General features: G+C 44.4%; 6 protein-coding genes, 1 long non-coding RNA gene and 1 pseudogene across 14 annotated transcripts; 6 read left to right on the top strand and 2 right to left on the bottom strand.

The window, feature by feature from the left end:
* Positions 1 to 214,950: 214,950 nt before the first annotated feature.
* Positions 214,951 to 551,100, top strand: LOC132405711 (glutamate receptor 1-like). Its single transcript, XM_059990746.1, has 16 exons — positions 214,951 to 215,593; positions 215,889 to 216,032; positions 257,415 to 257,654; positions 264,269 to 264,453; positions 270,361 to 270,414; positions 271,113 to 271,274; positions 272,091 to 272,258; positions 273,454 to 273,558; positions 283,322 to 283,432; positions 284,851 to 285,057; positions 292,682 to 293,052; positions 509,443 to 509,641; positions 512,669 to 512,916; positions 527,366 to 527,480; positions 532,879 to 533,013; positions 550,120 to 551,100. The coding sequence occupies exons 1-16, from the start codon at positions 215,512 to 215,514 to the stop codon at positions 550,282 to 550,284; spliced, it is 2,691 nt and encodes an 896-aa protein (XP_059846729.1). The 5' UTR covers positions 214,951 to 215,511; the 3' UTR covers positions 550,285 to 551,100.
* On the bottom strand, positions 536,243 to 857,764 carry LOC132405715 (uncharacterized). Its single transcript, XM_059990755.1, has 2 exons — positions 854,946 to 857,764; positions 536,243 to 536,342 (listed from the first exon to the last, which is right to left on the bottom strand). Exon 1 carries the CDS (start codon positions 856,823 to 856,825, stop codon positions 855,806 to 855,808), a length of 1,020 nt encoding a protein of 339 aa, XP_059846738.1. The 5' UTR covers positions 856,826 to 857,764; the 3' UTR covers positions 536,243 to 536,342; positions 854,946 to 855,805.
* On the top strand, positions 603,206 to 609,521 carry LOC132405717 (uncharacterized). The gene is made up of 3 exons (XR_009515950.1): positions 603,206 to 603,335; positions 607,642 to 607,791; positions 609,266 to 609,521. It is a non-coding gene; the product is annotated as an uncharacterized LOC132405717 (long non-coding RNA).
* On the top strand, positions 619,451 to 731,513 carry faxdc2 (fatty acid hydroxylase domain containing 2). Of its 6 annotated transcripts, none has more exons than XM_059990753.1 (9): positions 619,451 to 619,475; positions 676,312 to 676,359; positions 678,690 to 678,793; positions 680,867 to 680,970; positions 685,693 to 685,814; positions 702,363 to 702,568; positions 706,568 to 706,673; positions 711,507 to 711,673; positions 730,999 to 731,513. In XM_059990753.1, the coding sequence occupies exons 1-9, from the start codon at positions 619,467 to 619,469 to the stop codon at positions 731,150 to 731,152; spliced, it is 1,020 nt and encodes a 339-aa protein (XP_059846736.1). In that variant the 5' UTR covers positions 619,451 to 619,466; the 3' UTR covers positions 731,153 to 731,513. The 6 variants fall into 6 exon arrangements, with proteins under 6 accessions (XP_059846736.1, XP_059846737.1, XP_059846734.1 ...); XM_059990754.1 differs by having other exon boundaries at positions 619,452 to 619,475; positions 678,702 to 678,793; XM_059990751.1 differs by lacking the exon at positions 619,451 to 619,475 and adding an exon at positions 622,396 to 622,500.
* larp1 (La ribonucleoprotein 1, translational regulator) lies at positions 745,284 to 981,399 on the bottom strand. 3 transcript variants are annotated; one of them, XM_059990743.1, is made up of 20 exons: positions 981,007 to 981,399; positions 906,026 to 906,087; positions 893,919 to 893,978; positions 883,235 to 883,261; positions 882,757 to 882,928; positions 870,794 to 870,931; positions 869,996 to 870,154; positions 862,540 to 862,705; positions 832,541 to 832,685; positions 825,358 to 825,508; positions 825,027 to 825,196; positions 810,727 to 811,083; positions 810,081 to 810,204; positions 793,156 to 793,367; positions 770,829 to 770,935; positions 769,420 to 769,577; positions 767,202 to 767,346; positions 750,924 to 751,033; positions 749,859 to 749,986; positions 745,284 to 747,751 (listed from the first exon to the last, which is right to left on the bottom strand). In XM_059990743.1, exons 1-20 carry the CDS (start codon positions 981,350 to 981,352, stop codon positions 747,530 to 747,532), a joined length of 3,159 nt encoding a protein of 1,052 aa, XP_059846726.1. In that variant the 5' UTR covers positions 981,353 to 981,399; the 3' UTR covers positions 745,284 to 747,529. The 3 variants fall into 3 exon arrangements, with proteins under 3 accessions (XP_059846726.1, XP_059846728.1, XP_059846727.1); XM_059990745.1 differs by having other exon boundaries at positions 870,008 to 870,154; XM_059990744.1 differs by having other exon boundaries at positions 882,757 to 882,925.
* LOC132405712 (general transcription factor II-I repeat domain-containing protein 2-like) lies at positions 874,032 to 876,313 on the top strand (annotated as a pseudogene).
* On the top strand, positions 884,796 to 887,155 carry LOC132405713 (general transcription factor II-I repeat domain-containing protein 2A-like). The gene is made up of 2 exons (XM_059990748.1): positions 884,796 to 886,680; positions 886,766 to 887,155. The coding sequence occupies exon 1, from the start codon at positions 884,979 to 884,981 to the stop codon at positions 886,674 to 886,676; it is 1,698 nt and encodes a 565-aa protein (XP_059846731.1). The 5' UTR covers positions 884,796 to 884,978; the 3' UTR covers positions 886,677 to 886,680; positions 886,766 to 887,155.
* An 85,728-nt stretch (positions 981,400 to 1,067,127) lies between the features above and the next one.
* On the top strand, positions 1,067,128 to 1,137,781 carry LOC132405211 (15-hydroxyprostaglandin dehydrogenase [NAD(+)]-like). Its single transcript, XM_059989902.1, has 7 exons — positions 1,067,128 to 1,067,384; positions 1,083,004 to 1,083,127; positions 1,099,321 to 1,099,427; positions 1,103,539 to 1,103,635; positions 1,132,245 to 1,132,321; positions 1,136,239 to 1,136,378; positions 1,137,590 to 1,137,781. Exons 1-7 carry the CDS (start codon positions 1,067,292 to 1,067,294, stop codon positions 1,137,729 to 1,137,731), a joined length of 780 nt encoding a protein of 259 aa, XP_059845885.1. The 5' UTR covers positions 1,067,128 to 1,067,291; the 3' UTR covers positions 1,137,732 to 1,137,781.
* Positions 1,137,782 to 1,153,433: the final 15,652 nt, after the last annotated feature.

Below are 1,153,433 nucleotides of genomic sequence, written 5' to 3'. Positions count from 1 at the left end.
TGATAGGCTGCATCACTGTCTGGTATGGGGAGGGGGCCACTGCACAGGACTGAAAGAAACTGCAGAGGGTTGTAAAATTAGTCAGCTCCATCTTGGGTACGAGCCTACAAAGTACCCAGGACATCTTCAGGGAGCGGAGTCTCAGAAAGGCAGCGTCCATTATTAAGGACCCCCAGCACCCAGGGCATGCCCTTTTCTCACTGTTACCATCAGGTAGGAGGTACAGAAGCCTGAAGGCACACACTCAGCAATTCAGGAACGGCTTCATCTCCTCTGCCATCTGATTCCTAAATGGACATTGAACCCTTGGACACTACCTCACTTTTTTAATATACGGTATTTCTGCTTTTTGCACTTGTTTTAATCTGTGTAATATACATATACTGTAACTGATTTACTTATTTATTATTATTATTATTGCTATTTCATTTATTTTTTTTCCTTTTCTGTATTATGTATTGCATTGAACTGCTGCTGCTAAGTTAACAAATTTCACATCACATACTGGTTAGTTCACCAGTAGAGCAAGTAAATAGACAGTGTGTGAGGGAGGAAAGGCAGGTGATGGAGAAGGGATGCGCTCAGCCCGAAGATGTAGGGGAGAAGAAAGAAAAGGATAATAAATTTGAATGCATTGTTAGGGATGAAAAGAGAGGAGGAGGTGGAGAGTATCTTAAATGTATCTATTTTAATGCTAGGAGCATTGTAAGAAAGGTGGATGAGCTTAAAGCGTGGATTGATACCTGGAATTATGATGTTGTAGCTATTAGTGAAACATGGTTGCAGGAAGGGTGTGATTGGCAACTAAATATTCCTGGATTTAGTTGCTTCAGGTGTGATAGAGTAGGAGGGGCCAGAGGAGGAGGTGTTGCATTGTTTGTCCGAGAAAATCTTATGGCGGTGCTTTGGAAGGATAGATTAGAGAGCTCCTCTAGGGAGGCTATTTGGGTGGAATTGAGGAATGGGAAGGGTGTAGCAACACTGATAGGAGTGTATTATAGGCCACCTAATGGGGAGCGTGAGTTGGAAGAGCAAATGTGTAAGGAGATAGCAGATATTTGTAGGAAACACAAGGTGGTGATTGTGGGAGATTTTAATTTTCCACACTTAGACTAGGAAGCTCATTCTGTAAAAGGGCTGGATGGTTTAGAGTTTGTGAAATGTGTGCAGGATAGTTTTTTGCAACAATACATAAAAGTACCGACTAGAGATGGGGCAGTGTTGGATCTCCTGTTAGGAAATGCGATAGGTCAGCTGACAGATGTATGTGTTGGGGAGCACTTCAGGTCCAGTGATCACAATAGCATTAGCTTCAATATAATTATGGAGAAGGACAGGACAGGACCTAGAGTTGAGATTTTTGATTGGAGAAAGGCTGACTTTGAGGAGATGCGAAGGGATTTAGAGAGAGTGGATTGGGTCCAGTTGTTTTATGGGAAGGATGTAATAGAGAAATGGAGGTCATTTAAGGGTGAAATTATGAGGGTACAGAATCTTTATGTTCCTGTTAGGTTGAAAGGAAAGGTTAAAGGTTTGAAAGCACCATGGTTTTCAAGGGATATTAGAAATTTGGTTCAGAAAAAGAGGGATGTCTCCAATAGATATAGGCAGCATGGAGTAAAGGAATTGCTCGAGGAATATAAAGAATGTAAAAGGAATCTTAAGAAAGAGATTAGAAAAGCTAAAAGAAGATACGAGGTTGGTTTGGCAAATAAGGTGAAAGTAAATCCAAAAGGATTCTACAGTTATATTAAAAGCAAAAGGATAGTGAGGGATAAAATTGGCCCCTTAGAGAATCAGAGTGGTCAGCTATGTGTGGAGCTGAGGGAGATGGGAGAGATTTTGAATGATTTCTTCTTTTCGGTATTCACTAAGGAGAAGGATATTGAATTGTGTAAGGTGTGGGAAACAAGTAAGGAAGTTATGGAACCTATGACAATTAAAGAGGTGGAAGTACTGGGGCTTTAAAGAAATTTAAAAGTGGATAAATCTCCGGGTCCTGACAGGATATTCCCCAGGACCTTGAGGGAAGTTTGTGTAGAAATAGCAGGAGCTCTGACGGAGATCTTTAAGATGTCATTAGAAACGGGGATTGTGCCGGAGGATTGGCGTATTGCTCATGTGGTTCCATTGTTTAAAACGGGTTCTAGAAGTAAGCCTAGCAATTATAGACCTGTCAGTTTGACATCAGTGGTGGGTAAATTAATGGAAAGTATTCTTAGAGATAGTATTAATAATTATCTGGATAGACAGGATCTGATTAGGAGTAGCCAGCATGGATTTGTGCGTGGAAGGTCATGTTTGACAAACCTTATTGAATTTTTTGAAGAAGTTACGAGGAATGTTGACAAGGGTAAGGCAGTGGATGTAGTCTATATGGACTTCAGCAAAGCCTTTGACAAAGTTCCACATGGAAGGTTAGTTCAGAAGGTTCAGTCATTAGGTATTAATGCTGGAGTAATAAAATGGATTCAACAGTGGCTCGATGGGAGATGCCAGAGAGTAGTGGTGGATAATTGTTTATCGGGACAGAGGCCAGTAACTAGCGGGGTGCCTCAGGGATCTGTTTTGGGCCCAATGTTGTTTGTAATATACATAAATGATCTGGATGATGGGGTGGTAAATTGGATTAGTAAGTATGCCGATGATACTAAGGTAGGAGGTGTTGTGGATAATGAGGTGGGTTTTCAAAGCTTGCAGGGAGATTTATGCCGGTTAGAAGAATGGGCTGAACGTTGGCAGATGGAGTTTAATGCTGAGAAGTGTGAGGTTCTACATTTTGGCAGGAATAATCCAAATAGAACATCCAGGGTAAATGGTAGGGCATTGAGGAATGCAGAGGATCAGAGAGATCTAGGAATAACAGTGCATAGTTCCCTGAAGGTGGAGTCTCATGTAGATAGGGTGGTGACGAGGGCTTTTGGAACGCTGGCCTTTATAAATCAAAGCATTGAGTACAGAAGTTGGGATGTAATGTTAAAATTGTACAAGGCATTGGTAAGGCCAAATTTGGAACATTGTGTGCAGTTCTGGTCACCGAATTATAGGAAAGATATCAATAAATTAGAGAGTGTGCAGAGATGATTTACTAGGATGTTACCTGGGTTTCAGCACTTAAGTTACAGAGAAAGGTTGAACAAGTTAGGTCTCTATTCATTGGAGCGTAGAAGGTTGAGAGGGGATTTGATCAAGGTATTTAAAATTTTGAGAGGGATAGATAGAGTTGATGTGAATAGGCTGTTTCCATTGAGAGTAGGGGAGTTTCAAATGAGAGGACATGATTTGAGAGTTAGGGGGCAGAAGTTTAATGGAAACATGAAGGGGTATTTCTTTACTCAGAGAGTGATAGCTGTGTGGAATGAGCTTCCTGTAGAAGTGGTAGAGGCCAGTTCAGTTGTGTCATTTAAGGTAAAATTGGATAGGTATATGGTCAGGAAAGGAGTGGAAGATTATGGGCTGAGTACGGGTAGGTGGGACTAGGTGAGATTAAGAGTTCGGCACAGACTAGGAGGGCCAAGATGGCCTGTTTCCATGCTGTGATTGTTATATGGTTATTATATAATAAACCTGATTCTGTCTGAGATATCTCTTCTACCTGCATCTCCAGAGAGACCTGTTTGGGGGAGATATCTCCTCTACCTGCATCTCCAGAGAGACCTGTTTGGGGGAGATATCTCCTCTACCTGTATCTCTGGAGAGACCTTTTCATGAGAAATGTCTCCTTGACCTGCATCTCTAGAGGCCACTTCGTGGGAAAAATCTCCTCCACCTGCATCTCCAAAGAGACCTGTTCAACCATAAGACCAGAAGTCATAGGAGCAGAATTAGGCCATCTGGCCCATTGAGTTGCTCTGCCATTCAATCATGGCTGATCCTTTTTTTCTATCTTCTCCTCAACCCCAGTCCCCGGCCTTCTCCCCATAACCTTTGATGCCATGTCCAGTCAAGAACTGATCAATCTCTGCCTTAAATACACCCAATGACCCGGCCTCCACAGCTGCACGTGGCAACAAATTCCACAAATTCTCCACCCTTTGGCTAAAGAAATTTTTCTACATCTCTGTTTTGAAAGGGCGCGCCCCTCTATCCTGAAGCTGTGCCTTCTTGTCCTAGACTCTCCCACCATGGGAAACATCCTTTCCACATCTAACATGTTTAGGCCTTTCAATATTTAAAAGATTTCAATGAGATCCTCCCCCCCCATCCTTCTGAATTCCAGCGAGTACAAATCCAGAGCCATCAGACATTTTTCATACGATAACCCTTTCATTCCAGGAAGCATCCTTGTGAACCTCCTCTAGACCCTCTCCAATGCCACCAGATCTTTTCTAAGATGAGTGGCCCAAAACTGTACATAATACTGAAGGTGACGTCTCACCAGTGTCTTACAAATTCTCAGCACTACACCCCTACTCTTGCATTCTGGACCTTTTGAAATGAATGCTAACATGGTATTTGCCTTCCTCACCACTGACTCAACCTGCAAGTTGACCTTCAGTTTGTCCTGTACAAGGACTCCCGCAAGTCCCTCTGCATCTTAGATTCCTGGATTTGTTCCCCGTTTAGAAAATAGTCTGCACACTTATTTCTACTACCAAAGTGCATGACCATGCATTTTCCAACATTGTATTTCATTTGCCACTTTCTTGCCCATTCTCTTAATCTGTCTCAGTCCTTCTGCATTTTACCTGTTTCCTCAACATTACCTGCCCCTCCACCAATCTTCATTTCATCTGCAAACTTGGCAACAAAGTAATCTATTCCATCGTCTAAATCGAAGCAGTCCCACCACCGACTCCTGCAGAACACCACTAGTCACTGGTAGCAAACCAGAAAAGTATTGTTTTATTCCCACTCGCTGCCTCCTACCAATCAGCCAGTGCTCTAACCATGATAGTAACTTTCCTGTAATACCATGGGCTCTTAACTTGCTATGCAGCCTCATGTGTAGAACCTTGTCAAAGGCCTTCTGAAAGTCCAAATACACAACATCCACTGCATCCCCTTTGTCTATCCTACTTGTAATCTCCTCAAAGAATTCCAACAAGTTTGTCAGGTAGGATTTTCCCTGAAGGAAACCTTGCTGACTTTTTCTTATCTTGTCCTGTGTCACCAAGTACTCCATCACCTCATCATTAATAATTGACTCAAACATCTTCCCAACCATAGAGATCAGGCTAACTAATCTATAACTTCCTCTCCACTGCCTTCCTTCTTTCTTAAAGGGTGGAGTAACATTTGCAAATTTCCATTCCCCTAGCACCATGCCAGAGTCCAATGATTTTTGAAAGATAATTTCTAATGCTACCTCTTTCAGAGCCTTAGGGTGCAGTTTCTCTGGTCTGGGTGGCTTCTGTATACTTAGGTCTTTCAGCTTTTTGAGCACCTTGTAACAGTAATTGCACCCATTTCTCTTCCTTTACACACACTGCAACGTCAGGCATACTGTTAGTGTCTTCCACAGTGAAGATGGATGCAAAATACTCATTTAATTCATCAGCCATTTCCTTGACCTCTGTTATTATTCCTCCTGCCTCATTTTCTAGCGGTCCTATATCCACTCTCATTTCTCTTTTATTTTTAACAGACTTGAAAAAGCTTTTACTATCCACTTTGATATTATTTGCTAACTTGCTTTCATATTTCATTCTTTTCCCTTCTAATTATTTTTAGTTGCTTTCTGTAGGTTTTTAAAAACTTCCCAATCATCTGTCTTACCACTAATTTTTGCTTTGTTTTATGCCCTCTCATTTGCTTTTACTTCCCTTGTCAGCCATGGTTGTACTATTTTACCATTTGAATATTTCTTCATTATTGGAATTCACATGTCCTGCACATTCATTTTTCCCAGAAACACATGCCATCGCTACTCTGATGACATCCCTGCCAGCAGCTCCTTCCAATTTACTTTGGTCAACTCCTCTCTCATTCCACTGTAATTTACCTTACTCCACTGAAGTACTGCTACATTAGACTTTACTTTCTCTCCATCAAATTTCCAGCTGAACTCAATCATATTGTGATCACTGGTTCCTAAGGATTCTTTTACCTTAAGCTCCCTAATCGCCTCTGGTTCACTACATAACATCCAATCCAGAATTGATAACCTCCTAGTATGCTTATTGACAAATTTCTCTAAAAAGTCATCTCTTAGGCATTCAACAAACTCACTCTCTCGAGATCCATTACCAACGTGATTTTCCCAATCAACCTGCATGTTAAAATCTCCCGTGACTACCTTAATATTGCCCATTTATGTCTGTATATAACTGCTATTAATGTCCTTTTACTCTTATAGTTTCTTAACTCAACCCACAATGATTCAACATCTTCCAATCCTATGTCACATCTTTCTAATGATTTGATGCCATTCTTCACCAGCAGAGCCATGCCATCCCTCTGCCTACCTTCCTCTCCCTCCAAAACATGTAACCTTGGACATTCAGCTCCCAACTACAACCATCCTTCAGCCATGATTCAGACGGCCACAACATCATACCTGGCAATGTGTAATAGTGCAACAAGATCATCCTCCTTATTTCTTATACTACATGCATTTAGATACAACACCTTGAGTACTGTTATTGCTGTTCTTTCTGATTCTGCATCCGTAGTGATTTGATACTGAGCCTGTTGGTCCCATCACCTGTCTGCCCTTCCTGACAGTCTGACTGCACACTAACCTTACTTTTTTACCATCCAGCCTACCCTGAGTCCCTTCACTCTGGTTCCCACTCCCCTGCTAAGTTAGCTTAAATCCTCCCCAACAGCTCTAACAAAGCTGCTGACAGAAATATTGGCCCTTGTTCTCCCACACAAGCCGAAGATCATCCAGCTGCTGCTCCAGATCCCTGAAACGGTCTTCAAGGAGCTGTGGATTTATGCACTTTATGCAGATGTAGTTTCCTGGTCGACTCTGGGTCTCCCAGTTCTCCAACGTCCGGCAAGAGCACAGCACAGTGATTTAAATGGTACAGTAAGAGAGGGGAAAAAAACCCAAAAAAGGAACCATTAACAGACACTTTACACAGAGCCGATGCCTCTTCCTAGCTGAAGCCAAAGCCTGTTGCTTCTTCTCTCACCACTGGCCTACTCCTGACAATGGTCACTCTGCTTATCCCTTCTGTACTTTTATTTAGTTCATAGTGCTCTGTTGACACAGCTGATAGGCCACATACAATGGTCAAATGGCCTCAAAGCTCCCTTTTTAAATAACCGCCACCAACTTGCAAGGAATACCTCTTGATAGAGTTCTGTTTGCACCGGATTGGCCACATACATTTGTTGAAAACCTGAGTTAGACCTCACTTGGTGTACAGTGCTCAGTTCTGGTCACCTCACTACAGGGAGGATGTGGAAACCACAGAAAGGGTAAAAAGCAGATTTACAAGGATGTTGCCTGGATTGGAGAGCATGCCTTATGAGAATAGGCTGAGTGAACTCAACCTTTTCTCCTTGGAGTGATGGAGGATGAGACGTGACCTGACAGAGGTGTATAAGATGATGAGGGGCATTGATTGTGTGGATAGTCAGAGGCTTTTTCCCAGGGCTAAAATGGCTAATATGAGGGGTCATAGTTTTGAGGTGCTTGGAAATAGGTACTGAGGGGATGTCAGGGGTAAGTTTTTCACACAGGGAGTGGTAGGTGTGTGGAATGCACTGCCAGTGGCAATAGTAGAAGTGGATACAATAGGGTCTTTTAAGAGCCTCTTAGATAGGTACATGGAGCTTAGAAAAATAGAGGGCTATGTGCTAGGGAAATTCTAGGCAGCTTGTAGAGTAGCTAACATGGTCAGCACAACTTTGTGGGCCAAAGGGCCTGTAATGTGCTGTAGATTTCTATGTTCTATCCTCTATGTTCTATGTACTTGCATCAACAGAGAGACCCGTTCGTGGGAGATGTCTCCTTTGCTGCATCTCCAGACAGACCTTCTTGTTGGAGATGTCTCCTCTACCTTCATTTCTGGATAGACCTGTTTGTTGGTGATGTCTCCTCTACCTTCATCTCCAGAGAAGACTGTTTATGGAAGACACCTTCTCTAACTGCATCTCTGTAGAGATATGTTTGTGGGAGTTATCTCCTCTACTTCCATCTCCAGAGAGGCCTGCTTGTGAGATGACTACTCTATCTGCATCTCCAGAGAAACCTGTTTGTGGGAGATGTCTCCTCTACTTGCAGCTCCAGAGAGACCATATGATATAGGAGCAGAATTAGTCCATTTGGCCATTGGGTCTCCTCCACCATTTCATCATGGCTGATCCATTTTTCCTCTCAGCCACAACGTCCTCCTTCTCCCCATATCCCCTCATGTCCTAACCAATCTAGAATCTACCAACCTCTTACTTAAATATATATATATAAAGATTTGGCCTCCACAACTGCCAGTTGTGATGAATTCCACAGATTCACCAATCCCTGGTTAAGGAAATTCCTCCTCAACTCCATTCTAAAAAGACAACCCTCTGTTCTGAGGCTGTGTCCTCTGGTTTTCAACTCTCCTACCATTGGAAACATCCTTTCCACATCCACTCTATCAAAGCCTTTCACCATTTGATAGGTTTCAATGAGTTAGCCCTCATTCTTCTGAATTCTAGTGAATACAAGCCTAAAGCTATCAAATGCTCTTTAAACCTGGAATCATTTTGGTGAACCTCATTTGAACCCTCACCAGTTTCAGCACATCCTTTACAAGATAACAGGCCCAAATCTGCTCACAGCACTCCTCAAGTGAGGCTTCGCCAGAGCTTTATAAAGTCTCAACATTACATCCTTGCTTTTATATTCTAGTCCTCTTGAAATGAACGCTAAGATTTCACCAAAGACTCAGCCTGCAAATTAACGTCTAGGGAATCCTGCATGAAGATTTCTAAGTCCCTTTGCATTTCAGTTTTTTGTATTTTCTCTCCATTTAGAAAATAGTCAACTCTTTCATTTCTTCTACCAATGTGCATGACCGTACACTTCCTGACACTGTATTCCATCTGTCACTTCTTTGCCCATTCTCCTAATCTGTCTGTCCTTCAGTAACCTTGCTACTTCCTCAGAACTACCTGCCCCTCCACTTATCTTTGCATAGTCTGCAAACTTTGCACAAAGCCATCAATTCCATCGTCCAAATTATTTACGTACAACGTAAGAATAATACAGATCCCTGTAGAACACCACTAGTCACTGGCAGCCAACTAGAAAAGTTTTCCATTTTCCCCCTTCCTTTGCCTCCTGCTACACTGCCACTATTTTATCCATGCTAGAATCTTTCCTGTAATACCTTGGACTCGTAGCTCGTTAACCAGCCTCATGTGTGGCACCTTATCAAAGGCCTTCTGAAAATCAAAGTACACAACATCAATTGATCCTCCTTTGTCTATCCTACTTGCTATTTCTTTAAAGAATTCCAACAGATTTGTCAGGCAAGATTTTCCCCAGGCGAAATCCTGCTGACTATGGCCAGTTTTGTCATGTGCACTAAAGAACTGCCAAACCACATCCTTAATAATCAACTCCAACATCTTCTATCTACTGAGGTCAGACTAACTGACCTCTAAGTTCCTTTCATCTGCCTCTCTCCCTTCTTGAAGAGTGGAGTGACAGTTACAATTTTCGAGTCTTCCAGAACCATTCAAGAATCTAGTAATTCTTAAAAGATCATAATTAATGCCTCCACAATCTCTTCAGCCACCTCTTTCAGAACCCTGGGGTGTACACCACTTGGTCCTGGTGACTTGTCTACCTTCAGACCTTTCAGTTTCCCAAGAACCTTCTCTCTAGTAACTTCACATATTTCATGAACCCTGACACCTGGAACTTCAATCATACTGCTCGAGTCTTCTACTGTGAAGACTGATGCAAAATACTTAATCAGTTCATCACCATTTCTTTGACCCCCATTACTTCCTCTCCAGAATCGTTTTCTAGTTGTCCAGTATCTACTCTCATCTCTCTTTTACACTTTATCTATCTGAAGAAACTTTTGGTATCCTCTTAAATATTATTGGCTAGCACACTTTCATATTCCATCTTTACCTTCTTTTTAGTTGCCTTCTGTTGGCATTTGAAAGTTTCCCAACCCTCTAATTTCCCACTAATCTTTGCTCTATTGTATGCCCTCTTTGGTTTTTATGTTAGCTTTGACTTCTCTCGTTAGCCACAGTTGTATCATCTTGCCTTTAGAATACTTCTTCCTCTTTGAGATGTATATATCCTGTGCCTTCTGAATTGCTTCCAGAAATTCCAGCCATTGCTGCTCTGCCATCATCCCTCAGTGTTCTTTTCCAATCAATTCTGACCAACTTCTCTCTGACTTTAGCTTCTCTTTCTCAAATTTCAGGGTGAATTTGATCATATTATGACCACTTTCCCCAAGGGTTCTTTTACCTTAAGTTCTCTAATCAATTCTGGCTCACTGCCCAACAACCAATCCAGAATAGTTGATCATCTAGTGGGCTCAACCATGAGCTGCTCTAAAAAGTAATTTCATAGGCATTCTAGAAATTCCCCTTCTTAGAATTCAGCACCAATCTGATTTTCCAATCTTCCTGCATATTGAAATTCCCCATGACTATTGTAACATTACCTTTTACTTTTTTAGCATGCATTTTCTATCTCTTGTAACTTGTAGACCATATCCTTACTATTGTTTGGGGTCGGGGGGGGGGGGGGGGGTTCTGTATACAACTCCCAGCAGGGTCTTTTTACCCTTGCAGTTCCTTAGCTCTTTCCCCAATGATTCAACACCTTCTGTCTATATGTCACCTCTTTCTAATGATTTGATTTAATTTTTGACCAACAGAGCAACACTGCTCCCTTTGCTTTCCTGCCTGTCCTTACAATACAATGTGTATCTTTGGACATTAAGCACCCAGCTATAATCTTCTTTCAACCATGATTCAGTGATGCCTACAACATCATACATGCCAATCTGTAACAGTGCTGCATTCATCTACCTTGTTCCATATATTGTGCACATTCAAATATTATATCTTCAGGCCTGTATTCACCCCTTTTGATTTTGTCCACCTTTTATGCTACAACTCATCCTTTTGACTGCAATTTTGTCCTATCATCAGCCTCTCCTTGTTAGGAGTCTCACTACACATCACCTCTGTTTGTAAATCAACTACCTCATCTTCAGCACTATCACACCACTTCCCAACCCCCTGCCATATTAGTTTAAACCCACTCAAACAACTCTAGCCGACCTGCCGTCAAAGAATTTGTATCTCCTCGGGGTCAGGTGTAACCTGTCCCCTTTGTACGTTCATACCTCCCCAGAAGAGATCCTGATAATCCATAAATCTGAACCTTTGTCCTGAGCACCTGTTCCTCAGCCAAATCATTCCTTTCTTACCCTCGCTTCCTTGGAGGTCCTGCTTCTCAGCTTTCTACCTAGCCCCCTAAAATCTCCCTTCAGGACCACCTCACCTTCTCTCTATGTTATTGTCTCTATGCCAATATGCACCAAGACTTCTGACTGCTCGCCCTTGTCCTTTAGGATGCCATGGAGCTGATCCTAGACAGCCCTGATCCTGGCACCAGGAAAGCAACATAATTTCCAGACGTCTCTGCCACTTCGACAGAACCTCATTTCTGTTCCTCTGACGAAGGAATCTCCTATCAATACTGCAGTCCTATTCACCTTTCTGCTCTTCTAGCTACAGCACCAGATGCAGAGTTGTTCAGGAGGACCCTTTGGAAAGGGATATGGACATTGGGATCTTCTTCCAGATGATCTATGATCTAAAAATCGAGCCCCTGATTTTGTGTTGAATGAAGGGTGAACATTGGCCTTGAGAAGAGGGCCCACACTTTGCTTTGTTCTTTATTCGTAAGATAACATGTACCGTAATTTATGTTTTCCCATAAATGTTTTTATCTACTGCTCTGTGCCTATGATGCTGCTGTAATTAAGTTTTCCGTTTCCCCTGTATGTTCATGTAAAATAAGCTCAACTTTGAATCTGAGTGCACACAGAAAATGCTGGAGTTGTGTTGCTCTTGATTTCCAGCACCTGCAGAATCTCTTGTGTTTTGGCTTTTAGTTGGAGAACTTTCAATCACTGTCGTGACAGGGAAGGACAAAGTCCAAGGGCTCAGAGAATGTTCACTGACTACTGTGGGTTCTGCAAGAGTTAAATCAGTGTCCAAGGGCTCAGTATCCAGGGTTCAGTATCCAAAGCCACCCACTAAGCACTAAGGGCTCAGTAAGGGTTAAATCATCTCTCACAATGTCCAATGTCTCAGTATCCAGAGCTGATCACTGTGGGTTCAGTAGGAGTTAAACCAGTCCCCACAGTGTCCAAGACCATTGGTATTGGGAAATGAACCTGGTCAGGTGTAAGATCTCTCAGTGGGAGAACATTTCGGAGATAGCATTGGAGAGAGATATGAACAGACAAGTTAGAAAAGCGTTTAATTGGAGTAAAAGGAATTATGAGGCTATCGGGCAGGAAATTGGCTTAAATTGGAAACAGATGTTCTCAAGGAAAAGTACGGAAGAAATATGGCAAATGTTCAGGGGATATTTCTGTGGAGTTCCGTATAGGTACGTTCCAGTGAGACAGGGAAGTTATGGTAGGGTGCAGGAACCGTGGTGTACAAAGAGTGTAATAAATCTAGTCAAGAAGAAAAGCTTACAAAAGGTTCAGAGAGCTAGGTAATGTTAGAGATTAAGGAGGTTATAAGGCTAACAGGAAGGAGCTTAAGAAGTAAATTAGGAGAGCCAGAAGGACCATGAGAAGGCCTTGTCGGGCAGGATTAAGGAAAACCCCAAGGCATTCCACAAGTATGTGAAGAGCAAGAAGATAAGGCATGAAAGAATAGAACCTATCAAATGTGACAGTGGGAAAGTATGTATGGAACTGGAGGAAATAGCAGAAGTACTTAATGAATACTTCAGAATTCACTATGGAAAAGGATCTTGGTGATTGTAGTGATGACTTTCAGCAGACTGAAAAGCTTGAGCATGTAGATATTAAGAAAGAGGATGTGCTGGAGCTTTTGGAAAGCATCAAATTGGATATCCAATTTGGGACCAGATGACCCACAGAAGGTAAAGAGTGGTTGTAAACAGATCATATACTGTGTGGAGGTCGGTGACCAGTGGGGTGCCTCAGGGATCTGTTCTGGGACCCTTACTCTTTGTGATTTTTATAAATGACCTGGATGAGGAAGTGGAGGGATGGGTTAGTAAATTTGCTGATGACACAAAGGTTGGGGGTGTTGTGGATAGTGTGGAGGGCTGTCAGAGGTTACAGCGGGACATTGATAGGATACAAAACTGGGCTGAGAAGTGGCAGATGGACTTCAACCCAGATAAGTGTGAGGTGGTTCATTTTGGTAGGTCAAATATGATGGCAGAGTATAATATTAATGGTAAGACTCTTGGCAGTGTGGAGGATCAGAGGGACCTTGGGGTCAGAGTCCATAGGACACTCAAAGCAGCTGCATAGGTTGACTCTGTGGTTAAGAAGGCGTATGGTGTATTGGCCTTCATCAATTGTGGAATTGAGTTTAGGAGCTGAGAGGTAATGTTGCAGCTATATAGGATCCTGGTCAGACCCCACTTGGAGTACTGTGCTCAGTTCTGGTCGCCTCACTACAGGAAGGATGTGGAAACCATAGAAAGAGTGCAGAGGAGATTTACAAGGATGTTGCCTGGATTGGGGAGCATGCCTTATGAGAATAGGTTGAGTGAACTTGGCCTTTTCTCCTTGGATTGACGGAGGGTGAGAGGTGACCTGATAGAGGTGCATAAGATTATGAGCTGCATTGTTTGTGTGGATAGTCAGAGGCTTTTCCCCAGGACTGAAATGGCTACAGAGGTACAGAAGAGATGTCAGGGGTAAGTTTTTTTACTCAGAGTGGTGAGTGTGTGGAATGGGCCGCTGGCAACGGTGGTGGAGGCGGATACGATAGGGTCTTTTAAGAGACTTTTAGATAGGTACATGGAGCTTAGTAAAATAGAGGGCTATAGGTAAGCCTAGTAATTTCTAATGTAGGGATGTGTTTGGCACAACTTTGTAGGCCAAAGGGCCTGTATTGTGCTGTAGGTTTTCTTTGTTTCTATATTAATAATCAAGCTGCCAACTAATGTCTATTTCCTTACATTTCCTCATATTCATCTGCCTACCTAAACATTTCTTAAAGTCTCTAATGTATCGGCCTCCACCACCACCCCAAGCAGCACATTCCAGGCACCATCACTCTCTGCATAAAAAATTTGCCTCTCACATCTCCTTTGAAATTACCCCTTTCACCTTAAAGGCACACCCTCTGGTATTTGATATTTCAACCCTGGAAAAAAGATGCTGTCTGTCTAGTCTATCGATGGCTCTCATAACCTTATAAACCACTATCAGATCTCCTCTCAGCCTCTGCCATTCCAGAGAAAACAACCCAAGTTTCTCCAACCTCTCATTATAGCTCATGCCCTCTAACCCAGGCAACATCCTTCATATAATGAGATGACCAGAACTGTATGCAGTTCTCCAGATATGGCCTGACTAGAGTTTTATAGAGCTGCAAAAGAAATATTTTCACAGTAAAGTGGCTGTGGGTCACACAGGCACATGCTGAACAATATGCTAACACACACAAAAATGTGATTTTAATAGCTGTTCACAGGACGTCCAGTTGAAGAAACCCTTGGCGATCACTCTGTACCATCTGGTGAAGCCTCTTCATGAACACGTCCTCTGGAGAGCTCACAGCGAGGTGCTGTCAACTCCAATCTCACTCAGCCGGTCTGCTCCTGTTTGACAGCTAGCAGCTGGCTATTAGCTGGCAATAAAATCATTTAGCAGGAAGTTCAGAACATCACAGTCGATCTAGTCATGTGCATCGCCCTCAGTAATGAGCACAAACCATATTTCCCAGTGGGATGTGACATCAGGAGAGGCTGCGATGAAGAGGAGGCAGATATGATGCCCATTCTCCTTGAGAAGGGGGTGGGAATCTGCACCAACAAGCAGACAGCCATCCAATCATCGATGGGCTTGTTGGGTGGTTGGGTAGTTGGAGGTCTGGTTGGGATTTGGGTGTGGATGGGATGGATAGGAGGGTGCTGGTTGGGTGAGAAGTAACACTAGGAGAGGATGTGATGAGATAGAATCAGCAATGATGTTGAGAAGGAAATGGGAGTCTCCACCAGCAAGCAGATTTTTCCATGGGCTGATTGTTTGGGCAGTAACTCTCCCTTTCACTGGAATCCTCTCCAACTCCACTGGCTGCGAGTTTCCTGATGTCTTCTTCAGGTAGTTCCCTTGAGGTTCTCCTTTCCCCCATCTCACACGGAAAAAGACCTTGACCCACCTCAGTGTCCATCACAAAACCTCTTCCTCAGCGTTTTCTAGAACCTTCTCCTGACTGGATGACACAACATTCCTAAGCATCCTTTATCTTTAACAGTAATGTAAGCACTACTAGCAGAACACACTGTTTCTAAAGAAAACCACTATTTGACAAACCTTACAACATTAGCAGTAAAATCTTTACCAGGGTATTATACATTCCCCCCCACCAAAAATAGTCATGTTGTCATGACTTTGAAATTTATCATTAATAACATGGTTTCCAAAGGAATTTTGTGATGTCATGACCTCCAATCCATTCGTAAATGGTAGTGACATATCTCAATAAGGGGATAGGTACAACACTCTGTTTTCCCAGTGCGACATAGGCCAGCCTATCCGGGGATTTCCTGAGTCTTGGAGACCTCTTTATCGCATCATCTACTTCTTCAGTCTCAGACATTCCTTGGGATCTTTCCTGTCTACTTGGAGAAGCCTCTCCCTGTCCATTACTCGTGCCTTCTGGCATCTCAGGTCCGCTTGTCACTTGATTGAGCTCAGCTTCATCCCCAGTTGCTTTGGAACTGAGTTTCCCTTCATTGTCCAGCTGCAAGCCTGCCTGTCCACTGCTAATCAACCTTCCCCCACCCCCACATCTGATCAGAGTCGGGAGGTTCGGAAACCTCTTCATCAATTATTGGGGAGCTTGCATAAGGTAACATATACCACACACCCAGTTCCTCATCCTCTGAGTCCATACAATATTCAGTGGTTAGGTCCCCTTTGTGTCTTTCATTTAATTGTCTTTCTGTTCTCCCACATCACCACGGAGTCTTCCTACTAGGTATGAGGTCCATGTCAGGCTCTGGGTCAACATGTACCCCTTGTCCTAGAGGTAGAAGGTGATTCTGATGAACAATCTTGACAGGTCCATTCCTGTCTTCTGGCTTCACCCAAAAACCTGGCACATATAACCATATAACCATATAACAATCACAGCACAGAAACAGGCCATCTTGGCCCTCCTAGTCCGTGCCGAACCCTTAATCTCACCTAGTCCCACCTACCCGCACTCAGCCCATAACCCTCCACTCCTTTCCTGTCCATATACCTATCCAATTTTACCTTAAATGACACAACTGAACTGGCCTCTACTACTTCTACAGGAAGCTCATTCCACACAGCTATCACTCTTTGAGTAAAGAAATACCCCCTCGTGTTTCCCTTAAACTTCTGCCCCCTAACTCTCAAATCATGTCCTCTAGTTTGAATCTCCCCTACTCTCAATGGAAACAGCCTGTTCACGTCAACTCTATCTATCCCTCTCAAAATTTTAAATACCTCGATCAAATCCCCCCTCAACCTTCTACGCTCCAATGAATAGAGACCTAACTTGTTCAACCTTTCTCTGTAACTTAATTGCTGAAACCCAGGTAACATCCTAGTAAATCGTCTCTGCACTCTCTCTAATTTATTGATATCTTTCCTATAATTCGGTGACCAGAACTGCACACAATATTCCAAATTTGGCCTTACCAATGCCTTGTACAACTTTAGCATTACATCCCAACTTCTGTACTCAATGCTTTGATTTATAAAGGCCAGCGTTCCAAAAGCCCTCTTCACCACCCTATCTACATGAGACTCCACTTTCAGGGAACTATACACAGTTATTCCTAGATCTCTCTGTTCCTCTGCATTCCTCAATGCCCTACCATTTACTCTGTATGTTCTATTTGGATTATTCCTGCCAAAATGTAGAACCTCACACTTCTCAGCATTAAACTCCATCTGCCAACGTTCAGCCCATTCTTCTAACCGGCATAAATCTCCCTGCAAGCTTTGAAAATCCACCTCATTATCCACAACACCTCCTACCTTAGTATCATCGGCATACTTACTAATCCAATTTACCACCCTATCATCCAGATCATTTATGTATATTACAAACAACATTGGGCCCAAAACAGATCCCTGAGGCACCCCGCTAGTCACCGGCCTCCATCCCGATAAACAATTATCCACCACTACTCTCTGGCATCTCCCATCTAGCCACTGTTGAATCCATTTTATTACTCCAGCATTAATACCTAACGACTGAACCTTCTTAACTAACCTACCATGTGGAACTTTGTCAAAGGCTTTGCTGAAGTCCATATAGACTACATCCACTGCCTTACCCTCGTCAACATTCCTCGTAACTTCTTTAAAAAATTCAATAAGGTTTGTCAAACATGACCTTCCACGCACAAATCCATGCTGGCTACTAATCAGATCCCGTCTATCCAGATAATTATAAATACTATCTCTAAGAATACTTTCCATTAATTTACCCACCACTGATGTCAAACTGACAGGTCTATAATTGCTAGGCTTCCTTCTAGAACCCTTTTTAAACAATGGAACCACATGAGCAATACGCCAATCCTCCGGCACAATCCCCGTTTCTAATGACATATTAAAGATCTCCGTCAGAGCTCCTGCTATTTCTACACAAACTTCCCTCAAGGTCCTGGGGAATATCCTGTCAGGACCCGGAGATTTATCCACTTTTAAATTTCTTAAAAGCGCCAGTACCTCCACCTCTTTAATTGTCATAGGTTCCATAACTTCCTTATTTGTTTCCCACACCTTAGACAATTCAATATCCTTCTCCTTAGTGAATACCGAAGAGAAGAAATCATTCAAAATCTCTCCCATCTCCTTCGGTTCCACACATAGCTGACCACTCTGATTCTCTAAGGGGCCAATTTTATCCCTCACTATCCTCTTGCTTTTAATATAACTGTAGAAACCTTTCGGATTTACTTTCACCTTATTTGCCAAACATTCACCTTATTTGCCAAACATTTGGCATCTGACTCTCCACTACGTAAGGCGTTGCCACCCAGTGGTCAGCCAACATCTGCTTCCATGATAGCCCCAGATTCTTTATGAGTGCTCTGTCTTCAGGTATCAGTTGGGAGAACCTAATCTTTTTATCATATCTCCTCTTATTTCCTTGATTCTGTTTGGTAGCAGAGACTTCTGCTGGTTCATAAATCTTTTGCAATTTCCTCCTCACGTCAGGCACATACTTAAGATAGGTCTTCTGTGGCAAGTCTTCCCCATGAGTCCCAAAATAGAGGTCTTTAGGCAAGCTTGCTTCGTGCCCAAACATCAAGTAATACGGCGAGTATCCATTCTGTGCACAGTTGTAGCAGAAGCAATTGTTCTTCTTGCTGATCTCCAGCGTTCTGAGCATCTCATGTATGAGCCTACTCTTGAAAACCCTTCTCTGATCACTATGTATTCATTTGGGAAGGCCAAAGTGAATTAAATACTTTTCCCGTAACACTTTGGCTGTGGTGGACGTGGTAGATGCCCGCTGATGGTTTGTAGGCAAGGCTTGACCATATCTGATCCAGTGATCAGTAATAATCAACACATTCGCTGTGTTGCTGGAATCAGGTTCTTTGGAGAGGAAATCCACACACACCAGATCAGTGGCTCTGTGCTGTGCAAAGGGGATAATGGAGTGATGTCAGTGTCTTCCTCTGAATTCATTGAATACATGACTTACAGTACTCTTTGACGTCAGGCTTCATTTGGGGCCAGTAGATCTGATCTCTGACCAAACCATAAGCCTTGTCAACCTCCAAAAACCTCCAACCTCCATTTCATGAATCATCATGAAATGACTTCAATACAATCCTCTGATGCTTCTCTGGCAAAACCAACTGCGAATGCCGAGGCCTGTCTGGAGGTGACGTGACCCAGTACCAAACCTGGTTCTTCAACTCCAGTTTGTTCCATTCTGTCATCATTAGAGGTATGGCAGGGTGTTTCTTCTTTTCATCTTGGGTTCTATCCCCTTCTGCAACAGCTGACCAGACGGTACCTATACAAGAGTCATCTCGATGAGCTGCCATCACTTCCCCATGACTCAAGGCAGGCAACTGCTTCGTTTTCAGGGTGGTCAGGTTGCAGTAGACTTGTTGAATGGTGCAACCACAAGCTCCCAAATGACCCACAGCTCTAACCTGCCGTTGCCTTGCCACTAATTTCTCCGTGGCAGAAAACTGGCACATTGCTTTAACTCGAGGTGCAGGAACACTCTCACACTCCCTGTCTGTTTCCAGCCCTTCACATGCTCGTCTGGATAATGCATCAGGACAATGCATCCCGGTCGGGACAATGCATCCCGGTCAGGGTCAGGACAATGCATCCCAGTCAGGACAATGCATCCCAGTCAGGACAATGCATCCCGGTCAGGACAATGCATCCCGGTCAGGGTCAGGACAATGCATCCCAGTCAGGACAATGCATCCCGGTCGGAACAATGCATCCCGAATGCATCCCGGTCAGGACAATGCATCCCGAATGCATCCCAGTCAGGACAATGCATCCCGAATGCATCCCGGTCAGGACAATGCATCCCGAATGCATCCCGGTCAGGACAATGCATCCCGGTCAGGGTCAGGACAATGCATCCCAGTCAGGACAATGCATCCCAGTCAGGACAATGCATCCCGGTCAGGACAATGCATCCCGGTCAGGGTCAGGACAATGCATCCCAGTCAGGACAATGCATCCCGGTCGGAACAATGCATCCCGAATGCATCCCGGTCAGGACAATGCATCCCGAATGCATCCCAGTCAGGACAATGCATCCCGAATGCATCCCGGTCAGGACAATGCATCCCGAATGCATCCCGGTCAGGACAATGCATCCCAGTCAGGACAATGCATCCCGGTCAGGACAATGCATCCCGAATGCATCCCGGTCGGGACAATGCATCCCGGTCAGGACAATGCATCCCGGTCAGGGTCAGGACAATGCATCCCAGTCAGGACAATGCATCCCGGTCAGGACAATGCATCCCGGTCAGGGTCAGGACAATGCATCCCGAATGCATCCCGGTCAGGACAATGCATCCCGAATGCATCCCGGTCAGGCCAATGCATCCCGGTCGGGACAATGCATCCCGGTCAGGACAATGCATCCCGAATGCATCCCGGTCAGGCCAATGCATCCCGGTCAGGACAATGCATCCCGAATGCATCCCGGTCAGGACAATGCATCCCGGTTGGGACAATGCATCCCGGTCAGGACAATGCATCCCGGTCAGGACAATGCATCCCGGTCAGGGTCAGGACAATGCATCCCGAATGCATCCCGGTCAGGACAATGCATCCCGAATGCATCCCGGTCAGGCCAATGCATCCCGGTCAGGACAATGCATCCCGAATGCATCCCGGTCAGGCCAATGCATCCCGGTCAGGACAATGCATCCCGAATGCATCCCGGTCAGGACAATGCATCCCGGTTGGGACAATGCATCCCGGTCAGGACAATGCATCCCGGTCAGGACAATGCATCCCGAATGCATCCCGGTCAGAACAATGCATCCCGGTCAGGACAATGCATCCCGAATGCATCCCGGTCAGGCCAATGCATCCCGGTCGGGACAATGCATCCCGGTCAGGACAATGCATCCCGAATGCATCCCGGTCAGGCCAATGCATCCCGAATGCATCCCGGTCAGGACAATGCATCCCGAATGCATCCCGGTCAGGACAATGCATCCCGAATGCATCCCGAATGCATCCCGGTCAGGACAATGCATCCCGGTCAGGACAATACATCCCGGTCAGGACGATGCATCCCGGTCAGGACAATGCATCCCGGTCGGGACAATGCATCCCGGTCTGGACAATGCACCCCGGTCAGGACAATGCATCCCGGTCCGGACAATGCATCCCGGTCAGGACAATGCATCCCAGTCAGGACAATGCATCCCGGTCAGGACAATGCATCCCGGTCCGGACAATGCATCCCGGTTAGGACAATGCATCCCGGTCAGGGTCAGGACAATGCATCCTGCTCAGGACAATGCATCCCGAATGCATCCCGGTCAGGACAATGCATCCCAGTCAGGGTCAGGACAATGCATCCCAGTCGGGACAATGCATCCCGGTCAGGACAATGCATCCCGGTCAGGACAATGCATCCCGAATGCATCCCGGTCAGGACAATGCATCCCAGTCGGGACAATGCATCCCGGTCAGGACAATGCATCCCGGTCAGGACAATGCATCCCGAATGCATCCCGGTCAGGACAGTGCATCCCGGTCAGGACAATGCATCCCGGTCAGGACAATGCATCCCGGTCGGGACAATGCATCCCGAATGCATCCCGGTCAGGACAATGCATCCCAGTCAGGACAATGCATCCCGAATGCATCCCGGTCAGGACAATGCATCCCGGTCAGGGTCAGGACAATGCATCCCGAATGCATCCCGGTCAGGACAATGCATCCCAGTCAGGACAATGCATCCCGGTCGGGACAATGCATCCCGGTCGGGACAATGCATCCCGGTCAGGACAATGCATCCCGGTCAGGACAATGCATCCCGGTCGGGACAATGCATCCCGGTCAGGACAATGCATCCCGAATGCATCCCGGTCAGGACAATGCATCCCAGTCAGGACAATGCATCCCGGTCGGGACAATGCATCCCGGTCGGGACAATGCATCCCGGTCGGGACAATGCATCCTGGTCGGGACAATGCATCCCGGTCAGGACAATGCATCCCGGTCGGGACAATGCATCCCGGTCAGAATAATGCATCCCAGCTGGTACTTCAGGCTGAAATCATAGGCAGACAATGCCGCCAACCAATGATGGTCTATGGCTTCCAATTTCACCAGGGTTAGGACGTAAGTCAATGCGTTGTTGTCTGTTCTCATCTCGAACTTGGCACCATATAGTCACTTAGCTTATCCACCACAGACCATTTCAATGACAAAAACTCCAATACGTGTATAGGGTAGTTTCACTCAGAGGGAGACAGATTCTGACTGATGAAAACAACAAGTCTCAATCCTATATATACCGTGAACCTGATACAGAATGCCCCCTAAACCCACTCGGCTGGCATCTGTATGCAATACATAAGACAATTGGAGGACTGCGAAAACCAACACAGGTACTTTCATCAGCATCTCCTTCAGCAACTGGAAGGCGTCTTCATATTTTGCTCCAAATCTTGCTCCAAAAGGCTCCAAGGGACTAAGATAAATTGTACCATCCTCTCCTTTTGTCTTCCTCCTTTTCTTCCCCAAGGGAGGGTAACTGCACAGAAGCTGATTCAAAGGGTGACTCATTGTGGAGTAATCTTTCATGAACCTCTGATAGTAGCCACAGAATCCATGGAATGAGCGTAGGGTGCTCACATTCTTGGGCATGTGGTCACCTTCCTTATCATTGGCAGATCGGTAGCTACTCCATTCCATGAGACTATGTGCCCAATGTAATTGACAGACGTCTTGCAGAACTGGCACTTGTCCAGTGACAGCTTTAACCCTTCAGCTTTCAGACAGCCTAACATTCAGTAGGCTTACCATGTGCTCTTCTAGGGTAGACCTGAACACTATGAGATCATCCAGGTACACCAGCACCTCAAGCAGGTTCATATCCCCAACAGTCTTCTCCATAACACATTGGAAAGTAGCTGCTGTTCCTGATGTGCCCTGAGGCACTCTTTCAAACTGAAAGAATCCAAGTGGACATAATGAATGCTGTCTTCTCTTTGTCAGCTTCACTCATGGGTATCTGATAATACCCACTCCTTAGCTCCATCACATTGAACCATCTCACTCCATTCAGACAGGCCAGTGCATCCTTGATCCACAGAACATTATACTGGTCAGAGATTATGTCAGTTTAGTGTCTGATGATCAACATCCATTCATATCTTCCCACAATTATAGGTGATGAATAGGGACTCAGTGATAATCCCAGCTTCCTTCAGTTCCAGCAAGTGCTGCTGAGTGTCCTCCACCTCTGCAGGTGTCATTCGCTGAGACCTTTCTCTGAAAGGGTTGTCCTCTGCCACTCTGATGGTGTAGCAAGTACTCTTGGAACAACCCACATCAAATTCATCAGTAGAAAAGACATTTTCGAACTTCAACGTCTTCTCCATTGGTCATCTTTTCCAACCATCAGGCACAGGGGAGTCACCAAAGTCAAATGACTTGCCTGTCAACTTTCCTGATCAAGGAGATTGTCTCTCTCCTGCTTTTCTCACTAGACGTTACAATCACTGGAAAAAAAGATGTGCCATTGGCATTCCCCACCTGAAGGTGACCTCCGTCTCCCAGTTGTTCCTGACAATAACGTCATCCTGTTTACATGTACAACTAATGGCTTCTGCATTTTGGGCCTCACCAATATCCAGGCAGATAAGTGTGACTCCTCTTCATGGTCTTTGTGGACTTCCAGGGCATCCACCAAGAGGGCCTTGGCACCTGGGAAATTTGGTTTCCTGTCACTCTAACTACTTCTCCAGGCCATAACATGACTGGTTTGGACTGGGTTTACCACACTGTTCCTTGTTTATCCTCATCATCCAGCCTAGGCTGAGCTTGCACCTCCTCAAAAACAGCTCTGAACACCGAGTGAATGGACAAGATTTTCAGAAAGCTCTCTCCAATTCTCTCCTTGCAGGCTCCCAGTAGATTCCTCACAATAGGAGTATTTGTTCCCACAAGGATTGAAGTTTCGTCCTTCTTGACTGGGTCCAGACCAATCAACACTAACGTAGCAAGGACCTCAGCTGCTCCTTCATCTGCCTCCACAAACTCCAGCTGCAATGACAAGTAACCATCATACAGGTAGTCATCACTACCAAGGCTCCAGATCTTTAGCGCACTGAATGGCATCAATATTAAATGTGTCAAATACCGGTTGTAGTAGGATCTATACAATAGAGTAACAAGAATTTGTGTCAAGTACGGCTTTAGCATAAATACCCTCAATCCATAGGGTTCCTAAGGTTGTCAAACTGAGGAGTGGTAGTGGGGACAAGCTCCCACTATCTAAAAGTGCTCCTCACGGCCTGTGCCTCAAATAGCCTCTGACAACCAAGTCCAACTCCTGGCCTTCTCGTGTGGCTTTGCCTCTAAGCATGGTGGAACTGTTTCTACTGACAGGAGAAGGGGAGAAGGTGGGTCCTGGTGCCTTAAAACCAGTGCTTCGGGTAGATGGAGCTCGTCAGCCTGGGAAGGCAGACAAGAGAGAGAGGGAAAATTCTGATTTCAAAGCTCTGCTGCCTTGTGGCCATACCCACTCATGGGAAAGGCTTTGGGAGTAAACCCTGAGGACAAATCCAGAGCTGGAGTCCCTGAAGCAGTCTGACGTTACCTTCAACCTTGTTCCGGCAACTCCTGTGATGTCACTGGTGCCAAGCTGTATTGACCCTTGCCCTTCCCTTGGACAACATTGGTGTCGTGGAGAGGGGAGACTTGCAGCACGTCTCCACACAACCTTGCCCAGGCCTGCGCCCTGGAAACCTTTCAGGCGCAGATTCATGGTCTGGTGAGACTAACAGATGCCACAAACACCACGGGGATACACTGGAGCTTGGCCCTTCAGGAATAGGGTTTTGCACTTTAGAGATTTCCTTGATACATTGATTGCAAAGTATTCCCCCAAGATGCCAGGCTGTTCCCTCAGGGGATCTCTCTGCGGTTTTCTGACTTCCTTTTCTGTTAAGTAAACATTGCTTAATTTTCCGAAGGTTTTCCTGTCATTCCCATCCCGCTTGAAATATACATCCTCTCCGCAGCTGTAACAAACAATACCAATCAGTCCCTTTTTCAAAGGACCCTACTCAGTAGCAGCCCTCTCCTTAGTACGCCCCATCAGTGGGTCTATCAGCTTTCTCAGGCTTGGTGGCAACACCTACTGATAACAACCAAGATACCTCAGCTCTAAAATCTTCCGCAACTTCTGAAAAAGCCCTGCCTGTGTGATATCAGGGGTCGCTTCAGCAACAGGAGGTACTACCGAGAACTGTGCCCTGCTGATGGAGGCCTCCCACTCCTCTTTAATGTTTTCCTCCTCTCTTACTTCTCTGATCAGCTCGACAGACGAGGGAGGGGTTTGAGAAAGCTTATCCCCGTTCTCCTAAAACATGCTCTTAAACCCTGTCATCAGCTCCACTGGGCTTCCTAGCATGCCAAAAACGCTTTCTAATGCTTACAGGTAGCCCCCGGAAGTAGCAAAGGGGTTCTCTGCCTTCAAGAACTTTGCCACATCTGCAGCCTGACCTTTTAGACCAGGCTTTCTCAATTTATTTTGCCCTTGAAATAATTTTCAGGTCTCAGAGAACCCCTACATAAAAAAATTATTAAATCTACAGCTCCTGGTACATTAGAGTGATCAGTAAATTGTAGATTATAATAATCTAAAAATAATTTGTCAATGCTCTTCTGAGTAGAGAATACATTTTTAGTCAACCTTTCTTGAAACAGCTAGTTAAGCTTAGCTTACCTATCTTGAAATTAATCTTTTTCTTTTCCTTTCATAAATTTTAAAAACTCATGAGGCAAACATAATAAATTTCTGTTAAATAACTTGCTAAAGCTAAAATGGGATTTAATTTTTCTAAAGATAGGCTCAGTAGATTTAATTTAAATAAAGGTTGCAAATTGATTTTAATTCATGCTATTTACAACATGGAAATTTATTAACAATGTTAAAAAGTACAGTTACTAAAAATCATAAGCCAAAGCAAAATGAATAAAAATATAGTTTAAGACACAATTTTATATGACTTTGAAAAACATTTTCTTACCAAAAGGTGACATGATCTGGCTCAAATATAGGCCTTGCATCTGAAACCTATGCGCGTTTTTTGCTCCACCAATACTCAATTCTGGGTTGAACTTGATAAGCACACATGGATTTCACCTTCAACTGAAATGAGACTATCTCTATCCTTGCTCTTGATGTTTGCTAAACAAGAAAAAGCTTGCTCACACATGTAAGAAGTTGAAAACTGCATCAAAATGCTCATTGTTTTCCTATGAACGGCAGGATACTTTTCTTTCTCAAAAATCCAGGATGTCCAGGGATAGGTCAGTAAATCTCACCTTGAGCGTATGTTCAGACAGCATCTCAGAAAGTTCTTCCTCTTCTCCCAAGGTCACGTTCTCAGGCTGAGCAGAAGATTCAGAGAAAGGGTCCTTCACCCAGTCATACACTTGTGTTGAAAGGGAGGAAAAATACTGTTCAATTTTGTTCTGTAGCTCTTCCAGGTGGTTTTCAATAAGACTTGAGATTTTCTGATCCTTCCTCACCCTCAAACCCAAGCAGCAATGGAAACATTTCAAGATTTCCTTTTGCAGCATGACTTTTCCAAAAATTTGGTTTCCTTTTAAACCCAGGAGTTTTGTCACTTGATGTCAAAACATTTTCTCCATGGCCTTACAGAGACTTGTTCAACTGCTTCATATGATGAAAAATGTCCACTAAGTAGGCTAATATCTGCAGCCATTCTTCATCTTCAAAGCACTCAGCAAAATCTGGCCAACTATTTTCATTAAATACTCCTGTAATTGCATCCAGACAGAGCCTTTATTGTCGCTGGGGACTTTAATCATTGTAATCTACATACTGTGCTTCCAAGATTTTACCAAAATGTATTATGCACCTCAAGAGGAAATAAAAACTTAGATCATGTCTATACAAATGTGGCTGATGCTTACAAAGCCATTACCCTCCCCCACCTGGGACAGTCCGACCATCTTTCATTGTCTACTTCCTAATGTTACTGGGTTGCCAAACCAGCAGAAATGGAAGACACGTTGTGGAGTCTGTAATTACTAGTAACTAATAAAGTTTATTAGCAAACTAAGCAATACAGTATCAAAAATGCAAATCTACATATAAAACAGGTTAGCAAATATATACAGAAGTGTGGTAAAAGGAATCAAAAACCAAGCTCTTCTAAAGTCTAGGGGTAAATGAATAATCTTAGGAGATGATGAAAGTTCAGTTCAGTTTAACTTAGGTTGAAGTAGTTGCTGGTGAGACACAGAGAGGGAGAGAGAGAGAGACAGACAGACAGACAGACAGAGAGAGACAGACAGAGAGAGAGAGACAGACAGAGAGAGGGAGAGAGAGAGAGACAGAGAGAGGGAGAGAGAGTGAGTGAGTGAGAGAGAGAGAGACAGACAGACAGACAGAGAGAGAGAGACAGACAGAGAGAGAGAGAGAGAGAGACAGAGGGAGAGAGAGAGAGACAGAGAGAGGGAGAGAGAGAGAGAGAGACAGACAGACAGACAGAGAGAGAGAGAGAGAGAGAGAGACAGACAGAGAGAGGGAGAGAGAGTGAGTGAGAGAGAGAGACAGAGAGAGTGAGTGAGACGTGAGCAGCTGGAGCAGGCAAACCTTCTGTTGTCTTCTTGTTCCGTTGTATTGGTCATTCGGTTTTGACTCCTCTGTTCTCAGCTGGACCATTCTTCCATGGTGGACTCGTCACTCTGGCGTGAGTGGACACACACCCAAGCCCCCACAGGTCCTGCCATCACACTGTGAGCTGTGTGACCGATCCCCTGATTCGGTTTTTCAAGCTCCCACTTACCCGTGGGTGCACAACACTCTTGCAGTGTCTCGTGGCGTGTCTGTGCGTGTCTCAGCGGACCCGTCTTTTATCTCCCCTGACAGGGTACCAGCCATCAATCACCTGTCAATGTCCATCACCTGGCTCCGCCTGGTTGTCTCAGCAGGCACCTGGTTCCACTTTGCTGTGTCAGCAGGGATTCACACAAGCAGGCAAAGTTCTTGGAGCAAAAGTAAACAATCAGTGAAGATGCCAAAATACTGAGTTATGTGTCTCTCTCTGTCTCCCATCTGTGTTGCATGACTCTCCCTCCCCCTCTGTTCTTCATCTCTCTCTCGTTAGCAGCTCCAGTTCGGGGGTGGGGGGTCAGTGTCCAAAAGCCAGCCTCGTTCTCCCAACATTTTAAAATGATTGTCCACAGAAGATATGAACCCTAGGGGTACATAACACCAAGTACAGCCTGGTCATTAAACGTGTGAAATCCACAATGAAGACCATTCAGATCTGGCTGGAGGCTGCTGACCCTGTTCCTCAGCACCAATTCCAGACTGGAGTGAGTTTGCTGCCCATGCCACCCCAGACTCTCAGATTAACATCAACTTATACACCTACTCTGTCCTTGAGCACATCAGCAAGTGTGTAGATAGAGTGACATCACAAAAACAAATAAAAGTTTTCCCCAACCAGAAACCATGCATTAACACAGGTTCGCCTCCTGCTCAAGCCCAGAGATTCAGCCTTCAGGTCTGGAGACCGGGAGGCTTACAGCTCAGCCAGGGCCAACCTGAGGAGGGGAATCTCTCAGGCTAAACACGTACAAACAGAGAATCGAGGAGCATTTCAACTCCTCAGACCCCCGGCGCATGTGGCATGGCATACAGGTCATTACAGACTTGAAACCACCTAGCACTGTGCCCCCTTCCAGCTCTGCTTCCCTCCCTGATGAGCTCAATTACTTCTACGCTCGCTCTGACCGAGAGAACAAGGTCACCCACAAAGCGGATCCCCACCCGGTGAACTGCCTCTCTCGTTTCCAGCTCTGATGTTTGCGCCACCCTGAGCAGGGTGAACGTACGGAAGGCAGCTGGTCCGTGTGCTCAGAGTCTGTGTGGGGCAGTTGGCCGGGGTATTCACCCTCAGCAGGGTGAACGTACGGAAGGCAGCTGGTCCGTGTGCTCAGAGTCTGTGTGGGGCATTTGGCCGGGGTTTTCACCCTGAGCAGGGTGAACGTACGGAAGGCAGCTGGTCCGGATGGAACACTGGGCCATGTGCTCAGAGTCTGTGTGGGGCAGTTGGCCGGGGTTTTCACCCTGAGCAGGGTGAACGTACGGAAGGCAGCTGGTGCGGGTGGAATACCTCGCCGTGTGCTCAGAGTCTGTATGGGGCAGTTGGCCGGGGTCTTTACCCTGAGCAGGGTGAACGTACGGAAGGCAGCTGGTCCGGATGGAACACCGGGCCGTGTGCTCAGAGTCCGTGTGGGGCAGTTGGCCGGGATTTTCACCCTGAGCAGGGTGAACGTACGGAAGGCAGCTGGTGCGGGTGGAATACCGGGCCGTGTGCTCAGAGTCTGTATGGGGCATTTCCCGGGGTTTTCACCCTGAGCAGGGTGAACGTACGGAAGGCAGCTGGTCCGGATGGAATACCGGGCCGTGTGCTCAGAGTCTGTGTGGGGCATTTGGCCGGGGTTTTCACCCTGAGCAGGGTGAACGTACGGAAGGCAGCTGGTCTGGATGGAACACATGGCCGTGTGCTCAGAGTCTGTGTGGGGCAGTTGGCAGGGGGATTCACCCTGAGCAGGGTGAACGTACGGAAGGCAGCTGGTCCGGATGGAACACCTGGTCCGTGTGCTCAGAGTCTGTGTGGGGCAGTTGGCCGGGGTCTTCACCCTGAGCAGGGTGAACGTACGGAAGGCAGCTGGTCCGGATGGAATTCCGGGCCGTGTGCTCAGAGTCTGTGTGGGGCAGTTGGCCGGGGTCTTCACCCTGAGCAGGGTGAACGTACGGAAGGCAGCTGGTCCGGATGGAATACCGGGCCGTGTGCTCAGCGTCTGTGTGGGGCACTTGGCCGGGGTTTTCACCCTGAGCAGGGTGAATGTACGGAAGGCAGCTGGTCCGTGTGCTCAGAGTCCGTGTGGGGCAGTTGGCCAGGATTTTCACCCTGAGCAGGGTGAACGTACGGAAGGCAGCTGGTGCGGGTGGAATACCGGGCCGTGTGCTCAGAGTCTGTATGGGGCATTTCCCGGGGTTTTCACCCTGAGCAGGGTGAACGTACGGAAGGCAGCTGGTCCGGATGGAATACCGGGCCGTGTGCTCAGAGTCTGTGTGGGGCAGATGGCCGGGGTTTTCACCCTGAGCAGGGTGAACGTACGGAAGGCAGCTGGTCCGGATGGAATACCGGGCCGTGTGCTCAGAGTCTGTGTGGGGCAGTTGGCAGGGGGATTCATCCTGAGCAGGGTGAACGTACGGAAGGCAGCTGGTCCGTGTGCTCAGAGTCTGTGTGGGGCAGTTGGCCGGGGTTTTCACCCTGAGCAGGGTGAACGTACGGAAGGCAGCTGGTCCAGATGGAATACCGGGCCGTGTGCTCAGAGTCTGTGTGGGGCATTTGGCCGGGGTTTTCACCCTGAGCAGGGTGAACGTACGGAAGGCAGCTGGTCCGGATGGAACACATGGCCGTGTGCTCAGAGTCTGTGTGGGGCAGTTGGCCGGGGTTTTCACCCTGAGCAGGGTGAACGTACGGAAGGCAGCTGGTCCGGATGGAATACCGGGCCGTGTGCTCAGCGTCTGTGTGGGGCAGTTGGCCGGGATTTTCACCCTGAGCAGGGTGAACGTACGGAAGGCAGCTGGTGCGGGTGGAATACCGGGCCGTGTGCTCAGAGTCTGTATGGGGCATTTCCCGGGGTTTTCACCCTGAGCAGGGTGAACGTACGGAAGGCAGCTGGTCCGGATGGAATACCGGGCCGTGTGCTCAGAGTCTGTGTGGGGCATTTGGCCGGGGTTTTCACCCTGAGCAGGGTGAACGTACGGAAGGCAGCTGGTCTGGATGGAACACATGGCCGTGTGCTCAGAGTCTGTGTGGGGCAGTTGGCAGGGGGATTCACCCTGAGCAGGGTGAACGTACGGAAGGCAGCTGGTCCGGATGGAACACCTGGTCCGTGTGCTCAGAGTCTGTGTGGGGCAGTTGGCCGGGGTCTTCACCCTGAGCAGGGTGAACGTACGGAAGGCAGCTGGTCCGGATGGAATTCCGGGCCGTGTGCTCAGAGTCTGTGTGGGGCAGTTGGCCGGGGTCTTCACCCTGAGCAGGGTGAACGTACGGAAGGCAGCTGGTCCGGATGGAATACCGGGCCGTGTGCTCAGCGTCTGTGTGGGGCACTTGGCCGGGGTTTTCACCCTGAGCAGGGTGAATGTACGGAAGGCAGCTGGTCCGTGTGCTCAGAGTCCGTGTGGGGCAGTTGGCCAGGATTTTCACCCTGAGCAGGGTGAACGTACGGAAGGCAGCTGGTGCGGGTGGAATACCGGGCCGTGTGCTCAGAGTCTGTATGGGGCATTTCCCGGGGTTTTCACCCTGAGCAGGGTGAACGTACGGAAGGCAGCTGGTCCGGATGGAATACCGGGCCGTGTGCTCAGAGTCTGTGTGGGGCAGATGGCCGGGGTTTTCACCCTGAGCAGGGTGAACGTACGGAAGGCAGCTGGTCCGGATGGAATACCGGGCCGTGTGCTCAGAGTCTGTGTGGGGCATTTGGCCGGGGTTTTCACCCTGAGCAGGGTGAACGTACGGAAGGCAGCTGGTCCGGATGGAACACATGGCCGTGTGCTCAGAGTCTGTGTGGGGCAGTTGGCCGGGGTTTTCACCCTGAGCAGGGTGAACGTACGGAAGGCAGCTGGTCCGGATGGAATACCGGGCCGTGTGCTCAGCGTCTGTGTGGGGCACTTGGCCGGGGTTTTCACCCTGAGCAGGGTGAATGTACGGAAGGCAGCTGGTCCGTGTGCTCAGAGTCTGTGAGGGGCAGTTGGCCGGGGTTTTCACCCTGAGCAGGGTGAACGTACGGAAGGCAGCTGGTGCGGATGGAATACCTCGCCGTGTGCTCAGTCTGTGTGGGGCAGTTGGCCGGGGTTTTCTCCCTGAGCAGGGTGAACGTACGGAAGGCAGCTGGTCCGGATGGAATACCTGGCCGTGTGCTCAGAGCCTGTGTGGGGCAGTTGGCCGGGGTTTTCACCCTGAGCAGGATGAACGTATGGAAGGCAGCTGGTCCGGATGGAACACTGGGCCGTGTGCTCAGCGTCTGTGTGGGGCCGGGGTCTTCATGGACATTTTCAATCTGTATAGTCAACATGTCTTTGTGAAGGGAAGTTCATGCCTCACGAGCCTGATTGAGATTTTTGAAGAGGTAACAAAAGAAATTGATGAGGGTAGGACAGTGGATGAGGTCCAAATGGACCTTAGCACAGCATTTGACAAGTTCCCTCATGAGAGACTCATCCAGAAAGTCATGACGCATGGGATCAGTGGAACCTTGGCTGTTTGAATAAAAAATTAGCTTAAAGGAAAAAAGCAGAGGGTAGTTGTGGAAAGGAAGTATCCTGCCTGGAGGTCGGTGACTAGTGGAGTGCAGCAGGGATCTGTCCTGGGAACCCTTCTATTTGTGATTTTTATAATCACTAGGAGTCAGGAGACAGGTAGTTGGGTGATTGTCAGGAGAGGGAAGGGGAATAGACAGAATGTGCAGAGCACCCCTGTGGCCATTCCCATCAACAATAAGTATACCGTTTTGTATACTGTTGGTGGGGACAACCTACCAGGGACAAGTTGCAGTGGTTGCATCTCTGGCACCAAGACTGGACCCTCAGCTCAGAAGGGAAAAGAAGAGAGCAATAGTGATAGGGGATTCGATAGTTAGGGGGACGGATAAGAGGTTCTGTGGAAGAGATCGAGAATCCCGGATGGTTTGTTGTCTCCCTGGTGCCAGGGTCCGTGATATCTCGGATCGAGTTCCCAGTATTCTCAAGAGGGAGGGGGAGCAGCCGGATGTCGTGGTCCATGTAGAGACCAATGATGTGGGTAGGAAGAGTGAGGAGGTATTGAAAGGTGAGTTTAGGGAGTTAGGTGCCAAGTTAAAGGACAGGACCTCCAGGATAGCTACCAGTGCCACGTGCAGGTTGGTTTAGAAATAGTAAGATAGTGCAGATCAACATGTGGCTGAAGACATGGTGCAGGAGGGAGGAATTCACATTTATCGATAATTGGGCAGTTTTCTAGGGAAGTTGGGACCTGTTGTGGCAGTACGGTTTACATCTGAACTGGAGGGGGACAAATATTCTTGCAGGTAGGTTTGCTAGAGAGGCTGCAGTGGATTTAAACTAAATATGACAGGGGAGGGGAACCAGAGTGTAGGATGTATGGGAGAAGGAAGAAAAAGAAGACTGTAAAGTTCTTTGTACTGTTAGAGATAAACAGAGAGGAGGAGGTGGAGAATTTCTTAAATGCATCTATTTTAATGCTAGGAGCATTGTAAGAAAGGTGGATGAGCTTAGAGCATGGATAGATACCTGGAAATATGATGTTGTAGCTATTAGTGAAACAAGGTTGTGGGGGGGGGCGGTGTGATTGGCAACTAAATATTCCTGGATTTCGTTGCTTCAGGTGTGATAGAATTGGAGGGACAAGAGGAGGAGGTGTTGCATTGCTTGTCAGAGAAAATATTACAGCGGTGCTCTGGCAGGATAGATTAGAGGGCTCATCTAGAGAAATATTTTGGGTGGAATTGAGGAATGGGAAAGGTGTAATAACACTTATAGGGGTGTATTATAGACCACCTAATGGAGAGCGAGAGTTGGAGGAGCAAATTTGCAAGGAGATAGCAGATATTTGTAGTAAGCACAGGGTTGTGATTGTGGGAGATTTTAATTTTCCACACATAGACTGGGAAGCTCATACTGTAAAAAAGGATGGATGGTTTGGAGTTAGTAAAATGTGTGCAGGATAGTTTTTTGCAGCAATACATAGAGGTACTAACTAGAGAAGGGGCAGTGTTGGATCTTCTGTTAGGGAATGAAATAGGTGAGGTGACGGAGGTAAGTGTTGGGGAGCACTTCGGGTACAGTGATCACAATGCCATGAGTTTCAGTAGAATTATGGAGAAGGATAGGACTGGACCTGAGATAGGGTTGAGATCTTTGATTGGAGAAAGGCTAACTTTGAGCAGATGCAAAAGGATTTAGAAGGAGTGGATTGGGACAATTTGTTTTATGGGAAGGATGTAATAGAGAAATGGCGGTCATTTAAAGGTGAAATTTTGAGGGTACAGAATCTTTATGTTCCTGTTAGGTTGAAAGGAAAGGTTAAAAGTTTGAGAGAGCCATGGTTTTCAAGGGATATTGGAAACTTGGTTAGGAAAAAGAGAGATATCTACAATAAATATAGGCAGCATGGAGTAAATGAGGTGCTTGAGGAATATAAAGAATGTAAAAAGAATCTTGAGAAAGAAATTAGAAAAGCTGAAAGAAGATACAAGGTTGCTTTGGCAAGTAAGGTGAAAATAAATCCAAAGGATTTCTACAGTTATATTAAAAGCAAAAGGATAGTGAGGGATAAAATTGGTCCCTTATAGCATCAGAGTAGACAGCTATGTGTGGAGTTGAAAGAGATGGGGGAGATTTTGAACAATTTCTTTTCTTTGGTATTCATTAAGGAGTAGGATATTGAATTGTGTAAGGTAACAGAAACGAGTAGGGTAGTTATGGAAACTATGACAATTAATGAAGAGGAAATACTGGTGCTTTTAAGGAATATAAAAGTGGTTAAATCTCTGGGTCCTGACAGGATATTCCCTAGGACCTTGAGGGAGGTTCGTTTATAAATAGCAGGGGCTCTGACAGGAATATTTCAAATGTCATTAGAAATGGGGATGGTGCCGGAGGATTGGCAGATTGCTCATGTGGTTCTATTGGTTAAAAAGGGTTCTAAGAGTAAACCTAGCAATTATAGGCCTGTCAGTGGTGGGTAAATTAATGGAAAGTATTCTTAGAGAAGGTATATATAATTATCTGGATAGACAGGATCTGATTAGGAACAGTCAACATGGATTTGTGTGTGGAAGGTCATGTTTGACAAATTTTATTGAATCTTTTGAAGCGGTTATGAGGAAAGTTGACGAGGGTAAAGCAGTGGATGTTGTCCATATGGACTTCAATAAGGCCTTTGACAAGGTTCCACATGGAAGGTTAGTTAGGAAGGTTCAATCATTAGGTATTAATATTGAAGTACTAAAATGGATTCAACAGTAGTTGGATGGGAGATGCCAGAGAGAAGTGGTAGGTAACTGTTTGTCAGGTTGGAGGCCGGTGACTAGTAGTGTGCATCAGGGATCTGTACTGGGTCCAATGTTGTTTGTCATATACGTTAATGATCTGGATGAAGGGGTGGTAAATTGGATTAGTAAGTACGCAGATGATACTAAGATAGGTGGCGTTGTGGATAATGAAGTAGGTTTTCAAAGCTTGCAGAGAGATTTAGGCCAGTTCGAAGAGTGGGCTGAACGATGGCAGATGGAGTTTAATGCTGATAAGTGTGAGGTGCTACATTTTGGTAGGAATAATCCAAATAGGACATACATGGTAAATGGTAGGGTATTGAAGAATGCAGTAGAACAGAGTGATCTAGGAATAATGTGCATAGTTCCCTGAAGGTGGAATCTCATGTGGATAGGGTGGTGAAGAAAGCTTTTGGTATGTTGGCCTTTATAAATCAGAGCATTGAGTATAGGAGTTGGGATGTAATGTTAAAATTGTACAAGGCATTGGTAAGGCATGAATTTGGAGTATTGTGTACAGTTCTGGTCACCGAATTATAGGAAAGATGTCAACAAAATAGAGTACAGAGAAGATTTACTAGAATGTTACTTGGGTTTCAGCACCTAAGTTACAGGGAAAGATTGAACAAGTTAAATCTTTATTCCTTGGAGCGTAGAAGGTTTTGGGGGGACTTGATAGAGGTATTTACAATTATGAGGGGAATAGATAGAGTTGACGTGGATAGACTTTTTCCATTGAGAGTAGGGGAGATTCAAACAAGAGATCATGGGTTGAGAGTTAGGGGGCAAAAGTTTGAGGGTAACATGAGGGGGAATTTCTCTTCTCAGCGAGTGGTAGCCGTGTGGAATGAGCTTCCAGTAGAAGTGGTAGAGTCAGGTTCAGTATTGTCATTTAAAGTAAAATTGGATAGGTATATGGACAGGATAGGAATGGAGGGCTATGGGCTGAGTGTGGGTCAGTGGGACTAGGTGAGAGTAAGCATTCGGCATGGACTAGAAGGGCTGAGGTGGCCTGTTTCCGTGCTGTAATTGTTATATAGTTATATGGTTATATAAATGACCTGGCTGTAGAGGCGGAAGGATGGGTGTGTAAGTTTGCAGATGACACAAAGATTGGAGGAGTTGTGGATGGAGCTGTAGGTTGTCAAAGGTTACAAGAGGATATAGACAGGCTGAAGAGTTGGGCGGAAAAATGGCAGTTGGAGTTCAATACGGACAAGTGTGAGGTGATGCATTTTGGAAGGACAAACCAGAAGACTGAGTACAGGATTAATGGTCAGTTACTTAAGATTGTGGATGAACAAAGGGACCTTTGGGTTCAAATCCATTCATCCCTCAAGGTTGCTCCGCAGGTTGATAGGGTAGTTAAGAAGGCCTATGGGATGCTAGGCTTCATTAACAGGGGGATTGAGTTCAAGAGTAGAGAGGTCATGTTGCAACTCTGCAAATCTCTGGTGAGACCGCACTTAGAGTATTGTGTTCAATTCTGGTCACCTCATTATAGGAAGGATGTGGAAGCTATGGAGAGGGTGCAGAGGGGATTTACCAAGATGTTGCCTGGTTTGGAGAACAAGTCATATGAAGCAAGGTTAGCAGAGCTGGATCTTTTCTCTTTGGAGCATAGAAGAATGAGAGGGGACGAAAGAGGACTACAAGATTATGACAGGCAAAGATAGGGTGGATAGTCAGTACCTGTTTCCCAGGGCACCAATGGCAAACACCAGAAGGCATATGTACAAAATTAAGGGAGGGAAATTTAGGGGAGATATCAGGGGTAAGTTTTTTTTACATAGAGGGTTGTGAGTGCCTGGAATGACTTGTCAAGGATGGTGGTGGAGGCTAAAACATTAGGGGTATTTAAGAGCCTCTTGGACAAGCACATGGATGAAAGAAAAATGGAGGGTTTTTTTTTAAGGATTATGTGGGGCGGCACAATATGGAGGGCTGAAGGGCCTGTACAGTGCTGTAGTGTTCTATGGTCCCTGGCTCAGGCAGTTGTCCCCACAAGCTTCAAGATCACCGCCATCGTGCCAGTGCCGAAGCATTCCACTGCCGCGGGACTGAATGACTTCTGCCCAGTTGCACTCACCCCCCATCATTGCAAAGTGCTTTGGGAGACTGGTTTTATCATATCTGAAATCCTATCTGCCCACTACCCTGTATCCCATCAATTTGCCTATCGTACCAACAGAGGATGCCATCTCCAAGGCACTTTTCTCTGCCCTGACCCACCTGGACAGCCCCAACTCTTATGTCAGAATGCTGTTCATTCATGTTAGTTCAACATTCAATACTGTGATCCCCTCCAAGCTGATTGCCAAACTTTGCCAGCTTGGTATCAGCTCATTCCTCTGCAATTGGGCCTTGGATTTTCTGACTAACAGACCCCAATCTGTTAGGTTAGACCACCTCTCCTTCTCCACTCTCACCCTGAACACCGACGTGCCTCAAGGCTGTGTGCTGAGCCCTCTTCTGTACTCCCTTTTCTGTGTTCCTGTACATGGTTCTAACTCCATTTATCAAGTTCACAGACAACACCACAGTGGTTGGCCTGATCAGAGGGGATGACGAGACGGCCTACAGGGATGAGGTCCTGCACCAGGCCACGTGGTGTGCCGACAACAACCCGGCCCTTAACACCCAGAAGACCAAGGAGATCATTGTGGACTTCAGGCATGCTAGGAGCCACACTCACATCCCCATCTACATCAACGGAGCTGTAGTGGAGCGTGTATCAAGCTTCAAATTCCTTGGTGTCCACATTTCCGAGGATCTCACCTGGCCCCTGGACTCCTCCATCCTGATCAAAAAGGCACAACAGCGCCTTTATTTCCTGCGGAGCATCAAGAAAGCTCACCCCTGTCCCAGGATACCGACGGACTTTTACCGCTGTACCACTGAGAGCATACTCACCAACTGCATCTCAGTGTGGTATCGGACCGCAAAGCACTCCAGCGTGTGCTGAAAACTGCCCAGCGGATTATTGGCACCTAATTGCCCACCATTGAGAACATCTACCATAAACACCGCCTGGGAAGGGCGAAAAGCATATCAAGGATGCATCTCACCCTAACCATGGACTTTACTCTCCTCCCATCCGGTAGGTGATACAGGAGCCTTCGCTCCCGCACCAACAGGCTCAGGAAGAGCTTCTTCCCTGAGGCTGTGACCCTGCTGAACCTCACCTCACAGCGCTAAGCAGTATTGTACCTATGTTGTACTGTCTCAGTACATTTATATTTGTGTGCTTGTAGCACTTACTTTTTATTCGCAGTTATTTTGGAAATAACACTATTCTTTGAATTTCTGGTTAGATGCTAACTGCATTTCATTTGGCTTGGTATCTGTGCACAGCACAATGACAATAAAGTTGAATCTAATCTAATGTAATTCACTGTTCTGCTCAAACACCCTGTTGAGAACTCTTCCTTTGCTAAACCACCAGATTTCTGTATGTAGCAGGAGATGGGTGTGCTTTTTGTCCAGATTTTCAGTTTTTTAAACATCCTTGAGTGAACTGGTCTTTGTTTAATAAAGTTAACCATCATCCAGAACTTCGTCCATTTCATTTCTAAGAGTTTGTGACATCAGCACTTCTCTGTGAAGAAAGCAGTGTGTTGTGACCATGTCAGGATTTTACAGGATGAATGAAACCTCTCCTGGAGCAGCCACTAATGGGGCACCGCCAGTAGAGATGCCAACACAGCTCCTCTCAGAGAGATATTTTGTTTCCAGATATGAAGACAAAGCATTAAATATATCTTGGCCTTTACTTGTTTTGGGCAGCTCTTTGCAACAGATAGGGTTTTCTTGAATTCACCAATGCATTTATCTCACAAATCTTACAAATGCATTTATTGGTGAAATATGTTGATTCATTAACCTTAATAGAGAAGAGGTTGTTTTTCATACAAAACCTCTTCAGTATCATGTGACATGTCATCAATATGTTGACTTCTCACACTGTTTGAGAGAGGCCGCCTTCTCGCCCAAACAAAAAACCATGCAGGATCCCATCCTCAGCTACTATATGCGACGACTGTGCTCTTCTCACGCACACAGAGGATGCGCTACAGGCTGCAGTCGTTCAGTTCACTAAGGCTGCAAGGGCTTTCGGGTTAATGGTCAGTCTGAAGAAAGCAATGATCCTCCATCAGAAGCCCCCTGGTGGTGTTTACAACCCACCTTTGATCACCATTGACGACCACCCTCTCTGCACGGTAGAGCAGTTCACCTACCTGGGCAGTGTCATCTCCAACGATGCTATGGTATTAAGGGACGTTGACAATTGACTCGCTAGAGCTAGCAGTGCCTTTGGGTGTCTCCAGAAACCCATCTGGAAGAACCACCAGCTGCATCTATCCACAAAAATCCAGGCAAACAGGGCTGTCGTTGTCACAATACTGCTATACGGTTCTGAAGCCTGGGTCTTGTACTGCAAGTAAATCCAGTTGCTTGAGCAACTGCCTCCGTCCATCATGGGTATCAAGATCGCGTCTCCAACAAAGAGGTCCTGGAGAAGGCTCAGCTTCTGAGCATTGAAGCCACTTTGCTGCGCAGGCAGCTCCACTGCATGTGTTGCATGGATAATTCCGGGTTACCGAAAGCAGTACTCTACAGAGAATTCTCTCAGGGCAAGAGAAATTAAGTGCCTGCATGCCAGCTGTCCCTTGCCTCCACTGCTCCAGAGTCTGTAGCTCCAGAATTGGCATCTACAGTCACCATTGAATTGTGCAGTCGCACCTGAGGACTCTTCTATCCTCCTGATCTTCACAAGTGAAGAATCAGGCATCATCGTCATTGAGCGTGAAACCTTTTCAATTTCTTACACTGCACCTTGTCCTAGCATTTTACCCACTATAATTTTACACGTTGGCATCATTAGGTTCTCACCAAATGTGTGGCTCTTCCTTTTCTGGGTAATAAGTTCTGCCACTAAATAACTGCTTCCTAGGGTCTTTTTACTGACAGTATCTATATTAACAAAAACTTTACTCTGTTTGTTTTGAGATTCCAATAGCTGTTTAAAATAATCAGCAGTTTTATGAGTCACATGTCTGTGACTTGTAGTTAAGTGTCTTCAATTTTGCTGGAGACATTGCTACATTTGTAAGTTATTTGCCATGGACTAGGCACAATGGAACAGGACAACTCGGATCACCAGTCCATGGAAAACCCATTGATAAAGCTTTTATTATAAAGATGGACATTTTGCATGTCTGTTGTTACACTAGTGGAGTGAAATGATTCAGAAGATTGTAAATCAAAAACCGTCACATTGGATCATCAGATGTCTGAAAGACTCAGGAGTTAATAACATACAAAAATGGGCGAGTCCATTCAATGCCCAGAAAATGCATTTCACACTCTCATTAGCCTACTGTCCTCCCCTCTGTGCAATCCAGTGCTCAGGCCTCCCCTAATTCACGTCAAAAACTGAGAATTGGCTCACACAGTCCTACTGTGCACTGCCACACTGGGTTGAGAGATTGCTAATGGGTCTGCTTCGTCACTGCCCACCACTGCGAGTGCTGGAATCATGTGTCACATGTTCATAAACAATGTTTTTTTTTAAATCATGAGCTCTCGTGGAACCCCTAGGACTTCCTGTGGAACCCAGGTTGAGAAACCCTGTTTTAGACTCTCTACCAGTCACTGTCTTTTCACATTATCAGAGCACTGTCACTCATCCAGCATATGAGAGGTCTGCTCTGCCTCCTATTCCTCCTCCTCCTCAGGGTGGGCTTCACTCCCGAGAACATTCTCGGCCTACGATAACTTTGACTCTCCGCCAGTGCACTTTGCCATGTATCCGCCAGAGACGTAAGGGCCGATACCGACCCAGAACTTTCACCCTTCACTGGAGGACTCATTAGACCTTCCGCATCAGACCACTCCTTCCCCTCGCTCAGCAGAAACAAGAGTAGCTTGTCTTTAAAGTCTCTGGCCTCAGTTACGGGAAACACGGCTTCCAATTCAGCACCTTCGCCTGCACTCTACTCTTCTTGGAAACTATGGACAGCCCATGGCCCATCCTCTCCAGGTACTCCAATGGTACCTGGCAGACCAACCCCCATTACGCCAGCACTAGTCTGAACTAAAATGAAATCTTTGCCCGGCCTTTGGACAAACTTTATCTTTTCGTAATGCTTGAATGGTACTTGAAACCCTAATCAGCAACTCATCTGGGCTTCAGATATCCACCCGATTTAGAACACAAGCATTAGCAACAGGTAATCTCTTTGAATCGCACCAAAGCTTAATCCAGGCGGCATCCATAACCACTTATCTTAATCACTTTCCTGGACAATAACTTAACATGGGCTTAAACACAAAACCACTTATCAATTCTCAGAGCAATCACACAGCATCCAACGAATTCAACCCGGAACGATAGTCCCCACAATGAAACCCCTTTTTACTGGGCATCTCTAGAGATGTAGCTCATTAGCCCCTCGCTAACAGCCACTGGACTCAGCGGTGAGAAAACCACCTTTCTCAAACTCCGTACATCTAGGTTCGATTTGAATTGGGTCCCACTAAACCCGAGGTTGGAATGTCTCGCCCACCAAAACCTGGATTTGTCTGAATACCGTGCAAGCACCCAGTGGCAAGAACTAACAGACACACGTACACTCATGCAATTACAAAGAAAGCATATTTATCAATGTTAACCAAAATTATTAAAGAAAAAAAACAAAAAGGGCCCAGTATAATTAAACAGTCAAATGTACATAGGTGGAGCTCAAGTCTTCCAAAAGCTGCTGTGTCCGATGTACACAGGGCACCAACTCCTGCTCACCAGTTCCCGGTAGAAATCTCCCTCCTGGGCTCCGTTGGATCCTGCACTCCTGTCAAGGTGAATCCTATGGCCGATTCTCTCGAGTTTCTTCTCTCTCCACCTTCCACCTCAGTATTGATCACAAAACCTTCTCCCAGTTCCACCTTTCTGATTGGATGACACAACATTCCTAAGCATCCCTTATCTTTAATGGTAACCCAAGCACCACAGACAGGACACATTGTTTCTACAGAAAACCATTACATGAAATACCCTACAACATTAGTTGTAACATCTTTACTATGGTGTTACACTCACTAAACTGTGAACTGTGTTAGGTCAGCAGAAAAGGTCATTGGCTGCAGTCTACCATCACAGTGGGACTTGTGCGTGTCTAGGACAAAGAGGCAAGCAAGAAATCACTGTGGACTCAACCCACCCTGCAAACTACCTATAGGGCTATTTAAGCAAAAACACGCCTTCTTAAATGTTTATTCCCCAGGCAGTGAATGTGATTAACCATTTTAGCTAACCCTCCACCCCCCCTTTATCACTACACTGCACTGTAAACACTTTAAGCCACTGTTTTTTAATGTTATTTACATTGTAAGTACATGCTGGTATTTATGTATTTATACACATTGTATTTCATGTCCATACTTTAACTGCAAATTTATATTTCTATCGTTCTTTATTCCTTATAATTATTGAATGTTGTATTTTGTTGCCTGCCATGCCCTAACCAAAACACCACAGCAAATTCCTAATAAATGTAAATGTATATGGTGAATAAGGTTGATCTCTGATCTGTAAACTTGCTTTCTAGTCCAAACAGCACGCTGATTAATCTCCACAGTGTCATCTCAAAAGCCTCCATACCCTCACATCCTTCCTATAATGAGGCAACTAGGACTGAACACCATGATCCAAGTGTGGTCTGACCAGGATTTTATAAAGTTTGGAGTCACATAAAGGCAGAGTATAGGCAGCAGATTTAGCCAGTGAATTATCGATTTGAGGTTTTACCATAACTGTTCATTCCAGATCTATATATTAAAATAAATTTCACTGCAAGATTTAAGCTCATTACCTCAGATGTGGGTTCCCAGTCCAGTCACTAACTGTTTCTCAACACCCTTCTGCCTTGGCTGGCTCCTGCACCTTATTAGCTCAGCTGTCCAAATCTCCTGTGACTGTCAGAGCCTGGAACAGCATGAAGTGGTGGCTGTTCCAACAGGTCACTGACAGTGGACTGATTGATTCTTACCTGATAGATGTGACCAACCTCTCCACCCTCCTGGGCCAGTTACCAGCCTGTAGGTCTGGAACAAAGTACATAGAACAGTGCATCACAGTACATGCCTTATGGCCCACAATGTTGTGCTGACCGTTTAACTTGTTGCAAGATCAATTTAATGCAGTAGGTCAAGGTTGCCTGGGAGGCTGGAGTTAATATATGTCGTGACCAGCCAAATAGACCATTAGACCAGAATTAGGTAATTCAGCCCATCAAATCTGCTCCAATATTCCATCATAGCTGATCCTGAATCCCACTCAACCTGCCTTCTCTCCATATCTATTGATGCCTTAACTGATCAGGAAACGATCAACTCATGGACTTAGCCTCCACCACAGACTGTGGCAGAGCATTCCACGGATTCACTACTCTCTGGCTAAAAGAGTTCCTCCTTCACTCTGTTCTAAAAGGTCACCCCTCAGTTTTGGGGCAGTGCCCTATAGTTCTGGACAGCCCCACCATAGGAAACATCCTCTCCACATCCACTCTATCTGTGTCCTCTGGTCCTAGACTCCCCCACTGTAGGAAACATCCTCTCCACATCCACTCTATCTGTGTCCTCTGGTCCTAGACTCCACCATTATCGGAAACATCCTCTCCACATCCACTCTATCTGTGTCCTCTGGTCCTGGACTCCCCCACTATAGGAAACATCCTCTCCACATCCACTCTATCTGTGGTCCTAGACTCCCCCACCATAGGAAACATCCTCTCCACATCCACTCTATCTGTGCCCGCTGGTCCTAGACTCCCCCACTATAGGAAACATCCTCTCCACATCCACTCTATCTGTGTCCTCTAGTTCTGGACAGCCCCACCATAGGAAACATCCTCTCCACATCCACTCTATCTGTGTCCTCTGGTCCTAGACTCCCCCACTGTAGGAAACATCCTCTCCACATCCACTCTATCTGTGTCCTCTGGTCCTAGACTCCCCCACTATAGGAAACATCCTCTCCACATCCACTCTATCTGTGTCCTCTGGTCCTAGACTCCCCACCATAGGAAACATCCTCTCCACATCCACTCTATCTGTGTCCTCTGGTCCTAGACTGCCCCACTGTAGGAAACATCCTCTCCACATCCACTCTATCTGTGTCCTCTGGTCCTAGACTCCCCCACCATAGGAAACATCCTCTCCTCATCCACTCTATCTGTGTCCTCTGGTCCTAGACTCCCCACTATAGGAAACATCCTCTCCACATCCACTCTATCTAGTCCTTTAACATTTGGTAGGTTTCAATGAGGTCCCCATGCATTCTTCCAAATACTAGTGAGTACAGGTCCAAACACTCCTCATATGTTAACCCCTTAAATTCCTGGAAACATCCCTATGAACCTTCTCTGGATTCTAACCATATAACCATATAACAATTACAGCACTGAAACAGGCCATCTTGGCCCTTCTAGTCCATGCCGAATGCTTACACTCACCTAGTTCCACCGACCTGCACTCAGCCCATAACCCTCCATTCCTTTCCTGTCCATATATCTATCCAATTTTACTTTAAATGACAATATCAAACCTGCCTCTACCACTTCTACTGGAAGCTTGTTCCACATAGTTACCACTCTCTGAGTAAAGAAGTTCCCCCTCGTGTTACCCATAAACTTTTTCCCCCTAACTCTCAACTCATGTCCTCTTATTTGAATCTCCCCTAATCTCAATGGAAAAAGCCTATCCACGTCAACTCTATCTATCCCCTCATAATTGTAAATATCTCTATCAAGTCCCCCCTCAACCTTCTACACTCCAAAGAATAAATAACTAACTTGTTCAACCTTTCTCTGTAACTTAGGTGCTGAAACCCAGGTAACATTCTAGTAAATCTCCTCTGTCTACAATACACTTACACTACACGTAGAATCTGCAAAACAAACAGCATTATGACGGACCCCACGCAAACTCTTCTCCCTCCTGCCATCTGGGAAAAGGCTCCGAAGCATTCAGGCTCTCACGACCAGACTATGTAACAGTTTCTTCCCCCAAGCTATCAGACTCCTCAATACCTAGAGACTGGACTGACATCTTACTGCCCTATTGTCTTGTTTATTACTTAATGTAATGCCTGCACTGTTCTGTGCACTTTATGCAGTCCTGGGTAGGTCCGTAGTCTAGTGTAGTTTTTTTTCTGTGTTGTTTTTACATAGTTCAGTGTACTGTGTCATGTAATACCATGGCCCTGAAAAAACGTCTTGTTTTTACTATGTACTGTACCAGCAGTTATGGTCGAAATGACAATAAACAGTGACTTGACTTGACTTGACTTGAAATAAATGCCAACATTGCATTCTTTACCAGAGACTGAACCTGGAAATTAACCTTCTGGGAGTCTTCCACAATAACTGCAAAGTCCCTCTGCACCTCTGATGTTTGAACTTTCTCCCCATTTAGAAAATAGTCTGCACTATTGTTCCCTTTACCAAACTGCATTATCATACATTTTCCAACACTGTATCCCATCTGCCACTTTTTTGCCCATTTTTCCAGAGGGGATGTCCTGGGTGATGGAGTCATTAATGATGGATGCTGTTTTTTGAGGCACCACTTTTTGGAGATGTCCCTGATGCTGGGAGGCTGGTGTCCATGATGGAGAAACTGAGTTTGCAACTCCGTTCCCTCCGCACCAATCCCAACCTCACTATAAAACCTGCTGATAAGGGGGGAGCTGTTGTTGTCTGGTGTACTGACCTCTACCTGGCTGAGGCACAGTGACAACTCTCTGAACCTCCTCCTATTTACCCCTTGATCATGACCCCGCTAAGGAACACCAGGCCATTGTCTCCTATACCATCACCAACCTTATCAGCCCTGGGGATCTCCCATCCACTGCCACCAACCTCATAGTTCCCACACCCCGCACTTCCCGTTTCTACCTCCTACCCAAGATCCACAAACCTGCCTGTCCAGGTAGACCTACTGTCTCAGCTTGCTCCTGCCCCACCGAACTCATTTCTGCATATCTTGACACTGTCTTATCCCCCCTTGTTCAATCTCTTCCCACCTATGTTCGTGACACTTCTCATGCTTTGAATTTTTTCAATGATTTTAAGTTCCCTGGCCCCCTCCGTCTTATTTTCACTATGGACGTCCAGTCCCTATATACCTCCATCCCCCACCAAGATGGTCTCGAAGCTCTTTGCTTTTTTTTTTGGATTCCAGACCTAACCAATTTCCCTCTACCACCACTCTCCTCCGTCTAGCGGGATTAGTTCTTACTGTCAATAATTTCTCCTTTGGCTCCTCCCACTTCCTCCAAACCAAGGGTGTAGCCATGGGCACCCATATGGGTCCCAGTTGTGCCTGCCTTTTTGCTGGCTTTGTGGAACAGTCCATGTTCCAAGGCTATACGGGTATCCATGCCCCTCTTTTCCTTTGCTACATCGACGACTGCATTGGTGCTGCCTCTTGCACGCATGCTGAGCTCGTTGACTTCATTAACTTTGCCTCTAGCTTTCACCCTGCCCTCAAGTTTACTTGGTCCATTTCCGACACCTCCCTCCCCTTTCTTGATCTTTCTGTCTCCATCTCTGGAGACGGCCTATCTACTGATATCTACTATAAGCCTACAGACTCTCACAGCTACCTGGACTACTCCTCTTCCCACCCTGTCTCTTGCAAAAATGCTATCCCCTTCTCACAATTCCTCCATCTCTGCTGCATCTGCTCTCAGGATGAGGCTTTTCATTCCAGGACGAAGGAGATGTCTTCCTTTTTTAAGCAAAGGGGTTTCCCTTCGTCCACCATCAACTCTGCTCTCAAACGCATCTCTCCCATTTCCCGCACATCTGCCCTCAGGGATGAGGTCCTGAAGTGTGAGTTTCGGGAACTAGGCAGAAGGCTGAAGAACAGGACCTCAAGGGTGGCGTTCTCAGGATTGCTGCCAGTGCTACGTGATAGTGATGGTAAGAATTGGAGGAGATGGCAGTTGAATGCGTGGCTGAGGAGTTGGTGCAGGGGGCAGGGTTTTAGATTTTTGAATCATTGGGATCTCTTCTGGGGAAGGTGGGACCTGTACAGATTGGAAGGGTTGCACCTGAACTCGAGGGGGAGCAATATCCTTGCTGGTAGGTTTGCTAGCATGGTTCGGGAGGGTTTAAACTAATTTGTAAGGGGGATGGGACCCGGAGCAATAGAGCAGTGAAAGAAGTGCATGGAGTAAAGCCAGATCTAACATATAGAGAGGCTTTGAGGAAAGAGAAGCAGAATAAAGTGTGCAAAGGTAGTAAGGTAGAAGGGCTAAAGTGTGTGTACATCAATGCAAGAAGCATCAGGAACAAAGGTGATGAACTGAGATCTTGGATACATACATGGAATTATGCTGTAGTGGCCATTACGGAGACTTGGCTGGCACCAGGGCAGGAATGGATTCTCAATATTCCTGGATTCCAGTGCTTTAAAAGGGATAGAGAGGGGGGGGAAAAGGGGAGGAGGGGTGGCATTACTAGTCAGGGATACTATTACAGCTGCAGAAAGGGTGGGTAATGTAGCAGGATCCTCTTTTGAGTCAGTATGGGTGGAAGTCAGGAACAGGAAAGGAGCAGTTATTCTACTGAGGGTATTCTATAGCCCCCTGGTAGCAGCAGAGATACCAAGGAGCAGATTGGGAGGCAGATTTTGGAAAGGTGCCAAAATAACAGGGTTGTTATCATGGGTGACTTTAACTTCCCTAATATTGATTGGTACTTGATTAGTTCCAAGGGTTTAGATGGGGCAGAGTTTGTTAAGTGTGTCCAGGATGGATTCCTTTCACAGTATGTTGACAGGCCGACTAGGGGGAATGCCATACTAGATTTAGTATTAGGTAACGAACCGGGTCAGGTCACAGATCTGTCAGTGGGTGAGCATCTGGGGGACAGTTATTACTGCTCCCTGGCCTTTAGCATTATTATGGAAAAGGATAGAATCAAAGAGGACAGGAAAATTTTTAATTGGGGAAGGGCAAATTATGAGGCTATAAGGCTAGAACTTGCGGGTGTGAATTGGGATGATGTTTTTGCAGGGAAATGTACTATGGACATGTGGTCGATGTTTAAGGATCTCTTGCAGGATGTTAGGGATAAATTTGTCCCGGTGAGGAATATAAAGAATGGTAGGGTGAAGGAACCATGGGTGACAAGTGAAGTGGAACATCTAGTCAGGTGGAAGAAGGCAGCATACATGAGGTTTCAGAAGCAAGGATCAGATGGGTCTATTGAGGAACATAGGGTAGCAAGAAAGGAGTTTAAGAAGGGGCTGAGAAGAGCAAGAAGGGGGCATGAGAAGGCCTTGGCGAGTAGGGTAAAGGAAAACCCCAAGGCATTCTTCAATTATATGAAGAACAAAAGGATGACAGGAGTGAAGGTAGGACCAATTAGAGATAAAAGTGGGAAGATGTGCCTGGAGGCTGTGGAAGTGAGCGAGGTCCTCAATGAATACTTCTCTTTGGTATTCACCAATGAGAGGGAACTTGATGACGGTGAGGACAATGAGTGAGATTGATGTTCCGGAGCATGTTGATATCAAGGGAGAGGAGGAGTTGGACTGTTAAAATACATTAGGATGGATAAGTCCTCAGGACCTGATGGAATATTACCCAGGCTGCTCCATGAGGCGAGGAAAGAGATTGCTGAGGCTCTGGCTAGGATCTTTATATCCTCATTGTCCACGGGAAAGGTACCAGAGGATTGGAGGGAAGTGAATGTTGTCCCCTTGTTCAAAAAAGGTAGCAGGGATAGTCCGGGTAATTATAGACCAGTGAGCCTTACATCTGAATTTAGAAGATTGAGGGGGGATCTTATTGAAACGTATAAAATTCTAAAGGGATTGGACAGGCTAGATGCAGGAAGATTGTTTCCGATGTTGGGGAAGTCCAGAACAAGGGGTCACAGTTTAAGGATAAAGGGGAAGCCTTTTAGGACCAAGATGAGGAAAAACTTCTTCACACAGAGAGTGGTGAATCTGTGGAATTCTCTGCCACAAGAAACAGTTGAGGCCGGTTCATTGGCTATATTTAAGAGGAAGTTAGATATGGCCCTTGTGGCTAAAGGGATCAGGGGGTATGGAGAGAAAGCAGGTACAGGGTTCTGAGTTGGATGATCAGCCATGATCATACTGAATGGTGGTGCAGGCACGAAGGACCGAATGGCCTACTCCTGCACCTATTTTCTATGTTTTTCTATGTTTCTATGTCTGTGGTGGGAAAGCTGTTAGAAAAGATTCTTAGAGATAGGATCTATGGGCATTTAGAGAATTGTGGTCTGATCAGGGACAGTCAGCATAGGTTTGTGAAGGGCAGATCATGTCTAACAAGCCTGATAGAGTTCTTTGAGGAGGTGACCAGGCATATAGATGAGGGTAATGTAGTGGATGTGATCTACGTGGATTTTAGAAAGGCATTTGATAAGGTTCCACACGGTAGGCTTATTCAGTAAGTCAGAAGGCATGGGATCCAGGGACATTTAGCCAGGTGGATTCAGAATTGGCTTGCCTGCAGAAGGCAGAGGGTCATGGTGGAGGGAATACATTCAGATTGGAGGGTTGTGACTAGTGGTGTCCCACAAGGATCTGTTCTGGGACCTCTACTTTTTGTGATTTTTATTAACGTCCTGGATGTGGGGGTAGAAGGGTGGGTTGGCAAGTTTGCAGATGACACAAAGGTTGGTGGTGTTGTAGATAGTGTAGAGGATTGTTGAAGATTACAGAGAGACATTGATAGGATGCAGAAGTGGGCTGAGAAGTGGCAGATGGAGTTCAACCCGGAGAAGTGTGAGGTGGTACACTTTGGAAGGACAAACTCCAATGCAGAGTAGAAAGTAAATGGCAGGATACTTGGTAGTGTGGAGGAGCAGAGGGATCTGGGGGTACATGTCCACAGATCCCTGAAAGTTGCCTCACAGGTAGATAGGGTAGTTAAGAAAGCTTATGGGGACTTGGATTTTACACCAAATAAATTGGATGCTAGATTTAAGGACTGGAGAGCTAAAGGAATAACAGTTCTTTGCAACATAATGAAAGAAGGAACACTGTTCAGTTTTGAAATGCTTAAAGAGAAACACATTAGAAAAACAAGATTTTTATCGGTATTTACAGATGTGACAATATGTTAATAAGACGCTTAAAAATGTAACCAAGGCAAATACATGCTTGATAGAGATCTTTAGAAAAGCATATAATTCAGATAATGGTAGTAGAATCATTTCAAGCATGTATAAGGATTTGTCAAATCTTAAAACACATTTGACTTCATACATTAAAACAAAATGGGAGAAGGAAGGAGGGATAATTATATCTGAGGAAGAATGGACAACAATAGGGAGATATCAATGGAAGTGTACCAGTTCACAGAAATGCGAGGAGTTTGGATGGAAAAACTTGATAAGATATTTTATTACATCCTCTCAGAAATTCCATTATAATAGTAACCTCCCTGTTTGCTGGAGAAATTGTTGAAATCAAAATGTAAATTGTTATCACATTTTTTGGGACTGCCCTGTTATCAAAAGCTATTGGAGGGGGTTACACAATGCCCTACAATACATCTTTAAATGTGAAATACCCTTAGAGAGTAAGACCATATATTTTGGAGATATACCTCAAGAATGGTTGAAGAGAGATAAATATTTAATGAATATATTGTTGGTGGCTGGTAAAAAGACTCTTACTAGGAAATGGTTATCACAGGAGAGCCCAACTTTAAACGCATGGATGGAAATTACAATGGGCATTTACAAAATGGAGAAGATAACAGCATCTGTTAATCATAAGCTGGAACAATTTGATTCATACTGGGAAAAATGGTTTAATCACACAATGCCTCATAGGCCTGATATTATTCTCACAAATCAATGAATCTGTTAAAAAAATGATCACTCCCTACTTGTACATAGTTCTTTCCTTTTGCTTGCTTTTTCTTTCCACTCTTTTCTATAAGTGTATACCTCAGATAAATACTTTGTGGAGATTTGTGACATATATGATTATACAATATATATGTACAATGTCTGAAATACATCTTATGGAAATGTTTGTTTGATGATGAACTTCAATAAAAAAATAAATAACAAAAAGAAAGTAAGCTTATGGGATGTTAACTTTCATAAGTCAAGGGATAGAGTTTAAGAGACGCGATGTAATGATGCAGCTCTATAAAACTCTAGTTAGGCCACCACTTGGAGTATTGTGTCCAGTTCTGGTTGCCTCACTATAGGAAGCATGTGGAAGCATAGGAAAGGGTACAGAGGAGATTTACCAGGATGCTGCCTGGTTTAGAGAGAATGGATTATGATCAGAGATTAAGGGAGCTAGGGCTTTACTCTTTGGAGAGAAGGAGGATGTGATGAGTCATGACAGAGGTGTGCAATATATTAAGAGGAATAGACAGAGTGGACAGCCAGCGCCTCTTCCCCAGGGCACCACTGCTCAGTACAAGAGGACATGGCTTTAAGGTAAGGGGAGGGAAGTTCAAGGGGGATATTAGAGGAAGGTTTTTCACTCAGAGAGTGGTTGGTGCGTGGAATGCACTGCCTGAGTCAGTGGTGGAGGCAGATACACTAGTGAAATTTAAGAGACTACTAGACAGGTATATGGAGGAATTTAAGGTGGGGTGTTATATGGGAGGCAGGGTTTGAGGGTCAGCACAACATTCTGGGCCGAAGGGCCCATAATGTGCTGTACTATTCTATGTTCTATGAGGCCTCATTAATGTCTTATAAAGCCTCAGCATCACATCCTTGTTCTTGTATTCTAGACCTCTTGAAATGAATGCTAACATGGCATTAGCCTTCCTCACCACCAACTCTACCTGCAAGTTGACCTTCAGTTTGTTCTGCACAAGGACTCCCTTTGCATCTCAGATTTTTGGATTTTCTCCCCATTTAGAAAATAGTCTGCACATTTATTTCTCCTACCAATGTGCATGACCATGCAATTACCAATATTGTATTTCATTTGTCACTTTCTTGCCCATTCTTCTACTCTGTCTAAATCCTTCTGCAGCCTGTTTCCTCAACACTACCTGCTTCTCTCCCAATCTTCGTATCATCTGCAAACTTGGCAAAAAACCATCTATTCCATCATCTAAATCATTGATATGCAGCATAAAAAGCGGTCCCAACACCAGCCCCTGTGGAACACCACTAGTCACTGGCAGCAAACCAGAAAAGGATCCTTTTATTCCCACTCGCTGTCTCCTATCAATCAGCCAATGTTCTAACCATGTTAGTAACTTTCCTGTAATACCATGGGCTCTTAACTTGGCAAGCAGCCTCATGTGTGGCACCTTATCAAAGGCCTTCTGAAAGTCCAAATATACAATATCCACAGCATCCCCTTTATCTATCCTACTTGTAATCTCTTTAAAGAAGTCCAACAGTTTCATGTGGCAAGATTTTCCCATAAAGAAACTATGCTGACTTTGTCCTATCTTGTCCTGTGTCACCAAGTACTCCATCACTTCATCCTTAACAATTGACTCTAACATCTTCTCAACCATTGAGGTCAGGCTAAATGATCTAAAATTTCCTTTCTGTTGCTTTACCCTTTTCTTAATGAGTAGACTAACATTTGCAATTTTCCAGTCCTCTGGCACCATGCAAGTATCTTCCACAGTGAAGACTGATGCAAAATACTCATTTAGTTCATCAGCCATCTCCTTGTCCCCCATTATTATTTCTCCTGCCTCATTTTCCAGTGGTCCTATATCCAGTCTCATCTCTTTTATTTTTACATGAAAAAGCTTTTGCTATCCACTTTGATATTGTTTCTAGCTTTCTTTCATTCTTCATCTTTTCCCTTCTAACCATTCTTTCAGCTGCTCTCTGTAGGTTTTTAAAAGCTTCCTATTCCTCTGTTTTCCCACATTTTTTTGCTTTGCTGTATGCCCTCTCCTTTGCTTTTACATTAGTTTTGACTTCCCTTGTCAGCCATGGTTGTACTATTTTGCCATTTGAGTATTTCTTCATTTTTGGAATACACATGTCCTGTACCTTCCTTGTTTTCCCCAGAAACGCAAGCTGTTGCTGCTCTGCTGACATCTCTGCCAGCAGCTCCTTCCAGTTTACTTTTGCAAACTCCTCTCTCACACCACTGTAAGTTCCTTTACTCCACTGAAATACTGCTCCATCAGACTTTACTTTTTCCCTCTCAAATTTCAAGTTGAACTCAATCATATTGTGATGACTGTCACTAAAGGTTCTTTTACCTTAAGTTTCCTAATCACCTCCAGTTCATTACATAACACACAATCCCGTATAGCTGTTTCCCTAGTAGGCTCAATGACAAACTGCTCTAAAAACCATCATGTAACCATTCAACAAACTTCACTCTCTTGAGATCCATTACCAACTGTTTTTCCCAATTGACATGCAAGTTAAAATCCCCCATGACTTCATAACATTGCTCTTTTGACACGTCTTTTCTATTTTGCATTGTTATCTGTAGTCCACATCCCAGCTACTGTTGGGAGGCCTGTGTATATCTGCCATCAGGGTCCTTTCACCCTTGCGGTTTCTAAACTCAACCCACAAGCATTCAATATCTTCCGATCCAATATCACATCCTTCTACTGAACTGACGCCATTCTTTACCAGAAGAGCCATGCTATCCACTCTGCCCACCTTCCTATGCCTCTGATACCATGTGTAACCTTGGACATTCAGCTCCCAACTACAACTATCCTTCAGCCACGATTCAGTGATAGCCACAACATCATATCTAACAAACTGTAATAGTGCAACAAGATCATCCACCTTATTTAAAATACTTCATGCATTGAAATATAACATTTTGAGTGCTGTATTTGCTACCATTTTTGATTCTGCATCCCTAATGCACTGATACTGACCCAGCTGGCTGCAATGTTGTCCTATCATTTCCCTGCCCTTCCTGTCAGTCTGACTGCAGTTATCTTTGCTTTTTACCAACTGTCCCGTCCTGAGTCCATTCACTCCAGTTCCCATTCCCCTGGCAAATTGGTTCAAGCTCTCCCTAACAGCTCTAACAAGTCTGCCCGTGAGAATATTGGTCCCCCTTGGGTTCAGGTGCAACCCATCGTTTTGTACATGTCATACCTCCACCAGAAGAGATCCCAATGATCCAAGAACTTGAAGCCCTGCTCCATGCACCAGCTTCTTATCCATGCATTAATCTGCCAAATCATTCTGTTTCTACCCTCACTGGCATGTGGCACATCCAGAAATTACCTCCCTGGAGTCCTGCTTCTCAGCTTTCTCCTAGCTCTCCAAATTCTCTCTTCAGGACCCTTTTGCTTTTCCTTCCTATGGCATTGGTACCAATATGTACCAAAACATCTGGCAGCTGTCCTCCCCTTCCAAAATGCCTTGGACATGATCTATGACATCCTTGACTGTGGCAACTGGAAAGCAAAATTCCATCTGGGTGTCCTGTTCACATCCACAGAATCTCCTTTCTGTTCCCCTGACTTTTGAGTCCCCTATCACTACCTCTCCACCTTTCTCTATCTTTCCATTCTGCACCACAAACCTATGCTCAGTGCCAGTAACACTGTCTCCATGGCATTCCCCTGGGCGATCATCTCCCATAACAGCATCCAAAATGGTATACTTGTTATGGAGGGGAATGGCCACAGCGGGCGCTCTGTGCTAACTGCCTACTCACATTTCCATTTCTCCTGACAGTCACCCAGCCATCTGCCTCCTGCAACTTTGGGGTTGTTACTTCCCTGTAACTCTGATCAATTATCTCCTCACTCTGGGTTTTTCAGGACTCCAACGTCCAGCATGAAGAACACACAACAGCCAAAAGGGAATCTTAAGAGAAACTTATGCAGAGCCAACGCCTCTTTTGAAGGAAAGCTTCCTTTGAGCCAAAGCCTGGCACTCCTACTCTCACCACTGGCCTACTCCCAACAATGGCTGCCCCAACAATGGCCACCCCACTTGTCACTTCTGTACTTTTAAACAAGAGTTACTGACCTGTGAGAAACTGCGTATGGACCTTGATGTTAATCGTCCAACTATGGCCTTCTTTCAGCCATGACTCAGAGATGCCCACAACGTCCTGTTGTCTAATCTCTAAATGCACCATGAGTTGGTCCACCTTATTCCAAATGCTACATACATTTAAAAACAGCACCTTCAGTTCTGCATTCTTCGCCCTTTTGAATTTTGCCTCTGTGGTACAATTGAACTCTTTGTTCTGTCTGTATTTGTACCCAATCATTGGCTTGTCCTTCCTTACATTCATTTTTCATCCATCATCTACATGTAAACCTTCTGGCTCATCCTCAGCTCTATCATACTGGTTCCCAAATCCCTGTCATGTTAGTTTAAACCACTCTCAACAGCTCTAGTAAAACTGCCCACAGGAATATTGCCCCCCCCCAGATTCAAGTGCAACCCATCCCTTTTGTACTGGTCACACCTGCCCCAGAAGAGGTGAAAATTATCCAGGAAACTGAATCCTTGCCCCCTGCTCCAATTCTGGCCCGGTAGATATGCCCCTATTCTCTCTAGAGTGAAATAAGGAATAAAGTTATCTACTTAGCTTGCCTCCGTCTGATCTTGCCGAAGCTTGTTGAGCCAAAGCCTTACCATTCAGACTCAGAGCACTCCCGCCATGACTGCTCCACTAGATGGTACCCCTCTTTTATGGAGGCTGTGTTTTTAAAGCTCTTCACTGGACCTGCATGGGAATGGTTCTACTGCATCCGTGCAGTGCTCCAATCAAGACTGAAGAACTTCATGATGGTAGATGACTGTGCCACTGGGCAGTAGTCATTAAGGCATGGTATCTTCTTTTTCTTAGGCACTGGGATGATAATGGTCTTCTTAAAGCAGTTGGGAACCACAGACTGAAGCATGCAGAAGTTCTAAAGTCTGCAAATACTCCTTTCAGTTGATCTGCACAGGATCGAAAGATATGGGCCGGTATACCATACGGGCCCAATGCTATCTGTGGGTTCACTCTCCAGAAGATCTTATGACGGCAGCAGTGTCTGTGAGTTCAGGTACACTGGAGGCTGTTGGGGTGGGTGGGGACATTCCAATCCCTTTCTGCTGAAGATGTGTACAGAATGTGTTAATCTCATCAGGAAGGGAGGGGCTGTGTTGGCAATGGTGCCTGACATCATCATGTATGGTATTCTCGTACGTAAGCCCTGCCACCACTGATGGCTGGTTTGAGAGTCGATTTTGGACTGGTATTGTCTGGTGTCATCTCTGATAGCTTTACAGAGGTTTTATCATAGTTTATAAAATACAGGGACACCTGATTTGAATGTCACTGTCTTAGACTTCAGTAGGCAGTGGATCTCCTGGTCCATCCATGTTTTCTCATTTGGGAACACCTGAGTTGTCCTCTTCAGAAAGTGTGAAGAACATTTCAAAGTTCACTGAAATAATGACTCATTATTTACAACACAACTTAGAAAGGGCCTTGCCTAATAATCCACCATGTGATGAAAAGGTATCTAACAGGGAGGGATGTGCTGGAATCTAATCAAAACAGACAATTGATTGGCCTCACTCAGGTTATACTGTTCAATGACGATCAGCTGAATGCTTTTATTCAACCCTAACCAATCAAAAGGGTCTATTAACCAGGGAATTGGCAATGGTCTCTATCCAATGAGGATTGACTACTGCCCTCAGTCAAAATTGATTGGAGAAATTCGTTCAACAGACTTGACGATAGACTTCTTTGAATCAACATCCATCAACACTATTCATTTGATTATGCCCAATTGCTGGGCTCAATTAAGATAATTATTCACTGGGTTGTGTTTCTTCTCATTTTTGTTTATTTAGATACACAGCACAGAAATGGCCCTTCTGTCCCTATGAGCCACACAGCTCAGCAACCTCAGACTTAACTTGAGCCGAATCACAGGACGATATATAATGAGCAATTAACCTGCTAACCGGTACATTTTTACAATATAGGAGGAAAGCGGAGCATGTGATTGAGATGAACGTGCTCATAGGAAGGATGTACAAACATCTTACTGACAGCATTGGAATGGAACTCTGAACTCCAATGCCCCAAGCTGTAATTGTTGGACCATTGGTTGTTTGGTGGCGTTTGGGTGGCATGACAGTGAAGCGATTAGTATAACATTTTATAGTGGGTTCATTTCCCGCTGTTGTCTTTCCTTCGGGAGCTATGGTTTCCTCCCAGTATGAGTTAGGGTTTGTAAGTTGTGGGCATGCTATGTTAGACCATAAGACAAAGGAGCAGAATTAGGCTATTTGGCCCATCAAGTCTGCTCTGCCATTTGATCATGGCTGATTTATTAACCCTCTTAACCCCATCGTCTTGCCTTCTCCCTGTAACCTTTGCCACCCTTACTAATCAAGAACTTATCAACCTCCATGTTTAACACACACAGTTGGCCTCCACAGCTCTCTGTAGTAGACTCGCCACCCTCTGGCATCAGAAGCACGGCATCATCGGACTGTATCGGTCATTGACACAAATGACGCATTTCACTGTATGTTTTAATGTACATATGACAAATAAAGCTAATCTTCAGTTTTAATCCCTCCCTAGTGGATGGAATAACTTCTGAGCTGGACTGTGCTGGCTCTGTCTTGATAAACACTATTTTCCTCTCTATCTCTCTGCTTTCTTGCCATGGATCATCGACGTCTGCCTCAGGCAGTAGTGATGGTTGGACTCTGTCCAGCGTGGACATCTGTGTGGGTGTTATACTTGTTGGTTCTGCTAGTTGAGTGACAGATGGTCTCTTTACCACAAGATCTGTGATATGTGGACTTATCAAGCAGGGAAGGTCAGAGCGTGGTGCACTTTCCAGGTCCTGTTGAGGGACCTATGTAGTTTACCTCAGCACATGAACTTTGTGTGAGGCCATTACTGTCTTCAGTACCAACTCTTTGTTCCCAAGGGAACTTCTCCAGAATGCTACCCAAGATCAGATCTCCCATTGGACCAGACTCTCCATTCCAAAGTGATAGAACATTGTGATTGGTGCAACAGTATATGCAGCATTCTGATAGGTCCAGAAGTCAAGGATGATGAACCAAATAGGGGCAGGCTGAGAGAAGTGTACAAAACCATCTGGTATGGAGAGGCCACTGCACAGGATCGGAAAAAGCTGCAGGAAGTTGTAAGCTCCACCAGCTCCATCATGGGCACCAGCCTCCCCAGCATCCAGGACACCTTCAAAATGCAATGCCCTAAAGATGGTGTCATCCATCATTGAGGACCACCATCACCCGGGACGTGCCACCATCACCCGGGACATGTCACCATCACCCGGGACGAGCAACCATCACCCAAGACATGCCACCATCACCTGGGACGTGCCACCATCACCCGGGACATGCCACCATCACCTGGGACGAGCCACCATCACCTGGGACGTGCCACCATCACCCGGGACGTGCCACCATCACCTGGGACGTGCCACCATCACCCGGGATGTGCCACCATCACCCGGGATGTACCACCATCACCCGGGACGTGCCACCATCACCCGGGACATGCCACCATTACCTGGGACGTGCCACCATCACCCGGGATGAGCAACCATCACCCGGGATGTGCCACCATCACACGGGACGTGTCACCATTACCCGGGACGTGCCACCATCACCCGGGACGTGCCACCATCACCTGGGACGTGTCACCATCACCCGGGACGAGCAACCATCACCCAAGACATGCCACCATCACCTGGGACGTGCTACCATCACCCGGGACATGCCACCATCACCTGGGACATGCCACCATTACCTGGGACGTGCCACCATCACCCGGGACGTGCCACCATCACCCGGGACGAGCCACCATCACCCGGGACGAGCCACCATCACCCGGGATGTGCCACCATCACCTGGGACGTGCCACCATCACCTGAGACGTGCCACCATCACCTGAGACGTACCACCATCACCTGGGATGTGCCACCATCACCCGGGATGTGCCACCATCACCTGGGACGAGCCACCATCACCCGAGACGTGCCACCATCACCCGGGACGTGCCACCATCACCCGGGATGAGCAACCATCACCCGGGATGTGCCACCATCACCCGGGACGTGCTACCATCACCCGGGAGGAGCCACCATCACCCGGGACGTGCCACCATCACCCAGGACGAGCAACCATCACCTGGGACGAGCCACCATCACCCGGGACATGCCACCATCACCCGGGACGAGACACCATCACCCGGGACGTGCCACCATCACCTGAGATGTACCACCATCACCCGGGACGTGCCACCATCACCTGGGACGTGCCACCATTACCTGAGACGTACCACCATCACCCGGGATGTGCCACCATCACCTGGGATGAGCAACCTTCACCCGGGATGTGCCACCATCACCCGGGACGTGTCACCATCACCCGGGACGTGCCACCATCACCCGGGACGTGCCACCATCACCCGGGATGTGTCACCATCACCCGGGACGAGCAACCATCACCCAAGACATGCCACCATCACCTGGGACGTGCCACCATCACCCGGGACATGCCACCATCACCTGGGACGAGCCACCATCACCTGGGACGTGCCACCATCACCCGGGACGTGCCACCATTACCTGGGACGTGCCACCATCACCCGGGACGTGCCACCATCACCCGGGACGTACCACCATCACCCGGGACGTGCCACCATCACCCGGGACATGCCACCATTACCTGGGACGTTCCACCATCACCCGGGACGTGCCACCATCACCCGGGATGAGCAACCATCACCCGGGATGTGCTACCATCACCCGGGACGTGTCACCATCACCCGGGACGTGCCACCATCACCCGGGACGTGCAACCATCACCCGGGATGTGCAACCATCACCCGGGATGTGCTACCATCACCCGGGACGAGCCACCATCACCCGGGATGTGCCACCATCACCCGGGACGTGCCACCATCACCCGGGATGTGCAACCATCACCCGGGATGTGCAACCATCACCCGGGATGTGCTACCATCACCCGGGACGAGCCACCATCACCCGGGACGTGCCACCATCACCCGGGATGTGCCACCATCACCCGGGATGAGCAACCATCACCCGGGACGAGACACCATCACCCGGGACGTGCCACCATCACCCGGGACGTGCCACCATCACCCGGGACGTGCCACCATCACCCGGGACGTGCTACCATCACCCGGGACGTGTCACCATCACCCGGGACGTGCCACCATCACCCGGGATGTGCCACCATCACCCGGGACGTACCACCATCACCCGGGACGTGCCACCATCACCCGGGACATGCCACCATTACCTGGGACGTGCCACCATCACCCAAGACATGCCACCATCACCTGGGACGTGCCACCATCACCCGGGACGAGCCACCATCACCCGGGACGAGCCACCATCACCCGGGACGAGCCACCATCACCCGGGATGTGCCACCATCACCTGGGACGTGCCACCATCACCCGGGATGTGCCACCATCACCTGGGACATACCACCATCACCCGGGACGTGCCACCATCATCTGGGACGTGCCACCATCACCCGGGATGTGCTACCATCACCCGGGACGTGCTACCATCACCCGGGAGGAGCCACCATCACCCGGGACGTGCCACCATCACCCGGGACGTGCCACCATCACCCGGGACGAGCAACCATCACCTGGGACGAGCCACCATCACCCGGGACGTGTCACCATCACCCGGGACGTGCCACCATCACCCGGGACGTGCCACCATCACCCGGGATGTGCCACCATCACCTGGGACGAGCAACCATCACCCGGGATGTGCCACCATCACCCGGGATGAGCAACCATCACCCAGGATGTGCCACCATCACCCGGGAAATGCCACCATCACCCGGGACATGCCACCATTACCTGGGACGTGCCACCATCACCCGGGACATGCCACCATCACCCGGGATGAGCAACCATCACCTGGGACGTGCCACCATCACCCGGGACATGCCACCATCACCCGGGACATGCCACCATCACCCGGGACATGCCACCATCACCTGGGACGTGCCACCATCACCCGGGACGTGCCACCATCACCTGAGACGTACCACCATCACCCGGGACGTGCCACCATCACCTGGGACGTGCCACCATCACCTGAGACGTACAACCATCACCCGGGATGTGCCACCATCACCTGAGACGTACCACCATCACCCGGGACGTGCCACCATCACCTGAGACGTACAACCATCACCCGGGATGTGCCACCATCACCCGGGACGTGCCACCATCACCCGGGATGTGCCACCATCACCCGGGACGTGCCACCATCACCTGGGATGAGCCACCATCACCCGGGACGTGCCACCATCACCCGGGACGTGCCACCATCACCTGAGACGTACCACCATCACCCGGGACATGCCACCATCACCTGAGATGTACCACCATTACCTGAGACGTACCACCATCACCCGGGACGTGCCACCATCACCTGGGACGTGCCACCATTACCTGAGACGTACCACCATCACCCGGGATGTCCCACCATCACCTGGGATGAGCAACCATCACCCGGGATGTGCCACCATCACCCGGGACGTGTCACCATCACCCGGGACGTGCCACCATCACCCGGGACGTGCCACCATCACCCGGGACGAGCAACCATCACCCAAGACATGCCACCATCACCTGGGACGTGCCACCATCACCCGGGACATGCCACCATCACCTGGGACGAGCCACCATCACCTGGGACGTGCCACCATCACCCGGGACGTGCCACCATCACCTGGGACGTGCCACCATCACCCGGGACGTGCCACCATCACCCGGGATGAGCAACCATCACCTGGGATGTGCTACCATCACCCGGGACGAGCCACCATCACCCGGGACGTGCCACCATCACCCGGGACGTGCCACCATCACCTGAGACGTACCACCATCACCCGGGACGTGCCACCATCACCTGGGACGTGCCACCATCACCTGAGACGTACCACCATCACCCGGGATGTGCCACCATCACCAGGGATGTGCCACCATCACCCGGGACGTGTCACCATCACCCGGGACGTGCCACCATCACCCGGGACGTGCCACCATCACCCGGGATGTGCCACCATCACCTGGGACGAGCAACCATCACCCGGGATGTGCCACCGTCACCCGGGACGTGCCACCATCACCCGGGATGAGCAACCATCACCCGGGATGTGCCACCATCACCCGGGACATGCCACCATCACCCGGGATGAGCAACCATCACCTGGGACGTGCCACCATCACCCGGGACATGCCACCATCACCCGGGACATGCCACCATCACCCGGGATGAGCAACCATCACCTGGGACGTGCCACCATCACCCGGGACGTGCCACCATCACCCGGGATGAGCAACCATCACCCGGGATGTGCCACCATCACCCGGGACATGCCACCATCACCTGGGACGTGCCACCATCACCCGGGACATGCCACCATCACCCGGGACGAGCCACCATCACCCGGGACATGCCACCATCACCCGGGACGTGCTACCATCACCCGGGAGGAGCCACCATCACCCGGGACGTGCCACCATCACCCGGGACATGCCACCATCACCCGGGACGTGCCACCATCACCCAGGACGAGCAACCATCACCTGGGACGAGCCACCATCACCCGGGACATGCCACCATCACCCGGGACGAGACACCATCACCCGGGACGTGCCACCATCACCTGAGATGTACCACCATCACCCGGGACGTGCCACCATCACCCGGGACGTGCCACCATCACCTGGGACGTGCCACCATTACCTGAGACGTACCACCATCACCCGGGATGTGCCACCATCACCTGGGATGAGCAACCTTCACCCGGGATGTGCCACCATCACCCGGGACGTGTCACCATCACCCGGGACGTGCCACCATCACCCGGGACGTGCCACCATCACCCGGGATGTGTCACCATCACCCGGGACGAGCAACCATCACCCAAGACATGCCACCATCACCTGGGACGTGCCACCATCACCCGGGACATGCCACCATCACCTGGGACGAGCCACCATCACCTGGGACGTGCCACCATCACCCGGGACGTGCCACCATTACCTGGGACGTGCCACCATCACCCGGGACGTGCCACCATCACCCGGGACGTACCACCATCACCCGGGACGTGCCACCATCACCCGGGACATGCCACCATTACCTGGGACGTTCCACCATCACCCGGGACGTGCCACTATCACCCGGGATGAGCAACCATCACCCGGGACGTGCCACCATCACCCGGGACATGCCACCATTACCTGGGACGTTCCACCATCACCCGGGACGTGCCACCATCACCCGGGATGTGCTACCATCACCCGGGACGTGCCACCATCACCCGGGACGAGCCACCATCACCCGGGACGTGCCACCATCACCCGGGATGTGCCACCATCACCCGGGATGAGCAACCATCACCCGGGACGTGCCACCATCACCCGGGATGTGCCACCATCACCCGGGACGAGCCACCATCACCCGGGATGTGCTACCATCACCCGGGACGTGCTACCATCACCCGGGAGGAGCCACCATCACCCGGGACGTGCCACCATCACCCGGGATGTGCCACCATCACCCGGGACGAGCAACCATCACCTGGGACGAGCCACCATCACCCGGGACGTGCCACCATCACCCGGGACGTGCCACCATCACCTGAGACGTACCACCATCACCCGGGACGTGCCACCATCACCTGGGACGTGCCACCATCACCTGAGACGTACCACCATCACCCGGGATGTGCCACCATCACCTGGGACGTCCCACCATCACCCGGGACGTGCCACCATCACCCGGGATGAGCAACCATCACCCGGGATGTGCCACCATCACCCGGGACGTGTCACCATCACCCGGGACGTGCCACCATCACCCGGGACGTGCCACCATCACCCGGGATGTGCCACCATCACCCGGGATGAGCAACCATCACCCGGGATGTGCCACCATCACCCGGGACATGCCACCATCACCCGGGACATGCCACCATTACCTGGGACGTGCCACCATCACCCGGGACATGCCACCATCACCCGGGATGAGCAACCATCACCTGGGACGTGCCACCATCACCCGGGACATGCCACCATCACCCGGGACATGCCACCATCACCCGGGATGAGCAACCATCACCTGGGACGTGCCACCATCACCCGGGACGTGCCACCATCACCCGGGATGAGCAACCATCACCCGGGACGAGCCACCATCACCCGGGACATGCCACCATCACCCGGGACGTGCTACCATCACCCGGGAGGAGCCACCATCACCCGGGACGTGCCACCATCACCCGGGACGTGCCACCATCACCCAGGACGAGCAACCATCACCTGGGACGAGCCACCATCACCCGGGACGTGCCACCATCACCTGAGATGTACCACCATCACCCGGGACGTGCCACCATCACCTGGGACGTGCCACCATTACCTGAGACGTACCACCATCACCCGGGATGTCCCACCATCACCTGGGATGAGCAACCATCACCCGGGATGTTCCACCATCACCCGGGACGTGTCACCATCACCCGGGACGTGCCACCATCACCCGGGACGTGCCACCATCACCCGGGACGAGCAACCATCACCCAAGACATGCCACCATCACCTGGGACGTGCCACCATCACCCGGGACATGCCACCATCACCTGGGACGAGCCACCATCACCTGGGACGTGCCACCATCACCCGGGACGTGCCACCATCACCTGGGACGTGCCACCATCACCCGGGACGTGCCACCATCACCCGGGACGTACCACCATCACCCGGGACGTGCCACCATCACCCGGGACATGCCACCATTACCTGGGACGTGCCACCATCACTCGGGACGTGCCACCATCACCCGGGATGAGCAACCATCACCCGGGATGTGCCACCATCACCCGGGACGAGCCACCATCACCCGGGACGTGCCACCATCACCCGGTACGTGCCACCATCACCCGGGACGAGCCACCATCACCCGGGATGTGCTACCATCACCCGGGACGTGCTACCATCACCCGGGAGGAGCCACCATCACCCGGGACGAGCAACCATCACCTGGGACGAGCCACCATCACCCGGGACGTGCCACCATCACCCGGGACGTGCCACCATCACCTGAGACGTACCACCATCACCCGGGACGTGCCACCATCACCTGGGACGTGCCACCATCACCTGAGACGTACCACCATCACCCGGGATGTGCCACCATCACCTGGGACGTGCCACCATCACCCAGGACGTGCCACCATCACCCGGGACGTGCCACCATCACCCGGGATGTGCCACCATCACCTGGGACAAGCAACCATCACCCGGGATGTGGCACCGTCACCCGGGACGTGCCACCATCACCCGGGACGTGCCACCATCACCCGGGACAAGCCACCATCACCCGGGATGTGCCACCATCACCCGGGATGTGCCACCATCACCTGGGACGAGCCACCATCACCCGGGATGAGCAACCATCTCCCGGGACGAGCCACCATCACCTAGGACATACCACCATCACCCGGGACGTGCCACCATCACCCGGGATGTGCCACCATCACCTGGGACAAGCAACCATCACCCGGGATGTGCCACCATCACCCGGGACGTGTCACCATCACCCGGGACGTGCCACCATCACCCGGGACGTGCCACCATCACCCGGGATGTGCCACCATCACCTGGGACAAGCAACCATCACCCGGGATGTGGCACTGTCACCCGGGACGTGCCACCATCACCCGGGACGTGCCACCATCACCCGGGACAAGCCACCATCACCCGGGATGTGCCACCATCACCCGGGATGTGCCACCATCACCTGGGACGAGCCACCATCACCCGGGATGAGCAACCATCTCCCGGGACGAGCCACCATCACCTAGGACATACCACCATCACCTGGGACGTGCTACCATCACCCGGGATGTGCCACCATCACCCGGGATGTGCCACCATCACCCCGGACGTGCCACCATCACCTGGGACGTACCACCATCACCCGGGACGTGCCACCATCACCCGGGACGTACCACCATCACCCGGGATGAGCAACCATCACCTGGGATGTGCCACCATCTCCCGGGACATGCCACCATCACCTGGGATGTGCCACCATCACCCGGGACGTGCCACCATCACCCGGGATGTGCCACCATCACCCGGGACGTGCCACCATCACCTGGGACAAGCCACCATCACCCGGGACGTGCCACCATCACCCGGGACGAGCCACCATCACCCGGGATGTGCCATCATCTCCCGGGACGTGCCACCATCACCCAGGACGTGCCACCATCACCCGGGACGTGCCACCATCACCCGGGATGAGCCACCATCACCCGGGATGTGCCACCATCACCCGGGACGAGCAACCATCACCCGGGACGTGCCACCATCACCCTGGATGTGCCACCATCACCCGGGACGTGCCACCATCACCTGGGACGTGCCACCATCACCTGGGACGAGCAACCATCACCCGGGACGTGCCACCATCACCTGAGATGTACCACCATCACCCGGGACGTGCCACCATCACCTGGGACGTGCCACCATCACCTGAGACGTGCCACCATCACCCGGGACGTGCCACCATCACCTGAGACGTACCACCATCACCCGGGACGTGCCACCATCACCTGGGACGTGCCACCATCACCTGAGACGTACAACCATCACCCGGGATGTGCCACCATCACCTGAGACGTACCACCATCACCCGGGACGTGCCACCATCACCTGGGACGTGCCACCATCACCTGAGACGTACAACCATCACCCGGGATGTGCCACCATCACCCGGGACGTGCCACCATCACCCGGGATGTGCCACCATCACCCGGGACGTGCCACCATCACCTGGGATGAGCCACCATCACCCGGGACGTGCCACCATCACCCGGGACGTGCCACCATCACCTGAGACGTACCACCATCACCCGGGACATGCCACCATCACCCGGGACGTGCTACCATCACCCGGGAGGAGCCACCATCACCCGGGACGTGCCACCATCACCCAGGACGAGCCACCATCACCCGGGACATGCCACCATCACCCGGGACGTGCCACCATCACCCGGGACGTGCCACCATCACCTGAGATGTACCACCATCACCCGGGACGTGCCACCATCACCTGGGACGTGCCACCATTACCTGAGACGTACCACCATCACCCGGGATGTCCCACCATCACCTGGGATGAGCAACCATCACCCGGGATGTGCCACCATCACCCGGGACGTGTCACCATCACCCGGGACGTGCCACCATCACCCGGGACGTGCCACCATCACCCGGGACGAGCAACCATCACCCAAGACATGCCACCATCACCTGGGACGTGCCACCATCACCCGGGACATGCCACCATCACCTGGGACGAGCCACCATCACCTGGGACGTGCCACCATCACCCGGGACGTGCCACCATCACCTGGGACGTGCCACCATCACCCGGGACGTGCCACCATCACCCGGGACGTACCACCATCACCGGGGACGTGCCACCATCACCCGGGACATGCCACCATTACCTGGGACGTGCCACCATCACCCGGGACGTGCCACCATCACCCGGGATGAGCAACCATCACCCGGGATGTGCCACCATCACCCGGGACGAGCCACCATCACCCGGGATGTGCCACCATCACCCGGGATGAGCAACCATCACCCGGGATGTGCCACCATCACCCGGGACGTACCACCATCACCCGGGACGTGCCACCATCACCCGGTACGTGCCACCATCACCCGGGACGAGCCACCATCACCCGGGATGTGCTACCATCACCCGGGACGTGCTACCATCACCCGGGAGGAGCCACCATCACCCGGGACGTGCCACCATCACCCGGGACGAGCAACCATCACCTGGGACGAGCCACCATCACCCGGGACGTGCCACCATCACCCGGGACGTGCCACCATCACCTGAGACGTACCACCATCACCCGGGACGTGCCACCATCACCTGGGACGTGCCACCATCACCTGAGACGTACCACCATCACCCGGGATGTGCCACCATCACCTGGGACGTGCCACCATCACCCGGGACGTGCCACCATCACCCGGGACGTGCCACCATCACCCGGGATGTGCCACCATCACCTGGGACAAGCAACCATCACCCGGGATGTGGCACCGTCACCCGGGACGTGCCACCATCACCCGGGACGTGCCACCATCACCCGGGACAAGCCACCATCACCCGGGATGTGCCACCATCACCCGGGATGTGCCACCATCACCTGGGACGAGCCACCATCACCCGGGATGAGCAACCATCTCCCGGGACGAGCCACCATCACCTAGGACATACCACCATCACCCGGGACGTGCCACCATCACCCGGGATGTGCCACCATCACCTGGGACAAGCAACCATCACCCGGGATGTGCCACCATCACCCGGGACGTGTCACCATCACCCGGGACGTGCCACCATCACCCGGGACGTGCCACCATCACCCGGGATGTGCCACCATCACCTGGGACAAGCAACCATCACCCGGGATGTGGCACTGTCACCCGGGACGTGCCACCATCACCCGGGACGTGCCACCATCACCCGGGACAAGCCACCATCACCCGGGATGTGCCACCATCACCCGGGATGTGCCACCATCACCTGGGACGAGCCACCATCACCCGGGATGAGCAACCATCTCCCGGGACGAGCCACCATCACCTAGGACATACCACCATCACCTGGGACGTGCTACCATCACCCGGGATGTGCCACCATCACCCGGGATGTGCCACCATCACCCCGGACGTGCCACCATCACCTGGGACGTACCACCATCACCCGGGACGTGCCACCATCACCCGGGACGTACCACCATCACCCGGGATGAGCAACCATCACCTGGGATGTGCCACCATCTCCCGGGACATGCCACCATCACCTGGGATGTGCCACCATCACCCGGGACGTGCCACCATCACCCGGGATGTGCCACCATCACCCGGGACGTGCCACCATCACCTGGGACAAGCCACCATCACCCGGGACGTGCCACCATCACCCGGGACGAGCCACCATCACCCGGGATGTGCCATCATCTCCCGGGACGTGCCACCATCACCCAGGACGTGCCACCATCACCCAGGATGTGCCACCATCACCCGGGATGAGCCACCATCACCCGGGATGTGCCACCATCACCCGGGACGAGCAACCATCACCCGGGACGTGCCACCATCACCCTGGATGTGCCACCATCACCCGGGACGTGCCACCATCACCTGGGACGTGCCACCATCACCTGGGACGAGCAACCATCACCCGGGACGTGCCACCATCACCCGGGACGTGCCACCATCACCTGAGACGTACCACCATCACCCGGGACGTGCCACCATCACCTGGGACGTGCCACCATCACCTGAGACGTACAACCATCACCCGGGATGTGCCACCATCACCTGAGACGTACCACCATCACCCGGGACGTGCCACCATCACCTGGGACGTGCCACCATCACCTGAGACGTACAACCATCACCCGGGATGTGCCACCATCACCCGGGACGTGCCACCATCACCCGGGATGTGCCACCATCACCCGGGACGTGCCACCATCACCTGGGATGAGCCACCATCACCCGGGACGTGCCACCATCACCTGGGACGTGCCACCATCACCTGAGACGTCCCACCATCACCCGGGACGTGCCACCATCACCTGGGACGTGCCACCATCACCTGAGACGTACAACCATCACCCGGGATGTGCCACCATCACCTGGGACGTGCCACCATCACCCGGGACGTGCCACCATCACCCGGGATGAGCAACCATCACCCGGGATGTGCCACCATCACCCGGGACGTGCCACCATCACCTGGGACGTACCACCATCACCCGGGACGTGCCACCATCACCCGGGACGTACCACCATCACCCGGGATGAGCAACCATCACCTGGGATGTGCCACCATCTCCCGGGACGTGCCACCATCACCTGGGATGTGCCACCATCACCCGGGACGTGCCACCATCACCCGGGATGTGCCACCATCACCCGGGACGTGCCACCATCACCTGGGACGAGCCACCATCACCCGGGACATGCCACCATCACCCGGGACGAGCCACCATCACCTGGGACGAGCCACCATCACCCGGGACGTGTCACCATCACCCGGGACGTGCTACCATCTCCCGGGATGTGCCATCATCTCCCGGGACGTGCCACCATCACCCGGGACGAGCAACCATCACCCGGGATGTGTCACCATCACCCGGGACGAGCAACCATCACCCGGGACGTGTCACCATCACCCGGGACGTGCCACCATCACCCGGGACGTGCCACCATCACCCGGGTTGTGCCACCATCACCCGGGATGTGCCACCATCACCTGGGACGTGCCACCATCACCCGGGACGTACCACCATCACCCGGGACGTGCCACCATCACCCGGGACGTACCAACATCACCCGGGATGAGCAACCATCACCTGGGATGTGCCACCATCACCCGGGACGTGCCACCATCACCCGGGATGTGCCACCATCTCCCGGGACGTGCCACCATCACCCGGGATGAGCCACCATCACTGGGACAAGCCAACATCACCCGGGATGTGCCATCATCTCCCGGGACGTGCCACCATCACCCAGGACGTGCCACCATCACCCGGGACGTGCCACCATCACCCGGGATGAGCCACCATCACCCGGGATGTGCCACCATCACCCGGGACGAGCAACCATCACCCGGGACGTGCCACCATCACCCGGGACGTGCCACCATCACCCGGGACGTGCCACCATCACCTGGGACGTGCCACCATCACCCGGGACGAGCCACCATCACCCGGGATGTGCCACCATCACCCGGGACTTGCCACCATCACCCGGGATGTGCCACCATCACCTGGGACGAGCAACCATCACCCGGGACGTGCCACCATCACCCGGGACGTGCCACCATCACCTGGGACAAGCCACCATCACCCGAGACGTGCCACCATCACCCGGGATGAGCCACCATCACCCGGGATGTGCCACCATCACCTGGGACGTGCCACCATCACCTGGGACGTGCCACCATCACCCGGGTTGAGCCACCATCACCTGGGACGAGCCACCATCACCCGGGACGAGCCACCATCACCTGGGACGTGCCACCATCACCCGGGACGTGCCACCATCACCCGGGATGTGCCACCATCACCCGGGACGAGCCACCATCACCCGGGACGTGCCACCATCACCCGGGACGTGCCACCATCACCCGGGACGAGCCACCATCACCCGGGACGTGCCACCATCACCCGGGACGTGCCACCATCACCCGGGATGTGCCACCATCACCCGGGACGTGCCACCATCGCCTGGGACGTGCCACTAACTGGTTGCGCCACTGTCTGGTATGGAGAGGCCACTGCACAGGATCGGAAAAAGCTGCAGGAAGTTGTAAGCTCCACCAGCTCCATCATGGGCACCAGCCTCCCCAGCATCCAGGACACCTTCAAAATGCAATGCCTCAGAAAAGTGGCATCCATCATTAAGACCTCAACCACCCTGGGTGTGCCCTCTTCTCATTGCTACCATCAAGAAGGAGGTACAGGAGCCTGAAACCATACATCCAGCATTTCAGGAATAGCTTCTTCCTTTCCACCATCAGATTTCTGGATAGACAATGAATCCATGTACACTACCTTAATATTTTTCCTTCTCTTTTTGCATTATTTATTTATTCTGATTCTGATTCATTACCGCAAGGAAAGAGGTTATAGTATTTACCTCCATTGGCAGGGAGCTGCTCTTTCAGAAGGTGATACCAACCATGGGAACCTTTACCCGAGATCCCAGTGAACAACGAATTCATCAGGTCCTGTTACATCATAGACCAGAGAAGATAGGGTTAAATTGTAGAGACGAGGAGGGTTGGAGATAACAGAGATAGGTAAGAAGGTAAGAAGTCCAAATGAACAGAGAGAGGAAGGGATATGGTCCTGAGGGTGACACATCACCAGGCATAAGGTGGGATGATATCCCTCAGCGGGGGTCGAGCACTGTAAGTGACGAAAGCAAAGCTCACAAGAGGAATGGGCTGAAGAATTAGGATGGGTCTCTTCAGTGCACCAAATACATGTAGATATTTCGTATTCGGCATGGAGGTTGGTGGCCAGTGGTGTTCCGTAGGGATCTGTTCTGGGACTTCTCTTCTTTCGGATTTTTATACAAATACTTTAGTGTCACCAAACAATTGATACTTGAGTGTACAATCATCACAGTGATATTTGTTTCTGCGCTTCATGCTCCCTGAAGTACAAATCGAAGTAAATATAATAAAAATTTAAATTATAAATCATAGTTAGAAAATAGAGAAAGGGAAAGTAAGGTAGTGCAAGTCAGGTCCAGATATTTGGAAGGTACAGCCCAGATCCAGGTCAGGATCTGTTCAGCAGTCTTATCACAGTTGGAAAGAAGCTGTTCCCAAATCTGGCCATACGTATCTTCGTGCTCCTGAACCTTAGTGTGTTGGCTGGGTGGGACTTATCCTTGATTATCCTGGCAGCACTGCTCTGACAGCATGTGGTGTAAAGTGAGTCCAAGGATGGAAGATTGGTTTGTGTGATGTGCTGGGCTAGGTTCACGATCTTCTGCAGCTTCTTCTGTTCTTGGACAGAACAACTTCCATACCAGGTTGTGATGCACCCTAGAAGAATGCTTTCTACAGTGCACCTATAAAAATTAGTGAGGGTTTTAGGGGACGGGCCAAATTTCTTCAGCTTTCTCAGGAAGTAAAGGCGCTGGTGGGCCTTCTTGGCAGTGGACTGCTTGGTTAGACCAAGTCAGGTAATTTGTGATATTCATCCCAAGGAACTTAAAGCTTTTGACCTGTTCCACCTGTGCACCACTGATGTAGATGGGGTCATGTGGTCCACTACTCCTTCTGAAGTCAACAACCAATAAATGAGCTGGATGAAGAAGTAGAAGAAGGCGAAGCAGAAGTAGAAGTTTGCTGATGACACAAAGGTTGGGGATGTTGTGGATAGTTTGGAGGGTTGTCAGTGATTACAGTGTGACATCAATAGAATACAGAACTGGGCTGAGAAGTTGCAGATGGAGCTCAATCCAGATAAGTGTGAAGTGGTTCATTTTGGTAGGTCAAATTTGAAGACAGAACATAATATTAATGGTAAGACTCTTGGCAGAGTAGACAATCTGAGAGATCTTGAGGTCCATAGTACACTCAAAGCTGCTGCGCAGATTGACAGTGTTGTTAAGAAGGCATATGGTGCGTTGGCCTTCATCAACCATGGGATTGAGTTCAAGAGCTGTGAGGTAATGCTACAGCTATAGAAGACCTTAATTAGATGCCACTTGGAGTACTGTGTTCAGTTCTGGTCACCTCATTACAGGAATGCTGTGGATACTATAGAGAGAGTGCAGAGGAGATTTACAAGGATGTTGCTTGGATTGGGGAGCATGTCTTAGGAGAATAGATTGAGTGAACTTGGCCTTTTCTCCTTGGAGTGCCGGAGGATGAGAGGTGACCTGATAGAGGTGTATAAGATGATGAGAGGCATTGACCATGTGGATAGTCAGAGGCTTTTCCCAGGGCTGAAATGGCTAACATGAGGGGCCACAGTTTTAAGGTGCTTGGAAGTAGGTACAAGGGGGATGTCAGAGGTAAGTTTTTTACACAGAGTGGTGGGTGTGTGGAAAACACTGCCAGCAAAGTTGTGGAGGCAGATACGATAGGGTCTTTTAAGAGACTCTTAGATAGCCGCATGGAGCTTAGAAAAGTAAGAGGGCTATGTGCTAGGAAAATTCTAGGCACAACATTGTGGGCCAAAGGGCCTGTAATGTGCTGTGGATTTCTATGTTTTTATGTTTCTACTACTGTATTTGCCAACCCTTTTGATTCTGCATCCTTAATGCACTGATATTCACCTTGCTGGCTGCAATTTTGTCCTGTCACCTGCCTGCCCTTCCTGGCAGTCTGACTGCACACCATTTTTACTTTTTTACCATCCGTCCTATCCTGAGTCCCTTCAATCTAGTTCCCACTCCCCTGTCAAATTAGTTTAACTTCCCTGGTTGCCTACCCCTGCCATTTGAGAACTTCTTCCTCTGTGGGAGGTATCTACCCTCCATCGTGTGAATGATTGCCAGACACTTCAGCCATCTCTGCTCTGCAATCCACCTGGGAAGCTCCTCACTCCTCGCTCCTGTCTCTGGAATTCCCTTTGTTCCATTGTGATACTGATACTCGTGATTTATGTTTCTCCCTCTCAAATTGCAGTATGAATTCAACCATATTATCATCACTGCCTCCTGAGGGTTAAGCTCCCTAATAAGATCTGGGTTATTCCGCAGCACCCTATCTAAGATTGCCTTTCCTCGAGTAGACTCAAGCACAAGCTGCTCTATAAACCCATCTCATATGCACTCAACAAATTCCTTCTCTCGCGATCTGACACCAATTTGATTTTCCCAATCCACTCACATATTGAAATCCCCTAATATAATTGTGTCATTACCCTTATTACATGCCTTTTCCTGCTCCCTTTGCAATCTCAACCCCACATTTTGACTTCTACTTGAACATAAGAATGTAAGAAATAGGAGCAGGAGTCGGCCATCGAGCCTGCTCCGCCATTCAATAAGATCACGGCTGATCTGGCCATGGACTCATCTCCACCTACCTGCCTTTTCCCCATAACCCTTAATTCCCCTACTTTGCAATAATCTATCCAACCTCGTCTTAAATATATTTACTGAGGTAGCCTCCACTGCTTCACTGGGCAGAGAATTCCACTGATCAGCACTCTCTGGGAAAATCAATTTGGAGACCTATATACAATTCCCATAATGTTTTTTTTCACCCTTGCAGTTTCTTAACTCCACTCACAAAGATTCAACATTCTCTGATCCTATTTCACCTCTTTTTAAAGATGTAATTACAACTCTTACCAACAGAGCCACACCACTGTCTCTGCCTTCCTGCCTGTCCTTTCGATACAAAGTATATCCTTTGATGTTAAGCTCCCAACTTTGGCCTTCTTTCAGCCACAACTCACTGATGTCCACAATGTCATACACCGACCAATGTCTAATTGCACCATTAGTTCATCCACCTTATTCCAAATGCTAAGCACATTTAAAAATAGCACCTTCAGTCCTGTATTCTTTGCCCTTTTGTATTTTGCCTCTGTGGTACAATTGAACTCTGCTGTGTCTGCATTTGTACCCAGTCATTGGCTTGTCCTTCCTTACATTCATGTTACACCCATCATCTCCTTGTAAACCTGCTGGCTCATCCTCAGTTCTATCATACTGGTTCCCATCGCCCTGTCGTATTAGTTTAAATCATTCCCAACCGCTCTAGTAAACCTACACACAAAGATATTGGTCCCCTTCAGATTCAAGTGCACCTGTCCCTTTTGTACAGGTCTCAGCTGCCCTAGAAATGGTAAGAATTATCCAGAAATCTGAATCCCTGCTCCTGCTCCGATTCTTCAGCCACTCATTTATCTACCAACGCATTCTATTCCTATCCTCACTGTCGCGTGGCACAGGCAGCAATCCCGAGATTACTACCCTTGAGGCCCTGCTCCTCAACTTCCCACCTCCTGCTCTTCCTTTTGCAACCTCAGTTCGATGATCTTCCTCTGGCCCACAGGCCGGGGGTCAGATCCAGCTCTGTAAACCCTGGGGAGTTACAATGGCTTACAGGAGATAACCTATTCTCCCTCCCCCAGCAAACAATTTCAAGGTGAAACATACAGTGAAATGCCCAACTAAACTAAACTAGTCCCTTCTGCCTACACAATGTCTACATGCTTCCATTCTCTGTATATCTGCAAATGTGCTTATCTAGGCAGCGTGTTCCAGGCACTCACTACTCTTCGTGAAACACACTTGTCCAGCAGATCCCCTCTTACCTTAGACTCATGCTTTCTGGAATTAGAGATTTCAACCCTGGGCAAGTTATACTGTGTATGAGACTCCCAGCTTCCCCGATGGCTACATCAGCGCCAGGTGCATCGAGGTGCAGCTCCTTAGAAATGTGTTCGAGAACTGGAGCTGCAGCTCGATGACCTTCGGCTTGTTAGAGAAAGTGAAGCAGTGCTAGACAGGAGCTCAGGGAGGTAGTCACCCCGAGGCTACAGGAGACAGAAAGATGGGTGACTGTCAGGAGAGGAAAGGGAGAACGTCAGATAGTGGAGAGCACTTTTATGTATATTTTTATCTTCTCTTCTTAAGTGAATATGTTTTTTTTTCTTATTATCCATTGTCATCCATCAATTTTTTTCTTTGGTAATTGGTAGGGGGTTGACTTTTTATATATATAAAAAAATTCTTTTATGATGTATGACCTATCTTTAAATTTTTGAGGGTTAGGTTGAGATTATGCGGGCAGTGGGCTAAAAAGCCCTCTTGTGATTTTTGATCTCCTCACTTGAGATTCCGTTTCACGTGACCCTGCCACTTTGATCTGGCCCACGCCTTCATTAACCAGGTCCCACAATTACCTTTGTTGAATCTTGCCCCTCTCGACATAGGATATCCAGGTTGTGGGGGTTTATCAAGGGTTAATCGGGGAGTGCCTAGGGTTTGTGGGGGTGTGTGCCCCTTTTGGAAGTTGCCTAGGGTTTGTGGGGGTGTGTGCACCTTTTGGAATTTGCCTACGGTTAGTGGGGGTGTGTGCCCCTCTTGGAATTTGCCTATGGTTTGTGGAGGTGTGTGCCCCTTTTGGACTTTAGGATTAGGTTTGAGTGTAGGGCTGGTGGATGTACATGTTTGGCTGGCAGAGGTTAGGCTGCAGAGTTTGAAGTCTGAGCTGCTATGCTGGCTAGGCTTGTACAGGGAAGTCAGGTTAATCTGGGCCATGCCTTTCATTATCGTGGTCCGACACCACTTGGTTCAGCGAACCGGGTGTGCACTGGGGCACATCGGCAGTAGTGAACATTCGGATCCTCGGCTGTTTCGGGCCTTTAATCACTAGACAGCCTACAGATGCGGCCCAACAGTGTCCGACTCAGACACTGCCTGTATTTTTCCCAGGGACCAATAATGAGAGGCATGTAATTCTGAGGGTAATGATATTTATAAATATCAATACCTGGCACATGTATGCCTGGGATTGCATGGGTTAAATTGAAAGTGTTTACTGGGCATTCAGCAGAGCTGTACCTGAGTTTAGCACTGACCTGTCTGTCGTCCCCATCCGGGGTTTAATTTACTAGTTCTCTCTCGCCTTATGTGTATCTGGGCTTTCTTATTGGCCTTTCGTGGGCCGGGAAAATGAAGAGCGTGTCACTGATAGGTTAGGTTGAGATTATGCGGGCAGTGGGCTAAAAAGCCCTCTTGTGATTTTTGATCTCCTCACTTGAGATTCCGTTTCACGTGACCCTGCCACTTTGATCTGGCCCACGCCTTCATTAACCAGGTCCCACAATTACCTTTGTTGAATATTGCCCCTCTCAACATAGGATATCCGGTTTGTGGGGGTTTAGCAAGTGTTAATCGGGGACTGCCTAGGGTTTGTGGGGGGTGTGCCCCTTTTGGAAGTTGCCTAGGGTTTGTGGGGGTGTGTGCCCCTTTTGGAAGTTGCCTAGGGTTTGTGGGGGTGTGTGCACCTTTTGGAATTTGCCTATGGTTTGTGGGGGTGTGTGCCCCTCTTGGAATTTGCCTAGGGTTTGTGGGGGTGTGTGCCCCTTTTGGACTTTAGGATTAGGTTTGAGTGTAGGGCTGGTGGATGTACATGTTTGGCTGGCAGAGGTTAGGCTGCAGAGTTTGAAGTCTGAGCTGCTATGCTGGCTAGGCTTGTACAGGGAAGTCAGGTTAATCTGGGCCATGCCTTTCATTATCGTGGTCCGACACCACTTGGTTCAGCGCATTAGGGTTAGGTTGAGATTATGCGGGCAGTGGGCTGAAATGCCCTCTTGTGATTTTTGATCTCGCCACTTGAGATTCAGTTTCACGTGACCCTGCCACTTTGATCCGGCCCACGCTCTCATTAACCAGGTCCAACACTTGCCTTTGTTGAATCTTGTTCCCCTTGATATAGGATATCCAGTTTGTGGGGGTTAAGCAAGGTTTACTAGGGGTGTGTTTAGGGTTTGTGGGGCCAAAGCCAGGGTTAGTCGGGATGTGCCTAGGGTTTGTGGGGGTGTGTGCCCCTCTTGGACTTTAGGGTTAGGTTTGAGTATTGGGCTGGTGGATGTGTATATATATATATATATATCGGGTTTGTGGGGTTTAGAAAGGGTTAATCGGGGTGTGCTTAGGGTTTGTGGGGCTGAAGCCATGGTTGATCGGGAAGTGTTTAGGGTTTGTGGGGGTGTGTGCCCCTCTTGGACTTTAGCGTTAGATCGGGAAGTGTTTAGGGTTTGTGGGGGTGTGTGCCCCTTTTGGAAGTTGCCTAGGGTTTGTGGGGGTGTGTGCACCTTTTGGAATTTGCCTATGGTTTGTGGGGGTGTGTGCCCCTTTTGGATTTTAGGATTAGGTTTGAGTGTAGGGCTGGTGGATGTACATGTTTGGCTGGCAGAGGTTACGCTGCAGAGTTTGAAGTCTGAGCTGTTATGCTGGCTAGGCTTGTACAGGGAAGTCAGGTTAATCTGGGCCATGCCTTTCATTATCGTGGTCCGACACCACTTGGTTCAGCGCATTAGGGTTAGGGTTAGGGTTAAGGATATGGAGGGGTGGGGCATTGGATGGGGAGTTGGGGTAGGGAGGATGAGGAAGGGTGGGTATCAGATGGGAAGGTGAAGTGGAGGGTGAGGAGTGGGGAGGATGAGGGAGAGTGGTGGTATTGGATGAGGAGGTGGGGTGGGGAGTGAGGGTGGGAAGGATGGGGGAAGTGGGTGTGGGGATTTAGAGATTGTGTGGAGTGGTCGGAAGTGTTGGGGATGGAGAGTGCGGCAGGGGGATTTGGGGAGAATGGGGACAGGGAGGTGGAGTGAGACTGGGGGTGGGGATTTTGAGAGGGAGGGAAGGAAAATTGGTTTGGGGGAGGGTAACAAAGAATTGGAAAACAAGTATGGGCAAGGAAAATAATTAACTGAGGGATACCAGAGGGATCCAGGATGGACAGGGGGAGGGAGGTGAATCAAAAATACTGCACCAATCTCTCTCTCTCTCCATCTCCTCCTCTCTCCCACATCCCTTCATTCATCTCCCCTTCCATCCCTCCCTCTCGCCCCTTCCTCCCTGCCTTCTTCAACTTCGTGATTCAGGATCCATCTTGTGGATGGAGATTGAAGGGGACAGTTTATTGGGCCCAGGAGGAGTTGGCATCTCTTCTCCTTCTCACCCTGGATCAGTGTGGTTGCTTTGTGTACAATCTGACTGAGAAATTATCTTTCTACCAATTGGTCGGGAATCAGCTGGAACTAATGAGATATATACAGCTTCCCTGATAAGTCGCAAGTGTTTCCATGGAGACATCTTAGCTCTTGGTAATTCTTCCACATAAGCAGATGCCATTAACATTTCTTTTGGAATATTTCTCTCAAGCTGCTGTAAAGTTCCTTAGATGAACATCCACTTCCTTTGACAAAACACAATTTTCCGTTGCCAACACAAAGAGCTGCAGATACCAGAGGTGTGGAATTAGTCCAAAAAACAGTGGGACTGTTCCAAAGGTATTCCTTAGGTGAGGAAGGAATTCCCACAGCAAAAAGACAGAGATGGCAGGGAGGAGGGGAGAACCATGGGGAGAGCTGTGATTGACTGGAAGGCATAGAGGTGAAGTTTATCCATTATACATTGTTGGAGATCTCCTATCTCATTGCCCTGTAAAGGGGTATCTCAGCCAGCTTGGGGGGGGGGGCAGTAGGAGGGATGGTGTTCCTGTACTGGTGGGGTGGTCAGACACTGGCTGGGCAGATGAGCTCAGTGACCCAAATCTCAGCTGAGTCCTGAGATGAAAGTCCTGGTTTCATAATCATACAGGCCTTTCGGCCCAACCCACCCATGCTGACCAAAGTGTCCATCTAAGTTATTCTTGTTTGCCAGTGTTTGACCTATATCCCTTGTCTAAAACTTCCCATCCACGTACTGTCTAAATGTCTTTGAAGTGCTTTTATTGTACGTGCTTCTGACAGCTCATTTTATGTACCTACCACCCTCTGTGGGGAAAAAAGTTGTTCCTCAGATTTCAATTAAACCTTTCCCCTCTCATTTTAAACCCCTGCCCTCTGTGAAGAAAACTGAGTACATTCATCCTTGTGATTTTATATACCTTTATGACGTCACACCACAGTCTCCTCCATTCCAAGGAATAAAGTCCAGCCTTCTCAACCATCCTCCACAACTTAGTCCCTGGAGTGCTGGCAACTTCATGTTACAATCATTAAGGAACTGTCTAACCTCTCCGATTCCAGTCATGTTTCCTCTGCTATTCCTGGTCAGTCACTCACTCTGGCCATTCCCCTGTTCTTCACATAAATGTAAAATGCCTTTGGGTTTTCCTTGATACTATTCACCTAGGCCTTCTCATACCCTCTTCTGGCTCTCCTAAGTCCCTTCTTCAGCTCCTTCCTTGCTGCCTTGTAGCCCACTGACTGATCTTTGCTCATTTAGTGCTCTCTACTAAGCACTGGAGTAATTGAGTTCTGCTGGGATATGAAACCCTGTTTATGGGTTCCTTGGGATCTCGAGCTACAGTAGAAGAGTTTGTGGTCTCAATGATACTGTTAGACAGTATCTGTGATACATGCACCAATCATTGAAAGTCAGTGGTGGAAAAGGTGAACAGCTTTAAGTTCCTAAGCATCAACACCTCTGAAGATCTTTCCAGGGCCTAACATATTGATGCAGTTATAAAGACAGCAGCTATATTGCTTTAGGAGTTTGAGGAGACAGTATGTCTCCAAAGACACTTGCCAAATACAACAGATGTACCGTGAAGAGCATTCTAACTGCCTGTAACACCATCTGGTATGGGGGGGCCACCAAAGCTGTAGAAAGTTGTAATATCAGCCAGCTCCATCATGGGTACTAACCTCCCATTCTTCAAGAGGTGATGCCTCAAGAAGACAACTTCCATCCTTAAGGATCCCGGTCGCCCTTTTTGATACCATCAAGGAGGATGTGCAGGAACCTGATGGCACATATTCAATGATGCAAGAACAGCTTCGTTCACTACACCATCTTATTTCTGAATGGTCCATTGACTCATGAACATCACCTCATTAATTTGCACTATTTATTTGTATAATCTATAGATCTTCATGTCTTTTCACCCTACAGCTACATAAAACAGATTCAGAAACAGGTTCATTATCCTGATTCTAAAATGTGTTGTTTTCTGAAAGCATTGCAGTACAATATATAAAATATACTATAAATTACACGAGAAATATAAAAATAAGAGGTACAAGAAGAGAAGAAAATAGTGAAGTGGTGTCCATTGTCCATTCAGAAATCTGATGGTGGAGGGGAAGAAGCTGTTCCTAAAACATTGTGTGTGAGACTTCAGGCTCCTGTACCTCCTCCAGGATGGTAGCAATGAGAAGAGGGCAGGTCCTCAAATCAACAGATTTTAAGTCATACGTCACTGATAATAAATCTGATTTTATTCTGATTGAGGGACTCTCTTCACAGGGTTTGGGAATATGCAGAGCTCACAGTTGGTGTCCAGGGGGCTGATGCACAGATGGGAGGTTTGATCCCAGTGTACTGCTGAGGAATTTCAATCTGAGCCATTCAATTATTCTAGAATTTAATTGTCCACATCTTATGACTGAAGGAAGGGCAGGGAATGCTAACCCATAACCCAGTTTTGGAAAGCTCTCAGTCCTGCTGGCTCAGGATGGGAATTCTGCTGGACAGTGTCATTCCAGGACAGTGACAGGCCTCACTGTGGCCAAGGTCAAGGATGTCACCAATTGGCCTTGGGATCTTCTGCAGGGGATAATGAATAGCCAGTTATTATCTCCAGCTGGGGTAGGGTGTGGGTCCTACAGCAGGTTGTGAAGTGGGATGGAAAGGGATGAGGAAGCAGGTCCCAGAGACAATGATATCCCAATTGCCCTTGCAACCGGGAGTTAAAGTTCAAGTTCAAAGTTTGAAGTAAATTTATTATCAAAGTATGTTATCACATATAGCCAGGAGATTCATTTTCTTGCAGACTTCAAAGAAAATCAGAAAAATACATTCAAATTTATGAAAGACTATACATAAACAAAGACTGACAAACTGCAAATGAAAAATAATACTGAGAACATGAGTTGTAACGAGTCCCTTGAAAGTGATTCTGTACGTTGTAGAATCTGTTCAGAGTAGTAGTGAGTGAAGTTATCTACTCTGGTTCAAGAGACCGATGATTGAAGGGTAATAATTGTTCCTAAACCTGGTGGTATGAGCCCTGAGGCTCCTTCCTGATGGCAACAGTGAGAAGAGAGCATGGGTCCTTGATGATGGATGTTGCTTGTGGCAACACTCTTTCCAGATGTGCTCACTGGTGGGGAGGGCCTTACCTGTGATGGCCTGGGCTGTATCCAGCACTTCCTGTAGCAAATTAAGTGTAGCTGGAGAGGTGGTGCAGAACAGAGAGTTCTGGGGAAGGTGGGGACCTCCACAGGTCCAACACCCTGGAATTTAGAAGATTGAAGGGGGATCTTATTGAAACGTATAAAATTCTAAAGGGGTTGGACAGATTAGATGCAGGAAGATTGTTTCTGATGTTGGGGGAGTCCAGAACGAAGGGTCACAGTTTAAGGATAAAGGGGAAGCCTTTTAGGACTGAGATGAGGAAAACTTCTTCACACAGAGTGGTGAATCTGTGGAATTCTCTGCCACAGGAAACAGTTGAGGCCGGTTCATTGGCTATATTTAAGAGGAAGTTAGATATGGCCCTTGTGGCTAAAGGGATCAGGGGATAGGGAGAGAAAGCAGGTACAGGGTTCTGAGTTGGATGATCAGCCATCATCATACTGAATGATGGTGCAGGCTTGAAGGGCCGAATGGCCTTCTCCTGCACCTATTTTTAATGTTTCTATGTAACACAGTCCCAGCAGGCAGAATTACTGGAGGAGCTGATGAGAGCTTACACCAACTCAGCCATGGATAGGATAGAGAGCAATGGTACTGAGGGAGAGAGACAGAACTGTAATATGGCTCTGTAGTGCTTTCCAGAAGGAAGTCTTTGGAAACGATGGACTAAATGGCCTAACACTGCTGCTACGTCTCATGATTATATGGTTTTATGGTACACACCATTCTGCTACAAACCTGCCAGCTAAATCCAGAAGCCCAGGTGTATCATCTTCACACAGATTGGGTATGTGCGCTACAATCCAGGCAGTTACTGAGGTGCTTCGAAGAGCCTCCCATGGATGTTCTTGATGTGGTGTAATGCTCAGTGGAGGGACATGATCTAGGCTGTGTTCATGTGTCTTGGTGTGGGAAACAGAGACCAGCGTCAGCATGATCTCAAAACTCAGTGAGATCTCAGAACACACCAGGGTCAGAGACCAGACTCAGTTTGATCTCAGAACACACCAGGGTCAGAGACCAGACTCAGTGAGATCTCAGAACACACCAGGGTCAGAGACCAGACTCAGTGAGATCTCAGAACACACCAGGGTCAGAGACCAGACTCAGTGAGATCTCAGAACACACCAGGGTCAGAGACCAGACTCAGTGAGATCTCAGAACACACCAGGGTCAGAGACCAGACTCAGTTTGATCACAGAACACACCAGGGACAGAGACCAGACTCAGTTTGATCTCAGAACACATCAAGGTCAGAGACCAGACTCAGTGAGATCGCAGAACACACCAGGGTCAGAGACCAGACTCAGTTTGATCTCAGAACACCCCAGGGTCAGAGACCAGACTCAGTGAGAGCTCAGAACACACCAGGGTCAGAGACCAGACTCAGGTTGATCTCAGAACACACATGGGTCAGAGACCTGACTCAGTGAGATCTCAGAACACACCAGGGTCAGAGACCAGACTCAGTGAGAGCTCAGAACACACCAGGGTCAGAGACCAGACTCAGGTTGATCTCAGAACACACATGGGTCAGAGACCTGACTCAGTGAGATCTCAGAACACACCAGGGTCAGAGACCAGACTCAGTGAGATCTCAGAACACACCAGGGTCAGAGACCAGACTCAGTGAGATCTCAGAACACACCAGGGACAGAGACCAGACTCAGTGAGATCTCAGAACACACCAGGGTCAGAAACCAGACTCAGTGAGATCTCAGAACACACCAGGGTCAGAGACCAGACTCAGTGAGATCTCAGAACACACCAGGGTCAGAGACCAGACTCAGTGAGAGATCAGAACACACCAGGGTCAGAGACCAGACTCAGTGAGATCTCAGAACACACCAGGGTCAGAGACCAGACTCAGTGAGAGCTCAGAACACACCAGGGTCAGAGACCAGACTCAGTTTGATCTCAGAACACACCAGGGACAGAGACCAGACTCAGTGAGATCTCAGAACACACCAGGGTCAGAGACCAGACTCAGTGAGATCTCAGAACACACCAGGGACAGAGACCAGACTCAGTGAGATCTCAGAACACACCAGGGTCAGAGACCAGACTCAGTGAGATCTCAGAACACACCAGGGTCAGAGACCAGACTCAGTGAGATCTCAGAACACACCAGGGTCAGTGACCAGACTCAGTGAGATCTCAGAACACACCAGGGTCAGAGACCAGACTCAGTGAGAGCTCAGAACGCACCAGGGACAGAGACCAGACTCAGTGAGATCTCAGAACACACCAGGGTCAGAGACCAGACTCAGTGAGAGCTCAGAACACACCAGGGACAGAGACCAGACTCAGTTTGATCTCAGAACACACCAGGGTCAGAGACCAGACTCAGTTTGATCTCAGAACACACCAGGGTCAGAGACCAGACTCAGTGAGATCTCAGAACACACCAGGGTCAGAGACCAGATTCAGTGAGATCTCAGAACACACCAGGGTCAGAGACCAGACTCAGTGAGATCTCAGAACACACCAGGGTCAGAGACCAGACTCAGTGAGATCTCAGAACACACCAGGGTCAGAGACCAGACTCAGTGAGAGCTCAGAACACAGCAGGGTCAGAGACCAGACTCAGTGAGATCTCAGAACACACCAGGGTCAGAGACCAGACTCAGTGAGAGCTCAGAACACACCAGGGACAGAGACCAGACTCAGTTTGATCTCAGAACACACCAGGGTCAGAGACCAGACTCAGTTTGATCTCAGAACACACCAGGGTCAGAGACCAGACTCAGTGAGATCTCAGAACACAACAGGGTCAGAGACCAGACTCAGTGAGATCTCAGAACACACCAGGGACAGAGACCAGACTCAGTGAGATCTCAGAACACACCAGGGTCAGAGACCAGACTCAGTGAGATCTCAGAACACACCAGGGTCAGAGACCAGACTCAGTGAGATCTCAGAACACACCAGGGTCAGAGATCAGACTCAGTGAGATCTCAGAACACACCAGGGACAGAGACCAGACTCAGTGAGATCACAGAACACACCAGGGTCAGAGACCAGACTCAGTGAGATCTCAGAACACACCAGGGTCAGAGACAAGACTCAGTTTGATCTCAGAACACACCAGGGTCAGAGACCAGACTCAGTGAGATCTCAGAACACACCAGGGTCAGAGACCAGACTCAGTTTGATCTCAGAACACACCAGGGACAGAGACCAGACTCAGTGAGAGCTCAGAACACACCAGGGACAGAGACCAGACTCAGTGAGATCTCAGAACACACCAGGGTCAGAGACCAGACTCAGTGAGAGCTCAGAACACAGCAGGGTCAGAGACCAGACTCAGTGAGATCTCAGAACACACCAGGGTCAGAGACCAGACTCAGTGAGAGCTCAGAACACACCAGGGACAGAGACCAGACTCAGTTTGATCTCAGAACACACCAGGGTCAGAGACCAGACTCAGTGAGATCTCAGAACACACCAAGGTCAGAGACCAGACTCAGTGAGATCACAGAACACACCAGGGACAGAGACCAGACTCAGTTTGATCTCAGAACACACCAGGGTCAGTGACCAGACTCAGTGAGATCTCAGAACACACCAGGGTCAGAGACCAGACTCAGTGAGAGCTCAGAACGCACCAGGGACAGAGACCAGACTCAGTGAGATCTCAGAACACACCAGGGTCAGAGACCAGACTCAGTGAGAGCTCAGAACACACCAGGGACAGAGACCAGACTCAGTTTGATCTCAGAACACACCAGGGTCAGAGACCAGACTCAGTTTGATCTCAGAACACACCAGGGTCAGAGACCAGACTCAGTGAGATCTCAGAACACACCAGGGTCAGAGACCAGACTCAGTGAGATCTCAGAACACACCAGGGTCAGAGACCAGACTCAGTGAGATCTCAGAACACACCAGGGTCAGAGACAAGACTCAGTTTGATCTCAGAACACACCAGGGTCAGAGACCAGACTCAGTTTGATCTCAGAACACACCAGGGACAGAGACCAGACTCAGTGAGAGCTCAGAACACACCAGGGACAGAGACCAGACTCAGTGAGATCTCAGAACACACCAGGGTCAGAGACCAGACTCAGTGAGAGCTCAGAACACAGCAGGGTCAGAGACCAGACTCAGTGAGATCTCAGAACACACCAGGGTCAGAGACCAGACTCAGTGAGAGCTCAGAACACACCAGGGACAGAGACCAGACTCAGTTTGATCTCAGAACACACCAGGGTCAGAGACCAGACTCAGTTTGATCTCAGAACACACCAGGGTCAGAGACCAGACTCAGTGAGATCTCAGAACACACCAAGGTCAGAGACCAGACTCAGTGAGATCACAGAACACACCAGGGACAGAGACCAGACTCAGTTTGATCTCAGAACACACCAGGATCAGAGACCAGACTCAGTGAGAGCTCAGAACACACCAGGGACAGAGACCAGACTCAGTTTGATCTCAGAACACACCAGGGTCAGAGACCAGACTCAGTTTGATCTCAGAACACACCAGGGTCAGAGACCAGACTCAGTGAGATCTCAGAACACAACAGGGTCAGAGACCAGACTCAGTGAGATCTCAGAACACACCAGGGACAGAGACCAGACTCAGTGAGATCTCAGAACACACCAGGGTCAGAGACCAGACTCAGTGAGATCTCAGAACACACCAGGGTCAGAGACCAGACTCAGTGAGATCTCAGAACACACCAGGGTCAGAGATCAGACTCAGTGAGATCTCAGAACACACCAGGGACAGAGACCAGACTCAGTGAGATCACAGAACACACCAGGGTCAGAGACCAGACTCAGTGAGATCTCAGAACACACCAGGGTCAGAGACAAGACTCAGTTTGATCTCAGAACACACCAGGGTCAGAGACCAGACTCAGTGAGATCTCAGAACACACCAGGGTCAGAGACCAGACTCAGTTTGATCTCAGAACACACCAGGGACAGAGACCAGACTCAGTGAGAGCTCAGAACACACCAGGGACAGAGACCAGACTCAGTGAGATCTCAGAACACACCAGGGTCAGAGACCAGACTCAGTGAGATCTCAGAACACACCAGGGTCAGAGACCAGACTCAGTGAGAGCTCAGAACACACCAGGGACAGAGACCAGACTCAGTTTGATCTCAGAACACACCAGGGTCAGAGACCAGACTCAGTTTGATCTCAGAACACACCAGGGTCAGAGACCAGACTCAGTGAGAGCTCAGAACACACCAGGGTCAGAGACCAGACTCAGTGAGATCTCAGAACACACCAGGGACAGAGACCAGACTCAGTGAGATCTCAGAACACACCAGGGTCAGAGACCAGACTCAGTGAGATCTCAGAACACACCAGGGACAGGGACCAGACTCAGTGAGATCTCAGAACACACCAGGGTCAGAGACCAGACTCAGTGAGAGCTCAGAACACACCAGGAACAGAGACCAGACTCAGTGAGATCTCAGAACACACCAGGGACAGAGATCCGACTCATTTGATCGCAGAACACATCAGGATCAGATACCAGACTCAGTTTGATCTCAGAACACACCAGGGTCAGAGACCAGACTCAGTGAGATCTCAGAACACACCAGGGACAGAGACCAGACTCAGTGAGATCTCAGAACACACCAGGGTCAGAGACCAGACTCAGTGAGATCTCAGAACACACCAGGGTCAGAGACCAGACTCAGTGAGATCTCAGAACACATCAGGGTCAGAGACCAGACTCAGTGAGATCTCAGAACACACCAGGGTCAGAGACCAGACTCAGTGAGATCTCAGAACACACCAGGGTCAGAAACCAGACTCAGTGAGATCTCAGAACAAACCATGGTCAGAGACCAGACTCAGTGAGATCTCAGAACACACCAGGGTCAGAGACCAGACTCAGTGAGAGCTCAGAACACACCAGGGACAGAGACCAGACTCAGTGAGATCTCAGAACACACCAGGGTCAGAGACCAGACTCAGTGAGATCTCAGAACACACCAGGGTCAGAGACCAGACTCAGTGAGAGCTCAGAACACACCAGGGACAGAGACCAGGCTCCGTTTGATCTCAGAACACACCAGGGTCAGAGACCAGACTCAGTTTGATCTCAGAACACACCAGGGTCAGAGACCAGACTCAGTGAGAGCACAGAACACACCAGGGTCAGAGACCAGACTCAGTTTGATCTCAGAACGCACCAGGGACAGAGACCAGACTCAGTGAGATCTCAGAACACACCAGGGTCAGAGACCAGTCTCAGTTTGATCTCAGAACACACCAGGGACAGAGACCAGACTCAGTGAGTTCTGAGAACACACCAGGGTCAGAGACCAGACTCAGTGAGAGCTCAGAACACACCAGGATCAGAGACCAGACTCAGTGAGATCTCAGAACACACCAGGGTCAGGGACCAGACTCAGTGAGATCACAGAACACATCAGGGTCAGAGATACGACTCAGTTTGATCTCAGAACACACTAGGATCAGAGACCAGACTCAGTGAGAGCTCAGAACACACCAGGGTCAGAGACCAGACTCAGTGAGAGCTCAGAACACACCAGGGACAGAGACCAGACTCAGTGAGAGCTCAGAACACACCAGGGTCAGAGACCAGACTCAGTTTGATCTCAGAACACACCAGGGACAGAGACCAGACTCAGTGAGATCTCAGAACACAACAGGGTCAGAGACCAGACTCAGTGAGAGCTCAGAACACACCAGGGACAGAGACCAGACTCAGTGAGATCTCAGAACACACCAGGGTCAGAGACCAGACTCAGTTTGATCTCAGAACACACCCGGGACAGAGACCAGACTCAGTGAGATCTCAGAACACACCAGAGTCAGAGACCAGACTCAGTGAGATCTCAGAACACACCAGGGTCAGAGACCAGACTCAGTGAGATCTCAGAACAAACCAGGGTCAGAGACCAGACTCAGTGAGATCTCAGAACACACCAGGGTCAGAGACCAGACTCAGTGAGAGCTCAGAACACACCAGGGACAGAGACCAGACTCAGTTTGATCTCAGAACACACCAGGGTCAGAGACCAGACTCAGTGAGAGCTCAGAACACACCAGGGTCAGAGACCAGACTCAGTTTGATCTCAGAACACACCAGGGACAGAGACCAGACTCAGTGAGTTCTGAGAACACACCAGGGTCAGAGACCAGACTCAGTGAGAGCTCAGAACACACCAGGATCAGAGACCAGACTCAGTGAGATCTCAGAACACACCAGGGTCAGGGACCAGACTCAGTGAGATCACAGAACACATCAGGGTCAGAGATACGACTCAGTTTGATCTCAGAACACACTAGGATCAGAGACCAGACTCGGTGAGAGCTCAGAACACACCAGGGTCAGAGACCAGACTCAGTGAGAGCTCAGAACACACCAGGGACAGAGACCAGACTCAGTGAGAGCTCAGAACACACCAGGGTCAGAGACCAGACTCAGTTTGATCTCAGAACACACCAGGGACAGAGACCAGACTCAGTGAGATCTCAGAACACAAAAGGGTCAGAGACCAGACTCAGTGAGAGCTCAGAACACACCAGGGACAGAGACCAGACTCAGTGAGATCTCAGAACACACCAGGGTCAGAGACCAGACTCAGTTTGATCTCAGAACACACCAGGGTCAGAGACCAGACTCAGTGAGATCTCAGAACACACCAGGGTCAGAGACCAGACTCAGTGAGATCTCAGAACACACCAGGGTCAGAGACCAGACTCAGTGAGATCTCAGAACACACCAAGTTCAGAGACCAGACTCAGTGAGATCACAGAACACACCAGGGTCAGAGACCAGACTCAGTGAGATATCGGAACACACCAGGATCAGAGACCAGACTCAGTGAGATCTCAGAACACACCAGGGTCAGAGACCAGACTCAGTGAGATCTCAGAACACACCAGGGTCAGAGACCAGACTCAGTGAGATCTCAGAACACACCAGGGACAGAGACCAGACTCAGTGAGATCTCAGAACACACCAGGGTCAGAGATCAGACTCAGTGAGATCTCAGAACACACCAGGGTCAGAGACCAGACTCAGTGAGATCTCAGAACACACCAGGGTCAGAGACCAGACTCAGTGAGATCTCAGAACACACCAGTGTCAGAGACCAGACTCAGTGAGATCTCAGAACACACCAGGGTCAGAGACCAGACTCAGTGAGATCAAAGAACACACCAGGGTCAGAGACCAGACTCAGTGAGATCTCAGAACCCACCAGGGTCAGAGACCAGACTCAGTGAGATCTCAGAACACACCAGGGTCAGAGACCAGACTCAGTGAGATCTCAGAACACACCAGGGTCTGAGACCAGACTCAGTGAGAGCTCAGAACACATCAAGGTCAGAGACCAGACTCAGTGAGATCTCAGAACACACCAGGGTCAGAGACCAGACTCAGTTTGATCTCAGGACACACCAGGGTCAGAGACCAGACTCAGTGAGATCTCAGAACACACCAGGGTCAGAGACCAGACTCAGTTTGATCTCAGAACACACCAGGGACAGAGACCAGACTCAGTGAGATCTCAGAACACACCAGGGTCAGAGGCCAGACTCAGTTTGATCTCAGAACACATCAAGGTCAGAGACCAGACTCAGTGAGATCGCAGAACACACCAGGGTCAGAGACCAGACTCAGTTTGATCTCAGAACACACCAGGGTCAGAGACCAGACTCAGTGAGAAAAAAGAACACACCAGCGACAGAGACCAAACAGTGAGATCTCAGAACACACCAGGGTCAGAGACCAGACTCAGTGAGATCTCAGAACACACCAGGGTCAGAGACCAGACTCAGTTTGATCTCAGAACACCCCAGGGTCAGAGACCAGACTCAGTGAGAGCTCAGAACACACCAGGGTCAGAGACTAGACTCAGTTTGATCTCAGAACACACCAGGGACAGAGACCAGACTCAGTGAGATCTCAGAACACACCAGGGTCAGAGACCAGACTCAGGGAGATCTCAGAACACACCAGGGTCAGAGACCAGACTCAGTGAGATCTCAGAACACACCAGGGTCAGAGACCAGACTCAGTGAGATCTCAGAACAAACCAGGGTCAGAGACCAGACTCAGTGAGATCTCAGAACACACCAGGGTCAGAGACATGACTCAGTGAGATCTCAGAACACACCAGGGTCTGTGACCAGACTCAGATTGATCTCAGAACACACCAGGGTCAGAGACCAGACTCAGTGAGATCTCAGAACACACCAGGGTCAGAGACCAGACTCAGTGAGATCTCAGAACACATCAGGGTCAGAGACCAGACTCAGTGAGATCTCAGAACACACCAGGGTCAGAGACCAGACTCAGTGAGAGCTCAGAACACACCAGGGTCAGAGACCAGACTCAGTTTGATCTCAGAACACACCAGGGTCAGAGACCAGACTCAGTGAGAGCTCAGAACACACCAGGGACAGAGACCAGACTCAGTGAGATCTCAGAACACATCAAGGTCAGAGACCAGACTCAGTGAGATCTCAGAACACACCAGGGACAGAGACCAGACTCAGTGAGATCTCAGAACACACCAGGGTCAGAGACCAGACTCAGTGAGATCTCAGAACAAACCAGGGTCAGAGACCAGACTCAGTGAGATCTCAGAACACACCAGGGTCAGAAACCTGACTCAGTGAGAGCTCAGAACACACCAGGGACAGAGACCAGACTCAGTGAGATCTCAGAACACACCAGGGTCAGAGACCAGACTCAGTGAGATCTCAGAACAAACCAGGGTCAGATACCAGACTCAGTGAGATCTCAGAACACACCAGGGTCAGAGACCAGACTCAGTGAGAGCTCAGAACACACCAGGGACAGAGACCAGACTCAGTGAGATCTCAGAACACACCAGGGTCAGAGACCAGACTCAGTGAGATCTCAGAACACACCAGGGTCAGAGACCAGACTCAGTGAGAGCTCAGAACACACCAGGGACAGAGACCAGACTCCGTTTGATCTCAGAACACACCAGGGTCAGAGACCAGACTCAGTTTGATCTCAGAACACACCAGGGTCAGAGACCAGACTCAGTGAGAGCTCAGAACACACCAGGGTCAGAGACCAGACTCAGTTTGATCTCAGAACACACCAGGGACAGAGACCAGACTCAGTGAGATCTCAGAACACACCAGGGTCAGAGACCAGACTCAGTGAGAGCTCAGAACACACCAGGATCAGAGACCAGACTCAGTGAGATCTCAGAACACACCAAGTTCAGAGACCAGTCTCAGTGAGATCACAGAACACACCAGGGTCAGAGACCAGACTCAGTGAGATCTCAGAACACACCAGGGTCAGAGACCAGACTCAGTGAGATCTGAGAACACACCAGGGTCAGAGACCAGACTCAGTTTGATCTCAGAACACACAAGGGACAGAGACCAGACTCAGTGAGTTCTGAGAACACACCAGGGTCAGAGACCAGACTCAGTGAGAGCTCAGAACACACCAGGATCAGAGACCAGACTCAGTGAGATCTCAGAACACACCAGGGTCAGGGACCAGACTCAGTGAGATCTCAGAACAAACCAGGGTCAGAGACCAGACTCAGTGAGAGCTCAGAACACACCAGGGACAGAGACCAGACTCAGTGAGATCTCAGAACACACCAGGGTCAGAGACCAGACTCAGTTTGATCTCAGAACACACCAGGGACAGAGACCAGACTCAGTGAGTTCTGAGAACACACCAGGGTCAGAGACCAGACTCAGTGAGAGCTCAGAACACACCAGGATCAGAGACCAGACTCAGTGAGATCTCAGAACACACCAGGGTCAGGGACCAGACTCAGTGAGATCTCAGAACAAACCAGGGTCAGATACCAGACTCAGTGAGATCTCAGAACACACCAGGGTCAGAGACCAGACTCAGTGAGAGCTCAGAACACACCAGGGACAGAGACCAGACTCAGTGAGATCTCAGAACACACCAGGGTCAGAGACCAGACTCAGTGAGATCTCAGAACACACCAGGGTCAGAGACCAGACTCAGTGAGAGCTCAGAACACACCAGGGACAGAGACCAGACTCCGTTTCATCTCAGAACACACCAGGGTCAGAGACCAGACTCAGTTTGATCTCAGAACACACCAGGGTCAGAGACCAGACTCAGTGAGAGCTCAGAACACACCAGGGTCAGAGACCAGACTCAGTTTGATCTCAGAACACACCAGGGACAGAGACCAGACTCAGTGAGATCTCAGAACACACCAGGGTCAGAGACCAGACTCAGTGAGAGCTCAGAACACACCAGGATCAGAGACCAGACTCAGTGAGATCTCAGAACACACCATGTTCAGAGACCAGACTCAGTGAGATCACAGAACACACCAGGGTCAGAGACCAGACTCAGTGAGATCTCAGAACACACCAGGGTCAGAGACCAGACTCAGTGAGATCTGAGAACACACCAGGGTCAGAGACCAGACTCAGTGATAGCTCAGAACACACCAGGATCAGAGACCAGACTCAGTGAGATCTCAGAACACACCAGGGTCAGGGACCAGACTCAGTGAGATCACAGAACACATCAGGGTCAGAGATACGACTCAGTTTGATCTCAGAACACACCAGGATCAGAGACCAGACTCAGTGAGAGCTCAGAACATAACAGGGTCAGAGACCAGACTCAGTGAGAGTTCAGAACACACCAGGGACAGGGACCAGACTCAGTGAGATCTCAGAACACACCAGGGTCAGAGACCAGACTCAGTTTGATCTCAGAACACACCAGGGACAGAGACCAGACTCAGTGAGTTCTGAGAACACACCAGGATCAGACACCAGACTCAGTGAGAGCTCAGAACACACCAGGATCAGAGACCAGACTCAGTGAGATCTCAGAACACACCAGGGTCAGGGACCAGACTCAGTGAGATCACAGAACACATCAGGGTCAGAGATACGACTCAGTTTGATCTCAGAACACACTAGGATCAGAGACCAGACTCAGTGAGAGCTCAGAACACACCAGGGTCAGAGACCAGACTCAGTGAGAGCTCAGAACACACCAGGGACAGAGACCAGACTCAGTGAGAGCTCAGAACACACCAGGGTCAGAGACCAGACTCAGTTTGATCTCAGAACACACCAGGGACAGAGACCAGACTCAGTGAGATCTCAGAACACAACAGGGTCAGAGACCAGACTCAGTGAGAGCTCAGAACACACCAGGGACAGAGACCAGACTCAGTGAGATCTCAGAACACACCAGGGTCAGAGACCAAACTCAGTTTGATCTCAGAACACACCAGGGACAGAGATCCGACTCACTTGATCGCAGAACACATCAGGATCAGAGACCAGACTCAGTTTGATCTCAGAACACACCAGGGTCAGAGACCAGACTCAGTGAGATCTCAGAACACACCAGGGTCAGTGACCAGACTCAGTTTGATCTCAGAACACACCAGGGTCAGAGACCAGACTCAGTGAGATCTCAGAACACACCAGGGTCAGAGACCAGACTCAGTGAGATCTCAGAACACATCAGGGTCAGAGACCAGACTCAGTGAGATCTCAGAACACACCAGGGACAGTGACCAGACTCAGTGAGATCTCAGAACAAACCAGGGTCAGAGACCAGACTCAGTGAGATCTCAGAACACACCAGGGTCAGAGACCAGACTCAGTTTGATCTCAGAACACACCAGGGTCAGAGACCAGACTCAGTTTGATCTCAGAACACACCAGGGTCAGAGACCAGACTCAGTGAGAGCTCAGAACACACCAGGGTCAGAGACCAGACTCAGTTTGATCTCAGAACACACCAGGGACAGAGACCAGACTCAGTGAGTTCTGAGAACACACCAGGGTCAGAGACCAGACTCAGTGAGAGCTCAGAACACACCAGGATCAGAGACCAGACTCAGTGAGATCTCAGAACACACCAGGGTCAGGGACCAGACTCAGTGAGATCACAGAACACATCAGGGTCAGAGATACGACTCAGTTTGATCTCAGAACACACTAGGATCAGAGACCAGACTCGGTGAGAGCTCAGAACACACCAGGGTCAGAGACCAGACTCAGTGAGAGCTCAGAACACACCAGGGACAGAGACCAGACTCAGTGAGAGCTCAGAACACACCAGGGTCAGAGACCAGACTCAGTTTGATCTCAGAACACACCAGGGACAGAGACCAGACTCAGTGAGATCTCAGAACACAACAGGGTCAGAGACCAGACTCAGTGAGAGCTCAGAACACACCAGGGACAGAGACCAGACTCAGTGAGATCTCAGAACACACCAGGGTCAGAGACCAGACTCAGTTTGATCTCAGAACACACCAGGGTCAGAGACCAGACTCAGTGAGATCTCAGAACACACCAGGGTCAGAGACCAGACTCAGTGAGATCTCAGAACACACCAGGGTCAGAGACCAGACTCAGTGAGATCTCAGAACACACCAAGTTCAGAGACCAGACTCAGTGAGATCACAGAACACACCAGGGTCAGAGACCAGACTCAGTGAGATATCAGAACACAACAGGATCAGAGACCAGACTCAGTGAGATCTCAGAACACACCAGGGTCAGAGACCAGACTCAGTGAGATCTCAGAACACACCAGGGTCAGAGACCAGACTCAGTGAGATCACAGAACACACCAGGGTCAGAGACCAGACTCAGTTTGATCTCAGAACACACCAGGGACAGAGACCAGACTCAGTGAGATCTCAGAACACAACAGGGTCAGAGACCAGACTCAGTGAGAGCTCAGAACACACCAGGGACAGAGACCAGACTCAGTGAGATCTCAGAACACACCAGGGTCAGAGACCAAACTCAGTTTGATCTCAGAACACACCAGGGACAGAGATCCGACTCACTTGATCGCAGAACACATCAGGATCAGAGACCAGACTCAGTTTGATCTCAGAACACACCAGGGTCAGAGACCAGACTCAGTGAGATCTCAGAACACACCAGGGTCAGTGACCAGACTCAGTTTGATCTCAGAACACACCAGGGTCAGAGACCAGACTCAGTGAGATCTCAGAACACACCAGGGTCAGAGACCAGACTCAGTGAGATCTCAGAACACATCAGGGTCAGAGACCAGACTCAGTGAGATCTCAGAACACACCAGGGACAGTGACCAGACTCAGTGAGATCTCAGAACAAACCAGGGTCAGAGACCAGACTCAGTGAGATCTCAGAACACACCAGGGTCAGAGACCAGACTCAGTTTGATCTCAGAACACACCAGGGTCAGAGACCAGACTCAGTTTGATCTCAGAACACACCAGGGTCAGAGACCAGACTCAGTGAGAGCTCAGAACACACCAGGGTCAGAGACCAGACTCAGTTTGATCTCAGAACACACCAGGGACAGAGACCAGACTCAGTGAGTTCTGAGAACACACCAGGGTCAGAGACCAGACTCAGTGAGAGCTCAGAACACACCAGGATCAGAGACCAGACTCAGTGAGATCTCAGAACACACCAGGGTCAGGGACCAGACTCAGTGAGATCACAGAACACATCAGGGTCAGAGATACGACTCAGTTTGATCTCAGAACACACTAGGATCAGAGACCAGACTCGGTGAGAGCTCAGAACACACCAGGGTCAGAGACCAGACTCAGTGAGAGCTCAGAACACACCAGGGACAGAGACCAGACTCAGTGAGAGCTCAGAACACACCAGGGTCAGAGACCAGACTCAGTTTGATCTCAGAACACACCAGGGACAGAGACCAGACTCAGTGAGATCTCAGAACACAACAGGGTCAGAGACCAGACTCAGTGAGAGCTCAGAACACACCAGGGACAGAGACCAGACTCAGTGAGATCTCAGAACACACCAGGGTCAGAGACCAGACTCAGTTTGATCTCAGAACACACCAGGGTCAGAGACCAGACTCAGTGAGATCTCAGAACACACCAGGGTCAGAGACCAGACTCAGTGAGATCTCAGAACACACCAGGGTCAGAGACCAGACTCAGTGAGATCTCAGAACACACCAAGTTCAGAGACCAGACTCAGTGAGATCACAGAACACACCAGGGTCAGAGACCAGACTCAGTGAGATATCAGAACACAACAGGATCAGAGACCAGACTCAGTGAGATCTCAGAACACACCAGGGTCAGAGACCAGACTCAGTGAGATCTCAGAACACACCAGGGTCAGAGACCAGACTCAGTGAGATCACAGAACACACCAGGGTCAGAGACCAGACTCAGTGAGATCTCAGAACACACCAGGGTCAGAGACCAGACTCAGTGAGATCTCAGAAAACACCAGGGACAGAGACCAGACTCAGTGAGATCTCAGAACACACCAGGGACAGAGACCAGACTCAGTGAGATCTCAGAACACACCAGGGTCAGAGACCAGACTCAGTTTGATCTCAGAACACACCAGGAACAGACACCAGACTCAGTGAGATCTCAGAACACATCAGGGTCAGAGACCAGACTCAGTGAGATCTCAGAACACACCAGGGTCAGAGACCAGACTCAGTGAGATCTCAGAACACACCAGGGACAGAGACCAGACTCAGTGAGATCACAGAACCCACCAGGGTCAGAGACCAGACTCAGTGAGATCTCAGAACACACCAGGGTCAGAGACCAGACTCAGTGAGATCTCAGAACACACCATGGTCAGAGACCAGACTCAGTGAGAGCTCAGAACACATCAAGGTCAGAGACCAGACTCAGTGAGTTCTCAGAACACACCAGGGTCAGAGACCAGACTCAGTTTGATCTCAGAACACACCAGGGTCAGAGACCAGACTCAGTGAGATCTCAGAACACACCAGGGTCAGAGACCAGACTCAGTTTGATCTCAGAACACACCAGGGACAGAGACCAGACTCAGTGAGATCTCAGAACACACCAGGGTCAGAGGCCAGACTCAGTTTGATCTCAGAACACATCAAGGTCAGAGACCAGACTCAGTGAGATCGCAGAACACACCAGGGTCAGAGACCAGACTCAGTTTGATCTCAGAACACACCAGGGTCAGAGACCAGACTCAGTGAGAAAAAAGAACACACCAGCGACAGAGACCAAACAGTGAGATCTCAGAACACACCAGGGACAGAGACCAGACTCAGTGAGATCACAGAACACACCAGGGTCAGAGACCAGACTCAGTGAGATCTCAGAACACACCAGGGACAGAGACCAGACTCAGTGAGATCTCAGAACACACCAGGGTCAGAGACCAGACTCAGTGAGATCTCAGAACACACCAGGGTCAGAGACCAGACTCAGTGAGATCTCAGAACAAACCAGGGTCAGAGACCAGACTCAGTGAGATCTCAGAACACACCAGGGTCAGAGACCAGACTCAGTGAGAGCTCAGAACACACCAGGGACAGAGACCAGACTCAGTGAGATCTCAGAACACACCAGGGTCAGAGACCAGACTCAGTGAGATCTCAGAACACACCAGGGTCAGAGACCAGACTCAGTGAGAGCTCAGAACACACCAGGGACAGAGACCAGACTCAGTTTGATCACAGAACACACCAGGGTCAGAGACCAGACTCAGTGAGAGCTCAGAACACACCAGGGTCAGAGACAAGACTCAGTTTGATCTCAGAACACACCAGGGTCAGAGACCAGACTCAGTGAGAGCTCAGAACACACCAGGGTCAGAGACCAGACTCAGTGAGATCTCAGAACACACCAGGGACAGAGACCAGAATCAGTGAGATCTCAGAACACACCAGGGTCAGAGAACAGACTCAGTGAGATCTCAGAACACACCAGGGACAGAGACCAGACTCAGTGAGATCTCAGAACACACCAGGGTCAGAGACCAGACCTAGTGAGAGCTCAGAACACACCAGGAACTGAGACCAGACTCAGTGAGATCTCAGAACACACCAGGGACAGAGATCCGACTCATTTGATCGCAGAACACACCAGGGTCAGAGACGAGACTCAGTGAGATCTCAGAACACACCAGGGTCAGTGACCAGTCTCAGTTTAATCTCAGAACACACCAGGGTCAGAGACCAGACTCAGTGAGATCTCAGAACACACCAGGGTCAGAGACCAGACTCAGTGAGATCTCAGAACACATCAGGGTCAGAGACCAGACTCAGTGAGATCTCAGAACACACCAGGGTCAGAGACCAGACTCAGTGAGATCTCAGAACACACCAGGGACAGAGACCAGACTCAGTTTGAGCTCAGAACACACCAGGGTCAGAGACCAGACTCAGTTTGATCTCAGAACACACCAGGATCAGAGACCAGACTCAGTGAGAGCTCAGAACACACCAGGGACAGAGACCAGACTCAGTGAGATCTCAGAACACATCAAGGTCAGAGACCAGACTCAGTGAGATCTCAGAACACACCAGGGACAGAGACCAGACTCAGTGAGATCTCAGAACACACCAGGGTCAGAGACCAGACTCAGTGAGATCTCAGAACAAACCAGGGTCAGAGACCAGACTCAGTGAGATCTCAGAACACACCAGGGTCAGAGACCAGACTCAGTGACAGCTCAGAACACACCAGGGTCAGAGACCAGACTCAGTGAGATCTCAGAACACACCAGGGTCAGAGACCAGACTCAGTGGGATCTCAGAACAAACCAGGGTCAGAGACCAGACTCAGTGAGATCTCAGAACACACCAGGGTCAGAGACCAGACTCAGTGAGAGCTCAGAACACACCACGGACAGAGACCAGACACAGTGAGATCTCAGAACACACCAGGGTCAGCGACCAGACTCAGTGAGATCTCAGAACACACCAGGGTCAGAGACCAGACTCAGTGAGAGCTCAGAACACACCAGGGACAGAGACCAGACTCAGTTTGATCTCGGAACACACCAGGGTCAGAGACCAGACTCAGTGAGAGCTCAGAACACACCAGGGTCAGAGACCAGACTCAGTTTGATCTCAGAACACACCAGGGTCAGAGACCAGACTCAGTGAGAGCTCAGAACACACCAGGGTCAGAGACCAGACTCAGTGAGATCTCAGAACACACCAGGGACAGAGACCAGACTCAGTGAGATCTCAGAACACACCAGTGTCAGAGACCAGACTCAGTGAGATCTCAGAACACACCAGGGACAGAGACCAGACTCAGTGAGATCTCAGAACAAACCAGGGTCAGAGACCAGACCTAGTGAGAGCTCAGAACACAGCAGGAACTGAGACCAGACTCAGTGAGATCTCAGAACACACCAGGGACAGAGATCAGACTCAGTGAGATCTCAGAACACATCAAGGTCAGAGACCAGACTCAGTGAGATCTCAGAACACACCAGGGACAGAGACCAGACTCAGTGAGATCTCAGAACACACCAGGGTCAGAGACCAGACTCAGTGAGATCTCAGAACAAACCAGGGTCAGAGACCAGACTCAGTGAGATCTCAGAACACACCAGGGTCAGAGACCAGACTCAGTGACAGCTCAGAACACATCAGGGTCAGAGACCAGACTCAGTGAGATCTCAGAACACACCAGGGTCAGAGACCAGACCCAGCGAGAGCTCAGAACACACCAGGGACAGAGACCAGACTCAGTTTGATCTCAGAACACACCAGGGTCAGAGACCAGACTCAGTGAGAGCTCAGAACACACCAGGGACAGAGACCAGACTCAGTGAGATCTCAGAACACATCAAGGTCAGAGACCAGACTCAGTGAGATCTCGGAACACACCAGGGACAGAGACCAGACTCAGTGAGATCTCAGAACACACCAGGGTCAGAGACCAGACTCAGTGAGATCTCAGAACAAACCAGGGTCAGAGACCAGACTCAGTGAGATCTCAGAACACACCAGGGTCAGAGACCAGACTCAGTGAGATCTCAGAACAAACCAGGGTCAGAGACCAGACTCAGTGAGATCTCAGAACACACCAGGGTCAGAGACCAGACTCAGTGAGAGCTCAGAACACACCACGGACAGAGACCAGACACAGTGAGATCTCAGAACACACCAGGGTCAGAGACCAGACTCAGTGAGATCTCAGAACACACCAGGGTCAGAGACCAGACTCAGTGAGAGCTCAGAACACACCAGGGACAGAGACCAGACTCAGTTTGATCTCGGAACACACCAGGGTCAGAGACCAGACTCAGTGAGAGCTCAGAACACACCAGGGTCAGAGACCAGACGCAGTTTGATCTCAGAACACACCAGGGTCAGAGACCAGACTCAGTGAGAGCTCAGAACACACCAGGGTCAGAGACCAGACTCAGTGAGATCTCAGAACACACCAGGGACAGAGACCAGACTCAGTGAGATCTCAGAACACACCAGTGTCAGAGACCAGACTCAGTGAGATCTCAGAACACACCAGGGACAGAGACCAGACTCAGTGAGATCTCAGAACAAACCAGGGTCAGAGACCAGACCTAGTGAGAGCTCAGAACACAGCAGGAACTGAGACCAGACTCAGTGAGATCTCAGAACACACCAGGGACAGAGATCAGACTCAGTGAGATCTCAGAACACATCAAGGTCAGAGACCAGACTCAGTGAGATCTCAGAACACACCAGGGACAGAGACCAGACTCAGTGAGATCTCAGAACACACCAGGGTCAGAGACCAGACTCAGTGAGATCTCAGAACAAACCAGGGTCAGAGACCAGACTCAGTGAGATCTCAGAACACACCAGGGTCAGAGACCAGACTCAGTGACAGCTCAGAACACATCAGGGTCAGAGACCAGACTCAGTGAGATCTCAGAACACACCAGGGTCAGAAACCAGACCCAGCGAGAGCTCAGAACACACCAGGGACAGAGACCAGACTCAGTTTGATCTCAGAACACACCAGGGTCAGAGACCAGACTCAGTGAGAGCTCAGAACACACCAGGGACAGAGACCAGACTCAGTGAGATCTCAGAACACATCAAGGTCAGAGACCAGACTCAGTGAGATCTCGGAACACACCAGGGACAGAGACCAGACTCAGTGAGATCTCAGAACACACCAGGGTCAGAGACCAGACTCAGTGAGATCTCAGAACAAACCAGGGTCAGAGACCAGACTCAGTGAAATCTCAGAACACACCAGGGTCAGAGACCAGACTCAGTGACAGCTCAGAACACACCAGGGTCAGAGACCAGACTCAGTGAGATCTCAGAACACACCAGGGTCAGAGACCAGACTCAGTGAGATCTCAGAACAAACCAGGGTCAGAGACCAGACTCAGTGAGATCTCAGAACACACCAGGGTCAGAGACCAGACTCAGTGAGAGCTCAGAACACACCACGGACAGAGACCAGACTCAGTGAGATCTCAGAACACACCAGGGTCAGAGACCAGACTCAGTGAGATCTCAGAACACACCAGGGTCAGAGACCAGACTCAGTGAGAGCTCAGAACACACCAGGGACAGAGACCAGACTCAGTTTGATCTCGGAACACACCAGGGTCAGAGACCAGACTCAGTGAGAGCTCAGAACACACCAGGGTCAGAGACCAGACTCAGTTTGATCTCAGAACACACCAGGGTCAGAGACCAGACTCAGTGAGATCTCAGAACACACCAGGGTCAGAGACCAGACTCAGTGAGATCTCAGAACACACCAGGGACAGAGACCAGACTCAGTGAGATCTCAGAACACACCAGTGTCAGAGACCAGACTCAGTGAGATCTCAGAACACACCAGGGACAGAGACCAGACTCAGTGAGATCTCAGAACAAACCAGGGTCAGAGACCAGACCTAGTGAGAGCTCAGAACACAGCAGGAACTGAGACCAGACTCAGTGAGATCTCAGAACACACCAGGGACAGAGATCAGACTCAGTGAGATCTCAGAACACATCAAGGTCAGAGACCAGACTCAGTGAGATCTCAGAACACACCAGGGACAGAGACCAGACTCAGTGAGATCTCAGAACACACCAGGGTCAGAGACCAGACTCAGTGAGATCTCAGAACAAACCAGGGTCAGAGACCAGACTCAGTGAGATCTCAGAACACACCAGGGTCAGAGACCAGACTCAGTGACAGCTCAGAACACACCAGGGTCAGAGACCAGACTCAGTGAGATCTCAGAACACACCAGGGTCAGAGACCAGACTCAGTGAGATCTCAGAACAAACCAGGGTCAGAGACCAGACTCAGTGAGATCTCAGAACACACCAGGGTCAGAGACCAGACTCAGTGAGATCTCAGAACACACCAGGGACAGAGACCAGACTCAGTGAGATCTCAGAACACACCAGGGTCAGAGACCAGACTCAGTGAGATCTCAGAACACACCAAGGTCAGAGACCAGACTCAGTGAGATCTCAGAACACACCAGGGTCAGAGACCAGACTCAGTGAGAGCTCAGAACACACCAGGGTCAGAGACCAGACTCAGTGAGGTCTCAGAACACACCAGGGTCAGAGACCAGACTCAGTGAGATCTCAGAACACACCAGGGTCAGAGACCAGACTCAGTGAGATCTCAGAACACACCAGGGTCAGAGACCAGACTCAGTTTGATCTCAGAACACACCAGTGTCAGAGACCAGACTCAGTTTGATCTCAGAACACACCAAGGTCAGAGACCAGACTCAGTGAGATCTCAGAACACACCAGGGTCAGAGATCCGACTCAGTGAGATCTCAGAACACACCAGGGTCAGAGACCAGACTCAGTGAGATCTCAGAACACACCAGGGTCAGAGACCAGACTCAGTTTGATCTCAGAACACACCAGGGTCAGAGACCAGACTCAGTGAGATCTCAGAACACACCAGTGTCAGAGACCAGACTCCGTTTGATCTCAGAACACACCAGGGTCAGAGACCAGACTCAGTTTGATCTCAGAACACACCAGGTTCAGAGACCAGACTCAGTGAGAGCTCAGAACACACCAGGGTCAGAGACCAGACTCAGTTTGATCTCAGAACACACCAGGGACAGAGACCAGACTCAGTGAGATCTCAGAACTCACCAGGGTAAGAGACCATACTCAGTTTGATCTCAGAACACACCAGGGACAGAGACCAGACTCAGTGAGATCTGAGAACACACCAGGGTCAGAGACCAGACTCAGTGAGAGCTCAGAACACACCAGTGTCAGAGACCAGACTCAGTGAGATCTCAGAACACACCAGGGTCAGAGACCAGACTCAGTGAGATCACAGAACACACCAGGGTCAGAGACCAGACTCAGTGAGATCTCAGAACACACCAGGGTCAGAGACCAGACTCAGTGAGATCTCAGAACACACCAGGGACAGAGACCAGACTCAGTGAGATCTCAGAACACACCAGGGACAGAGACCAGACTCAGTGAGATCTCAGAACACACCAGGGTCAGAGACCAGACTCAGTGAGATCTCAGAACACACCAGGGTCAGAGACCAGACTCAGTGAGAGCTCAGAACACATCAGGGTCAGAGACCAGACTCAGTTTGATCTCAGAACACACCAGGGTCAGAGACCAGACTCAGTGAGATCACAGAACACACCAGGGTCCGAGACCAGACTCAGTGAGATCTCAGAACACACCAGGGTCAGAGACCAGACTCAGTGAGAGCTCAGAACACATCAGGGTCAGAGACCAGACTCCGTGAGATCTCAGAACACACCAGGGACAGGGACCAGACTCAGTGAGATCACAGAACACACCAGGGTCAGTGACCAGACTCAGTTTGATCTCAGAACACACCAGGGTCAGAGACCAGACTCAGTTTGATCTCAGAACACACCAGGGTCAGAGACCAGACTCAGTGAGATCTCAGAACACACCAGGGTCAGTGACCAGACTCAGTTTGATCTCAGAACACACCAGGGTCAGAGACCAGACTCAGTTTGATCTCAGAACACACCAGGGTCAGAGACCAGACTCAGTGAGATCTCAGAACACACCAGGGTCAGAGATCCGACTCAGTGAGATCTCAGAACACACCAGGGTCAGAGACCAGACTCAGTTTGATCTCAGAACACACCAGGGTCAGAGACCAACTCAGTGAGATCTCAGAACACACCAGTGTCAGAGACCAGACTCCGTTTGATCTCAGAACACACCAGGGTCAGAGACCAGACTCAGTTTGATCTCAGAACACACCAGGGTCAGAGACCAGACTCAGTGAGAGCTCAGAACACACCAGGGTCAGAGACCGGACTCAGTTTGATCTCAGAACACACCAGGGACAGAGACCAGACTCAGTGAGATCTCAGAACACACCAGAGTCAGAGACCATACTCAGTTTGATCTCAGAACACACCAGGGACAGAGACCAGACTCAGTGAGATCTGAGAACACACCAGGGTCAGAGACCAGACTCAGTGAGAGCTCAGAACACACCAGGATCAGAGACCAGACTCAGTGAGATCTCAGAACACACCAGGGTCAGGGACCAGACTCAGTGAGATCACAGAACACATCAGGGTCAGAGATACGACTCAGTTTGATCTCAGAACACACCAGGATCAGAGACCAGACTCAGTGAGAGCTCAGAACACACCAGGGTCAGAGACCAGACTCAGTGAGAGCTCAGAACACTCCAGGGACAGAGACCAGACTCAGTGAGAGCTCAGAACACACGAGGGTCAGAGACCAGACTCAGTTTGATCTCAGAACACACCAGGGACAGAGACCAGACTCAGTGAGATCTCAGAACACAACAGGGTCAGAGACCAGACTCAGTGAGAGCTCAGAACACACCAGGGACAGAGACCAGACTCAGTGAGATCTCAGAACACACCAGGGTCAGAGACCAGACTCAGTTTGATCTCAGAACACACCAGGGTCAGAGACCAGACTCAGTGAGATCTCAGAACACACCAGGGTCAGAGACCAGACTCAGTGAGATCTCAGAACACACCAGGGTCAGAGACCAGACTCAGTGAGATCTCAGAACACACCAGGGTCAGAGACCATACTCAGTGAGATCTCAGAACACACCAGGATCAGAGACCAGACTCAGTGAGATCTCAGAACACACCAGGGTCAGAGACCAGACTCAGTGAGATCTCAGAATACACCAGGGTCAGAGACCAGACTCAGTGAGATCTCAGAACACACCAGGGACAGAGACCAGACTCAGTGAGATCTCAGAACACACCAGGGTCAGAGATCAGACTCAGTGAGATCTCAGAACACACCAGGGTCAGAGACCAGACTCAGTGAGATCTCAGAACACACCAGTGTAAGAGACCAGACTCCGTTTGATCTCAGAACACACCAGGGTCAGAGACCAGACTCAGTTTGATCTCAGAACACACCAGGGTCAGAGACCAGACTCAGTGAGATCACAAAACACACCAGGGTCCGAGACCAGACTCAGTGAGATCTCAGAACACACCAGGGTCAGAGACCAGACTCAGTGAGAGCTCAGAACACATCAGGGTCAGAGACCAGACTCCGTGAGATCTCAGAACACACCAGGGACAGGGACCAGACTCAGTGAGATCACAGAACACACCAGGGTCAGTGACCAGACTCAGTTTGATCTCAGAACACACCAGGGTCAGAGACCAGACTCAGTTTGATCACAGAACACACCAGGGTCAGAGACCAGACTCAGTGAGATCTCAGAACACACCAGGGTCAGTGACCAGACTCAGTTTGATCTCAGAACACACCAGGGTCAGAGACCAGACTCAGTTTGATCTCAGAACACACCAGGGTCAGAGACCAGACTCAGTGAGATCTCAGAACACACCAGGGTCAGAGATCCGACTCAGTGAGATCTCAGAACACACCAGGGTCAGAGACCAGACTCAGTTTGATCTCAGAACACACCAGGGTCAGAGACCAACTCAGTGAGATCTCAGAACACACCAGTGTCAGAGACCAGACTCCGTTTGATCTCAGAACACACCAGGGTCAGAGACCAGACTCAGTTTGATCTCAGAACACACCAGGGTCAGAGACCAGACTCAGTGAGAGCTCAGAACACACCAGGGTCAGAGACCGGACTCAGTTTGATCTCAGAACACACCAGGGACAGAGACCAGACTCAGTGAGATCTCAGAACACACCAGAGTCAGAGACCATACTCAGTTTGATCTCAGAACACACCAGGGACAGAGACCAGACTCAGTGAGATCTGAGAACACACCAGGGTCAGAGACCAGACTCAGTGAGAGCTCAGAACACACCAGGATCAGAGACCAGACTCAGTGAGATCTCAGAACACACCAGGGTCAGGGACCAGACTCAGTGAGATCACAGAACACATCAGGGTCAGAGATACGACTCAGTTTGATCTCAGAACACACCAGGATCAGAGACCAGACTCAGTGAGAGCTCAGAACACACCAGGGTCAGAGACCAGACTCAGTGAGAGCTCAGAACACACCAGGGACAGAGACCAGACTCAGTGAGAGCTCAGAACACACCAGGGTCAGAGACCAGACTCAGTTTGATCTCAGAACACACCAGGGACAGAGACCAGACTCAGTGAGATCTCAGAACACAACAGGGTCAGAGACCAGACTCAGTGAGAGCTCAGAACACACCAGGGACAGAGACCAGACTCAGTGAGATCTCAGAACACACCAGGGTCAGAGACCAGACTCAGTTTGATCTCAGAACACACCAGGGTCAGAGACCAGACTCAGTGAGATCTCAGAACACACCAGGGTCAGAGACCAGACTCAGTGAGATCTCAGAACACACCAGGGTCAGAGACCAGACTCAGTGAGATCTCAGAACACACCAGGGTCAGAGACCAAACTCAGTGAGATCTCAGAACACACCAGGATCAGAGACCAGACTCAGTGAGATCTCAGAACACACCAGGGTCAGAGACCAGACTCAGTGAGATCTCAGAATACACCAGGGTCAGAGACCAGACTCAGTGAGATCTCAGAACACACCAGGGACAGAGACCAGACTCAGTGAGATCTCAGAACACACCAGGGTCAGAGATCAGACTCAGTGAGATCTCAGAACACACCAGGGTCAGAGACCAGACTCAGTGAGATCTCAGAACACAACAGGGTCAGAGACCAGACTCAGTGAGATCTCAGAACACACCAGTGTCAGAGACCAGACTCAGTGAGATCTCAGAACACACCAGGGTCAGAGACCAGACTCAGTGAGATCACAGAACACACCAGGGTCAGAGACCAGACTCAGTGAGATCTCAGAACACACCAGGGTCAGAGACCAGACTCAGTGAGATCTCAGAACACACCAGGGACAGAGACCAGACTCAGTGAGATCTCAGAACACACCAGGGACAGAGACCAGACTCAGTGAGATCTCAGAACACACCAGGGTCAGAGACCAGACTCAGTGAGATCTCAGAACACACCAGGGTCAGAGACCAGACTCAGCGAGAGCTCAGAACACATCAGGGTCAGAGACCAGACTCCGTGAGATCTCAGAACACACCAGGGTCAGAGACCAGACTCAGTGAGATCTCAGAACAAACCAGGGTCAGAGACCAGACTCAGTGAGATCTCAGAACACACCAGGGTCAGAGACCAGACTCAGTGAGAGCTCAGAACACACCAGGGACAGAGACCAGACTCAGTGAGATCTCAGAACACACCAGGGTCAGAGACCAGACTGAGTGAGATCTCAGAACACACCAGGGTCAGAGACCAGACTCAGTGAGATCTCAGAACACACTAGGGACAGAGACCAGACTCAGTGAGATCTCAGAACACACCAGGGTCAGAGACCAGACCTAGTGAGAGCTCAGAACACACCAGGAACTGAGACCAGACTCAGTTTGATCTCAGAACACACCAGGGACATAGATCCGACTCATTTGATCGCAGAACACACCAGGGTCAGAGACCAGACTCAGTGAGATCTCAGAACACATCAGGGTCAGAGACCAGACTCAGTGAGATCTCAGAACACACCAGGGTCAGAGACCAGACTCAGTGAGAGCTCAGAACACACCAGGGACAGAGACCAGACTCAGTTTGAGCTCAGAACACACCAGGGTCAGAGACCAGACTCAGTTTGATCAAAGAACACATCAGGGTCAGAGACCAGACTCAGTGAGAGCTCAGAACACACCAGGGACAGAGACCAGACTCAGTGAGATCTCAGAACACATCAAGGTCAGAGACCAGACTCAGTGAGATCTCAGAACACACCAGGGACAGAGACCAGACTCAGTGAGATCTCAGAACACACCAGGGTCAGAGACCAGACTCAGTGAGATCTCAGAACAAACCAGGGTCAGAGACCAGACTCAGTGAGATCTCAGAACACACCAGGGTCAGAGACCAGACTCAGTGACAGCTCAGAACACACCAGGGTCAGAGACCAGACTCAGTGAGATCTCAGAACACACCAGGGTCAGAGACCAGACTCAGTGAGATCTCAGAACAAACCAGGGTCAGAGACCAGACTCAGTGAGATCTCAGAACACACCAGGGTCAGAGACCAGACTCAGTGAGAGCTCAGAACACACCAGGGACAGAGACCAGACTCAGTGAGATCTCAGAACACACCAGGGTCAGAGACCAGACTCAGTGAGATCTCAGAACACACCAGGGTCAGAGACCAGACTCAGTGAGAGCTCAGAACACACCAGGGACAGAGACCAGACTCAGTTTGATCTCGGAACACACCAGGGTCAGAGACCAGACTCAGTGAGAGCTCAGAACACACCAGGGTCAGAGACCAGACTCAGTTTGATCTCAGAACACACCAGGGTCAGAGACCAGACTCAGTGAGAGCTCAGAACACACCAGGGTCAGAGACCAGACTCAGTGAGATCTCAGAACACACCAGGGACAGAGACCAGACTCAGTGAGATCTCAGAACACACCAGTGTCAGAGACCAGACTCAGTGAGATCTCTGAACACACCAGGGACTGAGACCAGACTCAGTGAGATCTCAGAACACACCAGGGTCAGAGACCAGACCTAGTGAGAGCTCAGAACACAGCAGGAACTGAGACCAGACTCAGTGAGATCTCAGAACACACAAGGGACAGAGATCAGACTCAGTGAGATCTCAGAACACATCAAGGTCAGAGACCAGACTCAGTGAGATCTCAGAACACACCAGGGACAGAGACCAGACTCAGTGAGATCTCAGAACACACCAGGGTCAGAGACCAGACTCAGTGAGATCTCAGAACAAACCAGGGACAGAGACCAGACTCAGTGAGATCTCAGAACACACCAGGGTCAGAGACCAGACTCAGTGACAGCTCAGAACACACCAGGGTCAGAGACCAGACTCAGTGAGATCTCAGAACACACCAGGGTCAGAGACCAGACTCAGTGAGATCTCAGAACAAACCAGGGTCAGAGACCAGACTCAGTGAGATCTCAGAACACACCAGGGTCAGAGACCAGACTCAGTGAGATCTCAGAACACACCAGGGACAGAGACCAGACTCAGTGAGATCTCAGAACACACCAGGGTCAGAGACCAGACTCAGTGAGATCTCAGAACACACCAGGGTCAGAGACCAGACTCAGTGAGAGCTCAGAACACACCAGGGTCAGAGACCAGACTCAGTTTGATCTCAGAACACACCAGGGTCAGAGACCAGACTCAGTGAGATCTCAGAACACACCAGGGTCAGAGACCAGACTCAGTGAGATCTCAGAACACACCAAGGTCAGAGACCAGACTCAGTGAGATCTCAGAACACACCAGGGTCAGAGACCAGACTCAGTGAGAGCTCAGAACACATCAGGGTCAGAGACCAGACTCCGTGAGATCTCAGAACACACCAGGGTCAGAGACCAGACTCAGTGAGATCTCAGAACACACCAGGGTCAGAGACCAGACTCAGTGAGATCTCAGAACACACCAGGGTCAGAGACCAGACTCAGTGAGATCTCAGAACACACCAGGGTCAGAGACCAGACTCAGTTTGATCTCAGAACACACCAGTGTCAGAGACCAGACTCAGTTTGATCTCAGAACACACCAAGGTCAGAGACCAGACTCAGTGAGATCTCAGAACACACCAGGGTCAGAGATCCGAATCAGTGAGATCTCAGAACACACCAGGGTCAGAGACCAGACTCAGTGAGATCTCAGAACACACCAGGGTCAGAGACCAGACTCAGTTTGATCTCAGAACACACCAGGGTCAGAGACCAGACTCAGTGAGATCTCAGAACACACCAGGGACAGAGACCAGACTCAGTGAGATCTCAGAACACACCAGTGTCAGAGACCAGACTCAGTGAGATCTCAGAACACACCAGGGTCAGAGACCAGACTCAGTGAGATCACAGAACACACCAGGGTCAGAGACCAGACTCAGTGAGATCTCAGAACACACCAGGGTCAGAGACCAGACTCAGTGAGATCTCAGAACACACCAGGGACAGTGACCAGACTCAGTGAGATCTCAGAACACACCAGGGTCAGAGACCAGACTCAGTTTGATCTCAGAACACACCAGGAACAGACACCAGACTCAGTGAGATCTCAGAACACATCAGGGTCAGAGACCAGACTCAGTGAGATCTCAGAACACACCAGGGTCAGAGACCAGACTCAGTGAGATCTCAGAACACACCAGGGACAGAGACCAGACTCAGTGAGTTCTCAGAACCCACCAGGGTCAGAGACCAGACTCAGTGAGATCTCAGAACACACCAGGGTCAGAGACCAGACTCAGTGAGAGCTCAGAACACACCAGGGTCAGAGACCAGACTCAGTGAGATCTCAGAACACACCAGGGTCAGAGACCAGACTCAGTGAGATCTCAGAACACACCAGGGTCAGAGACCAGACTCAGTTTGATCTCAGAACACACCAGGAACAGACACCAGACTCAGTGAGATCTCAGAACACATCAGGGTCAGAGACCAGACTCAGTGAGATCTCAGAACACACAAGGGTCAGAGACCAGACTCAGTGAGATCTCAGAACACACCAGGGACAGAGACCAGACTCAGTGAGATCTCAGAACCCACCAGGGTCAGAGACCAGACTCAGTGAGATCTCAGAACACACCAGGGTCAGAGACCAGACTCAGTGAGAGCTCAGAACACACCAGGGTCAGAGACCAGACTCAGTTTGATCTCAGAACACACCAGGGTCAGAGACCAGACTCAGTGAGATCTCAGAACACACCAGGGTCAGAGACCAGACTCAGTGAGATCTCAGAACACACCAGGGACAGAGACCAGACTCAGTGAGATCTCAGAACACAACAGGATCAGAGACCAGACTCAGTGAGATCGCAGAACACACCAGGGTCAGAGACCAGACTCAGTGAGATCTCAGAACACACCAAGGTCAGAGACCAGACTCAGTGAGATCTCAGAACACACCAGGGTCAGAGACCAGACTAAGTGAGATCACAGAACACACCAGGGTCAGAGACCAGACTCAGTGAGATCTCAGAACACACCAGGGTCAGAGACCAGACTCAGTGAGATCTCAGAACACACCAGGGTCAGAGACCAGACTCAGTGAGATCTCAGAACACACCAGGGACAGAGACCAGACTCAGTGAGATCTCAGAACACACCAGGGTCAGAGACCAGACTCAGTGAGATCTGAGAACACACCAGGGTCAGAGACTAGACTCAGTGAGATCTCAGAACACCCCAGGATCAGAGACCAGACTCAGTGAGATCTCAGAACACACCAGGGTCAGAGACCAGACTCAGTGAGATCTCAGAACACACCAGGGTCAGAGACCAGACTCAGTTTGATCTCAGAACACACCAGTGTCAGAGACCAGACTCAGTTTGATCTCAGAACACACCAAGGTCAGAGACCAGACTCAGTGAGATCTCAGAACACACCAGGGTCAGAGATCCGAATCAGTGAGATCTCAGAACACACCAGGGTCAGAGACCAGACTCAGTGAGATCTCAGAACACACCAGGGTCAGAGACCAGACTCAGTTTGATCTCAGAACACACCAGGGTCAGAGACCAGACTCAGTGAGATCTCAGAACACACCAGGGACAGAGACCAGACTCAGTGAGATCTCAGAACACACCAGTGTCAGAGACCAGACTCAGTGAGATCTCAGAACACACCAGGGTCAGAGACCAGACTCAGTGAGATCACAGAACACACCAGGGTCAGAGACCAGACTCAGTGAGATCTCAGAACACACCAGGGTCAGAGACCAGACTCAGTGAGATCTCAGAACACACCAGGGACAGTGACCAGACTCAGTGAGATCTCAGAACACACCAGGGTCAGAGACCAGACTCAGTTTGATCTCAGAACACACCAGGAACAGACACCAGACTCAGTGAGATCTCAGAACACATCAGGGTCAGAGACCAGACTCAGTGAGATCTCAGAACACACCAGGGTCAGAGACCAGACTCAGTGAGATCTCAGAACACACCAGGGACAGAGACCAGACTCAGTGAGTTCTCAGAACCCACCAGGGTCAGAGACCAGACTCAGTGAGATCTCAGAACACACCAGGGTCAGAGACCAGACTCAGTGAGAGCTCAGAACACACCAGGGTCAGAGACCAGACTCAGTGAGATCTCAGAACACACCAGGGTCAGAGACCAGACTCAGTGAGATCTCAGAACACACCAGGGTCAGAGACCAGACTCAGTTTGATCTCAGAACACACCAGGAACAGACACCAGACTCAGTGAGATCTCAGAACACATCAGGGTCAGAGACCAGACTCAGTGAGATCTCAGAACACACAAGGGTCAGAGACCAGACTCAGTGAGATCTCAGAACACACCAGGGACAGAGACCAGACTCAGTGAGATCTCAGAACCCACCAGGGTCAGAGACCAGACTCAGTGAGATCTCAGAACACACCAGGGTCAGAGACCAGACTCAGTGAGAGCTCAGAACACACCAGGGTCAGAGACCAGACTCAGTTTGATCTCAGAACACACCAGGGTCAGAGACCAGACTCAGTGAGATCTCAGAACACACCAGGGTCAGAGACCAGACTCAGTGAGATCTCAGAACACACCAGGGACAGAGACCAGACTCAGTGAGATCTCAGAACACAACAGGATCAGAGACCAGACTCAGTGAGATCGCAGAACACACCAGGGTCAGAGACCAGACTCAGTGAGATCTCAGAACACACCAAGGTCAGAGACCAGACTCAGTGAGATCTCAGAACACACCAGGGTCAGAGACCAGACTAAGTGAGATTACAGAACACACCAGGGTCAGAGACCAGACTCAGTGAGATCTCAGAACACACCAGGGTCAGAGACCAGACTCAGTGAGATCTCAGAACACACCAGTGTCAGAGACCAGACTCAGTTTGATCTCAGAACACACCAGGGACAGACTCCAGACTCAGTGAGAGCTCAGAACACACCAGGGACAGAGACCAGACTCAGTGAGATCTCAGAACACACCAGGGTCAGAGACCAGACTCAGTGAGATCTCAGAACACACCAGGGTCAGAGATCAGACTCAGTGAGATCTCAGAACACACCAGGGTCAGAGACCAGACTCAGTGAGATCTCAGAACACACCAGGGACAGAGACCAGACTCAGTGAGATCTCAGAACACACCAGGGTCAGAGACCAGACTCAGTGAGATCTGAGAACACACCAGGGTCAGAGACTAGACTCAGTGAGATCTCAGAACACCCCAGGGTCAGAGACCAGACTCAGTTTGATCTCAGAACACCCCAGGGTCAGAGACCAGACTCAGTGAGAGCTCAGAACACACCAGGGACAGAGACCAGACACAGTTTGATCTCAGAACACACCAGGGACAGAGACCAGACTCAGTTTGATCTCAGAACACTCCAGGGACAGAGACCAGACTCAGTTTGATCTCAGAACACACCAGGGTCAGAGACCAGACTCAGTGAGAGCTCAGAACACACCAGGGACAGAGACCAGACTCAGTGAGATCTCAGAACACACCAGGGACAGAGACCAGACTCAGTGAGATCTCAGAACACACCAGGGTCAGAGACCAGACTCAGTGAGAGCTCAGAACCCACCAAGATCAGAGACCAGACTCAGTGAGATCTCAGAACACACCAGGGTCAGAGACCAGACTCAGTGAGATCTCAAAACACACCAGGGTCAGAGACCAGACTCAGTTTGATCTCAGAACACACCAGTGACAGAGACCAGACTCAGTGAGATCTCAGAACACACCAGGGTCAGAGACCAGACTCAGTGAGATCTCAGAACACACCAGGGACAGAGACCAGACTCAGTGAGATCTCAGAACACACCAGGGTCAGAGACCAGACTCAGTGAGATCTCAGAACACACCAGGGTCCGAGACCAGACTCAGTTTGATCTCAGAACACACCAGTGTCAGAGACCAGACTCAGTGAGATCTCAGAACACACCAGGGACAGAGACCAGACTCAGTGAGATCTCAGAACACACCAGGGTCAGAGATCAGACTCAGTGAGATCAGAGAACACACCAGGGTCAGAGACCAGACTCAGTGAGATCTCAGAACACACCAGGGTCAGAGACCAGACTCAGTGAGAGCTCAGAACACACCAAGGTCAGAGACCAGACTCAGTGAGATCTCAGAACACACCAGGGTCAGAGACCAGACTCAGTGAGATCTCAGAACACACCAGGGTCAGAGACCAGACTCAGTGAGAGCTCAGAACACACCAATGTCAGAGACCAGACTCAGTTAGATCTCAGAACACACCAGGGTCAGAGACCAGACTCAGTGAGATCTCAGAACACACCAGGGTCAGAGACCAGACTCAGTTTGATCTCAGAACACACCAGCGACAGAGACCAGACTCAGTGAGAGCTCAGAACACACCAGGGACAGAGACCAGACTCAGTGAGATCTCAGAACACACCAGGGTCAGAGACCAGACTCAGTTTGATCTCAGAACACACCAGGATCAGAGACCAGACTCAGTGAGATCTGAGAACACACCAGGGACTGAGACCAGACTCAGTGAGATCACAGAACACACCAGGGTCAGAGACCAGACTCAGTTTGATCTCAGAACACACCAGGGTTAGAGACCAGACTCAGTTTGATCTCAGAACACACCAGGGACAGAGACCAGAGTCAGTGAGAGCTCAGAACACACCAGGGTCAGAGACCAGACTCAGTGAGATCTCAGAACACACCAGGGTCAGAGACCAGACTCAGTTTGATCTCAGAACACACCAGGGTCAGAGACCAGACTCAGTTTGATCTCAGAACACACCAGGGTCAGAGACCAGACTCAGTTTGATCTCAGAACACACCAGGGTCAGAGACCAGACTCAGTGAGATCTCAGAACACACCAGGGTCAGAGACCAGACTCAGTTTGATCTCAGAACACACCAGTGACAGAGACCAGACTCAGTGAGATCTCAGAACACACCAGGGTCAGAGACCAGACTCAGTGAGATCTCAGAACACACCAGGGTCAGAGACCAGACTCAGTTTGATCTCAGAACACACCAGGGTCAGAGACCAGACTCAGTGAGATCTCAGAACACACCAGCGACAGAGACCAGACTCAGTTTGATCTCAGAACACACCAGGGTCAGAGACCAGACTCAGTTTGATCTCAGAACACACCAGGGTCAGAGACCAGACTCAGTGAGATCTCAGAACACACCAGGGTCAGAGACCAGACTCAGTGAGATCTATAGAGAGATATAGATATAGATATACCTCCTGTAGAGAGATGGTGGACAACACCTTTGTGCCAGTCCCCCTCAGGAATCGATATATAGTTTTAGATACTGTTGGAGAGGTTGACCTGTCAGAGGAAGACCACAATGAATAAGACTCTTTCACTCTGCCCAGTGCTGTGGTAAAGGGATCAAGGAGAAATGCTGTAGTTATAGAGGATTCCATTGTGAGAGGAACAGACAATAGATTCTGCGAGCCGGACAAGGATACCTGAATGTTGTGTTGCCTCCCTGGTGCCAGGGTATGGGATATCTCGGATCGGGTCCAGAGTATTCTCAGGAGAGAGGGCGAGCAACCAGAAGTCTTGGTACATGTTGGTACCAATGACATAGACAGAAAAAGAGAGGAGGTCCTGAAGGAAGATTACTGGGAGCTAGGAGGAAAATTGAAATGCCGGACCTCCTGAGTAATAATCTCAGGATTTCCGCCTGAGCCACATGCTAATGAAGGTAAGAATAGCAGAATTAAGCAGATGAGTGTGTGGCTAAGTAACTGGTGCAGGGGGCAGGGCTTCAAATTCTTGGATTACTGGGATCTATTTTGGGGGAGGCATGACTTATACAGAAACGATGGATTACACCTGAACTCAAAGGGTACTAATATCCTGGCAGGATTGTTTAATATAGCTGATAGGGAGGGTTTAAACTAAGTTGGCAAGGGGAAGGAAACCAGGGTGTCAGGGTCAAGGAAGAGGAAAATAGTAATAAGTCAAAGATACTGTGCAGCAAAGGTGGCAAGAAGGACAGGCAGGTGAATAGACAGGATAATCTGCTGTGCGATAGAAATATAGCAAAATCAGTAACAGATACTGATCTAAATGTACTGTACTTAAATGCCCGCAGCATTAGATATAAAGTGATTGACCTTGATGTACAGCTACGGGTTAAAAGATATGACATTGTGGCCATCATCGAGTCATGGCTAAATGATGGATGTGTTTGGGAGCTGAATGTCCAAGGATACACAGTGTATAGGAAAGATAGGAAGGTAGGTAGAGGGGGTGGCGTGGCCCTGATGGTAAGCAATGATATCAAATCACTGGAAAGAAGGGACATAGGATCAGAAGAAGTAGAATCCCTATGGGTCGAGTTAAGAAATGGCAAAGGTAAAAAGACACTAATAGCAGTTATATACAGGCCTCCAAACAGCAGCCGGGATGTGGACTACAAGTTACAGATGGAAATAGAAAAAGCGTGTCAGAAGGAAAATGTCAAGATAATTATGGGGGATTTTAATATGAAAGTGGATTGGGAAAGTCAGGAAGGTACTGGATCTCAGGAAAGGGAGTTTGTAGAATGCCTACGGGATGGCTTTCTGGAGCAGCTTGTCCGTAAGCCCCCCAGGGGATCAGCTGTTTTGGATTGGGTGCTGTGTAATGAGCCTGAGGTGATTAGGGAGCTAGAGGTAATGGAACCCCTTGGAAGTAATGATCATAATACGATCGAGTTCAGTTTCAAATTTGAAAAGGAAAAGCTGGTATCAGGTGTATCAATTTTTCAGTGGAACAAAGGAAATTACAGTGGTATGAGAGAGGAACTGGCCCAAGTTGATTGGAAAAGTAAGCTAGATGGAGGGACAGTAGAGCAGAATTGGATGAAATTCCTACAAGAAATAAGGAGAGTGCAGGAAAAATATATTCCAAGAAAAAAGAAAGTCATAAAAGGAAAAATGGCACAAATGTGGCTAACGAGAGAAGTTAAGGCTAAAATAAAAGCAAAAGAGGCAGCGTACAAGGAAGCAAAAATTAGTGGGAAAACTGAGGACTGGACAAATTTTAAAAATTTACAGAAGGAAACTAAGAAAGTCATTAGGAAAGAAAAGATGAATTATGAAAGGAAATTGGCAATTAACATAAAAAAGGATACTAAGAGTTTTTTTTAAATATTTGAAGAGTAAAAGAGTGACACGGGTAGATATAGGACCTATTGAAATGATGCTGGAGAAGTTATAATGGGTAACAAAGAGATGGCAGAGGAACTAAACGAGTATTTTGCATCAGTCTTCACAGTGGAAGACATTAGCAACATACCTGATAGCCAGAGGTCTCAGGGAATAGAATTAGGTACAGTCAAGATTACTAAACAGAAAGTGCTTGAGAAGCTAAATGGACTAAAGATAGATAAGTCTCCCGGACTGGATGAAGTGCATCCACGGGTTCTGAAAGAGGTGGCTTTGGAGATTGTGGAGGCATTGGAGATAATCTTCCAGGAATCAGTAGACTCTGGCATGGTTCCAGAGGACTGGAAGGTGGCAAATGTAGTTCTGTTCTTTAACAAAGGGGGGAGGCAGCAAAAAGAAAATTACAGACCTATTAGTCTGACATCGGTAGTTGGAAAATTATTGGAGTCGATCCTCAAGGATGAGGTTATGAATTACCTTGAGGTGCATGACAAGATAGGCCCAAGCCAACATGGTTTCATGAAGGAAAGATCCTGCCTCATCAACCTATTGGAATTTTTTGAGGTAATCTCAAATAAGATTGACAAGGGAGAGGCTGTGGATGTTGTGTATTTGGATTTCCAAAAGGCCTTTGATAAGGTGCTGCATAAGAGGCTGCTTAATAAGATGAGGACCATGGAATTACGGGAAGGATATTGGAATGGGTGGAGCATTGGCTGACAGGCAGAAAGCAAAGGGTGGGAACAAAAGGGATCCTATTCTGGTTGGTTGCCGGTTACTAGTGGTGTTCCACAGGGGTCAGTGTTGGGGCTGCTTCTTTTTACACTGTATATCGATGATTTAGATTATGGATTAAATGGTTTTGTGGCTAAGTTTGTGGATGACACCAAGATAGGTGGAGGAGCAGTAAGTGTTGAGGAAACGGAAAGGCTGCAGAGAGACTTGGTCAGTTTAGGAGAGTGGGCAGATGAGATATAATGTTGAGAAAGGTATGGTTGTACATTTTGGAAGAAGAAACAATCGGGCAGATTATTATTTAGATGGGGAGAAAATTCAAAAACCGGAAGTGCAAAGGGACTTGGGGGTCCTAGTGCAGGATACCTTAAAGGTTAACCACCAGGTTGGATCGGCAGTAAGGAAAGTGAATGCCATGTTGGCATTCATTTCAAGAGGAATAGTGTATAAGAGTAAGGAGGTGTTGATGAGGCTCTATGGGGCACTGGTGAGACCCCATTTGGAATACTGTGTGCAGTTTTGGGCCCCCTATCTTAGAAAAGATGTGCTGATGTTGGAGAGAGTTCAGAGGAGATTCACTAGGATTATTCCTGGAATGCAGGGACTAACATATGAGGAGTGTTGGTCAGTTCTTGGACTGTATTCATTAGAGTATAGAAGAATGAGAGGGGATCTCATAGAAATATTTCAAATGTCAAAAGGGTTGGACAGAGTAGATGTGGAAAGGCTGTTTCCCTTGGTGGGTGAGTCCAGGACAAGAGGTCACAGTCTTAGAATTAGAGGGTACCCATTTAAAACAGAGATGAGGAGAAATTTTTTTAGCCAGAGGGTCATGGATTTATGGAATTCGTTACCACATACAGCAATGGAGGCCCAATCATTGAGGGTGTTTAAGGAGGAGATTGATAGGTATCTAATTAGTCAGGGTATCAAGGGATATGGGGAAAAAGCTGGAAATTGGAACTAGATGGGAGAATAGTTTAGCTCATGGTGGAGTGGTGGAGCAGACTTGATGGGCCGAATGGCCTACTTCTGCTCCTTTGTCTTGTGATCTTGTGATCTCTAAACACACCAGGGACAGAGACCAGACTCAGTGAGATAACCATATAACAATTACAGCACGGAAACAGGCCATCTTGGCCCTTCTAGTCCATGCCGAATGCTTACTCTCACCTAGTCCCACTGATCTGCACTCAGCCCATAACCCTCCATTCTTTTCCTGTCCATATACCTATCCAATTTTACTTTAAATGACAATACCGAACCTGCCACTACCACTTCTACTGGAAGCTCGTTCATTCAGTGTTTTACACTGCATCTGGCATCAATCTTGTTAACACTCTGGCAAAGTGGTTAGTGATGCTATTACACCTTGGGCTATCGGAGTTCAGAGTTCATCCCTTTGTTGTCCATAAGGAGCTTGTCTGTTCTCCCCATGGAATACGTGAATCTCCTCCAGGTGCTCCGGTTTCCTCCCACAGTTCATTGATGTACTGGTCAGAAGGTTAACTGCATGTTGTAAATTGCTCCGTGATTAGGCCAAGGTTAAATTGGTGGGTTGCTAGCAGCATGGTTCAGGGCTAGAAGGCCATATCTTGAAAGTTCATAAGCACATTTATTATCAAAGTACATATACCGTATCCAGCCTTAAAATTTGTCTCCTTACAGGCAGCCACATAACAAAGAAACCCAATATCAACAATTTAAAAAAGACTGGCAGATACCCAATGTGCAGAAAAAAATCGTGGAAACAATAAAAGTAAGCAAATCACATTCAGAGCTGAAGTTCATGAAACTGAATCCACAGCTGATCCAGCAGCCACAGCCTCATTTCAATGCACAAGACAAATAAGCCTTGTGGAGCAACAATTTGAACACTGACTTGTCCCTCTCCTCTGGCCACAACACCCTGATCTTTTCAATCTGGCCCAGTACCTAAATTGGCCAAAGCTCAAGTTGTTCCCCACTCTCGAACCTAGGCCCTGCCACATTGATACGCACTTGAACCCTGGCCCCCTTTCCTCACTTTGGCCCATACCTGATCATTCCAATCTGGCCCAGTGTTTAAATTGGTCAAACCTTGGGCTGTTCCTCGTTCTCGGACCTGGCCCAGCCACTTCAATATACTCTTGGGCCTAATCACTGACACGATTCGTTCTGTACCTGACTTTTCTAATCGGCCAGACAGTGGGTGGTTCCTTGTACTCAGCCCCGGGCTCTGCTGCGTTGACTCCGCTTCACTTTCGTTCTGCTGCTTCAAGATGCCTCCAAGTTCGCTCCAGCAATGGCCAACCAGCGGGCCTTCCTTGCTCTCGGGCCCAGTCCCAGGCCTCTCCTCCTTGATTTGGCCCACTTATGCCACACTGCAATCATCCTGCGCCTTCAAGACATCAGTTCACACTGCAGAAATGCCAGGATATACAAGCAGCTCATACACTCAACTCCAAAAGGAAAATTACAGGCTATTGATTCAAGAAAAACTGTGATTAATGAAATATGTAGATAATGGTTATATTTGCTGCCAGCAAGTCATCACTGTGTTTCAACTGGAAGATCTCGAAATAAAATTTTTAAATGCTTGACATCAGGCAGCAGGTGGTCACTGGGGCAGTTTCAGTCCAGTTGTGCAGCTTCACACAGGAAGGGCAGAGCAGAGCCATATCAGGCTGCAGGACACTGAGACTGGAGCTGAGGGAAGGCCACCTCAGAAATGGAGATAGTGAGGAAATGAGGAGAGTGTGTTCTAGTCTTTAATCAATGGCATGAAGGGTTCTTAGTAGCTGACTGTAGGAACACAGCTTGGAGCTTGCAGAGGCGTGTTTGTTCCGGGAGATGGTCTGACTATGACAGAATTGATACTCATCCTTCACTGCCCAAGAGCTGAGTGCCTGCAGGCCAAAGGCCAGTCTAGTATGAATCATCACCATCTGGTATGGAGAGGCCACTGCACAGGATCAGAAAAAGCTGCAGAAAGTTGTAAATTCTACCAGCATCATGGGCACCGGCATCCCGAGCCTCAAATACGTTTTCAGAAAGCGATGCTTCCAATAGGCGGCATCTATCCTCAAGGACCCCATCACCCGGGACATGCCCTCTTTTCAGTGATACCATTAGAAAGAAGATACACGAGCCTGAAGACTCACACTCAGTGTTTCAGGAACAGCTTCTTCCCCTCTGCCATCAGATTTCTGAATGGACAATGAACCCATGAACACCACCTCACAAATTTTTTCTCTCTCTTTTAGCACTTCATATTTAATTTAACGTTTTCTGTATACTACTCATTGTAATATATACTTTATCATTACTATTATGCATTCATTGCACTGCACTGCTGTCACAAAACACCAAATTTCAAACATCCAGTTTGCCAGTGATAATAAACATGATTTTGATTCATTGACTGTGCTGCTGTATCACCCACCAGAGAGGGGCAGAGAGATACACCTCTCCCGAAGGAACACACCAGACACCTTCCTTGGGCACTATGCCTCAGACTGGAACCCTGGCAGTTTTCTCTGCTGTGGAGGTGGAGGAGGCAACCAGTGGGTTCCTACGCTGTAGGGTGTGATTGGGATAAATCTGATTTGACATTTAAAATTGGACTGGGAATTTCAGCATACACCTGGAATGGAGGTGCCAGTACACAGGATGAGAAAAAGCTGCAGAAGGTTGTAAACTCAGCCAGCTCCATTGTGGATGCTAGTCTCCCCAGCTTTGAGGATATCTTCTAAAGGGCAGCATCCATCATTAAGGACCGTCATCACCCAGAACATGCCCTCTTCTCATTGTTAACATCAAGGAAGAAATACGGGAACCTGAAGACTGTTTTAGCAACAGCTTCTTCTCCTCTGCCACCAGATTTCTGAATGGACAATGAACACCACCTTACTGTTTTTGCACTACTTAATACATTTTTAAAGTATATGAGATGAAAAAGAATTTCTTTAGCCAGGCTGTGATGAATCTGTGGAATCCATTGGCATGGATGGTTGTGGAGACAAATCATTGAATATATGCAGTTCTTGATTAGTCAGGGCATCAAAGGGTGTGGAGAGATGATAGGAGAATGGGGTTTAATAGGTATATTTAATATCAGAGAAATGTATACAATATACATCCTGAAATTCCTTTTCTTTGCAAATATTCACAAAAACAGAGGAGTGCCACAAAGAATGAATGACAATTAAATGTTAGAAACCAAAGCCTCCTTCCCACGTGTAATCAGCAACAAGGCAACGAGCCCCCTCCCCTACCAGCAAAACGAAGCATCTGCACCCCCCACTAAGCACTCAAGCGTGCAGCAAAGCATCAGTAAAGGCACAGACTTGCAGTACCCCAAAGACTACTTGTTCACCCAGTATTCGACATACCACAGGCTCTCTCTCCCTAATAAGAGAAAAAGAGGTGTCCCAATTTCACAGCAAGAGGGGAGACATAACAAACAACTCGCTGATTTATGGTGGTAAAAGGGTTGAGAGGGATATTAAATCGGTCATTTTTAAGGAGCAGACTCGATGAGCCAAATGTCCCAATTCATCTCCTATGTCTTATGGTCTTATATTTCTTATGGTAATTTATAGTAGTAAGGGTGTGGCCTACAAGTTACAATGGGCGATAGAAAATGCATGCCAAAAGGGCAATGTTACAGTAGACATGGGGGACTTCAATCTGCAGGTAGATTAGAAAAGTCAGGTTGGTGCTGGATTACAGGAGGGGGAGTTTCTAGAGTGCCTATGAGGGCTTTTTAGAGCAGCTCACGGTTGAGCCCACTAGTGGATCAGCTATTCTGGATTTGAGTGTTGTGCAAAGAACCGGAATTGATTTGAGAGCTTACGGAAAAAGAACCTCAGAGAAAGCGATTATATTATGATCAAATTCACGCTGAAATTTCTTGGTGTTCACCTAGCAGAGAATCTCACCTGGTCCCTCAACACCAGCTCCATAGCAAAGAAAATCCAGCAGTGTCTCTACTTTCTGCTAAGGCTGAGGGATGTCAATCTCCCACCGCCCCCACCATCCTCATCGCATTCTACAGGGGTTATATCGAGAGCATCCTGAGCAGCTGCATCACTGCCTGGTTTGGAAATTGCACCATCTCAGATCACTAAACCCTGCAGCGGATGGTGAGGTCAGCTGAGAAGATCATCGGGGTCTCTCTTCCCGCCATTACAGACACTTACACCACACATTGCATCCACAAAGCAAATAGCATTATGAAGGACCCCACGCACCCCTCATACAATCTCTTCTCCCTCCTGGCAACTGGGAAAAGGCATCGAAGCATTCGGGCTCTCACAAATTGAATTGAATTTGAATTGAATTGAATGATCTTTATTGTCATTATACATAGGTACAATGAAACTCTGTTTGGCTTCCTCTCAGGCAATTAAATAAAGCAGTAGATAAAAACAAGACAGTAATAGAAAAACAGTATTAAATAGATACATAGCAGAAAATAAGTTGCAGCAGCACCAGAATATCACAGTAATGCACAAAGTGCCGTTAGTGCAAGTATTTGAGTCCTTGTGTGTGCTCACAGTTTGTCATTGTTCTGTGGGAGTGGTGTGATGGAGGCCACAGCTCTGGGGTAGAAGCTGTTCCTCAGTCTATTTGTTCTGGCTTTTAGTGTCCTGAGCCTTTTGCTGGATGGCAGCGGGTCAAACGGAGTGGCCGGGGTGTGTGGTGTCTCTGGTTCTGCTGATTGCTTTCCTCCTGAGTCTGCTGGAATAGATGGTGTCCAGTCCTGGGAGCTCCATCCTGACGATTCGCTGGGCCGCCTTCACCATGCGATGCAGGTCTTCTCGCTCAGCGGCTGTACAGTTGGCACACCACACTGTGGCGCTGTTGGTCAGGATGGTTTCAATTGTGCTTCTGTAGAAGTTAAGCAACAGCTTTTGTGGGAGTTCGGCCTGTTTCAGCTTTCTGAGGAAGAAGAGCCTTTGTTCTGCATGTCAGCGAGGTGTTGGTGGTCCATGTCAGCGAGGTGTTGGTGGTCCATGTCAGCGAGCTGTTGGTGGTCCACGTCAGCGAGGTGTTGGTGGTCCATGTCAGTGAGGTGTTGGTGGTCCATGTCAGCGAGCTGTTGGTGGTCCATGTCAGCGAGCTGTTGGTGGTCCACGTCAGCGAGGTGTTGGTGGTCCATGTCAGCGAGGTGTTGGTGGTCCATGTCAGCGAGCTGTTGGTGGTCCACGTCAGCGAGGTGTTGGTGGTCCATGTCAGCGAGATGTTGGTGGTCCATGTCAGTGAGGTGTTGATGGTCCATGTCAGCGAGGTGTTGATGATCCATGTCAGCGAGGTGTTGGTGGTCCATGTCAGCGAGGTGTCGGTGATCCATGTCAGCGAGGTGTCGGTGGTCCATGTCAGCGAGGTGTTGGTGGTCCATATCAGCGAGGTGTTGGTGATCCATGTCAGCGAGGTGTTGGTGGTCCATGTCAGCGAGGTGTTGGTGGTCCATGTCAGCGAGCTGTTGGTGGTCCATGTCAGCGAGGTGTTTGTGGTCCATGTCAGCGAGGTGTTGGTGGTCCATGTCAGCGAGCTGTTGGTGGTCCATGTCAGCGAGGTGTTGGTGGTCCATGTCAGCGAGGTGTTGGTGGTCCATGTCAGCGAGCTGTTGGTGGTCCATGTCAGCGAGGTGTTTGTGGTCCATGTCAGCGAGGTGTTGGTGGTCCATGTCAGCGAGGTGTTGGTGATCCATGTCAGCGAGGTGTTGGTGGTCCATGTCAGCGAGGTGTTGGTGGTCCATGTCAGCGAGCTGTTGGTGGTCCATGTCAGCGAGGTGTTTGTGGTCCATGTCAGCGAGGTGTTGGTGGTCCATGTCAGCGAGCTGTTGGTGGTCCATGTCAGCGAGGTGTTGGTGGTCCATGTCAGCGAGGTGTTGGTGGTCCATGTCAGCGAGCTGTTGGTGGTCCATGTCAGGGAGGTGTTTGTGGTCCATGTCAGCGAGGTGTTGGTGGTCCATGTCAGCGAGGTGTCGGTGATCCATGTCAGCGAGGTGTCGGTGGTCCATGTCAGCGAGGTGTTGGTGGTCCATGTCAGCGAGGTGTTGGTGGTCCATGTCAGCGAGGTGTCGGTGGTCCATGTCAGCGAGGTGTTGATGGTCCATGTCAGCGAGGTGTTGGTGGTCCATATCAGCGAGGTGTTGGTGATCCATGTCAGCGAGGTGTTGGTGGTCCATGTCAGCGAGGTGTTGGTGGTCCATGTCAGCGAGCTGTTGGTGGTCCATGTCAGCGAGGTGTTTGTGGTCCATGTCAGCGAGGTGTTGGTGGTCCATGTCAGCGAGCTGTTGGTGGTCCATGTCAGCGAGGTGTTGGTGGTCCATGTCAGCGAGGTGTTGGTGGTCCATGTCAGCGAGCTGTTGGTGGTCCATGTCAGCGAGGTGTTTGTGGTCCATGTCAGCGAGGTGTTGGTGGTCCATGTCAGCGAGGTGTTGGTGATCCATGTCAGCGAGGTGTTGGTGGTCCATGTCAGCGAGGTGTTGGTGGTCCATGTCAGCGAGCTGTTGGTGGTCCATGTCAGCGAGGTGTTTGTGGTCCATGTCAGCGAGGTGTTGGTGGTCCATGTCAGCGAGGTGTTGGTGGTCCATGTCAGCGAGGTGTTTGTGGTCCATGTCAGCGAGGTGTTGGTGGTCCATGTCAGCGAGGTGTTGGTGGTCCATGTCAGCGAGCTGTTGGTGGTCCATGTCAGCAAGGTGTTTGTGGTCCATGTCAGCGAGGTGTTGGTGGTCCATGTCAGGGAGGTGTTGGTGGTCCATGTCAGCGAGGTGTTGTGGTCCATGTCAGCGAGGTGTTTGTGGTCCATGTCAGCGAGGTGTTGGTGGTCCATGTCAGCTGCTTTGACAACATAACTCCAAGGAACTTTAGGTTTTCCACACTTTCCACTACCTCTCCATGTATATGGAGGGGGGTGGGGTGTACTCTGTCCTTTGATTTCCTGAAGTCAATGATCATCTCTTTTGTTTTACATGTATTAAGGATCAGGTCATTGTCCTTACACCACTCCATCAGATGATCCACCTCGAGCCTGAAGGCTGTTCCATCCTCGTCCGAGATCAGGCCAATCACTGTGGTATCGTCCACAAATTTAATTATGGAGTTGGAGGTGCAGATGGGGTGCAGTCATGTGTGAAGAGTGTGTAGAGCATAGGGCTCAGCACACAGCCGTGTGGGGTGCCTGTGTTTAAGATGAGGGTGGTGGAGGTGTGCTGACCAACTCTGACTTGCTGTGGTCGGTCTGTGAGAAAGTTCATGACCCATGAGCACAAGGAGGAACCAAGGCCAAGAGTGTTCAGTTTGCTGACCAGACTATGTAACAGTTTCTTCCCCCAAGCCATCAGACTCCTCAATACCCAGAGTCTAGACTGACACCACAAGTTTTTGTGTTGTCTTACGTAGTTCAGTGTAGTTTTGTATTGTTTCATGTAGCACCGTGGTCCTGAAAAACGTCGTCTCGTTTTTACTGTGTACTGTACCAGCAGTTATGGTCAAAATGACAATAAAAAGGACTTGGCTTGACTTGACTTGCTTTTGCTACTGAATTCCACAAATTCAGCATCCTCTGGTTAAAGAAATTTCTCCACATCTCTGTTTCAAATGGATACCCCTCTATCCTGAGGCTGTGCCCTCTTGCCCAAGATGCCCCCACCATTGGAAACATCCTTTCTATTTCTACTCTGTCTAGGCCTTTTAACATTCAAAAGGTTTCAATGAGATCCCCCCATCCTTCTAAATTCCAGTCAGTCAGACCCAGAACTATCAAATGTTCCTCATATAATAACCTTTTCATTCCCGGAGTCATCCTTGTGAATCTCCTCTGGACCCTCTCCAATGCCAGCACAGCTCTTCTAAGATGAGGAGCCCAAAGTTATTCACAATACTCAACATGAGGCCACACCAGTGCCTTATAAAGCTTATAAAGAGTCACATCCCTGCTCTTGTATTATGGATCTCTTGAATGCTAACATTGTATTTGCCTTCCGCGTCACTGACTCAACCTGCAAGTTAATCTTGAGGGTGTTCTGCACAAGGACTCCCAAGATTTCATCAGAATTTTGGATTTTCTCCCTATTTATAAAATAGTCTGCACTTTTATATCTTCTACCAAAGTGCATAACTCAACATTGTATTTACTTTGCCACATTCTTGTCCATCTGTCCAAATCCTTCTACAGCCTACCTTCTCCCTCAACACTACCTGCCCCTCCACTAACCTTTGCATCATCTGCAAACTTGACGACAAAGCCATCTTGGCAACAAACTGCCAAGATGGTGCCGTGTAGAGCACTCCAAATTGGCGTTGTAATTTTCTGCTTATATCTCTTCTTCTTTCAGCACTACTCTTACAAGAAGCTGAAAGTCACATTGGGTGTGATCGATTGACTCTTTAGAATGTTGGAAAGATGGCATTCAATAATATGCTGTCTTTCTACCACTGGGACTCCCTGTTTGCACAAACAACGAGAGTTTCGTTCACTATACTGGCATTACCAAGGAAGCATCATCAGAGGTGAGGAAGAAAAGCCGAGGGCTTGGTTAAGACAGTGTGCAAATTAGCTACCGCTCCCTAGCATACTCCTGGCCAACATGCAGTCCCTGGAGAACAAGTTGTGTGAGCTGAGAACCGGAATCTCCTACCAACAGGAAACAAGCACTCAAACATATGCTTTACCTAAACCTGGTTGTCAGAGGAAATACCAGACCAAGCTGTCGAACCCATCAGGTTCTCTGTGTTCTGAGTAGAAGAATAAAGGTGGGGGAGTACATTTCATAGTAAGCAATGCTTGGTGCGACCCAGGTAGCATGCACACCCTCACCCCGGATCTGAAGTACCTTCTGCTGCTATGTTGACTGTTATTACAGCTGTGTACATCCCACCACAGGCCAATACCAACCATGCTCTCAAAGAACTTCGCAAAACCATCAATCTCCATGAAACCACACACTCCGAGGCTGCTTTCATCATCGCTGGAAACCAAGTGTCACTGATCAGAGCTTACCCGAAGCTCTGCCAACACATCGAGGTGAGCACATGGGGAGGAAGCATCGTCAAACACTGCTACTCTTCCTTCTGCAGCGCCTACAAAGCAATTCTCTGTCCTCTGTTTGGAAAGTCTGACCATTCATCCATTTTGCTCCTACGTGCCTACAGGAAGAAATTGAAGAAGGAAATGGCCATAGGGAAAACTATCCACTGCTGGTCCAACCGATCAGACTCAACATTACAAGACTGCTTTGATAACATCACCTAGGAGGTATTTCAAGCTGAGAACATCTCTGAATACATGGAAGTGCCCACAAGCTTCATTTGGAAGTACATTGAAGACATTGTTCCCTCAAAGGTAGTAATCTCAGGATTACTGCCTGTGCCACATGAAAGTGAGTATAGGAATAGAGTGAGGTGGAGGATAAATGCATGGCTAGAGGATTGGAACAGGGGCAGGGATTAAGATTTCTGGATCATTGGGACCTCTTCTGTGGCAGGTGTGACCTGTACAAAAAGGACGGGTTGCACTTGAATCTGCGGTGGACCAATATCCTGGTGGGGAGGTTTGCTAAGGCTATTGGGGAGATTTTAAACTAGAATTGCTGGGGGCGCGGTTGGAACCAAACTGAAGTGATGAGGAAAGGGAGGTTGGCTCACAAATAGAGAAAGCTTGGAGACAGTGAGAAAAGGAGGATAGGCAGGTGATAGAGAAGGGACACTCTCAGACCAATGGTTTGAGATGTGTCTGTTTTAATGTAAGGAGTATTATGAATAAAGTGGATGAACTTAGAGCGTGGATCAGCACTTGGAGCTATGATGTTGTGGCCATTACTGAGACTTGGATGGTGCAGGGGCAGGAATGGCTACTTCAAATGCCAGGGTTTAGATGTTTCAGAAAGGACAGGGAGAGAGGCAAAAGAGGTGGGGGCGTGGCACTGTTGATCAGGGATGGTGTCACAGCTGCAGAAAAGGAGGACGTCATGGAGGGGTTGTCTACGGATTCTCTGTGGGTGGAAATTAGGAATAAGAAGGGGTCAATAACTCTACTGTGTGTTTTTTATAGGCCACCCAATAGTAACAGGGACATCAAGAAGCAGATAGGGAGACAGATTCTGGAAAGGCGTAATAATAACAGAGCTGTTGTGGGTGAGATCTTAATTTTCCAAATATTGATTGGCATCTCCCTAGAGTGAGGGGTTTAGTTGAGGTGGAGTTTGTTAGGTGTGTTCAGGAAGGTTTCTTGACACAATATGTAGATAAGCCTACAAGAGGAGAGGCTGTACTTGATTTGGTATTGGGAAATGAACCCGGTCAGGTGTCAGATCACTCAGTGGGAGAGCATTTTGGAGATAGTGATCACAATTTCATCTACTTTATCAGAGCATTGGAGAAGGATAGGAACGGATAAGTTAGGAAAGCATTTAATTGGAGTAAGGGGAAATATGAGGCTATCAGGCAGGAACTTGGAAGCATAAATTGGAAACCAATTTATGTTCTCAGGAAAATGTACGGAAGAAATGTGGCAAATGTTCAGGGGATATTTGCATGGAGTTCTGCATAGGTATGTTCCAATGAGACAGGGAAAGGATGGTAGGGTACAGGAACTGTGGTGCACAAAGGCTGTAATAAATCTAGTCAAGAAGAAAAGAAGAGCTTACGAAAGGTTCAAAAAACTAGGTAATGTTAGAGATCTAGAAGATTATATGGCTAGCAGAAAGGAGCTTAAGAAAGAAATTAGGAGAGCAAGAAGGGGCCATGAGAGGGCATACAACAAAGCAAAATCTAGTGGGAAGTTGGAGGATTGGGAAGCTTTTAAAAACCTACAGAGAGCAACTAGAAGAGTCATCTCTTTTGCTTTTACATTAGCTTTGACTTCCCTTGTCAGCCATGGTTGTACGATTTTGTCATTTGAGTATTTATTCACTTTTGGAATACATCTATCCTGCACCTTCCTCATTTTTCCCATGCTGTTGCTGCTCTGCTGTCATCCTTGCCAGCATCTCCTTCCAATTTACTCTGGCCAACTCCTCTCTCACACCACTGAAATACTGCTTCATCAGACTTTACTTTCTCCCTATCGAATTTCAACTTGAACTCAATCATATTGTGACGACTGCCTCCTAAGGGCTCTTTTACCTTAAGCTCCCTAATCACCTCATTCATAACAATACACCCAATCCAGAATAGCTGATCTCCAAGTCAGCTCAATGTCAAACTGCTCTAAAAGACCATCTTGTAAGCATTTAACAAGCCCATACCTGTTACCAACATGATTTTCCGGTAGGAAGCATGTGCTGAAACTGGAGAGGGTTCAAAGAAGGTTCACAAAAATGATTCCAGGATTGAATGGCTTGTCATATCAAGAGCGTTTGATGGCTCTGGGCCTGTATTCACTAGAATTCAGATGCATGAGGGATGAGCTTATTGAAACCTATTGAACAGTGAAAGGCCTTGATAGAGTGGATGTGGAGAGGATTTTTCCTGTGGTGGGAGAGTCGAAGATCAGAGGACACAGCCACAGAATAGAGGGGCATCTTTTAAAGATGAGGAGAGATTTATTTAACCAGAGAGTGGTGAATCTGTGGAATTCATTGTCACAGTCAGCAGTGGAGGCCAGTCCATTATATATATTTAAGGCAGGAGTTGATTGATTCTTGATCAGTCAGGGCACAGGGATAAGGCAGGAGACTGGGGCTGAGAAGAAATCTGGATCAGCTATGGTGAAATGCCAGAACAGACTCGATGGGCCAAATAGTCTAATTTTGCTCCCATGGTCTTGTGGTCTATGTTGTCAGGAAATGATTTGTGTGTAAATAGCTTCCTCACTATACAGGGAAGGAAATATTTACTGTGAGCAAGGCTGATGAGAGTTTGTTCTCAAACAGAGGAGGGAATTTTCTGACTGAATTCAGGCTTCTATGTAAAGTGAGTGACAGCACTTTAATTAATTATTGTCAAGTAAGGCAGGCTGTGTAATTAAGTTCAAGCAGCATGGACGCTCCTGTTGTCCAAGGCCATGCTCTGTGTACTCCTGATACTTATGGTAGATTGTTTTGAATTCTGGTAAAATTGCACATTAAAGTGACTGAGTTTCCAACATCACATGTCAGTACAGGCCATTCTGCTCCTCAGCTCTGTGATAGTCCTGAAACTCTTTCCCATATTCTTGGTACCCTTAGCCCATTCTGATGTTGATACACCCACACATGGAGATGTTTTGCATAGTAGGGGAATAGGTGGAGATGAGTCCATGGTCAGATCAGCCATGATCTTATTGAATGGCGGAGCAGGCTTGATGGGCCAGATGGCCTACTCCTGCTCCTATTTCACATGTTCACACAACATACAGATGGCCTGGACTCCTTCCACACTGCCTCCAGACCAAGAGAACACAGGCATCCAGGACAGATCCCTGGAATCACTAAGGCCAGTGAAGACAGCTCAAGAATATCTGTTTCTAATCTCCCATTACACAGCCTGGTGACCACATGATGTACCTTTATCAAATAAGACCACAGGTCATAGGAGCAGAATTAGACCATTTGGTCCTTTAAATCTGCTCCACTATTTTGCCAAATGTTAGACCATAACCCACCACCTGTGTTACATTCCTGTGTTCTAGGAATGAAAGGGTTACCGCATGAGGACCGTCTGGCAGCTCTTGGTCTGTATTCCCTGGAGTTCAGGAGAATGAGGGTGGATCTTTATTAGGAGCTATGTGGAGCCTCTTTCAAGGTACTTTTGGATAGGTACATGGAGCTGAGTAAAATAGAGGGCTATAGGTAAGCCTAGTAATTTCTAAGATAGGGACATGTTTGGCACAACTTTGTGGGCCGAAGAGCCTGTAGGTTTTCTATTCTTCTATGTTTTCTATGATAATGAGGGGCTATACTTTATGAGGAATTTGAAGAGATTTGGTATGTCAACAAATACACTAAAATACTTAGGTAGATGTACCGTGGAGAGCATTCTGACAGGCTGCATCCCTGTCTGGTATTGGGGGTGGGGGGGTGGGGGGGCTACTGCACAGGACCAAAAGAAGCTGCAAAGGGTTGTAAATCTAGTCAGCTCCATCTTGGGTACTAGCCTACAAAGTACCCAGGACTTTAGAGAGTGGTGTCTCAGAAAGGCAGCATCCATTATTAAGGACCCCCAGCACCCAGGGCATGTCCTTTTCTCACTGTTACCATCAGGTCGCAGATACAGAAGCCTGAAGGCACACACTCAGTGATTCAGGAACAGCTTCTTCCCCTCTGCCATCCAATTTCTAAATGGACATTGAACCCTTGGACACTACCTCACTTTTTGTTAGTATATAGTATTTCTGGGGGGTTTTTTTGCATTATTTAAAATCTATTCTATACTGTATAGAGTATACTGATCAAGATTTACTTATTTATCTTTTTCTTCTTCTATATTATGTATTGCATTGGACTGCAAATTTCACATCACAGACCGGTGATAATAAACCTGATTCTGATTCTGATCTCATAGAAACATTCTGGACGTTAAAAGACCTGAACAAATTAGATATGGCAAAGTTACTTCCCATGGTAGGGGAGTCTAGGACAAGAGGGCACAACTTCAGGATTGAAAGATGTCCATTTAGAACAGAGATGCTGAAAAATTAGAAATATAGAAACAAAGAAACATAGACAACCTACAGCACAATACAGGCCCTTCAGCCCACAGTGCTGTGCCAAACATGTACTTACTTAGAAATTACCTAGGGTTACCCATTGCCCTCTATTTTTCTGAGCTCCATGTACCTGTCCAGGAGTCTCTTAAAAGACCCTTTTGTATCTGCCTCCACCACCATCACCAACAGCCCATTCCATGCACTCACCACTCTCTACGTAACAAAACTTAACCCTGACATCTCCTCTGTACCTACTTCCAAGCACTTTAAAACTGTGCCCTCTCTTGCTAGCCATTTCAGCCCTGGGAGAAAGCTAGTTTAGTTAGAGCATGGTAAATCTGAGGAATTTGTTGCCACGGGCGGCTGTGAAGTCTAAGTCATTGGGTGTATTCAAAGCAGAGATAGATAGATTCTTGATTAGCCAGGGTATCAAAGGGTATGGGGTGAAGGCAGGGGAGTGGGGATGACGGGAAGAATTGGATCAGCTCATGATTGAATGGCAGAGTGGACTCGATGGGCTGAATGGCCTACTTCTGTATATCATGTGTATGTATGTACTCTTCAGACACCCACAGAAAGCAGGCCCTAAATTAAGTCTACTAACTAAGCAAGATAGTTGTGAAGCACGCGCGCGCACACACACACACATCAGGTTTAATATTACTGACATCTGTCATGAAATTTGTTGTTCTGTGGCAGCAACACATAATCATAAAAATTGTAAATTACAGTAAGAAATATATATATTTAAAAAGTCAAATTAAACATATGGTGCAAAAAAGAGTACAAAAAGTAGTGAGGTAGTATTCAGTGGTTCAATTGTCTATTCAGAAATTTGATGGCAGAGGGGAGGAAGGTGTTCCTGAATCGTTTAATGTGTGCCTCAGTTCCCTCCTTCATGGTACGAGCTCTTTAATGATGGATGCTGCCTTTTTGAGGAATTGTTCCTTGAAGACGTCCTGGATGCTGGGGAGACTAGTGCTCATGATGAAGCTGACTGAGTTTACAATCTTCTGCACCTTGTTTTTCATCTTGTTTTTACACACACACACACACTGTCTCTCTCTCATACTCACTCTCTCTCTCTCTCACACACTCCCTCACGCACTCTTTCTCTCACACGCTCTCTCTCACACGCACACACATTCACACAGATGATAGCAAAATGGAGGGCTGTGTGGGAGGGAAGGTTGATTTTGGAGTGGGTTAAATATTGAACCGAAGGGCCTGTCCTATGCTGTACTGTTCTCTGTTCACACACACACACACACTGTCTCTCTCTCACACACTCTCTCACGCACTCTTTCTCTCACACGCTCTCTCTCTCACACACACATATTGAACCGAAGGGCCTGTCCTATGCTATACTGTTCTCTGTTCACACACACACACACACAAACACACAGAAGAATGCAGACATGCAGAGAGAGCTGTTGTCACAGATAATCAGTGTGTTTGGGTTCCCTGGGCTGTGCACGCTCTCTGGATTATGCTTATGATCGCTGACAGCAGCTCCGTAAATTAAACCCACTCAAGGAGAGAGCGTCAGGCGGGCAGAGAGCTAACAGGTTAAATATTCAAATGAACATTATTGAAATTAACAAGCACATAAATATAGAAAGAGGCGCCTTTCTGCCGCACCGTTTCTAGGCACAGTCTGTACCATGGCACCTCTCAGCAGTTGGCAGTGATGGTACATGGCGGAAATGATAGAGGTTTAGAAGATAATGTGAGGCATAGATAGAGTAGACTGGCAGTATCTTTTCCCCAGGGTTGAAATGTCTAAAATCAGAATGTGCATTTAAAGTGAGAGAGGGTAATTTCAAAGGAGATATGAGGGGTAAGTTTTTTTAAACACAGAGAGTGGTGTGTGTTTGGGATGGTGGTAGAGGCAGATACATTGGAGACAATTAAAAGATGTTTAGGTTGGCACATGAATGTAAGGAAAATGGAAGGATATGGACATTGTGTAGGCAGAAGGGATTAGTTTAGTTGGTAATTTGATTACTAAATTAATTGGTTCAGCACAACATTGTGGGCTGAAGAGCCTGTTCCTGTGCTGTACTGTTCTGTGTTCCATGAAACACGAGAGGCAATCTGTGCAGCACCATCTAACCAACGATAATGAGATAAACGGCCAGATAATCTCTTCTTAATAACATATCTTGAGGAATAAACATTGGCTCAGGCCCTAGGAGACCAGGCCAGTTAATTCTGCTAACCGGCCGTATGCCCATGTTTTATTCCAGGTGGCAGAGGGTGACGGGGTGCTAAGGACAAAATCTATTTATTGTCCAGCAGTGCTTGAGGGAGATGCTGACCATCATGGAGAGAGAGGGTCAGTGGATTGCAGTGCCTGAGAGAGGTTGGAGGCCAGCAGGTTGTTAATCACTCAGTGGCTCCATGTGCACTGTTACTGACAGCAGTCAACAAAACTCGGGCATATTTTAATTACCTGAATTGAAAGTCCTAGCTGACTTGCTGCGATTCAAATTAATATCCCTGGATCAATGTTCTCAACACATAGTGGGAAACTGGGGAACTTTACAAACAGATCATAAGACATAGGAGCAGAACTAAGCCATTCTAGCCAGTGAGTTTGCTCCACTAATCATCATGGCTGATTTATTTCCCCCCTTAACCCCATTCTCCTTCCTTTTCCCCGTAACCTCTGATGCCCTGACTAATTAAGAACCCAACAGCCTCCGTTTAAGTATACCCAATGACTTGACCATCACAGCCATCTGCGGCAATGAATTCCATAGATTTGCTACCCCCGGCTAAAGAAATTCCTCCTCAGATCTGTTCTAAAGGTTAGCACAGGAGATCCTGCCGGTGCTGGAAATCCTGAGCACCACTTACAAAACACTGGAGGAACTCAGCAAGTCAGGCAGCATCTATGGAGGGGAATAAGGCTGAGACTTCATCAACACTGGAAAGGAAGTTGAAAGAAGCCAGATAAAGAAGGTGAGGGGAGGGAGGATGAGTACAAACTGGGAGGTGATAGGTGAGACCAGGTGAGGGGGAAGGTAGGTGGGTGGGGAGGGGGATGAAGTGAGACACTGGGAGGTGATAGGTGAGACCAGGTGAGAGGGATGAAGTGAGACACTGGGAGGTGATAGGTGAGACCAGGTGAGGGGGAAGGTGAGTGGGTGGGGAGGGGGATGAAGTGAGACACTGGGAGGTGAGAGGTGAGACCAGGGTGAGGGGTGAGACCAGGTGAGGGGGAAGGTGGATGAAGTGAGACACTGGGAGGTGATAGGTGAGACCAGGTGAGGGGGAAGGTGGATGGGTGGGTGAGGGGGATGAAGTGAGACACTGGAGGTGATAGGTGAGACCAGGTGAGGGGGAAGGTGGGTGGGTGGGGAGGGGGGATGAAGTGAGACACTGGGAGGTGATAGGTGAGACCAGGTGAGGGGGAAGGTGGGTGGGTGGGGGAGGTGGATAGAGTGAGACACTGGGAGGTGAGAGGTGAGACCAGGTGACGGGGATGGTGGGTGGGTGGGGAGGGTGATGAAGTGAGACACTGGGAGGTGATAGGTGAGACCAGGTGAGGGGGAAGGTGGATGGGTGGGTGAGGGGGATGAAGTGAGACACTGGGAGGTGATAGGTGAGACCAGGTGAGGGGGAAGGTGGGTGGGTGGGGAGGGGGGATGAAGTGAGACACTGGGAGGTGATAGGTGAGACCAGGTGAGGGGGAAGGTGGGTGGGTGGGGGAGGTGGATAGAGTGAGACACTGGGAGGTGAGAGGTGAGACCAGGTGACGGGGATGGTGGGTGGGTGGGGAGGGGATGAAGTGAGACACTGGGAGGTGATAGGTGAGACCAGGTGAGGGGGAAGGTTGGTGGGTGGGGAGGGGGATGAAGTGAGACACTGGGAGGTGATAGGTGAGACCAGGTGAGGGGGAAGGTGGGTGGGTGGGGAGGGGATGAAGTGAGACACTGGGAGGTGAGAGGTGAGACCAGGTGAGGGGAAAGGTGGGTGGTTGGGGAGGGGGATGAAGTGAGACACTGGGAGGTGATAGGTGAGACCAGGTGAGGGGTAGGTGTGTGGGTGGGGAGGGCATGAAGTGAGACACTGGGAGGTGATAGGTGAGACCAGGTGAGGGGAAGGTGTGTGGGTGGGGAGGGCATGAAGTGAGACACTGGAGGTGATAGGTGAGACCAGGTGAGGGGAAAGGTGGGTGGGTGGGAGGGGGATGAAGTAAGACACTGGGAGGTGAGAGGTGAGACCGGGTGAGGGGAAGGTGGTGGGTGGGGAGGGGGATGAAGTGAGACACTGGAGGTGATAGGTGAGACCAGGTGAGGGTAGTGTGTGGGTGGGAGGAGGATAGTGAGACACTGGGAGGTGATAGGTGAGACCGGGTGAGGGGGAGGGTGCGTGGGGAGGAGGATGAAGTGAGACACTGGGAGGTGATAGGTGAGACCAGGTGAGGGGGAAGGTGGGTGGGTGGGGAGGAGGATGAAGTGAGACACTGGGAGGTGATAGGTGAGACCAGGTGAGGGGGAAGGTGGGTGGGTGGGGAGGGGGATGAAGTGAGACACTGGGAGGTGATAGGTGAGACCAGGTGAGGGGGAAGGTGGGTGGGTGGGGAGGGGGATGAAGTGAGACACTGGAGGTGATAGGTGAGACCAGGTGAGGGGGAAGAGTGGGTGGGTGGGGAGGGGGATGAAGTGAGACACTGGGAGGTGATAGGGTGAGACCAGGTGAGGGGGAAGGTGTGGGTGGGGAGGAGGATGAAGGAGACTGGGAGGTGATAGTGAGACCTGGGAGGTGAGATAGGTGAGACCAGGTGAGGTGAGAAGGTGAGGACGGAGGAGAGGGGAAGGTGAGTGGTGGGGAGGTGGGTGATGGAGAGACACTGGAGGTGAGGTGAGAAGGTGAGTAGGTGAGTGGTGGGGAGGTGAGGATGAAGTGAGACACTGGGAGGTGATAGGTGAGACCGGTGAGGGGGAAGGTGGGTGCGTGGGAGGAGGATGAAGTGAGACACTGGATAGGTGAGACCAGGTGAGGGGGAAGGAGGTGGAGATGAGTGACACTGGAGGTGATAGGTGAGACCAGGTGAGGGGAAGTGGGTGGGTGAGGAGGGGATGAAGTGAGACACTGGGAGGTGATAGGTGACCAGGTGAGGGGGAAGGTGGGGGTGGGGAGGGGGATGAAGTGAGACACTGGGAGGTGATAGGTGAGACCAGGTGAGGGGAAGGTGGGTGGGTGGGGAGGGGGATGAAGTGAGACACTGGGAGGTGATAGGTGAGACCAGGTGAGGGGAAGGTGTGTGGGTGGGGAGGAGGATGAAGTGAGACACTGGGAGGTGATAGGTGAGACCAGGTGAGGGGGAAGGTGGGTGGGTGGGGTGGGGATGACGTGAGACACTGGGAGGTGATAGGTGAGACCAGGTGAGGGGAAGGTGGGTGGGTGGGGAGGGGGATGAAGTGAGACACTGGGAGGTGATAGGTGAGACCAGGTGAGGGGTAGGTGTGTGGGTGGGGAGGAGGATGAAGTGAGACACTGGGAGGTGATAGGTGAGACCAGGTGAGGGGGAAGGTGGGTGGGTGGGGGAGGGGGATGAAGTGAGACACTGGGAGGTGATAGGTGAGACCAGGTGAGGGGGAAGGTGGGTGGGTGGGAGGGGGATGAAGTGAGACACTGGGAGGTGATAGGTGAGACCAGGTGAGGGGGAAGGTGGGTGGGTGGGGAGGGGGATGAAGTGAGACACTGGGAGGTGATAGGTGAGACCAGGTGAGGGGGAAGGTGGGTGGGTGGGGGAGGGGGCTGAAGTGAGACACTGGGAGGTGATAGGTGAGACCAGGTGGGGGGAAGGTGGGTGTGTTGGGGAGGGGAGGAAGTGAGACACTGGGAGGTGATAGGTGAGACCAGGTGAGGGGGAGGGTGGATGAGGGAGGGGGATGAAGTGAGACACTGGGAGGTGATAGGTGAGACCAGGTGAGGGGGAAGGTAGGTGGGTGGGGAGGGGATGAAGTGAGACACTGGGAGGTGATAGGTGAGACCAGGTGAGGGGGAAGGTGGGTGGGGAAGGGGATGAAGTGAGACACTGGGAGGTGATAGGTGAGACCAGGTGAGGGGGAAGGGGGATGAATTGAGACACTGGGAGGTGATAGGTGAGACCAGGTGAGGGGGAAGGTGGGTGGGTGGGTGAGGTGGATGAAGTGAGACACTGGGAGGTGATAGGTGAGACCGGGTGAGGGGATGGTGGGTGGGTGGGGAGGGGGATGAAGTGAGACACTGGGAGGTGATAGGTGAGATCAGGTGAGGGGGAAGGTGGGTGGGTGGGGAGGTAGATGAAGTGAGACTCTGGGAGGTGATAGGGGAAGGTAGATGGGTTGAGGGAAGGGGATGAAGTGATAAGCTGAGAGACAATAGGTGAAAAAGATAAAGCTCTGAAGAGAAGGAATCTGATAGGACAGAAGAGTGGACCAAGAGGGAAAGGAAAGAAGGAGGGGATCCAGAGGGAGATTATGGTAGGACTTGAGGGCAGGAGAGGGGAAGAGAAGTGGTGAGGGGGCTAGAGTGAACAGGGAAAACAAAGAGGAGAGGGGTGGAAACAGAGGAGAGTGCTTGCCAGAAGATAGAGAAATCGATGTTGGTGTCATTAGGTTGGAGTCTACACAGATGAAATATCAGGTGTAGCTCCTCCAACCTGCGTATGGCCTTATCATGGCAGTAGAGGAGGCCATGGATAGGTTTGTCAGAATGGGAATGGGGCGTGGAATTAGAATGGTTGGCTACCAGGAGGTTCTGGTTGTTGTTATGGACAGAATCAGTCCTCCAATCTACATCAGGTCTCACCGACGTAGAAGTGGCTGCACCAGGAGCAGCAGACAATCCTGACAGTTTCTCAGGTGAAGAGTTGCATCGCCATATGGAGCTCTAAATAGTGGTGAGGGAGATGGTGTAGGGGCAGGGGTAGCACTTCTCCTCCTTACAGAGTTAATTGCCAGGAGGGAGATCAGCTGGAAAGGATGAATGGACAAGGGAGCCACAGAGAGAATGATCTCTCTGGAAAATGGAAACGAAAGCAGACGGAAAGATGTGGGATCCCACTGGAGATGCCGGAGGTTATGGAGAACATTGTGTTGGATGTGAAGGTTCATGGGGTAGTAGGTGAGTACAAAGTGAACAGTCTGGGGGATAAGGTGAAGACAGACGCATGGCACCCACTCGTTCCCCAATTAATTCTTATTCTCCCATGTCCACTGTCCACTTCTATCAGATATTTTCTTCTTCAGTCCTTTACATTTCCCACCTATCCCTGCCAGCTTCTCACTTCATCTCCTCTCTCCACCCACCCATCTACCTCCTGTCAAACAAGAGAAAATCTGCAGATGCTGGAAATTCGAGCAACACACACAAAATGCTGGAGGAACTTAGCAGATCAGGCAACATATATGGAAAAAAGTACAGTGGGCATTTCACCCTGCTGAGTTCCTCCAGCAGTTTGTGTGTGCCACCTACCCCCTGTCCTGATCCCACCAATCACCTGCCAGGGTGTCCTCCTCCCCATTCCCCTCCCCTCAGTTCTTATTCTGGTTTCTTCTCCCTTCCTTTCCAGTCCTAGTGAAGGGTCTCGGCCTGAAACATCAACTACTCATTCATATTCACAGATGCTGCCTGATCTTCTGAGCTCCTCCAGCATTTTCTAAACATAGAAACATAGAAAACCTACAACACAATACAGGTCCTTCAGCCCACAAAGTTGTGCTGAACATGTCCCTACCTTAGAAATTATGAGGCTTACCTATAGCCCTCTATTTTTCTGAGCTCCATGTAGCTATCCAAAAGTCCCTTAAAAGATCCTATCGTATCCGCCTCCACCACTGTTGCCGGCAGCCCGTTCCACACACTCACCACTCCCTGCATTAAAAAATTACCCCTGACATCTCCTCTGTGTCTAATCCCCAGCTCCTTAAACCTGTGTCCTCTTGTGGCAACTATTTCAGCCCCAGGATAAAGCCTCTGACTATCCACACGATCAATGCCTCTCGTCATCTTATACACAATGCTTCCATTTTCTGTGTGTTACTTTGGATTTCCAGCATCTGCAGAATTTTTGTCTCTGATAGTGTGGTGTTTCCTCACTGCCCCTCCCACGGTGTGACCCTCGCTCAGTACTGCTCATCCCATAGGAACTTCCCTCAGTACCTACCTCTCCCTCAGTGTTCTGCTCTCTTGTCCCTGTGATTGGTGGTCTGCCTTGGAATGGTCCCACAAACATCCCTCACCCTTCCGAGCCTTGGGAAATTTTTCCCCATCAACCCCATGGCTGTTTTCATTTATTCAGTAACAGGCGGCAGTGTGCCCAAAACTTACATGGAGCCTGAATGTTTCTGGCTGCAATTCCTTCCGCAGCATGTGGCTGACAACCTCACTGCTGAACAGCTCTATCTGCTGAAAATACAACAGAATGAGCTGAGCATTTGCCACAACCTCCTCCCCACCCCTCACACAACCACACAGTGGCCCACCAGTCTGAGACACTTGCTCCTTCACATTATTCTCCAACCCCGCTCCCCACCCACCAGCAGCACAGTGAGTAAAAGTTGCCGTAAACACGAGATTCTGCAGATGTTGGAAATCCAGAGTAATACACACAAAATGCTGGAGGAATTCAGCAGGTCAGGCAACATCTATGGAGAAGAAGCAAAGAGTCCACTTTTCGGATTGGGTCCTGATGAAAGGTCTCAGTCCAAAATGCTGATGCTTTATTCCTCTCCATAGATGCTGCCTGACCTGCTGAGTTCCTCCAGCATTTTGGGTAAATTGCCTGCCAACTCCTCTGCTCCAGATCAATGAAGGTTTCCACCAGCTGAACTCCCTCACTGGTGATGAGGAAGGTTGCTGCACTCTGAGGCAAGAACCTCACAGTGCAGAAAGGGTAAGAATGGTCCAATGAAATGACGAAAGAGGCAGAGAGCAGAAATGGAGCAATGGTAATGTCCTGATGAGATATCACCCTGTATTCATGGCCTCACAGAGGGTTAGCACAGATACAGGCCCCTCCACCCAGCAGTGAGAGTGGAAGTGCCAAGCTTTGACTCAAGAAGCTTCAACGAGAAGAGGCTGAGGCTGAAGAATCAGGTTAGAGGATTTGGTCTTGGTTGCCCATTGTGCAATGCAGGCAGGATGGCAGATGTGGCAGTGGAACGGATGTGGGAATTCTTGGAACCTGATAGTCTCCCTGATGATTATACCCTGGGGGAAGCCAACTCCAGTTCATGCATTAAGGAGCTGGAGCTGGAGTTGGATGAACTTAGGATCATCCAAGAGGCAGAGCAATTGACAGATATGACTTTTGAGCAAGTGGTTACACACAGAGTGCAGAATTCAGGGAGTAGATGGGTGAACACCAAGAGAGGTAAAGGGAGAAAGAAGACAGTACAGGGTCCCCCTGTGGCCATTCCCCTCAGCACTAGGTATACCCCTTTGGATACTGCTGAGGGGGATGATCTATTTGGGCAAGGCAGCAGCAGCCAGACCATTAGCACTGTAGTCGGCTCGGAGCCTCAGAAGGGAAGGGTGAAGCCAGTGGGAGCAATAGTCATAGGGGCCTCGATAGTTAAGGGAACAGATAGGAGGTTCTGCAGGATAACGTGTTGCCTCCTCGGTGCCAGGGTCCAGGATGTCTCTGAGTCATTACAGAATAATCTTGAAGGGGAGTATGAGCAGCTGGAGGTCATGGTACGTGTTGGTCTCAATGACATAGGCAGGAGAGGGGTAGAGGTCCTGTGCAGTAAGTTTAGGGAGTTAGGAAGGAGGTTGATGAGCAGGACCTCCAAGGTGGTAATCTCCGGATCACTCCCAGTGCCACGAGCCAGGGAAGGTCAGAACAGGAAGGTAGAGCAGATGAATCAGTGGCTGATGAGATGGTGCAGGGTGCAAGGTTTCAAGATCTTGGATCATTAGAACCTTTTCACTGGGAAACATTGGGAAAGGGTGACCTGTAAAAGTGGGATGGGTTGTACCTGAACTGGAGGGAAAGCAATATCCTGTGAGGGAAGTTTGCTGTTGCTGTTGGGGAGGGTTTAAACTAGATTTACAAAGGGATGGGAACCAAAATGAAGAGACAGAGGATGGGGTTGTTGGTGCACCAGTACTGACAGCTTGTAAGGAGTTTGTGAGGAAGGATAGGCAGATGTTAGAGCAAAGAACCCCTAAGCCAGATGGTTTGAGATGTGTCTATTTTAATGCATGGAGTATTATAAGCAAGGCAGATGAACTTAGACCATGGATCAATATGTGGAACTATGATGTTGAGGCCATTACACTACTGGGTGTTTTTATTGACCCCCCCCCCCCCAATAGTAACAGAGACATCGAGGAGCAGATAGGGAGGCAAATTCTGGAATGGTGCAATAATAAAAGTTGTTGTGATGGGTGATTTTAACTTTACTAATATTGACTGGTATCTCCTTAGAGCAAGGGGTTTAGATGGGGTGGAGTTTGTCAGGTCTCTTCAGGAAGGTTTCTAGATACTAGACACTAGAATACTACAGAACAGTATAGGCCCTTCAGCCCTTGATGTTGTACCGTCCCATATATTCCTTTAAAAAAAGTACTGAACCCACACTACCCCATAACCCTCTATTTTTCTTTCATCCATGTGCCTGTTCAAGAGGCTCTTAAATACCCCTAATGTTTTAGACTCCACCACCATCCCTGGCAAGCCATTCCAGGCACTCACAACCCTCTGTGTAAAAAACTTACCCCTGATGTCTCCCCTAAACTTCCCTCCCTTAATTTTGTACATATGCCCTTTGGTGTTTGCTATCGGTGCCCTGGGAAACAGGTACTGACTATCCACCCTATCTATGCCTCTCGTAATCTTGTAGACCTCTATCAAGTTCCCTCTCATTCTTTTATGCTCCAAAGAGAAAAATCCCAGCTCTGCTAACCTTACCCCATAAGACTTGTTCTCCAATCCAGGTAACATCCTGGTAAATCTCCTCTGCACCCTCTCCATACCTTCCACATCCTTCCTATAATGAGGTGATCAGAACTGAACACAATACTCTAAGTGTGGTCTCACCAGAGATTTGTAGAGTTTCTTAATACAATATGTAGATAAGGCAGCTAGAGGAGAGGATGTACTTGATCTGGTATTGGGAAATGAACCTGATCAGGTGTCAGATCTCTCAGAGAAGACAGGAAAGGCAGGATTTATGAGCATTTGGGGAGGCATAATCTGATTAGGGATAGTCAGCATGGCTTTGTCAAGGGCAGATTGTGCCTTACGAACATGATTGAATTCTTTGAGGATGTAACAAAGCACATTGATGAAGGTAGAACAGTGAATGTGGTGTATATGGATTTCAGTAAGACACTTGATAAGGTTCCCCATGCGAGTTTCATTCAGAAAGTAATGAGGCTTGGGATCCAAGGAGACCTTGCTTTGTGTATCCAGAATTGGCTTGCCCATGGAAGGCAAAGGGTGGTTGTGGATGGTTCGTATTCTGCATAGAGGTCGGTGACCAGTGGTGTTCAGCAGGAATCTGTTCTGGGACCCCTTCTCTTTGTGATTTTTATAGATGACCTGGATGAGGAAGTAGAAGGCTGGGTTAGTAAGTTTGCAGATGATACAAAAGTTGGGGGTGTTGTGGATAGTCTGGAGGTTGTCATGGGTTATAGTGGGACATTGATAGAAGGCAGAATTGGGCTTAGAAGCAGCAGATAGAGTTCAACCCAGATAAGTTTGAAATTGTTCATTTTGGTAGGTCAAATTTGAAGACAGAATATAATATTAATGATAAGGCTCTTGGCAGTGTGGAGGATCAGTGAAATCATGGTGTCTATGTCATTGGACACTGAAAGCTGCTGCACAGGTTCACAGTGTTGTTAAGAAGGTGTATGGTGTGTTGAACTTCATCAACCGTGGGATTGAGTTCAAGAGCCGAGTGATAATGTTATAGCTATATAAGACCCTGGTCAGACCCCACTTGGAGTACGGTCTTTAGTTCTGATCACCTCACTACAGGAAGGATGTGGAAGCCATAGATAGGGTGCAGAGGAGATTTACAAGGATGTTGCCTGGATCGGAGAGCATGCCTTATGAGAATAGGTTGAGTGAACGATCTTTTCTCCTTGGAGGGTGAGGGGTGACCTGATAGAGGTGTACAAGATGATGAGAGTCTTTCATCCTGTGGATAGCCAGAGCCTTTTTCCCAGGGCTATCACAAGGGGGTTAGTTTTCAGGTGCTTGGAAGTAGATACAAGGGGGATGTCAGAGTTAGGTTTTTTCAGACACAGAGTGGTGGGTGCATGGAATGCACTGCTGGCAGTGATAGAGGAAGTGGATACAATAGGGTTTTTTAAGAGACTCTTAGATAGGTACAGAGAACTTTGAAAATAGAGGGCTATGTGGTAGGAAAATCTTAGACAGTTTCTAGAGTAGGTTATATTATTGGCATAACATTAAACAGCCAACCAATTGGGAGTGGAGGAGCTGAAGACAGCTGGTCAGCTAGCACACTATAAAAAATGTTTTGTCTAATGAAGTGGCCATCGTCAGAGTGGACTGAGTCAGAGTGGGATGGCTTTGGCTCAACATGCTTCAGGGAGAACAGGCAGAGACGAGGGTAGGTTCCGGTAAGTTGTTTAATTTTTCACTCGATTTCTTTTTTAACTAGTAAGTTTAGAGAGAATGCCAGGCAGGGTGTTGGAATGCTCCTCTTGCAGGATGTGGGAAGTCAGGGAGACCTCTGGTGTCCCTGACAACGACACCTACAAGAAGTGCATCCAGCTGCAGCTCCTAACAAACTGCATTAGGGAACTGGAGCAGGAGCTAGATGACCTCCGGATCATGTAGGAGAATGAGGAGTTTATAGATAGTAGTTTCAGGGAAGTAGCTACGCCAAGGGAGCAGTAATGGGATCAGCAGTAACATCATGTCAGTGAGAAATTCATTACTTCAGGAGTCTCTCCTAATTGACTGTGTAAATCATTTGGACTTTTGCATCTACTACTTTAAAGAACTGTGTTCGCATTTCTCGTTTAAGGACTGTTCGAGCTGCCGTATAGCAGCTGACTTCCGGTTAAGTTAGTCATTTGTTTACTTTTGGTTTTTTATTGAACAGTGTTTAATAAAAGTTTTGTTTATTAAAAAAACCTGTCTCAATTCTATATTCATTGTTGCTGAATCGTAATAATTGGGGGCTCGTAGGATAAGTACCGTTTTTGTGTTTAAATGCTTGTTTAATTATCGATCGGTGTTTTGGAAAAGGGGAATACCCGATTCTTTTGTTTGATTGGCTTGTGAGTGGTATTCGGCAACAATGAATATTGACGACTTCCTGGCATCGCCAGACCCGGAGTTATTAGTGAAGGTGCAAAAGAGTGATGTATTTGAGATTGCTAGCAGGTTGGAATTTAAAGGTATTTCAAAGGTTACAACAAAGCCTGTAATTCAGAGGAATATCACGGAATACTATGTAGATTCGAGTGTTTTTGATGTAGCGATTTTAGACAGGTTCCCTGTGAGTAAAGCAGTGATCCAGTTACACCTGAAACAAGTAGTGTTAGAAAAGCTTAGAATAGAAGCTGAATTAAAACAAAAGCAATTGGAAGCTGACTTGGAACTATGTCGGTTAGAAGCTGAAAATAAACAGAGGGAATTTGAACTTGCGATGGCGGAATTAAAGTCTGAGAATCAGTCTTCTGGTTCTAGAAAAACATTTGTTGTTAGTCAGGAAATTAAATTGGTCCCTCCATTTAATGAAACAGAAGTAGAGAAATATTTTCAATATTTTGAAACTGTTGCTCTGATTTCAGAGTGGCCAAAAGAGAAATGGCCAGCGTTGTTACAGAGTGTAATTAAAGGCAAAGCACAACAAGTTTATACAGCTTGCAGCAAGCACTTAATAATGATATTGTGAAGCAGCACGTATTAAAGGCGTATGAGCTAGTTCCAGCAGTATATAGAGAAAGATTCAGAAATTTGAAGAAATCTGTGGAAAAATCTTATGTGGCATTCACCTATGATAAAGTTGTGTGTTTTGAGAGATGGGTTTCCTCTAAAAATGTAAATGGGGACTATAATAAATTGGAAGAGCTGATTTTAATGGAGGAATTTAAAAGGAGCATCCCTGCTGAAGTAAGGACATACTTAAATGAGGGAAACACTGCTACATTGCAGGACTCTGCTAAATTAGCTGATGAGTATGCTTTAATCCACAAGAATAAATTTCCTCAGGGCAGAACTTTTAAAAGGAAAAATAACACAGAGAATCAAGGTAAACCAGGGATTAAATCAGAAGTTAGTGAGAAAGGTAAGGAGGAAGGAAAACCTGTCAAAGAAAGACAGTTTGGTCCCATGTGTAATTATTGTAAGAAACCTGGCCATGTAATAGCTAACTGTTTCTGATTGAAAAAGAAAGAGAAGGAAGCAGTCCCAGGTGCTTATGTGCAACATACTGAAACTCCTGTAAATCCATAGGGTTCAATGAACACAAATGAAGCTTTGTTAGAGTCTAACCAAGTTAAGGGATATGATCATTTTATAACTGAAGGATTTGTATCCTTGAAAGAAGGATCTACTCTGGTGCCAATAAAAATCCTTAGGGATACTGGAGCTTCTCAATCACTGATGTTAGACAGTGTGTTAAAGTTTAATGAAGAGTCTGACACTGGTGAGGCAAGCTATATACAAGGTGTTGGGAGTGCCCTTATGCCTGTACATTTGCATAGAGTAAATTTAAGGTCAGGGTTAGTTACAGGACTTGTTAAAGTAGGATTACGACCTAGTTTGCTTGTGAAGGATATTTCTTTATTGTTAGGAGATGACTTGGCAAATGGACAAGTTTTTCCTGAAGTGTATTTGACAATAAAGTCAGGGGAACCACGGATGGATTCTAGCACAGATTCCTCCTGTGTTGTAAGTTGAGCTATAGCTAAAAAGTTTGATGTGCAGAATGAGGTTGTTACCTATGACTGTTCAACTCAGGATTCGAGTTTAGAGGATGTGTCAGAAACTTTCATACCTTCATTGTTTGAACAAGGTTCTTGGAGTAAGTCTGACCATGAAGATTTGTCTCTGTCTCGGAAGGAGATGATAGCAGAGCAGAGTAGAGACCCTGAGGTTATCAAATTAAAAGAACAAGCTCTTCTGGATAGTGAAATTGATAAGGTGCCAATAGGATATTATTTTGAGAAAAGAGTTTTGATGAGGAAGTGGAAACCATCTACAATTCCTGCAAGTGATGAATGGAAGGTTGTTCACCAGGTAGTTGTTCCTAAAGTTTATCGAAATGAGATTTTAACTTTAGCCCATAGTGTGCCCTTGGATGAACATCAAGGGGTGAGGAAAACAATGGACAAGATTTTAAAACATTTTTACTGGCCTGGTTTGAGAAAAGATGTGGTGACGTTTTGCAGAACATGTCATACTTGTCAAATTGTGGGTAAACCTAATCAAGTTACTCCAGTGGCTCCACTGCAACCTATTCCAGCTTTCAGTGAACCATTTTCTAAAATTATTGTAGATTGTGTAGGACCCTTACCAAAAACAAAAACTGACCATCAGTACTTGCTGACTATTATGTGCACTGCGTCTAGGTTTCCAGAGGCAGTACCACTTAGGAATATAACAACTAAAACTGTAACAAAGGCTCTTATAAAATTCTTTACTTATTTTGGATTGCCTAAGGAAATACAATCTGATCAAGGCAGTAATTTTATGTCTGGATTGTTTCAACAGGTAGTTTATAAATTGGGAACTAAGCAGATTACTTCATCTGCATACCATCCAGAATCGCAAGGCGCCTTGGAGAAGTTTCATTCTACCCTCAAGACTATGATTAGGACATATTGTGTGGAAAATGACTGGGATGAGGGTATATACTTACTTCTATTTGCAGTAAGGGAGTCGGTACAGGATTCATTAGGTTTCAGTCCATTTGAACTTGTATTTGGGCATAGAGTTAGAGGACCTTTGGCCTTATTAAAAGAACAAAGGATTAATAAAGAGGTACACACTAATTTGCTGGACAATGTTTTAAAATTTGAAGACAGATTACATAAAGCTTGTAGTTTAGCCTTGGAAAATTTTAAATTGGCTCAAGGGAAAATGGAAACCTGGTACGATAAAGAAGCTAGGATGAGGACATTTAAGCCTGGAAATAAGGTGCTAGTTCTTTTCCTAGTGCAAACAAATCCTTTACAAGCTAAATTTCATGGTCCTTATGAAATTAAGTCTAAAATTAATGATGTGGATTATGTGATAAAATCTCCAGATCATAGAAGGCCAACACAACTTTGCCATGTAAATATGATAAAACCATATTATGAGAAACAGTCTGCTACTATGACTGTTGTGGTCAATTATAATGAGTCTGATCTCACTAGGAACTTAATGGATGATTCATCTGAAACACATTCTAAACCCAACATTGTTTCTGCCAGATTACCAAACTCAACGATTCTGGAAAATACTGATGAGAAATTAGCTCATTTATAGCCAGAGCAGAAGCAGCAGATGAAGCAATTAATTTTTAAATAGAGATTTATTTCCAGACATTCCTAGAAGAACCATTGTAGCTTCACATGATGTATATGTTGAAGATGTTTATATTGATGATTTAGTTACAGGAAATGATACTTGGGAAGCACACATTACTGCGGTGGAGAAACTATTTGAAAGGCTTTCAAAAGCTAACTTAACTATTAAGTTAGCTAAAAGTGAATTCGGAAATGCCACTGTGTCTTACTTTGATTCTGTTGTAGGTCCGGGCTTGGTTAAGGAAAATGGTTAAGGAAATACATCAGACTCCAATTTAGCAGCACAAGTTTGATGTTACAGGAGTACAATATGTTGATAACTCATATTAAAGGCAAAGATAATGTGATTGCTCATTGTCTATCTTGATGTTGAATGTACAATGTAATTTTTTAATGGAGTGATATTTTAACATTTGTAACACTTCTATTGTATAGTAAGTTGTAAGATGCTGTATGATAATACTATGCATACTGTGTATGTTGTAAATTTTATACATCTGTATTTTTTTTGTAAATAGTTAATTGTTAAAATTTTGCCCTTAACAGGGCAAAATTTTTTTTGGAGGGAGGTGTTACGTACCCGTGGGTATCTTGTGACTATCACATAACCATGATGTAATTGAGGCTCTGCTGGGCATGATGTAATGGTCTTGTGATGGTGGAGTGATGTAATTTTCCCACCAGTGGGAGGTCATGTGATGGCCTGTTTCAACGTGTATAAAAAGAGAACGCATCGCTGTGACACAGGTCAGTTCATGGCTTAATTCATCAGTGACTCCGTTCTGCTGTGTATTTGATTTTATGATGCAGTTTCGTTTTAAAGTGGAGTTTTAATTTCTACTGTAAGAATCATTGAACTGGCAGTTCTGAAAGTTGCTGCCAGTTAAAGTCTAGTCAGAGAGTGAAGAATTATCGAAGTTCAGGAAGCTGAAGTATCAAGTAAAGTTGGTGTTGATGGTAATACAGGATCGACCATATGAAATCTTCATTCAGAAGGTAGTAATCTGCACCCACGATAGTCCCTGCTGTAAGAGCAGAAAGGATTGGGGCAGTGAGTTATTCACCAAAAGGAAAAGGTCAGTCCATTTAAGCCGTTTTATTTTCTTCATCGTAAATCCTTTGGGCAAGGCATATTTCGGCTGGGATCAGCAGTAACATCACATCGGTGAGGAATTCATTACTTCAGGAGTCTCTCCTAATTAACTGTGTAAATCATTTGGACTTTTGCATCTACTACTTTAAAGAACTGTGTTCGCATTTCTCATTTAAGGACTGTTCGAGCTGCCGTATAGCAGCTGAATTCCGGTTAAGTTAGTCCTTTGTTTACTTTTGGTTTTTTATTGAACAGTGTTTAATAAAAGTTTTGTTTATAAAAAACCTGTCTCAATTCTATATTCATTGTTGCTGAATCGTAACATATGACAGGTATGGGTAACAAGGAGTAAAAAAGGTGCCTGAGGAGTATAAAAATTGCAAGAAAATACTTGAGAAAGAAATCAGGAGGGCTAAAGGAAGACATGAGGTTGCTTTGGCAGTCAGGGTGAAGGATAATCCTAAGAGCTTCCACAGGTATATTAAGAGCAAAAGGATAGTAAGGGATAAAATTGGTCCTCTTGAAGATCAGAGTAGTCCACTATGTATGGAACCAAAAGAAATGGGGGCGATCTTAAATGGGTTTTTGCATCTGTATTTACTAAGGAAACTGACAAGAAGTCTATGGACATAAGACAAACAAGTAGTGAGATCATGGAACCTATACAGTTTGAAGAGGAGGAGGTGCTTGCTGTCTTGAAGCAAATCAGAGTAGATAAATCCCCAGGACCCGACAGAGTATTCCCTCAGACCTTGAAGGAGACTAGTGTTGAAATTGCAGGGTCCCTGGCAGATATATTTAAAATGTTGGTATCTACAGGTGAGGTGCCAGAGGATTGGAGGATAGCTCATGTTGTTCCGTTGTTTAAAAAAGGCTCCAAAAGTAATCCAGGAAATTATAGGCTGGTAAGTTTGACATCAGTAGTAGGTAAATTATTGGAAGGAGTACTAAGAGATAGGATCTACAAGTATTTGGATAGACAGAGACTTATTCGGGAGAGTCAACATGACTTTGCACGTGGTAGGTCATGTTTAACCAATCTGTTAGAGTTTTTCGAGGAGGTTACCAGGAAAGTGGATGAAGGGAAGGCAGTGGGTGTTGTCTATATGGACTTCAGTAAGGCCTTTGACAAGGTCCTGCATGGGAGGTTAGTTAGGGAGATTCAGTCGCTAGGTATACATGGAGAGGTAATAAATCGGATTAGACATTGGCTTAATGGGAAAAGCCAGAGAGTGGTAGTGGAGGATTGCTACTCTGAGTGGAGGCCTGTGACTAGTGGTGTGCCACAGGGATCATTGCTGGGTCTATTGTTATTTGTCATCTATATCAATGATCTGGATGATAATGTGGTAAATTGGATCAGAAAATTTGCTGCTGATACAAAGATTGGAGGTGTAGTGGACAGGGAGGCAGGTTTTCAATGCTTGAAGAGACATTTGGACCAGCTGGAAAAATGGCTGACAAATGGCAGATGGAGCTTAATGGAGAGAAGAGTGAGGTATTGCACTTTGGAAGGACAAACCAAGGTAGAACATACAAGGTAAATGGTAGGGCACTGAGGAGTGCAGTAGAACAGAGGGATCTGGGAGTATAGATACAAAATTCCCTAAAAGTGGCATCAAAGGTAGATAGGGTCGTAAAGAGAGCTTTTGGCACATTGGCCTTTATAAATCAAAGTATTGAGTATAAGAGCTGGAATGTTATGGTGAGGTTGTATAAGGCATTGGTGAAACTGAATTTGGAGTACTGTGTGCAGTTTTGGTCACCTAATTACAGGAAGGATATTAATAAAGTTGAAAGAGTGCAGATGCCGGGACTTGAGAAACTGAGTTACAGAGAAAGGTTGAATAGGTTAGGACTTTATTCACTGGAGCGTAGAAGAATGAGGGGAGATTTGATAGAGGTGTATAAAATTATGATGGGTATAGACAGAGTGAATGCAAGCAGGCTTTTTCCACTGAGGCTAGGGGAGAAAAAAACCAGAGGACATGGGTTAAGGGTGAAAAGGGAAAAGTTTAAAGGGAACATTAGGGGAAGCTTCTTCACACAGAGAGTTGTGGGGGTGTGGAATGAGCTGCCAGATGAAGTGGTAAATGCAGGCTCACTTTTAGCATTTAAGAAAAACTTGGACAGGTACATGGATGAGAGGGGTTTGGAGGGATATGGTCTAGGTGCAGGTCAGTGGGACTAGGCAGAAAAATGGTTCGGCACAGGCAAGAAGGGCCAAAAGGCCTGTTTCTGTGCTGTAATGTTCCATGGTTCTATGGTGACATGATGGACAAACAAGCTATGTGCAAAAGACAACAGACTGTGCAAATACAAAAAGAATAATACTATTATTATAATTAGAATAAATATGCAATAAATATTGGGAACATGAGATGAAAAGTCCTTGAAACTGCGTCCATAGATTGTGGGAACAGTTCAATGATGGGATGAGTAAATGAGGAAGTTGAGTGAAATTATCCTTTCTGGCTCAGCCTGGTGGTTGAGGCATAAATCAGCATTCCTCAATGCCCAAACATTTACTGCATATGCCGTACCTGTAAATCGTTTCCCAAAATGGGTCACCTGCTACTTGCTAGCATTAACTTCCATCCGCTGATGCTCTTTCCAACTTTCAGTCTCATCCACATCATGCTGAACAGTGAGAAGAGTTTAAAAGAGATGATTATTTCTTCAGCGGTTTGATCAGGGCATGACTGCGGAAGCGCGTGGACGTCAGCCAATGAGAACAGTAAGAAGAGTTTAAAAGGAGACAGCTTACAGACTGAGCACCAGAGTAGAGGAAGGCTTTGGTTCAACGGGACTTCGGTGATAACGGGTCGAGGTGAGATAGTTTGCCTGTGTGGAAAACAGACAGGAAGAACTTGTGTGAGGCTGGTGTTCTGTGCTCGGTGTCAGATGTGGGAAATCCGGGAGACTCCCAGCCTCCCAGACGGCTGCATCTGCACCAGGTGTGACGAGCTACAGCTCCTCAGGGACCGCGTTAGAAAACTGGAAATGCAGCTCGATGAGCTTCATCTGGTCATGAAAGTGAGGAGGTGATTGAGAGGAGCTATAGGCAGGTAGTCAAACCGGGGCCTGGGAAGACAGATAAATAGGTAACAGTCAGGAGATGGAAGGGCAAGAAGCAGATGCTAGAGAGTACCTCAGTGTCCTGAAAGAAGTCCCCCCTCGTGTTACCCCTAAACTTTTGTCCCTTAACTCTCAACTCATGTCCTCTTGTTTGAATCTCCCCTAATCTCAATGGAAAAAGCCTATCCACATCAATTCTGTCTATCCCCCTCATAATTTTAAATACCTCTATCAAGTCCCCCCCTCAACCTTCTACACTCCAAACAATAAAGACCTAACTTGTTCAACCTTTCTCTGTAACTTAGGTGCTGAAACCCAGGTAACATTCTAGTAAATCTCCTCTGTACTCTTTCTATCTTGTTGACATCTTTCCTATAATTCAGTGACCAGAACTGTACACAATATTCCAAATTGGGCCTCACCAATGCCTTGTACAATTTTAACATTACCTTCTAACTCCTATACTCAATGCTTTGATTTATAAAGGCCAACATACCAAAAGCTTTCTTCACCACCCTATCCACATGAGATTCCACCTTCAGTGAACTATGCACATTATTCCTAGATCACTCTGTTCTATTGTATTCCTCAATGCCCTACCATTTACCATGTCCTATTTTGATTAGTCCTACCAAAACGTAGCAACTCACACTTATCAGCATTAAACTCCATCTGCCATCTTTCAGCCCACTCTTCTAACTGGCCTAAATCTGTCTGCAAACTTTGAAAACCTACTTCATTATCCACAACACCACCTATCTTAGTATTACCTGCATACTTACTAATCCAATTTACCACCCCATCATCCAGATCATGACAAACAACGTTGCATCCAGTACAGATCCCTGAGGCACACCACTAGTCACCGGCCTCCAACCCGACAATTATCCACCACTACTCTCTGGTATCTCCCATCCAGCCACTGTTGAATCCATGTTACTACTTCAATATTAATACCTAACAATTGAACCTTCCTAACTAACCTGCCATGCAAAACCTTGTCAAAAGCCTTACTGAAGTCCATATAGACAACATCCACTGCTTTACCCTCATCAACTTTCCTCGTAACCTCTTCAAAAAATTCAATAAGATTTGTCAAACATGACTTTCCATGCACAAATCCATGTTGACTGTACCTAATCAGACCCTGTCTATCCGGATAATTATATATACCATCTCTAAGACTACTTTCCATTAATTTACCCACCACTGATGTCAAACTGACAGGCCTATAATTGCTAGGTTTATTCTTAGAACCCTTTTTAAACAATGGAACCACATGAGCAATACGCCAATCCTCCAGCACCTTTAAATGACCGCCATTTCTCTATTACATCCTTCCCATAAAACAAATTGTCCCAATCCACTCCTTCTAAATCCTTTCACATCTCCTCAAAGTTGGCCTTTCTCCAAACAAAAATCTCAACCCTGGGTCCAGTCCTATCCTTCTCCATAATTATATTGAAACTAATGGCATTGTGATCACTGGACCCGAAGTGCTCCCCAACACATACCTCCATCACCTGACCTATTTCGTTCCCTAAAAGTGGATCAAACACTGCCCCTTCTCTAGCTGGTACCTCTATGTATTGCTGCAAAAAGCTGTCCTGCACACATTTTACAAGCTCCAAACCATCCAGCCCTTTTACAGAATGGGCTTCCCAGTCTATGTGTGGAAAATTAAAATCTCCCACAATCACAACCTTGTGCTTACTACAAATATCTGCTATCTCCTTGCAAATTTGCTCCTCCAATTCTCACTCCCCATTAGGTGGTCTATGATACACCCCTATAAGTGTTACTACACCTTTCCCATTCCTCAATTCCACCCAAATAGCCTCCCTAGACGAGTCCTCTAATCTACCCTGCCAGAGCACTGCTGTAATATTTTCTCTGACAAGCAACACAACTGTGGTGGTTCAGTCCGAAGTCCGTGGTCTGGTCCACGGACTCCGGACTTCGGGTTTTCCGGCGGTCCCTTGCTGTGGTTGGACTTAACTAGAAACACCTGAAGCTCACATTGGAACTGGGAATATAAGTGGCCCTGGTATTGAGTGTGGTTGGGGTGTGTGTGTGTCTTGTCTCTCCTCTCATGGCACAGATGGTTGGTGGAAGGCTAGAATGGACTCTTGCCATCCTTGGGGCTGTGTTGGAGAACCATGGCTTCTGGGAGGGGAGCCTTGCTGGTAGCAGTTGGAGCTGCCATGGTGGGATGGATTCAACTGTTTCCCAGGCCAGCTGGGTGGCTGTCAGCCACTCTGAGCCAGGTAGGGATCCAGTTGCTTCTGTAGCCAGACAAGGCTGCTGGCCATGATACTACTCAGAGCAACCCTGAGGCAGAGATGGAACTGTCTGTCATTCTTTGGAGTTTGTCTCTTCCTGTCCTTGCCTCTGTGGGGTAAGTCAGACAGTTCTGCCATTGCCCTGTGGGGGTGGGGGTCTGTCTAGTCCTGTCCTTGCCTCTGTGGGGTAAGTCTGGCAGTTCTGCCATTGCCCTGTGGGGGGGGGGGGGGTCTGTCTAGTCTTGTCCTTGCCTCTGTGGGGTAAGTCAGGCAGTTCTGCCAATCCCCTGTGGGGGGGGGGGGTCTGTCTAGTCCTGTCCTTGCCTCTGTGGGGTAAGTCAGGCTGTTCTGTTGTTGCCCTGCAGATGGTCCTGCCCCACCCTGGTGTGGAATTATAGAGGAGTTGGTGGATAAGTCCTGGCTCTATGTCTGTGTACTGTCCTGTCTCATGTCAGTGTCCTGTTAAAGATGAGTCCTGGTTTGTTGGAGGACACGTCCCAGCTCCATGTTGATGTACAGTTCCTAGTCTGCCCCTAGCTCCAAGCTCCAAGCCTGCAGCCTCCAGTCTCAAGCCTTGACCCAAGCCTCAAAACCCCAAGTCCCTAGCCAAGCCTTGTCACATCCTTGCCTGGGTTTGGGGGTCCAAGCCAGAGGCAAGACCCAGGTTCTGGGTCCTCATCCAGTCTCTGGCTTGGAGTCCACCCAAAGCTCCTTGTTTCCAGTCCCTCGTCCTGGTCCTGCTTCCCCTGCCTAGACTGCATCCCGTCCCATCCTTGGGTTCTGTCTCGTCCTGTTTCCGGGACTCCAGTGTCTGTGTCCTGCAGTTGTGTCCTGATTCAACAGCCGACTTATGTCAGCAACACCTCCCCCTCTTGTCCCTCTGATTCTATCACACCTGAAGCAATGAAATCCAGGAATATTTAGTTGCCAATCACACCCTTCCTGCAACCATGTTTCACTAATAGCTACAACATCATATTTCCAAGTATCAATCCATGCTCTAAGCTCATCCACCTTTCTTACAATGCTCCTAGTATTAAAATAAATGCATTTAAGAAATTCTCCATCTCCTCCTCTCTGTTTATATCTAACAGTACAAAGAACTTTACTGTCTTTTTCTTCCTTCTCCCATATATCTGTTCCTACACTCCGGTTCTCCCCCCACCCCCCTCCATATCTAGTTTAAATCCACTGGACCCTCTCTAGCAAACCTACCTACAAGAATATTTGACCCCTCCAGTTCAGATGTAAACTGTCCTGCCAGAACAGGTCCCACCTTCCCTAGAAAACTGCCCATTTATCTATAAATCTGAATCCCTCCCTCCTGCACCATGTCTTCAGCCATGTGTTGATCTGCACTATCTTACTATTTCTAAACCAACCTGCACATGGCACTCGTAGCAATCCTGAGATTGCTATCCTGGAGGTCCTGTCCTTTAACTTGGCGCCTAACTCCCTAAACTCACCTTTCAGGATCTCCTCACTCTTCCTACCCACGTCATTGGTCTCTACATGGATCACGACATCCGGCTGCTCACCCTCCCTCTTGAGAATGCTGAGAACTCGATCCGAGATATCACGGACCCTGGCACCAGGGAGACAACAAACCATCCGGGATTCTCGATCTCTTCCACAGAACCTCTTATCTGTCCCCCTAACTATCGAATCCCCTATCACTACTGCTCTCCTCTTCTCCCTCCATCCCTTCTGAGCTGAGGGTCCAGTCTCGGTGCCAGAGACGCAACCACTGCAACTTGTCCCTGATATGTCGTCCCCACCAACAGTATCCAAAACGGTATACTTATTGTTGATGGGAACGGCCACAGGGGTGCTCTGCTCTTCCTGTCTATTCCCCTTCCCTCTCCTGACAGTCACCCAACTACCTGTCCCCTGACTCCTTGGGGTGACTATCTCCCTGAAACTCCTGTCTATTTCTGCCTCTGCCTCCCAAATGATCCGAAGTTCATCCAGCTCCAGTTCCCTAACACGGTTTGTCAGGAGCTGCAGCTGGATGCACCTTTTGCAGGTTTAGTCATCAGGGACAACAGTGCTCACCCTGATTTCCCACGTACTGCAAACGGAGCACTCAACCGCCCTAACTGCTGCCTCCATTACCTACTCGAAGGTAATTAGATTAATTAAAGGAGCTTACCTGCCCTTACCTCACCTGGAGTGAAGCTCGTACTCAGCCTCTGCTCGCTATTTAAACTCTCCTGCTGCCTCACGGGCCGACTCTCACGCGTTTGCGCAGTCGTGCCCCGTTCAAACCTCACTTCTGCCTGTTCTTGCTGAAGCCTGATTGAGGCAAAGCCGTCCCACTCTGCCTCAGTCCACTCCGACGATGGTCACTACGACGATGGCCGCTGTATATGGCGGTCTTTCTTTTTAAACCTTTGGCTCACTATGTCACGTGCCTGCACAGTCTAGCCTCTTTGCCGCGATCAGTTTTAAAAAACAGCTTCTCTCCAAGCTTCTTTTACCTCTTCCCTCTCCGCCTCTTGCTGCAATTTAAATACGTCAAGAATTAAGAACTCTTACACATTAAGTACGTTAAGTTAAATATGTTAAGTACGTTAAGAAGTTAAAAAGGTTTAGCTATGTTAAGAGTAAAAGCATTGCAAGGGCCAAAATTAGTCCTCTGGAAGATTAGAATGGTAATCCAAGTGTGGAGCCAAAAGAATTGGGGGAGATCTTAAATTAACTGTTTGCATTTGTATTTCCCCAGGAGAAGTGGCATCAACTTCATGGACTCGATATAGATTATAGAGATAGAGCTGCTCATTACTTTGAGGCAAATTAGGGTGGATAAATCCCCATGGTCTGACAAGGGGGTTCCTAAAACCCTGCAGGAGGCATGTGCAGAAATTGCAGGGGCCCTAGCAGAGATAGGGCCCCTGCAATCGTTCTTAGCGACAGGTGAGGTACTAGAGGATTGGAGGATAGCCAATATTGCTCCACTATTTAAGAAAGGCTCTAAAAATAAGTTATCGGCCAGTGAGCCTGACAGCAGTAGTGGGAAAGTTGTTGGAAGGTAATCTGAGGGACCGGATGTACAAGCACTTGGATAGACATGGACTGAATAAGTATAGTCAGCATGGCTTCATGCATGATAGGTCATGTCTAACTAATCTTATATTTTTTTAGGAAAATGGATGAAGGCTAGGCAGTGGACGTTTATACGGACTTTAGCAAGGCATTTGACAAGATCCCACATGGGGTGGTTGGTCAAGAAAGTTCAGTTGCTCAGCATTGAAGATGAGGTAGTAAATTTGGTTAGAGGTTGCTTGCGGCAGAAGCCCGAGGGTGCTGGTAGATGCTTGCCTGTGACTAATGGTGTGCCACAAGGATCAGTGCTGGTTCTGTTGTCCTTTGTTATCTACTTCAATGATCTGAATAATAATGGTTAACTAGATTAAGAAATTCATGGATAACACCAAAATAGAAGGTGCAGTGGACAGTGAGGAAGGCCATCATGGCTTGTAGTGGGATATGGACTAGCTGAGAAATGGCAGATGGAATTTAACGCAGGGTCAGTCTTACACACTGGATGGTAAGGGTCTGAGGAGTGAGGTAGAACAAAGGGAACTGGAAATTCAGGTCCATGATTTATTGGAAGTGGAAATCACAGGTAGACAGGTCATAGAGAAAGCTTTTGGCACGGCCTTCTTCATAAATCAAAATATTGAGCACAGGAGATGGGGTGTAATTTTGAAATTTTATTCAATATTGGAGAGGCCTTATTTGGAGAATGCATGCAGTTTTGGTCACCTAGCTATAGGAAAGATGTAAATAGGTTTGAAAGAGTATGGAGAAAATAATCAAAGATGTTGCCGAGTCGGGAAGACCTGCGCTATATGGAACGATTGAATAGGGCAGGACTTCATTCCTTGGAACATTGAAGATTGAGAGGAGCTTTGATAACGGTGTACAAAATTATAAGGGGTATGGATAGGGTAAATGCAAGCAGGCTTTAGCAACAGACCAATCGATTCACAGAGAGAGGGAGCTTCTCACAAGTCGTGGAGAAGAGTTTACAAAAGGAGTGTATTATGTAAAATTTTTGTAGTGGTTGAATGAAAAGTCACTAAATTACAGCTATTTAAATAAAGTAGGGATGATGCAGGATCAGGTGATGAACTGTAGCTGCATGATAGAAACAGAGAAAACCTACAGCACAATACAGGCCCTTTGGCCCACAAAGCTGTGCCAAACATGTCCTTACCTTAGAAATTACATAGGCTCACACATAGCCCTCTATTTTTCTAAGCTCCATGTACCTATCCAAAGTCTCTGAAAAGACCCTATCGTATCCGCCTCCACCACCGTTGCCACCATTCCACACACTCACCACTCTCTGCATAAAAATACTTACCCCTGACATCTCCTCTATACCTACTCCCCAGCACCTTAAACCTGTGTCCTCTTGTGGCAACCATTTCAGCCCTGGGGAAAAAGCCTCCGACTATCCACATGATCAGTGCCTCTCATCATTTAGAACACCTCTATCAGGTCACCTCTCGTCCTCCGTTGCTCCAAGGAGAAAAGGCCGAGTTCACTCAACCTGTTCTCATAAGGCATGCTTCCCAATCCAGGCAACATCCTTGAAAATCTCCTCTGCACTCTTTCTATGGCTTCCACATCCTTCCTGTAGTGAGGCGACCAGAACTGAGCACAGTACTCCAGGTGGGGTCTGGCCAGGGTCTTGTATAGCTGCAACATTGCCCCTCAGCTCCCAAATTCAGTTCCACGATTGATGAAGGCCAATACACCGTATGCCTTCTTAACCACAGAGTCAACCTGCATGGTTGCTTTGAACACCCTATGGTCTTGGACCCCAAGATCCCTCTGATCCTCCACACTGTCAAGAGTCTTACCATTAATACTATATTCTACCATTATATTTGACCTAGCAAAATGAACCACTTCACACTTACCTGGGTTAAACTCCATCTGCCAGTTTTTAGTGCAGTTTTGCATCCTATCAATGTCCCGCTGTAACCTTTGACAGCCCTTCACAGTATCCACAACCCCCAACCTTTGTGTCATCAGCAAATTTACTAACCCATCTCCCCACTTCTTCATCCAGGTCACTTATAAAAATCACAAAGAGTAGGAGTTCCAGAACAGATCCCTGAGGCACACCCCTGGTCACCGACCTCCATGCAGAACGTGACCCGTCTTTGCCTTCTGTGGGCAAGCCAGTTCCGGATCCACAAAGCAATGTCCCCTTGGATCCCATGCCCCCCTACTTTCTCAATAAGCCTTGCATGGGGTACCTTATTAAATGCGTTGCTGAAATCCATATACACTACATCTACTGCTCTACCTTCATCAATGTGTTTAGTCATATCCTCAAAAAATTCAATCAGGTTCCTTAGGCACGACCTGTCCTTGACAAAGCCATGCTGACTATTCCTAATCATATTATACCTCTCCAAATGTTCCTAAGTCCTGCCTCTCAGGATCTTCTCCAACAACTTACCAACCACTGAAGTAAGACTCACTGGTCTATAATTTCCTGGGCTGTGGGACCCCATTGTGGTTCCTGGTAACCACATCTGCAGCAAGTGCTGGCTGCTTGAGGAACTTAGGCTCAAAGTTGATGACCTGTGTTCTGCCTTCAAACACTGAGGCACATCGGGGAGGGGGAGAGTTCCCTGGATACTCTGTTTCAGGAGGTAGGCACACCCATTAGATTAGCTGCCTCAAGTTCGGACTGTGGCCAGGGACAAGAGGGTGTGACTGCGAGTGAGGCGGGTAGAGGTTACAAGAGACAGCGCTGGAGGAGCCTCAGCCCTTGAGCTTGTCCAACAGGTCTGAGATTCTTGCTCCCTGTGTGGATGAGAGTGGGGCTGTAGGAAGGACCAGCAACCTAACTGTGGCACCGTAGTTCAGGGAGCCATTCAAGAGGGGGGAGAGAGGGCAAATGCAATGGTAATTGGGGACAGTATAGTCAGGCAAATAGACAGAGCTCTCTGTTGCAGGGGAAGAGTGTCCCGAAGGCTGTGCTGCCTGCCTGGTGCCTGGGTTTGGAACATTTTATCTGACCTGCAAGAGGTACTTGCAGTGGGAGGGGAAAGATCCAGTTGTTGTAGTCCATGTGGTACCAATGACATAGGTAGAACAAGGAAAGAGGTTCTGCTGAGGGAAGTTGAGGAGACAGGGACTAAATCAAAAAGCAGAACAAACAAGGTGGCAATCTCTGGACTACCTGAGCCACGTGCAAGTGGGCAATAAAGAAAAAGCAAAAGATAAAAAAGAGAAGTAACAGTGGAGTGAAGAAAAGTTAAGTGCAAAAGAGAAAAAGATCACATGATTTTAAAAGCACAATGAGTTTAGGGGCATTTTATCTGAATGCACATCTGTGATGGCTTTCTTTACATTTTTCCCCTTACAGTCCTTCCTTTTAACTGGAATATTCTTTCGTTGAACATCGTGAAAGGTAAGGAAATAAAAGAAGGCATCAAACTAAAAGCTCATGTGTAAAAAGTCACCAAGATTAGTGGGAAACTAGAAGATTGGGAAAACTTTAAAAAAACAACAAAGTACCACTAAGTGAGCAATAAAAGAAGGGAAGCTAGGTTATGAAAACAAACTAACACAAAATATAAAAACAGATAATAAAAGTTTTTATAATTATATAAAGCAGAAAAGGATGGCTAAAGTGAATGCAAGTTCCTTGGAGGACAAGAAGGGGGAATTGATATTGGGGAATGAGGAAATGGCAGTGGCTTTGAATGACTATTTTGTGTTTATCTTCACAGTGGAGGACATGTCTTAAATGCCAAAGAGAGATGTTATGGGTGCAGTGGGAGGTGAGGCCCTCAATGCAATAGAGATCACTGAAGAGGTGGTGCTGAGCTAACCTGGGAGCCTGAATATAGACAAGTCCCCTGGTCCTGATTGAATGCATCCCAGGGTACTGAGAGAAATGGCAGAAGTTATAGTGGAGTCTTTAGTGATGATTTTCTCTGGACTCTGGGCAGATCCCGGTGAACTGGAAGATGGTGAATGTCACGCCACTGTTCAAAAAAGGATGCAGGCAAAGGGCGGGTAACTATAAACCAGCTAGTTTATAATCTGTATTTGGGAAATGCTTGAAGCTATCATTAAAGAAGAAATAGCGAGGCATCTGGAAAGAAATGGATCCATCAGGCAGGCACAGCATGGATTCCACAAATCCAGGTCCTGTTTGACTAACTTACCGGAGTCCTTTGACGATATAATGAGCACAGTGGATAGAGGGAAACATATGGACATTTTTTACTTGGATTTCCAAAAGGCATTCGCTAAGGTGCCAGATAAAAGGCATCCATAAGATAGATGCATAGAGTTGGGGTGATATATTGGCATGGATAGAAAGCAGAGTTGGGATACATGGGTGTTTCTCTGGTTGGCAATTAGTGGTGAGCTGTGTGCCACAGGGGTCGGTGCTGGGCCCACAAATGTTCATCATATACATTAACAATCTGGAAGAGGGAACCAAGTGTAGTGTATCTAAGTTTGCTGATGATACTAAATTAAATGGAAAAGCAGATTATGCAGAAGATGTAGAGAGTCTGCAAAGAGATATAAATAAGCTAAGTGAATGGATAAAGGTCTGGCAGATGGAGTACAATGTTGGTAAATGCAAGTTCATCCACTTTGGAAGGGAAAATGAAAGAGCAGATTATTATTTACATGGTAAAAAATTGCAGCATGCTGCTCCTGAGGAACTTCACAAAAAGTTGGTTTGCAAGTGCAGCATGCTATCAAGAAGGCAAATGGAATAATAACATAAGACAAAGGAGCAGAAGTCTGCCATTCAGCCCATTGAGTCTGCTCCGCCATTTTATCATGAGCTGATCCAATCTCCCCTTTAGTCCCATTCCCCTGCCTTCTCACCATAACCTTTGATGCCCTGGCTATGCAGATACCTATCAATCTCTGCCTTAAATACACCCAATGACTTGACCTCCACTGCTGTCCGTGGCAACAAATTCCACAGATTCACCACCATCTGGCTTAAAAAGTTTCTTCACATCTTTGCTCTGAATGGGTGCCCTTCAATCCTTAAGTCATGCCCTCTCATACTAGACTTCCCCACCATGGGAAACAATTTTGCCACATCCACTCTGTCCATGCCTTTCAACATTCGAAATGTTTCTGAGTTCCCCACCCCCATTCGTCTAAACTCCAAGGAGTACAGTCCAAGAGCAGTCAAACGTTCCTCATGTGTTAACCCTCTCATTCCCAGAATCATTCTAGTGAATCTTCTCTGAACCCTCTCCAATGTCAGCACATCCTTTCTTAAATAAGGAGCCCAAAACTGCACACAGTATTCCAAGTGAGGTCTTACCAGTGCCTTATAGAGCCTCAACATCACATCCCTGCTCCAGTACTCTATTCCTCTAGAAATGAATGCCAACATTGTATTCGCCTTCTTCACCACCAACTCAACCTGGAGATTAACCTTAAGGGTACCCAGCACGAGGACTCCCAAGTCCCGTTGCAACTCAGAACTTTGAATTCTCTCCCCATTTAAGTAATAGTCTGTCCATTTATTTCTTCTACCAAAGCGCATGACCATACACTTTCCGACATTGTATTTCATTTGCCACTTCTTTGCCCATTCCCCCAATCTATCCAAGTCTCTCTCCAGACTTTCTGTTTCCACAGCACTACCGGTCTCTCCACCTGTCTTTGTATCATCAACAAACTTAGCCACAAAGCCATCTATTCCATAATCCAAATCATTGATATACAACGTAAAAAGAAGCAGCCCCAACATGGACCCCTGTGGAACACCACTGGTAACCAGCAGCCAATCAGAATGTGATCCCTTTATTCCCACTCTCTGTTTTCTGCCAATCAACCAACGCTCTGTCCACGTACGTAACTTTCCTGTAATTCTATGGGCTCTTACCTTGTTTAGCAGCTTCATGTGTGGCACCTTGTCAAAGGCCTTCTGAAAATCCAAATACACAACATCCACTGCATCTCCCTTGTCTAGCCTACTTGTAATTTCCTCAAACAATTGCACTAGGTTTGTCAGGCAGGATTTTCCTTTAAGGAAACCATGCTGAGTTCTACCTATCTTGTCATATGCCTCCAGGTACTCCGTTAACCTCATCCTTGACAATCGACTCCAACAACTTTCCAACCACTGATGTCAAGCTAACAGGTCTATAATTTCCTTTTTGCTTCCTTGCCCCCTTCTTAAATAGCGGAGTGACATTTGCAATCTTCCAGTCCTCCGGAACCATGCCAGAACCTATTGACTTTTGAAAGATCATTGCTAATACTTCCGCAATCTCCACTGCTACTTCCTTCAGAACACGAGGGTGCATTCCATCTGGTCCAGCAGATTTATCTACCCTTAGACTATTCGGCTTCCTGAGTACGTTTTCTGTCGTAATTGTGACTGCGCACACTTCTCTTCCCTGACACCTTTGAGTGTCCGGTATACTGCTGATATCTTCCTCAGTGAAGACTGATACAAAATACTTGTTCATTTCCTCTGCCATGTCCTTATTTCCCATTACAATTTCTCCAGCATCATTTTCTATCAGTCCTATATCTACTCTCACCTGTCTTTTACTCTTTATTTACTTGAAAAAGCTTTTAGTATCCTCTTTGATATTATTTGCTAGCTTCCTTTCATAGTTCATCTTTTCCCTCTTAATGACCTTCTTAGTTTCCTTTTGTAAGATTTTTTAAAAACTTCCCAATCCTCTGTCTTCCCATTAATTTTTGCTTCTTTTTATGCCCTCTGCTTTGCTTTTACTTTGGCTTTGACTTCTCTTGTCAGCCACGGTTGCATCCTTTTTCCATTCGAAAATTTCTTCTTTTCTGGAATATATCTGTCTTGCACCTTCCTCACTCCTCGCATAAACTCCAGCCACTGCTGCTCTGGCGTCCTTCCTGCTAGTGTCCCTTTCCAGTCAACCTTGGCCAGTTCCCCTCTCATGTCACTGTAATTTCCTTTACTCCACTGAAATACCGACACATTGGATTTTGGGTTCTTTTCTCAAATTTCACAGTGAACTCAATCATGTTGTGATCACTGCCTCCTAAGGGTTCCTTCACCTCAATCTCTCTAATCACCTCTGGTTCATTGCACAATACCCAATCCAGTACAGCCGATCCCCTAGTGGGCTCAACAACAAGCTGTTCTAAAAAGCCATCTCGTAGACATTCTACAAATTCTTTCTCTTGAGATCCAGTGCTGACCTGATTTTCCCAATCCACTCGCACGTTAAAATCCCCCACAATTATCGTAACGCTGCCCTTGTGGCAAGCCTTTTGAATTTCCTGTGTACTTTGTAGTCCACATCACTGCAGCTGTTAGGAGGCCTGTAGATAACTGCCATCAGGGTCCTTTTACCCCAGCGATTTCTTAGCTCAACCCATAAAGATTCTGCACCTTCCGATCCTATGTCACCTCTTCCTAATGATTTAATATAATTTCTTACCAATAAAGCCACGCCACCCCCTCTACCTACCTGCCTATCCTTCCGATACACCGTGTCTCCTTGGACGTTCAGCTCCCAGAGACATGCATCCTTTAGCCACGTCTCAGTGACGGCCACAATATCATACCTGCCAATCTGTAACTGTACGACAAGATCATCCACCTTATTCCTTATGCAGTGTGTGCGTTTAAGTATAACACCTTAAGTCCAGTATTTGGTACTTCTTGCTTTGATTGCACTGCAACTCATCCCAATGGCTGCAAATTTGCCCCATCACCTGCCTGTCCTTCCTGACATCTTTACTGCTCACTATCTTAGATTTATTTCTGTTTTCCCCCTCCTCTGCTCTATCATTTTGGTTCCCATCCCCTCCAAATCAGTTTAAACTCTCCCTAACAGTCCTTTTTGAACAGGTAATACTTCCCCCAGAAGAGATCCCAATGATCCAAGAATCTGAAGCCCTGCCCCCTGCACCAGCTTCTTAGCCACACATTCATCTGCCTGATTCTACCATTCCTGCCCTCTCTAGCACGTGGCACAGGTAGCAATCCTTCATTGCTTGAGGGATTGAATTTAAGAGCAGGGAGGTCATTCTGCAACTGTACAGGGTACTGGTGAGGCGACACCTGGAGTACTGTGCGCAGTTCTGCTCTCCATACTTGAGGAAGGATATACTGGCTGTGGAGGCAGTGCAGAGGAGGTTCACTAGGCTGATTCCCGAGATCAGGGGGTTAGACTATGAGGAGAGATTGAGTCACCTGGGACTGTACTCTCTGGCATTCAGAATAATGAGAGGAGATCTTATAAAAACACATAAAATTATGAAAGGGATAGATAAGATAGAGACAGGAAAGTTGTTTCCACTGGTAGGTGAGACTAGAACTAAGGGACATAGCCTCAAAATTCAGGGGAGTAGATTTCGGACAGATGAGGGGGAACTGCTTTTCCCAAGAAGTGGTGAATCTGTGGAATTCTCTGTCCAATGAAGCAGTGGAGGCTACCTCAGTAAATATATTTAAGATAAGGTTGGATAGATTTTTGCATAGTAGGGGAATTAAGGGTTATGGGGAAAAGAGGTAGATGGCGATAAGTCCATGGCCAGATCAGCCATGATCTTATTGAATGGCAGAGCAGATTCGTTGGGCCAGATGGCCAACTCCTGATCCTATTTCTTGTATTCATGTCTTTCAAATGTAGGTTTGTGTGAGACTACAGCTAGAGATCACGGGTTAAGGCTGAAAGGTAAAATGTTTAAGGGGAACATGAGGGGAAACTTCTTCACTCAGGGGGTTGTGAGAGTGTGGAATGAGCCACCAGCACATGTAGTGTGTGTGAGCTCAATTTCAATGTTTAAGAGAAGTTTAGGTAGGTACATGGATGGTAAAGATATGTAGGGCTATAGTTGGTGCAGGTTGTGGGGATAGGCAGTTTAAATAATTTGGCATGGACTAGATGGGCTGAAGGGCCTGCTTTTGCACTATACTTTTCTATGACTCTAACTGCCTACTCACAGTATCATCAGGTTAAGAGCTAAAATAAGATTAGCTTTATTTGTCATATATACAGTACATCAAAATATACAGTGAAATGCATATTTTCATCAAATCAAAGCTGCAAGGATTGTGCTGGGCAGTCCACATGTCTCACTGTGCTTCTAGCTTGTCCAAGAATTACTAATCCTAACCCATAAGGCTTTGGAAATTTGGAGGGAACTGGAGCACCTGCAGGAGGCCTACACAGTCACGTGAAGAATGTTCTAGTAAAACCCCTGACAGAAAGCAATGGGAATTGCACCTTTACCCCTAGCACTGTTAAAGTGTTATGTTAATGCTAAACTACCACACCACTGGGTGATACTCAACAACTTTCCTCGGTGTCAACAAACTCCTGACGAGCAAAGGCATTTCAAAAACACAAGGGATTCTGCAGATGCTGGAAATCCAGAGCAGCACACACAAAATGCTGGAGGAACTCAGCAGGCCAGGCAGCGTCTATGGAGATGAATAAGCAGTTATTTCAGGCTGAGAGCCTTCTTCAGGACAGGAAAGGAAGTGGGAACATGCCTGAATAAAAAGGTGGAGGGTGGGGAAGGGGATAGGTAAAGCCAAGCTGTTGAGGGAGAGGGGAAGAGTAAGAGGAGGGGAGGTAATAAGTGGAAGAAGTAAAAGGTTGGAGTAGAAGAATCTGATAAGAGAGGAGAGTTGTCCATGGGGGGAATGGGAGGAGGAGGGGCACCAGGGGAAGGTGATAGGCAGGTGAGGGGAAGAGGTAAGAGGCTGGAGTGGTGAATAGAAGATGGAAGGGAGGGGAGAAATTTACTGGAAGCTGAAGTTTCAGTTAATTTCAGGTGGCATGAAGCCTAGTTCAGAATACATATAGCTGCTGGTGAGAAGAGGGCTCTCAACAACAGGAAGATGCCCAAGGGCTGATGGAACACCTGTGTAGTGCTGGCAATATCTGGTGTGACTGGTTGCTGCACTCTTTATGAGAAAAATCAAATTACATTGTACTATACTAGGTGCTAGCAGGCCATCGGAAGCTCTAGATATCGGAAAGCAGCAGTGAATAGAAAACACACACTTCTGAAGGTAAGTTTTATTTATATAAAGATACAAGAGATACAAAATATTTACATGAGTAACAACAATTCAAAGTTCAAACATTCTGTTATGTTCCAATCTCAAATATCAATAAAAAACAAATTCCTGTTTAGTTAGAATCAGGGATATTCATTTGAATAACCTTTGATACTCCAATTTCTCTAAATAATTAGATTTAGTGTTATTTCCTATTTAAAGGTTTACAGACCAACCTTTCCTTTTTATGTATCCCTATTAATTAGAAAACCAGTTGCATTCCTATTCTTAAGTATTATGATTCACTTCAGTTTCAGTCAGTATGTCTACAAATTCAAAAGTTATATATGTATACATATATCGTAATTTCACAAAATTCTCCAAATCACAACTTTTAAACAAAATAAATCTCATTCAGTAACTTATCAAAGACTTTGCAAAAATAATCAGTTCTTGCAGAAAATCAAATTCAGATCCTTCAAATGAAAATAAACTTATACATCCAACCGCATTAAAACTCATACATCATTACACATTTCGTTCCTGCCTCTGATTCTTTGATCTTGGGTAGATCGCCATCTTGTTTCTTGGTTCGTTGGATGAAATAGTGGGTCATCCACAGAAAGTCGACCTACACAAAAAAAATACCTGACCTGTATTACAACAGGATTACCGTTATGCACATTCTATTTTTTTATTTCAGAATAACTCACTATCTCATTGTCATTTCCAAACATTTCTCAGTTACAACACTACTGAATGTATTTCACACATAAATTATACACTCAGAACAATAAAAGTGTTTTAACTCACCAAATTCCTTCGTATGATTTAACAGAACAAATTCCCGGTTACACGGTAGAGATCTTGGACATTTATCTCTGCCGATATTGTTTCTGTAGCTGCTGCTTGTTATAGCTGTAGTTTCATTAAACCTTTAATTGATATCGTCTCTCCTCCAGGGCTTTCACCCTGAGGATTTCCAGTAAGTAGGGTAGAGATACTCACTACTAATTCCACTTTAACAGTTTATATCTTTAGTTTCTAATAGTTTGCTGCATTTCTCATGTTTTGCGTCAGCCACACTCATTCTCACTTAGCATTTTCCCCCAAGTTCTCTTTTTTAAAAATTTTGGTAAAACCTCATTTTCATCCCTCCACAGGTGGAGCTTTCTAACATTACTCCTTTGAGTTTAATTAACTCGGATTATGCTGAGCATAAAAAATGGTTAGTTAATTTCATTTTCAGGAAGTGTGGGGTGATGCTGTTTGTGAGGATGACAGAGCTCGGCAAATAAATCCACAATAAATGGTGGGATTTGTGAAGATGAAGAGGAATAGTGACCTCAGGAAGCTTTTGCACAGATCTGTGATGATCTTGGGATCAGTGGGTCAAATAGTGGATGGGTTACTTGCCTTTACAGAGGAATAGAGTACAGGAGCAGGGTGAGCTACTGAAACTGTGTCAAGCGTATAACAGGCGCAGGACATCTCTGCTCTGACATTTTTGAAAATCCTAGGAATGTTCAGGAATTTGGGAATCACTGGGATTTATAGAACAGTGAGTGTTACTTCAGTAGCAGTCAAATTATTGGAAGGAATTCCTAGAGACAAGATTTACAGCATTTGGAGAAGCACGGTCTGATTAGGGGCAACACACACAAAATGCTGGAGAAACTCAGCAGGCTGGACAGCACCTATGGAAAAAAATACAGTTGACGTTTCAAGCTGAAACTCTTCGGGAGGACTGGAGCAAAAGAGCTAAGGAATAGATTTGAAAGGTGGAGAGAGAAACACCAGGCAATAGGTGAAACAGAGGGGGTGGGATGAGGCAAAGAGCTAGGAAGTTGATTGGTGAAAGAGACTGAAGGCCATGGAAGAAAGAAAAAAGGGAGAAAGAGCATGAGAGGGAGATGACGGGTGGGCAAGGAGATAACATGAGAGAGGGACAAGGGGATGGGAAATGGTGAAGGTGGGGGAGAGGCATTACTGGAAGTTTGAGAAATCAATGTTCATGTCATCAGATTGGAGAATATAAGGTGTTGTTCCTCCAACCTAAGTGTGGCCTTATCCTGGCAGTGGAGGAGGCCATGGATGGACATATCAGAATGGGAATGGGAAGTGGAATTAAAATGGATGGCCACTGGGAGATCCTACTTGTTCTGACAGATGGAGCGTAGATGCTCGGCGAAACAGGCTCCCAATCTACGTTGGGTCTCACTGTTATACATGAGGCCACACCGAGAGCACTGAACACAGTAGATGACCCCAACAGACTCATAGGTGGTGTCTTCTCGCCCGGAAGGACTGTTTGGGGCCTGAATGGTCGTGAGGGAGGAGTTGTAGAGGCAGGTGTAGCACTTGTTCCGCTTACAAGGATAATCAGTGGGGAGGGACAAATGGACAAGGGAGTCATGTAGGGAGCGATCCCTGTGGAAAACAGAAAGTTTGGGGATAGGGAAAGATGCGTTTGATGGTGGGATCCAGTTGGAGGTGGTGTAAGTTGCGGAGAATTACATGCTGGAGGCGGAGGCTGGTGGGGTGGTAGGTGAGGACAAGAGGAACCCTGGCCCTGGTAGCGTGGCGGGAGGATGGGGTAAGAGCAGACATGTGTGAAATGGATGAGATGTGGTTGAGGGCACCATTGATGACGGACAAAACACATCTTGCCCTTCCCCCCACGTTCTGCTTGGATTTCCAGTATCTGGAGACTTTCTCTTGTTTGCGATCTGATTAGGGATAGTCAGCTTGGCCTGGTGAGGAGAAAGTCATGCCTCACAAGCCAGATTGAATTCACAGTTGAAAAGTCCAAAGTAAATTTATTAAAGTATGTACATGTCACCATATATTACCCTGAGATTCATTTTCTTACAGACATTCACAGTAAATACAAAGAAACACAATAGAATGAAAGAACATCTGCACATGACAAAGATGGACAAACAAGCTGCATGCAAATGACAGAAAAATTGCAAGTACAAAAAGAGAAAAATAATCATAAATAATTAAGGAATACATATCAAGAACATGAGATGACGAGTCCTTCAGAGTCAGTCAGTGTTGTGACAAAGCATGTTGATGAAGGTCACTCACTGGATGTGGTGTTTATGGATTTTAGGGAGCTTAGTAAGGTTCCCCCTGGTAGGCTCATTCAGGAAATCAGGATCCAGGGAAACTTAGCTGTATGGATTCAAATCTGATTGCCCATAGAAGGTAGAGGGTGTTTGTAGATGGAGTGTATTATGCCCAGAGGTCAGTGAGCAGTGGTGTTCTGAAGTGATCTGTTCTGGGACCTCTACTTTTTGTGATTTTTATGAATGACTTGGATGAGGAAGGAAAAGGGTGGGTTAGTAAGCCTGCAGATTACGCAAAGATTGGTGGAGTTTTGGATCAAGTAGAGGTTATTGTGGGTTACAGCAGGACACTGATAGAATACAGAGCTGGACTGAGCAGTGGCAGATGGAGTTCAATCCAGAGACGTGTAAAGTGATTAATAGAAGGAACCTTAGCAGTGCGGAGGAACAGAGGAATCTTGAGGTCTGCGATCATAGATTCCCCAAAGTTGTCACATAGATTGATGGGGTGGTTAAGAAGGTGTATGGTGTTGTGGCTTCATTAGTCAGGGGATTGAGTTCAAGAGCCGTGAGGTAATGTTACAGCTCTATAAAACCCTGGTTAGACCACACTTGGAGTATTGTACTCAGTTCCGGTCTCCTCATTATAGGAAGGATGTGGAAGTTTTGGAGAGGGTGCAGAGGAGATTCACCAGGATGCTGCCTGGATTAGAGAGGGTGCAGAGGAGATTTACCAGGATGCTGCCCGGATTAGAGAGGGTGAAGAGGAGATTTACCAGGATGCTGCCTGGATTAGAGAGGGTGCAGAGGAGATTCACCAGGATGCTGTCTGGATTAGAGAGGGTGAAGAGGAGATTTACCAGGATGCTGCCTGGATTAGAGAGGGTGCAGAGGAGATTCACCAGGATGCTGTCTGGATTAGAGAGGATGCAGAGGAGATTCACCAGGATGCTGCCTGGATTAGAGAGGGGGCAGAGGAGATTCACCAGGATGCTGCCTGGATTAGAGAGGGTGCAGAGGAGATTCACCAGGATGCTGCCTGGATTAGAGAGGGGGCAGAGGAGATTTACCAGGATGCTGCCTGGATTAGAGAGGGTGCAGAGGAGGTTCACCAGGACTTGACAGAGGTGTACAAGCTGATGAGAGGAATAGATAAGAGTGGATAGACAGACCTTTTCCCAGCGTGGAAATGATTAATATGAGGTGATTGAAGGAAAGTATAGAGGGGATGTCAGAGGTAGGAATTTTTACACTGAGAGTTGTGGATGTGTGGAATACCCTGCCAAGGTGGTGGTAGAGGCAGATACATTAGGAACACTTAAGAGGCTCTTAGATAGGCACATGGATGATAGAAAAATGAAAGGTTATATAGCAGGGAAGGGTTAAATGTCCAGATCAATTTTAAAGTAGATTAAAAATTGTGACATATTGTTCGATGTTCGATGTCAGCTAATAGGCTGAAGGGTCTGTCTGTGTGTGCAGTCATCTTGCGATCAAACCACTGAAGAAAAAATTGTTCCCTTTTAAACTCTTCCCACTGGTCTAACTCTCCGATGTCCTTGCCTGAGTACTATCCCTCGATCTTTGTCCTTTTCTGTGATCTGGGTCTATGCTCTATGTTAAGCTACAAACACAGTGACTTGTTAGGTGAAACTGGCAATCAGGGCAGTGACAGGACTCCTTCAGTGCTGGGACTCCTTCAGTCCGGTGGAGCATATGAAAAGTGGCACATCTTTACAGAGGGAGAAGTAAAAAGGCTGACTAGTCTTAGTGAGGGGTTTCAACCTGAAATACCAATTCTTTATTTCCCTTCATACCTGCTGCCTGGCCTGTTATGTTCCCCTGCTGAGTGTATGTTTCTCTGTCTCGTTTTTCTTCAGCTTCCTCAGAACAAGCCCAGAACACTATCTACAAGCTGCTTGTTCATCAGAATTAATGTACAGAGGTCCGGGATAGATTCAGAGGGTTCTATGCTGATTAATTAGAGCTGAGCTGCTGTGGGATGTTACAAGGATTGTGTTACAACCCCATCTGCCAGAGTTTTGTGCCCAGTGCGAGGTGTTCAGAGTGTTATAAGTGGCACACCCCTGCAGAACATCACAGCCAGTGTAAGGAGCCTGCCATGACCATGGCAGACTGGCAGACAGAGAGGAGCTGTGAGACGGGCTCTGAGGTGCAGGGGCTGCATCAGGATAGGAGAGAGAGGGCTGGCAGAGCGGTCCTCAGCTCTGTGAATCAAACATACAATGTGAAAAAACAGACAGATTGAAATTTGTTCTACGAAGATTGTTGGTATCTGGGAATCCCAGAGAGCTCACATGGAGAAAATAATCCCCATGTATGGTCCTGTCCAATGTTCATTCATACTGGCATATGCAAGCTCAGAAAAGCTTGCAAGGAGATGTCAGGGGTAAGTTTTTTACGCAGAGAGTAGTGAGCGTGTGGAATGGGCTGCCGGCGATGGTGGTGGTGGAGACGGGTCTCTTAAGACACTCCTGGACAGGTACATGGAGCTTAGTAAAGTAGAGGGCTATGGGTAAGCCTAGTAATTTCTAAGGTTGGGACATGTTCAGCACAACTTTGTGGGCTGAAGGGCCTGTATTATGCTGTAGGCTTTCTATGTTTCTATTAACTTTTTCCTCTCTTTTGGTGTTGTCAAACATTCAGCATTTATTGAAAACTCCCATAACAGGATAAAGGGTGTTGGGATGCCAATACTTGTCCTGTGGCAAGGAACTCAATCTCCTGGACAATGCTGTAGAGATAAATTGCCCTCTGGTCAGCTGCAACAGCAGCAGACAGTTCTGATGAAAGCTTACTGTTCCTCTCCCCACACGCACTGCCCAATCAGCGGGTAATTCCTGCAGCCCTGTTAGACCTTCAGCTGTTCTATGTTTAACAGCTCCGACCTCTCTATCTTTCTTTCCTGCTGTCAATCACAACTTTCAGTTTGCAAATTCTCACTGCCTAGACTCATGGTGATAGAAAACTATAGCACACAGGCAGACCTCTCAGTCTATCTACTGCCTAACAAACTGTTAGAATATTGAACATAGAACATAGGTTATCTATGTCTGCCCTGTGACTGTGTCTGTCAACATCATCTACGTCTGTCACCGTAATGTGACCAAACTTGTTCTGTGTCCATCACTGTGATCTGTGTCAATCACTGTGATCTGTGTCAAATCATAATCTGTGTCAGTCACACTGATCCGTGTCAAATCATAATCTGTGTCAGTCACACTGATCCACGTCAGTCACACTGATCCGCATCAGTCACACTGATCCGCATCAGTCACCCTGATCCGCGTCAGTCACACTGATCCGCGTCCGTCACTGTGATTGGCATCGCTGTCCATGACCAAAATCTGTGTCCTTCAATATGATCTGGATCCGTGACCAAAATCTCTGTCTGCCACTGTAATTATTTCATTTTCTAACTTCAAAACATTAAGCTAATTGAAAAGTAAACATGAGAGTCAGGAGATGTGAGTCTTAAATTTGTTTATTTTATGCAAGGACTGCACATAGCGTGATGTTGTATGCAATTCAAAGCATTTATATATATAAGCCATAATGAATTATTGAAGTGAACAAGAATTCTTAATCGTGCAATATGTTTACAAGGCTATTCAAATATTACTGAAATATTAAATACCACTCTCTCCCTGCTTAGCTATAAACTCTAACTCAATATAGAACTCATCTAACTATATACACCTGTACTGTATAATACTACAATACAGACATCCAAAGCATAATAAGTTTAAAATCTTCTCAATCAGGCCTAAAGATGGAGATATGGATGATATGGAGGAAATCTTACTCTTCGACCACAAGACAATTAGGCCATTCAGCCCATCGAGTCTGCTCTGCCATTCTTTCATGGCTGATCCAGGATCCCATCAACCCCATACAACTGCCCTCTCACCATATCCATTGATGCCCTAACCAATCAGAAAACTATCAAAATCCGCTTTAAATATACCCACGGTCCTGGCCTCCACTACAGTCTGTGGCAGAGCCTTCCACAGATTCACTGCTCTCTGTTTAAAAGGTAGCTCCTCAACTTTGTCACTGTGCCCTCTATTTCTGGATACCTCCACAATAGGAAACATCCTCTCCACTTCTACCCTACCTAGTCTTTTCTACATTCAGTAGGTTTCAATGAGATTTCCCTTCCCCCACCTCCCATTCTCCTGAATTCCAGTGAGTACAGGTCCAAAACTGCAAACACTCCTCAAATGTTAATCCCTTCATTCCTGGAATCTTCCTCATGAACCTCCTCTGAACTCTCTCCAATGACAACACATCTTTTCTGAGATATGCAGCCCAAAACTGTTATCCATACTCCAAGTATGGCTTGACCAGTGTCTTATAAAGGCTCAGCACTATTCTCCTTGCGTTTATATTCTATTCCCCTTCAAATAAATGCCAACATTGCATTTGCTATCTTTACCATAGACTCAACCGTAAATTAACCTTCTGGGAGCCTTGCATGTGGACTCCCAAGTCCCTCGGCACCTCTGATGTTTGAACTTTCTCTCCGTTTAGATAATAGTTCGCACTATTGTTCCTTTTACTAAAATATGTTATCAGACATTTCCCAACACTATTCCATCTGACACTTTTTTCCCATTCTTCTAATTGTTCTAAGTCCTGCTGCAATCACATTGTTTACTCAGCACTACCTATCCCTCCACCTTTCTTTGTATCATCCATAAATTTTGCCACAAAGCCATCAATTTCATTATCCAAATCATTGACAACCAGTGTAAAAATTAGCAGTCTCTGAGGAACACTAGTCCCTTCTGCTGCCTCCCACCCTTCTTACATAATGGAGTAACATTTGCAATTTTCCAGTCATCCGGTACAGTACCAGAATCTATCGATTTTTGGAAGATCATTGTTAATGGCTCCACAATCTCTCCAGCTACTTCCTTCAGAACCCAAAAGGAACCCTAATGACAGTTGTATACTGGTCTTCAAACTGCAGCCAGGATGTGGATTACAAATTACAGCAGGAGATAGAAAAGGTGTGTCAGAAGGGCAATGTCATGATAATCGTTGGGGATTTTAACATGAAAGTGGATTGGGAAAACCAGCCCAGTACTGGACTTCAAGAGAGAGAATTTGTAGAATGGCTAAGGGATGGCTTTTTAGAAAAGATCATTGTTGAGACTACTTAGTGGATCAGCCGTGTTGGATTGGGTGTGGTGCAATGATCCGGAGGTGATAAGAGAGTTTAAGGTTAAGGAACCCTTGGGGAACAGTGATCACAATATGATCAAGTTCACGTTGAAATTTCAGGTGGAAAAAATAAAATCTGATATGTTGGTATGTCAGTGGAATAAAGGAAATTACAATGGCATGAGAGGGGAACTGGCCAAAGTTGACCGGAAAGGGACACTAGCAGGAAGGACAGCAGAGCAGCAATGGCTGAACTATCTGCGAAAAATGTGGGAAGTTCAAGACAGATGTATTCCAAATAAGAAATTTTCAAAGGGAAGAAGGACACTACCATGGCTGACAAGTGAAGCCAGAGCCAAAGTAAAAGCAAAAGAGAGGGCATACAAGGAAGCCAGAGCTAGTGGGAAGATAGAGGCTTTTAAAAACTTGCAGAAGGAAACTAAGAAGTCATTAGGAAGGAAAAGATGAATTATGAAAGGAATCTGGTGACTAACATCAAAGAAGACTCTAAACGCTTTTTAAGTATATGAAGGGTAAAAGAGTTGAGGGTAGATAAAGGACCAATAGAAAATGACGCTGGAGATATTGTAGTGAGAGATGCAGAGATGGCAGAGGAATTGAATGAGTATTTTGCATCAGTCTTCACAGTGGAAGACATCTGCAGTATATCGGACATTCAAGAGTGTCAGGGAAGTGAAGTTTGTGCAGTGAAAATTACGACTGAGAAGGTGCTCGAGAAGCTTAATGGTCAGAGGGTGGATAAATCTCCTGGACCTGATGGAATGCACCCTCAGGTTCTGAAGGAGAGACTGCAGAGGTATAAACAATGATCTTTCAAGAATCAATAGATTCTGACATTATACCAGATGACTGGAAAATTGCAAATTTAAGAAGGGTGTGTAGCAGCGGAAAGGAAACTATAGACCTGACATCAGTGGTGGGGAAATTGCTGGAATCGATTGTTAGGGATGAGATTATGGAGTACCTAGAGACACATGACAAGATAGGCCAAAGCCAGCATGGCAGAGAACGGGCAAATGAAATACAATGTTGTAAAGTGCATGGCCATGCACTTTGGTGGAAGAAATAAAGGGGCAGACTATTATTTAGATGGGGAGAGAATTCAAAATGCTGAAATGCAATGGGACTTGGGAGTCCTTGTACAAGATACCCTAAAGGTTAACCTCCAGGTTGAGTCAGTGGTACAGAAGGTGAATGAAATGTTGGCATTCATTTCTGGAGGTGTCGAATAGAAGAACATGGATGTGATGTTGAGGCAATCATGAATCAGCCCATGATTGAATAGCAGAGCAGACTCGATGGGCCAAATTGTTTACTTCTGCTCCTATATCTTATGGTCTTTTGGACTTCAGAGTCCTTATGCAGGAGACCCTAAAGGTTAACCTCCAGGTAGAGTCAGTGGTGAAGAAGGCAAATGCAATGTTGGCATTTATTTCTAGAGGTATAGACTATAAGAGCAGGGATGTGATGTTGAGGCTCTATAAGGCATTCGTGAGACCACTGTTGGAGAACCGTGTGCATTTTTAGGATCCTTATTTTAAAAAGGATATACTGACGTTGGAGAGGGTTCAGAGAAGATTCACAAGAATGATTCTAGGAATGAAAGGGTTACCATATGAGGAACGTCTGGAGCTCTTGGACTGTATTCCCTGGAGTTCAGGAGAATGAAGGGGGGATCTCATAGAATCATTCCAAATGTTACAAGGCCTGAACAAATTAGATATGGCAAAGTTATTTCCCATGGTAGGGGAGTCTAGCACAAGAGGGCACAACTTCAGGATTGAAGGATGTCCATTTAGAACAGAGATGAGGAGAAATTACTTTAGTCAGAGGGTGGTAAATCTGTGGAATTTGCTGCCACGATTGGCTGTGGAGGCCAAGTCTTTGGGTGCATTCAAGGCAGAGATGGATAGGTTCTTGATTAGCCAGGACATCAAAGGGTCTGGAGAGAAGGCAGGGGAATGAGGATGACTGGAAGAATTGGATCAGCCCATGGAGGAGCAGACTCGATGGGTCGAATGACAGTGAGATCGAGAAAGAGGAGAGAGGTGTCGGAAATGGACCAGGTAAACTTGAGGGTAGGACGGAATTTGGAGGTAGTGGATGACGTTGATCAGCTCAGCACGGGTGCAGGAAGCAGCACCAACACAGTCGTCGATGTAGCGTAGAAGTGAAGTCAGCCAGCAGAAGCAGCATCTCCCAGTGGCCACCCATTTTAATTCCACTTCCCATTCCCATTCTGATATGTCAATCTATGGCCTCCTCTACTGTCACAATGAGGCCACACTCATGTTGGAGGAACAACACCTTGTATTCCATTTGGGTAGCCTCCAACCTGTCGGCATGAACGTTGATTTCTCAGAATTCTGATAATCGTCCCCCTTCTCCTTCAGCAATCCCCATCCCTTTTTCCTTCTCTCATCTTATGTCCTTGCCCACCCATCACCTCCCTCAGGTGCTCTTCCCTCTTTTCTTTCTTCCGTGGCCTTCTATCACCACCTATCAGATGCCCATTCTCCAGCCCTGCATCTCTTTCCCTAAAGAACTTCCCAGCTACTTGCTTCAGCCCTCCTCCTCCCGGTTTCACTCTCCCCTCCTCTACCTTTTAAATCTACTCCTCGGCTTTTGTTCTCCAGTCCTGCCAAAGGTAATCAGCCCAAAACATCAACTGTACTTTTTTCCCTAGATACTACCTGGCCTGCTGAGTTCCTCCAACACTTAGTGTGTGTTGCTTACAGTGCTGGACACTGTCCATGGTGGTGAAACCAGACCCCGATGATAGGCAGAGATCATGATGATGTAATCAGATTGTGGTGATGTACACAGATCATGGTGATGGAAACAGATAACCGTGATAAGCACAGATCAGGGTGAATAGATACAAATCATGGTGATAGACAGAGGTCACAGTGATGGAAGCAAATCATGGTACAATACAGATCAGAGGTTTCAAAGGTTAATTTAATGTCAGAGAAATGTATACGATATACATGCTTTTAAAGAGCAACAGAACATAACAAAAAAGGCAATACGCCAAGAAAAAATGAGGTACGAAAGTAAACTAGCCAAGAATATAAAGGAGGATAGTAAAAGCTTCTTTAGGTATGTGAAAAGCAGAAAAATAGTTAAGACCAAAATTGGGCCATTGAAGACAGAAATGGGTGAATTTATTATGGGGAACAAGGAAATGGCAGACGAGTTGAACAGGTACTTTGGATCTGTCTTCACTAGGGAGGACACAAACGATCTCCCAGATGTAATAGTGGCCAAAGGAACTAGGGTTAATGGATGAACTGAAGGAAATTTATATTAGGCAAGAAATGGTATTGGATAGACTGTTGAGTCTGAGGGCTGATAAGTCCACAGGACCTGATGGTCTGCATCCCAGGGTACTTAAAGAGGTGACTCTAGAAATCATGGACGCATTGGTAATCATTTTCCAATGTTCTATAGATTCAGGACCAGTTCCTGCTGATTGGAGGGTGGCTGATGTTATCCCACTTTTCAAGAAAGGAGGGAGAGAGAAAACAGGGAATTATAGACCAGTTAGCCTGACATCAGTGGTGGGAAAGATGCTGGAGTCAATTATAAAAGAGGAAATTATGACACATTTGGATAGCAGTAGAAGGATCAGTCCAAGTCAGCAGGGATTTACGAAGGGAAAATCATGCTTGACTAATCTTCTGGAGTTTTTTGAGGATGTAACTATGAAAATGGACAAGGGAGAGCCAGTGGATGTAGTGTACCTGGACTTCCAGAAAGCTTTGATAAAGTCCCACATAGGAGATTAGTGGGCAAAATTAGTGCACATGGTATTGGGGGCAGAGTACTGACATGGATTGAAAATTGGCTGGCTGGCAGGAAACAAAGAGTAGCGATTAACGGGTCCCTTTCGGAATGGCAGGCTGTGACCAGTGGGGTACCGCAAGGTTCGGTGCTGAGACTGCAGCTGTTTACGGATTAAAAGTAACATTAGCAAATTTGCTGATGACACAAAGCTGGGTGGCAGTGTGAAATATGAGGAGGATGTTATGAGAATGCAGGATGACTTGGACAGGTTGGATAAGTGGGCAAATGTATGGCAGATGCAGTTTAATGTGGATAAGTGTGAGGTTATCCACTTTGGTGGGAAGAACAGGAAGGCAGATTACTATCTAAATGGAATCAAGTTAGGAAAAGGGGAAGTACAATGAGATCTAGGTGTTCTTGTACATCAGTCAATGAAAGCAAGCATGCAGGTACAACAGGCAGTGAAGAAAGCTAATGGCATGCTGGCTTTTATAACAAGAGGAATTGAGTATAGGAGTAAAGAGTTCCTTCTGCAGCTGTACAGGGCCCTGGTGAGACCCCACCTGGAGTATTGTGTGCAGTTTTGGTCTCCAAATTTGAGGAAGGACATTCTTGCTATTGAGGGAGTGCAGCGTAGGTTTCACAAGGTTAATTCCCGGAATGGCAGGACTGTCATATGTTGAAAGATTGGAGCAACTGGGCTTGTATACACTGGAATTTAGAAGGATGAGAGGGGATCTGATTGAAACATATAAGATTATTAAGGGATTGGACACACTGGAGGCAGGAAGCATGTTCCCGCTGATGGGTGAGTCCAGAACTAGAGGCCACAGTTTAAGAATAAGGAGTAGGCCATTTAGAACAGAGATGCGGAAAACTTTTTCACCCAGAGAGTGGTGGATATGTGGAATGCTCTGCCCCAGAAGGCAGTGGAGGCCAAGTCTCTGGATGCATTCAAGAGAGAGTTAGATAGAGCTCTTATAGATAGCGAGGTCAAGGGATATGGGGAAAGGGCAAGAACGGGGTACTGATTGTGTATGATCAGCTATGATCACAGTGAATGGCAGTGCTGGCTAGAAGGGCCGAATGGCCTACTCCTGCACCAACTGTTTACTGTCTATTGTCTATTGAAATGCTTTTTCTTCGCAACTATCCATGAAAACAGAGGAGTGCCCCCAAAGAATGGTCAACAGTTAAATGATAGAAGCCCAAAGATTCCCCAGTCACCCCTATCAATCTGCAACTGTACAACAAGATCATCCACCTTCTTCCTTATGCTGCGTGCATTTAAGTATAACACCTTAAGTCCAGTATTTGGTACTTTTTGCATTGATTGCACTGCAACTCATCCCAATGGCTGCAAATTTGCTCCATCACCTGCCTGTCCTTCCTGACATCCTTACTGCTCACTACCTTAGATCTATTTCTGTTTTCCCTCTCCTCCGCTCCATCATTCCGGTTCCCATCCCCCTGCCCTCCCTAACAGCTCTATTAAACCTTCCCACCAGGATATTGGTCCCCCTAGGATTCAAGTGTAACCCATCCTTTTTGAACAGGTCACACCTGCCCCAAAAGAGGTCCCAATGATCCAGAAACTTGAATCCCTGCCCCCTGCTCCAATCCCTCAGCCACACATTTATCCTCCACCTCATTCCATTCCTACTCTCACTGTCGCGTGGCACAGGCAGTAATCCCGAGATTACTACCTTTGCGGTCCTTCTTCTTAACTGCCTTCCTAACTCCCTATACTCTCTTTTCAGGACCTCTTCCCCTTTCCTACCTATGTCATTGGTACCTACATGTACCACGACCTCTGGCTCCTCACCCTCCCACTTCAGGATATCTTGGACGCGATCAGAAACGTACTGAACCCTGGCACCAGGGAGGCAAATTACCATCCGGGACTCCCGATCACCTCCACAGAACCGCCTGTCTGAACCCCTGACTATCGAGTCCCCTATTACTATGGTCCTCTTTCTTCTATCCCTACCCTTATGAGCTACAGGGCCGTCCTCTGTGCCGGAGACCCGGCCACTGTCACTTCCACCAGGAAGGCTCAAACATGAGTACTTATTGTCAAGGGGTACAGCCACTGGGGTACTCTCTAGTACCTGCCTCTTCCCCTTCCTGACTGTGACCCACCTATCTGCCTCCCGTGGCCCCGGAGTGACCACCTGCCTGTAACTCCTCTCTATCACCTCCTCACTCTCCCTGACCAGGCGAAGGTCATCGAGCTGCAGCTCCAGTTCCCTAACTCGGTCCCTCAGGAGCTGCAGTTCGGCGCACCTGGCACAGATGTGGACGTCTGGGAGGCTCGGAGACTCCAGGACCTCCCACATCCGACACAAAGAACAACAAGCTGCCCTCACACTCATACTTCCCGAATAACTGACAATAACAAGAACTAAAAGATAAGCCTACTGTGCCCTCTTCCACCTAAGCCCCCTGAGCCCAAGCCCTACACTCTGCTCCCGGCGCACTCCGCTGCCCGCTTCTTAAGGCTGCCTTCTTTTTATATCTTCCCTCCTTCCCAGGCCTCCTCACGCGCCTGCGCAGTCCCGCCTCTCAGAACTCCGATCTGAGATGCAATTGGACAATTTGAAAATGGCCACCGCCGCACTTCCTCTCAAAGCCTCGCTGTCCTCTTCCAAAAGAGGACTATCCCTCTCAAAATTTTAAATACCTCAATCAAATCCCCCCTCAACCTTCTACGCTCCAATGAATAGAGACCTAACTTGTTCAACCTTTCTCTGTAACTTAAGTGCTGAAACCCAGGTAACATCCTAGTAAATCGTCTCTGCACTCTCTCTAATTTATTGATATCTTTCCTATAATTCGGTGACCAGAACTGCACACAATATTCCAAATTTGGCCTTACCAATGCCTTGTACAATTTTAACATTACATCCCAACTTCTGTACTCAATGCTCTGATTTATAAAGGCCAGCGTTCCAAAAGCCTTCTTCACCACCCTATCTACATGAGACTCCACCTTCAGGGAACTATGCACTGTTATTCCTAGATCTCTCTGTTCCACTGCATTCCTCAATGCCCTACCATTTACCCTGTATGTTCTATTTGGATTATTCCTGCCAAAATGTAGAACCTCACACTTCTCAGCATTAAACTCCATCTGCCAACGTTCAGCCCATTCTTCTAACCGGCATAAATCTCCCTGCAAGCTTTGAAAACCTACCTCATTATCCACAACACCTCCTACCTTAGTATCATCGTCATACTTACTAATCCAATTTACCACCCCATCATCCAGATCACTTATGTATATTACAAACAACATTGGGCCCAAAACAGATCCCTGAGGCACCCTGCTAGTCACCGGCCTCCATCCGATAAACAATTATCCACCACTGCTCTCTGGCATCTCCCATCTAGCCACTGTTGAATCCATTTTATTACTCCAGCATTAATACCTAATGACTGAACCTTCTGAACTAACCTTCCATGTGGAACTTTGTCAAAGGCTTTGCTGAAGTCCATATAGACTACATCCACTGCCTTACCCTTGTCAACATTCCTCATAACTTCTTCAAAAAATTCAATAAGGTTTGTCAAACATGACCTTCCACGCACAAATCCATGCTGGCTACTCCTAATCAGATCCTGTCTATCCAGATAATTATTAATACTATCTCTAAGAATACTTTCCATTAATTTACCCACCACTGATGTCAAACTGACAGGTCTATAATTGCTAGGCTTACTTCTAGAACCCGTTTTAAACAATGGAACCACATGAGCAATACGCCAATCCTCCGGCACAATCCCCGTTTCTAATGACATCTTAAAGATCTCCGTCAGAGCTCCTGCTATTTCTACACAAACTTCCCTCAAGGTCCTGGGGAATATCCTGTCAGGACCCGGAGATTTATCCACTTTTAAATTTCTTTAAAGCGCCAGTACTTCCACCTCTTTAATTGTCATAGGTTCGAGGCGCGAGGGGGTCGAGAGAGAGGACGCAATGCTGTAAGCTGGGCGAGGATCGGACCCCAAGCTGGGGTCCGAGGCCAGGAGGTACTCCGAGGAGAGGGGATGAAGCTAGATGTGCTTGGTTGACCACTCGGAGGGTCCTGAGCTGCGAGTCGAGGAGTTCGGAGGGGATCGAATGGTGGCCAGAAGACTTCAGTAATTGAGGTCCAACGGCTGTGCACGAAGTGGTTTGGACTTTGATAAGTTTGGCGCCTTTTCTTTATTTTTTCTCTTCATATATACTGTATCGTTATTAATCACTTAGTTATAGTAACCTTTATAAATTGTACTCATTTTATCGCTTATGGTGTACTGTCTGTTTTTGGGCGAGGCGGGGACATCACACAGCATCCACACCAGCTGATTACCCAGTTTGGCGGGGCCGAAGGCTGCTCCCCTTTGGCGAGAACGAGCTGAGCGAGCCTGAGGCGACCCAGGGGGTTACACTTGTCTCCTGATTGCGTCCACAGAATCGCCTTATCTGACCTCCTAATTATCGAATCCCCTATCACTACTGCCTTCCTCTTCCTTTCCATACCCTTCTGAGCTACAGGGCTGGACTCTGTGCCAGAGGCATGGCCACTGTTGTTTCCCCCAGGTAGGCTGTCCCCCTCAACAGTACTCAAACAAGAGTACTTATTGTTAAGGGTACAGCCACTGGGGTACTCTCTAGTACCTGACTCTTCCCCTTCCCCTCCTAACTGTGACCCACCTATCTGTCTCCCATGGCCCCAGTGTGACCACCTGCCTGTAACTCCTCTCTATCACCTCCTCACTCTCCCTGACCAGACGAAGGTCATCGAGCTGCAGCTCCAGTTCCCTAACTCGGTCCCTTAGGAGCTGCAGCTCGTCACACCTGGCGCAGATGTGGACGTCCGGGAGGCTCGGAGACTCCAGGACCTCCCACATCTGACACAGAGAACAACAAGCTGCCCTCACACTCATACTGACAGCGGGTCCCATTCCTGCAAAAATCAAGGCAGTGGTCACGGATCATGGTAATGGGCGCATATTACAATGAAAGAGGCAGATCTTAGTGCTGGACCCAGATCACAGTGATGGGACCAGAACACGATGATGGACCTAGATCACAGTGGTGGACACAGATAATGGTGACAGATCCAGATCATGGGGATGGACCAGATCACAGTGATAGACTGAGATCACAGTAATAAACACAGACCATGATGATTGACAGTGGTCACAGTGATTGACACAAATTATGGTGATGGACATGTGGTGACAGATGCAGATCACAGAGGTGGACCAGATCACCGTGACAGACATAAAGCATGATGATGGACACAGATTGCAGTGATGGACTTGGCTCATATTTTTTTTCCGACATCACAGTGATAGCCATAGATCATGATGGTGCCACACAGATCAGATTACAGTGGTGAACACTGTTCACAGGTAACAGTGATGGAACCAGATTATGGTGATGATGTCAGACCACGATGATAGACAGTGGTAACAGTGGTAACCAGATCATGGTGCTGGACCCAGATCACAGCGATGGATCAAGGTGGCTTACTCAGATTGTGGTTATAGACAGAGATAATGGTTTTGGAACCTAAACTTTACAACTGGTTCTGATGCACCATCAATAACTCTCGGAGATGGGAGGTGAACGATAGGCTTTTATTAGCAGCAAAAGTGACCACAACATCTTGGAGACTGAGGGAGGAGCAGTGCCTCCAATCGCCTTTATACAGGGGTCTGTGGGAGGAGCCACTGGAGCAGTCAGCAGAGGGGCAAGTCCAGACAGGTATACATAGTTTACCACAGGTTCACAGCCTAGTTCAAATTCTACCCTGCTGCAGTGAATTTTGTCAGTTCACAACATGGGACTCTGCACAAATTAGTCACAACTGACAGTGGTAAAATTACATCAGGCATTCTTTAGGGGAGGAAATTTATTCTCCACACTTGCCCTGTTATTCATGTGACTCCAGACCAGCAATGTGGTTAACTCGTGTGACCCAGCAACGGAATGAATGATAGATTTTGACTGTGCCGGATAGGAGCTGAGTTGTGGACCAGTGCTATTGGTGCCAGTGGGGCACCTCCAATACCCATGGTGTGAATGTGGTTAGTTCCTGCACTCTCTCTCCTGCTGACAGCAAACCCACGTCAGGAGGTATAAATCTATTCAAAGCCTGGACTCACTCCTCCTGCCACTGTTCAGATATTCATGTGACTCATGTTCAGTGACTATCTCTGGATCAATGTCTGGCATTGATGTCAATTGTTAATCAATTTTCACTGCTCTGTCAGATCTCAAATAGCTGACAACTGCTGGGGAATGCTGGAAAGTACTTCATGATTTAACCCATTCCTGAAGGAGGGGACAGGAGGCGAAGAGCATGGTTCTGTCCTGTGCTGTTGCCAGAGGCCTGGAGATTAGGGAACAACTGTTAATTGTTAAAACTCTGCTAACCTCATTAATGATGGCAGGAAATATTTGTTCCTTCATGTGATAGTTTGTGTGAGGTTGGGAGAGTTAGTCACCTCTCAGTCAGTCCAAGTTAGCGATGTGCCATAGGGATTTGCGTTGAATCCTCTGTTGATTGCCATCTGTATTAATAACTTGGATGAGGATATAGTTTTATTTAGAGATACAGTATGGTAACCAGCTCTTCCAACCCACAAGCCCATGCTGCCCAAATACACCCATGTGACCAATTAACCTTTGAACCTGGATATCTTTTGAATGTGGGAGGAAACCCACACAATCACTGTTTGAACATACAAACTCCTTACAGACAGCAGCAAGAATTGTACCCAGGTCGATGGTGCTGTAATAGTGTTATGCAAACCACTATACTACAGTATGCCCCTTGTCGGCAGATGAGATCAGAATTAGTATTATGGTGGAAGTGAGGAAGATCATCTAAGGTTAGAAGAAGATCAAGATTCACTGGAAAAGTGAGCATAGAGGTGGCAGATGGAGTTTAAAACTCAGATAGGTGCATTTGCAAAGTTAAACCAGGGTAGGACACACTGAATACCAGCACCCTGGGGAACGTTGTAGAACAGAGGACCTAGGAGTAAAGGAAGTTACCAACAGATATCTGGAGGAAACGATTGGGCTGAGCAGCATCAGTGGGAGGAAAGAAATTGTCCACTCTTCCTCAAGGCTGAGAGGGGAGATGGCTGATATAGACCTAGATAAAGTATATGTGGAGAGAATATTTCCTATCGTGGGGTGTCTAGGACTAGTGGACACAGCCTCAGAATAAAAGGATGTCCATTTAGACAAGAGATGAGGAGGAATCTACTTAGCCAGAGGATGTTGAATCCATGCAAATCATTGCCATAGATGGCTGTGATGGCCAGATCAATAGGTGTATTGAAAGTGAAGGTTGATAGGTTCTAGATTAGTCAGGGTGTCAAAGGTAATAGAGAGAAGGTCGGAGAATGGGGTTGAAAGGGAAAATAAATCAGCCATGATGGAATGGTAGAGAATGCTCAATGGGCAAAAGAGCCTCATTCTGTTCCTATGACTTAGGGTCTTTTGGAAGAGGACAGCGAGGCTTTGAGAGGAAGTGCGGCGGCGGCCATTTGCAAATTGTCCAATTGCGTCTCAGATCGGAGTTCTGAGAGGCGGGACTGCGCAGGCGCGTGAGGAGGCCTGGGAAGGAGGGAAGATATAAAAAGAACGCAGTCTTAAGAAGCGGGCAGCTTCGTTTGCGGGAGCAGAGTGTAGGGCTTGGGCTCAGGGGGCTTAGGTGGAAGAGGGCACAGTAGGCTTATCTTTTAGTTCTTGTTATTGTCAGTTATTCGGGAAGTATGAGTGTGAGGGCAGCTTGTTGTTCTCGGTGTTGGATGTGGGAGGTCCTGGAGTCTCCGAGCCTCTCGGACGTCCACATCTGTGCCAGGTGCGCCGAACTGCAGCTCCTGAGGGACCAAGATAGGGAACTGGAGCTGCAGCTCAATGACCTTCGCCTGGTCAGGGAGAGTGAGAAGGTGATAGAGAGGAGTTACAGGCAGGTGGTCACTCCAGGACCACGGGAGGCAGATAGGTGGGTCACGGTTAGGAAGGGGAAGAGGCAGGTACTAGAGAGTACCCCAGTGGCTGTACCCCTTGACAATAAGTACTCATGTTTGAGTACTGTTGGGGAGGACAGCCTACCTGGTGGAAGTGACAGTGGCCGGGCCTCCGGCACACAGGACGGCCCTGTAGCTCAGAAGGGTAGGGATAGAAGAAAGAGGACCATAGTAATAGGGGACTCGATAGTCAGGGGTTCAGATAGGCGTTTCTGTGGAGTTGATCGGGAGTCCCGGATGGTAATTTGCCTCCCTGGTGCCAGGGTTTGGGATATTTCTGATCGCGTCCAAGATATCCTGAAGTGGGAGGGTGAGGAGCCAGAGGTCGTGGTACAGATAGGTACCAATGACATAGGTAGGAAAGGGGAAGAGGTCCTGAAATGAGAGTATAGGGAGTTAGGAAGGCAGTTAAGAAGAAGGACCGCAAAGGTAGTAATCTCGGGATTACTGCCTGTGCCACGCGACAGTGAGAGTAGGAATGGAATTAGGTGGAGGATGAATGAGTGGCTGTGGGATTGGAGCAGGGGGCAGGGATTCAAGTTTCTGGATCATTGGGACCTCTTCTGGGGCAGGCGTGACCTGTTCAAGAAGGACGGGTTACACTTGAATCCTGGGGGGACCAATATCCTAGCGGGGAGGTTTGCTAGGGCTACAGGGCAGACTTTAAACTAGTAAAATGGGGGGGGCGGGAATCAATTTGAGGAAACTATGGGAGAGGAGGTTAGTTCACCAGTAGAGCAAGTAAATAGACAGTGTGTGAGGGAGGAAAGGCAGGTGATGGAGAAGGGATGCGCTCAGCCCGAAGATGTAGGGGAGAAGAAAGAAAAGGATAATAAATTTGAATGCATTGTTAGGGATGAAAAGAGAGGAGGAGGTGGAGAGTATCTTAAATGTATCTATTTTAATGCTAGGAGCATTGTAAGAAAGGTGGATGAGCTTAAAGCGTGGATTGATACCTGGAATTATCATGTTGTAGCTATTAGTGAAACATGGTTGCAGGAAGGGTGTGATTGGCAACTAAATATTCCTGGATTTCGTTGCTTCAGGGGTGATAAAGTAGGAGGGGCCAGAGGAGGAGGTGTTGCATTGCTTGTCCGAGAAAATCTTATGGCGGGGCTTTGGAAGGATAGATTAGAGAGCTCCTCTAGGGAGGTAATTTGGGTGGAATTGAGAAATGGGAAAGGTGTAGTAACACTGATAGGAGTGTATTATAGGCCACCTAATGGGGAGCGTGAGTTGAAAGAGCAAATGTGTAAGGAGATAGCAGATATTTGTAGTAAACACAAGGTGGTGATTGTGGGAGATTTTAATTTTCCACACGTAGACTGGGAAGCTCATTCTGTAAAAGGGCTGGATGGTTTAGAGTTTGTGAAACCTGTGCAGGATAATTTTTTGCAACAATACATAAAAGTACCGACTAGAGATGGGGCAGTGTTGGATCTCCTGTTAGGGAATGTGATAGGTCAATGACAGATGTATGTGTTGGGGAACACTTCGGGTCCAGTGATCACAATAGCATTAGCTTCAATATAATTATGGAGAAGGACAGGACAGGACCTAGAGTTGAGATTTTTGATTGGAGAAAGGCTAACTTTGAGGAGATGCGAAGGGATTTAGAGAGAGTGGATTGGGTCAAGTTGTTTTATGGGAAGGATGTAATAGAGAAATGGAGGTCATTTAAGGGTGAAATTATGAGGGTACAGAATCTTTATGTTCCTGTTAGTTTGAAAGGAAAGGTTAAAGGTTTGAAAGCACCATGGTTTTCAAGGGATATTAGAAATTTGGTTTGGAAAAAGAGGGATGTCTACAATAGATATAGGCAGCATGGAATAAAGGAATTGCTCAAGGAATATAAAGAATGTAAAAGGAATCTTAAGAAAGAGATTAGAAAAGCTAAAAGAAGATACGAGGTTGGTTTGGCAAATAAGGTGAAAGTAAATCCGAAAGGTTTCTACAGTTATATTAAAAGCAAGAGGATAGTGAGGGATAAAATTGGCCCCTTAGAGAATCAGAGTGGTCAGCTATGTGTGGAGCCGAAGGAGATGGGAGAGATTTTGAACAATTTCTTCTCTTCGGTATTCACTAAGGAGAAGGATATTGAATTGTGTAAGGTGTGGGAAACAAGTAAGGAAGTTATGGAACCTATGACAATTAAAGAGGTGGAAGTACTGGCGCTTTTAAGAAATTTAAAAGTGGATAAATGTCCAGGTCCTGACAGGATATTCCCCAGGACCTTGAGGGAAGTTTGTGTAGAAATAGCAGGAGCTCTGACGGAGATCTTTAAGATGTCATTAGAAACGGGGATTGTGCCGGAGGATTGGCGTATTGCTCATGTGGTTCCATTGTTTAAAAAGGGTTCTAGAAGTAAGCCTAGCAATTATAGACCTGTCAGTTTGACATCAGTGGTGGGTAAATTAATGGAAAGTATTCTTAGAGATAGTATTAATAATTATCTGGATGGACGGGATCTGATTAGGAGTAGCCAGCATGGACTTGTGCGTGGAAGGTCATGTTTGACAAACCTTATTGAATTTTTTGAAGAAGTTACGAGGAATGTTGACAAGGGTAAGGCAGTGGATGTAGTCTATATGGACTTCAGCAAAGCCTTTGACAAAGTTCCACATGGAAGGTTAGTTAAGAAGGTTCAGTCGTTAGGTATTAATGCTGAAGTAATAAAACGGATTCAATAGTAGCTAGATAGGAGATGCCAGAGAGTAGTGGTGGATAATTGTTTATCGGGATGGAGACCAGTGACTAGCGGGGTGCCTCAGGGATCTGTTTTGGGCCCAATGTTGTTTGTAATATACATAAATGATCTGGATGATGGGGTGGTAAATTGGATTAGTAAGTATGCCGATGATACTAAGGTAGGAGGTGTTGTGGATAATGAGGTGGATTTTCAAAACTTGCAGGGAGATTTATGCCGGTTAGAAGAATGGGCTGAACGTTGGCAGATGGAGTTTAATGCTGAGAAGTGTGAGGTTCTACATTTTGGCAGGAATAATCCAAATAGAACATACAGGGTAAATGGTAGGGCATTGAGGAATGCAGAGGAACAGAGTGATCTAGGAATAACAGTGCATAGTTCCCTGAAGGTGGAGTCTCATGTAGATAGGGTGGTGAAGAAGGCTTTTGGAACGCTGGCCTTTATAAATCAAAGCATTGAGTACAGAAGTTGGGATGTAATGTTAAAATTGTACAAGGCATTGGTAAGGCCAAATTTGGAATATTGTGTGCAGTTCTGGTCACCGAATTATAGGAAAGATATCAATAAATTAGAGAGAGTGCAGAGACGATTTACTAGGATGTTACCTGGGTTTCAGCACTTAAGTTACAGAGAAAGGTTGAACAAGTTAGGTCTCTATTCATTGGAGCGTAGAAGGTTGAGGGGGGATTTGATCGAGGTATTTAAAATTTTTAGAGGGATAGATAGAGTTGACGTGAATAGGCTGTTTCCATTGAGAGTAGGGGAGATTCAAACGAGAGGACATGATTTGAGAGTTAGGGGGCAGAAGTTTAAGGGAAACACGAGGGGGTATTTCTTTACTCAGAGAGTGATAGCTGTGTGGAATGAGCTTCCTGTAGAAGTAGTAGAGGCCAGTTCAGTTGTGTCATTTAAAGTAAAATTGGATAGGTATATGGACAGGAAAGGAGTGGAGGGTTATGGGCTGAGTGCGGGTAGGTGGGACTAGTTGAGATTAAGAGTTCGGCACGGACTAGGAGGGCTGAGATGGCCTGTTTCCGTGCTGTGATTGTTATATGGTTATATGGTCTTAATGGAGAGGGGAAGGGTCAGACGTGATTGGTGGACTGAGCAGGGTTGCAAGATGACAGGCAGGTCATGCTGGTCAGGAGGGGCGGGGTTAGAACTGGAAGACTTTGGCAGGTAAATGATGGATGGAGGCAAACAAAGAAAGAGGAATATGGTTGGAGAGGCAAATGGACTCTGAGGAAGGAGAGGGCAGAGTGAAGATAGGATAAGGTGAAAAATATTAACTGATTCTTTCCTCCCACAGATACTGCTAAACCCACTAAGCTCTTCTACAATGAACAGCTGACATTTTGGGTGAAGACCCTTAATCAGGACTGAGAGCTGATGGGTGATGGGTGAATCAGGGAAGGAGGGATGATAGGCAGATGGAAGAGAGGGGAGTGGGAATAGGGAGAGACACTAGGAGGTGACAAGTGGGGTGACAAAAGGCTGCAGATGGTGGGATCTGATAGGAGAGGAAGGTGGAACTCGGCTGGAGTGGAGTGAAGAAGTCATTTGGTACAATAGCCTTCTGGCTGAAGCATTGAGTAAAGTGTCAAAGGTTAAGGGGAGAAGGCAGGACAATAGGACTGAGAGGGATAATAAATTGGCTAGGATGGAATGTACAAGCAGGCTCAAATGGCCTCATTCTGCCCCTATGTCTTATGTATGTTTTATGGCGTACAAGGGTTGGAACACCATGTTACAGCTGTGGAGGATGTTAGTGACACCAACTTGATTATTTAGCATTTAGGGACATATTTGTTTATTTTTTTTCTCTCTCTGTTAGATTATGCATTGCATCAAACTGCTACTTCTGCTTCGTTAACAAATTTTACTTCACATGCCAGTGATAATAAACCTGATTCTAAGTGTTGTTCACAGCTCTGGCTGCTCACCCATAGGTTGGATGCCATTAAGCTCTAAAGGGTGCAGAAAGTGCATGGTAGTGTAGCAACTAGTGTCCCACTATTATAATTAATTTGTCAGAATTTGGAGTTTAATCCCAGAGTCCTCTGTAAGGCCTATGTAGTTCCTCTCCGTGGAGCACTTAGGTTTCCTCAGGGTGCTCTGGTTTCCTCCCGCATTCCAAAGTTGTACCAGTTTATAGGTGACTGTACATTGTCCCATGAGTAGGTTAGGGTTAAATTGGTTGGTTGCTGGGCAGTACGGCTCAAAGGGCTGGAATGGCCTGCTCCGTGCTGCATCTCTGATAAAAGGTTCATGGGGCTGGAGGGCTTGAGTTATCAGGAGTGTCTTGGTAAACAGGAGCTTTTATTCCTGGGGCGTAGGCTATGGGGTGATCTTATAGAGATTTATAAAATTATGGGTTGGGGCCATCACTTCCCCAGAGTAGGGGAGTTGAAAACTAGAGGACACAGGTTTAAGGAGAGATGGGACCAAAGGGTGCAGGGTATATGGAACGATCTGCCAGAGGAAATGGTAGTGTGTGTGTGGGGAGGGTGCAATTACAATGTTTAAAATACGCTTGGACTGCTAGGTAAACAGGAAAGGTTTAGAGATGAGACCAAATAGGGCCAAATTAGAATGGCACCATGTCCACCATGGATCAGTTAGGCCGACTGGTCTTTTTCCATGCTGTGTGCGCCCATGGATCTAATCTTGGGCAGGAATTGATCAAGAGATGAGGTCAGAGCTTAATAAATAGTTTCATCAGACCATAAATGCCAAATTAAATAATCAATGCAAAAGCTGAAAATGGGTGACTTCTGCTTTAAAACACTGAGATCTCCAGCAGCAACAAGCTGCGAAAGCAAGTACTCTGTTCACACTGACTTGTTGGAAAAGTTACCCATCCTGACAGTTACTAACCCCACACCCACATTCCGATCCACCTGCCACTTTCCCCACAGACAGCTCCCAAAACCTCCCATCCCACCCTGATCCTCAGAGGCTGACCCAGAGGAGGAGGCTCCTTGGTGGTCAGCATTCCAGCCACTGCCTCAGAACCTTTGGGCTGCAATATTTGATGGAGTCATTCACAGTCCCAAGGATGGGCAGTGTTACTGACAAGAGGTGTAGCTGTATCAGCAACACTTATGGACACATTATCACCCTGACCAATCGCTCAGGAAGGTGATACTTTCAAGTTGTTCCTGCTCAAGACCTCAGTTATGCTGGATGAGGTGGCAGAGCTAATGTCACCCGTGAACATCACACACTGCATACCAGCACTAGCTCACTCAACTTATTTTCATAAGACATGCTCTCTTGTCCAAGCAGCATTCTGGTAAATCTTCTCTGCATTTTCTCAAAAGCTTCTACATTCTTCCCATAATGAGATGACCAGATCTGAACACAATACTCAAGCATGGTCTAATCAGTGTTTTATAAAGCTACAACATTACTCCTCTTGAATTTAATCTCCTGACTAATGAAGCCCAACACACCATACACCTTCTTAACCATCCTGACAACTTACGTGGAAGCTTTGCGGAGCAATGGATGTGAACCCCAAGATCCCTTTGTTCCTCTACACTGTTAGGAATCCTACAATTACCATGTACTCTGCCTTCAAGTTTGACCTTCTAAAGTGAATCACTTCAAAATTTTCTGGGTTGATCTCCATCTGCCACTTCTCAGCCCAGTTCTGCATCCTATTAATGTCTTGTTGTAATGTATGACAACCTACTACATGATCTACAACACCACCAATTTTCAAGTCATCTGTAAATTTAATAACCCAAACTTCCACTTCCTCATCCAAGTCATTTATAAAAATCATTCTTGAGAATCTTCTGTGAACCTTCTCCAAAGTTAGTATATCCTTTCTAAAATAAGGAGCACAAAACTGCACATAATACTCCAAGTGTGGTCTCACAGGTGCCTAAAAGAGCCTCAACATTACATCCCAGCTCTTATATTCTATACCTCTAGAAATGAATGCCAACATTGCATTCGCCTTCTTCACAACCGACTCATCCTGGAGGTCATCCTTTAGGGTATCTTGCACAAGGACTCCCAAGTCCCTTTGCACCTTTGCATTTTGAATTCTCTCCCCATCTAAATAATAGTCTGCCCGTTTATTTCTTCCACCAAAGCACATGACCATTCACTTTCCAACATTGTATTTTATTTGCCACTTCTTTGCACATTCCCCTAAACTATCTAAGTCTCTCTGCAAGCTCTCTGTTTCCTCAACACTACCTGCTCCTCTACCTATCTTTGTATCATCAGCAAATTTATCCACAAATCCATTAATACTGTAGTCTGAATCATTGACTACATTGTAAAAAGCAGCAGTCCCAACACCAACCCCTGCAGAACTCCACTGGTAACCAGCAGCCAGCCAGAACAGGATTCCTTTATTCCCACTCTCTGTTTTCTGCCAACCAGCCAATGCTCCGCCCATGCTAGTAACTTCCCTGTAATTCCATGTGTTCTAGTCTTGCTCATTAGCCTCATGTGTGACATCTTGTCAAAAGCTTTCTGAAAATCCAAGTACACCACATCTACTGCATCTCCTTTGTCTACCCTGCTTGTAATTTCTTCAAAAAAACTGAAGTAGGTTTGTCAGGCAGGATTTTTCTTTCAGGAAACCATTCTAGCTTTGGCCTATCTTGTCATGTGCCTCCAGGTACTCTGTAATCTCATCCCTGACAATTGATTCCAACAACTTCCCAACCACTGATGTCAGGCTAACAGGTCTATAGTTTCCTTTCTGCTGCCTCCCACCCTTCTTAAATAGCGGAGTAACATTTGCAATTTTCCAGTCATCCAGTACAATGCCAGACTCTAACGATTCTTGAAAGATCATCATTAATGCCTCCGCAATCTTTCCAGCTACTTCCTTCCGAACCCGAGGGTGCATTCCATCAGATCCAGTGGATTTATCCACCCTCAGACCATTAAGCTCCCTGAGCACCTTCTCAGTCGTAATTTTCACTGCACATACTTCCCTTCCCTGACACTCTTGATTGACCGGTATACTGCAGACATCTTCCACTGTGAAGACTGATGCAAAATACGCATTCAGTTCCTCTGCTGTCTCTGCATCTTTCATTACAACATCTCCAGCATCATTTTTATTGGTCCTATATCTACTCTCGACTCTCTCTTATCCTTTGTATACTTAAAAAAGCTTTAAGTATCATCTTTAATGTTAGTTGCCAGCTTCCTTTCATAATTCATCTTTTCCTTCCGAATGACCTTCTTGTTTCCTTCTGCAAGTTTTTAAAAGCTCCCCAATTCTCCATCTAGCCCTGGCTTCCTTGTATGCCCTCTCTGGTGCTTTTACTTTGGCTCTGACTTCACTTGTCAGCCACGGTTGTGTCCTTCCCTTTGAAAATTTCTAATTTGGAATACATCTGTCTTGCACTTCCCTCATTTTTCGCAGAAACTCCAGCCATTGCTGCTCTGCTGTCCTTCCTGAAAATGTGTCTTTACAGTCAACTTCGGCCAGATCTCCTTTCGTGCCATTGTAATTTCCTTTGTTCCACTGACATACTGACACATCGGATTTTATTTTTTCCCACTCAAATTTCAAAGTGAACTCGATCATTTTGGGGTGTTTGCTCTATAACAGTTGAGGGGAGATCTGATGGAGGTTTATAAGATTCCCAGGGTTGAAAAGGACAAGCATTTAAAGTGAGAAGGTATGAGTTCAAATGGGATATGTGGGGTATGATTTTCTACATAGAGAGCATCTGGTCTTGGAATGCTTGTCTGGAGGTGGTAGAGGCTTTCAAGAGTCTTCTAGATAGGCACATGATGTGCAGGGAATGGAATGATATGGACATTGTGGAGACAGAAGGGGTTAGTTTAGTTGACTGATGTAATGAAGGGCCTGTGCCTGAACTGCTGTGGTGCTGCGTGAGTGCATTCTGACTTCAGACTGCAGCGTTGCTGCTGCAGTGATGCTCTGTAACTACAGGCTGAGACTTCACCACAGTCAGATTAATTCTCAGAGTTATCTTTTTCACGGCAGTCACTCAGAAAAGGTTCCCAGTCTCAGCCTCTCTGCACAAACGGTCCTGAATGTTAAACACAGATTCAAGCTGGTGACACAGTTGGTATGTGGGCAGTCTCCCCACACTCCCCAATCCCACCATCATACTCCCTGGCACCCCACCCACATCCTCATGTTCCCTGACCCTGCCCCCACACTCCCCAACCCCATCATATTCCCTGGCACCCCACCCCCATCCTCACGCTCCCTGATCCTGCCCCCAGGCTCCCCGACCCCACCTTCACAATACACCTCCCATCCATTAACCCTTCCTCAGTGCTAGAACTTGAGCCCTTCCCCAACATTCATCATTCACTTCTCTCCTCTCCTCCAGAGACGCATCCTCCCTCCATTCTTGATATGAAGAGACTGTTTCTGTGTTGTATTTTCTACATTCTGTTCCTATGCACCCTTTCTGTCAGGACCCCTGCACTCACCCATATCAGAACGAATCTCACTGTTCACTCCATCTAACACTCTTCTCTAAAGTCTGCTTAACTACCGTTCATGTCCTGGCTCTGCCTGTGATGAATTGGAATTAACGGCCCTCAACCAGAGGAGAAATGATGCAGGCTGCAAAGACACCATCAGGTGCAGGATTGCAGCTTTAATGAGGCATGATCTGCTCACTGCAGGAGAGCCCTTGTGCGTCTCTGAGTCTCTGCCTCCAGATGGTGTGAAGAGTCACTGGTATCTCCAGAGTTGGCGGGGCTCCCACATTTCAAACAGAACCTCCGCTGAACACAAATCCTATTAGGCAGGACGTCACCGGCGACACAGACCTCAAATGAAGCTGGAACAGGAAGGCTCTTCATTGAAGAACAAGAGTGGCTCAATACAGCAGAAAAGGGTCAGAAACCACTGGCACCAAGGTAATTTATAAATTCATAAAGAGCAGGAGGATGACTACATATAGGACGGAGATTGAAAATCTGACTGAGTGGTGCCACAACAACCTCTCACTCAATCTCACCAAGACTAAGAAACTGATTATTCATTCCTGGAGGGGGGAAACAGAGGTACATGAGCCAGTTCTCATTGGGGATCAGAGGTGGACAGGGTCAGCAATTTTAAGTTCCCCATTGTTATCATTTCAGACAATCTCTCCTGGGCCCAACATGTAAGAGCAATTATAAACAAAAGCAACGTAGTCCCTTTACCTTCTTAGAAGTTTATGAAGATTTGGCATGTCATCTAAAACTTTGACAAACTTCTATAGATGTGTGGTGGAGATAATATTGACTGTTTGCATCACAGCCTGGTATGGAAACACCACTGCTCTTGAATGGAAAAGCCTGCAAAATGTAGTGGGTACAGCTTAGACTGTCACAGGTGAGGCTGGGGTTTGCTAGGGGCCTCTGTGTGAAGGCAGGCTGTTCATTACAAGTGACTGCTGATGTTATAGGAAGGTGGAAGAGTATGAAATTCTGGGCTGGATGAACTTCAAACTCTTGGTCCTGCAAATATAGATTAGGTGGACTTCAGAACCTTGGTCATTCATGTATATCGTTCAAGAATATGAGGGGGAGCTTCTTCATTCAGAAGGTTGTGAGAGAGGGAGCAGGAGCAGGGGCAGGGCACAGTGAGGAGGCTTTTCATAGGCTACCAGCTCTCAGTTAAAAGAAGAGCCCCACGGGCATTTGGTGTCATTCTGGTGGCGGTAGCAGCGCAGAGAAGAGTAAATAAAAGTACAGAAGGGATGAGCGGAGTGGCCATTGTGGCAGTGGGAGTATCAGGTTTTGGCTTTAAGAAGACTTCAGCTTGGTGGAAATGTTGGCTCTGGGTAATTTATCCAAGTAATTTTCTGTTAAGTTTCCTTTTTTTCTTACTTGACAGGGATACATAGTATAGTTTAAATGGCCATCGTGTGCTCTTCATGCCGATGTTGAAGTCCTGGGAGACCCAGAGTCTCCCAAGAAACTACATCTGTGTGAAGTGCATCCAGCTGCAGCTCCTTGAAGATCGTGTCAGGGATCTGGAGCAGCAGCTGCATGACCTTTGACTTGTACAGGAGATCATCGATCAGAGTTTCAGGGAAACAGTCACCTCTAAGTTGCAGCAGGTGAGTAGCTGGGTGACTGTCAGAAGAAATGGAAATGTGAATAGGCAGTTAGCACCCCTGTGGCCATTCCCCTCAATAATAAATATACCTTTTTGGATACGGTTGTTAGGGATGGCCTCCCAGGGGAATGCCACAGAGACCAGGTTACTGGCACTGACATGGAACCAAGGTGCAGAAGTGTGACGAGATCTGAAGGATTATTAAATATGGACTGTCCCTTTAAAAAGAGAGAGAGTGCGAACAGTGTGTGCTATTTCAGGGAAAGAGAGAGCAACAAAAAGTCTGTGAGTTGCCTTGGAAACTGAAAGGTGGAGCTATATGATGGACAGCTGATGTTCTGCACTTGTGGAATATATACAAGGTCAACTGGCTTTGTAATCAGACACACCAGACACCAGAGACAAGGAAGACTGACACTGATTGAGCTTTGTGGGACCACGACAAAGGTGGGGTTTTTGCTCACAGTGTGGACAAAGGGGTGACCAGTGGGAAGCTATCGGTGTGGTTAACCCTGGCCTGGGTTGATAGCTTACCGTGGAAAACCGGCATTCTTGTTTGTGTGGTCACAGTTGGTGACTTTAATAAGTTTCGGGAGCAGGAGGACAACGTGGAAGATTTGACGGCATCGGCACTGGGAAGACGAAACATCTCTCTCTCTCTCTCTTCAACCTACCCAATTCAATATCCAGAACTGAACTGTCTTCATACTTATACCATCATTTATCACCTGAGCTGGGAGAAGCTTGGGAACTTTATTTACTCACTTATATATGCATATACTCTGCTAACCTGTTTGTCTTAGCTTGTTTTATATTACTTTATCACAAAGTTACTAATAAAATAGTGTTTATAACGGAAGACTCAGACTCCAGGTGTGTCCGTTTCTGTTGGTCCTTTTTAACCTGTTACGGGGTACGTAACAGAAGGAAACGAGGGAGAAGAGGGGAGCCGTAGTGATAGGGGACTCAATAGTCAGAGGAACAGATAAGAGATTCTGTGGGCTTGAACAGGACACCTGAACAGCATGTTGCCTCCCAGCTGCTAGGCTCCGATGTGTCTCAGATCACATCCACAACATTTTGGAGAGGAAGGGAGATAAGCCAGATGTCTTGGTACATATTGGTACCAATGAATAGAAAGGAAAAGCAAAGTGGTCCTGAAAAGAGAATTTAGTGAGCTAGGTAGAAAGCAGAGAAGCAGGACCTCCCGGCTGGTAATTTCTGGATTGTTACTTGTGCCACATGCCAGTGAGGGTAGAAACAGGATGATGTGGCTGATAAATGTGTGGCTGAGAGACTGGTGCAGGAGACAGGGCTTCAGGTTCTTGGATCATTGGGATCTCTTCTTGGAGACGTATGACTTGTACAAAAGGGACAGGTGCACCTGAACCCAAGGAGACCAATATTCTCATGGCATGTTTGTTAGAGCTGTTGGGGAGGGTTTAAACTAATTTGGCGGGGTGGTGGGAAATGGAATGAAGAGACTCAAGATAGGACGGATGGTTGAAAAAACAAAGAGAGCATGCAGTCAGACTGCCAGGAAGGGCAGGCAGGTGACAGGACAAAATTGCAGCCAGCAAGGTGAATATCAGTGCATTAAGGATGCAGAATCAAAAGGGTAGCTAATATAGCACTCAAGGTGCTTTTATCTCAAAGCATGGAGTATAAGAAATAAGGTGGATGATCTTGTTGCACTTTTACAGGTTGTCGGGTACGATGTTGTGGCCATCACTAAATCATGGCTGAAAGATGGTTGTAGTTGGAAGCTGAATGTCCAAGGTCACACATTGTATCAGAGGGATAGGAAAGTAGGCAGAGGGGGGGGGGCATGATGCTGCTGGTAAAGAATGGCATCAAATCAGTAGAAAGATGTGACGTAAGATCAGAAAATGTTGAATAATTGTGATTTGAGTTAAAAAAAACTGCAAGGATAAACGGACCTTAGTTATATATAGGCCTCCAAATGAGATTGGCGGAGGGGCGTTTAGTGTTGAGGAAGGCTGCAGAAGGACTTAGACAGAGTAGGAGAATGTGCAAGAGATGGCAAATTAAATACAATGTTGGAAAATGAATGGTCATACACTTTGGTAGAAGAAATAATTATGTGGACTATTTTATAATTGGAAAGATCCAAAGATCTGAGATGCAAAGGGACTTGGGATTCCTTGTGCAGAACATCCTAAAGGTTAACTTGTAAGTTGAGTTGGGGGTGAGAAGGCAAATGCCGTGTTAGCATTCATTTCAAGAGGTCTAGGATACAAGAGCAGGGATGTGATGCTGAGGCTTTATAAGACACTGGTGAGGCCTCACCTTGAGTATTGTGAACAATTTTGAGCTCTTTATTGAAGGAAAGATGTGTTGGCATTGGAGAGGGTCCAGAAGAGGTTCACAAGCTAATTCTGGGAATCAAAGGGTTATCATCTGAGGAACATTTGATAGCACTGGGTCTATACTCACTGGAATTCAGAAAGATGAGGGAGGACTCATTGAAACTTTTTGAATGTTGAAAGGCCTAGTCAAAGTAGATGAGTTAAGGATGTTTCCCATGGTGGAGGAGTTTAGGACAAGAGGACACAGCTCCAGCAAAGATGGGTGCCCATTTAAAACAGGGATGTAGAGAAATTTCTCAAGCCAGAGGTGGTGAATTTGTGGAATTTAGCAGCTGTGGAAGCCAGTTAATTGGATGTACTTATGGCAGAAATTGATAGGTTCTTGATTGGACATGGCATCAAAGGTGATGGGGAGAAAGCCGGGAGCTGGGGCTGAGGAGGGGAGAAAAGGATCAGCCATGATGAAATGGTGGAGCAGACTTGATGGGACAGAATGGACTAATTCTGCTTCTATGTCTTCTGGCCTTATGGTATTATGAGTGGTGCATGTGAGCGCAATTTTAAAATTTAAGAGAAGTTTGGATAGGTACCAGGATGGTAAGGGTATGGAAAACTATGGTCTGGGCGCAGGTCAACGGGAGTTGGAAAATTAAATAGTTCAGCACGGACTAGATGGAACAGGAGAGTAAAAACTGTGATTGATTCCAGAATGAAGAAAGATTAGAGAGCAGGAACTTTGACTGATGCAGTTATGGAGCAGGAGTGGAGAGTATGAACTGGGACTGATGCAGAAGTGAAATAGGATTAGAGAGTAAGATCTGGATCCGATGCAGGAATGGAGCAGGGTTGGAGAGTGCATACTGGGATTGATGCAGGAGAGGAGTTAGAGTGCAACTGGAATGGAGAAAACAAACTGGATCTAATAAGACCAAAAGGCATAGGAGCAGATATAGGCCATTCAGCCCATTGAGTCTGCTCCACCATTCCATCATGGCTGCTCTCGAATCCCTTTTACCAAAATACATTATCTGCAATTTTTTGTCCATTCTTCCTATTTGTCTAAGCTCTGCTGCAATTGCATTGCTTCCTCAGCACCACCTACCTACCCACCTATCTTTGTGTCATCTGCAAACTTTGCCACAAAGCCATCAATGCCATTATCCAAATCATTGACAAACAATGTGAAATGCTGCTGCCCCAGCACCGACCCCTGAGGAACACCACTAGTCACCGGCAGCCATCCAGAAAAGTTTCCTTATATTTCCACTCAGTTCCTCCTGCCTGTCAGCCATTCCACTATCCATGCCAGTATCTTTCCTGTAACGCCATCGGATTTTATCTTGTTAAGCATTTGTGGCACCTTTTCAAATGCCTTCTGAAAATCCAAGTAAATGACATCCACTACTTCTTCATTGTCCACCCTGCTTGTGGCTTCCTCAAAGAACTCTAACAGATTTGTCAGGCAAGATTTCCCTTAACAGAAATTGTGCTGACTTTGACTTATTTTGTCATTAGTCTCCAAGTACCCAGAAACCTCATCCTTAATGATGGACTCTAACACTTTCCCAAACACTGAGGTTCGGCTAAATGGCCTTCAATTTCCTTTCTTTTGCCTTTCTCCCTTCTTAGAGAGTGGAGTGACATTTGCAGTCTTCCAGTCCTCCGGGACCATGCCAGAGTCAAGTGAGTCTTGAAAAATCATGACCAATGCATCCATTATCTCTCCGGCAACCTCTCTCAGGATTCAGGGGTGTAGTCCATCTGGTCCAGATGACTTACTCAGCTTAAGACCTTTGAGCTTGCCTAGCACATTTCCTTTGTCATAGCAATATCACTCACTCCTGCTCCCTGACACTCACAGTCCTCTGACACACTGCTGCTGTCTTCCACAGTGGAGGCAGATGTAAAGTACATGTTAAGTTCATTTGCCTTTACTTTGTCTCCCATTACTGCCTCACCAGCTTCATTTTCCAGTGGTCCAATATCAACTCCCACCTCCCCTTTACTTTTTATATAACTGAGAAAACCTTTGGTATCCTTCTTTATTTTTTGGCTAGTTTGCCCTTATATTTTATCTGTTACCTTCTTATAGCTTTTTTAGTTATCTTATGTTGGATTTTAAAAGCTTCCCGATCATTCAACTTCCCACTCACTTTTGCTATCTTCTGTCCTTGGCTTTTATGAAGTCCTTAACTCCCCTTGTTAGCCACGGTTGCCTACCCCTGCCATTTGAGAATTTCCTCTGTAGGACATATCTATCCTGTGCCTTGTGAACTATCCCCAGAAACTTCAGCCATCTCTGCTCTGCCGTCATCCCCGCCAATATCCTTCTCCAATCAACCTGGACAAGCTCCCTGCTCATGCCTCTGTAATTCCCTTTGTTCAATTGTGATATTGATACATCTGACTCCCTCTCAAATTATAACATGAATTCAATCATATGATAATCACTGTGCCCTCAGGGTTCGTTTACATTAATCTCCCTCATACGATCTGGATTATTACACAACACCCAATCTAAGATAGCCTCTCCCGAGTAGACTCAAGTACAAGCTGCTCTCAAAAGCCATCTCGTAGGCACTCAACAAATTCCTGCTCTTGCAATCCAATGCCAAACTGATTTTCCCAATCCACTTGAACATTGGTCCCCCATGACAATTGCGTGATTACCCTTATTACATGCCTTTTCCTGCTCCCTTTGCAATATCAACCCCACATCTTGGCTATTATCCCACGATTTGGTGGCATATATACGATTCCCATCATGTTTTTTTTACCTTTGTAGTTTCTTCACTCCATCTTCAAAGATCCAACATTCTCTGATTCTATGTCGCCTCCTTCTAAAGAGATAGAAAGAGGGAGGAGGAGGGGAACCAGAATGCAGGAACAGATGTATGGGAGAAGGAAGAAAAAGAAGACAGTAAAGTTCTTTGTACTGTTAGAGATAAACAGAGAGGAGGAGGTGGAGAATTTCTTAAATGCATTTATTTTAATGCTAGGAGCATTGTAAGAAAGGTGGATGAGCTTAGAGCATGTATTGATACCTGGAAATATGATGTTGTAGCTATTAGTGAAACATGGTTGCAGGAGGGGTGTGATTGGCAACTAAATATTCCTGGATTTTGTTGCTTCAGGTGTGATAGAATTGGAGGGACAAGAGGGGGAGGTGTTGCATTGCTTGTCGGAGAAAATATTACAGTAGTGCTTTGGCATGATAGATTAGAGGGCTCGTCTAGGGAGACTATTTGGGTGGAACTGAGGAATGGGAAAGGTGTAGTAACACTTATAGGGGTGTATTATAGACCACCTAATGGGGAGTGAGAACTGGAGGAGCAAACTTGCAAGGAGATAGCAGATATTTGTAGTAAGCACAGGGTTGTGATTGTGGGAGATTTTAATTTTCCACCCATAAACTGGGAAGCCCATACTGTAAAAGGGATGGATGGTTTGGAGTTTGTAAAATGTGTGCAGGATAGTTTTTTGCAGCAATACATAGAGGTACCAACTAGAGAAGGGGCAGTGTTTGATTTTCTGTTAGGGAATGAGATAGGTCAGGTGACGGAGGTAAGTGTTGGGGAGCACTTCGGGTCCAGTGATCACAATACCATTAGTTTCAATATAATTATGGAGAGGGAGAGGACTGGAGCCAGGGTTGAGATTTTTGATTGGAGAAAGGCTAACTTTGAGGAGATGTGAAAGGATTTAGAAGGAGTGGATTGGGACAATTTGTTTTATGGGAAGGATGTAATAGAGAAATGGAGGTCATTTAAAGGTGAAATTTTGAGGGTACAGAATCTTTATGTTGCTGTTAGTTTGAAAGAAAAGGTTAAAAGTTTAAGAGAGCCATGGTCTTCAAGGGATATTGGAAACTTGGTTAGGAAAAAGAGAGATATCTACAATAAGTATAGGCAGCATGGAGTAAATGAGATACTTGAGGAATATAAAGAATGTAAGAAGAATCTTAAGAAATTAGAAAAGCTAAAAGAAGATACGAGGTTGCTTTGGCAAGTAAGGTGAAAATAAATCCAAATGGTTTCTACAGTTATATTAATAGCAAAGGGATAGCGAGGGATGAAATTGGTCCCTTAGAGAATCAGAGTGGACAGTTATGTGTGGAGCCAAAAGAGATGGGGGAGATTTTGAACAATTTCTTTTCTTTGGTATTCACTAAGGAGAAGGATATTGAATTGTGTAAGGTAAGGGAAACAAGTAGGGAAGTTATGGAAACTATGACGATTAAAGAAGAGGAAGTACTGGCACTTTTAAGGAATATAAAAGTGGATAAATCTCCAGATCCTGACAGGATACTCCCTAGGACCTTGAGGGAAGTTGGTGTAGAAATAGCAGGGGCTCTGACAGAAATGTTTCAAATGTCATTAGAAATGGGGATGGTGCTGGAGGATTGGCGTATTGCTCATGTGGTTCCATTGTTTAAAAAGGGTTCTAAGAGTAAACCTAGCAATTATAGGCCTGTCAGTTTGATGACAGTGGTGGGTAAATTAATGCAAAGTATTCTTAGAGATGGTATATATAACTATCTGGATAGACAGGGTCTGATTAGGAACAGTCAGCATGGATTTGTGCGTGGAAGGTCACATTTGACAAATCTTATTGAATTTTTTGAAGAGGTTATGAGGAAAGTTGACGAGGGTAAAACAGTGGATGTTTTCTATATGGACCAGTAAGGCCTTTGACAAGGTTCTGTGCGGAAGGTTAGTTAGGATGGTTCAATCATTAGGTATTAATATTGAAGTAGTAAAATGGATTCACCAGTGGCTGGATGGGAGATGCCAGAGAGTAGTGGTGGATAACTGTTTGTCAGGTTGGAGGCTGGTGACTAGTGGTGTGCTTCAGGGATCTGTACTGGGTCCAATGTTGTTTGTCATAAACATTAATGATCTGGATGATGGAATGGTAAATTAGATCAGTAAGTATGTAGATAATACTAAGATAGGTTGCGTTGTGGATAATAAAGTAGGTTTTCAAAGTTTGCAGAGAGATTTAGACCAGGTAGAAGAGTGGGCTGAACAATGGCAGATGGAGTTTAATGCTGATAAGTGTAAGGTGCTACATTTTGGTAGGAATAATCCAAATAGGACATACATGGTAAATGGTAGGGCATTGAAGAATGCAGTAGAACAGAGTGATCTAGGAATAATGGTGCATAGTTCCCTGAAGGTGGAATCTCATGTGGATAGGGTGGTGAAGAAAGCTTTTGGTATGCTGGTCTTTATAAATCAGAGCATTGAGTATAGGAGTTGGGATGTAATGTTAAAATTGTACAAGGCATTGGTAAGACTGAATTTGGAGTATTGTGTACAGTTCTGGTCACCAAATTATAGGAAAGTTATCAACAAAATAGAGAGAGTACAGAGATTTACTGGAATGTTACCTGGGTTTCAGCACCTAAGTTACAGGAAAAGGTTGAACAAGTTAGGTCTTTATTCTTTGGAGCGTAGAAGGTTGAGGGGGGACTTGATAGAGGTATTTAAAATTATGGAATGGAGCAGGAATGGTGCAGCATGGGAGTACAAACTGAACAGGTGCAAGAGTGGAGCTGAAATGGAGCGAGAATGGAGAGTACAAAGTGGGGCTGATGCAGGAGTGGAGTGGAATTGAAACAGGAAAGGTGAGTACAAAGTGGGTCTGATGCAGAAGAGGAACGGGAGTGGACTGAAACTGATGGCAGGAGTGGAACAGGATTGGAGAGTAAAATCTGGAACTGATTCAGGAGTAGAACGTTTAGTGCAGAAATGGAGGGTACAAACTGGGACTGATGGAAATATAGAAACATGGAAAACCTACAGCACAATACAGGCCCTTCATCCACAAAGCATGTTGTTACATTAGGAACAAAGCATGTTGTTACATTAGGAATTACCTAGGCTTACACATAGTCTATTCTTCTGAGCTCCATGTACCTATGCAGGAGTCTCCTAAAAGACCCTATGGTATCTGCCTCCACAATTGCCACCAACAGCCCATTCCACACACTCACCACTCTCTGCGTAAAAAACTTACACATGACATCTGCTCCGTACCTAAAACTGTGCCCTCACATGCAAGCCATTTCAGTCCTGGGAAAAAGCCTCTGACTATCCACATGATCAATGCCTCTCAACATCTAGCACACCTCTAACAGGTCACCTCACATCCTCCGCTGCTTCAAGGAGAAAAGGCCGAGTTTACTCAACCTGTTCTCATAAGGCAAGCTCCCCAATCCAGGCAACATCTTTGTAAATCTCCTCTGCACCCTTTCTATGGTTTTCACATCCTTCCTGTAGTGAGGCGACCAGAACTGAGCACAGTACTCCAAGTGGGGTCTGACCGGGGTCCTATATAGCCACAACATTACCTCTCAGATCTTAAACTCAATCTCATGACTGATGGAGGTCAATGCGCTGTATGCTTTCTTAACCCCAGAGTCAACCTGCGCAGCAGCTTTGAGTCTCCAATGGACTTGGACCCCAAAATCCCTCTGATCCTCCACACTGCCAAGAATCTTACCATTAATACTATATTCTGCCCTCACATTTGACATAACAAAATGAACCACCTCACACTTACCTGGGTTGAACTCCATCTGCCACTTCTCAGCCCAGTTTTACATCCTATCAGTGTCCCAATGTAACCTCTGACAGCCCTCCACACTATCCACAACATCCCCAACCTTTGTGTCATCAGCAAATTTACTAACGCATCCCTCCACTTCCTTATTCAGGTCATTTATAAAAATCACGAAGAGTAGGGGTCCCAGAACAGATGCCTGAGGCACACCACTGTTCAACATTGCATTCTCCTTCTTCACCACCAACTCAACCTGGAAGTTAACCTTAAGGGTATCCTGCACGAGGATTCCCAAGTCCTGTTGCATCTCAGAACTTTGAATTCTCTCCCCATCTAAATAATAGTCTGCCTGTTTATTTCTTCTACCAACGTGCATGACCGTACACTTTTTAACATTGTAATTCATTTGCCACTTCTTTGCCCATTCCCCCAATCTATCCAAGTCTCTCTGCAGACTCTCTGTTTCCTCAACACTACTGGCCCCTCCATCTATCTTTGTATCATCAGCAAACTTAGCCATAAAGCCACCTATTCCATAATCCAAATCATTGATATACAATGTAAAAAGAAGCGGCCCCAACACAGACCCCTGTTTTTTCTTAGTTCGGTTCCATACACACTTTCCCACTGTCACACTTGATAGGTCCTATTCTTTCATGTCTTATCCTCTTGCTCTTCATATACTTGTAGAATGCATTAGGGTTTCCTTAATTCTGCCCGCCAAAGCCCCTTCTGGCTCCCCTAATTTCACTCGTTAGCACCTTCCTACTAGCCTTATAATCTTCTACCTCTCTATCTTTACCTAGTCTTTTTGAACCTTTTGTAAGCTCTTTTTTTATTCTTGACTAGATTTACAACAGCCTTTGTACACCACGGTTCCTGTACCCTACCATCCTTTCCTTGTCTCATTGGAATGTACCTATGCAGAGCTCCACGCAAATATCCCCTGAACATTTGCCACAGTTCTTCCATACATTTTCCTCTCTGAGAACATCTGTTTCCAATTTATGTTTCCAAATTCCTGCCTGATAGCCTCATATTTCCCCTTACTCCAATTAAATGCTTTCTTAACTTGTCTGTTCCTATCCCTCTCCAATGCTATGGTAAAGGATATAGAATTGTGATCACTATCTCCAAAATGCTCTCTTACTGAGAGATCTGTCACCTGTCCAGGCTCATTTCCCAATACCAGATCAAGAATAGCCTCTCCTCTTGTAGGCTTATCTACATATTGTTTCAAGAAACCTTCCTGGACACACCTAATAAACTCCACCCCATCTAAACTCCTCTCTAGGGGGATGCTAATCAATATTTGGGAAATTAAAATATCCCACCACAACACCTCTGTTAATATTACTTCTTTCCAAAATCTTTCTCCCTATCTGTTCCTCGATCTCCCTGTTACTATTGGGTGGTCTATACCCAGTAGAGTTATTGACCCTTTCCTGTTCCTAACTTCCACCCATAGAGACTCTGTAGACAATCCCTCCATGGCGTCCACCTTTTCTACAGCTGTGACACTATCTCTGATCAACGGTGCTACACACCCACCTCTTTTGCCTCCCTCCCTGTCCTTTCTGAAACATCTAAAGCCTAGCACTCAAAGTAGCCATTCCTGCCCCTGAGCCATCCAAGTCTCTGTAATGGCCACCATATCATAGCTCCAAGTACTGATCCACGCTCTCTCATCCACTTTGTTCATAATACTCCTTGCGTTAAAACAGACACATCTCAAACCATTAGACTGAGTGCATCCCTTCTCTATCACCTGCCTATCCTCACTCCTTCCTTCTTGCACCATCTCCAAGCTTTCTCTATTTGTGAGCCAACTGCCTCTCCCTCTGTCTCTTCAGTTCAGTTCCCACCCCCCAACAATCCTAATTTAAATTCTCCACAATAGACTTAGCAAACCTCCCCGCCAGGATATTGGTCCCCAGAATTCAAGTGCAACCCGCCCTTTTTGCAAGGGTTGAGCAGGATTAGGGCTGGAATGAAGAGTATGAATTGGGACTGATGCAGGAATGCAGCTGGAACTGAGAGTTAGAACATAGAACATAGAACAGTACAGCACATTACAGGCCCTTCGGCCCATAATGTTGTGCCGACCCTCAATCCCTGCCTCCCATATAACCCCCCCACCTTAAATTCCTCCATATACCTGTCTAGTAGTCTCTTAAACTTCACTAGTGTATCTGCCTCCACCACTGACTCAGGCAGTGTATTCCATGCACCAACCACTCTCTGAGTGAAAAACCTTCCTCTAATATCCCCCTTGAACTTCCCTCCCCTTACCTTAAAGCCATGTCCTCTTGTACTGAGCAGTGGTGCCCTAGGGAAGAGGCGCTGGCTGTCCACTCTGTCTATTCCTCTTAATACCTTGTTCAAATGGGACTGATGCAGAAGAGGAGCAGGAGTCAGAGTACAATCTGTAACTGATGCAGGAGTGTCACAGGATGGACGAGGAATAGACAATAAAATCTGGGACTGATGTAGGATTGGAGCATGTGTGCAGCAGGAATGGCGAGTATGAACTGGGTCTGGTGCAGGAGTGGAGCAGTAATAGAGAGTAAAATCTGGAACTGATTCAGGAGTAGAATAGGATTAGTGCAGAAATGGAGAATATGAACTGGGACTGAAGCAAGTTGAGCAGAACGGGCTGGAATGGAGAGTGTGAACTGGGATAATGCAGGAATGGAGCTGGAATGGAGGAGGAACTGAAAGGACAAACTGAGACTGATGCAGGAATGGAACAGGGGATGGAGCAACAATGGAGAGTATAAACTGTGACTGATGCAGGAGTTTAGCAGGAATTTCAAGTACAAACTGCAACTGATGCAGGAGTGAAGCAGAGGCAAAGCAGGAATGGAGAGTATGAACTGGGACTGATGCAAGAGTATAGCCAGAATAGAGAGTAAAATCTGGAATTGGTTCAGGAGTAAAACAGGATTAGTGCAGAGATGGAGGGTACGAACTGGGACAGATGTAGGAGTGGAGCAGGAGTGGAGAATACAAACTTTGATTGAAGCAGGAGTGGAGCAGGATCTGGAGTAAGAACTGAGACTGTGCAAGAGTGGATCAGGGATGGAGAGTACAACGTGGGACTGATGCAGGAGTGGAGCAGGAATATAGAGTAAGAACTGGAACAGATTCAGTAGAACAGGATTGGTGCAGAGATGGAGAGTACAACGTGGGACTGATGCAGGAGTGGAGCAGGAATATAGAGTAAGAACTGGAACAGATTCAGTAGAACAGGATTGGTGCAGAGATGGAGAGTACAACGTGGGACTGATGCAGGAGTGGAGCAGGAATATAGAGTAAGAACTGGAACAGATTCAGTAGAACAGGATTGGTGCAGAGATGGAGAGTACAACGTGGGACTGATGCAGGAGTGGAGCAGGAATATAGAGTAAGAACTGGAACAGATTCAGTAGAACAGGATTGGTGCAGAGATGGAGAGTACAACGTGGGACTGATGCAGGAGTGGAGCAGGAATATAGAGTAAGAACTGGAACAGATTCAGTAGAACAGGATTGGTGCAGAGATGGAGAGTACAACGTGGGACTGATGCAGGAGTGGAGCAGGAATATAGAGTAAGAACTGGAACAGATTCAGTAGAACAGGATTGGTGCAGAGATGGAGAGTACAACGTGGGACTGATGCATTTCCCTTCTTTACCACAGACTCAACCTGTAAATTAACCTTCTGGGAGTCCTGCATGAGGACTCCTAAGTGCCTCTGCACCTCTGATGCTTGAACCTTCTCCCCATTTAGATAATAGTCTGCACTATTGTTCCTTTTACTAAAATGCATTATCATACATTTCCCAACACTGTATTCCATCTGACACTATTTTGCCCATTCTTCCGATTTGTCTAAGTCCTGCTGTAATCACATCATTTCCTCAGCACTACCTACCCCTCCACACACCTTCTTATCATCTGCAAACTTTGTCACAAAGCCATCATTCCATTATCCAAATCATTGACAAGCAATGTGAAAAGCAATGGTCCCAATAGGTTGGGGGGGGGGGACGACTTGATAGAGGTATTTAAAATTATGAGGGGGATAGATAGAGTTGATGTGGATAGGCTTTTTTCCATTGAGAGTAGGGGAGATTCAAACAAGAGGACATGTTGAGAGTTAGGGGGCAAAAGTTTAAGGATAACACGAGGGGGAATTTATTTACTCAGAGTGTGGTAGCTGTGTGGAATAAGCTTCCAGCAGAAGTGGTAGAGGCAGGTTTGGTATTGTAATTTAAAGTAAAATTGGATAGGTATATGGAAAAGAAAGGAGTGGAGGGTTATGGGCTATGTGTGGGCAAGTGGGACTAGGTGAGAGTAAGCGTTCTGCATGGACTAGAAGGGCTGAGATGGCCTGTTTCCATGCTGTAATGGTTATATGGTTAATATAGACCCCTGAGGAACACCACTCGTCACTGTCAGCCAACCAGGAAAGGCCCCCTTTATTCCCACTCACAGCCTCCTGCCTGTCCCGTCTGCTATCCATGCCAGTATCTTTCCTGTACCGCCATTTCCCGGAACTTTCTCCTCTTCCCTCTCTCGCTCCCTCCTTCTTTTTTTCCCTGCCTTGTATTTTTTTCTCCTCCTCTCCCTCTCTGCTCATATCACCCTCCCACTTCCAACCTTTTTGCTCCGTCTGTTGATAACATCTCTCTTTCTTTCCATTATTTTATCTCCGATCTTCTCTGCAGCCATCCTCTGATGACACTCACCCATCCCTCCTCTTTCCCTCACCTCATCCTTTCCTCCTCCAACACCACTCCTTTCACTTTTTCCTCCCTATCCTTGTCACACAGATGCATAACCCTCTCTCTAGCCCCGTTCCTGTACATAACCAGGAGGAGCGCCCGACCAGTTACTATGGTTACACTGGCTTCTATACAACAGGATCTGTGAACCACTCGGCCCCCGGTTCTCTCCCAGCAATCTGACCCCGCGCTCCAGGACGGGGAGATTCCAGTTGACCGGACAATCCCGCGGTCCGATCGCCAAGCAGCGACGGCGTAAACTGGCTCCACGCTGGGGCTGTGCCCGCGGCGAACGGCCGGCTCCGAGCTGGGACCGTGCCTGCGGCCAACGGGCGGCTCCGCGCTGAGGCCGTGCCGGCGGCGAATGTTCGGCTCTGCGCTGCGGCCGTGCCCCTGGTGAACGGCCACTGGCTCCACGCTGGTGTCCTGCCCGCGACGAATGGCCCGCTCTGTGCTCGTTCCGTGCCCGTGGCGATTGAAGGGTTTCGCCCTAGGAATTTGCCCGCGGCGAACGGCGATCTCCGCGATGTGACCGCTCCGACAGAACAGTCAAAGTATTCAATCCATCTGGCTCCACCTGGTGGAGCAAGCGACGGCTCCGCGCTGGGGACGTGCGAGAGGCGGCTCCGCGGTGGGGACGCCCGGCGATGCGTGTCAGGCGGCGCTCACAGAGCTGCTGCAGCCTCGGCGGGGACGGCGGCTCCGCTCCAGTCGCCCATGCAGAGGCAGAATGAGGCGGGCGCTAGCGGCCGTGTTGTGCTCGGGGCTCCTGGCCTGTGTCTTCGGAGCATTCCCCAGCAGTCTGCAGATCGGTAAGGAGTTACTCCCCCAGCGGCAACACTGAGGCTCCCTCCCTCTACTCGGAGCTCCCTCCCTCCGGGTCTCCCTCATCTCTCCGCCCGGAGCTCCCTCTCTCCATGTCTCTCTTCCTCCCTCTCCACCTTTGTCTACCCTCTTCTTTCCTGCCCTGCTTTCCTCCGTCCCTCTCTCCCTCCTTCCATCTCTCCGTGCCTCCCTCTTTTCCTCCTCTTCCCCCCCCCCCCCCACACATCACACTTTCTGCCTCTCTCCCCCGGTTCGCTGACCCTCTCTCATTCCCCCCTGCAGGCGCGCTCTTCCCCAAGCAGCACTCTCAGGAATATTCCGCTTTCCGATTTGGACTCTCCTTCTACAACACGGACACGCTGTACAAACTCATCACCCAGATAGAGAGTGTGGATATCGGCAACAGCTTCGCCGTTACCAACGCCTGTGAGTTCGGGTCGAGCCCGGGGCCACCAGGGTTATGGGTGAGGGATGGGGAGGGAGAGAATGAACGGGAACAAGAGGGAGTGGGAAATAGGGAGGAGGGGGAAGTGTGTGAGAAAGAGGGAAAGGGAGGATAAAGGCGGAAGGGAAAGCTTGCTGATGGGGAGAGAGAGAGGAGGCAAGGAGAAAGGTGAGGGAAAAGGGGGAGAGAAGATGGTTAGACATAAGAGAGGGTGAGGGGGAGGAAGTGGGAGGGGGTAGATAGGGGGCGGGAAAAGGAGGAGAAAGCAAGGATCAGCCCTGTAATAGGAGAGATTGGAGGCCAATGCCCGGAGTGGGTGGAGGGAGAGGGGGACGGGATGGGGACAGGGTCAGTGAAGGGGCAGGGTTGGCGATCTGAAACGCAGGTGCAGAGGGACCACCTTGTTATGATTTTGTGTTGGGAAGGGAGGGGGTCCCGATGGGGGTTGTGGAGAAGATAGGATCCTCTTCCCCCGCTCCCGAGACCGCAGGTCCCGGGAACCGTCATGCAGGATGTTTGCGGATTGCGGAGCCGGGTTGGTGGGGTGGGGGGGTGGTGCGGAATGCGGAGGGTTTGCTGAAAGGGGTCTAGTGCTGAGTCTCGGACCCGGAGTGGTCGTGGTCAGCCCCCGCATAACCCCTCCCCCTCTCTGCAACCTCTCCACCTCCGCGCAACCCCTCCTCACTCAGCTACACTGGGTTGCCCCTTCCTGATCATGACTAGGGTTATGGACACAGGAACCCTGCCCGGCAGACACACACACACACACACACAAACCCCACAGATATCAGGCAGAGTCACTAGTGAGGGGAGACCAACAGAGAACGTTAGGATGACATAATTCTGGAGGGAGTGTAGCTCACACACACACATAGCCACACAAGTACATAATACAGACTCTGTCACTCACACACACACACACACACACACAGATTCACTCTTATTTACACAGACTGTCATTACAAATAAACACAGAAACTCTCACAGACACACACACACATCAGAAAAGGAACACAGGAGCACACTGGGCTTTAAAATGAAGGACTGGTTGGTGAAGTCAGAGAACCAGAGCTGTGAGAGCTGTTTGCTTCAGGGCAGGGGTGACAGAGTATGAGGGGATGTGTCAAGGGTCTAGGGGGTGCTGTCCAAGTGGCCTGTGTGAGTATCCATGGTGTAATTTGCAGTCGGTCTAGGGGGTGCTGACCAAGTGGCCTGTGTGAGTATCCATGGTGTAATTTGCAGTCGGTCTAGGGGGTGCTCTCCAAGTGGCCTGTGTGAGTATCCATGGTGTAATTTGCAGTCGGTCTAGGGGGTGCTCTCCAAGTGGCCTGTGTGAGTATCCATGGTGTAATTTGCAGTCGGTCTAGGGGGGGCTCTCCAAGTGGCCTGTGTGAGTATCCATGGTGTAATTTGCAGTCGGTCTAGGGGGTGCTGACCAAGTGGCCTGTGTGAGTATCCATGGTGTAATTTGCAGTCGGTCTAGGGGGTGCTCTCCAAGTGGCCTGTGTGAGTATCCATGGTGTAATTTGCAGTCGGTCTAGGGGGTGCTCTCCAAGTGGCCTGTGTGAGTATCCATGGTGTAATTTGCAGTCGGTCTAGGGGGTGCTCTCCAAGTGGCCTGTGTGAGTATCCATGGTGTAATTTGCAGTGGGTCTAGGGGTTGCTGTCCAAGTGGCCTGTGTGAGTATCCATGGTGTAATTTGCAGTGGGTCTAGGGGGTGCTGACCAAGTGGTCTGTGTGAGTATCCATGGTGTAATTTGCAGTGGGTCTAGGGGGTGCTGACCAAGTGGCCTGTGTGAGTATCCATGGTGTAATTTGCAGTGGGTCTAGGGGGTGCTGACCAAGTGGCCTGTGTGAGTATCCATGGTGTAATTTGCAGTCGGTCTAGGGGGTGCTCTCCAAGTGGCCTGTGTGAGTATCCATGGTGTAATTTGCAGTGGGTCTAGGGGGTGCTGACCAAGTGGCCTGTGTGAGTATCCATGGTGTAATTTGCAGTGGGTCTAGGGGTTGCTGTCCAAGTGGCCTGTGTGAATATCCATGGTGTAATTTGCAGTGGGTCTAGGGGTTGCTGTCCAAGTGGCCTGTGTGAGTATCCATGGTGTAATTTGCAGTGGGTCTAGGGGTTGCTGTCCAAGTGGCCTGTGTGAGTATCCATGGTGTAATTTGCAGTGGGTCTAGGGGGTGCTGACCAAGTGGTCTGTGTGAGTATCCATGGTGTAATTTGCAGTGGGTCTAGGGGTTGCTGTCCAAGTGGCCTGTGTGAGTATCCATGGTGTAATTTGCAGTGGGTCTAGGGGGTGCTGACCAAGTGGCCTGTGTGAGTATCCATGGTGTATTTTGCAGTGGGTCTAGGGGGTGCTGTCCAAGTGGCCTGTGTGAGTATCCATGGTGTAATTTGCAGTGGGTCTAGGGGGTGCTCTCCAAGTGGCCTGTGTGAGTATCCATGGTGTAATTTGCAGTGGGTCTAGGGGGTGCTGTCCAAGTGGCCTGTGTGAGTATCCATGGTGTAATTTGCAGTGGGTCTAGGGGGTGCTCTCCAAGTGGCCTGTGTGAGTATCCATGGTGTAATTTGCAGTGGGTCTAGGGGGTGCTGTCCAAGTGGCCTGTGTGAGTATCCATGGTGTAATTTGCAGTGGGTCTAGGGGGTGCTGACCAAGTGGCCTGTGTGAGTATCCATGGTGTAATTTGCAGTCGGTCTAGGGGGTGCTGACCAAGTGGCCTGTGTGAGTATCCATGGTGTAATTTGCAGTGGGTCTAGGGGTTGCTGTCCAAGTGGCCTGTGTGAGTATCCATGGTGTAATTTACAGTCGGTCTAGGGGGTGCTCTCCAAGTGGCCTGTGTGAGTATCCATGGTGTAATTTGCAGTCGGTCTAGGGGGTGCTCTCCAAGTGGCCTGTGTGAGTATCCATGGTGTAATTTGCAGTCGGTCTAGGGGGTGCTCTCCAAGTGGCCTGTGTGAGTATCCATGGTGTAATTTGCAGTGGGTCTAGGGGGTTCTCTCCAAGTGGCCTGTGTGAGTATCCATGGTGTAATTTGCAGTGGGTCTAGGGGGTGCTCTCCAAGTGGCCTGTGTGAGTATCCATGGTGTAATTTGCAGTGGGTCTAGGGGGTGCTGACCAAGTGGTCTGTGTGAGTATCCATGGTGTAATTTGCAGTGGGTCTAGGGGGTGCTCTCCAAGTGGCCTGTGTGAGTATCCATGGTGTAATTTGCAGTCGGTCTAGGGGTTGCTGACCAAGTGGCCTGTGTGAGTATCCATGGTGTAATTTGCAGTCGGTCTAGGGGTTGCTGACCAAGTGGCCTGTGTGAGTATCCATGGTGTAATTTGCAGTCGGTCTAGGGGGTGCTGTCCAAGTGGCCTGTGTGAGTATCCATGGTGTAATTTGCAGTGGGTCTAGGGGGTGCTGACCAAGTGGCCTGTGTGAGTATCCATGGTGTAATTTGCAGTCGGTCTAGGGGTTGCTGACCAAGTGGTCTGTGTGAGTATCCATGGTGTAATTTGCAGTGGGTCTAGGGGTTGCTGACCAAGTGGCCTGTGTGAGTATCCATGGTGTAATTTGCAGTCGGTCTAGGGGGTGCTGACCAAGTGGCCTGTGTGAGTATCCATGGTGTAATTTGCAGTCGGTCTAGGGGGTGCTCTCCAAGTGGCCTGTGTGAGTATCCATGGTGTAATTTGCAGTCGGTCTAGGGGGTGCTCTCCAAGTGGCCTGTGTGAGTATCCATGGTGTAATTTGCAGTCGGTCTAGGGGGTGCTGTCCAAGTGGCCTGTGTGAGTATCCATGGTGTAATTTGCAGTCGGTCTAGGGGGTGCTGTCCAAGTGGCCTGTGTGAGTATCCATGGTGTAATTTGCAGTCGGTCTAGGGGTTGCTGACCAAGTGGCCTGTGTGAGTATCCATGGTGTAATTTGCAGTCGGTCTAGGGGTTGCTGACCAAGTGGCCTGTGTGAGTATCCATGGTGTAATTTGCAGTGGGTCTAGGGGGTGCTCTCCAAGTGGCCTGTGTGAGTATCCATGGTGTAATTTGCAGTGGGTCTAGGGGTTGCTCTCCAAGTGGTGTATTTTGTAGACGGTGCACACTGCAGCTGCTGTGGACCAGTGGTAGAGGTAGGCAGTGGTTGGGGGATGAGGAGTGCTAGCCAGGTGAGTAACAGCAATAAAGTGTGGAGCCAGGTGCTTCAAGCCATCTCATTCATACTTACCATTCCCATTTCCACAAGTTTGACCCCTATCCACCCTGTGTGGCGATTGTCTATCACTTACCCCAGCATGGCAGGGTGGACTCTTGACATCACACTTTACCTTGTCATAACCTTGCACCTTACTGTCTCAGTCTTACACTCTCTGTGCAACTGTAACACTTTATTCTGCAATCTGTTATTGTTTTTTCTTATATCACCTCAATGCACTGTTGTAATGAAATGATCTATATAGATGGTATGCAAATCAGAGTTTCATTGTACACGTGACAATAATAAAGCACAAATAAACTCTTCTCGGGCTTCCAGCCAGCTACAGGTATGAATTTTAATCGACATTTCGATGACCAACTCTACCATCTTCATCAGGGATGATGTCTACTCCAGTGGCACCGCACAATAGTTTTGTGCTGTCGACATCAATCTTATCTATGGTCATTGTTAATGCAGTGTTCTACTACTGCTGATTTCTCTGGGTAACCGAAACAGATACACCTCCTGCGCTCCTTGATGCAAGTTTCCACAGTGTGTCCCACCTGACCGATATACACCGCTCCGCATTCACAGGGAATCCTGTAAAAGCCAGCCAACCTGGGTCCCAGGTCATCTTTGACCCACAAGAGCTGTAATTTGAGCTCCTTTATGGGATTGTGGATGGTATTAATCTGGCATTTCTTCAGAATCCTGGTAATCCTTCCAGAAACTGTGGAAATATAGGGAGAATCGAGACAAATAAGGTGGGACAGTGGAAACCTGGATGTGGACTAACAAATCAGGAGGGATGGACGACAGAGGTATATATGCCACCAGACAAGACATACCAAGGCATCATCCCTGATGAAGATGGCAGAGTTTGTCATCAAAATGTTGGTTAAAATTGATAGGGGTACCCGGCTGGAAACCTGAGAAGAGTTTATTTGCTGTATACACTGGGAAAGCACTCGATCCTTTTTCAATAATGAAACATATACAATTTACACTTATCCGTTTGTTCCACACACCCACCATGAATAATCTGTCCCTCAGCAGTCACACAACATAGAGCAGGAACAGGCCCATTGGCCCACAATGTTGTACTGAACCAATTAAATTAATAATTAAGTGGCTAACTAAGCTAATCCCTCTGCCAGTATCATTCCACTTTCCTCATATTTATCTGCCTATCTAAATGTCTCTAAAATGTCCTTAATGCATCTGCCTCTGCTACCTCCCCAGGCACCCATCACTCTCTGTGTAAAAAAAAATTGCTCCTCTGATTGCCTACAAAATTATCTCCTTTCACCTTAAATGCCTCGCCTCTGGTATTAGATACTGTCTGTCTGCTCTATCTCTGCCTCTCACAATCTTATACACCTCTATCAGAACTCCCCTCAGCTTCCACTGCCCCAGAGAAAACAACACAAGTTTGCCCAACCTCTCATGATGGCATATGTCCCTGATCCAGGCAACATCCTGGTAAACCTTGGCTTTGCTCTCTCCAAAACCTCCACATACAATGGGGCAACAAGAACGCTATGCAGTTCTTCAGATGCGTCTAACTCGAGTTCTATAAATCTGTGACATAACTTCCTGAATGCTTTACATCTGTCCAATCTCACCTTAAACCTGTATCCTCTGGTCTGCGAGGAGGAGAAATGACTGTGCTTATCTACCTTATCTCTGCCCCTCATGATTTTATAACCCCACCTCCCCTGAAGATACTGCTCAGCCTCCTTCACTCCAGAGAAAACAAATCCCTGTGAATCTGTTCTGCACCCGCTCAAATCCTTCCCACAGAACAGCACCCAGAACTGTACACAACACTCATGGTGTGGTCTCATCAATGTCTTGTTTAACTGTTTCATGATGTCCCAACTCTTACAGCCAATACCCCAAATGGTGAAGGCCAGTATGCTGTACACGTTCTGCACCAGCTTATCCATCTGTGTTTCCACTCTCAGGGAGCCTAGTACCTGTATTCTGTTCCATAGCACTTGTCAGTAACAGAGTCAGAATTAGAATCAGGTTTAATATCATGGGCAGATTACCAATGACTCTGTTATTCGTTGTTTATGTGTTGCCCTGGATTAACTTCAAAAACTGCATCACTTCACGCTTGTCTGAGTTAAATTCCATCTGCCGTTCCTGGAACATAGAACACTACAGCATGTACAGGCCCTTTGACCCACGATGCTGTGCCAACCTTTTAATCTACTCTAAGATCAACCTAAACCTTCCCTCCTACGTAGCCCCCCATCTTTCTATCATCCATGTGCTTATAAGTACATTTAGAAGGAAATCAGGAGGGCTAAGAAAGCCATGACATTTCCCTAGCAGACAAGGTGAAGGAGAATCCCAAGAGCTTCTACAGATACATTAAGAGCAAAAGGATTGCAAGGGACAAAATTGGTTCTCTGGAAGATCAGTGGTCATCTAGAGATGGGGTGATCTGAAATGGATTTTTTGCATCTGTATTTAATCAGGGCACAGACTCAGTGTCTATAGGAGTGAGGTCATGTACTCTGTAAGGATTACAGAAGAGTAGATGCTTATTGTTGTAAGGGAAATTAGGGTGGATAAATCCCCAGGGCCAGACAAGGTGTTCTGTTGGACCCTGTGGGAGGCAGGTGTAGAAATTGTAGGGCCCTTAGCAGAGATATTTAAATATCCTTAGCCACTGGGGGAGTGGAGGATAGCTAATGTTCTCACAGTATTTAAGAAAGGCCCTAGGCATAAGCCGGAGAATGATAGGCTGGTGAGCCTGACATCAGTAGTGGGAAAGTTATTGGAAGCTAAACAGAGGCAATATGAGGTGAAGAGAGGCTGTTGCAGAAATAACGAGCAGTATAGGCAAAGGAGAAATCAGTTGATGTGTACTTGGATTTTCAGGAGGCCTTTGACAAGGTGCCACAAATGAGGCTTCTTACCAAGCTACAAGTCCATGGTATTACAGGAAAGATTCTAGCATGGATAAAGCAGTGGGAGACTTTTCTAGCTAGCTGACAGTGACTAGTGGTGTTTAACAGGGGTTTATGTTGGAACCAATTCTTTTTACATTATACATCAATGATGGCTTTGTTGCAATGTTTGCAGATTATATGAAGATCGGTGGAGGAGCAGGTAGTTTTGAGGAAGTAAAAAGGCTACAGAAGGACTTGGACACATTAAGAGAATGGTCAAAGAAATGGCAGATGGAATACAGTGTCAGGAAGTGAATGGGCATGCACTTTGGTAGAAGAAATGAAAGGGTTAACAATTTTCTAATTCAATAAAGGTTAATTTGCAGGTTGAGTCTGTGATGAGGAAGGCAAATGTAATGTTAATGTTCATTTCAAGAGGACTGGAATATAAAAGCAAGGATGTAATGTTGAGACTTTGTAAAGCACTGGTGAGGCCTCACTTGGAATATTGTGAGCAGGTTTGGGTCCTTTATCTTAGAAAGGATGTGCTAAAACTGAAGAGGATTCAAAGGAGGTTCACAAAATTGTTTCCAGTATTGAATGGCTTGACATGTGAAGAGCATTTGATGGATGTGGGCCTGTATTCACTAGAATTCAGAAGAATGAAGGATGACATTATTGAAACCTATCAAATGGTGAAAGGCCTTGATAGCGTGGATATGGACAGGATGTTTCCTATGTTGGGAGAATCTAACATCAGAGTACACAGCCTCAGAATCGAGGGGCTTCTTTTTAGAATGGAGATGACAAGGACTTTCTTTAGCCAGGGAGTGGTGAATCTGTGGAATTCTTTGCCACAGCCTGCTGTGGAGGCCAAGAATGTAAGAGATTAGGGCTGAGAGGAAAATTGGATCGGTATGGTGAAGCAGACTTGATGGGCCAAATCACCTAATACTACTCCTATATCTTATGGTATTTTAAGGTACCACATATAGTCATTTGGATAGACAGGGATATTATTAGAGACAGTCAACAAAGCTTTGTGCATGGTAGGTTATGTCTAACCAATCTCGTAGAGTTTTTCAAGGAAGTTACTCAGAAAGATGATGAAGGAAATGCAGTGAATGTTATCTGCATGGGCTTTAGTAAGGCCATTGACTAGGTCCCACATGGGAGGTTGGTTAAGAAGGTTCAGTCACTTAGCATTCAAGGTGAGCCAGTAAATTGGATTAGAAATTGGCTTCATGGAAAGAAGCCAGAGAGTGCGAGTAGATGACAAGAGGAAATCTGCAGATACTGGAAATTCAAGCAACACAGACAAAATGCTGGAGGAACTCAGCAGGCCAGTCAACATGTATGGAAAAGAGTACAATTGACATTTTGGGTCAAGCCCCTTCATCAGGACTGGAGATGATTGCCTCTCTGACTGAAGGCCAGTTACTAGTGGTGTGCTGCAGGGATTGATGCTGGGTCTATTGGTGTTTGTCATCTATATAACGACCTGGATGGTAACGTGGTAAACTGGATCAAAAGATTTGCGATTGACACCAAGTCTGTGAGAGTAGTGGACTTTGAGGAAGTCTATTAAAGCTTGCAGCAGAACAGTGGGTTGAAAAATGGCAGATGGAAGTTAATGTAGACAAATATGAGACATTGCACTTTTCCAGGACCAACCAGAGTAGGTCTTACACAGTGAACATGAGGAGTGTGGTAGAACAGAGGAATCTGGGAATAAAGATTCAGTTTATTGTCATTTAGAAACCACAAATGCAATGCAGTTAAAAAATGAGACAACATTCCTCCAGAATGATATCACAAAAGCACATGACAAAACAGACTACACCAGAAAATCCACATAACGTTCAGCAATCCCCAATCCAGAATCCGGAGAGGCTGCTGCGTAATAATATCGCGCTACCATCTTAGCGCATATCCCGGAAAGGAGCTCCAATTCCACAAGACAAAACAAGATCAAAAACTAAAACTACAAGACCTGCACAAAACCACATAGTTACAACATATAGTTACATGTAGTTACAACTGTGCAAACAATAGCATAATTGATTTAAAAAAAACAGACCATGGGCACAGTAAAAGGAATACGTGTACATAATTCCTTGAAAGTGGCAACGCAGGGAGACAGGGTCATAAAGAGATTGCGATTCATAAATCAAAACATTGAGTTCAAGAGCTGTGATGTTGTGTTGAAGTTATATAGGATGTAAGTAGGCCTAATTTGGAGCATTGTGTGCAGTTTTGGTCACCTACAATAGGAGAAATGTAAATAAGTTTGAAAGAATGCATAGAAAATTTATAAGGATGTTGTCAAGACTTGAGGCCCTGATCTATAGGGAAAGATTGAATAGGTTAGAATGTCATTCCTTCGAGAGTAGAAGATTCAGTGGAGATTTTGTAGAGGTATACAAAATTATGAGGGGTATAGATAGGGTAAATACAGGCAGGCCTTTTCTACTGAGGTTGGGTGAGACTAGAACTAAAGGTCTTGGGATAAGGGTGAAAGATGAAAAGTTTAAGAGTTACTTGAGGGAAAAATCTTCATTCAGAGGGATGTGAGAGTGTGGAACGAGCTGCCAGCACAAGTGTTGCATCTGAGCTTGATTTCAACATTATTTTGGATAGTTGTATGGATGACTTCTGGAGGACTATGGTCTGTGTGCAAGTCAGTTGGAATAGGCTGATTAATAGTTCAGCATGGACTAAGTGGGTTGAAGAGCTTGTTCCTGTGCTGTTCCTATGACTCTATCTAAGAGTTTCTTAAATGTCTCTCTTGTATCTGTCTCCACCACCACCCCTGGCAAAATATTCCACTTACCCACCATTCTCTATGTAAAAAATTAACACTGACATTTGCCCTATACTTTCCTCCAATCACGTTAAAATGATGCCCCTTTATGCTAGCTATCTCTGCCCTGCTTATCCACTCTATTTATGCCTCTTATTATTTTATACATCTCTATCAAGTCGCCGCTTATCTTCCTTCACGATCACCCATAGCAGCCATTTCCATGCTTCAACCACTCTCTGTGTTGAAAACCTATCTCTGAAATCCCTCCTATATTTGCCTCCAATCACCTTAAAATTATGCCCTCATATATAGGTATATGGACAGGAAAGGAGTGGAGGGTTATGGGCTAAGTGCGGGTAGGTGGGACTAGGTGAGATTAAGAGTTCGGCACGGACTAGGAGGGCCGAGATGGCCTGTTTCCATGCTGTGATTGTTATATGGTTATATGGTTATTTCCACCCCGGGAATAAGTCTCTGGCTGTCCACTTGATCTATGCCTTTTATCATCTTGTACACCTCTGTTAAGTCACCTCTCATCTTCCTTCACTCCAAAGAGAAAAGCCCTGACTTAATCAACCTATCCTCAAAAGACATGCTCTTTAATCCAGGCAGCATCCTGGTAAATCTTGTCTCCACATCCTTCCTGTAACGCGGCAACCAGAACTGAACACAAGTGTGGTCTAACTGGAGTTCTATAGAGCTGCAACATTATCTCGGGACTCTTGATTTCTATAAAGGCCAACACACCATGCACTTTCCTGACCAACCTATCACCTTGTGCGGCAATTCTGAGGTGTCTGTGAACATCAGGTTCAAGCTCCAGTCTATTCTTCTTCAATTATACACTTGTAAACTATCAGATGAGATAACATTCCTCTGGACAACACAGTACATATAACTTGCACTCAACACAGAAAGTAATATTACCACAAATAAATTGACATTTAGCATAAGGTGCATTTACGACACAAGTTAAAAAGTAAACAGTATAACACTACTGCTGCTTCTTACATGATGAGACCTGGGTGGTGGCAGAGAGTTGAGTATTCTCATGGCCTAGGGGAAGAAGCTTTTTCCAATCCTAATAGTTCTTGTCCTAGTGCTGTGGTACCCCCTGCTTGATGGTAGGGGGCAAAGGAGTTGTTGGATGTGTGGAAGGGATAACTGACAATGCTGAAGGCCTTAAGTACACCTAATGACCTAGCCTCCACAACCGTCTGTGGTAACACATTCCACAAATTCACCACCCTCTGGCAAAATACATTTCTCCATATCTCTGTTTTAAATGGGCACCCATCTATACTGAGGGTGTTCCCTCTAGTCCTAGACTCCCAGACTTAGAAGACATCCTTTCCACATCTACTCTGTCTTGGCCTTTCAATATTATAAAGGTTTCAATGAGATTCCCCCCACCACCAATACTTCTAAATTCCAGGGTGTACCGACCCAGAGCCATCAAATACTCCTCAAAGATAACCGTCATTTCTGGAATCATGAACCTTCTCTGAACCCTCACCAATGCCAACACATTTTTTCTTAGAAGAGGAGCTCAAAATGATTCACAATACTGGCATTTATAAAGCCTCAGCATCACATCCTTGCTTTTGTATTCTGTACCTCTTGAAATGAATGCTAACAATGCATTTGCCTTCCCCACTACTGAATCTACCTGCAAGTTAACCTTCAGGGTGTTCTGCATGAGGAATCCCAAGTCCCTTTGGATTTCAGATTTGGGGTTTTTTTATGTAGAAAATAATCTGCACCTTATATCCTACTACCAAAGTTCATGACCATGCAATTTACAACATTGTATTCATTGGTTTCTTTCTTGCCCATTATTCTAATCTGTCCTTCTGCATTTTCCATTATGTTAGTTTTTTCGTGTGGGAGGAGGGATTTGGGGATTGATGTGCCTGTTCCATTTTTGTTTGCTTTTTTTCACAAGAGGAGGGATTTGTGGTTTAATGATTGTGTTGACTTTTTGATCTTTCTTGGTTTCATGGCTACTCAGAGAAAAAGAATGTCAGAGTTGTACATTTTGATAATAAATTAACCTTTGAACTTTGAACTATTTATAGTATCTACAGGAGGAGTTGCGACAAGAAGGTCATCATCATTCCCACTCTCTGTTTTCTGCCAATCAGCCAATGCTCTACCCATGCTAGTAAACTTCCCTGTAGTTCCAAGCGCTCTTACCTTGCTAATCAGCCTCATATGCGGTACCTTGTCAAAGGCCTTCTGAAAATCCAAGTTGGTACTGGATGACAGGAGAAGTCGTTCCCAGGACACAGACCACTAAAGGTGAAACATCTTCCACTGTCTCAGATGAGATGTACCCCAGACTACTGTGGGAGGGGAGGAAGGAGACTGCTGAGCTTCTGGCAATGATCTTTGCATCATCAAAGGGGACAGGAGAGGTTCCGAAGGATTGGTGGTTTGCGAATGTTGTTCCTTTATTCAAGAAAGGGAGTAGAGATTATAGACCAGTGAGTATATAATTGTTGGTAAGTTGATAGAGAAGATCCTGAGAAGCAGGATTTATGAACATTTGGAGAGGCATAATATGATTAGGAATAGTCAGCACGGCTTTGTCAAAGGCAGGTCGTGCCTTACGAGCCTGATTGAATTTTTTGAGTATGTGACTAAGCATATTGATGAAGGTTGAGCCGTAGATGTAGTGTATATGGATTTTAGCAAGGCATTTGATAAGGTACCTCATGCAAGGTTTATTGAGAAAGTAAGAAGGCATGGGATCCAAGGGGACATTGTTTTGTGGATCCAGAACTGGCTTGCCCACAGAAGGCAAAGAGTGGTTGTAGACGGGTCATATTCTGCATGGAGGTCGGTCACCAGTGGAGTGCCTCAGGGATCTGTTCTGGGACCCCAACTCTTTGTGATTTTTATAAATGACCTGGATGAGGAAGTGGAGAGATGGTTTAGTAAATTTGCTGATGACACAAAGATTGGGGTGCTGTGGATAGTGTGGAGGGCTGTCAGAGGTTACAGCAGGATATTGATAGGATGCATAGAAAGGGAGCAGAGGAGATTTACAATGATGTTGCTTGGATTGGGGAGCATTCGTTACAAGCATAGCTTGAGTGAACTTGGTCTTTTTTCCCTGGGGTGACGGAGGACGAGAGGTAACCTGATAGAGGTGTATAAGATGATGAGAGGCATTGATCGTGTGGATAGTCAGAGACTTTTTCCCAGGGCTGAAATGGCTAGCATGAGAGGACACAGGTTTAAGGTGCTGGGGAGTAGGTACAGAGGAGATGTTAGAGGTAAGTTTTTTTACACAGAGAGTGGTGAGTGCATGGAATGGACTGCTGGCAACGGTGGTGGAGGCAGAAACAATAGGGCCTTTTAAGAGACTCCTGGACAGGTACATGGAGCTCAGAAAAATAGAGGGCTGTGGGTAACCCTAGGTAATTTCTAAGGTAGGGACATGTTTGGCACAGCTTTGTGGGCCAAAGGGCCTGTATTGTGCTGTAGATTTTCTGTTTCTATGTCTCCATCCCAAAGATTAAAGATAAAAGATTAAAAATTAGTCTTAATTTGTCTCATGCACAACAGAACGTACAGAGCAATGTGTGGATTGTGTCAATAACTGACATAGTCCACAGATGTTCTTGGGGCAGATACAAGTGCCGCCAGACAAAGTGATCAAAGTGAACACTGTTGCTAAGCACTAGACTAGTGATAAGGGTTGTGTTGCACAATTTGACAAGAAGCAAATTGTCGAGGGAAGTAGATGTTCTTCAACCGGTGGTGTGGGACTTCAGGCCTCAGTACCTCCTGACTGAAGGCAGCTCGAGAAGATGGCATGGCCCAGATGGTGGGGATCTTTGATGAATGTTACCTTTTTGAAGAGTGGCAGTGTGGAGATGTGTCTCTACCAAAGGAAGTGTAAGGCACTCCTACCCGCTGCTAGCCTGCCCATCACCGCTGGGCAAGAGGTACCATCCACTTAACCCTCCGATCAAGGTCACGTGAAGCTATGGGAGCAGATGGTGGATGGTCATATAAGCAGCTGGTGTATATCGCAAGTGTGGGTTATGTGACCATTGACGGCGGGCAGACAATCTCGAAAGTGTATTGATAATGGCTGGGGTCACCTGTAGTGGAAAGACACTACCCAGTGGAAGGAAATGGCAAACCACTTCTGTAGAAAAATTTGCCAAGGACAATCATGGTCATAAGACAATCATGGCACATGATGACCTTCTTGAAGCAGCTTCTCCTGTAGATACGAATAGTAGTTCAAAGTTCAAAGGTTAATGCATTATTGAAATGTACAACTCTGAAATTCTTCTCTGGGTAGCCATGAAACCAAGAAAGGACACAAAGCCAGCATAATCATCAGCCTACAAATCCCTCCTCCTGTGAAAAAAAGCAAACAAAAATGGGATAGGCACATCAATCCCCAAAACCCTCCTTCTGCACGAAAGAACTAACGAAATGGAAAATGCAAGTAAAAGAAAATATACAGGTGCTGGAAATCTGAACACAAAATGCCAGAGAAACTCTGGAAAAAAGTACAGTCGACATTTCGAGCTGAAATCCTTTGGCAGGACCGGGAGTCCTCATTCTCAATCTGCCCCCACACACTTCTAGCCTCCCACAACTCTCTCCACCTTCCACACACCTCCACACTTTGTCATCTTTCTCCACCGGACACACATTTAATCCACCCCACTCACCTTCACCCTTCATCAACTCTCTGCTCCCTCCACACTCTTAATCCAACCCACACACTCCACATGTGCACGCCTGCACACACCCACACCCTCACATATTCATGCACACATATACACACTCATGCTCTCTCACACACACACTCACTCACATATACCAGCATACTCAAACACTGATGCTCACACATACAATCACACACACAAACTTACATATATACCGTTTCACACAGGCACCCACCCACACACGCACACCCACACGCATACAACATACACACTCTCTCACACACACACACTCTCACTCACACTCGCTCACACCCACACACGCTCTCACACATACTTACACACATTCACACACATACACACAGACTAACATGTTCACACTCACACACACTCATATACAGACATAGTTACATACCCAGATGCTCACACTCTGTCACACGTGCATGCACACATTCTCACACACACTTTCACACACACGTGTACTGATGAAGGAGATGTATTTCTATGTTTAACGGAGTTACAGTGTGAACATTACGCTGTGATCTTTAGGAAACAGAATTACTTGATGATGTTAACATGGGAAATTTGAAAGTATTACTGAAGGAAGTTTTAATATCATTGAAAATGAATTTCTAATGCTGTTCTATTTCTTCACGTACCAGAGTGTAGGATTCAGTCCCTAATTTCTGGCTCACGATAATTAAAAGCAAGAAAGGTCAGGTTGTTTGATATTAAAAACCCATGAATATTCACACTTATTGTACAGTGTAATAGTTCTTCTGGGGAGGGGCGAGGATGGAATGCTGTTCATTTTCCCAACTAACCCGGCAACAGAGGAAGCTGCTGCTGCACACTGAGATCATTGATTGGGTTCTCTGGGTACCTGTGGTTTGTTCGCTTATTTTGGGCCATTATCCAGTCTCCATAAGCATGATAAATGGGATGTCATGATGAAGTTGTACAAGGCATTAGTGAGGCTGAACACGGAGTCTCGTACACTTTACCCGCCCTGTTCACACGTGACTGCACAGCCAAACATCCGAGTAATCACCTTGTCAATTTTGCCGATGACATGACAATGGTGGGGCTCATCACGAACAATAATGAGACTACTTACTGAGAGCAGATGGAAGAACTCAAAGCCTGATGCCAGACAAACAACCTCTTCCTCAACGTCTGCAAGACTAAGGAAATGGTTATCGACTTCAGGAGAACTTGCACCACTCACACATCTCACACATGGTTTCAGAACACATTCTATACAATCAGGAAAGCTCAGCTACACCTCTACTAAGGGGCTAAGAGAGATGGACTATGCATATCCAAACTTATGCCTTCTACAGATGTGTGGTAGACAGCATCCTAAAGTGCCCATCACGGCATGATATGGAAACTGCACAGTGGCATACAGGGAGGTTCTACAACAGGTAGTTGAAACTGCCCAGTGCATCGCTGGCACCAGCCTACCCACCATCAAAAGCACTGAAAGGTGTTTGGAAAATGCCAGAAATATGCCAGACCCACCCTGCTCATGGACTGTTTGTCCCACTGCCATCAGGGAGACGGCTATGTAGCATCCACATCAGGGCTACCAGACTCAAACGTAGTTACTTTTCCCAAGAAATAAGGCTGATCAACACCTCCACCCATGAACCCTTCCCCCCCACCACTACTTTATAATTTCCTATCAGTCACCTTATGTACAGACACTCACTTGATGCACAAACAATCAATCTATGTCTTGTATGTACCTTATGTATTTATATTTTTTATTTCTTTATTAGTGTGTGCTTTATCCTGTTGTGTTTTTTTGTGCTGCATTGGATCTGGAGTAACAATTATTTTGATCTCCTTTACATTTGTACACTGGAAATAAGGCCATAAGACAAAAGACGTAGGAGCAGAATTAAGCCATTCGGCCCATCGAGTCTGCTCTACCATTCCATCATGGCTGATCCATTTTCTCTCTCAGCCCCAGTCTCCTGCCTTCTTCCCATAACCCTTCATGCCTTGACTAATTGAGAGCCTATTAACATCTGCCTTAAATATACGCAATGATTTGGTTTCCACAGTCACGCAGAGCAGCAAATTCCACAGAATCATCGCTGTCTGGCTAAAGAAATTCCACCTCAGCTCTGTTCTAAATGAACATCCCACTATTCTGAAGCTATGTCCTCTGGTCTTTGACTCTCCCACCACAGGAAACATCCTTTCCACTTCCGCTCTATCAAGGCCTTTCACCATTTAATGGGTTTCAATGAGGCCACCCCTCATTCTTCTGAATTCTAGTGAATCCAGGCCCAGACCAATCAAATGCTACTCGTATGCCAAGCCATTCAATCCTGGAATCATTTTCGTGAATTTCGTTTGAATCTTCTCCAATGTTAGCACCTCCTTTCTGAGGTAAGGGGCCTCAAACTGCTAACAATACTCTAAGTGAGACATCACCAATGCTTTATAAAACCTTAACATTCTGTCTGCTTTTATATTCTAGTCCTCTTGAAATGAATGCTAACATTGCATTTGCCTTCCTTACCATTGACTCAACATGTAAATTAGCCTTTAGGGAATCCTTCACAAGGACTCCCAAGGCAATTTGAACCATAGATTTTTTAATTTTCTCTCTGTTTAGAAAATAGTCTATGCTTTTATTTTTTTAACTGAAGTGCATGACTGTACACTTCCCGACACTACATTCCATCTGCCATTTCTTTGCCCATTCTCCTCATCTGTCTATGTCTTTCTGTACCCTCTTTACTTCCTCAAAACTATCTGTCCCACCACCTACTGTGTCTTTGTAAACTTGGCCACAAAGCCATCAATTCTGTCATCCAAATCATTGAAATATAATGTAAAAAGAATCGATCCCAACACCGACCCCTGTGGAACACCACTACTCATCAGCAGCCAGCCAGAAAAGGCTCCCTTTATTCCCACTCTTTGCCTCCTGCCAATCAGCCACTGCTCTATCTATTCTAGTATGTCTCCTGTAATACCATAGGCTGTTAACTTGGTAAGCAGCCTCATGTGTGGCACCTTGCCAAAGGCCTTCTGAAAATCCAAATATACAACATCAACTGAATTACCTTTGTCAATCCTGCTTGTTATTCTTCAAAGAATTACAATCAACATGTCAGGCAAGATTTTCCCATAAGAAAACCATCCTGACAATTTTCTAAGGTAAACTGGGAGAATCAGAATGGTACTGGACCCCAAGAAAGGGAGTTTGTGGAGTGCCTCCGAGATGGATTCTTAGAACAGCTTGTACTGGAGCCTACCAGGGAGAAGGCAATTCTAGATTTAGTGTTGTGCAATGAACTGGATTTGATCAGGGACCTTGAGGTAAAGGAGCCATTAGGAAGTAGTGACCATAATATGATATGTTTTAACCTACAATTGAGAATGTTATGTACCCTGTAACTGGGTCACTTACCAGCAAAGATAGAGAGGTCCGTTGAAGTCTGATGGTACTATTTTTAACAGTATTTATTGATAAAAATACACAAAAAGAATATCAATGCAAACATACAGATAATATACGTCGTCACTACTAAGTCTAAAAGCGCGGGTATAATAATAATCACTAAGAAATAGCTCTGTCATTGTCTAGGGGATAATGTATTGTCCGATGGAAATATAAAAGTCACTCAAGTTCATGCAGGCTACAGCCTTTGGTTGGAGTCAAGAGAGAGAGTTTAAAACTTGCCCATTCCTGTTATGATGTCAATCCTTCAAGAGTCGCTGGGGCTGATTTCTCCTTTGTTTTTAGCTAAAGCCATTCTTCCGTGGTAAGGCCCACCAATTCTGAGGCAAATGGAAAAGGATGCACGTGGGCTTCCCACCGGCTGTCGCTATTACGCTATTACAGGATTTCTAGCGTTTCTTCTGGTGCGTCTGAAGGGGCTGTTCCCCAGACCCTCTTTTATCTGACTCACAGGGTCTCAGATGTCAATCAGGGTGAAGGGATGCCTCCCCTCGACCAGCCCACTTTTGGTCATTCCCTGAGGGCTTCAAATAAATAGTACAGTACTCAATACACAAATCCGTCTCCAAGAGACAATGGCCGTTTCCCGTCTTTGTATCGCTGAGGGGCCAGGACATTCCAGACATCTCTCTCTCATTTCCTGGGTCTCCTGACCTGAATTAATAGTGATCTTGCGATTCTCAAAAAGGAGGGGGCTACTTTGGGACCCTTCAGCCCCTTCAGAGTTGGGCACAGGCGTAACACCCCCTTTCTTCAACGCCATTTTTACCATTGGTAAAAACGAAGTAATACAGAGTCTTACAGGATTTTAGAATCTAACACAATACAAAAGTTTTTTTACACTACAGAGTAATACAGTTATACATTCAATTTAGCATCTAAACAGTTAACGATTACATTGTCACTTCCTTTAATATCTTAACATCTTGTACCTTACTAAAGTCTTGTAGCATCAGACTCCAATTTAATAACCACCTATTTTTTTCCCTTCAACCAACAAACAACAAGAGTTGTGACCTTAGCTTATGTGTATACTACAAAAGTTCATGCAAATACTAATCTTTATGTTACTTTCAAACTTAACCGTCAACCTTCCATGGGGTTGTCTTTATTATTCACATACTTTGTCGAAATCCCGTAAAACCGGCTTCTGCTATTTAAAAATGGCGTCCCATTAACCCTCGCCTCTTTTCCGGTTAATTTCCACATGGGGAGCTTGTGTACCCTGGCGAAATAGGCTTTCGCCCGCTCCTTTCATAGGAGTTATTTTATCAACAATGTGTTCCAAACTTAGACCATCTTCCGAATTTCCACACAATTCTTTAATTTTTCGCAAGGTGCTAGTTTTCTCGTCAGGACCCTTCAGGCTATTAGGTCTCAATGCCAGCGATCCCTCTTTGTTCAAACAGCATTTCGAATTCTGCGGTTTCACACCACACTCTGGAATAACAATAGCGTGTGGGGCCCCGTTACCTTCCAACTCAACCTGTAATTGATTCACAGGCCTTGTGGTACCAAGCCATTGTCTCTGTAGCCTGGTTGTTGCTTCTGATATCAGTCCAGCCTTTAAATTTTCTTCATTCAATTTGGGAACTACACATTTTCCTTTTCCTTCACTAATAATATTCACCTCACCACCTTTGATCTCCGCACTAACTTTTAACACACCTTCGAGCACAAACACCTGGGAACTCTCACTTCCCACTATTACCAAGGTTAACCCTTTCTTCACTGATCCAAGTCCATCTGACCCACAAGAACTGCATTCCTTTTCAACTGAATCAAATACCTCAGACTTTTTCTGAGCTCCATTACTAGGTTCAGTACCACGTGCACCAATTTCTTGGACACACTCAAATGGGACATTTTTCCTCTTCCAGGCTTTCAATACCCGTATCCTGTTCAAATTCTAAATTCCCCTGATCCTCCCAGTTACTCTCTGGGCAACTCCCTTCTGGAGTAAACTCAACCCCGCGGGCTGAAACAACTGCATCTGCCAACCCAGCAGACTTCTTCAACATAAGGGCACCCTTTTCATCTAGGACTGCCCTCATTCCATTATCGGGAACACCTTTAGAATTTTCAACTTCTTCAAACAGTTCTGCCAAACCAGACAGATCATCCATGTCCAACTCTGGACCTTTTAACAGCTCTATCTGTTTCTCATCTTTATTTCGTGCCTCTAGAACTTTTCTCCTCACTAAGGGCAGGTCTACCTCCTCTCCCTTACTCTCTTTCACTTTACTCCTCTTCGTCTTACCACCCTCTAAACCCTCGTGGTACAAGGTTGGTAAAAACGTCTCGGCCAAATCGAAACTGGCCGGATTTAAACTGCTCTCGTTCTCAGCTGCCTTTCTTGACATGCTGCGAGTGATTGCGCATGTGGGATAGATCTTGGAATCTAGGGGCGGGACCTCCACCGGCTGTCTCGTCAGCTTCATTGCTGACCAAACCTTACCACCGGCTAAATCATTACCCAGAAGGACGTCCGCGTCAGTTCTCGGGAATTCTGATCGCACCCCCATTTCAACTGGTCCAGATACCAGCTCACAATGATCCTATGCAAGGGCACTGTTTCTGTCCCTTTTCCTATTCCTTTCACAGCTACCATTCCCGTCTTGCGACCAAAATCCAGTACCTTACTGCTAATCAATGACAGTTCAGCGCCCGTGTCTCTCCAGATCTGCATGGGAACTGGTGGGTCTCCCTCCCTCACAGATACGGTTCCGTTTGACATACAAGTCTCAGACCCTTCTCGTACTCTGTCTACCCGGGGATCTCTTGTCGATTTACTGATTACCACGGTACATCCGATAGGGACTGCTGCTTTACTTTTCCTGTCTCCTTCCTCGGAGCAAAGCATCTAGATGCAATATGTCCCCACTTTCCACAATTAAAACAGGTCAAACCTGGAAATCTCTGGCAGTCTTGCCTTTCCCCCTCAATCTTACCACTAGCTCCCGGCGGGACCTCTGCCTCAGCCGGCGGGCTTTCTCGATCGTTCCCACGGTCTCTCTGGGAACCTTTATTCAAGGAAAACTTTGTCTTGTGGGTTAGAGCATATTCATCTGCGAACCTAGCAAATTCGGATATGGACTTATTCAGCTTTTCATTCAAATACATCCGGATATCCTCCAAAACACAACCTTTAAATCCTCAATCAGAATTAACTCCCTGAGATGCCAAAAATTCTCTTCCACTATTTCTGCTGTACACCAACGGTCCAAGAGCACACCCTTCTCATAGGCAAACTTGATATACGTCTGATTCTCCCCTTTCTTTAAATTTCTGAACTTTTGTCTATACGCTTCAGGTACCAATTCATAAGTCCGGAGAATGGCCGCTTTTACTTTGTCATAACTCTCTGCCTCTTCCTCCTCCATGGACAACGCCATATATGCTCATTGTGCCTTCCCTTTTCACACACTTTGTAACAGCGCCACCCACTGATCTCTGGGCCACTTCTGATTCACTGCCACCTTTTCAAAAAGCAAGAAATAACTATCAACATCCAACTCCTCAAACGGAGGTACTAACCTCAACTCCCGACTAACATTAAACCGCTCCTCTTGGTCTGACCCTTGAGCTCTTTGCTCTTGCCTTAACTTCTCCATCTCCAAGTCATGTCTCCTCTGTTTCTCTGCCTCCCTCTCCTTTTCGGCTCTTTCCTTTTCTTTCTCGGCCCTCTCTCTCCTTCTCAGCTGCTTCCAGCTGCTTTAATTTAATTGCATGTTCCAACCTTAATTTCTCCAACTCTAACCGAGCCGTCCCACTAGCTGGTACCTTTTCAGGGATGTTTTCCAATATCTCAGCTACGAACACATTCTTCTCAATATAATACTGAGTTATGGTCCTTCGCACCTCCCGCTTTTTTCATTGACAACCTCACCTCTGCGAAGTTTAGCCCTTTCGCCAGATTTATCAAGTCCGATTTGGTGGCCACCTCTAGAGTCGGGTTTTCTATAAATTCATCCACGTCCATCTTTGCTGGTTTCCCGTCTGGCTACCTGCGTAACCAGATCCAAATTTGGACTTACAAGCCCGATTCACTGGCCTCCCAATTTGGTGTCAAATCCCGGATGAGCCCCCAATTGTTACGTACCCCGTAACTGGTTCACTTACCAGCAAAGATAGAGAGGTCCATTGAAGTCTGATGGTACTATTTTTAACAGTATTTATTGATAAAAATACACAAAAAGAATATCAATACAAACATACAGATAATATACGTCGTCACTACTAAGTCTAAAAGCGCGGGTATAATAATAATCATTAAGAAATAACTCTGTCGTTGTCTAGGGGATAACGTATTGTCTGATGGAAATATAAAAGTCACTCAAGTTCATGCAGGCTGCAGCCTTTGGTTGGAGTCAAGAGAGAGAGTTTAAAACTTGCCCATTCCTGTTATGATGTCAATCCTTCAAGAGTCGCTGGGGCTGATTTCTCCTTTGTTTTTAGCTAAAGCCATTCTTCCGTGGTAAGGCCCACCAATTCTGAGGCAAATGGAAAAGGATGCACGTGGGCTTCCCACCGGCTGTCGCTATTACGCTATTATAGGATTTCTAGCGTTTCTTCTGGTGCGTCTGAAGGGGCTGTTCCCCAGACCCTCTTTTATCTGACTCACAGGGTCTCAGATGTCAATCAGGGTGGAGGGATGCCTCCCCTCGACCAGCCCACTTTTGGTCATTCCCTGAGGGCTTCAAATAAATAGTACAGTACTCAATACACAATTCCATCTCCAAGAGACAATGGCCGTTTCCCGTCTTTGTATCGCTGAGGGGCCAGGACATTCCAAACATCTCTCTCTCATTTCCTGGGTCTCCTGACCTGAATTAATAGCGATCTTGCGATTCTCAAAAAGGAGGGAGCTACTTTGGGACCCTTCGGCCCCTCAGAGTTGGGCACAGGCATAACAAGAAGGAGAACGGAAAATCAGATGTGTCAGTATTACAGTTGAACAAAGGGCACTTATGGAGCTATGAGGGAGGAGCTGGCCAAAGTTCAATGGAACAATACCCTAGCAGGGAAGACAGTGGAACAAAAATGGCAGGTATTTCTGGGAATAATGCAGAAGGTGCAGGATCAGTTCATTCTAAAGAGGAAGAAAGATCCTAAGGGGAGTAAGGGGCAGCCGTGGCTGATGAGGGAAGTAAAGGACAGTATAAAAATAAAAGAGAAGTATAACATAGCAAAGATGAGCGGGAAGCCGGAGGACTGGGAAGCTTTTAAAGAGCAACAGAAGATAACAAAAAAGGCAATATGCAGAGAAAAAATGAGGTATGAAGGTCAACTAGCCAAGAATATAAAGGAAGATAGTAAAAGCTTCTTTAGGTATGTGAAAAGCAGAAAAAATAGTTAAGACAAAATTTGGGCCATTGAAGACAGAAACGGGTGAATTTATTATGGGGAACAAGGAAATGGCAGACGAGTTGAACAGGTACTTTGGATCTGTCTTCACTAGGGAAGACACAAACAATCTCCCAGACATAATAGTGGCCAAAGGAACTAGGGTAAAGGATGAACTGAATGAAATTTATATTAGGCAAGAAACGGTGTTGGATAGACTGTTGGGTTTGAAGGCTGATAGGTCCCCGGGACCTGATGGTCTGCATCCCAGGGTACTTAAGGAGGTGGCTCCAGAAATCATGGATGCATTGGTAATCATTTTCCAATGTTCTATAGATTCAGGATCAATTCCTGCGGATTGGAGGGTGGCTAATATTGTCCTACTTTTCAAGAAAGGAAGGAGAGAGAAAACAGGGAATTATAGACTGGTTAGCCTGACGTCAGTAGTAGGAAAGATGCTGGAGTCAATTATAAAAGAGGAAATTGCAACACATTTGGATAGCAGTAGAAGGATCAGTCCAAGTCAGCATAGATTTACGAAGGGAAAATCATGCTTGACTAATCTTCTGGAGTTTTTTGAGGATGTAACTATGAAAATGGACAAGGGAGAGCCAGTGGATGTAGTGTACCTGGACTTCCAGAAAGCTTTGATAAGCTTTTTTGATAATCACATAGGAAATTAGTGGGCAAAATTAGGGCACATGGTATTGGGGGCAGAGTACTGACATGGATTGAAAATTGGCTGGCTGACAGGAAACAAAGAGTAACGATTAACGGGTCCCTTTTGGAATGGCAGGCTGTGACCAGTGGGGTACCGCAAGGTTCGGTGCTGAGACTGCAGCTGTTTACAATATACATCAATGATTTAGATGAAGGGATTAAAAGTAACATTAGCAAATTTGCTGATGACACAAAGCCGGGTGGCAGTCTGAAATGTCAGGAGGATGTTATGAGAATGCAGGGTGACTTGGACAGGTTGGGTGAGTGGGCAAATGTATGGCAGATGCAGTTTAATGTGAATAAGTGTGAGGTTATCCACTTTGGTGGGAAGAACAGGAAGGCAGATTACTATCTAAATGGAATCAAGTTAGGGAAAGGGGAAGCACAATGAGATCTAGGTGTTATTGTACATCAGTCAATGAAAGCAAGCATGCTGGTACAGCAGGCAGTGAAGAAATCTAATGGCATGCTGGCCTTTATAACAAGAGGAATTGAGTACAGGAGTAAAGAGGTTCTTCTGCAGCTGTACAGGGCCCTGGTGAGACCCCACCTGGGGTATTGTGTGCAGTTTCGGTCTCCAAATTTGAGGAAGGACATTCTTGCTATTGAGGGAGTGCAGCGTAGGTTCACAAGGTTAATTCCCAGAATGGCGGGTCTGTCATATGTTGAAAGATTGGACTGACTGGGCTTGTATACACTGGAATTTAGAAGGATGAGAGGGGATCTGATTGAAACATATAAGATTATTAAGGGATTGGACACACTGGAGGCAGGAAGCATGTTCCCGCTGATGGGTGAGTCCAGAACTAGAGGCCACAGTTTAAGAATAAGGGGTAGGCCATTTAGAATAGAGATGCAGAAAAACTTTTTCACCCAGAGTGATGGATATATGGAATGCTCTGCCCCAGAAGGCAGTGGATGCTTTCAAGAGAGAATCAGATAGAGCTCTTATAGATAGCGGGGTCAAGGGATATGGGGAGGGGGCAGGAAAGGGGTACTGATTGTATATGATCAGCCATGATCATAGTGAATGGCGGTGCTGGCTAGAAGGGCCGAATGGCCTACTCCTGCACCTACTGTTGACTGTCTATTATATCATGTGCTTCCAAGTACCCCAGAACTACATCCATAGCAATTGACTCCAACATCTTCCCAACTGCTGATGTGAGATAACAGGTCTATAATTTCCTTCCTTCGGCCTCTCTCCCTTCTTGAAGAGTGGAGTGACATTTGCAATTTTCCAGTCCTCCAAACCATGCCAGAAACAATTGATTTTTGAAAGTTCATTATAAAAGTGTTATAAACTAAATCCTTATGTACTTGATCTAGGATCATGATACACCAAATCCCTTTGAATATGATTTGGGATCTGGGATCCTGGGATCTGGAATCCCTCCATAAACAGACCAGGATCATGTACAGCAAATACATTTGTATAAAATCATGATATTGAATCCTGGTTCACTAAATCCCTCTTTACATAATCCGGGATCCTTGTACACCAAGTCCTTCTTTACATAATCTGGGATCCTCTGACACCAAATCCCTGCATATGTAATCCAGATCCAGGATCCTTATACATCAAATCAGTCTGTACACAATTCGAGATCTTTGAACACCAAATTGCCCTGTGTACAATCCAGGATCTCTGAATCCTAAATTCCCTGTGGCCCTACCATTCATTCTGAACTCAAAGAGATCAACTGACACTTACTTTGATTAAAGTTCAACTCCCGTTGCTCTGCCATTCTTGAATATAATATTTTACAACTAATCAATATCATTCTGCAGTTACCTTTATCTCCTCACTCAATATCACTTTTTGTGTCATTTTTAGTGGTATAACCATATCTCCATCATTCATTCATTTCAAAGTTGTTAATACTTCTAAAAGCTAGTAAGGGACTCAGCACCAGTGCTTGTAGGAGACCACCAGTCATTGGCTTATAGACAGCAATTGAAACTTTGTCCTTCACTTCCACCTCCTTTCACTGAGCTAGTTTTGCTTTGCCTACTTTCCTGGTTCTCTGGGCTCCAGCCTGTTGGATGAGTGTCTGCAGTGCATCCTTGTCACAGACCTCTCAGATCTCCATGTGGTCTAACCTTTTGGGCAGTCTCTAGGGGCAACTTGTCAAAGTTTACTGAAGTCCATGGGCTCCAATCTGTTGGACCAGCCTCCCCAGTCCGACCTTGTCAAAGCCCTTACTGCACACTACATCATGTACATCAGTTCTCTTTGTTGCTTCTTTGGACAGGACAGTACTCTGACAAGATCCATGCTGAACAAATGTGTTCCATTGCCAAGTGATCCCTTCTTTTCAAAGTACAGATTAAGTTGCTAATTAACCAAGTCTTCCCAAGTGCAGATTATACCAATCCCTGATACTTTTTTTCTCATAACTTTTTTACCACTGACTTTGGACTTTGTTTTTTTATATTTCTTATTGTAACTTATATAGTTATTTTATGTCTTATATTGTACTGCTACTGAAAGACAACACATTCCATAACATACAGTTTGTCAGTGATAATGATTCAGATTCTGTTTCCAAATCGAAGTCTGAGAAAATTTATAGGGTACTTTGTAGGGTACTCCTCTATCAGATTTCCTATCAGCTTTATCCCTCTATCAGATCCCTCCTCAGACTCCATACCTCCTCTATCAGATCTCCCCTCAGCTCCATCACTCCTCTATCAGATCCCTCCTCAGCCTCCATTACTCCTCAATCAAATCTCCCCTCAGTTCCATCACTCCTCTATCAGATCTCTTATCATAGAAAGGTAGAAAACCTACAGTACAATAGTATAGGCCCCTCAGTCCACAATGCGGAGCTGAACGTGTACTTACTTTAGAAATTACCTAAGGTTATCCATAGCTCTCTATTTTTCTAAGCTCCATGTACCTATCCAAGAGTCTCTTAAAAGACCCTATCGTATCCGCCTCCACCGTTGTCACCAGGAGCCCATCCACACACTCACCAGTCTCTGCGTAAAAAACCTACCCCTGACATCTCCTCTGTACCTACTTCCAAGCACCTTAAAACTGTGCACTCTCATGTTAGCCATTTCAGCCCTGGTGAAAAGCCCTGACTATCTTCACAATCAATGCCTCTCATCATCTTGTACACCTCTATCAGGTCGCTTTTCATCCTCCGTCACTCCAAAGAGAAAAGGCCGAGTTCACTCAACCTATTCTCATAAGGTGTGCTCCCCAATCCAGGTAACATCCTTGTAAATTTCCTCTGCACCCTTTCTATAGTTCCCACATCCCTCCTGTAGTGAGGTGACCAGAATTGAGCACAGTACTCCAAGTGGGCTCTGACCAGAGTCCTATATTGCTGTAGCATTATCTCTCGGCTCTTACAATCAATTCCATGGTTGATGATGTCCAATGCTCCATATGCTTTCTTAAACACAGAGTCAACCTGCACAGCTGATTTGAGTGTCCTATGGACTTGGACCCCAAGATCCCTCTGATCCTCCACACTGCCAAGAGTCTTACCATTAATACTATATTCTGCCATCATATTTAACCTACCAAAATGAATTACCTCACACTTACCTAGGTTGAACTTCATCTGCCACTTTTCAGCCCAGTTTTGCATCCTATTGATGTCCCGTTGTAACCTCTGACAGCCCTCCACACTATCCACAACACCCCCAACCTTTGTGTCATCAGCAAATTTACTAGCCCATCCCTCTGCTTCCTCATCCAGGTCCTTTATAAACATCACGAAGAGAAGGGGTCCCAGAACAGATCCCTGAGGCACACCACTGGTCACCGACCCCTATGCAGAATATGACCTGTCTACAGCCACTCTTTGCCTTCTGTGGGCAAACCAATTCTGGATCCACAAAGCAATGTCCCCTTGGGTCCCATGCCTCCTTACTTTCTCAATAAGCCTTGCATGAAATCCATGTACACTACAACTACTGCACTACCTCCATCAATGTGTTTAGTCACATCCTCAAAAAATTCAATCAGACTTGTAAGGCACAACCTACCTTTGACAAAGCCATGCTGACTATTTCTAATCATATTATGCCTCTTGAAATGTTCATAAATCCTGCCTCTCAGGATCTTCTCCATCATCTTATCAACCACTGAAGTGAAACTCACTGGTCTATAATTTCCTGGGCTTTCTCTACTCCCTTTCTTGAATAAGGGAACAACATCTGCAACCCTTCAATCCTCCAACCCCACTGATGATGAAAAAATCATTGCTAGAGGCTCTACAATCTCCTATCTTGCCTACCACAGTAGCCTGGGGTACATCTCATCTGTTCCCGGAGACTTATCCAACTTGATGCTTTCCAAAAGCTCCAGCACATCCTCTTTCTTAATGTCTATATGCTCAAGCTTTTCAATCTGCTGCAAGTCATCCCTACAATTGCCAAGGTAATTCTCCCTAGTGAATACTGAAGCAAAGTATTCATTAAGTATCTCGGCTACCTCCTCATTTTCCATACGCACTTTTCCACTGTCACATTTGATTGGCCCTATTCTCTCACCTATAGCCTCCATCCCTTCTCAATCAGATCTCCCCTCAACCTCCAGCCCTCCTCAGTGATCCATGAATATCAGGAAGCTGGAGCGAGTGCCATTGCTATTACAAAGGAAAACAAACTAGACAAACTCTAAGGTCTTAAGGTGGATCAGTCATCTGGACCAGGTGGACTACATCCCAGTGTCCTGAGAGAGGTTGCTGAAGAGATAATGGATGCATTGGTCATGATCTTTCAAGAATCACTTGATTCTGACATGGTCTCGGAGGACTGGAAGATGGCAAATGACACACCACTCTTTAAGAAGAGAGGAAGGCAAAAGGCCAGTTAGCCTAACCTCAGCGGTTCAGGAAGTGTTGGAGTCTGTTATTAAGAATGAGGTTTTGGGGTACTTGGAGACATGACAAGACTTGGTTGCAGGAGGGGCAGGACTGGCAGCTTAATGTTCAGAGGTTCTGTTGTTTCAAATGTGATAGAGGGGAAGGGATGAAAAGGGGAGGAGTGGCATTACTAGACAGAGAAAATATCACAGCTGTACGTAGACAGGATAGCCCAGAGGGCTTGTCTACAGAGGCCATATGGGTGGAGCTGAGGAACAGGAAAGGTGTGATGACACTAATAGGGTTGTAGACTGCCTAATAGTCCGAGAGAATTGGAGGAGCAAATCTGTGGAGAGATAGCAGACAGATGTAAGAAACAGAAAGTTATAGGGGATTTTAACTTTCCACATATTGACTGGGACTCCCAAACTGTGAAAGGGCAAGATGGCTTGGAGTTTGTCAAATGTGTTCAGGAAAGTTTTCTAAATATATACATTGAGATACCTATGAGAGAGGATGCAATACTTGATCTCCTATTAGGGAACCAAACAGGTCAGGTGACAGAAGTATGTGCAGGTGAACATTTTGGGTCCAGTGACCATAATGTCACTAGTTTCAAGTTAATTATGAATATGAATAGGTCTGGTCCTCGAGTTGAGGTTTTAACTTGGAGAAGGGCCAATTTTGTGGAACTGAGAAAGGATCTTGGAAGAGTGGATTGGGATGTTGTTTTCTGGCAAGGATGTGTTCAGTCAGTGGAAGACCTTCAAAGGTGAAATTTTTTGAGAGTGCAGAGTTTGCACGTTCCTGCCAGGACTAAAGGCGAAGTTAACAGGCATAGGAAACCTTGATTTTCAAGGGATGTTGGTGATCTGGTTAAGAAAAGAGAGAGGTGTATAGCAGGCATAGGCAACAAGGAACAAATGAAGTACTTGAAGAGTATAGAAAAAGTAAGAAAAAACTAAAGAAGCAAATCAGGAAGGCAAAAAGAAGACATGAGGTTGCTTTGGAAGATAATGTGAAAGTAAACCCGAAGGGTTTCTACAAGTATATTAAGAGTAAAAGGATAGTAAGGGACTTAATTGGTCCCCTAGAAGATCAGAGTGGTCGTTTATGTGTGGAGCCTCACGAGATGGGGAGGTCTTAAACAGTTTTTTTTTATCAGTATTTACTCAGGAAACTGGCAGAGTGTATATGGAAGGAAAGGAAACAAGCAGTAGTGTCATGGAACATATAGAGATTAAAGAGGAGGAGGTGCTTGCTGCCTTACAGCGAATAAAGGTAGATAAATCCCCAGGTCCTGACAGGATATTTCCTCGGACCTTGAGAGAGACTAGTGTAGAAATTGCAGGGGCCCTGGCAGAAATATTTAAAAAGTCCTCAGCCACGGGTGCGGTGCTGGAGGATTGGAGGGTAGCTCATGTTGTTCCGTTGTTTAAAAAAAGCTCCAAAAGTAAACCAGGTAATTACAGGCCAGTGAGCCTGACATCAGTAGTAGGTAAATTATTGGAAGAGTTCTGAGAGATTGGATATACAAGTATTTGGACAGCCAAGGGCTGATTAAGGATAGCCAGCATGGCTTTGTGCATGGTAGATTGTGTTTAATGAATCTTGTAGAGTTTTTCGAGGAGGTTACCAAGAAAGTAGATAAAGGAAAGGCTGTGGATGTTGTGTACATGGACTTCAATAAGGCCCTTGACAAGGTCCCACATGGGAGGTTAGTTCAGAAGGTTCAGACACTAGGTGTCCATGGAGAGGTTATAAACTGCATTCAAAATTGGCTGTGTGAGAGAAGACAGAGAGTGGTATGGATGATTGCTTCTCAGGCTGCAGACCTGTGACTAGTGGTGTGCTCAGAGATCTGTGCTGAGACCGTGGTTATTTGTTGTCTAAATCAACGATCTAGATGATAATGTGGTAAATTGGATCAGCAAGTTTGCTGATGACACTAAGATTGGAGACGTTGTGGACAGTGAGGAAGGCTTTCAAAGCTTGCAGAGGGATCTGAACCAACTGAAAAAATGGGCCAGAAAATAGCAGATGGAATTTCATGCAGACAAGTGTGAGGTGTTGAATTTTGGAAGGACAAATCAAGGTAGGACATACACAGTAAATGGTAGGGCACTGAGGAGAGGAACAAAAGGATCTGTGAGTTCAGATACATAATTCCCTGTAAGTGGTGTCACAGGTAGACAGGGTTGTAAAGACAGCTTTTGGCATCCTGGCATTCATAAATCAAAGTATTGAGTATAGGAGTTGGGATGTTATAGTGAGGTTGTATAAGACATTGGTGAGGCCAAATTTAGAGTATTGTGCACAGTTCTGGTCTCCTACCTATAGGAAGGATTTCAGTAAGATTGAAAGAGTGCAGAGAATATTTACTAGGATGTTGCCGGGTCTTCAGGAGTTGAGTTACAGGGAAAGATTGAACAGGTTAGGACTTTATTCCTTGGAGCATAGAAGAATGAAGGGGGATTTGATAGAGGTTTACAAAATTATGAGGGATATAGACAGAGTAAATGCGAGTAGGCTCTTTCCACTTAGATTAGGAGAAATAAATATGAGAGGACAATGGCTTTAGGGTGAAAGGGGTAAGGTTCAGGGGGAACATTAGGGGGAACTTCTTCACTCAGAGAGTGGTGGGAGTGTGGAACGAGCTGCCATCTGACGTGGTAAATGCGGGCTCACTCTTAAGTTTTAAAAATAAATTGGATATGTACATGGATGGGAGAGATCTGGAGGGTTATGGACTGAGTGCAGGTCAATGGGACTAGCAGAATAAAGTTTCAGCACAGACTAGAAGGGCAGAATGGCCTGTTTTCTGTGCTGTAGTGTTCTATGATTCTATAAGCCAAATTCAGCGTGGTTCCTGAGAAGGGAGATCATGCCTGACAAATCTGTCAGAGTTCTTTGAGGAAGTAACAAGCAGGATGGACAAAAGAGAATCGGTTGATGTCATTTACTTGGATTTTCAGAAGGCTTTTGACAAAGCGCCACACATGAGGCTACTTAACAATCTACAAGCTATGGTATTACAGGAATGATTCTAGCATGGATAAAGCATAGGCTGATTAGCAGGATACAAATTCCATAAGGGTCTGTCTTAGGGCTGATTCTTCTTACATTATTTGTTAATGATTTGGATGATGGAATTGAAGGCTTTGTTGCAAAGTTTGCAGATAATATGAAGATAGGTGGAGGGGTACATTCTTTTCAGAGGCTACAGAAGGACATAATCAGATTAGGAGAACAGGCAAAGACATGGCAGATGGAATACCGTCTCAGGAAGTGCCTGGCCGTGCGTTTTAGTTGATGAAATGAAAGGGTTGACTATTTTTTAAATGGAAAGAAAATATAAAAAGCTGAGGTGCAAAGGGACTTGGCAGTCCTTGTGCAGTATTCCCTAAAAGTTAATCTGCAGACTGAGTTTGTGGTGAAGGCAAATGCAGTGTTAACATTAATTTCAAGAAGATTAGAATATGAATGCAAGGATCTGATGGTGAGATTTTATACAGCACTGGTGAGGCCTCGATTGGAGTATTGTGAGCAGATTCGAGTCCCTTATTTTCAAAAGGATGTGCTGAAACTGGAGAGGGTTCAAAGGACGTTCACGAAAATAATTCCAGGATTGCCTTGTCATGTGAAGAGCATTTGATGATCTGTATTCACCTAAAATCAGAAGAATGAGGGGGGAGCTCATTGAAACCCATTGAATGGTGAAAGGCCTTGAAAGAGTGGATGTGGAGAGGATGTTTCCTATAGTGGGGGAGTCTAGGACCAGAGGACACAGATAGAGTGGATTTGGAGAGGAAGTTTCCTATAGTGGGGGAGTCTAGGACCAGAGGACACAGGTAGAGTGGATGTGGAGAGGATGTTTCCTATAGTGGGGGAGTCTAGGACCAGAGGACACATATAGAGTGGATGTGGAGAGGATGTTTCCTATAGTGGGGGAGTCTAGGACCAGAGGACACAGATAGAGTGGATGTGGAGAGGATGTTTCCTATAGTGGGGGAGTCTAGGACCAGAGGACACAGATAGAGTGGATGTGGAGAGGATGTTTCCTGTAGTGGGGAGTCTAGGACCAGAGGACACAGATAGAGTGGATGTGGAGAGAATGTTTCCTATAGTGGGGGAGTCTAGGACCAGAGGACACAGATAGAGTAGATGTGGAGAGAATGTTTCCTATAGTGGGGGAGTCTAGGACCAGAGGGTACAGACAGAGTGGATGTGGAGAGGATGTTTCCTATAGTGGGGGAGTCTAGGACCAGAGGACACAGATAGAGTAGATGTGGAGAGGATGTTTCCTATAGTGGGGGAGTCTAGGACCAGAAGACAGAGATAGAGTGGATGTGGAGAGAATGTTTCCTATAGTGGGGGTGTCTAGGACCAGAGGACACAGATAGAGTGGATGTGGAGGGAATGTTTCCTATAGTGGGGGAGTCTAGGACAAGAGGACACAGATAGAGTGGATGTGGAGAGAATGTTTCCTATAGTGGGGGAGTCTAGGACCAGAGGACACAGAGTGGATGTGGAGAGAATGTTTCCTATAGTGGGGGAGTCTAGGACCAGAGGACACAGATAGAGTGGATGTGGAGAGAATGTTTCCTATAGTAGGGGAGTCTAGGACCAGAGGACACAGATAGAGTGGATGTGGAGAGAATGTTTCCTATAGTGGGGGAGTCTAGGACCAGAGGACACAGATAGAGTGGATGTGGAGAGAATGTTTCCTATAGTGGGGGAGTCTAGGACCAGAGGACACAGATAGAGTGGATGTGGAGAGAATGTTTCCTATAGTGGGGGAGTCTAGGACCAGAGGACACAGATTGAGTGGATGTGGAGAGGATGTTTCCTATAGTGGGGGAGTCTAGGACCAGAGGACACAGATAGAGTGGATGTGGAGAGAATGTTTCCTATAGTGGGGGAGTCTAGGACCAGAGGACACAGATAGAGTGGATGTGGAAAGAATGTTTCCTGCACGTGTGAGTCCAAGACCAAAGGACTGAATGGAGGGGCATCCTTTTAAAACAGAAAAGAGGAGGAATTCCTTTAGCCAGAGAATGGTGAATTTATGGAATTCTTTGCCACAGGCAGTTGTGTAGAGCAGCACTTTATGTATATTTAAGGCAAAGTTTGATAGATTTTTTTTATTGGTTAGGGCATGAAGAGTTACGGGGAGAAGGCAGGAGAATGGGGCTCAAAGGAAAATTGGATCAGCCATGATGAAATGGTGGAGCAGACATAATGGTCAAAAAGGCCGAATTCTGTTCCTATATCTTATGGTCTTATGCATATTGCTTATTTGTCAGTCCTTGTTTACAATAGTTTTTCATAGATTCTATTGCATGTCTCCCTGAGGGGAGATCTGATTGAGGAGGGATGGAGGCTGAGGGGAAATATGATTGAGGAGGGATGGAGGCTGAGAGGAGATCTGATTGAGGGACGGAGGCTAAGGGGAGATCTGATTAAGGAGTGACGGAGGCTAAGGGAAGATCTGATTGAGGAGTGACTGAAGCTGAGGGGAGATTTGATTGAGGGATGGAGGCTCACGTCTGAGTGTTCCTGTGCTGATAGAGATCCAATCACCAATCCAAGTTCAGTGGGGTCTACAAGTGATGAAATCCAAGATCCAATTGCACAAAGGGGTATTGAGACCCAGGTCTTGGAGTTTACTGATTAGTTTTGAGGGGATGATGGTGTTAAATGCTGACTTGTAATCGATAAAGAGCATCCTGATGTATGCATCTTTGCTGGCCAGAGGTTCCAGGGTCGTGTGGAGATAATGAGATTCTGGCATAGATATGAAAGGCATAGATAGATAGTTACTTTTTCTCATGGTTGAAATGTCCAATACCAGAGGATGTGCATTTAAGGTGAGGGGGGTAATTTCAAAGGAGATGTGAGGGGTAAGTTTTTTACCAGAGATTGGTGGGTGCCTGGAATGCGCTGTCTGGGGTGGTAGAGGCGATACATCAGGAACTTTAAAAAGTGTTGAGATTGGCACATGGATGTGAGGGAAATGGAAGGATATGGATATGGTGTCGGCAGGAGAGATTAGTTAGCCATTTGATGACTAAATTAATTGGTTGAAAGGCCTATTCCTCTGCTGTACTGTTCTATGTTCTAATATCTGTGATTTTATGAGTCTGTTGGAGGCCGAAGAAGGCAGCCTGTCCTGGGGTTAGAGGACTGTGTGTGTGTGTGTGTGTGTGTGTGTGTGTGTATGTGTGGGTAGATGTGTGTGTGTGTATGTGTGGGTAGGTGTGTGTGTGTGTGTGTGTGTGTAGGTGTGTGTGTGTGTGTGTGTGTATGTGTAGGTAGGTGTGTGTAGGTGTGTGTGTGTGTATGGGTAGGTGTGTGTGTGTATGTGTGGGTAGGTGTGTGTGTATGGGTAGGTGTGTGTGTGTAGGTGTGTGTGGGTAGGTGTGTGAGTGTAGGTGTGTGTGTGTGTGGGTAGGTGTGTGTGTATGGGTAGGTGTGTGTGTGTGTAGGTGTGTGTGGGTAGGTGTGTGAGTGTAGGTGTGTGTGTGTGTGTGTGGGTAGATGTGTGTGTGTGTGTGTGTGTGTGTGTGTGTGTGTGTGTGGGTAGGTGTGTGTGTGTGGGTAGGTGTGTGTGTGTGTGTGTGTGGGTAGATGTGTGTGTGTGGGTAGGTGTGTGTGTGTGTAGGTGTGTGTGGGTAGGTGTGTGAGTGTAGGTGTGTGTGTGTGTGTGTGTGGGTAGATGTGTGTGTGTGTGTGTGTGTGTGTGTGTGGGTAGGTGTGTGTGTATGGGTAGGTGTGTGTGTGTGTAGGTGTGTGTGGGTAGGTGTGTGAGTGTAGGTGTGTGTGTGTGTGTGTGTGGGTAGATGTGTGTGTGTGTGTGTGTGTGTGTGTGTGGGTAGGTGTGTGTGTGTGGGTAGGTGTGTGTGTGTGTGTGTGTGGGTAGATGTGTGTGTGTGGGTAGGTGTGTGTGTGTGTGTGTGGGTAGGTGTGTGTGTGTGGGGGTAGATGTGTGTTTGTGTGTGTGTGTGTGTGGGTAGGTGTGTGTGTGGTAGGTGTGTGTGTGTGTGTGGGTAGGTGTGTGTGTGTGTGTGTGTGGGTAGGTGTGTGTGTAGGTGTGTGTGTGTGTGTGTGTGTGGGTGTGGGTAGGTGTGTGTGGGTAGGTGTGTGTGTGCGTGTGTGTGTGTGTGGGTAGGTGTGTGTGTGTGTGTGTGTGGGTAGGTGTGTGTGTAGGTGTGTGTGTGTGTGTGTGTGGGTGTGGGTAGGTGTGTGTGGGTAGGTGTGTGTGTGCGTGTGTGTGTGTGGGTAGGTGTGTGTGTGCGTGTGTGTGTGTGTGGGTAGGTGTGTGTGTGTGTGTGGGTAGGTGTGTGTGTGTGTGTGTGTGTGCATGTGTGTGTGTGTGTGTGTGTGTGTGTGTGTGTGTGTGTGTGTGGGTAGGTGTGTGTGTGTGTGGGTAGGTGTGTGTGTGTGTGTGTGTGTGTGGCGGTGGGGGGGGGTTAGGTGGGAGTAAAGGCGCCTGCTTCGTGGGCCTCCCACCAATACATTCTTGATGTGTTTGTTGTTAACACACAACATGCATTTCACTCTCGGTTTTGAAGTACATGTACATAAATCTGTGAATCTGGAAGTGTCACCACACATTCCAGCGCTAACGTAGCCTGCCCAACGTGCTCAGCAGAACAACACCAAACATAATAAAACAAAACAGAACAAACAAAACACAACAGAAAAACAAACTCCCATTGCTCCCTCCCAAACACTCACTTCAGCCTCTCGCAGACTCATGGGTTTGTATTCATTTAATACCTGATCTAAACCCTTTGGCTGCACAAACACATTGCCACTTTGATCTCCAGATGAAACTACTGTTTCCTCGGTTATCCCTGGCACTTGATGCTCTTGGATTCCCCTTAACCTGGTTCAATAGTGCCCAGCTCTGCCCTTCTACTATCAAAGTTAAAAGTAAAAAATTATCAGAGTGCATATATGTCACCACATACAACCCCAAGTTTCTTTTTCTGTAGGCATATTTAGCAAATGGATAGAACAGTAACTGTAAAAAGGATCCTTTCTGTGCTAAGACTTTCTGTGCTCCTGCAGGGCACTCCTGCCTTCAGCTCTCTATACTCGCACATACCTCCCTTTCTTTATCCAGCCTCAATGTACAATACCATAAGAAATAGGAGTAGAAATAAGCCATGTCTACTCCACCATTCTGTCATGACTGATTTACTATCCCTCTCAACCCCATTCTCCCTGTAACCTTTGATGCCCTGAGTAATCAAGGACCTATCAAACTCTGCTTTCAATATACCCAAAGACTTGGCCTCCACAATAGTTTCTGGCAATGAATTCCACAGTTTCACCACCTCCGGCTAAAGAAATTCCTCCTAAATCCTGTTCTTTATGGATGTCATTCTATTCTGAGGCTGGGCCCTGTGGTTGTAGAATCCCCCAATATAGGAAACATACTCTCCACATCCACATTATCTCAGCCTTTCAATATTCGATAGTTTTCAATTAGATCCCTGCCTCATCCTTCTAAACTCCAGTGAGTACAGGCCCAGAGCCATCAAACCTTTTTATTCCCTGAATTATTCTTCTGAACCTCCAGGGTTTCCTGGACTTGTCCATATTGGAAGACTAGCCCTGAGGTGCCATTATTTCAAACATAGAACATAGAACAGTACAGCACATGACAGGCCCTTGGGCCCACAATGTTGTGCCAAATGTCAAACCCTGCCTCCCATATAGCCCCCCCCACCTTAAATTTCTCCATATACCTGTCTAGTAGTCTCTTAAACTTCACTAGTGTATCTGCCTCCACCACTGACTCAGGCAGTGCAATCCACGCACCAACCACTCTCTGAGTAAAAAACCTTTCTCTTATATCCCCCTTGAACTTCCCACCCCTTACCTTAAAGCCATGTCCTCTTGTACTGAGCAGTGGTGACCTGGGGAAGAGGCGCCTGCTGTCCACTCGGTCTATTCCTCTTAATATCTTGTACACCTCTATCATGTCTCCTCTCATCCTCCTTTTCTCCAAAGAGTAAAGCCCTAGCTCCCTTAATCTCTGATCATAATCCATACTCTCAAAACCAGGCAGCATCCTGGTAAATCTCCTCTGTACCATTTCCAATGCTTCCACATCCTTCCTATAGTGAGGCGACCAGAACTGGACACAGTACTCCAAGTGTGGCCTAACCAGAGTTTTATAGAGCTGCATCATTACATCCCGTCTCTTAAACTCTATCCCTCGACTTATGAAAGCTAACACCCCATAAGCTTTCTTAACTACCCTATCTACCTGTGAGGCAACTTCCAGGGATCTGTGGACATGTACCCCCAGATCCCTCTGCTCCTCCACACTGCCAAGTATCCTGCCATTTACTTTGTACTCTGCCTTGGAGTTTGTCCTTCCAAAGTGTACCACCTCACACTTCTCCAGGTTGAACTCCATCTGCCATTTCTCAGCCTACTTCTGCATCCTATCAATGTCTCTCTGCAATCTTCGACAATCCTCTACACTATCCACAACAGCACCAGACATTTCAATGACTCCCATTTGCCACATGGAGAATATATTTTTCATCTGAACAGAGTTTGCTGATGATACTAAGCTGGGTGGCAGTGTGACGTGATGAGGATGTTAGGAGAATTCAGCGTGACTTGGATAGGCTGAGTGAGTGGGCAGATACTTGGCAGATGACGTTTAATGTGAATAAGTGTGAGGTTATCCACTTTGGGAGTAAGAACAGGAAGGCAGATTATTATCTGAATTGTGTAAAGTTAGATAAGGGAGAAATACAAAGAGATCTCGGAGTCCTTGTTCATCAGTCACTGAAGGTGAATGAGCAAGTGCAGCAGGCAGTGAAGAAGGCTAACGGAATGTTGGCCTGTATTACAAAGGGAATTGAGTACAAGAGCAAGGAAATCCTCTTGCATTTGAAGGAAATCCTCTTGCATTTGTACAGAGCCCCGGTGAGACCACACCTGGAGTATTGTGTACAGTTTTGGTCTCCAGGGTTAAGGAAGGACATCCTGGCTGTAGAGGAAGTGCAGCGTAGATTCACAAGGTTAATTCCTGGGATGTCCGGACTGTCTTATGCAGAGAGGTTAGAGAGACTGGGCTTGTACACGCTGGAATTAAGGAGATTGAGAGGGGATCTGATTGCAACATATAAGATTATTAAGGGATTGGACAAGATAGAGGCAGGAAATATGTTCCAGATGCTGGGAGAGTCCAGTACCAGAGGGCATGGTTTGAGAATAAGGGGTAGGTCATTTAGGACAGAATTAAGGAAAAACTTCTTCTCCCAGAGAGTTGTGGGGGTCTGGAATGCACTGCCTCAGAAGGCAGTGGAGGTCAATTCTCTGGATGCTTTCAAGAAGGAGCTAGATAGGTATCTTATGGATAGGGGAATCAAGGGATATGGGGACAAGGCAGGAACCGGTATTGATAGTAGATGATCAGCCATGATCTCAAAATGGCGGTGCAGGCTCAAAGGGCCAAATGGTTTACTTCTGCACCTATTGTCTATTGTCTATCATGTATTACATAGTACTGCTACCACAGAGTTAACAAATTTCATGACATATGTCAGTAATATTAAACCTGATTCTGATTCCACCACAGCCCCTGCTAGCCTGTTCCAGGTATCCACCACACTCTGTGTAAAAACAACTTGTTCCACGCATTTCTTTTAAATTTTCCTCTCTCACCTTTAACCTCTGCTCTCTGTACATCATGCTTCCCTGCTGGGAAAAATATTCTTATCTACATATCAATGCTTGTCATAATGTTATAGACCTCTGTCAAATCTGCCCTCGTACTCTTGGCACCCTAGGGAAAACAGTCCCAGCCTGTTCAATCGTTCCTCATCACTGAAATCATGGCTGAAAGCAGATTATAGCTGTGAGCCTAATGTCAAAGGATACACATTGTACTGAAAGGATAGGCAGGAAGGCAGAGAAGGTGGTGTTGCTCTGTTGGTAAAACTGAAATCAAATCATTAGAAAGAGGCAACATAGGGTAGCAAGGTATTGAATCATTGTGGATAGGGCTATGGAACTTCCAGGATAAAATGACCCTGATGAGAGTAAAAATGTGGTCTCCAAATTACAACGGGAGATAGAAAATGCATGCCAAAGGGACAATGTTACAATAGTCATGGGGGCTTTCAATGTGCTGGTAGATTGGGAAAATCAGGTCAGTGCTGCATCCCAAGAGGGGATCTTCTAGGGAGCATACAAGATGGCTTTTAAGAGCAGGTCATGGTTGAGCCCACTAGTGGATCAGCAATTCTGGATTGGGTGTTGGGCAATGAACCAGAAGTGTTTAGAGAGCTTAAGTTAAAAGAACCCTCAGGAGCAAGTGATTATAATATGATCAAACTCACCCTGAAGTTTGAGAAGGAGAAGCTAAAGTCAGGTGTATCAGTATTACAGTGGAGTAGAGGGAATTACAGAAGTTGGGTGAGACCAGAATTAGAGGTCTTGGGGTAAGGGTGAAAGGTGAAATATATACAGGGAATATGAGAGAGACTATCTTCACTCAGAGCATGGCGAGAGTGTGGAACAAGCTGCCAGTGGATGTGATGGATGTGGGTTTAATTTCAACATTTAAGAAATGTTTGGATAAGTCACACTCAGAAGCAGGTTTAATATCACTGGCATATGTCATGAAATTTGTTGTTTTGCAGTAGGAGTACATTGCAATAAAATATAAATTACAAGAAATACATACTGTGTATATGTGTATATATATGTTAAATTAGTAGTGCAAAAAGAGAGGAAAATATTGAGGAAGTGTTCATGGGTTCATCGTTCATACAGAAATCTGATGGCAGAGGGGAAGAAACTGTTCCTGAAACTCTGAGTGTGAGTCTTTAGGCTTCTGTACTTCCTCCCCTATGGTAGCAATGAGAAGGGAGCCTGTCCTGGTTGGTGGGGGTCCTTAATGACAAATGCTGCCTTTTTGAGGCATTGCCTTTTGAAAGTGTCCTCGATGCTGGGAGGCTAGAGCCCATGAGGAGCTAGCTGGTTTACAACCCTCTGCAGATTTCAGTACTTGGATTAGAGAGGTATGGAGGGTTATTGTCTGGATGTGTGTCAATGGGAATAGACAGAATAACAATCTGGCACAGAAGGATCTGTTTGTGTGCTGTTTTGCTCTTTGACTGTATGAATTGAGTTCAGGTAGAGGGTGAGGTGAGGAATAGGCTCTGCAATGTCCAGCAGTCAAATCCTTCTTCATTATATCCAAACTGGTCTGGGGCAGCAGGCCACTCTGTTCACCCTCTTACCCACATTCTTGCTCTGGGCCTGAGAGGGAGCCCTTGGCAAATGCTGATGTCTGATTACTGATGTTTCATTTATTTGATGCCCTCGGTCTTCTGTGCTTCCCCTCTGAGATCTGCTCTGTTCCTCTTTCTCAGTCTGCTCACTGTTTGCCCGTGGAGTCTACGCCATCTTCGGCTTCTACGACAGGAAGACGGTAAACACACTCAGCTCATTCTGTGGAGCTCTACACCTCTCGTTCATCACCCCCAGCTTTCCTGTCGACACCTCCAACCAATTTGTGATCCAGATGAGACCAGACATCCAGAATGCTTTGCTCAGTCTCATTGAACACTACAAGTGGCAGAAGTTCGTGTACATCTACGATGCAGACAGAGGTAGGATTACATACCTGCTTCTCCTCTGGGTAGTGCTACTGAAGACAAAATTGAGGAGCAGGAGTTGGCCATCTCTACCTCAAGATGTGGGGTTGATATTGCAAAGGGAGCTGGAAAAGGCATGTAACAAGGGTAATGTCACAATTGTAATAGGGGACTTCAATATGCAAGGGGATTAGGAAAATCAGGTTGGTGTCAGGTCACAAGAGAGGGAATTTGTTGAAAGCCTACGAGATGGCTTTTTAGAGCAGGTTGTGCTAAAATCCACTAAGGGATAAGCCATCTTAGATTAGGTGATGTGTAGGCAGTGATCATAATATGATTGAATTCTCACTGCAATTTGAGAGGGAGAAGCATAAGCCACATGTATCAGTATCACAATGGAATAAAGGGAATTACGGAGGCATGAGAGAGGAGATTGCCCAGGTGGATTGGAGGGGGATACTGGTGGGGATAACGACAGAGCAGGAATGGCTGAAGTTTCTGGGAATAGTTCACAAGGCGCAGAATAGATATGTCCCACAGAGGAAGTTGTTCTAAAATGGCACGGTGAGGTAACTGTGGCTGACAAGGGAAGTTAAAGACTGCATAAAAGCCAAGGAAAGGGCATATAAGGTAGCAAAAGTGAGTGGGAAGTTGGATGATTGAGAAGTTTTTAAATTCCAACAAAAGGCAACTAAAAAAGCTATAAGAAGGGAAAAGATTAAACAGGAGGGCAAAGCAGCTGATAATATAAAGCAGGATACTAAAAGTTTTTTCATAAGAACATAAGAACTTTTTTTCAGTTCTATAAAGAATAAAAGGAATATGAGTTGATTTGGACCACTGGAAAATTATGCTGGTGAGGTCGTAATGAGGGATAAAGAAATGACAGATGAGCTTAATAAGTATTTTGCTTTAATCTTTGCTGTGGAAGACACTAGCTGTATGGCAGTGGTCTGTGAGTGACAGGGAGTAGGAGTGAGTGCCATTGCTATTATGGAAGAAAAAATACTAGGCAAACTGAAAAGTCTTGAGGTGGATAAGTCTCCTGGATCAGATGGACTACATCCCAAAATCCTGAGGGAGGTTGCTGAAAAGATAACAGATGCATAGGCCATGATCTTTTAAGAATCACTTGATTCTGGCATGGTCCCGGAGGAATGGGAAATTGCAAATGCCATTCCACTCTTCAAGAAGGAAGGAAGACAAACAACAGGAAATTACAGGTCAGTTATTCCCTCAGTGGTTGGGAAAGTGTTGGAGTCTGTTATTAAGAATGCAGTTTCAGGGTACTTGCAGACTAATGATAAAATGTCAAAGTCAGCATGGTTTCTCTGCAGGGAAATTTTGCTTAACAAATCTGTTAGAATTCTTTGAGGAAGTAACAAGCAGGCCTCTCATGAGGTGCACACAAGATAAAATCCTGTGGTGTTACAGGAAAGATACTGGCGTGAACAGAGGAATGGCTGACAGTTAGGAGGCAGTAAGTGGGAATAAAGGGGGTCTTTTAGAAACATAGAAATATAGAAAACCTACAGCACAATACAGGCCTTTCGGCCCACTAAGTTGTGCTGAACAAGTCCTTACATTAGAAATTACTAGGCTTACCCATAGCCCTCTAGTTTTCTAAGCTCCATGTACCTATCCAAAAGTCTCTTAAAAGACCCTATCGCGTTGGCCCTAACCACCGTTGCCAGCAGCCCATTCCACGCACTCACCACTCTCTGAGTAAAAAACTTACCCCTGACATCTTCTCTGTACCTACTCCCCAGCATCTTAAACCTGTGTCCTCTTGTGGCAATCATTTCAGCCCTGGGAAAAAGCCTCCGACTATCCACGTGATCAAAACCTCTCATCATCTATCAGATCACCTCTTATCCTCTGTCGCTCCACGGAGAAAAGGCCGAGTTCACTCAACCTGTTTTCATAAGGCATGCTCCCCAATCCAGCCAACATCCTTGTAAATCTACTCTGCACCCTTTCTATGGCTTCCACATCCTTCCTGTAGTGAGGCGACCAGAACTGAAGACAGAACTCCAAGTGGGGTCTGAACAGGGTCCTATGTAGCTGCAACATTACCTCTCGGCTCTTAAATTCAGTTCCACGATTGATGAAGGCCAATACACCGTACGCCTTCTTAACCACAGAGTCAACTTGCGCAGCTGCTTTGAGCGTCCCATGGACTTGGACTCTTAAGATCCCGCTGATCCTCCACACTGCCAAGAGTCTTACCATTAAAACTATACTCTGCCATCATATTTGACCTACCAAAATGAACCACCTCACACTTATCTGGGTTGAACTCCATCTGCCAATTCTCAGCCCAGTTTTGCATATTATCAATGTCCTGCTGTAAACTCTGACAGCCCTCCACACTATCCACAACACTTCCAATCTTTGTGTCATCAGCAAACTTACTAACCCATCCCTCCACTTCCTCATGCAGGTCATTTATAAAAAATCACAAAGAGTAAGGGTCCCAGAACAGATCCCTGAGGCACACCACTGGTCACCGACCTCTATGACCTGTCTACAACCACTCTTTGCCTTCTGTAGGCAAGTCAGTTCTGGATCCACAAAACAATGTCCCCTTGGATCCCATACCTCCTTACTATCTCAATAAGCCTTGCATGGGGTACCTTATCAAATGTCTTTGCTGAAATCCATATACACTAGATCTACTGCTCTTCCTTCATCAATGTGTTTAGTCACATCCTCAAAAGATTCAATCAGACTCAACTTGACTTTGACAAAGCCATGCTGACTATTCCTAATCATATTATGCCTCTCCAAATGTTCATAAATCCTGTCTCTGAGTATCTTCTCCATCAACTTACTAACCACTGAAGTAAGACTCACTGGTCTATAATATCCTGGACTATCTCTATTCCTTTTCTTGAATAAGGGAACAACATCCACAAACCTCCAATCCTCCGGGACCTCCCCTTCCCCCATTGATGATGCAAAGATCATCACCAGAGGCTCAGCAATCTCCTGCCTCACCTCCCATTGTAGCCTGGGGTATATCTCGTATGGTCCCAGTGACTTATCCAACTTGATGCTTTCCAAAAGGTCCAGCACATCCTCTTTCTTAATATCTACTTGCTCAAGCTTTTCAGTCTGCTGCAAATCATCACTACAATCACCAAGGTCCTTTTCCATAATGAATGCTGAAGTAAAGTATTCATTAAGTACCTCTGCTATTTCCTCTGGTTCCATACACACTTTCCCATTGCCGCGCTTGATAAGTCCTATTCTTTCATGTCTTATCCTTTTGCTCTTCACATACTTGTAGAATGCTTTGGGGTTTTCCTTAATCCTGCCCACCAAGGCCTTCTCATGGCCCCTTCTGGCTCTCCTAGCTTCCTTTTAAGCTCCTTCCTGTTAGCTTTATAATCTAGATCTCTAACATTACCTAGCTCTCTGAACCTTTTGTAAGCTTTTCTGGTTGTCTGACTGTGACCAGCAGTGTTTGACAGGGATCAGTATTGGGACCACTACTTTTCACATTGTTTGTCAGTGATTTGGATAGTGGAATTGATGGCTTTGTGGCAAAGTTTGCAGATGATACAAAGATAGGTGGAGGGGTAGGTAGTGCTGAGGAAGCAATGTGATTTCAGCAGGACTTTGACAAATTGGAAGAACGGGCAAAAAAGTGCAGATGGAATACAGTGTTAAGAAATGTATGATAACGCATTTTAATAAAAGGAACAATAGTGTGGACTATTATCTAAATGGGGAGAAAGTTCAAACATCAGAGGTGGTATGGGTCTTAGGAGTCTTCGTGTTGGACTCGCAGAAGGTTAATTTCCAAGTTGAGTCTGTGGTAAAGAAGATGAATGCAATGTTGCCATTTATTTCAAGGAGAATAGAATATAAAAGCAAGGAAATAATGCCAACCCCTTTTTAGACACTACTCAGACCTCTCATGGAGTATTGTCAACAGTTTTGTGCCCCATATCTCAGATGGATGTATTGTCATTGGAGAGAGTCCAGACGAGGTTCACGAGAATGATTACAGAAATGAAGGGGTTAACGTATGAGGAGCATTTAGCAGCTTTGGGCCTGTACTCACTGGAATGTAGGAGAATGTGCAGGGATCTCATTGAAATCTAGTGAATGTTGAAAGGATGTTCCCTCTGGTGGGGCTATCCAGAACTTGAGGGTACAGCCTCAAAATTAGGGGTGACCTTTTAGAACAGAGGTAAGGAGGAATTTGTTTTTTAGCCAAAGAGTAGTGAATCCATGAAATACTGTACTCTGCTGCAGACAGTTGTGGATGCCAGGTGCATTGGTGTATTTAAAACAGAAGTTGATAGATTCCTGATTGGTCAGGGCTTCAAAGGATATAGTGAGAGAACAAATGTATGGGGTTGAATAGGATCCGGGGATCAGCATAATGTAATGGCAGAGCAGTCTTGATGGGCTGAATGGCCTAATTCTTCTTTGTCTTATGGCCTTATGGTATTAAGATGTAGGAGCAGAATTACGCCATTCGTCCCACTGAGTCTGCTCCACTATTCCATCATGCCTGATTTATTATCCCTCTCAACCCCATTCTTTTGTCTTCTCCCCATAACCTTTGACTGACTGACTTATCAAGAATTAATCAACCCCTGTTTTAAATATTCCCATTGACTTGGCTTTCACAGCAATCTGTGGCCAGGAATTTCACAGATTCATTACCCTCTACACAGAGTTTGGGATTGAACCAAAGTCTCTGAGGCTGGTAGGGATCAGCACTTCCCACTTCACCTTAGGGACAGCAACGTCTCTTCAAACATCCTCCTCCTACCAACAGCGTCTCATCTTATCCTCCCTCTGCCACATTATGGCCCATTCCCTCAGTTCCTTCATACCCTCCTGAAGCCTCTCCCAGTCTTTGGCTTCTTGTACTCCACTGGGAAGAGGAAGTCCCAGCAGCAGGGCTAGGGGAGTGGTGACTGGATGCTGCTGGTGCTGGGTCCAACAGCCTATTGCTACTGATGCTGAGCCGCTCACTCCTATGCAAGTCTGGGTAGAGGAGGAATGGGTATGATTACTCCTGGTGTCTGGTCCAGCAGCCCCTTCATATTGTAGGGGAGTGGGTTTGGCATTGATCGGTATTGACATTGGGCCAGTCCCCTAGTGCCAGGTCCGAGACCCTCAGTGTTGGTGCTCTGCCACTTGCCCATACACAGGTCTGCATGGTAGTGGAAAGGGATTTGGATCCCCTGGGCTCTGGGGTCTGAGACCCTCAGTGTTGGTGCTCTGCCACTTGCCCATACACAGGTCTGCATGGTAGTGGAAAGGGATTTGGATCCCCTGGGCTCTGGGGTCCGAGACCCTCAGTGTTGATGCTCTGCCACTTGCCCATACACAGGTCTGCATGGTAGTGGAAAGGGATTTGGATCCCCTGGGCTCTGGGGTCCGAGACCCTCAGTGTTGGTGCTCTGCCACTTGCCCATACACAGGTCTGCATGGTAGTGGAAAGGGATTTAAATCCCCTGGGCTCTGGGGTCCGAGACCCTCAGTGTTGATGCTCTGCCACTTGCCCCTACACAGGTCTGCATGGTAGTGGAAAGGGATTTGGATCCCCTGGGCTCTGGGGTACGAGACCCTCAGTGTTGATGCTCTGCCACTTGCCCATACACAGGTCTGCATGGTAGTGGAAAGGGATTTAAATCCCCTGGGCTCTGGGGTCCGAGACCCTCAGTGTTGGTGCTCTGCCACTTGCCCATACACAGGTCTGCATGGTAGTGGAAAGGGATTTGGATCCCCTGGGCTCTGGGGTCCGAGACCCTCAGTGTTGATGCTCTGCCACTTGCCCATACACAGGTCTGCATGGTAGTGGAAAGGGATTTGGATCCCCTGGGCTCTGGGGTCCGAGACCCTCAGTGTTGGTGCTCTGCCACTTGCCCATAGATCTGCATGGTAGTGGAAAGGGATTTAAATCCCCTGGGCTCTGGGGTCCGAGACCCTCAGTGTTGGTGCTCTGCCACTTGCCCATACACAGGTCTGCATGGTAGTGGAAAGGGATTTGGATCCCCTGGGCTCTGGGGTCCGAGACCCTCAGTGTTGGTGCTCTGCCACTTGCCCATACACAGGTCTGCATGGTAGTGGAAAGGGATTTGGATCCCCTGGGCTCTGGGGTCCGAGACCCTCAGTGTTGGTGCTCTGCCACTTGCCCCTACACAGGTCTGCATGGTAGTGGAAAGGGATTTAAATCCCCTGGGCTCTGGGGTACGAGACCCTCAGTGTTGGTGCTCTGCCACTTGCCCATACACAGGTCTGCATGGTAGTGGAAAGGGATTTAAATCCCCTGGGCTCTGGGGTCCGAGACCCTCAGTGTTGGTGCTCTGCCACTTGCCCATACACAGGTCTGCATGGTAGTGGAAAGGGATTTGGATCCCCTGGGCTCTGGGGTCCGAGACCCTCAGTGTTGGTGCTCTGCCACTTGCCCATACACAGGTCTGCATGGTAGTGGAAAGGGATTTAAATCCCCTGGGCTCTGGGGTCCGAGACCCTCAGTGTTGGTGCTCTGCCACTTGCCCATACACAGGTCTGCATGGTAGTGGAAAGGGATTTGGATCCCCTGGGCTCTGGGGTCCGAGACCCTCAGTGTTGATGCTCTGCCACTTGCTCCTACACAGGTCTGTCAGTGTTACAGAAAGTGCTGGACACGGCAGCAGAGAGAAACTGGCAGGTTACAGCCGTCAGCATGGAGACCACCACAGAGGAGGGTTTCCGGATGCTCTTCAGGGACCTGGACAAGGGCAAGGATCGACATGTGGTCATCGACTGCGAGGCCGAAAGGCTCAATGCCGTGATGAACAAGGTAACAGTAGCAGGGGCAGGTAGTGGGTGGGTGTGACCATACTGTCCCCACGTTGATCATGTACCAAGGTACAGTGTGGACAGACAGGATACGGCGTAGGCAAGCAGAAGGCATGTACGGGCAACCAATAGGCAGGGTGTGGGCAGACAGAGCGCATGGTGTGGGCAGGCACAGGGTACAGTGTGGGCTCTCAGTGGGCACACTGTCCGCAAACTGAGTACGTAGCACCAGGTAGACAATGGTTATTACTCTTGGTACATAAGAACTGAGAGCAAAGGTTGGTCATCTGGCCTCTTGTGCCTGCTCCACCATTCAATAAGAAGTAAGGACTAGGAGCAGGAGTCAGCCATTCAGCCCGTCGAGCCTGTTCCACTATTCAATAAGGACCGGGAGTCAGCTGTCTGGCCATCTGGCCATAAGACATAGGAGCTGAATTAGGCCAGTCAGTCATGGCTGATCACTTTTTCCCCTCCTCCCCGGCCTTCTCCCCATAACCTTTTATGTTGTGGCCAATCATGAACCTATCAAGCTCTGCCTTAAATACACCCAATAATCTGGCCTCCATAGCTGCCTCTGGTAACAAATTACACACATTCACCACCCTCTGGCTAAATAAATGTATCTGCATCTTTGTTTTAAATGGATGCCTCTCTGTCCTGAGGCTGTACCCTCTCTTGTCCTAGACTCCCTCACCATGGGAAACATTCTTTCCACATCTCAGTCTTTCAACATCCAAAAGGTTTCAGTGAGATCCCCCCTCATCCTTCTAAATTCCAGCAAGTACAAACCCAGAACTATCAAATGTTCCTCGTATGATAACCCTTTCATTCCCAGAATCATCCTTGTGAACATCCTCTGGACCTTCTCCAATGCCAGCACATTTTTTCTAAGATGAGGAGCCCAAAACTATTCACAATTCTCAAGGTGAAGCCTCACCAGTGACTTATTAAGCCTCAGCATCACATTCTTGTTCTTGTATTCTAGACCTCTTGAAATGAATGCTAATATTGCATTTACCTTCTCACCACCGACTCAACCTGCGAGTTAACCTTTAGGGTGTTCTGCACAAGGACTCCCAATTCTTTTTGCATCTCAGATTTTTGGATTTTCTCCCTGTTTAGAAAACAGTCTGCACACTTAATTCTTCTATCAAAGTGCATGACCATGAAATAACTTCTCATTTAGTTTATCTGACATCTCCTTGTACCTCGTTATTATTTCTCCGGCCTCATTTCCTAGCGGTCCTATAATCACTCTCATTTCTCTTTTATTTTTTTACATACTTGGAAAAGTTTTTACTATCCATCTTGATATTGTTTGCTAGTTTGCTTTTATATTCCATCTTTTCCCTCCTAATAATTCTTTTAGTTGCTTTCTGTAGATTTTTAAAAGCTTCCCAATCCCCTATCTTCCTGCTATTTTTTGCTTTGTTGTATGCCCCCTCTTTTGCTTTTGCATTAGCTTTGACTTCCCTTGTACTATTTTGCCATTTGAGTATTCCTTCATTTTTGGAATACATCTATCCTGCATCTTCCTCATTTTTCCCAGAAACGCACTTTGCTGCTGCTCTACTGTCATCCCTGCTAGCAACTCATTCCAATTTACTTTGACCAACTCCTCTCTCATACCACTGTAATTTCCTTTTACTCCACTGAAATACTGCTACATCAGACTTTACTTTCTCTCTATCAAATTTCAAGTTGAACTCAATTATATTGACATCACTGGTTGCTAAGGCAGTGTCCCTTCTGTACTTTTATTTACTCCTCACTGCGCTGTTTCCACCACTGACTGGGCTGTCCATTGTGCCTGCTCCACCATTCAATAAGAACATGACTGATCTGTTCATGGACTCAGCTCCACCTCTCAGCCTTTTCCCTGTTCTCCTTACTTCCCCTACAATGCAAGTGTTTTAAATCCATCCAGTGATCACTTTATTCATTACCTCCTGTATCTAATAAAGTGGCTACTGAGTCTGTTGTCTCCTGCAACTCTAGACCAGCCACTTTAAGATTTGATGTGTTGTGCATTCAGAGATGCTCTTCGGCACATCATGGTTGTAATGAGTAGTTATTTGAGTTACTGTTGCCTTCCTGTCAACTTCAACCAGTCTGGTCATTCTCCTCTGACCTCTCTCAAGCTACAAGGCATTCTCCCCACACTCACTGCTCACCTGATTTTTTTTTGCACCAAACTCGATAAACTCTCGAGACTGTTATATGTGAAAATCCCAGGAGGTCAGCACTTCTCAAAGCACCCCATCTGGCATCGATAGTCATTCCACAGTCAAAGTCACTTAGATCACATTGCTTTCCCATTCTGAACAACTGATCCTCTTGACCATGTCAGCATGCTTTTATACATTGAGTTGCTGCCACATGATTGGCTGATCATATATCTGAATTATTGAGCAGGTATACCTCATGAAGTGCCCACTGAGTGTACTTTTAATGAGATAGCCTCTACTGCTTCCCTAGGCAGAGAGTTCCACAGATTCATTACTCTCTGTGTAAAAAATTTCTCCTCAATTCCATCCCAAATCTATTCCCTTTAATTTTGATGCTAAGTCCCCTAGTTCTAGTACACACTGGACAGAGACTGGATGTAAATGGGTGCACACTGGCAGGTAAGTAGTATGCACCGGGTATATGAGTGGTACACACTAGGAATGTGAGAGGCACTCACTGGATATATGAGCAGTATACACTGTGTATGTGAGTGGTGTCCGCACTGGGTACACGAGTGGTACACACTGGGTACGAGGGTAGTAAACACTGTCAGTCAAGTGGTACACACTGACAGTTGAGTAGGACACACTGGGTATATAAACAACACACACTGGCAATTGACTGGCGCACACTGGGTATACTGGCAGACACTAGGTATACAAACACTGACAGTTGATCAGTACACCTCGGCAGTTCATTAGCACACACTGGGCATACAAGCAGCATACACTGGCAGTCAAGCAGTACACATTAGGTATATGAGCAGTACCAAATGAGCATACAAACACCAACAGTTGACTGGTGCACACTGGCAGTTGTGTGGCACACACTGGGTATGCGTGTAGCAGATTGGGCATTCAGCACACGAGGAGCAGGTGGTGGGTATCAACTCTGCTAACTAAGTTTAGACATTAGACACAGACATTAGCTGTGTGCTGATACTGGGAGGTGGGGTGAGGTCCTGGCCTGTGGGATGATCCCTATGTGTCCAGGCAGCCACTGCTCTTTCAGTTCAGTTGGAGCTGCAGAGCGGTGTGTGTGATCTCCCTGAGGCAATAGACAATAGACAATAGACAGTAGGTGCAGGAGTAGGCCATTTGGCCCTTCTAGCCAGCACTGCCATTCACTGTGATCATGGCTGATCATACACAATCTCCCCATATCCCTTGACCCCGCTATCTATGAGAGCTCTATCTAACTCTCTCTTGAATGCATCCAGAGACTTGGCCTCCACTGCCTTCTGGGGCAGAGCATTCCACATATCCACCACTCTCTGGGTGAAAAAGATTTTCCGCATCTCTGTTCTAAATGGCCTACCCCTTATTCCTAAACTGTGGCCTCTAGTTCTAGACTCACCCATCAGCGGGAACATGTTTCCTGCCTCCAGCGTGTCCAATCCCTTAATAATATTATATGTCTCAATCAGATCCTCTCTCATCCTTCTAAATTCCAGTGTATACAAGCCCAGTCGCTCCAATCTTTCAACATATGACAGTCCCGCCATTCCGGGAATTAACCTTGTGAACCTACACTGCACTCCCTCAATAGCAAAAATGTCCTTCCTCAAATTTGGAGACCAAAACTGCACACAATATTCCAGGTGGGGTCTCACCAGGGCCCTGTACAGCTGCAGAAGGACCTCTTTACTCCTATACTCAATTCCTCTTGTTATAAAAGCCAGCATGCCATTAGCTTTCTTCACTGCCTGCTGTACCTGCATGCTTGCTTTCATTGACTGATGTACAAGAACACCTAGATCTCGTTGTGCTTCCCCTTTTCCTAAAATGACTCCATTTAGATAGTAATCTGCCTTCCTGTTCTTGCCACCAAAGTGGATAACCGCACATTTATCCACATTAAACTGCATCTGCCATACATTTGCCCACTCACCCAGCCTGTCCAAGTCAACCTGCATTCTCATAACATCCTCCTGACATTTCACACTGCCACCCAGCTTTGTGTCATCAGCAAATTTGCTAATGTTACTTTTAATCCCTCCATCTAAATCATTAATGTATATTGTAAACAGCTGCGGTCCCAGCACCGAACCTTGCGGTACCCCACTGGTACCCCACTGCCTGCCATTCCGAAAGCGACCCGTTAATCACTAATCTTTTTTTCCTGTGAGCCAGCCAATTTTCAATCAATGTCAGTACTCTGCCCCCAATACCATGTGCCCTAATTTTGCCCATAAAGTCCTATGTGGGACTTCATCAAAAGCTTTCTGGAAGTTCAGGTACACTATATCGACTAGCTGTCCCTTGTCCATTTTCGTAGTTACATCATCAAAAAACTCCAGAAGATTAGTCAAGCATGATTTTCCCTTTATAAATCCATGCTGACTCGGACTGATCCTTCTACTGCTATCCAAATGTGTTGCAATTTCCTCTTTTATAATTGACTCCAGCATCTTTCCCACCACTGACGTCAGGCTAACCAGTCTATAATTCCCTGTTTTCTCTCTCCCTCCTTTCTTGAAAAGTGGGACATTAGCCACCCTCCAATCAGCAGGAACTGTTCCTGAATCTATAGAACATTGGAAAATGATTACCAATGCGTCCATGATTTCTAGAGCCACCTCTTTAAGTACCCTGGGGTGCAGACCATCAGGTCCCGGGAACTTATCAGCCTTCAGACTCAACAGTCTATCCAACACCGTTTCTTGCCTAATATAAATTTCATTCAGTTCATCCTTTACCCTAGTTCCTTTGGCCACTATTACATCTGGGACATTGTTTGTGTCTTCCCTAGAGAAGACAGATTCAAAGTACCTGTTCAACTCATCTGCCATTTCCTTGTTCCCTATAATAAATTCACCCGTTTCTGTCTTCAATGGCCCAATTTTGGTCTTAACTATTTTTTTGCTATTCACATACCTAAAGAAGCTTTTACTATCCTCCTTTATATTCTTGGCTAGTTTACTTTCATACCTCATTTTTTCTCTGCATATTGCCTTTTTTGTTATCACCTGTTGCTCTTTAAAAGCTTCCCAGTCCCCCGGTTTCCCGCTCATCTTTGCTATGTTATACTTCTTCTCTTTTATTTTTATACTGCCCTTTACTTCCCTCGTCAGCCACGGCCACCCCTTACTCCCCTTAGGATCTTTCTTCCTCTTTGGAATGAACCGATCCTGCACCTTCTGCATTATTCCCAGAAATACCTGCCATTTTTGTTCCACTGTCTTCCCTGCCAGGGTATTGTTCCATTGAACTTTGGCCAGCTCCTCCCTCATAGCTCCATAGTTCCCTTTGTTCAACTGTAATACTGACACATCCGATTTTCCCTTCTCCTTCTCAAATTGTAGGTTAAAACATATCATATTATGGTCACTACCTCCTAATGGTTCCTTTACCTCGAGGTCCCTGATCAAATCCGGTTCATTGCACAACACTAAATCTAGAATTGCCTTCTTCCTGGTAGACTCACTGCATAGATGCATAGATCACTGTGCGGGGTGGGGAGGCATTCCCCCCCACCCCCCACAGCGATCTACATTCTCAGCTCCTGCCCTGTCCTGGACTCAATCAGCTTAATTCAATGGACCAGATGACCACACCTTGTGTCAGCATCAGTTAGAAGTCAGCAGATGCATGGGGTTAGGAGTCTGGGAAAAGTGGGTTGATGTTGGTTGATAGCCCTGCTCCCAGGAACTTGTTCGTTTTCTCTCTGGCTCTCACAGATCATCAACATTGGGAAACACATTCGGGGATATCAGTACATCTTCGCCACTCTGGTAGGTGAGATTGTTCTCCTCACCCCAATTTCCCACTCAGTGAGACCTCTCCTCCTCTCCCACCCACTCCTCAAGGGACCCCTCCTCCTCTCCCACCCACTCCTCAAGGGACCTCTCCTCCTCTCCCACCCACTCCTCAAGGGACCCCTCCACCTCTCCCACCCACTCCTCAAGGGACCTCTCCTCCTCTCCCACCCACTCCTCAAGGGACCCCTCCACCTCTCCCACCCACTCCTCAAGGGATCTCTCCTCCTCTCCCACCCACCCCTCAAGGGACCTCTCCTCCTCTTCCACCCGCAAAAAGGGATCTCTCCTCCTCTCCCACCCACTCCTCATGGGATCTCTCCTCCTCTCCCACCCACTCCTCAAGGGACCCCTCCACCTCTCCCACGTGAGGTGTGTGAGCGAGGTACTGGATGTATCTGTGAATGACAGTGTGTGACCCTGTGAGTGTGTGAAAGAGACACTGGGTGTGTAAGTGTGAATGGCACTAGGTATATGTGTATGTGACACTGTGTGGGAGAGAGAGACTGGCTGACAATTGGATATGCTAAGTGACACTAGCTGTGTTGGTGATGATGGGTGTGAAGGTGACGCTGGCAGACACGTCAACACTGAGATGTGTGACACTGGGTGTGTGGGTGATTCTGGATGACTGGTTGAAACTGGGTGATGATGGGTGACACTGGGTATTGCAGGGGTTCCTGGACATGGACCTGGCAATGTTCCGGTACGCAGGGGCCAACGTCACTGGCTTCCACATGGTGTGGCCACACAGCGAGATGGTCGACAAGTTCCTGCAGCGTTGGAGGAGGCTTGACAACAAGGAGTATCAGGGTGTGGACCGGGAACGTCTCAAGGTGAGACACCCAAATCACCACCCAGCAGCAGACCATTCAGCCCCAGGCCTGCCCCCACTCCCCCACTTCCCGCACAGCAAGAGGGTGTGATCTCTTCCCACCTTCAATTCCCACCTTCCACATTTCCTGTTCCTCAATCTAACATTCCCAGTTCCCACTCCTACTCTCCCTGTTCCCATAAGACCAAAGTACATTTGGCCCATTCAGACCTTTCAATATTTGATAGGTTTCAATGAACAGTAGCTAGTACAGGTCCAGAGCCAGCAAACACTCCTCATATGTTAGCTCTTTCATCTCCAGAATCAGTTTCGTGAGCCTCCTCTGAACCCTCTCCAATTCCAGCGCATACCTTCTTAGATAAGGGCCCAAGACTACTCACAATACTCCAAGTACGGTCTGACCAATGCCATGTAAAGTCTCAGTATTCCCCCTCCTACTCTGTAAGTTCATAAACATAGGATCAGAATTAGGCCATTCAGTCTGCTCTACCATTCCATCAGGGCTGATTTATTATTCCACTCACCCCGTCACCTGCCTTCTCCCTGTAACCTTTGATGCGCTGATTAATCAAGAACTTACCAACCTCTGTTTTAAATGTACCCAATGACTAGGCCACTCTTCCCATTCACAGCAGTAGAAGAGGGTTGAGATGATGCCCCTCATTCCGACTCCTCTCTGAAAGACCTCAGATGGTCTTCACCCTCAGCACCATGGTTTTGTTCTCGTGTCCCTGCTTCCCAGAATTCCTGATGTCCATGCCATTTGCCAACTGTGTGGAGCAGCTCTCTCACATCTGCACCTTCCCCACCTTGACAGTACACATCAGCCATGACCTTGGACGGAGTCCTTGTCTTGTCCGAAGCCTTCAAGTATCTTCGTAAGACTCGGATTGACATCGCGCGCAGAGGAAACGCCGGAGATTGCCTGGCGAACCCGGCTGTTCCCTGGGGCCAAGGGATCGACATCCAGCGAGCTTTGCAGCAGGTAGGTCAGTGAAAGAATGTACACCGTCCCATTCCTTAGCCCCAAAACTAACTGCTCCAAAAACACAGTCTGGAGGTCCCCAGGTCCCGAGATCATGGGCAGTGGTGGGTGAGGGTGAGCCTTTGGACCTGTCCCAGGCTGAACGTCTGGGGCAGTCCTTTGACTTGAGCCCTAGGTGGAGTGGGCTTCCGTCTTGCTCTCGCTGATGAGTCCAGACCCTCAAGGAGAAGGATCACTCAACTCTCTAGCACAATCTGGTATCGGTCAAGTTGAGGAAGCTGGTCAACATCTTTGATCATGGATGTCAAAAGAACTCTCCACCTCAACTGAAAAATGGAACATAGCCCTCCATACCCCTTCCATCCATGTAGCTTCTGTTAAACTTTGAAATCAAGTTTGCATCCACCAGTTCCACTGGCAGCTCATTCCACACTCTCACCATCTTCTGAGTGAAGAAATTCCCCCTCAGGTTCCCCTTAAACATTTCACCTTTCACCCTTAACCCATGACTTCTTGTTCTAGTCTCACCCAACCACAGTGGAAAAAACCTGCTTGCATTTACTTTCAATACTCTTCATAACTTCGTATACTTCTATCAAATCTCCCCCTCATTCACCTACATTCCAGGAAACAAAGTCCTAACCTATTCAACCTTTCCCGATAATTCAGGATCTTAAGTCCCAGGAACCAGCACTGATCCCTGTGGCACACCACTAGTCACGGGCTTCCAGCGAAAGGGGCAACCATCTACTACAGAGTGAAGATGCATCTATTACATTGTCCCATCAAACACTCCCAGGGTTAAACACAGAGTGAAGCTCCCTCTACACTGTCCCAACACACACTTCCAGGGTTAAACACAGAGTGAAGCTCCCTCTACACTGTCCCATCACACACTCCCAGGTCAGACACAGAGAAAAGCTCCCTTTGTCAGTATACCGTCCCATCAAACATTTCCAGGGTCAGACACATAGTGAAGATCCCTCCACACCATCCCATCACACACTCCTGGTGACAAACACTGTGTGAAGCTTCCTCTGCACTGTCCCATCAAACACTTCCAGGGTCAGACGCATAGTGAAGCTCTCTCCACACTGTCCCATCACACACTCCCGGGGTCCTTGCCTTTGGGGGAGGCATCAGCTTTGACTTGTCCCTCTGAGCTGAGACCAGTCTGTGTTCTGTGTCCCTGCAGGTTCGTAGTGAGGGTCTGACTGGAAACATCCAGTTTGATGAATTTGGCCATCGAACGAACTACACCGTCAGTGTGCTAGAGCTGAAGACTGATGGGATGAGGAAGGTAAGCACTGTGAAGTTGATCGATCCGCCCTGCCAAAGTCAAGTACACATCCTCCAACTCCTTCCCACATCATGGACACCCCACACCAGTACCTCACCCTTCAAACTACACACTGAACCCTACCCCACACACCCAACACCTCCTACCCCACAGACCACCATACAGCTGGAACCCCACCCTTCTTATCCAACCCCCCCATAGTTCCCACACCGGTCCCTAAACTCTGCCACCTTCCTCATCATAGACACATCACACACTAAATCGCACCCCAGATATCCAACGCCCATGTACCTCCACTCCACACCCTGAACCGCACCTGAACACCTGGGTCCACGTTGTTCAACTTCATTGGGGAAATGGTGGGGTGGGAGGGAACAGTGATGGAGATAGAGTGGGTCGGTGGGGATGGGGAGATGTGCGGGGGATGGTATAGGGAGGACAAGGGTCAGTGGGTTGGGGAGACTGTGTGGGTGGAGAAGATAGTGAGGATGGGGATGTGGTGGGGGAGAGAAGCCAGTGAGGATAGAGAAACGGTGGGGTGGGGAGACATAGGAGCTGAATTAGGTCAGCCAGACCAGTAGCACTGTGGTCATCTCTGAGCGTCAGAAGGGTAGTGTGAAGCCAGGCAGAGCGATAGGGAGAAAGATAGGAGATTATGTGGCAGCAAAAGAGACGCCAGGATAGTGTGTTGCCTAGGGTGTATCTGAGCAGTTGCAGAATATTCTTGAAGGGGAGGGTGAGCAACCAGAGGCTGTGGTACATAACATAGGCAAGAGAAGAGCAGAGGTCCTGCGCAGTAAGTTTAAAGAGTTAGGAAGGAGACTGAAGAGCAGGACCTCCAAGGTGGATCACTCCCAGTGCCATGAGCTGGTGAAGGTCAGAACAGGAAGAGAGTGCAGATGAATGAGTGACTGATGAGATGGTGCAAGGGTCAGGATTTCAAATTCTTGGATCATTGGAACTTTTCTGGGGAAGGGGTGACCTGTACAAGTGGGACAGGTTGTACCTGAACTGGAGGGGAACTAATACCCTGAGAGTGAGGTTTTGCTAATGCTATTGAGGAAGGTTTAAACTATATTTCTGGAGGGATGTAGGTGGAACCGAAGTGAAGAGGCAGAGGATGGGGAGGCTGGAGGACGTCGAGACAGCTTGTAGGGAGTTTGTGAGGAAGGTTAGGCAGATGTTAGAGCAAAGATGCACTCAGCCTGATGGTTTGAGATGTGTCTATTTTAATGCAAGGTGTATCATAAACAACGCAGATGAACTTAGAGTGTGGATCAGTACTGTGACGCTGTGGCCATTACAGACACTTGGATGTCTCAAGAGCAGGAATGGCTGCTGAGTGTGCCAGGCTTTAGATGTTTCAAAAAGGACAGGGAGGGAGGCAAAATAGGTAAGGGTCTGGCATTGCCAATCAGAGATAGTGTTGCGGCTGCAGAAGAGAGGAAGTCATGGAGGGATTGTCTACTGAGTCATTATGGGTGGAAGTTAGAAACAGGAAGGGGACAATTACCCTACAGGGTGTTTTTTATAGATCACTCAATTGTAACAGAGACATCGATGAGCAGATAGGGAGGCAGATTCTGGAACGGTGCAATAATCATAGGGTTGTTGTGATGGGTGATTTTAACTTTCCTAATATTGACTGACATCTTCTAAGAGCACTGGGCTTAGATGGGGTGGAGTTTGTTAGGTGTGTTCAGGGAAGTTTCCTGATGCAGTATATAGATAACTGGAGGAGAGGCTGTACTTCATCTGGTATTGGGAAATGAATACCAGATCTCTTAGTGGGAGAGCATTTTGGAAGGAGTACTCTGTCTCCTTTATCTGCAGAGGGTCTGTCATATGTTGAAAGATTGGAGCGACTGGGCTTGTATACACTGGAATTTAGAAGGATGAGAGGGGATCTGATTGAAACATATAAGATTATTAAGGGATTAGACACACTGGAGGCAGGAAGCATGTTCCCGCTGATGGGTGAGTCCAGAACTAGAGGCCACAGTTTAAGAATAAGGGATAGGCCATTTAGAACAGATATGCAGAAAAACTTTTTCACCCAGAGAGTGGTGGATATGTGGAATGCTCTGCCCCAGAAGGCAGTGGAGGCCAAGTCTCAGGATGCATTCAAGAGAGTTAGATAGAGCTCTTATAGATAGCGCGATCAAGTGATATGGGGAGAGGGCAGGAACGGGGTACTGATTGTGTATGATCAGCCATGATCACAGTGAATGGCAGTGCTGGCTAGAAGGGCCGAATGGCCTACTCCTGCACCAACTGTCTAATGTCTATTGAGGGATGGGAGCAGAGGATTTGAGAAAACATTTAATTGGGGAGGGGGAAATATGATGCTATTAGGCAGGAACTTGGGAACACAAATTGGGAGCAGATGTTCTCAGGGAAATGCACAGCAGAAATGTGACAAATGTTCAAGGAACATTTGCATGGAATTCTGCATTGGTATGATTCATTGAGGAAGGAAAAAATGGGAGGGTTAAAGAACCACGGCACACAAAGGATTTAGAAAATCTAGTTAAGAAAAGAAATGCTTACAAAAGTTTCGAGACACTAGGTACTGTTAAGGCTCTAGAAAATTACAAGGTTGCTGCGAAAAAGCTCAAGAACGATATTAGGAGAGCTAGAAGAGGCCATGAAAAAGCCTGGTGAGCAAGGTTAAGGAATACCCCAAGGCATTCTACAGGTATGTGAAGAGCAAGAGGATGAGCCGTGTGAGTTCAGGAAACAATCAGTGTGACAGTGGAAATGTGTGCATGGAGTCAAAGGAGATAGCAGCGGTACTTAATGAATACTTTGCTTTAGTATATACCAGTAAAAACGACCTTGTCAATTGTGGGGATGACTTAATACTCACTGAAAGGCTTGAGTTTATAAGAAAACGGATGTGCTGGAGCTTTTGAAAGGTGTTAAGTTTGATAAGTCGACAGGACAGAACAAGATATACCCCAGACTACTGTGGGAAGTGAGGGAGGAGATTGCTGAGTCTCTGGGCAATGACCTTTGTGTCATCAATAGAAATGGGAGAAATATCAGAGGAATGGAGGGTTGCAAATGTTGTTCCCCTGTTCAAGAAAGGGTGTAGAGAAAACCCAGGAAATTATTGACCAGTGACTCTTATTTCAGTGGTTGACAAGTTAGAGAAGATCCTGAGGGGCAGGATTTATGAGCATTTGGAGAAACATAATCTGATTAAGGATAGTCAGCATGACTTTGGCAAGGGCAAGTCATGCCTTACGAACCTGATTGAATTCTTTGAGGATGTAACAAAACACACTGATGAAGGTAGAGCAGTGGATGTAGTGTATATGGATTTTGTTAAGGCATTTGATAAGGTTCCCCATGCGAGGCTCCTTCAGAAAGTAAGGAGGCATGGGATCCAAGGGGACATTGCTTTGTGGATCCAGAATTGGCTTGCTCACAGAAGGCAAAGAGTGGTTGTAGATGGTTCGTAATCTGCATGGAGGTCAGCGACCAGTGGTGTTCTGCAGGGATCTGTTCTGGGGCCCTTCTTCTTTGTGATTTTTATAAATGACCTGGATGAAGATTTAGAATGGGGGTTTAGAATGGTGCTGATGGTACAAAGGTTGGGGGTGTTGTGGATCGTCTGGAAGGTTGTCAGGGGTTACAGTGGGACATCGATAGGATGCAAAACTGGGCTGAGAAGTGGCAGATGGAGTTCAACCCAGATAAGTGTGAAGTGGCTCATTTCGGTAGGTTAAATTTGAAGACAGAATAAAATATTAATGGTAAAGCTCTTGACAGTGTGGAGGATCAGTGAGGTCATAGGGTCTATGTCCATTGAGCACTCAAAGCTGGTGTGCAGGTTGACAGTGTTGTTAAGAAGGTGTACGTTGTGATGGCCTTTATCAACCGTGGGATTGAGTTCAAGAGCCGTGAGGTAATGTTGCAGCTATATAGGACCGTGGTCAGACCCCACTTGGAGTACTGTGCTCAGTTCTGGTCGCCTCAGTATAGGAAGGATGTGGATGCTATAGAGAGAGTGCAGAGGAGATTTACAAGGAATCTGCCTGGATTGAAGAACTTGCCTTATGAGAATATGTTGAGTGACCTTTTCTCCTTGGAGCAATGGAGAATGAGAGGTGACCTGATAGAGGTGTCTAAGATGATGAAAGCCATTGATCATGTGGATAGCCAGAGGCTTTTTTCCAGGTCTGAAATGGGGCATAGTTTTTAGGTGTTTGGAAATAGGTACAGAGGGGATATCAGAGGTAAGTTTTTCACACAGAGTGTGGTGGGTGCGTGGAATGCACTGCCAGCAAAGGTGGTAGAGACGGATACAATAGGGTCTTTTAAGAGACTCAGGTAGGTACAAGGAGTTTAGAAAAATAGAGGGCTATGCAGTAGGAGAATTCTAGGCAGTTTCTAGAGTAGGTTACGTGGTCAGCACAACATTGTGGGCCAAAGAGCCTGCAATGTGCTGTAGATTTCAGCTTCTATGTTTACTAGAGCCATTGGGAGTGGTTTAAACTAATATGGCAGAGGGATGGGAACCAGTATGTAGACAGAGCAAAGTATTAAATTGTACCACGGAGGCAAAATTCAAAAGGGTGAAGAATGTAGGACTGAAGGTACTGTATTTAAATGCACATAGCATTCAGAATAAGATGGGCGTACTCCTGACACAATTAGAGACTAGTCAGTTTGACATTGTGGATATCACTGGGTTGTGGCTGAAAGAAAGGCTATAATTTGGAGCTTAACATCAAAGGATATACTTTGTAATGAAAGGACAGATAGGAAGGCATAGGCAGTTGTGTGGCTCTGTTGGTAAGAGATGGAATTACATCTTTAGAATGAGCGGCATAGGGTCAGAGAAAGTTGTATCTTTGTGGGTGGGTAAAAAAAAACATTTTGGGATTCATATGTAGGCCTTAATAATAGCTAAGATGTGGCATTGAGGTTGCAAAGGCAACTGGAAAAGGCATGTTATAAGGGTAATGAGGGACAATTGTACAATTGTAATGGTGGATTTCAATATAGAAGGGAATTGGGAAAATCAGGTTGGTGTTGGATTGCAAGAGAGAGAATTTGCTGAATGTCTATGAGATGGCTTTTTGGAGTAGCTTGTGCTTGAGCCTACTTGGGAAAAGGCTACCTTAGATTGTGTGTTGTGTAATAACCCAGAACTTCTTAGGATGCTTAATGTTAAGGAACCCTTAGGAGGCAGTGATCATAGTATGATTGAATTCATACTGCAGTTTCAGAGGGAGAAGCATAATTCACATGTATCAGTATCACAATGGAATAAAAGAAATTACAGAGGCATGAGAGAGGAGCTTGTCCAGATAGATACAGGCGGGGATGGCAGCAGAGCAAAGGTGGCTGAAGTTACTGGGAATAGTTCACAAAGTTGAGGATAGGTTTGTCCCACAGAATAAGTTCTCAGGTGGCAGGGGTAGGCAACCATGGCTGACAAGGGAAGTTAAGGACTGCATAAAAGCCAATGAAAGTGCATATAAGGTAGTAACTATATTTGCTATATTTGGCATTCATAGCAAAGGGATTTGAGTACAGGAGCAGGGAGGTTCTACCGCGGTTGTACAAGGCCTTGGTGAGACCGCACCTAGAATATTGTGTGCAGTTTTGGTCCCCTAATCTGAGGAAAGACATTCTTGCCATAGAGGGAGTACAGAGAAGGTTCACCAGATTGATTCCTGGGATGGCAGAACTTTCATATGAAGAAAGACTAGATTGACTAGGCTTATACTCACTGGAATTTAGAAGATTGAGGGGGAATCTTATTGAAACATATACAATTCTAAAGGGATTGGGCAGGCTAGATGCAGGAAGATTGTTTCCAATGTTGGGGAAGTCCAGAACAAGGGGTCACAGTTGAAGGATAAAGGGGAAGCCTTTTAGGACCGAGATGAGGAAAAACGTCTTCACACAGAGAGTGGTGAATCTGTGGAATTCTCTGCCACAGGAAACAGTTGAGGCCGGTTCATTGGCTATATTTAAGAGGAAGTTAGATATGGCCCTTGTGGCTAAAGGGATCAGGGGGTATGGAGAGAAAGCAGGGATAGGGTTCCGAGTTGGATGATCAGCCATGATCATATTGAATGGCGGTGCAGGCTCGTAGGGCTGAATGGCCTACTCCTGCACCTATTTTCTATGTTTCTATGTAACAGTGAGTGGGAAGTTGAATGCTTGGGAAGCTTTTGAAATACAACAAATGCAACTAAAAAATCTATAAGAAGGGAAAAGATGAAATATGAGGGCAAACTAGCCAATAATATAAAGCAGGATACCAAATTTTTTTCAGTTGTATAAAGAGTGAAAGGGAGGTGAAAGTTGATATTGGACCACTGGAAAATGATGCTGGTGAGGTAGTAATAGGGGATGAAGAAAAGGCAGATGAACTTAATGGGTACTTTGCATCTGTCTTCATTGTGGAAGACACTAGCAATAAGCCAGAGTCTCTGAGTGTCAGAGAGCAGGAGTGAGTGCTGTTGCTATTACAAAGGAAAAAGTCGAAGATCTTAAAGTGGACAAGTTAACTGGACCAGAAGGACTACATCCCAGAGTTCTGAGAAAGGTTGCTGAAGAGAATACAGATGCATTGGTTATGATCTTTCAAGAATCAGTTAATTATGACATGGTCCCAGAGGACTGGAAGATTGCAAATGTCACTCCACTCTTTAAGGCCAAAGGAAGGAAATTACAGGGCAGTTAGCCATATTTCAGTGGTTGGGAAAATTGTTGGAGTTTATTTTTAAGGATGAGGTTTCAGGGTACTTGGAGCCTAATAATAAGTCAAAGTCAGCATGGTTTCTATCAAGGGAAATCTTGCCTGACAGATCTGTTAGAGTTCTTCAAGTAAATAACAAGCAGGCTGGACAAAGGAGAGACAGTGGATGTTACTTACTTGGATTTTCAGAAGGCATTTGATAAGGTGCCATACATGAGGCTGCCTAGCAAGATTAAATCCCATGCGTTACAGGTAAAGACACTGGCATGGATAGAGGAATGGCTGACAGGCAGGAGGCAGTGAGTGGGAATAAAAGGGGCCTTTTCTGGTTGACTGTAAATAACTACTGACCCCTGAGGAATACCACTATTGGGAGCACTACTTTTGACATTCCTTGTGAATAATCTAGATAATGGAATTGATGGCTTTGTGACAAAGTTTGTAGATGAATCAAAGTTAGGTGGAGGGGTAGGTAGTGCCGAGAAAGCAATGTGATTGCAGCAGGACTTAGACAAGTTGGAAGAACGGGCAAAAAAGTGGCAGATGGAATACAGTGTTGGGAAATGTACGATAATGCATTTTGGTAAAGGGAACAATAGAAACATAGAAAATAGGTGCAGGAGTAGGCCATATGGCCCTTCCATTCAGTATGATCATGGCTGATCATTCAACTGAGAACCCTGTAGCTGCTTTCTCTCCATACCCCCTGATCCCTTTAGCCACAAGGGCCATATCTAACTTCCTCTTAAATATAGCCAATGAACCGGCCTCAACTGTTTCCTGTGGCAGAGAATTCCACAGATTCACCACTCTCTGTGTGAAGATGTTTTTCCTCACCTCAGTCCTAAAAGGCTTCCCCTTTATCCTTAAACTGTGACCCCTCGTTCTGGACTCCTTCAACATCGGAAACAATCTTCCTGCATCTAGCCTGTCCAATCCCTTTAGAATTTTATACGTTTCAATAAAATCCCCCCTCAATCTTCTAAATTCCAGCGAGTATAAGCCTAGTCAATCCAGTCTTTCTTCATATGAAAGTCCTGCCATCCCAGGAATCAATCTGATGAACCTTCTCTGTATCCCTCTATGGCAAAAATGTCTTTCCTCAGATTAGGGGACCAAAACTGCACACAATATTCTAGGTGCGGTCTCACCAAGGCCTTGTACAACTGCAGTAGAACCTCCCTGCTCCTGTACTCAAATCCTTTTGCTATGAATGCCAACATACCATTTGCCTTTTTCACCGCCTGCTGTACTTGCATGCCCACCTTCAATGACTGGTGTACAATGACACTCAGATCTCGTTGCACCTCCCCTTTTCCTAATTGGTCACCATTCAGATAATAATCTGTTTTCCTGTTCTTGCAACCAAAGTGGATAACCTCACATTTTTCCACATTAAATAGTGCAGACTACCATCTAAATGGGAAGAAGGTTCAAACGTCAGAGGTGCAGAGGAACGTAGGAGCCCTCAGACAAGACTCCCAGATGGTTAATTCACAGGCTGAGTCTGTGGTAAAGAAGGCAAATGCAATGTTGGCATTTATTTCAAGGAGAATATTTAAAACCAAGGAGATAATGCAGAGGATTTACAAGACACTGGTCAGGCCACACTTGTAATATTGTCAATAGTTTTGGGCCCCATATCTCAGAATGTCATTAGAGAGTGTACAGATGATGTTCACAAGGATAATTCTGGGAGTGAAGGGTTAACCTATGAGGAGTGTTTGGCAGCTTTGGGCCTGAACTCACTGGAATTTAGAAGAATGCAGGGGATCTCATTGAAACCTACTGAAATTTGAACTGACTAGATAAGGTGGATATGGAGAGGATATTTCCTAAGGTGAGGGTATCCATAACTTGAAGGCACAGCCTCAAAATTTAGGAACAACCTTTTAGAACAAAGGTAAGGAGGAATTTCTTTAGCCAGAGAGTAGTGAACCTGTGGAATGCTCTGTCACAGACTGTGGAGGGGGTCAAGTCCACGGGTATATTTAAGGCGGAAGTTGATTATTTCCTGATTGGTCAGGGCATTAAAGGAATTAGCAAGCAGGCAGGTGTATGGGTGAGTGGAATCCAGGATCAGTCATGATGGAATGGCAGAGCAAACTTGATGGGCTGAATGGCCTAGTTCCCCTCCTATGTCTTATTTTGTGTATTGAGTCTATTCCGCCATTTCATTGTGGCTGATCCAGTTTACCTCTCAGCTCCAATTTCCTGCTTTCTCCTCGTATCCCTTCATGCCCTGACCACTCAAGAATATCTTAACTTCTGCCTTAAATATGCCTAAACACAGTCTCCATAGCTTCCTATGGCAATGAATTCCACAGATTCACCACTCTCTGGCTCAAGAAATTCCTCCTAACCTCCATTCTAAAAACTCATCCTCTATTTTAAGACTGTGTCCTCTGGTCTCTGGTCTCCCACCACATGAAACATCCGGACCACAACCACTCTATTGAGGCCTTTTGGCATTCAATAGGTTTCAATGAGGTCACTCCTCATTCTTCTGAGTTCCAGTGAATACAGGCCCAGAGCCATTAAACGCTCTTCATATGACAAGCCATTCAATCCTGGAGTCATTTTCATGAACCTCTTTTGAACCCTCTCCAGTTCAGCACATCCTTTATAAAACAGGAGGTCCTTAACTACCCCCAAATCTCCAAACCTCAGCAGTGCTTTATAAAATCTTAACATTATATCATTGCTTTCATGTTTTAGTCCTCTTGAAATAAATGATAACAATGTGTTTGTTTTCCTCACGAAATTATCAACCTACAAATTAAACATTAGGGAATCCTGCACACGGACTCCAAAGTTCCTTTGCACCTTAGCTTTTTGTATTTTCTCTCCATTTAGAAAATAGACAACCCTTTCATTTCTTCGACCAAAATGGATGACTATACATTTCCCGACACTGTATTTCATCTGCCACTTCTTTGCCCATTCTTGGTAAAGATAAGGTTGGGATAGGGAGGAAGAGTGTTGATGGGGTGCTGTGACGCAATCTCTCCATATTTACTATTCTCTCTGCCAATGTAGATCGGTTATTGGAATGAAGATGACAAATTTGTGGCAACCACGGGTGATCTTCACGTCAGCAATGACACGAGTGGCATCCAGAACCAGACCTACATCGTCACCACCATACTAGTATGTACCATCCCTTCCTCTGTCTCCTCTCACTAGGCCTCCTGCCAATACTAGTTCACTCTCCTGTGTAAAGGCAGATGTGGTATCTGCTCAATGTTTTCCCTCCCATCTGCCCCTGCACACCCGCCTTTTCATTGTCAAACCTTTTCCCAAATTTCCTGCCAGGATTTTTCTCCACCCTCGACCTTCAGTACACACTGCACTTTGTTCCCAGAACTTTTTTCCCTTCCCTTCTCTGCTGCACTTTTCATTCAGTGGGTAGGTCTCAGATTGGGATCCATCCCCTTTCTCAGTGGGGCCCAATCCTTGACTATGCCCTCCATCCCTGCTCCCTCACCATTCTGACGCTGTTGGGTATCATGTATCCATCTTCAGCCTACGTATGGTCAACTGTATCTCAGGTGTGGAAAACCGCCTGGCTTATGATCTTCAGCCTCCTCCGTAACTGTACTAACCTGACGGAATTATGATCAGTGTTCACAGTGTGCTCTGCTGGCTACCATCCCTGTCCAGCTGTCCCAGGTGCACTGGGTGAGAATTCTGCAGCCTCCCCTCAGCCTGATACTGTCCCACTAGATGTTCCGTTACTCTACTCCACAACCATTATCAGAACTTTTCCCACATGTTTGCTTCCCTCTCTCCCTCCAACTGTTTGATGGTCTCTAGCTCTACTGTAATGTGAGATCTTCCTCTGTTCCCTGCTTTCCTCAGAATCATAGAGACAAAGATCCAGGCCTTTCAGCTCACCATCTAAAGACCTTGTAACCTGAACTATTCAGTGGCACTACTGCCATTAAAACCTGTTTCCACAGTGGCCCCTGCTATCTGTCCAAAGTTTATAAACAGCACAGGGAGAGAATCAGGAGAGGTTATTGCAGTGGTTAATGAACTTCAACAAATGAGGCCACCATATGATGGTGAGCAGGGAAATGATGGGCCAAATGGCCTGGCTCTGTGCACTATGGCCTGTTCTCAGCATTTCTGTCATTCACTCCTCTTCTGTACTTTCACATGAAAACAGCCGGCCCTTCATCAATTCCTCTCCTTCTGGGATCCTACAATCTCCCAGATGAGACAACATTCCCTCACACATTCTCCACCCACTCACTGCCCACAGAGGGGTGGTTGCCCAAGACAATTCAGCAATGGATGCAGCTCCACCCTGCTAACTCTCTAGGATTAGATGGATAGAGTTCTGCCTTGTTAATGCTCTGTGATTGGATGAATTGAGCTCTGCCATGTCAACACTCTGATTGGAAGAATGGAGCTCCGACTTGTTGACCGAGCTCTGCGATTGGATGAATGGATCTCTGTTCCATTGATAGTGTGTGATTGGATGGGTGGAGCTCTGTCTCATTGACTGAGCTCTGTGATTGGATGGATGTGTATCCCATTGACTTCGCTTTGTGTCTCTGCAGGAGCCCCCGTACGTGATGTTAAAGAAGAACCAGGAGCAGCTGGAGGGAAATGATAAGTATGAGGGTTACTGCGTAGAGCTGGCAGCAGAGATCGCCAAGCACGTGGGCTTCAAGTACAAATTGGCCATCGTGGCAGATGGGAAATATGGAGCTCGGGATCCCGAGAGCAAAGTGTGGAATGGGATGGTTGGGGAGCTAGTGTACTCGGTGAGTATTATTTGTGGGTGACAGTGTTGCTTCCCTGAGCTGGCTAATAATGAGTTGGTTCTGAATGGGCTTAGGCCAGTGTCCCACTCCATCCCAACATTATTCCCCAGGGACAATGGAATATCTCCAAGAATCCTCTGTTCTGAAGAGACCATAGTGTTCTTCAGGGATCAGTGCTGGGATATATAGAAATTACTCAGATGAAAATTGTCAGGTGTCTGATTATAAGTTTGCAGAGAATGCATGAATACAGACAGACAGACATACTTTATTGATCCCGAGGGAAATTGGATTTCGTTACAGTCGCACCAGCAAAGAATAGTGTAGAAATATAGCGATATAAACCATAAATAATTAAATAATAATAAGTTAATCATGCCAAGTGGAAATAAGTCCAGGACCAGCCTATTGGCTCAGGGTGTCTGACATTCCGAGGGAGGAGTTGTAAAGTTTGATGGCCACAGGCAGGAATGACTTCCTATGACGTTCAGTGTTGCATCTCGGTGGAATGAGTCTCTGGCTGAATGTACTCCTGTGCCTAACCAGTACATTATGGAGTGGATGGGAGTCATTGTCCAAGATGGCATGCAACTTTGTCAGCATCCTCTTTTCAGACACCACTGTCAGAGAGTCCAGTTCCACCCCCACAACATCACTGGCCTTACAAATGAGTTTGTTGATTCTGTTGGTGTCTGCTACCCTCGGCCTGCTGCCCCAGCACACAACAGCAAACATGATAGCACTGGCCACCACAGGCTCGTAGAACATCCTCAGCATCTTCCAGCAGATGTTAAAGGACCTCAGTCTCCTCAGAAAATAGAGACGGCTCTGACCCTTCTTGTAGACAGCCTCAGTGTTCTTTGACCAGTCCAGTTTATTGTCAATTCGTATCCCCAGGTATTTGTAATCCTCCACTATGTCCACACTGACCCCTTGGATGGAAACAGGGGTCACCGGTGCCTTAGGCCTCCTCAGGTCCACCACCAGCTCCTTAGTCCTTTTCACATTAAGCTGCAGATGATTCTGCTCACACCATGTGACAAAGTTTCCCACAGAAGCCCTGTACACCGCCTCATCTCCCTTGCTGATGCATCCAACTATGGCAGAGTCATCAGAAAACTTCTGAAAATTGAGTTGTGGCTAGTGAGGAAGATTGTCAAAGGAGTCAGTAGGACAGAGATTGGTTGAAATTAGGGCAGAGTTTAATCCAGACAAGTGTGACGTAGAAACATAGAAAACCTACAGCATAATACAGGTCCTTCGGCCCACAAAGTTGTGCCAAACCTGTGCCTACCTTAGAAATTACTAGACTTACCCACAGCCCTCTATTTTTCAAAGATCCATGAACCTATCCAAAAGTCTCTTAAAAGACCCTATCGTATCCACCTCCACTACCTTTGCTGGCAACCCATTTCACGCACTCGCCACTCTCTGCATAAAAAACTTACCCCTGATATCTCCTCTGTACCTACTCCCCAGCAGCTTAAACCTGTGTCCTCTTTTGGCAACCAAAAAGAGTCCGGCCCTGTAGCTCAGAAGGGTAGGGAAAGGAAGAGGAAGGCAGAAGTAATAGGGAACTTGACAGTTGGGGGGTTAGATAGGCAATTCTGAGGATGCAATCTGGAGACCCGGATGGTACTTTGCCTCCCTGGTGCCAGGGTCTAACATGTTTCTGATCATGTCCAAGATATCCTGAAGTGGGAGGGTGAGGAGCCAGAGGTCGTGGTACATACAGGTACCAATGATATAGGTAGGAAAAGGGAAGAGGTCCTGAAAGGAGAATACAGGGAGTTAGGAAGGCAGTTGAGAAGAAGGACCGCAAAGGTAGTAATCTCGGGATTACTGCCTGTGCCACGCGACAGTGAGAGTAGGAATGGAATGAGGTGGAGGATAAATGCGTGGCTGAAGGATTGGAGCAGGGGACAGGGATTCAAGTTTCTGGATCATTGGGACCTCTTTTGGGGCATGTGTGACCTGTACAAAAAGGACGGGTTACACTTGAATCCTAGGAGGACCAATATCCTGGCAGGAAAGTTTAATAGAGCTGTTAGGGAGGGTTTAAACAAATTTGGCAGGGGGATGGGAACTGGAATGATAGAGTAGAGGAGAGGGAAAACAGAAATAGATCTAAGATAGTGAGCAGTAAGGATGTCAGGAAGGACAGGCAGGTGATGGAGCAAATTTGCAGCCATTGGGATGAGTTGCAGTGCAATCAATGCAAAAAGTACCAAATACTGGACTTAAGGTGTTATACTTAAACACACACACACAGCATAAGGAATAAGGTGGATGAACTTGTACAGTTACAGATTGGCAGGTATGATATTGTGGCCGTCACTGAGATGTGGCTAAAGGATGCATGTCTCTGGGAGCTGAACGTCCAAGGATACACAGTGTATCGGAAGATAGGCAGGTAGGTAGAGGGGGTGGCGTGGCTTTAATGGTAAGAAATTATATTAAATCATTAGAAAAAGTTGACATAGGATCGGAAGGTAAAGAATCTTTATGGGTTGAGCTCAGAAATCGCAGGCGTAAAAGGACCCTGATGGCAGTTGTCTACAGGCCTCCAAACAGCTGCAGTGATGTGGACTACAAAGTACAACAAGAAATTCAAAAGGCTTGCCACAAGGGCAGCGTTATGGCAATTGTAGGGGATTTTAACGTGCAAGTGGATTGGGAAAATCAGGTCAGTACTGGATCTCAAGAGAGAGAATTTGTAGAATGTCTACAAGATGGCTTTTTAGAACAGCTTGTTGTTGAGCCCACTAGGGGATCAGCTGTACTGGATTGGGTATTGTGCAATGAACCAGAGGTGATTAGAGAGATGGAAGTGAAGGAACCCTTAGGAGGCAGTGATCATAACATGATTGAGTTCACTGTGAAATTTGAGAAAGAGAAGCCGAAATCTGATATGTCGGTATTTCAGTGGAGTAAAGGAAATTACAGTGACATGAGAGAGGAACTGGCCAAGGTTGACTGGAAAGGGACACTAGTGGGAAGGACGGCAGAGCAGCAGTGACTGGAGTTTATGCGAGAAGTGAGGAAGATGCAAGACAGATATATTCCAAAGAAGAAGAAATTTTCGAATGGAAAAAGGATGCAACCGTGGCTGACAAGAGAAGTCAAAGCCAAAGTAAAAGCAAAGCAGAGGGCATAAAAGGAAGCAAAAATTAGTGGGAAGACAGAGGATTGGGAAGTTTTTAAAAGCTTATAAAAGGAAACTAAGAAGGTCATTAAGTGGGAAAAGATGAACTATGAAAGGAAGCTAGCAAATAATATCAAAGAGGATACTAAAAGCTTTTTCAAGTATTTAAAGAGTAAAAGACAGGTGAGAGTAGATATAGGACCGATAGAAAATGACGCTGGAGAAATTGTAATGGGAGATAAGGAGATTGCGGAGGAACTGAAGGAGTATTTTGCATCAGTCTTCACTGAGGAAGACTTCAGCAATATACCAGGCATTGAAGGGTGTAAGGGAAGAGAAATATGCACAGTCACAATTACGACAGAGAAAGTACTCATGAAGCTGAATAGTCTAAGGGTAGATAAATCTCCTGGACCAGATGGAATGCACCCTCGTGTTCTGAAGGAAGTAGCAGTGGAGATTGCGGAGGCATTAACAATGATCTTTCAAAAGTCAGTAGGTTCTGGTATGGTTCTGGAGGACTGGAAGATTGCAAATGTCACTCTGCTATTTAAGAAGGGAGCAAGGAAGCGAAAAGGAAATTATAGACCTGTTAGCTTGACATCGGTGGTTGGGAAGTTGTTGGAGTCAATTGTCAAGGATGAGGTTACGGAGTACCTGGAGGCATATGACAAGATAGGTAGAACTCAGCATGGTTTCCTTGAAGGAAAATCCTGCCTGACAAACCTAGTGCAATTTTTTGAGGAAATTACAAGTAGGCTAGACAAGGGAGATGCAGTGGATGTTGTGTATTTGGATTTTCAGAAGGCCTTTGACAAGGTGTCGCACATGAGGCTGCTGAACAAGATAAGAACCCATGGAATTATGGGAAAGTTACATATGTGGATAGAGCATTGGCTGATTGGCAGGAAACAGAGAGTGGGAATAAAGGGATCCCATTCTGGTTGGCTGCCGGTTACCAGTAGCGTTCCACAGGGGTCCGTATTGGGGCCGCTTCTTTTTACGTTGTATATCAACAATTTGGATTATGGAATAGATGGCTTTGTGGCTAAGTTTGCTGCTGATACAAAGATAAGTGGAGGGGCCGGTAGTGCTGAGGAAACAGAGAGTCTGCAGAGAGACTTGGATAGATTGGGGGAATGGGCAAAGAAGTAGCAAATGAATTACAATGTCGGAAAGTATACGGTCATGCACGTTGGTAGAAGAAATAAACAGGCAGACTATTATTTAAATGGGCAGAGAATTCAAAGTTCTGAGATGCAACGGGACTTGGGAGTCCTCGTGCAGGATACCCTTAAGGTTAATCTCCAGGTTGAGTTGGTGGTGAAGAAGGCAAATACAATGTTGGCATTCATTTCTAGAGGAATAGAGTATAGGAGCAGGGGTGTGATGTTGAGGCTCTATAAGGCACTGGTAAGACCTCACTTGGAATACTGTGTGCAGTTTTGGGCTCCTTATTTAAGAAAGGATGTGCTGACATTGGAGAGGGTTCAGAGAAGATTCACTAGAATGATTCCAGGAATGAGAGGGTTAACACATGAGGAACGTTTGACTGCTCTTGGACTGTACTCCTTGGAGTTTAGAAGAATGAGGGGGGACCACATAGAAACATTTTGAATGTTGAAAGGCATGGACAGAATGGATGTGGTAAAGTTGTTTCCCTGGTGGGGAGTCTAGTACGAGAGGGCATGACTTGAGGGTTGCAGGGCGCCCATTCAGAACAGAGATGTGAAAAAAAATTTTAGCCAGATGGTGGTGAATCTGTGGAATTTGTTGCCATGGGCGGCAGTGGAGGCCAAGTCATTGGGTGTATTTAAGGCAGAGACTGATAGGTATCTGAGTAGTCAGGGCATCAAAGGTTATGGTGAGAAGATGGGGGAATGGGACTAAAGGGGAGATTGGATCAGCTCATGATGAAATGGCAGAGCAGACTCGATGGGCGAAATTGCCAACTTCTGCTCCTTTGTCTTATGGTCTTATTTCAGCCCTGGGAAAAAGCCTCTGACTATCCACACAATCAATGCCTCTCATCATCTTGTACACCTCTATCAGGTCACCTCTCAACCTCTGTCGCTCCAAGGAGAAAAGGCCGAGTTCACTCAACCTGTTCTCATAAGGCATGCTCCCCAATCCTGGCAACACCCTTGTAAATCTCCTCTGCACCCTTTCTATGGTTTCCACATCCTTCCTGTAGTGAGGCAACCAGAACTAAGCACAGTACTCCAAGTGGGGTCTGACCAGGGTCCTATATAACTGCAACATTACCTCTCGGCTCCTAAATTCAATTCTGTGATTGATGAAGGCCAATGCACCTTATGCCTTCTTATCCACAGAATCAACTGGAACAGCTGCTTTGAGCATCCTTTGGACTCAGACCCCAAGATCCCTCTGATCCTCCACACTGCCAAGAGTCTTGCCATTAATGCTATATTCTGTCATTGTATTTGACCTACCAAAATGAACCACTTCACACTTTTGGGTTGAACTCCATCTGCCACTTCTCAGCCCAGTTTTGCATCCTATCAATGTCCCGCTGTAACCTCTGACAGTCCTCCACACTATCCACAACACCCCCAACCTTTGTGTCATCAGTAAACTTGCTAAACCATCCCTCCACTTCCTTATAAAAACACGAAGAGCAAGGGTCCCAGAACAGATCCCTGAGGCACACCACTGGTCACCGACCTCCATGCACAATATGACCTGTCTACAACCACTCTTTGCCGTCCCGGGCAGGGTTTGTATGGGAGACCGGCAATTACCCATTCTGCAAGTCCCTACGCCACCGATGTCATCCAAGGGAAGGGCAAGGGCACAGGTGTTATCACAGAGCAACGTGTTGCTCAAGAACACAACATGCTGCCTTAGCTGAGGCTTGAACTAGTGACCTTCAGATCACTAGACCAACACCCTAACCACTTGTGCCAACTTGTGCCATGTGCCAACACATGCTGACTATTCCTAATCATATTATACTTCTCCAAGTGAGGTATTGCACTTTGTGTGGTCAAATGTAAGGGAGAAGTAAATGGGCCCTTAGGAGTATTGATGTACCGAAGCTCTCAAGGAGTCTGTTCAGCGCTGTCATTGTATCTGACTCCACCACCACTCCAGGCACGCCTCTGGTATTGAACACTTTAACCTTGAGGAAAAGACATTGATTGTTTGCCCTATTAATGACCTTCATAATTTTATAAACTTCTAGCAGATCTCTCCTCAACCTCTGACACTCCAGAAAGAATAACCCAAGTTTGTCTAACCTCTCCTTATAGCACTTGCTCTCTAATCCAGGCAGCATCCTGGTGAACACCTTCTGTACTCTCTCTGTAGGTGGTGTACCAGGATGCCACTGATGGAAGGAGATACAACAGGCTTTGAGACAGACAGGGAATGGAGACTTATGGACCACGTGCAGGCAGAGGGGATTAGCTTGAGCTGGAATCATTGTCAGTACAGACATGATGTGCTGAAGGGCCTGTTCCTGTATTGTACTCTCTTTTGTTCTCTGAGGAAGAGACAAACAGTGTTAGCGAGCCACAATTCTGACAAGGAAAATCTTGATTCAGAATCAGGTTTGCATCATGAAGATGAGAAAATCTGCAGATGCTGGAAATCCAAGCAACACACACAAAATGCTGGAGGAACTCAGCAGGCCAGGCAGGAGTCCTGCTGAAGTGTCTTGGCCCAATACATCGACTGTTTATTCTTTTACTGCCTGGCCTGCTGAGTTCCTCCAGCATTTTATGTGTGTTGATTGTGTCATAAAATTTGTTTTACTGCAGCAGTACAGTGTAATACATAAAATAATTACTATATTTACTGTAGCTTGTAAATTTTTAAATGTATTGCAGAGTACCACTGCGTCAAAATAAGTCTCATGTCACATGTCATGATAATAAACCTGATTCTAATACTGATCCCGAGTTGGGGTCCATTGCCCTCAGCTCTAAGGAACTACCCATCTCCTCTTTCCAGCCCAGTCCATGCAGAGGTCCAGTGATCATTGTTGCACAGATAGTCCCACAAAGGGCATTGTGATAGTACGCACATGATATGGCAGGGCTCTAGACAAATTTGCCAGGTGTCAGGAGGTGTATGCATAGGGATGAGGTGCCTCTGCTAATTCTGCTGCACTGGGGCAGCAGAGTAGCATAGCAGTTAGAGTAATGCCTTACAGCACCAGCGATCAGAGTTTCAATTCCTCTGTTGTCTGTAAAGAGTTTGTATGTTATCCCTGTGATTTCTTGGGTTTCCTTCCAGTGCTCCAGTTTTCTCCCACATAGCAAAAATGTACAGGTTAATGTTAGTAAATTGTGGGCATGCTATGCTGGGACCAGAAGTGTGGCATCCCCTAGCACATCCTTTGACTGTGTTGATCATTGATGCAGATGATGCATTTCATCGTGTGTTTTGATGTTTTGATCTACTCATGACAAATAAACTTAACTTTGAACCTTTATTTCCTTTGCTGTGTTTCAGAAAGCTGACATTGCAGTGGCCCCATTAACAATCACATTGGTACGTGAGGAGGTTATCGACTTCTCCAAGCCTTTCATGAGTCTGGGCATCTCCATTATGATTAAAAAACCACAGAAGTCCAAGCCTGGGGTTTTCTCCTTCCTGGACCCACTGGCATACGAGATCTGGATGTGCATCGTGTTTGCCTACATAGGCGTGAGTGTGGTGCTGTTCCTGGTCAGTAGGTTCAGCCCCTATGAGTGGCAGACGGAGGAGTATGAGGAAGGACCCGACACACAAAGCCTTGAGCAGACCAATGAGTTTGGGATATTTAACAGTCTCTGGTTCTCGCTGGGTGCCTTCATGCAGCAAGGATGTGATATTTCACCAAGGTTGGTCCTTACACCTTAACCTTTCCACATTTCCAGTTCCAGTCTGATTTTGGTTTCCTTATGTGCTTTTGAAAGTGAATGTTTTTTTTAAAATGGTTTGAAATAGGAAGTAGAATTGCAATAACGGTAATTATGTGGATGGAAATGAGCACAGATATGAGGGATTCTGTGTAGTCTTCAGACTTGTCAGGATTCTCATCATCACTGTGATCTTGAATGCAGGAGTTTACTACTTTGGGAATCCAACATGAGAATGCATTACTATGGGAAGAGCCATGGGAAGATGATGAATGCAGTGTTGGCTGGTTCTGATTTGGTGTTTTGAGCTGGTGCTATGTCATGCTCTACTTTCTGCAGCATTTCTTATCAGTGGGTAGGGTATAGAAGCAGAGCAATCGGGGTAGCTGGGTGTTAGTACTTTCTCGGGGTTTCACCATCAGTCTGGTTGTGAATGGCATCATGGATCGGCAGAACGAGAGGTCTACTACAGTGACGGGGGTTGCACATGCCAAGATCAGTATTTTAATGCTTGTGTTGTTCTGTCTGAATAAATGTAGTTTTGTAGTTCTAAGTGGATCATTGATGATTGGAGTCTTTCTGTCTGGTCGAGTCGGATCTGAGAACCTATTGTTTTAATGAAACAGGACCATTGCTTATTTACTGTATTTCTAGACATACAGCATTCTAACACAGTAGCATGTACAGAGTTAGTGTGGTACACAGCCCTTTAGCACAGTTACCGTATTTTGCTGCAGTTTACGGTGTATGATTGATGCATTTATAAATAACGTTGCATTGCATTGTGTCTGAGACCTGAGGGAGAGCAAGTGAGGAGGGGTCAAGTAAAGGGCCGAGAAGTTGATTGGTGAAAGAGATACAGGGCTGCACCCATGCGGAGCTCATCAACTTCATTAACTTTGCCTCCAACTGCCACCCTGCCCTTAAATTTACCCGGTCCATTTCTGACACTTCCTTTCCCTTTCTCAATCTCTCCGTCTCTATCTCCAGAGATAGCTTATCTACTGATATCCATTATAAACACATTGAATCTCACAGCTACCTGAACTATGCCTTTTCCCACCCTGTTACTTGTAAAAATGCCATCCCCTTCTCTCAATTCCTCTGTCTCCATCTGCTCTCAGGACGAGGCTTTTCATTCACAACGAAGGAGATGCTCTCCTTCTTCAAAGAAATGGGCTTCCCTTCCTCCACCATCAATACTGCCCTCAACCGCATCTCTTCCATTTCACACATGTCTGCTCTTACCCCATCCTCCTGCCATGCTACCAGGGATAGGGTTCCTCTTGTCCTCACCTACCACCCCACCAGCCTCTGCATCCAACATATAATTCTCCATTACTTCTGCCAACTCCAACGGGATCCCACTACCAAGCATATCTCCCTCCTGGCACTTATTCTTGCAAACAGAACAAGTGCTACACCTCCTCTGTCACTACCATTCAGGATCCCAAACAGTTCTTCCAGGTGAGGCAATACTTCATCTGTAAGTTTGTCGGGGTCATCTACTGTGTCCGCTGCTCCCAGTGTGGCCTCCTATATATCGGTGAGACCCGACGTAGATTGGGAGACTGCTTCACCGAGCACCTACGCTCTGTCTGCCAGAAAAAGCAGGATCTCCCAGTGGCCACCCATTTTAATTTCCACTTCCCATTCCCATTCCAATATGTCAGCCCATGGTCTCCTCTACTGTTGGGATGAGGTTGCACTCGGGCTGGAGGAGCAACACCTTATATTCCATCTGGGTAGCCTCCAACCTAATGGCATGAACATTGATTTCTCAAACTTCCGGTAATGCCACCCCTTTCACTATTCCCCATTCCATTTCCCTCTCTCACCTTATTTCCTAACTGCTCATCACTTCCCTCCTGTGCTCCTCTTCCTTTTCTTTCTTCCATGGCATCTTGTCCTCTCCTATCAGATTTACCCTTTTCCATTCCTGTATCTCTTTCACCAATCAACTTCTCAGCTCTTTACTTTACCCCTCTCCCCTCCCGGTTTCACCCATCGCCTAGTGTTTCTTTCTCCCTTCCCCCCACCTTCTTACTCCGACTCCTCATCTTTTTATCACCAGTCCTGCTGAAGGGTCTCAGACTGAAATGTCGACTGTACTCTTTTCCATCGAGGCTGCCTGGCCTGCTAAGTTCCTCCAGCATTTTGTGCATGTTGCTCGGATTTCCAGCATCTGCAGGTTTTCTCATTTGTATTTAATAGATGCATCTTTGAGTCAATTACAGCCTTGAGTCTGTGTGGATAGGTCTCTATCAGCTTTACACATCTGGACACTGCAATTTTTCCCCATTCTTCTTCACAGAACTGCTCACGCTCTGTCATGTTGCATGAGGATCTCACGTTGCGTGAGTGAGCAGCCCTTTCCAAGTCCAGCACAAATTCTCAATTGGATTGAGGTCTGGACTCTGACTTGGCCACTCCAGGACATTAACTTTGTTGTTTTTAAGCCATTCCTGTGTAGCTTTTGCTTTATGCTTGGAGTCATTGTCTTGTTGGAAAACAAATCTTCTCCCAAGTTGCAGTTCTCTTGCAGACTGCATCAGGTTTTCCTCCAGGATTTCCCTGTATTTTGCTGCATTCATTTTACCCTCTACCTTCACAAGCCTTCCAGGGTCTGCTGCAGTGAAACGTTCCCACAGCATGATGCAGCCACAGAGCCTCCACGTGCCTTCTGGCAAACTCTAGCCGAGGTTTCATGGGAGTTTTTTTTCAATAGTGGCTTTCTCTTTGTCACTCTCCCATAAAGCTGCAACTGGTGAAGCGCTGTACAAAGCCACTGAAGTTTGTAACTCCTCCATAGCTGAGATAGGTCTCTTGCTGGCCTCCCTCACTAGTCCCCTTCTTGCACGATCACTCAGTTTATGAGGACAGTCTGCTCTAGGCAGATTTACAGCTGTGCCATATTCTTTCCATATGTCGATGATTGAATTAACTGTACTCCAAGGGATATACAGTGACTTAGAAATTTTCCTTTATCCATCTCCTGACTTGTGCTTTTCAATAACCTTTTCACAGAGTTGCCTGGAGTGTACTTTTGTCTTCATGGTGTAGTTTTTGCCAGGATACTGACTCACCAGCAGTTGAACCTTCCAGAAACAAGTGTATTTTTACCACAATCAATTGAAACACCTTGACTGCACACAGGCCTCCAAAAACAGATTTCCATTTAAACTAATTATGTGACTTCTAAAACCAACTGATTTGATGTGTCACATGAAAGGGGGTGAATACTTATACAATCAATTATTTTGTTATATATTTGTAATTAATTTAGATCACTTTGTAGAGATTTCACATCACGTGCCGGTGATAATAAACCTGATTCTGACATATGGGCTGGGGTTAGTGAGTTGTGGGCATGCTCTGTTGCCACCAGAAACCTGGTGATATTTGCAGGCTTGGACTTGGACTTTGTTGGTTATTGACACACATGGCACATTTCACTGTATGTTTCAATGTACAGGTTTTCACTTTGACTCAAAAGAGTCTTTTTCTGTTGATCACTGTCAATAAGGCCAAATTAAATCCACTGTGATTCAATGTTATAAAACAATAAAACATGAAAACTTCCGGGGGAGCGGGGTGAATATTTTTAGAGGCACTGTAAAAGATTGAAGTGTACGCCTGGTGGATGTCGAGGCCCAGCATGTCTATAGTTGTATAAAATGCGCGCCTCCCTGCACCAGGTAGGTGGGAGGAAGTGGCTGAGGTATTTGTTGAGGACTGTGGCTTGTTGGTGCCCTCTCAGGGTTTCGCTCAGCAGAAGACAAGCTCTGTTGAGGCTGACTGCAGGTATTTTTTAGTGGCACTCAATGGAGTTGTATTTTTATTGACATTCTGTATGGGTTTGTTGATTTGTCTGTGAGAGGAGGACTGGGCATCAAACCTCGGTGTCGCGAGGCGGGTGGACGCTGGGAGTCTTATTACCTAATTGTCATCTTGTGTCTGATTATTGTGAGTGACTGTTGGTAATGTGTCCCTGCACCTTATCCCTGTAGTAACGCTGTCCTGTTTGGATGTATTCCTGTATGGTTAAATGACAATTAAACTTGAATTGAATTGATCTGGACTGTTGATATTTTGGGTAAAAACCTTGCATCAGGTTTTAAGTTATTGTATGAGTACAGTGGTTTGACACACAAGACTGCAGATGCTGGAATTTGGAGCAACATAAAAATAGTCAGGGAAATTCAGCTGTTCGAGCAGTGTCTGTGGAGGGAGAGGAGCTGTCAGCATTTTGGGTAAAAAACCTTGAATCAGTATTGAGAATGGAGAGGGAGATGGCTGACATAAAGAAGAGCAGGGCAGTGGTAAGACAGGGATCCAAGGTGATCAGTGGGCTGAAAATGGTGGGAGTGAAGGAGACACGCAGATCAAACCAGGTAAAAAGAGACAGCTGGAGTGGTAGCCGGAGACGTATTGGATGATGGGTTTCCATCCGGTATTCCGTTTCCTCCCACATTCCACTTTTTTTAGTACGCAGTAGTTCTGTTTTTTTTGCACTTTTAAAAAATCTATTCAATATGTTTATTTATTTATTATTTTTCTTCTATATTATATATTGCATTGAACGGCTGCTGCTAAGTTAACAAATTTCACTTCACATGCCGGTGATAATAAACCTGATTCTGACATATGGGCTGGGGTTAGTGAGTTGTGGGCATGCTCTGTTGCCACCTTGGACTTTGTTGGTTATTGACACACATGGCACATTTCACTGTATGTTTCAATGTACAGGTAGCAAATCGTGTGAAGTGGGTGGAAGTGGCAGAGCAGGGCTGGGGAACAGTAAGGTTGTAAACCTGAGGATAGTAGACCTATGGCATTGTGAGGGAAGGTCCATAGTCCAGGGTAAGGATTTCAGGCCAAAGGAATGGCCACAGCGGTGAAGCTGTTGGAGAATGCTGTTTGCTGTATCTACATGGTAGCCTTTATTGATTCAAGTATAAAAGTTCAAAGTAAATTTATTATCAAAATATGCGTATTTCACTATATACAACCCTGAAATTCATTTTCTTGCATGCCTTTACAGGAAAGTAAAAAAACACAATAAAATTCTATTGGCATTTACAGGGAAAAAAAATGAAATAGAATGTTACAAAGCGTTCAAAAACAAAAAGTGACAAACAACCAATGTGAAAAAGAAGACAAGCTGTGGAAATATAAAAAAATACTGAGAACGTGAGTTGAAAAGAGTCTTTGAAAGTGAGTTTGTAGGTTGTGGAATCAGGTCAGTGTAGAGGTGAGAGAAGTCATCCATCCTAGTTCAAGAACCTGATGCTGTGGGATAATCCAGTACCTCCTGCCCAATGGTGGCACTGAGAAGAGGGCATGGACTGGATGATGGGTTCTTTGAGATTCCCCTGAACACAATACTTTTCTCTGATAAGCCCCTCCTTTCTACCCACCACAGTGGACACACAGCTTCCATGCTGTGCTCACCAACCACTATGAGGTCTTTTATACCCTTCTGAGGTCCCTCAGCTTCTACAACTACCCCACTGCTATGGGCTCATCGTTCTACCAGCACCCAACAATCATCCATCAGCTCTGTGCAGAGACCCTCCCCTGTGGTGGAGGGGGAGACACTGTTTCTAAAACATTAAGTGTGTGTCATTGGCTACCCCTTACCTATTCAGCACAGTACAACCTCACAAGAGTTACACTTCCATAAATCTGTATTACATGGAAATATAGAAATCTACAGCACATTACAGGCTCTTCGGCCCAGAATTTTGTACCGCCCATGTAACCTACTCTAGAAACTGCCTAGAATTTCTCTACCACGTAGCCCCCTATTTTTATAAGCTCCTTGTTCCTATCTAATAGTCTCTTAAAAGCCCCTAATGTAACTACCTCTACCACTTCACTGGCAGTGCATTCCATGCACCCACCACTCTCTGTGTGAAAAACTTACCTCCGACATCCCCCTTGTACCTACTTCCAAACACCTTAAAACTACGGCCCCTTGTGTTAGCCATTTCAGCTCTGGGAAAAAGCCTCTGACTATCCACATGATCAATGCCTCTCGTCATTTTATACACCTCTATCAGGTCATCTCTCACCCTTTGTTGCTCCAAAGAAAAAAGGCCAAGTTCCCTCAACCTATTCTCATAAGGCATCCTTTCCAATCCAGGCGACATCCTTATAAATCTCCTCTGCACTCTCTAACTAACTAAAATCTTGTATATCTGTAACATTACCTCATGGCTCTTGAACTCAGTCCCAGGTTGATGAAGGCCAACACAACATACACCTTCTTAACAAAACTGTCAACCTGCGCAGCAGCTTTGAGTGTCCTATGGACACAGACTCAAAATCTTTCTGATTCTCCACATTAACAAGTCTTATCATTAATATATTTTGTCTTCAAATTTGACCTACTGAAATGAACTACTGTGCACTTATCTGGGTTGAACTCCATCTGGCACTTCTCAGGCCAGTTCTGCATCCTATCAACATCATGCTGTAACCTCTGACAACGCTCCACACTATCCACAACACCCCCAACCTTTGAGTCAACAGCAAACTTACTAACCCACCCTTCTGCTTCCTTATACAGGCCATTTATAAAAATCACAAAGAGAAGAGGTCCTGGAACAGATCCTTGTGGAACACCACTAGTCACCATCCTCCATGCAGAATACAAAAAATAATATTGACTCAATTCAGTCCTGAAATCATTTTCTGAGTGACTGCATCACTAATGTCTTCAGAAGTGTTAGCAATTTCCTCCCTCTCCATCTCCCTCTCTCTTTCCATCTCTCTACATTAATCTCTCTCCCCCTATCCCTTCCTGTCTCTGTCTCTCTTTCTCAGATTGTCAGATTTCTGCCTGTCTTCCTGTTTTCTCTGTTCTTAATTTATTGCAGGCCCTCACTCCTCCAGACCTGCGGATCTTCACCACACAGGTCTAGAAGCATGTTCTATATACACTGGTCTTGCTGTAATACTGATCTAGAAAATTATTCCATATACATTGTCCTTGCTGTTATACAAATCTAGAAGACTACTCCATATACACTGTCCTTGGTCTAATACTAATCTAGAAGAGTATTTCATACACAATGCCCTTGCTGTTATACTAATCTGGAAGAGGATTCCATATGCATTGTCATTGTTCTAATACTGATCTAGATGAGAGTTCCATGTACATCATCCTTTCTGTTATACTGAGCTAGAAAAGTATTCCATATGCATTGTCATTGTTATACTGAATTAGAAGAGTAGTCCTTATGCATTCTCCTTGTTCTAATACTGATCTAGAAGAATAAACTATATACCTTGTCTTTACTGTTATACTGATCTTGAAGTGTTTTCTACATACATAAATTACTTTCTTACTGCCTGAAGCTTCACCATCTCCATCTGTCCATACCATTACACACTGATATAGAAGGTTGCTGTTTCCGTAACATTTTTTTTGACCAGTTAGATTTGTTTGCCCTGAGCTGAACTCCCAAACCTGGAGAACTGGTGGGCCATTCTTAGTCTGGCCTCTACCCTTCGACATGTTTGACAAGGATAACCCTACCAAGAATCAAAGCACAAGGCCCTGACTCTTACCAACATAGCTCTCTGGGTCATTGAGGCATGCAAGACTCCAAACCCTATGAGAAGGTTGTGGTCCTCTTGGAGGATTCCATATACATTGTCCTTGCTCTAAAGTCCATGGCAAAGCATTTGACAAGGTCCCACATTGGAGGTTGGGTAAGAAGATTCAATCAATCAGCATTCAAGATGAGGTAGTAAATTGGATTAGACATTGGCTTTGTGGGAGAAGCCAGAGAGTGGTAGTAGATGGTTTCCTCTCTGACTGGAGGCCTGTGACTAGTGGAGTGTCACAAGAATTGGTGTTGGGTCTGTTATTGCTTGTTATCTATATCAATGATCTGGGTGATAATATAGTTAACTGAATCAACAAATTTGTGAATGACATTAATTGAGGGTGTAGTGGACAGTGAGGGAAATTATCAAGGCTTGCAGCGGGGTCTGGACTAGCTGGAAAAATTATCTGAGAAACGGCAGATGGAATTTAATGCAGACAAGAGCGAGGTTTTGCACTGTGTAAGACCATACAGGTTTTACACAGTGAACGGCAGGGGACTGAGGAGTGTGGTAGATCAAAGGGATCTGAGAATACAGGTCTTTAATTCATTGGAAGTGACATCTCATGTTGATAGGTTTGTAAAGAGAGCTTTTGGCACATTAGCCTGCACAAATCAATGTACTGAATACAGGAAATATAAGGTTGAGGTTGTATAAGTAGTTGGTGCGGTCTAATATAAATATAAATAACTGTGATTCTTGGTGATTTAAATGCCAAAGTTGGCAGTGCAAGAAAAGTTTTGACTGTAGGACCCTTCAAGCTTAGGGAAAGAAACGACCGCAGAGAAAGACTGGTTGAATTTGCAAAAATTAACAAACTAATGATTGCGAACACCTGGTACAGTTTGCCAAAACGGAGACTGTACCCGTGGACCAGTCCTGATGGTTCAGTGAAAAACCGGAGACTGTACACATGGATCAGTCCTGCTGGTTCAGCTAAAAACCAAATTGACTACATTTTAGTACCCAATTGGTTCAGGAATGTAGTGAAGCAGGTGAAAATGTACCCTGGTGCTGACTGTTATACAGATCACAATCCTGTGGTATTGGGCATGAGTGTGCGTTTGAAGCAGTTGAGGAAGGCCAAACCATCAAACAAAATGAGGGGTCTAGATTAGGTAAGTGCAAGCAGGCTTTTTCTCGATTGAAGTTAAGTGGGACTATTTGACATTAAGAGCTTAAGGGTGAAAGGTGAAAAGCTTAAGGGGACCATGAGGGGGAACCTTCTACACTCGGGGGCTCATGAGTGTGAAATGAACTGCTGGTGCAAGTGGTGCATACAAGCCTGATTTCAACATTTAAAAGAAGCTTGGATAGCTATGTACATGGTTAGTAGGGGTATGGAGGGCTATGATAATGGTGCAGCTTGATGGGAGTTGGCAGTTTAAATAGTTTAGCATGGACTAGGTGGGCCAAAGGGCCTGTTTCTCTCCTGTAATTTTCTGTCTCTGTGATTCTATGGCTCTAATATTTACAGGTTGAGTCAGTGGTAAGGAAGGTATATGCAATGTTTGCATTCATTTCAAGAGGACTAGCACACAGAAGGAAGAATATAATTTTGAGGCTTTGTAAGTGGTCAGACTTCACGGAGGATTATGAGCAGTTTTGGGCTGCTTATTTAAGAAAAATTCTGCTGGCATTGGAGAGGGACCAGAGGAGGTTCACTAGAATGATTCTGGGAATGAAAGGCTTTACGCATGAAAAGCATTTGATAGACCAGGGCAAGAACTTGCTGAAATTTAGAAGAATGAGGGGGACAACAAAAAGGTGGTTGTGGGAGGCAGAGGAGTCGCTACAGGATTTGTTCAAGTCGGTGGACTGTGCCGTGTTCAAGGACTCATCTGTGGATCTAAATGAATATATCTTGGTTGACATGAACTTTAGAAAAAAAGTTGCAGACAAGTGTGTCTTCACAAAATCACTCAGAGACTTCCTCAACCAGGAGCCTGAGATGCACCACAAGATCTGCAATCTGCTGAGGACCAGGTCACAAGCATTTGAGACTGGTGACCAAGAAGGTTACAAAAGGTCCAGGTATGATCTCCAGAAAGCCATCTCGCAGACAAAGTGACAATTCCAGAGTAAACCTGAATCAACAAAAGTTGCTTGACATTTGTGGCAGGGCCTGAATGGTGTAAATCAAGCAATATAGGCGTCTACAGGGCTTTGTTTCCTGATGAGTCCAATACCTTCTATACTCACTTTCACCTTCAGCACATGGTGGAACCATCACAAACTCCCGCAGCTCCAGATGTCACGGCCTCAGAATAGGCTAATGTCCATTTAGAATAAAGAAGGGAAATTTCATTAGCCAGAGGTTGGTTCATCTGTGGAACATTGTCACAGATGGTTTTGGATGCCAAGACATTCAATGCATTCGAAGTGGAGTTTGATAAGTTCTTCCTGAATCAGAGTGTCAAAGGTTACAGGGAGGAAGTGGGAGAATGGATTTGAATGTGGGGAAGATAGTGCCCGTGATGGTGTTGGCTGAGTTTACAAATCTCTGCTGCTTTTTCTCTTCTTGTGCATTGGAGCATCCACACCAGGTTGTGATGCAACCAGTCAGAATGCTCTCCACCGTACATCTGTAGACATTTGCTCAAGTTTTTGGTGACATACTCAATCTCTTCAAACTCCTCATTAAGTATAGCTGCTGGTGTGCCTTGGGAATTGCATCAGTGTGTTCGGCCCAGGATCAACCTTCAGAGATGTTGACACCCAGGAACTGGTAGAATCAACACTTCTATTAGCCAAGGCCATTGTTAAATTTTATAACAAATGTTTTAGAATCTCTGTATGATTGTGAAGATTAGAGTTCCCTGAGGATATGGTGAAATGTGAAAAGTGCATGGGTGTAGTGGAAATGCTGAAATATGCCTTGGATTTGATCAAACAGCGTAGGCTGGATTCTATCCAGTCTTTACCGAAGTAAATTTTTTTTGTTTTTCTAGACCAGTTATTCATGGCATTGAGTAGTGTGAAGTATATCATAAAGGAACACACTGAAGGTGTGACTGTGTGATGAACTAAAGTGATGTGTGTTTAGTTCATACTGTTGAGACCAAGGGCTGGTAAAGTACTTGATCCAGTTTTGTGAATGAGTGGATGCATAATTGTCTCTTATGTTCCACTGGACCAGTAGCCTCTCTCTCACTGCATTACCCAATAAGAAATCCATTGTTGAGTTTTCACCCTTTGATCTGTCAGTAACAAAAAATAATCTCCTTGCTCGTTGCTTAAACTGCAGAGAGATATATTCAGCTCTCTTTCGTTGCTTTGTATGCTGGCCTGTTAGACACGTCATAAATGTACTGAGGTGATTCATACTATATTTTGCTCTTTCATGGAACAGGCAGGATTATCGAAACTGAGTAGAATTTAAAGTGCATAAACCCGCACCCCGGTTATTGAATATACAGAGGGGGAGTTTCAAACCATTCGATGTCTGTATCATGTCATGAGTGAATACTCGCTCATCATTGAATTCATGAGCCATGAGTTAATGTTACATTTATATAAGGCCTTGATCAGACCCCACTTGGAGTGCTGTCACCTCACTTACAGGAAGGATGTGGATACTATAGAGAGAGTGCAGAGGAGACTTACAAGGATGTTGCCTGGATTGGAGGGCATACCTTTTCAGAATAGGTTGAGTGAACTCGGCTTTTTCTCCTTGGAGCACCGGAGGATGAGAGGTGACCTGATAGAGGTGTACAAGATAATGAAGGGCATTGATCATGTGGATAACCAGAGGCTTTTTTTCCCAGGGCTGAAATGGCTAACACAAAGTTTTAAGATGTTTGGAAATAGGTACTGAGGGGATTCAAGAGGTAAGTTTTTCACACAGGGAGCGCTGGGTGAGTGGAATGCACTACCAGTGATGGTGGTGGAAGTGGATATGATAGGGTCTTTTAAGAGCCTCTTAGATAGGTATATGGAGCTCAGAAAAATAGAGGGCTACGCGCTAGGGAAATTCTAGGCAGGTCTAGAGTAGATGATGTTATTGACACAACATTGTGGGCCAAAGGGCCTGTAATGTGCTGTAGATTTTTATGTTCTATGCTTCCACTCCCACGTGCTGTACCACACCCTCTCATTCTCTGTTGTCTTTACTGAGAAGAATGAAGGTTGTTTATGATGGAATTTACCAAGGCATAAGCAAGTACTGATGTTTGTCATTTCCCTCTATCCGGGATAGAGGGAAATCAGAGTCAACACATTCACAGTCTTTCCTTATGCAGTTTATTGTTAAAATTACCAGTAGACCATAAGATATAGGGGCAGAATTAGGCAATTTGGACCATCGTCTACTCCGCCATTTTATCATGGCTGATCCAATATTCCCCTCAGCTCCAATCTTCTGCCTTCTCCCCGTGTCCCTTCATGCTCTGACCAATCAAGAATCTATCAACCTCCACTTTAAATGTACATTGTGGTGACAAATTCCACACTCTATGGCCAACAAAATTCTTCCTTGTCTCTGTTCTTAAAAGATGCCCCTCCATTCTAAGGCTGTGACCTCTGGTCTTAGACTTTCCCAGCATAGGAAATATCCTCTCCACCTCCTCTCTATCAAGGCCTTTCACTATTCAATAGATTTCAATTAGGTGATCCATCATTCATACGAATGTTAGAAATAGGGGCAGGAGTAGGCCATCTGGCCCATTGAGCCTGCTCAATAAGATCATGGCTAATCTGGCCATGGACTCATCTCCACCTGCCTCCCTTAATTCCTCTACTATGCAAAAATCTATCCAATGTTGTCAGAAATATATTTACTGAGGTAGCCTCCACTGTTTCATTGGGCAGAGAATTCCACAAGTGCACCACTCTCTGGGAAAAGCAGTTTAACCTCATTTCTGCCCTAAATTCTCTGTCCGCCAGAGAAAGCAGGATCTCCCAGTGGCCACACATTTTAATTCCATGTCCCATTCCCGTTCTGATATGTCTATCTATAGTCTCCTCTACTGTCAAGATGAATCCACACTCAGGTTGGAGGAACAACACCTTATATTCCATCTGGGTAGCCTCCAACCTGATGGCATGAACATTGATTTCTCTATCTTCTGTTAATGCCCCTCCTTCCCTTCTTACCCCATCCCTTATTTATTTATTTATCTATCTATCTATCTTTCTGATCCCCCCTGCCCCTCTGTGGTAAACTATGTATACCTGTCTGGACACGCCCCCTGCTGACTGCTCCAGTGGCTCCTCCCACAGACCCCTGTATAAAGCCGATTGGGGCACTGCTCCTCCCTCAGTCTTCGACATGGTTGTGCTCCCTTTTTACTGTAAATAAAAGCCTATCGTTCACTTCCAGTCTCCTAGGGTTATTGATGGTGCATCACCCCCCCCCCCGGCCTTTTTTCTCCTATCTCTTTTTTCTCTCTCTGCCCCTCTCACAATCACTCCTTGCTTGCTCTCCATCTCCCTCTGGTGCTCCCCTCCCCCTTTCTTTCTCCCTAGGCTTCCCGTCCCATGATCCTTTCCCTTCTCCAGCTATGTATCCCCTTTACCAATCTACTTCCGAGCTCTTAGCTTCACCCCACCCCCTCCTGTCTTCTCCTATCATTTCAGAGCTCCCCCTCCCCCTCCCACTTTCAAATCTCTTACTATCTTTTCTTTCAGTTAGTCCTGACAAAGGGTTTCAGCCCGAAATGTCGACAGTGCTTCTTCCTAAAGATGCTGCCTGGCCTGCTGTGTTCCACCAGCATTTTGTGTGTGTTAGTTGGATAATTCACCAGGACCGGATAAGATGTACACCAGGCTACTGTGGGAGGCGAGGGAGGAGATTGCTGAGCCTCTGGCAATGATCTTTACATCATCAATGGGGACAGGAGAGGTTCCAGAGGATTTGAGGGTTGCGAATGTTGTTCCCTTATTCAAGAAAGGAAGTAGAGATAGTCCAGAAAATTATAGACCAGTGAGTCTTACTTCAGTGGTTGGTAAGTTGATGGAGAAGATCCTGAGAACCTGCTGTAATCACATTGCTTCCTCAGCAATACCCACCCCTCCATCTGTCTTCGTAACATCAGCAAACTTTGCCACAAAGCCATCAATTGTATTATCTAAGTTACTGACAAACAATGTGAAAAGTAGCAGTCCCAATACTGACCCCTGAGGAACATCACTAGTCACCGGCAGCCAACCAGGAAAAGCCCCTTTTTTTCCCACTCACTACCTCCTATCTGTCAGCTATTCCTCTATCCATGCCAGAATATTTTCTGTAACACCATAGGGTTTTATCTTATTAAAAAGCTTCATGGTAACTTCTTATCAAGTGTTTTCTGAAAATCCAATAAATGACATCCACTGCTTCTCCTTTGTCCACTCTGCTTGTTACTTCCTCAAAGAACTCTTAACAGATTTGTCAGACAAGATTTCCCTTTACAGAAACCATGCTGACTTTGACTTAATTTATCATTAGTCTCCAAGTACCATGAAACCTTGTCCTTAGTAATGGACTCCAACAATTTCCCAACTACTGAGGTGAGACTAACTGGCTTATAATTTCCTGTCATTTGTCTTCCTTCCCTCTTGAAGTGTGGAGTGACATTTGCAATCTTCCAGTCCTTTGGGACCATGCCAGAATCAAATGATTCTTGAAAGATCATGACCAATGCATCCATTATCTCTTCAGCAAACTCTTTCTGGACTCTGGGATGTAGTCCATCAGGTTCAGGTGACTAATCCACCTTAAGACCTTTGAGTTTGCCTAGCAGTTTTTTTTGTAGGAAAATAGCAATGGCACTCACTTCTGCTCCTTGACACTAGCGGACGTCTGGCACACAGCTGGTGTCTTCCACAGTGAAGACTGATGCAAAGATCTTCCATTTCATTGTTCCCCATTACTACCTCAACAGCATCATTTTCCAGTGGTCCAATATTAACTCTTTCTTTTATCCTTTACATCACTGAAAAAAAACTTTGTGTCCTGTTTTATAATGTTGGCTAGCTTACCCTCATACTTAATCTTTTCCCTTGTTACAGTTTTTTAGTTAAAAACATGGAATAGACAATAGACAATAGGTGCAGGAGTAGACCATTCAGCCCTTCTAGCCAGCACCACCATTCACTGTGATCATGGCTGATCATACACAATCAGTACCCCGTTCCTGCCCTCTCCCCATATCCCTTGACCCCGCTATCTATGAGAGCTCTATCTAACTCTCTCTTGAATGCATCCAGAGACTTGGCCTCCACTGCCTTCTGGGACAGAGCATTCCACATATCCACCACTCTCTGGGTGAAAAAGTTTTTCTGCATCTCTATTCTAAATTGCCTACCCCTTATTCTTAAACTGTGGCCTCCAGTTCTGGACTCACCCATCAGCGGGAACATGCTTCCTGCCTCCAGCGTGTCCAATCCCTTAATAATCTTATATGTTTCAATCAGATCCCCTCTCATCCTTCTAAATTCCAGTGTATACAAGCCCAGTCGCTCTAATCTTTCAACATATGACAGTCGCGCCATTCCGGGAATTAACCTTGTGAACCTACGCTGCACTCCCTCAATAGCAAGAATGTCCTTCCTCAAATTTGGAGACCAAAACTGCACACAATACTCCAGGTGGGGTCTCACCAGCGCCCTGTACAGCTGCAGAAGGACCTCTTTACTCCTATACTCAATTCCTCTTGTTATAAAAGCCAGCATGCCATTAGCTTTCTTCACTGCCTGCTGTACCTGCATGCTTGCTTTCATTGACTGATTTACAAGAACACCTAGATCTCGTTGTACTTCCCATTTTCCTAACTTGACTCCATTTGGATAGTAATCTGCCTTCCTGGTCTTGCCACCAAAGTGGATAACCGCACATTTATCCACATTAAACTGCATCTGCCATACATTTGCCCACTCACCCAGCCTGTCCAAGTCACCCTGCATTCTCATAACATCCTCCTGACATTTCACACTGCCACCCAGCTTTGTGTCATCAACAAATTTGCTAATGTTACTTTTAATCCCTTCATCTAAATCGTTAAGGTATATTGTAAACAGCTGCGGTCCCAACACCGAACCTTGCAGCCTGCCATTCCGAAAGGGACCCGTTAATCACTATGAAGACATAGTGAAACATAAAACCTACAGCACAATACAGGCCCGTCAGCCCACAATGTTGTGCCGAACATGTACTTACTTTAGAAATTACCTTGGGTAACCCATAGCCCTCATTTTTCCTAAGCACCATGTACCTATCCAGGAGTCTCTTAAAAGACCCTATCGTATCTGTCTCCACCACCATTGCTGGCAGCCCATTCCACACACTCACCACTCTCTGAATAAAAAACATACCCCTGACATCTCCTCTGTACCTACTTTGAAGCACTTTATAACTGTGCCCTCTCGTGTTAGCCATTTCAGACCTGGGAAAAACCTCTGACTATCCACACGATCAATGTCTTTCTTAATCTTATACACTTCTATCAGGTCATCTCTCATCCTCCGCCGCTCAAAGGAAAAAAGGCTGAGTTCACTCAACCTATTCTCATAAGGCATGCTCCCCAATCCAGGCAACATCCTTGTACATCTCCTCTGCTCCCTTTCTATAGTTTCCACATCCTTCCTTTAGTGAGGTGACCAGAGGTGAGCACTGTACTTCAAGTGGGGTCCTATATAGCTGTTACATTACCTCTTGGGTCTTAAACTCAATCCGATGTTTGATGAAGGCCAATGCTCCGTATGTCTCCTTAACCACAGAGTCAACCTGTAGCAGCTTTGAATGTCCTATGGACTTGGACCCCAAAATCACTCTGATCCTCCTTACTGCCAAGAGTCTTACCATTAATACTATATTCTGCCATCAAACGTGACCTACCCAAATGAACCACCTCACACTTTCCTGGGTTGGACGCCATCTGCCACTTCTCAGCCCAGTTTTGCATCCTATCAATGTCTCGCTGTAACCTCTGCCAGCCCTCCACACTATCCACAACCTTTGTCTCATCAGCAAATTTACTAACCCATCCCCCCACTTCCTCATGCAGGTCATTTATAAAAATCACAAAGAGAAGGGGTCCCAGAATAGATCCCTGAGGCACAACACTGGTCACCGACCTCCATGCAGAAAATGACCCGTCTACAACCACTCTTTGCCTTCTTGGAGTTGCCTTCAGTTGGATTTTTAAAAATTTCCAACTATCCAACTTCCCATCACTTTTGCTACCTTCTATGCCCTTTCCTTGGCTTTTATGCAGTCTTTAACTTCCCTTGACAGCCATGGGTGCTTAGTCCTGCCGTTTATTGCAAAGTTTACAGATGATACAAAAACAGGTAGTTTTTGAAAGTAGAGAGGCTACAGAAGGATTTAAACAGATTAGAAGTTGGATGAAGAAGTGGTAGATGGAATATAGTGCCAGGAAGTGTATGGTAATGCACTTTGGTAGAAGTGAAACTGTTGACCCTTTTCTGAATGGACAGAAAATATAAAAAACTGAGGCACAAAGGGACTTGGGAGTCCTTGTGCAGGATTTTCTCAAGGTTAATTTGTAGGTTGAGTCTGTGGTGAGGAAGGCAAATGTGATATTAGCATTCCTTTCGAGAGGTCTAGGACAAGAGGGCACAGGGTAGAGGGGGATCCATTTAAAACAGAGATTCGGAAGAATGTATTTAGGCAGATGGTTGTGAATTTGTGGAATTTGCTACCACAGGCAGCTGTGGAGACTGGATCATATTTAAGGACTAATGAAGGATCTCGACCCAAAACATCGAATGTACTCTTTTCCATAGATGCTGCCTGGCCAGCTGAGATCCTCCAACATTTTGTGTGGGTGGTTCGGATTTCCAGCATCTGCAGATTTTCTCTTGTTTGTGGATGTGGAGAGGATGTTTCCTATGGTGGAAGAGTCTAAGACCAGAGGACACAGCATCTGAATACAGGGACGTCCTTTTAGAATGGAAATGTCTTTTGCCGGAGAGTGGTCAATCTGTGGAATGTATTGCCACAGGCAGATGTGTGTATATTTAAAGCAGAGGTTGATAGATTTTTGATTGGTCATGACTTGAAGGGATACGGGAAGAAGGCATGAGATTGGGGCTAAGAGGAACATTGGATCAGCCATGATGAAATAGTGAAGAAGGCTCAGTGGGCCAATTGGCCTAATTCTGCTCCTATGTCTTATATTCTTATATACATAGGTTGATTGTATGTCCAGTGTCTGAATTTAAGGTGACTCTGACGGGAAGTGATAAAGTAGTGGTGGTTGGGGGTGTGGAGGGATGGGTTAGTGGGTGGAGGTGTTGATCAGCCTTACTGCTTATGGAAAGTAATTGTTTTTGAGTCTAGTGGTCCTGGTGTGGATGCTATGTAGCCTCCTCCCAGATGGAAGTGGGACAAGTAGTCCATGAGTAGGGTGGGTGGGATCCTTCATGACGTTACCGGCCCTTTTCTAGCACTTTTCTGTACTTGATGGCATGTAGGCTAGTGCTGGGCAGTTTTGACTATCTGTTGTAGAGCCCTCCTGTCCACTGCAGTGCAGCTTCCGTACCGTGTAGGATGCTCTTTACCAAGCATCTGTGGAATGATACAAATATCTATGTGCATAGACCTACTGTCTTCAGCCTTCTCAGAAAATAGGTGTTGGTAAGCTTTCCCGATTATGTAGAATGTGGTACTTTTAATTGTACTGGGGTTCAGCTGGAGTGGCTCATTCCCTGTGATGAATGGTTAAGCTGTTCAATATTCCTGTATGAGTTTGTTGTCTTACATGGAGGAGTTTATCAAAGACCATCCATCAATGTCTGCTGCTCTACAGAGTGTCTTGAATTCTGCCTTTACAGGCAAAGCTCTCTGTTCCTCTCTGACAGTTTTACTCACTGAGAAATCGAGTGAATCCTCTTAGCTGCTTAATCAATGTTCTGCAGAATGTCTTACAGAATTATTGCACTATTTATGGAATATTCCAAACCCTATCTTACACGGACATTCGTGTGTCCAAGAGATGTAGTGAAGCTTTTCATTGACAGTTTTATGTACGCTCGTCATTTTAGTCACTAACTCTACCTGCCATTCAATGTTCATGGCGACACAGTTTACTGAATATTACCATTAAATGCATTATTAACTTGGGAATGCATGTATCATTGCTGTTTGCTGACACATACCAGAAAAGGCTAGTTATTTACTCTCTTGACTTTGCCAGAGCTCATTTTTGAGTTTCATACCACAAGAGATACGCTGACGTCTGACTATTTCATACACCATTAACTATATTGTAGTCTATTTTCTATGTTTTAAAAGTCTATATAAAACCTATAATTCCCTGGATAATGTATCTTATTGTATAATGAAGGTCATTCTGTATGTATCACTGAATATTCGAAGGACATTAAAATATGTTTTATGCACTGAGATGCATTTAAGACAGTAACAGCATTCACAATTCTGATTGAGATGTCTGCAAGGTAGTCTATAATTCGCACCTCAGTGCTTACAGTATTCCAAAACCCACCTTCCATTGTTTTAGAGAGAAAAACTAGAGTCTGTTTTACACATGAACAAATAGATAAAGTCCAATCTTGTGTACCAAGGATTGTAAAAATGAGCCTTTCCCACAGACTGGGGAATGATGAGTGTATGCTTCTCAGACACTCAGGAATAAAAAATATCTACCTTTCTAACAGACTGAAGAATTTCTGCATTTCACACACACTGAGGAATAATCAATGCCTACCTTTCTGCCAGACAGGAATGTTCAATGTGGGCCTTACTCACTGAAGAAATTACAATGTCTGCCTTTCTCACTCACTGAGGAAAGTACAGTTTCTGCCTTCCTCACAGACTAAGGATTGCATGCCCCCATCCGGGATTGTTGATGGGGAACAGGAGCTGTATGAAATGGAATCATGAGATGTATCTTGGACTCACTTGCTGTTTGAGGTGTTCAGCAATATTCTGTGGCCTGGGAACAATTTGAACCAAAGGAGAGGTGCTGGGTACCTGAAAGAGACATCTTTGATCCAGCTCTCATCCTTGACTGCAATCATCATCTCTCCGAGCAGCCAGTGCCCTCACGAGTCGGCCATCGGGTAGGGATCTTGTTATGGCACACTCTCATCCTTGCGAGCTTCCTGGTTTAGACGCTCAATCCATGGAGTACGAATAGCTGGCATAGCAGCTTTAAAGATACAGGACAATCCCCTTATTTGGCAATCATCTGTTGGTTGCCAAGGACTGAGATTCAGTGCTCAATTGTAAGCCTACTCATGATTGTGTCTTGTGTTTGATTTGTGTTTGGATTCTCAATCCAGGTCGAAGTTGTGTCTTGATCCCAGCCTCAGATACTCCAACATTTGTGTCCAAGCCATCCTCTTCAAAGACTCTCATCACACTCTGGCTAAAGAAATCCCTCCTCATCTCCTTTCTAAAAGGATGCCCCTCTATTCTGAGGCTGTCTCTGGCCTTAGACTCTCCTACTGTCGTGGTTTCTCGTGCCCCACAAATGACCAGGAGATGCAGAAGATTCTTCAAGAAATATTAAACTTTAATTTGCAAATCAAAGCTGAGACAGTCATTGAGCTAGTCGCTGATTGCCCACCGATCCTTGGACATAGCATGTTTTATAGCAATCTCCAGGTTTAGTTGCATTAGCATATGCAATTGGTCTATAGTTGTGTATCACAAGTACATCCGCCACTGTTGTTTCTACCCATTGACTTAATCATGTTCTAATCTACATCTCTTAGCTACCTCTCATTAACACACTATTGTCTTCTACATTCTTAAGATTTCATTCTCCTACTAAATTGGGTACATGCATAGCAAATAGCAAAGCTGACTACATAGTTTTGGTTACACAGCAAACAATCTAAACTTTTATACTCCAATATATCCCCCCTTTGAGACTCAGAGGGTCTCACACAGAGAAAAGACTAAGAGTCTGCGCACAAAAGCCCCAATAAACTCACCCAAATCTCGGGTTAAACTATAATTTTCTGCGCCAAGACCTCAAAGTATTCTCTCCCTGTTATCCTGGGCCGCTGAGCCAAAACCCTGTCCCTCTGTACCTGAGACAGGGAAAAAGACTCAGAAGCCCTTACAATCTACTCCCACACTGTCGTTTTGCTCTTGTTCATCCTGCAGGTGTTGTAGGCTGTAACGATACATTTTCAGTGTTTCTTTCTCCACTAAGCTTGCTTCCTCCTTCTTCCCACCTGCCCTGGCTCTCCTCCTCGCCTGACTCCCCATCTGTCTCAGGGTATGTCTTTACTGCCTCCCACACAAATGTCTCCGGGGTCCTCTTCTTCCCTTAGTCTCCCTGTGGAGTCCTTCCTTTCTGTCTTGATTCAATACTTGGTTGGCCCCTGGAGTATTTTTCGCATCTCTTCTGGCAATCCCCTCTCAGTAACTTATCTAGCTCTCTCTCTACTTAACTCTTGCTCCTCCAATGAGTCACCATCTCTTTCTTCCTGTCCGTGTCTGTACACCTGTGGCAGGGACTCCTCATGATCCTTACTCGTGCTTGATTCCCTTCTCTCTTGTGTTTCCCCAAGACTCTCATCTCCTATCCTTTTTCCACTTCCTCTTGAATGCCTCATCTCTTCCTGCCCTGATGAAACACTTTCTTTTCTAGTCTGTTTATTTCTATGGTATAACCGATACTCCTCATACTCTTCCTCTCTCAAGTATTTCATCCGTTCAATCCCTTCTTCCATTTCTCTCTTTGCCTGTTCCACCTTTATCCTTTCTGCCTGTATCTCCTTCCATATCGCTGCTTTTTCCTTCTCGTATTGTCTTTTTTCCTCCTCATTATCCCAAACTTGTACTTCTCCCTGCATGTTTACTGTTCCCGTCAGCAGGGGGCACTGCTTAGGGGTTCCTTCCTCATTATAGGGAGGGGGCTTTTCTGTTTCTTTCGCATCCGGGTACGGAGCTGAAGCCAGCTTCTCACTGTACCTTCCTCTCTCTCTAACAGGCTGTTTCTCCAGCACCTTAGTGTCTTCCTCGCTTGTAATCAATATTCTACCTGTCCTCCTCAGCCTTTCTCCCTCTGTTCTGAAGAGTTTTAGCACTTCCATTTCTCGTTCTCTTTTTTGCCCTCTTTTCTTAGATTTATCTTTTGGTTTGTAATTTTTAATTAGTGCCTCCATTTCTTCGCACAAGCTTACATCAAACATTCCTTCTCTTGGCCATTTTGTGACCAGGTTTTTGGTTCTCTTTTCCCATTTTCCTGAAGTTTTTGTGATCTCATATTTATTTACCGGGATTTTTTGCTCAGAATCTCTACTGCCGTTCCTTTACCTGTCATGTTGTTCTCTCTTTTTAAGGTATTTCAGAGATTCACAGTTCGTTTACTGGATAATATTATTTACTCTAATTCTATGCCTAGTTTATCGTCTATCTACCAGCGCTTTAAACTATATATTGGACTGTCCTTGTTTCCTATTCTGTTCTGCCCATACAGACCTCTATTCAGAGCGGTAACCACATAACTTTCTCTTTGCACCTCGTCTATTCAGACCCTTATCTCTTAAGGTGGTATCCACGAGGATTTTCTCTATTTTACTTTCCCTGCCCGTTCAGACCTTCATTTCATACGAAGCGGTATCCACAGGGATTTACCAACACCACATGGTATTTTTCTTAACTTCTTATTAACTTATTTATACTTACCCTCACTGCAGCGTTCTTGATCAATCCTCTGAGCCTCCTGTTAACCCCCAATTCTGCCAGATTCTTTGGACCGGAGAGACCCTTCGGCAGTGGTTCCACACTTCTGAGACTCCAAGACCTCCCCAAAACCAACAGAATTCTTAGTCCAAATTGTCGCAAAAAGCGCTTACCTTTTGTTTGGGTGCACCCTTAATTTTGTCAGCCTTGTGGGGGTCCCTAGAGGACTGGGGTCCCCAGTCTGCCATTTCCTTTCTGCTGGTCTCTTTCCGGTCCTGCCACGGTCGCCAATTTTGTCGTGGTTTCTCGTGCCCCACAAACGACCAGGAGACGCAGAAGATTCTTCAAGAAATATTAAACTTTAATTTGCAAATCAAAGCTGAGACAGTCATTGAGCTAGTCGCTGATTGCCCACCGATCCTTGGACATAGCATGTTTTATAGCAATCTCCTGGTTTAGTTGCATTAGCATATGCAATCGGTCTATAGTTGTGTATCACACGTACATCCGCCACTATTGTTTCTACCCATTGACTTAATCGTGTTCTAATCTACATCTCTTAGCTACCTCTCATTAACACACCATTGTCTTCTACATTCTTAAGATTTCATTCTCCTACTAAATTGGGTACATGCATAGCAAATAGCAAGTTTCAAAGCTGACTACATAGTTTTGGTTACACAGCAAACAATCTCAATTTTTATTCTCCAATACTACCTAGGAAACATCCTCTCCACATCCACTCTATAAAGGCCTTTTACTATTCAACAAATTTCAATGAGGTTATTTCTCACTCTTCTAATTTCTGGTGAATAAAGGCCCAGAGCCATCAAATGCTCTGCAGATGACAAGCCATTTAATCCTGCAACCATTTGTGTTAACCTCCTTTGAACCTTCTGCAGTTTCAGCACATCTTTTCTAAAATAAGGGGCCCAAATCTGCTCACAATACCAATGTTTCTAAAGTTTCAACATTGTTTCCTTGCTTTTACATTCTAGCCTTCTTGAAATGAGTTCCGACATTGCATTTGCCTTCCTCACCATAGACTCAGTCGGCAAAATAACCTTGAGGGAATCCTGCACAAGGACTCACAGGTCCCTTTGGCCTACTTTTTTTGTATTTTCTCTCTGTAACGTTCTCCTTCGGGTGTAAGTAATAACGCCGAATTCAACGTCGAGATAAACCACAGTCAATGAAACCAGATCGCAGTAAGATTAACCATTTACTGTTCACTCTTCACATTAACATATGGTGAAAACTGTTGATAAAACAATACAAGATTGATACAGTATTTGTTCCTTTCTTAATATCACATTTCAATTGTAAATACTTGTAAAGGTGACTATAACTACATTACACTAAGGTGCAGTATACAGGGAGAGTTTACCTGCTCCATTGACTACTTTAAATACACTTCAATGCGAACTATCCGCAACTCTTTAACTAACGAAAGCATAAACATTATCGACCGTCGTTACTTTTAACAGGATCGGCATTAACATCTTAGTTCAATATATCGATTATCTATTAACTTACAGCGTTGCTCTCACTGTGATTTCTAATGCCTGCAAAACAACTTCTGCTCAGGTGTGCCTCGTGGTGAGCCCCCACCCTCGCGTTAATTTCAAACTGGTACTTTCCCACAAGACGCGGCGAAACCGGATGTGACGTCATCGCATGCCGATATATTTTACATGCAATGAATATACTTTAAACACTTCTAATTCTAACTAGAAAATACTATCAAATGAATTACTAAGCGAAAATATTATAAACTAAATAACTGTCGTAAAGACAGCACACTCTCCATACAGAAAATAGACAACCCTTTCATTTCTCCTACCATACACTTCCTGCCATATATGTGCCCATTCTCCTAATCTGTCTGAGACCCTCTGTAGACTCACTACTTCCTTAAAACTATCTGCCCCTCCACCTACCTTTTTATCGTCTGCAAACATTTCAACAAAGCCATCAATTGTATCATCCAAATCATTAACATACAATATAAAAAGAATTGGTCCCAACACAAACCCCTGTCGAACACCACTAATCACCGGTAGCCAGTCAGTAAAGTTTCCCTTTTTATCCACGTAATACCATGGGCTTGTAGCTTTTTAAGCAGCCTCATGTGTGGCACCTTGTCAAAGGCCTTACCATTTCATATATGGGGGAGTATACAGTGGTGTTATTTACTGTTTACAGAGAGTATACAACTCTGTCGTTTACTGTTTGAGAAAGGGGAGTGTGGTAACTTCTACTTTACAAAAAGACCATCGACAACTTGCTGGCCAAAACAGCATCTTTATCTGGGACAGCAAATGATATTTACAAAACAGAGGCTTCCAGGTACCTTGTGCGGCCTGGGTGGAGGAACTATATACAATGCATACTGGGGGTAAACAGACCCCGCCAACCCCGGATCCCGCCAACCCCGGATCCCGCCAACCCCGAACCCCGCCAACCCCGGACCCCGCCAACCCTGGATCCCGCCAACCCCGGACCCCGCCTCTTGTTACCACAGCTCCCCGACTAGTATTAACTCACTTTTAATAATACTCACATTACAACACTTCTCCCCCTTTAAAATCCAACATTCCCCAAATATAGAAGAACTGGGAAATAAAAACAGTGGTATCATTAGCAACAGGTTACCAATACAAAAACACCTAAAAAGGCGTGGCAAATTCAACATTCAATCTAACAACAAAAGAAACTACCCAATCAAAGATTCAGTCTGTCAGGAGGTTTGCGAGGGTGCTGCGATCTACGCTCTACCCAAAGTGACCCAGTAGGCACTGCTGGTGAGGATGTGTCAGGTGGATCTGGTGTTGGGGACACGAGAGGGGTCTGTGTGTCTGTGTGAGAATGTCCATCCTCTTCAGGGGACTCTGCCCCCTCTGCCAGTGTCTCTCTCTCTCCCTCGAGCGAAGTCACTGGTGGACATGCTTCCCCAGTAGTCTGTCTCACCATTGGAAACTCCATGGAACTGTCTACTTCTGAGCTGGAATCATGACGCAGACGCCCATGGTCCTGATGTCTGCGGAAAACACGCCCATCAGTCAGCTTAACAACATAGGAGACTGGACCACTCTGCTTAAGAATAACACCAGGTAGCCATTGCTGATTGTTTCTCACATAGACATTCTAACTGTCTGTCTGTCTCGTGCATGTTGATCACATCCCTCCTTCTGCTTTTCCTGCTTTCTCTCCACTTTTGCCTTCATGTCCGGGCGCAGCAGGTCCAATCTTGACTTAGGCCAACGCCCCATCAGCATCTCTGCTGGAGTGCGTGCAGTCGTAGTCTGTGGAGTGAGGCAGTATTTAAACAGGAAACATGAAAACAGGGTACTAAGAGAGTCCCAAGTTATCCGCTTCAGGCCTTCCTTCACTGTCTGAACAGCCCACTCAGCCAAACCATTTGAGGCTGGGTGGAAAGGGGCCGTCCGAATGTGACGAATGCCATTCTGCCGCATGAACTCACCAAACAGCTCACCGGTGAATGTCGGGCCATTATCAGTGACCAGAGTGTCAGGCAACCCATGGACTGCAAACACTTGCCTGAGTTTGTCTATGGTTGAGGGGGCTGTGATGTTGCTCATGATGTGAGCTTCGATCCATTTGGAATGCACATCTACCATTACAAGAAACATCTGCCCCATAAAGGGGGCCAGCAAAGTCCAAATGTAGCCTAGACCAGGGGTAGACTGGCCACTCCCATGGGTGCAAAGGAGCTGGTGGTGGCACGTTCTGATTGGTCTGACACTGCGTGCATGATTTTACCTTGTTCTCCAGATCCTGATCCATTCTTGGCCACCAGACGTAGGATCTTGCAAGGCTTTTCATTCGAGACATCCCTGGATGAGTCTCATGAATTTCCTCCACAATCTGTGAACGGCCAGGGGGAGGCACGATGACCCTCGCCCCCCCCCCCCAAGAAAATGCAGCCATCCTGCAGACTCAGTTCAGTCTTGTGTTTGGCATAAGGTCTCAGTTCCTCTCCTTCCACAACTCTGGGCTAACCTTGTAAAAGGAAAGTCTTGACTTGAGACAGGACTGGGACCCTCTCTGTCCATTGCTTGATCTGGGTCACCTTTACAGGTGTCTCGGACAGCCTCTCCAATGAAAACACAGTCTCTGGAGGCACACATGTAGTAACAGGCGTCTCTCAGGTAACGGGAGTCGACTCAGCACATTGGCGTTCGCATTAATTCCCCCCCCCCCCCCCCACCGCTCTGTACACGATAGTATACTGGTAGGCTGACAATGTGAGAGCCCAGCGCTGTATCCTGGCTGAGGCTAGCGGTGGGATGCATCTGGTCTCTCTAAAAAGGCTCAGTAGTGTTTTATGGTCCGTATAAATTGTGAATGCACGTCCATAGAGGTACTGATGAAAACATTTCACTGCAAAAACAATGGCCAGACCTTCTTTGTCTAGCTGTGAATAACCTTTCTCAGCAGCCGTCAGGGTACATGAAGCAAAACCAATAGGCTTCTCTGAACGGTCCTCCATTACGTGTGAGAGAACTGCCCCGACTCCATAGGGCGAAGCATCGCATGAAAGGGTGATCTCCTTGTCTGGGTCATAGTGAACTAGCAGCTTCGCTGAGTGCAGGAGTTCTTTCACTTCCTTGAAAGCTTCGTCCTGCTCTTCACCCCACTGCCACTTAGCGTCATTGTGAAGCAGCTGATACAGTGGAGCCAAAACCTTTGAGAAGTCTGGAAGAAACTTGCCACAATCATTCACCATGCCCAAAAATGATCTGAGTTCAGTGACGCTCTTGGGGCTTGGGGCCTCCTTGATAGCTCTCACTTTGTCCTCCACTGGGCAAAGCCCCTCAGCTGTAATCTTGTGTCCCAGGTAGGTCACACTCAGAACCAGGAACACACATTTTCCACATTTCAACCGCAGCCCTGCATCTGAGAGTCTCTTCGGCACCTGTTCTAAATTAGCCAGATGCTCCCCCCTCTGTGGCTTCTGTGATCAAAATATCATCAAGATACACTACTACACGCGGAATCCCCTGCAGCGAAGAGTCCATTGTCCTTTGGAAAATGGCGGGGCTAGATGCCTCTCCAAACACCAGGCGATTGTATTTGAATAATCCCTTGTGAGTATTGACGGTGACGTACTCCTTTGAATCCTCGTTGGTGTGGTTCATGTCCAGCTCTGGAAACACTTTATCCCCTGACAGGGTCGCAAACAGGTCATCCACCCGTGGCAATGGGTACTCCTCCAGCCTAGAGATCTGATTCACTGTAAGCTTGTAGTCCCCACATATCCTCACCATTTTATCCACCTTCAAAACTGGAACAATAGGAGCCGCCCACCTTGAAAACAGGACGGGCTCAATGATACCCAACCTCTGTAAATGTACCAGCTCTGCCTTGACTTTGCCTTTCATGGCATAGGGCACTAGGTGTGGCCTCAGGGTCGACATGGAGTTTCATGGGCACGCCCTTCAGTGTGCCCGAGTGTCCCTGAAAACGTCACTATACCGCTGCAGAATGTCCTCCATCGTGCGTGCATACTTAATTTCCTGCCAGTTGAGCCGGATTTTACGAAGCCAATCACAGCCCAAAAGACAGCCCGTTGCCCTTAGCTATCACCAGCCTGGCTTCAGCCTTCTGGCCCCCAGCCGAAATATCTACATATAACACCCCTAGATGAGGTATGGGCTGCCCCATATAGGTCCTGAGTTGGAGCTTAGATGGTCTGATGGGAGGCAGGTTGGATCCCCATGTCCTCCTGTAGACCTCTTCACTAATGACTGATGCAGTAGCCCCTGAATCAATCTTGAACTTAATGTCCTTTCCCTTGACAGTGACTGTGGCATAATATGGTTCAGGTGGTCCCTCATCCGTTTCCACCTCAAGCATGCTGTAGGCACACGCTGTCTCTTCGTCTGCTTCTCCTAGGTGGTGTGTGGCTGCCTGAGTCTGCTGAGCTTTCCCCTGCCCAGGCTTAAACTCACCCTTTATGCTCCTGCACTTTTTAGCTAAATGTCCCTTCTTGCTACGAGCATGGCAGAGAGTATCTTTGAATTTACAAACGTTTGCATAGTGCGTTCCTCCACACTGAAAACATTCCACCCACTGTTCCTGTCCCCAGTCTCCCTCCTGACTTGGAGCACTGCCGTCGACTGCGACCCCCCATGTCCTTTCTGTGTATCCTTGGCATTATCAGCAGCCAACTCCATGCCTTGGGCAATCTCTAAGGCTGTCTTGAAAGTCAACGGTGGGGTTCCCCCAACAATCGGTGTTGTACGGCGTCATTATTAATGCCGCATACTAATCTATCACGGAGCATGTCGTCCAACACGGCTCCGAAATCGCAATACTCCGATAGCTGCCGAAGCTTGGCCACAAAATCGCCCACAGACTGACCTGGCTTCTGGGCGTGGCTGTGAAACTTGAACCGTTGAACTATCACCGAAGGCTTCGGATTGTGGTGGTTCCCCACGAGCTTGACCAGTTCATTGTATGAAATTTCTCCCGGTTTCTGCAGCGTAGCTAAGTTCCGTATCAGCTTGTACATCTTTGCCTCACACACACAGAGGAGAATAGAGTGCTTCTTAGCCTCCTCAGTAATTCCATTAGCACAGAAAAAGTGGCCCAACCTTTCCTCGTACTCCGGCCACTCCTCGATTTGCTCATCGTACACACCTACCGTTCCGAATGCAGCCATCCAAACACAAGGCTCCTCGCCCACTCACAGCTCCTGATCGAAAACGGGGCCGACCCATCCACAAAACCAGTTTACCTCATCGCCAAAAATATGTGGTAACTTTCACTTTACAAAAAGACCACTCGACAACTTGATGGCCAAAAGAGCATCTTTATCTGGGACAGCAAATGATATTTACAATACAGAGGCTTCCAGGTACCTCGTGCGGCCTGGGTGGAGGAACTATATACAATGCATACTGGGAGTAAAAAGAGCGGAAGTAAAGACCCCACCAACCCCGGATCCCGCCTCCTGCTATCAACAGCTCCCCGATTAGTATTAACACTTTTAATAATACTCACATTACAACAGTGAGTATGGAGCACAGGCATTTACTGTTCAAAACATAGGGAGTATACAACACTGTCATTCCTGTTCAATAAGGGGAGTACACTGTCTGCCATTTACTGTTTGAAAGACTGTGAGTAACATCATAATTCAATCATAATATTGAATTCTCACTGCAATTTGAGAGGGAGAAGCATAAGCCACATGTATCAGTATCACAATGGAATAAAGGGAATTTCAGAGGCATGAGAGAGGAGATTGCCCAGGTGGACTGGAGGAGGATACTGGCGGGGATGACAGCAGAGCAGAGATGGATGAAGTTTCTGGGAATAGTTCACAAGGCACAGGGTAGATAAGTCCCACAAAAGAAGTTGCTCTCAAATGGCAGGTGGAGGCAACCATGGGTGACAAAGGAAGTTAAGGACTGCATAAAAGCCAAGGTAGCAAAAGCTAGTGGGAAGCTGGATAACTGGGAAGCTTTATTATCCAACAAAAGGCAATGCAAAAGGCTATAAGAAAGGAAAAGAAGAAATATGAGGGCAAATTAGCCAATAATCTAAAGTAGGATACCGAAAGGTTTTTCGGTGAAAAAGAGTAAAAGGGAAGTGAGAGTTAATATCGGACAACAGGAAAATGATGCTGGTGAGGTTTTAATGGGAGACAAAGATATGGCAGATTAACTTAATGAGTACTTTGCATCAGTCTTCACTGTGGAAGACTCTAGCTGTGTGCTAGAGGTCCATGAGCGTCAGGGAGCAGGAGTGAGTGCCATTGCTATTACAAAGGAAAAAGTGCTAGGCAAACTTAAAGGTCTTAAAGTGGAGAAGTCACCTGGACTAGATGGACTACATCCCAGAGTCCTGAGAGAGGATGCAGAAGAGGTAACGGATGCATTGGTCATGATCTTTCAAGAATCACTTGATTCTGGCATGGTCCTGGAGGACTGGAAGATTGCAAATGTCACTCCACTCTTTAAGAAGGGAGGAAGGCAAAAGAAAGGAAATTATAGGGCAGTTAGCCTGACCTCAGTGATTGGGAAAAGTGTTGGAGATTTTTTTTAATAAGCTGAGGTTTCTGGGTACTTAGAGACTAATGATAAAATAAGGCAAGGTCAGCATGGTTTCTGTGAAGGGAAATCTTACCTGAGAAGATTTAAGAGTTCTTGAGGAAGTAACAAGCAGGGTGGACAAAGGAGAGGCAGTGAATGTCATTTACTGGATTTTCAGAAGGCATTTGATAAGGTGCCACACATGAGGCTGCTTAACAAGATAAAATCTTATGATGTTACAGGAAAGATACTGGCATGGGTAGAGAAATGACTGACAGGCAATAAACGGTGAGTGGGAATAAAGGGGGCCGGTGTCTAGTGGAGTTCCTCAGGGGTCAGTGTTGGGACCTCTACTTTTCACATTGTTTGTCAATGCTTTGAGTAATGGAATTAATGGCTTTGTGGCAAAGTTTGTGGATGATTCAAGAATAGATGGAGGGGTAGGTAGTGCTGAGGAAGCAAAGCGATTGCAGCAGGACATAGACAAATTGGAAGAACGGACAAAAAAGTGTCAGATGGAATACAGTGTTGGGAAATGTATGATAATGCATTTTGGTAAAGGGAACAGTAGTACAGACTATTGTCTAAATGGGGAGAAGATTCAAACATCAGAGGTGCAGAGGGACTTAGGAGTCCTTGTGCAAGACTCCCAGAAGGTTAATTTACTAGTTGAGTCTGTGGTAAAGAAAGCAAATGCAATGTTGGCATTTTTTTCACACTACACACTAGACAATAGGAGACCTCATGCAGGACGCCCAGAAGGTTAATTTACAGGTTGAGTCTGTGGTAAAGAAGGCAAATACAACGTTTGCATTTATTTCGAAGCATGGAGATAATGTTGAGGCTTTATAAGGCACGAGTCAGGCTGTACTGGAGTATCGTCAACAGTTTTGGGACCCAGATCTCAGAAAGGATGTGTTGTCATAGGAGAGAGTCCAGAAAAAGCTTGTGAGGATGATTCTGGGTATGAAGAGGTTAACCTATTAGTTGCATTTGGATTTTGGAAGATTTCAGAGGGATCTCGTTGAAGCCTACCAAATGTTGATAGAACTAGATGGGGTGGATGTGGAGAGGCTGTTTCCTATGGTAGGGGTATCCATAACTGGAGGTCGCAGCCTTGAAATTGAGGGGTGACTTTTTAGAACAGTAGCAATATTTTTAGACAGAAAGTAGTGAATCTGTGGAATGCTCTGTCACAAATTGTGGAGGCCAAGTCCGTGGGTCCATTTAAAATGGAAGTTGATCATTTCCTGAGCAGTAGGGCATCGAAAGATATGGGGAGAATGCAGGTGTACAGGGTTGAGTGGGATCCAGGATCAGCCATTATGGAATGATGGAGCAGACTCGATGGGCTAAATGGCCTAATTCTACTCCTGTGTCTTATGGTATAAAAGACTGCTATTTACTGTTCGATATACAGGGAGAATGCATAGGTAATTTACAATTTGATATTTGATGTTGAGAGTATACAAATATCATTTAATCTTTGATATATGGGGACCACACATCTTGGTTATTTACTGTTTGTTTACATGCAGAATGTACAAGGCTGTTATTTCATGTTCAATAGACATGTAATATAGAACTCAGTCATTTACTGTTCTATATGAAACCCCCCTTTTACTGGGTGTTTCTAGAAACATGACTCGTTAACCTCTTGCTAACAGTTACTGGATTCCGCAGCGAGAAATCCACCTTCCTCAGGCTTGGTACATCTAGGGTATATATGAATTTGGTCCTGCCAGATCTGTGAGGTTGGGATGTCTCACCCACCCAAACCCCGGTTTGTGTGAATGCTGTGTGATTTACTACCCCAGGCAATTGACTGTCAGTAAGAAATAACAGATTATACATTGCACACAATAAATAAGAAGTATGTTGAAGAATGTTAATTTAAGCAAACATGTATTAAAGAAAGAAAATACAAAAAGGGCCCATTATATTTAAACAGTCACATGTGCAAGGTGGAGATAAAATCTTGAATTGTCTGTAATTCATGTACTGGACCCTCGGTCTGTGTGAAAGCACACACCACCTTCTGAATGTTGCTCAAAACCCATCTCAAACAAGTGGGCTTCCCCACGGGGGTATTAATCTTTCCTCCTTGAAGCCATTCATCTGCACAAAGCATCTTGCACAACAGGTACGGCATCCTCCACTGTCTTCTCCCAGTTCCTACCAACAAAGACCTCTCCCCTCAGCGTTCTCTAGAACCTTCTTCAAATTCTTTCCTGTTTGGCTGACTCCACATTCTTAAGGTGAACAACAAAGCCTCTTATCTCAGCTCAAACCCAAACAAGCTGAAAGCAGAACAGACTGCTCTTACAGAAAATGAAGTACTACAGTATAACAGTAAAAATCCTAACCAGGACAGTACACATATATGGGGATTACACTTGCATCATATACTGGGGTGCTCTCTTTCGTTACCTGATGAAGTAACCGTAGCCTTTGGGCAGGAGCAGATATCAGGTGGTGCTCAATCTTCATCAAGTGTTTTGACCCTTAACCACGACGCTTTCCAGTTGGCAGGTCAGCAGAGGTGGCTAAGTCACTGCCCACCTACTCCTGACTTCCTGCTCAACTCCTCCCACCTGCTCCACATCCAGCAAGAGGCTCTTTCTGCTTCCTCCCCCATCCTGCGAGCTACTTGGTTCTTTCTCTTTTCAACAAGGCCCAGCACAGACAGCAAACTCCATGCCAAACTCGCCGGGAACCCCCTACAGCTGATCTCCACAGGGAGTAGCTACGTCTGTCATCCTTTGTCCCTGCACTCTGAACTAAAGAATGGTATTTCAGAGCTTTCCTCTTCTGAACTTCCTCACCTCCTTCCTCCTATGGTATTGTGAGCTCTACCAGGATGACTTTCTTGTCTTTGGTGGACCACGGTACAATGTCTGGTCAAAGTGTGGTTTGCACCTGGTTATAACGTGGGCTGAAGTGAAGCATAGCTAAATCCTCCTAGGTAGCTAGTGATCATTACCTGCATTACTGGGGGGATATGGTAGTTATCCAGGCCAACCTGGATAAGGATATGTGTAATTAATCCATAGGAGCTGGCTAGATCTAAAAGACAACAGTTAGGTCACCTTTCTTCTGCCTGGCCTCATGGATCACTGAGGTGTGTTTAAGGTACCCAGAAAAACTTGGGATGCCACCCTCCTGGATGGATGTGTTGATATAATGGTTCTCCAATAAGTAAGAAGTCAGCCTTCTCGCAAGCACCAAGAAGAATATCTTGCACTCCCTGCTAAGGAGGGAGATTACCCTAAACTGGGTGATTATGGAAGAATCTTCTTCCTTGGGAACAAAGCATCCTTCAGCCATTTTCCAACTTGGTGGGATAGAGCTTTTGGTCCAAATCTTCCTTGTTTTCTTCCACAACCTTTGGAGTTTTTTGGCATTTCTAATATACCTTGTAGGGTATACCACTCAGTTGTGGGAGGCAGATAACTTTGTTCTCTTGATGATATCCTGGACCTTCTGCCATGTGGGCTCTATCATGTTCAGCACAGTTGCTAGGATCCTTCAATGGGGATCTTTCGCATTGAATTCTATAACCATATAACCATATAACAATTACAGCATGGAAACAGGCCATCTTGGCCCTTCTAGTCCAGTCCGAATGCTTACTCTCACCTAATCCCACATACCTGCACTCAGCCCATAACCCTTCATTCCTTTCCTGTCCATATACTTATCCATTTTTTTTTATGACAAAATCGAACCTGCCTCTACCACTCCTACTGAAAGCTTGTTCCACACAGCTACCACCCTCTGAGTAAAGAAGTCCCCCCTCGTGTTACCCCTAAACTTTTGTCCCTTAACTCTCAACTCATGTCCTCTTGTTTGAATCTTCCCTACTCTCAATGGAAAAAGCCCATCCACGTCAACTCTATATATCCCCCTCATAATTTTAAATACCTCTATCAAGTCCCCCCTCAATTTTCTACGCTTCAAAGAATAAAGACCTAAATTGTTCAACCTTTCTCTGTAACTTAGGTGCTGAAACCCAGGTAACATTCTAGTAAATCTCCTCTGTACTCTCTCTATTTTGTTGACATCTTTCCTATAATTCGGTGACCAGAACTGTACACAATACTCCAAATTTGGCCTCACCAATGCCTTGTACAATTTTAACATTACATCCCAACTCCTATACTCAATGCTCTGATCTATAAAGGCCAGCATACCAAAAGCTTCCTTCACCACCCTATCCACATGAGATACCACCTTCAGGGAACTATGCATCATTATTTCTAAATCACTCTGTTCTACTGCATTCCTCAATGTCCTACCATTTACCATGTATGTCCTATTTTGATTATTCCTACCAAAATGTAGCACCTCACACTTATCAGCATTGAACTCCATCTTTCAGCCCACTAGTCCCTGATTCCTACAGGGATCACTGTGTGATCCCAGGAGAAATTCTTCCACCTCCTGCTTTAGGCTGTTTGGGGTGCCAGATTTTCACTGGCTAAGAAGAACCCTGGTAAACCTGAATGGGTTTTTAACAAATTGCACTCTCCTCCCTTTCTCCTTTCTTCACTTTCGCAACTACTCCACCCTCCTGAGCTTGCACAGTTGTTCCCATAGTTTGCTGGTTAGATCTTTGATACCTTCTTTTTCAGCAGGTGCACTATTTTTGAACAGTTTGTTCAGGGTCTTTCACTCGCTTCGCGGGTGGCTAATCTCCCTTTCCTTCCTGTTTAGTTTCCATGACTGTTTCAGATCTCCTTTCTTCTCCACTGGGGCAAATCGCTCTTTAGCAAAATTGAACACAATGGCTGTGAGGGAATTGATTTTCCTGTAGACAGGTCCGGCCAATGTAGACTCCAAGATGCAATCCAGGTCGTCATTGAATTGTTTCCAAGATACATAGTCTGATGCTCTAGGCCAACTGGTCCTCTTTCCTTGAAGAACGGATTAGCACGTCAGGGTGGGCACTCAATTGGTCTCTACTTTGGCACTGGGGCAGCTCAGGTGTGGAGAGATCTTCAACCCTGTGAGGTGCTTCCCGAGTGGAGTTCTCCATCGACTCACCAGATGCTGAGTCTGTGCGTTGCACCTGAGTCACCTTTGTTCCACAGCCGGACCTGCTTTGTTGTATTTTGAGACTTTTGTTGGTTGTGCAGATTTTGCTGCAATTGCACTTTGCAATGAAGGCCTCCCTGGTCAGTGCTTTTTGTTTGAGCCTTCTCATTATCGTATTTCAGTCCTGGCCATTGCTGTTATGTTCGTCCAATTGAGTCTCTCGTTTCCCCCCCACCCCCCGCCGGAAGACTCTGGAGGTACTGTGTACTTAGTTCACCCAAAGCTTGTATGACGCTCCCTTGCAAGTGCTGCGCACAAGGTTGCTCGCCTTGTTGTACCAGTCTTTCCTGGAGGTCAGGTGTCTTTCAGAACTCTGTCATGCACTGTTCAATATACAGGGAGTATACAACCCTGTCATTTACTGTTTGACACATGTATTTTGCATCAGTCTTCACTGTGGAAGACACCGAGCAGTTCCAGGTCTCAGGGGGCATGAAGTGTGTGAAGATACGATAACTAGTGAGAAGGTTCTTGGGAAACTGAAAGGTCTGAAGGTAAATAAATCACCTGGACCAGGTGGTGTTCTCCCCAGAGTTCTGAAAGATGTGGCTGAAGAGATCATGTAACGATCTTTCACAAATCACTAGATTCTGGAAAGGTACCAGGAGCTTAGAAAAATAGACGGCTATGGGTCACCCTAAGTAATTTATAAAGTAAGTACATGTTTGGCACAACATTGTGGGCTGAAGGGCCTAAATTGTTGAAAATGTAACTTTATTCCTGAAGAAAAGAGAGAAGCAGAAGAAAGAAAACTATAGGCCAGTTAGTCTGACCTCAGTGGTTGGGAAGATGTTAGCGTCAATTATTAAGGACAAGGCCTCAGGATAGAAATAGGCCATTCAGCCTATCAATTCTGACAAATCTGTTGTAATTCTTTGAAGAAGTAACAAGCAGGATAGACAAAGGAAAATTGGTTGATGTTGTGTACTTGGATCTTCAGAAGGTCTTTGACATGGTGTCCCGCATGAGGCTTAACAAGCTATGAGCCCATGGTATTGCAGAAAAGATTCTAGCATGGATAAATTACTGGCTGATTGGCAGAAGGCAAAGGGTAGATTAAAGGGAGCCTTTTCTGACTAGCTGCAGGTGACTAGCGGTGTTCCACTGGGGTCTGTGTGGGACCGATTCTTTTTACATTATATGTCAATAATTTGGATGATGGAATTTATGGCTTTGTTGCAAAATTTGCAGACGATATGAAGATAGATGGTGGGCAGGTAGCTTTGAGTAAATGGAGAGGCTACAGAAGGACTTATACAGATTAAGAGAATGGGCAAAGAATGGCAGATGAAATAGAGTGTCAGGAAGTGTATGGTCATGCACTTTGGTAAAATAAATGAAAGAGTTGACCATTACTAAACAGAGAGAGAATACAAACAAACTGAGGTCCAAAGGGACTTGGGAGCCCTTGTGCAGGATTCCCTAAAGGTTTTTTTGAGTCTGTAGTGAGGAAGGTATGTGCAATGTTAGCACTCATTTCAAGAGGACTAGTAAATAAAAGCATGAATGTAATGTTGAATCTTTATAAAGCATTGATGAGGCTGCACTTGCAGTATTGTGAGCAGGTTTGGACCCCTTATCATAGAAAGGACATGCTGAAACTGGAGAGGGTTCAAAGGATGTTCATGAAAAGGATTCCCAGATTGAATGGTTTGTCATATGAAGAGCATTTGATGGCTCTGGGACTGTTGAAGAATGAGAGGTGACCTTATTGAAACTTATTTAATGGTTACATACATTAATAGAGTGGATAGAGGGTGCATACAACGGTGTCATTTACTGTTTCATACACGGGGAGTATACAACTCTGTCATTTACTGTTCTATACATGGGGAGTCGTCGTGGCTATACCTCGAGGTTGAGGATGATGGTCTTCATTCTGTTGATCTATTTATGGGTTCTCAAGTGGCTTATGAGTCCAATCATGGCTTTGAAAGTTCTTCCACATTCAGGACAGGTAGTTCCAGATGGCAGATCGGGCTTTGGCTGTTGCTGCCTCTCTTTCCATTTTCTTCTCTTTTCTTCTAATTCTGCACATCTGTTGGTTTCAAAAGTTGCTGCTCCTTCTCGGATGATGGCTTGCCAGAATTTCCTGTCCTCGGCATTAGTTTACCAATTGCTGATGTTGATGTTATATTTCTTCATGTTGGCTTTTAAGACATCTTTCAATCTCTTCTGTTGTCCGCCTCTTTTACGTTTGCATTCTTTAAGCTGGGAGTAGAAGATTTGTTTCGGCAGACATTCGTCTTTCATCTGAACAACATGACCACTCCACCTCAGTTGGTTCTTGATGACGTAGGCTTCAATGCTCGTTGCTTTTGCTTCATTTAGCATGCTGACATTGGTTCTTCTATCTTCCCAGCTGATATTTAAGATGTTTCAAAGACAGCGTTGATGGAACTTTTCAAGTGCCTTCAGATGTTGTCAGTATGTGGTCCAAGTTTCTGATGCATACAGGAGTGTTGGGATCACCACAGCTTTGTACACTTAACATTTTATTGTCTGTTCGGATGTCACAATCATGAAAGACTCTTGTTCGGAGGCGTCCAAAAGCTGTTCCAGCACATTGAAGATGATGTTGGATCTCATTATTAAGGTCAACATTGGAGGAGAGGTTACTTCCAAGATACGGAAAGTGGTCCACATTTTCCAGGGTTATTTCGCCAAGTTGAATTGATGGTTCGATCCAATTTTTCTCAGTTGATGACGGTTGGTAGATGATTTGAGTCTTTTTGGAATTGATGGTAAGTCCAAGTTTCATGTATGCATGGTTGAAGGCAGTCAGAATCTGTTGTAGGTAGTTTTCTGAGAGAGCTGCAACACTGTTGTCATCTGCATATTGGAACTCGATGAGGGAACTCGTGGGTGTCTTGTTTTTGGACTTGAGACGGGCAAGATTGAAAAGTCTGCCATCTGTTCTGTAGACAATTAGCAACAGCAGGAAAGATCCTCACCCGCATCATGAACAACTGGCTCAAACCTTTAGCCGAGAATTTCCTTCCGGAGACACAAGCCAGTTTTAGACCATCACATGGAGCAATCGACATGATCTTCACAATGCGACAACTACAAGAAAAATGTCATGAACAACTGCAACCTTTGTACATGGCATTCATTGACCTCACCAAAGCCTTTGACTCAGTATCAAGGGCATCCTATGGGATGTCCTATTCAACTATGGATGCCCTGAGAAGTACATTCGAATCCTGAGACTCCTCCACGATGGCATGCTTGCCACAGTCATGGTCAGCAATAGTAACTGTGAGCCTTTTCAAGTTAGATCAGGAGTAAAACAGGGATGTGTGATTGCCCCAACTTTGTTCACCACCTTCATTGCGACAATCATCCACATTATTAGGGATGACCTACCCCCAGGAATCGAGACTGTTTACACATGGGGAGTATACAACTCTGTTATTTACTGTTCAATTTACAGGGGAGTATACAATTCTGTCATTTACTTTCTATACACAGGTGTCATGGTCCCGATTGTTAATCCTCTATCTTGCCCCTAATCTCCTTTGATTATGCTTTGATTCCTATCGTTAATTTCCCATTTACTGTTAATTCACTTGATGACAGCACACCTGGTCTCCATCAAGAACTGCAGTATAAGAACCCTGGCGTCACAACCACTGGTCGCCAGTCTGTTGGTCTATTCCCGTGTGATAACTTCATTTCCCAACTGTTTAGAACCATTTATTCTGAGTTCAGCTCCAATTTCTAGATATTCTTTGAAAACCTCATCTCTGTGTCAAGACTCCCAATCAGAGCTCCGTGCCAAGATTCCTCCTGTTTGCTGTTCAATGTTCACGTCTACACCAGCATCCCCAACTCAATCTCCGTGCCCGTGTCCTGCACTTGGGTTTGCCTCAGTCACTCCATGCAACAGAACGAACTGGCCATAATGAACCTGGTGGACACAAATCCCCTGCAACAAGCCCTCGGCAGCCAGGGCTCCCTAATGGGCCTGCACGATTAGCTGCTCTAGGATGTCACGGAGAAGCTCCGTTCCCTGTCAGTGAACGTAAGAAAGGGCAGTGAACAGGTCGACTGAGTATCCGTCATCTTACCCCGTCCACTCTGGGAACTCTGTCTGAGCAGCCCAGAGAGCCAGTATAGGCAACGCCCGCTGTGTCGACAACACGACCGCCAAGAGAGCCGCACGTACCTGAACCAGAGCCCTATGCTGGGGATCTGGGGAAGTGCCGGGGTTTCTCCTGCAATGCTCCTTGGTGTTTGAGCAGCAGTCGTCCACGGACAGATCAAAGATGGCTTACATCATGGGGTTGTTGCAAGGAAGTGCCTTAGCGTGGGCCACCATGATTTGGGATGATCAGCCAGAGACCTGCTCTTCATTCCCCACTTTCATCTCAGAAATGAGGAAGATTTTTGACCATCCCGTCCGCGGTAAAGATGCCGCTGAGTGTCTACTCACCCTCCATCAGAACTCGTGCAGTGTTGAGGAATACTCCGTGGAGTTTCAGACATTAGTGGCCGACTCGAGGTGAAATGATGATGCATTCCAGGATGTATTTCAGCCAGGCCTCTGTGACATGGTAAAGGACGAGTTGGCGGCAAGGAATGACACTAACAGCCTGATTAATTGACCTCCCTAGCCACCAGGCTAGACATCCAACTCCGAGAACGTCAGAGAGAGAGGACCGGTTGTCCTACTGCGGTCAGTCTGGCCATTTTCATGCTACCTGGTCTGTTCAGCCAAAATGAAGGGTTCACCAGTAGAAAGGGGGACCCTGGTGAGTCAGACAACATTCCCTTCTGTCCCCCAAACCCGGATGCAGATCCAAGCTGCTGTAAACTACCACCAACAGTCTCTGTCCACCTTGGTAGACTCCAGTGTCGAAGGAAATCTGACGGATGAAGACATAGCTTCCCGGGCCGGAATTCCTCAGGAACCATTGGATACCCCTCTGGAAGCCCAAACACTGGGCGGAAGACTTCTGGCCTGAGTTACTCACTGTACACCACACTGTGTTTGATTCCCTCTGGGAATCATCGGGAACAGGAATTATTTAACCTAATTTACTCTCCTCAAGCTTTGATAGTCCTTGGGTACCCCTGGTTAAGCCACCATAATCCCCACATTGATTGGTCCATGGGAAGGTAGCCAGCTGGAGTCTGTTTTGTCACTCCACTTGTCTACAGTCGGCTCTTTCCCCTGTAAGAACCAACATAACCTCATCTGCCATTGAAACCTCCAACTTGTCCAGGGTCCCAGCGGAGTATCACGACCGCGGACAAGTGTTTAGTAAACAATGCGCCCTTTCCCTGCCTTCACACCGACTGTACAATTGTGCTATTGACTGTATAACTTGTCCTGACCAGAGAGGGAAGCAATGGAGGGTTACATCAGTGAATCTCTTGCAACAGGCATTATTCAACCCTCATCCTCCCTAGTGGGCGCAGGGTCCTTCTTTGTGGGGAAGAAGGATGGTTCACTATGTCCCTGCATCAACTACCAAGGCCTAAATCATATAACCATAAAGAACAAGTATCCACTGCCCCTCATAAACTCCGCTTTCGAACCACTTCACAGAGCCACCATCTTCTCCAAGTTGGACCTACGAAGCGCCTACCATCTGGTCAGAATAAGGGAGGGAGATGAGTGGAAAATGGCATTCAATGCCCCTCTAGGCCACTTTGAATACCTGGTCATGCCATTTGGCCTCACCAATGCCCCCACCATCTTCCAAACCCTGATTAACGATGTCCTAAGAGACTTTATTAACCATTTTGTGTTTGTTTATCTGGATGACATCCTAATCTTCTCCAGCAGTTTCCAGGAACACGCCCATTATGTCCATTAGGTTCTACAGAGGCTTTGGGAGAACACATTATTCCCTCAAACTGAGAAGTGTGAGTTCCATGTCCCTTCAGTCAGCTTCTCAGGGTACATCATCGAGAGTGGATCCCAAGAAGATCCGAGCGGTGGTGGAGCGGCCAAGACCCATGACACGCAAGCAACTCCAGTGATTTCTGGGGTTTGCGAACTTCTATCGCCGGTTCATCAAGGATTATAGTTGGGTGGCGGCACCCCTTACCCAACTCACCTCACCTACAACCCCTTTTCACTGGGACCCCGAAGCTGACTCAGCGTTCCCGGAGCTGAAGAGGCGTTTCACATCCGCTCCCATCCTGGTCCAACCAGACCCCTCTTGTCGATTCATTGTGGAAGCCGACACCTCTGACTCTGGGGTGGGAGCGGTCCTCTCCCAATGTTCAGGCCCTGATCAGAAACTTCATCCCTGTGCCTTTTTTTCTTGCTGGCTGTCCCTTGCCGAATGAAATTATGATGTAGGGAACCGGGAGTTACTGGTGGTCAAATTTGCTTTGGAGGAGTGGAGGCTCTGGCTGGAGGGAGAGGAACATCCATTTATCATCTGGACCGATAAAAAGACCTTGAATATATCCAAACCGCCAAATACCTGAATTCCCACCAAGCCCGGAGGGCATTATTTTTTGGCCGGTTCAGGCTTACACTCTCCTATTGTCCGGGGTCCAAGAATGGGAAGCCTGATGTTCTCTCCCATCAATATATTTCCAAAGAGGTCCTTCCCAGACCCAAGACCATCCTTCCACCATCCTATGTGGTGGCTGCCCTCACCTGGAAGATTGAGGCCGTAGTCAAAGAGGCTCAATGGGCCCAACCTGACCCAGGCAACTGACCCTCCAATCGTCTTTTTGTGCCCGATTCCGTTCAATCTCAGGTTCTCCAGTGGGGGCACATGTCTCGTTTCACCTGCCATCCCAGGATTGATCGGACACTGTCCCTTCTGAAGAGGCACTTCTGGTGACCCTCCATGGATGCTGATACCCATTCCTTTGACACTGCCTGTTCTGCTTATGCCCGCAGAAAAGCCTCTCATTAACCACCTGCTGGATTGCTTTGTCCCCTACCTGTTCCTAGCCATCCTTGGTCTCACATTGTGCTGGATTTCATTACAGGACTACCCCCTTCATAGGGGAACACTGCTGTACTCACCGTTGTGGACCGCTTCTCCAAAGCTGTGCACTTTGTAGCCCTTCCTAAACTCCCTACAGCTCAGGAAACAGCCGACCTCGTCCATCACATCTTCCGCCTTCACAGGATTCCCTCTGACCGGGATCCCCAATTCATCTCTCAAGTCTGGAGATCTTCTCGTCAAACCCTTGGGGCCTCAGTACCCGGCGTACACTGTCTGACAATTACTGGATGTGTGCCGCTGAGGCAGGGGCCTCCAGTACCTAGTCAATTGGGAAAGATATGGCCTGGAGGAACGTTCCTGGATTTCCCGCTCCTTCATCCTGGACCCTTCCTTCAGATGTGATTTCCATCAGGACCATCCGGACAAGCCTGGTGAATCGCCTGGAGGCTCCCATTGAGGGGGAGGGTACTATCATGGTTCCCATTGTTAATCCTCTATCTTGCCCCTAATTTTCTTTGATTATGCTTAGATTCCAATTGTTAACTTCCCATTTACTGTTAATTCACTTGATGACAGCACACCTGGTCTCCATCAAGAACTGCAGTATAAGAACCCTGGCGTCACAACCACTGGTTGCTAGTTCGTTGGTCCATTCCCATGTGATAACTTTGTTTCCCGACCGCTTAGAACCGTTAGTTCTAAATTCAGCTCCAGTTTCAAGGTATTCCATGAAAACCCCGTCTCCGTGTCAACTCTCCATATCAGAGCTCCATGTCAAGATACTTCCTGTTTGCTGTTCAACATTCACATCTGCGCCAACATCCCCAACTGAATCTCCGTGCCTCTGTCCTGCACTTGGGTTCTCCTCAGTCACTCTGTGCAACAACAGGGAGTATACAACTCTGTCATTTACTGTTCTATACACGGGGAGTATACAACTCTGTCATTTACTGTTCTATACATGGGGAGTATACAACTCTGTCATTTACTGTTCTATACATGGGGAGTATACAACTCTGTCATTTACTGTTCTATGCATGGGGAGTATACAACTCCGTCATTTACTGTTCTATACATGGGGAGTATACAACTCCGTCATTTACTGTTCTATACATGGGGAGTATACAACTCCGTCATTTACTGTTCTATACATGGGGAGTATACAACTCCGTCATTTACTGTTCTATACATGGGGAGTATACAACTCTGTCATTTACTGTTCTATACATGGGGAGTATACAACTCCGTCATTTACTGTTCTATACATGGGGAGTATACAACTCCGTCATTTACTGTTCTATACATGGGGAGTATACAACTCCGTCATTTACTGTTCTATACATGGGGAGTATACAACTCCGTCATTTACTGTTCTATACATGGGGAGTATACAACTCTGTCATTTACTGTTCTATACATGGGGAGTATACAACTCTGTCATTTACTGTTCTATACATGGGGAGTATACAACTCCGTCATTTACTGTTCTATACATGGGGAGTATACAACTCTGTCATTTACTGTTCTATACATGGGGAGTATACAACTCTGTCATTTACTGTTCTATACATGGGGAGTATACAACTCTGTCATTTACTGTTCTATACATGGGGAGTATACAACTCCGTCATTTACTGTTCTATACATGGGGAGTATACAACTGTCATATACTGTTCTATACATGGGGAGTATACAACTCCGTCATTTACTGTTCTATACATGGGGAGTATACAACTCTGTCATTTACTGTTCCATACATGGGGAGTATACAACTCTGTCATTTACTGTTCTATACATGGGGAGTATACAACTCTGTCATTTACTGTTCTATACATGGGGAGTATACAACTCTGTCATTTACTGTTCTATACATGGGGAGTATACAACTCTGTCATTTACTGTTCTATACATGGGGAGTATACAACTGTCATATACTGTTCTATACATGGGGAGTATACAACTCCGTCATTTACTGTTCTATACATGGGGAGTATACAACTCTGTCATTTACTGTTCCATACATGGGGAGTATACAACTCTGTCATTTACTGTTCTATACATGGGGAGTATACAACTCTGTCATTTACTGTTCTATACATGGGGAGTATACAACTCTGTCATTTACTGTTCTATACATGGGGAGTATACAACTCTGTCATTTACTGTTCTATACATGGGGAGTATACAACTCTGTCATTTACTGTTCTATACATGGGGAGTATACAACTGTCATATACTGTTCTATACATGGGGAGTATACAACTGTCATATACTGTTCTATACATGGGGAGTATACAACTCCGTCATTTATTGTTCGACATACAGGGAGTATACAACTGTCATATACTGTTCAATATATGGGGAGTGTACAACTGCCATTTGCTGCTCGATGTACATAGAATATACAATTCTGTCATTTACTGTGTGATATATAAAGAGTATATAAGGCTTTCATTTAGTTTGATATGCGGGAAGTATACATCTATCATTTACTGTTCGCTTGTATAAGGAGAGTACAACGTCATTTAATGCTTAATATATGGGGAGTATACAACTATAATTTGCTCTTTGATATTAATTTAATTAATAATTAATACAACTCTAATTTGCTGTTTGATATATGGGGTGTATTTTATGCTACTATTTACTGTTTGATAAATGGAGCATAAAGCTCGTCATTCACTGTTTAATACACAGGGACTATACATCACGTAGAAACATAGAACATAGAAGCACAGAAAACATGCAGCACAATACAGGCCCTTTGGCTTACAAAGCTGTGCCGAACATGTCCTTACAACTACCTAGACTTTGCCTATAACCCTCTAATTTTCTAAACTCCATGTAGCCATCCAGGAGTCTCTTAAAAGACCCTATAGTTTCGGCCTCCACCGCTGCCCCCAGCAGCCCATTCCACACACTCACCACTCTCTGCATTAAAAAAAAACTTATCCCTGACATCTCCTCTGTACCAACTTCCAAGCACCTTAAAACTATGCCCTCTCGTGCTAGCCATTTCACCCTGGGGGGGGGGGGGGGGAAAGCCTTTGACTATCCATAGTGTCAATGCCTCTCATTACCTTGTACACCTCTATCAGGTCACCTCTCATCCTCCATCGCTCCAAGGAGAAAAGGCTGAGTTCACTCAACCTATTCTGATAAGGCATGTTCCCCAATCCAGGCAACAACCTTGTAAATCTCCTCTGCACCCTTTCAAGTGGGGTCTGACCAGGGTCCTATATATCTGCAACATTATCTCTTTCCTCTTAAACTCAATCCCACCATTGATGAAAGCCAATGCACCGTATGCCTGTTTAACCACAGAGTCAACCTGCGCAGCAGCTTTGAGTCTCCTATGGAGTTGCACCCCAATCCCTCTGATTCTCCACACTGCCAAGAGTTTTACCACTAATACTATATTCTGCCATCGTATTTGACCTATCAAAATGAACCACTCCACACTTACCTGAGTTGAACTCCATCTGCCACTTCTCAGCCCAGTTTTGCATCCTATCAATGTCCCATTGTAACCTCTGACAGCCCTCCACACTATCCACAGCACCACCAACCTTTGTGTCATCAACAGATTTACTGACCCATCCCTCTACTTCCTCATCCAGGTCATTTATAAAAATCACAAAGAGTAGGGATCCCAGAACAGATCCCTGAGTCACTCCACTGGTCACCGACCTCCAGGCAGAATATGACATGTCTACAACCACTCTTTGCCTTCTGTGGGCAAGCCAGTTCTGGATCTACAAAGCAATGTCCCCTTAGATCCCATGCCTCCTTACTTTCTCAATAAGCCTGGCATGGTGTACCTCATCAAATGACTTGCTAAAATCCATATACACTACATCTCTGGCTCTATCTTCATCAATGTGCTTAGTTACATTCTCAAAAAATTCAATCAGGCTTGTAAGGCATGACCTGCCTTTGACAAAGCCATGCTGACTATTCCTAATCATACCTCTCCAAATGTTCATAAATCTTGCCTCTTAGGATCTTCTCCATTAGCTTACCAAACACATAAGTAAGACTCACTGGCCTATAATGTCCTGGGCTATCCCTACTCCTTTTCTTGAATAAAGGAATAACATCCGCAACCCTCCAATCCTCCAGAACCTCTCCCATCCTCATTGATGATGCAAAGATAATTGTCAGAGGCTCAGCAATCTCCTCCCTCGCTTCCCACAGTAGCCTGGGGTAGATCCCTTCTGGTCCCGGTGACTTATCCAACGATGATTTCCAAAAGCTCCAGCACATCCTCTTTCTTAATATCTACATGCTCAAGCTTTTCAGTCTGCTGTACGTCATCCCTACAATTGCCAAGATCCTTTTCCGTAGTGAATACTGAAGCAACATACTCATCAAGTACCTCTGTTATCTCCTCCAGTTCCATACACACTTTTCTACTGTCACACTTGATTGGTCCTATTCTCTCATGTCTTATCCTCTTGCTCTTCACATACTTGTAGAATGCCTTGGGGTTTTCCTTAATCCTGTCCGCCAAGGCCTTCTCATAACCCCTTCCGGTTCTCCTAATTTCCTTCTTAAGCTCCTTCCTGCTAGCCTTATAATCTTCTAGATTCCTATCATTACCTAGTTTTTTGAACCTTTCATAAGCTTTTCTTTTCTTCTTGACTAGATTTACAAACAGCCTTTGTGCATCACCGATCTTGTATCCTACCATCCTTTCCATGTCTCATTGGAACATACCTACTCAGAACCCCACAGAAATATCCCCTGAACATTTGCCACATTTCTTCTGTACTTTACAGGTCATTATACATTGTTCAATATTTGGGGCATATATAACTCATTTACTGTTCGATATACAGGAAGTGTACAACTCTGTAATATACTGTTTGATATAGGGGACATATGCATAGTTCATTTACTGTTCAATATTTAGCAAGCATACAAATGTCATTAATTGTCCGAATTACAGGGGAATGTACAACTCTGTCATTTACTGTTCAATACACGGTGAATATACAATGCTGTCATTTACTGTTCAATGTACAGGGAGTGTACAACTCTGTCATTTACTGTTTGATTTACAGGGGAGTATACAATTCATTCATTTACTTTTCAATATACAGGGAGTGTATAACTCTATCATTTACTGTTCGATATATGTAGAATTTACAACACTGTTATTTACTCTGCTATATATGGGGAGAATTGAACACTTTTATTTACTGTTCAATACACGAAGAGTATGATAGCTGGTTCTTTGCTTATGAAGATCAGGAGGGAAGAAGAAAAAAATATTTCTTCCCTGCTGTGCCACTAGTTTATAGTGAGGATCAGTGTGCATGTTCTGATTCCACTCTTCAGGCCGGTGACTGCAGCAACTGCAAGATTGTAGGAAGAATATTGGAGTTTTCCTCCTCCTAGGCAGACTGCAAGGGAAGGTTAATGAGTCCAATCTATCCTGGTTTGGAATCAGATGTATCCTTCTCCTAGGCTAACCAAGGCTGATGAGCCCAGTCTGCCCGCCCTGTTATACCGCTGGACACTCAGTCACACTATGACGTAGCAAACTCAGTAAGAACAGGGACGCCATGTGAAAGCATTGTTATGGACTCAGCAGTGTAGGAGAGGCCATGTGTGAGTGATCTCCTGCATGACAAGCCAAACACTGGTCCTGCAACAATCACTACATCTGGAAAGGAGAGGCACCTTCCTTTAGTGAGCAGGACGTTCACCCGAGACTCATTTGTAGACAGAGAGTATACAATGCTGTTATTTATTGGTCAATATATGGTGAGTAGTCAACTCTGTCATTTACTGTTTAATACAGGGGGAGTGTACAAATCTGTAATTTCCTGTTTAATATAGGTGGAGTATTCAAATCTGTCCTTTACTGTTTAATAGAGGGGGAGTATACAAATTTGTGATTTACTGTTAAATATAAATGTATAAAACTCTGTCATATACTGTTTAGTATATGGGGAGTAGAGAATTAGTATATTTACTGTTCGATACACGGGGGTATACAACTGGTTTTAACTGATTGATATACTGGAGGTGTAGAACTCTATAATTTACCACTAGATGTACAGGGATTTGGTGACCCTGTCATTTATAGTCTCATATACAGGGTAGTATACAACTCTGTCATTTCCTTTGATATTTAGGGGGTATACAAGGGTGTCATTTACAGTTTGCTTTTCAGAGACTTTACAACTGAGTCATTTAGTGTTCAATATACATGGAATGTACACTGCTGTTATTTACAGTTCAACATACTGGGAATATAGAACTGTTGTTTACTGTTCAATATACAGGGAGTATACAGCTCTGTCATTTAATGTTTGATATGCTAGGGCTACTGGAGAGAGTTTAAACTAGAATTGTTGGGGGGTGGGAACCAAACTGAAGAGACTGGGAAAGAGGAGGTTAGCTCACAAATAGAGAAAGCTTGTAGACAGTGTGAGAGGGAGGATAACAGGTGATAGAGAAGGGACGCACTCAGACTGAAGGTTTGAAATGTGTCTATTTTAACGCAAGGAGTATTGTGAACAAAATGTATGAGAGAATGTGGATCAGTACTTGGAGATATGATGTGGTGGCCATTTCAGAGACTTGGATGGCTCAGGGACAGGAATGGTTACTTCAAGTGCTGGGTTTTAGATGTTTCAGAAAGGACAGGGAGGAAGGCAAAAGAGTTGGGGGCATGGCAATGTTGATCAGAGATAGTGTCACGACTGCAGAAAGGGGGATGTCATGGAGGGATTACGGAGTCTCTGTAGGTGGAGGTTAGGAACAGGAAATGGGTCAATTACTTGGTGTTTATATATAGAGGCCACCCAATAGTAACAGGGATATCAAGGAACAGATAGGGAAACAGATCCTGGAAAGGTGTAATAATAACAGAGTTGTCGGGAGATTTTAATTTTAATTTCCCAAATATCGATTGGCAACTCCCTAGAGCGAGGGGTTTAGATGGGGTGGAGTTCGTTAGGTGTGTTCAGGAAGGTTTATTGACACAATATGCAGATAAGCCTACAAGAGGAGAGGCTGTACTTGATCTGGGATTGGGAAATGAACCCGGTCAGGTGTCAGATCTCTCAGTGGCAGAGCATTTTGGAGATAGTGATCATAATTCTATCTCCTTTACAATAGTATTGGAGAGAGATAGGAACAGAAAAGTTAGAAAAGTGTTTAATTGGAGTAAGAGGAATTATGAAGCTATCAGGCAGGAAATTGGAGGCTTAAATTGGAAACTGATGTTCTCAGGAAAAGTACGGAAGAAATGTTGCAAATATTCAGGGGATATTTGTGTAGAGTTCTGTATAGGTACGTTCTGTACAGGTGCTGAACCGTGTCTACACCCACCTGGACAAGCCGGTGAGCACTGTGAGGGTCATGTTTTTTGACTTCTCCAGTGCATTCAACACCATCCGCCCTGCTCTGTGGGGTGAGAAGCTGACAGTGATGCAGGTGGATGCTTCCCTTGGTGTCATGGATTATTGATTACCTGACTGGCAGACCACAGTACGTGCGCTTGCAACACTGTGTGTCAGACAGAGTGGTCAGCAGCACTGGGGATCCACAGGGGACTGTCCTGTCTCCCTTTCTCTTCACCATCTACATCTCGGACATCAGCTACAGCACAGAGTCTTGCCATCTTCAGAAGTTTTCTGATGACTCTGCCATAGCTGGATGCATCAGTAAGGGAGATGAGGCTGAGTACAGGGCTCCGGTGGGAAACTTTGTCACATGGTGCGAGCAGAATCATCTGCAGCTTAATGTGAAAAAGACTAAGGAACTGGTGGTGGACCTGAGGAGGGCTAAGGCATCGGTGACCCCTGTTTCCATCCAAGAGGTCAGTGTGGACATAGTGGAGGATTACAAATACCTGGGGATACGAATTGACAATAAACTGGACTGGTCAAAGAACACTGAGGCTGTCTACAAGAAGGGTCAGAGCCGTCTCTATTTCCTGAGGAGACTGAGGTCCTTTTAACATCTGCTGGATGATGCTGAGGATGTTCTACGAGTCTGTGGTGGCCAGTGCTATCATGTTTGCTGTTGTGTGCTGGGGCAGCAGGCTGAGGGTAGCAGACACCAACAGAATCAACAAACTCATTCGTAAGGCCAGTGATGTTGTGGGGGTGGAACTGGACTCTCTGATGGTGGTGTCTGAAAAGAGGATGCTGTCCAAGTTGTATGCCATCTTGGACAATGACTCCCATCCACTCCATAATGTACTGGTCAGGCACAGGAGTACATTCAGCCAGAGACTCATTCCACCGAGATATAACACTGAGTGTCATAGGAAGTCATTCCTGCCTGTGGCCATCAAACTTTACAACTCCTCCCTCGGAGTGTCAGACACCCTGAGCCAGTAGGCTGGTCCTGGACTTATTTCCACTTGGCATGATTAACTTACTATTATTTAATTATTTATGGTTTTATATTGCTATATTTCTTCATTATTCTTGGTTGGTGTGGCTGCAATGAAACCCAATTTCCCCTCGGGATCAATAAAGTATGTCTGTCTGTCTGTTTCAATGAGACAGGTAAGTTATGGTAGGGTACAGGAACCGTGGTGCACAAAGGGTGTAATAAATCTAGTCAAGAAGAAAAGAAAAGCTTACAAAAGAGAGCTCGGTAATGTTAGAGATCTAGAAGATTATAAGGCTAACAGGAAGGACCTTAAGAAGGAAATTAGAGAGCCAGAAGGAGCTATGAGAAGGCCCTGGCAGGCAGGATTAAGGAAAATCCCAAGGGATTGTACAAGTATGTGAAGAACAAGAGGATAAGACGTGAAAGAATAGGACCTATCAAGTGTGACAGTGGGAAGGTGTGTATGGAACCGGAGGAAATAGCATAGGTACTTAATGAATACTTTACTTCAGTATTCACTATGGAAAAGGATCTTAGTGATTGTAGTGATATCTTGCAGCAGACTGAAAAGCTTGAGCATGTAGATATTAAGAAAGAGGATGTGCTGGAGCTTTTGGAAAGCATCAAGTTGGATAAGTCGCCGGGACCAGATAAGATATACCCCAGGCTACTGTGGGAGGTGAGGGAAGAGATTGCTGAGCCTCTGGTGATGATCTTTGCATCACCAATGGGGATGGGAGAGATTCTGGAGGATTGGAGGGTTGCAGATATTGTTCCTTTATTCAAGAAAGGGAATAGAGACAGCTCAGGAAATTATAGACCAGTGAGTCTTACCTCAGTGTTTAGTAAGTTAATGGAGAAGTTCCTGAGAGGCAGGATTTATGAACATTTGGAAAGGTATAATATGATTAAGAGTAGTAAGCATGGCTTTGTCAAGGGCAGGTCGTGCTTTACGAGCTTGATGGAATTTTCTGAAGATGTGACTAAACACATTGATGAAGGAAGAGCAGTAGATGTAGTGTATATGGATTTCAGCAAGGCATTTGATAAGGTACCCCATGCAAGGCTTATTCAGAAAGTAAAGATGCATGGGATCCAAGGGGACATTGCTTTGTGGATCCAGAATTTGATTTCCCACAGAAGGCAGAGTGGTTGTAGGTGGGTCATATTCTGCATGGAGGTCAGTCACCAGTGGAGTGCCTCAGGGATCTGTTCTGGGACCCTTACTCTTCGTGATTTTTATAAATAACCTGGATGAGGAAGTGGAGGGATGGGTTAGTAAATTTGCTGATGACACAAAGGTGCGGGGTGTTGTGGATAGTATGGAGGGCTGTCAGAGGTTACAGTGGGACATTGATAGGATGCAAAACTGGCCTGAAAGTGGCAGATGGAGTTCAACCCAGATAAGTGTGAAGTGGTTCATTTTGGTAGGTCAAATATGATGACAGAATAGTAATAATGGTAAGACACTTGGCAGTGTGGAGGATCAGAGGGATCTTGGGGTCTGAGTCCATAGGACGCTCAAAGCTGCTGCGCAGGTTGACTGTGGTTAAGAAGGCATACAGTGCATTGGCCTTCATCAATAGTGGAATTGAAATTAGGAGCCAAGAGGTAATGTTGCATCTATATAGAACCCTGATCAGACCCCACTAGGAGTACTGTGCTCAGTTCTGATCACCTACCTACAGGAAGGATGTGGAAGCCATAGAAAGGCTGCAAAGGAGACTTACAAGGATGTTGCCTGAATTGGGGAGCATGCCTTATGAGAATAGGTTGAGTGATCTTGGCCTTTTCTCCTTGGAGCAACGAAGGATGAGAGGTGACCTGATAGAGGTGTATAAGATGATGAGAGGCATTGATCATGTGGATAGAGGCTTTTATCCCAGGGCTGAAATGGTTGCCACAAGAGGACACAGGTTTAAAGTGCTGGGGAGTAGGTACAGAGGAGATGTCAGTGGTATGTTTTTTTACTCAGAGAGTGGTGAGCGCATGGAATGGGCTGCCGGCAATGGTGGTGGAGGCAGATAAGATAGGGTTTTTAAGAGGCTTTTAGATAGGTACATGGAGCTTAGTAAAATAGAGAGCTATAGGTAAGCCTGGTAATTTCTAAGGTAGAGACATGTTAAGCACAACTTTGTGGGCTGAAGGGCCTGTATTGTGCTATGGGTTTTCTATCTTTCTAATATGCAGGGAGTTTACAACTAGGTAATTTACTGTTTGATATACAGGGGCATGTACAACTGTCGAATATACTGTTTGATATACAACTCTGTTCTTTACTAATCAATGTAAAGAATGTATACAAAGCTCTTATTTACTGTTCAATAGATGGAAAGTTCACAGCTCAGTTATTTAGTGCTCCATATAAGACCATAAGAAATAGGAGCAGAATTTGGTGATTTGACCCATCAAGTCTGCTCTGCCATTCAGTCATGGTTGATCCTTTTCCCCCTCAGCAGCTTCTCCCCCCAGCCTTCTCCCTTTAACCTTTGATGCTGTGTCCAATCAAGAACTTACCCTGCTCTGTCTTAAATACACCCAATGACCTGCCTGTGATAATAAATTTGACAAATTCACCAACCTCTGGCTAAAATTTTTTTTCCCCATCTCAGTTTGAAATGGACACCCCTCTATCCTGAGGCTGTGCCCTTTTGTCCTAGACTCCCCCACCATGGGAACCATGCTTTCCAGATATACCCTGTCTAGGTCTTTCAGCATTTGAAAGGTTTCAATGAAATCCCCTCTCACCCTTCTAACTTCTAGTGAGTACAGGCCCAGAGCCATCAAACGTTCCTCGTATGATAATCTTTTCATTCCCAGAATCATCCTTGTATACAAGAACAGAGATGTGACCCCTCCCCAATACCAGCACATCTTTTCTTAGATGAGGATTTTCCCAATTGACCTGCATGTTAAAATCTCCCATGACTATCATAACATTGCTCTTTCACTCGCCCTTTCTATTTCCTGTTAAAACCTGTGGTCCACCTCCCAGCCCCTGTTGGGAGGCCTGTATATAACTGCTCTCAACATCCTTTTACCCTTGTAGCTTGTAAAACTCAACCCACAAGGATTCAACATTTTCCGATCCTATGTCACATCTTTCTACTGATTTGATGCCATTCTTTACCTGCAGAGCCACGCCTCCCCCTCTGTCGGCCTTCCTATCCCTCCGATACAATGAGTAGCCTTGGGCATTCTGCTCCCAACTTCAAACATCCTTCAGCCACAATTCAGTGATGGCCACAACATCATACACAACAACTTGTAATAGTGCCACAAAATCACCCACCTTAATTCTCATACTCCATGCATTGAGATATAACACTTTGAGAACTTCATTTACTACCCTTTTTGATTCTGCATCCCTAATGCACTGATACTCACCCTGTTCAGTCCCTGAACAACAAGCTGTGCAAACTGAGAGCCAAAATCTCCTACCAGTGGGATACAAAAGAATGTAATGTTCTGTGCTTCATGGAGATCTGGCTGATGGTGGAGATGCCATCAAACCCTTTGGGTTCTCCCTGTTCCAGGCAGACAGGTCTAAAAACCTCTCTGGGAAGAGTAAAGGTTGGGTATGCTTCATGGTCAATAATTGTTAGTGCAACCTCAAGAATGTGCATGCCCTCAAATCCTTTTGTTCCCTGGATCTGGAGTATCTTGTGCTTCTGTGTAGACCCTTCTGGCTGCCGAGGGAGCTCATGGCTGTTATTATCACAGCTGTGTATATTCCGCTGCATGGCTCTCAAGGAGCTGTACAAGACCATCAGCACACTGGAGACTGCTTCCATCATCGCCAGAGATTTCACTCAAGCATCACTGACTCTACACACAGCTTGTGGCAGGGTCTGCACACCATTGAAGACTTCAAAGCTAAAAGCAGTGGTGCTGCCGACATCGCTGCCTCTCTCCCAGATGAGCGACATTTTTTTAATGCTCGATTTGATGTCGCCAACACTGAGCCCTCGAGGAGAGCTGCTAAAGTGACCTACACCTCGGTCATCTCTGAGGCTGAAGTACGCAGGTGTTTCCAACCAGTGGACAGTAGCAAGGCTACGGGACCGGACGACATTCCAGGGCGGATACTCAGGATGTGTGTGGCATAACTGGGAGATGTGTTTACAGACATTTTTAATCTCTCCCTCTCCCAGTGTAGAGTGCCCTCCTGCTTCAAAACATCCACCATTGTCCCTGTACCTAAAAACACCAAGGTAACATGCCTGAACGACTGGCGTCCTGTCACACTCACCTCAATAATGAGCAAATGCTTTGAGAGGCTGGTCAAGGATTACATCTGCAGCATGCTACCACCCACACAGGATGTCCTACAATTCACCTACCGACACAAACAATCAAAAGATGATGAAATAGGCACAGCTCTACACACCGTCCTTACACATCTGGAGAGGAGGGATGCTTATGTGAGAATGCTGTTCTTGGACGACAGATCAGCATTCAACACCATAATTCCATCCAGGCTTGACAGGAAGCTCAGAGACCTCGGCCTTCACCCTGCCTTGTGCAGCTGGATCCTGGACTTTCTGTCAGATGGCTGGCAGGTGGTAAAAGTGGGCTCCCTCACCTCTGCCTCTCTGACCCTCAACACAGGTTGTGTCCTAAGCCCCCTCCTTTACTCTCTGTATATAAGCAACATCTTATATTCAGCCTGGGTAGCCTCTATCTGATGGCATGACCATCAATCTTTTGAGCTTCCAGTAATTTCCCTCCTATCCCCCCTCCATCACTATTCCTCATTCTTGTTTTCTTCTCACACCATATCTCCTTACCAGCCCAACACCTCTTTTGGGGTTCTGTCCTCTCCTATTGGTCCTCCTTCTCCTGCCCTTTATCTCTTTCACCTATCAGCTTCTCAGCTGTTTACTTCAACCCCACTCCCTTCCCCAGTTTCACCAATTAGCTGCCACCTTGCACTTCTTCCTCCACTCCCCCAGCCTCTTGCTGACTTCTGTCCTTCCTCTCCAGCCCCGATGAAGGGTCTTGACCTGAAACAATTACTGTTTATTCTTTTCCATAGATGCTGCCTGACTTGCTGAGTTCCTCCAGCATTTTGTGTGTCACTTTGGATCTGCAGCATCTGCAGATTTTTCTCCTGTTTGTAACAATCACCCTTTGATCAGTTAATAGCAAAAAATAATCTCTTTGTGCCTTGCTTAAACTGCAGAGGAATACAGTATATCAGCTCTCATTCACTGCTTTATACTGTATGGTGGCCTGCTAGACATGTCATAAATATACTGGGGTGATTCATACAGTATTGTGTTCATTCATTCATGGAACAGGCAGGATTCTAAATCCTACTGAAACTGAGTAGAGTTTTAAAATACACACTGCCACACCCCGCCCCCCCCCCACTCAACAATGTACAATGGGGTGTTTCAAACCTATTGATGGCTGTGTTTTAAGTGGATAATTGTTTCAGGTCCACATGCTGTATCAGAACCACTCACTCTCGGTTATCTTTGCTGTGGGAAATATGAAGCTAATGATTCACACTCTAACGCCCAAAGGCAAATGCTAATGACCATTGTGCTTTGCAGTTTCTAATCTCGCAGTGTGTACAAACCATCATCACACCTCACACAGTGAGGATTACATTCAGTGATCACCTCACTGTGTAATGTTTACTGTGAAAAGTAAGTAACACCTTGCAATCAGTGTTTTGGATTCTGTAATGTAATTTACTGTTTAAAGAAGAACATTGAAATTTAAAGTAAATTTACGTATGTGTCAGGAAGTATGTGTCAGGGTCTCAGCAGCATTATACTGTTTTCTTTTTAACTTCTGTCAGAAATGCACCTTATTATTTGTTAATTTATTTGAAGTAATATTACTTTTGTGTTATGTGTGTGAGTTACATGTATGGTATTGTTCAGCTTGATCTCAAGAAACATGGTTTTGTTTGGTGGTATACATGTCTATATTTGAATGACAATAAGTACAACTTGAATTGAAACATGAAAGACTGAAAGGATTAACATGCACGTGGAGTCATACAGCACTGATCTTCCCTTCCCTTCACCCTGTTACATCACTCTGCTCTCAGCCTCCTCCTCCATATAGAACAAGGTCAACATCTCCTCCAGCTCCTCAGTAATCTCCACTTCTCTTCCGTCACTCCTCCCTCGATGACACTCCCAGCTCTTGGCCCTCAGTGGTCCCTCCAGTGGAGGCATGGGGAAGCTCTGCCACACCGTAAAACCAAACACACGCTGAGTGACCATCAAACAGAACACCTCCACTAAATCCTCTGGCCACAGCTTGATGCGGCTCTCCTGTTCCACACAATTAATATTCAGCTGGTCCTACCTACACCTCCCCTGACCCATGGCTTGTTTCTGTACCTGACCCATCCATCTGTCTGCCTGGATTGCATTTCAGTTCAATGGACTCTGAATTCTATTTCCTTTTTATGACTTGATGTACTCAAAGTTCAAGGTACTTTGTGAGTACTGGTGAGACCACACCTGGAATATTGTGTACAGTTTTGGTCTCCAGGTTTAAGGAAGGACATTCTGGCAATTGAGGAAGTGCAGCGTAGATTCACTAGGTTGATTCCTGGGATGGCAGGGCTGTCTTATGCAGAGAGATTGGAGAGATTGGGCTGGAATTGAGGAGATTGAGAGGGGATCTGATTGAAAAGTTTAAGATAATTAAAGGATTTGATAGGATTGAGGCAGGAAATATGTTCCAGATGTTGGGAGAGTCCAGTACCAGAAGGCATGGATTGAGAATAAGAGGTCAGTTATTTAAAACAGAGTTGAGGAAGAGTTTCTTCTCCCAGAGAGTTGTGGAGGTGTGGAATGCACTGCCTCAGAAGACGGTGGAGGCCAATTCTCTGGATGCTTTCAAGAAGGAGCTAGATAGATATCTCATTGATAGGGGCATCAAGGGATATGGGGACAAGGCAGGGAATGGGTATTGATAGTGAATGATCAGCCATGATCTCAGAATGGCAGTGCAGACTCGAGGGGCCGAATGGTCTACTTCTGCACCTATTGTCTATTGTCTATTGTCTAAACTTATCTTCAAAGCACCTGTCACCAATATAACCTGAGTTTCATTTTCTGTGCCATTCACAGTAAAGTAGAGAGATAGATCAAAAGAAATTAAGGTGAGTCAGTAGCACTACAAGTGCACAGATATACAAATCTACAAATATTAGAAGAGAAGATAGAATAAAAAATAAGTTACCTCAAATAGTCTAACAGGACGGGTCATCACTCCCCCAGCTGTAGGTTGACTCATTATAGAGCCTAATGGCTGAGGGTAAGAATGACCTCATATCGAGCTCTTTGGAGCAGCGCAGCTGTCTTAGTCCATTACTAAACGTGCTCCTCTGTTCAGCCAAGGTGGGTGAACCTCAGCAGAGGGTGAGAAACATTGTCTAGAATTTCCATAGTGTCCTTTGTTCTACCATAGCCTCCAGTGTGTCCAGTTTGACTCCTATAACTTCCTTTCTAATCAGTTTATTGAGCCAGTGGGCATCACCCATGTTGATGCCATTGTCCCAGCACACCACCACATGGAAGATGGTTCTGGTGACAACAGACTGGTAGAACATGTGAAGGAGGGGTCTATATACTCCAAAGGACCTAGGTCTCCTCAGGAAGTAGAAGTGACTCTGGCCCTTCTTATACACAGCATGTCTTGGTGCTCCACTCAAGTCTGTCACCAGGTGCCCCCCCAGTGTACTTGTAGGTCCTCATCACATCCACATCCTCACCATCAATAGTAACAGAGAGCATTGCAGGCTTAGTCTTCCTAAAGTCCATCACCATCTCCTTTGTCTTACTGATGTTGAGCTGCAGATGATTCAGCTTGCACCATTTAACAGTCCTACACCAGGGCCCTGTATTCATCCTCCCGTCCTCCCTTTATACACCAACTATTGCTGAGTCATCAGAGAATGTCTGCAGATGACATGACTCGGTGTTGTATCTAAACTCCGAGGGATACAGGGTAAACAGGAAGGGAGCTGGTACAGTCCCCTGTGAAGCTCCGATGCTGCTTATAGCCATGTCTGATACACAGCTCTGAAGCTGCATAAACTGTGGTCGCCAGTCAGAGAGTCCGTTATCCAGGATACAATGGAATTGCCAAGAAACACAATAAAAAATACATAAATACGAAGAAACACAATAGAATCAATGAAAACCCACACCCAAGACAAACATCCAAATTCCAAAGACAGCAACTGCAATTACAAAAACAAGAATAAATAAATAAATATTAAGAATATATTCCGGAGGCCCAATCAGTGGCAGTATAGAGCACTGCGAAGTAAATAAAAGTACAGAAGGGATAAACGGTGTGGCCGTTAGACTCCTCAATTCCCAGAGTCGAGTCTGACACCAACTCTCACACATGTACACACACACGTACACTCACAGACATATACACACACACTCACAGGCACACACGCACACACATAGACATGCGCGCGCACACACAGACACCACTCCACTCCCTTTGCAATTTTTGCTCATTTCTTTCTGAAGTCTAATGTAGTTTTGTGTTGTGTCATGTAGCACCATGGTCCTGGAGGAACGTTATTTTGTTTTTACTGTGTACCGTACCAGCAGTTATGGTTAAAATGACAATAAAAGTGACTTGACTTGACATTGTTGGGAGTAGGCCAGCGGTGAGAGTGGGAGTGCCAAGCTTTGACTCAAGAAGCTTCAACGAGAAGAGGCTGAGGCTGAAGAATCAGGTTAGAGGATTTGGTCTTGGTTGCCCATTGTGCAATGCAGGCAGGATGGCAGATATGGCAGTGGAACGGATGTGGGAATTCTTGGAACCTGATAGTCTCCCTGATGACTATACCTGGGGGAAGTGCAGCCAACTGCAGCTCATGGAAGACTGTATTAAGGAGCTGGAGCTGGAGCTGGATTTGGATGAACTTGGGATCATCTAGGAAGCAGAGAAATTGATAGATGCAAGTTTTGAGAGGTGTTTACACCCAGAGTGCAGAATTCGGGGAGTAGATGGGTGAAAGCTGATAGGGGTAAAGGTAAAAAGGAGTCAGCAACAGATTTACCTCTTTTGATTCTGCTGAGGGGAGATGACAGCAGCCAAACCAAATGCACTGTGGTCAGCTTTGAGCCTCAGAAGGGAAGGGTGAAGTCAGGTGGAGCAATAATCCTAGTGGAATTGATAGTTAGAGGGAGAGGTAGGAGATTCTGCAGCAGCAAAAGAGACACTGGGATAGTATCAGGATAGGATACCCCAACAGGGACGGTGTTCCCCTTGTCCTCACCAGCCCGACCTGCTGAGTTCATCCAACTTGTTTACTTGATCGCAGCATCTGTAGTGTACTTTGTGTTTACCAGGATAGTGTGTTGCCTCCCAGGTGCCAGGGTCCAGAATGTCTCTGACCGGTTGCAGAATATTCTTGAGGGGGATGGGCAGATGGAGGTCATGGTGCATGTTGGTACCAATGACCTAGGCAGGAGAGGGGTAGAGGTCCTGCACATGACTCCATTGTTATTCAGGTCCTACTTCCCTCTCATTTTCGACCCTCTGCCTTCTCTTAAAACCTTGCAGCACTTTTAACCTTTTCTACTTCTGGTGGAAGGTCAATTATTTTTCTCCTTCTCTTGATCATGGGCTGAAGGGCCTGTACTGTGTTGTGCTGTTTTAGATGCTGTCTGGCCTGATGAGTCTTTCCAGCTTCTTCATTTCATCAGGCTCAACATGCATGTATGATGTTCAATCACAACAGGAATGTATATGGCAGCTTGCACAAGTTCAGGAACCCCAGCACAGTCTGCAGCCAAAAGGCTCCTTAGGTAATGAGGGAGGTGGGAAGAGAGGAGGAAGGGGAAGGATCAGCAATTGGGAGGAAGAGTGGTTGGGGTCGGCAATCAGGAGGGAGAGGTTGGGTTCAGCGAGAGGGATGGAAGGGCAAAAACATGGGAGGGGTGGAGACAGAACTTGAGGTGGAGGATGGAGGTGGTCAGATAGGACACCGGCCCGAGATGTAATGCTGGGGATTCCCAGACATTGCATAACCCAATGAGAATTTCCAACCTTCCCAAGATTTCTTCTGGATGGGTGGGGTGGTCAATTGGCCTAAGTGATGGACAGAGGGTAGGAAGCTTGATGACAGCTCTGTTAGTACTGATCAGAGGCCACACAGCTGGACAAAATGAACCAGTGGGGTCCAGTGCTTGTGGGTAAATCCCAGTGAATTGCAGTGTAGACCAGTGTCAGCCAATAAATCCCAGCATGATTTAGTGAAGACCACTAATTTCCACAGTGTGGCCTAATGAAGTCCCGAATAGTCCTGTCATCCGACTCTTGTCAAAAGTGGTCCAGTGAACTCTAGTGTTGTCTAGAGCACAAAGCAAATTTACGTGCACGCAGGTATATTTTAGTGAGTCCTGTGTATTCCAGCACAGCCCAGTGGATTGTACTGATGTCCAGTGCTGACTAGCTGAGGAATGTTTTCAAAGCCAAGGAGCAGAAGGTAAGTCTAAGACAAATGAACGAAACAATGAAGAAGATCCAGTGAGATAGCAGGAAGGTAACAGTGAATGCAGTGAGCTAAAGGGGACATAAGAATGACAGTAACACAGTGAGAAAGGAGTGACTGTAACTGTGAATCCAGTGAGGTAGGAGTGACTGTCACTCAGTGAGAGAGGGGTGACTATCACTTGGTGAGATAGGAGTGACTGTAACACAGGGAGAGTGGAGTGAGTGTAACTGTCTTCACAATCTGTCTTCACTAGGGAAGACACAAGCAATCTCCCAGATGTATGGATGGGCCAAGGACATGGGGTAACAGAGGAAATGAAACAGATTGACATTAGGAAGGAAACGATGCTGAGTAGACTGATGGGACTAAAGGCTGACAAATCCCTAGGTCCAGATGGTCTGTATCCTGGGGTACTAAAGGAGGTGGCCCTGGAAATTGCGGATGCATTGGTAATCATTTTCCAATGTTCCTTAGATTCAGGATCAGTTCCTGAGGATTGGAGAATGGCTAATGTTATCCCACTTTTTAAGAAAGGAGGGAGGGAGAAAATAGGGAACTATTGTCCTGTCAGCCTAACATCAGTCGTGGGGAAGATGCTAGAGACCATTATTAAAGATGAAATAGTGGCATATCTAGATAGCAGTGATAGGATTGGGCTGAGCCAGCATGGATTTACCAAGGGCAAATCATGCTTGACTAATCTATTGGAGTTTTTTGAGGATGTAACCAGGAAGTTAGACAAAGGAGATCCAGTGGATGTAGTGTACCTCGATTTTCAGAAGGCATTTGATAAGGTCCCACATAAGAGATTGGTGGGTAAAATCAGAGCTCATGGCATTGGGGGAAGATTTTGATGTGGATAAAAAACTGGCTGCCAGATAGAAAGCAAAGGGTAGCGGTGAATGAGTGTTTCTTGGAATGGCAGGTGGTGACGAGTGGGGTGTCACAGGGCTCGGTATTGGGACCACAGCTGTTTACGATTTACATCAATGATTTAGATGAAGGCATTGAGAATAACGTCAGCAAGTTTGCTGATGATACTAAGCTGGGTGGCAGTGTGACATGTGATGAGGATGTTAGGAGAATTCAGGGTGACTTGGGTAGGCTGGGTGAGTGGGCAGATACTTGGCAGATGACATTTAATGTGAATAAGTGTGAGTTTATCCACATTGGGAGTAAGAACAGGAAAGCAGATTATTATCTGAACAGTGTAGAGTTAGGTAAGGGAGAAATACAAAGAGATCTTGGAGTCCTTGTTCATCAGTCACTGAAGGTGAATGAGCAAGTGCAGCAGGCAGTGAAGAAGGCTAATGGAATGTTGGCCTTTATTACAAAGGGAATTGAGTACAAGAGCAAGGAAATTCTCTTGCATTTGTACTGGACCCTGGTGAGACCACACATGGAGTATTGTGTACAGTTTTGGTCTCCAGTGTTAAGGAAGAACATCCTGGCTGCAGAGGAAGTGCAGCGTAGATTCACAAGGTTAATTCCTGGGATGTCCGGACTGTCTTACGCAGAGAGGTTAGAGAGACTGGGTTTGTACACGCTGGAATTAAGGAGATTGAGAGAGAATCTGATTGCAACATATTAGATTATTAAGGGATTGGATAAAATAGAAGCAGGAAATATGTTCCAGATGCTGGGAGAGTCCAGTACCAGGGGGCATGATTTAAGAATAAGGGGTAGGTCATTTAGGACAGAGTTAAGGAAAAACTCCTTCTCCCAGAGAGTTGTGGGGGTGTGGAATGCACTGCCTCAGAAGGCAGTGGAGGCCAATTCTCTGGATGCTTTCAAGAAGGAGCTAGATAGGTATCTTATGGATAGGGGAATCAAGGGATATGGGGACAAGGCAGGAACCGGGTATTGATAGTAGATAATCAGCCATGATCTCAGAATGGCGGTGCAGGATCGAAGGGCTGAATGGTCTACTTCTGCATCTATTGTCTATTGTAACTCTGTGAGACAGGAGTGTCTAACACAGGGAGAGTGGAGTGAGTGTAACTCTGTGAGAGTGGAGTGACTAACTCATTGAGAGAGGAGTGACTAACTCAGTGAGGGAGGAGTGACTGTACCTCAGTGAAAGAGAAGTGTCTAACACAGGGAGAGCGGGGTGAGTGTAACTCTGTGAGAGGGAGTGACTCTAACTCATTGAGAGAGGAGTGACTAACTCAGTGAGGGAGGAGTGACTGTAACTCAGTGAGATAGGAGTGACTGTACCTCAGTGAAAGAGAAGTGTCTAACACAGGGAGAGCGGGGTGAGTGTAACTCTGTGAGAGGGAGTGACTCTATCTCATTGAGAGAGGAGTGATTGTAACTCATTGAGAGAGTAGTGGCTGTAATGCAGTGAATACAAATTAATCTTTTTGGAATCCTACCATGTCCCTTTGCTCCTTAGATTTTGAATTTTCTCTCCATTTGGAATATAGACACTACTTTTGCTGTTTTCCGCAAATTTGCATTCGTACAAGTCCTACAGTTCTCTTGGTGGTTGTTCATCATTTCTGATGATGACAGGAAACCTGTGTGGTAAAAATTGAAAGGGACTGTTTCAATCTTGGAAGTCTGGGTCCAGTGGTACAAGTAGTCATCACAACTGGGGTTGCAGTAGATGACTATGACTGCTTACAGTTCTCTGACTTGATATTAAAAGCTCTCAATGGTCTGGGATCAGAGTACACCACAGAATTGCTTTCATTTTATAATCCTGCTCGAGTTCTCAGCTCTTCATCCACAAACCTCTTAAATTTAAACAATCTCCCTGAAAAGATGATTGTCAGGTCAGCTTTTCTGAACTGTGGAATTCAATGCCTGAAACAATAAGGGGTGCAGACTCAGTCGGCACTTTTAAACACCAGCTCAAAGCCTATTTCTTTAACCTTGCTATTAACTAACATCTTTCTGTCTTTTGTCTTCATGTTTATTTTTATTTTATTTTCATGTTTGTATTTTTATCTCATTGTAAATCATTTTGAACTACATCATCTGTATGAAAAGTGCTCTATAAATAAGTTACTATTTTTTAATTTATTTTTTCTCAGCTCAAGCTGGTAAAATCTGAGATACGGGCATAGCCAAGCACACTCATTTCTCAATTGCTGGGAAATTTTGATCTATTCTAGTGATGTTTCTGGAGATTTACATAAATTTTGCTGTGTAGGCCTAATTGTTTAATGCTATTGTGTAGTGATTTTGGGATGATACTAGCTGTTGAAATTACCATTGGTACAATGTATACCCTGTTCATGTTCCATAGTCTTTCAATTTCCATTTTTAATTCAGCATATTTCTGTTGTTTTTCACTTATTTTTTTAGCTAAAGGTGGTGAATTTGTGGAGTTTGTTGCCACATGCAGCTGTGGAGACCAGGTTGCTGGGTATATTTAAGGCAAAGATTGATAGGTTCTTGATTGAATGTGGCATCAAAGGTTACACGGATAAGGCCGGGAACTAGGGATGAGGAGATAGAATAAAAGATCAGCCAGGATTGAATGACAGAGCAGACTCGATGGGCCAAATGGCCTAATTCTGTTCCTATGTCTTATGGTCTTATTGATTTCTGTAGAATATGTATGTTTAGGATGAGTATATCTAATAAGTAACTTGTTCTTTCTTGTTTATCCTGTACTATTATATACAGATGGTTATTATGGATTATCCTATCTGTAATAATGGATTGGTTGTAACATACTTTATCAAACACTAAAACTGGATCAGGTTTGTATTTATAGTAAGCTGTGGTTCAATTTCTGGGTTTGTATTTTCAAGCAAGGTTTTGGTGAATGACGTTTGTCACAGATTGAGTTAAACTGTGGCAGGATCCTGTAATGTGTTGGATTGTTTCTGCTTTCTCTTGGTATTTTCTGCATTTATCATCTTGAATTTGTAGGTCTTTTATTATGTATTGCAGATTATTTCTTATGTCTTGCACCACCTGTTCTTGTACTGTCACAAAGAGCTTCTTCTTCCCCCTTCTGTCCTAGGTAGTGTTAATCTAAGTGTATTCAAGTGTACAAAGTGTTTACATTTGTCATTTCAGTTCTTATCTTTCTTTGCAAATTTTCCAGATCAGATTAAGACCAAGTTATAAGGCCAAAAGAATATTTTAATATAGGTACTGCAGAAGTATTGCCTTTGTTATATTTTTACTGTTGAACTCTGTTTGGCAGATTTTCATAAGCTTTGAAGTAAATTCTGTTGAAGGTTTTCTCTTTATTACACTATGATCTATTTTCTTTGCTTGTTGATATCCCAAACTCTTATATGTTTCATATTCATCCAGCATGCTGCTCTGTTTTAAATTCTACCAGCTCTATTGCACCTTTCTTGATGTTTAATGTTCTGCACATAAGACCATAGAATGTTTAATGTTCTGCACATAAGACCATAGAAGTGGAATTAGGCCAATTGGTTCATTGAGTCTGCACTGCCATTCAATCATAGCTGATCCTTTTTACCCCTTCTCAGCCCCACTAACCGGCCTTCTCCTATGATGCCATATCCAATCAAGAACCAATAAAGCTGGACCTTAAGTACACACAATGACCTGGTCTCCACGGATGCCTATAGTAATAAATTCAATTAATTCACCACACTCAGGTGAAAGAAATTTCTCCGCTGTATCCTGAGGCTGTGCCCTCTTGACCTAGACTCTCCCACCATGGGAAACATCCTTTCCACGGCTACTCTGTCTAGGCTTTTCAACATTTGAAAGGTTTCAATGAGATCCATTCTCAACCTTCAAAATTCTAGTGAGTACAGACTACGCAGCCATCAAACATTCATCATATTTTTGAGGATGTGTCTAAACACGTTGATAAAAGTAGAGCAGTAGATGTAAGGTACAGTATATGGATTTCAGTAAGGCATTTTATAAGGTACCCATACACGGCTTATTGAGAAAGTAAGGAGGCATGTTGGGGATGTTGTGGATAGTGTGGAGGGCTGTCAGAGGTTACAGCAGGACATTGATAGGATGCAAAAAATGGGCTGAGAAGTGGCAGATGGAGTTCAACCCAGATAGGTGTGAGGTAGTTCATTTTGGTAGGTAGGTCAAATATGATGGCAGAATACAGTATTAATGGTAAGATTCTTGGCAGTGTGGATCAAGGGGAACCTGGGGTCCGAGTCCATTGGCCTTCATCAACCGTGGGATTGAGTTCAAGAGCCAAGAGGTAATGTTACAGCTATATAGGACCCTGGTCAGACCCCACTTGGATAACTATGCTCAGTTTTAGTCACCTAGAACTGCATAGGAGATTTACAAGGATGTTGCCTGGATTGGGAAGCATGCTTTAAGAGAATAGGCTGAGTTAACAGCCTTTTGTCCTTGGAGCGGCAGAGGATGAGAGGTGACCTGATAGAGGTGTATAAGATGACGAGAGGCATTGATCGTGTGGATTGTCAGAGGCTTTTTCCCAGGGCTGAAATGGCTACATGAGAGGGCACAGTTTTAAGGTGCTTGGAAGTAGGTACAGAGGGGATGTCAGGGTAAGTTTTTTTACACAGAGAATGGTGAGTGCATGGAAATATCTGCTGGTGATGGTGGTGGAGGGGGATACAATAGGATCTTTTAAGAGGCTTCTGGACAAGTACATGGAGCTGAGAAGAATAGAGGCTAAGGGTAACCCTAGGTAATTTCTGAGGTAAGAACGTGTTCAGCATAGCTTTGTGGGCCGAAGGGCCTGTATTGTATTGTAGGTTTTCTATGTTTCTATTTTCCAGAATGACTCTCGAAAACCACTAAGGTTATGTCTAGCTTTAAATACACTCTTTGCCTTCTGTGAGCAAGCCACAAAGCAAGGTTCCCTTGGATCCCATGCATCCTTACTTTCTCAATAAGCCTTGTATGGGATACCTGAACAAATGCCTTGCTAAAATCCATACACACTACATCTACTGCTCTACCTTCATCAAGTTTAGTCACTTGTCGATGTCCTGTTACTATAAGGTGGTCTATAAAAAATACCCTGTGGAGTTATTGACATCTTCTTGTTTCTAATTTCCACCCACAGAGAATCAGTAGACAATCCCCCCATGACTTCGTCCTTTTCTGCAGCCGTGACACTATCTCTGATCAATAGTGCCATGCCCCCACCTCTTTTGCCTCCCTCCCTGTCCTTTCTGAAACATCTAAAGCCTGGCACTCTAAGTAACCATTCCTGCCCCTGAGCCGTCCAAGTCTCATTAATGGCCACAACATCATAGCTCCAAGTACTGATCCTCACTCTAAACTCATCCGCTTTGTTCATGATACTCCTTGCAATAAAACAGACACATTTCAAACCATCGGTCTGAGTGCATCCCTTCTCTATCACCTGCCTATCCTTCCACTTGCAGTGACTCCAAACTTTCTCTACTGGTGAGCCAACCGACCTTTCATCCGTCTCTTCAGTTCAGTTCTCAACCCCCAGCAATTCTAGATTAAACTCTCCCCAATAGCCTTAGCAAACCTCCCTGCCAGGATATTGGTCCCCCTCAGATTACAACCCGTCCTTTTTGTAAAGTTCACGCCTGCCCCATAAGGGATCTCAATGATTCAGAAATCTGAATCCCTGCCCCCCTACTCCAATCCCTCAGCCACGATTTTATCCTCTGCCTCACTCTATTTCTATACTCACTGTCGAGTGGCACAGGCAGGAATCCCAAAATTACTACTCTTGTGGTCCTGCTTCTCAACTTCCTTCCTAACTCCCTGTAGTCTGTTTTCAGGACCTCCTCCCTATGTCATTGGTACCAATATGTACCACGACCTCTGGCTGTTTACCTTACCACTTCAAGATATTGTGGACGTAATCAGAAGCATCCCAGACCCTGGATCCTGGGAAGCAAACTACCATCCGTGTTTCTTTCTTGCATCCACAGAATAGCCTGTCTGCCCCCTAACTACGGAGTCCCCTATCACTACTGCCTTCCTTTTCCTTTCCCTACCCTTCTGAGCCACAGGGCTGGACTCTGTGGTTGCATCCCCCAGGTGGACCTTCCCTCACCAAAAGTACTCAAGCAGGATTACTTATTGTTTAGGGGGACGGCCACTGGGGTTCTCTCTGGTACTGGCTTCTTACCCCTGACATCTCCACTGTACCTAGTTCTAAGCACCTTAAAACAGCCCTCTCGTGTTAACCATTTCAGCACTGTCAAAAAGCCTCTGAATATCCACACAACCTGTGCCTCTCATCATCTTATAAACCTCTATCAGGTCACCTCTCATCCTCCACTGCTCTAAGGAAAAAAGGCAAAGTTCACCCAGCCTATTCTCATAAGGCATGTTCTCTAATCCAGGCAACATCCTTGTAAATCTCCTCTGCACCCATTCTATACTTTCCACATCCTTCCTGTAGTAAGTTGACCAGAACTGAGCACAGTACTCCAAGTGGGGTCTGACCAGGGTCCTTTCTAGCTGTAACATTACCTGTTGGCTCTTAAACTCAATCTCACAGCCCAATTCCCAGTATGCCTTCTTAACCACAGAGTCAACATGCACAGCTGCTTTGAGCGTCCAATGGACTCAGACCCCAAGATCCCTCTGATCCACCACACTGCCAAGAGTCTTACCATTAATACTATATTCTGCCATCATATTTGACCAACCAGAATGAACCACCTCACACTTATCTGAATTGAATTCCATCTGCCACTTCTCAGCCCAGTTTTGTACCCTATCACTGTCCTGCTGTAACATCTGACAGCCCTCCACACTATCCACAACACCCCTAATCTTTGTATCATCAGCAAATTTACTAATCTACCCTCCACTTCCTCGTCAAGGTCATGTATAAAAAACACAAAGAGAAGGGGTCCCAGAACAGATCCCTGAGGCACAACACAGTTCACCAACCTCCATACAGAATGTGATCCATCTACAACCACTCTTTGCCTTCTGGATCTTTGCAAGCCAGTTCTGAATCCACAAAGCAATGTCCCCTTGGATCCCATGCCTCCTTACTTTCTCAATAAGCTTTGCATGGGGTACCTTATCAAATGCCTTGTTGAAATCCATTAAAACCTCATCTACTGCTCTTCCTTCATCAATGTGTTTAGTCACATCCTCAAAAAATTCAATCAGGCTCCTAAGGCACAACCTGCCCTTGACAAAGTCATGCTGACTTTTGCTAATCATATTATACCTCTCTAAATGTTCATAAATCCTACTTCTCAGGATCTTCTCCATCAACTTACCAACCACTGAGGTAAGACTTACTGGTCTATAATTTCATGGGCTATCTCTACTCCCTTTCTTGAAAGAAGGAACAACATCTGCAACCCTCCAATTCTCCAGAACCTCTCCCGTCCCCATTGATGATGCAAAGATCATCGCCAAAGGCTCAGCAATCTCCTCCCTCGCCTCCCACAGTAGCCTGGGGTACATCTCATCTGGTTCCGGTGAGTTATCCAACTTGATGCTTTCCAAAAGCTCCAGCACATCCTCTTTCTTAATATCTACTTGCTCAAGCTTTTCAGTCTGCTGCAAGTCATCCCTACAATCACCAAGATCCTTTTCCATAGTGAATACTGAAGTAAAGTATTCATTAAGTACCTCTGCTAATTTTCCGGTTCCATACAAACTTTCCCACTGTCACACTTTATAGGTCCTATTCTTACATATCTTATCCTCTTGCTCGTCACATACTTGTAGAATGCCTTGGGCTTGTCCTTAATTCTACCTGCCAGGGCCTTCTCATGGCCCCTTCTGGCTCTCCTAATTTCCTTCTTAAGGCCCTTCCTGTTAGCCTTATAATCTTCTAGATCTCTAATGTTACCTAGCTCTCTGAACCTTTTGCAAGATTTACTTTTCTTCTTGACTTGACGTACCTATGCAGAACTCCACACAAATATCCACAAAACATTTGCCACATTTCCTCCATACTTTTCCCTGAGAACATCTGTTTCCAATTTAAGCCTCCAATTTCCTGCCTGATTGCCTCAATTCTCCCTGCTCCAATTAAACAGTTTTCTAACTTGTCTGTTCCTATCTCTCTTCAATGCTGTTGTAAGGGAGATGGAATTATGATCACTATCTCCAAAATGCTCTCCCACTGAGAGACCTGACACCTGACCAGGTTCATTTCCCAATAACAAATCAAGTACAGCCTCTCCTCTAGTAGGCTTATCTACATACTGTGTCAAGAAATCTTACTGAACGCACCTAACAAGCTCCACCCCCATCTAAATCCCTCACTCTAGGAAGATACTCTATATTTGGGAAATTAAAATCTCCCATCACGACAACTCTGGTATTATTACACCTTTCCAGGATCTGTTTCCCTATCTACTCCTTGATATCCCTGTTACTATTGGGCAGCCTATAAAAGACACCCAGTAAAGTTATTGACCCCTTCCTGTTTCTAATCACCACCCACAGAGACTCCGTAGACAATCCCTCCATTCACGTCCACCTTTTCTGTAGCCGTGACACTATCTCTGATCAACAGTGCCATACCCCCACCTCTTTTGCCTCCCTCCCTGTCATTTCTGAAACATCTAATACCCAGCACTTGAAGTAACCATTCCTGTCCCTGAGCCATCCAAGTCTCTGTAATGGCCTCCACATCATATCTCCAAGTACTGATCCATGCTCTAAGCTCATCCGCTTTGTTCACAACACTCCTTGCGTTAAAATAGACACATCTCAAACCTTAAGTCTGCGCGCGTCCCTTCTCTGTCACCTGCCTATCCTCCCTCACACACTGTCTCCTATCTTTCTCTATTTGTGAGCCAGCCACCTCTTCCCCAGTCTCTTCAGTTTGGTTCCCACCCACCATCAATTCAAGTTTAAACTCTCCCCAGCAGCATTCGCAAACCTCCCCGCCAGGATATTGGTCCCCCTGGGATTCAAGTGCAACCCGTCCTTTTTGTACAGGTCACACCTGCCCCAAAAAAGGTCCCAATGATCCAGAAATCTGAATCCCTGCCCTCTGCTCCAATCCTTCAGCCGCACATTTATCATCCACCTCATTCTATTCCTATACTCACTGTCACGTGGCACAGGCAGTAATCCCAAGATTACTACCTTTGCGGTCCTGCTTCTCAACTTCCTTCCTAACTCTTTGTAGTCCTTTTTCAGGACCTCTTCCCTTTTCCTACCTATGTCATTGGTACCAATATTTACCATGACCTCTGGCTGTTCTCCCTCCCACCGCAGGATATCTTGGATGTGATCTGAAACATCCCGGACCTTGGAACCTGGCAGGCAAACTACCATCTGAGTTTCTTTCCTGCGTCCCCAGAATCACCTGTCTGACCCCCTGACTATAGAGTCCTCTATCACTACAGCCTTCCTCTTCCTTTCCCTACCCTTCTGAGCCACAGGGCCAGACTCTATACCAGAGGAACGTCCACTGTTGCTTCCCCCAGGTAGACCGTACCCCCCCAACAGTACTCAAACAGGAGTACTTATTGTTAAGGGGGACAGCCACAGGGGTACTCTCTAGGACCTGACTCTTCCCCTTCCCCCTCCTGACTGTGACCCACTTGTCTGTCTCCCGTGGCCCCGGTGTGACCACCTGCCTATAATTCCCTTCTATCACCTCCTCGCCCTCCCTGACCGGGCCAAGGTCATTGAGCTGCATCTCCAGTTCCCTAATGTGGTTTCTTAGGAGCTGCAGTTCGACACACCTGGTGCATATATGGCCATCCGGAATGCTGGGAGACTCCAGGACCTCCCACATCTGACACCAAGCACAGAAAACTAGCCTCACACGTATACTACCTCCTTTCCGCAAATAACACAGGCAAACCTACCTCGCTTTGTCCCGTTACCACTTAAGCTCATTGAGCCAAAGCCCCACCACTCTGCTGCCCGCTGGATATGGCGGTCTTCTCTTTAAACCTTCTGCACTCTACTGGCTGACGTCACGCACCTGTGCAGTCTTGCCTCGCTTTTGCCCCAAGTAGTAAAAACTGCCTTCACTCCCAAAATCAACCATTTACTCGCAGCCTTCTTGCTCCTAATTTGCCACATTTCTGCCGTACATTTCCCTGAGAACATCTGTTCCCAATTTATACTTCCATGTTCTTGCCTGGTAGTTTCATAATTTCCCCTTAGTCCAATTAAACACTTTCCTAACTTGTCTGCTCCTATCCAACTCCAATGCTATGGTAAAGGAGATGGAATTGTGATCACTATCTCCAAAATGCTCTCTCACTGAGAGGTCTGACACCTGCCAGGTTCGTTTTCCAATACCAGATCAAGTACAGCCTCTCCTCTTGTAGGCTTATCTACGTATTGAGACAGTAAACCTTCCTGACACCTAACAAGCTCCACTCCATCTAAACTCCTCGCTCTAGGATGCCAATCAATATTGGGGAAATTGAAATCTCTCACCATTGCAACCCTGTTATGATTACACCTTTCCAGAATCTGTCTCCCTATCTGCTGTTTGATGTGTCTGTTACTATTGGGTGGTCTATAAAAAACACCCAGTAGAGTTATTGACCCCTTCCTGTTTCTAACTTCCACCCAGAGACTCAGTAGACAATCCCTCCATGACTTCCTCCTTTTCCACAGCCGTGACACTATCTCTGATCAGCAGTGCCATGCCCCCACCTCTTTTGCCTCCCTCCCTTTCTGAAACATCTAAAGCCTTACACTCTAAGTAATCATTCCTGCCCCTGAACTATCCGAGTCTCTGTAATGGCCACAACATCATAACTCCCGAGTACTGATCCACACTCTAAGCTCATCTGCTTTGTTCATGATGCTTCTTGCATTAAAATAGACACATTTCAAACCTTCGATCTGAGCACTTCCCTTCTCTATCACCTGTCTATCCTCCCTCTCGCACTGTATAACCATATTACCATATAACCATATAACAATCACAGCACGGAAACAGGCCATCTTGGCCCTCCTAGTCCGTGCCGAACCCTTAATCTCACCTAGTCCCACCTACCCGCACTCAGCCCATAACCCTCCACTCCTTTCCTGTCCATATACCTATCCAATTTTACCTTAAATGACACAACTGAAATGGCCTCTACTACTTCTACAGGAAGCTCATTCCACACAGCTATTACTCTTTGAGTAAAGAAATACCCCCTCGTGTTTCCCTTAAACTTCTGCCCCCTAACTCTCAAATCATGTCCTCTAGTTTGAATCTCCCCTACTCTCAATGGAAACAGCCTGTTCACGTCAACTCTATCTATCCCTCTCAAAATTTTAAATACCTCGATCAAATCCCCCCTCAACCTTCTACGCTCCAATGAATAGAGACCTAACTTGTTCAACCTTTCTCTGTAACTTAAGTGCTGAAACCCAGGTAACATCCTAGTAAATCGTCTCTGCACTCTCTCTAATTTATTGATATCTTTCCTATAATTCGGTGACCAGAACTGAATTATAGGAAAGATCTGTCTACAAGCTTTCTCTATTTGTGAGCCAACCACCCCTTCCTCCATCTTTTCAGTTCAGTTCCACCCTCCAGCGATTCTAGTTTTAACTCTCCCCAGTAGCCTTAGCAAACCTCCCTCTCAAGATATTGGTCCCCCTGGGATTCAAGTGCATCCGGTCCTTTTTGTATGGTCACACCTGCCCCAAAAGAGGTCCCAATGATCCAGAAATCTGAATGCCCGCCCCCTACTTGAATCCCTCAGCTACACATTTATCCTCCACCTCACTCTATTCCTACAGCTGTCTTCTTTTTAAATTTTTCCTGCCAGACTAACCCGCTGATGTCCTCACACCTGTGCAATCGTGCCTTGGTTAAACCGCTGAAGAAACAATGCTCTCCTTTTAAATTCTTCTTACTGTTCTTACCAAATCATCCTCATAAATCTCCTCTGGACTTTCTCCAATGACAACATATCCTTTCTGAGATATGGCACCCAAAACTGTTGACAATACTCCAAATGCAGCCTGACGAGTGTCTTATAAAGTCTCAGCATTATCTCCTTGGTTTTATATTGAATTGACTTTATTCCTTACAGCTTTCACATACATGAGGAGTAAAAATCTTTACAATACATCTCCATCTGAATGTACAATGTGCCAAATTATAGTAATCTTTAATAAATAGTATGTACGGTAAGATATACAACTGAACAGTCTATGTAGATATGGGGCCCGAAACTGTCAACAGTATTTCAAGTACAGTCTGTCTTATAAACTCTGCATTATCTCCTTGCTTTTATATTCTGTTCCCCTTAAAATGAATGCCAACATTGTATTTGCTGTCTTTACCACAGACACGACCTGTAAATTAGCCTTCTGGGAGTCTTGCACAAGGTCTATGGTTTTCTGGTCTAAACAAGTAATAGGACGATATTTTGATAGTTCAGTTCTAATTTCTCCTTCAGTTAAGAGATATATTTTACCTGTCAAAAATTCAGGTACATTTTTCAGGATTTTTAATAAAATTATTGGTATGTTTTAATAGGTGCCGATGAAGGCAAGTTAATTTTTTATGCCTATAATTATGAATATTATGAATATTTTTCCAGTTGTAGGTCTTTTTTATAACTGCTTTTGGCATATCCATTGTAACTTCTAGTGCAGGCATGGGCAAACTACGGCCCGCGGGCCATATGCGGCCCGTTAAGCTTTTTAATCCAGCCCTCAGAACTTGATGAAATTATATTAATAAACCTTGTTAACGTTTTTTCCCCGCAATTCTGGCGTTTTCCCAATAGATGACGCAATCTATATACATTGACCTTTGTTGAGGTGCAGCGTATTACTCCACATTTGCGCTTTTCTCTTTGTTCGGCTCGACCTATTTGTGTGAACAGGCGTTCAGCATCATGAACATCAACAAAGCCAGCCACAGATCCAAGTTAACTGACCAACACCTCAGATCCATCCTGAGAATCTCCACAACAAAACTAAATCCAGACTTTGATGCGCTGGCTAAAAAGGGAGACCAACAACACTGTTCCCACTGAAATTAAAAATAAGTTTCTTCGTTGTGTTATGTAAAAAATGCATTTGAAAATATTTTTTTCAATAAGCCTTACATGTTACATGTCATTCCTGTTAAGTGATGGACATGAGTAGTGCGCAGGTGCACGTACGTTCTCAAAATAAAAAATGCGCTCCAGATCAAATAACGCGCTCTGCATACTGGCGCGCTGTTACTGTTCTGTCTTTGTGCTGGTCGTCGTTGAGTTTTGGCTCAGGGGACAATTGAATAAGAGGGAGCAGGACAAGTAGACCTGCATCTCCTACCGTTTTTGAAATAAAGACAGTCAGGAGGAGAGTGATGATGATAATATCTTGAAGGATATCAGAATTTTCAGTGCTTTAAAATAATAACTGTTACTATTTAAAAAAGCTGTATTTTATTCATTTAATTTTCAGTGTTTTAAAAGTCATTTCAATAAATAGCTAAATACCATGGGACTTCAAAGACAGATATTTTGTTGTAATGCATTTGTTCATTTTCAATTGAAATTAAAGCACATGTTTTCTACATATCCCATGATATTTTATTTTCTCTTATGAGGTGTATTACCAAAACACTCCGTCCATCTGCTCCTGGTCTGGCCCCCCTGTCAAATTTTAGAACCCTTTGTGGCCCACAAGTCAAAAAGTTTGCCCACCCCTGTTCTAGTGTCTGCATGTCTTCCATTGTATGAATGGGTTCTTTTTCTTCCCTAATGCAGCTTACTCCTTGATTATCCATTGCCCTGTTTGACTCAATTTTAGAATAGAAGTTCTAAAACTTCTGGATGGGAGATGCCAGACAGTAGTGGTGGATAACTGTTTGTCAGGTTGGAGGCCGGTGACTAGTGGTGTGCCTCAGGGATCTGTATTCGGTCCAATGTTGTTTGTCATATACATTAATGATCTGGATAATGGGGTGGTAAATTGGACTGGTAAGTATGCAGATGATACTAAGGTAGGTGGCGTTGTGGATAATGAAGTAGGTTTTCAAAATTTGCAGAGAGATTTAGGCCTGTTAGAAGAGTGGGCTGAGTGATGGCAGATGGAGTTTAATGCTGATAAGTGTGAGGTGCTACATTTTGGTAGGAATTTGGTAGGACATACATGGTAAATGGCAGGGCATTGAAGAATGCAGTAGAACAGAGTGATCTAGGAATAATGGTGCATAGTTCCCTGAAGGTGGAATCTCATGTGGATAGGGTGGTGAAGAAAGCTTTTGGTATGTTGGCCTTTATAAATCAGAGCATTGAGTATAGGAGTTGGGATGTAATGTTAAAACTGTACAAGGCATTGGTAAGGCCAAATTTGGAGTATTGTGTACAGTTCTGGTCACCAAATTATAGGAAAGATGTCAACAAAATAGAGAGAGTACAGAGAAGATTTACTAGAATGTTACCTGCATTCGATTCCGTCATTTAAAAAAAAATTGGATAGGTATATGGACAGGAAAAGAATGGAGGGTTATGGGCTGAGTGCGGGTCAGTGGGATAGGTGAGAGTAAGCATTCAGCACAGACTAGAAGGGCCAAGATGGCCTGTTTCCATGCAGTAATTGTTATATGGTTAAGTTCATTATCTCTGTGTCTTTTGGAAATACTGTGCTATGTTTGGTGACATTATGGTGCATTGAATTTAGTTTCAATGTCCTGTATAAACCTTTTTTATCATTACTGAACTGATAATTGTTTTCTTTACCTGTTACCTTTCATGTATCGATTTAGTCTGGGTTTGTATGCACCAAGCTTTTGTGTTAATGTATCTATGAACTCTACAGTGCTTTTGTTAGGGTGATCCTATCTTGTAAACTTTGTATTTCCTTAGTCTTACTCCGAAATTTCTTGTTTTCATTCATTTATTATATTGAAAGTTTTCCTCTTCTGTGCCTGTCTAGTTTATTAATTATTTATTAATTATTGTACTGCGCTGCACTGTTTTGTGTACTTTTGTAGTCCTATGTAGGTTTGTAGTCTAGTTTAGTTTCTGTGTTGTTTTACATAGTCTAGTGTAGCCTTGAGTTGTCTCACCTAGTTTAGTGTAGTTTTGTGTTGTTTCATGTAGCACCGGGGTCCTGGAGGAACGTTGTTTCATTTTTACTGTGTACTGTATGGTCGAAATGACAATAAAAAGCAGCTTGACTTAATAATTATAATACATCCGATGGATGAATACGAAACATATCTGGGATATCAACAAACAAAGAAAATAGATCATAGTGTGATAAATAAAAAAATCTTTTGACAGAACTTACTTCAAGGCTTCAGAAGATCTGCCAAACAGAGCTCAACAGTAAATAAGATCACAAACAAGAGAAAATCCGAGCAACACACACAAAATGCTGGAGGAACTCAGCAGGTCAGGCAACACCTATGGACAAAAGTACAGTTGATGTTTCAGGCTGAAACCCTTCAGCAGGACTGGAGAAAAAAGGATGGGGAGTAGATTTAAAAGGGGGAGGGGAGGGAGAAACAAAAGGTGATATGTGAAACAAGGAGGGGGAGGGATGAAGTAAAGAGCTGAGAAGTTGATTGGTGAGACAGATATAGGGCTGGAGAAGGGGGGAGTCCAATAGGAGAGAACAGAAGACCATGGAAGAAAGAAAAGGGGGAGGATCACCAGAGGGAAGTGATTGTCAGGCAAGGAGATAAGGTGAGAGAAGGAAAAGAGGGTGGAGACTGGTGAACGGAGGAGGGGGAGCCATTACAGAAGTTCAAGAAATCTATGTTCATACCATCAGGTTGGAGGCTATCCAGACGGAATATAAGGTGCTGTTCTTCTAATCTGAGTGTGGCTTCATCGCAATAGTAGAGGAGGCCATGGATGGACGTATCAGAATGGGAAGTGGAATTAAAATGGATGGCCACTGGGAGATCCCGCTTTTCTGGCAGACGGAGTGTGGGTGCTCAGCAAAACTATCTCCCAGTCTATGTTGGGTCTCATCAATATACAGGAGGCCACACCGGAAACACCAGACGTGGTATATAACTCCAAAAGACTCACAGGTGAAGTGTTTCCTCACCTGGAAGGACTGTTTGAAGCCATGGATTGTAGTGAGGGAGGAGGTGTAGGGACTGGTATAGCACTTGTTCCACTTGCAATGATTAATACCAGGAGGGAGATCAGTGGGGAGGGACAAATGGATGAGGGAGCCGCATAGCGAGTGATCCCTGTGGAATCCAGAAAGTGGGCGGGAGGGAAAGATGTGTTTGGTGGTGGGATCCCATTGGAGATGGCAGAAGTTCCAGAGAATTATGTGCTAGACATGGAGGCTGTTGAAGACAAGAGGAACCCTATCCCTGGTAGGGTGGCAGGAGGATGGGGTAAGAGTAGACATGCGTGAAAAGAAAGAGATGCAGTTGAGGGCAGTGTTGATGGTGGAGGAAGGGAAGCCCCTTTCTTTGAAAAAGGAGGACATCTCCTTTGTTCTAGAATAAAAAGCTTCATCCTGAGATGAGATACGGGGAGACAGAGGAATTGAGAGAAGGGGAAGGCATTTTAACAAGTAACTGGGTGGAAAGAGGTATAGTCCAGGTGGCTGTGAGGGTCTGTGGATTTATAATAGACATCAGTAGATAAGCTGTGAAAGTGACAGTGAGATGTAGAAAGGGGAGGGAGATGTCGGAAATAGACTATGTAAATTTGAGGGCAGGGTGGAAGTGGAGGCAACTTTTTTGCTCCAGTCCTGCCAAAGGGTCTTCGCCTGAAATGTCAACTGTACTTTTGTCCATAGATGCTGCCTGGCCTGTTAAGTTCCACCAGCATTTTGTGTGTGTTGTCAAAAGTGAAAATGTAACAAAGGCAATAAACACTTTTGCTATACCATATTAACGAATTCATTTTGCAGAATATCTTGGTCTGAAAGCAATCTGGAAAATTTACCAAAAAAACACAAATTTCAGAAAGCATTATGTATACTTGAATGCACTCAGATTAACACTACCTGGGACAGAAGGAGGAAGAGGAATAACAGACATCAAAAATCTACTCAACAGTCAGATACAACTTCTACGAATATATTCTCGTCAATGAAAACAGGATTCAGCACTCCATGCAAGCAATATGTAATTCTAATAAGAAGTACACACCACTAAACTTAAATGAGAGCACAGCCCAAAAAAAATGAAGAAATTATCACTACTAAAAAAATTAACCAATGGAAGATGTTGCCTGGATTGGGGAGCATGCCTTAAGGAAACAGGCTGAATGTACTCGGTTTTCTCCTTGGAGTGACGGTGGAGGAGAGGTGACTTGATAGAGGTGTACAAGATGATGAGAGGTATTGATTGTGTGGATAGTCAGAGGCTTTTTCCCAGGGGTGAAATGGCTAGTACGAGAGGGCACAGGTTTAAGGTGCTTGGAACTAAGTACAGAGGAGATGTCAAGGGTAAGTTTTTTTTACTCTGAGAGTGTTGAGTGCATGGAATGGGCTGTCGGCGACGGTGGTGGAGGCAGATACAATAGGGTCTATTAAGAGTCTCCTGGATAGGTACATGTAGCTTAGAAAAATAGAGGGCAATGGGTAACATCAGATAATTTCTAAGTTAAGGATATATTCGGCACAACTTTGTGGGCCGAAGGGCCTATGTTGTGTTGTAGGTTTTCTATGTTTCTAAGAGCATGACCCTGCATAGAAGAGATCCCCACGATCTGAGCAGACTAGATGTCAACAAGGAAGCATCAAAAGCCGTCTCAGAGTTGGAGACATCTTCCCAGAAACAGAGGGTTCCTTGTGACAATACAGGACCAAAACAGATCAAGAATACATAACAAAAGACCAACAAAGTCAATATGATAAATGTAGAAAATGAGAAGTAAAACCAGAAAGAATCCAACACATTACAAGATCCTTTAGCAGTTTAAATCTATTCATTTACTTAGAGACACAATCAAGTGGTAAACATCATTCACAAAAATCTTGTCAGAAAATACAAACTCATAAAAGAAATCATACCTCACTATAAATACAAGCCTGATGCAGTTTCAGAGTCAGAATGCCACAAGTTATATTAGGACTGATCCATTATTACAGAAAGGACAATCCATAATAACTGTCCAGATATATTATTACAGGATAAACAAGCAAGACCAACCTACTTAATAGATATAACCATTCCAAACACGCATAACATGCGGAAATCAGTAAGTGAACCATAGAACACTACAGCACAGAAAATAGGTCATTCAGACCTTCTAGTCTGTGCCAAAACTTTATTCCGTTAGTCCCATTGACCTGCACCTAGTCCATAACTCTCTAGACCTCTCCCATCCATGTATCTATCCAACTTATTCTTAAAACTTAAGAGTGAGCCTGCATTTACCGCATCAGATGGCAGCTCGTTCCACACTCCCACCACTCTCTGAGTGAAGAAGTTCCCCTAAACCTTTTCCCTTTCACCATAAAGCCATGTCCTCTCTTATTTCCTCTGTCTATACCCCTCATAATTTTGTAAACCTCTATTAAATCCCCCCTCATTCTTCTACACTCCAAGGAATAAAGTCCTAACCCGTTCAATCTTTTCCTATAACTCAACTCCTGAAGACCCGGCAACATCCTAGTAAATCTTCTCTGCACTCTTTCAGTCTTACTGATATCCTTCCTGTAGTTAGGTGACCAGAACTGTGCACAATACTCCAAATTTGGCCTCACCAATGTTTTATACAACCTCACCACAACATCCCAACTCCTATACTCAATACTTTGATTTATGAATGCCAGGATGCCAAAAGCTGTCTTTACAACCCTGTCTACCTGTGACACCACTTTCAAGGAATTACATATCTGAACTCACAGATCCCTTAGTTTCTCCGCACTCCTCAGTGCCCTACCATTTACTGTGTATGTCCTACCTTGATTTGTCCTTCCAAAATTCAACACCTCACACTTGTCTGCATGAAATTCCATCTGCCATTTTCTGGCCCATTTTTCCAGTTGGTCCAGATCCCTCTACAAGCTTTGAAAGCCTTCCTCACTGTCCACAACGCTTCCAATCTTAGTGTCATCAGCAAACTTGCTGATCCAATTTACCACATTATCATCCAGATCATTGATATAGACAACAAACAACAATGGTCCCAGCACAGATCCCTGAGGCACACCACTAGTCACAGGCCTCCAGTCTGAGAAGCAATCATCCACTACCACTCTCTGTCTTGTCCCACACAGCCAATTTCAAATTCAGTTTACAACCTCTCCATGGATACCTAGTGTCTGAACCTTCTGAACTGACCTCCCATGTGGGACTTAAAGTCCATGTATGCAATATCTACAGCCTTTCCTTCATCTGATTTCTTCGTAACCTCCTCGAAAAACTCTGCAAGATTCGTTAAACACAATCTACCATGCACAAAGCCATGCTGACTATCCTTAATCAGCCCTTGGCTGTCCAAGTACTTGTATATCCAATTTCTCAGAACTCTTCCAATAATTTACCTACTACTGATGTCAGGCTCACCGGCCTGTAATTACCTGGTTTACTTTTGGACCCTTTTTTAAACAATGGAACAACATGAGCTACCCTCTAATCCTCTGGCATCGCACCCGTGGCTAAGGACATTTTAAATATTTCTGCCAGGCCCCCTGCAATTTCTACACTAGTCTCTCTCTAGGTCCAAGGAAATATCATGTCAGGCCCAGTGAATTTATCTACCTTCATTCGCTGTAAGGCAGCAAGCACCTCCTCGCCTTTAATCTCTATATGTTCCATGACACTACTGCTTATTTCCCTTCTTTCCATATATGCTATGCCAGTTTCCTGAGTAAATACTGATGCAAAAAAACTGTTTAAGATCTCCCCCATCTCGTGAGGCTCCATACATAGACGACCACTCTGATCTTCTAGGGGACCAGTTTTATAGAACACAGAATAGTACAGCACATTACAGGCCATTCGGCTCACAATGTTGTGCTGACCCTCAAACCCAGCCTCCCATATAACCCCCCACCTTAAATTCCTCCATATACCTGTCTAGTAGTCTCTTAAATTTCACTAGTGTATCTGCCTCCACCACTGACTCAGGCAGTGCATTCCACGCACCAACCACTCTCTGAGTGAAAAACCTTCCTCTAATGTCCCCCTTGAACTTCCCTCCCCTTACCTTAAAGCCATGTCCTCTTGTACTGAGCAGTGGTGACCTGGGGAAGAGGCACTGGCTGTCCACTCTGTCTATTCCTCTTAATATCTTGTACACCTCTATCATGTCTCCTCTCATCCTCCTTCTCTCCAAAGAGTAAAGCCCTAGCTCCTTTAATCTCTGATCATAATCCATTCTCTCTAAACCAGGCAGCATCCTGGTAAATCTCCTCTGTACCCTTTCCAATGCTTCCACATCCTTCCTATAGTGAGGCGACCAGAACTCGACACAATACTCCAAGTGTGGCCTAACCAGAGTTTTATAGAGCTGCATCATTACCCCCCGACTCTTAAACTCTATCCCTCAACTTATGAAAGCTAACACCCCATAAGCTTTCTTAACTACCCTATCTACCTGTGAGGCAACTTCCAGGGATCTGTGGACATGTACCCCCAGATCCCTCTGTTCCTCCACACTCCCAAGTATCCTGCCATTTACTTTGTACTCTGCTTTGGAGTTTGTCCTTCCAAAGTGTACCACCTCACACTACTCCGGGTTGAACTCCATCTGCCACTTCTCAGCCCACTTCTGCATCCTATCGATCCTATTCTGCAATCTTCGACAATCCGCTTCACTATCCAAAACACCACCAACCTTTATGTCATCTGCAAACTTGCCAACCCACCCTTCCACCTCCACATCCAGGTCATTAGTAAAAATCACGAAAAGTAGAGGTCCCAGAACAGATCCTTGTGGGACACCACTAGTCACAACCCTCCAATCTGAATGTACTCCCTCCACCACAACCCTCTGCTTTCCGCAGGCAAGCCAATTCTGAATCCACCTGGCCAAACGTCCCTGGATCCCATGCCTTCTGACTTTCTGAATAAACCTACCGTGTGGAACCTTGTCAAATGCCTTACTAAAATCCATGTAGATCACATCCACTGCACTACCCTCATCTATATGCCTGGTCACCTCCTCAAAGAACTATCAGGCTTGTTAGACATGATCTGCCCTTCACAAAGTCATGCTGACCGTTCCTGATCAGACCATGATTCTCTAAATGCCCATAGATCCAATCTCGAAGAATCTTTTCCAACAGCTTTCCCACCACAGATGCAAGGCTTACTGGTCTATAATTACCCAGACTATTCCTACTACCTTTTTTGAACAAGGGGACAACATTCGCCTCCCTCCAATCCTCCTGTACCATTCCCATGGACAACGAGGACATAAAGATCCGAGCCAGAGGCTCAGCAATCTCTTTCCTCGCCTCGTGGAGCAGCCTGGGGAATATTCCATCAGGCCCGGGGGACTTATCTGTCCTAATGTATTTTAACAACTCCAACACCTTTTCTCCCTTAATATCAACATGCTCCAGAACATTAACCTCACTCATATTGTCCTCACCATCGTCAAGTTCCCTCTCAGTGGTGAATACCTAAGAGAAGTATTCATTGAGGACCTCGCTCACTTCCACAGCCTCCAGGTACATCTTCCCACCTTTATCTCTAATCGGTCCTATCTTCCCTCCTGTCATCCTTTTGTTCTTCATATAATTGAAGAATGCCTTGGGGTTTTCCTTTACCCTACTCGCCAAGGCCTTCTCATGCCCCCTTATTGCTCTTCTCAGCCCCTTCTTATGCTCCTTTCTTGCTACCCTATATTCCTCAATAGACTCATCTGATCCTTGCTTCCTAAATCTCACGTATGCTCCCTTCCTCCACCTGACTAGATTTTCACTTGACTTGTCACCCATGGTTCCTTCACCCTACCAATCTTTATCTTCCTCACCAGGACAAATTTATCCCTAACATCCTGCAACAGATCCCTAAACATCGACCACATGTCCACAGAACATTTCCGTGCAAAAGCATCATCCCAATTCACACCTGCAAGTTCTCACCTTATAGCCTCATAATTTGTCTTTCTCCAATTAAAAATATTCCTGTCCTCTCTGATTCTATTCTTTTCTATGATAATGTTAAAGGCCAGGGAGCTGTGATCACTGTCCCCCAGATGCTTACCCACTGACAGATCTGTGACCTGACCCGGTTCGTTGCCTAATACTAGATCTAGTATGGCTTTCCCCCTAGTCGGCCTGTCAACAGACTGTGACAGGAATCCATCCTGGACACACTTAACAAACTCTGCCCCATCTAAACCCTTGGAACTAATCAAGTGCCAATCAATATTAGGGAAGTTAAAGTCACCCATGATAACAACCCTGTTATTTTTGCACCTTTCCAAAATCTGCCTCCCAATCTGCTCCTCGGTATCTCTGCTGCTACCAGGGGGCCTATAGAATACCCCCAGTAGAGTAACTGCTCCCTTCCTGTTCCTGACTTCTACCCATACTGACTCAAAAGAGGATCCTGCTACAATACCCACCCTTTCTGTAGCTGTAATAGTATCCCTGACCAGTAATGCCACCCCTCCTCCCCTTTCCTCCCCTCTCTATTCCTTTTAAAGCACTGAAATCCAGGAATATCGAGAATCTATTCCTGCCCTGGTGCCAGCCAAGTCTCTGTAATGGCCGCTACATCATAATTCCACGTATGTATCCAAGCTCTCAGTTCATCATCTTTGTTCCTGATGCTTCTTGCATTGAAGTACACACACTTTAGCCCTTCTACCTTACTACCTTTACACCCTTTATTCTGCTGCTCTTTCCTCAAAGCCTCTCTATATGCTAGATCTGGCTTTACTCCATGCACTATACTTGCAGCTTTGCATGACCTTTATCCTTCTCCACCTCACTATCTGCTCTAACACTCTGGTTCCCCTCCCCCTGCAAATCTAGTTTAAACCTCCCCCGGAGCAGCACTAGCAAACTTTCCCACAAGGATGTTAGTCCCCCTCCAGTTCAGGTGCGACCCATCCCATCGGAACAGGCCCCACCTTCCCTGGACCAAGGCCCAGTTGTCCAGAAACATGAAGTCCTCCCTCCTGCACCAACTCCTTAGCCACGTATTTAGCTGCATTATCTTCCTATCTCTGGCCTCACTAGCACGTTTCACAGGTAGCAATCCTGAGATTGCAACCCTTGAGGTCCTGTCCTAACTCCAACTTTGCACCTAACTCCCTATGTGGATTTCAGCAAGGAATTTGATAAGTTACCCCATGCAAGGCTTATTGAGAAAGTAAGGAGGCATGGGATCCAAGGGGACATTGCTTTGTGGATCCAGAACTGGTTTGCCCACAGAAGGCAAAGAGTGGTTGTAGACAGGTCACATTCTGCATGGAGGTCAGTCACCAGTGGTGTGCCTCAGGGATCTGTTCTGGAACCCCTGCTCTTTGTGATTTTTATAAATGACCTGGACGAGGAAGTTGAGGGATGGGTTAGTAAGTTTGCTGATGACACAAAGGTTGGGGGTGTTGTGGATAGTGTGGGTGGCTGTCAGAGGTTACAGTGGGACATTGATAGGATGCAAAACTGGACTGAGAAATGGCAGATGGAGTTTAACCCAGATAAGTGTGAGGTGGTTCATTTTGGTAGGTCAAATCTGATGGCAGAATATAGTATTAATGGTAAGACTCTTGGCAGTGTAGAGGATCAAAGGGGTCTTGGGGTCCGATCTGTAGGACGCTCAAAGCTGCTGCACAGGTTAACTCTGTGGTTAAGAAGGTATGGGATTGAGTTTAAGAGCTGAGAGGTAATGTTGCAGCTATGTAGGACCCTGATCAGACAGCACCTGGAGTACTGTTCTCAGTTCTGGTTACCTCACTACAGGAAGGATGTGGAAACCATAGAAAGGGTGCACAGGAGATTTACAAGGATATTGCTTGGATTGGGGAGCATGCCTTATGAAAACAGGTTGAGTGAACTCAGCTTTTTTTCCTTAGAGCGACAGAGGATGAGTGGTGGTCTGTTAGAGGTGTATAAGATGATGAGAGGCATTTATCATGTGGATAGTCAGAGATTTTTCCTCAGGACTGAAATAGCTCGTGCGAGAGGGCACAGTTTTAAGGTGCTTGGAAGTCGGTACAGCGGAGATGTCAGGGGTAAGATTTTTATGCAGGGAGTGGTGAGTGCGTGGAATGGGCTGCCGGCATGGTGGTAGAGGTAGAAACGATTGGGTCTCTTAAGAGACTCCTGGATAGGTACATGGAGTTTAGAAAAATAGAGGGCTATGATTAAAGCCTAGGTAATTTCATATTCGGCACAACTTTGTGGGCCGAAGGGCCTGTATTGTGCTGTAGGTTTTCCATGTTTCTATGTTTCTGTCATAGTTTAATACACGGCTAAGGGTTGATGTAGGAGGGAGGGCATAAGATTTTTGAATTAATGGGCTCTCTTCCAGGGAAGGTGGGACATGTATAGAAATGACAGTTTGCACCTGAACTGGAGGGGAACTAACATCCTAGCAGGATGGTTTGCTAATGCTGCACAGTGGTGTTTAAATTACAATTGAAGGGGGGGTGGGAACCAGAGTGCCAGAACAGTTCGTGGAGAGGTTGTGGAGGCAAATTTTGGTAAGATCTCAGACAAAGTTACAAACCAAAATGTTGAACCTGGTGTGACTAGTGTTTTGAGCAGCCTGTATTTAAATGCAAGAAATATCGTAGGAAAGGTGGATAATAGCGCTGAAGATGAGGTAACTGGTTTAAAAACAGAGGCATCATGTAGTAAGGAGAGGCTGTTGATAGGGCAACATTGCTGTCTGCAAGATCAGTTGCATTGCAAAAGGCAGACAAAATCAAAAATGGTGAACACAGGACTGAAGGAGTTGTATTTGAATGTGTGCAATACATGGAAGAAGGTAGATGAACTTGCAGCACAGTTGCAGATTGGCGGGTATGATGTTGTGGGCTTCACTGAATCATGGCTGAAAGAAAATTATAGGTAAGAGCTTAATGTCCAAAAATACACATTGTATCGAAAAGATAGACAGGAAGGTAGAGGGGATGGTGTTGCCCTCTTGGTAAAAAATGAAATCAAATCATTAGAAAGAGGTGACATAGGTCTGAAGGTGTTCAATCATTTTGGACAGAGCTAAGGAACTGCAAAGGTAAATAGACCTCATGGCAGTTGTTTCAGGCCCCCAAACAGTGCTAATTAAAATGCATGCCAAAGGGCAATATTACAATAGTCATGGGGACTTCAATATGCAGATTGGGAAAATCAGTTTGGTGCTAGATTACAGGATGGAGAAATTCTAGAATGCCTGCAAGATGACTTTTTAGAGCAGCTCGTGATTGAGTCCATAAGAAGGTTAGCTATTCTGGATTCGGTGTTGTACAGTGAACCAGAATTGATTAGAGAGCTTAAGGTAGAAGATGCATGAAGGGGTAAGTGATCATAATGTGATCAAATTCACTCTGAAATTTGAGAAGGAGAAGCTAAAGTCAGATGTATCATTATTATTACAGTGGAGTAAAGGGAATTACAGAAGCATGAGAAGAGGAGTTGGCCAGAATTGATTGGAAAAGAACACCGGCAGGGATGACAGCAGAGCAGCGATGGATTGAATTTCTGGGAGCAATTTGGAAGGCACAGGATATATACAGTACATCTCAAAGAGGTATTCTAAAGGAAAGATGACACAACCATGGCTATCAAGGGAAGTCAAAACCAACATAAAGACCAAAGAGAGGATATATAATAGAGCACAGCTAATTGGGAAATTAGAGGATTAGAAAGCTTTTAAAATTGTTCTCACTCTAAATAATTTCTCCTTTGGTCCTCCCACATCCTTCAAGCAAAAGGTGTAGCCATGGGCACTCACATGATTCCTAGCTGTGCCTGCTTGTTTGTCGGCTACTTGGAGCAGTCAATGTTCCAAGCCTACACTGGTGTCCGTCCCACACTTCTCCCATGCTACACCGACAACTGCAAAGGTGTTGCTTCCTGCACCCATGCTGAACTCATCAACTTCATCCACTTTGCCTCCAACTTTCACCCTGCCCTCAAATGTAACTGACCCATTTCTGACACCTCCCTCCTCTTTCATAATCTCACCCTTTCTTAGTCTCTGAGACAGCTTATGTCTATTACAAACCCACCGACTCTCACAGCTACCTGCACTACACCTCATTCCACCCTGCTACTTGTAAAAACGCCATCCAGTTCTCTCAATTCCTCTGTCTCTGCTGCATCTGCTTTCAGGATAAGGCTTTTCCATTCTAGAACAAATGAGATATCCTCCATTTTCAAAGAAAGGGGCTTTCCTTCCTCCATCACCAACACTGCCCTCAACCACATCTCTTCTATTTCATGCGCGTCTGCTCTTACTCCAAACCCCTGCCACCCCACCAGGGATTAGGGTTTCTCTTGTCCTAACTTATCACCCCACCAGCCTCGGCATCCAGCATATCATTCTCCATTCTTCTGCTTTCTTCAATGGGATCCCACCACCAATCACATCTTTCCCTCTCTTCCCTACTTCTGCTTTCTGCGGTATCGCTCCCTTCACCATTCCCTTGTTCATTCATCCCTCCCCACTGATCACCCTCCTGGCACTTATCCTTGCAAGTGGAAGAAGTGCTTCACCTGCCTCTTATCTCCTTGCCCACCCATCACCTCCCTCACTACTGTTCAGTCCCTAAATAGTCCTTCACCTGTGAGTCTGCTGGTGTCATATATTGTGTTTGGTGCTCCTATGGCCTCTTGTATATCGGTAGACATAGACTGAGAGACCACTTCGCCAAGCACCTATGCTCCATCTGCCAGAAAAAGTGGGATCTCCCAGTGACCACTTAGAACATAGAAATCTGCAGCACATTACAGGCCCTTCAGCCTACAATGTTGAGCTGACCATGTAACCTACTCCAGAAACTGCCTAGAATTTCTCTAGTGAATACTCTTCTATTTTTCTAAGCTCCATGTACCTATCCAAGAGGCTCGTAAAAGACCCTATTGTATCCACTTCCACCACCATTGCCATCAGCAGTGCATTCCACACACCCACCACTCTCTGTGTGAAAAACTTACCCCTGACATCCCATCTGTACCTATTTCCAAGCACCCTAAAACTGTGCCGTCTCACACTAGTCATTTCAGCCCCGGGAAAAAGCCTCTGGCTATCCACACGATCAATGCCCCTCATCATATACACCTCTATCAGGTCACCTCTCATCCTCCGCCACTCCAAGGAGAAAACGCCAAGCATACTCAACATATTCTCATAAGGTACACCCTCCAATCCAGGCATTATCCTTGTAAATCTCCTCCGTACTCTCTCTATAGTATCCACTTCCTTCCTGTAGTGAGGTGACAAGAACCAAACACAGTAAACTTATTTTAATTCCATTTGCCATTCCCATTCCAATATATCCATCCATGGCTTCTGCCACTGTCGTGATGAAGCCACATTTAGGTTGGAGGAACAACACCTTATATTCCACTTATGTAGCCTCCAACATGATGGCGGGAGCACTGATTTCTTAAACTTCTGTTAATGACCCCACCCCACCTCATTCATCATGTTGCCTTCTCTTTTCCCTCTCACCTTATCTCCTTGCCCACCCATCACTTCCCTCTGGTGCTCCTCCTCCCCTTCCTTTCTTCCATGGTCTTCTGTCTTTTACCAATCAACTTCTCTGCTCTTTACTTCATCCTTCCCCCTCCAGGCTTCACCTATCACTTTGTGTTTCTCTCTCCCATCCCCCCCACCTTCCTCAGCTTTTATCTCCAGTCATGCTGAAGGGTTTCGGCCAGAAATGTCAACTGTTCTCAGCCTGACCTCTACTGGTAAAGAATGGTATAAAATCAGAGAAAGATGTTGAACCTTGTGGGTTGAATTAAGGAACTACAAGGGTAAAAGGACATTGATGGCAGTTATATTCAGACCTCAGAACAGTGGCTGGGAGGTGGACCACAAGTTACAACAAGAAATAGAAAAAGCGAGTCAAATGTTATAATAGTCATGGGAGATTTTAGCGAGCTTAAGGTAAAAGAACACTTAGGAGCCTGTAATCACAATATGATAGAGTTCAACTTGAAATTTGATAGGGAGCAAGTAAAGTCTGATGTAGCAGTATTTCAGTGGAGTGAGGGAAATTACAGTGGTATGAGAGAGGAGTTGGCCAAAGTAAATTGGAAGGAGCTGCTGGCAGGGACGTCAGCATGCATTTCTGGGAAAAATGGGGAAGGTGCAAGACTTGAGTATTCCAAAAATGAAGGAATACTCAATGGTAAAATAGTACAACCATGGGTGACAAGGGAAGTCAAAACTATTGTAAAAGCAAAAGAAAGGGCATACAACAAAACAAAAATTAGTGGGAAGTTTTTAAAAACCTATAACGAGCAACTAAAAAATAATCATTAGAAGGGAAAAGATGAAATATGAAAGCAAGCTAGCTGATTAGCTTAGATTAGATTCAACTTTATTGTCATTGTGCTGAGTACAGATACAAAGCCAAATGAAATGCAGTTAGCATCTAACCAGAAATGCAAAGAAGAATGCTATTTACAAAATAACTATGAATAAAAAGTAAGTGCTACAGCACACAAATATAAATGTACTGAGACAGTACAATATGGGTACAATACTGTTTAGCGCTGTGATGTGAGGTCCAGCAGGGTCACAGCCTCAGGGAAGAAGCTCTTCCTGGGCCTGCTGGTGCAGGAACAGAGGCTCCTGTATCACCTACCGGATGGGAGGAGAGTAAAGTCCAAGGTTGGGGTGAGATGCATTCTTGATATGCTTTTCGCCCTTCCCAGGCAGCGTTTATGGTAGATGTTCTCAATGGTGGGCAATTGGGTGCCAATAATCCGCTGGGCAGTTTTTACCTCACGCTGGGGCGCTTGGTGGTCTGATACGGGACAATTGCCATACTACACTGAGATGCAGTTGGTGAGTATGCTCTCAGTGGTACAGCGGTAAAAGTCCGTCGGTATTCTGGGACAGAGATGAGCTTTCTTGATGCTCCGCAGGAAATAAAGGCGCTGTTGTGCCTTTTTGATCAGGATGGAGGAGTCCAGGGGCCAGGTGAGATCCTCGGAACTGTGGATACCAAGGAATTTGAAGCTTGATACACGCTCCACTACAGCTCCGTTGATGTAGATGGAGATGTGAGTGTGGCTCCTAGCATGCCTGAAGTCCACAATGATCTCCTTGGTCTTCTGGGTGTTAAGGGCCAGATTGTTGTCAGCACACCACGTGGCCTGGTGCAGGACCTCATCCCTGTAGGCCGTCTCGTCATCCCCTCTGATCAGGCCAACCACTGTGGTGTTGTCTGCGAACTTGATTATGGAGTTGGAACCATGTACAGGAATGCAGTCACAGGTGAAAAGGGAGTACAGAAGAGGGCTCAGCACACAGCCTTGAGGCACGCCGGTGTTCAGGTTGAGAGTGGAGGAGGAGAGGTTGTCTAACTTAACAGATTGGGGTCTGTTAGTCAGAAATCATATCAAAGTGGATAGTAAACGTTTTTTTCAAGTATGTTAAAAATAAAAGAGAAATGAGAGCGGATATAGGATCACTAGAAAATGAGGCAGGAAAAATACTTACGGGGGACAAGGAGATGGCTGATGAACTAATTGAGTATTTTGCATCAGTCTTCACTGTGGAAGACACTAGCAGTGTGCCAGATGTTATAGTGTGTGAAGGAAGAGAAGTGGGTGCAGTTACTATTACAAGAGAGAAGGTGCTCAAAAAGCTGAAACACTTAATGGTACATAAGTCAACTGGACCAAAATGAATTGAACTGACTTTATTTCTTACACCCTTCAAATACATGAGGAGTAAAAATCTTTTCAATATGTCGCCATCTAAATGTGCAATGTGCAATCATAGTAATTTATAATAATTTATAATAAATAGAACAGTCAGTGTAATATAGAGTACATTCAAATCATCAGTCTGATGGCCTGGTGGAAGAAGCTGCCCCGGAGCCTGTTGGTCCTAGCTTATGCTGCGGTACCGCTTCCTGGATGGTAGCAGCTGGAATAGATGGTGGTTGGGATGGCTTGGGTCCCCAATGATCCTACGAGCCCTTTTTACATACTGTCCTTGTAAATGTCCTGAATCATGAACTACCACTCTCTGCAGAATCCTGCAATTAAGGGAGGTACAGTTCCCTTACCAGGCAGTGATGCAGCCAGTCAGGATGCTCTCAGTTGTGCCCCTGTAGAAGGTCCTTAGAATTTGGTGGCCCACACCAAACTTCAAGTGTCTGAGGTTAAAGAAGTGCTGTTGTGCCTTTTTCACCACACAGCTGGTATGAACAGACCACGTGAGGTCCTCGGTCATGTGGGTGCTGAGGAACTTGAAGCTGTTCACCCTCTCAACCCCAGATCCATTGATGTCAATAGGGGTTAGCCCATCTGCATTCTACCTGTAATCCACAACCAGCTCCTTTGTTTTTGCGACATTGAGGGAGAGGTTGTTTTCTTGACACCACTGTGTCAGAGAGATGACTTCTTCCCTGTAGGCCACCTCGCTATTGTTTGAGGTAAGGCCAATCAATGTAGTGTCATCAGCAAATTTAATTAGCAGTTTGGAGCTGTGGGTGGCGATACAGTCATGGGTGTACAGGGAATAAAGGTGGGGACTTAGTACACACACCTGAGGGGTTCCTGTATTGAGGGTCAGACTATTGAGTCAGATGTACTGCACCCTAGGAGTGTTTAAAAGGAGACAGATTTTTCTTCAGCAATTTGAACGAGGGATGACTGCACAAGCATGTGCACGTCAATGAGTTAGACCAGTGGGACATTTAAAAGGTGACAGCTTTATAGGGTGGGCATCTGAGTAGAGGGAGACAGAGCAGGGGACACTGGTTCGGCGGGACTTCGCTGATAATGGGTTGAGGCCAGTTAGGTTATCTGTGAAGAATAGAAACAGGAAGTATGTGGGTGAGGCCGGAGTTCTGTACTGGGTGTCAGATGTGGGAAATCCGGGTGATTCCCAGCCTCCTGGAAGGCCACATCTGCACCAGGTGCGTCAAGCTGCAGCTCCTTTAGGACCAGGTTAGGGAATTGCAGCTGAGGCTCGATCAGCTTGGTCTGGTCAGGGAAAGTGAGGAGGTGATAGAGAGCAGCTATAGGCAGGTAGTCACACCAGGCCCTTGGGAGACAGCTAAGTAGGTAACAATCAGGAGGGGAAAGGGCAGGAGGCAGATACTAGAGAATACCCTACTCCTGTTTGAACACTGCTGGGGGAGATGGTCTATCTGGGGGGAGCAACAGTGGCCATGCTTCCAGCACAGTCTGGCCCTGTGGCTCAGAAGGGCAGGGAAAGGAAGAAGGCAGCAGTAACAAGGGAACTCTATAGTTAGGGGATCAGATAGGTGATTCTGTGGATACAGGAAAGAAACGCGGATGGTAGTTTGCCTCCCAGGTGCCAGGGTCCGGGATGTTTTGGATCGCATTCATAACATCCTGAAGTGGAAGGTGAACAGCCAGAGGTCGTGGTACATATTGGTACCAACGATATAGGTAGGAAAAGGGAGGAGGTCCTGAAAACAGACTACTGGGAGTTAGGAAGGAAGTTGAGAAGCAGGACCTCAAAGGTAGTAATCTCCAGATTACTGCCTGTGCCACGCGACAGTGAGATTAGGAATAGAATGAGGTGGAGGATAAATGTGTGGCTGAGGGATTGGAGCGGGGGCAGGGATTCAGATTTCTGGATCATTGGGACCTCTTTTGGGGCAGGTGTGACCTGTACAAAAGGACGGGATGCACTTGAATCTGAGGGGGGCCAATATCCTGGCAGGGAGGTTAACTAAGTCTATTGGGGAGAGTTTACACTAGGATTGCTGGTGAGTGGGAACCGAACAGAAGAGATGGAGGAAGGGGTGGTTGGCTCACCAGTAGAGAAAGCTTGCAGGCAGTGTGAGAGGGAGGATAGGCAGGTGACAGAAAAGGTATGCGGTCAGACTGATTGCTTGAGATGTGTCTATTTTAATGCAAGAAGCAACATGTACAAAGCGGAGGAGCTTAGAGCATGGATCAGTACCTGGAGATATGATGTTGTGGCCATTACAGAGACTTGGACAGTTCAGGCAGGAATGGTTACTTAGAGTGCCAAGCTATAGATGTTTCAGAAAGGACAGGGAGGGAGGCAAAAGAGGTGGGGCTGTGACACTGTTGATCAGAGATAGTGTCACGGCTGCAGAAAAGGACAAAGTCAGGAGGGATTGTCTACTGAGTCTGTGGGTGGAAGTTAGGAACAGGAAGGGGTCAATAACTCTACTGGGTGTTTTTTATGGACTACCCAACAGTAACAGGGACATCGAGGAGTAGATAGGGAGACAGATTCTGGAAAGGTGTAATAATAACAGGGTTATTGTGGTGGGAGATTTTAATTCCCCAAATATTGATTGGCAACTCCCTAGAGTGAAGGGCTTAGATGGGCTGGAATTTGTTAGGTGTGTTCAGGAAGGTTTCCTGACACAATATGTAGATAACCCTACAAGAGGAGAGGCTGTACTTGATCTGGGATTGGGAAATGAACCTGGTCGGGTGTCAGGTATCTCAGTGGGAGAGCATTTTGGAGATAGTGATCACAAATCTATCTTCTTTACCATAACATTGGAGAGGGATAGGGGCAGACAAGTTAGGAAAGCGATTAATTGGAGTAAGGAGAAATATGAAGCTACCAGGCAGGAACCCATAAATTTGGAGAAGGAAATCTAAGAATCCGAGTGGGAGTGCGGCGGGAGCCATTTTGATTTTTTCTTCTTCTCATCAGAGTTAAGAGAGGCGGGACTGCGCAGGCGTGTGACGTCAGGCAGTGAAGCGGTGAAGATTTAACAAGGGCAGAGCCTTATACAGCGGACAGTGTCATTTGTGGGCAGCAGAGTGAGCCGGGAGCAGAGTGAAGGCTTATGGGCTTAGGTTGGAGGAAGAACACCTTATATTCCACTTATGTAGCCTCCAACATGATGGCGGGAGCTCTGATTTCTTAAACTTCTGTTAATGACCCCACCCTACCTCATTCATTATGTTGCCTTCTCTTTTCCCTTTCTCACCTTATCTCCTTGCCCACCCATCACTTCTCGCTGGTGCTCCTCCTCCCCTTCCTTTCTTCCATGGTCTTCTGTCTTTTACCAATCATCTTCTCTGCTCTTTACTTCATCCTTCCCCCTCCAGGCTTAAAAGTTTGAGAGAGCCATAGTTTTCAAGGGATATTGGAAACTTGTTTCAGAAAAAGAGAGATACCTACAATAAATATAGGCAGCATGGAGTAAATGAGGTGCTCAAGGAATATAAAGAATGTAAGAAGAATCTTAAGAAAGAAATTAGAAAAGCTAAAAGAAGATACGAGGTTGCTTTGGCAAGTAAGGTGAAAATAAATCCAAAGGGTTTCTACAGTTATATTAATAGCAAAAGGATAGTGAGGGATAAAATTGGTCCCTTAGAGAATCAGAGTGGACAGCTATGTGTGGAGCCAAAAGAGATGGGGGAGACTTTGAACAATTTCTTTTCTTCGATATTCACTAAGGAGAAGGATATTGAATTGTATAAGGTAAGGGAAACAAGTAGGGTAGTTATGGAAACTATGATGATTAAAGAAGAGGAAGTACTGGCACTTTTAAAGAATATAGAAGTGGATAAGTCTCTGGGTCCTGACAGGATATTCCCTAGGACCTTGAGGGAAGTTAGTGTAGAAATAGCAGGGGCTCTGACAGAAGTATTTCAACTGTCATTAGAAATGGGGATGGTGCTGGAGGATTGGCATATTTCTCATGTGGTTCCATTGTTTAAAAAGGGTTCTAGGAGTAAACCTAGCAATCATCGGCCTGTCAGTTTAATGTCAGTGGTGGGTAAGTTAATGCAATGTATTCTTAGAGATGGTATATATAATTATCTGGATAGACAGGATCTGATTAGGGACAGTCAACATGGATTTGTACACCGAAGGTCATGTTTGACGAATCTTATTGACTTTTTTGAAGAGGTTACTAGGAAGGTTGACAAGGGTAAAGCCATGGATGTTGTCTATATGGACTTCAGTAAGGCCTTTGACAAGGTTCCACACGGAAGGTTAGTTAGGAAGGTTCAATTGTTAGGTATTAATATTGAAGTAGTAAAATGGATTCAACAGTGGCTGGATGGGGAGATGCCAGAGAGCAGTAGTGGATAACTGTTTGTCAGGTTGGAGGCCGATGACTAGTGGTGTGCCTCAGGGATCTGTACTGGGTCCGATGTTCTTTGTCATATACATTAATGATCTGGATGATTGGATGGTAAATTGGATTAGTAAGTATGCAGATGATACTAAGGTAGGTGGCGTTGTGGATAATGAAGTAGATTTTCAAAGCTTGCAGAGAGATTTAGGCCAGTTAGAAGAGTGGGCTGAAAGATGGCAGATGGAGTTTAATGCCGATACGTGTGTGGTGCTACATTTTGGTAGGAATAATCAAAACAGGACTTACATGGTAAATGGTAGGGCATTGAGGAATGCAGTAGAACAGAGTGATCTAGGAATAATGGTGCATAGTTCATTGAAGGTGGAATCTCATGTGGATAGAGTACTGAAGAAAGCTTTTGGTATGCTGGCCTTTATAAAACAGAGCATTGAGTACAGAAGTTGGGATGTAATGTTAAAATTGTACAAGGCATTGGTGAGGCCAAATTTGGAGTATTGTGTACAGTTCTGGTCACCGAATTATAGGAAAGATGTCAACAAGATAGAGCACAGAGGAGATTTACTAGAATGTTACCTGGGTTTCAGCCCCTAAGTTACAGGGGTAAGTTTTTTTTACACAGAGAGTAGTGACTGTGTGGAATGAGCTGTCGGCGACGGTGGTGGAGGCAGATACAATAGGGTCTTTTAAGAGACTCCTGGATAGGTACATGGGGCCTAGAAAAATAGAGGACTCTGGGTATCCCTAGGTAATTTCTAAGGTAAAGTCATGTTCAGCACAGCATTTTGGGCTGAATGGCCTGTTTTGTGCTGTAGGATTTCTATGGGTTTTTTTTCTGGCGTGGTGCCAGTGAACTAGAATATTGCAAATGTTACTCCACTCTCTAAGAAAGGGGGAAGATAGCAGTAAGGAATTTTTGACCATTTAGCCTGACCTCAGTGGTTGGGAAGATGTTAGAATCAGTTTGTTAAGGATGAGGTGTTGGTGACTTGGTGACACAGGACAAGATGGTACAAAGTCAGCATGGTTTCCTTCAGGGAAAATCCTGCCTGACGAATTTGTTGGAATTCTTTGAGGAGATTACAGATAGGATAGATAAAGGGGTTGCAGTGGATGTTGTATATTTGGACTTTCAGAAGGTAAATGCCATGTTAGCATTCATTTCAAGAGGTCTAGAATACAAGAGCAAGGATGTGATGCTGAGAATTTATAAGGCACTGGTGAAGCCTCACCTTGAGTATTGTGAACAGTTTTGGGCTCATCTTAGAAAAGATGTGCTGGCATTGGAGAGGGTCCAGAGGAGGTTCAAAAGGATGATTTCAGGAATGAAAGAATTATCATATGAGGAATGTTTGATGGCTCTGGGTCTGTACTCACTGCAATTCAGAAGGATGAGGGGGGATCTCATTGAAACCTTTCAAATGTTAAAAGACCTAGACAGAGTAGATGTGGAAAGGATGTTTCCCATGGTGGGAGAGTCTAGGACAAGAGGGCACAGCCTCAGAATAGAGAGACACCCTTTCAAAACAGAGATGTGGAGAAATTTCTTTAGCCACAGTGTGGTGAATTTGTGGAAATTGTTGCCACATGCAGCTGTGGAGCCCAGGTCATTGGGTGTAATTAAAGCAGAGATTGATAGGTTCTTGATTGGACGTGGCATCAAAGGTTACACGGATAAGGCCGGGAGCTGGGGTTGAAGAAGGAGATAGAAAAACTGATCGGCCATGATTGAATGGCAGCCGACTCAATGGGCCAAATGAAAATTCTGCTCAAATATCTTTTGGTCTTACATTTTCCTGAGAGTAATATCTACATTGGTATCATCCCAAAGGCACTACACAATAGCATTAAACAATTAGGGCTACACAGCAATATCTATGTAAATCTTTTGAAAGCCACAATACTAAACACCACTAGAATAGGCTGAAAGTTCCTAACAATTGGGAAATGAGTGTGCTTGGCTATGCCTGTGCCTCAGGATTCACCAGCTTGAGCCAAGACTAAAAAAATTGCCATAATAATAATTATACAGTTAGAGTTGATCTTCTGCTCACTAATGACATTTGCAGTCGAGTCACGTCTCTGTTGTTTCAGAGTCAGGTTTATTATCACCAACATATAGTCTGTTGTGAAGGGTTTTTATATTGTGGCAGCAGTACAATGCAAAGCATGAATATATTACAAAAGGGTACAAAAATAAATCAATAGCACATAAGAGGAATATCAAGGTAGTATTCATGGGTTCATAGATCGTTCAGAAATCGGTGAAGGGGAGGAAGATATTCCTGAATTGTTGAATATGGGGCTGCAGGCTCCTGTACCTCCTTCTTGTTGGTAATAATGAGAAGAGTATGTCCTGGCTGGTTTCTGGCTTCTTCCTTCTTACTTTCCAGTTCTGATGAAGGGTTTCAACACAAAAGGTTTTTTCCATTCCATAGATACTGCATGACTTGCTGAGTTCCTCAAGCATTTTGTGTATAAAGTCAAGTCAGTTTTTATTGTCATTTCAACCATAACTGCTGGTACAGCACACAGTAAAAATGAGGCAACGTTTTTCAGGACCATGGTGTTACATGAAACAGTACAAAAACTAGACTGAACTACGTAAAAAACAACACAGAGAAAAGGAAAACTACACTAGACTACAGACCTACCCAGGACTAAAGGAGAGAGAGATTTGAGAGTTTGGAGTGATTCAGAGCAATAGGTTAGCTGCTGGCTTTGAGGATTGAGGAGTGTGTATTTCTCCAGATTTTCTGCATCTGTAGAACATCTTATGTCTTCTTTCTACTCTTAATAGTGGACAGAGATCTAACCTGTGCAATTTCTCCATGAGTAGCACAACGCTGCCCCCCAGTGTACATTATAAAGATCAGCTTATTTGTAACGTACATCAAAACTTACAGTACAAGGAAATGTGTATTTTAGACTATAAGACAATAAGATATAGGAGCAGAATTAGGACATTTATCAATTCTGCTCTGCCATTTCAGCAAGGTTGAATCAGTTTTCTTCTCTGCCCTAATCTCCTGCCTTCCCTCAGAATCCCTTCATGGTTTGACCAATCAAGAAACCATCAATCTCTGCCTTAAATATAATTAAAGACAACATCCACTGCTGCATGTGGCAACAAATTCCATAGATTCACCACTCTCTGGATAAAGAAATTCCTCCTCATCTCTGTTCTGAGGCTGTATCCTCTGGTCCTGGACTTTCCCACCAGAGGAAGCATCCTCTCCACCCACTCCATCAAGGCCTTTCACCATTCAATAGGTTTCAATGAGGTCACCCCTCATTCTTCCGATTTCTAGTGAATACAGGCCCAGAGCCATCAAACACTCTTTGTATGACAAGCAATTCCATCCTGAAATCAATTTTGTGAACCTCCTTTGAACCCTCTCCAGTTTCAGAATCCTTTCTAAGGTAAGTGGCCCAAAACTGCTCACAATATTCCAAGTGAGGCCTCATCAATGCTTTATAAAGGCTCAGCAATACATCCTTGCTTTTATAAGACCATAAGACATGGGAGCAGAATTAGGCCATTCAACCCATCGTGTCTGCTCTGCCATTCCATCCTGGCTGATCTCAGAGTCCACTCAATCCCATACACCTGCCTTCTCACCATATTCTTTGATACCCTGACCAATCAGGAAACAGTCAACTTCTGCCTTAAATATACCCACAGACATGGCCTCCACCGCAGTCTGTGGCAGAGTATTCCATAGATACACTACTCTCCGGCTAAGAAAATTCCTCCTTAGCTTCCTTACCTCTGTTCTAAAAGGTTGTCCCTCAATGTTGAGGCTGTCTAGTTCTGAATACCGCTACTATTCTCTCCACATTCCTACTATCTAGTCCTTTCAACATTTGGTAGGTTTCAACGAGATCCCCACTTATTCTTCTAAATTCCGGTGAGTACAGGCCCAAAGCTGCTAAACACTCCTCATATTTTAACCCCTTCATTCCCAGAATCATCTTGTGAACCTCCTTCGTGAAATATAGAGCCCAAAACTGTTGGCAATATTCCAAGTGCGGTCAGTGTCTTATAAAGGCTTAGAATTATCTCTTTGCTTTTATATTGTATTCCCTTAATCACCAGCAGCCAACCAGAAAAGGCTCCCTTTATTCCCACACTTTGCCTCCTGTGAATCAGCCACTGCTTTATCCCGGCTACAATATTTCACATAATACTGTGGGCTCATAGCTTATTAAACAGCCTCATGTGTGGCAGTTTATCAAAGGCCTCCTGAAAATCCAAGTGCACTAAATCAACTGATTCTCTTTTGTCTATACTGCTTGTTACTTCTTAAAAGAATTCCAACAGATTTGTCAGGCAAGATTTTCCCTTCAGGAAACCATGCTGACTATGGCCTATTTTATCATGTGCATCCAAGTACCCTAATACCTCATCCTTAATAATCTACTCCAACATCTTTCCAACCACTGAGGTCAGATGAACTGGCCTTTAATTTCCTTTCTTCCTCTTCTCCCCCTTCTTGAAAAGTGACATTTGCAATTTTCCAATCTTCCATAACCATTCCAGTATCTAGTGATTCTTGGAAGATCATTACTAATGTCTCCACAATCTCTTCAGCCATCTCTATTTTGATTTTGCATCAAATCAAATTAGAGAGGATTGTGCAAACGTTGCCATGGCACCAACATAGCATGACTACAACTCATTAATCCTAGCCCACAGTTTTCTGGAATGTGGGAGGAAACCAGAGCACATGAGGAAACCTGTGCCTTCATGTGGAGAATGTACAAACTTCTTACAAACACCAGCAGGAATTGAACTCCCATCTTGAATCATCAGGAAAGAGGGTTAAAAGCCTGAAGGCACATACTCAGCAATTCAGGAACAGCTTCTTCCCCTCTGTCATCTGATTTCTGTATTGTCACTGAACCCATGAAGACTACCATGCTACTTTGTTTCATTTCTCCTACTTTGCACTGTGTTTATTTTAACTTAACTATTAAATAGACATATATTTCCTGTAATTTAGTTTTTTCTTTATATTTATTTACCATGTATTTCATTGTCCTTCTGCCATGAAGTTAATGAAATTTCCAACACATGCCAGTGATATTATACTTGATTCTGATTCAGACTGGCTGCTGTAATCATGTATCTCTATTTTCTATGTTCTATGTTTTTTTCTGTTTCTGCTGACCTCTAATTCTTTCCCTAACTGTTTTCCCCAGGGTCATCCCTGCAGAGGTTTGACACATTGAGATTTTCCTATAACCTATCACTCAGATGCGGAATAGATTTGTTTATTTCGTGCACAGTTCTGTGTGCAGAGGAGACCTGTTGATGCTTCAGTCAGAATGAAAGCATTTAATGAAATGTAATAAAATTTGTGAAATGTGCAGAAATAAAGACTGACAATCAAGGTACAAAAAAAATAAGACCTTGCAAATAACTGTCTGTGTGTGTATATATATATATATATATATATATATATATATATATATACACACACAGCTGACAAGAGCACTAGATATAAAGTAGATCTACTGAGTGACCCAATCATGTTTTACATGTGGTGGAATATTATAAACTCTGTCAGTGGTGGTCTGAGTCAGAGGAGTTTTTAGGGATCTACTGATGTTTCTGCTGATGACTGGTGCATTCCAGTAACTCATTCACAAAGCCCGTTATCCTCTGCATTGTGTATACAAACCACTCACTGCTTGACCGCTGATGAATATCTAGTGTCCTAGCATTTACCAGCTGTTCACAGTCTCAATTTGCTAGGATTGTATCCTTTGCTGAGATTTCTGCTGAGAAATATGCCAGTGAACTCCTTGTGTGTCTAAGAGAATGCACTTATCATTCAGACCCTGAATCAATTTATTGATCTCCTGGATTATTGATCAGTTCTGTGTGCAGGGGAGACCTGTATCACAAAGAGTGTTACAGTCAGTATAGAAGCTGTAAACTGTGCTCCTGACTGTCAAACAAATGTCACTGATCACAGGGAGCAACCCCTCTCCACAGTTTGGTATTCAAGGACCAATATGAAGAGAATCATCTTGCAGACACCTACTCACTGACTGTCTGACCACAAAATGTGATACTCTTAGTCCAAGGAAATGGCAGACCATGGTAGAATTCTGACGTGTACTCTTCCGTACCAGGAGGAGAAGAAGTTGTTGATATCGTAATGACTTCTGATCACTGCATGTGACCAAATTACCCAAGTTTGCCTGCTTGGGATGTACTGATGTCATTGCTGGGAACTGGGGAATGGTCTAGACAGAGTTCAGCTACTTAACAAGCTATGAGCTTGCTATTGCAAGCTGCCATGGTATTGCAGGAAAGATTCTAGCATGGATAAAGCAGTAGCTGATCAGCAGGAGGCAAAGATTGGGAATAAAGGGAGCCTTTTCTGGTTGGCTGCCAGTGACTAGTGTGTTCCACAGGGGTCTGTGTTGAGACAGATTCTTTTTACATTATATGTCAATGATTTGGATGATGGAATTGATGGCTTTGCTGCAAAGTTTGAATTGAATGAAATTGATTTTATTACTTACATCCTTCATATACATGAGGAGTAAAAATATGTTACGTCTCTGTTCAAATGTGCAAGGTGCACTTATAGTCATTTATAATAAATATTATGTACAACAGATAGTCAACATAACATAGAAGTACATTGGTGTTAGCATGAATTAATTAGTATGATGGCCTAGTGGAAGAAGCTGTCCCGGAGCCTGTTCATCCTGATTTTTATATTGCAGTACCGTATCCCGAATGGTAGCAGCTGGGACATATTGTGTTTGGGGTAACTCCGGTCTCTAATGATCCTTCGGGCACTTTTTACACACCTGTCTTTGTAAATGTCCTGAATAGTGGAAAGTTCACATCTACAGATGTGTGCTGGGCTGTCTGCACCACTCTCTGCAGAGTCCTGCGATTGAGGGAAGTACAGTTCCTATACCGGGTAGTAATGCAGCCAATCAGAATGCTCTCAATTGTGCCACTGTGGAAAGTTCTTAGGATTTGGGGGGCCATACCAAACTTCTTCAACCGTCTGAGGTGAAAGAGGCGCTGTTGTGCCTTTTTCACCACACAGACACTATGTACAGACCACGTGAGATCCTCGGTGATGTGGATGTCTAGCAACTTAAAGCTGTTCACCCTCTCAACCCCAGATCCATTGATGTCAATAGGGGTTAGCCCGTCTCCATTCCTCCTGTAATCCACAACCAGCTCCTTTATTTTTGTGACATTGAGGGAGAGGTTGTTTTCTTGACACCACTGTGTAGGGTGATGACTTCTTCTCTGTAGGCTGCCTCATTATTATCTGAGATTAGGCCAAACAGTGTAGTATCATCAGCAAATTTAATTAGCAGATTGGAGCTGTGGGTAGCAACATAGTCATGGGTGTACAGAGAGTAAAGAAGGGAACTTATTACGCAGCTCTGAGGGGCTGCTGTGTTGAGGGGGTGAGGTGAGGGAGCCCATTCTTATCACCTGCTGGCGATCTGACAGGAAGTCCGGGATCCAGCTGCACAAGGCAGGGTGAAGGCCAAGGTCTCTGAGCTTCTTGTCGAGCCTGGAGGGAATTATGGTGTTGAATGCTGAACTGTAGTCCAAGAACAGCATTCTCACATAAACATTCCTCTTCTCCAGATGTATAAGGACAGAGTGTAGTGCAGTGGCTTTTGCGTTATCTGTTGATCAGTTGTGTCGGTAGGTGAACGAGATCTAGGTGTTCTTGTACATCAGTCAATGAAAGCAAGCATGCAGGTACAGCAGGCAGTGAAGAAAGCTAATGGCATGCTGGCCTTTATAACAAGAGGAATTGAGTATAGGAGTAAAGAGGTCCTTCTGCAGCTGTCCAGGGCCCTGGTGAGACCCCACCTGGGGTATTGTGTGCAGTTTTGGTCTCCAAATTTGAGGAAGGACATTCTTACTATTGAGGGAGTGCAGCGTAGGTTCACAAGGTTAATTCCTGGAGTGGTGGGACTGTCAAATGTTGAAAGATTGGAGCGACTGGGCTTGTATACACTGGAATTTAGAAGGATGAGAGGGGATCTGATTGAAACATATAAGATTATTAAGATATTGGACACACTGGAGGCAGGAAGCATGTTCCCGCTGATGGGTGAGTCCAGAACTAGAGGCCACAGTTTAGGAATAAGGGGTAGGCCATTTAGAACAGAGATGCGGAAAAACTTTTTCACCCAGAGAGTGGTGGATATGTGGAATGTTCTGCCCCAGAAGGCAGTGGAGGCCAAGTCTCTGGATGCATTCAAGAGAGAGTTAGATAGAGCTCTTATAGATAGCAGGGTCAAGGGATATGGGGAGAGGGCAGGAACAGGGTACTGATTGTGTATGATCAGCCATGATCACAGTGAATGGCGGTGTTGGCTAGAAGGGCCGAATGGCCTACTCCTGCACCTATTGTCTATTGTGAATTGAGGGGATCCAGAGTGAATGGTAGTTTGCTGCTAATGTAGTCCTTGACCAGCCTCTCAAAGCATTTGCTTATTATTGAGGTGAGTGTGACAGGACGCCAGTCGTTCGGTCATGTTACCTTGGTCTTTATAGGTACTGGAACAATGGTGGATGCTTTGAAGCAGGAGGGCATTCTACACTGGGAGGGGTAGAGATTAAAAATATCAGTAAACACTCCTGCCAGTTGGCCGCGCACATCCTGAGTACTCGCCATGGGATGCTGTCTGGTCCAGCGACCTTGCGACTGTCCACCTGTTGGAAACATTTGCGTACTTTGACCTCAGAGATGACCAAGCTGCCAGTCACATTATCTGCAGGTTTTCTCAGGGGCTCAGTATTGGCAGCATCAAATCAAGCGTAAAAATAATTTAGTTTGTCTGGGAGAGAGGAGCTTCGATACGAAGATAGGCAGAGGGCCAAGTAGCTTTGAGGAAGCAGAGAGGCTACAGAAGCACTTAGACAGATTAAGAGAATGGGTAAAGAAGTGGCAAATGGAATAGTGTCAGGAAGTGTATGGTCATGCACTTTGGTAGCAGCAATGAAAAGGTAGACTATTTTTTAAATGGAGAGTCAACACAAAAACCTGAGGCACAAAGGGACTACAGAATCCTTGTGCAGGATTCCCTAAAGGTGAATTTCCAGGTTGAGTCTGTGGTGAGGAAGGCAAATGTGATATTAGCATTCATTTCAAGAGGACTAAAACATAAGAGCAAGGATGTAATGTTGAGGCTTTATAAAGCACTGGTGAGGCCTCACTTGGAGTATTGTAGCAGTTTTGGGCTCATCTTAGAAAGGATGTGGGTTCAAAGAGGTTCACAAGTACGATCCATGATTGAATGGCTTGTTATATGAAGAGATTTGATGGTTCTGGACCTGTATTCACTGGAATTCAGAAGACTTCATTGAAACCTATCATTTGGTGAAAGGCCTTGAGAGAGTGTATGTGGAGAGGATGTTTCCTACAGTGAGAGAGTCTATGACCAGAGGGCACAGTACAGAGTAGTAAGACTTTTAGAATAGAGATGAGGAGGAATTTCCTCCTCAGAGAAAATACAGAGAATAGTGAATCTGTGGAATCTGTTGTGACAGACAGTTGTGGAGGTCAAGTCTTTATGTGCATTTAAGACAGAGACTGATAGATTCTTGAGTGGTCAGGGCATGAAGCGATACAAGAAGGCAGGAGATTCTGGCTGAGAGGAAAATTGGATCAGCCATGATGAATTGGCGCAGCAGACTCGATGGGCCAAATAGTTTATACCTTATGTACTGTTGAGTATAGTAAAGCATTTAATACTCACTAATCTAGAAGTAGAGTAGACCAATGCAAGTGAGACACATTTTAATATATAGTGGCATATACCTATTGTGTATCTTGAAATAATTAATTTAGCTGTTTGGGTACTGAATGGAATCTCAGAGCAAAGGTGGCAACTGTTTCTAACTTTACAGAATACAAAAGCCTTTAAAGCAGCTTTTCAGACCCTATGCATATACTGGTGTAAAGGGACTACACTGGAGGGCTTCACTGAAGTATATAAGCCTCTTGTTCTGATATATTGTGCATATATGGACTACACTAAAGTATATTAGCCTCTTGTGTGTATACACAGACTGCACTGAATAATATAATATTTGTAAAATGCTCACATACAGTTTGTACTCTGGAGCGTTCCAAAGCTACAAGATAGCTGTCCGGGTACCATAGAGTACACTAAAGCATTAATGATACTCGGTTATTTAGGGTCTTGTGTGTTTAACCTCATCATTTATGCATTGTCATGAAACATAAAAACAGAGAACCTTCAGCACAATACAGGTCCTTCAGCCCACAAAGCTTTGCTGAACATGTTCCTACCTTAGACCTACCTAGTCTTTACCCATTGCCCTCTATTTTTCTAAGCTCCATGTAGCCATCCAGGAGTCTCTTAAAAGAACCTATCCTTTCCGCCTCCACTGGCAGCCCATTCCACGCATTACCACTCACTGCATAACAAACTTACCCCTGACATCTCCTCTGTACCTAATTCCAAGCACCTTAAAACTATGCCCTCTCATGCCAGCCATTTCATCCCTGGGGAAAAGCCTCTGACTATCCACACGATCAACGCCTCTTATCATCTTGTACACCTCTGTCAGGTCACCTCTCACCGTCCATCATTCCAAAGGGAAAAGGCCAAGTTCACTCAACCTGTTCTCATAAGGCATGCTCGCCAATCCAGGCAACATCCTTGTAAATCTCCTCTGCACCCTTTCTATAGTTTCCACATCCTTCCTGTAGTGAGGTGACCAGAATTGAGCACAGTACTCCAAATGGGTTCTGACCAGGGTCCTATATAGCTGCAAAATTACCTCTTGGCTCTTAAACTCAGTCCCACGATTGATGAAGGTCAATGCACCATATCCCTTCTTAAGCACAGAATCAACCTGCGTAGCAGCTTTGAGTGTCCTATGGACTCAGAGTCCTAGATCCCTCTGATCTTCCACACTGCCAAGTGTCTTACCATTAATACTCTATTCTGCCATCATATTTGACCTACCAAAATGAATCACCTCACACTTATCCGAGTTAAACTCCATCTGCCACTTCTCAGCCCAGTTTTGCACCCTATCAATGTCCTGTTATAACCTCTGATAGCCCTCCATACTATCCACAACACCCCCAACCTTTGTGTCATCAACAAATGTACTAACCCATTTGTCAGGAACGCAGCCAGATGGACCTAACCGCAGGACGCAGACACTTAAGTACCAGGGGGAGGACAGGATGGGGATGCCGTGGCATTTAAGGGTAGAGCTGGGGTTCAGGTCGATGGAGTGTCAGGCAGGCAGAGCGGACAGGTCCCTGGGGTTCAGGCAGACAGGTCTAGGTGGCAAGATAGGCTGGCAGAGAGCCCTCCCTGGGTGGGCCACATATATCCTGGGTAGGGCCGCCTCCCAGGCGGAAACACCGGAGGCCTGGGCATGACGCGGACCCCTAGGTGGGTGCGGGGTACAATCCCAGAGTTCGGGCGGAAGAGGAGGACGGGCAGAACCACCGCCGGGTAGCGGCAGGTCGGCCGGACCTGCCCGATGGAGGCGAGGGGTAGGAACGGGCAGAACCACCGCCGGGCAGCGGCAGGTCGGCCGGACCTGCCCGATGGAGGCGAGGGGTAGGAACGAGCAGAACCACCGCCTGGCAGCGGCAGGTCGGCCGGACCTGCCCGATGGAGGCAAGGGGTAGGAACGGGCAGAACCACCGCCGGGCAGCGGCAGGTCGGCCGGACCTGCCCGATGGAGGCAAGGGGTAGGAACGGGCATAGGTCCAGGGTGACCAACACAACAGTCATGATAGCAGGAAAATCGGGAAAGGCCGCAGACAGCGCGACCGCGCGAACAAAACAAATGAGCGGAGAAGCAGGACCAGCGCATGGGAAGAAAGGTGGGGGAGAGGACCAACCTGGCATTACTGGTACGGGGCAGAGAAGCACAATGAGGAGTAGATCTGAGCCCAGGCAGGATAACAGAATGCAGAGAAGAGTTTAGAGCCAGCAGAGTACAGGAAACAGAACAAAACAACTACCCGCCTGGTCCCAGTCCCAAGGCCCCTTATAAGCACCTGGAGCTCAATGAGTCACAGGTGTGTCTCCTTGAGCCAGGAGGGTCCTAACTAGTTCACGGGTGACGGGAGGGACAACTGCAGGACCCGGAGTCCGGAGCCCTCGGACTGGATTGAGACCCGGAACACAGACTCAGGACTGGACTGGACCCTGACACCATCCCTCTACTTCCTCATCCAGGTCATTTATAAAAATCACAAAGAGTAGGAGTTCCAGAACAGATCCCTGAGGCACCCCACTGGTCACCGACCTCCATGCAGAATATGACCTGTCTACAACCACTCTGCCTTCTGTGGGCAAGCCAGTTCTGGATCCACAAAGCAATGTCCCCTTGGATCCCATGCCCCCTTACTTTCTCAATAAGCCTGGCATGGGGTACCTTATCAAATGCCTTGCTAAAATCCATATACACTACATCTACAGCTCTACCTTCAACAATGTGCTCAGTCACATCCTCAAAAAATTCAATCAGGCTCATAAGGCACGACAGGAGGAAATCTGCAGATGCTGGAAATTCAAGCAACACACACAAAATGCTGGTGGAACACAGCAGGCCAGGCAGCATCTATAGGAAGAAGCGCTGTCGATGTTTCGGGCTGAGACCCTTCGTCAGGACTAATTGAAAGGAAAGATAGTAAGAGATTTGAAAGTAGGAGGGGAAACTGCGAAATGATAGGAGAAGACCGGAGAAGGTGGGGTGAAGCTGAGAGCCAGAAAGTTGATTGGCAAAAGGGATACAGAGCTAGAGAAGGGAAAGGATCATGGGACGGGAGGCCTAGGGAGAAAGAAAGGGGGAGGGGAGCTCCAGAGGGAGATGGAGAACAGGCAGAATGATAGGCAGAGAAAGAAAGAAAAAAAAGGGAGGGGAAAAAAACCTAAATATATCAGGGATGGGGTTAGAAGGGGAGGAGGGGCATTCATGGAAGTTAGAGAAGTCAATGTTCATGCCATCAGGTTGGAGGCTACCCAGCCGGTATATAAGGTGTTGTTCCTCCAACCTGAGTGTGGCTTCATCTTGACAGCAGAGGAGACCATGGATAGACATATCAGAATGGGAATGGGACGTAGAATTAAAATGTGTGGCCACTGAGAGATCCTGCTTTCTCCGGTGGACAGAGCGTAGATGTTCAGCGAAACAGTCTCCCAGTCTGCGTCAGGTCTCACCAATATATAAGAGGCCACACCGGGAGCACCCGACGCAGTATACCACACCAGCCGACTCACAGGTGAAGTGTCGCCTCACCTGGAAGGACTGTCTGGGGCCTTGAATGGTGGTGAGGGAGGACGTGTAAGGGCAGGTGTAGCACTTGTTCTGCTTGCAAGTCATAAGGCATGACCTGCTTTGACAAAGCCGTGCTGACTATTCTTAACCATATTATGCCTCTCCAAATGTTCATAAATCCTGCCTCTCAGGATCTTCTCCATCAACTTACCAACCACTGAAGTAAGACTCACTGGCCTATAATTTCCTGGGCTATTCCTACTCCCTTTCTTGAATAAGGGAACAATATCTGCAACCCTCCAATCCTCCGGAACCTCTCCCATCTTCATTGATGATGCAAAGATCATCGCCAGAGGCTCAGCAATCTCCGCCCTCACTTCCCACAGTAGCCTGGGGTACATCTTATCCAGTCCTGGTGACTTATCCAAATTGATGCTTTCCAAAAGCTCCAGCACATCCTCTTTCTTAATATCTACATTCTCAAGTCTTTCAGTCCACTGCAAGTCATCCCTACAATCACCAAGATCCTTTTCCATGGTGAATACTGAAGCAAGTATTCATTAACTACCTCTGCTATTTCCTCCGGTTCCATACACACTTGTCCATTGTCATTCTTGATTGGTCCTATTCTCTCATGTCTTGTCCTCTTGCTCTTCACATACTTGCAGAATGCCTTGGGGTTTTCCTTAATCCTGTCCGCCAAGGCCTTCTCATGGCCCCTTCTGGTTCTCCTAATTTCATTCTTAAGCTCCTTCCTGTTAGCCTTATAATATTCTAGATTCATATCATTACCTAGCTTTTGATCCTTTCGGAAGCTCTTCTTTTCTCCTTGACTAGACTTACATCAGCCTTTAAGCACTATGGATCTTGTACCCTGCCATCCTTTCCATGTCTCATTGGAACGTACCTACTCAGAACCCCACGCAAATATCCCCTGAACATTTGCCACATTTCTTCGGTACATTTCCGTGAGAACATCTGTTTCCAATTTATGCTTCCAAGTTCCTGCCTGATAGCCTCATAGTTCCCCTTACTCCAATTAAACGTTTCCCTAACTTGTCTGTCCCTATCTCTCTCCAATGCTATGGTAAAGGAGATAGAATTGTGATCACTATCTCCAAAATGCTCTCCCACCTAACACCTAGAACATAGAACATAAAATAGTACAGCGCAGTACAGGCCCTTCAGCCCACAATGTTGTGCCAACCCTTAAACCCTGCCTCCCATATAACCCCCCACCATAAATTCCTCTATTTATCTGACAAGTAGCCTCTTAAACTTCACTAGTGTATCAGCCTCCACCACTGACTCAGGCAGTGCATTCCACACACCAACCACTCTCTGAGTAAAAAACCTTCCTCTAATATCCCCCTAGAACTTCCCACCCCTTACCTAAAAGCCATGTATTGAGCAGTGGTGCCCTGGGTAAGAGGCACTGGCTGTGCACTCTATCTATTTCTCTTAATATCTTGTATGCCTCTATCATGTCTCCTCTCATCCTCCTTCTCTCCAAAGAGTAAAGCCCCAGCTCCCTTAATCTCTGATCATAATGCATACTCTCCAAACCAGGCAACATCCTGGTAAATCTCCTCTGTACCCTTTCCAATGCTTCCACATCCTTCCTATAGTGAGGCAACCAGAACTGGACACAGTACTCCAAGTGTGGCCTAACCAGAGTTTTATAGAGCTGCATCATTACATCGGGTCTCTTAAATTCTATCCCTCGATTTATGAAAGCTAACACTCCATAAGCTTTCATAACTACCCTATCTGCCTTTGAGGCAACTTTCAGGAATCTGTGGACATGTAACCCCAGAACCCTCTGCTCCTCCACACTACCAAGTATCCTGCCATTTACTTTCTACTCTGCCTTGGAGTTTGTCCTTCCAAAGTGTACCACCTCACACTTCTCCGGGTAGAACTCCATCTGTCACTTCTCAGCCCACTCCTGCATCCTATCAATGTCTCTCTGCAATCTTCGACAATCCTCTACACTATCTACGTTTGTACAACACCACCAACCTTTGTGTCATCTGCAAACTTGCCAACCGATTCTTCTGCCCTCACATCCAGGTCATTAATAAAAATCTCGAAAAGTAGAGGTTCCAGAACCGATCCTTGTGGGACACCACTAGTCACAACCCTCCAATCTGAATGTACTCCCTCCACCACAACCCTCTGCTTTCTGCAGGTAAGCCAATTCTGAATCCACCTGGCCAAACTTCCCTGGATCCCATGCCTTCTGACTTTCTGAATAAGCCTACAGTGTGGAACCTTGTCAAATGCCTTACTAAAATCCATGTAGGTCACATCCACTGCACTACCCTCATCTATATGCCTCGTCACCTCCTCAAAGAACTCCATCAGGCTTGTTAGGCACGATCTGCCCTTCACAAAGCCATGCTGACTGTCCCTGATCAGACCATGATTCTCTAAATGCCCATAGATCCTATCTCTAAGAACCTTTTCCAACGGCTTTCCCACTACAGACATAAGGCTCACTGGTCTATAATTACCTGGACTATCCCTGCTACCTTTTTTGAACTAGAGGACAACATTTGCCTCCCTCCAATCCTCCGGTACCATTCCCCGTGGACAACGAGGACATAAAGATCCTAGCCAGAGGCTCAGCAATCTCTTCCCTCGCCTCGTGGAGCAGCCTGGGGAATGGTCCGTCAAGTCCCGGGGACTTATCCATCCTAATGTATTTTAACAACTCCAACACCTCCTCTCCTTTAATATCAACGTGCTCCAGAACATCAACCTCACTCATATTGTCCTCACCGTCATCAAGTTCTCTCTCATTGGTAAATACTGAAGTATTCATTGAGGACCTCGCTCACTTCCACAGCCTTACCTTAAAGCCATGTCCTCTTGTACTGAGCAGTGGTGCCCTGGGGAAGAGGCGCTGTCCACTCTGTCTATTCCTCTTAATATCTTGTACACCTCTATCTTGTCTCCTCTCATCCTCCTTCTCTCCAAAGAGTAAAGCCCTAGCTCCTTTAATCTCTGTGACAAGTTCTGGTTGCCTCACTATAGGAAGGATGTGGAAGCATTGGAAAGGGTACAGAGGAGATTTACCAGGATGCTGCCTGGTTTCGAGAGTATGGATTATGATCAGAGATTAAGGGAGCTAGGGCTTTACTCTTTGGAGAGAAGGAGGATGAGAGGAGACAAGATAGAGGTGTACAAGATATTAAGAGGAATAGACAGAGTGGACAGCGCCTCTTCCCCAGGGCACCACTGCTCAGTATAAGAGGACATGGCTTTAAGGTAAGAGGAGGGAAGTTCAAGGGGGATATTAGAGGAAGGTTTTTCACTCAGAGAGTGGTTGGTGCATGGTATGCACTGCCTGAGGCAGATACACTAGTGAAGTTTAAGAGACTGTAGGCAGGTATATGGAGGTATTTAAGGTGGGGGTTATATGGAAGGCAGAGTTTGAGGGTCGGCACAACATTGTGGGCTGAAGGGCCTGTAACGTGCTGTACTATTCTATGTTCTATGTAATAGTCTATGCCCTTATTCCCTCTGTCATCCAAATCATTGACATATAACATAATAGCAATCAGTCTCTACACAGACCCTTGGAACACCACTAATCAGCAGCTGCTAGTCAGAAAATACTCCATTTATTCCCACTGTTTGCCTCTTGCCAGTCAGCCTCTGATTTATCCATTCTAGAATATTTCCTGTAAAACCATGGTCTTGTAGCTTGCTAAGCAGCCTCATGTGTGGCAATTTGTCAAAGGCCTTCAGAAAATCCAAGTGCAGAACATCAACCGATTCTCCTTTGTCTATCCTGCTTGTTACTTATTTCATCACTAAGGTCAGACTAACTGGCCTACAGTTTCCTTTCTTCTGTCCCTTTCCCTTCTTGAAGAGTCCAGTGACATTTGAAATTCTTCTGTGCTATGGAACCATTCCAGAATCTAGTGATTCTTGAAAGATCATTAGTAATGCCTCCACGATCTTTTCAGCCACGTCTTTCAAAACCCTGGGGTATACACCATCTGGTCCAGTGACTTACCTACCATCAGACTTTCAGTTTCCCAAGAATCTTCTCTATAGTAATGGTAACTTCACACACTTCATTACCCATGATACCGGGAACTTCCACAAAACTGCTAGTGCCTTCCACAGTAAAAGCTAACACAAAGAACTTATTCATTTCATCTGCTATTTCATTGTCCCCCATTACTACCTCTCCAGCATCGTTTTCCAGCAGTCCAATATCCACTCTCACCTCTCTTTTACACTTTATGTATCTGAAGAAACTTTTGGCATCCTCTTTAATATTATTGGCCAACTTACTTTTGTACTTCGTAACAACCTTTTGAGTTGCCTTCTGGTGGTATTTCACAGCTTCCCAACCCTCTAACTTCCTACTAATTTTTGCTCGATTTATGCCCTCCCTTTGGCTTTTATGTTAGCTTTGACTTCTCTCCTTAGCCACAGTTGTATCATCTGTCCTTTAGAATACCACCTTATGCTCCCATACCATGTTAAAATCTAATAACTCATTCCCCAGCCATTTTGGATCTGCAATTCATTTCCACAGTTACCTTCAGCTCAGGTGACAGACAGACATACTTTATTGATCCCGAGGGAAATTGGGTTTCGTTACAGCCGCACCAACCAAGAATAGTGTAGAGATATAGCAATATAAAACCATAAATAATTAAATAATAATAAGTTAATCATGCCAAGTGGAAATAAGTCCAGGACCAGCCTATTGGCTCAGGGTGTCTGACACTCCGAGGGAGGAGTTGTAAAGTTTGATGGCCACAGGTAGGAATGACTTCCTATAACGCTCAGTGTCGCATCTCGGTGGAATGAGTCTCTGGCTGAGCGTACTCCTGTGCCTAACCAGTACATTATGGAGTGGGTGGGAGTCATTGTCCAAGATGGCATGCAACTTGGACAGCATCCTCTTTTCAGACACCACCGTCAGAGAGTCCAGTTCCACCCCCACAACATCACTGGCCTTACGAATGAGTTTGTTGATTCTGTTGGTGTCTGCTACCCTCAGCCTGCTGCCCCAGCACACAACAGCAAACATAATAGCACTGGCCACCACAGCCTCGTAGAACATCCTCAGCATCATCCGGCAGATGTTAAAGGACCTCAGTCTTCTCAGGAAATAGAGACCAACTTGACTGTGTGCCTAGTCCCCTGCTTCACTCACCCTATGCCCATGATTGTGAAGCCAAGCACCACTGCATCACCACATCCAAGTTCACTGGCAATACCACCACTGCTGGCCAAATCAAAGTGACAGATCAGCATACAGGAGGGAGACCCAAAATCTGGATGAGTGGCACCCCCCCACCCCCACAAAATGGCAGTTAGACCAAGGAGCTGATGGTGATCTGTGTCTTAGTTTCACACAGCTCAGAGCTTGAGGGCATCAAACCACTGCGTAACAGAGGCTTCGAGACTGCAGGGGCTCGGATCAGAATCAAATATCAAAGTTCAAAGTAAATTTATTGCCAAAGTACATATATGTCGTCTTGACCCTGCCTTGTGTTGCTGGATCCTGGAGTTCCTGTCAGATCACCGGCAGGTGGTAAGAGTGGGCTCCCTCACCTCCACCCCTCTGACTCTCAACACAGGAGCCCCTCAGGACTGTGTACTAGGTCCCCTCCTTTACGCCCTGTATACTAATTATTGTGTCGTCACCCACAGCTCTAATCTGTTAATTAAATTTGCCGACGACAGTACGTTGATTGGCCTAATCTCAAACAATACCGAGGTGTCCTACAGAGAAGAAGTCACCTCCCTGACACAGTCGTGTCAAGAAAACAACCCCTCCCTCAATGTCACGAAAACAAACGAGCTGGGTGTGGATTACAGGAGGAATGAAGATAGGCTAACCCCTATTGACATCAATTGGTCTGGGGTTGAGAGGGTGAACAGCTTTCAGTTCCTCTGCTTCCACATCACCGAGGACCTCACATGGTCTGTACACACAAGCTATGTGGTGAAAAAGGCACAACAGCACTTCTTTCACCTCAGATGGTTGAGGAACTTTGATATGGGCCCCCAAATCCTAAGAACTTTCTACAGGGGCACAATTGAGAGCATCCTGACTGGCATCCTCAGAGAGTGGTGCAGACAGCCCAGTGCATCTGTAGTTGTGAACTTCCCATGATTCAGGACATTTACAAAGACGTGTGTAAAATGGGCCTGAAGGATCTTTGGGGACCTGAGTCATCCCAACCACAATCAATTCCAGCTGCTGCCATCTGGAAAACAGTACTATATAGTCAGGACCAGGCCATCAGACTGTTTAACTCACACTGATTTGAGGGCATTTCTGTTACATTGTCTATGATTGCACATTGCACATTTGGACGGAGATGTAATGTAAAGATTTATACCTGTCATGTACGTGCAGGAAATAAAGTCAATTCAATATACAACCCTGAGTTTCATTTTCTTCCGGGCCGTAAGATCATAAAACATAGGTGCAGAATTAGGCCATTCAGATCATCGAGTCTGCTCTGTCATTCCATCATGGTTGATCCCGGATCCAATTCAATCCCATACACCTGTCTCCTCGCCATATCCTTTGATGCCCTGACTGATCAGGAAATGATTAACTTCCGTCTTAAGTATACCCACGGACTTGGCCTCAAGGCAGTCTGTGGCAGAGCTTTCCACAGATTTACTACTTTCAGGCTAAAAAAATTACTCCTGGCCTCCATTCTAAAAAGTTATCCCTCAATTTTGAGGCTGTGCCCTCTAGTTCTGGATACCTTCAACACAGGAAACGCCCTCTCCACATACACCTTATCTAGTCCTTTCAACGTTTGGTAGATTTCAATGAGATCCCACATTCTTCTAAATTCCAATGAGTACAGGTCCAAAACTGCCAAACATTCCTCATGTTAACCCCTTCACTCCCAGAAAAATCTTCGTGAACCTCCTCTGGACTCTCTCCATTGACGACACATCCTTTCTGAGATATGGGGTCCACATGAAGTGCAGTCTGACCAGTGAATTATAAAACCTGAGCATTATCTCTTTGCTTTTATATTCTATTCCCCTTGAAATGGATGCCAACATTTTATTTGCCTTCTTTAAAAACAGACTCAACCTGTGAGTTAAACTTCTGGGAGTCTTGCACAATGACTCCTAAATCACTCTGCATCTCTGATGTTTGAACCTTCTCCCCATTTATATAATAGTCTGCACTATTGTTCCATTTATCATACATTTCTCAACACTGTATTCCATCTGCCACTTTTTTGCCCATTCTTCCAATTTGTCTAAGTCCTGCTGTAATCACATTGCTTTCTCAGCACTACCTACCCCTCCACCTACCTTCATATCATCCATAAACTTTGCCATAAAACCATCAAATCCATTATTCAATTCATTGACATACAATGTGAAAAGTAGCGGTACCAATACGGACATCTGAAGAACACCACTAGTCACCGGCAGCCAACCAGAAAAGGCCCTATTTATTCCCACTCACTGCCTCCTGCCTGTCAGCCGTTCATCTATACATGCCAATATATTTCCTGTAACGGCAGAGGATTTTATCCTGTTAAGCAGCCTCATGTATGGCACCTTATTAAATGCCTTCTGAAAATCCAAGTAAATGACATCCACTGCCTCTCCGTCCAACTTGCTTGTTACTACCTCAAAGAACTTTAACAGATTTGTCAGGCATGGTTTTCTTTCACAGAAACCATGTGACTTTGACTTATTTTATCATTCGTCTCCAAGTACCATGAAACCTCGTCCTTAATAATAGACTCCAACACTTTCCCAACCACAGAGGTGAGGCAAACTGGCCTATAATTTCCTTTCTTTTGCCTTCCTCCTTACTTAGAGAGTGGAGTGACATGTGCAAGCTTCCAGTCCTCAGGGACCATGCCAGAATCACTTGATTCTTGAAAGATCGTAACCAATGAATCTATTATCTCTTCAGCAACCTCTCTCAGGACTCTGGGATGTAGTCCATCTGGTCTTGGTGACTCATCCACCAAAGACCTTTGAGTTTGCTTGGGACTTTTTCCTTTGTAATAGCAACGCACTCACTCCTGCTCACTGACACTCACAGACCTCTAGCACACTGCTAGTTTCTTCCACAGTGAAGACTGATGAAAAGTACCCATTAAGTTCATATGCCATTTCTTTGAACCCATGACTACATCACCAGCACCATTTTCCAGTGGTCCAATATCAACTCTCATCCCCCTTTTACTCTATATAACTGAAAGAACTTTTGGTATCCTGCTTTATATTATTGGCTAGCTTGCCCTCATATTTCATGTTCTCTCTTCTCGTGGTTTTTGTGGTTGCCTTTTGGTGGACTTTAAAAGCTTCCCAATCATTCAACTTCCTACTCACTTTTGCTCCATATATGCCCTTTCCTTGACTTTTACGTAGTCCTTAACTTCCCTGGTCAGCCATAGTTGCCTACCCCTGCCATTTTGAACTTCTTCCTCTGTGGGACCTATCTGCCCTGTGCCTTGTGAACTATTCCCAGCCATTTCTACTCTGCCATCATCCTTCTCCAATCCACCTGGGCAAGCTCCCCTTTCATGTCTCTGTAATTCTTTTTGTTCCACTGTAATACAGATTCATGTGAGTAACACTTCTCTCTCTCAAATTGAAATTTGAATTCAATCATATTGTGATCCAAAGGGTTCCCTTACATTAAGCTCCCTAATAAGATCTGGGTTACTACAGAAGACTCAATCCAAGATAGCCTTTCACTGTGTAGGCTCAAGTACAAAACTGCTCTAAAAAGCCATCTTTTTGAAAAGGCATTCAACAAATTTTCTCTTTTGCGATCCAACACCAACCTGATTTTCCCAATCCCCTTGCATATTGAAGTATCCCATTACTCTTATTACATGCCTTTTCCAGCTCCCTTTGTAATCACAACCTCACATGTTGGATACTATTTGGAGGCCTATATATGATTCTCATAATGTTTTTTTCACCCTTGCAGTTTCTTAACTCTACCCACAAAGAGTCAACCATATAACCATATAACATATAACAATCACAGCACAGAAACAGGCCATCTCGGCCCTCCTAGTCCATGCCGAACTCTTAATCTCACCTAGTCCCACCTACCCGCACTCAGCCCATAACCATCCACTCCTTTCCTGTCCATATACCTATCCAATTTTACCTTAAATGACACAACTGAACTGGCCTCTACTACTTCTACAGGAAGCTCATTCCACACAGCTATCACTCTCTGAGTAAAGAAATACCCCCTCGTGTTTCCCTTAAACTTCTGCCCCCTAACTCTCAAATCATGTCCTCTCGTTTGAATCTCCCCTACTCTCAATAGAAACAGTCTATTCACGTCAACTCTATCTATCCCTCTCAAAATTTTAAATACCTCGATCAAATCCCCCCTCAACCTTCTACGCTCCAATGAATAGAGACCTAACTTGTTCAACCTTTCTCTGTAACTTAAGTGCTGAAACCCAGGTAACATCCTAGTAAATCGTCTCTGCACTCTCTCTAATTTATTGATATCTTTCCTATAATTCGGTGACCAGAACTGCACACAATATTCTAAATTTGGCCTTACCAATGCCTTGTACAATTTTAACATTACATTCCAACTTCTGTACTCAATGCTTTGATTTATAAAGGCCAGCGTTCCAAAAGCCTTCTTCACCACCCTATCTACATGAGACTCCACCTTCAGGGAACTATGCACTGTTATTCCTAGATCTCTCTGTTCCTCTGCATTCCTCAATGCCCTACCATTTACCCTGTATGTTCTATTTGGATTATTCCTGCCAAAATGTAGAACCTCACACTTCTCAGCATTAAACTCCATCTGCCAACGTTCAGCCCATTCTTCTAACCGGTATAAATCTCCCTGCAAGCTTTGAAAACCCACCTCATTATCCACAACACCTCCTACCTTAGTATCATCGGCATGCTTACTAATTCAATTTACCACCTCATCATCCAGATCATTTATGTATATTACAAACAACATTGGGCCCAAAACAGATCCCTGAGGCACCACGCTAGTCACCGGCCTCCATCCTGATAAACAATTATCCACCACTACTCTCTGGCATCTCCCATCTAGCCACTGTTGAATCCATTTTATTACTCCAGCATTAATACCTAACGACTGAACCTTCTTAACTAACCTTCCATGTGGAACTTTGTCAAAGGCTTTGCTGAAGTCCATATAGACTACATCCACTGCCTTACCCTCGTCAACATTCCTCGTAACTTCTTCAAAAAATTCAATAAGGTTTGTCAAACATGACCTTCCACGCACAAATCCATGCCGGCTACTCCTAATCAGATCCTGTCTATCCAGATAATTATTAATACTATCTCTAAGAATAATTTCCATTAATTTACCCACCACTGATGTCAAACTGACAGGTCTATAATTGCTAGGCTTACTTCTAGAACCCTTTTTAAACAATGGAACCACATGAGCAATACACCAATCCTCCGGCACAATCCCCATTTCTAATGACATCTTAAAAATCTCCGTCAGAGCTCCTGCTATTTCTACACAAACTTCCCTCAAGGTCCTGGGGAATATCCTGTCAGGACCTGGACATTTATCCACTTTTAAATTTCTTAAAAGCGCCATTACTTCCACCTCTTTAATTGTCATAGGTTCCATAACTTCCTTACTTGTTTCCCACACCTTACACAATTCAATATCCTTCTCCTTAGTGAATACCGAATAGAAGAAATCGTTCAAAATCTCTCCCATCTCCCTCGGCTCCACACAAAGCTGACCACTCTGATTCTCTAAGGGGCCAATTTTATCTCTCACTATCCTCTTGCTTTTAATATAACTGTAGAAACCTTTCGGATTTACTTTCACCTTATTTGCCAAACCAACCTCGTATCTTCTTTTAGCTTTTCTAATCTCTTTCTTAAGATTCCTTTTACATTCTTTATATTCCTCGAGCAATTCCTTTACTCCATGCTGCCTATATCTATTGTAGACATCCCTCTTTTTCCGAACCAAATTTCTAATATCCCTTGAAAACCATGGTGCTTTCAAACCTTTAACCTTTCCTTTCAACCTAACAGGAACATAAAGATTCTGTACCCTCATAATTTCACCCTTAAATGACCTCCATTTCTCTATTGCATCCTTCCCATAAAACAACTTGACCCAATCCACTCTCTCTAAATCCCTTCGCATCTCCTCAAAGTTAGCCTTTCTCCAATCAAAATCTCAACTCTAGGTCCTGTCCTGTCCTTCTCCATAATTATATTGAAGCTAATGCTATTGTGATCACTGGACCCGAAGTGCTCCCCAACACATACATACAGCTGACCTATCACATTCCCTAACAGGAGATCCAACACTGCCTCATCTCTAGTCGGTACTTCTATGTATTGTACTTCTATGTCAACCTTCTCTGACTCTATGTTACCTCATTCTAAAGCTATCATTCCATCTTTTACCACCTCTGCCTTCCTGCCTGTCCTTTCAGTACAAAGTATATCCTTTGATTTTAAGTTCCCAACTATGGCCTTCTTTCAGCCACGACTCAGTGATGCCCACAATGTCATAATGACCAGTCTCTAATTGCACCACGAGTTCATCCACCTTATTCTGAATGCTACATGCATTTAAATACAGCAACTTCAGTCCTGCATTCTTTGCTCTTTTGAATTTTGCCTCTGTGGTACAATTTAACTCTTTGTTCTGTCTGCATTTGTACGCAATCATTGGCTTGTCCTTCCTTATGTTCATGTTACACCCATCATCTACTTGTAAACCTGCTGGCTCATCCTCTGCTCTATCAGCCTGGATCCCATCCCCCTGTCGTATTAGTTTAAACCACTCCCAACAGCTCCAGTAAACCTGTCCCTTTTGTATGGGCTCGTCTAGGGAGGCTATTTGGGTGGAATTCAGGAATGGAAAAGGTGTAGTAACACTTATACGGGTGTATTATAGACCACCTAATGGAGAGCAAGAATTGGAGGAGCAAACTTGTAAGGACATAACAGATATTTGTAGTAAGCACAAGGTTGTGATTGTGGGAGATTTTAATTTTCCACACATAGACTGGGAATCCCATTCTGTAAAAGGGCTGGATGGTTTGGAGTTTGTAAAATGAGTGCAGGATAGTTTTTTGCAGCAATACATAGAGGCACCAACTAGAGAAGGGGCTGTATTTAATCCACTTTTAGGGAATGAAATAGGTCAGGTGACGGAGGTATGTGTTGGGGAGCACTTCGGGTCCAGTGATCACAATGCCATTAGTTTCAATATAATTATGGAGAAGGATAGGACTGGACCCAGGGTTGAAAATTTTGATTGGAGAAAGGTTAACTTTGAGGAGATGCGAAAGGATTTAAAAGGAGTGGATTGGCACAATTTGTTTTATGGGAAGGATGTAATAGAGAAATGGAGATCATTTAAAGCTGAAATTTTGAGGGTACAGAATCTTTATGTTGCTGTTCGGTTGAAAGGAAAGGTTAAAAGTTTGAGAGAGCCATGGTTTTCAAGAGATATTGGAAACTTGGTTCAGAAAAAGAGAGATATCTACAATAAATATAGGCAGCATGAAATGAGGTCCTCGAGGAATATAAAGAATGTAAAAAGAATCTTAAGAAAGAAATTAGAAAAGCTAAAAGGAGATATGAGGTTGCTTTGGGAAGTAAGGTGAAAATAAATCCAAAGGGTTTCTACAGTTATATTAATAGCAAAAGGATAGTGAGGGATAAAATTGGTCCCTTAGAGAATCAGAGTGGACAGCTATGAGTGGAGCCAAAAGAGATGGGGGAGATTTTGAACAATTTATTTTCTTCGATATTCACTAAGCAGAAGGATATTGAATTGTGTAAGGTAAGGGAAACAAGTAGGGAAGTTATGGAAACTATGATGATTAAAGAAGAGGAAGTACTGGCGCCTTTAAGGAATATAGAAGTGGATAAGTCTCTGGGTCCTGACAGGATATTCCCTAGAACCTTGAGGGAAGTTAGTGTAGAAATAGCAGGGGCTCTGACAGAAATATTTCAACTGTCATTAGAAATGGGGATGGTGCCAGAGAATTGGCGTATTGCTCATGTGGTTCCATTGTTTAAAAAGGGTTCTAAGAGTAAACCTAGCAATTATCAGCCTGTAAGTTTGACATCAGTAGTGGGTAAATTAATGGAAAGTATTCTTAAAGATGATATATATAATTATCTGGATAGACAGTGTCTGATTAGGAACAGTCAACATGGATTTGTGCGTGGAAGGTCGCGTTTGACAAACCTTATTGAATTTTTTGAAGAGGTTACTAGGAAAGTTGACGAGGGTAAAGCAGTGGATGTTGTCTATATGGACTTCAGTGAGGCCTTTGACAAGGTTCTGCATGGAAGGTTAGTTAGGAAGGTTCAATCTTTAGGTGTTAATATTGAAGTAGTAAAATGGATTCAACAGTGGCTGGATGGGAGATGCCAGAGAGTAGTGGTGGATAACTGTTTGTCAGGTTGGAGGCCAGTGACTAGTGGTGTGCTTCAGGGATCTGTACTGGGTCCAATGTTGTTTGTCATATACATTAATGATCTGGATGATTGGGTGGTAAATTGGATTAGTAAGTACGCAGATGATACTAAGATAGGTGGCATTGTGGATAATGAAGTAGGTTTTCAAAGCTTGCAGAGAGATTTAGGCCAGTTGGAAGAGTGGGCTGAAAGATGGCAGATGGAGTTTAATATCGCTCCCTATGCAACTCCCTTGTCCACTCATTTCCCCCCCCCCCCCATCCCTTCCCACCGATCTCCCTCCTGGCACTTATCCTTGTAAGCGAAACAAGTGCTACACCTGCCCTTACACTTCCTCCCTCACCACCATTCAGGGCCCCAGACAGTCCTTACAGGTGAGGCGACACTGATGCACCATCAATAACTCTCAGAGATGTGAGGCAAGATATAGGCTTTTATTGGCTGGAAGAAAGAACAAGCAGCAATTGACCACCACACTACATCCTGGAGACTGAGAGCTGGGCTCAGGCCTCAATCGCCTTTATACCGGGGTCCGTGGGAGGAGCCACAGTCAGTGGGAGGAGCCACAGGAGCAGTCAGCCGGGGGGGGGGGGGGGCGTGTCCAGACAGGTATATGTAGTTCACCACATTCACCCCCCCACCCTTTGTTTTAAAAGAGAGTCCCCATGTGGCAAAGTTTCTTACAAGTATATTTACAGTTTAAGTCTATCAGGTGGTCAAATCTGTCGCAGCAATCTACGTAGCACCAATGGTGCTTGCACCGGAGACGGTGGTCGTGCTGGTTCCGGCCTGACTGGAGGTGTCAGTCCACTAGGCGTCAGTGATCCCTCATGCGTGTGTGAGGCACCTGGTATATGCGCGTGCGTGATGCCCGGTATAGGAGTGTCGTGAGGAGTCTGTGTAGGGCTCGGTGTGCGCGGTGTCACCTCGGGTACAGGGTTCATAGTTACCGAGAGTGTTCAGGGTAGGGGTCTGCTGTTTCTGCGGGCAGCAGGAGACCGTGTCCTCCCGCCCATCAGGTAAGACCACGTAGGCATACTGGGAGTTCGCATGAAGTAGATGAACCCATTCGACCATCAGGGAGTATTTATTGCTCCACGCATGTTTCTGGAGCAGCACTGGCCCTGGGGATGTCAGCCAAGCTGGTAGGGTGGTCCCAGTGGCAGACTGCTCGTAAGGGGTGGCATTGGTGGACGTACATAACAGGGAGTGGATAGAGTGGAGTGCCTCAGGGAGGATCTCCTGCCGTCGAGAGACCAACAACCCTTCTGACTTAAGGGCTAAAAGTGTGGCCTTCCACACAGTGGCATTCTCCCTCTCCACCTGTCCATTTCCCCGGGGATTATAGCTCATGGTCCTACTAGTAGAAATACCCCTAGCTCACTCAAAACAAGGACCCTCTATCACTGTGGATATAGCAGGGATATCCGAACAAGGTGAAGAGCTGGCGCAGGGCTTTTATGACGGACATGGCAGTGGTGTCGGGGCAGGGGATGGCAAAGGGGAACCGCGAGTACTCGTCGATAATGTTGAGGAAGTAGACATTGCGGTCGGTGGAAGGAAGGGGGCCCTTAAAGTCAACACTCAGTCACTCAAAAGGGCGGGTGGCCTTGATAAGTTGCGCCTTTTCAGGACGGTAGAAGTACGGTTTGCACTCAGTGCAGACTTGGCAGTCACTGGTCATCGTCCTGATGTCCTCAAGGGAGTAAGGCAGGTTCCGGGCTTTCACGAAATGGTAAAATCGGGTGACCCCCGGGTGGCAAAGATGTGCATGGAGGGCGTATAGCCGGTCGAGCTGTGCGCTGGCACATGTTCTCCGGGATAGGGCATCAGGGGGCTCATTGAGTCTGCCAGGCCGGTACAGGATATCATAGTTGTAGGTGGAGAGTTCTATTCTCCACCGCAAAATCTTATCATTTTTGATTTTGCCCTGCTGTTGGTTGCTGAACATGAACGGAACCGAGCGCTGGTCGGTCAGCAAGGTGAACCTTTTGCCAGCGAGATAGTGCCTCCAGTGCCTAACAGCCTCCACTATGGCCTGGGCTTCTTTCTCCACCGCGGAGTGCTGAATTTCAGGGCCTTGAAGGGTACGAGAAAAGAATGCTACTGGCCTGCCTGACTGATTGAGGGCAGCAGCCTGCACGAAATCGGAGGCATCACTCTCTACTTGGAAGGGAATGGTCTCATCCACCGCATGCATCGTTGCTTTGGCAATGTCCCCTTTAATGCAGCTGAAGGCCGCGCGGGCCTTGGCTGAGAGGGGAAATACAGTGGACTTGACCAGGGGGCGGGCCTTGCCTGCGTAATGGGGAACCCATTGGGCATAATAGGAAAAGAAGCCCAGGCACCGTCTGAGGGCTCTGAGGGTGGTGGGAAGAGGGAGTTCTAACAGGGGGTGCATACGGTCGGGTTCTGGGACAATGACCCCGTTCTCCACAACATACCCAAGGATAGCGAGTCAGGTGGTTCCAAACACACACTTGTCCCTATAATAAGTAAGGTTCAGCGCTTTGGCCACTTGGAAAAATAGTTGGAGGTTGGTGTTGTGATCCGGCCAGTCGTGACCACAGATGGTGATATTATCCAGATAGGGAAATCTGGCCTTCAGTTGGCACTGGTCCACCATCAGGTCCATTTCCCTCTGGAAGACAGAGACACCATTTGTGACACCGAAGGGGACGTGCAGGAAGTGATGGAGCCTGCCATCCTCTGGGTGGATGGGGAGCTGGTGATAAGCGGATTTCAGATCTATTGTCGAGTACACCTTGTACTGAGCTATCTGGTTGACCGTATCCGCGATGCGGGGTAGGGGGTACGCGTCAAGCTGCGTGAACCTATTGATGGTCACGACCATCCTATTTTTCCCACACTACATCCTGGAGACTGAGAGGCCGGGCTCAGGCTCCAATCACCTTTATACCGGGGTCCGTGGGAGGAGCCACAGGAGCAGTCAGCGGGGGGGGGGGGGGGGTTGTCCAGACAGGTAAATGTAGTTCACTACAGACACTTCACCTGTGAGTTGGCTGGTGTGGTATACTGCATCCGGTGCTAACGGTGTGGCCTTTAATATATTTGTGAGACCCGACGCAGACTGGGAGACCGTTCCGTTGAACACCTACGTTCTGTCCGCCAGAGAAAGCAGGATCTCCCAGTGGCCACACATTTTAATTCCATGTCCCATTCCCATTCTGATATGTCTATCCATGGCCTCCTCTACTGTCAAGATGAATCCACACTCAGGTTGGAGGAACAACACCTTATATACCGGCTGAGTAGCCTCCAACCTGATGGCATGAACATTGACTTCTCTAACTTCCATTAATGCCCCTCCTCCACATCTTACCCCATCCCTGACATATTTAGTTGTTTGTTTTTTTTCTCTCTCTCTCTCTCTGCCCATCACCCTGCCTGTTCTCCATCTCCCTCTGGTGCTCCCCCCCCCCCCCTTTCTTTCTCCCGCGGTCTCCCGTCCCATGATCCTTTCCCTTCTCCAGCTCTGTATCACTTTCGCCAATCACCTTTCCAGATCTTAGCTTCATCCCACCCCCTCCGGTCTTCTCCTATCATTTCGCATTTCCCCTTCCACCCACTACTTTCAAATCTCTTAGTATTTCTCCTTTCAGTTAGTCCTGTGTTATGTATTCAGGCAACAATAAATATGAGTTCGGCAAGGGTTTCTTATAACAAACAACACGTTTATTAAACACAGAAAACAAACCCCCCAAAAGTAAACAAACACTACCGTAACCAGAAACAGCTGCTGAGCAGCAGCCCAAACAGTTCTTAAAGTGATATTCCAAAAACAGTTCTTTAAAGTGGTATTCCAAAAACAGTTCTTAAAAGTGGTATTCCAAAAACAGTTCTTAAAAGTGGTATTCCAAAAACAGTTCTTAAAAGTGGTATTGCCAAAAGTTCGATATGCTCACAGTCCATTTAAAAGGAGAGACTTTATAAGACGATTTAGGTTCTCTTTCATGTCGCTTGCTTCGATCCCCGACGTCGAACTTCCCACGAAGAATTCACGAAACAGAACGGCTTAAAGGCACTGACCTTTCCTTCTCCACTACCTTCAATCCTTTCTAGTTAAACCTAGGGATTAACACGAAGATAGTCAACGAAATCCTTCCAAATAAGGATCAAACAAAGGTCGCCCCCGATTCACCGTAGAAAGCGATTCTCCTCGATCTTCACTCTCCACTAATTCCGAACTAGCAGAATCATAAAGAACCTGCTGGCAATGACCTCTTAAACTTTAGGCATTAAATAAAAACTTCATCCTTCAGCTAAACTGCGTCATCACTTCAAACACGCAGTGGCATGAAGCCAACCTGGCAAATCCAGCCACGAACTGCCCCTCCTCATGGGGTGGGGTCTACCTTTTATAACCTGTAAAAAAAAACCCGTCACATGATCTCTACTGGCGGGAAAATGACGTCACCACCATCACAAGACCATCACCTCAAGTCCAGTACAGCTTCAAACCCAGTCACGTGACAAGGGCTCCACTGTCATGTGTCACGAGTACGTAACACCTCCCTCCAAAAAAATATTTTTGGTCTGACAACAAAAATTTTTAACAATTGCTTACAAGAAAAACAAAGGTATAAATTTTATAACATATACAATGCACAACACCAGCATATAACAGCTTATAAGTCACAATACAGTAGGAGAGTTACAATTGAAAAAAAAACCACTCCAAAAAAAAATTACAGTGTACATTCAGCATCGAGATAGACAATCAGCAACCACATTATCTTTACCTTTAATATGAGTTATCACAATATTGTACTCTTGTAACATCAAACTCCAATTTAATAATCTTCTGTTTTTGTTTTTCATCTTACTCAGGAAAACTAACGGATTACGATCAGTGTAAACAATAAGTGGTTTTTGAGTTGTACCAACATATACCTCAAAATATTCCAAAGCTAAAACAAGAGATAACAATTCTTTCTCTATTGTCGAATAGTTTCTTTGATGCTTATTAAATTTCTTAGAAAAATAAGCTACTGGATGATCAACCTCATCACCCTCATTCCTTTGCATTAATACTGCTCCTGCAGCCTCATCACTAGCATCCACAGCCAATGAAAAAGGTTTTCCAAAGTCAGGTGCCTTAAGCACAGGTTGCTGACATATCATTGTTTTCAATTTTTCAAATGCTTCTTGACAAGGCACCGTCCATACAAACTTCTCATTCTTCCGCAGAAGGTTAGTTAATGGAAGGGCAACATTAGCAAAATTCTTACAAAATTTCCGATAATATCCTACCATTCCCAAAAACCTTCTGAGAGTCTTTTTCCCCGTTGGAGTGGGAATCTCTAAAATTGCCCAAACGTTTGCCTGAACAGGAGCTACCTTACCTTGACCCACAACATAACCAAGGTAAGTCACAGTGGCATGTCCAAATTCACTCTTAGCTAAATTAATAGTTAAGTTAGCTTTTGAAAGCCTTTCAAACAATTTCTCCATCGCAATAATGTGTGCTTCCCAAGTATCATTTCCTGTCACTAAATCATCAATATAAGCATCAGTATCTTTGAATCCCTGAATCAGAAAGTTAATCATCCTCTGGAAAGTACCTGGGGCATTCTTTATCCCAAATGGAAGAACATTATACTCATATAACCCAGATGGAGTTACAAATGCAGAAATCTCTCTACCTCTGTCCGTTAATGGAACACACCAATACCCTTTCAATAAATCAATCTTTGTAAGGAACTTTGCTTTTCCAACTTTATCTACACAATCATCTACTCTAGGAATTGGATATGCATCTGTTTTCGTTACAGCATTCACCTTCCTATAATCCGTACAAAACCTAATACTACCATCTGGCTTTGGCACCATAACACATGGCGAACTCCAATTCGAGTTAGAATGTCTAATGATATTATTCTCTAACATATATTCAATTTCTTTCTCAGCAAGTTCACATTTTTCCATGTTCATCCTATATGGATGTTGTTTAATAGGTTTGGCATCCCCAACATCTACATCATGTGAAGCTATAGTAGTCCTTCTCGGAACATCTGGAAACAACTCCCTATATTTAAAAATCAACTCCTTCATCTGTTGTCTCTGCTCTAACTGTAAATGTGCTAATTTCTCATCAATATTTTCCAGAATGGTTGAATTTGGTAACCTAACAGAAACAATGTTGGATTTAGAATGAAAGTCAGATGAATCATCTATCATGTTCCTAGTTAAATCAAACTCATTCTCACTAACCACAACAGTCACAGTATCACATTCTTTCTCAAAATATGGTTTCAACATATTTATATGGCAAAGTTGTGTTGACCTTCTACGATCTGGAGTTTTTATCACGTAATCCACATCATTGATTTTAGACACAATTTCATAAGGACCATGAAATCTAGCTTGTAAAGGATTTGTCTGCACTGGGAAAAGAACCAACACCTTATCTTCAGGCTTAAACATCCTCATCCTAGCTTCTTTATCATACCAAGTCTTCATTTTCTCCTGAGCCAACTTTAAATTTTCCTTAGCTAAGCTACAAGCTTTATGTAACCTGTCCTTAAATTTCAACACATAGTCCAACAAATTACTGTGTACTTCCTTATTAATCCACTGTTCTTTCAACAAAGCTAAAGGTCCTCTAACTCTATGCCCAAACACAAGTTCAAATGGACTGAAACCTAAAGATTCCTGTACCAATTCCCTTACTGCAAATAAAAGTAAGTTTATACCCTCATTCCAGTCACTTTCATTTTCCACACAAAATGTCCTAATCATATTCTTGAGGGTAGAATGAAACCTCTCCAAGGCACCCTGCGATTCTGGATGGTATGCAGACGAAGTGATTTGCTTAGCTCCCAATTTATAAACTATCTGTTGAAACAATCCAGACATAAAATTACTGCCTTGATCAGTTTGTATCTCCTTAGGTAATTCAAAATAAGTAAAAAAAATTATAAGGACCTTTGTCACAGTTTTAGCTTTTATATTCCTAAGTGGTACTGCCTCTGGAAACCTAGAAGAAGTACACATGATAGTCAACAAATACTGATAACCAGTTTTTGTCTTTGGTAATGGACCAACACAATCTACAATAACTTTAGAAAATGGTTCACCAAATGCTGGGATAGGTTGTAATGGAGCTACTGGTGTAACCTGATTTGGTTTACCCACAATTTGACAAGTATGGCACGTTTTACAAAACATCGCCACATCTTTTCTTAGACCAAGCCAGTAAAAATGTTTTAAAATCTTGTCCACAGTTTTCCTTACCCCTTGATGTCCACCCAAAGGCACACTATGAGCTAAAGTCAAAATCTCATTTCGATAAACTTTTGGAACAACTACCTGGTAAACAACATTCCAATCCTCACTTGCAGGAATTGTAGGCGATCTCCACTTCCTCATCAACACTCCTTTTTCCAAGTAATATCCTACTGGCACCTTCTCAATTTCACTATCTAGTAAAACCTGCTCTCTTAATTTTATAATCTCAGAGTCTCTATTCTGCTCTGCTATCATCTCCTTCCTAGACAAAGATAAATCTTTATAGTCAGACTTACTCCAAGAATCTTGTTCAAACAACGAAGATAAGAAAGTCTCTGACACATCCTCAAAACTCGAATCCTGAGTTGAACAGTCCTGAATAACAACCTCATTCTGCGCATCAATCTTTTTAGCCATAGCTCTAGTCACAACACAGGAAGAATCTGTGTTAAAATTCAACTCTGGTTCCTCTGATTCCATTGTCAAATGCACTTCAGGAAAAACTTGTCCACCTGCCAAGTCATTACCTAACAATAAAGAAATACCCTTCACAGTTAAGCTATGCTGTAATCCAACTTTAACAAATCCAGTAACTAACCCCGACTTTAAATTTACTTTATGTAAATGTACAGGCATAAAATCACTTCCAACACCTCTTATGTAATTTACCTCACCAGTATCAGACTCTTCATTAAACTTCAACACACTGTCTAACATCAATGATTGAGAAGCTCCAGTATCCCTAAGGATTTTTATTGGCACCAGAGTGGATCCTTCCTTCAAGGATACAAACCCTTCAGTTATAAAATGATCATATCCCTTTTCAACTTGGTCAGATTCTAACAAAGCCTCATTTGTTTTTATCAAACCCTGTAACTTTACAGGTGCTTCAGTATGTTGCACACAAGCATCTGGAACTGCTTCCTTCTCTTTCCTTTTCAATTTGAAACAGTTAGCTATTACATGGCCAGGCTTCTTACAATAGTTACAAGTAAGACCAAACTGTCTTTCCTTCACAGGCTTTCCTTTCTCATCAACTTTCTCATTAACCTCCGATTTAATTTCAGATTTACCTGGAGTCTCCGTGTTATTTTTCCTCTTAAAAATTCTGCCCTGAGGAAATCTGTTCTTATGGATCAAAACATACTCATCAGCTAATCTAGCACAGTCCTGCAATTTATCAGCATCCTTCTCATTTAAGTAGGTCCTTACTTCAACAGGAATGCTTCTTTTAAATTCCTCCATTAAAATCAGCTCTCTCAATGTATCATAGTCCCCATTTACATTTTTAGAAGAAACCCATCTCTCAAAACACATAGCTTTATCATAGGCAAATTCCACATAAGTTTTTTCCACAGACTTTTTCAAACTTCTGAATCTTTCCCTATATGCTTCTGGGACTAACTCATATGCGTTTAAGATATGCCTCTTTACAATAACATAATCAAGTGCTTGTGCAGCTGTTAAAGCTGTGTAAACTTGTTGTGCTTTGCCTTTAATTATACTCTGTAACAACACTGACCATTTATCTTTCGGCCACTCTGACATCCGAGCAATAGCTTCAAAATGTTGAAAATACCTTTCCACTTCTGTTTCACTAAATGGAGGGACCAATTTAATTTCTTGACTAGCAACAAACGGTTTTTTAGAACCAGAAGACTGATTTCCAGTCCTTAATTCCTCCATTGCATATGCAAATTCTCTCTGCTTTTGTTCCGCCTCCAATTTACACCTCTCCAAATCAGCTTTACTTTGTTCCAATTTCATTTGTTCGATTTGCAACTGCATCTCCAGATTACTTATTTGAAACGACTCTAAAATCGATTCATCAAAAACACCCGAATCCACATAGTGTGACGTGATTTTTCTCTGTATTACAGCCTTAGAAGTAGTCTGCAAAATACCTTTAAGTTGCAATCTACTAGCTATCTCAAACACCTCAGTCTTTTTCACCTTCGCCAACACCTCCGCAGCTGGCGAAGCCAGAAACTCATCAATATTCATTGCTGCCGAATACCACAACAAGCCAAACAAAAGAACCGAGTAATCCCCGTTTCCAAAACACCGATTTAAAAGTCAGCAAGCATTTAAACTCAAATGATTCAATCCAGACGCAGCCCACATAATTAATGTTACGTATTCAGGCAAAAATAAATATGAGTTCGGCAAGGGTTTCTCATAACAAACAACACGTTTATTAAACACAGAAAACAAACCCCCCAAAAGTAAACAAACACTACCGTAACCGGAAACAGCTGCTGAGCGGCAGCCCAAACAGTTCGTAAAGTGATATTCCAAAACAGTTCTTTAAAGTGGTATTCCAAAAACAGTTCTTAAAAGTGGTATTGCCAAAAGTTCGATATGCTCTCAGTCCATTTAAAAGGAGAGACTTTATAGGACGATTTAGGTTCTCTTTCATGTCGCTTGCTTCGATCCCCGACGTCGAACTTCCCACGAAGAATTCACGAAACAGAACGGCTTAAAGGCACTGACCTTTCCTTCTCCACTACCTTCAATCCTTTCTAGTTAAACCTAGGGATTAACATGAAGATAGTCAACGAAATCCTTCCAAATAAGGATCAAACAAAGGTCGCCCCCGTTTCACCGTAGAAAGCGATTCTCCTCGATCTTCACTCTCCACTAATTCCGAACTAGCAGAATCATAAAGAACCTGCTGGCAATGACCTCTTAAACTTTAGGCATTAAATAAAAACTTCATCCTTCAGCTAAACTGCGTCATCACTTCAAACACACAGTGGCATGAAGTCAACCTGGCAAATCCAGCCATGAACTGCCCCTCCTCACAGGGTAGGGTCTACCTTTTATAACCTGTAAAAAAAAACCATCACATGATGTCTACTGGCGGGAAAATGACGTCATTCCACCATCACAAGACCATCACCTCAAGACCAGTACAGCTTCAAACCCAGTCACGTGACAAGGGCTCCACTGTCATGTGTCACGAGTACGTAACACCTGACGAAGGGTCTCGGCCCAAAATGTCGACAGTGCTTCTTCCTATAGATGCTGCCTGGCCTGCTGTGTTCCACCAACATTTTGATTGTGTTGTTAGATGGAGTTTAATGCTGATATAAGTGATGTGCTACATTTTGGTAGGACCAATCAATGTAGGACATACATGATAAAAGGTAGGGCATTGAAGAATGCAATAGAACAGAGTGACCTAGGAATAATGGGGCAGAGTTCCCTGAAGATGGAATCTCATGTGGATAGGGTGGTGAAGAAAGCTTTTGGTATGCTGGCCTTTATAAATCAGAGCATTGAGTATAGGAGTTGGGATGTAATGTTAAAATTGTACAAGGCACTGGTGAGGCCAAATTTGGAGTATTGTGTACAGTTCTGGTCACCGAATTATAGGAAAGATGTCAACAAAATAGAGAGAGTACAGAGAAGATTTACTAGAATGTTACCTGGGTTTCAGCACCTAAGTTACAGGGAAAGGTTGTACAACTTTATTCTGTGGAGCATAGAAGGTTGAGGGGAGACTTGATAGAGGTATTTAAAATTATGAGGGGGATAGATAGAGTTGAAGTGGATAGGCTTTTTCCATTGAGAGTAGGAGAGATTCAAACAAGAGGACATGAGTTGAGAGTTAAGGGGCAAAAATTTATGGGTAACACGAGGGGGAACATCTTTACTCAGAGAGTGGTAGCTGTGTGGAATGAGCTTCCAGTAGAAGTGGTAGAGGCAGGTTCGATTCTGTCATTTAAAAAAAAATTGGATAGGTATATGGACAGGAAAGGAATGGAGGGTTATGGTCTGAGTGTAGGTAGGTGGGACTAGGTGAGAGTAAGCGTGCGGCACGGACTAGGAGGGCCGAGATGGCCTGCTTCCGTGCTGTAATCGTTATATGAGTATATGGTTATACACATTAAATCAATAAATCAATGAAAGACTGCACCAATCAGGACAGAAAGGCAACCAATATGCAAAAGGCAACAAACCGTCAAATGTGAAAGAGAAAAAAATAATAACAACAGATAAATAAGCAATAAATATAAAGAGCATGAGATGAAGAGTCCTTGAAAGTGACTCCACAGGATGTAGAAACAGATCAGTGATGAGTTGTGTTTAGTTGAGTGAAGTTATCCCATCTGGTTCAACGGCCTGATGTTTGAGGGGCAATAACTGTTCCTGAACCTGATGGTATGGTTTCTGATGCTCCTGTATCTTCTTCCTGATGGTAGCAGTGAGGAGAAAGCACGACCTGGGTTAGATTTCTTGACGATTGATCCTGCTTTCCTGCGAAAACACTCTGTAGATATGCACAGTTGCGGAACGGATTTTACCCATGATGCACTGGGCTGAATCCATGACATTATGTAGGATTTTCCATTCAAGCGGATTGATGTTTCTGTACAAGGTCATGATGCATCAAGTCAATAAACTCTCCACCACACATCTACAGAAGTCTGTCAAAATTTGGATCCCCTGCTGAATCTTTACAAACTTCTAAGTAAGGCGCTGCCATTGCTTCCTTCGCAGTTGCACTTATGTGCTGAGACCCCAGTCAGATCGGAAACAGGCTTATTATCATTGACATCTGTTGTGAAATGTTTTGCAGCAGCAGTACAATGCAATCCATAAAATTATCATCAGTTACAAAAATAATAAACACAAATTACATAACTAGAGCAGAGAGAAAAATATTCAGTAAAGTACTGGGTACCTGGACAAGACTTTAATATTTCTTAACAAACTTGTGCAAGGGATTTGAGACGTTTGAGGATAATGACGGATTTTGAGGTGTCTGTGGTTTGTAAGGGGCTTCAGGTTTCAGAGTGGATTTGAGATATTTGTGGTTTACAAGGGAATTGAGATTTGGGAGTGGATATGAGGTGTGTGGTTTGCAAGGGGACTGAGATTTGAGAGTGGAATTGAGGTGTCTGTGGTTTACAAGGGGACTGTGATTTGGGAGTGAGTTTGAGATGTATGTGGTTTGCAAGGGGCTATTGGTTTGAGAGTGGATTTGAGGCGTCTGTGGTTTGCTAGAGGCTTCAGGTTAGCGAGTGGATTTGAGGTGTCTGCGATTTGCAAGGGGACTGAGGTTTGGGAGTGGATTTGAGGTGTCTCTGGTTTGCAAGGGAACTGAGATTTGGGGGTAGATTTGAGGTGTCTGTGGTTTACAAGGGGCTATAGTATTGAGAGTGGATTTGAGGTGTCTCTGGTCTGCAACGGACTTTAGATTTGAGAGTGGATTTGAGGTGTCTGTGGTTTGCAAGGGGCTTTGGGTTTGGGATTTGATTTGAGGTGTCTGTAGTTTGCAAGGGGACTGAGATTTGGGAGTGGATTTGAGGTGTCTCTGGTTTGCAAGGGGACTGAGATTTGGGTGTGGGTTTGAGATGTCTGTGGTTTGCAAAGAGCTTTAGGTATGCGAGTGAATTTGAGGTGCCTGTGGTTTGCAAAGGTATTTAGTTTTGGCAATGGATTTGAGATGTTTCTGGTGCGCAAGGGGCTTTAGATTTGAGATTGGATTTGAGGTAACTGTGGTTTGCAAGGGGACTCACATTTGGGAGTGGATTTCAGAGGTCTGTGTTTGGCAAGGGGACTGAGATTTGGGAGTGTGTTTGAGGTATCTGTGGTTTGCAAGGGGACTGGGATTTGGGAGTGGGTTTGAGGGTCTGGGGTTTGCAAGGGGACTGAGTTTTGGGAGTGGAATTGAGGTGTATGTGGTTTGCAACGGGACTCAGTTTTGGGTGTGGGTTTGAGATGCCTGTGGTTTGCAAGTGTCTTTTGGTTTGAGAGTGGATTTCAGGTGTCTGGGGTTTGCAAGGGGACTCAGATTTGGGTGGATTTGAGAAGTCTGTGGTTTGCAAGTGGACTGAGATTTGTGTGTGGATTTGAGATGCCTGTGGTTTGTAACAGTGCTTTAGGTTTGAGAGCGTTTTCGAGCTGTCTCTGGTTTGCAATGGGACTGAGATTTGGGAGTGGACTTGAGGTGTCTCTGGTTTGCAAGGGGCTTTGGGATTGAGGGTGAATTTGAGTTGTCTGTGGTTTGAATGGGGACTGCGATTTGGGTGCGGATTTGAGGTGTCTGTAGTTTGCAATGTGAATGAGATTTGGAAGTGGATTTCAGGTGTCTGTGATTTGCAAGGGGCTTTAGGTTTGAGAGTGGATTTGAGGCGTCTGTGGTTTGCAAGGGGACTCACATTTGGGAGTGGATTTGAGATGTCTGTGATTTGCAATGGGACTGAGATTTGGGAGAGGAATTGAGATGTCTGTGGTTTGCAAGGGGATTTAGTTTTGGGGGTGAATTGAGGTGTCTGTCATTTGCAAAGGTATTTAGTTATTGCAGTGAATTTGAGATGTTTGTGGTCTGCAAGGGGCTTCAGATTTGAGAGTGGATTTGAGGTGACCGTGGTTTGCAAGGGGACTAACATTTGGGAGTGGATTTGAGATGTCTGTGGTTTGCAAGGTGCTTTGGGTTTGAGTGTGGATTTGAAGTGTTTGTGGTTTGCAAGGGGACTGAGATTTGTGTGTGGAATGGAGGTGTCTATGGTTTGCAAGGGCACTGAGATTTGTCAGTAGTTTCGAGGTTTTTGTGGTTTGCAAGGGGACTGAGATTTGGGTGTGGATTTGAGATGTCTGTGGTTTGCAAGGGGCTTTAGGTTTGAGAGCGCATTTGAGGTGGCTGTGGTTTGCAAGGGGACTCAGATTTGGGAGTGGATTTTAGAAGTCTGTGGTTTGCAAGTGGACTGAGATTTGGTTGTGGATTTCAGGTGTCTGTGGTTCGCAAGGGGCAATAGTTTTGAGAGTGGATTTGAGGTTTTTGTTGTTTGCAAGGGGACTGTGATTTGGGAGTGCGATTGAGATCTCTGTGGTTTACAAGCGGCTTTTGGTTTGAGAGTGGATTTGAGGTGTCTGTGGTTTGCAAGGGGCATTAGTTTTGAGAGTGGATTTGAGGCGTCTGTTGTTTGCAAGAGGCATTAGGTTTGCGAGTGGATTTGACGTGCCTGTGGTTTGCAAGGGACTGAGAAATGGGAGTGGATTTGAGCTGTCTGTGGTTTGCAGGGGGACTGAGATTTGGGACTAGTTTTGAGGTTTGTGTGGTTTGCAAGCGGCTTTGTGTTTGAGGATGGATTTGAGATGTCTGTGGTTTGCAAGGGGACGGAGATTTGAGAGTGGATTTCAGTTGTTTGTGGTTTTCAAGGGGCTTTAGATTTGAGAGTGAATTTGAGGTGTATGTGGTTTGCAAGATGCATTAGGTTTGCGAGTTCATTTGAGTTGTCTGTGGTTTGCAAGGGGACTGAGATTTGGGAGTGGATTTGAGGTGTCTGTGGTTTGAAAGGGGCTTTTGGTTTGAGAGTGGATTTGAGCTGTCTCTGGTTTGCAATGGGAGTGAGATTGGGGAGTGGACTTGAGGAGTCCTTAGTTTGCAATGGGAATGAGCTTTGGAAGTGGATTTGAGGTGTCTGTGGTTTGCAAGATGCATTAGGTTTGCGAGTTCATTTGAGTTGTCTGTGGTTTGCACGGTGACTGTGATTTGGGAGTGGGTTTCAGATATCTGTGGTTTGAAAGGGGCTTTTGGTTTGAGAGTGGATTTGAGCTGTCTCTGGTTTGCAATGGGAGTGAGATTGGGGAGTGGACTTGAGGAGTCCTTAGTTTGCAATGGGAATGAGCTTTGGAAGTGGATTTGAGGTGTCTGTGGTTTGCAAGGGGCTTTGGGATTGAGGGTGGATTTGAGGCGTCTGTGGTTTGCAAGAGGATTTAGGTTTGCGTGTGGATTATAGGTGTCTGTTTTTAGCAAGTGGACTGAGATTTGGGAGTGGAATGGAGATGTCTGTGGTTTGCAAGGGGCTTTATGTTTGAGAGTGTATTTGAGATGACTGTTGTTTGCAAGGAAACTCACATTTGCGAGTGCATTTGAGTTGTCTGGTTTGCAAGGCGACTGAGATTTGGGAGTGGATTTGAGGTGTCTGTGGTTTGCAAGGGGACTGAGATTTGGAGATGGATTTGAGGTGTCTGTGGTTTGCAAGGGGACTGCGATTTGGGTGTAGATTTGAGGTGTCTGTGGTTTGCACGGTGACTGTGATTTGGGAGTGGGTTTCAGATATCTGTGGTTTGAAAGGGGCTTTTGGTTTGAGAGTGGATTTGAGGCGTCTGTGGTTTGCAAGTGGATTTAGGTTTGCGAGTGGATTTGAGGTGCCTGTTTTTAGCAAGTGGACTGAGATTTGGGAGTGGAATGGAGATGTCTGTGGTTTGCAAGGGGCTTTATGTTTGAGAGTGTATTTGAGATGACTGTTGTTTGCAAGGAAACTCACATTTGGGAGTGGATTTGAGATGTATGTGGTTTGCAAGGGGATTGAGATTTGGGAGTGGGTTTGAGATGTATGTGGTTTGCAATGGGACTGAGATTTGGGAGTGGGTTTGAGGTGTATGTGGTTTGCAAGGGGACTGAGATTTGGCGGTGGATTTGAGGTGTCTGTGGTTTGCAAGGGACTTTGGGTTTGTGAGTAGATTTGAGGTGTCTGTGCTTTGCAATGGGACTGAGATTTGGGAGTGGGTTTGAGCTGTCTGTGGTTTGCAAGGGGACTGAGATTTGGGAGTGGATTTGAGGTGTCTCTGGTTTGCAAGGGGACTGAGATTTGGGGGTGGATTTGAGAAGTCTGTGGTTTGCAAGTGGACTGAGATTTGGGAGTGGATTTGAGGTGTCAGTGGTTTGCAAAGGTGCTGTAGGTTTGAGAGTGTTTTTGAGGTATCTCTGGTTTGGAATGGGACTGCGATTTGAGAGTGGATTTGAGATGTCTGTGCTTTGCAAGGGGATTTAGTTTTGTCAGTGTATTTTAAGTGTCTGTGGTTTGCAAGGGGACTGAGATTTGGCAGTGGATTTGAGCTGTCTGTGGTTTGCAAGCGGACTGAGATTTGGGACTGGATTTGAGGTGTCTGGGGTTTGCAAGGGGACTGCGATTTGGGGGTGGATTTGACGAGTCTGTGGTTTGCAAGGGGACTCAGATTTGGGAGTGGATTTGAGAAGTCTGTGGTTTGCAAGTGGACTGAGATTTGGGAGTGGATTTGAGGTGTCTGTGGTTTGCAAGGGGCTTTGGGATTGAGGGTGGATTTGAGGCGTCTGTGGTTTGCAAGAGGATTTAGGTTTGCGAGTGGATTTGAGGTGTCTGCTTTTAGCAAGTGGACTGAGATTTGGGAGTGGAATGGAGATGTCTGTGGTTTGCAAGGGGCTTTATGTTTCAGAGTGTATTTGAGATGACTGTTGTTTGCAAGGAAACACATTTGGGAGTGGATTTGAGATGTATGTGGTTTGCAAGGGGACTGAGATTTGGGAGTGGGTTTGAGGTGTATGTGGTTTGCAAGATGCATTAGGTTTGCGAGTGCATTTGAGATGTCTGTGGTTTGCAAGGGGACTGAGATTTGGGAGTGGATTTGAGGTGTCTCTGGTTTGCAATGGGACTGAGATTTGGGAGTGGATTTGTGGTGTCTGTGGTTTGCAAGGGGCTTTGGGTTTGCAGGTGGATTTGAGTTGTCTGTGGTTTGCAAGCAGACTCAGATATCGGAGTGGATTTGAGGTGTCTGTGGTTTGCACGGGACTTTGGGTTTGGGTGTAGATTTGAGGTGTCTGTGTTTTGCAATGGGACTGAGATTTGGGAGTGGGTTTGAGTTATCTGTGGTTTGCAAGTGGACTCAGATTTGGGTGTGGGTTTGAGATGTCTGTGGTTTGCAAAGTTCTTTAGGTTTTCAGAGTGCATTTGAGCTGTCTGTGGTTTGCAAGGGGACTGAGATTTGTGAGTGGATTTGAGTTGTCTCTGGTTTGCAAGGGGACTGAGATTTGGGGGTGGATTTGAGATTTCTGTGGTTTGCAAGGGGACTGTGATTTCGGGGTTGTTTTGAGATGTCTGTGGTTTGCAAGGGGATTTAGGTTTGAGGGTGGAATTTGAGGAGTCTGTGATTTGCAAAGGGACTGAGATTTGGGAATGGAATTGAGATGTCTGTGGTTTGCAAGTGGACTGTGATTTGGGTGTGGGTTTGAGATATCTGTGGTTTGCAAGGGGCTATAGTTTTGATAGTGGATTTGAGGTTTTTGTTGTTTGCAAGGGAACTGTGATTTGGGAGTGCGATTGAGATCTCAGTGGTTTACAAGCGGCTTTTGGTTTGAGAGTGGATTTGAGGTGTCTGTGGTTTGCAAGGGGACTGAGATTTGGGGGTGGATTTGAGGTGTCTCTGGTTTGCAAGGGGACTGAGATTTGGGGGTGGATTTGAGGTGTCTCTGGTTTGCAAGGGGACTGAGATTTGGGTGTGGATTTGAGGTGTCAGTGGTTTGCAAGATGCATTTGGTTTGCGAGTGGATTTGAGGTGTCTGTGGTTTGCAAGGGGACTGAGATTTGGGGGTGGATTTGAGGTGTCTCTGGTTTGCAAGGGGACTGAGATTTGGGTGTGGATTTGAGGTGTCAGTGGTTTGCAAGATGCAGTAGGTTTGCGAGTGGATTTGAGGTGTCTGTGGTTTGCAAGGGGACTGAGATTTGGGGGTGGATTTGAGGTGTCTCTGGTTTGCAAGGGGACTGAGATTTGGGGGTGGATTTGAGGTGTCAGTGGTTTGCAAGGGTGCTGTAGGTTTGAGAGTGTTTTTGAGGTACCTCTGGTATGGAATTGGACTGCGATTTGGGTGTGGATTTGAGGTGTGTGTGGTTTGCAAGTGGACTGAGACTTGGGAGTGGATTTGAGCTGTCTGTGGTTGGAAATTGGTTTTGGGTTCGAGGGTGGTTTTGAGTTGTCTGTGGTTTGCAAAGGGAATTAGATTTGGGAGTGGATTTGAGGTTTCTGTGGTTTGCAAGGGGACTGAGATTTGGGTGTGGATTTGAGGTGTCTGTGCTTTGCAAGGGAACTGAGATTTGGGGGTGGATTTGAGGTGTCTCTGGTTTGCAAGAGGCTTTAGGTTTCTGAGTAGATTTGAGGTGTCTGTGGTTTGCAAGGGAACTGAGATTTGGGGTGGATTTGAGGTGTCAGTGGTTTGCAAGAGGCTTTAGGTTTGTGAGTAGATTTGAGGTGTCTGTGGTTTGCAAGGGGACTGAGATTTGGGGGTGGATTTCAGATATCTGTGGTTTGAAAGGGGCTTTTGGTTTGAGAGTGGATTTGAGGCGTCTGTGGTTTGCAAGTGGATTTAGGTTTGTGAGTGGATTTGAGGTGTCTGTTTTTAGCAAGTGAACTGAGATTTGGGAGTGGAATGGAGATGTCTGTGGTTTGCAAGGGGCTTTATGTTTGAGAGTGTATTTGAGATGACTGTTCTGTGCAAGGAAACTCACATTTGGGAGTGAATTTGAGATGTATGTGGTTTGCAAGGGGACTGAGATTTGGGAGTGGGTTTGAGATGTATGTGGTTTGCAAGGGGCATTAGTTTTGCGAGTGCATTTGAGTTGTCTGTCGTTTGCAAGGGGACTGTGATTTGGCGGTGGATTTGAGGTGTCTGTGGTTTGCAAGAGGCATTAGGTTTGCGAGTGCATTTGAGTTGTCTGTGGTTTGCAAGGGGACTGAGATTTGGCGGTGGATTTGAGGTGTCTGTGGTTTGCAAGGGGACTGCGATTTGGGTGTGGATTTGAGGTGTCTGTGGTTTGCAAGGGGAATTAGATTTGGGAGTGGATTTGAGGTTTCTGTGGTTTGCAAGTGGACTGAGATTTGGGAGTGGATTTGAGCTGTCTGTGGTTGGAAATGGGTTTTGGGTTCGAGGGTGGTTTTGAGGTGTCTGTGGTTTGCAAGGGGAATTAGATTTGGGAGTGGATTTGAGGTGTCTGTTTTTAGCAAGTGGACTGAGATTTGGGAGTGGAATGGAGATGTCTGTGGTTTGCAAGGGGCTTTATGTTTCAGAGTGTATTTGAGATGACTGTTGTTTGCAAGGAAACACATTTGGGAGTGGATTTGAGATGTATGTGGTTTGCAAGGGGACTGAGATTTGGGAGTGGGTTTGAGGTGTATGTGGTTTGCAAGATGCATTAGGTTTGCGAGTGCATTTGAGATGTCTGTGGTTTGCAAGGGGACTGAGATTTGGGAGTGGATTTGAGGTGTCTCTGGTTTGCAATGGGACTGAGATTTGGGAGTGGATTTGTGGTGTCTGTGGTTTGCAAGGGGCTTTGGGTTTGCAGGTGGATTTGAGTTGTCTGTGGTTTGCAAGCAGACTCAGATATCGGAGTGGATTTGAGGTGTCTGTGGTTTGCACGGGACTTTGGGTTTGGGTGTAGATTTGAGGTGTCTGTGTTTTGCAATGGGACTGAGATTTGGGAGTGGGTTTGAGTTATCTGTGGTTTGCAAGTGGACTCAGATTTGGGTGTGGGTTTGAGATGTCTGTGGTTTGCAAAGTTCTTTAGGTTTTCAGAGTGCATTTGAGCTGTCTGTGGTTTGCAAGGGGACTGAGATTTGTGAGTGGATTTGAGTTGTCTCTGGTTTGCAAGGGGACTGAGATTTGGGGGTGGATTTGAGATTTCTGTGGTTTGCAAGGGGACTGTGATTTCGGGGTTGTTTTGAGATGTCTGTGGTTTGCAAGGGGATTTAGGTTTGAGGGTGGAATTTGAGGAGTCTGTGATTTGCAAAGGGACTGAGATTTGGGAATGGAATTGAGATGTCTGTGGTTTGCAAGTGGACTGTGATTTGGGTGTGGGTTTGAGATATCTGTGGTTTGCAAGGGGCTATAGTTTTGATAGTGGATTTGAGGTTTTTGTTGTTTGCAAGGGAACTGTGATTTGGGAGTGCGATTGAGATCTCAGTGGTTTACAAGCGGCTTTTGGTTTGAGAGTGGATTTGAGGTGTCTGTGGTTTGCAAGGGGACTGAGATTTGGGGGTGGATTTGAGGTGTCTCTGGTTTGCAAGGGGACTGAGATTTGGGGGTGGATTTGAGGTGTCTCTGGTTTGCAAGGGGACTGAGATTTGGGTGTGGATTTGAGGTGTCAGTGGTTTGCAAGATGCATTTGGTTTGCGAGTGGATTTGAGGTGTCTGTGGTTTGCAAGGGGACTGAGATTTGGGGGTGGATTTGAGGTGTCTCTGGTTTGCAAGGGGACTGAGATTTGGGTGTGGATTTGAGGTGTCAGTGGTTTGCAAGATGCAGTAGGTTTGCGAGTGGATTTGAGGTGTCTGTGGTTTGCAAGGGGACTGAGATTTGGGGGTGGATTTGAGGTGTCTCTGGTTTGCAAGGGGACTGAGATTTGGGGGTGGATTTGAGGTGTCAGTGGTTTGCAAGGGTGCTGTAGGTTTGAGAGTGTTTTTGAGGTACCTCTGGTATGGAATTGGACTGCGATTTGGGTGTGGATTTGAGGTGTGTGTGGTTTGCAAGTGGACTGAGACTTGGGAGTGGATTTGAGCTGTCTGTGGTTGGAAATTGGTTTTGGGTTCGAGGGTGGTTTTGAGTTGTCTGTGGTTTGCAAAGGGAATTAGATTTGGGAGTGGATTTGAGGTTTCTGTGGTTTGCAAGGGGACTGAGATTTGGGTGTGGATTTGAGGTGTCTGTGCTTTGCAAGGGAACTGAGATTTGGGGGTGGATTTGAGGTGTCTCTGGTTTGCAAGAGGCTTTAGGTTTCTGAGTAGATTTGAGGTGTCTGTGGTTTGCAAGGGAACTGAGATTTGGGGTGGATTTGAGGTGTCAGTGGTTTGCAAGAGGCTTTAGGTTTGTGAGTAGATTTGAGGTGTCTGTGGTTTGCAAGGGGACTGAGATTTGGGGGTGGATTTCAGATATCTGTGGTTTGAAAGGGGCTTTTGGTTTGAGAGTGGATTTGAGGCGTCTGTGGTTTGCAAGTGGATTTAGGTTTGTGAGTGGATTTGAGGTGTCTGTTTTTAGCAAGTGAACTGAGATTTGGGAGTGGAATGGAGATGTCTGTGGTTTGCAAGGGGCTTTATGTTTGAGAGTGTATTTGAGATGACTGTTCTGTGCAAGGAAACTCACATTTGGGAGTGAATTTGAGATGTATGTGGTTTGCAAGGGGACTGAGATTTGGGAGTGGGTTTGAGATGTATGTGGTTTGCAAGGGGCATTAGTTTTGCGAGTGCATTTGAGTTGTCTGTCGTTTGCAAGGGGACTGTGATTTGGCGGTGGATTTGAGGTGTCTGTGGTTTGCAAGAGGCATTAGGTTTGCGAGTGCATTTGAGTTGTCTGTCGTTTGCAAGGGGACTGTGATTTGGCGGTGGATTTGAGGTGTCTGTGCTTTGCAAGGGGACTGAGATTTGGGTGTGCATTTGAGCTGTCTGTGGTTTGCAAGGGGACTGAGATTTGGGACTGGATTTGAGGTGTCTCTGGTTTGCAAGGGGACTGAGATTTGGGGGTTGATTTGAGGTGTCTGTGGTTTGTAAGGGGACTGCGATTTGAGAGTGGATTTGAGATGTCTGTGCTTTGCAAGGGGATTTAGTTTTGTGGGTGTATTTTAGGTGTCTGTGGTTTGCAAGGGGACTGAGACTTGGGATTGGATTTGAGCTGTCTGTGGTTGGAAATTCGTTTTGGGTTCGAGGGTGGTTTTGAGGTGTCTGTGGTTTGCAAGGGGACTGAGATTTGGGAGTGGATTTGAGGTGTCTCTGGTTTGCAAGGGGACTGCGATTTGGGTGTAGATTTGAGGTGTCTGTAGTTTGCAGGGGGACTGTGATTTGGGAGTGGGTTTCAGATATCTATGGTTTGAAAGGGGCATTTGGTTTGAGAGTGCATTTGAGTTGTCTGTCGTTTTAAAGGGGACTGAGATTTGGGAGTGGATTGGAGGTGTCTCTGGTTTGCAAAGGGACTGAGATTTGGGAGTGCATTTGAGCTGTCTGTGGTTTGCAAGGGGACTGAGATTTGGGAGTGGATTTGAGCTGTCTGTGGTTGGAAATTCGTTTTGGGTTCGAGGGTGGTTTTGAGGTGTCTGTGGTTTGCAAGGGGACTGAGATTTGGGAGTGGATTTGAGGTGTCTCTGGTTTGCAAGGGGACTGCGATTTGGGTGTAGATTTGAGGTGTCTGTAGTTTGCAGGGGGACTGTGATTTGGGAGTGGGTTTCAGATATCTATGGTTTGAAAGGGGCATTTGGTTTGAGAGTGCATTTGAGTTGTCTGTCGTTTTAAAGGGGACTGAGATTTGGGAGTGGATTGGAGGTGTCTCTGGTTTGCAAAGGGACTGAGATTTGGGAGTGCATTTGAGCTGTCTGTGGTTTGCAAGGGGACTGAGATTTGGGAGTGGATTTGAGGTGTCTCCGGTTTGCAAGGGGACTGAGATTTGGGAGTGGATTTGAGGTGTCTGTGGTTTGCAAGGGGACTGAGATTTGGGGGTGGATTTGAGGTGTCTGTGGTTTGCAAGGGGACTCAGATTTGGGTGGATTTGAGGTTTCTGTGGTTTGCAAGGGGCTATAGTTTTGAGTGTGGATTTGAGGTTTTTGTTGTTTGCAAGGGGACTGTGATTTGTGAGTGCGATTGAGATCTCTGTTGTTTACAAGGGGCTTTTGGTTTGATAGTGGATTTGAGGTGTCTGTGGTTTGCAAGGAGCATTAGTTTTGAGAGTGGATTTGAGGTGTCTGTGGTTTGCAAGGGGACTGAGATTTGTGTGTGGAATGGAGGTGTCTGTGGTTTGCAGGGGGACTGAGATTTGGGACTAGTTTTGAGGTTCGTGTGGTTTGCAAGCGGCTTTGTGTTTGAGGATGGTTTTGAGGTGTCTGTGGTTTGCAAGGGGAATTAGATTTGGGAGTGGATTTGAGGTTTCTGTGGTTTGCAAGTGGACTGAGATTTGTGTGTGGATTTGAGGTGTCTGTGGTTTGCAAGGGGACTGAGATTTGGGAGTGGGTTTGAGGTGTCTGTGGTTTGCAAGGGGACTGAGATTTGGGTGTGGATTTGAGGTGTCTGTGCTTTGCAAGGGAACTGAGATTTGGGGGTGGATTTGAGGTGTCTCTGGTTTGCAAGAGGCTTTAGGTTTGTGAGTAGATTTGAGGTGTCTGTGGTTTGCAAGGGGACTGAGATTTGGAGATGGATTTGAGGTGTCTGTGGTTTGCAAGGGGACTGCGATTTGGGTGTAGATTTGAGGTGTCTGCGGTTTGCAGGGGGACTGTGATTTGGGAGTGGGTTTCAGATATCTGTGGTTTGAAAGGGGCTTTATGTTTGAGAGTGTATTTGAGATGACTGTTGTGTGCAAGGAAACTCAAATTTGGGAGTGGATTTGAGATGTATGTGCTTTGCAAGGGGACTGAGATTTGGGAGTGGGTTTGAGATGTATGTGGTTTGCAAGATGCATTAGGTTTGCGAGTGCATTTGTGTTGTCTGTCGTTTGCAAGGGGACTGAGATTTGGGAGTGGATTTGAGGTGTCTGTGGTTTGCAAGGGGACTGAGATTTGGGAGTGGATTTGAGGTGTCTGTGGTTTGCAAGGGGACTGAGATTTGGGATTGGATTTGAGGTGTCTGTGGTTTGCAAGGGACTTTGGGTTTGGGAGTAGATTTGAGGTGTCTGTGTTTTGCAATGGGACTGAGATTTGGGAGTGGGTTTCAGTTATCTGTGGTTTGCAAGGGGACTCAGATTCGGGTGTGGGTTTGAGATGTCTGTGGTTTGCAAAGGTCTTTAGGTTTGAGAGTGCATTTGAGCTGTCTGTGGTTTGCAAGTGGACTGAGATTTGGGAGTGGATTTGAGGTGTCTCTGGTTTGCAAGGGAACTGAGATTTGGGGGTGGATTTGAGCTGTCTGTGGTTTGCAAGGGGACTCAGATTTGGGTGGATTTGAGGTTTCTGTGGTTTGCAAGGGGCTATAGTTTTGAGTGTGGATTTGAGGTTTTTGTTGTTTGCAAGGGGACTGTGATTTGTGAGTGCGATTGAGATCTCTGTTGTTTACAAGGGGCTTTTGGTTTGATAGTGGATTTGAGGTGTCTGTGGTTTGCAAGGAGCATTAGTTTTGAGAGTGGATTTGAGGTGTCTGTGGTTTGCAAGGAGCATTAGTTTTGAGAGTGGATTTGAGGTGTCTGTGGTTTGCAAGGGGCCTGAGATTTGTGTGTGGAATGGAGGTGTCTGTGGTTTGCAGGGGGACTGAGATTTGGGACTAGTTTTGAGGTTCGTGTGGTTTGCAAGCGGCTTTGTGTTTGAGGATGGTTTTGAGGTGTCTGTGGTTTGCAAGGGGACTGCGATTTGGGTGTGGATTTGAGGTGTCTGTGGTTTGCAAGGGGAATTAGATTTGGGAGTGGATTTGAGGTTTCTGTGGTTTGCAAGTGGACTGAGATTTGGGAGTGGATTTGAGCTGTCTGTGGTTGGAAATGGGTTTTGGGTTCGAGGGTGGTTTTGAGGTGTCTGTGGTTTGCAAGGGGAATTAGATTTGGGAGTGGATTTGAGGTGTCTGTTTTTAGCAAGTGGACTGAGATTTGGGAGTGGAATGGAGATGTCTGTGGTTTGCAAGGGGCTTTATGTTTGAGAGTGTATTTGAGATGACTGTTGTGTGCAAGGAAACTCAAATTTGGGAGTGGATTTGAGATGTATGTGGTTTGCAAGGGGACTGAGATTTGGGAGTGGGTTTGAGATGTATGTGGTTTGCAAGATGCATTAGGTTTGCAAGTGCATTTGAGTTGTCTGTCGTTTGCAAGTGGACTGAGATTTGGGAGTGGATTTGAGGTGTCTGTGGTTTGCAAGGGACTTTGGGTTTGGGAGTAGATTTGAGGTGTCTGTGTTTTGCAATGGGACTGAGATTTGGGAGTGGGTTTGAGTTATCTGTGGTTTGCAAGGGGACTCAGATTCGGGTGTGGGTTTGAGATGTCTGTGGTTTGCAAAGGTCTTTAGGTTTGAGAGTGCATTTGAGCTGTCTGTGGTTTGCAAGTGGACTGAGATTTGGGAGTGGATTTGAGGTGTCTCTGGTTTGCAAGGGAACTGAGATTTGGGGGTGGATTTGAGCTGTCTGTGGTTTGCAAGGGGACTGAGATTTGGGAGTGGATTTGAGGTGTCTCTGGTTTGCAAGGGAACTGAGATTTGGGGGTGGATTTGAGGTGTCTGGGGTTTGCAAGGGGACTGAGATTTGGGAGTGGATTTGAGGTGTCTCTGGTTTGCAAGGGGACTGAGATTTGCGAGTAGATTTGAGGTGTCTCTGGTTTGCAAGGGGACTGAGATTTGGGGGTGGATTTGAGGTGTCTGGGGTTTGCAAGGGGACTGAGATTTGGGAGTGGATTTGAGGTGTCTCTGGTTTGCAAGGGGACTGAGATTTGGGGGTGGATTTGAGGTGTCTGGGGTTTGCAAGGGGCTTTGGGTTTGCAGGTGGATTTGAGGAGTCTGTGGTTTGCAAGAGACCTTGGGTTTGTGAGTTGATTTGAGGTATCTCTGGTTTGGAATGGGACTGAGATTTGGGAGTGAATTTGAGGTGTCCGTGGTTTTCAAGCGGACTCAGATTTGGGGGTTGATTTTAGGTGGCTGTGGTTTGCAAGTGGACTGAGATTTGGGAGTGGAATTCAGGTGTCTGTGGTTTGCAAGGGGCTATAGTTTTGAGAGTGGATTTGAGGTTTTTGTTGTTTGCAAGGGGACTGTGATTTGGGAGTGTGATTGAGATCTCAGTGGTTTCCAAGCGGCTTTTGGTTTGAGAGTGGATTTGAGGTGTCTGTGGTTTGCAAGGGGACTAAGATTTATGAGTGCAATTGAGATCTCTGTGGTTTACAAGGGGCTTTAGGATTGCGAGTGGATTTGAGGTGTCTGTTTTTAGCAAGTGGACTGAGATTTGGGTATGGATTTGAGGTGTCTGTGGTTTGCAAAGGGACTGTGATTTGGGAGTGGGTTTGTGATATCTGTGGTTTGCAAGGGGCATTAGTTTTAGAAGTGGATTTGAAGTGCCTCTGTTTTGCAACGGTGCTTTAGGTTGGATAGTGTTTTTGAGGTGTCTGTGGTATGTAAGGGGACTGAGATTTGGGACTGGATTTGAGGTGTCTCTGGTTTGCAAGGGGACTGAGATTTGGGGGTGGATTTGAGGTGTCTGTGGTTTGCAAGGGGACTGAGATTTGGGACTGGATTTGAGGTGTCTCTGGTTTGCAAGTGGACTGAGATTTGGGGGTTGATTTGAGGTGTCTGTGGTTTGCAAGGGGACTGAGATTTGGGACTGGATTTGAGGTGTCTCTGGTTTGCAAGGGGACTGAGATTTGGGGGTGGATTTGAGGTGTCTGTGGTTTGCAAGGGGACTCAGATTTGGGTGGATTTGAGAAGTCTGTGGTTTGCAAGTGGACTGAGATTTGGGAGTGGATTTGAGCTGTCTGTGGTTGGAAATGTGTTTTGGGTTCGAGGGTGGTTTTGAGGTGTCTGTGGTTTGCAAGTGGACTGTGATTTGGGAGTGGGTTTGAGATATCTGTGGTTTGCAAGGGGCTATAGTTTTGAGATTGGATTTGAGGTTTTTGTTGTTTGCAAGGGGACTGTGATTTGGGAGTGCGATTGAGATCTCTGTTGTTTACAAGGGGCTTTTGGTTTGATAGTGGATTTGAGGTGTCTGTGGTTTGCAAGGGGACTGAGATTTGTGTGTGGAATGCAGGTGTCTGTGGTTTGCAGGGGGACTGAGATTTGGGACTAGTTTTGAGGTTCGTGTGGTTTGCAAGCGGCTTTGTGTTTGAGGATGGTTTTGAGGTGTCTGTGGTTTGCAAGGGGAATTAGATTTGGGAGTGGATTTGAGGTTTCTGTGGTTTGCAAGTGGACTGAGATTTGGGAGTGGATTTGAGCTGTCTGTGGTTGGAAATGGGTTTTGGGTTCGAGGGTGGTTTTGAGGTGTCTGTGGTTTGCAAAGGGAATTAGATTTGGGAGTGCATTTGAGGTTTCTGTGGTTTGCAAGGGGATTGAGATTTGGGAGTGGGTTTGAGATGTCTGTGGTTTGCAAGGGGACTGTGATTTGGGAGTGGGTTTGAGATATCTGTGGTTTGCAAGGTGCTATAGTTTTGAGAGTGGATTTGAGGTTTTTGTTGTTTGCAAGGGGACTGTGATTTGGGAGTGCGATTGAGGTCTCTGTGGTTTACAAGGGGCTTTTGGTTTGATAGTGGATTTGAGGTGTCTGTGGTTTGCAAGGGGCATTCATTTTGAGAGTGGATTTGAGGCGTCTGTTGTTTGCAAGAGTCATTAGGTTTGCGAGTGGATTTGACGTGTCTGTGGTTTGCAAGGGACTGAGAAATGGGAGTGGATTTGAGAAGTCTGTGGTTGTAAATGGGTTTTGGGTTCGAGAGTTGTTTTGAGGTGTCTGTGGTTTGCAAAGGGAATTAGATTTGGGAGTGGATTTGAGGTGTCTCTGGTTTGCAAGTGGACTGCGATTTGGGCGTGTATTTGAGGTGTCTCTACTTTGCAAGTGGACTGAGATTTGGTTGTGGATTTGAGATATCTGTGGTTTGCAAGGGGCTATAGTTTTGAGAGTGGATTTGAGGTTTTTGTTGTTTGCAAGGGGACTGTGATTTGGGAGTGCGATTGAGATCTCTGTGGTTTGCAAGGGGCATTAGTTTTGAGAGTGGATTTGAGGCGTCTGTTGTTTGCAAGAGGCATTAGGTTTACGAGTGGATTTGAAGTGTCTGTGCTTTTCAAGGGGCCTGAGATTTGTGTGTGGAATGGAGGTGTCTGTGGTTTGCAGGGGGACTGAGATTTGGGACTAGTTTTGAGGTTTGTGTGGTTTGCAAGCGGCTTTGTGTTTGAGGATGGATTTGAGATGTCTGTGGTTTGCAAGGGGACTGAGCTTTGGGACTGGATTTGAGGTGTCTCTGGTTTGCAAGGGGACTGAGATTTGGGGGTGGATTTGAGGTGTCTGGGGTTTGCAAGGGGACTCAGATTTGGGAGTGGATTTGAGGTGTCTCTGGTTTGCAAGGGGACTGAGATTTGGGGGTGGATTTGAGGTGTCTCTGGTTTGCAAGGGGACTGAGATTTGGGGGTGGATTTGAGGTGTCTGGTTTGCAAGGGGAATTAGATTTGGGAGTGGATTTGAGGTTTCTGTGGTTTGCAAGTGGACTGAGATTTGGGAGTGGATTTGAGGTGTCTCTGGTTTGCAAGTGGACTGCGATTTGGGCGTGTATTTGAGGTGTCTCTAGTTTGCAAGTGGACTGAGATTTGGTTGTGGATTTGAGATATCTGTGGTTTGCAAGGGGCTATAGTTTTGAGATTGGATTTGAGGTTTTTGTTGTTTGCAAGGGGACTGTGATTTGGGAGTGCGATTGAGATCTCTGTTGTTTACAAGGGCCTTTTGGTTTGATAGTGGATTTGAGGTGTCTGTGGTTTGCAAGGGGCATTAGTTTTGAGAGTGGATTTGAGGCATCTGTTGTTTGCAAGAGGCATTAGGTTTACGAGTGGATTTGAAGTGTCTGTGCTTTTCAAGGGGCCTGAGATTTGTGTGTGGAATGGAGGTGTCTGTGGTTTGCAGGGGGACTGAGATTTGGGACTAGTTTTGAGGTTTGTGTGGTTTGCAAGCGGCTTTGTGTTTGAGGATGGATTTGAGATGTCTGTGGTTTGCAAGGGGACTGAGCTTTGGGACTGGATTTGAGGTGTCTCTGGTTTGCAAGGGGACTGAGATTTGGGGGTGGATTTGAGGTGTCTGGGGTTTGCAAGGGGACTCAGATTTGGGAGTGGATTTGAGGTGTCTCTGGTTTGCAAGGGGACTGAGATTTGGGGGTGGATTTGAGGTGTCTCTGGTTTGCAAGGGGACTGAGATTCGGGTGTGGATTTGAGGTGTCTGGGGTTTGCAAGGGGACTCAGATTTGGGACTGGATTTGAGGTGTCTGTGGTTTGCAAGGGGACTGAGATTTGGGGGTGGATTTGAGGTGTCTGTGGTTTGCAAGGGGACTCAGATTTGGGAGTGGATTTGAGGTGTCTCTGGTTTGCAAGAGACCTTGGGTTTGCAGGTGGATTTGAGGAGTCTGTGGTTTGCAAGAGACCTTGGGTTTGTGAGTTGATTTGAGGTATCTCTGGTTTGGAATGGGACTGAGATTTGGGAGTGGATTTGAGGTGTCCGTGGTTTTCAAGCGGACTCAGATTTGGGGGTTGATTTTAGGTGGCTGTGGTTTGCAAGTGGACTGAGATTTGGGAGTGGAATTCAGGTGTCTGTGGTTTGCAAGGGGCTATAGTTTTGAGAGTGGATTTGAGGTTTTTGTTGTTTGCAAGGGGACTGTGATTTGGGAGTGTGATTGAGATCTCAGTGGTTTCCAAGCGGCTTTTGGTTTGAGAGTGGATTTGAGGTGTCTGTGGTTTGCAAGGGGACTAAGATTTATGAGTGCAATTGAGATCTCTGTGGTTTACAAGGGGCTTTAGGATTGCGAGTGGATTTGAGGTGTCTGTTTTTAGCAAGTGGACTGAGATTTGGGTATGGATTTGAGGTGTCTGTGGTTTGCAAAGGGTCTGTGATTTGGGAGTGGGTTTGTGATATCTGTGGTTTGCAAGGGGCATTAGTTTTAGAAGTGGATTTGAAGTGCCTGTGTTTTGCAACGGTGCTTTAGGTTGGATAGTGTTTTTGAGGTGTCTGTGGTTTGTAAGGGGACTGAGATTTGGGACTGGATTTGAGGTGTCTCTGGTTTGCAAGGGGACTGAGATTTGGGGGTGGATTTGAGGTGTCTGTGGTTTGCAAAGGGAATTAGATTTGCGAGTGGATTTGAAGTGTCTGTGGTTTGCAAGGGGACTGAGATTTGTGTGTGGAATGGAGGTGTCTGTGGTTTGCAGGGGGACTGAGATTTGGGACTAGTTTTGAGGTTCGTGTGGTTTGCAAGCGGCTTTGTGTTTGAGGATGGTTTTGAGGTGTCTGTGGTTTGCAAGGGGAATTAGATTTGGGAGTGGATTTGAGGTTTCTGTGGTTTGCAAGTGGACTGAGATTTGGGAGTGGATTTGAGCTGTCTGTGGTTGGAAATGGGTTTTGGGTTCGAGGGTGGTTTTGAGGTGTCTGTGGTTTGCAAGGGGAATTAGATTTGGGAGTGGATTTGAGGTTTCTGTGGTTTGCAAGGGGACTGAGATTTGGGAGTGGGTTTGTGATGTCTGTGGTTTGCAAGGGGACTGTGATTTGGGAGTGGGTTTGAGATATCTGTGGTTTACAAGGGGCTATAGTTTTGAGAGTGGATTTGAGGTTTTTGTTGTTTGCAAGGGGACTGTGATTTGGGAGTGCGATTGAGATCTCTGTGGTTTACAAGGGGCTTTTGGTTTGATAGTGGATTTGAGGTGTCTGTGGTTTGCAAGGGGCATTAGTTTTGAGAGTGGATTTGAGGCGTCTGTTGTTTGCAAGAGTCATTAGGTTTGCGAGTGGATTTGACGTGTCTGTGGTTTGCAAGGGACTGAGAAATGGGAGTGGATTTGAGAAGTCTGTGGTTGTAAATGGGTTTTGGGTTCGAGAGTTGTTTTGAGGTGTCTGTGGTTTGCAAAGGGAATTAGATTTGGGAGAGGATTTGAGGTGTCTCTGGTTTGCAAGTGGACTGCGATTTGGGTGTGGATTTGAGGTGTCTCTGGTTTGCAAGTGGACTGAGATTTGGTTGTGGATTTGAGATATCTGTGGTTTGCAAGGCGCTATAGTTTTGAGAGTGGATTTGAGGTTTTTGTTGTTTGCAAGGGGACTGTGATTTGGGAGTGCGATTGAGATCTCTGTTGTTTACAAGGGGCTTTTGGTTTGAGAGTGGATTTGAGGCGTCTGTTGTTTGCAAGAGGCATTAGGTTTGCGAGTGGATTTGAAGTGTCTGTGCTTTTCAAGGGGCCTGAGATTTGTGTGTGGAATGGAGGTGTCTGTGGTTTGCAGGGGGACTGAGATTTGGGACTAGTTTTGAGGTTTGTGTGGTTTGCAAGCGGCTTTGTGTTTGAGGATGGATTTGAGATGTCTGTGGTTTGCAAGGGGACTGAGATTTGGGACTGGATTTGAGGTGTCTCTGGTTTGCAAAGGGAATTAGATTTGGGAGTGGATTTGAGGTTTCTGTGGTTTGCAAGTGGACTGCGATTTGGGTGTGGATTTGAGGTGTCTGTGGTTTGCAAAGGGAATTAGATTTGGGAGTGGATTTGAGGTTTCTGTGGTTTGCAAGGGGACTGTGATTTGGGAGTGGGTTTGAGATGTCTGTGGCTTGAAAGGGAACTGAGATTTGGGAGTGGGTTTGAGTTATCTGTGGTTTGCAAGGGGACTCAGATTCGGGTGTGGGTTTGAGATGTCTGTGGTTTGCAAAGGTCTTTAGGTTTGAGAGTGCATTTGAGCTGTCTGTGGTTTGCAAGTGGACTGAGATTTGGGAGTGGATTTGAGGTGTCTCTGGTTTGCAAGGGAACTGAGATTTGGGGGTGGATTTGAGCTGTCTGTGGTTTGCAAGGGGACTGAGATTTGGGAGTGGATTTGAGGTGTCTCTGGTTTGCAAGGGAACTGAGATTTGGGGGTGGATTTGAGGTGTCTTGGGTTTGCAAGGGGACTGAGATTTGGGAGTGGATTTGAGGTGTCTGTGGTTTGCAAGGGGACTGAGATTTGCGAGTAGATTTGAGGTGTCTCTGGTTTGCAAGGGGACTGAGATTTGGGGGTGGATTTGAGGTGTCTCTGGTTTGCAAGGGGACTGAGATTTGGGAGTGGATTTGAGGTGTCTGTGGTTTGCAAGGGGACTCAGATTTGGGAGTGGATTTGAGGCGTCTCTGGTTTGCAAGGGGACTGAGATTTGGGGGTGGATTTGAGGTGTCTGTGGTTTGCAAGGGGACTGATTTTGGGAGTGGAATTGAGGTGTCTGTGGTTTGCAAAGGGTCTGTGATTTGGGAGTGGGTTTGTGATATCTGTGGTTTGCAAGGGGCATTAGTTTTAGAAGTGGATTTGAAGTGCCTGTGTTTTGCAACGGTGCTTTAGGTTGGATAGTGTTTTTGAGGTGTCTGTGGTTTGTAAGGGGACTGAGATTTGGGACTGGATTTGAGGTGTCTCTGGTTTGCAAGGGGACTGAGATTTGGGGGTGGATTTGAGGTGTCTGTGGTTTGCAAAGGGAATTAGATTTGCGAGTGGATTTGAAGTGTCTGTGGTTTGCAAGGGGACTGAGATTTGTGTGTGGAATGGAGGTGTCTGTGGTTTGCAGGGGGACTGAGATTTGGGACTAGTTTTGAGGTTCGTGTGGTTTGCAAGCGGCTTTGTGTTTGAGGATGGTTTTGAGGTGTCTGTGGTTTGCAAGGGGAATTAGATTTGGGAGTGGATTTGAGGTTTCTGTGGTTTGCAAGTGGACTGAGATTTGGGAGTGGATTTGAGCTGTCTGTGGTTGGAAATGGGTTTTGGGTTCGAGGGTGGTTTTGAGGTGTCTGTGGTTTGCAAGGGGAATTAGATTTGGGAGTGGATTTGAGGTTTCTGTGGTTTGCAAGGGGACTGAGATTTGGGAGTGGGTTTGTGATGTCTGTGGTTTGCAAGGGGACTGTGATTTGGGAGTGGGTTTGAGATATCTGTGGTTTACAAGGGGCTATAGTTTTGAGAGTGGATTTGAGGTTTTTGTTGTTTGCAAGGGGACTGTGATTTGGGAGTGCGATTGAGATCTCTGTGGTTTACAAGGGGCTTTTGGTTTGATAGTGGATTTGAGGTGTCTGTGGTTTGCAAGGGGCATTAGTTTTGAGAGTGGATTTGAGGCGTCTGTTGTTTGCAAGAGTCATTAGGTTTGCGAGTGGATTTGACGTGTCTGTGGTTTGCAAGGGACTGAGAAATGGGAGTGGATTTGAGAAGTCTGTGGTTGTAAATGGGTTTTGGGTTCGAGAGTTGTTTTGAGGTGTCTGTGGTTTGCAAAGGGAATTAGATTTGGGAGAGGATTTGAGGTGTCTCTGGTTTGCAAGTGGACTGCGATTTGGGTGTGGATTTGAGGTGTCTCTGGTTTGCAAGTGGACTGAGATTTGGTTGTGGATTTGAGATATCTGTGGTTTGCAAGGCGCTATAGTTTTGAGAGTGGATTTGAGGTTTTTGTTGTTTGCAAGGGGACTGTGATTTGGGAGTGCGATTGAGATCTCTGTTGTTTACAAGGGGCTTTTGGTTTGAGAGTGGATTTGAGGCGTCTGTTGTTTGCAAGAGGCATTAGGTTTGCGAGTGGATTTGAAGTGTCTGTGCTTTTCAAGGGGCCTGAGATTTGTGTGTGGAATGGAGGTGTCTGTGGTTTGCAGGGGGACTGAGATTTGGGACTAGTTTTGAGGTTTGTGTGGTTTGCAAGCGGCTTTGTGTTTGAGGATGGATTTGAGATGTCTGTGGTTTGCAAGGGGACTGAGATTTGGGACTGGATTTGAGGTGTCTCTGGTTTGCAAAGGAAATTAGGTTTGGGAGTGGATTTGAGGTTTCTGTGGTTTGCAAGGGGACTGTGATTTGGGACTGGATTTGAGGTGTCTCTGGTTTGCAAAGGGAATTAGATTTGGGAGTGGATTTGAGGTTTCTGTGGTTTGCAAGTGGACTGCGATTTGGGTGTGGATTTGAGGTGTCTGTGGTTTGCAAAGGGAATTAGATTTGGGAGTGGATTTGAGGTTTCTGTGGTTTGCAAGGGGACTGTGATTTGGGAGTGGGTTTGAGATGTCTGTGGCTTGAAAGGGAACTGAGATTTGGGAGTGGGTTTGAGTTATCTGTGGTTTGCAAGGGGACTCAGATTCGGGTGTGGGTTTGAGATGTCTGTGGTTTGCAAAGGTCTTTAGGTTTGAGAGTGCATTTGAGCTGTCTGTGGTTTGCAAGTGGACTGAGATTTGGGAGTGGATTTGAGGTGTCTCTGGTTTGCAAGGGAACTGAGATTTGGGGGTGGATTTGAGCTGTCTGTGGTTTGCAAGGGGACTGAGATTTGGGAGTGGATTTGAGGTGTCTCTGGTTTGCAAGGGAACTGAGATTTGGGGGTGGATTTGAGGTGTCTTGGGTTTGCAAGGGGACTGAGATTTGGGAGTGGATTTGAGGTGTCTGTGGTTTGCAAGGGGACTGAGATTTGCGAGTAGATTTGAGGTGTCTCTGGTTTGCAAGGGGACTGAGATTTGGGGGTGGATTTGAGGTGTCTCTGGTTTGCAAGGGGACTGAGATTTGGGAGTGGATTTGAGGTGTCTGTGGTTTGCAAGGGGACTCAGATTTGGGAGTGGATTTGAGGCGTCTCTGGTTTGCAAGGGGACTGAGATTTGGGGGTGGATTTGAGGTGTCTGTGGTTTGCAAGGGGACTGATTTTGGGAGTGGAATTGAGGTGTCTGTGGTTTGCAAGGACCTTGGGTTTGCAGGTGGATTTGAGGAGTCTGTGGTTTGCAAGAGACCTTGGGTTTGTGAGTTGATTTGAGGTATCTCTGGTTTGGAATGGGACTGAGATTTGGGAGTGGATTTGAGGTGTCCGTGGTTTTCAAGCGGACTCAGATTTGGGGGTTGATTTTAGGTGGCTGTGGTTTGCAAGTGGACTGAGATTTGGGAGTGGAATTCAGGTGTCTGTGGTTTGCAAGGGGCTATAGTTTTGAGAGTGGATTTGAGGTTTTTGTTGTTTGCAAGGGGACTGTGATTTGGGAGTGTGATTGAGATCTCAGTGGTTTCCAAGCGGCTTTTGGTTTGAGAGTGGATTTGAGGTGTCTGTGGTTTGCAAGGGGACTAAGATTTATGAGTGCAATTGAGATCTCTGTGGTTTACAAGGGGCTTTAGGATTGCGAGTGGATTTGAGGTGTCTGTTTTTAGCAAGTGGACTGAGATTTGGGTATGGATTTGAGGTGTCTGTGGTTTGCAAAGGGTCTGTGATTTGGGAGTGGGTTTGTGATATCTGTGGTTTGCAAGGGGCATTAGTTTTAGAAGTGGATTTGAAGTGCCTGTGTTTTCCAACGGTGCTTTAGGTTGGATAGTGTTTTTGAGGTGTCTGTGGTTTGTAAGGGGACTGAGATTTGGGACTGGATTTGAGGTGTCTCTGGTTTGCAAGGGGACTGAGATTTGGGGGTGGATTTGAGGTGTCTGTGGTTTGCAAGGGGACTCAGATTTGCGTGGATTTGAGAAGTCTGTGGTTTGCAAGTGGACTGAGATTTGGGAGTGGATTTGAGCTGTCTGTGGTTGGAAATGGGTTTTGGGTTCGAGGGTGGTTTTGAGGTGTCTGTGGTTTGCAAGTGGACTGTGATTTGGGAGTGGGTTTGAGATATCTGTGGTTTGCAAGGGGCTATAGATTTGAGAGTGGATTTGAGGTTTTTGTTGTTTGCAAGGGGACTGTGATTTGGGAGTGCGATTGAGATCTCTGTTGTTTACAAGGGGCTTTTGGTTTGATAGTGGATTTGAGGTGTCTGTGGTTTGCAAGGGGCATTAGTTTTGAGAGTGGATTTGAGGCGTCTGTTGTTTGCAAGAGGCATTAGGTTTGCGAGTGGATTTGAAGTGTCTGTGGTTTGCAAGGGGACTGAGATTTGGAGATGGATTTGAGGTGTCTGTGGTTTGCAAGGGGACTGCGATTTGGGTGTAGATTTGAGGTGTCTGTGGTTTGCAGGGGGACTGTGATTTGGGAGTGGGATTCAGATATCTGTGGTTTGAAAGGGGCTTTATGTTTGAGAGTGTATTTGAGATGACTGTTGTGTGCAAGGAAACTCAAATTTGGGAGTGGATTTGAGATGTATGTGCTTTGCAAGGGGACTGAGATTTGGGAGTGGGTTTGAGATGTATGTGGTTTGCAAGATGCATTAGGTTTGCGAGTGCATTTGTGTTGTCTGTCGTTTGCAAGGGGACTGAGATTTGGGAGTGGATTTGAGGTGTCTGTGGTTTGCAAGGGGACTGAGATTTGGGAGTGGATTTGAGGTGTCAGTGGTTTGCAAGGGGACTGAGATTTGGGATTTGATTTGAGGTGTCTGTGGTTTGCAAGGGACTTTGGGTTTGGGAGTAGATTTGAGGTGTCTGTGTTTTGCAATGGGACTGAGATTTGGGAGTGGGTTTCAGTTATCTGTGGTTTGCAAGGGGACTCAGATTCGGGTGTGGGTTTGAGATGTCTGTGGTTTGCAAAGGTCTTTAGGTTTGAGAGTGCATTTGAGCTGTCTGTGGTTTGCAAGTGGACTGAGATTTGGGAGTGGATTTGAGGTGTCTGTGGTTTGCAAGGGGACTCAGATTTGGGTGGATTTGAGGTTTCTGTGGTTTGCAAGGGGCTATAGTTTTGAGTGTGGATTTGAGGTTTTTGTTGTTTGCAAGGGGACTGTGATTTGGGAGTGCGATTGAGATCTCTGTTGTTTACAAGGGGCTTTTGGTTTGATAGTGGATTTGAGGTGTCTGTGGTTTGCAAGGAGCATTAGTTTTGAGAGTGGATTTGAGGTGTCTGTGGTTTGCAAGGGGACTGAGATTTGTGTGTGGAATGGAGGTGTCTGTGGTTTGCAGGGGGACTGAGATTTGGGACTAGTTTTGAGGTTCGTGTGGTTTGCAAGCGGCTTTGTGTTTGAGGATGGTTTTGAGGTGTCTGTGGTTTGCAAGGGGAATTAGATTTGGGAGTATATTTGGGGTTTCTGTGGTTTGCAAGGGGACTGAGATTTGGGAGTGGGTTTGAGATGTCTGTGGTTTGCAAGGGGACTGTGATTTGGGAGTGGGTTTGAGATATCTGTGGTTTGCAAGGGGCTATAGTTTTGAGAGTGGATTTGAGGTTTTTGTTGTTTGCAAGGGGACTGTGATTTGGGAGTGCGATTGAGATCTCTGTTGTTTACAAGGGGCTTTTGGTTTGATAGTGGATTTGAGGCGTCTGTTGTTTGCAAGAGGCATTAGGTTTGCGAGTGGATTTGAAGTGTCTGTGCTTTTCAAGGGGCCTGAGATTTGTGTGTGGAATGGAGGTGTCTGTGGTTTGCAGGGGGACTGAGATTTGGGACTAGTTTTGAGGTTTGTGTGGTTTGCAAGCGGCTTTGTGTTTGAGGATGGATTTGAGATGTCTGTGGTTTGCAAGGGGACTGAGATTTGGGACTGGATTTGAGGTGTCTGTGGTTTGCAAGGGGACTGAGATTTGGGACTGGATTTGAGGTGTCTGTGGTTTGCAAAGGGAATTAGATTTGGGAGTGGATTTGAGAAGTCTGTGGTTTGCAAGGGGACTGATTTTGGGAGTGGAATTGAGGTGTCTCTGGTTTGCAAGGGGACTGAGATTTGCGAGTAGATTTGAGGTGTCTCTGGTTTGCAAGGGGACTGAGATTTGGGGGTGGATTTGAGGTGTCTGGGGTTTGCAAGGGGACTCAGATTTGGGAGTGGATTTGAGGTGTCTCTGGTTTGCAAGGGACCTTGGGTTTGCAGGTGGATTTGAGGAGTCTGTGGTTTGCAAGAGACCTTGGGTTTGTGAGTTGATTTGAGGTATCTCTGGTTTGGAATGGGACTGAGATTTGGGAGTGGATTTGAGGTGTCCGTGGTTTTCAAGCGGACTCAGATTTGGGGGTTGATTTTAGGTGGCTGTGGTTTGCAAGTGGACTGAGATTTGGGAGTGGAATTCAGGTGTCTGTGGTTTGCAAGGGGCTATAGTTTTGAGAGTGGATTTGAGGTTTTTGTTGTTTGCAAGGGGACTGTGATTTGGGAGTGTGATTGAGATCTCAGTGGTTTCCAAGCGGCTTTTGGTTTGAGAGTGGATTTGAGGTGTCTGTGGTTTGCAAGTGGACTGTGATTTGGGAGTGGGTTTGAGATATCTGTGGTTTGCAAGGGGCTATAGATTTGAGAGTGGATTTGAGGTTTTTGTTGTTTGCAAGGGGACTGTGATTTGGGAGTGCGATTGAGATCTCTGTTGTTTATAAGGGGCTTTTGGTTTGATACTGGATTTGAGGTGTCTGTGGTTTGCAAGGGGCATTAGTTTTGAGAGTGGATTTGAGGCGTCTGTGGTTTGCAAGGGGACTGAGATTTGGGAGTGGATTTGAGGTTTCTGTGGTTTGCAAGTGGACTGAGATTTGGGAGTGGATTTGAGCTGTCTGTGGTTGGAAATGGGTTTTGGGTTCGAGGGTGGTTTTGAGGTGTCTGTGGTTTGCAAGTGGACTGTGATTTGGGAGTGGGTTTGAGATATCTGTGGTTTGCAAGGGGCTATAGTTTTGAGAGTGGATTTGAGGTTTTTGTTGTTTGCAAGGGGACTGTGATTTGGGAGTGCGATTGAGATCTCTGTTGTTTACAAGGGGCTTTTGGTTTGATAGTGGATTTGAGGCGTCTGTTGTTTGCAAGAGGCATTAGGTTTGCGAGTGGATTTGAAGTGTCTGTGGTTTGCAAGGGGACTGAGATTTGTGTGTGGAATGGAGGTGTCTGTGGTTTGCAGGGGGACTGAGATTTGGGACTAGTTTTGAGGTTCGTGTGGTTTGCAAGCGGCTTTGTGTTTGAGGATGGTTTTGAGGTGTCTGTGGTTTGCAAGGGGAATTAGATTTGGGAGTGGATTTGAGGTTTCTGTGGTTTGCAAGGGGACTGTGATTTGGGAGTGCGATTGAGATCTCTGTGGTTTACAAGGGGCTTTTGGTTTGATAGTGGATTTGAGGTGTCTGTGGTTTGCAAGGGGCATTCGTTTTGAGAGTGGATTTGAGGCGTCTGTTGTTTGCAAGAGTCATTAGGTTTGCGAGTGGATTTGACGTGTCTGTGGTTTGCAAGGGACTGAGAAATGGGAGTGGATTTGAGAAGTCTGTGGTTGTAAATGGGTTTTGGGTTCGAGAGTTGTTTTGAGGTGTCTGTGGTTTGCAAAGGGAATTAGATTTGGGAGTGGATTTGAGGTGTCTCTGGTTTGCAAGTGGACTGCGATTTGGGTGTGGATTTGAGGTGTCTCTGGTTTGCAAGTGGACTGAGATTTGGTTGTGGATTTGAGATATCTGTGGTTTGCAAGGGGCTATAGTTTTGAGAGTGGATTTGAGGTTTTTGTTGTTTGCAAGGGGACTGTGATTTGGGAGTGCGATTGAGATCTCTGTTGTTTACAAGGGGCTTTTGGTTTGATAGTGGATTTGAGGTGTCTGTGGTTTGCAAGGGGCATTAGTTTTGAGAGTGGATTTGAGGCGTCTGTTGTTTGCAAGAGGCATTAGGTTTGCGAGTGGATTTGAAGTGTCTGTGGTTTGCAAGGGGACTGAGATTTGGAGATGGATTTGAGGTGTCTGTGGTTTGCAAGGGGACTGCGATTTGGGTGTAGATTTGAGGTGTCTGTGGTTTGCAGGGGGACTGTGATTTGGGAGTGGGATTCAGATATCTGTGGTTTGAAAGGGGCTTTATGTTTGAGAGTGTATTTGAGATGACTGTTGTGTGCAAGGAAACTCAAATTTGGGAGTGGATTTGAGATGTATGTGCTTTGCAAGGGGACTGAGATTTGGGAGTGGGTTTGAGATGTATGTGGTTTGCAAGATGCATTAGGTTTGCGAGTGCATTTGTGTTGTCTGTCGTTTGCAAGGGGACTGAGATTTGGGAGTGGATTTGAGGTGTCTGTGGTTTGCAAGGGGACTGAGATTTGGGAGTGGATTTGAGGTGTCAGTGGTTTGCAAGGGGACTGAGATTTGGGATTTGATTTGAGGTGTCTGTGGTTTGCAAGGGACTTTGGGTTTGGGAGTAGATTTGAGGTGTCTGTGTTTTGCAATGGGACTGAGATTTGGGAGTGGGTTTCAGTTATCTGTGGTTTGCAAGGGGACTCAGATTCGGGTGTGGGTTTGAGATGTCTGTGGTTTGCAAAGGTCTTTAGGTTTGAGAGTGCATTTGAGCTGTCTGTGGTTTGCAAGTGGACTGAGATTTGGGAGTGGATTTGAGGTGTCTCTGGTTTGCAAGGGAACTGAGATTTGGGGGTGGATTTGAGCTGTCTGTGGTTTGCAAGGGGACTCAGATTTGGGTGGATTTGAGGTTTCTGTGGTTTGCAAGGGGCTATAGTTTTGAGTGTGGATTTGAGGTTTTTGTTGTTTGCAAGGGGACTGTGATTTGGGAGTGCGATTGAGATCTCTGTTGTTTACAAGGGGCTTTTGGTTTGATAGTGGATTTGAGGTGTCTGTAGTTTGCAAGGAGCATTAGTTTTGAGAGTGGATTTGAGGTGTCTGTGGTTTGCAAGGGGACTGAGATTTGTGTGTGGAATGGAGGTGTCTGTGGTTTGCAGGGGGACTGAGATTTGGGACTAGTTTTGAGGTTCGTGTGGTTTGCAAGCGGCTTTGTGTTTGAGGATGGTTTTGAGGTGTCTGTGGTTTGCAAGGGGAATTAGATTTGGGAGTGGATTTGGGGTTTCTGTGGTTTGCAAGGGGACTGAGATTTGGGAGTGGGTTTGAGATGTCTGTGGTTTGCAAGGGGACTGTGATTTGGGAGTGGGTTTGAGATATCTGTGGTTTGCAAGGGGCTATAGTTTTGAGAGTGGATTTGAGGTTTTTGTTGTTTGCAAGGGGACTGTGATTTGGGAGTGCGATTGAGATCTCTGTTGTTTACAAGGGGCTTTTGGTTTGAGAGTGGATTTGAGGCGTCTGTTGTTTGCAAGAGGCATTAGGTTTGCGAGTGGATTTGAAGTGTCTGTGCTTTTCAAGGGGCCTGAGATTTGTGTGTGGAATGGAGGTGTCTGTGGTTTGCAGGGGGACTGAGATTTGGGACTAGTTTTGAGGTTTGTGTGGTTTGCAAGCGGCTTTGTGTTTGAGGATGGATTTGAGATGTCTGTGGTTTGCAAGGGGACTGAGATTTGGGACTGGATTTGAGGTGTCTCTGGTTTGCAAAGGGAATTAGATTTGGGAGTGGATTTGAGGTTTCTGTGGTTTGCAAGGGGACTGTGATTTGGACTGGATTTGAGGTGTCTCTGGTTTGCAAAGGGAATTAGATTTGGGAGTGGATTTGAGGTTTCTGTGGTTTGCAAGGGGACTGTGATTTGGGAGTGGGTTTGAGATGTCTGTGGCTTGAAAGGGAACTGAGATTTGTGAGTGGGTTTGAGTTATCTGTGGTTTGCAAGGGGACTCAGATTTGGGACTGGATTTGAGGTGTCTGTAGTTTGCAAGGGGACTGAGATTTGGGAGTGGATTTGAGGTGTCTCTGGTTTGCAAGGGGACTGAGATTTGCGAGTAGATTTGAGGTGTCTCTGGTTTGCAAGGGGACTGAGATTTGGGGGTGGATTTGAGGTGTCTGGGGTTTGCAAGGGGACTCAGATTTGGGAGTGGATTTGAGGTGTCTCTGGTTTGCAAGGGACCTTGGGTTTGCAGGTGGATTTGAGGAGTCTGTGGTTTGCAAGAGACCTTGGGTTTGTGAGTTGATTTGAGGTATCTCTGGTTTGGAATGGGACTGAGATTTGGGAGTGGATTTGAGGTGTCCGTGGTTTTCAAGCGGACTCAGATTTGGGGGTTGATTTTAGGTGGCTGTGGTTTGCAAGTGGACTGAGATTTGGGAGTGGAATTCAGGTGTCCGTGGTTTGCAAGGGGCTATAGTTTTGAGAGTGGATTTGAGGTTTTTGTTGTTTGCAAGGGGACTGTGATTTGGGAGTGTGATTGAGATCTCAGTGGTTTCCAAGCGGCTTTTGGTTTGAGAGTGGATTTGAGGTGTCTGTGGTTTGCAAGGGGACTGTGATTTGGGAGTGCGATTGAGATCTCTGTTGTTTACAAGGGGCTTTTGGTTTGATAGTGGATTTGAGGTGTCTGTGGTTTGCAAGGGGCATTAGTTTTGAGAGTGGATTTGAGGCGTCTGTGGTTTGCAAGGGGACTGAGATTTGGGAGTGGATTTGAGGTTTCTTTGGTTTGCAAGTGGACTGAGATTTGGGAGTGGATTTGAGCTGTCTGTGGTTGGAAATGGGTTTTGGGTTCGAGGGTGGTTTTGAGGTGTCTGTTGTTTGCAAGTGGACTGTGATTTGGGAGTGGGTTTGAGATATCTGTGGTTTGCAAGGGGCTATAGTTTTGAGAGTGGATTTGAGGTTTTTGTTGTTTGCAAGGGGACTGTGATTTGGGAGTGCGATTGAGATCTCTGTTGTTTACAAGGGGCTTTTGGTTTGATAGTGGATTTGAGGCGTCTGTTGTTTGCAAGAGGCATTAGGTTTGCGAGTGGATTTGAAGTGTCTGTGGTTTGCAAGGGGACTGAGATTTGTGTGTGGAATGGAGGTGTCTGTGGTTTGCAGGGGGACTGAGATTTGGGACTAGTTTTGAGGTTCGTGTGGTTTGCAAGCGGCTTTGTGTTTGAGGATGGTTTTGAGGTGTCTGTGGTTTGCAAGGGGAATTAGATTTGGGAGTGGATTTGAGGTTTCTGTGGTTTGCAAGGGGACTGTGATTTGGGAGTGCGATTGAGATCTCTGTGGTTTACAAGGGGCTTTTGGTTTGATAGTGGATTTGAGGTGTCTGTGGTTTGCAAGGGGCATTCGTTTTGAGAGTGGATTTGAGGCGTCTGTTGTTTGCAAGAGTCATTAGGTTTGCGAGTGGATTTGACGTGTCTGTGGTTTGCAAGGGACTGAGAAATGGGAGTGGATTTGAGAAGTCTGTGGTTGTAAATGGGTTTTGGGTTCGAGAGTTGTTTTGAGGTGTCTGTGGTTTGCAAAGGGAATTAGATTTGGGAGTGGATTTGAGGTGTCTCTGGTTTGCAAGTGGACTGCGATTTGGGTGTGGATTTGAGGTGTCTCTGGTTTGCAAGTGGACTGAGATTTGGTTGTGGATTTGAGATATCTGTGGTTTGCAAGGGGCTATAGTTTTGAGAGTGGATTTGAGGTTTTTGTTGTTTGCAAGGGGACTGTGATTTGGGAGTGCGATTGAGATCTCTGTTGTTTACAAGGGGCTTTTGGTTTGATAGTGGATTTGAGGTGTCTGTGGTTTGCAAGGGGCATTAGTTTTGAGAGTGGATTTGAGGCGTCTGTTGTTTGCAAGAGGCATTAGGTTTGCGAGTGGATTTGAAGTGTCTGTGCTTTTCAAGGGGCCTGAGATTTGTGTGTGGAATGGAGGTGTCTGTGGTTTGCAGGGGGACTGAGATTTGGGACTAGTTTTGAGGTTTGTGTGGTTTGCAAGCGGCTTTGTGTTTGAGGATGGATTTGAGATGTCTGTGGTTTGCAAGGGGACTGAGATTTGGGACTGGATTTGAGGTGTCTCTGGTTTGCAAAGGGAATTAGATTTGGGAGTGGATTTGAGGTTTCTGTGGTTTGCAAGGGGACTGTGATTTGGACTGGATTTGAGGTGTCTCTGGTTTGCAAAGGGAATTAGATTTGGGAGTGGATTTGAGGTTTCTGTGGTTTGCAAGGGGACTGTGATTTGGGACTGGATTTGAGGTGTCTCTGGTTTGCAAAGGGAATTAGATTTGGGAGTGGATTTGAGGTGTCTGTGGTTTGCAAGGGGACTGTGATTTGGGAGTGGGTTTGAGATGTCTGTGGCTTGAAAGGGAACTGAGATTTGGGAGTGGGTTTGAGTTATCTGTGGTTTGCAAGGGGACTCAGATTCGGGTGTGGGTTTGAGGTGTCTGGGGTTTGCAAGTGGACTGTGATTTGGGAGTGGGTTTGAGATATCTGTGGTTTGCAAGGGGCTATAGTTTTGAGAGTGGATTTGAGGGTTTTGTTGTTTGCAAGGGGACTGTGATTTGGGAGTGCGATTGAGATCTCTGTGGTTTACAAGGGGCTTTTGGTTTGATAGTGGATTTGAGGTGTCTGTGGTTTGCAAGGGGCATTCGTTTTGAGAGTGGATTTGAGGCGTCTGTTGTTTGCAAGAGTCATTAGGTTTGCGAGTGGATTTGACGTGTCTGTGGTTTGCAAGGGACTGAGAAATGGGAGTGGATTTGAGAAGTCTGTGGTTGTAAATGGGTTTTGGGTTCGAGAGTTGTTTTGAGGTGTCTGTGGTTTGCAAAGGGAATTAGATTTGGGAGTGGATTTGAGGTGTCTCTGGTTTGCAAGTGGACTGCGATTTGGGTGTGGATTTGAGGTGTCTCTGGTTTGCAAGTGGACTGAGATTTGGTTGTGGATTTGAGATATCTGTGGTTTGCAAGGGGCTATAGTTTTGAGAGTGGATTTGAGGTTTTTGTTGTTTGCAAGGGGACTGTGATTTGGGAGTGCGATTGAGATCTCTGTTGTTTACAAGGGGCTTTTGGTTTGATAGTGGATTTGAGGTGTCTGTGGTTTGCAAGGGGCATTAGTTTTGAGAGTGGATTTGAGGCGTCTGTTGTTTGCAAGAGGCATTAGGTTTGCGAGTGGATTTGAAGTGTCTGTGCTTTTCAAGGGGCCTGAGATTTGTGTGTGGAATGGAGGTGTCTGTGGTTTGCAGGGGGACTGAGATTTGGGACTAGTTTTGAGGTTTGTGTGGTTTGCAAGCGGCTTTGTGTTTGAGGATGGATTTGAGATGTCTGTGGTTTGCAAGGGGACTGAGATTTGGGACTGGATTTGAGGTGTCTCTGGTTTGCAAAGGGAATTAGATTTGGGAGTGGATTTGAGGTTTCTGTGGTTTGCAAGGGGACTGTGATTTGGACTGGATTTGAGGTGTCTCTGGTTTGCAAAGGGAATTAGATTTGGGAGTGGATTTGAGGTTTCTGTGGTTTGCAAGGGGACTGTGATTTGGGAGTGGGTTTGAGATGTCTGTGGCTTGAAAGGGAACTGAGATTTGGGAGTGGGTTTGAGGTGTCTCTGGTTTGCAAGGGGACTGAGATTTGCGAGTAGATTTGAGGTGTCTCTGGTTTGCAAGGGGACTGAGATTTGGGGGTTGATTTGAGGTGTCTGGGGTTTGCAAGGGGACTCAGATTTGGGAGTGGATTTGAGGTGTCTCTGGTTTGCAAGGGACCTTGGGTTTGCAGGTGGATTTGAGGAGTCTGTGGTTTGCAAGAGACCTTGGGTTTGTGAGTTGATTTGAGGTATCTCTGGTTTGGAATGGGACTGAGATTTGGGAGTGGATTTGAGGTGTCCGTGGTTTTCAAGCGGACTCAGATTTGGGGGTTGATTTTAGGTGGCTGTGGTTTGCAAGTGGACTGAGATTTGGGAGTGGAATTCAGGTGTCTGTGGTTTGCAAGGGGCTATAGATTTGAGAGTGGATTTGAGGTTTTTGTTGTTTGCAAGGGGACTGTGATTTTGGAGTGTGATTGAGATCTCTGTGGTTTCCAAGCGGCTTTTGGTTTGAGAGTGGATTTGAGGTGTCTGTGGTTTGCAAGGGGACTGAGATTTGGGAGTGGATTTGAGCTGTCTGTGGTTGGAAATGGGTTTTGGGTTCGAGGGTGGTTTTGAGGTGTCTGTGGTTTGCAAGTGGACTGTGATTTGGGAGTGGGTTTGAGATATCTGTGGTTTGCAAGGGGCTATAGTTTTGAGAGTGGATTTGAGGTTTTTGTTGTTTGCAAGGGGACTGTGATTTGGGAGTGCGATTGAGATCTCTGTTGTTTACAAGGGGCTTTTGGTTTGATAGTGGATTTGAGGCGTCTGTTGTTTGCAAGAGGCATTAGGTTTGCGAGTGGATTTGAAGTGTCTGTGGTTTGCAAGGGGACTGAGATTTGTGTGTGGAATGGAGGTGTCTGTGGTTTGCAGGGGGACTGAGATTTGGGACTAGTTTTGAGGTTCGTGTGGTTTGCAAGCGGCTTTGTGTTTGAGGATGGTTTTGAGGTGTCTGTGGTTTGCAAGGGGAATTAGATTTGGGAGTGGATTTGAGGTTTCTGTGGTTTGCAAGGGGACTGTGATTTGGGAGTGCGATTGAGATCTCTGTGGTTTACAAGGGGCTTTTGGTTTGATAGTGGATTTGAGGTGTCTGTGGTTTGCAAGGGGCGTTAGTTTTGAGAGTGGATTTGAGGCGTCTGTGGTTTGCAAAGGGACTGAGATTTGGGAGTGGATTTGAGGTTTCTGTGGTTTGCAAGTGGACTGAGATTTGGGAGTGGATTTGAGCTGTCTGTGGTTGGAAATGGGTTTTGGGTTCGAGGGTGGTTTTGAGTTGTCTGTGGTTTGCAAGTGGACTGTGATTTGGGAGTGGGTTTGAGATATCTGTGGTTTGCAAGGGGCTATAGTTTTGAGAGTGGATTTGAGGTTTTTGTTGTTTGCAAGGGGACTGTGATTTGGGAGTGCGATTGAGATCTCTGTTGTTTACAAGGGGCTTTTGGTTTGATAGTGGATTTGAGGCGTCTGTTGTTTGCAAGAGGCATTAGGTTTGCGAGTGGATTTGAAGTGTCTGTGGTTTGCAAGGGGACTGAGATTTGTGTGTGGAATGGAGGTGTCTGTGGTTTGCAGGGGGACTGAGATTTGGGACTAGTTTTGAGGTTCGTGTGGTTTGCAAGCGGCTTTGTGTTTGAGGATGGTTTTGAGGTGTCTGTGGTTTGCAAGGGGAATTAGATTTGGGAGTGGATTTGAGGTTTCTGTGGTTTGCAAGGGGACTGTGATTTGGGAGTGCGATTGAGATCTCTGTGGTTTACAAGGGGCATTTGGTTTGATAGTGGATTTGAGGTGTCTGTGGTTTGCAAGGGGCATTCGTTTTGAGAGTGGATTTGAGGCGTCTGTTGTTTGCAAGAGTCATTAGGTTTGTGAGTGGATTTGACGTGTCTGTGGTTTGCAAGGGACTGAGGAATGGGAGTGGATTTGAGAAGTCTGTGGTTGTAAATGGGTTTTGGGTTCGAGAGTTGTTTTGAGGTGTCTGTGGTTTGCAAAGGGAATTAGATTTGGGAGTGGATTTGAGGTGTCTCTGGTTTGCAAGTGGACTGAGATTTGGTTGTGGATTTGAGATATCTGTGGTTTGCAAGGGGCTATAGTTTTGAGAGTGGATTTGAGGTTTTTGTTGTTTGCAAGGGGACTGTGATTTGGGAGTGCGATTGAGATCTCTGTTGTTTACAAGGGGCTTTTGGTTTGATAGTGGATTTGAGGTGTCTGTGGTTTGCAAGGGGCATTAGTTTTGAGAGTGGATTTGAGGCGTCTGTTGTTTGCAAGAGGCATTAGGTTTGCGAGTGGATTTGAAGTGTCTGTGCTTTTCAAGGGGCCTGAGATTTGTGTGTAGAATGGAGGTGTCTGTGGTTTGCAGGGGGACTGAGATTTGGGACTAGTTTTGAGGTTTGTGTGGTTTGCAAGCGGCTTTGTGTTTGAGGATGGATTTGAGATGTCTGTGGTTTGCAAGGGGACTGAGATTTGGGACTGGATTTGAGGTGTCTCTGGTTTGCAAAGGGAATTAGATTTGGGAGTGGATTTGAGGTTTCTGTGGTTTGCAAGGGGACTGTGATTTGGACTGGATTTGAGGTGTCTCTGGTTTGCAAAGGGAATTAGATTTGGGAGTGGATTTGAGGTTTCTGTGGTTTGCAAGGGGACTGTGATTTGGGAGTGGGTTTGAGATGTCTGTGGCTTGAAAGGGAACTGAGATTTGGGAGTGGGTTTGAGGTGTCTCTGGTTTGCAAGGGGACTGAGATTTGCGAGTAGATTTGAGGTGTCTCTGGTTTGCAAGGGGACTGAGATTTGGGGGTTGATTTGAGGTGTCTGGGGTTTGCAAGGGGACTCAGATTTGGGAGTGGATTTGAGGTGTCTCTGGTTTGCAAGGGACCTTGGGTTTGCAGGTGGATTTGAGGAGTCTGTGGTTTGCAAGAGACCTTGGGTTTGTGAGTTGATTTGAGGTATCTCTGGTTTGGAATGGGACTGAGATTTGGGAGTGGATTTGAGGTGTCCGTGGTTTTCAAGCGGACTCAGATTTGGGGGTTGATTTTAGGTGGCTGTGGTTTGCAAGTGGACTGAGATTTGGGAGTGGAATTCAGGTGTCTGTGGTTTGCAAGGGGCTATAGTTTTGAGAGTGGATTTGAGGTTTTTGTTGTTTGCAAGGGGACTGTGATTTGGGAGTGTGATTGAGATCTCAGTGGTTTCCAAGCGGCTTTTGGTTTGAGAGTGGATTTGAGGTGTCTGTGGTTTGCAAGTGGACTGTGATTTGGGAGTGGGTTTGAGATATCTGTGGTTTGCAAGGGGACTGTGATTTGGGAGTGGGTTTGAGATATCTGTGGTTTGCAAGGGGCTATAGTTTTGAGAGTGGATTTGAGGTTTTTGTTGTTTGCAAGGGGACTGTGATTTGGGAGTGCGATTGAGATCTCTGTTGTTTACAAGGGGCTTTTGGTTTGATAGTGGATTTGAGGCGTCTGTTGTTTGCAAGAGGCATTAGGTTTGCGAGTGGATTTGAAGTGTCTGTGCTTTTCAAGGGGCCTGAGATTTGTGTGTGGAATGGAGGTGTCTGTGGTTTGCAGGGGGACTGAGATTTGGGACTAGTTTTGAGGTTTGTGTGGTTTGCAAGCGGCTTTGTGTTTGAGGATGGATTTGAGATGTCTGTGGTTTGCAAGGGGACTGAGATTTGGGACTGGATTTGAGGTGTCTCTGGTTTGCAAAGGGAATTAGATTTGGGAGTGGATTTGAGGTTTCTGTGGTTTGCAAGGGGACTGTGATTTGGGACTGGATTTGAGGTGTCTCTGGTTTGCAAAGGGAATTAGATTTGGGACTGGATTTGAGGTGTCTGGGGTTTGCAAGGGGACTGAGATTTGGGGGTGGATTTGAGGTGTCTGTGGTTTGCAAGGGGACTGAGATTTGGGGGTGGATTTGAGGTGTCTGGGGTTTGCAAGGGGACTCAGATTCGGGTGTGGGTTTGAGTTATCTGTGGTTTGCAAGGGGACTGAGATTCGGGTGTGGATTTGAGGTGTCTCTGGTTTGCAAGGGGACTGAGATTCGGGTGTGGGTTTGAGGTGTCTGGGGTTTGCAACGGGACTCTGATTTGGCAGTGGATTTGAGAAGTCTGTGGTTTGCAAGGGGACTGATTTTGGGAGTGGAATTGAGGTGCATGTGGTTTGCAACGGGACTCAGATTTGGGACTGGATTTGAGGTGTCTGTAGTTTGCAAGGGGACTGTGATTTGGGAGTGCGATTGAGATCTCTGTTGTTTACAAGGGGCTTTTGGTTTGATAGTGGATTTGAGGCGTCTGTTGTTTGCAAGAGGCATTAGGTTTGCGAGTGGATTTGAAGTGTCTGTGGTTTGCAAGGGGACTGAGATTTGTGTGTGGAATGGAGGTGTCTGTGGTTTGCAGGGGGACTGAGATTTGGGACTAGTTTTGAGGTTCGTGTGGTTTGCAAGCGGCTTTGTGTTTGAGGATGGTTTTGAGGTGTCTGTGGTTTGCAAGGGGAATTAGATTTGGGAGTGGATTTGAGGTTTCTGTGGTTTGCAAGGGGACTGTGATTTGGGAGTGGGTTTGAGATATCTGTGGTTTGCAAGGGGCTATAGATTTGAGAGTGGATTTGAGGTTTTTGTTGTTTGCAAGGGGACTGTGATTTGGGAGTGCGATTGAGATCTCTGTTGTTTACAAGGGGCTTTTGGTTTGATAGTGGATTTGAGGTGTCTGTGGTTTGCAAGGGGCATTAGTTTTGAGAGTGGATTTGAGGCGTCTGTGGTTTGCAAGGGGACTGAGATTTGGGAGTGGATTTGAGGTTTCTGTGGTTTGCAAGTGGACTGAGATTTGGGAGTGGATTTGAGCTGTCTGTGGTTGGAAATGGGTTTTGGGTTCGAGGGTGGTTTTGAGGTGTCTGTGGTTTGCAAGTGGACTGTGATTTGGGAGTGGGTTTGAGATATCTGTGGTTTGCAAGGGGCTATAGTTTTGAGAGTGGATTTGAGGTTTTTGTTGTTTGCAAGGGGACTGTGATTTGGGAGTGCGATTGAGATCTCTGTTGTTTACAAGGGGCTTTTGGTTTGATAGTGGATTTGAGGCGTCTGTTGTTTGCAAGAGGCATTAGGTTTGCGAGTGGATTTGAAGTGTCTGTGGTTTGCAAGGGGACTGAGATTTGTGTGTGGAATGGAGGTGTCTGCGGTTTGCAGGGGGACTGAGATTTGGGACTAGTTTTGAGGTTCGTGTGGTTTGCAAGCGGCTTTGTGTTTGAGGATGGTTTTGAGGTGTCTGTGGTTTGCAAGGGGCATTCGTTTTGAGAGTGGATTTGAGGCGTCTGTTGTTTGCAAGAGTCATTAGGTTTGCGAGTGGATTTGACGTGTCTGTGGTTTGCAAGGGACTGAGAAATGGGAGTGGATTTGAGAAGTCTGTGGTTGTAAATGGGTTTTGGGTTCGAGAGTTGTTTTGAGGTGTCTGTGGTTTGCAAAGGGAATTAGATTTGGGAGTGGATTTGAGGTGTCTCTGGTTTGCAAGTGGACTGCGATTTGGGTGTGGATTTGAGGTGTCTCTGGTTTGCAAGTGGACTGAGATTTGGTTGTGGATTTGAGATATCTGTGGTTTGCAAGGGGCTATAGTTTTGAGAGTGGATTTGAGGTTTTTGTTGTTTGCAAGGGGACTGTGATTTGGGAGTGCGATTGAGATCTCTGTTGTTTACAAGGGGCTTTTGGTTTGATAGTGGATTTGAGGTGTCTGTGGTTTGCAAGGGGCATTAGTTTTGAGAGTGGATTTGAGGCGTCTGTTGTTTGCAAGAGGCATTAGGTTTGCGAGTGGATTTGAAGTGTCTGTGCTTTTCAAGGGGCCTGAGATTTGTGTGTGGAATGGAGGTGTCTGTGGTTTGCAGGGGGACTGAGATTTGGGACTAGTTTTGAGGTTTGTGTGGTTTGCAAGCGGCTTTGTGTTTGAGGATGGATTTGAGATGTCTGTGGTTTGCAAGGGGACTGAGATTTGGGACTGGATTTGAGGTGTCTCTGGTTTGCAAAGGGAATTAGATTTGGGAGTGGATTTGAGGTTTCTGTGGTTTGCAAGGGGACTGTGATTTGGACTGGATTTGAGGTGTCTCTGGTTTGCAAAGGGAATTAGATTTGGGAGTGGATTTGAGGTTTCTGTGGTTTGCAAGGGGACTGTGATTTGGGAGTGGGTTTGAGATGTCTGTGGCTTGAAAGGGAACTGAGATTTGGGAGTGGGTTTGAGGTGTCTCTGGTTTGCAAGGGGACTGAGATTTGCGAGTAGATTTGAGGTGTCTCTGGTTTGCAAGGGGACTGAGATTTGGGGGTTGATTTGAGGTGTCTGGGGTTTGCAAGGGGACTCAGATTTGGGAGTGGATTTGAGGTGTCTCTGGTTTGCAAGGGACCTTGGGTTTGCAGGTGGATTTGAGGAGTCTGTGGTTTGCAAGAGACCTTGGGTTTGTGAGTTGATTTGAGGTATCTCTGGTTTGGAATGGGACTGAGATTTGGGAGTGGATTTGAGGTGTCCGTGGTTTTCAAGCGGACTCAGATTAGGGGGTTGATTTTAGGTGGCTGTGGTTTGCAAGTGGACTGAGATTTGGGAGTGGAATTCAGGTGTCTGTGGTTTGCAAGGGGCTATAGTTTTGAGAGTGGATTTGAGGTTTTTGCTGTTTGCAAGGGGACTGTGATTTGGGAGTGTGATTGAGATCTCAGTGGTTTCCAAGCGGCTTTTGGTTTGAGAGTGGATTTGAGGTGTCTGTGGTTTGCAAGTGGACTGTGATTTGGGAGTGGGTTTGAGATATCTGTGGTTTGCAAGGGGCTATAGATTTGAGAGTGGATTTGAGGTTTTTGTTGTTTGCAAGGGGACTGTGATTTGGGAGTGCGATTGAGATCTCTGTTGTTTACAAGGGGCTTTTGGTTTGATAGTGGATTTGAGGTGTCTGTGGTTTGCAAGGGGCATTAGTTTTGAGAGTGGATTTGAGGCGTCTGTGGTTTGCAAGGGGACTGAGATTTGGGAGTGGATTTGAGGTTTCTGTGGTTTGCAAGTGGACTGAGATTTGGGAGTGGGTTTGAGATATCTGTGGTTTGCAAGGGGCTATAGATTTGAGAGTGGATTTGAGGTTTTTGTTGTTTGCAAGGGGACTGTGATTTGGGAGTGCGATTGAGATCTCTGTTGTTTACAAGGGGCTTTTGGTTTGATAGTGGATTTGAGGTTTCTGTGGTTTGCAAGTGGACTGAGATTTGGGAGTGGATTTGAGCTGTCTGTGGTTGGAAATGGGTTTTGGGTTCGAGGGTGGTTTTGAGGTGTCTGTGGTTTGCAAGTGGACTGTGATTTGGGAGTGGGTTTGAGATATCTGTGGTTTGCAAGGGGCTATAGTTTTGAGAGTGGATTTGAGGTTTTTGTTGTTTGCAAGGGGACTGTGATTTGGGAGTGCGATTGAGATCTCTGTTGTTTACAGGGGGCTTTTGGTTTGATAGTGGATTTGAGGCGTCTGTTGTTTGCAAGGGGCATTAGGTTTGCGAGTGGATTTGAAGTGTCTGTGGTTTGCAAGGGGCATTAGTTTTGAGAGTGGATTTGAGGCGTCTGTTGTTTGCAAGAGGCATTAGGTTTGCGAGTGGATTTGAAGTGTCTGTGGTTTGCAAGGGGACTGAGATTTGTGTGTGGAATGGAGGTGTCTGTGGTTTGCAGGGGGACTGAGATTTGGGACTAGTTTTGAGGTTCGTGTGGTTTGCAAGCGGCTTTGTGTTTGAGGATGGTTTTGAGGTGTCTGTGGTTTGCAAGGGGAATTAGATTTGGGAGCGGATTTGAGGTTTCTGTGGTTTGCAAGTGGACTGAGATTTGGGAGTGGATTTGAGCTGTCTGTGGTTGGAAATGGGTTTTGGGTTCGAGGGTGGTTTTGAGGTGTCTGTGGTTTGCAAGGGGAATTAGATTTGGGAGTGGATTTGAGGTTTCTGTGGTTTGCAAGGGGACTGAGATTTGGGAGTGGGTTTGAGATGTCTGTGGTTTGCAAGGGGACTGTGATTTGGGAGTGGGTTTGAGATATCTGTGGTTTGCAAGGGGCTATAGTTTTGAGAGTGGATTTGAGGTTTTTGTTGTTTGCAAGGGGACTGTGATTTGGGAGTGCGATTGAGATCTCTGTGGTTTACAAGGGGCTTTTGGTTTGATAGTGGATTTGAGGTGTCTGTGGTTTGCAAGGGGCATTCGTTTTGAGAGTGGATTTGAGGCGTCTGTGGTTTGCAAGAGTCATTAGGTTTGCGAGTGGATTTGACGTGTCTGTGGTTTGCAAGGGACTGAGAAATGGGAGTGGATTTGAGAAGTCTGTGGTTGTAAATGGGTTTTGGGTTCGAGAGTTGTTTTGAGGTGTCTGTGGTTTGCAAAGGGAATTAGATTTGGGAGTGGATTTGAGGTGTCTCTGGTTTGCAAGTGGACTGCGATTTGGGTGTGGATTTGAGGTGTCTCTGGTTTGCAAGTGGACTGAGATTTGGTTGTGGATTTGAGATATCTGTGGTTTGCAAGGGGCTATAGTTTTGAGAGTGGATTTGAGGTTTTTGTTGTTTGCAAGGGGACTGTGATTTGGGAGTGCGATTGAGATCTCTGTTGTTTACAAGGGGCTTTTGGTTTGATAGTGGATTTGAGGTGTCTGTGGTTTGCAAGGGGCATTAGTTTTGAGAGTGGATTTGAGGCGTCTGTTGTTTGCAAGAGGCATTAGGTTTGCGAGTGGATTTGAAGTGTCTGTGCTTTTCAAGGGGCCTGAGATTTGTGTGTGGAATGGAGGTGTCTGTGGTTTGCAGGGGGACTGAGATTTGGGACTAGTTTTGAGGTTTGTGTGGTTTGCAAGCGGCTTTGTGTTTGAGGATGGATTTGAGATGTCTGTGGTTTGCAAGGGGACTGAGATTTGGGACTGGATTTGAGGTGTCTCTGGTTTGCAAAGGGAATTAGATTTGGGAGTGGATTTGAGGTTTCTGTGGTTTGCAAGGGGACTGTGATTTGGACTGGATTTGAGGTGTCTCTGGTTTGCAAAGGGAATTAGATTTGGGAGTGGATTTGAGGTGTCTGTGGTTTGCAAGGGGACTGTGATTTGGGACTGGATTTGAGGTGTCTCTGGTTTGCAAAGGGAATTAGATTTGGGAGTGGATTTGAGGTGTCTGTGGTTTGCAAGGGGACTGTGATTTGGGAGTGGGTTTGAGATGTCTGTGGCTTGAAAGGGAACTGAGATTTGGGAGTGGGTTTGAGTTATCTGTGGTTTGCAAGGGGACTCAGATTTGGGAGTGGATTTGAGGTGTCTCTGGTTTGCAAGGGGACTGAGATTTGGGGGTGGATTTGAGTTATCAGTGGTTTGCAAGGGGACTGAGATTCGGGTGTGGATTTGAGGTGTCTCTGGTTTGCAAGGGGACTGAGATTCGGGTGTGGGTTTGAGGTGTCTGTGGTTTGCAACGGGACTCTGATTTGGCAGTGGATTTGAGAAGTCTGTGGTTTGCAAGGGGACTGATTTTGGGAGTGGAATTGAGGTGCATGTGGTTTGCAACGGGACTCAGATTTGGGACTGGATTTGAGGTGTCTGTAGTTTGCAAGGGGACTGAGATTTGGGAGTGGATTTGAGGTGTCTCTGGTTTGCAAGGGAACTGAGATTTGGGACTGGATGTGAGGTGTCTGTAGTTTGCAAGGGGACTGAGATTTGGGAGTGGATTTGAGGTGTCTCTGGTTTGCAAGGGGACTGAGATTTGGGGGTGGATTTGAGGTGTCTGTGGTTTGCAAGGGGACTCAGATTTGGGAGTGGATTTGAGGTGTCTCTGGTTTGCAAGGGGACTGAGATTTGGGAGTGGATTTGAGGTGTCTGTGGTTTGCAAGGACCTTGGGTTTGCAGGTGGATTTGAGGAGTCTGTGGTTTGCAAGAGACCTTGGGTTTGTGAGTTGATTTGAGGTATCTCTGGTTTGGAATGGGACTGAGATTTGGGAGTGGATTTGAGGTGTCCGTGGTTTTCAAGCGGACTCAGATTTGGGGGTTGATTTTAGGTGGCTGTGGTTTGCAAGTGGACTGAGATTTGGGAGTGGAATTCAGGTGTCTGTGGTTTGCAAGGGGCTATAGTTTTGAGAGTGGATTTGAGGTTTTTGCTGTTTGCAAGGGGACTGTGATTTGGGAGTGTGATTGAGATCTCAGTGGTTTCCAAGCGGCTTTTGGTTTGAGAGTGGATTTGAGGTGTCTGTGGTTTGCAAGTGGACTGTGATTTGGGAGTGGGTTTGAGATATCTGTGGTTTGCAAGGGGCTATAGTTTTGAGAGTGGATTTGAGGTTTTTGTTGTTTGCAAGGGGACTGTGATTTTGGAGTGTGATTGAGATCTCAGTGGTTTCCAAGCGGCTTTTGGTTTGAGAGTGGATTTGAGGTGTCTGTGGTTTGCAAGTGGACTGTGATTTGGGAGTGGGTTTGAGATATCTGTGGTTTGCAAGGGGCTATAGATTTGAGAGTGGATTTGAGGTTTTTGTTGTTTGCAAGGGGACTGTGATTTGGGAGTGCGATTGAGATCTCTGTTGTTTACAAGGGGCTTTTGGTTTGATAGTGGATTTGAGGTGTCTGTGGTTTGCAAGGGGACTGAGATTTGTGTGTGGAATGGAGGTGTCTGTGGTTTGCAGGGGGACTGAGATTTGGGACTAGTTTTGAGGTTCGTGTGGTTTGCAAGCGGCTTTGTGTTTGAGGATGGTTTTGAGGTGTCTGTGGTTTGCAAGGGGAATTAGATTTGGGACTGGATTTGAGGTTTCTGTGGTTTGCAAGTGGACTGAGATTTGGGAGTGGATTTGAGCTGTCTGTGGTTGGAAATGGGTTTTGGGTTCGAGGGTGGTTTTGAGGTGTCTGTGGTTTGCAAGGGGAATTAGATTTGGGAGTGGATTTGAGGTTTCTGTGGTTTGCAAGGGGACTGAGATTTGGGAGTGGGTTTGAGATGTCTGTGGTTTGCAAGGGGACTGTGATTTGGGAGTGGGTTTGAGATATCTGTGGTTTGCAAGGGGCTATAGTTTTGAGAGTGGATTTGAGGTTTTTGTTGTTTGCAAGGGGACTGTGATTTGGGAGTGCGATTGAGATCTCTGTGGTTTACAAGGGGCTTTTGGTTTGATAGTGGATTTGAGGTGTCTGTGGTTTGCAAGGGGCATTCGTTTTGAGAGTGGATTTGAGGCGTCTGTTGTTTGCAAGAGTCATTAGGTTTGCGAGTGGATTTGACGTGTCTGTGGTTTGCAAGGGACTGAGAAATGGGAGTGGATTTGAGAAGTCTTTGGTTGTAAATGGGTTTTGGGTTCGAGAGTTGTTTTGAGGTGTCTGTGGTTTGCAAAGGGAATTAGATTTGGGAGTGGATTTGAGGTGTCTCTGGTTTGCAAGTGGACTGCGATTTGGGTGTGGATTTGAGGTGTCTCTGGTTTGCAAGTGGACTGAGATTTGGTTGTGGATTTGAGATATCTGTGGTTTGCAAGGGGCTATAGTTTTGAGAGTGGATTTGAGGTTTTTGTTGTTTGCAAGGGGACTGTGATTTGGGAGTGCGATTGAGATCTCTGTTGTTTACAAGGGGCTTTTGGTTTGATAGTGGATTTGAGGTGTCTGTGGTTTGCAAGGGGCATTAGTTTTGAGAGTGGATTTGAGGCGTCTGTTGTTTGCAAGAGGCATTAGGTTTGCGAGTGGATTTGAAGTGTCTGTGCTTTTCAAGGGGCCTGAGATTTGTGTGTGGAATGGAGGTGTCTGTGGTTTGCAGGGGGACTGAGATTTGGGACTAGTTTTGAGGTTTGTGTGGTTTGCAAGCGGCTTTGTGTTTGAGGATGGATTTGAGATGTCTGTGGTTTGCAAGGGGACTGAGATTTGGGACTGGATTTGAGGTGTCTCTGGTTTGCAAAGGGAATTAGATTTGGGAGTGGATTTGAGGTTTCTGTGGTTTGCAAGGGGACTGTGATTTGGACTGGATTTGAGGTGTCTCTGGTTTGCAAAGGGAATTAGATTTGGGAGTGGATTTGAGGTTTCTGTGGTTTGCAAGGGGACTGTGATTTGGGAGTGGGTTTGAGATGTCTGTGGCTTGAAAGGGAACTGAGATTTGGGAGTGGATTTGAGGTGTCTCTGGTTTGCAAGGGGACTGAGATTTGGGAGTGGATTTGAGGTGTCTCTGGTTTGCAAGGGGACTGAGATTCGGGTGTGGGTTTGAGGTGTCTGGGGTTTGCAACGGGACTCTGATTTGGCAGTGGATTTGAGGTGTCTGTGGTTTGCAAGGGGACTGATTTTGGGAGTGGAATTGAGGTGCATGTGGTTTGCAACGGGACTCAGATTTGGGAGTGGATTTGAGGTGTCTCTGGTTTGCAAGGGGACTGAGTTTTGGGGGTGGTTTTGAGGTGTCTGTAGTTTGCAAGGGGACTGAGATTTGGGAGTGGATTTGAGGTGTCTGTGGTTTGCAAGGTGCCTTGGGTTTGCAGGTGGATTTGAGGAGTCTGTGGTTTGCAAGAGACCTTGGGTTTGTGAATTGATTTGAGGTATCTCTGGTTTGGAATGGGACTGAGATTTGGGAGTGGATTTGAGGTGTCCGTGGTTTTCAAGCGGACTCAGATTTGGGGGTTGAATTTAGGTGGCTGTGGTTTGCAAGTGGACTGAGATTTGGGAGTGGAATTCAGGTGTCTGTGGTTTGCAAGGGGCTATAGTTTTGAGAGTGGATTTGAGGTTTTTGTTGTTTGCAAGGGGACTGTGATTTGGGAGTGTGATTGAGATCTCAATGGTTTCCAAGCGGCTTTTGGTTTGAGAGTGGATTTGAGGTGTCTGTTGTTTGCAAGAGGCATTAGGTTTGCGAGTGGTTTTGAGGTGTCTGTGGTTTGCAAGGGGAATTAGATTTGGGAGTGGATTTGAGGTTTCTGTGGTTTGCAAGGGGACTGAGATTTGGGAGTGGGTTTGAGATGTCTGTGGTTTGCAAGGGGACTGTGATTTGGGAGTGGGTTTGAGATATCTGTGGTTTGCAAGGGGCTATACTTTTGAGAGTGGATTTGAGTTTTTAGTTGTTTGCAAGGGGACTGTGATTTGGGAGTGCGATTGAGATCTCTGTGGTTTACAAGGGGCTTTTGGTTTGATAGTGGATTTGAGGTGTCTGTGGTTTGCAAGGGGCATTCGTTTTGAGAGTGGATTTGAGGCGTCTGTTGTTTGCAAGAGTCATTAGGTTTGCGAGTGGATTTGACGTGTCTGTGGTTTGCAAGGGACTGAGAAATGGGAGTCGATTTGAGAAGTCTGTGGTTGTAAATGGGTTTTGGGTTCGAGAGTTGTTTTGAGGTGTCTGTGGTTTGCAAAGGGAACTGAGATTTGGGAGTGGGTTTGAGTTATCTGTGGTTTGCAAGGGGACTCAGATTCGGGTGTGGGTTTGAGATGTCTGTGGTTTGCAAAGGTCTTTAGGTTTGAGAGTGCATTTGAGCTGTCTGTGGTTTGCAAGTGGACTGCGATTTGGGTGTGGATTTGAGGTGTCTCTGGTTTGCAAGTGGACTGAGATTTGGTTGTGGATTTGAGATATCTGTGGTTTGCAAGGGGCTATAGTTTTGAGAGTGGATTTGAGGTTTTTGTTGTTTGCAAGGGGACTGTGATTTGGGAGTGCGATTGAGATCTCTGTTGTTTACAAGGGGCTTTTGGTTTGATAGTGGATTTGAGGTGTCTGTGGTTTGCAAGGGGCATTAGTTTTGAGAGTGGATTTGAGGCGTCTGTTGTTTGCAAGAGGCATTAGGTTTGCGAGTGGATTTGAAGTGTCTGTGCTTTTCAAGGGGCCTGAGATTTGTGTGTGGAATGGAGGTGTCTGTGGTTTGCAGGGGGACTGAGATTTGGGACTAGTTTTGAGGTTTGTGTGGTTTGCAAGCGGCTTTGTGTTTGAGGATGGATTTGAGATGTCTGTGGTTTGCAAGGGGACTGAGATTTGGGACTGGATTTGAGGTGTCTCTGGTTTGCAAAGGGAATTAGATTTGGGAGTGGATTTGAGGTTTCTGTGGTTTGCAAGGGGACTGTGATTTGGACTGGATTTGAGGTGTCTCTGGTTTGCAAAGGGAATTAGATTTGGGAGTGGATTTGAGGTTTCTGTGGTTTGCAAGGGGACTGTGATTTGGGAGTGGGTTTGAGATGTCTGTGGCTTGAAAGGGAACTGAGATTTGGGAGTGGGTTTGAGTTGTCTGTGGTTTGCAAGGGGAATTAGATTTGGGAGTGGATTTGAGGTTTCTGTGGTTTGCAAGGGGACTGAGATTTGGGGGTGGATTTGAGGTGTCTCTGGTTTGCAAGGGGACTGAGATTCGGGTGTGGGTTTGAGGTGTCTGGGGTTTGCAACGGGATTCTGATTTGGCAGTGGATTTGAGAAGTCTGTGGTTTGCAAGGGGACTGATTTTGGGAGTGGAATTGAGGTGCATGTGGTTTGCAACGGGACTCAGATTTGGGACTGGATTTGAGGTGTCTGTGGTTTGCAAGGGGCATTCGTTTTGAGAGTGGATTTGAGGCGTCTGTTGTTTGCAAGAGTCATTAGGTTTGCGAGTGGATTTGACGTGTCTGTGGTTTGCAAGGGACTGAGAAATGGGAGTCGATTTGAGAAGTCTGTGGTTGTAAATGGGTTTTGGGTTCGAGAGTTGTTTTGAGGTGTCTGTGGTTTGCAAAGGGAATTAGATTTGGGAGTGGATTTGAGGTGTCTCTGGTTTGCAAGTGGACTGCGATTTGGGTGTGGATTTGAGGTGTCTCTGGTTTGCAAGTGGACTGCGATTTGGGTGTGGATTTGAGGTGTCTCTGGTTTGCAAGTGGACTGAGATTTGGTTGTGGATTTGAGGTGTCTCTGGTTTGCAAGTGGACTGCGATTTGGGTGTGGTTTTGAGGTGTCTGTGGTTTGCAAGTGGACTGAGATTTGGTTGTGGATTTGAGATATCTGTGGTTTGCAAGGGGCTATAGTTTTGAGAGTGGATTTGAGGTTTTTGTTGTTTGCAAGGGGACTGTGATTTGGGAGTGCGATTGAGATCTCTGTTGTTTACAAGGGGCTTTTGGTTTGATAGTGGATTTGAGGTGTCTGTGGTTTGCAAGGGGCATTAGTTTTGAGAGTGGATTTGAGGCGTCTGTTGTTTGCAAGAGGCATTAGGTTTGCGAGTGGATTTGAAGTGTCTGTGCTTTTCAAGGGGCCTGAGATTTGTGTGTGGAATGGAGGTGTCTGTGGTTTGCAGGGGGACTGAGATTTGGGACTAGTTTTGAGGTTTGTGTGGTTTGCAAGCGGCTTTGTGTTTGAGGATGGATTTGAGATGTCTGTGGTTTGCAGGGGGACTGAGATTTGGGACTGGATTTGAGGTGTCTCTGGTTTGCAAAGGGAATTAGATTTGGGAGTGGATTTGAGGTTTCTGTGGTTTGCAAGGGGACTGTGATTTGGGAGTGGGTTTGAGATGTCTGTGGCTTGAAAGGGAACTGAGATTTGTGAGTGGGTTTGAGTTATCTGTGGTTTGCAAGGGGACTCAGATTCGGGTGTGGGTTTGAGGTGTCTGGGGTTTGCAACGGGATTCTGATTTGGCAGTGGATTTGAGAAGTCTGTGGTTTGCAAGGGGACTGATTTTGGGAGTGGAATTGAGGTGCATGTGGTTTGCAACGGGACTCAGATTTGGGACTGGATTTGAGGTGTCTGTGGTTTGCAGGGGGACTGAGATTTGGGACTAGTTTTGAGGTTTGTGTGGTTTGCAAGTGGCTTTGTGTTTGAGGATGGATTTGAGATGTCTGTGGTTTGCAAGGGGACTGAGATTTGGGACTGGATTTGAGGTGTCTCTGGTTTGCAAAGGGAATTAGATTTGGGAGTGGATTTGAGGTTTCTGTGGTTTGCAAGGGGACTGTGATTTGGGAGTGTGATTGAGATCTCAGTGGTTTCCAAGCGGCTTTTGGTTTGAGAGTGGATTTGAGGTGTCTGTGGTTTGCAAGGGGACTAAGATTTATGAGTGCAATTGAGATCTCTGTGGTTTACAAGGGGCTTTAGGATTGCGAGTGGATTTGAGGTGTCTGTTTTTAGCAAGTGGACTGAGATTTGGGTATGGATTTGAGGTGTCTGTGGTTTGCAATGGGTCTGTGATTTGGGAGTGGGTTTGTGATATCTGTGGTTTGCAAGGGGCATTAGTTTTAGAAGTGGATTTGAAGTGCCTGTGTTTTCCAACGGTGCTTTAGGTTGGATAGTGTTTTTGAGGTGTCTGTGGTTTGTAAGGGGACTGAGATTTGGGACTGGATTTGAGGTGTCTCTGGTTTGCAAGGGGACTGAGTTTTGGGGGTGGATTTGAGGTGTCTGGGGTTGGAAATGGGTTTTGGGTTCGAGGGTGGTTTTGAGGTGTCTGTGGTTTGCAAGTGGACTGTGATTTGGGAGTGGGTTTGAGATATCTGTGGTTTGCAAGGGGCTATAGTTTTGAGAGTGGATTTGAGGTTTTTGTTGTTTGCAAGGGGACTGTGATTTGGGAGTGCGATTGAGATCTCTGTGGTTTACAAGGGGCTTTTGGTTTGATAGTGGATTTGAGGCCTCTGTTGTTTGCAAGAGTCATTAGGTTTGCGAGTGGATTTGACGTGTCTGTGGTTTGCAAGGGACTGAGAAATGGGACTGGATTTGAGGTGTCTGTGGTTTGCAAGGGACTGAGAAATGGGACTGGATTTGAGGTGTCTGTGGTTTGCAAGGGGACTGAGATTTGTGTGTGGAATGGACGTGTCTGTGATTTGCAAGGGCGCTAAGATTTGGGACTAGTTTTGAGGTGTCTGTGGTTTCCAAGGGGCATTAGTTTTGAGAGTGGATTTGGGTTGTCTCTGGTTTGCAAGAGGCTTTAGGTTTATGAGTAGATTTGAGGTGTCTGTGGTTTGCAAGGGGACTGAGATTTGGTGGTGGATTTGAGGTGTTTGTGTTTGCAAGGGGACTCTGATTTGGGATTGGATTTGAGAAGTCTGTGGTTTGCATGTGGACTGAGATTTGGGAGTGGGTTTGAGATATCTGTGGTTTGCAAGGGGCTATAGTTTTGAGAGTGGATTTGAGGTTTTTGTTGTTTGCAAGGGGACTGTGATTTGGGAGTGCGATTGAGTTCTCTGTTGTTTACAAGGGGCTTTTGGTTTGATAGTGGATTTGAGGTGTCTGTGGTTTGCAAGTGGACTGTGATTTGGGAGTGGGTTTGAGATATCTGTGGTTTGCAAGGGGCTATAGTTTTGAGAGTGGATTTGAGGTTTTTGTTGTTTGCAAGGGGACTGTGATTTGGGAGTGCGATTGAGATCTCTGTGGTTTACAAGGGGCTTTTGGTTTGATAGTGGATTTGAGGCCTCTGTTGTTTGCAAGAGTCATTAGGTTTGCGAGTGGATTTGACGTGTCTGTGGTTTGCAAGGGACTGAGAAATGGGACTGGATTTGAGGTGTCTGTGGTTTGCAAGGGGACTGAGATTTGTGTGTGGAATGGACGTGTCTGTGATTTGCAAGGGCGCTAAGATTTGGGACTAGTTTTGAGGTGTCTGTGGTTTCCAAGGGGCATTAGTTTTGAGAGTGGATTTGGGTTGTCTCTGGTTTGCAAGAGGCTTTAGGTTTATGAGTAGATTTGAGGTGTCTGTGGTTTGCAAGGGGACTGAGATTTGGTGGTGGATTTGAGGTGTTTGTGTTTGCAAGGGGACTCTGATTTGGGATTGGATTTGAGAAGTCTGTGGTTTGCATGTGGACTGAGATTTGGGTGTGGATTTGAGGTGTCAGTGGTTTGCAAGTGTGCTTTAGGTTTCAGAGTGTTTTTGAGGTATCTGTGGTTTGGAATGGGACAGAGATTTGAGACTGGATTTGAGATGTCTGTGCTTTGCATTGGGATTTAGTTTTGTGGGTGTATTTTAGGTGTCTGTGGTTTGCAAGGGGACTGAGATTTGAGAGTGGATTTCAGCTGTCTGTGGTTGGAAAGGGGTTTTGGGTTCGAGGGTGGATTTGAGGTTTCTGTGGTTTGCAAGGGGCTTTTGCTTTGAGAGTAGATTTGAGGCGTATGTGGTTTGCAAGATGCATTAGGTTTGCGAGTGGATTTGAGGTGTCTGTGGTTTGCAAGGGGCCTGAGATTTGGGAGTGGGTTTGAGCTGTCTGTGGTTTTCAAAGGGACTGAGATTTGGGACTGGATTTGAGGTGTCTCTGGTTTGCAAGGGGACTGAGATTTGGGGGTGGATTTGAGGTGTCAGTGGTTTGCAAGGGTGCTGTGGGTTTGAGAGTGTTTTTGAGGTATCTCTGGTTTGGAATGGGACTGGGATTTGTGACTGGATTTGAGATGTCTGTGCTTTGCAAGGGGATTTAGTTTTGTCAGTGTATTTTAGGTGGCTCCGGTTTGCAAGGGGACTGAGACTTGGGAGTGGATTTGAGCTGTCTGTGGTTGGAAATGGGTTTTGGGTTCGAGAGTGGTTTTGAGGTGTCTGTGGTTTGCAAAGGGAATTAGATTTGGGAGTGGATTTGAGGTGTCAGTGGTTTGCAAGGGTGCTGTAGGTTTGAGAGTGTTTTTGAGGTATCTCTGGTTTGGAATGGGACTGCGATTGGAGAGTGGATTTGAGATGTCTGTGCTTTGCATTGGGATTTTGTTTTGTGGGTGTATTTTAGGTGTCTGTGGTTTGCAAGTGGACTGAGACTTGGGAGTGGATTTGAGCTGTCTGTGGTTGGAAATTGGTTTTGGGTTCGAGGGTGGTTTTGAGGTGTCTGTGGTTTGCAAAGGGAATTAGATTTGGGAGTGGATTTGAGGTTTCTGTGGTTTGCAAGTGGACTGCCATTTGGGTGTGGATTTGAGGTGTCTCTGGTTTGCAAGTGGACTGCGATTTGTGTGTGGATTTGAGGTGTCTGTGGTTTGCAAGGGGACTGAGATTTGGGAGTGGGTTTGAGGTGTCTGTGGTTTGCAAGGGGACTGAGATTTGGGTGTGGATTTGAGGTGTCTGTGGTTTGCAAAGGAACTGAGATTTGGGGGTGGATTTGAGGTGTCTCTGGTTTGCAATGGGCTTTAGTTCTGGGAGTGTTTTTGAAGTGTCTGTGGTTTCCAGTGGGACTGAGATCTGGGAGTGGATTTGAGGTGTCCGTGGTTTGCAAGGGGACTGAGATTTGGGGATGGATTTGAGGTGTCTGTGGTTTGCAAGGGGACTGCAATTTGGGTGTAGATTTGAGGTGTCTGTGGTTTGCAGGGGGACTGTGATTTGGGAGTGGGTTTCAGATATCTGTGGTTTGAAAGGGGCTTTTGGTTTGAGAGTGGATTTGAGGCGTCTGTGGTTTGCAAGTGGATTTAGGTTTGCGAGTGGATTTGAGGTGTCTGTTTTTAGCAAGTGGACTGAGATTTGGGAGTGGAATGGAGATGTCTGTGGTTTGCAAGGGGCTTTATGTTTGAGAGTGTATTTGAGATGACTGTTGTGTGCAAGGAAACTCAAATTTGGGAGTGGATTTGAGATGTATGTGGTTTGCAAGGGGACTGAGATTTGGGAGTGGGTTTGAGATGTATGTGGTTTGCAAGATGCATTAGGTTTGCGAGTGCATTTGAGTTGTCTGTCGTTTGCAAGGGGACTGAGATTTGGGAGTGGATTTGAGGTGTCTGTGGTTTGCAAGGGACTTTGGGTTTGGGAGTAGATTTGAGGTGTCTGTGTTTTGCAATGGGACTGAGATTTGGGAGTGGGTTTGAGTTATCTGTGGTTTGCAAGGGGACTCAGATTCGGGTGTGGGTTTGAGATGTCTGTGGTTTGCAAAGGTCTTTAGGTTTGAGAGTGCATTTGAGCTGTCTGTAGTTTGCAAGTGGACTGAGATTTGGGAGTGGATTTGAGGTGTCTCTGGTTTGCAAGGGAACTGAGATTTGGGAGTGGATTTGAGGTGTCTCTGGTTTGCAAGGGGACTGAGATTTGCGAGTAGATTTGAGGTGTCTCTGGTTTGCAAGGGGACTGAGATTTGGGGGTGGATTTGAGGTGTCTGGGGTTTGCAAGGGGACTCAGATTTGGGAGTGGATTTGAGGTGTCTCTGGTTTGCAAGGGGACTGAGATTTGGGAGTGGATTTGAGGTGTCTGTGGTTTGCAAGGACCTTGGGTTTGCAGGTGGATTTGAGGAGTCTGTGGTTTGCAAGAGACCTTGGGTTTGTGAGTTGATTTGAGGTATCTCTGGTTTGGAATGGGACTGAGATTTGGGAGTGGATTTGAGGTGTCCGTGGTTTTCAAGCGGACTCAGATTTGGGGGTTGATTTTAGGTGGCTGTGGTTTGCAAGTGGACTGAGATTTGGGAGTGGAATTCAGGTGTCTGTGTTTGCAAGGGGCTATAGTTTTGAGAGTGGATTTGAGGTTTTTGTTGTTTGCAAGGGGACTGTGATTTTGGAGTGTGATTGAGATCTCAGTGGTTTCCAAGCGGCTTTTGGTTTGAGAGTGGATTTGAGGTGTCTGTGGTTTGCAAGTGGACTGTGATTTGGGAGTGGGTTTGAGATATCTGTGGTTTGCAAGGGGCTATAGATTTGAGAGTGGATTTGAGGTTTTTGTTGTTTGCAAGGGGACTGTGATTTGGGAGTGCGATTGAGATCTCTGTTGTTTACAAGGGGCTTTTGGTTTGATAGTGGATTTGAGGTGTCTGTGGTTTGCAAGGGGACTGAGATTTGTGTGTGGAATGGAGGTGTCTGTGGTTTGCAGGGGGACTGAGATTTGGGACTAGTTTTGAGGTTCGTGTGGTTTGCAAGCGGCTTTGTGTTTGAGGATGGTTTTGAGGTGTCTGTGGTTTGCAAGGGGAATTAGATTTGGGACTGGATTTGAGGTTTCTGTGGTTTGCAAGTGGACTGAGATTTGGGAGTGGATTTGAGCTGTCTGTGGTTGGAAATGGGTTTTGGGTTCGAGGGTGGTTTTGAGGTGTCTGTGGTTTGCAAGGGGAATTAGATTTGGGAGTGGATTTGAGGTTTCTGTGGTTTGCAAGGGGACTGAGATTTGGGAGTGGGTTTGAGATGTCTGTGGTTTGCAAGGGGACTGTGATTTGGGAGTGGGTTTGAGATATCTGTGGTTTGCAAGGGGCTATAGTTTTGAGAGTGGATTTGAGGTTTTTGTTGTTTGCAAGGGGACTGTGATTTGGGAGTGCGATTGAGATCTCTGTGGTTTACAAGGGGCTTTTGGTTTGATAGTGGATTTGAGGTGTCTGTGGTTTGCAAGGGGCATTCGTTTTGAGAGTGGATTTGAGGCGTCTGTTGTTTGCAAGAGTCATTAGGTTTGCGAGTGGATTTGACGTGTCTGTGGTTTGCAAGGGACTGAGAAATGGGAGTGGATTTGAGAAGTCTTTGGTTGTAAATGGGTTTTGGGTTCGAGAGTTGTTTTGAGGTGTCTGTGGTTTGCAAAGGGAATTAGATTTGGGAGTGGATTTGAGGTGTCTCTGGTTTGCAAGTGGACTGCGATTTGGGTGTGGATTTGAGGTGTCTCTGGTTTGCAAGTGGACTGAGATTTGGTTGTGGATTTGAGATATCTGTGGTTTGCAAGGGGCTATAGTTTTGAGAGTGGATTTGAGGTTTTTGTTGTTTGCAAGGGGACTGTGATTTGGGAGTGCGATTGAGATCTCTGTTGTTTACAAGGGGCTTTTGGTTTGATAGTGGATTTGAGGTGTCTGTGGTTTGCAAGGGGCATTAGTTTTGAGAGTGGATTTGAGGCGTCTGTTGTTTGCAAGAGGCATTAGGTTTGCGAGTGGATTTGAAGTGTCTGTGCTTTTCAAGGGGCCTGAGATTTGTGTGTGGAATGGAGGTGTCTGTGGTTTGCAGGGGGACTGAGATTTGGGACTAGTTTTGAGGTTTGTGTGGTTTGCAAGCGGCTTTGTGTTTGAGGATGGATTTGAGATGTCTGTGGTTTGCAAGGGGACTGAGATTTGGGACTGGATTTGAGGTGTCTCTGGTTTGCAAAGGGAATTAGATTTGGGAGTGGATTTGAGGTTTCTGTGGTTTGCAAGGGGACTGTGATTTGGACTGGATTTGAGGTGTCTCTGGTTTGCAAAGGGAATTAGATTTGGGAGTGGATTTGAGGTTTCTGTGGTTTGCAAGGGGACTGTGATTTGGGAGTGGGTTTGAGATGTCTGTGGCTTGAAAGGGAACTGAGATTTGGGAGTGGATTTGAGGTGTCTCTGGTTTGCAAGGGGACTGAGATTTGGGAGTGGATTTGAGGTGTCTCTGGTTTGCAAGGGGACTGAGATTCGGGTGTGGGTTTGAGTTATCTGTAGTTTGCAAGGGGACTGAGATTCGGGTGTGGATTTGAGGTGTCTCTGGTTTGCAAGGGGACTGAGATTCGGGTGTGGGTTTGAGGTGTCTGGGGTTTGCAACGGGACTCTGATTTGGCAGTGGATTTGAGAAGTCTGTGGTTTGCAAGGGGACTGATTTTGGGAGTGGAATTGAGGTGCATGTGGTTTGCAACGGGACTCAGATTTGGGACTGGATTTGAGGTGTCTGTGGTTTGCAGGGGGACTGAGATTTGGGACTAGTTTTGAGGTTTGTGTGGTTTGCAAGTGGCTTTGTGTTTGAGGATGGATTTGAGATGTCTGTGGTTTGCAAGGGGACTGAGATTTGGGACTGGATTTGAGGTGTCTCTGGTTTGCAAAGGGAATTAGATTTGGGAGTGGATTTGAGGTTTCTGTGGTTTGCAAGGGGACTGTGATTTGGGAGTGTGATTGAGATCTCAGTGGTTTCCAAGCGGCTTTTGGTTTGAGAGTGGATTTGAGGTGTCTGTGGTTTGCAAGGGGACTAAGATTTATGAGTGCAATTGAGATCTCTGTGGTTTACAAGGGGCTTTAGGATTGCGAGTGGATTTGAGGTGTCTGTTTTTAGCAAGTGGACTGAGATTTGGGTATGGATTTGAGGTGTCTGTGGTTTGCAATGGGTCTGTGATTTGGGAGTGGGTTTGTGATATCTGTGGTTTGCAAGGGGCATTAGTTTTAGAAGTGGATTTGAAGTGCCTGTGTTTTCCAACGGTGCTTTAGGTTGGATAGTGTTTTTGAGGTGTCTGTGGTTTGTAAGGGGACTGAGATTTGGGACTGGATTTGAGGTGTCTCTGGTTTGCAAGGGGACTGAGTTTTGGGGGTGGATTTGAGGTGTCTGGGGTTGGAAATGGGTTTTGGGTTCGAGGGTGGTTTTGAGGTGTCTGTGGTTTGCAAGTGGACTGTGATTTGGGAGTGGGTTTGAGATATCTGTGGTTTGCAAGGGGCTATAGTTTTGAGAGTGGATTTGAGGTTTTTGTTGTTTGCAAGGGGACTGTGATTTGGGAGTGCGATTGAGATCTCTGTGGTTTACAAGGGGCTTTTGGTTTGATAGTGGATTTGAGGCCTCTGTTGTTTGCAAGAGTCATTAGGTTTGCGAGTGGATTTGACGTGTCTGTGGTTTGCAAGGGACTGAGAAATGGGACTGGATTTGAGGTGTCTGTGGTTTGCAAGGGGACTGAGATTTGTGTGTGGAATGGACGTGTCTGTGATTTGCAAGGGCGCTAAGATTTGGGACTAGTTTTGAGGTGTCTGTGGTTTCCAAGGGGCATTAGTTTTGAGAGTGGATTTGGGTTGTCTCTGGTTTGCAAGAGGCTTTAGGTTTATGAGTAGATTTGAGGTGTCTGTGGTTTGCAAGGGGACTGAGATTTGGTGGTGGATTTGAGGTGTTTGTGTTTGCAAGGGGACTCTGATTTGGGATTGGATTTGAGAAGTCTGTGGTTTGCATGTGGACTGAGATTTGGGAGTGGGTTTGAGATATCTGTGGTTTGCAAGGGGCTATAGTTTTGAGAGTGGATTTGAGGTTTTTGTTGTTTGCAAGGGGACTGTGATTTGGGAGTGCGATTGAGTTCTCTGTTGTTTACAAGGGGCTTTTGGTTTGATAGTGGATTTGAGGTGTCTGTGGTTTGCAAGTGGACTGTGATTTGGGAGTGGGTTTGAGATATCTGTGGTTTGCAAGGGGCTATAGTTTTGAGAGTGGATTTGAGGTTTTTGTTGTTTGCAAGGGGACTGTGATTTGGGAGTGCGATTGAGATCTCTGTGGTTTACAAGGGGCTTTTGGTTTGATAGTGGATTTGAGGCCTCTGTTGTTTGCAAGAGTCATTAGGTTTGCGAGTGGATTTGACGTGTCTGTGGTTTGCAAGGGACTGAGAAATGGGACTGGATTTGAGGTGTCTGTGGTTTGCAAGGGGACTGAGATTTGTGTGTGGAATGGACGTGTCTGTGATTTGCAAGGGCGCTAAGATTTGGGACTAGTTTTGAGGTGTCTGTGGTTTCCAAGGGGCATTAGTTTTGAGAGTGGATTTGGGTTGTCTCTGGTTTGCAAGAGGCTTTAGGTTTATGAGTAGATTTGAGGTGTCTGTGGTTTGCAAGGGGACTGAGATTTGGTGGTGGATTTGAGGTGTTTGTGTTTGCAAGGGGACTCTGATTTGGGATTGGATTTGAGAAGTCTGTGGTTTGCATGTGGACTGAGATTTGGGTGTGGATTTGAGGTGTCAGTGGTTTGCAAGTGTGCTTTAGGTTTCAGAGTGTTTTTGAGGTATCTGTGGTTTGGAATGGGACAGAGATTTGAGACTGGATTTGAGATGTCTGTGCTTTGCATTGGGATTTAGTTTTGTGGGTGTATTTTAGGTGTCTGTGGTTTGCAAGGGGACTGAGATTTGAGAGTGGATTTCAGCTGTCTGTGGTTGGAAAGGGGTTTTGGGTTCGAGGGTGGATTTGAGGTTTCTGTGGTTTGCAAGGGGCTTTTGCTTTGAGAGTAGATTTGAGGCGTATGTGGTTTGCAAGATGCATTAGGTTTGCGAGTGGATTTGAGGTGTCTGTGGTTTGCAAGGGGCCTGAGATTTGGGAGTGGGTTTGAGCTGTCTGTGGTTTTCAAAGGGACTGAGATTTGGGACTGGATTTGAGGTGTCTCTGGTTTGCAAGGGGACTGAGATTTGGGGGTGGATTTGAGGTGTCAGTGGTTTGCAAGGGTGCTGTGGGTTTGAGAGTGTTTTTGAGGTATCTCTGGTTTGGAATGGGACTGGGATTTGTGACTGGATTTGAGATGTCTGTGCTTTGCAAGGGGATTTAGTTTTGTCAGTGTATTTTAGGTGGCTCCGGTTTGCAAGGGGACTGAGACTTGGGAGTGGATTTGAGCTGTCTGTGGTTGGAAATGGGTTTTGGGTTCGAGAGTGGTTTTGAGGTGTCTGTGGTTTGCAAAGGGAATTAGATTTGGGAGTGGATTTGAGGTGTCAGTGGTTTGCAAGGGTGCTGTAGGTTTGAGAGTGTTTTTGAGGTATCTCTGGTTTGGAATGGGACTGCGATTGGAGAGTGGATTTGAGATGTCTGTGCTTTGCATTGGGATTTTGTTTTGTGGGTGTATTTTAGGTGTCTGTGGTTTGCAAGTGGACTGAGACTTGGGAGTGGATTTGAGCTGTCTGTGGTTGGAAATTGGTTTTGGGTTCGAGGGTGGTTTTGAGGTGTCTGTGGTTTGCAAAGGGAATTAGATTTGGGAGTGGATTTGAGGTTTCTGTGGTTTGCAAGTGGACTGCCATTTGGGTGTGGATTTGAGGTGTCTCTGGTTTGCAAGTGGACTGCGATTTGTGTGTGGATTTGAGGTGTCTGTGGTTTGCAAGGGGACTGAGATTTGGGAGTGGGTTTGAGGTGTCTGTGGTTTGCAAGGGGACTGAGATTTGGGTGTGGATTTGAGGTGTCTGTGGTTTGCAAAGGAACTGAGATTTGGGGGTGGATTTGAGGTGTCTCTGGTTTGCAATGGGCTTTAGTTCTGGGAGTGTTTTTGAAGTGTCTGTGGTTTCCAGTGGGACTGAGATCTGGGAGTGGATTTGAGGTGTCCGTGGTTTGCAAGGGGACTGAGATTTGGGGATGGATTTGAGGTGTCTGTGGTTTGCAAGGGGACTGCAATTTGGGTGTAGATTTGAGGTGTCTGTGGTTTGCAGGGGGACTGTGATTTGGGAGTGGGTTTCAGATATCTGTGGTTTGAAAGGGGCTTTTGGTTTGAGAGTGGATTTGAGGCGTCTGTGGTTTGCAAGTGGATTTAGGTTTGCGAGTGGATTTGAGGTGTCTGTTTTTAGCAAGTGGACTGAGATTTGGGAGTGGAATGGAGATGTCTGTGGTTTGCAAGGGGCTTTATGTTTGAGAGTGTATTTGAGATGACTGTTGTGTGCAAGGAAACTCAAATTTGGGAGTGGATTTGAGATGTATGTGGTTTGCAAGGGGACTGAGATTTGGGAGTGGGTTTGAGATGTATGTGGTTTGCAAGATGCATTAGGTTTGCGAGTGCATTTGTGTTGTCTGTCGTTTGCAAGGGGACTGAGATTTGGGAGTGGATTTGAGGTGTCTCTGGTTTGCAAGGGAACTGAGATTTGGGGGTGGATTTGAGGTGTCTGGGGTTTGCAAGGGGACTGAGATTTGGGTGTGGATTTGAGGTGTCTCTGGTTTGCAAGGGGACTGAGATTTGCGAGTAGATTTGAGGTGTCTCTGGTTTGCAAGGGGACTGAGATTTGGGGGTGGATTTGAGGTGTCTGGGGTTTGCAATGGGACTCAAATTTGGGAGTGGATTTGAGGTGTCTCTGGTTTGCAAGGGGACTGAGATTTGCGAGTAGATTTGAGGTGTCTCTGGTTTGCAAGGGGACTGTGATTTGGGAGTGGGTTTGAGATGTCTGTGGCTTGAAAGGGAACTGAGATTTGGGAGTGGGTTTGAGATGTCTGTGGTTTGCAAGGGGACTGTGATTTGGGAGTGGGTTTGAGATATCTGTGGTTTGCAAGGGGCTATAGTTTTGAGAGTGGATTTGAGGTTTTTGTTGTTTGCAAGGGGACTGTGATTTTGGAGTGTGATTGAGATCTCTGTGGTTTCCAAGCGGCTTTTGGTTTGAGAGTGGATTTGAGGTGTCTGTGGTTTGCAAGGGGACTGAGATTTGGGAGTGGATTTGAGCTGTCTGTGGTTGGAAATGGGTTTTGGGTTCGAGGGTGGTTTTGAGGTGTCTGTGGTTTGCAAGTGGACTGTGATTTGGGAGTGGGTTTGAGATATCTGTGGTTTGCAAGGGGCTATAGTTTTGAGAGTGGATTTGAGGTTTTTGTTGTTTGCAAGGGGACTGTGATTTGGGAGTGCGATTGAGATCTCTGTTGTTTACAAGGGGCTTTTGGTTTGATAGTGGATTTGAGGTGTCTGTGGTTTGCAAGGGGACTGAGATTTGTGTGTGGAATGGAGGTGTCTGTGGTTTGCAGGGGGACTGAGATTTGGGACTAGTTTTGAGGTTCGTGTGGTTTGCAAGTGGCTTTGTGTTTGAGGATGGTTTTGAAGTGTCTGTGGTTTGCAAGGGGAATTAGATTTGGTGGTGGATTTGAGGTTTCTGTGGTTTGCAAGTGGACTGAGATTTGGGAGTGGATTTGAGCTGTCTGTGGTTTGCAAGGGGACTGTGATTTGGGACTGGATTTGAGGTGTCTCTGGTTTGCAAGGGGAATTAGATTTGGGAGTGGATTTGAGGTTTCTGTGGTTTGCAAGGGGACTGAGATTTGGGAGTGGGTTTGAGATGTCTGTGGTTTGCAAGGGGACTGTGATTTGGGAGTGGGTTTGAGATATCTGTGGTTTGCAAGGGGCTATAGTTTTGAGAGTGGATTTGAGGTTTTTGTTGTTTGCAAGGGGACTGTGATTTGGGAGTGCGATTGAGATCTCTGTGGTTTACAAGGGGCTTTTGGTTTGATAGTGGATTTGAGGTGTCTGTGGTTTGCAAGGGGCATTCGTTTTGAGAGTGGATTTGAGGTTTTTGTTGTTTGCAAGGGGACTGTGATTTGGGAGTGTGATTGAGATCTCAGTGGTTTCCAAGCGGCTTTTGGTTTGAGAGTGGATTTGAGGTGTCTGTGGTTTGCAAGTGGACTGTGATTTGGGAGTGGGTTTGAGATATCTGTGGTTTGCAAGGGGCTATAGATTTGAGAGTGGATTTGAGGTTTTTGTTGTTTGCAAGGGGACTGTGATTTGGGAGTGCGATTGAGATCTCTGAGATTTGGGGGTGGAATTGAGGTGTCTCTGGTTTGCAAGGGGACTGAGATTTGGGGGTGGATTTGAGGTGTCTGTGGTTTGCAAGGGGACTGATTTTGGGAGTGGAATTGAGGTGCATGTGGTTTGCAACGGGACTCAGATTTGGGACTGGATTTGAGGTGTCTGTGGTTTGCAAGGGGACTGAGATTTGGGACTGGATTTGAGGTGTCTGTGGTTTGCAAGGGGACTCAGATTTGGGACTGGATTTGAGGTGTCTGGGGTTTGCAAGGGGACTGAGATTTGGGAGTGGATTTGAGGTGTCTGTGGTTTGCAAGGGGCTTTGGGTTTGCAGGTGGATTTGAGGAGTCTGTGGTTTGCAAGAGACCTTGGGTTTGTGAGTTGATTTGAGGTATCTCTGGTTTGGAATGGGACTGAGATTTGGGAGTGGATTTGAGGTGTCCGTGGTTTTCAAGCGGACTCAGATTTGGGGGTTGATTTTAGGTGGCTGTGGTTTGCAAGTGGACTGAGATTTGGGAGTGGAATTCAGGTGTCTGTGGTTTGCAAGGGGCTATAGATTTGAGAGTGGATTTGAGGTTTTTGTTGTTTGCAAGGGGACTGTGATTTTGGAGTGTGATTGAGATCTCTGTGGTTTCCAAGCGGCTTTTGGTTTGAGAGTGGATTTGAGGTGTCTGTGGTTTGCAAGGGGACTGAGATTTGGGAGTGGATTTGAGCTGTCTGTGGTTGGAAATGGGTTTTGGGTTCGAGGGTGGTTTTGAGGTGTCTGTGGTTTGCAAGTGGACTGTGATTTGGGAGTGGGTTTGAGATATCTGTGGTTTGCAAGGGGCTATAGTTTTGAGAGTGGATTTGAGGTTTTTGTTGTTTGCAAGGGGACTGTGATTTGGGAGTGCGATTGAGATCTCTGTTGTTTACAAGGGGCTTTTGGTTTGATAGTGGATTTGAGGCGTCTGTTGTTTGCAAGAGGCATTAGGTTTGCGAGTGGATTTGAAGTGTCTGTGGTTTGCAAGGGGACTGAGATTTGTGTGTGGAATGGAGGTGTCTGTGGTTTGCAGGGGGACTGAGATTTGGGACTAGTTTTGAGGTTCGTGTGGTTTGCAAGCGGCTTTGTGTTTGAGGATGGTTTTGAGGTGTCTGTGGTTTGCAAGGGGAATTAGATTTGGGAGTGGATTTGAGGTTTCTGTGGTTTGCAAGGGGACTGTGATTTGGGAGTGCGATTGAGATCTCTGTGGTTTACAAGGGGCTTTTGGTTTGATAGTGGATTTGAGGTGTCTGTGGTTTGCAAGGGGCATTAGTTTTGAGAGTGGATTTGAGGCGTCTGTGGTTTGCAAGGGGACTGAGATTTGGGAGTGGATTTGAGGTTTCTGTGGTTTGCAAGTGGACTGAGATTTGGGAGTGGATTTGAGCTGTCTGTGGTTGGAAATGGGTTTTGGGTTCGAGGGTGGTTTTGAGGTGTCTGTGGTTTGCAAGTGGACTGTGATTTGGGAGTGGGTTTGAGATATCTGTGGTTTGCAAGGGGCTATAGTTTTGAGAGTGGATTTGAGGTTTTTGTTGTTTGCAAGGGGACTGTGATTTGGGAGTGCGATTGAGATCTCTGTTGTTTACAAGGGGCTTTTGGTTTGATAGTGGATTTGAGGCGTCTGTTGTTTGCAAGAGGCATTAGGTTTGCGAGTGGATTTGAAGTGTCTGTGGTTTGCAAGGGGACTGAGATTTGTGTGTGGAATGGAGGTGTCTGTGGTTTGCAGGGGGACTGAGATTTGGGACTAGTTTTGAGGTTCGTGTGGTTTGCAAGCGGCTTTGTGTTTGAGGATGGTTTTGAGGTGTCTGTGGTTTGCAAGGGGAATTAGATTTGGGAGTGGATTTGAGGTTTCTGTGGTTTGCAAGGGGACTGTGATTTGGGAGTGCGATTGAGATCTCTGTGGTTTACAAGGGGCATTTGGTTTGATAGTGGATTTGAGGTGTCTGTGGTTTGCAAGGGGCATTCGTTTTGAGAGTGGATTTGAGGCGTCTGTTGTTTGCAAGAGTCATTAGGTTTGTGAGTGGATTTGACGTGTCTGTGGTTTGCAAGGGACTGAGGAATGGGAGTGGATTTGAGAAGTCTGTGGTTGTAAATGGGTTTTGGGTTCGAGAGTTGTTTTGAGGTGTCTGTGGTTTGCAAAGGGAATTAGATTTGGGAGTGGATTTGAGGTGTCTCTGGTTTGCAAGTGGACTGCGATTTGGGTGTGGATTTGAGGTGTCTCTGGTTTGCAAGTGGACTGAGATTTGGTTGTGGATTTGAGATATCTGTGGTTTGCAAGGGGCTATAGTTTTGAGAGTGGATTTGAGGTTTTTGTTGTTTGCAAGGGGACTGTGATTTGGGAGTGCGATTGAGATCTCTGTTGTTTACAAGGGGCTTTTGGTTTGATAGTGGATTTGAGGTGTCTGTGGTTTGCAAGGGGCATTAGTTTTGAGAGTGGATTTGAGGCGTCTGTTGTTTGCAAGAGGCATTAGGTTTGCGAGTGGATTTGAAGTGTCTGTGCTTTTCAAGGGGCCTGAGATTTGTGTGTAGAATGGAGGTGTCTGTGGTTTGCAGGGGGACTGAGATTTGGGACTAGTTTTGAGGTTTGTGTGGTTTGCAAGCGGCTTTGTGTTTGAGGATGGATTTGAGATGTCTGTGGTTTGCAAGGGGACTGAGATTTGGGACTGGATTTGAGGTGTCTCTGGTTTGCAAAGGGAATTAGATTTGGGAGTGGATTTGAGGTTTCTGTGGTTTGCAAGGGGACTGTGATTTGGACTGGATTTGAGGTGTCTCTGGTTTGCAAAGGGAATTAGATTTGGGAGTGGATTTGAGGTTTCTGTGGTTTGCAAGGGGACTGTGATTTGGGAGTGGGTTTGAGATGTCTGTGGCTTGAAAGGGAACTGAGATTTGGGAGTGGGTTTGAGGTGTCTCTGGTTTGCAAGGGGACTGAGATTTGCGAGTAGATTTGAGGTGTCTCTGGTTTGCAAGGGGACTGAGATTTGGGGGTTGATTTGAGGTGTCTGGGGTTTGCAAGGGGACTCAGATTTGGGAGTGGATTTGAGGTGTCTCTGGTTTGCAAGGGACCTTGGGTTTGCAGGTGGATTTGAGGAGTCTGTGGTTTGCAAGAGACCTTGGGTTTGTGAGTTGATTTGAGGTATCTCTGGTTTGGAATGGGACTGAGATTTGGGAGTGGATTTGAGGTGTCCGTGGTTTTCAAGCGGACTCAGATTTGGGGGTTGATTTTAGGTGGCTGTGGTTTGCAAGTGGACTGAGATTTGGGAGTGGAATTCAGGTGTCTGTGGTTTGCAAGGGGCTATAGTTTTGAGAGTGGATTTGAGGTTTTTGTTGTTTGCAAGTGGACTGCGATTTGGGTGTGGATTTGAGGTGTCTGTGGTTTGCAAAGGGAATTAGATTTGGGAGTGGATTTGAGGTTTCTGTGGTTTGCAAGGGGACAGTGACTTGGGAGTGGGTTTGAGATGTCTGTGGCTTGAAAGGGGCTTTTGGTTTGAGACTGGATATGAGCCGTCTGTGGTTTGCAAGAGGATTTAGGTTTGCGAGTGGATTTGAGGTGTCTGTGGTTTGCAATGGGACTGACAAATGGGAGTGGATTTGAGGTGTTTGTGTTTGCAAGGGGACTCTGATTTGGGATTGGATTTGAGAAGTCTGTGGTTTGCATGTGGACTGAGATTTGGGTGTGGATTTGAGGTGTCAGTGGTTTGCAAGTGTGCTTTAGGTTTCAGAGTGTTTTTGAGGTATCTGTGGTTTGGAATGGGACAGAGATTTGAGACTGGATTTGAGATGTCTGTGCTTTGCATTGGGATTTAGTTTTGTGGGTGTATTTTAGGTGTCTGTGGTTTGCAAGGGGACTGAGATTTGAGAGTGGATTTCAGCTGTCTGTGGTTGGAAAGGGGTTTTGGGTTCGAGGGTGGATTTGAGGTTTCTGTGGTTTGCAAGGGGCTTTTGCTTTGAGAGTAGATTTGAGGCGTATGTGGTTTGCAAGATGCATTAGGTTTGCGAGTGGATTTGAGGTGTCTGTGGTTTGCAAGGGGACTGAGATTTGGGAGTGGGTTTGAGCTGTCTGTGGTTTTCAAGGGGACTGAGATTTGGGACTGGATTTGAGGTGTCTCTGGTTTGCAAGGGGACTGAGATTTGGGGGTGGATTTGAGGTGTCAGTGGTTTGCAAGGGTGCTGTGGGTTTGAGAGTGTTTTTGAGGTATCTCTGGTTTGGAATGGGACTGGGATTTGTGACTGGATTTGAGATGTCTGTGCTTTGCAAGGGGATTTAGTTTTGTCAGTGTATTTTAGGTGGCTCCGGTTTGCAAGGGGACTGAGATTTGGGAGTGGATTTGAGCTGTCTGTGGTTGGAAATGGGTTTTGGGTTCGAGAGTGGTTTTGAGGTGTCTGTGGTTTGCAAATGGAATTAGATTTGGGAGTGGGTTTGAGGTGTCTCTGGTTGCAAGGGGACTGAGATTTGGGAGTGGATTTGAGGTGTCTCTGGTTTGCAAGAGGCTTTAGGTTTGTGAGTAGATTTGAGGTGTCTGTGGTTTACAAGGGGACTCTGATTTGGGAGTGGATTTGAGGTGTCTGTGGTTTACAAGGGGACTCTGATTTGGGAGTGGATTTGAGGTTTCTGTGGTTTGCACGGGGACTGAGATTTCGGAATGGAATTGAGATGTCTGTGGTTTGCAAGGGGCTTTAGTCTTGGGAATGGATTTGATGTGTCTGTGCTTTTCAAGGGGCCTGAGATTTGGGAGTGGAATGGAGATGTCTGCGGTTTGCAACGGGCTTTAGGATTGGGAGTGGATTTGAGATGTTTGTCGTTTGCAGGTGAGCTTCAGATTTGAGAGTGGATTTGAGTTGTCTGTGGTTTGCAATGTGCTTTAGGTTTGAGAATGGATTTGAGGTGTCAGTGGTTTGCAATGGGCTTTAGTTCTGGGAGTGTTTTTGAAGTGTCTGTCGTTTCCAGTGGGACTGAGATCTGGGAGTGGATTTGAGGTGTCCGTGGTTTGCAAGGGGACTGAGATTTCGGGGTTGTTTTGAGATGTCTGTGGTTTGCAAGGGGATTTAGGTTTGAGGGTGGAATTTGAGGAGTCTGTGGTTTGCAAAGGGACTGAGATTTGGGAATGGAATTGAGATGTCTGTGGTTTGCAAGGGGACTGAGATTTGGGAGTGGATTTGAGGTGTCTCTGGTTTGCAAGGGTGAGATTTGGGAGTGGATTTGAGGTGTCTGTGGTTTGCGAGGTGTCTGTGGTTTGCAAAGGGACTGCGATTTGGGAGTGAATTTGAGGAGTCTGTGCTTTGCGAAGGGACTGAGATTTGGGAGTGGATTTGAGGTGTCTGTGGTTTGCAAGGGGACTGCGATTTGGGAGTGAATTTGAGGAGTCTGTGCTTTGCGAAGGGACTGAGATTTGTGGGTGGATTTGAAGTGTCTGTGGTTTGCAAGGGGACTGAGATTTGAGAGTGGATTTGAGATTTCTGTGGTTTGCAAGGGGACTGTGATTTCGGGGTTGTTTTGAGATGTCTGTGGTTTGCAAGGGGATTTAGGTTTGAGGGTGGAATTTGAGGAGTCTGTGGTTTGCAAAGGGACTGAGATTTGGGAATGGAATTGAGATGTCTGTGGTTTGCAAGGGGTCTGAGATTTGGGAGTGGATTTGAGGTGTCTCTGGTTTGCAAGGGTGAGATTTGGGAGTGGATTTGAGGTGTCTCTGGTTTGCAAGGGGACTGAGATTTGGGAGTGGATTTGAGGTTTCTGTGGTTTGCAAGGGGCTTTAGGTTTTAGAGTGGATTTGAGGTGTCTGTGATCTGCAAGGGTATTGAGATTTGGGAGTGGATTTGAGATTAACCGTCCAAATCATTACGTATAGTTATGATATTGTGGCAATTACGGAAACATGGCTGCAGGGTGACCAGGACTGGATATTAAACATACAAGTGTATTCGACAATTAGGGGGGACAGGCAAGAAGGAAAAGGAGGTGGGATGGCTATGTTAATAAAGCAAGAAGTCACTGCAATAAAGCAAAATGATATTGGCTGAAAGGATCAGCATAACGAAACAATTTGGGTAGAAATAAGAAATAGTAAAGGGAAAAAACTGTGGTGGGCGTAGTCTATAGGCCTCCAAACAGCTGTAACTCAGTTGGTCGGAGCATAAATCAGGAAATAGTTGGGCCTTGTAATAAGGGAACAGCTATAATTATGGGCGATTTTAACCTTCATATTGACTGGACTAATCAAGTCGGACACGGCAGCCTTGAAGAAGAGTTTATTGAGTGTATTCGGGATACACTCGAACTTGAACAATACATTACTGAGCCATCAAGGGGGCCAGCAGTCTTAGATCTGGTCCTGTGTAATGAGACAAGACAAATAAAACATGTCCTAGTAAAGGACATGTCTATGGTTTGCAAGCGGACTGAGATTTGGGAGTGGATTTGAGGTTTCTGTGGTTTGCAAGAGGCTTTAGGTTTGCGAGTGGATTTGAGGTGTCTGTGGTTTGCAAGCGGACTGAGATTTGGGAGTGGATTTGAGGTTTCTGTGGTTTGCTAGGGGCTTTAGGTTTGAGTGTGGATTTGGAATGAGTGTCCATAACATGGTCGAATTCCATATTCAATTAGAGGATGAGAGGGTTGGATCTCAAACAAGCGTACTGAGCTTAAATAAAGGAGACTATGATGGTATGAGAGCGGAATTGCTTAAGATGGATTGGGAAAATAGATTGAAGTATAGATCGGTACTTGATCAGTGGTGTATATTTAAGGAGTTATTTTACAACTATCAAGAAAAATATATTCCACTGAAGGAAAAAGGGTGTAAAAGAAAATATAGTTATCCGTGGCGAAGTAAAGAAATAAAGCAAAGTATACGACTAAAAAGAAAGTTATATAAGGTAGCTAAATCTAGTGGGAAGATTGAAGATCAAGAAGCTTTTAAAGATCAGCAGCAAATAACAAAAAGATTGATTAAGAAGGGGAAGATAGATTATGAAAGTAAATTGGCGAAAAACATAAAAGCAGATAGTAAGAGTTTTTATAGTTACATAAAAAGTAAAAGGGTGGCTAAAGCAAATGTTGGTCCCCTAGCAGATGAGACCGGGAAATTAATGGTAGGGGACATGGAGATGACGGACATGCTGAACAAATATTTTGTATCAGTTTTTACAGTAGAGGACACTCAAAATATCCTAATACTGGATAAACAGGGGGCTCTAGGGGGACAGAAGCTAACTACGATTCAAATCACCAAGGAAATGGTACTTGGTAAATTAATGGGACTGAAGGTGGATAAATCCCCTGGACCGGATGGCTTGCATCCTAGGGTCTTAAGGGAAGTGGCGGTCGGGATTGTGGATGCATTAGAGATAATTTTTCAAAACTTGCTGGACTCGGCAATGGTCCCAGCAGATTGGAAAAATGCTAATGTAACTCCTTTATTTAAAAAGGGCAATAGACAGAAGGCTGGGAATTATAGGCCAGTTAGCCTAACATCTGTGGTGGCAAAATGTTGGAATCGATAATTAAGGAAACAGTAACAGGGCATTTGGATAAACATAGCTTAATAGGACAAAGTCAGCATGGCTTTACAAAAGGGAAGTCATGTTTGACAAATTTGTTGGAGTTCTTTGAGGACATAACATAGAGGGTAGTTAAAGGGGAACCAGTGGATGTGGTGTATTTGGACTTCCAAAAGGCACTTGACAAGGTGCCACACCAAAGATTATTACTTAAAGTAAAAAATCATGGGGTTGGGGATAATATTCTGGCATGGGTGGAGTATTGGCTTTCTAACAGAAAACAGAGAGTTGGGATAAATGGTTTATTCTCAGACTGGCAGTTGGTGACTAGTGGTGTTCCGCAGGGGTCGGTGTTGGGACCCCAACTCTTTACAATCTATATTAATGATTTGGAGAAAGGGACTAAGTGCAACGTATCGAAGTTTGCTGTTGACACAAAGATGGGAGGGAGTGTAATGAGTGCAGAGGACATTGAAACCCTGCAGGGGGACATAGATAGGCTGAGTGATTGGGCAGACATTTGGCAGATGAAATATAATACTGACAAGTGTGAGGTCTTGCACTTTGGCAGGAAAAATAATAGAGCAAATTATTATCTAAATGGAGAGAAACTGGAAAGTCCTTCTGTGCAAAGGGATCTGGGGGTCCTGCTGCAGGAAACACAACAAGTTAGTATGCAAGTGCAGCAGGTGGTCAAGAAGGCCAATGGAATGCTGGCTTTTATTGCTAGGGGGATGGAGTATAAGAACAGGGAGGTCTTACTGCAGTTGTACCGGGTATTGGTGAGACCACACCTAGAGTATTGTGTGCAGTTCTGATGTCCATATTTAAGAAAGGACATACTGGCTCTCGAGGCAGTGCAGAGAAGGTTCACTAGGTTAATTCCGGGGATGGGTGGGTTGATGTATGATGAGAGGTTGAGTAGATTGGGACTCTACTCATTGGAGTTCTGAAGAATGAGAGGCGATCTTATTGAAACATATAAGATTGTGAAGGGGCTTGATCGGGTGGATGCGGGGAGAATGTTCCCAATGATGGATGAAACTAGGACTAGGGGGCATAATCTTAAAATAAGGGGATGCCGTTCCAGGACTGAGATGAGGAGAAATTTCTTCACTCAGAGGGTAGTGGGGCTGTGGAATTTACTGCCCCAGAGAGCTGTGGAAGCTACTACACTCAATAAATTCAAAATGGAGATAGACATTTTCCTAGATAAAAATGGCATTAGGGGATACGGTGAGCGAGCAGGTAAGTGGACATGAGGCTAGGTTTAGATCAGCCATGTGATCTCCTGGACCAGTTTTTGATAGCCTGGATGGGTCGGAGAGGAATTTTCCAGATTTTTTCTCCTCAATTGGCAAATCGTTTTTTTGTCCCCCAGGTGATCACATGGGTTTGGGCGGGATGAATAATAAAATAAAATGGGAGGCATGGTGCCCTGTTGGTTGGCACTGTTGCCTTGTGGGATTCGGTGAAAACTAGAGTTAAGATTGGATCAGCCATGATCTTGTTGAATGGCAGAAAAGGCTTGAGGGGCTGATTGGCCTACTCCTGCTCCTATTTCTTATGTTCTTATGTTCTTATCTCTGTGGTTTGCAAGGGGCTTTTGGTTTGAGAGTGGATTTGAGGTGTCTGTGGTTTGCAAGGGGACTGAACTTTGGGAGGGGTTTCAGGTTGGTGAGAGGTTTTGAGATGTTTGAGGTTACCTAGGAGTTTGAGGTTTGTGAAGGTGTTTGATAAGTTTGTGGTTACCTAGGGGTTTGAGGTTTACAAGGGATTGAGTTTAGTGAGGGTGTTTGAGGATTGCAAGAGGATTTGAGACTTGCAAGCGTATTTGATGGGTTTATGGTTTGCAAGGAGTTTTGAGGTTTAAGAGAAGGTTTGAGGTTAGTGATGGTGTTTTAGCTTTGCAAGGGGATTTAAGGTTTGAGTGGGACTTTGAGATTTGTGAAGGAGTTTAATGTGTCTGAGGTTAATGTGAGGGTTTGAGGTGTTTAAATTTTTTGAGGGGGTTTGAAGTCTGCAAGGGGCTTGAGGCTTGGGAGTGGATTTGAGGTGTTTGAATTTATGGGGGGTTGAAATGTTTGACATTTGCAAAGGTGTTTGATGTTTGCAAGGGGGATTAGGTTCACAAGGGGTTTGAGGTTACTGAGGGGTTTGAGGTATGTGAAGGGATTTGGTGTTTGAGGTTAGCAAGGAGATTCCTTGAGTTTAGTGAGGAGCTTTGAGGTTTGCAAGAGTGTTTGAAGTTTGTAAGAGATTGAGTTTAGCAAGAGTGTTTGAGGGGTTGAGTAGAATTAGGCCATTCAGCCCACTGAGTCTGCTCGGCCATTTCCTTATGGCTGATTTAACATCCCTTCCAACGTCCTTTGTTGGAACATAGAAGGTTAAGGGGGGACTTGATAGAGGTATTTAATATTATGAGGGGGTTAGATAGATTTGACGTGGATAGGCTTTTTCCATTGAGTAGGAGAGATTCAAACAAGAGGACATGAGTTGAGAGTTAAGGGGCAAAAGTTTAGGGGTAATAAGAGGGGGAATTTATTTACTCATATGGTGGTAGCTGTGTGGAATGAGCTTCCAGTAGAAGTGGTAGAGGCAGGTTCGATATTGTCATTTAAAGTAAAATTGGATATGTATATGGACAGGAAAGGAATGGAGGGTTATGGGCTGAATGCAGGTCGGTGGGACTAGGTGAGAGTAAGCGTTCGGCACGGACTAGAAGGGCCAAGATTGCCTGTTTCCATGCTGTAATTGTTATATGATTATATGTTTATATAACATGAATCTCCTGCCCTCTCCCCATAAATCTTTTATATCCTTACTCAAGGTAATTGGAGACTAATGATAAAATAAGTCAAAGTCAACATGGTTTCTGTGAAGAGAAATCTTGCTTGACAAATCTGTTAAGAGTTCTTTGAGGGAGTAACAAGCAGGTTAGATGAAGGTGAGGCAGTGGATGTCATTTACTTGGATTTTCAGAAGGCATTTGATAAGGCGCCACACGTGAGGCTGCTTAACAAGATAAAATCCTATGGCATTACAGGAAATATATTGACATGGATAGAGGAATGGCTGACAATCAGGAGGCAGTGAGTGGGAATAAAAGGGGCCTTTTCTGGTTGGCTGCCGGTGACTAGTGGTGTTCTTCAGATGTCAGCATTGGGATCGCTACTTTTCACATTGTATGTCAATAGTTTGAATAATGGAATTAATGGCTTTGTGGTAAAATTTGTAGATGATGCAAAGATAGATGGAGGGGTACGTAGTGCTGAGGAAGCAATGCGATTACAACAGGACTTAGACAAATTGGAAGAACGGGCAAAAAAGTGGCAGGTGGAATACAGTGTTGGGAAATGTATGATAATGCATTTTGGTAAAAGGAACAATAGCGCAGATTATTATCTGAATGGGGAGAAGGTTCAATCATCAGACGTGCAGAGGAACTTGGTAGTCCTTGTGCAGGACTGCCAGAAGGTTAATTTACAGGTTCAGTCTGTGGTAAAGAAGGCAAATGCAATGTTTGCATTTATTTCAAAAGGAACAGAATAGAAAAGCAAGGAGATAATGCTGAGCCTTTATAAGACACCAGTCAGGCCACACTCGGAGTATTGTCAACAGTTTTAGGCCCCATATCTCAGAAAGGATGTGTTGTCATTGGAGAGAGTCCAGAGGAGGTTCACAAGAATGATTCCAGGAATGAAGGGGTTAACATATGAGGAGTGTTTGGCAGCTTTGAGCCTGTACTCACTGGAATTTAAAAGAATGTGGGGGGGGGGGGGGTGGCAGGGGTATCTCACTGAAACCTACCAAATGTTGAAAGGAGTAGATAGGGTGGACATGGAGAGGATGTTTCCTTTGGTGGCAGTGTCCAGAACTCTCGTACACAGTCTCAAAATTGAGGGGCGACCCTTTAGAATAGAGATAAGAAAGAGGTTTTTTTGGCCAGAGGGTGGTGGATCTGTGGAATACTCTGCCATAGGGCATCAAAGGATATGGCAAAAAGCCAGGTGTATGGAGTTGAGAGGGATCCAGAATCAGCCATGCTGGAATGGCAGAGAAGACTTGATGGGCTGAATGGCTTAATTCTGCTCCTATGTCTTATGGTCTTATAGGTTTAAGGTTTGTGAGGGGATTTGAGATTTGTAAGTGTATCTTGAGGCATATGAGGTTTGCAAGGTGATTTGAAGGGGGTTTGAGGCTTGTGGTGGGGTTTGAGATTTGCAAGAGGGTTACAGTTTGAGAGGGAGTTTGAAGTTTGTGAGGGAGTTTCAGGTGTTTGAGATATGCAGTTTGCAAGGGGTTTTGAGATTAGTGAGAGGGATTTGAGGTTTGCGAGAGGTTTTGAGTTCTCAAATGGCAGGGCTAGGGAACCCATGGCTGACAAGGGAAGTTAAGGACTACATAAAAGCAAAGAATGAGCACATATGGCGCAAAAGTGAGTGTGAAGTTGGGTGATTGGGAAGTTTTTAAAATCCAACAAAAGGTAACTAACAAGCCATAAGCAGGGAAAAGAAGAAATATGAGGATAAACTAGTTAATACTATAAAGCAGAACACCAGAAGTTTTTCCAGTAATATAAAGAACAAAAGGGAGGTGAAAGTTGATATTGGAGTACTGGGAAGTAATGCTGATGAGGTAGTAATGGGGGACCCTTTAGAACAGAGGTAAGGAGGCATTTTTTTAGCTAGAGAGTAGTGAATCTATGGAATACTCTGCCACAGACTGTGGTGGAGGTCAAGTCCATGGTATATTTAAAGCAGAGGTTGATAGATTCTTGATTGGTATCAAGGGATATGGTGAGAGGGCAGGTGTATGAAGTTGATTGGGATCTGGGATCAGCCATGATGAAATGGCAGCGCAGACTCAATGGGCTGAATAGGCTACTCCTATATCTTATGGTTTTATGGTCAGCGAGTATGTTTGAGGTTTGCAAGGAGCTTTAGGTTTGGGAGTGGATTTAAAGTGTTTGAGCTTTGTGAGGGGGTTTGAGATGTTTGATATTTGCAAGTCTGAAGTTTGTAAGGGAAATTGAGTTTTTTGAGGGGTTGAGGTTTGTGAGGGGGTTGAAGATTAACGAGTATATTTGAGGTTTACAAGGATCTTTAGGTTTGGGAGTGGATTTGAAGTGTTTGAGCTTTGTGTGGAGGCTTGAGATGTTTGATATTTGTAAGTCTGTTTGAGCTTTGTAATGGGGATTGAAGTTAGTAAGGGGGCAAAAGTTTAAGGGTAACACGAGGGGGAATTTTTTTACTCAGAGAGTGGTAGCTGTGTGGAACGAGCTTCCAGTAGAAGTGCTACAGGCAGGTTCGATATTGTCATTTAAAGTAAAATTGGATAGGTATATGGACAGGAAAGGAGTGGAGGGCTATGGGCTGAGTGCGGGCCAGTGGGACTAGGTGAGAGTAAGCGTTCGGCACGGACTAGAAGGGCCGAGATGGCCTGTTTCCGTGCTGTAATTGTTATATGGTTATATGGTTTGAGGTTAGTGAGGGGGTTTGAGGTGTTTTAGGTTAGTGAGCAGGCTGCTTAAGTTTAGTGAGGGGGTTGAGGTTCAATTTGTGAGGCTGTTTGTGATATTTGATGTTTGTGAGAGGGTTTGAGGTTTGTGGGGGGCTTTGAGATTGGTAAAGGGTTTGAGGTTAGTGAAGGTGTTTGAGGTTTTGAGAGGTGATTGACATTGGCAAATAGCAAAGGGGTTTCGAGGAATGTGAGGAGGTTTGAGGTTAGTGAAGGTGTTTGAGGTTTGTGAGGCTGTTTGTAGTATTTGATGTTTGAGAGAGGGCTTGAGGTTTGCAAGGGGGTTTGAGATTGGTGAAGGGGTTTTATGGTTTGCAAGGGTTTGAAGTTAGTGACAGTGTTCGAAGTCTGTGAAGGGGTTTAAATTTTGGGATTGAGTTTGAGGGGTTTGAGGTTTTGAGGTTTGTGTGGGGCTTTGAGGTTGATTAAGGGGTTTTAAGGGGTTTAAGCTTTGAGATGATGTTTAAGGTTGGTGAGGGTTTGAGGTCTGTCAACAATTATAGTCAGCAGACAATAGGTGCAGAAGTAGACCATTCGGCCCTTCAAGCCTGCACCGCCATTCTGAGATCATGGCTGATCATCTACTATCAATACCCGGTTCCTGCCTTGTCCCCATATCCCTTGATTCCCCTATCCATAAGATACTTATCTAGCTCCTTCTTGAAAGCATCCAGAGAATTGGCCTCCACTGCCTTCTGAGGCAGTGCATTCCAGACCCCCACAACTCTCTGGGAGAAGAAGTTTTTCCTTAGCTCTGTCCTAAATGACCTACCCCTTATTCTCAAACCATGCCCTCTGGTACTGGACTCTCCCAGCATCTGGAACATATTTCCTGCCTCTATCTTGTCCAATTCCTTAATAATCTTATATGTTGCAATCAGATCCCCTCTCAATCTCTTTAATTCCAGCGTGTACAAGCCCAGTCTCTCTAACCTCTCTGCTTAAGACGGTCCGGATATCCCAGGAATTAACCTCGTGAATCTACGCTGCACTTCCTCTACAGCCAGGATGTCCTTCCTTAACCCTGGAGACCGAAACTGTACACAATACTCCAGGTGTGGTCTCACCAGAGCCCTGTACAAATGCAAGAGGATTTCCTTGCTCTTGAACGCAATTCCCTTTGTAATAAAGGCCAACATTCCATTAGCTTTCTTCACTGCCTGCTGCACTTGCTCATTCACCTTCAGTGACTGATGAACAAGGACTCCTAGATCTCTTTGTATTTCTCCCTTACCTAACTCTACACCATTCAGATAATAATCTGCCTCCCTGTTCTTACTCCCAAAGTGGATAACCTCACACTTATTCACATTAAACATCATCTGCCAAGTATCTGCCCACTCACTCAGCCTATCCAAGTCACCCTGAATTCTCCTAACATCCTCATCACGTCACTCTGACACCCAGCTTAGTATCATCAGCAAACTTGCTGATATTATTCTCAATGCCTTCATCTAAATCATTGATGTAAATCATAAACAACTGTGGTCCCAATACCGAGCCCTGTGGCACCCCACTCGTCACCACCTGCCATTCCGAGAAACACCCATTCACCGTTACCCTTTGCTTTCTATCTGCCAACCAGTTTTCTATCCATGTCAATATCTTCCCCCTAATGCCATGAGCTCTGATTTTACCCACCAATCTCCTATTTGGGACCTAATCAAATGCCTTCTGAAAATCGAGGTACACTACATCCACTGGATCTCCCTTGTCTAACTTCCTGGTTACATCCTCAAAAAACTCCAATAGATTAGTCAAGCATGATTTGCCCTTGGTAAATCCATGCTGGCTCGGCCCAATCCTATCACTGCTATCTAGATATGCCACTATTTCATCTTTAATAATGGACTCTAGCATCTTCCTCACTACTGATGTTAGGCTGACAGGACGATAGTTCTCTGTTTTTGCCCTCCCTCCTTTCTTAAAAAGTGGGATAACATTAGCCATTCTCCAATCCTCAGGAACTGATCCTGAATCTGAGGAACATTGGAAAATGATTACCAATGCATCTGCAATTTCCAGAGCCACCTCCTTTAGTACCCTAGGATGCAGACCATCTGGACCTGGGGATTTGTCAGCCTTCAGTCCCATCAGTCCACTCATCACCATTTCCTTCCTAATGTCAAGCTGCTTCATTTCCTCTGTTACCCTATGACCTTGGCCCATCCATACATCTGGGAGATTGCTTGTGTCTTCCCTAGTGAAGACAGATCTAAAGTACTTATTAAATTCTTCTGCCATTTCTCTGTTTCCCATAACAATTTCACCCAATTCATTCTTCAAGGGCCCAACATTGTTCTTAACTATCTTCTTTCTCTTCACATACCTAAAAAAGCTTTTGCTATCCTCCTTTATATTCCTGGCTAGCTTGCGTTCGTACCTCATTTTTTCTCCCCATATTGCCTTTTTAGTTAAGTTCTGTTGTTCTTTAAAAATTTCCCAATCATCTGTCCTCCCACTCACCTTAGCTCTGTCATACTTCCTTTTTTTTAATGCTATGCAATCTCTGACTTCCTTTGTCTACCACTGTGGCCCCTTCCCCCCTTTGAATCCTTCCTTCTCCGGGGAATGAACTGATTTTGCACCTTGTGCATTATTCCCAAGAATACCTGCCATTGCTGTTCCACTGTCTTTTCTGCTAGGATATCCATCCAGTTAACTTTGGCCAGCTCCTCCCTCATGGCTCCATAGTCTCCTTTGTTCAACTGCAACACTGACACCTCTGATCTGCCCTTATCCTTCTCAAATTGAAGATAAAAACATCATATTCTGGTCACTACCTCCTAATGGCTCCTTTACTTCAAGATCACTTATCAAATCCTGTTCATTACACAAGACTAAACCCAGAATAGCCTCGTCCCTGGTCGTCTCTCGTACAAGCTGTTCCAAGAATGCATCCCGTAGGCACTCTACAAACTCCCTATCCTGGGGTCCAGCACCAACCTGATTCTCCCAGTTCACCTGCATGTCAAAATCCCCCATAACTACTGCGAAATTACCTTTGCCACATGCCAATGTTAACTCCCTATTCAACTTGCACCCAATATCCATGCTACTGTTTGGGGGCCTGTAGACAACACCCATTATGGTCTTTTTGCCCTTACTGTTCCTCTGTTCTAGCCATACAGATTCTACTTCTCCTGATCCTATGCCCCCCCGCCTTGCAAAGGACTGAATCTCATTCCTCACCATCAGGGCCACCCCACCCCCTCTGCCCATATTTCTGTCCCTACGATAGCGCGTATACCCTTGTACATTCATTTCCCAGGTCTGATCTCCCTGCAGCCATGTCTTCATTATCCCAACAACATCATAGTTACCCATTCGCACCTGAGCTTCAAGCTCATCTGCCTTATTTCTGACACCGTGCATTCAGATATAGAATTTTTAGCTCATTTCTCCTCACTCTGTTTAAATCGCTGCCTATTGTGCTTAACCCAGCTCTCCGAACTCCCATCGGGCTATACGCCCCTTGAATTTTGTTGTCTTTCCTAAATTTACTTATTCTTTCTGCACATTTAACTCCATGTTCCGTCAGACCATCCGTCTGTACATGTGCCCTCCTTATCACTTGTTCCACCTCACCTTTCTCTACTACACACTTAATATTCCAGAACCGTGTATTCCCCACCTGTCCTTTATTTTTCATCTCACTATCCTCTCTCGCATTCTGGATCCCTGCCCCCAGCCAATTTAGTTTAAACCCCCCCGAGAAGCACTAGCAAACTTTCCTGCAAGAATGTTAGTACCGTTCCAGTTCAGGTGTAAACCGTCTCGTCGGAACAAATTCCACCTTCCCTGGGACAAAGCCCAATTATCTAAAAACCTGAAGCCCTCCCTCTTGCACTCAGCCACGTATTAATCTGCAATAAGCAGTAATAATCTGCAATAATCTGTCAGCCACGTATTAATTTTGAGGTGTTTGAAGTATGTATAAGAATGAGGTTAACAAGGGCTTGAAGTTTTTGAGGGGTTTGAGGTTAGTGAGAGGGTTTGAGATTTTTGAGAGTAGTGAGGGGGTTCAAGGTTTATGGAGGGAGGTTTGAGATTTGTAAGGGGTTTCAAGGTTTATGAGGGAGTTTGAGGTGTTTGAAGTTTGCGAGGGTTTTGAGGTAGGTGAGATGGTTGATGATTGTGACAGCATTTGATGTTTGTGACAAGGTTTGTGATGGGTTTAAGGTTTGCAAGGGAATTTTGAGGCCATTCAGGTTAACGAGGTTTGGAGTCTCTCTAAGCCCCAGCAGTACACATGGGAGATGATCATGCCAACCTCATCAGTCAGGGAAGCCCTCAGAGCAGCCTTTAAGGAGCATTGAAACTGCTCGCATAGGCCATTGGACTGGGGGTGATGTGCAGTGGTGTGATGTAGCCTAACGCTGAGGTTCTGGGTCATTCTAGTCCAAAGGTCTGAAATGAATTGGGGACTGTAGTCAGAGTAAATACCAGATGGGGTGCCAAACTGAGCAACCTAGGTGCTGATGAATATCCCAGCCACGTCTGCAACCGCATTCAGTGCCAGAGGGACAACCTCTGGTCACTTGGTGACATGGTCCACCATGGTAAGGAGGTGCGTGAAACCACAGGAGAGGGAAGAGGACCAACAAGGTCCACATTGCAAATGGCGCCTAAACATGATGGTTAACTTTGGTCTATTGACACTCCTCACAGGCTGCAGTGCCAGCACGCACATCCTTTCTGAAGCCATGCCACATGAACTTCAGTGCAGCCAGTTTCTGTGAGACCTTCCAGCTTGGATGTGAGAGGCCACGAAAACAGTCTGTCTCCAGTTTGCAGGCAGTGTGGGACAAGAGTGACTGGTTGAGACATCGCAGCGGAGAGAAACCCCAATTTCCTCGAACTTGATGTCAGCCAACCATAGGCCTTTTACTGATGTTCGGTTAGCCAGGACCTCTGGGTCAGAAGCTTGGTCGTCTGCCATGCTGGCATAGTCAGCCCCTATGTGTACGGCCTCAATGGCTGACTGTCAGAGGCAATCAGCCAAGGCATTATTTTTCCCCTTGATACGTTGTAAGTACATCAGTTGTGAACTTAGATATGTAGACCAGGTGGCGTTGCTGCCATCTGATATTTTTGCTATCGCATGCACAAAGGGTTTATGGTCAATGAACGCTGTGAAATGATGACCCTCTAAAAGAAAACAAAAGTGGTAGACAGCCAGACAGAGACTAAGAAGCTCACAGACAAACGTGCTGTACTTCCTTTCGGAGGGACAGAGCTGCCGGTTGAAGAAGGCGAGTGACTGTCACACACTGTTCGTGCACCGTACCCACAGCATATTTGGAAGCACACTCCACAGGGGAACGTAGTAAGTCCAGCAGCTCGTAGAATGAAGTGGTAATAGAAATTGGCCATTTCTAAAAACTCCTGTAGTTTCTTTGTAGTGCAGGGTGGTGGGAAATCCATAATAGTGGCTATATTTGATGGGAAGAGTTTCACACCTTCTGCAGAGATGCGATGGCCGAGAAAGTCATTGGTTGAAAACCCAAACTTGCACTTAGCAGGGTTAATAATCAACCTGTGTTGGCTTAAGCACTTGAAAGGTGTGCAGAGATGAGATTTGGATGCACTGGCAACAGGTATGATACCCAGGTAAATAAAAAAAAAGTCTGAGTCTTTTAATACAGAGTCCAGCAGCAGTTGGAAAGTCTGTGCTGCTTTTTTAACCCAAACAGCATGCAAAGAAACTCAGAGGCCAAGCAGGATTTAGCCACTTTGGGAATGTCCTCTAAGCACACTGGCCCCTGATGGTAGCCCCTTACTAAGTCGATTTTGGGAAAAACTATCTCGGCTAAATGTACCTAAACAATTGGGGATGGTGATCTCATTAAGGTGTCAGTAATTTCTTTATGGACACTATAGAGGCCACCCAGGGTCTATTTGACTGGCCTGCAATGCCAAGTCTTTTCATTTTGGCCAACACATAGCCTTCGCAGTTGCCAGCTTTTCTGGGTACAGTCTGCATGCATGAGCATGAACTGGCAGATCAGTTGTGGAAATGTGCTTGACCCCATATTTTGTGACTGTAGTGGAGAATATAGGCTTAGTGAGGTTTCGGATTTCACCCAACAGACAAGTAAACTCATGTGCCGGTACATGCACTTGACAGAATCATTGTGGGGAACATACTGGGGGAGTATGGTAATGATCGAAAGTTCTTGACATCCACAAGCCAACAGTTCCTAGATCAATTAATAGTTCATCAGCACACAGGAAATCTGCACTGACCAGAGGTCTAGCCACTTTATCCAGCATAAGTCCCACATGTAACATCAAACACTGAAGCAGAGTGTCACCCATCATGTCCCGTAGGTCTGGATCCTGCTACCTCCAGCGAGACTTCATCACCTTCTCGTCAATAGGTGATGCTAGGCAGACACTGAATGGCAGAGCAGACTCAATGGGCCAAATAGCCTTACTTCTGCTCCTATGTCTTATGATCTAACAGAACACTCACCTGTGTCACTCTGAAAAGATGTCCATAATGACCAGTAGATGACCCTGGCAGCTGGAACCCACGGTGGTGTCTCAATGAGCTGACACTGTTGAAGCTGCAAAGTGGTCAGCACTTCCTATTGTTCATACCAAAGAGAGCGTAGTAAAAACACAGACCTGCTATCATCTGTTTCACATCTGGTCCTTATGTTGGGGGCCTTGCTGACCAGGCTTACTAAGGTAGAGAAAGGAGGAGGAATGATGCACCGCTGTTTGGCTGAGTGTAGACTATCAGTCACTTTAGCAAGCTCCCTAAAGTCCTTTACAGGTGCATAGTGACAGCTATATGAACTTGTGTGAAGAGTTCTTTAAAAATAAAACAAGGATGGTGATTTCCCAGGAGAGACAGCATGTTGTCAAATTGCTCCAGTAGTTTAGCATCACCAAGGTTGGGCAAGGAGAGCAACTGTCTGGTGAGATCAGACTTTGGTAGTCTGAAAGTCTGTAATAGGTGAGTTTTTAGTGTTTGGTATTTATGTTATTCAAGCTGGTGTTCCAGTGGATTCACCACTCTCACAGCCGTGGAATTGCTGAGCGAAGCTAACTTGTAGTAGAATTTAATGTTACCAACAGTGAATTTTACAGTGCACGATGGGCCTTGGTTTGTACAAACTGAGCAACAACAGTTTGCTCTCACAACTCCAGCAGTTTCAAAGCAACTGGGTTGCCCAACATGTTCAATAACTCTGGAACTCTAGAGCATTGGGGTCAACAATGTGTGTTTTCACAAATAAAACAATGTGAGGCATTTTAGGTTTCAGAAAAACTGCAAACAACTCATTTATTGTATTCAAAACATTGAACATAAACACCACAGATAAAGAACCGTGCAATATGTTATCATGTCAAACCATCCTCTTAGGATGAACCCCAATTCAATGTTGTTGGTTGTCAATTATATACATTTTCACCAATTACATTACCTTACAAGGTTAGTGAGAGTGTTTGAGTTTGGTATAAGAGTTGCTATTCATTGGGACGGAACTGGTCACTGTTTAACAGGATCTTTTGGCTGCTGCTGGTGACAGAGTTGGTCAGTGCTGGCAGGGGACATGAGTTTGTAGGGGAAGAGTTCACTGGGGTGGGGAGGGGAGGGGAGTGGAAAGATAGGGCAGTGGGGAGATGAGTATATCTCTCTACCTCACTGAACACACTTTACAGGGGCTGACCCTGGGAAGTGGGAGGGGGGCAGAACTCTCTTCCTCCCTGAACAATCTAGCTGGGGCTGATCCCTGGGCAAAGCAATGTATCTGAGCAAGACAATATATCTGGGAGAAGGGCGGTGGGGGGGGGGGGAAGATAGTGGGAAGCACTGGTGAATGTACAGTCTTTGTCTCTGTCATCAACATCTGAGTGGAATAGGGTAACGTCCTGTGATGAGACATTGGGAATCACTGTGACATCCTCATCCACCCTCTAGTTCCACTGTGTGCTTCTCTTTATTCAGCTACTGACCATTCAGACACCAGACTAGGCCTCGGATGCCTCTGAATGCCTCTCATTTGGTGTTCCCTCCCAACCCCGTGCCCTGTATGTGTTCAGGTCTCTGTCAGGTCGGATCGTTGGTGGAGTTTGGTGGTTCTTCACTCTGATCATCATCTCCTCTTACACGGCAAACCTAGCTGCTTTCCTCACCGTCGAAAGGATGGTGTCGCCCATTGAGAGTGCCGAAGACCTGGCAAAACAGACGGAGATCGCCTACGGAACCCTGGATGCTGGATCAACCAAGGAGTTCTTCAGGGTGAGCTCACCACTCTTTTCCCCAAGTGATGGTTCCCAAGCTAGGGCATGGTCTCAGAATCTGAGTCTGCCCTTTTGGATGGAGATGGAGAGGGTAGTGAATCCATGGAACCCTGGACAGTGGAGGGAGCCAGTGAATATACTCAAGGCAGGGATGGAGTTTTAGTGCATGGGGCAGCCACGGTTTTGAGAAGGGCTACAGAAGTATGAGTCCGGGGCTGAGATGGGGTCAGCTGATTCCTGCCCATCTCATTTGTCCTGCCAGTAACAAGAGGACATTCTCTGATGTTCCAGCAAGGGTTTAGCCACACCAGAGGCTGCCCTTCCAGAGGTCACAGCATAGGGCAGCCACAATGGCAGTGAATTTGTGAAAGCACACGCCCACAAACAGACTCAATGCCAGAATTCCTCCACCCGTCACCTAGTCATTGACCAGTGATCTCACTCCACAAGAACAAGCTATGGTGGGACCAGAGGGTAGTCATTCAGTTCTGACAACCCTAGCAGTGCCAGTAGAGACTCTAGTTCCCTCACTAGGTTCCCATCAGTTGTCATCAGCCATTTTTAGCCCAGGGTCCACTTCTGCTTCCTCACCTGACAGGCCCTGACTCTTGGGATGACTGTTGCCCTAAGACCCTTCAAAATACCTTAGATACTTCCCCATTTATGCTTCAGCCTATAGAGAGGTTACATTTTGGTGGCCTGTAGACTACTCCGATTCAGATTCAGAATGGATTCAGATTTATTTATCCCATGTACACTGAAATATAGAGTAAAGTGCGTCCCTTGTATTAAAAACCAACACACCTGAGGACTTGTTGGGGGTAGATCGTAAGTGTTGCCAAACAATCCAGCACCAACATAGGATGTCCACAATGTTCAACCATATAACCAATAACAATCACAGCACGGAAACAGGCCATCTTGGCCCTCCTAGTCCGTGCCAAACCCTTAATCTCACCTAATCCCACCTACCTGCACTCAGCCCATAACCCTCCACTCCTTTCCTGTCCATATACCTATCCAATTTTACCTTAAATGACACAACTGAACTGGCCTCTACTACTTCTACAGGAAGCTCATTCCACACAGCTATCACTCTTTGAGTAAAGAAATACCCCCTCGTGTTTCCCTTAAACTTCTGCCCCCTAACTCTCAAATCATGTCCTCTAGTTTGAATCTCCCCTACTCTCAATGGAAACAGCCTGTTCACGTCAACTCTATCTATCCCTCTCAAAATTTTAAATACCTCGATCAAATCCCCCCCTCAACCTTCTACGCTCCAATGAATAGAGACCTAACTTGTTCAACCTTTCTCTGTAACTTAATTGCTGAAACCCAGGTAACATCCTAGTAACCCAGGTAACATCCTAGTAACACAGTAACCTAGTAATCCAGGTAACACGGCACAATGCAACACAACACAAGTAGCAGCAATAACAGGACAAAACAAGACAATATCTCTAACCCCAGGTCCAGCTGCCTCCAGGCCTCCATTCCTTGCCCCCAGACTCTCAGACTCACAGACCCCAAGGCACACCTGTTATTCATAATTTTAACCCAAAGCAGTTCTACATTACATTACACTGTCTCCACATCATGACACAACACTATTCCGATAACTTGTTGGATTAACAATGCTCCCTCACTCTTTTCTCTTTCTTGGAATGTGATATAGAACATATAACAGTACAGCACAGCAACAGGTCCACAGTGTTGGCCAAACCAACTAAATGGTCAACTAAACTAATCTCTTCTGTCTACACAATGTCCACGTCCTTCCATTTTCCTCACATTCATGTGACTATATAAATGTCTCTTAAAAGTCTCTGCCTCTATCACCACCCCAGGGGGTGCATTCCAGGCACCCACCAGTCTCTGTGTAAAAAAAAACTTGCCCCTCACATCTCTTTTGAAATTACCCCCCTCATCTTAAATGCACATCCTCTGGTGTTAGACATTTCAATCCTTGGGAAAAGGTAATTGTCTGTCTGCTCTATTTGTGCCTCACATAATTGTATAAACCTCTATCAATCTACCAAATGATATAACGTGGAATATTGAATCCAGTCCTGGTGGCCCTATCTGTGTAATCAATTTCAGATCACATTCATATATTGTTATTGGATTGTCAGTTCATCCACTTTATCCTAAATGCTACATGCCTCCAAGTAAACAGTGTAAAGCCTTTCTATTTATTTCCAACCTCTGGACTTGTTCCATGCTGCATACTGTTTATAGTTTCTGTCTCAGCATGTTACTCTTTGCCAATTTCCGCCTAGTTAACCTGTACCCACACTGTCCCATCTCCTGCAGAACATCTTGCTCTGGCAGCCTTCCCCCTTTGTTATTTTAAAGCTCTGTACGCAGCCGTATTTATGTGATTCACTGGGAGGCTGATCCCCACACAGATCAGGTGAAGTTCATCCTATTGGAACAACCCTCCACTTCTCTAGCCCTACTATCAGTGCTCCATCAATCACAAACCATCTCCACCTCACCATATTTTCAAAGTCAAGATACCATTACTACCCTGAGATTTGTTTTCTTGCAGGAAAACAAAGAAATACAATAGAATTAATGAAACATAACAAAGACTGACATTCAACCATTGTGCAAAAGGAGACAAACTGTGCAAATAAAAAATAAATAATACTGATCTCATGAGTGGTAGAGTCTTTGAAAGTGTGTCTGTGGAATCAGTCCAGTGTTGAGGTGAGTGAAGTCAGCCTTACATTTATCTCTCTAATCCTACTATTTACCCTTTGCCAATCTGTCAAGATATGGAAGTTGCAGACACTAGGATCTAGGTCTGTGATGGGACTGGGATTGTTGGGGACAGGATTAAACAGTAAACGTGTGAAATATCTGTACATTTGTGGTGGCTGAACTGTGTGTGCGAGATTTACTGCACTGGGGAATGGCACCCATGATCGTGTGTTGGTGACCAATGATGATTTTGGAACAGAAGCTGCGGTGGCATGGCACTAAGGTAGACTCATGGTGTTCATTTCTCTCTGATCCCTAGAGATCCAAGATCGCTGTCTTTGAGAAGATGTGGGCGTATATGAAGTCTGCTGAGCCCTCAGTCTTTGTAAAGACCACAGAGGAAGGGGTAACACGAGTGCGGAAGTCAAAAGGGAAATATGCCTACCTGTTGGAGTCAACCATGAATGAGTACATTGAGCAGAGGAAGCCATGTGACACCATGAAAGTGGGAGGGAACCTAGACTCCAAGGGCTATGGAGTCGCCACACCCAAAGGATCTCCCCTAAGGTGGGTAATCCAAAGAGACCAGGGCAAGCATTAATGGAACCCTAGGTGGTTTTAGGCTGGTGCCCTGATAGTGTAACAGTGAGGAATGGTGAAGACAGTGAGGACAATAGAGTAATTGGAGGCCACAGCCTCAGAATAGAGAGACATCCCTTTGGAACAGAGATGAGGAGGAATTTCTTGATACACAGTGGTGAATCTGTGGAATTCTTTGCCACGGAGACTGTAGAAGCCAAACCATTCGGTATATTTAAAGTGAAGTTTGATAACTTCTTGATTAGTAAGCATGTCAAAGTTTAGGTTGAATGGCCTAATTCTGCTCCAATACCTTATGGTCTTCTGACTTGTGCACTGATAGTGGGGACTAGTACACCATAGTGTTATGGCAAAAGCTAGTGCACTGATAGTGTAATGGTGAGGACTAGTATACTGATAAGGAGGACTAGTAGATCATTGGTATAACAGTGAGGACTAGTGCACTAACAGTGTAAAGGTTAAAACTAATGCACTGACAGTGTAACAGTGAGGACAACTGCACTAATGATGTTACAGAGGATTAGCGCAATGATCGTGTAATGGAAGGACTAGTGCACGGATTGTGTAACAGTAAGGACTAGTGAACTGATGGTGTAATGGTGAGGAATAATATACTAGTGCAGTAACTTAACCCTTGTTGAAACCATCCTGAAGCACTTTGTACCTTTTTTGTTATTCAAGGGGTGATTGATAAGTTCGTGGCCTAAGGTAGAAGAAATCAATTTTAGAAAACCTAACATATTTATTTTTCAACATAGTCCCCTCCTACAGTTACACACTTAGTCCAGCGGTCGTGGAGCATACGGATCTTGAACCTCCAAAAGTGTCCACAGCAGGGGTGATTGATAAGTTTGTGGCCTGGGGTAGAAGGAGATGAGTTATACAGTTCTCACTACATGCTCATGCAGTTCAACTTTTTGACTGATTCTGCAGAAAGTTTAAAGTTAATAACTCATCAGGGGTGATTGATAAGATCATGGCCTAAGGTAGAAGGATATGAGCTATTAACGTCAAACTTTCTGCATAGTAACTCTGAGTTGAACTACACGTGCATGTAACGAGAACTGTATAACTCATCTCCTTCCACCTTGAGCCACAAGCTTATCAATCGCCCCTGCTGTGGACACTTTCTGGAAGTGCAAGATCTGTTTGCTCCACAACCGCTGGGCTAAGTGTGTAAACATAGGAGGCGACTATGTTAAAAAATAAATGTGCTAGGTTTTCTAAAATTGACTCCTTCTACCTTAGCATACAAACTTATCAATCACCCCTCGTAATGAAAATACAGAGAAACTAAAGGTTGGTGAGAAGTTTAATTTGATGCAAGTTAGATGGAGAAGAACATGGCCATCAACAATAGTGTCACCAAGGAATACAATCAGGAACTTTGGAGGAATTATCCTATCTACAGAGTAAGGAGAAGATGAAAGCTGGTCCCATAGTGTGTGGTAGAGATGAATTGAAAAGTCAACGTGCAAGGGAGTGAGAAATTATAAGAGTAAATCCCACAAAAGCTCAGCATCTGCTGAGGGATTGACAGAGAAAGATGAGGCATTGACTTTCTTCCTCTCCCCACAGATGCTCCCTGGGCTGCTGACTTTTTTTCAGGTTTTTATTCAGAATAGTTAAGTTTATAAGTCTTGATTTTGGGATGTGGGTGAGACTGGTTACTGAGGAAGTTTGGGAAAGGGTCTGTAAGGATCATTGTGCTGGTACGGAGCTGTCCAGTGCTGAAAGGCTGATGTAACAATAACCAGGAATGAAAAAGTAATTGGGAAATGAAGTGAAATAATAGGATAATGGCTTTAATCAACAATGTTACAGATTAACAATGCTAACTAGTGCGACAGCACCATTGGTAGTTAGCTCTGCTAATTCCTACTGTCTGATAGGAGACCAGTTAGTTTGCTCTGAGACGTGTGAAGGTAGGTTGTTTCCTTTTGAATTTGGGCAACACAAAGGATTTTATTGGTTTCTTACCTATCAGTAGACAACCTGAGGTCCACACTGTGCTGTCATACCCACCACCTACCGGTGATCATCTCGGCCCTCTGACCATCACTGACAGTTTAAACAGGACTGGGAATATCTGTCCTTCAGAAACTAGAACATTTCCCTCCCTCTCATATAACCTGACGTTCCCCTCCCTCTCAAGTATCCTGATATTCCCCTCCCTCCCATGAATCCTGATGTTCCTCTCCCTCCTATGTATCCTGACATTACACTCCCTCCCATGAATCCTGACGTTCCCTTCCCTCTCAAGTATCCTGACATTCCCGTCCCTCTCATGTATCCTGACATTACTCTCCCTCCCATGAATCCTGATGTTCCCCTCCCTCTCATGTATTCTGACCTTACCCCCCTCCCATGTAACCTGACATTCCCCTTCCTCCCTCCATGTATCCTAACATTTCCCTCCCTCCCATGTATCCAAACATTCCTCTCCCTCCATGTATCCTAACATTTCCATCCCTCCCATGTATCCAAACATTCCTCTCCCTCCCATGTATCCTAACATTTCCATCCCTCCCATGTATCCAAACATTCCTCTCCCTCCCATGTATCCTAACATTTCCCTCCCTCCCATGTATCCAAACATTCCTCTCCCTCCATGTATCCTAACATTTCCATCCCTCCCATGTATCCAAACATTCCTCTCCCTCCCATGTATCCTGATGTTCCCCATCCCTCCCATGTATCCTGACATTCCCCATCGCCCCACAAGCCTTGTCACACTCACTCAGCCCCTCCGCCACCAATCCCACTCCTCCCTGGACCTCGTCATTGACTCCCTGAATTAAGTGCAATTTTTTTAACCTGTGATTACAAAGACCTGACTATGACCAGGTTCCTATATCACACTTTGATTGCCAATTCCCCCCATGTTAACCTGTGCCCACGTTCTCTCACCTCCTGGCTTATTCAACATTTTGTTCTTGCAGCCTCTCTCCTTCTAGATAGTTTAAAGATTGAGATACAGCTGGATTTATGTGAATCACAGGATTCCTGGTCCCAGCACAGACTAGGTGAAGTTTATCCTAATTCAACAGCTCTCTCCTTCTCCATTCCTGGTATCAGCAATGCATCAGTCAGATTCCATTTCCATCTCACCACAATTCACTAATCCTATTTACCCTTTGCCAATTGCCAATTTACCCTTTACCCTTTGCCAATTCACATATGACTCCTGTAGTAATCCAGATATCATCCCCCTTGTAATTCTGCTTTTCAATTTTGCTTAGAGTTCTTCAATCCTTTTGTTTGTCAGTAGTTCCTGTGTGGATGAAGACAACTGGATTGTCTCCCCCACTGCACCAGTTTAAGTTCACCATTTACTGTGTAAATGCTGGAGGAACTCAGTGTGTCAGACAGCATGTATCATAAGGAATAAACAGCTGACATTTCAGGCCGAGTCCCTTCATCAAGACTGGAAAGGAAGGGGGATGGTGACAGAGTAAGAAAGTGGGGGTGAAGGGGAAGGAGGACAAGTTGGCTGATAATCGCAGGGAAGGTGGGTAGGGAGAGGGGGATAAAGGGGATAAGCTGGAGGTAATGCTGAAGGTAAAGGGCTGACAGGAGAGGACAATAGACCATGACAGACAGAGAAGGAGGTGGGAAACCAGGATACCTCTTTCTGTCATTGGCAGGTCATGAGAGTGAGACGAGGATAACGAGAAGAGTAATGGGGTGAGAGGGATGAAAACAAAGTGGGGTGGGGGAAAGAGGAGGTGACAGAAGGGAGGGGAGTGAAGGAGGGCAGAAGGGAGTGTGGGGGGACACGGGAGAGGAAGTGGGGAAGGGGTGTCAGAAAAATGGGGTGTGGTGTCAGAGAGCAATGGGGAAGGGGAAGAAGGGAGTAGGGGAGGGAAACAGAGAGGAGTAGGTAAAGAGGAACAGAGTAGAGTAGGGGAGGGGGCAGAGGGAGTTGGGGAAGGGGATGGAGGGGATGGGGACAGAGCCTAGTGGGGGGACAGAGGGAAGTGGGGAAGGGTGATATAGTGGGGAGTGGAGTAAGGGACAGACAGAGGGGAGAGAGGAGGACAGAAAGGAGTTTGGGAGAGGGGGAGGGAGTTCGAGGAAGAGGGGGAGGGGAGAGCGGTCAGTGGGGAATGGGGGAGGGGAGGAAAAGCGGGAGAGAGGAGTGGGGGAGAGGGGACAGAGGGGAGTTGGGGAGTATGGTCAGAGGGGAGGAGGGGGAGAGAGGAGGGAAGAGGACAGGGGGAGTGGGGCAGTGTGGGACAGAGGGGAGGAGGGGGAGAGAGGAGGGAAGAGGACAGGGGGAGTGGGGCAGTGTGGGACAGAGGGAAGAAGGGACAGAGGGGATTGGGGATGGGACTGTGTGGAGTTACGAGGCAGGTCAGAAGGTAATGGGGAGGGTACAGAGAGGAATGGGGTAGTGTGGGGCAAATGAGATTGAGGGGGTGGGGCAGAGTGGATTGAAGGAGAAACAGAGGGGATTGAAGGAGGGACAGAGGCGATTGAAAGAGGGACAGAGGGGATTGAAAGAGGGATAGGTGGTGGGGAGGGTGGGACAGATGGGATTGAGGCAGGGTGGGGCAGGGGGGATTGAGGACAAAGGGAAGTGGGGAGAGGACAGAGGGGAGTGATGGAGGGACAGAGAGGAATGGGGGAGGGTACAGAGGGGATCGAGGGAGGGTCAGAGAGGAGTAGGGTGGGGACAGTGGGGAGTGGGGGAGGGTGTGACAGCGGAGAGTGGAGGATGGAGGACATAGGGGAGTGGGGCAGGGGACAGAGGGTAGAGGCAGGGGCGTATCTATGTAAAATAGCACCTACAGCAAGCACTGAAATTGTGCCCCTGTTTGGGGTTTGGGGAAGACGCTCTCATCTCCACACTGAACAATAAATTCAAGAAGCTCTTCAGGTCTTGATATTTTCATGTTGACCCGCCTTGATAGCAACTTTCTGCAATCCAAAATTTCTTCATATAGCTGCTGTCCATCAATATCAGAGCTGTACAATTTGCCCAAATTTTCGCACTTCTTCTTTAGGTCATTACTGTCAGCACCGTAACACAGTCCCTCGACGTCGAGAAGGAACCCGAACTTGGCGTCAGTGTCGAGCAAGCAAGCGAACCTTTCGTCCCATTTCCCTGTGAAGACATTTGAGTGTTCCCTTCATGACTCTTTCCATTTCCTCCTTAGTTGTTAACCCAGTGTCTCTCGAGTTCTCATCAGCCATTCGTTTCTTTTGTCTCTGACGTCATCCAATGTCAATATTCCATTCTTGACAGGGACCAACTCCTTCTTTGAGTGACTCACTGACCAACACTTCTCTTTCATCATAAGAATGATCTCGGAGGGCTTTCAAATCCAGGGCAGCATCAAAGTTCATGCTAGGATCCTACAGCCTCTTTTGAATACGATCAATGCAAATGAGTACTTTGTTCCAAAAATGTAACAAAATCAGAAAATCGTAACTCAACATGCAGTTGTACAGCTCCCTTGCGTCATTTCTTGTTTCACTGGTCTCATTTTCATTGTCTATCATGTCCTAGAGAACTTGAAGTATCTCCTCAAGGTACTTGTTGACGGGCTTCACTACTTCTGTCCTTGCACTCCACCTGGTTTCGGACTCTGACTTAGCAACCACAGGCAAAACGTTTTTGTGTTTTTCCCAACGCTGTGTTGAATTACAGAAAAACATGTAGAGAGCTTTGATGGTTCCAAAAAACAGGACCATCATTGTATCCTGCTTGGTTGCATGTACACCCACCAAGTTGAGTGTACATTTCAATTCACAAACACTGCCAGTTTGTTTTTTTCACTTATTCTTGGATGAACACCACTTCTGTGTCCAGCCATCACAGCAGCATTGTTATAGCACTTTGTCTGACTATCTTGTAGCTCCATTTCGACCTTCACTCACTGTTTCAAGATGTCTTCAACTAAGCTCTTAGCATCCTTGTGGCTTGTCTGAATAAAACCAAGGAAGGACTCTCTTACATGGACTGTTTTCCTCTCAAAATAAACTTCCACATACCTCACTACTTCTGACATCTGCTCACCGTGTGCCTGATCAGGAGTCCAGTTGAACATGAGATCATAGTACTTGGCTTTACGAATGCTTCTCAGTAAACTCTGGCAAACAGTAGATGCCATCATGTGGATGAATTCGTTCTGGACACCCAGTGAAAGATAAGACATGGATCCAGGATGACTTTCCAAATGAGTGAGGTGTTCTTTTATGAAAGGGTCAAAGATGGCCAGTACTTTCAGTAAGCCAAGGAAATTTCCCACATTGGAGTCATCGTCTAGCTGAAGTGACTCCCTGTGTCCTCACAAAGCCAGGTTCTGAGTTGCAAGGAATTTTAGGCAGTGAAGGATTCTCATCAAGATATCACGCCACTTCTGCTTTTCCTTCTCAATCTGTGACTGAAATACCGCGTCAATAACTCCTCTGTTTCCAGCTAAATTTCTTTCCATTTCTTTCCACTGTGTGAAGCATTCCCGATGATTCTTGGCATTTTCATGAACACTAATCCTTACAGGTGCTTTCCACTGGTTGAATCCACTTTCCTGCTCCAATGAGGATTGATGGTCTGATCAGGAATAGAGAAGACAACAGATACAAAATGCAGACTTTTTAGAAAGGCAATAGACCAGCCATGAGGGAGTCACTTCCTCACCACGACCATTTCCCAATTTCCTCTTGAACCAAGTTTTGTTCATTGAGCTGTTATTTGCTGATAGGAAAGGCCCCTCACTGTTCTGGAAATACTTAGAACCCAGCTTTATGATTTCTGTTCTCAACACGTCAGGCAGAATTGCTTTTCCAGTACACCCTATCCTCGTTATATGCAGAGGATATGTTCCTCGTAGTTGACACATAATGTGAATAATTATTTAAATGGAGAAAATAGGGATACATTCCAAAGGGCTTCCTAAATATGTTTTGTCTGTAATTTATTCACATTTTCATACCAATATGACACAAAAGCAGTACCACAAGGCAACATTCGTATTATATTTCATCAATTTAAGATAATACTCAATGTAATAAATCATAGAAAGTTAACATACTAGGGTGTATAGTGCTCACCAACAGTGGCAGGTGTGTTCACTCTGGGAGATGAGTGGTTGTTGTGGTGTCGGGCAGCTTTACATGGATAAGGTGGATGGTTGTGGTCGTCAGGATCATATCGAGCACAGCAAGGGGTGAAGGAAAACTCACAGAACTCTTAGAACTGCTGGCAGCAGGACATGACACCGGTTTGAAGAAGGTGGTGATGGTTGTTTGCTTGGCAGCATTTTGTTTTTCAGCATAAATTTGTTTGTAGGGAAGAAGGGTTGACGGCAGGGAATGACTGAAATGCTGACTCTGTTCAAAACTTGGCTCCATGTCCATTGTCATTTGTGCCAAGTGTTCCAACTTCCACCATTCCCTCACCATTGGTAAATTCCCGGGATTTTCAAAATCACCTGTTGTTTGCCGCATCTGACAGATAGTTTGCAGTAAAAAAACCGCCTTGAATGTGGATCACACCCTGGTCGAGTGGTTGAATCAGCGATGTTGTGTTAGGCGGCAAGAAGCGCACTGTTATGTTGAGATGAAGGCTGTCCAAATGTTTAGGATGGGCTGGCACATTGTCAAGCAACAAAAAACTTTAAAGGCAAGATTCTGTTCCCGGCAGTAGCGTCCCAGAGCTGTGTTACCTTCACCTGATTCCGTGCTGTTTATAATTTCCAACTTTTTTTTCAAGTGTTAAAGCAGTTCTCTCCCACTCAGCTGATGGCCCAGGACATGATATCAGACACTTAGGAGGCGTAGTTACATATTTTAAACACAAAATCACTGCACCATAGGTAAAACCAACAAAAGTTTAAGAGCGCAAGATCGCACATCCATACGTTGCCAAAACCAAGACTGTGAGATGTATGCATATGACTTGTATTGGCAGGAAAGCAGTGCTCCTCACATAACTGTGAGTTTTGGATGCATATAAGGAGACATTGGTAGAAATAGGATCCTCGCATAACCACAAATCTGCATTGTCTGAAGATGCATATAACGAGGATAGGGTGTATCCCTGTCAAACTTCAGAAGTCCAGTGTCAAGCTGTTCAATCACTTTTGGTATGACAGTTCGAGGCTCTTTGACACTGTCCAGTTCACTAGGTTCAGTGTCGTCAGGTTCAATCCTGTCAGGTAAAATCTCGTCAGTAAACTCAACATCACCATCACCACCATCGTCTTCCCCTCCTGTCATGTCCACGTTCTCTGTGGCAGACTCACTCCTAATCTCATCATACTCAGATTTATCTGACTTGACTTCTTCCTCGGCCTGTGACGCATTAGTACTTGATCCACCTTCGGATTCTAACAAACTTGTAGCAGGTGCAGGAGACTCCATGGAACGTGTTGAACTACTTGTTCCAGGCTTTTCAAAGAAGGGTATGAAGAACTTACTCGACTTCTTGGCTTCCTCCACCTCCAACTCTCGTCTATTCCGTCCTTTAGCTCCACTTTCCTTCTTCTTCGTGAAGAAACGTGTCATGGTCTGATTACACCATGCTCTGAAATAAGACCATCCCAGTGCTTCTCACTCATGATAGTCAAAGACAGATCATACATCTGAAGAAAATTCTTTTTTCACTATCCGAGGATGACTTGTCTGACTTTAATAGAAACTGCTCAGTGGCTCCCAGGGCACGTGCCATACCTGCCATATCTTAGATACACCACTGGGTAGAGGGGGAGGGACAGAGGGGATTGGGGAGGGTACAGAGGGAGGTGGGGAAGGTGGGGCAGAGGGGAGTGGAGGAGTGTGGGACAGAGAGGAATGGGGAGGTGTGGGGAAGGCGGTTCAGAGGGGAGTTGGAGACAGGAAGAGGAGGTGGATGGAGAAGTGCGGGAAAGGGAGGATGAGGGAGAGATGACAGTGGGGAGTGGTGTGGGCAAAGTGGGATCACAGTGTGGGAGGGTATCACAGTGGGGAGGTGTCATTGGGACCATTAGTGAGGATGCGATCAATGGTGTCAAGGGGTTGCAGGGCTCTGACCTGGTCTCCCTTGGTACGGGATTGGAGGTTGTCGAGGGTGTGACTGTAGACAGCCCTGACTCTCGATCCCAATGCAGACCCCGACACTCGATCCTGGCACTAATCCTTGATCCCGACCCTAATTTGTTGTTTACTGATGATTGTCTTAGTTTACCCATGTGGAAGAGTAATTGGAGAGAGAGGAGCAGGCATCTGCTACCATGTGGTGGACTTAATAACCCTGGTAACTATAGGAACTCTGGTATTCCCAAAGTGTTACAGCAACTCCAGTACGAGATTCACAAACACTAGATGGACATTTTTCTCACTACCTGTATAATCACAACCTAACCCCAACTCCGACCCAACCCTGACCCCAGGGACATACTGTAGCTGAATTCTATAGGGAAACGGTACTCAGAGATTCTTTTGATTACTCAGAAGGTAGAAGAACCCCTTTCACCCCACCCTCACACTGGATGCCCAAGAGGGGGGAGATATCAGAGGCCATTCTAAAATTCAAGCGTATACTGAATGATATGATTGAGAGGGTTGAGAGAGAGACAGAAATGCAAGATAAACCCAATTTAACCAGGAAAGAGAGAGCAGCCCTGAAAGAGTTTAAAGGAAATAAGATGATTGTTATCAGGTGAAATGAGCCAGTCAAGGACTGGCAAGATGGACAGGCAACAACACCTGTTTGAGGCACACAGACAATTAAACAACACCAAACACTATGCCAACTGACAGAACCTATGTACAGGGAAACTCAGGAGGAAATTAAGAACATTTTGGAAGAACTGAGGGCTAAAAAGCTCAAAGAGAAGCAAGTGGAGTATCTGACAGGAACACAGCCATGAGCAAGAAAATTCAATATTCTCCTCAAACAAGAACCCAGACTCATGGACTGCTCCGGAGAAATCCCACCCGGCAGACCCATCGTGTCAGACTGCAGCAGTGAGTCGTACAGGATAGCAGAGTACATTGATGCCTTCCTTAACCCACTATCGCAGAAACACTCCAGCTACATTATAAGACCATACGATATACGGGCAGAAGTAGGCCATTCGACCCATCGAGTCTGCTCCACCATTTAGTCATGGGCTGATCGAATTCTTGCAGTCATCCGTACTCCCCTGCCTTCTCCCCATTCCCTTTGATGCCCTTCTTAATCAAGACCCTATCTATCTCTGCCTTAAATACACCCAATGACTTGGCCTCCACAGCCACTCATGGCAACAAATTCCACAGATTTACCACCCTCTGACTAAAGTAATTTCTCTGTTCTAAATGAACATCCTTCAATCCTGAAGTTGTGCCCTCTTTGTCCTAGACTCCCCTTCCATGTGAAATAACTTTGACATATCTAATCTGTTCAGGCCTTCGAACATTCGGAATGTTTCTATGAGATCCCCCTCATTCTCCTGAACTCCAGGGAATACAGCCCAAGAGTTGCCAGGCGTTCCTCATAGAGTAACCCTTTCATTCCTGGAATCATTCTTGCGAATCTTCTCTGAACCCTCTCCAATGTCAGTATATCCTTTCTAAAACAAGGAGCCCAAAACCGCACACAATACTCCAAGTGTGGTCTCACGAGTGCCTTATAAGACCTCAACATCACATCCCTGCTCTTATATTCTATACCTCTGGAAATGAATGCCAACATTGCATTCACCTTCTTCACCAACTCAACCTGGAGGTTAACCTTTAGGGTATCTTGCACAAGGACTCACAAGTCCCTTTGCATCTCTGCATTTTGAATTCTCTCCCCATCTAAATAATAGTCTGCGTGTTTATTTCTTCCACCAAAGTGCATGACATACACTTTCCAACATTTTATTTCATTTGCCACTTCTTTGCACATTCCCCTAAACTATCTAAGCCTCTCTGCAGGCTCGCTGTTTCCTCTACACCACCCGCTCCTCCACCGATCTTTGTATTACTGGCAAATTTAGCCACAAATCCATTAATCCCATAGTCCAAATCATTGACATACATTGTAAAAAGCAGCAGTCTCAACACCGACCCCTGTAGAATTCCAGTGGTAACCAATCAGAATTGGATCCTTTTATTTCCACTCTGCCAATCAACCAATGCTCCACCCATGCTAGTAACTTCCCTGTAATTCCATGGGCTTTTATTTTACTAAGCAGCCTCATGAGCCGCACCTTGTCAAAAGCCTTCTGAAGATCCAAGTACACCACATCTACTACATCTCCTTTGTCTATCCTGCTTGTAATTTCCTCAAAAAATTGCAGTAAGTTAGTCAGGCAGGATTTTCCTTTCAAGAAACAATGCTGTCTTTGGTCTATCTTGTCTTGTACCTCCAGGTACTTCGTAAGCTCATCCCTAACAATTGATTCCAACAATTTCCCAACCACTGATGTCAGGCTAACAGGTCTATAGTTTCCTTTCTGCTGCTTCCACCCTTTTTAAATAGTGGAGTAACATTTGCAATTTTCCAGTCATCCGGTACAATACCAGAATCTATCGATTCTTGAAAGGTCCTTATTAATGCTTTGGCTTCCTAGTATGCCCTCTCTTTTGCTTTTACTTAGGCTCTGACTTTACTTGTCAGCCACGGTAGTGTCCTTCTTCCATTCAAAAATGTTTTATTTGGAATATATCAGTCTTGCACTTCCCTCATTTTTCACAGAAGCTCCAGCTATTGCTACTCTGCCAGTGTCCCTTTCCAGTCATATTTGGCCAGTTCCCTTCTCATACCATTGTAATTTCCTTTATTCCACTAAAATACCAACACATTGGAATTTAGTTTCTCCTTCTCAAATTTCAAAGTGAACTTGATCATATTGTAAACACAATGAAATCTGCAAATGCTGGAAATTCAAGCAACACACACAAAATGCTGGTGGAACACAGCAGGCCAGGCAACACCTATAGGGAGAAGCACTGTTGAAATTTTGGGCCGAGACCCTTCGTCAGGATCAGGATCATTGCACAACATCCAATCCAGCAGAGCCGATCACCTAGTGGGCTTAACAACAAGCTTTCATAAAAAGCCATCCCTTAGACATTCTACAAATTCTCTCTCTTGAGGTCCAGTACTGGCCGACTTTTCCCAATCCACTTTCATGTTAAAATCCCCAACGATTATCATGACATTGCCCTTCTGACACACTTTTTCTATCTCCTGCTGTAATTTGTAATCCACATCCCGGCTGCTGTTTGGAGGCCTGTATACAACTACAATTAGTGTCTCTTTTACCCTCGTCATTTCTTAACTCAACCCTTAGAGACTCTACATCTTCCAATGCTATGTCATCTCTTTCTAATGATTTAATATTATTTCTTATACACAGGGCCACACCACCCCCTCTGCCTACTAACCTATCTTTCTAATACACCATATATCAAATGACTGCCATCCTTTAGCTAAGTTTCTGAAATGGCCACAATGTCATACTTGCCAATCTATAGCTGAATTTCAAGATCGTCCATTTTGTTTCTTATGCTGCGTGCATTTAAATATAACACTTTCAGTCCAGTATTTGTTGCTTTCTGTTTTAACTGCACCATGCCTCTATTGCCCTGTAAATCATCCCACTAGCTGTGATTATACCTCATCTCCTGCCTGTCCTTTCTGTCATTTCTGTTGCACACTGTCTTTGATTTATTTCTGTTTTCACTTCCTTAGCTCTGTCACTCCGGTTCCCATTCCCCTGCCAAATTAGTTTAAACTCTCAAGGACAAATAACACTTCATCCAGTATGTCAATTCCATGTCAGTGCTCCTGGAGGCCATACTCTTCACCGTGGACATTGAAAGCCTATACACCAATATAGAAACAGACAGAGGTTTAGAGGCAGTGAGCGATATCCTGCAGAAGAACCCTCATATAGGGACAGCAGACAAGGTCTTGATAAAACTCCTTAAACCTCAGCCTGACTAAAAATGGCTTAAAATTCAATGATGACTTCTACTTGCAAGTCAAGGGCACAACAATGGGAAAGAAGTTTGCTCCACACTATGTCAATATATACATGACAAAGTGGGAAGAGACGGGTTATCCAAAGTGTCCCAGAAAACCCACGTGTCTTTACAAATACTTGGATGACATCTGGGGAGTGTGGACATATTTTGAGTCAGAACTAGAGGAATTTATCCAAATCCTGAACACTCATCATCCATTAAGGTTAAAGCCAAAAGTAGGGAGAAAATTGGCTTCCTGGACACTACACTGGGAAAAGGCAGGCCGAAACTGGCCACCCAAGTACTTTTTAAAATTGCAGATACCTACACCTTCCTACACACAAGGAGCCACCATCCCAAGCACACTTTCAGAGGCATTGTCAAAGGACAGCTGACCCGGTTTCACATTTGTACCAGGACCGAAGACTTTCACCAGGCTACTCTTCACTGCACTCTGACTAACCTTGGCCACCAACCCTATCCATCACAGCTTCACATATCTTCCAACACTAAACTCCACAACCCTAACACCCCAGCCCCACATAGACAACCCCACCCCAACCCTTAATCCTAACATCCAAAGGCCAACGCCCAACTAACCCAGACAACACCCCAACTAACCCTGGCCTCATACCCACAAACGAGCTCACTTAATACCAGGTCCCATCCTCCACCCTGCCTCTCTCTTCCCACGGGGAGGCCTACATCTCCATCTCCCAACTCTACACCTAAATTGAACATCTACACCCCTCATACAAACCCCCATAAACCTGAGCTCTCTCCCCACCAGGGGGCCAAGTTCAGCCCACAGCACCATCAGTTCTTTTCCTTTCTCCCACCCCCCACCGTCAGGTTCCACACCACCCCTCCCTGCACTGCCAGTCCCCTTCCTCCACCTCTATTGCCCAACTTTACCCGCATTCCTGGCCCTCCCCTTCACACCCCGACAAATTGGTACACAGCACCCATTCCCTATATTAAAAACTCCCCAACATTAAGCACAAGTAATAACCCCACTACCTTAGCATACTGGTAACCTTAAACTTTAAAATGGATTTAATGAAGAGGAAGATCCCAATGAAGGCAAGTGGGGGACCTGGATAATGTAGAAATGGGCCATAAACAAAGTGGCAGGGTGTCACATCCTGACTCCAACCTTGACGCTGATCTCAACCCTGACCCTAAATCCAATTCTGACCTCCCACCCTGATCTGACCCCATCCCTGCCCCAACTTTGTCCCAATCCCCAACCCCCACACCTGACCCTGTCCCCATCCCTGACTTGTTCATGATCCTGACCCTGACTCCATCCAAGTCTTTGACCCTATACCCAATCCAATCCTGACCCTTTCCCTGTCCCTAATCGACACTTCTTCCACACTCCGTAGTATCAATATTTCACCACTTTAGCTCTTCGTGAAATAACGTCTCCAATTCTGATGGACACTTTTTCTGCTCACAACTGATGAGTATGTTTTATCTTTGCAAGAAACCCAGTAAACCTGGCAGTTCTTAAACTCAACGAACAGGGACTGTTGGACAAATTGAAAAACAAATGGTGGTACGACAAGGGAGAATGTGGCAGTGGCGGCAGTGACGCGAAGGTCAGCTCCAGTGGGAAACTCCTGGGTAAAAAACACAACTGTGTAACCAGCAGACAACCAGCATGGCCCCACCCTCGAGAGGATTCGCCCCACACCCTGAGGAGAACTGGCCCCACTCTCAGAGGGGAACTAATCCCACACTCAGAAGGGATCTGGCTGCACACTCTGAGGGAAATTTTCTCCACACTCAGGTGAACTGACCCCATGCTCTGAGGGTAGTTGCCCCCACAGGTTGTTACCAAAGGCTGTCTGTCCAAAATGGCTGTGACCAGTACTGACTCTCTCTGCCTCTTCACATCCTTTATATCCACCTCAGTGATGTCTAAGTCTGAGTCTGGAACAGTGGGCATTCCCTGGACTGGGTCTCCAGTACCCCAGAGCTGGGATCCAGCTATCTTGGACAGTGGTGAGACCAGGCATGTCCAGTACTTTCTGCTATCCACTAGAGTAGGACTTTCTGTCTCAATCAAGTTTCTGCTTCTGCGGTGAATTCACAGATTCACCAGGAATCTTACACAGAGGGAGGGAAAGGGTTAATAGCACTCCTCAATAGCCACCCATCCCTGCATCTGAGCAAACACTGACTGGAGACTAAACAGAAACTGACCAGAGATTAACCAAAGTCTGACCAATAACTGGCTAGACACTGAGTAATAAATAACCAGTAACTAACCAGACACTTACCAGTAACTGACCAGACACTAGCCAGTTGCTGAACAATAACTGACCTTAAGGGAAGGTCAAACACGAGGAAATCTGCAGATGCTGGACATTCAAACACCACACACAAAATGCTGGTGGAACACAGCAGGCCAGGCAGCATCTACAAGGAGAAGCAGTGTCGATGTTTCAGGCCAAGACCCTTCGTCAGGACTTAAGGGAAGGTCTTGCCTGACAAATCTGTTGGAATTCTTTGAAATAATAAGCAGGATAGACAAAGGAGAATTGGTGGATATTTTGTACTTAGATTTTCAGAAGTTTTTTGATAAGATGCCATGCTTAGCAAGGCTATGAGCCCATGTTATTACAGGAAGAATACTAGCATGGATATGATTGACAAGAGATAAAGAGTGGGAATAAAATGAGCCTTTTTTGATTGGCTGCTAATGACTAGCGGTGTTCCGCAGGGGTCGGTCTTGGGACCACTTCTTTTTACATTGTATGTCAATGATTTGGATGATGGAATTGATGGCTTTGTGACCAGTTTTGCAGATGATATGATGTTTTGCATTCCTCAGGCTGCAGAAGGATGGGCAAAGAAATGGCAGATGGAATACAGTTGGGAAGTGTGTGGTCATGCAATTTGGTAGAAGGAATAAAAGCATAGGCTATTTTCTAAATGGGGAGAAAATTCAAAAATCTGAAGTGCAAAGGGACTTGGGAGTCCTCATGCAGGATTCCCTAAAGGTTATCTTGCATGTTGAGGCAGCGATGGGAAAGACAAATGGAATATTAGCATCCATTTTAAGAGGACTAGAATATAAAAGCTAAAATGTGACGCTGTACCTTTATCAGGTTGAGGCACTGGTGAAGCCTCACCTGGAATATTGTGAGCAGTTTTGGGCCCCTTATTGAAGAAAGGATGTGCTGATGTTGAAGAGGATTCAGAAGAGTTTCAGGAGAATTATTCCAGAAACGAAAGAGTTAACATATGATGAGTGTTTGATGGCTCAGGGTCTGTACTTGATGGAATTTAGAAGAAATGCTGGGGGGGAGGGGTGGAATCTCATTGAAATCTGTTAAATGTTGAAAGACCTCAAAAGAGTATATATAGAGAGGATGTTTCCTTTGGTGGGTGAGTCTAGGAACAGAGGGCACAGCCTCAGAATAGAGCTGCCTCATTTTAGAAGGAAGAGAAATTTCATTAGCCAGAAGGTGGCGAATCTGTGGATTTTGTTGCCACAGGTAGCTATGGAGGCTCGGTCAGTGGGTATATATAAGGCGAAGGTTGAAAAGTTCTTGATTAGTTGGGGCATGAAAGGTTACAGGGAGAAGGCAGAAGAATGGAATTGAAAGGGAAATAGATCAGCCATGATGAATCAGCTAAATGGCCTAATTCTGCTCTTATGTCCTTGATCTTATGGTCAGACACTGACCAGTAACTGACTGGAGTCAGAGCACTAACTGACACTGAACACTGATCAATAACCAACCAGACTCTGAGTAGTGACTGATCAATTCCTGACCAGTAACTGACTGGACACAGAACAGGACAAAGCAGGAATCACAAATACCTGAGACACCAGCCCACAGTTTTCTTCCTCACTGGGACAGACTCTCCCAATCCCTGAGTTAATGAGACAGAGATCCCCAGCCCTGTTTCTGGAGGAGTGTGAGTTACCAGTTCATTCCTGGACCAGACTGAACTCACTTCACTTCCAAATGAGGCAAGACTGCTTCTTTCAGATGAGCTCAGGCCCCGTAACAAAGTCAGTTCCCTCAATGGTCTGTCCCCAGCACCAGAAGTCCTGGCGAGAAACAACCTGACCGAGGGTGACCATCGGCACACCTGACCAATCTGCCTCTCTGCCGAGGGTGACCATCGGCACACCTGACCAATCTGCCTCTCTGCCGAGAGTGACCATCGGCACACCTGACCAATCTGCCTCTCTGCCTCTTCACCCTCGGCTGCCAGAGGCTGTATCTCACCCTACATCTCTGCATCTGGCTGGATGCCATGGGAGAGAGTCCTCAGCTGATGCCCCAGAAGTTTCTGTGATTCCCCAAAAGTGGCCAAGGATGTATCTCCTGTCACGGTCTGGTGCGGGGTGTTGCTGGTTACATGGTGAAGGAGCTGGCACGTGTCGCTGGGAGTGGGGCACTTTCCCAGCCAGACGGAGCCCTCCGCTCTATCATTTGGAACTGTGAATCTGAAATGTGTTTTCTAATGGATAACATAAAATAACATTGATAATGTTATTTATGTTATGTTTCACGAGAAGAAATCGAGTAAACCTTGCAGTATTGAAACTCAGTGAGCAAGGCATCTTAGACAAGCTGAAAAACAAATGGTGGTACGGTAAAGGTGAATGTGGAAGGAAAGACTCCAGCAGTAAGGTTAGTTACTGCATGAAATGCACGAATCGCACGATACCCGAGGCAGGCTAAGCCGCTCCGGAACCACGGACCCTCTCTAAGCCTGAGCTTGTCAGCCAAGGAGCCAGTGTAGCCTGTGCTGGAGATCCAGGGTGTGGGGTCTCACTGCCACACTGGTGGGACTCACCGCACTGCAGAGAGAGTCAAGGGTCTGCAGCCCCTCTGCTCTGTGCTGGTGTCATGCCTCACACCAGCTTCTTGCCCCAGCTCCACCTCCCTCCATCCTCATCTCCCTCCATCTCATTTCCTCCCATCCACACCTCCCTCTATCCCATCTTCTCCCATCCACACCTCCCCAACCCCTTCCTCCATATGAATCTCCCTCTATCCCATCTTCTCCCATACACACCTTTCTCTATGCCATCTCCTCCCATCCTTACTTTTCTCTATCCAATCTTCCTCCATCCATGCCTTCCTCTATCCAATCTTCTCCCATCCTCACCTCCTTCTATCCCCTCCCTCCATATGAATCCTCCTCTTTCATCCATCCCCACCTCTCTCCCCACTGTCAACTCCACCTACCTTTCTCCATTCCATTTCACTCTCTACTTCCATTCAAAACTCCCTTTAATCTCCCTCCCTCTATACCCTTTATCTCTATTATCTCCCCTTTGAACCACAACCCCCTCACTCTATCCAATCTCTCTCTGTATTCTCTCCCTCACTCCTTCCCTCTCTCTCCCAACATGCCCCTCCAGTCATTGCAGTCCCCCGTCCCCACCACCCTCCCACTTCATTCTCTCCCCTTTCCCAATATTTGTTTGTTAACCAATAAATATTGCAAGTTTGCCGCTAAGAAAGACAATGACTCCTGCACATTCAGGCAATTCATTGGTGTCCCCTGAACACCAGTTGTGTCCACTCTTGCCCTTTCGAATTCCGCATGATTCCAGAACCCTCTCTCAGAGGCCCCTGTTACTGAGAAAAGCTCCATACCTGTAACTTCCCCACTGGCTGGGAGATGTATATAATTTACTCTCCAAGGTACTGCAGTTGGGAGTGGTGGGAGGACGGGTAAGGGAGACAGGTGAGAGGATTGGGGGAACCATTCTGACTCCATTCTCCTCACTGCCTGCTTTTCTTACTTTCCTCTAGGGACAGAGTAAAGGATCAGTGTAAGTTAGTTGGTTTGGGCTCCCACTCTCACCAAAGTCCAGCAATATCTCCATTGCCCCTGTTGATGTTAGATCCATCAAGACCTCAGTGTCCATACACCACAAAGAAGTGGCATTTGGTCTCACTCCCAGTCCTACAGCCTCCGGGGGGGGGTCATTTCTTCTAGTCTGTGAGCTGTCCCTCAGGCAGGGAAGACAGAAGTGATGGGGAGGATGGAGAACAGGCAGGGATGGGCCCAGAGCTATTTCTAAGGCAGACTACTTTCTGCCTCTCTGTACAAAGCACCACTCATGGATCTTGCTCAAGACATTAAACCCCAGATCCTTGGTTGTCCAGTGATCCAAGTGTCCCAGTGACTCTAAACCAGGAAATTTCCAACCTGGTGTTCCCTCCACTGTGAGTTCATGCACAGACTGACAGTCAGGAGGAGAACCCCACACCCCACCCCCCATGAAGGGAAGACATGAATAGGGCAGATTCTCTCCAATAAACTGGGCTATTGATGGATATAGGTGAGTGGATATTTAACCCTTCCGCTGCCAATGTGCCTCTACTCATGGGTGGGAGACCTACAGACTACGCCTAGACCTGAGCTCATAGCTGTGCTCTTCTCATCCTGACTTCATTCTAGGACAGACTTATAGATTGTCCCTTTGGTGTCTCCGGTGGTTAGTAAGGCCATTCACCCAGCAATCATCCGCCCAGATGTGACCAATGACAGGAAAACTGAGCCTCTGAGGAATGGAGGCTTCTGTCAGAATGTTATCCAAAAGGGAGGGCGAGAGTGAGGAAGGGACCTATCTGGGCCCTGTCTGTGCTGTCAACAACAGTGTGTGCTAAATGGGTACTGAACATTGTGGGTGAGTGATAAAAGAGCCCATTTTGGTGCTGTCCATGGGTGGGTGCTGAACATGCCCAGGGTGGTTTCTAGAGGGTGAGCGCCACTGTTTCCCCTGTGAAACACGTTTGTATTTGTGCTGAGTCACAGGCTGTCACAAAGGTTGAATGTTTGCAAATCAGTGATGGCACAGGAAGGGGTGTAATTTGCCTCACAACCCTCGTTCCTTCCTGTCACTCTGCACTCCTCTCCCTGCTTTACGCTGTGACTCAGTGTCTGTGCTCTAACTGTACTGTGCTTCTATGCTAGTGAGTGTTCTGAGCCAGTTTGTGCCTCTCCCTCTGCCAGGACAAGACGAGTGCCCTGAGTCTCAGCAACGTGGCAGGAGTTTTCTACATCCTGATTGGCGGACTGGGTCTGGCGATGCTCGTTGCTCTGGTGGAATTCTGTTACAAGTCCAGGACTGAAGCAGCAAGAATGAAGGTGAAGAACTCTTCACAGCACGGGATCCCTTCTAATCCATAGGGTCAATCGCCTGAGAAAGTAGTTTATGTGCTCATAGCACTGGGCAGGGAACGGCACAGTAGCAAGTTGTGAGAAAAGTGTAGTGCATGGGTACTTCAACCATTACTTCATGCCCAAGTTGTGGCCGCTGGCACCACTTACAATAGGTCCACATGTCCCAATATCAGTACACCCCCTCACCACCATCCTAACCCAGCCCAAAGTTAAAGGGTTGCCCCTTCATGCCCAGGTTGTCCCCCACTCTAATCAAATTCTGCCTTTGTGTCTGAACAAGGAATGTGTGAAAAGTTTTTTTTATCAAACAGAAACTTTATGAAAAGTATTGCAGTATTGTGTCTGGTTCCTCAGGGTGGTTATAGGCAGGGTAGTTGTGGGGACAATCTTGCACTTCCTATTAAATGCTCCCAACACCATGTCTCTCGAATAACCTTCTTTCAGCCAAGTCCAGTTCCTGGCCTTCACATGTGGCTTAGCTACTAAACCTAGCAGAACCATTTCTACTGATAGAACCCTGGTCAGACCCCACTTGGCAATGTGGAGGATCAGAGGGATCTTGGGGCCGAGTCCATAGAACACTCAAATCTGCTGCGCAGGTCGACAGTGTGGTGAAGAAGGCATATGGTCCATTGGCCTTCATCAACTGTGGAATTGGGTTCAAGAGCCAAGCGGTAATGTTACAGCTATACAGAGCCCTGTTCAGACCCTACCTAGAGTACTCTGCTCACCTCTGGTCACCTCACTACAGGAAGGATGTGGAAACTATAGAAAGGGTGCAGAGGAGATTTACAAGGATGTTGCCTGGATTGGGGAGCATGCCTTATGAGAATAGGTTGAGTGAACTTGGCCTTTTCTCCTTGGAGCAACAGAGAATGAGAGGTGACCTAATAGAGGTGTATAAGATGATGAGAGGCATTGATCATGTGGATAGTCAGAGGCTTTTTCCCAGGACTGAAATGGCTAACACAAGAGGGCACAGTTTTAAGGTGCTTGGAAGTAGGTACAGTACGGAGGGGATGTCAGGGGTAAGTTTTTTATGCAGAGAGTAGTGAGTGTGTGGAATGGGCTGCCGGCGACGTTGGAGAAGACAGATACAATAAGGTTTTTTAAGAGGCTCCTAGATAGGTACATGGAGCTAAGAAAAATAGCGGACTATGGGTAACCCTAGTAATTTCTAAAGTAAGTACATGTTGGGCACAGCATTATTGGCCAAAGGGCCTGTATTATGCTGTAGGTTTTCTATATTTCTAAAGGGCAAAGGTGGGTTACTGACACCTTAAAACCAGTCACTTCAGGCAGATGGGGCTAGTCAGCCGTAGTTGGCAGCTCATCCAGGAAAAGAAAAACTCCGATCTCGAACCTCCACTGCCCTGTGGCTACACCCATTCATGGGGAAGGCTTCAGAATAAACATGAGGAAAAACCCACAGCTGGAGTCCCTAAAGCGTTCAATGCTGACTACCAACTCCTGCAACACCGCTGGGGCCAAACTGTATCAGTCTCTGCTGTTGCTTTAGATTCAACAGCTCCATGGAGAGGGGGAGCCTGCTACATTGGCAACAGCTTGCTCTCCGTATCATACTGCCCTAGCTTGCATATCACGTAGACAACTGGAATGCAACATCTATGGTGGAACTCAACCGATGGAAGGCCTCTCTCTCTGGTTGCCTCATTATAGGAAGGATAAGAAAGCTTTACAGAGGGCACAGAAGAGATTTAACAGGATGCTGCCTGGATTGGAAAGCATGTATTATAAGGATAGGTTGAACCAACTAGGGGTTTTCTGTTTGGAGTAAAGGAAGATGAGAGGTGGCTTGATAGAGATATTTATAATTCTAAGAGGGATGGAGGGAGTAGACAGCCAGTGCTTTTTTCCCTAGAAAAACTGAGGGCTGCCTAGAAAGGAAGGGTTAGATTGATCTCAGAGTAGGTTAAAAATTTGGAAGAACATTGTGAACCAAAGAGCCTGCACTGGGCTGTAATATTCTATGTTCTATGCTTTAAGTTCTATATGCTCCCTTGCATGCTCCTGGCTAAAGTTCAGTCCCTGGACAACAAGCTGTGGGAACTGAGAGACAGAATCTCCTATAGACAATAGGTGCAGAAGTAGACCATTCGACCCCTCGAGTCTGCACCGCCATTCTGAGATCATGGCTGATCATTCACTATCAATACCCAGTCCTTGCCTTGTCCCCATATCCCTTGATTCCCCTATCCATCAGATACCTATCTAGCTCCTTCTTGAAAGCATCCAGAGAATTGGCCTCCACCGTCTTCCGAGGCAGTGCATTCCACACCTCCACAACTCTCTGGGAGAAGAAGTTTTTCCTCAACTCTGTTTTAAATAACTGACCTCTTATTCTCAATCCATGCCCTCTGGTACTGGACTCTCCCAACATCTGGAACATATTTCCTGCCTCAATCCTATCAAATCCTTTAATTATCTTAAACGTTTCAATCAGATCCCCTCTTAATCTCCTCAATTCCAGTGTGTACAAGCCCAATCTCTCCAATCTCTCTGCGTAAGACAGCCCTGCCATCCCAGGAATCAACCTAGTGAATCTACGCTGCACTTCCTCAATTGCCAGAATGTCCTTCCTTAAACCTGGAGACCAAAACTGTACACAATATTCCAGGTGTGGTCTCACCAGGGCCCTGTACAAATGCAAAAGGACATCCTTGCTCTTGTACTCAATTCCCCTTGTAATAAAGGCCAACATTCCATTTGCCCTCTTCACTGCCTGTTGCACTTGCTCATTCACCTTCATTGACTGGTGAACTAGGACTCCTAGGTCTCTTTGCATTTCTCCCTTACCTAACTCTACACCGTTCAGACAATACTCTGCCCTCTTGTTCCTGCTTCCAAAGTGGATAACTTCACATTTATTCACATTGAATGACATCTGCCAAGTATCTGCCCACTCACCCAGCCTATCCAAGTCTCCCTGTATTCTCCTAACGTCCTCTTCTCATGTCACACTGCCACCCAGTTTAGTATCGTCAGCAAACTTGCTGATATAGTTTTCAATGCCCTCATCTAAATCGTTGACATAAATCATAAAGAGTTGTGGTCCCAATACAGAGCCCTGTGGTACCCCACTAGTCACCTCCAGCCAGTCTGAGAAACACCCATTCACTGCTACCCTTTGCTTTCTATCTGCCAACCAGTTTTCTATCCATGTTGAAACCCTGCCCCCAATGCCATGAGCTCTGATTTTACTCACCAATCTCCTATGTGGCACCTTATCGAATGCCTTCTGAAAATCTAGGTACACTACATCCACTGGCTTACTCTCATCTAACATCCTTGTTACACCCTCAAAAAACTCCAACAGATTAGTCAAGCATGATTTGCCCTTGGTAAATCCATGCTGGCTCAGCCTAGTCCTATTACTGCCATCAAGATATGCCACTATTTCGTCCTTAATAATGGACTCAAGCATCTTCCCCACGACTGACGTTAGGCTAACAGGGCGATAGTTCTCCGTTTTCTCCTTCCCTCCCTTCTTGAAAAGTGGGACAACATTAGCCACTCTCCAATCTTCAGGAACTGATCCTGAATCTAAGGAACTTTGGAAAATGATTACCAATGCATTCGCAATTTCCTGAGCCACCTCTTTTAGAACCCTCGGATGCAGACCATTTGGACCCGAGGATTTATTAGCCTTCAGTCCTATCAGTCTACTCATCACAGTTTCTTTCCTAATGTCAATCTGTTTCAATTCCTCTGATATCTTATGACCCTGGCCCATCCATACATCTGGGAGATTGCTTGTGTCCTCCCTGGTGAAGACAGATCTAAAGTACGCATTAAATTCTGTTGCCATTTCCCTGTTTCCCATAACAATTACTCCCAATTCATTCTTCAAGGGGCCAACATTGTTCTTAACTATCTTCTTTCTCTTCACATAGCTAAAAAAGCTTTTGCTATCCCCTTTTATATTCCTGGCTAGACTGAGCTCATACCTGATTTTTTCTCTCCGTATTGCTTTTTTAGTTAAGATCTGCTGTTCCTTAAAACTTTCCCAATCATCTGAATTCCCACTCATCTTAGCCCTATCATACTTCTTTTTCTTTAATGCTATACAATCTCTGACTTCTTTTGTCAACCACTGTGGCCCCTTCCCCCTCTTTGAATCCTTCCTTCTCATTGGAATGAACTGCATTTGCATCTTTTGTATTAAACCCAAGAATATCTGCCACTGCTGATCCACTGTCTTACCTGCCAGGGCATCCGCCCATTTAACTTTGGCCAGCTCTTCCCTCATGGCTCCGTAGTCTCCTTTATTTAATTGCAACACTAACACCTCTGATCTGCCCTTATCCCTCTCAAATTGTAGATTAAAACTTATCATGTTATGATCACTACTTCCTAATGGCTCTTTTACTTCAAGATCACTTATCAATTCCTGTTCATTACACATCACCAAGTCCAAAATAGCCTCGTTCCTGGTTGGCTCAAGCACAAGCTGTTCCAAAAATACATCCCTTAGACACTCCACAGACTCCCTATCCTGGGGTCCAGCACCTACCTGATTCTCCCAGTTCACCTGCATGTTGAAATCTCCCATAACGACTGCATTACCTTTAGCACATGCCAATGTTAACTCCCTAATCAACTTGTACCCAATATCCACGCTACTGTTTGGGGGCCTGTACACAACAACCATTAGGGTCTTTTTACCCTTACTGTTCCTCAGCTCAATCCACACAATCAGTGGGAAACAAAGGAATGTAACATTTTGTGCTTCATGAAGACCTGACTGACAGAGGAGATACCAGGTCATGCCATCAAGCCCTCTGGGTTCTCCCTGTTCTGGGCAGACAGGTCTAAAAACCTCTCTGGAAAGAGTAAGAGAGGTGGGATATGCTTCATGGTCAATAATGCTTGGTGTGACCCCTGAAGGGTGCATGCCCTCAAATCCTTTTGTTTCCCAGATCTGGAGTATCTTGTGCTTCTGTGTAGACCTTTCTGGCTGCCTAGGGAGTTCCCAGCTGTTATTATCATAGCTGTGTATATTCCACCGCAGGCTGATGCTGACCTGGCTCTTAAGGAATTGTATGAGATCATCAGCACCTTGTAGACTGTACAACCAGAGGCTGCCTTCATCGTTGCCAGAGACTTTAATAGAGTGTCACTGTCTAAAGCCTCTCCAAAGATTTGTCAACACATCCAGGTGAGCACATGGGGAGATAGCATACTCGACCACTGCTACTCTCCCTTCCACAATGCTTATGAAGTGCTCCTCCATCCACCATTTGGCCAGTCGGATCACTCCTCCATCTTGCTGCTGCTGACGTACAGGCAGAAGCTGAAACAAGAGGTGGCCATAGTTAAAACGGTCCACCATTGGTCCAACCAATTGGTCTCCACACCACAGGGCTGTTTTGATGACATCAACTGGAACGTCTTTCACGATGAGGATGTCTCCAAGTTCACAGATGGGCTCATGAGCTTCATCCGAAAGTGCATCAAAGATGTTGCACCCAGAAATCGGTCAGGGACTATCCAAACCAGAAAGTGTGGATCAACAGTTCCGTGCATGCTAACCTTACTGCGCAAGAGAGAGTTTATGTTGCCAGTAACCAACGGGAACTCAAGAAATGCAGCTACAATCTGCGCAAAGCCATCAGGGCAGCGAAATGACAATACAGGGACAAGATGCAGACACAACTCTCCACCAAAAACACATGCAGCTTATGGCAAGGTTTGCACACTATTGCAGACTTCAAGGCTAAGCTCAGTGGTGCTGCTAACATCACTACCTCTCTCCCAGATGAGCTAAATCTTTTTTTGTTCAATGTTGCCAACACTGAGCCCTTGAGGAGAGCCGCTAAAGTGACCTGCACCTCGGTCATCTCTGAGGCTGAAGTACGCAGGTGTTTCCAACCAGTGGACAGTCGCAAGGCTGCAGGACCGGATGGCATCCCAGGTTGGGTACTCAGGATGTGCACGGCACAACTGGCAGATGTGTTTACAGACATTTTTAATCTCTGCCCCTCCCTGTGTAGAGTGCCCTCCTGCTTCAAAGCATCCACCATTGTCCCTGTATCTAAAAACACCAAGATAACGTGTCTGAACGACTGGCGTCCTGATGCACTCACCTCAATAATAAGCAAATGCTTTGCGAGGCTGGTCAAGGACTACATCTGCAGCATGCCTCCATCCAAACTGGACCCCCTATAATTTACGTACTAACACAACCAATCAAAAGATGATGCAATAGTCACAGCTCTACACACCATCCTTACACATCTGGAGAAGAAGGATGCTTATGTGAGAATGTTGTTCTTGGACTACAGTTCAGCATTCAACACCATTAATCCCCCCAGGCTTGACAAGAAGCTCAGAGACTTTGGCCTTCACCCTGCCTTGTGCAGCTGGATCCCGCCAGCAGGTAGTAAGAGTGGGTCCTTCATCTCTGCCCCTCTGACCCTCAACACAGGAGCCCCAAAGGTGTTGTGTCCTAAGCCCCCTCCTTTACTCTGTGTGTATCCATGACTGTGTCATGGAGAAAGGAAAATACAAATCATGTGAACAATTGAAGCAAACAACAACATTCCAAACCAAAAATGAGTCCTCAGAACCGAACCCTGGAGCAGGTCCAAAGCAATGCTTATCAGTTCATTATATAAGTGGGAGTGGTGCACAGCAGCTAGAGCAGTCTTGATTATCTCAGCGCCTTGAAAATGACCATTACAGAGAATGTGTGAAATCGGCTCTCATCCCAACCAACATCCTGTCTTTACAGTCTCTAGGCTGACATTTAAATTGACTAAACAACGGAACAGTGAAAGGTTCCGCACCCTGGTGAGAGGAGTGAAGAGGAGAGAGTGAGCCAAATTGGCTCTCGCCTCCAATCTGGGCTGTTATTTAAATTGTCTGAACACCACATTGTCTCTCACTCTAGGATCCAGGCATTGCTGCTTTGAAAGGCTCCAGGCCTTGACCGTGTTGGCCAGTGACATGCAACAGGCCCGTATTTCACCGCCCGGTGACTCACATTCAGGATGAAATAGTAAATAAGATTCAATATTAGATTCTGTAATAGCTGAGCCACACAAAACGTGCAAAGGTATGAAGCCCCAGAAGATGATTCAGTTACTATGGCTCATCAGCATATCATCACGACTATGGTATTCATATGAAGGTATGAATCCTGGGGAGATGATCCTGTCACTGGGGCCAATTAGCATATCATCACAGCTATGGCATTCAATGTTCAAAGTAAAATTTACTATCAAGAATACATACACGTCAGCACATACAACCCTGAGATTTTTTTCCTGTGGGCATACTCAGTAAATCTGTAGAATAGTGACTGTAAACAGGATCAATGGAAGAGCAAGAGCACAGAAGACAAAAAAAATGTGCAATATGCAAATATCAATAAATAGCAATAAGTAAAAAGGGCATGAAATAACAAGATAAAGAGTCCTTAAAGTGAGATCACTGGTTGAGGGAACACCAGAAATAGAATGAGTGTAGTTATCCTCTTTTGTTCAAGGGCCTGATGATTGAGGGATAGTAACTGTTTTTGAACCTGGTGGTGTGAGTCCTAAGGCACCTGTACCTTCCACCTGATGGCAGCAGTGAGAAAAGAACACGGCCTGGATGGTGAGGATCTTTGTTGATGGATGCTGTTTTCTATCGCATGTAGATGTGCGCAAAGATTAGAAGGACTTTATCCGTGATGTACTGAGCCGAATCCACAATCTTTTGTAGGATTTTCCGCTCAAAGGTATGAATCCCAGGAAATTATTCAGTTACTATGGCCCATTAGCATATCATCACAACTGTGTCATTCAATCCCACTAGAAATAGACATCAGCATGTTGCCATGCTGACTGGCAGGAGGCAAAAAGTGGGAATAAAGTAAGCTTTACTGGTTGGTTCCAGTGACAAGTGGTGTTCCACAGAGGTCGGTGTTGGTATGCTTTTTTCCACATTATCCGTCAATAATTTGGATGATGGATTTGATAGCTTTGTGGTCATGGTTGCAGATATATGAAGATTGGTGGAGAAGCAAGTAGTGTTGAGAAAACTAGGAGGCTCCAGGTGGATTTGAACAGCTTAGGAGAATGGGCAAAGTCAGGAAATCTATGGTCAAACACTTTGGTAGGAGTAAAGTATAGTCAATCTTCTAAACGGAAAGAAAATTCAGAAACCTGAGTTGCAAAGAGACTTGGAAGTCCTCATGCGGGATCCTCTAAAGGTTAATTTGCAGGTTGAGTCATTGGTAAGGAGGGTAAATACGATGTTCATTTCAAGAGGACTAGAATGTATAACCATATATAACCATATAACAATTACAGCATGGAAACAGACCATCTCGGCCCTTCTAGTCTGTGCCGAACACTTACTCTCATGTAAAAGCAAGGATGTAACGCTGACGCTTTATAAGGCATTAGTCAGACTGCACTTAAGACCATAAGTCATAGGAGCAGAATTAGAGCATTTTGGCCCATCAAGTCTGCTCCTCCATTTGATCATGGTTGATTTATTATCCCTCTCAACCCCATCCCTGTAACCATTCATGCCCTGACTAATTAGAAACCTATCAAGCTCCACCTTAATATAAGATATATAAAATGTGTATAAGATGATAAAAGGCATTGATCGTGTGGATAGTCAGAGGCTTTTTCCCAGGGCTGAAATGGCTATCACTGGAGAGCACAGTTTTAAGGTGCTTGGAAGTAGGTACAGAGGAGATGTCAGGGGTAAGTTTTTTTTACGCAGAGAGTGATGAGTGTGCTGGCGATGGTGGTGGAGGCAGATACAATAGGGTCTTTTAAGACACCCCTGGATGGGTGCATGGAGCACAGCATTGTGGGCTGAAGGGAATGTATTGTGCTGTAGTTTTTCTATGTTTCTTAAATGTACCCAATGACTTGGCCTCCACAGCCGTCTGTGGCAACAAATTCCACATCCCTGGCTAAAGAAATTCTTCCCCATCTCCATTTTAAATTAGCACCTTTCTACTTTGATTGTGCCCTCTGTTCCTAGACTCATCCTCTCCACATTCACTCTATCAAGATCTTTCAACATTCGATAGGTTTCAATGAGATCCTCCTCATTCCTCTGAATTCCAGCAGTACAGGCTCGGAGCTATCAAATGTTCACCAAATGTTAACCCTTTCATTCCTGGAATAAATCTCCTGAAAAACTCTTCTGAATCCTCTCCAATGTTAGCATATCCTTTCTTAGATAAGGGGCTTACAACTGCTCACAATGCTCCTTGAGGCCTTACCAGTGCATTATTAAGCCTTAACCTTACATCCTTGCCTTTAGATTCTAGTCTTCTCAAAATAAATGCCTTCTTCACCACTGACTCAACCTGCAAGTTAGCCTTTGGGGAATCTTGCATGAGGGCTCCCAAGTCCCTTTGTACCTCTGATTTTTGAATTTTCTCCCCATTTAGATAATAGTCCATGCCTCTATTCCTTCAGCTAAATTCATGACCTAAAATGATTCCACACTTCAATGGCTTGGAGAGACTCCAGAGGAGGTTCACGAGGATGATTCTGGGAATGAAGGGGTTAACATATGAGGCGTGTTTGACAGCTTTGGGCCTGCACTTACTGGAATTTAGACGAATGCAGGGGGGATCTCATTGTACCCTAACAAATTTGAAAGGACTAGATAGGGTGGAAGATAGGATGTTTCCTATGCCGGGGGTATTGGAAACTAGAGGGCACAATCTCAGAAATGAGGGGCAATCTTTTAGAACAGAGGTAAAGAGGAGCTTTTTTAGCCAGAGAGTAGTGAATCTGTGGAATGCTCTGCCACAGACTATATTTAAAGCAGAAGTTGATCATTTTTTGATTGGTCAGGGCATCAAAGGATATGGCAAGAAGGCAGGTATATGGGGTTGAGTGGGATCCGGGACCACCCATGATTGAATGGTGGAACAGACTTGATGGGCTGAATGGCCTGATTCTACTCCTATGTCTTATGGTCTTATGCTCTTATATACTTCCCCACATTATATTCTAACTACTACTTCTTTGCCCATTCATCCAATCTGTCTAATTGTTTCTGCAGACACCCTGCTTCCTAAACACTGCCTGCCCTTCCACCTATCTTTATAGCATCCAGAAACGGCCACAAAGCCATCAGTTTCTTCATCCAAATCATTGATATACAATGTGAAATGAAGTGGTCCCAAAACTAACCTCACAGTACACCACTGGTCTCCAGCAGCCAACCAGAAAAGTCTCCCTTTATTCCCATTCTTTCCCATACTATCCATACTAGTACCTTTCCTGTCATATCATGGGCTCTTACCTTGCTATGCAGCCATTCTAGAATCTAGTAAATCTTGAACGATGATTATTAATGTCTCCATGGTCTCTCCAACTACCTCCTCCAGAACTTTGTGGTATAGTTAAAATGTTCCAAGTGATTTACCTACCTTTTCAGCTTCACAAACATCTTCTCTTCTACACAGATTTCTGCTCTCAGACATCATCACATTTCTGGCATTCTGCTAGTGTCTTCCACAGTGAAGAATGACGCAAATTACTTAAGTTCACCCACCATTTCTTTGCCCCCCCCCATTACTACCTTTCCTGTGTCATTTTCCAGCGGTCTAATATCCACATCTCTGCTCTTATATTCTTGATCTCTTGAAATTAATACTACCATTACATTTGCCTTCTTCACCACCGACTCAACCTGCAATTTCACCTTTGTTCTGCACAAGGACTCCCAAGTCCCTTTGTATCTCAGATTTTTGGATTTAGGAAATAATCTACACATTTATTTATTTTAATAAAGTGCATGGCTATGCATTATCCAACATTGTATTTCATTTGCCACTTTCTTGTCCATTCTCCAAATCTGTCTGTGACCTTCTGCAGCCTTTCTGTTTCCTCAACACTACCTGCCCCTCCAGCATTCTGCATAGCATTCTGCACATCATCTGTAAACTTGGCAACAAAGCCATCTATTCCATCATCTAAATCATTGATATACAGCATAAAAAGCAGTCCCAACACTGACCCCTGCGGAACACCACTAGTCACTGGAGGCCAACCAGAAAAGGATCCTTTTATTCTCACTCACTGCATCCTACCAATCAGCCAATGCTCTAACCATCCTAGTAACTTTCCTGTGATATTATGTGCTGTTAACTTGGGAAGCAGTCTCATGTGTGGCACCTTGTCAAAGGCCTTTTGAAAGTCCAAATATACAACATCCACTGCATCCCCTTTATTTATCCTACTTATAATCTCCTCAAAGAATTCCAAGAGGTTCATCGGGCAAGATTTTCTTTGAAGAAAGCCATGCTGACTTTGTGCTATCTTCTCCTGTGTTGCGAACTACTCCATAAGCTCTTACTTAACAATTGGCTCCAACATCTTCACAATCACTGAGGTCAGGCTAACTGGTCTATAATTTCCTTTCTGCTATCTTCCTCCTTTCTTAAAGAGTGGAGTGACATTTGCAATTTTCCAGTCCTCTGGCACCTTGCCTGAGTCCAGTGATTTTTGAAAGATTATTAATGCCTCCACAGTCTCTACTGCTACCTCTTTCAGAACTCTACAGTGCAGTTCATCTGGTCCAGGTGACGTATGCACCTTTAGGTCTTTCTGCTTTTTAAGCACCTTTTCCCAAGTAATAGCAACTGCACTCACTTCCCTTCCCTCACCCTTCAATATCTGGCAAAGAAGATTGATACAAATACTCATTTAGTGCATCTGTCATCTCCTTGTCCCCCATTATTATTTCTCTTATCTCATTTTCTATCAGTCCTATATCCACCCTCAGCTCTCCTTTATTTCTTCCCAAACTTAAAAAAGCTTTTACTATCAACTTTGATATTTCTCACTAGCTTGCTTTCATATTTCATCTTCCTAATGATTCTTTAAGTTGGTCTCTGTAGGTTTTTAAAAACTTCCAATCCTATCGTGCCTAACAAGCCTGATAGAGTTCTTTGAGGAGGTGACCAGGCATATAGATAAGGGTAGTGCAGTGGATGTGATCTACATGGATTTTAGTAAGGCATTTGACAAGGTTCCACATGGTAGGCTTATTCAGAAAGTCAGAAGCATGGGATCCAGGGAAGTTTCTGGTGCCCTGGGGAAGAGGCACTGGCTGTCCACTCTGTCTATTCCTCTTAATATCTTGTACACCTCTATCATGTCTCCTCTCATCCTCCTTCTCTCCAAAGAGTAAAGCCCTAGTTCCCTTAATCACTAATCATAATACATACTCTCTAAACCAGGCAGCATTCTGGTAAATCTCCTCTGTACCCTTTCCAATGCTTCCACATCCTTCCTATAGTGAGGTGACCAGAACTGGACACAGTACTCCAAGTGTGGCCTAATTAGAGTTTTATAGAGCTGCATCATTACATCACATCTCTTAAACTCTATCCCTAGACTTTTGAAAGCTAACACCCCATAAGCTTTCTTGACTACCCTATCTACCTGTGAGGCAACTTTCAGGGATCTGTGGACATGTACCCCCAGATTTCTCTGCTCCTCCACACTACCAAAGTGTACCACTTCACACTTCTCCGGGTTGAACTCCATCTGCCGCTTCTCAGCCCACTTCAGCATTCTATCAATGTCTCTCTGCAATCTTCGACAATCCTCTTCACTATCTACAACACCACCAACCTTTGTATCGTCTGCAAACTTGCCAACCCATCCTCCTACCCCCACATCCAGGTCATTAATAAAAATCACAAAAAGTAGAGGTCCCAGAACAGATCCTTGTGGGACACCACTAGTCACAACCCTCCAATCTGAATGTATTCCCTCCACCATGACCCTCTGCCTTCTGCAGGCAAGCCAATTCTGAATCCACCTGGCCAAACTTCCCTGGATCCCATGCCTTCTGACTTTCTGAATAAGCCTACTGTGTGGTACCTTGTCAAATGCATTACTAAATCCATGTAGATGACATCCACTGCACTATCCTCATCTATATGCCTGGTCACCTCCTCAAAGAACTCTATCAGGCTTGTTAGACATGATCTGCCCTTCACAAAGCCATACTGACTGTCCCTGATCAGACCATGATTCTCTAAATGCCCATAGATCCTATCTCTAAGAATCTTTTCCAACAGCTTTCCCACCACAGACGTAAGGCTCACTGGTTTAAAATTACCCAGACTATCCCTACTACTTTTTTTGAACAAGGGGACAACATTCGCTTCCCTCCAATCCTCCGGTACCATTCCCATGGACAACGAGGACATAAAGATCCTAGCCTGAGGCTCAGCAATCTTTTCCCTCGCCTTGTGGAGCAGCCTGGGGAATATTCCATCAGGCCCTGGGGACTTATTCATCCTAATGTATTTTAACAACTCCAACACCTCTTCTCCCTTAATATCAACGTGTTCCAGAACGTCAACCTCACGCATATTGTCCTCACCATCATCAAGTTCCCTCTCATTAATGAATACCAATTCATTGAGGACCTCGCTCACTTCCACAGCCACCAGGCACATCTTCCCACTTTAATCTCTAATCGGTCCTACCTTCACTCCTGTCATCCTTTTGTTTTTCACATAATTGAAAAATGCCTTGGAGTTTTCTTTTACCCTACTCGCCAAGGCCTTCTCATGTCCCCTTCTTGCTCTTCTCAGCCCCTTCTTAAGCTCCTTTCTTGCTTCCTGATCTCTGATCTTTACTTCCTAAACCTCATGTATGCTGCCTTCTTCCACGTGACTAGATTTTCCACCTCACTTGTCACCTATGGTTCCTTCACCCTACCATTCTTTATCTTCCTCACCGGGACAAATTTATCCCTAACATCCTGCAACAGATCCCTAAACATTGACCACATGTCCATGGTACATTTCCCAGCAAAAACATCATCCCAATTCACACCCGCAAGTTCCAGCCTCATAATTTGCCCTTCCCCAATTAAAAATTTTCCTGTCCTCTCTGATTCTATCCTTTTCCATGATAATGCTAAAGGCCAGGGATCAGTGATCACTGTCCCCCAGATGCTCGCCCACTGACAGATCTGTGACCTGACCCGGTTCATTACCTAATACTAGATCTAGTATGGCATTCCCCCTAGTCGGCCTGTCAACATACTGTGACAGGAATCCATCCTGGACGAACTTAACAAACTCTGCCCCATCTAAACACTTGGAACTAATCAAGTGCCAATCAATATTAGGGAAGTTAAAGTTACCCATAATAACAACCCTGTTATTTTTGCACCTTTCCAAAATCTGCCTCCCAATCTGTTCCTCGGTATCTCTGCTGCTACCAGGGGGCCTATAGAATACTCCCAATAGAGTAACTGCTCCCTTCCTGTTCCTGACTTCCACCCATACTGACTCAAAAGAGAATCCTGCTGCATTACCCACCCTTTCTGCAGCTGTAATATTATCCCTGACCAGTAATGCCACCCCTCCTCCCCTTTTCCCCCCTCTCTATCCCTTTTAAAGCACTGAAATCCAGGAATATTGAGAATCCATTCCTGCCCTGGTGCCAGCCAAGTCTCTGTAATGGCAACTACATCATAATTCCATGTATGTATCCAAGCTCTCAGTTCATCACCTTTGTTCCTGATGCTTCTTGCATTGAAGTACACACACTTTAGCCCTTCTACCTTACTACCTTTACACCCTTTATTCTGCTTCTCTTTCCTCAAAGCCTCTCTATATGTTAGATCTGGCTTTACTCCAAGCACTTCTTTCACTGCTCTATCACTCCAGGTCTCAACCCCCTTGCAAATTAGTTTAAACCCTCCCGAACCATGCTAGCAAACCTATCAGCAAGGATATTGCTCCCCCTCGAGTTCAGGTGCAACCCTTCCAATCTGTACAGGTCCCACCTTCCCCAGAAGAGATCCCAATGGTCCAAAAATCTAAAACCCTGCCCCCTGCACCAACTCCTCAGCCACGCATTCAACTGCCATCTCCTCCAATTCTTATCATCACTATCACGTAGTACTGGCAGCAATCCTGAGAACGCCACCCTTGAGGTCCTGTTCTTCAGCCTTCTGCCTAGTTCCCGAAACTCACACTTCAGGACCTCATCCCTCTTCCTGCCTATGTCATTGGTACCAATATGTATCACGACTTCTGGTTGCTTTCCCTCTCGTACCAGGATGTCATGCACCTGGTCAGAGACATCCCGGACCCTGGCACCCGGGAGGCAACAAACCTTGCGGTTTCCTTCTCACGTCCACAAAATGTCTGCTCCCCTGACTATAGAGTCTCCAATGACGACAGCTCTCCTCTTCTCCATCCCATCCTACTGCACCCCAGGGTCAGACTCAATGCCAGAGGCCCTGCCACCGTGGCTCACACCTGGTCGGTCGTCCTCGCCAACAGTATCCAGGACGGTAAACTTATTCAGGGGAATGGCTACAGGGGTGCTCTGCACTACCTGTCTACTCTCCTTCGCTTCCCCCCGCCCCCCCCCCCCCTGGACTGTCACCCAACGACCTGCTTCCAGCAGCCTAGGTGTGACTACCTCCCTGTAGCTCTCATCTATGACTGCCTCATTCTCCCTTATGAATCGAAGGTCATCCAGCTGCTGCTCCAGATTCCTCACACAGTCTTCCAGATCACCCAGCCGCAAGCACTTCTGGTAGATGTGACTCTGCGGGAGAGGGGAGTTCCCCCAAGACTGCCACATCTCACAGGAGAGGCACATCACCGTCTCAGCAGGCATTGTAAAGACTAACTGGGAACAAACTCGTCCTCCGCCTCTTCTTATCAAAGCCTCAAAGCCCCACTCCTTCACTGGACGCTTTCCACTTTGCCATTTGCCATCTTCATTTTTGGAGTACATCTATCCTGCACCTTCCTCATTTTTCCCAGTAACTCAAGTGATTGCTGCTCTGCTGTCATCCCTACCAGCAGCTCCTTTCAACTTACTTTGGCTAACTGATGTCTCATACCACTGTAACTTCCTTTACTCCACTGAAATACTACTGTCAGACTTTACTTTTAACCCTATCAAATTTCAAGTTGAACTCAAATCATATTGTGATCACTGCCTCCTAAGATTTTTACCATAAGCTCCCTAATCACCTATGGTTTATTACATAACACCCAATCTAGTATAGCTGATCCCCTAGTTGGCTCAATGACAAACAGCTCTAAAAAGCCATTGGCATTAATCAAACTCACCCTCTTGAGATCCATTACTAACCTGATTTTCCCAATCAACCTGCAAGTTGAAACCCCCATGATTATAATTACATTGCCCTTTTGACATCCCTTTTCTATTTCCCGTTGTAACCTGGGGTCCAGATCCTAACTGCCGTCAGAGTCCTTTTACCTTTGCAGTTTCTTAACTCGGCCCACTAGGATTCAATATCTTCTGATCCTATGTCTCATCTTTCTACTGATCTGATGTCATTCTTTACCAGTAGAGCTACACCACCCCTTCTGCCTATGTTCCTATCCCTCTGACACAATATGTAACCATGGACATTGAACTCCCAACCACAACCATCCTTCAGCTATGATTCAGTGATGGCCAAAACAGCATACTTGACAATCTGTAATGCTGTGTGCATACATCTACTGATGCTTCTGGACACATCATCAGTGACGTTCTTGGAATCATTGGGTGTTTCAGGTCTTTCAACATCATACACCCTCCTCCAGGTGACCCAGCCGGGGCTGATCAGACCCCAGCTTGTGTCCAGATGGCTAGCTACACTTTACTCCATGGCTCCCCTCTCTTGAGCCACAGCCACCTTGAGGTCCTCTCTGCCTCATCGGTTGTACTGCGGATGGCTCTCCTCTTCCTCTCTCCCTCGCTAATGTAACAAGATGATCCACCTCATTTCTTAAACTGCATGTATTGAGATATAACACTTTGAGTACTGTATTTTCTATCCCTTTTGATTTTGCAGAGTGGTGGTGAGGAAGGACGGGGCTGCCTCACTGGTGATCATCTGTTGTCAGGATGACATTAGAACATAGAACATAGAAAACGTAGAATAGTACAGCACATTACAGGTCCTTCGGCCCACAATGTTGTGACGACTCTCAAACCCTGCCTCCCATATAACCCCCACCTTAAATTCTTTCATGGGACAGTCAATCATTGACCAATTCTTGTTTTGTCTCTGCAGCTCTCGATAAGCGCAGCCATGAGAGCGTCGGACCGGGTTCCAGCACTGGGAGGAACAGGTGAAAATGGCCGAATTGTGACCCATGACTACACCAAGACTGCCCACACCCTGCCCCGCATGAGTCACTCGAGTGGCGCTAGTCTCGGTGCGACTGGGATCTCATAATGCAGTGATGCAGACAAGCCCAGCACAACTCAGAGAACTAGTCAAACTCATCACAGGAACTTTTAATAACTAACTTCATCCTGGGAAATGTGCAAGTTGTTGCAAAATATTGTAAAGCTGCAATAATGAGGAGACAGGGCGAAAGCAAATCTCTGGATGGAGGTACTCAGCGTGGGACGGAAGGGTGTCTGTTCATTGTGCTTGGGTCTTACCGCTCGGCAGGTGTTTAGTATTTCTGATAGGAAACTCTCTCACTCCATGCTGCCTCCGACTGGGCCCATCACAGCCTCGTCACCCACCTTCTTCTCAAGGAGTCTGACATTGCTCGTGGGACGTCCACACAGCCAAAGCAAAGAGGCAGATTTGGTGGTAAGCTCTGGACAGGGGCCGCTGTGCAATGGAGTATCTACAGAGAGAGGCATGGAGGAAACTCCCCATCGCCAGAAACTCAAGAAAATACAAACCCTGCCTTTGAAATATTAAACACAGTTTCTATGGTCATTGTTTCTTTCAAGTAACTTCTGATGCTGATTTCTGATCACCATAAAGAGGCAAAAACATGTTTTAAGTTTCTATCAGAGGTAATGACACAATATTCTGTTGCCCTGTGCGGGAACCCGTTAGATATTTGCTCTTCGCTGTTACATGCTGTGTATCGTGTATGCATCGGCCTCTTCAGCTTATCATTGTTGGTGCTTGTTTCTGTAATTCTAGAGCCTCATTGAATAGTTAACCATCTGTTCGCAAACCCAGGGACCCAAGCTGGACAACAGTCATCAAGTACTGGATGCCCTCAGCTGCACTCAGGAGTGGGTTAAAACCGTTTTATATAATTGTTTGTACAAGAACATTAAACTAAATATACATTACTGCTGCCTCTTTCCATGTCTTAAGACAAACAGATGACTAATTTTACAAAGTTTAATAAGACAAAGACAGCAGTGTATGTGAGCTATCTGTCAATCTCTCACTTCTATACCTCACTACCTTATAAAAGTTCACAGGAACTCACAGGTCTATGTCAATAGGACACTCAAAGCTGCTGGGCAGGTTGACAGTGTTGTTAAGAGTGCATATGGTATGTTGCCCTTCATCAACTGTGGGATTGAGTTAATGAGGTAATGTTACAGCTGTATAAGACCTTGGTCAGACCCCATTTGGAGTACTGTTCAGTTCTGGTCACCTCACAACAGGAAGGATGTAGATACTATACAGAGAGTGCAGAGGAGGTTTACAAGAATGTTGCCAGGATTGAAGGGCATACCTTATCAGAAAAGGTTGAGTGAACTTGGCCTTTTCTCCTTGGAATGATGGACGGTGAGAGGTGACCTGATAGAGGTGTATAAGATGATGAGAGGCATTGATCGTGTGGATAGTCAGAGGTTTTTTCCCAAAACTGAAAAGACTAGCACAAGAGGGCACAGTTTTAAGGTGCTTGGAAGTAGGTACAAGGGGGATGTCAGAGGTAAGTTTTTCCACACAGAGAGTGGGGGGTGCGTGGAAGGGTCTCGGCCCAAAACGTCGACTGTGCTTCTCCCTATAGATGCTGCCTGGCCTGCTGCATTCCACCAGCATTTTGTGTGTGTTGCTTGAATTTCCAGCATTTGCAGATTTTCTCATGTTTAGGTATTTTAAGAGCCTCTTAGATAGGTACATGGAGCTTAGAAAAATAGAGGGCTATGCAGTAGGGAAATTTTAGGCAGCTTCCAGAATATGTTAAGTGGTAGGCACAACATTGTGGGCTGAAGGGCATACAATGTTCTGTAGATTTCTACGTTTCTATGTTTTTCTGTGAAGCCTATTGAGACTACAGTGTGTGAGCTGTGCACCAATGGGTCACTCCTATATCTCAGCACCTTGTACAAAGTCACAGAAGTTTGCTGAGATTGTACAGTCTGCGTGCTGTCTGTCAAACTCCCACTCCTACTTCTCAGCACCTTGTACAAATTCACAGGAAGCCACTGAGACATTTCTGTGTGTGAGCTGTCTGCCAATCCTTCACTCCTACATCTCAGCACAATCCGGCACCACATACAAATTCACAGAAATAAACAGGCAGACTATTATTTAGATGGGGAGAGAATTCAAAATGCAGAGGTGCAAAGGGTCTTGGGAGTCCTTGTGCTGGACACCTTAAAGGTTAACCTCCAAATTGAGTCGGTAGTGAAGAAGGCGAATGCAGTGTTGGCATTCATTTCTAGAGGTACAGAATATAAGAGCAGGGATGTGATGTTGAGGCTCTATAAGGCACTCGTGAGACCACACTTGAGTATTGTGTGCAGTTTTAGGATCCTTATTTTGGAAAGGATGTACTGACAATGGAGAGGGTTCAGAGAAGATTCAGAGAATGATTCCAGGAATGAAAGGGTTACTGTATGAGGAATGTCTGGCAGCTCTTGGACTGTATTCCCTGGAGTTCAGGAGAATGAGGGGGGACCATAGAAACATTCCAAATGTTAAAAGGCCTGAACAGATCAGATATGGCAAAGTTATTTCCCATGGTAGGGGAGTCCAGGACAAGAGGGCACAACTTCAGGATTGAAGAATGTCTATTTAGAACAGAGATGTGGAGAAATTACTTTAGTCAGAGGGTGGTAAATCCATATAACCATATAACAATCACAGCACGGAAACAGGCCATCTTGGCCCTCCTAGTCCGTGCCGAACTCTTAATCTCACCTAGTCCCACCTACCCGCACTCAGCCCATAACCCTCCACTCCTTTCCTGTCCATATACCTATCCAATATTACCTTAAATGACACAACTGAACTGGCCTCTACTACTTCTACAGGAAGCTCATTCCACACAGCTATCACTCTCTGAGTAAAGAAATACCCCCTCGTGTTTCCCTTAAACTTCTGCCCCCTAACTCTCAAATCATGTCCTCTAGTTTGAATCTCCCCTACTCTCAATGGAAACAGCCTGTTCACGTCAACTCTATCTATCCCTCTCAAAATTTTAAATACCCCGATCAAATCCCCCCTCAACCTTCTACGCTCCAATGAATAGAGACCTAACTTGTTCAACCTTTCTCTGTAACTTAATTGCTGAAACCCAGGTAACATCCTAGTAAATCGTCTCTGCACTCTCTCTAATTTATTGATATCTTTCCTATAATTCGGTGACCAGAACTGCACACAATATTCCAAATTTGGCCTTACCAATGCCTTGTACAACTTTAGCATTACATCCGTGGAATTTGTTGCCATGAGTGGCTGTGGAGGCCAAGTCTTTGGGTGTATTTAAGGCAGAGATAGATAGGTTCTTGATTAGCCAGGGCATCAAAGGATATGGGGAGAACACAGGGGAGTGGGGATGACTGGAAGAATTGAATCAGCCTCGATGGGCCGAATGATCTACTTCTGCTCCTATATCTTATGGTCTGGCTTTGGAGAGGGTCCAGAGGAGGTTCGTAAGGATGATTCCAGGAACGAAAGCGTTATCACACAAGGAACATTTGATAGCACTGGACTGTACTTGCTGGAATTTAGAAGGATAATGGGGTATCTCATAGAAATCTTTTGAAAGGCCTAAATAGAGTAGATGTAGAAAGGAAGTTTCCCATGGTGGGGGAGTCTAGGACAAAAGGGCACAGCCTCAGAATAGTGGGGGCGTCCATTTAAAACAGAGATGTGAAGAAATTTCTTTTGCCACAGAGTGGTGAATTTGTGGAATTAATTACCACAGGCATCTGTGAGGTCAGTCTAAGGCAGGTTCTTAGACCATAACACCAAAAGACATAGGAGCAGAATAAGGCCATTCAGCCCATCAAGTCTGCTCTGCCATTGCATCATGGCTGATCCTAGATCCCACTTAATCCCATACACCTGCTTTCTCGCCAAATCCTTTGATGTCAATAGACAATAGACAATAGGTGCAGAAGTAGACCATTCAGCCCCTCGAGTCTGCACCGCCATTCTGAGATCATGGCTGATCATTCACTATCAATACCCAGTCCCTGCCTTGTCCCCATATCCCTTGATTCCCCTATCCATCAGATATCTATCTAGCTCCTTCTTGAAAGCATCCAGAGAATTGGCCTCCACCGTCTTCCGAGGTAGTGCATTCCACACCTCTACAACTCTCTGGGAGAAGAAGTTCTTCCTCAACCACAACTCTCTGGGAGAAGAAGCTCTTCCTGACTGATCAGGAAACTATCAACCTCTGCCTTAAATATACACATGAACTTGGCCTTCACCACAGTCTATGGCAGATAATTCACTGCTCTCTGGCTATAAAAATTCCTCTGTTCTCAAGGGTTGCCCCTCAAGTCTGAGGCTGTACCCTCTAGTTCTGGATACCCCCACCATAGGAAACAGCTTCTCCATATCTACCCTATCAAGTCCTTTCAACATTTGGTAGGTTTCAAAGAGATCCCCCTCCTTCTACATCCTTCCAAATTCCAGTGAAACTCCTCATATGTTAACCCCTTCATTCCCAGAATCATCCTCATGAGCTTCCTGAGATATGGGGCCCAAAACTGTTGACAATACTCAAGTGTGGCCTGACTAGTGTTTTATAAAGGCTCAGCATTATCTTCTTGCTTTTATATTCTATTCCCCTTGAAATAAATGCAAACATTGCTTTTGCCTTCTTTACCACAATATCAACCTGTAAATTTACCTTCTGGGAGTCTTCCACGAGGACCCCAAAGTCCCTCTGCATCTCCGATGTTTAAATCTTCTCCCCATTTGGATAATAGTCCACACCATTGTTCCTTTTACCAAAATGCATTATCGTAATTTCCCCAACTCTGTATTCCACCTGCCACTTATTATCCCCCATTCTTCCAATTTGTCTATGTGGTAAACTATGTATACCTGTCTGGACACGATCCCCCCCTCTGCTGACTGCTCCTGTGGCTCCTCCCACAGACCCCTGTATAAAGGTGATTGGGGCACTGCTCCTCCCTCAGTCTCGACATGGTCGTGCTCCCTTTTTCGCTGTTAATAAAAGCCTATCGTTCACTTCCAGTCTCCTAGTGTTATTAATGGTGCATCAATTTTATTAACAGCGAATTTAAAACATGGAATGAATTTTACGACCCGACAGATTGGATATTGACCCTCAATCTCCCAAGGCTGGCATCACTTTTGAACTCTAGCTTGCATGCTTCGAATCGTACTTGGAGGAGATTCGAGTGACCGAGGCTGCCACGATGCACAGAGTTCTCCTCTCCAGGGTCAGTCCGCGGGTCTACTCCCTGATCAGGGACCTACCGACCTACCAAGGGACACTGGACGCCCTCAAAAGACAATACCTGCGGCTGGTGAACACCGTCCACGCAAGACATCACTTAGCGACACGACGGCAGCGGGCCGGAGAGTCGAGCACTGAGTTTGTCCGGGCCCTACAGACACTCGTGCGGGCCTGCAACTGCAGGGTACTGACTGTGGAACAGCATGTGGAGCTGCTAGTAAGAGATGCCTTCGTTATGGGGATCAGGTCAGCGTACGTGCGCCAGTGGCTGCTGGAACACGCCGATCTTACCTTATATTCGGCGATCGAGCTGGCTGACACGCTGGAAGCCGCTCTGCACAACGCTTGAGCTGTCCAGGCACGTGGTCTCCCGCTGGCCCCGTGGAGGCTGCAGACCCTGCAACCCGCCGGCGAATCAACCTCGGCTGCTGCCAGTCGCAAGTCCATGCAGTGTTACTTCTGCAGACTTGAAAAGCACCCCCGAAAACGCTGCCCAGCCCGAGAACCTACCTGCTTCAGCTGTGGAAAGAAGGGCCACTTTGCCAAGGCCTGTAAGTCCAAACCGCGAGCGGGGTCGAGCAGCGCAGCGTGCGAGGCATGGGGGCGGCCATCTTGGCCAGCGCCACCTCGCCCCGCCTCTGACCCACGGGTGCTTGCCGGGCACCAAGACGGCAATGCAACTCTGGCCTCCGTGACCCTCGACCAAAGCACTCCCCACCAGCTCGCAAGGTCAATGATGCACATCCTGGTGGAGGGGCACAGGACTAGCTGCCTGTTTGACACAGGCAGCACTGAGAGTTTTATTCACCCGGACACGATGCAACGCTGAGGACTCATGACACAGCCGGTAAGGCAGAAGGTCACCATGGCTTCTGGATCACATTCCACAGACATCTGGGGGGGGCGGGTTGTGTAGTGACATCGGTGGTGCAGGGCACAGAATATCGCGACTTTGCGTTACTGGTCATGCCTCAACTGTGTGCCCCTGTGGTATTGGGGCTGGACTTCCAGAGCCACCTGAGAAGTGTGACAATGGAGTATGACGTGCCCCTCCCACCAATCACTGTCAGAAATCCCTGGTTCTGTAGGACTTCATCACATACCCTGCTACTGACCACACACACACACCCATCCCACCCAACACCATGACAACAGCCGCACCACGGACGCCTCTCCACCCTCAAGATCCCTCCCCCACCGCTGTTCACCAACCTGACCCCCGACTGTAAACCTCTGGTAACGAAAAGCAGGAGGTACAGCGCGGGGGACAGGGCCTTCATTCAGTCAGAGGTGCAGCAGCTACTCAGGGAGGGGATCATTGAGCCAAGCACAAGTCCTTGGAGGGCCCAGGTGGCCGTTGTTCAGAACGGACAGAAAAATAGGATGGTAGTGGACTATAGCCAAACCATCAATCGGTTCACGCAGCTTGACGCGTACCCCCTACCCCGCATCGCGGATATGATCAATCAGATAGCTCAGTACAAGGTGTACTCGACCATAGACCTAAAATCCGCTTACCATCAGCTCCCCATCCACCCGGAGGACTGCCCCTACACCACCTTCGAGGCGGGCGACAGGCTTTATCACTTCCTGCGTGCCCCCTTCTGTGTCACGAATGGTGCTCTGTCTTCCAGTGGGAAATGTTACTGGATGGTGGACCAGTGCCAACTGAAGGCCACGTTCCCATACCTGGATAACATCACCATCTGCGGTCACAACCGGCAGGATCACGACACCAACCTCCAACAATTTTTCCAAGCGGCCAAAGCTTTTAACCTTACCTATAACAGGGACAAGTGTGTGTTCAGAACCACCCAACTTGCTATCCTTGGGTATGTCGTGGAGAACGGAGTCATTGGCCCTGACCCTGATCGTATGCGCCCCCTGTTGGAACTCCCTCTTCCCAACACCCTCAGAGCCCTCAAAAGGTGCCTGGGCTTCTTTTCCTATTACACCCAGTGGGTCCCTCACTACGCAGACAAGGCCTGCCCCCTGGTCAAGTCCACCGCATTTCCCCTCTCAGCTGAGGCCCACGCAGCCTTCAGCCACATTAAAGGGGACATTGCCAAAGCAACAATGCATGCGGTGGATGAGACCATTCCCTTCCAAGTAGAGAGTGACGCCTCCAACTTTGTGCTGGCTGCTACCCTCAATCAGGCAGGCAGGCCAGTAGCATTCTTTTCTCGTATCCTTCAAGGCCCTGAAATTCAGCACTCCACAGTGGAGAAAGAAGCCCAGGCCATAGTGGAAACTATTAGTGGAGGCACTATCTCACCGGCAAAAAGTTTACCTTGCTGACCGACCAGCGCTCAGTGGCATTCACGTTTAGCAACCAACAGCGGGGCAAAATCAAAAATGATAAAATTTTGAGGTGGAGAATCAAACTCTCCACCTACAACTATGACATCCTGTACCGGCCTGGACGCTTCAATGAGCCCCCCGATGCCCTATCCCAGGGAACGTGTGCCAGCGTGCAGCTCGACTGGCTATACGCCCTCCATGCAGATCTTTGCCACCCGGGGGTCACCCGGCTTTTCCACTTCGTGAAAGCCCGGAACCTGCCTTACTCCCTCGAGGAGATCAGGACGATGACCAGGGACTGCCAAGTCTGCACTGAGTGCAAACTGCACTTCTACCGTCCTGAAAAGGCACAACTTATAAAGTCCACCCGCCCCTTTGAGCGAATAAGTGTTGACTTTAAGGGCCCCCTTCCCTCCACCAACTGCAATGTATACTTTCTTAACATAATCAACGAGTACTCGTGGTTCCCCTTTGCCATCCCCTGCCCAGATACCACTGCCACGTCCGTCATAAAAGCCCTGCGCCAGCTCTTCACTCTGTTCGGATATCCCTGCTATATCCACAGTGATAGAGAGTCCTCCTTTATGAGTGACGAGCTGCGCCAATACCTTCTGGCTAGAGGTATTGCGACTAGTAGGACCACGAGCTATAATCCCTGGGGAAATGGACAGGTGGAGAGGGAGAATGCCACTGTGTGGAAGGCCACACTCTTAGCCCTTCGGTCAAAGGGACTGCCGGTCTCTTGCTGGCAGGAGGTCCTCCCCGAGGCACTCCACTCCATCCGCTCCGTTATGCACATCCACCAATGCCACCCCTCATGAGCGACTCTTTTCTTTTCCCAGGAAGTCTGCCACTGGGACCACCCTACCGGCTTGGCTGACATCCCCAGGGCCAGTGCTGCTCCGGAAACATGTGAAGAGCAATAGATACTCCCCGATGGTCGAACGGGTTCATTTACTTCATGTGAACCCCCAATATGCCCAAGTGGTCTTACCTGATGGGTGGGAGGACACAGTCTACATCCGCGACCACAGGAGCACCAGACCCCTACCCTGAATGCTCCATGGTGGCTATGGTCCCCCTACCCATCGATGTATATACCCATGAGACACCGCGCACACCCAGCCCTACACCGACTCCTCCCAACACTCCCATACTGGGAGCCACGCACACACATGAGGGGTTACTGATGCCTAAGGGGCTGGCACCTCCAGTCAGGCCGGGGCCAGCACAATCACCATCACCGGTGCAATCACCACGTAGATCGCAGCGATGGACTCGGCCGCCTGATAGACTCAACCTGTAAATATACTGTCAGAAACTTCACTAAGTGGGGACTCTCATTTAAAACAAAGGAGGGGTGAATGAGGTAAACTATGTATACCTGTCTGGACATGGCCCCCCCTCTGCTGACTGCTCCTATGGCTCCTATCAGACCCCTGTATAAAGGTGATTGGGGGCACTGCTCCTCCTTCAGTCTCGACATGGTCGTGCTCCCTTTTTACTGTTAATAAAAGCCTATTGTTCACTTCCAGTCTCCTAGAGTTATTGATGGTGCATCAGTCTAATTCCTGCTGCAATTGCACTGCTTCCTCAGAACTACCTAGCCCTCCACCTGTCTTCATCTCATCCACAAAGTTTGCCACAAAGCCATCAATTCCATCATCCAAATCACTGAAAACCAATGTGAAAAGTAGTGGTCCCAGTACTGACCCCCAAGGAACACCACTCGTCACTGGCAGTAAACCAGAAATGGCCCCTTTTATTCCCACTCACTGTCTCCTGCCTGTCAGCCATTCCACTATCCATGCCAGTATCTTCCTTGTATCTTAATTAGACTCAGCATCAAAGGATACAGGGAGAAGGCCAGTTGTGGGGCTGAAGGGGGAGAAAATAAGTGATCAGCCATGATTGAATGGCGGAGCAGTCTTGACTGGGACAAATGTCCTCATTCTGCTTCTATGTATATGAACTCAAGGTCTAAGTTCACAGCAACTTGCTGAGGCAGCACTGTGTGTGAGCTGCCTGTCAATCCCTCCCTCCTCCACCTCAGCACCTTGTACAATTTTACAGAAACTCACTGAGTGTGTTCTGTGTGTGAGCTGCCTGTCAATCCCTCCCTCCTCCACCTCAGCACCTTGTAGAATTTTACAGAAACTCACTGAGTGTGTTCTGTGTGTGAGCTGCCTGTCAATCCCTCCCTCCTCCACCTCAGCACCTTGTAGAATTTTACAGAAACTCACTGAGTGTGTTCTGTGTGTGAGCTGCCTGTCAATCCCTCACTCCTCCACCTCAGCACCTTGTAGAATTTTACAGAAACTCACTGAGTGTGTTCTGTGTGTGAGCTGCCTGTCAATCCCTCCCTCCTCCACCTCAGCACCTTGTAGAATTTTACAGAAACTCACTGAGTGTGTTCTGTGTGTGAGCTGCCTGTCAATCCCTCCCTCCTCCACCTCAGCACCTTGTAGAATTTTACAGAAACTCACTGAGTGTGTTCTGTGTGTGAGCTGCCTGTCAATCCCTCCCTCCTCCACCTCAGCACCTTGTAGAATTTTACAGAAACTCACTGAGTGTGTTCTGTGTGTGAGCTGCCTGTCAATCCCTCCCTCCTCCACCTCAGCACCTTGTAGAATTTTACAGAAACTCACTGAGTGTGTTCTGTGTGTGAGCTGCCTGTCAATCCCTCACTCCTCCACCTCAGCACCTTGCTTAAGTTCATAGGAACACAGTGAGAAGGGACTGTGTGTGAGCTGTCAATCCTTTAGTCCTACACCTCAGCACAATCCAGCACTGTATAAATTCATGGAACTCACAGAGACTGTCCTGTGACTGAGCTGACTGTCAATCTCTCCGTGCTAGACCTTAATGCCATCCAGCACCGTGTAAATATTCACAGCAAATTACTGAGACTGTACTGTGTGTGAGCTGACTGCCAGCCCCTCACTCCTGCACCTTAGCACCATGTAGAATTTTACAGCGATTCACTGAGTGTTTTTTGTGAGTGATCTTACTGACAATCCTTCAATACTACACTTGTACAAACTCACAACTTACTGAGACTGTGTGATCTGTCAATCCCTCACTCCTGCACCTCAGCACCGTGTAAATATTCACAGCAACTCACTGAGACTGTACTGTATGTGAGCTGTCTGTGCATTGCTCACTCCTATACCTCAGCACCTTGTTCAAATTATTTGGAACTTAGTGAGAAACAACTGTGTGTGAGCTGTCAATCCCTCACTCCTACACCTCAGCACAATCAAGCACCATGAACAAGTTCATTGGAACTCACTGAGACTATTCTGTGACTGAGCTGACTGACAGTCGCTCACTCCTCAATCACTCTGCACGATCCAGCTGTGTACAAATTCACAGCAACTCCCCGAGACTGGACTGTGAGTGAGATCTATGCCAATCCCTCACTCCTACACATCAGCTCAATTAAGCACCATATTCAGAGTAACACTCTGAAACAGCACTTTGTGTGAGCTCTTCACTCCTGCATCTCAGCATCTCCCAGCACTGTGTACAAATTCACAGGAATTCACTGAGATGGTATTGTGTGAGCTGTCAATCTCTCATTCCTACCCCTCAGCATCATGTAGAATTTTACAGGAACTCTGTTCTGTGAGTGAGCTGACTGTCAGTCCTTCAGCACTGCACCTCTGCAGCTTGTACAAATTCACGACAATGTGCTCAGATCGGTGTGCCAATTCCTCAGTTCTACATTTCAGCACCTCCAGCACCATGTAAAAATTCACAGCAAATCTCTGAGACTGTACTGTGTGTGAGCAGTCTCAGACCTTCAGTCCTATGTCTCAGCATCTCCCAGCACTTGGTACAAATTCACCAGAATGCTTTGTGTGTGAGCTGTCGGTCAATCCCTCAAACCGACACCTCAGCACCTTGTACAAATTCACAGGAATTCAGTCGGACTGTACTGTGAGTGAGCTGACTGTCAATCCCTCACCCCTACCCCTCAGCCACATGTAGAATTTTACAGGAACTCTGTTCTGTGAGTGAGCTGACTGTCAATCCCTCAGCCCTACACCTGAGCACATTATACAAATTCACGACTCGCTGAGACTGCACTGTGTGTTCCCCTTGTCCTTACCTACCACCCCACCAGCCTCCAGGTCCAATGTATAATTCTCCGTAACTTCAGCCACCTCCAACGGGATCCCACTACCAAGCACATCTTTCCCTCACCCCCTTTCTGCTTTCTGCAGGGATCGCTCCCTACATGGCTCCCCTGTCCACTCGTCCTCCCCATCCCTTCCCACCGATCTCCCTCCTGGCACTTATCCTTGTAAACGGAACAAGTGCTACACCTGCCCTTACACTTCCCCCCTCACCACCATTCAGGGCCCCAGACAGTCCTTCCAGGTGAGGCGACACTTCACCTGTGAGTCGGCTGGTGTGGTATACTGTGTCTGGTTCTCCCGGTGTGGCCTTTTATATATTGGTGAGACCCGACGCAGACTGGGAGACCGTTTCGCTGAACACCTATGCTCGGTCCGCCAGAGAACACGGGATCTCCTGGTGGCCACACATTTTAATTCCACATCCCATTCCCATTCTGATATGTCTATCCATGGCCTCCTCTACTGTCAAGATGAAGCCACACTCAGGTTGGAGGAACAACACCTTATATACCGGCTGGGTAGCCTCCAACCTGATGGCATGAACATTGACTTCTCTAACTTCCGTTAATGCCCCTCCTCCCCTTCTTACCCCATCCCTGACATATTTAGTTGTTTGTTTTTTTTTCCTTTCTCTCTGCCCATCACTCTGCCTGTTCTCCATCTCCCTCTGGTGCTCCCTCCTCCCCCTTTCTTTCTCCCGAGGACTCCCATCCCATGATCCTTTACTTTTTCCAGCTCTGTATCACTTTCACCAATCACCTTTCCAGCTCTTAGCTTCATCCCACCCCCTCCAGTCTTCTCCTATCATTTCTCATTTCCCCCTCCCCCCACTACTTTCAAATTTCTTAGTATCTTTCCATTCTGTTAGTCCCGATGAAGGGTCTTGGCCTGAAACGTCAACAGTTCTTCTCCTTATAGATGCTGCCTGGCCTGCTGTGTTCCACCAGCACTTTGTGTGTGTTGTTTGAATTTCCAGCATCTGCAGATTTCCTTGTGTCTGCACTGTGTGTGATCTCTGTGCCAATCCCTCACTCCTTAACCTACCTTAAACATATCCATGGACTTGGACTCCACCACAGCCTGTGGAAGAGCATTCTACTGACACTACTCTCTGGCAAAAAAAATGGCTCCTTACCTCTGTTCTAAAAGGTCACCCCTCAATTTTGAGGCTGTACCCTCTATTCTGGATACCTCCGCATCATAGGAAACATCCTCTCCACTTCCACCCTATCTAGTCCTTTCAATATTCAGTAGGTTTCAATGAGATCCCCTTCCATCCTTCTAAATTCCAGTAAGTACAGGCCCAAAGCTGCCAAACGTTCATCATTTGTTAATCCCTTTATTCCAGGAATCATCCTCGTGAACCTCCTCTGGACTCTCTCCAATGATCATTTCTGAGATATGGGGCCCAAAACTGTTGACTATACTCCAAGTGCAGCCTGACTGGTGTCTTATAAAGGCTCAGCATTATCTCCTTGCTTTAATATTCTAGTTCCCTTCAAATAAATGCCAAGATTTCATTTGTCTTCTTTAACACGGACCCAAACTGTAAATTAATCTTCTGGGAGTCTTGCACAAGGACTCCTAAGTGCCTCTGCACCTCTGATGTTTGAAACTACTTCCTATTTAAATAATAGTCCACAGTATTGTTCCTTTTACCAAATTGCATTATCATATGAAAGGCTAACTTTGAGGAGATGCGAAGGGATTTAGAGAGAGTGGATTGGGTCAAGTTGTTTTATGGGAAGGATGTAATAGAGAAATGGAGGTCATTTAAGGGTGAAATTATGAGGGTACAGAATCTTTATGTTCCTGTTAGGTTGAAAGGAAAGGTTAAAGGTTTGAAAGCACCATGGTTTTCAAGGGATATTAGAAACTTGGTTCGGAAAAAGAGGGATGTCTACAATAGATATAGGCAGCATGGAGTAAAGGAATTGCTCGAGGAATATAAAGAATGTAAAAGGAATCTTAAGAAAGAGATTAGAAAAGCTAAAAGAAGATACGAGGTTGGTTTGGCAAATAAGGTGAAAGTAAATCCAAAAGGTTTCTACAGTTATATTAAAAGCAAGAGGATAGTGAGGGATAAAATTGGTCCCTTAGAGAATCAGGGTGGTCAGCTATGTGTGGAGCCGAGGGAGATGGGAGAGATTTTCAACGATTTCTTCTCTTCGGTATTCACTAAGGAGAAGGATATTGAATTGTGTAAGGTGTGGGAAACAAGTAAGGAAGATATGGAACCTATGACAATTACAGAAGTGGAAGTGCTGGCGCTTTTAAGAAATTTAAAAGTGGATAAATCTCCGGGTCCTGACAGGATATTCCCCAGGACCTTGAGGGAAGTTTGTGTAGAGATAGCAGGAGCTCTGACGGAGATCTTTCAGATGTCATTAGAAACGGGGATTGTGCCGGAGGATTGGCGTATTGCTCATGTGGTTCGATTGTTTAAAAAGGGTTCTAGAAGTAAGCCTAGCAATTATAGACCTGTCAGTTTGACATCAGTGGTGGGTAAATTAATGGAAGGTATTCTTAGAGATAGTATTAATAATTATCTGGATAGACAGGATCTGATTAGGAGTAGCCAGCATGGATTTGTGCGTGGAAGGTCAAGTTTGACAAACCTTATTGAATTTTTTGAAGAAGTTACGAGGAATGTTGACGAGGGTAAGGCAGTGGATGTCGTCTATATGGACTTTAGCAAAGCCTTTGACAAAGTTCCACATGGAAGGTTAGTTAAGAATGTTCAGTCGTTAGGTATTAATGCTGGAATAATAAAATGGATTCAACAGTGGCTAGATGGGAGATGCCAGAGAGTAGTGGTGGATAATTGTTTATCGGGATGGAGGCCGGTGACTAGCGGGGTGCCTCAGGGATCTGTTTTGGGCCCAATGTTGTTTGTAATATACATAAATGATCTGGATGATGGGGTGGTAAATTGGATTAGTAAGTATGTCGATGATACTAAGGTAGGAGGTGTTGTGGATAATGAGGTGGGTTTTCAAAGCTTGCAGTGAGATTTATGCCGGTTAGAAGAATGGGCTGAACATTGGCAGATGGAATTTAATGCTGAGAAGTGTGAGGTTCTACATTTTGGCAGGAATAATCCAAATAGAACATACAGGGTAAATGGTAGGGTATTGAGGAATGCAGTGGAACAGAGAGATCTAGGAATAACAGTGCATAGTTCCCTGAAGGTGGAGTCTCATGTAGATAGGGTGGTGAAGAAGGCTTTTGGAATGCTGGCCTTTATAAATCAGAGCATTGAGTACAGAAGTTGGAATGTAATGTTGAAATTGTACAAGGCATTGGTAAGGCAAAATTTGGAATATTGTGTACAGCTCTGGTCACCGAATTATAGGAAAGATATCAATAAATTAGAGAGAGTGCAGAGACGATTTACTAGGATGTTACCTGGGTTTCAGCACTTAAGTTACAGAGAAAGGTTGAACAAGTTAGGTCTCTATTCATTGGAGCGTAGAAGGTTGAGGGGGGATTTGATCGAGGTATTTAAAATTTTGAGAGGGATAGATAGAGTTGACGTGAATAGGCTGTTTCCATTGACAGTAGGGGAGATTCAAACGAGAGAACATGATTTGAGAGTTAGGGGGCAAAAGTTTAAGGGAAACACAAGGGGGTATTTCTTTACTCAGTGAGTAATAGCTGTGTGGAATGAGCTTCCTGTAGAAGTAGTAGAGGCCAGTTCAGTTGTGTCATTTAAGGTAAAATTGGATAGGTATATGGACAGGAAAGGAGTGGAGGGTTATGGGCTGAGTGCGGGTAGGTGGGACTAGGTGAGATTAAGAGTTCGGCACGGACTAGGAGGGCCGAGATGGCCTGTTTCTGTGCTGTGATTGTTATATGGTTATATATTTCCAACACTATATTGTATCTGCCACTTTTTTGCCTATTCTTCCAATTTGTCTGAGTCTTGCTACAATCACATTGCTTCCTCAGCACTACCTACCCTTCCACCATCACTGGAAATCAACCAGAAGAGACCCCTTTAATCCCACTCACTGCCTCCTGACTGTCAGCCATTCCTCTATCTATGCCAGTATCTTTCCTGTAACATCATAGGATTTTATCTTGTTAAGTAGCCTCATGTGTGGCACCTTATCAAATGCCTTCTGAAAATCCAAGTAAATGACATCCACTGCCTCTCCTTTGTCCACCCTGCTTGTTACTTCCTCAAAGAACTCTTAACAGATTTGTCAAGCAAGATTTCTCTTCACAGAAACCATGCTGACTTTGACTTATTTTATCATAAGTCTCCAAGTATCCCAAAACATCCTGAATAACAGACTCCAGCACTTTCCCCAACCACTGAGGTTCAGCTGACTGGCCTCTCATTTCCTTTCTATTGCCTTTCTCCCTTTGTAAAGAGTGGAGTGACATTTGCAATCTTCCAGTCTTCTGGGACAATGCCAGAATCAAGTGATTATTGAAAGATCATAACCAATGCATCTGTTAAAACTTCAGCAACCTCTCTCAGGACTCTGGGATGTAGTCCATCTGGTCCAGGTGTTTATCCACCTTAAAACCTTTGAGTTTGCCTTGCATTTTTCCCTTTGTAATAACAATGGCATTCAATGCTGCTCCCTGACGCTCACGGATCTCTGGCACACTGCTAGTGTCTTCCACAGTGAATACTGATGCAAAGTACCCATTAAGTTAATCTGCTATTTCTTTGTTCCCCCATCACCAGCATCATTTTTTAGTTGTCCAATATCAACTCTCTCCTCCCATTTACTCTTTATTTAACTGAAAAATCTTTTAATAGCCAGCGTACTAATCTTGGCTAGTTTGCTCTCATATTTCACCTTTTCGCTTCTTATAGCTTTTTTAGTTGCCTTTTGTTGGATTTTAAAAGCTTCCCAATCACCCAACTTCCCACTCACTTTTGCTACCTTATGTAGCATCCTTGCCCCCAATTTATCCCCGTTCGCCTAGGTGATCCACCGTCGCCCCGCCAACAGTGTAATACTTTGGTGTAAATATGGAGTAATGCCCCCCCCAGTACACGCTTGCAACACAAATACCAGACAAAACACCAAAGGCGAGTAAATAATTACAACTTTATAGTTATTTCTTAGTGATGGGTTAGTAGAAACAGATAACCTAATGGCATGAAATCAGTAAGTTTATCAATTTGTGCACATAATATTTTAATACATTGGAGCTCACGCCTCCGGTTCCATCCACAACAACCTTCCAAGCCTTCGGCCACCGTCCAAACCATCAACTTCCAGTATCTGCTGCCCTGGAACTGCTGTCGGCTCCTCGCACATCCGTCCTCTTCCCACACCTCCCGAAAAAGACCGCGAACTCCTGCTCAGCTCACACATACAAGATAGTATAACAATTTTCCATTGATTAGTTCCCCCCTTATCTGCAGTTATAACCCAAACATTCCAGCAACAGAAACTCATTACAGCATTAAGTAATATTAAAGAGAAGCCATTTCATTATAACAATACAGAGAAGCCATTTTGTTAGCCTGAACAGTTAACACCATAGTTAATGGTACTGACAGCCCTACACTTATATGCCCTTTCCTTGGCTTTTATGCAGTCCCTAACTTCCCTTGTCAGCCATGGTTCCCTACCCCTGCCATTGAGAACAACTTCTTCTGTGGGACATATCTATCCTGCGTCTTGTGAACTAGTTCCAGAAACATCAGCCATCTCTGCTCTGCTGTCATCCCTTCTCCAATCCACCTGGGTAAGCTCCTCTCTCATGCCTCTGTAATTCCCTTAATTCCGTTGCAATACTGATTCATGTATAACTTGTGCTTTTCCCTCTCAAACTGCAGTATGTATTCAAATATTATGATCACTGTCTCCTAAGGGTTCCTTCACATTAAGCTCCCTAATAAGATCTGCGTTATGACACGATATCCTATCTAAGATGGCTTTCCTCGAGTAGGCTCAAGCACAAGCTGCTCTAAAAAGCCATCTCATAGGCACTCAACAAATTCCCTCTCTTGCGATCAGACAGCAACATGATTTTCCCAATCCTCTTGCATATTGAAGTTCCCCATTAGTCATTACCCTTATTACATGCCTCTTCCAGCTTCCTTTGCAATCTCAACCCCACATTTTGGCTACTATTTGGAGGCCTATATTCTCAATGTTTTTTTGTGTTGAAGCTATGTTCATGCCATCAAGTTGGAGGCTACCCAGATGGCATTCGGGGTTGCTTCTCCGACCTGAGTGTGGGCTCATCGCAACAGCAGAGGAGGCCATGGATGAACATGTTGGAATGGAAATGGGAAGCTGAATTAAAATCTTTCACTAATTAACTTCCCAGCTCTTTCTTCAACCCTCCCCCTCCTGGTTTCACCTATTACCTTGTGTTTCTTCCTCTCCTCCCACCCTCTTCTACCTCTGAGTCCTCGTCTTTTTTCTCCAGTTCTGCTGAACAGTCTTGGCCTGAAATCTCAATTGTACTCTTTTCCATTGACGCTGCCAGCCCTGCTGAGTTCCACAGCATTTTTGTATACTGTGCCATCCTCTTCAGTTCCCTACCCTCCTGAGTCATTGGGCCAGACTCATTGTTGCTTCCCCCAGGTAATTGTCCCCCCCCCCCAACAGTACTCAAAATGGAATACTTATTGTTGAGGAGGACAGCCACAGGGGTGCTCCCCACTATCTGATGTTGTATCTGTTTCCTGTAGCCTTGGGGGTGACTACTTCACTGTAACTCCTGCCTATCACTGCCTCACTTACCCTAACAATCTGAAGGTCATCAAGTTGCAGCTCTAGCTCCTTAACACGGTCACTAAGGAGCTGCATCTCATGCACCTGGTGCAGATGTGGCCCTCGGGGAGTCTCCTGGAAGTCTCCTTGAAATCCCACATCTGACACACCCAGAACAGAACATTGGCTCTGTTGATGTGCCCCTGTTTTTTCATGCATATATTCAGAAAAATATAAATAAGAAATATGGAATGAACTTCCCTACTTACCTTGCCTTTGCATGTTCTTGCTGAAGTCTTGATGAGCCAAAGCCTTACTACTCCGAATGAAACCATAAGATATAGGACAGAAGTAGGCCATCCCGCCCATCAAGTCTGCTCGGCCATTCAATCATGGACTGATCCAGTTCTTTCAGTCACCCCCACTCCCCTGCCTTCTCCCCATACCCTTTGGTGCCCTGGCTAATCAAGAACATATCTTTCTTTGCCTTAAATGCACCCAGTGACTTGGCCTCCACAGCCTCTCGTGGCAACAAATTCCACAGATTTACCACCCTCTGACTAAAGTAATTTTTCCGCATCTCTGTTCTAAATGGATGCCTTTCAATCTTGAAGTTGTGAATCAGACTACTCCGATGACCATTCTTCCTTGATGACAGCTCTGCTAAGTGGTACCTCTCTTTTATAGAGACTGAGTTTTTAAAGCTCTTCACCGGACCTGCACAGCAACGCTCTGTTGCGTCTGCTCAGTACTCCAATCAACAACTCCTATCAAAAAACTTCCTTCTTTTTAAAGCTCTTTGTCGGACTTGTGTGGGAACACTTCTGTTTTGTCTGCACAGTGCTCCATTCACTTTTCCCTTAAGCACTGATGCACCATCAATAACTCACTCTGAGACATAAGGCGAGATATCGGCTTTTATTGACTGGAAGAAGGAACAAGCAGTGAGTGACCACCATACTACATTCTGGAGACTGAGAGGCCGGCTCAGGCCTTGATTGCCTTTATACAGGTGGGAGGAGCCACAGGAGCAGTCAGCAGGGGCATGTCCAGACAGGTCGCACGTAGTTCACCACAAGCACTCTAATCAATTCCAGTTCATTGCACAACATCCTATCCAGAATAGCTGATCCCCTAGTGGACTCAACCACAAGCTGTTCTAAAAAGCTATTTCACAGGCATTCTTAAAACTCCCCCTCTTGGGATCAAGCACCAACTGGATTTTCCCAATCTCTCTGCATGTTGAAATCCCAGTGACAATTTTACAATTTCCCTTTTGGCACGCATTTTCTATTTTCCATTATAATTTGTAGACCACATCCTTACTACTGTTTGGGTGTCTGTATATAACTCCCATCAGGGTTATTTTACCCTTGCAGTTCCTTAGCTCTATCCACAATCATTCAACACCTTCTGTCTATATGTCACTTCTTTCTGATGATTCGATTTCACCTTTTACCATCAGAGCCATGCTACCCCCTCTGCCTACCTCCCTGTCCTTTCCATACAATTTGTATCCTTGGATGTGAAGCTCCCAGCTATAATCTTCTTTCAGCCACGATTCAGTGATGCCCACATCGTCGTACACGACAATCTATAACTGTGCTACAAGTTCACCTACCTTACTCCTTATACTACACACATTCAAATATAACACCTTCAGTTCTATATTCACCCTTTGCAGTCTTGCCTGCCCCTTAGATTGCAACTCATCCTGTTGACTGTAATTCTGCCCTATCATCAGCCTCTCTTTCTTAGGAGTCTCACTACACACTGCCTTTGTTTGTAAACCAACTACCTCATCCTCAGCGCTACCAGTTTGGTTCCCACCCCTCTGCCAAATTAATTTAAATCCACACAAACAACTCCAGCAAATCTGCCTGCAAGGATATTTGGCTCCTGAGATATAACTGGTCTCTTTTGTACAGGTCATACCTTCCTCAGACGAGATTCCAATGAGCCATAAATTTGAACCCCTGCCACCCGCACCAGTTCCTCAGCCACGCATTCAAATTATCAAAGGTTCATTTATTATCAATGTACACAACCCTGAAACTCTTCTTCTCCAGATAGCCACAAAACCAAAAAAGTAAAAACTGGTAGCATAATCATCAAACCCCCTACCCCATGTAAAAAAATGACAAAAACAGAACCAGCACCTTAACCCCAAATCCCCCTCCCCACATACAAAAAATGAGAACAATTGGGTGTAAAACACTGAATATAAACAACTATAATTCACCTGCCAAATCAACCTATTTTTGCCTATCTATCTTGGATTACTATCTTGGAGATCGTGTTTTTCAGCTTTCTATCTAGCTCCCTAAAATCTTTCTTCAGTACCTTTTCACTTTGTCTACCTATGTTATTGGTATCAATATGTACCAAGACTTCTAGCTGCTCACCCTTGCCCTTGAGAATGTCATGGACCTAGAATATAGAACATATAAATTTACAGCACATTACAGGCCCTTCATCCCACAATGTTGTGCTGACCATGTAATCTACTCTAGAGACTGCCTAGAATTTCCCTAGTGCATAGCCCTCTATTTTACTAAGCTCTATGTACCTAAGAGACTCTTAAAAGACCCTATTGTATCCGCTTCCACTGCCGCCGCCAGCAGTGCATTCCATGCACCCACCACACTCTGTGTGGAAAATTTACCCCTGACATCCCCTTTTTACCTATCTCCAAGCATCGTAAAACTATGTCCCCTCGTGTTAGCCATTTCAGCCCTGGCAAAAAGCCTCTGGCTATCCACACGATCAATGCCCCTCATCATCTTATACACCTTTATCAGGTCGCCTCTTATCCTCCATCGCTCCAAGGAAGAAAAGGCCGAGTACAGTCAACCCATTCTCCAAGACGGGCAATATCCTTGTAAATCTCCTCTGCACTCTCTTTATAGTTTCCACATCCTTTCTGTAGTGAGGTGACCAGAAATGAATACAGTAATCCAAGACCATGGGGTCTGACCAAGGTCTTTTATAGCTGTAACATTACCTCATGGCTCATGAACTCAATCCCATGGTTGGATGAATGCCAACACACCATACGCCTTCTGAACAACACTGTCAACCTGGGCAGCAGCTTTGAGTGTCCTATTGACACAGACCCCAAGATCTCTTAGATCCTCCACACTGCCAAGTCTTACCATTTAAATTATATTCTTTCTTCAACTTTGACCTACCAAAATGAACCACTTCACACTTACCTAGTGTGAAGTCCATCTGCCACTTCTCAGCCCAGTTCTGCATCTTATTGATGTCCTGCTGTAACCTTTGACAACCCTCTAGATTATTCAGAACACCCCCAACCTTTGTGTCATCAGCAAACTTACTAACCCACCCTTCAACTTCTTCATCTAGGTCATTTATAAAAATCACAAAGAGGAGGGGATCCCAGAACCTGTGGCACACCATTGGCCATGGACCTCTGTGTAGAATACGAACCATCTACAACCACCCTTTTCCTTCTGTGGCAAGCCAATTCTGGATCCACAAAGCAAGGTCTCATTGGATCCCATGCTTTCTGAAGGAGCCTTGCATTGGGAACTTTTTCAAATGTCTTACTGAAATCCATATGCACCACATCCACTGCTCTACCTTCATCAATATGTTTTGTTACATCCTCAAAGAATTCAATCAGGCTCATAAGGCATGACTTGCCCTTGACAAAGCCATGCTGATGATCCCAAATTAGATTATGTCTCTCCAAATGCTCATAAATCCTGCCTCTCAGGATCTTCTCCAACAACTTGATCACCACTGAAGTCAGACTCACCAGTCTATAGTTTCCTGGGTTATCTCTACTTCCTTACTTGAACAAGGGAACAACATTTGCAACGCTCCAATGCTCCGGTACCTCTCCCATCCCTATTGAAGACTCAAAAATCATCGCCAGAGTCTCAGCAATCTCCTCCCTCACTTCCTACAGTAGCCTGGGGGTATATCTCATCCAGTCCCCATGACATACCTAACTAAATGCTTTTCAAAAGCTCCAGCACATCCTCTTTCTTAATGTCTATATGCTCAGCTTCAGTCTGCTGTAAGTCATCCCCACAATTGCCAAGATCTTTTACCCTGGTGAATACTGAAGCAAAGTATTCATTAAGTACCTCTGCTACCTCCTCTGACTCCATGCACACGTTTCCACTATTGCACCTGATTGGTCCAATTCTCACACAGTTCATCCTCTTACTCTTCACGTACTTGTAGAATGCCTTGGAGTTTTCCTTAATTCTGCTCACCAAGGCCTTTTAATGGCCCCTTCTGGTTCTCCTAATTCCTTTCTTTACCTTCTTCCTAGCAACCTTGTAATTTTCTAGAGCTCTGACAGTACCTAGTTTCTTGAACCTTTGGTAAGCTTTTCTTTTCTTCATAACTAGATTTTTGACATACTTTGTACACCATGGTTCTTTAACTCCACCAACCTTTCCCTGCCTCAATGGAACATACCTCTGCAGAACACCATACAAATGTTCCCTAAACATTTGCCACATTTCTGCTGTGCATTTCCCTGAGAACATCTGCTCCCAGATTCCTGCCCAATGGCATCATATTTCCCCTCTACCGCAATTAAATGTTTTCTCAAATTGTCTGCTCCTATCACTCTCCAGTGCTATACTGATAGAGTTGTGGTCACCACCTCCAAAATGCTCTCCCACCTGGCCAGATTCATTTCCCCAATACCAGATCAAGTACAGCCTCTCCTCTAGTTGGCTTATCTGAGTATTGCATGAGGAAATCTTCCTGAACACCTAACAAACTCCAACACATCTAAACCCCTTGCACTAAGTAGATGCCAATCAATATTAGGAAAGTTAAAATCTCCCATCACAACAACTCTATTATTATTGCATGGTTCCAGAATCTGCCTCCCTATCTGTTCCTCAATATCCCTGTTACTATTGGGGTGCCTATAAAAAAAAACCAGTAGATATTGCCCCCTTCCTGTTTCTGACTTCCACCCACACTGACCCAGTAGACTATCCCTCCATGACTTCCTCCTTTTCTGCATCCGTGACACTATCTCTGATTAGCAATGCCGCACCCCCACCTCTTTTGCCTCCCTCCCTGTCCTTTTATCTAAAGCCTGGCACACTCAGCAGCCATTCCTGTTCCTGAGACATCCGAGTCTCTCTAATGACCACAACATCATAGTTCCACATATTGATCCATGCTCTAAGTTCATCTGGCTGGTTTATGATACTCCTTGCATTAAAATAGACACATCTCTGGTAGTAGAATCATTTCAAGCATGTATAAGGGGTTGTCAAATCTTAAAATGCATTCAACTTCATACATTAAAACAAAGTGGGAGAAAGAAGGAGGCATAATTATATCTGAGGAAGAATGGACAACAATATGGAGATATCAATGGAAATGTACCAGTTCACAGAAATGGGGGGAGTTTGGATGGAAAAACTTGATAAGATATTTTATTACACCCTCTCAGAAATCACATTATGATAGTAACCTCCCTGTTTGCTGGAGAAATTGTGGAAATCAAAATGCAAATCATTATCATATTTTTTGGGACTGCCCTCTTATCAAAAACTATTGGAGGGGGATACACAATGCCCTACAGGACATCTTTAAATGTGAAATACCCTTGGAGAGTAAGACCATATATTTTGGATATATACCTCAAGAGTGCTTTCAAGAAGGAGCTAGATAGGTATCTTATGGATAGGGGAATCAAGGGATATGGGGACAAGGCAGGAACCGGGCATTGATAGTAGATGATCAGCCATGATCTCAAAATGGCGGTGCAGGCTCGAAGGGCCAAATGGTCTACTTCTGCACCTATTGTCTATTGTCTATTGACTCAGACCATTAATTTTGTCTCTTGGAGTATTAGTGGTTTAAACCATCCGATTAAACGGAAAAAGATTTTTAAAGTATTCCAAAGACTGAACACACATATTATTTTTGCACAAGAAACTCATGTGAGGAAAGAGGACAATTGACTTTTTTTCGGTTTTGGAGGGATCAACAGTACCATTCGAATTTGAATGCCAAAAGGAGTTTCGATTTTTATTGACTCCTCTATTACATGTGTTCAACACGATATTATTTCGGATCCAAATGGTAGATTTTTGTTAATTACTGGGTTACTTTTTAATAAGAAGGTTGCTACGGTTAATGTTTATGCTCCAAATGTGGATTATCCTGATTTTTTTAAGTCTTTATTTACTTCTCTACCTAATCTAAATGAATATATGTTAATAATGGGTGGTGACTTTAATTGTTGTTTAAATCCTTTGCTGGATAAATCTATATCCATTCAGACTTTACCAACTAAATCAGCCACTTACATCAATTCTTTTTTGACTGATATTGGAATTTTCAATACTTGGAGATTTCTGCATCCAAAGGACAAAGAGTTTTCATTTTTCTCACATGTCTATCATTCTTACTCGAGAGTTGGCTACTTTTTCGCTGACTCTTAAATTATTCTATCTGTAATTGGCTGTAATTATGACATTATAGCCATCTCTGATCATGCTCCAATGAAACTTTCTATTAAATTAATGGACACAGCTCCTAGTACTAAACAATGGCGATTTGATTCTACCTTACTACAAGATCTGGATTTCATTAAATTTATGAAGGAACAGATTGATTTCTTCTTTTCAACTAATTCCACAGATGAAATTTCCTGCGGAACACTTTGGGACACTTTTAAAGCATATATATGTGGACAGATTATCTCCTATTCCATTGGTTTGAGAAAATGTATTAAGAAGGAAACTCTTTTATTGGTTGATAAGATTAAAGAAATTGATAAGAAATATTTTGATCGCTCCTAGTAAGGAGCTTTACAAACAAAGGGTTGAGCTTCAAATGGAACACAGATTATTACTTACATCTTTGATTCAAAATCAATTAATGAAAATCAGAAGTGATTTTTATATACATAGTGATAAATCGAGTAAATTGTTAGCTAACCAATTGAAGAATGCTTCAGTTAAACGTCAAGTTATTAAGATCCATCAACAGAATGGTGAACTTACAGTTAATCATGAGGAGACAAACAAATCTTTTCAAGATTTTTATACCTCCCTGTACCATTCTGAATTTCCTCATTATCATAATACCATGCATGATTTTTTAGGGAAATTGAATTTTCCAAAATTATCATCTGAAGAACTTTTAATATTAGAAACTCCTATTATGGATGCAAAATTAAAGGTGTTATTTCCTCTATGAATTCTGGGAAAGCACTAGGTCCAGAGGGTATATAATGGAATTTTTCAAGTTTGTTTTCCTCTACTCTTTCTCCTTGGTTATGCAAGGTTTTTGAAGAAGCGATTAGATTAGATAAACTACCACAATCTTTTTATAGAGCTTCCATTTCTTTAATATTGAAAAAAGATAAAGACCCTACTGACTGTGCATCCTATAGACCAATATCCCTATTGAATGTAGATTCCAAGATCTTTTCCAAGTTACTGGCGACCAGGCTGGAGAAGGTTTTACCTCAAATTATCTCAGAGGATCAAACCAGTTTTATTAAAAATCGCTATTCTTTTTTCAATATTAGGAGATTATTGAATATTGTTTATACTCCTTCATGTAGTACCTCAGAATGTGTCATTTCATTAGATGTGGACAAAGCATTTGACAGAGTTGAATGGCCATATTTATTTACTGTGCTTGAGAAGTTTAATTTTAGTCCAACATTTATATCCTGGATTAAATTGATATATCATACTCCAGTAGCCTCGGTTTTTACTAACAATCAAAGATCTCCCTTTTTTGTTTATTTTGGGGTACCAGGCAAGGCTGTCCTCTCAGTCCATTATTATTTGATATTGCTCTGGTATCTTTGGCAATTGCTATTTGAGAATCACCTAACATTTTTGGCATTACTCATGGGATGGACATTCATAAGTTATTATACGCAGATGACTTGTTATTATACATTTCTGATCCTGAGAAATCCATTCCAGCAGTTATACCATTGTTGGCTCAGTTTAGTAATTTTTCTGGGTATAAATTGAATCTTATAAGAGTGAATTGTTCCCCTTAAATAGACAGGTTCCAATTTATGGAAATTTGCCTTTTAAATTAGTTCACAACTTTTTTATATACTTAGGGATTAAAATTACAAAAAATCTTAAGGATTTATTTAAGGTTAATTTTTTTTACCCTTAATTGATCAGATTAAATGTTTGTTTACTAAATGGTCATCATTGTCTTTATTTCTGATAGGTTGGATTAATGCTATTAAGATGATTATTTTACCCAAGTTGTTATATATATTTCAAGCGGTACCAATTTTTATTCCGAAATCCTTTTTTAACAATGTTGATTCAAAAATTTCCTCATATATGTTTGTATATGGCAGAATAAAAATCCTAGATTAGGTAAAAGATATTTACAGAAGTCAAAAAAGGAAAGTGGATTGGCATTGCCTAATTTTAGATTTTATTATTGGGCAATTAATATTCGATATTTGAAATGTTGGTTAAGGGATTTGGATTTATTTCCTAGCCCTCACTGGGTAAATCTGGAAACTAAATCTGTACCAGCATTTTCATTGTGTTCTATTTTAGGGACTTCTCTTCCATTTGCTCTTTCTAAATTGCATAAACAAATTGACAATCCGATAGTCAAACACACTTTACATATATGGTTTCAGTTTTGGAAATTTTTTGGGTTGAGTTAATTTGTTTTAGCAATTCCCATTGTCTACAATTTCTTTTCTCAGCCCTCTATTATGGACCAAGCTTATTTAGCTTGGAAGACTAAAGGTATACTATAATTTTCTGATTTATTTTTGGGATAATTGTTTTATGTCTTTTGAACAATTATCTAATAAATATAATTTGCCTAGATCTAACTTTTTTTTTAGATATTTACAGATTAGGAACTTTTTAAACACTGTACTTCCCGCCTTTCCAAATCTAGATTCTTTGGGTATTTTGGAGAAATTGTTAGAACTAAATTCTTTTCAGAAAGGTGTAATATCAAATGTTTACAAAATAATTATGAAAATACATTCAGAGGCCTTTTATAAGATTAAGAATGATTGGGAACGAGAACTTAACTTTACTATCTCTATTGAGAATTGGGATAAAATTCTTCAACTAGTTAATTTATCCTCTGTATGTGCTAAACATTCATTGATACAGTTTAAAGTTGTGCACAGGGCTCATATGTCCAAGGATAAATTGGCTCATTTTTATTCCCACATAAATCCTACATGTGACAGATGTCATTCTGAGACAGCTTCTCTAACTCATATATTTTGGTCATGTCCGTCTTTGAAAAAATATTGGAAAGACATCTTTGATATTATTTCCACGGTATTGAACATTGATTTACAACCTCATCCTATTACTGCAATCTTGGGTCTACCAATGATGGAGTCAATTCATTAATCTTCTTCTGCTTGTTGGATGATTGCATTTCTTACATTAATGGCTAGGAGATCTATTTTGTTGAATTGGAAAGAATTTAATCCCCTACCATACTTCATTGGTTTTCTCAAACTATGTTATGTCTAAATTTGGAAAAAATTAGAAGTGTCATGTATGACCCTTCTATTAAATTTGAAAAGACTTGGAGGCCATTTTGTCATGAGTGGACATGGAATGGACCCAAATGCAGGACACAGGCACTGAAGTACTAGAGGTAGGACAGGATGGGGATGCCATGGCATGCAAGGGGTAATGCAAGCAGACCAGGATCCCAGAGTTCAGGCCAGGCAGGAGGATCCCAGAGTTCGTGGCGGGCAGGAGGATCCCAGAGTTCTGGCAGGGCAGGAGGATCCCCTGGGGCGGGCGAATAACTCCTAGGCAGGGCTACTTCCCGGGCGGAAACACGGAGGCCCGGGCAAGACACGGAACCCTGGGCAGGTGTGGGCACAACCCATAGGGGGCAATGGGTGGAAAGGGTCGGAGTCCTCAGGGCAGGCCGCGTGGATCCCAAGCAGGGCCACCTCCCAGGCAGAAGCACAGAGGCCTGGGCAAGGCGCGGACACCTGGGCAGGTGTGGGGTAGGAAGGGAACAGAGTTCCTCCGCCGGGCAACGGCAGACGGCCTGGCTTCCCCAACAGAGGCAAGGAACAGGAAGGGACAGAACCACCCGAGAGGTAACAGCGACGGCCTGGCATACCCGACGGAGGCGAGGGAACAGAAGGGACTGTCCAAGGTGAGCAGCAGGACTACTGTGATACACCGGGTAAATTGGGAAAGGCAACTGACAGCGTGACAGCACAGGCAAGGCGAATAAGGCAGAACAGTGGGACCAGTGCACATGAGAGAAGCAGGGGAACAAGACCAACTGGACGGAGCAGGCCGGCAACCAGAGCAGAGCAGGATATGGAGCAGGTGGACCAGGCACGGAGCAGGGTTCAGAGCCGGCGGACCAGGCACGGAGCAGGGTTCAGAGCCGGCGGACCAGGCACGGAGCAGGGTTCAGAGCCGGCGGACCAGGCACGGAGCAGGGTTAAACCAGCTTCGGAGCAGGACAACCCCACCCCACAACTAGGCTCAGTCCCCGAGCCCCTTATAAACACCTGCCCTCTAATAGGCGACAAGGTGTACCTCCTTAAGCCAAGGTGATCCAATGGCTCCAGGTGACAGGAGGGCAGGCTGCAAGGCCTGGAGTCCAGAGTCTGCAGACCTGAGCAAGACCCAGAAGGCGGGCTCCGGACCGGACACTAACAGTAGCCCCCCCCCCCGCGAAGGGAGCCTCCTGGCGATCAAGGAGGGTCCGTCGGGCTAGGGACGTTACGGGTGGGTGGGGGTAGGGAAATTGTACAGGGTGGAGAGAACCCCTGGGGTCACGGGAACTAGACTCCAGTGCCTGCATTGCTGGCACCATGCCTGGGGGGAGGGGGTATCATTCTGTCATGAGTGGACATGGAATGGACCCAAATGCAGGACGCAGGCACTGAAGTACTAGGGGTAGGACAGGATGGGGATGCCATGGCATGCAAGGGGTAATGCAGGTGGGGCTGGATCCTGGAGGTCAGGCAGGCAGAGCAGGATCTCAGAGTTCAGGCGGGGCAGGACAGCCCCCTGGGGCAGGCGCATAAATCCTGGGCAGGGCCACCTCCCAGGCGGGAACACGGAGGCCCAGGCAAGATGCGGAACCCTGGGCAGGTGCAGGCACAACTCGTAGGGAGCAATGGGTGGAAAGGGTCGGAGTCATCAGGGCGGGCCGCGTGGATCCCGGGCAGGGCTGCCTCCCAGGCAGAAGCACAGAGGCCTGGGCAGGTGCGGGGTACAACCCATCTGAGGTGAGGGGTAGGAAGGAAACAGAGTTCCCCCACCGGGTATCAGCAATCAGCCTGACTTCCTCGACGGAGGCAAGGGACAGAACCACCCGTAGGGTAATGGCAATGGCCTGGCTTACTCAATGGGGGCAAGGGGCAGGAAGGGACAGAACCACCCAAGAGGTAACGGCGACGGCCTGGCTTACCCGACGGAAGCAAGGGACAGAACCACCCAAGGGGTAACAGCAACAGCCCGGCTTACCCGACAGAGGCAAGGGAACAGAAGGGAGCTGGGTCCAGGGTGAGCAGCAGGTCTACTGTGATACATTGGGTAAATTGGGAAAGGCAACTGACAGCGTGGGCAAGGCAAATAAGGGGGAACAGCGGGACCAGCACACACAGGCAGGGGAACAAAACCAACTGGACAGAACAGGCCAGCAATCAGGGCAGAGCAGGACAACCCCTCAACTAGGCTCAGTCCCCAAGCCCCTTATAAACACCTGCCCCCTAATAGATGACAGGTGTAGCTCCTTAAGCCAAGATGATCCAATGGCTCCAGGCGACAGGAGGGCTGGCTGCAAGGCCCGGAGTCAGGAGACTGCGGACCGGAGCAAGACCCAGAAGGCGGGCTCCGGACCGAACACTAACACATTTATTCAATATTTTCACATGACGTAATTTGACCCTGTTCCAATCCTATTTGTTTTTCCAATTTTGGTAGAGAGGATCAGAGTTGGTGACACTGATAATTCTTTGTCTTTTTATAGATACTATAAACAGCCCTTTTTTTCCCTTTTCTTTATTAGTTAGTGGTTAGTTTGTTAGATTAGTTTTTCTTGGGGTAATAATATTTTTTTCTCTTTTCTGTTTTTTTCAACATGATATACCTAGTTTTTTTGTCTTGTCTATATGATACTTGTATCATGCATGATTTGGGAAGACGTAACTATATTGTACTTATTGCTTGTGTATCCTATTATGTTCATTTTAATTTTGTAATCCCAATAACTATGTATTAATCTTATCATGTTGATATAATAAAAAGATTGAAAAAGAAAGAAAGAAAGAAAGACACACTCCCTTCCCTCTCCTGATGGTCACCCACTTACGTCTCCTGTGGCCCTGGGGTGACTACCTGCCTGTAGCTCCTGTCTATCACCTCCACAATCTCACTAACAAGCCAAAGGTCATCAAGCTGCAGCTCAATACACCTGGCACAGACGTGGCCATCAAAGGGGCTGGGAGTCTCCAGAACATCTCACATCTGAAACTCAGAACAGAAAACTGGCCTTGCAGTCATACCCATATGCTAATACACCGAGCCCCACAAAATGTTCCTTTTAAAAATTTTTCTCCCTGACCTGTGCAAAACTCGCTCCTTGAATCGATTGGTCCACCTTTAATACACTGAGCCCTGCAAAACTGACCTGATCTGACCCTGGCACCTGGGAGGCAACATACCATCTGTGTGTCTCTCTTCTTCTGTTCTGCTGAGTTACAGTACTAGACTCAGTGCCAGAGACCCAGTCACTGTGGCTCCAACCTGGTAGGTCGCCCTGCTCAACAGAACTTAATTTGGCAGTGAAGAGATTCAGGATAGGATGGATGGTTCTATCCAGAGCAAAGGTTGTTTGCAGTTTATAGTCAGACTGTTAGGAAGGGCAGGTAGATGATAGGAGAAAATTGCAGTCAGCAGGATGAGTATTAGTGCATTAGGGATGCAGACTAAAAAAGGGTAGTAAATCAACACTGTAATTTCCTGCAAGTTCATACATTTCCATTACTTTTTCTTCCACCTGATGCTTCTCTTAGGACCAGAATAATCACATGTAGTATCATATTTATCTGCTAGCCTGATGTGAGGGAACTCTTAATTATTTGATCTCCTGACTTCTTGTAGCTGGAACTGGAGTTGGATGAACTTCTGAGAGGCAGAGCAATTGATAGATTCAACTTTTGAGCAGGTGTTTACACACAGAGTGCAGAATTTATGGAGTAGATGGGTGAACACTGAGAGAGGTAAAGGGAGAAAGAAGTCAGTGCAGGGTCCCCCTGTGGCCATTCCCGTCAGCAACAGGTATACCCCTTTGGATACTGCTGAAGGTGATGACCTATCTGGGCAAGGTTGCTGCAGTCAGACCAATAGCACGGTAGTTGGCTTGGAGCCTCAGAAGGGGTGAGTGAAGTCAGGTGGAGCAATAGTCATAGGGGACTCGATAGTTAGGGGGATAGAAAGGGAGCTAGGGCTTTACTCTTTGGAGAGGAGGAGGATGAGAGGAGACATGATAGAGGTGTACAAGATATTAAGAGGAATAGACAGAGTGGACAGCCAGCGCCTCTTCCCCTGGGCACCACTGCTCAGTACAAGAGGACATGGCTTTAAGGTAAGAGGAGGGAAGTTCAAGGGGGATATGAGAGGAAGGTTTTTCACTTAGAGAGTGGTTGCTGCGTGGAATGCACTGCCTGAGTCAGTGGTGGAGGCAGATACACTAGTGAAGTTTAAGAGACTACTAGACAGGTATATGGAGGAATTTAAGGTGGGGGGTTATATGGGAGGCAGGGTTTGAGGGTCGGCACAGCATTGTGGGCCGAAGGGCCTGTACTGTGCTGTACTATTTTATGTTCTATGAGATTCTGCGGCTGCAAAAGAGAAACCAGGATAGTGCATTGCCTCCTCAGTGCTAGCGTCCAGGATGTCTCTGAGTGATTGCAGAATATTCGTGAAAGGGAGGGTGAGCAGCCAGAGGTTATCGTACATGTTGGTACCAATGACCTAAGCAGGAGAGAGGTAGAGGTCCTGTGCAGTAAGTTTAGGGAGTTAGGAAGGAGGCTGAAGAGCAGGACCTCCAAGGTGGTAATCTCTGGATTACTCCCGATGCCATGAGCTAGTGAAGATCAGACCTGAAAGACAGTGCAGATGAATGAGTGGCTGATGAGATGGTGCAGAAGGCAGGGTTTCAAGTTCTTGGATCATTGGAACCTTTTCTGGAGAAGGGGTGACCTGTACAAGTGGGATGGGTTGCACCTAAACTGGAGGGAAGCCAATATCCTGGAAGGGTTTAAACTAGATTTACAGTGGGTGGGAACTGAAGTGAAGAGTCAGAGGATGGGGTGGTTGGTGCACAAGTAGAGACAGCTTGTAAGGAGTTTATGAGGAAGGATAGGCAGATAATAGAGCAAAGAAGCACTTACCCAGATGGTTTGAGATGTGCCTATTTTAATGCAATGAGTACCAGAAGCAAGACGGATGAAGTTAAAGCGTGGATCAATACATGGAACTATGGTGTTGTGGCCATTACAGCAACTTGGCTGACTCAGGGATGGAAAAAGGAAGGGGGCAATAATTCTACTGGATTTTTTTATAGACACCCCAATAATAACAGAGACATCAAGGAGCAGATAGGGAGGCATTCTGGAATGGTGCAATAATCATAGGGTTGTTGTGGTGGGTGATTTTAACTTTCCTAATATTGATTGGCATCTCCCTAGAGCAAGGAGTTTAGATGAGGTAGTTTGTTAGCTATGTTCAGGAAGGTTTCCTGACACAATGTGTAGATAAGCCTACAAGAGGAGAGGCTGTACTTGATCTGGTATTGGGAAATGGATCTGGTCAGGTGTCAGACTTCTTGGTGCGAGAGCATTTTGGAGGCAGTGATCTTAACTCTATCCCCTTTACCATAGCGGTGGAGAGGGATATGAGCAGATAATTTGGGAAAACATTTCATTGAGGTGGAGGAAATATGATGCATGACAGAAATGTGGCAAACGTTCAAGGAATATTTGCATGGCGTTCTGCAGAGTTATGTTCCATTGAGGCAGGGAAAGGATGGTAGGGTTAAAGAACCATAGTGTACAAAGGATATAGAAAATCTAGGTAAGAAGAAAAGAAAAGCTTATGAAAGGTTCAAGAAACTTTTACTGTTAGAGTTCAAGACAATTACAACGGTGCCAGGAAGGAGCTCAAGAATTAAATGAGAAGAGCAAGAAGGGGCCAGGCAAAGGCCTTGGCAGACAGGATTAAGGAAACCCAAGGCATTCTAGAAACAAGTATGTGAAGAGCAAGAGGATGAGCCATGTGAGAATAGGACCAATCAGGTGCAATATTAGAAACATGTGCATGGAGTCTGAGGAAATAGCGGAGGTACTTAATGAATACTTTGCTTCAGTATTCAGCAGTGAAAAGGACCTTGGCCCTTTTGGGAATGACTTACAGTGGCCTGAAACACTTGAGTGTATAAAATTAAGAAAGAGGATGTGCCGGGGCTGTAGAAAGATATTAAGTTTGATAAGTTTCTGGGATCGGACAAGATATACAATAGGCTACTGTGGGAAGTGAGGGAGGAGATTGCTGAGCCTCTGGCAATGATCTTTGTATTATCAATAGGAACAGGAGTAATATCAGAGGATTGGAAGGTTGCAAACTTTGTTCCCTTGTTCAGGAAAGGGAGTAGAGATAACCAAGGAAATTATAGACCAGCCAGTCATACTTCAGTGGTGGGCAAGTTGTTGGAGAAGATCCTGAGAGGCAGGATTTATGAGCATTTGGAAACAAAATCTGATTAGGGATAGATAGTGTGGCTTTGTAAGGGTAGGTCATGTCTTACGAACCTGACAGAATTCTTTGAAGATATAACAAAACACATTGATGAAGAAAGAACTGTGGATGTAGTGTATATGGATTTCAGTAAGGCATTTGATAAGGTTCCCCATGTGAGGCTCATTCAGAAAATAATGTGGCATGGGATCCAAGGAGACCTTGCTTTGTGGATCCAGAACTGCTTGCCCACAGAAGAAACAGGGTTGTTGTAGATCAGGGATGGCCAACCTATAGCACATATGCCAAAGGTGGTGCATTGGATGATTAGAAGTGGCACATTGCACTCCAGTAATAATAATAAAAATGTAAGCCTACTCATGCAAAAAGCCTTAATCAAAAACCGAATTGTAGAAAAAAATCTGTAACAGGAATTCAAGTAGCTTAGAGCTAGAAATGGGTTTTACTGAGAATATATCTAAAACTTAGCAATTATTTTTAGCGATTTTATTATTTCATTCACATCTTTTGGCGAATGTTATCTTCTTTCACATTAATCTGTTTTCAATTTAAAAAATGTTTAATGAGTCAAATTAGGAAAGAAGGACTTTTGTTCTGCAGTCGTTCCATAACTGTTCAATACACATTTGATACTTGTTTGATCCTGAGGCGCCAGGTGTCTGCACCAGTGGTGCATCACAGGTTTTTGCCAGTCAGTCTACAGAGTTGTGCTTTGTTCATCCTTTGTGAACATTTGCAGTTTTGTACTTTTTCGAAAATTAAGCCTTGTTTTTACATTCAGTTACCCATCACAGTGCAAAAGAAAAGCAGAAAGTTATAGTAAGCATGAATTCAATGAACAGTGGGAAGATTCTTTCCTATTTATAGCGGGACCATCAGGAAAACCGTTGTGCATTGTTTGTGTAAATACTTTCTCACATAATTGAAGATATGATCTTAATAGCAACTGTAAAACACAACATCAGACTGAAATAGAAGGAAACTGAAGCTAGTGCTTGGGTCTGAGTTACAGAAAGAATATGTGATTAAGAAAAAGGAAGAAATCAAAAGACAAAATATATTTGTTAAAAGTCTCATTAAAGTAATGTTTATCTTATTTTTACATTAAATCAATATATCATGTAAAAATGCTAAATGTGTCTATATTAGCATATTTTTATAAGAATTCAATGGAAGTACAAGAGTTGTATGGCGCATCTGAACTCATGCATGAAAAAAATGACGCATGGAATGTAAAAAGTTGGCCACCCTTGTTGTAGATGGTTCAAATTCTGCATGGAGGACGATGACCAGTGGTGTTCTGGGATGTGTTCTGGGACCTCTTCTTGTGATTTTTATAAATGACCTGGATGAAGAAGTAGAAGGGTAGGTTAGTAAATTTGCTGATGACACTAAAATTGGGGGTGTTGTGGATAGTCTGGAGGGTTGTCAGAGGTTGCAGAGGGACATTGATAGGATGCAGAACTGGGCTGAGAAATGGCAACACACACAAAATGCTGGTGGAACACAGCAGGCCAGGCAGCGTCTATAGGTAGAAGCGCTGTCGACATTTCGGGCCAAGACCCTTTGTCAGGACTAACTGAAAGGAGAGAGACTAAGAGATTTGAAAGTAGTGGGGGGGAAGGGGAAATGCGAAATGATAAGAGAAGACCGGAGGGGGTGGGATGAAGCTAAGAGCTGGAAAGGTGATTGGCGAAAGTGATATAGAGCTGGAGAAGTGAAAGGATCATGGGACGGGAGGCCTCGGGAGAAAGAAAGGGGGAGAAGGGGAGCACCAGAGGGAGATGGAGAACAGGCAGAGAGAAAAAGAAATAAACAACTAAATATTGTCAGGGATGGGGTAAGAAGGGGAGGAGGGGCATTAACGGAAGTTAGAGAAGTCAATGTTCATGCCATCAGGTTGGAGGCTACCCAGCCGGTATACAAGGTGTTGTTCCTCCAACCTGAGTGTAGATTCATCTTGACAGTAGAAGTAGCAGATGGAGTTCAACTCAGATAAGTGTGAAGTGATTCATTCCCATAGGTCAAATTTAATATCAATTGAATATAATATCAATGGTAAGACTCTTAGCAGTGTGGAAGATCAGCAAGATCTTGGGGTCCATGACATAGAAACCTAGAAAAACTATAGCATAATATAAGCCCTTCGGTCCACAATGCTGTGCGGAACATGTACTTACTTTAGAAATTACCTACAGTTACCCATAGCCCTCTATTTTTCTGAGCTCCATGTATCTATCCAAGAGTCTCTTAAAAGCCTCCACCATGGTCACCGACAGTGTAAAAACTTACCCCGATATCTCCTCTGTACCTAGTTCCAAGCTCCTTAAAACTGTACCCTCTTGTGATAGCCATTTCAGCCTGGGAAAAAGCCTTTGACTATCCACCCAATCAATGCCTCTCATCATTTTATACACCTCTATTAAGTCACCTCTCATCCTCTGTTGCTCCAAGGAGAAAAGGCCGAGTTCACTCAACCTATTCTTGTAAGGCATGCTAGCCAATCCAGGCAATAACCTTGTAAATCTCCTCTGTGCCCTTTCTATAGTTCATCCTTCCTGTACTGAGGTGACCAGAACTGAGCACAGTACTCCAAGTGGGGTCTGATCAGGGTTCTATACAGCTGTAACATTACCTCTCAGCTCTTAAACTCAATCCCACGGTTGATGAAGGTCAATGCACTATATGCCTTCTTAACCACAGAGTCAACCTGTGCAGCAACTTTGAGTGTCCTATGGATGCGGACCCCAAGATCCCTCTGATCCTCCACACTGCCAAGAATCTTAACGCTAATACTATATTCTGCCATCATATTTGACCTCCCAAGGCTGGATAGATTTTTGCATAGTAGGGTCATTAAGGGTAATGGGGAAAAAGCAGGTACATGGAGATGAATTCTTGGCCAGTTTAGCCATGATATTATTGAACAGTGGAGCAGGCTCGATGGCTGACTCCTGCTCCTACTTCTTATATTATGAATGCCAACATCACATTTGGCTTCCTCACTACCACTCAAGGGTGTTCTGCACAAGGACTCCCAAGTCCATCAGCATCTCAGTTTTTTGGATTTTCTTCTTGTTAAGTAGACTGTACATTTATTTCTTCTACTAAAGAGCATGACCATGCATTTTCCAACATTGTATTTCATTTGCCACTTTCTTGCCCATTCTTCTAATCTGTCTAAGTCCTTCTGCAGCCTGTCTGTTTCAACACTACCTGCCCCTCTACCTATATAACCATATAACAATCACAGCACAGAAACAGGCCATCTCGGCCCTCCTAGTCCGTGCCGAACTCTTAATCTCACCTAGTCCCACCTACCCGCACTCAGCCCATAACCCTCCACTCCTTTCCTGTCCATATACCTATCCAATTTTACCTTAAATGACACAACTGAACTGGCCTCTACTACTTCTACAGGAAGCTCATTCCACACAGCTATCACTCTCTGAGTAAAGAAATACCCCCTCGTGTTTCCCTTAAACTTCTGCCCCCTAACTCTCAAATCATGTCCGCTCGTTTGAATCTCCCCTACTCTCAATGGAAACAGCCTATTCACGTCAACTCTATCTATCCCTCTCAAAATTTTAAATACCTCGATCAAATCCCCCCTCAACCTTCTACGCTCCAATGAATAGAGACCTAACTTGTTCAACCTTTCTCTGTAACTTAAGTGCTGAAACCCAGGTAACATCCTAGTAAATCGTCTCTGCACTCTCTCTAATTTATTGGTATCTTTCCTATAATTCTGTGACCAGAACTGTACACAATATTCCAAATTTGGCCTTACCAATGCCTTGTACAATTTTAACATTACATCCCAACTTCTGTACTCAATGCTCTGATTTATAAAGGCCAGCGTTCCAAAAGCCTTCTTCATCATCCTATCTACATGAGACTCCACCTTCAGGGAACTATGCACTGTTATTCCTAGATCTCTCTGTTCCACTGCATTCCTCAATGCCCTACCATTTACCCTGTATGTTCTATTTGGATTATTCCTGCCAAAATGTAGAACCTCACACTTCTCAGCATTTAACTCCATCTGCCAACATTCAGCCCATTCTTCTAACCGGCATAAATCGCCCTGCAAGCTTTGAAAACCCACCTCATTATCCACAACACCTCCTATCTTAGTATCATCGGCATACTTACTAATCCAATTTACCACCCCATCATCCAGATCATTTATGTATATAAAAACAACATTGGGCCCAAAACAGATCCCTGAGGCACCCCGCTAGTCACTGGCCTCCGTCCCGATAAACAATTATCCACCACTACTCTCTGGCATCTCCCATCGAGCCACTGTTGAATCCATTTTATTACTCCAGCATTAATACCTAATGACTGAACCTTCTTAACCAAACTTCCATGTGGAACTTTGTCAAAGGCCTTGCTGAAGTCCATATAGACTACATCCACTGCCTTACCCTCGTCAACATTCCTCGTAACTTCTTCAAAAAATTCAATAAGGTTTGTCAAACATCTGCAAACTTGGCAACAAGCAATCTATTCCACCATCCAAATCATTGACATAAAAAGCAGTGCCAACAATGACTGTGGAACACGACTAGCCACTGGCAGCCAACCAGAAAAGAATCCTTTTACTACCACTTGTTGCCTGATACCAATCAGCCAGTGCTCTGCAATGGCAGTAACTTTCTGTAATACCATTGGTTCTTAACTTGGTCATTTTCTAGCAGCCCTATATCTACCCTTCATCAACATGTTTAGTCACATCCTCAAAAAATTCAATCAGGCTCGTAAGACATGACCTGCCTGTGACAAAGCCATACTGACTACTACTAATCATATTATGCCTCTTCAAATGTTCATAAATCCTGCCTCTTAAGATCTTTTCCATTAACATCACACAGGTTGTCAGGTATGATGTTGTGTATAATATTATGAGAGGCATTGATCATGTGGATAGTCAGAGGCTTTTTCCTAGGACTGAAATGGGTAACACAAGACAAGATCACAAGACAAAGGAGCAGAAGTAGGCCATTCAGCCCATCGAGTCTGCTCCACCACTCCACCATGAGCTAAACTATTCTCCCATCTAGTTCCAATTTCCAGCTTTTTCCCTATATCCCTTGATACTCTAACTAATTAGATACCTATCAATCTCCTCCTAAAACACCCTCAATGATCGGGCCTCCACAGCTGTATGTTGCAACAAATTCCATAAATCCACAAACGTCTGGCCAAAAAAAAATTTCCTCATTTCTGTTTTAAATGGGTACCCTCTAATTCTAAGACTGTGGCCTCTTGTCCTGGACTTACCCACCAAGGGAAACAGCCTTTCCACATCTACTCTGTCCAACCCTTTCAACATTTGAAATGTTTCTGTGAGATCACCTCTCATTCTTCTATACTCTAATGAATACAATCCAAGAGCCGACAAACGCTCCTCATATGTTAGCTCCTACATTCCAGGAATCACCCTCGTAAATCTTCTCTGAACTCTCTCCAGCGTCAGTACATCCCTTCTAAGATAGGGAGCCCAAAACTGCAGACAGTATTCCAAATGAGATCTCACCAGTGTAGGTAGAGTTAATGCTGTAGAAATGAATATATTTCCTAGATTGCAATATTTATTCCAAACTTTACCAATACAATTGCCTCAGAAGTTTTTTCAAGAACTGAATAAATATGTAAGGAAATTTCATTGGAAAGGAAAGATGTCAAGAATATCATTGGAAAAATTGACATGTAAATTTGATTTAGGAAGGTTACAACTCCAAATTTTAATTATCATAAAGCAAATCAAATTAGATTTATTGCGTCTTTTTTGATGAAGAAAAACCGGCATGGATTAGAATAGAATTAGATAAGATAGGAGAAAACATACCAGAAGATTTTATATATAAATGGGAATCCAAATGGATACGGGAATAAAAAGAATCTCCTATATTAAGACACTTGATTGATTTATGGAATAAGGTAAATATGGACGATGAGATAAAGAAATCTTTATTAGCAAGAAGAACTTTAATTCAAAATAGGCTTATTCCTTTTACAATGGATAATTAACTTTTACATAATTGGCTCCAAAAGGGGATTAAATATATAGGTGACTGTTTTGAAGGAGGTACATTGATGTCATTTGATCAATTAAAAAATAAATATAAAATATCAAACAACACTCTTTTCTGTTATTTTCAATTAAAGGCTTATTTACGAGAAAAGCTGGGTCAAACAATGTTGATGCCAAAACCTAGTGAAATAGAAATATTAATTCAAAAAGGAAAACTTAAGAAATTTACATCCTGTATGTACAATTTGATTCAAAAACAGAAAATTAAATCAGGAATTCCTAAATCAAGACAAAAATAGGAATCTGATTTGAATATTAAAATTGATGGAAAAAGCTGGTCAAGATTATGTTCTGATAGTATGATAAATACAATAAATGTTCGACTTAGTACAATTTTTTACATCAATTATATATAACACCACAGAAAATAAATAGATTAAATTCAAATATGTCTGACCAATGTTTTCGATGTAATCAAGAAATTGGTACTTTTTTTACATTCTACTTGGTCTTGTTTTAAAATTCAATTATTTTGGATAAATCTAAGACTTTTATTGGAACAAATTACTGGAGTACAACTCCCACATAGTCCAATATTATTTTTATTAGGAGACATTGAAGGGACAATACTGAAACTTAAGTTGAATAAGTATCAGAAAAAATTTATAAAAATAGCATTGGCAGTAGCCAAAATTAGCAGTTACTTGGAAATCTGATTTATATTTAACTATGGATCATTGGAATAATGAAATATATAGTTGTATTCCACTTGAAAAAAATTACATACAATCTAAGAAATGAATATGATATATTTTTGAAAATTTGGCTCCCATACTTACAAAAGATAGGATTAAATACATAGGTCCTTTGACAATAAAATTATAAAGTAATTGGGGAAAGTAAAAATAAAAATAAAAATTATTTTGAACTCCATGGAGCAAGTGGGGATCCTCTGATATCCAGGCAATCTTTCTCTTCTTTCTTTCTTTAGACAAGGGTTAAGGGGGGGGGGGGAGGGTTAAGGGGACGGGGGAGGGTTAATATTTTTTCTCTCTCTTACTATTTTATCATTACATTTATTCTTTGTAATTTTCTAAAAATTTAATAAATAAAAAAATCTCACCAGTGCCTCATAGAGCCTCATCAACATTTCCTTACTCTTATACACTATTCCTATTGAAATGAATGCCAACATAGCATTCGCTTTCCTTACTGCCGATCCAACCTGGTGGTCAAGCTTTAGGGTATCCTGCACAAGGACCCCCAAGTCCCTTTGCACTTCTGATTTTTGAATTTTCTCCCCATCGATAACCATATAACAATTACAGCCATCTCACCACCCCCTCCCCCCAATCTTTCTGAATTCCAGTGAGTAACCCAAAATGTGTCATAGAGTTGCAGAGGAAGACAACATGGATACAAGCACTTCGGCACCACTCGCCCATGCTGACTACGATACCCAACCAGCTAATCCCAATTTCCTGCTTTCGGTTCATATCCCTGTAAGCGCTGTCCCTCCAGAAACCTCTCTATGTGCTTCTTAAAGAATATAGAAGTACCTGGCTCATCCACTTCATCTGGCAGCTCCTTCCATATACTCACCGGCATCTGGGTGAAAAAGTTGTCCCTCAGGTCCCCTTAAAGATTTTTCCCAAACCTGTGCCCTCTAGTTGTGGACTCCCCTGCCCTGGGGTAAAGATTGTTATCTGTACTTCTCATAGCTTTAGGCTTTTCCAGAAGGTCACCCGTCATGTTCCTATGTTCCAAGGGATAAATACGTAGACCGTCCAACCTCTCCCTATAACTCAGGCCTTCTAGTCCTGTCAACATCCTTGTAAATATTATAACCATATAACCATTACAGCATGGAAACAGGCCATCTCAGCCTTTCTAGTCCATGCCGAATGCTTACTCTCACCTAGTCCCACTGGCCCACATTCAGCCCATAGCCCTCCATTCCTATCCTGTCCATATACCTATCCAATTATACTTTAAATGACAATACCGGACCTGCCCCTACCACTTCTACTGGAAGCCCGTCTCACACAACTACCACTCTCTGAGTAAAGAAATTCCCCCTCATGTTACTCTTAAACTTTTGCCCCCTAACTCTTAACTCATGTCTTCTTGTTTGAATCTCCCCTACTCTCAATGGAAAAAGCCTATCCACGTCAACTCGATCTATCCCCCTCATAATTTTAAATACCTCTATCAAGTCCCCCCTCAACTTTCTATGCTCCAAAGAATAAAGACCTAACTTATTCAACTTTTCCCTGTAACTTAGGTGCCGAAACCCAGGTAACATTATAGTAAATCTTCTCTGTACCCTCTCTATTTTGTTGATATCTTTCCTATAATTAGGTGACCAGAACTGAAAAACAACACTCCAAATTCGGACTTACCAATGCCTTGTACAATTTTATCATTACATCCCAACTGCTATACTCAATGCTCTGATTTATAAAGGCCAGCATACCAAAAGCTTTCTTCACCACCCTATCCACGTGAGATTCCACATTCAGGGAACTATGCACCATTATTCCCAGATCACTCTGTTCTACTGCATTCTTCAATGCCCTACCATTTACCATGTATGTCCTATTGGGATTATTCCTACCAAAATGTAGCACCTCACACTTATCAGCATTAAACTCCATCTGCCATCGTTCAGCCCACTCTTCTAACTGGCCTAAATATCTCTGCAAGCTTTGAAAACCTACTTCATTATCCACAATGCCACCTACCTTAGTATCAGCTGCCTACTTACTAATCCAATTTAACACCCCATCATCCAGATCATTAATGTATATGACAAACAACATTGGACCCAGTACAGATCCCTGAGGCATACCACTAGTCACCTGCCTCCAACCTGACAAACAGTTATCCACCACTACTCTCTGGCGTCTCCCATCCAGCAACTGTTGAATCCAATTTACTACTTCAATATTAATACCTAATGATTGAACCTTCCTAACTAACCTTCCATGTGGAACCTTGTCAAAGGCCTCACTGAAGTCCACATGGACAACATCCTCTGCTTTACCCTCGTCAACTTTCCTCGAAACCTCTTCAAAAAAATTCAGTAAGATTTGTCAAACATGACCCTCCACGCACAAATCTATGCTGACTGTTCCTAATCAGACCCTGTCTATCCGGATAATTATATATACCATCTCTAAGAATACTTTCCATTAATTTACTCACCTCTGACATCAAACTGACAGGTCTATAATTGCTAGGTTTGCTCTTAGAACCCTTTTTAAACAATGCAACCACGAGCAATACGCCAATCCTCCAGCACCATCCCCGTTTCTAATGACATTTGAAATATTTCTGTCAGAGCCCCTGCTATTTCTACACCAACTTCCCTCAAGGTCCTAGGGAATATCCTGTCAGGACCAGGAGATTTATCCACTTTTCTATTCCTTAAAAGTGCCAGTACTTCCTCCTCTTTAATCGTCATAGTTTCCATAAGTAGTTTCCTACTTGCTTCCCTTACCTTACACAATTCAATATCCTTCTCCTTAGTGAATACCGAAGAAAAGAAATTGTTCAAAATCTCCCCCATCTCTTTCAGCTCCACACATAGCTGTCCAATCTGATTCTCTAAAGGACCAATTTTATCCCTCACTATTCTTTTGCTATTAACATAACTGTAGAAACCCTTTGGATTTATTTTCACCTTACTTGCCAAAGCAACCTCGTATCTTCCTTTAGCTTTTTTAATTTCTTTCTTAAGATTCTTCTTACATTCTTTATATTCCTCGAGCACCTCATTTACTCCATGCTGCCTATACTTATTGTAGATATCTCTCTTTTTCCTAAACAAGTTTCCAATATCCCTTGAAAACCATGGTTCTCAAACTTTTAACCTTTCCTTTCAACGTAACAGCAACATAAGGATTCTGCACCCTCAAAATTTCACCTTTAAATGACCTCCATTTCTTTATTACATACTTCCCATAAAACAAATTGTCCCAATCCTTCTAAATCCTTTCGCATCTCCTCAAAGTCAGCCTTTCTCCAATCAAAAATCTCAACCCTGGGTCCAGTCCTATCCTTCTCCATAATTATATTGAAACTAATGGCATTGTGATCACTGGACCCGAAGTACTCCCCAACACATACCTCCGTCACCTGACCTATCTCATTCCCTAACAGAAGATCCAACACTGCCCCTTCTCTAGTCAGTACCTCTATGTATTGCTGCAAAAAACTATCCTGCACACATTTTACAAACTCCAAATCATCCATCCCTTTTACAGTATGGGCTTCCCAGTCTATGGGTGGAAAATTAAAATCTCCCACAATCACAACCCTGTGCTTACTACAAATATCTGCTATCTTCTTGCAAATATGGTCCTCCAATTCTCGCTCTCCATTATGTGGTCTATAACACACCCCTATAAGTGTTACTACACCTTTCCCATTCCTCAATCCCTGTTACAAGGTGGGGGGCAAGGGTGCTCGAGGAGGACCCAAAAGCAGGACACAAACACATTTTTCTAAGGTTCAATAGAGTTTATTACTCTTTACAAGGAGTACCGTGACGCAAGGATAGAACAGGGAAAATCGAAGGCAAAGAGGAAATGGGAACAGGCATAATGAATGAGGGCTTAGGCCCAGGACTAGGCTGGGACTCAGGTTCTGGGGGGCCAGAACTTGGAGATCGAGGATCAGAGCCAGGACTCAGAACACAGACTGTGGACTTGGAGATTTGGAGGAACACAGACCTTGGACTTGAAGACTTGGAACACCACAACCAGACCTTGGACTTGGAGAGTTGGAATGCCATTGCCAGGACTTGGACACTTGGAACGTCACAGCCAGGACTTGGTACTTTGGACTTGGAACACCAGGGCCGGGACTTGATACTGAAACACAGGACATGAAACACTGAGCTGGAACTCCGCCTGAAGACACCAGGCATGGAGCCGGGACTCTTTAACACAGGGTCAGGACCGTTCTAGGGTACAGGGCCGAGACCCCTCTTTAGGTAGGACATAGATATGGAGACCACACAACGACAGTCCATTCGAGTAGCAGCAAACGGCCTGCCTACTGAACTGGATACAAGACGGTACCATCACTGGACCCAAGTTTGTTTCAAGATGTGGGAGCTCTCAGCTCACCCTGGCAGATCCCAGATCCACTCTGGCAAGGGAAGGCGAATTGCTGGCACTTGCTGCAGGAGGAGTCTTGGCTTGCTCCGGCTAGGTGACTTTGGCTCGCAATAGCTATGGTGACTTCGCTAATGCTCCATAACACTCTCCCGCCCAACAGCTGAAGCCGGGAGCTTATAAACTGCTGGTTCGGTCGAGAGTAGATTGCCTTAATCACCAAGCACGAGGGAAATAGTGAATTAAAGGGGAACAAGGAGTCAACAGTTCGGATCATAACACAACCTAGATAAATTTAAAGGGAACCTGATCCGGACCATGACAATTTCACCCAAATAGCCTCACTAGACGAGCCCTCTAATCTATCCTGCCAGAGCACTGCTGTAATATTTTCTCTGACAAGCAACACAACACCTCCCCCTCTTGACCCTCCAATTCTATCACACCTGAAGCAAAGAAATCCAGGAATATTTAGTTGCCAATCACACCCTTCCTGCAACCATGTTTCACTAATAGCTACAACATCATATTTCCAGGTATCAATCCATGCTCTAAGCTCGTCCACCTCTTACAATGCTCCTAGCATTAAAATAAATGCATTTAAGTAATTCTCCACCTCTTCCTCTCTGTTTATCTCTACAGTACAATGAACTTTACTGTCTTCTTTTACTTCCTTCTCCCATACATCTGTTCCTACACTCCGGTTCCCCTCCCCCCTCATATCTAGTTTAAATCCACTGCAGCCTCTCTAGCAAATCTACCCATTTGTCCCCCTCAAGTTCAGATGTAAACCATCCCGCTGGAACAGGTCCCACCTTCCCTGGAAAACTGCCCAATTATCTATAAATCTGAAGCCCTCCCTCCTGCACCATGTCTTCAGCCACATGTTGATCTGCACTATCTGATTATTTCTAAACCCACCTGCACATGGCACTAAATAATAATCTGCCCGATTATTTCTTCTTCCAAAATGTACAACCGTACATTTCTCAACATTGTATCTCCTCTGCCAATTCTTTGCCCACTCTTCTAAACTGACCAAGACTCTCTGCAACCTTTCCATTTCCTCAACACTTCCTGCTCCTCAACCTATCTTGGTGTCATCTGCAAACTTAGCCACAAAACCATTTAATCCATAATCTAAATCATCGATATACAGTGTAAAAAGAAGCCCCAACACTGACCCCTGCAAACACTGCCAGTAACCGGCAACAAACCAGAATAGGATCTCTGCATTCCCACTCTTTGCTTTCTGCCTATCAGCCAATGCTCCACCCATTCCAATATCTTTCCTGTAATTCCATGGGCTCTCATCTTATTAAGCAGCCTCTTATGTGGCACCTTATCGAAGGCCTTTTGAAATTCCAAATTCTCAACATCCACAGCCTCTCCCTTGTCAATCTTATTTGAGATTACCTCAAAAATTTCCAGTAGGTTGGTGAGACAGGATCTTCCCTTCATGAAACCATGCTGGCTTAGGCCTGACTTGTCATGTACCGAGAGGTATTTCATAACCTCATCCTTGAGGTTCGACTCCAATGATCTTTCCAACTACTGATGTCAGACGAATAGGTCTGTAATTTTCTTTTTGCTGCCTCCCTCCTTTCTTAAACTGCAGAACTACATTTGCAACCTTCCAGTCCTCTGGAACCATGCCAGAGTCTATTGATTCCTGGAAGATCATTTCCAATGCCTCCACAGTCTCCAAATCCACCTCTTTCTGAACCCATGGGTGCACCTCATCCAGTCCGGGAGACCTGCCTATCTTTAGTCCATTTAGCTTTCCAAGCACTTTCTCTCTAGTAATCTTGACTGTACCTAATTCTATTCCCTGAGACCTCTGGCTATCAGGTATGTTGCTATGTCTTCCACTGTGAAGACTGATGCAAAATACTCATTTAGTTCCTCTGCCATCTCTTTGTTACCCATTATAACTTCTCCAGCCTCACTTCAATAGGTCCTATATCTACCCATGTCACTCTTTTACTCTTCATATATTGAAAAAAGCTCTTAGTGTCCTTTTTCATGTTAATTGCCAATTTCCTTTCATAATTCATCTTTTCTTTCCTAATGACTTTCTTAGTTTCCTTCTGTAAGTTTTTAAAAAGTTGCCCAGTCCTCAGTTTTCCCACTGACTTTTACTTCCTTATACGCTGTCTCTTTTGCTTTTATTTTAGCCTTAACCTCTGTTGTGCCATTTTACCATTCATGATTTTCTTTTTTCTTGGAATGTGTTTTTCCTGCACTTTCCTGATTTCTTGTAGGAATTTCATCCAATTCTGCTCTACCGTCCCTCCATCCAGCTTACTTTTCCAATCAACTTGAGCCAGTTCCTCTCTCATACCACTGTAACTTCTTTGGTTCCACTGAAATATCGATACACCTGATACCAGCTTTTCCTTTTCAAATTTGAAACTGAACTCAATCATATTATGGTCACTGCTTCCAAGGGGACATTATTTTAAGGTGCTTGCAAGTAGGTACAAGTGGGATGTCAGAGGTTAGTTTTTCACAGAGAGTGGTGGGTGCATGGAATGCACTGTCAGTGAAGGTGGTACAGGTGGAAACAATAGGGTACTTTGAGACAATGAGATAGGTACTTGGAGCTTAGAAAAATAGGGGGCTATACAGTAGGAAAATTCTAGGCAGTTTCTAGAGTAGGTTGCATGTTCAGCACAACATTGTGGGCCAAAGAACTTGTAATGTGCTGTAGATCTCTATGTTCTATGGTCAATCCTTTATCAAGGAAGGAAATCAGAATTGCACGCAGTACTCCAGGTGTGGATTCACCAACACCTTGTACAGCTGCAGCATAACCTCCCTGCTCTTAAATTCAATCCCTCTAGCAATGAAGGCCAACAACACACACAAAATGCTGGAGGAACTCAACAAGCCAGGCAGCATCTATGGAAAAAAAAATACAGCCTACATTTCGTGACAAAACCCTGGACTGGAGAATTTTTTTCTTTCCAAAGTGGATGGCTTCGCATTTACCACCATTGTACTCCATCTGCTAGACCTTTGTTCACTCACTTAGCCTATCTATATCTTTCTGCAGACTTCGTATCTTCTACACAATTTGCTTTTTCACTCAAAATAGTATCATCAGCAAACTTAGATACACTACACTTGGTTCCCTCTTCCAGATGGGTATTGTACATCATAAGCAGTTGCCGGCCCAGCACTGACTCCTGCAGCTCATCACTTACCACTGATTGCCAACCAGAGTAACACACATGTCTCCCAACTCTTTTCCTTCTATTAGTTAACCAATCCTCTAACCATGCTAATACATTACCCCCAATTCTATGCATCCTTAAATTATCAATATAGACAATAGGTGCAGAAGTAGACCATTCGGCCCTTCGAGCCTGCACCACCATTTTGGGATCGTGGCTGATCATCTGCTATCAATACCCGGTTCCTGCCTTGTCCCCATATCCCTTGATTCCCCTATCCATAAGATACCTATCTAGCTCCTTCTTGAAAGCATCCAGAGAATTGGCCTCCACTGCCTTCCGAGGCAATGCATTGCAGACCCCCACAACTCTCTGGGAGAAGAAGTTTTTCCTTAACTCTGTCCTAAATGACCTACCCCTTATTCTCAAACCATGCCCTCTGGTACTGGACTCTCCCAGCATCTGGAACATATTTCCTGCCTCTATCTTGTCCAATCCCTTAATAATCTTATATGTTGCAATCAGATCCCCTCTCATTCTCCTTAATTCCAGCGTGTACAAGCCCAGTCTCTCGAACCTCTCTGCGTAAGACAGTCCAGACATCCCAGGAATTAACCTCGTGAATCTACGCTGCACTTCCTCTACTGCCAGGATGTCCTTCCTTAACCCTGGAGACCAAAACTGTACACAATACTCCAGGAGTGGTCTCATCAGAGCCCTGTACAAATGCAAGAGGATTTCCTTGCTCTTGTACTCAATTCCCTTTGTAATAAAGGCCAACATTCCATTAGCCTTCTTCACTGCCTGCTGCACTTGCTCATTCACCTTCAGTGACTGATGAACAAGGACTCCTAGATCTCTTTGTATTTCTCCCTTACCTAACTTTACACCGTTCAGATAATAATCGGCCTTCCTGTTCTTACTCCCAAAGTGGATAACCTCACACTTATTCACATTAAACATCATCTGCCAAACATCTGCCCACTCACCCAGCCTATCCAAGTCACCCTGAATTCTCCTAACATCCTCATGTCACACTGCCACCCAGCTTAGTATCATCAGCAAACTTGCTGATGTTATTCTCAATGCCTTCATCTAAATCATTGATGTAAGTCGTAAACAGCTGTAGTCACCACCTGTCATTCCGAGAAACACCCATACACCGCTGCCCTTTGCTTTCTATCTGCCAACCAGTTTTCTATCCATGTCAATATCTTCCCCCCAATGACATGAGCTCTGATTTTACCCACCAGTCTCCTATGTGGGACCTTATCAAATGCCTTCTGAAAATCGAGGTACACTACATCCACTGGATCTCCCTTGTCTAACTTCCTGGTTACATCCTCGAAAAACTCCAATAGATTAGTCAAGCATGATTTGCCCTTGGTAAATCCATGCTGGCTCAGCCCAATCCTATCATTGCTGTCCAGATATGCCACTATTTCGTCTTTAATAATGGACTCTAGCATCTTGCCCACTACTGATGATAGGCTGACAGGACGATAGTTCTCTGTTTTCTCCTTCCCTCCTTTCTTAAAAAGTGGGATAACATTAGCAATTCTCCAATCCTAGGGTACTGATCCTGAATCTAAGGAACTTTGGAAAATGATTACTAATGCATTCGCAATTTCCAGAGCCACCTCCTTTAGTACCCTAGAATGCAGACCATCTCGACCTGGGGATTTGTCAGCCTTCAGTCCCATCAGTCTACTCATCACCGTTTCCTTCCTAATGTCAATCCGTTTCAATTCCTCTGTTACCCTTGGTCCTTGGTCCATCCATACATCTGGGAGATTGCTTGTGTCTTCCCTAGTGAAGACGGATCTAAAGTACTTATTAAATTCTTCTGCCATTTCTCTGTTTCCCATAACAATTTCACCCAATTCATTCTTCAAGGGCCCAACATTGTTCTTAACTATCTTCTTTCTCTTCACATACCTAAAAAAGCTTTTGCTATCCTCCTTTATATTCCTGGCTAGCTTGCGCTCATACCTCATTTTTTTCTCCCTGTATTGCCTTTTTAGTTAAGTTCTGTTGTTCCTTAAAAATTTCCCAATCATCTGTCTTTCCACTCACCTTAGCTCTGTCATACTTCTTTTTTTTTTAATGCTATGCAATCTCTGACTTCCTTTGTCAACCACTGTGGCCCCTTTCCCCCCTTTGAATCCTTCCTTCTCTGGGGGATGAACTGATTTTGCACCTTGTGCATTATTCCCAAGAATACCTGCCATTGCTGTTCCACTGTCTTTTCTGCTAGGATATCCATCCAGTTAACTTTGGCCAGCTCCTCCCTCATGGCTCCATAGTCTCCTTTGTTCAACTGCAACACTGACACCTCCGATCTGCCCTTATCCTTCTCAAATTGCAGATAAAAACTTAACATATTATGGTCATTACCTCCTAATGGCTCCTTTACTTCAAGATCGCTTATCAAATCCTGTTCATTACACAAGACTAAATCCAGAATAGGCTTGTCCCTGGTCAGCTCTCATACAAGCTGTTCCAAGAATGCATCCCGTAGGCACTCTACAAACTCCCTATCCTGGGGTCCAGCACCAACCTGATTCTCCCAGTTCACCTGCATGTTGAAATCCCCCATAACTACTGCGACATTACCTTTGCCACATGCCAGTGTTAACTCCCTATTCAACTTGCACCCAATATCCATGCCACTGTTTGGGGGCCTGTAGACAACACCCATTAGGGTCTTTTTGCCCTTACTGTTCCTCTGTTCTATCCACACAGACTCTACTTCTCCTGATCCTATGTCCCCTCCCCCCCCTTGCAAAGGACTGAATCTCATTCCTCACCATCAGGGCCATCCCACCCCCTCTGCCCATATTTCTGACCCTACAATAGCACGTATACCCTTGTACATTCATTTCCCAGGTCTGATCTCCCTGCAGCCATGTCTCCGTTATCCCAACAACATCATAGTTACCCATTCGCACCTGAGCTTCAAGCTCATCTGCCTTATTTCTGACACCGTGCATTCAGATATAGAATTTTTAGCCCATTTCTCCTCACTCTGTTTAAATCGCTGCCTATTGTGCTTAACCCAGATCTCCGAACTCCCATCGGGCTATACGCCCCTTGAATTTTGTTGTCCTTCCTAAATTTACTTATTCTTTCTGCACATTTAACTCCATGTTCCGTCAGACCATCCGTCTGTACATGTGCCCTCCTTATCACTTGTTCCACCTCACCTTTCTCTACTACACACTTAATATTCCAGAACCGTGTATTCCCCACCTGTCCTTTATTCTTCATCTCGCTATCCTCTCTCACATTCTGGATCCCTGCCCCCTGCAAATTTAGTTTAAACTCCCCCCCCACCAAGCAGCACTAGCAAACTTTCCTGCAAGAATGTTAGTACCGTTCTAGTTCAGGTGTAAACCGTCCCTTTGGAACAGATCCCACCTTCCCCGGAACAAAGCCCAATTATCTAAAAACCTGAAGCCCTCCCTCCTGCACCACCCTCTCAGCCACATATTAATCTGTATAATCCTTCTGTTCCTTGCCTCACTCGCACGTGGCACAGGTAGCAATCCTGAGATTGTTACCCTAGAGGTCCAGCTTCACACCTAACTCCCTGAACTCCCTACGCAGGACCCCCTCACTCATCCTATCCAAGTCGTTGGTCCCTACGTGGACCACAACATCTGGGTTCTTGCCCTCCCTCTCGAGAATAACCTGCACCCGATCTGAGATGTCCCGGACCCCGGCACCAGGGAGGCAACATACCATCCGAGACTCCCGATCTTCCCCACAAAATCTCCTGACTATAGAATCCCCTATCACTACCGCTCTCTTCTCTTCCCTCCTCTCCTTCCTAGTCGAGGGTCCAACCTCAGTGCCAGAGACAGGACCACCGCAACTTGTTCCTGGTAGGTCATCCCCACCAACAGTATCCAAAACGGTATACTTATTGTTGCTGGGAACGGCCACAGGGGTGCTCTGCTCTGTCTGTCTGCTCCCCCTGCCTCTCCTGACTGTCACCCATTTGCCTACTTCCTGTCTTTTCGGTGTGACTACCTCCCAATAACTCCTATCTATCTCTGCCTCCACCTCCCGAATGATCCGTAGTTCATCCAGCTCCCGCTCCAACTCCCTAACTCGGGCTGATAGGAGCCGCAGCTGGACGCACCTCTTGCAGGTGTGGTCATCAGGGACAACTGTGTCGACCCTGACCTCCCACATATTGCATACAGAGCACACCACTGCTCTGACTGTCTCCCCCATACCTGATCCCAGATTAGTCAGAATAAATGAAAAAGGTACCGACCGACCTTACCTTTTTTACCTCAGCAAGCACGTACTCAGGCTCACTGACTTTCTCTCACCGAAGCTCGCTACGCCGCTGCCTCGTTTTAAACTCCGCGCTCGCCGCTGACGTCATCCGAGCCTGCGCAGTTTCACCTTCCTCCTCCGGTCTTCCGATCTGCGGTCGTCCGTCGACCTTGAGCACTCCTTGCTCCCGCTCCTAAAAGTGGGCCTCTTAATCAGAATATGTCTCCCCTCTCGCTGTAAAACAGAGACATCTCTTTTTCCCCTGTTGGGGAGAGAGAAAACCTGTGGTATGTCGGATTACCGGGTGAACGAGTAGTCTTTGGGATACTACAAGCCTGTGTCTTTATTGATGCTTTGCTGCACGCGTGAGTGCTCGGTGGGGGCCGCCGATGCTTTTTATTTGCTGGTGCAAGAGGGATATCATTGCTTCGCTGCTGCTTATACGTGAGAGGGAGGAGCTGGGGGGAGATTTAACTGTCATTCATTCTTTGGGGCACTCCTCTGTTCTCGTGGATGGTTGTGAAAAAAAATCAGAATGTATATTGTATATATTTCTCTGACATTAAATGTACCTTTGAAACCTTTGAAAAGTCTTTGAAGCGGCACCTTATCAAACGCCAAGTAAATAATGTCCATCTGTTCCTCTCTATCTACTGAGCTCATTATATCCTCAAAGAACTCCAGTAAGTTTGTCAAACTGGACCTGCCTTTGCTGAATCCATGCTGCGTCTACCTGATGGATCCATTTCTTTCCAGATGCCTCGCTATTTCTTCTTTAATAATAGCTTCAAGCATTTTCCCAACTTCAGATGTTAAACTAACTGGCCTATAGTTACCTGCCTTTTGCCTACATCTTTCTTGAACAATGACATTTGCCATCTTCCAATCCACTGGGACCTGCCCAGAGACCAGAGAAATTTGGTAAATTATCACCAAAGCCTCTACTATAACCTCTGCCATTGCTTTCATTTCCCTGGGATACATATCTATCTTCAGGCCCACAGGTTTGTTCAGCAACACCTTGTTTCCTCAACTCCCATCACATCTATAACATCTCTCTTAGGCATGTTAGACTTCGCTTTGTGATCGTTTCCCAATCTTCCAGTTTCCCCCTACTTGGTGACGTATGCACGAGCTTTTAGTTTGATGCCTTCTTTTATTTCCTTAGTTATTCAAGGCTGGCTCTCCCCACCATCATTGTCCTTGCTTTTAACTGGAATATACTTTTGTTGAGCACCTTGAACAATCTCTTTGAAAGACTTCCACCATTCCTCAACCATCCCAGCTCATAGCCTGTATTCCCAGTCTACACTAGTCAAATTCAGATTCAGTTTATTGTCATTTAGAAACCACGAATGCAATTCAGTTAAAAAATGAGACAACGTTCCTCCAATAGTCCAAAGATGTTAAAGGACTATAAGTTCAAAAGAAATCACCACAGTTTCCACAAGTCCCTCTTCTCTCATCCCACTGTAGTCTCCATTGTTTAGACATAATACACTGGTTTTTGATCAAATTATTGCACCCTCCATTTATATGAGAAACTAAATCATACTGTGGTCACTCTTTCCAAGAGGACCACTAACTATAAGATCACTAATTTTACCTGTCTCATTGCACAGGACCAGATCTAAGATAGCATGTTCCCATATAGGTTCAGTAACACGTTGTTCAAGAAAGCCATCACAGATGCACTCTATGAAGTCCTCCTCAGGACTGCCTCGACCAACTTGATTCACCCAATCTACGTCCAAGTTAAAGACCCCCACAATAACTGCTGTCCCATTCTTACATGCCTCAGATATTTCTGTGTTTATTGCCTGTGCCACTGTAATGTTATTATTCGGTGGCCGATAGACAACTCCCCTTAGTGCTTTTTTTCTCTTTACTAATCCTAATCTCTAACCAGATCTCTGCTCCTTAGATCTGAAATAATCTCTCACTGTTGCCCTGATCTCATCCTTAATTAAGAGTGCTACCCCACCTCCCTTTCCTTCCTACTTGCCCTTCCATATTACCTATATCTTTGGATGTATAATTCCCAATCGTCTCCACCCTGCTACAACATCTCTGTAATGGCCACTAAATCATACCCCTTTGTACTGATTTGTGCCACGAGTTCACTGACCGTATTTCGAATACAATGGGCATTCCGATAAAGTGCCCTTACACTCACTGTGCTTTTAAAATCTTGTAATCTTTTTCTCTTTCGTACCTGACTTTTCTTTAGAAGCATAGAAAACATGCAGCACAATACAGGCCCTTCAGCCCACAAAGCTGTGCCGAACATGTCCCTACCTTAGACCTACCTAGGCTTTACCCATAGCCCTCTATTTTTCTAAGCTCCATGTAGTCATCCAGGAGTCTCTTAAAAGACTCTATCATTTCTGCCTCCACCACCGCCGCTGGCAGCCCATTCCACACGCTCACTAAAAAATTTACCCCTGACATCTCCTCTGTACCTACTTCCAAGTACCTCAAAACTGTACCCTCTCATGCTAGCCATTTCAGCCCTGGGGAAAAGCCTCTGGCTATCCACACAATCAATGCCTCTCATTATCTTGTACACCTCTATCAAGTCACCTCTCATCTTCCGTTGTTCCAAAGAGAAAAGGCTGAGTTCACTCAATCTGTTCTTATAAGGCATGCTCCCCTAACCAGGCAACATCCTTGTAAATCTCCTCTGCACCCTTTCTATGGTTTCCACGTCCTTCCTATAGTGAGGCAACCAGAATTGAGCATAGTACTCCAAGTGGGGTCTGACCAGGGTCCTATATAGATACAACATTACCTCTTGGCTCTTAAACTCAATCCTACGATTGATGATGTCCAACCACAGATTGTTAAGAAGTATGCCTTCTTAACCACAGAGTCAACCTGCATAGCAGCTTTGAGTATTCTATGGACTTGAACCCCAAGATCCCTCTGATCCTCCACACTGCCAAGAGTCTTACCATTAATACTATATTCTGCCATCATATTTGACCTACCAAAATGAACCACCTCACACTTATCTGGGTTGAACTCCATCTCCCACTTCTCAGCTCAGTTTTGCATCCTATCAATGTCCATTGTAACCTCTGACAACCCTCCACACTATCCACAACATCCCCAATTTTTGTGTCATCAGCATATTTACTAATCCAGGTCATTTATATATAAAAAAATCACAAAGAGTAGGGGTCCCAGAACAGACCCCTGAGGCACTGGCTTCCATGGTCACTGGCTTCCATGCAGAATATGACCCATCTACAACCACTCTTTGTCTTTTGTGAGCAAGGCATTTCTGGATCCACAGTACAATGTCCCCTTGGATCCCATGCCTCCTTACTTTCTCAATAAGCCTTGCATGGTACTTCAAAGTACAAGGGCTAACACAAGGTAGATCAAAGGGTAAGGACCATCAAGGTAGATCAAAGTGCATGGGCCACAATTAAGGAGATCAAGCTGTAAGGGCCAACATGAGGTAGGTCAAAGTGCAACGATCACCACCAGTAGATCAAAGTGCAGGTACCATGAGGTAGATCAAAACACAAGGGCCAACATGAGGTAGATCAAAGTGCAAAAACCACCACAAGGTAGATCAAGTGGAAGGACCATCACGAGGTAAATCAAAGGGCATGGGCCTCAATGAAATACATCAAAGTGTAAGGGCCAGCACAAGGTAGATCAAAGTAGGAAGACCAAGAGGTAGATCACACTGCAAAGACCAAAATGAGAGAGATCAAAGTACAAGGATCACCATGAGGTAAATCGAAGTGCAAGGCCCACCACGAGGCATATCAATGTGCAAAGTCCACCACAAAGTCAATGATAGTGCAAGGGCCATCACTAGTTATATCAATTTGTAAATACCACCTTGAGGTGGATCAAAGTGCAACAATCACCACCAGGCCAATCAAAGTGAAAGTGCCACAATAAGGTAGGTCAAAGTGAAAGGATCATTATGAGGTAGATTAAAGTTCAAGGCCACCATGCGGTAGATCACTGTGCAAGGACCACCACGAGGTAGATTAATGTGTGAGGGCTACCATGAGGTAGATCAAAGCACAAAGACAACCACGATTAGATTCAAGTGCAAGGATCCCCATGTGGTAGATCAAATTGCAAGCCCACCACAAGGTGGAATACCATGCAAGGCCCACCAGCAGGTACATCCAAGTGAAATGGCAACACAAGGTTTATCAAAGTACAGGGGACAACATAAGGTAGGCCAAAGTACAGCAGCCAACACGAGGTATATCAAAGTCCCAGGGTTAACACAAGGTAGATTAAAGGGTAAGACCGCTACTAGGTAGACCAAAGAGCATCAACCACAATGTGGGAGATCAAAGTGCAAGGGCCAGTATGAAGTAGATTCAAGAGCAAGTCCTTTTCATCTCCTTCACTACCAAGAATGTCCTGCCTTCTCTCAGCCAAGTCCTGCATGCCAACAACCTCTTGATGCTACAGCCTGTTGAAGGCCTGACCTACTTCAGTTTAAGTTCTCCATTTATAGCCAGTATGGACTGGAGCATTGGTATTCCTCACCAGTGGGATGGTGGACTCCCTTAGCTCAACAACTAGGCGGGTTTTCTCCTGCTTGTACCCTAGGATGATGGGTCTCAGTGGCATCTGTAACATGTTCTTCACGAAGAGGCTGGTGTCCAAGAAACACAAGACCCCAGCAATTTCCAGATGTACGAGTTGGCTATCCCATCCATCCTACTGGCTGTTGATGAGAGAATTCTACAAATCCTTAATGTAAGAGGTTTAGATGGGGCAGAATTTTTTTCCCACCAACAAAATGAAGATTTATACAGTGTTAAACAAATGTGTCAAATATACAATTCATAACAATACAGAAAAAGCACCCAAACTGAAATCATATAATGTTAGTATCCTCCCCACCCTCCCACTACAAACCTCCAAGCCAACCATTACAATGTAAAGAAAAGTTAATCAGAGCTTTCATCACCACAGAGCTCTAAATATAAAAAAGTATAACGCCTACTACCTAAACCGGGGGTCGGCAACCCGCGGCTCCGGAGCCACATGTGGCTCTTTTAAGTCTGTGCTGCGGCTCCCTGTTGCTTTGGGAAATAATTGGTTGTGGCGACCCTTTTCCTGGCACATCTGAACCGACTCACAATTAGATAGTCTACGGGGGTTTGCGAGCACAGAGCTTTGGAGCCTCTGCGCCATGGGGGGCAGGTTGAGGGAGGCTTAAAAGTGAGGCTGAAGTTTTCGAATAAAGTTTTTTCCTTCGACTGCAGTTACCGACTCCGTGTCGTAATTTTAGCGCTGCGTGTAGCACACCGCTACATGGTCAGTATTTAATTAAAATGTATTTTATGTTAGTTTGTTAGTTTTTGAAATGTAAATCTAAATTTGAAGATTATGGTGATCTTGTACAATCTAAATAAGACGTTGTGGCGACCCATTTCCTGACACATCCGAACCGGCTCACAATTAGCCAGCATTCAGGCTAAGGGAGATAGCCTACGGGGGTTTGTGAGTACGTGTCTTTTGCAGCATCCGCGCCCATGGGGGGTGGGTTGAGGGAGGCTTAAAAGCAAGGCTGTTTAGTTCGAATAAAGCTATCTTTGACTGCAGTTTACTGACTGCGTGTAGCACACCGCTACAACGTGTTTTTATCACTGGCTGTCCAGAGGGAAGGTGCTGAAATGCTTTGTCGCGTGTCTGGAAGAAGTGAAAACTTTCCTGGGCAGCAAAGGGCTCAACTTTCCTGAGCTGGAACAGCCAGAGTGGCTGGAAAAGCTACACTTCATGGTAGACATGACAGCGCACCTGAACACGCTGAACACAGCTCTTCAGGGGAAAGGACGTACAGCCCTGCACATGTTGGAGGATGTTTTGGCATTCGAGCGCAAGTTGACTTTGCTTGCCAGAGATTTACAGAAAGGCACATTGTCTCACTTCCCCAATTTGAGAGAGTTCAAACAAGGTCACGACATGATAAATTCGGAGTATTTACATTCTGCAATCATCGCAATGCAAACATCGTTTGGGAAACGCTTTTGTGAGTTCAGAGAGGAAAAAAACACATTATCCTTCTCGGTCACTCCCCTAAGCATCGATTCATCTCTACTGAATACGACTGCATTGTCAGGTGTGAGTCAACCTGAACAAGTATGATAAATATTTTAATTGCCTATTATTTTACGTATATTAATATGTTTTCATTGTTCAGTGAAATAGTCCTTTTATTTTTCAGGTTGACAGCTGGCTGACGTTATTTTTGGTTTGCTGCTGGCGGCAAATTTAAGTTTGGCGTTTTTCATAAATACAAGAAGGACTCAAATAGACATTGAGTATTTTACTTAAAAGTAACCTTCAACCCAACGTCTTTTTTTCGGAGTTCAAAATGTTTTTGTTGCATGCAGAAATGTAATTTCGTTTTCTCTGCAGGAGTTCATCAATTTCATAAATGCAACACATTATAGTTTGTTTATACATAGCATAAAGGCAAAACAAAACGTTGTATGCAGTGTTATTTCATTTTAAATGTCAAACGGGTTTTGCGGCTCCCAGTGGTTTCTTTTCTGTGGGAAACGGGTCCAAGTGGTTCTTTCAGTGGTAAAGGTTGCTGACCCCTGACCTAAACTATAATGTATTTCACAATTAAAAAAACTGTAAAACTTAACCAGAGAAAAAAAGCTGAAAGTAAGGGATTGTAGTACAAAAAAGGATAATCCTTTAATCTAAAGAGGAATTATGAAAATATTCAAGAAAAGGTCCCCATACTTTATGAAATTTCATGTTCAAATTAAGAAGTGAATAATAAATCTTTTCAAGGTCTAAACAGGACATAATATCTCTAAGCCATTGAGCATGAGTGGGTGGGGCAACATCTCTCCACCTGAGAAGAACTAACCATCTAGCCAAAAAAGATGCAAAAGATAATGTTTGATGTTTCGTTGGACTCAAATGCATCTCAACTTCACCTAAGGTGCCAAAAAGAGCAGTCAGAGGGTTAGGTTCTAAGTGGCAATTAAGAATATGAGATAAAGTTTAAAAAATCTCTCAAAAATTTCTCCAAACTAAGATAGGTCCAATACATATGAATAAGAGAAGCCTTGCCCCCTTTACACTTATCACAAAAGGGACTAATATCGGGATAAAACCATGATAATTTAGACATATGAGCCCTATGTACAACCTTGAAATACAAAAGGCAGTGGCGAGCACATAAAGAGGTTGAGTTAACTGATTTAAGAATTGAATCCCAAACCTCATCAGACAGAGAAATATTTAAATCATGCTCCCAGGCAGTTGTGATTTTATCAAAGGGGGCACGCCTCAAGGTCGCTAACTTATCGCGAATAACAGATATTAAACATTTGCCCAATGGGTTTATACAAAGAAACAGGCAGAATTTTTTTAAGTGTACTGAGCAAGGTTTATTAAATCATTATGTGGATGATCCAACAAGAAGAGCGGCTGTGCTGGATCTGCTGTTAGGTGATGAGCCTGGCGAGGCAACAGTGATCACAACTCCTTCAGTTTCAGGATAGCTATAGATAAGGATAGGTATAGTCCTTGTGGGAGTGTTTTAAATTGGAATAGGGCAAATTAGCATAAATTGGCATGAGAGGGGAACTGGCCAAGGTTGACTGTAAAGAGACACTAGCAGGAAGGACAGCAGAGCAGCAATGGCCAGAGTTTCTGAGAAAAATAAGGAAAGTGCAAGACAGATATAATACAAATAAGAAGAAATTATCAAATGGAAGAAGGATACTACCATGGCTGACAAGTGAAGTCAGAGCCAATGTAAAAGCAAAAGAGAGGGCATACAAGGAAGCCAGAGCTAGTGGGAAGATAGAGGATTGGGATTTTAAAATCTTGGAGAAGGAAATTAAGAAGGTTATTAGGAAGGAAAATTTGACATAACATTGGCCTCTGAGATGGAGATCACAGGGTCATCAGGTGCAGCAGGGATCTTCACAGCTGTAGTTGTGTTCTCCCTTTCAATGCGGGCATAGAAGGCATTGAGTTCATCTGGTAGTGAAGCATCGCTGCCATTCATGCTGTAGGATTTTGCTTTGTAGGAAGTAATGTCTTGCAAACCCTGCCAAAGTTGCCGTGCATCCAATGTTCCCTCCAATGATGAAGGGTCGATGATGAGGGTTAATGATGCCTAACAGTGATTCCTTCATTTGCATCTTCGGAAACAGCTCTATTTCCATTTTTAATATCTCTTTCTCCCTTTCAGGGTTCTTTTGAAGACCTTGACCTGGAGTTACACATTGACTGTGGTTCTTTGCAGGAATGGGACACACTCTCGTGGGTCCTATAACTTTCTGTTGTTCAGCATGCCAAAGACTCGGCCTAAGAGTCCGGCTTGAATTTGGAAGCCTGGGATCTCGGGGCTCTGGAGATGGGTGGATTGAGGGTCGGTGTCACAACAGGAGACCCTTGTGTCATTGGGTGGGAGTTGGAATATCTGCTGTGTGCCTGGCATCATTCCGATCTTCAGGCACAGAGCTTGATAAAAACAACATAGTGGACTTTTAACATCATAAACCAGTGAGTTGTTTGTTATGTCTCCCTGCTCGCTGGGAAAATGGAGACACCTTTTTCTCCCTTATTAGGGAGAGAGAGAGAACCTGCGGTATGCTGAATACTGGGTGAAAAGTGAAATCTTTGGGGTAATTGCAAGTCAGGGCCTTTGCTATTGCTCTGCTCATGTTTGAGTGCTTGGTGGCGGTAGCAATGCTTGCTTTTTTTTTGCCAGTGGTGGGGGGGGGGGGGTGGATTGTTGCTCGCTGCTGCTTACACACGGGAGCGGGGAGCTGGGAGTGGACTTTGGGGTTCTAACATTTATTTAACTGTCATTCATTCTTTGGGGCACTCCTCTGTTTTCATGGATGGTTGCAAAGAAAAGGCATTTCAGGATGTATATCGTATACATTTCTCTGACATCAAATTGTACCTTTGAACCTCGTTCAAAATTGTCCCTTTGCCCTTGAAATAACCCTCCACAAATCATATCTGGTTTTCTGGTACATGACTGAGTTGCCAGACTTGAATGCCACCGATCTGGCCTTTAGCAGATGACGTACCTCCTGGTTCATCCACGAGATCTGAGGGTAGATGTAGGACCAATAGAAAATGATGCTGGAGATATTGCAATGAGAGACACAGAGATGGTAGAGGAACTGAATGTGTAACTTGCATCAGTCTCCACAGTGGAAGACGTCTGCAGTATACCGGACATTCAAAAGTGTCAGGGAAGTGAAGTCTGTGCAGTGAAAATTACGACTGAGAAGGTGCTCAGGAAGCTTAATGCTCTGGGTACGGATAAATCTCCTGGATCTGATGGAATGCACCCTCGGGTTCTGAAGGAAGCAGATAGAGAGGATTGTAGCAGCATTAACAGTGATCTTTCAAGAATTGACAGATTCTGGCATTGTACCAGATGACTGGAAAATTGTAATGTTACTCCGCTATTTAAGAAGGGTGGGATGCAACAGAAAGGAAACTATAGACCTGTTAGCCTGACATCAGTGGTTGGGAAGTTGTTGAAATCAATTGTTAGGGATGAGATTACAGAGTACCTGGAGGCACATGACAAGATAGGCCAAAGCCAGCATGGTTTCCTGAAAGGAAAATCCTGCCCGACTAACCTACTGCAATTTTGTGAGGATATTTTAAGCAGGGTAGACAAAGGAGATGCAGTAGGTATGGTGTACTTGGATTTTCAGAAGGCCTTTGACAAGGTGCCGCACATGAGGCTGCTTAGCAAGATAAGAGCCCATGGAATTATAGGGGAGCTACTAGCATGGGTGGCACATTGGCTGGTTGGCAGAAACCAGAGAGTGGGAATAAAGGGATCCTATTCTGGCTGGCTGCTGGTTACCAGTGGAGTTCCACAGGGGTTGGTGTTGGGACTCTTGCCTTTTACGATGGATGTCAATGATTTGGACTATAGGAATAATGGATTTGTGGTTAAACTTGCCGATGATACAAAGATAGGTGGAGGAGTGAATAGTGTTGAGGAAATGGAGAGCCTGCAGAGAGACTTAAGGGAATTGGCAAAGAAGTGGCAAATGAAATACAATGTAGGAAAGTGTATGGTCCAATGTAAGGAAAGTCTCATGAGTGCCTGATAGAGCTTCAACATCACATCCTTGCTCATATATTCTGCACCTCTAGAAATGAATGCCAACATTGCATTCGCCTTCTCCACCACCAACTCAACCTGGAGGTTACCTTTAGGTATCCTGCACAAGGACTCCCAAGTCCCTTTGCATCTCTGCATTTTGAATTCTCTCCCCATCTAAAAATTAGTCTGCCAGTTTATTTCTTCCACCAAAGTGCATGACCATACACTTTCCTACATTGTATTTCATTTGCCACTTCTTTGCCAATTCCCTTAAGTCTCTCTGCAGGCTCTCCATTTCCTCAACACTATTCGCTCCTCCACCTATCTTTGTATCATCGATCACCTCCAGAGAGGTGATGAATTTAGTCAAGAAGAAAAGTATGCAAAGCTTCAGAAAATAGGATCAAACAAAACACATGAAGAATATAAAGAACCAAGAAAAGAATGAAAGAAGGGAATTAGGAAAGCCAGGAGGGGCCATGAAAACACCTTGGCAAGTGGGATTCAGGTGAATCCCAGGCATTCTTTACATATATCAAGAGCAAGAGAATAACTAGGGCGAGAGTGGGACCACTCAAGGATAAAGGGTGAGGTGGGGGGGGGAAGGAATGGTTGCTTGGATGTGGAGAATATGAGTGAGCTTCTTAATGAGTACTTTGCTTCAGTATTTACCAAGGAAAATGATATGGAGGACCAGGAGATCAGGGCTGAGTGTATAAATACTTCAGGGCATTTAGAGGTTGAGGAGGAGGAAGTGTTGGGCCTCCTAATGAGTATTAAGGTGGATAGGTCCTCAGGGCCTGATGGGATTTACCCCAATTTATTGAAGGAGGTAAAAGACGAGATTGCGGTGCCCTTGACCAGTATCTTTGTGCCCTCTCTCACCATAGGTGAGATCCCGGAAGACTGGCTAATGCTGTAAATCAATTTAAGAGAAAAAGGAAAATCCTCGGAACTACAGGCTGGTGAGTGTCAAGTCAGTTTACAGTCAAATTGTTGACAAAAATTCTTTGGGATAGGATATATGAGCATTTGGAAGCGGTGGCCTAATTAGAGAGAACCTGCACGGTTTTGTGCATAGCAGGTCATGCCTTACCAACTTGATTGAGTTTGATGAGGGCAGCGCAGTGAATGTTGTCTACATGGATTTTAGTAAGGCATCTGAAAAAGTCCTTCATAAAAACATAGAAACATAGAAGACCTACAGCACAATACAGACCCTTCGGCCCACAAAGTTGTGCCAAACATGTCCCTACCTTAGAAATTACTAGACTTACCTATAGCCATCTATTTTACTAAGCTCCATGTACCTATCCAAAAGTCTCTTAAAAGACCCTATCGTATCCACCTCCACCACTGTTATCGGCAGTTCATTCAACGCACTCACAACTCTCTGAGTAAAAACCTTACCCCTAACATCTCCTCTGTACCTACTCTCCTACGCTCCGTCCGTCACAATAGACAGGATCTCCCAGTTGCCACCCACTTCAACTCTCCTTCACATTCCTGTTCAAATATATCCATTCACGGCTTCCTCTACCGCCATGATGAGGCCAAACTTTGATTGGTCTCATATACCGTCTGGGTAGTCTCCAGCCCCTTGGTATGAACATCGAATTCTCCAACTTTTGGTAATTCCCTCCCCCTCCCTTCCCCCATCCCACTTTCACTCTGTCTCCTCTTCTAGCTGCCTATCACCTCTCTCATGATTCTGCCTTCTTCTACTACCCATAGTGCTTTCCCCTATAGTTTCCTTCTTCACCTCTCCTGCCTATCCCCTCCCTGCTTCCCCTCCCCCACCCTTTGATCTTTCCTCTGATTGGTTTTCCACCCTCCCCCTACCTTCTTCAGTCCTGACAAAGGGTCTCGGCCTGAAACGTTGACTGCTCATTTCAACGGATGCTGCCTGACCTGCTGAGTTCATCCAGCTTGTTTGTATGTGTCAATGCACTGTATGCCTTCCTAACCACAGAGTCAACCTGTGCAGCTGCTTTGAGCGTCCTATGGACTCGGACCCCAAGATCCCTTTGATCCTCCACACTGTCAAGAGTCTTACCATTAATACTATATTCATGGGACGCTAATCCAGAAGATTAATATTTATGGGGTCTGTGGCGTATTGGCTATTTGGATTCAGAACTGGCTTGCGCTTAGGAAACAGAGGGTAGTGGTTGAAGGGAATTATTTAAGCTGCAGGTCTGTAATTGTGGAGTTCCATAGGGATCTGTGCTGGGACTTCTGCTGTTTGTGATGTATATAAATCAGGGGTCACCAACCTTTTTTGCACCGCGGACCGGCTTAATATTGACAATATTCTTACAATATTCTTGCGGACCAGCCGATGGGGGGGGGGGGTGTTCTGTTCATCACAACCGGAATATAGGACCTATATTATAGGTGATAAGTCAACTATAAGTCACTTATAAGTGGCTACTACACTTAACTCCGTTTCTAAAATGAATTTAATATTAAACACACAGCGCATATTTTCCTTGCATGAATAATAGTGGTAAGTCAATTATAACTCACTTATAAATAAGTAACATTTGGATCTTAAACACACAGTGCATATTCTCCTTGTATGAACATATAAAATCATTGCAACACACCAGTGAGAGGACAAGGTAAGGGCCGGAGGTCCCCGTACAGGGGCTGTGGTGGTCGCAGTCCAGAGAGAGTGACCAACTGACCAAGTGAGGAATGCGACAGGGCGCGTGCCCACCCCCCCCCCCCCCCGTAGAATCTATTTGGCCGATAAATGTTTGGCTCGAGGGATGACTTTCAGTAGATCGCAGCGAGGTAGCTGCTCTTCTACTTACAAAACCCTGAGCCCGAATTAGGTCGTCTGCGAATATTTTAGCACCGGGTTCCCCACGAATATTTGGTGTGCTAAGCAGGTTTAGAGGTGGCGCCGATCTGTCCGTGCTCCAGGCCAGTAGCAACAGCACTTTATGCCGGCCGCATGAGGCGGCCGGTTACCCAAGGCCAACCAGTGATCCCTGGCACAAGGGTATCACTGCGTTTGAGCGACTGATGACCTTGTGTACAATCAAGTTCAACAGTGAGTGAGACAGGGAATGAGGAAAGGTGCAGCTGACTCATATCATTTCATGTCGCCAAATCATATCGTTTCCTTGTGGCCTGGTAGCACAACTTTGGGGACCATTGATATAAATGACCTGGATGAAAATGTAGATGGGTGAGTTAGTAAATTTGCGGAAGATACCAAGATTGGTTCAGCACAATATAGATCAGCTGCAGATATGGGCCGAAAAATGTCAGGTGGAATTTTGCTCAGATAATTGCAAGGGGACAGTGCACTTGCACACATCAATAATGTGTTTAAGAAGGCTTATGGATTGCTTGCTCTTATTAGTCAAGGCACTGAGTTCAGAAGTCAGGAGGTTATGCAGCACATTTATAAAATTCTCATTTGGCCACGTCCGGAGTATTGCAACACACACAAATTACTGGAGGAACTCAGCAGGCCAGGCAGCATCTATGGAAAAAAGGTACAGTCGATGTTTCGGGCCTGAAACGCGACTGTGCTTTTTTCCATAGATCCTCCCTGGCCTACTAGGTTTTTCCAGCAGTTTGTGCATGTTGCTTTGAATTCCAGTATCTGTAGGTTCTCTCTTGTTCTAGTTCTGCCCCCTTTCCCCCCCATATAGGAAAGATGTGGAGGCTTTGGAGAAGGTGCAGAAGATGTTTCCCAGGACGCTGCCTGGTTTGGAGGTGTGTGCTATCAAAAGAGGCTAGAAAAACTTCGGTAGTTTTCTCTGGAGTTCCAGAGGCTGAGGAGGGATCTCATAGAGGTTTACAAGTTTATGAAGGGCATAGATAGATTGGACTGAGAATATTGTTTTCTACCAGAGGGCATGCATTGAAGGTGAGAGGGAGTAGGTTCAAGAGGGATGTGAGAGGCAAGTTTTTTTACTCAGAAAATCATGGATGCCTGGTGTGGTGGTAGAGGCAAATACATTAAAGGCTTTTAAGAGTCATATGCAAGGAAGATGGAGGGATATTGGCATGGTATAGGTAGGAAGGATTAGTGTTTGGGTGTTTTTAAATTTGCTTTTTAGATGGTTTGCCACATTGTGGGCCAAAGGGCCTGTTCCTCTACTGTATGTTCTATGTGGCAGAGATAACAAAACCAATACATGACCTCCTCTCTCAGAGAAACATTTGGACCTGGGATGTACCAGAGGAGAAGTCATTCTCATTAATTAAATAGAGCTCATCTCTCTGCCAGTATTGGCATTCCTTGATATGAACAGCAAAGATCCCAGCTGATGCCTTTTTCTTTGGCCTAGGAGGAGTGCTCATGCAATACTGCAGTGGCCTATGCATCAAAAGCATTGACTCCTGCTGAAAAGCATTACGCCCAAATTGTAAAGGAGATGCTAGCTCTTGTGTGGGCTTGTGAATGCTTTAGTTGCTACTTGATAGATACTAAATTCCTACTTGAAACAGCCCACAAACCACTTGTCAACCCCCTCAGCTCATAACACTTGGATGACTTACCTCCATGTCTGCAAAGATTCAGAATGAGGCTTAAGTGATACTGTTATGATAACATAACGGCAAATCTTTCACAACAGCAGACACTCTGTCAAGGATGCCATGAAAAAGTGAGTGGATGGAAGCTGACCACCCTCATGGAGGACACTAACTCAGGTAAATGAAAGCTTTCCTGCATCAGAGCAAACGGGATGAAAATTTGTGCTGAGTTGAAAATGGACCAAGTCTGCAGCAATACTATGAGCATGGATAGCCAGCTGTTCCAAAATCAGCTCACAAACTTAGACTTTACTGACTTGAAAGAGATGCACTCACCATTCTTGATGGTTTGCTGGGAAAGGGCTCCAGACTCATCATTCCTGCTTCTGTGCAAGCCAAAATTATCAGTCAAATCCACCAAGGACATCAAGGCATCGAAAAATGTCACCTAAGAGCAAGGCAAACTATGTGGTGGCCTGGTCTAAGCACTCAGCTGGGAGATTACATAAAGCAATGTGAAGCATGTAGAAAATTGCACAAAAATCATACTGAACCTCTCTATCTTACATAAGTCACAGAATTTCCATTGCAAATTGCAGGCACAGACACCTTTGATTTGAAAAGAGAGAAATATCTTCTCACTGTGGGTTACAATTCATGGAATGTTTAGTTGTCTAAGCTGTCGTCTAATTTCTCAGCAGCAGTTACATAACACCTGAAAGCTGTACTTGATTGCCATGGAACACCAGAGACACTTGTGTCAAACAATAGTCCATAATCTAGCTGCTCAAAAATCTTCAGCCATTGCCAGAGTCTATGAGTTCAAACACGAGACAAGTAGTCCACAGTACCCACAGACAAATGGAGAAACAGAAAGAGCAGTGCAAACAGTGCAGAGTCTCCTACTGAAGGCAAAAGACCCCTACAAAGCATGCCTGCCTGCCTGCCTGCCCGCCCACCCGCCCTTCTCCATCCTCACTTACTGGATGTGGTGAACTACATATACCTGTCTGGACACGCACCCCCCCCACCCCCGACTGCTCCTGTGCCTCCTCCCATGGACCCCGGTATAAAGGTGATTGGGGACTCTGCCCCAGTCTCAGTCTCCAGGATGCAGTGTGGTGGTCAATTGCTGCTTGTTCTTTCTTCCAGCCAATAAAAGCCAATATCTCACCTCACGATGGTGCATCACCGGACTTAGACAAAGTGAGAAATTTTGAGACAAAACAGCGTAAGAAAACAAAGAGCATACACGATCTCAGACACAAAGCAAAATCATTGTCACCATTCAGGAGTGGTGAAGCTGTTTGGGTTTCAGATCAGTTCGCCAAAGGAACAATAGACCGGCAGCATGCACCATGTGATCAGAACATCACAAGGTGATACCACGTAGAACAGGTGGTTGCTCATGCATCTTCAAAGTCCATGAAAGGTAGAGAAATAAATAATTTTACCTGACCTTATGACGAGGACCACTTACCTGGGGTGGGTGCATCTGTTCAAGAATCTCCAACCGCTCCAACACTTCCAGGAACCTATACCAGAATGGGTTTTTTTATCTGTCCCACCACAGAGATATACTCCATAGTCTAATAGCTTAGGGCAAGTGACTAAAGAGGCCAAATAATTCTCTTCATTAGCCAAGGTGTTCAGGTAGTCTACTCTAACCTCCATTAGATTAATTTTTTTTTAAAGCGCTGGAATGCTGATAACATTTCAGAAAACAAAACTGTTTTTTTTTTCCCCAGGGCTGAAATGGCTAACATGAGAGACCACAGTTTTAAGGTGCTTGGAAGTAGGTACAGAGGAGATGTCAAGGGTAAGTTTTTTTACGTAGAGGGTGATGCAGAGCCAACAACCTGTATCTTAATGTGAACAAAACAAAAGAGATGGTTGTTGACTTCAGGAGGGCACAGAGCAACCACTCCCTGCTAAACATCGACGGCTCCTCGGTAGAGATCGTAAAGAGCACCAAATTTCTTGGGGTTCACCTGGCGGAGAATCTCACCTGGTCCCTCAACACCAGCTTCATAGCGAAGAAAGCCCAGCAGCATCTCTACTATCCGTAAAGGCTGAGAAAAGTTCATCTCCCACCCCCCAACCTCACCACATTTTAGAGGATGTATTGAGAGTATCCTGAGCAGCTGCATTACTGCCTGGTTCGGAAATTGCACCGTCTCAAATCATAAGACCCTGCAGCGGATAGTGAAGTCAGCTGAATGGATCATCGGGGTCTCTCTTCCCGCCATTACAATTATACCACACGCTGCATCCGCAAAGCTAACGGCATTGTGAAGGACCACACGCACCCCTCATACAAGCTCTTCTCCCTCCTACCATCTGGCAAAATGTACCGAAGCATTTGGGCTTTCACAACCAGATTGTGTAACAGTTTCTTCCCCCAAGCCATTAGACTCCTGAATTCCCAGAGTCTACACACACACCACTCCCTTTGCAATTTTTCCTCATTTCTTTCTCAATTCCTTCTAGACCATTGTTTACATTTATATTATTTATTATTATATTGTAATTTGCCCTTTACTGTGCCTATTGTCTTATTTATTAATTATTGTACTATCTTGCACTGTTTTGTGCACTTTATGTAGTCCTGTGTAGGTCTGAAATCTAATGTAGTTTTGTGTTGTTTCATATAACACCATAGTCCTGGAGAAACATTGTTTCATTTTCACTGTGTACTGTACCAGCAGTTATGGTTGAAATGACAACAAAAGCTCAAAGAAAGAAAGAAGATGAGCGAGTGGAATGGGCTCCCAGTGACGGATACGATAGGGTTTTTTGAGAGACTCATGGACAGGTATATGGAGCTTAGAAAAATAGAGGGCTATGGGTAACCCTAGGTTATATCTAAAGTAAGTGCATGTTCGGCACAACATCGTGGGCTGAAGGGCCTGTATTGTGCTGTAGGTTTTCTAAAAGGAACTGGTGTCAAGTCAAGTCACTTTTATTATCATTTCGACCATAACTGCTGGTACAGTACTTAGTAAAAATGAGACAACGTCTTTCAGGACCATGGTGTTACAGTACAACAACTAGACTGAACTATGTAAAAAACAACACAGAGAGAAAAAAAAACAACACACAACAACTACACTAGACTACAGACCTACCCGGGACTGCATAAAGTGCACAAAACAGTGCAGGCATTATAATAAATAATAAACAAGACAATAGGGCAATAAAGTGTCAGTCCACGCTCTGGGTATTGAGGAGTCTGATAGCTTGGGGGGAGAAACTGTTACATAGTCTGGTCGTGAGAGCCCAAATGCTTCGGTGCCTTTTCCCAGATGGCAGGAGGGAGAAGAGATTGTATGAGGGGTGCATGGGGTCCTTCATAATGCTGTTTGCTTTGCGAATACAGCGTGTAGTGTAAATGTCCATGACGGTGAGAAGAGAGGCCCCGATGGTCTTCTCAGCTGACCTCACTATCCGCTGCAGGGTTTTGCGATCCAAGATGGTGCAATTTCCAAACCAGGCAGTGATGCAGCTGCTCAGGATGCTCTCAATACAGCCCTTGTAGAATTTGATGAGGATGGGGGAGGGGGGGGGGGTTGGGAGATGGACTCTCCTCAGCCTTCGCAGAAAGTAGAGACCGTGCTGGGTTTTCTTTGCTATGGAGCTGGAGTTGAGGGACCAGGTCAGATTCTCCACCAGGTGAACACCAAGAAATTTGGTGCTCTTAACGATCTCTACCGAGGAGCCGTCGATGTTCAGCGGGGAGTGATCGCTCCATGCCCTTCTGAAGTCAACAACCATCTCTTTTGTTTTGTTCACATTCAGAGACAGATTGTTGGTTCTGCACCAGTCCGTTAGCTGTTGCACTTCCTCTCTGTTAGCTGACTCGTCGTTCTTGCTGATGAGACCCACCACGGTCGTGTCATCGGTGAACTTGATGATGTGGTTCGAGCTGTGTGTTGCAGCACAGTCGTGGGTCAGCAGAGTGAACAGCAGTGGACTGAGCACACAACCCTGGGGAGACCCCGTGCTCAGTGTGATGGTGTTGGAGATGCTGCTCCCGATCCGGACTGACTGAGGTCTCCCAGTCAGGAAGTCTAGCATCCAGTTGCAGAGGGAGGTGTTCAGGCCCAGTAGGCTCATCTTTCCAATCAGTTTCTGAGGGATGATTGTGTTGAATGCTGAACTGGTCTATGAACAGCTTTCGAACGTACGTGTCTTTTTTGTCCAGGTGGGTTAGGGCCAGGAAGAGGGTGATGGCAATGGCGCCGTCAGTTGAGCGGTTGGGACGGTACACAAACTGCAGGGGGTCCAGTGAGGGGGGGCAGCAGGGTCTTGATATGCCTCATGAAGAGCCTCTCAAAACACTTCATAATGGTGGATGTGAGTGCAACGAGACGGTAGTCATTTAGGCGATGTGATTGAGATGGAGTTGGAATATGGGGGTGAGGGAGCCAATACCGCATCTCATCACAGTGATATGACGGAGCCCGTCAGGTCGGGGGGAGGACTTTGATTCGTGGGCGGGCTCCGAGGAGAAGAGGCGGAGCTGCGCATCTGGGCGGGACTAACCCTCTTTCGGGCAGCTGGAGTCAGGTGACGTCAGTGCGGGCACCCGGCATGCGACGCATGCGCAGTGTCAGAGCTACGCATCTGGGCGGGACTAACCCTCTTTCGGGCAGCTGGAGTCAGGTGACGTCAGTGCGGGCACCCGGCATGCGACGCATGCGCAGTGTCAGAGCTACGCATCTGGGCGGGACTAACCCTGTTTCGGGCAGCTGGAGTCAGGTGACGTCAGTGCGGGCACCCGGCATGCGACGCATGCGCAGTGTCAGAGCGTGGGGATGGCGCTGAAGGCAGAGGAGGTGTTGGTGAGTTGTCACAAGTCGCTGGTTACTATTTACTGGGTTATGAGTTAATTAGTGTAATGTATTGGCCCGTTCGTTGCTAATCTGAAGAAGAAGGGGGAAGGAATATAAAGTATATAGTTAGGAAATGTAGGCAACTATTAATGAAGTAGAGAAATGGGGAGAACGGCGGGGGTTTAAATTCTCTGTTGCGAAGACTCAAATTATTTGCTTTTTTAAAAAGAACATTACGCCCACAACTGATAGGTTATATGGTAAAGTTTCTAGGTACGTGGATAAACACAAGGCTAATATGGAAAGTGTAGGTGAATAATATTCTTGAGAAGTGTAAAAAAAAGCCCTTAAGGTGTTCAGGTGCTTCGTTGGATGTGATTGGGTGGAGTAGGAAGACACTTAAACAAATATATACGTATTGCTCTAATCAGATCTGTCTTTGATTATGAATGTGTTGAACATAGGTCAGCCACACCAATGGTCTTAAAGTCCCTAGATAAAGTTAAGGCATTTTGTTGTGGTGCTATTAAATCATCAACATTACTAGTAGAAATGGGTGAATTACCTTTATATCTACACAGGTTACAGTTAGCAATGGTTTATTGGGTTAATGTAAGAGGACATAAAGTTGGTCAACCAATTTTGGCAATATTAGTAGAGTGTTGGAAGCACTGTATTTGCTAAGTTTTCTCTTTTGGGTGATTGGGAAATGAATGGGCACAAAATTTTGGGTTGTTTAAAGGGAATTGTGGTCCCAGTGTATCCCTTTCTGTTGCACCTCCATGGTTTTTCCCTTTGCCTGTGTTTGATTTGGACCTTCAAGAAAAGATCAAGATGAATGATTGTAAATCAGTGGCACAAGAAGGCTGATATTATGGCTTCTTATCTGCAAGGATGGTTCAAAAGATCCAATGACAGATCATACAGGTGTTAACTCAACTGGGAGATGTGTATAAAAGGAGAGAAGAAGATGCACTTCTACATTTTTGGGTTGGCCACACTAAGTTGAATAATTACCTGTTCAATTAATGCATGATATGGGTGTATGTAGGAGTGCACTTGTCAAGATAGTGCAACATATGTTGTTTGAATGCATTTCCTATGAGGTGCAAAGGGAACATCTAATTGCTATATTGAAATCTTTGATTTGAACTCATCGTTTAACATGGAAATACACAAAATGCTGGAGGAACTCAGCAGGGCAGGCAGCATCTATGGAAAAAAGTACTGTACAATCAACATTTCGGGCTGAGACCCTTTGGCAGTCCTGTATTTTGTGTGTGTTGCTTGGATTTCCAGCATCCGCAGATTCTCTTGTTTAACATGGAAAGTTTGACAGGATAATACTGCCATCGTAATGTACATAAGAGTGTATTGGACTATCTGAAAGGCATCTACTTTTGATGCTATTTGAGTTTTATTTTGTGAAGTAGAATTTAGTGGGTGTATTTCCTGTCTCTTTGCTCCACTCTCCAACTCTGTAGGTGGCAGTAATTACCCTATATTAGTCTGCCAACTGCCATTAAACTTTACAAGGAGAAAAAAAATGAAGCAGAAGGGGGGCAGTGCGGCTTATTGATGGGGTAGTTAGTTCAAGTGGTTGAGAGGGAAAGAGATGGGGTTGGATGCAATTTGGTGGTGTGATGGGGTGGGGATGTGACACTGTAATGGTATGGAACAGTGGTGGTATGGGGCAGCGTGGTGATTTGGGGTGGAGTCGGGATCGTATGATGGTGTCGGGGAGTGTGGTGAGGTGTGGTTGGGAAGGTGATGTGGTGAGATAATGCTGCTTGGGTGGGGTCAGGGTGGTGTGATGGTGTCGGGGAGTGTGGTGAGGTGTGGTTGAGTTTGGTGTGGGGGCGGTGAGATGCGGTTGATTTTGGGGTGGGGTGGGGCTGGTGAGATGGGGTTGGGTTTAGGGTGGTGGGATGATGTGGTTGAGTTTGGGGTGGGCAGTATGATGTGATGATGTCAGGCAGTGTAGTGAGATGTGATTCAGTTTCTGGTGAGCTGGGGAATGGGGTGGTGAGATGTGATTGAATTTGGGTTGGTGGGATGATGTGGTGAGGAGGTTGAGATTAGGGTGGGGAGTGAGGTGAGATGGGGTTGAGTTTGGGGTAGTGGGGTGGGTGGTGTGTAGGGTTGTTTGGTGTGGGGGTGGTGTAGTGTGATGGTGAGGTGTGAGTTTGGGGTAGTGTGCTGGTGAGGTGAGATGGGGTTGAGTTTGGGGTAGTGGGGTGGGTGGTGATGTGGGGTTGGTGTATGAGGGTGGTGCAGTGTGATGGTGAGGTAAGATGGGTTGAGTTTGGGGTGGTGGGTTGGGTGGTGATGTGAGGCTGTTTGGTGTGGGTTGGTGTAGTATGGGAGTGGTGTAGTATGGGGGTGGTGTGTGATGGTGAGGTGTGAGTTTGGGGTAGTGTGCTGGTGAGGTGAGATGGGGTTGAGTTTGGGGTAGTGGGGTGAGTGGTGTGTAGGGTTGTTTGGTGTGGGGGTGGTGTAGTGTGATAGTGAGGGGAGGTGGGACAGTAGGATGGTTCCAGGGGGAGCTGGGAGCAGGCACAATGCTGACTCTGCAATCCATGTTTTTCAATTAGACACAGTTTATTTGTCTCCACCAGCATGGAAAGAGTGTCACCAGGAACAGCAAGGTGAGACTGGCCTAGCATGATGTGGGCTGTTGTGGATAGGTGTCATTGTTGCTCCATACAAACCTCTGTTCATGGCTTAGTGTAGACCAGTCTCGGGCTAGTTCGGGGGTCGGCAACCCGCGGCTCCGGAGCCACATGTGGCTCTTTTACGTCTGTGCTGCGGCTCCCTGTTGCTTTGGGAAATAATTGGTTGTGGCGACCCTTTTCCTGGCACATCTGAACCGACTCACAATTAGATAGCCTACGGTGGTTTGCGAGCACAGCTTTGGAGCCTCTGCGCCACGGGGGGCTGGTTGAGGGAGGCTTAAAAGTGAGGCTGAAGATTTCGAATGAAGTTTTTTCCTTCGACTGCAGTTACCGACTCCGTGTCGTAATTTTAGCGCTGCGTGTAGCACACCGCTACATAGTCAGTATTTAATTAAAATGTATTTTATGTTGGTTTGTTAGTTTTTGAAATGTAAATCTAAATTTGAAGATTATGGTGATCTTGTACAATCTAAATAAGAGGTTGTGGCGACCCATTTCCTGACACATCCGAACCGGCTCACAATTAGCCAGCGTTCAGGCTAAGGGAGATAGCCTACGGGGGTTTGTGAGTACGTGTCTTTTGCAGCATCTGCACCCATGGGGGGCGGGTTGAGGGAGGCTTAAAAGCAAGGCTGTTTAGTTCGAATAAAGCTATCTTTGACTGCAGTTTACTGACTGCATGTAGCACACCGCTACAACGTGTTTTTATCGCTGGCTGTCCAGAGGGGAGGTGCTGAAACGCTTTGTCGCGTGTCTGGAAGAAGTGAAAACTTTCCTGGGCAGCAAAGGGCTCACCTTTCCTGAGCTGGAACAGCCAGAGTGGCTGGAAAAGCTACACTTCATGGTAGACATGACAGCGCACCTGAACACGCTGAACACAGCTCTTCAACGGGGTAAGGACGTACAGCCCTGCACATGTTGGAGGATGTTTTGGCATTCGAGCGCAAGTTGACGTTGCTTGCCAGAGATTTACAGAAAGGCACATTGTCTCACTTCCCCAATTTGAGAGAGTTCAAACAAGGTCACGACATGATAAATTCGGAGTATTTACATTCTGCAATCATCGCAATGCAAACATCGTTTGGGAAACGCTTCTGTGAGTTCAGAGAGGAAAAAAACACATTATCCTTCCCGGTCACTCCCCTAAGCATCGATCCATCCCTACTGAATACGACTGCATTGTCAGGTGAGAGTCAACCTGACCAAGTATGATAAATATTTTAATTGCCTATTATTTTACGTTTTCATTGTTCAGTGAAATAGTCCTTTTATTTTTCAGGTTGACAGCTGGCTGACGTTATTTTTGGTTTGCTGCTGGCGGCAAATTTAAGTTTGGCGTTTTTCATAAATACAAGAAGGACTCAAATAGACGTTGAGTATTTTACTTAAAAGTAACCTTCAACCCAACGTCTTTTTTTCGGAGTTCAAAATGTTTTTGTTGCATGCAGAAATGTAATTTCGTTTTCTCTGCAGGAGTTCATCAATTTCATAAATGCAACACATTATAGTTTGTTTATACATAGCATAAAGGCAAAACAAAACGTTGTATGCAGTGTTATTTCATTTTAAATGTCAAACGGGTTTTGCGGCTCCCAGTGTTTTCTTTTCTGTGGGAAACTGGTCCAAGTGGCTCTTTCAGTGGTAAACGTTGCTGACCCCTGGGCTAGTTGGTTCAAGCTGCTCCCCTTCTTCAGTTGTGCTGGGGGTGAGGGGGGGGGGGTGCTAAAGCTGGCGTGGCTGACAGGTTGCGTGACCAAGAGTTGGACATTTATTAAATAGTGCAGATCCCAGCTGGAGCATAGTGAACATTTGAGAAGCTTTTGGAATGAATTTGCTGACTGTTTCAGAGTTGCTCTGCTAATTCAGAACCATGTTGTCTAATCCCACCTGCTGAGCTATAATGATCAGGGGCTGAGAGCACTGGGTGGAGGCTATGAGCTCACTAAGTCCGTGAGGCTGAACGGCTATTGCTTGCTCTCCTGTTGCAGAAATTTCTGTAACCACCCCCCCCATAGTTTTATTGATTTCTTTTTAAATATTTTTTTTATTGAGTTTTCAAATGACTACAGAAGAAAAAAAATTATCTACCCCTCCCCCTCCCCTTAACCCCTCCCCCCAACATTCCTATAGAAGAAAAGAAAAAAGAAAAAAAAGAAAGAGAGAAAGAATGCCTGGATATCTGAAGATCCCCACATGCTCCACGGAGTTCATAATAACTTTAGTAGATATATTTATTTCTTTCCCCAAATAACCAATTATTTTATCTTCGGAGCACCTATATACTTAATCCTGTCTTTTGTAAATAAGGGCACCAAATTTTCAAAGATGTTTATTTATCTCTTAAATTATAAGTAATTTTTTCAAGTGGAATACAACTGGAAATTTCATTCTTCCAACAATCTATACCTAAGTATGAATCTGATATTTATTCAATTTGGGTTTCGGTTTTATCCCTTCAATATCACCTAATAAAAATAATATTGGGTTATGAGGAAGTTGTGTTCCAATAATTTGTTCCAGTAAAACTCTTAAATTTGTCCAAAAAGGTTGAATTTTAGAACAAGAGCAAGTAGAATGTAAAAAAGTACCAATTTCTTGGTTACATCTGAAACACTGATAAGATAAATTTGGGTTTAATTTATTTATTTTTTGTGGTGTAATATATAATTGATGTAAAAAATTATATTGCACTAATCGTAACCGGACATTTATTGTATTTGTCATACTATCAAGACATAGTCTTGACCAATTTGTTTCTTCAATTTTAATATTCAAGTCAGTTTCCCATTTTTGTATTGACTTATGGATTCCTTGTTTAATTGCCTGTTTTTGATTCAAACTATGCATACAAGAAATAAATTTTTTAGTTTTTCCTTTTTGAATTAAAGTTTCTATTTCATTAGATTTTGGCAATAACTTTGTTTGACCCAATTTTTCTCTTAAATAAGCCCTTAATTGGAAGTAACAAAAAAGAGTATTGTTTGATATTTTATATTTATTCTTTAATTGATCAAATGACATTAATATACCTCCTTCAAAACAATCTCCTATATATCTAATCCCTTTGAAACCAATTATATAAAAGTTGATTATCCATTGTAAAAGGAATAAGTCTATTTTGAATTAAAGATCTCTTTGCTAATGAAGAATTCCTTACTTCATCATCAACATTTATTTTATTCCATAAATCAATCAAATGTTTTAATATAGGAGATTCTTTCTTCTCCCGTAACCATTTAGATTCCCATTTATATATAAAGTCTTCTGGTGTATTTTCTCCTATTTTATCTAGTTCTATTCTAATCCATGCCGGTTTATCTTTGTCAAAAAAAGATGCAATAAATCTAAGTTGATTTGCTTTATAATAATTCTTAAAATTTGGAAGTTGTAATCCTCCTAGATCAAATTTCCATGTCAATTTTTCCAATGATATTCTTGACATCTTACCTTTCCAAAGGAACTTCCTCACATATTTATTTAACTCTTGAAAAAACTTCTGGGGTAGTTGTATTGGTCGTGATTGGAATAAGTATTGTAATCTAGGGAATATATTAATTTTTACCATATTTACTCTACCTACTAATGTTATTGGTAATATCATCCATTTATCAAGATCTTCTTGAATTTTTTTCAATAATGGTAAATAATTTAATTTATACAAGTTCTTTATATCATTATCAACTCTTATACCTAAAAATTTTATACCGTTTATCGGCCATCTAAATTGAGTTATTAATCGACATTGACAATAATCTCCTTTAGTAAGAGGTAAAATTTCACTTTTATCCCAATTTATTTTGTAGCCTGATATTTTCCCATATTCTTCTAATGTAGAGGATAATTTACGCAATGAGTACAATGGGTTTGTTAAATAAAGCAGAACATCATCAGCAAATAAGTTAATCGTGTATTCCTCCTGGTTAACTCTGAAACCCTTCATATCTGGGTCCATTCTAATTAATTCAGCTAATGGTTCTATCACCAACACAAATAAAGCAGGTGATAATGGACAACCTCGCCTCGTTGACCTTGTTAACTGAAATGGTGTTGAAATTTGACCATTTGTCACTACTTTAGCTTTGGGATTAGTATTTAAGGTTTTAATCCATTTTATAAAGGATACTCCTAATCCATATTTTTCCAATACCTTAAATAAAAAATCCCATTCCAATCTATCAAATGCTTTTTCTGCATCTAAAGCAACTGCCACACTCATTTCCTCCCTCTTTTGTGCCAAATGAATTATACTAAGTAACCGGGTTACATTATCTACCAATTGTCTATTTTTGATAAATCCTGTTTGATCCATATGTATTCATTTTGGTAAGTATTTAGATAATCAGTTAGATAAAATTTTTGCTATTATTTTATAGTCAGTGTCTAACAAAGAAATAGGTCTATATGATGTTGGCTTTAAAAGATCTCTTTTTTTTTGGTAATACTATTAAAATAGCTGTTGAAAAAGATTCTGGAAGTTTATGTGTTCTTTCTGCTTGGTGTATTAACTCCATAAAAGGATGAATTAATAAATCTTTGAAGTGATCCTAGAACTTCTTCGACCTCTTTTAATGTAAAAGGCATATCTAATCCTGTCTGTTCTTCTGAATTCAAATTTGGAAGAATTATTTATGATAAAAACCTTTCTATCTTGACATTATCATTTTGTGATTCTAATTTATACAGTTCAGAATAAAAATTCTTAAAAGTTTCATTAATTTCTAAAGGTTTATAAGTAATTTTATTTACTCTTGTTCGAATTGCATTTATCGTTTTAAAAGTCTGGTCTGTTTTTAATTGCCAAGCAAGAACCTTATGTGAGCTTTCACCTAGTTCATAATATCTCTGTTTAGTTCTCATAATTGCTTTTTCTGTTCGATATGTCTGGTGTATTATATTGTAACTTCTTGTTAACAAGTTGTCTTCGTTTTTCTTCTGTCATATATCTTTGAGATTTTTTCTAATTTTGTAATCTCTTTTTCTAATTGATCTAATTCTATCATATATTCCTTCTTAATTTTAGAAGTATAACTTATTATCTGACCTCTCAAATATGCCTTCATTGCTTCCCAGAATATAAATTTATCATCAACTGAATGTGAATTTGTATCTAAAAAAAACTGAATCTGCTTTTTCATAAAATCACAAAAATCTTGATGTTTTAATATTATTGAATTAAATCTCCATCTATAAATTGATTCCTCTTTATCTATCATTATCTATCAAAAAAGAATGATCTGATAATATTCTTGCTTTATTTTCCATATTTTTCACTCTGTCTTGAATATTCGTTGTTAATAGGAAAAAAATCTATCCTTGGAATAAGTTTTGTGTCTATTTGAATAAAATGAATAATCTCTTTCTTTTGGGTTAATTCTTCTCCATATATCAATCAAATTTAAATCCTTCATCAAATTTAAAGTTAATTTTGCTACTTTCGAGTTCGTGACAACCTTTGTTGATCTATCTAAAACTGGATCTAGACAAAAGTTAAAATCTCCACCTATTAATATTTTGTCATGTGCGTTAGCCAAATTCAAAAAGACCTCTTGTATAAATTTTACGTCATTTAATTTGGTGCATAAATATTCATAAGAGTCCATTGTTCTGAAAAAATTTGACAATGTATAATTACATATCTCCCTGCCGAATCAATTAATACATTTTGTATTTTAATTGGTAAATTTTTATTAACCAAAATTGCAACTCCTGTCACCTTTGAGTTAAATAAAGCCGCAATAACATTTCCAACCCAATCTCTTTTTAATTTCTGATGTTCTATCTCTGTTAAGTGTGTTTCTTGTAAAAAAAGCTATATCTATTTTCATTTTCTTAATGTATGTTAAGATTCTTTTTCTTTTCACCAGTCCATTAAGCCCATTAACATTAAAACTTTAAAAATTCAGTAAATTAGTCATTTTTAATTGGGTTACTCCAATCTATAATAATACCTAATCTTTCAACTTTCGTGGTACCTTGGGGAGTCTTTTTAAAATTCTCCATGTTGCTATGTGTGTCCCCACCGATCATCCAGGCAAAGAAAGAAAGATAGAAGAAAAATAGATTATAAGGAAAAAAACAAAATACCCCCCTACTAATGTTGTGGATAAAAAAAGAACACAACATTACCCCCCTCTGTTGTACGGGTCATGGCAATCACCGTGATTACACACGCGAATCCCGTAGCAATCGATCCAAAGCTCCCCCGCAACATAAAAAAGTATATATAGGAGAAGAAAAAAAATACTACTCTCAATGAACTTTTCTCAAATTTTGCCTTTCTCCCCCTGTATCATCCTTAAATGTCCATCAATTCCATTCACTGTCCCTGTCTTCATCTTTAATCCATTATGCTTTGAAATCTCTATGTGTAGTTAGTGAATATTTGGGAGTTTTTGTGCGAACTCTTCCACTTCTCGATAATCAGTAAAAAATCTTCTTTTTCCATCCTCCAAAAAAAATTATCAGTGTTGCTGGGTGATGCATTATGAATTTATAACCCTTTTCCCATTAAGCTTTTTTCACTGGGTTAAATTCCTTCTTTCTCTTCAAAAGGTTATAACTTATATCAGGATAGAAAAGAACTGTTTTCCCTTCTATCATCAATGGCCCTTTTCTCTTTCTGGCACATTGGGCAGCCGCCTTCAGGATCTTTTCCTTATCTTGATATCTTAAACATTTTATCAAAATTGATCGTGGATTTTGATCAGCTTGAGGTCTTGATCTTAAGGCTCTATGAGCCCTTTCAATTTCAATTAGAGGTTCCTTCTTCCAGTTCCAAGTTTTCAGGGATCCATTTTTGAAAAAAATTTATTGGGCCTTCTCCTTCCATATCAAGTCTAACAATCTTAATATTGTTTCGTCTGCTAAAATTTTCATGCTTATCCACTTTTTCCAACAATTATTTTCTTTCTGATGTCCAGGCAGAGATATTATCTTCCATTTTATTCATTCTTTCAACCATGTCTTCCGTTGTGACTTCCAAGTCTGTAATTCTCTTTTCCATTTTATCCTGTCTTTTTATCATTTTATCAAACATAATCTGTATATTTTTCATATTTTTTGATTTCTTTTAATGCGTTTAATTTTTCTAATTTACCCATTATTTGCATCCGTTTTTTTCTATATTTCCAGAAAAACTTTTACCTCCATCTTCGTCTGATTTATCCAGAGAATCTGAACCTACCTCAGATTCACTTTTACTTCCGGTTTCAATTGTAACTGGGATTTGTAGTTCAGGTTGCTCGCGTTTGCGCATGCTCCTTCCTTCACGTTTACGCAGTTCTTGTTGGTCTTCTTCTTTAGAAATGGTTGATGTTGCCGCAGCTTCCCGTTCTGCATCGCCAGAGGTAAAATGTACTTGAGCCCGCGGCTCTCTCGCAGCAGCGGGCCCCGATTCTGTTCCAACCTGTGTTGTCTTCAAAGTAATAGTTTTCTTCGTCTTCTGTTTATGATACATAGTTTGAAACAATCCGGAGTAGTTTATAAATAACTTTTAGAAAGTATTTACTAACCTTTCTTCACTTAAACATTAATTTACTGATTTTTTACAGGAGAGCTGGATTCCCGCGTCTCGATCCTACGTCATCACGTGACGTCCCCCACTTTTATTGTTTTCTGATGTACAATTGGCTCACATTATGAACGTTTCTAAGGAACAGAACTCAGATGTCTTCAAGTCTGTACTTTGGAAGTGCAAGCCTGCTTTTTTTTCCACTGAGGTTTGATGAGACTAGAACTAGAGGTCATGGGATAAGGGTGAAAGTTGAAATGTTTTTTAGGTGAACCTGAGGGGGAATCTCTCATTCAGAGGTGGTGAAACTGTAGAATGAGCTGCCAGCAGATGTGATGGGTGTGGGTTCAATTACAATGTTTAAGACATGTTTGTGTAGGAACATGAATGGGGAAGATATGGAGGACTATGTTCCAGGTGCAGTTCGATAGGAAAGGTATGGAGGACGATGTTCCGGGTGCAGTTTGATTGGAAAGGTACGGAGGACGATGTTCCGGGTGCAGTTCGGTAGGAAAGGTATGGAGGACGATGTTCTGGGTGCAGTTCGGTAGGAAAGGTACGGAGGACTATGTTCCAGGTGCAGTATGATTGGAAAGGTATGGAGGACTATGTTCCGGGTGCAGTTTGATTGGAAAGGTATGGAGGACTATGTTCCAGGTGCAGTTCGATAGGAAAGGTATGGAGGACTATGTTCCGGGTGCAGTTCGATTGGAAAGGTATGGAGGACTATGTTCCAGGTGCAGTTCGATTGGAAAGGTATGGAGGACTATGTACCAGGTGCAGTTCGATTGGAAAGGTATGGAGGACTATGTTCCGGGTCCAGTTCGATTGGAAAGGTATGGAGGACTATGTACCAGGTGCAGTTCGATAGGAAAGGTATGGAGGACGATGTTCCGGGTGCAGTTCGATTGGAAAGGTATGGAGGACGATGTTCCGGGTGCAGTTCGATTGGAAAGGTATGGAGGACTATGTACCAGGTGCAGTTCGATTGGAAAGGTATGGAGGACTATGTTCCGGGTCCAGTTCGATTGGAAAGGTATGGAGGACTATGTACCAGGTGCAGTTCGATAGGAAAGGTATGGAGGACTATGTTCCAGGTGCAGTTCGATTGGAAAGGTATGGAGGACTATGTTCCAGGTGCAGTTCGATTGGAAAGGTATGGAGGACTATGTTCCAGGTGCAGTTCGATTGGAAAGGTATGGAGGACTATGTACCAGGTGCAGTTCGATAGGAAAGGTATGGAGGACTATGTTCCAGGTGCAGTTCGATTGGAAAGGTATGGAGGACTATGTTCCGGGTGCAGTTCGATTGGAAAGGTACGGAGGACTATGTTCTGGGTGCAGTTCGATAGGAAAGGTACGGAGGACTATGTTCCGGGTGCAGTTCGATTGGAAAGGTATGGAGGACTATGTTCCAGGTGCAGTTCGGTAGGAAAGGTATGGAGGATGATGTTCCGGGTGCAGTTCGATAGGAAAGGTATGGAGGACTATGTTCCGGGTGCAGTTCGGTAGGAAAGGTATGGAGGACTATGTTCCGGGTGCAGTTCGGTAGGAAAGGTATGGAGGACTATGTTCCGGGTGCAGTTCGATTGGAAAGGTATGGAGGACTATGTTCCGGGTGCAGTTTGATTGGAAAGGTATGGAGGACTATGTTCCGGGTGCAGTTCGTTAGGAAAGGTATGGAGGACGATGTTCCGGGTGCAGTTCGATTGGAAAGGTATGGAGGACGATGTTTCGGGTGCAGTTCGATAGGAAAGGTATGGAGGACTATGTTCCGGGTGCAGTTCGATTGGAAAGGTATGGAGGACTATGTTCCGGGTGCAGTTCGATTGGAAAGGTATGGAGGACTATGTACCAGGTGCAGTTCGATTGGAAAGGTATGGAGGACTATGTTCCGGGTGCAGTTCGATTGGAAAGGTATGGAGGACTATGTACCAGGTGCAGTTCGATAGGAAAGGTCTGGAGGACTATGTTCCAGGTGCAGTTCGATTGGAAAGGTATGGAGGACTATGTACCAGGTGCAGTTCGATAGGAAAGGTATGGAGGACTATGTACCAGGTGCAGTTCGATAGGAAAGGTATGGAGGACTATGTTCCAGGTGCAGTTCGATTGGAAAGGTATGGAGGACTATGTTCCGGGTGCAGTTCGATTGGAAAGGTACGGAGGACTATGTTCTGGGTGCAGTTCGATAGGAAAGGTACGGAGGACTATGTTCCGGGTGCAGTTCAATTGGAAAGGTATGGAGGACTATGTTCCAGGTGCAGTTCGGTAGGAAAGGTATGGAGGACGATGTTCCGGGTGCAGTTCGATAGGAAAGGTATGGAGGACTATGTTCCGGGTGCAGTTCGATAGGAAAGGTATGGAGGACGATGTTCCGGGTGCAGTTCGATTGGAAAGGTATGGAGGACGATGTTCCGGGTGCAGTTCGATAGGAAAGGTATGGAGGACTATGTTCCGGGTGCAGTTCGATTGGAAAGGTATGGAGGACTATGTTCCGGGTGCAGTTCGATTGGAAAGGTATGGAGGACTATGTTCCGGGTGCAGTTCGATTGGAAAGGTATGGAGGACTATGTACCAGGTGCAGTTCGATTGGAAAGGTATGGAGGACTATGTTCCGGGTGCAGTTCGATTGGAAAGGTATGGAGGACTATGTACCAGGTGCAGTTCGATAGGAAAGGTCTGGAGGACTATGTTCCAGGTGCAGTTCGATTGGAAAGGTATGGAGGACTATGTACCAGGTGCAGTTCGATAGGAAAGGTATGGAGGACTATGTACCAGGTGCAGTTCGATAGGAAAGGTATGGAGGACTATGTTCCAGGTGCAGTTCGATTGGAAAGGTATGGAGGACTATGTTCCGGGTGCAGTTCGATTGGAAAGGTACGGAGGACTATGTTCTGGGTGCAGTTCGATAGGAAAGGTACGGAGGACTATGTTCCGGGTGCAGTTCGATTGGAAAGGTATGGAGGACTATGTTCCAGGTGCAGTTCGGTAGGAAAGGTATGGAGGACGATGTTCCGGGTGCAGTTCGATAGGAAAGGTATGGAGGACTATGTTCCGGGTGCAGTTCGGTAGGAAAGGTATGGAGGACTATGTTCCGGGTGCAGTTCGGTAGGAAAGGTATGGAGGACTATGTTCCGGGTGCAGTTCGATTGGAAAGGTATGGAGGACTATGTTCTGGGTGCAGTTCGGTAGGAAAGGTATGGAGGACGATGTTCCGGGTGCAGTATGATAGGAAAGGTACGGAGGACTATGTTCCGGGTGCAGTTCGGTAGGAAAGGTACGGAGGACGATGTTCCAGGTGCAGTTCGGTTGGAAAGGTATGGAGGACTATGTTCCAGGTGCAGTTCGATAGGAAAGGTATGGAGGACTATGTTCCGGGTGCAGTTCGGTAGGAAAGGTATGGAGGACTATGTTCCGGGTGCAGTTCGATTGGAAAGGTACGGAGGACTATGTTCCGTGTGCAGTATGATAGGAAAGGTACGGAGGACTATGTTCTGGGTGCAGTTCGGTAGGAAAGGTATGGAGGACTATGTTCCAGGTGCAGTCTGATGGGACCAGATAGATAATATTGTGGCGACTCATTTCCTAGCGTATCCGAACCGACTCACAATTAGATAGCCTACGGGGGTTTGCGAGCACAGAGCTTTGGAGCCTCTTCGCCATGGGGGGCTGGTTGACAGAGGCTTAAAAGTGAGGCTGAAGTTTTCGAATAAAGTTTTTTCCTTCGACTGCAGTTACCGACTCCGTGTCGTGATTTTAGCGCTGCGTGTAGCACACCGCTACAATTGGTGACCCCGACGGTCCAAACGATTTTTGGACCAGAAATGACCGACGCCGCCTCTGTTCCTGCGGTTTCGTTGAAACTGCCGGGTTTCTGGACACAGCGCCCGGACCTATGGTTCCAGCAAGCCAAAGCCCAATTCCACGTTCGCCGGATCACCTCAGAAGACACCCGCTACTACTACGTGGTGAGCTCCCTCGACCAGGACACAGCTGCCCAGGTCGCGGAGTTCGTACAGTCGCCCCCGGCAGACGGCAAGTACACGGAATTCAAAGCCCTGCTCCTCAGGACTTTCGGACTCTCACGGCGCGAACGGGCTGCCCGTTTACTGCACCTGGATGGCTTGGGCGACAGACCTCCATCGGCTTTAATGAATGAGATGTTGTCTCTCGCCGACGGACACACACCCTGCCTCATGTTTGAGCAGGCATTCCTGGAGCAGCTGCCCGAGGACATACGCCTGCTGCTGTCCGATGCGGATTTCAGTGACCCCCGGAAGGTGGCAGCCCGGGCGGACTTGCTGTGGAACACCAAGAAGGTGAGTGGGGCGTCCATCGCACGGATCTCCCAGCCACGCTCCCGGCAGAAGACCAGTCCAGGCCCGGCCGCAGAGCCCGCCAACCCCCGGCCCAATGAACACTGGTGCTTCTACCACCAGCGGTGGTAGAAGCCCGCCGTTGTCGCCCGCCCTGCAAGTTCCCGGGAAACGCCAGGGCCAGCCGCCGCTGATGGCTACGGCGGCTGGCCATCGGGATAGCCTCCTGTATGTGTGGGATAGAAGGTCGGGACGCCGGTTTTTGGTCGATACTGGGGCTGAGATCAGCGTTTTACCTCCGACGGGTTACGACACCCGCAGCAGGGCACCGGGTCCCCCCCTGAAGGCCGTGAATGGCAGCACCGTAAGGACCTATGGCACCCGCCAGGTGCAGCTACTGTTCGGCTCCAGCCAGTTCACGTGGGACTTCACACTGGCCGCCGTAGCCCAACCGCTTCTGGGTGCGGATTTTTTGCGGGCTCACAGCCTGCTGGTCGACCTGCCCAGGAAGAGACTGGTACACGCCGAGACCTTTCAGACGTTCTCCCTGGGTGCAGCCCAGTTGCCAGCCCCTCACCTCGGCTCCATCACGCTGTCCGACAACGACTTCACCAGGGTCCTGGCGGAGTTCCCATCGGTTCTGGCACCGCAGTTCACAGCGGCCATGCCCAGGCACGGCATACAGCACCACATCCCGACCCAGGGACCACCCCTCCATGCCCGTGCTCGGCGGCTTCCCCCGGACAAGCTCCGACTGGCGAAGGAGGAGTTCCAGAGGATGGAGGAATTGGGGATCATCCGGCGGTCCGACAGCCCCTGGGCTTCCCCCCTGCACATGGTGCCCAAAGCGACGGGGGGCTGGAGACCGTGCGGCGACTACCGCAGGCTGAATGAGGCTACCACACCGGACCGCTACCCTGTGCCGCACATTCAAGACTTTGCGGCAAACCTGCACGGCGCACGGATCTTCTCCAAGGTAGACCTCGTCCGAGGGTACCATCAAATCCCGATGCATCCTGACGACTTCCCCAAAACGGCTCTCATCACCCCATTCGGCCTTTTCGAGTTCCTCCGCATGCCGTTCGGCCTGAAGAATGCCGCACAGACGTTCCAGCGGTTAATGGACGCAGTGGGACGGGACCTGGACTTCGCGTTCATCTATTTGGATGACATCCTCATAGCCAGCGGCAGTCGTCAGGAGCATCTGTCCCACCTCCGTCAACTCTGCGCCCGACTGAGTGAGTACGGTCTTACAATCAACCCTGCCAAATGCCAGTTCGGACTCGATACCATTGACTTCCTGGGCCACAGAATTACTAAAGACGGGGCAACCCCTCTGCCCGCTAAGGTAGATGCGGTCCGCCACTTCCCCCGACCCACCACGATCAAAGGCCTTCAGGAATTCGTAGGTATGGTCAATTTCTACCGCCGCTTCCTCCCTTCAGCTGCCCGGATCATGCGCCCCCTGTTCGCCCTGATGTCAGGTCCGAGCAAGGACATTACCTGGGACGAGGAATCCGCCGCCGCTTTCGTTCAAACGAAGGAAGCTTTGGCTGACGCCGCAATGCTAGTACATCCCAGAATGGACACCCCTACCGCCCTCACAGTGGACGTATCCAACACGGCAGTCGGTGGGGTGCTGGAGCAACTCATCGCAGGTCGCTGGCAACCCCTGGCGTTTTTCAGCAAACACCTGCGGCCACCCGAGCTCAAGTACAGTGCTTTCGACCTGGAACTGTTGGCGCTCTACCTGGCAATCCGGCATTTCAGGTACTTCCTAGAAGGTCGGCCCTTCACCGCGTTCACGGACCACAAACCGCTTACCTTTGCGTTTACGAAAGCATCCGACCCCTGGTCATCCCGCCAGCAACGCCACCTGTCCTACATCTCTGAATACACAACGGATGTCCGGCACGTCTCGGGTAAGGACAATGTCGTGGCGGATGCGCTCTCTCGCCCTACCGTTCATGCCCTTTCCCAAGGGGTAGACTTTGAGGCGCTGGCAGAGACACAGCAGGCGGATGAGGAGATTCCGAGTTACCGGACCGCAGTCTCCGGTCTGCAGCTCCAGGACCTCCCCGTGGGCCCAGGTGAGAGGACCCTACTCTGTGACGTCGCCACCGGCCAGCCCCGTCCGGTCGTCCCGACAGCATGGCGGCGCCGCGTTTTCGACTCCATTCATAACTTGGCGCATCCCTCCATCCGGACAACTGTCCAGATGGTTTCCAGCAGGTTCGTTTGGCACGGACTCCGCAAACAGGTCAGTGAATGGGCCAGAACGTGCATGCACTGCCAGACGGCCAAGGTGCAGCGGCACACCAAAGCCCCACCGCAGCAGTTCCATCCCGCCCACCGGCGTTTCGACCACATTCATGTGGATATCGTGGGCCCCCTGCCAGTGTCGCGCGGAGCGCGTTACCTCCTGACTATCGTGGACCGGTTCACAAGATGGCCAGAGGCAGTCCCGCTCACCGACACCACCTCCGAATCTTGCGCCCGAGCCCTGATCGCCACCTGGGTATCTCGCTTTGGTGTACCAGCCCACATTACCTCCGACAGAGGCGCCCAGTTCACCTCCAGCCTGTGGTCAGCTATGGCCAGCCTTTTGGGGACTCAGCTGCACCACACAACTGCCTACCACCCACAGTCGAACGGGCTAGTGGAGCGTTTCCACCGTCACCTGAAGTCGGCCCTCATGGCCCGCCTGCGAGGAGCCAACTGGGCGGACGAGCTTCCCTGGGTCCTACTCGGCATCCGCACTGCGCCCAAGGACGACCTGCACGCCTCGTCAGCCGAGTTGGTATACGGCGCGCCCCTGGCCGTCCCCGGGGAGTTCCTACCAGCCCCAAGGGGGCAAGAGGAAGAACCCGCAGCAGTCCTGGGCAGACTTCGCGAGAAGCTCGGTAACCTGGCCCCCATACCCACTTCACAGCATGGGCGGCACCCGACCTGCGTACCCAAAGACCTACAGAACTGTAAGTTTGTGTTTGTACGAAGGGGCGGGCATCGGCCACCGCTGCAGCGGCCATACGAGGGGCCGTTTATGGTGCTCCGCAACAACGGGTCCACGTTCGTGCTGGACGTTGGGGGGAAGGAGGAGGTTTTCACGGTGGACCGCCTCAAGCCGGCCCATGTGGACCTGGCGCAACCGGCCGAGTTTCCGGCGCCTCGGCGCAGAGGCCGACCTCCCAAGCAGGTTCTGGCCCAGACTGTGGACATTGGGGGGTGTATCGCCGGTTCTGGGGGGGGTTATGTGGCGACTCATTTCCTAGCGTATCCGAACCGACTCACAATTAGATAGCCTACGGGGGTTTGCGAGCACAGAGCTTTGGAGCCTCTTCGCCATGGGGGGCCAGTTGACAGAGGCTTAAAAGTGAGGCTGAAGTTTTCGAATAAAGTTTTTTCCTTCGACTGCAGTTACCGACTCCGTGTCGTGATTTTAGCGCTAAGTGTAGCACACCGCTACAATATTTCAACTCTGACTAGATCAGAGGTTCCAAAGCTGGGGCTACAAACCCCTTGATTAATGGTATTGTGTTCGTGGCATAAAAAAGGTGGGCAACCCTTGGACTGATAGACCAAAGGGCCTGTTTCTGCACTGCAGTATTTTATGACTCTATGACATCATAATACTCTCTATCACCTTCCCGTACTATGGCTTATTGTTATTTGAGATATGGCCCACTACAGTGGTATCATCTGCAAACTACAGCAGAATCTGACCACGCAGTCATGACTGCACAGGGAATATCGTGGTACAGTACTGTGCAAAAGTCTTAGCCACATATATATTTGGGGTACCTAACATTTTTGCACAAGACAGTATTTGTCCACATGGAATGGAGAGCGAGTTTGTAAATCTGGCAGGAGCAAAGGATGTTGGGAATGGTGAGGGTGGAGCGCTGTGGGAGTGGTGTGGGACAGATGACAGAGTAGTGCGAGGGCAGAGGTGGCATGGGTGCAGACACACACAGACCTGAGATGCCACACAAGGTCATTTGATTCCAAACAATTGGGTTTATTGATCATTTCAGAATGTCTCATTGATGCTTCCTGCTTCCACCTTCCCCCTTCCCTTCCCCTATTCCCAACTATGATTCCCTTCTCACTGCCCTCTTCCCACTCTCATTCCCATATCAGAATTGGGTTTATCATCACTCACACTTACGGTGATTTTTTTTGCCTTATCACTGGACACTTTACAGTGACAAATTAAATTACCAGCTGGATTATAATAGATTGCTTATGTTTGGAAGCCTGTGAACATTGGTGCATCTCAGTGACTGGTGTTAGGGCCTTTACATAATATACAATAATGTCCTGATGTGAATGTGGAGGTTGGATTAGAAGACATGAAAATTGATTGTGATATTGACAGTGAGGTGGGTAGTCTGATTACTGAACATCACCCAGAAAAATGAGGTCATACATTTTGGGAGGACATAATCAACAGTAAGCAGTCTGAAAATTGAAGGGAAAAAAACTCATCGATCTCTGAAAGTGGCAACATGGGTCGATAAGGAGATGAATGCAAATGGCATAACTGGGATATACGGAGAAGGAGGTTTAAAAAAAACCCACAGCTGCAATACTGTGGCCACAATACTGTAGGTAGAATGTGAGAAGATGCAGGGGAGATTCACCAGGCCATTGCCTGGCACGGAACGGTTCAGTTACTAGGTAAGGCTGGGTTTGATTTCCTTGGAGTGGAGGAGCTACATGAGGGTGGAGAGAGTTGAATCTTAGAGGTAAGTAAAATTGGGCGAGGCATAGATAAGGAATATAGTCAGAAACATTTCCCTGTGTCAGATGTATTTAAGGCTAGGTTTTTAAGGCTATTCACAGATATTATCTTACTGATAATGTAAATAGACTGTGTTACTGTAACATAATAGGTTCTGCATTGTTACACGCAGCTCAACTTGAGCTTCACTTGCATTTGCACAAAGCTACAGCGACACGCCCCACTACAAAGTGACTGAGGCCCCCTACCCCCTCATCCCTGGTAGGGTGCCCGAGGCTATCTTCCACCCCCCAATCCAAAGGCAAATAAAAAACTATAAGAAGTGAAAAGATGAAATATGAGTGTAAAAATAGCCATTAATATAAGAAAATTTCTTACAGTATCTAAAGAGTAAAAGGGAAGTGAGTGTTGATATTGGACCACTGGAAAATGATGCTGATGAGGTAGTAGTGGGGGACAAAGAAATGATAGATGAACTTAATGAGTACTTTGCATCTGTGGAAGACTAGCAGTGTGCGAGAGGTCCATGAGTGTCAGGGAACATGAGTGAGTGCCATTGCTATTACAAAGGATAAATTTGAAGCTGTTAAGGTGGATAAGTCACCTGGACCAGATGGACTACATCCCATAGTCCTGAGAGAGGTTACAGAAGTGCTAACAGATGTGTTGGTCATGATCTTTCAAAAGACACCTGATTCTGGCATGGTCCCGGAGGACTGGAAATTTGCAAATATCACTCTACTCTTTAAGAAGGCGGGGAAAGCAAAAGAAAGGAAACTATAGGCCAGTTAGCCTAACAGTGCTTGAGAAAGTGTTGAAGTCTATTACTAAGGACGAAGTTTCCGGGTACTTGAAGACTAATAATAAAATAAGTCAAAATCATCATGGTACAGTAAAGGGAAATCTTGCCTATCAAATCTGATGCAGTTCTTTGAGGAAATAACAAGCAGGGTGGACAAAGGAGAGGCAGTGGATATCGTTTACTTGGATTTTCAGAAGGCATTTGATAAGGTGCCACACATGAGGCTGCTTAACAAGATAAAATCCTATGGTGTTACAGGAAAGATACTGATATGAATAGAGGAATAGCTGACAGGCAGGAGGCAGCGAGTGGGAATATAAGGGATCTTTAATAGTTGGCTGCCAGTGACTAGTGGTGTTTCTCAGGGGTCAGTGTTGGGACCGCTACTTTTCATGTTGTTTGTTAATATTTGAATAATGAATTGATGGCTTTGTGGCAAAGTTTGCGGATGTTACAAAGATAGATGGAGGGGTCGGTAGTGCAATTGCGGCAGGACTTGGATAAGTTGGAAGAAGTGGCAGATGGAATACTGTGTTGGGAAATGTATGATAATGCATTTTAGTAAAAGGAACAGTAGTACAGACTATTATCTAAATGGGGAGAAGGTTCAAACATCAGAGGTGCAGAGGGACTAGGGAATCCTTGTGCAAGACTCCCAGAAGTTTAATTTACAGGTTGAGTCTGTGGTAAAGAAGTCAAATGCAATGTTGGCATCCATTTCAAGGGGAATAGAATATAAAAGCAAGGAGATAATGCTTAACCTTTATAAGACACTAATCTGGTCCCATTTGGAGTATTGTCAACAGTTTTGGGCCCCATATCTCAGAAAGAATGTTTTGTCATTGGAGAGGGTCCAGAGGAGATTCACGAGGATGATTCTGGGAATGAAGAGCTTAACATATGAGGAGCATTTGGCAGCTTTGGGCCTGTACTCACTGGAATTTGGAAGGATACAGGGGGATCTCATTGAAGCTTAAAGTTGAAAGGACTAGATAGGGTGCATGTGGAAGGGATGTTTCCTATATTGGGGATACCCAGAACTAGAGGTCACAGCCTCAAAATTGAGTGGTGACTTTTTAGAACACAGGTAAGGGGGGATTTTTTTTTAGGCAGAGTGTAATGAATCTGTGCAATGCTCTGCCACAGGCTGTGGTGGAGGTCAAGTCTGTGGGTATATCTAATGCGGAAGTTGTTCGTTTCCTGATCGGTCAGGGAATCAAAGGATATGGCGAGAAGGCAGTTGTATGGGGTTGAGTGGGATCCGGGTTCAGCCATGATGGAATGGCAGAGCAGACTCGATGGGTTAAACGGCCTAATTCTGCTCCTATGGCTTATGGTCTTAAATCTGTTTAATATGTGCTGACTTTGATATGCTGTGTGTTTAGCAATTCTGCTGAATGTAATGAGAGAGGATATGGGGGTACTTGAGAGGGATGATACCAGGAAAGTGAACAAACTGGGCCTCTTCTCAACAAAAGGCCCAGTGTTGAAATCAATTGATGGAAGGTTTTGATCGAATAGCTATGGAGTGGGGGCATTTTTAGAACAGTCTTTGTGTATCAGCCCATTCCCATGACAGTGTTCCGATGTTCAATGAAGATTCAGCATAATATCCCCGTTTTTCAGTTATGTCCCACCAGAAATAAACACTGATGTTTGCTTTGCTAACAAAAGAAAATCTACAAGTGTTGAGGCGGAGGGGGGGAGGGGAGCTGCCTTGCTACCTTTATTGCTTTAGTAACTTGTGGTACAGCTTTCGTTAATTTGTGTATTTGTACTTTGAGAACACCCTTTGTACAGCTTTTAGTGATTCTGTCCACGTCACAAGAGGAATTCTTACCCTGATCAAAACACACAATCTTGCATTAGTCTACGTTGAACTTCACTCAATTATTTGTTCTTCTGTAAGTTTATCAATGTTTATGTTTAACTTGCTACTGCTGTCCTCTGGGTTGATTACCCCTAACCCTAATTTGGTGTCAATCAGATTTCAAAATAATATTTTAAAGGAGCTTTATTTAAATGTTTTTCTTTCAGTAATTTATTCAACCAGTTCTAGTTAGCTGCTTAATTATCTGTGTAACTTCTAGAAGCAAGTTGTTTACGACTGTGATTTAAAAAAAAACAACAATGTTTTGGTCAAACTGAAATGTCAGTTGTAATTAGATTCTAGAAAAAGATTAGGATCTAAAATCCTTAAAGTTAATCACATATAGCAAAATTACAAGTATCATACATTCAAGCAAAGAGTTGACAAGGTGATGACACAGATTGATGAAGATAGGGCAGTGAATAGACAATAGACAATAGGTGCAGAAGTAGACCATTCGGCCCCTCGAGCCTGCACCGCCATTCTGAGATCATGGCTGATCATCTACTATCAATACCCGGTTCCTACCTTGTCCCCATATACCTTGATTCCCCTATCCATAAGATACCTATCTTGCTCCTTCTTGAAAGCATTCAGAGAATTGGCCTCCACTGCCTTCTGAGGCAGTGCATTCCAGACCCCCACAACTCTCTGGGAGAAGAAGTTTTTCCTTAACTCTGTCCTAAATGACCTACCCCTTATTCTCAAACCATGCCCTCTGGTACTGGACTGTCCCAGCATCTGGAACATATTTCCTGCCTCTATCTTGTCCAATCCCTTAATAATCTTATATGTTGCAATCAGATCCCCTCTCAATCTCCTTAATTCCAGCGTGTACAAGCCCAGTCTCTCGAACCTCTCTGCGTTATACAGTCCGGATATCCCAGGAATTAACCTCGTGATTCTACGCTGCACTTCCTCTATAGCCAGGATGTCCTTCCTTAACGCTGGAGACCAAATCTGTACACAATACTCCAGGTGTGGTCTCACCAGGGCCCTGTATAAATGCAAAAGAATTTCCTTGCTCTTGTACTCAGTTCCCTTTGTAATAAAGGCCAACATTCCATTAGCCTTCTTCACTGCCCTTCACAATGTTCTCTATGTGGATTTTAGGAAGGTGTTTCACTAAGTCCCTCATGGTAGGCTAATCCAGAAGATTAAGATGCAAGGGGTCTGTGGCGAATTGGCTGTTTAGATTCAGAACTAGCTTGTGCATATAAGGTGGATAGTGGTTGAAGGGACTTATTCAAGGGACTAATGAGAGATCTGTAATTAGTGGAGTTCTCCAGGAACTATGCTGGGACCTCTGCTGTTTGTGATATATATTATTGATGTAGATGAAAATATAGATGGGTGGGCTGGTAAGTTTGTGGATGATACCAAGATTTGTGGATAGTGTAGAAGACTGGCAAAGAATACAGTGCAATTTAGACCAGTTGGAGATCCAGGCAAAGAAATGGCAGATGGAGTTTAACCCAGAAAAATGTGAGGTGTTGTAGTTTAGTAGGACAAATGTAAACTTGTTAAGGGCAAGATCCTTAACAGTGTTGCTGAGCTGAGAGGTCTTGGGATCCAAGTCCATAGCTCCTTGAAAGTGGCTAAACAGGTTGATAAGATGGTTAAGAAGGTTTATGGAATGCTTTTATTAGTTGAGGCATTGAGTTCAAAAGTCAACAGGTTGTATTGCAACTTCATTATAACCATATAACAATTACAGCACGGAAACAGGCCATCTCGGCCCTTATAGTCCATGCTGAGCGCTTACTCTCACCTAGTCCCACCTACCTGCACTCAGCCTATAACCCTCCGTTCTTTTCCTGTCCATATACCTATCCAATTTTTTTTTTTAATGACAATATTGAACCTGCCTCTACCACTTCTACCAGAAGCTAGTTCCACACAGCTATCACTCTCTGAGTAAAGAAGGTCCCTCTTGAATTCAGAATTGTGCTTGGAATTTAGAAGATTGAGGGGGGATCTTATTGAAACGTATAAAATTCTAAAGGGATTGGACAGGCTAGATGCAGGAAGATTGTTTCTGATGTTGGGGAAGTCCAGAACGAGGGGTCACAGTTTAAGGATAAAGGGGAAGCCTTTTAGGACAGAGATGAGGGAAAACTTCTTCACAGAGTGGTGAATCTGTGGAATTCTCTGCCACAGGAAACAGTTGAGGCCGGTTCATTGGCCATATTTAAGAGGAAGTTAGATATGGTCCTAGTGGCTAAAGGGATCAGGGGGTATGGAGAGAAAGCAGGTACAGGGTTTTGAGTTGGATGATCAGCCATGATCATACTGAATGGCGGTGCAGGCTCGAAGGGCCGAATGGCCTACTCCTGCACCTATTTTCTATGTTTCTATGTTTGTTTCTATGTTACCCCTAAACTTTTGCCTGGTTAAACTCCAGTTAGGCCACATCTAGAGTATCATATACAGTTCTGGTCACCCCACTATCAGAAGGATGTTGAGGCTTTGGAGAGGGTGCAGAAAAGGTTTACAAAGATGCTGCCTGGTTTAGTAGGCATGTGCTATAATGAGAGGTTGGACAAAGTTGGGTTGTTTTCTTTGGAGTGACGGAGATCTGATAGAGGTTTATAAGATTATGACAGGCACAGATAGAGTAGGCAGGCTGAATCTTGTTTCCCAGGGTTGAAATGTCTAATACCGGAAGGCATGCACTGAAAGTGAGAGGCAGTGGGTTCAAAGGGAATGTGAGGGGTAAGTCTTTTTTATGCAGAGAGTGATTGCCTGGAATGACCTGCATTGTGTAATGGTAGAGGCAAATACATTAGAGGCTTTTAAGAGATATTTGGATAAGCACATAGATGTAAAGAAGATGGAATGATATGGACATGGTGTAGGTGAGAGGGATAAGGTTTGGGTGCTTTTTTTTGCTGGTTCAGCATAACATTGTGGGCTGAAAGGCCAGTTGCTGTGCTGTATTGTTCTATGTGCTCATGTATAGTTAAACATATTTGACTATTTGACTGAATTGGATTGATCTCAGTATTTTAGTTACATATTTTATTACTAAGTTTTCACAAATTTTGAATTTTTGACCGTGTTTTCAAAGTGTCAGTTAGGAATACCACTCTTTATTCCTCAGCCCATTTCTCCAACTGACCTAGATTCCCCTGTAATTGAGAATTATCAACAACACCTAATTTTGTGTCATTTGCAAATTTACTGATCAAGCCTTATGCATTTGCATCTAAATCATTTAAATAAATAATGAATAATAGGGGTACAAACACCCTCTCCTGTGGCATACTGCTAGTCACTGGTTTCCATTCTGAGAACATCTATGAGCCAATTTTGAATCGACCTAACAAACTCTCACTCAATTCTGTGGGACCTTGCAGAAGCAGTGTAGCTTGCAAGCCTGAATAGAGTCCAAAACAGGCAATATTAGCAGCTCTGACTTCATCTACCCTTTTTGTTAGCTCTTCAAAAAAAACTCTAAAAATTCTGTCAAGCACAACCAGCCATGCACAATAACCTGTTAAATCCTAATAAAGTGTCTCTCCAAATGCTAATAGATCAGGTCCTTCAAAATTCTCTTCAGTAGCAATTCCACTACTGATACCAGGCTATCTTGCTATACTTCATAAGTAATAAATGTCCACCTTCCAGTCTTCAGGAAATTCATTAGTGGCTGGTGATGAAGCAAGTATCTCAAAAAGGGCCTCCATAAGTTTTTCACTAGCCTCCCACAAAGTCCGATGATACACTCAGTCAGTCCCTGGGGATTTACATACAATGAAATGTGTTGTTTGTGTCAAGTCAAATCAGCGAAGATTGTGCTGGAGAGTCCACAAGTGAGGTCATGTTTCCAGTACCAACATAGCTTGCCCACAGCTTACTAACCCTAACCCATATGTCTTTGGAATGTGGAGGTAAGCTGGAGCACTCAGGGGAAACTGCAATCCTGTAGCTGATGTTGTAAAACAATGTGCTACCTGCCGTGCTACTGTGCTACCCAATCAACCCTAATTCCCCTAAAACTAGCCCTGCTAATTTAGGACCCTAACCTATGGACCTGTTCTGACCTTTTCTATCATCTAAAACTAATGTTGATATATTTAAAAGAAAGTTGCCACACAAGGCGATAGGGTGGTTAAGAAGGTGTTTGGTGTGTTGGCTTTCAGAGTTCAGGGGATTGAGTTCAAGAGCCACGAGATAATGTTGAAGCTCTATAAAACCCTGGTTAGACCACATTTGGAATATTGTGTTCAGTTCTGGTTGTCTAATTATAGGAGGGATTTAGAAGCTTTAGAGAGGGTGCAGAGGTGGTTTACCAGAATGCTGCCTGGATTAGAGAGCATGACTTATGAAGATGGGTTGAGTGAATTAGACTTTTCGCTTCAGAGCGAAGCAGGATGTGAGGGGATTTCTTAAGAGATGTACAAGATGAGGTATGGAGTAGACAGCCAGATACTTTTTCCAAGGGAAAAATGGTTAATACAAGAGGCCGTAATTTTAAGGTGATTGGAGGAAAGTGTGTGGTGGTATCAGAGGTAGGTAATTTTACATAGAGAGTGTTAAGTGCATGGAACGGCTCCCAGGAGTGGTGGTAGAGTCAAATACACTAGTGACATTTAAGAGACATGTTCAAAAGGTAGTGCCTCAAAATGGTGGCATCTATCACTAAAGACCCACACCTTTCGGGACATGCTCCCTTCTCATTACTACCATCAGAGAGGAGCTACAGGAGCCTGAAGGTGCACACTCAGTGTATTCGGAAAAGCTTCTTCCCCTCTGCTTTCAGATTTTTGGACAGTTCATGAGCACTACCACCCTTTTCCTCTTTAGTTATATATATGTATGTATGTATCCCTCTATCATTACTTGAAGTCATTTTTTTGTCTTCCTCTACTGCTGATGGTAAATTGGTGCAAAAGATCCTGAGAAGCAGGAATTATGAACATTTAGAAAGACATAACATGATTAGGAACAGTTAGCATGGTTTTGTCAAAGGCAGGTTGTGCCTTATGAGCCTGATTGAAATTTTTGAGTATGTGACTAAACACATTGATAAAGGAAGAGCAGTAGTTGTAGTGTAAATGGATTTCAGCAAGGCATTTAATAAGGTACCTCATGCAAGGCTTATTGAGAAAATAAGGAGGCATGGGATCTAAGGGGATCTTGCTTTGTGGATCCAGAAAAGCTTGCCCATAGAAGGCAAAGAGTGGTTGTAGATGGGTCATATTCTGCATTGAGGTTGGTGACCAGTGGTTTGCTTCAGGGATCTGTTCTGGAACTCCTCTTTGTGATTTTTATAAATGACCTGGATGAGGAAGTGGAGGAATGGTTTAGTAAATTTGCTGATGACACGAAGGTTGGGGGTGTTGTGGATAATGTGAAGGACTGTCAGAGGTTCCATTGGGACATTGAAAGGATGCAAAACTAGGCTGAAAAGTGGTAGATGAATTTCAACCCAGATAGTGTGAGGTGGTTAATTTTGGTAGGTCAAATATGATGGCCGAATATAGTATTAATGGTAAGATACTTGGCAGTGAGGAGGTTCAGAGGGATTTTTGGGTCTGAGTCCATAGGACACTCAAAATCTGCTGCATGGGCTGACTCTATAGTTAAGAAACCATACAGTTCATTGGCCTTCATCAACAGTGGGATTGAGTTTAAAAGCTTGAGAGGTAATGTTACAGCTATATTGGATCCTGGTCAGATCCCACTTGGAGTACTGTGCTTGGTTCTGGTTGCCTCACTTCAGGAAGGATGTGGAAACTATAGAAAGAGTGCAGAGGAGATTTACAAGGATGTTGCCTGGATTGGGACCACACCTTTTGAGAATAGGTTGAGTGAACTCGGCCTTTTCTCCTTGGAGTGACGGAGGATGAGAGGTGACCTGATAGAGATGTATAAGATGATGAGAGGCATTAATTGTGTTGGTAGTCAGAGGCTTTTTCCCAGGGCTGAAATGGCTAACATAAGAGGGTACAGTTTTAAGGTGCTTGGAAGTAGGTGCAGAGGGGATGTCGGGTAAGTTTTTTTTTATACAGTGGTAAGTGCGTGGAATGGGCTGCCAGTGACTGTGGTGGCGGCAGATACGATAGGATCTCTTAAGAGACTCCTGAATAGCTACATGGAGCTTAGAAAAATAGAGAGCTATGGGTAACCCTAGGTAATTTCTAAGGTAAGGACATGTTCGGCATAGCATCGTGGGTCAAAGGATCTGTATTTTGCTGTACGTTTTCCATGTTGCTGTGCTGGCACAAAGCAATAAATGTTGTCTGTGATAGAACCATAGAACATTACAGCACAGAAACAGGCCCTTTGGCCCTTCTTGGCTGTACCAAACCATTTTTCTGGCTAGTCCCACTGACCTGCACCTGGACCATATCCCTCTATACACCTCTCATCCATGTACTTGTCCAAGTTGTTCTTAAATGTTAAAAGTGAGCCCACATTTACAGTCTTGCAGCTCATTCCACACTCCCACCACTCTCTGTGTGAAGAAGCCCCCCCCTCAATGTTCCCTTTAAACTTTTTACCCTTAACCCATGTCCTCTGGTTTTTTCCCCTCCCCTAGCTTCAGTGGAAAAAGCCTGCATGCATTCACTCTATCTATACCCATCATAATTTTATATATCTCTATCAATTCTCCCCTCATTCTTCTACGCTCCAGGGACTAAAGTCCTAACCTATTCAACTTTTCTCTGTAACTCAATTTCTCAAGTCCCGGCAACAGCCTTGTAAACCTTCTCTGCACTTTTTCAACCTTATTAATATCCTTCCTGTAATTTGGTGACCAAAAATGCACACAATACTCCAAATTCGGCCTCACCAATGCCTGAAACAACCTCACTATAAAATTCCAACTCTTATATGCAATACTTTGATTTATAAAGGCCAATGTACAAAAAGCTGTCTTTACGACCCTCTTTCTTTCTTCATCAATGTTTTTATTAGTTAAATAAAAGTGAGTGTGTGTGTATGTGTGTGTGTGTGTGTGTGTGTATATATATATATATATATATATATATATATATATAAATAACAGGAGAATTATCTCAAATTTATATCAATAACAATTCATATGAAAGGTCAAATAAATATTATCAAGATCATATATAGTATTAATCTAATAGTATATAATAAAGAAAAAGTTAATTGATTCTCCTCTTATCCATAAAAAGGAGAAAAAAGATAAAGAAACTTCTATAATTAAAATGTCGGCCAAATAAAACCCCAAACCAAAAAAAGAAACAAACAAAAAAAAAACTGGGCAGCTCAAACTGAGAATGAAAGCAAGAAAAATGGAAAAAACTTTCTGATCAAACCCAACACTTTGAAAAGGTAACAGGAAGGGCCATAAGTCAGAGCATATGAAAATATTGAATAAAAGGTAGCTAAGTTTCCTCAAATTTAAAGGATGTATCAAATGTCCGACTTATTTTCTCTGAACTTAAACAGAACATAATGGAGGTAAGCCAGTAAATAGCAATAAGTGGATTAGAATCCTTCCATTTAAGCAAAATGGCTCTCCTAGCCAATAAAGTTGTAAAAGCTATCATCCGTTGAGCAGAAACAGGAATATCTCCTGCTTCCAACAGAATGATCCCAAAAGTTGCTGTAAATAAATTTGGTTGTAGATCTAAATTGATTATCTGAAAGTGACTTTTGAAACTCCAATTCCCATGCAGCTTTAATTTTATCATTAGATAACGTATGCAAATTCAATAACCGTTTATAAATTATAGCTATCAGTTCTTTTTGAAATGGTTTATCCTGAAAAAGAGTAACAATAATATTTGGTGAATAAGCTGAGGGAAAATCTGGAAGTAAATTACGTAAAAAATTCCTAATTTGTAAATATCTAAAAAAGTGTACATTAGATAGGTCATATTTATCCACTAATTGAGTGAAAGACATTACACTATTGCCCATAAACAAATCTAAAAAAGTAACTATTCCTTTGGTTTTCCAAATTGAAAAGGTCTGATCGGAAATTGATGGTTTAAAAAAATAATTGAGATGGATTTTACCAGAAAGAACAAAATTATTAAAGTCAAACGATCTACAAAACTGAAACCAAATTCTTAATGTATGTTTAATAATAGGATTAAGGTTTTGACTACCAATCTTAGAAAACAAAAAAGTAAGCAGAGCTCCCAGTAAAGAGGCCAAAGAATACCCCTTCACTGAGTTTTTCTCCAAATCCACCCATAAGGGACAGTCATGTATATCTAAAAAATGAATCCAAAAAAAGATATAATGAATATTAATTGCCCAGTAATACATTCTAAAATTTGGCAAAGCCATACCACCATACTTTTTAAATTTCTGCAGTAAAAGTTTACTCAATCTAGGATTTTATTATTCCAAATGAAGATAAAATTTTAGAGTCTATTCTATCAAAAAACAGTTTAGGAACAAAAGAGGGGATTGCTTGGAATACATATAGAAACTTTGGTAACACTATCATTTTAATAGCATTAATACGACCAATTAATGATAATGTCATAGGAGACCATTTAGATATTGCTTGTTGCGTGTACTCAATTAATGGAAGAAAGTTATATTTATACAGGTTGTTTAAATTTTTGGTAATTTTAATACCAAGATAAGTGAGGTTATTTTTAGCAGTACTAAAAAGAATTTGGTCATATTGATCCAAATTGTTGTTAATAGGAAGTAACTCACTTTTGTGCAAATTTAATTTATAATCAGAAAAACTACTAAATTCAGAAAATATAGATAACATAGCAGGAATAGATTTCTTAGGATCTGAAATATAAACTAACAAGTCATCTGCATACAACAAAACCTTATGCACTTTATCTTCTCTCCTAATACCTTGAACCTGACTGGAGTCCCGAAGAGCAATAGCAAGAGGTTCTAGAGCCAGGTTGAACAACAACGGACTAAGAGGACAACCCTGTTGGGTACCCCTATATAACTTAAAGTAAGGTGTTAGTTTATAACTGCCACCTTAGGGGCTTGATAAATCAGCTTAATCCACGAAATAAAACCCGGACCAAAATTAAATCCTTCTAAAACCTCAAATAAATAGGGCCATTCTACCCTATCAAAGGCTTTCTCTGCGTCGACTCAAGGGAAGCAATATATTCAGATTCTTTAGATGGAGAAGAATGAATGATGTTCAATAATCTCTGAATATTAAAATATGAGTACCTATTCTTAATAAAGCCAGTTTGATCCTTAGAAATAACCTTGGGTAAACCATTCTCAAGCCTGTTAGCCAAAATCTTAGAAAGAATTTTAGAATCCACATTTACTAAGGAAATTGGTCTGTAAGAGGCACATTCAGATAAATCTTTTACTTTTTTGGGAACTAATGAAACTGATGCCTCATAAAAAGTTTTTGGGAGGATCCCAGAGGATATAGAATCAGTGAAAATTTGGCATATGAGGTGTAATTATATCCATAAACTTTTTAAAAATTCTACCGTAAATCCATCCAGTCCCAGAGCTTTACCTGACTGAAAAGAAGATATTGTAGCGGTGTGCTACACGCAGCACTAAAATTACGACACGGAGTCGGTAACTGCAGTCGAAGGAAAAAACTTTATTCGAAATCTTCAGCCTCACTTTTAAGCCTCCCTCAACCTGCCCCCGATGGCACAGAGGCTCCAAAGCTCTGTGCTCGCAAACCCCCATAGGCTATCTAATTGTGAGTTGGTTCAGATGTGCCAGGAAATGGGTCGCCACATAACCCCCCCCCAGAACCGGCGATACACCCCCCAATGTCCACAGTCTGGGCCAGAACCTGCTTGGGAGGTCGGCCTCTGCGCCGAGGTGCCGGAAACTCGGCCGGTTGCGCCAGGTCCACATGGGCCGGTTTGAGGCGGTCCACCGTGAAAACCTCCTCTTTCCCCCCAACGTCCAGCACGAATGTGGACCCGTTGTTCCGGAGCACCATAAACGGCCCCTCGTATGGCCGCTGCAGCGGTGGCCGATGCCCGCCCCTTCGTACAAACACAAACTTACAGTTCTGTAGGTCTTTGGGTACGCAGGTCGGGTGCCGCCCGTGCTGTGAAGTGGGTATGGGGGCCAGGTTACCGAGCTTCTCGCGTAGTCTGCCCAGGACTGCTGCGGGATCTTCCTCTTGCCCCCTTGGGGCTGGTAGGAACTCCCCGGGGACGACCAGGGGCGCGCCGTATACCAACTCGGCCGACGAGGCGTGCAGGTCGTCCTTGGGCGCTGTGCGGATGCCGAGTAGGACCCAGGGAAGCTTGTCCGCCCAGTTGGCTCCTCGCAGGCGGGCCATGAGGGCCGACTTCAGGTGACGGTGGAAACGCTCCACTAGCCCGTTCGACTGTGGGTGGTAGGCAGTTGTGTGGTGCAGCTGAGTCCCCAAAAGGCTGGCCATAGCTGACCACAGGCTGGAGGTGAACTGGGCGCCTCTGTCGGAGGTAATGTGGGCCGGTACACCAAAGCGAGATATCCAGGTGGCGATCAGGGCTCGGGCGCAAGATTCGGAGGTGGTGTCGGTGAGCGGGACTGCCTCTGGCCATCTTGTGAACCGGTCCACAATAGTCAGGAGGTGCCGTGCTCCGTGCGACACTGGCAGGGGGCCCACAATATCCACATGGATGTGGTCGAAACTGCTGCGGTGGGGCTTTGGTGTGCCGCTGCACCTTGGCCATCTGGCAGTGCATGCACGTTTTGGCCCATTCACTGACCTGTTTGCGGAGTCCGTGCCAAACGGTTTCCTGCTGGAAACCATCCGGACAGTTGTCCGGATGGAGGGATGCGCCAAGTTATGAATGGAGTCGAAAACGCGGCGCCACCAGGCTGTCGGGACGACGGGACGGGGCTGGCCGGTGGCGACGTCACAGAGTAGGGTCCTCTCCCCTGGGCCCACGGGGAGGTCCTGGAGCTGCAAACCGGAGACTGCGGTTCTGTAACTCGGAATCTCCTCATCCACCTGCTGCGCCTCTGCCAGCGCCTCAAAGTCTACCCCTTGGGAAAGGGCATGAACGGTAGGGCGAGAGAGCGCATCCGCCACGACATTGTCCTTACCCGAGACGTGCCGGACATCCGTCGTGTATTCAGAGATGTAGGACAGGTGGCGTTGCTGGCGGGACGACCAGGGGTCGGACGCTTTCGTAAACGCAAAGGTAAGCGGTTTGTGGTCCGTGAACGCGGTGAAGGGCCAACCTTCTAGGAAGTACCTGAAATGCCGGATTGCCAGGTAGAGCGCCAACAGTTCCCGGTCGAAAGCACTGTATTTGAGCTCGGGTGGTCGCAGGTGTTTGCTGAAAAACGCCAGGGGTTGCCAGCGACCTGCGATGAGTTGCTCCAGCACCCCACCGACTGCCGTGTTAGATGCGTCCACTGTGAGGGCGGTAGGGGCGTCCATTCTGGGATGTACTAGCATCGCGGCGTTCGCCAAAGCTTCCTTCGTTTGAACGAAAGCGGCGGAGTGTAAAGGGGGTTTCTTCTTTTTTCTTTGTTACTGTTGGGAAAGGGTTTCTTTTTGTTAACTAGCAGGAATGCTAATTTACTGATACTGAGAATGGTATTCCTTTGTAAACCAAATGGGGATTAATGTTCTTTCTTCTGAGTCTGTAAGCTTTTGTTGACGGGCTTTTGAGCAGATCGGCGCGAGGGGGTCGAGAGAGAGGACGCAATGCTCTAAGCTGGGCGAGGATCGGACCCCAAAGGGGGGTCCGAGGCCGGGAGATTCTCCGAGGAGGAGGGGGGGATGAAGCTAGATGTGCTTGGTTGACCACTCGGAGGGTCCTGAGCTGTTTGGAGAGTCTGAGGAGTTCGGAGGGTCCTGAGCTGCGAGTCGAGGAGTTCGGAGGGGATCGAATGGTGGCCAGAAGACTTCAGAAATTGAGCTCCAACGGCTGTGCACGAAGTGGTTTGGACTTTGATAAGTTTGGTACCTTTTCTTTAATTTTCTCTTCATATATTCTGTATCGTTATTAATCACTTAGTTATAGTAACCTTTATAAATTGTACTCATTTAATCGCATATGGTGTACTGTCTGTTTTTGGGTGAGGCGGGGACCTCACACAGCATCCACACCAGCTGATTACCCAGTTTGGCGGGGCCGAAGGCTGCTCCCCCTAGACGAGAACGAGCTGAGCGAGCCTGAGGCGACCCAGGGGGTTACACTTCGTTTGAACGAAAGCGGCGGCGGACTCCTCGTCCCAGGTAATGTCCTTGCTCGGACCCGACATCAGGGCGAACAGGGGGCGCATGATCCGGGCAGCTGAAGGGAGGAAGCGGCGGTAGAAATTGACCATACCTACGAATTCCTGAAGGCCTTTGATCGTGGTGGGTCGGGGGAAATGGCGGACCGCATCTACCTTAGCGGGCAGAGGGGTTGCCCCGTCTTTAGTAATCCTATGGCCCAGGAAGTCAATAGTATCGAGTCCGAACTGGCGTTTGGTGGGGTTGATTGTAAGACCGTACTCACTCAGTCGGGCGCAGAGTTGACGGAGGTGGGACAGATGCTCCTGATGACTGCTGCTGGCTATGAGGATGTCATCCAAATAGATGAACACGAAGTCCAGGTCCCGTCCCACTGCGTCCATTAACCGCTGGAACGTCTGTGCAGCATTCTTCAGGCCGAACGGCATGCGGAGGAACTCGAAAAGGCCAAACGGGGTGATGAGAGCCGTTTTGGGGAAGTCGTCAGGATGCATCGGGATTTGATGGTACCCTCGGACGAGGTCTACCTTGGAGAAGATCCGTGCGCCGTGCAGGTTTGCTGCAAAGTCCTGAATGTGCGGCACAGGGTAGCGGTCCGGTGTGGTAGCCTCGTTCAGCCTGCGGTAGTCGCCGCACGGTCTCCAGCCCCCCGTCGCTTTGGGCACCATGTGCCGGGGGGAAGCCCAGGGGCTGTCGGACCGCCGGATGATCCCCAATTCCTCCATCCTCTGGAACTCCTCCTTCGCCAGTCGGAGCTTGTCCAGGGGAAGCCGCCGAGCATGGGCATGGAGGGGTGGTCCCTGGGTCGGGATGTGGTGCTGTACGCCGTGCCTGGGCATGGCCGCTGTGAACTGCCGTGCCAGAACCGATGGGAAATCCGCCAGGACCCTGGTGAAGTCGTTGTCGGACAGTGTGATGGAGCCGAGGTGAGGGGCTGGCAACTGGGCTGTACCCAGGGAGAACATCTGAAAGATCTCGGCGTGGACCAGTCTCTTCCTGGGCAGGTCGACCAGTAGGCTGTGAGACCGCAAAAAATCCGCACCCAGAAGCGGTTGGGCTACGGCGGCCAGTGTGAAGTCCCACGTGAACTGGCTGGAGCCGAACTGTAGCTGCACCTGACGGGTGCCATAGGTCCTTACTGTGCTGCCATTCACGGCCCTCAGGGGGGGACCCGGTGCCCTGCTGCGGGTGTCGTAACTCGTCGGGGGTAAAACGCTGATCTCAGCCCCAGTATCGACCAAAAACCGGCGTCCCGACCTTCTATCCCACACATACAGGAGGCTATCCCGATGGCCAGCCGCCGTAGCCATCAGCGGCGGCTGGCCCTGGCGTTTCCCGGGAACTTGCAGGGCGGGCAACAACGAAGGGCTTCTGCACCCCACCGCTGATGGTAGAAGCACCAGTGTTCATTGGGCCGGGGGTTGGCGGGCTCTGCGGCCGGGCCTGGACTGGTTTGCTGCCGGGAGCGTGGCTGGGAGATCTGTGCGATGGACGCCCCGCTCACCTTTTTGGAGTTCCACAGCAAGTCCGCCCGGGCTGCCACCTTCCGGGGGTCACTGAAATCCGCGTCGGACAGCAGCAGGCGTATGTCCTCGGGCAGCTGCTCCAGGAATGCCTGCTCAAACATGAGGCAGGGTGTGTGTCCGTCGGCGAGAGACAACAGCTCATTCATTAAAGCCGATGGAGGTCTGTCGCCCAAGCCATCCAGGTGCAGTAAACGGGCAGCCCGCTCGCGCCATGAGAGTCCGAAAGTCCTGAGGAGCAGGGCTTTGAATTCTGTGTACTTGCCGTCTGCCGGGGGCGACTGTACGAACTCCGCGACCTGGGCGGCTGTGTCCTGGTCGAGGGAGCTCACCACGTAGTAGTAGCGGGAGTCTTCTGAGGTGATCTGGCAAATGTGGAATTGGGCTTCGGCTTGCTGGAACCATAGGTTCGGGCGCTGTGTCCAGAAACCCGGCAGTTTCAACGAAACCGCATGAACAGAGGCGGCGTCAGTCATTTCTGGTCCAAAAATCGTTTGGACTGTCGGGGTCACCAATTGTAGCGGTGTGCTACACGCAGCGCTAAAATTACGACACGGAGTCGGTAACTGCAGTCGAAGGAAAAAACTTTATTCGAAATCTTCAGCCTCACTTTTAAGCCTCCCTCAACCTGCCCCCCATGGCGCAGAGGCTCCAAAGCTCTGTGCTCGCAAACCCCCGTAGGCTATCTAATTGTGAGTCGGTTCGGATGTGCCAGGAAATGGGTCGCCACAATATAACTCTTGCTATTTCTTCTCGATTAATGGGTGCATCTAAAGTTTTCATATCTTGGGTAGAGATTTGGGGTATATTTAATCTTAGCAGAAATTCATTCACAAAAGTAGGGTTGTCTGGAATATCAGATTTATAAAGATTAGAGTAAAAGTCCAGAAAAATCTTATTAATTTCCTGAGAATCTGATGTTTCAGTTCTGTCAGACCTTCGTATTTTCAAAATCTGTCTTCTAGCCATAGTTGCTTTGAGTTGAGCAGCCAACCATTTACCTGAGTTAACTCCACGTAAGTAAAATTGACTTTTCGATTTCAATAGTTGCTTTTAAATGGGATAGGTCAATAGCAAGTCATGCTGCGTTTGAAGTTTCACCTTTTTCTTATATAAATCTTCAGTAGATGATGCTGAATAAACGTTATCTCTTTCTTTAATCCTGTTAGTAATCACTAAAAGCTCTGCTTTGGTTTTCCTTCTTAAAGCTGCTGAATATGAAATTATCTGTCCCGTAAGAAAAGATTTCATCGTATCCCAAATATCCAAATTTGACATACCCTCAGTTGTATTTCATTCAAAAAATAAAGAGATTTGCTCTTTTATAAAACTTACAAATGATGAATCATGAAGCAATGCAGCATTAAATCTCCACTGAGCTGCATTCCATGTGTTATCAGAAAGCTCCAGTGTAAGTCTCATGGGCGCATGATCTGACAGTGCAATAGTGTCATATGCACAATCAGCAACAAAAGACACCAATCGTGTACCTAACAATAATAATCAATTGTGTATTTATAATGTAGTTGTGAAAAAAAGAAAAGCCCTTGTCTTTAGGATGAAAAAATCTCCAAATATCCAACAAACCGTATTGTAGTAAAAAGGAATTAATACAGGATGCAGCCTTTTTAGGAAGGCACGGATTGGTTGATGACCTATCAATCGAGGGTTTGAGACAGCAGTTAAAATCACCGCCCATAATCAACTTATATTTATTTAAATTCGGCAGTGCAGAAAATAACTGCTTAAAAAATTGAGGGCAATCAACGTTAGGTGGACACACACACACACACACACACACACACACACACACACACACACACACGGACAGACACACATAAAACACACATTCACACATGACACAGATGCACACTCTCAGAACAGACACAGAGACACATAATCGCACTCACACTGAGACACACACCACACAGAGACTCACTCACACACGTGTGCACACAGACACACACTTACAAACTACACACACAGACACACCAATACACACACACACACACACACACACACCCCCCCCCTTTTGACCACATAACAAGCCAGTAACAATTAAGTATCTTCCAAATGTACGAAAGAGACTTTAAAATTAGTAACAATAGACACCCCTCTATTTTTTTGTTATTGATGAAGAGTGAAACTGAGAGCCCTCCAAAATTTAAAAAAAGCGGTTTTCATCTTCCCTACAGATGTGGGTCTCTCGTGCAAAAATAATATCGGTTTGAAATGTTTTAAATTTCTTAAAGATCTTTCTACGCTTAATTGGTTGATTCAAGCCATTCAGGTTCCAGGAAATTATACTAATTTTATTAACATCCTTACTGAGACTTTAAGGATTTATAAAAATGAATTAGTGTGCCGATACAAACCAAACCTGCAGGGAAGTACAAATTATGGATTCGATCAGACAGGAAAAAAAAACATGATTGACAGGAAAACCTCTCAGGACTGTCCAGTCGTAAAAACCTAAACTAATAGCCCCACCCCTCTTCCCCCAGATAAAAAAAATCCGATAAGCGGATAGCACGTTAAACTAAACACCCTAATCCCTTTGTCTCTAAAAGGCAGATTTTAAAAAAAGTTATATACTGACACCACTGACTAAAGACGCAACATCAGATACATAAAAAAAATCAAGAAATTCCAAGTATTATGATATTATGTCTAACAGAGGTTGCAACGTAGTTAACAGTGGCCATCTTAAATTTACTTAATAAAAATTGATCATATATTCAAAAAAGAAATACCCAACCAAATAATATGATACGACTGATATTAAATTCTTACAGATCCTAAAAAAATAAGAAAAAAAATAAAACCGCCAAACAATGTCTGGACCAACAAAGAACGTAAATTAAGCATTCAACGATTCAGCTGCAAATGACTCAGCTAAATACTGAATTCAATATTATGTCTAATAAGATGTTAGAACATAATTAACAGCGGCCATCTTAAATTCATTTAATAAAAATTGATCATATATTCAGAAAATATAGATCCAAGCAAATAATATGTTACGACTTGTGTTAAATTCATACAAATCTTAAAGAAAGAAAAAAATACAAGAGTCAAAGCAATGGCTATACAGACATAGAACATAGATTAAACTTTCAACGATTCTGCTACAAACAATTCTCAGCTAAGGATTAAATGTTGGAGATGCTTGCAAAACAGGCAGTGTTAGAGTTGCTTACATGTCAGTCTTAAATTCCTTGAGAAATTTCCAGGCCTCCTCTGGAGAATCAAGTCATTTTGGACGTGTGTTAGGCATAAAAATTAACAAACGGGCAGGATAGCGCAGAGAGGGATGACAGTTTTCTTACAAGTTCAGCCATCGCTTCCCGATATTAAACCTCGGGGGCAAAATCTTCAACTATACGAAACTCAACTCCGTTGTAAATTAGCTTCCCCCACTTCCTGGCATCTCGAAGAATTGCTTCTTTAGTAGCAAAATAATGCAGACACAGAATCGCTGCACGCAGTTTCACCTCAACTGAAGGCTTCGGAAGGGGAATTTGGTGAACTCTATCTATTAATGGAGAAGTTTTGAGCATCTCACTAAAAAGCGAGTATAACATATTCTTAAGAAACTTTACTGGCTCACCAGTTTCCATATTTTCAGGCAAACCCAGTATACATAAATTTATCCTTCGACTTCTGCCTTCCAAATCGATCATTTTCTTCTTTATTCTTGATAATTCTGAAGATATCTCAACAATTCTCTTCCATGGTAGAAAACTTTAACTCCTGTTCTTTAATCACTTGATGTATTGTCTCCTGTTGTCTTCTGATTTTATTGGTATTCATTTTAAGTGTTTGATATTGAGATTCCAGATTCCTCAAAGATTCCTGGATGGCAGAAACAGTTTTTTCAAGCTTTTCATTGACATTCATCAGTTTATCAATTTTAGAGTCCACCATTCCAATTTTGTATTAGTATCTTGCATCAAAGAAAACATTCTTTCTGGAGTATAGGCTTCTTCTGTCTCCTTTGTTTCAGAAACAATTTTGCCACGTCTTAATTCTTTTCCAGTTCGGGTTCCAGCCATCGTAATTAAATTGTAAATCCTTCACTAAAAGCAGTGAATCTTCAACGTTTAAACAAAAGTAGCAGTGGAAAGTAGGTTGTAAAAGGGAGGAGTAGAGCCAACAAGTGTCTTACTCCATGAGCTGCCCAGAAGAGACTCCCACGCTATCTGCCTGTGATAATAAACCTGATTCAGATTTTCTCTGTGTGAAACATTTACACAATAAGACATAGGAGCAGAATTAGGGCATTTGGCGCAATGTGTCTGCTCCACCATTCAATCATGGCTGATCCCTTTTGTCTCTCCTTCTCAACCCCATTTACCGCCTTCTCCCCATAACTTTTGGTGCAATGTCCAATCAAGAATCTATCAACCTCTGCCTGAAATACACCCAACGACCTGACTTCCACAGCTGCCTGTGGCAACAAATTCCACAAATTCACCACCCTCTGGCTAAAGAAATTTCTCCGCATCTCTGTTATGAGCTGTGCCCTCTTGTCCCAGACTCCCCCATTATGGGAAACATCCTTTCCGCATCTATCATTTCTAGGCCTTTCAACATTCAAAAGGATTCAGTGAGATTCCCCCTCATCCTTCTAAATACCAGCAAGTACAGACACAGAGCCGTCAAACGTTCCTCGTATTATAACTCTTTCATTCCTGGAATTGTCCTTGTGAACCTCCTCTGGACCTTCTCCAATGCCAGCACATCTTTTCTAAGATGAGCCCAAAACTGTTCACAATACTCAAGATGAGGCCTCACCAGTGCCTTATAAAGCTTCAGCATCACATCCCTACTCTTGTATTCATTACCTCTTGAAATGAATCCTAACATTGCATTTGTCTTCCTCACCACCGACTGTACCAGCAAGTTAACCGTTATGGTGTTCTGCACAAGGACTCCCAAGTTCCTTTACACCTGATTTTTGGATTATCTCCCTGTTTGGAAAATAATCTACACATTTATGTCTTCTACCAAAGTGCATGACCATGGATTTTCCAACATTATATTTCATTTGCCATTCTCTTGCCTGTTTTCCTAATCTGTCCAAGTCCTTCTGCAACCTACCTGTTTCCTCAACACTACCTGCCCTTGCACCAATTTTTGTATCATCTGTAAGCTTGGCAGCAAAGCCAACTATGCTATCATCTAAATCATTAATATACAGCATGAAAAGATGTGGTCCCAACACCAACCACTGGTCACTGGCAGCCAACCAGAAAAGGATCCTTTTATCCCCACTCCTAACAATCAGCCAATGCTCTAACCGTGCCAGTAATTTTCCTGTAATAGCATAGGCTCTTGACCTGGTAAACAGCCTCATTTGTGGCACCTTATCAAAGGACTTCTGAAAGTCCAAATATACAACATCCATTGCATCCCTTTGTCTATCCTAATTGTACTCTCCTCAAAGAATTCCAACAGGTTCATCAGGCAGAATTTTCCCTTAAGTCATCAGTCCATGGGACTTGTTTCCAAAATGCATCAGGCTTGTTTAGATTTTGACTGATGAAGTTAAAATAGAACTTCTTGGCCGCAATGAGCAAAGGTATGTTTGGAGAAAAAAAAGGATGCAGAATTTCATGAAAAGAACACCTCTGCAACTGTTAAGCACGGGAGTGGATTGATCATGCTTTGGGCTTGTGTTGCAGCCATTGGCACGGGAGACATTTCACTGGTAGAGGGAAGAATGAATTCAATTAAATACCAGCAAATTCTGGAAGCAAACGTTACACTGTCTGTAAAAAAAAAACGAAGATGAAAAGAGGATAATGATCCTAAACACACCTCAAAATCCACAATGGACTACCTCAAGAGGCGCAAACTGAAGGTTTTGTCATGGTCCTCACAATCCCCTGACCTAAACATCATTGAGAATAAACCCCATCCTCACCACGTTCTACAGAAGATGTATCAAGAGCATCCTGAGCAGCTGCGTCACTGCCTGGTTCGGGAATTGCACCATCTCAGATCGCAAGACTCTGCAGCAGATAATGAGGTCAGCTGAGAAGACCATCGGGATCTCTCTTCCCGCTATTACAGACATTTACACCACATGCTGCACCGGCAAAGCTAACAGCATTATGAAGGACCCCATGCACCCCTCATACAAACTCTTCTTCCTCCCGCCATCTGGGAAAAGGTACCGAAGCATTCGGGCTCTCATGACCAGACTGTACAGCAGTTTCTTCCCCCAAGCCATCAAACTCCTCAATACCCAGAGTATAGACTGACATCTACATCATTTATTATTATATTGAAATTTGTCCTCTACTGTGCCTATTGTCTTGTTTATTATTTATTGTACTGCGCTGCACTGTTTTGTGCACTTTATGTAGTCCTATGTAGGTCTGTAGTCTAATGTAGTTTTTGTGTTGTTTTACGTAGTCTAGTGTAGCCTTGAGTTGTCTCACATAGTCTAGTGTAGTTTTGTGTTGTTTCATGTAGCACCATGGTCCTGGAGGAACGTTTTGTTTTTACTGTGTACTGTATGGTCGAAATGACAATAAAGTGCTTGCAAGACGGCCTAAGAATCTCAGAGAATTAGAAGCTTTTTGCAAGGAAGAATGGGTGAAAATCTCCCAAACAAGAATTGAAAGACTCTTAGCTGGCTGCAGAAAGCGTTTACAAGCTGTGCTACTTGCCAAAGGGGGTGTTACTAAGTACTGACCATGCAGGGTACCCAAACTTTTGCTTCAGGCCTTTTTCCTTTTTTGTTATTTTGAAACTGTAAAAGATGGAAATAAAAAAGTAATCTTGCTTAAAATATTAAAGAAATGTGTCATCTTTAACTTTATGCCTTTTGGAAATCAAGTCATCTTTTACTCAGCTATTCACAGCAACAGAAATTTTGACCAGGGGTGCCCAAACCTCTGCATACCCCTGTATACTTGAAAAAGCTTTTACTATCCACTTTGATATTGTTTGCTAACTTGATTTCATATTTCATCCTTTCCCTCTTAATAATTCCTTTAGTGCTTCCTGTAGGTTTTTAAAAGCTTCCCAATCCTCTCTATTCCCACTAATTTTTGCTTTGTTGTGTGCCCTCTCTTTTGCTTTTACATTAGTTGTGACTTACCTTGTCAACCATGGTTGTATTATTTTGCCATTTGAATATTTTTTTGTTTTTGGTATACATCTATCCTGTACCTTCCTCATTTTTCCCTGAAACTCGAGCCATTGCTGCTCTGCTGTCAACTCTGGCAGCATCTCCTTCCAATTTAAAGGCAACACGAGTGGATTCACTACTGTGAAGCCTCTTCCAGTGATGCCTACACTGAAGAAGTTCAGATCTTCTCTCTGACGGGAGTTCAGCGAGAGCCTCTCTCTCTGCTCCCAACCTACTATTTCTTCAGCCCTGAGACTTTTGGACCACACGCTAACCCAGACCCGGTATTATAGTCACATATTCTTCCTTGGTGCGTGTCTCTGCAACCAAATAACTCCAAATGGCTTCAGGATTCATTTCCAAGCCTCCCGATTTGGACCTTCGGAGGATCACACTCCTGATGAAGGGCTTTGGCCCGAAACGTCATCACTACCTCCTCCCATAGATGCTGTCTGGCCTGCTGAGTTCTGCCAGCATTTTGTGGTTTTATTCCTTCCAATTTACTTTGGCCAACTCTTCTCTCATACCACTGTAATTTCCTATACTGCTGTGTCAGACTTTACTTTCTCCCTATCAAATTTCAAGTTGGACTCAATTATATTGTGATCACTGCCTCCTAAGGGTTCTATTACCTTAAGCTCACTTAGATGCCCATTAAAACCCCTCGCTATAGCATTAAATCTTTAGTTTTAGGCACCCCTACCATGAGAAATGAATTCTGACTACCCGCCAGATCTATGCACATCTCACTTCTGTCATGTATTCCTCACTCCAGGGAAAATAGACCCAGTTCATTCAGTCCTCCAATCCTTTCTGTACTGTTCTAGGTCATTCATATCACCCCCTAGTTCTTTCGGAACCTCGTACATAGGTGGGTGGCCAGTTATATGCCTCGCTGATTGAATTGTTCTTGAATCTCTCTGTGAGAGTTATTCACGCTCCCAGGCAACTGGTTCTTAGGCGTTCTGTCCGTCCTGATTGCCTGCCTCTTTGAAACTGTACTGTTGGCATACCTGGTGAACTTACATGGAGTTCATGCTACACCGGAATCACCAACTCTGGTGTCACAGATGGAGTTGCCACAGGGGCTATATTTGTAAATAGGTTCAGTTAAGAGCATAAGACAGGAGCAGAATTAGGCCATTCAGCCCATCGAGCCTGTTCTACCATTCCATCATGGCTGATCCCAGATCCCTCTCAACTCCACCCACCAGCGTTCTCGCCATATCCTTTGATGCCCTGACTGATTAGGAAATGACAACTTCCATCTTAAATATTCCCATAGACTTGGCATCCATTGGAGTTAGTGGCAGAGCATTCCACAGATTCACTAAAAAAAATCATTCCTTAACTCTGTTTGAAAAAGTTGCCCCACAATTTTGAGGATGTGTCTCTAGTTTGAAATTTCCCCATCATAGGAAACATCCTCTCTATATCTACCCTAACTAGTCCTTTCAACATAGGGTAAGATTCAACAAGATCTCCCTCCGCTGGCATTCTTCTAAATTCCAGGCTGTAGCTGCCAATTGCTCCTTCATTCCCAGAATCATCGTCATGAACCTCCACTGGACTCTCTCCAATGACAACACATCCTTTCTGAGACATGGGGTCCAAAACAGTTGACAATTCTCCAAGTGCAGCCTGACTAGTGTCTTATAAAGGTTAAGCATTATCTCCTTGCTTTTTGTATTACTTGTATTTTGTACTATTGTGCTTATTTAGAAAGTCAGAAGGCATGGGATCTAGGGAAGTTTGGCCAGGTGGATTCAGAATTGGCTTGCCTGCAGAAAGCAGAGGGTCGTGGTGGAGGGAGTACATTCGGATTAGAAGGTAGTGGTATCCCACAAAGATCGGTTCTGGGACCTCTACTTTTAGTGATTTTATTAACAATCTGGATGTGGGGGTAGAAGGGTGGATTGGCAAGTTTGCAGACGACACAAAGGTTGGTGGTGTTGTAAATAGTGTAGAGGATTGTCGAATACTGCAGAGAGACATTGATAGGATGCAGAAGTGGGCTGAGAAGCGGCAGATGGAGTTCAACCCGGAGAAGTGTGAGGTGGTACACTTTGGAAGGACAAACTCCAAGGCAGAGTACAAAGTAAATGGCAGGATACTTGGTATGTGGAGGAGCAGATGGATTTGGGGGTATCCTTGAAAGTTGCCTCACAGATAGATAGGGTAGTTAAGAAAGCATATGGAGTGTTAGCTTTCATAAATCGAGGGATAGAGTTTAAGAGTCGCGATGTAGTGATGCAGCTCTATAAAACTCTAGTTAGGCCACACTTGGAGTACTGTGTCCAGTTTTGGTTGCCTCACTATAGGAAGGAGGTGGAAGCATTGGAAAGGGTACAGAGGAAATTTACCAGGATGCTGCCTGGTTTAGAGAGTATGGATTTTGATCAGAGATCAAGGGAGCTAGGGATTTACTCTTTGGAGAGAAAGAGGATGAGAGGAGACATGATAGAGGTATACAAGATATTAAGAGGAATAGACAGAGTGGACAGCCAGCGCCTCTTCCCCAGGACACCACTGCTCAATACAGGAGGACGTGGCTTTAAGGTAAGGGGTGGGAAGTTCAAGGGGGATATTAGAGGAAGGTTTTTTACTCAGGTGCGTGGAATGCACTGCCTGAGTCAGTGGTGGAGACAGATACACTAGTGAAGTTTAAGAGACTACTAGATAGGTATATGGAGGAATTTAAGGCAGGGAGTTATGTGGGAGGCAGGGTTTAAGGGTCGGCACAACATTGTGGGCCAAAGGGCCTGTAATGTGCTGTACTATTCTATGTTCTATGTATTCTCTTCCCCTTGAAATAAATGTCAACATTACATTTGCCTTCTTGACCACAAACTCTACCTGTAAATTAACCTTCTAGGAGTCTGGCAGGAGGACTCCCAAGTCCCTCTGCACCTCCGATATTTCAGCCTTCTCCCCATTTAGATAATAGTCCGCACCATTGTCTCTTTTACCAAAATGAATTATCATACAATTCCCAACAATGTATTCCATCTGCCACTTCTTTTGCCCATTGTTCGAATTTGTTTAAGTCATGCTGCACACCCATTACTTCCTCAGCACTACCCCTCCACCTGTCTTCGTACCATCTGCAAACTTTGCCACAAAGCCATCTGTTCCATTATTCAAATCATTGACAAACATTGTGAAAAGTAGCGGTCCCAATTCTGACCCTTGAAGAACACTGATAGTCACTGGCAACCAACCAGAAACAGCCCCTTTTATTCCCACTCACTGCCTCCTGCCTGTCAGCCATTCTATTATCCATGCCTGTATCTTTCCTGTAGCACCATAGGATTTTATCTTGTTAAGCAGTCTCGTGTGTGGCGCCTTATCAAATGCCTTCTGCGAATTTAAATAAATGACATCCACTGCCTCTCCTTTGTCCACCCTGTTTGTTCTTTTCTTGAAGAAATCTAACAGATTTGCCAGCCAAGATTTCCCTTCACAGAAACCATGCTAACTTTGACTTAACATTTGTCTCCAAATACCCAGAAACCTCACCCTTAGTCCCATCACTTTCCCAACCACTGAGGTTGGGTGAACTGGCCTACAATTCCCTTTCTTTTGCCTTTCTCCCTTCTTAGAGAGTGGAGTGACATTTGCAGTCTTCCAGTCCTCCGGGACCATGCCAGAGTCAAGTGAGTCTTGAAAGATCATGACCAATGCATCCGTTATCTCTTCAGCAACTCTCTCAGGACTCTGGGATGTAGTCCTTCTGGTCCAGGCGACTTATCCACCACAAGGGTTTTGAGTTTGCCTAACATTTTTTTCTTTGTGATAGCAATAGCACTCACTCCTGCTCCCTGACACCACGGACCTCTGACACACTGCTGGTGTCTTCCACAGTGAAGACAGATACAAAGTACCCATTAGGTTCATCTGCCATTTCTTTGTCCCCCTATTACTAACTCAAACACATCATTTTCCAGTGGTCCAATATCAGCTCTCACATGCCTTTTACTCTTTACATAACTGAAAATATTGTAGTATCCTGTTTTATATTCGGCACAGCTTTGTGGGTCAAAGGGCCTGTATTGTGCTGTAGGTTTTCTATGTTTCTATATTATCGACTAATTTGCCCTTGTATTTCATCTTTTCCCTTCTTATAGTTCTTTTAGTTGGCTTTTGTTGGGTTTTAAAAGTTTCCCAATCATCCAACTTTCCACTCACTTTTGCTACCTTATATGCCCTTTCCTTGACTTTTATGCAGTCCTTAACTTCCTTTGTCAGCTACAGTTGCCTACCTCTGCCATTTGGGATCTATTACTTCTGTAGGACATATCTATCCTGTGCCTTGTGAGCTATTCCCAGAAACTTCAGCCACCTCTGCTCTGTCATCATCCCAGCCAATAAACCCCTCCAGTCCACTTAGGCAAGCTCCTGTTTCATGCCTCTGTAATGCCCTTTATTCCATTGCAGTACTGATACATGTGAGTTATGCTTTTCTCTCTCAAATTGTAGTATAAATTCAATCACATTATGATCACTACCTCCAAAGGGTTTTTTTTACATTAAACTCACTTATAAGATCTGGGCTATTATATAACACCCAATCTAAGATGGCCTTTCTCTGAGTAGGCTCAAGCACAAGCAAAAAAAAAGCTATTTTGTAGGCAGTCTACAAATTCCCTCTCTTGCGATCCAACACCAACCTGATTTTCCCAATCTCCTTGAACATTGAAGTCCCCCATTACAATTGTGACATGACCCTTATTACATGCCTTTTCCTGCTCCCTTTGTAGTTTCAACCCCACAACTTGTCTACAATTTGGACGCTTCTTTATATTTTTATAATAGTTCTTTTCAACCCTCACAGTTTCTTAACTCCATTTACAAAAATGCTACATTCTCTGACCCAATGTCACCTGTTTCTAAAGATGTAATTCTATCTCTTACTAACAGAACCATACCACTGCCCATGCCTTCTTGCCTGTCTTTTTGGTACAAAGTTTATCCTTTGATGTTAAGTTCTCAACTATGGACTTCTTTCAGCCACAAGTCAATGATGCCCACAATCTCATACTGACCAATATCTAATTGCACCAGAAGTTTGTCCACCTTATTCCAAATGCTATGTGCAGTTAAATACAGCACCTTCAGTTCTGCATTCTTCACCCTTTTGAAATTTGCCTCTGTGGTACAATTTAACTTTTTTCTCTGTCTGCATTTGTACCCAATCATTGGCTTGTCCTTCCTTGCATTTTTCATCCAGTATCTACTTGTGAACCTGCTGGCTCATCCTCAGCTCTATCGTACTAGTTTGCATCTCCCATATTGGTTTAACCCACTCCCAGCAGCTCCAGTAAACCTGCCTGTTAGAATATTGATCCCTTTTCGCAAAAGGCAAGGAGGTCCCGGACTAGTTAAAGGGTAAAGATCCCTCTACATACATGGTCTCAGACTGCTGTGACAGAGGAATTCAGTCAGGGATGAGAGGCCAGAGGCTGAAGTTTGTCTGAAGTTTAACAGGAGGCCGAATGGGGGTGTGCATTGAACCTGATCCTGTGGTGTATGAAGTTATATGAGTAGCTGGAATAGGGATGTGTACAGGTAGCTGGAGTGGAGATGGGTATTCAGAATCAGAAACAGGTTTATTATCACCAGTATGTGATGTAAAATTTGTTAACTTAGCAGCAGAAGTTTAATGCGATATATATAATATAGAAGAAAAAAAAACAAAATAAAATAATAAACCTCATAGTTCCCACACCCAGCACTTCCCGTTTCGACCTCCTACCCAAGATCCACAAACCTGCCTGTCCAGGTAGACCCATTGTCTCAGCTTGCTCCTGCCCCACTGAACTCATTTCTGCATACCTTGACACTGTCTTATCCCCCGTTGTTCAATCTCTTCCCACCTATGTTCGTGACACTACTCATGCTTTGAATTTTTTCAATGATTTTAAGTTCCCTGGCCCCCTCCGTCTTATTTTCACCTTTAATGTCTAGTCCCTATATACCTCCATCCCCCACCAGCATGGTCTCGAAGCTCTTTGCTTTTTTTTGTTTTCCAGACCTAACCAAATCCTCTCTAACACCACTCTCCTCCGTCTAGCGGAATTAGTTCTTACTCTCAATAATTTCTCCTTTGGCTCCTCCCACTTCCTCCAAATCAAGGGTGTAGCCATGGGCACCCGTATGGGTCCTAGTTATGCCTGCCTTTTTGTTGGCTTTGTGGAACAGTCCATGTTCCAAGGCTATACCAGTATCCATCCCCCTCTTTTTCTTTGCTACATCGACGACTGCATTGGCGCTGCCTCTTGCACGCGGGCTGAGCTCGTCGACTTCATTAACTTTGCCTCCAACTTTCACCCTGCCCTCAAATTTACCTGGTCCATTTCCGACACCTCCCTCCCCTTTCTTGATCTTTCTGTCTCCATCTCTGGAGATGGCCCATCTACTGATATCTACTATAAGCCTACAGACTCTCACAGCTACCTGGACTATTCCTCTTCCCACCCTGTCTCTTGCAAAAAGGCTATCCCCTTCTCACAATTCCTCTGTCTCTGCTGCATCTGCTCTCAGGATGAGGCTTTTCTTTCCAGGACGAAGGAGATGTCTTCCTTTTTTAAACAAAGGGGCTTCCCTTTGTCCACCATCAACTCTGCTCTCAAACGCATCTCTCCCATTTCCCGCACACCTGCCCTTACCCCATCCACCCGCCACCCCACTCAGGATAGGGTTCCCCTTGTCCTTACCTACCACCCCACCAGCCTCCAGGTCCAATATATAATTCTCCATAACTTCTGCCATCTCCAACGGGATCCCACTAGCAAACACATTTTTCCCTCCCCCCCACCCCTTTCTGCTTTCCGCAGGGATCGCTCCCTACGCGACTCCCTTGTCCACTCGTCCCCCCCATCCCTTCCCACCGATCTCCCTCCTGGCACTTATCCTTGTAAACGGAACAAGTGTTACACCTGCCCTTACACTTCCTCCCTCACCACCATTCAGGGCCCCAGACAGTCCTTCCAGGTGAGGCGACACTTCACCTGTGAGTCGGCTGGTGTGGTATACTGCGTCTGGTGCTCCCGGTGTGGCCTTTTATATATTGGTGAGACCCGACGCAGACTGGGAGACCGTTTCGTGGAACACCTACGCTCGGTCCACCAGAAAAAGCCGGATCTCCCAGTGGCTACACATTTTAATTCCACATCCCATTCCCATTCTGATATGTCTATCCATGGCCTCCTCTATTGTCAAAATGAATCCAAACTCAGGTTGGAGGAACAACACCTTATATACCGGCTGGGTAGCCTCCAACCGATGGCATGAACATTGACTTCTCTAACTTTCGTTAATGCCCCTCCTCCCCTTCTTACCCCATCCCTGACATACTTAGTTGTTTGCCTGATCTCCATCTCCCTCTTGTGCTCCCCCTTCCCCCCTCCTTTCTTTCTCCTGAGGCTTCCCATCCCATGTTCCTTTCCCTTTTCCAGCTTTGTATCAGTTTGACCAATCACCTTTCCAGCTCTTAGCTTCATCCCACCCCCTCCGGTCTTCTCCTATCATTTCTCATTCCCCCCTCCCCTCACTACTTTCAAATCTCTTACTATCTTTCCTTTCCGTTAGTCCTGACGAAGGGTCTCGGCCCAAAATGTCGACAGTGCTTCTCACTATATATGCTGCCTAGCCTGCTGTGTTCTACCAGCATTTTGTGTGTGTTGTTGTTAATAAATAAGTCACTCAATTACAGTATGCGTATATGAATAGATTAAAAATCGTGTCAAAAACAAATAATATATATTAAAAAAGTGAGATAGTGTCCAAGGGTTCAATGTTCATTTAGGAATCCTATGGCAGAGGGGAAGAAGCTGTTCTTGAATTGCTGAGTGTGTGCCTTCAGGCTTCTGTACCTCCTAACTGATTGGAACAGTGAGAAAAGGGCATGCCCTGGGTGCTGGAGGTCCCTAATAATGGACGCTGCCTTTCTGAGACACTGCTTCTTGAAGATGTCCTGGGTACTTTGTAGGCTAGTACCCAAGATTGAGCAAACTAAATTTACAACCTCTGCAGGTTTTTTCAGTCCTGTGCAGTAGCCCTTCCATACTAGACAATGATGCAGTCTGTCAGAATGCTCTCCACGGTACATCTATAGAAGTTTTTGAGTGTACTTGTTGGCATACCAAATCTCTTTAAACCTCTAATGAAGTAAAGCTGCTGTCTTGCCTTCTTTATAACTGCATCATAACTGAGGACCAGGTTAGGTCCTCAGAGATCTTGACACTCAGGAACTTGAAACTGCTCACTCTCTCCACTTCTGATCTCTCTATGAGGATTGGTATGTGTTCCTCCATCTTACCCTTCCTGAAGTCCACAGTCAGCATTTTTGTCTTACTGACGTTGAGTGCCAGGTTCTTGTTGCAACACCACTTCACTAGTTGACATATCTTGTTCCTGTACGCCCTCTCGTTACCACCTGAGGTTCTACCAACAATGGTTGTATCATCAGCAAATTTATAGATGGTATTTGAGCTATCCCTAGCCACACAGAGTAGAGCAGTGGACTAAGCACCCCCCCCCCCCCCCCCCACCGAGGTGCACCAGTGTTATTCATCAGTGAGGACGGGATGTTATCATCAGTCCACACAGATAGTGGTCTTCCGGTTAGAAATCGAGGATCCAATTGCAGAGGAAGGTACAGAGGCCCAGGTTCTGTAACTTCTCAGTCAGGGTTGTGGGAATGATGGTATTAAATGCTGATCTATAGTCGATGAACAGCATCCTGACGTAGGTGTTTGTGTTGTCCAGGTGGTCTAAAGCCGTGTGGAGAGCCATTGAGATTGTATCTGCCATTTACCTATTGTGGCAATAGGCAAATTGCAATGGGTCCAGGTCCTTGCTGAGGCAAGAGTTCAGTTTAGTTATGACCAACCTCTCAAAGTATTTCATCATTGTCAATGTGAGTGCTACCGGGTGTTAGACATTAAGGCAGCTCACATTATTTTTCTTATGCACTGGTATAATTGTTGCTTTTTTGAAGCAAGTGGGAACTTCTTCAGTTATCAGTGAGAGGTTGAAAATTTCCTTAAATACTCCCGCCAGTTGGTTGGCACAGGTTTTCAGAGCCTTACCAGGTACTCCATCGGGACCTTCCACCTTGAGAGGGTTCACTCTCTTTAGAGACAGCCTAACGTTGACTTCTGAGACAGAGATCACAGGGTCACCAGGTGCAACAGGGATCTTCACAATGGTAGTTGTGTTCTCCCTTTCAATAGAAGGCATTGAGTTAATCTGGTAGTGAAGTATCATTGCAACTTATGCTACCAGTGTCGCCTCCAACCTCATTTGAAATTGCCTCTTCGCCCTTGAAGTAGCCCTCCGCAAATCATACCTGGTTTTCTGGTACAGGCCTGGGCCGCCGGACTTGAAAGCCACAGATCTAGCCTTCAGCAGACGACGTACCTCTTGGTTCATCCACGGCTTTTGGTTTTGGGATGTATGGTAAATCTTTGTAGTGTTACGTATCCCATAACTGGATAACTTACCAGCAAAGATAGAGAGGTCCGTTGGAGTCTGATGGCACTATTTTCAAATGTTTTTATTCAAAAGGGGAGCACAAAAAGCAAGGTTAACACAAACATTCAGATCATATATGTCGGTAAAAACTCAATCTAAAACGCAGGTATGGCAATAATCATCATTATAGAATAATCTCGACTGTTGTCTAGGGGATAATATATTGTCCGTTGGAAATATAAAAGTCACTCAGAAGTCTGCAGACTTTTGCCTTCCGGGGGGGGGAATCGCTGGGTTTCACGTGTTTTAGAGGGATCGGTGAAAAACGAAAAGAAACTTGCCCGGGTCTTTACGAAGCCACTTCATTAATCAGGGGAGCGTTGTGTTCCCCGTTGTTAGTTCGAGGTCTTTCTCAGTATTATCAGCCACCCACTCCCTAGGCCAAAGGAGTTAGGAGCGCACGTGGGATTGCGTGGCTTCCAGCTCTCACGGGAGCGTTGAGCAATCGAGTTCTTCGGGAGCGTCTCTCTCTCTGGGGGTACCGCCTCCTGCAGTCCCCTTTTATCTTTACTTGCAGAGTTGTATCTGTCCATCAAAGTGGGGTGATGCAATCTCCACCCCCCACATGGCCTGAGGGTGTCAATGTCCATGGTAGTTGTCACGTAGTCGGGACATGCACGTGACACAGGTGCCTCTACAAACAATGGTCAAAACCGTTGTCTCTCACTTCCGAGATCTGAATTAATAGCGATCTTGCGATTCTCCGGAAGGAGGGGGCTGCTCCCGCTCCTTCGGACCCTCAGAGCTGTGGTGCCTTCATAGCAGTAGGCACACACTCATCCACACAGGTTTTAATGAAGTCGGTAACAACTGCAGCATACTCATCCAGGTTCAAAGATGAATCCCTGAATACAGTCCAGTCCACCGATTCAGAGCAGCGCTGTAGGTGCTCCTGTGCTTCCCTTGTCCATACCTCCTTGGTCCTCACTACTGCTGCTGCAGTTTTCAGTCTCTGCCTATACTCGGGGAGTAGAAGTACAGCCAGGTGATCAGACTTCCGAAGTGAGGGCGTGGATAGCACGGTAGGCATTCTTGATGGTGGTGTAGCAATGGTCCAGTGTGTTGTTTCCTCTGGTATTGCAAGTGATCTGTTGATGGTAATTGCTTAGTGATTTTTTTTTCAGACTCTCCTGGTTAAAATCACCCAAAACAATAATGAAGGCGTTAGGGTGCGTTGTTTCATGCATGTTGGTCCCATTGCTTAGATCACCTAAAGCCTGATTGACATTGGCCTGAGGTGGAATATATACAGCTACCCTGGAGAACTCCCGTGGTAGGTAAAAAGGAAGGCACTTAACTGCAAGATATTTCAGGTCTGGTGAGCAGAATTGGGACAGCACTGATATATTTGTGCATCAAGAAGTGTTGATCATGAGGCATGCTCCTTCATCTCTGCTTTTGAGAGACTCTATAGATCTACCCTGATGGTGTATAGTAAACTTGTCAGTCTGGATCGCTGCATCCTGGTTAACCAGGATTCCGTGAAGCAACGAACACACATGGTCCTTTGAACCTGACTGATTAAATAATGCATGCACTTTCTATTTCTCAGGTGCAAGATTGGGGAGATGAGACTGACTGTACAGCTCCGCGGAGGCAGGTATGAGATCGGGTAGAAGAGGCTGACTATACAGTGCCAAGGAGGCAGGTACGAGATTAGGTAGAAGAGGCTGACTGTACAGTGCCAAGGAGGCAGGTACGAGATTAGGTAGAAGAGGCTGACTCTACAGTGCCAAGGAGGCAGCTATGAGATCGGGTAGAAGAGGCTGACTGTACAGTGCCAAGGAGACAGGTACAAGAGCACTTCTGTCCTGTAAGAATCATGAAGTTTATAACATAGAAACAGCCCGTCAGACCATCATCTTTGTGCTGACCTTTGTACTTCACTATACTTATCCAGTTTGACCCTATGAGGTCAGTGGCCTTCTATGTCTTGGTTATTCAAGTGCCTGTCCAAATGCCTCATTGATGTTGTAATATTTCTACTATCAGCCTGTCCTCTGGTGGAACATTCCAGACATCAGACCTGATCCTTCTGCACTTTGTAGCCATCTCCAGCTCAGGGTGAAAAGTTTCTTTCCATCTGCTCTACCTCTTCTTATGATTTTATATATTTCTATCAGGTCATGGCTCCAACTCCATCACTCCAGAAAAAACAATCTCAGCTTGTAGACCAGGTACAGGTCGCAGTCTGGAAAGAGTGACTGACCGAGCGAGGAATGCGATAGGGTGCGTGCCCACCCCACTCCCTTGTAGGATCTATCGGGCAACAAAAAGTTTGTCTCGAGGGATGACTTTCAGTAGATCGCAGTGAGGTAGCTGCTCTTCTACTTACGAAACCCTGAGCCCGAATTAGGTCGTTTGCAATTATTTTAGCACCGGGTTCCCCATGAACATTCGGTGTGCTAAACAGGTTCAGAGGCGGTGCCCATCTGTCCGCGCTCCAGGCCAGTAGCAAAGGCCTTTCTCTCCGACCGTGTGAGGCCAACCAGTGATCCCTGGCACGAGGGTATTGTAATGACCTCATGTGCGTTCAAGTTCAACAGTTGGCATGACAGGGAATGAGGAAATGTGCAGCTGATTCATATCGTTTCATATCGACAAATTATATCATTTCCTTGCGGCCTGGTAGTACATGCTTTGCAGCCTGGTGGTTGAGGACCACTGCACTACCACCACCCTCTGTCTCCTACAGCCATGTCAATTTAGGATTCAATTTTTTAGGATCCCATGTACTTTATTGTCCTTAACTAACCTATTGTAGGGTTGTGTCAAAGGCCTACCAAAATTCAAAGCAGACAACATCTATGGCTCTGCCTCCATTGATCTTCTCAAATAAATCTACAAAAATTCTCATTGTTAAGCCAGGATTGCTATGCTGACTAAGGTTGGCACAAAGCCATGGTCTGAAGGGCTTGTATTGTGCTGTACTGTTCTATTTTCTATCTCCAATCAGTTCCTTCCTCTGTTAGATTTTATTTTCTGATAATGTCACTACCCTGGATCTAAAACTCAGAGCTTTTAGTTTCATGGATTATCACTGCTGCCCATCTTGAGTAAAAGAACAATGTCCAGTCTTCTGGTACCTGTGGTCAATGACTTTAAAAGATTAGTCTGAGCCCCAGAAATCTTCTCCCTTGCATAGTACAGTGCTGCAGAAGAATGTGGTGCAAGGGGAGTGTATATAACTGTGCAGAGGAAAGATTTTTGGGATGTGCTATGAAAAGGTTTGTGGATTACAGTGTTGTGTCAGTTAGATTTCTGGATACGGGGCTTCTGTGATGGAGCTTTGGGAGTATGTGTTGTTGAGTTGTGATCTTAGGTGAGATGCTGCATGTACGGTGTGGTGGAGAGCGGTGCAGTGGAGTAGTGTTATTTCAGGGGTACAATGTTGCTTCATTTTGCTTTGAATATTGAGGGGGTTTTTCTGTGGCACGTGGGTGCAGTGGGGGTTATGTCTGGGATATGGGGGGTGACGTGGGAGTTATTTCTGGGGTATGGGTGCTGTGGGCTTATTTCAGGGATGGGAATGCACTGGGGCGATTTCTGGTCCACGGGGAGTAGGTGAGGGCTGTTTCTAGGGTACAGCGGTGCAGTGGGGGCTATTTCTGGGGTTCATGGCTGTAAGAAGGGCTAGTTTGTGGTACGTGGGCATGGAGGGTTTATTCTGGGGTATGGGGTGCGGTGGGAGCTATTTCTGTGATACAGGGGTGTAATGGGGACTATTTCTAGGGGTATAGGGGTGCAGTGGGGGTTACCTCTGGGGTGCGGGGATGCTGTGGGGATTATTTTTGGAGTTTGGGTGTGGTGGAAGGTATTTCTGGAGTACGGGGGGGGGGTTATTTTTGGGGTATGGGTTGCAGTGGGGTTATTTATATGGCGTAGTGAGGTTGCTAAAATGATTGAGGTTTGTCACACTGTCATTTGAAGCCTCATCTACAGGTGAGGTGTCTCTGGGATTCGGTGAAGAAAGCCACCTTTATCCTGGGATCTGGACTCTTTGTGTTTGCAGCATTTCGGAATTCACTGACTTGGTAAGTTAACAGTGTGATAAGACCATATGTCCGTAAAGCATAAGAGCAGAATAGGCCATTCAGCCCATCGAGTCTGATCCACCATTCCATCATGGCTGATCCCTGATTCCACTCAACCCCATACATCTGCCTTCTTGCCATAATCTTTGATGTCCTGACTGATTAGGAAATGATCAGCTTCCACCTTAAATATACAAATGTGGTCTGGCGAGTATCTTATAAAGCCTCAGCATTATCTCCTTGCTTTTATATTCTATTTCCCTTGAAATAAATGGCAACATAGCATTTTCCTCCTTTTACCACAGACTCAACATGTAAATTAACCATCTGGGAGTCTTGCACAATGACTCCCAAGTCCCCTTGCACCTCTGATATTTGAACCTCCTCCCCATTTAGTTAATAGTCTGTACTATTGTTCATTTTACCAAAATGCATTATCGTACATTTACCAACATTGTAGTTCATCTGTGACTTTTTTGCCCATTCTTACAATTTGTCTAATACCTGCTGCAATTGCACTGCTTCCTCAGCACTACCTACCCATTCATCTATCTTCATATCATTCGCAAACTTTGCCACAAAGCCATCAATTCCATAATCTAAATTATTGACAAACAATATGAAAAGAAGTGGTCCCAATACTGACCGCTGAGGGACACCACTAGTCTCTCGCAGCCAACCAGAAATTATCACACATTAGTGCTGCTATTACACTTTCCACCCACAAATAGCCCATCCAGAAACTAATATGGCAGCTGGGTGGGAACCAGGATGATACAGTTGAGCATGAGCTAGCAGGTTTACGATAGGTGTGACATGAATGTTCTGGATTGGGTGTTATACAATGAACCATAGGTGATTAGGGAACTTATGGTAAAAGAACCCTTAGGAAGCAGTGATTACAATATGATTTGAGTTCAACTTGAAATTTGATAGGGAGAAAGTAAAGTCTGATGTAGCAGTATTTCAGTGGAGTAAAGGAAATTACAGTGGTATGTGAAAGGAGTTGGCCAAAGAAACTTGGAAGGAGATAATGGCAGAGATGACAGCAGAGCAGCTTTGGTGTGAGTTTCTGGGAAAAATGAGGAAGGTGCAGGATAGATCTATTCCAAAAATGAAGAAATACTCAAATGGCACATTAGTACAACTGTGGCTGACAAGGAACATCAAAGCTAATGTAAAAGCAAACAAGAGGGCATACAACAAAGCAAAAATTAGAGGGAAGGCAGAGGATTGGGAAGCTTTTAAAACCCTACAGGGAGTAACTAAAAGAATCATTAGGAAGGAAAAGATGAAATATGAAAGCACGCTAGCAAACAATATCAAAGTGGATAGTAAAAGCATTCTCTAGTGCTTTTAAAAATAAAAGATGAGTTTGGATATAGGACCTATAGAAAGTGAGGCTAGAGAAATAATAAGGTGGGGACAAGGAGATGCCAGATGAATTACAGACCATTTAGACTAACCTCAGTGGTTGTGAAGATATTGGAGTCAATTGTTAAGGATGAGGTTATGGAGTACTTAGTGACATAGAAAAAGATAAGACAAAGTCAGTAAGGAATTTTTGATAGCTCTGGGTTTGTACTTGCTGAAATCTTTTGAATAGTAAAAGGCCCAGACACAGTAGATGTGGTAAGAATGTTTCCCATGGTGGAAGAGTCTAGGACAAGAGGGCACAGACTCAGGACAGAGTGGCATCCATTTAAAACAGAGATGGGGGAAAAATTTCTTTAGCCAAAGGGTGGTGAATTTCTGGAATTTATTACCACAGGCAGTTGTGGAGGCCAGGTTGTTCAGTTAAGGCAGAGCTTGATAGGTCCTTCATTGGACACAGCATCAAAGATTATGGGGAGAAGTCTGGGGAGTGTAAAATTGGCTGAGGAGGGTAAAATCGATCAGCCATTATTGAATGGTGGAGCAGACTCGATGAGCCAAATAAGACCATAAGACATAGGAGCAGAATTAGGCCATTTGGCCTAATGACCTAATTCTGGTCTTACATCTTATGGTCAAAGGACTTCTTTCTGTGTTGTCCCACTCATTCTGAACTGGAAATATTCATCCTATCTGCAGGCACTTGCAACAATTCTGGGGAGCATCCGGGGATTTCTGGCAGTCACAGTGGGGAAAAGCGTACAACTTTTTCCAAGGCAATGAATGGGTTCTCTTCATTCTCGGTGAGTACAGTTGACCTGTGATTTAGAGTAGATGTATACCTTGGTTTGGAGATATGGGAGAGTTGGACGTTGTACAGGGTTTGGTAAAGCCCATTGTTTCTGGGTTTTGGTGTACATTTTTTGTTTGGGGTGCATTTCAAGTTTCCAGAGGAGGTAGTGATGTTAGTTATGGTTTCCAACGTTAAGTTTGTTGAGCCAGGTGTATGAGGAAATAATTCTTCATTTAATTCAGGAATCTCTGGTTCCTTTGACTGTGATAAAAATAAGAGGTTTAATAGAAAACTGAGAATTCCATGGTGGCTGTAAAGAGTAAAGGTATGCTGGAGGAAAGGAACAGAAAGGGGAGTAAGGTGATTAGATGTTGGGCTTGGGTTTGAATTCTTTCAGTTGGAGGAAGGGAAGATTGACAGTCACACATAGGAGGTTGTCATTCAAACATCCTGGTTGTTATTTTCCCATTTGAAGAATTATCTGGTTTTTCACTCCCATGCTCTTTTCCTACAGCCCACTATTTTCTAAGTTACTCTTTAATCTAATTTAATTCCTATATGCCCTACATCACAACAATTTCAAGTGTGTCTCATCTGGTCACCAACCCTTCTGGCTGAAACTATTTCTTCTGTCTTTATCTCTCCTGGTTCTATATAATATGAATAAACACTATGCCCAGGAATGGAAAAGGCAACAAGAAGTAATGGATACACCTAGTCACAGGCTAAGTTGTTCCCACCACAGTGCACCATCATAATAAAGCAGCATCCATCATCAAGGCCACCCACAGTCCAGGTCATGCTCTCTTCTCACTACAACCATCAGGCAGGAGATACAGAGATGCAGAGCCTTAGGACCCACACCACCAGTTTCAGGAACAGTTATTACCTCTCAACCATTAACCTCCTGAACCAGCTTGGATAACTGCACTCTCCATATCTCTGAACTCACTCCCCAGCTGACTCACTTTCAAGGACTCTTTACAACTCATGTTGTCTATTATTTTTGTTTGCACAGTATATCTTTTTTTGCACGTTGATTGTTTGTTAGGCTTTTTAGGTATAATTTTACATAAATTATATTGATTGTATTTTGCTGTTTTCCTGTAAATGCCTGCAAAAAATAATCCTAAGGTAGTATGTGTAGTAACGGTACCCTGTATGAGATAGTAAAAGAAAAAAAAGCTTGGCAAACTGAAAGGTCTTAAGGTGGATAAGACACTTGGACCAAATGGGCCACATCCAGTAGTCTTGAAAGAGGTTGCTGAATAGATAATGGATGCATTAGTCATGATCTTTCAGGAATGACTTGATTCTGGCATGGTCTTGGAGCACTGGAAAATTGCAAATGTCACTACATTCTTTAAGAAGGGAGGAAGTCAAAAAGGAGGAAATTATAGGCCAGATAACTTAACCTCAGTGGTAGGGAAAGTGTTGGGAGTCCATTATTAAGGACGAGGTTTCAGGATACTTGGAGATTAATGATAAGTCTAAGTCATCATGGTTTCTGTAAAGAGAAATCTTGCCTGAGAAATCTGTTAAGAGTTCTTTGAGGAAGTAACAAGCAGGGTGGACAAAGGAGAGGCAGTGGATGTCATTTACCTGGATTTCCAGAAGGCATTTGATAAGATGCCACAGATGAGACTGCTTAACAAGATAAAATCCTATGGTGTTACAGGACATATACTGGCATGGGTAGAAGAGTGGGTGAAAGGCAGGAGGCAGCAAGTGGGATAAAGAGGGCCTTTTCTGGTTGGCTTTCAGTCACAACCATGGTGGGTCTCATCAGCAAGAACGACGAGTCAGCTTACAGAGAGGAGGTGCAGTAGCTAACGGACTGGCGCAGAGCCAACAACCTGTCTCTTAATGTGAACAAAACAAAAAAGAGATGGTTCCTGACTTCAGGAGGGCATGGAGCGACCATTCCCAGCTGAACATTAATGGCTGCTCGGTAGAGATCGTAAAGAGCACCAAATTTCTTGGTGTTCACCTGAACAGAGAATCTCACCTGGTCCCTCAACACCAGCTCCATAGCAAAGAAAGCCCAGCAGCGTGAAGGCTGAGGAAAGTCCATTTCCCACCCCGTATCCTCATCACATTCTACAGGGGTTGAGTTGAGAGTATCCTGAGCAGCTGCATCACTGCCTGGTTTGGAAATTGCACCATCTCAGATTGCAAGACCCTGCAGCAGATGGTGAGGTCAGCTGAGAAGATCATCGGGGCCTCTCTTCCCGCCATCATGGACATTTACACTACATGCTGCATCTGCAAAGGATACAGGATTATGAAGGACCCCACACACCCCTCATACAATCTCTTCTCCCTCCTGTCGTCTGGGAAAAGGCTCCGAAGCATTCGGGCTCTCACGACCAGACTATGTAACAGTTTCTTCCCCCAAGCTATCAGACTCTTCACTACCTGAAGCCTGGACTGACTCCTTGCCCCATTGTCCTGTTTATTATTTAATGCCTGCACTGTTTTGTGCACTTTATGCAGTCCTGTATAGGTCTGTAGTCTAGTGTAGCTTTCTCTGTGTTGTTTTTTCTACATAGTTCAGTCTAGTTTTTGTACGGTCATGTAACACCATGGTCCTGAAAAACATTGTCTCATTTTTACTGTGTACTGTACCAGCAGTTATGGTCGAAATGACAATAAAAAGTGACTTGACTTGACTTGAAAGAATATTACTGATGCCTTCACAATCTCTTCTGCTACCTCTTTCAGAACCCTAGGGTGTAGTGTATCTGTAATGTAGGCCTGGAATGTGCTGTAGATTTCTATGTTCTGTGTTCTAACCTATGCCTTCTAGTTCGGGTCTCTCCGAATCTCAGTGTATAGAGCCTACTTGCACTTATCCTATCGATATCCTCATAATTTTGTATACTTCTATGAAATCTCCCCTGATTTTCCTACGCTTAAGGGAATAAAGTCATAACCTACTCAACCTTGATCAGCTGAGGGATTGAGTTCAAGAGCCGAGAGAAAATGTTACAGCTGTACAAGACCCTGGTCAGATACCACTTGAAGTTCTGTGCTCAGTTCTGGTTGCTTCACTACAGGAAGGATGTGGAATCTATGGAAAGAATGCAGAGGAGATTTACAAGGATGTTGCCTGGATCGGGGAGCATGCCTTATGAGAATAGTTTGAGTGAACTTGGCCTTTTCTCCTAGGAGTGACGAAGGATGAGAGGTGTATAAGATGATGAGAGGTATTGATCATGTGGATAGTCAGAGGCTTTTTCCTAGGGCTGAAATGGCTAACATGAGAGGGCACAGTTTTAAGATGCTTGGAAGTAGGTACAGAGAGGATATCGAGGGTAAGTTTTTTACGCAGAAAGTGATGAGTGTGTGTAATGGACTTCCAGTGACTGTGATGGAGGTGGATACAATAGGGTCTTTTAAGAGACTCCTGCATAGGTACATGGAGTTTTGAAAAATAGAGAGCTATGGGTAATTTCTAAATTAAGTACATGTTTGGCACAGTATTGTGGGCCGAAGGGCCTGTATTGTGCTATGGAGTTTCCATGTTCTATGTTTCTAATCTCTCCCTATAGCACAAATCCTCAAGTTCTGGGGGGCAATTTGCCAGAAATGGATAAGGTTGCCAGGGGACATAGTTGCTAAAGTGTCAGAGGTGGTTGAAACTGTGTAGGTTGTGAAAATTCAAACATGTAAAGCTGGGAGAAAATTAATGGTAGTATTAAATAATTAACTAGTTTCACCAGTCTAACCTGTGTCAATGTGAAAGTGCTGGGGACCCTGAACTATTTCCAATATCACCAGTCTATCCTATGTCAATGTGAGAGTGCTGCTGAGCCCTGAACTATTTCCATTTTCACCAGTCTAATCTGTGTCAATGTGAGAGTGTTGGTGACCCTGAACTATTTCCATTTTCACCAGTCTAATCTGTGTCAATGTGAGAGTGTTGGTGACCCTGAACTATTTCCATTTTCACCAGTCTAATCTGTGTCAATGTGAGAGTGTTGGTGACCCTGAACTATTTCCATTTTCACCAGTCTAATCTGTGTCAATGTGAGAGTGTTGGTGACCCTGAACTATTTCCATTTTCACCAGTCTAATCTGTGTCAATGTGAGAGTGTTGGTGACCCTGAACTATTTCCATTTTCACCAGTCTAATCTGTGTCAATGTGAGAGTGTTGGTGACCCTGAACTATTTCCATTTTCACCAGTCTAATCTGTGTCAATGTGAGAGTGTTGGTGACCCTGAACTATTTCCATTTTCACCAGTCTAATCTGTGTCAATGTGAGAGTGTTGGTGACCCTGAACTATTTCCATTTTCACCAGTCTAATCTGTGTCAATGTGAGAGTGTTGGTGACCCTGAACTATTTCCATTTTCACCAGTCTAATTTGTGTCAATGTGAGAGTGTTGGTGACCCTGAACTATTTCCATTTTCACCAGTCTAATTTGTGTCAATGTGAGAGTGTTGGTGACCCTGAACTATTTCCATTTTCACCAGTCTAATTTGTGTCAATGTGAGAGTGTTGGTGACCCTGAACCATCTCCAGTTTCACCAGTCTAATCTGTGTCAATGTGAGAGTGTTGGTGACCCTGAACTATTTCCATTTTCACCAGTCTAATCTGTGTCAATGTGAGAGTGTTGGTGACCCTGAACCATCTCCAGTTTCACCAGTCTAACTCGTGTTGATGTGAAAGTGCTGATGACATTGAACCATTGTCAGTATTCAGTTGCCTTTTGTTTCATTACCAGGTGCTATGGTAATCCCAACCATCGCTTTCTGGTTGGTGAATGGACTTCTATTGATAGTGGATGTCACTGGGAAACCACAGCTGATTACACGTTACAGGATTCAAGCAGGGAAGACTGACCCGGTGAGACTACACTGGGTGTTGATTTAGTGGGGAGGGTGGTATAGAGGAGTGGGCAAATGCTAGAAACAGACATTTTTGTCCAATTCATCCATGCTGCATCCTTTCGCCCCTGAAACTTTCCAGTCCACACACCTGACTAAATGTTTTCTAATCCCATTCGGTGATTGGAAGCCTGAGAAGAAGTAGGTCAACCAGTTTCATTGATTGACTAGAAGAGGCAGCAACTTGCGGCAATTTGGTGCTTTGAGCAGGGTTTAGGTTGATAGATAAAGACCATATGACCATAGGATATTGAAGCAGAATTAGGATATTTGGCCCATCGAGTCTGCTCTACTGTTTCTCAGACCCAGTCTTTTGCGTTCTCCCCATATTCCTTCTTGCCTTGACCAATCAAGAATCTATCAACCTCTGCCTTAAATATATTTTAAAAACTTGGCCTCCACAGCTAACTGTGGCAAAGAATTACATGGATTCACCACTCTCTGGTTAAAGAAATTACTTCTTATTTCCATTCTAAAAGGATGCCCCTCTATTCTGAGGCTGGGTCCTCTGATTTCAGACTCTCCCACTATAGGAAACATCTCCATGTCCGCTCTATCAAGACCTTTCACCATGCGATAGGTTTCAATGAGATCACTTCCTTTCTTCTGAATTCCATTGAATACAAGCCCAGAGCCATCAAACGCTCTTCATATGACAAGCTATTCAATCCTGGAACTGGAGGAGGACTAATATCCTAGCACATAGGTGTCAAACTCAAAGCCCGCGGGCCATATCCGGCCCGGCGTACAATTATATCCGGCCTGTGAGATCATTTTAGATAAATCTATTATTTTAATTATTAATGGCCTGGCAATATGAAGCCTATGATTGTAAGTTAATACCAATCATAAAAATAATGCTTGCTCAGCAGTCTTCTTCATAAGAAACGGAATTTGTGAAGTGAAACACATTGTAGTTATAGCAGAGACTGAGACACATGAGAACAGGCTGAAAAAACAGAGGCAATGAAAGCTGCGTTCACACGCGCCTGACTGATCTGGCCCGCATGAAGCTGCATTTTGCCCAATCCGGCCCGTGACCTAAAATGAGTTTGACACCCCTGTCCTAGCACGAAGGTTTGTTAATGCAGGACAGTGGACTTTAAGCTAGAATTGTAGGGGATGGAAACAAGAGTGCCAGAACTGTTAGTGGAGAGGTTGTGGAGGCAGATAGTTGTAGATCTCAGACAAAGTTGAACATGGTGTGACTATTGTCTTTAACTGCATATATTTCAATACAAAAAATATCGTAGGAAAGGCGGATAATATTGCTGAAGATGAGGTAGCTGGTTTACAAACAGAGTCAATGTGTAATGTTGATAGGGCAAAATTGCAGTCAACAGGATGAGTTGTAACATAAAAAGTGAACAAAATCGAAGAGTAAATACAAATGTAAGATTGTTGTATTTGAATGCTCGCAGTATACAGAATAAGGTAGATGAACTTGCAGCTCAGTTGCAAATTGGCGGGTATGATATTGTAGGCATCATTGAATCATGGCTGAAAGATTATAGCTGGGGGCTTATTGTCCAAGGATACATACTGTATTGAAGGGACGGCAGGAAGGCAGAGAGGGTGATGTTTCTCTGTTGGTAAAAAAATGAAATCAAATCATTAGAACAAGGTGCATAGGATTGTAAGGTGTTGAATCATTGTGGATGGAGCTAAGCTACTGTAAGGGTGAGAAGACCCTAATGGGAATTGTATATAGGCCTCCAAACAGTAGTAAGGATGTGGCCTACAATTACAATGGGAGACAGAAAATGCATGCCTAAAGGACAATGATAAAGTAATCATGGGAAACTTCAATATACAGGTAGACTGGGAAAAAAACAGGTTTGTGCTGATTCCAGGAGGGGGAATTTTGAGTGCCTACGAGATGGTTTTTCAGAGCAGCTGATGGTTGAGCCAACCAAAGGATCAGCTATTCTGGATTGTATGTTGTGTAAAGAAGCAGAATTGATTAGAGAGCTTAAGATAAAAGAACCCTTAGAAGAAAGTGATCATAATATGAATGAATTCACCCTGAAATTTGAGAAGGAGAAGCTGAAGTCAGACGTATCAGTATTACAGTGGAGTAAAGGGAATTACAGAGGCATGAAAGAGGGGTTGGGCAGAAGTTATTGGAAAAGAACACTGGAAGGCACAGGATATTTACAGTTGCAAAAACAGTTTGTGAACCCTTTGCAATTACCTGGTTTTTTCTATTAATTACTCATAAAATGTGGTTTAATCTTCATCTAAGTCAGGGTAATAATACAATAAGACCATAAGATATAGGAGCAGAAGTAGGCCATTTGGCCCATTGAGTCTGCTCCGCCATTCAATCATGGGCAGATCGAATTCTTCCAGTCATTCGTACTCTTCTGCTTTCACTCCATTTCCTTTGATGCCCTGGCTAATCAAGAACCTATCTATCTCTGCCTTAAGTACACCCGATGACTTGGCCTCCACAGCTGCTCGTGGCAACAAATTCCACAGATTTGTCATTGGCCGCCCTGGAAAAGAATGCTTTTATTCCCACTCATTGCCTCCTACCGATCAGCCAATGATCTAACCATGCCAGTAATCTTCCTGCAATAGCATGGGCTCTTAATTTGGTAAGCAGTCTCAAGTGTGACACTTTTTCAAAGGCCTGCAAAAAAAAAAATCCAAATATATGATATCCACTGCATCTTCCTTTTACCTATCCTACTTGTAATCTCCTCCAAGAATTCCAACAGGTTCGTCAGGCAGGATTTTCCCTGAAGGAAACCATGCTGACTTTGTACTGTCTTGTCCTGTGTCAACAAGTACTCTATCACTTCATCCTTAACAATTGACTCCAACGTCTTCCCAACCGCTGAGGTCAGGCTAACTGGTCTATAATTTCCTTTCTGTTACCTTCCTCTTTTCTTTGAGTGGTGTGATATTTGCAGTTTTTCAGTCCTCCAGAAACATGCCAGAGTCCAATGATTCTTGAAAGATTGGTCCTAATGCCTCCACAATCTCTTCCACTACCTCTTTCAGAACACAGTGAAGACTGGTGTAAAAAGACATGATGCATGGTGTTACAGGAAAGATTCTAGCATCGATAAAGCAGTGACTGATTGGCAGGAAAGAAAGAGTGGAAATAAAGGGAGCCTTTTCTGGTTGACTGCCGGTGACTAGTGGTGTTCCACAAGAGCTTGTGATGGGACTGCTAGTTTTTACTTTTAATTTCGATGATATGGATAACAGAATTTATAACTTTGTAACATAGTTTGTTGGTGATACAATGATAGATGGGGGGGTAGGCAGTTTTGAGGAAGTAGAGAGGCTACAGAAGGACAGGCAGATTAGAAGAATAGGCGAAGAAATGGCAGATGGAATACAGTGTCATAAGTGTTTGGTCATGAACTTTGGTAGCAGAAGTAAAAGCTTATACTGCTTTCTAACTGAAGAGAAAATTCAAAAACTTGAGGTGCAAAGGGACTTGAGTCCTCATCCAGGATTCCTTAAAGGTTAACTTGCAGGTTGAATTGGTGGTGAGGAAGACAACTTTAATGTTTGCATTGATTTCAAGAGGATTAGAATATAAAAGGAAGGATATAAAGTACTGGTGAGGTTCACAGAATGTTGTGAGCAGTTTTGGGCCCTTATCTTAAGGTTGTATACATTCTTTGATAATAAATGTACTTTGAAATCTTTGAAGTCTTATATGAGAAAGGATATGCTGAGTTTGGAGAGGGTTCAAAGAGCTTCATGAAAATAATTTCAGGATTGAATGACTTGTCATATGAAGAGCATGTGATGGCTGTGGGCCTGTATTCACTAGAATTGAGAAGAATGAGGGGTGATTTCATTGAAACCTATTGAATGGTGAAAGGTCTTGATAGAGTGTATATGGAGAGTCTAAGACCAGAAGGCACAGCCTCAGGACAGAGGGCCATCCATTTAGAATGGAGATGAGGAAGAATTTCTTTAGCCAGAGAGTGCTGAATCTGTGGAACCCATTGCCACAGGCAGCTGTGGAGGCCAAGTCATTGGGTTTATGTATGGCAGAGATTGATAGATTCTTGATTAGTCAGGGAATGAAGGAAGGAGATTGGGGCTGATAGGGAAAATGGATCAGTCATGATGAAATGCCATAGCAGACTTGATGGGCCAAAAGGCCTAATTCTGCTCCTCTATCTTATGGTCTTATGATCATTCAGTTCAGGAATGGGAGTGGTGCACATGATCCTGGCTACATCTATGATGTTCAGATTGAAAGGATTGAGAGCTTCATGTTCCTTGAATGAACATCACCAATAGCCTGTCCTGGTCTAACTACGTTGGTGCAATAGTAAAGAAACCTCTACTTCCTCGTGAGGCTGAAAATATTTTGCACGTTCACATCAACTGTCACCAATTTTTATCAATGCATTACAAAAAGCATCCTATCTGGAAGCATCACAGCTTGGTACTGCAACTGCTCCGCACATGACTACAAGTAACTGCAGAGAGTTGTGGACACAGCTCAGCACATCACAGAAACCAGCCTCCCCTCTCTGGACTCTGTTTACTTTTCTCACTGCCTCAGTAAAGCAGTCACCATTGTCAAAGACCTTACCCATTCTGGACATTTTCTCTTCTCCCATGTTCCACTGAGTTGAAGGTACAAAAGCCTGAACATGTGCAGTACCACCAGGCTTAATGATGCCTTCTACCCTGCTGCTGCTATCAGACTACTGAATAGCTCCCTATACAATAAAATGGTCTCTTGAACTCACAGGCTACTTCATTATCACCTTGCACCGTATTGTCTACCCGCACTGTACTTTCTCAGTAATTGTAATACTTTATTCTGGATTCTGTTATTGTTTTCTCTTGTACTACCACAATGCACTGTGTAATGATCTAATCTCTATGAATAATGTAAGACCATAAGGTATAAGAGCAGAATTAAGTCATTTGGACCATCACATCTGCTCTGCCATTTCATCATGGCTGATCCAATTTTCCTCACAGCCTCAATTTCCTGCCTTCTCCACATATACCATCATGCCATGACCAATCAAGAATATATCAACTTCTTCCTTAAATATACATAAAGATGCCTCCAAAGCTGTCTCTGGCAAAGAATTCTATAGATTCACTACTCTGGCTAAAGAAATCCCTCCTCATCTCTGTTCTAAAAGAACACCTCTCTATTCTGAGGCTAAGACCTTTGGATTTGGTCTCCCCCACCCTAGAAGCCCAGAGTCATCAAACCCTCTTCAGATGACAAGCCATTAAATTTTGGAATAATTTTTGTGATCTTCCTTTGAACCCCCTCCAGTGTTAGTACATGTTTTCTAAGATAAGGGGCGCAAACCTGTTCACAATACTCCAAGTGAGGTCTCAGTAGCCTTGTGCTTTACAAAGTCTCAACATTACGTCCTTGCTTTTATATTCTAGTTCTCTTGAATTGAATGCTAACATTGCATTTGCCTTCCCTACCACAGACTCAACCTGCAAATTTAGGGAATCCTGCACAAGGACTCCCAGGTCCCTTTGCACCTCTGATTTTGTATTTTTCTCTCAATTTAGAAAATCGTCAACCTTTTCATTTCTTCTACCAAATTGCATGACAATACACTTCCCAACACTGTATTCCATATGCCATTTCTTTGCCCATTCTCCTAATCTGTCAATGTATTTCTGTCGCCTCTCTACTTGTCAAAACTACCTGACCCTCCGTCCTTCTTCAGATCATCTGCAAACTTTGCGACAAAGCCATCAGTTCCACTGTCCAAATCACTGATATATAACGTAAAAAGGATTGGTCCCAGCAGACCCCTGTGGAACACCACTACTCAGGCAGTCAACCAGAAAAAGGCTCCCTTTATTCCCACTAATCAACCACTGCTTTGTCCATGCTAGAATTGTCCTGTAATACCATAAAACCATAGACATCGGAGTAGAATTAGGCCATTCAGCACATTGAGTCTGCTCCGCCATTCATTCATGGCTGATCCTGGATCCCACAGCGCCATACACTTGCCTTCACACCATATCCTTTGAAGTCCTGACCGATCAGGAAATGATCAACATCCATGTACTTGGACTCTGCATTCTGTGGCAGAGTATTCCATGGATTTACTACTCCTTGGCTAAAAAAATTCCTCCTTTCCCTAGTTCTAAAGGATCGCCTCTTGATTTTGAGGATGTTCCCTCTAATTCTGGATACCACCCCATAGGAAACATCCTCTCCACATCCACCCAATCCAGTCCTTTTGATATTCAGTAGGTTTCAATGATATGCACCACCTCCCACCCCCCAGCATTTTTCTAAATTCCAGAGGATACAGGCCCAAAGCTGTCAAATGCAGTTCGTATGTTAACCCATTCATTCCCAGAATCATCCTTGTGAACCTCCACTAGATTCTCTCCAATGACAACACATCCTTTCTGAGCTGTTGACAATACTCCAAGCGTGGTCTAACTGGTGTCTTATAAATGTTCAGAATTATCTGAGCAAACACAAGGAAATCTGCAGATGCTGGAAATTAAAACACCACACACAAAAATGCTGGTGGAACACAGCAGGCCAGGCAGCATCTATAGGAAGAAGCACTCCTCGACGTTTTGGGCCGAGACCCTTTATCAGGACTAACTGAAAGGAGAGATACTAAGAGATTTGAAAATAGTGGGGGGAGGGGGAAATGAGAAATGATAGGAGAAGACTGGAGGGGGTGGGATGAAGCTAAGAGCTGGAAAGGTGATTGGCGAAAGTGATACAGAGCTGGAGAAGGGAAAGGATCATGGAATGGGGGGTCTCAGGAGAAAGAAGGGGGGGGGGGTAAGCACCAGAGGGAGATGGAGAACAGGAAAACAACTAAATATGTCAGCGATGGGGTAAGAAGGGGAGGAGGGGCAATAACGGAAATTAGAGAAGTCATTGTTCATGCCATCAGGTTGGAGGCTTCCCAGCCAGTATATAAGGCGTTGTTCCTCCAACCTGAGTGTGGATTCATCTTGACAGTAGAGGAGGCCATGGATGGACATATCAGAACGGGAATGGGACGTGGAATTAAAAATGTGTAGCCACTGGGAGATCCTGCTTTCTCTGGCGGACCGAGCGTAGGTGTTCAGCGAAATGGTCTCCCAGCCTGCGTTGGGTCTCACCAATATATAAAAGGCCACATCGGGAGCACTGGAAGCAGTATACCACAATGATCAGAATTATCTCCTTGCTTTTATATTCTATTCCCCTTGAAATAAATGCCAGCATTGCATTTGTCTTCTTTATCACAGATTCAACCTGTAAATTAACCTCCTGGGAGTCCTGCATGAGGACTTCTGAGTTGCTCTAACTTCTGATTTTGAATTTTCACTCCTGAGAGATAATAGTCCATACTATTGTTCCTTTTACCAAAATGCATTATCATACATTTCCCAACACTGTATTCCATCTGACACTTTTTTGTCCATTCTTCCAATTTGTTTAAGTCCTGCTGCAATCGCATAGCTTCCTCAGCAGTACCTACCTCTCTACCTATCTTTATATCATCCACAAACTTTGCCACAAAACCATAAATTCCATTATCTAAATCATTGACTAACAACATGAAAAGCAGCGGTCCCAATCCTAAGCCATGAGTAACACCACTAGTCACTGGCAGCCAACCAGAAAAGACCTCTTCTATTCCTACTTGCTGCCTCCTGTCTGTCAGCCATTGTGCTATCCATGCCAATATTTTTCTTTGAACACCATCAGACTTTATCTTGTTAAGCAGCATCAAGTGGCACCTTATAAAACACCTTCTGAAAATCCAGGTAGACGACATCCACTGCCTCTCCTTTGTCCACTTTGCTTGTTACTTCCTCGAAGAACTGCAACAATTTGTAACAAGATTTCCCTTTACATAACTATACTTACTTTGACTTATTTTATCATTAGTGTCCAAATACCTCGAAACCTCATCCTTAATGATGGACTCCAACACTTTCCCAACCACTGAGGTTCGGCTAAATGGCCTACAATTCCCTTTCTTCTGCCTTTCTCCCTTCTTAGAGAGTGGAGTGACATTTGCAGTCTTCCAGTCCTCCGGGACCATGCCAGAGTCAAGTGAGTCTTGAAAGATCATGACCAATGCATCCGTTATCTCTTCAGCAACCTCTCTCAGAACTCTGGGAGGTTGTCCATCTGATCCAGGTGACTTATCCACATAAGACCTTTTAGTTTGCCTTTCACATTTCCTGAGTAGTAACAATGTCACTCACTCCTGCTGTTTGACACTCACAGTCCTCTGACACACTGCTACAGTCTTCCACAGTGGAGGCAGATGCAAAGTACACATTAAGTTCATTTGCCATTACTTTGTCCCCAGTTACTGCCTCACCAGCTTCATTTTCCAGTGGTCTAATATCAACTCTCACCTCCCTTTTACTCTTTATATAACTGAAAAAACTAATGCTATCCTGCCTTATTGCTAGTCTGCCCTAATATTTTATCTTTTCCATTCTTAAAGCTTTTAAGTTGCCTTTCGTTGGATTTAAAACTTTGCAATCATCCAACTTTCCACTCACTTTTGCTACCTTGTATTCCCTTTCTTGGTTTTATGTAGCCCTTAACTTCCTTTATCAGTCATGCTTGCCTACCGCTGACATTTGAGAACTTTTTCCTCTGTGGGACATATCTATCCTGTGCCTTGTGAACTATTCCCAGAAACTTAAGCCATCTCTGCTCTGTCGTTCCCCCCCACCAGTATCCTCGTCCAATCCACCTGGTCAAGCTCCTCTCTCATGCCTCTGTAATTCCCTTTATTCCATTGTGATACTGATACATGTGGCTTATGCTTCTCCCTCTCAAATTGCAGAACAAATTCAGTCATATTATGATCACTGCATCCAGAGGGTTAATTTTTGTGAAACTCTGTAATAAAATCTGGGTTATTACACAACACCCGATCTAAGATGGTCTTTCCCTGAGTATGCCCAAGCACAAGCTGCTCTAAAAAGTCATCTAATAGGCATTCAACAAATTCCCTTTCTTGAGATCCAACACCAACCTGATTTTCTCAATCCTCTTGCATATTGAATTCCCCATTACAATGTATAAACTAATATGGCAGGGGGGTGGGAGCCAGAGTGAAGGGACTTGGGGCAGGGCAGACGGTAAAAAAGTAAATATAGCATGTAGTCAGACTGTCAGGAAGGGCAGGCAGGTGATGGGACCAACAGGCTCAGTATTAAGGATGCAGAAACAGGAAGGACAGCGATAATGGTACTCAAGGTGTTGTATCTAAATGTGCGTAGAAACAAGAAATAAGGTGGATGACTTAGAAATACGTACACAACGCTGGAAGAACTCAGCAGGTCAGGCAGCATCCATGAGAAAAGAGTAGCCAACATTTCGGGCTGAGACCCTTCATAGGGAATGAAGGTGGATGACTTTGTTGCACTATTACAGATTGCCAGGTACGATGTTGTGGCCATCACTGAATCATGGTTGAGGGATGGTTATAGTTGGGAGCTGAATGTCCAAGGTTACTCATTATATCGGAGGGACAGGAAAGTAGACAGAGGGGCTGGTGGTAAAGAATGGAATCAAATCAGTAGAAAGGTGTGACATATGATTGGACAATGTTGAATCCTTGTAGGTTTGAGTTAAGAAACTGCAAAGGTAAAAGGTCATTGATGGCAGATATATACTGGTCTCCCAACTGTGGCTGGGAGGTGGACCACGGGTTACAACAGGAAATAGAAAAGGAGAGGAAAAAGGGCAATATTAAGATAGTCATGGGAGATTTTAACATGCAGGTTGATTGGGAAAATCAGCTTGGTAATGGATCTGAAGAGAGTGAGTTTGTTGAATGCCTGAGACATGTGTAGAGCAGTTTATCATTGAGCCTACTAAGGGATCAGCTATACTGGATTGGGTGTTATGTAATGGACTGGAGATGTTTAGGGAGCTTAAGGTAAAAGAACTTTTAGGAACCACTGATCACAGTAAGATTGAGTTCAACTTGAAGTTTGATAGGGAGAAGGTAAAGTCTGATGTAGCAGTATTTCAGTGGAGTATGGAAAATCACAGTGGTATGAGAGAGGAGTTGGCCGAAGTAAATTGGAAGGAGCTGCTGGCAGGGACGTCAGCAGAGCAGCAATGGTGTGCATTTCTGGGAAAAATGAGGAAGGTGCAGCACATGGCTGACAAGGGAAGTTAAAGAATGGGCATACAACAAAGCAGAATTAGTGGGAAGACAGATGATTGGGACTTTTTAAAAACCTACAGAGAGCAACTAAAAAAAATCATTAGAGGGGAAAAGATGAATTATGAAAGCAAGTGGATAATAATATCAAAGTGGATAGTAAAAGTTTTTTACAAGTATGAAAAAATAAAAGAGAAACGAGTGGATACAGGATGCTAGAAAATGAGGCAGGAGAAATAATAATGGGAGAAAAGGAGATGGCTGATGAACTAATTGAGTATTTTGCATCAGTCTTTATTGTGGAAGACACTAGCAGTATGTCTGATGTTGTAGTATGTGTAGGAAGAGAAGTAGGTGCAGTTGCTATTACAAGAGAGAAGGTGCTCAAAAGCTAAAAGACCTAAAATCATATAAGTCACCCAGACAAGATAAACTGCACCTGAGGTCTCTGAAAGAGATAGCGTTAGAAATTGTGGTGGCATTAGAAATGATCTTTTAAAAATCTTTGGACTCTGGCATGGTGCCAGAGGACTGGAACATTGTAAGTATCACTTCACTCTAAGAAAGGAGAAAGGCAGCAGAAAGGAAATTATAAACCAGTTAGCCTGACCTCAGTGGTTGGGTAGATGTTAGAGTGTTATGAATGCTACAGCAATGAATATGAAACTGAGACAGGTTTTAAAACAAATCCCGAGATTTATTAACCTGTGCTCAAAACTTAGAGAAGTAAACAAACGACTAACTTAACCATAAGTTAACAGTTAGGCGGCACAAACATTCAAACTTAGAAACTGTTCTTAACGAGTTCTCATCCAAGCACAGACTTAAAGTGATATGTTCAAAAGTCCATGTGATTTATACAGTCAGTAAGGAGAGACTTCCACGAAATGACGATTCCTTTGAAGTAATGACGAATCTGCTGATCCCACAGCTGAGAGATGCCTTGTTCGCAGAAGTCACGAGGAAATAAAAGGATCTGACCTTTTGACTGGAGGGTGGTCACTGCACAAACCTTCCCGACCTTGCAGGGGTTCAACTCAAATATGCATGCCACAATACCTGAATGAAGTCAAAGGTCATTCCCAAAACGCTGAACGACATTAACTTTATGCAATCCTTTGAACTCAGATAACTCCAGTAATGCCTTCACTCTCCGATACTGGACTGTAAGGGAAAAATAAACGTGCAAAAAACAAAACCGGTGGAGCTTCCATACGTCCGACCGGCAACAACAACATTGCATCAAAAATAAAAATGAGAACTGCGTCACAGATCGCGGGCTTGGTTTAAATACCGTTTGGAACATGCCATCACTGACATAACATAACCCCATGGTCAAGAGACAATTACATCATCCCACTGTCCCGTTCAAACTGTGGGTATGTAACAAGAGTCAATTGTTAAGAATGAAGCAATGGAGTATTTGGTGACACAGGACAAGATAGTACAAAGTCAGCATGGTTTCCTTCAGGAAAAATCCTGCCTGACGAACCTGTTGGAATAATTAGAGGAGATTACACGTAGGATAGATTAAGGGGATGCAGTGGGTGTTTTGTATATTTGGACTTTCAGAAGGCCTTTGACAGAGTGCTACATATAGGCTGTTTACCAACCTAAGAACCCATGGTATTACAGTAAAGTTTTAACATGGTTAGAGCATTGGCTAATTGGTAGGAGGCAGCGAGTGGGAATACAATGATCCTTTTCTGGTTGGCTGCCAGTGGTGTTCTGCAGGGGTTTGTGTTGGGACCACTTTTTATGCTGTATATAAATGATTTAGATGATGGAATAGATAGCTTTGTTGCCAAGTGTGCAGATGATACGAAGATTGATGGAGGGGTATGTAAAGTTGAGGAAACAGATAGGATGCAGAAGGACTTAGGCAGATTAGGAGAATGGGCAATAAAGTGGCAAATGAAATACAATGTTGAAAAATGCATGGTCATGCACTTTGGTAGTTGAAATAAATGTGCGGACTATTTTCTAAATGGGGAGAAAATCCAAAAATCTGGGATGCAGAGGGACTTGGGAGTCCTTGTGCAGAACACCCTAAAGGTTAACTTGCAGTTTGAGTCAGTGATGAGGAATGCAAATGCATTGTTAGCATTTATTTCAAGAGGTCTAGAATAGAAGAGCAAAGATGTGATGCTGAGGCTTTATAAGGCACTGGTGAGGCCTCACCTTGAGTATTGTGAACATTTTTGGGCCCCTCGTCTCAGAAGCGATGTGCTGGCATTGGAGAGTGTCCAGAGGAGGTTCACAAGGATGATTCCAAGAATGAAAGAGTTATACGAGGAACATTTAATGGCTCTGGGTCTGTAACTCGCTGGAATTCAGAAGGATGAGGGGGGATCTCATTGAAAGCTTTCAACTGTTGAAAGGCCGAGACAGAGTAGATGTGAAAGGATGTTTCCCTGGTGAGAGAGTCTAGGACAAGAAGGCACAGCCTCAGGATAGAGGGGCGCCCTTTCAAAACAGAGATCCGGAGAAATTTCTTTAGCCAAATTTCTGACCTGTTCGTGACCTGTTCAAGAAGGACGGGTTACACTTGAATCCTGGGGGGACCAATATCCTAGCAGGGAGGTTTGCTAGGGGTACAGGGCAGACTTTAAACAAGTAAGATGGGTGGGGGGGGGGGGGGCGGGAATCAATTTGAGGAAACCATGGGAGAGGAGGTTAGTTCACCAGTAGAGCAAGTAAATAGACAGTGTGTGAGGGAGGAAAGGCAGGTGATGGAGAAGGGATGCGCTCAGCCCGAAGATGTAGGGGAGAAGAAAGAAAAGGATAATAAATTTGAATGCATTGTTAGGGATGTAAAGAGAGGAGGGGGTGGAGAGTATCTTAAATGTATCTATTTTAATGCTCGGAGCATTGTAAGAAAGGTGGATGAGCTTAAAGCGTGGATTGATACCTGGAATTATGATGTTGTAGCTATTAGTGAAACATGGTTGCAGGAAGGGTGTGATTGGCAACTAAATATTCCTGGATTTAGTTGCTTCAGGTGTGATAGAGTAGGAGGGGCCAGAGGAGGAGGTGTTGCATTGCTTGTCCGAGAAAATCTTATGGCGGTGCTTTGGAAGGATAGATTAGAGAGCTCCTCTAGGGAGGCTATTTGGATGGAATTGAAGAATGGGAAGGGTGTAGTAACACTGATAGGAGTGTATTATAGGCCACCTAATGGGGAGCGTGAGTTGGAAGAGCAAATGTGTAAGGAGATAGCAGATATTTGTAGTAAACACAAGGTGGTGATTGTGGGAGATTTTAATTTTCCACACATAGACTGGGAAGCTCATTCTGTAAAAGGGCTGGGTGGTTTAGAGTTTGTGAAATGTGTGCAGGATAGTTTTTTGCAACAATACATAGAAGTACTGACTAGAGATGGGGCAGTGTTGGATCTCCTGTTAGGGAATGCGATAGGTCAGCTGACAGATGTATGTGTTGGGGAGCACTTCGGGTCCAGTGATCACAATAGCATTAGCTTCAATATAATTATGGAGAAGGACAGGACAGGACCTAGAGTTGAGGTTTTTGATCGGAGAAAAGCTAACTTTGAGGAGATGCGAAGGGATTTAGAGAGAGTGGATTGGGTCAAGTTGTTTTATGGGAAGGATGTAATAGAGAAATGGAGGTCATTTAAGGGTGAAATTATGAGGGTACAGAATCTTTATGTTCCTGTTAGGTTGAAAGGAAAGGTTAAAGGTTTGAAAGCACCATGGTTTTCAAGGGATATTAGAAATTTGGTTTCGAAAAAGAGGGATGTCTACAATAGATATAGGCAGCATGGAGTAAAGGAATTGCTTGAGGAATATAAAGAATGTAAAAGGAATCTTAAGAAAAAGATTAGAAAAGCTAAAAGAAGATATGAGGTTGGTTTGGCAAATAAGGTGAAAGTAAATCCGAAAGGTTTCTACAGTTATATTAAAAGCAAGAGGATAGTGAGGGATAAAATTGGCCCCTTAGAGAATCAGAGTGGTCAGCTATGTGTGGAGCCGAGGGAGATGGGAGAGATTTTGAACGATTTCTTCTCTTTGGTATTCACTAAGGAGAAGGATATTGAATTGTGTAAGGTTGGGAAACAAGTAAGGAAGTTATGGAACCTATGACAATTAAAGAGGTGGAAGTACTGGCGCTTTTAAGAAATTTAAACGTGGATAAATCTCTGGGTCCTGACAGGATATTCCCCAGGACCTTGAGGGAAGTTTGTGTAGAAATAGCAGGAGCTCTGACGGAGATCTTTAAGATGTCATTAGAAATGGGGATTGTGCTGGAGGATTGGCGTATTGCTCATGTGGTTCGATTGTTTAAAAAGGGTTTTAGAAGGAAGCCTAGCAACTATAGACCTGTCAGTTTGACATCAGTGGTGGGTAAATTAATGGAAAGTATTCTTAGAGATGGTATTAATAATTATCTGGATAGACAGGATCTGATTAGGAGTAGCCAGCATGGATTTGTGCGTGGAAGGTCATGTTTGACAAACCTTATTGAATTTTTTGAAGAAGTTACGAGGAATGTTGATGAGGGTAAGGTAGTGGAAGTAGTCTATATGGACTTCAGCAAAGCCTTTGACAAAGTTCCACATGGAAGGTTAGTTAAGAAGGTTCAGTCGTTAGGTATTAATGCTGGAGTAATAAAATGGATTCAACAGTGGCTAGATGGGAGATGCCAGAGAGTAGTGGTGGATAATTGTTTATCGGGATGGAGGCCGGTGACTAGCGAGGTGCCTCATGGATCTGTTTTGGGCCCAATGTTGTTTGTAAATGATCTGGATGATGGGGTGGTAAATTGGATTAGTAAGTATGCCGATGATACTAAGATAGGAGGTGTTGTGGATAATGAGGTGGGTTTTCAAAGCTTGCAGGGAGATTTATGCCAGTTAGAAGAATGGGCTGAATGTTGGCAGATGGAGTTTAATGCTGAGAAGTGTGAGGTTCTACATTTTGACAGGAATAATCCAAATAGAACATACAGGGTAAATGGTAGGGTATTGAGGAATGCAGAAGAACAGAGAGATCTAGGAATAACAGTGCATAGTTCCCTGAAGGTGGAGTCTCATGTAGATAGGGTGGTGAAGAAGGCTTTTGGAACGCTGGCCTTTATAAATCAAAGCATTGAGTACAGAAGTTGGAATGTAATGTTAAAATTGTACAAGGCATTGGTAAGGCCAAATTTAGAATATTTTGTGCAGTTCTGGTCACCGAATTATAGGAAAGATATCAATAAATTAGAGAGAGTGCAGAGATGATTTAATAGGATGTTACCTGGGTTTCAGCACTTAAGTTACAGAGAAAGGTTGAACAAGTTAGGTCTCTATTCATTGGAGCGTAGAAGGTTGAGGGGGGATTTGATCGAGGTATTTAAAATTTTGAGAGGGATAGATAGAGTTGACGTGAATAGGCTGTTTCCATTGAGAGTAGGGGAGATTCAAACGAGAGGACATGATTTGAGAGTTAGGGGGCAGAAGTTTAAGGGAAACACGAGGGGGTATTTCTGTACTCAGAGACTGATAGCTGTGTGGAATGAGCTTCCTGTAGAAGTAGTAGAGGCCAGTTCAGTTGTGTCATTTAAGGTAAAATTGGATAGGTATATGGACAGGAAAGGAGTGGAGGGTTATGGCTGAGTGCGGGTAGGTGGGACTAGGTGAGATTAAGAGTTCGGCACGGACTAGGAGGGCCGAGATGGCCTGTTTCCGTGCTGTGATTGTTATATGGTTATATGGTTAAAAGGTGGTGAATTTGTAGAATTTGTTGCCACATGCAGCTGTGGAGGCCAAATCCTTGGGTGTATTTAAGGCAGAGATTGATAGGTTCTTGTTTGGACGTGGCACCAAAGGTTGCAGGGAGAAGGCTGGGAACTGGGGTTGAGGAGGAGAAAAAAAAGAATCTGCCATGATTTAATGGCAGTGCAGACTCGATGGGCTAGATGGCCTAATTCCGCTCCTGTGCGTTATGGTCCAAAATATGAACTGTACTTTTTCTATAAATGCTGCTTGGTCTGCTGAGTTCCTTCAGCAGTTTTTGTGTGTTTTTCCAGTCTGCTGTTTTCCAGTCTTCCAGAACCATTCCAAAATCTAGTGATTCTTGAAAGATCATTACGAATGCCTCCACAATCTCTTTAGCCACCTCTTTTGGAATCCTGGGGTGTACATCATCTGGTCCAGGTGACTTGTTTACCTTCAGACCTTTCAGTTTCCGAAGAATCTTCTCTCTCGTTATGGTAACTATATGCAAGACAAGCTTTTCACTGCATCTTAGTACATGTGACAATAATAAACCAATTCCAGTAATTAACCCTGGAGGAAAAGAGGGGAGATGCAGAGGCAGCAAGATCCCATTTTGTGTCTGCCATTCGCAAACTTGCTATTTGTTTCAAAGGTGGAGTCAGCAAAGCTACTGATGGCCATTCGGACAGTGGTGTTTAACCAGGTTTTCCTGTCCTTTCCCATGATTCTGCTGCTGTACCCCATCATGGAATGGAGGGGTAACCTGTGTGGGCCTGAGCTGCCCACCTTCCACTGGGTGCTATTTGAGCTCTGCTTCCTCGGCCTGCTCGAGGAGGTCTTCTTCTATTATTCCCACAGGTGAGTGAGAACCATCATCTTATCTTAACTCACGAGCAGCCATTTCCTCCTTACCCCAACGTCCACCACTCCCTGCCACTGTCTGATGCATGTTACTTCCAGTTCATCAACGTCTCTACACCTCTACCCCTCAACACAGGAGCAGATCATTCGGCCCTCTGTGTCTTTGTGGATCCTGTCTGCCTGCTTGTTATCCATGTCCCTCCATTCCCTGCCTGTTCATGCCTCTTGAACTCCTGAATGTGATATTGCATCAGTTGTAAGAGTCTGACCTCTGGAGGTCCCTCCAGTGACCTACTTGGCTGTTTCATCTGAGAAAAAACAGGAAATGGGTGTGGGAAAAGGCCCCTCTGTTCTTTTATTCTTGCAGGAATGTTTGCCAGTGCTGCTCGGGGGGGTTTAAACTAGATGTGCAGGGGGCAGGGATCCAGAATACGAGAGAAGATGATATGATGAGGGATAAGGGACAGGTGGGGAATACACGTTTCCCAAATATTAATTGTGTAAAGGAGAAAGGTGAGACAGAACGTGTTGGAAAAGTTACATGTACAGAGGGTTGGTCAGAAGGAGCATGGGGTTAAATGTGTAGAAGGTTTGGGTGATCTTGAGAAGGTCATCAAAATTCAAGGTGCAATTAGCCCGATGGAAGTTCAAGGAGCTGGGTTAAGTACAATAGACAGTGTTTTAAGCAAAGAGAGGAGGAATGGGCTAAGAATTCTATACTTGAATGCGCGTAGTGTCAGAAATAAGACAGATGAGCTTGAAGCTCAGATGAAAACGGGGAACTACGATATTGTTGGGATAACGGAGACATGGCTGCAAGGGGATCAGGCCTGGGAATTGAGTGTACCAGGGTATACGTGCTATCGTAGAGACAGAAATATGGGAAGAGGGGGTGGGGTGGCCCTGTTGGTGAGGAATGAGATTCAGTCCTTAGCAAGGGGTGACTTAGGAACAGGGGAAGTAGAGTCTGTGTGGATTGAGCTGAGGAACAGTAAGGGTAAAAAGACCCTAATGGGTGTTGTGTACAGGCCCCCAAACAGTAGCGTGGATATTGGGTACAAGTTGATTAGGGAGTTAACATTGGCATGTGCTAAAGGTAATGCAGTCGTTATGGGAGATTTCAACATGCAGGTGAACTGGGAGAATCAGGTAGGTGCTGGACCCCAGGATAGGGAGTTTGTGGAGTGTCTAAGGGATGTATTTTTGGAACAGCTTGTGCTTGAGCCAACCAGGAACGAGGCTATTTTGGACTTGGTGATGTGTAATGAACAGGAATTGATAAGTGATCTTGAAGTAAAAGAGCCATTAGGAAGTAGTGATCATAACATGATAAGTTTTTATCTACAATTTGAGAGGGATAAGGGCAGATCAGAGGTGTTAGTGTTGCAATTAAATAAAGGAGACTACGGAGCCATGAGGGAAGAGCTGGCCAAAGTTAAATGGGCGGATGCCCTGGCAGGTAAGACAGTGGATCAGCAGTGGCAGATATTCTTGGGTTTAATACAAAAGATGCAAATGCAGTTCATTCCAATGAGAAGGAAGGATTCAAAGAGGGGGAAGGGGCCACAGTGGTTGACAAAAGAAGTCAGAGATTGTATAGCATTAAAGAAAAAGAAGTATGATAGGGCTAAGATGAGTGGGAATTCAGATGATTGGGAAAGTTTTAAGGAACAGCAGATCTTAACTAAAAAAGCAATACGGAGAGAAAAAATCAGGTATGAGCTCAGTCTAGCCAGGAATATAAAAGGGGATAGCAAAAGCTTTTTTAGCTATGTGAAGAGAAAGAAGATAGTTAAGAACAATGTTGGCCCCTTGAAGAATGAATTGGGAGAAATTGTTATGGGAAACAGGGAAATGGCAACAGAATTTAATGCGTACTTTAGATCTGTCTTCACCAGGGAGGACACAAGCAATCTCCCAGATGTATGGATGGGCCAGGGTCATAAGATATCAGAGGAATTGAAACAGATTGACATTAGGAAAGAAACTGTGATGAGTAGACTGATAGGACTGAAGGCTAATAAATCCTCGGGTCCAGATGGTCTGCATCCGAGGGTTCTAAAAGAGGTGGCTCAGGAAATTGTGGATGCATTGGTAATCATTTTCCAAAGTTCCTTAGATTCAGGATCGGTTCCTGAAGATTGGAGAGTGGCTAATGTTATCCCACTTTTCAAGAAGGGAGGGAAGGAGAAAACGGAGAACTATCGCCCTGTTAGCCTAACGTCAGTCGTGGGGAAGATGCTTGAGTCCATTATTAAGGACGAAATAGTGGCATATCTTGATGGCAGTAATAGGATTAGGCCGAGCCAGCATGGATTTACCAAGGGCAAATCATGCTTGACTAATCTGTTGGAGTTTTTTGAGGGTGTAACGAGGATGTTAGACGAGGGTAAGCCAGTGGATGTAGTGTACCTAGATTTTCAGAAGGCATTTGAAAAGGTGCCACATAGGAGATTGGTGAGTAAAATCAGAGCTCATGGCATTGGGGGCAGGGTTTCAACATGGATAGAAAACTGGTTGGCAGATAGAAAGCAAAGGGTAGCAGTGAATGGGTGTTTCTCGGACTGGCTGGAGGTGACTAGTGGGGTACCACAGGGCTCTGTATTGGGACCACAGCTCTTTACGATTTATGTCAACGATTTAGATGAGGGCATTGAAAACTATATCAGCAAGTTTGCTGACGATACTAAACTGGGTGGCAGTGTGACATGAGAAGAGGACGTTAGGAGAATACAGGGAGACTTGGATAGGCTGGGTGAGTGGGCAGATACTTGGCAGATGTCATTCAATGTGAAGAAATGTGAAGTTATCCACTTTGGAAGCAGGAACAAGAGGGCAGAGCATTGTCTGAACGGTGTAGAGTTAGGTAAGGGAGAAATGCAAAGAGACCTAGGAGTCCTAGTTCATCAGTCAATGAAGGTGAATGAGCAAGTGCAACAGGCAGTGAAGAGGGCAAATGGAATGTTGGCCTTTATTACAAGGGGAATTGAGTACAAGAGCAAGGATGTCCTTTTGCATTTGTACAGGGCCCTGGTGAGACCACACCTGGAATATTGTGTACAGTTTTGGTCTCCAGGTTTAAGGAAGGACATTCTGGCAATTGAGGAAGTGCAGCGTAGATTCACTAGGTTGATTCATGGGATGGCAGGGCTGTCTTACGCAGAGAGATTGGAGAGATTGGGCTTGTACACACTGGAATTGAGGAGATTGAGAGGAGATCTGATTGAAACATTTAAGATAATTAAAGGATTTGATAGGATTGAGGCAGGAAATATGTTCCAAATATTGGGAGAGTCCAGTACCAGAGGGCATGGATTGAGAATAAGAGGTCAGTTATTTAAAACAGAGTTGAGGAAAAACTTCTTCTCCCAGAGAGTTGTGGAGGTGTGGAATGCACTGCCTCGGAAGACGGTGGAGGCCAATTCTCTGGATGCTTTCAAGAAGGAGCTAGATAGATATCTGATGGATAGGGGAATCAAGGGATATGGGGACAAGGCAGGGACTGGGTATTGATAGTGAATGATCAGCCATGATCTCAGAATGGCGGTGCAGACTCGAGGGGCCGAATGGTCTACTTCTGCACCTATTGTCTATTGTCTCTTGTTTTATAGCTTTTAACTAACTTTTAGATCAATCTAGCCCTTTCCTCACACATAGCCTTCAATTTTTTGGAAATACTCCACTTGGCTCCTTTGCCATATCAATATTCTGATTGTGAATGGCTGTCCCAATGTCTGCATGATCCCACTAGTCAAAGACTAGTTTATTCCTAATCTCTGCTTCTGTTTTATAACCAATTCTCAATCCCCAATTCGTGTGTGTCAACATTCAATAACAAAGTACACTGCAGGTCAAGAAGAGAATTAATGTTTCACCCAGGTTATTGGTTGACGTGTGTACCATGGACCCGGGAAAAGTGGATTTGGTGACGTGTGCAGATAGAGAGTTGCCAGCTTTGTTGTTTGGCTGATTAGTTTCTGTATTAATTCTCTCCAGGTTATTCCATCAGCCAACACTTTACAAATATATTCACAAGAAGCACCATGAATGGACGGCACCAATTGGAATAATCGCCTTGTATGCCCATCCAGTTGAGCATGTGGTAAGTGGTGTTTCAAGGAAATCTGGAAGGCACAGGATAGATGTTTCCCAAAGAGGAACAAGTATTCTAAAGGGAGGCTGAGATGACCGTGGCTGACAAGTGAAGTCAAAGACAGCATAAAAACAAAAAAAGAGGGCATATAATATTGCAAAAATAATTTGGAATGTAGAGTATTGGGAAGCTTTTTAAAACCAGCAGAAGGGAACTAAAACGTTTTCTAAATGGGGGTAGAATTCAGAACTCCTAGGTGCAAAGGGACTAGGGAGTCCTTGTACAGGATTCCCTAAAGGTTAACTTAATGGTTGAGTCTATGGTGAGGAAGACAGATGCAATGTTAGCATTCATTTCAAGAGGACTAGAGTAAAGCAAGGATGTGATGCTGAGGCTTTATAAGGCACTGGTGAGACCTCACTTGGAGTATTGTAAGTAACTTTGGGCCTCTTATCTCAAGATTGTAGAGTTTATACATTCTTTGATGAGAACACAGAACAATACAGCACAGTACAGGCCCTTCGGCCCACAATGTTGTGCTGACCCTTAAACCCTGCCTCACATATAACCCTCCACCTTAAATTCCTCCTTATACTTGTCTAGTAGTCTCTCAAACTTCACTAGTGTATCTGACTCAGGCAGTGCATCCCACGCACCAACCACTCTGAGTAAAAAGCCTTCCTCTAATATGGAAATAAAAAGTAATCTTGCTTAAAATATTAAAGAAATGTGTCATCTTTAACTTTATGCCTTTTGGAAATCAGGTAATCTTTTACTCGCTTAACTATTCACAGTAACAAAAATTTTGACCAGGGGTGCCCAAACCTTTGCATGCCACTGTAGCTGTAACATTACCTCTCAGCTCTTAAACTCAATCCCACGGTTGATGAAGGTCAATGCACCGTATGCCTTATTAACTACAGAGTCAACCTGTGCAGCAGCTTTGAGTGCCCTATGTATTCGGACCCCAAGATCCTTCTGATCTTCCACACTCCCAAGAGTCTTACCATTAATACTATATTCTGCCATCATACTTGACCTCCAAAATGAACCACCTCACACTTATCTGGATTGAACTCCATCTGCCACTTCTCAGCTCAGTTTTGCATCCTGTCAATGACTGCTGTAACCTGACAGCCCTTCACACTATCCACAACACCTCCAACCCTTGTGTCATCAACAAATTTACTAACCCATCCCTCCACTTCCTCATCCAGGTCATTTATATTTAAAAAAATCATAAAGAAACGGGGTTCCAGAACAGATCGCTGAGGCATACTACTGGTCACAGATCTCCATGCACAATATGACCCGTCTACAACTACTCCTTGCCTTCTGTAAGCAAGCCAATTTTGGATCCACAAAGTAAAGTCCCCTTGGATCCCATACCTCGTTACTTTCTCAATAAGCCTTGCATGGGGTACCTTGTCAAATGCCTTGCTAAAATCCATATACGCTACATCTACCGCTCTACCTTCATCAGTGTGTTTAGTCACATCCTCAAAAAATTCAATTAGGCTCGTAAGGCACGAGCTGCCTTTGACAAAGCCATGCTGACTATTCCTAATCATATGCCTCTCCAAATGTTCATAAATCCTGCCTCTCAAAATCTATTCCATCAGCTTACCAACCACTGAAGTAAGACTCACTGGTCTATAATAATTTCCTGGGCTATCTCTACTCTCTTTCTTGAATAAGGGAACAACATCTGCAAGCTTCCAATCCTCCGGAACCTTTCCCATCCCCAAAGATGATGGAGAGATCATTGCCAGAAGCTTAGCAATTTCCTCCCTCGCCTCCCACAGCAGCCTGGGGTACATCTCATCCTGTCCCGGAGACTTATCCAACTTGATGGTTTCCAAAAGCTCCAGCACATCCTCTTCCTTAATGTCTAGCTGCTCAAGCTTTTCAATCTGCTTTAAGAAATCCCTACAATCACCAAGATCCTTTTTTGTAGTGAATACTGAAGCAAAGTATTCATTAAGTATCTATTCTATCTCCTCTGGTTTCGTACACTCTTCTCCACTGCCACACTTGATTGGACCTATTCTCTGACGTCTTATCCTCTTGCTCTTCACATAATTGTCAAATGCCTTGGGGTTTTCCTTAATCCTGCTCACCAAGGCCTTCTCATGGCCCCTTCAGGCTCTCCTAATTTCATTCTTAAGCTTTTTCCTGCTAGCCTTGTAATCTTCTGGATCTCTATCAATACCTAGTTTTTCCAGAATCAGGTTTATTATCACCAGCATGTGACGTGAAATTTGTTAACTTAGCAGCAGCAGTTCAATGCATAATCAAGCAGAGAGAGAAAATGAATGAATAAATAAATAAATAAATGAAACATGATAATAATAAGTAAAAAAGTAAATCAATTGCATGTATTGAATAATTTTTTTAAAAAAAATGTGCCGAAACAGAAATACGGTATATTTAAAAAAAATGAGGTAGTGTCCAAAGCTTCAATGTCCATTTAGGAATCGGGTGGCGGGGGGGGGGGGGGGGGGCGGGAAAGCTGTTCCTGAATCGCTGAGTGTGTGCCTTTTTTGAACCTTTCATAAGCTTTTCTTCTTGACTAGTTCTTCAACAGCCTTTGTACACCATGGTTCTTGTATCCTGCCATCCTTTCCCTGTCTCATTGGAACTGGGTGTCATTGTACACCAGTCATTGAAGGTGAGCATGCAGGTACAGCAGGCGGTGAAAAAGGCAGATAGTACGTTGGCATTCATAGCAAAAGGATTTGAGTACAGGAGCAGGGAGGTTCTACTGCAGTTGTACAAGGTCTTGGTGAGACCGCACCTAGAATATTGTGTGCAGTTTTGGTCCCCTAATCTGAGGAAAGACATTCTTGCCATAGAGGGATACAGAGAAGGTTCACCAGATTGATTCCTGGGATGGCAGGACTTTCATATGAAGAAAGACTGGATCAACAAGGCTTATACTCACTGGAATTTAGAAGATTGAGGGGGGATTTTATTGAAACGTATAAAATTCTAAAGGGATTGGACACGCTAGATGCAGGAAGGTTGTTTCCGATGTTGAGGAAGTCCAAAACGAGGCGTCACAGTTTAAGGGTAAAGGGGAAGCCTTTTAGGACTGAGATGAGGAAAAACTTCTTCACACAGAGAGTGGTAAATCTGTGGAATTCTCTGCCACAGGAAACAGTTGAGGCTGGTTCATTGGCTATATTTAAGAGGAAGTTAGATATGGCCCTTGTGGCTAAAGGGATCGGGGGTATGGAGAGAAAGCAGGTACAGGGTTCTGAGTTGGATGATCAGCCATGATCATACTGAATGGCGGTGCAGGGTCAAAGGGCCGAATGGCCTACTCCTGTACTATTTTCTATGTTTCTTTGTCTATGTACCTATGCAGAACACCATGCAAATATCCCCTGAGCATTTGCCACATTTCTGCTATACATTTCCCTGAGAATGTCTGTTTCCAGTTTAAGTTATCAAGTTCCTATCTGATAGCCTCATATTCCCCCTTACTCCAATTACACACTTTCCTAACTTGTGTGTTCCTATCCCTCTTCAATACTATGGTAAAGGAGATAGAATTGTGATCACTATCTCCAAAATGCTCTCCCACTGAGAGACCTGACACCTGACCAGGTTAATTTCCCAATACCAAATCAAGTGCAGTCCCTCCTCTTGTAGGCTTATTTACATATTGTGTCAAGAAACCTTCCTGAATATACCAATCAAACTCCACCCCATCTAAACCTCTTGCTCTAGGGAGATGCCAATCAATATTTGGGAAATTAAAATCTCCCACCATGACAACCCTGTTATTATTGCACCTTTCCAGAATCTGTCTCCCTATCTGCTCCTTGATGTCCCTGTTACTGTTGGGTGGTCTATAAAAAGCACCTAGTTGAATTATTGACCCCTTCTTGTTTCTAACTTCCACCCACAGTGACTCAATACTTATTGTTCAGAGGACTGCCACAGGGGTACTCTCTAGAATCTGACCCTTGCCTTTCCCACTCCTGACTGTTACCCACTTACCTGTCTCCCGATGCCCCAGTGTGACTATTTGCCTATAGCTCCTCTCTGTCACCTCCTCACTTTCTCTGACCAGACAAAAGTCATCTAGCTGCATCTCCAGCTTCCTAACCAGGTCTGTAAGGAGCTGCAGCTTGACGCGCCTAGCGCAGATGTGGCCATCCGGGAGGCTGGGAGTCTTCCGGACATCCCACATCTGATGTCCAGTATGGAACACTGGCCTCACAGACGTACTTCCAGTTTCTATTCTCCATAAGTAACTTACCTCGCCTCGATCCGTTATTGCTGAAGCCCCGTTGAGCCAAAGCCCTCCTACTCTGTGTACCTCTACTCCATTGCACGCTGCTCAATGCCCGCTCTATAAAGCTGTCTCCTTTTTAAACTCTTCCCACTGGTCTAACTCACTGACGTCCACATACCTGTGCAGTCGTTCCTCAATCAAACCGCCAAAGGAAAAAACGATCTTCTTTTATACTCTTCCCGCCGGTCTAACTCGCTGAAGTCCATGCGCCAGCACAGTCATTCCTTGATTTCTTTACTCAGTGAGTTGTGGACACCTGGAACAAACTACCTCGTTGTGTAGTTAAGAGTAGTACTTTCGAGACTTTCAAATCTAAACTCAGTAGTTATTTGAACATAGTATGTGCATAGGAATCTGGCAAGCTTTGTTGGGTCAAATGGCCTGTTCTTGTCCAACCTTTGGAATGTTCTAATATTCTCTCTCTCAACCTTACCTCCCCCAACACTTTCCCCCCTCCAATCCTCACCCCTCTTTCTCACCTCTACCTCCCTCAACATTCACTCGGCTGCCTTCTTTCCTCACTTCTCTCTCTACAGTTCTCCAACATGCTTCCACCGATGATTGGCCCAATCCTGCTGCGATCCCACTTGGCAACTGTAACGTTGTGGTTTTCCTTGGCACTGTTAATCTCCACCATTTCTCACTGCGGATACCATCTCCCGCTGATGCCTTCTCCAGAATTCCATGATTTCCATCACCTACGGTAAGTCCTGCCTGAGGTTAGGAGCCAGGCTGCAGGAAGCAGATCTCCTGCTGGTTGATTTCTCATTGGGGAGGTTGGTTGAAGACCATTTATTTAGTGTATTACATACCCTGTAACGGGTTAAGAACGACCAGCAGAAATGGACACACCTGGAGTCTGAGTCTTCCGTTATAAACACTATTTTATTAGTAACTACGTATCCATGTGGGATTTGTTCCGAGACCCCCCCCCCCCCAACGGATACCAAAAAATGCGGATGCTCAAGTCCCTTATTTAACTTGCCTCAGTGCAGTGGTCTTTAGGACCCTGCAGAACCATGGACATTATTTAACATGTCTTAGTGTGGTGGACATTAGGACCTGGCAGTGCTGCTCTGAATCCGCAGTGTTTCTGTTCACAGTTTGAAATACATACGTTTCTTAAGTGTTTTATATGATAGAAAGGTAAAATATGTACTATATACTAAGAAAAACGTTTGACTAACTGACCCTAAATAATACTGGATGTACCTGTTCCGACTTCAAATCCGACTTAAAGACGGACTCAGGAGTGGAACTTGTTCATAACCCGGGGACTGCCTGTACTTACTTATAATACCTAATACAATGTAAATGCTATGAAAATAGTTGTTATACTCTATTGTTTAGGGAATAATGACAAGAAAAAATAGTCTGTACATGCTCAAATATGGAGTGCTGGAGAGAGAACTTCCGGGTTTTCCCGATCCGCGGTTGATTGAATCCGCGGATAAGGAGGACTGACTGTAATATAAAACCAGATAAGGCAAACAGGTTAGCAGAGTATATGCATATATAAGTGAGTAAATAAAGTTCCCAAATTTCTCCCAGCTCAGGTGATAAATGGTACAGTCTAATGATGGTATAGGTTCAGTTCAGTCATATATATAGTTCAGTTCTGGATATTGAATTGGGTAGGTTGAAGAGAGAGAGAGAGATGTTTTGTCTTCCCAGTGCCGATGCCGTCAAATCTTCCACATTGTCCTCCTGCTCCCGAAACTTATTAAAGTCACCGACTGTGACCACACAAAAGAGAATGCTGTTTTCACATGGTAAAGCTATCAACCCAGGCAAGGGTTAAACATACCGATAGCTTCCCACTGGTCACCCCTTTGTCCACACTGTGAGCAAAAACTCCACCTTTGTCATGGGCACACAAAGCTCTCTCAGTGTCAGTGTCTTCCATGTCTCTGGTGTGTCTGATTACAAAGCCAGTTGACCTTGTATATATTCCACAAGTGCTAAAAAACCAGCTGTCCATCATATAGCTCCACCCTGCCATAACCATGGCAAACCAGTAACAGGTTAAAAGGGACCAGCAGAAATGGATACACCTGGAGTCTGAGTCTGATGAATTTTTGTTGCTCTCTCTCATCTTTGAAATAGCACACACGTTCTCCGCTCTCTCTCATTTTAACAGAACAGTCCACATTTAATAATCCTTCAGATCTCGTCACAAGTGGTGTGCAGTGTGACGAACACAATACGAGATCCTTCAGTACAGAGCAGGGACCGATCTTCCATTTGGACAGAGGAATGCGGTATTGTGACCTCTGAGTCTAAAACACCAGGGGCATTCAAACTATTGAAAGGCATTAGGAGCAGTCCTCTTACGCACAAGGCTGGAGCTGTTGCAGCTTTCACAGGGTATGAGAATAAATGCCTTGTCCACGGTTGGATGTCAATGACTAATGCTGTAATGTGGGAATCGGGAATTGGTGCTGTGACCTCTACTGTGTGTGGGCCAAATGGCCTGATTCTGTTCCTATACCTTCTGGTGTTGGATGTGAATGTAGAAGAGATAATCAGCAAGTTCACAGATGAAACAACAGTCGATGGTGCCGTGGACAGTGAGGAGGATTGTTTAAGGCTGTAGCAGGACCTAGTTCAGATGGAAAGTTGGTCAGTGTGTTGGCAGATGGAATTTATTCCTGAAAAGTACGAGGTGATGTATTTTGGCCAGTGACATAGGGATAGAGTATGTACAGTAAACAATCAAATGTTACTGAACAGAGTGACTGAGGGATCCAATTCAATATTTTCTTGAAAATGGCAACATAGATACTGAAGGCCTTCAAAGGTTGGTGTATAGACCATAGGAGCCGGGACATTATGCAGAATGTAGAACTCACCCTGCAGTTTGAAAGGTAGAAGCTAAAGTCAGATGTATCAATATTACAATGTAGTAAAGGGAATTACAGAGGCATGAGTCATGGAGGGGTTGTCTATGGAGTCTCTGTGGGTGAAAGTTAGGAATAAAGGATCAATAACTCTACTGGGTGCTATTACAGACCACCCAATAGTAACAGGGACATCGAGGAGCAGATAGAGAGGCAGTTTCTGCAAATGTGTAAGAATAACAGGGTTGTTGTAGTGGTAGATTTTAGTTTCCCAAATATTGATTGGCATCTCCCTAGAGTGAGGGGTTTAGATGGGGTGGAGTTTGTTAGGTGTGTTCAGGAAGGTTTCTTGACACAATATGGAGATAGGTTTACAAGAGCAGAGGCTGTACTTGATCTGGCATTGGGAAATGAACCTGGTCAGGTGTCAGGTCTCTCAGTGGGAGAGCATTTTGGAGATAGTGATCACAATTCTATCTCCTTTACCATAGCATTGGAGAGGGATAGGAATAGACAAGTTAGGGAAACATTTAATTGGAGTAATGGGAAATATGAGGCCATCAGGCAGAAACTTGGAAGCATAAATTGGAAACAGATGTTCTCAGGGAAACGTGTGGAAGAAATGTGGCAAATGTTCAGGGAATATTTGCGTGGGGTTCTGCATAGGTACGTTCCAATGAGACGGAAAGGATGGGAGGGTACAGGAACCGTGATGTACAAAGGCTGTTGAAAATCTAGTCAAGAAGAAAAGAAGAGCTTATGAAAGGTTCAAAAAAATTACATAATGATAGAGATCTAGAAGATTATAAGACTAGCAGGAATGAGCTTAAGAATGAAATTAGGAGAGCCAGAAGAGGCCTTGGCAGACAGGACTAAAGGAAACCTCAAGGTATTCTACAAGTATGTGAAGAGCAAGAGGATAAAACGTGAGAGAATAGGGCCAATCAAGTGTGACAGTGGAAAAGTGCATATGGAACCGGAGGAGATGGCGGAGGTACTTTATGAATACTTCGTTTCAGTATTCACTACAGAAAAGGATCTTGGTGATTGTAGGGATGACTTACAGTGAACTGAAAAGCTTGAGCATGTAAATATTAAGGAAGAGAATGTGCGGAGCTTTAGGAAAGCATCAAGTTGGATAAGTCACCGGGACCGGGGATAGGATGTACCCCAGGCTCCCATATAGCCCCTGCCTTAAATTCCTCCATATACCTGTCTAGTAGTCTCTTAAACTTCACTAGTGTATCTGCCTCCACCACTGACTCAGGCAGTGCATTCCACTCAGCAACCACTCTCTGAATGAAAAACCTCCCTCTAATATCCCCCTTGACCGTCCCTCCCCTTACCTTAAAGCCATGTCCTCTTGTACTGAGCAGTGGTGCCCTGGGGAAGAGGCGCTGGCTGTCCACTCTGTCTATTCCTCTTAATATCTTGTACACCTCTATCATGTCTCCTCTCATCCTTCTTCTCTCCAAAGAGTAAAGCCCTAGCTCCCTTAATCTCTGATCATAATCCATACTCTCTAAACCAGGCAGCATCCTGGTAAATCTCCTCTGTACCCTTTCCAATGCTTCTACATCCTTCCTATAGTGAGGTGACCAGAACTGGACACAGTACTCCAAATGTGGCCTAACTAGAGTTTTATAGAGCTGCATCATTACATCATGTCTCTTAAACTCTATCCCTTGACTTATGAAAGCTAACACCCCATAAGCTTTCTTAACTACCCCATCTACCTGTGAGGCAACTTACAGGGATCTGTGGACATGTACCCCCAGATCCCTCTGCTCCTCCACACTACCAAGTATCCTGCCATATACTTTGTACTCTGCCTTGGAGTTTGTCCTTCCAAAGTGTACCACCTCACACTTCTCCGGGTTGAACTCCATCTGCCACTTCTCAGCCCACTTCTGCATCCTATCAGTGTCTCTCTGCAATCTTTGACAATCCTTTACACTATCTACAACACTACCAACCTTTGTGTTGTCTGCAAACTTGCCAACCCACCCTTCTAACCCCATATACTTAATGAATAATTTGCCTCAGTATTCACCAGTGAAAAGGACAAGGGCAATTGTGGGGATGACTTGCAGTGGACTGAAATACTTGAGCATGTAGGCATTAAGAAAGAGGATGTGCTGGAGCTTTTGAAAGGTATTATGTTAAATAAGTCACTGGGTCTGGAAGAGATATACCCTACCCTACTGTGGGAAGCAAGAGAAGTGATTGCTGAGCCTCTGGCAATGATCTTTGCATTATTAATAGGGATGAGAGAAGTACAAGAAGATTGGAAGGTTGCAAATGCTATCCTCTTGTTCAAGAAAGGGATAGAGCTAACCCAGGAAATTATAGATCAGTGAGCCTTACTTCAGTGTTGGGCAAGTTGTTGGAGAAATCCTGAGAAGCAGAATTCATGAGCATTTGGATAGACATAATCTGATTAGGGATAGTCAGCATAGCTTTGTCAAGAGCAGATCATGCTTTACGAGCTTGATTGAATTTTCGTGAATGTAAGAAAACATTCTGATGAAGGTAGAGCAGTATATATGGATATCAGTAAGGCAGTTGATAAGGTTCTTCATGCAAGGCTCATTCAGAAAGTAATGAGGTATGGGATCCAAGGAGAGCTTGCATTGCAGATCCAGAATTGGCTTGCCCACAGAAGGAAAAGGGTGGTTGAAGATGGTTTGTATTCTGCGTGGAGGGCGGTGACCAGTGTTCCGCAGGGGTCTGTTCTGGGATCTCTCCTCTTTGTGATTTTTATAAATGGCTTGGATGAGGAACTAGACTGGTAGGTTAGTAAGTTTGCTGATGACACAAAATTTTGGGGTGTTGTGGAGAGCCTGGAGGGCTGTCAGAGGTTGCAGCAGGACATGGATATGATGCAGAACTGGGCTGAGAAGTGGCAGATGGACTACAGCCCAGATAAGTGTGAAGTGGTTCAGTTTGGTAGGTCAAATTTAAAGACAGAATATAATATTAATGGTAAGACTCTTGACAGTGTGGTGGATCTGAGAGATCTTTGGGTCCACCTCCATAGGACACTCCAAGCTACCACACAGGTTTCATCTGTCACTTGTTTGCCCATTCTCCTAATCTGTCTAAATCATCTACAGCTTAATGTGAAAAAGACTAAGGAGCTGGTGGTGGACCTGAGGAGGCCTAAGGCACCGGTGACCCCTGTTTCCATCCAAAGGGTCAGTGTGGACATGGTGGAGGATTACAAATACCTGGGGATATGAATTGACAATAAACTGGACTGGTCAAAGAACACTGAGGCTGTCTACAAGAAGGGTCAGAGCCGTCTCTATTTCCTGAGGAGACTGAGGTCCTTTAACATCTGCCGGACGATGCTGAGGATGTTCTACGAGTCTGCGGTGGATAGTGCTATCATGTTTGCTGTTGTGTACTGGGGCAGCAGGCTGAGGGTAGCAGACACCAACAGAATCAACAAACTCATTCGCAAGGCCAGTGATGTTGTGGGGGTGGAACTGGACTCTCTGACGGTGGTGTCTGAAAAGAGGATGCAGTCCAAATTGCATGCCATCTTGGACAATGTCTCCCATTCACTCCATAATGTACTGGTTAAGTACAGGAGTACCTTCAGCCAGAGATTTATTCCACCGAGATGCAACACTGAACGTCATAGGAAATCATTCCTGCCTGTGGCCATCAAACTTTACAACTCCTCCCTCAGAGTGTCAGACACTCTGAGCCAATAGGCTGGTCCTGGTTTTATTTCCACTTGGCATAATTTACTTATTATTATTTAATTATTTGTGGTTTTATTTCTACTCTATCCTTGGTTGGTGCAACTGTAACGAAACTCATGCAACTGTAACAAAACCCAATTTCCCTCGGGATTAATAAAGTATGTATGTCTGTCTTCTCTACCTACTCAAAACTACCTGCCCCCCACCAGTCTTCATAACGTTTACAAAATTTTTTAACAAAGCCATCAAGTCTGTCATCCAAATCATTGACGTATAATGTAAAAAGAATCAATCTCAACAGAGACCACTGTGGAACTCCACTAGTTACTGGCAGCCAATTAGAAAAGGCTTCCTTTATTACCACTCTTTGCCTCCTGCCAATCAGCCTGCTTTATCCATGCTAGAATCTTTCCTGTAATACCATCGATTTGTAGCTTGTTAAGCAGCCTCATGTGAGGCACCTTGTCAAAGGCCTTCTGAAAATCCAAGTACACAACATCAACTGATTTTCTTTTGTCTATCTTCCATGTTATTTCTTCAAAGAATTCCAACCGATTTGTCAGGCAAGATTTTCCCTTGCTGACTATGGCCTATTTTATCATGTGTGTCCAAGTACTCTGAGACCTCATGCTTAATAATTAACTCACTGAGGTCAGATTAACTGGTCTATAGTTTCCTTTCTTCTGCACGTCTCCTTTCTTGAAGAGTGGAGTGACATCTACAATTTTCCAGTCCTCCAAACATGCCAGAATCAAGTGATTCTTGAAAGATCATAACCAATGCATGTGCTAACTCCTTAGCAAACTCTCTCAGGACTCTGGGATGTAGTCCATTTGGTCCAGGTGACTTATTCACTTTAAGACCTTTGGGTTCGTCTAGCACTCTTTCCATTGTAATAGTGATGGCATACACTGCTGCTCCCTGATACTCGTGGACCTCTGACACAGTGCTAGTGTCTTCCGCAGTGATGACTGATGCAAAGTACACGTTAAGTTAATCCACCATTTCTTTATCCCCTAGTACTACCTTATCAGCATAATTTTCCACTGGTCCAATATCAACTCTCACCTCACTTTTACTCTTTACATAACTGAAAAAAAAAATTTTAGTATCCTGTTTTCTATTATTGGTTAGTTTCCCCTCATATTTCATCTTTTTCCTTCTTATGGCTTTTTTAGTTCCCTTTTGTTTTAATTTAAAAACTTCATAATCATCCAGCTTCTCACTCACTTTTGCTACAACTTCCCTTGTCATGATTGCCTACCCCTGCCATTTGAGAACAACTTCTTCTGTGGAACGTATCTATCCTGTGCTTTGTTAACTGTTCCCAGACACTTCAGCCATCTCTGTTCTGCCATCATCCGCCCCAGTATCCTCCTCCAATCCACCTGGGTAATCTCCTCTCTCAGGCCTCTGTAATTCCCTTTATTATGCTGTGATATTGATACCTGTGACTTGTGCTTCTCCCTCTCAGATTGCAGTATGAATTCAATCATATTATGATCACTGTGTCCAAAGGGTTCCTTTACCTTAAGCTCCCTAATAAAGTCTAGATTCTTAGGCAACACACAATCTAAGATAGCCCTTCCCTGAGTAGGCTCAAGCATAAGCTGCTATAAAAAGCCATCTCGTAGGCTTTCAACAAATTCTCTCTCTTGCGATTTAACGCAAACTTGATATTCTCAAATTGAAGTCTATTACAATTGTGACATTATCCTTGTAATAGGTCCTTTCCAATCTCAATCCCACATCTTGGCTACTATTTGGAGGCCTATATAAGATTCCTGTTACTGCGTTTGATATCCTTTAGTATATGGACACCCTCTACACCCTGGAGAGTACATATTATTTATGACAATGCTAGTATCAACAATACTACTAAATGTATTTAGCTAAGTATTATATTTATATCATATTTTGCTGAGTTTGTTCATATACTACAGAGTATCCAACAGGGTGCTGGAGACTATGAAGGCTGATACCCATGATGTAGCTAATTTTACAAGTTTCTGCAATTTATTTCAATCTTGTGCAGTGGTCCACCCAACCCACTCCCCATACCAGAAGGTGATGCAACCATTCAGAATGCTCTCCACAGTACATTTGTAGCATATTTCGAGTGTTTTAGTTGACAAACCAAATTTCCTCAAACTCCTAATGAAATATAGCCGCTGTCTTGCCTTCTTTACAGCTGCATTGATATGTTTCATCCAGGTTAGGTCCACAGAGATATTGACTCCCAGTAACTTGAAATAGCTCACTCTCTCCACTTCTGATTTGTCTATGAGGATTGGTATGTGTTCCCTCAAATTAAGACCGCAATCAGCTCTTTGATCCTTGCTGATGTTGAGTGCAAGGTTAACTTGCACTCTTGTACGCCTTTTCATCATCATCTGAAATTCTGCCAACAATGGCATCAGCATATTTATAGATGCTGTTTGAGCTGTGCCTAGCCACACATTCATGGGTGTAGAGAGTAGTGCAATGGGCTAAGCATGATCCCAGTGTAGTGCCAGTGTTAATTGTCAGTGAGGTGGAGATGTTATTTCCAATCTGCACAGATTGTGGTCTTCCTGTTAGGAAGCTGAGAATCCAGTTGCAGAGGAAGGTACAGAGGCCCGGCTTTTCGATCAGGACATTGGGAAATGCTGAGCTATGATCAATAAACAGCATCCTGACAGAGGGGTTTGCAATCTCCAGGTGATCCAAGGCTGTGTGGAGAGCCATTGAGATCGCATCTGCTGTAGCCCTATTGTGGTGATAAGCAAATTTCAGTGGTCCAGGTCCTTCCTAAGACAGGTATTCAGTCCAGCCTTGAGCAACCTCAAAGCATTTCATCACTGTAGATGTGAGTACTACTGAATGATAGTTGTTGAGGCAGCTCATACTGTTCTTCTTGGGTATTGGTATAATTGTTGTGTTTTGAAGCAGGTGGGAACTTCCAACTGTAGCGGTGAGAGATTGAAAATATAATACTATAAGACCATAAGACATAGGAGCAGAAGTTAGTAACTTCCCTTAATACCATAGGCTCTTAACTTGGTAACCAGCTTCCTGGGTGACACCTTGTCAAAGGCCTTCTGAAAGTCCAAGTATACGGCAGCCACTTTATATATCCTAGTTGTAATCTTCACAAAGAATTCCAAAAGGTTTGTCAGGCAAGATTTTCCCTTAAGGAAACCTTGCTGACTTTGTACTATCTTGTCCTGTGTCACCAAGTACTCCATAACCTCATCCTTAACAATTGACTTCAACATCTTCCCAACCACTGAGGTCAGGCTAACTGGTCTATAATTTCCATTCTGCTGCTTTCCTCCTTTAGAACATAGAAATCTACAGCACATTACAGGCCCTTTGGCCCACATTGTTGTGCCAACCATGTAACCTATTCTAGAAACTGCCTAGAAGTACCCTACCGCATAGCCCTCTATTTCTCTAAGCTCCATGTACCCTTCTAAGACTCTTAAAAGACCCCATTGTATCCGCTTCCACCACTGCCGCTGGCAGTGTATTCCATGCACTTGCCACACTGTGTGGAAAAATTTATCTCTCACATCCCTTCTGATCCTATTTCCAAGCTCCTTAAAACTATGCCCCCTCATGTTAGCCATTTCAGCCCTGGAAAAAAGCCTCTGGCTATCCACACGATCAATGCCTTTCATCATCATTCTTAAAGAGTGGAGTGACATTTCCGATTTTCCAGTCCACTGGCGCCATCTCCGAGTCCAGTGATTCTTGAAAGATTATTAGTAATGCCTGCACAATCTCTATAATGCTACCTCTTGCAGAACTCTAGGGTGCAATTCATCTGGTCTGGGTGACTTGAGTACCTTTAGGTATTTCAGCTTTTTAAGCACCATCTCCCTTACAATAGTAAATGCACACACTTCTCTTCCCTCACATCCTTCAACATCTGGCACAGTGCTTGTGTCTTTCACAGTGAAGGCTGATGCCAAAATTCTCATTCAGTTCATCTGCTATCTCTTTGTCCCCTGTTATTTTCCTCTCTCCTCATTTTCTAGTGGTCCAATATCTGCTCTCATCCTTCTTTTATTTTTTTTTACACGAGAAAGCTTTTACTATCATATGTAGTCATATGAAGCAAGGTTAGCAGAGCTGGGACTTTTCTCTTTGGAGCATAGAAGAATGAGAGGGGGCTTGATAGAGGTCTACAAGATTATGAGAGGCATAGATAGGGTGGATAGTCAGTACCTGTTTCCCAGGGCACCAATAGCAAACACCAGAGGGAAAATTATGTACAAAATTAAGGGAGGGAAGTTTGGGGGAGACATCAGGGGTAAGTTTTTTACACAGAGGGTTGTGATTGCCTGGAATGACTCGCCAGGGATGGTGGTGAAGGCAAAATCATTAGGGGTCTTTAAGAGCCTCTTGGACAGGCACATGGATGAAAGAAAAATGGAGGGTAGTGGAGTAGTGTGGGTTTAGTACTTTATTTAAGGATTATATGGGTCAGCACAACATGGAGGGCTGAAGGGCCTGTACTGTGCTGTAGTGTTCTATGGTTCTATCCACTGATATTATTTGCTAGCTTGCTTTCATATTTTGTCTTTCCTCTTGTAATGTTTTGTTGTTCTCTGTAGGTTTTCAAAAGCTTTCCAATCTTAGAAACATAGAAAGCCTACAGCGCAATACAGGCCCTTTGGCCCACAAAGTGTTGCTGAACATGTCCCTACCTTAGAAATTACTAGGCTTACCCATAGCCCTTTATTTTTCTAAGCTCCATGTACCTATCCAAAAGTCTCTTAAAAGACCCTATCGTATCCATCTCCACCACCATTGCCACAGCCCATTCCACGCACTCGCCACACTCTGAGTAAAAAACTTACCCCTGACATCTCCTCTGTACCTACTCCCTAGCACCTTAAACCTGTGTCCTCTTGTGGCAACCATTTCAGCCCTGGGAAAAAGCCTCTGATTATCCACACGATCAATGCCTCTCATCATCTTGTACACCTCAATCAGGTCACCTCTCATCCTCCTTCGCTCCAAGGAGAAAAGGCCGAGTTCACTTAACCTTTTTTTCATAAGGCATGTTCCCCAATCCAGGCAACATCCTTGTAAATTTCCTCTGTACCCTGTCTATAGCTTCCACGTCCTTCCTATAGTGAAGTGACCAAAACTGAGCACAGTACTCCAGCTGGAGTCTGACCAGGGTCCTATACAGCTACAATGTTACCTCTTGGCTCCTAAATTTGATTGATGAAGGCCAATGCACCGAACGCTGCCTTCACCACACAGTCAACCTGCGCAGCTGCTTTGAGCGTCCTTTGGACTCGGACCCCAAGATCCCTCTGATCCTCCACACTGCCAAGAGTCTTACCATTAATACTGTATTCTGCCATCTTATTTGACCTCTTGGTAGTGTGAAGGATCAGAGGGATTTTGGGGTCCAAGTCCATAGGACACTCAAAGCTGCTGCGCAAGTTGACTCCGTGGTTAAGGAAGCATATGGTGCATTGGTATTCATCAATCGTGGGATTGCGTTTAAGAGCCAAGAGGTAATGTTGCAGCTATATAGGGTCCTGGTCAGATCCCACTTGGAGATTGCTGAGCCCTTGGCAATGATGTTTGCATCATGAATGGGATGGGAGAGGTTCTGGAGGATCGGAGGGTTGCAGATGTTGTCCATTATTGAAGAAAGGAAGTAGGAAACTATAGACCTGTGAGTCTTACTTCAGTGGTTGGTAAGTTGATGGAGAAGATCCTGAGAGGTAGGATTTATGAACATTTGATGAGGCATAACATGTTTAGGAATAGTCAGCATGGCTTTGTGAAAGGCCAGAACGAGCCTGATTGAGTTTTTTGAGAATGTGGCTGAACACATTGATGATGGTAGAGCAGTAGATGTATATGAATTTCAGCAAGGCATTTGACCAGGTACCCCATGCAAGGCTTATTGAGAAAGTAAGGAGGCATGGGATCCAAGGGGACATTGTTTTGTGGATCCAGAACTGGCTTGCGCACAGAAGGCAAAGAGTGGTTGTAGACAGGTCATATTCTGTATGGAGGTTGGTGACCAATGGTGTGCCTCAGGGACCTGTTCTGGGACCCTTACTCTTTGTGATTTTTGTAAATGACTTAGATGAAGAAGTGGAGGGATGGGTTAGTAATTTTGCTGATGACACAAAGGTTAGTGTTGTGGATAGTGTGGAGCGCTGTCAGAAGTTACACAGGACATTGATAGGATGCAAAACTGGGCTGAGAAGTGGAAGATGGAGTTCAACCCAGTTAAGTGTGAGGCAGTTTATTTTGGTAGGTCAAATATGATGACAGAATATCATAATAATGGTAAGACTCTTGGCAGTGTGGAGGATCAGAGGGATCTTGGGGTCTGAGTCCAAAGGACACTCAAAGCTGCTGTGCAAGTTGACTCTGTGGTTAAGAAAGCATACGGTGGGATAGAGGTTTGGAGCAAAAAGGTAATGTTGCAGCTGTATAGGACCCTGGTCAGACCCCACTTGAAGTACTGTGCTCAGTTCTGGTCGCCTCAATATAGGAAGGATGTGGAAACCATAGAAAAGGTGCAGAGGAGATTGACAAGGATGTTGCCTGGATTGGGGAGCATGCCTTATGAGAACAGGTTTAGTGAACTCAGCCTTTTTTCCTTGGAGTGACTGAGGATGAGAGGTGATCTGATAGAGGTATAAGATGATGAGAGGCATCGATCATGTGGATAGTTAGAGGCTTTTTCCCATGGCTGAAATGGCTAGCATGACAGGGCACAGTTTTAAGCTGCTTGGAAGTAGGTACAGAAGAGATATCAGGGTTATGTTTTTTACTCAGAGAGTGATGAGTGAGTGGAATTCGCTGCCAGTGATGGTGATGGAGGTGGATACGATAGGGTCTTTTAAGAGACTCCTGGACAGGTATATGGAGCTCAGAAAATAGAGGGCTATGGGTAACCCTAGACAATTTCTTGGGTCAGAACATGTTTGGACAGCTTTGTGGGCCGAAGGGCCTATGTTGTGCTGTAGGTTTTCTGTGTTTCCAACTTCCGATCCTATGCCACATATTTTTACTGATTTGATGCCATTCTTTACCAGGAGAGCCACTCCACCTCCATTGCCTACCTTCTCATCCCTCCAATTCAACATGTAACTGTGGAAATTTAGCTCCCAACTACAACCATCCTTCAGCTATGATTTAGAGATGGCCACAACTTCATGCCTGACAATCTGTAAAAGTCCAACAAGATCATCCACCTTATTTCTTACATTCAGTGCATTGAGTTATAAAATTTTGAGTACTGTATTTGCTACCTCTTTTTGATTCTGCATCCCACATGGCTGGTTGCAATTTTGTCCTATCATCTGCCTGTCCTTCCTGACAGTATGACTGCATGCTACATTTGCTTTTTTACCATCTGTCCTATATTGAGACTCTTCACTCTGGTTCCCTGCAAAATTAGTTTAAACCTCTCCAACAGCTCTAACAAAACCGCCCACGAGAATATTGGTCCTCCTCAGATTCAGGTGCAACCCGTCCCTTTTGTACAGGACATACCTCCCCCAGAAGAGATTTCAATAATCGAAGAACTTGAAGCCCCGCCTACTGCACCAGCTTCTCAGCCACACATTGATCTGTAAATCATCCTGTTTCTACCGTCACTGGTGCATTGCACAGGCAGCAATCCAGAAACTACTACCTTTGATGTCCAGCTTCTCAGCTTTCAGCCTAGCTCTCTAAATTCTCTTTTCAGGACCTCTTTCCTTTTCCTTCCTATGTCGTTTGTAACCTGCCCGCTGGATTGTTGGTCCCTCTTGGGTTCAGGTGCAACCTGTCACTTTTGTACAGTTCATACCTCCCCCAAAAGCGATTCCAATGATCCAAGAACCTGAAGTCCTGCCCCCTTCCTATGTCATTGGCTATTCTCCCTCCCCGTCCAAAATGCTGTGGACGCAATCTGAGACGTCCCTGAACCTGGCACCTGGAAGACAACATATCATTCGGGTGTCCTGTTCACATACCCAGAAGCTCCTGTCCTCTGACTATTGAGTCCCCTATCACTACGCTCCCCTCATCTTCCTCTTTCCTTTCTGAACCATGGGCCCATGCTCAGTGGCAGTAGTCTGGTCTTCATGGCATTCCCCTGGGAGGTCATTCCCCAAACCAGTATCCAAGACGGTACATTTATTGTGCGGAATGCTCTGTGCTAACTGCCTGTTCACATTTCCATTTCTCCTGACAGTCACCCAGCTACTCACCTCCTGCAACTTTGGGGTCACTACTTCCCTGTATCTCTGATTATCTCATCACTTCCCCATACAAGCTGAAGGTCATCCAGCTGATGCTCCAGATCCCTAACACAGCCTTCAGGGAGCTACAGCTGGATGTACTTCACACAGGTGTAGTTGCCTGGGTGACTCCGGGTATCCCAGGACTCCCAACATCCTGCATGCAGAACACACAACTACCATTTACTATATCAGGTACAGTAAGAGAGGGAAAAAAAGAACCTTAACAGAAACTTACCCAGAGCCAACGTCCCTTTCAAGCCAAAGCCTGATACTCCTACTTGTCACCACTGGCCTACTCCCAACAATGGCTGCTCTGCTTGTCTCTTCTATACCTTTAAACAATTATTGTTGACCTGCGAGGAACCGCTTCACTGTGCTGTGCTCCTGCCGCTGATTGGGCCAAAGGATGAGACTGAATGGTTGCAAAGCCCTCATTTTAAACAAGTGTCGCTGACCTGCGAGAAACCACCTCACTGTGCTCTGCTCCTACCATTGATCGGGCAGCCTGAATCTTTGAATATTGCTGCCAGTTGGTAGGCACAGGTTCTCAGAGCCTTACCAGATACTACATCAGGCTCTACTGCATTGCAAGAGTTCACTCTCTTGAAAGACAGTCTGAGTTTGGCCTTTGAGACAGAGATCACAGGGTCACCGGGTGCTGCAGGGATCCTCATAGCTGTGGTTTTATTCTCCCTTTCAAAATGAGCATAAAAGGCATTGTGTTCATGTGGTAGTGAAGCACTGTCGCCATTCATCATGTTGGGTCTTGCATTATAGGAAGCAATGGTTTGCAAACCCTGCCAGAGTTGACATGCATCTGATGTTGCCTCCAACCTCACCCAGAATTGTTACTTGGCTCTTGAAATAGCCCTCCGAATGTCATACCTGGTTTTCTTATACAGATTTGGATTGCCAGGCTTAAATGCCACGGATCTAGGCCACAGCAGACTATGAACCTCCTGGTTTATCCATGGCTTTTGGTTTGGGAATGTACAGTAAGTTTTCATAGGTCCACACTCATCCACACAGGTTTTAGTGAAGTTGGTGACAACTGTGGCATACTCATCTAAGTGCAAAGATGACTCCCTGAACACAATCCAGTCCACCAATTCAAAGCAGTCATGTAGGTGCTCCTGCCTCCCTGGTCCCTGGTCAGGCTAACTGTTGTATAATTTTCACCAGCTTGCTTTCATATTTCATCTTTCCCCTTCTAATAATTCATTTACTTGCTCTCTGTAGGTTTTTAAAAACTTACCAATCCTCTATCTTCCAGCTAGTTTTTGCTTTGTTGTATGCCCTTTCTTTTGCTTTTACAATAGCTTTAACTTTGCATAAGATATAGGTATAGGGGGCTCTGGTAGTACCCTTGATGTCTGGCATGCTGCTCTTATAGACTGGGTGGATGGGCATCACTGGTCCTCATCCATCTCCCTAAATCTCTCACATGTTGGCTCCAAGTGCCATACCCCGGTAAACCACTTCAGCTGGTGGGTAAGCCACGTGAGGGGGAGTTAACATGGCACCACTGGGTGAATGACTTCCATGATGAAGTCACCGGCCGGGGTGGGGAGGTTCTCAGATGAACTATAATGGCTACGTGTTTATGACCAAGGTGAGTCACCTAGATGGAGGAAATTGGCTGGGATCAAACCTGGAGAGGGATGGGCTTTGCCAGGTTTCAGATGCCCAAGACACGCCATATGATGAGCACACCAAAAAGCATAGAAGAAGATGATACAGGAGCAGAAGTAGGCCATTTGGCCCATTGTGTCTGCTCCATCATTCAGTCATGGGCTGATCTAATTCTTCCAGTCACCCCATTCCCCTGCCTTCTCCTATACCCTTTGATGCCCTGGTTAATCAAGAATCGATCTATCTCTGTGGCCTTCACAGTCGCTCGTGGCATCAAATTCCACAGATTTACCACCCTCTGACTAAAGTAATTTCCCCATATCTTAGTTCTAAATGGACATCTTTCAATCCTGAAGTCATGCCTTCTTGTCTTAGAGTCTCCTACCGTGGGAAATAACTTTGCCATATCTAATCTGTTCAGGCTTTTTAACAGTCTGAATGTTTATATGAGATCCCCCCTCATTCTCCTGCACTCCAGGGAATACAGCCCAAGAGCTGCCAGACATTCCTCATACAGTAACCCTTTCATTCCTGGAATCATTCTCATGAATCATCTCTGAACCTTCTCCAATGTCAGTACAGCCGGCCTTCCTTATCCGCGGGTTCCACATGCATGGATTCAGCTAACCGTAGATCAGGAAAACCCGGAAGTTCTTTCTCCAGCACTCGTTGTTTAAGCACGTACAGACTATTTTTTCTTTTGTTATTATTCCCTAAACAATACAGTATACCAACTATTTACATAGCATTTGTTGTTAGGTATTATAAGTAATCTAGAGATGATTTAAAACTACAGGCAGTCCCTGGGTTATGAAGGAGTTCTTGAGTCTGTCTTTAAATGGATTTGAAGCCGGAACAGGTACGTCTGGTGTTATTTAGCGTTCGTTAGTCAAATGTTTGTCTTAGTATACAGTATATATTTTACTTTTCTATGCATATAAAACACTTAAGAAACTTATGTATTTCAATAATCAAACCACTGTGTTGCATAGTAATAATTGTAGCTTTCATCGGGACAGGGCCTTTCACATTATCCATTAAAATTGTTCCGATCCTTGACCTAACGTTTTTTCAATGACCGATGGCATTTCACCTCTTTCTGATTGCTTTACTTCCATTTTATTTTCAATCGTGATTGTGATTATTTTTGTGAACAGAAACACTGCAGATTCAGAGCTGCGCCAGGTCCTAAAGACCACTGCAGTGAGACAGGTTAGATAGGGTCTGGGGTTCTGCTGGGCCCTAAGGTCCACCGTATTGAGACAGGTTAAATAAAGGACTTGAGCATCCGCGGGGGGGGGGGGGGGGGTCCTGGAAACAATCCCCCCGCGGATAAGGAGGGCTGACTGTATATCTTTTCTAAAATAAGGAGCCCAAAACTGCACACAATACTCCCAAGTGTGATTTCAGGAAACCATGCTGGTTTTGGCCTATCTAGTCATGTGTCTCCAGGTACTCTGTAATCTCATCCCTAACAATCAATTCCAAAAACTTCCCAATAACTGATGTCAGGCTAACAGGTCTATTGTTTCCTTTCTGCTGCCTCCCACACTTCTTAAATAGCAGAATAACATTTGCAATTTTCCAGTCATCCAGTACGATGCCAGAATTTATCAATTCTTGAAAGATCATTGTTACAGCCTCCGCAATCTCTCCAACTACTTCCTTCAGAACTCGAGGGTGCATTCCATCAGGTCCAAGAGGTTTATCCACCCTCAGACCATGAAGCTTCCTGAGCACCTTCTCAGTCGTAATTTTTACTGCAGAAACTTCATTTTCCTGACACTCTTGAATGTCCAGTATATTGCAGATGTCTTCCACTATGAAGACTGAAGCAAAATACGCATTCAGTTCCTCTTCCATCCCTGCATCTCTCATTACAATATCTCCAGCATCATTTTGTATTGGTCCTATATCTACCCTTTATGTACTTTAAAAAAAGCTTTTAGTATCTTCTTTGATATTAGTCGGCAGCTTCCTCATAATTCATCTTTTCCTTCCTAATGACCACCTTAGTTTTTAAAAGCTCCCCAATCCTCTATCTTCCTACTAGCTTTGGCTTCCTTGTATGCCCTCTCTTATGCTTTGACTTTGGCTCTGATGTCACTTTGTCAGCCACAGTGGTATCCTTCTTCCCTTTGCAAATTTCTTCAAATTTTGAATATATCTGTCTTGCACTTCCCTCATTTTTCGCAAAAATTCCAGCCGTTGCTGCTCTGCTGTCCTTCCTGCTAGTGTCCCTTTCCAGTAAACTTTGGCCAGATCCCCTTTCATGCCATTGTAATTTCCTTTATTCCCTTGAAATACCGACACACTGGATTTTATTTTTTCCCTCTCAAATTTCAATGTGAACTCGATCATATTGTGATCACTATTCCCTAAGGGTTCCTTAACCTTACGCTCTCATATCACCTCCGGATCATTGCACAACACCTAATCCAGAACAGGGGTCTCTTAAAAGACCCTATCATATCCGCTTCCACCGTTGTTGCCAGCAGCCGATTCCATGCAATCACCACTCTGCATAAAAAAACTTACATCTCCTCTGGACCTACTTCCAAGCACCTTAAAACTATGCCCTGTCATGCTAGCCATTTCAGCCTTGGGAAAAAGCCTCTTACTATCCACATGATCAATGCCTCTCATCATCTTATACACCTCTATCAGGTCAGCTCTCATACTCTGTCGCTCCAAGGAAAAAAGGCCGAGTTCACTCAACCTATTCTCGGAATGCATGCTCCCCAATCCAGGCAACATCCTTGTAAATCTCCTCTGCATGTTTTCTATTGTTTCCACATCCTTCCTGTAGTGAGGCAACCAGAACTGAGCACAGTACTCCAAGTGGGGTCTGACTAGGGTCCTATATAGCCTCAATATTACCTCTTGGCTCCTAAAGTCAATCCCACGATTGATGAAGGCCAATGCACCATATGCTTTCTTAAGCACAGTGTCGACCTGTGCAGCAGTTTTGAGTGATGGACTTGGACCCCAAGATCCCTCTGATTCTCCACACTGCCAAGAGTCTTATCATTAATACTTTATTTGACGTACCAAAGTGACCCACCTCACACTTATCTGGGTTGAACTCCATCTGCCACTTCTCAGAGCAGTTTTGCATCCTATCAATGTCCTGTAACCTCTGACAGCCCATCCCTGAGGCACACCACTGGTCACCAATCTCCATGCAGAATATGACCCGTCTACAACCACTCTTTGCCTTCTGTAGGTAAGCCAGTTCTGGATCCACAAAGCAGTGTCCCCTTGGATCCCATGCCTCCTATGCATTTACTGAGTATGCTCACAGGCAAATAATTGTCAGGGTCGTATATGGTGACATACATGTCCTTTGATAATAAATTTACTTTGAACAAAGATTTTCTTTCTCAAAGTGGTAGGTGCCTATCATGAGCTTGCAATGGTACTGGTGGAGACAAGGGGGGAATTGAGGTGGAATCAGTTTAAATTTGCACAATTGTCAGCTTGAAGGCCCTAGGTTTTATCAAACACTATTTTACAAATTGATTTTTGTTATTATTGATTTCAGAAGTATTTAAGCTGCTATGAATATTGACTCATGTTTTGCAGATTTAACCAGTGTTTTGGGGTGCTGGGAGTCTTGGATCGCTTACACCAGACTGACACAGTGTTCCGAGCAAGCAAACAATATGAGCGCCACACACTTCTGCTTGGTCTTGTTCCTTTATCTGAGACCATTCCTGATTCCCCCAAAAGAAAATGAAACTACTCAGAATCATTGAGACCAGCTTTGTAATCTTTAAAATTTAACCCTTTGATTGTGGTTTGATTTTATCATAAACTCAAGATTTTGATTCTCTCAATCTCAACTGCTGTCGAACAAGAGCCACATAGAACTGTAGTCACTATTAACTGATGTGGTAGGGGGTGGAAGAGAAGGAATTCTTTTTAATTATTCACTGTGAAATTTTAGTAAACAATATGGTAGAGGGAAAAGTTTTTGGCAGTTGAGGATAACATCAATTTAGCACTTTTAAAAAGGTCCAATTCGTCCTATTTGTAACCATGGGATAATTAATATTGAGAGGCTGAGATCTCATTCTGATAAAGGTGGACTTGCTATTGCTCAGTGTTTGTGTTGATAACTATTAGAAATTGGACTAGATTAACTTTATATGTACAAATGAAACAAATTATTCATGATTGTAATTTTAGCTCATTTCTCTCAGTGATAGCATGAATGTTCACACAAAAATGATTTTAGTCCTGGCTATTGGCTGGCATTCACAAATGCACATTCCAGTCCAACAGAGTTATGGCAAGATACTGTTCAGAGGGTACGGGGAGAAGACAGGATAATGGTGTTGAGAGGAATAATGGTTCAGCCACAGTGGGCCAAATGGCCTAACTCTGCCCCTCTGTCTTATGGGCAGATGAAAAGTTGTCCAGAATGTTAGCAGATGGAATTCAAGCCTATGAGGTGATGCATAAATGAAAAGAGAAACCAAGGCTCAAGTCCATATTTCCCTGAAAGTGGCAACTTGGGTAGATATATCATAACAGATAGGAGCAGAATTAGGCCATTCATCCCACTGAGTCTTCTCCACCATTTCATCCAAGCAATTCAGCTCAGTCCCACAAAAAACAAATGCTAAGGAAACAGCGAAAGCTGCCACCTAATGTGCCCCAAGGCGTGGATCTGAACAACAAGACCAGGATAAGGTCCTAATGTAGTCAGCGAGTTGGACATACATAGGCAAAATAGTCACATTGATGGGTCAATTTCTTTGTCAAGTCACTTTTTATTGTCATTTCGACCATAACTGCTGATACAGTACACAGTAAAAACGAGACAATGTTTTTCAGGACCATGGTGTTACATGATCCTGACAAAAACTAGACTAAACTACACAAAAAAAAACAGGAAAAAAACTAGACTACAGACCCACCCAGGACTGCATAATGCCTGCACTGTTTTGTGCATTTTTCAATAAATAATAAACAAGATAATAGGGCAGTAAGGTGTCAGTCCAGGCTCTGGGTATTGAGGAGTCTGATAGCTTGGGGGAAGAAACTGTTACATAGTCTGGTCGTGTGAGCCCGTATGCTTCGATGTCTTTTCCCAGACGGCAGGAGGGAGAAGAGTTTGTATGAGGGGTGTGTGGGGTCCTTCATAATGCTGTTTGCTTTGCGGATACAGCATGTAATGTAAATGTCCGTAATGGCAGGAAGAGAGACCCCGATGATCTTCTCAGTTGACCTCACTATCTGCTGCAGGGTCTTGCGATCTGAGATGGTGCAGTTTCCGAACCAGGCAGTGATGCAGGTGCTCAGGATACTCTCAATACAATCTCGGTAGAATGAGATGAGGATGGGGGTGGGGGGAGGTGGGAGATGAACTTTCCTCAGCCTTCACAGAAAGTAGAGATGCTGCTGGATTTTCTTTGCTATGGAGCTGGTGTTGAGGGACCAGGTGAGATTCTCCACCAGGTGAACACCAAGAAATCTGGTGCTCTTAACGATCTCTACCGAGGAGCCATCGATGTTCAGTGGGGAGTGGTCACTCTGCCCTCCTGAGGTCAACAACCATCTCTTTTGTTCACATTCAGAGACAGGTTGTTGGCTCTGCACCAGTCCGTTAGCCGCTGCACCTCCTCTCTGTAAGCTGACTTGTCGTTCTTGCTGATGAGACCCACCACGGTCGTGTCATCGGCGAACTTGATGATGTGGTTCGAGCTGTGTGTTGCAGCACAGTCGTGGGTCAGCAGAGTGAACAGCAGTGGACTGAGCACACAGCCCTGGGGGGGCCCTGTGCTCAGTGTGATGGGTGTTGGAGATGCTGCCTCTGATCCGGACTGACTGAGGTCTCCCAGTCAGGAAGTCTAGAATCCAGTTGCAGAGGGAGGTGTTCAGGCCCAGTAGGCTCAGCTTTCCAATCAGTTTGCTATCAGACACACAGATGAGTCAGATGTTCCACATGGGATTTCTGGCAAATCAGTTTGTCCCTGCAATCCAAGGCAGTATTATTCAAGGCTAGGTGGGTGAGCATGGTTGGTTTCCTCAATGAAAGTTGTTTAAAACTGAGGGTAGCAACAGTCCAAAATCCTGGCCTGTGTTTCTGGGACACAAAAACAAAGTATGGTAGAGTGTCCCTACTGTATGGGGCACCACAGTAGCATAGCAGTTAGCACAACATTATTACAGTTCAGGGCATCAGCGTTTAGAGTTAAATCCCTCCCACAGTCCAAAGACGTATGGGTTAGTAGGTTAATTGGTCATTGTAAATTTTCCCATGATTTGGCTGGGATTAAATAGGTGGGTTGGTGGTGGCACAGCTCAAAGGGCTGTAAGGGCCAACTATATCCATTAATACATACTGATAATATAGGGTTGAATTTACTTCTGCTCCCTTTAAAGTGACTGGTTCCAGACACAATTGTGTTACTTTAGTCAACTTTCTGGGAACCTGATGATGAGCAGACAGGCTATTAATTGCTGCTTTAGTTCTCTGTAATATCAGCTCTCCTAACCCAGTGGATCAGTACTTACTGGAAGCAGTGAGGACGGCAGATGTTGCTTGTCTCTAACCCCCGCCCACAGATGCTATCTACCAACAGAATCGCACTGGACTGCATGCCAGAGACACTGTAGTTGTGCCTTTCTTCAACATGTCAAGTCCCATCACAATATTATTCGTCACAAGGAAGGTCATCATCAAGACCCACTTCAGCTTCAGCTGTCTCCTTCCAGTGACAGAAGAACTGAGTCAAAATGAACATACCCTTGTCATGTGATGTTCTAGAAGAGTATAAGACCATACGATATAGGAGCAGAATTTGGCCATTTGGCCCATTGAGTCTGCTCTGCCATTTTATCAAGCTTAGTCCATATTTCCTCTCAGCACCCTCCCACCCACCCCAGATCTCTCTACACTCTGACCAATCAAGAATCTACCAACCTTTGCCTTTAACATACATAAGGACTACAAGACCATGACTTTGAAGCAGAACTAGGCCATTCAGCAAGACAGATATATTCCAAAGAAGAAGAAATTTTCAAATGGAAATAGGATGCAACCGTGGCTAACAAGAGAAGTCAAAGCCAAAGTAAAAGCAAAGCAGAGGGCATACAAGGAAGCAAAAATTAGTGAGAGAGAGGATTGGGAAGTTTTTAAAAGTTTACAAAAGGAAACTAAGAAGGTCATTAAGAGGGAAAAGAACTATGAAAGGAAGCTAGCAAATAATATCAAAGAGGATACTAAAAGCTTTTTCAAGTATATAAAGAGTAAAAGGTGAGAGTAGATATAGGACCGATAGAAAATAATGCTGGAGAAATTGTAATGGGAGATAAGGAGATGGCAGAGGAACTGAAGGAATATTTTGCATCAGTCTTCACTGAGGAAGACATCAGCAATATACCGGACATTAAAGGGTGTCAGGGAAGAGAAATATGCGCAGTCACAATTAGGACACAGAAAGTATGCAGGAAGCTGAATAGTCTAAGGGTAGACTAAGGGTAAATCTCCTGGACCAGATGGAATGCACCCTCGTGTTCTGAAGGAGGAAGCAGTGGAGATTGTGGAGGCATTAGCAACTATCTTTCAGAAGTCGACAGATTCTGGAGGACTGGAAGATTGCAAATGTCACTCTGCTATTTAAGAAGGGAGCAAGGAAGCAAAAAGGAAATTATAGACCTGTTAGCTTGACATCAGTGGTTGGGAAGTTGTTGGAGTCGGTGGTCAAGGATGAGGTTACGGAGTACCTGGAGGCATATGACAAGGCAGACAGAACTCAGCATGGTTTCCTTAAAGGAAAATCCTGCCTGACAAACCTAGTGCAATTTTTTGAGGAAATTACAAGTAGGCTAGACAAGGGAGATGCAGTGGATGTTGTGTATGGTTGGAGCATTGGCTGGTAGCAGGCAGTAAGTGGGAATTAAAGGATGCTTTTCTGGTTGGCTCCCAGTGACCAGTGGTGTTCCGCAAGGATCGGTGTTGGGACCACTTCTTTTTATGCTCTATATAAATGATATAGATAATGGAATAGATGGCTTTGTTGCCAAGTTTGCAGATGATACAAAGATTGGTGGAGAGGCAGGCACTATAGAACACTACAGCACAGAAAACAGGCCATTTGGCCGTTCTAATCTGTGCCAGAACTTTAGATAGCGTTGAGGAAACAGGTAGGATGCAAAAGGACTTTACATTATCATACATTTCCTAACACTGTATTCCATCTGCCACTTTTTTTGCCCAACCTTCCAATTTGTCATGGTTCTGCTGCAATCGAATTGCTTCCTCAGCACTACCTACCCCTCCACCTATCTTAGTATTATCTGCAAACTTTGCCAAAAAGCCATTAATTCTATTATCCAAATCATTGACAAGCAATGTCAAAAGCAGTGGTTCTAATACTAACCCCTGAGGAACACTACTAGTCACCGGCAGCCAACCAGAAAAAGCCAGTTTTATTCCCACTTGGTGCCTCCTGCCTGTCAGCTTTTCCTCTATTCATGCCAGTATTTTCCTGAATCAAATGAATCTTGAAAGATCGTAACCAATGCATCTGTTAGCTCTTCAGCAAACACTTTCGCGACTCTGGGATGTAGTCCATCCGGATCAGGTGATTTATTCTTTTTTCTTATTTCTTTGTAATAGCAATGGCACTCACTCCTGCTCCTTGACATGCAGCATCCTCTGGGATGTTGCTAGTTGTCTTTCACAGTGAAGACAGATGCAAAGTACCCATTAAGTTCATCTGCCATTTCTTTGTCTCACATTGTTACCTCACAGGCATCATTTTCTGGTGGTCCAATATCAACTTTCACCTCCCTTATACGCTTTATATAACTGAGAAAAATGTTCCATATCCTGCTTTACATTATTGGCTAGTCTGCCCTGATATCTCATCTTTTCGCTCTGTAGTTTTTATAGTGGGCTTTGGTTGGATTTTAAAAGCTTCCCAATCATCCAATTTCCCACTCACTTTTGCTACCTATATGCCCTTTCCTTGACTTTTACACAGTCCTTAACTTCCTTCACATCAGCCATAGTTGCCTACCTCTGCCATTTGTGAACTTCTTCCTCTGTGGGACTTATCTATCCTGTGCCTTGTGAACTATTCCCAGCCATTTTTGCCCTGCCATCATTCCTGCCAGTATCCACGTCGAATCCACCTGGGCAAGCTCCCTTCTCATGCCTCTATAATTCTTTTTGTTCCATTGTGATACTGATACATGTGACTTGTGCTTCTCCCTCTCAAATTGCAGTATGAATTCAATCATATTATAATTCCTGCCTCGAAGGGGCAATCTTTGACATTAAGATAAGATCTGGGTTACTACACAAGACTCAGTCCAGGATAGCCTTTCACCATGTAAGCACAAACACAAGCTGTTCTAAAAAGCCATCTCGTAAGTGATAATCTCAGCTATACCGAAAGAAGGCAAGGATAAAATGGAATGTGGGTCATTTAGACCAATATCCGTTCTTAATGTAGATTATAGGTTATTTACCTCCATCATGGCCAAACGATTAGAGGAGTTTGATACTGATACGTAACGATCAGACAGGTTTTATACGACAATGTCAGACACAACAATATACGAAGGACACTTCACATTATGGATCATATACAAAAAAAATAAAATCGAAGCAATAGTGATAAGCATGAACGCTGAAAAAGCATTTGATTCGGTTAATTGGAATTTTCTTTACAGAGTTTTACATAGATTTGGTTTCCAAGACACAATTATTAAAACTATACAGACACTATATGACAATCCTACTGCTAGGATTAAAATCATTGGATATTTATCAAATAGTCTTACCCTAGAAAGGGGCACGAGACAAGGTTGTGCATGGTCACCACTACTCCGCGTTATATCTGGAACCATTAGCTCAATACATCAGACAAAATGAAGATATCAGGGGAATTACTATTAAAAGGACAGAGCATAAATTGGCTTGTTATGTGGTTGACATTTTGATCTAACTAGGGCAACCAACAATATGGTCAATTATCAGGATACAAGATCAACAGATAAAACCCAATTACTTACATATATAGCCCACCAAGAAAAATTGAAAGTCGATACCCCTGGGCATGGCACATACAGTCTTTCAAATATTTGGGCATCATTATGCCAAAAGATTTGGCAAAATTATGAGAATATAATTATCAGCCTTTATATAAAAAAATTAAGGAAGATGTGGCAAGATGGAACCTGATTCCTTTTTTCAGTCTCGGTTCAAGGATTGAGTCTATTAAAATGAATATACTGCCCAGACTGTTGTATCTCTTTCAGACCCTACCAATAGAGATTAATCAAAATCAATTCAATGACTGGAACAAGATGCTATCAAGGTATATTTGGCAGGGTAAAAGGCCTAGAGTTCGTCTCAAAACTTTGCAATTAGCAAAGCAAAAGGGGGGATAGGGCTTGCCTTCTCTTAGAGATTATTATTTTGCAGCACAGTTGAGAGCTGTGATATGTTGGTGCAACCCATCATATGACGCTCAATGGAAAAACATTGAGGAGCGGGTACTTCCCATCCCCATACCAGCAATTTTGGCTGATAACAACCTGCAAAGTTACTTAAATACTATTGATAACCCATGGGTGAAATTAACTCTTAAAATATGGAAAACTACTATAAAATAATATAATCTAGAGGGAGATTTTGCAATTCTTAAATGGTGTGCATATGACTCGGATTTTAAACCAAATAAATTGGATGCTAGATTTAAGGACTGGACAGCTAAGGGAATAACAGTTCTTTGCAACATAATGAAAGAAGGAACACTGTTCAGTTTTGAAATGCTTAAAGAGAAACACATTAGAAAAACAAGATTTTTAATCGGTATTTACAGATGCAACAATATGTTAATAAAATGCTTAAAAATGTAACCAAGGCAAATACATGCTTGATAGAGCTCTTTAGAAAAGCATATAATTCAGATAATGGTAGTAGAATCATTTCAAGCATGTATAAGGGTTGTCAAATCTTAAAACACATTCGACTTCATACAAACCACATTTCCAGAAAAGTTGGGATATTTTCCAAAATGCAATAAAAACAAAAATCTGTCATATGTTAATTCACATGAACCTTAATTTAACTGACAAAAGTACAAAGAAAAGATTTTCAATAGTTTTACTAACCAACTTAATTGTATTTTGTAAATATACACAAATTTAGAATTTGATGGCTGCAACACACTGAACAAAAGTTAAGAAAGAGGCATGTTTACCATTGTGTTACATTACCTTTACTTTTAATAACACTTTTTAATCATTTTGGAACTGAGGATACTAATTGTAGTAGATATGCAATTGGAAATTTTGTCCATTCTTGCTTGATATAAGACTTCAGCTGCTCAACAGTCCGTGGTCTCCGTTGTCTGATTCTCCTCTTCATGATGCACCATACATTTTCAACAGGAGATAGATCTGGACTGGCAGCAGGCCAGTCAAGCATACACACTCTGTGTCTACAAAGCAACATTGTTGTAGCCCCTGCAGAATGTGGTCTGGCATTGTCCTGCTGAAATAAGCATGGATGTCCCGGGAAGAGACGTCGCCTTGATGGAAACATATGTCTCTCTAAAATCCTAATATATGCCTCAGAGTCAATGGTACCTTCACATACATGCAACTCACCCATGCCGTGGGCCCTGATGCACCCCCATACCCATCACAGATACTGGCTTTTGCACCTTTCGCTGATCAGGATGGTCATTTTCATCTTTGGCACGGAGAACTCGATGCCTGTTTTTTCCGAAAATTTGCTGAAATGTGGACTCATCTGACCACAGCACACGGTTCCACAGTCTTTCGGTCCATCTGAGATGAGCTTGGGCCCAGAGAACTCACAGGCGTTTCTGCAGAGTTGATGTATGGCTTCCTCCTTGTGTAATACAGTTTCAAGTTGCATTTCTGGATGCAGCGACGGACTCTGTTAAGTGACAATGGTTTTCCAAAGTACTCCCGAGCCCAGGTGGCTATAATTGTCACAGTAGCATGACGGTTTCTTAGGCAGTGCTGCCTGAGGGCTCGAAGATCACGCACATTCAACAGTGGTTTCCGACCTTGCCCTTTATGCACTGAGATATCTCTGAATCTTTTCACAATATTACGTACTGTAGATGTTGTAAGACCTAAATTCTCTGCAATCTTGCCTTGGGAAATGTTCCTTTTGAACTAACAATTCTCTCACGAATTTTGGCACGAAGGGGTAAACCACGACCCATCCTTGCTTGCAAGGACTGAGCCTTTGATGGACGCTACTTTTATACCCAGTCATGATACCTCACCTGCTACCAATTAGCCTGCTTAATGTGGAGTCTTCCAAACCGGTGTTACTTGAATATTCTGTGCACTTTTCAACCTTACCTTAACTCTATCCCAACTTTTGTTGAGTGTGTTGCAGCCATCAAATTCTAAGTTTGTGCATATTTACAAAATACAATTAAGTTGGTCAGTAAAACTATTGAAAATCTTTTCTTTGTACTTTTGTCAGTTAAATTAAGGTTCATGTGAATTAACAAATGACAGATTTTTGTTTTTATTGCATTTTGGAAAATATCCCAACTTTTCTGGAAATGGGGTTTGTACATTAAAACAAAATGGGAGGAGGAGGGAGGGATAATTATATCTGAGGAAGAATAGACAACAATATGGAGTTATCAATGGAAGTGTACCAGTTCACAGAAATTGAGGGAGTTTGGATGGAAAACCTTGATAAGATATTTTATTACACCCTCTCAGAAATCCTATTATGATAGTAACCTCCCTGGTTGCTGGAGAAATTGTGGAAATCAAAATGCATATCATTATATTTTTTGGGACTGCCCTCTTATCAAAAACTATTGGAGGGGGATACACAATGCCCGACAAGACATCTTTAAATGTGAAATACCCTTGGAGAGTAAGACCATATATTTTGTATACATACCTCAAGAGTGGTTGAAAAGAGATAAATATTTAATGAATATACTGTTGGTGGCTGGTAAAAAGACTCTTACTAGGAAATCGTTATCACAGAAGAGCCCAATTTTAAATACATGGATGGAAATTACAATGGACATTTACAAAATGAAGAAGATAACAGCATCTGTTAATCATAAGCTGGAACAATTTGATTCACACTGGGAAAAATGGTTTAACTACATAATGCCTCATAGGCCTGATTTTATTTTCACGAATCAATGAATCTGTTGTCAAAAAAAAGATCACTCCCTATTTGTACATAGTTCTTTCCTTTTGCTTGTTTTTTCTTTCCTCTTTTCTATAACTCAGATAAATACTTTGTGGAGATTTGTGATATATACGTACAATGTCTGAAATACATCTTATGAAAATGTTTGATGAACTTCAATAAAAATAAATTACAAGAAAAAGCCATCTCGTAGGCATTCAACAAATTCTCTCCTTCGAGATCTAACACCAACCTGATTTTCCCAATCCCCTTACAAATTGAAGTCTCCCATTACAATTGTGTTGTTACCTTTATTACATGTGTAACATGCTGTAAGGTTTCACTGCTAATGTAATGGTTTGTCTGTAGCAGCAATGTTTGGGTTATGAATAGAGATAACGGGGCTTTGGAATGTGAGGCTATCCAATGAGGGATGTAGTTCTTTCTTGTGGGTCTGGGATCAGAGATTTTGCAGGCTTTTGCCACAGAGAGAGAGAGAGAGATGAGGAGAGAAGATGCAAATGGAGAGAGTTAGTAGATCACCAGGTGGAGCAAGGATCTGAAGGTCAGCGATGCTTGGAGGAGGTAGATGGTGGACAAACGGCTATCTCCAACGTTGTGCATAGACTGTTTCATGAGAATGGACCCTTTTTTTGCTTCTTTACTAACCATATAGTCGAATTAAGAATGATAAAGCTCAGTCATTTAATTGCACATTGCGTTATTTCATAGTACTGATTTGTAATGGGATACATCACACAGCGTCCATCTAAACAAGATTTCTTAAGTTTGGCCTGGTCGAGGGCTGTCTTCCCCTAGATTAAGCCACTAGCCAAACCGAGTTGCACATGCCTTTTGCAGCTCCCTTTGCAATGTCAACCTGACAGTTTAGCTACTATTTGGAGGTCTATGTTTTTTTAACCTTGCAATTTCTTAATTCCACTCATTCTCCGACCCTATGTCACCTCTTTCTAAAGATGTAATTCCATCTCTTATCAACAGAGCCACACCACCACCTATGCCTTCCTGCCCATCCTTTCGATACAAAGTATATGCTTTGACGTTAAAGCTCCCAACTATGGCTTTCTTTCAGCCACAACTTAAATGTTATACTGACTAATCTTTAATTGTGCCAAGAGCTTGTCCACCTTATTTCCAATGCTATACACATTTAAATGCAGCACCTTCAGTCCTGCATTCTTTTCCTTTTTGAATTTTGCTGGTGGTACAATGATTGTTTGCTCTGTCTGCATTTATACCCAGTCATTGGCTTGTCCTTTACATCTATGTTACATCCATCATCTACTTGTAAACCTGCTGGCTCATCCTCAGCTCTATCATCCTGGTTCCCATCCCCCTGCCACATTAGTTTAAACCACTTCCAACAGCTCCAGTAAATCTGCCTGCAAGAATATTGGTCTCTCTCTCAGATTCAAGTGCAACCTGCTCCCTTTTGACAGATATGTTTAGCTGGAAGACTGGAGATCTCCCAGACTTCCCACATCCTACTCAGTACTGCCCCGGAACCATTCTCACTATACTACGCACTAATAGATGAGAAATGAACAAATACAAAGAGAGAAAGAGTAACTTACAAGTTTAGATAGCATCATGAATAACTACTCGGCCTTTTAAGATCTGACAGTCATGGTTATACAGTATCCTCATTTAGCTGCTCTCAGACATCCACTAGCACATAAAGCCATAGTTCAAGCCAACATCCACCTCGGGCCAACCCAGTCCTCACGTTAAATGGGCTGTACAAGGCTGTGAATTTTTCTCAATCCTTTTTCCTTGCACTTCACCTTCAACAAACTTCCCACAAAGGACTTAATCTACACAATAGTGGCTCTATCCCAGCGTGCTATTCAAAGGTGAGGTTTAGGATGAGAGGAACGATGATCATGGACCAACCTCTGTGTATCTCTAGGATCAGTTACCATAAGTAATTTTTACAGAGGCAGGAAGCCTACTTACTGAAAGAATTATAATCCATGCTTACATTAAACAAAACCAAACAAATTGGTCATTTTAGTGTTTTTATTTAATTTTTGTGAATTTTAATTGATTTTATATAAAAGGAAAGCAGTTACCACAAATTACAAAGGGCAAAACACTAGCCAGAAGGAACCACATCAGACTAAAAAGCAAAGACTCCAAATGATTAAATTTATGTTACAAGTTCTTGTTCAAGTATCTTACAAGTTTTTTTAAAGTGGAATAAATCTGTGCACGTGGTTATTTCTAGAATTACAGCAGCCAGCATAAGGAGATTCACTGGCACCCAAACAGACATTGAGTGTTCCACTCATGCCCTCAACCTACTTTGTACTGTTGGATAACTGATCATGGCTCATAACAGCACCACATGCCCTTTGCAAACCATGCTCTCAATTTTCAATTGGCTCTACTGAGAACTGAATATCCTATTGACCCTCCTGGCAATGGAGACCAGAGACAAACAAAACTCAAGCACTCAGTGTGAATTATCAGCTCCTGAGGAACAGACTTGGAAGCACATGTCAATGGGTCAGATGACCAAATTCAGCAGCAATGAGACATTACTGGGAGTTAGAGCCTGAAGCACCTTCATCAGTGCTCCTGTGACTTTTCACACAGGGCCATTCCCTGCGTTCCTGAATGGCCAAACTCTTGGCATTCAATATCAGAAAAGACACCTGTCCCATTTTGTGAAAGGCTTTAAATTCGGTTAAATTTATCATTAATCACTGACTTGGTCATCATGTCTATGACCTGACTGGAGATTGAAATGAAATGTCATAATGTGACCAGTGTAAACACATTGGAGGAAAGCTGCAGGCACAAGTATTCCACAGCTATCAAAAAGAAAGCAAGTGTGAATCCAACCAGCACAAGAAACTCTCCAAATTCAGCACAATTTCTGATCTATGAGGTACTTCTCAACCACAGCTGTGAATCAAACAAGGAATTAATTTTCTACACAAAAGTATATTCCTTCCATTTCATACTGTCCCTCCACCTGCGATCAAGAAATCCACAAAGCAGGTTTAATGATGTATTTAGACTAACCCTCAACCCTTTGCAGAGTATTTCAAAATTTACTATCTCAAATCAAGCTCTACTAGAACCTGCCAAATCTGTGTCATAAACAGTATCTTATCATCACAAAATCAACCCCTAGCTGCTAGATTCGGATTCATTTCCCCTAACAATTATCTATTGACTCAGTGAAATATTCAGCTTGAAGTCCCCAACTCAGTAAGCACCTGCCATACTCCCCTGGACCTGTGTCATTCCACAGCCTCAGACTGCAATTGGGCAGCTGGAGGTCTGACTGTAGGTACAGACTGCAATTGGGGGGCTGGAGGTTTGTTCCAATCACTTTAATCAGTGAATAAGACTAATACCTACAAGTCATTTCCAGAGAGGTGATAATCTAACTCCAGTGGAAATCACATGCTTTATGTAAGTTCTCCAAGGATATGATTTTCAAGCTAATCGTGACAGACTGAGGGACATATTGTTTTTTTAAATCAAACCCTGACTACTTCACCATGGAATCTCAAGACATTAGAACTCTTAGTAATAACTTGGGTTCAACAAACCCCAAAATACGGTTTACATCCTTTATATTCTACATGTGAAGACAATCAAAAAATAGGCTTACAAAGGTTCTAAACATAATTTTTCAGCAGAATTCATGTAATCTTTTGGGGACAACCAAATATTACCGTGTTTTAATAGGGCACCAAAGTAGAACTTGAAAACCTGAAAGGAGAGTGAGTACAGTTAAGTGATTCAGATAGTGCAAAGAAAAGTCCTGGGACATGCACATTACATCACAAATTAATTGTTGACTCTTAGAAGAGTTAGTGTAGATTTACTTTATGTGTACAACTGAAACTCTAAACTTTACAGTGATGACAAGCTACACAGCTCTAATGTGCTTTAGCACAAGACACATGGGATGTTTGCAGTAATCTTTTCTCTTCTTTTCGTGTTACTCTTCTACCAAGCAGATCTGAGTCTCAAGCTATAAATACCCGGACCAGAGAGGGCAGGAGCCCAACTCAGTGATCGCCATGCCCCATTTCACTGGGCCTGAGAGCACTATTAATTTAGGCAGTGTCACGTGGATGGCTTGGTGAGTTTGGTATATGATAGTGATTATCATTCACGGTGCTTCAAGAACGGTTCTAATTTTGTACATTTTACAATTTAAGCATTTTTATCGTCATGCTGTTACCAAAATCAGGTGGTCGTTCCTGGGGACCCCGCCGAACAGGAGGCATGGCAGACGGTGGGTGATGTAGGCTGGTGCTCCTGTGGATAGAACAGTTGGCATGGGGTAATCAGAGGCAAGTGGTTCATTGGGTGGGCACCAAAGAGAAAGGAAAATGGCCTTAACACAAATTGTCCATGCAAGCTGCATTGTTCACTCAGAATAAATCCACAGCACCTTTTGTTTTAATGTTTTCAGCATCAGTGAAACCCAGAGATTTTTCTTTGGCAAATATGGCTAGATTCTTAAAGATTTCTTACTTAGGAAAAAAAAAAAGACATTCACCTAAAAGCTGGTGGACTTGCGTTATATACAAATCGTGCCATGAATTACACACTGGAATTTTAACTCCCAACAGTGTGATTTCTGTACAATAAACAGCAAAGAGATGCTCACCAAATTACCTGAAATAAAATGTTCTTGTTTCAGAGGCATTTCAAAGAAATTCATTAAATAAACAGCAGCTTCACATTACACAACTGGTTGCACATTCAGGAATCTCCACCTGAATTACACCAATAATTGAGCCTCTTAGTTGCAAATAAATCAGTCTGTTCGACATGAACATTCTGGTTAAGGAGAGGAAACCAATGTCCTGTGAGTGATCTCAGTCCTGACAATCCAGGCAGTCGCTTACAGGAATCCTGGAAGATTATGGGATGACTGAACATGTAAATGTAAACAATGAGTTCTCAAAGTCACAGAACTAGTGTCAGGTTTTAATCAACTTTGCGAACACCATCAGGCAGCCGTCCTCAAGTGTTTGCAGTCTAGAAGACCCTAAACACATCGGATGTTTTTAGGACATACCTAATTGTGGCGAGGTTCAATTAGACACATCCTCTTGAAAAGCATTACAGCCCTGGGAAGAGGGAAAGTTACCCAGGACTAATATTTTATCCCACACTCCTTACAATGGTCAGCAGTTCTTCTCCCATGTCTTCTATAAGAACTAACATCAAAAACATTCAACAGCATGGATCAAACCTTTGGTTTCAGGAGTTTAGCCCTTCAGTGAGTTCGGCACTGAGGAAAGAGGAAGACGAAGGTTATATTCAGTGACACCTGCCACATTCTACATTAGTGCATGGTCCATTCACGTGGAGATACAATTCCCATACAGCAAGAAGATCCTAAATAACTTAGACAATTTTGCTGGGAGATGGAAGGGCAGAGGGGTGGGTATGTGCATGACGTTCAGAGGGCACACATGCACGATAGAAAAACAAATGGGCGGTGTGTTTGTGCACTTAAGACACTGACACACATGCATGAGAGAAGAGACATGTCATTGGCGTGTGTGAGGGGCAGGGGATGGGCACGAGATAAACTGATGGACAGGGAGATACAAAAGGGAAGAAAAAAAAGCATGAAAAGTAATAAGGTACAAGAATGGGACATCTAAATGCACTGAAAGAGAGCAAAGAAGATGAAATCTCATCACAAGTGTCACCCAACCCTCGGGGACAGAGGGATCAATCGTGCCAACGGTTCCTCAGAGGACAGATGAACCCGGCGTAGAGCTAGTTGGAAAGCCTAAGCTAATAGGTTTTCTCATCACCAGCTCATTCTGCAGAGCCTACTCCTGCTACCCATGAGATACATGCACAGCAAGCACGACGTATCAACAGCATTAAAGTAGCACACAGCAAACCCGAAAGGCTCAGTTTTTTTTCCATTTACTCGAACCACAGCCCAAAACTAAAGTGATGATGATAATGATTAACACGGTGACACTTTGGCTCCTAGCAAAGGCTGTGATTCCAGGACAACAATCTAGATGCGACTTCAGGTCACTACTTTACCAGGACATCAAAATAAACGACACTGTGACATCCCTACAGAACACATGACAGTCGTGAATGATGTCACCCAGTATAATTTCAGCAATACTACTTCAAGCAGACAGATTCATCAATGCCGAAGAAATCAGATAGTTCAATTTTTCAAGGTGCTGGCTTGGGTATGGCAAAGTGAAAGAGACAACTAGATGGTAACAGGATAAGAATGGTGGCCAAAGACAATTTAGCAGTGACCCTGATGGAAAGCTTGACATGGGTCACTGGGCTATTTTCTAACGTCAGTATCTGCGGCCGTCAGGCTATTGAAGTTCAGTCCACCATGGGGATCTGGCCTGACACAAAGTACCTGTGGTGCAAGAGCATCTGTATTTGACATCACCATTCCTATTCCGTCCGCCTGCGGCAACTTTAAATTGGGGCACTAACAAAAACCTCAACAATTCAAAATCCAGGGTAAGGAACGGATAATTTTATCAACATTAGCAGACCAACAGGAGAGTCATTAGCTGAGCGAGCAGAATTTAACTATGTGCTGCTCACAAACAGGAGCAGGCAATAATAAGGCATCTCTTTAATCCCATTCTCCACTAGGGAGGGGTTCGGATTTTTTTTTGGATATCTGAGTGAAGCTGTATTGTCGACTCCCAAATCAAGCAGATGAATTATATTTCAGACCAATTGTTCTCATGCAACATTCATTCATATGGGTGAAGGCTGTGAAACCAGCATAGAATATAAATCTTCCTGCAGTTGCTGCAATGGCCACTGCCCAGCGTTGAAGAATGTCTGATATCCAGCCCAGTTTTTCTGTAGCTCATTGAGGTGACAATACCAAAGTACAAATAAAGATCCAGGGTTAGAGGCAGAGTCCACTCTCTATTTGCCTGTGGCTCTCACTTGCACGAGTCCTGCCGAAGCCCCTTCTGGGATCAGAGTTGAATTGGTTCCTTCGTTCATGCTTTGAGGGGGAAATAGCGACCCATTCTCAGCATCACTGGCAGAACCACACATTTTACTGGAAGACACGGATGGGAGCCGGCGTTTTTCTTCACCTGCCAGTGACTGTCGTTTGCGGCCAACATCATCGCCAATTGGAGGCTGCAACAGAAACAACTACTTCATTCTGCTCTCCAATAATTAGTTAAACCTTCAATAATTTTACAACTGAGAAATATGCAAACCCCTTGCATTCTTCCCTAGTGGCACACACGCCTGAACTGTTAACAGGACTGAATTAGTTCCTTTTATAACTGACTGAATCCCACCTACTGAGTACTGTTGCTCTGACAAATTAATGTATACCCTCCCAAAACCACTGACAAATCTCTTTGCTCACCCATTTTGTTTCATGAGTAACTTGTTCAGATCAGCCAGTTTCCACATTCCTCCCGAAACAATTCGAATGATAGAATCTGAAGCTCCCCTTTCAATGTTATCCTTATTCACACATTCATCTGACCCAGCCTCCCATTCTAATGCCTAAACATAGAATAGTACAGCACATTGCAGGCCCTTCGGCCCACAATGTTGTGCTGACCCTCAAACCCTGCCTCACATATAACCCCCCACCTTAAGTTTAAGAGACTGTCTAGTAGTCTCTTAAACTTCACTAGTGTATCTGCCTCCACCACTGACTCAGGCAGTGCATTCCACACACCAACCACTCTCTGAGTGAAAAACCTTCCTCCAATATCCCCCTTGAACTTAACTTAAAGCCATTTCTTCTTGTACTGAGCAGTGGTGCCCTGGGGAAGAGGCACTGGCAGTCCACTCTGTCTGTTCCTCTTAATATCTTGTACACCTCTATCTTGTCTCCTCTAATCCTCCTTCTCTCCAAAGAGTAAAGTCCTAGCTCCCTTAATCTCTGATCATAATGCATACTCTCGAAACCAGGCAGCATCCTAGTAAATCTCCTCTGTACCCTTTCCAATGCTTCCACATCCTTCCTATAGTGAGGCGACCAGAACTGGACACAGTACTCCAAGTGTGGCCTAACTAGAGTTTTATAGAGCTGCATCATTACATCGCATCTCTTAAACTCTATCCCTCGACTTATGAAAGCTAACACCCCATAAGCTTTCTTAACTACCCTATATACCTTTGAGGCAACTTTCAGGGATCTGTGGACATGTACCCCCAGATTACCTCTGCTTCTCCACACTACCAAGTATCCTGCCATTTACTTTGTACTCTGCTTTGGAGTTTGTCCTTCCAAAGCGTACCACCTCTCACTTCTCCGGGTTGAACTCCATCTGCCATTTCTCAGCCCACTTCTGCATCCTATCAATGTCTCTCTGCAATCTTCAACAATCCTCTACACTACCTACACCACCACCAAACTTTGTGTTGTCTGCAAACTTGCCAACCCACCCTTCTACCCCCATATCTAGGTCGTTAGTAAAAATCACGAAAAGTAGAGGTCCCAAAACAGATCCTTGTGGGACATCACTAGTCACAACCCTCCAATCTGAATGTACTCCCTCCACCACAACCCTCTGCTTTCCGCAGGCAAGCCAATTCTGAATCCACCTGGCCAAACTTCCCTGGATCCCATGCCTTCTGACTTTCTGAATAAGCCTACCGTGTGGAACCTTGTCAAATGCCTTACTAAAATCCATGTAGGTCACATCCACTGCACTACCCTCATCTATATGCTTGCTACAGTTGCCTGTTTTCTATATCTGGGCATGTAAGGGCAACCGGTCCCCACCACAAGATCTCTATCCCTCTCTACCTCTGACTCATGTTAGATGTAGCTCATGAGCCTTTAATCACATTCACTCCCATCTCCAGACTGCAGCATCTTTGGAAAATCTCAAAACAAAACACTATCCATTACTTCCACAACTCGATCAGGTTATAGTCAAGCAGCACCCACCCCATTCTGCATCCATTCCATCCCTCGGTCTCTCCAGATAAAGACAACTACAGTCAGCTCTGGGTACTGCAGACGGCCCTACCACAACCTACTCTGCGATTTTGCAGAAACAGGACTGGTTGAGGATTAAACAACCAGGAGGGATGAACGACAGGAGTTCAGTATATATACTATTTAAATACCACTGGATTACACGTGCCTAGGCCAATATCCCTGATGAAGATGGCGGACTTTGTCATCGAAACTTTTGGTCAAAATCGACACCAGCACCCAGCTGAAAATCTGAGAAGATTTTGTGGAATGTTTCACATGGTCACTGTTACTTACATCCACCCGGAAATCTTCTAAGCGTTTAAATTTGCTGAGGTATTCCTGAAGTTTTGGGTCGATATCCAGATTCTTAGCTTTTGAATACTTTAGATAGGCCCAGAATTTCTCTAATCCATACAGCTGTCCTAAATTTTCAAACAGAAAACACACAGCACAAACATTACAAATGGTGAATCAGTTGCACATGCCTCAGATATTCTAACTGCCCAATAGATCAGAGTTCCCTCAATATCAGCAGGATCTCAACACCACACATTCAAAGGTAATTCTCAAGATCGATCCATAGAAAGTCTACGCACACCATAAAATAAGTAGTAAATTATTTTAGGAAGAGTTATTTACAGCCTGCTTTCCAGCAGTTTAATCAGTCTGCAGCACCCAGTGTGTAAAAACACAACACTGGGCCGGGAGAGGGCCCACATGAGACACACTCCTCAGATCAGAATGAACCAAGCACTTGTGTGTCACTGCTATTCTCACTGGTAGGAAAACCATCTCTTGGATTATGCAACACACAGCAATACACCTTGCATCCGATGCAGTGATTCTGATCCAATATTACACAACTCATGCATCTTCAACAACAATGACACTGTTGACCAGAGATTGAGAGTCACAGAATAATCAAGTTTCTGAAATCATGAGAACATAGATAGCAATAAAAATTGGGGAATCTAAACCATAGGTTTAAGCTGAGGGAGGAAAGATTTAATGAGAATTTAAGCGACTATTCTTTTAAAACAGAGGGCAGTCAGTGTATGGAACAAACTGCTCTAGAATGTGGTTCACTAACAGTGTTCAAAAGACAGTTGAACAGGTCCATGGATAGGAAAGGATTTGAGATATTAAGGATAAAACAGTGGTCTGAATGGGCATCTGATCAGCATGGACCACTTTTTTGCTGTATGACTATTAGTAACAAAATTCCCAGGAACAGTAAGAAAACTAGAATATGCCTGATACCATGACACTGCTGGTGACTCACCATTCCACTCCGTCTAGAATGAAGCAGTCCATGAAATGTAACACAGGTCAGCAGTATTCATTAAAATCACAACTTACCTGCTTCATAATCCACAATGGTTTCTTGCTGGAAATCCTTGAATATCTCCGGTCTAAATTTCCTCTCAAGGCCATAGCTGTAATATCTGAAAAGGCACTCTAGCCCATACCTGAAGCAGACAAACACAGTGTGATCAGAAGCAGGCAAGTCAAGTCACTTTTTATTGTCATTTCGACCATAACTGCTGGTACAGTACACAGTAGAAACAAGACAATGTTTTTCAGGACAATGGTGCTACATGAAACAGTACAAAACTAGACTACAGACCTACCCAGGACTGAAAAAGTGCACAACAGAGCAGGCATTACAATAAATAATAAACAAGACAATAGGCACAGTAGAGGGCAGTAAGTTGGTGTCAATCCAGACTCTGGGTATGGAGGAGTCTGATGGCTTGGGGGAAGAAACTGTTACATAGTCTGGTCGTGAGAGCCCGAATTCTTCAGTGGCTTTTCTCAGATGGCAGGAGGGAGAAGAGTTTGTATGAGGGGTTCTTCATAATGCTGTTTGCTTTGTGGATGCAGCGTGTAGTGTAAATGTCTGTAATGGCGAGATGAGAGACCCCGATGATCTTCTCAGCTGATCTCACTATCCGCTGCAGGGTCTTGCTATCGGAGACGGTGCAATTTACGAACCAGGCAGTGATGCAGCTGCTCAGGATACTCTCAACACAACCTCTGTAGAATGTGATGAGGATGGGGGGGTGTGAAATGGACTCTCCTCAGCCTTCGCAGAAAGTAGAGACGCTGCTGGGCTTTCTTTGCTATGGAGCTGGTGTTGAGGGACCAGGTGAGATTCTCCGCCAGGTGAACACCAAGAAATTTGGTGCTGTTAACGATCTCTACCGAGAAGCCGTTGATATTCAGCAGAGAGTGGTCACTCCGTGCCCTCCTGAAGTCAACAACCATCTCTTCTGTTTTGTCCACATTCAGAGACAGGTTGTTGGCTCTGCACCAGTCCGTTAGCTGCTGCACCTCCTCTCTGTTAGCTGACTCGTCGTTCTTGCTGATGAGACCCACCATGGTCATGTCATCAGCGAACTTGATGATGTGTTTCGAGCTGTGTGTTTCAGCACAGTCGTGGGTCAGCAGAGTGAACAGCAGTGGACTGAGCATGCAGCCCTGGGGGGCCCCAGTGCTCAGTGTGATGGTGTTGGAGATGCTGCTTCCGATCCGGACTGACTGAAGTCTCCCAGTCAGGAAGTCTAGCATCCAGTTGCAGAGGGAGGTGTTCAGGCCCAGTAGGCTCAGCTTTCCAATCAGTTTCCGAGGAATGATTATGTTGAATGTTGAACTGAAGTCTGTGAATAGCATCTGAACATATGGGTCTTTTTTGTCCAGGTGGAGGGTGATGGCAACGGCACCATCTGTTGAACAGTTGGGACAGTACGCAAACTGCAGGAGGTCCAGTGAGGGGGGGCAGCAGGGTCTTGATGTGCCTGACGAGCCTCTTGAAACACTTCATGATGACGGATGTGAGTGCAACGGGACGGTAGTCATTGAGACAGGACGCTGAAGACTTCTTCAGCACGGGGACGATGGTGGCGGCCTTGAAGCACATTGGAACGAAGGCGCTGCTCGGGGAGGTGTTGAAGATGTCAGTGAGAATGTCTGCTAACTGGTCTGCACATCCTCTGAGCACTCTACCAGGAATATTGTCCGGTCCAGCAGCCTTCCGTGGGTTGACCCTGCACGGGGTTCTCCTCACATCTCCTCACACCTGGTCATTTGGAAGATGGGTGGACTTCCTCGCCGCCACGACATTTTTCGCCTCAAAACAAGCGTAAAAGTTATTCAGCGCATCTGGGAGGGAGACATCATCCGCACAGTCAGGTGGTGATGTCCTCAATACCCTTCCACAGTGGAGAGGTAAACAGCAACAATCTTCCATGAGAGTTCATTACCAGATTTGCCCTTGTCCCCCTGAAGACCTCCTCCGTCTTCCCATCTTCCAAAATACCCAAAGGTAATAGTTCATTAGACATAGGAGCAGAATTAGGCTATTCTATCACAGCTGATTTATTATCCCTCTGAACTCCATTCTCCACTTTCACCCTGACCAAAAGAACCTATCAGCCTCTGCTTTAAATATACTCAATAACTTGGTCTCCACAGCCATCCATAAGATCATAAGACACAGGAGCAGAATTAGACCATTCAGCCCATCAAGTCTGCTCTGCCATTCCATAATGGCTGATCCCAGATCCCACTCAACCCTTCTCAACATATCCTTTGATACTCTGATGATCAGGAAATTATCTACTTCCGCATTAAATGTACTCATGGACTTGGCCTGTGAGTCTGTGGCAGAGCATTCCACAGATTCACTACTCTCTGGCTAAAAAATAACTCCTTACTTCTGATCTAAAAGTTCACCCCACAATCTTGAGGCTGTGCCCTCTGGTTCTGGATACCCCCCATCATAGGAAACATCCTCTCCACACCCACCCTATCTAGTCTTTTCAACGTTCAGTAAGTTTCAATGAGGTCCCCCCTGCATTTTCTAAATTCCAGTGAGTACAGGCCCAAAACTGCCAAACACTCCTCATGTTAATCCCTTCATTCCCAGGATCATCCTCGTGAACCTCCTCTGGACTCTCTCCAATGACATGTTCTTTTTGAGATATTTAGCTCAAAACCGTTGACGATACTCGAAGTGCGGCTTGACTAGTGCCAGTATTAACTCCTTGCTTTTATATTCTATTCCCCATGAAATAATTGCCAATAAATTGCATTTGCCTTAATTTATCGTAATTACTTTTTTTAACCTTCCCTGAGTGATCCAATTTTTTTTTACTTTGGAAAAATAAAGGTATTAATTCTTTTTTGGATTTATTTAAAGGAGTCAGATTGATGTCTTTTGAACAATTAGTCGATAAATATTCTCTCTCATATTCACACTATTTACAATACCTTCAAGTTAGACATTTTTTACAAAAATATTTAAGTAATTTCCCTTATATAATGGAGACTGACCTGTTAGATACTATTATGAATATGAACCCTTCGATGAAAGGTTCTATTGGAAGAATTTATAATTTATTATTACAAAGCGATAAGCGTCCTTTACTTAAGAATAAACAGGATTGGGAGAAGGAACTCAATTTGACTTTTATTGGGAGGATTGGATGCAGATTCTGAAGCTGGTTAACTCTTCTTCAATCTGTGCTAGTCATTCACTGATTCAATTTAAAATTGTGCATCATTACCATTTGATGAAGGAGAGACTTTCTAAAATATTTCCCAATTTTGACAAGTTTTGTGATAGATGTAAAACTGAGATAGCTACACATGTTCTGGTCATGTTCTATACTAAAACAGTTTTAGAAGTCAGTCTTTTCAACAGCTTCTAAAGCAGTCAGAATCAACTTACAACCTAATAAATTGACTGTGCTTTTTGGAATAATTCCTCAAAATATCCATGGTATTTCTGTGTCTGACCAACATGTTATTGCGTTTGTTACGCTGATAGCTAGGAGGGCCATCTTGTCGAAATGGAAGGATATATCAGCTCCTACTTTGTCACAATGGTTCTCTCAAGTGATGCTGTGTCTTAGCTTGGAGATAATTAGAAGTCGAACCTTTGAACTATTTGATTTTGAGAAGAGGTGGGGCTCATTTGCTCGTTATTATCATTTGAGTTAACTGATAGATTTTCTCCACGATCTAATTGTAAGTTTTTTTTGATATATTTTTCTTTCTTGTTGGCGGTTTGATGTTTATTTTTAGAAGCTTTCTGTATGACTCATGGCTCCAGGGTTGTACTCCCAATGGGTTTCTTTTTCCCTCTCACTTTTCTTGCTTAGTAGGGTTTTTTTTAATTCACAAAAATTTTCAATCTTTAAGATAATTTTTTTTGAGGCATTGTAAGTGTTACTTTGATGTACCTGTGTTATTTTTGAATAATAATAATAATAATAATAATAATAATAAAAAGATTTGAAAAGGAAATTGCATTTGCCTTCTTTACCACAGACTCAACCTGTAAATTAACCTTCTGGGAGTCCTACATGAGGATTCCAAGTCCTTCTGCACCTATGATGTTTGAACCTTCTCCCCATTTAGATCATTGCCTGTCATTACCAAAATGCATTATCATACATTTCCCAACATAATGTTCCATCTGCCACTTTTTTGCCCGTTCTTCCAATTTGCAAATGCCTTCTGCAATTGCATTGCTTCCTCAGCACTACCTACTACTCTACTTATCTTCGTATCATCTGCAAACTTTGCCACAATGCCATCAATTCCATTATCCAAATCATTGACAAACAATGTGAAAATTAGCAGTCCCAATACTGACTCCTGAGGAACACCACTAGCCACTGGCAGTTAATCTTTAGGGAATTCTGTGAGGACTCCTGTTCCTTTCTACCAATGATTTCTGAATTTCCACCATTTAGAAAATAGCTTATGCCATGATTCCTTTTACAAAAGTGTATAATTAACCACTTTCATACACTACATTCCATCTGCCACTTCTTTCCCATTTCCCTAATCAGTCTAAGTGCTTCTGCAGATTCCCTGCTTCCTCAACATGACCTGCCCCTCCAACTATCTTCATATCATCTACAGATCTAGCCAATTCCATCATCCAAATTAATGACATATAACGTGAAAGAGGTGGTCCCAGCACCGACTCCTGCGAATCACCACTAATCACCAGCATCAAACCCAGACAAAGCTCCCTTTATTCTGACTCTTTGCCACCTGTCAGTCAACTAATCTTCTATCCATGCTAGAATCTTTCCAGTAATATCATAAACTCTTATCTTCTTAAACAGCCTCATGTGCAAGCACCTTGTCAAAGGCCTGCTGAAAATCCAAATAAACAACAACCACTGAGTCTTGTCTATCCAGTCTATTTCCTGAAAGAATTCCAACATATCCGTCAGGCAAGATTTTTTCCTTAAGGAAATCATGCTGTATTTGGCCTATTTCATCATGTGCCTCCACATACACCAAAACTTCATGCTTAATAATGGACTCCAACATCTTTCCAAACAATGAGATCAGGCTAACTGGCCTATAATTTCCTTTCTTCTTCTTCTCTTCCTTCTTGAAAAGAAGAGTGACATTTGCAACTTTCCAGTCCTCAGGAATCATTAGATTCTGGAATGGTTCCAGAAAGATAAGCAATGCCCCCTCAATCTCTTCAGGTACCTTTCAGAAAACTGGGGTACAGTCTGTCTGGTCCAGGAGACTCATCTACCTTTAGATTTTACAGCTACCACATTCAGATCCCTGGAAACATGACATATCACTTAGTTCTTAATCTTAATGTGTTTAGAATTCAACCATTCCACTAATTGCCAAATACTATCTTTCTCCTTAGTGTGCACAGTGAAAATGTTCATTGAAGACATACTTAAATTTTATTATTCACGGCTCAGCCCCCGGACATTGCTCATCATAGATTGCTGATGAACTGTTTGGGCCACGTCAGAGAGTTAACTATATTGGTCCGTCCGTAAGAATAGCAGTTGTCATCCAATTAAAGACATCAGTGAACTAGGCCACACAGTGCTGTGCACATCACTACTTATGCCCAGACTGTTTAACAACCACAGCTTACATCATGAAATTTAAATTCTGGCCTCCAGGTTATCTGCCCAGTAATTTAAATGTGCTTCTTCAATTACACCAGATTAGATGAGTTTCAATAAGGTATCACATAAAATGTAACAAAAAGAATTTCAAACACATGGGATTGTTGCTAATATACCGGCATGGATTAATTACTGGTGAACCCAGAAGTCAGAGAGGTCACACAATAGATTGCAAGGATTGGCATGAGGATCCTCTGCTGATGGTCAAGAGCATTGAGAGAAGAAAGTTGACACTTCCACGAAAGCTATACTGATGAAATAGCTGGGAAGCACACTCTGAAATGGGATGTGTGGTGATGGCAGAGGCCTCAGAGATATACTGAATGAACAGGCAAGGATAAACTAGATCATTGAACTTGGTTGCAGATGATGACACACACCTTGTTGTGAACAGCTGAGCAGCCACATTGACTCATAATATCTCATTTCTTTAACCATACATAACACTTCAGGTGAGTCACTAATGCCCTCACTGACAAGGCAACTGCCACCACACCCACTGACCACGGTAAACATCAGGAACCGTCACCACACCCACTGACCCTGGAAAACATCAGGAACCGTCACCGCTCCCACTGACCCCGGTAAACATCAGGAACCGCCACCACTCCCACTGACCCCGGTAAACATCAGGAACCGTCACCACTCCCACTGACCCCGGTAAACATCAGGAACCGTCACCACTCCCACTGACCCCGGTAAACATCAGGAACCGTCACTTCTCCCACTGACCCCAGTAAACATCAGGAACCGTCACCACTCCCACTGACCCCGGTAAACATCAGGAACCGTCACCACTCCCACTGACCCCGGTAAACATCAGGAACCATCACTACTCCCACTGACCCCGGTAAACATCTGGAACCGTCAACACTCCCACTGACCCCGGTAAACATCAGGAACCATCACTACTCCCACTGACCCCGGTAAACATCAGGAACCGTCACCACTCCCACTGACCCTGGAAAACATCAGGAACCATCACCACTCCCACTGACCCTGGAAAACATCAGGAACCGTCACCGCTCCCACTGACCCCGGTAAACATCAGGAACCGTCACCACTCCCACTGACCCCGGTAAACATCAGGAACCGTCACCACTCCCACTGACCCCGGTAAACATCAGGAACTGTCACCACTCCCACTGACCCCGGTAAACATCAGGAACCGTCACCACTCCCACTAACCCCGGTAAACATCAGGAACCGTCACCACTTCCACTGACCCTGCAAAACATCAGGAACCGTCACCACTCCCACTGACCCCGGTAAACATCAGGAACCGTCACCACTCCCACTGACCCTGCTAAACATCAGGAACCGTCACCACTTCCACTGACCCCTGTAAACATCAGGAACCGTCACCACTCCCACTGACCCCGGTAAACATCAGTAATCGTCGCCACTCCCACTGACCCCGGTAAACATCAGGAACCGTCACCTCTCCCACTGACCCAGGAAAATATCAGGAACCGTCACCACTCCCACTGACCCCGGTAAACATCAGGAACCGTCACATCTCCCACTGACCCCGGTAAACATCAGGAACCGTCACAACTCCCACTGACCCCGGTAAACATCAGGAACCGTCACCACTCCCACTGACCCCGGTAAACATCAGGAACCGTCACCACTCCCACTGACCCCGGTAAACATCAGGAACCGTCACCACTCCCACTGACCCCGGTAAACATCAGGAACCATCACTACTCCCACTGACCCCGGTAAACATCTGGAACCGTCACCACTCCCACTGACCCTGGAAAACATCAGGAACCGTCACCGCTCCCACTGACCCCGGTAAACATCAGGAACCGCCACCACTCCCACTGACCCCGGTAAACATCAGGAACTGTCACCACTCCCACTGACCCCGGTAAACATCAGGAACCGCCACCACTCCCACTGACCCCGGTAAACATCAGGAACCGTCACCACTCCCACTGACCCGGGTAAACATCAGGAACCGTCACCACTCCCACTGACCCCGGTAAACATCAGGAACCGTCACCACACCCACTGACCCGGGGAAACATCAGGAACCGTCACCACTCCCACTGACCCCGGTAAACATCAGGAACTGTCACCACTCCCACTGACCCCGGTAAACATCAGGAACCGTCACCACTCCCACTGACCCCGGTAAACATCAGGAACTGTCACCACTCCCACTGACCCCGGTAAACATCAGGAACCGTCACCACACCCACTGACCCGGGGAAACATCAGGAACCGTCACCACTCCCACTGACCCGGGTAAACATCAGGAACTGTCACCACTCCCACTGACCCCGGTAAACATCAGGAACCGTCACCACTCCCACTGACCCGGGTAAACATCAGGAACCGTCACCACTCCCACTGACCCGGGTAAACATCAGGAACCGTCACCACTTCCACTGACCCCGGTAAACATCAGGAACCGTCACCACTCCCACTGACCCCGGTAAACATCAGGAACCGTCACCACTCCCACTGACCCCGGTAAACATCAGGAACCGTCACCACTTCCACTGACCCTGCTAAACATCAGGAACCATCACCACTCCCACTGACCCTGGTAAACATCAGGAACCGTCACCACTCCCACTGACCCCGGTAAACATCAGGAACCGTCACCAATCCCACTGACCCTGCTAAACATCAGGAACCGTCACCACTTCCACTGACCCCTGTAAACATCAGGAACCGTCACCACTCCCACTGACCCCGGTAAACATCAGGAATCGTCACCACTCCCACTGACCCCGGTAAACATCAGGAACCGTCACCACTCCCACTGATCCCGGTAAACATCAGGAACCGTCACCACTCCCAATGACCCCGGTAAACATCAGGAACGTCACCACTCCCACTGACCCCGGTAAACATCAGGAATCGTCACCACTCCCACTGACCCCGGTAAACATCAGGAACCGTCACCTCTCCCACTGACCCAGGAAAACATCAGGAACCGTCACCACTCCCACTGACCCCGGTAAACATCAGGAACCGTCACCTCTCCCACTGACCCCGGTAAACATCAGGAACCGTCACCACTCCCACTGACCGCGGTAAACATCAGGAACCGTCACCACTCCCACTGACCCCGGTAAACATCAGGAACCGTCACCTCTCCCACTGACCCCGGTAAACATCAGGAACCGTCACCACTCCCACTGACCCCGGTAAACATCAGGAACCGTCACCACTCCCACTGACCCCGGTAAACATCAGGAACCGTCACCACTCCCACTGACCCCGGTAAACATCAGGAACCGTCACCACTCCCACTGACCCCGGTAAACATCAGGAACCGTCACCACTCCCACTGACCCCGGTAAACATCAGGAACCGTCACCACTCCCACTGACCCTGGAAAACATCAGGAACCGTCACCGCTCCCACTGACCCCGGTAAACATCAGGAACCGCCACCACTCCCACTGACCCCGGTAAACATCAGGAACTGTCACCACTCCCACTGACCCCGGTAAACATCAGGAACCGTCACCACACCCACTGACCCGGGGAAACATCAGGAACAGTCACCACTCCCACTGACCCCGGTAAACATCAGGAACCGTCACCACTCCCACTGACCCGGGTAAACATCAGGAACCGTCACCACTCCCACTGACCCGGGTAAACATCAGGAACCGTCACCACTTCCACTGACCCAGGTAAACATCAGGAACCGTCACCACTTCCACTGACCCCGGTAAACATCAGGAACCGTCACCACTCCCACTGACCCCGGTAAGCATCAGGAACCGTCACCACTTCCACTGACCCTGCTAAACATCAGGAACCGTCACCACTCCCACTGACCCCGGTAAACATCAGGAACCGTCACCACTCCCACTGACCCCGGTAAACATCAGGAACCGTCACCACTCCCACTGACCCTGCTAATCATCAGGAACCGTCACCACTCCCACTGACCCCTGTAAACATCAGGAACCGTCACCACTCCCACTGACCCCGGTAAACATCAGGAACCGTCACCACTCCCACTGACCCCGGTAAACATCAGGAACCGTCACCACTCCCACTGACCCCGGTAAACATCAGGAACCGTCACCACTCCCACTGACCCCGGTAAACATCAGGAACCGTCACCACTCCCACTGACCCCGGTAAACATCAGGAACCGTCACCACTCCCACTGACCCCGGTAAACATCAGGAACCGTCACTACTCCCACTGACCCCGGTAAACATCAGGAACCGTCACCACTCCCACTGACCCGGGTAAACATCAGGAACCGTCACCACTCCCACTGACCCCGGTAAACATCAGGAACCGTCACCACACCCACTGACCCCGGTAAACATCAGGAACCATCACCACTCCCACTGACCCGGGTAAACATCAGGAACCGTCACCACTCCCACTGACCCGGGTAAACATCAGGAACCGTCACCACTTCCACTGACCCCAGTAAACATCAGGAACCGTCACCACTCCCACTGACCCCGGTAAACATCAGGAACCGTCACCACTCCCACTGACCCGGGTAAACATCAGGAACCGTCAACTCTCCCACTGACCCCGGTAAACATCAGGAACCGTCACCACTTCTACTGACCCCTGTAAACATCAGGAACCGTCACCACTCCCACTGACCCCGGTATACATCAGGAACCGTCACCACTCCCACTGACCCCGGTAAATATCAGGAACGTCACCACTCCCACTGACCCTGCTAAACATCAGGAACCGTCACCACTCGCACTGACCCCGGTAAACATCAGGAACGGTCACCACTCCCACTGACCCTGGAAAACATCAGGAACCATCACCACTCCCACTGACCCCGGTAAACATCAGGAACTGTCACCACTCCCACTGACCCCGGTAAACATCAGGAACTGTCACCACTCCCACTGACCCCGGTAAACATCAGGAACTGTCACCACTCCCACTGACCCCGGTAAACATCAGGAACTGTCACTACTCCCACTGACCCCGGTAAACATCAGGAAACGTCACCACTCCCACTGATCCCGGTAAACATCAGGAACTGTCACCACTCCCACTGACCCCGGTAAACATCAGGAACCGTCAACTCTCCCACTGACCCGGGTAAACATCAGGAATCGTCACCACTCCCAGTGACCCGGGTAAACGTCAGGAACCGTCACCACTCCCACTGACCCCGGTAAACATCAGGAACCGTCACCACTCCCACTGACCCCGGTAAACATCAGGAACCGTCACCACTTCCACTGACCCTGCTAAACATCAGGAACCATCACCACTCCCACTGACCCCGGTAAACATCAGGAACCGTCACCACTCCCACTGACCCCGGTAAACATCAGGAACCGTCACCAATCCCACTGACCCTGCTAAACATCAGGAACCGTCACCACTTCCACTGACCCCTGTAAACATCAGGAACCGTCACCACTCCCACTGACCCCTGTAAACATCAGGAATCGTCACCACTCCCACTGACCCCGGTAAACATCAGGAACCGTCACCACTCCCACTGATCCCGGTAAACATCAGGAACCGTCACCACTCCCACTGACCCCGGTAAACATCAGGAACCGTCACCACTCCCACTGACCCCTGTAAACATCAGGAACCGTCACCACTCCCACTGACCCCGGTAAACATCAGGAACGTCACCACTCCCACTGACCCTGCTAAACATCAGGAACCGTCACCACTCCCACTGACCCTGCTAAACATCAGGAACCGTCACCACTCCCACTGACCCCGGTAAACATCAGGAACCGTCACCACTCCCACTGACCCTGGAAAACATCAGGAACCGTCACCACTCTCACTGACACCGGTAAACATCAGGAACCGTCACCACTTCCACTGACCCCGGTAAACATCAGGAACGTCACCACTCCCACTGACCCCGGTAAACATCAGGAATCGTCACCACTCCCACTGACCCCGGTAAACATCAGGAACCGTCACCTCTCCCACTGACCCAGGAAAACATCAGGAACCGTCACCACTCCCACTGACCCCGGTAAACATCAGGAACCGTCACCTCTCCCACTGACCCCGGTAAACATCAGGAACCGTCACCACTCCCACTGACCGCGGTAAACATCAGGAACCGTCACCACTCCCACTGACCCCGGTAAACATCAGGAACCGTCACCTCTCCCACTGACCCCGGTAAACATCAGGAACCGTCACCACTCCCACTGACCCCGGTAAACATCAGGAACCATCACCACTCCCACTGACCCCGGTAAACATCTGGAACCGTCAACACTCCCACTGACCCCGGTAAACATCAGGAACCATCACTACTCCCACTGACCCCGGTAAACATCAGGAACCGTCACCACTCCCACTGACCCTGGAAAACATCAGGAACCGTCACCGCTCCCACTGACCCCGGTAAACATCAGGAACCGTCACCACTCCCACTGACCCCGGTAAACATCAGGAACCGTCACCACTCCCACTGACCCCGGTAAACATCAGGAACCGTCACCACTCCCACTGACCCCGGTAAACATCAGGAACCGTCACCACTCCCACTGACCCCGGTAAACATCAGGAACTGTCACCACTCCCACTGACCCCGGTAAACATCAGGAACCGTCACCACACCCACTGACCCGGGGAAACATCAGGAACCGTCACCACTCCCACTGACCCGGGTAAACATCAGGAACTGTCACCACTCCCACTGACCCCGGTAAACATCAGGAACCGTCACCACTCCCACTGAACCCGGTAAACATCAGGAACCGTCACCACTCCCACTGACCCGGGTAAACATCAGGAACCGTCACCACTCCCACTGACCCGGGTAAACATCAGGAACCGTCACCACTTCCACTGACCCAGGTAAACATCAGGAACCGTCACCACTTCCACTGACCCCGGTAAACATCAGGAACCGTCACCACTCCCACTGACCCCGGTAAGCATCAGGAACCGTCACCACTTCCACTGACCCTGCTAAACATCAGGAACCGTCACCACTCCCACTGACCCCGGTAAACATCAGGAACCGTCACCACTCCCACTGACCCCGGTAAACATCAGGAACCGTCACCACTCCCACTGACCCTGCTAAACATCAGGAACCGTCACCACTCCCACTGACCCCTGTAAACATCAGGAACCGTCACCACTCCCACTGACCCCGGTAAACATCAGGAACCGTCACCACTCCCACTGACCCCGGTAAACATCAGGAACCGTCACCACTCCCACTGACCCCGGTAAACATCAGGAACCGTCACCACTCCCACTGACCCCGGTAAACATCAGGAACCGTCACCACTCCCACTGACCCCGGTAAACATCAGGAACCGTCACCACTCCCACTGACCCCGGTAAACATCAGGAACCGTCACCACTCCCACTGACCCCGGTAAACATCAGGAACCGTCACCACTCCCACTGACCCGGGTAAACATCAGGAACCGTCACCACTCCCACTGACCCCGGTAAACATCAGGAACCGTCACCACTCCCACTGACCCCGGTAAACATCAGGAACCGTCACCACTCCCACTGACCCGGGTAAACATCAGGAACCGTCACCACTCCCACTGACCCGGGTAAACATCAGGAACCGTCACCACTTCCACTGACCCCAGTAAACATCAGGAACCGTCACCACTCCCACTGACCCCGGTAAACATCAGGAACCGTCACCACTCCCACTGACCCGGGTAAACATCAGGAACCGTCAACTCTCCCACTGACCCCGGTAAACATCAGGAACCGTCACCACTTCCACTGACCCCGGTATACATCAGGAACCGTCACCACTCCCACTGACCCCGGTAAATATCAGGAACGTCACCACTCCCACTGACCCTGCTAAACATCAGGAACCGTCACCACTCCCACTGACCCCGGTAAACATCAGGAACCGTCACCACTCCCACTGACCCTGGAAAACATCAGGAACCGTCACCACTCCCACTGACCCCGGTAAACATCAGGAACTGTCACCACTCCCACTGACCCCGGTAAACATCAGGAACTGTCACCACTCCCACTGACCCCGGTAAACATCAGGAACTGTCACCACTCCCACTGACCCCGGTAAACATCAGGAACTGTCACTACTCCCACTGACCCCGGTAAACATCAGGAAACGTCACCACTCCCACTGATCCCGGTAAACATCAGGAACTGTCACCACTCCCACTGACCCCGGTAAACATCAGGAACCGTCAACTCTCCCACTGACCCGGGTAAACGTCAGGAACCGTCACCACTCCCACTGACCCCGGTAAACATCAGAACTGTCACCACTCCCACTGACCCCGGTAAACATCAGAACTGTCACCACTCCCACTGACCCGGGTAAACATCAGGAACCGTGAACTCTCCCACTGACCCTGGAAAACGTCAGGAATCGTCACCACTCCCACTGACCCGGGTAAACGTCAGGAACCGTCACCACTCCCACTGACCCCAGTAAACATCAGGAACCGTCACCACTCCCACTGACCCCGGTAAACATCAGGAACCGTCACCACTCCCACTGACCCGGGTAAACGTCAGGAACCGTCACCACTCCCACTGACCCCGGTAAACATCAGGAACCGTCACCACTCGCATTGACCCCGGTAAACATCAGGAATCGTCACCACTCCCACTGACCCCGGTAAACATCAGGAATCGTCACCACTCCCACTGACCCGGGTAAACGTCAGGAACCGTCACCACTCCCACTGACCCCGGTAAACATCAGGAACCGTCACCACTCCCACTGACCCCGGTAAACGTCAGGAACCGTCACCACTCCCACTGACCCCAGTAAACATCAGGAACCGTCACCACTCCCATTGACCCCGGTAAACATCAGGAACCGCCACCACTCCCACTGACCCCGGTAAACATCAGGAACTGTCACCACTCCCACTGACCCCGGTAAACATCAGGAACCGTCACCACTCCCACTGACCCCGGTAAACATCAGGAACCGTCACCAGTCCCACTGACCCGGGTAAACATCAGGAACCGTCACCACTCCCACTGACCCCGGTAAACATCAGGAACCGTCACCACTCCCACTGACCCCGGTAAACATCAGGAACCGTCACCACTCCCACTGACCCCGGTAAACATCAGGAACCGTCACCACTCCCACTGACCCCGGTAAACATCAGGAACCGTCACCACTCCCACTGACCCCGGTAAACATCAGGAACCGTCACCACTCCCACTGACCCCGGTAAACATCAGGAACCGTCACCACTCCCACTGACCCCGGTAAACATCAGGAACCGTCACCACTCCCACTGACCCCGGTAAACATCAGGAACTGTCACCACTCCCACTGACCCCGGTTAACATCAGGAACCATCACCACTCCCACTGACCCCGGTAAACATCAGGAACCGTCACCACTCCCACTGACCCCGGTAAACATCAGGAACCGCCACCACTCCCACTGACCCCGGTAAACATCAGGAACCGTCACCACTCCCACTGACCCCGGTAAACATCAGGAACCGTCACCACTCCCACTGACCCCGGTAAACATCAGGAACCGTCACCACTCCCACTGACCCCGGTAAACATCAGGAACCGTCACCACTCCCACTGACCCCGGTAAACATCAGGAACCGTCACCACTCCCACTGACCCTGCTAAACATCAGGAACCGTCACCACTCCCACTGACCTCAGGGAACACCAGGAAATGACTGCAGTAGAAATTCTCTTTTGATTCAACAACAGATGGATGTATCAAGAGAGACTGGGAGGATGAATACAAGGGCCTGTTGGAGGACTTTGTCAAATGGTGCAAGCTGAATCATCTGCAGCTCAACATCAGTAAGACAAAGGAGATGTTGATGGACTTTAGGAAGGCTAAGCCTGCATTGCTCCCTGTTACTATTGGATGGTGAGGATGTGGTTGTGATGAGGACCTACTAGTACCCAGGGTGCACCTGGTGACAGACTTGAGTGGAGCACCAACACAGAGGAGATGTAGAAGAAGGGCCAGTCACCTCTATTTCCTGAAGGGACTGATGTCCTTTGGTGTATGTTGGCCTCTCCTTCACATGTCCTACTAGTCTGCTGTCGCTAGTGCAGTCTTTGATTCAGTGGTACTGGGGTATTGGCATCAACATCAGTGATGCTGCAGACTCAATAAAATGACAAGAAAGCTAGCTCTGTTATAAGAATCAAACTGATCACACTGGAGGCTGTGGTAGAACAAAGGTCCCTACGGAGAATCCTGGCAATTCTGGACAATGTTTCTAACCCTTTGCATGTCATCTTGGCTGAACAGAGGAGCACTTTTAGTAATCGAGTAAGACAACTGCACTGCTTCAAGTAGCGCTATATGACGTCATTCTTACTCTCGGCCATTAGGCTCTACTATGAGTCAACCTATAGCCAGGGAAGTGATGACCCCCTCCTGTTACATTGTGGTAACATATTTTTTTTATTCTTTCTACTTCTCTTCTAATATTTATATCTATGCACACATAATGCTACTGTAGCACTGTAATTTCTTTTTGGGATCAATAAAGTATCTGTCTATATATCTATACATCAGGAACAATAGAGTGGCCATTTGTGGTTCTGTACTGGAGATCAAGGATTTGGCACCCCAAGTACCAGGAAGAGATCTTGCACTTCTTTCGCATTGGTTTCTGTCCAAGTGCTGAACAAACAAAGATAAAGGGGGTGTTGTATGCTGAGAGTGAAGTACCCTACATTGGTTACCTGTAACCTTCATCCCCATCCTCTATTGACAGCTGCTTGAATTCTTCATACATCTTCCTGTTGAAGTGATCTCTCAGGAAGAAGGACCAGAATCGGAAAAGGGTGTTCATTTCCTGAGACTGTCCTATTCCCAATCTCTTTCTCTCTGTGGGAGAAGAACAAGTCAGTGGATGGCAGCTGCATTTAATGGCTGAGCAATCGAACAGACAGCAACTATACCTGGATGGTCACACACACCTGAAAAACTATTGACATTTATAATTCTACATCAAGGACATAAGAACCATGAACAAAAACAGATAATCGGCTCCCACTGAATCTGATCGGGGCCAATCCCATCATACTCTCAGCGCTATTTTCTCACTCTCTCCCCACAATCATCCACCCTCTCAAATGTCTCTCAATCTCTGATCTGAATATATTCAATGATTATTCCTATATAGACAACCCCATTCCTATTGTTTAGATGTATTCTTTCCAAATCCTAACTCTCCCTGAGTAGTCAGTTCACAGCTTTGGTCACTTTGCAACCCCCATCATCATCAGCAATCACTTGTAGTTGAGTATGATTCTTCTCCTGGTGGTTGATCTGGTCACTTGTGGGTCTTAAGATGACTGGAGGCCGATCTGTGAACAACAGTCCTATTGCAATGTTGGCAGGTGTAGGTCATTGAAGTGGATGTAGACTGGAGGAACAACAGCTTATATTCCATCTGGGTAGCCTCCAAACTGATGGCATGAATGAAGAATTCTCAAACTTCTTGTAATGATTACCAACCCCCTCACCATTCCCCATCCACTTCTGTCTCTCTCACCTTACCTTCTTGCCTGTCCACCACCTCCCTCTGCTGCTCCTTCCCCCCCTTTTCCTCTCCTATTAGATTCCCCCTTCTCCAGCCTTGTATCTCTTTTACCTATCAACTTCCCAGTTCTTAACTTCACCCCTACCCCTCCCAGTTTCACCTATCACCTTGTGTTTCTCCCTCTGCCCCCCACCTTTTAACTCCTCATCAGCTTTCTTTCTCCAGTCCTACTGAAGGGTCTCAGCCCAAACTGTACTTTTTTTCATAAATGCTGCCTGACCTGCTGAGTTCTGCCAGCATTTTGTGTATTGTGTGGTGGCTGTAGCTGGTTGGGCTTTTACCAGTCTCTCCTTACGATGAAGCCACTTAGTCTTGGCATGCTGGAAGTATTCTTCAAGCTGTGCAGTTCCCTCACAGACTGTCCTTCTCCAGGTTTCCTTATCCTTGCTAATTTCTTCTATGCATTCAGGTCGATGTGGGATTTCCTCAGGTGGCTCTTGATACTGTCCTTGTTCTACATTTTCTGCCCTCTAGGAGTGACCAAACAGGAGTTGCTTAGGGAGGCGGGAGTCAGGCATACTGATGACGTGGCCGACCCATCGTAATTGACATTGAGTCATGATTGTGGCTATGGACTTAGCTTCCTCTAAGATGGCCCAACTCTATGCAACCACATCAGACCAGACACATCTATATGTTCTTCTTACCAATGGCATTTACTGTCAGTCATTAATTCTACCCCATGATTTTCCTTACTTGGACTCTATTTACCATTTTCTTGTACACTGTTCCTTCCTGGTAAATTTGGTTATTGCTAGTCTGTTTTGCACTGCATTATTCTTTCTCCTTTCTCTTATCCCTAAGTACCCCTTTTACTAAACCTAGATAATTATCTGAATTGTTAACTCAAAATGGTGCCCATTGTGAGTTTAATGGAAAACACCAATAACTATGGTGAATTTTATCAGTGCTTGTGATTGGAAAGAACTTCCACGATGATCAGATCAGTTTCAGCACAAATGTGCAATACCACTAAGCACTTAAGTGATACAAATTAGATCACAGCCTGAAGGCAGCTCAAGTGTCTAAATTCAGTGGGGTTCACCTCTGCAGATGACAATAAACTCGTCAATTTGATCTACCCAATTTGCACCAAGGAGCACAGAGGATTGTTGATATATTATTGACTATGCAAGAGTCTTATTAATGACGACATTGCAACCAAAACAATAACAATACATGCAACCACCACACAATGATTTGGAATTGCTGCTGCCCAACAAGGGTCCTGTAATGAGGACCAGGCAGCAAACCCAGGGTCTGGCTGGCTCAGCACCCACACAAGGACCCTTGGTGAATTCAAACTGTTGTGGTAAGTTGGCACACTGAAGCAGTTAGATCTTTTTAGGACCTACCATTTAGACATCTCCTGCGAAACTTGTGATAAACATGCTGTGTGAATCCATTCTCCTTCAATAACTCATGGGAGGGGTGCTGGAACTTGGGAAGAGATTGTGGCGTGCAACCATAATTACCAGCCACTGGAATTCCTTCAGAAGGACTGGCATTTGAACTGTGAAATAACAAAATTTATTGTTTAACCTCTAGTAATGACACAAAGACTGGATATAAAAAACATGGCCTCTCTACCAAATTTCCTCGCTGATATTAATCACCTTCAAACAGCAGGGCCCAGAACAATTTGCCACAGCAGGGCTGAGTCCTAATGTGAGGTTCAGACAATTTAAATACCGGCCCAGATTGTCAGTGGGCTACTCTCCCCACGAAGTTAAGGCTGTGACACTGCCCCTGGCTGCTGTGCTTTGTGTCTGTGGACTTTGCAGTGACTTGCCCCACTAACATGCTGAACTGAATACCAATGCTTTGGGCCTACTCCAGGAACTTGGATCTCAAGACTCAATTTGATTCGGAAGGGTGGTGTTGCTTGTTTCTATTGTTGGCATGCTATGTTTTGTGTTTTTCCTCTTTCTCTGTGAGCACTGGGGTTTGGTCTTTCTTTTTAAAAAATTGAGTTATTTCGGGTTCCTTGCTTTGTGACTGCCTGTAAGCAAACAAGTCTCAAGGTTGCATAATTTATACATTTTTTGAATATAAATGCACTTTGAATCTTTCAGTCCAAAGACAGATGGGTTAGTTGGTTAACTGGTCAATGCAAATTGTCCTGTGACTAAGCTAGGGTTAAATAGGTGGGTTGTTGGGCAGCTTGACTTGTTGGCCTGTATCTCTAAATAAAGATAAGCACAGGTGTTTTCCCAATCCTTTATGTCTCATCCACCCAACAGATGCACAGTGTTATTTATTTGCACATTGTCTAAGTAGCTTCACTCTAATGAACTCAATCGCAATCATCCTATTACACCCGTTATCCCCAGGCTAATCCATCACTCCCCACCGTACTTTTATCCCACAATCATCATCATATTACACTCATTATCCCTAGAAACCCCAACACACATCCACTGAAACATTACCCCCACAATCACCATTGTACTACACTTGTTAACACCAGGCTACACCCCCCACCACTCACCCACTGAAAAGTTACCCCCAAAATCATCACTGTATTACTCCCATTATTCCCAGGCTACCTCACCACACACCCACTGAAGCATTACTCCACAATGATCATCGTATTATTCCCATTATCCCCAGGTAGGTACTCCCACCACTCACCAACTGAAACTTTACCCCTAGAAACGGCACTCAGACCCAGCACTCCACGCACCCACCCTTCATTACACAAAAAAATTATTTTAAGTCAATTTTAGTAGAAACAAATATAAAGGAGGAGTTTTCCTCTAACCTGAAGGAGGATGCCCTCGGTCTATGCTCTCTTGAGTCCATCACCCACCCCACATGGCTCTCCAGAGGGGGGTTTGAGCTGTGCCTCGTCTTGCGTTTGCGGGGCATCTGTAACAAACATCCACAACTCCGTCACTCAAAGGAACGAATGAGGTGGCCCATGTTCTACGGAGTAGCAGTTGTGTGAATCAGTTTAACAAACGACAAGTAAACAGTGGGGTAGAGAAATGCAATGACTGGAAATAGACTTGTGGACAACAATTCACTCATCAATAGACTATAACACCATAATACATAGGAGCAGAATTAGGCCATTTGCCCTGTTGAGTCTGCTCTGTCATTCAATCATGGCTGCTCCTTCTTTCCCCTTCTCAGCCTCACTTCCTGACCTTTGATGCCATGTCCAATTGAGACCCTATCAAGCTCTGCCTTAAATACACCCAGCAACCTGGCCTCCACAGCTGCCTGTGCTAATAAGCTCCACAAAATCACCACCTATTGGCTAAAGATTTTCTCTGCATCTCTGTTTTATATGGGCACCCCTCTATCCTGAGGCTGTGCCCTCTTATCCTAGACTCCCCCACAATGGGAAACATCCTTTCCACATCTACTCTTTCTAGGCCTTTCAACATTTGAAATGTTTCAATGAGAACCACCCTCTAACTCATCTTTCTAAATTCCAGCAAGTTCAGATCCAGAGCTATTAAACATTCTTTGTATAATAACCCTTTTGATGATGGAAAGCATCAAGTTGGACAAGTCACCGGGACTGGACGAAATATATCACAGGCTACTGTGGGAGGCGAGGGAGGAGATTGCTGAGCCTCTGGCAATGATTTTTGCATCACCAATGGGGAATGGCAGAGGTTCTGGAGGATTGGAGGATTGCAGATGTTGTTATTCAAAAAAAAGAGTAGAAATAGCCCAGGAAGTTATAGACCAGTAAGACTTTCAATAGTTGGTAAGTTGATGGAAAAGATTCTGAGAGGCAGGATTTATGAACATTTGGAGCTGCATAATATGATTAGGAATAGACAGCATGGCTTTGTCAAAGGCAGGTTGTGCCTTACAAGCCTGGATGAATTTCTTGAGGATGTGACTAAACATATTGATGAAGGTAGAGCAGTAGAAATGGTGTACATGGATTTCAGCATGGTATTTGATAAGGTACCCCATGCAAGGCTTATTGAGAAAGTAACAAGCTTGCACACAGAAAGCAAAGGGTGGTTGCAGACGGGTCATATTCTATGTGGAGGTTGGTCAGCAGTGGTGTGCCTCAGTGATAGGTTCTGGGACCCTTTCTCTTTGTAATGTTTATAAATGACCTGGATGAGGAAGTGGAGGAATGGGTTAGTAAATTTGCTGATGACACAAAGGTTGGAGGTGTTGTGGATAGTGTTGTGGGCTGTCAGACGTTAAGCGGATGGACTTTAACTCAGTTAAGTGTGAGGTAGCATATTTTGGTAGGTCAAATATGATGGCAGAATACAGTATTAATGGTAAGACTCCTGGCAGTGTGGAGGATCAGAGGGATCTTGGGGTCCGAGTCCATAGGACACTCAAAGCTGCTGTGCAGGTTGACTGTGTGGTTAAGAAGGCATACACTCTATTGGCCTTCATCAACCGTGGGATTGAGTTCAAGAGCCGAAAGGTAATGTTACAGCTATATAGGACCCTGGTCAGAACCCATTTGGAGTACTGTGTTCAGTTCTGGTCACCTCACTACAAGAAGGATGTGGGGGGTGGAGTTTCATTTTTTAAGCTATAATCACCCTTTAATCAAATCTTTTCGTACTTAATTACATGGGTTGATATTTACGATTTATTTCTCTTTTTAAAAATAACACTGGATTTAATTTTTTCAAACTTAAAATGTCTGTACCTAAGAAATCGTCTAAAGACCCTATAACTCTTGATGCAATCTCCAGTCTTCTGGATACTAAACTGGATACTAAACTTGCAAGTCTGGAAAACAAACTTACTGCGAAAATGTCGGAGCTTGAAGAAGTCGTTAAATCATTTACTATCAAGCTTCAATCGCAGGCAGCAGATATTGAACGGCATGAAGAAAAGTTTGCGGCTCTTGACAAGATAATTTGTGAAAAAATACATACAATCGAAACTTTGGAGGAGAAGGTACGGTCCACCGCTAAAATAGTGGAGCAGTATGAGTTTAAAATCACCGATCCTGAAAACCGGTCTCGCAGACAGAATTTGCGTATTATTGGATTTCCCGAAAATGTTGAGTCTGGTGACTTAACTGAATATTTCTCTAATTTATTGTGGGAAATTTTTGGCGAGGACGCTTTGCGGGTTAAACCTACTATTGATCGTGCCCACAGAGTTTCGAGATTTTCGGCTGTGAAAGACCAGCCACGAGCTGTGATTGTCCGTCTCCATTATCCTCGGGAGAAAGAGCTTTTAATCCGATTAGCTCGTCAGAAAGGTATGATTTCTCACAGAAGCAACAACTTTCGTATTGTTGAGGATTATTCATTCGAGGTAATGAGGGCGAGAGTCGCTTTTAAACCGGTGATGGCGGAGGTTCATTCGATTGGACTTAAACAAGCTTTAAGATATCCAGCGAATCTCAGAATTACATTGAGCGACAACAGTCAGCGTTTCTTTAATACTCCGGAAGAAGCGAAGAAATTCGTTGAAGAATATCGCTCTTCTAGTACAACTTGAGCTATGTGTTATGTGGAAGAACTTTTGGAGAGAAGACGCCATTCCGTTTTAGGCTTTAACTTATGAAGCTGCGGTATAGCCTTTTATTTTGGTCTGTAGACCTGGTTTTTTTTATTATCATGATTTACAGATGCTTTTTTAACTGTACTATAATGTCTTTTTTCTTCATTAATTTTTTTCCCTCTAGATTAGATATACATGTTAAGACTTTGTAATAATGATTTATTTTTTAAGATGTCGTTTCTTTTTCCCATAAGACTTTGCTTTCCGTAAGCGCTTATTTGCCTGTATTTGAGAATGGGACGAATGATTTGAATTTTTGAACCTTTTTTTTTATATATATATTGTAGTGGTTATTGAACCCTTTTTTAATTTTATTTTGATAACCTTTTTTTTAAAAAAAAGATTGGTGAATTTACATTTATATTTTGTAATATGGTCCTTTCAAAATGTCGTTTCTTCTTCCCATAAGTCTTTGTTTCCTTATATTTGAATATGGAATCTTTTTTTAAAGGCATATTACACTATTTTAAACTTTAATGGTTATCCTTTTTTTTATTAATGATTTTTTGCTTTTTTATATTATTTTTTCATTTTGATTGATATATATTTTTTTCTGTTTACAACCCTGTATTTATATCTGGGTGTTATATAGTTTCTCTTTTCTTTCTTTTCATGAAGTCGCCATCTTGAAAATGGGGGTAATATTAGTGTTAGTTTGTGCGCCTGCCGCTTGGCTTTTATTCGTAGGGTTGGGGGAGGGGGTAGGGATCTTTTTTCACGCTTCTGCTTTTTATTTTTTTGCTTTTAGTTTATGGGCTGACTTTAAATTATTAATATTGTTGAGGTGTCATGTTCTCCGGTTGCTCCTGAATCATTTTTCCTTCTTCCTGAATTATGGGTTATGTGTCTTTTTAACCTTTTATGATATACACAACTAATATTGGCATGATGGATAAGTCTATTAACTTTATCTCCTGGAATACTAATGGTTTAAATCATCCGATTAAACGTAAAAAAAATATTTAAAGTATTCCATAGACTTAATGCTAATATTATTTTTGCACAGGAGACCCATATTAGGAAGGAGGATAATCAACGCTTTTTTAGGTTCTGGGGAGGTCAACAATTTCACTCGAATTGTACCGCCAAAATTAGGGGTGTGTCTATTTTTATAGACCCCTCAATTTCATTTACACATCATGAAATTATTTCTGATCCACAGGGCAGATTTTTGTTGATAACTGGTTCACTTTTTAATCGAAAAGTGGTTCTAGTTAATATTTATGCTCCAAACTTTGACTGCCCTGAATTTTTTAAACATTTATTTACTTCTCTTCCTAATCTAAATGAATATATGTTGATAATGGGTTGTTGTTTGAATCCTTCGATGGATAGATCTAAACCTATTCGAATTCTTCCGAATAGATCAGCCTTACTTATTAATTCTTTTATGGTTGATTCGGGAATTACTGAAATATGGCGGTTTTTGAACCCTAAAGATAAAGAATTTTCGTTTTTTTCACATGTATATCACAGTTATTCTAGAATTGATTATTTCCTTATTGATCATCATTTATTAACAGATGTTATTGATTGTAAATATGATTCTATTGCTATTTCGGATCATGTACCTTTGAAGTTATCTATCAAGATTTCAGACTTTTCCAATAATACTAGATCTTGGAGACTTAACGCTACTTTGCTTCAAGATCCAGAATTCATCACCTACATAAAACAGCAAATTGACTTGTTTTTCTCAACAAACTATACTGAAGAGATTGACAAAGGAATACTTTGGGACTCTTTTAAGGCTTTTATCCATGGACAAATTATCTCATGTTCCGTTGGTAAAAGAAAACAAAGATATTTAGATATTGCTTTATTAGTGGATAAAATTAAAGAAATTGATAAGATTTATTCCGTGACTCCTACCAAAGAACTTTATAAGAAGAGAGTTGAGCTTCAAATGGAGCATAGCTTATTATTATTTTCTTCAATTGAGAATCAATTAATTAGGACTAGGGCTCAATTTTATATCCATAGTGATCGAACTGGTAAATTGTTAGCTAACCAACTAAAAGCTATCTCGACTAAGCCACAAATTATTAAAATTCGTAAACAAGACGGTAATCTGACTACTGATCATAAAGAAATCAATAACACTTTTCAAGATTTTTATAAATCTTTATATCAATCAGAATTTGATGGCGATCTGTCCATGATGGATAACTTTTTTAACAATTTGAATATTCCTAAACTGACAGATGAAGATCGTAGCTTGTTTGATGCTATTTCTTTGGCCGAAATAGGAGAGGCTATCTCATCAATGAATTCAGGGAAAGCTCCTGGTCCTGATGGTTATATTATAGAATTTTTAAAAACTTTTTCTTCTTTGCTTTCCCCTTGGTTATGTGAAATCTTTAATGATGCATTTGTTAAGAAGAGATTACCTCAGTCTTTTTATGAAGCTACTATCTCTCTAATTCTTAAAAAAGATAAGGATCCCACTTTATGTGCATCTTATCGCCCTATATCACTATTAAATGTAGACTCTAATATTCTTACAAAAATTTTAGCTATTAGGTTAGAAAAGGTACTATCACAGATTATTTCAGAAGACCAAACTGGTTTTATTAGGAATCGGTATTCCTTTTATAATATAAGAAAATTGATTAATATAATTTATACTTCGTCACCCACAATTCCAGAATGTGTTATTTCACTAGATGCTGAAAAAGCTTTTGATAGAGTTGAATGGGTATACTTATTTAACGCTTTGAGATATTTTAATTTTAGTCCTAATTTTATATCATGGATCAAACTAATATATCATAAACCTGTTGCTTCTGTTCTTACAAATAATTACAGATCTTCTTTTTTTCAATTATCTCATGGTACGAGACAAGGTTGTCCCTTAAGTCCTTTATTGTTTAATATTGCATTAGAACCTTTAGTCATTGCTATTCGTGAATCTCCTAATATTTTTGGTATTACCCGCAATGAGAAATTATACAAGTTATCACTTTATGCTGATGACTTGTTGTTATATATTTTCTGATCCTGACAGGTCTATTCCCGCTATTTTATCCTTGTTGGCTCAATTTGGTAGTTTTTCTGGTTATAAAGTAAACTTGGATAAGAGTGATTTATTCCCTTTAAACGCGCAAACTTTATTGAATGAAAGGATACCATTTAAAGTTGTTGATGATAACTTTATCTGTGTAAAGGGGGTTTCTTTTTTTTCTTTGTTACTGTTGGGAAAGGGTTTCCTTTTGTTAACTAGCAAGAATGCTAATTTACTGATAATGAGAATGGTATTCCTTTGTAAACCAAATGGGGATTAATGTTCTTTCTTCTGAGTCTGTAAGCTTTTGTTGACAGGCTTTTGGGCAGATCGGCGCGAGGTGGTTGAGAGAGACGACGCAATGCTCTAAGTTGGGCGAGGATCGGACCCCAAAGGGGGGTCCGAGGCCGGGAAATTCTCCGGGGGGGGGGGGGAATGAAGCTAGATGTGCTTGGTTGACCACTCGGAGGGTCCTGAGCTGTTTGGAGAGTCGAGGAGTTCGGAGGGCCCTGAGCTGCGAGTCGAGGAGTTCGGAGGGGATCGAATGGTGGCCAGAAGACTTCAGTAATTGAGCTCCAACGGCTGTGCACGAAGTGGTTTGGACTTTGATAAGTTTGGCGCCTTTTCTTTAATTTTCTCTTCATATATACTGTATCGTTATTAATCACTTGGTTATAGTAACCTTTATAAATTGTACTCATTTAATCGCATATGGTGTACTGTCTGTTTTTGGGCGAGGCGGGGACATCACACAGCATCCACACCAGCTGATTACCCAGTTTGGCGGGGCCGAAGGCTGCTCCCCCTAGACGAGAACGAGCTGAGCGAGCCTGAGGTGACCCAGGGGGTTATATCTATTTAGGTATAAAAATTACCAAGAAATATAAAGATTTATTTACATTGAATTTTTTACCTATGCTTCATCAAATTCAACAACTTACTACAAGATGGTCTCCCTTATCCTTATCATTAGTTGGTCAGATTAATGCTATTAAAATGATGATTCTACCTAAATTTTTATATTTATTTCAAGCTTTACCAATTTTTATTCCTAAATCTTTTTTTGATAACATTGACTCAAAAATTTCCTCATTTGTGTGGCAAAATAAAAATCCTAGGTTAAGTAAAAGGCAATTACAAAAATCTAAAAAAGATGGTGGTTTAGCTCTACCTAACTTTAGATTTTACTATTGGGCGAATAATATTCATAACTTAATTTATTGGAAATCAGATTTGGATTCACCATTGTGCCCACAGTGGGTAAATTTAGAATGCAATGAGGCACAGGGATATTCTCTATTCTCCGTTCTGGGTTCTTCTCTTTCTGCCGATTTAGTTAAATTCAATAAACAGATATCCAACCCTGTTGTCAAACATACATTACGAATTTGGTTTCAATTTCGTAAATTTTTTACTCTGAAAAACTTTGCTCTTGATAGCCCTATTTTACTTAATTTTTTTTTCAAACCTTCTTTGACAGATCAAGCTTTTAGCATATGGAAAAGGAAAGGTATAAAATGCTTTCATGATCTCTTTTTTGAAGGTAGTTTGATGTCTTTCGACCAACTTTCCAACAAATTTGAGTTACCTAAATCTAACTTTTTTAGATATCTACAAATCAGAAATTTTTTACATAAAATTCTACCATCCTTCCCCAATTCAACTTCAATGGACTTTTTAGGTATGATTTTTACCTTAAATCCCTATCAGAAGGGATTAGTGGCTTTTATTTATAATATGATTATGAAGATACAACCAGAAATATCAGGTAGAATTAAACAAGAATGGGGAAAAAGAACTTCAATATAATATATCAATAGAAAAATGGGAAAAAAAATTACAAATGGTTAATTCTTCTTCTATATGTGCTAAACATGCTTTAATACAATTTAAAATTGTACATAGAGCTCATATGTCTAAAGATAAACTTGCTCGATTCTACACTCATATTAACCCTCAATGTGACAGATGTCATTCAGATGTGGCTTCATTGACCCATATGTTTTGGTCATGTCCCACCTTATATAACTATTGGAAGGACATATTTGCTACCATTTCCTCAATTTGGAATATCGATTTACAACCTCATTTTATTACTGCAATTTTTGGTATACCAAATGAGGATGGTAATCAGTTTTCCCCTTCAATTAGACGAATGATCGCTTTTGTAACATTAATGGCCAGAAGGTCTATATTGCAAAATTGGGAAGAAGTAAATCCTCCTACCACATTTCAGTGGCTCTCTCAAACTATTTCTTATCTGAGCTTGGAAAAAATTAGAAGCACTATTTTTGACTCATCAGTTAAATTTGAAGAAACTTGGGGACCGTTCATTCGACATTTTCATATGAATTAATCTGACCTCTCCCAGACCTTCTCTCTGTTTATTCTTGTTCTGGTATGGAGTTCCGGAGTTTTTGGCACTATCATATACAAATAAACTGTTATTATTGCCCATGTTAGTTTAGCTTAGTATTTTTTTCTCTCAATATATATTTTTTGCTTGTATTTTTATAATTTTTTCTTTTTCTTTTGATGATTATTCTTATTTTTTTCATATAATTATTATAGGCTTGATTGATAATGTACTATGTTTTCCTGTTGATATTTTAATAGGATATTGTTATCCTATTATTAATTTAATTTCAAGTCTAATGCATTTATAACCTATTCATTATTATGTTATGTTTTTTTTATATATATGAAATTCAATAAAAAGATTGAAAAAGAAAAGAAAGAAGAAGGATGTGGAACCTATTGAAAGGGTGCAGAGGAGATATACAAGGATGTTGCCTGGGTTATGGAACATGCCTTATGAGAATAGGTTGAGTGAACTTGGCCTTTTCTCCTCGGAGTGTCAGAGGACGAGAGGTGACCTGATAGAGGTGTATAAGATGATGAGAGGAATTGATCGTGTGGATTGTCAGAGGCTTTTTCCCAGGACTGAAATTGCTAACAAGAGGGCACAGTTTTAATGTGCTTGGAAGTAGGTCCAGAGGAGATGTCAGGAGTAAGACTTTTTTAACCGCAGAGTGGTGAGTGCATGGAATGGGTGCCGGCAACGGTGGTTGAGGCGGATACAATAAGGTCTTTAAACAAATTCTTGAATAAGTACATGGAGCTTAGGAAAACAGAGGGCTATGGGTAACCCTAGGTAAATTTTAAAGTAACTACATGTTCGGCACAGCATTTTGAGCCAAAGGGCCTTTATTGTGCTGTAGGTTTTCTATGTTCTATGTTTATACGCTCTTTCATTCTCAGAAACATCCTTTTGAACCTGCTGAGCCCTCTCCAATGCCAGCACATCTTTTCTTAGATGAAGAGCTCAAAATTGTTTAAAATACTCAAGGTGAGGCCTCACCAGTACCTTATAAAGCTTCAGTATCACATTCCTGTACTTGTACTCTATACCTCTAAAACTGCATTTGCATTTCACACCACCAACTCTGCCTGCATGTTAATCTTTAGAATCTCTGCTCAGACTCCCAAGTCCCTTTGCACCTCAGGTTTTTGGATTTTCTCCCCGTTGAAAAAATGGGTCTGCAGGTTTATTTCTAACTACCAAAGTGCATATCCAACATTGTATTTCGTTTGTAGCTCCATTGCCCATTCTCCTAATCTAAGTCATTCTGCAGCCTACCTGTTTCCTCAACACTATCTGGCCCTTCACTTATCTTTGTATCATCTGTAATCTTGGCAACAAAGCCAAGTATTCCATCATCTAAATCATTTCATTGCCATTTGCTGACTCTTACCAATCAGCCAATTTTCTAACCATGCCAATAACTTACCATGGGCTTTCAACTTGGTAAGCAGCCTCATTTGTGGCATCTTGTCAAAGGCCTTCTGAAAGTCGAAATATACAACATCCACTGCATTCCCTTTTATCTATCCTACTTGTAATCTCCTCAAAGAATTCCAACAGGTTCGTGCGGCAAGATTTTCACTCAAGGAAACCATGCACACTTTGTCACATTCTTGCCCTGTGTCACCAAGTACTCAATCACCCCATCCTTAACAACCAACTCCAACATCTTCCCAACCACTGAGGTCAGGTTAACTTGTCTTCAATTTCCCTTCAGCTATCTTCCTCCTTTCTTAAAGTGTGGACTGACATTTTTTTCAGTCGTAGGGCACCATGCTAGAGTCTAATGACTTTTGAAAGATCTTGATTTAGTAGTGTTATTTTTTTCTTTTCTTTTTTTGTGTCACCATATTTTTCAATGCTTATTATTTTTTTCTCTTTTGAGACATTGTAAGTGTTACTTACTTCGATGTACTCATTATTTTGGATGATGATAATAATAATAAAAAGATTTGAAAAGAAAGAAAGAAAAGTCATTACTAATGACTCCACAATCTCTACCGTGGAGTCTCAAGATGGTGCTAATGGAGTGAAGCGGTTTTAGGCTTCGCTCCAATCCTTTTACTTTTTTTTACCTACAAGCACCCCCTAATTGATCTGTTTATACCTATTCTAAAGGGGTTCAGACATATGAAATCTTTTTCAATTGTTTGAATCATTTTCAACTCGTTGAAATGTCTAAAGCAAAGGAATCGAAACAGACGAAAGAACCGTTAACTTTGGAAGCAATAGCGAAACTCATGGACGACAGACTTGAAAAACTGGAGAATAAATTAACCTCAAAGCTTTCTACGTTCGATGAAATTTTAAAGACACTTGACACAAAACTTCAATCACTTACACTGGATTCACAAAAACAACAAGCAAGTATTTTAGTTCTTGAAGATGCCGCTCGCCAGAGAGATGCACAATTGAAACTCTGCAACAACAGCAAACTTCGACTTCTCTACTGCTGGATCGTTATAAATCTAAAATCACTGATCTTGAAAACCGCTCTCAAAGACAAAATCTCCGGATAATTGGGATTCCGGAAAAATTTGAGAACGGTGATCTCACTGTATTTTTCTCCAAATTTTTAATGGATGTCCTCGGCTCAGAAGTACTGGATACCCTCCAATAATCGACCATGCACATCGCATTTCTCGTTTTCAATCAGCTTCAGGTTTGAAACCGCGACAAGTAATTCTCCGGATCCATTATCCTCATACCAAAGAACATTTGATCCGGGCTGCCCGGAAAGAGGGTATGATCAGCTTTCAAGATTTTAAATTCCGTATTCTGGAAGATTATAGTCCCGAAGTTTTAAGGTCAAGAATGGCTTTTAAATGGGTTATGTCGGAACTCCATCAGGAAGTCTACAAGCAAGCGCTGTAATTTCCAGCACAATTGAGAGTTACTCTCAAAGACGGGACTGATCGGCTGTTCAAATTTCCAGCAGATGCTCAAATATTCCTTGAAGAATAATACTTTATTGTTTCTACAGGTTGACTAATGTAATAATTAGTTTATAGATTTGGATCTTTTACAAAATGATGATTTTTTTTTAAGTGATGGCTTACACGTATTTCTTACACACGGTAAAAGTCCGTTTTTGGTTTATTCTGAGATTGCTCTTTTTATATTATTATTCTGTTAGTTTTGAAAGTAACTCATTAGAGTTTTCTTTTAAGTTCATATACTCTTTTTTATATTTTTAACATTTAAATATTAAGATTTTTTTTTAAATAAAAAACTTTTCTAAGATGTTGTTTCTTTTCCCCGAAAGACCTTAGTGCTTGGATACGTCACATCCGTTTTGATGTGTCTGAATAAGTTTAAGGACTTTCTTTTAAAACACGAATACAATATTATCCATTTATGGGTTTTATCGTTTTAATTTTTTTAAAAAATCCTTTTGTTTTATATATATAATATTAATTTTATATTTTAATCTTTGTTATACTAACCCTTTCTTATAATATGGGTGGTTTGTATCTTTTATTTAACTTTTTTTGTTTGAGTTGCCGTCTTGAGACATGGGGGTAAATTTAGTATTAGATCGCTTGCTTGCCTCTTTTTGGCTTTTTTCCTGGGGTTTTGAGGTTGGAGGGAGGGGGAGCTTTCTTTTTGCTTGCTTCACGCTTAGTTTCACTTCATGGGGTGATTTGAAACTACAAAAATGATTGCAGTGTCATGACTTCCAGTTCCTCCTTGAACTTACTTCCCTCTTCTGGATTCATGAGTTCATCTTTTTTTAACCTTATGTGTTAATTATAATAAATACTGGCAATATGGATAAGTTTATTAATTTTGTTTCTTGGAATACTAATTGTTTAAATCATCTGATCAAATGGAAAAAAATATTCAAAGTATTCTACAGAATGAATGCTAATATTATCTTTGTACAAGAGACTCATGTGAGGAAGGTGGATAGTCAACTTTTTTTAGGCTTTGGAAAGGCCAACAGTATCACTCGAATTCCCAAGCCAAAGTAAGAGGCGTTTCCATTTTTATAGATTCTTCAACCTCCTTTATACACTATGAAACAATTTCAGACCCACAAGGTAGATTTTTGTTTAATACTGGTCTACTTTTTAACCAAAAAGTTGTTTTAGTTAATGTTAATGCTCCAAACACTGATTGTCCTGAATTTTTTAAGTGTCTATTTACATCCTTTCCTAATTTGAATCTACATGCTGATAATGGGTGGGGATTTTAACTGTTGTTTAAACCCTTTGATGGATAGATCTAAACCCACCCAAGCTCTTCCGAATAAATCGGCCTCTCTTATTAATTCCTTTATGATTGATTCTGGAATTTCTGAAATTTGGCGTTTTTTACACCCCAATGACAAAGAGTTTTCATATTTTTCTCATGTTTATCATAATTACTCAAGAATTGATTACTTTTTTATTGATCACCGTTTACTTACAGATGTTATTGATTGTAAATATGACTCCATTATCAATTCTGACCATGCACCTTTGAAGCTATCTATTAAGACAATGGACTCATCTACTAATGCTAAATCTTGGAGGTTCAACTCTATTTTATTGCAGGATTTAGACTTTCTTAATTTTATTAAACAACAAATTGATTTGTTTTTCTCAATTTATGGGACACTTTTAAAGCATTTATTCGTGGACAGATTATTTCATACTCTGCTGGAGTTAGGAAATGAACTAATTCTAAAATATTAACATTGGTTGATAAATTCAAAGCAATTGATAAGATTTATTCAGTGATCCCCCAGCAAAGAGCTTTATAAAGAAAAAGTTGAACTTCAAATGGAGCATAGTTTGTTATTATCCTCTTCGATTGAAAATCAGTTAATTAAATCTAGAACCCAGTTTTATGTACATGGAGATAAGTCTGGCAAATTATTAGCTAATCAATTGAAAACTGCTACGGTTAAATGACAAATTACTAGGATTCGTAAACGAGATGGCACTCTGACGATCGACCATAAAGAGATAAATAAAGCCTTTCAAGATTTTTATAATTCTTTATATCAATCAGAATTTGAGGATTCTTCTATAATAGATGCATTTTTAAGAAAATTGAATATCTCAAAATTAACAACAGAGGATAGTGTATTCTTAGATGCACCTATTACAGAAACTGAAATAAAAGAGGCTACTTTTTCAATGAATTCCGGTAAAGCTTCTGGTCTGGATGGTTATACTGTAGAATTTTTAAAATCCTTTTCCTCTATACTCGCTCCTTGGCTTTGTAAAATTTTTAAAGATGCGTTAACTATAGGTAAATTGCCACAATCTATTTATGAAGCCTCTATTTCTTTAATTCTTAAAAAAGATAAAGACCCCACTGTATGTGCATCCTATCGGCCTATATCCTTGCTGAATATGGATTTTAAGATTTTTAGTAAAAATTTTGGCCACTAGATTAGAAAATATATTACCTCGAATTATTTCTGAAGATCAGACTGGATTTATTAAAAACCGCTACTCATCGTTTAACATTAAGAAATTAATTAATATTATTTATACTCCTTCATCCAAAATACCAGAATGTGTCATTTCCTTCGATGCTGAAAAAGCATCTGATAAGAGTTGAATGGCCATATTTATTTAATACGTTGCAACATTTTAATTTTAGTTCGAAATTTATATCATGGATTAAATTAATATACTATAAACCTTTGGCTTTGGTCTTTACCAATAATCAAAGATCTCCTTTTTTTCAGTTATTCCATGGTACAAGGCAAGGCTGTCCTTTAAGTCCTTTACTATTTGACATTGTTTTGGAACCTTTAGCTATAGCCATTCGTGAATCACCTAATATTTTGGGTATTACTCGTGGGGAAGGGATGTATGTTATCATTATATGCTGATGATTTGTTACTATACATATCTGACCCTGAGAGATCTATTCCTGCTATTTCGTCCTTGCTTGCTCAGTTTAGTAACTTTTCTGGTTACAAATTGAATTTTAATAAGAGCGAATTATTTCCATTAAACATGCAAGTTCCAATTTATAAACATTTACCATTTAAAGTTGTCACAGATTATTTTACTTATTTGGGTATTAAAATTACCAAAAAACATAAAGATTTATTTAAAGTTAATTTTTTACCTTTAATTGACCAAATTAAGCAACTTGTTACCAGGTGGTCTTCATTATCTTTACCATTGGTTGGTCGAATTAATGCTGTTAAGATGATGGTATTACCCAAATTCTTATATTTATTTCAAGCATTACCAATTTTTATTCCTAAATCTTTTTTTTTATATTATTGACTCCAAGATATCTTCCTATCTGTGGCAGAATAAAAATCCTAGACTAAGCAAAAAGTATTTACAGAAGCCTAAGAAGGAGTGTGGTTTGGCTTTGCCAAACCTGAGATTTTACTATTGGGCAGTTAATATACGATATTTAATATTTTGGACACAAGAATCGACTATAGCAGCTTGCCCACAATGGGTAAATTTGGAATGTAAATCTGTACAAGACTTTTCATTGTTTTCAATTTTAGGATTTTCACTTCCTTTTTCTTTATCTAAATTGAATAAACTAATCCTATAACTAATAACTATAACTAATCCTATAGTTAAACATACATTGCGAATATGGTTTCAATTTCATAAATTTTTTGGCTTGAATAAGTTTATCTTATCAAGCCCTATAATATCTAACTTTCTTTTTCAGCCCTCTTTCATGGATCAAGCCTTTGTTTTATGGAAAACAAAAGGTATAACATGTTTTTGTGATCTAGTTTTAGATAATTATTTTATGTCCTTTGAACAGCTATCTAATAAATATAATTTACCTAAAATTCATTTTTTTTTAGATATTTGCAAGTTAGAATTTTTTTGAATAATGAGTTACAGTCTTTTCCGAAATTATGTCCATCGGACATTACAGAAATTTTTTTAGCTCTGAATCCTTGTCAGAAGGGTTTAGTAGCCATCATTTATAATTTGATCATGAAAATACAGCCAGAAGTATCAGAACAAATTAAGAAGGAATGGGAAAAAGAACTTCATTGTCTTATACCCACTGAGCAGTGGGAGAAAATTTTACAATGTCAATTCTTCTTCTATTTGTGCTAAACATGTCCTAATACAATTTAAGGTTGTACATAGAGCTCATATGTCTAAGGATAAACTTGCTCGATTTTATTCTTATGTTAATCCAACCTGTGACAGATGTCATTCTGAAGTTGCTTCATTGACCCACGTTTTGGTCTTGCCCTTGTTTGCAAAATTACTGGAAAGATATTTTCGGTATTATATCAACAGTTCTGAATATCAATTTTCAACCGCATCCTATTACTACAATTTTCAGTTTACCAATGGCGGATAATATTCATTTATCCCCCTCAGCTCAACGGATGATTGCATTTGTTACATTAATGGCTATAAGATCTATTCTATTGAATTGGAAAGAAATTAATCCTCCAACTATATTTCAGTGGTTTTCTCAAACTATCTCTTGTTTGAGCTTAGAAAAAATTATAAGTGTTGTCTTTGATCCTTCAGTTAAATTTGAAGAAACTTGGAGACCATTTATTCAACATTTTCATATGAGTTAAATTGTCTTTTCCTAAATCTCACTTTTATTATCCTTAATTATTTGGATGGAGGTACGGAGTTATTGGCACTACTGTATATATTTGACATAATGCAATGGCCCATGTTGGTTAGTTTTTTTTTTCTTTTTCTCTTTTTTTTGGGTTTTTTTTTAAGTCTTTTGTTCGTAATTACCATGAGTTTGGGAGGTTATTATATATTGATTATCATCTATTTGAATGTTTATTTAAACTATTAACTATGTACTCTCAAACTCCCTGTATTCATGTTTCATTTATGTTTGTTTAAAAATTAATAAAAAGATTTAAAAAGAAAGAATCTCTACCGCTATCTCTTTCAGGACTCTAGGGTGCAGTTCATCTGGTCCAGATGATTTATGTACCCTTAGGTCGTGTAGCTCTTTGGGCATCTTCTCCTTTGTAATAACTGTACCCCCTTCTCTTCCCTCACACCGTTCGACATCTTGGCACACTGCTAGTGTCTTCCACAGTGAAGACTGATGCAAAATATTCATCTGTTCATCTGCTATCACTTTGTCCCGTTATTCTTCTCCATCCTCATTTTCTAGTGGTCCTATATCCACTCTCAGCTCTCTTATTTTTTAAATACTTGAAAAAGCTTTTACTATCTACTTTGATATTATTTGCTAGATTGCTTTCATCTGCCATCCAATTCCTGAATGGACTTTGAAGCTCTGAACACTACCTCACTTTTTAATATACAGTATTTCTATTTTTGCACATTTTTAAATAATCTATTCAATATATGTAATTGATTTACTTGTTTATTTATTATGTTTTATTTTATTTATTATTATTTTTTTCCTCTCGGCTAGATTATGTATTGCATTGAACTGCTGCTGCTAAGTTAACAAATTTCACGAACCTGGCTCTGTTTCATATTTCATCTTTTCTCCCCTTTATGGAAGAATTTAAGGTGGGGGGATATATGGGAGACAGCTTAAAGGTCGGCACAACATCGTGGGCCGAAGGGCCTGTACTATTCTATCTGTGTTCTCCTAATGATCTTTAAGTTGCACTCTGTATGTTTTTAAAAGCTTCCCAATTCTCTATCTTCGCACTAATTTTTGCTTTGTTACATGCCCTCTCTTTTGCTTTTACATTAGCTTTGACTTCCCTTGTCAGCCACAGTTGTACTATTTTGCCATCTGATTATATTTCTTTGTTTTTGGAATATATCTACCCTGCACATAACTAATTTTTCCCAGAAACTCCCGCCATTGCTGCAGTGCTGTCACTCTTGCCAGCATCTTCTGCTGATTTGCTTTGGCCAACTCCTCTCTCATACCACTGTAATTGTCCTTTACTCCAGTGAAGACTTTGCATTCTCCCTGTCAAATTTCAAGTTAAACTCAGATTGTGATCACTGCCTCCTAAGGGTTATTTTACCTTAAGCTCCCTAGCGCCTCCAGTTCATTACAAAACACCTAATATGGTATAGCTGATCCCCTAGTAGGGTCAATGACAAACTGCTCTAAAAAGCCATCTCTTAGGCATTCAACAAATTCACTCTCTTGAGAGGTCCATTACCAACCAGATTTTCCTAATTACCCCACATGTTAAAATCTCCCATGACTATGATAACATTGCCTTTTTGACATGCAATTTCTATTTCCTGTTGTAATCTGTGGTCTATATTCCAGCTACTGTTGGGAGGCCTGTATATAACTACTATCAGGATCCTTTCAGCCTTGCAGTATCTTAACTCAACCCACATGGATTTGACATCTTCTGATCCTATGTGACATCCTTCTTCTCATTCGATGCCATTCTTCACCAGCAGAACCATGCCATCCCTTCTGCCTCCATTCCTAACCCTCCGATACGACGTGTAACCTTGGACATTTAGCTAACTACAACTATCCTTCAGCTACAATTCAGTGATGGCCACAACATCATACCTGGCAATCTGTAATATTGTAACCAGATCAAGTCCTTTGTAAAAGGATGCAAGGGGATGAAGTCTTTTGTGAAAGGATGCATGGGGATCAAGTCCTTTGCAAAAGGGTGCAAGGGGATCAAGTCCTTTGTAAAAAGATGCTCCTCCATTTCATCATGGCTGATCCAATTTTCTCTGTAGACCCAATCTCCTGCCTTCTCGTATCACTTCATGCCCTGACCAATCAAGAATCTATCAACCTCTGATTTAAATAAACATAAAGGCTTGGCCTGTTGCAAAGAATTTCACAGATTCATCACTCTCAGGCTAAAGAAATTCCTCCTGATCTCCATTCTAAAAGGACACCCCTCTATTCTGAGGCTGTGTCTTCAGGTCTTCGACTGTCCCACCATAATGAAGATCCTCTCCATATCCACTCTATCAAGGCCTTTCACTGTTCAACAGGTTTGATGAGGTCACCCTCATTCTTCTGAATTCTAGCAAATACAGGTGCAAAGCTAACAAGCACTCTTCTTATGACAAGCCATTCAATCTGGAATCGTTTTCATGAACCTCCTTTAAACCTTCTCCAGTTTCAGCATGTCCTTTCTATAAGGGGCCCAAAACTGCTCACAATACTCCAAGTTAGGCCTCATGAATGTTTTAAACACATTAACTCCTTGCTTTTATATTCTAGTCCTCTTAAAATGAATGCTAACATCACATTTGCCTTCCTCACCAGACTCAACCAAATTAACCTTTATTTAATCTTGCACAAGTCTCACAAGTCCCTTGGGCCTCAGTTCTTCATATTTTCTCTCCATTTAGAAAATAGTCTACACTTACATTTCAGAATCAGATTTATTATCACCGGCATGTGTCGTGAAATTTGTTAGCTTAGCAGCAGCAGTTCATTGCAATGCATATTGGAGAAGAAAAAAGATAATAACAAATAAGTAAGTAAATCAGTTACAGTATATGTATAAGGAATAGATTAAAAATTGTCCAAAAACAGAAATAATATATCAAAAAGATCAGGCAGTGTTCACACGATCAATGTCCATTTAGAAATCAGATGTCAGAGGGGAAGAAGCTGTTCCTGAATCGCTGAATGTATGCATTCAGGCTTCTGTACCTCTTACCTGATGGTAACAGTGAGAAAAGGGCATGTCCTGGGTACTGAGGTCGTTAATAATGGACTCTGCCTTTCTGAGACACCGCTCCTTTAAGATATCCTGGGTACTTTGTAAACTATTACCCAAGATGGAGCCATCTAAATTTATGACCGTTTGCAGCTTCTTTCGGTCCTGTGTAGTAGCCTTCAACCAAATCCTTGACAATACACTTCCCAATACTGTATTCTATTTGCCACTTCTTTGCCCATTCTCATATTCTGTCTAAGTCCTCAAAACTACTGCCTCACCACCTATCTTTGTTCCGGCTGCAAACTTTGTCATCAATTTCATTGACCTATAACGTAAAAATAATTGATCTGCACACAGACCCCTGTAGAACACCACAGGTCTTAGGCAGCCAACCAGAAATAACAAGCAAAATAGACAAAGGAAAATTGGCTGATGTTGTGTACTTGGATTTTCAGAAGGCCATTGTATTAACGTCAGAGAAAGAGAGTTTAAAGAAGATTTGCAGAGCAAGTTATTTGCAGAGAGTGGTGCATGAAATGCTCTGCTAGTGGAGGTGGTGGAACCTGATCTGCCTGCAATGCTTCAGAGGCATTAGACAGAGCCTATGGTATTATAGGCATATTGAGCCTATGGTATTATAGGATAGCTTCTGTCATGGATAAAGCAGTGGCTGATTGGCAGGAGGAAAAGAGTGGGAATAAGGGGAGCCTTTTCTGGTTGGCTGCTGGTGACTAGTAGTTGTTCCACAGGGGTCTGTGTAGGGAGCAAATCTTTTTACATTATGTGACAATGATTCGGATGACAGACTTGATGGCTTTGTTACAAAGTCTGCAGACAATATGAAGATAGTGGAGGAGCAGATAGTTTTGAGGAAGTGGAGAGGCTACTGAAAGACAAACAGATTAGGAGAATGGGCAAGGAAATGATAGATGCAATACAGTGTTGAGAAGTGTATGGCCATGCACTTTGGTAGCAGGAATGAAGCAGGTAGCTATTTTCTAAATGGAGAGAAAATTTAAAAAATAATGGTGCAAAGGGACTTGGGAGTCCTTGTGCAGGATCCCCCAACAGATAATTTGCAGGTTGAGTTTGTGATGAGGAAGACAGATACGATGTTACCATTCATTTAAAGGGGGCTACAACAGAAAAGAAAGAACATCACATTGAAACTCTATAAAGCATGGATGAAGCCTCTTTTGGAGCATTATGAGCAGCTTTGGGCCCCTTATCTCAGAAAGATGTGCTGAAACTGAAGAAGGTTCAAAGGAGGTTCATGAAAATGATTCCAAGATTGAATGGCTTGTCACATTAAAAGAATTGGATGGCTCTGGACTTGTACTCACTAGAATTTAGAAGAACGAGGGTGACCTCACTGAAACCTATTGACCAGTGAAAGGACTTGATAACAGTGGATGCAGAGCAGATGGGAGAGTCAAAGACCAGAGGACACTATCTCAGAATAGAGGGATGTCCTTTTAGAACAGAGATGAGGAGGATTTTCTTTAACCAGAAAGTGGTGAAACTGTAGAATTTGTTACCACAGTCAGCTGTGGAGGCCGTCTTTATGTATATTTGAGGCAGAGGTTGATATATTCTAGATTAGTCATGACTTGAAGGGACACCGGGAGAAGGCAGGAGATTGAGGCTGACAGTAAAATTGTATCAGCTATGATGAAATAGCAGAGCAGACTCAATGGGTCAAAAGGCATACTTCTGCTCCTATATCTTATAGTCTTTGCTTTTATCATGGCTTTGACTTCATGTGTTTGCCACAGTTGTGTCAGCTTGCCTTTAGAATACTTCTTCCTCTTTGGGTTGTATATATCTTGCCCCTTTAGAATTGCTCCTAGGAATTCCAGCCACTGCTGCTCTGCCTTCATCCATGCCAGTGTTCTTTTCCCATCAACTCTAGCCAACTTCGCTCTCATGCTTCTGCAATTCCCTTTACTCCACTGTAATACTAATACATCTGACTTTAGCTTCTTCTCAAATTTTGGGATGAATCCAGTCATACTATGATCATTTTCCCCTAAGGGATCTTTTACCTTAAGCTCTCTAATGGTTTCTGGTTCACTGCACAACATCTTTCTGGTTCACTGCACAACACCCAATCCAGAATAGCAGATCCCTCAGCGGGCTCAACCACAAGCTGCTCTTAAAAAGCCATCACGTTGGCACTCCAGAAAACCCCCCTCCTAGAATCCAGCACCAATCTGATTCTTGCAATCTACCTGCACAGAAAGTAACTATCAAGTTTAGATTTGGAAGACTGAAGGTATAACTTTCGACTGCCTATTACTAGTGGTCTTCCTCAGGGGTCAGTATTGGGACTGCTACTTTTTACATTGCTTGTCAATGATTTAGACTATGGAATTGATGGCTTTTAATGCAAGCAGTACCATGAATAAACTGGGTGAGCTGAAAGTACGGATCAGTACTTGAAGCTGTGATGTTGTGGCCATTAATGAGACTTGGATGGCTCAGGGGCAAGAATGGCTACTTAGAGTGCCAGGATTTAGATGTTTCAGAAAGGACAGGGAGGGAGGCAACAGAGGTGGGGGTTTGGCACTGCTGATCAGAGAGAGTGTCATGGCTGCAGAAAAGGAGGAAGTCATAGGGGGATTGTCTAGAGTCCCCTGTGGGTGTAAGTTAGGAACAGGAAGGGGTCAATAACTCTACTGGGTGTTTTTTTATAGACCACCCAATAGTAACAGGGACATCGAGGAACAGATAGAGAGAGAGATTCTGGAAAAGTATAATAATAACAAGGTTGTCATGGTGGGAGATTTTAATTTCCCCAATATTGACTGGCATCTTCCAAGAGCGAGTGGTTTAGATGGAGTGGAGCTTGCTAGGTGTGTTCAGGAAGGTTTCCTGACACAATATGTAGATAAGCCTACAAGAGGAGAGGCTGCACTTGATCTGGCATTGGGAAATTAACCTGGTCAGGTGTCAGATCTCTCAGAGAGTGATCATAGCTTTATCTCCTTTCCCATAGCATTGGAGAGGGATAGGAGCAGACAAGTTAGGAAAGTGTTTAATTGGAGTAAGGGGAAATATGAAGCTATCAGGCAGGAACTTGGAAGCAAAATTGGGAACAAATGTTCTCAGGAAAATATACCGCAGAAATATGGCAAATGTTCAGGGATATTTGCATGGTGTTCTACATAGGTATATTCCGATGAGACAGGGAAAGGACAGTAGAGTACAGGAACTATGGTGTACAACTGTTGAAAATCTACTCAAGAAGAAAAGCGACCCCCTCCAAGCTGATTGCTAAACTTCACCAGCTTGGTATCAGCTCATCCCTCGGCAATTCAGGCAACATCCTGGTGAAACATTTTTTAATCAGAGAGTGATGGAGACCTGGAACTCAATGTACTTAAACAGAACTTGGTCATTCCTCTTGAGGGCTACTTATCAAACGATGGGTTTATGGGGTTAGATGTAACAGCCAGAATGGCCTAGCATGTCTCAATAGTTTTCTTTGATTCAGGATGACAGCTGCAGCTCTAGGCTCTAGAAAGGAGCTCTCTTACCAAAGCAACAAACCCCAGATGGTGTACTAGTTTTTGCTTAACCGTTAAGAATTACTGCAGTGCTTGTGAAGACATAGACTGTGCCACTCTTACCTTCGCATCCAACGGCCTCCCTTCTTTCACTACAGGATAAAACCTGGGAGCTTGACTTGGATCCTTTAACCTAGGCGTGCGAGGTGTACGAGGGGTCCGTGCACCCCGGTAGCTTGGGGATTCTGGCACTGTTGTTGGCAGAGATCGTGCCACACAAGATATCGGAGGTTCAGCAGCACCAAACAACTTGTTGGCCAGTGCATCTGTAGGTACTAGAAACATAAGACCATAAGATATAGGAGCAGAAGTAGGCCATTCAGCCCATCAAGTCTGCTCCACCATTCTATCACGGGCCAATCCAATTCTTTCAATCATCCCCTGCCTTCTCCCCACACCTTTTGATGCCCTGGCTAATCAAGAACCTATCTATCTCTGCCTAAATGCACCCAATGACTTGGCCTCCACAGCTGCTCGTAGCAACAAATTCCAGATTTACCCTCTGACTAAAGTAATTTCCTCTTATCTCTGTTCTAAATGGACATCCTTCAAACTTGAATACGTGCTCTCTTGTCCTAGACTCCCCTATCATGGGAAATAACTTTGCCATATCTAATCTGTTCAGGCCTTTTAACTTTTGGAATGTTTCAATGGGAACCCCCCCCTCAATCTCCTGAACTCCAGGGAATACAGCTCAAGAACTGCCAGGCATTCCTCGTACAGTAACCCTTTCGTTCCTGGAATCATTTGTGAATCTTCTCTGAACCTTCTCCAATGTCAGTATATCCTTTCTAAAATGAGCCCAAGACTGTACACAATAGTCCAAGTAAATAAGGTTCCTGTTACATCAAAGATACAGACCAAAAGCTTGCATTTAAATTGTTGTAGAGACTTCCGGTAAGATGGCGATTGTTTAGTCGCTCCGAGCTTTTGCTCCGTTATACTTCCTATCTTTGCACTATATGTATCCCTTCTTAAACCTTAGTTAGTTATTTTATTAGTTCTCTTTTACCTGCCTGCGAACACATCTATCTTATAATGGCTACCAAAAGTACTAAAACCAGGAAAAAGGAAACTTCCACAGCTCTGTTGGCTGAGATTCTCGTTGTTTTGGAACAACATTGACAAGATATTTTAACGGATTTTAAGACTGAATTTAGAACTTCTTTCAACCAGCTGGATTTCAAATTGGATCAGATTAATGCCAGAGTGGATGAACATGCTGAACATTTATCTCGCATTGACTTAACTTCTGAAGATTGAAAACGCCATGTTCAACACCTTGAAAGTTTCTGCTCCAACCTAGCGGAGAAGAACAGTAAACTTTCTTCCAAAATGGTGGATCTTGAAAATCGGAGCAGACGTTGCAATCTACAAATTCTTGGTTTGCCAGAGGCCACCGAAAAGGGCTCTTCCGTTGAATTTTTTCATCTTTTCTCTGTGAGATTTTTGGGAAAGAATTTCTTTCGACTCCACCTGAGCTTGAAAGGGCTCACAGGATTTATGTTCCTCGTGCAACTTTGGGTTCCCGTCCACGGCCAGTTATTTTATGCTTTCATCGATACCAGGTGAAAAACCGTTTGATTATGGAGGCACGCCACAGAGGTACTTTTGCTTTTCAAAATACGATCATTTGTTTTGTGGAGGATTATGCCCCCCAGGTTCTGAAGATGCATGCTGAGTTTAAAGGTGTAATGAAAGTGCTTTTTGATCGCGGATTCAGACCCTCTCTTCGAAATCCAGCCGATCTTCGAATTACGCTTACTACTGGAGATTATAAGTGGTTTAAATCACTGAAGGAGGCTGAGGTGTTTGTTGGAAGTCTTCCAGCCATCTCGTCTTCTTCGGAACCGATCTGACCTTCTAAAATGGTTGATAAGTTCTTCTCGAAGTAAAGCTATTTTTTCCAAACTCAGACTTTACTTGAATAATTCAGACATTAACTATTGAAACTCTAAGGGCTATAGTCAATCTCTCCCTGGATTTGGTGGGTTTTTTCTAAATAGATGATTTAAGTTTAATGTTTCCCTGCAGACTTTTAGATTTTACTTGTGTAATCTATTTTATTTCTGTATAACTCTATCTATAGAGAACTACAATTGATTTTAACTTGTTTTGGAAGTTTGGAGTTTTTACTGAAGGCCTCCCTGTTGGTTGATTTATAGTTCAAGTTTTGCTTTTTTTTCTGTAAACGGTTGATAAGTATTCTCTTTAAATTTATAATTTCCCCCTTTTCCCCCTCCTGTTTTTCTTTTAATCTTTTATAATTTAGGTTAGTTTTAGTTTTCTTTTCTGATTTTTTTTGTATTAAGTTTTATACTCCTTCTGTTGAAGTTGTTCCTATTTGTAATTCTGTTTTCTAGTGCATAAATTAGTTATTATTTGCTGTATTATTTATACGGAACTTTTGTTAACGATACGGAACTGGAAGACATTTTTGGATTAATTTTTTTTGTAGAGCTAGCTGCTTTTTTAGGTAGCCATCTAGTTTTGGGTTGCGAGGGTGGGATGGGTTCTCCAGTTCCAATATTACTCAGTTTCTTTTGTTTTCCTTTGTAATTCAGGACATGTCTTTGTTTTGATTATATTGATTTATGTTTACATTTTTGCTCCCAGACTGTTACTGTACTGCTTGATTTTTTATATGCCTGCTACCTTCTATGCACTAACAATTGATAATGGTTAATACACTTAAATTTGTGAGCTGGAATGTAAAGGGATTGAATCATCCTGTTAAAAGAAGGAAGGTCTTGTTGCATATTAAACAACTCAAAGCTGACATTGCTTTCCTTCAAGAAACTCATATTCGTAGTTTTGATAATTCTCGGCTTTTGTCAAAGTGGGCAGGTCAGCATTTTCACTCATCCTTTGCTGCCAAAGCTGGGGGGGGGGGGGGGAGGGGGGGGGTCTCCACCCTTATTAATTCAAATATTCCTTTTGAACTCCATAATAAGATATCTGATACAAATGGCCGTTTTATTATTGTTTCTGGTAAATTATATAATACTAAAATTGTACTTGCAAACCTGTATGCTCCCAATTTTGATGATGTTAATTTTTTTGAACGTTTTTTCTCCTCACTACCAGATTTAAACTCATACTCTCTTATACCGGGTGGCGATTTTAATTGTTGATTAGATCCTAATTTGGATCGATCGTCCTCTGTTACTAGATTACCTACTAAATCTGCCTTAGCTATTCACTCTTTTCTTTCTAATTATGGTATCTCAGATATATGGCGTTTCCTTCATCCTACTGAGAGAGATTATTCTTTTTATTCACATGTTCACCATACCTTTACTAGAATTGACTACTTTTTACTCGATAATCAACTTATTCCATTTGTCTATTCTTGTGATTATCAGAGTATACTGATTTCTGACCATGCCCCAATTACTTTGTCCTTAAATTTTCCTGGTCTCCCTCAGAGGAATAAACACTAGCGTTTTGACTCAACTTTATTATCGGATGATAATTTTCTAAAATTTATTAAGGATCAGATAACCTTTTATTTTAACACCAATTGTCTGGGATGCCATGAAAGCATATTTGAGGGGTCAAATAATCTCCTATACAGCAAATCTTAATAGATAGTCCTGTACAGATCGATTAGACCTCATTAATCAGATTAAAGAATTAGATCAACTGTATGCTTAAACTAAGAATCCTGAATTATACACAAAGCGTGTAGAACTTCAAACTAAATTTAATCTTCTGTCTACTCAACCTGTTGAACGCCAACTTCTTGAAAGTAAGAGTCGCTTTTATATTCATGGTGACAAATCTGGTAAATTTCTAGTCAATCAGCTGAGGCGTTCCAAAGCTAAACAAAGCTATTACAAAGATCCGGAAAGAGAATGGAGACTTTACATCGGATCACTTAGAAATCAATGACGTATTTAAAATTTTTTACTCTCGACTTTATTCCTCTGAATCTCTGAATGAGAATATTTCTGTTGATCATTTTTTAAATAATCTGAATATTCCTTCGCTTTCATCTGATTTTAAAGCCAAACTTAATGCGTCTATATCATCAGAAGAAATATCTTGTGCAATTTCTGCATTGTCTTCAGGGAAATCTCCTGGACCCAATGGGTTCCCCGTAGAATTTTATAAATCATTCTCTTCATTTCTTTCTCCTTAGTTACTCTCAGTACTATCTGACTCGTTTAATTATGGTAAATTGCCACCCTCTTTTAATGAGGCATCTATTATTTTATTAAAAAAGGGTAAAGACCCAACAGCGTGTTCCTCGTATAGGCCGATTTCTTTGCTTAATGTTGATGTTAAAATCTTGGCCAAAGTTTTGGCTTATAGATTAGAAACTGTTATTCCCTCTATTATTTCTGATGACCAAACTGGTTTTATTAAAAATCGTCTTCCTTTTTTTAATATTCAGCGTTTATTTAACATTTTATATTCACCTTCAACTGGGATTCCTGAATGTGTTATTTCCCTCGATGTGGAGAAAGCAGTTGATCGTATAGAGTGGAATTACCTTTTTGCAGTTTTAGAAAAATTTGACTTCGGTCAAAATTTTATCTCTTGGATCAAATTGCTGTATCTGTGTCCTACTGCCTCTGTTTTGACTAATTTCCAGAAATCCCAGTTATTTAACGTCAGGGATGCCCTTTAAGTCCCTTTCTCTTTGATTTGGCTATAGAACCTTTGGCGATAGCATTTCGAAGCTGTCCTGAATTGACCGGGATTTGGGTGGGGGGGGGGGGGTGTTGAGCATAAAGTTTCTCTTTATGCTGATGACTTATTACTTTTTCTTTCAAATCCGTCTACATCCTTACCTCCAATGTTCTCACTTCTTGATCAGTTTAGCCAGTTTTCTGGCTATAAACTTAATTTACATAAGAGTGAACTTTTCCCAATTAATAAAGAAGCACAAGAATTAACATTTTGTGACCTCCCTTTTAAAGTAGTTCATAATCAATTTACTTATTTTGGGATTACAGTCACAAGGAAGTTTAAAGATCTTTTTCATGAAAATTTTGCCAATCTTTTATATAATACAAAACAGAGTCTGTCACAATGATCACCTCTATCTATGCCTTTGGTAGGTCGTATTAATGTTGTTAAAATGTATGTTCTCCCTAAATTTTTATATTTATTTCAATCAATTCCAATTTTTATTCCTAAATCTTTTTTTGATTCCTTAGACTCTATTATTTTGTCATATCTGTGGAAGAATAAGCGTTCTAGAATTAATAGAGTTTATCTCCAAAAATCTAAAAAAACAGGGTGGCATGGCCTTACCTAACTTTCGTTTATATTATTGGGCAGCCAATATACGTTGTGCTACCTTTTGGTCTTTTTTCTATGGCCAACCCAAGTGCCCTAATTGGGTGGCAATGGAGTTGAGTTCCACTAAAGATTTATCTATTTCTGCGCTTCTTGGCTCTGTACTCCCTAGTAATTTGTCCAGATTAATTGTTAATCCTCTTGTTAGACAAACTTTGCGAATATGGGCTCAGTTTAGGAAATTTTATGGTTTCTATGGTTTTTCCTTTTCTAGTCCTATCTTACATAATCACCTTTTTTTACCTACTGTGTATGATTCAACATTCCATGATTGGTATAGGAAGGGAATTAGACATTTTGAAGATCTTTTTATTGATAATTGCTTTGCATCTTTTCAACAGCTCTCTGCTAAGTTCAATCTGCCTAATGCTCATTTTTTTTAGATATCTCCAAATTAGACACTTCATTAATCCTTTAATTCCTAACTTCCCTGAAATGTCTGAGAAAAATGTTATGGATGTATTTCTTACTATTAATCCACTGGGTAAAGGTTTAATATCATTTATTCGTGATAAATTAGCATTCTTACGGCATGCCCCGTGGATAAAATTAGAATGGCTTGGGAGCATGATTTAAATATCTCTTTATCTGATGAGACTTGGGACTCGATTCTCAAATCGGTTAATTCAACCTCTCTTTGTGCTCGCCATTGCCTTTTACAGTTTAAAATTGTTCATAGAGCCCATATGTCTAAATCTAAATTATCTCGATTTTACCCTAATATTAGTCCTCTTTGTGATAAATGCAAAAGGGTGAGGCCTCTCTTATTCATATGTATTGGTTCTGTCCTAGCTTGGAGAAATTGTGGAAAGATATCTTCATAACTTTATCTTATATTCTGAATCACCACTTGAAACCTAACCCTTTAATTGCTTTGTTTGGTCTTTTGGGTGAGACAGATTTATGTCTGAGTTCGACTAAGTGCCGAATATTATCTTTTGCTTCTCTCCTGGCTAGACGTTTAATCCTCCTTAGATGGAGAGATGTTGCCCCGCCCACGCATGCTCAATGGCTTAACGATATTATGTCCTGCTTAGACCTTGAAAAAATTCATTATTTAGTTCTTAATTCAGATATAAAGTTCCATAAGTTCTGGGGACCTTTTATTGAGTACTTTCATAACCTTCTTCTTAACTAAGGTTTTTTTTTCAGTCCCTTGCTTTCAGCTCTTTTTTTTGGTAGTAGGCATTAATATCTTCTGTTTTTAAGTGTATTTACAGTTTTGGGGGTTTGAATGTCCTGATTTATATTCTCTATATTGTGTTGTGGTTGGTCTGTAGTTTTTTTTTTGTTGTGGGGCTTGGGGAGGATACTAATTTTACATGTCTTCAATTTGGGTGCTTTCTCAATTATCTTTTTTGTATTATATTATTATTGTATGTTTATTTTTGCACTGTATTAATGTTCTTCATTTTGATTTGGTATTTTTTTCTATCTGTAGCGATGTAGAAAATGCATAAAAAAACCAAAAAAAATTGTTGTAGACAGTAAGCTACAAGATTAATAAACCACCATTCATTGCATTACCCACTCAACTCCCAATAACTGAATAATGCAGAAGATTTCTTCCAGATGCAGGAATCTGAGTCAAGTCAAAGTGCTGCATTTGATGGAGTTGATCTGGGTTTTTTTTTTGGGGGGGGGCACAGGAAGATAGCAAGTCACATGCAGGATGAGTGGCACAGAGGTTCCAATGGGAGTCAACAGAAAAGGGGATGGAAAGCAGTTGGAGGGGGGCAGATGACACACCATCTCAATTTGAAGGTGACTCATTGAGTTAGAACATAGAACTATACAGCATAGGTCCTTCCTCCCCATTGTGCCTGGACTAACCATATGCCAATCTAAAATAATCCTGATTGCCTGCACATGGTACATAACCCTTCTTTCCATGACTATTCATGTCTGTCTCATGCCTCTGAAGCATTGCAGGCATATCAGCTCCGCCACCTCCATTAGCATAGCATTCCTTGCACCACTCTCTGTGCAATTAACCTTCCCTTTATAAACTCCCCACCTCTGACGTTAAGCCCGTGCCCTTCAATATCTGACATTTCCACCCCAGGAAAGAGAAGTTGACCATCTTGTGGCAATAAGATTAGTATAGTGTTCTACATGAGAAGAACCAGCAGCAAGCCCTTAACTCTGAGTGCAGTCATCAGGATGCTGTCATTAAGGCGTATTTTTTTTAGCAGGCTTGCTTGCTTTTACAAGGCTGAGTTGCTAGCTCGACGCTTAACCCAGCACAGACGGAAAGCGTGCAAGGGAGCCAGCTAGATTCAAACTCTGAAGCCTTTGCTCCGAAGTCCAGCACTGATGCCACTAACCCACCACCTAGTGTAGTATTCTACATGGACATCAGTAGAGTCTGACAAGGCCACACATGGAAGATAAATCCATAAAGTTAGAACTCATTGGATCCAGCACAATTTCATAAGGCCTAGAGACAGGAGGAAGAAATTAATGATTGAACAATGGGAAACTTGCGATCAGGGATTAATGTTGAACCTTTGCTGTTTGTTATATACATTAATGATGTTAATATGGGGTGTTGGTGACAGTGAGGACTGTAATCCTGAGGACCTTCAGATCCATTTGCCAAGTAAGGCAGAAGGCAAAAGTACAGATGGATAAGGTAACTGAGAAGGCACAGCCAGAGTACAGAATATATTTTATAATAGACAATAAAATAAGAGACAATACCTGAAACTGTCAGAATGTTATGGAGTTTCTCTAGAGGAAAGGACTTGCATCTGAAATGGTAAACCTGTTTCTCCATTCACACATGTTGCAGCTAGATCTGCTCAGTGTTTCCAGCATTTCTTGGTTTTGTTCCAGATTTTTGGAAAGTGCACTTATTTTTTAACTTGCATAAGGACGCAAGACTGTACCACATGGAAATAGCTCACTTGACTCAACTCATTGAAGCCATAAATGCATAAATGACTAACAACTACTTGTAAAAGACCCTTGTGGTGTTACATGGATAGAAAAGGTTTCCAAGGAAACGGGAAAACAGTGGTTAGGGCAGGCTGGACTAGTTGAGCTAAAGGATCTATTTCCTTCCTGTATAAGATCTTGTTGACTATTACAGATGGTCAGGTATGATGTCGTGGCTGAAGGATGATTGTAGTTGGGAGCTAAATGTCCCAAGGTTACACGTTGTATCAGAGGGTTAGGAAGGTAGGCAGAGGGTGTAGCATGGCCCTGCTGGTAAAGAATGGCAACAAATCAATAGCAAAATGTTACACAGGATCAGAAGATATCGGATCCTTGCGGGTTGAGTTAAGAAACTGCAAGGGTAAAAGGATTCTAATGGCACTTGTATACAGACCTCCCCACAGTAGCTGGAACGTGGACTACAGATTGCAAAAGGAAATAGAAAATGTGTGTCAAAAGGGCAATGTTACGATAGTCATGAGAGATTTCAACATGCAGGTTGATTGGGAAAATCAGTATGGAAGTAGATCTCAAGAGAATGAGTTTGTTGAATATCTATGAGATGGTTTTTTGGAGCAGTTTGTCATTGAGCCGAGTCAGGGATAAGCTATACTGGATTGGGTGTAATATAATGAACTAGAGGTGATTAGGAAGCTTAAGGTATTGTGATCAATAATCACAATACAATTGAGTTCTGCCTGAAATTTGACAGAACAACCTAAAAGTTAACTTACTGGTAGAGTCAGCAGTGAGGAAAGCAAATGCAATATTAGCATTCATTTCAAGAGCTCTAGAATTCAGGAGCAGGGATGTGATGCTGAGGCTTTATAAGGCACTGGTGAGGCCTTACCTTGAATATTGTGAACAGCTCTGGGCTCCACATAAGAAAAGATGTGCTAGCACAGGAGAGGGTACAGAGGAGGTTCATAAGGATGATTCCGGGAATGAAAGGGTTATCATACAAGGAACATTTGACATCTATGGGTCTGTATTCACTGGAACTTAGAAAGATGAGGGACAATCTCATTGAAAGCTTTTTTGAATGTTGAAAGGCTTAGACAGAGTAGATGTGGATAGGATGTTTCCCATGGTGGGGGAGACTAGGACAAGACGGCACTTCCTCAGGATACAGGGGTGTCCACTTAAAACAGAGCTATCAAGAAATTTCTTTAGCCAGAGGGTGGTGAATTTGTGTAATTTATTGGCAAGGGCAACTGTGCAGGCCAGGTCGTTGGGTGTATTTAAAGCAGAACATGATAAGTTCTTGATTGGACATGGCATCAAAGGTTGCAGGGAGAAGGCCAGGGGAAGTGGGGCTAAGACAGGGAGAAAAGGTTCAGTCATGATTGAATTGTGGAGCAGAATCGACGGACCAAATGGCCTATGTCGTATGGTCTCTTTAGCCGCAGGTGAGGTCCCAGAGGACTGATGAGTGGCTAATGCTATGCCTCTACTTAAGAAGGGAACTATAGACCAGTATCTCACACCAGTTTTAAGGAAATTGTTTGAGAAAATTCTTAGGGATAGGATATATGACCATTTGAAAACCCATAGCCATATCAGGGAGAGCCAACATGGTTTTGTGCAAGGCAGGTTGTGCTTACCAACTTGATTTGACTTTTTTGAAAAGATGATGAGAGAGATTGATGAGGGTACAGCAATGGATGTTGCCTACATAATTTGAGTTTGACAAAGCCCCTTATGTGAAGCTAGAAGATTAATATGACAGGGGTCTGTGGTTAACTGGCTTTTTGGATTTAGAACTAGCTTGCACACAGAAGGCAGAGTGTAGTGGTTGAAGGGACTTGTTCAAGCTGGCATCTGTAATTAGTGGAGTTCCACAGGGATCTGTGCTGGGACCTCTACTGTTTGTAATGTATATAAAGGACCTGGTTGAAAATGTAGATGGGTGTGTTCATAAATTTGCAGATGATACCAAGATTGGTAGAATTGTGGATAATGTAGAAGACTGGCAAAGAATAGAACACAATACGGATCAGTTGCAGATGTTGGCTAAGAAATGGCAGATGGAGTTTAATCCAGATAAATGTGAGGTGTTGCATCTCAACAGGTCAAATACAAGAAGGCAGTACAAACTTGAGGGCAAGATTCTTAACAGTGTTGCTGAGCAGCGAGGTCTTAGGATCCAAGTTCATAGGTCGTTGAAAGTGGCTTAAAGGCAGCTTATGGAATGAATGATTCTATTAGTTGAGGCACCGAGTTCAAAGGTCAGGAGGTTATATTGCAATTTTATAAAACTCTGGTTAGACCACATCTGGAGTGCTGTGTACAGTTCTGGTCACCCACTATAGGAAGGATGTTGAGGCTTTGGAGAGGGTGCAGGTTTATCAGAATTCTGCCTGGTTTAGAGTGCATGTGCTATTTTAAGAAGCTGTATAAACTTGGGTTGTTTTCTCTGGAGTGCTGGAGGAAATCTGATAGAGGTTTGCAAGATTATGAGAGATATGAGATAGAGTGGACAGAGAGTATCTGTTTTTGTGGTTTGAACTGTCTCATACATTGAAGGCATGCATTGAAGGTGAGAGGAACTAGGTTCAAGGGGGATGTGAGGGGTAACTTTTTTTTATTCAGAGAGTGGTGGATGCCTGGAATGCGCTGCCTAGTATAGTGGTAGAAGCAACTACATTGGAGGCTTTCAAGAGATATTTGGATAGACACATGGAAGTAAGGAAGATGGAGAGAAATGGACATGGAATAAGGAACAGAGTTTGGGTGTTTTCTGACTTGCCTTTTAGTTGGTTTGGCACAGCACTGTGGGCCAAATGGCCTGCTCCTGTGCTGCACTGTTCCCTGTTCTAAAACGTCGATTCAGTCCTAATTTGCAGTTTGGTCACTTAGCTACAGTAAAGATGTGAATAAAGCTGAAAGAGTACAGAGAAAAACTTACAAGAATGTTGCCAGGGCAGGAGGAGCTGAGCTTATGAAAAGATTGGATAGGTTAGGACTTTATTCTTTGGAACACAGAAGATTGAGAGGCGATCTGATAGACATATACAAAATTATGTGGGAAATAGATAGAATAAATGCTAGCAGGCTTTTTCCCACTGAGTATGGATGGGACTACAACCAGAGGTCATTGGTTAAGGGTGAAAAGTAAACAGTTTAAGGGGAACATGAGGGGGAAACCTCTTCACTCAGAAGGTTGTGAGAGCGTGGAATGAACTGCCAGCACAAATGGCAGATGCAAGCTCAATTTCATCATTTAATATAACCTTGGATATGTTCATGGATGCTAAGGATTTGAAGGACTATGGTCCCAGTAGAAGTCGATGGGAGTAGGCAGTTTAAATGGTTCAGCCCAGCCTGAATAGCCGAAGGGCCAGTTTCTATGCTGTACTTTTAGACCATAAGATATAAGAGCAGAATTAAGCCATTTGGCCCATTGAGTCTGCTCCACCATTTCATCATGGCTGAACCAATTTTACTCTCAGCCCCAATCTCCTGCCTTCTCCCGGTATCCCTTCACGTCATGACCAGTCAAGAATCTATCAACCTCTGCCTTAAGTATACGTAAAGACTTTGCCTCCACAGCCACATGTGGCAACAAATTTCACATATTTACTCACCACTCTCTGGCTAAAGCAATTCCTCCTCATCTTTGTTCTAAAGGGACACCCCTCTACTCTAAGGCAGTGTCCTCTGGTCTTAGACTCTCCCACCATAGGAAACATCCTTTCCATATCCATTCTATCAAGGCCTTTCACCATTCGATAGGCTTCAATGAGGTTACCCCTCATTCTTTGAATTCTTGTGAATACAGGCCCAGAGCCAAATGCTTTTCATATGACAAGCCATTCAATCCTGGAATTTCTCTGACTATGACTATGACTTGGATGAGAATATAGATGGACTCACATCAATATCTCTGAGGGCCTAACCTGAACCCAATATACCGACGCAGCTATGAAGAAGGCAAGACAGCGGCTATAATACATAAGGAGTTTGAGGAGATTTAGTATGTTAGCAAAAACACGCAAATTTTGATAACTGTACCATTAGCACTCTTACTGGCTGCACCACCGTTCTAGCATTGTGGGTGGGGGGGGCGGGGAACACTGCTTCTCAGGATTGAAGAAAGCTGCAGACAGTTGTCAAATTAGTCAGCTCCATTTTAGGCACTAGCCTCTGTAGTAACCAGGTCAGCTTCAAGGAGAGGTGCCTCAGAAAGGCGACCTCCATCTTTAAGGACCTCTACCTCTCAAAATGCCCTCTTCTCATTGGTATCATCCGGAAGGCAGTATAGAAGCCTGAACATATACACTCAAACAAATCAGGAACAGCTTCTTCCCTTCTGCCATCCGATTTCTAAATAGACATCAAACCCATGAACTGTACCTTACTACTTTTTTAAATTTCCATTTTTTTGCATTATTTATTGATATTAAATCTGATTTTATGAGTAAGTGTGCAGATAACACAAAAATTGGTGAAGCTGTTCTTAGTCAAAAACACATCAAAATAAATCAGTTGCAGATGGTGGTGGAGAAATGGTAAGTGTTTAATCCAGACAAATGTGAAGTGTTGCACTGTAGAAGGTTAAATGTAAGAGGACAATACAGAGTTAATACAACATTGATGGAGAGAGAAATACCGGAAAACAAATCCACAGCTCCTTGAAAATGAATTGGGTGATAAAGAAGGTGTATGGCATGCTTGTGTTTGTTGATCAGAGCATAAAAGCCAGAAAGCTATGCTGTAGCTGTAACTTTCGTTTGGCTGCATTTATAATTTTGTGCAGAGTTCTGGGTGCAGCATTACAGGAAGGAGCAGTGTCTTTGGAGAGACTCGTGGGTTAAAGAGCATTAGTTGCAAGGAGAAATTAGAGAGACCAGAGGTTCGGAGGCTGAGGACAAATCTGACAGAGGATATAAAATTAAGAGAGGCATAGATAGGAGCATCTTTCCCAGGATAGAAAAAGTAAATATTGGAGGGCACAGGTTTAAGGTAAGAGGGGGAAAACTTAAAGCAGGCGTACAGTTTCTGCCCAGAGCATAGCAAGTGCCTGGAATGCACTTCCAGGGGAGGAAGTGGAAATACACACAGTAGTGGTCATCAGGAGACTTTTAGACAGACACATGAAGGTTTAGGGAGTGGAGGGATATGGATCATGTGCTGATGGGAATATTTTCATTTGGCATTGTGGTCAGCAGACAGTGTGGGCTGAAGAGCCTGCTCCAATGATGTGTTGTTGTTCATTAACTTCATGATTTGTGTGCCTAGGGTTGTGACATGCTGATCCACATACTTTTTAAACACCAGTGGCCCATATCAACCACTCTCTAAGCTACTTAAATCAGAAAACTCACCTGTCTCCAGGTGAAGGTCTGTCACAGCCCCTTCTAAAACTCTTCCCTACCCTCCCCAACTCTATACCTTTGTCCTTTAGTTTTTATCTTGTCTTCACCCCTCATAATTATATATACCTCACTCTTATGCCTTCACCCTCTTCCACTCCAGGAGAAAAATACCTAGTTTTCCTCACAGCAGAAATGTGCCATTCCAGGCAAATTCCTGGTACATTTCCATTGTACATCATTGTTCTTATCCCATGCTGAGGAGACCTCGACGGGAGGTACAAAGGGGTAGCAATCAAGTGATTGGTAGAAGCAGTTGGAAAACTGTCTTTAAACTGGTCACTTGGCTGTTTTGAAATTTGCACAAGGAGCTGAGACACAATACACTGCCTGACAGGGAACAGAAATAGGAAGAACTGAGTAAAGAGGAGATTGGGAACTAAAATTTTCCTGAGAACTGCACAAGATCAAAGGCCTTTTGTGTATTTTTTTTTACTTTACATTTCTTCTGATGGTTGGTTTTTAGAATGCTACACTTAGCTTATGCTCTGGCACATTCCCAAATATTGTACATAAGTGAGGATGAGTTGTTCTCTGATTGGACACACTCCCATCTGCCCTCCTTACCATGCTTCCATACTTCCTTCTACTGGTGCTCCCTCCTGTTTCTCTGCCTCTTTCCCCATCCACCTCTCCTCCCAAGCAATGCCCATTCAGTTGGCTGCCTGGTCTCCAATCACCCTCCCCCGCCCCCCAGTTCCAAATGCCTGCTGCTCGATTCCCTGCTTCCTTCTCAATCCACTCCTCCCAAGTACCACTTGCATTGCCCGTTGGCTGTTTCCCTACCTTCTTCCCTATCCACCTTTCCCTCCAAGCATCCCTCAGTTCTAACTGTCTGCTGCCTCAGCTTCGGTGGTCACAAATGGTAGAGTAATAGAGTAGAATGATAGCTTTCTAACCACTAGTGAGAATACTGCAGGTGAGAGGAAAAATCTAAAAGGAGCATGGGGGAGCAGCATTTTCATACATCAGCAGAAGTAGTTGGGGCAGGCACATAGTTCCATTTACGAAGCAGTTGGACAGGGATAGGACTCAAGAGCAATAGGGAATGAACACTGGAAGTTGGGACAAACTGAGTGAGTATCTAGTCAACATGGATTAGATGGGCCAAAGCTCCTGTATCCATGATTTATGACTATGCAATCAACTGCACTCAGGACATAATGGGCAGACTAGTTTAATTCACTCTGACAGCCACCAGTGTGTTGCTGTCATTACAAATCCACGCTGTCGGTTCCGGTGACATCATTGTCGAGAATGGCAGCTTAAGTCACTAGCTCCTCCGGGAAAACGCGTATTAAACCCCGTTATTCCATCAAATATAATATTTTTTGAAAAATATTTGAACTGAAGAGGGGCAAGAATGGGGAAAAGGAACGGAAATAAAAAAAGCGACACTGCAGAGCCTGCGTCCGAGAGGAGTGCAGCGAGCGGATCTCCGACCCGAACACGTGCAAGCGAGGCGGCTGCTGGGCCTCATTCAGGCAAAGCGGCGAATATTTTCGAAATACTGAAAATAATAATGGAGGTCCAGAAAGAAATAAAGCAGCAGCTCCGGGATATTAAGGCAGAGCTCGCCAGCGTTAATCAAAAAATAGCGGCGGCAGAGACTTGAATCAAGAAGGTGGAAGATTGCGTTCAAAATGTGACTGGGTAAGACAATAAAAATACTACATCACCAAGAAGGTAAACTGCTTGACCTGGAGGGAAGATCACAGCGGAAAAATATCAGAATCTACAACGTTCCCGAAGGAGCGGAGGGCTCGTCTATGATGGAGTTTGTCGAAAAGCTACTGCGGGACGCGCTGAATCTTCCCTCGGTTATGGAGCTGGAAATCAAGAGGACGCACCTCGCGCTGGATCTGAAACCTACCCAGGACAGAAAGCTACTCTCTAAAATAATTAAATTCCTTCGGTACAGCACCAAGACGCAGATTCTACAAAGGGCCTGGGGTAAGAAGAGAATGTTTTCCAACGATAAATTAATATACTTCCACCAAGATTACCCCCCCCCCCCCCGCGGTCCTGCAGAAACGCAAAGAATACTCTAAAGTAAAGCGAGTACTAAAGCAAAATAAGATTAGATTTCAAACTCCGTACCCTGCTAAACTTTGAGTGCTTTATGACAACGGGGCACGGTTGTACCAGACGGTGGAAGAGGCTACTACAGACATGAAGGCCAGAGGTTTGCCTGTCAGTGTCACCAAAATGAGGGAAAGCCTGACTGAGGAACAGTCCCGCTCCGCTTGGTAAATAGTGCGAGAATCAAGAAGGCAGGAGACGGGAGGAGGCCAAGAGAAATATATCAGGAAGAGACCAGGAGTTTCCCAAAGACAGTCCTCATCCCCTTCAGAAGAGCCATAAGGTTTAGCTAACTTTAAAAATGTTGAGAAGCTAAATGAAAGCAAAAGTACACTGTGATATACCTATCTCGAGAAATATTTATTATGTGGATTTTATATTACTTAGTTGTTATTCTTTATTTGCTCACTTACTCCTTTTTCCCCACCAGAATGAGTATATATACACGTATGTAATATGTATGTGTATGTATATATGTATATGACTGTGGGTATATATATATATTTGTGTGTGTATGTGTATGTATGTATGTGTACATATACATATATATATGTATATATATATATATATATATATATATATATATATATGAGAGGAGTACACAGGGAAATCTTTTCTGTGTAATGGATTTGTTCACTGACTTTTATGAATACTGCATTGGGGGCCCTCAACTTACAAGTAGGAGGGGTTATCCCCCACAGCTAGACATTTCCTCTAGCTCAACGCAGGGTCATCTACTAGTGACCTCAGCCTTGGAATCACACGTTCGTTTCTTGGTTCGTATTTGTTCAGGGAGTAGATTGATTAAGTTTTATTCTAATTTCAATGATACAGATAAATACAGATGGCTAAGGACAAGGTAAAATTCATTTCTTTTAATGTCAATGGGCTAATAAATCCAATCAAATGTAAGAGAATTTTATCCAATTTAGACCAACTTGATTCATACTGGGAAAAATGGTTTAACTAAATATTGCCTCATAGGCCTGACTTTATTTTCACAAATCAATGAATCTGTTGTAAAAACAAAAGATCACTCCCTACTTGTACATAGTTCTTCCCTTTTGCTTGTTTTTTCTCTCCACTCTTTTCTATAAGTGTGTACTTCAGATAAATACTTTGTGCAGATTTGTGACATATATGATTATATGATATATAGGTACAATGTCCAAAACACATCTTATGGAAATGTTTGTTTGATGATGAACTTCAATAAAAAAATAAATTACAAAAGAAAACAAATCCAGGCTGTTGTCAGACTCACTGAGGTGGCTTGCTTACCCTGCTGTGGCCGAGGAGGACCAGGTGGAACCTCCTGGTTACGATCAACAGGCGGTTCAGGAGCCAATGTGTTAAACTCCTCACGGCTGATCATATGCAGCTTACGGAAGTTTTCCACTTCTTGCTGTAAAGGACAAAAAATTGTCATTGAGATAGAGGGGAGGAAAGTCGAGCAGGGTAGCAAAAGTGGGTGGGAGGGGAATGGGGGACACGGAGAGAAGGCAGAGACAGGGCGGGGCAGGGTGGAGAGATGGGGTGGGGGGAGAGGTTTGGACAGAGAGACGGTGGGTGGGGGTGGTGAGAGCTGTAAGCAGGAAAGGGGAGAAGGTAGGGGAGTATAGAAGTTGGAGGAGCGAATGGGCAGGAGGGAGGGAGAAGGTTGATGGGACAGGAGTAAACAAATAAGGAAGGGAAGGAGGCAGGTAGGCCTGGAAACAAAAGGATGGAACAGGTAGATTTTGAAGGGAGGAAGAAGGATCTGATATGGTGGAACAGGACTAGTAAAAGCAGATGCTTCAGGCCAACAGGGTACGTTAAAGGAGAAGCCAGAACTAAATGTCAGCAGCAACATTTTACAGTATAATAACTCCAAAGTTGTTAATTACAAGAAAGAATTGCTGTAATTATACAGCTACCACAGAATTACCTTTATTGTTGCATATTCTGGTTCATAATCTTCTTTCCACAGATCCTGTTCGTAATAGTAGAGACCATCATTGATGACTTTGCCAAACTCAGAAGTTAGCTTTGCCCTGGAGACATGATTGCCTGTCCTGTCCCCACCAGGATGTTTTCTCAGGTACGGAGGGGTCTGCGTCACAATCAGAATCTTGTTTACATCACGATCATCAATCTCACAGTCCGAATCTTCATCTGACCAGTCGGTGAAAGTGTTCTTGCGACCTGCCATCTGTTCCATCTCCTCATCAAACATGAAATCAAGTTCCTCCTGTTCCTCTTGGTCTGGCTTCGAACATATCTGTGATTTGGGTTCCTCAGACTTCTGAAACATGGAGATCCAGTACATCAATGCTGCACTGCACTATACTAAAACCTCAATTTAATTCCTGAATTCACACATTACAAACATTTTACATCAACAAAACTGGACCAACAAATTTAGTCGATACAATTATTACTACTGTAGCTTAATTTAACCTGTTACGAAGGGTGAACAGCTCTGATGGGCAGAAGGGTGCAAGGTTGCCCATGTCCCCCTCCCCTGGGAGAATTACAAACCGTTACTGTTGCCAGGCTGTTAATGAGAGAGAAAGAGATGGAACAAAACATACTGGGACTGGAACATTTGCTTCAGACAAGGGCGAGATAACACCAGGGGAGAGAGACCATATTATGACTCCTGTAAGATTCACGGCTCCGGAGAGGGCTGTTTACTTGGTACTATTCTGTTCATTAAAATTCCTCAGTGGACAGCTGGAGTGGGCTAGTTTGATGGGCTAAGCCATTCAAAACTGATTGACATCTGAGACCCCGTGAGTAGGGATAAAAGTGAGGTCTGGGAAGACACCCCTCAGACGCACCAGGAGACACACTAGTGAGCACTGTTTAAGTGTTGGAACCCACGAGAAAAGTGTGGGGCATCGGAGACCGAACGAAGGATCGGTCAATTTTAACTCACAGTGTTTATAGCGAGGCCGGTGGGGGCTTGTGTGTGTGTCCACCCTTGCCTGGGTGACGAGTCCACCACAGAAGAACGGTCTAGCTAAAGGACAGAGGGGTCATACCTGAATGGCCACAACAACACATCGACGGATCAGGAAAATAAAGGAAGGTTTGCAAGACAATAGCTGTTACTGTTTGCTCTCTCTCTCTCTCTCTCTCTTTCCAACAATTACAACACATCAACCAACAACTACCTCAGCCTACATGAACTGAACTGAACTTTATACTTTCCCATGATAATTCATTATCCCCTAGACAACGATAGAGCTTGTTTATTATTGATTATTATTATACCCACACTTTTAGGTTTAGTATTGCTAACGTGTATTATCTGTATATTTGCACTGTTGATAATGATTTGTATATTTTACTAATAAACACTGTTTTGAAAATAGTACCAGACTCCAAAGGACACTTCTATCTTTGCTGGTAAGACACCCAGTTACGGGGTACGTAACAAACCATAGATCATTACAGCAATGTACAGGCCCTACTGCCCATGACGCTGTGTTGACCCTTTTATCAACTCCAAAGATCAATCTAACTCTTCTCTCCCATATAGCCCTCCATTTTTCTATCATCCATGTGCCTATTTGAGTCTCTTACATGTTCCTTAATGTATCTGCATCTACCACTACCCAACAGTGCGTTCCACAAACCCACCACTCTGTTAAAAAAAAACTACTTCTGACTCACCTGATACTTCCTTCCAATCATCTTGAAAATTATGCCAATAATATGCCATTAGCCAAATTACTTTATTCCGTAGCAACAAATTCCAACATCTAGAGTCCCTCATGTCTCCTCTGACATAAGATAGTGATATCAGTCTTGAATTTGCACTTTTGCATCAATAAAGGATTACACTATCTTCAGCTGTGAAAGTCACTGCGCTCGTGCATATCACACCAGAGAAACTCAAAGGCCAAGCAGCATCTACTGAAAAGAATACATTCAACCTGCTGAAGGGTCTCAGCCAAATACACGAGACATAGTGATCTTGGAAATTGCTCTCCGACACGCAAAGCCATGCTAAGTGATAAGGTCACTTGTTTTTCCAAATCAACCCATTTTTCTAAAAAGCTTATGTACCCAATCTCTTAGAATCCCCTCCAGTAATGCATGTGACACACAGGTTAGGATTACATGTCTATAGTTCCCAGATTTTTGTTTGCAGCCCTTAAACAAAGGAACGACATTTGCCACCCTCCAGTTTTGCAGCGCTTCACCTATCGCTAATGATGATGAATTCATCTCACCTGGGGCTCACAAATTCCTTTCTGGCTTCCTTAAATACAACCTATCTTGCCCTGGGAGACTTATCTACCAGTACATTGCTGCAAAAATCTAGCTAGGTCATGAGAATGAAAACACCCCATCTTTACACAGTAGTGACACCACCACCAGGAAAGGACGTTGTAGAGAAGGCAACAGAGTCAAAGCTCAACAACAATGAACCAGTTTCAGAAAGAATAAAGAAATTAAATTGGTAGTTGCATCATATCACATAAGTCTACCACAGTCTGTGGCAGACAGAGCATTCACCAGATTCACTACTCCCTGGCTAAAAATTTCCTCCTTACTTGTTCTGTAAGGTCGCCACTCAATTTTGAGGCCGTGCCCTCTAGCTCTGGATACCCCCATGACAGGAAACATCCTCTCCACATCCACCCTATCAAATCCTTCCAAAATTCAGTAAGTTTCAATGAGATCCCCATGCATTCTTCTAAATTCCTGTGAGTACAGGTCCAAAGATGCCAAATGCTCCTCATATGCCAACCCCTTAATTCCACAATTGATCCTTGTGAACCTCCTCTGGACCCTCTCCAAAGACAACACATCCTTTCTGAGATATGGGGCCCAAAACTGTTAACAATACTCTCAGTGCAGCCTGACCCAACATCATCTCACTTTTATGTTCTATTCCATTTAAAATAAATGCCAACATTGCATTTGCCTTCTTTACCACAGATACAACCTGTAAATTAACCTTCTGGGAATCTCACACAAGGACTCCTGAGACCCTCTGTACATCTTATGTTTGAACCTTTTCCCAGTTTAGATAATAATCCACACTATTGTTCCTTTTACCAAAATACATCATACATTTCCCAACACTGTATTCCATCTGCCACTTTTTTGCCCGTTCTTCCGATTTGTCTAAGTCCCGCTGCAATCACATTGTTTCCTCAGAACTACCTACCACTCCACCTATCTTCGCATCATCAGCAAACTTTGCTAAAAAGCCATCAATTCCATTATCCAAATCATTGACAAACAATGTGAAAAGTAGCAGTCCCAAAACTGACCCCGAGGATGAGAGACATTGATCGTATAACCATATAACAATCACAGCACGGAAACAGGCCATCTCGGCCCTCCTAGTCCGTGCCGAACTCTTAATCTCACCTAGTCCCACCTACCCGCACTCAGCCCATAACCCTCCACTCCTTTCCTATCCATATACCTATCCAATTTTACCTTAAATGACACAACTGAACTGGCCTCTACTACTTCTACAGGATCGTGTGGATAGTCACTGAAATAGCTAACATGAGAGGGCAGTTTTAAGGTGCTTGGAAGTAGGTACAGAGGAGATGTTAGGGTAAGTTTCTTTTATGCAGAGAGTGGTGAGTGCATGGAAAGGGCTGCCAGCAACAGTGGTGGAGGAGAGTACAATAGGGTCTTTTAAGACACTCCTGGATAGGTACATGGAGCTTAGAAAAATAGAGGGCTATGGGCAGCCCTAGGTAATTTCTGAAGTAGGTACGTTTGGTACAGAACTGTGGGCCAAAGGGCCTGTATTGTGCTTTAGGTTTTCTATGTTTCTATATTTTCTATGAACGCCGCTAGTCACTGGTAGGCATCTTTTATTCCCACTTGCTGCCTCCTGCCTGTCAGCCATTCCTCTATCCATACCAGTTTCCTTTCTGTAAAGCCACAAGATTTTATCTTGCTAAGCAGGCTCTTGTGCAGCAACTTGTCAAACGCCTTCTGAAAATCTAAGTAAATGTCATCTCTCCATTGTCCACCTTGCTCATTCCTTTCTCGAAGAACATTGATTTGTCAGACAAGATGTCCCTTTAAGGAAACTATACTGACTTTGACTTACTTTGTCATTAGTCTCCAAATATCTGAAACCTCATCCTTAATAATAGACTCTGACTTTCCCAATCACTGAGGTTAGACTAACTGGCCTATAGTTTCCTTTCCTTGGCCTTCCTCCCTTCTTAAAAAGGCAAGTGACATTTGCAATCTTACATTCCTCCAAACTTATCCAGTTTAAGACCTTTGAACTCAAGACATAGCACTTTTATTCCTTTGTAATAGAAATGTCACTCACTCCTGCTCCCCGACACTCATATGAGCCTCTAGCACACTGCAAGTGTCTTCTACAGTGAAGACTGATGCAAAGTACTCATTAGGTTCATCTGCCATATCTTTGTCCTCCATGTTTGGCACAACCTTGTGGGCCAAAGAGCCTGTATTGTGCTGTAGATTTCTACTACTACCTCACTAGTATCATTTTCCAGTAGTTCAATATCAACTCTAACCTCCATTTTATTCTTTAAATATCTGAAATAACTTTTGGTACACTGCTTTATATTATTGGATAGTTTGCCCTCATATTTCCTTTCCCTTCTTATAGCTTTTTTAGTTGGCTTATGTTTATCCAACTTCCCATTCATTTTTGCTATGTTATATGCCCTTTCCTTGGCTTTCATGCAGTCCTTAACTTCCCTTGCCTAGCCCTGCCATTTGAGAACTTCTTCCTCTGTGGGACAAATCTATCCTGAGCCTTGTGAACTAGTCCGAGAAACTTCAGCCATCTCTGCTCTGCCGTCATCACCATCAGTATCTTCCTCCAATCCACCTGGGCAAGCTCCTCTCTCATGCCTCTGTAATCCCCTTTATTCCACTGTGATATTGATACATGCGACTCCCTTACAAAACGCAGTAAGAAGTCAATCATATTATGATTACTGCCTCCTAAGGGTTCATTTACATTAGGCTTCCTAACAGGATCTGGGTTATTACACAACACCCTATCTAAGATAGTTGTTCCCCAAGTAGGCTCTAGCATAAGCTGCTCTAAAAAGCTGGGCATTCACCAATTTCTCTCTGTTCTGATCCAGCACCAACCTGATTTTCCCAATGCCCTTGCATATTGAAGTCCCCCATTACAGTTGTGTCATTACCCTTATTACATGCCTTTTTCCAGCTCCCTTTGCAATCTCAACCCCACATCTTGGCTACTATCTGGAGGCCTATAAATTATTCCCATGTTTTTTTTTATCTTGCAGTTTAACTCCAGCTACAAAGAGTCAACATTCTTTGACCCTATGTTACCTCTTTCTAAAGATGTAATTCCATCTCTAACCAACAGACCTTCACCACCGTCTATGCCTTCCTGCTTGTCCTTTCAATACCAAGTACAATCCTTGACGTTAAGCTCCCAACTATGGCATTCTTTCTGCCATGACTCAGTGATGCCCACAATCTCCAACTGCACAAGTTAATTCACCTTATTCCATATGCACACCAATTTAAATACAGCATCTTCATGGATATTTACAGCACAATACAGGCACTTCCGCCCACAATGTTTTGCTGACCATGTAACCTACTCTAGAAAATGCCTAGAATTTCCTTAGTGCATAGCCCTCTATTTTTCTAAGCTCTATGTACCTATCTAAGAGGGTCTTAAAAGACCCTATTGTATCTCCTTCCACCACTGCCAGCAGCGCATTCCATGCACTCATACATTTCATTCCTGTATCCTTCGCCCTTTTGAATATTGCTCTGTGGTAGAATTTAACTCTTTGCTCTGTCTGCATTTGTACCCAATCATTGGCTTGTCCTTCCTTACATTCATGTTACATCCACTTATAAACCTGCTGGCACATCTTCAGCTCTATCATGGTTCTCACCACCCCAACCCCCCCAGCCCTATTAGTTTAAACCACACACAACAGTTCTAGTAAACCTGCCGTTTCGATAAGGTTCTACATCATAGGCTGCTATAGAAAGTTGAATCACATGGGTATAGGGAGAGCTGTCTAACTGGGTACAGAATTGATTTAAGGGCAAGAAACAGAGAAATGATGGAAGGTTGTTTTCCAGACTAGACCCACATGACTACCAGCATTCGCCATGGCTTGCTGCTGTCACCATTGCTATCTGTCATCTATAACAATGATTTGGATGGATTGCAAGCTTGCAGCTGACACTAAAATAGGTGATAACATTGATAGTGATCATCAGCACTTACAGAGGAATTGTGATCAGTAAGGTAAAGAGCACCAAAGAATGACAAACAGAACTTAATTTGATGTGAACCGTGGAAATTTGTTAAACAACTGAGGGCAGAATTTCCACAGTGAAAAGTCAGGACCTAGGGAATGCTGTAGAACAAAGATGCCTAGGGGTATCAGTACATGCAAATGGAGCCACAGGTAGACTGGGTGCCCTTCATCAGTGAGGACAGTAGCATTAGAAAGTTTATGAGCCTTCTATTTCTGCATGAATATGACATAAAATATGATCAGATTGTCACACAAGTCCTAAAACTAGATAAAAGAAACCAATTAAATAAATAACACAAAAATATTATACTTGTTCATGTATTTATTGAGAGAAATTGATCCAATACTACATGTACTTGTTGGATAAACTATGTGACTCTCTGGGGTCTTCTACAAAAGTATTTGGAGTCAGGTATTCCAATCAATGAGATGAGAATGGAAGTGTGGGTTGGAGAGGTGCCCTGGACAATAAAAAAAGAGACATATCTCTGTCAGGTTATTGACAGAGCCTACTCTTCTCAAGAAAGATCAGTTTAGGTACAACATGCCTCAATCAAAACAACTCTCAAAGGACCTGTAATAGAAGAATTGTAGAGATGCATGAAGCTGGAAAAGGCTACAAAAGCATTGTGTTCATCAGTCTACAGCAAAAAAAAAGTCTACAAATTGAGAAAATTTAGTACTGTTGCTACTCTGCCTAGAAGCAAGCAAGCTGCAAAGATCACACCAAGAGCCCAATGTACAATGCTGAAGGAGGTGAAAAAGTACCTACAGGTAACAGCAAAAGACCTGCAGAAATCTCTAGAATTTGCTAAGGTCTCTGTTCATGTGTCTACCATAAGAAAAACACTGAACAAGAATGGTGATAAAAAATATTGCTGCACATCTCAAGTTTGCAAAAGACCACCTGGATATTCTACAATGCTTCTGGGACAATGTTCTGGACAGATGAGACAAAAGTTGAACTTACTGGCAGAAATGCATATTGTTATGTTTGGGGGAAAAGGACACTGTACACCAACACCAAAACCTCATTCCAATTGTGAAGCATGGTGCGAGAAGCATCATGATTTGCGGCTGCTTTGCTGCCCCAGGCCCTAGATAGTTCGTAATTGTTGTGGGAACAATGAATTCAAAATTGTACCAAGATACCTTACAGGAATTTTCAGGGTAGCAGTGCATCACCTGAAGCTTAATAGAACTTGGATATTACAACAATTATCTGAAAGGAAAGAGAAATCAACAGAATGATTTAAAAAGAACATTTGCGTTTTGGAAAGGCCTAGTCAAAGTACTGACCTTAATCGCTTTGAAATGTTGTGGAAAGATCTGAAGCAAGCAATTCATGCAAGTAAGCCCACCATCATCCCTGAGTTGAAGCAGTTTTATAAGGAACAATGGCCTAAAATTCCTCCAAGCTGATGCGCAGGACTGATCAACAGTTACCAGAAATGTTTGGCTGAAGTTGTTAATACTCAAGGAGATCACACCAGTTACTGAAAACAAAGGTTCACATACTTTTTCCAACAAATACATGTAATTTTGAATCACACTGATGAAGGTAATGCCGTAGACGTAGTATATATGGATTTTAGCAAGGCATTTGATAAGGTACCCCATGAAAGGCTTATTGACAAAGTAAGGAGGCATGGGATTCAAGGGAACATTGGTCTGTGGATCCAGAACTGGCTCGCCCACATAAGGCAGAGCGGTTGTAGACGGGTCATATTCTGCATCGAGGCTGGTGACCAGTGGGGTGCCTCAGGGATCTGTTCTGGGACCCCCTACTCTTTGTGATTTTTAAAAATGACCTGGATGAGGAAGCAGAGGGGTGGGTTAGTAAATTTGCTAATGACACAAAGGTTAGGGGTGTTGTGGATAGTGTGGAGGGCTGTCAAAGGCTACAGCGGGACATTGATAGGATGCAAAACTGAGCTAAGAAGTGGCAGATGGAGTTCAACCCAGATAAGTGTGAGATGGTTCATTATGGTAGGTCAAATATGATGACAGAATAAAGCACTACTGGCAAGACTCTTGGCAATGTAGAGGATCAGAGAAATCTTGAGGTCCGAGTCCATAGGACACTCAAAGCTGCTACACAGGTTGACTCTGTGGCTAAGAAGGCATACGGTGCATTGACCTTCATCAATTGTGGGATTGAGTTTAAGAGCTGAGAGGTAATGTAGCTATATAGGATCCTGGTCAGACCCCACTTGGGAGTACTGTGCTCAATTCTGGTTCCTTCGCTACAGGAAGGACGTGGAAACCATAGAAAGGGTGCAGAGGGGACTTACAAGGATGTTGCCTGGATTGGGAAACATGTCTTATGAGAATAGGTTGAGGGAACACGGCCTTTTCTCCTTGGAGCAACAGAAGATGAGGGATAACCTGATAGAGGTGTACAAGATAATGAGAGACATTGATCTTGTGGATAGTCAAAAGCCTTTCCCCAGGGATGAAATGGCTAGCTCGAGAGGGCATAGTTTTAAGGAGCTTGGAAGCAGGTACAGAGGAGATGTCAGGGTAAGATTTTTAAGCAGAGAGTGGTGCATGTGTGGAATGGGCTGCCGGCAGCAGCAGTGGAGACAGAAATAACAGGGTTTTTTAAGAGACTCCTGGATGGATACATGGAGCTTAGAAAAATAGAGGGCTATGGGTAAGCCTAGTAATTTCTACGGGAAGGACATGCTTGACACAGCTTTGTGGGCCGAAAGGCCTGTATTGTGCTGTAGGTTTTCTATGTTTCCTTTGTCTCAATAAATAAATAAACAAATATAATGTTTTTTGTGTTCCTTATTTAATTGGGTTCTCTTTATTTAGTTTTAGGACAATTGATCACATTTTAGGTCATATTTGCGCAGAAATAGAGAAAACGCTACAGTGTTCACAAACTTTCTAGCACACTGTAGATGTTGGGATATTGTGTTGCAGTTGTACAAGATGTTGGTAAAGCTGCATTTGAACACTGTGTTCAATTTTGGTCACCCTGCTATAGGGAAAATGTCATTATGCTGGAAAGAGTGCAGAGGAGATTTAGGAAAATGTTGCCAGGACTCGAGGTACAGAGTTATGGAGGGACTGAATGGGCTAAAGCTTTTCTCAACAGAGCACAGGCAAATGAAGACTGATCTCATACGTGTATAATATCACAGCAAAGATAGGGCAAGCAGTCTTTTCCCCAATGTTAGGTAATCAAGAACAAGAGGACATAGGTTTAAGGTCAGGTGGGGTGGGGGGGGGGGGGGGGGTTGATGTTAGATTTAATAGGAACCAAGGAACAAGTTTTTCACACAGGTCAGTGTTTGCGACGAGATGCCAAAGGAAGTGGATGAAATAGGTATTTAAAAAACATTTAAAGCACTCTTGGACAGGTACAGGAAAGATTTGAAAGATACAAGCAAAATGTGGCAAATGGACTACTTAGATAAGTACCTTGATCAGTATGTAACTAAATTGTCCTGAGATTAGGCTAGGATTAAATTGGGGGATCACTAGGTGGCGTGTCTCAAAGGCTGTTCCACGTTGAATTTCAATAAATAAGTAACAAATGGAAATGTGTCCGAGGTTGAATGGGCAAGAAGAAACGACGACAGGATCCAACAGGTCAGCAGGCCCTGGGTGGCTGCAACCACAGCGCAAGAAGAAACAGAGAATCAAAAAAATTGAAGCAAGAGGCAGAGAGGGAAAGGTATCTCGGAGAAAAGTTGTTTTTTTTAAACTGATCGGGGAAAAGAGGCTAAACTGCGCAAGCGCGTGATGTAGCATGCCAAAGTTTTAAAAAAAAAAGACTGCTATATACAGCAGCCATCGTCGGAGTGGATTGAGGCAGAGTGGGACGGCTTTGGCTCAATCAGGCTTCGGCGAGGTTTGAACGGGGCACGACTGCACAAGTGCGTGAAAGTCGGCCTGAGATCTGCAGGAGAATTTAAAAAGCCAGCAGAAGCTGAAGACCAGCTTCACTCCAAGTGAGGTAAGACCGGCTAAGCTCCTTTAATTAATCTAATTAGCTTAGTAGTAAGTAATGGAAGCAGCAGTTAGGGCAGTTGAGTGCTCCGTTTGCAGTATGTGGGAGGTCAGGGCGAGCACAGCTGTCCCTGATGACTACACCTGCAAAAGGTGCATCCAGCTGCAGCTCCTGACAAACCGTGTTAAGGAACTGGAGCTGGATGAACTTTGGATCATTTGGGAGGCAGAAGCAGAAATAGACAGGGGTTTCAGGGAGATAGTCACCCCTAGGAGTCAGAAGACAGGTAGTTGGGTGACTGTCAAGAGAGGGAAGGGGAATAGACAGGAAGAGCAGAGCACCCCTGTGGCCATTCCCTCCAATAATAAGTATACCGTTTTGGATACTGTTGGTGGGGACGACCTACCAGGGACAAGTTGCAGTGGTTGCGTCTCTGGCACCAAGACTGGACCTTCAGCTCAGAAGGGAAGGAGGGAAAAGAGGAGAGCAGTAGTGATAGGGGATTCAATAGTTAGGAGGACAGATAAGAGGTTCTGAGGAAGAGATTGAGAATCCCGGATGGTCTGTTGCCTCCCTGGTGCCAGTATCCATAGTATACTCAAGAGGGAGGGTGAGTAGCCGGATGTCATGGTCCATGTAGAGACCAATGACGTGGGTAGGAAGAGTGAGGAGGTCCTGAAAGGTGAGTTTAGGGAGTTAGGCGCCAAGTTAAAGGACGGGACCTCCAGGATAGCAATCTCAAGATTGCTACCAGTGCAATGTGCAGGTGGGTTTAGAAATAGTAAGATAGCACAGATCAGCACATGGCTGAAGACATGGTGCAGGAGGGAGGGCTTCAGATTTATAGATAATTGGGCAGTTTTCCAGGGAAGGTGGGACCTGTTCCGGTGTAACGGTTTACATCTAAACTAGACGGGGACAAATATTCTTGCAGGTAGGTTTGCTAGAGAGGCTCTAGTGGATTTAAACTAGATATGGAGGGGGGAGGGGAACCAGAGTGTAGGAACAGATGTATGGGAGAAGGAAGGAAAAAAAGATAGTAAAGTTGTTTGCACCGTTAGAGATAAACAGAGAGGAAGAGGTGGAGAATTTCTTAAATGCATTTATTTTAATGCTAGGATCATTGTAAGAAAGGTGGATGAGCTTAGAGCATGGACTGATACCTGGAAATACGATGTTGTAGCTATTAGTGAACCATGGTTGCAGGAAGGGTGTGATTGGCAACTAAATATCCCTGGATTTCTTTGCTTCAGCTGTGATAGAATTGAAGGAACAAGAGGGGGAGGTGTTGCATTGCTTGTCAGAGAAAATATTACAGCAGTGATCTGGCAGGATATTAGAAGGCTCATCTAGGGATGCTATTTGGGTGGAATTAAGGAATGGGAAAGCTGTAGTAACACTTATATGGGTGTATTATAGACCACCCAATGGGGAGCGAGAATCGGAGGGCAAATTTGCAAGGAGATAGCAGATATTTGTAGTAAGCACAGGGTTATGATTGTGGGAGATTTTAAATTTCCACACATAGACTGGGAAGCCCATTCTGTAAAAGGGCTGGATGGTTTGAGGTTTGTAAAATGTGTGCAGGATAGTTTTTTGCAGCAATACATAGAGGTACCAACTAGAGAAAGGGCAGTGTTGGATCTCCTGTTAGGGAATGAGATAGGTCAGGTGACGGAGGTATGTGTTGGGGAGCACTTCGGGTCCAGTGATCACAATGCCATTAGTTTCAATATAATTATGGAGAAGGATAGGACTGGACCCTGGGTTGAGATTTTTGATTGGAGAAGGGCTAACTTTGGAGAGGCGAAAGGATTTAGGAGGAGTGGATTGGGACAATTTGTGTTATGGGAAAGATGTAATAGAGAAATGGAGGTCATTTAAAGGAGAAATTTTGAGGGTACAGAATCTTCTATGTTCCTGTTGGGTTGAAAGGTTAAAAATTTGAGAGAGCCATGGTTTTCAAAGGATATTGGAAACTTGGATCAGAAAAAGAGAGAGACCTACAATAAACATAGGCAGCATGGAGTAAATGAGGTGCTCGAGGAATATAAAGAATGTAAAAAGAATCTTAAGAAAGAAATTAGAAAAGCTAAAAGAAGATACGAGGTTGCTTTGGCAAGTAAGGTGAAAATAAATCCAAAGGGTTTCTACAGTTATATTAATAGCAAAAGGATAGTGAGGGATAAAATTGGCCTCTTAGAGAATCAGAGTGGACAACTATGTGTACAGCCAAAGGAGGTGGGGGAGATTTTGAACAATTTCTTTTCTTCGTTATTCACTAAGGAGAAGGATATTGAATTGTGTAAGGTAAGGGAAACAAGTAGGGAAGTTATGGAAACTATGACGATTAAAGAGGAGGAAGTGCTGGTGCTTTTAAGGAATATAAAAGTAGATAAATCTCTAGGTCCTGACAGGATATTCCCTAGGACCTTGAGGGAAGTTAGTGTAGGAGCTCTGACAGAAATATTTCAAATGTCATTAGAAACGGGGATGGTGCCGGAGGATTGGCGTATTGCTCATGTTGTTCCATTGTTTAAAAAGGGTTCTAAGAGTACACCTAACAATTATAAGCCTGTCAGTGGTGGGTAAATTAATGGAAATTATTCTTAGAGATGGTATACATGAATATTTGGATAGACAGGGTCTGATTAGGAAGTCAATATGGATTTGTGAGTGGAAGGTCATGCTTGACAAACCTTACTGAAGTTTTTGAAGAGGTTACTAGGAAAGTTGCCGAGGGTAAAGCAGTGGATGTTGTCTATATGGACTTCAGTAAGGCCTTTGTAAAGCCTTTCAGCACAGAAGGTTAGTTAGGAAGGTTCAATCGTTAGGTGCTAATATTGAAGTAGTAAAATGGATTCAACAGTGGCTGGATAGGAGATGCCAGAGAGTAGTGGTGGATAACTGTACGTCAGGTTGGAGGCCAGTGACTAGTGGTATCCCTCAGGGATCTGTACTGGGTCCAATGTTGTTTGTCACATACATTAATGATCTGGATAATGGGGTGGTAAATTGGATTAGTAAGTATGCAGATGACATGAAGATAGGCCGCACTGTGGATAATGAAGTAGGTTTTCAAAGCTTGCAGAGATTTAGGCCAGTTAGAAGAGTAGGCTGAAAGATAGCAGATGGAGTTTAATGCTGTTAAGTGTGAGGTGCTACATTTTGGTAGGAATAATCAAACTAGGATAATTAAAATACATACATGGTAAATGGTAGGGCATTGAAGAATGCAGTAGGACAAAGTAATCTAGGAATAATGGTGCATAGTTCCCTGAAGGTGGAATCTCATGTGGATAGGGTGGTGAAGGAAGCTTTTGGTATGCTGGCCTTTATAAATCAGACAATGACTTTAGGAGTTGGGATGTAATGTTAAAATTGTACAAGGCATTGGTAAGGCCAAATTTGGAGTATTGTGTACAGTTCTGGTCACCGAATTATAGGAAAGGTGTCAACAAAATAGAGAGTACAGAGGAGATTTATTAGAATGTTACCTGGGTTTCAGCACCTAAGTTACAGAGAAAGGTTGAACAAGTTAGGTCTTTATTCTTTGGAGCATAGAAGGTTGAGGGGGGACTTGATAGAGGGATTTAAAATTATGAGGGAGATAGATAGAGTTGACATTGATGGGCTTTTTCCATTGAGAGTAGGGGAGATTTGAACAAGAGGACATGAGTAGAGATTTGGGGGCAAAAGTTTAGAGGTAACACGAGGGGGAATTTCATTACTCACGAGAGTGATAGCTGTGTGGAACAAGCTTCCAGTAGAAGTGGTACAGGCAGGTTCGATATTGTCATTTAAAGTCAAGTTGGATAGGTATATGGACAGGAAAGGAATAGAATGGAGGATTATGGGCTTAGTGCAGGTCGGTGGGATTAGGTGAGAGTAAGTGTTTGGCACGGACTAGAAGGGCCAAGATGGCCTGTTTCCATGCTATAATTGTTATATTGTTATATAGAGATGGACAATAAGGGAGAGACCAAGACAAACCTTTGGTTTTGTGGGAGCTGGCCGATGCCGTTTCTTCACTTCAATCCACGTGTCAGAGTCTAGGTCTGGAAGGCTTGTGGAAAGTCCCTTAGGCAAAGTCTTCAGATTACTGGGTTCTTCAGTCTTTGAATTCACAGCACTGCCCGCCTGAGGAGAACCTGGAGCTGACTCTTCAATACCGAGAGTGAGAGAGAAATCTGTTACTCAATACAGGACTGTTAGCAAAAACCTAACCAACCAGTTCAACTAATTGAATCCTATCACAGTAACTGGTACTATCAAAAACAACTGCCTATCCAGCAAACTAATGTTAAAAAACCATTAACCTTACCTGTCTGCTTTTTGTAGGTCTGCCCAGGAATGAATTCGGGACAATTGAGTAGTCGTGTGAAGTCTGTCTCCGGCAGAGGCCATTTCTCTGGATTTTCCTTCTTTCGTATTTTTTTATCCACCACTTCTACCTCGGTGCTGTCCTTCAGAGCCTGAACACAACACAATCTTGTAAAAATCTTGCATCAGGCCAAAAGCATATGAAAATATAGAAATGCACTGTCTACTGAATATTTATAGGTAAAGTTGCTAAGGACTGGGCTAACAGGCAGACCTGGGACAAAGCCAGACAGCCCACCCAGTTCAGATGGCTCAGGGACCCCACTCTTTCCAAAATGGTGCCACAACCAAGAACCTGATTTCCCCTCTACCATGTGTAGAGAGAGCCAGGTAGGGTTGGGAAGAGAAGCTTATTTCAGTTGTGAAGAGCGTCAAACTGAAAAAGCACTGCACTACATGTAGAGACAAAACTGAAACAGTAAACTCTGAAAAGTGATGAAAAATACTGGCAATAAAATCAAAAACCCAGATTAATCAATGTCAGGAAGCGTAGTTGATAATTATGGGTGGGATATATGTGGAAATGAAGGAGAGGGGTTGGTTACTTTAATTAACTGTTCTAACAGGGCAAAGAGGGTGAAGGCATGGATGATCCCTATATTGAGAAACCCAAGTTATATGTTTTACAAAGAGGATCAATAGATCTACTCAATTTGAAATTGCATAGTCAAACACTTGAAGTGTCAGTGGTAAGATTTCATGGCATGTGGCTGGATAACAAGCTGACATGGAAGCACCATATCAGTAAGATAATTGACAAATGTGAAGGTGCATTAAATATCCTTAGGTGCCTATGTGGATATTCTTGGGGTGCTACATGAAAATCTCTGTTAACTTTATATATTTGTTTAACTAGATCTGTCCTTGATCATTGCTGTGTCACTTATGAATCAGCGTCATCTTCAAATTTAAAAAGTTTGGATGTGATACAAGCTCAGACTTTAAGTCTGTGTTGTGGTATTGTAAGGTCACCTCCTGTTTTAGCTCTACTGGTTGAAATGGGACAATTATCTTATAGTAACAGGAGATGAAGTTGTTGTTAAGATACTGGGTTAACTTGAGGGGGCAGAGGAACGATCACCCTGTTAAAAGTGTGTTGAAAGACTGTAAGGAACATCACAAGAAGAGTGCTTTTAGTTTTGGGTGGCTGGGTTCTCATCAAGCTATAAGGGTTTGCTGGATTATGGAATTTGTCTCACTGTAGCTTCATCGGTAACCCCACTATGTTTTTTTCCCAATGGCTGGCTTTAGTTGATTTTAGTCTGCATGATTTAATGAAATCCAAGGATCCTGATATGCTGGAGAGTCTGTTGGTTATCAGTATGTCAAGGAGAACTATTATGGTATGTTAACCATTTTTACCGATGGATCAAAAGATAATTTAACGAGAAATGTTGATGTGGCTGTTTCTGTGCCTGAATTACAGGTAACAATAAAAAAAAATGACTTATTAGTTATCAGTGCATACTGCAGAACTGGATGCCCTCATTTTGGACTTACAGGGGAAAGCTGTCCTTGCAAAGTTATAATTTGCTCAGATTCCTTTTCAACTTTGACGAGTCTAAAACTCAGGTTGTTCTAGCAGCAGGTCTGATTTACTGCTGAAAGTTCCTCAAACTTTATTTCATATTCAAAGCATTGGTCTGGATGTCCTCTTCTTATGGGTTCCTGCACATAGAGGTGTTGAGGGCAATGTACAGGTTGATTGTTTGGCTAAAAAGCTGTTCAAAGTTCATCCGTGGAAATTTTCCACTTAGCAAATCAGAAGCTAAGGGGATGGTGGGATAAAAATTAGCGGATTATGGCAAGGCTTGTGGGCATAAGGGGAGACACCGTTACAGAATACATAAAACTGTTGGGATTGATGAGTGAAGGGGGTAAAACAGAAGGGAAGGAATTATATTGTCTCAACTTAGAATTGGGCATAATATGCATAATTATTCCTTGTATCTTGTTGGTAAACATCACTCTGGGGTGTGTAGGTTTTGTCATCATTTGAACAGTTGAACACATTCTTTTACAATGTGAATGTAACACCCTAGGAAAGGTTTCACTGCTAATGTAGTGGTTTTTCTGTAGCAGCAGTGTTTGGGCTATGGCTAGAGATAACGGGTGCTTTGGAACATGCACCATCCAATGAAGAGTGTTTTTTGTGTGCCTGAGAATGAGGTGATCTGGGTGTTTTGTTCAGCAAGAGATGAAGAGAGAAGAAGCCAGAAAGGAGAGGTCGTAGACAGCAGGACGGAATAAACTTGGAGTGGTGCCAGCAGTCAACGAAGCCCAGGGAAATTGATGGAGGATTTGTTTTCCAGCAAGAAAATAACCTCAAGCATAAAGCCAAATCTACACAGGAATGCCTTATTAACAACAAACTTAATGCCCTGGCGTGGCCAAGTCAGAGTCCAGACCTCAATTCAACTGGGAAATTATGGCTGGACGTGAAAAGGGCTGTTCATTCATGATCCCCATGCAATCTGACAGAGCTTGAGCAGTTTTGTAAAGACGAATGGGGAAAAATTGCAGTGTCCAGATGTGACAAAGCTATTAGAGACCTATCCATACAGATTGAAGGCTCTAATTACTACCAAAGGTGCATCTACTTAATACTGACTTGGAAGGGGTGAGTAATTATGCAATCAATTTTTTTTTGTTTAATCACAAAGAGAAAATCCATAGATGCTGGAAATCCAAGCAATAAACACAAAATGCTGGAGAAACTCAGCAGGCCAGGCAACATCTCAGCCCAAAACATCAACTGTACTTTTGTCCATAGATGCTGCCTAGTCTACTGATTTTATGTTTAATAATTGTTCTAAGTTTAGATTAGTTTGTAAGAATATGTTTTCTCTTTAACACGACTCTTCTGTTGATTGGTATCAAAAAAGCCAAATTAAATTCACTATGATTCAATATTGCACAACAATAAAACTTCGGGGGGGGGGGGAGGAACACACTTCTTATAAGCACTCTATGTCATTGGTGCCAATATGCCCCAAGGCTTCCATCTGCTCAAGTTCCCCCTTAAGAATGGCATGGACCCAGTCCAAGACATCCCTGATCCTGGCAACCGAGAGGCAACAGACCATCTGGGTGTCTCTATCACACCCACAAAATCTTGTCTCTATTCCTCTGACTATGAAATCTCCAATCAACACTGCAGTCCTCTTTACCTCTATTCTCTTCTCAGCCATGGCAGGAGACAGTGCCAGAGACCCGAGACAGTTGATCTTCCCCGGATCAACTGGCCATAGGGGTACTCTGCATTTACTGCCCATTTCACCTGCCTTCTCCTGACAGTCTCCTGCAACCTAAGGGTGGATGTCCCCAAAACCTGATGGGATCGAGCCTAATTACTGAGAGAGGCAAGAAAAGCGATTGCTTGGTGAACTTAATGGAGAGAATTCTTAGGGGCAGGATCAACAAACATTTGGAAAGGCTTCATTTTGGAGTCTGTCCCGTCATTCAATCATGGCCATTCCTTTCTTCCCCACCTCAGCCCCACTCCACTTGCTTCTCCTGTAATCTTTGATGTTGTGGCCAATCAAGAACTTACCAAGTTCTGCCTTAAATACACCCAACGATCTGGCCTCCACAGCTGCCAAGTTCCACAATTCACCACCCTTCATCTGAAGAAATTTCTCCGCATCTCTGTTTTAAATGGATGCCCCTCTATCCTGAGGTTATGCCCTCTTGTCCTAGAGTCCCCAACCACGGGCAACATTCTTTCCACTTCTACTCAGTCTAGTCCTTTCAACATTCAAAAGGATTCAATGAGATCCCCTCTCATCTTTCTAAGTTTCAGCGAGTACAGACGCAGAGCCATCAAATCTTTCCTCGTATGATAACCCTTTCATTCCTGGGATCATCTTTGTGAACCTCCTCTGAACCCTCTTCAATGCCAGCACATCTTTTCTTAGATGAGGAGACTAAAACTGTCCACAATACTCAAGGTGAGGCCTCATCAGTGCCTTATAAAGCCTTAGCATTACAGCCTTGTCAAAGGCCTTCTGAAAGTCCAAATATACAACATGCACTGCATCCCCTTTATCTATCCTACTTGTAATCTCCTCAAAGAATTACAACAGGTTCGTCTGGCAGGATTTTCGCTTAAGGAAACCATGTTGACTTTGTACTCTCTTGTATTGTGTCACCAAGTACTCCATCACCTCATCCTTTAACAACTGACTCTAACATCTTCCAACCACTGAAGTCAGTTTAACCGGTCTATAGTTTCATTTCTGCCACCTTCCTCCTTTCTTAAACAGTGGAGCGACATTTGCAATTTTCCAGTCTTCTGGCACCATGCCAGAGTCCAATAATTTTTAAACTATCATTTCTAATGCCACCACAATCTCTAACACTACCTCTTTCAGAACCCTAGGGTGCAGTTCATCTGGTCGGGGTGACTTATGTACCTTTAGGTCTTTTACCTTTTTGAGCACCTTTTCTTGTAATAGTAACTGCACCTACTTCTCTTCCTTCACACAACATCAGACATACTGCTAATGCCTTCCATAATGAAGACTGACGCAAAATACTCATTTAGTTCATCAGCCATCTCCTTGTCCCCCATTATTTCTCCTGCCTCATTTTCTAGCGGTCCTATATCCATTCTCATTTCTCTTTTATTTTTAACATACCTGGAAAAAATCAGCCATGATTGAATGGTGGAAAGACTCAATGGGCCAGATGGCCTCATTCTGTTCCTACGTTTTATGGTATATCTGCCCAGAGCCTAAGGCTTTCCTCCTCACTGTCAATATCAAACTCCCTGCACTGAAGTCAAAGTCATTTATACACAACAAAAAACAAGGGACTGCTACTGAATTCTCCAAAGTTCTTCTAATTGCAAGAACACCCATCGGTCAATACCTTTTGCTTTCTGCTGCACTCTTCACAATAAATCAGCGAATAAGACAATGGAGACTTTAGAGTACATGTATACAACCCAACATGACAAGGAATAGAAATCATCATTGTCATCCACTGCAACCAAGGAAGACCCAAGCTGTTCCAACTGCTTATAGTTTGAGAAAGTGAGACAGTCCCAGTGTAATTACTTTTCCACTTTAAAATCTCTCCCGTACAGGTTTCTGTCATTGTCGGATAAGACAGACAACCAAAACAGCCCAAAGACACTGGAAAGATTAACATAATTGTTAAAAAAAAGTTACAAGAAAAAGTTTGTGAGCCCTTTGCAATTACCTGATCTTATGCATTAATTACTCATAAAATGTGGTCTGATCTTCATCAAAGTCACTATAGTAGACAAACACAATTTCCCTAAACTGAAGAAATACACAACCAGTTGTATTTCTTCTCATCAATATTGAGAACACCATTTAAACAATTACAGTCTAGGTTCAAATAAGCATGTGAACCTCTGGGAAAATGCCTTCTACAAAAGCTATTTGGAGTCAAGTGTTCAAATCAATGAGATGAGATGGGATGGGAGTTTTGGGTTGGAGAGATGCCCTGCCCTATATATAAAAAAAAGACACGCCTCTGTTGGGTTACTGACAGAGTCTGCTCTTCTCAAGAAAGATATGGTTACATGTACCATGCCTCAATCAAAACAACTCTCAGAGGACCTGTAATAGAAGAATTGTAGAGATGCATGAAAAGGCTACAAAAGCATTTCTAAATAGCTCAGTGTTCATCAGTCCCCAGTATAAGAAATTGTCTGCAAATGGAGGAAATTCAGTACTGTTGCTGCTCTCCTTACAGTGGGCAACCTGCAAAGATCACACCAAGAGCACAACATGCAATGCTGGAGGAGGTGAAATAGTACCAAAGGGTAACACTATAGTCCACTATAAGAATAACACTTAACAAAAGTGGTGTTCTTGGAAGGACACCACAGAGGAAACCACTGCTCTCAAGAGAGAAAAATTACTGCACAGCTCAAGTTTGCAAAAGACCACCTGCATGTTCCACAACACTTCTGGGACAATGTTCTATGGACAGATGAGACAAAAGTCATAACTTTTTAGCAGAAATACACACTGCTAAATTTGAAGGGAAAATGGCACTGTACACCAATACCAAAACCTCATCCCAACTGTGAAGCATATTGAAAGGAGCATCATAGTTTGGGGCTGCTTTGCTGCCTCAGGGCCTGGAATCATTGAGGGAACAATGAATTCAAAATTGAATCATGACATTTTACAGCAGAATGTCAGGGTAGCAGTCTGTCATCTAAAGTTTAATATAATTTGGACGATGCAACAAGACAATGATCTGAAACAAGAGTAAATCAACAGAATGGTTTAAAAACTAGAAAATTTGTGTTTTGGAATGGCCAAGTCATAGTGCAGACCTTAACCCAATTGAGATGCTGCAGTTTGACCTAAAGAGGTCTGTTCATGCAAGGATTCCCTGAAATATTGATGAACTGAAACAGTTTTGTATGGAGGAATGATCTAAAGCTCCTTCTCACTGTTGTGCAAGTCTGATCAGCAGCTACAGGAAATGTTATTCCTGCTAAAGGAGGTTCTACCAGTTAATAAAAGGGTTCACATACTTATTACAGCCGGGACTGTGAATAATTAAACAATGTGTTCAAAAAGATACGAAAAGTATATCTGGTTACATGTTATTAGTTCAGGCAGATTGTGTTTGTCTATTATTGAAGATCAGACCACATTGTACGAGTAATTAATGCAGAAAACCAGGTTAATTGGAAAGGGTTCACAAACTTTTTCTCGCAACTGTCTATAGGATTTTCTTCACTAGTCAACACACGGAAAGTAAGAATAGAGTGATTACTCTAGAACTGTATGCATACTCACTTAAACACCTTGTGGAATTTACTACCTAAAAAGGGTGTGAGAGACAGAAACACTCAGTACTTTTTAACAGCACTTGAAGAACTGTTTTCTGCAGGGCTGCAAAGTGAGAGGGTTGGACCTGAGGCCATTTATTTGCTGTGATTGAATGACTTTACAGTTCTGTAAGTATGTTTGCAGTTATGACTTTGTTATTGCAGGAACAATGAACCAAGCTATCCCAATCACCACCAAAAAACCCTGATCCAACTACACAGTGAATAAATTTCAAACCTTTACATAGTGTGACTACATGCATTTAAAAATGAGAGGGAGGCAATGCACATCTGAACTGACCTCCAAGATAAGGTTGATATCTGTGGTTAATGCCTGGACTCGATGAAAACCTCCTATTAATGAGACTGGCAGGAAACCATCAGCATCCATCTTTCGTCTGAGAAAAAAGTCTCGTTCCAGGTTGTCCAAGCTGAAGTAGTACTCACTGAAATCAAACAGATTCAAAACAGACACTGAAACAGGGATGATCCACATTGAAGAAAAAACATAATCATAGTAGACTGTCTACATTGTTAACTCTAACAATCCAGTTGATAATGTAAACATGGGGACATGTGGAAGGAAGTTAGCCCATAAACCATTCAAAAATACGAAACAGACCTCCAGCCCCATTTCATATTTCAAATTAATAAATAATCAAACTATATTTGTCATATTCGGAAATAAATACATGAAAACAACCGAATACAGCAACACATGATCCAGAATTCTCTGGAACAAATTACAACTTGTGCAATTTACTTTACAATTTATCCCATGCTCTCTATGTATCATTTTGTAAGATCTACACTATTTCCAACAGGCCTATATATAAGCAACACATACAAAATGCTGGAGGAACTCAGCCGGACAGCATCTATGGAAAAAGTACAGTCAACGTTTCAAGCTGAGACCATTTGGCAGGACTGGAGAAAAAAAGCTGAGAAGTAGATTTAAAAGGTGGGGACAGGGAAGAGAGAAACACAAGGTGAAACCTGAAGGAGGAGGAATGAAGTAAAGAGCTGGGAAGTTGATTAGTGGAAGAGATACAGGGCTGCAAAGGGGGGGAGTCTGATAGAAGCAGACAGAAGGCCATGGGAAAAAGAAAAGGGGGAGGAGCATCAGGAGGCGGAGATATGCGGACAAGCAGTTAAGGTGAGAGAGGGAAAAGGGGATGTGTAATGGTGGGGTGAGAAGCATTACCAGAAGTTCAAGGAATAAATGTTCATGCCATCAGGTTGGAGGCTACCCAGATGGAATACAAGGTGCTGTTCCTCCAAGTGTGGCCTCCCTTTGAAACACTGCATGAAACTCAAATCACTTTAGCAACTTGCTTTTTGATTTCTCAAGTGCCTTCAACACCATACAGCCATCATTTCTGGGGGAAAGCTCCATCAAATGCAGGTTGGCACTTCCTGGATAATGGACTACCTGACTGGCGACCACAGTTTGTGCAGCTTCAGAGCTGTGTATCAGACAGGAGCAACACTGGGGTCACATAGGAGACTGTACTGGCTCCCTTCCTGGTATACCCTGTATACCTTGAACTTTAGATACAATACTAATTAAGACACTGCAGAAATTCTCAGATGACTCTGCAATAGTGGGGAGGACAGGAAGGTGTATATAGGGCCCAGGAGGATTTTGTCGAATGGTGCAAGCTGAATCATCCACAGCTCATCAGTAAGACAAAGAAGAGATGGTGATGAACTTTTAGGAAGGGCAAGCCTGCATTGCTCCCTGTTACTATTGATGGTGAGGGCATGGATGTGATGAGGACCTACGTGTATCTGAATAACAGGTTTGAGTGGAACACCAAACCTGAGGCTGTATAAGAAGGGCCAGTGTCGCCTCTGCTTCCTGAGGATGCGAAGATCCTTTGGAATATGCAGGCCTCTCCTTCACATTTTCTACCAGTCTGTTGTCACCAGTCTTCTATGCGGTGGTGTGCTGGGGCAATGGCATCAATACAGGTGATGCCAACAGACAAGTTTAAACTGATTAGAAAGGATGGCTCTGTTACAGGAGTCAATCTGGACACAGTGGAGGCTATGGTAGAACAAAGGACCCTATGGAAATTCTGGATAATGTTTCTCACCCTCTGCATGTCACCTTGGCTGAACAGAGGAGCACTTTCAGTAATAGACTAAGACAACTGTGCTGTTGCAAAGAGTGCTAAATGAGGTCATTCTTACCCTTGGCCATTAGGTTCTATAATCAGTCAACCTATAGCCAGGAAGTGATGACCACCTCCTGTTATAACCTCTGTTTATAACACCATGCTATCTCAGACACCCTGCGCAATACTACCATCACTTATCTGGATGGTGTGAATGAGTGCCATTACTGTATAAAGTTACGGTAATTCTTGCACTACCATCTTATCAGTGTGAACTTGGAAATCTTGTGAGTTTTGTAATCTTTGACTTGGAAATCTTGTACATCTTATTTTTAAAGTAACTTATTTTTTATTCTTCATACTTCTCTTCTAATCTTTGAATACCTGTGCATTTGTAATGTTACTGTGACAATGATTTCCATTGGGATCATTAAAGTATCTTATCTATCAAATGGCGACATACTGCTAGGCTGCTAACTAAACCCAGTTCACGGTACACTGTTACCGGGATACGCACTGAACAGAGAAATCACTGTGGGTACTCAACTGTTAAACCATACAAAACCATACTTCTCTAACAGCAAACACAGAAATATAACAAGTTGTATCAGATAAGTGAAGTTTACTAACTTAGCCACCTAATTCCAAGCCCACAGGAAGGAAATATATGAGAAACAGCATCAAGACAAGGGGAAGGGTGACAGATAGAAGGATTTAAAACTAGAGAACACTGATGAGCAACTCATTTTACTGAAGTCATCCAGCACAAAATAAGATATGGAGCTGAAAATAGATAAGGCAACTAAAAAGTAATTAAGGTAACAATGGAATACAAAAATAAACTAGCCAATATTGCAGAAGATATCAAAAGTTTTTTTTCAGGTACATAGTGTAAAAGAAAAGCCAGTGTGGATATTGGAAAGCTAGAAGACATTGTTAAACATAGAAAACCTACAGCACCATACAGGCCCTTCTGTCTACAATGCTGTGCCAAACATGTACTTATTTTAGAAATTACCTAGCCCATAGGTAATTTATAAATTACCCATAGCCCTCTGTTTTTTCTAAGCTCCATCTACCTATGCAAGAGTCTCTTATGAGACCCTATTGAATCCACATGTTAGAGAGTTAGTAATGGGAGACAAGGAAATGGCGGTCAAATTGAAGAAGTATTGAGTCAGTCTTCACTGTGGAAGACACGAGCACTATGGTGTAAGTTGCAAGTGTTGGGAGCATAAAGTGTATGAAGTTACCATTACTAGGGAGAAAATTCTTGGGAAACAAAGGTCTGAAGGCAGATAAGTCACCTGGACTGGATGGTGTACACCTCAGGGTTCTGAAAGAGGTGGGAAAAGAAATTGTGGAGACATTAGCAATAATCTTAAGAATCACCAGATTCTGGAATGGTTCCAGAAGACAAGAAAACTGCAAATGTCACTTCACTTTTCAAGAAGGGAGAGAGGCAGAAGAAAGGAAATTATAGGCCAGCTAGTCCGACCTCAGTAATTGGGAAGATTCCCAATTCATTCCATTCATTCCACGAAGATTCATTCCATGAGGCGGCGCGGCACAGCAGCAGCAGCCTTTCAGACCTGGTGTTACTTTAATTTAATTTTCTATTTTAAGTTTGATACACAATTTTCAGTTAAGGCGCTTGAGAGCAGCTATCTACTATCGCCAGACACCTCTACTATACAGAGATCATCCAAAAACAAACCTTCACAAAGGCTGAATTACGTGACGTTGGCTTGCTGAGGGGAACGGGCCTACATTCCCCGGACTTGCCTGATGCTGGGAGCCGGAGATGGAGACGTCGTAAGCGATGTGCGAGAAAGCAGAAGCAAGGCAAACGGGCAGGGGTCCGTGCCAGGCTAAAAACAAACACTAGCTGGCCAGCTCTCCCAACCATTCTGCTCTCCAATGTCCGTTCCCTGGACAATAAAATTGACTACATCGGTCTCCAATGTAATACTTGGCGGGAGTAGAGTTTGCTCCGTGTTTATCTTCACAGAGACATGGCTCACTGATGGGATTTTGGACGCTGCCATCCAGCTAGACGGGCAAGCTTTGTTTCGTTCGGACAGAGATGCAGCTGTCTCCGGTAAAGCTTGTGGTGGTGGCGTGTGTGTTTACATCAATACGGAATGGTGTAAGAACTCTGTGCTGGTTTCCAGACACTGCTCATCGCTAGTGGAGTTTCTGGCAGTTCGATGCAGACCATTTTATTTGCCACAGGAATTCACCTCTGTCCTTATATTCGGTGTCTACATTCCCCCCCCAGTGCTAATAAGGAGGCACTCTGTGAACAGCAGAACGCACATCCTGATGATCTGTTTATTGTCGCCAGTGATTTTAACCACGTGAACCTTAAGTCAGTGCTCCCCAAATTCCATCAGTATGTGGACTTTGCAACAAGGGGGGAGAACACATTGGACCTGGTTTACACAAACATCCCCGATGTGTACCAGGCAGAGCCCCTCCCCCACCTCGGATACTCAGACCTCATATCTGTTATGCTAATCCCAGCATACAGACCACTCGTCAGACACTCCAGACCAGTTCAGAAGCAGGTGAAAACCTGGCCAGCAGGAGCCATCTCTGCTCTTCAAGACTGCTTTGAGCACACTGACTGGCACATGTTCAAGGAGGCTGCAAACGATGTCAACTCTACCAGCTTAGAGGAGTCCACAGCATCAGTGACCAGCTACATCAGCAAGTGCATTGATGATGTTATTCTGTCCAAGACCATCACTATACGTGCCAACCAGAAGCCATGGATGACCGCAGAGGCGCGTGCGCTGCTGAGGGCCCACGACTCCGCCTTCAGAGCAGGTGACAAGGCAGCTTTAACAACAGCAAGGGCCAAACTGTCCCGAGCCACCAGAGGGGCAAAGCGCGCACATGCCCAGTGAATCCACAGCCGCTTCCAGGACAGCGGCGACACGAGGCGCATGTGGAAGGGCATCCAGGACATCACCAATTACAAGACAACATCACCTGACTCTGCAGGTGATGCCTCCCTCCCAAATGCGCTGAATAATTTCTACACCCAGTTTGAGGCGGAAAATGACGTGGCTGCGAGGAAGTCCACCCCTCCTACAAATGACCAGGTGCTGTGTCTCTCTGTGGCCGACGTGAGAAAAACCCTGTGCAGGGTCAACCCACGGAAAGCTGCTGGACCAGACAACATTCCTAGTAGAGTGCTAAGGATGTGCAGACCAGGTAGCAGATGTTCTCACTGACATCTTCAACATCTCCCTGAGCAGCACCAGCATTCCAACATGCTTCAAGGCCGCCACCATCGTCCCCGTGCTGAAGAAGTCTTCAGTGTCCTGCCTAAATGACTACCGTCCCGTTGCACTTACATCCATCATCGTGAAGTGTTTCGAGAGGCTCGTCATGAGGCATATCAAGACCCTGCTGTCCCCCTCTCTGGACCCCCTGCAGTGTGCGTACCGTCCCAACCGCTTAGCAGATGACGCCATTGCCATCACCCTCCACCTGGCCTTAATCCACCCGGACAAAAAAGACACATACATTCGGATGCTGTTCATAGACTTTAGTTCAGCATTCAACACAATCATCCCTCAGAAACTGATTGGAAAGCTGAGCCTACTGGGCCTGAACACCTCCCTCTGCAACTGGATCCTAGACTTCCTGCCTGGGAGACCTCAGTCAGTCCAGATTGGGAGCAGCATCTCCAACACCATCACACTGAGCACGGGGGCTCCCCAGGGTTGTGTGCTCAGTCCACTGCTGTTCACTCTGTTGACCCACGACTGTGCTGCAACACACAGCTCGAACCATATCATCAAGTTCACCGATGATACGACCGTGGTGGGTCTCATCAGCAAGAACGACGAGTCAGCTTACAGAGAGGAGGTGCAGCGGCTAATGGACTGGTGCAGAGCCAACAACCTGTCTCTTATTGTGAAGAAAACAAAAGAGATGGTTGTTGACTTCAGGAGGGCACGGAGCAACCACTCCCTGCTGAACATCGACGGCTCCTCGGTAGAGATCGTAAAGAGCACCAGATTTCTTGGTGTTCACCTGACGGAGAATCTCACCTGGTCCCTCAACACCAGCTCCATAGCAAAGAAAGCCCAGTAGCGTCTCTACTTTTTGTGAAGGCTGAGGAAAGTCCATTTCCCACCCTCCATCCTCATCTCATTCTACAGGGTTTGTATTGAGAGCATCCTGAGCAACTGCATCACTGCCTGGTTCGGAAATAGCACCACCTCAGATCGCAAGTCCCTGCAGCGGATAGTGAGGTCAGCTGAGATCATCAGGGTCTCTCTTCCCGCCATTACAGACAGTTACACTACACGCTACATCCGCAAAGGAAACAGCATTATGAAGGACCCCATGCACCCCTCATATAATCTCTTCTCCCTCCTGCCGTCTGGGAAAAGGCTTCGAAGCATTCGGGCTCTCATGACCAGGCTATGTAACAGTTTCTTCCCCCAAGCTATCAGACTCCTCAATACCCGAAGCCTGGACTGACACCTTGCCCTACTGTGCTGTTTATTATTTATTGTAATGCCTGCACTTTTTGTGCACTTTATGCAGTCCAGTGTAGGTCTATAGTCTAGTGTAGCTTTCTCTGTGTTTTTTTTATTACGTAGTTCAATCTAGTTTTTTGTACTTTGTCATGTAACACCACGGTCCTGAAAAACGTTGTCTCATTTTTACTATGCACTGTACCAGCAGTTATGGTTGAAATGACAATAAAAGTTGACTTGACTTGAGATGTTGAAGTCGACTGGAGGAAGTGGTTATGGGGTACTTGAAGGCACATGATAAAAATGGAATGTAATCAGCATGGTTTCCTCAAGGGAAAATCTTGCCTGACAAAACTGCTGGAATTCTTTGAAGAAATTACAAGCAGGACAGACAAAGGAGAATCAGTTGGTGTTATGTACTTGGATTTTCGAAAGGCCTTTGTCAAGTACCATACAAGTAAGGCTGATTACAAGTTATGATCCCATGGTATTAAAGGGAAGTTTCTAGCATGTAGGGTAGTGTCTAATTGGCTGGAGGCAACGAATGGGAATATAGGGAGCCTTTTTCTAGTTGGCTGTCAGTGTTTAGTCGTGTTCCACAGGGGTCTGTGTTGGGACAAATTTTATGTTTTATGTTATAGTCACTAGTTTCGATGGTATAATTGATAACTTTGTTGCAAAGTTTGCAGACAATATGAAGATAGGTGGAGGGGCAGGTAATTTTGAGGAAGTACAGAGGCTACAGAAGGGCTTAGATCAGGAGAATGAGCAAAGAAATGGAAGATGGAATACAATGTCGGAACGTGTATGGTCATGCACTTTGGTAGAAGCAATAAAAGGGTTGATATTTTCTAAATGGAGAGAAAATACAAAAAACTGAGGCATAAAGGGTCTTAGGTGTGCTTGTGCAGGATTCCCTAAAGGTTAATTTTCAAGTTCAGCCTTTGGTGACAAAGGCAAATATGATGTTGGCATTCATTTCAAGAGGACTAGAATATAAAAGTAACGATGTAGTGGTGAGACTTTACAAAGCATTAGTGAGGCTTCACTTGGATTATGAGCAGTTGTGGGCCTCTTATCTTAGAAAGGATGCGCTGAAACTGTAGTGCTTTCAAAGAAGGTTCATAAAAACGATTCCAGGATTGAACAGTGCACCAATCGTGAATTGGGAGAGCTCCAAAAGAGGTGGCAGAGCCCAGGTCCGGGAGCTAAGTTTATAAGGAGGAAAAGGGAATGCTTCACAGGAACTTGGCTATAACCGGAGCACCAACTGTGAGTTGGTGAACAGGGAAGGTTCAGGTATAAAAGGGAGACACTGCCTAGCAGAGCAGTCATCAAAGGAGTGGTCTCAGGCAGAGTGATAGGGCTTTGGCTCCTGTATCTTATGGTCTTACAGCTTTTCATATGAAGGGGGCTTAATGGCTCTGGGCCTGTATTTGCTTGAATAAGTGACAGGTGACCTCATTGAAACCTATCGAATGCTGAAAGGCCTTGATAGGATGTTTTCAATGGTGGGAGAGGGGAGCGTCTAAGACCAGAGGACACAGCCTCAGAATAGGGGTGTGTCCTTTTAGAACAGAGATGAAGAGGAATTTCTTTAGCCAGAGAGTGATGAATCTGTGGAATTCGCTGCCTTGCTGAGACTAAGTCTTTATGTATATTTGAGGCAGATGTTGATAAGACTCTTGATTGCTCAATGCATGAAGAGATACAAGAGATGGAAAGGAAAAATAGATCAGCCACACTGAAATGGTGGAACAGACTCAATGGGAATAACAGCCTAAATCTGCTCCTATACAGTGGTGCCAGAAAGTTCGTGAACCTTTTGGAATTTTCTCTATTTTTTCATAAATATGACCTAAAATGTGATCAGATCTTCATGCAAGTCCCAAAACTAGATAAAGTGAACCCAATTAAACAACTAACACAAAAAATATACTTCATTTAATTCATTTCATTTATTTATTTATGTATCTTATTGTCTTACAGTCTAAACCTTAAAAAGGCTGAAACATCCGAAACAACCAAATAGATTTTAGAAATTACAGCAAATACAGCCTGGTTGTCTGAAAGTAAAGCATTACCTTTAGAAATTACTTCCATTCAATACTGAGGGTCTGCAGCCATCCTGAACAAGAACATTACCAGATTACCCATGGCTCTTTAGACATGTGGATGGAACTGGCTAAGCCAGAAGTTACTGTCAATTCTTAATTGCATCTGAACTTGTGAGTCATTATATAGGGCAACTGAGGATTGACCACATTTCTGAGCATTGAAGGTCACACGCAGCTAAAATGCGGAAAGCAGTCAATTATTAAGGATGAGATTTTGGAGTACTTGGTAATACAGGACAAGATAGGACAAAGTCAGCATGGTTTCCTTAAAGGAAAATCTTGCCTGATGAACCTGTTGAAATTCTTTGAGGAGATTACAAGTAGAATAGATAGAGTGGATGCAGTCGATGTTGTATATCTGGACTTCCAGAAGGCTTTTGACAAGGTGCCACACATGAGGCTGCTTACCATGATTTTACATGAAAATTACTGGTAGGATTAGACCATTGCCTGATTGGTAGGAGGCAGCGAGTGGGAATAAAAGGAACCTTTTCTGGTTGGCTGGCAGTGACTAGTGGTGTTCCACAGGGGTCGGTGTTTGGATGGCTTCTTTTTATGCTGTATCTCAATGATTTAGATGATGGAATAAGTGGCTTTGTTGTCAAGTTTGCAGATGATACAAAGAATGGTGGAGGGGCAGGCAGGTAGTGTTCAGGTAGGCTGCAGAAGGACAGACAGATTTTGGGCAAGAAAGTGGCAAATGAAATATAACGTTAGAAAATGTTTGGTCATGCACTTTGGTAGAAGAAATAAATGTGCAATCTATTTTCTAAATGTGCAGAAAATCCAGAATTCTGAGATACAAAGGGACTTGAAAGGTTAACTTACAAATAGAGGTGGTGATGAGGAAGGAAAATGCAATGTTAGCATTCATTTCAAGAGGTCTAGAATAGAGGAGCAGATATGTGATGCTGAGGCTTTATAGGCATCACCTTAAGCATTGTGAACAGTTTTGGGTTCCTCATCAAAGATGAGATATGCTGGCAGTGGAGAGGTTTCAACACAAGGATTCTGGGAATGAAAGGGTTATTGTATGAGGAACATTTGATAGTTGTGGGTCTCAATGAAACTTTTTAAATGTTGAAAAGCCTAGACAGAGTAGATGCAGAAAAGATGTTTCCCATGTCTCCTCTTGTCCTGGAGATGTGGACACAACCACAGGATAGAGGGGTGTCCATTTAAAACGGAGATGTGGAGAAATTTCTTTAGCCAGAGGGTGGTGAATTTGTGGAATATGTCACCACAAGCAGCTATGGAAGCCAGGTCATTGAGTGTATTTAAGGCACAGTTTGATTGGTTCATGATTGGACATGGCAACAAAAGATTACAGGGAGTGGGGCTGAAGAGGAGAAAAAAAATGATCAACCATGATTTAACGGCAGAGCAATTTCAATGGGCCAAATGACCTAATTCTAATCCTAAGGCTTATGGTCTTGTATGAATCTCCTGCCTCGTCGAATACCAAGGATATTTTCCGTGGAGGCAGATGGATCATTGACAATTCTGTAAATATCTGCATCAGGACTCAACCCCTCTGCCCCTACAAATGCCACCTAAAATGCAGAATTCTTCCAGCAGTTTTACATCATGATTCCAACATCTGCAACACCTTGCAACCAGCTTGCAACTTCTTTCAGGATAAACAGCTATAAACAACAAAAGTCTGCTCAATGAACGGCATTTAAGTTTCATCTCCTGAAGCACACTTGCTCCTTCCCGCTATGCACCACCTCCTTTTCCTTAACTAGGGCCTCAACCCTGCTTAAATATTTCAATCTTGGGAAAAAGATGCTGACTGTCTGATCTCTCCATGCCCCTCATAATTTATTGCCACAGACAGCTGTAGATGCCAAGATGTAAATGAGTGTTATTTAAAGCAAAGAATGAAGGTTCTCATTGGTAAGGGGGTTACAGCACAGGACAGGCCATTCGGCCCACAATGTTGTGCCAAATCAATTGAATTAGTAATCAAATGAACGCCCTAAACTGATCCCTTCTGTCTATACTATATCCATATCCATCAATTTCCCACATGTTCATGTGCCTACTGAATGTCTCATATGAGGGAAGACTGGATAACTTAGGGCTTTATTTTGGGGAATATAAGCTTGAAGGGAAACTTAATAGAGGTATTACCAAAATTTTTGTACATATTTCAAAATATCCCTATTTTTTTAACGAAGATGTTTTTCAATCAGGTTGACTCTATTTCATCTTTTGTTTGGAATAATAAAAGACAAAGAATTGGTAAATATAGAACCATACTACAGCACAGTACAGGCCCTTCAGTCCTCCATGTTGTGCTGACCCATATAATCCTTAAGAAAGTACTAAACCCATACTACCCCATAACCCTCTATTTTTCTTTTATCCATGTGCCTGTCCAAGAGGCTCTTAAATACCCCTAATGTTTTAGCCTCCACCACCATCCCTGGCAAGCCATTCCAGGCACTCACAACCCTCTGTGTAAAAAAACTTACTCCTGATGTCTCCCTTAAACTTCCCTCCCTTAATTTTGTACCTATGCCCTTTGGTGTTTGCTATCGGTGCCCTGGGAAACAGGTACTGAGTATTCACCCTATCTATGCCTCTCATAATCTTGCAGACCTCTATCAAGTCCCCTCTCATTCTTCTACGCACCAAGGAGAAAAGACCCAGCTCTGCTAACCTTGCTTCATATGACTTGTTCTCCAAACCAGGCAACATCCTGGTAAATCTCCTCTGCACCCTCTCCATAGCTTCCATATCCTTCCTATAACGAGGTGTCCAGAATTGAACACAATACTCTTTAAGTGCGGTCTCACCAGAGATTTGTAGAGTTGCAACATGACCTCTCTACTCTTGAACTCAATGCCTCTGTTAATGAAGCCTAGCATCCCGTAGGCCTTTCTAACTACCCTATCAATCTGCGCAGCGACCTTGAGGGATGTATGGATTTGAACCCCAAGGTCCCTTTGTTCATTCACACTCCTTTTTTTTCCTTTTTCAGTATTTTTATTCAGAAGAAAAAACAAGATTTACAGAGTGCAACACATAGATACATCTCAACATAAAGTGTGTACATTCATACACTTTATGTATGAATGTAAGATGTAGGGGAGAAGAAAGAAAAGGATAATAAATTTGAATGCATTGTTAGGGATGAAAAGAGAGGAGGAGGTGGAGAGTATCTTAAATGTATCTATTTTAATGCTAGGAGCATTGTAAGAAAGGTGGATGAGCTTAAAGCGTGGATTGATACCTGGAATTATGATGTTGTAGCTATTAGTGAAACATGGTTGCAGGAAGGGTGTGATTGGCAACTAAATATTCCTGGATTTAGTTGCTTCAGGTGTGATAGAGTAGGAGGGGCCAGAGGAGGAGGTGTTGCATTGCTTGTCCGAGAAAATCTTATGGCGGTGCTTTGGAAGGATAGATTAGAGAGCTCCTCTAGGGAGGCTATTTGGGTGGAATTGAGGAATGGGAAAGGTGTAGTAACACTGATAGGAGTGTCTTATAGGCCACCTAATGGGGAGCGTGAGTTGGAAGAGCAAATGTGTAAGGAGATAGCAGATATTTGTAGTAAACACAAGGCGCTGATTGTGGGAGATTTTAATTTTCCACACGTAGATTGGGAAGCTCATTCTGTAAAAGGGCTGGATGCTTTAGAGTTTGTGAAATGTGTGCAGGATAGTTTTTTGCAACAATACATAGAAGTCCGACTAGAGATGGGGCAGTGTTGGATCTCCTGTTAGGGAATGCGATAGGTCAGCTGACAGATGTATGTGTTGGGGAGCACTTCGGGTCCAGTGATCACAATAGCATTAGCTTCAATATAATTATGGAGAAGGACAGGACAGGACCTAGAGTTGAGATTTTTGATTGGAGGAAGGCTAACTTTGAGGAGATGCGAAGGGATTTAGAGAGAGTGGATTGGGTCAAGTTGTTTTATGGGAAGGATGTAATAGAGAAATGGAGGTCATTTAAGGGTGAAATTATGAGGGTACAGAATCTTTATGTTCCTGTTAGGTTGAAAGGAAAGGTTAAAGGTTTGAAAGCACCATGGTTTTCAAGGGATATTAGAAATTTGGTTTGGAAAAAGAGGGATGTCTACAATAGATATAGGCAGCATGGAGTAAAGGAATTGCTCGAGGAATAGAAAGAATGTAAAAGGAATCTTAAGAAAGAGATTAGAAAAGCTAAAAGAAGATACGAGGTTGGTTTGGCAAATAAGGTGAAAGTAAATCCGAAAGGTTTCTACAGTTATATTAAAAGCAAGAGGATAGTGAGGGATAAAATTGGCCCCATAGAGAATCAGAGTGGTCAGCTATGTGTGGAGCCGAGGGAGATGGGAGAGATTTTGAACGATTTCTTCTCTTTGGTATTCACTAAGGAGAAGGATATTGAATTGTGTAAGGTGTGGGAAACAAGTAAGGAAGTTATGGAACCTATGACGATTAAAGAGGTGGAAGTACTGGCGCTTTATAAGAAATTTAAAAGTGGATAAATCTCCGGGTCCTGATAGGATATTCCCCAGGACCTTGAGGGAAGTTTGTGTAGAGATAGCAGGAGCTCTGACGGAGATCTTTAAGATGTCATTAGAAACGGGGATTGTGCCGGAGGATTGGCGTATTGCTCATGTGGTTCCATTCTTTAAAAAGGGTTCTAGAAGTAAGCCTAGCAATTATAGACCTGTCAGTTTGACATCAGTGGTGGGTAAATTAATGGAAAGTATTCTCAGAGATAGTATTAATAACTATCTGGATAGACAGGATCTGATTAGGAGTAGCCAGCATGGATTTGTGCGTGGAAGGTCATGTTTGACAAACCTTATTGAATTTTTTGAAGTAACGAGGAATGTTGACGAGGGTAAGGCAGTGGATGTAGCCTATATGGACTTCAGCAAAGCCTTTGACAAAGTTCTACATGGAAGGTTAGTTAAGAAGGTTCAGTCGTTAGGTATTAATGCTGGAGTAATAAAATGGATTCAACGGTGGCTAGATGGGAGATGCCAGAGAGTAGTGGTGGATAATTGTTTATCAGGATGGAGGCCGGTGACTAGCGGGGTGCCTCAGGGATCTGTTTTGGGCCCAATGTTGTTTGTAATATACATAAATGATCTGGATGATGGGGTGGTAAATTGGATTAGTAAGTATGCCGATGATACTAAGGTAGGAGGTGTTGTGGATAATGAGGTGGGTTTTCAAAGCTTGCAGGGAGATTTATGCCAGTTAGAAGAATGGGCTGAACGTTGGCAGACGGAGTTTAATGCTGAGAAGTGTGAGGTTCTACATTTTGGCAGGAATAATCCAAATAGAACATACAGGGTAAATGGTAGGGCATTGAGGAATGCAGTGGAACAGAGAGATCTAGGAATAACAGTGCATAGTTCCCTGAAGTTGGAGTCTCACGTAGATAGGATGGTGAAGAAGGCTTTTGGAACGCTGGCCTTTATAAATCAGAGCATTGAGTACAGAAGTTGGGATGTAATGTTAAAATTGTACAAGGCATTGGTAAGGCCAAATTTAGAATATTGTGTGCAGTTCTGGTCACCGAATTATAGGAAAGATATCAATAAATTAGAGAGTGCAGAGACGATTTACTAGGATGTTACCTGGGTTTCAGCACCTAAGTTACAGAGAAAGGTTGAACAAGTTAGGTCTCTATTCATTGGAGCGTAGAAGGTTGAGGGGGGGGGGGGATTTGATCGAGGTATTTAAAATTTTGAGAGGGATAGATAGAGTTGACGTGAATAGGCTGTTTCCATTGTTCCATTGAGGGTAGGGGAGATTCAAACGAGAGGACATGATCTGAGAGTTAGGGGGCAGAAGTTTAAGGGAAACACGAGGGGGTATTTCTTTACTCAGAGAGTGATAGCTGTGTGGAATGAGCTTCCTGTAGAAGTAGTAGAGGACAGTTCAGTTGTGTCATTTAAGGTAAAATTGGATAGGTATATGGACAGGAAAGGAGTGGAGGGTTATGGGCTGAGTGCGGGTAGGTGGGACTAGGTGAGATTAAGAGTTCGACACGGACTAGGAGGGCCAAGATGGCCTGTTTCCGTGCTGTGATTGTTATATATATTGTAATAAAATTGATCAAAATGTTATAGCATAACACATAAAGGTATACCACTCTGTAATCAAAAATTTAGATAGGTTATACATCATAAGATAAGTTTATAATATAAAAAAAGTCAACCCCCTACCAACTACCAAAGAAAAAAGCTGATGGATGATAATGGATAATTAGAAAAAAAACCATATTCGCTTAAGAAGAGAAGATAGAAATATACATAAAAATCTGTGCACTGTTAAGCTTTATAAATTGGGAAAGCCAATGTAGAGGAGGCCGCACATTGGGGGACCACTTCGTCGAGCACCTACGCTCCGTCCGTCAAAATAGACAGGACCTCCCAGGAGCCACCCACTTCAACTCTGTCTCTCATTCCCATCTAGATATGTCCATACATGGCCTCCTCTACTGCCATGATGAGGCCAAACTCAGGTTGGAGGAGCAACACTTCATCTACCGTCTGGTTAGCCTCCAGCCTGGAGGTATGAACATTGAATTCTCCTATTTCCAGTAATTCCCCCCCCCCCTTCCCCTATCCCAGGTCCCTCTCTGCCTCTCTCCCCTTTCAACTTTCTGCTTCTTTATCTCTACAGTTCTTTCATGCTTATCCCCTCCCCCTCCCACCTTTATCTTTCTGATTGGTTTTCCACCTGGCACCTCTAGGCCCTATCCCCTCCCCTCTCTCTATTACTGGGCTTCGGCCCTCTCTTCCCCCCTATACCTGATGAAGGGTCTCGGCCCGAAACATTGGCTACTCTTTTCTCACGGATGCTGCCTGACCTGCTGAGTTCTTCCAGCATTCTGTACGTATTCTTTGATCCACAGCATCTACAGTTGTATTTTTGTGTAAGCTCTATGAACCACTTTAAATTGTAGAAGAGAGTGACGAGCACAGAAAAATGATTAACCCGTTTAAGAATTTTATTCTATCTTTCATCAGAAATCTGACAATTTAGGTCATCCTCCCAAGCTTTTTTTTATTTTATCTAAAAAGTCTTGTCTAGAATCAATCAACAAGTTATAGATACCGGTAATAGAGCCATTAGCAAAAGGTTTTAAATTTAAAAGATCGTCCAGTAAATTTTTATCAGGACCTATAGGAAAAGTAGTTAATTGGAAACATAAAAAATCTCTAATTTGAAGATATCTGTAAAAATGTGTTTTTGGCAGTGCAAATTTAGTTGACAATTGGTCAAATGAAGCAAGAGACCCTGAGATAAACAGGTCCCAAAAACACTTAATACCTACTTCATCCCAATCCTTAAATCCACACTCTTAAGTAACTGACCATTAATCCTGTACTCAGTCTTCTGGTTTGTCATGTGAGGCCCCTTGGGTAAGAGTGACCATAATATGGTGGAATTCTTCATTAAGATGGAGAGTAACATAGTTAATTCAGAAACAAAAGTTCTGAACTTAAAGAAGGGTAACTTTGAAGGTATGAGACATGAATTAGCTTCGACTGGCAAATGATACTTAAAAGGGTTGATGGTGGATATGCAATGGCAAGCATTTAAAGATCGTATGGATGAACTACAACAATTGTTCATCCCAGTTTGGCAAAAGAATAAACCAGGGAAGGTAGTGCTCCCGTGGCTGACAAGGGAAATTAGGGATAGTATCAAGTCCAAAGAAGAAACATATAAATTAGCAAAAAAAAAGCGGCACACCTGAGGACTGGGAGAAATTCAGAGACCAGCAAAGGAGGACAAAGGGCTTAATTAGGAAAGGGAAAAAAGATTATGACAGAAAGCTGGCAGGGAACATAAAAACTGACTGTAAAAGCTTTTATAGATATGTAAAAAGAAAAAGATTGGTCGACAAATGTAGGTCCTTTAGTCAGAAACAGGTGAATTGATCATAGGGAACAAAGACATGGCAGACCAATTGAATAACTACTTTGGTTCTGTCTTCACTAAGGAGGACATAAATAATCTTCCGGAAATAGTAAGGGACCGAGGGTCTAGTGAGATGGAGGAACTGAGGGAAATACATGTTAGTAGGGAAGTGGTGTTAGGTAAATTGAAGGGATTAAAGGCAGATAAATCCCCAGGGCCAGATGGTCTGCATCCCAGAGTGCTTAAGGAAATAGCCCAAGAAATAGTGGATGCATTAGTGATAATTTTTCAAAACTCCTTAGATTCTGGATTACTTCCTGAGGATTGGAGGGTGGCTAATGTAACCCCACTTTTTAAAAAAGGAGGGAGAGAAAAACCGGGGAATTATAGACTGGTTAGTCTGACATCGGTGGTGGGGAAAATGCTAGAGTCGATTATCAAAGATGTGATAACAGCACATTTGGAAAGAGGTGAAATCATCGGATAAAGTCAGCATGGATTTGTGAAAGGAAAATCATGTCTGACGAATCTTATAGAATTTTTTGAAGATATAACTAGTAGAGTGGATAGGGGAGAGCCAGTGGATGTGGTATATTTAGATTTTCAAAAGGCTTTTGACAAGGTCCCACAGGAGATTAGTGTGCAAACTTAAAGCATACGGTATTGGGGGTATGGGGGGATGTGGACAGAGAATTGGTTGGCAGACAGGAAGCAAAGAGTGGGAGTAAACGGGACCTTTTCAGAATGGCAGGCAGTGACTAGTGGGGTACTGCAAGGCTCAGTGCTGGGACCCCAGTTGTTTACAATATATATCTTAATGATTTAGATGAGGGAATTAAATGCAGCATCTCCAAGTTTGTGGATGACACAAAGCTGGGCGGCGGTGTTAGCTGTGAGGAGGATGCAGAGTGACTTGGATAGGTTAGGTGAGTGGGCAAATTCATAGCAGATGCAATTTAATGTGGATAAATGTGAGGTTATCCACTTTGGTTGCAAGAACAGGAAAACAGATTATTATCTGAAAGGTGGCCGATTAGGAAAAGGGGAGATGCAACGAGACCTGGGTGTCATTGTATATGAGTCATTGAAGGTGGGCATGCAGGTACAGCAGGCGGTGTAAAAGGCAAATGGTATGTTGGCATTCATAGCAAAAGTATTTGAGTACAGGAGCAGGGAGGTTCTACTGCAGTTGTACAAGGCCTTGGTGAGACCGCACCAAGAATATTGTGTGCAGTTTTGGTCCCCTAATCTGAGGAAAGACATTCTTGCCATAGAGGGATACAGAGAAGGTTCACCAGATTGATTCCTGGGATGGCAGGACTTTCATATGAAGAAAGACTGGATCAACTAGGCTTATACTCACTGGAATTTAGAAGATTGAGGGGGGATCTTATTGAAACGTATAAAATTCTAAAGGGATTGGACAGGCTACATGCAGGAAGATTGTTTCCGATGTTGGGAAAGTCCAGAACGAGGGGTCACAGTTTAAGAATAAAGGGGAAGCCTTTTAGGATCGAGATGAGGAAAATCTACTTCACACAGAGAGTGGTGAATCTGTGGAATTCTCTGCCACAGGAAACAGTTGAGGCCAGTTCATTGGCTATATTTAAGAGGAAGTTAGATATGGCCCTTGTAGCTAAAGGGATCGGGGGTATGGAGAGAAAGCAGGTACGGGGTTCTGAGTTGGATGACCAGCCATGATCATTCTAAATGGCGGTGCAGGCTTGAAGGGCCAAATGGCCTACTCCTGCACGTATTTTCTATGTTTCTATGTTTCCAAAATGCATCACCACATAATCTAAATCTAAATGCATCACCTAAATATCATTTACAAAAATTAAAAAATGATGGAGGTCCTGCTTTGCTTAATTTAAGAATCTATTACTGGGCAGTCAATATACGTTAAATGTGTTTTTAGTTATTTTGGGTTGATAGAGATGAACGACCACCTTGGGCTGATTTGGAATTGAATGCTGTGAAACAGTTTCACTTAACCTCATTATTAGGAGCTTCTTTACCTGTACAACTGGCCAAAATTACTAATTTAAATTCATATCCTATGATTAAGCAGTCATTACGAATTTGGTTCCAGTTTTCTAACTTTTTTAATCTTAAAATATTTAAACATTTTAGTTTAATTTAACAAAATTATTTATTTAAACCTTCATAAGTGCTCCTACTTTTCTTTTTTGGAGGAATAAAGGGGTTTATTCCTTCATGGATCTGTTCCAGGATGGATGATTGATGTCATTTGAGAAATTAGTAACTAAATACTCTCTCACATTCACACTTCCTGCAATATCTTCAGGTCAGTCACTTATTACAAAACTACTTAAGTAATTTTCCAAATATACAAGATTCTGACCTGTTAAGATATCATTTTAAAAGTGAATCCTTTAGTGAAGGGTTTTATTGGGAAAATTTATAATTTATTGTTAGAACAGCATAATTACCCTTCACTTAAGATTAAGCAAGATTGGGAGAGAGAGCTTAACATGACCCTGATAACAGAAGATTGGTTGCGGATTTTGAAGTTGGTTAACTCTTTTTCGATCTGTACTAATCACTCTCTAATTCAATTTAAAATTGCATATTGTTACCATCTAACAAAAGGAGAGACTGTCTAAAATGTTTTCTAATGTTGATATTCAGTGTGACAGATGTAAAACCGAGACAGCTACATTGACACATACGTTTTGGTCGTGTTCTGTAATGAAACATTTTTGAAAGTCTATTTTCTCTACAATTCCTAAAGTTTTAAAAATTAATTTACAACCTAATAAATTGACAGTTTTATTTGGTATAGTCACTCAATATTTCCGAGGGGGGAAAGCGAAGGAGAGTAGACAGGTAGTGCAGAACACGTCAGTAGCCATTCCCCTGAATAATAAGTTTACCGTCCTGGATACTGTTGGTGAGGACGACCAACCAGGTGTGAGCCACGGTGGCAGGGCCTCTGGCACTGAGTCCGACCCTGTGGTGCAGAAGGATGGGACGGAGAAGAGGAGAGCTGTCGACATTGGAGACTCTATAGTCAGGGGAGCAGACAGGAGATTTTGTGGATGTGAGAAGCAAACCCGCATGGTTTGTTGCCTTCCGGGTGCCAGGGTCCAGGATGTCTCTGACGGGGTGCATGACATCCTGGTATGAGAGGGAAAGCAACCAGAAGTCGTGATATATGTTGGGACCAACGACATAGGCAGGAAGAAGGATGAGTTCCTGAATTGTGAGTTTTGGGACTAGGCAGAAGGCAGAAGAACAGGACCTCAAGGGTGGCGTTCTCAGGATTGCTGCCAGTACTACGTGATAGTGATGATAAGAATTGGAGGAGTTGAATGCGTGGCTGAGGAGTTGGTGCAGGGGGCAGGGTTTTAGATTTTTGGACCACTGGGATCTCTTCTGGGGAAGGTGGAACCTGTATAGATTGGATGGGTTGCACCTGAACTCGAGGGGGAGCAATATCCTTGCTGGTAGGTTTGCTAGCATGGTTCGGGAGGGTTTAAACTAATTTGCAAGGGGGATGGGACCCAGAGCAATAGAGCAGTGAAAGAAGTGCATGGAGTAAAGCCAGATCTAACATATAGAGAGGCTTTGAGGAAAGAGCAGCAGAATAAACGGTATAAAGGTAGTAAGGTAGAAGGGCTAAAGTGTGTGTAATTCAATGCAAGAAGCATCAGGAACAAAGGTGATGAACTGAGATCTTGGATACATACATGGAATTATGCTGTAGTGGCCATTACGGAGACTTGGCTGGCACCAGGGCAGGAATGGATTCTCAATATTCCTGGATTCCAGTGCTTTAAAAGGGATAGAGAAGGGGGAAAAAGAGGAGAAGGGGTGGCATTACTCGTCAGGGATACTATTACAGCTGCAGAAAGGGTGGGTAATGTAGCAGGATCCTCTTTTGAGTCAGTATGGGTGGAAGTCAGGAACAGGAAGGGAGCGGTTACTCTACTGGGGGTATTCTATAGGCCCCCTGGTAGCAGCAGAGATACCGAGGGGCAGATTGGAAGGTAGATTTTGGAAAGGTGCAAAATTAACAGGGTTGTTATCATGGGTGACTTTAACTTCCCTAATATTGATTGGCACTTGATTAGTTCCAAGGGTTTAGATGGGGCCGAGTTTGTTAAGTGTGTCCAGGATGGATTCCTGTCATAGTATGTTGACAGGCCGACTAGGGGGAAAGCCATACTAGATCTAGTATTAGGTAACGAACTAGGTCAGGTCACAGATCTGTCAGTGGGTGAGCATCTGGGGGACAATGATCACCGCTCCCTGGCCTTTAGCATTATCATGGAAAAGGATAGAATCAGAGAGGACAGGAAAATTCTTAATTGGGGAAGGGCAAATTATGAGGGAATAAGGCTAGAACTTGCAGGTGTGAACTGGGATGATGTTTTTGCAGGGAAATGTACTATGGACATGTTGTCGATGTTTAAGGATCTCTTGCAGGATGTTAGGGATAAATTTGTCCCGGTGAGGAAGATAAAGAATGGTAGGGTGAAGGAACCATCAGTAACAAGTGAGGTGGGAAATTTAGTCAGGTGGAAGAAGGAGGCATACATGAGGTTTAGGAAGCAAGCATCAGATGGGTCTATTGAGGAATATAGGGTAGCAAGAAAGGAGCTTAAGAAGGGGCCGAGAAGAGCAAGAAGGGGGCATGAGAAGGCCTTGGCGAGTAGGGTATAGGAAAACCCCAAAGCATTCTTCAATTATGTGAAGAACAAAAGGATGACAGGAGTGAAGGTAGGACTGATTAGAGATAAAAGTGGGAAGATGTGCCTGGAGGCTTTGGAAGTGAGCGAGGTCCTCAATGAATACTTCTCTTCGGTATTCACCACTGAGAGGGAACTTGATGACGGTGAGGACAATTTGAGTGAGGTTGATGTTCTGAAGCATGTTGATATTAAGGGAGAGGAGGTGTTGGAGTTGTTAAAATACATTAGGACAAATAAGTCCCCGAGGCCTGACGGAATATTCCCCAGGCTGCTCCACGAGGCAAGGGAAGAGATTGCTGAACCTCTGGCTAGGATCTTTAGACAATAGACAATAGGTGCAGAAGTAGACCATTCGGCCCCTCGAGTCTGCACCGCCATTCTGAGATCATGGCTGATCATTCACTATCAATACCCAGTCCCTGCCTTGTCCCCATAAACCTTGATTCCCCTATCCATCAGATATCTATCTAGCTCCTTCTCGAAAGCATCCAGAGAATTGGCCTCCACCATCTTCCGAGGCAGTGCATTCCACACCTCCACAACTCTCTGGGAGAAGTTCTTCCTCAACTCTGTTTTAAATAACTGACCTCTTATTCTCAATCCATGCCCTCTGGTACTGGACTCTCCCAACATCTGGAACATATTTCCTGCCTCAATCCTATCAAATCCTTTAATTATCTTAAACGTTTCAATCAGATCCCCTCTCAATCTCCTCAATTCCAGTGTGTACAAGCCCAATCTCTCCACGTAAGACAGCCCTGCCATCCCAGGAATCAACCTAGTGAATCTACGCTGCACTTCCTCAATTGCCAGAATGTCCTTCCTTAAACCTGGAGACCAAAACTGTACACAATATTCCAGGTGTGGTCTCACCAGGGCCCTGTACAAATGCAAAAGGACATCCTTGCTCTTGTACTCAATTCCCCTTGTAACAAAGGCCAACATTCCATCTGCCCTCTTCACTGCCTGTTGCACTTGCTCATTCACCTTCATTGACTGATGAACTAGGACTCCTAGGTCTCTTTGCATTTCTCCCTTACCTACCATTCAGACAATACTCTGCCCTCTTGTTCCTGCTTCCAAAGTGGATAACTTCACATTTATTCACATTGAATGACATCTGCCAAGTATCTGTCCACTCACCCAGCCTATCCAAGTCTCCCTGTATTCTCCTAACGTCCTTTTCGCATGTCACACTGCCACCCAGTTTAGTATCATCAGCAAACTTGCTGATATAGTTTTCAATGCCCTCATCTAAATCGTTGACATAAATCGTAAAGAGCTGTGGTCCCAATACAGAGCCCTGTGGTACCCCACTAGTCACATCCAGCCAGTCCGAGAAACACCCATTCACTGCTACCCTTTGCTTTCTATCTGCCAACCAGTTTTCTATCCATGTTGAAACCCTGCCCCCAATGCCATGAGCTCTGATTTTACTCACCAATCTCCTATGTGGCACCTTATCGAATGCCTTCTGAAAATCTAGGTACACAACATCCACTGGCTTACCCTCGTCCTCGTGTTACATCCCTGTTACACCCTCAAAAAACTCCAACAGATTAGTCAAGCATGATTTGCCCTTGGTAAATCCATGCTGGCTCAGCCTAATCCTATTACTGCCATCAAGATGTGCCACTATCTCGTCCTTAATAATGGACTCAAGCATCTTCCCCACGACTGACGTTAGGCTAACAGGGCGATAGTTCTCCGTTTTCTCCTTCCCTCCCTTCTTGAAAAGTGGGACAACATTAGCCACTCTCCAATCTTCAGGAACTGATCCTGAATCTAAGGAACATTGGAAAATGATTACCAATGCATCCGCAATTTCCTGAGCCACCTCTTTTAGAACCCTCGGATGCAGACCATCTGGACCCGGGGATTTATTAGCCTTCAGTCCTACCAGTCTACTCATCACAGTTTCTTTCCTAATGTCAATCTGTCTCAATTCCTCTGATATCTTATGACCCTGGCCCATCCATACATCTGGGAGATTGCTTGTGTCCTCCCTGGTGAAGACAGATCTAAAGTATGCATTAAATTCTGTTGCCACTTCCCTGTTTCCCATAACAATTTCTCCCAATTCATTCTTCAAGGGGCCAACATTGTTCTTAACTATCTTCTTTCTCTTCACATAGCTAAAAAAGCTTTTGCTATCCCCTTTTATATTCCTGGCTAGACTGAGCTCATACCTGATTTTTTCTCTCCGTATTGCTTTTTTAGTTAAGATCTGCTGTTCCTTAAAACTTTCCCAATCATCTTAGCCCTGTCATACTTCTTTTTCTTTAATGCTATACAATCTCTGACTTCCTTTGTCAACCACTGTGGCCCCTTCCCCCTCTTTTCCCCCTTCCTTCTCATTGGAATGAACTGCTTTTGCATCTTTTGTATTATGCCCAAGAATATCTGCCACTGCTGATCCACTGTGTTTCCTGCCAGGGCATCCGCCCATTTAACTTTGGCCAGCTCCTCCCTCATGGCTCCGTAGTCTCCTTTATTTAATTGCAACACTGACACCTCTGACCTGCCCTTATCCCTCTCAAATTGTAGATAAAAACTTATCATGTCATGATCACTACTTCCTAATGGCTCCTTTACTTCAAGATCACTTATCAATTCCTGTTCATTACACATCACCAAGTCCAAAATAGCCTCGTTCCTGGTTGGCTCAAGCACAAGCTGTTCCAAAAATACATCCCTTAGACACTCCACAAACTCCCTATCCTGGGGTCCAGCACCTACCTGATTCTCCCAGTTCACCTGCATGTTGAAATCTCCCATAACGACTGCATTACCTTTAGCACATGCCAATGTTAACTCCCTAATCAACTTGTACCCAATATCCACGCTACTGTTTGGGGGCCTGTACACAACACCCATTAGGGTCTTTTTACCCTTACTGTTCCTCAGCTCAACCCACACAGACTCTACTTCTCCTGTTCCTAAGTCACCCCTTGCTAAGGACTGAATCCCTAACAGGGCCACCACACCCCCTCTTCCCATATTTCTGTCTCTACGATAGCACGTATACCCTGGTACACCCAATTCCCAGGCCTGATCCCCTTGCAGCCATGTCTCCGTTACCCCAACAATATCGTAGTTCCCCATTTTCATCTGAGCTTCAAGCTCATCTGTCTTATTTCTGACACTACACGCATTCAAGTATAGAATTCTTAGCCCATTCCTCCTCTCTTTGCTTAAAACACTGTCTATTCTACCTAACCCAGCTCCTTGAACTTCCATCGGGCTAACTGCACCTTGAATTTTGATGACCTTCTCAAGATCACCCAAACCTTCTACACATTTAACCCCATGCTCCTTCTGACCAACCCTCTGCACATGTAACTTTTCCAACACATGTTCTGTCCTTGTTGTCCACAGGAATGGTACTGGAGGATTGGAGGGAGACGAATGTTGTCCCCTTGTTCAAAAAAGGTAGTAGGGATAGTCCAGGTAATTACAGACCAGTGAGCCTTATGTCTGTGGTGGGAAAGCTGTTGGAAAAGATTCTTAGAGATAGGATCTATGGGCATTTACAGAATCATGGTCTGATCAGGGACAGTCAGCATGGCTTTGTGAAGGGCAGATCGTGCCTAACAAGCCTGATAGAGTTCTTTGAGGAGGTGACCAGGCATATAGATGAGGGTAGTGCAGTGGATGTCATCTACATGGATTTTAGTAAGGCATTTGACAAGGTTCCACACGGTAGGCTTATTCATAAGGTCAGAAGGCATGGGATCCAGGGAAGTTTGGCCAGGTAGATTCAGAATTGGCTTGCCTGCAGAAGGCAGAGGGTCGTGGTGGAGGGAGTACATTCAGATTGGAGGGTTGTGACTAGTGGTGTCCCACAAGGATCTGTTCTGGGACCTCTACTTTTTGTGATTTTTATTAACGACCTGGATGAGGAGGTAAAAGGGTGGGTTGGCAAGTTTGCAGATGACACAAAGGTTGGTGGTGTTGTAGATAGTGTACAGGATTGTCAAAGAATCCAGAGAGACATGGATAGGATGCAGAAGTGGGCTGAGAAGTGGCAGATGGAGTTCAACCCAGACAAGTGTGAGGTGGTACACTTTGGAAGGACAAACTCCAAAGCAGAGTACAAAGTATATGGTAGGATACTTGGTAGTGTGGAGGAGCAGAGGGATCTGGGGGATACATGTCCACAGATCCCTGAAAGTTGCCTCACAGGTAGATAGGGTAGTTAAGAAAGCTCATGGGGTGTTAGCTTTCATAAGTCGAGGGATAGAGTTTAAGAGACGCGATGTAATGATGCAGCTCTATAAAACTCTAGTTAGGCCACACTTGGAGTATTGTGTCCAGTTCTGGTCGCCTCACTATAGGAAGGATGTGGAAGCATTGGAAAGGGTACAGAGGAGATTTACCAGGATGCTGCCTGGTTTAGAGAGTATGGATTATGATCAGAGATCAAGGGAGCTAGGGCTTTACTCTTTGGAGAGAAGGATGAGAGGAGACATGATAGAGGTGTACAAGATATTAAGAGGAATAGACAGAGTGGACTGCCAGTGCCTCTTCCCCAGGGCACCACTGCTCAGTACAAGAGGACATGGCTTTAAGGTAAGGGGAGGGAAGTTCAAAGGGGATATTAGAGGAAGGATTTTCACTCAGAAAGTGTTTGGTGCGTGGAATGCACTGCCTGAGTCAGTGATGGAGGCAGATACACTAGTGAAATTTAAGAGACTACTAGACAGGTATATGGAGGAATTTAAGGTGAGGGGTTATACGGGAGGCAGGGTTTGAGGGTCGGCACAACATTGTGATGTAATGTGCTGTACTATTCTATGTTCTATGTAATATATTCATGGTATTTCTCCATCAGACCAACATGTAATTGCATTTGTTACAGTATTGGCCAGAAGGGCTATTTTGTTGAAATGGAAAGATGTTTCTGCTCCTACTTTGATACAATGGTTCTCTCAGGTGATGTTATGCCTTAGTTTGGAGAAAATCAGAAGTCGAACTTTCGATCCTTGATTTGATTTTGAGAAAAGATGGGGTTCATTCGCCCGCTACTATCATTTGATTTGTGTTAATTAATATGGTTTCCTTCCAAATTTTTTAAAGTGGATTTGAGTTGGCAGATTGATATGTTTTTTTTCAATGGAAACTTTTATGATGTATAGCTCCGGGGTTGTGCTCCCAATGGGTTTTTTGTTTGTTTTTTTTTTCAGTTAGTAGGGGTTCTTTTTTTTTCCTTCTTCTTCCTTCAAAAGAATATTCTTAACTCTTTATTTCTCTTATTATTATTGACATATTGCTTAGCTTTGTTAATCAGTTATTTACTAATTTAATTCTTTATTGTATATAATGACATATTGACTTAATGTATCTTTTTTGTTAATCTTCAATAATAATTAATAAAAAGATTTTTTAAATGAAAATTTAATAGAGGTATACAAAATTATGAGAGGTATGGATAGGGTAAATGCAAGTAAGCTGACTGCACTGAGGTTGGGTAGGACTACGAGATGTAATGGGTTAAGGGTGAAAGGTGAAAAGTTTAAGGGGAACATGAGGGGAATCTTCTTCACCCAGAGGGTCATGAGAGTGTGAAATGAACTGCTAGAGAAAGTGGTAAATGTGAGCTCGCTTTCAACAGGTACAGAGGGCTATGATCCAGGTGCACGTCGATGGGAGTAAATGGTTAGGCTCAGAATAGATGAGCCAAAGGGCCTGTATCTGTGCTGTTCTTTTCCCTAAGGTATCTAAATCTACCAGTGCATCAGGCAACACATTACAAATACTGACCATACTGTAAAAAAACTAGCGCCTCACATCTCCTTTGAAATTGCCCTCCCCACCTTAAATTGTATGCCCTCTGATATTAGACTTTTCAGCCCTGGAAAAGAGATACAGTCTCTCTGCTCTATCTATGCTGCTCAATCTTTCAAACCTCTATTGGATATCCCCTCAGCTTCCGCCGCTTCAGAGAAATCAGCCCAAGTTTGTCCAACTTCTTGTTATAGCACCCTAAACCAGGCAGTATCCTGGTACACTCGTGTACACCTTCCCCAAAGCCTTGACACCCTTCCAATAATGGGGCAAGCAGAGCTATATGCAACAGTCTATGTGTAGCCTAACTAGAGTTTTATAAAGCTGCAGCATAACTTCCGGACTCAATTCCTCGACTAATAAAGACAAAAATGCTATATGTTTTCTTAAACACCCTATCAACCTGTGCAGCCACTTTCAAGAAGCTATGAACTTAGACCCCAAGATCCCCCTGCTTATTAACACTGGAACAAGTCAAAACGTATTTGTCACTTTGCATTTGACCTACCAAGGTGCACACTGCATTTGGCTGATTAAACTCCATCTGCCATGTCTGCAACTGATCTATACTCACCGTATTCTTTGACAGTCTTCTGTGCTATCCACCACACCACCAATCTTCATACTACCTGTAGACTTACTAACTCAACCATCTACATTTGCATCCATGTCATTTATACACATCATGAACAGCAAAGGCTGGAGTACAGATTCCTGTGGAACACCACTAATCACAGACCTCCAGCAAGAACAAGTCACTTCAACCACTACCTCTATGGACAGGCCAGTTCTGAATCCAAACAGCCAAGCTATCATGGATCTTATGCATCTTAAACTTCTGGATGAGTCTCCATGATGGCCCTTGTCAAACGCCTTACCCTACTGCTCATGTAGATAACATCCACCACTCTGTCTTCATCAATTTTCCTTGTAACCTTGTCAGAAAACTCAATCAAATTAGTTGATTCTGAGGGACATAGAGGGGGCAGACAGGCAGACTCCTTTTCTCCCCAGGGCAGGGGAGTCTGGAACTAGAGCATCCAGATTTAAGAGAAGAAAGAAATTTAAAAGAGACTTGACTGGTGAATATTTGGAACAATGGCAAAGGAAGTAGGTGAGGCAGATATAACTACAACTTTTAAGAGGCATTTAGGCAGGTACATAAATAGAGGTTAGATAGGATATCCAAATCCTCAAAAAGGAGTAAATAAGATTTAAGTTTAGTTAGAGTAGGCTGAAATGGAATATGTAACTGGGTTAGAGATTAGAACACTGGTGTACGAATTCAGCGAATATATTTAGAGATCATGAATTCTGCATCTAAGATAAGCCAAGGGACAAACTGCAGGAAACCTAAAATGAACTATAAGACTGATTCACCCTACTGATATAGGAAGCCCCTCTGAGCAACTACATAATGCTATCAATTTCTAAGATTCCCATGGTGGAAACCAATGAGGCAATGGTGTAATTCCATGCACTGCAAATTTCTCTACAGTGCTCATGTGCTTCCAATCAAATCTTAAAGTTTATGGTCCAAGTCCATGTAACAACTCTGAAGAATGCAGAAAATTCAACAAGGGAAAACATCTAGGTCAGTCTAGAACCTCAGAAATATAAAAGATAACATTTTACCATCACAGCAGCTCTGCTCCTCCAAGAGGACTGCAACCCTGTCATAGGGTTTGAAAGCTAGTATATCTCCATGGCCAGGAGGGCTAGGCTGACTGGAGTCAAGCCTTTGTGCTTTGGCTCTTGGTATGGTCACCCATACCAAACAAGTCAAAGGGTAAAGGCCAGACTGAGTGGTCCACTGGTCCTGCAGGTTCGGGGGTTCAGCTCAGGGCCAAGAACCCTGAATGATCAAAAAAAAAATGCTGTTATGCAAACACCAAAGAAGATGGAGCACCTTTATTAGTGCCCTAAGTGTCAGCAGCGCAACGGGCATTAAGTATGTAGTAGTTCTGCTACTGAATGAGTATACCAGAGGACCAGTTCAAATCCCAGTACTGCAGCTTGTTACTTCAAGATTTAAAAAAAATATAAAATAAGATAGTATCTAATTCATGCAAAGCAATAATGAAGCTATAGGACTGAGTTAACTCATTAGGTTTCATGTTTTAAGCATTGGTCCAAGTCCATGCAAGAAACGACTGACTCTTAAGCATGAAAACCATGTTCCTAAGTTACGTCCGCCAGAAGAAGCCAGATCTCCCAGTGGCCACCCATTTTAATTCCATTTCCAATTCCCATTCTGATATGCCAATCCATGGCTTCCTCTGCTGCTGCAATGAGGCCACACTCAAGTTGAAGAGCAACACCTTGTATTCCACCTGGGTACCCTCAAACCCAGAGAATCAATTTCTCGAAATTCTGGTAATCCCCCCCCACCCGCCCCCAAGCGCTTCACCATTCCCATCCCCCTTTCCCTCTCACCTCATCTCCTCACCTGCTTGCCTACCCATTGCCACTCTCTAGTGCTCCTTCATCTTTTTTTCTCCATGGCCTTCTGTCCTCTCTTAGCAGACTCTCCCTTCTCCAGCCATGTTTCACTTTTCACCAATCAACTTCCCAACTCTTTAATTCATCCCTGCCCCTCCCAGTTTCACCTATCACCTGCGTTACTTTCTCCCCGCCTCCAACCTTTTAAATCTACTGATCTTTTTCCCTCCAGTCCTGCCGAAGAATCTCTGCCCGAAATGGCCACTGTACTTTTTTCCATAGATGCTGCCTGGCCTGCTGAGTTCCTCCAGCATTTTGTGTGTGTTGCTGGAGGAAGTCAATGGGTGGGGCTGCGTGTGTGCGCATGTGCCTGTGCTGTGCGGACGTGGAGAGAGGGCTGGGGTTCGGAAGAAATATCACTGTTTTGGGCTGAGACTCTACATCTCCATGACTGGCTTTTAACTGCTCTGTGAAACATCCCAGTTTACATCACAGTTGAGGAAGTACCAAAAAGGAGATCAACAATAAATGCTTATCTCAGCATTAATATGGGAAACTACTAAACATTTAATGCAAGTCTGAATCTTCTTTCTCCAATAATGTAATTAGCAATAGAACAAAAGGTATCGCAGTTCGGCCACCAAGCACTTTTCTTCAATGATGTAATTAGCTATGGAACAAAAGTACCACCATTTGACCACCAAGCAGATAACTACAGTACTTACATCTGTTTCTTGATGTAGTCTTTGAGCAACTTTTTGTCCATAGTGTACAGCTCCGCACTGCTCTGATTGTCATAGTAATAGATGATATCACCACCATATTTTGGCCTGTACAATCCATCATTTCCATCTGCATTTGCATTGTAAGTGTAATGGTAGTCAAAGTGAGCTGAAACAAGGAAATTAACTTAAATATTTGGTTAAAGAATCTGGTAGTACACCATCTTACAGTGTGAAATATGGAATTGGGATAAATATGGAAAGATAATACATTAACCAAGAGCAGACTACCTTTTACGGTTAGCCTTGAGCAGAGTGCAGATATCAGGTTCAGAAAATGTATTAAACCAACTGAAAAGGTTGAGCTGTTTGGTTCTCTTGTCTGTCAGATGTCTCATTGGCTCTTTCCTTCTACCAATGAGGTCCAGGCTGCACTGTACTAATCTGATCTGCAATTCTTTTCAAACCAAAGTCATCAGTTCATCTAAGAACAATTAGTAGATAGCAAGGCTTTGTCAAGGGCCTGCATGGTTAGCTGGTGCAAATGGTGAAATCACTTGGGATCCAGGGTAAGCTAACTAATTTGAAGCAAAATTAGTTTCGGGGAAGGAGTCAGAAGGTGGTAGTGGAGGGTTGTTTCTCAGATTGGAGAACTGTTGCCAGTGGTGTACACAGGGATTGGTGCTGGGTCCACAATATTAATGATTTGGATCTGAATCTAAGTGGTATGGATATGTGGAAGACAGCAAAATTGATGAAAAGGGTAGCCTTGGTTACAACAGAATCCAGATTCACTAGGAAACTGTGCAAAGGTATGGCAGATGGAGTTTAATTCAGACAGGTGTAAGGTGATCCATTTTGGAAAGTTAGACGAGGAACTACACAGTAAATAACAGATCCCCAGAGAAAAGACCTGGGTTAAAGGCAGATAGTTCTCTGAAAGTAGCAGCACAGGAAGATAACATAGTGAAGACAGCATTAAGAATGTCTGCTTTCATCGGATGGGTCAAGACCATAAGACCGGCAAATATGACATTCGGCCATCTCTGGATCTTGGCTAAAGGATGGCTACCATTGAGAGCTGAATGTCCAAGGATATGCAGTGTATCGGAAAGATAGGTTAGTAGGCAGAGGAAGTGGTGTAACTCTGTGTAGAAGAAATAATATTAAATCATACACAGGATTGGAAGGTGTAGTCTCTGAGTTAAGAAATGGGAAGGGTAAAAGGACCCTTGTATACTGGCCTCCCAAACAGCAGCCGGGATATGGATTACAAACTACAGCAGGAGATAGAAAAGGTGTGTCAGAAAGGCAATGTCATGATAATCATTGGGGATTTTAACATTAAAATGGATTGAGAAAACCAGGTCAGTACTGGACCACAAGAGAGAGAATTTGTAGAACGTCTCAGGGTTGGCTTTTTGGAACGGCTTGTTGTTGAGCCCATTAGGGGATCGGCTGTTCTGGATTGGGTGTTGTGTAATGATCTGGAGGTGATACGAGAGCTTAAGGTTAAGGAACCCTTAGAGAACAGCGATCACAATATGATCGAGTTCATATTTAGAGGGGAAAAAAATAAAACCTGATATGTCGGTATGTCAGTGGAATAAAGGAAATTACAATGGCATGAGAGGGGAACTGTGCGAAGTTGACTGGAAAGGGACATCTGCAGGAAGGACAGCAGAGCAGTAATGGCTGGAGTTGTTGCAAAAAATGAGGGAAGTGCAAGACAGATATATTCCAAATTTGAAGAAATTTTCAAAGGGAAGAAGGACGATATTGTGATTAACAAGTGAAGTCAGAGCCAAAGTCAAAGCAAAAGAGAGGGCAAACAAGGAAGCCAGAGCTAGTGGGAAGAGAGAGAATTGGGAAGCTTTTAAAAAACTTGCAGAAGTAAAATAAGGAGGTCATTAAAAAGGAAAACATGAATTGTGAAAGGAAGCTGATGACTAACATTAAAGAAGATACGAAAAGCTTTTTTTTAAGTACCTAGAGGGTAAAAGAGTGTAGAGGGTAGATACAGGACCAATACAAAATAACGCTGGAGATATTGTAATGAGAGATGCAGAGATGGCAGAGGAACTGAATGCGTATTTTGCATCAGTCTCCACAGTGGAAGACGTCTGCAGTATACTGGACATTCAAGAGTGTCAGGGAAGTGAAGTTTGTGCAGTGAAAATTACGACTGAGAAGGTGCTCAGAAAGCTTAATGGTCTGAGGGTGGATAAATCTCCTAGACCTGATGGAATGCACTGAGTTCTGAAGGAAGTAGCTGGAGAGATTGCGGAAGCATTAACATTGATCTTACAAGAATCGATAGATTCTAACATTGTACTGGATGACTGGAAAATTGCAAATGTTACTCCACTATTTAAGAAGGGCAGGAAGCAGCAGAAAGGAAACTATAGACCTGTTAGTCTGACATCAGTGGTTGGGAAGTTGTTGCAATCTATTATTAGGGATGACATTACAAAGTACCTGGAGGCACATGACAAGATAGGCCAAAGCCAGCATGGTTTCCTGAAAGGAAAATCCTGCCTGACAGACCTACTACAATTCTTTGAGGAAATTGCAAGCAGGGTAGACAAAGGAGATGTAGTAGATGTGGTGTACTTGGATTTTCAGAAGGCCTTTGACAAGGTGTCACACATGAAGCTGCTTAGCAAGATAAGAGCCCATGGAATTACAGACGTGGGTGAAGCATTGGCTGGTCAGCAGAAAACAGAGAGTGGGAATAAAGGGATCCTATTCTGGCTGGCTGCCAGTTACCAGTGGATTTCCACAGGTTTCAGTGTGGGGACTGCTGCTTTTTACGATGAATATCAGTGATTTGGACTATGGTATTAATGGATTTGTGGCTAAATTTGCCGATGATACAAAGACAGAGTGGAGGAGCAGGTAGTGTTGAGGAAACAAGAGAGCCTGAAGAGAGACTTAGGTAGCTTAGGGGAACAGGCAAAGAAGTGGCAAATGAAATACAATGTTGGAAAGTGTATGGTCATGCACTTCGGTGGAAGAAATAAATGGGCAGACAATTATTTAGATGGGGAGAGAATTCAAAATGCAGAGATGCAAAGGGTCTTGGGAGTCCTTGTGCAAGATATCCTAAAGGTTAACCTCCAGGTTGAGTTGGTGATGAAGGCGAATGGAATGTTGGCATTCATTTCCAGAGCCTTAAAATCTAAGAGCAGGGATGTGATGTTGAGACTCTATAAGGCACTGGTGCAAGTATCGTGTGCAGTTTTGGGCTTCTTATTTTGGAAGGGATATACTGATATTGGAGAGGGTTCAGAGAAGATTCACAAGAATGATTTCAGGGATGAAAGGGTTACCGTATGAGGAACGTCTGGCAGCTCTTGGGCTGAGTTCAGGAGAATAAGGTGGGATCTCATAGAAACATTCTGGATGTTAAAAGGCCTGAACAGATCAGATATGGCAAAGTTATTTCTCATGGTATGGGATTCTAGGACAAGAGGGTATGACTTCAGGATTGAAGTACGTCCTTTTAGAACTGAGATGCGGAGAAATTACTTTATAGTGGGAAATCTGTGGAATTTGTTGCCACAAGCGGCTGTGGAGGCCAAGTCATCGGGTGCAATTAAGGCAGAGATAGATAGGTGCTTGATTAGCTAGAGCATCAAAAGGTATGGGATGAAGGCAGGGGAGTGGGGATGACTGGAAGAATTGGATCAGCTCATGATTGAATGGTGGAGTAGACTCAATGGGCCGAATGGCCTACTTCTGCTCCTATATCTTCTGGTCTTAACATATAGGAGCAGAATTAGGCCTATTTAACCATCAACTCTGCTCCATTTCACTATGATTAAACCAATTTTACTGTCAGCCCCAACCTCCTGCCTTCTCCCCGTACTCCTTCAAGTCATGACCACTAAAATATCTATCTGCCTTAAATTCATGTAAAGTCTTGGCTTCCACAGCTGGCTGCAGCAACGAATTCCACATATTCACCATTCTCTGACTAAAGATATTCCTGCTAATCTCTGTTCTAAAAAGTACACCTCTCTATTTTGAGACTGTGTCCTCTGGTCTTAGGCTCTCCCACCATAGAAAACATCCTCTCCACATCCACTCAAACAAGTCCTTTCACCATTTGATAGGTTTCAATGATGTCATCTGTCATTCTTCTGAACTCTTGTGCATAAAGGCCTAGAGCCAACAAATGCTCTTCACTGGACAACCCTGGAATCATTTTCATGAACGGCCTTTGAAACCTCTCCAGTTTCAGCACATCCTTTCTAAAATAAGGAGCCCAAAATTGCTCATAATAGGCTTCACCAGTGCTTTATAGTCTAAACTTTACATCCTTGCTTTTATATTCTAGTCCTCTTGAAATGAATGCTAACATCACATTTGCCTTCCTCACCACAGACTCAACCTGGAAATTAACCTTAATGGAATCCTGCCCAAGGACTCCCAAGTCCCTTTGCACCTCAGTTTTTTAGAATTTTCTCCCCATGTAGAGAATAGTCACCCACTTTATTTCTTCTACCAAAGTGCATGACCATACACTTCCTGAAACTGTATTCCATCTGCCATTTCTTTGCCCTTTCTCCTAATCCGTTTGTCTCTCGGGAGCTTCTCTACTTCCTCAAAACTACCTGCCTCTCCAACTATCTGCAATCTCTGCAACAAAGCGATCAATTCCATCATCCAAATCATTGACAGTTTATGTAAAAAGAATCAGTCCCAATACAGACCCCTGTAGTACACCGCTAGTCACAAGTAGCCAACCAGCAAAGGCTCCCTTTATTCCCACTCTTTGCCTCCTGCCAACCAGCCAGTAATACCATGGGCTCGTAGATTGTTAAGTAGCCTCATGTGTGACACCTTGTTGAAGGCCTTCTGAAAATCCAAGTACGCATCAGCTGATTCTCCTATGTCTATTCTGCTTGTTATTTCTCAGAAGAATTCCACGAGATTTGCCAGGAAAGATTTTCCCTTGAGCCTCCAACTACCCTGAGACCTCATCCTTAATGATCAACTCCAACATCTTCCCCACCCACTGAGGTCAGACTAACTGCCCTATAGTTTCCTTTCTTCAGCCTCTCTCTCTTCTTGAAGAGTGGACTGACAGTTGCAATTTTCAGTCTTCTAGAACCATTCCAGAATCTAGTGATTCTTGAAAGATCATTATTAATGCCTCCACGATCTCTTTCAGAACCCTGAGGTGTAAACCATCTAGCCCTAGTGACTTACCTACTTTCAGACCTTGCAGCTTTCCAAGAACCTCCTCACTAGGCATGGCAACTTCACACAACTTCATGACACCTGACACGTGGAACTTATACCATACTGTGAAGACTAATCATCTGCCATTTCGCTGTTCCCCATTACTAACTCTCCGGCACCTTTTACCAGCAGTCCAATATCCATTCTCACCTCTCTTTTACACCACTTTATGTATCTGAAGAAACTTTTGGTATCCTCTTTGATATTATTGGCTAGCTTACTTTTGTATTCCATCTTTACCTTCTGAATTAGCTTTTTAGTTGCCTTCCGGTGGTTTTTAAAATCCTCCCAATCCTTTAACTTCCCACTATTTTTTAAACTATATGCCCTTTCTTTGGCTATTATGTAGGCTTTGAAGAGGGGGGAGCTTAGTTAAGATGGAGCTAAACGTCGACTCCTTTGCTTGCATCTTTGGAAACAGCTTTATTTCAATCTTTAATATCTCTAACTTTCCCTTTCAGGGTTCTTTCTGAAGACTCTGACCTGGAGTTACACACTGACTTCGGTTCTTTGCGGGAATGGGATCTGTTCTCAGGGTTTCACAACTGGCCGTTATTCGAGATGCTAAGGACATGGCCTAAGAGCTTAGCTTGCCTTCAGAGGTCCGACATCTCGAGGCCCTGGAGACCAGGTGGATGGAAGGTCGGTGTGTCGTGGGAGTCGTAAAATCCCTGGCGAGTAGTCTTTGGGGTTCTGCAAGTCTGTGTCTTCAGTGTTGCTTGCTTGCTGCACGCTTGAGTGCTCGGTGGTGAGTGCAAATGCTTTTTTTTGCTGGTGGGGGAGAGGGTATTGTTGCTTTACTGCTGCTTACACAAGGGAGAGAGGAGAGCTGGGGGTCTTTGAGGTAACATTTAACTGTCATTCATACTTTAGGGCCACTCCTCTGTTTTCCTGGATGGTTGTGAAGAAAAAGCATTTCAGGATGTATGTTGTATACATTTCTCTGACCTTAAATGTACCTTCGATTAATGTTGGCACGTGGCCAAGTGGTTAAGGCATTCGTCTAGTGATCTGAAGGTCGCTAGTTCGAGCCTTGGCTGAGGCTGCGTGTGTGTCCTTGAGCAAGTCACTTAACCATACATTGCTCTGCGGCGACACCGGTGCCAAGCTGTATGGGTCCTAATCCCCTTCTTTTGGACAACATCGGTGGCGCGGAGAGGGGAGATTTGCAGCTTGGGCAACTACTAGTCTTCCATTTAAAAAAAACCTTGCCCAAGCTTGAGCCCTGGAAACTTTCCAAGGCGCAAATCCATGGTCTATTAAGACTAACAGAGGCCTACTACCTTTGATTAAATGTACCTGTGAAATCTTGTTAGCCATGGTAGTGCCATCTTTCCTTTAGAATAATACTTTTTTCTGAAGTATTACCATTGCTGCTCTGCAGACATCCCTGCCAGTGTTCTTCTCTAGATAATTCTGGCCAACTCCTCTCCCTCTCATGCCTCTGTAATTCCTTTACTCCACTGTAATACTGTTACCTCTGACTTTAGCTTCTCCTCAAATTTCAGAGTGAATTCAATCATATTCTGAGCACTTCCCCAGAAGGGGTCCTTTTACCTTAAGCTCTCTAATCAATTCTGGTTCATTGCATAAGAGTTGGGATGGCATGTTACCCCTATATAGGACTTTAATGAGACTACACCTGTTCACGTGCTATTCTGCTTGCCACAATAAATAAAGCCTATGATTAAGCTATTGGGTGCAGTAAAGATTCACAAGGATGTAGATGGACCTTGAGAACTTGAGTTAAAAGGGAAGAGTGGAGTGGCTGGGGCAATTTTCTCTGGGGTGAAGGAGGCTACAAGGCGATCTTACAGAGGTTTATACTATCAGGTAAGGTGGATAGTTGCAGTCTTTTTTGAGGATAAGGAAGAATAAAACTAAAGTTCATAGGTGCAAGCTGAGAGGGGAAAGATTTAATGGGCACCCATTGGGCAAGATGGTAGTGGGTATATGGAACAAGCTGCCAGAAGAGACTGATAATTACACTATTCATAGTTTATGGAAAGGGTGAAATAGATGTGGGCTAGAAACAGGAAAATGGGACTAGCTCTGGAAGGCACACTGGCCAACATAAACATATTGGGCCATAGGGCCTGTTTAACTCTATGACCAAGCACAGAAAATCAAGAGATCAGAACTGGATTTAAATGTCGACAGACAGGGCATCTTGCTTATACACTCTGCCTGACATCAGTACAATACGTACAGCGGGAAGCACCTCTGCCACGACCCCTCCCCCGGCCTCGACCTCGCCCTCGTCCCCTGTAGCCTCCTCGGATTGTTCCACCCTCGCTTTTGACGCTGGAAATCTCATCACGGTCTTCCCGCCAATCCCTCATGTCGTACTTCTCCTCACGATGGTAACCTGGAGAGACAGAATACGAGAAATGAAGTGACAACCGCTGTGTAACAAGGTCCAAATGCCACCCAAAAACAAGACATTACTTTAGCATGAGGTTTAATCCCTGGAGTGTAACTGAATTATCGCTCCAGTACCTGTGGCCATCGAACTTTACAATTCCTCCCTCGGAGTATCAGACACCCTGTGCCAATAGGCTGGTCCTGGACTTATTTCCACTCGGCATGATTTATTATTATTTAATTATTTATGGTTTATGGTTTCATATTGCTATATTTCTTCACTATTCTTGGTTGGTGCGGCTGTAACGAAACCCAATTTCCCTCGGCATCAATAAAGTATGTCTGTCCGTCAGTATACTTCAAACAAAGACCACTGCCTGCTACTGGACATTCCCTGTCAAAGCAGCTCCCTGGACATTATGCAACAGGTGCTGACACTCACCTTAATGCCAGGTGGTACTTTACACCCTGGCCAAATCCTTAAACACCCACATGTGCGTGTTCAACACTACCCAGCCCCAGCCTTGTCCTATATGCAGAAAACTGCACGTCGGAACTCAACACCAGTAGGACAGTCTTTGCCGAGGCTTCTCCTGACCATAACACAGTCAATGCTGTGACCGCAAAGAAGAGCGAGACAAACCTTTGGAGTCACTCCTATTGTTGACTGGTGGACGCAGAGGCTCATTCTGAGGACGCAGGTTGGTTCGGGTTACTGCTTTCTCCTGTGTTCCCTCTGATTTTACATCCAATTGGAGTGGGACCCATTTTTGTTTGTACCCTGCAGACAAACAAGGAAAATATTTGTCGAGGTGCAGAACAGGCAGACTACTAGCAAAACAGAATACTGAAAATTTAGGGAAATAACTTCTATCTTAACACGCTGTCTTAGAGAAGGATAGAAACACATCCAACAGGAACTTTCCAAGGGAATTGGCTAAATGAAGAGGAAAACTGCAGAAACATCAGGAGGACAAGACCAGTATTGGCCAAGGCATGCTGGGCAGAATGAACAAAAGGGTGACATTTCTACTTTTAAGTAGTTTCACCAATTTTTACCTGAGGAAAGCACACAAAATGCTGGAGGGACTCAGGTCAGGCAGCATCTATGGAGAGGAATAAATAGTCGATGTTTCAGGCTGAAACTCTTCATCAGGACTAGAAAGGAAGGGCGAAGAAGCCAGAATAAGGTTTGGGGGGGGAGGGGGGAGGAAGATAAGCTGGTTGGTGACAGGTGAGTCAAGGTGAGAGAGATGGATGGGGTGGGGGAAGGGGGGATGAAGTAAGAAGCTGGGAGAGGATAGGTGGAAGTGATAAAAGACTGAAGAATAAGGCATTTGATAGGACAGGACAATGGACCATGGGAGAACGGGGATGGACAGGTAAGAAGAGAAGGGATCAAAAGGGATCCTGAATGGGGATTGGAAAAAGAGAGGGAGGGAGGGAGGGAGGGAGGGAGGGAGGGAGGGAGGGAGGGAAGGAAAAATTACCAGAAGTCAGAGAAATCGATGTTTTTCCCCCTCCAACCTGAGTTTGGCCCCATTACAGCAGTAGAGACAGCCATGCACCAACATGTTGGAAGAGGAATGAGAAGTTGAAATTAAATTCTGACCACTGGAAGATCCTGCCTTTTGCAGGACCGAGCAAAGATGCTCAACAAAGCAGACATACAATTGAGACTTTTTGATATTTCTTTGTTCTTTAAAACAGAGCTGTAGGAGAGAAGAGCTGATCCTCTGCTTAATAGACAGCATCTCCATCACCCTCTATAGCCACAGTCTCTAACTCAGACTCCGGCAAGAAATCTATTGGAAAAGACTGCACTGTCTTGTTTTTGAGAAGAACATAGAAATCTACAGCACATTACAGGCCCTTCAGCCCACAATGCTGTGCCGACCATGTAACCTACTCTAGAAACTGCCTACAATATCACTAGCACATAGCCCTCTGTTTTTCTAAGCACCATGTACCTATCTAAGAGGCTTTTAAAAGACCCTATTGTATCGGCTTCCACCACCGCCACTGGCAGTGCATTCCACGCACCCACCGCTCTCTGTGTGAAAAACTTACCCATGACATCCCCTCAGTACCTATTTCTAAGCGCCCTAAAATTATGCCCCCTCGTTTTAGCCATTTTAGCCCTGGGAAAATGCCTTTGGCTATCTGCACGATCAATGTCTCTCATCATCTTATACACCTCTATCAGGTCACTTCTCGTTCTCCGGCGCTCCAAGGAGAAAAACCCAAGTTCACTCAACCTATTCTGAAAAGGTATGCCCTCCAACATCTTTGTAAATCTCCTCTGCACCCTCTCTCTATAGTATCTACATCCTTCCTGTAGTGAGGTGACCAGAACTGAACACAGTACTCTTAAAGCAGGAAGAGAGAAAGCAGGTACAGGGTTTTGAGTTGGATGATCAGCCATGATCATACTGAATGGTGGTGCAGGCTCGAAGGGCCGAATGGCCCACTCCTGCACCTATTTTCTATGTTTCTAAGTACAGTGGGCCCTCCTTATCCGCGGATTTCACATGCGCGAATTCAACCAACCGTGAATCCAGAAAAGTCCTCTTCCAGCACTTGTTGTTCGAGCATGTACAGACTTTTTTTTGTCATTATTCCCTAAACAATGCAGTATAACAACTAATTTACATAGCATTTACATTGTATTAGGTATTATAAGTAATCTAGAGATGATTTAAGGTATACGGGAGGATGTGCGTAGGTTACTGTGGACTGGGATCGAAAAAGAATCAGAAGTTCTCTTACTATGTAAGTCAGAACAGGTACATTCAGTACTATTTAGGGTCAGTTAGTCAAACGTTTGTCTTCATATATAGTTTACCTTTCTATGCATAAAAAACACTTAAGAACATATGTTACAGCACCAGGCTCGAGAAGTTCCTGAGTTCGATCCAGTGACAGACCACTTCTGAGTACGCTCTCCTTCTGTGCCAGGTTGATGTGGAGGATCAAAAACCCAAAACCCAATAATTAAACCACTGTGTTGCTTAGTAATAATTGTAGCTTTCCTCGGGGCAGGGTCTTTCTCACTTTATCCTTTAAAATTGTTCCAATCGTTGACCAACTGCAGCCTAACGCTTTTTCAATGACTGATGCCGTTTCACCTCTTTCCAATCGCTTTATTATTTCCACTTGATTTTCAATTGTAATTGTGATTATTTTCATGAACAGAAACACTGTGGAATCAGAGCTCGACCACTGGGTCCTAATGTCCACCACACTGAGACAGGTTAAATAAGGTCTGGGGTTCCGCTGGGTCCTAAGCATTGAGACAGGTTGAATAAGGGACTTGAGCAGCCGCATTTTTTGGTATCCGCGGGGAGTCCCGGAACCAATCCCTCATGGATAAGGAGGGCTGACTGTATGTGAAAAACAAGAGGATAAGACGTGACGGACCAATCAAGTGTGACATTGGAAAAGACCAATCAAGTGTGACATTGGAAAAGTGTGTACGGAACCAGAGGAAATAGCAGAGGTACTTAATGAATACTTTGCTTTAGTATTCACTATGGAAAAGGATCTTGGTGATTGTAGTGATGACTTGCAGTTGACCGAAAAGCTTGAGCATGTAGATATTAAAGGAAGAGGATGTGTTGGAGCTTTTGATAAGCATCAAGTTGGATAAGTCACCAAGACCGGATGGGATGTAATCCAGGCTACTGTGGGAAGCAAGGGAGGAGATTGCTGAGCCTCTGGCGATGACCTTTGTATCATCAATGGGGACAGCAGAGGTTCTGGAGCATATATGTCAAACTCAAGGCCCAAGGTGGAATTATCTTTGGCCCGCGAGATAATATCTAATTACTATTAAAGCTGGCCCCAATAATCGAAACGCCTATGGCGTATGATATGGCTAATGCTGAGTTTATTCAGGTACCAGGTTTTCAGGGTTTTTAGTGTTTATTCGGTTTCCCTGGTTTATTTCCTGAATATCATTAATGAATAATTTTTTTTTCTCTATTAGAGCTGGCCCGCCGGTATATTGCATGCACCACTAATACTACAAATCCCACAATGCACTGCTAGTGCATTGCTCGCGCTTGCCTTACTCTCTCATCAGCATCCTTATGGCGCTAGTCACGTGTGGTCAACTTTCAGCTATCCCTCACCCCAAAAATGGCTGAACGAAAGGTGGACTTTGAAAACAGGGGTTTTCAAGGCAGGTGGGAGGCAGAGGATATGTTCGCAGATATAAAGGGCAAACCTGTTTGTCTTGTTTGCGGAGATGGTGTGGCTGTAATTAAAGAATATAACGTAAGACGACACTATGAAACGAAACACCACGACAAATACAAGCATCTGGACAAGAAACAGAAGCTCCAGAAGATAGAAGAGTTGAAAAGAAGTCTGGCGTCACAGCAGGCTATGTTCACAAAAGCCAAAACACAAAGTGAGGCTGCTGTAAAGGCTAGTTTTATTGTGGCAGCAGAGATCGCTAAATCAGCCCGGCCCTTTACTGAGGGAGAATTTGTTAAAAATTGCATGATGAAAGTTTGCGACGTCGTGTGCCCAGATAAAAGGCAAGCATTTTCAAATGTGAGCCTGAGCAGAAACACCGTTGCTGACCATGTACATGAGCTTGCCACCAATCTACAACAACAGCTGGTGGGGAAGGGAAGAGATTTCATCGCATATTCCCTTGCTGTGGATGAGAGCAGGGACACTTCTGATACTGCCCAATTGTCAATTTTCATTCGTGGAGTGGACTCAAGTCTGTGTGTAACAGAGGAACTTCTGGGATTAAGATCAATGCATGGCACAACTACTGGAAAAGATCTCTTTGAAGAGGTATCCAGATGTGTAAATACAATGAGGCTGCCTTGGGTTAAACTTGTGGGACTGACGACAGATGGAGCACCCGCGATGTGCGGTCAAAAGAGTGGATTGGTGGGCAGGATCCGGGAGAAGATGGGGGAGGAAAACAGCGCAGGTGAGCTGACAGCTTATCACTGCATCATACACCAGGAATCGTTGTGTGGCAAAGCCTTGAAAATGGAACATATAATGAGCACCATAACACAAGCAGTTAACTTCATAAGAGCCAAAGGTTTAAATCACCGCGAGTTCAAGTCGTTTCTGGAGGAGTTGGGTTTAGAATATAATGATTTGCCCTATCACACAGAGGTGCGATGGTTAAGCCAAGGAAAAGTGCTGAAAAGATGTTTCGAGTTGCGTGAGGAGATCTGTCAGTTCATGGAAAGCAATGGGAAAGACACAACAGAGCTCCGGGATAAAAAGTTGCTTTGTGAAATGGCATTTCTGTGTGACATCACGAGCCATCTCAGTGCGCTCAACCTGCAGCTTCAGGGGCGGGGTCGTGTGATCACAGACATGTACGCTGCAGTGAGGGCTTTTAAAACCAAGCTGCACCTGTGGGAGACGCAGATGCAGCAAGAAAACTTGAGCCATTTCTCGTGTTGCCAAACTATGAAAGAGCAGGTTTCTACCGCAGTGTTCCCACGTGCAAAGTTTGCTGAAAAACTTAGCATACTTGGTGCCGACTTCACAGCGATTTGCCGACTTTGAAGCCCAAAAAAGCAGGTTTGAACTGCTCAGTAATCCATTTGCAGCTGGCGTGGAAAGCGCACCAACCAACATACAAATGGAGCTGATTGAACTCCAATGTAGTGACACACTCAAGGCAAAGTATGACTCGGTGGGCGCTGCACAGTTTCTACGTTTCATTTCCGACACAATGCCCCAGCTGCGTACCCAAGCTGCTCAAATACTCTCTATGTTTGGCAGCACATATCTGTGTGAACAACTGTTCTCTTTGATGAAGATAAACAAAACATCACACAGGAGTCGTCTTTCTGATGAACACCTTCACTCAATTCTGAGGATTTCCTCAGCTCAGAGCCTGATTCCAAACATTGATGAACTTGCATCCAAGATGAGATGCCAAGTATCTGGCTTAGACTAGTGTGAATCACAGAGTGTTGGCCTGTGGAAAAACGTTTTCATTAGAAATTACTCCGGAAAAGCTGCAGATAAAGCCATAAGAAATAAATGCAACTGATTTTTTATTTATTTAATGTTCAATGTTGTTTTTGTAGGCAATAACCTAAGCTTTGTTAGTTCCAGGTTAATATGTGTAATAAATTCATTTCAATAAGTTTTGCAATAAACGCTGAACCAGTCCGGCCGTCGACTTGTACCGATTTTTAAATTTTGGCCCACTGTGTATTTGAGTTTGACACCCCTGTTCTGGAGGATTGGAGGGTTGTGGATGTTGTTCCCTTATTCAAGAAAGGAGTAGACAAAGCCCAGGAAATGACAGATCATACTTCAGTGGTGTTGGTAAGTTGATGGAGAAGATCCTTGAGAGGCAGGATTTATGAACATTTGGAGAGGCATGATATGATTAGGAATAGTCAGCATGGGTTTCTCAAAGGCAGGTCATGCCTTACGAACCTGACTGAATTTTTTGAGGATGTGACTAAACATATTAATAAAGGTAGAGTCGGAGATGTAGTGTATATGGATTTCAGCAAGGCATTTGATAAGGTACCCCATGCAAGGCTTATTAAGAAAGTAAGGAGGCATGGGATCCAAGGGAACATTGGTCTGTAGATTCAGAACTGGCTTGCCCACATAAGGCAGAGTGGTTGTAGACAGGTCATATTCTGCATGGAGGTCAGTGACCAGTGGAGTGCCTCAGGGATCTGTTCTGGAACCCCTATTCTTCGTGATTTTTATAAATGACCTGGATGAGGAAGTAGAGGGATGGGTTAGTAAATTTGCTGATGACACAAAGGTTGGGGGTGTTGTGGATAGTGTGGAGGGCTGTCAGAGGTAACAAAAGTACATACACAGGATGCAAAACTGGGCTGAAAAGCAGCAGATGGAGTTCAACCCAGATATGTATGAAGTGGTTCATTTTGGTAGGTCAAATATGATGGCAGAATATAGCATTAATAGTAAGACTCTCGGCAGTGTGGAGTATCAGAGGGATCTTGGGGTCTGAGACCATAGGACACTCAAAGCTGCTGCACAGGTTGAATCTGTGCTTAAGAAGGCATACGGTGCATTGGACTTCATCAATCGTGGATTGAGTTTAAGAGCCAAGAGGTAATGTTGCAGGTATATAGGACCCTGGTCAGACCCCACTTGAGAGTGCTGTGCTCAATTCTGGTCACCTCACTACAGGAAGAACGTGGAAACCACAGAAAAGGTGCAGTGGAGATTTACAAGGATGTTGCCTGGATTGGGAAGCATGCCTAATGAGAATAGATTGAGTGAACTCGGCCTTTTCTCCTTGGAGCAATGGAGGAGAGGTGACCTGATAGGGGTGTTCATGATAATGACAAGCAGTGATCGTGTGGATAGTCAGAGGCTTTTCCCCAGGGCTGAAATGGCTAGCACGAGAGGGCATAGTTTTAAGGTGCTTGGAAGTAGGTAAAGAGGAGATGTCAGGGGCAAGTATTTTTACACAGAGAGTGGTAACTGCGTGGAATAGGCTGCCAGCAGCAGTGGTGGAGGCGGAAACTATAGGGTCTTTTAAGAGACTCCTGGATGGCTACACGGAGCTTAGAAAAATAGAGGGCTATGGGTAAAGCCTAGGTAGTTCTAAGGTAGGGATGTGCTCGGCACTGCTTTGTGGGCCGAAGTGCCTGTATTGTGCTCCAGGTTTTCTATGTTTCTAAAGGCTCCAGCACATCCTCTTTCTAAATGACTATATGCTCAAGCATTTCATTCCACTGTAAGTCATCTCCACAATTGCTAAGGTCCCTTCCCCTGAAATATACTGAAGCAAAGTATTCAATAAGCATCTCTGCTACCTCCTCCAATTCTATGCACATTTCCACTATGGCACCTGATTGGTCCTACTCTCACGTGGCTCATCCTCTTGCTCTTCACATACTTGTAGAATGCCTTGTGGTTTTCCTTGCTCCTTCTTGCCAAGGCCTTCTTATAGCCCCTTCTAGCTCTCCTAACTTCATTCTTAAGCTCATTCCTGGCAACTTTATAATTTTCTATAACTCCATCAGTAGCTAGTTTGAACCTTTCATAAGCTTCTCTTTTCTTAACTAGATTTTTTTTTCACATCCTTTGTACACTATGGTTCTTTTACCCTTGGTAAAAGAAAGGATGGTAATCTTTTCCATCTCAGAACGCTATGCAAATGTTCCCTGAACACCTGCCACGTTTCTGCCGTGCATTTCCCTGAGAACACCTGTTCTCAAGTTCCTGCCTAATAGAATCATATTCCCCCCCCCCATCCCAATTAAATGCTTTCCCAAATTGTCCGTTCCTATCCTTCTCCAGCACTATGGTAAAGGAGATAGAGTTGTGATCACGACCTCCAAAATGCTCTTCCATCAAGAGATCTGATACCTGACTAGGTTCATTTCCCAATACCAGATCAAGTACAGGCTCTTCTCTCATTGGCTTATCTATAGATTTCGTCAGGAAACCCTGAACACACCTAACAAACTCCATGCTATCCAAACCCCTTGCTCTAAGAAGATACTAGTCAATATTAGAAAAGTTAAAATTTCCCATCTCAACAACCCTATTATTGCACTGTAGCAGAATCTGCCTCACTATCTGCTCCTGAAAGTCTCTGTTACTCTTGGGGGGTCTATAAAAACATCCAGTAGTGTTATTGCCCCATTCCTGTTTCTGATTTTCACCAACACTGACTCAGTAGATAATTCCTCCATTACTTCTTCCTTTTCTGCAACCGTGACACTATCCTTGATTAGCAATGCTATGCCCCCAACTCTTTTCTCTCCTCTTGTCCTTTTTGAAACATCTAAAGCCTGGCACACTCAGCAGCCATTCCTGCTCCTGAGACATCCAAGTGTCTGTAATGGCCACAGCGTCACAGCACTGATCCACACTCTTAAGTTCATCTGCGTTGTTTATGATACTCCTTGCATTAAAATAGACACATCTCAAACCATCAGGCTGAGTGCATCTTTGCTCTAACATCTGCCTAACCTTCCTCACAAACTCCCTACAAGCTGTCTCTGATTGTGTGCCAAACACCCCATCCTCTGCCTTTCACTTTGGTTCCCACTCCCCTGTAAATCTAATTTAAACCCTCCCCAACAGTATCAGCAAATCTCCCTACCAGGATATTGGTCCCCCACGTTCAACCCATCCTTTTTGTACAGGTCACACCTGCCGCGGAAGAGATCCCAATGATCCAGAAATCTGAATCTCTGACCCCTGCTCCACTCTTCAGCAAAGCATTTATCTGCTACCTCATTCTATTCCTACACTCGTTGTCACGTGACACAGGCAATAATCCTGAGACTACTACCCTTGACATCCTGCATCTCAGCATCCTTCCAAACTCCCTGTATTCTGCTTTCAAGACGTCCTCTGTCTTTCTACATATGATATTGGTACCAATATGTACCACGACCTCTGGCTGTCCACCTTCTCATTTCAGGATATTGTAGATGTGTTCATAACCATCACGATCCCTGGCACTTGGGAAGCAAACTACCATCTGTTTCTTTTTCACACCCACAGAATCACCTATCTGTCCCCTAACTACTGAGTCCCCTATTACTGCTGCCATCCTATTCAGTTTCCTATCCTTCTGAGCCACAGGGCCAGACTCTGTGCCAGAGGCGCTGCCACTGTTGCTTCCCCCATGTAGCCCCCACACCCAACAGCACTCAAAAGTTGAGTACTTTTTCTACTCTTCACTACCTGATGCTCTTCCCTCCCTCTCCTGACAGTCACTCACTTAACTATCTCTTGTGGTCTCGGAGTGACTACCTACCTGTAGTTACTATCTATCACCTCCTCACTTTCCCTAAGAAGCCGAAGGTCATTGAGTTGCAGTTCCAGTTCCCTAACTCAGTCTCTAAGGAGCTGCAGTTCAATGCAACTGGTGCAGATGTGGGCATCGGTAGACTGCAAGTCTCCCAGATATCCCACATCTGACACCCAGAACAGAAAACTGGCCTTGCAGCGAGAGGAGAAAAGAGACAACACTAGTCACTGGCAGCCAACCAGAAAAAGCCCCTTTTATTCCCACTCACTGTCTCCTGCCTCTCAGCCATTCCTCTATCTATGTCAGTATCTTTCCTGTACTCCAGAATGATTTACTTAACTGTACACCAAGGGATATTCAGTGGCTTGGAAATTTTCTGCATCCATCTCCTGACACTTGTTTTTCAATAACTTTTTTGTGGAGTTGCTTGGAGTGTTCTTCTGTCTTCATGGTGTAGATTGTGCCAGGATATGGACTCACCAGTAGTTGGACCTTGCAGATACAGGTGTACTTTAATGACAATCAATTGAAACGCCTTGACCTTTCATAGATGATCTCCATTAATTATTTCATAATATTTCCGCAATCATTTATTTTGTGTTTTATATTTGTAATTAATTTAGATCACTTTGTAGTGATCTGTTTTCATTTTGACACAAAAGACTTTTTCTGTTGATCAGTGTAAAAAAAAGCCAAATTAAATCCACAGATTCCAATTTGTAAAAAAAATGACAAAAACTTCAAGGGGTGTGAATACTTTTCATAGACACTGTTGAAGGATTAGACCATTTGGCCCATTGAGCCTGCACTGCCATTCCATCATGGCTGATTTATTATCCCTCTCAATCTTGTTCTGCTGCCTTTTTCCATTACTCTTTGATGCCCACAAACTATCAACCTCCACTTTAAATATACAGTCAGCCCTCCTTATCCGCGAGGGATTGGTTCTGGGACCCCTCGCAGATACCAAAAAACGAGGATGCTCAAGTCTCTTATTCAACCTGTCTCAATGTGGTGGACCTTAAGGCCCAGCAGAACCCTGGACCTTATTTAACCTGTGTCAGTGCTGTGGACATTAGGACCCGGGAGTGGAGCTCTGAATCTGCAGTGTTTCTGTTCACAAAAGTAATCACGATCACGATTGAAAATAAAGTGGAAATGATAAAGTGATCGGAAAGAGGTGAAATGCCATTGGTCACTGGAAAACCGTTAAGCTACAGTCGGTCAACGATCGGAACAATTTTAAAGGATACAGTGAGAAAGGCCCTGCCCCGAGGAAAGCTACAATTATTACTAAGCAATACAGTAGTTTAATTATTGGGCTTTGGGGTTTTGGGTTTTTGATCCTCCACATCAAACTGGCATGGATGGACAGCGCACTCCAGGGCGATCTGTCACTGGATTGCCCGACGCTGAAATATATGCTTCTTAAGTGTTTCATATGCATAGAAAGGTAAAATATATACTATAAATTTTATTATATTATATAATATATATATATCTATATAAGACAAACGTTTGACTAACTGACGCTAAATAATACCAGATGTACCTGTTCCGACTTAATTAGTAAGAGAACTTGCGGTTTTTTTGTAATCTCGATCCACGATAACCTATGCACATCATCCCATACACTTTAAATAATCTCTAGATTACTTATAATACCTAATACAATGTAAATGCTATGTAAAATAGTTGTTAAACTGCATTGTTTAGGGAATAATGACAAGAAAAAGTCTATACACGCTCAAACAACAAGTGCTGGAAGAGCACTTCTAAGTTTTTTTCAATTCGCGGTTAGTTGAATTCGTGCATGCGGAACTCGCGGATAAGGAGGGCCGACTGTACCACTAACTTGGCCTCCACAGCCTGAGGCAATGAGTTGCACAAATTCAAAGAAATTCCTTCTTTCCTCTGTTCTAAAGAGACACTCCTCTCTTCTGAAACTGTGTTCTCTGGTCCTATAGGAAACATCCTCTTCACAGCAACTCCAGTAAAGCCTTTCAAGGTTCCCCCCCTTATTCTTCTAAACTTCAGCGAGTACAGGCCCACAGCAATCAAATAATGCTCCTCATACATTTATTTCCAGAATCATTCTTGTGAATCTTCTCTGGACCCTCTCCAAAGCCTTTCTTTGATAAGGGATCCAAATCTACTCACAATACTTCAAATACAGTCTGACCAACTCGTTAGCCTCAAAATTACATCCTAGCTCTTCTAACTCTACTCTTCTCAAAATCAATGCTTACATTGCATTTGCCTTCCTCACCACTAACTCAACCTGCAAATCCTGCACAAAAAGTCCCAAGTCTCTTTGCAACTCTATCTTTTGAATCTTGTCCCCAATTAGAAAACAGTGTATGACCATACATTTCCCGACACTACATTCCATCTGCCACTTCTTTGCCCATATTCTCAATCTAACTCCTTCGGCAGATCCCTATTTCCTCAAGGCAACCTGTCCCCTACCTGTCTCTGCCTCCTGCCAGTCAGCCAATATCATGTATAAATTGCTACCAAGTAACTTTTCTGTGCTATATGAGGTGACATGATTAAGGCAGAACCACACCATTCCAGCTCTGCTTCTAAAACATGCTTAATGCACACAACTTAATTCCCAGAAACTACATGGAGCACCACTGCCTTCCTGGAGACATATGCACAGAGACAAAGTAAAGAGCAAGGGTATCATGTGATTGAAATCCCACATAAAAACAGAAAATGACAGACAGCATCTACAGGGACAGAAACAGTGTTCCAGGATACAAATTCTCATCAGAATACAGAAAGAACCATGTGCACCACTGTCAAATCACAGATTTCTCCAATTTAAACCAAAAAAATACCTTTCCTCTTCTGTGCAGATTTTTGAGAATCCTCATCAGCACTTCTCTCCTCTGGTGATTCATCTGACTTGGTTCGCTGGTTCTCTTTGCATTCACTATTGTCACATTTCTCAGACCGCTCCTTTCGTGTGAGTGGCTTTTTGTTGTGCTGCACTTTACTGTTTTGTGACTGCTGCAACACAATGATTGTGCAAATAATTCACAAATATTGACGTACCTTCTTACCGATCTACAGTTCCCCTTCCTCCCCCCAAGCACCTAACAACTTGCTGAGGTTTCACTTCCATGTCCGTTCTTGGTACCTCATCCCTAGCCAAGCCCACCTTTCAGGACCATGACCTCCTTACTTTAAACAATTTTTTTGTAGCAGAAACTAACTGATCTGTTGTCACCGTCTCCCACTTAGCTAACTTCCCACACAATGGTGCTAATTGAATCAAGTGATATTCACCATTATCCAGCCCCAGTAAAGACTCACCTCAGGGGTGATCGCTGGTTCCCATGTCTGAAAAATAAGCAGAGTACATTTAAAGGATAGTTACTGAATGCAGAAACTCCTCGTGACAATACAACACTGTTGAATGAAAGCAGTTCAATTTCATCGCTTTAAGAGGATATTCAGAATTTTATTGCTATTAGGATATTATTGCTAATATCAGGGCACTATGTAGGGTCGTGGTTAGCATAATGGTATTACACATTGGATTATACCAGATTTCAGAGTCCAATTCTGGCACCGTTCTGTAGGAGCCTCTGTACACCATTCCCCGTGAAATGTGTGAGTTTCCCCCAATGCTCTAGTTTCCTTCCACAGTTCAGACATATCGGGTAGTTAAATGGTCATTGTAAATTGTCCTGTGATTAGATTAGGGTTAATTGGGATTGCTGGGACAGCGCGGCTCAAAGGCTGGAAGGACTTGCTCTGTATTACAGAAATCTAGTCATCCCAATTTAATCTTTTGTTTTGTACCATATACCTGCACTTGGACCATTGCCCTTCATACCCCTTTTATCCACGTACTTATCCAAACTTCTATTAAATATTGCAATTGAACCTGCATCTACCACTTCTGTTGACATCACTTTCCATACTTGTACCACCCCTAGTGAAGTTCCTCTCAGATTCCTCTTAGATACTTCACCTTGGAATATGAAGCATTGAACTTTCTTAACATCTACACTGTTGATGTAAAGAACAGCATGTGCACCAACCCTATTCCTGAAGTCACAGAATATGGGCACAAGAACAGGCCCTTCAATGCACAAAGTTGTGCCAAACTAATAATGTTAATCAAATGTCCAACTAAACTATTCCCTTCTACCTAAACAATGTGCACCTTGTTCCATTTCCTGTATTTATGTGCATATCGGTTTAGTGGGATACGGGACAAATAGAGGCAGAAGGGATTAGACCAGGTTGGCAAGGACCTGTTTCCAAGTTGTATAACTATGACTCGCAAAGTATTCTGCATTGGAGATTTGCACTGACTAGTCCGGGGGTCGGCAACCTGCGGCTCCCGAGCCATTTGTGGCTCTTTCACCTCTGTGCTGCGGCTCCCTGTGGCTTTGGGAAATAATTGGTCAGTATTTAATTAAAATGTATTTTATGTTAGTTTGTTAGCTTTTGAAATGTAATTCTAAATTTGAAGATTATGGTGATCTTGTACAATGTAAGTGTGGCGACACATTTTCTGACACATCCGAAACGGCTCTCAATTAGCCAGCATTCCGGCTAAGGGAGATTGCCTACGGGGGTTTGTGAGTACGTGTCTTTTGCAGCATCTGCGTCCATGGGGGCTGGGTTGAGGGAGGCTTAGAAGCAAGGCTGTTTAGTTCGAATAAAGTTATTCGACTGCAGTTTACTGACTGCCTGAACACACCGCTGCAACGTGTTTTTATCGCTATTAATATACGTCACCACTGCCAATACCTGACACCCGCCAGTGCGCGATTTCTTTAATTTTTCGATCCAAGGTAAGCCAACTATGGAGAATTCTAAAAAAAGAAAAGTGACTGAAGAAAACAGAACGTTTAATGATACGTGGACAGATTCATTTGCTTTCACTGTTGACGAGACTGGTTTACCGGTATGCTTAATATGCAATGAGAAACTAGCAAACAACAAAAAGTCAAATGTCGCAAGGCATTTCCAGAGTAAACACGCAGCCTTTGCTCAAAAATATCCGGATGGAGATGAGAGAAAAAAAGCCGTTTCGGAACTGATGTGGAAGGTTGATCTGAGCAAAAATCATTTCCAGAAATGGATGAAGTCAGGAAAATCAACGACATACGCCAGTTATATTGCCGCTCAGGAAATAATCAGGCACGGGAAGCAGTTTACAGATGGTGAATATATAAAAGAATCTTTCATTAAGATTTCAGAACATCTATTCACGGACTTTAAAAACAAGAGTGAAATTGTGCAGAAAATCAGGGATATGCCCCTCTCTGCAAAGACTGTCAAAGACAGAACCATAAAAATGGCAGAAGACATCACAAGACAGCAAATTAAAGACATCAATTCAGCTGTGGCCTACTCGATTGCCTGTGACGAGTCTAAAGACAAAGGCGATATTGAACAAATAGCGTTGTTCTGCCGGTATGTAAACTCTGCCGGGCCACAGGAAGAACTGATTGAGTTGATACCTCTAAAAGACCAAACACGGGGGGAGGACATCTGTGAGGCTGTCTTGAATTGTTTAAGAGCCAAAGGAATAAAGACCACCCATCTGGTGTCAGTAGCTACTGATGGGGCTCCGAATATGACGGGAACGCACAAGGGATTTGTGGCTTTACTGCAGAAGTCGCTGGACAGAAAGCTGCTGACTTTTCACTGCATCTTGCACCAAGAGGCACTGTGCGCTCAAACATTTCCTCCGGAATGCACAGAAGTAATGGATGTTGTCATTCAGATTGTCAATAAAATAATGGCAAAAAGTTTAAATCACCGTCAATTCCGTTTGTTACTGGACGAGATGGAAAGCGCATATTCTGATCTCCTGCTGCACAACAAAGTCCGGTGGCTGTCCAAAGGGGAGGTGCTGAAACGCTTTGTCGCGTGTCTGGAAGAAGTGAAAACTTTCCTGGGCAGCAAAGGGCTCAACTTTCCTGAGCTGGAACAGCCAGGGTGGCTGGAAAAGCTACACTTCATGGTAGACATGACAGCGCACCTGAACACGCTGAACACAGCTCTTCAGGGGAAAGGACGCACAGCCCTGCACATGTTGGAGGATGTCTTGGCATTCGAGCGCAAGTTGACAGTGCTTGCCAGAGATTTACAGAAAGGCACTTTGTCTCACTTCCCCAATTTGAGAGAGTTCAAACAAGGTCACGACATGATAATTTCGGAGTATTTACATTCTGCAATCATCGCAATGCAAACATCGTTTGGGAAACGCTTCTGTGAGTTCAGAGAGGAAAAAAACACATTATCCTTCCCGGTCACTCCCTTAAGCATCGATCCTTCCCTACTGAATACGACTGCATTGGCAGGTGTGAGTCAACCTGATCTTGAGATGGAACTGGCCGACATAGCCGACAAAGACATATGGGTGTCCAAGTTTAGACGCTTGACAGCAGACCTTGAAGATGTTGCCCGTCAGAAGGCCGTTCTTGCTCAGAATCACAAATGGAGTGATATTGAAAACCTTCCAAATCCGGACCAACTTGTGTTTGAAACATGGAATGCTGTGCCCGACATTTATGTAAACATGAAAAAGTATGCGCTTGGAGTCCTGTCGATCTTTGGATCCACATATGTATGTGAGCAGGTGTTCTCCAACATGAACTTTATTAAAAACAAACATCGCGCACGCCTCACAGATGACAGCTTGCGATCCTGTGTAAAGATGAAGGTGACGTCATACAGCCCTGATGTGCAGACGCTGTGCGCTGAGGTCCAGGAGCAGAAATCCCATTAACCAAGTATGATAAATATTTTAATTGCCTATTATTTTATGTATATTCATATTTTTTCATTGTTCAGTGAAATAGTCCTTTTATTTTTCAGGCTGACAGCTGGCTGATGTTATTTTTGGTTTGCTGCTGGCGGAAAATTTAAGTTCGGCGTTTTTCATAAATACAAGAATGACTCAAATAGACATTGAGTATTTTACTTAAAAGTAACTTTCAACCCAACGTCTTTTTTTCGGAGTTCAAAATGTTTTTGTTGCATGCAGAAATGTAATTTCGTTTTCTCTGCAGGAGTTAATCAATTTCATAAATGCAACACATTATAGTTTGTTTATACATAGCATAAAGGCAAAAAAAACGTTGTATGCAGTGTTATTTCATTTTAAATGTCAAACGGGTTTTGCGGCTCCCAGTGTTTTCTTTTCTGTGGGAAACGGGTCCAAGTGGCTCTTTCAGTGGTAAAGGTTGCTGACCCCTGGACTAGTCTATATTTTACATTGGCTTTAGAAAATGTTTTCAAGAAATTTTCACGCTGCTGACGTTGAACTTCCAGCAGCAAAACAGCAAGTTTTACTGGGCAAAAGATACCTTGAGCAGCCACAGAAAATCATAGATTGTTGAAAGGTGAAATTACCGAAGACCTTCATAGCTTGAAAAGGCACTGAAGGTGACATCATAAACCTGATGGCAGACGGGAAGAAACTGTTTTCTGAATGGACAACGAACCTATGAGAATAACCTTAATTTTTTTGCTCCCTTTTTGCACTAACTTTTTTTTTAATATTTCTTATTGTAATGTTTTTAGATGTTTAAAAATTTTGTATTGCTATGTACTGCTGCCAAGAAACAACAAATTTCATGTCATACACTCTGCCACTGTTTCTGATTCATTTGGCCTTTTGTCTAAAATCAGTGAAATGAACTGCGGATCTAACTCCACTTTTAAACACTGGCTCTGTGGCCATACACATGTTCAGCACGTGCACACCAGAATACTTCATAAACGTCATTAACTTATCTGCTTCTACCTTCCATTGGGGAGGCAAGTTTTAGATTCCCAACACCTTGGTAGTGTTCAATTCCACTCACAAGCTATGTTCCATCAAAGCTGTGCGTGTGTGCGTGCACACACGTTTTTCAACCAGCGCACAAAGGAAATTAACGTGCGCACAAAAGGTTAGTTACCTAAAATAATGTAGTAATTAATAATTATACTTATTGCAAATAATCTTTTAGCTAAACGTTTCTGTTAACTAGTTAGTCGGTTTTTCAAATACCACAATGCACATCACTAATTTATGTCACCTCATCTTTCCTGCTCCGGTTTGTACAGCTGCATCACGGTGGCAGCCATCTTTGGTGGGCAATGTTCATATCGTAAGGTTTACAAAGATGTTTCAAATCCTGAAAACAGCTCACTAAGTTTTTATCGAAAAAAATGTCGAATTCAAAAGAAGCGAAGGGTGTGAAGTGCAAAAGAACTGCAAATTTGTTTAAAGTTGAGTAGCTTAACAAAATAGTAGAAACTGCTACACCAAAAGCTCATGAGGTTATGAACGTTCAGCTATGAGAAATATTTATGTATGATTTGGAAACTGGAGTTATCTATTTGTATTGTTAATGATGCCAAAGTTGCTGGAGAATTTGCTAGTGGAAAGAAGTGGGATATTTGGAAACTTGACTTTTTCCAATGGCAAGTAAATTGACTTCAAAATGAACAGTTTTGCGACCTTGCGCAGTTGATGGACATTGGGGGAACCCTTCTTGTGTCTAGTGCGGACTCTGAGTGAGGATTTAGTCTAATGAATCAACTCAAAAACAAGCTGAGAAACCGTTAAGGAGAATGTCATTTGGATATGTTAATGAGAATCAAAAGCTATCAATTGGATGGAAGTTCTGTTAGTCTAGATAGAGTTTACAAAGAATGGGTAAATGCCAAAAACAGAAAAGAGATAAAATAACTGAGTGACTTAAATATGTAATGTTATTTTGTTGTTATTCTGTGCAGTTTATGTCAAATATTTTATAAACCTACATAAACTGTGTCATGTGTGCATTCAGTGTGCACATACTTCAGTCACAGGAAAAAAATTTGTACAACATAAGATTTTTGCACACACTGACTACTAAAAATTAGAGGGAACATTATTCAGGAATGAAGCAGTCTACACCCATGTTCAGCTAAATATTCAGTGACAAAATGTCAGAAAATGGTCATCTCCAACAAGACAGAGCCAACTTCCTACCTTAACACTCACTCTCCTCTGAAGGAAATAAACAATGCTACAATTTGGCATTTTGGCAAAACCCTTATCAGTTATTTCATCACTCTCACCAAAAAGAGCCCTCCAGTCTTGTAAAGTATGAATGAAATGTAAGCATGTCTATTTAGGTTTATATAAACTCCAGAAGCCCCCAGCACGCATGATCAAAGTGTCACCAGTCACTCCATCAGAGCTTAATATCTGGTGAGAGCTCCTCAAACACGCAGACACTGACATCCTGTGGCAACAATAGATACTGCATGATGGTAAAAGTACAGTTGCAAGAAAAATGTTAGTGGTGAACAATTGCAATTACCTTTCTGCATTTCTCAAAAAATGTGGTCTGACCTTCATCTAAGTCACAACAATAGACAAACACAATCTACCTAAACTAATAACACACAAATGATTGTGCTTCTTCTCAATACTGAATACACCATTTAAACAATTAGTCCTATTTCAAAAACAATATGTGAAGCTCTGGGGTAATGCCTTCTACACAAGCTATTTGGAGTCAGGTGCTCCAATCATGAGATCAGATTGGAGGTGTGGGTTGGAGAGGTGACCTGCCCTATCAAAAACACACACCGTCAGATTACTAACAGAGCCTGCTCTTCTCAATAAAGAATCAGAATCAGGTTTATCATCACCAGCATGTGACGTGATATTTGTTAACTTAGTAGCAGCAATTCAATGCAATACTTAATCTAACAGAGAAAAAAACTAATAATAATACATACAATAAAAATAATAATAAATAAGTAAATCAATTACAGTATACATATATTGAATATATTACGTGCAAAAACAGAAATACTGCATATTTTTTTAAAAGTGAGGTAGTGTCCAAAGATTCAATGTCCATTTGGGAATCGGATGGCAGAGGGGAAGAAGCTGTTCCTGAATCACTGAGCGTGTGCCTTCAGGCTTCTGAAACTCCCACCTGATGGTAACAGTGAGAAAAGGGCATGCCTTGGGTGCTGGAGGTCCTTAATAATGGATGCTGCCTTTCTGAGATACCGCTCTCCAAAGGTGTCCTGCGTACTTTTTAAGCTAGTACCCAAGATAGAGCTGACTAGATTTACAACCTTCTGCAGCTTCTTTCAATCCTGTGCAGTAGCCCCTTCCACATCAGTGATGCAGCCTGCCAGAACGCAGTACAACTATAGAAGTTTTTGAGTAACACGTACAAAATGCTGAAGGAACACAGCAGATCGGGCAGCATCTGTGGAAACAAGCAGTCAACTTTTTGGGCCGAGACCCTTTGTCAGCACTGAAGAGGGACGGAGCAGAGCCCTATAAAGAAGGTGGGGCGGGGGAGAGGGTAGGAAGGAGAAGGCTAGTAGATGCTAGGTGAAAATCCAATAAGAAGAAAGATCAAGGGGTGGGGAAGGGGAAGCAGGAAGGGGATAGGCAGGAAAGGTGAAGAAAGAATGTAAGGGGAAAGCACAATGTGTACACAGTAGAAGGCAGAATCATGAGAAGGTGACAGGCAGCTGGAGGAGGAGGCAGAGTGAAATTGGGATGGGGAAGGGAGGAGGGAATTACTGGAAGTTGGAGAATTCAACGTTCATGCCAATGGGTTGGAGACTACCTAGATAGTATATGAGGTGTTGCTCCTCCAAACTGAGTTTGGCCTCATCGTGGCAGTACAGGAGGCCATGTATGGACATATCCGAATGGGAATGTGAAGCAGAGTTGAAGTGGGTGGCAACCGAGAGATCCTGCCTGTTGTGGCGGACGGAGCGAAGGGTGCTCGATGAAGTGGTCCCCCAATCTGCGTCAGGGTAACTGGTATACAATTTTCTTTCTGCTGCCTTCCTCCTTTCTTAAAGAGTGGAGTGACATTTGCAATTTTCCAGTCCTCTGGCACCATGCCAGAGTCCGATAATTTTGTATGATCATTGCTAATGCTGCCACAATCTCTAACGCTACCTCTTTCAGAACCCAAGGTTACAGTTCATCTGGTCCGGATGGCTTATGCACTCTTAGGTCTTTCAGCTTTTTGTAATAGTAACTGCACCCACTTCTCTTCCTTCACACACTACAACAGGGGAGGGCAAACTTTTTGACTTGTGGGCCACAAAGGGTTCTAAAATTTGACAGGGGGGTCGGACCAGGAGCAGATGGACGGAGTGTTTTGGTAATACACCTCATGAGAAAATAAAATATCATGGGATATGTAGAAAACATGTGCTTTAATTTCAATTGAAAATGAACAAATGCATTACAACAAAATATCTGTCTTTGAAGTCCCATGGTATTTAGCTATTTATTGAAATGACTTTTAAAACACTGAAAATTAAATGAATAAAATACAGCTTTTTTAAATAGTAACAGTTATTATTTTAAAGCACTGAAAATTCTGTTATCCTTCAAGATATTATCATCATCACTCTCCTCCCGCCTGTCTTTATTTCAAAAACGGTAGGAGATGCAGGTCTACTTGTCCTGCTCCTTCTTATTCAATTGTCCCCCGTGCCAAAACTCAACAACGACCAGCACAAGGATAGAACAGTGACAGCGCGCCAGTATGCGGAGCGCGTTATTTGATCTGGAGCACATTTTTTATTTTGAGAACGTACGTACTACTCATGTCCATCACTTAACAGAAATGACATGTAACATGTAAGGCTTATTGAAAAAAAATATTTTCAAATGCATTTTTTACATAACACAACGAAGAAACTTATTTTTAATTTCAGTGGGAACAGTGTTGTTGGTCTCCCTTTTTAGCCAGCGCATCTAAGTCTGGATTTAGTTTTGTTGTTGCGATTCTCAGGATGGATCTGGATCTGTGGCTGGCTTTGTTGATGTTCATGAAGCTGAACGCCTGTTCACACAAATAGGTCAAGCCGAACAAAGAGTAAAGCGCAAATGTGGAGTAATACGCTGCACCTCAACAAAGGTCAATGTGTAGCGGTGTGCTACATGCAGCGCTAAAATTACGACACGGAGTCGGTAACTGCAGTCGAAGAAAAAAACTTTATTCGAAATCCCCAGCCTCACTTTTAAGCCTCCCTCAACCTGCCCCCCCGTGGCGCAGAGGCTCCAAAGCTCTGTGCTCGCAAATCCCCGCAGGCTATCTCCCTTAGCCGGAACGCTGGCTAATTGTGAGCCAGTTCAAATGTGCCAGGAAATGGGTCGCCACAAATGTATATAGAGTGTGTCATCTATTGGGAAAACGCCAGAATTGCGGGGAAAAAACTTTAACAAGGTTTATTAATATAATTTCATCAAGTTCTGCGGGCTGGATTAAAAAGCTTAATGGGCCGCCTATGGCCCGCGGGCCGTAGTTTGCCCATGCCTGCACTACAACATCTGGCACACTGCTAGTGTCTTCCACAGTGAAGACTGTCGCAAAATGTCGCTAGAACAAAGGAGCTGGTTGTGCATTACAGGAGGAATAGAGATGGACTAGCCCCTAATGACATCAATGGATCTGGGGTTGAGAGGGTAAACAGCTTCAAGTTCCTCGTATTCACTTCACCAAGGACCTCACGTGGTCTGAACATACCAGCTGTATGGTGAAAAAGGCGTAACAGTGCCTCTTTCACCTCAGACGGTTGAGGAAGTTTGGTATGGGCCCCCAAATCCTAAGAACTTTCTAGAGGAGCACAACTGAGAGCATCCTGACTGGCTGCATCACTGCCTGGTATGGGAATGGTACCTCCTTTAATCGCAGGACTAAGCGGAGAGTGGTGTGGACAACCCAGCGTATCTGTAGTTGTGAACTTCCCATGATTCAGGACACTTACAAGGACAGGTGTGTAAAATGGGCCCGTAGGATCATTGGGGACCCAAGCCATCCTAACCACCATCTATTCCAGTTGCTACCATCCGGGAAACGGTACCACAGCATAAAAGTCAGGACCAATAGGTTCTGAGACAGCTTCTTCCCCAAAAGGCCATCAGACTAATTAACTCACACTGACTTGAGTGTATTCTATACTACATTGACTGTTCTATTTATTATAGGTTACTATGATGGCACATTGCACATTTAGATAGAAATGTAATGTAAAGAATTTTACTCCTCATGAACGTGAAGGATGTAAGAAATAAAGTCAATCAATTCCTTTGTCCCCATTATTTCTCCTGCCTCATTTTCTAGCAGTCCTATATCCTCTCTCATCTCTCTTACTTTTTACATACTTGAAAAAACTTTTACTATCCACTTTGATATTATTTGCCAGCCTGCTTTCCTATTTCATCTTTTCCCTTCTAATGATTCTTTTAGTTGCTCTCCATAGGTTTTTAAAAACTTCCCAATCCTCTGCTTTCCACTAATCTTTGCTTTGTTGTATGCCCTCTGTTTTGTTTTACATTAGCTTTAACTTCCCTTGTCAGCCACTGTTGTACTATTTTGCCATTTTTGAATATTTCTTCAGTTTGGAATACACATGTCCTGCACCTTCCTCATTTTTCCTAGAAACGCATGCCATTGTTGCTCTGCTGACATGCCAGCCAGAAGCTCCTTCCAATTTACTTTGACGAACTCCTCTCTCATACCACTGTAATTTCCCTTACTCCAATGAAGTACTGCAACATTAGACTTTACTTTCTCTCCATCAAATTCCAAATTGAACTCAGTCACTTGTGATCACTGGTTGCAAAGAGTTCTTTTACCTTATGCTCCCTTATTGCCTCTGGTTCATTACCTAACACCCTCTGTCACCAATTTACTCTTTTTACAATTTACACTAATCATCAAAACAAAAACTCTTGACTACTATTGAAAAACTATGGACTGTAACACACAAAATAATCAATTAGGTCTTACGAAAGGAACTGGACCGAGAAGTGAAGAAAAAAATGCAGTGCCATGGGGAAAGATCGGTGGAAAGGGACATGCAATAAATTCAATCAGCCGAGTGGCCATTTCCCATCATAACAACTTTCTGAACACTCCAAAGGATTTCAGCTTCATCTCGATATCCCACTTTAACTATTCACCAGTGAATATAATGAACTTGACAGCAATACCTTGTTATTGACGATTTCACCAGGAGTCGGCCAGTTTGTGGTGTCACCAAAATCACTGACCTGCAACAGGGAAAAATGTACATCAGCATTTGGAAAAAAATAAGACAAGGTTCATTTCTACAAAGAAGAAATCTGACCCATAACTCTACTGCAGTAACAGAATAATGCAACTTCATAACAACACCTTCTCAATCAAAAAAATAATAATCGCATTTAGGTCACAGCCCAGTCACCCAAACTGAAAACACTGAGACTTCACTGCATTTATTGTGGCATAAAGCTCAAGACTCCCTGATTATGTTAACCAAGCAGTTTGAATTTCAGAAAGGATTTTCAGCCAATACCTCACACTTCACTTCTACGTGTTTTATAGATCACAGAAGCTGTATTCCAACACCAGACCAGGCAGAGCCTAAATTAGTACCAGCACCCCTGGGCACAAGTTGTTCCCACTTAGATTCCCAGGCAAAAAGATGGACAAGGGAAGTTCTCTTCTGCCCAGGCTATTGTAATCCACTAGCAACAGATCAATCGTTAGTCTTTCCAACTAATCTTGGATCGAACTCTGCCAGGTGGACCTCTGCATTTCCCACATCGCAGCACTGACATGATCAGTCTCCCAGTAATTATCTTTCATGTACCAGGTGGCGAGGAGTTATTCTGAATGGAAGCTGATGTCCAGTGGTGCTCTGCAAGGATCAGTGCTGGGACCTCTGCTATTGAGATTATACATACTGTAAATGATTTGGATAAAAATGTAGATGGGCTGATTAGTAAATTTTCAGACAATGCAAAAATTGGTGAAATTGTGGTTAATGAAGAAGGTTAGAAGCACCAATTGGAAATATGAGCACAGAAGTATCAGACAGGAAGTTAATCTGGACAAATGTGATGTGTTACACTTCGGAAAGTCAAATGTAAAAGCACAGTATACACAGTAAATGGTAAGATCCTCAAAACATTTGAAAAGAGTTGACTAGGGATAGTCAGCATGGCTTTGTGTGTGAGATCATGTCTCACAAACTGGACTGAGTTATTTGAAGAAGTAACCATGAAGACTGATGAAGGCAAAGGGATTGGATTGGATTTGTTAAGTGTACTCAGGGGTTTCCTTAATCAATTGGAGGTCCCAAAGGAAGAAAGCATGATACAAGATATCTTCTTAGATGACAAGGAGTGAGTAGGGGAACTCTTTGGATCTAGTGATCTTAATTCCATTAGTTTCAAGATAATTATGGAGGATAGGACTGGTCGTTACTGCTTTTTATGACCTTATCAGTAAATTCTGGAATGGTTCAGGAAGATTGGAAAATTGCAAATGGCACTGCACTATTCAAGGAAGAGAGGCAGAAGGAAGGGAACTGTAGGTCAGTTAGTATGACCTCAGTGGTTGGGAAGGTTTTGGAGTCAATTGTTAAGAATGTAGTTTCAGAGTACGTGGAAGCGCATGATAAAATAGGCCGTAGTCAGAATAATTTCCTCAAGGAAAAATCCTGCCTGACAAATTTATTGAAATTCTTTGAAGAAATAACAAGCCGGATAGATAAAGGACAGGCCTTTGAAAAGGTGCCACAAATGAGGCAGCTTAACAAGTTAGGAGCACATGGCATTCCAGGAAAGATTCTAGCATGGATAAAGCATGGCTTACTGGCAGGAGGCAAAGAGTGGGAATAAAGGGATTCTTACTAGTTGGCTGGTGGTCCATCTTGGTTACTAGCCTCTGTAGTATCCAAGATACCTTCAAGGAGCAGAGCCTCAGAAAGGCACCATCCATTATTAAGGAACCCCATCACCCAGGACATGCCCTCTTCTCATTGTTACCATCAGGAGGTACAGAAACCTGAAGGCACACACTCAGTGATTCAGGAACAGCTTCTTTCCCTCTGCCATCCGATTCCTAAATGGACATTGAACCCATGAACACTAACTTACATTTTATATTATTTCTGTTTTTGCACTATTTTTAACTTAACTATTTAATATACTTATATACTTACTGCAACTAATTAACTTTTTTTCCTATATTATCGTGTACTGCAACATACCGCCATCGCTAAGTTAACAAATTTCACAACATATGCCAGTGATATTGAACCCGAGTCTGATTTGGATGTGGTATACGGGGTGAATAATTTGTAGATGTTACTAAAATTGGCAGTGCAGCAAACAGCGAGGAAGACCACAAAAGCTTGCTGCAGACCTGGACCCACCGGATAAGTAGGCTGAAAAATGGAAGACAGAATTTAGTACAGCTAAATGTGAAGCGTTGCACTTTGGGAGGATAAACTAGGGTAAGACTTACAGAGTCATTGGCAGAGTTCTGAAGAGTGTAGAGACCTGGGAATACAGATCAGTAAATTCCTTCAAACTGACATCTCAAGTAGATGGGGTACTGAAGAAAGCTTTTTAGAATATTAGCCTTCATATACCAGGGCATTAAGTACAAGAGTTGGAATGTTATGTAGAAGTTATATAAGGTGTTGGGAAGATCAAATTTAGAATTGTAAGTGCAGTTCTGGAAAGACATTAAGCTTGAAAGGGTGCAGAGAAAATTTACAAAAATGTTGCCAGGATTTGAGGACCCGAATGATATGGGAAGTTTCAATAGGTTAGGACTTTATTCCATGGATCATAGGAGAATGAAGCTGTATTAGAGGTAAACAAACTTATGAGGGGTGTAGATAGGCTGAATATATGTAGACTATTTCCCCTTAGGTTCAGTGAGACTAAGACTAGAAGTTATAGGTTTAGAGTGAAAGGTGAAATATTTAAGAGGAATTATTTGATGGGAATCTTCTTCACGAACTACCAGCAGAGCAAGTAAATGGGAGTTCAGTTGTAACATTTCAGAGAAGTGTGGACAGGCACATGAATAGGCTTAATGGCTGCCTTCTATGTTATAGTGCTCAATGACTCTATGACAGGGCAGTAGATGTGACCTGTATGGACTTCAGCAAGAGCTTTCTGTAATGATTGTTTCTTGGACCGGAGGCCTGTGCCAAGTGTTATGTCCCTGGTTCTGATGCTATTTATCATCTAATGATGTGGAAGAGAATTACAAGGCAAGGCTAGAAAGGTTTCAGATGAAAATAAGTGATGTCACTGTCAGTAAAAATGGTTGTTAAGATTTACAGACGGATCTCGATTAGCTGAGTAATTGGACATGAGAATGGCAAATGGTGTTTTACTTGGATAGTGTGAGGTATTGCATTTGGGAAGACAGGATTTTCACAGTGAACAGTCAAGCTCTGCAGAGTGTTGCAGCACAGAAGAACCTAGAAGTACCGACATGATTCCTTACGAGTGGTGCCATGGACTGACAGAGTGGCCTTCTTCAGTCAGTATAGATGTTATGTTGCAGTTATACTAGACACTGGCGAGGCCACACTTGGACCATTTAGTCATGCTGACATAGAACATTTGCCATTAAGCTGGAAATAATGCAGGGTAAATTTACAAGGTTATTGCTAGGATTTGAGATGTCAGTTATGGAGAGAGATTGAGCAGCTTGGGAGTTTTTTCAGTGGGATGTAGGAGAATAAGTGAATGTGTAGTCAACATCAAGAGGCAGTGCTTGACCATATCATCTTCCCCAAGGAAGAAGCGCCCCCAGCAAAAAAATCACCCTTTCTGCCCTGTCACCCTATCAAAGGATGAATTCTGTACCATCTCTCCTGTAGTAGACTGTTCCCCATTCTTCAACACACTACCCATCACAGCACCTTATCCTAAAGCACCCCAACCTCAGTAGGGTTCTCAAGTCTTTCCACTTAAGCTCCTTTACCACTAGCCTTTAAACCCAACCCCTTCCTTCACCTGGTCCTGCTCCAAGACCCTCGCAAACTCAGAAATAAACGGTGAGATGACAAAGTTGCTCTTATAAAGTTAGCTACAATGATAACTTGCAGAGAGTATGGCGTAAAACTCAGCAATATCTGCTCGACTCCTATCTTGGTGAAAATGTCAGGAATTCATTATGGTTTCCATATGTCTGCAAATCTACCAATGAGTGGCTCATGAGATGAAGCTCTCTGGAAATTATAACACACTGTTTCCAGAGTTCCACCTCGACAAATCAAACACAAGTGCAAAGGTGAATAACAAACTAGACCAAATAATGGGCTAAACATCCCACCTCAACAGCCCACCCTAAGACAAGTATCTCACTTCAGCTGCCCACCCTAAGTGAGCCAAGCACACCACCCTACGCAACCCACATGGCAGGCCACACTCCCTGTAACATGCAGACAGTAAATCTGCAATAGGATACCTGTCCAATGCATTTGCCAACTTAAAACTACGGGGTTAATTTTAGCTCCAAAGGAATTCAGTGATGATAGGTTGGCAAAGCAATAGATAGTATATGACATACTCAGTAAATAATCAGAATGATTTGTTAAAGCAGCACTGGATATACTTAGCTTTCCAGAAGGAGAGCTATGAGACTGTAGCCTGAGTTCATTACACCAGTGACCTAGATAATTGCAAACACTGGCATCAGCAGCAGAGGGAAAACTAGGAGTAAACTAATAAGTTCTTTTGGACAACCTTCCCAAACACCTACATTTACATTCTGGTTAAAATGCATAAATTCCTTGCCTTGACACTCAGATGTGGTCAGCGACAACAATATGGCACCAGACGGCTCTGCACTGTACATCGCACAGCCAATTCTTCAGCCAAGCTCCTTCTGTGCATAAAGGAATTTAAGAGCTTAAGTTGCCGCCTTTCAGTTTTCTAAACAATCTACTTTAATTTGCCAGACTGATTGCCAAGGAAAGAAGACGACTGGTTGGATGGGGTAATAATTTAGTCTTTATCAGCAAATGTCCACACAAATTTACTAGAAACATCCACCATTCATGCTGCATGAACGTGTCTTAAGACTAAACTCCACAGAGAACTCAGGAGTCCATAAACAGGCAGATTCTTCTTGCTCAACAGAAATGTGCTTTTAAACGATGCTTCTAACATGCAGATCATTAACATTACTCTACAAAGGCAAGTTGCCCAGCAGAGACTAGCCATCTGGCTAGGCTGGCTAAAATAATTGTGAGCGAAATATCAAAAAAAAAGACATGGGGTGAAGGAAGGCAGAGGAGGATTTTCCATGATGAAAGATTTTTTGACAGAATGCAAAGCTAAAGAACATAAAATTATTAAGAACTTAATAAGATCACATCTTACTCTTCAATATCTCATTGAATATTGGCTGATAGTGGAGCGGGTGTGAAAATAAAAGATGTTAAATATTCATGCAAAGTCACGAATAGAAGGGTTGTGTGTGGTGGTAGTAATCTTCTGAGGTGTGTCTATTTCAATGCGAGGAGTATTGTGGGGAAGGCTGATGAGCTGAGGGTGTGGATTGACACATGGAATTCTGACATTGCAGCCATTAGTGAAACTTGGCTACAGGAGGGGCAAGACTGGCAGCTTAATGTTCCAGGGTTCCGATGTTTCAGACGTGGTAGAGGCAGAGGGATGAGGGGCAGGGGCGGGGGGTGGCATTGCTAGTCTGGGAAAATGTTACAGCAGTGCTCAGGCAGGACAGATTAGAGGGCTTGTCTTCCGAGGCCATATGGGTGGAGCTGAGAAACAGGAAAGGTATGACCACATTAATGGGGTTGTATTATAGACCACCCTATAGTCAGCGAGAATTGGAGGAGCAAATCTGCAGAGAGATAGCAGACAACTGCAGGAAACATACAGTCATGATAGTAGGGGATTTTAATTTTCCTAATATTGATTGGGACTCCCATACTGTTAAATGTCTAGACGAGTCAGAGTTTGTAAAATGTGTTCAGGAAAGTTTCCTAAATCAATATATAGACGTACCGAATAGAGAGGATGCAATATTAGATCTCCTATTAGGAAACGAGTTAGGACAGATGACAGAAGTGTGTGTAGGGGAACACTTTGGTTCCAGTGATCATTACACCATTAGTTTCAACTTGGCCATGGATAGAGATAGATGTACTCAGGTTGAGGTTCTAAATTGGAAAAAGGCCACATTTTAAAGAAATGAGAAAGGATCTAAGTTCTCTAGCAAGGATGTGATTGGTAAGGAGAAATTTTGAGAGTGCAGAGTTTGCATGTTCCTGTCAGGGTTAAAAGCAAAATGAATAAGAATAAGAAACCTTGGTTCTCTAGCTCATATTGATCTGTTGTTTAAAAAAGGCTCTAAAAGTAATCCATGAAGTTACTGCCCGGTAAGTTTGACGTTAGTAGTAGGTAAATTATTGGAAGGAGTACTAAGAGATAGGATCTACAAGTATTTGGATAGACAGGGACTTATTAGAGAGAGTCAACATGGCTTTGTGCGTTGCAGGTCATGTTTAACAAATCTATTAGAGGATTTCAAGGAGGTCACAAGGAAAGTGGATGAATGGAAGGCAGTGGATGTTGTCTACATGGACTTTAGAAAAGCCTCTGACAAGGTCCCTCATGGGAAGTTAGCCAGGAATATTCAGTCACTAGGTATACGTAGCGAGGTGATAAATTGGATTAGACATTGGCTCAATGGGAGAAGTCAGAGAGTGGTAGTGGAGGATTGCTTCTCTGACTAGCGGTGTGCCACAGGGATCAGTGCTAGGTCCATTGTTATTTGTCATCTGGATCAATGATCTGGATAATGTGGTAAATTGGATCAGCAAATTTGCTGATGATACAAAGATTAGAGGTGTAGTGGACCTTGAGGAAGGTTTTCAAAGCTTGCAGAGGGATTTGGACCAGCTGGAAAAATGAGCTGAAAAATGGCAGGTGGAGTTTAATACCGACAAATGTGAGGTATTATACTCTGGAAGGACAAACCAAGGTAGAACATACAAGGTAAATGGTAGGGTACTGAGGAATGTAGTAGAACAGAAGGATCTGGGAATACAGATACAAAATTCCCTAAAAGTGGCATCACAGGTAGATAGGGTAGTAAAGAGAGCTTTTGGTACATTGGCTTTTATAAATCAAAGTATTGAGTATAAGAGTTGGAACGTTATGGTGCAGTTGTATAAGGCATTGGTGAGGCCCAATTTGGAGTATTGTGGGCAGTTTTGGTCACCAAATTACAGGAAGGATATTAATAAGGTTAAAAGAGTGCAGAGAAGGTTTACAAGGATGTTGCCGGGACTTGAGAAACTGAGTTACAGAGAAAGGTTGAATAGGTTAGGACTTTTCTTCTCTGCAGCATAAAAGAATGAGGGGAGATTTGATAGAGGTATATAAAATTATGATGGGTACAGATAGAGTGAATGCAAGCAGGCTTTTTCCACTGAGGCTAGGGGAGAAAAAAAACCAGAGGACATGGATTAAGGGCAAAGGGGGAAAGTTTAAAGGGAACATGGGGGGAGGGGGGCTTCTTCACACAAAGAGTGTTAGGAGTGTGGAATGAGCTGCCAGATGAAGTATTAAATGCAGGCTCACTTTTTAACACTTAAGAAAAACTTGGACAGGTATATGGATGAGAGGAGTATGGAGGGATATGGTCCAGGAGTAGGTCAGTGGGACTCGGCAGAAAAATGGTTCGGCACAGCCAAGAAGGGCCAAAAGGCCTGCTTCTGTGCTGTAATGTTCCATGGTTTTATAAAACTGTATTAAGGTAGATTTGTCACCAGGGCTTTCAGGAATATCCAAGAACACTGTGAGAAGTTACAGAATAGATTGCAGGAGCCCTGGTTTAGATATACTGTATATATCATTAACAGTGACAGTGACAGTTGAAGATCCAGAAGACTGAAGGGGCTGGATGTTGTGCTGCAATGGGCTGAAGGGGCTGAAGGAGGGCTGCAAAGTAAAACCTGGAAACTATAGATTAGTCAGCCTAACATCTGTAATAGAAAAGTTACTAAAGGAAATTCTGAGAGGTTAGATATACATGCACTTGGAAATGTGTTGATTAGAGATAGCTTTGTGTGTGGGAGATCACGTCTCAAGAAAGTAGATGAAGATGGGGCAGCAGACATGGTCTATATGGACTTCAGTAAGGCCTTTGCTATGGTTCTAAATGCCTATGTCTAAATGCATTCCCCAATGCCCACTGTTAAGTCCATTGCTATTTGTCAGTTCTTTCAATTACATGGAAGAGAATGTACAAGGCAGGGTTAGTAAATTTACAGATGACACTAGGTAGTGTCACTGACAGTAAAGATGGTTGTCAGGATTTACAGAGGAATCTTGAACAGCTGGGTAAGGGGGCTGAGGAAATGGAGTTTAATTTGTATAAGTTTGAATGCTTACATTTTGGGAAGACAAATGAAGGGAGGTCTGTCACAGTGAACAGTAAGCCCTGGGAGTACTGGAGTATAGCAGGACCTAGGACTACAAGTAAATGATTCAGTGAAAGTAGTGTTGTACAGGTAGACAGGGTATTGAAGATGGCTGTTGGTACCCCAGCCTTTATCAGTCAAAGCACTAAATACAGGTTGGGATGTTGTATTACAGTTGTACAAGATACTGGTAAGGCTGCATTTGGAATAAACAGCATGTTCAGTTATGGTCACCTTACTATAGAAAAGATTTCATTAAAATGGAAAGAGTGTAAAAGACATTACTGTGATATTGCCAAGAAGAGAGGGGGTGAGCTATGGTGAAAGTTTAGGACTATCTTTAAGATAACAAAGGGTGATCTCATAGAGATACATAAAATCAATAGGGTGAATGTGACCAGGTTTGGGAATTCAAAAAATGGAGGGGCACAGGTTGAAGGGGAGATCTTCTAGGTAAGTATTTCATACAGTGTTTCATACAGCTCTGGAATGAGCTGCCAGAGGAAGTTCCTGAGGCAAGTACAATCACAATATTTAAAAGGTACTCAGACTGATAGGGTACAAAGCCTTGAAAAAGTATTCAGACCCCACAGATATTTTCACATTTTACTGTCCTCCTTTCTAAAATTAAAATATATTGAAGTAGGATTTTTGAGTTGATCTACAAAACATTGTGCATCAGGAGAAAAATTCCAAAGCTTGTCAACAGTTTACTAAAAATTAAAAATCATAATTGTGAGGCTGAGAAAATATTCATCCCACTTGTAATTACTACACTAACTTCCCTCAGGTGCAATATACAGTATTGCCTTATCAACTCACCCAATATATTGATGTAGAAAATGGGAGGATCATCTGTTTTCAATTATTTCATAAGAATAAATACTCCCTCTCTGTAAGGTCCAACAGTATGGTAGATTTTGAACAGACCAACCAAAATAAAGACAAAAGAGAATTCCAGGCAAGTCAGGAAAATGATAACAGACAAACACAAATCTGGAGACAAGTACAAAACCACCTCAAAGGCAATGAACATGCATACATCAGAGCTCAGTGCAGACCATCATGAAAAAGTGGAAAAAATATGAAACCGCAGCATTGCCTAGGTCGGGCCTCTAAATTTAGTTGCCAGAGAAGGAAAAACTTTAAGTGAGGCTACTGTAACGTCAAAGTCACTCTGAGTGAACTGCAGAAGTCAGTGTCTGCAATTGGAGATGATGTTCATGGCACGACAATCTCTTAAGGCATTCCAGAAAAAATACACTTATGGAAGAGAGGCAAGGAAGAAGCCCTGGCTGAAAAAAAAGCATATCCTTGCCTGCAAAGTGTCACTTAGAAAATACTATAAAGATGTGACTTACAGCCGATTGAAAAGTTTGAGCACAGACATTAAGAAAGAGGGTGTGCTGGAGCTTTTAGAAAGCTTCAAATTGGATAAGTCTCCAGGACCAGATGTACTGTGGGAGGCAAGGGAGTAGATTGCTGAGCCTCTGGCAATGCTCTTTGCATCATCAATGGGGACGAGAGAGGGTCCAGAGGATTGGAGGGTTGTTCCTTTATTCAAGAAAAGGAATAGAGATAGTCCAGGAAATTATAGACCAGCGAGTCTTACTTCAGTGATTGATAAGTTGATGGAAAAGATCCTGAGAGGCAGGATTTATGAACATTTGGAGAGGCACAAAATGATTACGAATAGTCAGCATGGCTTTGCCTTACAAGCCTGATTGAATTTTTTGAGGATGTGACTAAACACATTGATGAAGGTAGAGCCAGATATGGAGTGTATATGGATTTTAGCAAGGCATTTGATAAGTTATCCCATACAAGGCTTATTGAGAAAATAAGGAGGCATGGGATCCAAGGGGACATTGCTTTGTGGATCCAGAAATGGCTTGCCCACAGATGGCAAAGAGTGGTTGTAGACAGGTCATATTCTGCATGGAGGTCGGTCACCAGTGGAGTGCCTCAGGGATCTGTTCTGGGACCCTTACTCTTCATGATTTTTATAAATGACCTGGATGAGGAAGTGGAGGGATGGGTTAGTAAATTTGCTGATGGCACAAAGGTTGGGGGTGTTGTGGATAGTGTGGAGGGCTGTCAGAGGTTACAGCGGGACATTGATAGGATGCAAAACTGGGCTGAGAAGTGGCAGCTGGAGTTCAACCCAGAAAATTGTGGGGTGGTTCATTTTGGTAGGTCAAATATGATGTCTGAATATAGTATTAATGGTAAGATTCTTGGCAGTGTGGAGGTTCAGAGGGATCTTGGGGTCCAAGACCACAGGACACTCAAAGCTGCTGCACAGGTTGACTCTGTGGTTAAGGTGGCATACGGCGCATTGACCTTCATCAATCGTGGGTTTAAGTTTTAGAGCCAAGAGGTAATGTTGCAGCTATATAGGACCCTGGTCAGACCCCACTTGGAGTACTGTGCTCAGTTCTGGTCACCTCACCACAGGAAGAATATGGAAACCATAGAAATGGTGCAGGGGAGATTTACAAGGATGTTGCCTGGATTGGGGAGCATGCCTTATGAGAAAAGGTTGAAAGAACTTGGCCTTTTCTCCTTGGAGCGACGGAGGACGTGAGGTGATCTGACAGAGGTATATAAGATGATGAGAGGCATTGATCATGTGGATACTCAGAGGCTTTGTTCCTAGGGCTGAAATGGCTTAACGCTGGTTCCTTCTTCCAGTCAATAAAAGCCGATATCTCGCCTTTACGTCTCAGAGTGAGTTATTGATGGTGCATCAATTTTGTGGGAGGAGCCACAGGAGCAGTCAGCAGGGGGCATGTCCAGACAGGCACACCTGTCACCACAGGGTGGATGAGGCTAAAGTGAACTTTTTGGCCTCAAAACTAAGAGGTACATGTGGCTTATATCTATTGCTGTGCATCAGCCAGGTTATACCATTCCTACTGCAAAATATGGTGGAGATAGCATCCTGCTATGGGTGTGCTTTTCAGCAATAGAGACTAAAAATCTGGTCGGAGGTGATGGGAAGATGAACGCTGCTAATTACAGAGAGATCCTAGATAAAAACCTGCAAGCCACTGCCAGAGAACTCAAACTGAGGAGGAAGTTTGCTTTTCAGTAGATTAACAACCCAAAGCACACTACCAGAGCAACCATGGAGTATCTTCAAATGAAGAAAATTGATGTCCTTAAGCGGCCCAATCAGAATATTGATATTAATTCAATCGAACATCTCTGGTAAGACCACTACTGTCCACCACTGCTCCCCAACTAACCTGGCACAGCTTGAGCAATCTTGTAAGGAGGAATGGGCAAATCTTGCTCCATCGTGTGCAAAACTAATAGATTCTTATTCAAAAAGACTACTGGCTGTAATAGCTGCAAGAGGTGGTTCAAGTAACAACTGAACGGGGGAGGGGGGTGAATACTTTACAAGTAGTGACATTTCAGGTTTTGAATTTTTAGTTTTTCATTCTTTACTATTTTGCTTGTTTTGGGGCTCTACTGTGAAAAGAGGAGCATGTGATTCACAAATAAAAAATTTCAGTTAAATTGAACTAAATCCCTGGTTGTAATATTGATTTATGTGAACAAAGAGTTGGGGAGTGAATACTTTTTCAAAGACACTGCACATAGATAGAAAGGATTTAAAGGGATCATACACAGGCAAATGGAACTGGCTTAGATAGGAATCTGTCAGTATAGACCAGTTAGACCAAAAGGCCTGTTTCCATGCTGTGCTACTCTAAATTGATGTACCCTACACCCTTGCAGTCAAAAAATGAACAAGAGTGAGGACAGATGATTTAGTAGAGAGCATACTTTACCAAAAGAAAAATCAAATTAGTACTTGTGACACCTCAATAGATTTACCTTGGTTCCTTTCTTTGGTCTTGGGTTTCCTGCTTTGACGACTCTGGCCGGTGCTGGCATTTCTGTAGAGGGAGAAATGTGCACATCATCACTGTTCATTCAGTCACATCCAGTCTCAAAACTGACAGCCAATTGGTTGATACCTTGCCTTCAGTGTTACCAAAAGGAGACTGTGAGCCCATACTGGATCCAAACATAGGTTGTGGGGAAGCTCAGCACCTGATAATTCTTCATCTGTCGCTCCTTCAGTGCACACCCTTTCCTCTCCCATTCTAACCCCTTCCCATATTTCCCAATGCTGCTATAATGATTCACATTGACGGTTTCTGAAAGGGACTCTAAGCTGTGAGGTCAAAGAACCATACAGCGCAGAAAAGGGTCCTGTCACCCTGCCCCCATGAGTCGAACCTCCATCGAGTTTCCCATTGTGCTCCCTTATTGCTGTTACCAGGAGCTTTATTTGGATCATTATTTTTATTCATGGTCTACTTGGGTGTAAAATTGAGATCCAACTGACCAACATTCTTTTGGACCTCACCCACACGGTGAGCAAGCACGATAGTGACAGATAGCCTTCATTTCACTCCCACTTTGCCTTGGATTCACTGCCTACACAGCAAAACCAAAACTGAACTCCAAAGGTTTACCACCTCATACACCTAACTCTAACTCCACCTCCCCAGCTCACCCCAACTCTGCACACACATACATACATACACACACACACACACACACACACACACACACTCACTCTCATATTTTCAGGTTAGTTAGGCAGCATTTACAACACAGACCCTCACCTCGATGCCAACTACTGCCTCCTTCAGGATCTCTCTCTTGGATGCAAAAGCTGAGGAAAGGCACAGGCATTATCTACTTGGAGCTAAGTACCTCCAGAGGCCACATCACTTCAAAGAAAGGTCTTTGTGTTTGGCCAGAACCTGGAAGCGGGGCTCCAGCTGGCTGATGGCTCATATTTCAGGAACCTCTGGTCTCACTGATAGCATCTACTGGCCTCAGGATGGCCAAGTCATGATTGGTCATATGCACAGTGACACAACAATCACTGTCACAGCTGGAAATTAATCAAAGCATTCAGACTTAACTGTGCCATACAGTGCCACTTTTATGCTTTGGACACAGTAGTGGGAGATGGGCAGAGGGCACATATAAGTGCTGAAATGAAGCCTCCAGTCCTATCCAACACTTATAAAGCGACCCTGACCTTCGCAAAAAAAAAATTGGGATATGACTCTGTAAAGCAAGAGACAATAGACAATACCACCAAAATTCCAAAACTAGCTGTTAGTTGTAGCAGCCTTTTACATGATAAAGAACCTCAAGACAAAGTGGGGCAGAATTGCCACTGGATTGCCAATTGCCAATCCTTCCCCATTGAGTTAACACATGCCTTGCACATTTTGAACAGAAGGGTATTGGTGTATCACCACCCACCCGCCAGTCTCCATGCACCTGAACCTATAGTCACCACTGCAGACACAAGTCTTCTGGAGAGTGAACCTGTGGAGTTAAGAAGATGGGGGTATTTGCAGACACTTTTAGCCTCTCCCTCCTTCAATCTGAAGTTCTCACCTGCTTTAAGAAGTCTATTATCATCCCAATGCCTATGAAAAACAAAGCAAAGTGCCTTAATGACTACAGCCCAGTGGCTCTGATATCTACCATCATTCAGTGCTTTGAAAGTCTGGTCGCAGCATGCATTAAATCTAGCCTTCCAGACAACCTTAACCGACTACAACCCATGTACCACCAAAACAGGTCTGTAGGGAAAACCATCTACCCAGCCTTACATCTCTGGAACATCCAAACACCAAAGGCAACTACCATAGAAGAGTGTTAACTTCACTAACTATAGCCTATCTTACACTATTTGTTAAACAGCTCTGCTTTCAACGTACAATTCCAAGCAACCTCATCAACAAACTCTGAGATCTAGGAATTAATAGCTCTCTCTGTCAACATACAATATCCTGCCACAGTGTCTTTGGATATACTATATCACCAGACACTACCCTGAGATTCACTTTCTTGTGGGAATTCACAGTAAATACAAAGAAACAGAGCAGACTCGATGAAAAACTTCAAAGAACAAAGATGAACTAACTAACAATGGGCAAAAGACAAATTGTGCGAACTCAGAAACACAAAATAGTAAAAATAATGAATAAATAAATTAAAAGTATTGTTGTAGAGTCCTTCAAAGTAAGTCCATAGGTTCTGGAAATAGAACAGTGTCGGGGTAAGTGAAGTTCTCTATTAACAGATGAACCTGTAATGTGGCCTGCCGGGCATAGTAAACAAAGTTCAAGTTCAGAGTTCGAAGTAATTTTTTAAATCAAAGCACATATATGTCGCCATATACAACCATGTGATTCATCTTCTTGTGGGCATACACAATAAATCCATAATAGAAGCAGTGGAAAACTGCACCAACTTGTACATTCAACCACTTTGCACAAATTTTGAAAATGCAAAAAGAAAGAAATAAACCAATAAACAAATAAGCAATAAATGTTGAAGACATGAGATAAAGAGTCCTTGAAAGTGAGTCCACAGGTTGTGGGAAAATTTAATGATGAGGTGAAGTTGATTAAGGGTTAGCTCCTTTGGTTCAAGAGCCTGATGGTTAAGAGGTCTGGGGTGTGTAACTAAGGTTCCTGCACCTCCTGCCTGATGGCAGCAGCAAGAAGCCTAGATGATGGATGCTGCTTTCCTATGACAGCACCACTTAAAGATTTTCCCAATGGTAAGGAGGGCTTTACTTGTGATGGACTGAGCTAAATCAACTACTTTTTGGTAGGCCTTTCTGTTTAAGGGCATTGGTATTTCCATACCAGGCTATGATGCAACCAGTCAATATACTCTCCACTGCACATCTATAGAAGTTTGTCAAAGTTTTAAATGACATGCCAAATCTTCTTCAAAAGAATACTCCCACAATCTCTATGCTTTCTGCTCTGCCATTTTATCATGGCTGATCCATTTTCCCTCTCAGCCCCAAACTCCTGCCTTCTCCTCATATCCCTACATGCCCTGACCAATCAAGAATCTATCAACCTTTGACTTTAATATACTCAAAGACTTAAGGCTGATTTATACCTGTGCATATGGGCTATGCCATAGCCCTGATTTTCACTTCTGCCCCAGCTCTACGCCGTAGCGAGCATGCATTGGTGCGCACCAAAACGCTAGTTGGCAGTGGGGTTTCTATGCCACTATGTTGAGTTTCTTTGTGAGAGACATGGACGAGGAAATGCATTTCAAACATTTTCGCATGTTGGCAGGTAGATTTGACGACTTGGTTCATCTGATTTGCACCGGTGTACAGACATGGCGGAGAAGCAGCAACTAGAAATGCGATGCTACCAAGCAGACCAATCACAGTTGTTGCGGTCTGCGTCGCCGCAACACGCATGTTACTTTTTTGGGGAGCTGCACGTCACCCTACGGCATAGGGTATGGCGTAGATGCAACGCACAAGTATTAATCAGACATTAGCCTCCACATTCACATGTGGCAAATCCACAGCAGAGTCCTGCTGAAGAGGCTTGGTCCAAAACATCGACTGTACTCTTTTCCATAGTTGCTGCCTGACCTGCTGAGTTCCTCCAGCATTTTGTGTGTGTTACATTAATCAAATAATTGGCTGAACTCTTAGCTCAATACTAAAATCCCTCACACATTCCTGTAACGAATGAGTCTGTGGTTACCTTTCCAAGGACTATACCCTTGGCAGTGCAGTGGTCCCACAACACCTCACCCATGCTGTTTAGTTAGTTAAAGAGGATCAAAATCAAGAAGGGAACTTTTGTATCACAACATCCCAGTTAATTTCATTTGGTGACAGAATAGGAATCTGTTAAGGACAAAGAATTATTTCTGTTTGAAACAGATAACACAAAGACAGTTGTATTTATGACGTAAGCTATTGTCAGAATATGTGAAAACAAAATACACCTCAAATTCTGGAATCTGGAACAAACAGAACATGAGAAAATCTCTGCAGCTCAAGTAGCATCTGTAGAGGCAAAAGGTGAAAGTCAAAGATTCACACTGAGACCCCATATCTTGAGTGGGAAAGGGAAAGATTGTTAATACCTAGCAGTGTAGGGAGGGATCAGACAGAGGCTGGGAAGTAACACCCCAGGTAAAACAAGTATTTTTAACAATACCCCATCCCTCTGGAGCTGTTTCAGTTATGAACCATAAGACCACAAAATACAGGAGCAGAATCAGACCATCTGGCCCATCGAATCTGCTCCACCATTTCATTATGGCTTATCCATTATTCCTCTCAACGTCAATCTTCTGTCTTCTCCATGTATCCCTTCATGCCTCAACCAATCAAGAATCTATCAACCTTTGCCTTAAACAGCTGCCTGTGGCAAAAAAAATTTCCAAAAATTCATCACTGTGCCTAAAGAAATACCTCATCTCTGTTTCTAAAAGGACATCCTCTATTCTGAGACTGTCCCCACTGGTCTTAAGACCCCCCCCTCCCCCCCACCATTGGAAACATCATCTCCACATCCACTCTATCGAGATTTGTCACCATTCAATAGTTTCAATGAGGTCAGACCTCGTTCTTCAGAACTCCAGAGAATACAGGCCCAGAGCCAAATATTCTTTATATGGCAAGTGCTTGATGGGTTTTGATAAGCCTTTAAAAATAAATAATACCTGGAACATGGGCACTGCTAGCATACTCAGCATTTGTTGCCCTTCAACAGGTAATGATGAGCTGCTTTCTTCAACCACTGGATCTTTAAGCACTGACCATAAAGAGTCATGTGTTGAAGGAACCTGACAGCTTTGTTCAGGAAGAAAAGTCAATACTTTCATGGCATGTGTCTTCTAGATACAATATTATTGTACAAATTTGATGTTGCTCACAGTTGGAATAGTTGAAATTCCAAGGCCAGTGAGCAACTGCAACATATTTGGGAGATGATGCAGCCATTCTGCTAGCCCACAGGACACTCAACAGGGCTCATGGCCCTACCATCCAAATATTCAAATACAAATCTCTCTGCAATTCAAATACGATTTCAGTCAGGGCTCTCTTTGTTGTTCTGGGAACATGATGGCAGTTATTTCCTCACTGGCACTCCTGCAACAAGCAGCGTAGGGCTCAGTGTGAATGAACTACCAAAGCAATGTGCAGAAGCTGCCTATGAAAGCTGCAGTGAGCAGAGCAGCTGCATGTGTAGGCCATAGTAACACACCTTTCAAAGCTTTCATTTGCTGTTAGATGCAATGAAGTTTTTTGTCTCCCCCTCCTATTTAAATGACCTGCACTCCCCAGCCGAGAGATTTCCCTATAGCCTGTGAACATGTAAACAAGCTAAACTTCAGCAAAGGCCACACTCACCACACTGGAAAGAATAATGGTCTTCAACCTACCACTCCCCCCTCAGCAATGAAGCACCTTACCATAGCTTCACAAGCAAAACTACACATTGCCTTAAATCTGTTACATGGCCTGATGTCCAGTGAACATGAAATCACCTTAACTGTTTCATTACTACAAAAGTGTAAGCCAAAAACCCAACAAGGTTCCTGGCTCGTGTCAGGAACAAAATGCTATCAGTAACACAGCTCTATACATTAATGGCAACTTTTTAGTACTGGTCCCAAGAACGCTCTCATTTCTGAGAAGGCAGATGAAGTACATGTTGAGGCTATCCTACAAAGCAGCTAGCTTTCTTCTGGATGGTGTTGACTCTTAGTCCAACTACGACATGCTTCATGGATGTTGGTGCTCACCACAGAAGATCAAGCCTATAATGTGCTCCAGATGACATAACCCATGTTTCTGCGACAACAGTGTTTCTGTTTAATGATGATCACAGTGCTTGAAGAGAAGTGATGCTATAGTCAATTATTACAGATAGAGAACCATTACTGGGCTGGCACTTGTGTTGCAGTACTTTAATCAAAAATAGAAATTGCTAGACTTGCAATTAGGCACGAGAACTCTTATCTGCAAAGGGAAGTGAGCACTGAGAAAGGATTAGCAAATATTTGAATTTCTGGCCTTAAAAATGAATTTATAATTATGTTATGAGTTATAATTTATAATTCTCTAATTTATGAAGGTGAGACTATCTGCTGAATGAATGTTGAAACAGAATGTAATCACTGGAGTTCTGCCTATAAATGAGTACGCTGTCAGTGAATTAAAACTCAAGATAACTTTGGAGAATAATAATTGGCTATAATTCTTATGCTGTGGCATGAACAAGGTCGTGGTGAAAAGATTCAAGGCGACATGAGTTCATATTGAATTAATGGTGCCCCAACATAGCCCTCAGCACATACAAAGTATGTGTGAGCTATATAGCTTGGCTTAAACAGATTTACATTCTAAGCACAAATGCAGATCATTAGCTGTACTGCTCAAAGCAAACAAGCCTGTCAACCAGGATCTATAGATTAAGATTGGTTTTAAATATTTATAAGTGTGCAGGCCACATTTACAAATGAAACATCCCATCCCGTAATGTAAACTAACTGAAGCCATTACAGCATTAATATCTTACTACTAATGCTGTAGTTTTAATTTTATTCCACTAAGAATAAATATGATGGGACCATCAGATTATTATGTGCCATAGACTAATTCATATATTTTTGGGAACTTTGAGCTGCCAGCCTTCAACTTGTTTAGTTTGGAACTTTGACACTATAACCAAGTGTGCAAATATGCAACAGAACTTAATGCATGTAATTCTCATTAAATTCAAATATTCAGTATTGCTTGCATGTACCTAATTACTTATAAATTTGCTTACCAGTCATGTTAACAAGATCAACATCAGAAGTGTTGGTGAGATCCGACATAATAACCAGCCTGTGCTACCAAGTACTGCACTGTAAGCAAATATGAATGTCACATGATCAGTAGTTGGGAGCTGCAAAGTTATTTTTGAGGCAGACAAAGTTATTCCTGATATGACGGTGTCACATGATCAGTAGTTGGAAGCTGCAAAGTTATTTTTGTGGCAGATAAATGTTATTCCCAAACTTGTATGGTAACACTTTAAGCTTCACTTAGGTTTTGGTGAATGTTTCACTTTACATGTTGGAGTTTCAAGTCTAAATTTACTCAGCACAATATTCAAATTTTGAGTGATATCAACTTATAAGATTCGTAGAGTTATATTACACAGAACCAGGGCCACTATGCCCATACCCCCCATAATAATCCCATTAATCACAGTCATAGAAAAACACTGCACAGAAACAGACCCTTCAACCCCTCTAGTCAACAATGAAACCATTTATACTCCCATCGGCCTGCACCTGGACCATAGCCTTCCACACCCCTATCATCTATATACCTATCCAAACTTTGCTTAAACTTTGTAAGTGAGCTCACATGCATCACTTGTATTGGCAGCTCGTTCCACACTCTCACAAACCTGAATGAAGAAGTTTCCCATGTTCCCCTTAAACTTTTCAACTTTCACCCTTAACCCATGATCACTGGTTGTGGTCCCACCCAACCTCAGTGGAAAAAGCCTACTTGCATTTACGCTATCTATACCCCTCATAATTTTGCATACCTCTATCAAATTTCATCTCCATTTTCTATGTTCTCAGGAATAAAGCCCTAACCTATTCAAACTATCATTATAACTCAGGTCCTCGAGACCCCGCAATATCCTTGTAAATTTTCTCTGTACTCTTTCAAACTTACTTAATCACTCCTGTAAGTAGGTGATCAAAACTGCACACAATACTCCAAACTTTGATAAATAAATGCCAAGCACTCATGGACGATCACGGTCTTTCCCTGACCATGAATGCTTTTGGCAAATTTTTCTACGGAAGTAGTTTGCCAATGCCTTTGTCTGGGCAGTGTCTTTACAAGACGGGTGACCCCAGCCATTATCAATGCTCTTCAGATATTGTCTGCTTGACGTCAGTGATTGCATAACCAGGACTTGTGATATGAACCAAATGTTCATACAATCATCCACCACTTGTTCTCATAGCTTCATGCAACCCTGATTGGAGGGCGAAGCAGGTACTACACCTTGCCCAAGGATGACCTGCAGGCTAGCAGAGGGAAGGACTGCCTTACACCTCCTTTGGTAAAGACACATCTCTACCTGCCACCCAACATGGAGATGGCTTTAGCAATCTAACTGCTCATCTGCATATGAGTCTTGGTCTCCACAACTCCCTCATTCTGTGTATTTCTGACACCAAGCATCCACTATGAAAAAAATTGTCAAATTCCATCTCAGCCCCCTACCTCTTAGCTTAAAGCAACGCATAGAGTCACAGAAAAGTAGAGCACAGAAACAAGTCATTTGGTGCATCTGGTCCTTGCTGAACTATTTAAACTACCTGCTCCCATAGCCCTCCATACCTACTTATGCAAACTTCTCTTAAACATTGAAGTAGAGCTTGCATAGCCTACTTGTGCTGGGACCTCAATCTATACTCTCATGGTCCTCTGAGTGAAGAAGTTTCCCCTCATGTTCCGCTTCAACTTTTCACCTTTCACACACTTAATTGGTGGATGTTGTGCACTTGGATTTTCAGAAGGCCTTTGACAAGGTGGCACACATGATGCTGCTTCACAAGAACCCATGGTATTACAGGAAAGGTACTAGCATGGATAGAGTACTGGCTGATTGACAGAGGCAAAAAGTGGGAATAATGTAGGTCTTTTCTGGTTGGCTGGCAGTGATAAGTGGAGTTCCACAGTGGTCCATGTTGGGACCACTTCTTTTTACATTATATGTCAATGATTTGAATGACCAAATTGATGGCTTTGTGGCCTTGTTTTTCAGACAATACAAAGACAGGTAGAGGGGCAGCTGGTGTTGAGGAAGCAGAGAGGTCTTAGACAGATGAGGAGAATGGGCAAAGTAGCAGATGGAATAGTGTCAGGAAGTGTTTGGAAATGCACTTTGGTAGCAGTAATAAAAGGGTAGATTTATTTCTAAATGGAGAGAAAATTTAAAAAATCTGAGGCACACAAGGGTGCCCTTATGCAAGGTCCCCCAATGGTTAATTTGCCATTGAGTCAATAGTGAGGAAGGCAAATGTAGTGTTAGCATTCATTGCAAGAGGACTAGAATATAAAAGCAAGAATGTAATGTTGAGGCTTTATAAAACACTGGTAAGCCCTCACTTGGGAGTATTGTGAGCAGTTTTGGGCCCCTTATTGAAGAAAGGATGTGCTGACATTGGAAAGTTCAAAAGAGGTTCACATAAATTATTCCAGAATCGAATCTTTTTCAGGAATGTTTTTGTCCTGATGAAGAGTCTCGGCTCGAAAAGTTGCCTGTTTACTTTATTCCATAGATACTGCCTGGGCTGCTGAGTTCCTCAAGCTTGTTGTGTGTTGCTCAGGATTGAAAGGCTTGTCACATCAGGAGCATTTGATGACTCTGGGCCTCTACTCACTAGAATTCAGAAGAATGAGGGGTGACCTCATTGAAAACTATCAAAAGGCCTCTATATGTGGAGAGGATGTTTCATATGATGGGGGAGTCTAAGACCAGAGAACACATATCCTTTTAGAGCTGAAATGGAGGAATTTCTTTAGCCAGAGAGTGGTGAAACTATGGAATTCATTGCCACAGGTGGCTGTGGAGGCCAAGTCATTGGGTATATTTAAAATAGGTTGACAGATTGTTGTTTAATCAGGGCATGAAGGGATTCAGGAAAAGGCAGGAAATTGGGGCTGAGAGGGAAAATAGAATATATACATGTGTAACCTACATTGTTGTATTATCGCATTGGAGTTGACTTGTTTGTGTGAGAACCAGGCATCAAGTCACGGGGTGGGGGGAGAGAGGTGGGCTTTGGAACTCTTATGTGATTACAATCTTGCATGTGCTTATTGCAAATCTCTCGTTTGGCTCTATTCATGTATGGCTAAAGTGCAATTAAATAACTTAGATTGAATTGAATAACTCAGATCCTCCACTTACAGGGAAGATGTTACTCTTATTAACATCTTTCCTGTAAGTGAGTGACCAAACCGGCACATGATGCTCCAAATGAGATCTCACTACAGACTTATACAACTTGAACATGCAACCATCCACAACCACTCTAGCTTCTCCCACAAAGCCATCTTCATCTTCTACCTCATCTTCAATGCCAAGCAAATGAACTTTCTTCCCAACCTCCAATACAGGATCTTGTCAAATGCTTTGCTACACGTAGACAACATTCACTGCCTTACCTTCATCAACTTTCCTGGTAACTTGATCTTATAAAACTGTAAGATTGGTTAGACACAACCTATCACGCATGAAGCCATACTGACTATTCCTGTCAGTCCATGTCTATCCAAATATATCCAGTCCATTAGAATAACTTTCCCATTACTGATGTCAGGCTCACCGGCCAATAAATTCCTGGTTTATTTTTAGAGCCTTTCTTAACCAACAGAACTACCTTTGCTATCCTCCAATCCTCTGGTACCTCACCTGTCACTAAGTATGATTTAAAGATCTTTGCTAGGGACCCGGCAATTTCTTCACTTACCTCCCACAGGGTCCGAAGAAACACCTTGCCAGACCCTGGAGACGTGCCCACCCTAATTTGCCTCGACAGCAAACAACAGCAACCTCATGCCTTCTTTTAGCCCTACTGATTTCTTTAGTGTTCCCTTGAATTTCTTATACTGTAAATGCACCTCATTTGTTCCTACTTGCCTATACCTACTCTGCACCTCTTTTTTGCTTAACCAGGGCCTCAATATCTCTTGAAAACCAAGGCTCCCTAAACCTTTTGTTCTGATAAGCATATACAAGCTTTGTACTCTCAAAATTTTGTTTCCAAAAGCTTTCCACTTACCAAGTACACCTTTGTCAGAAAACAGCCTGTCCCAATCCACACTCCCAGATCCTTTCTGATACCATCAAAATCAGTCTTACTCCAATTTAGATTCTCAATCCGTAGAGCAGACCTATTTGTTTGCATAACTACTGAAACTATGGCATCGTGGTCACTGGATACGAAGTGCTTCCCTACACAAACTTCTGTCATCTGCCTAGTATCATTCCTAATAGATCAAGAATCAATCCACCTAAGAGTGTGCTTCTACGTACTCAATGAGGAAACTTTCCTGAACACATTTGACAAACTCTATCCCATCTAGTCCTTTTAAATGTAACCTTCCCACTTGTAATGAGTTAGCTATTACTGTGATCTACTAAAACCAACATTACAATGCACAAGGAGTAATAACGAAAAGGACATTTCCAAAACAAGACACATCTCAGGTAAACGCAACACTAAAATTTGAATGTTCCTTCAAGAGAAAATGAAGCCATCATTTGTATAAACCCTGACACACCAGTGCGAATTTACTGTTCACCAAGAAGCAATAATTTAACACACACTAGTATAAACTTAAAATGAAATTGTATTGACAAAATATTTTGAACTATAACAAACAAAATAAAGGGCCCATTACACATATATTAGCATGATGTGTGCACATAATCATTGGAGCTCATTGTTGCAGTCAATCCAGTGCACTTCACTTTGTTTACTAAGGGACCAAACAATTCTGCCGGAAAGCACAGTCCAAGCAAAATATAAATAAGTATCCAAGCAAAATCCAAGGACAATGTGTTGAACATTCTCCAAGGTCGTCTGTAACTAGCTAATTAAAAGTTATCTGTACATTTGCCGTGAGAGCAACGTCTGCAGGAAGATTTTCTGACTGCAGTATCTGTCCTTCAAATATACTCTGAGCTGTTCACCATGTTCATTACTCATGTTTGTCATCCATCTCCATACTTCTGTCTCTCATTTTCCTCCAGCTCTCTCCAGAATTTCGCACCCCCAAGCCCTCTGGAATGTTTCGGAACATCATATGGGCCAAATGTTAACAATACAAATCCTACTGGCCAATTCAACAAGCCTAACCTATCAATCAACTGAATTATGATTGTATAATGTAATTAAAGGAACACATTACATTTTGAGAAAGTATGCATAAGATAAAATAACTTACAGCATAACGGTATTAATGAATTAAAGCATGGTCTTAACCAGGGTATGACATTCAGTTTGAGAGTCCCAGTCAATATGTAGAAAGTTAAGAAAGCCTATTTTAACAACCTACACACACAAAATGCTGGTGGAACACAGCAGGCCAGGCAGCATCTATAAGGAGAAGCACTGTCGGCGTTTCGTCAGGACGAAGGGTCTCGGCCCAAAACGTCAACAGTTCTTCTCCTTATAGATGCTGCCTGGCCTGCTGTGTTCCACCAGCATTTTGTGTGTGTTGTTTGAATTTCCAGTGTCTGCAGGTTTCCTCGTGTTTGCTATTATAACAACCTTATGTTTTTTTACCAACAATCTGATGGTCTCTCTACAAATTTGTTCCTCTAAATCCCCCAGACTGTTGGGTGGTCAGTAATAAAGCCCCATTAACGTGGTCATACTTTTCCTATCCACAGATCCACCAATAAACACCTCACCAGACGAGTTCTCCAGTCTGTACTGAAGGAGTACTGCCATGACATTTTCCCTGACCAGTAATACCACCCCGTCTCCTTTAATCTTCCCGCTGTCACTTCTAAAACAACAGAACCCTGGAATACTGAACTCCCATTCCTGTCCCACCCGCAACCAAGTCTTATTAGTAGCTACAATATCATAATTCCATGTGTCAATCCATGTCCTGAGCTCATCTGCCTTTCATATGATACTTCTTACATTGAAATATACATAGAAACATAGAAAATTTACAGCACAATACAGGCCCTTAGGCCCACAAAGTTGTGCCGAACATGTCCCGACCTTAGAAATTACTAGGGTTACCCATAGCCCTATATTTTTCTAAGCTCCACATACCTATCCAAAAGTCTCTTAAAAGACCCTATCGTATCCACCTCCACCATTGCTGGCAGCCCATTCCACACACCTACCACGCTCTACTTAAAAAACATACCCCGATATCTCCTCTGTACCTATTCCCCTGCACCTTAAACCTGTGCCCTCTTGTGGCAGCCATTTCAGCCCTGGGAAAAGCCTCTGACTATCCACACCATCCATGCTTCTCATCATCTTATACACCTCTATCAGGTCACCTTTCATGCTCTGTCGCTCCAGGGAGAAAAGGCCGAGTTCACTCAACCTGTTTTCATAAGGCATGCTCCCCAAACAAGGCAACTTCCTTGTAAGTATCCTCTGCACCTTTTCTATAGTTTCCACATCCTTCCTGTAGTGAGGCAACCAGAACTGAGCACAGTACTTCAAGTGGGGTCTGACCAGGGTCCTATACAGCTGCAACATTACCTCTCGGCTCCTAAATTCAATTCCACGATTGATGAAAACCAATACACCATATGCTTTCTTAACAACAGAATCAACCTGTGCAGCTGCTTTGAGCGTCCTATGGACTCAGACCCCAAAATCCCTCTGATCTTCACACTGCCAAAAGTCTTACCATTAATACTATATTCTGCCATCATATTTGACCTACCAAAATGAACCACTTCATACTTATCTGGGTTGAACTCCATCTGCCACTTCTCAGCCAAGCTTTGCATCCTATCAATGTCCTGCTGTAACCTCAACACTATCCACAACACCCCCAACCTTTGTGTCATCAGCAAACTTACTAACCCATCCCTCCACTTTCCTCATCATGAAGTGTAAAGGTCACAAAACAGATCCCTGAGGCACACCACTGGTCATCGACTTCCATGCAGAATATGACCTGTTTACAACCACTCTTTGCCTTCTGTGGACAAGTTCTGGATCCACAAAGCAATGCTCCCTTGGATCCCATGCCTCCTTACTTTCTCAATAAGCGTTGCATGGGTTACCTTAGCAAATGGCTTGCGGACATCCATATACACCACATATACACAAAATCCATATAAACTACATCATTGTGTTTATTCACATCCTCAAAAGATTCAATCAGGCTCATAAAGCACAACCAGCCCTTGACAAAGCCATGCTGACTATTCCTAATCATATTATACCTCTCCAAATGTTCATAAATCCTGCCTCTCAGGATCTTCTCCATCAACTTACCAACCACTGAAGTAAGACTCACTGGTCTATGATGTCCTGGGCTATCTCTACTCCCTTTCTTGAATAAAGGAATAATAGCCGCAACCCTCCAATCCTCCGGAACCTCTCCCATGATGCAAAAATCATCGCCAGATGCTCAGCAATCTCCTCCCTCGCCTCCCATAGTAGCCTGGGGTACATCCTATCCGGTCCTGGCTACTTATCCAACTTGATGCTTTCCAAAAGCTCCAGCACATCCTTTCTTAATATCTACATGCTCAAGCTTTTCAGTCCGCTGCAAGTCATCACTACAATCACCAAGATCCTTTTCCATAGTGAATACTGAAGTCTTCATTAAGCACTTCTGCTATTTCCTCTGGCTCCATACACACTTTCCCACTGTCACACTTGATAGGTCCTATTCTTACACGTCTCATCCTCTTGCTCTTCATATTTGTAGAATGCCTTGGGGTTTTCCTTAATCCTGCCCGTCAAGGCCTTCTCATAGCCCCTTCTGGCTGTCCTAATTTCCTTCTTAAGCTCCTTCCTGTTAGCCTTATAATCTTCTAGATCTTCCTAGCTCTCTGAATCTTTCATAAGCTTTTCTTTTCTTCTTAACTAGATTTACTACAGCCTTTGTACACCACAGTTCCTATACCCTACCATAACTTCCCTGTCTCATAGGAGTGTACCTATGCAGAATTCCACACAAATATCCCCTGAACATTTGCCACATTTCTTCCGTACCTTTCCTTGAGAACATCTGGTCCCAATTTAAGCTTCCAAGTTCCTGCCTGATAGCCTCATAATTCCACTTACCCCAATTAAACACTTTTATAACTTGCCTGTTCCCATCTCTCTCCAATGCTAGTGTAAAGGAGATAGAATTATGATCATTATCTCCAAAATGCTCTCCCACTGAGAGATCTACCTGACCAGGTTCATTTCCCAATCCCAGATCAAGTACAGCCTCTCCTCTTGTAGGCTTATCTACATATTGTGTCAAGAAACCTTCCTGAACACAACTAACAAACTCCACCCCATCTAAACCCCTTGTTCTAGGGAGCTGCCAATCAATATTTGGGAAAGTAAAATCTCCCATCACAACTCTGTTATTATTACACCTTTCCGGGATCTGTTTCCCTATCTGCTCCTCGATATCCCTGTTACTATTGAGCAGCCTATAAAAAACAGCCCTTCCGATTATTGACCCCTTTCTGCTCCTAACTTCCACCCAGAGACTCCGTAGACAATCCCTCCATGACGTTCACCTTTTCTGCAGCTGTGACACTATCTATGATCAACAGTGCCACACCCCACCTCTTTTGCCTCCCTCCCTGTCATTTCTGAAACATCTAATACCCAGCACTTGAAATAACCATTCCTGTCCCTGAGCCATCCAAGTCTCTGTAATGGCCACCACATCATATCTCCAAGTACTGATCCACGCTCTAAGCTCAACCACTTTGTTCACAATACTCCTTGCGTTAAAATACACATCTCAAACCGTTGGTCTGAGTGCGTCCCTTCTGTATCACCTGCCTATCCTCCCTCACACAGCTCAGTAACACCACTCAACCTTTTGATTCCTGACTTGGTCTGAGGTCTTCACAACATGTCTCCACAACCTCTCAATTTTTTGTTCTGGTATTCTGGTTCCCATCCCCCACAAAACTCTATTTTAACACCCCCCCCCCCCACCATGCAGCACTAGTAAACCTTACCAATAGGATATTAGTCAACTACAGCATATCACAGGCCTTTCAGCCAACAATCTAATGCCAACCACATAACCTGATATAGAAACTGCCTAGAATATCTTTACCACCTAGCCCTCCATGTTTTTAAGCTCTATGTACCGATCCAAGACTCTCTTAAAAGACCCAATTGTATCCGCCTCTACCACTGTCACTGGCAATGTACTCCACGCACCCAACACTTGCTGTGTGGAAAAACTTAGCCATGTCATTTCCTCTGTACCTACTTCCAAGCACCTTAAAACTATGCCCCCTTGTGTTACCCATTTCAACCCTGGAATAAAAGCTTCTGGCTATCTACACGATCAATCCCTCTCATCATCTTATACACCTCCATCAGGTCACCTCTCATCCTCCTGTCACCAAGGAGAAAAGGCCAAGTTCACTCAACCTTTTCTCATAGGCATGCTCTCCAATCCAAGCAACATCCTTGTAAATCTCCTCTACACCCTTCCTGTAGTGAGGTGTGACCAAGGTCCTATATAGCTGTAACATTAGCCCACGGCTCTTGAACTCAATCCCACAGTTGACAAAGGCCAGCACACCATATGACTTCCCAACAACACCGTCAACCTACACAGCAGTTTTGAGTATCTAATGGAAAAAGACCCCAAGATCTCTTTGACCCTCCATACTGCCAAGAATCTTACCATTATTATTATATTCTGTCTTCAAATGACCTACCAAAATGTAACACTTCGCACTTATCTGGACTGAACTCCATCTGCCAGTTCTCAGCCCAGTTCTGAATCCTATCGATGTCATGCTCGACAACCCTCCGACTATCCACAACACCCACAACTTTTGTGTTATTGGCAAACTTATTAACCTACCCTTCTACTTCCTCATCCAGGTAATTTATAAAAATCATAAAGAGGTGGGGTCCCAGGACAGATCACTGCAGAACACCACTGGTCATCAACCTCCATGCAGAATATGAACCACCTACAAATACCCTTCATCTTCTGTGGGCAACCCAATTCTGTATTCGCAAAGCAAAGTCTCCTTGGATCCCATGCCTCATTACTTTCTGAATGAGCCTGACATGGGGAACCTTATCAAATGCCTTAATGAAATACATATATACTACATCCACTGCTCTACCTTCACTGCGTTCTGTTATAGTCTCAAAGAATTCAATCAACCTCGTAAGGCACAACCTACCATTGGCAGAGCTATGCTGACTAACCCCAATCAGATTGTGTCTCTCCAAATGCTCATAAATCCTGCCTCTCAAGATCTTCTCCAACAGTTTGCCCACCACTGAAGTAAGACTCACTGGTCTATAATTTCCTGGGTTATCTCTACTCCCTTTCTTGAACAAAGGAACAACATTTGCAACTTCCCAATCCTCTGGTACTACTCCCGTTCCTATTGATGATGCAAAGATCATCGCAAGAAGCTCAGCAATCTCCTCCCTCACTTCCCACAGTAGTTTGGGGTATATTTCCTCTGGTCTGGCAACTTGCCTAACTGAATATCTTTCAAAAGCTCCAGCACATCCTCTTTCTTAATGTCTATACACTCATGCATTTCATTCCACTGTGAGTCATCCCCACATTTGCCAAAGTCCTTTTCACTGGTGAATAGTGAAGCAAAATATTCATTAAGTACTACCACTACCTCCTGGGCTCCATGCACACGTTTCCATTATCGCTCCTGATTGGCCCTATTCACAGGGCTCCTTATCTTGCTCTTCACATTCTTGTGGAACGCCTTGGGGGTTTCTTTAATCCTGCTTGCCAAGGCTTTTTCATGGCCCCTTCTAGCTCTCCTAATTTCATTCTTAAACTCCTCCGTGGCAACCTTGTAATTTTCCAACTCTATCAGTACCTAGTTTCTTGATCCTTTCTTCAGCTTTTCTTCTTAACTAGATTTTCCACATCCTTTCCCAGCCTCAATGGAACATATCTATGCAGAATGCCATGCAAATGTTTCCTGAACATTTGCCACATTTTTGCTGTGCATTTCCCTGAGAACATCTGCTCCCAATTTATGCTCCCAAGTTTCAGCCAAATATTTCCCCCACCCCAATTAAAAATATTCTCAAATTGTCTGCTTCTATCCTACTCCTATCTTACTACGGTAAAGGAGATAGAGATGTGATCACTACCTCCAAAATGCTCTCCCAAGAGATCTGACACCTGACACTGAAAACTCTTCAGCCTTCCCTCCTACACAAAATCCTTAGCCACATGTTAAACTTGCACTCACACTTAGCACGGGAACAATCTTGAGGTCACAACTTGTGTGGTCCCGTTCTTTAATTTAGCACCAAATTCTCTGAATTCACTTTGCAGAAGCTCACCACTCTTCCGACCTGTCATTAGTACCTACAGGGACCATGACCTCTGGCTGCTCACTCTCCCATTTAAGACTACAAGACCATAATATATAGGAGCAGAAATACACCATTTGGCCCAGTGAGTCTGCTCTGCCATCAATCATGGGCTGATCCAATTCTTCCAGTTATTCCAACTTCCATGCCTTCTCCCCGTACCCTTTGATGCCCTGGCTTATCAAGAACTTGTCTATCTCTGCCTTAAATGCACCCAATGACTTGGCCTCCACAGCCAATCGTGGCAACACATTCCACAGATTTACCACCCTCTGACTAAAGTAATTTCTCCTCATCTCTGTTCTAAATGGACGTCCTTCAATCCTTAAGTCATGCCGCCTTGTCCTGGACTCCACTACCATGGGAAATAACTTTGCCATATCTAATCTGTTCAGGCCTTTCAACATTCAGAATGCTTCTCTGAGATTCCTCCCCTCATTCTCCTGAACTCCAGGGAATACAGCCCAAGAGCTGCTAGACATTCCTCATACAGTAACCCTTTCATTCCTGGAAACATTCTTATTAATCTCCTCTGAACCTTCTCCAATGTCAGTATATCCTTTCTAAAATAAGGAGCCCAAAACTGCACACAATATTCCATGTGTGGTCTCACAAGTGTCTTATAGAGCATCAACATCACATCCTTGCTCTTATATTCTATTCCTTTAGAAATGAATGCCAACATTGCATTTGCTTTCTTCACCACCAACTCTACCTGGAGGTTAACCTTTAGGGTATCCTGCACAAGGACTCCCAAGTCCCTTTGCATCTCTGCATTTTGAACTCTCTCCCCATCTAAACAACAGTCTACCCGTTTATTTCTTCTACCAAAGTGCATGACCAGACACTTTCCAACATTGTATTTCATTTACCACTTCCTTGCCCATTCCCCTAAGCCAGGGGTGGCCAACCTTTTACATTCCATGCGTCAATGTTTTCATACATGAGTTCAGATGCACCATTCAATTCTTGTAAAAATATGTTAATGTAGACATAGTTAGCATTTTTACATGATATATTGATTTAATATAAAAAAACAAGATAAACATTACTTACCTTAATGAGACTTTTAACAAATATATTTTGTCTTTTGATTTCTTCCTTTTTCTTAATCACATATTCTTTCCCAAGACCCAAGCACTAGCTTCAGTTTTCCTTCTATTTCAGTCTGATGTTGTGTTTTATAGTGACTATTAAGATATCTTCAATTATGTGAGAAAGTATTTTCACAAACAATGCACAACGGTTTTCCTGATGGACCCGCTATAAATAGGAACTTATTTTCCTACTGTTGATTGAATTCACGCTTACTAACAGTTTCTGCTTTTCTTTTGCTCATTTTCTTTTGCACTGTGATGGGTAACTGAATGTAAAAACAAGGCTTAATTTTCGAAAAAGTACAAAACTGCAAATGTTCACAAAGGACGAACAAAGCACAACTCCATAGCGCACGAGTGTCAATTGTAAACTGACTGGCAAAACCCTGTGACACACCACTGGTGCAGACACCTGGCGCCTCAGGATCAAACAAGTATCAAACATGTATTGTACAGTTATAGAACGACTGCAGAACAGAAGTCTTTCTTTCCTAGTTCGACTCATTGAACATTTTTTAAATTGAAAACAGATTAATGTGAAGGAAGATTTTGACAAAAGATGTACACGAAATAATGAAATAGCTAAAAATAATTGCTAAAATTTAGATTTATTCTCAGTAAAACCCATTTCCAGCTCTAAGCTACTTGAATTCCTGTTACAGATTTTTTTTCTACAAATCGGTTTTTGGTTAATACTTTTTGGATGAGTAGGCTTACTTTTTATTATCACTGGGGTGCAATGCACCACTTTTGGTACATGCACCATAGGTTGGCCATCCCCGCCCAAAGCTATCCAAGTCTCTCTGCAGGCTCCCTGTTTCCTCAGCACTACCCACTGGTTCACCTATCTCTATATCATCTGCAAATTTAGCCACAAATCCACTAATCCCATAGCCCCAATCATTGACATACATCGTCAAAAGCAGCCATCCCAACACCTACTCTTGTGCAACTCCACAGGCAACCGGCAGCCAGCCGGTTCCCACTCTATTTTCTGATCAGCCAAAGCTCCACCCATGCTCGTAACACTTTTTCCCCTAACTCACAAATCCCCTATCAACACAGTTCACCTCTTCTCTCTTCCCTTCTGAGTCACAGAGCCAGACCCAGTTGCAGAAACCTTATTGTGACTTGCCTCTGCTGGGTCATCCAAAGTGGTGTAACTGTTGTTGAGGGGGGATGGCCACAGAGGTACTCTGCTTTGGCTGTTTAACACCTTTCCCGTTCCTGAATGTCACCCAGATTCCTATGTCCAGCACCTTGGTTGTAACTAACTCTCTGTATGTCCTAGCCATTACCCCCCTCAGCCTCTCGAATGATCCAGAGTTCATCCAGCTCCAACTCCTTTATGTACTGTTAGAAGCTGCAGCTGGATCACTTCATGCAGATGTAGTAATCAGGCACACTAGAGGTCTCCCTGCCTTCCCACATCTTGCAAGAGGAGCATTCAATTATCCTGCCTAGCATCCCTACTGTTCTAACTGAGCAAATATAGAGAAGGAAAAACAATACACGCAACACTCCACCTTCGAGGAATGCATCCTCAGCGTTAAGTGGGCTCTATGTAAATCAGCACTATGCAGGGTCATTATAACGTTATATAAATGGACTGGTGCCTGACAAAAAAAAATCAAACCCGGGATATATTTTATTTTATGTATACATGGTAATTCATGGAGTAACAATCATGCCTGTAAGGCCTATCTTGTACATCAGTGGAGGAGCAAAACATCATAGCAGCAACCCAGTAGTGGTTGCATCTTAGAGGAGGGACCAGGCTGTGGGTCCTCCTCTAACATTGGCTACTATTTTGAGCAGGCATCAAGATGGCTGCTCCTTTCTTTTGTTTCCTATCAGGAAGCAGTTTTCGGTAGCAGGACGTCATGACAAGAACACCTCTCTCTGCCTTACTGTTTCACTCCCTGTCAGGGTCATTCCAATTATCAATGAAGCCAATTTCAAAGAGGTGCCAACATCAACATGACACTCCCCAACTTCCAAATGCTGTTTCACATGCAATTTCATATCCATGCTAATGCTTTCTCTAAACATCTTAGATGTACTACCTTCACTGGAAGCTGTGGGCCGTTTTCCAGATGTCATGGGTGGAAAAAATGGAATAAATTGACAAAAGAGCAAGCGCGTTTACACACACGGGGGGAAGCAGAGTGTGAACTAATATGCAATCAGCTGTGAGTGGCTCAGAATGTATGTAAAGCACTCTCATTGGCTGATTGAATGTTTAATGTAATGGCAGCCCCTCAAGAAGTTTTAAGACTTAAGACAAGACTAGACCCTCAGCTCAGAAGGGAAGCAGGGAAAAGAGGAGAGCAATAGTGATAGGGGATTTGATAGTTAGGGGACAGATAAGAGGTTCTGTGGAAGAGATCGAGAATCCCGGATGGTTTGTTGCCTCCCTGGTGCCAGGGTCCGTGATATCTCGGATCGAGTTCTCAGCATTCTCAAGAGGGAGGGTGAGCAGCTGGATGTCGAGGTCCATGTAGAGACCAATGACGTGGGTAGGAAGAGTGAGGAGGTCCTAAAAGGTGAGGTTAGGGAGCTAGGTGCCAAGTTAAAGGACAGGATCTCCAGGATAGCAATCTCAGGATTGCTACGAGTGCCATGTGCAGGTGGGTTTAAAAATAGTAAGATAGTGCAGATCAACACGTGGCTGAGGACACGGTGCAGGAGGGAGGAATTCAGATTTATAGATAATTGGGCAATTTTCCAGGGAAGGTGGGACCTGTTGCGGCGGGATGGTTTACATCTGAACTGGAGGGGGACAAATATTCTTGCAGGTAAGTTTGCTAGAGAGGCTCAAGTGGACTTAAACTAGATATGAGTGGGGAGTGGAACCAGAGTGTAGGAACAGCTGTATGGAAGAAGGAAGAAAAAGAAGACAGTAAAGTTCTTTGTACTGTTAGAGATAAACAGAGAGGAGGAGGTGGAGAATTTCTTAAATGCATTTATTTTAATGCTAGGGGCATTGTAAGAAAGGTGGATGAGCTTAGAGCATGGATTGATGACCTGGAAATATGTTGTAACTATTAGTGAAACATGGTTGCAGGAGGGGTGTGATTGGCAACTAAATATTCTTGGATTTCGTTGCTTCAGGTGTGATAGAATTGGAGGGACAAGAGAAGGTGTTGCATTGCTTGTCAGAGAAAATATTACAGCGGTGCTCTGGCAGGATAGATTAGAGGGCTCATCTAGGGAGGCTATTTGGTTGGAACTGAGGAATGGGAAAGGTGTAGCAACACTTATAGGAGTGTATTATAGACCACCTATGGGGAGCAAGAATTGGAGGAGCAAATTTGCAAGCAGATAGCAGATATTTGTGGTAAGCACAGGGTTGTGATTGTGAGAGATTTTAATTTTCCACACATAGACTGGGAAGCCCATACTGTAAAAGGGTTGGATGGTTTGGAGTGTGTAAAATGTGTGCAGGATAGTTTTTTGCAGCAATACATAGAGGAACCAACTAGAGAAGGGGTAGTGTTGGATCTCCTGTTAGGGAATGAGATAGGTCAGGTGACAGAGATATGTGTTGGGGAGCACTTCGGGTCCAGTGATCACAACGCCATTAGTTTCAGTATAATTATGGAGAAGGATTAGACTGGACCCAGGGTTGAGATTTTTGATTACAGAAAGGCTAATTTTGAGGAGATGTGAAAGGATTTAGAAGGTGTGGCTTGGGAGAAGTTGTTTTATGGGAAGGATGTAATAGAGAAATGGCGGTCATTTAAAGGTGAAATTTTGAGGGTACAGAATCTTTATGTTCCTGTTAAGTTGAAAGGAAAGATTAAAAAGTTTGAGAGAGCCATGGTTTTCAAGGGATATTGGAAACTTGGTTAGGAAAAAGAGAGATATCTACAATAAATATAGGCAGCATGGAGTAAATGAGGTGCTCGAGGAATATAAAGAATGTAAAAAGAATCTTAAAGAAATTAGAAAAGCTAAAAGATAGAGGTGGCTTTGGCAAGTAAGCTGAAAATAAATCCAAAGGGTTTAGAGAATAGACAATAGGTGCAGAAGTAGACCATTCGGCCCTTCGAGCCTGCACCGCCATTCTGAGATCATGGCTGATCATCTACTATCAATACCCAGTTCCTGCCTTGTCCCCATATAACTTGATTCCCCTATCCATAAGATACCCATCTAGCTCCTTCTTGAAAGCATCCAGAGAATTGGCCTCCACTGCCTTCCGAGGCAGTGCATTCCAGACCCCCACAACTCTCTGGGAGAAGAAGTTTTTCCTTGACTCTGTCCTAAATGACTTACCCCTTATTCTCAAACCATGCCCTCTGGTACTGGACTCTCCCAGCATCTGGAACATATTTCCTGCCTCTATCTTGTCCAATCCCTTAACAATTTTATATGCTGCAATCAGATGCCCTCTCAATCTCCTTAATTCCAGCGTGTACAAGCCCAGTCTCTAACCTCTCTGCGTAAGACAGTCCAGTCATCCCAGGAATTAACCTTGTGAATCTAAGCTGCACTTCCTCTACAGTCAGGATGTCCTTCCTTAACCCTGGAGACCAAAACTGTACACAATACTCCAGGCATGGTCTCACCAGGGCCCTGTACAAATGCAAGTGGATTTCCTTGCTCTTGTACTCAATTCCCTTTGTAATAAAGGCCAACATTCCATTAGTCTTCTTCACTGCCTGCTGCACTTGTTCATTCAGCTTCAGTGACTAATGAACAAGGACTCCTAGATCTCTTTGTATTTCTCTCTTACCTAACTCTACACCATTCAGATAATAATCTGCCTTCTTGTTCTTACTCCCAAAGTGGATAACCTCACACTTATTCACATTAAACATCATCTGCCAAGTATCTGCCCACTCACTCAGCCTATCCAAGTCACGCTGAATTCTCCTAACATCCTCATCACGTCACATTGCCACCCAGTTTAGTATCATCAGCAAACTTGCTGATGTTATTCTCAATGCCTTCATCTAAATCATTGATGTAAATCGTAAACAGCTGTGGTCCCAATACCGAGCCCTGTGGCACCCCACGTCACCACCTGCCATTCCGAGAAACACCCATTCACCATTACCCTTTGCTTTCTATCTGCCAACCAGTTTTCTATCCATGTCAATATCTTCCCCCCCAATGCCATGAGCTCTGATTTTACCCACCAATCTCCTATGTGGGACCTTATCAAATGCTTTCTGAAAATCGAGGTACACTACATCCTCTGGATCTCTCTTGTCTAACTTCCTGTTTACATCCTCAAAAAAACTCCAATAGATTAGTCAAGCATGATTTGCCCTTGGTAAATCCATGCTGGCTCGGCCCAATCCTATCACTGCTATCTAGATATGCCACTATTTCATCTTTAATAATGGACTCCAGCATCTTGCCCACTACTGATGTCAGGTTGACAGGACGATAGTTCTCTGTTTTCTCCCTCCCTCCTTTCTTAAAAAGTGGGATAACATTAGCCATTCTCCAATCCTCAGGAACTGATCCTGAATCTAAGGAACATTGGAAAATGATTACTAATGCATCCGCAATTTCCAGGGGCACCTCCTTTAGTACCCTAGGATGCAGACCATCTGGACCTGGGGATTTGTCAGCCTTCAGTCCCATCAGTCTACTCATCACCGTTTCCTTCCTAATGTCAATCTGTTTCATTTCCTCTGTTACCCTATGTCCTTGGCCCATCCATACATCTGGGAGATTGCCTGTGTCTTCTCTAGTGAAGACAGATCTAAAGTACTTATTAAATTCTTCTGCCATTTCTCTATTTCCCACAACAATTTCACCCAATTCATTCTTCAAGGGCCCAACATTGCTCTTAACTATCTTCTTTCTCTTCACATAGCTAAAAAAGCTTTTGCTATCCTCCTTTATATTCCTGGCTAGCTTGCGCTCGTACCTCATTTTTTCTCCCTGTATTGCCTTTTTAGTTAAGTTCTGTTGTTGCTTAAAAATTTCCCAATCATCTGTCCTCCCACTCACGTTAGCTCTGTCTTATTTCCTTTTTCTTAATGCTATGCAATCTCTGACTTCCTTTGTCAACCACTGTGGCCCCTTCCCCCCTTTGAATCCTTCCTTCTCCAGGGGATGAACTGATTTTGCACCTTGTGCATTATTCCCAAGAATACCTGCCATTGTTGTTCCACCGAGTTTTCTGCTAGGATATCCATCCAGTTAACTTTGGCCAGCTCCTCCCTCATGGCTCCAGCTTCCCCTGTTCAACTGCAACACTGACATCTCCAATCTGCCCTTCTCAAATTGCAGATAAAATCTTATCATATTATGGTCCTCCTAATGCTCCTTTACTTCAAGATCGCTTATCAAATCCTGTTCATTACACAAGACTAAATCCGGAATAGCCTCGTCCCTGGTTGTCTCTCGTACAAGCTGTTCCAAGAATGCATCCCGTAGGCACTCTACAAGCACCAACCAGCACCAACCTGATTCTCCCAGTTCACCTGCATGTTGAAATCCCCCATAACTATTGCAACATTACCTTTGCCACATGCCAATGTTAATTCTCTATTCAACTTGCACCCAATATCCATGCTACTGTTTGGTGGCCTGTAGACAACACCCATTCGGGTATTTTTGTCCTTACTGTTCCTCAGTTCTATCCACACAAACTCTACTTCTCCTGATCCTATGCCCCCCTTGCAAAGGAATGAATCTCGTTCCTCACCAACAGGGCCACCCCCTCTGCCCACATTTCTGTCCCTACGGTAGCACGTATACCCTTGTACATTCATTTCCCAGGTCTGATCTCCCTGCAGCCATGTCTCCGTTATCCCAACATCATAGTTACCCATTCGCACCTGAGCTTCAAGCTCATCTGCCTTATTTCTGACACTTCGTGCATTCAGATATAGAATTTTTAGCCCATTTCTCCTCTCTCTGTTTAAATCGCTGCCTATTGTGCTTAACCCAGCTCCCTGGACTCCCATCGGGCTATACGCCCCTTGAATTTTGTTGTCCTTCCTAAATTCACTTATTCTTTCTGCACATTTAACTCCATGTTCTGTCAGACCATCCCTCTGTACATGTATTCTCCTTATCACTTGTTCCGCCTCACCTTTCTCTACTACACACTTAATGTTCCAGAACTGTGTAGTCCCCACCTGTCCTTTATTCTTCATCTCGCTATCCTCTCTCGCATTCTGGATCCCTGCCCCCTGCAAATTTAGTTTAAACCTCCCCAAGAAGCACTAGCAAACTTTCCTGCAAGAATGTTAGAACCGCTCCAGTTCAGGTGCAGACCGTCCTGTCGGAACAGATTCCACCTTCCCTGGAAGGAAGCCCAATTATCTAAAAACCTGAAGCCCTCCCTCCTGCACCATCCTCTCAGCCACGTTTCTACAGTTATATTAATAGCAAAAGGATAGCGAGGGATAAAATTGGTCCCTTAGAGAATCAGGGTGGACAGCTATGTGTGGAGCCAAAAGAGATGGGAGAGATTTTGAACAATTTCTTTTCTTCGGTATTCACTAAGGAGAAGGATATTGAATTGTGTAAGGTAATTGTGTAAGGTAACAAGTAAGGAAGTTATGGAAACTATGACGATCAAAGAGGGGAAAGCACTGGCACTTTTAAGGAATATAAAAATGGATAAATCTCCGGGACCTGACAGGATATTCACGAGGACCTTAACGGAAGTTAGTGTAGAAATAGCAGGGGCTCTGACAGAAATATTTCAAACGTCATTAGAAATGGGGATGGTGCCGGAGGGTTGGCGTATTGCTCATGTGTTCCATTGTTTAAAAAGGGTTCTAAGAGTAAACCCAGCAATTATAGGCCTGTAATTTTGACGTCAGTGGTGGGTAAATTAATGGAAATTAGAGATGGTATATATAATTATCTGGATAGACAGGGTCTGATTAGGAACAGTCAACATGGATTTGAGTGTGGAAGGTCATGTTGGACAAATCTTATTGAATTTTCTGAACAGGGTACGAGGAAAGTTGACAAGGGTAAAGCAGTGGATGTTGTTTATATGGACTTCAGTAAGGCCTTTGACAAGGTTCCACATGGAAGGTTAGTTATGAAGTTTCAATCATTTGGTATTAATATTGAAATAGTAAAATGGATTCAACAGTGGCTGGATGGGAGATGCCAGAGAGTAGTGGTGGATAACTGTTTGTCAGGTTGGAGGCAGGTGACTAGTGGTGTGCCTCAGGGATCTGTACTGGGTCCAATGTTGTTTGTCATATACATTAATGATCTGGATGATGGGGTTAGTAAGTATGCAGATGATACTCAGGTAGGTGGTGTTGTGGATAATGAAGTAGGATTTCAAAGTTTGCAAAGAGATTTAGGCCAGTTAGAAGAGTGGGCTGAACAATGGCAGATGGAGTTTAATGCTGATAAGTGTGAGGTTAGAACCCATTCTGGTAGGAATAATCCAAATAGGACATACATGGTAAAAGGTAGGGCATTGAAGAATGCAGTAGAACAGAGTGATCTAGGAATAATGGTGCATAGTTCCCTGAAGATGGAATCTCATGTGGATAGGGTGGTGAAGAAAGCTTTTGGTATGCTGGCCTTTATAGATCAGAGCATTGAGTATGGGAGTTGGGATGTAATGTTAAAATTGTACAAGGCATTGGTAAGGCCGAATTTGGAGTATTGTGTACAGCTCTGGTCACCAAATTATAGGAAAGATGTCAACAAAATAGAGAGAGTACAGAGAAGATTTACTAGAATGTTACCTGGGTTTCAGCACCTAAGTTACAGGGAAAGGTTGAACAAGTTAGGTCTTTATTCTTTGGAGCGTAGAAGGTTGAGGGGGGACTTGATAGAGGTATTTAAAATTGAGGGGCATAGATAGAGTTGACGTGGATCGGCTTTTTCCATTGAGAGTAGGGGAGATTCAAACAAGAGGACATGAGTTGAGAGTTAGGGGACAAAAGTTTAAGGGTAACACGAGGGGGAATTTCTTTACTCAGAGAGTGGTAGCTATGTGGAACGAGCTTCCAGTAGAAGTGGTAGAGGCAGGTTCAGTATTGTCATTTAAAGTAAAATTGGATAGGTATATGGACAGGAAAGGAATGGAGGGTTATGGGCTGAGTGGGACTAGGTGAGAGTAAGCATTCGGCACGGACTAGAAGGGCCGAGATGGCCTTTGTCCATGTTGTAATTGTTATATGGTTATAAGTGTTGTTTAGAACAAATTCTTGTCATCTAAAAAAATTTCAATAAAGAATTGAATAACCACATTGTAACGAATCAGAGCTATGCAGAGTCTGAATATAAGTAAAGTGTAGGGGAAAAAAACTATGAACAGCTTTTTACTTTCTCTCAAGCTTCTCCTTACCGAAGCCCCAAAGAGCTAAAGCCTCAAAAACCCCAAAAACCCCACTTTTCTACTCCAAGAATAGCCACTCTGCTTGCCCCTGCCTTATTTTAATTTGTTCTTGCCAATCAATCCTAAACACAAATTGGCCTCTGCTCAAAAGACCAAGCATCCACAAGTCGATAACCTGATCTGTTCAGTCGATGAACCCGAGTGAGCTATCTCTTCTCATGCTTCCGATCTCTAATGGGCTGCTGCTAACTGCCGTGGGTCGATGCTTTTTCTACTCAATTGGAAAACCTGAGTAAGCTATGTCATCCCATGCTTTCAATTTTTAATTGGTATATGCTCAAAATGTCCTCCAGTTTTAGACACCTAAGTACCCTCATAATTTGACACTCCTTAATCATGTCCTCTTCTGCCTCCTTCACTTGAAGTAAAGCAAACCTAGCTCATCTAAAGAGCTGAGCATTCACTTTAGGAACAGGGTGATGTACATGCACCTAAGTCAATACGTTCAGGTTCATTGAAACCTATCGAATGGTGAAAGGCCTTGATAGAATGGATGTAGAGAGGATGTTTCCTACAGTGGTAGAGTCTAAGAATAGACACACAGCCTCAGAATAGGGGGGTGTCCTTTTCGAATGGTGATGAGTAGCAAATTCTTAAACCAGAAAGTGGTGACTCTATGGAATTCTTTGCCACAGGCAGCTGTGAAGGCCAAGTCTATGTAGATTTAAGGCAGAGGTTAACAGATTTGTATTTGGTCAGGGTATGAAGGGATAAAGGGAGATCGGACCTGAGAGAAAAATTAGATCAGCCATGATGAAATGGCAGAGCAGATGTCTACTCCCACTGACCTGTACTAAGCTCTCCATACCCCTATCGTCCATGAACCGATCCAAACTTCCCCTAAACTTTGATATTGAGTATATATACACCACTTGTGCTGGCAGCTTGTTCCATACTCTCACAACCCTGAGTGAAATTTCCCCTCATGTTCCTTTTAAAATTTTCACCTTTCACTTTTAACCCATGACCTCTAGCCCCATCCAACTTCAGCGGGAAAAACCTGCTTGCATTTACCGTATCTATACCACTCATAATTTGTATACCTCTATCAAATCTTCTTTCAATCTTCCACATCTTTCCTTATAACTCAGGCCCTCTAGTCCTGGCAACATCATCGTAAATTTTCTCTGTACTCTTTCAATCTTATTAACATCTTTCCTGCAGGTAGGTAATCAAAACTGCACAATACTCCAAATTAGACCTCATCCATGTCTTACACAAATTCAACATAACATACCATCTTCTATACTCAATACATTGATTTATGAAGGCCAATGTGCCAAAAGCTTTCTTTATGACCCTATCTACCTGTGACACCACTTTCAAAAAATTATGGAACTGTATTCTTGGATATAGCTGAGCATCTCTCTGTCTTATGGTCTTTGCTGTAATGTGCACTATTCCTGCTACAGTCCTTGAGCTGTGGATATTCCCACAGTGCTGTTAGGAAAAAAGCTCCAGCAGTGGTGAAAGACCATGTTTGATGAGCTGAAGTCATTCTTGTTCTCCAGAGCCATATGTCATTAAGGCTTATAATGATCTTGATCACAGTGGATTCCATGTGGGATAAGATTACTTGTCAACAACTATGCTTGTTTTAAATATCCAATTGAGAACATTTCTCAGTAAGTTTTATGATTACATTTGCTTCTTTGCCTAGACGTAACTCAGTTTCTTGAATTTAATACAAGAACTGAAGAAATTTCTGCGGGAGCAGATAAGCACATTAGCCTATTCCATGCTGAGCTTTGCATTTGTCATAGTCACTCTTAAAAGTGAACAATGAAACAAAGTATTCATTAAGGACCTCCCCTAACTCCAGGCATGTTTCCCCTTTATCTTTGAGTGGTCCTACCCTCAACTGCAGTCATTATCTTGTTCTTCACTTGTCCTTTAAGAATTTTGTGCCATAATACTTAAATATAAACATATTACTTAACCACTGATTGGTAGTATGAAGCCAACAGTCACAGGGAGAAGGATGAAACTCTGAACCTAAGACACCCATGGGGTTCACAAAAGGAGAAAAGGAATGGTGGCAAGCACTGTAAAACAGTCGGATTGCTGCAGTTTGTTATACAAAGCATGCAGAACTTCCAGCACTAATCGTTAAACTCTAATTCTCTGAGGCTTTCCTGCAACAGTTCCAGTATGAAGTGCAGTGATGGAAAGTTTCATATGAGAAGTGTTTGATGGCTCTGGACCTATACTTGCTGGAGTTAGAATAACGAGGGGAATTTCACTGAAACCTATTCAATACTGAAAAGCCGAGACCGCATGTTTCCTATAGTGGGGGAGTCTGGGACCAGAGGACACAGCCTCAGAATTGAGAAATGTCCATTTAGAACAGAAATGAGGGAAAATTTATTTAGCCAGAGGGAGGTGAATCTGTGGAGTTCATTGCCACAGACAGCTGTGCAAGCCAAGGCATTGGGTATAGACAGAGGTTGATAGGTTCTTCAGTAATCAGTGCAACAAAGGTTACGGTGAAAAGGCAGGGGAATGGTATTGAAAGGGATAATAAATCCACCATGAAGGAATGGCCTAGTTCTGCTCCAATGTCTTATGGCCTTATTTATGAAAGGCTGATAGGTGGAAACTGATATACAATTCACTAATGATCAAATGACCCAGATTAATATATATGTATTTATCTCATGAAAACCAGTCATGCTCATAACCCTGACAGATCAAATATTGACCATTTTATCCAGCATCTAGATAAGCCATGTGTTAACACCTTCATCACAATAAGGGAGCAGCAGCATAGAAACTTTTTTCTAAATTAACATCAGCTGCATGCTTCATAAATAATGAGATTTAATTAATACTCTCATTTCTAAAATTAAAATTTGGCAGCCTCAGTCACACAAAAAAAATCAGTAACATGGCAAAATATTCTTTCAACTATTTCAGATAATTAAATAAATAATTTAAAATGAGAATGAAAATGCAATTTTGTGATACACAAAACCCTTTTCAAAGTTATACACACTTCTTCAATGGATTTTAGCAGACAACAGCAAATAACAGTAAACTACAGAATGTACAGTCAGGGTCACAGCACAGAAACAGGCCCTTCAGCCCAACTAGTCCATGCCACACCATTTAAATTGCCCACTCCCATCAACCTGCACCAGAACCACACCCCTCCATATCCCTACTAAATAGCCAAACTTCTCTTAAATGTTGAAATCAAGCTCTCATGCACCACTTGTGCTGGCAGCTCATTCCACACTCTCACAACCCTCTGGGTGAATAAGTTTTCCTTCTTGTTCCCCTTAAACTTTTCACCTTTCACCCCTTAGCCACAACCTCAGGTTGTAGTCTCACCCAAACTCAAAATGCCTGCTTACATTTACCCTATCTATACCCCTCATAATTTTGTATTCCTTTATCAACTCTCTTCTCAAGCTTCTACATTCTAAAACACACAGTCCTAACCTATTTAATCTTTCCTTATAACTCAGGTTTTCCAGGCGCAGCAACATCTTGGGAAATTTTCTCTGCACTCTTTCAACTGTGTTTACATCTTTCCCACAGGTAGGTGACCAAAACTGCACACATTATTTCAAATTAGACTTGACCCACATCTTACACAACTTCAAATTAACATCCCATCTCCTGATCTCCATTATTTGACTTATGAAGGCCAATATGCCAAAAGCTTTCTTTACAACCCTACCTACCTGTGACACCATTTTTAATGAAGTATGGACCTGTATTCCCTGATCCATTGTTCTACCACACTCCTCAGTGCCATAACATTCACTGTGTAACACCTTCCCTGGTTGGTCCTACTGAAGTGCAAAACCTTGCATGTGTCGGCGTTGAATTTCACCTGGAATCCATGATAGTCTTCTTCACTGTCCACTACACCCCCAGTTAACCACATTTTCATCAACATAATTGATATAGATGTCAAACAAGAGACCTAGCACCAATCACGGAGGAAAACCACAAGCTACAGGCCTCTATCAGAGACACAACCCTCTACTACCGCTCTCTGGCATCTCCCACTGAGCCAATGTCTAATCCTTTTTACTTCATCCTGAATGATTAATAACTGAAACTTGCTCCCATGCAGGACTTTGTCAAAATGTCTTTCAAGTCCATGTAGACAACATCCACTGCCTTGCCTTCATTCACTTTCTAAGTACCCTCCTCAAAAAATCCTTTTAGGATTGGTTAGGCATGACTTACCATGCTGACTATCGTTAATCAGTCCAAGTGTATCCAAATTCTTATATATCCGGTCCCTTAGAATACCTTCCAATAACTTTCCCACAACTGATGTCAGACTCACTGGCCGATAATTTCCTAGTTTATGTTTAGTGCCATTTTTTAAACAGTGGAACAACATAGGCTATTCTCCAATCCACTGGTATCTTCTCCTGTCGCTAAGAATTTTTAAAATATCTCTGCTAGGGCCCTGGCCATTTCTGCACTTGCCTACAGGGTCCAAGGGAACACCTGATCAGGCCCTGGGGTCTCTGAAGTTAATGCCACTTTGGCTCATCTTTTGACTTTGTATCTATCTACTGAGTAAATACAGATGCAAAGAATTCATTTATGATCTCTCCCACATCTGTTTTGGCTCCACATATAGATTATCAGTTTGGTCTTCAAACAACCAATTTTGTCCTTGCAATCCTTTTGCTCTTACCATATCTGCAGAATCCCTTGGGATTCTCCTTCACCTTGTCTGCAAGAGCAACTTCATGCCTTCTTTTAGCCCTCCTGATTTATTTCTTAACTGTTCTCTTGCATTTCTTGTACTCCATAAGCACCTCATTTCTTCACATTTGCCTATAGCTGCTATACACTTCCACTTCTCCCTTCACCAGGGCCTCAATATCTCTTGAAAACGAAATTTCTCTACACTTGTTATTTTCATCTTTTATTCTGACAGATACATCCAAGCTGTGTACTCAAAATTTCACTGTTGAAGGCCTCCCACTTACCAACTACACCTTTGCCAGAAGACAGCTTGTACCAATCCACACTTGCCAGATCATTTCTGATACCATCTAAATTGGCCTTTCTCCAATTTAGAATCTCCACCCACAGAGCAGACACATCTTTTTACATATTTACTTTGAAACTAATGACATTGTGGTCACTAGATGCAAAGTGTCACCAGCTGTCACATTCCCTAATATCAGTATTGTACACTTTTCGTTGGAACTTCCACATACTGATGAAAGAAACATTCCTGAACACATATCACAAACTCTATTTCATCTAGTTCTTTTACAGTATGAGATTCTCAGTCACTAGGGGGGAGAGAGAGCAGCCAGATGTCTCAGCATATACTGGTACCAATGACAAAGGAAGGAAAAGCAAAGAGGTCCTGAAAGAATACTTTAGAGAGCAAGGCAGAGAGCTCAGAAGCTGGACCTCCAGAGTAATAATTGCTGGACTGCTACCTGTGCCATGTGCCAGGGACGGTAGAAACAGGATGACTTGGCAGATTAATGCATGGCTGAGAAGCTGGTACAGGGGGTAGAGCTTCAGGTTCTTGGATCATTAGGATCTCTTCTGGGAGAGGTACGACTTGTACAGAAGTGATGGCTTGCACGTGAACCTGAAGGGGACAAATATTCTTACAAGCAGATTTGGTAGAGCTGTTGGGGACAGTTTAAACCAATTTAACAAGGGGATGGGAACCATTGTGAGGGCACTCAGGATAGGACATATGGTAAGAATGCAAAGATAGCATGCCGTCAAGACTGTCAGGAAGAGCAGGCAGATGACAGGACATAATTGTAGCAGACAGGTGAGTATCAGTACATTAGGGATGCAGAATCAAAGAGGGTAGCAAATACAGTATTCAAAGAGCTATAAGGCAATGCATGGAGCACAAGAAAGAAGGTAAATGATCTTATTGCACTATTATAGATTGTCAGGTATGATGTAGTCATCACTGAATCACAGCTGAACGATGGTTGCAGCTGGGAGCTGAAAGTCCATGGATACACATTGTATCGGAGGGATAGGAAGGTAGGCAGAGGGTAAAGCATGGCTTTGCTGGTAAAGAATGACATCAAATCAGTAGAAAGATGTGACATAAGATCAGAAGGTGTTGAATCTGTGGATTAAATTAACAAGCTGCAAGGACAAAAGAACGCTGATGGCAGTTATATACAGGCCTCCCAACAGAAACTGGGATGTGGACCTAGATTACAACCAGAAATAGAAATGGCATGTCAAAAGGGCAATGTTATGATAGTCATTGGAGATTTTAACATGCAAGTTGATTGGGAAAATCAGGTTGGTAATAGATCTCAAGAGAGTGAGTTTGTCGAATGCCTACATTTTTTTTAAGAGCAGTTTGTCATTGAGCCTACTAGGGGATCAGATATACTGGATTAGGTGTTACGTAATGAATGAGGTGATTAGGGAGCTTTAAGGTAAAGAACCCTTAGGAGACAGTGATCACAATATGATTATTTTCACAATATGACTATTTTCTAAATGGGGAGAAAATCCAGGAATCTGAGATGCAGAGGAACTTGGAAGTCCTTGTGCAGAACACCCTGACGGTTAACTTGTAGAATGAGTCGGTGGTAAGGAAGGCAAATGCTAGGTCAGCGTTCATTTCAAGAGGTCTAGAATAGTTTTAGGCCCTTCATCTTAGAAAAGATGTGCTGGCAGTGGAGATGATCCAGAGGAGGTTCACAAAGATGAGTCCAGGAATGAGAGGGTTATAATCCGAGGAATATTTGCTGGCTCTGGGTCTGTACTCACTGGAATTCAGAAGGGGGGGGGGGGAATCTCATTGAAACCTTGACAGAGTAGACAGAGTAGACATTGACATTAAACATTGACAGAGTAGATGTAGAGAGGATGTTTCCATGGTGGGAGAGTCTAAGACAAGAGGGCATAGCCTCAGGATAGAGGCGAATTTGTGGAATTTGTTGCCACATGCAGCTGTGGAGGCCAGGTCGTTAGGTGTACTTAAGGCAGAGATTGATAGGTTCTTGATCGGGCATGGTATCAAAGGTTACAGGGAGAAGGCCAGGAACTAGAGAAAAAGAAAAGAATCAGCCATGATTGAATGGTAGAGCAGACTCGATGGGCCAGATGGCCTTATTCTGCTCCTATGTCTAATGGTCTTATGATTGATTTCAACTTGAAATTTTATAGGAAAAAGTAAAAGTCTGATATAGCAGGATTTCAATGGAGTAAAAGAAATTACAATGGTATGATAGAGGAGTTGGCCAAAGTTGGAAGGAGTTGGAAGAAAATGCTGGCAGGGAAGACAGCACAGCAGAAATGGCATGAGTTTCTGGGAAAAATGAGAAAGGTGCAAGATAGATGTATTCCAAAAACAAAGGAAAACTCAAATAGCAAAATAGTACAACTGTAGCTGACAAGGGAAGTTAAACAAAAGGAAAGGAGAGGGCATAAAACAAAGAAAAATTTAGCAGAAAGAGAGAGGATTGGGAAGCTTTTAAAAACCTACAGGCAATGCCCTGGCTCATATTTCTACTTCTATGCTGTATGTATTCCATTTTGGCAGCCTGTTCTGTTTTCAGCTTGTTTGTGTTATTGCTGAAGAGATGAGGAGAAATGTGTGCCATCCAATTAGGATAATCGAATTAAGGGGAGGTTTCTCTGGTGAGGGACACTCAAGTTGGGCTTGGGGCTTTTGTTCAAGAGGAGATGAAGAGAGAATACACAAGAGAGAAGAGGTTGTAGGATTCGACCCAGAGCAGGACCGTGATTCAACGAAGCCAGGTGTGAGATCGATTGAAAATCGGTGACTATGGAGAAACTGTGAGCTCCAACTTGTGCGCATTAGACTGTTTCATTAAAATAGGCCCTTTTCCTTTTTTGTTCTTTTCTTTGCTAACCCTTTAGAATCATAAATTATATGTGGCGTACTGTCTGGTATTTCATAGCACTAATTTGTAACAGGGTAACAAATTACACTGTATCCACACAAGCAGGGGTTTTGAGTGGGAGAATGCCTCAATCTCACAAGTTTGGCAGGGCCAGAGGTAGTCATCCCTAGACTTACTCAGCAAGAAAACCTGGAGATTTCATACAGAAAGCAGCTAAAAGGATGATTAGGCAGGAAAAGATGAAATATGTAAGCTACCTAGCAAACAATATTGAAGTAGATAGTAAAAGCATTTAAGGATGTAAAAAAAAGAGTAAGAGTGAATATGGGAACACCAAAAAATGTGGCCAGAGAAATATTAACAGGGGACAAGGAGATGGCAGATAAACTAAATGAATATTTTGCATCAGTCTACACTGGGGAATACACTTGCAGTGTGCCAGATGTTGAAAGGTTTGAAGGAAGAAACATGAGTACAGTCACTATTACAATGGAGAAGGTGCTCAAAAAGCTGTAAGACCTAAGTGTACATTAATCACCCAGACCAGATGAACTGCACCCCAGTTTTCTGAAAGATGTAACAGTACAGATTGTGGAAGCATTAGTAATGATCTTTCAAAAATCATTGGACTCTGGCATGGTGCCTGAGGACTGGAAAACTGCAAATGTCACTCCACTCCTTCAGAAAGGAGGAAGGCAGCAGAAAGGAAATTATAGACTAATTAGCCTGACCTCCATGGTTGGGAAGATGTTGGAGTCAATTGTTAAGGATGATGTTATGGAGTACTTGATGACATGGGACAAGATAGTACAAAGTCAACATGGTTCCCTTAAGCAAAAAATCTTGCCTGACAAACCTGTTTGAAATTCTTTGAGGAGATTATAAGTAGGATAGATAAAGGGAATGCAGTGGATGTTGTATACTTGAACTTTCAGAAGGCCTCTAACAAGGTGCCACACGAGGCTATTACCAAGTTAAGAGCACATGGAATTACAGAAAAGTTACTGGCATGGGTAGAGCATTGGCTGATTGGTAGAAGGCAGCAAGTGGGAATAAAAGGATCCTTTTCTGGTTGGTAAACAGTGACTAGTGGTGTTCCACTAGTGGTGTTGTTGGGACTGCTTACATTTATGGTGGCTATCAATGTCAGAATAGATGGCTTTGCGGCCAAGTTTGCAGATGACACTAAGGTTAGTGGAGAGGAAGGTAGTGTTGAGGAAAGAGGTAGGCTGCAGAAGGACATAGACAGATTAGGAGAATGGGCAAGAAAGTGGCAAATGAAATACAATGTTGGAAATTGTATTGTCATGCACTTTGGTAGTAGAAATGAATGTGCAGTCTAATTTCTAAATGGGGAGTAAATCCAAAAATTTGAGACGCAGAGGGATAAGGGAGACCTTTGCAGAACACCCTAAAGGTTAACATGCAGGTTGAGTCGGTGGCAAGGAAGGCAAATGTAATGATAGCACTCATTTCAAGAGGTCTAGAATTCAAGAGTAGGGGTACGATGCTGAAGCTTTGTAAGGTACTAGTGAGGCCTCACCTTGAGTATTGTGATCAGTTTCAAGGCTTCTCATCTGAGAAAAGATGTGCTAGCATTGAAGAGGGCTCGGAGGAAGTTCACAAGGATGATTCTGGGAATGAAAGGGTTATCATCCAAGGACCGTTTGATAGCTCTGTGCCTGAACTTGATGGAATTTAAAACGATGTGGGGGGATCACATTGAAACCTTTTGAATGCTGAAAGGCCTAGACAGAGTAGATGTGGAAAGGATGTTTCCCATGGTGGGAGTCTAGGACAAGAGGGCACACCCTCAGGATAGAGATGCGAAGAAATTTCTTCAGCCAGAAGGTGGTGAAATTTGTTACCACAGGCAGCTGTGAGGGCCAGGTCATTGGATGTATTTAAGGTAGAGCTTGATAGGTTCTTCATTGGTCATGGCATCAAATGTTACAGGGAGAAGGCCTGGGAGTGAGGCTGAAAAGGGGAAAAAAGGATCAGCCATGATTCAATGGTGAAGCAGATTTGATGGCCCAATAGCCTAATTCTGCTCCTATACAGGTATCCCCTGCTTTTCGAAAGTTCGCTTTACACCACTTCACTTTTACGAAAGACCTAAATTAGTACCTGTTTCGGCAACCAAAAAAAAATCCAAAGATGATTTTTGCTTTTACGAAAAAAAGCAAAAAGTGAAAATAGCGTTCAGCATTTGTTTTGCTGCGAGCCATTATATAGGCAGTGTGCACGCCATAGCTTTGAACTGTGTGAGATTTTCACTGCGACTGACAGTGCTGCAATGATTGCAAAAAAGTATGACTTTAGTTTTGAAGGGGCACGTAGGTTTAGGGCAGGTTTGCAGGATGTTTTGAGTGCTTACAAAGAACTGTATTGATAGGAAAAATCGTGAACCTTCCAGTGTGCTGGCTGTCTTCCCGATTCTGCTAAGTGAAACTACACTGTACATACATTATTTCTACTTTATATAGGCTGTGTATTTATCATATCATTCCTGCTTTTACTATATGTTAGTGCTATTTTAGGTTTTGTGTGTTATTTGGGATGATTTAGTAGGTTATTTTTTGGGTCTGGGAACACTCAAAAATTTTTCCCATATAAGTTATTGGTAACTGCTTCTTCGCTTTACCCCATCTCAGCTTACGAAAGGTTTCATAGGAACGCTCTACTTTTGGATAGCAGGGGAAACCTGTATCTTACAGTCTATTTCTTCTAAATTTAGAGAAAATACAAAACTTTGAAGCACAGACAGACTAGGGAGTACACATGCAGGATCCCTTCAAAATGCATTTGCAGATTGTGTCTGTGGAACAGAGATGATGAGCAATTTCTCTGTCAGACAGTAGTGAATCTGTGGAATTCCATACTACTGGTAGCTGTGTATGGTTTCCTTATGTGTATCCACTCTTGAAAAAAGGAGGAAAGCAGCAGAAAGGACCAGATAGCCTGACCTCAGTGGTTGGGAAGTGTAGAGTCAATTGTTAAGGAGAAGATGATGAAGTACTTGGTGACACAGGACAAGACAGTAGAAAGTCAGCATGGTTTCCTCAAGGAAAATCCTGCCTGACAAACCTGATGGAATTCTTTGAGGAGATTACAAGTAGGGCAGATAAAGGGGGTGCAATGGATGTTGTATATTTGGACTTTCAGAAGGACATTGACAACATGCCACACAGGAGGCTGCTTACCAAGTTAAGAAGCCTTGATATTACAGGAATATTATCAGCATGATTAGAGCATTGGTTGATTGGTAGGAGACAGCGAATGGAAACAAAAGGATCACTTTCTGGTTGGCTACCAGTGACTAGTGGTGTTCCACAGGGGTCGGTGTTAGGACCACTTCTTTTTATGCTGTATATAAATGATATAGATGATGAAATAGATGGCTTTATTGCCAAGTTTGCAAATGATACGAAGTTTGGTGGAGGGCAGATAGTGTTGAGGAAACAGGTAGGATGCAGAAGGACATAGACAGATTAGGAGAATGGGCAAGTAGCTGGCAAATGAAATACAATGTTGGAAAATGCACGGTCATGCACTTTGGTAGTAGAAATAAATATGTGGACAATTTTCTAAACGGGGAGAAAATCCAAGAATCTGAGATGCAGTGGGAGTTGGGAGTCCTTATGCAGAACACCTTGAAGACTAACTTGTAGGGCGAGAGGTGACCTGATAGTAGAGGTGTACAAGATGGTGAGAAGCATTGACCATGTGGATAGTCAGAGGCTTTTTCCCAGGGCTGAAATGGTTGCCACAAGAGGACACAGGTTTAAGGTGCTGGTGAGCAGGTGCAGAGGAGATGTCAGGGGTAAATTTTTTACTCAGAGAGTGGCAAGTGTGTGGAATGGGCTGCTGGCAACGGTGATGGAGGCGGATATGATAGGGTCTTTTAAGAGACTTTTGGATAGGTACATGGAGCTTAGAAAAATAGAGGGCTATAGGTAAGTTTAGTAATTTCTAAGATAGGGTCACGTTCGGCACAACTTTGTGGACCGAAGGGCCTGTATTGTGCTGTAGGTTTTCTGTGTTTCTATGAGTCGGTGGTGAGGAAGACAAATGCCATGTTAGCATTCATTTCATGAAGTCCAGAAAACAAGAACAAGGATGTGATGCTGAGGCTTCATAAGGCACTGGTGAGGCCTCACCTTGAGTACTGTGAACAGTTTTGGCCCCCTCAACGTAGAAAAGATGTGCTGGCATTGGAGAGGGTGCAGAGGAGGTTCACAAGGATGATTCCAAGAATCAAAGGGTTATCATATCAGGAACATTTGATGATTCTGGGTTTGTACTCGCTGGAATTCAGAAGGAAGGTGGGGGGGGGGATCTCACTGAAACCTTTCAAATGTTTAATGGCCGAGACAGAGTAGATGGGGAAAGAATGCTTCCCATGGCGGGAGAGTCTAGGACAAGAGGGCACAGCCTCAGGATAGAGGGGTACCTTTTCAAAACAGAGATATGGAGAAATTTCTTCAGCCAAAGGCTGATTAGTTTTGGAACTTGTTGCCACATGCAGCTGTGGAGGCCAGGTCATTGGGTGTACTTAAGGCAGAGATTGATGGGTTCTTAGTTGAACGTGGCATCAAAGGTTACGGGGAGTAAGCCAGGATCTGAGGTTAAGGAGGAGATAGAAAAAAAGGATCAGCCATAATTGAACGGCAGAGCAGACTCAATGGGCCAAGCGGCCTAATTCTGCTCCTATGTCTAATGGTCTTCGACAGACAGACATACTTTATTGATCCCGAGGGAAATTGGGTTTCATTACAGCCGCACCAAGAACAGTGCAGAAATATAGCAATATAAAATCATAAATAATTAAATAATAATAAGTTAATCATGCCAAGTAGAAATAAGTCCAGGCTCAGGGTGTCTGACACTCCAAGGGAGGAGTTGTAAAGTTTGATGGCCACAGGTAGGAATGACTTCCTATGCCGCTCAGTGTTACATCTCGGTGGAATGAGTCTCTGGCTGAATGTGCCCTAACCAGTACATTATGGAGTGGATGGGAGTCATTGTCCAAGATGGCATGCAACTTGGACAGCATCCTCTTTTCAGACACCACCGTCACAGAATCAGGTTTATTATCACTGGCATGTGTCATGAAATTTGTTAACTTGGCAGTAGCAGTTCAATGCAATATATATAGAAAAAATTAAAATAATAAGCAAATCAACTACAGTATACATATATTGAATAGATTAAAATTCATGCAAGAGAAAGATATATTAAAAAAGTGAGGTAGTGTTCAAGGGTTCAATGTCCATTTAGGAATTGGATGGCAGAGGGGAAGAAGCTGTTCCTGAAGCGCTGAGTGTGCGCCTTCAGGCTTCTTTACCTCCTACCTGATGGTAATATCAAGAAAAGGGCATGTCCTGTGTGCTGGAGATCCTGAATAATGGACACTGCCATTCTGAGACAGCGCTTCTTGAAGATGTCCTGGGTACTTTGTAGGCTAGTACCCAAGATAGAGCCGACTAGATTTATAACCCTCTGCAGCTTCTTCTGGTCCTGTGCAGTATAGTCATTGTCTGGCCTTCTTTGTAACTGCATCGGTATGTTGGGACCAGGTTAGATCCTCAGAGATCTTAACACCCAGGAACTTGAAACTGCTCACTCTCTCCATTTCTGATCCCTCTATGAGGTTTGGTACATGTTCCTTTGTCTTACCCTTCCTGAAGTCCACAAACAGCTCCTTCATCTTACTGATGTTGAGTATCAGGTTGTTGCTGCGATACCACTCCACCAGTTGGCATATCTCACTCCTCTACACCCTCTCGTCACCACCTGAGATTCTACCTACAATGGTTGTATTGTCACCAAATTCGTAGATGGTATTTGAGCTATGCCTTGCCACACAGTCATGGGTATAGAGAGAGTAGTGCAGTGGGCTAAGTACACACCAGTGTTGATCGTCAGTGAGGAGGAGATGGTATCAGCAACCCACACAGATTGTGGTATTCCCATTAGCAAGTCAAGGATCCAATTGCAGAGGCAGATACAGAAGCCCAGATTCTGTAACTTCTCAAACAGGATTGCAGGAATGATGGTGTTAAATGCTGATCTATAGTTGATGAACAGCATCCTGATGTAGGTGTTTGTGTTGTCCAGGTGGCCTAAAGCCACGTGAAGAGCCATTGAGATTGCATCTGCCATTGACCTATAGTGGCGATGCACAATGGGTCCAGGTCCTTGCTGAGGCAGTTCAGTCTAGTCATGACCAACCTCTCACAGCATTTCATCACTTTAAGTGTGAGTGTTACCCGGTGATAGTCATTTAGGCAGCTCATGTTATTCGTCTTGGGCACTGGTATAATTGTTGCCTTTTTATGGTAAGTGGGAACTTCTGTCCACAGAACTTCTGTCCTGCTAGTTGGCTGGCACAGATTTTCAAAGACTTATCAGGTACTCCATTGAGACCTTCCACCTTGCAAGGGATCACTTTCTTTAAATACAGCTTTAACATCGGACTCTGAGGCAGATGGGTCATCATGTGCAGTAGGGATCTTCACGGCTGTAATTGTGTTCTCCCTTTCAAAGTGGACAAAGGTGGTGTTGAGTTCATCTGGAAGTGAAACATCACTGCCATTCATGCTATTGGGTTTCGTTTTGTAGGAAGTAATATCTTGCAAACACTGCCAGAGCTGCCGTGCATCCAAAGTCGCCTCCAACCTCGTTCAAAATTATTTCTTTGCCCTTGAAATAGCCCTCCGCAAGTCATGCCTAGTTTTTTGGTACAGGCCTGGGTCACCAGACTTGAATGCCACAGACCTAGCCTTCAGCAGATGACGTACCTCCTGGTTCATCCGCAGGTTTTGGTTTGGGAATGTACAGCAAGCCTTTATAGTATTTAACACAGATTGATAGATTCTTGATTGGTCAAAACTTTATGAAATATGGGGGGGGAGGGGGAGGCAGGAGTTTGGGTCTGAAGGGAAAAATGGATCAGCCATGAAGAAATGGTGGAGCAGACTCACTGGTCAAATAGCCTAATTCTACTCTTATATCTTATGGTCTTGTCTTAATGTGATCACAACTTTATTATTTATGAGTTCCACCCATAATGCATCACTCACCTGACAGAGCACTGCTGTGACATTTTCCCTTACTGGTAACACCATTCCTCTTCCTTTAATCCCTCCTGCTGTCACATTTAAAACAATGGACCCCCAGAATACTGAGTTGCCTGTCCTGCCTCTCCTGCAACCAATTCTCACCAATGGCTACAACATCATAATTCCAGATGTTGATCCATGCCCTGGCTCATTTGCCTTTCCTAAAATACTTTCTTATACTTCTGTGATCTATTCTTCTAAACATATAGTTAGTGAAACTCTGGAATTCTCTGGCCCTCGAGAGCAGTGGAACACAATCATTGGATATCCAGTGCTGCCCAAGTATTAGGCACTCTAGATTTTTTTAATATATGGTTTCAGATGGTATGGCTTCCACAGAGCCCTAATCTCAACATCAAAGCTGTCTGGAGAGACAGAAGCATGCAAGAAAGCCAAAGTCTGCAGAACGGTAGCAGGTTATCGAAGATGGTTGGAACAACCTACCAGCCGATCAATATTCTCATAAAACGACACAACATAAGATGCAGTTTTAAAAGCAAAGGGTGGTCATACCAAATAGTGATCTGATGTATTTTTTTTAAACTGTTTACTGCTCTTGGATTTTTTTTGCTATTTAGAAATTTTTCACTTCATTATTTTTACAGAATTTTTTACATGTACCTATGGCTTGTGCACAGTACTGTATTAATGGAGGAGATGGACAAAGATTAGAAACAAGTGTTACAGGGAACTAGAGTTCAAGCCAGTTTTGATCATCTCTCTTAAATAGCAGAATAGGATTGAAGGGCCTGGTAGCCTACTTCTACATTTGTGTTCTTCTATGTACTCAATCTTTCATATAAAAGCAATCTACAGAATCTTCTCTACACTCTACAACTATATCCCCTATTACCTGCAGAGAACAAAACTATACACGCTACTCACAAAGGCCTTGTGTAATTTATTCCAATTCTCAAGGCCTCTTGTAATACATTTTCTTCCTACTTCCTGCTCCTGTATTTTGACTTTCAGTGATGTGTACCAGGATTCCAAGCTTCCTTTTTAACAATGATGTTACCATTTTAAAGAGTCTACTTATCTTACACAACATTATGCTGCAGCTGCCATGTTTGTGACATGCAATTTGTCTACATTATGTTGTAGCCTCTTTACATCTCAATTCAATATCCAGCTCTGAATTTTCAGCAGACTTGAAAATATAACATTTGGCCTCCTCAACCAAACTGTTGATACAGATTGAGAATAGCAGGGGCCCAATCACCAAGCCCTACGGCACCTCAATAGTCACAGCTGGCCAATCTGAAGAAAGATCCATTTACTCCCAATGTGTGCCATCTGTCTGATAACTAATCATTAAAACACCTAGTCAGCAAGTCACAGAACAGTACAGCACAGAAGTAGGATGTTCAGCCCATCTAATTCATGCTAAACTATTAATCTGCCTGGTCCCATAAACCTCCACCTGGACCATAGCCCTCCATACCCCTCCAATCCATATATCTGTACAAATTTCTCTTAAATGTTCTAATGGAACTCACATCCACCATTTTCACTGGCAGCCTGGACCACATTCGCAGTCCTTCTGAGTGAAGAAATTCACCCCTCACCCCCAATCCCCTTAAACATTTCACTTTTCATCTTAAACTAATGATCTCTGGTTACATTTATCCCATCTATACCCCTCAATTTTGTATAGCTCTATCAAATCTTTGTTCATTCCCCTATGCTCTATTTCAGCATACCGCCTCCCAACTCTGTGCAATCTGAATTTGTTGACTAACCCAAGTTCAAGTTCAGTTTATTCTCATTCAACCACCAAACAAAACCCTCTGGGCCAAGACGTAGTTACTGAAGTTAACGTAACATATATAATTATCGACATTTCGCAGCTTTTTTTTAAATTTTCACTTTCTTGCTACCCTCCAAGAGTCAGTTGTGGAGAAGCTTAGAGAAAGAACTTTGAACAAATGGCTTTATCAGCTTCAGGCACATGATGAATAGATCTGCAACAGTCCAGATACCAAAGAGCTACAGGACGAGCAGAACAACATTAAGGATTAAGGGCATGGGTAGATTTAAACACAGAACTATTATGGCAATTCCTCCAGAAAGTTCACTTTTTTAATGCAAACAATATGTGGGTTAAAAAAAGAATTTTTTTTTTTAAAAAGCAAACATCCGTTCTTTTACTACTACATTACAGCCAGGCACGGTAGTTTCAACATCATCTTAAGTCCATGCAATTTTGAGATATAACTTTTGGAAGAAAGAATGCAAGTAATTAGGAAAATAGTTGTGTTTCTTTTTGTTTTCCTGCCTATGAGTGTTAGGCAATGGGCATGAGTGACTGCGCTTTAACGTACTGCCCATGTACAAATACACCAATAACTGTAAGGGTGACTCAGCAATTAGTGCAGGCTAACTGCTGAAAGCGCTTCTGGGAACCAGGGTTGTCGCAACCAATCAGCAGCAAAACTCCGTATCAGACAAATTCTGCTACTGTGTGCAACCCAAACTTAAAATGCAGAGGACTCTTGATTGACCCCCAACCAACACTCACAAAAACATAAACACACATAGATACTTCAGATTAAAGTCACATAGTCAATCAATCAGTAATTACTTGTATCCAGGGTGAGATTAGACAATCAGTACGTGCCCATTTCTGAGGTGGGATTAGACAATCAGTACTTGACCATTTCCAGGGTGGGAATAGATAATCTACGTGCCTCCTTCCGGGGTAGGATGAGGTGAATGATATCAAGTCAAGTCAACTTTTATTGTCATTTCGACCATAACTGCTGGTACTGTGCATAGTAAAAATGAGACAATGTTTCTCAGGACCATGGTTTACATGACACAGTACAAAAAACTAGATTGAACTACATAATAAAAAAAACAGAGAAAGCTATACTAGACTACAGACCTACACTGGACTGCATAAAGTGCACAAAAACAGTGCAAGCATTACAATAAATAATTAACAGGACAGTAGGGCAAGGTGTCAGTCCAGGCTTCGGGTATTGAGGAGTCTGATAGCCTGGGGGAAGAAACTGTTATATAGTCTGGTCGTGAGAGCCCGAATGCTTCGGAGCCTTTTCCCAGATGACAGGACGCAGAAGAGATTGTATGAGGGATGCGTGGGGTCCTTCATAATGCTGTTTCCTTTGCGGATGCAGCATGTAGTGTAAATGTCCGTGATGGTGGGAAGAGAGACCCCGATGATCTTCTCAGCTGACTTCACTCTCTGCCGTAGGGTCTTGCGATCCGAGATGGTGCAATTTCTGAAACAGGCAGTGATGCAGCTGTGTGTGGGAGATGGACTTTCCTCAGCCTTTGCAAAAAGTAGACACACTGCTGGGCTTTCTTTGCTATGGAGCTGGTGTTGAGGGAACCAGGTGAGATTCTCCGTCAGGTGAACACCAAGAAATCTGGTGCTCTTTACGATCTCTACTGAGGAGCCGTCAGTGTTCAGCGGGGAGTGGTTGCTCCGTGCCCTTCTGAAGTCAACAACCATCTCTCTTGTTTTGTTCACATTCAGAGACAGGTTGTTGGCTCTGCACCAGTCTATTAGCCGCTGCACTTCCTCTCTGTAAGCTGACTCGTCGTTCTTGCTGATGAGACCCATCACAGTCGTGTCATCGGCGAACTTGATGATGTGGTTCGAGCTGTGTGTTGCAGCACAGTCGTGGGTCAGCAGAGTGAACAGCAGTGGACTGAGCACACAACCCTGGGGAGCCCCCGTGCTCAGTGTGATGGTGTTGGGAGATGATGCTCCCGATCCGGACTGACTGAGGTCTCCCAGTCAGGAAGTCTAAAATCCAGCTGCAGAGGGAGGTGTTCAGGCCCAATAGGCTCAGCTTTTCAATCAGTTTCTGAGGGATGATTGTGTTGAATGCTGAACTAGTCTATGAACAGCATCCGAACGTATGTGTCTTTTATGTCCAGGTGGGTTAGGGCCAGGTGGAGGGTGGTGGCAATGGCGTCATCTGCTGAGTGGTTGGGACGGTACGCAAACTGCAGGGGGTCCAGTGAGGAGGCAGCAGGGTCTTGATATGCCTCATGACGAGTCTCTCAAAACACTTCATGATGATGGATGTAAGTGCAACAGGACGGTAGTCACTTAGGCAGGACACTGAAGACTTCTTCAGCACGGGGACAATGGTGGCAGCCTTGAAGCACATTGGAATGGTGGTGCTGATCAGGGATATGCTGAAGATGTCGGTGAGAACATCTGCTACCTGGTCTGCACATCCTCTGAGCACTCTACCAGGGATGTTGTCCGGTCCAGCAGCCTTCCATGGGTTGACCCTGCACAGGGTTCTTCTCACGTCGGCCACGGAGAGACACAGCACCTGGTCATTGGTAGAAGGGGTGGACTTCCTCGCCGCAACGTCATTTTCTGCCTACAACCGGACATAGAAGTTATTCAGCGCATTTGAGAGGGAGGCATCACCTGCACAGTCAGGTGATGTTGTCTTGTAATTGGTGATGTTCTGGATGTCCTTCCACATGTGCCGTGTGTCGCCACTGTCCTGGAAGTAACTGTGGATTAGCTGTGCAAGTGCACGCTTTGCCCCTCTGATGCCTCAGGACAGTTTGGCCCTTGCTGTTGTTAAAGCTGCCTTGTCGCCTGCTCTGAAGGGTGACCTCATGGGACCTCAGCAGTGCATGCACCTCTGTGGTCATCATGGCTTCTGGTTGGCACGTATAGTGATGTTCTTGGACACAGTAACATCATCAATGCACTTGCTGATGTAGCTAGTCACTGTGTACTCCTCTAAGTTGGTAGAGTCGCCATCAGTTGCAGCCTCCCTGAACATGTGCTAGTTCATATCAAACAATAAAACTGGAAATGTACAGGAGAGCATTCTGAGCAGTCACATCACCTCCTGATATGGAGGTGCCAATAGGCAGGATCAGAAAAAGCTGTAGGGGGTTGCAAATTTAGCCAACTCATCTTGGGCACCAACCACTGAGAACATCTTCAATATGCGAAGCCACAAAATACTGTAATTGATTGTAATTGATTTGTTGTTATTGTTTTTTTTTCTTTTATATTATATATTGCATTGAGCTGCTGCTGCTAAGTTAACAAATTCATGTCACATTCTGGTGATAATTAACCTGATTCTGAAAAAAAGTGGCATCCATCATGAAAGACCCTCATCATCTGGTATATGCCCTCTACCCATTAGTATCATTGGGGAGGAGCTGGAAAACACACACTCAACATTATAGGATTTCTTCCCTTCTACCATCAGGGTTCTGAACAGCCTGCGAGTACATGAACATTACTTCGCTATTTTCTCTCATTTTACACATTTTTTTTATTTCTCATTGTAACCTAGTTTTTTTGGTGCTGCACTGTACCACAAAACAAGTTTCGCTGACACATGTCAGTAATAATAAAATTGGTCTGTTTATGCTTTTTTCTTGCGAATGTTATGTGCCCGTGATGCTGCTACAAATACATTTTTCATTGTATTTGTGCAATAGCAGATACATAAAGGAGCAGAGAATGGAGAGCTAGACATTGAACGTAAGAACATAAGAAACAGAAGCAGGAGTTGGAAATCTGGCCCATCAAACCCGTTCCGCCATTCATTAAGATCATGACTGATCTGGCTATGGACTCATCTCCACCTCCCTGCCTTTTCCCCATAACCCTATTGTCTATTTCAATGCGAGGAGTATTGTGGGGAAGGCTGACGAGCTGAGGGTGTGGATTGACGCATGGAATTCTGACATTGCAGCCATTAGTGAAACCTGGCTACAGGAGGGGCAGGACTAGCAGTTTAATGTTCCAGGGTTCCGATGTTTCAGACGTGATAGAGGCAGAGGGATGAAGGGTGGAGGGGGGGTGGCATTGCTAGTCAGGGAAAATGTTACAGCAGTGCTCAGGCAGAACAGATTAGAGGGCTTGTCTACCGAGGCCATATGGGTGGAGCTGAGAAACAGGAAAGGTATGACCACATTAATGGGGTTGTATTATAGACCACACAATAGTCAACAAGAATTGGAGGAGCAAATCTGCAGAGATAGCAGACAACTGCAGGAAACAAAGTTGTGACAATAAGGGATTTTAATTTTCCTCATATTGATCGGGACTCCCATACTGTTAAAGGTCTTGACAGGTCAGAGTTTGTAAAGTGTGCTAAGGAAAGTTTCCTAAAATCAAGATATAGAGGTACCAACTAGAGAGGATGCAATATTAGATCTCCTATTAGGAAAAGAGTTAGGACAGGTGACGGAAGTGTGTGTAGGGGAACACTTTGGTTCCAGTGATTATAACACCATTAGTTTCAAGTTGATCGTGGATAAAGGTAGATCTAGTCCTCGGGTTGAGGTTCTAAACTGGAAAGGGGCCAAATTTGAAGCAATGAGAAGGATCTAAAAGGCATGGATTGGGAAAGATTGTTCTCTGGCAAGGATGTTGTTGGTAAGAGGGAAGCCTTCAAAGGAGAAATTTTGAGAGTGCAGAGTTTGTATGTTCCAGTCAGGATTAAAGGCAAAGTGAGTAAGAATAAGGAGCCTTGGTTCTCTAGGAATATTGGAACTCTGATAAAGAAGAAGAGAGATGTATGACATGTATAGGAAACAGGGAGCAAATAAGGTATTTGAGGAGTATAAAAAGTGCAAAAAAAAACTTAAGAAAGAAATCAGGAGGGCTAAAAGACATGAGGTAGCTTTGGCAGTTAAGGTGAAGGATAATCTAAAGAGCTTCCACAGGTATATTAAGAGCAAAAGGTTAGTAAGGGATAAAATTGGTCCTTTTTAAGATCAGAGTGGTTGGCTATGTATGGAACCAAAAGAAATGGGGGAGATCTTAAATGGGTTTTTTGCATCTGTATTTACTAAGGAAACTGGCATGGAGTCAATGGAAATAAGGCAAACAAGTAGAGGTCATGGAACCAAAACAGATTGAAGAGGAGGAGGTGCTTGCTATCTTGAGGCAAATCAGAACAGATAAATCCCCGGGACCTGACAGGGTATTCCCTTGGACCTTGAGGGAGACTAGTGTTGAAATTGCAGGGACCCTGGCAGATATATTTAAAATGTCAGTATCTATAGCTGAGTTGCCAGAGGATTGGAGGATAGCTCATGTTGTTCTGTTGTTTAAAAATGGCTCTAAAAGTAATCCGGGAAATTATAGGCCGGAAAGTTTGACATCAGTAGTAGGTAAATTATTGGAAGGAGTACTAAGAGATAGGATCTACAAATACTTAGACAGGGATTTATTAGGAAGAATCAATATGGCTTTGTGCATGATAGGTCATGCTTAACAAATCTATTAGAGGTTTTCGAGGAGGTTACAAGGAAAGTGGATGAAGGGAAGGCAGTGGATGTTGTCTACGTGGACTTCAGTAAGGCCTCTGACAAGGTCCCATATGGGAGGTTAGTTATGAAGATTCAGTCACTAGGTATACATGGTGAGGTAGTAAATTGGATTACACATCGGCTCAATGGCAGAAATCAGAGAGTGGTAGTGGAGGATTGCTACTCTTAGTGGAGGCCTGTGACTAGTGGTGTGCCACAGGGATCAGTGCTGGGTCCATTGTTATTTATCATCTATATCAATGATCTGGATGATAAAGTGGTAAACTGGATCAGCAAATTTGCTGATGATACAAAGACTGGAGGTGTAGTGGACAGTGAGGAAGGTTTTCAAAGCTTGCAGAGGGATTTGGACCAGCTGGAAAAATGGGCTGAAAGATAGCAGATGGAGTTTAATACAGACAAGTGCGAGGTATTGCACTTTGGAAGGAAAAGCCAAGGTAGAACATACAAGGTAAATGGTAGGGCACTGAGGAGTGCAGTGGAACAGAAGGATCTGGGAATACAGATACAAAATTCCCTAAAAGTAGCGTCAAAGGTAGATAGGGTAGTAAAGAGAGCTTTTGGTACATTGGCCTTTATAAATCAAAATATTGAGTATAAGAGTTGGAATGTTATGGTGAGGTTGTATAAGGCATTGGTGAGGCTAAATTTGGAATATTATGTGCATTTTTAGTCTCCGAATTACAGGAAGGATATTAATAAAGTTGAAAGGATGCAGAGAAGGTTTACAAGGATGTTGCCGAGACTTGAGAAACTGAGTTACAGAGAAAGGTTGAATAGGTTAGGACAGGGATCGGCAACCATTACCACTGAAAGAGCCATATGGACCCATTTCCCACAGAAAACACTGGGAGCCACAAAACCCGTTTGACATTTAAAATGAAATAACACTGCATACAACAGGTTTTTTTTGCCTTTATGCTATGTATAAACAAACTATAATGTGTTGCATTTATGAAATTGATGAACTCCTGCAGAGAAAACGAAATTACATTTCTGCACGCAACAAAAACATTTTGAACTCCGAAAAAAAGACGTTGGGTTGAAGGTTACTCCATAGTTAGCCTACCTTCGATCGAAAAATTAAAAGAAATTGCGCACTGGTGGGTGTCAGGGATTGGCAGTGGTGCTGTATATTAATAGCGATAAAAAAACACGTTGTAGCGGTGTGCTACACGCAGCACTAAAATAACGACACTGCAGTCAAAGATAACTTTATTCGAACTAAACAGCCTTGCTTTAAAGCCTCCCTCAACCCGTCCCCCGTGGGCGCGGATGCTCCAAAAGACACATACTCACAAACCCCCGTAGGCTATCACCCTTAGCCAGAACGGTGGCTAATTGTGAGCCGGTTCGGATGTGCCAGGAAATGGGGTCGCCACAACGCTTTATTTAGATTGTACAAGATCACCATAATCTTCAAATTTCAAATTACATTTCAAAAACTAACAAACCACGGGGAGCCGCAGCACAGAGATGAAAGAGCCGCATGCGGCTCCGGAGCCGTGGGTTGCCGACCCCTGGGTTAGGACTTTATTTCCTGGAGCGTAGAAGAATGAGGGAGATTTGATAGGGGTATATAAAATTATGATGGGTATAGATAGAGTGAATGCAAGCAGGCTTTTTCCACTGAGGTTAGGGGAGAAAAAAACCAGAGGACATGGGTTAAGGGTGAAGTGAGAAAGTTTAACGGGAACATTGGGGGGGGCTTCTTCACACAGAGTGTTGGGAGTCTAGAATGAGCTGCCAGATGAAGTAGTAAATGCGGGCTCACTTTTAACATTTAAGAAAAACTTGGGACAGGTACATGGATGAGAGGTGTATGGAGGGATATGGTCCAGGTGCAGATCAGTGGGACTACTAGGCAAAAAAAAATGGTTTGGCACAGCCAAGAAGGGCCAAGGCCTGTTTCTGAGCTGTAATGTTCTCTGATTCTATGGTTCTCGCACCGTCTCCAAGCTTTCTCTATATACGAGCCAAACGCCCCTTCCTCTGTCTCTTCAGTTCGGTTCCCACCCCCAATAATCTAGTTTAAACTCTCCCCAACAGCCTTAGCAATCCTCCCTGCCAGGATACTGGTCCCCCTCAGATTCAAGTACAACCCGTCCTTTTTGTACAGGTCACACCTGTTGCAAAAGAGGTCTGAATGATCCAGAAATCTGAATCCCAGCCCGTTCCAATCCCTCAGCTACACATTTATCCTCCACCTCACTCTATTCCTGTACTCACTGCTGCATGGCACAGGGAGTAATCCTGAGATTACTACCATTGAGGTCCTGCTTCTCAACTTGCCTGTAGTCTGTTTTTAGGACTTAGGTAGGAAAAGGGTCCCATGTCATTGGTACTAATGACTTCTGGCTGCAAGAAAAGGTTTGTGAACCCTTTGCAATGACCTAGTTTTCTCTAATAATTACTCATAAATTGTTTTCTAATCTTCATCTAAGTCATAATAATAGACAAACTCAATCCACCTAAACTAATAACACACAATTACACTTCTTCACGACAATTTTGAGTAGACCATTTAAACAATTACAGTCTAGGTTCAAAAAAGTATATGAACCTCTGGGGTAATGCCATCTACAAAGGCTATTTGGAGTCAGGTGTTCCAATCAACAAGATGGGATTGGAGGTGTGGGTTGGAGAGGTGCCCTGCCCTTTAAAAAAAAAAGTCAGGTTCCTGTCAGAGCCTGCTCTTCTCAAGAAAGATCCGCTTATGTGCACCATGTCTCGATCAAAACAATTTTCAGAGGACCATAGAAGTAGAATTAGAAACATAGAAAACCTACAGCGCAATACAGGCCCTTCAGCCCTCAATGCTGTGCCAAACATACTTACTTTAGTAATTACCTAGGGTTAGCGATAGCCCTCTATTTTTCTAAGCTTCATGTACCTATCCAGGAGTCTCTTAAAAGACCCTATTGTATCCACCTCCACCACCGGCAGCCCATTCCACGCATGCACCATTCTCTGCGTAAAAAAAACTTACCTCTGACATCTCCTCTGTACCTACTTACAAGCACCTTAAAATTGTGCCTTCTCATGTTAGTCATTTCAGCCCTGGGAAAAAGCCTCTAACTATCCACACGATCAACGCCTTTCAACACCTCACACACCTCAATTGTAGGGATGCATCTACAATGTGTGTTACATTGTGTGTCATCTTACTATTCGCTACATTTGTTTAATTGGCTAATTTAGCTTGCTCCATTCAGCCCAGTCATGAACAGAAATTGGTGAAGTCTGAGTAGTAACTGTGGCCATCCTACTAGTTACTGTTGACAATCTAAAAATGAGCCATTTAGACAGATAGATGAACAAGCAGGAACTAAAGCAATACATAACACAGGCAGGCACATGGGATTCATTAGATTGCTATAATGGTTAGCGCAGTCATGCTGGGACAAAAGACCTGTTTCTGTGCTTCATTCTCACCATACCACACCTGCATCGTATCAGATTGCCAATCTTGCTCCACACCCACATAACAATACCAATATATTATACTCAATCACGTGTACTCTTCATCTTGCTCAGCAATTTTATCGATAGGAGGGTTTAAATTAGTGAGGCAGGAGGGTGGATCCCAGAATGATAATGCAGCGGGTGGAGAGTCGGAACTTGTCGCAAGGACAGTAGGCAGCACAGAGACAGCTGCAGAAGCAAGAGAGTGCTGATAGGCTTAAGTGCATTTACTTTAACGCAGGGAATCTCAGGCCAAGAGCATGAATCAGCAGATGAGATTACAATATCATTGCATTACAGAAGCATGTCAGCAGGACTAGCATCTCAATGTCCTGGGGTATAAAGGTTCCAGGCATAACAGGCATAAAGTGAGAGCACGACCCACCAGGGAGTACAAAAGGCAAAGTACTCTGCACTACCGATCAGGGAGAGCATTACAACAGTACTCAGCAGGATACCCTGGAAGGGTCCAGCCAGTGAGGCTATTTAATTCCATAAGATATAGGAATAGAAGCAGGCCATTCGGCCCATCGAGTCTGCTCCGCCATTCAATCATGGGCTCATCCAATTCTTCCAGTCATCCCCACTCCCCTGCTTTCACTCCATACCTTTTCATGCCCTAGCTAATCAAGAACTATCTACCTCTGCCTTAAATGTACCCAATGACCTGGCCACAGCTGCTCGTGGCAACAAATTCCACAGATTTACCACCCTGATAAGCGTAGGACTTTGAAGAAAGGGGAGACATATACTACAGGCTTCACAAGTCAGCAGAAATAAGGAAAAAACTATGCAGCCAAATTACAGGGTCTTCCAAGGGTCTTAGATGGAGCTGAATTCATAAAAAGTATTTGAGGTTTTCTAAAACAATTTATAGATTACTACTTAAGCTTGCAAGTGGGGATAACATCCACAAAGAAACTGTTTGAATCAGTGACTACATGTCAGCAAGTTTCAAGGCTGTCATGGAAAAAGACATGGTTGGTCCTGGAGCTAAGTTCTGAAATCAGGGACAGCTCATTTCCACAGCACAAGGCAGGGCCTGGCAAAAGCAAATTGGGAGCAGCTGCTAAAGAGAAAAACAACATCTGGTAATTGGGTGGTGTTGAAAGACAAGATGGGAAGAGTTCAGAGTCAGCATGTCTTCAACAGAGCAAAAATCAAAGCTGTAAAGAATAGGGAACACACACAAAATGCTGGTGGAACACAGCAGGCCAGGCAGCATCTACAGGAAGAAGTACAGTCGACGTTGTAGGCCGAGACCCAAAACGTCGACTGTACTTGTTCCTATAGATGCTGCCTGGCCTGCTGCGTTCCACCAGCATTTTGTGTGTGTTGTTTGAATTTCCAGCATCTGCAGATTTCCTCGTGCAAGTGTGAAGTGGTTAATCTTGGTAGGTCAAATATGATGGCAGAATATAGTATTAATGGTAAGACTCCTGGCAGTGTGGAGGATCAGAGGGATCTTGGGGTCCGAGTCCTTTGGACGCTCAAAGCAGCCATGCAGGTTGACTCTGTTGTTAAGAAGGCATATGGTGTATTGGTTTTCATCGATCGTGGAATTGAATTTAGGAGCCGAGAGGTAATGTTGCAGCTGTATAGGACCCTGGTCAGACCCCACTTGGAGTACTTTGCTTAATTCTGGTCACCTCACTACAGGAAGGATGTGGAAGTCATAAAAAGGGTGCAGAGGAGATTCACAAGGACGTTGCCTGGATTGGGGAGCGTGCCTTATGAGAATAGGTTGAGTGAACTCAGCCTTTTCTCCTTGGAGCGACAGGATGAGAGGTGACCTGACAAGAGGTGTATAAGATGATAAGAAGCATTGATTGTGTGGATAGTCAGAGGCTTTTTCCCAGCGCTGAAATGGTTGCCACAGGAGGACACAGGTTTAAGGTGTTGGGAAGTAGGTACAGAGGAGATGTCAGCAGTAAGTTTTTTTTTTACAGAGAGTGGTGAGTGCGTGGAATGGGCTGCCAGCAAAGGTGGTGGAGGCGGATACGGTAGGGTCTTTTAAGAGACTTTTGGATGGGTACATGGAGCTTAGAAAAATAGAGGGCTATGGGTATGCTTAGTAATTTCTAAGGTTGGGACATGTTCCGCACAACTTTGTGGGCCAAAGGGCCTGTATAAGAGGGCACAGCCTCAGAATAGAGGGGTATCCATTTAAAACAGAGATGCGGGAAAATTTCATTTGCCAGAGGGTGGTGAATTTGTGTAATTTATTACCACAGGCAGCTGTGAAGGCCAGGCCATTGGGAGTATTTAAGGCGGAGATTGATAGGTGCTTAATTGGTCACAGCATCAAATATTACGGGTAGGAGGCCAGGGAGTTAAGCTGAGGTGTTTATAAGAATGGATCAGCCATGATTGAACAGCAGAACAGACTCGATGGGCCAAATGGCCTAATATTGCTCCTATGTCTCATGGTCTAAAACTGTACATTTGATAGGAAATAAGGAAGCATATGTCAGTTATAGGCAACTGGTCAGGAGTGTGAGTTGTGTTTATAGAGGATGCAGGAGAGAACTAGGACAGATACTAGGAGGACATAAAATAGCCTTGTCAAGTAGGACTGAGGTGACAAATCTTTCATAAATTTATCAGGAGCGAGAAGGCAAAGAAAAGGACCCCTTGGGGATCAATGGGAAAATTGTGTGGGGCCAGGGACCATCAGTGGGATCTTAAATGAATACTCTACCAGTGAAAATCGGAAAGATGGCAAGCTAAGGAAGGGTTACGCTGATTCATAGAATATGTTTGCATCAGGCAGAAGAAAGGTTTAGAGGCAGTGAAGTATATTGAGACTTTATAAAGCACTGGTGAGGCCTCATTTGGGAGTATTGCAAGCAGTTTTGGGCCCCTTATCTTAGAAAGAATGTGCTGAAATCGAAGACGGTTCAAAAGAGGTCCATGAAAATGACCCAGTATTGAACGGCTTGTCATAGGAAGAGCGCTTGATATCTCTGGGCCTGTATTGTCCTCAGTCTACATTCCAAGGATTAAAGTCCTCGTCAGCTCAACTTCTCTGGATAACGCAAGTATTCAGTCCTGGCAACATTCTCACACATACTGTTTACACTCATTCCATCTTAATAATGTATTTCCTATTAGAGGGTGACCAAAACTGTACGAAAGGTTGAAGTGCAGCCTTTTAAAAAATCCTTACACAATTGCAATATAACATTTCATCCTATAAAACTCTGGTGAGGCAACATCAGGGGAAGGCATTCAAAACTGGCTGCCCCATTTTAGGAAGGATGTGGTAACTTTGGAGAGGGTGCAAAGAGAATAATGCCTGGGATAGAGGGTAGATTCTGTAAAATATTGGACAAACCAGGGTTGCTTTCTCTGGAACTGCGGAGGCTTACAAAATACCTGATTGTCATGGAGACAGATATGATAAGAGGTACAGTTGCAAGACTAAGTTAGTGAACCCTTTGCAATTACCTGGTTTTCTGCAAAAATTACTCATAAAATGTAATCTAATCTTCATTTAAGTCACAATAATAGACAATCTGCCTGAACAAATAACACACAAACAATTCTACTCTACTTCCTCTCGTTGTTACTGAGTATATCATTTAAACAATTACAAGCTAGGTTCAAAAAAGTATGTGAACCTCTGGGGTAATACCTTCTGCTAAAGCTATTTGGAGTTAGGTGTTCCAATCAATGAGATCAGTTTGGAGGTGTAGGTTAACACATACAAACAAGCTGGATGAACTCACCAGGTCAGGCAGCATCCATGGAAACAAGTAGTCAACATTTCAGGCCGAGACCCTTCGTCAGGAGTGAAAAAGGAGGGGGCAGGGGCCCTATAAAGAAGGTGGGGGAAGGGTGGAAAACCAATCAGAGGAAAGATCAAAGGATGGGGGAGGGGAAGCAGGGAGGGGATAGGCAGGAGAGGTGAAAAAGGAATCTCAGGGGAAAGCACTATGGGTAGTAGAAGGCAGAATCATGAGAGAGGTGATAGGCAGCTAGAAGAAAGTGAAAGTGGGATGGGGGAAGGGAGAGGGAGGGAATTACCGGAAGTTGGAGAATTTGATGTTCAGACCAAGGGGTTGGAGACTACCCAGACGGTATACGAGGTGTTGCTCCTGCAACCTGAGTTTGGCCTCATCATGGCAATAGAGGAGGCCATGTATGGACATATCCAAATGGGAATGTGAAGCAGAGTTGAAGTGGGCGGCAACCGGAAGATCCTGTCTGTTGTTGCAGACGGAGCAGAGGTGCTTGACGAAGCGGTCCCCTAATCTGCGTCGGGTATCACCAATGTAGAGGAGGCCGCACCAGGAGCACCGGATGCAACAGATTACCCCAATAGACTCACAAGTGAAGTGTTGCCTCACCTGGAAGGACTGTTTGGGGCCCTGAATGGTGGTAAGAGAGGAGGTGTAGGGACAGGTGTAGCACTAGCACTTACAGGGATAAGTACCAGGTGGGAGATCTGTGGGGAGGGACGTCTGGTCCAGGCAGTCGCAGAGGGAACGATCCCCGCAAAAAGCAGGGAGAGGTAGAGAGGGAAAGATGTTCTTAGTGGTGGGGTCCTGTTGAAGGTGACGGAAGTTGCGGAGGAGAATATGCTGGATCCGGAGGCTGGTGGGGTGGTAGGCGAGGACAGGGGGAACACAATCCCTGTTGTGGTAACAGGAGGATGGGGTGAGGGTCGAAGTGCAGGAAATGGAGAAGATGCGGGTAGGGCATCGTTGATGATGACAGAAGGGAAACCACAATTCTTAAAGAAAGGAGGAGTAGGTTGGAGCCTGCTCTTCTCAAGAAAGATCTGTTTATGTGCACCTTGCCTCAACCAAAACTTTCAGAAGACCATAGAATTGTAGATACATGAAGCTGGATAAGGCTACAAAGGCATTTCGAAATACCAGTTCACCAGACCACAATAAGAGAAACTGTCTACAAACGAAGGAGTGGACCATCCTGCAAAGATCATACCTAGTGCACAACATACATTGCTGAAAATGGTGAAAAAGAACCCAAGGGCAACAGCAAAGGACCTGCAGAAATCCTTCGAACATCCTAAATTCTCCATTCAAAAGATCGTAAGACATAGGATCAGAATTAGGGCATTCAGCCCATTGAGTCTGCTCCACCACTCCATCATAACTGATCCCATATCCTGCTCACCCCCATACACCTGCCTTCTCGCCATATCCTTTGATGCCCTGATTAGGAAGCAATCAACTTCTACTACAGTCTGTGGCAGAGCATTCCACAGATTCACTAATCTTTGGCTAAAAAAATTCCTCCTTACCTCTGTGCCCTCTAGTTCTAGATACGACCCTCCCCACCATAGGATACTTCCTCTCTACATCTCCCTGTTTATCCCTTTCAAAATTCAGTAGTTTTCACTGATATCCCCCTGCATTCTTCTAATTTCCAAAGAGTATAGGCCCAAAGCTGCCAAATGCTCCTCATATGTTAACCCCTTCATTCCCAGAATCATCCTCGTGAACCTCCTCTGGACTCTCTCCAATGACAACATACTCTTTCTGAGATATGGGGCCCAAAACTATTGACAATACTCCGAGTGTGGCCTGTCAAGTGTCTTATAAAATCTCAGCATTATCTCCCTGTTTTTATATTCTATTCCCTTTGAAATAAGTGCCAACATTGCATTTGCCTTCTTACCCTGTAAATTAACCTTCTGGGACTCCCAAAGACTTTCTGCACCTCTGATGTTTGAACCTTCTCCCCACTGTGGTTCCTTTTACCAAAGTGCATTATCATGCATTTCCCAACACTGTATTCCATCTACCACTTTTTTTTTAGCCATTCTTCCAATTTGTCCAAGTCCTGCTGCAATCGCATAGCTTCCTCAGCAATACCTACCCCTCCACCTATCTTCACATCATACACAAACGTTGCCACAAAGCCATCAATTCCACTATCTAAATCATTAATAAACCATACGAAAAGTAGCAGTCCCTGAGGAACACCAGTTACCAGCAGTCAACCAGAAAAGGCCATCTTTATTCCCACTCTGCCTCCTGCCTGTCAGCCATTTCTCTATCCATGCCAGTATCTTTCTTGTAACACCCTAGGATTTTATCTTGTTAAGCAGCCTCATGTGTGGCTCCTTATCAAGCGCCTTCTGAAAATCCAAATAAATGACACCCACTACCCCTCCTTTGTCCACCCTGCTTTCTACTTCCTTGAAGAACTCGTAACAGATTTCTCAGGCAAGATTTCCCTTTACAGAAACCATGCTGACTTTTACTTATTTTATCATTAGTCTCCAAGTACCCAGAAACCTCATCTTTAATGATGGACTCCAACACTTTCCCAACCACTGAGGTTCAACTAACTAGCCTACAATTTCCTTTCTTTTGCCTTTCTCCCTTCTTAGAGAGTGGAGTGACATTTGCAATCTTCCAGTCCTCCGGGACCATGCCAGAGTCAAGTGAGTCTTGAAAGATCAGGGTCAGGGGAACTGAGGTCACCTGCGGGCTCACACAACTGCTGCACGCTGCGGGAGGCAGCACAAGCTGCCCAGACCCGAGCCGAGGAGCTCGAAGGCAGGGGAACTGAGGTCACCTGCGGGCTCATGCAACTACAGCAGGCATGGGCAGCCAGATCCGCTAAAGATTCGAGCCCTGGTCCAGCGCGGCGACAAGCTGGGGGATGGGGACATCTGGCTGAAGAGCGATGGGGAGGGGAAGTCCGAGGAGCCTAGGTCCCACAACCAACCTTCCCCTCTTCTCACCCGAACTCCAACATGCCCAACCCATCACCACACAGTCCCAGGTTCACCCCAGCGAGGAAGGGGAGGAGGGGGACCCGCCCAGACCTACCCTTGGTCACTCCGAGACCACGGAGACCCGGGACTTCTCCCCCAAGGAGCTGACCCAACTGGCGGATCGGTACCGCCAATGACCAGGCGAGCACCTGGCCGCCTGGCTGCTCCAGCTGTGGAACGAGGGGGGCCCATCCTCAGCCTCTCCCATCAGGAGGCAAGTGCCCTGAGAAGCCTCTCTGACCAGCAGAGCATAAACAATGCGCTGCGGGCGCCACAAACAGGAGTTCACTATGGAACTACCCTGTGGGATCGGGTAGTGATCGCGGTGAGAGCCCGATATCCCACCCTTCTGGAGTGGGATCTACATGGGTGCCCGAAATGGGCTACGGTCAGTGAGGGCACCCAGGTTATCAGGGAATGGGCACCAGTCTACGGCATCTATCAAGGTGCCTGCAACCGCAACTTCCTCGAAGACATGAGTGACCAGTGCCCTAGCAGGATACCTGTTCACTGCCGCGCGCCCCGACCTGAAGTCTGCCATCCTGCCCCTCATGGCACCAGCCAGCGGTAGGACTATACGGGATGACATCACCCTCTTGAAGGGATGGGAATATTTGCAGAGGGGGGCACCCATCCAGGTCTGCAAGACCGAGGCAAGGGCTCCAAACACTTTCCCTCCCCACTTTACACGCAGGCAGCTGTACACAGACCTGCTGTGTGCAGGGGTGGACCGTGACAGCTTAGATGGCATCCCCACCCCCAACCTATATGCCCTGTGGAAGGAGCATTGCAGGGGCAAGACTAGCACAGTAAGACCACCAGCCACCCCGCCAACACAGGGGGCGCCCCCAGCCCCCAGACTGCCTGGCCAGACGATGCCCACACTAGCCCACCCTCTGCACCTCCCTTACCTGAAACTGCCTCGCCTGCCCTCAAGGCAGCACTCAGGGAATTCCTGAGACAGGAAATGTCCCACCTCCACCACCAAGGTGCCTCACCGCAGGGGTGGCAGACCTTTCCCCCTTCCCATAGAATGAAGGCCAGGGCCCCCAGCACATTTGCTCTCATGCCTTCTCCCACCCGGGGGAGCTGAGGCCACATATACCTGTCGTAGTACATCGGGGAAAGGGAAACACGCAGAGATGATTGGCACTTGTCGATACAGGTGCCCAGTACACAATCATCCCAGGTAATCCCGCCATATGGAGGGGCACCGACATGCAAATCGAGGGGTTGGAGGGGCTCCCTTTTGCCCACCAGGGAGGTCACACTTCACCTAGCCATAGGCAACCATCACACACCCCCCCCCCGACCTGTACAAGTCCTTATTACCTCCTCCCCAGAATGTATCCTCGGGATCAATGTCTTAAAGGGACAGTCCCTTCAAACAAGCGGGGCAAATTCATCTTCGGCACTGCGCGAGCCACTATTGTCATTGGGGCGGCTAAGTGGCAGCCATTGTTGTTCCTCCCTCCCTCCAAGGTCATCTGCAACCGTCAGTACAGCGTACCAGGGGGACACCAAGAAATCAGACTCCATTCAAGCCCTACTACGGGAGGGAGTTATTTGACCCACAGCCCCCCCTTTCAACAGCCCCATTTGGCCCGTCCACAAAAAGAACGGCTCCCGGCAGATGACCGATGATTACAACAAGGTTGCAACCCCCCCTTGCCACCGCTGTGCCCAACATCGTCACCCTCATTGAAGACATCTCAGGACGTCCATATAAAGCCTGGTATGCAGTTGTTCACCTCGCTAATGCATTTTTCTCTATCCCCCTGCATCAGGACCAACTTGCATTTACTTGGGATGGCAGACAATACACCTTTTGTCGCCTAACAGAAGGCTATGTCCACAGCCCCGCCATCTGCCATGGTCTTATCTCCCGCGATTTACACCACATCCAGCTTCCCCCCCCCCCCCCCCCGAGCTGTCAATTGCCCATTACGTTGACAATATCCTCCTCCAACGACTGTCTGAGACCATTGTCTCAGAAGCCCTTCATATGCTCATTGAATCCCTCAGGGGACAGGGCTGGGCAATTAACATGGAGAAGGTACAGAGCCCCAGCCATTTCTCTTTCTGGGAATACAATGGAACTCTGGCCATAGAAACATCCCTGATGCTGCGAAAAATAAAATTTTAAATTCTGCTGGCCCCTCTAATAAAACTGACAGAGATTTGTGGGGCTCCTGGGCTATTGGCGACAGCATATACCCCACTTGACCATGCTTCTTTGGCCACTCTATAGGATCTCCAGGAAAAAAATCCACATTTCTACAGGGACCAGAGCAACAGGCTGCTTTTGATACAGCTAAACAAGCTGTGGAACAAGCGATGCCACTTTCTCCCCCACCAGGCAGATTTGAGTTACAGGTTTTAGCCAGTGAGATGATCGCCAAGTAGAGCCTCTGGCAGAAGACCCATTGGTGCAGAGACCCCATCTGCTTCTGGACTAAGTCCCTACCTGAAGCAGCAGGGCGTTACAGCCCCTTCAAGCACCGGTAACTAGCCTGTTATCTGGCGCTCCTCGCCACAGAACATCAAACAGGCACCGACCCTGTCTTCCTTCCCATAATGCAATGGGTCAAGTCCCCCAATTCCACCCACAAAGAGGGCCGTGCCCAGAGGTCCTCCATTGTCAAGTGGAAGTGGTACATTGCGGACCGGGCTGAACCCAGTTCTGAAGGGGTCAGCCGCCTCCATGAACAAGTCATGGCTTTCCCCCAGTCCCAGGACCAACCCTTCGATTCCCTCGACCCTGACAACAAACTGCATGCCTGGTTCACCGACGGCTCCAGTTGCTGGAAAGAGGGAAAACCATTGTGGAAAGCGGCAGCACTTCATCCCACCACGGGCAAAATTTTGACCACAGAGGAGGAGGGGGGTTCCAGACAACTTGCCGAGCTGGCAGCAGTAGCCCTCACCCTCCAAAACACCACCGGACCAATCCACATCTATACTGACTCTGGGCAGTAGCTAATGGCATGGCGGTGTGGATAGCCCAGTGGCAAGACATGGGGTGGGAAATACACAGGGGACAGAACCTTGTTCTGTCTCTTGGGACAGAACCACTGGCATTTCATTTGGGACCAGGCTACCCACAGAAAGGTTTCTGCACACCACGTGGATACCCATACCCAAAAAGATAACAAAAGAGGCAACATTTAACACCGCTGTGAACCAGGCTGCCCAAATATCATCTGCTACCACTTCCACCCGACACAGACCCCAGTGCACTAGCTGCGTGGGCACACCGCAAAGGTGGCCATTTAGGGGCCGATGGCACGCGGTGCTGGGCTGAACAATTAAGTGTCACCTTGACACTCGACCAATGCAAAACCTCTGTAGCTAACTGCCCCATCTGCCAGCAGGTCAAGCCACAGGGCTGGCCGAGAGGGCTACCAGGCCATATCCGTTGCGGCACGGGAGCGGGTTGGGGATGGCAAATCGACTATATTGGACCGCTTCCACAGCAAAATAAGAAAAAGTACGCCCTGACCAGGAATCTCGTCGCTGTTCCACATACCACACCACCTCCAGGCATTGGGCTTAATTAAAAGAATGAACGGCCTGCTCAAGGAAAAAATTCACACTCTGACACTCTCTCGCACACTGCAGGGGTGGCTAAGTGTCCTTCAGCAGGCTGTTGACCAATTAAACACACAGCCCACTGGCCAAAGGGGGTCCTCACTGTCCCGCCATCTGGCACACTCCCCATCACCCAACTTGGAAACCACTGAACCCACCGAGACCGAGGACTCAGGTAGAGTATGGATAAGACAGCCACAGGGTCCCCCCAAGAAGGGAGAAATTGTCACGCACGGTCCAGGGGACACTCGCTGGGTCGCCATTCTGGGTAAATCCGATATGTCCTGTATACATACCCGGCAGTTAACCAGACGGGAATGAGTTTCTGAGTTTCCTCCTGCCCCCTCCCCCCCGCCACAGGACAATGGCGCTACTCCAGTCATCCCTCCTGGTCGCTGCGATGATCGGCTTCATGACAGCTGCCAACACCTTCCTCAGGGTCGCTTGCGAGTTTGCCAGCAACACCAACCTATCGGACTGCTGGGTCTGGATGCGAACCCCAGCACACACCGATCCCACTGGATGACGTCGAGATGAACTGTCTGTACAGACTGTTTGCTCCTGCTGGTTTTGGTATATCTGTTTGGGGGAGCCCTGCTGGCAGTCCCCCACCACTCACCTCCCCACTACACAACGTCTCTTCCCTTGATCCCCAATGGGGTGGGTGCTTTAGGAACTGGTATTTCCCTCCCTACAATTTGACCTTCACTCAAGTCCCCACCCTCCCACAGCCACTGAGTAGACCCAGGGAATGTTGGTGCAGGCTCTGTAATGAGAAGCAGCAGCAGCAGCCGCCGAGTTCATTGCACCATGGGTGGCTCTGCAGCACAGGAGGGAAGGAAAAGGAGTGGGAGAGCTATAGTGATAGGGGATTCGATTGAGAGGGGAATAGATAGGCGCTTCTGTGACCGCAAACGAGACTCCAGGATGGTATGTTGCCTCCCTGGTGCAAGGGTCAAGGATGTCTCTGAGCGGCTGCAGGGCATTCTGGAATGGGAGGGTTAACAGCCAGTGGTCGTGGTGCACATAGGTACCAACGAGATAGGTAAAAAAACGGGATAAGGTCCTACAAGGTGAATTTAGGGAGTTAGGAGATAAACTAAACAGTAGGACCACAAAGGTAATAATCTCTGGATTACTACCAGTGCCACGTGCTAGTCAGAGTAGAAACAGGAGGATATTTCAGGTGAATACGTGGCTTGAAAAATGGTGCATGGGGGAGGGATTCAACTTTCTGGGGCATTGGAACCAGTTCTGGGGGAGGTGGGGCCGGTATAAACAGGACGGTCTGCACCTGGGCTGGATGGGAACCAATGTCCTAGGGGGAGCATTTGCTACTGCTGTTCAGGAGGCTTTAAACTAATGTGGCAGGGGGATGAGAACAAGAGCAGAGAGAGAGGGGTGTAAAATGAGGGTAGACGCAAAAAGTAGTAAGGTGAAAAGTAAAAGTGGCAGGCAGGCAAATCCAGGACAAAAAGCAAAAAGAGCCACTTTTCAACATAACTGTATAAGGGCTAAGAGTGTTGTAAAAACAAGCCTGAAGGCTTTGTGTGTCAATGCGAGGAGCATTCGTAACAAGGTGGATGAATTGAATGTGCAGATAGTTATTAATGAATATGATATAGTTGGGATCACAGAGACATGGCTCCAGGGTGACCAAGGATGGGAGCTCAACATCCAGGGATATTCAATATTCAGGAGGGATAGACAGGAAAGAAAAGGAGGTGGAGTAGCATTGCTGGTTAGAGAGGAGATTAACGCAATAGAAAGGAACGACATTAGCCTGGAGGATGTGGAATCAATATGGATAGAGCTTCATAACGCTAAGGGGCAGAAAACGCTGGTGGGAGTTGTGTACAGGCCACCTAACAGTAGTAGTGAGGTTGGGGATGGCATTAAACAGGAAATTAGAAATGCGTGCAATAAAGGAACAGTAGTTATAATGGGTGACTTCAATCTACATATAGATTGGGTGAACCAAATTGGTAAGGGTGCTGAGGAAGAGGATTTCTTTGAATGTATGCGGGATGGTTTTCTGAACCAACATGTTGAGGAACCAACTAGAGAGCAGGCCATTCTAGATTGGGTATTGAGCAATGAGGAAGGGTTAGTTAGCAATGTTGTCGTGCGAGGCCCCTTGGGTAAGAGTGACCATAATATGGTGGAATTCTTCATTAAGATGGAGAGTGACATAGTTAATTCAGAAACAAAGGTTCTGAACTTAAAGGGTAACTTTGAAGGTAAGAGATGTGAATTAGCTAAGATAGACTGGCAAATGATACTTAAAGGATTGACGGTGGATATGCAATGGCAAGCATTTAAAGATCGTATGGATGAACTACAACAATTGTTCATCCTAGTTTGGCAAAAGAATAAACCAGGGAAGGTAGTGTACCTGTGGCTGACAAGGGAAATTAGGGATAGTATCAAGGCCAAAGAAGAAACATATAAATTAGCAAAAAAAAAGCAGCACACCTGAGGACTGGGAGAAATTCAGAAACCAGCAGAGGAGGACAAAGGGCTTAATTAGGAAAGGGAAAAAAGATTATGACAGAAAGCTGGCAGGGAACATAAAAACTAACTGTAAAAGCTTTTATAGATACATGAAAAGAAAAAGATTGGTCAAGACAAATGTAGGTCCTTTACAGTCAGAAACAGGCGAATTGATCATAGGGAACAAAGACATGGCAAACCAATTGAATAACTACTTTGGTTCTGTCTTCACTAAGGAGGACATAAATAATCTTCCAGAAATAGTAAGGGACCGAGGGTCTGGTGAGATGGAGGAACTGAGGGAAATACATGTTAGTAGGGAAGTGGTGTTAGGTAAATTGAAGGGATTAAAGACAGATAAATCCCCAGGGCCAGATGGTCTGCATTCCAGAGCGCTTAAGGAAGTAGCCCAAGAAATAGTGATGCATTAGTGATAATTTTTCAAAACTCCTTAGATTCTGGATTAGTTCCTGAGGATTGGAGGGTACTTAAAGCACATGGTATTGGGGGTATGGTATTGATGTGGATAGAGAATTGGTTGACAGACAGGAAGCAAAGAGTGGGAGTAAACGGGTCCTTTTCAGAATGGCAGGCAGTGACTAGTGGGGTACTACAAGGCTCAGTGCTGGGACCCCAGTTGTTTACAATGATTTAGACGAGGGAATCAAATGCAGCATCTCCAAGTTTGCAGATGACACGAAGCTGGCCGGCGGTGTTAGCTGTGAGGAGGATGCTAAGAGGATGCAGAGTGACTTGGACAGGTTAGGTGAGTGGGCAAATTCATGGCAGATGCAATTTAATGTGGATAAATGTGAGGTTATCCACTTTGGTTGCAAGAACAGGAAAACAGATTATTATCTGAATGATGGCCGATTAGGAAAAGGGGAGATGCAACTAGACCTGGGTGTCATTGTACACCAGTCATTGAAGGTGGGCATGCAGGTACAGCAGGCGGTGAAAAAGGTAAATGGTATGTTGGCATTCATAGCAAAAGGATTTGAGTACAGGAGCAGGGAGGTTCTACTGCAGTTGTACAAGGCCTTGGTGAGAACGCACCTAGAATATTGTGCACAGTTTTGGTCCCCTAATCTGAGGAAAGACATTCTTGCCATAGAGGGAGTACAGAGAAGGTTCACCAGATTGATTCCTGAGATGGCAGGACTTTCATATGAAGAAAGACTGGATCAACAAGGCTTATACTCACTGGAATTTAGAAGATTGAGGGGGATCTTATTGAAATGTATAAAATTCTGAAGGGATTCGACAGGCTAGATGCAGGAAGATTGTTTCCGATGTTGGGAAAGTCCAGAATGAGGGGTCACAGTTTAAGGATAAAGGGGAAGCTTTTTAAGACTGAGATGAGGAAAAACTTCTTCACACAGAGTGGTGAATCTGTGGAATTCTCTGCCACAGGAAACAGTTGAGGCTGGTTCATTGGCTATATTTAAGAGGAAGTTAGATATGGCCCTTGTGGCTAAAGGGATCAAGGGGTATGGAGAGAAAGCAGATGCAGGGTTCTGAGTTGGATGATCAGCCATGATCATACTGAATGGCGGTGCAGGCACGAAGGGCAGAATGGCCTACTCCTGCACCTATTTTCTATGTTTCTATGAGCAGACTTCCAACCTTTCAGTCGGTCACAGTGACTGCGAGCACAACTGGTACCCGGGTGCCCCAGTGACCACTGCCGACGGTGCCGCTAAGCTGGGAGCTCCCTGGACTCTGAACAGGACCCACTGACCTGCAGCCACCGCGCCTACCCGTGGCTCCCCACCAGCTGGTACGGCTGCTGCGTTCCTGCATATGTGGTGCCCTTCATCAACACCCTGAACGACCTTGGGGAAAACCCGGCATACAGCAGCCACCGGGACAAGAGGGCCATTACAGAGGCAGAGAGGTTCTGGATGATAGCCTTTCCCAGTTATGGTATGGCCCCAGTGTCCAGGGAGGTGATCCAGAAGACCAGTGTGCTCGAGACTCTGGCCAACGAGACAGCAGTGGCACTGCAACACACTGAGAATGCTCTCACCCGAACAGCAGCAGAACTGACAGCTGTCAGGATGGTCTCCCTGCAGAACTGAATGGCCCTGAACTACCTGCTCACTGCTGATGGTGGAACGTGTGCAGTGATTGGTAAGGAATGCAGTACCTTTATCCCTGATGAGTCTAGCAACATCACCCACTTGACTGCTCACATTCGGGACTCGGTGGCTAAAATTCAAAAACAGAGGGACCAGCTCCTCCAGCACCAACACCTCATGGGGCAATTGGTAGCCCTTTGGGTCCTGGGGGTGGGGGTGGTGGGCAACTGTCATCCACTGGTCCATCGTACTCATTCTTGTCATTATTGCTATTATTATACTATGTTATGTATGCCAAATTATTAAGAATGTGTCTGCCTTTATTTTGCTGCTTAGAAATGGTTACTTCTCGTATGTTGATATTGCTTTCACTCTCCCTTATGTGTCCTGGCCGTGTGGTGTGTCGTCCGAGGGGTGGAGTGTAACCAGAGAGCCGTGCCTGTCACATGACAGCACTGCCCTCACCTGGTTGGAGGTCACACCATCTGCCAGTCAACATTTTGCCCCTCCCAACTAATCAATGCACACTTAACCATTGGCCACCTTAATTGGATTAACCTGTCTAGCACCCCATGACCTATAAAGGGTGCTACATGTGCTCCAGGCTGAAGACACGTGGTAAGGTGTGCACTGAATAGGGTTGCGGGAGCGTTTATTGTTGTCCCTTTAGCAAAGAGCCTGTTTGCCTATAGCCAAGAGGGACAGGTACTATAATGACTTTTCCCTTGCTTGTATGTGTACCTGTACTCTGTCCCCACACCGTTTTCCCCATGTATTGTACTGCAGACCCGACTTTTCCCATGCTCCTCTATTCTAAGCGCGTTTGTGCGAATATTGTAGACGCTTGTGTTGTTCCCAAGCTTTCTCTCCCCTTGAAAATAAACTCATTATTAAAACTGTGTGTCCAGAGCTCGTCTTTGAAACCCAAAGAATCTTTCTCATTTCCACCACAACACTACCTCACCAGCTTGGATTCCAGTGGTCCAATATCAACTCTGAACTCCCTTTTATTCTTTATATAACTGAAGAAACTCTGATATTCTGCTATATGTTCTTGGCTAGCCTGCCCTCACATATGTTCAAATGCCGAGACCCTTCGTCAGGACTAACCGAAAGGAAAGATAGTAAGAGATTTCAAAGTAGTGGGGGGAGGGGGAAATGCAAAATGATAGAAGACCGGAGGGGGTGGAATGAAGCTAAGAGCTGGAAAGGTGATTGGCGAAAGTGATACAGAGCTGGCAAAGGGAAAGGATCATGGGATGGGAGGCCTCAGGGGAAAGAAAGGGGGGGGGGGGGAGCACCAGAGGGAGATGGAGAACAGGCAAACAACTAAATATGTCAGGGATGGGGTAAGAAGGGGAGGAGGGGCATTAACGGAAGTTAGAGAAGTCAATGTTAATGCCATCAGGTTGGAGGCTACTTCAAATCTCTTTCTATCTTTCCTTTTGGTTAGTCCTGACGAAGGGTCTCGGCCCAAAACGTCAACAGCACTTCTGCCTATAGATGCTGCCTGGCCTATTGTGTTCCACCAGCATTTTGTGTGTGTTCACGTACTTTTCCAGCCTGGACTGTGAATGATGAACCAGTATGTTCAATAAAGACACAAAAAGTCCAATTGTTTGGTTATTATTCATTTAGGCAGATTGTGTTATTATTGTGACTTAGATGAAGATCAGACCACATTTTATGAGGAATTAATGCAGAAAAACAGCCATTCATGATGTCTGGTTTTCCCTTTGTAGGAAGTAATGGCCTGCAAACCCTGTCTGAGCTGACGTGCCTCTGATTCCAATGATAACCTCAATGGGAATTGTTTTTTTCCACCCTTAAAATAACCTTCCGTAGGTCATACCCAGACTTCAAAGATTCATCCAAGCACCTCTTAAATGCTATTAGAGATTCTGCCTGTACCACATTCAAGGTAGGTACTCAAAACTTTTCAGGTGACAAAAGCCTCTCTCAAAACCTTTACCCTATGTCTCTAATGTGCAGTTTTACCCAACTCAAGTGCAAATAATAACTCTCTGAAAATGGCAACGCAGGTGGATAAGGATTCAGCATGGTTGCCTTCCTAGGTCAAGGCACAAAACACTGATCTGTAGGAGCTTGATAAAGTGATCTGATGGATGTTAATTAAATTATGAGCAGTGCAGATAAGCTAGTCAAAACCCTTTGCTCTTGGACAGTGGTTCTCAACCTGCGATCAATGGACCCCTCAGTTAGTGATAGGGGTACATGGCATAAAAAAGGCTACAGTGATGAGTCTAAAACAAGAGAACACAGGCTTATGGTCAGTGGGAGAAATTCAAGAGTAATCTGGCAAGCAAGGTGTGTGCACAGGAAGAAGATAGTGGTTATGAACTATGGACTTTTAAAAGCTATGGATAGGAGAGTGATACAGGTCCAATGAGATGGAATTAGAACAAGTTTTACAGTTACATGAATATATAAGACTGAAGGATTTGTTTTTTTATGCTGTATGGCTCTACAACTCTTATCACTGCAATTCCTAACTCATCGGTTGACTTCCCTTTATCCTTAAAAGATTCTAGCAAATTTGAAGTTCAATTTTCCTTCATAAAACCATAATTCTCCTCCTGTGATTTATTACATCCTAAACTCTTTGGAAAACAATTCTGGCATTTTTCCAGTAACAGATTTCAGATTAATTGGTATATAGTTTCCTGATTTCCACCTGCCCTTTGTTCAATAATGGTGTCTGGTATTTTCTAGTCTCCAAATTCCAGGCAATTCTACATCAGTAGCCACTTCCTTTAAAACAATCAGATCCAGGGAACTTGCCTACATTTTTAGAAAAGTACTATGTAAATCAATGATACCTTAAATAGTAAATAGTTTTAAACTCCTCTTTCTATAGCCTATTGAATACCTAATACTACAGGGGTGAGACTTGTTCTACTACCACGAAGAACAATCCAAAACAATTGATTATTTATTTGCTGTTATTAATTGCCCAATTTCTGAGGGACCACTGTTTCCTTTATCTGCTCTCCATTTTTAAATGCTCTTATTGTTGCATTATCTTCTAGTTACTTTCATATTCCACATTTGCCCTTTTACTTTTCATTAACCTTTCATTATTACCAAAATTTCCCAAGCTTCTGATCTATTACTGATTTTCTAAACATTGTATTCCATTTATTTTAATACAATCTTCTGAATTTGGTCTTCATGCATTAAGTTTGTCAAAGTCAGGGTGAAAGGCAGGGGTAGTGGGGATAAACTCCCACTGCCTATTAAATGCTCCCAATGGCATGCATTGGTGCTGAAGAGGGCAAATGCCACATTCTCATTTATTTATGAGGTCCAGAATACAAGAGCAAGGATGTGATGCTGAGGCTTTATAAAATACTGGTGAGGCCTCACCTTGAGTATTGTGAACAGTTTTAGGCCCCTTATCTTACGTGCTGGCATTGAGAGGGTCCAGAGGAGGTTCACAAAGATGACAGGGGATCATATTGAAATCTTTTGAATGTTGAAAGGCCTAGACAGATTAGATGTGAAAAGGATGTTTCCCATGGTGGGAGGGTCTAGGACAAGAAGGCATATCCTCAGGATAGAAGGGTGCCCTCTCAAAACAGAGATGCAGAGAAATTTAGCCAAAGGGTGGTGAATTTGTGGCCATGTGCAGCACTGGAGGCTAGGTTGTTGAGTGTATTTAAGGCACAGATTGATGGGTTCTTGATTGGACATGGCATGAAAAGTTATGGGGAGAAGGCCGGGAACTGGGGTTGAGGAGGAGATAGAAAATGATCAGCTGTGATTGAATGGTAGAGCAGATTGAATGGGCCAGATGACCTAATTCTGCTCCTTTGTCTTATGCACCTCAAAAAGCCTCTGACAACCAAGTCCAACCCATGGCCTTGGTTAGCTAAGCCCAATGGAACAGCTTCTATTGACAGAAGAAGCCAAGATGGCTTACTGGCACATTAAAGCCTGTCACTTCAGGCAGATGGGCTTTATTAGCCATTGGTGGCAGCTCATCTAGAAGGATAACACTGATCTCAAACCTCTGCTTGCCTTGTGGCTATACCACTCATGGCCAAGTGTTTAGAAGTAAACCCTGAGGGAAAAATCCAGAACTGGAGTGACGAAGGCAGTCCTATCTTGAGTTCAATGCTCACTGACAACTTCTGCGATGTCACTGGTGCCAAACTGTATTGGTCTCTGCCTGTCATTCCTATAAATCCATCAGCTGCATGGAGAGGGAGCCTGCTACATAGGCAACGGCTTGTTCTCCATATCATACTGCCCTGTCTATCACATAGACAGCTAGAATACAACATCCATGGTCAACCCCAATGAGGCCCTCATTAACTTCCAACTCATTAACATGGTAATGAATTACAACCTTGCCACCCACATCAATATTGCAGAAAAGAACTATTTGGGACATCTGTCTATGTTAAAGGAAGTAAAACTTGTTGCTACATCTGCCACACACTAAATGCTGAAAGAACTCAGTGGGTCTGGCAGCATCTATAGAGAAAAATAAACAGTCAACATTCTGGGCCAAAGCCCATCATCAGAACTAGAAAGGGGCAGAAGCCAGAATTAAAAGGTGGGGGAGAAGAATAAGTACAAATGAAGAGGAAGGTGGACAGTCCCTACCATGTGTGTTGCACAAGATTTCCAGATCTGCAAAATCTCTTGTGGCTAGATGCCATCTTTGTTTTCAAAGATCAAAAATCAACTTTATTCACTATATTTTGTTCTTACCGTGCCACAAGATTAATAAATCTTATTTAGTGCAAAGGGACCGCGCTCTAAAAACTTCTCCATCATAAATACAAGCAACACACACAAAATGCTGGTGGAACGCAGCAGGCCAGGCAGTATCAATAGGGAGAAGCACTGTTGACGTTTCAGGCCGAGACCCTTCGTCAGGCCCGAAACATCAACTGTACTTCTTCCTATAGATGCTGCCTGGCTTGCGGCGTTCCACCAGCATTTTGTGTGTGCTGCTTGAATTTCCAGTATCTGCAGTATTGACAATCCCAAAAAACATCCATTTGTAAAAGAATCCCATAAAAATCAAAGATAAGTACAGCATAATACTGTAAAAATCATTTTCCCTTCACAGAATACAGCGTAATTTACGCTGCCTGGATTCTTTCTTCCAGACTAGCAGTATGCATAGGGAAAAGCTCACTTCAAACACTTCCGAAATTATTCACTGAAGACCAGCATCCTTGATTTATAAATCATGCAGAGGATTCAGATTCAGATAGAACAGGAAGTGAGCAAAGGGGTTCACTGAAAAGAATATGTCTGTTCTCCTGACAAGTCAAAAGGGGAGGGGGTTGTTGCGTGGGATGATGAAGCAGTGATGGAGAGTGTGGGGTAGGTGAGAGGAAGGAGGTAGAGAGGTCGAGGGGAAAGGAACGGGTGGGGTGGGGGAGGGGAGAGGGAGGGAAAATAGATGGGCGGAGAGCTGGAGAGGGACAGGGGTGGGTGGATGCTGGAAGGTGGAGGAGTCGATATGGGGAAAAGATGTTTGCAGAATGGGAGTTGTGAGTGATGTTGAAAACCAGAAGCCAGCGGCACCCGAACTAGGGATGTTGTGGTTTGGGTTGAGTTCCCCATCCCGGGAAACGGCCCGAGCCCGGACCTCATGGGCGCCGCCTCAGTCGGTGGGGCAACGGAGAAATGATCCCGCGCTCTCTCCGGGAGCTCCACCCACGGTGCTTCTGCCCCGGTCTGGGCCTCCCGCACCCACCTGGATCGGCATCCGCGCCGCTCCCACTCACTCTTCGGGTCCACGGGTTCACCTTGGGCGGCGGAGCCTCGATAAATTCCTTCCTGCGGCCGCTGGCGACTTTCGACTCCTCAGCGCCGTCTCCGGCCTGTACCGGCGGCTCAGGCCGGGCCTCGGGCCCAGGCTCTGCGGCAGGCCCAGGACTCGGAGTTCCCAGCTCGACGGCAAGCGCCGGCTTACTCCACGGATTGACCTTGGGGGGCGGAGCCGCCATGAGACGTTTGCTGGCGGCCTGGGGCTCGCTGTGCTCGGGGGCCGGGCCGGCGGCGCGGTGTGGTGGTGGCAGAGTCTGCACCTGTGCGGCCATGGCGCGGGCTCGGCCTGCACTCCGTATGGCGGCGCGACACGGCCGAGGGCGCGCACGCAGCGCCACTGCGTTACCAGGCGCGCACGTTGTGCGCAGGTCCGGCGGAAGGCGATCGCGCGCGCAGACGTTCCGGAGTACGCGCAGTCTCCCGAGGCCATGAACCGGTTTTGTCTGCCCCTTCCCCGACTCTTCGGGACGCCTTTCTTCATCAGGGCCTTCTCATGGGTGGAGTCTGACTGCAAGACGACATCGGGAGTATTTTTTGATAACTTATGGATGGAAAGTATTTTGGTTAAGATGAAAGTTGGGAGTGAGAGGAAGGAATATCATTTTTTCTGAGATTTTTTATTATTTGAACGGTTTATACGGGTAAGGTAGGGAAGGTTTATTTTGGCTTCTGTGAGCCAGAGAATGGGACGTACAAGGTAGTACTTGTAGCTTTTTTTTGTTTAATATTACGGTTAATGACATTTGCTCTGAGATAGGTACAGTACAGGGGTCAGAAAATCACTTTTTGCAGTTGATGCAACTTTATTCATTAGAGATAGAAATTTCAATGTAGCTATATAGGTTGCAATTAACGAAAAAGGAGCAAATAGATGGGGTTTTAAGCATTTAGTAGCTAAAACACAAGTTATGTGTTTTACAAAAAGGATCAACAGACCTGCATTTGATTTGAAATTATATGGTCAAACTCTTGAAGAAGTGTCAGTGTTAAGACTTCTTGGCAGTTGGCTGGAAGTACCATATCAGTAAAATAATTGATAAATGTAAAGGAGCATTAAATGTCCTCAGATGTCTGTGGGTATTGTTGGAGTGCTACACAATCTCTTGACCATTTACATGTGTTTAATTAGATCTGTACTTGCTTATGGATCAGCTTCATCTTCAAATTTAAAATGTTTCAATGTGATATAAGCACGGGCTTTAGGACTGTGTTGTGGTGCAGTAAGGTCGTTCCCTGTTTCAGCTTTACTGGTTGAAATGGGACAATTACCCTTACAGTTGCGGAGGTTGAAGTTGTTAACATACTGGATTAATTTGAAAGGACAGAGCAATAATCAACCTGTGTGTTGAAAGACTTGACAACATCGCAAAAGGGTGTTTTTAGTTTAGGGTGGCTGGGTTCTTATCATGCTCAGAATATGGTTTTGCTGGATTATGTAATTTGTCCCACTGTAGCTTTCTCAGTAACCCAACCTTGTTTTTTTGCAATGACTTTTGATTTTGTGTCATGGAGTTTAATGAAGTCCTAGGATCCTGATATGCCTGAGAGTCTGTTGGTTAATCAATTTATTAAGGAAAATTATTGTAATATGTTAACCTTTTTTTTACTGATGGATCAAAAGATAGTTAACTGGATATGTTGGCTGGGCTGTTTTTGTGTCTGAATTACAGGTAACAACCATTTATCAGTACATACAGCAGAATTGGTTGCCATCATTTAGGGCTTACCGTGGGTGGATGAAACTTGTCTTTGTAAAGTTGTAATTTGTTCAGATTCACACACAGCTTATGGCAAGGACTGCACACCATTGCAGACTTCAAAGCTAAATGCAGTGGAGTTTCCAACATTGATAACTCTCTCCCGGACAAGCTAAATCTTTTTTACACTCAACTTGATATTGCCAATATTGAGCCCCTGAGGAGATCTGCAGTTGATGCAACCGGCAGCTTGTCATCTGTAATGCCGAAGTACGCAGTTGTTTCCAACAGGTGGACAGACATAAGGCTGTGAGATTGGAACATATCCCAGGATGAGTACTCAGGATGTGTGCAGCACAACTGGCTGGTGTGTTTACAGACATTTTTAATCTCTTCCTCTCCCAGTGTAGAGTGCCCTCCTGCTTCGAAACATCCACCATTGTTTCTGTACCTAAAAAGACCAAGGTAACATGTCTGAATGACTGGCGTCCTGTCGCACTCACCTCAATAATAAGCAAATGCTTTGAGAGGCTGGTCAAGGATTACATCTGCAGCAAGCTACTACCCACACTGGACCCCCTACAATTCACCTACCGACACAAGTGATCGACAGATGATACAATAGCCACAGGCACATTGTCCTTACACATCTGGAGAAGAGGAATGTTTATGTGGGAATGTTGTTCTTGGACTACAGTTCAGCATTCAACACCATAATTCCCTCCAGGCTTGACAAGAAGCTCAGAGACCTTGGCCTTCACCCTGCCTTGTGCAGCTGGATCCTGGACTTCCTGTCAGATCGCCAGCAGGTGATAAGAGTGGGATGCCTCACCTCTTGCCCCTCTGACCCTCAACACAGGTGCCCCTCAGGGTTGTGTACTAAGCCCCTTCCTTTTCTCTCTGTATACTTATGATTGTGTCACCATCCACAGCTCCAATCTGCTAATTAAATTTGCTAATGATACTACATTGATTGGCCTAATCTCAAATAATAATGAGGCAGCCTACAGGGAGGAAATCATCACTCTACACAGAGGTGTCAAGAAAACAACCTCTCCCTCAATGTCACAAAAATAAAGGAGCTGGTTGTGGACTACAGGAGGAATGGAGACAGGCTAGCCCCTATTGACATCAATGGATCTGGGTTTGAAAGGGTGAACAACTTCAAATTCCTCGGCATAAACATCACCAAGGATCTCACGTGGTCTGTACATATGGGCTGTGTGGTGAAAAAAGCACAACAGCACCTCTTTCACCTATGGTTGAAGAAGTTCGGTATGGCCCCCCCCAAATTCTAAGAACTTCTACATGGGCACGATTGAGAGCATCCTGACTGGCTGCATCATTTCTGCCTGTATTGACAATCCCAAAAAAAATACATTTGTAAAAGAATCCCATAAAAATAAAAGATAGGTACAGCACAATACTGTAAAAATCATTTTCCCTTCGCAGAACACAGCACATTTTATGCTGCCTGGATTCTTTCTTCCAGACCAGCAGTATGTACCTCCCTTAATCTCAGGACTCTGCAGAGAGTGGTGCAGATAGCCCAACACATCCATAAATGTGAACTTCCCACTATTCAGGACATTTCCAATGACAGGTGTGTAAAAAAAAAAAAAAAAAAAAAAGGACCCAAAGGCTCATTGGGGGACCGGAGTCATCCCAACCACAAACTGTTCCAGCTTCTACCATCGGTACCACAGCATAAAAGACAGGACCAACAAGCTCTGGGACAGCTTCTTCCACCAGGCTATCAGACTGCTTAATTCATGCTGACACAACTATATTAATATGTTATATTGACTATCCTGCTGTACATAGTGTAACACACCATAAGGTTTCACTGCTAAGGTTAATGTAATGGTTTCTATGTAATGTTCCATTGTTAAGGTAGTGGATTCTCTGTAGCAGCAATGTTTGGGTAATGAATAGAGATAACGGGACTTTGGAATGCAGGGGCTGTCCAATGGGAGAAATGTTTTTCTTTCTTTTGTGTCTGGGAGCCAGGTTTTGCACGGTCTTTATTTAGTTTCATTATAATTATGGAGAAGGAGACGACTGGACCCAGGGTTGAGATTTTTCATTGGAGAAAGGCTAACTTTGAGGAGATGCAAAAGGATTGAGAAGGAGTGGATTGGGACAATTTGTTTTATGGGAAGGATGTAATAGAAAAATGGCGGTCATTTAATGGTGAAATTTTGAGCGTACAGAATCTTTATGTTGCTGTTAGGTTGAAAGGAAAGGTTAAAAGTTTGAGAGAGTCATGGTTTTCAAGGGATATTGGATTAGGAAAAAGAAAGAGATCTACAATAAATATAGGCAGAATGGAGTAAATGAGGTGCTCGAGGAACATAAAGAAAGTAAGAAATTAGAAAAGCTAAAAGAAGATATGAGGTTGCTTTGGCAAGTAAGGTGAAAATTAATCTGAAGGGTTTCTACAGTTATATTAATAGCAAAAGGATAGTGAGAGATAAAATTAGTCCCTTAGAGAATCAGATTGGACAGCTATGTGTGGAGCCAAAGGAGATGGGGGAGATTTTGAACAATTTATTTTCTTCGGTATTCACTAAGGAGAAGGATATTGAATTGTGTAAGGTAAGGGAAACAAGTAGGGAAGTTATGGAAACTATGACGATTAAAGAGGAGGAAGTACTGGCACATTTAAGGAATATAAAAGTGGATAAATCTCCGGGTCCTGACAGGATATTCCCTAGGACCTTGAGGGAGGTTAGTGTAGGAATAGCATAGGATCTGACAGAAATATTTCAAATGTCATTAGAAATGGGGATGGTGCCGGAGGATTGGCGTATTGCTCATGTTTTTCCATTGTTTAGGAAAGGTTCTAAGAGTAGACCTAGCAATTATATGCCTGTCAGTTTGACGACAGTGGTGGGTAAATTAATGGAAATTATTCTTAGAGATGGTATATTATAATTATCTGGATAGACAGGGTCTGATTAGAATCAGTCAAAATGGATTTGTGCGTGGAAGATCATGTTTGACAAATCTTATTGAATTTTTTGAAGAGGTTACGAGGAAACTTGATGAGGGTAAAGCAGTGGATGTTGTCTATATGGACTTCAGTAAGGTCTTTGACAAGGTTCTGCACGGAAGGTTAGTTTGGAAGGTTCAATCGTTAGGTATTAATATTGAAGTGGTAAAATGGATTCAAAAGTGGCTGGATGGGAGACGCCAGAGAGTAGTGGTGGATAACTGTTTGTAAGGTTGGAGGCAGGTGACTAGTGGTGTGCCTCAGGGATCTTTTTTGAGTCCAATGTTGTTTGTCATATACATTAATGATCTGGATGATGGGGTTAGTAAGTATGCAGATGATACTCAGGTAGGTGGTGTTGTGGATAATGAAGTAGGTTTTCAAAGTTTGCAGAGAGATTTAGGCCAGTTAGAAGAGTGGGCTGAGTGATGGCAGATGGAGTTTAATGCTGATAAGTGTGAGGTGCTACATTTTGGTAGTGATAATCCAAATAGGACATACATGGTAAATGGTTGGGCATTGAAGAATGCAGTAGATCTAGGAATAATGGTGCATAGTTCCCTGAAGGTGTATTCTCATGTGGATAGGGTGGTGAAGAAAGCTTTTGGTATGCTGGCCTTTATAGATCAGAGCATTGAGTATAGGAGTTGGGATGTAATGTTAAAATTGTACAAGGCATTGGTAAGGCCGAATTTGGAGTATTGTGTACAGTTCTGGTCACTGAATTATAGGAAAGATGTCAACAAAATAGAGAAAGTACAGAGAAGATTTACTAGAATGTTTACTAGAATTCCAGGATGAAGGAGATGTCTTCCTTTTTTAAACAAAGGGGTTTCCCTTCTTCCACCATCAACTCTGATCTCAAACGCATCTCTCCCATTTTCCGCACATCTGCCCTCACCCCATCCGCCCGCCATCCCACTCGGGATAGGGTTCCCCTTGTCCCCACCAGCCTCCAGGTCCAACGTATAATCCTTCGTAACTTCCGCCACCTCCAATGGGATCCCACTACCAAGCACATCTTTCCCTCACCCCCCCCTTTCTGTTTTCTGCAGGGATCGCTCCCTACATGACTCCCTTATCCACTCGTTCCCCCCCATCCCTTCCCACCGATCTGCCTCCTGGCACTTATCCTTGTAAGCGGAACAAGTGCTACACCTGCCCTTACACTTCCTCCCCCTCACCACCATTCAGGGCCCCAGACAGTCCTTCCAGGTGAGGTGACACTTCACCTGTGAGTCGGCTGGTGTGGTATACTGTGTCCGGTGCTCCCTGTGTGGCCTTTTATATATTGGAGAGACCCGACGCAGACTGGGAGACCGTTTCACTGAACACTTACGCTCGGTCCGCCAGAGAAAGCAGGATCTCCCAGTGGCCACACATTTTAATTCCACGTCACATTCCCATTCTGATATGTCTATCCATGGCCTCCTGTACTGTCAAAATGAATCCAAACTCAGTTTGGAGAAACAACACCGGCTGGGTAGCCTCCAACCTGATGGCATGAACATTGACTTCTCTAACTTCTGTTAATCCCACTGACCCCATCCCTGACATATTTAGTTGTTTGCCTGTTCTCCATCTCCCTCTGGTGCTTCCCCCCACACCTTTCTTTCTCCCGAGGCCTCCCGTCCCATGATCCTTTCCCTTCTCCAGCTCTTTTTGCCAATCACCTTTCCAGCTCTTAACTTCATCCAACCCCCTCCAGTCTTCTCCCATCACTTCGCACTTCCCCCTCCCCCCACTACTTTCAAATCTCTTACTATCTTTCCTTTTAGTTAGTCCTGATGAAGGGTCGCGGCCCGAAACGTCGACAGTGCTTCTCCTTATAGATGCTGCCTGGCCTGCTGTGTTCCACCAGCATTTTGTGTGTGGTGTTTGAATGTCCAGCATCTGCAGATTTCCTCGTGTTTACTAGAATGTTACCTGGGTTTCAGCACCTAAGTTACAGGGAAAGATCGAACAAGTTAGGACTTTATTCTTTGGAGCGTAGAAGGTTGAGGGGGGACTTGATAGAGGTAATTAAAATTATGAGGGGGATAGATAGAGTTGATGTGGATAGGCTTTTTCTATTGAGAGTAGGGGAGATTCAAACAAGAGGACATGAGTTGAGAGTTGGGGGCAAAAGTTTAAGGGTAACATGAGGGGTAATTTCTTTACTCAGAAAGTGGTAGCTGTGTGGAGCGAGCTTCCAGTAGAAGTGGTAGAGGCAGGTTCGGTATTGTCATTTAAAGTAAAATTGGATAGGTATATGGACAGGAAAGGAATGAAGGGTTATGGGCTGAGTGCGGGTCAGTGGGATTAGGTGAGAGTAAGCGTTCGGCACAAACTAGAAGGGCCAAGTTGGCCTGTTTCCGTGATGTAATGGTAATATGGTTATACCCTCAGGATCAACACCTCTATCAGGTCACCTCTCATCCTCTGTCACTCCAAGGAGAAAAGGCAGAGCTCACTCAACCTATTCTCATAAGGCATGCTCCCCAATCCAGGCAACATCCTTGTAAATTTCCTCTGCACCCTTTCTATGGCTTCCTTCCTGTAGTGAGGCAATCAAAACTGAGCACAGTACTCCGAGTGGGGTCTGACCAGGGTCCTATATAGCTGCAACATTTCCTTTTGGCTCCTAAATTCAATTACACGATTGATGAGGGCCAATACACCGTACACATTCTTAACCACTGAGTCAACCTGCACAGCTGCTTTGAGCATCCTATGGACTCGGACCCCAAGATCCCTCTGATGGTCCACACTGCCAAGAGTCTTACCATTACTACAATATTCTGCCATCATACTTGACCTACCAAAATGAACTACCTCACACTTATCTGGGTTCTACTCCATCTGCCACTTCTCAGCCCAGTTTTGCATCCTATCGATGCCCTGCAGTAACCTGACAGCCCTCCACACTATCCACAGCACCCCCAATCTTTGTGTCATCATCAAACTTGTTAACCCATCCCTCCACTTCCTCATCCAGGTCACTTATAAAAATCACAAAGTGTAGGGGTTGCAGAACAGATCCCTGAGGCACTCCACTGGTCACCGACCTCCATGCAGAATATGACCTGTCTACAACCACTCTTTGCCTTCTGTGGGCAAGCCATTTCTGGATCCACAAAGCAATGTCCCCTTGGATCCTATGCCTCCTTACTTTCTCAATAAGCCTTGTATGGGGTACCTTATCAAATGCCTTGCTGAAATCCATATACACTACATCTACTGCTCTTCCTTCATCAATATGTTTAGTCACATACTCAAAAAGTTCAATCAGGCTTGTAAGGCACGACGTGCCCTTGTCAAAGCCGTGCTGACTATTCCTAATCATATTATACCTCTCCAAATGTTCATAAGTCCTGCCTCTCAGGATCTTCTCCATCAACTTACCAACTCACTGGTCTATCATTTCCTGGGCTATCTTTACTCCCTTTCTTGAATAAAAGAACAATATTCACAACCCTCCAATCCTCTGGAACCTCTCCCGTCCCTATTGATGATGCAAAGTTCATCGTCAGAGACTCAGCAATCTCCTCCCTCACCTCCCACAGTAGCCTGGGGTACATCTCATCTGGGCCCGGCGACTTATCCAACTTGATGCTTTCCAAAAGTTCCAGCACATCCTCTTTCTTAATATCTACATGCTCAAGCTTTTCAATTTGCTGCAAATCGTCACTATTATCACCAAGTGTCTTTTCCATAGTGAATACTGAAGCAAAGTATTCATTAAGTACCTCTGCTATTTCGTCCGCTTCCAGACACACTTTCCCACTGTCACATTTGATAGGTCCTATTCTTTCATGTCTTATCCTCCTGCTCTTCACATACTTGTAGAATGCCTTGGAGTTTTCCTTAATCCTGCCAACCAAGGTCTTCTCATGGCCCCTTCTGGCTCTCCTAATTTCCTTCTTAAGCTCCTTCCTGTTAGCCTTATAATCTTCTAGATGTCTAACATTACTTAGCTCTCTGAACCTTTTGTAAACTTTTCTTCTTAACCAAATTTTGTACACAGCCTCTGTACACCACAGTTTCTGCACCCTACCATAACTTCCCTGTCTCATTGGAACATACCTATGTAGAACTTCAAGCAAATATTCTCTGAACATTTGCCACATTTCTTCCATACTTTTCCTTGAGAACATATGTTTCCAATTTAATCTTCCAGTTTCCTGCCTGATAACCTCACAATTCCCCTTACTCCAATTAAACGCTTTTCTAACTTGTCTGTTCCTATCTCTCTTCAATGCTATGGTAAAGGAGATAGAATTATGATCACTATCACCAAAATGCTCTCCCATTAAGAGATCTGACACCTGACCAGGTTCATTTCCCAATACCAAATCAAGCACAGCCTCTCCTCTTGTAGGCTTATCTACATACTGTGTCTAACCCTAACCTTCCCGAAGACACCTAACAAACTCCACCCCATCTAAACCCTTTGCTCTCGGGAGATGCCAATCTATATTTGGGAAATTAAAATCTCCCATCACAACAACTCTTGTGTGTCTGGGAGTCGGGTTTTGCGTGTCCTTTCATTGGGGAGCAATGAAGAAAGTCGGAAGACCACCAGGCAGAGTGGACTGAGGAGTGAGGGTCTGAGGGCCAGGTAAACTTGGAGGTTGGCAACGCTCGGAGGAGGTTGATGAATAGCTGTATTAGTGAGCTCCAACAATATGCAATAGACTTTTTTCCTTAAAGTGGGCCCTTTTACTTTTTATTCTCTTTACTAACCCTCTATCCCTATTAAGATTTATAATGTTCAATCACTTAATTGCATATGGTGTACCGTCTGATATCTTGCGGTGTGGATTTGTAATCGGGCAACACATCATGCATCATCCACACAAATGAGGTTTCTTAGTCTGGCAGGGCCAGAAGTTGTTTTCCCCTAGATAAACACGTGCTGGCCGAGCCTGAGGATTATAATTGTGGGGGCTACATTTGGGATTGATTCTGCAGGATGCTGCATGATTGCCCTGAGCAATGAACCAGTGGGTTGTGTGTTTAAATCTGTGCTGGGGTGGTGCATCTCTATGGGGTTATCGGTAACTAATGTGTGCATGTTGAGTGGGGTAGATATTCGTACCCCAGATGAATTGTTAATTTGATTTTTGAGTACTGTTAAAGCTATTGGCAAAGTTGAAATTGTAGCACAGTTTTGATAAAATGGCGGGCTCAGACCTCGGTTTAGTTCAGACTAGCGCTGACGTAATGACAGTGGGACTGCCGGCATCTATCGGTGCCCCAAGTGAGGCAGGGCCATACTGTCAGTGGGGAGAAGATAGCCGAGCGGGCTGAGTCACAAGTTGAGTTTCCTGTAGCGGGGGGCAAAGACTTCAGAGACATAGTCCTATCATTTCTATGGAGGCTCATGGGGACCTGCAAGGAGAAAGCTGGGGAGAGCTTTCTGGGGACATTGTCCATGCACCCGGTTTTTGAGGATGTGCGTGACTGCACTGGGCCTGATACCAAATTTAAACGAGGGTCAGTATGGCTCACCCAGTCGAAGCCACTGGTGGTCTGGCCCAGGGAGGTAGCAAGAGTGATGGGGACCCCCATATTCCTCGGAGTGCCTGAGGGCATGGCCCTCTTCGTGGGTGGACGCTCCAGAAGACCTCGGGGAAATCAGGATTTCCTGCTGGGGTATTGGTGAGGCCTGAGCTGCAGCAGCCCTCAGTTGTACAGGCAAGCAATGGCAGTGATTGTCAGGAACACTACAAAGAGAGAGGTTACCTTCAAGCGGAGCATGCCCCTATTGCACCTGTTCCCGGCGATGGTAATGTCCAGTGTACCTGTGAGACAAGCTGGAGAGAAACTATAGGAAAAAGGGGGAAAGTTGACAGTGAAGATAGAGGCTGTTACCACTTGGCCAAGACCCCAGACTGTGAACGGTCTGTGCTCGTTCCTCAGGTTCTATGGTACATGCTGACTTTTGCTAACTCCCCATTGATTGAGGAAGAGACTCCCGGCCCTTCTCCATTGAGTTAGATGAGGGGATGCGGAAGTCTCAGAGAATTAGGAGACCCCAAATAGGCTGGCCTACATTGCCCCAGGGGAACGGAGTGTGACCCCTACTGTGTTGGGGAGCTATGTCACTGCCTTTTACACCTGGATTGGGTTTTGTGTTTTGTAGGAAGGGTTGGCGAATTATCTCAACTTCATGAGGACATGACTAAATTCACTGGGGGGAGAGTGTAACACGCTGTAAGGTTTCACTGCCAAGGCTAATGTAATTGCTTCTGTGTAATGTTCCACTGTTAAGGTAATGATTTCTCTGTAGCAGCAATATTTGGGTTATGACTAGAGATAATGGGACTTTGGAATGCAGGGGCTGTCCAATCGGAGAAATGTTTTTCTTTCTTTTGTGTCTGGGAGCCAGGTTTTGCACGGTCTTTCGTCAGGGAATGACGGAGAGAGAGGGCGCAAATGGAGAGAGTTGGAAGACCATCAGATGGAGTGGACTGAGGAGCGAGGATTCGAGGGCTGGGTACACTTGGAGGTCAGCGACGCTCGAAGGAGGTTGATGAATAGCCATATCAGTGAGCTCCAACAATGCACAATAGACTTTTTTTTCTTAAAATGGGCTCTTTTTCTTTTCTTTACTAACCCTCTATCCAGTTTAAGATTGATAAGGTTCAATCATTTAATTGCATATGGTGTACCGTCTGATATCTTGCAGTGTGGATTTGTAACCGGGCAACCCATCGCGCATCATCCACACCAGTGAGGTTTCTCAGTTTGGCAGGGCCAGAAGTTGTTTTCCCACGTGTTGGCCGGGCCTGAGGGTTACAATAATATTTATTAAAAATTACTGTAATTGTACATTTAGATGGAGATGTAACTTTAAGATTTTTACTCCTCATGTATACGAAGGATGGAACTAATAATGTCAATTCAATTCAATTTTTTGGTTTTGATTAGTCTTAAAATAGGTCATTCTACCAGTAAGACCATAAGACACGGGAGCAGAATTAGGCCATTCAGCCCATTGAGTGCTCTGCCATTCCATCATGGCTGATCCGTTATGGACCACAGCTATTTACAATGTACATTAATGATTTAGATAAAGGGATTAGAAGTAACATTAGCAAATTTGCAGATGACACAAAGCTGGGTGGCAGTGTGAAATGTGAGGAGGATGTTATGAGAATGCAGGGTGACTTGGACAGGTTGGGTGATGCAGATGCAGTTTAATGTAGATAAATGTAAGGTTATCCACTTTGGTGGTAAGAACAGGAAGGCAGATTACTATCTGAATGCCGTCAAGTTAGGAAAAGGGGAAGTACAACGAGATCTAGGTGTCCTTGTTCATCAGTCACTGAAAGTAAACCTGCATGTACAGCAGGCAGTGAAGAAAGCTAATGGCATGTTGGCCTTCATAACGAGGGGAGTTGAGTATAGGAGCAAAGAAGTGCTTCTGCAATTGTACAGGGCCCTGGTGAGACCACACCTGGAGTATTTTGTGCAGTTTTGGTCTCCAAATTTGAGGAAGGACATTCTTGCTATGGAGGGAGTGCAGCATAGGTTCATGAGGTTAATTCCCAGGATGGCGGGACTGTCATATGTTGAAAGATTGGAATGACTGGGCTTGTATACACTGGAATTTAGAAGGATGAGAGGGGATCTGATTGAAACATGTAAGATTATTAAGGGATTGGACATGCTAGAGGCAGGAAACATGTTCCTGATGTTGGGGGAGTCCAGAACCAGAGGCCACAGTTTAAGAATAAGGGGTTGGCCATTTAGAATGGAGTTGAGGAAAACTTTTTCACCCAGAGAGTTGTGGATCTGTGGAATGCTCTGCCTCAGAAGGCAGTGGAGGCCAATTCTCTGGATGCTTTCAAGAAAGAGATAGAGCTCTTAAAAATAGCAGAGCCAAGGGATATGGGGAGAAGGCAGGAACGGGGTACTGATTGTAGATGATCACATCTCTTTAATCTAGATGTTACTGTTCCACAACTATTTGTGTTTCTTTTAATGTACCCGTTCATGGGTTGCCACATCTAAAGCAGCTTGCCCTTTGTTCTTTCCTGACTAATGCATGAACTTCCTGTTCAAAAAAAAAACATGATACAATATCAATATTGACCAGGAATGGAAGAGTAGAATGTAAACCAGTAGAAATGATAGAGGCAGGTGCGGTATTGTCATTTAAAGTAAAATTGGATAGGTATATGGACAGGAAAGTAATGGAGGGTTATGGGCTGAGTGCGGGCCAGTGGGACTAGGTGAGAGTAAGCATTCGGCACGGACTAGAAAGGCCGAGATGGCATGTTTCTGTGCTGTAATTGTTATATGGTTGTAAAGCCTTCCAGCCTGCCACTGTGCAGTTTCCATACTATGCTGTGATGGGCATGCCAGGGTGGTCTTTACTGTGTATCAGTAGAAAGGTGTGAGTATGGTTATGCATTCTCCCACTTTCTGAGCCTCCTCAGAAAGAAGAGGTGTTGGTGAGCTTTTCTTATTGTGTAGAATGTTTTGGGACCAGGAAAGGTTGGGCGAGATGTGGATCCCCAGAAGTTTAAACACTACTGTGCTGCTGATGAAGAGAGTGGTGTGAGCTCCTGAAGTCAATATTCATTTCCTTTGTTCATCGGACATGGAGCAAGAGGTTATTAACCTAGCACCAGGCCTGAAGCTCTTCTACCTCCTCTCTGTAGGCCACCTCATTATTGTGGGCGTGTTAGTAAGTTTGCTGATGACACAAAGATTGGGGGTGTTGTGGGTAGTCCGGAGGATTGTCAGAGGTTACAGCGAGACATTGATAGGATGCAGAACTGGGCTGAGAAGTGGCAGATGGAGTTTAACCCAGGTGTTGAGGAACCAACTAGAAAGCAGGCCATTCTAGATTGGGTATTGAGCAATGAGGAAGGGTTAGTTAGCAATGTTGTCGTGCGAGGCCCCTTGGGTAAGAGTGACCATAATATGGTGGAATTCTTCATTAAGATGGAGATTGACATAGTTAATTCAGAAACAAAGGTTCTGAACTTAAAGAAGGGTAACTTTGAAGGTAAGAGATGTGAATTAGCTAAGATAGACTGGCAAATGATACTTAAAGGGTTGACGGTGGATATGCAATGGCAAGCATTTAAAGATCGCATGGATGAACTACAACAATTGTTCATCCCAGTTTGGCAAAAGAATAAACCAGGGAAGGTAGTGTACCTGTGGCTGACAAGGGAAATTAGGAATAGTATCAAGTCCAAAGAAGAAACATATAAATTAGCAAAAAAAAAAGCAGCACACCTGAGGACTGGGAGAAATTCAGAGACCAGCAGAGCAGGACAAAGGACTTAATTAGGAAAGGGAAAAAAAGATTATGAGAGAAAGCTGGCAGGGAACATAAAAAACTGACTATAAAAGCTTTTATAGATACGTGAAAAGAAAAAGATTGGTCAAGACAAATGTAGGTCCTTTACAGTCAGAAACAGGTGAATTGATCATAGGGAACAAAGACATGGCAGATCAATTGAATAACTACTTTGGTTCTGTCTTCACTAAGGAGGACATAAATAATCTTCCGGAAATAGTAAGGGACCGAGGGTCTAGTGAGATGGAGGAACTGAGGGAAATACATGTTAGTAGGGAAGTGGTGTTAGGTAAATTGAAGGGATTAAAGGCAGATAAATCCCCAGGGCCAGATGGTCTGCATCCCAGAATGCTTAAGGAAGTAGCCCAAGAAATAGTGGATGCATTAGTGATAATTTTTCAAAACTCCTTAGATTCTGGATTAGTTCCTGAGGATTGGAGAGTGGCTAATGTAACCCCACTTTTTAAAAAAGGAGGGAGAGAGAAACCGAGGAATTATAGACCAGTTAAACTGACATCGGTGGTGGGGAAAATGCTAAAGTCGGTTATCAAAGATGTGATAACAGCACATTTGGAAAGAGGTGAAATCATTGGACAAAGTCAGCATGGATTTGTGAAAGGAAAATCATGTCAGATGAATCTTATAGAATTTTCTGAAGATGTAACTAGTAGAGTGGATAGGGGAGAGCCAGTGGATGTGGTATATTTAGATTTTCAAAAGGCTTTTGACAAGTCCCAGACAGGAGATTAGTGTGCAAACTTAAAGCACACTGTATCGGGGGTATGGTATTGATGTGGATAGAGAATTGGTTGGCAGACAGGAAGCAAAGAGTGGGAATAAACGGGACCTTTTCAGAACGACAGGCAGTGACTAGTGGGGTACCACAAGGCTCAGTGCTGGGACCCCAGTTGTTTACAATATATATTAATGATTTAGATGAGGGAATTAAATGCAGCATCTCCAAGTTTGCAGATGACACGAAGCTGGGCGGCGGTGTTAGCTGTGAGGAGGATGTTAAGAGGATGCAGGTGACTTGGATAGGTTAGGTGAGTGGGCAAATTCATGGCAGATGCAATTTAATGTGGATAAATGTGAGGTTATCCACTTTGGTTGCAAGAACAGGAAAACAGATTATTATCTGAATGGTGGCCGATTAGGAAAAGGGGAGATGCAATGAGACCTGGGTGTCATTGTACACCAGTCATTGAAGGTGGGCATGCAGGTACAGCAGGCGGTGAAAAAGGCAAATGATATGTTGGCATTCATAACAAAAGGATTTGAGTACAGGAGCAGGGAGGTTCTACTGCAGTTGTACAAGGTCTTGGTGAGACCGCACCTAGAATATTGTGTGCAGTTTTGGTCCCCTAATCTGAGGAAAGACATTCTTGCCATAGAGGGATACAGAGAAGGTTCACCAGATTGATTCCTGAGATGGCAGGACTTTCATATGAAGAAAGACTGGATCAACTAGGCTTATACTCACTGGAATTTAGAAGATTGAGGGGGGATCTTATTGAAATGTATAAAATTCTGAAGGGATTGGACAGGCTAGATGCAGGAAAATTGTTTCCGATGTTGGAGAAGACCAGAACGAGGGGTCACAGTTTAAGGATAAAGGGGAAGCCTTTTAGGACTGAGATGCGGAAGAACTTCTTCACACAGAGAGTGGTGAATCTGTGGAATTCTCTGCCACAGGAAACAGTTGAGGCCGGTTCATTGGCTATATTTAAGAGGAAGTTAGATATGGCCCTTGTGGCTAAAGGGATCAGGGGGTATGGAGAGAAAGCAGGTACAGGGTTCTGAGTTGGTTGATCAGCCATGATCATACTGAATGGTGGTGCAGGTTCGAAGGGCTGAATGGCCTATTCCTGCACCTATTTTCTATGGTTCTATGTAAGTGTGAAGAGATTCATTTTGGTGTGTCATATTTGAAGACAGAATATAGTATTAATGGTAAGACTCTTGGCAATGTGGAGGATCAGAGAGATCTTGGGTCTCTATCCTTTGGACTCATCTGCAGCTTGCTACTACCCAAACTGGACCCCTACAATTGGTCTACTGACACAACCTATCGACAGATGACGCAATAGCCGCTGCTCTCCATACAGTCCCTATAAACCTGGAGTAGAGGGATGCTTATGTGAGAATGCTGTTCTTGAACTACAGTTCAGCATTCAACACCATAATTCCATCCAGGCTTGACAGGAAGCTCAGAGACCTCGGCCTTGACCCTGCCTTGTGCAGCTGGATCCTGGACTTCCTGTCAGATCACCGGCAGATGGTAAGAGTGGGCTCCCTCATCTCCACCCCTCTAACTCTCAACACAGGAACCCCTCAGGGCTGTGTACTAAGTCCCCTCCTTTACTCTCTGTATATTCTTGACTGTGTTATCACCCACAGCTCTAATCTGCTAATTAAATTTGCTGATGATACTACATTGATTGACCTAATCTGAAACAATGTAGAGATGGCCTACAATGAAGAAGTCATCTCTCTGACACAGTGGTGTCAGGAAAACAACCTCTCTCTCAACGTTGCAAAAACAAAGGAGCTGGTTGTGGATTACAGGAGGAATGGGGATGGGCTAACCCCTATTGACATCAATGGACCTGGGATTGACAGGGTAAACAGCTTTGTGTTCCTCAGCATCCACACTACTGGGGACCTCATGTGGTCTGTACACACCAGCTGTGTGATGAAAAATGCATAACAGTGCCTCTTTCACCTCAAACAGTTGAGTAAGTTTGTTATGGGCCTCCAAATCCTTTCTACAGGGGCACAATTGAGAGCATCCTGACTGGCCGCATCACTGCCTGGTATGGGAACTGTACCTCCCTTAATCACAGAACTCTTCAGAGAGTGATGCAGACAGCCCAGCGCATCTGTAGTTGTGAACTTCCCACTATTCACGACAATTACAAAGTCCAGTGTGTCAAAAGGGCCCGAAGGATCATTGGGGACCCAAGTCACCCCAACCACAAACTGTTCCAGCTGCTGCCATCAGTACTACAGCATAAACGCCAGGACCAACGGGCTCCAGGACAGCTTCATCTACCAGGCCATCAGACTGATTAACTCGCGCTATGTTACATTCACTGTTCTGTTTATTATAAATTACTGTGACTTCACATTTAAACGGAGACGTGACGTAAAAATTTTTACTCGTATGTGAAGGATGTAAGAAATAAAGTAATTCAAGTGAATGCTAACATTGCGTTTGCCTTCCTTACTGACTAAACCTGCAAATTAACCTTCAGGGAATGCTGCATGAGGATACCCAAGTCCATTTGCACCTCAGATTTTTGAATTTTCTCTCCCTTTAGAAGATGTTCTATGCCTGTATTTCTTCTACCAAAGTGCATGACCATACACTTCCCAGCACTGTATTCTATTTCCCACTTCTTTTTCCATTCTCCTAGTCTGTCCAAGTCCTTCTGCAGCCTCTCTTCTTCTTCAACACTACCTACCCCTCCAACTATCTTCATTTCATTCACAAACTGGCCACAATCCATCAATCCCATCAACCAAATCACTGACATATAAAAAGAAGCAGTCCCAACATACGCTCCTGTGAAACATCACTAGTCATTGGCCCCAATGAGAAAAGGCTCCATTTAAGACCATGAGACCATAAGATGTAGGAACAGATTTAGGCCATTTGGCCCATTGAGTCTGCTCTGCCATTCCATCATGGCTGATCCATTCTTCCTCTCAGCCCCAATCTCCTGCCTTCTCCCTGTATCCCTTCATGGCCAGACCAAACAAGAATCAATCAATCTCTTCCTTAAATATACATAACGACTTGGCCTCTACAGCGGCACGTGGCAATGAATTCCACAGATTCACCACTCTCAGGCTAAAGAAATTCCTCCTCAACTCCGTTCTAAATGGATGCCCCTCGAAATTGAGGCTGTGTCCTCTGATCTTAGACTCTTCTACCATAGGAAACATCCTCTCCACATCCACTCTTTGGAGGCCTTTCAACATTCAATAGGTTTCAATTAGGTTGACCTTCATTCTTCTGAATTCTAGTGAATACAGGCCCAGAACTTTCAAATGCTCTTCGTATGTCAAACCACTTAATCCTGGAATCATTATTATGAACACTCTTTCAACCCTCTCCAGTGTCAACACATCCCTTTCAAGAAAATGGTCTCAAAACTGCTCACAATACTCTAAAGAGGTGTTGTAAAAAAAACTTCTTAAAACAAAGATCAGAGAGGCAAAGAGCGATCTGTACATAATTTACCAATAAGTATCTTTATTGTTCAAACTAACAAATACGTGAATTCATACACTAAATATCTTGTGTGCACACCCACTAAGTATCCCTGACTCTCCAGAATATTCAAAAAAAAATAGCAAAGGTATGAATTACCCAGGCAAAGGAGTCTACACTGGCTAGGTGTTCATCGTAATCCTGATTCACTCGCTATGTGTTTCACATGGGGTCGCTCATGCTTGTATCTGCGATGGTTATTCTTTGAAGTTACCCCTGCTAGCACACACGAAACATCCATTTTTATATCCATTCATATCAATTCAAATAACACATGCCAAAGTCATTGGTCACAGGTCGTGCCTGACCTTTGACACCTTGTTATTGGTTCCACTCCAAGCTAGCATCCATTTATTGCTCTCTTCCCATCAAGTGACAATCGATAATCAATGGCTCTTTGTTCTCAATCAGCAACGAGCTAAAATCACCCCAGGCAGGCATCCAACCCCAACATTCACAAACTTGTATGTTAGATCCAACCAAAGAATATCTCACAAATAACTCCTTATTTGGAAATAATCTGCAGTCCAGCAGATAACGCGAAGTTTCATTATGTCTTCTTTAAAACATTGATCAACCCCAGTATGTCAAGCTCACAAAATGGAGAATAGAGTGCCTTCACAAAATGGCAACCTCCATCCCCAAACATGCGGCAAGACCAAAGACAAATTGTTTGTCTGTTTCCACCGTCCTTGATTCATCTGAATTCACTGATTTATAGAATGTAGTTCTTTCCGGCCAACAAGGCTTCATCAGTGCTTTATAAGACATCCACATTACATCTTTGCTTTTATATTCTAATCCTCTAGAAATGAATGCTAGCATTGCATTTGCCTTCCACACCACAGACTCAACCTGGAAACTAACTTTTTGGGAATCCTGCACAAGGACTCCCTACTCCCTTTGCACCTCAGATTTTTGAAATTTCTCTCCATTTAGAAAATAGTATACCCTTTTATTTCTTCTATCAAGTGCTTGACTATACAATTTCTGACACTGTATTCCATCTCCCACTTCTTTGCCCATTCTCTTAATCTGTCTAGGTCCTTCTGTAGCACCTCTACTCCCTCAAAACTATCTACCCCTCCATCTATCTTCATATTGTCTGCAAACTTCACAACAAAGCCATCGATTCCATCATCCAAGTCATTGATATATAAAGTAAAATGAATCAGTTGCAATATAACCTCCTGTGGAACACCACTAGTCACCAACAGCCAACCAGAAAAGGTTCCCTTTATTCTCACTCTTTGCCTCCTGCCAATCAGCTGCTGCTTTATTGCTGCTAGAATCTTTCCAGTAATATCTTGGGCTCTTAACATGATAAGCTGCCTCATGTGTGGCACCTTGTCAAAGACCTGAAAATCTAAGTGCACAACTTCAACCAGTTCTTCTTTGTCTATCCTGCTTGTTATTTCTTCAACAAATTCCAATAGTCTGTTTGGCAAGATTTCCCCTTGAGGAAACCATGTTGACTACACCCTAATTTATCATGTGCCTCCAAGTACCCCAAAACCACATCTTTGATAATCGACTCCAATATTTTCCCAACTACTGAGCTTGGACTAACTGCACTATAATTTCCTTTCTTCTGCCTCTCTCCTTTCTTGAAGAGTGAAGTGGCATTTGCAAATTTCCAGTGTTCTGGAACTATCTAGAAGATAGTGATTCTTGAAAGATCACTGCTATTGCCTCCTCAATCTCTTCAATGACCTCTTTTAGAACCCTGGGATGTACACCATCTGGTCCAGGTGACTAATCTACCTTCAGACCTTTCAGTTTTCCAAGAACCTTCTCTCTATTCTCTTAGTATTCCCTATGGAAAAGGATCTTGTTGATTGTAGTGATGACTTACAGCAGACTGAAAAGCTTGGGCATGTAGATATTAAGAAAGAGGATGTGCTGGAGCTTTTGGAAAGCATCAAGTTGGATAACTCACTGGGACCTAATGAGATGTACCCCAGGCTACTGTGGGAGGCAAGGGAGGAGATTGCTGAGCCTCTGGTGGTGATCTTTGCATCATCAATGGGGACAGGGGAGGTTCCGGATGATTGGAGGGTTGTGGATGTTGTTCCCTTATTCAAGAAAGGGAGTAGAGATAGCCCAGGAAATTATAGACCAGTGAGTCTTACTTCAGTGGTTGGTAAGTTGATGGAGAAGATCCTGAGAGGCAGGATTTATGAACATTTGGAGAGATATAATATGATTAGGAATAGTAAGCATGGCTTTGTCAAGGGCAGGTCATGCCTTATGAGCCTGATTGAAGTTTTTGAGGATATGACTAAACACATTGATGTAGTTTATACGGATTTTGTGTATATGTATTTCAGCAAAGTATTTGATAAGGTACCCAATGCAAGGCTTATTGAGACAGAAGGGAGGCATGGGATCCAAGGAGACATAGCTTTGTGGATCCAGAGCTGGCTTGCCCACAGAAGGCAAAGAGTGGTTGTAGATAGGTCATATTCTGTATGGAGGTTGGTGACCAGTGGTGTGCCTCAGGGATCTGTTCTGGGACCCTTTCTCTTTGTGATTTTTATAAATGACCTGAATGAGGAAGTGGAGGGATGGGTTAACAAGTTTGCTGATGACACAAAGGTTGTGGATAGTGTAGAGGGCTATCAGAGGTTGCAGTGGGACATTGATAAGATGCAAAACTGGGCTGAGAAGTGGCAGATAGAGTTCAAACCAGATAAGTGTGAAGTGGTTCATTTTGTTAGGTCAGATATGATGGCAGTATATAGTATTAATGGTGAGAATCTTGGCAGTGTGGAGGATCAGAGGGATCTTGGGGTCCAAGTCCATAGGACATTCAAAGCAGATGCACAGGTTGACTCTGTGGTTAAGAAGGCATACTGTGCATTGGCCTTCAATCGTGGAATTGAATTTAGGAGCCAAGAGGTGATTTTGCAGCTTTATAGGACCCTGGTCAGACCCCACTTGGAGTACTGTGCTCAGTTCTGGTCGCCTCAATACAGGAAGGATGTTGAAACCATAGAAAGGGTGCAGTGGAGATTTACAAGAATGTTGCCTGGATTGGGGAGCATGCCTTATGAAAACAAGTTGAGTGAACTCAGCCTTTTCTCCTTGGAGCAGCGGAGGATGAGAGGTGACCTGATAGAGGTGTATAAGATGATGAGAGGCATTGATCATGTGGATAGTCAGAGGCTTTTTCCCAGGGCTGAAATGACTGCCACAAGAGGGCACAGGTTTAAGGTACTTGGGAGTAGGTACAGAGGAGATGTCAGGGGTGAGTTTTTTTTTACGCAGAAAGTGGTGAGTGCGTGGAATGGGCTGCCAGCACCAGTGGTGGAGGCAGATACAATATGGTCTTTTAAGGGACTTTTGGATAGGTACATGGAGCTTAGAAAAATAGAGGGCTTAGTAAGTTCTAAGGTAGGGACATGTTTGGCACAACTTTGTGGGCTGAACGGCCTGTATTCTGCTGTAGGTTTTCAACGTTTCTAGTAATAGCAACTTCACACACTTCTGACCCCTGATGCTCTCAAACTACTGGCATATTGCTAGTGTCTTCCACCAAGAAGATCATCTACCATTTTCTTCCACCACCATTGCTACCTCTCCAGCATTGTGTTCCAGCAGTCCAATATCCACTCTCACCTCTCTTTGACACTTTATGTACCTGAAGGAACTTTCAGTATCCTCTTCAATATTATTGGATAGCTTACTTTCGTATTCCATTTTTTCCTTCTTCATGACTTTTTTGTTGCCTTCATTTGGTTTTTAAAAGCTTCCTGATCCCCTAACTTTCTTCTATTATATGCCTTCCTTTTGGCTTTTATGTTAGCCTTGACTCCTCTTGTTAGCCACAGTTGTATCATCTTTCCTTTAGAATACTTCATCCTCTTTCACATGCACTGTGTATATTCTGTGCCTTCCAAATTCCTTCCAGAAATTCTAGCCTTTGCTGCTCTGCTATCGTTTCTGCCAGTGTTGTTTTCCAATTAATCTTGGCCAACACTTCTCTTCATGCCTCTGTAATTCCTTTTACTCCACTGTAAAACTGATACATCTACCTTTAGCTTCTCCATCTCAAGTTTCCACTAGAAACTCTCCCACCTGGGATCCAACACCAACCTGATTTTCCCATTCTACCTGCTATTGAAATCCCCCATGACTATTGTAACATTACCCTTTTGGCATGCATTTTGATGTAATTTGAAGACCACATCCTTACTACTGTTTGGGAGGTCTGTATACAACTCCCATTAGGGTCTTATTAACCCTTCCAGTTCCTTATCTCTACCCACAGCAATTCAACACCTTCCAACTCTGTCACTTTTTTCTAATAATTTGATGTAACCAATAGAGACACACCACCTCCTCTGCCTACCTGCCTGTCCTTTTGTTACAATATCTATCCTTAAACATTAAGCTCCCATCTTTAATCTTCTTTCAGCCAGGATTCAATGATGCCTACACACATCACAAATTCTAATCATATATTGCCATACACCATACTTTCCCTTTGTTTGTAAACCAACAAACTTATCCTTAGAACTATCACTCTCATCCCCATGCCCCTACCAAATTAATTTAAAATATTCCCACTCTTTGCTTCCTGCCACTGCTCTTTCCTGTAATACCATGAGCTATTGTTATGCAGCCTAATGTGCGGCACTTTGTCAAGGACTTTCTGAAAATCCAAGTACACAATATCAACTGATTCTCTTTTGTTTATCCTGATTGTTATTTCCTCAAAGGAATAACAAGCAAGACAGACAAAATTCTGGGACAAGTGTTAGAGTGGAAAGGTTTGATCATCAGGCTTGATCAAACAAAATCAGGTTTGTGTGAGGTAAATATCTGGCAATTTCTTCATCTTTAATGTCCATTCATTGTCTGTTTGGGATAGTTACAACAGTGAGAATGACTCCAGGGACAATGTTATGTTCTTTGTATAAGATGTGAGGATCCTAGGAGACCTACAGCCTCTCAGATAACCACATATGCACCAGGTGCAGCGAGCTGCAGCTCCTCACAGAATGTGTTAAGAAATTGGAGCTGCAGCTTGATGACCTTCAACTCATTCAGGAGTCTGAGGAAGTGATCAAAAGTCGGCCCTAGGTTGCAGGAGGCAGGTAACTGGGTGAATATGAAGAGAACGAAACGAAATGCTTAGCTAGTACAAAGTAACCCTGTGGCTGTTCCCATCAGTGAGAAGTATACCATTTTGGATTCATTTGAGGGGACTGACTTACCAGGGGAAAATGCAGTGATCGGGTCTCTACACTGAGTCTGGCACTGTGGCTCAGAAGAGAAGAAAGGTGAAGAGGACTGCAGTAGTGATAGGAGATCCCACAGTCGTAGTAAATATATTTAAGACAAGGTTGGATAGATTTTTGCAGAGTAGGGTAATTAAGAGTTATGGGGGAAAAGCAAGTAGTTGGAGACAAGTCCATAGCTAGATCAGCCATGATCTTACTGAATGGCAGAGCAGGCTCGATGGGCCAGATGGCTGACTCCTGCTCCTATTTCTTATGTTCTTATGTACAGGAATAGGGACAAGATTCTGTGACCGTGATAGAGGCACCTGGATGGTATGTTGCCTCCCAAGAGACAGGGTGAAGGATGTCTCGGATCGGGTCCACAGCATTCTAAAGGGGTAGGGTGTCGTTCCTCCAACCTATGTATGACCTTATCCCGACTGTGGAGGAAACCATGGATGGACATATTGGAATGGGAAGTGGAATTAAAATGGGTGGCCACTGTGAAATCCTGCTTGTTCCGGCAGACACAGCATAGATGTCCGGGTACATATTGGCACTAATGACATGGGTAGAAAAGGCAACGATCCTGAATAGAGATTTTAGGGAGCTGGAAAGAAAGATAGAAAGCAGGACCTCCAGGGTAGTAATCTTTGGATTGCCAACTGTGCCATGTGCCAGTGAAGATAAGAATACGATTCCTCAGTCAGTTCCTCAGTTCCTCTGTCTTCACCGCATCTGCTCTCAGGATGAGGCTTTTTACTCTAGAGTGAAGGAGGTGTCCTCTTTTTTCAAAGAAAGGGGCTTTCCTTCCCCCACCATCAACACTATCCTCAACCGTATCTCTTCCATTTCATGCATGTCTGCTCTTACTCCATTGTCCCGCCATGCTACCAGGGATAGGGTTCCTCTTGTCCTCACTTACCACCCACCAGCCTCCATGTCCAGCACATAATTCTCCAATTGGATCCCACCACCAAACACGTCTTTCCCTTCCTCACCCCCCCCCCCCCAACTCTGCTTTCAGCAAAGATCGCTCCCTTCGCAACTCTCTTGTCCACTCGTCCCTCACCACTGATCTCCCTCCTGGCACTTATCCTTGCAAGCAGAGTAAGTGCTACACCTGCCTCTACACCTACTCCCTCACTACCATTCAGAGCCCCAAACAGCCCTTCCAGGTGAGGCGACACTTCACCTGTGAGTCTGTTGAGGTCATATACTGTGTTCGGTGCTCCCGGTGTGGCCTCTTGTATATCAGTGAGACCTGACATAGATTGGGAGATGCTTCGCCAAGCATCTATGCTCCATCTGCCGGAAAAAGTGGGATCTCACAGTGGCCACCCATTTTAATTCCACTTCCGATTCCCATTCCGATATGTCCATCCATGGTTTCATCCACAGTTGGGATAAGGTCAGGCATAGGTTGGAGGAATGACACCTTATATTGCAAGTATGACGTTGTGGCCATCTCTGAAACTTGGCCAAAGGATGGCTGCCATTGGGAGCTGAACATCCAAGGATATACAGTGTATTGGAAAGATAGGTTAGTAGACAGAGTCCTGTGTATAAAAAATAATATTAAATCATTAGAAAGGGATGACATAGGATTGGAAGGGTAGATTCTCTATGGGTTGAGTTAAGAAATGGTAAGGCTAAAAGGACCCTAATGGCAGTTGTATACAGGCTTAGAAACAGCAGCCGGGATGTGGATTACAAATTAGAGCAGGAGATAGAAAAGGCGTGTCAGAAGGGCATGGTCATGATAATCGTTGGGGATTTTAACATGAAAGTGGATTGGGAAAACCAGCCCAGTACTGGACTTCAAGACAGAGAATTTGTAGAATGTCTAAGGGATGGCTTTTTAGAACATCTTGTTGTTGAGCCCACTAGGGGATCGGCTGTGCTGGATTGAGTGTTGTGCAATGATCCGGAGGTGATACGAGCGCTTAAGGTTAGGAACCTTAGGGAACAATGATCACAATATGATCAAATTCACTTTGAAATTTGAGAAGGAGAAACTAAATTTCAATGTGTCAGTATTTCAGTGGAATAAATGAAATTACGATGGCATGAGAGGGGAACTGGCCAAGGTTGAAAGGGACACTAGCAGGAAGGACAGCAGAGCAGTAATGGCTGGAGTTTCTGCGAAAAATGAGAGAAGTGCAAGACAGATATATTCCAAATAAGAAGAAATTTTCGAATAGAAGAAGGACACTCACGTGGCTGACAAGTGAAGTCAAAGCCAAAGTAAAAGCAAAGGAGAGGGCATACAAGGAAGCCAAAGCTAGTGGGAAGATAGAGGATTGGGAAGCTTTTAAAAACTTGCAGAAGGAAACTAAGAAGTTCATTAGGAAGGAAAAGATGAATTATGAAAGGAGGCTGGTGACTAATATCAAAGAAGATATTAAAAGCTTTTTTAAGTATATAAAGGATAAAAGAGAGTCGAGGGTAGATATAGGACCAATACAAAATAACGCTGGAGATATTGTAATGAGAGATGCAGAGATGGCAGAGGAACTGAATGTGTATTTTGCATCAGTCTTCATAGTGGAAGACATCTGCAGTATACCAGCTGTTCAAGAGTATCAGGGAGGTGAAGTATGTGCAGTGAAAATTACGACTGAGAAGGTGCTCAGGAAGCTTAATGGTCTGAGGGTGGATAAGTCTCCTGGACATGAAGGAATGCACCCTCAGGTTTTGAAGAAAGTAGCTGGAGAGATTGCGGAGGTATTAACAATGATCTTTCAAGAATCAATAGATTCAGGCATTGTACTGGATGACTGGAAAGTTGCAAATGTTACTCCACTATTTAAGAAGGGTGGGAAACAGTAGAAAGGAAACTATAGACCTCTTAGCCTGGCATCAGTGGTTGGAAAGTTGTTGGAATTGATAGTTAAGGATGAGACTATGGAATACCTGGAGGCACATGACAAGAAAGGCCAAAGCCAGAATGGTTTCCTGAAAGGAAAATCCTGCCTGTCTAACCTACTGCAATTTTTTTGAGGAAATTACAAACAGGTTAAACAAAGGAGATGCAGTGGATGTAGTGTACTTGGATTTTCAGAAGGCCTTTGACAAGGTGCTGCACAGAAGGCTGCTTAGCAAGATAAAGAGCTCATGGAATTACAGGGAAGCTACTAGCATGGGTGGATCATTGGCTGATCAGCAGAAAATAGAGTGGGATTAAAGGGATCCTATTCTGGCTGGCTGCCAATGGAATTCCTCAGGGGTCAATGTTGGGACCGCTGTTTTTTTACGATGTATGTCAGTGATTTGGACTATAGGATTAATGGATTTGTGGCTAAGTTTGCAGATGATACAAAGGTAGGTGGAGGAGCAGGTAGTGTTGAGGAAACAGAGAGTCTGCAGAGAGAGTTAGATAGTTTAGAGGAATGGACAAGAAGTGGCAAATGAATTACAATGTTGGAAAGTGTATGGTCATGCACTTTGGTGGAACAGACAGACTGTTATTTAGACGGGGAGAGAATTCAAAATGCAGAGATGCAAAGTGACTTGGGAGGCTTTGTGCAAGATACCCTAAAAGTTAACCTCCAGGTTGAGTCGGTGATGAAGAAAGCAAATGCAATGTTGGCATTCATTTCTAGAGTATAGAATATAAGAGCAAGGATGTGAGGTTGAGGCTCCATAAGGCACTCGTGAGACCACACATGGAGTATTGTGTGCAGTTTTGGGCTCCTTATTTTAGAAAGGATATACTGACATTGAAGAGGGTTCAGAGAAGATTAATGAGAATAATTCCAGGAATGAAAGGGTTACTGTATAAGGAACATATGGCAGCTGTTGTGCTGTGTTCCCTGAAGTTCAGGAGAATGAGGGGGGATCTCATAGAAACATTGTGAATATTAAAAGGCCTGAACAGATCAGATATGACAAAGTTGTTTCCCATGGTAGGGGAGTCCAGTACAAGAACTCACATATTTCAGAATTGAAAGATGTCCATTTAGAACAGAGGTTAATTTAGTGAGAGGGTGGTAAATCTATGGAATTTGTTGCCATGAGTGGCTGTGGAGGCCAAGTCATTGGGTGAAGTTAAGGCAGAGATAGATAGGTTCTAGATTAGCCAGGGCATCAGAGGGTATGGGGAGAAGGCATTGGAGATGGGATGACTGGAAGAACTAGATTAGCCATAATTGAATGGCAGAGCAGACTCAATGGGCTAAATAGCCTACTTCTGCTCCTATATCTTATGGTCTTATTCCATTTGGGTAGCCTTCAATCTGATAGCATGAACATTAACTTCTAGTAATGCCTCCCTTCCCCACCTGCCTTCACCATTTCCATTTCCCTTGTCCCTTTCTCATGTTATCGCTTTGCCCGCCCATCGCCTCCCTCCCCTTTTTTTTCTTTCTTTCTTGACCTTCTGTCTCTTTCACCAATCAACCTCCTAGCTTTCTGCTTCCCTTTACAGAAACCATGCTGACTTAGATTTATTTTACCATCAGTCACCAAGTACCCCAAACCCTCATCTTTAATAATAGAAGTCATCACTTTCTAACTGCAGAGGTTAGGCTAGCTGGCCTATAATTTCCTTACTTTTGCCGTCTTCCCTTCTTAAAGAGCAGTGTGATATTTGCATTATTCCAGTCCATAAGACCATAAGACCATAAGACATAAGAATAGAATTAGGCCATTAGGGCCTGCCAAGTGTGCTCCACCATTCAATCATGACTGATCCTTTATCCCTTCCTCAGCCCCAGTCCCCAGCCTTCTCCCCGTAACCTTTGATGCCATGTCCAATCAAGAACCTATCAATCTCTGCCTTATATTTACCCAACACCTGGCCTCCAGAGATGCCTGTGGTAATAAATTCCTCAAATTAACCATCCACTGGCTAAATAAATTTCTTGTTTTAAATGGATCCCCCTCTGCCCTGAGGCTATGCCCTCTTGTCCTAAACTCTTTTCACATCTACTCTGTCTTGGCCTTTCAACGTTTGAAAGGTTTCAATGAGATCCCCCCTCATCCTTCTAAATTCCAGAGAGAACAGACCCAGAGCCATCAAACATTCCTCGTATAATACCCTTACATTTCCAGAATCATCCTTGTGTAGATCCTCTGAACCCTCTCCAATGCCAGTGCATCTTTTCTTAGATGAGGCCAAAACTTTGCTGACAATTTCATTTAATTCCATTAAATTTGCTGATGATACTACATTGATTGGCCTAATCTCAAACAATAACGAGGCAGCCTACAGAAAAGAAGTCATCATCCTGACACAGTGGTGTCAAGAAAACAACCTCTCCTCCAATGTCACAAAAACAAAGAAGGAATGGAGACAGGCTAACCCCATTGACATTGATGGATCTGGGATTGGGAGGGTGAACAGTTTTAAGTTCCACGGCATACACATCACCGAGGACCTCACGTGGTCTGTACATACTGGCTGAGTGGTGAAAAAGTGCTTCCTTCACCTCAGACGGTTGAAGAAGTTTGGTATGGGCCTTCAAATCCTAAGGACTTTCTAGAGGAGCACAAGTGAGAGCATCTTAGCAATAGTTAATAAAGCACAGCAACACTTGTTTTTCCTCAGGACACTGAAGAAAGCTAGTCTACCTGAACAGATGCTGGTGACCTTTTACCACTGCACCATAGAGAGCATCTTAACATACTGCATCTCTGTGTGGTATCTTGGTTGTACAGCAGCTGATAGGAAAGCACTTCAGCGGGTTGTCTCCAGCACACAGAAGATCATCGCGACATGGCTCACAGCCCTGGAAGATACCTACAGCTTACGCTGCCTAAGGAAAGCTACCAGCATCTGTAAGGACAATACACACCCATGCAATCATCTGTTTGAACTTCTTCCATCTGGCAGACATTATAAGATTTTCTATGCCCGCACTTCCAGACTGAAAAATAGCTTTTACCCCAGAGCTGTAATTGCTCTGAACCAATCGATCAAGCATCATCTATAAATTTGTTATATTGCTACTTTTAATACTGGTTTTATAACTGTCATGCATCTGAGTTGCACTTTTGTACTGCTGGGCATTGCTTGTACTGGCTGGTTACTTGATTTTATTTATTGTTTATTTATTTTATTTGTTGTTTTATAGCATTGAGTACGAGTGTTGCAAACTCATTTTCACTGTATTGGTGCATAACAATACAATGACAAAAAAAATATTTCATTTCATTTCATTTCCTGACTCGCTGCATCACTGCCTGGTATGGGAACTGTAAATCCCTCAATCGCAAGGGCTCTGCAAAGAGTGGCGGAGGCAGCTCTGTAGATGTGAACTTCCCACTATTCAGGACATTTACAAAGACAGGTGCATAAAAAGGGCCCGAAGGATCACTGGGGACCCAAGTCACCCCAACCACAATCTACTCCAGTTGCTACCATCCAGGAAACGGTACCACAACATGAAAGCCAGGACCAACAGGCTCCTGGACAGCTTCTTCCACCAGGCCAGCAGACTGATTAATTCATGCTGATACAATTGTATTTCTATGTTATATTGACTGCCCTGTTGTACATACTATTTATTACAAATTACTATAAATTGCACATTGCACATTTAGACGGAGACATAACATAGAGGATGTAAGTAATAAAGTCAATCCAATTCAAAACTGTTCACAGAAGTCAAGGTGAGGCCTCACCGGCATCTTATAAAGCCTTAGCATCACATCCCTGCTTTTGTATTTAGACCTCTTGAAATGAAAGACAAAACCGATATGCCTTTCTCGCCACTTCTCACCACCAGCTCCACTTGCAAGTTAACTTTTAGGTTGTTCTGCACAGAACTCCCAAGTCCCTTTGCATCTCAGATTTTTGGATTTTTTCCCCATTTAGAAAATAGTCTGCACATTTATTTCTACTACCAAAGTGCATTTCCATGCATTTTCCAACATTGTATTTCATTTGCCACTCCCTTGCCCATTCTCCTAATCTGTCTAAGTTTTCTGCAGCCTTCCTGCTTCTTCAACACTACCTGACCCTCCACCAATCTTCATATCATCTGCAAACTTGGCAACAAAGCCATCTATTCCAGCATGTAAATCATTGATACAAGGCATAAAAAGAAGCAGTCTTAACACCAACCACTCGCTGTTTTCTGCTGACAAGCCAATGCTCCATCCATGCTAGTAACTTCCCTGTAGTATCATGGGCTCTTCTCTTGCTGAGCAGCCTCATGTGCAGCACCTTGTCAAAGGCCTTCTGAAAATCCAAGTACACCACATCAACTACATCTCCTTTGTCTGCTCTGCTTGTAATTTCCTAAAAGAATTGCAGTAGATTTTTCAAGCAGGATCTTCCTTTCAGGAAACCATGCTGGTTTTGGCCTATCTTGTCATGTGCCTCTAGGTACTCCATAATCTCATCCCTAACAATAGGTTCCAACAACTTCCCAACTACTGATGTCAGACTGACAGGTCTATCATTTCCTTTCTGCTGCCTCCTATGGTGATATCAGGTGTTGCATGCCAGAATGTGATTGGACCGAGTTGTGAGCATGCGCGAAATTGACAGAATGTTCCAGCACATGGCTGGATTAAGGCGTGTTTGTTTATTACTGTAAATAAAAGTTCTCTAGTTCTTCCAGAATATGATTCTTCATTGTTAACTCATGGTAAGTTTAAACAGAAGTAACATAACATGGTGTCAGAAGTGGTTCTGGAAGAATGATACAGGAGAATCAAGAATCGAAGATAATTGAAAAAAAGAAGAAAATAAGTTCGAACTGTAAACGGTAAGATGGAAGGGTAACAATCTCTATCAAAACTTCAGCTGACTGGCAATATTCAAGCAACAGTTTGAACTGAACTCATCGGCGATCGATTATGAAGAAAAGTCAGGAAAAAAACCAAAGCTCCGCTTCTGCTCCATGTAATCAGGTATGACGCAGTAGAGGTATATAATAATTTTGTCTTTGAAGATGGAGATAATTTCAATTTAAAGTCAATAATGGACAGATTTGAAGTATTTTGTATACCTAAGTGTAATTTAACGTATGAGCAATATAATTTCTTTACATGTGCACAGAGAGCTGCTGAAACAATTGATCAGTATGTTATTGAGTTACGAAAGCATAGTAGAACATGCGAGTTTGGATTGCTCACAGACTCTCATTAAAGATAGAATTGCTTGTGGCATTCGAGATAATGCTTTGAGAGAAAGGCTGTTGAAAGAGCAAGATTTATATTTTGAAAAAACTTTGGCACTTTGCAAAGCTTCTGAGACTGTGAAGTTGCTAGCTGAAGAGCTTTTTGGCAAAAACTGCAATGTAAATGCTGTAAACAAAAAGCGAGAATATATCAAGAAATATAATAATACATCGACATAACCAACAGAGAGCAAGACGGCATTTGAAAGAAAAAAGTCATGTGATCGCTGTGCACGCGAGCATAGTCCAAATCAGTGTTCCACATATGGCAAAATTTGCAATGGCTGCAGTAAAATTAATCATTTTTCACACTGTTGTAAAAGTAGAAAAGAAGGAAAATAAAATGAAATAGGTCAGTGCTGTGCTTGAATATGAATGTGAGGAATCTTATATAGTCAAGTCACTTTTATTGTCAATTCGACCATAACTGTTATGTACAGTACATAGTAAAAATGAGACAACATTTTTCAGGACCATGGTGTTACATGACACAGTACAAAAACTAGACTGAACGACATAAAAAACAAAAAAAAACTACACTAGACTACAGACCTACCCAGGACTGCATAAAGTGCACAAAACAGTGCAGGCAATACAATAATTAATAAACAGGACAATAGGGCAGTAAGGTGTCAGTCCAGGCTCTGGGTATTGAGGAGTCTGATTGCTTGGGGGAAGAAACTGTTACATAGCCTGGTTGTGAGAACCCGAATGCTTTGGTGCCTTTTCCCAGATGGCAGGAGGGAGAAGAGTTTGTATGAGGGGTGCGTGGGATCCTTCATAATTCTGTTTTCTTTTTTGGATGCAGCGTGTAGTGTAAGTGTCCATGATGGTGGTAAGAGAGACCCCGATGATCTTCTCAGCTGACCTGACTATCCACTGCAGGGTCTTGCGATCCGAGATGGTGCAATTTCCGAACCAGGCAGTGATGCAGCTGCTCAGGATGCTCTCAATACAACCTCTGTAGAATGTGATGAGGATGCGGGGGGGGGGGGGTGAGAAATGGACTTTTCTAAGTCTTCACAGAAAGTAGAGATGCTGCTGGGCTTTCCTTGCTAGGGAGCTGGTGTTGAGGGACCAGGTGAGATTCTCCGCCAGGTGAACCCCAAGAAATTTGCTGCTCTTAATGATCTCTACTGAGGAGCCGTCGATGTTTTACGGAGAGTGGTCGCTCCGTACCCTCCTGAAGTCAACAACCATCTCTTTTGTTCATATTCAGAGACAGGTTGTTGGCTCTGCACCAGTCCGTTAGCTGCTGCACCTCCTCTCTGTAGGCTGACTCATTCTGATATTGAGAGTGACACAGAGTCAGAATACAGTGACTTGATGAAAGAGTATGAGGACTTTTTCAAAGGGCTTGGTTGTTTTCCAGAAGAGCATACGACTAAAATTGACATCATAGTGCCACCTGTAGTACATCCATGTGGAAAAGTATCTTTTGCACTACGTGATCAACCGAAAACAGAGCTTGACAGAATTGAACGGTTAGGAGTCATACAAAAAATTGATGAAATGACTGAATACGTCAATTGGCTTGTTATTATTGATAAGAAAAATGCTTAAATCCAAGAGCCTTGAATCAAGCCATTAAAAGAAGGCATTTCAAATTGCCTACTCGTGAAGGAATTATGTCACAGTTTCCTAATGCAAAGTACTTTAGTAAATTAAATGCATCCTCTGTATTCTGGCAACTTAAACTAGATGAAACAAGTTCCAAGTTGTATACCTTCAACACTCCTTTTGCCAGATACCGTTTTCTTAGGCTTCCATTTGGAATTGCATCAGCTCCTGAGGTGTACCATAAAACTATACACATGCTACATAACCATATAACAATTACAGCATGGAAACAGGCTATCTCGACCCTTCTAGTCCATGCCAATGCTTACACTCACCTAGTCCCACTGGGCCGCACTCAGCCCATAACCCTCCATTCCGTTCCTGTCCATATACCTATCCAATTTAGCTTTAAATGACAATACCAAACCTGCCTCTACCACTTCTACTGGAAGCTCATTCCACACAGCTACCACTCTCTGAGTAAAGAAATTCCCCCTCGTGTTACCCTTAAACTTTTGCCCCCCAACTCTCAACTCATGTCCTCTTGTTTGAATTTCCCCTACTCTCAATGGAAAAAGCCTATCCACATCAACTCGATCTATCCCCCTCATAATTTTAAATACCTCTATCAAGTCCCCCCTCAATCTTCTACACTTCAAAGAATAAAGACATAACTTGTTCAGCTTTTCCCTGTAACTTAGATGCTGAAACCCAGGTAACATTCTAGTAAATCTCCTCTGTACTCTCTCTATTTTGTTGATATCTTTCCTATAATTCGGTGACCAGAACGGTACACAATACTCCAAATTCAGCCTTACCAATGCCTTGTACAATTTTAACATTACATCCCAACTCCTATACTCAATGCTCTGATCTATAAAGGCCAGCATACCAAAAGGCTTCTTCACCACCCAATCCACATGAGATTCTACCTTCAGGGAACTATGCACCATTATTCCTAGATCACTCTGTTCTACTTCATTTTTCAATGCCCTACCATTTACAATGTATCTCCTATTTGGATTACTCCTACCAAAATGTAGAACCTCACACTTATCAGCATTAAACTCCATCTGCCATCACTCAGCCCACTCTTCTAACTGGCCTAAATCTCTCTACAAGCTTTGAAAACCTACTTCATTATCCACAACGCCACTTTCCTTATTATCATCTGCATTCTTACTAATCCAATTTACCACCCCATCATCCGGATCATTAATCTATATGACAAACAACATTGGACTCAAAAAAGATCCCTGAGGCACACCACTAGTCATCTGCCTCCAACCTGACAAACAGTTATCCACCACGACTCTCTGGCATCTCCCATCCAGCCATTGTTGAATCCATTTTACTACTTCAATATTAATACCTAACGATTGAACCTTCCTAACTAACCTTCCGTGCGGAACCTTGTCAAAGGCCTTACTGAAGTCCATATAGACAACATCCACTGCTTTACCCTCATCAACTTTCCTCATAACCTCTTCAAAAAATTCAATAAGATTTGTCAAACATGACCTTCCATGCACAAATCCATGCTGACTATTTCTAATCAGACCCTGTCTATGCAGATAATTATATATACCATCTCTAAGAATACTTTCCATTAATTTATCCACCTCTGATGTCAAACTGACAGGCCTATAATTGCTAGGTTTACTCTTAGAACTCTTTCTAAACAATGGAACCACATGAGCAATACGCCAATCTGGCACCATCCCCGTTTCTAATGACATCTGAAATATTTCTGTCAGGGCCCCTGCTATTTCTACACCAACTTCCCTCAAGTTCCTCGTGAATATCCTGTCAGGACCCAGAGATTTATCCACTTTTATATTCCTTAAAAGTGCCAGTACTTCCTCCTCTTTAATTGTCATAGTTTCCATAACTTCCCTTACCTTACACAATTCAATATCCTTCTCCTTAGTGAATACCGAAGAAAATAAATTATTCAAAATCTCCCCCATCTCTTTCGGCTCCACACATAGCTGTCCACTCTCATTCTCTAAGGGACCAATCTTATCCCTCACTATCCTTTTGCTATTAATATAACTGTAGAAACCCTTTGGATTTATTTTCACCTTACTTGCCAAAGCAACCTCGTATCTCCTTTTAGCTTTTCTAATTTCTTTCTTAAGATTTTTTTACCTTCTTTATATTCCTCGAGCACCTCATTTACTCCATGCTGCCTATATTTATTATAGATCTCCTTCTTTTTCCGAACCAAGTTTCCAATATCCCTTGAAAACCATGGCGCTCTCAAACTTTTAACTTTTCCTTTCAACCTAACAAGAGCATAAAGATTCTGTACCCTCAAAATTTCTCCTTTAAATGACCTCCATTTCTCTATTACATCCTTCCCATAAAACAAATTGTCCCACTCCACTTCTTCTAAGTCCTATCGCATCTCCTCAAAGTTAGCCTTTCTCCAATCAAAAATCTCAACCCTGGGTCCAGTCCTATCCTTCTCCATAATTATATTGAAACTAATGGCATTGTGATCACTGGACCCGAAGTGCTCCCCAACACATATCTCAGTCACCTGACCTATCTCATTCCCTAACAGGGATCCAACACTGCTCCTTCTCTAGTCGGTACCTATGTATTGCTGTATATATATATAAATATACACATTAAGGGCTTAGATAGTAACATGGACAATATTATTGTTTGGGGATCATCTAAATAAGAGCGAGGCCAGACTCAGACAAGTCTTAGAGGCAACAGGCAAGGCAAATCTGAAGTTGAATAAAGACAAATATCAGCTAGGAGTGACTGAACTTACCTTTGTGGGTGATATCATCAGCAAAGAGGGTGTGCGTTCTGATCCATTGAAGGTTTCTGCTATAGAGAAAATGCCAAGACCACAATGTAAAAAGGATGTTCAAAGGTTTATGGAAATGGTCAACTACATGGGAAAATTCATACCCAATCTTTTGGAACAGCTTGCTCCATTGACGCAGCTAACTGAAAAGAAAAACGAGTGGAACTGGAATCATGAACAGGAGAAGGCATGAAACCTCAAGAAAGTGCTCACCAAAGAACCGGTGTTGAAATTCTATGATGCTGAGAGACACATCAAAATCTCATATGATGCATCTTGAGCAGGCTTAGGATAGTATTACTCCAAAAACATGATCAGGAATGGCTACCAGTGCCATATGCATCTCGTGCATTATCTGATCCAGAAACAAGGTATGACCAAATTGAAAAAGAATTGCTCAGTATTATGTTTGCTTGTGAGAGATTTCATCAGTTTGTGTCAGGGCAATCTATTGATGTTGAAACTGATCATAAGCCTTTGATTGCATTGTTTAACAAACCTTTAAGCGACTGTCCTTTGCAAATTCAGCGAATGATGATCAAATTGCAAAGATATTCATTGAATGTGTCATACAATAGACAATAGGTGCAGAAGTAGACCATTCGGCCCCTCGAGTCTGCACCGCCATTCTGAGATCATGGCTGATCATTCACTATCAATACCCAGTCCCTGCCTTGTCTGCATATCCCTTGATTCCCCTATCCATCAGATATCTATCCAGTTCCTTCTTGAAAGCATCCAGACAATTGGCCTCCACCGTCTTCCGAGGCAGTGCATTCCACACCTCCACAACTCTCTGGGAGAAGAAACTCTTCCTCAACTCTGTTTTAAATAACTGACCTCTTATTCTCAATCCATGCCCTCTGGTACTGGACTCTCCCAACATCTGGAACATATTTCCTGCCTCAATCCTATCAAATCCTTTAATTATCTTAAACGTTTCAATCAGATCCCCTCTCAATCTCCTCAATTCCAGCGTGTACAAGCCCAATCTCTCCAATCTCTCTGCGTAAGACAGCCCTGCCATCCCAGGAATCAACCTAGTGAATCTACGCTGCACTTCCTCAATTGCCAGAATGTCCTTCCTTAAACCTGGAGACCAAAACTGTACACAATATTCCAGGTGTGGTCTCACCAGGGCCCTGTACAAATGCAAAAGAACATCCTTGCTCTTGTTTTCAATTCCCCTTGTAACAAAGGCCAACATTCCATTTGCCCTCTTCACTGCCTGTTGCACTTGCTCATTCACCTTCATTGACTGGTGAACTAGGACTCCTAGGTCTCTTTGCATTTCTCCCTTACCTAACTCGACACCGTTCAGACAATACTCTGCCCTCTTGTTCCAGCTTCTAAAGTGGATAACTTCACATTTATTCACATTGAATGACATCTGCCAAGTATCTGCCCACTCACTCAGCCTATCCAAGTCTCCCTGTATTCTCCTAACGTCCTCTTCGCATGTCACACTGCCACCCAGTTTAGTATCGTCAGCAAACTTGCTGATATAGTTTTCAATGCCCTCATCTAAATCATTGACATAAATCGTAAAGAGCTGTGGTCCCAATACAGAGCCCTGTGGTACCCCACTAGTCACCTCCAGCCAGTCTGAGAAACACCCATTCACTGCTACCCTTTGCTTTCTATCTGCCAACCAGTTTTCTATCCATGTTGAAACCCTGCCCCCAATGCCATGAGCTCTGATTTTACTCACCAATCTCCTATGTGGCACCTTATCGAATGCCTTCTGAAAATCTAGGTACACAACATCTACTGGCTTACCCTCGTCTAACATCCTTGTTACACCCTCAAAAAACTCCAACAGATTAGTCAAGCATGATTTGCCCTTGGTAAATCCATGCTGGCTCGGCCTAATCCTATTTCTGCCATCTAGATGTGCCACTATTTCGTCCTTAGTAATGGACTCAAGCATCTTCCCCACAACTGACGTTAGGCTAACAGGGCGATAGTTCTCCGTTTTCTCCTTCCCTCCCTTCTTGAAAAGTGGGACAACATTAGCCACTCTCCAATCTTCAGGAACTGATCCTGAATCTAAGGAACATTGGAAAATGATTACCAATGCATCCGCAATTTCCTGAGCCACCTCTTTTAGAACCCTCGGATGCAGACCATCTGGACCCGGGGATTTATTAGCCTTCAGTCCTACCAGTCTACTCATCACAGTTTCTTTCCTAATGTCAATCTGTCTCAATTCCTCTGATATCTTATGACCCTGGCCCATCCATACATCCATACATCTGGGAGATTGCTTGTGTCCTCCCTGGTGAAGACAGATCTAAAGTATGCATTAAATTCTGTTGCCATTTCCCTGTTTCCCATAACAATTTCTCCCAATTCATTCTTCAAGGGGCCAACATTGTTCTTAACTATCTTCTTTCTCTTCACATAGCTAAAAAAGCTTTTGCTATCCCCTTTTATATTCCTGGCTAGACTGAGCTCATACCTGATTTTTTCTCTCCGTATTGCTTTTTTAGTTAAGATCTGCTGTTCCTTAAAACTTTCCCAATCATCTGTATTCCCACTCATCTTAGCCCTGTCATACTTCTTTTTCTTTAATGCTATACAATCTCTGACTTCCTTTGTCAACCACTGTGGCCCCTTCCCCCTCTTTGAATCCTTCCTTCTCATTGGAATGAACTGCATTTGCATCTTTTGTATTATGCCCAAGAATATCTGCCACTGCTGATCCACTGTCTTTCCTGCCAGGGCATCCGCCCATTTAACTTTGGCCAGCTCATCCCTCATGGCTCCGTAGTCTCCTTTATTTAATTGCAACACTGACACCTCTGATCTGCCCCTATCCCTCTCAAATTGTAGATAAAAACTTATCATGTTATGATCACTACTTCCTAATGGCTCCTTTACTTCAAGATCACTTATTAATTCCTGTTCATTACACATCACCAGGTCCAAAATAGCCTCGTCCCTGGTTGGCTCAAGCACAAGCTGTTCCAAAAATACATCCCTTAGACACTCCACAAACTCCCTATCCTGGGGTCCAGCACCTACCTGATTCTCCCAGTCCACCTGCATGTTGAAATCTCCCATAACGACTGCGTTACCTTTAGCACATGCCAATGTTAACTCCCTAATCAACTTGTACCCAATATCCACGCTACTGTTTGGGGGCCTGTACACAACACCCATTAGGGTCTTTTTACCCTTACTGTTCCTCAGCTCAACCCACACAGACTCTACTTCTCCTGTTCCCAAGTCACCTCTTGCTAAGGACTGAATCTCATTCCTCACCAACAGGGCCACCCCACCCCCTCTTCCCATATTTCTGTCTCTACGATAGCACGTATACCCTGGTACACTCAATTCCCAGGCCTGATCCCCTTGCAGCCATGTCTCCGTTATCCCAACAATATCGTAGTTCCCCATTTTCATCTGAGCTTCAAGCTCATCTGTCTTATTTCTGACACTACGCGCATTCGTATAGAATTCTTAGCCCATTCCTCCTCTCTTTGCTTAAAACACTGTCTACTGTACCTAACCCAGCTCCTTGAACTTCCATCGGGCAAATTGCACCCTGAATTTTGATGACCTTCTCAAGATCACCCAAACCTTGTACACATTTAACCCCATGCACCTTCTGACCAACCCTCTGGATCTGGATCCCTGCCCCCTGCACATCTAGTTTAAACCCCCCCGAGCAGCACTGGCAAATACTCCTGCAAGAATGTTAGTACCCCTCCGGTTCAGATGTAGACCATCCCTTCGAAACAGATCCCAATGTCCCTGGAACAAAGACCAATTATCCAAAAACCTGAACCCTTCCTTCCTGCACCATGCTCTCAGCCTCGTATTAATGTGCATAATCATTCTATTCTTCGCCTCACTCGCACGTGGCACAGGTAGCAATCCCGAGATTGTCACCCTGGAGGTCCTGCCTTTCAGCTTCACTCCTAACTCCCTGAACTCTCTAAGCAGGACCCCCTCACTCACCTTACCTACATCATTGGTCCCTACATGGACCACTACATCTGGGTTCATGCCCTCACTCTCAAGAATAGCCTGCACCCGATCTGAGATGTCCCGGACCCTGGCACCGGGGAGGCAACATACCATCCGAGACTCCCGATCTGCCCCACAAAATCTCCTATCTGCCCCCCTAACTATAGAGTCCCCTAAAACTATCGCTCTCTTCTCTTCCCTCCTCCCCTTTCTAGTTGAGGGTTCAACCTCTGTGCCAGAGGCAGGACCACTGCAACTCATTCCTGGTAGGTCATCCCCATCAACAGTATCCAGTACGGTATACTTATTGTTAATGGGAATGGCCGCAGGGGTGCTCTGCTCTCTCTGCCTGCTCCCCCTGCCTCTCTGGACCGTCACCCATCTGCCTACTTCTTGGTTTTTTGGTGTGACTACCTCCTGATAACTCCTATCTATCTCTGCCTCCACCTCCCGAATGATCCGTAGTTCATCCAGCTCCTGCTCCAACTCCCTAACTCGGGCTGATAGGACCTGCAGCTGGACGCACCTCTTGCAGGTGTGGTCATCAGGGACAACTGTGTTGACCCTGACCTCCCACATATTGCATACGGAGCACACCACTGCTCTGACTGTCTCCCCCATACCTGAACTGGATTAATAGAATGTCTAAAAAGCACCTAGCGACCTTACCTTCTTCCCCTCAGCGAGCAATCACACAAGCTTGCCGAAGCCCACTTAGCCAAAGCCCAGGACTCTGCTTCCACGGACTCCGCTGCCCGCTCGACGCTGCCCACTCTGACAAGAAGTCCTGCCTTTTAAAGTGCGCGCTCGACGCTAACGTCACTCGCGCCTGCGCAGTTCCCCCTCCTCCACAGGTATTGACCAGGTAGGCTTAAATCCTGCCTACACGGTCGAATTCTCTGAGCTTCCAGCTGAATCACAAGCTGTAACTTGCTCCCGATTCAAATGGAACACCTGGAAAATTTTTCATGTACACACCTGGAAAATTTTTCACAAAAAACACACCTGGAAAATTCATGTACACGGCTGATACACTTTCCAGAGCTGTGGATCCAACAACAAAAGACAGTCACAGGAACATTATTGATGTTCAGGTATTTATTGATATGGTCATAGAAACTGTACCTGTTGCTCCCAAAAAGTTGGAACTGCTGTGTCTTTAGATAGAGAAGGACAAAATTCTCAGTCAGTTAATACAAGTGGTGATGATCGCCAGATAATAAGCATGACTGTACCTCAGAAGTACAAGAATATTGGAACCACAGATCAGAACTTTCTGTGGTGGATGGAATATTGTACTAAGGTAGCAGAACTGTGATTCCTAAAAGCCTCCAAAAAGAAATGCTTGGGAAAATTCATGAAGGCCACCTTGGTATTGAATAATGTAAGAGAAGGGTGCGGGAAGTGATATTTTGGCCTAGGATGAATCAAAAAATTGCAGAATTGGTGTCTTCTTGTCAAATATGCTTTAAATGCCAACCTAGCAACCCTAAGGAGCCACTGCATTCACATCCTAGTCCTCAGAGACCTTATCAGAAGGTAGGCGTTGATCTGTTTGTAACTGACAACAAAGATTATCTATTAATAACAGATTACTACTCTTGGTATCCTGAAGTGTGTGGTTTGGGCTGAACAACAGCAGAGAATGTAATTACTTTCTGGGCCGTACCTTCCAAATATCTGGACCTGTCTCTTGGTTTTTTTGCACTACCTTACTTTCCCTTTTCTTTTTTCTAGTTATGATTTATAATTTAAAACTTTTTTATATTTACTATCGATTTGTACTCCAGGGAATGTGAAGCACAGAATCAAATATCGCTGTGATGATTGTACGCTGTAGTATCAATTATTTGGCAACAATAAAGTAATAATAATAATAATACATGCATGAAATCAGTTTTTTCCCAGATATGGTGTACCTGATGAAGTTTTCACAGACAATGGTCCACAATTCAATGGCGAATGCATGAGACATTTTGCTCAGGAATGGTGCTTTGTTCATACAACATAGTCCATTTTTCCCTCTGTCCAATGGATTAGTTGAGAAGTTGGTAGGAATTATCAAAAAACTGATGCACAAAGCAAAAGATAGTGGAGGTGATTTGTATAAAGCTTTGTTAGCCTATCACAGTACTCCACTTGAATGTGGATTTTCACCTGCTCAGGTCTTGATGAGACACCGTTTGAGATCTAATCTGCCAATAAATGAGAGCCTCCTGAGAACAGAGGGAGGTGAACAAGTGAAAAGATGGAAAGTTAAACACAAAGCAAAGCAGAAAACAGACTTTGACAGATGTTCTCATCCATTACCTGAACTGCACCAAGGAGATGAAGTGAGGATACAAGAAAAGATGAACACATGGACACAGAAAGTTACAGTACTTGAAGAAGTACAAGCAAATCATACGTGGTCCAAACAAAAGAAGGAGCAGTGTTAAGAAGAAATCGCAAAGAGGTCAAGAAAGAGCCAACTTCAGAGTTTCCATTAACTGATGCAGACCAGACAAAAAATGAAAATAACAATGAAACACAAGAACTGTGTGAACCACTTAGGTCTACTCATGTTCGTAAACCCCCAGAGAGACTGATAGAGACATATTAAATTATGTACTTGTTTTGATTAATGTTGTTAATTGTTTTCTTTTTAAGGAAAGGAAGATGTAGTGATATTATGTGTCACGTGTCAAAACTTGATTGGACTGAGTTGTGAGTATGTGCGGGACTGACAGAATGTTCCAGTACGTGGCTGGGTTAAGATGTGTTTGTTTATTACTGTAAATAAAAGTTCTCTAATTCTTCCAGAGGGTGCATTCCATCAGGTCCAGTAGATTTATCCACCCTCAGACTATTAAGCTTCCTGAGCATCTCCTCTGTTGTAATTTTCACTGCACAGACTTCAGTTCCCTGACACTCTTGTATGTCCAGTATACTGCAGACATCTTCCACTGTGAAGACTGATGCAAAATAAGCATACAGTTCCTCTGCCACCTCTGCATCTCTTATCACAAAATCTCCAGTGTCATATTGTATTGGTCCTACATCTACCCTTGACTCTCTTTTACCCTTTCCATTATCCTTGGAGCAATGAAGGATGAGAGGTGACCTGATAGAGGTGTATAAGATGATGAGATGCATTGATTGTGTGGATAGTCAGAGGCTTTTTCCAGGGCTGAAATGTCTAGAACAGGAGAGCACAGTTTTAAGGTGGAAGAAAGGAAATTATAGGCAAGTAAGCCTGACCTCAGTCAATTGTTAAGGATGTTGTTTCAGGGTACTTGGAGGCACATGATAAAATCAGAATCAGGTTTATTATCACTGGCATGTGACATGAAATTTGTTAACTTAACAGCAGAAGTTCAATGCAATACATAATATAAAACAGAAAGAAAAAATATAATACTAAATAAATCAGTAAATCAATTACAAAATGTGCAAAAAACAGAAATACTATATATTTAAAAAAGTGAGTTAGTGTCCAAGGGTTCAATGTCCATTTAAGAATCAGATGGCAGAGGGGAAGAAGCTGTTCCTGAATCGTTGAGCATGTGCCTTCAAGCTTCTGTACCTCCTACCTAATGGTAAAGATGAGACAAGGGCATGCCCTGGGTGCTGGAGGTCCTGAATAATGGACGTTGCCTTTCTGAGACACTATTCCTCGAAGATGTCCTGGGTACTTTGTAGGCTAGTACCCAGGATGGAGCTGACTAGATTTACAAACTTTTGCAGTTTCTTTTGGTACTGTGCAGTAGCCCCTTCGTACCAGACACTGATGCAGCCTGTCAGAATGTTCTCCACAGTATAACTATAGAAGCTTTTGAATGTATTTGTTGACATGTCAAATCTCCTCAAACTCCTAATAAAGCATAGCCGCTGTCATGCCTTCTTTATAACTACATCAATATGTTGGTATCAGGTTAAATCCTCAGGGATCTTGACACCCAAGAACTTGAAGCTGATCACACTTTCCACTTCTGATCCCTCTATGAGGATTGTTATGTGCTCCTTTGTCTTAGAAACATAGGAAACTTACACCACAATACAGGCCTTTCTGCCCACAAAGCTGTGCTGGACATGTTCTTACTATTGAAATTACCTAATGTTACCCATAGCCGTCTATTTTTATAAGCTCCCCGTACATATTCAGGAGTCTCTTAAAAGACCCTATCATATCTGCCTCCACCATCATCACTGGCAGCCCATTCCACTCTCTGCATAAAACACCTGACATTTTCTCTGTATCTACTTCCAAGCACCTTAAAACTGTGCCCTCTAGTGTTAGCCATTTCAGCCCTGGGAAAAAGCCTCTGGCATTAGGCCTCTGGCATTACCAATGCCTCTCATCATCTTACACAGCTCTACAAGGTCACCTCTCATCCTCCGTTGTTCCAAGGAGAAAAGGCTGAGTTCACTCAACTTATTCTCATAAGGCATGCTCCTCAATCCAGCCAACATCCTTGTAAATATCCTCTGTATCATTTCTATGGTTTCCACATCCTTCTGCAGTGAGGCAACCAGAACTGAGCACAGTACTCTAAGTGGTATCTGACCAGGGTCCTATATAACTGCAACATTACCTCTTGGCTCCTAAACTTGATCCCATGATTGATGAAGGCAGATACACCGTATGCCTTCTTAACCACAGAGTCAACCTGAGTAGCAGCTTTGAGTGTCCTATGGACTCAGACCCCAAGATCCCTCTGATTCTCCACAATGCCAAGAATCTTACCATTAAGACTATATTCTTGTCGTAATGAGCAGCTGGAAGGAAGCAGACCCAAGTGCAGGACACAAGCACGGAGACGGACTTGGACATGACTTGGACTCGGAGCCTGGACTGGGACTCGGAGCCCGGACCTGGACTGAACTGGGACTCAGAGCCTGGAACTGGAACACGGAGACAACACTACCAAACAAAGACTGACAATTCATTTCTTGGCTTGGAGGAGCGGCAACTGGCCAGCAATCTTCAGCTGGACACAAAAAGACAAAATTCCCAACTCAGAGTAGCGGCAAACAGCTGGACCTACCTAGCTGGAAACGAGACAACAGAAACCAAACAATGACAGTCCATTTGTATCTAGACATGGAGAAGCTTATGAAGATGGTCCCTTATTCTTGGTGGCTTAGAAGATGGTCCCATATTCTTGGTGGCTCAGATGATGGTCCCATATTCTTGGCAGCTCGGAAGACGGTCCCATATTCTTGGCGGCTCGGAAGATGGTCCCTTATTCTTGGCGGCTCGGAAGATGGTCCCTTATTCTTGGCGGCTCGGAAGACGGTCCCATATTCTTGGCGGCTCGGAAGATGGTCCCTTATTCTTGGTGGCTTAGAAGATGGTCCCATATTCTTGGTGGCTCAGATGATGGTCCCATATTCTTGGCAGCTCAGAAGACGGTCCCATATTCTTGGCAGCTCCGAAGACGGTCCCATATTCTTGGCGGCTCGGAGTGGTGACAATTGGCCAGCAAATCTCAGCCAAACATGAAAACAACAGAATTTGCATCTTAGCTTGGAGTAGCGGCAAAACAGCCGGCAACTCAGCTAGACATGAAAATGACTGAATTCACTGAGCAGCCACAGGCACCAAAGCAACTTAAAGTCCACAATTCTCGGCTGCCCTGGGACGAGCATAGCCACACTGGCTATAGTGACACACCAGCCTTGAGTAGCTGTAAGCCAGGGTTTTTATCGTGCCAGTTCAGATGAAGATCAGGTGCCCTAATCAAGGAGCCCAGTGGAACATGGGGAAAAGGAAATTCACTGAAATGAGGAGTTAATGGACCAGAGCATGACAACTCTGCCATCATATTTGACCTACCAAAATGAACAACCTCACACTTATCTGGGTTGTGCTCCATCTGCCACTTCTCAGCCCAGTTTTGCATCCTATTGATGTCCCACTGTAACCTCTAACAGCCTTCCATATTATCCAGAACACCCCCAACCTTTGTGTGATCAACAAATTTACTAAACCAACCCTCCACTTCCTCATCCAGGTGTACAATGTCCTGTGTATGTTACTAAAAATGGTTTTTTTTTGGTTTGTTAAGAGTAGGAATGCTTCTTTGTCTGTTTCTCTCGCAGTTGTTTTGCTTTATACTTGTTGATATGGTAACTGTATTCATTTGTTAACCAATGGGGAATGTTATTTTGGTCTTATGAGGCTGGGAACTTGGGGGAGGGGTTTCTCGCGGGCTTTTGGGAGGGAGTCGGGAGGAAGACCCTGAGGAAGGTGGACGTGCGCTGCACTGCTCGGAAAACCACCAGGGGTGGTCCTAGGTGCAAAGACGTGGAGGTCGGAGGCAAGCAATGAGGGGTCGAATGGTTCAATGTTTGAGCTCCACGATGTGCACTAAACTGACTGAACTTTGATAAGTTGGCGCCTTTTTGTTTTTTTTCCCATGCATATATATTGTATTGCCTAATACTCCTTTAATTTTAGTAAACTCTTTAAAGTGTATTTCATAACGGTATTTGTTGTGGGTTTGATACTGTGTGCGGGTGCGAGTCATAAACTCGATTCTCACAGCAGCTGCGTGTACAGGAGGTGGGGTTGGTGTGTGGCTGGATCTCCTTTTCCCCTAGACATATACCAGCCTGTTGGGTAAGTGTTACACAGGTCACTTATAAAAATCACAAAGTGTAGGGGTTGCAGAACAGATCCCTGAGAATCTACAACCACTCTTTGCCTTCTGTGGGCAAGACAGTTCTGAATCCACAAAGCAAGGTTCCTTTGGATCCCATGCCTCCTTACTTTCTCAATAAGCCTTGCATGGGGTACCTTATCAAATGCCTTGCTGAAATCCATATACACTACATCTATTGCTTTACCTTCATCAATGTGTTTAGTCACATCCTCAAAAAATTCAATCAGGCTTGTAAGGCACAACCAGCCTTTGACAAAGCCATGCTGACTATTCATAATCATATTATTCCTCTCCAAGTGTTTATAAATCCTGCCTCTCATGATCTTTTCCATCAACTTACCAACCACTGAAGTAAGACTTACTGGTCTATAATTTCCTGGGCTATCTCTATACCATTTCTTGAATAAGGGAACAATATCCACAACCCTCCAATCCTCCGGAACCTCTCCCGTCCCCATTGATGATGCAAAGCTCATCACCAGAGGCTCAGCGATATCCTCCCTCGCCTCACATGATAGCCTGGGGTGTATCTTGACCAGTCCCGGTGACTTTCTAAAAGCCGCAGCACATCCTCTTTCTTAATGTCTATATGCCCAAACTTTTCAATCTGCTGTAAGACATCCCTACAATTGCCAAGATCCTTTTCTGTATTGAATACTGAAGCAAAGTATTCATTTAGTACCTCTGCTATCTCCTTCGGTTCCATACACTCTTTTCCACTGTCACACTTGATTGGTCTTTTTCACTCACATCTTATCCTCTTGCTCTTCACATACTTGTTCAATGCCTTGGTGTTTTCTTTAATCCTTTTTGCCAAGGCCTTCTCAAGGCACCTTGTGGCTCTCCTAATTTCATTCTTAAACTCCTTCCTGCTAGCTATATAATCTTCTAGATCTCTATCATTACCTACTTTTTTTGAACCTTGACTAGATTTTTAACAGCCTTTGTACACCACAGTTCCTACCATCCTTTCCCTGTTTCATTGGAACGTACTTCTGCAGAAATCCATGCAATTATCCCCCATTTCTGTCGTACATTTCTCTGAGAACATCTGTTCCCAATTTATGCTTCCAAGTTCCTGCCTGGTAGCCTCATTTTTGCCCTTACTCCAATTAAGCACTTCCTAACTTGTCTGTTCATATCCCTCTCCAATGTTATGGTAGTGAATTGTGATCACTATCTCCAAAATGTTCTCCCACTGTGAGATCTGACACCTGACCAGGTTCATTTCCCAATACCAGATCAATTACAGCCTCTACTCTTGTAGCCTTATCTACATATTGTGTCAAGAAGCCTTCCTGAACACACCATCTAAACTCCTTGCTCTTGGGAGATGCCAATCAATATTTGGGAAATTAAAATCTCCCACCATGGCAACCCTGTTATTATTATGTCTTTCTAGAATCTGTCTCCATATCTGCTCCTCAATGTTCCTGTTACTATTGGGTGGTCTATAAAGAACATGCAGTAGAGCTATTGACCCCTTCCTGTTATTAACTTGCACCCACAGAGACTCTGTAGACAATTCCTCCATGACTTCCTCCTTTTCTGCAGCTGTGACACTATCTTTTGCCTCCCTCCCTGTTCTTTCTGAAACATTAAAGCCTGGCACCCTAAGTAACCATTCCTGTCCCTGAGCCATCAAGTCTCCGTAATGGTCACAACATCATAGTTCCGATCCATGCTCTAACCTCATAGGCTTTGTTCATAATACTCCTTGCTTTAAAATAGACTTATCCTCCTGAAGTCCACAAGCTCCTTCATCTTACTGACGCTGAGTGCCAGGTTGTTGCTGCGGCACCACTCCACTAGTTGGCATATCTCACTCCTGTAACCCGCTCGTCACCACCTGAGATTCTACCAACAATGGTTCTATCGTCAGCAAATTCGTAGATGGTATTTGAGCTATGCCTAGCCACACAGTCATGTGTATATAAAGAGTAGACCAGTGGGCTAAGCACACACCCCTGAGGTGTGCCAGCGTTGATCGTCAGCAAGGAGAATATGTTATCACCAGTCCACACAGATTGTGGCCTTCCGGTTAGGAAGTCGAGGATCCAGTTACAGAGGGATGTACAGAGGACCAGGTTCTGCAACTTCTCAATCAGATTGTAGGAATGATGGTATTAAATGCTGAGCTATAGTCGATCAAAAGCATCCTGATATAGGTGCTTATATTGACCAGATGGTCTAAAGCCATGTGCAGAGCCATTCAGATTGCGTCTGCCGTTGACCTATTGTGGTGATAGGCAAATTGCATTAGGTCCTGTTTCTTGCTGTGGCAGGAGTTCCGTCTAGTCATGACCAACCTCTCAAAGGCTGAAGTCAGCATAGTTTGCTTAAGGGAAAATCTTGCCTGTCAGATCTGTTGGAAAACTTTGAAGAAATTACAAGCAGGATAGACAAAGGAGAATTGGTGGATGTTTTATAATTGGATTTTCAGAAGCCCTGTGACAAGATGCCGCTCATGAGACTGCTTAACAAGTTAAGAGTCCATGATATTATAGAAAAGATATTCCATGAATAGAGCATTGGCTGAATGGTGGGAGGCAAAGAATCGGAATAAAGGGAGCCTTTTCTGGCTCTGGGGGTGGGGTGGTGATACCAAAGGAGGTGTAAAGCGCTCCTTCCCTTCTCTACCCTGCAGGTCTCCCCTGGGCAAGGGGTAGCACCTGCTTACCCCCCCCCTTGATTAGGATAATGTAAAACCATGTCATCAAATGGTGGACGGTCGTATGAGCCGCTGGTGCATATCACAAATTCTGGTTATGCGACCATTGACTCCAGGCAGACAATTCTTGAAGAGTATTGGTAATGGCTGGTGTCACCCATCTTGTAAAGACACTGCATGGAAGAAGGCAATGGTGAACCACTTAAGTAGGAACACTTGGCAGGAACAATGATAGTTGAAAGACCATCATCATCCACATCATATGACAGAGCACATAATGATGATGATGAAGATTTTCTGATTGGCTGTCAGTGACAGGTGGTGCTCCACAGGGGTCTGTTTTGTGACCACTTCTTTTTACGTTCTATGTCAATGATTTGGATGACAGAACTGATTGCTTTGTGGCCACGTTTGCAGATGGTATGTCATGATGAAATGGTGGAGAAAACTCAATGGACCAAATGGCCTAATCTGTACCTATATCATGTGGTCTCTGCTCTTTGTGATTTTTATAAATGATTTGGAAGGGGAAGGAAGGATTAGTAAGTTTGCAGATGACACGAAGGTTGGAGGTATGGATAATGTAGGAAGTTGTCGCAGGTTACAACAGGACTTTGATACGATGGAGAGCTGGGATGAGAAGTGGCAGAAGGAATTCAATCCAGAAAAGTGTGAAGTGATACATTTTGGAAGTCAAATTTGAAGGCTTTATACAGGGTTAATGGCAGGAGTCTTTGCAGTATGGGATCTTAGGATCCACATCTGCAGATTCCTCAAAGTGCTGTGCAGGTTAATAGGGTGGTTAAGAAGGCGTGTGGTGTGTTGGAGCGTTGAGTTCAAGAGTTGTCAGGCAGTGTTGCAGCTCAGTAAAACTCCAGTCCGACCATATTTGGAGAATTGTGTTCATTTCTCATTGCCTCGCTGTAGGAAGAGGTAGCAGATTAACCAGGGTGCCTCCTGGATAGGAGAGCATGTTGTATGAGAAAATATTGATCAAGCTAAGGCTTTTTTCTTTGGCACAAAGGATGAGAGGTGACATGATAGAGGTGTAAAGATTCTGAGAGGCATAGAAAGAATGAACATACAAAGCATTATTCCCCAGGGCAGAAATTGCTAATGCAAGGGGACTTAATTTTAAAGTGATTGGAAGAAAGTTTATGGTGGATATCCAAGGTAGATATTTACACAGAGAGTGGTGGGTACATGGAACACACCGCCAGTGGTGGCAGTGGAGGCAAATACACTAGAGATATTTAAGAGACTCTTAGTTAGGCACATAGATGAAAGTAAAATAGATGATCATGGGCAATGCGGGAGGGAAGGGTCAGATTCACCACGGAATAGGTTGAAGGGTTGGCACATCATCGTGGGCCGAAGGGCCTGTACTGTGCTATACCTTTGTCTGTGCTGATCTACCTTCTTCCTCCAACCCCTTTCACCACTGCTACTCTTCATTTCCACCTTCCAATCGTCTGACCACTGCAACTCCACACATTCCTCATCTCAACTTTACCATCGTCTGACCACAATAACTCCACTTCACTCCTCACCTCTATCTTCCAATCATCTGCTTGCAGAAACTCCACACTTCCACTTTTCCATTATCTGGGACAACAACTGTAGCCACCCCTCACCTCCACACTCAAATCGTCTGACCACAGCAAATCCCCACTGTCCTCACATCCATTTTCCCATTGTCTGACTACAGTATCTCCTCACTTCAACCTTCCCATTGTCTAGCCACTGTTGCAAGGGAGAGACTGGGGATGAACCCAAGTACAGGACACAGGCACGGAGACAGGGTCGAGAGATGCCAGCTCAGTCGTGAACGTAGAACAGATAACCAGGGGTCTTGACTCGAAGACAAGGTTTTCGTAGGATCTCCAGAAAATAGAGCAGAGCTTCGAACTAACAGTCCTAAGGGATCAGGAAACAAGGTGAACACTCATTGGAATCAACCAACGAACTGACAACCCATGGCTGTGACACCAGAGTTCTTATCCTATATTCTCTGATGCCGTGCTGCCTACTGGTAACTGTAGGTGGTGTGGTGCGGCAGCAGCAGCCTTTCAGACTGGGTGTTACTTTAATTTAATTTTCTAATTTATTTTTGAGACACAATTTTTGATTAGGGCACATGGATAACAGAGTGACTATCTACCATCACCAGATACTACTACAATACAGATTGCCCAAAAACAAACCTTCATGAAGATCTGCTGGTTGAATTACGCAACCTTAGCTTGCTGCAGGGATCGGGCCAACAGTCCTCGGAGTTGCCTGATGCTGGTGGCCAGAGGTAGGGATGTCATAAGCGCTGGGTGAGGAAGTGGAAGCGAGGCAAACGGACAGGGATCCGTGCCTGGCAAAAAGCAAACCCTAGCCGGCTGGCTCTCCCATCCATTCTGCTCTCCAAAATCCGCTCCCTTGATAATAAATTGGACTACATCTGTCTCCAATGAAATACTCAGAGGGAATACAGAGTCTGCTGTGTGTACGTTTTCACAGAGACAGGGCTCACTGATGGAATTTCGGATGCCACCATTCAGCTGGACGGGCTCACCTTGTTTCGAGCGGACAGGGATGCAGCTCTCTCCGGTAAGACTCGCGGTGGTGGCAGTGTGTGTGTTTACATCAACACGGAATGGTGAAGAACTCTGTGCTGGTTTCCAGACACTGCTCATCGCTAGTGGAGTTTGTGACTGTTCGATGCAGACCATTTTATTTACCAGGAGTAGGCACACTTCTCAACCTTCATGAGTAACGTTCTCCCATAGTCTCTGTAGGACTTGATGGACATGATAAATGTGTTTCTGGAGGCTGCTGGAGAATATTGAGATGTCATCTAGATAGATGGACACAAAGCAGTTAATAAAGTCACTCAGCACATCATTAATCAGGGCTTGAAAAATGGCAGGAGCATTGGTGAGGCCAAACACCATGACCAGGTATTCGAAGTGACCTAGCGGGGTATTAAATGCCATCTTCCACTCGTCTCCCTCCCTAATTCTGACTAGATGGTACACGCTTCGAAGGTACAACTTCGAGAAGATGGTGGCTCCATGAAGTGGTTCAAACGCTGAGTTTATGAGGGGCAGTGGGTATTTGTCTTTAACAGTTATGTTGTTAAGGCCTCGGTAATCGATACAAGGACATAGCGACCCATCCTTCTTCTCCACAAAGAAGAAACCTGCACCAACAAGGAGGATGAGGGTCGAGTAATGCTTGCTGCGAGAGACTCACTGATACATTTCTCCATGGCCTCTCTCTCAGGCTGGGACAAGTTATACAGGCAACTGGTGGGTAACGAGGCCCCAGGGAGAAGGTCGATAGTGCAATCAGATGGACAGTGTGGAGGCAGAGAAAGAGGCCGTTGTTTGCTGAATACCTCTTCCAGGTCCTGGTATTCTGCTGGAACTCTGGACAAGTCGGGGGGTTCCAAGACAGGCAAGGTTGCGGTAGCTTCCCTCGGGTATAGAGCTGACTGTAGACAGGTGGCTTAGCAAAACGGGCTCCAGCTGACTATCCTCCCAGTAGACCAGTCGATGTGGGGATTGTGGTGGTTCAACCAGGGGTATTCTAGAACTATAGGGGCTTGAGGAGAATGGATTAGATTAAATTGTACCTGTTCTTGATGGTTTCCAGACAGAATCAAGGTCAGGGGTGACGTACAGTGGGTGACCTGAGCCAGAAGCCTTCCGACCAGTGCCCAGGCCTCCAGAGGGGTACTTAATGGTTCTTGAGGAATTCCAGCCCAGGAGGCTATGTCCTTGTCCAACAGATTTCCCTCAGCACTGGAGTCCACCAAGGCAGATAGAGGCAGGGACTGTTGGTGGTTATTCATGGTAGCCTGGATCTGCGTCCGGGTTTGGGGGACTGAAGGGAGCGTTGTCTGACTCACCAGGGTCCCCCTTTCTACTGTAGAACCTTCCCTTTTGGCCGAAAGGAACAGGTATCCTGGAAGTGTCCAGGCTGGCAGCAATCCCCTGATCTCCATCCCTGGAGTTGCTCGGTGGGGGAGAGACGGTTCCGTCGCAGCTGCATCGGTTCTTACCCCAGAGTAGTGGGAATGGTCAGAGTGGGAACTATATTAGAAGTGGACAGGGGAGGGAGGTTGGTCAAAGATAGTAAGGTGGGCCGTGGAATGACCCGATGAGGGGGGTGACTGGTCTTCTCTCTCAGACACTCTCAAAGTTGGTTATCTAGCCTGGTGGCTAGAGAGACCAAAGAGCCCAAGCTGTTCGCATCATCCCTTGCCGCTAATTCATCTTTTATCTTGTAACAGAGACCCTATCGAAACACTTCCTGTAGTGCCTCGTCATTCCACCCAGAGTCGGCCACTAATGTTCGGAACTCTATGGAGTATTTGGCTATGCTTCACGAGCCCTGACGGAGAGTCAGTAGGCGCCTAGCGGCGTCCTCACTGCCAATGGGCTGTTCAAAAATCTTCCTCATTTTGGAGACAAAGGTGGAGAAGGAGGAGCAGATCTTTGGCTGATTGTCCCAGATCACGGTGGCCCATGCTAAGGCATCCCCTCGTACGCTATCTTCAATCTGTCCATGGTGTACATACATGGCTGTTGCTCAAAAACCAAGGAGCATTACAGTAAGAAAGCCCAGCACTTTCCTAGGTCCCCAGCATAGGGTTCCGGTTCAGATACGCGTGGCTGTCTTGGTGATTGTGTTGCCGACCCATAGGGCGTAGCAATCCCAGGCTGTGCAGGTTGGTCAGACTGGGTTCTTGGAAAGGACGGAATAAGGGGAGTGGATACCCAGTCAACCTGCTCCCTGACCTTCTTTACATTCTCAGACAGGGCACGAAGGTTTTCTATGACATCTCTGAGCAGTTGATCATGTAAGCCCAGTAGGATGCCCTGGCCGACGAGTGCCTGTTGCATGGGGTCCATGTCTGCTGGGTTTATTCTTGGCCAGTTTGTTCTGTTGTAAGGGAGGGACTGGGGATGAACCCAAGTGCAGGACACAGGCATGGAGACAGGGTTGAAAGATGCTAGCTCAGTCGCGAACGTGGAACAGATAACCAGGGGAGTCTTGACTGGAAGACAAGATTTTCGTAGAATCTCCAGAGAATGGAGCGGAGCTTAGAACTAACAGTCCTAAGGGATCAGAAAACAAGGTTAACACTCACTGGAATCAACCAATGAACTGACAACCCAGGGCTGTGATGCTAGCGTTCTTATCCTATATTCTCTGATAGGAACCAGGTGTGCTGTAATTAACTGAACTAGCAGCAATTGGGAATCAGACAATGGGAATTAAGGCACAATCAAGGAGAAAGGGGCAAGATGGGGAATAGCCAGATGGGACCATGACAGCCACAGCATCTCCACCCATTCCTCACATTCACCTTCCAATCACCTGACCACAGCAACTCCATCCACTCCTCACTTCCAACCTCCATTTGTCTGACCACAGTAACTCCACCCACTTTACCCAGTCCTCACCTCCTCCCGTCAATCGTCTAAATATACCCGCTCCTCACTTCCACTTTCCCATTGTTTGACCACAGCATCTCCATGCATTCCTAAGATCCACATTCTCATCATCTGACCACAGCAACATGACACACTCCTCACCTCCATGCTCCAATCAACTGACCAAATCAACTTAACAAACTCCTCCCCTCCATTTTATCATTCTCTGACCACAGCAACTCCACCATTCCTCACCACCACCCTCCAATGTGTAACTACAGCACCTCTACACACTCGACACCACCACCTTCCATCAAATGACCACAACGTGTCTGCACACTCCTTACCTCCACAGTCCAGTCATCTGACCTCAGCAACTCCACGGACTCCTTACTTCCACCTTCCAATTGTCTGACCACAGCAACTCCACAAACTCCAGACCTCCACCTTCCCATCATAGGACAACAGCAACTCCACACATTCTGAGCCTACACCTCCAATTATCTACCCATCTAATTGTAAAAGAACTACGGTGTACGAAGAATGTGGAAAATCCAGTCAAGAAGAAAAGAAAAGAAAAGCTTACGAAAGGTACAAGAAACTAGATGCTGTAAGAGATCTATAAAATTACAAGGATGCCAGGACGGAGCTTAAGAATGAAATTATGAGAGGTAGAAGGCGCCGAGAAGGTCTTGGCAAGCAGGATTAAGGAAAACCACAAGGCATTCTACAGGTATTTGAAGAGCAAGAGGATAAGCCATGTGCGAATAGTAGAAATGTGTGCATGGAGTCAGAAGATGTAGCAGAGGTTCTTAATGAATACTTTGCTTCAGTATTCATTAGAGAAAATGACCTTGGTAATGGCAGGCATGAGTAACAGTGGACTGAAATGCTTGAGCATATAGACATTAAGAAAGATGATATGCTGGAGCTTTTGAAAAGCATTAAGTTAGATAAGTCACCAGAACCAGACAGGATAAACCCCAGGTTACTGTGAGAGGTGAGAGAGGAGATTGCTAAGTCTCTAGCAATGACCTTTGCATCATCTATAGGGACAGGCAAAGTACAGGAGGATTGGAGGGTTGCAAATTTTGTTCCCTTTTTCAAGAAAGCGAATAGAGATAGCCCAGGAAATTATAGACCAGTGGATCTTACCTCAGTGTTGGGCAAATTGTTGGAGACAATCCTGAGAGGCAGGATTTATGAGCATTTGGAGAGACATTTCTGATTAGGGATAGTCAGCATGGCTTTGTCAAGGGCAGGTCATACCTTGCAAGTCTGACAGAATTCTTTGAGGATGTAGCAAAACACATTGATGAAGGTAAAGCAGTGGATGTAGTGTATATGGATTTCAGCAAGGCATTTGATAAGGTACCCCATGCGAGACTCATTCAGAAAGTAAGGAGACATAGGATTGAAGAAAACCTTGCATTGTGGATCCAGAATTGGCTTGCCCACTGAAAGCAAAGGGTGGTTGTAGATGGTTCGTAATCTGCATGGAGGTTGGTGACTAGTGGTGCTCTGCAGGGATCTGTTCTGGGACCCCTCCTCTTTGGATGAAGAAGTGGAAGGGTGTGTTAGTAAATTGATGATGACACAAAGGTTGGGGGTGTTGTGGATAATGTGGAGGGCAGTCAGAGGTTACAGCGGGACATCAGTAGAATGCAGTACTGGGCTGAGAAGTGACAGGTGGAATTCAACCCAGATAAGTGTGAACTATTTCATTTTGGTGGGTCAAATTTGAATTCAGAATATACTATTAATGGTAAGACTCTAGGCAGTGTGGAGGATCTCAGAGATTTTGTGGTCTGTGTCCATAGGAAAATCAAAGGCTGACAGTGCCGTTAAGAAGTGTTACGTACCCGTGACACATGACAGTGGTGTACTTGTCTCGTGACAGGTATTGAAGCTATACTGGACTTGAGGTAATGGTCTTGTGATGGTGCAGTGATGTCATTTTCCTGCCAGTAGAGGTCATGTGACAGTGTTTTTTTGCAGGGTATAAAAGGAGGACCCCTCCCTGTGAGAAAGGGCAGTTCGTGGCTGGATTTGCCATGTTGACTTCATGCCACTGCGTGATTTAATGTTATGACGCAGTTTAGTTGAAAGATGGAGTTTTATTTAATGCCTAAAGTTTAAAAGGTCATTCCAGCAGTTTCTTTATAATACTGCTAGTTGAGAATCAGTGGAGAGTGAAGATCGGAGTTTGGGAGTTAAAAGATCGAGGGAAGTCGATTTCGATGGTGAAACAGGTTCGACCTTGTCTGATCCTCATTCGGAAGGAATTCGTTGACTGTACCCATGTTAATCCCTGTGAATAGAAGAAAGGATTGGGAACAGTTTTGTAAAGGAAAGGTCAGTGCCTTTAAGCCGTTTCATTTGTCCATCTCCGTAAATTCTTCATGGGAAAAGTTCGATTTGGGAACTGAAACAACATGACGTGAAAGAGAATTTAAATCTTCTTAAAAAGTCTCTCCCTTAAATGGACTGTAAGCATTTTGAACTTTTTCAATACTACTTTGAAGAACTGTTTTTGCAACATCGCTTTAAGAACTGTTTATGCTTCATTGCTTTAAGAACTGTTTAAGCTGCCGCACAGCAGCTGATTTCCGGTCACGTTAGTGGTTTGTTTACTTTTGGGGGTTTGTTTTTCAGTGTTTAATAAACGTGTTATTTGTTATAAAAACCCTTGCCTCACTCATATATTTATTGTTGCTTGAATCCATAACAGAAGGCATATGGTGTGTTGGCATTCATCAATCGTGGGATTGAGTTCAAGAGCAATGAAGTAATGTTACAACTGTACAAGGACTCGGTCAGACCCCACTTGGACTGCTGTGCTCAGTTCTGGTCACCTCACTACAGGAAAGATGTGGATACTATAGAAAGAGTGCTGAGGAGTTTTACAAGGATGTTGCCTGGATTGGGGAGCATGCCTTCTGAGAATAGGTTGAGCGTACTTAGCCTTTTCTCCTTGGAGTGACGGAGGATGGGAGGTGACCTGATAGAGGTGTATAAGATGATGAGAGGCATTGATCATGTGGATAGTCAGAGGCTTTTTCCCAGGCTGAAATGGCTACCACGAGGAGTGCTTGGAAATAGGTACAGAGGGGATGTCAGGGGTAAAGTGGGAAGGTGAACAGCCAGAGGTCATGGTAGATATTGGTACCAATGACATAGGTAGGGAAAGGGAGGAGGTTCTGAAAACAGACTACAGGGAGTTAGGAAGGAAATTGAGAAGCAGGACCTCAAAGGTAGCAATCTCAGGATTATTGCCTGTGATGCGCGACAGTGAGTATGCGAATAAAGTGATGTGGAGGATAAATGCGTGGTTGAGGTATTGGAGCAGGGGGCAGAGATTTAGATTTCTGGATCATTGGGACCCCTTTTGGGCCAGGTGTGATCTGTAGAAAAAGGATGGGTTGCACTTGAATCCAAGGGGGACCAATATCCTGGCGAGGAGTTTTGCTAAGGCGATTGGGGAGAGTTTAAATGAGGATTGCTGGGAGGTGGGAACCAAACTGAAGAGATGAAGGAAGGAGTGGTTGGCTCACAAAAAGAGAAAGCTTGGAGACAGTGCCAGAGGGAGGATAGGCAGATGACAGAGAAGGGATATGCTCAGACTAATGGTTTGAGATGTGTTTATTTTTTTTCTCAACAATATTTTTATTGTTTTTTTAAAATAAAGAGAGCATAGTATAAAGGAGGTTTGTGCAGTGCATAACAAATGTATCAAACGTACAATTCGTATATATGAAAGAAATGCACCCATACTACAATCATGCTTTGATTGCCTCCCTGCTCCGATCCACCTCTCCCAATCTCCATCTCCAAGCCAGCATTGCATTAGTAAAAAGGGTTAAACAGAACCTTTGTCCCCACAGAGCTATATTGGTATAGAGAAGGTGTATTTTCCTAACACATAGATTATTTTACAAATCTGAGTCCATAGAATTTTACCGGAAAATGCTGGAAGTCAGGGATTTACACACAGAGGAAAGGAAGAAAGGATAGACCTTTAGCTTGGCTGAGAATTCTGAAAATATTCCAGAAAGGGTCCCCACACCTTTTGGATCTTTATGTCTGAGTTGAGAATTGAATAACGAATCTTCTCAAGGTGTAGACTGGACATGATGTCCCTGAGCCACTGAGTGTGGGTGGGTGGGGCAACATCCCTCCACCTGAGCAAGACTGCATTCCTGGCCAAAAGAGAGGCAAAAGACAGTGTGCGAGGTTTGTTCAGACTAAGGTACATGTCCCCCTCTCCAGAGGTGACGAAAAGAGCAATCAAAGGGTTAGGTTCCAAATTGTGATTAAGTATTTGGGATAGAGTTTGGAAAACATCTATACTTATTTTTCCAAGCTAGGACATGTCCAGTACACATGAATAAGGGAAGCCTCACCCCTTTTGCATTTGTTGCAGCAGGGATTAACTTCTGGGTAAATGCAAGATAATTTAGTTTTAGACACATGGGCCCTGTGTACAACCTTGAACTGTAACAGGCAGTGGGGGGCACTTAAAGAGGTTGAGTTAACTAACTTGAGAACTGAATCCCATACATCATCTGACAGTGAGAAATTTAAATCTTGCTCCCAGGCAGTTTTAATTTTGTCAAGGGGGCTCACCTCAGAACCACTAGCTTGTCACAAACAGTAGATATTAGACCTTTGAGCAATGGATTCATGCAGAGAAACATATCAACGATGTTTGTGTTGGGTGCCTCAGGGAAGATAGACATCAAAGGGCTGATAAAATGTCTAATTTGCAAATATATGAAGAAATGAATGTTGGGTAGTTTGAACTTTGCAGGCAGTTGTTCAAATAATGCAAAACAGTTGTCTATTAAAAGATGTTTAAAGTGCCTAATGCCCTTTCTATACCAGTCTTGAAACATTGGATTATGTATAGAAGGCTGGAAGAGATGATTATATAGAATAGGATTTGAAAGAGAGAAGCCATGGAGAGCACTATGTTTTCTGAACTGAGCCCATACTCTCAGGGTGTGTCTGATAACAGGATTAACAATTAGTTTAAGCATAAGAAAAGCAAGTGCAAATCCAAGAAGTGCGGAGATCAAGAAATTCTTAATGGAGTTCAGCTCTATTGCCACCCATATTGGGCAGTCATATTGGTTGTAAAAATGAGACCAAAAGATGAGACAGCGTACATTACCTGCCTAGAAATATAAACAGAAAGTGGACAGAGCCATGCCCGCACAACTGCAGAATGCAATTGCCAGTGGCTCTATGGCCAGATCAAAAAGTAGAGGGCTTAAAGGGCACCCTTAATGGGTTCCACATTTGATATTGAAAAGTTGGGATTGCTGAGAGTTGGTCAGAACAGAGGCAGTGGGATGCAAATATAACAGTTTAATCCACTTGATAAAACTTGGTCCAAAATCATATTTTTCTAAAACAGCAAAGAGGTAATTCCATTCCACAGGGTCAAACGCTTTCTCTGCATCTAAGGAGATGACACATTTAGGGATCCCAAATGAAGGTGAGTATAAAATATTTAGTAGACAATGTATGTTAAAAAAGGGGAGGCTGTTTTTGACGAAATCAGTTTGGTCTTCAGAATAATTGAGGGTAGGCTGTTCTCCAGTCTACAGGCCAAAACATTAGCTAAGGTTTTGACATCAACATTTAACAGAGATTGGCCTGTATGTAACACTTACCCAAAAGGCTGGTATATGTCTAGGGGAAACGGAGATCCAGCCACTCACCAACCCACCTCCCGTATGCACAGGTGCTGTGAGAATTGAGTTTATGCCTCGCGCCCGCCCACAGTATCAAACCCACAACGAATACCGATATGAAATACACTTTAAAGAGTTTACTAAAATTAAAAGAGTATTAGGCAATACAATATATATGCAAGGTAAACAAACAAAAAGGCACCAACTTATCAAAGTTCAGTCAGTTTGGTGCACATCGTTGGAGCTCAAACATTGAATCATCCGATCCCTCGTCGTTTGCCTCCGACCTCCATGTCTTCACACCTAGGACCACGCCTGGTGGTCTTCCGAGCAGTGCAGTGCACGTCCTCCTTCCTCGACATCTTCCTCCCGCTCTCTCCACAAAAAGCCCGCGAAAACCCTTCCCCCAAGTTCCCAGCCTCACAAGACAAAATAACATTCCCCATTGGTTAACAAATGAATACAATTACCATATCAACAAGTATAAAGCAAAACAACTGCGAGAGAAACACTTATCAAAGAAGCATTCCTACTCTTAACAAACCAAAAAACCCATTTTGAGTAACATACACAGGACATTGTACATGTATAAGGAAAACTCTGTTGGATCTTTGCCTCTATTCACTAGAAGAATAATGCATGCCTCATTAAATGATGCTGTCAGTTTACCTTGTTTAAATGAATCAGATATAACCAAAGTTAGTTGAGGTGAGAGCAGTGCTGAAAATGATTTAAAGAATTCTACAGGGAACCTGTTGGAGATTTACCAATCTGCTGTAATGAGATGCTGAGTCTGCTGAGGATATTTCCTCTAATGATTCAATCTCATTCAATCTCATTTTGAGATCAGGAGAGAATGTGGGGGATATTTCAGCTGTTTAAAAAATTCTCGACTGAAATGTTATCATGTGGGGATTCAGAAGTGTAAAGTCGGGAGTAAAAATTCCTGAATGTGTCATTGATTTCAGAATGATTCGAGGTGATGCTTCCATTTTCCATTCGAATTTTTGTGATGTGTTGTTTGACTTTGAGGGCCCTTAATTGGTTGGCTAAAAATTTACCAGATTTGTCGCCATGGACTTAAACCGGCTCTTGCTCTTCAAAAGATGGCGTTCAATTGGGTGAGTGGAAATAAGGTCAAATTTAGTTTGGGGTTCCACTCATTTGTTGTACAGCTCCGGATTTTGCAAATTGTTGGTCTATTTCTTCAATTTGATTGGCCAAACTAGTCGTTCTTTATGGGTCTTTCTTTTCATATTCGCAGTGTAGGAAATTATTTGACCCTTGAGGTATGTTTTTAAAGCGTCCCAAACAACCAGGCTTTAGGTTTCAGGTGATGTATTGGTATTAAGGAAAAAGATTATCTGGTCCTCCATAAATTTTATAAAATCATTATCTGACAGTAAGGTCAAATTAAATTGCCAATGCTTATTTATTTGAGGAAGGCCAGGAAGAATTATAGACAAGACAACCAGAGCATGGTCTGATAGCACTATGCTCTGATAAAAACAGGAATGGACCGATGGAATCAGCTGATTATCAACTAGAAAGTAGTCAATTCTGGAAAAGGTGTGATGGACGTGTGAGAAGAAAGAATATTTTCTCTTATTTGGGTGGAGATAGCGCCATATATCAGAGATGCCATAGTCGGAGAGGAAGGACTGAATTAATGATGCTCATTTGTTTAGTACTCTGGGAATAGAAGATGATCAATCCAACGCTGGATCTAACCAACAATTGAAGTCTCCACCTAGTATACAGACAGACATACTTTATTAATCCCGAGGGAAATTGGGTTTTGTTACATTCACACCAACCCTAGTGTATAAATGTAGCAATATAAAACAATAAATAATTAAATAATAAGTAAATTATTCCAAGTGGAAATAAGTCCAGGCCCAGCCCATTGGCTCAAGGTGTCTGAAACTCCGAGGGAGGAGTTGTAAAGTTTGATGGCCACAGGCAGGAATGACTTCCTATGATGCTCAGTGTTGCATCTTGGTGGAATGAGTCTCTGGATTATGGAGTGGATGGGAGTCATTGTCCAAGATGGCATGCAACTTGGACAGCATCCTCTTTTCAGACACCAGCGTCAGAGAGTCCAGTTCCACCCCCACAACATCACTGGCCTTACGAATGAGTTTGTTGATTCTGTTGGTGTCTGCTACCCTCAGCCTGCTGCCCCAGCACACAACAGCAAACATGATAGCACTGGCCACCACAGACTCGTAGAACTCCCTCAGCATCGCCCAGCAGATGTTAAAGGACCTCAGTCTCCTCAGGAAGTAGAGACGGCTCTGACCCTTCTTGTAGACAGCCTCAGTGTTCTTTGACCAGTCCAGTTTATTGTCCATTCATATCCCCAGGTATTTGTAATCCTCCACTATGTCCACACTGACCCCTTGGATGGAAACAGGGTCACCGGTACCTTAGCCCTCCTCAGATCCATCACCAGCTCCTTAGTCTTTTTCACATTAAGCTGCAGATGATTCTGCTCACACCATGTGACAAAGTTTCCCACTGTAGCCCTGTACTCCTCCTCATCTCCCCCACTGATGCATCCAACAATGGCAGAGTCATCAGAAAACTTCTGAAGATGGCAAGACTCTGTGCAGTAGTTGAAGTCCGAGGTGTAGATGGTAAAGAGAAAGGGAGACAGCACAGTCCCCTGTGGAGCCCCAGTGCTGCTGACCACTCTGTCTGACACAGTGTTGCAAGCGCACATACTATGGTCTGTGGAGAGAGTATGAACTCAGATCAGGCAGTGCAGAAAAGAAACATTCAAGGAAGTCCACGTCATCTGGGTTAGGAACATATAAGTTAGCCAACACTACCAATGTATTATATAATTTCCCTGAGACAATGACAAAACAGCCGTTTGTATCTGATAATGTGTTGTGGAGCTCAAAGGGAATGTTTTGATTTATAAGAATTGAGAAGCCCCCCCCCCCACCCCCCCCGCACCGGCTTTAACCTGAAAAGTGGGATGGAAGTGCAGCCCCACCCATCATGATATAAGACAGGAATTATCAGAACTGCAAATGTGTATTTCTTGTAGAAATGCAATTGCTGTATTGAACTGTTTGAGATGTGAGAACACCTTCCTTCTTTTAATAGGATGATTCAGCCCCTTGATATTCCAGCTCAGAAAATTTAACGGACTAGCCATTCTCCTTTAAAAGAGATACAGGTTGATAGGCATAAGTGGTGTCAAGATTTTGGGTATCAGCTCTGAGGCAAAAATGTAAAACAAAGGGAAACAGGCAGAAGTAAATCCTGTATAACAAGGACTTCTAAGGGTTCTTAAACCAGTACCGACATTGGAGTACCCTCCCCCCAACCCCCAACTCACAAGACAGCTGCCAGAGAACATCGCAGCAAGCTCTTAAGAACTATAATCATCCAACAGTACAACTTCCTCTCACTTGTAGCATCATCTTCAACTCCATTATTGTTATTTAAAGGAAACAGTAAACATTCAACACTCCTAAACTGACATTGTGCTCAGTGAGAGATAAAACAATTTCCCAAAGGTTTATTAAACATGGCTCTGAAACAGAACCATAAAACAGAAATATAAACTGATATTTGAAAAAAAATAAACAGACTTTACCCAGTGCTCTTCCCACGAAAGGTTGTAAAGTTCACTGAATTGGAGATAAAAGGAAATACACTCTCTCTCGAGAAGTCTGAGTGGATATTATTCCACCTATCATGGTAGTCAGTACTTAACCCGGCCAAGTCAGACCAGACCTCACTATCCAAGCACTGCTAACGTTACCTGGCAGAGGGTACGGGAGAAAAGTGTTTTATGAAGAACTTGGTGTAGTGGGGAGGCTGTTGATGCATTTCCACGCTTTGTCTACCGAGCATAGCCATTTCTTGTCGCCCTGGGAAGTGTAATGCAGAGCCATGCAGGGTATAGTAGGGAAAGCCTGAGTCCTCGGTTGTATAGATCCATCTTACTTTTCTATACTCGGCTCATAGGCTTTGGGAGAGTAGTCCTCCAAATCCTGAATCTGCTGGCTGCTGGTCTCCCTCTCTGTCGGGCCTCTCTAACCAGGAGATCTTTAATCTGGGAGCGGTGCAGATGAAGAATGACCGGCCTGGGGCTGGCTTAGCTGCTAGTGAATGATGGGCTCTATCAATCTCTGGTGGGGATGGGAGCATTGCCTTCCTGAAGATATAACAAAGCAGACTGGAAAAAATTCAGTAGGATGTCCGATTTCAATGGATTCTGACAGGCCCAGGATGCATAGGTTCTGCTGTCTGCTCCAGTCCTCCAAGTTAGTAGCTTTAGCCATTAGCTTGGTATTGTTTTCATGTAAGCTGGAGCAGATGTTCTCCAGTTCACTGACACGCTGGCTCAGGTCATCTGTAGTGAGCTTGGGAGAGGGTAGACATGGTCCTCCACTTTGCATTGAATTTGGTCGAGTTTCATTTCCAGCAGGCTGAAAGAAGATTTAAATTCAGCCGCTAACACCTCAGAGTGTTGGTCTAGTAGCGTGGAGATAGCCTCTACTGTCAAGCCAGCTGCCAAATCATCTTCTTTCCCAGATTTAGTACTCTTTGAGGACATTGTGAAGTAAACATAGTCACAGACAGGGGGAAGAGCAAAAAGTCCAACAGGACGGAGTGCCTGTTCTCTGCAACTACTACATGTGGCTGCCAAGATAGAAAGATAGAAAAATCTACAGCACAATACAGGCCCTTCAGCCCACAAAGTTGTGCTAAACATGTCCCAACCTTAGAAATTACTAGGTTTACCTATAGCCCTCTATTTTTCTAAGCTCCATGTACCTATTCAAAAGTCTCTTAAAAGACCCTATCGTATCCACCTCCACCACCGTTGCCGGCAGCCCATTCCACACACTCACCACTCTCTGAGTAAAAAACTTACCCCTGACATCTCCTCTGTACCTACGCCCCAACACCTTAAACTTGCGTCCTCTTGTGGCAACAATTTCAGACCTGGGAAAAAGCCTCTGACTATCCACACGATCAATGCCTCTCATCATCTTATACACCTCTATCAGGTATTACAATCCAGCAACAACGAATATATGATTGAGACAGGTTTTTTTTATAACTAATAAAACATTTATTAAACACTGCTAAAAAACCCCAAAAGTAAACAAACGACTAACTTAACCGGAAGTCAGCAGCGTTACGGCAGCTCGAACAGTTCTTAAAGCGAGAAATACAAACTCAGTTCTTTGAAGTGGTATTGCAAAAAGTCCAAAATGATTTACAGTCAATTAAAGGAGAGACTTACCTTGAATTAAATACTCTTTCGTGACATTACTGCTGATCTCAGCTGAAGTATGCTTTGCCGACAGATTTACGACTGAAGGAAATAAAACGGCTTAAAAGCACTGACCTTTCCTTGGCAAAACTCTGCATCCAACTCCTTCTGCTCTTTTGGCAAAGCAGGAGTTAACATGGACACAAGTTATTAATTCCTTGTACAAAGGTTAAATAAAGGTTGAACCTGCTTCACAGCCGATATCAACTTTCCTCGATCTTTCAGCTTCCCGAACTTCGATGAATCTTCACTCTCTGATTGGATTTTAACTAGCAGTATTGTAGCAAAACTACTGGCAATAACCTTTGAAACTTAAGGCAGAAAGTAAAACTCCTCTTTAAAATAAAACTGTGTCATAACATTGAATATGCAGCAACATGGAGTCACTGGCGAATTCAGCCACTAACTGCCCCACGTCACAGGGAAGGGTTTTCCTTTTATACCCTGTTGAAAAATATTTATCTGGTGGGCAAATGATGTCACTCCACCATCACAAGACCATTACCTCATGTCCAGCATAGCCTCAATTACATCATGGTCATGTGACAGGCACAAGATACCCACAGGTATGTAACACCTCCCTCCAAAAAAAATCTTTGGTCTGTCATGAACAAAATTTTAACAATTAACTATTTACAGAAGAAAAAAACAAACATAAAATTTACAAGGTACACAGTATACATAGTATTATCATTACAGCATTTTACAGCTTACTGTACAGTAGGAGTGTTACAAATGTTAAAATATCACTACATAAAAAAATTACATCGTACATTCAACATCGAGATAGACAATCAGCAATCACAGTATCTTTACCTCTAATATGAGTAATCAAAATATTGTTTTCTTGTAACATTAAATTCCAGTTTAATATCCTATTTTTGTTTTTCATTTTACTCAGAAACACTAATGGATTATGGTCGGTGTAGACTAAGACTGGCTTTTGAGCTGTACCAACATATACATCAAAATGTTCTAAGGCTAAAACAAGAGATAACAATTTGTTTTCTATTGTCGAATAGTTTCTTTGATGCTCATTAAATTTCTTAGAAACCAAGCTACTGGATTATCAACCTCATCATCCTCATTCCTTTGCATTAATACTGCTCCTGCAGCCTCATCGGTAGCATCTACAGCTAATGAAAAAGGTTTTTCAAAGTCAGGTGCCTTGAGCATAGGTTGTTGACATATCATAGTTTTCAATTTTCCAAATGCTTCTTGACAAGGCACTGTCCACACAAACTTCTCATTCTTCTTCAAGAGGTTAGTTAATGGAAGGGCAATATTAACAAAACTCTTACAAAATTTTCGGTAATATCCTACCATTCCCAGGAATCTTCTGAGAGTTTTTTTTCCCAGTTGGAGTGGGAATCTCTAAAATTGCCCGAACTTTTGCCTGAACAGGAGCTACCTTACCTTGACCCACAACATAACCAAGGTAAGTCACAGTGGCATGTCCAAATTCACTCTTAGCTAAATTAATAGTTAAGTTAGCTTTTGAAAGCCTTTCAAACAATTTCTCCACCACAGTAATGTGTGCTTCCCAAGTATCATTTCCTGTCACTAAATCGTCAATATAAGAATCTTTATCTTTCAATCCCTGATTTACAGAGTTAATCATCCGCTGGAAAGTACCTGGGGCATTCTTCATCCCAAATGGAAGAACATTATATTCATATAACCCAAATGGAGTTACAAATGCAGAAATCTCTCTACCTCTATCCATTAATGGAACACACCAATACCCTTTCAATAAATCAATCTTTGTAAGGAACTTTGCTTTTCCAACTTTATCTACATAATCATCTACTCTAGGAATTGGATATGCATCTGTTTTTGTTACAGCATTCACCTTCCTATAATCCATACATAACCTAATACTACCATCTGATTTAGGCACCATAACACAGGGTGAACTCCAATTCGAGTTAGAAGGTTGAATAATATTATTCTCCAGCATATATTTAATTTATTTCTCATCAAGTTCATATTTTTCCATGTTCATCCTATATGGATGTTGTTTAATGTGTTTGGCATCTCCAACATCTACATCATGTGAAGCTACAGTGGTTCTTCTAGGAACATCTGGAAACAAATCCTTATATTTAAAAATTAATTGCTTCATCTGCTGCTTCTGTTCTGGCTGTAAATGTGCTAATTTGTCATCAATATTTTCCAGAATGGTTGAGTTTGGTAATCCTACAGAAACAACGTTGGGTTTAGAATGAGTTTCAGATGAATCATCCATTATGTTCCTAGTGAGATCAGACTCTATTATTGACCACAACAGTCACAGTAGCAGACTGTTTCTCATAATACGGTTTTATCATATTTATATGGCAAAGTTGAGTTGGTCTTCTACGATCTGGAGTTTTTATCACATAATTCACATCATTAATTTTAGACACAATTTCATAAGGACCATGAAATTTAATGAATTGTACAGGATCTGTTTGCACTGGGAAAAGAACCAGCACCTTATCTCCAGGCTTAAACGTCCTCATTTTTGCTTCTTTATTGTACCAGATTTTCATTTTCTCCTGAGCCAGTATTAAATTTTCCCTCGCTAAACTACAAGCTTTATGTAATCTGTCCTTAAATTTTAAAAAATAGTCCAACAAATTAGTGTATACTTTTTTATTAATCCATTGTTCTTTTAATAAGGCTAAAGGTCCTCGAACTCCATGCCCAAATACAAGTTCAAATGGACTGAAACCTAATGATTCCTGTACCAACTCCCTTACTGCAAATGTGTATACCCTCATCCCAATCATTTTCATTTTCCACACAATACGTCCTAATCATAGTCTTGAGGGTAGAATGAAGCCTCTCTAAGGCACCTTGCAATTCTAGATGGTATGCAGACGAAGTGATTTGCTTAGATCCCAATTTATAAGCTACCTGTTGAAACAATCCAGATATAAATTTACTGCCTTGATCAGATTGTATTTCCTTTGGCAATACAGAATAAGTAAAGAATTTTATAAGAGCCTTTGTCACAGTTTCAGCTTTTATATTCCTAAGTGGTACTGCCTCTGGAAACCTAGACGCAGTGCACATAATAGTCAGCAAGTACTGATAACCAGTTTTTGTTTTTGGTAATGGGCCTACACAATCTATAATAATTTTAGAAAATGGTTCACCAAATGCTGGAATAGGTTGCAATGGAGCCACTGGTGTAATTTAATTTGGCTTACCCTCAATTTGACAAGTATAACACATTCTGCAAATCATCACCACATCTTTTCTTAAACCAGGCCAGTAAAAATGTTTTCAAATCTTGTCCACAATTTTCCTTACCCCTTGATGTCCACCCAAGGGCACACTATGAGCTAAAATTAAAATCTTATTTCAATAAACTTTAGGAACAATTACCTGGTGAACAACATTCCATTCATCACTTGCGGGAATCCACTTCCTCATCAAAACTCCTTTCTCAAAATAATTTCCTACTGGCACCTTATCAACTTCACTATCCAGTAGAGCTTGTTCTTTTAATTTGATAATCTCAGGGTCTCTACTCTGCTCTGCTATCATCTCCTTCCGAGACAGAGACAAATCTTCATGGTCAGACTTACTCCAAGAACCTTGTTCAAACAATGAAGGTAAGAAAGTTTCTGACGCATCCTCTAAACTCGAATCCTGAGTTGAACAATCATGGGTAACAACCTCATTCTGCACATCAATCTTTTTAACCATAGCTCGAGTTACAACACAGGAAGAATCTGTGTTAGAATTTGTGTACAAGATATTAAGAGGAATATTCCGAGTGGACAGCCAGCACCTCTTCCCCAGGGCACCACTGCTCAGTACAAGAGGACATGGCTTTAAGGTAAGGGGAGGGAAATTCAAGGGGGATATTAGAAGAATGTTTTTCACTCAGAGAGTGGTTGGTGCGTGGAATGCACTGCCTGAGTCAGTGGTGGAGGCAGATACACTAGTGAAATTTAAGAGACTACTAGACAGGTATATGGAGGAATTTAAGGTGAGGGGTTATATGGGAGGCAGGGTTTAAGGGTCGGCACAACATTGTGATGTAATGTGCTGTACTATTCTATGTTCTAATCCATCCATGGATATTTCATCTAATCCATGAAATATCCTTCACAGGTAAGCTAAGTTGTAGTCCTACTTTACTAAGTCCTGTAACTAACCCTGATTTTAAATTTGCTTTATGTAAATGTACAGGCATAAGGGCACTCCCAACACCTTGTATATAACATACCTTACCAATGTCAGACTCATCATTAAACTTCAACACACTGTCTAACATCAGTGATTGTGAAGCTCCAGTATACCTAAGGATTTTTATTGGCACCGGAGTAGATCCTTCTTCCAAGGATACAAACCCTTCAGTTATAAAATGATCATATCCCTTCCTAACTTGGTCAGACTCTAACAAAACTTCATTTGTGTTCATCAAACCTTGTGATTTTACTGGTGTTTCAGTATGTTGCACACAAGCATCTGAGACTGCTTCCTTTTCTTTCTTTTTCAATCAGAGTTAGCTATTACGTGACCAGGTTTCTTACAATAATTACACATGGGACCAAACTGTCTTTCCTTCACAGGTTTTCCTTCCTCCTTACCTTTCTCACTAACTTCTAATTTAATTTCTGGTTTACCTTGAATCTCTGTGTTATTTTTCCTTTTAAAAGTTCTGCCCTGAGGAAATTTATTTTTATGGATTAAAGCATACTCATCAGCTAATTTAGCAGAGTCCTGTAATGTAGCAGTGTCTCTCTCATTTAAGTATGTCCTTACTTCAACAGGGATGCTCCTTTTAAATTCCTCCATTAAAATCAGCTCTTTCAATTTATTATAGTCCACATTTACATTTTTAGAGGAAACCCATCTCTCAAAACACACAGCTTTATTATAGGCAAATTCCACATGTTTTTTCCACAGATTTCTTCAAATTTCTAAATCTTTCTCTATATGCTTCTGGGACTAACTCATATGTCTTCAATATGTGCAGTTTCACAGTATCATAATCAAATGCTTGCTCAGCAGTTAAAGCTGTATAAACCTGTTGTGCTTTGCCTTTAATTACACTCTGTAACAACACCAACCATTTCTCTTTCGGCCACTCTGAAATCAGAGCAATCGTTTCAAAATGTCGAAAATATTTCTGTACTTCTGTTTCACTAAATGGAAGGACCAATTTAATTTCCTGACTAACAACAAATGTTTTTCTAAAGTCAGGAGACTGACTCTCAGACTTTAATTCCATCATTTTAAGTTCAAATTCCCTCTGTTTACTCTCAGCTTCCAACCTACGTAATTCCAAGTTAGCTTCCAAATGTTTCTTTTTTATTTTCAGCTTCTAATCGACTTAGTTCCAAGTTAGCTTCTAATTCCTTCTGTTTTAATTCAGCTTCTATTTTAAGCTTTTCTAACGCTACTTGTTTCAAATGCAATTGGATCGCTGCTTTACCTACAGGAAACCGATCTAAAACCAATACATCAAACACACCCGACTCTGTATAGTGTTCTGCAATTTTTCTCTGAATTACAGGCTTTGTTGTATCTTTCAAAATACTTTTAAGTTCCAACCTGCTAGCAATCTCAAATACATCATTTTTTTCGCCTTTGCTAGTAACTTCGTCTGGCTAAGCCAGGAGGTCATCAATATTCATTGTTGCCAAATACCACTCACAAGCCAATCAAGCAAAAGAATCGGGTATTCCCCTTTTCCAAAACACCGATTAAATATTAAACAAACATTTAAACTCAAAAATGGTTCATCCCACGAGCTGCCAATTGTTATGATCCAGCAACAATGAATATATGATTGAGACAGATTTTTTATATAACAAATAAAACATTTATTAAACACTGCTTAAAAAAAAACAAAAATAAACAAACAACTGACTTAACCAGAAGTCAGCTGCAATACGGCAGCTCGAACAGTTCTTAAAGTGAGAAATACAAACTCAGTTCTTTAAAATGGTATTCATCACAAGACCATTACCTCATGTCCAGCATAGCCTCAATTACATCATGGTCATGAAACAGGAACAAGATATCCATGGGTACATAACACAGATCAACTCTCATCCTCTGTCGCTCCAAGGAGAAAAGGCCGAGTTCACTCAACCTGTTTTCATAAGGCATGCTTCCCAATCCAGGCAACATCCTTGTAAATCTCATCTGTATCCTTTCTATGGGTTCTACATCTTTCCTGTAGTGAAGCTAGCAGAACTGAGCACAGTACTCCAAGTGGGGTCTGACCAGGGTCCTATATAGCTGCAACATTACCTTTCGGCTCCTAAATTCAATTCCATGATTCATGAAGGCCAATACACTGTATGCTTCCTAACCACAGAATCAATCTGCGCAGTTGCTTTGAGCATCCTATGGACTCGGACCCCAAGATCCTTCTCATCCTCCACACTGCCAAGAATCTTATCATTAGTACTATATTCTGTTATCATATTTGACCTACCAAAATGAACCACTTCACAGTTATCTCGGTTGAACTCCATCTGCCACTTCTCAGCCCAGTTTTGCATCCTGTTAATGTCCCGTTGTAACCTCTGACAGCCCTCCACACTATCCACAACACCCCCAACCTTTGTGTCATTAGCAAACTTACTAACCCATCCCCCTACTTCCTCATCCAGGTCATTTATAAAAATCACGAAGAGTAAGGCTCCTGGAACAGATCCCTGAGGCACACCAGAAAGGGCCATGAGAAGGCCTTGGTGGGCAGGATTAAGGAAAACCCAAGGCGTTCTACAAGTATGTGGAAAGCAAGAAGATAAGACATGAAAAAAATAGAACCCATCAAGTGTGACAGTGGGAAAGTGTGTTTATATTCTGTCTTCAAATTTGACAGAGTTGACTGCGGGACATCAATAGGATGCAAAACTGAGCTGAGAAGTAGCAGATGGAGTTCAACTGAGATAAGTGTGAAGTGGTTCATTTTGGTAGGTCAAATATGATGGCAGAATATAGTATTAATGGTAAGACTCTTGGCAGTGTGGAGGATCAGAGGGATCTTAGGATCTGAGTCCATAGGACCCTCAAAGCAGTTGCACAGGTTGACTCTGTGTTTAAGAAGGCATACAGAGCATTGGCCTTCATCAACCATGGGGTTGAGTTTAAGAGCTGAGAGGTAATGTTACAGCTATATACTAAGATTTACTGGAACATTACCTAGGTTTCAGCACCTAAGTTACAGAGAAAGGTTTGAACAAGTTAGGTCTTTATTCTTTGGAGCGTAGAAGGTTGAGGGGGGACTTGATAGAGGTATTTAAAATTATGAGGGGATAGATAGAATTGATGTGGATAGGCTTTTTCTATTGAGAGTAGGGGAGATTCAGACAAGAGGACATGAGTTGAGAGTTAGGGGGCAGAAGTTTAGGGGTAACATGAGGGGGAATTTCTTTACTCAGAGAGTGGTAGCTGTGTGGAATGAGCTTCCAGTATAAGTGGTAGAGGCAGGTTTCAGTATTGTCGTTTAAAGTAAAATTGGATAGGTATATGGACAGGAAAGGAATGGGGGGTTATGGGCTGAGTGCAGGTCAGTGGGACTAGGTGAGAGTAAGCGTTCGGCATAGACTAGAAAAGCTGAGATGGCCTGTTTCCGTGCTGTAATTGTTATATGATTATATAGGACCCTGGTCAGATCCCACTTGGAATATTGTGCTCAATTCTGGTCACCTCAGTACAGGAAGGATGTGGAAAGTATAGAAAGGGTGCAGAAGAGATTTACAAGGATGGGAAGCATGCCTTAATGAGAATAGGTCGAGTGAACTTGGCCTTTTCTTCTTGGAGCGATGGAGGATGAGAGGTGACCTGATAGAGGTGTATAAGATGATGAGAGGCATTGATCATGTGGATAGTCAGAGGCTTTTTCTCCCAGGGTAAAAATGGCTGGCATGAAAGAACACAGTTATAAGGTGCTTGGAAGTAGGTACAGAGGAGATGTCAGGGGTAAGTATTTTACTCAGAGAGCGGTGAGTGCGTGGAATGGGCTGTCGGTGACAATGGTAGAGGAAGATATGGTAGGGTCTTTTTAGAGACTCCTGGATAGGTACACGATGCTTAGAAAAATAGAGGGCTATGGGTTACCCTAGGTAATTTTTAAAGTAAGTTCATGTTCGGCCTAGCAGTGTGGGCCAAAGGGACTGTATTGTGCTGTATGTTTTCTATGTTTCTATGTAAGTTTTTCACACACAGAGTGGTAGGTGCATGGAATGGACTGCTGTCAATAGGGTCTTTTAAGAGAATCTTAGGTATATGGAGCTTAGAAAATTAGAGGGCTATGTGGTGGGGAAATTCTTGGCAGTTTCTTGAGTAGGTTATGTGGTCAGCACAACATTGTGGGCCGATGGGCCTGCAATGTGTCATAGACATCTGTGTTTGATGCTCTAATACCTCACCTCCTCCCTCCAATCATCTGACCACAGATACTCGACACTCTCCTCACATCCAGCCACAAATCATTTGAGCATATCAACTCTACGCACTCCTACATCCCCCTTGCAATCATCAGACCTCAACAACTCCACACTCCTTACCTCCACCTTCCGATCATCTAATCGTAGCAACTCCACCCACCCCTCACTTCTACCCTCCCTTCATCTGACCACAGGAAGTCCTCACCACCAACTTCCATTGTCTGACCACAGAAACTCCACCCACCCCTCACTTCTACCCTCCCTTCATCTGACCACAGGAAGTCCTCACCACCAACTTCCATTGTCTGACCACAGAAACTCCACCCACCCCTCACTTCTACCCTCCCTTCATCTGACCACAGGAAGTCCTCACCGCCAACTTCCATTGTCTGACCACAGAAACTCCACCCACCCCTCACTTCTACCCTCCCTTCATCTGACCACAGGAAGTTCTCACCGCCAACTTCCATTGTCTGACCACAGAAACTCCACACACCCTTCACTTCCACCTTTCCATTGTAGGATCACAGCAAGACCACCCACATCTCACGTCCACCCTTCAATTGTCTGACCATAGCAAATCCACCAAATCCTCACCTCTACCCTCAAATTGTCTGATCACAGAAACTCCATACACTCCTCACCTCCACTTTTCCATTGTCTAACCACAGCAGCTCCCACACAATCCCCATCTGAGGTTGTGCCCTCTTGTCCTTGACTCCCCTTCCATGGGAAACATCCTTTCCACATCAACTCTTTCTAGGTCTTTCAACATTGGAAAGGTTTCAATGAGATCCCCCCTCATCCTCCTAAATTCCAGTGAGTACAGAACCAGAGCCATCAAACGTTCCTTGTATGATATCCTTCACTCTCAGAATCATCCTGTGAACCTCCTCTGAACTCTCTCCAATGCCAGCACATCTTTTCTTAGATGAGGAGCCCGAAACTGTTCACAATACTCAAGGTGTGGTCTCACCAGTGCCTGATAAAGCCTCAGCAAAACATCCCTGCTCTTGTATTCTGGAGGTCTTGAAGTGAATGCTAACATTGCATTTGCCTTCCTCACTCACCACCAAGAGTACCTGCAAGTTAACCTTTAGGGTGTTCTGCACAAGGACGCCCAAGTCCCTTTGTATCTCAGATTTTTGGATTTTCTCCCCATTTAGAAAATGGTCTATTCATTTACTACTACCAAAGTACATGACCATGCATTTTCCAGCATTGTATTTCATTTGCCACTTTTTGCCCATTCTCCAAATCTGTCTAAGCCCTTCCGCAGCCTACACACCCCTCCACCGCTCTTTGTGTCATCTGTAAGCTTGACAACAAAGCCATCTATTCCATCATCTAAGTCATTGATATTCAGCATAAAAAGGAGTGGTCCCAACACCAGCCACTGTGAATATCACAAATCACTGGCAGCCAGCTAGAAAAGAATCCTTTTATTCCAACTCACTGTCTTCTGCCAATGAACCAATGCTTAACCATGTTAGTAACTTTCCTGTACCCTAATGTGTTCTTAATTTGGTAATAGCCTCATGTGTTACACTTGGCCAAAGGGCTTCTGAAAGCCTAAATATACAACATCCACTGCATCTCGTTTTTTTATCCTATCTATAATCTGAAAAAGTTCCGATGGGTTCGTCAGGTAAGATTTTGCCTTAAGAAACCACATTGACTTAGTCCTATCTTGTCCTGTATCACCAAGGAATCCATAACCTCATCCTTAACAATTGACTCCAACATCTTCCCACCACTGAGGTCAGGTTAACTGGTTGAACCACATACAAGAAAATCAAGGGAAGCTGGAAATCTGAGTAACACACACAAAATGATGGAGGGTCTTGGCAAGTCAGGCAGCATTTGTGGAAAAAAGTGCAATGTCAACTGTACTTTTTTCCATAGATGCTGCCTGGCCTGCCGAGTCCCCCCAGCATTTTGTGTGTGTTAACCAGTCTATAATTTCCTTTCTACTGTCTCCATCCTTTCTTAAAGAGTTAAATGACATTTTCAACTTTCCAGTCCTCTGGAACCAGGGCAGAGTCCAATGATTCCTGATGGATTTTTACTAATGCCTCCACAGTCTCTACCATTACCTCTTTCAGAACCCTAGGATGCAGTTTATCAGGTCCGGGTGATTTATATGCCTTAGGTCTTTCAGCTTTTTGAGCACCTTCTCCCTTGTAATAGTAACTGCACTCATTTCTCTTCCCTCACACCCTTCAACCTCTGGCACACTGCTAATGTCTTTCACACTGAACACTGATGCAAAACCCTCATTTAGTTCATCTGCCATCCCCTTGTCCTCTGCTATTATTTCTCTGGTCTCATTTTCTAATGGTCCTTTATCCACTCTCATCTCTCTTTTATTTTTTACATACTTGAAAAAGCTTTTACTATCCGCTTTGATAGTTTGCTAACTTGCTTTCATAGTTCATCTTTTTCCTCCTAATGATTATTTTGTCGCTCTCTGTAGGTTTTTAAAAGCTTCCCAATCCTCTATCTTCCCACTAATATTTTTCTTTGTTTTATATCTTCTCTTTTGCTTTTACAATAGCTTTGACTTCCCTTGTCAGCCATGGTTGTACTAATTTGCCATTTGAGTATTTCTTCATTTTTGGAATACCTCTATCCTGCACCTTCCTCATTTTTCCCAGAAACTCAAGTCATTGCTGCTCTGCTGACATCCCTGCCAGCAGCTCCTTCCAATTTTCTTTGGCCAACTCCTTTCACATACCACTGTAATTTCCTTTGCTCCCTGAAATACTGCTATGTCAGACTTTACTTTCTCCCTATCAAATTTCAAGTTGAACTCAAACATATTGTGATCACTGCCACCAAAGTGTTCTTTTACCTTAAACTTCCTAATCTCCTCCAGATCATTACATAACACCCAGTCCAGTATAACTGATCCTTTAGTAGGCTCAATGAAAAGCTGCTTTAAAATGCCATTACATAGGCATTCAACAAACTCACTCTCTTGAGATCCATTCCCAATTTTCTCAATCGATGTGCATGTTGAAATCTTCCATCACTACCATAACATTGCCCTTTTGATGCACTTTTTCTATGTCCCATTGTAATCTGTGGTCCATATCCCAGCTTTTGGAAGACGTGTCTATAACTGCCATCAGGGGCCTTTTACCCTTGCAGTTTCTTAATGCAACCCACAAGGATTCAATATCTTCCAATCCTGTGTCACATCATTCTAATGGCTTGATGCCATTCTTTACCAGTAGAGCCGTGCTACCCTCTTCAGTCCACCTTCCTATCCCTCCGAAACAACGTGTATCTTGGACATTCAGATCCCAACTACAGCCATCCTTCAGCCACAATTCTGTGATAGTCACAACTAATGGGGGACAAGGGGGACAAACTGAATAAGTATTTCGCATCAGTCTTCACTGCAGTATGGTGGAAGTTTCAAGTGCCAGGAGTCGTGAAGTGTGTGAAGTTACCATTAATAGGGAGAAGCTTTTTGGGAAATTGAAAGGTCCAAAGTTAGATAAGTCACCTCGACCAGATGGTATAACCGGAGCACCAATCATGAGTTGGAGAGCAGGGAAGGTACAGGCATAAAAGGGAGACACTGCCTAGCAGAGCGATCACCAAAGGAGCATCATTGATGGACTGGTCTGCGGCAGAGTGGTAGGGCTTTGGCTCATTTGGGCTTCGGCGAGGTAAGAGGAGGGGTGGAATTTTTTTTCCTTGCATTTTTTTTGAAGGAATAGAGAGGATGTCTGTAGGGTTAGTACTTTGCTCTGGGTGTCAGATATGGGAATCCTGGGAACCTTTCAGTCTCCTAGATGGCCACATCATGCCAGATGCACCAAGATGCAGCTCCTGAGAGACTGTGTTAGGGATCTGCAGCTGGGGCTTGATGTCCTACAGCTTATTAGGGAAAGTGAGCAGGAGATAGAGAGGAGCTATAGGGAGTTAGTCACTCCAAGGCTGCAGGAGTTAGCTAAGTGGGTGATTGTCAGGGAAGGAATGGGAAGAGCTCAGATAGTAGAGAACACTCCTGTGGCCATCTTCCTCGGTAATCGTTATCTCATGTTGGATGCTGTTGAGAGGGGTAACCCGACAGAAGATGAACACGGTGATTGGCTCTCTAGCACTGAGCCTGGTTCTGTGGTGTAGAAGGGAGAGAAGAAGAGGAATGGGGTAGTCATAGGGGATTCCATAGTGAGGGGAACAGACAGAAGGTTCTGTCAGCCTGATAGAGATACCTGCATGGTGTGTTGCCTCTCAAGTGCCAGGATACAGGATGTCTCAGATTGGGTGCAGAGTATTCTGAAGGGAGAGAGTGAACAGCCAGAAGTCTTATTACACGTTGGTATCGATGACATAGGTAGAAAATGGAGGATGTCATGAGGAGAGAATTCAGGGAGTTGGGTAGGAGGCTGAAAAGATTACTACCCTCCAGGGTAGTAATCTCAGGATTGCTGCCTGTGCCATGTGCTAATAAGTGCAAGAATAGCATGATTAGGCATATTAATGTGTGGCTGAGAGACTGGTGTAGGGGGCAGGGATTCGGGTTCCGGGATCATTGGGGCCTCTTCTGGTGGAGGTACAACCTGTACAAAAAGGACGGGTTATACCTGAACCCAAAGGGGTCCAATATCCTAGCAGGTAGGTTTAATAGAGAGTTAGGGAGTGTTTAAACTAATTGGCAGGGGGATGGGAAGTGGAGTGATAGGGCTGAGGAAAGGGCAAACAGAAATAAATCAAAGATAGCGTGTAACAAAGATGATAGAAAGGACAGGCAGGAGATGAGGCGTAACCATAGCCAGTGGGATGAGTTACAGGGCAATAGAGGCATGGTGCAGTTAAAATTGAAAGCAACAAATACTGGACTGAAAGTGTTATATTTGAATGCATGCAGCATAAGAAATAAAATTGACAATCTTGAAATTCAGCTACAGATTGGCAGGCATGACGTCGTGTCCATCTCTAAAACTTGGCTAAAAGATGGCTGCATTGGGAGCTGAACATCCAAGGCTATATGGTATATCAGAAAGAAAGGTTAATAGGCAAAGGGGGTGGTGTGGCCCTGTGTATAAGAAATAATAATAAATCATTAGAAAGGGATGATATAGGATCAGAAGGTGTAGAGTCTATATGGGTTGAGTTAAAAAATGGCAAGGGTAAACTATGGCAGTTGTATACAGGCCTCCAAACAGCAGCTAGGATGTAGATTACAAATTACAGCAAGAGTTAGAAAAGGCGTGTCAAAAGGGCAACATCATGATAATTGTTGGGGATTTTAACATGAAAGTGGATTAGGAAAACCAGGCCAGTACTGAACCTCAAGAGAGAGAATTTGTAGAATGTCTACGAGATGGCTTTTTAGAACAGCTTGTTGTGGAGCCCACTAGGGGATCAGCTGTGGGGGATTGGGTGTTGTGCAATGATCCGGAGGTGATCAGAGAATTTAAGGTTAAGGAAACCTTAAAAAACAAGTTTACTTTGAAATCTGAGAAGGGGAAATTAAATTCCAATGTGTTGGTATTTCAGTGGAATAAAGGAATTTACAATGGCGTGAGAGGGGAACTGGCCGATGTTGACTGGAAAGGGACACTAGGAGGAAGTACAGCAGAGCAGCAATAGTTGGAGCTTCTGCAAAAAATGAGGGAAGTCCAAGACAGATATATTCCAAATAAGAAGAAATTTTCATATGGAGGAAGGATACTACCATGGCTGACAATTGAAGTCAGAGCCGAAGTAAAAGTAGAAGCAAAAGAGAGGGCATACAAGGAAGCCGAAGCTAGTGGGACAATAGAGGATTGGGCTTTTAAAAACTTGAAGAAGGAAGCTAAGAAGGTCATTAGGAAGAAAAGATGAATTATGAAAGGAAGCTGGTAACTAAGGCTGGTGGCTTAGTTACCAGAACTCGTAAAACTCAAAGAGTTTTAAATCTCTCACTGCTACAGTTGGAAGTTCCCACCTGCTTCATAAAGGCAACAATTATACCAGTGCCTAAGAAGAACAGTGTGAGCTGCCTCAACAACTATTGTCCAGTAGTGCACACATCTAAGGTGATGAAATGCTTTGAGAGGCTGGTCATAGCGAGTACCAACACCTATCTCAGAAAGGACCTGGACCCACTGTAGTTTGCCTATCGCCTCAATAGGTCTACTGCAGACGTAATCTGAATGGCTTTCCATGCAGCTTTGGATCACCTAAACAATGCAAGTACCAACATCACAATGCTGTTTATTAACTATAGTTTAGCACTTAACACCATCATTCCTACAATCCTGACGGAAAAGTTACAAAACCTGGGCCTCTGTACCTCCCTCTGCAATTGGATCCTCAACTTCCAAACCAGAGGACCACAATCTGCGGATTGGAAATAACATCTCTACCTTGCTAACAGTTAAAACTGGTACTACACCGGGATGTATGCTCAGCCTATTGCTCTGCTCTCTACAGCTATAACTGTGTGGCAAGGCATAGCTCAAATAATATCTATAAATTTACTGATAATACAACCACTGTTGGCAGAATTTCAGATGGTGATGAAAGAGCGTACAGGAATGAGATATTCCAGTTAGTTGAGTGGTGTCACAGCAACAACCTTGCACAATGTCAACAAGACCAAAGAGCTGATTGTGGACTTCAGGAAGGGTAAGACGAGGGAACACACACCAAAACTCATAGAGGGATCAGAAGTGGAGAGAGTGAGCAGTTTCAAGTTCCTGGGTGTTGATATTTCTGAGGACCTAACCTGACCACAACATATCGATGCAGCTTTCAAGAAGGCAGGACAGCAACTATAGTTCTTCAGGAGCAGATTTAGTTTGCCAACTAAAAGACCAGAAAACTATGACAAATGTACCATGGAGAGTATTCTAACTGGATGCATCAGTGCCTGGGATAGGTGGGGGCTACTGCACGGGGTCAAAATAAGTTGCCGAAGTTTGTAAAGTTAATCAGCTCTATCATGAGCACCAGCTTCTGTAGTATCCAAGACATCTTCAAGACGCAGTGGCTTAGGAAGACAATGTCCATCAGTAAGGATCCCCAACTCCCAGGGCATGGACTCTTCATGCTGCTACTGTCAGAAAGGAGGTACAGAGCCTGAGGGCACACACTCAGTGATTCAGCAACAGTTTCTTCCCCTCTGCCATCTGATTGCTAAATGGACATTGAACCCATGATAACTACCTCATTATGTTCTCAGTCTGAAATGTCCACTGTATTAATCCTGATGAAAGGTCTTGGGCCAAAACATCGGCTGTACTCTTTTCTATAGATACTGCTTGGCCTACTGAGTTAGAAACATAGAAACATAGAATACCTACAGCACAATACAGGTCAATTGTCCCACGATGCCATAAAGTTAACAAATTTCACTACATATGCTGATTTGTTGCAAATTCTGATTTTTGCAAAATTTGCGAATGACATGAAGATAAGTGCAGGGGCAAATAGTTTTCAGGAAGCAATGAGATTGCAGAAGGACTTACAGCTCAGGAGAATGGGTAAAGAAGTGACAGATGGAATACAGTGTCAGGAAGTGTAAGGTCATGCACTTTGGTAGAAGAAATAAAAGGATGTACTGTGTTTTAAATGGAGTGAAAATTCAAAAATCAGAGGTGCTAAGGGACTTGGGAATCCTTGTGCAGGATTTCCTAAAGGTTCATTTGCAGGTTGAGACAAGTATGATGTTAGAATATAAAAGCAAGGATGTATTATTGAGGCTTTATAAAGCACTGGTGAGGCCTCAGTTGGAGACCTCTGAGCAGTTTTGGTCCCTTTATCTTAGAAAGGATGTGCTGTCACTGGAAAGGGTTCAAAGGAGGTTCACAAAAATGATTCCATGATTGAACTGCTTCTCATGTAAGACCATAAGGCATAGGAGAAGAATTAGGCCATTCAGCCCATTGAGTCTGCTCCACCATTCCATCATGGCTGATCCCAGAGCCCACTTGACCCCATACTCTCACTGTATCATTTGATGCCCTGACAGATCAGGAAATGATTATCTTCCACCTTAAATATATGCACGAACTTGGCTTCCACTGCAGTCTGTGCCAGAGCACTCCACTTTCACTGCTCTCTGGCTAAAAAAACTCCTTATTTCCATTCTAAAAGGTTGCCCCTCAATTTTGAGGCTGTGCCCTGTAGTTCTGGATACCTCCACATCCACCCTATCTAGTCCTTTCAACATTTGGTAGGTTTCAAGGAGATTCCCCTGTATTCTTCTAAATTCTAGTAAGTACAAACCCAAAGCTGTCAAATGCTCCTCATATGTTAATTCCACATGAACCTCCTCTGGACTCACTCCAGTGACAACACATCCTTTCTGAGATATGGGGCCCAAAACTGTGACAATACTCTACGTGTGGCCTGACCAGTGTCTTATAAAGGCTCAGCACTATCTCCTTGCTTTTATATTCTAGTCCTCTTGAAACAAATGCCAATTAATTGCATTTGCCTTCTTTACCACAGACTCAGCCTGTGAATTAACCTACTGGGAGTCTTGCATGAGGACTCCTAAGTCCCTCTGCACCTCTGATGTTTGAATCTTCTCCCGATTTAGATAATAGTCCACATTATTATTCCTTTCACCAAAATACATTATCCATTTCCGAACACGGTATTTCGCCTGCCACTTTTTTGTCCATTCATTGAATCTGTCTAAGTCCTGCTGCAATCGCATTGCTTTCTCAGTTCTACCTACCCCTCCACCTATCTTTGTATCATCCATAAACTTTTCCACAAGCCATCAGTTCCACAATGCAAATAATTTGACAACCAATGTGAAAAGTAGAGGTTCCAATACTGACCTCTGAGGAACACCACTAGTCACAGGCAGCCAACCAGAAAAGGACAGACCTCTTTTATTCCCACTCGCTGCCTCCTGCCTGTCAGTCAGTCATTCCTCTATCCCTGGCAGTACCTTTCTTGTAAAGCCAGATGATTTTTACCTTGTTATGCAGCCTCATGTGTGGCAACTTATCTAATGCCTTCTGAAAATCCAAGTAAATGACATCCACTTCCTTGCCTTTTCCACCGTTTATTACTTCCTTGAAGACTTCTAACAGGTTTGTCAGGCAAGATTTCCCTTTGCAAAAACCATGCTGACTTTGACTTATTTTATCATTAGTCTCCAAATACCCTGAAACCTCATCCTTACTAATAGACTCCAGCACTTTCTCAACCATTGAGGTTAGGCTAGCTGGCTTATAATTTTCTTTCTTTTGCCTTCCTCCCTTCTTAATGAATGGAGTGATATTTGCAATCTTCCAGTCCTCCAGGACCATGCCAGATTCAATTGATTCTTGAAAGTTCATAACCAATGCGCCTGTTATCTCTTCAGCAACCTCTCTCAGGACTCTGTGATGTAGTCTAACTGGCCCACGTGACTTAATCACTTTCAGGCCTTTGAGTTTGCCTAGCATTTTTACCTTTGGTACTCACTCCTGCTCCCTGACACTCACAGACCTCTGACATACTGCCAGTGTCTTCCACAGCTAAGGCATAGGCGAAGTACCTATTAGGTTCACCTGTCATTTCTTTGTCCCCCATTACTACCTCACCAGCATTGTTTTCCAGTGGTTCAATATCAACTCTCACCTCCCTTTTACTCTTTATGTAATTGAAAGAAACTTTTGGTATCCTGCTTTATATTATTACCTAGTCTGCCCTCCATATTTCATTTTTTTCTCTTCTTATAGCTTTTATAGTTGCCTTTTGTTGGATTTTAAAAGCCTCCCAATCATCCAACTTTCCTCTCACTTTTGTTGTCTAAATGCCCTTTCTTTGGCTTTTATGCAGTGCCTAACTTCCCTTGTTAGCCACGGTTGCCTACCCCTCCCATTTGAGAACAACTTCTATGGGACATATCTATCCTGCGTATTGTGAATTATTCACAGAAACTTTAGCCATCTCTGCTCTGCTGTCATGCCCGCCAGTATACAGAACTAGTTCTGTAGTTGTGAACTGCCCATGATTCAGGACATTTACAAAGGCAGGTGTGTAAAAAGGGCCTGAAGGATCATTGGGGACTTGAGTCACCCCAACCACAAACTGTTCCTCCTGCCTCAGCAAGGAGCTGGACCATTGCAATTTGCCTATCACCACAATAGGTCAACAGCAGATGCAACCTCCATGGCTTTTCACACAGCTTTAGACCACCTGGACAACACAAACACCTATGTCAGAATGCTGTTCATTGACTGTAGCTCAGCATTTAATACCATCATTCCCACAATCCTGATTGAGAAGTTGCAAAACGGGCCTCTGTACTTCCATCTGCAATTGGATCATTGATTTCCTAACCAGAAGACCACAATCTGTGCGGATTGGTAATAACATATCCTTTTCATTGACGATCAACACTGGTGCACCTCAGGGATGTGTGCTTAGCCCACTGCTCTACTCTCTGTATACTGATGACTGTGTGGCTAGGCATTGTTTAAATATGATCTATAAATTTGCTGATGATACAACCATTGTTGGTAGAATCTCAGGTGGTGACGAGAGGGCGTACAGGAGTGAGATATGCCATCTAGTGGAGTGGTGCTGCAGCAACAATCTGGCACTCAACGTCAGTAAAACGAAAGAGCTGATTATGGACTTCAGGAAGGGTAAGATGAAGGAACACATACCAATCCTCATAGAGGGATCAGATGTAGAGAGAGTGAGCAGATTCAAGTTCCTGGGTATCAGGATCCCTGAGGATTTAACCTGGTCCCAACATATCGATGTGGTTATAAAGAAGGCAAGACAGCAGCTATACTTCTTAGGAGTTTGAAGAGATTTGGCATGTTAACAAATACACTCAAAAACTTCTATAGTCATACTGTGGAGAGCATTCTGAAAGGCTGCATCACTGTCTGGTACAGGAACAGAAGAAGCTGCAGAGGGTTGTAAATCTAATCAGCTACATCTTGGGTACTAGCCTACAAAGTACTCAGGGCATCTTCAAGGAACGGTGTCTCAGAAAGGCAGTATCCATTATTAAGGTCCTCCAGCACCCAGGGCATGCTCTTTTATCACTGTTACCATCAGGAAGGAGGTACAGAAGCCTGAAGGCTCAGCAATTCAGGAACAGCTTCTTCCCCTCTGCCATCCAATTCCTAAATGGACTTTGAAGCTTTGGACACTACCTCACTTTTTTTTCGATGTACAGTATTGTGGCGACCCACTTTCTGCGAAGGCGAACCAGCTCACAAACAGCCAGCGCACGGGGGGAGACTTTGGTAATGCACCTCTGACGTCATTTCTGCCTGGAGAGGGCGGGCGCTAGGGATTAAATGCCAGTACCGTGAAGTTTGAATAAACTAGTCTCAAAACGACGTTATTTCAGCGCTGCGTGTAGCACATCGCTACAGTATTTCTGTTTTTTTTGCATGCTTTTTTTAATCTGTTCAATATACATATGCTGTAATTGATTTACTTGTTTATTTATTATTATTATTTTTATTTTATTTATTATTTTTTCTCTCTTCTAGATAGTGTATTGCATTGAACTGCTGCTACTAAGTAAACAAATTTCACTTCACATTGCCAGTGATAATAAACCTGATTCTGATTCTTCCACCAGGCCATCAGATTGATTAACTCAAATCCATCATTCTCCAAAACTATCTTACTTCCTCCTGATTCTCTTCCCTTTTCTCACCCCCAGAGCCCTTCTTCTATTTCCTACAATCCTTTCAGTTAGCCTCTCCACCCTCCTTCCACTGTCTATTCTATTACTTTCACTCCTCATACAAAATCTTTCTCTGTTTCCTGTCCTATCTTCCTCCCTGCAGCCAGATCCGGTAAATCATTGCACAAACACATCATCTGTAAAGGCACAAAGGTCAGAATAACATTGATAAGATCACTAGTTGTGGCTTGGCATGAAACCTTACAGTTCATGTTATCTTGACAAAGGTCTTACTGGTTTCTTACTGAAAGAGGAAGTAATTGCACTCTCCTATCTTTCTATTTCTCTCACTTGGTATTTTGTCATTTTGGCAGTTCCTTCCTGTTTTACTGCTTGTGGTGATCATTTTCAACTCTCGGGCACCAAACCTTGGCTTTTATTGTTCAGATGGCACTGAATGGAAAAGTTGCATTGGTTACAGGTGCAGCTCAAGGCATCGGGAAAGCAATTGCTGAGATATTATTGAAGAACAGAGTAAAGGTAATGTCTTGTTTTCCATAGCCCTGCACTGAGAGTGGGGAGTGAGTATGTGCATTGGAATTGCTTTGTTATTGTTGTATGTACCAAGATGCAGTGAAAAGCTCATGTCTTGTATACTTATATACAGTGTGATGCTGTTTGACAGAACAAATGGTTGCAGAAACACCTTCATTAAGAAACTGATTGGACCTGAGTTGGGCGTGACTGTGTGGATCTGAGGAGTGAGGGTGATGGGTCTGGTGAGAGGAAATGAAGAGCCTACAGACAAGTCTGGAGCTTGGGGAAAGGGTCAATTAGTCTGCTGCGGTGGGCGAGGGGGTGCAAGTAGACTGGGGAGACGTGGACAAGGAGTCTGCAGGGAAGAGGCTGAGGAGTCGGGGCCTGGGAATTGAGGAGTTTGTGGTAGGGTGAAGAGTCTGGGTAGAACATGAGTGAAAAGTTTATGGGAGGGTGTGCATGTGGGGAGATGTTATAAGACCATAAGACACAGGAGCAGAAATGTTATGGGTAGACTCAAGAGTAATTTCAGTACTACAAAAAGTATAAAGCTTGGCCAGATGAATGTATGGCTGAGGAGCCAATGCAAGGGGCAGGGATTCAGATTTTTGGACCTATGGGCTCTCTTTTCTACATTAGAGGCAGGTTATACTTAAACAAAAGCCCTTGTGGGCAACTTGTTCATGCTACATGGGAAGGTTAAATGTTTTGGATACTATTGTGGGTGATGACCTCCCAGAGGAATGCCATGGAGACCAGGTTTCAGACACTGAGCATGAGTCCATGGTTCAGAAGGGAAAGAGGGAGAAGAGGGGAGTGGTAGTGATAAGGGTCTCAACAGTCAATGGAACAGACAGGAGATTCTATGGACAGAAACAGGACGCTCAGACAGACAAACAGACAGACGTACTTTATTGATCCCGAGGGAAATTGGGTTTCATTACAGGTGCACCAACCAAGAATAGTGAAGAAATATAGCAATATAAAACCATGAATAATTAAATAATAATAAGTTAATCATGTCAAGTGGAAATAAGTCCAGGACCAGCTTACTGGCTCAGGGTGTCTGAGACTCCAAGGGAGGAGTTGTAAAGTTTGATGGCCACAGGCAGGAATGACTTCCTATGTCGCTCAGTGTCGCATCTCGGTGGAATGAGTCTCTGGCTGAATGTACTCCTGTGCCTAACCAGTACATTATGGAGTGGATGGGAGTCATTGTCCAAGATGGCATGCAACTTGGACAGCGTCCTCTTTTCAGACACCACCGTCAGAGGGTCCAGTTCCACCCCCACAACATCACTGCCTTACGAATGAATTTGTTTATTCTGTTGGTGTCTGCTACCCTCAGCCTGCTGCCCCAGCACACAACAGCAAACATGATAGCACTGGCCACCACAGCCTCGTAGAACATCGTCAGCATCTTCCAGCAGATGTTAAAGGACCTCAGTCTCCTCAGGAAATAGAGACGGCTCTGACCCTTCTTGTAGACAGCATCAGTGTTCTTTGACCAGTCCAGTTTATTGTCCATTCGTATCCCCAGGTATTTGTAATCCTCCATTATGTCCACACTGACCCCTTGGATGGAAACAGGGGTCACCGGTGCCTTAGCCCTCCTCAGATCCACCACCAGCTCCTTAGTCTTTTTCATACTAAGCTGCAGATGATTCTGCTCGTGGTATGTTGCCAGTTAAGGGACATCTCAGATTGTGTCCAAAGCATTTTGGATGGAGAAGGAGAGCAGCCAGATGTCTTGGTACATATTGGTATCAATGACATAGGGAGGAAAAGCAAAGAGGTCCTGAAGAGATAATTAAGAGAGTTAGGCAGAAAACTGAGAAGCAGGACTTCCAGGGCAGAAATTTGGGATTAATTACAGTAATTTGCAGTAATTTGCCACATGCTAGTGAGGGTAGGAACAGAATAATTTGGCAGATAAATGTATGGCTGAGAAGCTGGTGCAGGGGTAATGGCTTCAGGTTCTTCAATCATTGGGATCTATTCTTGGAGAAATAGGACCATACAAAGGTGACAGGTTGCATTGAACCCGAGGGGACCAATATTCTTGCGGGCAGGTTTATTAGAGCTGTTGGGGAGGGTTTAAACTAATTTGGCAGGAGGGTAAGAACTGAAGTGAAAGGACTCAGGACAGGATAGCATGTGGTCAGACTGTCAGGAAGGGCAGGTAGATGATAAGACAGAAATGCAGCCTGTAGGGTGAGTATCAGTGCTTTAGGGATGCAGAATCAAAAAAGGTAGCAAACACGGCACTCAAAGAGTTACATCTCAATGCACGGAGTTTAAGAAATAAGGTGGATGATCTTGTTGCACTTTTACAGATTGTTGGGTTTGATGTGGCCATCACTGAAACATGGCTGAAGGATAGTTATAGCTGTGAGTTGAATGTCCAAGGTTGCACATTCTATTGGAGGAATAGGAAGGTCAGTAGAGGGAGTGTCATGGCTCTGCTGGTAAAGAATAGCATCAAATCAGTAGGAAGGTGTGACATAGGATTGGAAGATGTTGAATCCTTGTGGGTCATTAAGAAACTGCAAGGGCAAAAGGACCTTGATGGCAGTTATATACAAGCCTCCAAACAGTAGCTGTGATGTGGCTGCAGATTACAACAAGAATTAGAAAAGGCATGCCAAAAGGGCAATGTTATGATAGTCACGGGAGATTTTAAGATGTAGGTCGATTGGGAAAATCAGATTGGTAATGGATCTCAAGAGTGTGAGTTTGTTGATCGATGGCCTTTTAGCGCAGTTTGTTGTTAAGCCTGCCAGGGAATCAGCTATACAAGATTGGGTATTGTGTAATGAACCAGAGGTGATTTGGGAGCTTAAGGTAAAGGAACTCTTAGGAGACAGTTATCACAATATGATTGAGTTCAACTTGAAGTTCAAAAGTAAAGTCTGACATATCAGTATTTCAGTGGAGTAAGGAAATTACAATGGTGTAAGACAGGCGGTGGCCAAAGTAAATTTGAAGGAGATTCTGGCAGGAATGACAGCAGAGCAGCAGTGACTTGAGTTTCTGGTGAAAATGAGGAAAGTGCAGGATAGATATATTCCAAAAACAAAAAAAAAAATACTCAAAGGACAAAATAGTACAGCCATGACTGACAAAGGAAGTCAAAGCTAATGTAAAAGCAAAGAGAGGGCATACAACAAAGCAAAAATTAGCAGGAAGATAGAGGACTGGGAGGCTTTTAAAAATCTACAGAAAGCAACTAAAAGAATCATTAGGAGGGAAAAGTTGAAATATGAAAGCAAACTAGCAAATAATATCAAAGTGGGTGGTAAACGCTTTTTCAAGTATGTAAAAAAGAAAGAGAGATAAGAGTGGATATAGAACTGCTAGAAAATGAGGCCGGAGAAATAATAACAGGAGACAAGGGGATGGCAGATGAACTAAATGAGTGTTTTGCATCAGTGTTCAGTGTGAAAGACATTAGCAGTGTGCCAGATGTTGAAGAGTGTGAGGGAAGAGAAATGACTTACTATTACAAGGGAGAAGGTCTCAAAAAGCTGAAAGACCTACATCAGTCATCCAGACCAGATGAACTGCATCCTTGAGTTCTGAAAGAGGTAATGGTAGAGACTATGAAGTTATTAGTGATGATCTTTCAAGACTCATTGGACTCTGGCACAGTTTCAGAGGTCTGGAAAATTGCAGATGTCAGTTAAGTCTTTAAGAAAGTAGTGAGGGCAGCAGAAAGAAAATTAGCCTGACTTCAGTGGTTGAGAAGATATTGGAGTCAATTGTTAAGGATGAGGTTATGGAGTACTTGGGGACACAGGACTAGATGGGATAAAGTCAGCATGGTTTCCTTAAGGGGAAATCTTGCCTGATGAGCCTGTTGAGAAGATTACAAGTAGGACAAGGGAGTACAGTAAATGTTGTACATTTGGACTTTTAGAAGGCCTTTGACAAGGTGCCACGCCATGAAGCTCCTTACCAAATTAAGAGCCCAAGGTATTATAGGAAATTTACTCACATGGTTAGAGCATTCACTGATTGGTAGGAGGCAGCAAGTGGGAATAAGAGGATCCTTTTCAGGTTGGTTGTCAGTAACTAGAGGTGTTCCGCAGGGGTCAGTGTTGGGACTGCTTCTATTTATGCTGTATATCAATGATTTAAATAATGGAATAGATGGCTTTGTTGCCAAGTTTGCAAATGATATGAAGACTGTTGGAAGGGCAGGTGGGGTTGAGGAAAGAGGAAGGCTGCAGAAGGAATTAGATCAGGAGAATGGGCAAGAAAGAGGGAAATGAAATATGATGTTGGAAAATTCATGGTAATGCTTTTTGGTGATAGAAATAAATGTGCAGTCTATTTTCTAAACAAGTAGAAAATCTAAAAACGTGAAATGCAAAAAGACTTGGGAGTCCTTGTGCTCAACACCCTAAAGGCTAACTTTAGAATATTGTGAACAGCTTTGGGCTCCTCATCTAAGAAGATATGCTGGCGTTGGAGATAGTTTAGAAGAGGTTCTCAAGGATGATTCTGAGAATTAAAGGAGTATCATATGAGGATCATTTGATGGCTCTGGGTCTGTACTTACTGGAATTTAGAAGGATGTGGGGCGATCTCAATGAAACCTCTTGAATGTTGAAAGGCCCAGACAGAGTGGATGTTGAAAGGATAATTCCCATGGTGGGGGAGCCTAAGACAAGAAGGCACAGCCCCAGATAGAGGGCATACCATTTAAAACAGACATGCAGAGACATTTCTTTAGCCAGAAAGTGGTGAATTTGTGGAATTTGTTACCACCAGCAGCTGTGGAGGGCAGGTCATTGGGTGCACTTTGACTATACCCCTTCAAACTCTCACAATCTATGTACCTATCCAAACTTCTTTTTAAATGTTACAACTAAACCTGAATCTACCACTTCCACTGACAATTCGTTCTACACTTGCACCACACTCTGAGTGAAGTGGTTTCTCCTCGGATTCTCCTTCAGTCTTTTACCATTCTTAAACCTATGACCTTTAGTTCTGGTTTCATCTATCCTCAGGAAAAGCCTGCAGGTATTCACATTATCTATAGCCCTCATAATTTTGTAATACCTCTGTACCATCTCACTTCATTCTCCTGTACTTCAGGGAATAAAGCCCCTATTCATTCAACTTTTTCCTATAGCTCAGGTCCTCAAGTCCTAGCAACATTTTTGTAAACTTTCTCTGCACTCTTTAAATCTTATTGACATTTTCCCTGTAGGTATGTTACCAGAGCTGTACACATTACTGTAAATTAGGCCTCACTAATGCCTTACACAGCTTCAACATAAGATTCCAACTCCTGTACTCAGTACTTTCATTTATGACCCATTTATGATACTGCTTTCAAAGAGTTATGGATCAGCATCCGAGGTCCCTCTGTTCTACTGCACACCTCAGAGACACTTTTGGACCTGCCACCCATGAGGGAATTTGTCAAAGACATTGCTAAACCTTGCAGATACCATTGTATCTGCCTCTGGCAGCTCATTCCATATATTCACTACTTTCTTATTTTATTAGCTGCTTTCCATGGATATTCCCTGACCTGCTGAATTTTACAGTATATGCCAAATCTCTTGTGTTTAGTCTATGGCTTATGTCGGTTTGACTTTAAAAAATGTATCGCCCACACAACCATTTGAAATCCGCTTACTACTCCTCAGCCCACTCTAACAGGGGTGCAGAGGGAATTAGGAGTCCTCGTGCAAGACTCCCAGAAGCTAAATTTACAGGTTGAGTCTGTAGTAAAGAAGGCAAATGCAATATTGGTATTTCTTTCAAGGGGAATATAATATAAAAGCAATGAAATAAAGCTGAGCCTTTATAAGACATTAGCCAGGACACCCTTGGAGTATTATCAACAGTTTTGGACCACATGTCTCAGAAAGGATATTGGAGAGAGTCCAGAGGAGATTCACGAGGAACATATGAGGAGTGTTTGGCAGCTTTGGGCCTGACCTCACTGGAATATCAAAGAAAGCAGTGGGATCTCCTTGAAAGCTACCGAATGTTAAAAGGATTAGATAGGCTGGACATGGAGAGCACGTTTGCTCTGGTGGGGGTATCCAGAACTAGAGGGCAAAGCCTCAAAATTGAGGGGTAACCTTTTAGAACAAAGGTAAGGAGGAATTTTTTTAGCTGGAGAGTAATGAATCTGTGAAATACTCTGCCACAGACTGCAGTCGATGCCAAGTCTGTGGGTATATTTATGGTGGAAGTTGATCATTTCCTTATCTGTCAGGGCATCAAAGGATATGGTGAGAAGGCAGGTGTATGGGGTTGAGTGGAATCTGGGATCAGCCATGATGGAATGGCAGAGCAGACTCGATGGACTGAATGGCCTAATTCTGCTCCTATGTCTTATGGCCTAACTGATCAGATCCCGTTGTAATCTATGATAAGCTTCTTTGCTATCAACCAAACCTCCTACTTTTGTGTCACTCTTACGAAGCCCTGTGTATTTTTATTCAAATCATTTATATAATGTGATGTGTGATGAGCAAACCAGGTGGAGATGGGGTTCTGAGTTGACCCCCCGTGAGCTATGCTGCCAACGAAAGAGAGAGAAGAAGAGGGGAGAGGCCTCCTGCTACAGATGCTGATAATGAGAGAGAGAGAGAGAGAATGATTTAGTATTATGGCTTCTTCGATAATTGTTTACTTTTGCTCCAAGGACACTTTTGCCTGTTTGTGTAGATTCCTGCTGAGACAGCAAGGTGGTGTTGTCCAGGTGATGGACATGATGGAAGGCTGGTACACCCCTAGGGGAGATAAAAGGCAAGTCTGCTGAGACACAGGCAGGCACACCACGGGACACTGGAGGAGCTTTGTGCACCCTCGCGCAGGTGAGGGTGCAGCGAATCGATTCAGGGGAATCGATCAGAGGCTCACAGTGTGTGAAGGTAGACTGGTGGGTGCTTGTGTGTGTGTCCACCCTCACCTGGGTGACAGGCTCACCACTGAAGAATGGTCTGGCCTGGTACAGAGGGGTCACAGTCGGTGACCACAACAGGACAAGAAGACAACGGAAGGTTTGCCTGCTGCAACTGCTCATCTCTCGCGCTCTCTCTCTCTCTCCAATGGTACAACAGCAACTACCTCGACTTAAACTAAACTGAACTCTGTATCATCATAAGACTATTCATTTACCCCTAGACTTCGATAGAGCTTGGTTTTGATTCCTATTTCCACACTTCTGTGCAGAGAAATTGCAGTGTAGGCAAACAATAAGCTGCAAGGTCAGAATGAGGTTGATGGTGAGGTTGTGTTGTTCTAGGGAGACATTCAGTAGGCTTATAACAATGGGATAGAATCAGTCTTTGAGCCTGGTGATATGTGCTTTCAGGCTTTTTGTACCTTCTGTCTGATGGGAGAGGCGAGTAGAGAGAATGTATTGTAATGCTAGAATTACCTGTTCATTGGTAAAACACTTGTTTCTGTTATCTCTTGAGCAACTATTGCAGGAACCCTGGCAGAGTTATTTAAACCATTCCTAGCCAGATGACTGAAGGATAGCTAGCATTCCATTGTTCAGGAAAGTTTCGAAAAGTAAGCTGAGAACTTACTGAATAGTTCAATGAGCTTGGTATCAGTCCTGGATAAATTATTGAAAGGTATTCCAGGTAACAGGATGTGTAAATATTTGGATAGAGGGGCACTGATTAAGAATAGTTAACATGGCCATGTGCATAGTAAGTCTTTTCTAAGCAATTTTAGAGTTTTTTTGACGAGGTTATTTTACTTTATTGTCACCAAACAATTGATACTAGAGCGTACAATCATCACAGTGATATTTGTTTCTGCTCTTCGCGCTCCCTGAAGTACAAATCGAAGTAAATATAATAAAAAAATTTAAATTATAAATCACAATTAGAAAATAGAAAAGGGAAAGTAAGGTAGTGCAAGTCAGGTTCAGATATTTGGAAGGTACGGCCCAGATCCGGGTCAGGATCCGATCTTATCACAGTTGAAAAGAAGCTGTTCCCAAATCTGGCCGTACGAATCTTCATGCTCCTGAACCTTCTCCCGGAGGGAAGCGGGACAAAAAGTGTGTTGGCTGGGTGGGACTTATCCTTGATTATCCTGGCAGCACTGCTCCGACAGCGTGTGGTATAAAGTGAGTCCAAGGATGGAAGATTGGTTTGTGTGATGTGCTGGACTATGTTCACGATCTTCTACAGTTTCTTCCGGTCTTGGACAGGACAACTTCCATACCAGGTTGTGATGCACCCTAGGAGACCAAGAAGACTGACCAACCAAGCGGCAGTGCACCAAGCAATAAGCATTAGTGGCGGACCAATCAATTTGCAGAGAGACAGAGTGAGAGAGAGAGAGAGAGAGAGAGAGAGAGAGAACTTAGCACAGGTCAGGGAGCAGAATTTACAAAAAGGAGCATTTTGCAGGGCTCAGCGCATTAGTGTGGACCAATCGATTCGTAATTCATTAGCAGGAGCAAATAAAAGTAAAGCAGGGTCAAAGTAAGGTGACCATTGTGTGAATGGACTAATGTAGGAGTGGGAACTTGAGAGCTTGGCGGAGAGGCACAGTTAAGTAGCAGATAAGAATTTTTTAGTGGTTGAATATAAAGGTCACTGAATTACAGCGAATTAAATAAAGTAGGGAAGATGCAGGATCAGGTGATGTGCTGTAGCTGCATGATGTGGGAGCTGGTAGACTCCATTGTGGTTCCTGGTGACCACATCTGCAGCAAGTATTGGCTGCACAAGAAAGTCAGGCTCAAATTTGATGACCTGGAATCTGAGGCACATCGGGGAGGGGGAGAGTTATCTGGATTCTCTGTTTCAGGAGGTAGTCACACCCATTAGACTAGATGCCTCAAATTCGGTCTGTGGTCAGGGACAAGGGGGTGTGACTACGAGAGAGGCAGGTAGAGGTTACAAGAGACAGACCTGTTGGACAAGTTCAAGGGCTGAGGCTCCTCCAGCACTGAGGTTCCTGCTCCCTGTGTGAATGAGAGTGAGGTCTGTAGGAAGGATGAGCAACATAACTGTGGCACCATTGTTCTGGAAGCCATTAAAGAGAAAGCAGAAAAGAGAAATGTAGTGGAATTGGGGATAGTATAGTCAGGGGAATAGACAGATCTGGCATAGGGTCAAGAAGGTTAGAGAGTTAAATGCCTGGCTCAAGGATTGGTGTGGGAGAGTGGGTCTGAATTCATGGGAAATTGCTGCCAGTATTGGAGAAGGAGGGAGCTGTACCATTGGAATGGGCTCCACCTGAATCCTAGTGAATTGCATAATAAGGCTTTAAACTAAATATTGGGGGGGTGGGGTCAACAGTTCGGAGAAGTATAGATAAAGTAAAAGAGAAAAATGTGGATAAAGATAAAGAAAAAGCAAAAGATAAAATAGAAAAAAGTAAGAGTGGAGTAAAGAAAAATTAAATGCAAAAGATTAAAAGATTACAAGATTTTAAAAGCACGATGAGTGTAAGGGCACTTTATCCGAAAGCCCGTAGTATTTGAAACAAGGTCAGTGAACTTGTGGCACAAATCAATACAAAAGGGTATGACTTAGCGGTCATTACAGAAATGTGGTTGCAGGGGGGAGAGGATTGGAAATTAAATATCCAAGGAAATCAGGTAATACAGTAGGATAGGCAGGAAAGTAGGGAGGTGGGCTAGCGCTCTTAATTAAGGATGAGATCAGGGCAATAGTGAAAGATGATATAAGGTCTAAGGAGCAGAATGTTAAATCCATCTGGGTAGAGATTAGGAATGGTAAAAGGAAAAAAAATCACTATTGGGAGTTGTCTATCGGCCACCGAATAATAACATTACGGTGTCACAGGCAATAAACAGTAATATCTGAAGCATGTAAGAATGGAACAGCAGTTATTGTGGAGAACCTTAACTTGCACATAGATAGGGTGAATCAAGTTGGTTGAGGCAGTCTTAAGAACTCATAGAATGCATTCATGATGGCTTTCTTGAACAGCATGTAACTGAACCTACAAGGGAACATGCTATCTTAGATCTGGTCCTGTGAAATGAGACAGGTAAAATTAGTGATCTTGTAGTAAGGGATCCTCTTGAAAAGAGTGATCACAGAATGATTGAATTTCTCGTACAAATGGAGGGTGCAGTAGTTCAATCTAAAACCAGAGTATTATGCCTAAACAATGGAGACTACAATGGGATGAGGGAGGATTTGTCTAGTGTAGACTGAGAACACAGGCTATATGGTGGGACAGTTGAGGAACAGTGGAAAACTTTCAAAGAGATTTTTCATGGTGCTCAACAGAAGTATACTCCCGTTAAAAACAAGGACAGTAAGAGTGCGGGGTAGGGAGAGCCAGCCTTGGATAACTAAGGAAATAAAAGAAGGCATCAAACTAAAACCTTGTGCATACAAAGACACCAAGATTAGTGGGAAACTGGAAGATTGGGAAAACTTTAAAAAGTAACAAAGAACTACTAAGCAAGGAATAATAAAAGAGAAGATAAGATTATAAAAATAAACTAGCACAAAATATAAAAATAGAGAGTAAAAGTTTTTATAATTACATGAAGCAGAAAAGGATGAATAAAGTAAATATAGGTCCCTTGGAGGATGAGAAGGAGGAATTAATATAGGGAAGTGAGGAAATGGCCGAGAATTTGAATGACTACTTTGTGTCGGTTTTCACATTGGAGGACATGTCTGACATGCCAAAGAGATGTTATGGATGCGATGGGTGGTGAGGACCTTGATACAATGTCTATCACTAAAGAGGTAATGCTGAGAAAACCTGTGGGCCTGAAGATAGTTACGTCCCTTGGTCTTGATGGAATGCATCCTGACGGAACGCATTGTGAAGCAAATGGCAGAGGTTGTGGTAGAGGCTTTGGTGATAATTTACCAAAATTCTCTATACAGGTCCCAGTGGACTGGAAGGTGGCAAATGTCACACCACTGTTCAAAAAAGGATGTAGGCAAAAGGCAGGTAACTATAGGCCAGTTAGTTCAACATATGGAGTTGGGAAATGCTTGAAGCTATTATTAAAGAAGAAATAGCGAGGCATCTGGAAAGAAATGGATCCATCAGGCAGGCACAGCACAGATTCAGCAAAGGCAGGTCCAGTTTGACAAACTTACTGGAGTTCTTTGAGGATATGATAAGTGCAGTGGATAGAGGGGAACAGATGGGTGTTATTTACTTGGATTTCAAGAAGCCATTCGGTAAGGTGCCACATAAAAGACTTATCCATAAGATAAGAGTGCATAGAGTTCAGGGTGATGTATGATACAAAGAGTCTGCAGAGAGATATAGATAGGTTAAGTGAGTGGGCAAGGGTTTGGCAGATGGAGGGCAACATTGGTAAATGTGAAGTCATCCACTTTGGAAGGAAAAGTAAAAGAGTAGATTATTATTTAAATGGTAAAAAATTGCTGCATGCTGCTGTGCAGAGGATCTTGGGAGTACTTGTGCATGAATCACAGAAGGTTGGTTTGCAGGTGCAGCAGGCTATCAAGAAGCCAAATGGAATGTTGGTTTTCATTGCTAGAGGGATTGAATTTAAGAGTACAAGGTACTGGTAAGACCGCATTTGGAGTACTGCATGCAGTTCTAGTCTCATAAGAACATAAGGTCATAAGAAATAGGAGCAGGAGTAGGCCATCCGGCCCATCGTGTCTGCCCTGCCATTCAATAAGATCATCCAAATCTTCTCCTCTGAATCTGAACCTTGAGGCAATGTTCCCTAGTTTAGTCTTACCTACCAATGGAAACAACTTTCCTATTCTATCTTATCTATCCCTTTCAAAATTTTCTATTACAAGGGAGCAGACCCAAGTGCAAGACACAGACACTGAGATAGTATAAACTGAACTGTGTTTATTGAGAATTACTAGGAAGGCCAGGAATGAGGACAAGATGTCAACATGGACGTAAACGCTGGATAACAATCTGGTGAATCCTGGATTTGACTTGGACTCAGGACTTAGATCTTGATTTGATTTGGGTCTCGGACTTGACTGGACTTGGAACTCGGACTTGACTGGACTTGGAACTCGGACTTGACTGGACTTGGAACTCGGACTTGACTGGACTTGGAACTCGGACTTGACTGGACTTAGAACTCGGACTTGACTGGACTGGAACACAGACTTGGACAACGAAGAGACAGAATACCCAACTCAGAGCAGCGGTGAACGGCCAGACCCACTCAGCTGAAAAGGATGTGGATAACGAGGAGACAAAACCACACAACGACAGTCCATTCGTATCTTTGCTTGGAGTGACAACAAACAACAAGCAAGTCATGTTCTCCAATCCAAGCAACATCCTTGAAGAACTCCTCTGAACTCTTTCTATAGTTTCCATATCCTTCCTGTAATGAGGTGACCAGAAATGAACACAGTATTCAAAGTGGGTTCTGATTTACGACTCTTGAACTCAATCCCACGGTTGATGAATGCCAACACAACGTATGCCTTCTTAACAGCACCATCAACCTGTGCAACAGCTTTGAGTGTCCTATGGACACGGACCCCAAGATCTTGCTGATCCTCCACACTGCCAAGAGACTTACCATTAATATCATATTCTGTCTTCAAATTTGACCAACTGAAATGAACCGCTTCTCACTTATCTGGGTTGAACTTCATCTGCCATTTCTCAGCCCAGTTCTGCATCCTATCAATGTTGCTCTCTAACCTCTGCCAACCCTCCAGACTATCCATAACTGCCCCAATTTTTGTGTCTGCAGACTTACTAACCCACCCGTCTACTTCCTCATCCAGGTCATTTATAAAAATCACAAAGAGGAGGGGTCCCAGAACAGATCACTGTGGAACACCATTTGTCATTGTGTCCATGCAAAATACAAACCACCTACAACCACCCTTTGCCTTCTGTGGGCAAGTCAATTCTGGACTCACAAAGCTAGGTCTCCTTGCATCCCATGGCTCATTACTTTCTGAATGACTCTAGCATGGGGATCCTTATCAAATGCCTTACTGAAATCCATATACACTAGATCCACTGCTCTACCTTCATCAATGAGAGGAGATCTTAGACAGACAGACAGACAGACATAATTTATTGATCCCAAGGGAAATTGGGTTTCGTTACAGTTGCGCCAACCAAGAATAGTGTAGAAATATAGCAAAATAAAACCAGAAATAATTAAATGATAATAAATAAATTATGCCAAGTGGAAATAAGTCCAGGACCAACCTATTGGCTCAGAGTGTCTGACACTCCGAGGGAGGAGTTGTAAAATTTGATGGCCACAGGTAGGAATGATTTCCTATGATGCTCAGTGTTGCATCTTGGTGGAATGAGTCTCTGGCTGAATGTACTCCTGTGCCTAACCAGTACATTATGGAGTGAATGGGAGACATTGTCCAAGATGGCATGCAACTTGACAGCATCCTCTTTTCAGACACCACCATCAGAGAGTCCAGTTCCACCCCCACAACATCACTGGACTTATAGAAACATATAAAATTATGAAAGGGAAAGATAAGACTAGAACTAGTGGACATAGCCTCAAGATTTGGGGGAGTAGAATTAGAATGGAGATGAGGAGAAACTGCTTTTCAAGAGGATGGTGAATCTGTGGAATTCTCTGCCCAATAAGGCAGTGGCGGCTACCTCAGTAAATATATTTAAGACAAGGTTGGATAGATTTTTGCATAGTAGGGGAAGTAAGGGTTATGGGAAAAGGCAGGGAGGTGGAGATGAGTCCATAGCCAGATCAGCCATGATCTTTTTGAATGGTCGAGAAGGCTCAGTTGGCCAGGTGGCCGACTCCTGCTCCTATTTCTTATGTTCTTTTGGAGGAAAAGATGTGGACATTGTGTACATGGACTTTAGCAAGACCTTTGGCAAAGTCCCACAAGGAAGGCTAGTACATAAGATTGTCATTTCGCATTCAGGATGAAGTAGCCAATTGGATCCAGCAGTGGTTTATCAGGAGAAGACAGAGGGTAGTCGCCCATGGTTGCCTCTCTGTCTGGAGGCCTGTGACTAGTGGAGTGCTGCAAGGATTGGTGCTGGGCCTATTGTTGTTTGCCATCTATATCACTGATAATGTGATAAACTGGATCAACAAATTTGCAGATAAAACCAAGATTAGGGGTATAGTGGACAGCAAGGAAGTCTATCAAAGCTTGTAGTGGGATCTGTACCAGCTGAAAAATTGGATTGAAAATGGCAGATAGAATTTAATGCAGACAAGTGTTGGCATTGTACTTTAGGAGGACTAACCAGGGTGGTACTTACACAGGGATTGGTCAGGCACTGAGGACTGCAGTACAACAGGGGGATTCGGAGCAGAATTAGGCCATTTGGCCCATCGAGTCTGCTCTGCCATTTCATCAAGACTGATCCATTTTCCCTCTCAGCTCTAATCTCCTGCCTTCTCCCCATATCTCTTCATGCCCTGACCAATCAAGAATCTATCAACCTCTGCCTTAAATATACACTATGACTTGGCCGCCTATGGCAATGAAATCCACAGATTCACCACTCTTTGGCTAATGAAGATCCTCCTTGGTTCCATTGTAAAAGGACATTTTTCTATTCTGAGGCTGTGTCCTCTGGTCTTAGATCCCTCCACCATAGGAAACATCCTCTCCATGTCCACTCAAGCATGGGCTTTCATCATTCGATAGGTTTCAATGAGGACACCCCTCATTCTCCTATGAAGTCCTCTGAGATGAGGCCCAAAGTTCGGAGTTCAGTTCTGATGTCATCTGTAAGGAGTTTGTATGTCCTTCTCGTGGAATGCGTGGGTTTTCTCCAAGTCCTCTGGTTTCTTCCCACAGTCTAAAGACATACCAGTTAGTAGGTTAACTGGTCATTGTAAATTTTCTCATGATTCAACTAGGGTGAAATGAGGAGTTGTTGAGTGCACAGCTTGGAGACCAGAAGGGCCTATTCTGTGCTGAATCTCAATAAGGATGAAAGGTAAAATATTTAAGGGGAAACTGAGGGGGAACTTCATGCATAGGGTGGTACAAGTGTGGAACGAGCTGCCAGCAAAAGTGGTGGGTGTGGGTTCAATGTCAACATTTAAGAGAAATTTGGATAGGTACATAGATGGGAAGATCATGTAAGGTTATGGTCTGGGTGCATGTAGATGAAGTTAGACAGAAAACAAGATGGGCCAAAGAGTCTTTTTCTGCGCTTTAGTGCTCTATGACTTTATTATAATATAAGAAACACTTGGATAGGTACATGGAGAGCAAATCTTAGAGAGATATTAACCAAGTTCAGGAGATTGAGACCAACATGGACAGAATGAACTGGTTGGTCTGAAAGGCTTGGATCCCTGCTGTGTGGCTCATATGAATCTATGGTGAGCGAAGTCTGTGGATGGAAGGAGTTTAGAGAGAAAAGCCATGGGAGAGAAGTTGGGTGATAGGCTGTGCAGAGGAGGTGATGGGCAGGGGAGAAAGGGTGAGGTGATGGAGGGACGATGAAGGGTGCGGAAGGAGAGGTGAGGGATCTGGTGGACAGGGGAGGCAGTGATGGTGGTGTTATGGTGTGGTGGCGGCCTCTGGTGTTTTCTCTTGCATGTCACTGACAAATGTATTGACACTGCCAGTACTTGTTTTTATTATCATCTGATAACAGGAGTTACTTGGATTGAATTGTGCTTGATGTTTAGGTGAGTATGGTTGATTACAATCGATCAGAGGGAGAGGCCACATCTGTTGCCTTTGGACAGGTCTATGGAGCTGAGAACATTCTTTTCCTTCACTCTGACGTAACATCTGAGAGCCAGATGCAAGGTACAGTTCCAGTATCTACACCACAATCTTGTTTCTCCTCATGCTATTGGGGTTTAGGGTTTCACAGACTCATACAGGCCCTTCAACTCAACTGGCCCATATCAGTCAAGATGCCCATTCAAGCTATTATAAAGCTTTAAAGGTTTATAAAGCTTTCTTATCCATGTATCAGTGCAAGTTTTTTTTAATATATGGTATGTTTTAGCATGACTTTATGGACATGTAATATATCTATGTATATAAGCTATCTTACATTTTACAGTAGTGCATAAATTGAGCTACCTTTTAGTCAGGTCCGCAGTTAAGAGTTAAAAAGCAGCACTTTGAGCCAGTTTTCTCTGCATTGGTCAATCCACCCAGGGATGTGTGAAAAGAGCTTGTTTTTAATCAGAGTAGGATTCTTCTTGTTGTTCTTCTTCTTCTTCCTTGAGTTGTTATGGCAGTTGGCATCCACACTGTTGCATTTGAATCGGGAGCAAGTTACAGCTTGTGATTCAGCTGGGAGCTCAGAGAATTCGACCGTGTACGTAGGATTTAAGCCTACCTGGTCAATACCTGTGGAGGAGGGGGAACTGCGCAGGCGCGAGTGACGTCAGCGTCGAGCGCGCACTTTAAAAGGCAGGACTTCTTTTCAGAGTGGGCAGCGGAGTCCGTGGAAGCAGAGTCCTGGGCTTTGGCGTAAGGGGACTTTGGTAAGGCTGTGTGATTGCTCGCTGAGGGGAAGAAGGTAAGGTCGCTAGGTGCTTTTTAGACATTCTATTAATCCAGTTCAGGTATGGGGGAGACAGTCAGAGCAGTGGTGTGCTCCGTATGCAGTATGTGGGAAGTCAGGGTCAACACAGTTGTCCCTGATGACCACACCTGCAAGAGGTGCGTCCAGCTGCAGGTCCTATCAGCCCGAGTTAGGGAGTTGGAGCAGGAGCTGGATGAACTACGGATCATTCGGGAGGCAGAGGCAGAGATAGATAGGAGTTATCAGGAGGTAGTCACACCAAAGAACCAAGATTTAGGCAGATGGGTGACGGTCCAGAGAGGCAGGGGGAGCAGGCAGAGAGAGCAGAGCACCCCTGCGGCCATTCCCATTAACAATAAGTATACCGTATTGGATACTGTTGATGGGGATGACCTACCAGGAATGAGTTGCAGTGGTCCTGCCTCTGGCACAGAGGTTGAACCCTCAACTAGAAAGGGGAGGAGGGAAGAGAAGAGAGCAATAGTTTTAGGGGATTCTATAGTTAGGGGGGCAGATAGGAGATTTTGTGGGGCAGATCGGGAGTCTCGGATGGTATGTTGCCTTCCTGGTGCCAGGGTCCGGGACATCTCAGATCGGGTGCAGGCTATTCTTGAGAACGAGGGCATGAACCCAGATGTAGTGGTCCATGTAGGGACCAACGATGTAGGTAAGGTGAGTGAGGGGGTCCTGCTTAGAGAGTTCAGGGAGTTAGGAGTGAAGCTGAAAGGCAGGACCTCCAGGGTGACAATCTCGGGATTGCTACCTGTGCCACGTGCGAGTGAGGCGAAGAATAGAATGATTATGCACATTAATACGAGACTGAGAGCATGGTGCAGGAAGGAAGGGTTCAGGTTTTTGGATAATTGGTCTTTGTTCCAGGGACATTGGGATCTGTTTCGAAGGGACGGTCTACATCTGAACCGGAGGGGTACTAGCATTCTTGCAGGAGTGTTTGCCAGTGCTGCTCGGGGGGGTTTAAACTAGATGTGCAGGGGGCAGGGATCCAGATCCAGAGGGTTGGTCAGAAGGAGCATGGGATTAAATGTGTAGAAGGTTTGGGTAATCTTGAGAAGGTCATCAAAATTCAGGGTGCAATTTGCCCGATGGAAGTTCAAGGAGCTGGGTTAGGTACAGTAGACAGTGTTTTAAGCAAAGAGAGGAGGAATGGGCTAAGAATTCTATACTTGAATGCACATAGTGTTAGAAATAAGGCAGATGAGCTTGAAGCTCAGATGAAAATGGGGAACTACGATATTGTTGGGATAACGGAGACATGGCTGCAAGGGGATCATCAAGAATGAATTGGGAGAAATTGTTATGGGAAACAGGGAAATGGCAACAGAATTTAATGCGTACTTTAGATCTGTCTTCACCAGGGAGGACACAAGCAATCTCCCAGATGTATGGATGGGCCAGGGTCATAAGATATCAGAGGAATTGAGACAGATTGACATTAGGAAAGAAACTGTGATGAGTAGACTGGTAGGACTGAAGGCTAATAAATCCCTGGGTCCAGATGGTCTGCATCCGAGGGTTCTAAAAGAGGTGGCTCAGGAAATTGCGGATGCATTGGTTATCATTTTCCAATGTTCCTTAGATTCAGGATCAGTTCCTGAAGGTTGGAGAGTGGCTAATGTTATCCCACTTTTCAAGAAGGGAGGGAAGGAGAAAACGGAGAACTATCGCCCTGTTAGCCTAACGTCAGTCGTGGGGAAGATGCTTGAGTCCATTATTAAGGACGAAATAGTGGCACATCTAGATGGCAGAAATAGGATTAGGCTGAGCCAGCATGGAATTACCAAGGGCAAATCATGCTTGACTAATCTGTTGGAGTTTTTTGAGGGTGTAACAAGGATGTTAGACGAGGGTAAGCCAGTGGATGTTGTATACCTAGATTTTCAGAAGGCATTCGATAAGGCGCCACATAGGAGATTGGTGAGTAAAATCAGAGCTCATGGCATTGGGGGCAGGGTTTCAACATGGATAGAAAACTGGTTGGCAGATAGAAAGCAAAGGATAGCAGTGAATGTTTCTCGGACTGGCTGGAGGTGACTAGTGGGGTACCACAGGGCTCTGTATTGGGACCACAGCTCTTTACGATTTATGTCAATGATTTAGATGAGGGCATTGAAAACTATATCAGCAAGTTTGCTGACGATACTAAACTGGGTGGCAGTGTGACATGCGAAGAGGACGTTAGGAGAATACAGGGAGACTTGGATAGGCTGGGTGAGTGGGCAGATACTTGGCAGATGTCATTCAATGTGAAGAAATGTGAAGTTATCCACTTTGGAAGCAGGAACAAGAGGGCAGAGTATTGTCTGAACAGAGTAGAGTTAGGTAAGGGAGAAATGCAAAGAGACCTAGGAGTCCTAGTTTACCAGTCAATGAAGGTGAATGAGCAAGTGCAACAGGCAGTGAAGAGGGCAAATGGAATGTTGGCCTTTGTTACAAGGGGAATTGAATACAAGAGCAAGGATGTCCTTTTGCATTTGTACAGGGCCCTGGTGAGACCACACCTGGAATATTGTGTACAGTTTTGGTCTCCAGGTTTAAGGAAGGACATTCTGGCAGTTGAGGAAGTGCAGCGTAGATTCACTAGGTTGATTCCTGGGATGGCAGGGCTGTCTTACGCAGAGAGATTGGAGAGATTGGGCTTGTACACGCTGGAATTGAGGAGATTGAGAGGGGATCTGATTGAAACGTTTAAGATAATTAAAGGATTTGATAGGATTGAGGCAGGAAATATGTTCCAGATGTTGGGAGAGTCCAGTACCAGAGGGCATGGATTGAGAATAAGAGGTCAGTTATTTAAAACAGAGTTGAGGAAGAGCTTCTTCTCCCAGAGAGTTGTGCAGGTGTGGAATGCACTACCTCGGAAGATGGTGGAGGCCAATTCTCTGGATGCTTTCAAGAAGGAGCTAGATAGATATCTGATGGATAGGGGAATCAAGGGATATGGGGACAAGGCAGGGACTGGGTATTGATAGTGAATGATCAGCCATGATCTCAGAATGGCGGTGCAGACTCAAGGGGCCGAATGGTCTACTTCTGCACCTATTGTCTATTGTCTATTGTCTATTGTCTATTACTGCCATCTTAAGGATTTATTGTCCCTCATTGTCCATTCACTTGGCTGCCTAAAGTCATCTTTCCAGTCCCGTTGCCCTTAAAAAACGAAACAACCATTTCCTCCCCTGATTACTCTCCCCACATTCCAATAAACCTTTAACTCTGTTCTCTACCAGTCCTATATTGCGTAATTGTTGTAGCATTTGTTGTCTTTCCTGTGCAAATTTCCTGCATGAATTAAGGATATGCTCTACTGCTTCAGTCTCCTGACATAGATTGCAAAAATCTGTCGGATGTTTATTTATGATGGTCAGAGTACCATTAAGGTTGCTGTGCCCAATTCTCAGTCTACTTATAATTACTTGCTCCTTCTGCTTTACTCCCCTACTCCTTCCCATATCTATTCTATTCTGAATTGAACGTAAATGTCTTCCTTTTATTGCTCTACCCCAATGCTGCTGCCACTGTTGATTTATCCTTCTCCACACTATGCTCTTCCCCTCTGATTTTGATAGTTTAATATTGATCTCTACAGATCCTTTTTTGACTGTTGCTTTTGCCAGCTTATCTGCTGTCTCATTTCCCATAATACCCGAATGTGCTGGAACCCACATGAATGCGATATTTTGGCTTGTCTAGCCAGTCTTAAATTTGCAAACAGGATTTCATAAAGCAGATCCTGGTGTCCTCTAGCTGTACCTGCCTTAATGCTTGCAAGGGCTGATACAGAATCGCTACAGATCACAATATTATTACAATCAACCTGCTCACTCCATTCTGGTGCTAACAATATGGTAAACACTTCAACTGCATAAACACTCAAGCAATCCTGCATTCTCTCGCTAATTTCCACTTGATAACTTGGCACAACAATTGCGGACCCTGTTGCACTCATTTCAGGATCCTTTGATCCTTCTGTCAAAATCTGTACGTTTTTATATTTACATTCCCTATACCTATGATATTCACTGAGTATATCAGCTGTTTTATTACTGCATTTAATCTTAAGCAATTCCAAATCTACAGAGGGATTTTCTAATACCCAGAAAGGTCTGACAGGCCACACCACACTTGGACAAAACTCTTTATCGTATACACCCATATCTTTTGCTGTTTGCTCTCCTGTTCAGCCCAGACTTTCTTTTTGTGTCCTTTCCTTCTCCCAGCATGTCTCCAACACCCTTTGTGACCATGCCCCTTTAAATTAATCCAGTAATTGCCCTCCAGCTGTTTACGTTGTAGCCCCAATGGCATTTCATTTGCTTTAACTTGGAGTGCACATACTGGGGATGTTCTAACCACTCCCAAGCACACCCTTAGAGCCCGAGCTTGCACGATATCCAGTTCTGCTGACACAGATTTTGCTGCGGACCCATATACAATACTTCCATAATCTAATCTTGATCTTATTAATGCTACATAAATATACTTCAGTGATACAAAATCAGCACCCCATTCCAAACCAGCAAGACACCTCATGACATTTATCACATTTTTACACTTAGCAACTACATATCTAACATGTCCTCTCCATGTTAATCTCAAGGCAAAGTGCACTCCCAAAAACCGAAAATTTTCAACTCTCTCCAGGTCACTTCCATACAGAGTCAGATTAAGTCCCCTGAGCTTTTTCCTTGTAAAGATCATGGTTTTTGTCTTCTCCACTGAAAATTTAACACCCCACTTTGTCCCCCACTCTTCAACTTGATTAATTCCATCTTGCATTTTCATAACTATATGTTCAATATTTCTCCCTCTTTTCCACAAAGCCCCGTCATCTGCAAACAATGACCTCCCCACTTCCATTGGTATATTTAAGAATACATCATTTATTAAAACGGAGAATAAAGTTGGACTCACTACACTCCCGAGGCGTCCCGTTTTCTACAACATACTGGCTTGATAGCTCTGATCCTATCTTCACCTGAATAGTTCTCCCATTTAAAAAGTCCTTAACCCAATTGAACATTGCCCCCCCCCGATTCCCATTAAATGCAGCTTAATTAGGAGCCCCTCCTTCCATAACATATCATAAGTTTTCTCAACATCAAAAAAACTGCAACCACTGTCTCTTTATTTACTTGTGCTTTTCTTATTTCATCCTCTAGACCAGGGGTCAGCAACCTTTACCACTGAAAGAGCCACTTGGACCCGTTTACCACAGAAAAGAAAACACTGGGAGCCGCAAAACCCGTTTGACATTTAAAATGAAATAACACTGCATACAACATTTTGTTTTGCCTTTATGCTATGTATAAACAAACTATAATGTGTTGCATTTATGAAATTGATGAACTCCTGCAGAGAAAACGAAATTACATTTCTGCATGCAACAAAAACATTTTGAACTCCGAAAAAAAGACGTTGGGTTGAAGGTTACTTTTAAGTAAAATACTCAACGTCTATTTGAGTCCTTCTTGTATTTATGAAAAACGCCAAACTTAAATTTGCCGCCAGCAGCAAACCAAAAATAACGTCAGCCAGCTGTCAACCTGAAAAATAAAAGGACTATTTCACTGAACAATGAAAACATATGAATATACGTAAAATAATAGGCAATTAAAATATTTATCATACTTGTTCAGGTTGACTCACACCTGACAATGCAGTCGTATTCAGTAGGGATGGATCGATGCTTAGGGGAGTGACCGGGAAGGATAATGTGTTTTTTTCCTCTCTGAACTCACAGAAGCGTTTCCCAAACGATGTTTGCATTGCGATGATTGCAGAATGTAAATACTCCGAATTTATCGTGTCGTGACCTTGTTTGAACTCTCTCAAATTGGGGAAGTGAGACAATGTGCCTTTCTGTAAATCTCTGGCAAGCACTGTCAACTTGCGCTCGAATGCCAAAACATCCTCCAACATGTGCAGGGCTGTACGTCCTTACCCCTGAAGAGCTGTGTTCAGCGTGTTCAGGTGCGCTGTCATGTCTGCCATGAAGTGTAGCGTTTCCAGCCACTCTGGCTGTTCCAGCTCAGGAAAGGTGAGCCCTTTGCTGCCCAGGAAAGTTTTCACTTCTTCCAGACACGCGACAAAGCGTTTCAGCACCTCCCCTCTGGACAGCCAGCGATAAAAACACGTTGTAGCGGTGTGCTACACGCAGTCAGTAAACTGCAGTCAAAGATAGCTTTATTCGAACTAAACAGCCTTGCTTTTAAGCCTCCCTCAACCCGCCCCCCCTTGGGCGCGGATGCTGCAAAAGACACGTACTCACAAACCCCCGTAGGCTATCTCCCTTAGCCTGAACGCTGGCTAATTGTGAGCCGGTTCGGATGTGTCAAGAAATGGGTCGCCACAACGTCTTATTTAGATTGTACAAGATCACCATAATCTTCAAATTTAGAATTACATTTCAAAAACTAACAAACTAACATAAAATACATTTTAATTAAATACTGACCAATTATTTCCCAAAGCAACAGGGAGCCGCAGCACAGACGTAAAAGAGCCACATGTGGCTCCAGAGCCGCGGGTTGCCGACCCCCGCTCTAGACACACCACTGGATCCATAGTTTTCCTTCCTTTCCAGAACCCGCTTTGATACGTAGCCACCATACCTCTACTTTCCAGAAAGTACACTAACCTCTCATTTATCATACGTTCCATAAGTTTACATACTTGAGACGTCAAGGCAATTGGCAAAGGGATTCATTAGAAAGGGCCAATAAGAATAAGCCAAGTGCAAGCAGAGCAGGCATTCTTGTGAGTGTGCCAGTGTTTTGAGTGGTTTTGCACATGGGGCTTGCGTGATGTGCATTGTCTTGTCAGTTACCCTCTGTCTGTTCTTATTTGTTCATTCCTCATCTGTTAAGGCATATAGATTAGTGAGAATGGCTCTAGGGACCATATTTTGTACTCTGTGTGGGAGTTGGGAAGTCTGGGAGACCTCCAGTCTCTCAGATAAACACCTCCTCACTAGGTACACCGAACTGCAGCTCCTGAGAGAATGTACTAAGGAACTGGAGCTGCACTCGATCACCTTCGACTCATATGGGAGAATGAGGTGGTGATAGACAGGAGCTACAGGGAAATAGCCACCCCTAGGTTGCAGAAGACAGATAACTGGGTGACTGTCAGGAAAGGGAAGGGGAATGCACAGCCAGTGTATAGTACACCTGTGGCCATTCTCCTCAATAATTATACAAGTTTAGATACTATTGAGGGAGGCAACCTACCAAACGAAGCTGCTGTGACTAGATGTCTGGCACTGAGTCTGGTGTGGCTCAGAAGAGCAAAGAGGTGAATAGGACTGCACTGTTGATAGGAGATTCCTTAGTCAGAGGAACAAAGATGCGGTTCTGATGCTTCCCTGGTGCCAGGATCAGGGATGTCTCAGATCAGGCCCAAGGCTTTCTGAAGGGTGAAAGTGAGCAGCCAGAAATCTTGGTGCATATTGGCATCAATGACACAGGTAGACAAGGTGAGGAGGTCCTGAAGAGAGATTTTAGGAAGCTGCAGATGTGGTCTAGAAGATTGATGAGGGAAGAGTGGTTACCATTCTTTGCCATAGGCAGCTGTGGAGGCCAGACGACTGGGTGTATTCAAGGCAGAGGTAGATAGGTTCTCGATTAGTCAGGGCATTAAAGATAACAGGGAGAATGGGGTTGAGAGGTAAAATGGATAAGCCATGATGAAATGGTGGAGCAGTTTCGATGGGCCAAATTGCCTAATTCTGCTTCTATCTCTTGTGGTCTTAAGGACATAGTCTACTTGAGTACAAGGTCAAGTACTTGACTACACTATGGCAGCTTGGTCCAGAAGGTTAATTCACATGAGATCAAAGGTGAGGATGGGAGGAGCCAAGGGGTGATGATATGCTGCTTTTCATATTTGAGGCCCATAAGAGTGGTGTACCCCAGGGATTGGCGCTGGTTCCATTGTGAAGGTTGAGAGAGTGCAGGATTGACTAATGAGGATGCTATCAGGTCTAGAGGGCCTGAGGTATAGGGAGAGGATGACTACAAGATAAGAAGAGAGAGATTTAAAAGAGACTGGAGAGGTAACTTCTTTACACAGAGGGCAGTAGGTGCCTGGAAAGAGCTGCCAGAGGGAGTGGTCAAATCAGGCACAATTATAGCATTTAAAAGCTATTTGGAACTATACATACATGGAGAGGATGAGCTTGCATCCTCCTTAATCTCTCCTGCACCCTCTCGATCTTCACATTGGACCCAGCACTGATCCTTGTGGCACACCACTGGGTTTTGGGCCCTGAATATGAAAAGCAGCCCTTCATCATGCCATGACTCCCACTCTCACCCTGGATCTCACGTGAATTAACCTTCTGGACCAAGCTGTCATGGGGGACCTTGTAGACAAGTAGACAATGCCTATAAGACCATAAGAGATAGGAGTAGAATTAAGCCATTTGGCCCATCAAATCTGCTCCGCCACTTCATCATGGCTGATCTATGGCTGACCTGCAGCTGGGTCTAGCAGGAAGGATGCTGTGATTAACATGGATTAGTTGGGCTGTATGATCCTATGACATGCTGTATGACTCTACAACTCTATGGTTGAAGTTGAGATGAGTACAGTAAATACAAGGCAAATGGAAAAGTGTGTATGGAACTGGAGGAGATAGCAGAGGTACTTAATGAATACTTTGTTTCAGTATTCACTACAGAAAAGGATCTTGGCAATTGTAGGGATGGCATACAGTGGACTGAAAAGGTTGTGCATGTAGATATTAAGAAAGAGGATGTGCTGGAGCTTTGAAAAGCATCAAGTTGGATAAGTCACCGGGACGGGACAAGATGTACCCCAGGCTACTGTGGGAGGCAAGGGAGGAGATTGCTGAGTCTCTGGCAATGATCTTTGCGTCATCAATCGGAGGGGTTCTGGAGGATTGGTAGGTTGTGGATGTTGTTCCATTATTCAAGACAGGGAGTAGAGATACCCCAGGAAATTATAGACCAGTGAGTTTTACTTCAGTGGTTGATAAGTTGTTGGAGAAGATCCAGAGAGGCGGGATTTATGAACATTTGGAGAGGCATAATATGATTAGGAATAGTCAGCATGGCTTTGTGAAAGGCCAGAAGGAGCCCGATTGAATTTTTTGAGGATGTGACTAAACACATTGATGAAGGTAGAGCAGTAGATGTAGTGCATATGGATTTCAGTGAGGCATTTGACAAGGTACTCCGTGCAAGGTTTATTGAGAAAGTAAGGAGGCATGGGATCCAAGGGGATATTGCATTGTGGATCCAAAACTGGCATACACACAGAAGGTAAAGAGTGGTTGAAGATGGGTTCTATTCTGCATGGAAGTCAGTCACCAGTGGTGTGCCTCAGGGATCTGTTCTCCGACCCCTACTCTTCATGGTTTTTATAAATGACCTGGATGAGGAAGTGGAGGGATGGGTTAGTAAATTTGCTGATGACACAAAGGTTGGGGTGTTGTGGATAGTGTGGAGGGCTGTGAGAAGTTACAGTGGGACATTGGTAGGATGCAAAACTGAGCTGAGAAGTGGCTGATGGAGTTCAACCCAAATAAGTGTGAGATGGTTCATTTTGGTAGGTCAAGTATGATGACAGAATATCATATTAATGGTAAGACTCTTGGCAGTGTAGAGGATCAGAGGGATCTTGGGGTCCAAGTCCATAGGACACTCAATGCTGCTGCACAGGCTGACTGTGTGGTTAAGAAGGCATACGGTGTATTGGCCATTAATCATGGGATTGAGATTAGGAGCCGAGAGGTAATATTGCAGCTATATAGGACCCTGGTCAGACCCCACTCAGAGTACTGTGCTCAGTTCTGGTCGCCTCACTACAGGAAGGATGTGGAAACTATAGAACGGGTGCAGAGGAGATTCACAAGGATGTTGCCTGGATTGGGGAGCATGCCTTATGAGAAAAGGTTGAGTGAACTTTGCCTTTTCTCCTTGGAGCGACAGAGGATGAGAGGTGACCTGATAGAGGTGTATAAGATGATGAGAGGCATTGATCATATGGATAGTCAGAGGCTTTTTCCCAGGGCTGAAATGGCTAGTATGAGAGGGCACAATTTTAAGGTGCATGGTAGTAGGTACAGAGGAGATGTCAGGGGAAAGTCTTTTGACACAGAGAGTGGTGAGTGCGTAGAATGGGCTGCCAGCAATGGTAGTGGAGGCAGATATAATAGGGTCTTTTAAGAGACTCCTGGACAGGTATGTGGAGGTCAGAAAAACATGTTCAGCACAGCTTTGTGGGCCAAAGGGCCTGTATTATGCTGTAGGTTTTCTATGTTCCTATGTTCATAAGGCCTTTAGAAACATTAATATTCAGGAGGATCTTGGGGTGCAAGTTCATATCTCCCTGAAAGTGTCAACACAAATAAATAGGGTGGTATATGGCATACCTGTGTTCATTGTTGGGGTGTTGAATATAATTGTTGGGAAATCATGTTGGTTGCATCTGTATAAAACACTGGTTGGGTCACATCTAGAGTGTTGTGTGGAGTTCTGGTCACTGTATTAGAAAATATGTGGAGGCTTTGGAGAGTGTGCAGAAGGTGCTTATCAAAATGTTGCCTTAGATTAGAGTAGTAGCTGTTACGTACTCCGTAACTGGGTGTCTTACCAGCAAAGATAGAAGTGTCCTTTGGAGTCTGGTGATACTATTTTTAAAATAGTGTTTATTAGTAAAATATACAAATCAATATCAACAATGCAAATATACAGATAATACACATTAACAATACTAAACCTAAAAGTGTGGGTATAATAATAATAATAAATAATAAACAAGCTCTATCGTTGTCTAGGGGATAATGAATTATCATGGGAAAGTATAAAGTTCACTTCAGTTCATGTAGGCTGAGGTAGCTGTTGGTTCTTTTGTTGTAACCATTGGGGGGAGGGAGGGAGAGAGAGAGTGAGCAAACAGTGACAGCCAGTCAAACCTTCCTTCACGTTCTTGATCCGTCGATGTGTTGTTGTGGCCATTCAGGTATGACCCCTCTGTCCTTTAGCTAGACCGTTCTTCTGTGGTGGACTCGTCACCCGGGCAAGGGTGGACACACACACAAGTCTCCACCGGCCTCGCTATAAACACTGTGAGTTAAAATTGACCGATCCTTCGTTCGGTCTCCAATGCCCCCACACCTTCTCGTGGGTTCCAACACTTAAACAGTGCTCACTAGTGTGTCTCTTGGTGCGGTCTGAGGGGTGTCTCTCCAGACCTCACTTTTATCCCTACTCACGGGGTCTCAGGTGTCAATCAGTTTTGAATGGCTTAGCCCATCAAACCAGCCCACTCCGGCTGTCCACTGAGGAATTTTAATGAACAGAATAGTACCAAGTAAACAGCCCTCTCCAAAAGATATAACAGTAAATCAATGGCTCCTCTCCTCCCTCTTATCAGCAGCAGATGTTCCAACTTGTTTTCCTCTTGATCTCTCTTTCTCTCTCATGAGCAGCGTGGTAACAGTAACAGTTTGTGATTCCCCCAGTGGGGGGACATATGGGCAACTCTGTACCCTTCTGCCCATCAGAGTTGTTCATCCTTCATAACATAGCTAAAAGGAAAGGCTAAACTAACTTGGGTAGATTTCCCTGGAGTGGTGGAGGCTGAAGGGAGATCTGATAGAAGCATCTTAAATAATGAGAGGTAACATAGAATATAGAATAGTACAGCACAGTACAGGCCCTTCGGCCCACAATGTTGTGCCAACCCTTAAACCCTGCCTCCCATATATCCCCCCCCCACCTTAAATTCCTGCATATACCTGTCTAGTAGTCTCTTAAATTTTACTAATATATCTGCCTCTACCACAAACTCAGGCAGTGCATTCCATGCACCAACCACTCTCTGGATAAAAAGCCTTCCTCTAACTATTCCCCTTGAACTTCCCTCCCCTTACCTCAAAGCCATGTCCTCTTGTACTGAGCAGTGGTGCCCTTGGGAAGAGGGACTGGCTGTCCACTCTGTCTATTCATTTTAATATCTTGTACACCTCTATCATGTCTCCTCTCATCCTCCTTCTCTACAAAGAGTAAAGCCCTAGCTCCCTTAATCTCTGATCATAATCCATATTCTCTAAACCAGGCAGTATCCTGGTAAATCTCCTCTGTACCCTTTCCAATGCTTCCACATCCTTCCTATAGTGAGGCAACCAGAACTGGACACAATACTCCAAGTGTGGCCTAACTAGAGTTTTATACAGCTGCATCATTACATCGCGACTCTTAAACTCTATCCCTCGACTTATGAAAGCTAACACCCTATAAGCTTTCTTAACTACCCTATCTACCTGTGAGGCAACTTTCAGGGACCTGTGGACATGTACCCCCAGATCCCTCTGCTCCTCCTCACTACTAAGTATCCTGCCATTTACTTTGTACTCTGCCTTGGAGTTTGTCCTTCCAAAGTGTACCACATCACACTTCTCTGGGTTGAACTCCATCTGCCGCTTCTCAGCCCACTTCTGCATCCTATCAATGTCTCTCTGCAGTCTTCGACAATCCTCTACACTATCTATAATACCACCAACCTTTGTGATGTCTGCAAACTTGCCAACCCAGCCTCCCACCCTCACATCCAAGTCGTTAATAAAAATCACAAAACGCAGGGGTCACAGAACTGATCCTTGTGGGACACCACTCGTCACAACCCTCCAATCTGAATGTACTCACTCCACCACAACCCTCTGCTTTCTGCAGGCAAGCCAATTCTGAATCCACCTGGCCAAACCTCCCTGGATCCCATGCCTTCTGACCTTCTGAATAAGCCTACTGTGTGGAACCTTGTCAAATGCCTTACTAAAATCCATGTAGATCACATCCACTGCACTACCCTCATCTATATGCCTGGTCACCTCCTCAAAGAACTCTATCAGGCTTGTTAGACATGATCTGCTCTTCACAAAGCCATGCTGATTGACCCTGATCAGACTATGATTCTCTGAATGCTCATAGATCCTATCTATATCCATCTTGGACAATGTCTCCCATCCACTCCATAATGTACAGGTTAGGCACAGGAGTACATTCAGCCAGAGACTCATTCCACCGAGATGTAACACTGAGCGTCATAGGAAGTCATTCCTGCCTGTGGCCATCAAACTTTACAACTCCTCCCTCAGAGTGTCAGACACCCTGAGCCAATAAGCTGGTCCTGGACTTATTTCCACTTGACATGATTAACTTATTATTATTTAATTATTTATGGTTTTATGTTGCTATATTTCTACACTATTCTTGGTTGGTGCAACTGTAACGAAACCCAATTTCCCTCGGGATCAATAAAGTACGTCTGTCTGTTTGTCTGTCTGAGCGTCCTGTTTCTGTCCATAGAATCTCCTGTCTGTTCCATTGACTGTTGAGACCCTTATCACTGCCACTCCCCTCTTCTCCCTGATCAGACCATGATTCTCTAAATGCCCATAGATCCTATCTCAAAGAATTTTTTCCAACAGCTTTCCCACCACAGACGTAAGGCTCACTGGTCTATAATTACCCAGCCTATCCCTACTACCTTTTTTTGAACAAGGGGACATTATTCGCCTCCCTCCAATCCACCAGTAACATTCCCGTGGACAATGAGGGCATAAAGATCCTAGCCAGAGGCTCAGCAAACTCTTCCCTCACCTCGTAGAGAAGCCTGGGGAATATTCCGTCAGGCCCCGGGGTCTTATCCATCCTAATGTACAAACGTATTTTAACAACACCAACTCCTCCTCTCCCTTACTATCAACATGCTCCAGAACTTCAACCTCACTCATATTGTCCTCACCATCATCAAGTTCCCTCTCATTGGTGAATACCGAAGAGAAGTATTCACTAAGGACCTCGCTCACTTCCACAGCCTCCAGGCACATCTTCCCACCTTTATCTCTAATCAGTTCTTCCTTCACTCCTGTCATCCTTTTGTTCTTCACATAATTGAAGAATGTCTTGGGGTTTTCCTTTATCCTCCTCGCCAAAGCCTTCTCATGCCCCCTTCTTGCTCTCCTCAGCCCCTTCTTAAGCTCCTTTCTTGTTACCCTATATTCCTCAATAGCTCCATCTGATCCTCGCTTCCTAATGTATGCTTCCTTTGTCCACCTGACTAGATTTTTCACCTCACTTGTCACTCATGGTTCCTTCACCCTACCATTCTTTATCTTCCTCACCGGGACAAATTTATCCCTAACATCCTGCAAGAGATCCTTAAACATCGACCACATGTCCATAGTACATTTCCCTGCAAAACGTCATCCCAATTCACACCCGCAACTTCTAACCTTATAGCCTCATAATTTGCCCTTCCCCAATTAAAAATTTTCCTGTCCTCTCTGATTCTATTCTTTTCCATGATAATGCTAAAGGTCAGGGAGCGGTGATTATTGTCCCCCAGATGCTCACCCACTGACAGATCTGTGACTTGACCCAGTTCGTTACCTAATACTAGATCTAGTATGGCATTCCCCCAGTCGGTCTGTCAACATACTATGACGGGAATCTGTCCTGGACACACTTAACAAACTCGGCCCCATCTAAACCCTTGGAACTAATCAGGTGCCAATCAATGTTAGGGAAGTTAAAGTCACCCATGATAACAACCCTGTTATTTTTGCACCTTTCCAAAATCTGTCTCCCAATCTGACCCTCTGTATCTCTGCTGCTATCAGGTGGCCTATAGAATACCCCCAGTAGAGTAACTGCTCCCTTCCTGTTCCTGACTTCCACCCATACTGACTCAACAGAGGATCCTGCTACATTACCCACCCTTTCTCTAGCTGTAATAGTATCCTTGACCAGAAATGCCACCTCTCCTCCCCTTTTCCCCTCCCCTCTCTAACCCTTTTAAAACACGGAAATCCAGGAATATTGAGAATCCATTCCTGCCCTGGTGCCAGCCAAGTCCCTGTAGGGGCCACTACATCATAATTCCACGTATGTATCTAAGCTCTCAGTTCATCACCTTTGATGCTTCCTTGCATTGAAGCACTTTAGCCCTTCTACCTTACTACCTTTACGTCCTTTATTCTGCTTCTCTTTCCTCAAAGCCTCTCTATATGTTAGATCTGGCTTTACTGCATGCACCATACTTGCAGTTTTCAAATGACCTTTATCCTCCTCCACCTCACTATCTGCTCTAACACTGTGTAAAGAGAGTACTCATCAGAATATTTCCCCAGGGTTGATATACCAAATACCAGAGGGGATGGGTTTAAGGTGAGAGGGGGCCTGTAACGTGCTGCTAAGGGATGTGGTAGTAGGAGATACAAACACAATATTTATGAGGTACTTAGACTGGCACATGTCAGGCAGAGGGTGGGGAGATACAGACTACATTAAGACTGATTAGTTCCAATTGACATCATAGTCAGCACAAACACAGGAGTCTTCGAACAGTGAGTTCATTTCGGTTCCTGAGACACTATGACTTTAGAAATCATTTATTTCTTGATCTGTTGTAGAAACTTTTATTAAAACTTTGGAAGCATTTCAGAAGTTGGACATTGTTTGTAACAATGCTGGCATCCTAGATGAAGAGAAATGGGAAAACTGTATCAACATTAACCTGGTAAGTACATAGCTGATCTATCAGATTGCATTTATACTTCCTGTCCCATCCCCAATGTCCTTACAGCTATCTGCTTTAATGTGAAGTTGCTTATCCACCATTACATGGCTCTCCAAACATGGAAACTTTCTGACTATGGATATGTCAAATGGAGATAAGTGAAGAGGACATAGAGGGAAGAGTTTTTTTTAGTAGTTAGAATCATAGGACTTAGGAGCAGGCCCTTTGATCCTTCTTATCCATGCCATCTACCAAGTACTAAAAGTTTTTCAGTTACATAAACAATAAAAAGGTGAGAGTTGATATTGGGCTACTGGAAAATGATGCTGGTGAGGTAGTAATGGGGTACAAAGAAATGGCTGATGAAATTACTGAGTGCTTTGCACCTGTCTTCATTGTGGAAAACACTAGTAGTGTGTCAAAGGTTCGTGAGTGTCATTGAAATTATAAAGAGAAAAGTACAAGGCAAATGGAAAGGTCTTAAGGTAGATTAGACACCTGGACCAGATGGACTACATCCCAGAATCCTGAGAAAGGTTACCGAAGAGATAACGGATGCATTAGTCATGATATTTGAAGCATCACTTAATTCTGGCATGGTTCCAGACAACTGGAAATTGCAATTGTAATGCTACTCTTTAAGAAGGGAGGAAGACAAAAGAGAGAAGTTTATTGGCCAGTTAGCCTTACCTCAGTGGGTGGGAAAGTGATGGAGTCGATTATTAAGGATGAGGTTTCAGGGTACTTGGAGACTAATGATAAAATAAGTCAAAGTCGGCATGGTTTCTGTGAATGAAAATATTGTCTGACAAATCTGTTAGAGTTCTTTGAGGAAGTAGCAAGCAGGGCGGGCAAAGGAGAGGCAGTAAATGTCACTTACTTGGATTTTCAGGAGGCATTTGATAAGATGCCACACATGAGGCTGCTTAACAAAATAAAATCCTATGATGTTACAGGAAATATACTGGCATGGATAGGAGTGTGTGGCAGCAGGATGCCATGAGTGGGAATAAAGGGGGCCTTTTCTGGTTGGCTGTCGGTGACTAGTGATGTTCCTCAGGGTTCAGTATTGGGACCACTGCTTTTCATATTGTTTGTCAATGATTCAAATAGTGGAATTGTTGGCTTTGTGGGAAAGTCTGTGGATGATACGAAGATAGGTGGCGGGGTAGCTAGTGTTGAAGAAGCAATGTGATTGCAGCATGACAAACAAGTTGGAAGAATGGGCAAAAAAGTTGCAGATGGAATGCACTGTTGAGAAATGTATAATAATACACTTTGGTAAAAGGAACAATAGTGTGGACTATTATCTAATAGGGAGAAAATTCAAATATCAGAGGTGCAAAAGGACTTAGGAGTTCTCATGCAAGACTCAGAACGTTAATTCACACAAAATGCCGGAGTAACTCAGCAGGACAGGCAGGATCTGTGGAAAGAAGTACAGTTGACGTTTCAGACGAAAACTGGAGAAAAAAGCTGAGGAGTAGATTTGAAAGGTGGGGGCAGGGAAAGGGAAAGAGAAACCTGGAGTGGGGAGGATGAAGTAAAGAGCAGGGAAGTTGATTGGTGAAAGAGACAGAAGACTATGGAAGAAAGAAAAAGGGATGAGGAGCACCAAAAGGGTGGGCAAGGATATAAGGTGAGGGAGGGATTGGGGGGGGGGATGGGAAGTAGTGAAGGTGGGAGGCATTACCAGAAGTTTGAGAACTTGTTCTTCTTGCCATCAGATTGGAAGCTTCCCAAACGGAATATAAAATGTTTTTCCTCCAACTGAAGTGTGGCCTCATTATGACAGTGGAGGAGGCCATGGATGGACATATTAGAAAGGGAGGTGGAATTAAAATGTATAGCCACTGGGAGATCCTGCTTGTTCTGGCAGATGGAGTGTAGATGCTCAGTGAAGTGGTCTCCCAATCTATGTCGAGTCTTACTGATATGCAGAAGGCCACACCGGGAGCACCAAACACAATAAATGACTCTAACAAACTCAAAAGTGAAATGTCGCCTCACCTGGAAGAACTGTTTAAGGCCCTGAATAGTAGTGAGGGAGGAGGTGTAGGGGCATGTGTAGCACTTGTTCTGCTTGCAAGGGTAAGTGCCAAGAGGGAAATCAGTGGGGAGGGACAAATGGACAAGTGAGACACATAGGGAGTGATCCCTGTGGAAAGCAGAAAGTGGGGTAGAGGGAAAGACATACTTGGTGGTGGGATCTCATTGGAGGTGGCGAAAGTCTTGGAGAATTATATGCGGGACATGGAGGCTGGTGGTGTGGTAGGTGAGGACAAGAAGAACCCTATCCCTTGAAGGGTGATGGGAGGATTCTAATTCCACTTCTCATTCCCATTCCGATATATCCATCTATGGCCACTGTCATGACGAGGTCACACTTAGGTTGGAGGAACAATACCTTATATTCCATTTGGGTAGCCTCCAACTTGATGGCATGAGCATCAATTTTGTCAAACCTCCGTTAATATCTCCCAACCCCACCCCCCTTCACTATTTCCCATCCCTTATCCTTCCCTCACCTTATCTTCTTGCCTACCTATCACCTACCTCTGGTTCTCCTACCCTGCTCCCTTTTTTCTTTCTTCCATGTCCTTTTGTCTCTTTCACCAATCTACTTCACAGATCTTTACTTCATCCCTCCCCCTCCAGGTTTCACCAATCACCTGGTGTTTCTCTCTCCCCTCCCCCCCCCCCCCACCAACCTTTCCATTTACTCCTCAACTTTTTTTCTCCAGTCCTGCTGAAGGGTTTTGGCCTGAAAGGTCGAATGAACTTTTTTCCATAGATGCTGCCTGGCCTGCTGAGTTCCTCCAGCATTTTGTGTGTGTTGCTCAGATTTCCAGCATCTGCAGATTTTCTCTTGTTTCAGAAGGTTAATTCACAGGTTGAGTCTGTGATAAAGAAGGCAAATGCAATGGTGGTATTTATTTCAAGGGGAATAGAATATAAAAACAAAGAGATAATGCTGAGGCTTTATAAGACACCAGTCAGGCCACACTTGGAGTATTGTCAACAGTTTTAGACCCCTTATCTCAGGAAGGATGTGTTGGCATTGGAGAGGGTCCAGAGGAGGTTCACAAGAATGATTCCAGGAATCAAGGGGTTAACATACGAGGGGAATTTGGCAGCTTTGGGCCTGTACTCACTGGAATTTAGAAGAATGTGTGGGGATCTTATTGAAACCTACCAAATGTTGAAAGGACCAGATAAGGGGGATGTGGAGAGGATGTTTCCTCTGGTGGGGGTATCCAGAACTAGAGGGCACAGCCTCAAAATTCAGGGCAACCTTTTAGAGCAGAAGTAAGGAGGAAATTTCTTAGCCAAAGAGTGGTGAATCTGTGGAATGCTCTGCCACAGACTGTGGTGGAGCCCAAATCCAAGGTATGTGCAAAGCAGAAGTTGATAAATTCCCAATTGGTTGGAGCAACAAGGGATATGGTGAGAAGGCAGGTGTATGTGGTTTAATGGGATCCTGGATCAGCCACGATGAGATAATGGAGTGGACTTGATGGGCTGAATGGCACAATTCTGCTCCTATGTCTTACTAGTACTTGGTCGGTAGTCTTCTGTACCTCAGTGATTCAAGTTCTCATCCAACTTTTTCAATGTTGTGTAAGTATCTGCATCTAGCAGCCCCTTGGAGAGTGAGTTCCAAATTCTAACTACACTCTGGCTGAAAAAGATTCTTGCTTAGTCTCCTTTGTGGCAAAACAAAATAAACCAAGCCCATCAACTCCCTCCCTCCTACTGAACTTTGTATCCCAGGCAACATCCTGGTGAAGCTCCTTTGCATCCCTTCCAGTGCAATTACGTTTCTTGCAGTGTTTGTGACTATTCCAGATGTGGCCTAACTAAAATTATAGAATAATTTCTCTGCTCTTTGACTTTCTGCTCCAACTGCCTTCCTCGTCACCTTATTTACATATTCTGCCCCCCCCCCGAGGATGCTGGGATCTGCACATCAAGCTCTTCAGTTCCTCAATACTCCTGAGGATCCAACCACTAATTGTGTATACACTATCTCAATTAGCCTGTAATTATTATAAATATCGCCAGCATTTTCTGGCCTTATGCCACACTAATTTCTGTGCTTATATGTCAGGTTGGCCTGATCAGAGCAAGTCAGCTGGCTCTGCAGCACATGGGCATGGAAAATGGAGGTTCAGGAGGAGTGATCATTAATGTGGCCTCTTTAGCAGGTAAATGTAGCAAGATTGGTTTATCAGTGCATGTTGTTATAAACTCTTCTCCATGTGGTTAGTGGGTTAGAAACACTAAACTTAACAATGCATGGAGCAACACTTCATATTCCATCTGGGTAGCCTCTAACCTGATGATGTCAACACTGATTTCTCTGACTTTTGTTCATTTCTTACCCGTCTCCCTCTCTATTTTTCCATTCCCCATTCTGGTTCCCCTCTTACCCTTTCTCTTCTCTTCACCTGCCCAGCACCTCCCTCTGGTTGCATCTTTGTTCTCTTTCCTCCAAGATCCATTGTCCTCTCCCATCAGATTCCTTCTTCTTCAACTCTCTTCCACCTGCCACTTCCCAGCTTCTTATTTCACCCACCCTTCCACATTTACCCACCCCTCACCTGATCTCACCTATCACCTGCCATCTTGTACACTACCTCTTCCCCCAGCTTCTTACTTTAGCTTCTGTCCCCTTCCTTTCCAGTCCTGATGAAGGGTCTGAGTTGTTGACTGTTTATTCCCTTCCATAGATGCTCTCTGACCTGCTGAATTTCTCCAGCATTTTATGTGTGTTGCTCAAAATGATTAACATCTGCAGAATCTCTTGTGTTTACTTAATGGAATAAGTTGTATTTCTCAAATAACGGCAAATGGAGTGCACACTTCCACTTGAGGTCTTCCCCTGCAAGGTCTGCTCTGGCTTTGCTTGGCTGTGCAATATGTTATTGATAACTGCAGTGGGTGAGAACAGAGTATTTGTGGCATTGGAACCAGAGGAATGCACAGTGCCCGTGTTGATGTCAGGCATCACTGCCCACTTATCAATGCCTAGTTATGACCATTGCTAGCTCTGGTACCAAGTGCTGCTCCTACTACTGCATAGAGACAGAGCCTAAAGAACAAGGCTCCAGCAATCAAGAGGTGTTCACGGGAGGCTGAAGAACAATTACAGGATTGTTCTGAGTCAGTGGACTGAGCCGTGTTCAATAACTCATTTGAGGACCTGAATGACAACATCAGGATCATTGCAGACCTTATTAAAGCAGCCGTAGATAAGTATGTCCCCACAAATAATGAGAGGCATTGATCGTGTGAATAACCAGAGGCTTTTTCCCAGGGCTGAAATGAGAGGACACAGTTTCAAGGTGCTTGGAAGTAGGTACAGAAGGGATGTCAGGGGTAAATTTTTTACACAGAGAATGATGAGTGAGTGGAATGGGCTGCTGACAGTGGTGGTGGAAGTGGAAACAATAGGGTCTTTGAAGAGACTCCTGGACAGGTACACAGAGTTTAGAAAAATAGAGGGCTATGGGTAACCCTAGGTAATTTCTAAAGTAAGTACATGTTCGGCACAGCATTGTGGGCCAAAGGGCCTGTATAGTGCTGTAGGTTTTCTATGTTTCTAAAATCAATCAGGGTTTTCCCCAATCAGAAGCCCTGGATGAACATTGAAATCTGGCACCTGCTGAGAGATAGGTCATAAGACCATAAGATATAGGACCAGAAGTAGGCCATTCGGCCTATTGAGTCTACTCTGCCATTCAATCATGGACTGGTCCAATTCTTCGTCATTCCCCACTTCCCTGCCTTCTCCCCATACCCTTTGACGCCCTGCCTAATCAAGAATCTATCTATCTCTGCCTTAAATACACCCAAAGACTTGGCCTCCACAGCCACTCATGGCAACAAATTCCACAGATATATGACACTCTGACTACAGTAATTTCTCCGCGTCTTAGTTCTAAGAGACATCCTTCCATCCTGAAGTCATGTCCTCTTATCCTAGAATCCCCTACCATGGGAAGTAACTTTGCCATATCTAATCTGTTTAGGCCTTTTAACATTCAGAAATAAGGAGGCCAAAACTGCACAGAAAACTCCAAGTGTGGTCTCATGAGTGCTTTACAAAGCCTCAACATCACATCCCTGCTCTTATATTCTATACCTTTAGAAACTAATGCCAACATTGCATTTGCCTTCTTCATCACCAACTCAACCTGGAGGTTAACCTTTAGGGTATCATGCACAAGGACTTCCAAGTCCCTTTCCATATCTGCATTTTGAATTCTCTCCCAATCTAAATAATAGTCTGCCCAATTATTTCTTCCACCATACACTTTGCAACATTGTATTTCATTTGCCACTTCTTTGCCCATTCCCCTAAACTATCTAAGTCTCTCTGTTTCCTCGACACCACCTGCTCCTTCAGCTATCTTTGTATCATCGGCAAATTTAGCCACAAATCCATTAATACTGTAGTCTAAATCACCGACATGATGTACCTCATGAAAAGCAGCGGTCCCAACACCGACCCCTGTGGAACTCCACTGGTAACCGGCAGCCAGCCAGAATAGGATCCCTTTATTCCCACTCTCTGTTTTCTGCCAACCAGCCAATGCTCCACCCATGCTAGTAATTTCCCTGTAATTCCATGGGCCCTTATCTTGCTAAGCAGCTTCATGTGTGGCATTTTGTCAAAGGCCTGAAAATCCAAGTATACCATGTTTACTGCATCTCCTTTGTCTACCCTGCTTGTAACTTCTTCAAAGAATTGCAATAGGTTTGTCAGTCAGGATTTTCCTTCCAGGAAACCATGCTGGTTTTGGCCTATCTTGTCATGTGCCTCCAGGTACTCCATAATCTTATCCCTAACAATCGATTCCAATAACTTCCCAACCACTGATGTCAGGCTAACAGGTCTATAGTTTCCTTTCTGCTGTCTCCCACCTTTCTTAAATAGCGGAGTAACATTACAATTTTCCAGTCATCTGGTACAATGCCAGAATCTGTCAATTCTTGAAAGATCACTGTTAATGCTGCTACAATCCTCTCTATCTGCTTCCTTCAGAACCCGAGGGTGCATTCCATCAGATCCAGGAGATTTATCCGTACCCAGAGCATTAAGCTTCCTGAGCACCTTCTCAGTCGTAATTTTCACTGTACAGACTTCACTTCCCTGACACTCTTGAATGTCCGGTATACTGCAGACGTCTTCCACTGTGGAGACTGATGCAAAATACGCATTCAGTTCCTCTGCCATCTTTGCATCTCTCATTACAATATCTCCAGCGTCATTTTCTATTGGTCCTATATTTACCCTCAACTCTCTTTTACCCTTTATATACTTAGAAAAAGCTTTTAGTATCTTCTTTTATATTAGTCGCCAGCTTCCTCTCATAATTCATCTTTTCCTTCTGAATGACCTTCTTGGTTTCCTTCTGCAAGTTTTTAAAAGCTCCCCAACCCTCTATCCCACTAGCTCTGGCTTCCTTGTATGCCCTCTCTTTTGAACCATAGAACCATAGAACACTACAGCATAGAAAACAGGTCATTCCGCCCTTCTAGTCTGTGCTGAAACTTTATTCCGCTAGTTCCATTGACCTGCACCCAGTCCATAACCCTCCAGACCTCCCCCATCCATGTACCTATCCAATTTATTCTTAAAACTTAAGAGTGAGCCCGCATTTACCACATCAGATGGCAGCTATTTCCACACTCCCACCACTCTCTGAGTGAAGAAGTTCCCCCTAATGTTCCCCCTAAACCTTTCCCCTTTCATGCTAAAGCCATATCCTCTTGTATTTATCTCTCCTAATTTAAGTGAAAAGAGTCTACTCACATTTGCTCTGTCTATACCCCTCATAATTTTGTAAACCTCTATCAAATCCCCCTTCATTCTTCTATGCTCCAAGGAATAAAGTCCTAACCTGTTCAATCTTTCCCTGTAACTCAACTCCTGAAGACCCGGCAACATCCTAGTAAATCTTCTCTGCACTCTTTCAATCTTACTGAAATCCTTCCTATAGGTAGGTGACCAGAACTGTACACAATACCCCAAACTAGGCTTTACTTTTATTTTGGCTCTGACTTCACTTGTCAGCCACGGTAGTGTCCTTCTTCCCTTTGAAAATTTGAAGATCAGAGGCATTCAAGTCTGGAGGTCAAGAATGCTACAAGAGATGCAGGTTATGATCTCTGGAAAACCATCTCTTGGGCAAAGTGGAGATTCCGACGTGACTGGAATCAACAAAAGATGCTGGACAGTTGTGGCAGGGTTTGAATGCCATAGTCTCCTTCAAAGCTAAATTTTGCAATATAGGGGATAATAGAGCTTCACTTCCAGGTGTACGGTACCCACCTGCTTCAAGCAGGCTTCAATCGTACCAGTGCCCAAGAAGAGCATGGTAACCTGTCTAAACGACTATCGCCAGTGGCACTTACATCTGCAGTGATGAAGTGTTTTGAGAAGCTGGTGCTGAAGTATATCATCTTCTATCTGAATGGTGGCTTGGATCTCCAATTCACTCATGAAGCAAAAAGTCTACAGCAGATGCTACCTTGTTGGCTCTTCACACAACCCTGGAACATCTGGACAACAAAGGTGCATATATCAGGATGCTCTTTATCGATTACTGCTCAACATTTAACACCACAAACCCCTCAAAACTAATCAGTAAACCCCAAAACCTGGGTCTCAATACCCTCTTGTGCAATTGTATTTCCTCACTTGTAGACCTAGTCAGTCCGGATTGGCAAAAATATCCCCTCCACAATCTCCATCAGCATAGGAGCACCACAGGGATGAGTACTTATCCCCTGCTCTACCCACTTCACTTATGACTATGTGGCTAAGTATGGCTCCAACACCACACACAAGTTTGCTGACCATAAGATCGTAAGACTTAGGAGCAGAATTAGGCCATTCAGCCCATCGTGTCTGCTCTGTCATTCCATCATGGTTGATCCTGGATCCCACTCAACCCCATACACCTGCCTTCTCACCATATACTTTGATGTCCTGACTGATCAGGAAATGATTAACTTCTCCCTTAAATATATCCACAGACTTGGCCTTCACTGCAGCCTATTGCAGAGTATTCCATGCATGTACTAATCTCTGACTAAAAACAATCTCCCTTACCTTTATTTTAGATTGTCATCCCTCAGTTTTGAAGCTGTGCTTTCTAGTTCTGGATACCCTCACCACAGGAAATAAACATTCCACATCCACTCTATCTAGCCCTTTCACCATTTGGTTTCAATGAGATTCTCCTGCATTCTTCTAGATTCCAGTGAGTATAGGCCCAAAGCTGCCAAACACACCTCATAATGTTAACACTTTCATTCCTGGAATCATCCTCATGAACCTCATCTGGACTCGCTCCAATGCCAACACATCCTTTCTGAGATATTGGGCCCAAGCTATTGACAATACTCCAAATACATCCTGACTAGTGTCTTATAAAGGCTCAGCACTATCCCCTTGCTTTTATATTCTATTCCCCTTGAAATAAATGCCAGCTTTACATTTGTTTTCTTTACCAAAGACTCAACCTGTAAATTAACCTTCTGGGAGTCTAGTACGGGGACTCTGAAGTCTCTCTGCACCTCTGATGTTTGAATCTTCTTACAATTAAGATTGTATTTGGCACTATTGTTCCTTTTACCAAAATGTATTATCATACATTTCCCAACACTGTATTTCATCTGATACTTTTTTACCCATTTTTCCAATTTGTCTAAGTCCTGCTACAATCACTTTGCTTCTCAGCACTACCTACCCCTCTACCTATCTTCATATCATCTGCAAACTTAACCACAAAGCCATCAATTCCATTATCCAAATCACTGACAAACAATGTGAAAAGCAGCTGTCCCAATACTGACCCCTGAGGAACACCACTCGTCACTGGCAGCCAACCAGAAAAGGCCCCCTTTATTCCCACTCACTGCCTGCTGCCTGTCCCATCTGCTATCCCTGCCAGTATTTTTCATGTAATGCCATAGGATCTTATCTTGTTAAGCAGCCTCATGTGTGGCACCTTATCAAACACCTTCTGAAAATCCAAGTAAATGATGTCCACTGTCCCTCCTTTGTCCACCCTGCTTGTTACTTACTTGAAGAACTCTTAACAGATTTGTCAGGCAAGATTTCCCTTTACAGAAACCATGCTGATTATCATTAGTCTTCAAGTCCCCTGAAACCTCATCCTTAATGATAGACTTCAACCATTTTCCCAACCACTGAAGTTAGGCTTACTGGCCTATAATTTCCTTTTGTTTTCCTTCCTCCCATCTTAAAGAGTGGAGCGACATTTGCAATTTCCATTCCTCTGGGATCATGCCAGGATCAAGTGATTCTTGAAAGATCATAACCAATGCACCTATTATCTCTTCAGCAACCTCTCTCAAAATTCTGGGATGTAGTCCATCTGGCCCAGGTGACTTATCTACCTTAAAACCTTTGAGCCTGCCTCGCACATTTTTCCTTTGTCATAGCAATGGCAATCACAAGATCACAAGAGAAAGGAGCAGAAGTAGGCCATTCGGCCCATCAAGTCTGCTCTGCCACTCCACCATAAGCTAAACTATTCTCCCATCTAGTTCCAATTTCCAGCCTTTTCCCATATCCCTTGATACCCTGACTAATTAGATACCTATCAATCTCCTCCTTAAACATCCTCAGTGATTGGGCCTCCACAGCTGAATGTGGCAACGAATTCCATAAATCCACGACCCTCTGGCTAAAAAAAAATTTCCTTATCTCTGTTTTAAATGGGTACCCTCTAATTCTAAGACTGTGACCACTTGTCCTGGACTCACCCACCAAGGGAAACAGACTTTCCACATTTACTCTGTCCAACCCTTTCAACATTCGAAATGTTTCTATGAGATCCCCTCTCATTCTTCTATACTCTAATGAATACAATCCAAGAGCTGACAAACGCTCCTCATATGTTAGTCCCTGCATTCCAGTGAATCTTCTCTGAACTCTCTCCAGTATCAGCACATCCTTTCTAAGATAGGGGGCCCAAAACTGCACACAATATTCCAAATGGGGTCTCACCAGTGCCCCATAGAGCCTCATCAACACCTCCTTACTCTTATACACTATTCCTCTTGAATAGTGTTCCACTCACTCCTGCTTCCTGGCACTCACCGACCTCTGGCACTCTGCTGGTGTCTTCTACAGTGAAGACAGATGCAAAGTACCCATTAAGTTCATCTGTCATTTCTTTGTCCCCCATTACCTCACCAGCAACACACACAAAACGCTGGTGGAATGCAGCAGGCCAGGCAGCATCTATAGAAAGAAGCACAGTTGACATTTCAGGCCAAGACCCCTTGTCAGGACTAACTGAAAGAAAGTCTAATAAGTAGTAAACTTCACTAGATAAGCCATCTCCAGAGATGGAGACAGAAAGTTCAAGAAAGGGGAGGGAGGTGTCGGAAACTACTCCACCAGCATCATTTTCCTGAGGTCCACTATCAACTCTCACCTCCCTTTTACTAATTATATATTTAAAAAACTCTTTGGTATCCTTTATATTATTGGTTCGTTTGCCTGCGTATTTCATCTTTTCCCTTCTTATAGCTTTTTAAATTGCCTTTTGTTGGATCTTAAAAGCTTCCCAATTACGCAACTCCTCACTTACTTTTGTTACATTATATGCCCTTTCCTTGGCTTTTATGCAGTCTTAACTTCCCTTGTCAGCTACGGTTGCCTACCCCTGTCATTTGTGAACAATTTCTTCTGTGGGACATAACTATCCTGCGCCTTGTGAACTATTCCCAGAAACTTCAGCCATCTTTGCTCTGTCAACATCCCTGCCAATATCTTCATCCAATCCACCTGGGCAAGCTCCTCACTATTTCTTCTGTAATTCCTTTTATTCTGTTGTGACTTGTGCTTCTCCTTCTCAAAGTGCATGATGAATTCAATCATATTATGATCACTGTCTTCTAAGGGTTCCATTATGTTAAGCTTCCTAATAAGATCTGGGTTATTACACAACAGCCAATCTAACATAGCCTTTCTCCAAGTAGGCTCAGAATCAGAATCGGGTTTTTTAACTTAGCAGCTGCAGTTCAATACAATACATAACATAGAAGAAAAATAAATAAATAAATTGCAGTTTGCGTGTATTGAATATATTAAAATCATGCAAGAAACAAATAATATATATTAAAAAATGGAGGTAGGGTTCAATGTCCATTTAGGAATTGGATGGCAGAGGGGAAGAAGCTGTTCCTGAATCACTGAGTGTGCGCCTTCAGGCTTCTGTACCTCCTACCTGATGGCAACAGTGAGAAAAGAGCATGCCCTGGGTGCTGGAGGTTCTTAATAATGGACACTGCCATTTTGAGACACAGATCCTTGAAGATGTCCTGGGTACTTTGTAGGCTAGAGTCCAAGATGGAGCCGACTAAATTTATAATGCTCTGCAGCTTCGGTTGGTCCTGTGCAGTTGCACGCCCCCCACCGCCTCATACCAGACTGTGATGCCATCTGTCAGAATGCTCTCCACTGTACACCTACAGATGTTTTTGAGTGTATTTGTTGACATAGCAAATCTCTTCAAACTCCTAATGAAGTATAGCCACTGTCTGGCCTTCTTTATAACTACATTGGTATGTTGGGACCAGTTTAGATCCTCAGGGATCCTGATACCCAGGAACTTGAAACTGCTCACTCTCTCCACATCTGATCTCTCTATGAGGATTGGTATGTGTTCCTTCATCTTACCCTTCCTGAAGTCCACAATCAGCTCTTTTGTCTTACTGACTTTGAGTGCCAGGTTTTTGCTGTGGCACCATTCCACTAGTTGACATATCTCACTCCTGTATGCTCTCTCGTCACCACCTGAGATTCTACCAACAGTGATTGTATCATCAGTAAATTTATAGATGGTATTTGAACAATGCCTAGCCACACATTCAAGCGCAAATAGAGAGTAGAGCAGAGCATAAACCCCTAGGGTGCGCTAGTGTTGATCGTCAGCGAGGAGGAGATGTTATCAGCAATCCTCATAGATTGTAGACTTCTGGTTAGGAGTCGAGGATCCAATTGCAGAAGGAGATACAGAGGCCCAGGTTCTGCAACTTCTCAATCAGGATTGTGGGAATGATGGTATTAAATGCTGAGCTATAATCGATGAACAGCATCCTGATGTAGCTGTTAGTGTTGTCTAGGTGGAGAGCTATTGAGATTGTGTTTGCTGTTGACCTATTGTGGTGATAGGCAAATTGCAATGGGTCCGGGTCCTTGCTGAGGCAGGAGTTCAGTCTAGTCATGACCAACCTCTCAAAGCATTTTATCACTGTCGATGTGAGTTCTACTGGGCGATAGTCATTAAGGCAGCCCACATTATTATTCTTAGGCACAGCTTCTCCTTCTCAAATTTCAGGGTGAATTCAATCATATAATGATCTTTTCCCCTAAGGGTCCTTTTACCTTAAGCTCTCTAATCAATTCCGGTTCTTCACACAACACCCAATCCAGAATAACTGATCCTCCAGTGGGCTCAACTGCAAGCTGCTCTTAAAAAGCCATTTCATAGGCACTCTAGAAATACCCCTTCCTGGAATCCAGCATCAACATGATTTTCCCAGTCTACCTGGATATTGAAGACTTCCATGACTATTGTAACATTGCTCTTTTGATATGCATCTTCTATCTCCATTTGTAATTTGTAGGCCTCATCCTTACTACTGTTTGGGGGTCTGTAAACAACTCCCATCAGGGTTTTTTTTTACCTTTGCAGTTCCTTAGCTCTATCCACAATGATTCAACACTTTCCGACCCTGTGTAATCTCTTTCTAATAATTTGATTTCATTTTTTACCAACAGAACAACACTGATCCTTCTGTCCTCTATAATGTGTAGTCTTTGGACATGAAGCTCCCAGCTGTAATCTTCTTTCAGCCATGATTCTGTGATGCCCACAACATCATACTTGCCAATCTGCAACAGTGCTGCAAGTTTATTTACCTATTCCATATACTGTGTGCATTCAGATACAACTCCTTCAGCCCTGTGTTCATCTTTCTTGATATTGTCTGCAATTTTGCTCTATCAACAGCATCTCCTCACTGCCCATTACTTCTGTTGTAATCCAGCTGCTGCATTATCTTCAGCACTACTATCTGCCTTTCCTACGATGCTTCTTGCATTGAAATATATGCAGCTCAGGACACTAGTCACAGCATGCTCAACCTTTTCATTCCTGACTCTGTCTGAGGTCTAACTAATATGCCTCCACAACCTCTCCACTAGCTGTTCCAGCCCTTTGGTTCCCATCCCCTTGCAACTTTTGTTTAAACCCCACCACACAGCATCAACAAACCTTCCTGCTAGGATATTAGTCCCCCTCCAGTTCAGGTGCAAACCATCCCTTGTGTACAGGTCCCACCTACCCTGGAAGAGATCCTCATGATCCAAAAATATTATGCCCTTTCTCATACACCAACTCATTAGTCATGTTTTAAACTGTACAATCTTCCTAGTTCTGGCCTCACTAGCATGTGGCACTGTAGCAATCCTGAGATCACAACCCTGGAGGTCCTGCCCTTTAACTTAGAACCTAACTCCCTGAACTCACTATGCAGAACCTCATCATCTGTCCTACCCATGTCATTGGTACCTACATGGACCACGACCTCTGGCTGTTCATGCTCCCTCTTTAGAATGTGCAGAACTCGATCAGAGACCTTCCAGACCCTAGCATCTGGCAATCAAAAACCATTTGGGAATCTTTTTCTCACCCACAGAGCTTTCTTCCATCCCCCTAACTATGAATCCCCTATCATCATAGCATGCCTCTTCTGCCCACTTCCCTTCTGAGTCACTGAGGCAAACTAAGTGCCAGAGATTCAGCCACTATGACTCTCCTCAGTTGGGCCATCCCCTCCCCCCAACATTATTCAAAGTGGTATATCTGTTGTTGAAGGGTACTCTGCACTGGCTCCTTAAATCCTTTCCCCTTCCTGACTGTCACCCAGTGTCCTACCCCCTGTACCTCTTTATATGTCCTATCTATCACCCCTCCAGCTTCCTGAATGATCTGGAGTTCATCTAGGTCCAGCTCCAAATCCTTAACATGGTTTGTTAGAAGCTACAGCTGGATGCACTTCTCACAGCTTGGCCGTTAGGGACGCTGGAGGTCTTCTTGCCTTCCCATATCCCACAAGAGGAGCATTCATAGGGGACAAAGCCTCAAGGTTCGGAGGAGTAGATTTAGAACGGAGATGAGGAGGAAGTGCTTTTCCCAGAGAGTGGTGAATCTGTGGAATTCTGCCCAATGAAGTAGCAGAGGCTACCTCAGTAAATAAATTTAAGACAAGACTGGATCGATTTTTGCAAAGTAGGAGAATCAAGGGTCATGGGGAAAAGGCAGGTAGGTGGAGATGAGTCCATGGCCAGATCAGCCATGATCTTATTGAATGGTGGAGCAGGCTCGATGGGCCAGATGGCTGACTCCTACTTCTATTCTTATGTTCTTACGTTCAACTGTCCTGCCTGTCATCCCTTCTATTTTAGCTGGGCAGATATAAAGAAGAGAATGAAAAAACATGAGCTTTTCTTTCCTTTGATTTCTCTGACTGAAGCTTCTTTTCTCTGAAGCTTCAAAGAGCTAAAGCCTCAAGGACATCACTATGACTATGTCCACTCAGACGACGACTGCTGTGATGATGGCCACTGCCCCCTCCTTCTTTTAATTTGCTCTTGCTAATCAATCTCAAATGCCACTTGGTTGCCGGTCAAAACTTTTTTGTTGTACTGACCTGCTGCTGACCTTTATCCTCTGGCAGTGTGCCTGATTGAAGTCTCCTCCTCTCAAAGCCTCCAATGTCTGGATTGACCTTTGGTCAAAGCTCCTTTTCACTGTACTGACCTGCTACTGCCTTTTATCCTTGGGCAGTGGACCTAATTGAAGTCCCCTCCTCTCAAATCTTCCATTGTCCACATTGGCCACTGGTCAAAGCTCTTTACCTTTGGCCTCACTTTTATATACTCTGTGTCCATCTCCTGAGTAAACACAAGTGCAAAAACTTATTTAAGATCTCCCCCTTCTGTTTCGGCTCCATACATGGATTATCATTCTGATCTTCCAGAGGACGAATTTTGTCCCATGCAATTCTTGTGCTCTTAATATATCTGTAGAAACCCTTAGCATTCTCCATAACATCTGGCAACTTCATGCCTTCTTTTAACCCTTCTCATTTCTTACTTAAAGGTTCTGTTGGATTTCTTATATTCCATAAACCCCTCATTTGTTCCTACCTTCCTATACCTGCTATGCACCTTTTTTGTCTTAACCAGACCCTCAATATCTCTTGAAGACCAAGATTCCATACACTTTAACCTAACTTGGCAGGGGGGTAGGAACCAGAGTGAAGGGACTTAAGATAGGATGGATGGTAAAGATAGCATGCAGTCAGGCTGTCAGGAAAACCAGGCATGTGATGGAACTTAGCTGCAGTCAACAAGCTGAGATTCAAAACATTAGGGATGCAGAATCGGGAAGAATAACAAATATGGTACTCAAGGTGATGTATCTATATGCGCGTAGTATAAGAAATAAGGTGGATGACCTTGTTGCACTATTACAGATTGCCAGGTAGGATGTTGTGGCCATCACTGAATTGTGGCTGAAGGATGGTTGTAATTGGGAGCTGAATGTCCAAGGTTACACATTATACTGGAGGGATAGGAAGGTAGACGGGGGTGGGGGGGGGGTGGCTCTACTGGTAAAGAATGGCATCAAATCAGTAGAAAGATGTGACATAGGATTGGAAGATGTTGAATCCTTGTGGGTTGAGTTAAGAAACTGCAAAGTTAAAAGGACATTGTTGGCAGTTATATACAGTGGCTGGGAGGTGGACCACAGATTACAACAGGTAATAGAAAAGGTGAGAAGAAAGGGCAATACTATGGTAGTCATGGGAGATTTTAACATGCAAATTGATTGGGAAAATCAGGTTGGGAATGGATCTCAAGAGAGTGAATTTGTTGAATGCCTGAGACATGACTTTTTAGATCAGTTTGTCATTGAGCCTACTAGGAGATCAGCTAAACTGGATTGGGTGTTATGTAATGGACCAGAGATCACTAGGCAAAAGAACCCTTAGGAACCAGTAATCACAATATGAATGAGTTCAACTTGAAATTTGATAGGGAGAAAGTAAAGTCTGATGTAACAGTATTTCAGTGGAGTAAGGGAAATTACAGTGGTATGAGAGAGGAGTTGGCCAAAGTAAATTGGAAAGAGCTGCTGTAAGGGATGTCAGCAGAGCAGCAATGGTGCGCATTTCTGGAAGAAATGAGGAAGGTGCAGGACATGTGCATTCCAAAAATGAAGAAATACTCAAATGGTAAAATAGTACAACCGTGGCTGACAAGGGAAGTCAAAATTATTGTAAAAGCAAAAGAAAGGGCATACAACAAAGCAAAAATTAGTGGGAAGATAGAAGATTGGGAAATTTTTAAAAACCTGCAGAGAGCAAGTAAAACAATCATTACAAGGGAAAAGATGAAATATCATAGCAAGCTAGCAAATAATGTCAAAGTGGATAGTATAAGTTTTTCAAGTATGTTAAAAATAAATGAGAAATGAAAGTGGATATAGGACCACTAGAAAATGAGGCAGGAGAAATAATAACGGGGTCAAGGAAATGGCTGATGAACTATAACCATATATCCATATAACAATTACAGCACGGAAACAGACCATCTCGGCCCTTCTAGTCCGTGCCGAATGCTTACTCTCACCTAGTTCCACCTACCTGCACTCAGTCCATAACCCTCCGTTCCTTTCCTGTCCATATACTTATCCAAATATTTTTAAATGACAAAATTGAACCTGCCTGTACCACTTCTACTGGAAGCTAATTCCACACAGCTACCACTCTCTTTTTATTTATTTGTTTATTTATTGATTAAATTTTTAGAAAATTACAAAGAATAAATGTAATGAAAAAAAAGAAAAATAATATTGATCCTCCCCCCTCCCCTTAACCCTCCCTCCCTTAACCCTTATCTAAAGAAAGAAAAAAAAGAAAGAAAGAAAGAAAGAAGAAAAAGGATTGCCTGGATATCAGAGGATCCCCACTTGCTCCATGGAGTTCAAAATAATTTTAATATTTAGTTTTACTTTCCCCAATTACTTTATAATTCTATCTTCAAAGGTCCTATATATTTAATCCCATCTTTTGTATGTATGGGAGCCAAATTTTCAAAAATATATCATATTCATTTCTTAGATTATATGTAATTTTTTTCAAGTGGAATACAACTATATATTTTATTATTCCAACGATCCATAGTTAAATATAAATCAGATTTCCAAGTAACTGCGATAACTTTTTTAGCTACTGCCATTGCAATTTTTATAAATTTTTTCTGATACTTATTCAATTTAAGTTTCAGTATTGTCCCTTCAATATCTCCTAATAAAAATAACATTGGACTATGTGGGAGTTGTACTCCAGTAATTTGTTCCAATAAAAGTCTTAAATTTATCCAAAATGGTTGAATTTTAAAACAAGACCAAGTAGAATGTAAAAAAGTACCAATTTCTTGATTACATCGAAAACATTGGTCAGACATATTTGAATTTAATCTATTTATTTTCTGTGGTGTTATATATAATTGATGTAAAAAATTATATTGTATTAATCTAAGTCAAACATTTATTGTATTTATCATACTATCAGAACATAATCGTGACCAACTTTTTCCATAAATTTTAACATTCAAATCAGATTCCCATTTTTTTCTTGATTTATAAATTCCAGATTCAGTTGTCTGTTCTTGAATCAAATTGTACCTACAAGATGTAATTTTTTTAATTTTTCCTTTTTGAATTAATATTTCTATTTCACTAGGTTTTGGCATCAACATTGTTTGACCCAGCTTTTCTCATAAATAAGCCTTTAATTGAAAATAACAGAAAAGAGTGTTATTTGATATTTTATATTTATTTTTTAATTGATCAAAAGACATCAATATACCTCCTTCAAAACAATCACCTATATATTTAATCCCCTTTTGGAACCAATTATGTAAAAGTTTATTATCCATTGTAAAAGGAATAAGCCTATTTTGAATTAAAGTTCTTTTTGCTAATAAAGATTTCTTTATCTCATCATCCATATTTACCTTATTCCATAAATCAATCAAATGTCTTAATATAGGAGATTCTTTTTTTCCCCTTATCCATTTGGATTCCCATTTATATATAAAATCCTCTGGTATGTTTTCTCCTATCTTATCTAATTCTATTCTAATCCATGCTGGTTTTTTTTTCATCAAAAAAAGATGCAATAAGTCTAAGTTGATTTGCTTTATAATAAATCTTAAAATTTGGAAGTTGTAACCCTCCTAAATCAAATTTACACGTCAATTTTTCCAATGATATTCTTGACATCTTTCCTTTCCAAAGAAATTTCCTTACATATTTATTCAGTTCTTGAAAAAACTTCTGAGGTAATTGTATTGGTAAAGTTTGGAATAAATATTGCAATCTAGGAAATATATTCATTTTTACAGCATTAACTCTACCTATTAATGTTATTGGTAACATCATCCATTTATCAAGATCCTCTTTTATTTTTTTTAATAATGGCAAATAATTTTGTTTATATAAATTTTTTACATCATTATCAACTCTAATACCTAAATATTTTATCCCATTTATTGACCATCGAAATTGAGTTACTAATCGACATTGATTATAATTTCCTTTGGTAAGGGGTAAAATTTCACTTTTATCCCAATTTACTTTATACCCTGATACTTTTCCATATTCTTCCAATCTAAAAGATAATCTTTGCAAAGATTGCAATGGGTTTGTTAAATAAATCAAAACATCATCAGCAAATAAATTAATCTTATATTCTTCTTGATTAACTCTAAAGCCCCCAATGTCTGAATCTGTTTGAATTAATTCAGCTAATGGTTCTATTGCCAATACAAATAAAGCAGATGATAATGGGCAGCCTTGTCTAGTTGACCTCGTTAAGCAAAATGGTGTTGAAATCTGACCATTTGTAACTACTTTAGCTTGAGGATTAGTATTTAAGTTTTTAATCCATTGTATAAAAGATTTTCCTAACTCATATTTTTCCAATACCTTAAATAAAAAATCCCATTCCAATCTATCAAATGCTTTTTCTTCATCCAAAGCAACTGCCACACTCATTTCCTCTCTTTTTTGTGCCAAATGAATTATACTAAGTAACCAGGTTATTGATTGTTTTTAATAAAACCTGTTTGATCCATAGGTATTAATTTTGGTAAATATTTAAATATTCTATTAGATAAAATTTTTGCTATTATTTTATAATCTGTATTCAACAAAGAAATAGGTCTATATGATGTTGGTTTAAAAGGATCTCTATCTTTTTTTGGCAATACTGTTATGATCGCTGTTAAAAAAGATTGTGGGAGTTTATGCATTCTTTCCACTTGATATATTAATTCCATAAAAGGAGGAATTAATAAATCTTTAATTTTTTTATAAAATTCAGGAGGAAAACCATCTCCTGGGGATTTATTACTCTGAAGTGATCCTAAAGCTTCTTCAACCTCTTTTAATGTAAAGGGCATATCTAATCTTTTCTGTTCTTCCAAATTTAATTTTGGAAGGGTTATTTATGATAAAAATTTATCTATCTCAGCAATCTTATTTTGTGATTCTGATTGATATAGTTCAGTATAATTTTTTTTTTAAAGTTTCATTAATTTCTAAAGGTTTCTAAGTAACCTTATTTACACTTGTTCTAATTGCATTTATTGTTTTAGGAGCCTGTTCTGTTTTCAGCTGCCAAACAAGAATCTTATGTGATCTTTCACCTAATTCATAATACTTCTGTTTAGTTCTCATAATTACTTTTTCTGTATGATATGTCTGGAGTGTATTGTAATTTTTTATTAACAAGTTGTCTTCGTTTTTCTTCTGTCATATATCTTTGAGATTCTTTTTCTAACTTTATGATATCTTTTTCCAATTGATCTATTTCTGCCATGTATTCCTTCTTAATTTTAGATGTATAACTTATAATCTGACCCCTTAAATATGCTTTCATTGCTTCCCATAATACAATTTTATCTTCAACTGAATGTAAATTTGTATCCAAAAAATTGAATCTGTTTTTTCATAAAATCACAAAAATCTTGATGTTTTAATAAAATTGAATTAAATCTCCATCTATAGATCGATTCCTCCTTATCCATCATTATCATTGTCATTATCAAGGGGGAATGAACTGACAGTACTCTTGCTTTATATTCCACACTTTTCACTCTATCCTGAATATTTTTTGATAATAAAAAAAATCAATTCTTGAGTAAGTTTTATGTCAATTTGAATAAAATGAATAATCTCTTTCTCTTGGATTAATTTTTCTCCATATATCAATTAGGTTTAAATCTTTCATTAATGATAAAGTTAGTTTTATTACTTTTGATTTTGTAGCAACTTTAGTTGACCTAACCAAAACTGGATCTAAACAAAAATTAAAATCTTCACCTATTAATATTTTATCATGTGCATCAGCCAAATTCAAAAAAACCTTGTATGAATTTTGCATAATTTTCATTTGGTGCATAAATGTTCATAAAAGTCCATAATTCTGAAAAAAAATTGACAATGTATAATCACATATCTCCCCGCAGAATCAATTGCTACATTTTGTATTTTAATTGGTAAAGTTTTATTAGCCAAAATTGCAACTCCTCTCGATTTTGAATTAAATGAAGCTGCAATGACATTTCCAACCCAATCTCTCTTTAATTTCTTATGTTCTGTTTCTGTTAAATGTGTTTCTTGTAAAAAAAGCTATATCTCCTTTCATTTTCTTAATATATGTTAAAACTCTTTTTCTTTTCACAGGTCCATTAATTCCATTAACATTAAAACTTTAAAAATTAAGTAAATTAATCATTCGTAATACCCTGGGAACTCTTTGACATTCTCCATGTTGCTATGAGTCTCTCCCCAACAATCCAGGCAAAAAAGAAGAAAAATAGAAAAAAGGTAACTAATAAATAAGAAAAAAAAACAAAATACCCCCCCCCCACTAATGTTGCGAATAAAAAGAACACAACATTACCCCCCCATTTTACAGGTCATGGCAATTGCCATGATTGTACACGTGAAACTCTCAGCCATTGATCAGGAGCTCTTCCAGCTCTCCCGCAAAAAAAATATATTAGTGAAGAAAAGAAAGAAAATAATTAATGTCTCTACTCCCAATTAATACTCCTCAACTATTTTTGTTTTCCTTATAAATGTCCATCAAGTCCAACCTTATTTCAGTCTTCATCATTAGTCCACTTCATTTCTATAATTCTTTAGTCCTCTTCGTGGACATCAAATAATTCTTGTACAAATTTCACTGCTTTCCGGTAATCAACAAAAGATCTTCCTTCTTCGTTATCCAGGAAAATTATCAGTTTTGCTGGGTAGCTCAATAAAAATTTAAAGCCCTTTTCCCATAAAGATTTTTTCACTGGATTAAATTCCTTCTGCCTCTTCAGAAGATCATAACTTATGTCTGGATAAAAAAAAAACTCCTTTCCCTTCTATTATCAATGGCCCATTTCTCTTTTTAGCACCTTGAGTAGCTGCCTTCAAGATCATTTCTTTATCTTGATACCTTAAGCATTTTATCAAAATTGATCTTGGATTTTGATCTTGTTGAGGTCTTAGTCTTAAAGCTTTGTGTGCTCTTTCAATTTCAATTACTTGGCTTCCTTCTTTCATTTCCAAAATTTTCGGAATCCATTCTTGAAAGAATTTTAGTGGATTTTCTCCCTCTGTACCTTCCATAAGACCAACAATTTTAATATTATTTCATCTACTAGAGTTTTCAAGTGCATCTATTTTTTCCAACATCCATTTTCTTTCTATTGTCCAGGCAAGATTATTGTCTTCTATCTTATCTATTCTTTCAGTGTTTTCTTCCATTTTTATTTCCATCTCTTTAACTTTATTATCCATCTTCTTTTGTTTTTCCACCACATTATCGAGTGTATTCTGCATCCTTCTTATATCTGTTCCTATAGCTTTTAATTCATTCATCATATATATCAGGATATCTCTTCTGTCTCCTTTAATCTCTTCTTTTCCTCTTCTTCATCCTCTGTATTTCCCAAAGAGTCTGATTCCACTTCCGATTCACTTCCAGCCGTAGTTGAGATTTGTAGTTTTGTTAATGTCTGTTCATGCATACTTGTTTCTTCGCGCATGCGTTGTTCTTGCCGTTTCTTCTTAGAGACCGCCGACTTCCTGTCCCGCATCATCAGAAGTGCCATGCACTTCGCCAGGAGGAAATCCAACTTGAGTCCAAGGCTTCGTCGATATGGTTAGGCCTTCTTCCCTGCCGATTTGCGCAGTCTTCGAAGTAGTAGCTTTCTTCTGTTTCGGTTTAGGAGCCATATCCAAAAATAATCCTGAGTTACTTATAAATAGTTTCCAGTAGGTATTTATTAATTCTTCTTCATTTAAACCCTATTTCATTACTTTTTACGAGGGAGCTGGATTCCCAACGTCTCGACCCTACATCATCACGTGACGTCCCCCAGATACCACTCTCTGAGTAAAGAAATTCCTCCTTGTGTTACCCCTAAACTTTTGCCCCAACTCTCAACTCATGTCCTCTTGTTTGAATCTCCCCTACTCTCAATGGAAAAAGCCTATCCATGTCAACTCTATCTACCCCCTCATTATTTTAAATACCTCTATCAAGTCCCCCCTCAACCTTCTACACTCCAAAGAATAAAGAATTAACTTGTGCAACCTTTCTCTGTAACTTAGGTGCTGAAACCCAGGTAACATTCTAGTAAATCTCCTCTATACTCTCTCTATTTTGTTGACATCTTTCCTATAATTCAGTGACCAGAACTGTACACAATGCTCCAAATTTGGCCTCACCAATGCCTTGTACAATTTTAACATTACATCCTAACTCCTATATTCAATGCTCTGATTTATAAAGATTCAGAAGGAGTTGGGAGTCCTTGTGCAGAACATCCTGAAGGTTTACTTGCAGGTGGAGTCAGTGGTCAGGAAGACAAATGCCATGTTAGCATTCATTTCAAGAAGTCTAGAATACAAGAGCAAGGATGTGATGCTGAGGCTTTATAAGGCACTGGTGAGGGCCCACCTTTGATATCGTGAACAGTTTGGGCCCCTCATCTTAGAAAAGATATGCTGGAATTGGAGAGGGTCCAGAGGAGGTTCACAAGGATGATTCCAAGGAATGAAAGGATTATCATACAAGGAATGTTTGATTGTTCTGGGTCTATACTTGCTGGAATTCAGAAGGATGACAGGGGATCTTAATGAAACCTTTCAAATGTTGTAAGGCCTAGAGAGAGTAGATGTGGACAGGATGTTTCCCATGGTGGGAGAGTCCAGGACAAGAGGGCACAATCTCAGAATAGAGGGGCTTCTTTTCAAAACAGAGATACTGAGAAATTTCTTTAGCCAAAGGGTGGTGAATTTGTGGAATTTGTTGCCACAGGCAGCTGTGGCGGCCAGGTCATTGAGTGTACTTAAGGCAGAGATTGATAGGTTCTTGATTGAACATGGCATCAAAGGTTATGGAGAGAAGGCTGGGAACTAGGGTTAAGGAGGAGATAAAAAAAGGATCAGCTATGATTGAATGATGGAGCAGACTCGATGGGCCAGATGGCCTAATTCTGCTTCTGGGTCTTAAGGTCTTATGGCTTACCTTTGCCTTTTATTCTGACAGACACATGCTCTCAAAAATTCTCTTTTGAAAGCTTCCCACTTACTAAATACACTTTTGCAGAAAACAGCCTGTCCCAATCCACATTTGCCAGATCATTTCTAATACCATGAAAATTGGCCTTTCTCCAATTCAGAACTCAACTCGCAGATCAGACCTTTTTTTTGCATATTGACTTGAAACTAATGGCATTGTGATCATTAGAAGCAAATGATTTCCCTACACAAACTTTTGTCGCCTGCCCTGTATCGTTCCCAAATAGCAGATCAAATATCACATGTTCTCTCATTGGGACTTGTATATCCTGTTGAAGGAAACTTTCCTGAACACATTTGACAAACTCTATCCTGTTTAGTACTTTGTACGGTATGGGAATCCAATCAATATGTGGAAAGTTAAAATCACCTATTATAAAAAAAACTATGTGTCTTGCAAAAATTTGAAAATTCTCTACAAATTTGTTCCTCTAAATCCCTTGGACTGTTGGGTGGTCGATAATATGCCCCATTGATGTGATCATACCTTTCTTAATACTCAATTCCACCTATAACACCTCACTAGACAAATTCTCCAGTCTGTCCTGAGGGAGCAATGCTGTGACATTTTCCCCGACAAGTTACTCCACCGTTCCTCCTTTAATCTCCCTGCTCTGTCGCACCTAAAACAATGGAAGTCCCAAATATTGAGCTGCCAGTCCTGCCCCTCCTGCAACTGTCTCACTAAAGCTATAATATCATAATTCCAGCAGTTGCTCCATGCCCTGAGCTCATCCACCTTTCATATGATACTTCTTGCATTGAAATATATGCAGCTCAGGACACTATCGCACCACGCTCAAACTTTTGATTCCTGACTTTCTCTGAGGTCTTGCTAGCATCTATCGCCATACCCTCTCCACTAACTGTTCCAGCTCTCTGGTTCCGATTTGCATTTCTAGTTTAAGCTCCACTGTGCAGTACTAGCAAACCTCCCCACTGAGATGATTTAGTCCACTTCCAGTTCAGGTGCAAACCGTCTCTTCTGTACAGATCCCACCTTCCCTGGAAGAGAGCCCAATAATCCAAAAATCTTACGCCCTCCTTCCTACACCAACTCCTTCGCCATGTGTTTAACTGTATATGTGATAAGAGACCATGACAAGGATGGTTTGGACCTAAGTGCTGGAGTATCTGAGGCTGGATTTGGGACAAAGTATAAAGCTGGAACAGGAACTGAGCAGGAACAAAACACTAGAAACTATGTCTGGTCAGGCTTCCAACTGAGTGCTGAAACTCAGATTAAGTGCTCTTTAAGTACTCAATTCTTGGCACCCAAAGCATGATTACCAATTAGCGGGATGGTCCTGAATCCTTAGAGGTGCTGTGCCAGCTATCCATATTCGGGAGAGTTAGAGCGTCTAAGCACTGGAAGCTGGCAAGGTTGAGTGCGTTGTAACAGGACCCCCTCCCCTTCAGCCAACCTCTAATGGCCCTGGCTGGTTAGAGAGATGTTGATGGTAGTCACGGATGAGACCCCAGTCTAAGATGTACCTTTCAGGAACTCAGCACCATTCCTCAGGTCCAAATCCCTCTCAGTCCATGAGGAACTGCTGAACACCCCGAACAGTTCATGAATCCAGAATTCTTTTTACAGTGAACTCCTATTCCCCATCAACAAATCTGGGTGTCTGTGGGATTGATGGTGGTGAGGCTAAAGGATTTCTCATGGATTTCAACTTGGAACTATAGAAAGTTGATCTTAAGGGTCTTTGAAAGCTGCAAGGCTTACTTTTTTGTGAACCTTGAAGGGTCCAATGAAATTGGGCAGCAATTTCCTAGATTCTACCTGGAGAGGTTAATCCTGAGTCAACAGCCAGGCCTGTTGCCCAGGCTGCAAAACTGGTTGCTGTTTTCTCTTGCAGTAAATCATTATTTCAGCCTTCCAGGTAGAGGCTAAAAAAAAATCTCCCTTGCCCTAGTCTATTTCTCCTTGTAGCGTTGGGAGAGACCTTCAGATGCAGGAACTCCAACTTCAGTCTCCTGCTCAGAGAATAATGGTGGACAATACCCAAATTGGTATTCAAAGGAGGACATCCCATGCATTAAATGCCGTAAAGTATATGAGCAACCTTTGCCCTCATCAAATGGTCACTCCACTCATCCAGTCTTTCAGAGGCCAGGCATCTTAGGGTATGTTTTATATCTTGGTTCACCTGCTCTGACTGGTTGTTGGACTGTTGGTGAAGCCCAGAGGAAAGGTTTGCTGTTGCCCCAATCTGCTTGCAAAACTCCCTCCAGAAACGTGTTGTGAATAATGGACTGTGATCCATGATTATGTCCACCAGAATACCATAGATTCCAAAGATCTAGTCCAGGTTAATTTTAGCCATCTCCACTGCAGATGGTAACTCGTTCAAGGCAATGAGTCTGCAGGCCTTTGAAAATCAATCAATAATTACAATAATTGTCTTTCCCATGGAAGGTGGAAGACCTGTGACAAAGTCCATGGGGATGTGCGCCTATGGTCTGTCTGGAACAACTAGAGGATTGGGGAGCCCTTGAGGTTGGGTACGGGGCTGCTTGTTCTGGGTGCATCATTACCTTCTCTTGATGTGCTAAAGGGTCCAGACAATCCCTGAGTGAGCGCTCATTTTCAATTCATCCCATTTCCTGTCCATCCCAGAGGCTGTGGTTGTGCAGTGGCCAAGGCTTCCCCATTCCAACCACCTGCTTGCACCAAATTTTAGAACCCAGTAGCATAGTCGGCCACTGACCGACTTCCCTGATGCAGTTCCATCAGAACAGCAAGGCTCTGATTGCACCCGTGGAATGATAAAATACCTTTCTTATGGTGGGTATGAATTCCTCCAATTCCACACAAATCTCCAACCTTTGATCCCAATGTGTGGTGGCCCAGGCAAGGGCTTTCCCGGTCGGGAGAGAGATCATGAAGGCCACTTTTCCACACCGAAGAGAACTGGGACGTGCCTGAGTCTGAATACCATTGAACATAGAGTGAGGAAGCCACCGCAAGAACCCTGGTCTCCATCAATTTTCTCCAGGGTCGGAAGATGTACTGGCTTCACAGAGCAACTGACAGCCTTGCTTAAGTGACTCTGACATCTCCCTTGCAATAGCTGGTACATGGCAGCCTGGAGTTGTGTTTCTCAAGGTTCTGTCTGGGAATCCTCTCACTGTGGTTAGCCACAGCAGCTGAGAACATCTAATACCCTGCTGGAGACATGCTGGCTCAATTGTACTGTGATGAGAGACCTTGACAAGGATGGTTTGGACCCAAGTGTTGGAGTATCCAAGGCTGGAATAGAGACATGGTATAAAGCTGGAATGAGACCTGAGCACAACCAAAACACTAGATGATATCTCTAACTAAGCTTATGATTTAGCACCAAACCTTAGTTCAGGTTCTCTTTAAATAGATGACCCTGAGCCCTCCCAACTATCCAAATTCTGAACAGTTAGAGCATGTAAACACCATAAGCTGGTGCAGTTGGGTATGTGTCGTAACAATAATCTTCCTATTTCTGGCTTCACTATCATGTGGTACAGGTAACAATCCTGAGATCACAATCCTGGAAGTCCTGCCCTTTACGTTAGCATCTAACTCCCTGGACTCCCCATGCAGAGCTTTGTCACTCATTGGTTTCTAAAGAGTTCACAACCTCTGGCTGTTCAACCTCCCACTGAGAACTTATTCTGAGATGTCCTACACCCTAACACCCAGGAGGCAACATACCTTCCAGTAGTCTTGTTCTCATCCACAGAAACACCTTTCTATTCCCCTAACTAACAAATCTCATAAGACCGTAAGACATAGGAACAGAATTAGGCCATTTGGCTCATTGTGTCTGCTCCACCAATCAATCATGGCTGATCCTTATTTCCCCTCCTCAGCCCCACTTGCCAGCTTTCTCCCCGTAGCCTTTGAGGTCATGTCCAATCAAGAACCTATCGAGCTCTGCCATAAATACACCCAACAACCTGGCCTCCACAGCTGCACATGGCAACAAATTCCACAAATTCACCACCCTCTGACTGAAGAAATCTCTCTGCATCTCTGTTTTTAAATGGATGCCTCTCTATTCTGAGGCTGTGCTCTCCATCCTAGACTCCCCACCATGGAAAACATCTTTTCCACATCTACTCTTTCTAGGCCTTTCAACATTTGAAAAGTTTCAATGAGATCCCCCCTCATCCTTCCTAATTGCAGCAAATACAGACCCAGAGCCATCAAATGTATGATATTCCTTTCATTCCTGGAATCATCCTTGTGAACCTCCCCTGGACCCTCTCCGATGCCAGCACATCTTTTCTAAGATGATGGATCCAAAACTGTTTACAATACTCAAGGTTAGACTTCATCAGTGTCTTATAAAGCCTCACCATCAGATCCCTGCTCTTGTATTCTAGACCTCTTGAAATGAATGCTAACATTGCATTTGCCTTCCTCACCACCGACTCAACCTGCAAGGTAGCTTTAGGGTGTTCTGCATAAGGACTCCCAAGTCCCTTTGCATCTCAGATTCTTGGATTTTCTCCCTGTTTAGAAAATAGTCTGCACATCTATTTCTACTACCAAAATCAATGACCACACATTTTCCAACATTGTATTTCATTTGTCACTTTCTTGCCCATTCTCCTAAACTGCTTAAGTCTTTTTGCAGCCTACCTGTTTCTTCAACGCTACCTGCCCCTCCACTAATTTTCGTATTATTGCAAATTTGACAACTAAGCCACCTATTCCAACATTTAAATCATTGATATACAGTATAAAAAGTCAATCAGGAAACCTGAGTGAACTCCCCGACCAGTAATGCCACCCCTCCCACTCTGTTGTGTCTAAAACAAAGGAACCCTGGAATTTTGAGCTTCCAGTCCTGCCCCTTCTGTAACTGAATCTCACATATAGCTACAATTCCATGTGTTGGTCCATACCCTGGCTCATTTTCCTATCTGACGATACTTCTTGTATTGAAATATATGGAGCTCAAAACATTAGTCACTCCATGCTCAACATTTTCTTCAAAAAAGAAATCAAGTCATTAGAAGGAGGTGGCATAGGGTCAGAAGGTGTTGAATCATTGTGGATAGAGCTAAGGAACTGCAGTTCTACGAACTGCAAGGGTAAAAAGACCCTGATGAGAGTTCCATATAAACTGTCAAAGGATGTGGCCTATAGTTTAAAATAAGAGGTAGAAAATGCAGGCCAAAAGTGCAATGTTACAATAGCCATGCAGGTAGATTGGGAAAAGCGGTTTGTTGCTGGTTTACATAAGGGGGATTTCTAGACCACCTATGAGATGGCTTTTTAGAGCAGCTTGTGGTTGAGTCCACTAGAGGATCAGCTATTCTAGGTTGGGTGCTGTGCAATAAACCAGAATTGATTAGAAAGCTTAAGGCAAAAGAATCCTTAGAGGAAAATTATCTTTATATGATCAAATTCACCCTGAAATTTGGGAGAAGCTAAAGTCAGATGTATCAGTATTTCAGTGGTGTGAAGGGAATTACAGAGGCATGAGAGAGGAATTGGCCAGAATCAATTTGGAAAAGAACACTGGCAGGGATGACAACAGAGCAGCAATAGCTGGAATTTCTGGAAGCAATTCAGAAGGCACAGGATATATACATCCTAATGAGGAAGAAGTATTCTAAAGGAAAGCTGACACAATCTTGGCTAACAAGAGAAGTCAAGCCAACATTAAAGCCAAATAGAGGGCATATAATAGAGAAAAGATTAGTGGGAAGGTGTAGGATTGGGAAGCTTTTAAAAACCTTCGGAAGACAACTAAAGTCATTAAGAAGGTAAAGATGGAATACAAAAGTAGGTTAGCCAATAATATTAAAGAGGATACCAAAAGAGTCTTCAGATCCATAAAGTATAAAAGAGAAGTTAGAATGGATATTGGACCACTGGAGAATGATGCTGGAGAGGTAGTAATGGAGACAAGGAAATGGCAGATGAACTGAATAAGTACTTTGCATCAGTCTTCACAATGAGAGACAATAGCAGTATGGTGTCAGGGATCATGATGTGTTTGAAGTTACCATAGCTAGAGAGAAAGCTCTTGGGAACCTAAAAGGTCTGAAGGTGGATAAATCACCTGGACCAGATGGTATGCATGCTTAAGTTCTGAAAGAGGTTGTTGAAGGGATTGTGGAGGCATTAGTAATGATCTTTCAGGAATCACTGTATTCTGGAATGATTCTGGAAGACTGGAAAATTGCAAATATTCCATTCTTCAAGAAGTGAGAGAAGCAGAAGAAAGTAAACTATATAGGTCAGTTAGTCTGACTTTAGTTGTCAGGAAGATGTTGGAGTTAATTATTAAGGCTGAGGTCTCAGGGTACTTGTAGGGACATGATAAAACAGATAGCACTCGTCATGGTTTCCTTAAGGGAAAATCTTGCCTGACACATGTGTTGGAATTCTTTCAAAAGATCACAAGCAGGATAGACAAAGGAGAATCAGTTGATGTTGCCTTTTCTGGTTGTCTACCGGTGACTAGTGGTGTTCCACAGGGATCTGAGTTGGGACCAATTTTTTTTACATTATATGTCAATGACTTGGATGAAGGAATTGATGGGTTGTTTTGCAAAGTTTGCAGACGATATGAAGATAGGTGGAGGAGCAGGTAGTTTTAAAGAAGTAGAGAGGCTATAGAAGGACTTAGACAGACTTGGAGAATTTGCAAATAAATGGCAGATGGAATATAGTGTTGAGATATTTATGGTCATGTACTTTGGTAGAAGAAATGAAAGGGTTGACTATTTTCTAAATGGAGAGAAAATACAAAAAAAAACTGAGGTGCAAGAGAACTTGAGAGACCTTGTACAGGATTCCCTAAAGGTTAGTTTGCAGATTGGGTCTGTCGTGAGGAAGGCAAATGCAATGTTACCATTCATTTCAAAAGGACAAGAATATAAAAGCAAGGATGTAATGTTGAGACATTGTAAAGCACTGGTGAGGCCTCACATGGAGTATTGTGAGCAGTTTTGTGCTCCTTATCTTGAAAGGTCTATGTTGAAATTCGAGAGGGTTCAAAGGAGATTCACGAAATGATTCCAAGATTAAACAGCTTGTTATATGAAGAGCGTTAGATGGCTCTGGGCCTGTATTCATTGGAATTTAGAGAATGAGGAGTGTCCTCATTGAAACCTACTGAATGTTGAAAGGCCTTGATAGAGTGAATTTGCAGAGGATGTTCCCTATAGTGGGAGAGTCTAAGAGCAGAGGACACAGCCTCCGAATAGAGGTGTGTCCTTTTAGAATAGAGATGAGAAATTTCTTTAGCCAGAGAGTGGAGAATCTGTGGAATTCTTTGCCACAAGCAGTTGTGGAGGCTAAGCCTTTATGCATATTTAATGAAGAGGTTGATAGATTCTTGATAGGCCAGAGCATGAAGGGATATGGGGAGAAGATGGGAGATTGGGGCTGAGAGGAAAATTAGATCAGCCATGATGAAATGATGGAATAGGCTCGATGGGCCAAATGGCCTATTTATGCTCCTATATCTTATGGTCTTATGATCTTTTGTTTCCTGATTTCTTTGTCTGATGTCTTAATAACCTCTGTCTCAAAAACTTCTCCACTATCTATTCTGGCAGTCTGGTTCCCATTCCCCTGCAACTCTAGTTTACCCCACTTCCTCCCATGCAGCAGTAGCAACCCTTTGCGCTATGATATTAGTTCCCCTCCTGCCCCCTCTCAGTCCTGATGCAGGGTCCTGGGGTCAACTTGACCCTCTGTGTTCTTCCAGTGTTGTGCTCTTGTTCCAGATCCTAGTATCTGCAGTCTCTTTTGCCTTTCTTGTGCCCAGTATTAGTGTCGGTAGGTATGTCCAAAGATGATGATAGCAGGTGCCATGCACCATGTCGATGCCATTGTTGTGTCCAATGCCAGAGTCAGAGCCAGAATTGGTGCAAAGTGTCACTGCAAAAATTGATGCTCAGCACACAATGCCACTTGTTGGGCACTTCCTGATGGATGATGTTCACTTGGTCCTCTGTAGTGGAACACTGGATTTTGGCAATTTTATTGACCATGTTGTGACTGAATCTCTCTCTGTCCCACGCTAAACAGCATTTTATTCTATGGAGATCGCACCAGTATACACAGCCAGCAAGTGCGGTGTGGTGGGATTCACAAGAGCTCTCTCTGTAAGTATTACTCTGTGTGTGGAACTCTCCTTAGCTTTGGTACAGCTCAGTTATCATAGAGTCTCAGCCCTTCAATCCATCCAGTGCAATGGAAGATGAGAAGCCACTTGACAGAGGGCCAGAAGATTATGAGAGGTAGAGTGGACAGCCAGCACCTTTTTCCCAGGCCGACAATGGTCAATATCAGAAGACATCCATTTAAGGTGAATGGAGGAATGTTTAGGTGAAATGTTACAGGGAAGTTTTTTACACAGTGGTAGATGGCAGTTGTGATCATTGAGACCTCTTTAGGCAGACTGTCTATTCCAGACAGTATCCTGCTAAATCTCCTCTGCACCCTCTCTAAATCTTTTACATCCTTCCTATAATGAGGCAATCAGAACTGAACACAATAATTCAAGTGTGGTCTAATCAATTCTAATCAATATGTTCATAACTTTACCTTGTGAACATATAGAACATATTAGGCATCCAGTAGCCTCGAGAGACCATGGATTTGCGCTTTAGAAAGTTTCCAGGGCACAGGCCTGGGCAGGGTTTGTATCGGAGACCGGCAGTTGCCCATGCTGCAAGCCTCCCCTCTCCATGCCATCTATGTGGTCCAAGGGAAGGGCAAGGGTCAAGATGGCTTGGCATTGGTGTCGTTACAGAACAATGTGTGGTTAAGTGCCTGGCTCAAGGACACAACACGCTGCCTTAGCTGAGGCTCAAACTAGCGATCTTCAGATCACTAGACCAACGTCTTAACAACTTAACCACACGCCAACACTATAGGACATAGAAATCTACAGTGCATTACAGGCCCTTTGGCCCACAATGTTGTGCTGACCATGTAACCTACTCTAGAGACTGCCTAGAATTTCCCTAGTGCATAGCCCTTTATTTTTCTAAGCACCATGTACCTATTTAAGAGGCTCTTAAAAGACACTATTGTGGCTCATGAACTCAAACCCCCTACAAATGAAGGCCAGCATACCAAATGCCTTCTTAACAACAACAACAACTTGCATGGCTACTTTGTAGAATCTATGGACGTGGACCCCAAGACCCCTCTATGCCTCCACACTGCTAAGACTCTTGCCATTAATTCTGTATTCTGCCTTCAAGTTTGCCCTTCCAAAGTGATTTACTTCACACTTTGCCAGGCTGAACTCCATCTGCCACTTCTCACCCCCCCCCCCCATTTTTCCAGGTTGAACGCCTTTTGTCACTTCTCACCCTAACTCTGCATCCTCTCAGTGCCCTGTTGTAACCTGTCACAGCTTTCTTCACTATCCACAACTCTATCAATCTTAGTGTCATCTGCAAAATTACTAACCCACAGTTCCACTTCTTCATCCAAATCATTTATAAAAATCACAAAGAGCAGGGATCCGAACAGATCCTGGTCACTGACAACCAGGCAGAATACTCTGCAAACACGAGGAAAACTGCAGATGCTAGAAATTCAACCAACCCACACAAAATGCTGGTGGAACGCAGCAGGTCAGGCAGCATCTATAGGGAGAAGCGCTGTCAACGTTTCAGGCCAAGACCCTTCATCAGGACTAATTGAAAGGAAAGATAGTAAGAGATTTGAAAGTAGGAGTGGGAGGGGAAAATGCGAAATGATAGGAGAAGACCGGAGAAGGTGGGGTGAAGCTGAGAGCCAGAAAGGTGATTGGCAAAAGGGATACAGAGCTAGAGAAAGGAAAGGATCATGGGACGGGAGGCCTAGGGAGAAAGGAAAGGGGAGGGGAGCACCAGAGGGAGATGGAAAGCAGACAGAGTGATTGGCAGAAAAAGAGAAAAAAAAGGGGGGAGGAAAAAAGCTAAATATATCAGGGATGGGGTAAGAAGGGGAGGAGGGGCATTAACGGAAGTTAGAGAAGTCAATGTTCATGCCATCAGGTTGAAGGCTACCCAGCCGGTATATAAGGTGTTGTTCCTCCAACCTGAGTCATCTTGACATTAGAGGAGACCATGGATAGACATATCAGAATGGGAATGGGATGTGGAAGTAAAATGTGTGGCCACTGGGAGATCCTGCTTTCTCTGGCGGACAGAGTTTGGTGTTCAGTGAAATGGTCTCCCAGTCTGCGTCGGGTCTCTCCAATATATAAAAGGCCACACCGGGAGCACCGGACGCAGTATACCACACCAGCCGACTCACAGGTGAAGTGTTGCCTCACCTGGAAGGACTGTCTGGGGCCCTGAATGGTGGTGAGGGAGGAAGTGTAAGGGCAGGTGTAGCAGTTGTTCCATTTACAAGGATAAGTGCCAGGAGGGAGATCGGTGGGAAGGGATGGGGGGGATGAATGGACAAGGGAGTCGTTTAGGGAGCGATCCCTGTGGAAAGCAGAAAGGGGGTGAGGGAAAGATGTGCTTGGTATTGGGATCCCATTGGAAGTGGCGGAAGTTATGGAGAATTATACGTTGGACCCGGAAGCTGGTGGGGTGGTAGGTAAGGACAAGGGGAACCCTATCCCGAGTGGGGTGGTGGGCGGATGGGGTGAGGGCAGATATGCATGAAATGGGAGTGATGCATTTGAGAGCAGAGTTGATGGTGGACGAAGGGAAGCCCTGTTGTTTAAAAAAGGAAGACATCTCCTTCGTCCTGGAATGAAAAACCTCATCCTGAGAGCAGATGTGGCGGAGACAGAGGAACTGTGAGAAGGGGATAGCATTTTTGCAAGAGACAGGGTGGGAAGAGGAATAGTCCAGGTAGATGTGAGAGTCTGTAGGCTTCTAGTAGATATCAGTAGATAAGCCATCTCCAGAGATGGAGACAGAAAGATCAAGAAAGGGGAGGGAGGTGTCAGAAATGGACCAGGTAAATTTGAGGGCAGGGTGAAAGTTGGAGGCAAAGTTAATGAAGTCGACGAGCTCAGCATGCGTGCAGGAGGCAGCACCAATGCAGTCGTTGATGTAGCAAAGGAAAAGAGGGGGACAGATACCTGTATAGGCTTGGAACATGGACTGTTCCACAAAGCCAACAAAAAGGCAGGCATAACTGGGACCCATGCAGGTGCCCATGGCTACACCTTTGGTTTGGAGGAAGTGGGAGGAGCCAAAGGAGAAATTATTCAGAGTAAGAACTAATCCCGCTAGACGGAGGAGAGTGGTGGTAGAGGGGAATTGGTTTGGATTCCAGACCTAACCAATTTTGTGAGACCAATTTTCAACCAATTTCCCAGACCACCAGCATTTTGTGAGAATAATCTGCATCTGCTGTCACCCCCTAGCTTCTATGGGCAAACCAATTTTGTATCCACACAGCCAGGTTTCCCTGAACCCCATGCCCCCTGACTGCCTATATGAGCTTACCATGGGGAACATTATCAAATGCCTTGCTTAAATCCATTCAGTATACACCACACCCCTGCTTTACCTTCATCAATGTGCCTTGTCACATCCTCAAAGAATGCAATCAGGCACATGAGGAATGAACTACCCCTCACAAAGCCAGTTGGTTATCCCTAATCAGACAATGCTTCACTAAATGCTCATAAATCCTTTCTTTAAGAATCTTCTCCAATTATTTTCCCACCACTGGAATAAGACTCAGTGGTCTATAATGCCCTTTTTTGAACAACCTCCAATGATTCGGTCACTATTGTGGACAGTGATGATGTGAAGATCATTGCCACTGTGCAGCAATCTCTTCCTATAGTAACATAAGTTATACTGTATCCCAGAATGTCCTTGTAAGTGATTGGCAGAGCAAGGATGACATCACGTAGGAGCATTGGTGCCTCACTACTCCAACCTTGACATCAGGTGGTGTCTTCTTGGAGTTTGCAGATTCCCTGTATCAGCCATGGGTTTCCCCCAAGTGCTCCAGTTTCCTCCACATCCCAAAGATAGGATGAGTAGATATAAGTGACCTTGTTTTTGGCAGTGGAAGACATGTGCCAACACACTAACTCTGGTTTCAGATGAGCTCCATGAAGAAGCAAGGAATTCGAGTGAATGCACTGTGTCCATATTTTGTTGACACTCCGCTTTTGAGACCTCAGCATGGAGATGGACAGAAGCTATTTAATGCCATGATTCAATCATGTGGGCCAGTTCTGAAGTGAGTATGGAAAGTGTCTCATCATTTCATTGGGTATTCATATGGTGAGGTCACAGGGTCATGCTGGACATTTGGTTGAATGTGCACCTTCTACATCAGGGGCCAGTAGTGGATAGGGTTAGAGCTTTAAATTCCTGGGCTTTAAACTGCCATGGGCCACAGCACATAGATGCAATCAAACTGATGTGTTCCAGTGACTTAGAAGGTTAAAGAGGTACAACTTGTCATTGAACACTCTAACCACCATAAGTCATTTGGTCTCTTGAGGGTGCTCCAACATTTGACCTTGGCAAATTTATAACTTCCTCTCAACACTATTCTCCTGCCTTCCCCCCGTAACCTTTGACTACTGATCAATGTAGGTAGGTGACCAGTAGTACACACAATACCACACATTTGGCCTCACCATCATCTTAGGACACTTCAACATAAAATCTCAACTCCTGTACTCAGTGCCTTGATTTATGAAGGTCAAAATTTCAAAAGCTCTTTTTATGACCATATCTACCTGTGATACCACTTTCAAGGTATTATGGATCTGCATTCCCAAGTCCCTATGTTCTACCACACACTTCAGAGCCCTACCAATCATCGTGTAAGTCATGGGCCGTCCTCCCTAAATGCAACACCTCACATTTGTCTGCCTTAAATTTCATCTGCCTAAAGACTAAAGTTCCTCACTACCAGTGTCAGGAACAGCAAATTTCCTGTAACTGTTCAGCTCTTGAACTAACTTGCACAAATCTAGTTACATGTATATCGCTATAACAAAACTATGACCACTTTGCACTACAATGGACCTGCCTTTTGTTCTTATTGTGTATTTCATAGTACATTTTTGTATAAGTTTTGTTTAATTTATGTTTTCTTGTGAATGTTGTCCCTCTAATGTTACATGCTTGTGTTGCTGCTCCAGGATTTTCATTGCACCTGTGCACATATGGACTTGTACATGCAGTAATAAACTTGATTTTAAGAGTTGAATTTCTACTATATTATTTTGCCTTCCTTCTTCTCTGGTGACAAAATAAGTTCTGTCCTCTCTGGAGTTAACCCTTGGTTCTAAAGTTTGGATCTGGGGCATTCCCAGGTTAGGTATCAGATCAAAGTCATCACCAACCCTGAAACTCAGGGCTTGGAACTGCCTTACCCTGCAGAGATGACATGGGACATTCTAACTGACGGCTTAGCTATCCTCTATTTTTGTCTAGGCCCTCTGAGGTTGCAGAGGCATTCTTGGAACTGGTCCTGGATCAGACCAGGAATGGAGCGGTGATGAAAATAATGCCCAATGGCAAGACTGAGTATGAGAAGCCACCAACTCTGCCTAATGACACTCAGAAACCTACTTAAAGATCCAAAGATCTCCAGCAGAGAGCCAAGGCTCAGGATAGTTCAGAACTCACCAATAAACTTATAAACCTATTGCAGAAATGTCTGTTTTATTCTGAATACACAGAGAGTACGTGTGTTAATGAGTGAGCGGGGGCGAGGAACAAATGACGGCAGCACTATGATAATCATCCTTGCCTAACTAACACACAGTCTCAAAATATAATCATTGTCTTCATTTGAGGACTCTAGGTATATTTTAGAAACACAGTAGGGGTGATGACTTGGTAAGGGTGTTAAAGCAACAGATACACCAAACTTAAGAGATGTGAGTCAAAATGAAAAGAAAAAAAATGTAGTATATAAGTCATACATTACAGAATGGAAACGGCATTCTCTCTGCCACATGTAGCAACTAATCAGCTCTTATCCACAATATTCCCATTTTACACACTGTCGGTAGCCTTCTTAATTTTTTATTACTCAATCCGTGCTCTCTCAACCTCCTCCACTTCTGTGATTTCTCCTTGTAACTGAACTTATACATCCTAGGCAGCATCCTGGTGTATCTTCCTTGCATTCTCTTTAATACCAAACCCTTCCTATTTTGTGGTGGCTGGAGTGCAAGCAGTATTCCAAATGAGAGCTAAACAAAGATTAATATTCAATGTCCTGACTAGTGGAACCAATTTTTCATATTCCTTCCTAACTACCATATCTAGTTGCACTGCCACCTTGAAGGATCAATGGCCATACTCCAAGGTCTCTCTATACATCACTTCTCACGATGGCGTAGACCCCTTAATGCGCCCAAATATCATCACCCCACATTTGTCTGAATTAAACTTTATCTGCCATTTTCAGTCTATTTGATCAGAGCATTGATACTTGCATACTACACTACCTTCCATACCATCAACAAGTCCACCAATCTTCACATCATCTATGAATTTACTGATCATGCCTTTAAACAGGGAGAAAATCCAAAAATCTGAGATGCAAAAGGACTTGGAAGTCCTTGTGCAGAACACCCTAAAGGTTAACTTGCAGGTGGTGAGGAAGGCAAATGCCATGTTAGCATTCATTTCAAGAGGTCTAGGATACAAGAGCAAGGATGAGACAGGGTATAGAAACTGTGGTGTACAAAGGCTATTGTAAATCTAGTCAAAAGAAAAGAAGAGCTTACAAAAGGTTCAAAAAACTAGGTAATGATGGAGATGTAGAAGATTATAAAGCTAGCAGGAAGGAGCTCAAGAGTGAAGTTAGGAGAGCCAGAAGGAGCCATGAGAAGGCGTTGGCAGATAGGATTAAGGAAAATCTCAAGGCATTCTACAAGTATGTGAAGAGCAAGAGGATAAGATTTGAGAAAATAGGACGAATCAAGTGTGATAGTGGAAAATTGTGTATGAAACCGGAGGAGATAACAGAGGTATTTAATGAATACTTTGCTTCAGTATTCACTGTGAAAAAGGATCTTGGCAATTGTAAGGATGACTTGCAGTGGACTGAAAAGCTTGAGCACGTAGATATTAAGGAAAAGGATGTGCTGGAGCTTTTCGAAAGCACCAAGTTGGATAAGTCACCGGGACCAGAGGAGATGAAACCCAGGCTACTGTAGGAAGTGAGGTAGGTGATTGCTGAACCTCTGGCAATGATCTTTGTATCATCAACAAGGACAGGAGAGGTTCCTGAGGATTGGAGGGTTGCGGAAGTTGTTCCCTTATTCAAGAAAGGGAGTAGAGATAGCCCAGGAAATTATAGACCAGTGAGTCTTACTTCAGTGGTTGTTAAGTTGATGGAGAAGATCCTGAGAGCAGGATTTATGAACATTTGGAGAGGCATAATATGATTAGGAATAGTCAACATGGCTTTGTCAAGGGCAAGTCATGCCTTACAAGCCTGATTGAATTTTTTGAGGATGTGACTAAACACATTGATGAAGGAAGAGCAGTAGATGTAGTGTATATGGATTTTAGCAAAGCATTTGATAAAAGCTACCCCATGCAAGGCTTCTTGAGAAGTAAGGAGGCATGGGATCCAGGGGGATATTGCTTTGTGAACCCAGAACTGGCTTGCCCACAGAAGGCAAAGAGTGGTTGTAGACGGGTCATATTCTGCATAGAGGCCGGTGACCAGTGGTGTATCTCAGGGATCTGTTCTGGAACCCCTACTCTTTGTGATTTCCATAAATGACCTGGATGAGAAAGAGGAGGGATGGGTTAGTAAGTTTGCTGATGACACAAAGGTTAGGAATGTTCTGGAGAGTGTGGAGGGCTGTCAGATGTTACAGCGGGACATTGATAGGATGCAAAACGAGGCTGAGAAATGGCAGATGGAGTTCAACCCATGTAAGTATAAGGTGGTTCATTTTGGTAGGTCAAATATGATGGCAGAATATAGCATTAATAGTAAGACTCTTGGCAGTGTGGAGGATCAGAGGGATCTTGGAGAGTGAGTCCATTGGACACTCAAACAGGTTGACTCTGTGGTTAAGAAGGAATACGGAGCATTGGTCTTCATCAATCATGGGATTGAGTTTAAGAGCCAAGAGGTAATGTTGCATCTATATTGAACCCTGGTCAGATGCCACTAGGAGTACTGTGCTCAATTCTGGTCGCCTCACTACAGAAAGGATGTGGAAACAATAGAAAAGGTGCAGAGGAGATTTACAAGGACGTTGCCTAGATTGGGCAACATGCCTTATGAGAATAGGTTGAGTGAACTCGGCCTTTTCTCTTTGGAGTGATGGAGGATGAGAGGTGACCTGATAGAGGTGTACAAGATAATGAGAGGCATTGATCTTGTGGATAGTCAAAGGATTTTTCCTAGAGCTGAAATGGCTAACATGAGAGGGCATAATTTTGAGGTGCTTGGAAGTAGGTACAGAGGAGATGTCAGAGATAAGTTTTTTACGCAGAGAGTGGTGAGTGCATGGAATGGGCTGCCAGCAGTGGTGGTGGAGGCAAAAAGGATAAGGTCTTTTAAGAGGCTTCTGGAGATAAAATACATGGAGCTTCGAAAAATAGAGGGCTATGGGTAAGCTTAGGAAGTTCTAAGGTAAGGATATGTTCTGCACAGCTTTGTGGGCCAAAGGGCCTGTATTGTGCTGTAGGTTTTCTATGTTTCTATCTTTCTATGTGAAGCTGAGGCTTTATAAGGCACTGGTGAGGCCACACCTTGAGTATTGTGGACAGTTTTGGGGCTCTGATCTTAGAAAAGATGTGTTCACATTGGAGAGGGTCCAGAAGAGGTTCACAAGGAGGATTCCAGGAATGAAAGGGTTATCATATGAAAAATATCTGATGGCTCTGGGTTTGTACTCGCTGGAATTCAGAAGGATGAGGGGGGGATCTCATTGAAACCGTTGAATATTGAAAGGCCTAGACAGACTAGATGTGGAAAGGATGCTTCCCATGGTGGGAGAGTCTAGGACAAGAGAGCACAGCCTCAGGATAGGTGTCCTTTCAAAACAGAGATGCTGAGAAATTTCTTTTGTATGAGGGTGGAGAATTTGTGGAATTTGTTGCCATGTGCAGCTGTGGAGGCCGGGTCATTGGGTGTATTTAAGGCAGAGATTGATAGGTGCTTGATTGGACATGGCATCAAAGGTTACGGGGAGTAGGCCGGGAACTGGGGTTGAGGAGGAGAAAAAAAGGATCAGCAATGATTGAGTGGCAGAGCAGACTCAATAGAAACATAGAAAATAGGTGCAGGAGTAGGCCATTCAGCCCTTCGAGCCTGTACCACCATTCAGTATGATCATGGTTGATCATCCAACTCAGAACCCTGTACCTGCTTTCTCTCCATACCCCCTGATCCCTTTAGCCACAAGGGCCATATCTAACTTCCTCTTAAATATAGCCAATGAACCGGCCTCAACTGTTTCCTGTGGCAGAGAATTCCACAGATTCACCACTCTCTGTGTGAAGAAGTTTTTCCTCATCTCGGTCCTAAAAGGCTTCCCCTTTGCCCTTAAACTGTGATCCCTTGTTCTGGACTTCCCCAACATCAGAAACAATCTTCCTGCATCTAGCCTGTCCAATCCCTTTAGAATTGTATACGTTTCAATAAGATCGCCCCTTAATCTTCTAAATTCCAGCGAGTATAAGCCTAGTTGATCCAGTTTTTCTTCATATGAAAGTCCTGCCATCCCAGGAATCAATCTGGTAAACCTTCTCTGTATCCCTCTATGGAAAGAATGTCTTTCCTCAGATTAGGGGACCAAAACTGCACACAATACTCCAGGTGTGGTCTCACCAAGGCCTTGTACAACTGCAGTAAAACCTCCCTGCTCCTGTACTCAAATCCACTTGCTATGAATGGCAACATACCATTTGCTTTTTTCACCGCCTGCTGTACCTGCATGCCCACCTTCAATGACTGGTGTACAATGACACCCAGGTCTCGTTGCACCTCACCTTTTCCTAATCTTCCACCATTCAGATAATAATCTGTTTTCATGTTCTTGCAACCAAAGTGGATAACCTCACATTTATCCACATTAAGTTGCATCTGCCATGAATTTGCCCACTCACCTAACCTGTCCAAGTCACCCTGCATCCTCTTAGCATCCTCCTCACAGCTAACACCACCGCCCAGCTTCGTGTCATCCGCAAACTTGGAGATGCTGCATTTAATTCCCTCATCTAAGTCATTAATATATATTGTAAACAACTGGGGTCCCAGCACTGAGCCTTGCAGTCACTGCCTGCCATTCTGAAAAGGTCCCATTTATTCCCACTCTTTGCTTCCTGTCTGCCAACCAATTCGCTATCCACATCAATACCATACCCCCAATACCGCATGCTTTAAGTTTGCACACTAATCTCCTGTGTGGGACCTTGTCAAAAGCCTTTTGAAAATCTAAATATACCACATCCACTGGTTCTCCCCTATCCACTCTACTAGTTACATCTTCAAAAAATTCTATAAGATTCGTCAGACATGATTTTCCTTTCACAAATCCATGCTGACTTTGTTCAATGATTTCACCGCTTTCCAAATGTGCTGTTATCACATCTTTGATAACCGACTCTAGCATTTTCCCCACCACCGATGTCAGACTAACTGGTCTATAATTCCCCGGTTTCTCTCTCTCTCCCTCCTTTTTTAAAAAGTGGGGTTACATTAGCCACCCTCCAATCCTCAGGAACTAATCCAGAATCTAAGGAGTTTTGAAAAATTATCACTAATGCATCCACTATTTCTTGGGCTACTTCCTTAAGCACTCTGGGATGCAGACCATCTGGCCCTGGGGATTTGTCTGCCTTTAATCCCTTCAATTTATCTGACACCACTTCCCTACTAACATCCCTCAGTTCCTCCATCTCACTAGACCACTAGACCAGATGGGCCAGATGGCCCAAGTCTACTCCTATGTCTTAAGGTCTTTACAATGACATCAAGCCTATTAACTGGAATGACCTCAGTGTAAAACATTAAGAATGGAGAGAATTTACAAGTCTGTCTAGTAAAGATTTTCTGAGTCATTATATGGATCCTGATGTTGGAAAAGAAGCTTATGAGTCATGTGGTTCGTGGTGTTGGAAAAGGGGCATTTTGAATCATTGTGTAGATTGTGATGTTGGAAAGAGGTCTTTTTCAGTCACTATGTTGATACTGCAGTAGAGTCCATTGTTGTGTCAAGGTCCCCATCCTTAGACACAATCCCGATGTGCCACAGGCTTGTGCCCGCTGGAAGTCCCAGATGAGTGATTTGTCTAGGAAGTCATCAATCAAAATCCAAGAACGTTCCTCAGGACCATACCCCTCCCTGTCAATGAAGTAATGTATCTTGCCCTGCACCTAGTGAGATGCCAGGTTGCACTGCACAGGATAGACCAGGAAACCATCCACCAAGTGACTGGAGCCTGGCTTGAGATGGGAAACATGGAACACTGGGTGGATCTTCATTGATGATGGTAGCGCAATCTGTACAAGACCCTGTTGATAGCTTTTTTGCACTACAAATGGTCCCACATAGTATGGGGCCAACTTGTGGCTCACAGCCTTCAGGAGGATTCCTCAATGCCAGCCAGACCCACCCTCCTGACTTGAGAGGCCTCACATGCTGGTGTAGCGCATGAGCCTGCTAGACATGCTATTTCTGTGTGCGTAGCAGAGGAGCCCTAACACATCTCCATCTGTGCTTGTTCAGTAACAGGATCTCCCATATCAATCTACTGATTAAGGAAGAGCAGTGACTGGAATCCCTTCAGACATTCAAAGGGGGAAATGCCAGTGGAGGATAACTGGAGGTTGTTGTCAGCAATTTCTGCCCAACCCAACTAGGAGCTCCAGGATGTGGGGTTGGAAGAGGTCAGGCAGTGCAGTATTGTCTCCAAATCCTGATTCACTCTCTTAGTCTGGCTGTTATATTAGGGGCTGAAACCAGATGAGAGGCTGGCAGTAGCTCCCACAAGAGAACAGAAAGCCCTCCAAAAAATGGAAGTGAACCCTGGTCCTTGAACAGATGTTATATCCTGAGGGAAGCCATGCAACCTGAACACATATTGAACCATGGGGGTGGCGGTCTCACGAGCCAATGGGAGCTTAGGTAATGTTTCCATCAGTGATGACATCCACTGAAAGGTGAGGCCAGGGGTAGTGGGGCATAGTCAGCAAGCGCTTGCATGATGTCTTGTTCTGAGCACAGGTAGAAATGAAATCATAGACATCTTGAGACATAGATGTATAACAAAATGGCCCCGTAATAAACTCCTGGATCTATTGAATACCCAGATGACTAACCAGATGGGAGGAGTGACCCCATTCAAAGGGTAGCAGTGAATGGGTGTTTCTCGGACTGGCAGGAGGTGACTAGTGGGGTACCACAGGGCTCTGTATTGGGACCACAGCTCTTTACGATTTATGTCAACGATTTAGATGAGGGCATTGAAAACTATATCAGCAAGTTTGCTGACGATACTAAACTGGGTGGCAGTGTGACATGCGAAGAGGACGTTAGGAGAATACAGGGAGACTTGGATAGGCTGGGTGAGTGGGCAGATACTTGGCAGATGTCATTCAATGTGAATAAATGTGAAGTTATCCACTTTGGAAGCAGGAACAAGAGGGCAGAGTATTGTCTGAACGGTATAGTGTTAGGTAAGGGAGAAATGCAAAGAGACCTAGGAGTCCTAGTTCATCAGTCAATGAAGGTGAATGAGCAAGTGCAACAGGCAGTGAAGAGGGCAAATGGAATGTTGGCCTTTATTACAAGGGGAATTGAGTACAAGAGCAAGGATGTCCTTTTGCATTTGTACAGGGCCCTGGTGAGACCACACCTGGAATATTGTGTACAGTTTTGGTCTCCAGGTTTAAGGAAGGACATTCTGGCAATTGAGGAAGTGCAGCGTAGATTCACTAGGTTGATTCCTGGGATGGCAGGGCTGTCTTACGCAGAGAGATTGGAGAGATTGGGCTCGTACACGCTGGAATTGAGGAGATTGAGAGGGGATCTGATTGAAATGTTGAAGATAATTAAAGGATTTGATAGGATTGAGGCAGGAAATATGTTCCAGATGTTGGGAGAGTCCAGTACCAGAGGGCATGGATTGAGAATAAGAGGTCAGTTATTTAAAACAGAGTTGAGGAAGAGCTTCTTCTCCCAGAGAGATGTGGAGGTGTGGATTGCACTGCCTCGGAAGACGGTGGAGGCCAATTCTCTGGATGCTTTCAAGAAGGAGCTAGATAGATATCTGATGGATAGGGGAATCAAGGGATATGGGGACAAGGCAGGGACTAGGTATTGATAGTGAATGATCAGCCATGATCTCAGAATGGCGGTGCAGACTCGAGGGGCCGAATGGTCTACTTCTGCACCTATTGTCTATTGTCTATTCACACACATTGGAGCGCACTGTAGCAGGGACAAACAGCTGATTGGCAGGTTCCCCACCTGGGCCTGAATTTAACTGTTGGGCAGCTCCCACCTCTGCCTCTATTCCCCAGATTACTGGAGCAGCAATGCATGAGTAAGCAAGAATGGGTTTTGGATTGGCATTGTTCTCAGGTGTGGATGAACCAGGAGGTACATCGCCTGCTGAAGGCTAGATCTGTGGCACTCAGATCTGGCAACCCAGGCTGTACCAGAAAACTAGGTATGATTTGTGGAGGCTATTTCAAGGGCAAAGAGACAATTTTGAATGAGGTTGGAGGTGACATCGGATGCATGGCAACTCTGGCAGGGACTGCAAGACATCACTTCCCACAAAGCGAAACCGAACAGCATGAATGGCCATGATGATTCACTACCAGCTGAACTCAACATCTTCTATGCCCACTTTGAAAGGGAGAACACAACTACAGCTGTGAAGATCCCTGCTGCACCTAATAACCCTGTGATCTCTGTCTCAGAGACCGATGTTAGACTGTCTTTAAAGAGGGTGAACCCTCGCAAGGCGGTAGGTCCAGATGGAGTACCTGGTAAGGCTCTGAAAACCTGTGCCAACCAACTAGCGGGAATGTTCAAGGATATTTTCAATCTCTCACTGCTATAGGCAGAAGTTCCCACTTGCTTCAAAAAGGCAACAATTATGCCAGTGCCTAAGAAGAATGTGAGCTACCTTAATGACTATCGCCTGGTAGCAACTCACGTTGACAGTGATGAAATGCTTTGAGAGGATGGACATGACTAGACTGAACTCCTACCTCAGCAAGGACCTGAACCCATTGTAATTTGCCTATCGCCATAATAGGTCAACAGCAGTCGCAATCTCAATGGCTCTCCACACGGCTTTAGACCACCTACAACACAAACATCTATGTCAAGATGCTGTTCATCGACTAAAGATCAGCATTTAATACCATCATTCCCACAATCCTGATTGAGAAGTTGCAGAACCTGGGTCTCTATACATCCCTCTGCAATTGGATCCTCGCCTTCCTAACCAGAAGACCACAATCTGAGCGGATCGGGGTACAACTGTGTAAGTGCGTGGATGTCAGCCAGGTAGATCAGTGAGGAGAGTTTAAAAGGAACCGGTTATTTCTTCAGCGGTTTGATCGGGGTACGAATGTGCAAGCGCATGGACGTCAACCAGGAAGAACAGCACGAAGAGCTTACAAGGAAAGCTTTATAGAGAGGGTTACAGAGTAGAAGGAAACAGAATTGGCTCAATGGGGCTTCGGCAATAATGGGTTGAGGCAAGGTAGGTTGCCTGTGTGGAATACAGACAGGAAGTGTGTGTGTGAGGCCGGTGTTCTGTGCTTGGTGTCAGATGTGGGAAATCCGGGAGACTCCCAGCCTCCCAGACGTCTGCATCTGCACCAGGTGCATCAAGCTACAGCTCCTTTGGGACTGCTTTAGGAAACTGGAGATGCAGCTTTATGACCTTTGTCTGGTCAGGGAGAGCGAGGAAGTGATAGGAGCTATAGGCAGGTAGTCACACCAGAGCCTCAGGAGACAGATAAATGAGTAACAGTCAGGAGAGGGAAGGGCAGGAGTCAGATGCTAGAGAGCACCCCTGTGGCTGTACCCCTTGACAATAAGTACTCCTGCTTGAGTACTGTTAGGGGGACGGCCTACCTGGGGGAAGCAACAGTGGCTGCCCCTCTGGCACAGAGTCCGGTCCTGTGGCTCAGAAGGGTGGGGAAAGGAAGAGGATGGCAGCAATGACAGGGGACTCTATAGTTAGGGGGTCAGACAGGAGATTCTGTGGACGCAGGAAAGAAACACAGATGGTAGTTTGCCTCTCAGATGCCAAGGTCAGGGATGTTTCTGATTGTGTCCACAATATCCTGAAGTGGGAAGGAGAACAGCCAGAGCTCGTGGTACATATTGGTACCAACGACGTAGGCAGGAAAAGGGAAGAGGTCCTGAAAGGAGACAACAGGGAGTTAGGAAGGAAGTTGAGAAGCAGGACCACAAAGGTAGTCATCTCGGGATTACTGCCTATGCCATATGACAGTGAGTATAGGAATAGAATGAGGTGGAGGATAAATGTGTGGCTGAGGGATTGGAGCAGGGGGCAGGGATTCAGATTTCTGGATCATTGGGGCAGGTGTGACCTGTACAAAAAGGACGGGATGCATTTGAATTCCAGGGGGACAAATATCCTGGCAGGGAGTTTGGCTAGGGCTGTTGGGGAGAGTTTAAACTAGGATTGCTGGGGGTAGGAGCCAAACTGAAGAGATGGAAGAAGAGGCAGTCGGCTCACAAATAGAGAAAGCTTATAGACAGTGCAAGAGGGAGGATAGAGAAGGGATGCACTCAGACTGATGATTTGAGATGTGTCTTTTTTAATGAAAGGTGTATTATGAACAAAGCAGATGAGCTTAGAGTGTGGATCAGTACTTGGAGCTATGATGTTGTGGCCATTACAGAGACTTGGATGGGTAGGGGCAGAGATGGTTACTTCAAGTGCCAAGCTTTAGATGTTTCAGAAAGGACAGGGAGGGAGGCAAAAGAGGTGGGGGCAGTCTTTGGCTCGAGAGTCTTCGGCGAGGAGGCTGAGGGAAGAGACTACGCCAGGCACAATTGGAGAGGGTGAAGACATGACGGCTAAGCTGATTCAATATGCTATGTGCATGATGTGGGAGGTCAGGGACACTGATGGTGCCCCCGGCTGCTACAGCTGTGGAAAGTGTGTCCAGATTCAGCTTCTGAAGGAGCATGTTGCAGCACTGAAGAAAGAACTGGATGACCTCAGGTTTATCCGCGAAAACGAGAGTTTTCTGGACAGAACCTACAGTGAGTTTGTTACACCGAGGATACCGGAAGAGAGAAAGGGGGCGACGATGAGGAAGGAAAGGATGCTTGAAGTACAGGAGACCCCAGGGGAGGTACCTCTCGTAAACAGGTTCACCCTCTTGGAAGCTGTCAGGACAGAAGATACTGCCAGTCTGAGAGGCAGACAGGTCTGCCAGCTGAAAATTGGTGCAGAAGCAGAGCCGAGGATTCAGACATCAGGAAGAGCCGTGGTAGTAGGGGACTCCATAGTAAGAGGTACGGAAAGGGGTTTCTGTGGCAACTGGCGAGATTTAAGGATGGTGTGTTGCCTCCCTGGTGCTAGGATCCAGGACATCACGGATCGATTGCAGGGAATCCTCAAGGGTGGAGGTGAACAGCCGGAAGTGGTAGTGCATGTCGGCACAAATGACATCGGGAAGAAGAGGAAGGACATTCTGCAGCGGGACTTCAGAGAACTCGGAAGAAGGCTGAAAAGTAGGACTTCCAGGGTGGTTATCTCTGGTTTTCTTCCAGTTCCTCGTGCTGGAGAGGGCAGGAACAGGGAGATAATGGATCTGAATGTGTGGCTGAGGAACTGGTGCAGGAAGCAAGGATTTACATTCTTGGACCACTGGGATCTGTTTTGGGGTAGGGATGAATTGTACAAAAGGGACGGGTTGCACCTTAATAGGCGGGGGACCAGCATTCTGGCAGACAGGTTTGCCACTGCAACACGGATGTGTTTAAACTAAGTAGTGGGGGGGAGGGGATGAACTGGAAATATAAGGATGGAGTTAAAGGGAAAGTGAAAATAAGAAAAGTTAAAAAGGACAACAGAATCAATGGAGTAGAAAGCTCAAGAAGAGATTATACAGTATGGCCAAATGAAATAGGAATTGATATGAAAGGAGAGGGGAGTAACGAATTAAAAGTATATATGAATGCACGAAGTATAAGGAATAAAGTAGATGAGCTTGAGGCTCAGTTGGAAATTGGCAAGTACGATGTTGTGGGAATAACAGAGACATGGCTTCAAGTGGACAGGGCCTGGGAAATGAATATTCAAGGATATACATTTTATCGAAAGGACAGACTGACTGGCAGACGGGGTGGGGTGGCTCTGTTGGTGAGCACTGATATTCAGTCCCTTGCGAGGGGGGACATAGAATCAGGGGATGTTGAGTCAGTATGGATAGAACTGAGAAATTCTAAGGGTAGAAAGACCCTAATGGGAGTTATCTACAGGCCCCCAAAAAGCAGTCTGGATGTAGGGTGTAATGAATGTTGAATGAAGAGTTAAAATTGGCGTGTCGCAAAGGTAATGATACAGTTGTCATGGGGGATTTCAACATGTAGGTGGACTGGGAGAATCGGAATGGTACTGAACCCCAAGAAAGGGAGTTTGTGGAATGCCTCCGAAATGGATTCTTAGAACAGCTTATACTGGAGCCTACCAGGGAGAAGGCAATTCTATATTTAGTGTTGTGCAATGAACTGGATTTGATCAGGGACCTCGAGGTAATGGAACCATTAGGAGGTAGTGACCATAATATGATATGTTTTAACCTACAATTTGAAAAGGAGAAGGGAAAATCGGATGTGTCAGTATTACAGTTGAACAATGGGAACTATGGAGCTATGAGGGAGGAGCTGACCAAAGTTCAATGGAACAATACCCTAGCGGGGAAGACAGTGGAACGACAATGGCAGGTATTTCTGGGAATAATGCAGAAGGTGCAGGATCGGTTCATTCCAAAGAGGAAGAAAGATCCTAAGGGGAGTTGGGGCGGCCTTGGCTGACGAGGGAAGTAAAGGGTAGTATAAAAATAAAAGAGAAGAAGTATAACATAGAAAAGATGAGCGGGAAACCGGGGGACTGGGAAGCTTTTAAAGAGCAACAGACAATAACAAAAAAGGCAATACACCAAGAAAAAATGAGGTACAAAGGTAAACTAGCCAAGAATATAAAGGAGGATAGTAAAAGCTTCTTTAAGTATGTGAATAGCAAAAAAATAGTTAAGACCAAAATTGGGCCATTGAAGACAGAAACGGGTGAATTAATTATGGGGAACAAGGAAATGGCAAGGAGTTGAACAGGTACTTTGGATCTGTCTTCACTAGGGAAGACACAAACAATCTCCCAGATGTAATTGTGGCCAAAGGAACTAGGGTAAAGGATGAACTGAAGGAAATTTATATTAGGCAAGAAATGGTGTTGGATAGACTGTTGAGTCTGAAGGCTGATAAGTCCCCGGGACCTGATGGTCTGCATCCCAAGGTACTTAAAGAGGTGGCTCTAGAAATCATGGATGCATTGGTAATCATTTTCCAATGTTCTATAGATTCAGGAACAGTTCCTGCAGATTGGAGGGTGGCTAATGTTGTCCCACTTTTCAAGAAAGGAGGGAGAGAGAAAACAGGGAATTATAGACTGGTTAGCCTGACATCAGTGGTGAGAAAAATGCTGGAGTCAATTATAAAAGAGGAAATTGCAACACATTTGGATAGCAGTAGAAGGATCAGTCCGAGTCAGCATGGATTTATGAAGGGAAAATCATGCTTGACTAATCTTCTGGAGTTTTTTGAGGATGTAACTATGAAAATGGACAAGGGAGAGCCAGTGGATGTAGTGTACCTGGACTTCCAGAAAGCTTTTGATAAAGTCCCACATAGGAGATTAGTGGGCAAAATTAGGGCACATGGTATTGGGGGCAAAGTACTGACATGGATTGAAAATTGGCTGGCTGACAGGAAACAAAGAGTAGAGATTAACGGGTCCCTTTTGGAATGGCAGGCTGTGACCAGTGGGGTACCGCAACGTTCGGTGCTGGGACCGCAGCTGTTTATAATATACATTAATGATTTAGATGAAGGGATTAAAAGTAACATTAGCAAATTTGCTGATGACACAAAGCTGGGTGGCAGTGTGAAATGTGAGGAGGATGTTATGAGAATGCAGGGTGACTTGGACAGGTTGGGTGAGTGGGCAGATGCAGTTTAATGTAGATAAATGTAAGGTTATCCACTTTGGTGGCAAGAACAGGAAGGCAGATTACTATCTAAATGGAGTCAAGTTAGGAAAAGGGGAAGTACAACGAGATCTAGGTGTTCTTGTACATCAGTCAATGAAAGCAAGCATGCAGGTACAGCAGGCAGTGAAGAAAGCCAACGGTATGCTGGCCTTTATAACAAGAGGAATTGAGTATAGGAGTAAAGAGGTCCTTCTGCAGCTGTACAGGGCCCTGGTGAGACCCCACCTGGAATATTGTGTGCAGTTTCGGTCTCCAAATTTGAGGAAGGACATTCTTGCTATTGAGGGAGTGCAGCGTAGGTTCACAAGGTTAATTCCCGGAATGGCAGGACTGTCATATGTTGAAAGATTGGAGCGACTGGGCTTGTATACACTGGAATTTAGAGGATGAGAGGGGATCTGATTGAAACATATAAGATTATTAAGGGATTGGACACACTGGAGGCAGGAAGCATGTTCCCGCTGATGGGTGAGTCCAGAACTAGAGGCCCCAGTTTAAGAATAAGGGGTAGGCCAATTAGAACAGAGATGCGGAAAAATTTTTTCACCCAGAGAGTGGTGGATATGTGGAATGCTCTGCCCCAGAAGGCAGTGGAGGCCAAGTCTCTGGATGCTTTCAAGAGAGAGTTAGATAGAGCTCTTACAGATAGCGAGGTCAAGGGATATGGGGAAAGGGCAGGAACAGGGTACTGACTGTGTATAATCAGCCAATAACTTCCCAAGTATTGATTGGCATCTCTCTAGAGTGAGGGGTTTAGATGGAGTGGAGTTTGTTAGGAGTGTTCAGGAAGGTTTCTTGACACAATATGCAGATAAGCCTACAAGAGAAGAGGCTGTACTTGATCTGGTATTGGAAAATGAACCTGGACAAAGGTGAGATCTCTCAATGGGAGAGCATTTTGGAGATAGTGATTACAATTCTATATCCTTTCCCATAGCATTGTAGAGAGATAGGAACAGACAAGTTAGGAAGGCATTTAATTGGAGTAAGAGGAAATATGAGGCTATCAGGCAGGAACTTGGAAGCATAAATTGGGAACAGATGTTCTCAGGGAAATGTACGGAAGAAATGTGGCAAATGTTCAGACCATATTTATGTGGAGTTCTGCACAGGTACATTCCATTGAGACAGGGAAAGGATGGTAGAGTACAGGAACCATGGTGTACAAAGGCTGTGATAAATCTAGTCAAGAAGAAACATAGAAACATAGAAAATAGTTACAAGAGTAGGCCATTCGGCCCTTCAAGCCTTCACCGCCATTCAGTATGATCATGGCTGATCATCCAACTCAGAACCCTGTACCTGCTTTCTCTCCATACCCCCTGATCCCTTTAGCCACAAGGGCCGTATCTAACTTCCTCTTAAATATAGCCAATGAACCGGCCTCAACTGTTTCCTGTGGCAGAGAATTCCACAGATTCTCCACTCTCTGTGTGAAGAAGTTTTTCCTCATCTCGGTCCTAAAAAAGCTTCCCCTTTATCCTTAAACTGTGAACCCTCATTCTGGACTTCCCCAACATCAGAAACAATCTTCCTGCATCTAGCCTGTCCAATCCCTTTAGAATTTTATAGAAGAGAAGAGCTCATGAAAGGTTCAAAAAACTAGGTAATGATAGAGATCTAGAAGATTATGAGGCTAGCAGGAAAGAGCTTAAGAATGAAATTAGCAGAGCTAGAAGGAGCCATAATTACGAATAGTCAGCACAGCTTTTGAAGGGCAGCTCGTGCCTTATGAGCCTAACTGAATTTTTTGAGGATGTGACTAAACACATTGATGAAGGTATAGAGCAGTAGGTGTAGTGTATATAGATTTCAGCAAGGTATTTGACAAGGTTTATTGAGAAAGTAAGGAGGCATGGGATCCAAGGAGACATTGCTTTGTGGATCCAGAACTGGCTTGCCCACAGAAGGCAAAGAGTGGTTGGAGATGCATGGAGGATGGTCACCAGTAGAGTGCCTCAGGGATCTGTTCTGGGATCCCTACTCTTCGTGATTTTTATAAATGATCTGGATGAAGAA

Source organism: Hypanus sabinus, chromosome 15, assembly GCF_030144855.1.
Source record: "Hypanus sabinus isolate sHypSab1 chromosome 15, sHypSab1.hap1, whole genome shotgun sequence".
In the NCBI taxonomy this organism is placed as follows: domain Eukaryota; kingdom Metazoa; phylum Chordata; class Chondrichthyes; order Myliobatiformes; family Dasyatidae; genus Hypanus; species Hypanus sabinus.
The sequence above is the reverse complement of the archived record's forward strand: the minus strand, read 5'-3'. Positions and strand labels throughout refer to the sequence as shown.

Excerpts from the sequence above, each read along its gene's own strand:
- LOC132405711 (XM_059990746.1), top strand. The coding sequence starts at position 215,512 with ATGAGGCGGGCGCTAGCGGCCGTGTTGTGCTCGGGGCTCCTGGCCTGT. Across the intron at positions 215,594-215,888 it reads CCCCAGCAGTCTGCAGATCG|GCGCGCTCTTCCCCAAGCAG; the intron begins GTAAGGAGTTAC and ends TCCCCCCTGCAG. Across the intron at positions 216,033-257,414 it reads CTTCGCCGTTACCAACGCCT|TCTGCTCACTGTTTGCCCGT; the intron begins GTGAGTTCGGGT and ends CCTCTTTCTCAG.
- faxdc2 (XM_059990749.1), top strand. The coding sequence starts at position 657,044 with ATGCATCGGGATTTGATGGTACCCTCGGACGAGGTCTACCTTGGAGAA. Across the intron at positions 685,815-702,362 it reads AAGCAGGGAAGACTGACCCG|GTGGAGTCAGCAAAGCTACT; the intron begins GTGAGACTACAC and ends TTTGTTTCAAAG. Across the intron at positions 706,674-711,506 it reads CCCATCCAGTTGAGCATGTG|TTCTCCAACATGCTTCCACC; the intron begins GTAAGTGGTGTT and ends CTCTCTCTACAG.
- LOC132405715 (XM_059990755.1), bottom strand. The coding sequence starts at position 856,825 with ATGGAAGTTCAAGGAGCTGGGTTAGGTAGAATAGACAGTGTTTTAAGC.
- LOC132405713 (XM_059990748.1), top strand. The coding sequence starts at position 884,979 with ATGTGGAAGGTTGATCTGAGCAAAAATCATTTCCAGAAATGGATGAAG.
- larp1 (XM_059990743.1), bottom strand. The coding sequence starts at position 981,352 with ATGGCCGCACAGGTGCAGACTCTGCCACCACCACACCGCGCCGCCGGC. Across the intron at positions 883,262-893,918 it reads GTGAAATCGTCAATAACAAG|ACATGGGAACCAGCGATCAC; the intron begins GTATTGCTGTCA and ends CTTATTTTTCAG. Across the intron at positions 825,197-825,357 it reads GACCTACAAAAAGCAGACAG|AGTCAGCTCCAGGTTCTCCT; the intron begins GTAAGGTTAATG and ends TCGGTATTGAAG.
- LOC132405211 (XM_059989902.1), top strand. The coding sequence starts at position 1,067,292 with ATGGCACTGAATGGAAAAGTTGCATTGGTTACAGGTGCAGCTCAAGGC. Across the intron at positions 1,083,128-1,099,320 it reads ATCTGAGAGCCAGATGCAAG|AAACTTTTATTAAAACTTTG; the intron begins GTACAGTTCCAG and ends GATCTGTTGTAG. Across the intron at positions 1,099,428-1,103,538 it reads ACTGTATCAACATTAACCTG|GTTGGCCTGATCAGAGCAAG; the intron begins GTAAGTACATAG and ends CTTATATGTCAG.